Source organism: Hippocampus zosterae, chromosome 15, assembly GCF_025434085.1.
Source record: "Hippocampus zosterae strain Florida chromosome 15, ASM2543408v3, whole genome shotgun sequence".
Classification (NCBI taxonomy): domain Eukaryota; kingdom Metazoa; phylum Chordata; class Actinopteri; order Syngnathiformes; family Syngnathidae; genus Hippocampus; species Hippocampus zosterae.
Window position 1 is genome coordinate 1,843,411 of NC_067465.1, and position 1,097,195 is coordinate 2,940,605.

At 45.0% G+C, this 1,097,195-nt stretch overlaps 82 protein-coding genes, 12 long non-coding RNA genes and 2 other non-coding genes across 177 annotated transcripts in view; 48 read left to right on the top strand and 48 right to left on the bottom strand.

The window, feature by feature from the left end:
- LOC127615901 (uncharacterized) overlaps positions 1 to 6,621 on the top strand; it is a 20,278-nt gene extending 13,657 nt beyond the window's left edge. The window contains exon 4 of the long non-coding RNA XR_007966983.1: positions 6,274 to 6,621. This is a non-coding gene — a long non-coding RNA (uncharacterized LOC127615901). The remainder of the gene's footprint in view (positions 1 to 6,273) is intronic.
- Positions 6,622 to 9,867: 3,246 nt separating this feature from the next.
- LOC127615882 (mitochondrial coenzyme A transporter SLC25A42) lies at positions 9,868 to 16,997 on the bottom strand. The gene is made up of 8 exons (XM_052087238.1): positions 16,609 to 16,997; positions 14,021 to 14,182; positions 13,429 to 13,540; positions 13,119 to 13,144; positions 12,845 to 13,011; positions 12,612 to 12,728; positions 11,829 to 11,980; positions 9,868 to 11,722 (listed from the first exon to the last, which is right to left on the bottom strand). The coding sequence occupies exons 2-8, from the start codon at positions 14,096 to 14,098 to the stop codon at positions 11,397 to 11,399; spliced, it is 978 nt and encodes a 325-aa protein (XP_051943198.1). The 5' UTR covers positions 14,099 to 14,182; positions 16,609 to 16,997; the 3' UTR covers positions 9,868 to 11,396.
- A 427-nt stretch (positions 16,998 to 17,424) lies between these two features.
- On the bottom strand, positions 17,425 to 27,226 carry armc6 (armadillo repeat containing 6). Of its 3 annotated transcripts, XM_052087229.1 has the most exons (8): positions 27,114 to 27,226; positions 26,409 to 26,428; positions 20,118 to 20,203; positions 19,467 to 20,037; positions 19,028 to 19,173; positions 18,825 to 18,956; positions 18,237 to 18,374; positions 17,425 to 18,133 (listed from the first exon to the last, which is right to left on the bottom strand). In XM_052087229.1, the coding sequence occupies exons 1-8, from the start codon at positions 27,203 to 27,205 to the stop codon at positions 17,921 to 17,923; spliced, it is 1,398 nt and encodes a 465-aa protein (XP_051943189.1). In that variant the 5' UTR covers positions 27,206 to 27,226; the 3' UTR covers positions 17,425 to 17,920. The 3 variants fall into 3 exon arrangements, with proteins under 3 accessions (XP_051943189.1, XP_051943190.1, XP_051943188.1); XM_052087230.1 differs by lacking the exon at positions 27,114 to 27,226 and having other exon boundaries at positions 26,409 to 26,431; XM_052087228.1 differs by lacking the exons at positions 26,409 to 26,428; positions 27,114 to 27,226 and adding an exon at positions 20,525 to 20,965.
- Positions 27,203 to 42,325, top strand: LOC127615861 (transcriptional repressor p66 alpha-like). 6 transcript variants are annotated; one of them, XM_052087193.1, is made up of 11 exons: positions 27,203 to 27,353; positions 34,379 to 34,863; positions 36,217 to 36,355; positions 36,445 to 36,573; positions 37,094 to 37,171; positions 37,259 to 37,378; positions 37,856 to 38,038; positions 38,137 to 38,395; positions 39,348 to 39,733; positions 40,595 to 40,841; positions 41,189 to 42,325. In XM_052087193.1, exons 2-11 carry the CDS (start codon positions 34,382 to 34,384, stop codon positions 41,326 to 41,328), a joined length of 2,163 nt encoding a protein of 720 aa, XP_051943153.1. In that variant the 5' UTR covers positions 27,203 to 27,353; positions 34,379 to 34,381; the 3' UTR covers positions 41,329 to 42,325. The 6 variants fall into 6 exon arrangements, with proteins under 6 accessions (XP_051943153.1, XP_051943158.1, XP_051943156.1 ...); XM_052087198.1 differs by having other exon boundaries at positions 40,595 to 40,706; XM_052087196.1 differs by having other exon boundaries at positions 37,859 to 38,038.
- A 561-nt stretch (positions 42,326 to 42,886) lies between these two features.
- ndufa13 (NADH:ubiquinone oxidoreductase subunit A13) lies at positions 42,887 to 45,914 on the top strand. The gene is made up of 5 exons (XM_052087253.1): positions 42,887 to 43,053; positions 43,862 to 43,940; positions 44,030 to 44,101; positions 44,556 to 44,625; positions 45,311 to 45,914. Exons 1-5 carry the CDS (start codon positions 42,960 to 42,962, stop codon positions 45,428 to 45,430), a joined length of 435 nt encoding a protein of 144 aa, XP_051943213.1. The 5' UTR covers positions 42,887 to 42,959; the 3' UTR covers positions 45,431 to 45,914.
- A 3,101-nt stretch (positions 45,915 to 49,015) lies between these two features.
- Positions 49,016 to 52,558, bottom strand: cirbpa (cold inducible RNA binding protein a). The gene is made up of 7 exons (XM_052087251.1): positions 52,395 to 52,558; positions 51,599 to 51,698; positions 51,034 to 51,140; positions 50,822 to 50,954; positions 50,602 to 50,743; positions 50,454 to 50,512; positions 49,016 to 49,967 (listed from the first exon to the last, which is right to left on the bottom strand). The coding sequence occupies exons 2-7, from the start codon at positions 51,696 to 51,698 to the stop codon at positions 49,954 to 49,956; spliced, it is 555 nt and encodes a 184-aa protein (XP_051943211.1). The 5' UTR covers positions 52,395 to 52,558; the 3' UTR covers positions 49,016 to 49,953.
- Positions 52,559 to 54,451: 1,893 nt separating this feature from the next.
- Positions 54,452 to 58,236, bottom strand: LOC127615878 (midnolin-like). 2 transcript variants are annotated; one of them, XM_052087232.1, is made up of 8 exons: positions 58,125 to 58,236; positions 57,110 to 57,271; positions 56,621 to 56,714; positions 56,479 to 56,538; positions 55,939 to 56,379; positions 55,764 to 55,863; positions 55,168 to 55,368; positions 54,452 to 54,811 (listed from the first exon to the last, which is right to left on the bottom strand). In XM_052087232.1, the coding sequence occupies exons 1-8, from the start codon at positions 58,217 to 58,219 to the stop codon at positions 54,648 to 54,650; spliced, it is 1,317 nt and encodes a 438-aa protein (XP_051943192.1). In that variant the 5' UTR covers positions 58,220 to 58,236; the 3' UTR covers positions 54,452 to 54,647. The 2 variants fall into 2 exon arrangements, with proteins under 2 accessions (XP_051943192.1, XP_051943193.1); XM_052087233.1 differs by lacking the exon at positions 58,125 to 58,236 and adding an exon at positions 57,538 to 58,097.
- A 1,873-nt stretch (positions 58,237 to 60,109) lies between these two features.
- Positions 60,110 to 69,891, top strand: LOC127615854 (voltage-dependent calcium channel beta subunit-associated regulatory protein-like). The gene is made up of 10 exons (XM_052087182.1): positions 60,110 to 60,262; positions 63,255 to 63,326; positions 65,207 to 65,352; positions 65,817 to 65,878; positions 65,958 to 66,120; positions 66,417 to 66,597; positions 66,697 to 66,810; positions 67,270 to 67,468; positions 67,552 to 67,753; positions 68,066 to 69,891. The coding sequence occupies exons 2-10, from the start codon at positions 63,279 to 63,281 to the stop codon at positions 69,792 to 69,794; spliced, it is 2,844 nt and encodes a 947-aa protein (XP_051943142.1). The 5' UTR covers positions 60,110 to 60,262; positions 63,255 to 63,278; the 3' UTR covers positions 69,795 to 69,891.
- Positions 69,892 to 74,206: 4,315 nt separating this feature from the next.
- Positions 74,207 to 85,911, bottom strand: stk11 (serine/threonine kinase 11). 2 transcript variants are annotated; one of them, XM_052087235.1, is made up of 11 exons: positions 85,704 to 85,911; positions 84,159 to 85,032; positions 82,254 to 82,337; positions 81,936 to 82,025; positions 81,351 to 81,483; positions 81,127 to 81,263; positions 80,560 to 80,687; positions 78,893 to 78,950; positions 78,568 to 78,764; positions 77,153 to 77,399; positions 74,207 to 76,081 (listed from the first exon to the last, which is right to left on the bottom strand). In XM_052087235.1, exons 2-10 carry the CDS (start codon positions 84,440 to 84,442, stop codon positions 77,206 to 77,208), a joined length of 1,305 nt encoding a protein of 434 aa, XP_051943195.1. In that variant the 5' UTR covers positions 84,443 to 85,032; positions 85,704 to 85,911; the 3' UTR covers positions 74,207 to 76,081; positions 77,153 to 77,205. The 2 variants fall into 2 exon arrangements, with proteins under 2 accessions (XP_051943195.1, XP_051943194.1); XM_052087234.1 differs by having other exon boundaries at positions 77,149 to 77,399.
- A 655-nt stretch (positions 85,912 to 86,566) lies between these two features.
- sugp1 (SURP and G patch domain containing 1) lies at positions 86,567 to 92,508 on the bottom strand. The gene is made up of 14 exons (XM_052087216.1): positions 92,346 to 92,508; positions 91,591 to 91,759; positions 91,365 to 91,468; positions 91,008 to 91,241; positions 90,732 to 90,855; positions 90,537 to 90,637; positions 89,623 to 89,746; positions 89,216 to 89,538; positions 88,581 to 88,687; positions 88,249 to 88,426; positions 88,048 to 88,154; positions 87,750 to 87,895; positions 86,944 to 87,073; positions 86,567 to 86,831 (listed from the first exon to the last, which is right to left on the bottom strand). The coding sequence occupies exons 1-14, from the start codon at positions 92,362 to 92,364 to the stop codon at positions 86,805 to 86,807; spliced, it is 1,893 nt and encodes a 630-aa protein (XP_051943176.1). The 5' UTR covers positions 92,365 to 92,508; the 3' UTR covers positions 86,567 to 86,804.
- A 448-nt stretch (positions 92,509 to 92,956) lies between these two features.
- On the top strand, positions 92,957 to 96,397 carry LOC127615884 (E3 ubiquitin-protein ligase RNF126-like). Of its 2 annotated transcripts, none has more exons than XM_052087240.1 (9): positions 92,957 to 93,111; positions 93,878 to 93,936; positions 94,005 to 94,065; positions 94,146 to 94,372; positions 94,511 to 94,579; positions 94,647 to 94,716; positions 94,878 to 94,971; positions 95,079 to 95,194; positions 95,453 to 96,397. In XM_052087240.1, the coding sequence occupies exons 1-9, from the start codon at positions 93,037 to 93,039 to the stop codon at positions 95,606 to 95,608; spliced, it is 927 nt and encodes a 308-aa protein (XP_051943200.1). In that variant the 5' UTR covers positions 92,957 to 93,036; the 3' UTR covers positions 95,609 to 96,397. The 2 variants fall into 2 exon arrangements, with proteins under 2 accessions (XP_051943200.1, XP_051943201.1); XM_052087241.1 differs by lacking the exon at positions 93,878 to 93,936 and having other exon boundaries at positions 94,146 to 94,186; positions 94,252 to 94,372.
- Positions 96,398 to 97,148: 751 nt separating this feature from the next.
- Positions 97,149 to 117,935, top strand: LOC127615858 (potassium/sodium hyperpolarization-activated cyclic nucleotide-gated channel 2-like). The gene is made up of 8 exons (XM_052087188.1): positions 97,149 to 97,973; positions 99,730 to 100,153; positions 103,085 to 103,246; positions 107,870 to 108,088; positions 115,282 to 115,428; positions 115,527 to 115,767; positions 115,849 to 116,013; positions 116,693 to 117,935. The coding sequence occupies exons 1-8, from the start codon at positions 97,402 to 97,404 to the stop codon at positions 117,631 to 117,633; spliced, it is 2,871 nt and encodes a 956-aa protein (XP_051943148.1). The 5' UTR covers positions 97,149 to 97,401; the 3' UTR covers positions 117,634 to 117,935.
- LOC127615905 (uncharacterized) lies at positions 99,707 to 130,880 on the bottom strand. Its single transcript, XR_007966989.1, has 5 exons — positions 130,785 to 130,880; positions 130,449 to 130,590; positions 130,232 to 130,362; positions 129,515 to 129,589; positions 99,707 to 99,932 (listed from the first exon to the last, which is right to left on the bottom strand). It is a non-coding gene; the product is annotated as an uncharacterized LOC127615905 (long non-coding RNA).
- Position 130,881: 1 nt separating this feature from the next.
- LOC127615891 (spindlin-Z-like) lies at positions 130,882 to 134,263 on the top strand. Its single transcript, XM_052087248.1, has 5 exons — positions 130,882 to 131,015; positions 131,805 to 131,846; positions 132,114 to 132,373; positions 132,749 to 132,982; positions 133,227 to 134,263. Exons 2-5 carry the CDS (start codon positions 131,827 to 131,829, stop codon positions 133,430 to 133,432), a joined length of 720 nt encoding a protein of 239 aa, XP_051943208.1. The 5' UTR covers positions 130,882 to 131,015; positions 131,805 to 131,826; the 3' UTR covers positions 133,433 to 134,263.
- An 8,216-nt stretch (positions 134,264 to 142,479) lies between these two features.
- On the bottom strand, positions 142,480 to 147,947 carry LOC127615873 (fizzy-related protein homolog). The gene is made up of 14 exons (XM_052087221.1): positions 147,777 to 147,947; positions 146,761 to 146,834; positions 146,438 to 146,566; positions 146,228 to 146,291; positions 145,698 to 145,828; positions 145,537 to 145,619; positions 145,238 to 145,421; positions 145,050 to 145,115; positions 144,790 to 144,892; positions 144,361 to 144,545; positions 144,032 to 144,265; positions 143,791 to 143,895; positions 143,592 to 143,684; positions 142,480 to 143,480 (listed from the first exon to the last, which is right to left on the bottom strand). The coding sequence occupies exons 2-14, from the start codon at positions 146,827 to 146,829 to the stop codon at positions 143,439 to 143,441; spliced, it is 1,488 nt and encodes a 495-aa protein (XP_051943181.1). The 5' UTR covers positions 146,830 to 146,834; positions 147,777 to 147,947; the 3' UTR covers positions 142,480 to 143,438.
- Positions 147,948 to 148,580: 633 nt separating this feature from the next.
- Positions 148,581 to 151,139, bottom strand: plekhj1 (pleckstrin homology domain containing, family J member 1). The gene is made up of 6 exons (XM_052087252.1): positions 150,991 to 151,139; positions 150,804 to 150,871; positions 150,652 to 150,718; positions 150,198 to 150,288; positions 149,734 to 149,797; positions 148,581 to 149,559 (listed from the first exon to the last, which is right to left on the bottom strand). Exons 1-6 carry the CDS (start codon positions 151,082 to 151,084, stop codon positions 149,467 to 149,469), a joined length of 477 nt encoding a protein of 158 aa, XP_051943212.1. The 5' UTR covers positions 151,085 to 151,139; the 3' UTR covers positions 148,581 to 149,466.
- LOC127615902 (uncharacterized) lies at positions 149,442 to 150,655 on the top strand. Its single transcript, XR_007966985.1, has 2 exons — positions 149,442 to 149,578; positions 150,514 to 150,655. It is a non-coding gene; the product is annotated as an uncharacterized LOC127615902 (long non-coding RNA).
- Positions 151,140 to 151,715: 576 nt separating the features above from the next.
- On the top strand, positions 151,716 to 154,242 carry sf3a2 (splicing factor 3a, subunit 2). The gene is made up of 8 exons (XM_052087242.1): positions 151,716 to 151,793; positions 152,460 to 152,761; positions 152,839 to 152,885; positions 152,996 to 153,105; positions 153,413 to 153,462; positions 153,549 to 153,689; positions 153,770 to 153,838; positions 153,912 to 154,242. Exons 2-8 carry the CDS (start codon positions 152,564 to 152,566, stop codon positions 154,167 to 154,169), a joined length of 873 nt encoding a protein of 290 aa, XP_051943202.1. The 5' UTR covers positions 151,716 to 151,793; positions 152,460 to 152,563; the 3' UTR covers positions 154,170 to 154,242.
- Positions 154,243 to 154,629: 387 nt separating this feature from the next.
- LOC127615890 (uncharacterized) lies at positions 154,630 to 157,528 on the bottom strand. The gene is made up of 7 exons (XM_052087247.1): positions 157,386 to 157,528; positions 156,561 to 156,661; positions 156,261 to 156,289; positions 156,100 to 156,175; positions 155,893 to 156,027; positions 155,699 to 155,796; positions 154,630 to 155,112 (listed from the first exon to the last, which is right to left on the bottom strand). Exons 2-7 carry the CDS (start codon positions 156,652 to 156,654, stop codon positions 154,786 to 154,788), a joined length of 759 nt encoding a protein of 252 aa, XP_051943207.1. The 5' UTR covers positions 156,655 to 156,661; positions 157,386 to 157,528; the 3' UTR covers positions 154,630 to 154,785.
- Positions 157,529 to 172,280: 14,752 nt separating this feature from the next.
- On the top strand, positions 172,281 to 200,520 carry LOC127615869 (leucine-rich repeat and immunoglobulin-like domain-containing nogo receptor-interacting protein 3). Its single transcript, XM_052087217.1, has 4 exons — positions 172,281 to 172,827; positions 192,966 to 193,569; positions 194,506 to 195,249; positions 196,617 to 200,520. The coding sequence occupies exons 2-4, from the start codon at positions 193,015 to 193,017 to the stop codon at positions 197,184 to 197,186; spliced, it is 1,869 nt and encodes a 622-aa protein (XP_051943177.1). The 5' UTR covers positions 172,281 to 172,827; positions 192,966 to 193,014; the 3' UTR covers positions 197,187 to 200,520.
- An 8,934-nt stretch (positions 200,521 to 209,454) lies between these two features.
- Positions 209,455 to 219,985, bottom strand: onecut3b (one cut homeobox 3b). Its single transcript, XM_052087239.1, has 2 exons — positions 218,766 to 219,985; positions 209,455 to 210,289 (listed from the first exon to the last, which is right to left on the bottom strand). The coding sequence occupies exons 1-2, from the start codon at positions 219,841 to 219,843 to the stop codon at positions 209,937 to 209,939; spliced, it is 1,431 nt and encodes a 476-aa protein (XP_051943199.1). The 5' UTR covers positions 219,844 to 219,985; the 3' UTR covers positions 209,455 to 209,936.
- An 8,530-nt stretch (positions 219,986 to 228,515) lies between these two features.
- On the top strand, positions 228,516 to 236,640 carry LOC127615900 (solute carrier family 22 member 5-like). The gene is made up of 10 exons (XM_052087256.1): positions 228,516 to 229,044; positions 230,931 to 231,034; positions 232,057 to 232,211; positions 233,372 to 233,543; positions 234,168 to 234,309; positions 234,438 to 234,532; positions 235,117 to 235,331; positions 235,421 to 235,603; positions 235,913 to 236,048; positions 236,153 to 236,640. Exons 1-10 carry the CDS (start codon positions 228,703 to 228,705, stop codon positions 236,211 to 236,213), a joined length of 1,605 nt encoding a protein of 534 aa, XP_051943216.1. The 5' UTR covers positions 228,516 to 228,702; the 3' UTR covers positions 236,214 to 236,640.
- Positions 236,641 to 240,879: 4,239 nt separating this feature from the next.
- On the top strand, positions 240,880 to 259,049 carry tcf3a (transcription factor 3a). Of its 14 annotated transcripts, none has more exons than XM_052087214.1 (20): positions 240,880 to 241,433; positions 244,925 to 245,020; positions 245,216 to 245,291; positions 248,580 to 248,653; positions 249,476 to 249,551; positions 250,187 to 250,227; positions 250,340 to 250,475; positions 251,214 to 251,263; positions 252,255 to 252,348; positions 252,699 to 252,835; positions 252,973 to 253,105; positions 253,227 to 253,285; positions 253,719 to 253,797; positions 254,325 to 254,401; positions 254,530 to 254,703; positions 254,784 to 254,889; positions 254,971 to 255,094; positions 255,774 to 256,012; positions 257,757 to 257,883; positions 258,801 to 259,049. In XM_052087214.1, the coding sequence occupies exons 2-20, from the start codon at positions 244,967 to 244,969 to the stop codon at positions 258,808 to 258,810; spliced, it is 1,866 nt and encodes a 621-aa protein (XP_051943174.1). In that variant the 5' UTR covers positions 240,880 to 241,433; positions 244,925 to 244,966; the 3' UTR covers positions 258,811 to 259,049. The 14 variants fall into 14 exon arrangements, with proteins under 14 accessions (XP_051943174.1, XP_051943163.1, XP_051943167.1 ...); XM_052087203.1 differs by lacking the exons at positions 240,880 to 241,433; positions 255,774 to 256,012 and adding exons at positions 241,465 to 241,591; positions 257,160 to 257,395; XM_052087207.1 differs by lacking the exons at positions 240,880 to 241,433; positions 255,774 to 256,012 and adding exons at positions 241,465 to 241,591; positions 257,160 to 257,395 and having other exon boundaries at positions 257,757 to 257,855.
- A 2,606-nt stretch (positions 259,050 to 261,655) lies between these two features.
- Positions 261,656 to 263,403, top strand: LOC127615897 (cytochrome b-c1 complex subunit 10). The gene is made up of 3 exons (XM_052087254.1): positions 261,656 to 261,782; positions 262,265 to 262,395; positions 262,983 to 263,403. The coding sequence occupies exons 1-2, from the start codon at positions 261,733 to 261,735 to the stop codon at positions 262,383 to 262,385; spliced, it is 171 nt and encodes a 56-aa protein (XP_051943214.1). The 5' UTR covers positions 261,656 to 261,732; the 3' UTR covers positions 262,386 to 262,395; positions 262,983 to 263,403.
- Positions 263,404 to 263,966: 563 nt separating this feature from the next.
- On the top strand, positions 263,967 to 269,388 carry mbd3a (methyl-CpG binding domain protein 3a). The gene is made up of 6 exons (XM_052087246.1): positions 263,967 to 264,190; positions 265,530 to 265,689; positions 267,161 to 267,298; positions 267,993 to 268,083; positions 268,176 to 268,353; positions 268,577 to 269,388. The coding sequence occupies exons 1-6, from the start codon at positions 264,177 to 264,179 to the stop codon at positions 268,758 to 268,760; spliced, it is 765 nt and encodes a 254-aa protein (XP_051943206.1). The 5' UTR covers positions 263,967 to 264,176; the 3' UTR covers positions 268,761 to 269,388.
- A 693-nt stretch (positions 269,389 to 270,081) lies between these two features.
- LOC127615867 (RNA-binding protein MEX3B-like) lies at positions 270,082 to 278,848 on the top strand. Its single transcript, XM_052087215.1, has 4 exons — positions 270,082 to 270,577; positions 271,046 to 271,583; positions 272,926 to 273,185; positions 273,482 to 278,848. The coding sequence occupies exons 2-4, from the start codon at positions 271,112 to 271,114 to the stop codon at positions 274,703 to 274,705; spliced, it is 1,956 nt and encodes a 651-aa protein (XP_051943175.1). The 5' UTR covers positions 270,082 to 270,577; positions 271,046 to 271,111; the 3' UTR covers positions 274,706 to 278,848.
- A 2,908-nt stretch (positions 278,849 to 281,756) lies between these two features.
- prkab2 (protein kinase, AMP-activated, beta 2 non-catalytic subunit) lies at positions 281,757 to 285,741 on the bottom strand. The gene is made up of 8 exons (XM_052087244.1): positions 285,581 to 285,741; positions 284,537 to 284,713; positions 284,304 to 284,461; positions 283,934 to 284,027; positions 283,570 to 283,684; positions 283,191 to 283,324; positions 283,029 to 283,097; positions 281,757 to 282,863 (listed from the first exon to the last, which is right to left on the bottom strand). Exons 2-8 carry the CDS (start codon positions 284,693 to 284,695, stop codon positions 282,786 to 282,788), a joined length of 807 nt encoding a protein of 268 aa, XP_051943204.1. The 5' UTR covers positions 284,696 to 284,713; positions 285,581 to 285,741; the 3' UTR covers positions 281,757 to 282,785.
- Positions 285,742 to 286,231: 490 nt separating this feature from the next.
- LOC127615874 (calcium-binding mitochondrial carrier protein SCaMC-1-like) lies at positions 286,232 to 305,453 on the bottom strand. Of its 6 annotated transcripts, none has more exons than XM_052087223.1 (12): positions 305,076 to 305,452; positions 297,826 to 297,927; positions 290,290 to 290,432; positions 290,035 to 290,161; positions 289,216 to 289,303; positions 288,895 to 289,006; positions 288,078 to 288,236; positions 287,843 to 287,995; positions 287,648 to 287,755; positions 287,095 to 287,262; positions 286,871 to 287,021; positions 286,232 to 286,722 (listed from the first exon to the last, which is right to left on the bottom strand). In XM_052087223.1, exons 3-12 carry the CDS (start codon positions 290,317 to 290,319, stop codon positions 286,541 to 286,543), a joined length of 1,278 nt encoding a protein of 425 aa, XP_051943183.1. In that variant the 5' UTR covers positions 290,320 to 290,432; positions 297,826 to 297,927; positions 305,076 to 305,452; the 3' UTR covers positions 286,232 to 286,540. The 6 variants fall into 6 exon arrangements, with proteins under 6 accessions (XP_051943183.1, XP_051943185.1, XP_051943186.1 ...); XM_052087225.1 differs by lacking the exon at positions 305,076 to 305,452 and adding an exon at positions 299,831 to 299,998; XM_052087226.1 differs by lacking the exon at positions 290,290 to 290,432 and having other exon boundaries at positions 305,076 to 305,453.
- On the top strand, positions 291,834 to 298,712 carry LOC127615881 (protein FAM102B-like). Of its 2 annotated transcripts, none has more exons than XM_052087236.1 (11): positions 291,834 to 292,000; positions 293,251 to 293,371; positions 293,691 to 293,720; positions 293,927 to 294,043; positions 294,244 to 294,290; positions 295,737 to 295,843; positions 296,259 to 296,339; positions 296,418 to 296,625; positions 296,728 to 296,864; positions 297,458 to 297,521; positions 297,644 to 298,712. In XM_052087236.1, exons 1-11 carry the CDS (start codon positions 291,858 to 291,860, stop codon positions 297,684 to 297,686), a joined length of 1,098 nt encoding a protein of 365 aa, XP_051943196.1. In that variant the 5' UTR covers positions 291,834 to 291,857; the 3' UTR covers positions 297,687 to 298,712. The 2 variants fall into 2 exon arrangements, with proteins under 2 accessions (XP_051943196.1, XP_051943197.1); XM_052087237.1 differs by lacking the exon at positions 291,834 to 292,000 and adding an exon at positions 292,462 to 293,036.
- Positions 299,446 to 304,669, top strand: prpf38b (pre-mRNA processing factor 38B). The gene is made up of 6 exons (XM_052087231.1): positions 299,446 to 299,643; positions 300,708 to 300,776; positions 300,983 to 301,134; positions 301,214 to 301,274; positions 303,177 to 303,412; positions 303,485 to 304,669. Exons 1-6 carry the CDS (start codon positions 299,446 to 299,448, stop codon positions 304,128 to 304,130), a joined length of 1,362 nt encoding a protein of 453 aa, XP_051943191.1. The 3' UTR covers positions 304,131 to 304,669.
- Positions 305,454 to 305,599: 146 nt separating the features above from the next.
- fndc7rs1 (fibronectin type III domain containing 7, related sequence 1) lies at positions 305,600 to 327,627 on the bottom strand. Its single transcript, XM_052088866.1, has 46 exons — positions 327,254 to 327,627; positions 327,134 to 327,155; positions 326,653 to 326,913; positions 326,293 to 326,559; positions 325,859 to 326,032; positions 325,512 to 325,772; positions 324,956 to 325,216; positions 323,596 to 323,856; positions 323,254 to 323,514; positions 322,905 to 323,165; positions 322,574 to 322,834; positions 321,607 to 321,867; positions 321,269 to 321,526; positions 320,929 to 321,195; positions 320,593 to 320,850; positions 320,260 to 320,517; positions 319,860 to 320,120; positions 319,529 to 319,786; positions 318,598 to 318,858; positions 318,255 to 318,518; positions 317,909 to 318,178; positions 317,521 to 317,781; positions 317,141 to 317,401; positions 316,782 to 317,045; positions 316,441 to 316,707; positions 315,291 to 315,545; positions 314,945 to 315,214; positions 314,595 to 314,855; positions 314,253 to 314,510; positions 313,604 to 313,873; positions 313,258 to 313,527; positions 312,901 to 313,164; positions 312,546 to 312,803; positions 312,197 to 312,451; positions 311,746 to 312,003; positions 311,402 to 311,662; positions 310,665 to 310,922; positions 310,178 to 310,444; positions 309,132 to 309,395; positions 308,740 to 309,009; positions 308,385 to 308,648; positions 307,966 to 308,226; positions 307,592 to 307,882; positions 306,537 to 306,776; positions 306,427 to 306,468; positions 305,600 to 306,170 (listed from the first exon to the last, which is right to left on the bottom strand). Exons 1-46 carry the CDS (start codon positions 327,350 to 327,352, stop codon positions 305,893 to 305,895), a joined length of 11,373 nt encoding a protein of 3,790 aa, XP_051944826.1. The 5' UTR covers positions 327,353 to 327,627; the 3' UTR covers positions 305,600 to 305,892.
- Positions 327,628 to 328,386: 759 nt separating this feature from the next.
- fndc7a (fibronectin type III domain containing 7a) lies at positions 328,387 to 334,419 on the bottom strand. The gene is made up of 13 exons (XM_052088867.1): positions 334,411 to 334,419; positions 333,473 to 333,542; positions 333,089 to 333,349; positions 332,336 to 332,593; positions 331,187 to 331,441; positions 330,821 to 331,075; positions 330,305 to 330,562; positions 329,932 to 330,189; positions 329,611 to 329,865; positions 329,277 to 329,537; positions 329,154 to 329,183; positions 329,030 to 329,067; positions 328,387 to 328,567 (listed from the first exon to the last, which is right to left on the bottom strand). The coding sequence occupies exons 1-12, from the start codon at positions 334,417 to 334,419 to the stop codon at positions 329,036 to 329,038; spliced, it is 2,202 nt and encodes a 733-aa protein (XP_051944827.1). The 3' UTR covers positions 328,387 to 328,567; positions 329,030 to 329,035.
- Positions 334,420 to 335,237: 818 nt separating this feature from the next.
- On the bottom strand, positions 335,238 to 347,217 carry aknad1 (AKNA domain containing 1). The gene is made up of 18 exons (XM_052088868.1): positions 347,070 to 347,217; positions 342,806 to 342,999; positions 342,338 to 342,563; positions 340,798 to 341,732; positions 340,387 to 340,461; positions 340,207 to 340,300; positions 339,779 to 339,912; positions 339,635 to 339,694; positions 339,439 to 339,572; positions 339,181 to 339,364; positions 338,070 to 338,197; positions 336,770 to 336,936; positions 336,612 to 336,705; positions 336,354 to 336,530; positions 336,179 to 336,285; positions 335,797 to 335,911; positions 335,587 to 335,734; positions 335,238 to 335,512 (listed from the first exon to the last, which is right to left on the bottom strand). The coding sequence occupies exons 3-18, from the start codon at positions 342,540 to 342,542 to the stop codon at positions 335,321 to 335,323; spliced, it is 2,949 nt and encodes a 982-aa protein (XP_051944828.1). The 5' UTR covers positions 342,543 to 342,563; positions 342,806 to 342,999; positions 347,070 to 347,217; the 3' UTR covers positions 335,238 to 335,320.
- Positions 337,717 to 338,944, bottom strand: LOC127615903 (uncharacterized). Of its 2 annotated transcripts, XR_007966987.1 has the most exons (4): positions 338,588 to 338,944; positions 338,070 to 338,216; positions 337,887 to 337,992; positions 337,717 to 337,808 (listed from the first exon to the last, which is right to left on the bottom strand). It is a non-coding gene; the product is annotated as an uncharacterized LOC127615903 (long non-coding RNA). The 2 variants fall into 2 exon arrangements; XR_007966986.1 differs by having other exon boundaries at positions 337,759 to 337,992.
- Positions 344,854 to 351,231, top strand: gpsm2 (G protein signaling modulator 2). Of its 4 annotated transcripts, none has more exons than XM_052087191.1 (14): positions 344,854 to 345,145; positions 347,086 to 347,307; positions 347,386 to 347,521; positions 348,089 to 348,228; positions 348,332 to 348,455; positions 348,548 to 348,663; positions 348,774 to 348,929; positions 349,007 to 349,115; positions 349,210 to 349,333; positions 349,409 to 349,485; positions 349,576 to 349,767; positions 349,838 to 350,000; positions 350,211 to 350,401; positions 350,538 to 351,231. In XM_052087191.1, the coding sequence occupies exons 1-14, from the start codon at positions 345,081 to 345,083 to the stop codon at positions 350,709 to 350,711; spliced, it is 1,989 nt and encodes a 662-aa protein (XP_051943151.1). In that variant the 5' UTR covers positions 344,854 to 345,080; the 3' UTR covers positions 350,712 to 351,231. The 4 variants fall into 4 exon arrangements, with proteins under 4 accessions (XP_051943151.1, XP_051943152.1, XP_051943149.1 ...); XM_052087192.1 differs by lacking the exon at positions 344,854 to 345,145 and adding an exon at positions 346,055 to 346,409; XM_052087189.1 differs by lacking the exon at positions 344,854 to 345,145 and adding an exon at positions 346,511 to 346,991.
- Positions 351,202 to 359,868, bottom strand: wdr47a (WD repeat domain 47a). 3 transcript variants are annotated; one of them, XM_052087186.1, is made up of 17 exons: positions 359,637 to 359,868; positions 358,692 to 358,861; positions 358,522 to 358,605; positions 358,332 to 358,416; positions 357,930 to 358,061; positions 357,675 to 357,851; positions 357,026 to 357,537; positions 356,779 to 356,896; positions 356,248 to 356,429; positions 355,312 to 355,560; positions 355,166 to 355,229; positions 354,454 to 354,614; positions 354,203 to 354,372; positions 353,789 to 353,959; positions 353,582 to 353,713; positions 353,211 to 353,429; positions 351,202 to 352,946 (listed from the first exon to the last, which is right to left on the bottom strand). In XM_052087186.1, the coding sequence occupies exons 2-17, from the start codon at positions 358,847 to 358,849 to the stop codon at positions 352,804 to 352,806; spliced, it is 2,757 nt and encodes a 918-aa protein (XP_051943146.1). In that variant the 5' UTR covers positions 358,850 to 358,861; positions 359,637 to 359,868; the 3' UTR covers positions 351,202 to 352,803. The 3 variants fall into 3 exon arrangements, with proteins under 3 accessions (XP_051943146.1, XP_051943145.1, XP_051943147.1); XM_052087185.1 differs by lacking the exon at positions 359,637 to 359,868 and adding an exon at positions 359,428 to 359,604; XM_052087187.1 differs by lacking the exon at positions 359,637 to 359,868 and adding an exon at positions 359,444 to 359,602.
- A 344-nt stretch (positions 359,869 to 360,212) lies between these two features.
- Positions 360,213 to 383,807, bottom strand: camsap2b (calmodulin regulated spectrin-associated protein family, member 2b). Of its 2 annotated transcripts, XM_052087176.1 has the most exons (22): positions 383,161 to 383,807; positions 379,213 to 379,472; positions 374,700 to 374,879; positions 373,576 to 373,659; positions 370,871 to 371,012; positions 370,019 to 370,158; positions 368,905 to 368,995; positions 368,711 to 368,806; positions 368,552 to 368,621; positions 367,745 to 368,029; positions 366,917 to 367,574; positions 366,676 to 366,822; positions 366,397 to 366,610; positions 365,211 to 365,382; positions 364,459 to 365,113; positions 364,032 to 364,168; positions 363,562 to 363,776; positions 363,376 to 363,475; positions 363,085 to 363,150; positions 362,733 to 362,848; positions 362,507 to 362,625; positions 360,213 to 362,311 (listed from the first exon to the last, which is right to left on the bottom strand). In XM_052087176.1, exons 1-22 carry the CDS (start codon positions 383,297 to 383,299, stop codon positions 362,012 to 362,014), a joined length of 4,386 nt encoding a protein of 1,461 aa, XP_051943136.1. In that variant the 5' UTR covers positions 383,300 to 383,807; the 3' UTR covers positions 360,213 to 362,011. The 2 variants fall into 2 exon arrangements, with proteins under 2 accessions (XP_051943136.1, XP_051943137.1); XM_052087177.1 differs by lacking the exon at positions 363,085 to 363,150 and having other exon boundaries at positions 383,161 to 383,806.
- Positions 383,808 to 385,622: 1,815 nt separating this feature from the next.
- ticam1 (TIR domain containing adaptor molecule 1) lies at positions 385,623 to 388,717 on the bottom strand. 2 transcript variants are annotated; one of them, XM_052087218.1, is made up of 2 exons: positions 388,576 to 388,717; positions 385,623 to 388,262 (listed from the first exon to the last, which is right to left on the bottom strand). In XM_052087218.1, the coding sequence occupies exons 1-2, from the start codon at positions 388,581 to 388,583 to the stop codon at positions 386,453 to 386,455; spliced, it is 1,818 nt and encodes a 605-aa protein (XP_051943178.1). In that variant the 5' UTR covers positions 388,584 to 388,717; the 3' UTR covers positions 385,623 to 386,452. The 2 variants fall into 2 exon arrangements, with proteins under 2 accessions (XP_051943178.1, XP_051943179.1); XM_052087219.1 differs by lacking the exon at positions 388,576 to 388,717 and adding an exon at positions 388,416 to 388,511.
- Positions 388,718 to 413,196: 24,479 nt separating this feature from the next.
- Positions 413,197 to 418,905, top strand: capn10 (calpain 10). Of its 2 annotated transcripts, none has more exons than XM_052087200.1 (14): positions 413,197 to 413,327; positions 413,492 to 413,925; positions 414,450 to 414,655; positions 414,873 to 415,004; positions 415,095 to 415,291; positions 415,463 to 415,695; positions 415,761 to 415,902; positions 416,141 to 416,307; positions 416,555 to 416,796; positions 416,945 to 417,069; positions 417,156 to 417,408; positions 417,497 to 417,687; positions 418,393 to 418,438; positions 418,666 to 418,905. In XM_052087200.1, exons 3-14 carry the CDS (start codon positions 414,509 to 414,511, stop codon positions 418,723 to 418,725), a joined length of 1,935 nt encoding a protein of 644 aa, XP_051943160.1. In that variant the 5' UTR covers positions 413,197 to 413,327; positions 413,492 to 413,925; positions 414,450 to 414,508; the 3' UTR covers positions 418,726 to 418,905. The 2 variants fall into 2 exon arrangements, with proteins under 2 accessions (XP_051943160.1, XP_051943159.1); XM_052087199.1 differs by having other exon boundaries at positions 413,201 to 413,327; positions 416,867 to 417,069.
- Positions 418,906 to 421,015: 2,110 nt separating this feature from the next.
- Positions 421,016 to 424,945, top strand: eif4e2 (eukaryotic translation initiation factor 4E family member 2). 2 transcript variants are annotated; one of them, XM_052087250.1, is made up of 7 exons: positions 421,016 to 421,188; positions 422,455 to 422,566; positions 422,676 to 422,810; positions 422,870 to 422,974; positions 423,055 to 423,207; positions 423,399 to 423,539; positions 423,858 to 424,945. In XM_052087250.1, the coding sequence occupies exons 1-7, from the start codon at positions 421,169 to 421,171 to the stop codon at positions 423,891 to 423,893; spliced, it is 702 nt and encodes a 233-aa protein (XP_051943210.1). In that variant the 5' UTR covers positions 421,016 to 421,168; the 3' UTR covers positions 423,894 to 424,945. The 2 variants fall into 2 exon arrangements, with proteins under 2 accessions (XP_051943210.1, XP_051943209.1); XM_052087249.1 differs by having other exon boundaries at positions 423,399 to 423,535.
- Positions 424,946 to 424,954: 9 nt separating this feature from the next.
- LOC127615887 (phospholipid scramblase 1) lies at positions 424,955 to 429,925 on the bottom strand. The gene is made up of 7 exons (XM_052087243.1): positions 428,285 to 429,925; positions 428,137 to 428,214; positions 427,729 to 427,921; positions 425,797 to 425,908; positions 425,618 to 425,717; positions 425,459 to 425,517; positions 424,955 to 425,103 (listed from the first exon to the last, which is right to left on the bottom strand). Exons 1-7 carry the CDS (start codon positions 428,550 to 428,552, stop codon positions 425,077 to 425,079), a joined length of 837 nt encoding a protein of 278 aa, XP_051943203.1. The 5' UTR covers positions 428,553 to 429,925; the 3' UTR covers positions 424,955 to 425,076.
- Positions 429,926 to 429,941: 16 nt separating this feature from the next.
- chrng (cholinergic receptor, nicotinic, gamma) lies at positions 429,942 to 437,049 on the bottom strand. The gene is made up of 12 exons (XM_052087220.1): positions 435,975 to 437,049; positions 435,525 to 435,661; positions 435,402 to 435,446; positions 435,025 to 435,149; positions 434,774 to 434,929; positions 433,447 to 433,544; positions 432,088 to 432,288; positions 431,878 to 431,992; positions 431,688 to 431,802; positions 431,338 to 431,581; positions 431,130 to 431,263; positions 429,942 to 431,003 (listed from the first exon to the last, which is right to left on the bottom strand). Exons 1-12 carry the CDS (start codon positions 436,030 to 436,032, stop codon positions 430,785 to 430,787), a joined length of 1,647 nt encoding a protein of 548 aa, XP_051943180.1. The 5' UTR covers positions 436,033 to 437,049; the 3' UTR covers positions 429,942 to 430,784.
- A 515-nt stretch (positions 437,050 to 437,564) lies between these two features.
- prss56 (serine protease 56) lies at positions 437,565 to 449,552 on the bottom strand. 2 transcript variants are annotated; one of them, XM_052087183.1, is made up of 15 exons: positions 449,438 to 449,552; positions 443,412 to 443,682; positions 442,178 to 442,336; positions 441,854 to 442,108; positions 441,544 to 441,733; positions 441,016 to 441,124; positions 440,585 to 440,741; positions 440,365 to 440,507; positions 440,113 to 440,272; positions 439,804 to 439,992; positions 439,523 to 439,696; positions 439,194 to 439,402; positions 438,050 to 438,560; positions 437,866 to 437,972; positions 437,565 to 437,759 (listed from the first exon to the last, which is right to left on the bottom strand). In XM_052087183.1, exons 2-15 carry the CDS (start codon positions 443,680 to 443,682, stop codon positions 437,586 to 437,588), a joined length of 2,808 nt encoding a protein of 935 aa, XP_051943143.1. In that variant the 5' UTR covers positions 449,438 to 449,552; the 3' UTR covers positions 437,565 to 437,585. The 2 variants fall into 2 exon arrangements, with proteins under 2 accessions (XP_051943143.1, XP_051943144.1); XM_052087184.1 differs by lacking the exon at positions 449,438 to 449,552 and adding an exon at positions 447,812 to 447,957 and having other exon boundaries at positions 443,412 to 443,686.
- Positions 447,917 to 460,021, top strand: vwa5b2 (von Willebrand factor A domain containing 5B2). The gene is made up of 22 exons (XM_052087255.1): positions 447,917 to 448,079; positions 449,422 to 449,584; positions 449,710 to 449,907; positions 450,085 to 450,307; positions 450,634 to 450,794; positions 451,306 to 451,437; positions 451,514 to 451,638; positions 451,711 to 451,887; positions 452,246 to 452,356; positions 452,856 to 453,058; positions 454,406 to 454,520; positions 454,630 to 454,815; positions 455,451 to 455,655; positions 456,091 to 456,416; positions 457,124 to 457,355; positions 457,445 to 457,783; positions 458,000 to 458,137; positions 458,334 to 458,462; positions 458,529 to 458,579; positions 458,688 to 458,787; positions 459,021 to 459,144; positions 459,269 to 460,021. Exons 2-22 carry the CDS (start codon positions 449,446 to 449,448, stop codon positions 460,019 to 460,021), a joined length of 4,167 nt encoding a protein of 1,388 aa, XP_051943215.1. The 5' UTR covers positions 447,917 to 448,079; positions 449,422 to 449,445.
- Positions 449,701 to 458,593, bottom strand: LOC127615904 (uncharacterized). Its single transcript, XR_007966988.1, has 4 exons — positions 457,101 to 458,593; positions 455,438 to 456,393; positions 454,395 to 454,537; positions 449,701 to 449,884 (listed from the first exon to the last, which is right to left on the bottom strand). It is a non-coding gene; the product is annotated as an uncharacterized LOC127615904 (long non-coding RNA).
- Positions 459,723 to 476,666, bottom strand: zfyve9a (zinc finger, FYVE domain containing 9a). 4 transcript variants are annotated; one of them, XM_052087179.1, is made up of 20 exons: positions 476,493 to 476,666; positions 472,081 to 472,178; positions 471,833 to 471,944; positions 469,016 to 470,124; positions 468,155 to 468,254; positions 467,679 to 467,861; positions 467,158 to 467,309; positions 466,673 to 466,802; positions 466,202 to 466,324; positions 465,792 to 465,947; positions 465,110 to 465,334; positions 464,963 to 465,045; positions 464,779 to 464,883; positions 463,748 to 463,898; positions 463,596 to 463,676; positions 463,250 to 463,412; positions 462,659 to 462,764; positions 462,323 to 462,499; positions 461,831 to 462,016; positions 459,723 to 459,966 (listed from the first exon to the last, which is right to left on the bottom strand). In XM_052087179.1, the coding sequence occupies exons 3-19, from the start codon at positions 471,900 to 471,902 to the stop codon at positions 461,855 to 461,857; spliced, it is 3,276 nt and encodes a 1,091-aa protein (XP_051943139.1). In that variant the 5' UTR covers positions 471,903 to 471,944; positions 472,081 to 472,178; positions 476,493 to 476,666; the 3' UTR covers positions 459,723 to 459,966; positions 461,831 to 461,854. The 4 variants fall into 4 exon arrangements, with proteins under 4 accessions (XP_051943139.1, XP_051943141.1, XP_051943138.1 ...); XM_052087181.1 differs by lacking the exon at positions 459,723 to 459,966 and having other exon boundaries at positions 460,814 to 462,016; positions 466,694 to 466,802; XM_052087178.1 differs by lacking the exon at positions 459,723 to 459,966 and having other exon boundaries at positions 460,814 to 462,016.
- An 856-nt stretch (positions 476,667 to 477,522) lies between these two features.
- On the bottom strand, positions 477,523 to 613,221 carry LOC127615951 (transcription factor BTF3 homolog 4-like). Its single transcript, XM_052087324.1, has 6 exons — positions 613,218 to 613,221; positions 480,461 to 480,525; positions 479,068 to 479,181; positions 478,387 to 478,588; positions 477,977 to 478,036; positions 477,523 to 477,885 (listed from the first exon to the last, which is right to left on the bottom strand). Exons 2-6 carry the CDS (start codon positions 480,512 to 480,514, stop codon positions 477,839 to 477,841), a joined length of 477 nt encoding a protein of 158 aa, XP_051943284.1. The 5' UTR covers positions 480,515 to 480,525; positions 613,218 to 613,221; the 3' UTR covers positions 477,523 to 477,838.
- Positions 481,535 to 484,644, top strand: txndc12 (thioredoxin domain containing 12 (endoplasmic reticulum)). Its single transcript, XM_052087328.1, has 7 exons — positions 481,535 to 481,655; positions 482,256 to 482,316; positions 482,704 to 482,756; positions 482,834 to 482,907; positions 482,984 to 483,053; positions 483,133 to 483,216; positions 484,070 to 484,644. Exons 1-7 carry the CDS (start codon positions 481,556 to 481,558, stop codon positions 484,147 to 484,149), a joined length of 522 nt encoding a protein of 173 aa, XP_051943288.1. The 5' UTR covers positions 481,535 to 481,555; the 3' UTR covers positions 484,150 to 484,644.
- On the bottom strand, positions 485,426 to 493,293 carry gipc2 (GIPC PDZ domain containing family, member 2). The gene is made up of 5 exons (XM_052087315.1): positions 492,991 to 493,293; positions 488,526 to 488,711; positions 486,997 to 487,177; positions 486,019 to 486,300; positions 485,426 to 485,583 (listed from the first exon to the last, which is right to left on the bottom strand). The coding sequence occupies exons 1-4, from the start codon at positions 493,291 to 493,293 to the stop codon at positions 486,152 to 486,154; spliced, it is 819 nt and encodes a 272-aa protein (XP_051943275.1). The 3' UTR covers positions 485,426 to 485,583; positions 486,019 to 486,151.
- LOC127615958 (uncharacterized) lies at positions 493,349 to 496,622 on the top strand. The gene is made up of 4 exons (XR_007966997.1): positions 493,349 to 493,494; positions 493,574 to 493,723; positions 494,749 to 494,892; positions 496,176 to 496,622. It is a non-coding gene; the product is annotated as an uncharacterized LOC127615958 (long non-coding RNA).
- On the bottom strand, positions 494,334 to 497,343 carry dnajb4 (DnaJ heat shock protein family (Hsp40) member B4). The gene is made up of 3 exons (XM_052087304.1): positions 496,926 to 497,343; positions 495,951 to 496,543; positions 494,334 to 494,869 (listed from the first exon to the last, which is right to left on the bottom strand). Exons 1-3 carry the CDS (start codon positions 497,134 to 497,136, stop codon positions 494,639 to 494,641), a joined length of 1,035 nt encoding a protein of 344 aa, XP_051943264.1. The 5' UTR covers positions 497,137 to 497,343; the 3' UTR covers positions 494,334 to 494,638.
- On the top strand, positions 497,381 to 503,325 carry slc25a24l (solute carrier family 25 member 24, like). The gene is made up of 11 exons (XM_052087292.1): positions 497,381 to 497,971; positions 498,172 to 498,337; positions 498,423 to 498,549; positions 499,902 to 499,989; positions 500,484 to 500,595; positions 500,991 to 501,149; positions 501,695 to 501,832; positions 501,909 to 502,019; positions 502,323 to 502,490; positions 502,573 to 502,711; positions 502,966 to 503,325. Exons 2-11 carry the CDS (start codon positions 498,215 to 498,217, stop codon positions 503,154 to 503,156), a joined length of 1,356 nt encoding a protein of 451 aa, XP_051943252.1. The 5' UTR covers positions 497,381 to 497,971; positions 498,172 to 498,214; the 3' UTR covers positions 503,157 to 503,325.
- On the top strand, positions 503,583 to 514,055 carry fubp1 (far upstream element (FUSE) binding protein 1). 4 transcript variants are annotated; one of them, XM_052087279.1, is made up of 20 exons: positions 503,583 to 503,749; positions 504,172 to 504,295; positions 504,889 to 504,924; positions 504,993 to 505,029; positions 505,191 to 505,237; positions 505,308 to 505,379; positions 505,455 to 505,512; positions 505,601 to 505,763; positions 505,838 to 505,936; positions 506,467 to 506,565; positions 506,640 to 506,742; positions 506,929 to 507,177; positions 507,250 to 507,410; positions 508,147 to 508,298; positions 508,371 to 508,447; positions 508,532 to 508,657; positions 508,897 to 508,971; positions 509,400 to 509,462; positions 510,648 to 510,817; positions 512,553 to 514,055. In XM_052087279.1, the coding sequence occupies exons 1-20, from the start codon at positions 503,663 to 503,665 to the stop codon at positions 512,586 to 512,588; spliced, it is 2,034 nt and encodes a 677-aa protein (XP_051943239.1). In that variant the 5' UTR covers positions 503,583 to 503,662; the 3' UTR covers positions 512,589 to 514,055. The 4 variants fall into 4 exon arrangements, with proteins under 4 accessions (XP_051943239.1, XP_051943241.1, XP_051943240.1 ...); XM_052087281.1 differs by having other exon boundaries at positions 505,455 to 505,476; positions 508,371 to 508,455; positions 508,534 to 508,657; XM_052087280.1 differs by having other exon boundaries at positions 504,172 to 504,262; positions 508,371 to 508,455; positions 508,534 to 508,657.
- On the bottom strand, positions 514,073 to 520,465 carry miga1 (mitoguardin 1). The gene is made up of 13 exons (XM_052087284.1): positions 520,315 to 520,465; positions 519,458 to 519,598; positions 518,997 to 519,165; positions 518,515 to 518,679; positions 518,314 to 518,444; positions 517,931 to 518,215; positions 517,572 to 517,681; positions 517,426 to 517,498; positions 517,237 to 517,323; positions 516,694 to 516,927; positions 516,569 to 516,622; positions 516,244 to 516,360; positions 514,073 to 515,747 (listed from the first exon to the last, which is right to left on the bottom strand). Exons 2-13 carry the CDS (start codon positions 519,548 to 519,550, stop codon positions 515,532 to 515,534), a joined length of 1,734 nt encoding a protein of 577 aa, XP_051943244.1. The 5' UTR covers positions 519,551 to 519,598; positions 520,315 to 520,465; the 3' UTR covers positions 514,073 to 515,531.
- usp33 (ubiquitin specific peptidase 33) lies at positions 520,217 to 532,394 on the top strand. Of its 3 annotated transcripts, none has more exons than XM_052087272.1 (24): positions 520,217 to 520,366; positions 522,754 to 522,854; positions 522,958 to 523,011; positions 523,093 to 523,155; positions 524,534 to 524,674; positions 524,836 to 524,947; positions 525,529 to 525,598; positions 525,909 to 526,022; positions 526,101 to 526,179; positions 526,440 to 526,872; positions 527,156 to 527,290; positions 527,572 to 527,687; positions 527,803 to 527,975; positions 528,050 to 528,120; positions 528,621 to 528,654; positions 528,728 to 528,773; positions 528,847 to 529,027; positions 529,120 to 529,246; positions 529,379 to 529,548; positions 529,631 to 529,712; positions 529,791 to 529,899; positions 531,050 to 531,152; positions 531,300 to 531,368; positions 532,061 to 532,394. In XM_052087272.1, the coding sequence occupies exons 2-24, from the start codon at positions 522,771 to 522,773 to the stop codon at positions 532,225 to 532,227; spliced, it is 2,733 nt and encodes a 910-aa protein (XP_051943232.1). In that variant the 5' UTR covers positions 520,217 to 520,366; positions 522,754 to 522,770; the 3' UTR covers positions 532,228 to 532,394. The 3 variants fall into 3 exon arrangements, with proteins under 3 accessions (XP_051943232.1, XP_051943230.1, XP_051943231.1); XM_052087270.1 differs by lacking the exon at positions 520,217 to 520,366 and adding an exon at positions 521,051 to 521,228; XM_052087271.1 differs by lacking the exon at positions 520,217 to 520,366 and adding an exon at positions 521,051 to 521,228 and having other exon boundaries at positions 522,757 to 522,854.
- On the top strand, positions 534,590 to 546,531 carry zzz3 (zinc finger, ZZ-type containing 3). Of its 3 annotated transcripts, none has more exons than XM_052087267.1 (12): positions 534,597 to 535,189; positions 539,249 to 540,923; positions 541,983 to 542,121; positions 542,650 to 542,797; positions 542,874 to 542,986; positions 543,152 to 543,223; positions 543,330 to 543,431; positions 544,155 to 544,250; positions 544,323 to 544,484; positions 544,584 to 544,718; positions 544,800 to 544,900; positions 545,639 to 546,531. In XM_052087267.1, the coding sequence occupies exons 2-12, from the start codon at positions 539,314 to 539,316 to the stop codon at positions 545,781 to 545,783; spliced, it is 2,823 nt and encodes a 940-aa protein (XP_051943227.1). In that variant the 5' UTR covers positions 534,597 to 535,189; positions 539,249 to 539,313; the 3' UTR covers positions 545,784 to 546,531. The 3 variants fall into 3 exon arrangements, with proteins under 3 accessions (XP_051943229.1, XP_051943227.1, XP_051943228.1); XM_052087268.1 differs by lacking the exon at positions 534,597 to 535,189 and adding an exon at positions 535,229 to 535,497; XM_052087269.1 differs by lacking the exons at positions 544,584 to 544,718; positions 544,800 to 544,900; positions 545,639 to 546,531 and having other exon boundaries at positions 534,590 to 535,189; positions 544,297 to 544,441.
- Positions 547,104 to 566,397, bottom strand: ak5 (adenylate kinase 5). Its single transcript, XM_052087285.1, has 14 exons — positions 566,177 to 566,397; positions 565,109 to 565,295; positions 563,532 to 563,699; positions 560,919 to 561,091; positions 558,399 to 558,512; positions 556,143 to 556,334; positions 554,862 to 554,952; positions 552,917 to 552,990; positions 551,345 to 551,390; positions 550,357 to 550,401; positions 549,094 to 549,257; positions 548,019 to 548,138; positions 547,734 to 547,934; positions 547,104 to 547,513 (listed from the first exon to the last, which is right to left on the bottom strand). The coding sequence occupies exons 1-14, from the start codon at positions 566,234 to 566,236 to the stop codon at positions 547,439 to 547,441; spliced, it is 1,710 nt and encodes a 569-aa protein (XP_051943245.1). The 5' UTR covers positions 566,237 to 566,397; the 3' UTR covers positions 547,104 to 547,438.
- On the top strand, positions 567,139 to 583,358 carry pigk (phosphatidylinositol glycan anchor biosynthesis, class K). 2 transcript variants are annotated; one of them, XM_052087301.1, is made up of 11 exons: positions 567,139 to 567,300; positions 567,528 to 567,581; positions 567,688 to 567,779; positions 568,137 to 568,272; positions 568,366 to 568,477; positions 568,765 to 568,861; positions 569,479 to 569,596; positions 569,689 to 569,799; positions 570,427 to 570,599; positions 575,572 to 575,647; positions 580,962 to 583,358. In XM_052087301.1, exons 1-11 carry the CDS (start codon positions 567,235 to 567,237, stop codon positions 581,076 to 581,078), a joined length of 1,152 nt encoding a protein of 383 aa, XP_051943261.1. In that variant the 5' UTR covers positions 567,139 to 567,234; the 3' UTR covers positions 581,079 to 583,358. The 2 variants fall into 2 exon arrangements, with proteins under 2 accessions (XP_051943261.1, XP_051943262.1); XM_052087302.1 differs by lacking the exon at positions 580,962 to 583,358 and adding an exon at positions 576,416 to 577,298.
- Positions 586,159 to 602,016, bottom strand: st6galnac5a (ST6 (alpha-N-acetyl-neuraminyl-2,3-beta-galactosyl-1,3)-N-acetylgalactosaminide alpha-2,6-sialyltransferase 5a). Of its 4 annotated transcripts, none has more exons than XM_052087308.1 (5): positions 601,872 to 602,016; positions 600,358 to 600,567; positions 589,573 to 589,985; positions 587,211 to 587,318; positions 586,159 to 586,409 (listed from the first exon to the last, which is right to left on the bottom strand). In XM_052087308.1, the coding sequence occupies exons 1-5, from the start codon at positions 601,884 to 601,886 to the stop codon at positions 586,160 to 586,162; spliced, it is 996 nt and encodes a 331-aa protein (XP_051943268.1). In that variant the 5' UTR covers positions 601,887 to 602,016; the 3' UTR covers position 586,159. The 4 variants fall into 4 exon arrangements, with proteins under 4 accessions (XP_051943268.1, XP_051943267.1, XP_051943266.1 ...); XM_052087307.1 differs by having other exon boundaries at positions 586,159 to 586,412; XM_052087306.1 differs by having other exon boundaries at positions 601,866 to 602,008.
- Positions 607,489 to 623,104, bottom strand: st6galnac3 (ST6 (alpha-N-acetyl-neuraminyl-2,3-beta-galactosyl-1,3)-N-acetylgalactosaminide alpha-2,6-sialyltransferase 3). 2 transcript variants are annotated; one of them, XM_052087314.1, is made up of 5 exons: positions 622,870 to 623,104; positions 619,095 to 619,277; positions 615,219 to 615,628; positions 610,531 to 610,638; positions 607,489 to 610,394 (listed from the first exon to the last, which is right to left on the bottom strand). In XM_052087314.1, the coding sequence occupies exons 1-5, from the start codon at positions 622,885 to 622,887 to the stop codon at positions 610,205 to 610,207; spliced, it is 909 nt and encodes a 302-aa protein (XP_051943274.1). In that variant the 5' UTR covers positions 622,888 to 623,104; the 3' UTR covers positions 607,489 to 610,204. The 2 variants fall into 2 exon arrangements, with proteins under 2 accessions (XP_051943274.1, XP_051943273.1); XM_052087313.1 differs by lacking the exon at positions 622,870 to 623,104 and adding an exon at positions 622,696 to 622,821.
- Positions 623,105 to 623,926: 822 nt separating this feature from the next.
- rabggtb (Rab geranylgeranyltransferase subunit beta) lies at positions 623,927 to 628,259 on the bottom strand. 2 transcript variants are annotated; one of them, XM_052087309.1, is made up of 10 exons: positions 628,151 to 628,259; positions 627,071 to 627,180; positions 626,731 to 626,838; positions 626,052 to 626,249; positions 625,862 to 625,967; positions 625,214 to 625,266; positions 625,021 to 625,131; positions 624,756 to 624,881; positions 624,423 to 624,572; positions 623,927 to 624,356 (listed from the first exon to the last, which is right to left on the bottom strand). In XM_052087309.1, exons 2-10 carry the CDS (start codon positions 627,071 to 627,073, stop codon positions 624,216 to 624,218), a joined length of 996 nt encoding a protein of 331 aa, XP_051943269.1. In that variant the 5' UTR covers positions 627,074 to 627,180; positions 628,151 to 628,259; the 3' UTR covers positions 623,927 to 624,215. The 2 variants fall into 2 exon arrangements, with proteins under 2 accessions (XP_051943269.1, XP_051943270.1); XM_052087310.1 differs by lacking the exon at positions 628,151 to 628,259 and having other exon boundaries at positions 626,937 to 627,086.
- On the top strand, positions 627,424 to 629,610 carry LOC127615939 (zinc finger protein 777-like). Of its 2 annotated transcripts, XM_052087312.1 has the most exons (3): positions 627,424 to 627,674; positions 628,196 to 628,359; positions 628,423 to 629,610. In XM_052087312.1, the coding sequence occupies exons 1-3, from the start codon at positions 627,467 to 627,469 to the stop codon at positions 628,951 to 628,953; spliced, it is 903 nt and encodes a 300-aa protein (XP_051943272.1). In that variant the 5' UTR covers positions 627,424 to 627,466; the 3' UTR covers positions 628,954 to 629,610. The 2 variants fall into 2 exon arrangements, with proteins under 2 accessions (XP_051943272.1, XP_051943271.1); XM_052087311.1 differs by having other exon boundaries at positions 628,196 to 629,610.
- On the bottom strand, positions 629,357 to 634,088 carry acadm (acyl-CoA dehydrogenase medium chain). The gene is made up of 12 exons (XM_052087295.1): positions 633,941 to 634,088; positions 633,552 to 633,666; positions 632,403 to 632,500; positions 632,257 to 632,326; positions 632,086 to 632,186; positions 631,898 to 631,978; positions 631,552 to 631,682; positions 631,369 to 631,477; positions 630,591 to 630,731; positions 630,417 to 630,512; positions 630,025 to 630,273; positions 629,357 to 629,731 (listed from the first exon to the last, which is right to left on the bottom strand). Exons 1-12 carry the CDS (start codon positions 633,953 to 633,955, stop codon positions 629,660 to 629,662), a joined length of 1,278 nt encoding a protein of 425 aa, XP_051943255.1. The 5' UTR covers positions 633,956 to 634,088; the 3' UTR covers positions 629,357 to 629,659.
- A 667-nt stretch (positions 634,089 to 634,755) lies between these two features.
- On the bottom strand, positions 634,756 to 636,926 carry rps8a (ribosomal protein S8a). Its single transcript, XM_052087321.1, has 6 exons — positions 636,830 to 636,926; positions 636,009 to 636,115; positions 635,699 to 635,798; positions 635,339 to 635,514; positions 635,023 to 635,152; positions 634,756 to 634,899 (listed from the first exon to the last, which is right to left on the bottom strand). Exons 1-6 carry the CDS (start codon positions 636,831 to 636,833, stop codon positions 634,790 to 634,792), a joined length of 627 nt encoding a protein of 208 aa, XP_051943281.1. The 5' UTR covers positions 636,834 to 636,926; the 3' UTR covers positions 634,756 to 634,789.
- Positions 635,866 to 635,973, bottom strand: LOC127587683 (small nucleolar RNA SNORD46). Its single transcript, XR_007958829.1, has one exon. It is a non-coding gene; the product is annotated as a small nucleolar RNA SNORD46 (small nucleolar RNA).
- Positions 636,196 to 636,272, bottom strand: LOC127587682 (small nucleolar RNA SNORD55/SNORD39). The gene has a single exon (XR_007958828.1). It is a non-coding gene; the product is annotated as a small nucleolar RNA SNORD55/SNORD39 (small nucleolar RNA).
- Positions 636,927 to 637,513: 587 nt separating the features above from the next.
- Positions 637,514 to 644,398, bottom strand: hectd3 (HECT domain containing 3). 3 transcript variants are annotated; one of them, XM_052087275.1, is made up of 19 exons: positions 644,266 to 644,398; positions 643,553 to 643,979; positions 642,734 to 642,987; positions 642,068 to 642,203; positions 641,868 to 641,989; positions 641,669 to 641,782; positions 641,495 to 641,577; positions 640,718 to 640,883; positions 640,544 to 640,625; positions 640,074 to 640,256; positions 639,680 to 639,901; positions 639,090 to 639,203; positions 638,917 to 639,006; positions 638,601 to 638,807; positions 638,396 to 638,525; positions 638,124 to 638,198; positions 637,954 to 638,041; positions 637,812 to 637,880; positions 637,514 to 637,713 (listed from the first exon to the last, which is right to left on the bottom strand). In XM_052087275.1, the coding sequence occupies exons 2-19, from the start codon at positions 643,901 to 643,903 to the stop codon at positions 637,629 to 637,631; spliced, it is 2,571 nt and encodes an 856-aa protein (XP_051943235.1). In that variant the 5' UTR covers positions 643,904 to 643,979; positions 644,266 to 644,398; the 3' UTR covers positions 637,514 to 637,628. The 3 variants fall into 3 exon arrangements, with proteins under 3 accessions (XP_051943235.1, XP_051943234.1, XP_051943233.1); XM_052087274.1 differs by having other exon boundaries at positions 637,966 to 638,041; positions 638,396 to 638,807; XM_052087273.1 differs by having other exon boundaries at positions 638,396 to 638,807.
- Positions 644,399 to 644,696: 298 nt separating this feature from the next.
- On the top strand, positions 644,697 to 647,036 carry LOC127615957 (uncharacterized). The gene is made up of 6 exons (XR_007966996.1): positions 644,697 to 644,818; positions 645,146 to 645,226; positions 645,995 to 646,056; positions 646,345 to 646,389; positions 646,632 to 646,665; positions 646,898 to 647,036. It is a non-coding gene; the product is annotated as an uncharacterized LOC127615957 (long non-coding RNA).
- Positions 647,037 to 647,675: 639 nt separating this feature from the next.
- Positions 647,676 to 651,019, bottom strand: best4 (bestrophin 4). The gene is made up of 8 exons (XM_052088869.1): positions 650,866 to 651,019; positions 649,554 to 649,654; positions 649,245 to 649,478; positions 649,020 to 649,174; positions 648,840 to 648,917; positions 648,544 to 648,777; positions 648,316 to 648,470; positions 647,676 to 647,832 (listed from the first exon to the last, which is right to left on the bottom strand). Exons 1-8 carry the CDS (start codon positions 651,015 to 651,017, stop codon positions 647,676 to 647,678), a joined length of 1,266 nt encoding a protein of 421 aa, XP_051944829.1. The 5' UTR covers positions 651,018 to 651,019.
- Positions 651,020 to 664,760: 13,741 nt separating this feature from the next.
- Positions 664,761 to 775,818, top strand: tnr (tenascin R (restrictin, janusin)). Of its 3 annotated transcripts, XM_052087258.1 has the most exons (29): positions 664,761 to 665,300; positions 721,559 to 721,675; positions 722,387 to 722,600; positions 723,495 to 723,595; positions 723,680 to 723,842; positions 724,627 to 725,103; positions 728,717 to 728,836; positions 728,959 to 729,102; positions 729,871 to 729,986; positions 734,033 to 734,183; positions 736,205 to 736,383; positions 736,642 to 736,732; positions 737,031 to 737,131; positions 738,061 to 738,163; positions 738,529 to 738,618; positions 739,498 to 739,631; positions 739,742 to 739,871; positions 741,913 to 742,179; positions 744,485 to 744,604; positions 744,814 to 744,957; positions 749,551 to 749,670; positions 751,895 to 752,038; positions 756,618 to 756,748; positions 759,125 to 759,257; positions 759,647 to 759,798; positions 759,932 to 760,028; positions 764,639 to 764,800; positions 765,585 to 765,748; positions 773,152 to 775,818. In XM_052087258.1, the coding sequence occupies exons 2-29, from the start codon at positions 721,592 to 721,594 to the stop codon at positions 773,269 to 773,271; spliced, it is 4,152 nt and encodes a 1,383-aa protein (XP_051943218.1). In that variant the 5' UTR covers positions 664,761 to 665,300; positions 721,559 to 721,591; the 3' UTR covers positions 773,272 to 775,818. The 3 variants fall into 3 exon arrangements, with proteins under 3 accessions (XP_051943218.1, XP_051943220.1, XP_051943219.1); XM_052087259.1 differs by lacking the exon at positions 664,761 to 665,300 and having other exon boundaries at positions 721,434 to 721,675; positions 737,049 to 737,131; XM_052087260.1 differs by lacking the exons at positions 664,761 to 665,300; positions 741,913 to 742,179 and having other exon boundaries at positions 721,386 to 721,675.
- A 4,409-nt stretch (positions 775,819 to 780,227) lies between these two features.
- Positions 780,228 to 784,446, top strand: LOC127615953 (uncharacterized protein KIAA0040). The gene is made up of 2 exons (XM_052087326.1): positions 780,228 to 780,589; positions 783,158 to 784,446. The coding sequence occupies exon 2, from the start codon at positions 783,397 to 783,399 to the stop codon at positions 783,727 to 783,729; it is 333 nt and encodes a 110-aa protein (XP_051943286.1). The 5' UTR covers positions 780,228 to 780,589; positions 783,158 to 783,396; the 3' UTR covers positions 783,730 to 784,446.
- On the bottom strand, positions 780,663 to 781,166 carry LOC127615964 (uncharacterized). The gene is made up of 2 exons (XR_007967008.1): positions 780,897 to 781,166; positions 780,663 to 780,846 (listed from the first exon to the last, which is right to left on the bottom strand). It is a non-coding gene; the product is annotated as an uncharacterized LOC127615964 (long non-coding RNA).
- Positions 784,447 to 789,890: 5,444 nt separating the features above from the next.
- On the bottom strand, positions 789,891 to 814,181 carry tnn (tenascin N). The gene is made up of 22 exons (XM_052087327.1): positions 813,997 to 814,181; positions 808,578 to 808,766; positions 808,295 to 808,486; positions 806,792 to 807,166; positions 803,734 to 803,867; positions 803,245 to 803,374; positions 802,150 to 802,332; positions 801,981 to 802,070; positions 798,076 to 798,339; positions 797,531 to 797,794; positions 797,170 to 797,433; positions 796,809 to 797,072; positions 796,445 to 796,708; positions 796,082 to 796,345; positions 795,596 to 795,859; positions 794,108 to 794,238; positions 793,046 to 793,184; positions 792,819 to 792,970; positions 792,587 to 792,683; positions 792,332 to 792,496; positions 791,424 to 791,587; positions 789,891 to 791,144 (listed from the first exon to the last, which is right to left on the bottom strand). Exons 2-22 carry the CDS (start codon positions 808,762 to 808,764, stop codon positions 790,989 to 790,991), a joined length of 4,143 nt encoding a protein of 1,380 aa, XP_051943287.1. The 5' UTR covers positions 808,765 to 808,766; positions 813,997 to 814,181; the 3' UTR covers positions 789,891 to 790,988.
- On the top strand, positions 791,081 to 812,626 carry LOC127615961 (uncharacterized). Its single transcript, XR_007967006.1, has 10 exons — positions 791,081 to 791,222; positions 791,460 to 791,627; positions 794,136 to 794,286; positions 795,652 to 796,525; positions 796,890 to 797,126; positions 797,488 to 797,687; positions 798,126 to 798,319; positions 804,081 to 804,196; positions 808,600 to 808,657; positions 812,292 to 812,626. It is a non-coding gene; the product is annotated as an uncharacterized LOC127615961 (long non-coding RNA).
- A 6,779-nt stretch (positions 814,182 to 820,960) lies between the features above and the next one.
- mrps14 (mitochondrial ribosomal protein S14) lies at positions 820,961 to 822,373 on the top strand. Its single transcript, XM_052087325.1, has 3 exons — positions 820,961 to 821,107; positions 821,399 to 821,563; positions 821,950 to 822,373. The coding sequence occupies exons 1-3, from the start codon at positions 821,039 to 821,041 to the stop codon at positions 822,130 to 822,132; spliced, it is 417 nt and encodes a 138-aa protein (XP_051943285.1). The 5' UTR covers positions 820,961 to 821,038; the 3' UTR covers positions 822,133 to 822,373.
- A 556-nt stretch (positions 822,374 to 822,929) lies between these two features.
- On the top strand, positions 822,930 to 825,919 carry cacybp (calcyclin binding protein). Its single transcript, XM_052087320.1, has 6 exons — positions 822,930 to 823,081; positions 823,732 to 823,942; positions 824,026 to 824,122; positions 824,306 to 824,405; positions 825,301 to 825,395; positions 825,476 to 825,919. The coding sequence occupies exons 1-6, from the start codon at positions 823,064 to 823,066 to the stop codon at positions 825,639 to 825,641; spliced, it is 687 nt and encodes a 228-aa protein (XP_051943280.1). The 5' UTR covers positions 822,930 to 823,063; the 3' UTR covers positions 825,642 to 825,919.
- A 1,462-nt stretch (positions 825,920 to 827,381) lies between these two features.
- Positions 827,382 to 835,696, top strand: plk3 (polo-like kinase 3 (Drosophila)). The gene is made up of 15 exons (XM_052087283.1): positions 827,382 to 827,737; positions 828,906 to 829,013; positions 829,099 to 829,215; positions 829,393 to 829,522; positions 829,686 to 829,773; positions 830,755 to 830,850; positions 831,528 to 831,726; positions 832,378 to 832,504; positions 832,658 to 832,773; positions 833,103 to 833,223; positions 833,360 to 833,443; positions 834,028 to 834,190; positions 834,273 to 834,402; positions 834,508 to 834,618; positions 835,475 to 835,696. Exons 1-15 carry the CDS (start codon positions 827,519 to 827,521, stop codon positions 835,667 to 835,669), a joined length of 2,004 nt encoding a protein of 667 aa, XP_051943243.1. The 5' UTR covers positions 827,382 to 827,518; the 3' UTR covers positions 835,670 to 835,696.
- A 2,585-nt stretch (positions 835,697 to 838,281) lies between these two features.
- eif2b3 (eukaryotic translation initiation factor 2B, subunit 3 gamma) lies at positions 838,282 to 895,808 on the top strand. 2 transcript variants are annotated; one of them, XM_052087291.1, is made up of 13 exons: positions 838,282 to 838,421; positions 856,599 to 856,703; positions 871,835 to 872,000; positions 873,288 to 873,445; positions 877,948 to 878,107; positions 878,225 to 878,336; positions 884,051 to 884,140; positions 885,592 to 885,728; positions 886,255 to 886,445; positions 886,552 to 886,617; positions 886,806 to 886,954; positions 890,782 to 890,885; positions 895,666 to 895,808. In XM_052087291.1, the coding sequence occupies exons 3-13, from the start codon at positions 871,853 to 871,855 to the stop codon at positions 895,716 to 895,718; spliced, it is 1,368 nt and encodes a 455-aa protein (XP_051943251.1). In that variant the 5' UTR covers positions 838,282 to 838,421; positions 856,599 to 856,703; positions 871,835 to 871,852; the 3' UTR covers positions 895,719 to 895,808. The 2 variants fall into 2 exon arrangements, with proteins under 2 accessions (XP_051943251.1, XP_051943250.1); XM_052087290.1 differs by lacking the exons at positions 838,282 to 838,421; positions 856,599 to 856,703 and adding an exon at positions 870,649 to 870,962.
- A 9,534-nt stretch (positions 895,809 to 905,342) lies between these two features.
- ptch2 (patched 2) lies at positions 905,343 to 957,415 on the top strand. Its single transcript, XM_052087257.1, has 23 exons — positions 905,343 to 905,994; positions 907,777 to 907,969; positions 920,147 to 920,336; positions 920,421 to 920,490; positions 920,588 to 920,679; positions 923,154 to 923,262; positions 923,344 to 923,430; positions 923,525 to 923,646; positions 924,604 to 924,751; positions 944,574 to 944,705; positions 944,805 to 944,960; positions 945,089 to 945,181; positions 945,258 to 945,383; positions 946,410 to 946,797; positions 946,888 to 947,409; positions 948,231 to 948,373; positions 948,447 to 948,627; positions 949,614 to 949,894; positions 951,162 to 951,299; positions 951,706 to 951,848; positions 955,150 to 955,528; positions 955,730 to 956,225; positions 956,464 to 957,415. Exons 1-23 carry the CDS (start codon positions 905,845 to 905,847, stop codon positions 956,472 to 956,474), a joined length of 4,350 nt encoding a protein of 1,449 aa, XP_051943217.1. The 5' UTR covers positions 905,343 to 905,844; the 3' UTR covers positions 956,475 to 957,415.
- Positions 957,416 to 968,764: 11,349 nt separating this feature from the next.
- On the top strand, positions 968,765 to 974,773 carry kif2c (kinesin family member 2C). Of its 3 annotated transcripts, XM_052087277.1 has the most exons (23): positions 968,769 to 968,858; positions 968,979 to 969,049; positions 969,192 to 969,286; positions 969,790 to 969,894; positions 970,004 to 970,052; positions 970,138 to 970,167; positions 971,001 to 971,126; positions 971,207 to 971,326; positions 971,689 to 971,786; positions 971,869 to 971,964; positions 972,054 to 972,108; positions 972,194 to 972,356; positions 972,497 to 972,587; positions 972,656 to 972,719; positions 972,798 to 972,889; positions 973,085 to 973,227; positions 973,343 to 973,556; positions 973,656 to 973,766; positions 973,904 to 973,971; positions 974,080 to 974,158; positions 974,255 to 974,335; positions 974,408 to 974,519; positions 974,626 to 974,773. In XM_052087277.1, exons 2-23 carry the CDS (start codon positions 968,989 to 968,991, stop codon positions 974,682 to 974,684), a joined length of 2,112 nt encoding a protein of 703 aa, XP_051943237.1. In that variant the 5' UTR covers positions 968,769 to 968,858; positions 968,979 to 968,988; the 3' UTR covers positions 974,685 to 974,773. The 3 variants fall into 3 exon arrangements, with proteins under 3 accessions (XP_051943236.1, XP_051943238.1, XP_051943237.1); XM_052087276.1 differs by having other exon boundaries at positions 968,765 to 969,049; XM_052087278.1 differs by lacking the exon at positions 970,138 to 970,167 and having other exon boundaries at positions 968,765 to 969,049.
- A 1,230-nt stretch (positions 974,774 to 976,003) lies between these two features.
- selenot1a (selenoprotein T, 1a) lies at positions 976,004 to 979,818 on the top strand. Its single transcript, XM_052087323.1, has 6 exons — positions 976,004 to 976,219; positions 977,031 to 977,141; positions 977,677 to 977,803; positions 978,070 to 978,157; positions 978,597 to 978,764; positions 978,842 to 979,818. The coding sequence occupies exons 1-5, from the start codon at positions 976,077 to 976,079 to the stop codon at positions 978,719 to 978,721; spliced, it is 594 nt and encodes a 197-aa protein (XP_051943283.1). The 5' UTR covers positions 976,004 to 976,076; the 3' UTR covers positions 978,722 to 978,764; positions 978,842 to 979,818.
- LOC127615922 (glutamate-rich protein 6) lies at positions 979,717 to 984,052 on the bottom strand. 4 transcript variants are annotated; one of them, XM_052087289.1, is made up of 12 exons: positions 983,303 to 983,374; positions 982,869 to 982,949; positions 982,322 to 982,383; positions 982,121 to 982,222; positions 981,664 to 981,750; positions 981,371 to 981,558; positions 981,252 to 981,301; positions 981,000 to 981,164; positions 980,812 to 980,890; positions 980,566 to 980,724; positions 980,241 to 980,460; positions 979,717 to 980,100 (listed from the first exon to the last, which is right to left on the bottom strand). In XM_052087289.1, the coding sequence occupies exons 2-12, from the start codon at positions 982,885 to 982,887 to the stop codon at positions 979,843 to 979,845; spliced, it is 1,389 nt and encodes a 462-aa protein (XP_051943249.1). In that variant the 5' UTR covers positions 982,888 to 982,949; positions 983,303 to 983,374; the 3' UTR covers positions 979,717 to 979,842. The 4 variants fall into 4 exon arrangements, with proteins under 4 accessions (XP_051943249.1, XP_051943247.1, XP_051943248.1 ...); XM_052087287.1 differs by lacking the exon at positions 983,303 to 983,374 and adding an exon at positions 983,838 to 984,052 and having other exon boundaries at positions 981,371 to 981,750; XM_052087288.1 differs by lacking the exon at positions 983,303 to 983,374 and adding an exon at positions 983,700 to 983,782 and having other exon boundaries at positions 981,371 to 981,750.
- A 337-nt stretch (positions 984,053 to 984,389) lies between these two features.
- Positions 984,390 to 986,282, top strand: LOC127615927 (uncharacterized). Its single transcript, XM_052087294.1, has 4 exons — positions 984,390 to 984,936; positions 985,014 to 985,160; positions 985,260 to 985,381; positions 985,487 to 986,282. The coding sequence occupies exons 1-4, from the start codon at positions 984,678 to 984,680 to the stop codon at positions 986,258 to 986,260; spliced, it is 1,302 nt and encodes a 433-aa protein (XP_051943254.1). The 5' UTR covers positions 984,390 to 984,677; the 3' UTR covers positions 986,261 to 986,282.
- Positions 986,283 to 987,603: 1,321 nt separating this feature from the next.
- On the top strand, positions 987,604 to 990,624 carry wu:fi34b01 (uncharacterized). Its single transcript, XM_052087293.1, has 5 exons — positions 987,604 to 987,850; positions 988,181 to 988,327; positions 988,486 to 988,604; positions 989,659 to 990,522; positions 990,589 to 990,624. The coding sequence occupies exons 1-4, from the start codon at positions 987,646 to 987,648 to the stop codon at positions 990,514 to 990,516; spliced, it is 1,329 nt and encodes a 442-aa protein (XP_051943253.1). The 5' UTR covers positions 987,604 to 987,645; the 3' UTR covers positions 990,517 to 990,522; positions 990,589 to 990,624.
- Positions 990,625 to 993,341: 2,717 nt separating this feature from the next.
- Positions 993,342 to 998,790, top strand: zgc:153615 (uncharacterized protein LOC777747 homolog). The gene is made up of 7 exons (XM_052087319.1): positions 993,342 to 993,510; positions 995,489 to 995,598; positions 996,160 to 996,277; positions 996,371 to 996,577; positions 997,093 to 997,216; positions 997,381 to 997,474; positions 997,883 to 998,790. The coding sequence occupies exons 1-7, from the start codon at positions 993,481 to 993,483 to the stop codon at positions 997,932 to 997,934; spliced, it is 735 nt and encodes a 244-aa protein (XP_051943279.1). The 5' UTR covers positions 993,342 to 993,480; the 3' UTR covers positions 997,935 to 998,790.
- An 896-nt stretch (positions 998,791 to 999,686) lies between these two features.
- On the top strand, positions 999,687 to 1,003,781 carry LOC127615929 (zona pellucida sperm-binding protein 3-like). The gene is made up of 8 exons (XM_052087296.1): positions 999,687 to 1,000,251; positions 1,001,258 to 1,001,370; positions 1,001,491 to 1,001,594; positions 1,001,666 to 1,001,843; positions 1,001,921 to 1,002,038; positions 1,003,060 to 1,003,145; positions 1,003,227 to 1,003,462; positions 1,003,573 to 1,003,781. Exons 1-8 carry the CDS (start codon positions 999,871 to 999,873, stop codon positions 1,003,608 to 1,003,610), a joined length of 1,254 nt encoding a protein of 417 aa, XP_051943256.1. The 5' UTR covers positions 999,687 to 999,870; the 3' UTR covers positions 1,003,611 to 1,003,781.
- Positions 1,001,653 to 1,003,212, bottom strand: LOC127615962 (uncharacterized). The gene is made up of 2 exons (XR_007967007.1): positions 1,002,763 to 1,003,212; positions 1,001,653 to 1,002,441 (listed from the first exon to the last, which is right to left on the bottom strand). It is a non-coding gene; the product is annotated as an uncharacterized LOC127615962 (long non-coding RNA).
- Positions 1,003,782 to 1,007,268: 3,487 nt separating the features above from the next.
- Positions 1,007,269 to 1,008,348, bottom strand: arl14 (ADP-ribosylation factor-like 14). The gene has a single exon (XM_052087322.1). It carries the CDS (start codon positions 1,008,159 to 1,008,161, stop codon positions 1,007,550 to 1,007,552), a length of 612 nt encoding a protein of 203 aa, XP_051943282.1. The 5' UTR covers positions 1,008,162 to 1,008,348; the 3' UTR covers positions 1,007,269 to 1,007,549.
- Positions 1,008,349 to 1,011,855: 3,507 nt separating this feature from the next.
- On the bottom strand, positions 1,011,856 to 1,017,408 carry ppm1la (protein phosphatase, Mg2+/Mn2+ dependent, 1La). Its single transcript, XM_052087303.1, has 4 exons — positions 1,017,010 to 1,017,408; positions 1,015,136 to 1,015,310; positions 1,014,871 to 1,015,032; positions 1,011,856 to 1,014,147 (listed from the first exon to the last, which is right to left on the bottom strand). Exons 1-4 carry the CDS (start codon positions 1,017,406 to 1,017,408, stop codon positions 1,013,795 to 1,013,797), a joined length of 1,089 nt encoding a protein of 362 aa, XP_051943263.1. The 3' UTR covers positions 1,011,856 to 1,013,794.
- LOC127615960 (uncharacterized) lies at positions 1,015,135 to 1,018,291 on the top strand. Of its 2 annotated transcripts, XR_007967005.1 has the most exons (4): positions 1,015,135 to 1,015,283; positions 1,015,619 to 1,015,710; positions 1,016,959 to 1,017,070; positions 1,017,155 to 1,018,291. It is a non-coding gene; the product is annotated as an uncharacterized LOC127615960 (long non-coding RNA). The 2 variants fall into 2 exon arrangements; XR_007967004.1 differs by having other exon boundaries at positions 1,016,959 to 1,018,291.
- Positions 1,018,292 to 1,026,319: 8,028 nt separating this feature from the next.
- tal1 (T-cell acute lymphocytic leukemia 1) lies at positions 1,026,320 to 1,032,071 on the bottom strand. 2 transcript variants are annotated; one of them, XM_052087298.1, is made up of 4 exons: positions 1,031,907 to 1,032,071; positions 1,030,325 to 1,030,995; positions 1,028,989 to 1,029,077; positions 1,026,320 to 1,027,255 (listed from the first exon to the last, which is right to left on the bottom strand). In XM_052087298.1, exons 2-4 carry the CDS (start codon positions 1,030,891 to 1,030,893, stop codon positions 1,026,744 to 1,026,746), a joined length of 1,170 nt encoding a protein of 389 aa, XP_051943258.1. In that variant the 5' UTR covers positions 1,030,894 to 1,030,995; positions 1,031,907 to 1,032,071; the 3' UTR covers positions 1,026,320 to 1,026,743. The 2 variants fall into 2 exon arrangements, with proteins under 2 accessions (XP_051943258.1, XP_051943257.1); XM_052087297.1 differs by having other exon boundaries at positions 1,028,959 to 1,029,077.
- On the top strand, positions 1,030,731 to 1,038,060 carry LOC127615959 (uncharacterized). 6 transcript variants are annotated; one of them, XR_007966999.1, is made up of 5 exons: positions 1,030,731 to 1,030,869; positions 1,034,729 to 1,034,938; positions 1,035,041 to 1,035,236; positions 1,035,847 to 1,036,068; positions 1,037,919 to 1,038,060. It is a non-coding gene; the product is annotated as an uncharacterized LOC127615959 (long non-coding RNA). The 6 variants fall into 6 exon arrangements; XR_007967002.1 differs by lacking the exon at positions 1,037,919 to 1,038,060 and adding an exon at positions 1,034,411 to 1,034,464 and having other exon boundaries at positions 1,030,772 to 1,030,869; positions 1,034,702 to 1,034,938; positions 1,035,847 to 1,036,636; XR_007967000.1 differs by lacking the exons at positions 1,030,731 to 1,030,869; positions 1,037,919 to 1,038,060 and adding exons at positions 1,032,322 to 1,033,209; positions 1,034,411 to 1,034,464 and having other exon boundaries at positions 1,034,702 to 1,034,938; positions 1,035,847 to 1,036,636.
- LOC127615910 (uncharacterized) lies at positions 1,034,464 to 1,044,228 on the bottom strand. Of its 3 annotated transcripts, none has more exons than XM_052087265.1 (10): positions 1,042,634 to 1,044,228; positions 1,040,626 to 1,040,689; positions 1,039,155 to 1,039,307; positions 1,038,147 to 1,039,078; positions 1,037,904 to 1,038,062; positions 1,036,680 to 1,036,818; positions 1,035,838 to 1,036,054; positions 1,035,602 to 1,035,714; positions 1,035,032 to 1,035,222; positions 1,034,464 to 1,034,918 (listed from the first exon to the last, which is right to left on the bottom strand). In XM_052087265.1, the coding sequence occupies exons 1-10, from the start codon at positions 1,043,559 to 1,043,561 to the stop codon at positions 1,034,725 to 1,034,727; spliced, it is 3,090 nt and encodes a 1,029-aa protein (XP_051943225.1). In that variant the 5' UTR covers positions 1,043,562 to 1,044,228; the 3' UTR covers positions 1,034,464 to 1,034,724. The 3 variants fall into 3 exon arrangements, with proteins under 3 accessions (XP_051943225.1, XP_051943226.1, XP_051943224.1); XM_052087266.1 differs by having other exon boundaries at positions 1,037,904 to 1,039,078; positions 1,042,634 to 1,043,463; positions 1,043,775 to 1,044,225; XM_052087264.1 differs by having other exon boundaries at positions 1,037,904 to 1,039,078; positions 1,042,634 to 1,044,226.
- A 134-nt stretch (positions 1,044,229 to 1,044,362) lies between these two features.
- rc3h1b (ring finger and CCCH-type domains 1b) lies at positions 1,044,363 to 1,057,457 on the top strand. 3 transcript variants are annotated; one of them, XM_052087261.1, is made up of 19 exons: positions 1,044,363 to 1,044,535; positions 1,045,535 to 1,045,941; positions 1,047,328 to 1,047,448; positions 1,048,399 to 1,048,638; positions 1,048,722 to 1,048,897; positions 1,049,061 to 1,049,261; positions 1,049,926 to 1,050,058; positions 1,050,202 to 1,050,320; positions 1,050,397 to 1,050,509; positions 1,050,610 to 1,050,849; positions 1,051,118 to 1,051,329; positions 1,051,406 to 1,051,815; positions 1,052,377 to 1,052,532; positions 1,052,615 to 1,052,770; positions 1,052,860 to 1,053,079; positions 1,053,165 to 1,053,307; positions 1,053,892 to 1,054,116; positions 1,054,220 to 1,054,320; positions 1,054,407 to 1,057,457. In XM_052087261.1, exons 2-19 carry the CDS (start codon positions 1,045,711 to 1,045,713, stop codon positions 1,054,561 to 1,054,563), a joined length of 3,354 nt encoding a protein of 1,117 aa, XP_051943221.1. In that variant the 5' UTR covers positions 1,044,363 to 1,044,535; positions 1,045,535 to 1,045,710; the 3' UTR covers positions 1,054,564 to 1,057,457. The 3 variants fall into 3 exon arrangements, with proteins under 3 accessions (XP_051943221.1, XP_051943223.1, XP_051943222.1); XM_052087263.1 differs by having other exon boundaries at positions 1,053,919 to 1,054,116; XM_052087262.1 differs by lacking the exon at positions 1,044,363 to 1,044,535 and adding an exon at positions 1,045,223 to 1,045,436.
- A 1,047-nt stretch (positions 1,057,458 to 1,058,504) lies between these two features.
- Positions 1,058,505 to 1,063,893, bottom strand: LOC127615932 (presenilins-associated rhomboid-like protein, mitochondrial). Of its 2 annotated transcripts, XM_052087299.1 has the most exons (10): positions 1,063,780 to 1,063,893; positions 1,063,266 to 1,063,455; positions 1,062,301 to 1,062,405; positions 1,062,086 to 1,062,218; positions 1,061,364 to 1,061,459; positions 1,061,118 to 1,061,267; positions 1,060,428 to 1,060,498; positions 1,060,247 to 1,060,348; positions 1,059,127 to 1,059,224; positions 1,058,505 to 1,058,843 (listed from the first exon to the last, which is right to left on the bottom strand). In XM_052087299.1, exons 1-10 carry the CDS (start codon positions 1,063,857 to 1,063,859, stop codon positions 1,058,690 to 1,058,692), a joined length of 1,179 nt encoding a protein of 392 aa, XP_051943259.1. In that variant the 5' UTR covers positions 1,063,860 to 1,063,893; the 3' UTR covers positions 1,058,505 to 1,058,689. The 2 variants fall into 2 exon arrangements, with proteins under 2 accessions (XP_051943259.1, XP_051943260.1); XM_052087300.1 differs by lacking the exon at positions 1,062,301 to 1,062,405.
- Positions 1,063,894 to 1,068,488: 4,595 nt separating this feature from the next.
- On the top strand, positions 1,068,489 to 1,094,312 carry fgf12a (fibroblast growth factor 12a). Of its 3 annotated transcripts, XM_052087316.1 has the most exons (6): positions 1,073,282 to 1,074,561; positions 1,075,518 to 1,075,565; positions 1,078,973 to 1,079,083; positions 1,083,308 to 1,083,411; positions 1,093,230 to 1,093,428; positions 1,093,659 to 1,094,312. In XM_052087316.1, exons 1-6 carry the CDS (start codon positions 1,074,366 to 1,074,368, stop codon positions 1,093,772 to 1,093,774), a joined length of 774 nt encoding a protein of 257 aa, XP_051943276.1. In that variant the 5' UTR covers positions 1,073,282 to 1,074,365; the 3' UTR covers positions 1,093,775 to 1,094,312. The 3 variants fall into 3 exon arrangements, with proteins under 3 accessions (XP_051943278.1, XP_051943276.1, XP_051943277.1); XM_052087318.1 differs by lacking the exons at positions 1,073,282 to 1,074,561; positions 1,075,518 to 1,075,565 and adding an exon at positions 1,068,489 to 1,068,819; XM_052087317.1 differs by lacking the exon at positions 1,075,518 to 1,075,565.
- Positions 1,094,313 to 1,097,195: the final 2,883 nt, after the last annotated feature.

Below are 1,097,195 nucleotides of genomic sequence, written 5' to 3' on the forward strand. Positions count from 1 at the left end.
CATTGTAATTTAGGTGGGCTTCAACGAACTCCAGACACGCAGCCCACAAAAGACTCGTTTTCATGCACGTGGTTGTCTGGTTACTATGACAGCGAACGCATCGTGAGGTGGTTGTTTTTTTTTGCATGTGGGAGGGGTGGGGGGTGGTTGGGACTGGGCTTGCGAGTGGAAATGTATATATCGGGGAGAATTTGTAGCTTGGAAGCATCCCAGGAAGTTAAATTGCAGGCTAGAATGCGGCGATGACTGATAAAATGTCGGCGCCGGATTGGCCGATTGGTATTTCCAGGCTCATTAATTCACACGACGGGTGTCGGCCCCTTATTTGCATTTGCCCATCGAGGCAGCTGCTGTGCGATACAGTTTTGAGGCAAAATGGCGGTCACGCGAATCACATGGCTGGTGGCAGGAAAGAGCAAGAGGAGGGGGTGGTGGGGGGGTTTGCATTTTGGGGTGCATGTCTGGTTGGAGAGAGAGTAGACTGGAGTGGGGGGGTGCTCGGTGGAGAGGTTATTATTTGAGGAGGAGGGTGGAGAGGGGGTGGGGGGGTGTCTGGCTTTAGTAGACCATTAATGAGAGGCTCGGTTATGGAGGGGGCGGAGGGGGGGGGGCGTTTGTCTGCGTTTGCGAACATGCGTCTGCATCTTGCTCATTTGCATCAAGCGGCAAAGGGCGTCCATATGCTGCAAGGCACCAGAGATTTATTTCTATATCTTCTTTCCCCATCCAAGCGAGAGACGAGGAAGATGCTCTGGTGCCACACGCCTCAATATAACACTCCTGCGAGGTTCAGGCTGGCCGCATCACTTGGGATTCGTCCAATGAGCTCTTGCTTCTGACCAATTGCAAACGATCAGGAAGTGAAAAAGGCTGTCGCCAGTTTACCCTTCGTGTGCACCAACATGGAAATGGAATCAGGGATTTTTTGATTTTTTTTGTAGAGTTCACGGAAAAACAAATGAAAGCAGTCTAGTTTGACTGGAATGCCCGCTGAAACGACTGACCGAAGAGACTTTTTGGGCATAACCACGACTTACTCCGCATTTGGTGAACACTCCAAATTGGTAGACTCCCATTGTGTCCGGGCTAAATGTTGAACCTGCGACGGACTGGGAATGTGCAGAGCGTGGGAAATGCCGCCAGACTGCTTTTGTAGCAGGTGAATGCGGAGCCTAGAGTTCAAAGGTCAAGGCCAGTTGAAGAGTTTGTCTGGTTGTTTGCTTGTCGTCTGGGCCTCGAGTTATGCTAATGAAATGGCCGCCCCCCCCCCCCCGCTCGATACGCAGCGCCGTCTATTGCTCGTCCGATCTGGCTGATCCGTGGGACGGATGTAGACTTGAGGAGTCACGTTGGCATGTTTGACATGCACGGGGTCAGACGGAGGTCTCGCGTCACCACAACTGGGGGGGGGGGATAATTCATATCATTTTATATATATATATATATATATATATATTTTTTTTTTTTTAAATATAAATATATATATACCTATATTTAGAATACATATAATATAATCATATATATTATATATATATATATATATATATATAAAATGAAACATGAAAATTAAAAATGATCAAAGCAACTACTTAAATTATGCTTTCATCAAAATGCATTGCTCACAAAAGTGAAAAAATAAATAAAATACAGCGCTAAAAGATTACATTTACATGGTTCAATATAATCCGCCCTGATGTTTAATCTTCAAAAAAAAATATCACATAATGCAATGCAGTGCAGTTTAAAAAATATATATAAATTACGTTGCCTTCAATGCAGCGATGCTTTCTTCAACTTGAACCGGGCTCTTCAACAAGGTAGAGAGAATTCGGAAAATTTTGAAATAGCGGCGAGTGTTAGCTTAAAACATTCCCGCATCTGCCAGGAAACAACAGCAAAATGTCAGGAAAAGTCGACTAGAACATCAAAACTTCATTTGGGGTTCATCAGAGACGGTGGCAGGTGGCTGCTGATTTCCCTGTTAAATGGCATCGCTTCATTCTGAACACTAGTCTCATTTTTTATATCACAAAATCCTGACATTTAAACAGCAGTGAGTGGACTTTTTTTTTTTGCTAATCCACCGTTTCAAATTCGATATTCCTTTTATCGGAAGTGTGAGATCAAATTTTTAGGGTCAGGAAGTGTTAAATAGGTGAAAACGAAAAGCCTTAAAAGTGACTGCAAATGTAAAATTGATTGGAGCACATTCTTCCTTTTAATTTTTTATTTTTTTTCTTTTTGGGGGGGGGGGGTGCGAGGGGAGTACAGTTGGTTTCTCTTTGCCTGTATATACTGTACATGTACACACAAGTAGCATTGTAAAATAACAACAACATTAATAATTCTATTCAAGTCCCAACTGAGGAGGAACACTGACGTATTTTGACATCGCCGAGTGTTTTACAAAATGGAGAGACGATGTTGCTCCGTACAAATTTGTACGCACGTACGGCTTCCTTTGCTCATTTTGAGCGCGCCGGGTACCCGAGGAAGGAAGCGAGTGAATAGATGAAGAAGCGCACGGCCTATACCTCTGTGCTCTCTTTATGCTTGTGGCCACAGGCTTCATTAGCTCCGCAGAAAAAGGGGGGGGGGGGGGCGGCTCCCTCAATAGACCCATAGACCTGTCTCACTGGCACGGCTCGGGCCTCCGTGGAGTGCGTGTGCGTGTGTGTGTGTGTGTGTGCTGGCGTGTTTGTATCCGTGTTTCCCTCGACCATTCGCACACCACGGGGGCCTCATTGTTTCTCACTCATGCCTAAAGGAGACTCGGCATTGACACTTTTTTTCTCTCTCTTTGTCCCTCATTCTCTCGTTTTCCCCTCGCAGGCTTTCTATTATTCTTCATTTCACATTTTTCCTCATTGTGTTTTGGAGTTGGGGGGGTGTAGGCTCAGATCTTTTTCCAAAACCGCCCATTCCATGCAGCGTAGCATTGCCGCGTCACCGTCAGAGCTGTATATTCCCGTGGCGCTCCTTGATTTTAATCATGCCTATCACACGCAGTCGATATGACGCGTATATGTCATCGGAACTTTCAACCTATGAATCCAATCAATAAAGGGGCATCCACTCGCCACTTCACTGTAAAATCGATTTTTTTTGTCTATTTGCGGTTGTTAGCATTAGTGTCAACACAAATGACACTTAATGCTGTATCTCCCGAGGAAGTAAACTATGACAAAAGTGCTTAGCATGATGTAGTACAATTACACACCCCTGCAAAATCCACATTGTTCAATGGATACCGATCCGAAAGAGTCAATCGAAGCGAATGATGAGTGAGATGCAATCTTTGACTCAAATACGGGAATGAAGGAGGGAAGCTGACGGCGAAGCAGCTAACGATAGCGCGGCCTGGTTTGCCGTTCCACTGGGAGCGAGGCACTTTTTGCCTGCAAAATGAGATAGCGCCAGCTCTTTGAACTCGCAAAAAGCACGCGGGCGCAACCAGCCGTCTATGTGAACCGCCTCGACTTTGTTGTTGAGGTAGCAAGAAACTTTTTGGCCCCACATTTCTTTCGCGCGTACGCGACCCATCGTTTCAGTCTTCCACTTGGTCGAATGCCACAAGCCACCGTGAGGTTACACTTTCCCCCCCCCCCCAAAAAAATAAGTTCTCATTGTCTTGCCCGCACAATTCTGCTGCATGCTTCAAGCTGTTGATGTGTCTCACCTGGTTGAGGTCAACTGTAAAGCTGAGACATAAAACATAAAAGCTGAGCAAAACGGCTAATCACGTTCAACTACCGAACAAAAGTCAGCTAGCTTAACGCTAACTATTAATGTGTAACATCTTAGACAGACCAACGGGAAATTAGCATTGATATTCTTTTCTCGTCTCTCGTCACACACGGAGCAGCAACGCTTAGACAAACACTCGGGGGCATATATTTTCTCTGCTTTGTCAGGAACGACGACTATTTCTAGCAGAAGCCTGAAGGTTGTTGCCTTGGAGGGACTCTTTGTCACTCGACGGATGTCTGCGGTATGACGTGTCACTACTACGAAGGCGCGCTTCGCTACATTTGGACTGCGTATTGTAAAAACACATCAAAAAACGATTTATCGACTGATGACCTGCAATATAGTGGGGGGGGGGGGGGGGGACGACACTGTACCTAATAAAGTGTCTGCATATGTGTGCATAACACGTAGCCAAACCTCGACCGTGTCCTGGTGGGAAGATTTCATTCCCATAGGCTGGACGCATCTTGGAGGGGGGGGGGGGGCACGGCATTCCCTTCACACACACACACACACGCTGTTGGCTCTTTTGGTGTAGCTGTCACTCGGCCACCCATTCAGGGCTCAGTCACGGCCACTTAGAGCGCAGCAGACTCGGGGATTCACACGAGCTGTGATCCAATGACATGTATTTATAATGAGGGGCCGCCGAGACGTCTTTGTCACACGCACACAATGTCAGTAAAAAAAAAAAAATTGTCCGTGTGTGTGTGTGTGTAAAGAGAAAAGAATCAGTGCCAATTCCAAAACCATTTCAACTCTAAACCAAAGAATAATTTGAACTCTCACCTACGTGAAATGAGCAAACTTTCCAGATCACAGTGTCGTTCCTGCCACATGAGCGACACCTGCGATGACATCATCATCAGAGCTGCATCACATATTTCGCCTTTCAAAAACACAAATTCTGCCGGCTTTTGACCAACGCCGTCGGAGGGACGTTGATTTAACGAGAGCAACACAAGATGATTTTGTACACGTTATTATATTCAATAAGTCACGCTTGTAAATAGTGGATCCACCTCTACTGACCTTCTACGCGTGTGTGCGAGCATGTGCGCATTTCCCCTCCGCCGGCATTATTCTTGCCGCCTCCGAGCGGCAGCATCATCCCGCCATCACTTTATCTCATCACCATCTAACCTTTACGCATCTCACTCTCGCCACCTTGTAAATTTGTCCCGTATGGGTTGCTTAGAGTTTGGATGAAGTGGAACTGCGGCGCATTGCACTCCAAGGTATTCTTTTCTTTTTTGGGGGGGGGTCCTAATATTACGGTTACCTTATTTAGCTACACAAGTGAGGCAGGAAAATATTCGGATCAAGTCTTGGTATGATGCGGTGACGATCCACACCACTGCATTGCAACTATTGTAATTGATGGCGGTAATTGATATTAACTTCGGGATATTTTACCGTCATCTCGGCGAAAACTCATGAGATCACAAAAGTAGGTATCATGTATGCGCGAAATACTCTTTGGAGCTCACGAAATCGCTATCACATACACACAAAGTACTATTTTGAGGCTCCGAAATAGGCATCACTTGCCTTGGACATACTCATTTGTGTACAATAATTGATCCGTACAGTATTTTGCGGCCATAAATTAGCATTTGGTGTGCATAGTTTACCTACTTCACAGTCACGAAGAAGAATTTTGTGCACGTTATATAATATTGAGGTATGCAGTGCGGTCACAAATGAGTATTTCATGTGCACACTTTTCCGGTTTAACGGCCACCAAATTGTATTTTGTGAGCACCTACAGCCTCCTTCCTGCCCACAAATTGGTATGTTGCGTGCACATTATTATTATTATTTGATGGCCGCGAATGCATCTGCAGGTGTACCCAATGTTCAGGCCGGCCATCAATGTTTCACTGTCTGCAAGCGGCTATCTGCGTGCGACAATAGTGCATACATTAAACATTCGGTGGGGACAGCGTGGGCAGTAGAAGAGTTCTGGAGAGACCCTCCGGCCTCTCATAATTGCTCCGTGTCTGAAGCGTTGCACCTATCCAGAGACTGTATTCGAACATAACTACATGAATCCTATTCCTCACTCCCCGTCGTGTGAATCTCCATGAAAAATATTGATTTTTATTACACAACGTAACTCTGAACTATAAAAGGCTTCTTGGCTAGCAGTGACGGGTGCCAAAGCAGACTATGACCGTGTCTGGGATGCGGGTGGGTGTGTCATTTCCCTCGGGTGTCGTTGGACAACTCTCGGGTGACTTCTTGGCAGTCCACACTTGAGGCTCAAGAGTGGCGTGGCGTGGACTCAAAGTCAGACATTGCTGGTCATGACAAGGGGGAGTCCCTTCTGTGAGTCAGCATGATGCAAATACTGGATTTTCTTTCCTGGTGTTATTAGTCCCAAAGTGCTGTGATGGGACACACACATGCATGCATGCATACTCCCCTCACACACAATTTCATTTTGAAAACCGTCTCGGTAATCACAATTTTTTTCCATGCCTCACTCATGTCCACTTTGTCTCTGTTTTTTTTTTTCAGGACGTGATACCGGAAAACAACAAGGCTTACTAGTTAAGGCTGTGGCTGCATTACAGTGTTATCCTGCTGTTTTGAATAAAATAACATAAATGTCTGTGTTGTGTGTACATTTTAAAATGCACTGCAAATAATCTAGGTGCGTCTTGCACTGTTTTTACGGCAAATAAAATGTTATAAGTGTCAATGTTGTATTTATTTTTTTTCTATTGAATGGTGACCGACTACTTTCACTTCATTGACTTTGTGTCAAAGAATGTACTGTACTTTATTGATTTTCAATGAAAACATGCCATGTTTACCACCTGTATAAATCTACGAGTCTTGTCAATAAAAATCATTTTGGAGTTGGCCATTACGCTGCAGTGAATTTCCTCAGAGCTCACATTCAAAATAATGCAAATTCCACAAATTCTTTCCAAATATACACAGTAGATACACGGCAATCAAAATTCTGACATTAAGCAGTGATGTATCCGAGTTAATAGAATTAATTGGAATGAATTGTCGTTTTTTTTACCATGGGGGCGGGGGGTGCATAGGAAAATAAATATTTGTCAGTCAGAAATACGATAAGATCCACAATATGCATTTATTTCAAATCTTTGTATACATGTTTTGTACTGTAAATATAGTCGGAAATAAGATCCTGAAAAAGTGACCAAAAGGCCCCAAATAGATAAAATACGTGGTAGTTAAAATAACACGTATCATCTCATTCAGAGGTTAATTTTGCACCTTTACTGTAATCCTAGTTTTCATCTTTGCGCTCCTGTGATGCGTTCACGCTCAAAGTTCAAGTTCATGCGTCACACCAACAAATACGAGGCGGCTTGCGTTCGCGTACAGGGACGAAGCACTGTGCTTACCCTACCATCTAGCGCCCGCTTTTGGAATTGCACATCATAAATACATTTCCGAGATTGGAGGGCCCTCTAGTGGATATCTTTCGCAGTTACCAAGCGTCAGTCTTTATTTTAGTTTTCCCACTAAATCATCCCATGCTCCATATAAAGTATATATATTCCTTCGATAAATATTTTGTAAATACGTCTTTTTTTCGGTTGGCAAAGCAAATGACAATCAGCTCGCAAGTGCCTTACCTGGATTATTAAGGGACTAAATAATGTGTCGTACTTCCACACAAACAAAATTTAATGTAAAGAAATTTAAAAAAGAATTGTCAGGGAAAGCAGAAAACGAAACCTGGATTTGAATTTGAATGAGGAAGATGAATGTGAGGAAGGCAGCAGGTCCGGACAAGATCAGTTCCCGGCTCCTCAGGACCTGCTCTTCTATGATCCATAACAATCATAATAATAATAATTAAATGATGTGAAGGAAAATTGTAAATAGTACTGCGATTTATCCATTTTGTGTTCATATTGCATTTAATTGAAAGATGTTTGTTTTTTTCTCTTTCTACATACATTCTTGCTGCTAGAGGCTGTAAATTTCCCCAGTGTGGGACGAATAAAGGATATCTTGAAAATGCGTGTGCAATTCATTTGGGCGTCACCCTAAGGTAACGGTCTTGTGTCACGAGTGGGTGCTGCTGAGTGATACTATGATCGGTGTCAAACATGGAAGGATAGGCAGAACTCCAGAGACCCAACGATATGGAAACAAATAAAAGTCCATTTTTCATTTTTAAAGTGCTCCATATATGAAGGTGAGATGAGATATGATATGGGCCGCGACAATGAAAGAGGAGACATTCCAAGAGTGCGTACTCGTTTTATTTGACATTTTAAAACAGTCATACAGAGAAGTTGAGTCAATTTGAATGCAGTGTGCAGATGAGGTTACGCATTATACAGTACACACACTCAGATGGCACAAATCAATGGAACTTAAAGTGTTTTTTTGAACAAACACTGCACTTGAAACAATACTCTGCCCATGGAGGTATGAAAACTGTGTTACGATTATGGATATCGGAACATTAAAATGGTTCATCACTCAAATTGTCAGGATTTTCATGTTTTAGTATTCCACCGAGTCTATTAAAAATGCCCTCATAGCCCCCCAAATGAAATCAGCATAAATACTGATTTATATATATTTTTATTTTAATGGCACCACAAGCTACATTTACACTATGTTCTCGCCAGCCACGGCAGCCCCGTTTCAGGCCACTGTGGACAAAACGAAATTGTCACGAGACAATGCGGAGAGGATGCAAACATGACAGGCCGTGATTGCTGTGGATGCCCGAGGAGATGTTTCAACTGTTAGACATTTACAGATCCCCGACAACACACCTGCATGAAAGGATACACATGTTTGTACCACGCAGCCAGAGCCTGTTAGTGGGTTATCAGGCTTACAAAACCGAGGTAGAAAAACTGGACTGAAGAATGACAATCACGCAGAGGCCTCCGCTAACCACAAACAACCCTCAGCAGGGGACCATCAAAAAGAAACAAAACAAAAATCAACCTTCAAAACGTTTGACGAAAGAAGCTCAGTCATAGCAGAAGGGTGACTATTCCCTCGCCAGGCACTTCAAGAGACACGACTGAGAAGTTCAGTGAGCTTGCAGCTGCTCAGATGAGACCAAAAGGCATTCCATGTGTCATCTTCATATTTCTATCAACTAAGGGGTTCTCAAAATGGGGTCTGTTGTGACTTTGGGGTACACAATATAATTCAAATATAACGTTTACTAAACATTTTACTGCTCCCGCCATACCTTTGTAGCAATTTAAAGCTGTGATAACATTGTATTATTTAATCTGATATTACATCACACACACACACACACACACACACACACACACACACACACACACACACACACACACACACACACACACACACATAAATCACAAGAATAAAGTACATTTTGAAAAATATGAGTTATGTTATCGTATCATCACGGCTTTTCATCTCAAATTTAGTCAACTTTTTATTTCATATGGCATTTAGAGTAAATGTGGTCGTCTAAGTCAGGAGTCCCCAACCTTTTTTTCCCCACGGACCGGTTTTTGTCAGACAATATTTTCACGGACCGGCATTAAGGTGTGGTGGATAAATACTACAAAATAATATGCTAAGAGCTGCATGAACACTGGGAGGGCGGGGGGGGTCGAGCTAAACACGAGGAGCGTCCAAACATTCTGATCGCTACGGTCTTAATGCCTTCAAAATATGATACAACACAAATTCAAAGTGTATGAAAATCTCAACTCACCACAATGATGAATCCGTGTGAGCGCTTCGTTTGATTTTCTGCAAGCGGGCGGTCCCATCTCGGGGTAATAGGAGACAATGACACCTGAAGCGTGTGCTTCATGTCGAGTCTACTTCGTCATTTTGTTTTAGTCGCCGTTGCTGCACCATCCCCCCCCCCTTGTGGCGATTTCAGAGTGTTCAGTAATAACTTGAATCCAGAACGCCGGCAGAGTTGTTGTCTCGAACGTACTTTCGAGCCCGCCGTCAATTGCGATCTCCAGCGGTTTATTTTACTCATTTAGCAAGCTCAGGTGTTTTGTTTTTAGCGTAATCAGTCACGTGACGGAGAACCGTGGTTTGACGTGTGTCAAGTGACACAGCCGGATGTAACGGAGAATCCGGTAATTTTTCAAAATAAAATATCTTTCGTATTCCAAAATAAATACGACGGAATTAATGCAAGTTCTTATTGTGCGGCCCGGTACCAAATGCCCCGAGGACCGGTATCGGTTCGCGGCCCAGCGGTTGGGGACCCCTGATCTAAGTGCTGCTTACTTACTGATAATGCTGAGAAATGATTTGAAAGGGGAAAAAAAGTTAGTGTTGGCTTTTCTCTGAACCTTGCAACCATGGGCATACTGCTGGAAATTTGATTCATGCAGTTTTTTTATCCATTTTCAAAACTTGTAACTATTCCATTGTAGTGTTTTTGTTTACATACATAGGCATTTAGTGAATACTTTCTCAAGAAAACATTGATATGATAAGCTCAAAAAGTTGACGCGATAAAAGAGAAAAAATGAAATCAGTTTCGGATCCCGCAACCAAAAATGAGTTCAAAACAGCTGTCAGACCCGACTCCACAAAACACATTTACCAGTGTGATCGATAGAAATTCAAGTTGTGTTTCAAAGTTGATATATTAATCAAACATAGTCACATTTGTCGATTCCATGTCACTTAATAAATATTGAAGGCATGAAGCAGCTATGTTAAGATTGTCTCACGTTGAAAAGTGACTTTGAAAAAAAAAAAAACAATGTGCCAAAGTGACAGACAATAGTTAGCTAATGCCTCTTCACTGATGATGTTTTACATGTACGAAATAAGTCAGCCAGAAGGAAAAAAATAAAAATAAAAATCACATCTTCAACTGAAATGTTAAAATGCCCACTAATGTGAGACCGGGCCTCGTCTGAGAATTCTTGTGCGTCATTATATTAACCCAGTTATCTCATCCACAGCTATCCTGTGCCACATAACTTTGGTATCATTCGTGGAATCTACGTATATAAACGCTAACATTGTCGTTTCAGAGGTCAAAAAGTGTCTGGATATATTTTCAAAGTTATGGCAATTAATTATCTTAGTATACATTGAGCTTGTTTATTTTGCCGCATGAAAAAAAAAACATATTGCAATATTCATAACCCATATTGCAAATCGCATGCGTCCCCCACCCCAATATCATGTAGCCCTGTAAGAAGCAAAATGTTAAAAGTTGATCTAAATGATTCAGTCACTTTGCGAGAGCACTGGAATAGAATTGAGTTCTTATTATTCCACATCAAACCTATTTTAGGCCTAATCTCATTGATGACAGAATCTATAAAGTGGACAGTAAATAAATGGCAGCTTTCAGCGTTGTCGAAGGCAACTGGAAGCCCCTCGGCGTGTCAGTGACATTTATACCCTCGGGCCCTGTCTGAGGTTTAGCGATCACGCGAGTACAGACAACAACCAGAGAGCATATTTGCACTTTGCCGCATGACAAGAACGCCAGACGCCGCCGAGTCGCATGTTTTGTGGAGCACGCGTGTTAGAACCCATGATCCACTGACTGCGAGTATGTGCGCGTTTGCCTCGATTAACACAAAACTCATTCCTCGCTCACTCTTTCCAGTTCCCAGTGAAGGCATCACATTCACAAGTTGTGTATTTTCTCGCCATTACCGGGATGCGTAGCCCATCTCGTGCAGCTTCTTCAGGAGGATTTGAGTCAGGTCAAAGGTGGTGAAGCTGATCCCCACTGCAATGGGCCCTTTGACCCAGTTCATACTGAGGCCTTTATAGAGTCCTCGGATAAGCCCCTCCTCGGACACGATCTCCCTCATGGTGCCCAGGATGGTGCCGTACGTGTGACCCGTGACCCCCGCCGTCTGCATCCGCCGCCGTACCACGTCCAACGGGTAGGACGCCGACTGACCGATGAGGCCCGCACAGGCCCCAAAAGCCAGCCGTTCATACGAGTAGGGCTGTGGGCGCCCACTTCTCTCTGCATCGGAGGGGACCGCATCAAAGTTATGGCGGCAAAGCAATGTTGACACCGAAAACACAAAGACTGGGGCGAGATATGCTCTTCTTGTTCTTATATACTCTACCTGCGTGAAGCTTTTTCAGCGTCTCATAGGTAAAGAAGCTGAGGCCAGCATAGGGGACCACGCCCAGTATAGTGGGCGTAAAACCTCGATACAGGGTCTTCAGTCCTTCTTCCCGGGAGATCCGCACAAACACATGCAGAATGTTGCTGTACCTAACAATAGACAAGCATTGTTAATTTTTTTTCTTCACATTACCCTATTTTCCGCACTAAAAAGCGCACCTCAAAGCCTTCCGTTTTCCTAAAATCTCACGACGCGCCTTAAAACCCGATGCGCCTTGTGTATGGTCATTCCGGTAATATTTCGACCCCAAAATGGCTCCTTGCTCGAGACATGCTGACAATGCAGAGTTCAAATTTAAGGCGATCGGTTACGCAGCTGAACACGGAAATAGAGTTCAACGTTAACAAGTCAATGTTATAACTTTCCGTTGGTTAGGTGAACTGTTTCGCTGCTTCATTAAATATGTTTTGCAGACATTTGATCGTTCTGTTGCCGTTTCCTTGAGCGTCGCTCCATCTAGTGGAGGCATTGTAGAATGCATCTTATAAAGCGATGCGCCCAATGTATGAAAAAAATTACAAAATGGGCCATTCATTGAAGGTGCGCCTCATAATCCAGTGCACCTTTTAGTGTGGAAAATACGGTAACAATGTCTACACTGCATATAGCGGTATCGATTTCTTTTTTTAATATTCCTGACAACTGTTGTCATGGTGACATTTCAGATGATCTTTTTCTGTATACAGGTCACGAGGTGATTACGGTTCAAAGTGGCCTTACATTTCTTTCGGCGTAACAGCCATTCGAGCTCGCACCATGTCCAGAGGATACGTCAACATGGCTGCAGTGATGCCGGCCATCGAGCCGGCCAGTAACCTCGGGAGCGGTGGGAGGACCCTGGATCAGAACGCCAAACAAGAAAACATCAGCCTTCTCAAAACCTTGACACTATTATGTAATAACAATGTAATAAATAAATGGTGTGAGTACGCAATGTTGAAGTTCACACTCACTTCCCCTGAAAGCCGTAGTAGTCACCCAGGAGACTTTTGTACTGCTCGTGCGCGCAGAACTGGATGGCGGCGTACGGAATGACTCGCACCATTGTGGCGGAGTTTCCGCGCCACAGCGCGAAGAAGCCATCCGTCAGGTATGTGCGGTAGATTAACCGGTAGGCCTCCTGAAATAAACGCACCGGCTTACTTTTCCACTTGATGTCATACTGATTATGAGTGATGAGCTCGAGAGGAATATTGCGGTGTCAATACTTTATCAACTCAAACTTACTTTAGCAGAGAATCTTGCTGAAGACACTTAGGGAAAAAAAACATAGTTCAAACTTAGTTTTTTGGTGAAATTCAGTTGACATAAAAAGTCTGCACAGGTTTTTTTGCGATCTCACAAATGAGTGCGTGATAAATGGTGTAAAAACGCCAGATCAAGTTATATGCGGGTGTGCACACTTCTGCAACCATATTGATTCAGGTGCTTAATGCTCCCCCCCTCCCTAAAATATTGAAAAATTGAACTGTCTAGATTACAAGTCACATTAACTAACACAGTTTCCACATTTTGACCGGACCGGCATCCAGTTTACCTTGAAAGATGATTTTAGTCCTGTCCAACGGCGCGACAGCAGTTTTTGCCACGGCTCCCGCTAACGCCCCCGAGAAGAGCGAGTTGAGGACAGAGCGAGTTTGCTTCAGGCCCTGTGGGGCAAGGAAAGGGTCACTTTTGAGTTCAATCAAACACCTGCTGGGTACGTAAACCATTTTCTGTTTGGATTGCTGTAGTTTATTAAATAGCAGTTGGCCCGAGAATGACTTGATGGCATCTGATGGGCAAGCTCACAAATCTGACGGGATGGCCTTGGACAAACAAATTCACAGTCAATTTTCAGAAAAAAAATACCCAGTTCGCTATGACGTAATATAACAATGCAGCTTCGCTACCTGTGAGAGTTTTGGGGCAGAACGCGACCAAAATATAGCTCGTAAATGCACCAAAGGCAAATCTAAAATACTCGACAGTTCAAACTATCCGGCGCTTCCTTTCAAAGGTTATGTGATGTCATTCTTTACCCTTCTGGGGTTTGTCCACACATGCTGGGAGTTAATATTCAGAGCCAGTCAAGATAGCTCTCAAAGAGAAAATGAGCATGTCATTATCCCGACCGTGTACTCACTCACTTCTGACTGAGTGGAGGCCCGCGGCAGCACTTCTCCGTGGGCGAGCGCTGCACGTTGATCCTGGACTCCACTCCCCATGCCCGAGGACTACCAGTAAGACGCCGCTGATGCCTCGGAGCGCACTCATGAATCCCACCACCAGGAGGGCAATCGCTCTGTGAGCTGAAGAGAAGAGGGGGGGTCAGAAAATACGTACACTTCATTGCAATGGGGGAAGAACTCTTAATTGGGCACAGCACCATTTGAGATGATATCATTTTTTCAAGACGATAGAAATACTCAAACATGACGTCAAAGTTTGATCTTCATTTTGAGCAGGGGGGTCAAACTTATTTTTGTCGCGGGCCTGATTTTAGTTCCAATATCCCCTTCTAGGGCCATTATGACTGCAACCATATAAAGAAATCAGGAATAACAGTTTATTCGCCTATTGTTTAAGTTGCTGAAATGGTAACAAGAAAATACTTACAGTATCTCTTAATTGATTCCAAATGAGGAGTTGAAATTTTGGTAAAGATTTTAGCAAGCATGGTGAAAGTTGACATCTTTGATTTGCTTTCGCGGGCCACATCAAATGGTGTGGCGGGCCATATCTGGGCCACGGGCCTTGAGTTTGACACCGGTGATTTTCAGGATCTGCTCGAAAAAGTAGGTCAATGCTGTTTGGCGACTACATATTTAGTGGTCGTTTTTTTTTACAGGGCTCGACGGATTTTGGTTTTAGTTTTGCCGACCTGGCCACGATTTACAAATTAACACTTAACGACAGTACATACTGCTGAGCTATTGTGGTATGGAATCACTCACTGGTGTGTCCGTTATACATTTAGCTACTTGGAAACAAGACCCTGGACAAAGTGACGTCCCAAAATAACATCTGAAGAGCAACGCTGTTGACTTGTCGGTGAAAGGTGTCCAGTGGGCCACCGCCGAGTCAACAATACCAGTGTCGGTTCCTTGCTTGCTTCGCGGGTTTGACTTTCCACGCAAATTAGCTTCACGCTTACCAGTCGCGAGCTTCTGTGAGCTCATCATTTGAGCAGGCGATCACTTATTTATGTGTTGTTTAACCTCTCAAGCCTCCAACCTCATTGCGACAACACAGCTTTCACAGTCAATAATCAAACTAGAAGATGTAGGTTGATATGCAGTTCTCTCTAACTGGGAGCCCGGATGTCGCTCGACTGTGTAATAAGTAGTCGGGTGCATTCTTACAAAAAAAAAAAAAAGCAGCTCAGCGATTGTATTCTTTCTTCAATTTACCCTTTCAGGGACAGCGGTTACTGCAGTGGACAGCGTATCATGCTATTGGGTTAAAGGGTGTATGAAAGGGAGAACATGCTGTACAAATGTGATCAGCGACTAAAACAACACACAACTCACATCACAGACATACTGCGATATATTTTTTTACCATTCAAATTTGACAGGATTGTTCACAACAATGTTGACTTTTTTTTCTCTTTACAGAGCCTTTAAGTAAACCATTGAAAGTGCAAATTAGCATTACCTGTATACTTAATAAAGGCTTTATAATGACAAACGTTTGACTCTTTTGTTCCATTTATAATATTTTCGATGGAAATACAATCCCTACAATTCTGACTAAACCCAAAGAGTTTTCCGTATTAGCATTTAAAAACCATTTAAGCACAAAACCCACTCGACAACACAATGTTTCGAGGGTGACTGCCGATGCCAAGTCTGCAAATTGGTTTGAAAAAGGATCAAAGTCATGTTGAATCAACAGAACAAGATAATGAGAGGTAACCAGGACGAGAGCCAACAAGGGGCTCCTGTGGAAAAGTGGGCTTCGAATACTGGACTCATTACAACAGAAGTTCCAGCCAGATCCTGACATGAGCAGCTTGGGCCCTGAAGTGCCCCTTGTCCCCTTAATAACTGTCCCAGCAAGTTCTGACTCTCTCCCATCTCTGTTATCATCCTATGTTTTATTCTTTTTGTCTTTTTTTTTTTTAAATAATGAGAATACAAAGCTTCCACTGTTTGTGTTCATCAGCTGCTCAAAGTACTTTTCCCCTACAAAGTGGGCAAAACAATCAAGTGATAAGATACAAGAGTGGGTCAAGACCACTTTGGGCTCCTTCACCTCAACAAAGAAGTTGCTCACAATGCACTCGATCTTTTAAGATAAGATAAGATATCCTTTATTCGTCCCACACTGGGGAAATTTAGGCATACGTCAAATAGTTCCAGCAGTTATTAGGTAGTTCATGCGAGTATAGCGGGCACTAAAGATAAAGGAACGTTCAATCTGAACTTTTTCATTTGGTTCCCTTGACCGAGAATCCAATCCAAGAAGCGGCGGTGAGAGGAACGAATCCTAACCACTTGACTCAGAAAGCAATCACAGAACTTTGCCGACACATTACCGAGGAACACAAGTAAAGGAAGCGTTCTTCAGCACGTTAACTTTGTACTTATAATGTCTGGACACGTTCTTCATATATAATTGTACTCAATTTTGAGGAGACCCTCTTTGGTTTTCGGACGTCAAGTCATCACCTTGTGCCGTCACCTGCCTTGAAATGACACATTAACAGCATGACACACAACCGGTTGCTTACCCGATTTGACACCGGCACAATTTCCAATGCTTTGGAAAACTTGTCCCCGTTGGATTGTCCAAACATAAACTAGTATTCCTAGTAGCCGCCTTTCGGCATTCAAGTTAGCCAGAGATCTTGTTAGATAACGCTAGCGACCCGTTAGCTCGCTGCTACACAACTGCTTGTGTTTATTTTTTTTTACTGGAGCAAATGCGCTGCGGTAGACGTAAGACAACTCTGCAGCGTGAAATGTACGCAGACTTGTAAGTAATTCTATCATTCAGTCGCGCAGAGGCGACTTGAAGTGGTTGACATCGTCCATGCTTGCTGCTGCTCCTGTCACAAACACAGCCCCTGCCGTCCCTCCCTTCGTCAAGTTGACAAGGGCGAGTGGAGATGCATTATGGGAAATGTAGTCTGACTCGGGCTAAGCGTGGTCGCCGGGTAGGCTCGATGGTGGGACGTCAACAGGAGTTCAGAGCATAAATTGAGACTTGTTTGACCTTGAATCTCACACCCAAATGGGAGCATAGTTTTAACTTTTCCCCCGTACAGAGTAAATGTCTTTTAAATTTGACACACCCGGAGAAAAGCTGCCCCTCACACTATCCAAGTGCCCTTTGTCAACCATCGACACTTCAAATGTATTTTTCTTCATCCGTGCCAGAGATGGAGAGTGACAGGTTGAACAATATGTCTTCCAGTAGTTGGCAAAAGGTACAGTCATTCATACAACTTAAAAGTAGTTTGGTGTTTAATGTAACAGACGCAGATTTCACAATTAATTTGTGAATACACCGAGTTGAGATTCATATAATTTCAGTCTCCCACATATATCTTCTGTGGCATTTTATTTTGGTGGTGTGCCATGAGATGTTTCTCAAGGGGAGAGGACTTTTTAAAAACTATGCATATTCATCTGTGATGCACCAGTGTGTTATAGATACATTATGTGCAAACAATAGATCAAAAAGGAATAAGAGACATGTATAAAATGGCATTGATAGACAAAGGCTTCACCGTGATTACACAACGGTCAAATAAAAACCATATTCCAAGACGGTGAACATGATGCGTATTTTCACATGAATTGACAATTGGCAACTTGGAGCTTCAAGTAAGCCAACTTCATTAAAAAAAAATCAAATATGAACACAATAGAGGAAACTGAAAAGGAACTTTCCTTGCAGATTTAGTCAACGGTCTTTTCCCCACTCAAACATTATGCCGATTGCCACATTTCCTCAGATCGTAGTTTGTTTTGCTGAAATCATTTCAGGAACATTTACTATAATATCATATCCCATTTCTTGGCCGCTCTCCTCCTGTTTCAGTTAGTGATGCCGCCACGTTTGCCGGTCCACAGCTCCCTTAGCTCCACATGGCAGCCCAGATCCCTGAGGGCAGCCTTAGCAGTGTCGCCGCAGTCTTGATGGGTCTGTAGCGCTTGCAATATGAGGGCCTCCACACCCATGTCCAAAATTGGTTGGCTGTAGTTGGGCTGGTGTGAAACCAGGTTTCTCAGCAGCATGCATGCCTGTTTCTGTTGATAAAAGGTAGAACATTTTACATTTGAAGTTAAATGAAGTGTGAGTCTCCATGTGCCCTGCGACTGACTGCCTGGTGATCAGTCATGTTATGCTTACCTGCACCTGAACAACACTGGGATGTGACCTCATAGCCTGCACGGCAGCTAAGGCTCCTCCTTCCTCCATGATGACCTTGCAGTTGTTGGGCTTGCGTAAAGCCAGGACGGAAAGGCATGCGCAGCCCTGCTCACACACCTGAATAAGGATGTAAAATGTATGGACTAGATTAACAAATGATTTCTACTGTATAGTCTTAAGTGGCAAATAACAGGGCCCCGACTAATTAATCGGATGAAAATGCAATTTTTTTAAACATATTGACACATTACAACATAAAACAAAGGAAATTCAAACATTACTCAGTCAAAAAAATGAAATACATTTTCCAACCTTTCTATCTGTTGTTAAAATAACATTTTAGGTCAAAGTAAAGTCAAAACAGTCAAATGATTTGCCTATAATTCACACCTGTACCGTTGTAAGCATTAAGGAACCAAAATATACATTATTTTATTCTTTTTTTTTTAATTAATCAGCTAACTAATCGGTTAGCAGAAATGTATTCTGCCAAATATTGCAATCGGCTTTAAAAAAAAATCCATATCAGTCGGGCCCTAACACATACAATTCATAGCAATGGCTTACAGCAGAGGTTGCCACGTGTCTGTTCATGGCAATGACAATAAGCTGGACCCCACCCGCTTTAACCACAGCATCTTTCACATCATCATTTCCCGCGACGGCTCGTATTGCACTCAGGACCTGTCGCACCAACTCCTGAGAGGGCAAAAAGAAGCTCGGTGACAATGTGCATGGGTTACAGACCTCTATAACCTCTATGTCTGTACCGCTGACTCATAGCTGTCTGCGAGCAGGGTCATAATGAGCTTCAGTCCACCCAGGTCACAAATGTCTTGGCAGAACTCGTTCCTTACGGCCAAACGGGACAAGGTGGCACACAGCTCACTCAAAACAGACACATTGTCATTGTGAGCTGAAGGTAGAAAGACATGTGGAAATTACATTAAGAAAATTAGACATCAACAAGATGACACAGAGGAAAGATGTTGTCTATTTTCCACGGACGTCACTCCAAAGATGAAGAATCAAACCACCATCGTTAGTGATCGACTAAAACTTGATTTTGCATTATGTATTCAACAAACAAATGTGCACGTGAGGCGCTTGTACTACTGTTGGCCACTTGGGGTCACTATCCTCACTTTCCACCATACTTTAAACTCTATGACTGAGTTGGTAACGTGTGTAGAGATGAGCCGGTCTCACCTTTTGCAGACTCAATTAAGACTTTCAGGCCGTTGTGCTGAAGAACAATCATCTTGGCGTGCTCATGAGCCTGCCCAAACGTAACACGGATATCATCGTCAAAGGTCATGATTCTGAGCGCTCCAGAGGCTTCCTTGACCACCTCGGCACATCCACTGTGCTGTTTAATGGCATTTGTCAGTAAAGGCAGGACGCCCGCTTTGACCAAATCCTGTCTGTTCTGCTCATGTTTCAAACAAGAATGACGCACAGCGAGGATGGCAGCTCGTGTCAATGAAGAATCAGCATGGTACCTCTTGAGAACATCCAAAAGGAAGTTCTTGCCATCTGCATCGAACAAGTCTGGCTGTCCATCAGTCAACGCGGCTAAGGCGGACAGAGAAGCCAACGTGGCTACCTGATCTCCCACGCTCTTTTGGCAGTAGGAGAGGATGATGGGATATGCGCCTTTCTGGGCTGCCAGGTACCTTTGAGCGAACCCAAGTGAACATTGCTCACTGAAACACTTTATATCTAATGCCACTTTCGTGCTGTCAGGCGAGTCTTGTGCAGTGCGGAGGGACTCGAGGGCCTGCAAGTGAAAGAAATACGATACTGGATAAGGAGTGGACACTATATGAAGTAGATTATTAGGATGTAGAAGATATATACCTGTAAGACCTCATGCGTTTGCTCCTGTTGGTTGTCATCTGATGGAACAGCAGGTACAGCTTTTACAATGCAACTGAGGTCCACACCTGCAATATACACATCAGTTATCTAAAATGGATTACACCAAGTCACTGTCAATTAACGAACGGTCATATATCTTCCAGGAGATATTTAGCTAAACAGGGTTAGCCTTTATCAAATTGTGCACGTGTATCTAATGTTGAGGGCGAACAGTTCAGCTAAGAGTTTCCTTCCAGTTCATAATCAATTAATTATTTAATGGCTTAACCTCGATGGTTAAGCACACGCATTGTTTACCCAATCAAACATGTCATGATTCAGCAAATTATGTATGCGAGTTACCAAGAAACAAACCAGTACATTAATGGTAACTCTGGCCACAATACCTTGAGACTGAAACTGCTCAATAGCATCCCTCAAAGCTTCGTCGGGATCCATTTCAAACTCGTCGATGTTTTCCCTCACTGCAGCATCAAATGTTTCTTGAGTGATCCTCCGTAGAGCCATTTTCAGATCACCAGCCTGTTTGTTTGCGTTTCTAATTGAATTCAATACAGTATATATATTGCACAATAACGTTGTTTAACTGCAGTTTCGTTATTTTTGTTTGTTTTTTATCACAAATCAACAAAGTAGTAAACGCCCCGTTTTCCCTCTCTGTAATCAATGAACCTTATACGGTCGATTTCCGCAATTTACGTATTGAAGCTCTGCTTCTGGTAAACTTGTACGTCGCGTAATTGGGGCCGGTCTGTTTTAGTGAATTGCCGTCTGCGCAAAACGGTCCTACTTCTTTATGTGCTCGGTTGAAACATACAACTATGTATTTGTTCCATATATTTTGAAAGCAGCGAGAAATGTTGTCACACTGAGTGACAATATTTAATACACGAACGGGTGGGAAATCATCATTTACTCAGACATTAACAGACATTTTATTGGGTGCATTAATAACCATTTAGGCAGCTAACCAACAAACTACAACTCCATGTTAAACTAAGGTTAGATAAAGTCAAGTAATGATCCCTGTAGGTTGTTTGAAAATATATCTGTCAATAGACAGACGGACGGATAGATGGATCGATAGATAGATTGAGGAGACAAATTGGATGGATTGGCAAATGAGTTTAAAAGCTTAAATCAAAAGAAACATAATCTGTCCCATGTTGACAACTGAAAAAGATAAAATAAGCCATAAAACAATATTAAATTAATCGCATTTGGACAATGTAACAGTAGATGACTATTTGTGGCCATAAACTGAGGAGTTATTCAATTGGTCTGTCACTGCACAAGAAAATAATGATGCATAAAATACCCCATATTACAATTACTTGCAATGGTGGTTAAAAAATGCATAGCTTTTACTACCCCAAACAATGAACAAAAATGCTTCTCTGCGCTGAAAATCATTAGCAGTATTTGAGCCAAGAAGTGTTTAAAGGAATACAATTATCATAAACTGAACTGTTTTCATTACTTTGCTTCTGAATATTTTTAACTGTTGTATTTGTAGATTATTTTAGGTGTTATGTCTTTGCTTGTGTGAAGCACATTGAATTGACTTGTGTTTGAAATGTACTATAAAGCTGACTTGCCTCATAGCAACGCAAAACCCACATGCATCTTTATCGTTCAAAAAGGTCATCGTATCTCAGTTTGGTCATTTTTATTTTTTTGAACAACCTGTTGTGTCCTGCTTCTCTCAGACCAGAATTAACCCTTTGAGTTTCTTGAAATGATTATTTTTTTTCTATATATTAACAAAAATAAATTTGTAATTGATTATTTATTTCACAGATCAATTGAAAGCATGAAGCGTAAGGCCTCCATCAAAACCCCCACCCCTTCAAATAATGTATTTGTAATCAGTATTATAAAAATTACATATTTGAGATTCTAATGATAAGCGGAACAAAGAATGGATGAATAGTAACCCGCTATCCAGTCATCATGAAGTCTCTCGCCGTTTATCTGGTGGCCAACAGCGCAGCAGCCGCACGTCACGCCACCAGGGGGTGGAGACTATTCGTAATGAGTTTGAACTTCTGGGACGCTTGAGGCTTTCTTGGACGCAGCGCAGAGGAGCCGTTTCCTGCCAAATAGTGAGCCGGTGTTCGTCGTCACTGCAGTAGTCTCTTCCTGCATTCATTGTTACAGCACTTAATGAGGATTAAGTTGACACCGTCGTCTGGCTGCCGGGGCTGCCCATGGGCCCGCCTCCACATGGATAGAAAGAATCCGGAGTTTGGTGTAGTTTAATTTTGGGCTAGCCCACTTAACCCCTAAAGTTTTAGCCTATTTTATCTTGGCAAAAGACTACTGTAAACAGTGGTGTATTGGTTTACAAGTTTAATTTCTTCGGTGGTCATGCTCGTAACTCAAAATACACATGACTCAAATCATCTTTGCACATCGCAATGAATGGAAATGCCATTCATTAGTTCCACACAGCCCCCCGCCTCAAAAAAAAAAGAAAAACCCACTTGTGACTATATTTTATGAATAAGACATCACTCTAGAGTATTGTACATTATAAAAACATACAGTAATATCATAGACAGACATCGTGAGAGGGCAATGTAAGACACAGGCATGCATAATACACAAAGAGGACTTCGACAGCTAAATGACTCAGTAAGATGCAGTTTTTTTCAGATGATAAAAAAATATATAGATATATGCCCGTGAGCATTGTTATGTCTGTTTACATTTGTTGCTGCACCATTTGAGTGTAAATATCCATCATTTAAAGGATAAAACAACTGCAACATCAATGAAAGTTGTGCTTTGCTAACTCTGTGTATCACTACAGAGAGGACACAAAGTTAGCATGTTGCTGTGTAAACATGATTATTTTGAAAGAATTTACATTCAATTCACTCAATATTAAAATTAACACCATTGTTGACAACAGGGGTGGCTAATGCCCCATCAGAAATCTGTGTAGCCACAGTTAAGCAGCTTTAAAAAAAATACACAAGAAAATTTCTTCATGAATAATTTTTTCAGTGCCCCCTATATATCAGTCAACTACCCCTTTCGCCCCTGGAGGGGAAAAATTCTGGTGCAGTCCCTGTTTGACGATAAAATAAGTAACGGTATAATCAAACTAATCATTTTGAGCACTTATTAGGCCTACTAAGCTTCTGATTTTTAATATTGAACTTTGAGGTTTGTACTTTTGGACCCAAGGATTTTTTTTAGGTGTTTGGTGGAAAAAATTGAAAACCATTGCCCTGATGGATTCACGGTGGCACTATAGCACCATCTATTGGCATAAATGTGCTTCTGAACGTGTAAGATGTTGGAGTAATCTCTAACAAACAACAAATAGAGGGATGCTAGTTTAACAATATAAAACACAGTGTTGCATTTTACCCTACTACTGTAACTAATAAGAATGTGGAACTTTATAAGAGCAATGAGTATGTTTTTCTTTTAATTTCTAAATAAAACTGAACATTAACATTCAAACCATGTTATTTCTCACAGCCCTCTATTGGCATGAAGTAACAAAGTACAAATACTACTACATTGTTGTACATTTGACTGTATCATTCAATAACGTGCTTTGTACTCGAGTACATTTCAGAGTCTGTACTTTATTCCGTTTACAAGTACAAGAGTTAAATCGGAACATCTACTTTCAAAGTTTTTTTTTAACACAAGCACCCGCATTTCTATTGAAATACAGAGTGGGAGTATTTTTGCCACCTCGGAATACTCTCTGAACACTCTACAAATACATTGTTACATTTCCAGTTATTCCTGTTACTGCGTCCAACGTGGGACACAAATAGTCACTTTTCAGCTAGGTCATTACCAGAGTAATTAATTTAGTCAACAGTTTAATTACTTGCGTTCTGAAATGCCAACATCACCACGTTTTGCAAGTCAGAAAGTTACTCAGACTTGCCATGAACGCCTTGACCATCCTGTAGCCTTTGAACAAGCACCATGGAGAATCTCAGAAGAGTTGCCAAATATGTTGTCCTAAAATAGGTCAGCACACAAGCACCAGCAACCATTCCACAAGTCAACTAGAACTTGTCATTTATACATGTACAGTGAATATAAAAAAAGTTTACGTTTCGTTTTGAAGGTGTCACGTCTACAAAAGGGCGCCCCATGAAATTGGGCATACAGGACTTATAGACAGACAAACAGCTCATAGTTGGATTTTATTTGATTTTAATTACTAATAATATTGAGGAACCGAAAAGAGGATCGAGAGCAGTTTACCATTACCTTAATTTTTAAAAAAATGTAATCCATCCGATTTTATTAACAGAGAATTGAAGCGATGCCTTTCTGCAGACGTATACAAGTCAACGTATGGCCTCAGGAGGTGGAGTGGCAGGATGAGAGGAGGGAGACAATCAGACCTGATGACACAGCATCATCTAAAGAGAAGCTTAGAAGGGCAGAATGAAGCTGACAAAGCACTCAATCGCACCAACCCCCACCTGTTAGAGAGCGCTGGCCCCCCTCACACTCCAGTGCTTATGCTGACTTCTTGTGCTCACATCAGATGCACGGTATGATAGGATTGTGGATGAGTTCATTCCTCAGGGATGTAAATAAAGAGTGGACAGCCAGCGTGTGGACCTGGGTTTGGGGCTTGTGTGACTGCTTTAGAGCCCCTTGGAGTTAGCTTAAAGAAAGGCGAAAAGGGGAGGAGGGCAGGAAAAATATAAAGTCAGACAAGATAGACAGAGGGGGCTTCCGGCTGGTGTGGCTGCTAATGTTTTTCATGTATATGTGTAAGTTGTACATGCAAATCATATATATATATATATATATATATATTTAAATATACATCCACAAATGCTACATTGTAATAGCTCTTAAACTAGGTAGTAGCTTAGCAAATTGCCCCCCACCCCATCTCCCCCCTCCCCCAAAAAATAGCACATAGCGTCCTTTGTAACAGAAAAACTGGCGCATGGAGTGCAAAATGAATGATACCACTGGCTTCAGTTGGAAAAATTGTTTGGGAAATATTTATGTCATTCTTGTTTATTTTTTGATGCAGACCGGTGTTACATGCATGCATGGTGGTATTTGGAGTGCCATGGGGTTTTTTTTCTCGATGGTACCTGTTGCAAAACTTTTCAGAACCGGGTCATTATATGTTTGACATAGCTCTGCGTTTCAGAGGCCAAGAAGAGAAGGTTCAAAACATATCTATTAAGAAGACCAATCCTTTACAATATCACTTAAAAACAAGTAAAACAAATTGTTAATTAAAAAAAAAAATTTTTTAAATGTTTTAGTTGCCAACATATACAGATTCTGTTGACACAAGTTGCATCCACTGAATATGTATCAAGTGCTTTAGGTGAAAGAATGTGGTGGCTCCACAAATAACGTTACGTCTCGAGCAGTTGTGTTGGGGTGGGTGCCTTTCCTGAGGCTAATTGGCACTTCTCCAGCAAAAACTTACAATATTTTGCGACTGCATCGGGTCGTAAACTGGCCATCTCCCAGCCCCTAGGCAAGTTCTACACAGAGTACGCCTTTGCATGTACAACGGCAGTGTTTTTGTCATATCTTCAAATCGATGATTGGTGTAACATACAGGGAGACTTTGCGTATAATGTGTAGAGGACCAGTGTGAAACCATTTCTTCATCTCGTATTGCTTTTGTATTTTCTGAGGTTTTATGAGACCTGAAGTGATCAAGAAGAGAGATCCTCTTTTTAATGAATTTGCATTGTGAGCACATACACAGGACGTACACGTTGTATGAAATGAATATGATGACTGTATGTATGAAATAGAGACTTCTGGAGTGAACTCCAAAATGTCTTTTACACCCTTGTTGATGATCGAGCACAGCTTCTTGGCTTGGTTGAGCAGTAAAGCCAGTTTTATCATTGCTGCAGGACTTTTCTCTGCTTTCGTTGTCGCAGGACTTGCAATGGGACAAGGCCAAGATTACCAATGATATGTTTGGTGCAACCGATCGAAACTTACTGAATTTGAAAAACAAAAGTCAAAATGACGTAAAAACTAACTATAATGAAAAATCCAAAATGATCGGAACCCTGATCTCAAGGCCCCACTGCACTTCGTCGCTTCCCACAAACGACCCTGTGCGGCGATTGCTTATGGCAGTCCAAGTGTAATATGCACACATCAATACTGTAACATGCTTGTTGAGAATTCAGTCGCGTGCCGGGGGGGCAATCAGTCCAGGGTCACCCCTCCACCCCTCTCCGGGAGACCTGTGAGGGGCTTCCCGACTTTGCTCATCCTTCCTACCTTGAGCCTTGGTGGTCATCGGTCTACATCAGGCATGTCCAAAGTCCGGCCCGCGGGCCAAATCCGGCCCGCGGTCGAATTTCATCCGGCCCTCGGCCCCTGTCATAAAATCAGTGCCGTCTGGCCCGCAGGTTGGGCGCAATGGAACACGTGTTGCATTGACTGAGGTCTCGTAGACTCGTGAGTGATGTTTCATAGAGTACTGCTTCCCTCTAGTGGCTAAATGAGTAATAGCATTCACTAAATGAGTAATAGCATTTAGACACTAGAGGGCATCACTCACGAGTTAACAAGACATCACTCCGTGTTTATATTGACTGATATGTCATATTTCAAATGATCCTTGCAGTTGTGGATATGTGTATTGCTTGTTCATTTCCCTGTTGTTCGAGTCAAAGGTTTTGTGACTATTGAAAAGTCATGGTGATACATCTTATGTTTCAAATCAATCAATTTGCACTCAGGAGACTTCTGTTTAAGTCAAGTGAGTAAGCAGTTGCATGTGATATACCTGTTTCAAATGAACCAAAAGAAATTCTTAAGATTGTTGAAATTAAAATAAAAATGGAAATGTGAAACAGACTGGCTTACTAAAATTTGTTGAACAATATTGTTGTTCAATGTAAAGAATGTCAGCCAAGGTCGGCCCCCCGACATTTTACCACATAAAATCTGGCCCCCTTGGCAAAAAGTTTGGACACCCCTGGTCTACATGATGTGATCCCGTCGCCCTGGTATGCCGAGGTGCGCATGCCCACTAAAGAGGACGCAGCGGCTCCATGTGTGTTGAGGCGCATTATTTGGCAACAGACGCGGCAGCGGGGAGGGCCGAAAAAAAAGAGGATATCCCCTTGATTTCAAAAAAGCAACCATTTATCCAGGTTAACAGCAGATTAAACATTCCTTGGTCGACCATCGGCGACGAGCGGGCGACAAAGCGACCGAGTAAGTTGACTCCGTGCGTGTTGGAGGGGTGAAGCCGAAGTTTTTAGTGAGTGGATCGAGGGGAGCCTTTTATTCGGTCTCGTCGAGAGGGAGCCAGGTCTTCCTCCACCTATCTGTGACGATAAAGAAGCTGATGGGCTGTTGAAAAGTAACACTTCTCCGCAGAGCCAAAGGTTGAGCCGTGGGAAAGGGAGCGGGGTCCCGCTCTGGCTAAATTGTTTCTTTTTTCGAATGTTCCGAAGCTTGTCGCGCTTACCGGAGCGGATCTTGTTCGGCGAAATGGTGAAATGAAGCGAGGGTTATAACGTTTCCTCGCCGGCGGCAAGCTCCGCTTGTGGGCCGGTCGGTTACGTTACTCAGTTCCGACCCGACCATTTTCCCTCGGGAGGGGGACAGAAAGGTAAACACCACTAGCCCGATTCGCTACACTCAAGTTTGACTTTGTGAAAACAAGACGTTTTGGAAAGTTTCTGCCCCCCTTCGCTTGAGATGACGGCTGTCCCGCATCGGAGAGCAGCCAGGTCAGCAATTCGGGCTCGGTTCTGAACCGTTGTGGGTCTTGTTTACAAGTGACTGTCCGCTCGGGGGACTTTTTGTTTTTTTTCTCGATCACTTTGACTGGACTTTTTTTGTTGTGGCCTTTTTTTGGTGGCTTCATGTGAGCCTTGAACATGCGTGCTCTAGTGACTGCTTGTTGTTGTTTGTGCGGCGAAGCTAACGTTAGCTCGCTAACTCCTTCGCGAGCTCACCTCCTCTGAGGCGGTGTCAACATGAAAAAGCCGGCTAGTTGCACATGTACTGTGGGCTGGCTTTAGTTTTTAAAGGGCCGACTTTGCTTTCTGGGCTCTAGCGGGGCGGTGGAGCTTGGACGGCGGAGGTTGCAGTCAGCTTGAAGCCCATGGCAGCCACCAGTCTTGGTTCTGCTATCTAGTTGCTAATCTTCCTACTTCTCGCTTGTGACAACCGTAGTCTTCCTCCTCTTAAAGCTGAACGCGCACACGTGCGGTGCACGCGCGCGCCTGCACGCGCACGCGGACCCTCACGCACACCCCGTACACATGAAGCGTGTCAAATATTCCATGGCTTCAATGTTTTCCAAGGTGTGTCCGAAAAGATCCAGGATCGGATGGAGTCGTATTCATTTTCAACTCGTTGGTGGCACGGGTGGTTGACTGGTTAGCATGTCCACCTCACAGTGCAGAGGTCTGGGCTTTCGATTCCCGGATGCTGGGTGGGTTTTCTCTGGGTACTCCGGTTTCCGCCTGCATTCCAAAAACATGCACGTTAGGTTAATCATTCATTCATTCATTCATTCATTCATCTTCCGAGCCGCTTGATCCTCACTAGGGCCGCGGGGGGTGCTGGAGCCTATCCCAGCTGTCTTCGGGCAGTAGGCGGGGGACACCCTGAATTGGTTGCCAGCCAATCACGGGGCACACAGAGACGAACAACCATCCACGCTCACACTCACACCTAGGGACAATTTAGAGTGTTCAATCAGCCTGCCATGCATGTTTTTGGAATGTGGGAGGAAACCGGAGCACCCGGAGAAAACCCACGCAGGCCCGTGGAGAACATGCAAACTCCACACAGGGAGGCCGGAGCTGGAATCGAACCCGGTACCTCTGCACTGTGAAGCCGACGAGCTAACCACTGGACTACCGGGCCGCCCGTTAGGTTAATTGAACACTCTAAATTGTCCCTAGGTGTGATTGTGAGTGTGAATGATTGTTTAGCTATGTGTGCCCTGTGATTGGCTGGCAGCTAGTTCAGGTTGTACATGTTGAGGACAAAACCTATAAAAACCTTTGCAGAAACACTAAAACACCTTTCCATGTGGATCGGGCCTGGCCGAAAATCAAACGATACCTGCTTAAGGTCCATTTACTAGTGCACAATTTGTCCTCACTCGTAGGACATTTTAGTAGATTAAGGGGCATTTGTCATGTCTCATGAGTAGCATTTTTTTCCAATACAATGGGCAATTTTTGCCTACTAGTATGAGAATTTGAAGGAAAAAAAAAATCTGAAAGGACTTCCATATCTCTGATATGGATGAAATGCTAGAACAACTTTGTACGGCTTAATGTCCATCTTAAAGCCACTAGTAGTACAACGTTGGCATACTCGTAGGACAACTCCATCTTACTAGCGAGGCAAAACTGAGCACGGGTTGACAACTGCATGCAAGTACTCCGAGTAACATTAAAATTCTTCGAGCTCACATCGAGTGCACAGATGTCAAATAGTGCACAGTTTAGCCTCACCAGTGCTAGCGAGAACAATGAGCATAAAAGTACACGGACCTTAAGATGAATGCCAAGAATGTCAATTGTCCCATTAATCACGTCATTGTTGTTGGATAACAGCGTGCCGGATCACCGTCAGCTGGTTTCATATTGAACAAATAAATAAATGATGACCGTACGTTACGGTATATTGCTTTTAGTGTATTTTACAAAACGACGACCGATAAAGCACTTTATGTATGTCCATGTTGTGATGTGTTGCTCTGCTTACATCAACTTGGAAATTTACATCAACTTTGGTGTTGCAGGCTGAACACTGGGGGCCTGGAAGGGGGTGCGGGGGGGATACCGACGTACATGACTAAGACAGAAGAAGAAAAAATGAGTCAAGAAGAAATCTGACGTCATGCACCGCGCAACACGGCAACATTCCCATCAGAGGCAATGCATGTACATTGAAAATAAGTTGCACAACTTGCTCATTTCTCAGCCGATTTTCACTATACTTCCTTTTTTTTTTGTCAAATCCAAAATGTGTGCTGTCATGAATGAACATCCTCAATTTTTTTTTGGGGGGGGGGGGGGGGGGGTTGTGACGTCCACGAATATGGAATGCGGCAACACTTTGCCCGTACAAGCCTTAAGGTCGCCGTAGACATGGGCGTGTCATATCAACTATTGTTCATATTTATGGTGGTAATGACAACCGGTTCCCAAAATCTATTGCGTGGTGCAATAGATTGGCCGAATAAAGTTATTACGGTGTTAATACCAGTGACTTGGACCAGGCACCATGGTCTAAGTCACCGGTATCGACTTCCGTGCTGATGCTTGAGACCTTGAAATAAGGCAGGTATCGGCCCGATACCAATACCCGTTTCTTATCGCCCGACCCCTACCTTTAGGCACTCCCTTTTTTGAACAGCGCAACAAAATGGCAAACTGGTTTGCCCATTTGTACGTTGCAAAAGCGCAGTTTTGGCCACCCTCTCTAAACATTTGACCGCCATGTTTGTGCTTCCAATCTGCATTGCTTTGCCCTCACCTGTACGTTTCGACATGAGAGAAGAACGAGAGACCAAGAAATGATCCACAAACGCAATGATATCAGATTTATGTGCTGTGTCGCAGTCGTACATCAAGAGATTGTAATTGGCCTAAACCTGAGATAGGAGGAGTCCTTTTTTTTGGGGGGGGGGGGGGGTTATTGTATAACAGAATTTATTGCGTATTATTTTGCAGACCCTAAAGTTAAGGCTCAGTTTGAGAATCCCTGATCAATTCAGAACAATTTTAATCAAACATTGTCATTCTGTATGTGAAGGATTAAGCGTTTCAAACCTTCTTTTCTTATAAAGGAAGCCAGCGTGCGTGCTTGTGTGCACACAAGCATGTGTGTGTTCACGTTGTGTTGACAAAGCTCAAGCGGCGTTTCTTGTCAAGGCAGAAGATATGATTATTTAACTTCAGCGGTGGCAATGTTTGTACTTCTGATGAAATACTAAGGTCTTGTGTCATATAATATCTCGTCACTTATCAGATGGGCTTCTGGTAGCCCAACTGCCCTCATAACAATGCGGCCGCTGAATGGTATCGTTTTCTAATCAAAAAACAAAAACTTGCGTTACTTCTACACTTGAATGTACATCATACACATGCCAGAGTTGTCGTCCATTTTGAATGCTTTGCATAGTAGATTGTAAAATGGTCTTTCAAATTAGTCGCACACGAATGATGGCGCTGATACCCATTTCATTTCTGTGCGTGTGTGTGTGTGTGTTTGTGTGCCAGTTTCTTGTTTGGTCCATTTCATGCCTGTTTGGCACACTTGATGCTTTCCTCTTTGAGACAGAAATTAGTTGTGGGGGGGCTGCAGGCTCTTTCAGAATTTCTCGATTGAGCCGTCAGTTGAATATTGTTCTCATTTCGTCACGTCCGCATCTCGTGGCAGTAATTATTTTTGATCACGGTCTGGTAATTAACTTGGACCGCCTTCCCTTTTGGCTACGGTGGCGTGGTCAGCTCCTTGGTGGCGTCGCCGTGACTCCTTTTTGCACTTTTCCTGCCTCTTTGCATCATGTTGGAAGGAGCACTTCCTGCCGCAACGGCGGTATAAACAATCATTGCGGCATTGTCTGTGAACAAATGGCGGTCAGCCTTGGTGAATGGTCTCATCTATGAAGAAGAGTGGAGAAGGTTTTGTCCCGTCACCGGGCCTACGTGTCGTGACATAACTCTGCTGACATTGTCAGTTCAGTGTGTCGGATGGAGGGAATATGTTGCTAAAGTTAAAATGAGCGGTTGAGTCAGAACATACCAGAAGTTTTTTTTAAGGGAAGATGCGTTTGAAGATGCGGATGACCTCAAGATGGCCACGACATCCCGAAATGAATGACGGCAGGCGCTCCTGGAACTTTTTTGACACACTTGGACACCTAACACCTCTCATCGAGGCGCCTCCTTCTTTTGGAAATTGAGTGAAATGCTCGTCCCTCATAACTCCTCAATGTTGAGATTTTCGACTTGACGTGGGGCTTCATGATGAACTTGGTTGCCCACCTCGTAAGGAATCCAAAAGCGTGCGTTCAGTTTGCTTTTATTTATTGGTTACACAGCGTAGTACTTGACTTTTGCGCTACTTACTATAAGAGCTGTTGAGGAAAATGAGTAACAGTTGTGGCGCAATATCAGCTGTATCGCCGATACGCAACATGCTGCATTTGCTCTAATTATTTCAGTTTACGTTGTCTTCAGAGGTTCTAACTAGTTGCATTTGACGCCATATTCATACATGGTTTCTGATCCATGTGTTAAGAGAGAGAGAGAGTGTGTGGGAGGTGGTGGGGGGGGGGGGGGGGTCTCAAAGGAAATGCATGAAAAAAAAAGCCCTCAGAGTTGAAATGTGAAACCATTTCACCATTGAGACCCCATGTAAGAAAGATGAAGTTGGCTTGAGGTCCCGGGCTACACGGCGGCATTCCCTCCGTGTGTAACGCCATCATCTCACCGCTACAGTACGTCCTCCATTGCCATCACACACACACACGCAGACGCACACACTGTCCACACGTGTAGACGCTGTAATGGCCGCCACTGTGGAAGCCGAGTGTCTGCTCCGGCACCTGGAGGGTTAAAACGAGCTTCGGCTTCTCCCTCAGCAGCACACGCATGCATACGCATGCACACACACACTCACACACACACACACACACTCACACACCAGCCAACTGGTTTAAACCAGTTCTCGGGAAAAGTGCTTTGTGTGTCCTCCTGAATCCCGGGAAGGGTCATATCATGTGTGTTTTAGTGATGTAAGTGTATGTATTAAAAAAAACCACACACACACACACAAAAACCTTACTCAGCCGTATGATATGTTGCGACTACTATACACACCATCATAAGCTAACTTCTGTGCACTTCATGCATATCGCCATTTAAATGTTGTCTTCCTTATTTAAAAAAAAATGCTGTCACTTATCGCCGGGCAGACTTTGGGCCTTGGTACAATAGGCAGGCAGTGTTCTGTACGCATGAATATGACGTTGGACATCGATGCACTTAATGTGGATGCTCGATTGGAAGTTTTTACTGGATATTCCAAGCGGCCGATTCTGGTGGTGCATCTCGGACTATCTTGTCTGTGAACGAGAGGATGGGCAAAGGTCGTCTCCCACTGCGTGCTGCGTTGGTGAGACTCCGAACATGTCAACCTTTGGTACAGTTTTGCTCGAACCAGAACGTGTTGTTTCGTGTCCCGTCAAAGTGGCATATAGCTGTAACCGTGTCCGTGCGAAAGTGAACAGTGTTGGATTGTGAAGGTTGTGTTTTACGGCTGCTTTGATTGATTGTTTATAGTTAAAACCAACATACCACTAAGCTATACACGCGCTAAAACCAATGAGTCTACATCAGGGATGGGCACCAATATGATAATTTAATACTTTTTTTGGGGGGGGGTGGCCCAATTTACCAAATGCATTTCAATGGACATCAGTCATATGCGTATTTTCACTTTTCACGGGCCAGCATGTAATTTGTCCATATTTACAATGTCACTCATGAGCTTAGGAAGTGTGTGTGGGTGGGTCCTACAATATCTTGTGCGGATGAAAAATTGTAGCCCCCCTCCACTATTTAAGTTGCCCATACCTGGTCTAGATATAAGAAGCAATCATGTCATACGGTAACATGCAAAAACTGCTTGCTGCTCTTAATTTATGAACATTGAAAGCATTGTTTCAGGGTAGCGGCCGCGATTCGTCACTGAAAATTGTGTTCTCACCCTTATATGTGATCATGCATACAGACGCTTAGTGTTTGGGGAAGTAGTTTCCTTCACTTTTCACATGAAAATGATGAAAAAACCCCTTTGTATCGTCAAATTAAATAATGTATGGTACTGGCAGTCACCGCTCGCCGTGATTTTCCGCTGGCTGGCTACGCTTGGCATCGTAAAACAAGAACAAGAAAAGCAGTCTTACCGCTCGAGTCAATTCCACATTCTCAATGTGTTGAAATCTTGCACGATACTCTACCTCATATCCTGAACATTAGGGATTGTAACTTTTCAGGATTTAGGAAATGATATCCTTCAGTCTACAGCCAATCATAGTTCAACAATGACCCCCTGATGTGTACCGAGTTTGTGTTGGAAGCGTGGCTAGTTTGATCACAAATTGCACTGTTGGTATGAGTGAACATATCTTGATCTTTGAGCCACTCTCCCGCTAAATCCACATACGTCACCAAATCCTTTTCACGATGCGTCCGCAGGGGATGTCTGAGGAAGCCGTCCGCCAGACACGCAGCCAGAAGAGGGCACTGGAGAGGGATGCAGCGCCGCAGACGAGAGAACCGTCCAGCCCTGGCAATGGAAGCAAAAAGCCCAAGCTGGAACAGTCTCAACCCACCGCCCGGGAGACACTTTCAGTTAGACCTGAACCACAACCGGAAGAGGATGGTCAAAGTCCGACTGGGACTGGATCAAGTGAGGAGCCGGGGCGGTTGGCGCCGCCTTTGGAATCTCAGCCGGTGAAAGCCGAGGCTGCCGGCGAAGCCAGCTTGGACAATCAAACTGAATGCAATGACGGAGCAAAGGGCGAGCTGAAGGCGGAGAAGGATGCGGAGAACACGAACCGATTGCAGCCCACCGAACCAAAAGTGTCCAGTGGCACGTTGGCTGCCAGCGAGGTGAAGGCAACCATCAAAGTAGAGATCCAGACTGGAGAGCAGCCGGTGGACATGAGCACTTCCAAAGGGTAAGAAACTGTTCGCTCCTTGGAAGCGTGTTTAAAAAAAAAAAATCTGTCAAGTGAGTCCACCCAAATTAGTCTAAGTACCCGGAGAAGACCCACACAGGAAGGCCGGAGCCTGGATCAAACCCACGACCTTTGCACTGTGAGGTCAACGCGCTAACCACTGGCCCACCAGGCCACTCAAATAAAATTGTTGTTATTATTATTATTATTATTATTATTATTATTAGTGTGTGTGTGTGTGTCCTCGTAAATGGCCAGCAACCAGCCTAGGTTGTACCTGCCCCCCCCCCCCCCCCTGGCTGGGGTAGTCTCCGGTGTACCCAGGACCCTAATGAGGACATGTGCTTTATAAAATGATTGGCTGTATGTTCAGTACATCTCGTTCCAAGTGACATGTTCAATTAGGTGAAGCTTCCTGCGTCATTATTACGACATAAAAAATAAAACACCCCAAATCAAGGTGACGAGTGCTGGCATTGCGCGAAACTTGATCAGACATCGCAGGGTGCTTGTTTGATCTTAATGTAAAATTGAGATCATTTCATTATTTTGGACATAAACAGACTTTTTCAAGTTTGACAGATTAGTTTTTTTTCTTTATATCCGACAGAAAAGACCGTCGCATTACTCGGTGACTCTTGACTCGAGCTTTCGGCCCGCCTCCATTTTGCCCTCAAATCAACATCTGAACCCTAAAAAAGTCCACGCATACAAAATGAAGTCGTGTGTCATAAAACCGGTTCCAGCTGGCTGTTGCCATGGCCGCTTCAGTGGAAGAAACAGGGAGGGGGAGGTGGGGTTGCATTGGAGGAAAAGTGAGTCACGTGAGATTGACTTTGAGGTCATGTGACTACTTTGGAAGTCGTGATTAAGCCACAGGAAGTGATGATGGCACTAAGCCCCGAGGAAACGCATACGCGTACACAGAAAGGGGGTGGCTCAGGCAGAAAGGCCTCATCTTTTCACGCACCAACTTATGCTTCATAAAACTGCATTATCTGTGAATGTGTGTGTGTGTGTGTGTGTGTATAGTCACAAGGCCATCCTTATTTTTTTACATCCGCTAACACGTGTCCCGCCTGTCCGAAACAAAAGTAAGCTTTCGATTGTCCACCTCACATTTGGCATATTGTATCGCATCTGAATTATTCATGCGTTTTTACACACAGAAGTCAGGCCAAAATCCGCCTTTACCTACAAGCTATGTGACATTTTTCAGCTTTTAGAGATTTATTACATTTATTACAGACCTATTACAGGAGGAACGTGCAGTTGTGCCTCGAGATACAAGTGACCCGATTTAACCCAATCCGGGCATGATCAATTTCCGTAATCCCTCTTTTTGTCCTACAGTATAAAAAGGGAGAGGCGGCCTCCATCCCCCGATGAGGAGGAGGATGATGATGTCATCATCTTGTCGGATAACGACTCCCCAAGTCCACCCATGAATGGTCTGAACCACTTGAAGGAATTGGACACAGACCTCCTCATGGTGAGATATCGTGCCCCCCCCGGCCCTGCGATTATTTGTCTTGAGTCGTGCGCTTGTTGGAAGTGATGGATTTGACGCGTTGGGTGCAGAAGAGCAGCCCGGGCGAACGGGAGCGCGTCATCAAGCAGCTGAAAGAGGAGCTGAGGCTGGAGGAGGCCAAACTGGTGCTGCTGAAGAAACTCCGACAGAGCCAGTTGCAGAGGGACACGCTTCAGAAGGTGAGCGCAAGTTCAGAATCACTTCCTGCACGTACACAAACACGCATTCCTGGATGGTAATACAGTGAGCACCCATTCAACATGGGGAAATGTGTTCTGGACCCCCCCCCGGACCCATGCCCTCTGAGAAGAGTGAGAGAAGAGAAAATGAAATGTCTCTCATTTTGTGGCTGTGAACGTTTTATTTTTCTGTCTTTAAAAGGCTTACGCGTGATCTCATTTGAACCTCATACTTGACTTGGACTCAGACCTTTGTGACTCGGACTTGACTTGGACTCAAAAAAGGTGGACGTGACTGCGGCCTTAAGGCAGACCATAGAAACAACTACTATATTTCAAGTAAACGTTTTTTTTTTTCAAACTTATTACAACGTCATTTTCAATAATAATCATTTGCGCCTCTTCTCACTCTTGCCGTCAAGAAACGGGAAAAAGAAAGAAAGCAAAACTCAGTTCCCCCAAATTCAAGCTGTTTGTCTTTGTACCGCGTAAATAATAATGACTAATGACCATTCCTCAGGCATCGGGGGTGTCAAGCTCCTCCGCTCCACCTCCTCTAATACGCGGGACAATTGGAAGCGGCAAAGGCTCCCAGCAGGTGAACTCAACAATTCAGAGTGTCGCATGTCACGCGTGAAAACTGGCCGACTGCGTTTCTCACCGACCGCCTCCGTCTCGCTGACAGATTATATCTGGCCGAGGTTCAGGCGCGGTCATACCTCCGCCTTTGGTGCGCGGAGGGCAGCAGGTGTCATCGAAACACGGCTCCCAGATCATCATGCCACCTCTGGTCCGAGGACCACAGGTGAGTCGTCAGGAAAAGGGCGCTCAAGTGTCTGCATGTTAAGATACAGCCACCGATCACAAATTGGGGAACCTAACGAGATCCGTTACAAGCACTGGAGGGGAAAAGAAATTCGCCTGCCCAAGGATAATTATTTTCAGTTATGATCGACACCCGTAAGGGGTGGGTTGAGAATGGGTGGGGGGTCGTCATGTAGTGCCTAATCCTTTGAAAAGTTGACATTCACTCCCAAATCTTGATCTTCGACTTCAAATCTGTGCTGATCTCAAATACCACAAGCGATCTGCGCTTGAGGAATTTATAGGCCGGGCCAGTGAACGCTTGGATTCCAGTCGGTGAATAGAAACGTTCACGGCGGTGGATAAAGGAGATCGTAAACTGTCCGATCTCGAGTTGGATGTCGGTGGATTGGGCGAGGGGTCATTGTGCGGCGGCCCCCGGGACATTCTAGGTCCCATTGTCTCCGTATCTCCACAGCAGATCCAGGCCCTCCGCCAGCATCATCAGCAACAGCAGCAGTTGGCCGCCTCGGGAGGTGGAGGCTCGGGGGGGCCGCCCCCCCTGCTGTTGGGCGCCCGGACCTCAGCCCCTGCTGGCCAGGGTCAGAGAAGCATGATGCAAGCGGGCCTCATCCGAGTCGGAAGTACTGCAAACTCGCTGGTCGGTATCTCACGACTGAAAGACTTGCTCCCACATTCATGAAAGGTTCATTGAACAGTCGTGACTTTAGTGCCCCCCCAACCCCCCCGTGTTCACAGGGCTCGCCCGGTTTGAAGGTTTCTACCTCAGCAAGCGGCGTGGTCTCTCTGGTGGGTGCCAACGACAGTCCAGCCAGCCGCCAAGCCGCCGCCAAGCTGGCTCTGCGGAAACAACTCGAGAAGACGCTCCTTGAGATCCCCCCTCCAAAGCCCCCTGCTCCCGAGTTCAACTTCCTGCCCTCGGCAGCCAATAACGAGTTCATCTACCTGGTAGGACTTGAAGAAGTGGTCCAGAACCTGCTGGATAGCATTCACAGAGGTATGTTTTCTCCCATTGTCATTATTGCTCTGTAATATTAGTTTCAACTTGCGTGCGCAAATGTGACGAGTACTGCGAGTACTGTGTGATGGCAGATAAAATAGTCTTCCAGCGCGCTGCTGCCACTCTCGGCTGAAGATTGCAGTCAGACTCGGGCTACGCTGAATGATTATTTTAAGAATCGATTATTTTGTCGATTAATCGAGGAAATTGATTAAAAAAAAATTAAAATTCGATTAATCGACAAAAATAATCGATTCTTAAAATAATATATATAATAAATTATATATATATATATATATATATATATATATATATATATATATATATAGGGGCCGCCCGGTAGTCCAGTGGTTAGCACGTCGGCTTCGCAGTGCAGAGGTACCGGGTTCGATTCCAGCTCCGGCCTCCCTGTGTGGAGTTTGCATGTTCTCCCCGGGCCTGCGTGGGTTTTCTCCGGGTGCTCCGGTTTCCTCCCACATTCCAAAAACATTCATGGCAGGTTAATAGAACACTCTAAATTGTCCCTAGGTGTGAGTGCGAGTGCGAATGGTTGTTCGTTTCTGTGTGTGCCCTGTGATTGGCTGGCAACCGATTCAGGGTGTCCCCCGCCTACTGCCCGAAGACAGCTGGGATGGGCTCCAGCACCCCCCGCGACCCTAGTGAGGATCAAGCGGCTCGGAAGATGAATGAATGAATGAATATATATATATATATATTATATAATATATAAATCTGTCCGAGCCTATTTTTATCCCAAGTGTCTTGAAAAATGTCAAAATGCTCTAAAAAAAAGCAACTCCATAGCCTCCACTACCTGACTGTTAACATACAATGGGAAAAACCAATTAGCATCAGGGCGTGGGGGCGATATTTCCCCTCGAGCAACGAATATCTCCAACAAGGGTTCTCAAACTTTTTTGGGGGGGGGTTTCCCCCTCTGTCCGTTCAGGAAAGACGGGGTCAGCTCCGCCCAAGCCCACCGTCAGAGAGCCCAACATGTGCACCCAGTGCAACACCGACTTCACGTGTAGGTGGAGGCAGGACAAGGCCAAAGGTGGCGCTGTCCTTTGCGAAGACTGCATGTCCTCCAATCAGAAGAAGGCCTTGAAAGCCGAGCACACCAACCGGCTGAAAGCCGCGTTCGTCAAAGCGCTGCAGCAAGAGCAGGAAATCGAGCAGCGGATCATTCAGCAGTCGTCCTCGTCAGTCTCTCACGGCAGCTCGTCGTCCTCTTCGTCGCTGAAGGCCGAGCAGCTGGTCTCTCAGCAGCTGAAGCAGGCCCGAGCGTCGTCCCTGCACCGAGGGGCCAACGTCATCCACCATCACTCCATCAAGGTCAGCCGTGGTGGTGGGAAGCGCAAATGCGTCCAAAGTGTACCTAAGATGATTTCTCTGTTGGATTTATTTTTCTGGCCACTTTTCACTTTGATTTCCGACATCCAAAATGGGATCTTTGGGTATTCTGCAGATGACGACCCGATGCTAAAAAAGACCCGACTAGCCAGAGAGAGGTGAAGTCAGCCGCGTAGGGATTTTGATTGATTGAGTTCTAATGAGGTGGAAAAAACTGGGACGGCGGTGACGAGGTGGAACGCGAACCAGGGAGGACGGCAACAGATTCGTAGAGAGCTTCAAAAAAACGTGACGGCTCAAAATCTTGAGTGTCTGGCGGTCAAAAATGATCAATTTCATCAGAAAAAATACATATAAGTCATATCTTTTAATAATAGCTTATTGGCTAATTTCTTGTTTTGTTTTTTTTTTTACTCCATCCACAAGGTTAGCAAAGCTATGGGAACAAGTTGTTTTGATAGCTAATGCTAACTAGCGCCGAAACAACAATCTGCAGTGTTGGCTTAATTTTGAGCACGGTTTTAAAATGCTAGGAATTATTACATTCTCCATATTCAAATCTTGTTTTCTCGTAGCCTTTTATGGTTTCGGCGACGGACTGAAAGGCGCGCACCGTCGAATAGGTTTCTCATCCTTACCGTGAACTGCCACGGCAAATGTTTTGACAATTTAAACATCTTGCCGGGCATCCACGGCAATCAACATGTTGCATATCGTTGTCACCTCGCGATCGTCTCATTTTGTGACTCGTGTCATTGTACTCGAGTACAACTCCTGTACTCGAGTACTTGAGTTGAAGCAGAACTTGTTAAGTAGCGTGCGTGTCTTCTCTCCACCGTGAAGGGCTCCCCGGGCCAGCTATCTCACAGCGGCATCAGGAGTGTCCCCCACTCCTTCTCCTCCTCCTCCCAGCTGCAGAGCGCAGTGGCGGCCGCCGCCTTGGTCAATCGACCAGGTAAGCACGAGCATGTGACCCAGCGCTCTGTCCAGATTTCAAAGGTGAGCAGCAGCGGAGTGGGCGGCGGCAGGAATATGAGCGGAGGTAGTGCCTCGTCCACTGCATGGAAGAAGCAGAGCAACAGCAACAAAGGTAGACTCGCATTCGTAAGCAGCCCGACCGACCTCTGCTCTCTTTCAAACTCCTGTCGGGCCCAAAGCGACCCTCCGACGACAATTGCAGTCCCCTTCGCTTGGTGATCCAACGCTTCTCCAGGGTTCCTGTCTCCTTTGTTCCCGTTTTGTCTGTTGTCGGTTGTATAAGGTGGCAATGTCCACATGAACACATTGACAACAGTCAAGAAATGACCCGTCAAATGATTAAATACTCTTGTACGTGTGGACAGAGCCTCAAAATAAAACAGTTTTGCCCTTGTTGGTTTGGCGAAATGTTCAAGTGACGTGTGCCCTGCTCTGACATGCGCTCTTGACCCCCAATAGGTGTGACAATGGCGTACGTGAACCCCAGCCTGAGCGGACACAAAACCTCGGCCAGCGTAGACGCACGCCAGAGGGAGTACCTGCTGGACATGATACCCTCTCGCTCGTCTATCTCGCAGACTGCAAACACATGGAAATAGAGAAAGAATACAAACAAGTCAACCCCTCAGCCAGCTCGACCCAATCTTTGCTTTTCCCAATGTCATGGTCAACAGCGCACCCAGAAGGACAGTTTAGCAAATGCAATCTCTTGAACAGTGAAGAAACCTTCCTATCTTCCTATTTTTTTTGTTTTGTTCTGATTTGATTTTCTCCTTTACTGTTCATTTAAAGGTTTTGGTGTGCCTCATATTGTTTGATTTGACTCGGGCAGAAAACAACAACAAAAATACATGAAACTTGGTACTTTGTTCTCCCTGTCTGGGTCGTCAAGTACCAAAATGAGTCACACGAGTGACTTGAATGCTTGGTTGGAGTCATGCGCGCACCCAATAAAAATATACGTTGCTTCAAGCAAATCACACCAGATTAAAGATGTAAATGTTTCCTTGCATTCATCCCTGTAGTTGAATAGTTGAATTTATTTTGTATTTACATTAAGTTATATTTGTTATTCTTTTTTTGGGGGGGAGGACTGTTGTTGTTTTTTTTTTTTAACTTTCTATATTGTGGTTTCCACAAATGAAGAGTTGCTTTCTGCTTCTGTTTCTTTCTGTTTGATAGCATGCCTACATTTAACACCTAATGTTCATTTTGCACCTTAGCTAACAACGTGTGGTGATGTCGCTCAAGCCATCTGTAATTACCATCTGTCATTTGCTTATTTTATATTTATGTCAACGTTGGCATTTCAACTTGGGTGTCACATTTTCACTGACAAAATGCAAACTCAGAGGAACTGAATTTGTCCCTCCTAAAACCAGAGACCATGATCCATAAATTAAAATTGGAAGACACTATATCCAACTGTGAACCCAGCAAGCACAAGCCAATTATTATTTTTAATCCTATAACTTCTCACCACATTGCATATTTTGTCTGCTACTCAGCCGAAAATGTGTTGTGAAAATTATTGTTAATAATTATTTTGGTTTAACTTTTTCCTAGCTCCTAAACAAATAAAAAGATACATTTTAACTTGCTCTCATTTGCTCTGTGTGCAATGTATGAATAGGCAACGTGTCTCTGGAACGGGTTCCGTGATTAACTTCTGCCGAGATCCTTTCATGTCACGCAAAACGATGTGAAAATGATTTCACTCCAGCTGTATGATTTTATGGGAATTAAACGTGCCTGTAGTTTTTTTTTTTTTGGGGGGGGGACAAATAGTCACTCGACCGGTCAGAAAAGTTGGAAAATTTAGGGTCCAAATCGCTACGTGGGCAACACTGCTTTTGTCAACCAGCACCTCTATATTCGAAACCATGTTGTTAATTTCAAAAATAATAAATACTGAATTTATTTGGGTAGAATTTGGTTAAGTTCATTTCTGTGGCGTACACAACAAAATTAATCCATCTCTTAATTACTACCAAAATGGTGGGCCACATAAAATAATTTGACGGGCCATATTTGGCCTCCGGGCCTTGAGTTTGAAACTTCTGCACGATAGTGGAAGCAATGCAGGCTGGTTTGCTGTTGGCCGGCGATGTCATATTTTTTCAAGGCAGTCGCGTGGGGGCGCTCGAACGCCCTTCGTTGTAGTCAAAGAGAAGAAGAGATGTTCAAGTGATGTCACCGTTTTGTTTTGTACCGTGGAGACCCGGGCAAGATGGCGAGCTCCAAGGTGAAGCAGGACATGCCTCCGCCGGGAGGTTATGCCACCTTCGACTACAAGAGAAATCTACCCAAAAGAGGACTCTCGGGTACACGCACCACATTGAGTCTTGCTAAATCACCGACTTTGTAGTTACTAAGCACACGGGCTATCATTACTTCATGCGGCTCAATGCTAAAGCTAACAGCTAACAGGTTACGGCAATGGGCTGAATACAGAAATAACTGACTTTGTTTAAAACTCCTTAAAGGGGTACACTATTCGCAATGCGAAGATGTTCTCTACATGTATGTTGATGATCATTATTGACCTCGAATCATAAGCATAAGCATCGCTAAGCATTTCCTTCCACCCTCAATAGCTGAAAGCCAGGCTTGAATTTTTATGGGAAATTATATCCATAAATGAAAGGGATTTTAATTTGATCGTTGAAACACTAATTTCTATTTTTTTCTAAACATAAAAAGAAGATACTTATCGCGTGAGCTTAAAGACATCAAAGTTAAGTCTTAAGTTCTAGCCAAGCAAGTTTCAAGTCTGAAAATTGCCACTTAAGTCACATTCAAGTCACCCACCTCTGCAATTTACTCAGTGTTGAAATGATGGCCTCTTTAGTTAAACACAAAGCTATTATTCCATCGTATAAATGGCAACTGACGAATACGCAAGTTAATAATCTACATTAGTATTAGAGTATTAGATTTGTTTTATAGTTTTTTTTTGTCTGTCACCGTATGCCGCTCACGTAGGTACATTGGATTGGATAAATGAACAAAGATACATCATTAAAAAGTTTTGGACAGATTAAGTGATATTGGATCATTTCCCACTGCAGCGTCACAGTGGTTGGGAATCACCGACCTATGCGGTTAGACTCACAAATCCTCATTCTACAGGTTATAGCATGTTTGGCATTGGCATCGGCCTCATGTTGTTCGGCTACTGGAGAATTTTCAAGTGGAACCGTGAGAGGAGGTAGGAACGTCTGTGTGTTTGCTGTATTTTGCGGGAACCGTGGTATGTGGAGACTGATTGTTAAATTTTGTGTCTTTTGTGACCCTCAGGCGCTTGCAGATCGAGGAGCTGGAAGCCAGGATAGCTATGATGCCGCTACTGCAGGCGGAGCAAGACCGCAGGTAGAGGGAAAACAGAAATACCGTACAAAGTGGTTGAGTGTACATCCTTACGGTCATCATTCCTCAAATAGTGGCCCGGAGTCGAATAGATTGTTCCAATAATCACATGACCTCATCTCAAATAGACACCTCATTTGCCCTCCTGGGTAGCTGAAGAACAGGTTGCGCCACTCGATGTAATTCGAGCCACCAACTCGCTTGCGAGTCAACAGCGTGCATGCCAAGAAAAAAACTGACTTCATGAAAGAAGGCACAACCACTTGATACAAAAAAACAGATAATGTTCAACATGGTTTGTTGAGGACAGTGTGATGATGATGAAAGCGTGGCTCAATAAATGAAGAAAAGTCCATTCATTTATTAGTTGAATTTAAAGTGTGGTATTTGAACGAAATATGGCTTGCTTTGTATGTGCCATTTGTATCTGTTTTAACTGCTCTCATTCTCTGGTCAGGAACTTGCGGATGTTGAGGGAAAATTTAGAAGAGGAGGCGATTCTCATGAAGGATGTTCCCGGGTGGAAGGTAAAAAACAAAAAAAAAAGTCTGGTTGTCATTTACCATTGTGTCATGAGCAATATTAATGCACTCGCTCTGAAATCGATGGCGCTTCCAAGTACTTGGAATGTGGGCTCATGCGTTTCCACTTACCAGTGCTTATTAACTGCTCGTCTCTCGGGTGGTTAAAAAAAAACCCCAAAACAACGCAAAGGAATCATGGACGCTTTGTCATGATTGCCCTTCGAGGAGAGGGCGTGGTCGAGGTACTTTAAGCCAGTCATTAAACGTGACAAGCAGTCATAAACCCAAGAGCTGCTGCATGCGACGACTCACGCCCAGACGCAACTTGGAGCTTGTCAACCAGGCAACGCCTGCGAGGCCACGCCCCTTAAACACAAATACAAAATGCAACCAATTCACAGTTACAATGATTGACAACTAATCGATTATCAAATAATGGTAGGCTCACGTGTAAATATTCCCAATTTGATGGGCCTGGAACTCGGGTGTGAAATTAAAAATGATTGCGGCCCCATTACTGAAAATATGTAGTTGGATGCCATTTTTATACCCAAAATGCCATCTTATTCCACACACTGAGGCACCAATGCGAAGCTTGTGACCTAATATTATACAAAGAGCTCATTCTCACTATGATACCCCTTCTGCTTGGAATAATCAACGGAAGCAAACATGAATCTTCCTGCAGGTGGGCGAGAGCGTCTTCCACACAGATCGCTGGGTGGCCCCCATGTCAGAGGAGCTCTTCAACCTCAGGCCACGGGAAGAGTTTTTACATAAGCGCTTTGGCTTCTTGTGGTATGTTTAAATCATCCCACTTCCTCGGCAGCATGTGGATCCAACGCCCGTGGCATCGTCTACTTTGTAAATGTTCAATATTAAACATGCATTTTTTTTGTTCCCACTTCCTGGCATTTTGTGTGTCTGTGTACAAACTACTTTGACTTAAGGACTGAGCATTTTGATGGGCTCACGTTTCCCATGCGCCTGTAAGTTAACATTTCAGGCCGGGCAGGTTAAATCGATGAAAGGCTAAAAATGCCTTACTATACATGGTTGTTTTTTTTTCGGCAAAAAATGCCTTACTACACATGGTCGTTTTTTTCGGCTAAAAACGCCTTACTATACATGGTCGTTTTTTTCGGCTAAAAACGCCTTACTATACATGGTCGGGTTTTTTTCGGCTAAAAACGCCTTACTATACATGGTTGTTTTTTTCGGTTAAAACGCCTTACTACACATGGTCGGTTTTTTTGGGCTAAAAACGCCTTACTATACATGGTCGTTTTTTTCGGCTAAAAACGCCTTACTATACATGGTCGGGTTTTTTTCGGCTAAAAACGCCTTACTATACATGGTTGTTTTTTTCGGCAAAAAACGCCTTACTATACATGGTTGTTTTTTTCGGTTAAAACGCCTTACTACACATGGTCGGTTTTTTTGGGCTAAAAACGCCTTACTATACATGGTCGTTTTTTTCGGCTAAAAATGCCTTACTATACGTGGTCGTTTTTTTCGGCTAAAAACGCCTTACTATACATGGTCGTTTTTTTCGGTTAAAACGCCTTACTATACATGGTCGTTTTTTGGGGATAAAAACGCCTTACTATACATGGTTGTTTTTTTTCGGTTAAAAACGCCTTACTATACATGGTCGTTTTTTTGGGATAAAAATTCCTTCCAATACCTGTTTCTTTTTGTTGCTTCATTACCAACCAAAAATAATGTAAAATGAATTGCCAATGTAAAAAAATACACAGAATATTAATTTTTTATTATTTATATGGCTTTATATACATTATTCTGAACATACTCAACATGGGAGTGCTACAAAAAATAAATTACCAAGTACAAAAACAAAGACCCATCTCAAAACAAGGTCAACAAAAAGTTCCAATCTCTGTGTATATTTAAAAGCTTTTAACTATTTAGTCACACAACATAAGCTTTGATTACCACACAAATCATAAATTAAATTTTGATATTGGATATTTTAACCTTACAGTCTATACGCTGCCTTTGAACTATCAAATAAGTTGAAATGAGTCCAAATTTCACTGAGTTTCCCTATCCATTTTCTCACCTTTCCAGTTTTTTTTCTCTGTAGCGCTATCGATCTCTCTCGTCTCCCCGTCTCCAGTTCGTGTGCTGCTGTGAATGTCTCCAACTCTTCCCCCTTCTCTTCACTGCAGCGTGCGTAACCCTCCGCTCCCTATTCTACCACGGATCTTGACTAATCACGTGCGGCTTTAACCGAAAGGGGTTGGGGGGGGGGGACAGGAGAAAAAAAACAATTTGGCTCCTATTATAGGCGGCTATCAAAATTCTACCTTTTTGAACAAATGGTGCATAATTGAGTCATCTAACAAGATGCACAAGGAATAACATTTTAAGTGTGTCAATGAAATAATGGTAATGAATCATGGAAACACTGAAAAGCAGTCCACGTAGCTTTACTCCATTTATTTCATAATTAGAGAGAAACATTTTTTCCAGAATATCACATTGTTGAAACTCCTTCAATGGAGGCATCAGTCCATCTCTGGTATTATGTTTTTTTTTATAGTTACGATGACGGACACTGAGCCACACCTCGTCAGCCTTCCCTGTAGCAATAAACTGGGCCTGAAGAAAAAAAAACAAAAACAAAACGATCATGATTGTCGTTGGTCAGAAGTATTCATCGATCAAACACCACCACACAAGTGACAGGCTTTAGAGTGCAAGACATTTAAGGGCCAAATGTACAACTGCTCGCCCCTCCCCAAAATCAAACTATTTCTTCCTTGGAGAGGCATGTTAAGTCATACAGAAACATCAAAAGCCCCATTAGGAAAAATGTTACATGACATTTTGTCAAGGCATTTGTTGGAATTTCAATTTATGCCAACTCAAGATCAACAAAATATTCTTAAATTGCCACACAACAGTCTTGGGTCAAAACATGAACATTATTTTTTGGGGGGGGGGGGTTTCTGGTCAATAAGACATGGGTCTTTATATGACAACATTCATTAGCAACAGCAAATACAAAGCAAATTGGCAAACATTAATAGGCCTTTTTTGGTCCAAAAAAATACAAACTAGTCCATTTACAAGTCAATTTTTCCCATTGCACACCAATCTTTTCTGGCACTGACACCCCCCAACATGATGGCATTTGTGGATGTTTTAATCTCCAAAACACTGGCGTATTGGGTAAGTCCCAGTATAAATCGTGTATGCTTCCCCATTAAGAATCTGGTGGCTGATGAAAGCTGGAGTGAATCTGCTCACAACTAGGAAAAAATTGTAAATTGGGGCATAAAAAAAACAACATACCCACTTGCCCCGACCGGTCTTGCACACCAACTGCCGGGTGGCTCCCAGGCGGAAACTCTTTCAGCTGCGACATCCACCAAGTCCAATCATCACTTCAACCTGGAGAAAAAGACAAGGTGTCAAGTCTGTGCACTAACAACGAAGCGACCCAAATACACACACAAAATAATATCCAACAGCATGCAACACTATTCATGGGTCTGAAACTCACCACTTAAAATGTAAAATACTCAAGACGTAAGAGTACAGTTTTTTTGGGGGGCGGGAGAATACTTTGGTGGGTCGTTACAGGGGGCAAATCAGAGGACTAAATGCAGTGAACTGAAGTGGACAGGTCGGTACAATCCATGACTCGGGAGGCCAGTGCTTTTTTTTTTCTCTTTTCGTTTTTGGTGAACTGATGGAGTATTACATTCCAGGAGCTTCACAAACAATTCCTCAGGTACTTAAAAAAAAAAGAAAAAAAATTCGGAGAAAAGGCTCTAGCGGCCATGTCATGTTTGTGGACGGCTTGTGAGGCAGAGGACTAGAAAGGGCGACCGAACTTGAGGGCATTCATGGAAACAATGACAACTGAGTTGGAAGGATGTGAGCAAAGCAAAAGGAGATTTTTACCTCACGTGCATTGGCCTACTCTCTCTCCACATATGACCTAGGCAAGAGAGCAGCTTTCATCTCTGAGCAGCACTTGTTGGGTAGGCGCAACGCTTCACTCTCCAAGGACTTGGTAGGATTTGGAAGTAGCTGACCTCTTGAATGTAATGAAGCATTAACATGACCAAAAACCAGCTAAATGTTCCCAGCAACGACACGCTTCGTTAAACCCAAACTTGGGTTCAACCTCGCCACATAGGGTGCCCAGCTAAAGTCCGAATACTCGTTCGGAGCCAAGCGGCACGTTCTCAACGAAGGCTCAGATTGGGAAGTGGTCGAGCGGCGGCAGCAGCAGCAGCAGCTTTGTTTTATCACGTTCACGTTTTAAATCCAAATGGATCCCTAATTTAACTACTGTACATAAAATTTGAATCGAGTCCCTCCCCCGCGACACTTTTTGAGGCAAGAATCAAAAGAATATTTTCCACAATCTGTTTAATGGGCTCCGTGAAGCCGAGCTGACAAAAAAAATAAAATAAAAAAACCCATACAAAGAACATAAAGTACAAATCTGTTCCCGATTACGATTTTACTTTTTGGAAACGGAGTTACATTTTGTTTCGATCACTCGACAGGATTAGTCCAATTTACAGCACTTTTTTTTTTTTAAATGCAGATGTTGAGCAGAGCACAGAAGATACCTTGGACAGACTGCATGCTGCAATTTGCAACTTCATGAACAGCCGGCCCCTTCGGATTTGTAGTTCACCAGTCTGAAAGGAATTCACGCTTTTGGGAAATTGAACACACAGGAGGCGCCAACTAACCCAAGTTTAATTGAAGAACGAATTTTAGGCCTTAAAACTACACTATCCCCCTTTCAGTCTGTCTGGTCAAATTCGTATCTTTCCTCAGAGTTAAAACAATGGCGGGAGAGGCTGGTCGCTGGAACCTCAGAAAGACACGAATGAAACCCATCAAAAGTGCCCCCAAAATTTTTTTAAATAAAAAAATTGAAAACCAGGTAACACTTCAACGTTTTGGAGAAAGTATAGATCCTAAAAAAAATAAAAAGAAGGCCATGGACTCGTCTGACCCCCAAATTCTGGGCTTCATGGCATTGAACTACAACTCCTAAGTTTATCAGTTAACATAGTTGGGAAAAGATTTATGGTGCCCCCCGGGCAAAGCAAAGACCGATAACTGTAATTTTTGTTAAACACGTGTTTTTGTTTCCCCCCTCCTTGCTTTAAAAAAGCGAAAGACCAAAAACTCAAGGCTACATTCTTTTAAGATGCTTTTGTTACTACAACAGAACTACAAAACTAAGGTCAGCAATAACATGGACGGGTTTTCTTGAGGAGCGCATCTTTGAAATACAGCCAGCCAAGTGATGATCTTGAATCAGGGAGATGTTTAGTCGTTTGCAGCTGAGGATAAGAAGTGGGCACACAGGTAAAGACACTGAAAGTTCCGTGACAACATCCCACTCAACCCACCACAGTCCAGAAGCCCTCCCACACTTTATGTTGCACAAGGGGCCCCTCCCCTCAGTTTTCCTCCCAATTTCACTGAGAGCGAGGCAACTCCTCTATGTCATCGTGCGCCGGCCTTGTTGCAATGCAGGGTGATGCGGATAGCAACGTTTGGTAGCCTCCCCAAAAGGCACATCGACTCGGCATCGAGCAGCAAAAGGTGTAACAGACAAATGCGATATGCTGGGGCTGGGTGTGTGTGTGTGCGTGTGGTCCCGAAACAGTTGACCGTTTTTAAAAAGGGCAAACTGTTAAAAGCCGAGTTACCCAAAGAGGGGAAAACAAAACCAAACCAAGGGGGGAGAAGGAAAATAAAACTCAAACTGGACAGTGAAGTGTGATTACAGCCCCAACATAAATGTATTCAACATCAATGCCTACCATAGTCGTATCCATCGCGGTATGAGCTTGAACGGTCGCCGCCATAGCCGCCTTGACCCCTGGAAGAAATTAGCATTTTAGTGCTAAAAAACTCAAGACAACAGGGCCCCTTAAGTCAAAGTACAACGCGTCTAGATGCACTACCTACCTATTGTCCCTGTAGCCGCCCGAGTAGCCACCAGTCCTGTAGCCGCCGCCCCCACTGTTAAAGCTCCTGTCTCCACCTCCAAAGCTCCTGTCACCGTAACCCCTGTCGCCGCCGCCGTAACTCCGGTCTCCATTATAACCACCTTAAAAACCAGACATTTTTTAATTGCTTTAAAATGCACCATGTATGTATACAAGGAAGTTTATAGCAGTACACCCACCTCTGCCTCTGGAACTTCCAAAACGGCCTCCGCCACTCCCGCGTGGTCCACCGCTGGAGAATCCCCCTCCTCTGGAGCGACCACCACCACCCTTCCCAGCTTCATCCACACGGATAGACCGGCCATCCAGAGTCTATGGACAACATTTGTTATCTTCTCAGCAATCCATCCTTGATGTGTAATACTTGAATTTTTATCCAAGTGTGGTTTACCTTTCCGTTCATGGCCTCCAAAGCATCTTTGGCATCTTCCACATTTTCATATTTCACAAAGCCAAAACCACGAGACCTTCCTGTCTCTTTGTCTCTGATCACATCCACTGGGGGTGGGGGGTCACACACACACAAGAAAAATCAATAACAATTAAAAGGACTACCTGCAGCACAGAGCCCTTATTCTTGGAAAAGAATAAAATCATTAAAATGTAAAGGCGAGTTATGCATTTGGAAATTTACTCTATAAATTAGGTAAAGGTGGAATGTCGTAAATAGCGCAAGATGTTCTGAATGAGTAAAAGGTGTTGCATTTCTCTCATGGAATTTGTGGGAAAACCGAGCATTTCTAAATGCGAAAACCTGCCAAGAAATGTGGAAGGCAGCGCGTTTTTTAGGACGTCAAGAATAGTGGTCTGAATTTGGATTTTTAAAAATAATTTGAATGTAGTGGTGGATTGGTAAACGAGGACGTTTTGATCATTGAATGTCTCATTCTATTGTGCAACACCAATGAAATAAGAATGAAACCATAATTTGAGCCGCTGGCTACTATAAAATGTACCTTTTTCGATGGTTCCATATTTGCCGAAGGCCGCCGCCAGCGAGTCCTCGGTCGTGGTGAAGTTCAAACCTCCAACGAACAACTTTCCCTCGTCCGACATCTTCAAAGTAGGGGTGGGGGAGCGGGTTTACAAACAAAATCTTGGAACGAGTTTCTCGTAACATGGTTTTCAAACGACGTCATTGCGTACTGCGCCACACCGAGAGGTTAAAATAGGTTATACATCCAGAAATAGCGCGATAAAAGAAACAACCGTGGCCTGTTTGAGTAATCGAATCAGGCCGGATTATTTTTTAAAAACTCTATCCTGGCGAGAATTCAACCGATTAATGGAAATGGGAGCTCAAAGGCCCCGAGGCCGCAAACGTGGTCAGTTGTGTTAGCCTGTTGCTAACTCGGGTTAGCATTTTTTCTCCCTCTTCTGGCGCCATTTTAAGTGCAGACCTCCCTCTGCCCGCTTTGTTTCACAAAATTGCCATCACTGCCGGATTTGCATCAAATACAGCAGCTCCACATTAATATCTCACCACACAAAATGTATCAAGCATATATTTGAGCGTTTATATTCAAATAATCAAAAATAACGAATTAACCTAAGCCCTTTAAGAGCGATTTACAATTATTTCAGTACACCCCCCCCCCAGAAAACAACCCCGAATCAAAGCATTGCACAAACGTAGATAAATAACAATAAAGCATTGTAAAAAAACACTCGGTACGGTACACGTATTTGATTTTGTAGAATTACCGCTGATTAAAAAACGGATGCACTAAAGAAGCAAATAAGAGCAACTACCTTTCGAAGGATGAAGAATTCACAAACAGTTGCGAGGAGCTACCGAGGGAATGAGAGCGGTAAGAGACAGTGCAAGCGCTTTTACTGTGGCGAAGCTCTCCGTGGACCGCTAGGACCAATTGGGGCGGATCACGTGATTCACCAACTCGTCGACTTTGCGATGGCTTTTACTCAGTAAAGCTCACTTCTGCCATCTCTTTCATCTCGCGATGTAGATTTAAAAAATGTAAACCCAATAAATGAAGGTTAACAACAATTAGTTGTATCGCCAGTTTGAAAAAAAATAATGAAAAAAGCACAATTACGTTGCTTTGTGGGTCATAATACGCGATCGTGATGTTTTCCCTGTAACGCAGCATTATACATTCTGACGAAATCATCCCATCCGTGTTACGTAGATTACTTTGCAAATCTTGTGTACCGTATTTCCTGGTTGAGCCTCGTGTTAACATAATCTCAAAAGAACAAAGACGAACACGAGCTTGTTTTTTTTTATAGGCAAGATCCCGTTTCTTTATATTCGCACCATCAAAATGCTTTATGCGTTATAATGTGTGGTTTTATTAAACTATTTCGCCTGTATTTAAAGGAATCCCAAGCCAAGCACGTGTCACGTGACCATGGCGGTCATAACGGTCCACGGAGGTAGTCTGCCTGTGGCGCTGACCTCATGTGACGGAAGTGACGTTACGACTACTTAAAATGGTTGCTTCCTCTTGACAGCGCCTACTAAAGGAATTGGTGGTATAATCATAATACAAATCAAACGCTTGGGGAAATATTGAAAATATTGGAGCCGTTATCTCCGAACGGGGTTATGTGTTTTTGTGTGTTTTAAAAAAAAAGGAATGTTATAATTGAAATACTGTAAATAATTTCAGAAGTTGTGTTTTTAGATGGACAGTGAACAGTTTATAGTACATCTGGACATCTTCGAGGAAGATGCTTGCAAACGTTAAAATGCGCTGGAGAATATGTTGGGAAGTACACAAAGACCATATCGCATACTGCAATGTGTTTTCGATAACACCAGCACACACTGATCACCACCAGGCCAGTGGTATTTAATACAAGTTCAATCAAGTCGAGTAATATTTTATAACGCCTCTGGCAGGCACTGCTTTCCATTGTTGCTAATCTGCAAACTGAGATTCACCCATTTTATGATGAGAAATGTTTGGAACAACACAAGCACTATCAGAGAATGTACCCGTACTCTGGACATCGGTGGAGTCTGAGAGCCTCCGGGCTGTCCATTTTTATCCAGAATTAAGAGGAAGTAGAATGTTGCGGAAAGGCATGTTGTCAAATCAATTATCAAATTACATTTCATATGGAGTGGCTCAATATATAAATACAGAATGGAGTTGAGCCTGGCAGCACAGTGGGTCAGTGGTTGGCAGGATTTGAAACTGCTCTGGCCTTGTTGTGCAGTCTGCATTTTCCCCTTGTGCTTGAGTGGGTTTTCTCCATGTGCTCCAGCTTCCTCCCACATTACCCCCAAAATGCATGACAGGTCCATGATCCAAAAGTCTGAGTGCAAATAATTGCTTGCAATTGACAGACGACCAGTGTAGCGCGTACATTGCCTCTCGCACTGAGTAAACTTGGACACACTGCAGATCACCCTAATGAGTGTAAACATTTGAGAAACGGCTGGATGGAATTGAGACATATTTTGGTTGATCACTGTTTTTAATGAAATTGGCTACAAGAGTCCTCCCGCGTTCAGATTTCAGCAACATGGACGACGAGAGAACACGTTGTCCGGACTTTGTGCGATTGTGTTACGATTGAGCAGACCTTTGCATAGACATGATACTCTACGTTTTGACAATACAATCACATTTTTTGTTGTTGTTTCAGTTCACAGTTCATTGTGTTTGTTGGATGACCTTGACCGACTGAAGCAGCCTACAAAAGACTCAAGCCGGTTATGAGGCCGCAACTAAATTGGGTCAAATACCGGTAATGTAAATATTGCCACTTACTGGCCTCTAAGGATAGCAGAAAAAAACAAAAAAAAACACGAAGCATTCACTTCACACTTAAAAAAAAAAAAGACTAATTGTATTGCAGACAACAAGTGTAATGCAAAGTGTTCTTTTAAATTATGGATAAGCAAAGGAAGATACGTTGGTATTAAATGACCCAAATTGTGTGCGTTTTTTTTTCTTCTTCACAATTCAATAAACAGTAGCATGTGCACAAGAGATGACGCCCATCGTAACTTCAAGTCCACTCCTGTGGAGATCAGGGCCGATGGTGACGCTGAAACGGGTGAGCTGATTGTGAAAAGTGGGAACTTCTGCGAGCTTGCCTGTGATGACGTTGCTGGTCCATCAGAGATTGGACGCGCTTTAGCTTGCAGTGCAACGTCCGATTCTCTTCTGACTTTGTGTGGAATCCGCAAGCCTCTTCAGCAGTGGATAAGAGACGAGAAGGCGATTCAATTCACAGTCTATAGGCTTCCTATGCTGGTCTAAACACTTATCGCAAACAGTGATGTCACTGACAACCTCAATTCTAATATTTGCACCATGACATTGTAATCCCGGTCATTTATTTCTACAATACTTTTCTCTTCATTTCATAGTGTTTCTAAATTTGAACTTGTACTTGCAAATTGCTTGTCTTGTTCCGAGTTAACTCATTCACTGCCAATAACAAATACCGGTACAAGACAAAAATATGCGTCACGTGGTACGGTGAAGAAGGGTCTGAAAATGGCGGTCAGTGAATGAGTTGGAAGCGACGACGTGGCTGAGCTTACCGAGGGCCTCACTGACGGGCTCGACCCTTTGTTCGCAGCAGTGTCCCTGGCCCGTAGGGTCCGAAGCGGGACAAAGGGATGTCAGAGCCCCTTGGTGTTGTGAGGCGGCTCTGAGGAGGTCATCGAGGATCTGCAGAATAACGGCGATGCCGCGGCAGCGATGGCTAACGCCACTGCGACTGCTGCATGGCGCCAGGGTGCCTGAAGGGGAATCAGATCAAGTTAGATCGTTAGTTAAGTTAGTTAGTTAGATCATTAGACATTCGCTGTCATGTGATTTTTCAGTGTTGTCCAGCCTAATTAAGAAATGCTTGACACTTTTAAGATTTCAGCAATTTAATACAAAAATTTCAGACACCAATTTTCTATTGATTTTCTGAGTTGTGGGCAAGATGACAGTGGCCAAGAGACACCCTGAACTGATTGCGCATGTGTGTGTGTAAATATATTTACATATGTGAAAATGTCTTTGTGTCAAATTTAAAAGATAGTGATTTTCAAGCAATCAAAAATGTGAATTACAAACCCCCAATATTTGCACCACACTTTGCAAGAAACAGCAGATCATGACCAATTCTTCATCAATCAGGACTCACCGGAGAAAGTTCCAGAGAAAACCCCTTGAGAGTGACTCTCAAAACTTTCTATGACTGCACCTGGTTGCTTGGTCAGCTCAGCAGAGGATGAGTGAAAAGACTGTAAAAAAAAACAGATTATGAACCATGTCTTTTGTCCAGGGCAGAAATATGTATACAATCTAACAGGGCTGACCTCTCTAAAGGTGGGGGCAGGTAACGGACTCTGAGGTGCCATCATGGAGTCATTGAAACAAACCGGTGTGGTGACTGGAAGCGGACAAGCGGAGTGCAATGATGGCGTTGAAAGAGTGGCGTGTGGACGGGAGTGATGGGCAGTTGCTTGGCGGTGGCAGTCCATAGAAGAAACAGCTCGGCCAGATTGCGTGCAGCCGGCGGCGTATGTGACTGGGGGGGAAGAAAATGGCGGCGTGGTGGTTGTGTCATTGGGGGAGCAGCTTAAAGCAGATTGGCCTATGTTGACCTGTGGGGGTGGGTTGCTAATAGCCCCCGGGGCTTTGTCCAGCTTCAACTTAGCCACATCCTGAGCAGACAGCTGCAGCTGCACATGCATTGTGTGGACACCCAGTGCCAGTTTAATGGCCAAAGGTGAACGCCCGGACAGGAAATCGCTGATCTGCAAGGGTGTTGGGAAAGAAACATTGGAAAGTTAGAAAAAGTTGCCACTTTTTTATATATCTAAAGTAGTTGGTAATCACTGCAGTAAAGTCAGCACCTCGCGTTCCGTTAACCTCTCCAAAACCTCCACCATCCTCTCAACTCTGGCACGGGAAAACTGTGGAGGAAAATGATGAATGAATATGAAGTGTCACCAAAAATGTCTGGTCGTGTTCGCTCTCTGTGTTTTGGAAACTTACAAATAAACCAGCTCTGACTACTCCAGGCACCTGTAAAGTCAGTCTGCTGCCATCTTCTACTCCCTGCTCCACGAGTTTGCCAGCAGTCAATTGCCTATCACAATGCAAGAGGAGAGAATATTTTCGTATTGTTTGAATGAGGTGGCAAAAGTACTCATAGTCTATACTCAAGTATACAGATGTTTATGCCACCAAAAAAGGCCTCTGGGTGGTGCTATCCTCCATTAGTCTCTGAAAAACTCACCTCGTTTGTTTTGAACTATCACGTTAAAGTGAATTCAGGAGCTCCCATGAGACAAACATATGACTTTGTCGCCACCTTGTGGCTTCTACTGGAAAGTGTAAACCTTTTTGACTGTCGTTTTACTTGATTAGTAAAATGCCATCAGAGAAAAAAAAACACTCAACTAACATACACATACCCGGTGGAAAAACGGGCTGGATTTCGTTACTTTCCTCCACGGGATCAAGAAAGTGTCGGAGGCTTACTTGTCCTGGTGCAGCACGATGATTTTGTCTGTGTGCACATTAAGTTGACGAGAGAGCCGCGTCCTCAGCCCGTCCAGAGTCTCCCGTCTGGATACGACCAGCTCCAACTGGCCTCCGATGGAGCTGGAGCCGACGATCAGACGCATCGTGGAGCCGCTGTGACTACAGAGAGGACCAACGCCCCCTTGTAAAATACACACTCCAGGCAAGGAATGCAATTAAAACACCTCGTTTAAAAAACCGACACCCCTCTGTAACGTTCCATCAGTATATCATCCCTCAAACTGTTCGACGACTACGGTTTCAGATGAAAGTCAACGTGTGGGAGAAACCGAAGCTAGCACGTGAGTCGTCGTCACTAGTCTGTCTGCAGCCGTTTTACTAAAACAGAAGGCGGTCTTTGGTAAGCCCCGCCCATTCAAACTCACAGCCAATCCAAGAAGGCGTCGTCCAAGACAAACGGCTCCTTTCGAGAAGGTACCGCCCACTTTTGTCCCTAAGGTCGTCATTAGGTGAAGGTTTCTTTCCGATAAAACACCCCAAATCAAAAAAGAAAAAATAATTGTAGGACTGGGCGATGCATCACAGTATTTGCGGTTCTTGTCATGTTCAAGACTGGATCTTTAAATATGCATTGGAGCATAAAAATATAGATATTGTTTTGTAGCCGACATTCCTTCAATGAAAAAAAAAACAGAAATATGCTAATACTGTATTTAATCCTTATTTAAAATGCCATTTCTTGTCATCTGGTTAGTGTGCGGCCTTATGAGAACCCCAGAAGTATTGAATAAAAAATGGTGACTCCCTTTGTTTTTAAATTGCTTGAGATGCAAGCCAGAGTATGTGTGCAATCAATCGTTCACCGTGCTAACATTGCTAACACAGAGCCATATCGCAGCAACGCTGATGATGAAAATCCTGAGCAGATTAGCTCGACGTGGTAACACACAGACTTTGAAATCCGAGTCAACAATCACATCAGTTGGTGCAAATTATAAAATAACAACACGACCTCCGTGTATGATGTCCTTGGTAAGAAAACCAATCGGAACACTGCACCGCTGCATTGTCAAACAAACGTGTTGAAACAGTGAGAACAAAACGCATCTCTCATCCCGGCCTTTTTAGTATTCACGTCACACCTCTGGTGCGCAACCGGGCTTCGGGGCTGCCACCTGTCACATGATGCACGGAAGAGAGCACAGCCTGCCAGGGCATAGAAATGCGACTAATACGTGTCTCCTTACAGGGGCTAAAAATAGGCACACCCACAACACCCCCTCTTTTTCCGGTCTCCGTCACATCTTCACTCGTTCCAACATCGCCTACCCACAGCTCTCATTGTTCACATTCCAATTGCAATCAAGACACATTGCAATCATTCAAGCCAATGGTATTGCGACGTATATGAGCGCCTCCGCACACAATGTAAACAGCATTTTCCTTGCAATGAACTTCGCGCACTGGAGCTCTCTTCTTTTCACTCACTCATAAACCCAAATGGGCACATTTATAGCGTAGCTTGTGAGAAGGGAGGGTTGGGCTACTTTACATTCTCAGAGCCTCGCCAAGAACAATTCCAGTGGATGTCCTGCTCTCCCCGGTGCATGCATAGACGTAGCTCTGACGTCAGAGCTAATGGAGCAAAGACACACACACACACACACTCGCACTATGGACACTGTGTTCCTCTCCTTCGCATTCCTCCCACCTCTCCTTGGCCTCAGTTGCCATCATTTCCCAGATGTGTCAAAATGTCTGGCATGTCACACCTCAAGAGCTTGAAAATTCGCATATTGGCCACAATCACACGAAAGAAATGTGAACTATTTCAACGTGTATCCTTTGGGATGCACAAGAGTTGTGAAAAACACAAATGGGAGACACGGTAGAAAGTAGGTTCCAATTCTGTCTCATAGTTCTGAGGTTGGGAGTTCGAATCTGGGCACTGGCCTTGCTTTTAAGGGTTTGTATGCTCTCCCCATCTTACATAGCATCACCGAGACTCAAAATTGTACTCTGTGACTGGCTGGCAACCAGTCTTTGGTGTATCCCGTCCCTGATGGCAGATGGCACTTTTACTACAATTGCATAGTATACCATTTGTTTTTTAAAACGTTTTAGTCGATCTACATATTCATTTATTAGAGCGGTTTATCACTTTGAAATAATATCACCTGTAAATTCACCCATGCAGTGTCTTTAAAAAAATAATTACACTTTTCTTTTTTGTTCAAAAAATGAATGAGTTGATCATTAAAGTTATTTGCAGAAATATAATATTGGTCCCTAAACTTAAATGTTTGCCTCATGGCCACGATGGAGGCTTTGGCCGGTCTTGCTGATGGCGCAGTACTGCCACCTTCTGGTGGAAAGTCAGACTACAACAACGTCTTTGCATGATGACGTTCATCGCTCCTGTGACTCAATGGAAAACACGTTGACGTAAATAAATAAAAATCTTAAAAAAGAATGCGTCTGAATCAAGTGCACCACATTCGAAGGTCCTCCTCTAATCGACTGTAAGACGATGAATGGCAGCAAGCTGTGAATGGAGGGGGCGGGGGAGTCTTAGGGTGGGCGGGAGAGTTGGGGCGGGGGGTGCATGGGGAGTCTCTGCCATCTCGCATCATCATCATCATCATCATCAAGAGCAGCAGCATCGTCAGGGCTGGTCACGTGGTGCGTCGGAAGCAGCCACGGGCGGGTAGTGTGGGTGTGTCCAATGGCGTGCGCTTTTCATTCATAACTCCTGCACATCTCCAAGCTCCCCCTGATTCAAGGATGCAGACAGGGGCCAGGCTGGACCGAAACCTTCGGCTCGGCGAGTTTCCAAGGATCAGCCCCGAGTTCACCGAGGAGGACCCGCACCACCACTATACGACCACCAGCGTTTATCGCGCGCGCAGGCGAGTTGATGATGATTATTTGATACTATAGTTTGATTGCATAAGAAGATAGTGGCGGCTATGCAGTCGTGGCTGATCGCGCGGCACCGCGATTTGTCCCCACGCAGGCGGGCTGGGAGCAGCGGGGCATGTGGGACGCGGGAGAGTGGATGAGGATGGTGATGAGGATGATGATGATGAGGGTCTCCGTGCAGTGACAGCCCCGCGGAGGGACGCGGCTTCAGCACCTTCTGTTTAGAACGTAAGATGCCGCGCGCGCACACGCAACGCTAACAGATGAGATGCATTTTGTGAAAAGTAACTGTAGTGTCTGAGTAGCACCCACCCGATCACACGCACAACTGGTGCAAACATTGGAAGCATCACGAGAGTGCACACCGGTTTCCCCCTCAGCTTTGTTGAGGTACTTGTAATCAAAGGTGTCCTGAAATAGTGAGGTGGGATTCACATGCAGGATAATTGTACTCTCTGCCATCGAGTGGAAAAGGAATGTCTGTCATTCTGTCACTATGCGTCACCGGCATCAATGGATGATTTCTACAAAAAAAACAAAAGCAAAAAAAACAAACAAAAAAATATTATTCATATAAAAATAATAATTATTATCATTATTGCAAGCTTAATGCTTTTTGCTCAAATTAATTCTTTGTTGAATCATTTTTAACTGAGTTAGCCATTTTTTCCTGAAATTAAAAAAACAAAACATTTCTTTTACTTGAAATAGTGAAATCTTTCCTCAGGAAAATGGTGCAAAAACAATTTTAAAAAAAGGGACATGAGTGCTACTTTTACTATTTAAAAAAAAACTCAAAATAAATGACTTGTTTCATGTTCAATTTGATTCCACAAATATTTCTCCTGATTAATACAAATAGATTTTCAAAAAATATGAATTACACAAAAACTTATTTTTTTTTACACATTTGGGGTGCGTGAAAGTTTTGTACTTGTTTTTTTAACACTTTATGCTCACAAGAATTGTACCCTTTTTTTTTTAACAAATTTCATGTTTTGGTTTCTGAACATGACAAAAATCCTACACACAAAAAACCCCCCCAGAAATAAAAACTTTTTATTATTATAGTATAATCCAAACTATTTTGAATTTTGTGCACATAATGAGCTGCCGTTTCTTTCCACAGTTCGTGATAAACGTCATCAAAGTGGGCCTTATAGTGACAATTAAAAATATTGATAAACCGATATGATCTTTCCATAAAAAAAAAAACGAAATGATCCACTGATTCGGACTCATTAACCGGAGTAAGCAGAAAATAGAGTGAGTGTGTGTGTGTGTGTGTTTGCTGAACTCACCATTCTTAACATAGCTACCTTAGCACTGTTGGTACTGTATGTATGAGATATTACATAAAATACTGTCTGAGTCACATGGCTGGACAATGTGCAGCAGTTAGCTCTACGTGTGTGTGTGTGTGTGTGTGCGTGCGTGTATCAGGAATGCTACCAAGGACTTGATGTGTACATAATTATGTGATTTGAGCACTTCTGCCTCATTCTGTCTCACATGCAATACACAAACATGCAAAGGTTCCATTTTAAAGACGGGGATTATTCAACAACAACAACAAAAAAACCCTCGGAAACATCTGCAACAGAAAAATATCCGGCTGAGCGTTTCACAAAGTAGGCGTTTTCAAAAAGCGACAGTATCTCTGCAAATGCACCTGTCTTCGGTTAATCCATTACCTTCACGGCAGTGTGGTCCAAAAACTGATAACATGTTTTTTTTTTTGGGGGGGGGGGGGGGAGTCGGGAGGTCTTAATCCACCCCTCCCTAACCTCCTAAAATAGTCATCCATGTGGATGTGTCCACATGTGATTGTTCGAGAGCCTTTTATTGTAATTATTTGTTGAGCTGGGAATGACTGTAATCAGAGATAACAGCTTTAGAGGAGTGTTGCAGAAAAACAGAAAATCAGTCCCGTAGTTTATGTAATTGCCCTCCGTGTTTATAGCCGCCTGTGCAGGGGATTTTCATCAGACAGTGTTGACATAATCACCCAAAAATGGTTGTAATCCAATCACCCAGGACTCACTGGTCCATCTGCTTGCTGTGATGGCCAACCGAGGTAATCACAAATCTACAGTATGTTGCCGACGGATGCAGGTGCCGCAGAGCAATTAGCGGGGGGGAAAAAAACCCCATCTTTTTGCGCAATATTTCCTGGATAAAATGCACACGCAGAGAGCACGACAGCAATTCGGTCGCCATAGTATACTTCAAAATATAGATTTACGACAAAGCTTTGATAGGTGAGGTACGAAAATAAGCAAGCGTTTGACATCGCATGTTCTACAGCCATCTAGTATCAATACAAGGGCCTTTTGCTAATAAAACAGCACCGTAAACTTCTCCTGTAACAGTTTCACAGGATGGCAGACTACAGAAAAAATGTAAATTGAAAACTGACCACTCCTCTTTGCACAATCTCTCTAAATCAGCCCATGGAACCGAGTCCTCCTCCTCTTTAGCTCGCTTGCCAGGTTCTAAATTGGGGTTGAGGTCTGGGGACTGAGATGGAACATGGTCAAGGCCTGATTCTGTCTGGTGAACCATGTCGACCATTTTCAGGACGAAAGCATGCCTCTGCCATTAAAAAAAAAATCGAGATAATACACTTGAAGGGTTTTTACATGTCTGAACCAGAGCTGCCAATAGGTACGAAGGGTACTGTAGAAAAAAAACCCAGATACGGATTAGTTAGGTGTTCGCTAAAATACGATATAAACAGGGATTATGAACTCGACAATTCTGTACACTGTACTTGATACGAGACAGTGTAGGTACGGCAGGAATGGAATACAGCAGATTCTAGAGCCAATTTATCTCGAAATAAATTGTAGCTACAACTGGTACTACAGAAAGCAGGTGCTACAGCTAGCAGGTGTCTCTTGAAACATACAGGTTCTAGATTTGATACAGCAAGCCCGAGATATACACCAGGCGCTAGAATACTTGATGGATCACTGAATAGATTCCGTAGTTTCGAGTACTATTGTTTCAAGATGCATTTGGTATTTGGACTTTCTGCCATCTGTTGTCCTGCCTGTCACGATATGTCCAAATACGTCATTCAGAGGCATACAGTCCAATTTCCGGAGCGCCGGAGTGAAATTTAATCACCCGGCGATCCGTCACAATCACATGAACGCAAAGAAAATACAGATCAGGTGTTTGTGGACGCTCTCTGACTTTTGGTGGTCTTGTGCAGGCTTCGCCCACGCTGACCTGGACCATGAGCAATGATTCGCCCGCTCTGACAAGTCTGACGGAGAACTCAACAGTGAGTAACCCGGCGCCGGCGACGCGCGCTCACGCAAACAGCTCATCACGTTGAAGTGGGTCCATGTTGGGGCTGCTTGATCTGTAGTCAAAGCGGATCAAGTACACGTGCTCCCTGAGGCGCGTACGCACGCTCGGCGATGAAAGATGTTACTTATAACTTTCGGTTTTTTATAATAATACATCATATGAGGGCATTGGGATATGCAGGAGGGGTTGGCTACAATTGGAAGCAAAGAATTCCAAATAATTGATCGCTACCCAATTTTCACGTCACCGCGGTCAGGTTTTCGTACGTGTAATTAGCATATTCCTTGGCGGTGCTTGAAACTTTGCAACACGTCCGTCTTGAACTCGTTCCTCCCCAGTAACCCAGTTACTCGCAGCCTCGTCGGAAAGTCACATCAGAACAGATGCAGGCTCACTTGGCTCGCCGCGGGGATTGCTCATGTGCGTCCGTATCCTCCTCCGTTTCCATTTTTAGCCTTCGGAGGCCTCATTTCCCCACTCATTGAGAAGCACTCGAAAATTGAATTATGGGTCTGGCTGACGTTTCGATTAGCGTCCGCGAGGCTTTTCGCTCGGCCAAGATGAACAGACTATTCACCGGAGAGAGCGCCGTCTCTTGGTACGTGTGAGCGTGTCTGGGGATAAGAATCACGGCAAGGAGCTAGCAAATCGTCGGTGTTAATTCTAATCCTTATTAAATAATACGCCGCTTAGCTGACCGACGAATCCCGCAATGAGATTCCGAGCTCAGGGGAAGAATTCATTAGTGTACTCGTGCGGCTTCACTAACGCAGTCCCAAAAACAAAAAAAAAGTGTGAGATGACAAGTAAGATGTGCGAGCCGGTCCGACGGTGCTCGACAAGAATGACAAAAGGTGTACGTTTTAAAAAACACAAAAGCAATTAGTTAATTGTGCAATTGTGTTACAGTTCTACGCAAAAAACAAAGGCAAATGAACATTGAATTAAGACGGAAATTGTTAATTATTCAACACGTAGGCTTGCCGTCTTGGAAGGGCGAATATGTCACAAAATGAAACCGAGCAATTGCGGCGCGAAAATAAATCAGTAAATCAGATTACAAACGATGAACTATACTTGAACTATTCCTTTGTCGTTAAATGATGATATGTAAACGTGGGGACGACGTTCTTCGTGGTCTTGCTCGACACTCTGTCAACAAATAAATACAAATAATTTTTGAAATGGTTCGGCTTTAACCTCCAGACATCCGTTCATTTTCTACTTTGCATCCTGTTCAGGATGTGGGTCAGGGAATTTGGAACCCAGCCCAGCCTATTTTGGATGAACTCGAATCAAGTGATCTCCGACAGCTTGCTGCAGGAAATGATCCAAATTGAATTCATTGGCCCCAAAATTATTAAAGTGAACAACATCTTTGTGTTCAACTAAACCGGCACCGGATTTCAAACTGAGGAAGTCAATTCATTAGTCACATGAGACAATAACAGCATATTTTTCCCCCCCAAGCATAAAGTTGACCCCCATCATGTTCTCAGCTAACCGTTCGCCGATTCATGTATTTATTTTTACAGCTACCCTTCGTTATTTGCCATTTTTGCGCTCGGGGGGGAAAGTGCAAAGTATTACTTTGGCGCCATCTGGTGGCAAGCAACCAAATGAAAGTGAGTTGAGGAGCTTCTATCCATTTGCGATTTGCGATTTTTTTTTTGTGTCGAGTGGCATGTTTATACCAGCATTGACCGTTTCCATCGAGGACACGCCGGCGTGGGTGTCGCAGATACGCCAAGTGCAAAATAGAAGGTCTTCATCTGTTTTGGGAAACTAAAACGACAGCGCCAATTAAGTGGAAGTACTGGAAGTTTTTTTTTTTTTTTTTTTTGCCACCAGGATGTGCCTCTGTCGGCGGGCCAGGTGGAAAATTATGTGCTGCTCTTGGTGCTGCTGAGTGTTTTCGCCGGGGGGACACTGCTACTGCTCTCCCTGCTGCTGCTCTTCTGCCACCGCTGTTGCATGGGTGGGCGGCGCTACTCCAGGTGGGTGTTCCACACTCTTTAGAGTTTCACTTTGACTCGATACCAGGATGAATGCGAGCAAAACAACGCGATGCGGCCGCAACGATTTACTGTACATTCCCGGAAAGCTTCCATTATTCACTTTCCATGCGAATTTTTGCCTCTGAAAAGGTGAAAATAATATTCATGGGCCAGTCACGCCCCGATAAGCTGTTTCAATGACAAACGACAGGCTGAGCCAATTTCACTTAATTGGCACGAAAATGATGACTGTACGACAAATAACGTGTCTTCTTCTATCTTTGCCAGCAACATATAGTGACAGGGTGAACAATTAAGCGCTGTTGCACTAAATGTAATAAAAACACCAAACTCACCAAACTTGGACATTGACATGCTTCTCATTGGACGGCAACAATCTTGGAAACGAAGCCAAAAATGGATGCCCGACGGGCGGCGATAAAGCACACGCGTGTCCTTTTCAGAGCGAGTGATGACCCTGAGAAGACAAACACCACGTACGTCGACGATTCTCAGCCCACCCAAGGTCAGAGGTCACGCAGTCAGCATTTCCACACATTCTCGCTCTTGCCTCGTCACTCCTCTCCCTCCGACGTGTCACTCAGAGATCACCATCCGATTGGATGAAACGGACGCTCTCTCCGCTTCGAGCTGCCACGACGGGGAGTCGGAGAGGTTTGTTTCCACCGGGCTGACGGGCCGCAGAGTCTCCTTCAACGAATCGGCTCTGTACGAACAAGAGAAGATGACAGAGGACAAAGGACGCAGGTGCGCTCCACATCAGCTCTTCTTTCAGAACCACGTTTCCGACTGTCTTCGTATTTATTGAGCCGCATTTTAGAAAAATCGCATGGCATATCGGTAAACAAGGATGTCACAATATCTACAGTATATATATGCGTGTCCCCTCCACATATAATTTTACTTGAAGCAAAAAATACAACATTACATTATGCCTACATTTTTTTTTCCTTTAAGAATGGGACATTTTCTCTGGAAAATACAATTAAAATCCATTTGTTTGGGAATCGACGATTTCAGATGGTACACCCTTGCATTTTCAGATACACTCTGACCGAGGGGGATTTTCACCACCTGAAAAAAGCGCGTCTGACTCACCTCCACATGCCGCCGGCCCCGTGCGACCTCAAGATCCTCACCATCATGGAATGTGATTCGACTGAGAGCAGTTCCGTCAACATTAGTGAGGCGCCGACTCCCAAACTTCCCCTCACCGTCTACCAGGTAACTCGGATCAAGACCACCAATTAGGAGGAAAAAAAACCCCAACATTTGAATTCATATCAAATTCTGACGTGAGAATATGTTGTCTTTCTGTGCCAGCCGACTGACAGAAGAGTTTCCGACTGGTTGGGTCAAAGCCTGAGCGGAGGTCTGCCCGGAGACACGCATCACTCCATCGTCCTGGACCAGATTCCTAGACGGGGGTCTCTGACCGTGAGCATAAGCCGTTTGTCATTAAAAAAAAAAAATTCTAAGACTGCATTTCAAATAAAATAAATTGTGAGTTAGACGCTTCAGTGGAGTCACCGGGAGGGTACGCGTATGGTTGCCGTTAGCCACACTTCCACGAGGTGGAACCGTTCGGTTTCGCTATGATACCAGTCGGATCAGGCAAAGCTTTTGAAGTTTTTTTTTTTCTTCCCCTTTCTACCAAATTTGGCCAAAGGTGTATGCTTTCCAAAGTATAATTTGGGAGCTGCTACTTATGACATTGGGGCCAAACTAATGTTAGAAGTTAAGGTGACGCTTTCAAAGAACTGAATCCTGCATTTTAGTGACACCGTGAGATCCTTCACTGCTCAACTCTTCGACCGGCTTCATCACTACCATTCACTGCCAATTTAACAAACTTTTAATCCCGATCACCCTCAATCCCTTCATTGTGCCGGTCAGTTGGAGGCTCTCGGGGGCAGGGTAGAGGCCCCGAGTGAACACGCCATGCGGGGAGAGACCACCCGTGTTCCTGGCCAGACTTCAGTTTTACAGTTCTTGTCAAAACTGCGGCGCCACACCAGCCTGGAGGGAGCCGGGCCATATTTCAAGCGATGGAAATTTGACCGGAGCCACCGGGCCGCCAGTCTCGATGCTAAAGGTTTGTAAGGGAGTATGAGCATTCACGCGATATTGCGAGAAAACCTTTTGTCATGTTATCTTTTGTATGGGATTGTCGACCAGGATCCCCAAAGAGAAGACCCTTCCAGAGGCAGAGAGCTGCAAGTGAAACCACCGATCATACCGAGGATGACTCTTCTCTCCGAAATGATGCAACTGGGTCTTTCCCGCAAACTCCAAGTCAAACCAGTGGCCTCCAATCTCTATCCGCTGAGTCTCTGTCTCAACCGTCCATGGGTCACAACACCTCAGTTTTTATCCACAGGTAAATGTGTGTGGAGGTAGGGGCAAGTCACACATGTGCAAGGCATAAGTGAGTCTCAAGTCTGAACATGCATGTTTCAAAGGGAGTGCCAAATTACGGTGGCAAAATTCTGAATGAAGCGAACATGGTCCCGCATGCAGGGGCACATCTCTTTATCATCTCATATTGGCAGAAAAGCAAAGTGGGAGGAGGTAGAAATATTTTGGGGTAATGGGGCAATGTCCCAATTAAAGCACGTCCCAATTACTAAAAACCGAGTCCACCTCTGCCACACAGTCTTTGATCAAATAAACGGTTTCTCACTGTGTTCAGGCTAAATCTGGAGGCCGTGGTTGTGGAGGTCAGTGGTCACAGCAGCAGGACAGAAGAACCACGAACAGACGATTGCTCCAAACAGACACAAAAGAGAATTCCAGGCAACGAATCAGGAGTGGAGGAACGATTAAAACCAGATGCAGTTACAAGGACAGACAATGGCAGAGTTGACGCCGAACCTCGAGAGGACGACGACTTGTTCGAGCCACCGCAGGAAACAAAAGTCAGTCAATTTGAAGACTCACCCAGGAGAACTCCAGACAACGCAACATCGGATCTTCAGCAAAATGATGGGAGGGAAGTCGATGAGGGTGAAGAAGCGCTTTTAGAAATTGAGAGTAGACCGAGAGCAGATTCAGGTTCTTCGCTTTCATTTGGGCTTCGGCAGGAGAACTTGGAGGCTCAGCCATCTCTCTACAGAGACATCTGGAGTTTGCGAGCCTCCTTGGAGCAATACGCCTCCTCAGACCAGAGCAGCACGGACCGGGAGTCCATCCGTAGCGATGCGGAAAGCGTCTCGTCACTTGGCTGTGCGGGAACCCGTCCTGGGTTGTCCCAAGACCTGGACGATGAACCTGAAGGAGAAGGAGAGGTGATGGACGGAGGCATTAGAGGCGCATCGGCCGGGGCCGGCGAGATGGGAAGCGGGGTCGACGGAGAAGGGGAGGTGGGTAACCGCAAGCTCCTTCAGATGGATAGCGGCTACGCCTCGATTGAAACGCCATCCAAGGGGCCTGAGGAGATGCGCATTTTTGGGATTCCCGCAGCCCCTCGAGGGAAGACTGCCTCAGAGAGGAGGTTGTTCTTCACAAGCTCAGGGAGAAAAGGTTCCGTGTGCGAGAGTACCGACACCAGATTTTTCCAGGAGGAGCTGGAAGAGGATTTAACTGAAAGCGCAGAGGAGAAACACAAGGGTGGTCTCACGCTCCAAGAACCATATCCACTCGTCAAACCAATTCATCCTCAGAAACAAGAACCCATGTCCCACATCTCATCTCAGCTCTTGAAGCAGACCCCTCAGCCCCCCAGTCTTCATCGACCTCGCCTGCACTGCCGCGACTACAGCATTGACGAGAAGACGGATGCGCTTTTCAACGAGTTCCTCCGACACGACCCGAGGTTCGACCAGCCGGATTCGCCATTTCGAACCAGGCATCGATCGAGAGTGCACCTGCGGAAGCAGTGGCAGAGACATAAGCAATACAGCGACCCCGGTTCAGGGGCTGGCGGACGCTACTCGCCGTCTCTGGAGAGGCAGAGGTTCACTCCGCTGCCGAGGGGTGACAGTGCCGGTTACCCTCTGGACACCAGGTACCACAGCACACTGTCGCGCATCGCGAGCGCGGCAGACGAAGAAGCCAGTGAGATCGCGGCCTGCGAGGAGGCTGCCAAAGAGAGCACAGAGGACGCGTCGAGCGACGGAGGCGCCTCGGAAATTACAACCAACGTGACCGTCGGCGGCCAGGAGGACAGTCGGCAAACTCCTTGCGATACAAAAAGCACAAGCGGTCAGCAGCCCGCCGCCGGGCCTGCACGCTGCATGGACCCTCAAGTTGACAACAGGAACAACAACAGCAGCCCATCCAGCAGCCTGACGGACAAACTGGCGGCGGCGGTGGAAGAGAGGCTCTACGGCGGCCTGCGCCGAGCCCAGCTCAGCCAGGGAGGAACTGAGAGCGTGGTCGCTGCCTCTCACACCGCCTCGCCTGACCACAGTCCCAAGTAATTTCATCATACGTACCGCAGATTTTCATAGATGAAACCGTTTGGTGAATTAGTCTGACATGTGGCGTGTTACAAATACATTGAACCCCTTGTTACAAGCCGTTTTGTCATTTCCAGCTGAAATTTAGGGGAAAACTGGCACCACAATATTCAACCAAAACCATATAAATGTATTTAACAAAAGTTCACTAGCTTAATGCTAACATACAGTACGATGCGAAACGTTTTAGAGCGGCTTTTGGAAATTAGCATACAGGTTATAGGAATTTACAGAGGTGGGCATTCGTCAGCACGTTAGTCTGTCGGTGAGCTTTTGTCAGTATTTCCGAGAACGGAATTACACAAAGGTACTGCACGCATGACACACAGCCAAATAAATAAAAAAAAGGAAACAGTGTTGCATACTTTTCAGTCCCACAGAGCACAATGACGAGTCCCATTATGTTTTTATTTCATCGATCACCTTGCTGTTTAAGAGAAGAAAAAAAAATCATCTGTGCGTTTGCTTGCCTGCGTATGACGTGGAAATTATGCTCTCATTTGCTTTCGCTGAAAAAAGGACGGAGCGGGCCCATGTGAGTCGGCTTGAAACGATGACAGGAACTTAGTGACGGACTGATGATGCCCACCTCTGGTCATTTTAAACCTTCTAACAGCTATCTCTCTACAATGAAACGAGAACTCTACAATGAAGCGCGAGGGAAGACTGCACCTTACTAATGGCCATCCTCCACCCGCGTTTCCTCTCAGACCTTAACCGCCACTGTGATGCCATGTGCTGTGACATGTGACACCCCTTTTTACCTGCTCAACATATTGCACATAACCTAGCGCCTCCATCTTTAGAAATATTTTGAAACAAATTGTGAGTTTACCGCATGCTACTACTACTACTATTATTACCTTGTATGTCCGAAACTATGTGTCAGTGAAAGACTGTACGATTTTAAACTTAAAAAACAAAAAGCACTTTGTTGGGAAGAAACCTCCATGTCACTATTTCTATCATGAAGAACCATATCCTCCGCAAGTGTCCTTGTTTGAGTTTGCATGAAAGGAGTACTTGGCAACGAGGGACCTTTAAACACCACGATGCAGGGTTTACACCGCTCTCTAAATAACTAGGGTAAAGAGTGTTTCTGACGCAACAAATGGAATTCAGTGTTGGGTATGTATCTAGTAATAATGGCAGGGAATTCTTTGCGGAGCAAGACCAAAACAATTCACCTCCATTGTGCCGTGGACGTTTTCATTGTCATTATGGGTCAAAACATTAGGTATACCTGCTGGTGCTCAAATACGGAGGTGTATTGCATTCAAAACGATTTCATTAAAAAAAAATCTTATACATTATATTACAATTAAATAATTTATGAAATCAAAACGCCTTAGTTATCCTATCTATCCATACTTATTTTACTAATAAGAGAACACTAACTAACCGATGTTGGGGGGGGGGGGGGGGGAATGATGAAATGAATGCAACAAATACTGTATTACTTGTCTATTTATAATGGCAATGCTTTATAAAAGAATAGAGCCGCCTTTATCCACCCTTGAATTGGTACATACTGTAAGTTTCAGTTGCAGCAATTAAAACCAAAATTTTACTGTAGAACAAACCATTCACCAGAGTCTTCCTCAGTTTGCACATCGAGCAGTGGAACCTTCCATGTGGAACGTTAACTGTCGTGTGGCATTTTTTTTTCATGGAATAGGGTCCAATTGCCGCCACCATTAAACTTATTGTAACTGTACCACCTTTTTCCCCGCCACAATTGTCATATGAGCATAACGTTACCAACTGTGCAAAACAGACAAAATGAAGCTTGAATGATGTAATGGAGAAGGAAGACAAAAGCATTTGAATAGCAATATGGGTAACTATTACTGTTGCGATTGCGATTTAGTGATATTGCTGGAATTGATAAGTGTGTCTGTCACATGTTGAGCTTTGTATGTATTGTTTAACAAAACACCATATGCTGTGGAGGGGGAAAAACAGTAATCATGCTTTTCTGGTGATTCCTATAGTATGATCAAAGTGTCATTGCAACTGAATGATTTCTATTGCTCATATTGTACCAAGCGGCCAGACCATTTCCACATGCCGCAATAAATTCCATTTCCAATTCTACGGTTACCCTCATACTTCCAAAAACCTGCATGTCATGTTCACTGAAGACGCCAATTTTTTTTTGTGGATGTGAATGTGAGCGTCGATTTGAGTGCTGTGATTGGCCAGCGACCAGTCTAGGGTGTACCTTGTTTCTCACTCCAAGTCAGCCGGGTAGGCCCAAGCTCACCTCAGTGTCGCCAGTTACCTTGGGGTGGGGATACGTTACAAAAGTACAGTGTATCAGTGTCTCTTACTGCCCCCAGGTGGCCAAGGCAGGCATAACAAAATAAGCGCCACAATTGAAGGAGACATTCATTCATTCATTATCCAGTGAGACAATAATAGATTTAAAAAATACAAGTACTGAATGTTTTGATCAAGTATATTATAGAGGGCCACTTTGTTTTGTCATAAAAAATGTTGTTATAATTTTGTTTTTGTAGATTCTTTTTCGAAGGAGGGGGCAGGGTTTTTTTTCCATTTCTCTGGAGATGATGAACACTGTCATGAACTGAATGCATTAATCGGTACTTAATTACTTGCACCTCTGTCGTGTTTTATATATATTTTTTGATAGCCACTTAAGCCTACTTGACCATAGGATTTTAATGTTGGGTTACAACAGTGGTATTGGAGACATACGATCAGGTTTTTTTTTTGGGTGGTACTTGAGCTAACTCATTTGAGAAGTACCGCTCTGGAACACTCCAAAATGACTAGCTCACTACATGTTGGAGAAAGCGCGATTTCAAACAGCCCTTCTCTGTTTCATCTTGGTGACGTACAAAGTGCAGCACTCTTCCTCCCTCCTTCCCACAAATAGTCGTGACTCACCTGCTCTCTGATGTTCTCCTAGTTGGGGGCTGATGATAGGCTTGGCTTCCAAACGCTGAGGTGGGGGGAGGGGGGGGGGGTGATGCAGGGCCCCTGTCCATGTGATTAGCACTACACAACACCGCAGCTCCGGGGAGAAGTGCGCAAGTGAAAGGTGAGTGGATGACAGGAATCGTGCTGCTGTGATGGGATTAGACATTAGCAGGCACTGTCAAACATTGGTTAATAGAAGATGAGACGTCAGAGACGCAATTCAGGGTTTCCTCTCACACAGCCACAATAGAAATGCTCTCATACGCAACTAAAATACTTTCACAAATCCTCACAGCAATGTGCTCATCTGTTTTTTTTTCAGTAGTGTGTGAGAGCATTCATATGGTGAACTGCGGTTAGTTTCTAGTGTAGTCTGAGCATAGGGGCATGGTCAGAAATATTTCATTGTACACATTGCATGCTTGTCAGCCCCACTGCTACAATCTTAATAGAATCAATAGTGAGGAAAAACAAAAGTCATGTCAGTGGTGAGGAGAAAGAAAAAAAAAATCGGTAACGTATGATAGCAGTTCAGTAATGTTTCAAATCATGTGAGCGGGGGAAAATGAGCTTCGGTGTGTGAGCCAAAAACACTTTTCAATAGTGTCAGCATTTAAGTAGCGTGTGCGTTGTGTGAAAGAGCATTTCATGAAATTCAGGAATGTTTCAGTGGTGCGACAGCATTTCAGGAGTTAGCAAGTTAAAACAACCCCCCAAAACAACTCGTGTATCAATTCAATAGTGTGCGACTAATGTAATCTTGATTTATGTTTAGTTCGATGCAGTTCACGCAGTCAATTGGAATTTAAAAAAAAAATCAACAAGACTTTGGGGGATATTTTTATATAAATAATTAAAAAATATTCATTGGAGAAACAAAACTAAAAAGGGGGGGGGGGGGAGCAGAACTCCCCGAACAAGACATCAGCCAGCCCGTCCTCGTCCGGCTTTGTACAGCATGCAGGTTGTGTGTTGGTGAAAAAGAGCATCGTGACACAGACTGACGGAAACCCTCTAGAACATTCACTCAAATGGCCTCGGCATCCAGCTTAAAGTCCACGTACTATGACGCCGTCCAAACTAGCAGACAATTAAGCGTACTAGAACTGGAGTTAGGAGACCAACATTATTAGTGAGTCAAAAGTGGGCACCGTTGGACTCTACTGCTGCAGCTGTTGTGAATACGTTCTCTCGATAAAGAAGTTTCGTATCTGCATGCTTCAAGAACCACTAGCGACGTGAAGGATGTTAACCAGCAAAATTGTCAACTATAGCAGTTTCCTCAATCGCAACATAGTTGTCCTACTAGTGAAGACCAAAAACATAAAATAAAATAAAAAAATCAGTATTGCACGTGGACCTTAAGCCGGACATCAAATGAACGCTTAAGCAGCTTTTCGTTCCTATTGAAAAATAGATTTATCGTATTTGCGTTTCCACTTTTAATATTCTTTCCCCACACACATCACAATGTGCCTTTAAATTGCTATAAGGTTCTGTAAAAACAAAAAGGTAGTCAAAAGCCACTTACAGATTTCGCAAACACCTTAAAAAAAAAAACTGCACCTTTAAGAGGAGCTTGTGAACCGGAGTCGTTTTAATGCCGTCCCGTGTCAACGCCATCCTGGCAATCTTGGCTGCGCTCGCAACTTGCCCCACTCGGTGGAGAAACATCCCTTTCACGCTACTCCCACTCTGAGGATCTGCTACACAGCGGCAAAGATGAAACATGAACGACGGGTTGTGTCAAAGTCCAGTGCAACATTTGGGCCCCTCACCAGAGGCAAGACGGCACGACCAAGTGTGACGTCGGGAGATTGAGGGAGTGACAACGTGCAAGAGGAAAAAAAAAAATCGACCACCGTTGCCGATTGCTTTTGCTCGAATCTTTGAGGTGTCCTTTAGGGCTTGGCTTCCCGGTAATTTCCAGAAAGCTGGAAATGTCCATGAGAATTTGCTAAATTAAAGGCTGGATCTTAATAGGGAACTAGAAGACAGCTTTGGGGGGAAAAAATTAAATCGAGACTCCTGAAAAATGACCCCAATGATTGGTCATGTTTTATAGTTCTATATTAAATGTTCTGTCGAGATGCAGCCGTTGTGAAAATAAAGATGTACTGTTTGCGTTACATAACAAAAATCTCGACCGAAACAAAAACGTCACAAAAAGTAGGACTGCTGAAAGGATTACGGTCTCAATTTATTCACAAAATCGACTTGGGGTGTGAAATGTCAGGGCCTGTTGAATCAAACACAAAGCTGATGAATTTGTTGTACTTTCTGCCATTGACAGAAAGAAACATTTCATTGGTCTGCCTGTCAGGATGTAAATAATTTTTCTGACAAATAGAGTGAAATTGGACATTTTTCTGACGGGATTAGTCCACGAGACAGGTTCGTTCATGTGACTGACGTGTTGTCGGAGTAGCAATTCAATCATAAGACATTTGAACTCTTCTCTCACACACGCCAGGAAAACCATTTTCCTGGCCAGTGTGTGTGGTTTTAGAGTAAAATCCAAATTCAACACACTGGTGAAAAAGCTTTAGACTGCTCAAGTTTGTGGTCAAAGATTTTCTCAGAAGGGACATTTCAACGTGTCCACACAAGAACGCACACTGGGGAGAAACATTTCTGCCCGTTTGGTTTCAATTCACTGTTGCGACATCACCAGAAAGCTCAAACGAACCTGTCTCATGAACAGTTGGATCCCAGCTTGAGTTTTTGCTTGAATTTCACCAGTCGGTCAAGAAATGATCCCTGGTGGAAGTGTGAACATAAGTGGTTGCTTTAGTCAGGATGATACGAAAATATTTGGCCATTTTTCATTTTCTGCAAGTGCTCAAAATGACAACGACAGCCATCATTATGTTTTTGCGTCTCCCCCCCCCCCCTTTTTTTAACACAAGACAAAATTTGAGCTACGAGCAGGCTTCTGATTATGTCACAGCTGTATTGAAGAGTCCACCCCCCCCGACCTGTATTTTGCATGGATGACTGCTTATGACCTTCATATTGATGCTTGAATGCGATATAAATTACCCTCAAAAATTTCCAATGACATGATCCAATTTGGAATATATATTTTTATAAGTGCTGTCTTAAATTCCCCTGGAAATTTACCAAGCTTTCTGGAAATTGAGAGGAACATTTCCACCCATTCGCAACCTTTCTCAGAGCACACGTTTCTACAAAGCCAGGTGGTCCACGGAGGTACGAGGGGCTTTTTTGTCAAACTTCAGCAGGTTTTCCCCTCACAAGCGTGTCCGCTGCAGACAGATGAAGACGGGGGACAGCGCCACCTATGAGAAGGGGGAAAGAGACAGGAAAGTGATGCACACTGAGGCAGAGGCAAACTAAAAGTATCATTACGTGACACTTCACACATCTCAACTCATCGAGAGAAAAGTGGCACAAAAGAGCGGCGGCGACTTCGGGGTGAGTCATTGCCTCCAAAGATTAATACGCTGCATATCCTCTGCACTGCAGCGATGATGAACAAAGCTTGCGGGGAGTGTATGTCACAGTGTGAATGAGATGACTTCACCAGAACTTTGGGAAAACGCAGATAGAACTTTGTATTTTTTTTTTAGCCGCATCCCGGCGCCCTGATACTGCTCAGTGGAGTCTTGACTCATGTTATTATCTACGAGCAATTTAACAAGAAATGAGGAAGTAAATATATATCAATATAAGCCAGCAGGCAGTCAATTAAACTGTGACAGTTTGTTCAAAAGGCAAGGGTGGCCGATTCATTTTGCAAAAGGACTTCATGAGAAATGAGAAATTGGAACGCTTGTCGAGGGCAAAACCAACATGCAAACCACAAATTTGTCTACACTGTGCAGAAAATAAGACCGCCGCCAACACAAGGTCATTTTTTTGGGGGGGAAAAAAAACATTGTCGGAGGGGTTTGAAAATTAAATATAGGAAAAGCGTTGCTAAATTGGCAACACTGCAGCCAATTCATAGCACGTGGTTGCTACAGCTTGTACTAGCGTCCATGTAAAAGCGCAACTTCCGAAATAAAGGCACCGCATATTTTATTTAATCTTCATGGTGACTGTGAGGGCCTGTCAGAGACCGGGTGTGCTAGATGTGGCCCACAAGGCAAACTATAGTGACTAGTTGTGATAGAAATATCCGATGCGGTTTACGCAGTCGCGCGATGAGTCACTGTGGCAATTGCTGAATATCAATACCCGCTTCTCTCGACAATTCTTCAGTGCCGCGTCACTCTCCCTCTGCATGATAATGTGCCTGTCTCTACTCTTGCTGTTGTGTGAAATATTGTTCCTTAAACTTGAATTTTTAGAGTTTAAAAGAAGCCTCAGGACCTGGCACCCTCTTTCCTTATTCAGTACTCACTCACTGGATGACTGCTGCCGCCAGAGACTGAAGAGGAGAAAGGGGGGGGGGGGGGGGTCATTGCTGCTTGCAGGTGGAGAGCTTGCGGATTTTGCTCGCCGTGGACATCCCTTTGCGCGAGGGGTTGGACGAGGATGAAGACCGTCGTTCGGTTTTGGCCTTGCTGTTCAAAGACCCCACTTCTGTGCCATTCACGCAAACAGGTTTGGCCATGGGTGGGCTGTAGTCGTGATCGTCTTCGGCCACTTGACCTAAAAAGTTGGCAGATGGAGTGGAAAAAAAAAAAAAAATCTGACTTTTGACCAGAAATAAGACATTGCTCTGAGCTGACTGGTTTCCATTTATGTCCCAGAAGTGTTTTTCATACAAATAATTATTCTCATAATAACTACTTTTATGCTAGAGTAGTTTACTGATAGACTAAAGCTTTTTATAAAAAACGATATTGCATGGTTGAACACAAACCCCATTTCAAAATGTTGTTGAAAAGTGAACAAATCAGCAACGCGGAATCAGGACAGAAAATGGATTTTTACAAAGGGGCAAAAGAAAGCATAATTAATAAAGACCGGAGACAAGGATGATGCCATGTTCATATTACATGCCCGGATGCATCAACTGCTCAAGAGAAACGTTATCCGCATTTAAAGAGCATTTGCTAGAGGTGCAGCATTGCTCTGCACACGTGAGAGTGAATCCTGGAAAACCATTCATAGTCCCAACACCAGAACCATCTCCACTGTACTATTTATAGGACACTTCATTCACACTCTGCAGCTCCAATCGGACCTAAGTGGGGCACCACTTCTAGATGCCCGGCCAGCACAGACGACTGCATTCATCATTTCATGCTGTTGCCTAGCAACTGATATAGGTTGTGAATTCTTTACAGAGAGAGAGAAAAAAAAACAACAACTCTGGGACATGGTTAGTTTCGTCATTGATAAAGCACAGTGAGTATGTGCCACTTTTGATGGCAGGTTGCCACCGATCAGCATTGTTGTTTTTGTCTTTTTTTTTCTTCCTCTTGCGGCGTTTTCTGTTCTCTGTGTGAACCCATTGTGGACTGTTTTTAACATTTTGGCAGTGATATTTGTCAAAGGAACGCAACCGGATGGTTGACTGTTGCGCCGCTTTGGCAGCTTGTTTGTCCCATGCAAGCTTTGAAATACGAGCCGCTGCGCGTAAAGACTTTGCTTTGTTCCGCGAGTGCAGTGGGTATGCGTTATACTGCCCTCCGGTGGCCAAGGCGCGCGCCCGCACAATCACATTATGATGTATGCTTTCTGTTTGATTACATTACTGGAAGTTTTTATAAAGTCTCATCGTCAGAGTGTCATTATCGGACAACTAGAGAACATAGAGCTTGAATATCGTGGTGAAACCTTGGCTGAAAAAGTCCCTCAAGAGCACACAAACCTGGCACCGTGAAATCCTGAGTGTAGATGATCTCGTCCTCTCCATCGTAAAGCTCGTCATCATCATCATCTTCATTGTAGCCATGGAGATCCTCCAAGTAGGGCACCACCGTCATACTGCGCCAAGGGTCCCTGCTCTCCGCACTGGCGGGGATGGGTACGGGCAGCTCCGTTGGTGGGTGTTTCTTACGCACCCAGCTAGCAAGAACACATCGAAGCAGTGTAGAGGCGGCGTGTCAATTTCGGGAAACCATTTAGTGAATGCTTTCAGCTAGGATTTGCAACCATTGGCTTTTATGGAAAATGACAAATAAGAAACCACTTACTTGTGTTGTCTTATGTTTTGTATGGAAAATCTCTTTGCAGGGTCATACTCGAGCATTCCTGAAAAAAAAGGGGAGCACTTGAATCACAACCTCAGAAATAAATGCTCAAGTCACCCCGATGTACTGACCAATGATTCTGAAACCGAATTTGACTCCTGGAATGCAAAGGGCTATGAGTTGAATCAACTTCCATTCAAATGTGGGTGACATTGCCACTTTAAGAACTGGTGTGAACCAAAGACCCCCTGTATCTAATCATTGTCGAAAGTGGACTATATTCGGTCCAAGATTGAATTCAACACAACTTTATTGTCAAATGTGATGAACATGCAGCACAGATGAAATGAAGAGATGTGTGAAGTGAACGGTGAAACGATTCATCTGGGATTTTGTCGAGGCAAACTAATCCGCAACGAACGACAAAATACATTTTTTGGCCCTTGTGTGGGCTGAATGTGGGAAAAGCAAAATGTCAGCATGATGAGACAGACACACACCTAATAATACAACAATCTCCCAGTAGCGCTGACCATAGTGTGGGGTTTATTTTAGACAATTTTACAGGCTGGCTATCTCCGATATGACGCATCATCAGACACAGACGTCACACACTATGAGGGGTGGAGACCAGAAGACTCATGATGCCACGACAGTTGCACCCCCCCACCCTACCCCTCTCTTTCTATTCAGTGTGGAGCTCTAAATTCAGCAGCCATTGATCAAACAAGCCAACACTATTTCTTTCAATTGCAGAATTCACCTCCCCCACATGGAGACATGGCCATAAAAGGAAAAGCTGCAGAAGAGAGCGCACTTTTAGACGAACGCACTCTGATTCAGCTTCACGTCTTGATCTTTACCTCAGTCTCGCCAGTTTGCCTTGACATACAGCAAGACTGAGTTTTACCATGAAAGACTCTTGACTTCTTTTGTTTTAACAAGGGGCGTTGCAGCACCCCGGTGGAGTGTTTAGTATTCTGCCGTTGGCTCCAGATCAATAGAAACAACGTCAGCAGCTGAAGGGATTTCTACCATGTGTGTGCGTTTGGGTTGGGGGAGACCCAATGACTTCAAATGTCACAGCGCCACCAGGTGGACACACTGATAAAGGACACCAGTGCAGCCTCACTGCAGCGTGCCTTTGTTCTCCTCCTCCTGTGCATTCTTACAGTCAAAGCAAAACTCAGCAATTACTTTTGTCACCAAGACAGCATCATAAACAATATTTACTACCCCCTGAACGCACGAGCTTAAATGGGATTTTCATCTGCTCCTCTAGATAACAAAACTTGTCAAGTTTGCCATAAATGCTGGCCTCCTTATTTTACATTAGGGCTGACACTATCGAATATTAGAAGTGATTACACCGGGGAATTGCCCAAACGTAAAATCAACGGAGACAAAATCTGAAAAGCTTGCCCAACTGCCCCCCCCCCCTCCCTTCTACCACTTGAGAGCCACTTATTTGCATCAGACCTAAAATGTCAGTTTTCTTTAACGGTATCACTTAAAGCAAGGGTGTCAAAGTAATTTTTGTCGCCGGCCACATCGTTGTTACCATTTCCCTTGAAGTTGACATGTTTGATTTGCTTTCGCGGGCCATGTAAAAATGGTGTGGTGGGCAGGATCTGCCCCACCAAGATACATTCCACATATTCAACACTCACCTCGCAGCAGGTCTGAGAGGAGAGGCCCGCAATCTTCAGGAATAGTAAATTCTCCTTTCCCAATGTTCTCAAATAGCTTATAGATGTTGTCCCCCTCAAACGGATAAAGACTTGTAGTAATGTTGTATCTGAATGGGGGGTGGGAAAGAAGGGAATTACCGCTATGGTTATGAATGTCATTTTACAACGACGGTACCACTTGTCTAATATATTTAGAATCGATTATTCTACTTATCCAACTGCTCAACCCGAATAACAAAAAAAAAAATTGAACAATGAGTGTGAGGTAAAGGTATTGTTGTACACTTGGAAGCATCAGCCTCAGATGACTGTGCCAGTGACTTTGAATGTCGCTTTAAACGGCAGGTCCTGGCCTGCTAAGTGACGTGGGGGTCAGCGAAGGAACAGCGGCCAGTTGTTCACGAGCTAATTGCAAGACAGTCTGCGTGTTGACTGTTGAGTGCCTGTGTGTCAGTTGCGGCCAAAGCAAATTGTGGATATGACATAAATATAACTGGGCTAATTGTGGAGACTGTCCAAATAAGGTCAAACGCTGTGACGACTCACAGTGTTACTCCCGCCGACCAAATGTCCACTTTAAACCCTGAAAAGGTGTCCAGGCCGTTGGCAATCTCCGGCGGCTGAAAGGCCGGAGAGCCCTGACTGGTGCGACACGTGTCGTCCTCTGCAAATGGATGCAGGGCCTGAACGAAGCACAGTAAAACTCAACATATAGTCCATCGTGGGCATCCATAAAGAAATTAATCAAATTCATGAGTGCGTAAGCTTACCTCAGCTACCCCCAGATCAGAAATTTTAAGCGCCCCATCTGTGGTCAATAGCAGATTGCCTGGTTTAATGTCCTTGTGAACAATTCCCTGGCTGTGCAAATATTCAAGGCCATCTAAGAGTTGGCAAAAGTACCTGCACAAAATGTAAAAATTGCGTGACAAAGCGTGCTCACCAGCAATCGAACAACATAGACCCCACCCCCACCATGCATTCCATAAAAAATAAAAAGGCAGCTCTCAGTGTCATGAAAAGTAAAGACAATTTGCAAGAAACATGGAGTCAATATGATTTGCCTTCGGGGATGGCATAAAACGATGCTGCGAGCCAGATCTGCCCTACGGGCCTCGACTTTGACACGTGGTGTAGACGGATTGAAGGTTCAGCGCAGGGACTCTCGCATTTTGAGACAAGTTACACATTCATGCAATTTACCCGTTCCGTTCTTTGAAAAGTATACGCACAGCAGTGCAAAAGTCTAAATTTAGACCCGGAGCCATTGGTGCAAAGAGGATAAGTCTAAAAATAGAACAAATATGGAAATAGAGGGAGGTGAGAAGAACCAGGGGGAAATGACAAAGACATACCCGTGAGCTTGAAATATAGGAAACCTTTTTTCCGGGACGCTGTCCAGCATTTCTTGCATCCCGCAAACACAATATTCCATCACCATATACGTAAGTCATAAGTCAAGGGCATTGAAACCGTATAAAGAAATACACTCTGCGGTCACACAATCATTTGGGAAAACGCACATCTTGACAGAGATAATGTTACCGGATTGTCAGAGTTAGTGATTCCAAAATACATTTATCGTGACTGTAGGTTGCGTGGCGTACAAAAAATAAAAAAAATTGAAGTGAAACGATGACAAGAAAGGAGCAACCAAAACCAGTGAAGGATATATTTTCTGCTTCTCCTCATTGTAGAGAACATCCACCAACTGAATCACATTCTTGTGTTGGAGTTTTCTTAGCAGCTGAATTTCCCTGTGAGGAAGAAACAACCATGAAAATGATTACGGGTAATCAGAGGGGATTTTAAATGAACATTTTGCCATTTTCAACAGTTGTTCGTGTACCCTTAAAATCACCGTGCCAAACTAAATTCCAGGGAAGTTCAACATTCATCACTGAGCAATGAGGACAAGCTTTGCAGTAAACGGCGAAAAACTGGGAATAAATTTACACCCCTCTAAAAAGGATTTGTAATACCACATTGACGCCACAAGATGATGGTAAAGCACTTTAAAGGACAGGATCATAAATAACAAACAACATGCATGCATAAAAAGGTATTGGGACAGTTAAATTATTCAACCGAAACCACCTTCACATCATCATTGGGAGCATTCACACGACCTCCGGAAGTTCGCCTTGGCGTAGAGAAACAATCTTTTTTTATCTAATGATGTGCCGCACAATGAAAAAGGCGGCGCGTCGGCAACAAATGGCAAAACAAAAAGTCCTCACAAACGGTGCGTGCGGGCAGCAGCTGCCCGGCCATGCGGCCTTTGATGAATTGACAAACAACTGCTGGCTTTAGTCCTTCTCTTTGTCTCACCCGAATCAATCCTCAAAGCCGGCCGCCCGAGTGCGTGAGTAAAAAGGGAATTCAATCAACTAAGTAGTCACATCTGTTCAATGACATCAAATTTACCCAATACCAATTAGTTAAGCCCTCGTCACGGCACGTCCTTCCCGCTTGTCATTAGTGATAAAAAATGCCCACCTGCAAATAACCCCAATAACATGCTAGCAGGAACTGACATGACATCACAGACGGGCAAACAAATTATGTGCATAAGCAATTATTTATATGCAAATTTGCTTTTTGGCATTTACACACTTTTGGGAATAACATAAAAAGCAGAAGAGTCAAGACGACAGGCGTTATTAGTTGTTGCATGGGAGAGAAGCAGAAAAAGATTTGTTTTCACTTTTGACAGTGCTCAAGGTGCATTCAGGAATAAGGATCGTTTTAGAAACACATAAATGACATAAAATAATACATGCATTTGGAATGAGCATATTATTTTCCCATATAAGTACAGTAGTTGAATGCATTGCAGTCACTACAAGAAAGAACACTCATCCCTCCCCGCTTTAAAAAAACAAAAACAAGGGAAAAAACTGTTATTCCCAAACAAAGGCGTGTCTCGCCTTGACTGCTGTCACGGAAATGACATTGCAAAGTCAACAGCGCCGAGACCAATGGCGGACACGACACCATCCTCACCGAGGCTTGTGTATGTAAAGCCTCGGCAGGCTCCGGGATCCTCCTCATGGCGTCCGCCAACGCGAACGGACGCACCGCTCGCGCTCTATAAACGCGCTATCGTCAAGACTTTCTCGCCTTTGTGAACTCGCGCAACTGCTCCCCCCCATGCTTCCTCTATAATTAGCACAAGCTGCTGCAGTCATATTTAATGATGTATGGTGTGATTAAGTCTTCTGGTATTCGGAAAAGAAAATATGAAAATACAGAAATGCTGAATCAGAAGGCAATAAGACAGGTAGGGGACAGAATGAGGGGAGGGAAGACAAGTGATTAATAATCCCCGTGGCATTCTGGAGAAACAATGATTTTAGCATTTAGCCTATATTTTTCCAATACGTTTCCAAAGTGCTTTTCAAATACCTTCAAACTGATCAAATTTGCTCTTGGCTCAGCGACTTATTTCCAAACAAAGTGCGATACATGGAAATTATTTTTTTTCCTTCAATTTATTATTTCAGCCCTACACAGTATTGTTTTGCATTCATTATTTAAACACGACATGTACAAAAACGAGATGGTAGGACACTCACTTTTTCACATTGGCTTCTCCGTTAGGAATCCTCCTTAGCTTCTTCTTTTTCAGAATCTTGACAGCCCTGCGGCAGAGGGTTTCAGAGTCCAGCATCTCTTTCACTTTGCCATACGATCCCTCCCCCAGCAGATCCCCCATCAAGTACTTTCCTATCAACTTCGCCCTCTTTCTCCGTGGCTGATAAATCACCTCGGTAGAGTCGATGCGGTGAATGAACGTGTCCATCTCCATTAGTTCATTTTCATTCAGGTAGTTGAGGTGATGTATCTCCCCGGTACTCATGACTGATCCACAGAGTACCGAGCGTCGTGTGCAAACTACTTGGGAACAAATCTTCCCGGTGGCGGAGAGTAATCCACTGTTAACCTCTTGGCCCGAAAATGAGAGGTAATAAAGATAAATACTGAATGTGGGCGGGAGGGAGAGAGAGAGAAAACTGGCTGCGGTAGGGATCAGTCCAGATTTGTAAACATTACTGTGATTTTTAATTGAAAGCTGCACACTGACGTGAAAACGTATTCGTCCGCTGTCTTAGTGTTTCATTGTGTGCCTTTTGTTTGAGACAAATATACTTCAACAAAAATGTTTGTTTTGTTTTTTTAACCCTCAGCTCTATATGATTTAATTGGATTCAGCCTTACGTAGGGACGACCAGCCCTGGTTTAAGGCCATGTGGCACATTTCTGTCAAGGATCCATGCTGCCTGTTATCGTCTGCCCCGGGCCACGTAAACGTGGACTGCATCCAAACACACTTCCACTACTAATTTCATGCAGCAGTGTCAGCTGCACATCTGTAGAAAGACCAACCCTACTGAAAGCGTGTTCCTCCTGGATTCAGGTTTTCCTCCATTCCACCGAGATATTGACTACCTAGAAAACAAGGGTCATTTAGACATTAGTGAAACTGCACAGGTCTGAACTAAGTTATCCCATTTGGGAGCCAATCAAAACATCGGGTGGACCATTATAGGGTCACCGGGGGGGGGGGGTATTTTCCGCATAATAATGGTAGTATTAATAATTATATACTTCATTGACAGCGTTTAATACAAAATTAAAATGATGTAGCAATGACAATTTATTATACTACTAATTGCTAGCCAGAATGCTAACGTATCCCATCTGCTTGAATATACTAGCTCGCTGTATTGCACTTTCAGAGTATACCTTGAACAAAACATGTAGCTTGGTCCACGAATTTTACAAACACATTAATTCGTATAACTTGCAAAATGAGCGTACATGACTTTGGATGCGCGAAACGTCGTCACACAAGCTAGCGATGAGATGCGGCTCTAGCTAGGCATCATTGACACTCCAAACGTCAAGCCAAGTGCTTCCCATTTACCGGTGATTTTTGAATAAATCAAATCTAACTGTCCGCGTGTGTATCTTAATCCTAAACTAGAACATGCCCCGACGACCACAGCATTGTGCAGATAAATCTCGCTAACGCAAGCTAACCGGGGTTGCGTCCAAGTCTCAATGTATACTGTTAGCTAGCTAGTTCATTGCCAACTCCTCCGGTGTGGGAAACTCACCTAAAATACGCATGTATCTTTGCTCGGCCGCAGGCTTTATTCGTTTGTCATATGTCGGTCCTCAGACTAACAAAAGCGTAACTCCAGCCAAATTGCATATCATTTCATATTTTTCGGACTCTTCGTATTACTCTGTCCGTCAGGTTGTCGCCATCTTGTTTAACCCCCCCCCCCCCCCCAAACTCGAGTCAACTCGCGCCGACAGTCAGCGCGTTACTGCGTCAAATCAAAGTTTGCAAAGATACAAAGTCCAAGAGCGACAATCAAACTCACAGATAACACAATATTTTCACACATCAACATAAGCGGGGGGTTTCCCCCCGTAAACATAAAGGCAGTGCGCCTCTTCCATGTTGGCACGCTGTCAATACGAGCCGGTTTCATTCATCACTTAAAAACGTGATTCGCCTTACAGGGCCACCGCTTACGAATGTTTTACCCCCCAACAAGAAAAGCATGTGTTATGTTGACAGTGTTGTTAAGTCGCTACTTACTGATCACTTGGCCAATTCTTGAGTGACTTTTGCTTGGCCGGGGTCTCAGAGCTATAATTAACTTGGGGAATAGCAATGTGAAGATCTAATTTCACTTATCTGTCACCCTCCTCACGACTAGGTTCCTCCAAACAGCAATCCCTCACGTTCAGAGCCGGGGGAAATTCTTATTGCTCTTAATAATTAACATGCATGGGTAAACCCTCCAAAGAGTTTATAAGACACAAATCTCAGACAACTCCAGAATGCAGTAATATAATTGTATCTATACTGGAAAATGTAAAAATATAACAGACAAGAATAAGGGGGAAAAATAAAGGGCGTTGAAACTGTAGCCGTGCTGAAGACAGAAATAATGTTGAACAAATGTAAGTGTACAGGGCATCTTTAATTATTTCCGGTGAAACACAGAACAGTAATTGATTGTGAAACAGATACAAACCTGAACGAAACCTAACATTTATGGGGAATCTAGCATGTAGTCACCCTTGTTATTCTGTTCACGCACACACGCACTGTCAAATATTTCCATTGTGCAATGATATCACATTTTATAAGCGGGTTGAGTTTTCATCTTTCTTCCATTTCCGTAAGCAGCTGTTTTCGGTCAGTAATATGGTCTCCGTGGATTATTCTGTGAAGACAAAACATTGGATTAAATTCGATGCGCATGACTACCGATGGTAGTTCTTACATATTTGTGCTGTTCTATGCAAAATAGAAACGAGCAGGGGACATGAGGTTACCAATGGATTAGGCCTAAATCGGTAGGCAAGCATCATCCTCTTTCTGAAGGCATCATACTCATCATCGCTTTTTGCCAGCTCGGCTGGACGGTCAACGCCAAACCCTGCTCCATTCATTGCTGTCGTTCCCCTGCAACCAGACACAAAAGCCTTTTGAGTCAATTTCTGACATCCAAGAAGGAATGACATAATGTATGAATGTAAAAAAAGTGCCTTTACAAAGAAGCACCAGGAAAAAGGTCAAGCTTCACAACGTAGCAGTGTTGTTTTTATTTGTCTACTGTAATAAAAACGGTAGCAAAGAAACTGTTGGGAGAGCCACACAATCTTAAAGGGGGTTGTCCTTTGCTTTCACATAAAAAGAAAAAGAAAAAAATGAGCGATCACAACTTGGAGGGGGGGGGGGCGATAGAAATGTACAGTATATGATCACATTACTCGACCAAAAATTTTGGTTTCATATTTTTTTCACTGTTGCATAAAAGTTGTCCTAGTAAACAACTGGTTTCTACAGTCACGCATGATCAAATGAAAATCTGCACTGTTGTTTAAATGCCATTGAATCCGAGATTAAAATGTGTGTATACAATTTTGAAAAAAAAGATATGTATTTTTTTGTACTATTGATACATACACATTTAATTGTGATCCAACAAAATTATTGTGCGCACACACGCCCAAAATGGATCCACTGTATCTACCCAGTGGGATATCATGAAATGGGTTGTGACATCATCAATATTTTGTTTTCCATTGCATGATGTAAATAAATCCAGAAACAAAAAATTGAAAAGATGAACACGTACTTGTTGACAGGAGCCTTGATGCCTTGTCCTTCACTGCCAAGGCCTTCGCCTTCCTTCCAGCCCATCTTCATCAGCATGCGGAAACCCAGGTTCTCGACTGTCAATTTAAACTCTTTGTACTCAGAGTAATCTGGGTCCCGCCCCTCCTGTAAAGAAATTAAAGCGGTGCATTCGTGCCATTGTTGTTATTTTTTTCTCACAAAAGTACCAAACGGGCAAAGGAGAAGAGATGAAAGACAACAATTGGATTTCACCAAAAAAAACTCTTGCTAAGGATTTTAATAGCTCTTCAGCTGACCTTGAGTGCTTTAAAAGTTTCCATAAACTTCTCCAGCTCCTCAGGAGGGAGGAAGTCTCCAATGAAGTGTTTCCCTTTGCCCATGTCTGTCAGAGATTCTGCCCACTCTTGAGGAAATCAGCACAACACGGGAAAGGCGTGATTGACACCGTCATGCGAATTAGAAGCCGGTTGCTGAAATGCTATTGCCAGCAGCCTTACCTCGTGTCTTCTCCATTTCCATTTTCCGGAGACGATGCTCCCAGGTGCCGGCCTCCTGGTCCACCTCTTCGTCACTGTCGTACTCGTGTTGGTGGTCTTTTATGGCCTTGTCCCACATCAGCTGCATCTCGGCCATTGCGCGCTTGTGTTTCATGATCATGTCATACATCTCTTGCATCTACAAATGTGTGGGGAGGGCATTCAATGAACAGCTCGCCTCCAATGGACAATTGGGCTACAAAGCTGGAGTGACATGGTTTCTTTTTCCTACTGGACTTGAGCGAAGCTGCTTTTTTCACCCCCCCACATAGTGCATCCAAACAACAATGTACCTCTTGTTGCTCTTTTAGCTGCTTCTTCTGGTCTTCCGACAGTTCTGTGACACCGACGAGACCAGCGGGCTTCCCTTTCTTATAACCAAGACCTTGAAGATCTTGAGCTAAAACAGAGGGGATGTCGCCACAATATTTAAGACCACATTTATCGTGAGCTATATGGTCCAGACCAGACCCAGCACGCAAGAGCTGAAAATACATTCCAGACTTTTTTTGGTTTTACCTCTCCCAAAATGGGTTTAACACTTAAACGTCTGACAAGAAACTTCTTAAACCACAATTTTAAAGCATTTGAAAAGACACACACAATAATTGCAAAAAAAAAAAAAAAACATGTCAAGTCAATGTGTTTGGTACGTGTGTGTGCCTTTAAGAGGCGGGGCTAAGTACTGTCGCATGTGATTTTGGCAAATTTGCACGCTCCTGTTTGTGTTTTACTTTCCTTTGCCAAAGTCATGGTAAAAATTCGCAGACTTTTTTTTTTGTGGAAAAGAACGTAACATGGCGGGTGTGGGAATGATAAAACGTGGTATTGTGGGGGGGCGAAACTTTTTGGAAGAATCGTACTTCGAAACAAAACAACGACATAGATGAAGCCTTCCTACTATGTACCGAGCATGCATGTCAAGTACCAGAGAGAGATGGCATGTTGGGGTCCGGAACACCGGTTTCCTGGGAGACAACGATGGGTGGAATGGGAAGCTCCACTTTATCATCTTCGGACCCCCATCGACTCTTCCTCTTGCGTTTTACAGGCGGCGTATCTTCCACCTGAGTGTGCGGTTGAGATGCCGGAGAGAACGCAATCTGGGGTCGGGGAGGAGCAGCCGGTCTCTGCGGCTCTGTCCTGGACTCTGCTGCTGGAGGCGAAGAATTCTGGGAAGCAGCAGCACGATACTCTCGGAGCTTCTCTTTGTAGTAACGGTTGGCCGGGTTTTTGAGATCAAATAAAAAACTGGAGGGATAAAAAGGCGTGCCAGGTTAAAGTGAAATAAGGCAGTATTGAGCTCACGTCCAAATCGATTTGAAAGAAGCTGACCTGAAGGTGGGGTTATCACGGTTACGCTCGATGGCGATGTTTTCCACCTCTGGGCCACCCTCAGCCACAAACCTAGCCAGCTTCTCGGCCACTTGCTGGGTTTCCGCGTCCACTGGGGGGGAGACTTTAAGCAGTCTATCAGTACTGGGGCTCAAATGACACTCTACTACTGTACCATACTCAACTGGCATACATCACCAGTCTAGAGCTAATAGGGGATAAAAAAACAAAAAAAAAGAGGGAGGAGGAGCAACGAGGACAGCGCTGGTGATTGCTGAATTCAGTTGATGAAACAATGCCAACACATACTTTGTATCGATACAACACTTGGCGCGATTTATATCTGCATTTACTGTCCTTGTGTTCATGACATCTGTGCATTCCATTTTTTTTTCTCCCAAAAAAATATTAAGTGATGTATCAATTTTTTTGCAAATATGGGAAACAAAGCGTGACAGATGTACAGCTACTTGCAATGTACAAGTGCAGCACTAAATATGAAACAAGACACAAATCACACAAGAACTCTATTTCTATCCCCAATGGTGCCTTGACTTAGGAGTTGAATTCGTTCTGAGATCGTTTGTTCTGCTCGGAGAAAAAAAAAAAAAACACGTATCTTAACACAAGACAAAAAAAAAATATCTGCTGCGTGATGGCTCATGTAAAAATATTGAAAAAGAAAAATACACACGTAAGTCAAGGTACCAGTAGTTAAAAAAAAAAACAGGTGTAATAAAGGGCATTGTACATGATAGTAATGATAATAGCGCAGGGCAAGACTTATTTGTTAAACTGAATTATGGTAATTTATCAATCTAATGACTGATAATGCAGTACGATGTCGCCCTTCAGGTTGCAAATGTCAGTTTCTAAAATGAAGAAATCAAGGCCGCCATGAGACATCACCTTACCATTAACTGAGGTTTTGGCAGGCGGTGGAGCATTCTTTCTTAATTCAGCAACCCTCTTTTTGTAGTAGAGATATTCCATACAGTTTCTATCATACAAAAATCTAAAAATAAAAATAGAAAGGTTAAAGCGCAGGAGATTCAACTATTTCATGAGTTCAATAAACATCGGGGGGTAAAAGTCTCCTTTAGACTTACGAGAAAACAGGATCGTCCTTGTAGTCTTCTTTGGCCCTCCTCTCCAGCTCAGGTCCCCCCTCCGCCACAAAAGAGGCCAACTTGTTGATAATCAGTCTGGTATCTGGGTCCTCTGGGGGAGAAACTTTAAGCAGGCTATCAGTACATTTACTCTTTGGTCACCTGTGACAAAATGCCAGTCATAATTCTGCCCTAGGAGCAGGTAGGGGATGACCCGAAATGTACAAGCCATTTTGTTGTCCAGAGTTAAACGGAAACACACGGGTCTTGATTTACCTTTCATATTTAAGAATTCAGAGACATCAATCTCTTCCTCATCGTCATCGTCATCTGGGGAGCAAAACACACTTGGCCTCTGGCTGAGAACTGGACTCTTCTTGGACTGCGAATAGCTCCTAAACTGGCTGAGCATGCTGCCAACACCAGGGCGCTTGCCAGCGAAGATGTTTTTTCTTTGTAATGCGTTTCCACCAGGGAAAGATGACTGACTTTTGTTGTTAATGGGGGAACCTAAAGAAAACATCAAAAATATATAGAGTGCATTAAACAACAAATTATGCATTTCTATATTCATCCTAAATGTGTCCACTTAAAATACAAACTATATGGGAATGTTGAACAGCTTGTACTAACCAGACGCGCTGTTCGGTTTCTGCTTCTGCATCATCATGAACTGTTGTAAGAAGCTTCCATCATTTACAAACTTGTTGGAGGTGGGTCCTTGCATCGTAGGAGAACTATTTGGATCACAAGAGGTGACATTATTCATTTATCTTAGAGTCAATACAACAAAATGTACATGTACCACCTGACAATGAAATTCAAAAACATAACACTGGTGGTGAAAGTATGCATTTACCTTGCAGGCAGACATTCGTTGGGGGTTTGTGCATTAATTTTGGCTTGCTCGGCCAATTTGGCCTCAATTTCCTTCTTTTTCTCAGCTATCAATTGCTCTTGGCGTATAATATTCAAGTTCATCTTCTGTTTCTGTGGCTGTGCATTCTTGTTTTTCCATCCTCCTCTCCCTAAAAGAAGGCGAAAACCCCCAAGATTATGAATCTTTTATAGACATTCCAACATACTTTGTTTTTGTAAGGTACTTCAAGACATTACCATTACTGAAAATGAATAATATTAATAACATTAAACAGACAGTGGAATGGATAGTAAGGAACAGTATGACTGCTCAGTTTCTGAGAGGCTATATTGCAGTGTACCAAGCTTAAGGTAGAAAGTGTGTCAGAAAAGTTCCAGTACTGGTGCTACAAAATATATATATTTCAAATCCAAACAGGGTAATCCTCTGCAACTGTGTATTTTAGTACATTTACAAATGCGCGTCAGACACAAATTGAGCTATTTTGGGAAACGTAAGTATCGACTTCGTTGCGGATTCGAAAGCAAATTGCAACGTCCATATCGTTCATCTAAATCTCGTGGGTCAACTTGTAAAATACGAACTAGGCCGTTACTATTCGTCGCATGCTAGTTGCGATGATAAATTCTATGGTCGTTTTCGGCTATATGACGCTAACTGACGCCGAATGCTAACATGAACTATGACTACGAGAGTCAAACATGGAACATTTCACCGAAATACTATGAATGTACCTGTATCGCTAGACTCCATTTTCGTATCAGGAATCCAATATACGTTTACAAACGATGTGAACACACAATGCACAAATCTTATACCGATGCTACGAAGACTACTTCACTCGCTATTTTGGGAGTGTAAACACGAATACTACTTCCGGTATGTGTTTTTTTCGTAATAAAAGCATTGTTACACAGTACTTCAATGATTTTTTTACCAAGTGTCTTCGTGTTTTTTCCCTTTAATTGAACAAGATACACTACAAAAATCAATGATAAATCCAAAATAAACAAAAATAAATAACGAGCGCGATGACGAAGAATGAGCGCGTTTCGCATTCATTAAATTCCTTAAAAATAAAAACCCTTTCCATTCGTCATAAATCAGAAGGCTTCTGAGAAAGACATATTTATTGTTAAAAAGATAAATATACAGTAGGTTTCAAGATTTTACATGAATGTAGAAAATATATCTACACACGAATAATATAGGATTCACCTAATCGTCATTTTATTGCACATAGCAAGACCAAAAGAAAGCTTATCAAAAAAAGGAAACATAAGGATGAAAACAGTCATGTGTATCAACTTCGTCTTGTTTTGATAAGGTATCCCATAGTGCATTGCGAAATGTCGTCAGTCCTCTTCCCTAATCAGCCGGTTCTCGCGATCGTTTATTAAAAACCTGCTTATATTCAGTGGAGAAATGGCAGAAGCTTCCCTTCGGCCCTGCCGGTTTTTCTGCCACCGATGTTCAGCAGAGATAAGCCCGCGTTTACCGGTAAGGCAAACCAAGCAGCACTTGAAATGCCGACTTGACGAATGGCTTGATAGTGATGTGTCTAAGTCAGGTGCGTTTATGTGGGAGGGGGGAACAGCGAATTTCGTCGCTAGCCACGCTCGTTGGCTAGCAAGTGCTCGTTGTAGTTGTTCAACTTGGCGAATGTAAATTGAACACACAAAATATTGTCTTCATAGAAATACATGTGTGCCTCTACAGAATTGTGGCGGGCTGTACTCAACTGTTTGCCATGCATTCCAACGCCCAGAAGGAAATAAAGCTTATTACTCTACGTTGCTCACTTGAATTTCCGTTTTTTTTCCCTCAGTGAACATAAACACGATTTGCTGGAGTAGAATGTCTTTAATTAGTAGTACAGATTGAATACACATGTTCTGCCCCCTCGTAACTGTGATGATGTTATCCAGAGTCAGATTTACTTATTCAAGTAAGTTTTATCCAATCACTCTACTGTAGTTCAACTCAAGTAATTTTGTGTCTCTGACTAGCAACAAAACAAAAGGGCGTTTCTCAGCATCATGTGTGTGTATATGTATGACACTAGCATAGCTCCTCTGCTTATTATTTAAGAGTTACCACCAGGTTGCAATTATACCTACCGGTACCTTCAATTCTATCCTCAAAAAGTAACCATAAACATTTTGTGCTGCTCATTATGAATATTTTCTGGGATATTCAGAGCCGAGTTTGTTCTTCCGAGTGTAATGTTCTAAAGTGAGATTCATTTTTGTGTCAATACCCGAAGGACTTTACCTGTCCACGCTGTGACTCTGGATTCATTGAGGAATTGCCAGATGAAAGAAGGTATTAGGAAAAATGATGAAATGCAGTAGAAATATTGCATATTTTTGAATGTTTTTTTTTCCATGCAGAAGTGAAGATAGCACTCCATCTACATCCTCCGCAAGTGAACAGACACAAACACCCTTTCAGGTCAGTTAAAGGCATCGGTGAAAGAATTTTGCAGTCTTTTGGCATCATCGAATTCATCTCCCCCATTATGTCTTTTCTAGACAACCACGAATCACCAGCACTTGTTCACCTTTCCTTCCGGGTACAGTCCATTCACTCTGGGAATTTTCAATGAAAACTTTGAACTCAGAAGTTGGCTACCCACAGAAGATAACAGAGAGACAGAAATTCCGCGAGAGCAAGAAAACGATTCGCAGCAGCAACAACAGGGTCGACACGCGGCTCAACGACAGCGTACGCGTCATGAAGGAGTTCCCACATTAGAAGGGTAAATATTCATTCAAGTCTGTTGTGCGTGACAATTGCAATCGACTGTAAGTAACCCAACGCACTTCTGTGAACATGTCAGTATTACAACAAGGCAAATGTCAATCTCACATTTACTTTTTTTAAACTGTTAATACAGAATTATCCAACAGCTCGTTAATGGGATCATAGCACCAACAGCTATGCCAAATATTGGAATGGGACCATGGTGAGTAACTACTTATGATGAATCTTTTCATCGCGTAAGTCTTATTAACTGGTTAACAACTTTGCAGGGGTGTGCTTCATTCAAACCCAATGGACTATGCCTGGGGAGCAAATGGATTGGATGCCATCATAACACAGGTATAACAGTCGCCTTTCGTATAAAAATCTGGTTCGAAATGTCTCAAACAATGATGAACTTGCACGCCACCCTTGAATTCACTTGAGAAACGTTTTCTCAAATGTACAAAAGATCAAATTAAACACGACAAGCTTTAAATTCTGGCCTGTATCATTTGAAGCTACTCAACCAGTTTGAAAACACGGGTCCTCCTCCAGCGGATAGAGAAAGGATCAAGAGCTTGCCCACAGTCTCCATCACAGAAGAACACGTGGGTGAGTTTTAAGATCAAACCAATGAAACAGCCGATAGTGGTAAAACATTTAAAAATAAGGAACGGAGTTATCATTTTTTGTTGAAGCGTCCTTGTTGACTTTTGCAGCTGCTGGTTTAGAGTGTCCCGTGTGCAAAGAAGACTACGGCGTGGACGAGAGCGTCAGACAGCTGCCGTGCAATCATTTGTTTCACAATGACTGTATCGTACCTTGGCTTGAACAGGTACGGCACTGATGCTTGCTGGACACGTCATTAGATTACAATTTTAAATCCAAATTGATTTTCTGATTTATTATTATGATTATTTTTTAACTGTATTGATATCGTCATGTGTACCAGTGGCTAAAAGCAATGTGTGGAAGTTCTCGCGCAACCTCATGTAAACTTTCACAACGAAAAGTACGTTTCTGGATACAAAGCAACATCCTGTTGTCTACTGTTGATCGAAATGACATTTTGTTTCCTTCTCTTTCCCTGTAGCATGATACTTGCCCCGTGTGTAGGAAGAGTCTTAATGGCCAGAACACAGCGACAAACCCGCCGGGTTTATCAGGGATGAACTTTTCTCCCACCTCATCATCTTCTTCCTCCTCCTCCAACTCACTTAGCAATGAAAATGCTTCTGGAAACTCATAGTCTCCCCGTCACCGTCATATTCTGGAAACCTCGCGCTCTCAAGGAGTCTTCTACAGCGGACACAAACACGGCTGTTAGTCTTAATTCTTACGGACAAGTAAGTTGAGATGAATTTGTCTCCGACTTCATCTTAGTCATCATTCCTCCACTTGTGCTGACTGGTTGCCGGATGCTGCTCGTTCTGCTGCTGCAGTAATTGAGGACATTCTCCTTGGAGCTTCCGCTGGAGGATCCCGTGGGTACTGAAACGATAGGAAAAGTAGGATCTGCCTCAAGGATGGGGACACATTTTTCTATTTCAGAGTCAAAATAAAAATAGTCTTTTTAAATGTTGCCTGTGGTGGTGCAGATGTGTATCAAGTTATCTGAATAACGCTGAGCCAATTACAGCCAGTGGATCAATTTATGCGACTGCTTCTGACTATTTGTCTTTATTTGCACATTTATTTTGGTTTTTAATTTGCACAATGTGTCGTATTTTAATGAGACATCATCTGAACTCTTGTTCTTTTTTAATGGCATTTCATTATTTTAATGTTTCTAAATTGTGTGTGTGTGGAGGGGGGTGCAATTTGGGAAGTGTTTGAATTTAGGCAGTATTTTTTATTGAGTGAACATAGAAAAAAATTACAAATCTTATTTAATAATCCTATGCCACCAGTACTACGGCATATATAAAAAAAATCATATCTCTGTGAAACTGGCTGAAAGTGTCAATGAACTGTAGTGTTTTATTTCCTGATTTAATGTTGTATTTTTACAGTCACAATAAAGTCCTTCGGAAATTGTTTTGGCAGACTCGGTCACTTTGACTACTCCAGAACCGTATGATTAAAAAAAGAAAAATAATCTTGAATTGAAGAATACATATGCATGTATAATTGGGGTGTTGCATTGGTTCATTTCCCACGTTTAGGGAATAAGGGAGAGGCTTCGGTTGGATGGATCGATCTGATTGAAAGGAGCGAAATCAGATTGTGCTGCTTGGCCCCACTCCATTTAAGTCTACTATTCATGTTAAAATTGCATCATTGCAGTGTCTTAGTATCAGGCCGCATCTTCCAGACAAAACACTGCCCTTCTGTATTTTAAAGTCGGTCCCCTATGGCAGTACGTGGAGTCGAGTTTTTTTTTTTTTAGGTGCATGGTATGTTGGTGTAAAGAGGAAAAAGGTGAGATCCGTGACTTTGCATAAATCGCGCCCTCAAGCTAATTGCTCTGATCGATAGACCTAATTAAGTCCCATGTTCTACTTCTTTTCAACACGAATCTTTAATCAATAGGGATAGACCAGAGGGGATAAAGCCCTTTTCGGGGTGAGAGAGTTATTTTACATTTGAAATACAGTCATAAGAATCTAATTTTCGAGAGCTGCGGTTGCATGTCGTCTCGGGACAAGTATAATTCACACAAGTGTATGTTTCTTCAAATTTCCAATCGAGGGAAATATCCGCCACTTCATGATCGACGCGCGGTCGGTTCCGCATTTGCATTTGCGTCGAGGCGGCCGCCGGGACGAGCACGGTCTGAATACCTTTTCGCCAGCAGGGGGCGCCGCGTCCTCGGCTTCCAGGAGGCAGTCCGCCAAGGAGCCCAGCCTTCCTCGCGCAGAGGACGCATCCTCACGGCCCACTGCTGCCTCCGGAGCCACGGAGACCCGCGGACCTCATCCGGGCGATGCTGCCCACCACGGCCAGAGCGGCAGAGCATCAGGGGCGGAGGCGACCGTCGCGATAGACACCGCGGACGCGACAACGGGTGATGGTCGCAGCAGCGTCGCTCCAATTTCCAGCATGAAATGCAACAAAAACGGAGAATGCAGGAGGGACTCGGGCACCGGGAGCCTGCGCTCGATCATCTCCAAGCAGGAGAAGCAGAGCGGCGGCGGCGGGTCGGCGAGGGCCGAGGACTCAGGGAGCGCCAAGCGCGGAGCTTGTAATTCGACCACCGCCAGCATGGACGGCTCCATCACGCCAGGTGGGTCCCTCGCCGGGGGGCACGCAAGCGAGGGCGCTACCCCGGGAGCGAGCGGCATGCCCGAGAAAAAGGACCCCAAGGTGTCCTTCTCCAACGCGCCGAGCCGGAAAGCCTCGTCGTCCCTGCACGGGTCAAGCCAGACCCCGCAGCCGAGGAACTCTGTCACTTTCCAGAAGCCCGAGGATGGAGCCTCAATCGTCCCCGCCGAGGATGCAGAAGCGCGAGGCAGCCAGGCCAGCTTCATGCAGAGGCAGTTCAGTAGTATGCTGCAGCCGGGAGTTAACAAATTCTCCTTACGCATGTACGGCAGTCAAAAGGCTGTGGAGAGGGAACAGGAGAGGGTCAAATCAGCCGGCAATTGGATTATCCACCCTTACAGTGATTTCAGGTAAGAGGTCCTCATTGTCCTCTACAACTTCACAGTGCCAGACCACATGCTTACTACTACAGCCGCTCATTTCCTCTGTCACGATTTCTTCTTATTCAAGGCGTCATTTGCAACACGCCGACGTGCACCCAAACAACCTGTTGTCAGTCAAATGCACTTAAGAGACTTGCCGTCGTCAACTACCACCCTTTGCAGTGTGTTTCTCCAGTAGCACGTCTGGGATGGCCTGCTAACCCGTCAGCCACTCTTTGTATTGCACGCGAGCGGCGTGTAACAAAAGAGGGGGGCGGGGGGGTCGCTCCAATGAAGAAAATAAAAAAAAAACCCCGAAATTATTCAGCACACCGAGTAAACCTTTTATAGGTATGTGCTTTGCAAAAAACAAAGGTGCTGGGGTGGAGGTGGAGCGTATGCGCGAGCGCGCGCACGCTCCACACAGTAATGGAATGTCACCTTGAGCCAAAAGCGCGCTCACTGGAGAGACATATCCACCCGGATCCTGCATCCTAATATGTTTACCGGGGCTCAAACAAGCACTAGAAACGGGGACGTTTTTTTTTTCTTCTAGTACGATGCGCACACAAACAGGACGATAACTTGGTCAGTCTGGTTTCTTTGACTAGACCAATCAGGTGCTCAATTGCACCGGGATAGGTCAGGGAATGTGTCGTCTGCGCTGTGTAGCATCTTCCCTCCACTATCCGTTCACGTCTGGCCCATTTTGGATCGCACAACACTTATTTGCGCTCAAACTTGAGTTAAGAGACCACGGGCCGCCGTAGAGAGACCTCGGCTCCCACGCGGAGACGAACCGCCGCTGCCTTTCACTTCATTGTCATGCTAATGCATGCGCGGTGAATATCCAAAGTCGAGCGTGATCACCGGGGTGCTTATTACTGTTGCAATGGAGTGCAGGAGTCGGAGCTTGTTGCATAAGTCGCAGGGTAGTGACTCAGCGCTGCACCTGTCCTGCAGAGACAGCTGTGACGGAAGGGGGGGGGCAAAACTCAGACACTTTTACTCTCACGTCACCACAGGCATGAAAGTCAGCGGTGTCCTTGGACTGCATGCAAAACTATTCAACAATTAGTGTCTTTTTGAGCAATAACTGCACAAGTTGCAACAATCGTGTCTTCAAACAAACTTTGAAAACAACACAAACGCATTTCAAACATGTACTACATTGGCAGAGAGCAAGCGCAATGGATAAGACACTTGCTGTAAAAGAACCCATTCCGCCCCCCCCCCAAACTAACTTATCAATAACCGTAGATACAGCCAGTAAATTTCTTTCTGTAGGCCTACAAAGCAGGATGACAGAGAATTTGACATTGCATAAAATGCACCTACTTGCCGTTTTCACTCTTCTTCTTTCAAATGTACGCAGTGTGCTGCTCTCTCATGGCCAACAGTGGAATGACATCTATCATTGAAACTAAAAATATTGCCAACACTGACCCATGATTGAGGTTGATGTAATATAATCATTTTCATACCCGAATATCTCTTTAAAACGTCTAAAAACGATGTAAATAATTTTTTAAAATATTGAAATTGTGTTTTCAATTTGTAGAAAGGGTGTATTTTTTTTTTTTTTTACTAGGTCCACAAATGCCTGGTGACCACCCTAACTCGATGTCTTATGTGCCTTTTTTCCTCTCCCGAGCAAGTGTATGATCTTACCTGACTCTGTGGCTTTTCTCTGTTTTTCTATACCCCCCCCCACCCCCCAAAACACTCGTCATGCCCGCTAAAGGTTCTACTGGGATTTCACAATGCTGCTGTTTATGGTGGGCAACCTGATCATCATCCCCGTGGGCATCACCTTCTTCAAAGAGGAGACCACCACGCCCTGGATCATCTTCAACGTAGTCTCGGACACATTCTTCCTTATGGACCTGGTACTCAATTTCCGCACAGGAATCATCATCGAGGACAACTCGGACATCATTTTGGACCCTGAAACCATCAAGAAAAAGTACCTTAAGACGTGGTTCATCGTGGACTTCATCTCATCCATCCCAGTGGATTACATATTCTTAATCGTGGAGAAAGGGATCGATTCCGAAGTGTACAAGACGGCTCGAGCCCTGAGGATCGTCCGCTTCACCAAGATCCTGAGTCTTCTGCGGCTGTTGAGGCTCTCTCGATTAATTCGCTACATACACCAATGGGAAGAGGTGAGCGGTAATTGTTTCCAAATGAATATTTGTTGCATTGGATGAACTCTTGGCGCACGGGTTGAACAAATCCAGCGACTTAGCAGGGGCCAAAAGGTCACGGATAAGTCGGCTTGCATCCAACAAACCGCTCGTGCTCCGAGCGCCTCGGGGCTCAGTATTCATGTTCTCACCTCTCGCCTCATGGTTACGCGCTGCATAATGTCAGCAGGATGTTTGAACCTGAACAAACTTTGCATTCTAATGACTGTTATTGTCACCTGAACCGCCACCCCGCCCCTCGCTGCACCCACCTCCCCGTTTCTCACCGTCTGACCTAGAAATCCCACAGGAGGCATCAGGGCAGTCTAACAAGCAGCCCGTTCTCAAGGCAAACACAGTTAATCAATTAAGGCAGCGCTGAAAGACCGAGTCGGGCGGCCTGGGAATAACGCACAGCAATAACGACTGCCAAGATATACGATTGCAATCGCTAAAGGTGAAACGTCTCAAAAGTGGGACAATTTGAAGACAAACTAACATGTTTGGGGAAAAAAAATGGCCTCAAAAGTCAAGTTTGTCTTGTGGTGTCACCACAGAGAGGTGACCAAGAGGAAAAGTGGAAAGACACATAGTTGGCCAAATAGGTGCCTACAAAAAATTTTTGGGGGATGCTCGTGGTACTCAATAGAACCATTATTAGTTCTAGTTTAGTATTAAATGTTCAAACTGGGCATAATATTACAATGACATCAACTTTTTTTTCTTTTTTAATCCCTTAAAGTTGATTGGTTTAGTGCAAGTAATTTGTATTCTATTATATAATTCTAATTTCATGACATTGGCATTTAATCTTTTCAAACAACTTAAAAAAATATATTTTGGTATAATTTTCACGTAAATTTTTTGCGCACAACATTTTGATGAAAACATTGAGCATTTTTTTCTTACTTATAATGCTAAAGCATAATGTTTATGTGGCTTACAATAATAATAAAATAAATATATGGGTTTATGATTTTTTTTTTTTCTGAATGAATTTGCATTACAAGCGGCACGGTGGTTTAGTGGTTCGCACGCCCCCGCCTCACAGTGCAGAGTTTCAGGGTGTCCCCCCGCCGCCGACTGCCCGAAAAGAGCTGGGATAGACTCCTGCACGCTCGCAACCCTCATGAGTATGAATGGATTAGAAAATAAATGGATGGACGGATGGATTTGCAGGACGGGATTTCACACGGGGAATTATTTTGAAATCAGACCAAGCAACAAGTCAACTGGTTTTGTGGACTTCCACTGCGAGTCACTCGTTGTCCCTTTTAAACGCCAGAAGAAAAAGTGAGGAAGGCCGGTTGCTTGGCAGACTTTGGCCTCGGCTTGATTTACTCCCCGAAGGATGCACTTTGTCTCCGCCGAGCTGCGAGCTGCAGCCCGACTCCAAGGGGAGGAGGTCCGGCAATGTCATGAGATCCTTTGCCTTTGCGTTGATGCCACTATTGGCAGCAGCGTGTTGGCATTTTGCAGTGCTGAGCAGTGCAGCGGGCCTCCACTGCTCACTTGACCTTTGGATAATTGGATTTCTGAAGATATGATGGAATACACACACACACACACACACACACAGATGCATGATGGGAAGTAATACTTGGCATGCATGGAGAATGAGAGTGGAGATGAGGGCTTGAGTGAGTGTCATCTCCCCTCCCCATCATGGAAGTCACATCACTTATTTTATCCGGGACCTTGTAGAGTTACTCCATGTCTCAAATAGGACACCATGGAGTTGCTCTTACCGTAAAAAAAAAAAACAAGCACAACAGACAGACAAATCTCAGTGAGAAGTTGAACACACGTGTTGTGGAGGAGCCCCGCCCCATTCGCCTTCGTCGGAAAGTCTCACTTCTCCCTCAGCTGCACTGACCTATTTTCTTATTCCTCCATTGCGTGAGGCGCGCGTCGGCTGCTCTCTTTGTTGGATTTGAACAACGGCAAAAGAGGAGAATGCACGCCCGCTGTATCGTGGTCCATTGTAAATGACACTCTAAAATTGTTGGGGTGGGGGGGTTCAAACTCAAATCTCAATATGCCACAGCGCTTCCTGGCTTCCATGCGCTCGCATACGGAAAAGGAAAGCCACGATTGCAGATGCAGTTTTCAGTCGTTTACTGGAGGTCAGGAAAGTGCACTGAAGCTGCTGTTGACCACAGATCACACCTTAAACACTCACGCGCAGATCCAAATGATGAGATCAAAAGCGCCACCGTAGGCCCCGCCTCTTCAAGGCACACACGTGTCAACAGATGCTTCAATTTGTACAGTATTTTCTGTGCGCCGTTTTAAACTCTTTTTAAAACTTCGGATTGTGCGGGAGGGGTAAAACTCCCATCTCTCTTAAAATTGGACGTTTTTAGGTCTATAAATCGTCCCCGTGATAAACAGCAGTTCACTGAGGCTGTTGGGTGAAAGCTGATTGGCCGAAATGGTTGTCCGCAGCATGATTGACATCCAAGCAGACAGGGACTATCAGTTGTTAAGGATCATAATGGTCCCTGTCCATCATGTGTGCATACAATGTCGGTCCGCACACATGATGCCATGCGTGTATGTCCCCGCAGGCTTTCGGGAGTGTGTGTGTGTGTGTGTGTGTGTGTGTGTGTGTGTGTGTGTGCGCATATTTGAGAGCACTCAATGATGGCATGCCTCTTGCCTGCTCCTTGCTGTGCGTGATGCAGGACTGACGGGAGCCTGCTATTCCTGCACATTTATCAAACTCGGTTTAATCCGAAGGAGACTGTAAAGCCGAGCGGGTTGCCAGTTCTGTGTGTGAAATTTGAATTCAGGGGACTTGTTAGTTAGCTATTTGCAGTGATAGCCAAATTAAAAAAAAAAAAAAAAGCATCCTCACATTGGGATTGATTCTTGTCCGATTTTCATGATGTCCCCGCCATCCTCCAGATCTTCCATATGACCTACGACCTGGCCAGTGCCGTGATGCGGATCATCAATCTGATCGGAATGATGCTGCTGCTGTGTCACTGGGACGGCTGCCTTCAGTTCCTGGTTCCCATGCTGCAGGACTTCCCCGCTGACTGCTGGGTGTCCCTCAACAAAATGGAGGTAAGGAGAATAGGACCGGAAATTTGCCATCTTGAACTTTCAGGAACATGGTTAGAGTGATACCATTGAACATGGCTGCTCCCCGTTCACATTTTACACCTCGTTATACCAATAATGGCAAATTGGACACAGTTATATTTCTTAAATTCCATTGACAGGATATTGAACTGATCATAGAATTCGATGCAAGCTTTGGCCGCACTGCGTGGGGCGGTCAAGCTAAAAGGCCTCTTTAGTCAGGAGTAGAAAACAAATACAGGCTTCAAGATTAATGGCTCAAGTTGAGCTCAAAACAAAAACCCACGCTACACCGTGAACCATTATTCGCTCACGTCTGGAGAGTTGAGTTTTTTTTTTTTTAAAGCACACTCGGCGATTCCCCCTGCGCTTCGACACGCTGGGGGCGACTACAGGAAAGATAAAAGAGGGAACGGAGGGTTGGAGGTGACGATGGCTGGACAGCTGGGCTCTTTGTTGCCATGCATCTCTCCGAGAGATAAAAGCTGCTTGTTTATACGTCGATCTGTCAGCCTTTTAGGAAGTGCGGGGAGACCACAGGCAACACGGCCAAATGCACTTTGAAACAGATTTGTCCTCCCCTCAACGAAAAACCAAGTCTTGCTTCTCGATTGCGGCTTTGAGGGATGGCTGTCACTCTTGTTGTTACAGCCCCACAAAGTAGGAAGTTAATGAGATTGTAAAACAAGATCCCGTGTATTTAATGTGTCGATATGACAGTTTTAGGAGCAGGTAAGGAAATTCAATTAGGATCTGGCAAGCTTGTTAACGAAAACACAATGATAGAATAAAACGCTGAAAATTCTTTTTCCTTGGACCACATTGAATCATGTCAATCATTTCACTTTTATTTAACCAGAAAATAAAACGTGTTGAGGTGACGTTGATAATAAAGGCAGGTCACTTTCTCCAACTTAAAATGGCAACATTTTAAGGGTCATTTTATCATCGTTCAATTCAACTATTTTTTCCATTTATTTGACAGCTTTGAATTTGACAAGTAGGCGGCCCGGTAGTCCAGTGGTTAGCACGTCGGCTTCACAGTGCAGAGGTGCCGGGTTCGATTCCAGCTCTGGCCTCCCTGTGTGGAGTTTGCATGTTCTCCCCGGGCCTGCGTGGGTTTTCCCCGGGTACTCCGGTTCCCTCCCACATTCCAAAAACATGAGTAGCAGGCTGTTTGAACACTCTAAATTGTCCCTAGGTGTGAGTGTGAGCGTGGATGGTTGTTCGTCTTTGTGTGCCCTGCGATTGACTGGCAACCGATTCAGGGTGTCCCCCGCCTACTGCCCGAAGACAGCTGGGATAGGCTCCAGCACCCCCCGCGACCCTAGTGAGGATCAAGCGGCTCGGAAGATGAATGAATGAATGAATTTGACAAGTATGCCGTACAAAAATCTGACGGGACAAAATAAGATGGAAGATCCGCATGTAGTCGACGCAGCTCAGCCAAGAGAAACGTGAACACGCGAGCAAGATCCATAGATGATCTCACGTGAACTTACACGGCAGACTGACGGATGACTTTACCGTTTGCTTCGGTCCGAAGTTGTGAGGCGATGACGATTCTGACTGACAGGACACCGACTCGTCCATTGCTCACCCCCCCTTTGTAGAATCAGAGACAGCCAGTCCCCAGAGAGCCGTCACTCTTAAAGTAAAGAGGCGCTGTGGCGTGGTGCAGCTTTGCCTAGAGCCACCTGAGACCACCCCCCCCCCCCATTGAGTGGCTGACAACTTGTAACATTAGCCATTGTGTCGCAGGCCCGGCCATCCATCAAAGCTCATACCCCAACGGTGGCTTTGGTGGAGAGGGGGCCCCTCGGGCAGGACCCATGGAGGGCATTGAGAACATTGTGTAACGCTGGATGACATCCGCCAGTCAGTAATTGGATTTTAGTCCAACTTGTAACACCTCAGGGACTGAGGCTGTTTTCATTACGTGCCGCCACTTCTATCCATTAACTCCATTTGGTTTAGATTTGGTCAAGCTATCGAGAGCCTTGCTCTACGCAGCCCCACTAGCATGAACACTGCGATATGTGATGGGAATCAAGCAGTAAAAAGCACCCGTTTTTGTCCATCTCGGGGCACGGCCGTTTTGCCAGTTGCTCTTGACGGAAAATGACATCACAATCAATCATGACCAATCATGGCTCAGCTTCAGAAAACAGGTGAGCCATGATTGGTCGTTACCTGAGCCCTGGGCAACTCTGATGTCATTTTCAGTTGACAGAAAGTGGCAAAATGGCCGCCCCCTGAGATGGACCACCAAAACGGGTGGATTTTGCTGCTTAGATCATATTGCAGAAGCGAAATATTCATCGGAATGCCGTGTCGAGACTAGTGAAGGCGCGTAGAACATTTTAATGGAAAGACAATTTGGAGGTTGACTTCCTCTTTTAAGTTTTCACGGTGTATTCGAAGTAATAGCTATTAAGTAATAGCGTTGTTTTGTATTGATATCATAGCAAAGTGACACTTCCGGTTGTTTGTGATCATCGGTTGGAATTTCTCCACTGTGGGGACTCAAATATCTTCATTGTGTTCTTCTACTCTTAAAGCTCTGTAAATAGGGATTTATTTGTTTGTTAGTTTGCTGGATGACAAGTGAACTGATGCTGTTATCAGATCAAAACGGAGAACCTTCATAAAATAATACAAATCAGCTTTTGGTTCATGCTCATGTGAATGACTTATAAAGGGGGTAAGATAAGATAAGAAAACCTTTATTAGTCTCACAATGGAGAAAGGGTAGGGGCATTCAGAATGAGCAGGGATGCTTGGGGGGGGGGGGGGAGAACCCCCAACATGTGTCACAGGAATGAACTGTGTATTCACTTTGCTGCAAAAATTGCCCGAGATAATCAATGGCACTTTCATGTTCCATTAAGTAGAGAGTCTGGGCCAGGAGGTGATTAGCTTAGCGTAAAGGGTCTCTCCAAAGTACAAAGATGCCAGCACCTCCAGTGCAGCTGTAATGCATAGTTAAGTTTATTGCCCGCAAGAAATTACTCTGGTGGGAGACATTAGAGTAGAAAAGTGAATCCCATATTTAAGGACCCTCCCCCCATTCACTCTTACCATGGATATATATATACTGTACATTATACGATCGACATTTACAATTACAATTCAATTTACAATTGAAATGTATGGAGAACACCCATTCATCAGCCACAACATTACAATCGGATGAAATCTTATCCAAGCCCAGTCCAAAAAAAACCAAACAAACTCATAATAATCCTCAATTTTGGATCTGAAATGAGTGCGCGCGTTCCAATCAATACAGTGGCCTGCGAGTGTTCAAAGAGGCATTTTAGGCTAGTCAAGAAGTCGATGTGCTGCTGATGGAGAGGTTGGTTGATCATCAACAAAAACAACGATAGCTCCCAAATGGAACCCTCTCGGGAGAGCTGTCGAGACTCCCCTCTTCTCTCTTGACTGCGCTATTTCAGAATCAAAGTGCTCGTTCTTCATCTATTATTCAATCTGTTGCACTCCACCGTTTCTCTTTCTGTTTCCGCATCCACTATTTAGCCTCAGCCCACTTGGTGGAGCTGTGTTTATTTTTGGAGGCTTCCGTGAAGGCGTGTTTTAATGAGATCTTTCACATTCGTTCAAAACTTTCTACGGATGCCAAGTAAAAAAAAGCCAGGAAGCTTTGGAACATGATTTGTGCCCCGGCGGAGTCAAATAAAGCACCCCCTACTGGGCGCGGGGGTCCACAGTTGGCATCAGCACAGGGGAGTATACCGTCACTCAATAAATGTGAAATGATTTTTTTTCCTGTCAGCATCTAATTTGAAAATTCAATTTTCTAAAGAGTTATGGCACTACACACGTTGCTTGGATTTAGTTGGTTACAGGTGGCAAGTGCGAGATTCTGAGCCAGGTTAGTTTTCCCATCTGGACCATGACACAAAAATCTCCCCGGGCATCCATAGCAATCACAGCCTGTCACCATTGGCCCTTCCGCATATCCACGTTGTTTCTCAACCGTTTCGATTTGTCCCTCCCAGATGGTCTAAAATGGGCTGCCATGGCCCCCGGAAGGATGGATGAATACAACTACATGCCAATGAATCCATCCAGATATTTCTCCCTCCTTCATGAGGAATGACAATTTGTCCCAAAACTGTTACAGCCCCACACCAGAGCCACTACCCACGTTTATGATGTTCCACCTTTTCTTTTTCCCAAGTACCAGATATTCCTTTCGACCTCCAAAGTCACAAGACAATTTTTTTCCTGCGATATTGGGCAGCCTTTTACTAAGCTCCGATCGGATGTATTTAACAACAGCTTATTACCGTTTTTTTCTCTGAGGAAATTATTTCCCATCCTCTGTGCTCAGCTGATGAGGCCTCAAAGAATTTCCCCCGACGCCGTTTCCGCTCCCCTTCTACGTCTTTGTAACGCAATCCCGTCCCTGGAGTTCTTATTTGTCAGAGTGCTTTTCCATGACCCTGCTGTCCCCAAGGCCTTCACCCCCCCCCCCCCCTTCCTGCTCCTGAGACGCACACAGCTCGCCTTCAAGACTTGCCTATTTATTTAAATGACACATTTGACTAATCGATTCTCCCTCACTTTATTTCTTGCCAGAATGACACCTGGTCCGAGCTGTACTCCTTTGCCGTCTTCAAGGCCATGAGCCACATGCTGTGCATCGGATACGGCCGCCAAGCCCCGGAAAGTTTGTCAGATATCTGGCTCACCATGCTGAGTATGATTGTGGGAGCCACTTGCTACGCTGTCTTTATCGGCCACGCAACGGCACTCATCCAATCCCTAGACTCCTCCAGACGGCAATATCAAGAAAAGGTAGGCCGGTCAAAGAACTTCAATGTGATTGAAATTCAACCTTAAAGTCGCCGCCAAGATGTTTATTATCTCCCTGTGTCGTAAATGCTTCGGGATCGGTTTGTTTCCTCACCTCATTGACAAAATCATCACTCTTATTCCCCTCCTATTTGACTGATTTATAATACAACGAAGCGCACAAGTGGCTAACTATAAATAGTAATGCCAATCGATACGGTGCGTACGCTTGACACAGACACAGGTGCTTTGCCTTACAATTTTGAGGTGCCGGGTTCAAATCGAAGCTCCAGCTTTAATGTGTGACGTTCGAATTATTAAAATGAAGACATGCTTTATTTGTCCCAGACTGGGGAAATTTACAGCCTATGATTATGAGCGAGTTTCGGGTACGCCATCACTTGAGTGAAGTAAAAGAAAAAAAAAAACTTTGCGTGTGGGCAAGGAGAGCCGTGGTCGGCGATGCACTTTGAATCAATGATTCAACGGGACAAACTGTAAAAACAAAAAACAAAAAACCCAACACAAAATGTGAACAACTGCAAAAGCTGCTGTAGGCCACAACTCACACTCACGCTTGATCTCTGAGCCACCAGGCCGCATCCCTGAAAGGCACACCGACACACAAATGATACAGTCCGTACAGTAATTTAATTTGATCAAAGCACTATTTTATTGACATGCGGTCCTATTTTTCTTTACTCAAAAGACTCAACAAGGGGACTGTAATGGATAAATGGCCTATCAATTCATCTCAATGCGGGACTTGATGCAGCGTAGTCAATGAAAGAAAAATAAAACAATAGGGTCTTACATTCAAAGCGCATTTTTGTCACGCTAGCGAGACACATTGTGAATGAGGATGCAGAGATCAGAGCTACGGCAGTGGCCTGTGCGGGAAGCAGAGCAGCCCTCTCTGTTTCTAAGCAGAGTCTGTCCAAGTGGGGCGCAGGGGGGAGGTCGGGGGATGCTGCTTGCTCTGAGCAGCCAATCAGAGGCCACGGGTGTGTTCAGCCAGGTAGAGGCTGCACATGGCCAGGGGCGGGGCCGATGTGGCCACGCTTAATGTGTTGATGTGGAAGGGAGACAGGGGAGGGGATTGGGGGGGTGATATGATGTCCCCCTTGGGCAGCGGGAGAATTGATGAGGTAGCAGACCTGTGTGTCCTGACAATGTCATCTTGAAGGCGACATAGTTAAACATGGCCGCCAGGCTCGCTGTGTTTGAAATCGTTCATTCCTTGCCGAATCCCAAAGCTCTACTATAGCTACCGTAGTGCGGACTATTTATTTCACGCACACACAAAAGAAGAAGTCTATTTAAAAAAAACAAACAAACACTTGATGAGTGATTTTTATATAATGGACTACAGTTCATTCATCAGTGAAATGAAAAATTGTTTTGGAGCACGACTCGGGTTCGGCGTTAATTACGCCACTGCTGTCGCGTAGTTACAAGATGCCGGATGTCAGCCGGCGGGCCGTCTGCTAAGAAATATTGAAGAAATAAACATATTGTTTCAAGCTGGATGTAGTTTACACTACGACTATAAACAAAGCACTACTTGCGCTAATGAGAGCTGCAATGCATCATGGGATATAGCATCTGAGCATCTTTGTTCACTATTTTTTAAGATAGGATTTTTTTTAAGATGATTAGGGAGCGATTTCAAACCCAGACCCTGTTTTGTTTTTTTTTTCTGGTTCCCTTTTTCTCTAATATCTCTTTTCCTCTCCCTTTCTCATTTCTTTCCCGTCTGCCCTGCGTCCCTTAAAGAGCCGCAACTGATCTTTGTCTCGATTTGCCCTCTCGCTTTCTCTCTCTTGCTATCTCTTCCGTCTTTGTGGGTGGTGTCCTTGAGAGGTGCAGTGCTGTATTGCTAGCTGGCTGCTACATGGAGCAGCGTAGAGGATTGGCGGGGCGGAGGGGGTGGGGGGTGGGGGGGTAACCTGTGGGAGATGAAGAGGCCTTGTTGTCACTGCGAGATGGTAAATAGTGCCTGGGCTATTTTACATTGTTGACATTGCTTTTGTCAGCGCCTTATTTCTGGCTAGTGGTGATGTCATCTTTGGTGTGTACTGTATTCTGCAGATGAGCGGGACTCTAGAGACAGTCACTCCCACAAGCATACTAGTACGGCACTGCTTTTAGTGGAAATTTGACAGTTTTGATCAATGTTGGGAGCCCCTTAGAGGGCAAAGAACCGTATTTTATATTGCCATAAATTTGGTAGCACCCTCCGATGGAGCCTCACATAAAAGTTAAAATGACGCCCGCTTTGCAACAACTACTGTACAGAATCGTATGCGGCTGAGCCTATTGATTCAATCTGAAAGGTTGTCCTCGTGGACAAATAGACAGTGCAGCATGCGCTGCTTTACACTCCGCGAGCAAGATAAACACCTGAAAATGAAACTCGGCCTTAAAAGTCCTGAAGTCTGATGCGATGCGCTTATTTGATGTTTGTATTAGCCTAAGCGTGTGTGTTTGTATACACTTCAGGAGAAAGGAGCTACGTAACAGCGTTTACACGCCGTGCCGCTTAAAATATATTTTTGTATTTATATTATTATATTATTATATCATATTTTTGGCGGGGCGCTGAGGGCAGAGAAGTGGATTTCTAACCAATCGCCCAATTGTCTCTGCTGCAAAGTGTTGCTATTAATATTTGAGCTCAAATTATGCTTACAAAAAAAAAAAACATGCAGAGCAGATAGTGTCAAGCGAGAGAGAATAATGATGATGATTGTTGGAAGCGGAGCAGAAAATGGATGGGTGTGGATGGTTGAATTCAACTCTCAAACACTTCCACTTGTAACATTTTTGATGATTTCATGAAGAAGAATGGCAATTGGCCCCATTCCACTAAAACATGGTGCAGTTAGCTAATATTATAACAACTTGGGATTCAACAGGTGTCACGGGGTGTCTGCGTGGTGCAGAGGGTTTTGAAAAGGGTGTTTTGGACAGCTCGTTTCTTGTAAAGTATTTCATTTGAGCCGCGCTGAACTCTCGTCTTTCTTTTCTGTTTATTGCCTCGTTTATCAGATGTCGGCAGGCTGGTGAGATCGTATCGGGTTGGCCAGTGGTCACGTTTGCTTTTGTTATGTAGCATATTGCATTGTTTTTGCGTGCAAAACCCTTCTACAATACGACAAAGCCACAGTAATATTCCTTCTGCGCCATCAGAGGAGGCTATTTTGTTTCCAGTCTTGACTACTTTGAGTCATTTGTGTCACTGTGTATGCAACAAACCGGCTTGTTGTCGATCGCTGATTTCCGTCGTCCTTTTCATTTTATAGAAAGTCATCTCGACTAAAACAAAATGACATCCTAATTAAACTAAATATCCCTTGGCATGCGTTCGAAAATCCCCTATCGGCCTCAGGTCACATTATTTATTCTAAATAGCCAAAATGAGCTTGAATTTGGTTCATCGCCATTCACGGCGTTTAGTGTATGGATTAGTGTTATTTGTGAGCACTTTGAGCTTATTAAATTACCAATGAATTCGATTAAGATGTAAATGCGAGTAACACCGGCTTTGGCTGCCAATTCTCCAGCCAACGATTGACATCGCGACAGAACGCTGCTCTTCCAATTAGGCAGAACAGTGCGGCCACTTTAAAATGTCTCACGTGCAATCGAATCCATCTCTTATTCCTGATTTGTAGATCAGCATTGAAATAGCAAATCTGCATAGTAGAGTCTTGTGGACCTTTTTATCCCGTGCCTTCCAAAAGACTTTATCGCGTTGGAAATTTGTCGGCTACGCCATCACTGTCATGAATCTGCTCTCCTCTTGTGTTGCTGGACCAACTCATCACAATTCCCAGGACAAGTGAGACGCTGTGCAGACTCTGTGCGGTCTGAGCTGGTTGGCATGATGCAGTACATGACAGGAAGCAACAATCTTTTCTTCCTGCGCTCGCCTCCGTCGCCATGCGTCTGTCACAACAGCGCTCTGTCTTCTGCCAACCAGACAGCCTGTCACTGATCACTCCCAATTATCCCGAAGCAGGCTGACCTTGCAAAGATCTTTAGTCAAACACAGCCACGTGTCCTTATAAAGGACCGACTTAAATGATTTTTTTTTCTGAAACAGCCTTTAAAGTACAGTATGTATGATGTTCAAATTACAAAGTAGTATCAGTTTCCCTCCCGGGCCTTTTTCCATTTCAAGAGACTTTGTAGAGGGCGAGACCTCACAGAATGTTGTTCCTCCCCACATGCACTTTTGTGAATAGAAGTCAGACAGGACAAGCTCCGATTTACTCGCTATCTGATGTTCCTCTCTTTGGCGTATGTGCTTTATAAGATAACAAGGCGATTTAGCCAGGAATGAAGTGAATGAATTATACATTCTCACGGCCGTTTGGGATGAGCCCGAATTAGACTTTCCAACGGAGAGCGGTTGTGGGAGGAAAGTGCAGGAGGACAAATTCAGTAGAGTGAAGGGGAAGGAAAAGCAAAAGGAGATAATGGTTCGATTGGTCGCCGAAAGACAAATGAGAAAATGCAATGAGTTGCTAGTTTGGATGACCAAATGTCAGCAGAGTTGAGCTGCCACATACGTCATCCGAGTGACAGCAAATGGACGTCATTTTCTCTCATTTGGCTGTTGTCGGTCCCCCTGCGGCCACTGTGACACAACGGCTAATTGCTTGCTCCGTCTCCTCCGTGAGACTTCATCTTGGTTTTGTAAACGGGGTAAATACCACCACGTGTATGGCATAGGCAGTACTGTAATAACATGGCAAAAACATGCACATGTAAATAAAAAAAAACAACAACAACAACAAAACATGTAGATTGTTAAACATGTTCAGATTGCCAGAGACATGTTTTGCTGATCACAGGTGGCTGTAAAAAAAAAATTTAAAAAAATCCCTGTGATCAAACCAATCAGAAATCGTAAAAATGTCATTGAGAGCCAGTAAATTTAAAAGCTGATTTGTTAAAGCCCAGTACGAACGTAGTTTCAGTTCCATTGGACGGCGCTAGATCCTGAATGCCGCAGGCAGATTTGATTGACATAGCAACACATGGAGGCTGAAATCTGATTGGACAAATGGAGCGGCTACAGAGATGCAGTCTAGCCAAAAGAAATGCTATGAAATGGCGATACTAGAATGTTGGGAATAAATCACTATAATTTAATGGAATAAAAAATAAGAATTTACAGTGTGAGTCAGTGCTTCTGAAAATATTCCATCACTTTTTCCACTTATTAGCATCCTCGGTCACTCCCCACACCCTGCCGACATTGCATCAAAAATGGGGTCAGGTACGGAACAGCAGCTGCTCAGCCAGAACGCCGGGCTCTCCCCAACACCTCTCGACACCTCCATGATGTTCCCAAATCAGCATTTCTCATCTACAGTCTGAAAAGCACACCAGCTGCAGCGCCTCTTTTGACGCATCGGCTAAAAAAAAACTTGTGACACACTTGACTCACTCACGCAGGTGAGACTCATGTAGTGTCACACCAGGATTTTACCCCTCATTTGGAACAATTCAAGATGACGTAATAGCATTTGTCTGCAATTATTTATACTCAAACATTGCAGTAGAATGTAACAACAATGTAGCTTGGTAGCAAAAGAATGCGAGAACTAGACTGGCCTGCCATGATTCCAGACCTGTCTGCCATTGAAAATGGGTGCAAAATATGACAAGAAAGATGGCACGGCTGTTGAGCAAATGAAGTTATACGTCAAGTAGAGCAAAGATTTTCACCTACAAAGCTTGCCTCTGACTCATCAATCTAACATTGAAGCTTTCGGCGTGTGACTCAATTTGATCAGTGAAACAGAACCAGGCAGGCAGTCACATGACCGTATCCAAAGTCTCCATACGCCCTCATATCAGCAAAGGTCGACTAATTTATATCAAGCTTGATTAAAAAAAAAATGGAGGAAACAAAGGCGTGCAACACACAGTCAGAAGAGACACAATCCCCCTGGCCTCACAAGCAATCTGTTAGCTTCACATGCTAATTGGAAAAAACATTTTTGCGTCTTTCTCCCGCTTTAATTCCGGCTGCGTGACATCAGCGATGATGGCCCGATGTGTTCTAATGGCCAATGCGTCAGAGGCTACAGTCATCCACCAACTGTGATGCTCCTCTCTGGTCCCTGAAACTGAGAGACTATTCATAACAAGAGCTATACAATTTCTGCACGGTCCATATGAAGTGGAACCAATCACCCTGAAAGTGGAGCCGAGGCCCTGAGCTGAAGCACATCATATTTCCAGTTACAGGACATGTAGTCAACCTTCCATTAGAGTCTTTGCTGCTCAAGTGTTTGGCACAACGCTGATTAGGATGATCATGAGGCTAATCTCAGCATATCTCACGCCACGCTATGACCGCGCTGATGGTACACTCTCATGGCCAGAATAAAAGATGGTGTCACATGTGTCAAGGTTCTGTGTCAGTTGGCATTTGGAGTACACGGATATAGAAAGACCGCCATGACTTGAGGTAAAAGTGGTGGGAAATTACATCGTATACTGTGTTACTTGGGCGGCCCGGTAATCCAGTGGTTAGCACGTTGGCTTCACAGTGCAGAGATACCGGGTTCGATTCCAGCTCCGGCCTCCCTGTGTGGAGTTTGCATGTTCTCCCCGGGCCTGCGTGGGTTTTCTCCGGGTGCTCCGGTTTCCTCCCACATTCCAAAAACATGCGTGGCAGGCTGATTGAACTCTCTAAATTGTCCCTAGGTGTGAGTGTGAGCGCGAATGGTTGTTCGTTTCTGTGTGCCCTGCGATTGGCTGGCAACCGATTCAGGGTGTCCCCCGCCTACTGCCCGAAGACAGCTGGGATAGGCTCCAGCACCCCCCGCGACCCTAATGAGGATCAAGCGGCTCGGAAGATGAATGAATGAATACTGTGTTACTTTGCTGAAGTAGGTTTTTCATCCATGTATTGGTACTTGCGTCACATTTTTTGCCACCATTTGGCTGGTCCTGTGACTGGTACATATTCAAATTAGATCTTGGACTGGCACACAAAATCCCCGTTTCCTTAGCGTGTTGACTTTCAGAGAGATTTTGCAAGGGATCTCATGAAATGGTGTACCTATTGAAGTGTCCAGTGTTAAAAAAAAATATATATATATATATATATATATATATATTTTTTTTTTTTTAAAGAATACTAATTTTGTCCAACCTACTCCTTTCTATAGTACAAACAAGTGGAGCAGTACATGTCCTTCCACAAATTGCCTGCCGACTTCCGTCAGAAGATCCATGATTATTACGAGCACAGATACCAGGGCAAGATGTTTGACGAGGAGAGCATTTTGGGAGAACTCAGCGAGCCCCTCCGAGAGGTGAGACCTACAAAGCCCACAATTTGTATGCGCCTGCGTGTGTCCATGCGGTTATCTTTGAACGCATCACCTCTTTGATCATTGTTCCCACCTACCAGGAAATTGTCAACTTCAATTGTCGCAAGCTGGTGGCCTCCATGCCCCTGTTTGCCAACGCGGAGCCCAACTTCGTCACGGCCATGTTGACGAAACTGCACTTTGAGGTTTTTCAGCCTCACGATTACATCATACGGGAGGGCACCATTGGGAAGAAAATGTATTTCATCCAGCACGGAGTGTGCAGCGTCATCACCAAAGGCACACTTGCAATGAAACTCTCTGATGGCTCCTACTTTGGAGGTAATGACACACGTGTCCTTGTTCCAATACGTTACAAACCGGCGTGTTTATTTTCTTTTTAACATCAACGCGTGGTTTCAGAGATCTGTCTGTTGACGAGGGGTCGACGGACGGCCAGCGTCCGAGCGGAGACTTATTGTCGACTCTATTCTCTGTCTGTGGACGACTTCAATGAGGTGCTGGAAGAATATCCCATGATGAGACGAGCCTTTGAGACGGTGGCTATTGATCGTTTGGATCGCATAGGTAAGAAAGTAGGATTTAAAAAAATAACTTCTCAGATGACCAGTAGTGATAAAGTTACGACAAGGAGAATATAGAACACAGCTTGGTAAAAGGACCATGGGGGTTATGGGTTACCTCCTCAGGATGTCTGGGCTCCCCTTAAAGGTGAGAAGCTCGGTCATCCGGGAGGGGCTCAGAGTCAGTCGCTGCTCCTCCACTTTGACAGGATGTCTCCTGGACACCTCATCGATGAGGTGTTCGGGGCACGTCCCACTCGGAGGAGGTCCCGGCGATGACCCAGGACACGCCGGAGAGACTATGTCTACTGACTGACTACCGTTCCTCCTGGGGGACAAAGTAGCTTGGGAGAGGGAAGTCCGGGCTTCTTGCTTTTAAGCTTCTGCCCCTGCGAACCGACCTCAGACAAGCGGAAGAGACTAATACGGATGGATGGAAGGTTTTAAATTCTGGTCAGTGCTTCTGATCGTGTTTGGGCCAGGTCAGACCGTCCACCGATGGAATGATAAGTCGGCGGCTACATTTAGACAATAGTTCCCGCAGTTCAAACCATGAACGATCCACCAAAATTTCCTACGTCTGGAGTTAGATTCAGATAGATGCATAACGTGCTAGCTTGTTTTCTACTCCGGATAGACTGCATATTAAAATATATATCCTGTTGTTATTTTTTTTTCTTCAGGTAAAAAGAATTCCATCCTGATGCACAAAGTTCAGCATGATCTCAACTCCGGCGTCTTCAACAACCGTGAGAATGAGATGATCCAGGAGATCGTCAAGTACGACCGCGAGATGGTGAAGCTTGTGGACCTGCAACGGCCACGAGCAATGTCGATGACTCCTTCCATTGGCGGCATCTTCGCTCCCCCCGGCCAGTCGCAGACGGGTTCCGCTATCGCCACCCTCCAGCAGGCCGTGGCCATGAGCTTCTGCCCTCAAATGGCGAATCCACTGGTGGGTCCAGGAACTTTACAATCGCCTCGAATGGTGCGAAGGTTCCAGGTGATGCAGAGCTTGCAAAGCCCGGTTTCCATGTCTCCTCTTCAGTCGCAACCGCCTCAGACGTTCGGAGGAGCATTTGGATCCGCAATCTCCAGCCCCCCCGTTCAAAGCCCCTTAGCGACCTCGGGACGGACTTTCCAGTATATGGCCAGTGTGGGCCCCTCGGGTTCCCAGTTGTCCTTAGTACAGCACCACGTACCCAGTCCCACACAGAGCCAGCAGAGGCCCGCCTCACACAAGAGCACCCACTCCCTTCACACGGGGAGCTTGAGCCAGGATACTCGAGCGCTGTCCGCCTCCCAGCCTTCACTCCCCCAGGAGGGTGGGCCGCAAACTGCGTCGGCGGTCGCCAGCCCTCCTCCCTCGACACGCACGTCCAACACCTCCATCGGACCCCCACACCCTAACCTGCCCGGGCCCTCTGGGGTGGGGAGATCAGCGGGCACTCAACAGAGGGTAGCCTTCGCCTCCGCACCTCCTCCCAGCGGTCCCGCTGCAACGGGGGCAGGAGCGGGAGCTGCTGGATCAGGGCCCCCGGACTCTGGCGTTCCCAAGAAAGATTCAGTTGTCAGCCTTCCGGAGCTAGACGCTGCCAGATCTCGGCTGTCTTCCAACTTGTGACCCTGGTCCATTTCAGGAAAGAGGCCTTTTTTTTGTAGGTGAATCCGTTTGTTTTGGGTCAGTGCCACTTGGTCTCGCTGACCGATCGGCCGTTGCCGACGCCGCCGGTCGTTGGGCCCGGACGTCAGCCGAGGGAGAGGGCGTGTCAATGACTTGGGACATTGATCGGGGGAGAAGTCTATACAATGAAAGTGGTAGAAGGTGAGGTTGAACTGGTCTCGACTACTGTGCCAGCAACTTTATTCTTAGTATCACCCCTTACACTCTGCTTCCAAACACCTACTACTGTATATCGCCGTCATTACCGTAAAGATATTTAGAAAAGTATGGTTAACGTAACCTTTGCATACTGTGTAGAATCCATGCAATGCAATCTAGCAGGGAGCTGGAGTTAAACATGAAAATCAGGGACTTGAGGTCAAATGACAATTTCAACGTCAAAGTGTTTGGAGTCCATTTTATTTGACGTACAAGCTGTCGTAGCCAAATGACATATTGCTCTTCATTTTGTTTCAAATAGTCGTGGGGTGGGGGGATAATGTTGTAGACCGCTGGTCGATCTCACATGGAAGTGTAAATACTTGATGGAAAAAAAAAAAAAAGAGTACGGAGGAATATTCTATTCATTGTATGTACCCAAACCAAAGTTGAGCTTGAACACAAAGTCTGGTTGTGTCTGTATCAACGGGAAAAAAAATGAAATATCGAAGAAAATGCCATTTATTTAACTGCCTTGATTCAATGTTAGAAGCCATATATTTGGTTTGTGCGTATCCATATGCGTGAGCGTACGTTTGCGTGCGTGGGTTTGTCGGTACGTTTTGGGGCTCTTGTTTTCGGAGAATGGACTCACACTCTCTTTCACTCTGCTTCGTCAGGGCCGATTAGTTTTGGCATGCTGACGGCGTCACTGACGGCTTCTCGTGAAAACATCTGCCAAGTGGCCGGACGTTTGCTCAGCATTCTGATTGTAAGCCTGGAGGCAAAGGCGCTTAAATAATCTCCGCTTTATCAAAATGGAGACATCCAACAAACATCACATCTTGTATACTTGCTTGTTTTTTGTCGAGGTTTATTGATTAACACATGCAATATAATTCTGCAATACTCTACCCCGCCTATATACATATATAAATATAGATGAATATAGATATCTAAACATGTTGTACAGGAAAATGATTTCTTATTCTTTTGTTTTTAAACGTGAACTTTTGAAGAAGCCAGCAGCTGTTGTGACTTCACTTGAGCTATTGTAATCCACCTTAACCAAAAATATTTGAAGGCATTGGAGGCTGTGCAGTATTATTTTAGGAAGAAGAAGAAAAAAAACAAGAAGGAGGGAGGGGGAAAAAAAAGACTGATTGAAGAAGCCGGATCAGATCAACAAAAAATCGAGTTCACGACTCCTGCGGGGTAGCGGGCGACTTGGTATAAAAGATCCAAATAACTCCGGTCCAAGTCGTCAAAGTCAATCGGTCGCCTGTGTCCCCAAACTACAATGAATGTCTCAACGTTTTGAGTCCAAACGACTACCGCTATCGGAGGAGTGAGAGTTGAGGTTTTGGTTATATTTTTTCGGGAAACATCCGTCTCTTACTGAATGTATGCCATTCGCAAAGGAAGATAGCTCATCAGATCGAACTGCCATGTAAATAAAGCGATGATGAATAGGAATGGCGTTTTACGATGCGAAGGGGGGGCCGCTGTATGTCGTTGCCGCGTATCTTTTTTTTTCTTCTAAAACGTGTTTGCGACCACCGTCACCGCATCAAACAATCAATTTACTGAAGTCGAACAAAACCATTATGAAGTACCTCGTGTTGCGCTCCAACCTTGTAATCCAAAATGAAAATCAATGCTCCGAAAATGGTTGCGGGACTTCTCCTTGGACCAATTACGCGGTTTGGCCGGAGCGAAGCGGATTCAATTCCAGGTTGCTCGGCGGATGATTGAGTGCGATCCACAAACGAGGCATCATTTTTTGCAACTTTTCCCGTCATTAGCCTTGACCCGAAGGCCAACTCGTAAAACTGACGCCATGGACTTTTCACTCAGGTTTGCTTCCTTTCCTCGAGAGCGATATATTGATCGATGGAGCCAAGTGGGCTAATTGATTGATACACACTTCTTTATTCTCCCCGTAATCAAGGCGTTGATCGAACTGCGCGACACCTTTCATGCACCCTGTAACCTGATAAGATGCTAAGCTGTCGTAGCCGCTGTCCCCAAAAGGGTTAAATTGATGCCACCAAGTTTTAATGGCGTCTTCCGCGCTTGAAACAAGGTTTAGGTGATTGGTTTTTTTTTTATCTAAGGGCTTCATCTCATCGCTTTTTTTTTTTTTTTTTTTAATGTCAGGCCTTGTCATGTTGGCTTCAGTGACTCACGCGCACGCTTGTCATCATGGGTGACCATGCGGTGGCCCCATTCGTCAGCAACTTTCTGTTGCTTTTGTTTTTTTTTTCCTATGGGAAAGGGTATACAGTACACCACATGCGAAAAAGGGTGAACACGATTATGAATGAATTGAGTTTATCTAAGTCCGTAAGCTTGTCGTGTGCTTCAATTCCGTTCCGGTGCAATCGATTGGTCCTCTCCGTCCGTGTTTCCTTTTTTGTGCAAATACCAGAGTTTGCCCTATGAAGCTGCTATCAGGACTGTGCTGATATTATTTGAAGGGGGTTCGCAGTCAGTTAGAGCAAAGATGCTAAGAGAGCTAAAGAGCTAACGTTTCAGGCAATATCAGACATTATTCCGCTGCATCCGCCCAGTCTCGAGTATCACTCTGCACGGAAAGGATGACATCCCAGAACCCTTGATCGTCACGGCCAAGCACATACATGCTTTGCACGTGATAGCGTCCGACAGCTGCCCCCCACCCCAAACCCCCACGCCCCATTCTGGTCAAGGTTTCCGAGTGCTGCTTCTGGACCTATCTGTCAGGTGGGACAAGAACCTCTCATATATGTTTGACACTGACTGACAATTATTGAGAGTATGAACGACTCAAACCTCTCATTTGTTGCTGTACCAGATATAAAGGGTACCGAATGCCTTGGTGTTGAAATGTTAGCAAAATCAGGGTCTTCGTTTTCTTTATATAGATAGATCGATAGATATAGACATGTGCGTCTTCTAATTTGTCCGTCTCGTTTTTTTTTTCCTTGTTTTTACAATGTGCCCCATGCACATGGACTGTATAAACCTTGTGCCTAGTATATCTAGTTTCCACATAGTCTATTTTTGTGGTATTTATGTGCCTGTAAAAATGCAAATTTGTGTTTTTTTTTATTTTTAACTTGCAATATGTGTTTCAAAAAAAAAAAAAAAGACATTAGCCGAAGACTAGTATCGCTAACCTAAAAATGACAATGTCAGTATTTATAATTTTCCCTGATTTGGGAAATCACAATCTTGCACATTTTTGTTGGTTTGAGCCTTCCAACACCATGCGCGCTGTACTCCGTCATTTCATATTCTGTACATATGGTGTACGCGGCGATGTGCCATGCGCATTGTTGTGTTTTTATTGCAACCTGATGTACAAATACTGTTTTATACAGTGAGAGGCTTTGCTCTCACGGGCTTCTGGTGGATATCAACAGTGTAAACGTTAGCTTGGATGACCAAATTGCTATGAAAATAATACGAGTGGGGATGCCTGCCGAGTAAAGATAAAGTAGGTACACGCTGGAAAATTGCTGCATGTTTTTTTTCTTTTCTTTTTTTTTTTTTTTTACTTAAACACCAACGTTGGTTGCACCCTGATCACATAAAGAGACGTCACAAAGCTGTTCCCTAATTGGGTTTCTTCGACACACGATAGCTGAGCGCATGCCGTTATTTATCGAGCTTCACAAGATTCTAAGTGGGACCTCCAAATTCCAGACATTGTCGTGTACCACCAACCGCTGTACAATGAATTCATTTCGCAGTTCAAACTCTTGTGTCATAGCTACTGTAGCCCGCTTAGCCGACCTAACTAAGCCTTCTTTCCGTCTGCTTCAGGACTCACTGTATCGTGTGCTTGAAGTTATTGCGTACGTGTGCGTGTGTATGTTCCTGTGCCTTTCCTTCGATAATGTCGGTCCCACTTGAGAATACGATTCTATTTAGGAGGCAAAAAAAAAAAAAGCCGGGGCAGTTTTACACAATGGCGCTCTCGATTATACGGAAGAACAAAACTGTGTCAATCTCCTGCAGATGACTTGAGCACATGCAAGTAGCATTCCATCGTCTTGGCTCTGCAAACCAGAGATACTTTACCAGCAACATGTAGAAAACAGCACAGACTATGTGATGCAGGAAAAGTGTTGTCGCTCTTTGCTGGGAGGGTCAGGGGGGGGCGCTGTTTGCAACCATCTTCTGGTGCGTGCGGGTGTGTCTAAGTTAACGTTGACAAACAATCCAGGCTCAAAGCTGCTCTCAGTGCGGCCCGAGTTAAGCTTGCATCCAAAACGGCTGTCATGTCCAAAACCTCTGCTATGGCCGACAACACGGAGCCACGCCCTGGTCTCTCTCTCAATAAGCCGGTCTGTCAGTCAGTCAGTGGCGATGTTGTTTTAGGCGTTCGTAAAAAGACGATTACATTGTTGTGCAATAAAAAGATGAGCGCATTGGCATAATGACCTCTGTGACCTTTTGTTCATCGTCGCCGTTATTTCGTGATTTCAGCATGTATTGTATTGTATTGTATTTCTTTTTTTGATTTGTGTGTGCATATCCTCGAAGATCTTGCAAACCTGACACACAAGCACCTCCACCCTCGTTGCACCCCACATCAGACGAGATCTCTCTCTCTCTGCAGACGGGGGCTATGCTGCATCCTCGATGAGATGTCTGAGCTCAGTCTAAGGGCTTTCTCCGTTTGTGTCCATGTGTGTGTATTTACACAATTGTGCAGTACATTTTTGCCCGGATCTCACATGAAGTGTTTATATGAAGGTCCAAATGTTTTTTTTTTTGTGGTGCATTTGTCTTTTGTGAAGTGACAAATGAAGTGGCCGTGGTGTGTGTGTGTGCGTGTGCGAATGTCTACGAGTGTGCCTGTGTGTGAAAGGGTGGGTGTGTGTGTGTGCGTCAGAGATGAGGGCAGTCCAAGGACACACTCCTCGAGCAGCCTGGGAGCAGCACCCACCCATTCCTTCGACGTCTGTTTCCTTTAAACACTCCCCTCCCCTCCCACACGCACACACACACACACACACACACACACTGGTGTCTGGATCTTCAGTGATTATGCACACAGAGACAAGATGATAAAAACGACATGCAAGGTGAGGCGGTTTGAACACCGAGCTCAACATTGTGTTGCTCCAAATGTGGGCGAGGCCATCCGCAGTGCGTTGAAACAGTTCTGCCTCGACGTGACACATGGTCCACCTCTCTCTTTTTCTCTCCCTCTCCTCTAGTGACACGTTTGTTCCATCCATCTATCCATCTACCCATCCATCCATCCAGCTACCGCAACTCATTAATTGCACAGGTGTGCCTCAAGCACCCCATGATAAAAAGACACAATAATATGTGCAGTTTTACTGACTGGGGGAAGGTTTGCGGGGGCAGAGAACCAGTCAGGTTCTGGTGTGACCACCATTTTCCTCGCGCAGTGCAAAACATAGCCTGCACAAAGACATTTTATTGTGGGCAACCTAAGGCCCATCGGCTGTTTAATCAACACGTTACAGGTTTTCACAGTCGCTTCGGCACCTTTCTCAAATCGGAATTCCGCTCAGCAACAAATTTGGCAACAGTCTAAGTAGCGAGCGTGTCCACCTTCATACTGTACACATCCCAAGGATTGTCCTCTACCTGGTTTTCATTGCAGCGGCGGCCCTCTCCCGTGTCCCTGGCTGTCCTACTTCAATTAATCATATCGCCTGCGCAACCCTCATAGCTTTTTACCTCCACGGGGCCATTTGCTTATTTCGTCCATGCCGTCCTCCCGCCCACCAAACTCCATTACCACAGGGGACTTCAATAATGTCTTCATTGTTTGTGAGGTTTTTTTTTTCCTTTATTGCCATACGGGAGACACCGGATGATTTCTTATCTCTGAATGACTGTTTTTACCTCCATCTAGAATGCACAAACAGGATTATGCATTTAAAAAAAAAAAATCATAATCAGTGTTACCATGTCAATGAAACTTTGTGCACAGGGACGTACATGTGACGTAAAGGAAAAGACTCCCAAGTCAGCGTTTCCCCAACTATTTGAGTCATGAACCATGAGGAGGTCATCGGATGTGTTACAGGAAATTATTATTTACAGTATAATTACAGTATAAGTACATTGTGGGACGAATAATGGATATCTTATCTTATCTTATCTTATCTTAGTACATATGGAAAAATAGGTTAAAATAACGCACCACTGATTTTGGCACCTCTGTTTGCAACGAAATACAGTATTGTAGTGCTATGGACTGTATCTCCCTGAATAATTCCCACCCACCGAACCCCCCGTGTGTCTTTGCAGCTGGCGAGTGTCACAAGAACTCGGCTCAATTTTGAAATCAGGATTAGCATTCGGTTAAAGCTCCAGGTCCGTGAATGAGTCAGTGAACAAGACAGGCTGATAAAGCAAAGAGGCGGTTGTGGGGAGGTTGGAGGATCGGGGGCGGGGGGAGGTTGGGGGGGCGTAAGTCAGTCATCCAGTAGCCGCAGGCCTCAGCATAAGCATCACAGTTACTGGACACAGTGAAGCAGGCTGGGGAGGATGTGAGCAGTGCGTCAGGCTCAAATGGTTGAAGGAAAAACAAACGGGAGGAGAGAGAGAGCAAGAAGCAACGCGTTCACCGCGTCATCTGGATAAAAATATATCACGGCACTCGCACCCGTGGCTCCTGAGGGTGTTCCACATTGTTTTAGTGTTTATATCAACCAAAAAAAAGAGAGAGAGAGAGAGAGAGAGTCAATTCTGATGGATCAATGCAGTCTTAGTGCAAGGACACATGAGGTCCTAAAGATCACAGGAATCTGTAAATCACTCTGGCGCGCAATGGGCCCATTCGCAAAGGAGGACGGGAGTTTGCATTACTCGTTGGCCACGAATCTATTAACACATTGCTGGAGCTTTTCCCATGAGAATATATCATGATTTTATATGACAAGCAATGCATAGAAATGAGTGGGGGGGAGGGGTGAAGGAGCAAATATGATTTTACTCATCTCGTTAAGAGACGCATATCAGCAGTCTGCACACATCATCTCCACAGGTATTTAAACCGTCATTTATTGATGTGTTTATTTATTTTGAGGAGCGTGTGCAGGGCTTTCTTTGAGCAGCAAAATTAGGACCCGTGAGCAGACATCATACGGAAGTTGAAAAGTAAAAATCTTGATCTTTGTTAATACAAAGCAACTACAGAGAGCAGGGCTGGATGCTGAAGACAACGGAAGAGCCGACGCTCTGGTAGAAAGCTCGACGTACTGACAACCTGTCCCGGAGTCATCCAATTTTATATACTGGGACACATCAAGCTGATATGACAGAAGAAAAAAAAGAAAAAAAAAGATACAATGCATAAAAGAGCCACAGCAACTCCATAGCAACAAAAACAGGCGAAGCAAGACAGTCACAACATCGGTTCTGCTCAACTCTTCCTATGACTGACAAGCCAGAAATGTCCATGAAGCCTTTTGTCAATAAGCACAGCAGTGAACATGAGAAGAACACGATTAAAAAAAAAAAAAATTTTAAATACTTTTAGAGTACAACGTATAGGAAGATACAATGCAAACGACGATTTCCTGTGATTGCGCCCAACAAGTGTGTTTGCAAGGCCGTTATTAATCTACCAGGTGCTTTTTCAACCGGAATGGTCACGCGATAGGAAGCTCAGCCCCCCCCCCCCCCCCCCACTGATTTCACTCCATCATCCACTGATAATATTTGCTCTGAGCCGCCGAGCGAAGTGACGAAAGCCAGGACAAAGCTCGGGCTTCTGACTCACCTCATCTGTTCTGCACTGTCAAGGTCTAAACTCTGTGACACTCTGGCTATTCATCAGAGCCTACACACACACACACACACACACACACACACACACACACACACACACACACACACACACACACACAGAACTGTGGTCCTGTCACATCAAGGATGTTGCTTTGACGGACTAATTTCCACACTTACTAGATTTTGCGAAACCCTGACCACAGCAGCCCCTCCTCCGATGCTTCCCAAGACCACATTTTTACATAAACATGATTCATTTGAAAATCTTGCTCAAGGGCAGCATTTATATCAACTATTTCTCTCTCTCCAGCCTTTTTGTGAGGTTTTTCATCTCATATCGATACTTGCTAGTTAACTGTGTGAGGAGTATTCAGAGATTTTTTTTTTTAATGCTATCGTGGAACCCAACCCTCTATGTAGAAATCTAAGATCCAGCCGTAATCTTAAATGGCCTGTGGGAAGATTGATGACACTGAGCAAGGATGTGTCAAGTGGGCTATGCATTTTCTGAGTGCGAGGTGCAGACAGTTTAATTGTCAATGGAGGGGGGGTAGGGGGCGGGTCCGAAGGGGAAAAAAAACCAACAGCATCCATCATTTTGCCCCCGAGGTTCCTAATAGCCACGTTCTCACTCCCTCTTTCTCTCTGTCTGATGGGATCAAAGAGAATTCAGGTACGTCCACCCCACGAGCCTTAATGTGCCTCCGTCTTTTGAGTTTCTCCCGTTCAGTCTAATGACCAATCCTTCTTGCGTTTTTCCGCTTTCAGAAACACAGACAGTATTTGCAAGGAGTGCATCCTCCTGTGTCGAACTTTCTTTCCTCCTTTTACCAAATGCAGCAAATAGTAGCACGGCTCAGCTGGGGAGACTATGAGGCGTTTATAAAAAACGAGGCATCTATTTGAGAGGAGACGTTTAATTGTTGGAATGCTCGTGTAAAGGTCCAGAGCGAGACATTGACGGGTCGATTGAGAATCGCCAAATCCGCGTTCCGGGGAAAAAAAGATTGTAACTGCCTCACATTAGCAGTTTCTGTTGGCATGTCCGATTACTCTTGGGCTCTCATCCTATCAATAACGTAATGCCGGTTGAGGTGAAAGCGTTTATTGTCGACGCGAGTGATCGGGTGAAGGAAAATTAGGAGAGCAAGTCGAGGATTTCGCTCTTTCAATTTGTAAGTGACTAAAATGGATGTCGGAGCCGGTTCCGTGCGGTACGTTATTTTGGTTTAGATGTGATACGTCTATTCAAGTACGCATCGACTCCCCGTGTATTTTTTATACTTGTATGTTGAGTCACTACTTCAGCAATTCCTTTTTCAATTCATTTCTTGTGGGGTCGGTTTATCGAGAGAATAATAAAGTGTATTTATCAATCGTAACTTTGCTTTAAACTCCATACACGCAACATGTATGGACGAATAAATGAAAAATGGCGCGGCAGTGTTATAATACTTTAAAAAAAAAAAAGAATATAGAAACACCAATGGTGCAGCAACACATATAGAGAGTATAACAATGCTCACAGGAATATGTTATTTTTTTCTATAAAAAGAACAACAAACAACTCATTCCTGTGCCTTACTGACTCACTTCGATGAGTTTAGTGAAACCCTTCCTTGTTTGCGTCTGTGCGACTATACTGCGCAACCACAACACCGTTCACATTCACATCATCTGTAGACACCAAGGGAATATTATCGACTGCATCTCATCAATTAGAATAATTGCGGGGGGAAAAAAAAAACGCAGGACGCTACTGAGTAAAAACATCTCAATACGAACACAAAACGGCGTGCTCGGGAAACCACTCCGATAGTTCCCCGAACCTGTGAAATCATCTGTAAATTGCTGCAGGCTTGTGCAGAAGTCTACTGAAATCTACACGTGTAGATTTCAGAGCCGAAATTATTGACGCGTACACAAAAGTGACTCATTTCCTTTCTCCCGTCATCTTTCTGGAAGATCGGCTCAACCCCCCCCGTGACTGAGAATAAACGCAGACACACATGAGGCCCATTGTCTCTTTGGGGCTGTAATTCGCCACCTCGCAGTGCAGAAGAGCCTGCATTATCTCGGATGGCAGGATAGCGAGGGCCTCTCCCTTCTCCTCTGCTCACATATCCCACTACGGTCTATTTCTGTCCACCGGAGTGCATCTGACGTCTCTCCCTGCGCTAAACACACGAGGCCAGTCAGTCAGTAATGGCCATTCAACTGAAGATCCCCACCACAAAGCAACACAATGTGATTAATAGTTTCTCCCCGACCCCCCCCTCCGTTTAACCCCGTTATATTTCCCACCTCAATCAATGCGGATGTGATGAGTTTCTAAATAGTCCGTCCTTCCTTTTACCCCCAACTGAGAGTCATTACAATGATGAGATGTTATTTATGTGTCCAAAAGCAATTCGCTAATGAGACTTGAATGATTATTGGGTGCGAGGGCTGGAGGCGGAGCGTGAAAAGGTCAGCGGGGAGAAGGCGAGGAGAGAGGAGATTATTTACAGAATTCATCTCGGAAATTGCTGAGTCACTTGGAAGGGTAAAGCTGCAAACCAGCTCTCCCCTTCTCCTTCCGTCTCTTCCTCATCCACGCTAAGACTCACGTGTCCTCAGCGCACCCTGCCATCAGCACCAAACGCACGCAAGGCGTCCAAACGGTCCCAAAAAGACACTCCCTTCCAAAGATATTTCAGCGGTGAGACCAATTAATTTGTTTTTGCTCTGCAGACCTTTAGCATTGACATTAAAAGTCAAACAAAAGACGAGATATCACTAATGATCTACCGCATTGATTATTAAAATGAGTAAAACAAAAAAAATAATTTAAAGCAATCGTGAAGCTGAGAGAAGATGGAAAAGCAAGACCCATGAGACAAATATTAGTCGTAACTTCATTCAAATCTTTTGGAATGTCTTGAAGGAGAAAGCAATCCATTCACAGCTGAGATATTCAAAAAGTATATTTGTATGTCACTGCATTGACTATTGTAGATGGAAACATTACACGAGTCTGGATTTATGATTAGTCCAGCTTTTGGGTGAAAGTGAAGTGTGTACCCTACTTCAGGCAAAAGAACCGTGTGATTTCCCCTAGCATATGAGAATCCAAGGTATTCATAATGAAATTATTATCTGAGTCTATACATATTATGCATATGTTGCCAAAGTGAAAAAAAATTAAACTACTACATTTCACAGTATCACAGTATTTCTATGTGCATCCTCATACACCGTTGTTTTTCATGATACAGGTTTGTTTGTTTTTTAACGGGTATGTTTTTTACAAGGTGAAGATGTAATAAAATAACGAGATGAGTTACAGCATTTTGCATGCCCCCCCCCGCCCCTCAAAGGAGTGTGTAATAATAAATTGTAAATATTGTGAAACATGTACCGAGTTTACTTGAATACAACGACCGTTTATAACTGTGGATTGACGGAGCAGCGCCATCTGCTGGAATATTTGAAGCTCAAAAAAAAAGATCAAATCAGGACGGATGAGGAATTCTGTCACAATTAAAATGACCCTAAACCTGTATGCACAACATAAGTACATTGCAAAAATTGCTCTTGTGACATGTGACATGACAATATTACGTAAAATAAGTAAACATGGTTAGTACCTTCACCATAAAAAAAATACTTTTTTTAAATTTTAAGATGAGTCCCAACAAAAGAAACACACACACGTCAAAGTAGGATTGGATTACTTTCCAGACATGTATGTTGCAGCAATGACATCTCATCCCTCTCTAGGTATCATACTTCCAATCACTTTGGGCACTTAGCTAATAATAGAGATAACTAATCAATGGGCATACATATGTAGACACACTAACCTTGGCTTGACTTTACAACTCTGCAGTGTATAATGTCACTGCATATAACAGAGAGAGAGGAAAAAACCCACCTTTCATTGGATGTTGGGAGTCATGTGTGTCTAATGTGTCCAGTTCGTTGTAGACAAAAGAAGGTTGGTTCATTCCTGTAGATAACAGGGAAGGATTTGGGTCTTTTCTGTAGCTCTGACAACAAGGACAAGCGGAGGTAACCTTGGACGGCGGACAGCTTTGTGTCAATACAACACCGGCGTACTCACAAAGGCTTTCAGCTTTGCAGTTAAACAACACTGAATCACACCTTTTTTTCAGAATTGATTGAATTCCATCTGTAGGCAAGTCCTCTAAAAAAATATCTGATCAAAATGTTTTGTTGTTTTTCATGCATCTAAACGTATTGGCAATGTTCAAACTGTGCCTAATCGTGCGGTGCTTTAAATTAATATTACATAGAGTTCTTAGGAATAAAACCATGCTACTGTTTTTGATAAACGTCTATTCTGTTACTGTATTTGAATGTTGGCCTTGATGATGGTTCTTGGAAAGCTATCCATTTATTTTACATGGAACTTGGCGTAAAAACAAACAAACAAAAAATGAGAACCAATAAATGATTCATTATTTTATCAGTGCTTGTATTTGCTTCTAAATGCTTTTTGATTACTGAATGATAGTGGTGATTTTGTACAGTTGTTCAGTTTTTATAATTGGTGTATTAAATTAAAAATCCCTATCATAGGGTGCACTTAAATTAGCCCCCAATGCAGCTAGGAAAAGCATTCACTTACCTCACCACTCAACTCATCAGCTCGAGGTATTTTTTTTTCTCACTGGCTTTATGCAGGAGATATTGTGTTCAGTGTGACATCTAGTGGCGGAATTGTTGACTTCAACCCAAAACTGTGCCCAGGAACACGAACTACGAATCAAAACCGTAGGTATCAAACTCAGGTCCTGGAGGGACGCTGTCCTGCAAATTTTCCAAATCTCCATGTTGCAACACACCTGATTCAAATGAACAGGTTCAATGTCAGGCTTCCGCAGAGCTTGCTGATGATCTGATCATTTGAATCAGGTGTGTTGCAACAGGGAGACTTGGAAAATATGCCGGACAGCGGCCCTCCAGGACCTCCTGAATTTGACACCCCTGCAAAACAGTGACAAAATAATGTATGTATAAACAGTAACACTTTAGCAAATCTACAGTCGAGCCTACAACAGTTAAGCATTATTGTGAAATTTGTGGTCGCGGCTGTTTATTTAACAAGTACTGTATATGGCAGCTATTTTACATTATTATAGAAGGTACATGATCTATTTCTTCAACAAATGTTTACATACTGTGTGATAATATTGGAAAAATGGTGTTCGTGACGTTTTCTGCGAAACAGGGCACGACACCATAACCCGGAAACACTGCAGTACGTCAAAGCAGTGTTTAATCCCAGAATGCATCACGGCTGATGTTTGGATCCTGGGAATTGTAGTCCTTAAATTCGTTTCCTTATTTAGCCTACCTTAGGTGGTGGAATCTGTTCTTCATAGGAAAACACACGTATAAATATTGATCAGGTAGGGCAAACGTCTTATTCTATCAGCTCTCACCTGACAAACCCGTCGAGATGCCTGAAAATATGAATTAATTCCTCTACGCATGTCCTTGTTTTACCCATTTAAAAATGTAGCAATAGTCCGCATAGAAAATCACCGCTTACATGGCGATGCGTTTCCTTTTGTTTAGTTAGCTTATTTGCAAAATGTTGGCGCAATATTCCAACTTAATTTCTCATTCTGCTCACTTGAGAAAAGACGTCGCATTTAATTACGTCCCATTTTCACAATCCTATTTATTCCCGACGACACGTCGACATTCAATTTAGTTGGCTAACGTTAGCCATTGTGAAGTTAGGCTTTTTTTTCGAGGCAGCCTTCTGTAATGTGCACAAATGAATAACCCGCACGGCGCTACAGTAAGCACAATAGTTAGCATTAGCAATTAGCTCTGGCAGTAAATGTTTACATCCGGACAGTTGGCTCATTTGCATATGCGTGCGACAGTAAAGTCATGATTTTGAAGCGTGTGTGAACAGTCCACTCAAGGTACGTCAAATGCAAGAAATGTGCACGTTTAGCAATTTAAAACGATGTGTAATTAAAGTTGCAAACCTGTAGACAAGTGTTTGAATTGCACGCACTCAAATATACGTATGGAATGAGATTTGTAAAGGACACTTGTCCGCAAAGACATTTTTTTTTTCAGCAATTAAAAGACCAACATTGTACGCCTGTAGTCATCTATGGGTGGTTTGGAGAAAACTGGTTATGTCATGGTCACTAACTGGTGTCTTTTGTGTTTCGAAGGGTTGTGTGACTTTATGGAAACATGTCAAAGAAGCGGGGCAGGTAATTTCACCAGCAAGCTTGATTGATGCTGAAGGATTGCAAGAAAATAATTTTTGATTGAGCTGAAGTGTCATGAAATTAAAATGCCACCGAGATCATTTAGCATAACTAAAAATGGTAACAAACTGGTTGCGGTGTCAGTGCATTCAAAAGGGATGAGTTGAAAATAATGTCATTGAAATTCATTTTCTGTGCTGAAGACTTCCTCTTTCCAAAGGCATAAAATACAATCACCCCAAAGTATTTGACACAGTACTGCTCTGACAGGAAGCGTAGCAGCGAGGAGTTGAGCGAGAGCTCGGCCTCCACTTTGAGCCCCGACCCGGACAACCTGCTGGGCCGTAGAATCCAGCACAACTGGAGGGAGAAGGGCAACGTGACCAAGTGGAAAGGCACGGTTCTGGAGCGGCTGACCGTCAACAGCTCCCTTTACATGGTCAAATACGACGGCTTCGACTGCGTCTATGGCATCGAGTTGTTCAAAGACAGTCGAGTGTCAAATCTGCAGGTGTTGGCCGAGAAAGTCGGTGAGTGTCACGACACATTTGTTCTATTTGCTACTTGTGTCCCTTTGTCATAGGATGTCGAATTGCCTCGATGAAATCCAACTGCCATGTAACTTTATCGTTGACATATCCCGTTTTGACTTTTTTTTTTCCTTCTGTTCTCTATGTTGTGTCTGTCTGACTGAATTTCCAATAAATATCTGTCAAGTAACCATAGAGGAAGTTTATAAAACAATATCAGCGCTCACCTGGCCGCTATTGTACTTGCTCGCTTTATGCACGTGACAGCGTCAGAACAAGCTAATCGTTGCGCAAATGGCCCTTTGTCAGCACTTTGCTCCATCCGAACGGTTTCCTGGTCAGCGGGCTCATTAAGTTGTCCTGTCTTTCCCACAGTGAATAATAAGATCAAGGTGCCTCCTGGGGCGGAGGAGCTGGTCGGACGGGCGGTGGAACATCTGTTTGAGAAGGAGGACGGCGAGAAAAACGAATGGAGAGGCATGGTGCTGTCTCGGGCCCCCATCATGACCCACTGGTATTACATCACCTACGAGAAGGACCCCGTGCTCTACATGTACCAGCTGTGGGACGATTACAAGGACGGCGATCTGCGTGTTCTTCCTGAATCAGGTCGCCTAACCCGGGGCTTTGCCGACATCTCGTGGCGTCCCGGGCTATTAATGACACACAAAAAATATATTTATGAGAAGGTGAATAGGCCACACGGGAAGTTGAGACCAGATGGGGGGGGGGGGGCAATGATTTGCTCGTCACGATGAAACGTGAGACGTTACTGCCATGTAAAGGGCGCACAGATGTTCTTGCCGGCGTTTCTAATTCAAAATGTCGTCCTCCTTCTCTGTCCACCGCGCAGAGAACAAACACCTGCTCCCAGCAGACAGGAAGCCGGGGGAGGAGCCAGAGAGCCTCGTGGGCAAACAGGTGGAGTACGTCACAGATAACGGTTTGAAGAGGACGGGCCTGGTCATCTATCAGGTCCCCGCCAAGCCCACGGTGTACTACATCAAATACGACGACGACGTCCACATCCACGTCTACGACCTGGTTAAAACCACCTAGGACGAGTACTGACAGCCCCCCCCCCCCCCCCCAGCCATTTTGACTCGCCCAGTCGTTACCGGTTGAAGTGTTAGCGACTTTTCTTCCCCCGAACCGACAAAGCCCCCGCCCCCTGACAACCCCCCCTGCCCCCCCCCCCCCCCACACACACACACACAGCTGGAAGGAATTGTTGCCGAAGATAACCTTTCATTTCCCCTCCTCGCCTCACATGCATTACCGGCTTGAGGACAGTCAATGACAACGAAGGCATTTTCAATGTAAATGCAACCATTGTACAGCCCGGCGGGTGACAGAGTTGTTGAGTTCTTCGACAAGGGGCCAAGTTCAACACTAAAATTCTTTTTCTTACACTTTCACGCATTGTAATATTCTTCATACGGAATATCTGGCTGTTCCTGTTGTGCTTTTACGTGTCTTACTGGGTCAATTGAATATCAAAAGTCCGATTCATTTTGAGCGACGTGCCCATTTGACCGTCGCGGTGAACTCAAGATTTCAGTTGAATTGTATAGAAATTGATTGTCACAGATCATAAAAAAAAAAAAGAATAACTGTATCATATTTCTGTGCTATTGTGTAAACTGCAAGTTTTCTACTCTCTAGTAATATATCATATGTATACTAATGTTGATGTCTGCTTCAACAGTGTTTGTGCTCCATGCTATTTATGTTAAATTGGCGAGCAACATTTTCGTTTTGAAGCCAATCATTATTTGCTGAAACTAAATTGTGCGCTTATGGCCTCGAAATATTGTAACCGCTTACTATTGTGATGTAAATATGAATGGAATCATTTTTATGAAGCTAATCAAAGATGTTTGAAAATCATTTTCTCTCCACGTGATTCTTTCACACATTTTATTATGGCGGGGGGCCAGGGGGGAGGGGGGGATCATCCACTTTTGATCACTCTTCTCATCATGTTGCTGCAATGCAATCTCCATTCCACAATCAATTGTGTCTTTGCGACTAAAGTCCATTTCATACGTGCGCAGGCTTCCATCTCAAACCCCAAATGTCAGTCTCGGAGAAGCATGAGGGAGGAAAAAAAAGCTTTCAAAGATCAACAACGGAATCCGGTTTCATCCTCTCTGGATGGCGATTGTCTAGCGCTAAATGTCATTCCAATCCATTTGGTGTCAAAGTAATATTGTGACCCTCGGAGGAATGAACACAAGATGGGACTACTGAAAATGAGTTCCCCTTATCCCTTTTAATAACCGCACGGTACATATAAATTGAGTTATTTGGTGACTTATCACAGGACACTATTGAACGCCAGCTCTTCTATAAACTTCAGAAGCGATGAAATCGTGTCTCCTAGTGGCTCTCAAACTTGGGTCATCTTGTAGTATCGAGAGGCAAGTAGAAAACATTTCTGGTTAGGTGTTAATTAGATGCGGATTAGATGCATGAAAGGGCTACATACTTAAGTTGTTATTCTTTGTTTGATGTTTAGTTTGACAGCACCGTATACTTAAACTAGCGAGTGGCATGAAACGGCTTGAAGCAGCTTTTTTTAGGGGGGGGGGCGAATTCTTCACTGTTTGTGACGGGCATCATGGCGCCCTGGTGGTTAGCAATTTAGCGATACAGAAAATAAAATGGATCGATGTGGGGGGGGGGGGGGTTGTGTAGTGTTGTACACTTCAAATTGATTGTCTACGTACAAACAGGCTTGATTAAACTCGCAAAGGTATTGACGTGGGGGGCCTCTTGCGTGTAGAGAAGCCCTTTTTATTCTCTGAACACCTGAGCGGAATATTTTCTTTTCCAAAGGTTTTGGTAAGACACTCACAGCTGAACTCCAAAAGAAAAAAACTCCCCACCCGCCTTTTTGTGTGTGTTCATTTTTTATTTTTTATTTTTTCTTCGTAGACGACCTCCTTCAAAAACCTTGAAACTTACCAGTCATTCTTATTGGCCAATGAACCAATGTACTTGACTCTTTTGTGTTGCCTAGCAACATAAGGCAGTCACCGGTTTAATGTTTAAAAAAAAAAAGACTAAAAAGACTCAGCATGGCCTCGATCTGTAGACTTACCCGGTCGAGCCTGAATGAGACAAGCCATGGTGTGTGTTTAATTAAAACGATGTAGGTTTCGTCGCTCTCCGTTTAATTTATGGATAGCTGGGAAGATTTACGAATATGTTGAGTAAACAAATCGCAACGGTCTTTACTTTTCATCGAGATGTTGAAAAATCACGCGATGGTGTATGTAATGTGTTTTGCTAATGAGGCGGGCGTGACTTGGTGTTCGAGCAGCTTGTTTGCCCAGCGAAAAAAAAAAAACAAGAACTGGGGATCCTATCAGGTCACTCATGCGGGTATCCTGGAAACAGCCGAATAAAAAGCGTTTGTTTTGTTTTTTCGTTTTGTGTAGTCATGATTTGATGGCTTGACGCCTTCAACTAGACTAGTGCCGGTCATATCTGCCCCAGCTTTGCTTGCCATATTTATTTACGTTTTTTTAATTGGTTCTATATTTTATCATGTGTTTGCTCCAGGGCATTTCTTGTTTGAGTATTTCGAAATGTCTTCCATTTGCGCATCGTTGTTTCCTGGGAGCACGGGGAACTTATGGTGAGTAGACGTCGTTTTTTTTTTAATCAAGCAGTCCCACGTTCCAAATATTTTTGGATGTCAACCTGATACAGGGATGGGCAATTGGTGGCCCGTGGCAATCCACACTCCCAAAATGTTTTTCTCAAAGATGTATTTATTTAGTTATTTATTGTACAACGCCCCCCCCCCCCAAAAAAAAGCTTCAAAAAAACGGGGACAAATGGAGGTAAAGTAATGACACAAAGTAGGAAAATTACAAATACAAAATATTTTAAAAGTATTGAAAAAAATCTGCAAAATATACAGGGGTTGACTGTGGCTTGAAGTTGTAATATCAAAAATCACCAATAGATGGCAGACAAGTCTTGGTTGCACTTTCAGTGGGTTTTATGCTGTCTTACATCACAACGTGAATAGGCCTCATGTTTTGTGTGTTTTAAAATGATATGCAGGACCAACCTTGTATCATAATACTATTAAAATTATGAGTGAGTTGTTTTTTGGGGAGAAAAAAACGAAGCCTTGTCCTGAATGTTGGTTTCTTGTTCAAATACTAGAGGGGGGGAACACGTCCATAAATATGTGTCCTTCTGTATCAAGTAGAATTGGGCAGCAAACATCACCTAAAATAATGATGATGATGCAAGGATGGATGGTTCTGGTTTTGTTTTAATTTTTTTTATTTTTTAAAGCTTGAAAATTAATGAGTATTGATACAAGGAAGCAGTAGGAGATTGAATATGTGTAGAGCAAAGGAAACATACTTCAGAGATTTACACAGGGCTTTATTAAGGTAAAAAATACAGTATAACAATAAAAACACACTAAAGTGCAAATTGCAGTATCTTAAAATCACTTCGTGTAATTGTGTGTGTGTGTGTGTGTGTGTGTGTGTGTGTGTGTGTGTGTGTGTTTCTGTCAGTTCAGATCAAGCTTTCGATCGTTTCCAGCTATTAAGGCCCATTCGTACAGAGAAGAGGTGGGACGCGGGAGCGGGGGCGGGGGGGGGGGCTCACGGGAGCGTAAAAATGTTTTGCGGGGGGGCATGAAAACCCCGCTAAATAGGAGCTGAGGCGTGAAATATGAGCTGCTTGTGAGCTGAGACCCAAGAAGAGTTTTGGCTCGTGCCGAGAGGCAGACTGGGACTTGTTGTTCTTTTGACGAGCATCGCAACAAAATCACTAGTCTTCCACTCGGCACCACCAACACCACTTCCGGCACGTTTCCTGCTCCACGCCACTCTGCTTGCACTCTGAAAGGAAAAGTAAATACGTACGTATCGATAATTCAGACTGAGCTTTCTGCAGAGAGGACACACACACAGCGCTTCACAAAATAAAATGTATTCAAACACACCTCGGTCTTCATGTGTTTTTTTGGTTTCTGGAAAAAGAAAAAAAGAAAACAACACAAAAGTCTTACCGAAATATCCGCCTCATCAAATCTGCTTTTTAAAAAAATGCCCACTGAAGAAACTCAAAACAAAGCATAATAACCATTTAGTTTTTAATCTTGCGCGAAGGAAATTCCGTCGACAGCCTGCAGTGACCATTATCTGTGATTTTGTACCGAATCCTAAAACGAGGTCCAGCCGGTGTACGGTTGACGAAATCGGGATTTCGAGACCAGCAGCCCCTTTGAATACTGCGGCATACCAGTGTGAAATATTCCGCAATTGATTGTGCATCAGAGGCAGACATCAGAAGCATGCTTGTGAACTTTAGATGCCCCATCCACCTCCACCCCCCTACCCCCTTCCCGCCCCGACTAATTTACCCGTGAAGCCTGCTGACATTCCATCCTTCCTTTGTTGTTCTAATGCCAACCTTTCTGTTCCTCTTAAAAGCAGGAGCCCAAGGGAAACGGAGCAGAAGGAAGAAGAGGAACAGCACGAATAGGAGGAGGAGGTGGAAGAAACGACATCAGCATTTACAATCACGTGACAAAGAGGGATCCGTGAAGGTTACGGAGTGTTCCCCTTCCCCTGCGAAGAGACGGACAGATTGTCCTGCATATCCAGTATGTTTCTGAGCTGGTAGCTATGCAACAAGACTGGGAGTCGCTGGAAGAGGAGGAAGTGGGGGAGGGGAAGCCGGGGGGGTACTTTAGTGTGAGGAGGGAAGGGAATAAGGGAGGCTTTGCTTCACTCTAAACTGGATTCGCTCCAGTCGAGGAGCTCACTTGAGAAAGACCCCAAAAAATCATATATGTCGTGTTGTCTTAATATGTAAACTTGGAATAAATAAGCGATGAAAGGGAAAAGAAGCGGCGTTATTTGGGAGCTGTCCACCGTGGCGGTGCTGAATGACGCCCTACTTTTTCCTCCGCGTCAGGCTCGTACAAAAAAAAAAAAAGCCACCTGTTGCTGCACGGAAGTTTTCTCGCTGGGATTTAAAAAAAAATCATTCCACAGAGTGTTTTCAAGTTTTATTTGTTTGAATGTTTGCGTCGAAGCGATGAATCTGACGACGTGATGGGATACGTTTCACCCCTCGCTTGACATTTGATTTGCTAGTCGACGTGCCGACTGTTTTGGTTTGCGATTGCCTCGGCACTACATACCTCTTTTTGATCCTTTTTACAACAACACACATAACACAAATAACACAAATAACAATATAAAAAATATATATGTATAATAATACATGAGGCGAAAGACAGACTCACCGTTTCGGACAACATCTGGATGAGCGGGTGAGAATTCCTTTCCTCCTCCCTTCGCTGACTTGGTTTTTGTTTTCCTTTTCTTTCCTTTTTTTCTTTCCTTGATAATAAATTCTCTACAACATCTTAGCTGGCCACGGTGGTGTAACTGGGAAGGCTGCGGGGAGATGGATGGCAAGCTGTGTTTTTATATGTCTGCCGCCAGAAGACGAGAAGGGGGCGGGGTCACGTCGAGTGACGTCTGGATTTTTTTTCTTTTTTTCAATCAGACCTGTTGAGGGTGCGGCCCAAACCAGGGCAAATTATCTCATGAGAGGGTCAGAGACAATGAGCGGACACTTTATTCGGTACACATTCGGTCTAATGATGTCATACAAAATTCAGCTTTTCCAAATATAATACTGCTTGTATGTGATTGACACCCTGACAAGGTTTATTGTTTGTTACGCTGTGTGCAATATTCTTCTCATCATGTCGGGCAGCGTGTTTCATAATTGGTTAGCACATCCACTTCGCAGTTTGAAGCTTCGGTGTTCAAATCTCGGCCTTCCTGTGTAGGCTCCATTTCACCAGAGACTGAAATGAGGACACATGCAAAGAAAACGGATGGCTGGCCGTTTAAATGGAGCTGTTGAACGACAACCAATTGCTGTAGGACATCACGTATGATGAAATATAATGATACGCCAGACTTCATTAAAGTCAGTCTTTTCTGTTGGGTCACTATTGTCTAGCTGAAGTAGGCCAGCAATTTTGTTATTTCAATGGCGCTAGTTCGGTTGGTTTGTGGCTAACAGGTCACATTTCCGAGGTTTGAGGTTCCAACGTATTCAGCGTAAGCTATCACAAAGCTCTTTCATTTGTTACCGTGTTTTATGCTGGAGAGACCCAAGAGCACTGACTTCAGTTTGTGAGTTTATAAGCATTGGCCATTCTTTATGTGTCACGTTCAAGGCCTCAATGGTCAACAATTTATGCTCTGTAATCCCCCACACAGTATTTATTTATTTTTGCTGGCAAGTCAAAGCAAAAAATAAAAAATGAATAACCTGAACGCCAGCTCATGAGTCAAGGCACTCGTATCTCAAGGCACTTACCTTTTCCATGTGGTTTCACGGTCCACTGAAGCAAACCAGAACCACCACGTGGCCCGCAGCAAAAAAAAAAAAAGTTTTGCACCTTTTGCTGTACTCTGAAGAAACCCAACAGCACTGCTGCTTTGTGCGGTTAGATGCAACCAATATGCTTTGTGTGCATTCAAGGCCCCGCGTGAAAAAAAAAATCAGAACTCATGAATATCAACAACTCTGTAATCTTGTTCCTTTTTTTCCCCTTCTTTTTGATTTCAGAAAGCTATTTAAATCATCCTTGACACCTGCTGTGTGACAGCTCATCACAAAGTATGGAGGCCATGGCGCAAACACCCATCTTGCCCACTTTGAATGAATGCAAGGTGCTTCTGGGGTGAGGGTGTATTCGTAAATAAGACATATGAGGGAGCTTCTCTGTGCTCTATTCTGTGCACCCACCCCACCCCCCAAAAAAGCCTAGGTGGCTGCAGCTATTAGTTTTTTTTTTTTTTTTACAAAACCCTTGTTCCTTTCAAACAGCCCTGCGAGCTAGTTAACAATGAAGCTCAAGAGTCAGGCTTAAGGGAGGAACCTCGGAGATGCTGTCGGCCTTTAGTTGTATAAGGAACATCACACTCTGTGCCTCTTGATAGAAACATCAGGAGGTAGGATTATGCATAGTAACGATCCCCCCCGCTTGCTGCTTTCAGAGCTCGCCACCAAGCAACCGACGACTGTTTTCCTTTGTGAGCATTCGTCTGATCACTATAATGGTCAGCATTTCTTATTTTGATGATTTTATAATTGGGCCTGGGGCAGCGAAAGGCTCCTTCTTCTTCTAGAGAGCTAGCTATATATATATATATATATATATATATATATATATATATATATATATATATATATATATATATATATATACACGCACACACACACTCACATAGAATACACATCTGGAACAGCCTATTCGAACATCTGAAACTTCATTTGAGTGAATCAGGTGGTAGGCATGTACTGACTAATTGTGTTGTAAAGGTCGTAGGTCACATCAACGGCGGATAAAGTTTGAAAAAAAATATTTTGATATATATATATATATATATATTTTTTTTTTATAGCAAAAACCGGGCATGTTATCAGACAGGGACGGGCAACTTAAATGATGGAGTGGGCCCGCAATTTTACAAATCAGTGCTCCCGGGAGGCCACATACACTTCCTAAAACCCGATGTATGACAAAAATTCATTCATTTACATTTGTAATGTCCAAACCGCAAACAAGAGTGCACCCCAAAGTGAAAATGTCCAAACTGTGCTCAGAAATACTGAAAAGGGGAGATGAGTGGACCGTATCCATGAATGCATTTTGTCTTTCATAGATTCTCGGATAGGTTGACAATGAACCTAAGAAATCAGGGTTGAACGTGAATTATAGAGGTATTTTTTGAGATAGTAGCGGTGGTGGTTAATAGGTTCATTTATGTTTTATGATCATGATAAACGCAATTAGACGATCATTTGCTGCCTTCGAGGAGGACAGATTGAGGCCTTGGGATGTTTTGTAGCCATTCACGGCTTTCTGGCTCTAACAAACGTGGCGTGGATGGAGAATAAATGTCGAGACACTCTCGTGGCCTGAGATACAGACTGCTTACGATTATGGGCGTGCTAATGTCCCAGAAGAGTTTAACCGGAGTTTCACCTTGTAGGTAACTTGGTTAAAGTTGATCGTAAGGACGTGGCAATAGCAGTCAATCAACGCAATTGGACATTAAAAAGGCTCTCTCTGGTGGTCAATAAGAAAAACTTGACTCATCCATGGGAAAGCGCACAGGATGCTCTATGAACCCTTTTACTCACAGATTATGACAATCTCCATTATGGCACCATCGGGGAAATAATTCATCACACACTCACAACTGGAAGGCACGCGCTCAAGCACTACTGAAACACTTTTGTAATGTACAAACTAGAGAAAAATCTAAAACGGTTGAGAAAGTTTCTTTCCCTGGTGTGTGATAGCGTTTTAGAGGTGAATGAAAACTATTGTCATAGTGTGTGTGTCAAGTGTGAGCAAAAAGTATTTCAACTTTTTGCTATGTGAGAGCGTTTCAGTCATGAACTTGATGTTCAAATGTTTCAGAAGTCTGTGAGCAAAAAGTATTTCCATAGTGTGTGATTTCTTTTCTAGTGCGCATTTTGGGCAAAACATATTTTTGTAGAGGGTGAGAGTAGTTCAGCAGCGGGTGCAAGTGCCAAATCTTTTGGTGAGGTGTGAGAGCCTTTCAGCAAAAAAAAAAAAAAAAAATTCTGTAGTATGTGACATTATTTCAATAGTACATGAGAAAAAAATTTTTTAAACTAGTGTTTCAGTAGTGTGCGTGACCGAAAAGACGTTCCTCCGGTGTGTGAGATCAGATTCAGTAGTCTGTGTGAGTAAAAAATAAATAAATAAAATTAAATTCCCTGGTGTGTGAAATTGTTTCAGTGGGGTGTGAAAATTATTCATGTACTGTGTGAGCACATTTGAGTACTGTGTACGTGTTTAAAATACAGTATATTTCCTTGTGATAACCGCATGCGGTAGCGGTACATTGATTTTCAAACTATTAATTATATAGAGTATTTTCTATATACTTGATGGACCCCCTCCCACCCAAAAAAGCCAATTTGTCAATTAAACCAGCTAAAAATTGAACTGCAGCGAATATGTTCACAGAAGAGGAAGCACTCGCCAAACAACGTACAAGACATGATGTGATGTTTTTAATTGTCCATTACCTGAGTACAGAAATAGACATCGTTTTACATTTAACGTGTAAGTCAAGTTGTCCTAATAAGTACAATGCCGTTCAATGTGGCGTTAAACTGCTTTTCTCCGCTACATTTTGTTTTTCTTTTCACCAAGCATGCCATTACTGTACAAGAAATTTCTTTACACAACACAAATAAATAGCATGAATGTAAATGTCTCACACTCAGCATTCAAACTGGGAAATAAAAAAAAAAATGTTAATGGAGGGGTGGGTTGTGAGGTGATATGGAATTTGGGCTGCAAATTAGACAAAACAAGCACCTGCACAGAAATAGAACCGCAAGCCAAATGTCACAATGGTCGCATTTTAGCGTGCGGCTAATTGTTTTGGATTGTAAGGCTTTAATTGCTGTTACTAATGACTCTGATCGGCAATGCTTTCATTTTGCAGTGATGTACTACGCAGGTGAGGTTTGCGATTTCTGGTGCTTTCTCAAACGATACATGTTTTGTTTTAGCCTGATGAAACATAATGCAGGACTCACACGTCTGTCGGCAAACCCAAACCCCCGAAGGCAACGGGCAAACGCCACCGATTCAACCAAAAAACGTAAAATGCTGAATTCAACAACAAACACAAAAGTAATGATATGTGAAACAAACGCAGGACAAGCACAAAACAAAACATAATAAATTATTATTTTTTAAAAAATTAAAAAAAAAAAGACAAAACTCAACATTTGGCAGTTTTGCAGAATTTAAGGGCTGTAAACGGGTCTGTGACGATGAGTCTGGTTGATTATTTAGTCTGTGATCATCGAACATTGCGCGTGGTTCCCACTTCACGCATTGATGATCTGCCGATGACTGATGCTTAATGCATGGACTTGGTGCATGCAAAGAGGAATTTTCTTCTTTCGTCGCCAGTAGCAGCTCCGAGTGCGCCGACTACCGGATCCTGGTGAAAAGGTTGAGGACTGACACAGACTCCTGAAAGGGAGAGGACACAAGTGGCTTTTAAAGGCAGTTGCGAGTAACTTTGTTTAGTTAAGTGTAGTTCTTAATGACCCCCCCCCAATACAAAACAAAAAATACAAGTACTTTAGTGGATCTCATCTTGCTAAAGACATTCCAGAAGCGGAGAGTTTCATCTCCTGCCCCCGTCACGATGGCCTCTCCATCAGGGGACATGGCCTGCACACACATCACCCGTCAAACTCATTGATATGTAGAGCACATTGATCTCTCGAGCAGTGGCCCCTGACGTTTTTGCTGCCAAGGACCGATTCAAAATACTGACCAGGTAGAGAACTCTGTAGGAATGTCCTGTGAGTTTGGCCACTTGAGTGAGCGAGGGATATTTCCACACTAGGATTTGGTTTTGGGAATAACCGTGTGTGCTGACCTGAGAAGGGAAAACAAATAAAAAGTCGAGAGTCAAATTAGACTCCGGTACTTTGTCTCAGTTTCCAAGGCAGTTGCAATGGCGGGAAATGTGGAAAAAGTCTTCTATCGCAATATAAGCTTTGAATCTGACTCACCAGTTCGTTGGTGTGCTTAGACCAGGCCAGGTTGCACACCTGAGAGCCCGTGTCGGTGCACTGCAGGGGCTGGCTGGTCAGAGTGTTCCAGAAGCGGATGCAGCGGTCGGCGGTGCCCCCTCCGGAGGCCAGCAGGCCGTGCTGGTGGGGGGACCAGGCGATAGCCTTCACTGCCGCCAAATGCTCGGTGTACTGCTGCACTGGGAGGACGCTGGAGTGGTTCCACACCAGCAACTGCAAACGTCAGGAGAGGGCACCGATGAATACATGACGGTGTTACCTCGACCGACATCTTCTGCTCCGATTACGCTCCGGAATTCTCCGTCAACCTTGTTATCATTGCCGCCGGATGCCAACAGCTGATGGTCCGTGCTCCACTTCAGTCCGCACACTTCCTGCCGGTGTCCCTGGAGCCGGCGCTCGGACTGGAGAGGCGGGGCTCTGATGTCCCGTTGCAGGATGACCCTATCGCGGCTTCCGGACGAAAGCTGGTCTGCGTTCCATGCCAAGGCGCCTAGCGCATACGTAGAAGTACGAAGAGCGATAAAATGAACATCGGCACAGCTGTGACGTAATCCCCAAGTCGCAACGTGTCGTCGACTCGGTAAACTACACTAACGCAGCAGTAAAGCCAAAAACTGACAGGAAACATTTATATGGAGAAAAAAAATAAAAAACACTTCTGGGTCAGAAATCCAAAAAGACAAAAAAATAAATAAATATAAATCCATGTTCTTGATTCTGGTCTCTCAACTCACCCACTCTGGCCGTGTGTCCCTCAAGTGTAGAGAGCTTCTTCCCCGCGGCGGCATCCCAGATTTGAACGTAGCCTTTATGAGTCCCCACAGCAACTAGGTTGCCCTTAAATAAGAAACAAGCACAAAAGACATGAGAGAGACCAACAACATCTGCATTAAGATAACTTATTATTATTATTTTTTTTAAATAAAAGAGGGGTGGGTCATCAACAAGCATAATGTTAACAATTAGGGGCAAAAAAAAAAAAAACAAACCCTACCCTTTCTGACCAGCCCACTGATGTTACAGAGTCTCCTTCTACAGAAAGGTCGCACAGACGCGTCACCTAAATTAAAAAGAGACACACCCGGGAAGAATCAAACCTCAGATAAATATGGACAGCCACATATGTAGTTTTACCCCCATTTTAACACTTTTAAATGTCTGCAGGCGCACACACACACACACCTGGCTGGTGCAGGCGCTCCACAGGTACACACAAGTGCCCAGTCCCACACTCAGCACGTTGAGAGAGGACCAGTCCACAAGGTTGAGGTAGAAGTCATCTTGAAGCTCGGGAGCATCGAGTACTTTAAAAGGTATTTTGGATATCTTGCGCATGGGTTTCCGGGGCGACCGGAGCAGTTTCTGGCTGCGAAACACAAATGGATCGTGTCGGTGAGTATGATCCGAACCCACCTCGGCTTGAAGAAAACGAAGAGAGAGAAGGGGGAGGAAAAAAAAAACCCACTGGAAGGAATATTTACCTGTTGCTACTGACGGGTGATAAAGAATAAGGAGAGACTGCATTTCCATCTTCTTCCAGAGACCTCTTGGTACTCAAAGAATACTAGAAGAGAAAAGCAGACTTTTATCTTAAATGTGTTTTTTAAAAAAAAAAAAGTCATAGGATGAGATCAAATGTTACTTTAAAAAGGCTCCTCCTTGTAGGGGTGGCTGGCTGAAGACGGCGATCTTCAGACTGGGGGTCCTGGACTTTGTCGATTCCGGCTCCGAGCAGCTCGTTCTTCAGCAGCGCCGAGTAAGCGAGACCATCCGCTGAGGGCGCACAAGTTCAAACACACTGATGAAATGAATGATTTCAAAAACCGGCACACTTTTCTCATAATCTTTGCATTTATCGTACTTTAGTTGTGCGCTTGTTCCTTTCAATATGTGGCTCAAAGTGCATCTTTGATTTTGGCTCTCCTTGCCCATATGTGAGGGTATCACCGTCGCTTAACTTCCAAGTTGCTTCACTCTTAAGGCAAAGCAGCACTATATTCCTCCCCATCTATTTCATTTTCACTGAAGGTTTATTTTGAACGTGCAGTACAACCCCCCCAACCCCCCCCCCAAAAAAAACAAAGCAATGAAAAATTTACAGTGCGAATATACCAGACTGAAACGATGTGTCCCGCCAGTCTGAAAAGAAGCAGGAACAAGAGCAGACTCTACCTTTGTTGCTGTCTGCTGTTCCATCTTTGGTTTTCCTGTTTTGATTGTGTGACTTTTCAATTTCCTACGCCGGAGCAACAAAAACACGTTAGCTCCATCAAGCGAGAACTCACACTCGATTTGGCACAGCATTAAGCATCAGCTCAGGGAATCGCTTTGACACTGATGCAACTGACAGTTGCCTCTTTGCCCGCGTTGCGGCAAACTCACATTGATGCGGTGGAAGTTGACGCTCCAGTTGGCGCCGGCCCGTGAAGGGATGAAGCGATCGCCGTGCTTGCTCGGGGAGGACAGCGGGGAGCTGACTGGCGACAGAGCTCGTAGCGCGCCAAGAGATTTCTACACAGGGGAGGAGAGCAGAGGTCATTTTATGACTCAAGAGTGATTTGCTCTCTGATGATATGACCCGGCCCCTCACCTCAAAAAATAAAATCACCGCATAAGTACAATTTCGTTTTATTTAAGTTCGATACATTTGCATTTAATCTTTTATGAAACGTGACAAGTCATTACTGTGGATGTCGTGAACTTACCACTGGGCTGGCATTCGCATTGTGGATGTTGAGTTGCCTTAGCAGCCTGGACTCATAGTCCTGATCCATAATGCCTGAAAAGAGGTTAGCAGTAAATCCATTTGTATTATAATAAATTCATGATGGTTTGAGTTCATCATCAGCGCATCCCCACCGGTGTGCCGGCAGATATCTTCAGGTGTGCCGTCGGACGTGATCCAATTCCACTTCATTTGTCAATCCAATATTTATTAATTACAAACATATCTCTGTCCATTTAGCTATGCCAGTAGCGGGGACAGGAAGAACGATTAAATACTCTTCCATAGATGGCAGAAGGTAAAACAGACCTGTGAGTTACCATTCATATAAATATTTATAACAATTATTTATTACATATATATATATTGACCTGTAATCGATGTAGACAAATAAACTGTCTTTGATAGAAATGGTCATGCTACTTGCGTTTGTTCAAAAATACACAGGAAGAGAAAATATAATCGGCTTAAAATCGCAACCCCAATATGATGAGGTGGGGCGGGGGGGGCAATCGTAATTAGGTTGTCAAAATCGCTCAGCCCTGTATTCGACACAGTAATACAGATTAATTTGTTGCTCATGTTTGTTTGAAAATAATAATAATAGTAACAAAGAGGGTCTTGGGGGGAAATCGCATATTATACTGCACTGTTGTATAGTTCTATTATTTTTCAAGGTAATTTAGCTGTCAATACCGACACAAATATATCATCTCTGTTTTACAGACATTAGGCTTGTGCAAAACACAGAGACGTGGTTCAAATAGCAGCTGATCTTTAGGAAACGACAAAAGTGGCAGTAAACATTTGAAATTATTGTAATTTGAACCGCGTGACAGACGTCAATTTTATCCTAACAACAGGAATGCTGAAACAAATCTCTCCAGCGCCAATGCCAATAATGGGTAGCTGCAGCTAGCGATACTAGCCGAAATAAGGTGTCGAGAAACTTGACCAGCACCATGATTTACAATTCGCATTTGAATTTCCACTCACCGTTGCCGAAGAAAACTCCTTCGATCCAACGCCCGGCACTCTTTCTCCCGTGTCGATGCCAATTCTTTTGTCGATATTTAGTCTTTTTGGTGAAATCGATAAAGGTTTAAGAGAACGGGACAGCTTTGTATTTCGCTAAGCGCTGAAGCCAGTGTCGCTAAGGGTCACGGGAAAATTAGACGTCATTGTTTTTGAATCGCGCGTTTTCCGTTGCTAAGGAAACGTCGCTTTCGGGGCCACTGCTTCCTCCTGCTAAATCATTGAAAAGGTTTCGGAACTTTCACCCAGTGTTTGGGTATTTATTTAGAGTCGTAATATCGCTAACAAAAATGTAGGAAACGGAAGTTACAACATTCTATAATGTATCAGCGCCATTTTGGATCCGTCCACAAAAGAAAATACAACGGTAAATCCTACTTTGTATCCACCCTTTTTATCATGTCACTATACATAGCTTACATTTGCCATGATTTTCCCACAATCTGTTATTGTACAGTAACCTAGTACTATAACATCTTTACAGGCTTTGCCAATAGATTTACTTGACACCTGTCATTTGCCAGTAGCTGGCAATTGATTCTTTAGCCTTCAGTGGATTTACCCGACTGCCGCCTATTAATACCACCACTATGAGATCACAATTATAGAAACCATCAATACAAGACAAAAACTCTCAGTAACAGCAGTAAATGGCTAATAATCTACCTTGTGACTGTACACTAATCAAGGTACTAATTTATGATCATACCAATGTGTGTAACTTAATTCACTTCAGTAGTACTTTGCAAAAGATAAGTATGAACATCATTTAAATTGTTTTTAATACAAAAAAATCAACTGTAGAAATGAAACAAAGTCAACAAATAACTTTTGTGTAGAAAACAGGACACATAATGAACCCTCCTTATCACATAGATATGCATTTTTACTAAACACATTTACATACCGTATGGCAACCTACAGAACGGTTAAATGTAAGGTGGGTCAGAGCTGTAGCAACACACAACAGAAAGTCAAGACTTGTAACTTAGGATGGTCCAACTTTACCAAAGAAATGTGAATGAAAGTGCCATAGAAAATGCAAAGTGAATTCAAGTAGAAATTTTAAACGGTTATCAAATAAACCCTCAAGACCAAATAAAGTACTGTGTGCAAAAGTGTGTCTTTAGACAAACCAAGTAGTTTAGGCAAGCAAGAAAATAAACAATCTCCCCATCCCACCCCCCAGTTCCCTCCCCTCCGACACACACGGGTGGCTCAACTCAGCAGTTCGAATGCCATTATTATTCTAGCCTTAATTAGGATTATATTCCTCCTGCAATGCATCTAATGTTAATATGATTCTAAATGTCCTGATTGAGTCTCCCAGTAGCAAATCAAATGATACCCCACTAAAAATCACATTATTTAAAATTACAGTAGAAAAACTGGGACAGAGAGCCCACTATCAGACATGATACCTAAAGGCGACAGCAAGCCAGTGGTGTAAGAGTCACACACTGTTGAAGCTGGTAATCAATCGATGGAAAAACAAACAAACAAACAAACAAAGTCATGTAAAAACAAAGTGTGCACAAACTCTGGAGTGCTTACAGTAATGCCACTGTTTGTCAGTCCTAGGTGGTGGTACCGTCCGAGTGACAAGGAGAACTAAAAAGAAAATATTCATCAATCTTGGCACAACGCTGGTCTACATGGAGGAGGCATCTCGGGAAGAATGTTGCAGGCCATTAGTGACCTGAAAACGAGCTTCATCAGATATGCCATACTGCTCCAATGGATCCTGCCGGGATGGTAAAGTCGTAGACATGTGCTCAGGATATATCAGACGTAAGAGAAATAATATATCCTAAGTGATATTTTGGCTGATCTCGCATGCACAATTTGGTGAAATTCTGTGAACTGTAGCAGATATTCAGGTAGATGATGACAGCGTGTACATAGAAAATTAAATTACTTTGCCAGTAAGCCTGTGGATCTCCGTTCTGTAGAAGATGAGGTTCCTTCTCATGAATTCATAGCTGCAGGAGAGAGAAGATGTTGTTTTTTTTTCTTGAATAAATTAGGCTCTTGGCAATTCACTTCAGGGGAAACGTTTCACAATGACACACCTGTCTCAAATAGATATTAATTCATTGTTTTAAATACTTTTGTCTCTGCTCGACTGTGGTCCGAAACGTCTAAGAACAACAATACACATGTACTTAGTGCTAAAAACTAAATGTTAACTCCTGTGTCCCTGACCACTTATCCCCTTTGATCTTTGCTTATCTCGACTGTTAAACTTAACAGCATGAAAACACACGACAGAAGAAACATCTGTGATGTGAAGCTTTGTATCAACTCCACATTTAAGATGACACTATATTCACCTTTTATTTATCTCGTCATTAATTTTGTGTCCAGAGGAAGCACTCTCACCTTGCCTTGATGATGGAGTCTATCCACTTCTCACACTGCTCTTCAGAGTCACACTCAAAAAGATATTTCCTCTCTGCATCTTCGAGAAACGCTGCAAACATAAAATAGAGCTTCTGCAGATGGACTGACACGTACATAGTGTAATGACTCCCAAACAACCATTGTGAGTGAGAGATTATCAGACATGCCTTGTTTCATTCTAATTCTCGGAATATTATTCTGTAATTATTACAATCACCAAGACTATAATATTCCTCTGGCGTGAAAATAAATGTGATGTTTGTGTCTATGTGCTTTGTGATTGGCTGGCGGCCAGCCAAGGGTGAAGCCCGCCTCTGCCCAAGGTCATCTGGATGCACTGCCAGCTCACCAGTGACCCAAACAATTTTTCAGTAATGGGAAAGAAACAGTGCATAACAGGCAGACATTAAAATGTCAAATTATTACCACTCACCAACGGAGAAGGTCAGGCTGTCCTCCTTCTCCACCCGACACTGCTCCAGCAGCAAAGCTCCAACAGGCTAACAAAGTAATTTTGAGACATTCGCCCATTTAAACAGTTTATGAGTGAACAATACAAGTCCATAGTACTGTAGTTACACTCACTTCTTCCTCGTCAGTCTTAAAATAAAATAGGAAGTTGACAACGAGTTTCACTAGCCGCCTCTTCACAACTGCAACACAAAAGGAACCAAGGTAAACCTCGCAAACCGGAAAGTGTCTTGTGGCTAGTGCTGCTAGGCTAGCATGAGCGGTCAGCAGTTGGAAACGACCAAATACTCGAAGAGATTACCGTCTCCCTTCTTCGGTCCTCGCATCCCAAGCTCGGCGACCATTTCTGAAGGTTGTCGGCTCAAATGCACCATCTCTTTCTCGTTGAAACGCATCACTGATAGTAAAAGTTCACCTCGGCACGACCGCCGGACACACTAGGTACGATCACGGCAATTTCCCATCATGAAAACTCAACTGACTGGTGTTGTTAAATAAGTTTCTGCATCTCAATATTTTATGTGCTGGATACGACGAAGTGAAACTTCTTCAAGAACGGCAAAAGTGTATATTCGCCTTCAAAGAAGACACAGCAGGACCACTCCTCTTGACTCGTTGTACGGAAGCCAGAAAGGGTCGAAGTAAGCGAAACGACAGAATAGTACATGCGCATTTAAAATATCTGTATGGTTTGTAGTCGGTGGACGAGAGTACTGTTACCGCAGTAGCAACCACACTGATAATTACGATAACATGTTCAAAGTAAAAAGAGAAAATAAATAAAGGTTTTGATTAATGATTAATGAAAAGGCAGCTGTGTTCAGCAAAGTTTTCAGCCAAAATTTAAACATGCTTACTATTTGCCCGGATCTCAGTTACTCTGGAATTTTATAAATATAATAATTATTATTATTATAAAGAAGCATTCGGAATTCAAGTTGTGGCTGTCAAATGCCTGCTTCATGCGCCTCCCGATCGCTAAGTGGCGCTAGAAAAAAAATTGAATCAAGTGGTCACTGGTCGCAAAGAAGAATAAACGATATGCGCATGCTCAGTGCTCACTGACTGCATTCACCGTGAGCGTGATCCTTGCGTTGTATTGTTGGTGAGTGTTTTTTCTAAATAAGCAGTACATACGATATGAAATACGCATTAATTGCTCATGTAATTTGATTTTATATCTGTTATTGCTTTATATAGTCTTTTCATGTTGTGATTCGATGGTCGTTTGAAGTATGGGGTTGTTCCGAGGAAGCTAACTGTGTTCCTTAGCTTTAGCTTTGCCAGTTTTCGTTCAGCAGTCACAAGAAAACAAGTCAGTTTGCCCCTAATAACTTAAAGTGTGTCTTTTCGGTTAGAAAATATAGCTTAATCAATGTAACTGCCCACTTGGTTGAAAAAAAAAATCGAAATGTGTCCTAATCTAAACACGATGTACCGTAATCCCGCTCATTTGCGGTTCGGTGTTCGCCAAATCACTCATTGTTGGAACGTACCCACCGTTGTTTACTGTGGCACTGTATTTGTATTTTTTGTAAGTCGCTAATATCCAACAAGGTGGCGTCAAAGCACTCTCTGATTTGGAATTGGGGTCAGTGGAAGTATGTTGGGGGTTTGCACTTTCGTGAAGGGCTCGGTCCCCCTCTTCTGATTACTTTATTTCGTGTAGTGTCTAAATCAACATTTTCAATATCTTAAATGTTCGTCAACAAACAGTACATGTGCTTCTGATCATAAAATTGTAACTTGAACTGTGTATTTCCGCTGTTGGGTAACCAAGACAGGAAGGAGAAAAGGTAGTAGCTGTCCAGTGTTGGATCAACTGGGCGTTTGCTGGAGAGCATCTTCGTGTCTTGATCAATCACCTTTCAAAAATGGATTTCCAACATCGAGCTGGAGGGAAGACGGGAAGTGGAGGGGTGGCGTCCTCCTCGGAGAGTAATCGGGACAGACGAGAGCGGTTGCGCCAGCTGGCTCTGGAGACCATTGACATCAACAAAGATCCCTACTTTATGAAGAATCATTTAGGATCATATGAGTGCAAACTTTGCCTGACGCTTCACAACAACGAGGTCACAATTTGAATACGTACATGTGAAGTCTTTGTGGTTCAAGTGCAATATTAACGATGTGCTCTTGGTCATTATAGGGCAGCTACTTAGCACATACACAAGGAAAGAAGCATCAGACTAATTTGTAAGTACCACGTCATCTTTGAACTGTGTGCAATGGCTGGCCCATCACCAATGTCCAATTTGTTTTCAAATCGTTAAGACCTTAGTTTTTTTTTCTTTTTTTTTCGTCAGAGCGCGGCGAGCTGCCAAAGAGGCCAAAGAAGCTCCTGCTCAGCCGGCACCAGCAAAAGTAAAGGTTGAGGTCAAGAAGTTTGTGAAAATTGGTCGGCCCGGATATAAAGGTAGGGAATGGCCATGATTAAAAACTGGTCACAAAATGTTGGGGGAGTTGAGTTTTCTATGGAAATTTAATAATTCATGAAAAATAAACTACAATCTTTACAAGTGAACTCAATTTGATCAGGAATTTGTGCAAAAAGTACTCAAACATGGACATGCGCATTCAAAAGTTTAGAGATGGTCCAATGAAGTTCACATGGAATGTTTATAGTGCATTTGTAGCCAGGTCCTGAAATTTGAATTTAAAACAAAACATCCCCAACTTTTTATGAGTATGTATTAGTGCACTAATGTCATGTTTCTTCTCAGTAACCAAGCAGAGGGATCCGGAGACTGGGCAGCAGTCTTTACTTTTCCAGGTTGGTGTAAATTGCAATCAAATGTAACTGTTGAAACTGTAACACAAATGAGTAAAGAAGCTACGGTAAATTTCTGCGACCTTCAGATTGACTACCCGGAAGTAGCGGAAGGTATTGGGCCCAGACACCGTTTCATGTCTGCATACGAACAGCGCATCGAGCCCCCGGACCGCCGTTGGCAGTACCTGTTGCTCGCTGCGGAACCTTACGAGACCATTGCTTTTAAGGTGACTGATGGCTCCTAATTTTCTTTCCTTTTTCTCTTTTTTTTCGCTGTGTCATGACGTTAACACCTCGGCTCTTTTAGGTCCCCAGTAGAGAAATCGACAAAGCAGAGAGCCGCTTCTGGACACACTGGAACCGAGAAACAAAACAGGTGCCAGTTAGAAAATCAGAGTCTTTGATAACTGAAAAAGCGTGTGGTCTAAATGTTTTATTCCTGCCCTCAGTTCTTCCTTCAGTTCCACTTTAAAATGGAAAAAGCTCTCCTACCCCCGACTGGTCCACCGCCTCCTGCTGCCATGAAGCGTCCTCCCCCTCTTATGAGTGCGCCTCGCCCACAAAACGAGTCCATGCCTCCACCTCCGGGTGGGATGATCCTTCCCCCAGGTGCCCCCGGTACCCCACAAATGCCCCCTCAAATGCCCATGCCACCAATGCCAATGAGGCCACCACCCCCCGAGGGCCTGACAGTGGCTAACAATTAATCGTGTTCAACTTACACAACCAACTCGTTTTTAAGATTTTGTAAATAAATGCCCTTGAAAACAAAAATTAAAATGGGGGTCTGTGTATCTTCTCTTCCAACATTACGGCACATGTAGAAGATATAACGGGTAATGCTATCATTGGGGAAACCTGCACCATAACACTGCGGAGCTCTTGGGTGGATTTTGCCTCAAAGTTGAGAATAACAAATTTCAGGTCAGTTACCGTCATGAATTTTCTGAAGAAAATGTGTTCTAAAGATGAAAGTGGCAACTCGTATGACTACATGCTCAACTGTTATGTCCAATTTTCATGAGGTTATCTTTTAGCCTCTAAAAGGTTTGACTTCCTCTGTGATGTATCCTAAATTGTTCATGATCAATGTTGTGATGCATTTGTGCTGTTAAGGTGGAAAAAAATCGGAGCCACCTCATGTTCAACAAAAAGTTTTCACGACGGTAGTGGTACATTGGCTAGTTTTATTTAAATTTGTACTTTTGACAGATGTGGATGTAAAGGGCAAGGTGATGCTATCTTGCCGTACTGACGCTAACAAGCAAGTTGTATCAAGCACTGCGAAAGCGGAGAGAAATTGTATGTTCCGAGGTAAGGAAATCATCCTTTTTGACTCTTTTTCTTCTTTTCCTTCTCCATCTCTGCGTCAAATACCTCCTCCTCTTCCTTTTCCACTTTTTGCTCATCTGGTTGGTCAGATGTCTTCAGCATATCCTTCTCTTTCTCCTTCTTGTTCTTCGCCTTTTGCTTTTGGACTTTCTTGGCCCTCCTGGCCTGGAATGTCCCTTTGCTCTGCTTCACGAGTTTTTTGTCTGGCATTGGCTTGTTTCTGAGACCACTCTTCGTCCTTTTTTCGTCGTCGTCTTCGTCATCGTCATCAAGATCCGGCAGCCACCAAAATAAAACTTCCCACAGGGTTGTCTCGGGCTAAAAACATGAAATGAGTGTTTTAGTATTCGATGGCATAAAGGGGGTGGGCTTAATTTGCATGTCACCATTATACAAAGCGTCGGTACTGGACAAAAATGCAATATAGGAAGGAGCACGTATCTGCGTCACTTCCATCATCAGGAGCTGTTCAGAATAAATATTGATCTCGTAACATGACAAACACATTTAAAAACTCACCGCAGACGTTGATTAAATGTCTGGATGTGAGCCGATTGCTAAAGTTGTGTTTTATTTGCAATGGAAAATGCTGACTTTATTATATTACTCTTTTGGCATCTTGGTACAAAGGAACTACTGTTGAAATGATTTGAGGGCCTTTGTTTAGTCATTTACCACGGTTGGAAGTCATCCATTTTTTTGTTTCGGAGCGTCAACTACATGTAGATTTTTTTCTTTTAAATTGACCAACATTGAAGGCTATGGACAAATTCGATTGACGTGGCATCAGACGGAGGCTAAAATCTTTTATTTCACTGAACAAATACTCCAGTGGTTGCTGAGACATGTACTTTGGCATTCTGACAGTGTTTAGGTCGTCTAAAAAGACTTTATTTCATTTCACCTGCGGTGGTTTGCCTCTGTGTCGTAACGTGTTTGGTTGCCTCCCGGTCAATTCGATCTCTTGCTCCTCCTCTGCTATCCTCTGACCACGCAGGGTCTCTGTTACATTGAAAAGACGGCACTCGGTCACAGCTGGCATACATTGGCTTTGTCCGCAAACGTTTGAATTTCTGCCATTTTTTTTAATGTGCTCACCATGAAGTCTTTGGAAGCCCGAGGTGAGGACCAGGATTGAAATGGCCACAAAGAGACAACGGTTGAGTGTGACATTCTCCCACGGTGTTTCAATCTGAGCCAAATTCTGCACGGATAAAGTTTTTTGTACAGGAACTAAGGGAGAAAGAAGAAGCGTTCGACATTGTTTTAATGTTAATTTGAGAGGAAGAACAAACAGAAACCCACATTTCCTGGGAGCAGTTGGTTCCATCGGTAACGCCTTTGGTTCTACTTTTGGGGGCTGAGGAACTGCAGACATTTCCTATACAGCAGAAATAATGTCACGTACAAAAAGATAAAACAAAAGAAAAAATATACTGTTTCATACTGCTTGTTTATCTACTGACCTCTGTAAACTTCCTGCTCGCATACATTTCTGCAACAACAAACAAATGGAGAGGAATTAAAAAAAAAAGACATGCGACTAACAGTGTATGTACTCTACTTTTCTGGGCACTGTCATACAAATATTGTGTGGGATTTAGGCAAATTATTTCTGTCGCACCGGGCAAAGGATCATGTTTCGGTGGCTTGTATTGATATATATAGTTTTGCTTGCAATTGTGTAGTTACAGTAAGTGCATTTTATCGCACGTGCGGGCATGACAGATGGCGTGTGTGAGCGGTTGTAAGCGTGTGTCCCCCACCTGGTTGTCGGATTTGTCGAGCAGGCTTCTGCGGAAGAGAATCTTTTCTTGTTGGCCCGAACTCCTCTTCAAAGGTCTCATAGCTTTCCTCCATGTTCGTCCTGAGACAAAATGACACGAAGGGATTGAACTCATTGAACGGCGTCTTTTTGAGAGTCCTTGTCGATTGTTGGTGTTTCTTTGTGTCAGTAGTTTTCCATTTGGAATCCTTTCACCAGAGGTGGCAAAATGACTCACATTCTGTACTAGTTCAAGTATCTGAAAAATCGACGCTTGTCTATTAGATTTTTTTAAATCAACTGTGATCGATGGGGGTTGGTGTTGGGGCGGGGGTTAGGGGGCACTTACTGGTGCACAACCACCGGTAAATGACATTGATGCCCCATTTTTGCATTTTATGCAAACTATCTTCATTCTACTGCTGATCATAAAATAAGGGGAGGGGGAAAAAAAGCCAAATCAGACATTTTCTTCTGGTAAAAGGAGAGTCTATTCTTTCATTCAGTGAATGAGTTTTAAGTTGAGAAGCAAACTATTTCTACTTTGGTCTAAATGCATCGTCTTCCAAAGGTCAACTTCTCCTGTTTGAATAGACGTTAACGTATCTCGCGACCACCACATTTACCTTAAAATGTTGTCAGGCCATTATGACATTTCTTGACACTGAGTTAATATCCTCACGCCACTATAAATAGATGTGAGGGAAAAATCCCCACACAGAGATCGATGGATGGACGCGACACAAATGGTGGGGGGGAAAAAAAGCTGGTAGTGTCATACTAAATTGAGGCCTAACCTTTCACCCGCAGAGAAGCAATGACCTACCTGACTCCACATTTGGGGGTCCCCAAGCCTGCGTTGAGGGACCTCTGTCACAGAGTTGCTGTTCCTCCACAGAGAAAGCGGCACAACGTGAACAGCTCTGACGGCCAGAAACAGGTGCTGGGGGGGGGGGGGGCAAAAACAAAAAGCCAAGTCAAGTCAGAGGCGTTGACTGAGGCTGCGTTGACATGACCACGTGCTGTGCAGCCAGCAAATCACGTCGCTGGGGTAACTGTGAGGGTGGAAAAAGGACACCGGTCAACAAGGTTTTGTCTAAGGAAGTCACAATACTGTACATCCACCAGTCAATCATACATTTAGACAAACAAACCACGCAATCTCATTCACTCACTCACGTGGGAGGAAGTGCCCGAGAAACCCCCCTGAAGCCCACAGATAATAAAACTTATAAAATACAATTGAAAGATTACAAAAAAAACAAAATCAATCCCAGAACCTTGCACTGCAAAGGTGTCCTGCGAACCAAATTCATCCTAGCGCTTCCTAAAGGTTTTGCAAACATTGTTGGTTCAATTCAATGGACATTGCATGTGCTTCTTCTAATGTGGCCACTTGAAGGCAGTATCATACAGAACGAGATGCACGCAAAGATGGGTTTCTCAATTGTCTCAGTAAGCGGCAGTTGGCTTTTTTGTGCCAAAGATACATGCCTGTCACTATTCTTATATTTAAAATACAGCTCAGTCAAAAGCCAAGTCACTCTTATCTCAAGCCATAACCGTAGTTTGAGCTTTTCCTTTAAGACAGCATCTAGTGGCATTCCAGGACACTTCAGAAAAAGCACAAAAACTGTAGCTTGCTACATTTTTCATAGCTTGGTGTCAGTTCCAAAGGGGGGAAAAAAATGCCCAAAAGAAAAATTCATCATGACGAGCGAACCGCGAATCAATTCATTGATGCTCTCTCACCATGGCCAGATCATCGTCATGATGTCATTTGCCCATGTCATCACATCTATTCATGGGAGACTGTCCAGCTGTGCTTAATGCACCGCAGCTTCTTTCACCGTCTGTAATGCTGCATCTAAAGAAAACGGGTACAGTAAACGTGAAACCACGCACAAGACAGTCAGACAAGACGGCCATTTGAAATGGAATTTGGAGCAGATCCGAATAACACAGAAACGCAGGTGGTCCGGGCGCATTGAAACAGGGGTTTGATATGCTTGGCTTGGCCGGACCCTTGCCAACCACCCAACCGCGGCATGTCCACCCATGCATGTTATCTAAAAATCAATTGCTCATTCTGTGCCTGGAAGTCATCATGAATTAGTGTACCCGCTGATCAATTTTAGATAATGCTTTCATTTATACTGAGTGAGGCGCACGGAAGGGGGTTGCGGGTGGTGGTGGTGGTGGGGGTTTGGGGGGTGAGTTGAGCACGCAAGAAACAAATGCCACGGCTTTCAAACTAATCATTCATGATGTCAGTTTTACGGAGGAGCATCGGAGGCAGACAAGATGCGTTAATGAAGCACGAGGCAAAGGAGGAGTGACTCCGCCTCACATCTGCATCGGCTTCATTTGAAAATCTCATTTATGATGACACGTCGCTTGATTTTGAGACTGGCAGTCCTTTTCTTTCATTTCCACCGCTATCCACCCCCCTGCCCCCCTCCATCCTGCTTATCCGCCGCCTGTGCTGTGTTTGTGCTCTCGCTGCCTTGCAGCCACCCCCATGCTTGTCGGCTGATTGAAGATAATTACAGCTATTTTACTGTGGCTTTCACAGCTTGGCCTTTTGTGGGAGCACTTACAGATGGGGAACACGCCGAGCTGGAGCTCGCCGCTGAAAATGTCTTGCCAAGAAAATACCATACAATTCGCCGCTGTACACAAGTGTGGAGTTAAGAAACAGCAACTGTTGATGGTATAAAAAGAAAAGTAATTGTTCATTAATTATAGCGGAAGCGCCGTAAAGAAGAAACAACAAGCATCAATGTCACGAAACCTTTAAGCACTGGATATTTGAACACAAAAGTAGAGAAACGCCTGTAGACAGATAGCATGACAATACCATCGGGCTTGTATTCTTTATCCTCTGCGAAGAATGAGTGATATTACTGTGGCTCACTAAGGCGTTTCAACCAAGGGATATGTCAGCTGTATTTCACTGCCCCCAGGTGGCCAAGGCGCACGCACTGGATGATGCAAGCACATTTTTTAAGCCAGTTTGGTCTTTACAAGACAAATAATGATCAAATGAGTGCGTGTATTCGATCGTAAGCAGGAGTTTGAAGACGAATCCTTGCAGGCATGTAACTGTCCTCAAGCTCTCAATTGCATTAAATGTCTCTCAGCGCAGTTCTGCAGCCAGAACTGTGGGAATGAGTCAGACTTTTCCACTCGCCTTTCTTTCTCTCTGTCCCTTTCTTAACGCCCACCGGCTGTTTGTCACTCCGCTGCCGTCTTTAATTTGTCTTCTCCATCTCTCCATCCTCTGCCATTCATTGCTTACATAATCAGAGCTGTGCGGACTGACAGGAGAGACTTTGAGTCCTTGGCTACACAATTCCCACCTTATAAGACCACCTCTGTGTCTTCTTGTTTGGTGGTGGGGGGAGGGGGGGGGGCACGGCAGTTGCACACTCCGGCGCGGGTAAGTGGATATGTACTAGCAGGAGCCATCAAAGCTGGAAAGAACGAGACGCACACATTCTTTGCCACTTGTGCTTTGCTTGCCGACTCTCTGTCACATGACAGCAGACCCCTTTCCAAATAGACTCTGCAGTCACTCGCATGAATGACTTGTTAGACGATTTTTGACTTGACTTACCCTTTATCAAACAAAGATGGTGGTATCTCGCCAAGCGTGTCCCACCTTGGTACCGAATGATTTAAGTACACGATCGCAGCCGCTGACTTTTAGTAACAGCGAATATATGAGTGGTTATGATGTTTTTTTTTTTTGTTTTTTTTTTAGCATGACACGTCATTGCTGTATTTATGGCTTGTGAAATGAGGTCTCGAGAAAGAAAGACGGCATGGAGGGAGAATTGCAGCCAGTACACAATTATTGAAGTGAAGCTTCTGGTCTCCCGCGGGCTCAAATTGTCCGAGACGGAACACATGCACCCGCTCATATGCACACACACACACACACACACACACACACACACACACACACACACACACACACACAGTGGCAAATGTTAGTTCATCTCGGCACTGCAGGCACTCAGACAAACACACTCGCAATTTGTCATGCAGGTTCACATATGTGTGATTGTCTTTTGGCTTTCTGTGTGCTCGCCAGCTCCTGCTGACGATTTGTTATTGCCGATTTTCCGAGTGCACATTATGGAAATGATGCATGCCCCAAAACATTTGAGTGTTGTGACTTGTTGTGGGTATAAATCACCGGGCCAGATAGACATTTTCAAGCCTACACAAAAATATATAAACGCATTTGTCTCAATACAATTATTTCCTGTCTAGTTGAGTATATTTTCGTGACTGGAAAACAATTCACTGCAGTTGCCTTGATTTATTCCTCTGAAAGTTCCTGTTATGAATGTAATGTCCAGTATGTTTCATTTTCATTTGATTTTATTCATGCAAACGTTATTTTAAGTTTAGGTTTAGTTATTCGTTACCTTTTCGTGAACAATAATAACCGTCGACCGGTTGACGAGTCAATTTTTTCTGCTTCCATCCCATATGTGAAAATCCACTTCGGTCATGCAACGAGCTCTTGTCTCCGTGCCAAACTCAAATAACATTCCCATTTATTTCCCGATTATAGCCCGGGTGCAGCAATTAATGTGCAATGAGCCTCGTCTATCAATGTTCAAATGTCAGGAGATTTGACCAAGCACTTATTAATTTCTTAATATATCACACCGTAATTGCTGTTCCACAGCGATTGTAAACAGCAAGATGTGATTTGTTGGAGAACAAAGTGTGTGTGTGTGTGTTTTATTTTTATTTTTTACCATGCAGTCGCTTTGGCAGACCTGAGACAATCATTCATCCAAAGGGCTGCCGGGCTGCCTCCATCTTGGTCTCAGGTGCTCAGCCCCCTTGCAAAAGAAACACAGTCTGCATCAGCGCACACCATTTATTTCCAACCCCCCTTACATCAGCCTCCTTCCCTGCGGGGGCGACGGTGCCCTTATCATTCTTCCATCTCCATCAGCACCAGTGATTGGCTTATTATCAGATGTCCTGCGCGGGGCAAAGAATGAACCATGCATCACTGCACACGTCTTTCTTTCCAAGTGCGCACTCTCCAAAGTCGCCCTTTGTGCTGACGCATTGTCTACACGGGCACTAAGGAGGATAACACCTTTTTGGAGTGTATCATCTTTTGCACCCTGGTGGGACACACTCACATTTGTCCGGTTCACCACACACGCGGCACAACATGACGGTACTTGTGGCTCTTGCATAGACATCCACCAGACCTTCCTATACAGTAAAAGCGGCCATTATTATCATGTTCTGTCTTGATTGTGTTCCAGCTCCAGCTGGTGTGAAGGTCGTTTCCCTCCAGCAGGTGCACCTGTGCCTCGTTTCCCCAGCTAGCCTAGCCTTGCATTCTTCACAGCTCCTGAATTGTAAGTATGTGCATTTATTCGAGTGTTGCTATTTGTTTTCGTGTTATTGGACTGCTGTGTATTTAGTTTGTGTATTTCTATTAAACATTTTAAATTTAATTTTAATAAATAAAGTGTGCTTCCAACTAGCAGTCAAAAGTGGAATTAGAGTACACACACAATATACAGGAGAGATTAAAAAAAAATAAAAATCCATGGAATAGCGGGATGGCGAACGTGCAAGCCATGATGGAGGGAAGACTTTAATGTATTTATGGAAAGGATAACCGGCAGACAGACTTGTGAAACATATTTGAGAGAAATTGGCCTTCCAAGTACATAAAGTCTTACATAAACAGAACCCTAAGCCCCCCGTCCCCCCATTATATTTACAATTTTCTTTGTGTCTTGTCACTTGTCCTCCATGATAAACTCTGGGAGTCAAGAGTTCAGCGCGTTTGTGTCTAAGCCATAGAGTGCATCCGCGCAAGTGTGCCTTGTGTACCCTGAGCATGCACAAGATGCAATTTTCAAGTTCTCTCACCTCCGGTCTCCTCTCCCATCTTGGCTGCAAAATGCAAAAATTTCATGCCGTATGATTTTGCCATGGTGCCCATTTTTTTTTCCCCCCCTTCACTTTCACCCACTCACCTGTCAATCCTCCTCCATTTAGGATTCATGCCTCCCCACTTTCAGACTGGACTATGTGAGCTGGAGGATATTTGAAATGTAATGTGTGCGTGTTTGAAACACTCTCGGGAGTTGAGAATATTGTGCCCAGGGGTGATCGTCTCTTATGTCTTCCCGCAGATGGCACGCCGAGAGAGGAAGGCAGAACAAGGGCGATGAGTGTGACAGCAGTAAGTGAGTTGATTAGATATTTTCGAGACAAAATGTGCTGATAAAACTCGGAAGGGTAAAGTGCAATTTTTCGCGTTTTTTTTTTTGTGCGAAGCAAGAACAGTTCATTGAGGGCAACAGTAGAGGCGTTCAAATCCTGGATTGTGTGGGAGGAAGAAATGAATTGAAAAAAACATGAGCAGCACTTTCTAATGCAGATTTACAAGAGTAAAAAGTTTTGTATTGAGTGCCGTAATTGTCCACCAGTGGGCCATGCCACGTTGGTATGCATTCAGCCTTTTTGGGTGGTGGCTTAATTGAACCATGTTGGAAAAGCTGTCAGGACTGGCACTGGCCCTGACAATACATTTCAAAGTTGTCATATTTATCATCTTTTCATACTGTATTATTTCAGCGTTTAAGAAAATATTGCTTATTTTGCTTTTTTTCTGCAGTACAAAATCTGAAAAAAAAAGACTAACAGTTGGGAATTTCCTGGCTTTATGTATTCGTTGGAAGGATTTGAACTACGTGCAAAAAAAAAATCAATCAAATAAAATAAGCGGGGATAGTTTAGCAAAAACGTCCATTGGTTCTTCTCCATAAAATCGGAACAATACTCAAATGCTGGTTTTGCATATTTAGGTGAGCCATAGACATTTTAGCTCATGTACAGTAAACGCACAAAAAGTTATGGTCATAGAAAAGCCAAAATGTTTTTTTCATTGTAGCCTGTGGATAAATTCATAAAATAAAAACTGAAAATTGGCCTGAGTGGGATTATTGTTTTGTTTTTCCCATCAGGGCAGCAGACTTTTGGCTTTGATTGTTTCAAAACAAAAATACTGAAGCTGATATTTCTCTACTCGGAGAGCAAAACACTCCCTCCCACACTATCCTTTTACTTCTATCTCCTGGAGCTACAATTCTGTTTGCCCCCCGCCACGCACAAACACAGACATTGCGGTCTAAATGAACTCTATTCTGTGATGGGGTGGGGGAAAAAAAGAAATTGCACAATAACAGCAGCGAGGTGGGCTGAGCCTCCGGTGGGCTTTGTTGCACGTCGTGCAAAGAGAAAACAACAGGATCGAACAGGTGGAGCCCCTCCGATATAAGCCAGTGTTGTGACCTCTGGGCCGCCGGAGGTCAGAACCTATTTCTGAAACTCACCAGACAAGGGGGCTAAATGCGCACAACCGAAATGTGTATAGACACCACTGTTGTAATTTGGGAAGTGACAAAACTAACTGGGGAAAAAAAACCACACAATTGAGCCAGTATTTTTTGAGCCGGTATTTTTTGTAAAAGTACTGTTTCAAATCCTTTTCCTCAGGTTAAAAAAACCCCATAAACTTTCATAGTGATCTCTCTTGTCGAAAAGAAGAAAAAAAATGGACGCACTATTAAAACGTGTTGTCATAATTTTGCTACCATTGTGGACTAACTGACCGAAAATGCAACATTTACGTCGTATAGCAGAAAAAGCTTGGATGTAGAATTTATGAACACCAGAAGCTGGCGTTTTATAAAAAAATGTACGTATATTTTTTTAGGTCGCCACGGGACACAGCGAATGCTGTACATCCCGTTTGTGCCTTTTGAAGTACTACATGATGCCCTCGCCTTATTATTTAGCATGAGAAGATAAGGTGGCAGCTGGTTTGCATTCATTACATTGCATCCCCAGTCAGCATTTGGATGACTCATTTCAGACTATACGGTTGCATTTGTGAGACGGGAAAAAAAGCAAAAAGGATGATAAACATGCACATACAATTCCAGGATATATGCGTGCATGGCTGTGGACAATTAGAGAAGGATTTTCTTGCACTCCATCCAATGAGGTTGATTTCATGAAATAGGAGAATGTCTTAAAAAAAAGGCGAGAGGGGCAACTGTAAAACAATCACTCAATTGTTTTCACAGGATAAAAATGAATAATATGAATACCCATAAATATAAATCGGTGCCAGGAACGGGAGGCGTGCTATGCAAATCCGAACCCACGCCCTTTATCTATATTGGCAAACTGAATAGAACAATTTGGGGGTGTGGGGGGGCGTTTGAGTCTATATGTGGTCTTGCTCCTTCATAATGGTACATTCCATGCTAATGTTAGCGTATGTGTTGCCGCGTTGTTAGAATGCACTTTTAGCAGGCCGTACACTTGATTGATTGTGATGCATGTTTTCCCAACACGGTAGATTTGATGCCAGCAGGTAACGTTGACACATCGACAATCCAATTAGCGTAACATCATTTCTGGCATCAGTGCCTGATCTGGGAGACAAAGAAGCAAACGGAGATGAGAGGAAGGTGCCAGATAAATTATCTTGCTGACAGATTCACACACATCAGAGTGCACGCCGCTGCACTAGTCTCTGTGGGGTGGTTGGGGGGCCTCGGACGAGCTCCGTTTGATTTTAAAGCTTTTATTATGGAGTAAAGTTATTTTCCTAATTTAAGATGCTAGTAATTTATTTCATTGCGTGTGTGTGTATGTGTTTTGGGTGGGGAAGGCAAGAGGGAGGGGGAGTGAGCACAAGTGCGTGATCTCATCTCGCCGCAGGACTTAACATTATGACGCTCAACGTTAAAATGGAAAAGTAGACATGATGCTATCATCTTCTGCACTCTAAAACTCACAGTAAAGATGACGCGTGCGGAAAAGCGACTTATTTGTGTATGAACAGTTGGCTGGCGCTCTCAAGTTCCACAGAGGCATTAAACACCCAGCCAGGCCTGATGTGTATGTGCAAAATTTGCGTTTTTTGTGCATGTTTGAGCCTTCAAAAAAAAATGTGATTCATTTCATCCATTCATCCATCCGTTTTCTGAACCGGCCAATCGCAGGGCACACGGAGACGAACGACCATCCGCGCTCACGCTCGCACCTCGGGACAATTTCGAGTGTTCAATAATCAGCCTGCTGTGCATGTTTTTGGAATGCGGAGTACCCGGAGAAAACTCACACAGGCTGTTGGCAGCGGTGATTCATTTCAAATAGTCATAATAAAGCCTCCATCTGGGTATCCAAACGCAAAGCTCATTCTATTCATGTCTGCTCCTAAAGGCTTTCAGAGTCGGGGCAAACGGTCATTTATCAAACGTCATGTCCTGGGAGCCCGCTGGTCTCCAGCTCAAAGAGTATAGACAGGCGGCGCTTTTTTGGTATGCGGTGCCGTCAAAGGTCCCGATTAGCCGCGTGTGATTGCGAAACAGATGTAAATGAGCTTTTAAGCTAGAGCTGCTGAGGTGACATTCTCTTGAGCTACCTCATTTATCCCCCCCGACCCCCCTCATCCTCTCCTAAGCTGCGCACCAGACAGACGTTGGAGGTATGCGTCGCACTTTTTGGAGGCAAAGCGATTTCTTATTTGGGATGGTGACCCGATGGTTTGATCTTCTGGTCATCCAGCTCCTGTTTTTGGGGCCTGAAGTGCATGAAACCGGTAACCTGATATGCTGTCCCCCGAAAGGGTTGATAAATCAAACGGACCCTTTAGTTGACTTTGAATCTTTCATGTTGGCAAATACATCAAATGTGATCGTTTCAGCGTTTTGGTTTGCTGGTGACATTTTTGATATGCCTTGGCTTGATCAAGGTTGGGAATCACCGCGTGCAACTCAAATTTCGTTCCAATGGAAAAATATCAGTGCAATACTCGGCTGAGTTGTTTCATTTCGTTCACGCTGATCGTATGTCCTTGTCTTGCCACGGGCATTTTTATGTTTTGAAAGATTAAACATACACACAGGATACGCAGCGATGTCAGTCCGGTGCTAAAACTGTCTCATAACAGTCGTTTGTGGTGCGGGTTTTATGAAAGACGCCGCACTAAAAGTCATTTTGTGTACCGGCTAGGCCTGCAAGTTCCTTTCCCGTGATCGTGAAAAATAGAGCAGGATCAAAATGTAAAATTTGGCGGGTTGATACTAAAATTAGTATTTTTGTGGGCCCAAATTGGCATTTTGTGCGCACGCTTGATTCATATTGTGGATATAATCCGTTTCTTTTGCATCGGGTTACGCAACAATCGCACATGCGATTTTTCTCACAAACTCTTGTCGTTTGTTCTTTTTTTTTTTTTTTCCCTTATGTAAGGTGAGTTGGTGGCTGCTCGCCGTCGAGAAAGAACACTCGCTCGTTGCTTGTGGCAGTAAATGTTGCAAAAGCGCCTCCGCATCCTTGCCCTTCCTCCAAGAGAGCAGCCTGAGGACAAACGGCAGCTTCTCTCACATCAGCGCTTGCTCTCTCGCATGTTCGACACGGCCTCTCTCATTCCTCCTACCCGCGCACTGCCTTTCGGCTGTCACCTATTTGCCAGTCTACCCGTTTCACAAGCCCAAGTCCTCCTGCAGTGTACCTTTTATTGCTCTTCAGTCACGCCTGTTATTGATACGCCTTTTGCTGTCACATCTCCTAATTTACACAAATTCACCTTTTGCGGGGCTACTTTCAGACATATTATATTTTTTGAGCAAACGCTTGGTGTTAAGGAATACATTGAAACAGTAATTCTCAAACTCAACTAACTGAAGATTGCCGACTGTGTTCCTCTCTCTCATCTCGCTGCGACTTTGCCGACCGCTCGGCCTGACTCGTTGAGTCATGACATCCAATTTCTTGTGCACCATATTTTTTTTTTCTGTCATGTTGGGGTGCCCCAGTGCTCAACAACAAAAAATTCCTTCTGTTTTTCTTGAAATTGGCCGTTCTGGAAATCGGCTGTTCTCTTCGTGGCGGGCCCACTTATGGCCCCTGGGCCGTGAGTTTGAAACCTCTTTTAAATGCATTGTAAACATTTTGACACGCACCAAAAAAAAAAAAAAACACTTGATAGAAACAAACAGATATATGCAAAATACTGTCTGTGTTTTAATGTTTAGGTGTGCCTTTAAGAGGCTGGGGTGGTGTGTGAGTCTCTGGGTGTGAGCTGTGGCCGGCAGCAGCTTTGGTGAGTGTGTTTTACCGTTCTCCTGGCATTCAATAAGTACGATATTTCAGTAAGTATACAAAAAAAACAAAAAAAACATAGTGGAGCTGACAATTGAACCTCCCAAACGGTGATGCAGACATGCTAACCGCTATTCCACTACGCTTATCACTGACGATCAATTTATCCCCCCGCAAAAATGAAAGAACCACATTCCCCAAACAGTCTTCCATAATTCCTCGGCTCCCGCTGCCGTCTTCGCTTCCACTTTCCACTCAAATCACGTCCCGCTTGCTCCCCGTGTCCCCTCCCACTCGGCTCCTTTGTGTCTTTTATCTGGCACCTTCCTCGTTCACAGCGCATTATCCCTTTTTTGATATCCTCCGCGTGCCCGCCGTTCGTCTTCCCATCTGCGCTTGCCTATTTCTTTTCCTTATCCTTCAATTTCACTGTTGCTTCCCACCCCTCCACTCCATTCCCTTCCTGCTCACGTCCAGGTCTGTTTCCAGTGATAAGGCGATCACTTCCTTGCGTGCGTACACACACACACACACACGGGTACATGCACATGCACAGATAAGAGTGCTTAACTGCCTTCATAGTTAGCCTCACAGCTATGTGTTATTTCTGTCTTCTCTACCATGACGGCGAATGAATGTGTTCTGCACAGGAGTCGGGGGGGGAGATGAAGCCAGAAAGAACAAACAGATGAGGACAAAAAGTTGTTTTCTGTCAAACACATTCGGTGTAGGCTACACGGAAAACAAAATGTGCTCCTTGACAGCTCGTAGTAATCTCAGAGCGACTTGCAAAAAAAACATAAATTGCACTGCCAGGGTCTTGGCTACAGTGGGCGGCACCGGTGGTTGACTGGTTAGCACTTAAAGAGAGGCGTTTCCTTTCTTTGCATTTTAATATGTGAGATTCTCTCTCTGTGGTTGTTCTGAACTTCTCTTTCTACGCAGTCTGATTTCAAGGAGGAAAAATGCTCACCGACGCCTTAACGTTGCTTTACAACAGAAATTAGATATAAACTAGATGCCCACACATTTTACACACTACAGTGGAACAAAAGTCCCTGTGAAGTGAAAATAACGGTCTTGCTAGATTTGACACCTCAGAGAAGAGTGTTGCTCGGCCTGCTGAATTTTACTGAATCGAACAATAGACGAGTATATAAAATGAGCCCTATTCGGGATAGGGCTCCATTTTTCACCATTTTGTGTGAATAAGCTATTCCCTGTTGTCAGACGTGTCCACCGAATGCGCAGAAAACACACATCCGTCACCTTTACGCAGACTGTGACATCATGACTCGAGCCTTACCGGATGGGAAATGGTCAGGGGTCATCGGAGCTGCGCGGTATTTTTGCGAGCGCGCCAGCGGCCAGCACGTTAAGTCCACTCGGCTCTTGACTGTCTGCGTGCCGAGTCGTGAAATGCGGCGAAGTTGCCAAGTACAACAGTAACGAACAAGGCCGTGATGATTTGCATGACGCCGCCGCTGGGAGCAAGTGATGCATGCGCCCTCATATCAAGTTTCCCCGTTTGGTTCCTGAGCTTTTGCTTTCGCGGTGGAATTCATTTGCATATCTGCCGGCGCTTAAGTATAAGGTGACGAGGGAAAGTAAGTACACGGCTATGAATCATTCTTGTGGCATCAGTAAAAGCCCGGAATGTAATGACAATCTCAATTTATTGCAGATGCTTTCTTGTATTTGGCTCTGTCGAGAAAGCAATTAATTCCGCAGTGTGTTCTTTCCGCTAGCATTTTTTTTCAACATTCTGGTGCCTTTATGATGCATATTTTCCACAAGTTACGCAGATCCGGTTATGTTCTGCCTGAGACATTTCGTATATTTACGCGAGCGCGCACACAGTCGCAAATCAAATGTCATCCTTATTCTGCCCTAAATGTCAACGCAATGAATGTCATCCCAACGCTACTTGGCCGTAACGTGGACGCCTATCGTATAAAAGTCTTGACAACTATTTCATGACCATGACAAAAGTAAGTACATTCGATTTATACGGTATCTTTTCCGGAGATTTAATATTAACAAACTCAACATGCTACACTTAATAAATATGCTCGAAATACAAGTTGAATTTGTACCGTGCCCTTTTGTCTTAATTCATCTTTCCCCATTGAACCAATATAAATTCAATGAATTTATTTGTTTGTCAAGGTACGTGGGGGAGCTAACAGGCGTGATTATATTTACGTGTAATGTATCTCGGAAGTCATTCACCGAAATAAAAATGACAAGGAGAAGGTTAAATGTATTATTATTAAGTGAGCCTAGTTTCTTTTATTGCTTCTTCTTTTTATTTCCAGCAGTGTGGATGCCTTGTGGCACGATGCCGCCTCTCACAGGCCAGACTTGGTACTACGACAGAGTCTGTTCTGCACGTGTGTGTGTGTGTGTGGCTCACTTGACAAGAAGTGGATATCAACAGAAACGATATGGGAAGTCACACATGTTCAAAATAGATTCCGCAGAGAAATAAAAGTGACGCGCGTTATATGAGCTAGAGGTGACAGTGTTAGACTGATTTAGAGATTTTGGAGTTGACTTTGGACTTGGCTTCTTTACCACCCTTCCTAACATGTTGACATATGCTTCCCACGACCCCCCGCGCAGTGTCACTGGCCAGACTTCTCCTTTCCTGCCATCAACCTTTCACAGACTGCAAGACAGTCAGGCAGACTGGTGATGTGGACGTGTGCACCCGTGTGCGCATGTGCCTCTCCTTCTAGTCGTCAGTATCCCGTGAGCTGATTTCTCCCGACAAGGCAACAAAAGCGAGTAATATAAAAGTCTATTTTCTGTTTCTTTCTTATTCCTTCACTCTAAGTGCTTCTGGCAAAAAAAGGGGGAGAGGATAAACTAAACAAACCAATGGATTTCTTTCTCTTTTTTTTTTTTTTTTTTAAATGATCTCAAACCCCATATTGGGAAACATAACCGCGTATGGCTATGGAGAGGAGGTGACTGCATTAATGCCCACAGCGCATCCTAATACCGCATGTTCTGCACTATAAGGTGCCTTGGAGTATAAGGTGCACGTTCTCTGAATGGCCTATTTTAAAATGGTTTTCATATATAGGGCACACCGCGTAAGGCATCGAGAATAGAAGCTACAGTAGTGGTTGAGGTTTCATTATGCATGCACTAGATGGAGCTATGCTAAAGGGAATATAATACAATACAGTATAGCTTTATATAATATATATATATATATATGTGTGTATAATGTACAGCTCTTACACAACCGCTGCAGCTGTAACAAAGCCCTTTCACAGAACATTAAAAGTGCTACGTCCAAGAAATCCGAATATTGATTCATATATAAGACGCATCAGATTATAAGGTGCAATGTCGCTTTTGAGAAAAAATGAATTTTTCGGCGCGCCTTATCATGTGACGAATACCACGGTATATTCATATCAGCGGATCTGTGACAATATACGGAATTTCTGTTTTTATTAACGCACATAGACCTTCAGTATTCTAAATTGAAGCTGTTCCTAAAGTCATCGAGTGCACCGTGACGTTCTGAACACCCTGTACTTTCAAAAGTTAAATGTTTGAAACTCGGGGTGGTATGTCACAGAGATCGGAATGTATTTTAGCGAAAATGAGGCCAAGTGAAATTGCATTTTTATGCATGTAGGGCAGCAGTAGCTCGTCTGTAAGAACTTTGGCTTTGGAAAAAGGAGGTTAACGCTTTGAGTCGTGCTGTGGACAAATTGGCATCAAGTTGCAGAAGAGATGCTTGTCTGCTTCCTCTCTTGCCCTTGAGCAATGCACTAAGCCCACCCACCCGCTCTCAAGAGGTGCGGCATTCTTTATGCACTTCTTGAATTCCGACATCTCTCTTTGCATTCCTGCATGTTGTGATCCGGTTCAGTGTGGTGTGCAAAATGTTACAGTTGCAAATATGAAATGTCCTTTTCCCCAGAATTATTCATATAATTAGTCATTCTTTGCAGAGGATAAAGAATACACTATACGAATACACATGTGGTGTTTTGCCGCGCTACATGTGTTGCCGCGCAGTTTGTGTTCAAACATCAGCTGCTTAAAGGCCTCGGAAAAGCGAATAATTCTTTACGTCAGCATTTGCCTTAAGCTAGCAGACTATAAGCTAAACTATGTTGTTGATCATGTTGGTATTTGGAGAGTGATGTATTCTTTTGTGATGGTACTTGAACGACGCCCTTTCCAGGGCCCACAAAGTTACCGATCTTTTCAAGATGGAAAAAGTGCACAGACGAGCCACGTTACCTCGACTGTGTACATAAAATAATGTTTTCCGTGAAAACGTCTTTCCTTCCTGTTTTCCCTTCCTTAGCCCTTCTAATCAGTTTGTTTTATTTTTCCTCCAGACTGAATGTTCGGCGAGCCTCCCTGAACCATTCACAAGACAACTCTGTGATTTTGGAGTCAAGAAAATCCAAAGCGGCAGTAGAAGATAGGCAGCGACTGAACGTATGAAGGCATGGAGGGGAGGGGGATTTGAGATAAAGAGTGAGAGAGAGAGAGAGAGAGGGGGGGGGGGGAGCGATGAAAAGCATACTAAATGAGAGGGACTCTCATACCGAAGCGGGCAGAGGCAACCTCCACATCCCGTATCTCCTCTGTGACGATCACACCTGATCTGCAGGAGGAGCTGGAGGGCACCTTGATCCGTGGACATGCGCGCCCTTCAAGGACGGCACGAATTTCGCATCTACCCCCACCCCGCTGCCTCCGCATCCTTGTGAATGCTGACATTTTTGCCCCCTGGATTCATTCGGCGGACAAAATATTCCAACCAAGAGTGAACGGGGAGGTGTGTGTACACACACACACACACACGATCCGGCCAGAGAGAGGGATTGAAGGAGCTGCGGGGGGGCGAGAGACGGACAGACGGAGGAGGTGCGAGAGCGGCGGGTCCCGATGTCGGGCTTCCAGAGTGAGAGGGGGCGACAGTGAGGAGGGGGAACCTGAGGAACGCGACACGTGCGGTGGCATTTTGGTCGACGACAGAAAATACATTTGGTTACGCGTACAGCTGGGCAGATGAGGAGGCATCAGGGACCACCGTTCAGTCCTGGGTATGAACACACACACACACACACACACACACACACGCACACACACGCGCACGCATAAATGTGCATGTTTATTTTGACTGTGGCTGCGGAACTGCAAACGATCATACTGAGTAGCACGACTAATATTTCGACCGTCTTACGTCGCTGAATATGGTAACAAAAACCCCATTTGACAAGGATCGTAAATGTGTGCGTGCATCTTTAAGGCGGCTCTCGAAAACTTTTTGGAATAAGGGCCACATCCGGAAAAATTGACAAAGAGGTGTTATTTTAATATGCTGGAGGTCAAGGGTCACTAACATGGCGCCCGCGGGCATCAGGTTGCCCCCAAAAGATCATGGGAGTAGCAGAGCGGGGGGGGGGGGGGGGGTTCTAAAAATAGCTCACCGGGACATTTTGATTTCCGACAAATGTTGTAGAAGTGAATGTTTCAAATGAAATGTTGCACACCTTCGTGAAGTAATGGTCTGAGTCATTTTGTTCTTTTTTTGAATGAACCAAGTGCTGATTATACTATACATTTTAATGATTTCATTTCGGAGATAGAATTGAATGATCTGCTTAACTAAGGATGTACTTGATTTTAGCAGAAGTGGCCAGATTCCTGAGGGGATGTTGAAAAAAAAAATTCTCTCAATTTCAATTCAATGATATCTGTGCAGTGAAACACTTTTATTTCTCAATGACCCGTCTACCCCTTTGTGTGCAAAAGAACCTCCACTCATTCATGCCCTGTTGAACGTAAGCCCCAACTTGACTATCTTGACGTTGCTAATGACATGTGTGGAGTTACCAGACTGCATAACTTGACTTAACGTGACCGTAGCTGAAGGCGTGCGGCCAGGCTTGCTTGTGTACTGCCGGACGCATGTAGCTGTTGGCTCTAGTGCTAACCTGACGTGCGTGTGTGTGTGTGTGTGTAAAAAGCAGTTCGGGAGTGTGTATAAAAGGATTTACTTCCATCGGAACTGACGGCATTCTGTAGGCATAAAACACAGGATTGAAGAGGGTTGAAACACTCAACAGTCAGAAGAATTAGGCTGACGCTTTCTGTTTTCTCTTCTTTCAAATTTAGTCTTGTGTACCATTACTGTGCCACCATTTTGTGTCAGAAAGTGGAATTACATCCCAAAATATTCAGCAAAATTGAGTTTTTAATGACTCCTGCACTCCAAAATAGTTGATTATGTGACCACAAAATGTTTTATAAAGCACAATATTATAGATGACCATATTCCTTCTTAAAATGATTTGGGGGGTGTTTTGGCAAAGCGGGTTTGCGCGTCGGTTCTTTCCTCGTGAAGTCTTTACTTATCGATTTACTTTCTGCCCATCTATGCTTCCAATTACAGACGCTTCTGCCTCTTTAACCGTTAAACTAGAGGGTGGGTGTTAATTTCATGGCCATTTACACATGTTGAACCTGAGCAAAGTGCGACCTTGGTTTTGCCTCGTAAGCAGCAGCCACTTGATGTTTCATTGCGCACTACATCCCGCGCATACAGGATCTGGAAATATGAAATTGCCTGGAATCATGCAATCAGATCATTATTTCCTGTTCCTCGTTAACTTGTTTGGTTGTTCTCACTTTATCGTCGTGACCGGTTTTCCATCCCCCATCTGTGAAGTCAAAACATGAGCAAAAAAAACAAGGAGTTGCGAACCATTCCCGAGCTCACCAGCATTGACGGAATTTTGCAAGAAGGGAGACATGTGATGGGCTTTTGCTATCTCGTCTTGATGTTATTTCCGCGTCTCGTCTCCCCTCGTGTACGCTTTCTACCTTGAAAAGGAATCGGGTGACAAACGTGCACAGCCTCATCGTCCTATCTGCTGCTGAAGCCCGAATGAAATATAAGTGCGAAAAGACAAGGATGAGACTCGATGTGTTCTCGTACTATCTCATGGAAGACTGATAGTCGGGCATGGGGGGCGGGGGAGACAGAAGGGAGAACAGAGATTCGATAAATCAGTCAGGGAGGAAGCTGACGTGGTACAATATCACGTCCACTCACTGGACACTTTATTAGGTACACCTGCGCAATCCGAAATCCGATAGCGGGAGGCGCAGGCGGGAGACCGGAAACGCATAACGTGACACTAAAGTCGATTTTAGGAGTTGGATACATGCTGCGGTTAAGTATGAAAGATTCCACTTCCCGCTGACCTGAATTACATGACTTGAAAAGTTGACTTGCTAGAAATTTGAAGGTGAGGCGTACTTCCTTCTTTTGCACATATGTGACTTAACGCCGGCCTCTGCTAAACCTGAATCTCCGCCCCCCCCAAAAAAAATCTGACTTTGCAATCATATCTACGGTCAACTTTTTATTTTTTTAATTTTTTTTTTATTATTTTTTTTTTTACAACCCTCACATGGCATCCATGTATTCATTCTTTGCTGTTCCTTGCTTGCACATTTTTTCATTTTTCCCTCAGTCAACAACACCGGAGTTCACTTTCCGTAATCTTCCCTTTCCCCGATTTTGCACCCGGGTGAGCCACTTTGCTCCGTTTTTCCTCGTCGAAGTGACCATTACTTGGCCGCGAGTGAGTGTTTTGATCAGGCCCCCCCGCCGCTCGATCGACTGCAATACGACGCCTCCCGCATGAGTCTGACACTTTTTAAGCCTCGTGTTGGCTGTAGGAGGTTTTCCAATTCCCATGGAAGAGACGGCTTTATGCGGTTTTTCCATCTTCTGCGCTGGCTTTCCTCGGCTTATGTGGACGCTTTTATTTTCCTTGGGACAAACGGTAGAAAAAAATAACTCACCCAAGACTATTGTTCTCCTCAGTCGTGGCCTTTGTCAGTTTTTGCCGCATGCAGCTCAGTCTTTTTTTTTTTTTAATCTATCCACACACATACTTGATAAGTGCTCTGTACTAAGTCCGTTTGATTGGCAAGATGACAACGGATGTAAGTGGACGTAATCAAAGGGGCGCATTTGATCTTGAGGGATGCGCCAAGGCGCTTGTGATTGTCCTAGTTGGTTGCTGGACGGCGATGATGCTCCTTGTATGGACAAGGGCAAAGACACACACACACCGATGATAGTAACCCCCCCCCCACACACACACACATGCATACAGAATGAAGCACTGGAGAATACACTGCCCATGACCTTGGCGCTTGCATCAGAGGTCACAAACTAAATGGGATTTAATGACCTTTCCAGTCTCCAGTTTGGCACAACATTTCAAGCAGGCAGCATGTATTCCGTTACGCCTCGATTGTGTGCAAACACGCGGCATCTTGTTTTTTTGGTGTTCCGGCGTCTGATGTCACGTTATGTGGAGTAAAGGGCGCGTCGATAAAGAAGAATGTTTGCCCTCATTTTGAAGTGGCGGGGGGGAAATAGTCACTTCTGTGATGCAACCTCCGCATCTGTTGATGCTTTTTCTTAATTTCATTCCCATCGTCACAGCAGACCGCTGTGTTTTGCTCCCGGTGCCCTTTTCATTTTGCTTACTTTAATTGACTTTACTGCTCGGAATTTTCTCTCATGTGACCTTGTCTTGCCTTGGGGCTCTCAGGCAGTCTTGCCCGCCTTTCTTTCCCCTCACTCATGGCTGCTTAGGCCCAAGAGGGAAGTTTCTTGTGGCTAGAACTTGGCCACCACGGCCACATTGTACCGGACTGCGGATTGACCTTCAAACTGACCTTGAAATGATGCACTTAGGTTGCAAGCAATGTCCACTCGCCAAAGCTTTTCATTGCAGTTACGCAATGCCATTTCAGACATCATGTATCGGAAATCCATTCAGAAATTCCGTTAACACTCTTTTAACACATGAAACAGAATTGTTAATTAGATGCATGCTGTTTTGGGACCCCGAGTGTGCCTGTGACACATGCCTCATTCTGTTGCTATAGCGGAACGGGGAATTGGAGTCGTCTTTGATGTGACGCCGAGACTGCCGTGTCTCTCCGTGTGCTTCGGATGATTAAAAGTGAACGTAATGAGACGTAACTGTCGCATTGCCATTTGGACTCTTCTCCAAATCACTTTCACATTTTTCAAAAAAAAAAAAATCACGTGTTAATGAACTCTAAGCCTCGAGTTTTGCTGCTGTGGTCTGACATGAACTGTGGCTTGTGGCATTCAACACAAACACTCCATCATTTTGAAATTGTTCAAAATTGCACTGAAGTAGAACATTGCTCATTTTGTCCATATCGAGCTCGGCGTTTTGCCAATTTGGCGGACTCGACAAAGCTGGTCGGGCCAACGCAGCAGGAGTGTCTTGGAGATCCCCGTGACGGGGTGACAGAAGGGCAGTCAACCTGCTCAGACCAAGTCTAAACATGGCACATTAACACGACGCATTTCATCGATTAAATATGGGAACTGTAGTCATCGAACCCCCGAATCATTGTTTGATTTTTTTTTTTAACGCCTCACTGGGCAGCGCAGCATCAGTGTTGGGGCTGGATGAGGTTGAAGTTGGCTCTGACCACTCCCACCGTTGCGCAGCTCTCCCCCTCGCACATATACCGGCCTGTTAAATCATCCCAACATCCCATCTAACCTACCTCTGCTGAGAATTTACACTGATCACCAAAATACATCTCAAGGTCATAAGTGGTGAAACAATTTATCACACTAATAGACTGTCTCTTATTTGTAATGTTTTTTCCCCCTGCTAGCTATGCGTCACACACTACTAGCTTCCTACTTATCCCCACTCGTAACACGCACGTTTTCTCCCCAATTGCAAAATCTTGGACATCAATATAAGTGCGAAACTATTTTGGCAGTGCTACAATGGGTGTTCTATTTATAATTTGCATTGAAAGAGTTGAACAAAAGTGAAGGTCGGATCTCTCTTTACCAGCTGTAAGAGTAAAAGTCTGTGCCCGCGCGTGCAAGCTCATAATTGCCTGCTTTAAATTGAGCTCTTATGTTTTAAGACTTCATTAAAAGCTGATGTGGGTCATTTTTGTGTCTTTGGTGTTATAGCTGCTCTATTACACTTTACTCTTTCCAACATGCATATGCACTCTTGACCCCCCCCCCCCCCCATCCTCCACCCCTGAATTTTAATGCAGATTAAAACAGCACCTTATGTTTGAAGCGCATCACCACTTAATGACTTGGACATGTGATTGCGTAACCCCCCCCCCCCCCCACACACACACACACACTTTCCTGTTTAATTGCTCGTGTGCACAAGAGTGTGTGGCTAATCTATCTAATGTCAAACGTTAGTGCAGAGGGGGAACATTATTCATTAACTCTAACCACATGACTTCTGGCCAAGAGCGCTACTGAAGCACCAACTCGTGCGTTTGTGTGCTTGGCACACATTATGGGCATCGGTGATGTGTGTGTGTGTACGTCAGTCTGTCAGAACGTGCGCTTGACTCACATCGGGTCAATCGGTCTCACATGCCTCAATCTTCTCCTTGTTCGCACTTTGAAGTGTGATTCTCAGTAGATGAACCGCTTCGGGCTCCATAAGGACTCTGTTAATGGATGCTGTTTTGCTATTGATTTCTCCTCTGATCCCTCTGCTTTGTTCAGATGTAAGACCCTAAAAAAAAAAAAAAAAAGTATTTTCCTGCAACACCGAGAATAGGCCTTAGCTGAATGCGGTGATGGAGTGTTTGCGCCGGGCCAATTGGAGTTTAAGGATTTTTTTTTTTCTTGTGTCATTATTTTCCTTGTGAGCCACGTCGTCGTTATGCTTTTCCTGGAAAGCATCATTATACTCTAAGTGATCATATCAAAATGTATTATTCTATTTCACATTGGAATTTAAAATCAAAATGAATGAAAACTAGTGACAACTAAATATAAATCCAGCGGTGGTTTAAATAAGCTACAGTAACAGAAGTCATTGCTCACAGAGGATAAAGAATCTATGCCTGTGGCTACAGTTATATTGTCCCTCTACATGTGTAGATGCGCCATCTGCTACGTTGTTTCTTGCTGCGAAGTGAGTTGAGTTCACTGCTACCATACAAATGTCTGCTCTCATTTATTGGAAAAATATGGCTTCAGTATGTGCAAAAAAGTAAACAAACAGCAAATTCATTGAACAAGAAACATCAAGTAGAGAATTGGGTCACCACAAAATAAAGGCCTTGAGTTTGATACATGCGGTTTAGGAGAAAGAAATTAATTACTATTAAAATTAATTGATGATGCAATATTTTCTTTTTTGACATTGACTTCTTCAGCCTTCTTTCCACAAACCGCTTTCATAACGCTACGATTTTTGGGTCAATGTAGAGGGCCAGATTTTCTGTAATGTCCTTTAGCAATGGCCCCTGTTCCGCACAGACAGATGCGTATACACACACACACACACACACACACACTTTGCTCTGAGGGAGCGCAGATTCAGACATTACTTCTGCCTGGCTGCTACACAAACAGGCTTGCACAAGCCCGGGGACTGTACGCGCACACACACACACACACACACACATTGATACAAGAACATGTATGCGTCACCCTCTTTGTAGAACTGGAGCCATGTGGAAAGCGAGCACATATGTGTCGCTTTGTCCTTTCTATGCGTCAAGTGTCATAAAGGAGCCAATTGTTAAGTCACAAGCTAAATTGCCCCCCCCCCCCCACCCCCGCTCCCCAACCATACCAGTGTCTTTCGAATCCTGTGCTCCACTGTGTTTTGACCCCACTAGTTTTAAATTGGACACTGACTTGTTGTCGACCAGGAAAGAAATCTCCCTGTAAGTGTTTGCCTCCAAGGTAAAATGTCAGAAGACATCATCTGGTCAGATTCGAACCTGGACAAAGTCAGAGTAAGAGTGAGTGAGACAGGAAGTGGTCATTAGATTGTATTTTTGAGAGAGAGTCAGGACTCGGGATGGAAGAGTTTGTTAAAATGGCCGTGGTTTGGTTTCGACCGATCTGTAGCCATTTCCAAGTTGATTCTCCGCCGTTATTGATTCCAGATCAAATCTTCTGCAGCTCATGCGCATTCAACTTTCATTTCCTTGACAACCAGTCTGCTCACCTCCGCGCTCCTGACATTCTGCTTTGCCTTCATCGTGGGACAGAATTTCAACCAAAGCAACTTCACTATCTAGTAAACCGGCTCCATTATGCAGATTTTTAAGCAATCATTTTTTTTGCAGTGAGTTATTATTATTATATATTTTTTAGCACTATACAGGCAAGTCAGAATTTATGCGCCATCAATGTAGTAGCGCATTTTTTTCCCCAACATTCCAGGTAGCACTGAGCTCAACTGGAAGAGATTACAACACAATTACAATGAAGAAGAAGAGGCAGAGAAGGCCCCGAACAAATACTGCCTCGTGTGTTTGTTCGTGTTACTGCTCCATTTTGTGTTCAACTATCAGTTGTTTGAAGCTTTACGTTTACGATAACATCGGCACCAAATTACATTTCACGCACTTTCACATGATGTTAGCATTAAGCTAGTCGACAAAATTACAGTTGTGAATGTGAATGTCTCATGAAGTAGATCAATGAATGCTAAATCTCCTCCGCGGTAAATAGGTTGACTGTATCAACACACCTTCCTCCCCACGCCTCATCTTCATTTTCCCCGACTGCTTCCCGCGCGACATTGTTGAGCGCTCCCAACCTGACCCGAGGCCCTCGCAGCGGCTCCTTCCATTATCATTCTTTCCTCCATTTCAACATTGATCCATGAATTTATTATGTGAATCCGAATGGAGCAATGACTCTCTGTCCTCTCGCCCGCATGTCATCGGTCCACAATGAATAATTCATCTACTGTGGTCGAAAATTAGGAACGGGGGGGGAGAAAATGGAATTATTTTGGAGACACTCTATTCAGGCTATTTTCAATTTGCGCTCGTTTTTTTTTTTTTCTTACCACTTCTGCTCTTACTTTGGATTGTTCCACCCATACCGGTTCACTCGCCATCACGGGAAGATGGAACCCATTCTTCATCCTCTTGTCCTTGGGAAGGACTGCATACGAGGCAGACGAGGGGGGGGGGGGGGGGTGGAGGTATGTGTTTTTTTTTCCATCTATGTGTGATATGCGCGCATCTGCCCTCTCCTCAGTTTCTTTAAAGGCTCGCACTTCTCCCAGTGCAAGTCCCCAAGGTTGTCATGGTGATTATAGATGCTGTTTTGCAGCTTTCCACGGAATAGTTTTTTGCGCACACAACACGCAGAAGACGCATTTCAATTATTTTTTTTTCCGCCACATTTAATGTCATACTCAAAATGATGAATATTTCCTGTCTTGCCACATAACTAACTGTTGGATTCTATATAGTGGCTGGTTGACATCTTGGTCCTTTGGAAATAATTGTCAAAAAAACACCTCTTGTGTTTGCCATTCAAGTTTGGTCTTGTGTCATTGATTAAGTTGCCCATCCTTGCTCGTAGAGGAGGAAATATCACGCACAAAGACGTGGATGCACACGTGGATGATTATTCTCCACTTCCTGGGGCATCATTGAAAGTTTTCCGCCATGACCTCCCTAAGAGGCAAAGAGCAAGCGCGATGAGCATTAGCAGGAACAAAAATGAGAGAGAGAGAGAGAGAGAGAGTCCTTGAATTTTTATTGTTTGGACCACGGGGGGGAACTTCTTGTCTTCAATAGCTGAGCCCCACTAATACCTCTCAGAGCTCAAGGACCCCGGTACTCAAATAGTCCCTCCTCCAGGGAAGTTCTTCTTCCTTCTCTCACTTTATGTCGACTTTTTAAGGCAAAGTCATTTGATCAATCAGTAGCTAAGTATTGCTCTTATCCGGGTTTTAGTTCGACATGACATTCCTGCAGCCAGCTCCAATTCTTTCAGAGCAGCGGCTTGTAACCAGAGGAGAAATAAATGTCTGTTATCAGTTATCACGACTGTCATCGGGGCTCCTCTGACAATTGGCATTTAATGGAGTATTTAATTACCCAAATGAGGAAAAGCTCAATAGAAAATTACGAAATGAATATATTTAGGATGCTAGCAACGGTTAAGCTTTGCAATGAGTTTGACATTCGCTGCCTGGAGTGGTTTCCATGCCTGGTAGTGTCTAGGAGAAAGAGTCCGAGTTGCAAACCCAAGCCCAAGGAAAGCGGAACTGGCCTCAAATGTCGATGCCAATAGCTTTAAATTGTGGACATGGATTAGCTGATTGCTTCCGTCACTGCGGCGTTCCACTTTATAGTGGTGATAACATCACCAGGCTGCTGTCAGTCACAAATGCAGCCCTTCCCCTTGGCAGACCAATCGTTCATCACCCCGAGCGCTCATCACCCTCTCTCCCCCCCACTGCTTCGTCCTCCTTTTAATCTCTCCATCTTGCCGATTTTATGGGAGGGTTTTTTTTCTATTTACCTTCTGGCTCCTCCAGCATCTTTGCTTAACTGTTTTCCTGACCTTTCAAGAAACTTCCTCCCTGGGGAGCCACTCACCGTCTTCTCAGGCTCGGCGGTGATCTGGTTCTTTTCACAGTTCTGCCGTGTTTACAACACTCATATACTTAATCCCTTGTTTCACTTTGGCTGTATGTGTCTGCGTGTTTATGTGTTGGGTTTACACGTCCTCCTCTAAACACCGGAAGCGGTACGGTACACAAAAAGATGAGGAGTTTCACAATTGACTTAGTAATCTGAAATCAAAGTGATATTAGTCATTCGCGGAGGACAAATAATATATGAGTATCATTACATTGTCTGTCTACATGTGCCGCTTCAGCCTTTGTGTTCAATGACCATTTGCCGGAAGGGTTCTAAAATGTATTTATGGTGTTTTACATTCTGCGTTAGCATTAAATTTGTGGAGATACTTAAGGTGGAGTTGCATGGTTATTCGAAATATACAACGTGTAATTCTCTTCATTTTACGTCGAGTTTGACGGTAAACTCCAACTGGTAGCGACAAAAACCAGCTTGATGCATCTTTTTTTTTTTTTTTTTCCAAATGATTGTTTACAATCTGCCAAACTGCTGCTTTGTTGTGTTGTGAGTTCAGTTGAGTTTGCTCCCTGTCACTCATATCTTGAATTTTTGTTTTCAAGTCAAAGCATAAAACTGGCCAAGTCACTAGGCTAGTATCTCGAAACACCCGTAAGTTGGGTCACCCGTATGTCAAGGCACCAAAGGATCGTCCACTTCTTAAATGAAAATGTGATTACTCTCCATGCTCAGCAGACGGTATCTCCTCCCCCTTCCTCCGTCCTGCATTAAACTCCCTTTAAAAAAAAAAAAAAATAACAGTATGACATGAAATCAACAATGTAATCTTGTAGAAAACATAATGTTGTAAATAACAAAATCAGACCTAAAAAAAAAACTTTAATGACATTTGCATTCACACAGCTGTAAAAACCGTGAACATAAATGGCCGTCATCAAGCCCAGCGCCTTATAGAGCGCAAACTTATGAGCTGTCAGTGTTGCACAACTGCAATCTCCCACCAGCGATAATACAGCACTGAGGCTTTTGTTTCGTCTGTACAAAAGAATCCGGCCTCCCTTCCATATCTCTCCTTGTCACCCCCCCCCCCCCCCCACCCCCACCCATCATTGTCATCCTTCCATTTCCCTTTATTTATTTATTATTATTATTTTTTTCAACCCTCATCTCTGGTTGTCTGTCTTTCCTTTCTTGTCATCCTAGCCCCCCGGATGCTCATAAAAGAAGCGGTTGGTGACAGCCCCCATTGGTTTGCGTGGGTAGAATCCGAGAAGCGGCCAGCCAATCAGAAGCCGTCCTAACAGGGTCACCATTATCCATAAAGGAATGCAATTACCCTGCCATGCATGTGGATGTCATGCTCGCACCGCTACCTGCACATTTCCAGTCTACGGTCCAAAGCCCTTATCGCAGGTTATTCAACCCCCCCCCCCCCCACCTCCCCCCGCTCTTTCATTTTTAGATGGCCTTCTTGCATTTGGGTCAAAGTCATGTGAACATTGTCGTCACACATTCTTCCTTTTGTGAATCCGGCACCATGTCGCTCTTCAAACGCCATGAAAGCTTTCACACTTCATTCCGCCCCCTCCTGCTCATCTCCCCCTCACCCCCCACCCCCTGCCACCATCCCCCTCAGGCTTTACTTGTCACAGGACTAGGACTGAACAATTAATCAAGTTCAGATCGACATTGTATTATTATTATTTTAAGTGTCTTGTGCACTCAATGGAAGAAAAAAAAAAAGATCTCGGTTGGAGTTCTTGCCGTAAGCTTCAGCGTTATCGAGCTACCGCAGGATTTGCAGCGGAATGAGGGCCGGGCTTAATTTGCATCATTAAATTGCAGACTAGCTCTGACCTTCGTCCATCATTTGTGACTCATTGCCTCCGTTTCATCCATCACACTCTCTCCTTTCCATCAGATGACAGGCAGATGTTTGCATCGTGTTTCCGTGACACGACCCGCGCTGGTTTTATTCGCTGTGGCATATCAAGGAGAACGCCGGACGTCTTGCTTGTCACATATCCAATCAGCAAGAATATAGAATTAATTTCTTTTGTTCTGACTCTAAGGGAGTGTAGAAATACAAGGTCGACATGGAGCAGTTTCCTTTCAGGCGAAACATCTCTGAGGGGCGTGGGGGGGGGGGGGGGGGGGGGGGGGGGGGGGGGGGGGGGGGGGGGGGGGGGGGGGGGGTGGGGGGGATTTTGGAGGCACCTTGGCTATCATGTGAACTGTGTCCAAACGTGATTTCACTTCCCAATCGCCAGCCTCTGGGATGGCTGCTCCGTTTTGTTATCAGGACCCTCATTAGCCTTCAGACAGGAAATGGCCTCCATTTATAACCCTGTCTCAACCTTTGTAACCATAACCAAGATGGCAGAGGTTTGCTTTTTTTTTTTTTGTTACTGCAATTCACCTCATCTATCATCTTACTCCACAACTGACTTTTTAAAAAATGAGTCTAAACATCTCGGGTTTTTTTTCCATTCAGCAAGCGGACGTGAATATGAAAAGATGAAACAGGAAGTTGCAGGAGTTGAGGACTTCTCTTGTAGTTTCTGAATCACTGCACAACAAAGTAATTCCCATTCCGATTTGACGCTGTGGAAATGTTGCGGCATTCATGATTATTAAGCTCTTACTCCTCCCACATGCTCTAAACACATTTAAATGTCTTGGAAAACACAGAGAAAAAAAAACATGCATAGAAAATACTGTCATGAAAGTAATGTGTGTGTGTATGGTCATGTGACATTAAGAGGCGGGACCTGGTTGGGTGATGTGATGATATCGACCAATAAAACGATTTTAAAAAAAAGAAAAAAAAGAAGCAGAATAGTTGGGACACGAACGATGAACAACGTTAGGGCTTTTTCTTAACAAACCCGCCCCCTCTCCCCCACAGAGTTGTTTAAGGGAACCTGTCATTATTTTTTTCCCACGGCGAGCAAGATTTTCTGACACACGAGCTACATAATTAACGAACCATCTCAATCCACACCAGTAATAAGGCCAATGATATCCCGGAGGGTGAGACTAATTCAGTGCACGTCATATTGGATGTCACTCAAAAAGATTGCTGTCTGCTTAAGTTTTTTAATTTTTTTTAAAAATCCCATCTCTGATGGGTCACTTTTGATTAAATATCGGATTTATAAATAAAGTTCATCCGCCTTCTTTTATTACCTCTTTGGTCCCGTCAATAATCCGACAATGGCTTTACTCGTCACCCCAAGATCAACAATTACTGTTTCGCACTCAATCGTTTGGCCTCGATTGAGGATTTAGCCGTTTTTAATGACTTGTAAGTCTTTTCTCATTGTCCAATGTCCAGCTAATTGTTAACTGTTTTCCGTGATCGGCTTTGGCCTTTTCTGGGGCTTGTCGGTTCATTGACAAGCTCATGCGAGGTGCCTGTGACATCATACACGTTAAAACGCAGCTAAATTTATCGCTAACGTGTGGGTGACTATTGTAAACTAATCCGCTCCCCTTTTTAGCCGCTGGTATGCCACCATCATGTCTGCCGACTAAGCCAAAGAGATCGTTGCCCCCGGAGCTTTATAAACGGTGTGACCTATGAACCTTCAGGGTCACGTGACTTCATTAGGACCTGGATGGTGGAAAGTGTGATGTCACATGGTTACAAATAGCGCGCGTGGATTACGGTTGAGATTTGCAGTCTGAGAGGGGGTGGCTGGAAAATCCAAAGGCCTAACACCCGAGAAGACAAAGAAAATCATTAGCTGCTTGGGGAATCATTTTGGAAGATTTAAATTCCTCCACTCTGCGCTTGTGCCCTAGTTTCACTCATGGAGTCTGTACATATTGTTGTCTACCCAGCTAGGAGGTTAAAATAATTTGTTGTTACATTGAGGCTTGCATTTATAGTGCTGCGTTGGCGCCTCCTTTACCAAATCAAAGGTCCATTGTTTTCTCCTCATACAAAAAAAACGCAAAGCATCTTGGCGGTGCAAGTGTGTTATTCCCATCTCTGCCAGTTGACTTTGTGTTATGGGGTCGTTACGGCTGAATCGTCGGCGCAAAGCAACAGATGGGAACTTACGTTCAAATTGGCTGCTCCACTTTTGAAGAGAACAAACAACACTTGGAATAATGCACTCGGTCCTGCCGTGTTTTGTTTTTCCCTTTAAGCCAGCCGTTCCCGCTGCATGGGACTGATTGAAGCGCTCTCAGATGTCAAAAAATGAGAATGTGTAGAACTACATGTTGCATTTTGGATGCGCATGGCGCTGAAATGATTCCGAGGGGGGGGGGGGCATGTTTTCAAACCAGAATTTCTTTTTGAATGATTTTTTTTAAACAATCGGCAGTGACTAGCAATAACATGATGATATGCATAAAAAGGATGTTGATCTGAGTTTTGAGTAGTGGGTGGTTCCAGTTCTACTGCGAGCATGCACAAACAAACATGCACCAAATCGCCCGCCCACACACACACACGCACACACGCCAGTAAACAAACAGCAAAAAAGAGCATTGTTGTCATGGTGTTACAAGTCTTGTTAACTGGTATTTGAAAACAAACGGTGGAGCAACACATGTAGACAGACAATATAACAATACTTACGTGCAAATATATTTTATCCTCTGCAAAGAACGACTACTGCAGAGGCGTGACTGTCTATGGATGTTTGCGGCTGCATTATCGTGCCCACGGGTGGCCAAAGCACACACCCCCGAGGAAACATCACACATTAACACTTCATTACTGTAAAAAAAAAAACACATTCCAAATATTTGGGGGGATTTTCCATTTATTTATTTGTTTTTGGTGAGACTTGATGAGATTAGAGGCATTTTAATTCATTTTAAATGAATGATGATTTTTGATACGGGTGTTTTCAGTTTCCAGTCATGGAATTAATTGGGCACCACTGTATACATATATATACACACAGTATATTGTCTATTTGGTGTGGTATTTGTCAGATTTGTTTAGTCTTGTGGGGTTTGAGCTCAGCCTGGTTTGACTCTGTTTGTTGTGCTCATCTCCGTTCCTGTGCGACTCGCAAGCCACGCGTCTTGCAAGTCGGCCGTGATGCCTGCGAGACGAGCGAAGCTGTGCGTCTTACTGCTGATTAGCTGTTGGATGCCTTTCACCTCAGATGAGCGACGGATTTCAGCCGTCATCGTGTTAGAGGTGGTGATTGGACGGTGGAGCAAGATTTTTTTTTTTCGCAAGCTGTCTTGATCATGAGACGTCAACCTCTGTGTGTGAGTGTGTGCATGCAGCCATCAAGCAGAGGGTTGATGCATCCCCGGCGCATGCTGCTGTGTGTTGTTAGTCTCGCACACAAGCCAAAGACACGAGTGAAATTTTTTTCACGACAAATATTGCATCAGAAGGCCATAGTGTTTTCTGACTTTTTGCTAAATGGTACAGGAAATGCCATATTTTTTTTATGAGGTCTCTTAAATGAAAGTAGAAAGTCAACACTTCAATCACATTTTGGCAATTTCATTTCAAATGCATTGCGGTGCCCGTTAAAGGTAAAAAAAAAAAAAAAAAAGCTCTGTCAATGCCCAAATACTTTGCGTGTGCTTTTGTCGTACTTGCATTCATGACACACGCAGGACCTGCTCTAAATAGCAGCTGTTGTCGTTACAAAATGGCCTCTGTAACATCAGCTAGTACTTTTTATTGATTGTCTCACTGGCAGGGATCTTTAACAGCCTCGTTGGCTGTAAAGCCATGTTATGAGCGACTGTAGCCGTGCGCGGCTGCTGTTTACAGACGCCCATTTTTTTTTTGCACCCTCACACCAGCGAGCGAGAGGAATTCCATTTCGTTTTCTCCGTGGTAAACTGTGACTTTGTAAGGGATTGGAAAGTCCTTGCAAAAACACGCTCTTTGGGCATGCCAAAAAGGACGGCCTTGTAATATTTTTCAAGCTAGTTTTGTGTAAAGGGAATCTTTGTGAAAGCAAAAAAAAAAAAAAATCGCCGTAATTGTCAATTGCCATGTCCACCATGATCTAATATGAGACGACCGTACAGTGTTTTAAAGTGGAGTAAAATACGGTCCACTATATTGCATCATCTGGACTCTTCCAGTCGCATTATCAACATGCCAAATAAAATGAGTGACCTGCATCAGAGTAGCGTGGCACGGATACAATATGAAACCAGATCACGTTTTGATGGTTGTAATTGTCTTTTGGATTTGTAGCTCTGATCAACGAAAGGTCAAACTTGGCCGTGTGTCAGTCTCAATCAGTTCACACTCGCTGGCTGTGTGACTCACAGTTCCTAGAGGAGGACGAAGGAGCTCCAAGCTTGCGTGACTCCTAGCATCAGCATCATCAAGATGATCAACATCGGCCCGTGTTGCAAACGGCTACGATGTCTGTTGTGGGCGATACAGTGGAACCGCTGAAGAGTCATTTTTGATTTATTAAAAAAAAATATTCCGATTAAAAAATTGACAAACTACCCCTTCGAGTAGGACAAAACTCCCATTTTACTTGATACATTACTGTATAGTTTTTATACATGGGTTGACTTATTTTTACACTTGTGTGACAAGATGTTACCTAAATTGTTGTCAGTCTGCAACCGTTTCGGTCGTACTGTGGATCTTTGATGTCAGGGCTTCCCCTGTATTTCCTGAAATGAAATAAGATCGCAAAATGAGCATTTTGCATCAGTCACGACGTGCAATTAAAAAAAAAAACAACCTAAAAACTGTAATAAAACCTTTATTACAGATTTGTCTTACTGTTTATTGTGCATGTTAAATTGCTCCATGTACAGCACTTTGTATGCAGCGATGGCTGTTTGAAAGTGCTCTCTAAATACTGTTGACTTGACTTGACTTGACTTGACATAAAGCTGTCAGTTTTGTCTGTACGAACTACAGTACATCAACCGACTTTTAAGACCTTGGAGTTCTGGTCACATGATGTTTGCAGGCTGATCCCTGAGGTACTGCGATGTCTTTTTCAGTCAATGGCACGTTGGATCAAAACGATGGCTTTTGCATCTTCATTCATACTCCACACATGTTCATATCAATGGGAATAACTCGTTTAGACTAGTGGGGGGTGAGGGAGGGGGGCACATCGTGCGTATTTTGAAGACGATTTTTGACTTGACATTAAATGTGTTTGTGTGAGGGGTACAGACAAAGCTGAAGCAGAGGATCACTCTGATGTGTGAGCCAAAGGTAAAGCCGAACAGTGAACATCGATGACCTACAGTATTTATGCTCTCTCTCTCTCTCTCTCTCTCTCTCTCTCGGGCAGACGGCAGTCGTATATTTTCTCCTCGAGCATTTTGAATAACTATTCCGGCTGCTGCCATTCCATTTGTTCCTCTTCACCGGCTGATTTAGAGTCGAGCAAAAATACTGTCATCCCCAAATCCGCTCCTACGCAATGAATAAATGAATTCCTTTTATTCCCATTATTCCTTATTTTGTGCTCACTGGATAGTAGAGTCTGGTAGCCCTTAGCGCAATCTGCTTCGTTTACTTTCTGGGATTTGTCGATGCTAATTCGCTGACGTCTGGTCCAGTAATTAACAGTCAGCAGCGGTGGGAAGTGAGGGCGTATGAATAATTCGTTCTTGTTCTCAAATCGAATTTTTCTGATCGTATACCGACTGTATTTTACTTGTGTAGGCCTATTTATTTTTTTCTGACATTTATTTCTTTTTATTTTTTTTACTTTTGCTCCCTACATTTTGAAAACAGATGAGTGCCCCTCTGCGGGTCAGCGTGTGTGATGAAATGTGTGTGTTCCGGATCCTTGTCTGCCATGGAGTCGAGCTGTAAAGGACCTTGTCTTTCGCCAATGTCGGCTCACTGATTCATGCTGTGACTCTGCCACTTAGTGAGAGGATAATGCTTCGGGGGCATTTGGAGACCACATCGCGTAACTTTCAAATGTGGAACATGTACACACACAAAAAAAAACCTGTACTGTGTACACAACCCCTGACAAACGTAAAGAAAAGGTGATACGGTGCACGCCTGGCATGCACGTAGTTCCTCACACTGCAGAGGTGCAGGGTTCAATTCCAGCCTTCGTGCGTGGAGTTTTTATGTTCTCCCCGTGCCTGCGTGGCTTTTATGCGGGTATCTGTTTTTCTCCCACATTCCAAAAAACATGCGTGGCAGGTTCATGGAACCCCCTTAAATTGTCCCGAGGTGTGATTGTGTGCATGAAAGGTCGTTCGGGGGGTGTCACTGTAAATGATAACTGGCAAAGGAACGATGCAGGTAGTGCAGGCCCGTTGACGATTGGATTCATCGCCGCATAAATGCACGTTTGTTTACGAGCCGTCTGCGTTCCAATCGCGGGCTGTGTTCCAAGCAGAAGCAGCGGTTTGCTGTTGTGCGGTTGCGGTCTTATTGAGCTGTTGCTTCTTGACAGCTCGAAGCTGAGTCGTCGCTGAGAACTGGGTCAGTTTGAGCAGCCGTCTCCAAAGCCACCCTTTGTTTTGTCTCTGAGCGAAAAATGGAAAACTGTGCCAGTTTAGGGGCCCGAGCTTCAACATTTGTGTGTTTTGGTTTATTTATTGACTTTTTTATTTTTCAACCCCTTTGTAGAACTGAGGAACAGTTCTGTCGTCAGGCTTGTACTAACTCTGGGGGATTTATTGCATGTGTGATAGCTTTTCATTATTGCATTATTTGAACCATCGTACACAAGAACATGACGATTTTTGTTTTGTTTTGTTTTTTTCGCCATTCATGTACAATCGAACTTGAAAGTACACCATCAGAAGGCTAAACAGGGTTGGCTGGAAACAGACATACTCCGCTTTGCAAGTAAAGTATTGAATTATATCACAGAGTTACGTATATCTATAGATAATGAGGAAAACGGTTTCCGATTTTTAATGACTGGCCAAGGCGGCCCGGTAGTCCAGTGGTTAGCACGTGAGCTTCACAGTGCAGAGGTACCGGGTTCGATTCCAGCTCCGGCCTCCCTGTGTGGAGTTTGCATGTTCTCCCCGGGTCTGCGTGGGTTTTCTCCGGGTGCTCCGGTTTCCTCCCACATTCCAAAAACATGCGTGGCAGGCTGATTGAACACTCTAAATTGTCCCTAGGTGTGAGTGTGAGTGGTTGTTCGTTTCTGTGTGCCCTGCGATTGGCTGGCAACCGATTCAGGGTGTCCCCCGCCTACTGCGCGGAGACGGCTGGGATAGGCTCCAGCACCCCCCGTGACCCTAGTGAGGATCAAGCGGTTAGGAAGATGAATGAATGACTGGCCAAAGGCCCGGGATTTAACTAGAATCCATTTTCTCATCTCTACATTGAGAAAAAAAAAAGTTAACTGTATCTTTAACCGTTTCAGGGACAGCGGTTACTACAGTGGATAGCTTAACATGTTGTCAGCGTACAGGGTGCATGAAAGGAGAGTTTACTGGAAAATGACGACTATAAGTTCCATGAAACGGAGCATTTATAAACTTACCCATCTTGCAAACAAAAAAAAGAAAGAAATGTCAGTCTGGTGCCCGTATTGTCTGTTCTCGCATGATATGATTGAGTAAATAATACCAAATTATTTGAATATTGCCGTTTGTCTGCGCTGGCAGAGAAGCCTTTGTTATTAAATTCTGGGTGCATATTATTTCTGTGACTCGCACTCAAGCATTCTCGCATGAAATAACTCTGACGTTAATGCCTGGCCTGGTAGATGTAATATTTGAGTAAGCAGGCTAGAGGCTCGGATTTTTTTGTCCCCCCCCCCCCATGTGTTTTCAAACGTGACGCTCTTCAATTACCGCATTAGCATGCTTGCAAATAAGAACCAAAGCTCCCTTTTTGGTCTCGAACATCCTCATACTTGTGTTTGTCATTAGTGGCACCATTGAGTGGCCGACAAGCTTAAATATTGTATTTTTAGAATAGAATAGAATAGGGGGGGGGGGGGGCGCACTGGAGTTTAGATACCACTAAGTGATCTTTAAAAAAAAAAAAAATCAGCCTTTTTGAGAGTTTCAAATTCCGAGTTGCCTTTTTCTTTGATCGAAGTTGAGCGACGCCGAGTCGTTCGAGATCTTTTACCCAGCGATGGCTGCGTCCACGTCGAAAAGAGTGTGTGGGAGGGATGGACAGCTTGCTGGAAGGATCGTTCAAGCTCAAGTGATTCATCTCCCCCCCCCCCCCCCCCCCCCCCCCGGTGCAAGGAGGAAGAAAATGACTTCCAATTGGTGGCCGGTAAAAGGCCTCATCCTACGCAACGCAATGCCTCATCGCCCACCTGACCGCTAGTCGAATCTGACTTGAGTCGCTGACTCCAAGTACTTCTCCTCACAGCTCAAACGGAGCGCCTTTCTTTTCTGGCATCGCGCGAATGCCTTTGTGGATGCGCGGTGATGATAAATTCATTGTGTTTGTCAAAATGGAGCAGGCAGTCTCCGTGCAGCAAGGAGAGCGAAGGAAGATATACGCGTACATGTATAAATAATGCGGCTGCGAAAAGCTCCCGGTGTCCCACTTCCCCTGTCAAAAGCCGTAGATGAATTAGTGAAATGACAAATTATCTTAAATATCTTTAAATGGATTCACGTCGCCCACGGGAGCCTGTCGGTAGTATTTTAAAGCCGTGTCGCGATACGCGGCGAATCTCCTCGGCTTTCGGTCTGATATTACTTAAGCCGCGGCTAAGCGTGGATAATTTACCGCGGAGTGGATGTCATTTTTCCAAAAGTCTTCTCTCAAGAGTATCTTTACTCACTCCTGTCTTCCCCTCTCTTTGTCGTACAGGTGCAAGTGACCCTGCCTGCAATAGGCGAGAAGTCCCAGGACCAGGGCCATGATTGGCTCACCTGGCCCTGGTGGGCGTGCCTTAGTGCCAGGGCCAAAGATGTGGCGGGCGGTCCTGGCTGCTTCTCTGGTCGCCGTCTTAACTTTGACATTGCCGGGAAGTAGCCGGGCCTGCCCGCCGCGTTGCGAGTGCTCGGCTCAGCTGAGGTCGGTGTCGTGTCAGCGGCGGCGGCTCACCAACATCCCCGAAGGCATCCCCACCGAGACACAACTCCTGGATCTCAGCAGGAACCGACTCCGATGGGTGCAGGCCGGCGATCTGGCTCCGTATCCCCGGCTGGAGGAGGTGGATCTCAGCGAGAACCTCATCGCCACGTTAGAAGCCAACTCCTTCGCCAGTCTGCCCAATCTTAAAGTGTTGAAGTTGAGGAGCAACCAACTGAAGTTAGTGCCCATGGGGGCCTTTGCCAAACTGGGCAATCTGACCAGCCTGGACCTGAGCGACAACAAGATTGTGATTCTATTGGACTACACCTTCCAAGATCTGAAGAGTCTCAAACACTTGGAAGTGGGAGACAATGACCTGGTGTATATTTCCCACAAGGTAGTCGTTGTGATTTGAATGATTGCACGAAACAAACCATTTGCAGTTCCTTCAATGAACGATGTGCGAACGCGTGGGAGATTGTTGACGATAAAAAATGGAAAGATTCGATTTAGCGTATTACATGCCCTGTGATTGGCTAGCGACCGGTTCAGGTTGCCCGAAGACAGCCGGATTGATATCGCAGGACACCGCGGCAAATAGCCCAAACGCCTGGCCTCAAGCCTTGCGCTTGGCACGGCGATCTGATTGGATGCGTGGAAAGTATTTCAGGCATGGCCGTGGCATCGTTGCTACATCACTGATTTTCTGGCAAAGCCTGGCACATACATCGAGAAGTCCCAACTTGGTGCGACCAAGGCAATGAAAAGCCCAATTGTCAGATGTCTCGAAGGATTATCCTTAGAACGATTTTTCATTCCTCGGTATGTGCAGTAAATGATTGGTGCTGGCAAATTTTAGATGTTCAATTTATATGGCATCATTTTTAAAATTTTTGGTATGATAGTTCCAAGCTGGGGCAGCCCGGTAGTCCAGTGGTTAGCACGTCGGCTTCACAGTGCAGAGGTACCGGGTTCGATTCCAGCTCCGGCCTCCCTGTGTGGAGTTTGCATGTTCTCGCCGGGCCTGCGTGGGTTTTCTCCGGGTGCTCCGGTTTCCTCCCACATTCCAAAAACATGCGTGGCTGTTAGCTGATTGAACAATCTAAATTGTGCCTAGGTGTGAGTGCGAATGGTTGTTCGTCTCTGTGTGCCCTGCGATTGGCTGGCAACCGATTCAGGGTGTCCCCAGCCTACTGCCCGAAGACAGCAGGGATAGGCTCCGGCACCCCCGCGACCCTAGTGAGGATCGAGCGGCTCGGAAGATGAATGAATGAATGAATGAGTTCCAAGCTGTCTTAAAGCAAACCACTTACATTGACCACGTCTTTCTCAGGCATTCTCAGGGCTACTGGGACTGGAAGACCTCACCATAGCTCGCTGCAACCTGACGTCCATCTCAGGGCAGACCCTGTCCTACCTGCGCAGCCTGGTCACCCTGCGCCTCCATCGCCTCGGCATCACGGCTCTCGAGGACCAGAACTTCCGAAAGCTCTCAAATTTGAGAGGTCTAGACATCGATCGCTGGCCATACCTGGAGTACATCTCGCCTCTTAGTTTCCAGGGTCTCGATCTCCACTGGCTCACCATTACCAACACCAACATCACCTCCGTCCCGTCCGGTTCCTTCAAAAACATGGTGCATCTAACCCACCTCAACCTTTCCTACAACCCCATCGCAACACTGGAACCGTGGGCCTTCAGAGACTTGCTGAGGTTGAAGGAGCTCATCATGGTCAGCACAGGTTTGATGACGGTGGAGCCCCACGCCCTCGGAGGTCTCCGTCAGCTTCGGGTCCTCAACTTCTCATCCAATGACCTGCAGACTTTGGAAGAGGGTTCCTTCCACTCTGTTAACAGTCTGGAGACGCTCAGAGTGGACGGGAACCCTCTCATGTGTGACTGCCGTCTGTTGTGGATCCTGCAAAGGCGCAAGACCCTCAACTTTGACGGCAGAGTGCCGGTGTGTGCAGGGCCCGCGGGGGTGCAAGGCGTCAGCCTGAGTAGCTTCACTGATTCCGCGCTCTTTGATCACTTTACGTGCCAGAAACCTAAAATACGCAACCGCAAGCTCCAGCAGGTAAGCCAGTATCATAATACCCGGTCTGCACAATTTCTCAGCTTGACTAGTTTGGTTGAATCAGAGGCCACGCTGTCGTATCCTGACAAAATATTGTTGGGGGCAGCGTGTTGAGCTAGCGGTTAGCACATCTGCCTCACAGTTGTGAGGATCAGGGTTCCAACTTGTGGCGTTTGCATGTTCTCCTTGTGCTTGAAAGGATTTTTTCGCTCCGGGTGGTCTGGCTTCATTCCACACTCAAAATTGCCTTGTAAAAGGTTTGTTTATATGAGCCTTGAAATTGTCCGGCAACCAGCCAATGGTGGACACATCCATCGCCTGTTGCGAACATTGACAAGCCACGAGTAACTGACGCAAACTTGGAAAATGGTACACAATCAGGGGTGCGCATTCGTGGTGCGCCGGTGCGCATGAGCACTGGAAATTGAATGTTGCGCTCCAGTTCAAGTCTGGCATTGTGCTTTTTGCATCTTACAAATAGGTCAGACCGGCTTTATTTCAAAGTCAATTTAAATGCCACAACTACACGAAAAGGGATACCTTCAAAATAAAAGCTAAACACCCAATACCGTACATAGATAACAATGCCTTACTCGGCTTTAGTTAGTCCTTATGGCGCGTCGCGTACTAGTCTGTAATCAACCATTGTGGCGGGTGGCATTATTAAGCTAGCTCCCCACTAGCGCTACATTCTTCGTGAGACTGCGGCCACTGCGTGCGTGAGAGCCGCCGGCGAGTCGTTAATCTCCGCGTTGCTCCGCCGCGGCTTCGACCATCCGTCAAAAGCGGCCCGTGGTGCAAAACGAACTGGACTGTAGGACGGCTGCCTTAGAGAATATTTGCTAAGTAAGCTACCGTCCCGTACTGCAAGTCGAATGGGGGCAATTAATTGATCGAAGCGGCCGTGCAACTCAATTGTGTGTAACATGGCTTTAAGATATCCTTTATTAAGATAATTATGCCGTTGTTTTGATGTGCATCCTTGTTCATCAAGATCATTAGATGCCACAAAATGGCGGTACAGTAAAGCACTAGTTTTCAATTAGACAGGGCTATGGCCTGTCTAAATAAAGCTCCCCTGCCCCACGTCAACATAGTTCTTTGACACTTAGATGCCACAAGAGGGTGATCAAGTATATTTTTGATACAAGACAAGGCGTTGGCTGAATATGTGAGGTTTTTCAGCGAATAGCATAAAATAGCCCCCCCACTACCACCAAAAAAAATGAGAAGCAAACCATGAATCCACGGGGTGACGCTGTGGAGATTTCTCTGGCACGTCAGTTGTTGGTTTCATACATTTTGCAACGTCAACTGATTCTCATTTACTAGTCAGTTTGTTGCTTCCCCGCATCTTTTTTTCCCAGGTGACTGCTCGAGAGGGCCAGCCGGTGAATTTCCTCTGCCGCGCTGAAGGAGAACCAGCGCCCGCCATCATCTGGATATCCCCGCAGCGTCGCCGGATCACGGCTAAAAGCTCGGGCCGCATCACCGTTCTCCCGAGCGGCACCTTGGAGATCCGCTACGCCCAGCTCGCCGACAGCGGGACGTATATCTGCATCGCGAGTAACGCCGGGGGCAACGACACCTACTTTGCTACGCTGACAGTACGCAGTCAGCCACCGGATGGCGCCTCGGCTTTTTTTCTCAATCGCTCGCTGTACGGCGGCGAGTTCTTCAACGACACAAACCTGAATAGCACTCGGGTGTTCCTCAAATTTACCTTGGACTTGACAACCATCTTGGTCTCCACGGCAATGGGTTGCATCACCTTTCTGGGGGTGGTCCTCTTCTGTTTCCTGCTCTTGTTTGTCTGGAGCCGAGGACGCGGCCAGCGCAAGAACAACTTCACGGTGGAGTACTCCTTCCGCAAATCCGAGCCCGTCACGGGGAGCTCTTCGGGAGGGACCAGGAAGTTTAATATGAAAATGATATGAAACAACGCAGCCAGGGGTCCCTCTGGGGAGGCATAAGCACGTCTCAAAAACGTGTTTGACACGCGCAAACGCACACAGCCATTGAATCGCACCCAAAAAAAAGTTGGAGTTATGTTGAAACAGGATTGGATCTGTAAAAAAAAATCAAAAAATCAAATCATGCCGTGAGAAAATACAAAAGTGATGGAAATGAAAGTGCCGGGCATTTTTCATGCTTTTATATCAATTACAGGAATTGCAAAAATCGGCTGAACTATTAGGACAAGAGTGGTCTCGTTTCTGGTTTCATTAATGGGGGAATTAAAAAACAAAATCATCTTAATGTTTATTTCAATTTCCCGTAGCTGCTCTTTTGCAATTTGATAAATGAAAAAAAAAAGACGACTTTTCATTCATAGATTTTTTTTTTTGGGGTTGTTGTTTTTGGACGCCATGTTTGCGTCAGACTGTCCGTTGTCCACCCCTGACTTCTACACGGGTTAAATCCTTCATTAATGTTACCATTTGTAAAATGTACGTAGACCATCTGAAGCGATACAAACAACTTTTACAAAGAATCTTTGAGATTGACAAAACCAAAAGAGGATTGGGCTTTCGATTGCGACATTAGCTGTGTGAGTTTGGGACGAGCACGCTGGCCAGCGGTTGTCATGGCGCTCTGTGAAGCATGTGCGCTTTGACTCCAAGTCAAGCCCCTCTGCGGACGGAACGCCACGGCAACCGATACGGACCGATGTAGGAGAGAGTGCGGGCCGACTGGGTCGTTTGCCACAAGTGACTTTGTGGCTCAACGAAAAAGGATGGAGAGCATTAAAAGCCAAACGCGTCACCTGCCAATCGACAGGCGAGCGGTGCTCTTTTGTCCCCCCCTACCCCCCCGCCCCCTCCAGCCTTTGTCCCGGCTCTCTGCTGCGTTGGTGGACATCTGACCTTCCAAGCGTTGCCAGGGGGGGAACAGCCTGGATGGTTGGCACCTACTCAGAGGCAGACAGAGGACACGCAGCAGTCGACACACTGACACATGCGCAATCGTTCGCACACGAGGAATGACGACACCTTGCAGTACATGGACAGATTTCCCCCCCCCCCTCAGGAAAAGCCAAATTATTATAGTGGGTATCTGCTCAAATATTCCAGCAATAGTCTTTGTTGAGTCATGATGATGAAATTCAGTCCCCCCGAGGTAAAGCCGATGTACATTTACGCATGACGAAACCAAGCCAGAGCAATCGCGGTTGCTTTGATGAAGTATTTTAAAAGCCATGCGGCAAACAGACTTTAATTAATGCAGCGATTAACTTAATTAATTAATCTCCTAGCGCCATTCATTAAATCCAACCATAATCGCATACAGCGGATGGAAAAAGGTCACGTTTCGAATGCCATGTTTGTGTGATATGAATAATGAGACCAAGGGAAATTTGTTTAAAAGCTTTTCCGCCTTAAATATGACTTGTACGTTTCAATAGAAAAAAAAAGGTCTGATTTTAGTGAGGGGGCAAGTAGGATGAAAAGTGATCAGGGAACTGCAAGAATTTCTCGCAAGTACTGGCTGTTTTATTGACATACTTTTTATTTATTCTTTATTTTTATTTCTGTTATTTGTTACTGCAATGTTCGTGTGTCATGTTCTACCAGAGAGAAATTCCTTGTGCGTTTTTTTTAATTACATACTTGGCCAGCACAGACGGTTATCATTCTGTCACCTTCGTTCATTCTTCTGTTAGAAAGCAAAAAAAAAGAAGAAAAAAAATGTCCGGAAAGGCAAACGAGAGCATCAGAATTTCTTTGGCGTTAATCAGAGACACCTCAAATGGTGGCAGCTGTGTCCTTGTCCTGACTCTCATTTAATGTGACTTTGAATGTGTTCGCATCATTATGAATGCAGTCACATCATTAGTTATATATAGGGGGAGGGGGGTGCAGACTTGTGCAACCACATTATCTCCGGCTTTTCAATTGAGTCCATATTATAGGTCGTATAAATGGTTGGAAAAGTTTTGAAATGATTGCTCTTGGTCTACTGATATATATTTTGGTGATATCGCATAAAACTGGCATTTGAACGGGGGGGGGGGGGGGCGCGCGCGCCTTCCACAGCCACAGGCACACCACCAAACTCTGTCTGCTCTTTGTCTGTCTCTGTGATGGCCTGTGTGCAAATGTCTCTGCCTCTCCTAGCCCAGTGCATCCCCCCTACCTCCCCCCCCCCCCCCCACCTTCCCCCATACACCCCACTGGGTCCTCCTTTTGGGAGGGGTCCCTGGCTGGAGACCGTGGATACAAATGTAAATGAAGTTGTGTTAACCTTACCCACAACATCTGCATTGTGCATTGGAAAGTCGTACTGTGCTTTTTGCGAGTAGCTTTTCACGGAGCCGCTCTGTGGTTTCTTTCTGTCGTTCGTCCTCCGGTTTTGATTTGCTCGTCTTTCGTCATCCGTGATGAACCCTTTTCGATCTCCCGCTTCTTCCGTTGGGGCGGGGGGGCGTTCTGTTCTCAACACATACCTGAGTTCCCTTGACAGCAAGTTAGGGTTTTGGTGGGCTGAGATTGGCTGGAAAAAAATGTTCTAATCCGTCCATTTTCATTTCTGCTAATCCTGCTGAGGCATTGAAACCCAATGTTCAAGTAACATTGAAATGATTTTAGTGGAAGACACTACGCAAGAGAAAACGACATCCCTCCTTCAGTAAGTTTTTGGCAAATGAGGCATTTGTCATTTTAAAAATCAGGAATTAATTCCGTTTCGACTGCTCATGGAAACACAAGAATATCAACCTATCCGACGCTTTGCTATTTAGAAGTCGCCGTACGCTAACCATCATGTTTACGGCCAAGTTAATACGTAACTTGACATTCACGAATGAGAAACGGATCAACTTTCCGTAGTCCAATTGCCTTCCCGGTGTTAAGAACAGAACTGCCCCGTCATGGGTATTTCCTCTTGTTTATCAAGCCACTCGTGTTTCCATTCGTCCGTATTCCTCAGTGAGAATTAGGCTTAGAAGACACCAGGAATGTCCCGTAGTGATCTGCGATGGTGTTATTGTTGTGTGCACACGAGTCATAATATAAGAGTAGGTTAAAAGGGTGTGTTTTATCGTTATCGTCCTTCTCTGTTTTTCCTCCTCTTTGCCATCTTCCTCCCTCCCCGGGCATTTTGGCACCCTCCTCGTTGACGCATTTCTTCTACGGTTCACAGTATTAGGCTGGAATGTGGTTGTGCGGTAGTAGACAAGTGTTCCGTGTGGTTGTTGAGTCAAGTGTCGTCATGTTAGGAATAGTGGATCTTTGGAACGCTATTAAAGCACTTGTTAGATGGGTAAAGTTTTTTTTAAATGGAAGGGGTGACCCAGGTTTCCTTAAATGAAAAACAAAAAAAAATCCCGCCTTCTTCTCCCAAAACATGACTGGGAATTTCCTCCTGTGCACTGGGATCATTCACTGGAGTGAGTATGCGGTTTTATTGACAGATTTCTTCTCATATGCACTCCGGCTTGAAAAAGACGTGACCGCAATCCAAGTCGATATTATTTGCTGTTGCGACGGTGAGATTTTATTCAAGGATAGAAAGCTCTCATATCCCAAGAAATGTTTTCGGCTTCATTTGCCCGTTTTCTACTTGCCAAGCCTGTGAATCAACACTTTCTGATTATTCCCTCCATAACCATCGAGTACCTCGAAAGCCCGAGTCATGGCATCAGTCTACGGCTCGATTCATCTCTGCTGTGATTCCACAGAAAAAAAGGCTTAGCGCCGCTCCCCCTCATCGCACCCCATTTGCCTCCTCCGGTTTGCCCTTGCCTGAGGTTGGTTTATCGTCGTTGAGATGCTCCGTTTACAGCAGCAGCAGCAGCAGTCTCGCTATTGGGAAATGTTCCAAAGGGAAACGCTTCGGAAATGCCCACCAAAATAAGACAAACACACACACACACACACACGCTGTAGGACTGCTATTAGTTAAAATTGAATTTTTTTTAAAATTCTGGTTTCAAGACTGAACTTGCCTAATTAAAAAAATAATAATAATTGCATTTGAAATACTCTTTTTGGAGCAGAATGTAAGATTTGAACATCACCTTTGGGCCTTTCATCATTACATCTGCGTAAAACTGAAAGAATCTTCACTCCAGCTCCCACAGCTGCAATTTTGATTGGATTAGACTTGAGTCGCATTACCATAGCTGAGGGGGGTGTGGAGGGGGGGGGGGGGGCAGCTTGGGTGATTACTCAGCCTATTAGTCACATTTCCATAACAGACCTCTCAGAACCAAAGTGCCATAGAAATAGCCGAGGCCCTTATTGCCACAGAAATATGAGCCATCGTGGAAAATAAGACACCGGATGCAAATGACTGAGTGTAATTGTCAACTTCAACAGTTATTTCAATTTTGTCATATGAAACTGTGATGATTGGAATTTGTCCAGAACATTTCCGGCAAACGTTCCAATGTGGCAGTACAGTCCTGTGCTAACCCCAAGTGGTCACTGAGAGTAACAGCCAGAGCGAGGGACGCCCCCCCCCCCATCCCCCGCCGCCGCTGCTGCTGCTGAACTGCCGTTGAGATGACAGCTTTCGTTTCTAGGTAACACATGAGACCAAAATTGACTGTTGTGATCATCGACTAGTCAGTGCTCAAATGATTTCCTCGCAGGCTTCCAATAGATCAGAAGCAACGCTTCTTTTTCCTCATTATCCTTACCGCCTACAAAACAATTTGTCATAGCGCTGGCGTGAAGACACACAAAAAAAAGCATCTTTCTCGTGTTGCTGGCCATGGGACTGACGATGCCAAGTGGATCTAAAAAGTCAACACACCCCTGTTCAAATGCCAGTTTTTTTTTTCATGAAAATTATATGACCAAGTTGAATGACTTTTAAACGTTTAGAATTAACCGATCACATTGATTGTTAGTAAATGTCAGATATTGGAGTCGTCTTTTCCATACATTTTTATCCGATCACACTTTCTAGCACACGTCTGAAGGTTTCTTAACAATGACTGGCATGTGGACCTGTTGATAATTCCATTTCTGTTCCAGAAAGGAGCACAAAACCTTCAGACTGCTGCCAAAAAGAGACAAAGTCAGGAAAAGCCCACTAGAACAGCTGAACTATATTTGAGGTTCATCAGCAGCACTTTATAAAAAACGTTGTGCAGACTTGTGCAACCATAACATCTCTCTCAAAAAGATTTAAAACGAGATTCCAGTTGAATTCTGCTGGTTATTGGTGGAAGGACTTTTTTTTTTTAAATATCACAAAAATCTGGCATTTGAACAGCGGTGTCTAGACTTTTTATATCCACCGTAATGCTCACATATGTTGCTGTTCACGTGGGATGACGGTAGGTTTACAATCTTAACATCCAGAGAGTTTTCTGAGGTGTACAGCGATAGACGTTTAGTATTCCAAGCATGCTGCTCGGTCTGATCAATGCTGTGTGGGGGACCAGATTATCAATGGCATACATTCATTGATCTACTGTAACTTGAACCACTGGAACAATTCATTTGACGGAGTGGGGTGTGTAAAAAAAACCTGCTTGGCACTCATTTCTAGGTTTACACATTACCTCTTAAAGTGAATCAAGAACATTTTTTTTATTTATAAGTTTATCCCCCCGCCCCCTCCCCCCGAAGGTCAAAAAGTGATGTAACACATTCTCCGATATTGATGGAATTACTGGAGCACTGGAATACAAAATAGACAATTGTGTCACATTACGCCGGGGTTTCTTATCCTGTCATTGAATTTTTCAGAATGCTTAAATATGCTTTTTTTTTCTTTTTCTTTTTCATGACAAATTTACATTGGCGCCTCTTGAATATGGTCCTTACTTCCTTAGACATGGATTGTGATTGCTCCAACTAACAAACATGCTGGCTCAAAATGAGCGATCATAAAAGCACAGGAGACTGTTAAGAGCCATTTGTGAACTCCCTGAGCACCCAGCGGTCTGATTAAAAAAAAAAAAGTGTAAATCCTTGAGTATGAAGAATGTACATATCGATCGATTAGCCATACAGTGTCATCCAATCTGTAGACTTTGTTGCCATGTCTGACAGAGGAAAATGACTGTTGACTGTAAATATTATAGGTATAGTCAGATTAGATTAGAGTGTAGTTATATAAAAAAAATCGCCCTTGTTTTGTTTTTTGTTTTTTTGTTTTCCTCCAGGGACCATGGCTGCTTGGTCTCACTGGGAAAGAAAACACAATAATGTAATAATCGCCAATAAAAACAAAACGAACAAGTTCTTTTTTCTGTTTCGTCATATGTTTTATATGCTGGCTGTCTTGTAAAGTATGTGCTTCTAGTCATAAAAACATGTGACAATGTCCGAAATGTGTCCGACTGTTCTCATAAAAGAACAACCGTCAGCTCACATGCTAACGTCCCATACAAAGAAGCTGGAAAAATAAGTAAAGCTGATTATGTGTCCAAGATAGAGAGATAGATCGACAGATCGAGCCGTGTAAATGAAAACAATACAAAAACAATACAGGAATGCGCAAGTGGTAGAACAGGTAAAAAATAAATAATAAAAATATAGTCATGGATATATAGATATGGATAAGATTTGTGTGTCTGTGTGTGTTATTAATGTTATATATTTGCCTGTTAGTTCGCACTGAACCATATAAATCAGTTTCATTTTCACACAAAAAAAAGTACTTTTTGTGAAAGATCAAATAAAATCAAATAAAATAAGAAGGCAGGTCACCTTTTACCTCGAAGTAGCGCATGATCTGCATTACCGGAAGTTGTTAGCGGTCACTCGTCTGCAGGTGTAGCTTGCCATTAGAGTTGTTGCTGTATTTCAGAGTTTAATTATTTTACTCTTCATTCGAAGTTCGTTTCATGTAGAATTCACCGATGGCACTGACAAAGAATGGGAATCCGGAGCGTCAGAAGAAGTTTTAAAACGCTACACGCACACGGTACAACAAGTGTGTCCCATACCTCCGCGTCAGGTTTCTTCTGAGGTAGGCGATTTCTTTTTCACAAACTCACAAACTATTTGTATCCACTTTATTATTCTGTTGAAAGGTAAGATCTTCGGTCAAAAAAAAAGGCTGGGCACCTCTGCTTTAAAAGTGATCGTGCATTAATCACACCTCGGAACAGCGATGACTTTTCGTATATTAAATGTCGCGTTTTTGTCGTGAGAAATACCTATCAGGCACCGTTTGCTCTTTTGTTCACGTTTTGTTTTCCTTTTTATGGCATTTGCGGCTACGCTTCTTATTAAAGTTTAATTCGTGCCTGTATGCTTATATTTTCTCCGCCACCAGATGGCAGAAGAGCACCTCATTGGGAATCCATCGCCACAAACGAGACACAAGTCTGCTAATTGGTTGAATCTTTATTTTCTTTGTCAGTCCAAACACACGATGTGCCCTTGCGATTTCATTTCGGAATTATTTGTGAAGGCAGACAAATTGGACTTTTTTTTTTGAAGGAGAGATGAAGACAGAGGCTTGGCTCTCTGGGTAAGTACCATTCGTGTGTTGGGGGGGGGGGCGTGTGTCTTTGGATGTGTGTGCAGCCATTTGATCAAAGTCTTCGATTAGATGTCCGCTTAACATGTCAGAGCTCGGCTCCCTTCACAACACGCGAGAGGGCCCTGGGTGCCTCCTCCCGAAAAGGTCACTCTCCGTAGGTCAAAGGTCAACCCACACACATGAACACATCGCCCAGAGATCCGTCCTTCATCTTGCCTTTGCATCTCTCCTGTCCAGTTTCACTGCCCTCCTCCTCCATCAATCTCTCTCTCCCTCCCTCTTTTTTGTCTATTTGCTCTATTTGAAATTGATTGTCTCCTACCATCACAAAGACACTTGCTTCTGATTGATTGATTGGCTGCGGGAGAGGGGAGAGCACATCAACACGGTGGCTTCCACAGCTCTGAGGGGGGGGGAAACAAATGACGCCATTTTGATTCACTGGAAGAAGGCGCCTTTCAGCAGCAGCAGCGGCCCGGCCCGGCCCCCGTCTGTTTGTTTATACTCGGGCCAGCTCCTAAAGTAGACAAACATCCCCAAGCCATCGAATCGAACAAGAGATCAAATACAGGCGAGCTGAAATACAGCAACGTCACACAAACCCCACTCGCGTACCTGCAGGATTGGAAAAATGAATACATAAGTAAATAAATCAAGAGCCTTCGGACATGTACGTGGAGACTATTTCCACACAAGGGGGGGGTAACAAGAGACGAAAGGTCAGGGAAAGACACAGAACTGACGCTGGCAGGCATACTGATGGACAATTTATACAAATACATAAACACCACGTAAAAAGACATTTATCTTAAAGGAATGTATACTTGGAAACCGAACCCAGTCTTTTTTTTTTTTGTCTCACGCTCTCTCCCTCCCAACTCTGCAGCCTGTTGAGGTACACTTAATGCTGGAGTTTTAAATACACGTATATAGTATGCATGCATAAGGAAATGCTTGTCCCCTTTTCACAGAGCATAGATGACAGTCGCCAAACACAAAATGAGCCAAACGGAACAGTGTTGTTTCTTCATCATGAACTCATTTTATCTTGCACTTTATGATTCTGACTTCATCATACTTTTTGTCCAATTTTTTTTTCTTTCTCTCAAACAACACGGCGTGCAAATCTATACAAACAATAAATTAACTTGAAATGTCGACGCATTAAAAATCCCCAACACCGTTCTCGCTCCTTCCAAAAGAAGTCCTACTTAATACCGAGGATCATTTGTAGCATCGCTGCCATTGCCGAACATAAAGATGCAATGCAAAAAAAAAAATTTGAGGTATATCGAGATGATTCGTCTGCACTTGCCTGCTAATGTGCGATGCTACCCTGGACCGGTGAAACGTGTGTTTGCGTGGGAAGAAACGATAGGAAAAGAAAGGCTAGTGGTTCTTCTTTGGATGGGTCATTAGTAGGCCACGTTTCTGACGGGAGGAACTCGTGAGAGTTGTAAACAGACACAGTTATACACACATACATCCAGATTTCAAATTATCGGTCCTCAAAAATATGTACATGTAAGTAGTTGTGTGTGTGGTGAGAGCGAAATTCTATCATGTCTAATAAGTGAAAGATATGCAAAATATGATTGTAGGCAGAACATCATTGGTGATGTGATGCCTTTTTGTAGAGGTTCCTCTTTCACCCGTACACCCCCCCCCCCACCCCTTTGTTACGTGTGTTGTGTGTATTAGGGACCTAAAGACTGCTGATTTTTTTAAATTTTTTTTTTAATTTGCGTCGACTGTTATGTGAGGAAAGTTGAATGGAAACTCGCTTCATCGATGATGTCAATGCCGTTTTTTCACAACTATAAAGTGGTCCCCAACTTTTTGGGCACCACGGACCGGTGCTTTCACGTCGAGGCATCATTTCGGCCGACCGGCATGGAGACATAAAAAGAAATGGTTCAAAATACAACTCGCCATTTCGCTAATTGTAGCTGCGATTGGTAGTTGCCCCGCGCGTGCTTTTCTTTCAACGAGCTAACTGGTCTTAGCTTGTGTTCCGTAGCATAGCTCGGTAGAAAGTGGCAAGCTACAAAAACAAAACAAAAAAAAAGCATTTGTCTGATTCCATCTTTTCAATTTCACTTGTGCTTTTATTGTATTTGAGGATGGGACTTGCATGTTTTGCGCCACTTTTGGTCAAATAGCTTGCCGCATACAATCGGATTGTGTACTACAACAAGCGCTAACTCGTGTCGCAATATTAGCTGGTACGCGTTGTGACATGAACAAAGCTCTCGTTATCACACAGTTATTGTTGTCCCGATGCGTTATTTGATGTATTTCGGTGGCCAAGATGGTTTCCCTTTTGCGTCGCTGACCTCGTTCTTTGCTAACAGTCCCAACATACTGTCGCTAGCTGCAACTCGAATAGCCAAAGCTAGCGATACCCTATTTTTGTTTTTTTTTTTGCTTTGTACTGTCAGACCCATGAAAACTTTGCCGCCTGTAGATGGTCGCACTTTTTTTTTTTTTTTTTAAATACTGCGACAACGGCAACAGACAGGAGCGACGAAAGTCCCTTTATAATTTGGCCGACTGGATGACGACAAGACAAAACGCTGTAAACACTCGTTAGCCATTAGTCAACCTCAACCTTAAAACGTCATTTTAGAGTAGTAAAGTCAACTTAACTCATCGACGAATCATTCCATCCCTGGCGCGCGTGTTGTTGAGCAGTGCAACTCCCAATTGAAGGAAAAGGTGCTCAACTAACTCTTCCAGCGTCGCAAAGACCCAATCGTGTGTTTGTCACGTAATGTTTATGAAAATGAAAATGTGTGCATGCGCCTCCCGTTTTATATTCCGACGTATGCGTTTATCTCCAAGGTCCAGTGTGAACATGACACACTTGAAATATCTTTGGTATTCATGGCAAAAATCAAGTCCACGCTAATTCTGTGAGCTAGCCACACCCATAATTTGCCACCATTTGGAATATCTCAACTGATTTTTTTTTTTTAACCCTCAACGGCGGAGAGTGCCATGAAGAATGAGCCACCTCTGCCGCACCCTTTTTTTTTTTTTTTCCTTCCCGTCTCCTCACTTGTATGATTATCCTCCCGCTAGAAGATGCTACACAACTCGTGGCCACATACGTGGATCCTCACCACCTCACCAGCCCTCCGCGCACGCAAACAATTAAATAGATCCGCCGAGGAACGCAGTGACGGTCCAATTCAAAGAAGTCTAAAGATCAAGGAAGAGGTCCTTCACGTCCACAAAGTCCATCTATGTTGTATTCACAAAATTGCACAGTCACTCGAGGTATCCCTTCCTTGTCTGTGCATAGGATCAGTCTCTGACATGTTGATTCTTTTTTTTTTTTTTTGGTAATATTTTAACAAGGTGCTTTTTTTTTTTTTTTTTTTCCTTAAACATTATCAGCACAACATAGCACAATAGTCATGAAAGAGAAAAACCATGTGTCTATGGTACTAGATTTACCCGCATCAATATTAGGGAAGGGAAAGATAAAAAGCAAATAGATGGACGAGGTAAGACACAATGAAATGAAAAGTTATTTACATTTATATACTGTGTGTATGGTTTTTTTTTGTTTTGTTGTTGTTCTCTGAGGTATGGATTAGGCGACACGGCCATTAGTGCTTGCAGTGGGATGGTTGTGATGCCAGGAGCCGGACGCAAAGAGCGAGCCTGCATCTGTTCCTTGATTATCATCAAGAGGCAAATATCATTGGCACTCAGGATCCTAATATTGTGACATTTGACCTCCGTCTTTGGCCGCTAGAACAGAGCCGAGCTCGCTCCCTGCGCAGGCGACGATGACCCGTGAGGGAGTCGTTGTCCCCCCCCACCCCCTTTTTTTTTTGATTGTTCTCCTTATGTAACCTGAAAATAACCTCCTAGGTGGCTAGCGCCATACAACCACAAAGTCTTAAGAACCTAGGAGATGAACATTCAAATGCGTTTATCTGCGGTCATTATCGTATTTCCTCAAATTGTGGCCAACGTTCTATCATGCAAACAAATTCATGCTGCTCCTCTCGTAGACCCCTCCCGTTTTTTTTTTTTCCTCTTCATTCATTCATCTTCCGAGCCGCTTGATCCTCACTAGGGTCGCGGGGGGTGCTGGAGCCAATCCCAGCTGTCTTCGGGCAGTAGGCGGGGGGACACCCTGAATCGGTTGCCAGCCAATCGCAGGGCACACAGAAACGAACAACCAACCACGCTCACACTCACACCTAGGGACAATTTAGAGTGTTCAATCAGCCTGCCACGCATGTTTTTGGAATGTGGGAGGAAACCGGAGCACCCGGAGAAAACCCACGCAGGCCCGGGGAGAACATGCAAACTCCACACAGGGAGGCCGGAGCTGGAATCGAACCCGCTACCTCTGCACTGTGAAGCCGACGTGCTAACCACTGGTCTACCGGGCCGCCCTTTTTCCTCTTCCTTTTCGGATAAATATATTTATTATATTGCATTTCACCCACTATTGAGGACAAGTGTGACAGGATTTTTTTTTTAAGGAATGAAAAAAGTAACATTATTTTAAATCTTATTTAAAAACAAAAAATCATTATAACAAAGAAGCTTTCCCCCTTGTGAACACCTCAACCCTCATGAATCCACTTGAGTAAATAAATGCCCCTGGCCACAATTGGAGGAAATACGCTTTGCTTCCGTGTGTTGGTTTGATTTTGTTTGCACAACACCCCCCTCCCCCTTCCCAACCCTCGTGCATCACGCCAATGCACAAAAAGTGAGATCTTTGGTTTTTGCGTTTGCCTCCACTGCACCGGACACAAACATGCGACCGTTGCGACGGGCCTACGAATGGTGCACGCATGCAAGTGTTGCAGATTATTGAGGAGGCGTGTGGTGTGGTTTGCGCGTCACGGGACCACTTGGACACCCACATACTGTCCTTTTGTGCGTTAGTGTCATAAATTGTGGCGGAGTGCCGCCGTCCACCATTTCCGACCAGCGCAAAGCAAAATAACCCCTTCGGTCTGGTTCTCTTCTTTTGGTTGTTCAGCCACGTGCTTAAAGAGGCCCGTATCTTTGGTATAAGGAAGAGTTCACCCCTGATAGTAACATTCATGATTACGGAAACGATCTGATTGTTCTGCTCGTTTGGTAAGCGCACCGAGCAGATGAATCGGATCTTTAAAAAAAAAAAATGGACACACCCTGTAGCTTTAATTAAAACACCCCCTCCCCGCGTCCTCCACGCTTGCGTTCAAGCTCTTTGCCCCTCAGGCCTTGGAGAAAGTGCTGACCGACGAGGTGCCGGGGTGGATGGGCGAGGAGTCGGCGTTGCCGGCGTGTCTGTGAGCGGCGTGCACGTGGCCGTGCGCCCCGTGAGCGTGCTCCTCCGCGTCCCAGCGATCCGGACAGCGGCGGCGCGAGTTCATGAAGAAATTGGAGACGGTGGAAAGCTCCAGGCCCAGCTGTTGGGAGATGGTGAGCTGCATCTCCTTGGACGGACGGCGGTTCTCTCGGAAGATGGCTACCAAGGTACGTCGCTGCAGGTCTGTAAAGACCAGTCGCTGCTTCTTTGGCACCTGGTTGCGCTCTCGTCCTCGGTCTTCCTCCTTGCGTTTACATGCTGGAGACGTAAAAAAGGGTTTGGAGAAGGACCAAAAAAAACTGTTAGATTTTTGAAATGAGGAACAGAGTTCGAGGACGCTCGTTTGAAATGGCAAAAGAAGTTGAAATCAAACAAAAGAATGGGAATTTATTTTTGCGTATGCGTGACGTTCGAATTGCATGTCATTCTATCCATCTCATTGTCATCCGCTTGAATAGAAAGACACCCCCGACACCCAGGCCAAAGGTGAAAGGTCAAGAACCAGCCACGTGCAAATGGAAAGGTCGTTACCACAGCAGACGTGGTACCTGTAAAGCTGAAGTATGCACGCAGCGCCCACAAAATGTCGTCGAGAAAAGTGATTCCCGACGACTCATCGGGGGATGCCGCTGGAAATTCAATTTCACATGCCGGGCCTTATTTCCTGACGCAAATAATGATCTTTTGTTCCTCCATCTCAGCCCGAGAGACGGTGACAGGCGGACAAGTAAATCTTTCAGTCGGTATTTGAGGAAACGCAGTGCAGAACGTTTCTGTTTGGAAACCGTTTCATGTTCTGACGAGATGATTGTGAAGTTAAGTGAATGCTCCTCTCTCCTAGACTACCTGTGGGGGTGGGGGGGGGGGGGCGATGGCTCACGCGTGGATAAATCGTCTTGATTGCGGCTATTTGTGCGGCTCGTCGGAATTGGAGGCGCTGTGTGTGTGTGTGTGTGTGTGAGAGAAACGCTGACGGAGACGCGGGCCTCCGTTAGTCGCTAGAACGTCGGCGAGGGCTCGTTTCTGGCTGTGAAGGCTGGTGGGGGGCGGGGGGGGGTCTGGTGTGTTCTGCTGCCCTAAAAAGCTGCAATGATCGATTTTCCGCGGTTTTCTCCCGAACACGTGGTCCAGTAATCAGGGCTCCCTTCCCCACCCGATCGATCGGCATCGATCTGTGAGACCGAGGTGTGTGTGTGTGTGTGTGTGTGTGCTGTATGACTCGGGGAGTGCGCTTTGAGACATGCGAGTAGACGTTGTTGACCGGAGGAAGAACAAAGAGGATGTCTCAAATAAGCATATGCACAAAGCAGTGTCCCTTTATCAAAAAAAAATTGTCTCGTGTGTGTGTGTACGCACGCAGGAGAAAGGCCATTGGGGGAGGGGGGGGGTGAGGAGAGAGCAAAAGGAGGAAGAAGAAAGGCAATGAGGCTGGCCGCAGAGTGGAGGCGGCGCATGCACATGATTGATGACTTTACGGCAGCTTTAGACAACAACAGTAAACAGATTTGACTGTGCGGAGCGATCGATATGAACGTGCGCATGCGTATGCATGACGCTGCGAGCACGCGTTGCGTCCCTACTCCTCATTTTTCACCCGTTTGTAACTCCCAGCAAGAGCACAAAAACACTTCAACGGCCATGTGCGCATCTCTGTCTGGCTGCCCCTTGTTGTTGTTGTCGTCACCCCCCCTCCGCCACCCCACACATTCCTCAATTGTTTTAATTTGCACTCAGATTGATAGCCCCCCCCCCCACCCTATATTGATTGATCTGAAGCATTTCACGGAGCGTTTATTCAATTGGTTGAGGTTGAGCCCAGCCAGAATCTCCTGGAGGCACCCTAAGTGCTCATCTCAAACTCGACTCGATACTGCCTCATGTAATGACTGAAGGCTGGCGCTAATATAGTCATCATTTAATAGGTAACGCCTTGTTTTCCAACAAGTTGGGCTGGCGGCCATTTTTCGCAATGCCAACACCACTCGGCTTCCTCCGCGTTCAAGTGCATCCAGCTTCCCGACCGAGCGGTGTGCACTGTGCAGCTCAGTTTCAGTGTGGAAGAGCTCACGAGAACAGCTGAACTTTATTCGGGGTGAATATTTAGGGGGGGGGGGCGGCCCGATAGTCCAGTGGTTAGCACGTTGGTGTCACAGTGCGGAGGTACCGGGTTCGATTCCAGCTCCGGCCTCCCTGTGTGGAGTTTGCATGTTCTCCCCGGGCCTGCGTGGGTTTTCTCCGGGTGCTCCGGTTTCCTCCCACATTCCAAAAACATGCGTGGCAGCCTAATTGAACACTTTAAATTGTCCCTGAGTGCGAATGGTTGTTCGTTTCTGTGTGCCCTGCGATTGGCTGGCAATCGATTCAGGGTGTGCCCCGCCTACTGCCCGAAGACAGCTGGGATTGGCTCCAGCACCCCCCGCGACCCTAGTGAGGAGCAAGCGGCTCGGAAGATGAATGAATGAATGAATGAATATTTGGGGCGTTTTTTTTTTTTTTCCAGTTGGCGCAAAAGCTTCAGGCTTCCGCTAGAAAAATTGAGAAATCTCAGGAAAAGCGCACTCGAACAGCTTGATTTGGGGTTCTTTAAACAGCGGTGGGTGTGCCGATACCCGTTGAGCACGACTTTGAATGCGATTGGTGAATTCTGAACGAGGGTGTGCGCACTTGCGCAACCACAATATGTCACTTGTTTATTTGACTTCCTCTCTTTCAGATCACTTTTTTTTTTTTTATCGTGTTTAGGAGGTTGCAGCTGGCTTCTGAGATGGGATGAACGGTCGGCTCCACGGCAATGAATTAGGACCACAGGGAAGCAAAAAGAGGGAGCATCTCATTAAAGTGCCCCCTCCCCACCCCAGAGACGAGAAGCAAAGCGTGCGCGGCTATCTTTAGGTGCCTCGTTATCAAACGGGCCCTTTCTGAAGGGTCGAGCGCCTCCACTCCGCACTCTCCGGTGGCTTTCGCCTCTTTTCATATGTCAACAAACAGCCGCTTGAGATTGAAGTCTATTGTCTCTCGTTCCGCAGCTTCATCGCTGAGGAGTTTCATGACCGGGGGGGTGAGAAATGTTGGGTGGAGGCAGTTGCCGGAATGTCGCCTTGCTTTGACGTTGCTGCTCGTGCAATCTGGCTTGATTGTGAAGTGCCACAATTGCATCGTCGTTTTGCTGGACACACCATTAGGTACGCCAGGAGAAATGATTGATGTGGAAAATGATTGAACTAGTGCAAAATCATGTTTGTTCAGCTATCTATGCCAGTGACTGGAGTTCACGCGTGACATCGTCTTTATGGCCGTGCCAGATTTCTAGTTGGGATTTTATTTTTTTGTTTTGTTTTTTTTGCTTCAGCGTGTGCTCCTTCAACATATTGTATGAAACTCAAAAATGTTGGGGGGGGGGGGGGGGTGGGGGGGCATTTCAAGAAAACATGCTTCGTTTGACCTTTTCCACATATTGCCACATTACCCACATACAGTACTCAACAAACAAATGATTAAAAAAAAAGATTACTTTTTAAAAATATATATATTTTAAAAAATAACAACAACAAATGCTCTTCGGCAAGAATTGGTGTCAATAAAACACCGATAAAATTTCACTCTGACAATGAGCAAAATAATCACCATTTTGGGTGCCCACCCGAAATTTAGGTCAGCAGAATATTCCAACCCCCTCCCACTTTACTTGCATTTGGACACGAATCGCCCCGACAATCCAAATGATTGGCGATGTCGATCGAAACTCTTTTCACGAAGGAACAAGCAGACTACAGTGTAAGGCGTTAGCACACCTCAGTCTACCTCAGTTAGCACACCTCAGTCTACGAAGTCTACTAAGATGGTCACTGTGCATCTTTTGAATAACCCCCCCCCCCCCAAAAAAAAATCGATAATTGTGGTAACGACAAAGAATAGGAGAAGCCAATTTAAGCAAAACGTCATTTAAGAAAAAATAAGTGTGTGTTTGTGTGGGTGAAATGAGGGGGGGGGGGTGTAAGAGGGGGGGGTGGGGGGGCGGGCAGACGGTGAACTAACCGCACCGTGCTGCTGCTAGTCGAGCCCTGGACGGAGGGATGAGATCGGGCTTTGTGTGCGGCGAGACGGGCCCTCTCCCGCCCTGGTCGGACTACTGTAAGGCGAGAAACAGTTTGGCGTCAATCACTGTGTGTCACACCTCTCAAGATGTACGCTTATTGATAGTATTGATCAGAGTCTAGGCAGCCCCCCCCCCTCCCGCACACACCAACGCAGCGCGGCCCTGCCTGCCTGCGCGCACGCGCGCGCGCGGGCACGCTGCGAAACGCCCGCAATTGATCGCGAGTGGATTGTTTGAAACATTTCCTCCAGTTGTCAATTGAAAGTGCGCGTAGTCTTGTCGAGACAAGCGATGGGAAGCTTTTGAATGTCTTGTAAACGGACGTCTTTATCGGCCTTTGGTTGTTTTTTTTTTTTTTTTAATGACTTCTCCGTTTTTCCTCGGCGTTTGCGAATGAAGATTCAATGCCTGCCGTCACAGCGAAGACTTGAAATTCTCCACCTTTTTCATTATTCGGCAGACCAATATGAATACGAGAAAAAAAAACGTGCGCCCGTCACTTGTTTTATAGTTTTTAAAAAATTATATTTTACTTAAAGTAACTTTTATAATCAAATATCATTTACGCAGACGTGCTTCATTTTAATCACGTAATTATTGATTGTTTTATTTAAATAAATACATAAATAACTAAATAAATAAACTGGCAATATCATTCAAAAGGGGCTGACAGAAATAAATGAATGAGTGATCTTCAAACGATGACAAAATCAAAATGACAACTGTAAAGCCAACAGGAATTAGATGGCGAGCGGCCACGTTTGCTGCATCCATTTCCACCGCACGGCCACATGAAATCTTGCACCCAAATCATATTTCTTTCATAATTACGAGATAGATATCGGTGCTGTCTGGTGAGCACGTCAGGGGACAACAGAAGTATCGGTTCTATTTATCGTGAAAGCGAATTGCAAATAGTCAACTGGGGTTTGCTAAAAAAAAATAATAATAATAATAATAAATAAACTTTGCAAATGTGCGCTCTCTCACAGTTTGATGATAATTCCATCTTTGTGTTTTATGAGACAACGGGGAGGAAATCGAGGTTCAGGCCAATGGAATGATGTGCTTGGTCCAGACCCAGACATGAAATGAGGACGAGGAGGAAACGAGGGAAGGATGGAAGGAGAGCAGGAGCGCACCGAAGACAGCAGAAGAGAGGAAATCAATAGCGATTCAGAGCCAGTCAGATAAGCCTGAACAATGGAGAGTGCACACACACACACACTCTATAAGCCGCACACACACACACGTGAACACACACGCCGCACACCTCCGCAAAGACTTATTACAAAGGCCATAAAACGAGCCCTAAAATCAAATGACGCGTGGCCGGCGATGAGGATTTGCGGACATGAGCGGAAAGCGTCTCGACTGGCTCGAAATCGGGGATGCGCTCGCTGAGCTCCTCATATCCGCCGTGGGAGAAACTCCTTTGTTGCACTTTGGCCAACCCACCGGGTTATATTTTGGAGCATTTTGCGGCTTGTAAATCTACACCGTGTTTGTCGGGATGTTGAGGGGGAGGAAGGGGGGAGGGGGGCAGGGGGGGTGTTCTCCCCCAAACCACTTACACGCCCTTTCCTCGTGGCACGAAGCCGCCAGATGGAGCGTCCAAACCGCAGATTTGACTTTGCTTACCTCCAAGATGCTGTTACAAGCAGCTTACGCCGCCACTTTCCGCCCTGCCTTTCTTCCCCCCCCCCACCCCCACCTCCTCCGTCTCCCTCATACTTATCAATTATTAAAGTCGCTATCGATCCCCTTCGCCGGCCTGCCTCTATCAGGCCGTTTCACACAAAGCGCAAGAGCCGGCCGGCTGCCTGGGCTCAATCAATGGCATCTCGCAGCCTTTTTTACTGGACGTGCAGCTCTTCTATAGCATGTCATTTCCCCCACCTCCAACCCCACCCGGGCCCCCTCCTCTGAAGTTTCGGATCCCGATGTGTTGAAATCCCACCCGCGAAACGTCCGCGAGTTGAGTCGGCTCGGCTTTCGCCCTCCGTCCGCTTCTTTCCAGCTAAACCAACCGGCTGCCTGTTACTAAGGTTAGCCAGCAGGCTTGTGTTTTCATGATGGCATGATTCGGAGCGTGGAGGGGGGAATATGTAGGAAAAGGGGGTGGGGGGGGGTGATCGGGAAACAGCACTATTGATCTCCATTGTGCAAAGCCAGGCAAACACAAAACAGGACGGCGCTACACTATTAATGACGCTCAGAACCTCATCTGATAATCCGCATCCATCCCATCCATCCATCGATTTATCGCTCTCTTGACATCAAATGATTTGAATGAATGATTTTTTTCTTCTTTCTTTCCAATTAGCGAATTAGAATCGGCGTGAAGTTTAATTAACGCTTCACACGACACCGACATCGTCTGCGGCAAGCGAATACGATTCCAACGGTTCTCCCTCTGCCGGGTTTCTGCGTAAAAGGCGGAAAAATTGCGTCAAATTATTAATTGACGTTGCAGGACCTTGCGTGTAAAATCAGCTTCGCTGTCCGTTTTTTCGCGATAGCCGACCTGTATTGAGCAAAGACGCCTCAATAGAAATATCGCTCGGCAAACCGACAAACAAAACATGTCACCCCCCCCCCAAAAAAAAAGGCCGCGTCAAGAACTAATGAGGATCTCGATTCGCTCGCAAATGAATTTGTCGGTATGAAATCTGAAGCTTTTTTTTTTTTTAATCGAATACAAAGATGGGCCTTGCCCGAATATCATGACAAAGGTCAACGTCGTTTGCTCCCGGTTTCCCAATCTCGTCGGCGAATGAAGTTTTTCCTCAGCTTTTAAAACGGTCTCAGTCTCGCGTAGTAGGCTTGGCGATCACGGGGAAGCCCGCCCACGTGCCGGTTGTGCAAGAAAGGAGAAAAGTTGTCGAAAAGAAGCCGGATGCTCTTAGAGCGCCGCTTCCAAAGTACATCACCGCAGCGTTTCACGTCAGTGCGTCAAGAATCGAGACGTCACGAGCGTCTATGCCGGGCGATGGAGAGAGGAGTACTGGTCTCTCGGACTTATTCGGAGGCGGGTCTGTTTTGCATTTGCTTTGGAAATCAAAGTCGGCAAATCTGAAGGAAAGTGCAAAAGGTGGAGCTGTTTCAAGTCCAGTGTGAAGGTTCCTCGGTCCACTCGAGGAGAGCCACGTGTCATTTGCTGGCACGGCTCCATTCTTTGTTTGGTCCGCAATCAACGCATCTTGTGCATCATGAAATTTTAGAGCGCCACTGAGATTTTTGGACATCGGTGCTTTTTATTTTCCAGCGGGATTTGGCGCCGGCCCACAAAGCCCAAAATCTTGCTTGGAATAACCATTTAGCCCCCCAATTTGCCTGATGTGAACCCCGTCGCAAATTGATGCAATATTGTCAATAGGAAGATGTTGCCACACCACTTTGATGCTGTCATGAATGCAAAAGGAAGCCCCCCCCCCTTCCCTTTTTTGTTGTTGTTTTTGCGGTGAACTAAAATAACATAAAAGTTTGACTTTTTATTTTTAACAAATTATCCCTCAACGTTAAAAATTGTGGACACTCGCCTGTAGTTGTGCACCCACAATAATACACATGTTGTCAAAAGAACCCCCCCCCACCACCACCACCACCACACTCCTACCCCCAAGCAGCGTCAAATCAACACCGAGCATTGTTGTTATTATTTGAGACAGATATTGAACCATTTCATGGTGTTTTTTGACCAACACTGTCACAGGAGGAATAAACGCGGGTTGCAGCGCACGTCCACGAGACGTTTATTATTCGTGACTAATAGTTCAATAGGGGGCATCCAAATATTAGAACTATTCTTCCGAACATTCTCATTCCAAATATTTCGTGCCATAAGCTAACTCATAGCGACAACTTTTCGCCCCCCTATTCCGCCTCCCTCGCACCCGCGTTGTGTTCTAATTTTAGAGCTTTTCCTACAGTCTGCTTAATGAAAAGTCACACCGGGCGTGCGGTTATTGCCTCTTTCAGCTCCCCATACGAGGATTGATCTGCGTGCCACATTTAAAAGGGGGAGTGGGAACTGGAGTATTGATCAGTCGGCCTGGGGTCACCCCCCCACCCTTTTTTTCCCGCGTAAAGTCGTGTTTACCGTCTGAAAATTGCATTTTTATTCATTGAGCATTTCTGGTGCATTTTGGGGTTGAAAACAGGTGAAGGTTGTGAAAGTAGACAACTGCTTAAGGGTCCGTGATTCCCAGTGTGCCGCGAGTTAAAATGATCAAGTATCATTGAATTGATCCGAAAATCAACTAAAAGTAATATATCAACATTCAATTATCTATGCCAGTGATGTATAGTGATATGCAGAACAATTAAAAGCTATGTGGCAGCAGGTACAAAACTAAACCCGAGTATGATCTCGGTATATATATTTTTTTTTTGGGGGGGGGGGGGGTTGCATGTAGCGTGAGATTTTTAAGAATCTCAAATGCGTGCCTTGTCTGAATAAAGGTTAAGAATGCTCGAGGAGGGGCTGGGGGGTGACTGCTGAAGCCCGAGCTTTGTTTTAGCAGCAAGGAGCTCTCCATGGTGCTGAAACGCGAGGCCCCGTGCACGTCGATCGGGTCCTTTTACAAGTCGGGATCAATTTGGTGATGTAATAGTGATAAAATGAGACTTTCTTACCGGCCAGTCTCAGAGCAGACATCCGCTGGAACTCGGGCTCTTGCAGCCACTTCCACATCCTCCGAAACGTCTCCCGGCCGGACTTGAGCTTACTCCAGGGTTTGGGGTTGCGGAGCAGGTCCGACAAGGTCCCCTGGGATCGGCTCAGGATCCTCTGGGCGAAGATGGCCTGCGGTATGGAGTATCTCTTCAACTCCGCCGTTATTCTCTGGGCCACTTCTTTGGTGTTGATTTCCTCCGCCTGGATCCCCGAGCCGGCGACCCCCTGGCCGCCGTGGCCGTGGCCGTGGCCGTGCCTCTCGCGGTCCGCCAGCATCACGGCGCCGCCGGGCTGCGAGTGGAGGTGGCCGTGCGGGTGGTGATGCATGCCGTTCAAGTTGGAAATCATGCCGTGGCCGTGGCCTCCTAAACTCCTCGCCAGGTGCTCTTGCTCGCTCCGGGAGAGCATGGAGGCGTGCGACTCGAAGCCCGACACCGGGGAAAGCATCTTCGCTTCGGCGGGCAGGTGCGCGCTCGGGCCGTAAGACGAGAGCGGCTGCTGGGGGTTGTGCAAGGAGCCCAGGCCGCTCGGCAGCGGGGACAGCGAGCCGTGGCCCATGCCCGACATCTCTTTGGGGTAGTGATTGTACAGATTGCCCATGGGGGGGAGCCCGCGGTGGTCGTCCCGCATCAGCGCGAAGCTGCCGCTCACGTTCCCCGAGGAGAGTCGTTGGTGGGCCGCGGCGTGGTGGTGCGAGTGCGCATGGTGAAACTTCTCCGACACGGCGGAGATGGGAGGTAGATGCTGCAGGGGGGCCAGCGTCGTGTACGTGTTGCTCAGACTCATCCCGTTCTCGCACATGCTGATGGACGGGTGCAGGTGTCCGGACAGCGAGGACGGATCGGCTCGGTAGTCGCCCCCGGAGCTCTCCAGGATGGAGCTCATCCCTCCGGAGACCATCGCCGAGCGCGCGCCGGGGGCGTGCGACGCCAGATTCCGCGACGCCGAGCTGGGGGAAGGCGACGGCCGCGAGCTCATCGGGTTCCCCACCTGGGAGTGCGAGGAGATGCTGTGGAGGTTCTCCATGGTGAGTTCCATCTGTTCTCCCTCCCCCGCCCTCCCCGCGTCTCTCGCTCTTCCTCTAAGCCTCCTCGTCGTCGCGGAGCGCCGAAATGACCAAAACGCGCCAACGCCGATCCATCGATTAGACCCGTTCGATCCGGTGTGGACAACTGGCGTTATTCCTTACGCGCGCAGATGTGGCGCGTCCTCGCGGGGGTCGTGGAGCTTTAAACGCGCAGTCTTGTCGGACGCGATCATATCTCATCTGTGGTCCAACGGCGCTCTCATCCGCTCGCCTAAGAGGCGCGGACGCGCATCTGCGGCCACGCGCACAGATCGATCACCACCACCACCCCCACCCCTCACCTCGCTTTAAACTGCGTGGAAATGAAATTCGCCCCGGTGGATTTTCAACTCTCTTAACACAGCTTTTGGAGTCATTTCGTGCAAGGCAGCGGCGGCAAACATTTGGCCTAAAAAATGAAATCAACCCGTTGGAAAATAATTTCACGACGGTTCCAAATATAGAGAAACTCGATTTTTATTTTTATTTTTTTAGACGATTGCATGATAATTTTCACAAAAGCCCGATTTATTGCAGAAGCAGCACACATTGTGACGTGTTCTCGCGTTTATTTCTCTCGAGTCCGACAAACGTGCAAATCAAGCACAAATCTCTTTTTCTGTATCTGTTTCCGCACACGTGTACTTGTCTTGAGGGTAAACTTTGTTTTTGTTTTTTGTTTTCCCACGGACTGTATGGCTTTGTTTTATACGCTTAGTGATAAAGCTGATCGAAATATTGACTGACAGAGATTAATGACGAAGCTCGGGCAGGAGGGGGTCTTCGAATGGGGCTTGTAGGGGGGTTACAGAGGTCATAAAAGTTACGATCGAGCGGGAACGCTGCACGTCAATCAGATTGAGCCAACTTCAACGGAGGGGGGGGGGCGGTGGGGGGGGGGGGCTTTAGTATAGCGTTAAATGTAGAGAAAAAAATCTGAAGATTTTATTGTTTGACACGGGTACCAAATATGACATATGACAAATATTCAGAAATGTAAGAGGGATTGTGTAACATGGTGACGTACAGTTGCAGTTAACAGTGAAACATTCCGTTTTCCAGTTTGCTTTTCGTTGTATTCTCACCAGTTACATGTATTCATTTCACCCCTTCCCTCCCCCACAAAACATGTTTTTTTAATCCAAAAATCAAAATACTGTAAAAAAAATAATAATCATTTCACCACCTAAATGAAATTATGCCTTCTTCAAACCAGCAATGTTAACGTTCTTACAGCGGTCATTTAATCCAACGAGCAGTTTAAATTAAAAAAAATGTCTGATTAATTATTTTTGGATCGGGTTTAACGAATTCCACAATTACGCGTACGATCAGACAATTGAATCATGCAAGTCGGCGTGCAGTGCGCTTGTGTGTATGATGCCACTGACATAATTTCAATAGCCACTTGAATAGGTTCACATCCTGCAGAATTATTACCCGACAAATTTAGAACAGGCCAAAAAATGCTGCAAATGTGTAATAATCAATAAACATGTGGTGGGAAGTTTACGTTAAAAGCATTGCTCTATTTAATAATATCAAAATAAAACGTATTCCTGAAACGATAAATGTACTCGTATATTTACGCCAATTTTATAGAACCTACAAGTTATTTTTAAATGCGCGCGAGGCACACACACACACACACTTTTTAAATATTGACCCTTGACGGAGGCCTCCCATAATCCCAAACTGCACTTTCTTTATTGATGGTATGTATTTAATTTTAATGTAACGAGACGTTCGCAAAGGAGAGCACAAAAAGGCCCGAGCTGCCCCCCCCCACCCCCCATCACCACCGCATATGATAAAACTTCGTGGTTAAGCCGTTTGCTCCCCACTTGTGCAATTGATTGCCTCGTTCGATGTATCGATTAACGATCACTTCAGTCGCACTCAGCGGGTTTCCCTAAATATAGAAACATTTGTGGGAGATCTTTTTTGGGGGGGGGGGGGTGCTTCATTCTTTCTTTTGACCCGTGCCTCGCCAATAAGCGACACCGTCGAAACACGCCGCGTAAATTAAATGCCACGCGTTTTTTTTAAAAATTTTATTTTATTTTGTATTTTTTTTTTGGCAAGGGGGGGAAAAAGACCGATGGCGCCTTTTTTCCCCCCAGGAAGCTTAATATCGATACTCGTCGTGGCCTGTTTGCCTTCATTTACGTCCAATCTGCTGACGGCAACGACACAACACGTCAACACTAAAGCAACCACAGAAACAGGTCATTTGAATCTTTTTTTGCCGACCTCCAATTATTTTGCCATCTCCTTTTCCTTAATGATATCCCGACATTATAGTTGTGTTCCTCTTGGAGGCCATATAATATATGGTGAGTTATATAGTGGAGCAAAGTTATTGAATTTAGATACGTATGTATAAAGTGTTAAATGGTGCAGAGAAGAGTATCGAGCAGCAAAACAGCTTATTTTGTGTGCAAAGTTTAGCAGATGAAAAATGCAGCGATGCTCTAACTCGCAGACTTTTGCCTCATTAAGGTTTAATCTCAATCTCAGAAGCACGAGGAAAAATACAAATATTAAAATAAAAAAATCTCTGGGATTAAATATTTGAAAAAAAAACGACGATCCATCTGGGCTGGGGGAAAAAATGATGTTGCAAAGGTAAATTGTACATTTAATTTAAGCTGTATGTCTAAACCTTTTAACATGTGTGTCAAATTACAAAATTGAATAAAACAACATTTGTGCTATACAGAATCTGGATTTACGATAATGTCATTTCTAGAACCATTATTGCACGATATAACAAATACTATGATCGTAATTATGTCAATTTCTAATTGAATTTTGCAAAGGCCCTCACCAACACGCAGGGCAGATTAAAGCAGACCCTTGAAATTGGACGAGTGACATTGTAGTTATAAATGTTGAGGGTCAAAATCCGATTGTCCTTTTAAAATATATCACATCACCAAAGGAAGTCAGATTTTTTGTATTCCGTTGAAACCCTGACCTCCAGAGGTCAGGGTTAGGTTTTAATTTTTTTTAAAGGTGTGTGTTCTTCAAACTGGACCACAATGTTCAAAATGTAATATTTTGAATGCTATTTCGATGAAATAATGACATTTCATGTTTGAGGACATGCATGTACAATTCACGTGAATACAATATCGTCTCTATTTATTGTACCAAAGAGCCTGTTTCAAAATATAAATATCGGAAAACATTCCCGCAGCAGTCCGGATGACATTGGCCTCAAATATTATTACATTCCGCTGTATTGATTGACAGATCATTGAATTCGTCTTTGCCCCCCAAAAGACTTTTTATTTCAAGGGTCAAAAGTATTGCGATCGTCTCGGCTAATGGTCCTCCTTCGGTTCTTCGGCATTTCAAGTCAGAATGATGACATTTTCATTAATCACATGCTTAGTTATCAATTGAACATGCGCAGAAATAAAACTTCTTCTGTGTCCATATCCTCTCGGGCACGGTTGCTAAGTAACAGATGAAAAGACATACTGAGACCCAATGGCCAATCAATTGATGTGTGTGTTTAAGTATGGCCCAGCAATATTGCCGCTGCACTTAACTTCAAAGTTCATGCTGATATTATATTCATTTTTTTGTGCTATTTACTTTGATCAAGCCTGCCAAGAAACCCGTTTTTTTCTGGTACTTTACATTCAATCCAAACCACATCACGTCATCTTCAAGCATTTCATATCCAAAGGTCATAGGTTACTTTGATTCTCCTCGAGGGATTATGTTTTTTTTTTTTTTTTTTAATTTCAGGACTCGGAGCAGGTAAAGCCTTGGGAAAGAAACTCTTATCTCACCTATACAGAGGCAAAAGAACAGATTTTTGAGACGTAGGCAGCAACAAAGCCAGAAGGGACGCATTGGACATCATTGGCTTGCTCCAAATCCAACGACAACAGCTTCAAAACATGTCCCCTGATAATTCGTAAGACAAGAATTAGCAGAGGAGCCGAATGCTTTTGGGGGGTAAATTTCTTTTATCTTAAGATAAGATAAGATAAAAAATGAAAACTTTTATTTGTCTCTCAATGGAGAAATTCCCAATTTACAGCAGAAAAATTATGAAAGAGACAAGTAGAAGAATAAAAAGTATATCAATAAATATAAAATATATCTTGCGGTAAAATTAACAATAGCACATCATATGTGAATGAATATACATTGCGTATACATTCGAAGCCTTGAGATTCAATTTGTTCCACGACCACGCGCCTAACATGAAACGCATCTCAAATCATTTTTCCCAATTGAAATGAATGAAAACACCATTCATCGGTTCGAGCCCCTTCCCCCCCAAAAAATAACAAAATGTTTTGCAATGTGTTTCTCTATAATATTGATAATAGTGTATTTTATCCAAATTTATAGCGGCAACATAAATACAATATAACAAATTCAACAGTGTGTGCCTGATGACTAATTAATTGAAACTACCTCTCGTGTGCAACTTTGCACAACAGTGGCAGTGTAACGCAGTCATGCAGAAACACAAACAAAAATGATTTGTATTTGTATATGTACGTATTGTTACATTGACTGTCTACATGTGTTGATGCACCATTTGTGTTCCTATGGCTTAAGACATGATCATAACACTGCCGCAGAGATGTTATTCTCGGCATTGCTCGTTAGCATCAACCGAAGCGGACTTTGATTGTTTTAGATGCACAACTTGTGATTGGCTTTTGTTTTATGTTTGCATTAGCAGCAAACTTGATTGTTGCGGTAAATACTCGAAGCCTCTTTTTTTCTGCCCAACTGTTGCTCGTTGTGTCGTGAATTGCGTTTGCTGTCACCGTCATCATTCAGGTTACTCCTATCTCAATGCACCACAGCATCTCGTAGCAATGTGTGATAGGCATGGCTAGAACAAATTACTTTGAATTTTGGAAGAAAAAAAAAAATGAGTCGCCACGTTGCACAAAAACTCTTCCCGGTGTTGGTCTCAAAGCATCATCAGCGCTTCGTGCTGTACTCGCATGTACATAAGCTAGATGGATGGCTTTGAAAATGTGAGAAATGTGCCACTTTCATACAATCCATTGATTTTTAGCCTTGAACAAAGACGGACAGAGAAGGATGGAGACAGCAGATAGAGGTGGAGAGAGCGAGAGAAATGAGAAATAGATGAAGAGCGCTTGCCAGGTTTGCATATTCTTGTTTTATCCGACAACGGCGCCGCATTAGGCTCCGTTTGTCAACTATTGACAACGCTGAGAGGACAAAGGTGCGTACATTCAACATTGGCTTGGTTTAAAAGTTCTGCGCGTCCAAACGTGAGGTCTGCTTGTGAGCAACAGGGACAAAGAGAGAGGGAGAGAGAGCCGGGCTGGTGTTAAGGTGATTAGTCTGGTGGGTTGGCGATAGAGAGACTTGATCAATAAGCCATCGATCTCCCATTGCAAGTGTCAGGGGGGTAGTGGGAACTGAAGGGGGGCGGGGTGTGAGCAAGGATAGGGAGGGAGTCGGGGCCTGGCTTGACTTTTAAAAATCCTTTACTCTGCGGATGACAAATAACCCATTAGATGGCAGGAGAGCTGGAAAATCTGGAGAGGACGCTGAAACACACACACACACACACACATCTTAGTCACCACGAGTGTATTCACCGGTGCAATTAATAAATGTTCCAAATGTTCCTCAGTTTTGCCCAAGTTTTTCAAAGTGCGCACGAGCCATTTCCACCTACCCCCATCCCCTTCGACATTGGCTTTAAAAAAAAACAAATCTTTGTAGTGTGGAGAAACTATTGAGTCCAATGCAGTCTAGTTACCTCGCGGACCATTACTTTCCAAGAATTCCTGTAGGCTGAAATATTCACTGAAGCAAGCCTCACTCAATAGTCAGCCCCGAGGACTTTCAAAATGTTTAGCGATAAGTCTTTGAGCAAAAGGTGAACATTTTCCATACAGGCACAAAGAGAGTGCTACATCCACGTCTGTGTAAAAGTGGAATGCCAACATTCGATTTGCAGGTTCTAATGGTGTCCACACACACACACACAATCGCCGGTGTAGATTAGAAGAGTTAAATAAAACTGGATAATTAAAAAAAATATTGTTAATGTATGAGAGAGAGAGAGAGAGAGAGAGTACTTTTTTTCCTGAGTCCCAAGTATTTTGCACAGTATTTTCTATACACGTACATCGTCATTCGTGTGCAGACTTAGAGGCTATTTTGACGAGCAAATGAATGTTGCTGTCCAGTGATTGCATGCCAGCGGGGACGCCGTGAGTCACTCCCTTGTGTAATCCATACAGGATCAGCTCAGCGGTGGGGAGGGGGGCGGATGAGAGTTGAAAGGTCACATGACCCCGGAAAAAAATCCGGCAAGCTCCCAAAGGGAGGACGGCGAAATAATAAAAGGGGGAGTGGTTATTGAACAACTCATCTTTTTTTTTCTTTTATTGCCGCCGATACATGCAGCAGGAAGTCTGTTGGCCAGATCAAGAGGGTTCATCCTAGTTTGGAATACTTTGCGGGTTTTCTCTTTCGCGGGTGGTCTTGGTCCCCATTAACCACGATAAATGAGGGATTGAAATGTCCCCTGGAGATGTCAGAAATGAGGAAATGTGTGTGAAATTGTGGAAAAAATGGCCTTTTTGTTTGCTCCTCTATCCCTCACCCTGCCGTCCATTACTTCATTTTCCTCTGATGTCTCCTCTTTCCTACCTCTATCAATTCCCATGTCCTTGTCTCCCATGTGCCACCCAGCCCCACCCCCCTCCCCACCACGCCTCCCTATACCTGCTCCATTCAGCCCTGCCCCCACCTATTGTCTTCTCCGCCACATAGTCCCTCAAATTAATGTAGTGATATTGACAAGTGACTGGCCCTAGCAGGCATTGATCACCGGGAGGGAGCGAGAAAGAGCGCTCGGAGTGAGGCCTCGGTGCTCGGCGCGGACGGAAGGCTTTCCGCGCCGTCGTTAGCCTTTCGTTTAAACGACTGTAATCATCCGGAGAAGGGCGACACTCCATCAGTTGATTTTAGCTCTTTGAGACTCTCCTCCGTGATTTGGAGAGCGGTGACGAGGAAGGCAAAACAGTGGGGAGGAATGACAACAACGCAGCTTCGGCATAGATTACGCTCCCAAGTGTCGTGCGCCACGGCCTTTGTGCTCCACTCCATCCAGTGTAAACAGGTTAAGGTGCTGCTAACAATGTGCAAAGGGGCCAGTTGGTCAATATGCCAATTACATGGATGAGGCTATGGAAAGGGCAAATGATAGCCAATCAGTGAAGTGCTTTTACTGTCTTCTTGCCAGAGCTGAACCCGTGACCTCGTTTCCTGACCCTTTGGGCCAAAGGTCACCAAGGGAGGGGTCAGAGGGACATTGCCACGCGTTGGCTGGAGAGCGTTACCGCGGTTACGGCCTAGCCCGAAAAATCGTCAAGTTTTAAGGATCAGTAAAAGAAAGGTCATTGACGCCGCACCGTCCAGTGATGGCACATAACCCATTGCAAAGCCTTTCCAAAATAGTTGGACTTACCACTCAATGAATTCCCCATTCTCTCACACACACAAACACACACAAGCCCCTAAAAAGTGTTTTTTTAATGGATTTATTTTCATGCTATTTCAGCCTACTGTAAATATTTTAGTTTGATCGAATGAATTAAAACAAAACACATACGCTGCCATTATACAATACGGTGCACTGTAGTTATAGTCTTTTTTTGTTTTAATCCATAGGCGCATCTCAAAAAATGGGAATATCCTGAGAAACGTATATCATTTTACCAGGCTGGATCAAAAAGTGAAAATCACACCGTATATAAATTTGATGAATTCAAGAAAGAGTGGAATATTTTGAATTGCAGTTCATTAAAAGCCAGACTTCACCATCTCAATTTGAAATCAATGCGATCCGATACGATACAGTGCAATTTGTTGTGATATTGTGCAATTAAACGTGATGCAAATACGCAAAGAAAAAAAAGCTTAAAAAAAGATGGAATTCAGTATGGTATTGCAAAAAGTAGACCACTTTATTCCTTATAAACAGTAGAACGTGTAAAACAAGTTATTGAAGCCCTTTCACAATTGGGTTTTGTGCAAAGAAAATGTAAACAATTTGGCACCTGAGACTCACAGCTGTTGCTGTAGTGTAAACACAAACAGACGACTCACTGAGTGTCTTATACAACGAGGAACTGGACGGGGAGGCGGGGGTGAGGGACTTGTCGGTGATGTGGTCCCATCGTTTTAAGTGGTCTGCATATTTGTGGTGCTGTTTTTGTATGGCTTCGTAGTGCGACATTCTTTGCAAATTACGGAGCTTTTATCAAGCTTTCCGTCTTTCTTTTCGAAGCCGTACTATTTGCAAACATAAGATCTGAATGTTGCGGAAGCATTAAATACGGTCGTTTCCTCGCTGCTGCTTGCGCGAACTCCATAATGTTTCGCTAGTTGTGTACTGTACAGTCTGTGACTCACGGCTTCCGTCCGTATTCAACACAAAATAATGATGGTGCATTCAATGCGCCTAGGAAAGGGCAGACAGGTGACGTTTAACATGAACTAAACGGCGCTTGAATCGGATTTTACCGATACCCACCAATGCATCGTGACGAATCTAGATTTTACCCGTCAACGCGTCATACCCAGAGAATGAGCCGATGCGCTCGTGTCGCGCACGTGCGCATCGATCCATCGATTAATATCGATTCTTTACCACACCCTTACTTGGAAAGCTACATCGTGGAGTTGTTTTAAAAAAAAAGCACGGGAGAGCTGGTAAGATGAGCTGCTGCCGCCTCTCGTAAAGGGAGCGCAGCATATGCCTGGAGACACGTCAGTCATACTTTGACAAAGAAAAAATGGGTGAGAAATATCAAGACTTCGACGTGGCCCTGGCTTTCCTGGGAAAATACGGCCGCTTCCAAATTCTGATGATCGTTTTGTTAAGTTTAACGGCCATCCCGTGCGGCTACATGGGAATGCTGTCCGTCTTCATAGCCGACACGCCGACTCACCGCTGCAGGACTTGGTTGAACTCCACAACTCACGACGGAGATTCAGTCAGCCGGGCCGGACCCGATAACTGTTATCGGTACAAAGCGGACGCAAACTGGAGCGAAGCGGTCGAACCGAGCAATGGCACGGATCGATGCGAGGATGGATGGATCTTCAGTCCCGAGAGCCACACCATCGTGTCTGAGGTAAGCTCGCGATACATAACACACCACAATACAGTCTCGTTTGGCTCGTTGACCAATGATTGTAATCATCTTCAAATTTGTAAACGCATTAACTTTTATTTTTTTATGTTATTTTTTTTCCAGTTAACCAGCTACATTTTTAAAGCGGAGATGCGAGCAGGGGTGTGCATAGTGCAGGATCAACAGGGTGCCCGTCCTAGGAATGGGAAACGAACAGCGCTTCCCCTAGGAATGGGAAACGAACAGCGCTTCCGGTTGAGAACCGGTTCCCAAGTTTCAAATAAGTTTTTGTAAACGAATCCCACTATCGACCATGAGGGACAAATGACGTCACCTTCGCCTAGCATAAACCCTCTTGCCACGCCTCTGGTGGGGGGGAAAAAAGGGGAATTTATTCATGAAGGTGTTTGCAGTTTTGGAAAATGCACTTGATTCCATATTTGTGAAAACTTTCATTTACAAATCCGGAGCTAGTATGTTCATGAAATGATCTGAGAAAATAACAATCAACCTTCTCCGGCCCATCTTGTAGCTCGAAAATGATTTGAAAGAAACCATTGCGCTTGAGGAAAAACAACCAATCAGAGATAGGAGGGATTATCGACGAGGTACCAATCATTGCCGTGCGCGCTCATCGACGGGCACCGGCACGCACCCCCACAGCCTCGCGTTAACCAGAGCTGAAGGAGTTTGGGGGGGTGGGGGGGAAGAAAGTGAATTAAAATAGTTCAATTGATAAATTGTGTTCAATTAAAATATCCATCCATCCATTTCCTGATCCGCTTTATCCTCACAAGGGTCACGGGGCATGCTGAAGCCTATCCCAGGCAGTAGACAGGGGGGGGCGGGGGGGGCACGTTGAACCGGTTGCCAGTCAATCGCAGGACAAATACAGACGAACGACCATTCGCGCTCACAATCACACATAGGAACCGTTTGAAGTGTTCCATTAGCATGTCACGCATGTTTTTGGAATGTGGGATGAAACCAGAGTACCCGGAGAAAACCCACGCAGGCACGGGGAGAACATGCAAACTCCACGCAGGGAAACTGGACGCACGACCTCTGCACTGTGGGGTTGACGCGCTAACCACTTCCCCAACCGGGCCGCCCCAATTCAAATATGTACTGCAAAAATGTGCACGTGACTCAGTCTTTGATTCTTTTCTGAACTTCAACACTCGATTTGAACACATCCAATTTTAACTTTTCATTTGCTTGCCCTAATTTTGATGATTCTTACAGATTTTGGGGGTGGCCGGCGGCCATGTGTATACGCTTGTAAGGTCACCGCATAAAATTAGGGCGGGAGGTCCCCCGGAAATAACTACTTCTCTTTGAGATTTCGAAAGGAAGAGCTTCATGATCGAAAGGACACGTCGACATAGCAGACAGCAGACAGAGCCTAAATACTCAATCCGTCAGGGCTGCGTAAACACACGAGTGCAAACATGGCAGACTCAGAGCACGCAAGCATGACAAAAAAAAAATGACATGAGGTCGATGTGGACACGATAGCAATGGAAATAATGAAGAGAGCTAGACAAAGAAGCACAGGAAGAAGACACCGAAAACTCAAAATTTACCTCAAACTGCAAACGATTCCAGTCCTACTTGGAAAACGGAAGACAAGAATGAACTCGCAAAAGCCGGAATGTGTGAGAGCATAACAAAACGGCCGATAGCAACGGCAGAAACGTCCTCCTTTATGTCTTAAATACCCCGCCGATGATCAATCGATGAAGATCTCAAACGCGGCTGATTTGACCTCACTCTGATCAAGTCTTTCTTGACAAAGCCCCTCCCTCATGGCAATTACTCGTTTGCAACGGAATTCCTGTCGCGATCGGATTTCTAACAACCTCGCGTCTTCTCTGATTTTACAGTGGGAGCTGGTTTGCGAAAATGCATGGAAGGTCCCCTTCTCCACTTCCGTGTTCTTTATCGGAGTCCTGTTCGGAGTTCTCGTCTGTGGTCAACTCTCGGACCGGCAAGTTTATGCTCCGTGGAGGCATTTTAGCTCAAAGCGCAATTTGGAATGAAACTGTTGTTGTGTCTTTTTTCCGCTGGCTTTGAATCATTAAGATTAGAAAATGTTGCTCGACAAATTAAAATGGACCAGGGGGTGGGGAGGGGGACTACAAGCACATGACTTGACTCCAGTCAGACTTAACGTCCGCAGTTTGAAGACTTGGGACTAGCTTGGCTCAAACTATCCGTGATTTTTCCATTTTCGATCTGCTCTTGGGAGTTTTGTCAGGCGTTGCGTGCGTCAAACAAAGCTGTTACGCTCCATTCATTCATTCATCTTCCGAGCCGCTTGATCCTCACTAGGGTCGCGGGGGGTGCTGGAGCCTATCCCAGCTGTCTCCGGGGAGCAGGCGGGGGACACCCCGAATTGGTTGCCAGCCAATCGCAGGGCACACAGAGACGAACAACCATCCACGCTCACACTCACACCTAGGGACAATTTAGAGTGTTCAATCAGCCTGCCACGCATGTTTTTGGAATGTGGGAGGAAACCGGAGCACCCGGAGAAAACCCACGCAGGCCCGGGGAGAACATGCAAACTCCACACAGGGAGGCCGGAGCTGGAATCGAACCCGGTACCTCTGCACTGTGAAGCCGACGTGCTAACCACTGGACTACCGGGCCGCCCTGTTACGCTCCAATGTTTGCCAATTGAAACAAACTTACATCAGCAAATAGGAATCTGCCATAGCGCCCCTGAAAAAGGGTGTGGTCGGTGTTGATTAACTGAAAAAGCTGGTCGCACCAGTGCAGTGACTTCAAATGTGAATTTGAAGCCCTGGAAAATACGTTTTGTGCGCACTTACATGTCATCATTTGCTTCGAAGACAAAACAAGGTCAAAAATAGGGTCACGGTAGCATTTTCTGATCTTATCGATTGCAGATGAACATTTCAGTCTTGGATGGATTCTGGTGTCAGCTGAAAGATATTTATTTTCATATTCATGTGCCGTATTCGTGTGTGATGACACTGTGTCCAGGTTTGGCAGAAAGTACGTGCTTTACTTCACCATTTCCCTACAGTCGGTCACCGCGCTGATCCAGGCCACCTCCGTCAACTGGGTCATGTTCTGTGCTCTGAACTGTCTGAGAGGAGTGGGCCACGTGGCCTGCTTCGTGACATCATTTGTCCTTGGTAAGGCGATACTTCTGTGGTGCGCACGGCTCTCGCTATTTATGCTACGGCTGTCTCTGCTGGCCTAAACATGTTCCGATGCATTGACTTACATTTACTATCTATGTGCTGTACTAATAGTTATTTTCATGAAATCGTATTCATTTAATCCCAACCGTCTATTCCTGCGGTCACCAAAATACGGCCCGCCTCCACTTTTGGTCCGGCCCCCCTGAACAATACCAGAGAGTTTTTTCATTTCTTTTTCATCTATGTATATTTCTATTTTATCATAAAATTTGGCGTTTGCGATAAAATGATTAACTATTAGCTAGTGACAATTTCATAAACACATATAACGTGACATTTGTTCCATCCTTCTGCAGTCTGTGCCATTATCTGGCAACCCCAGAAAAAAAAAATCCTAAACCCGTCCCTCTCAAAGAGAGCGTAATCGTGGCGAAAAGGTGAGGTAAGAGAAAAAAAATGATTGGGAATACAGGGAATTTAACCCAAAATGGAGAAACATTTTTTTTTTCAATGCAAAGAAATATTGTCTGTCTCATCTGTCGGTGGCGGTATTCAAAGAGTACAATCTGCGGAGACACTATGAATCCCGTGACGACAACAAGTACGATTTTTTGCTTGGGCAAATGAGAGCAGACAAACTGTCAATGCTAAAAAGACCCCCACGCCCCCCCCCATCAGAGAAGCGAAAAGTTATGTGGGCCTCACAGGAAAAATTTTGGGGACCACTGGTCTATTCGGGTCGTAGCGAATCTCTCAACTGCGCTGCTTCCGGGAGTATGTGTTTGAAAGATATTTTTGTCGACTCTGATGTCAGCCTACATGCGCTGTCATGTCAATCTAATCCGCCCCAGGCCCTTCACAATAAATTGTGCTGGCTGATGCAACTTGAACTACATACAGTACATGTAATCAATAGGGCTGCGTTCCCACCCGATCAAATGTCAGTTTTGCCCCACGTGGCCAGCTAGCTAGCTCACAGTAGCATTAGCATTACATTTACCCAGCATCGTGTGTATTGCTCGTGTTCAACGAGCCATTTCATTAATCGCAATAGACCAAAAAGGGGCAATTATATAGATGTCTCTTTTACTTTCTATGCTTAGTTGTGAAAATGTCAAAGGACTCATATTCCATTTTTCTATCTTGGTCAGGGTCAGAAATGCTTGGTGATTCTGCCAGAATGGTCTACTCTCTGCTGGGCCAGTGTCTAGGTTATAGCTTCGGTTATGCTCTGTTGCCACTCTTTGCCTACCTCATACGAAGTTGGAGGCTGCTGCTGGTTGCGAGTGCTATCCCGGGCCTCGTCTTCATTTTTACTTGGAGGTACGTATAGTAATAAATAACAAACAAATTATAACATGCAGTAATCTAAAATGGGATGTCAGTTTACGAGCACATGAATATTAATATGATATCAATATCACTACTGATATCAATACCAATAGAATGGGGCGTCCAATAGAATACCGGAGAAAAGAATACTTTTATAGTATGGAAATGTCTTCCAGAACATATAAATTTCGTAAATAAATGTACCACTGTACACCGGAACAAGACGTAGCACATCTACCAAATTCCCAAACACTGGAAACTACACTTGCTCTGGTACAAATATGAAGATGGGGCAGTTTGATATGCTGAGCGCTTGGCCTCCCGGTTATGAAAATAGGGCCGAACGCGGCTATCTATGCCGGCAACATGTATTGACTATATGCTCTTCCATTATAACCTGTTGCCATTCATATGTCTGATTACTATTGTTGTGTTAAAAAAACAAAACAGATTTGACAGATAATAATCAGATTTGTTGGTAAGCACAGACAAGATCATTCTTATTACATACATCATGCATTTTGTCACATTTTTGTTTCATGGTACTTGAAACGGCATTTGTTAAATATACAGTAGCTTCGCAACTTACAAACCGATGTGTTCAATGACCTTCAGGGTGATTCCTGAGTCTCCTCGCTGGCTTTTGCAGAAAGGCCGCGTGAAGGAGGCTGAAATGGTTATATGCCGTGCTGCCAAAATGAACAAAATCCACGCGCCCGACGTCATATTTAAGACTGTCGATGCCTCGGAATTATTGGTGTGTATGATTTTCACACTTGCGCTCTATCGTTCTGTGTGAAATAGGTCTCTAATCAGAATATCGCTCAATATATTAAAACGACTGTTTCTGTAACTGTGTCTTTTCATGCCATGCATATGATCCAGCAAAAATCAGATGAAGATAAGCGGGTGTATACCTTTATGGACCTGATACACACCACGAACCTGAGGAACATTACAGGTCTTGGTTTCTTCATATGGTAATGTCAAACTTAACTACTCTCTATTTTTTAAGTTTGTGCTCAACGATTTCCAATCATTACCTATTTGTGCTGCATGTCTCATAAATAAAAACACCGCTGACTGTGAAAGCATTAATAGAATTATTAATAGTAGCTCGATTAATTAGCCATAGCACTAAGTACACCGGCACAGTCACTGAGCTGTTTCTAAAATTCCAGAGGTGGGCAATTTACAAAATATTGCCTGTCCATCACTCGTCATCCGCTAGCGGCTGAAGCGCCAGTCACTCTATCGTCAGTCCAACCCCACCCCTGCAAAAAAAAAAAAAAGAGCATGTCATAGTCCAACAGATGATAGATGGAAGGTCCACCTCTGAAAAATTCTTCCTTTACAAAGACATTGATACTATGTTTATTGATTTAACATTATTATCTTGGGGCAACACGGTGGTCAACTGGTTAGCACGTCCACCTCACAGTGAGTAGGTGCCCATATTGTCGTGACCGCTCAGTGAGTGTGCATATTTCTGTGAAAAAGAAAAACTTTCAAATCATGTTCCTGTAAGACTCATTCAGCCTTTCTTGCCTGTGTAATTCTGCAGGATTGCCATCTCCATGGTGTATTACGGCCTCAGTCTCAATACGAGTAACCTGAAAGGAAATATTTACCTCAATTGCTTAGTGTCAGCAGCCACTGACGCAGTGGCCTACATCGCCACGTTTGTTTTGATTAACAGAGCTCCACGCCACATACTCCTCTGTGTCAACCTGACGTTCTCTGGATTGACACTCCTCGTGGTTAAACTTGTCCCACAGGGTTTGTATTATTCAATAAGAGTTTGGTTGAACACTTTGGATGGTGCAATGCTGCTTGTTTCATCACACTTTTTGAACTCTGTTTTGCAGACACGCACGTCGCATTCCAGGTTTTGGTTCTCATGGGGAAGTTGGGTGTGTCCGTGTGTCACAGCTTTATCTTCTTTTTTTTCACTGAGCTGTACCCCACGGTGGTCAGGAACACAGGGCTGGGTGTTTTGTCCACAGCTGGACGCATAGGCACTATCTTCTGTCCTTACATCCTCCACATAGGCAAGTGTGGATCTGTTTGTTTTCCTTCTTGTTGACTTGACTTGACTTGACTTCTGTTTGCAGAAAATAATGAGCCACAGTGTATGCTTTGAATACGTCTCAAAATTGTGCTCATTAGCACAATAAATTGACCGCAGGCAATTTGAGTAACAGGCAATATTTAATTTATCATTTAGAATTCAAAATATGGACTGTCAATTATGTCCTTGTTTCAGTGAGATTGTTGTTTGAGAATGGTGGGGAGTATCGTTCTCTATCTATATTATTCGTCACAAAACAACTATGTAAAAAAATTTGTTTCATTTGCAGGAATTTACAGCAAGGTTCTCCCTTATATTATTTTTGGTTCATTTAGCATCATTGCTGCTATTTTGAGTTTGGTGCTCCCAGACACAAGAAACTGTAAATTGCCTGACCTTATCAGCGAAGCCAAACCCATTCGACGGTATGTGGTTGACTCTGCTATGAAGTATGGATCAACAAAAATGCTTGTGCCATTTGTGATCATATCCAAACGTTTGTAACAAGCTCTTTCTCCCGCATCCGTAGCTTTTGCGTGCGAAAAGAAAATCCCCTGCCTGCAACCCTGCAAGCAAGGAGTTCAGAGTGACGCAACAGCACCCTCTGCTGGCGCTTAAATACTCCATCCCGAACGAAGAACTCATCATGACCACAGTTTTGAAACCCGAAAGTGGTGTTCACACTCCTTTGTCTCGAAGACACAAAAACTGTTTGACAGCTGCTGTGTTTGCGTTTGTGTTCAGTTTCTCTTCGTTAATTTTCCCTGAAATTTGGCGCCCTCAAATTCTGTAATCCCTGCGCGCCAAATGGATTGATGTCTCGTAGCTCTGCAGGAATGATGTTTACACTGCAGGGGGCAGCATTTAGCCAATGTTAGTCATCACTTCCTGTTCGTGTTGTCAAACATTACCTGCCAGCTAGGAGAAAGGCCAAGGATTTGCAAAACACCTTTACTAATGTTTGTCTTCCTGCTGTGTTATGTAACACATGAATGTCATTGTTAGCGACTTTTCATGCCTCCATCCATCCATCCATCATCTACCGCTTATCCGGGGCCGGGTCGCGGGGGCAACAGCTTTAGCAGGGAAGCCCAGACTTCCCTCTCCCTAGCTACTTCTTCCAGCTCTCCCCGGGGGATTCCGAGGCGTTCCCAGGCCAGCTGGGTGACGTAGTCTCTCCAGCGTGTCCTGGGTCTTCCTCGGGGTCTCCTCCCGGTGGGACATGCCCGGAACACCTCACCAGGGAGGCGCTCAGGAGGCATCCGAATCAGATGCCCAAGCCACCTCATCTGGCTCCTCTCGATGTGGAGGAGAAGCGGCTCGACTCTGAGCCCCTCCCGGATGACCGAGCTCCTCACCTTATCGCTAAGGGAGAGCCCGGACACCCTGCGGAGAAAACTTTCATGCCTTCACATTCGAAAAGGTATTATTCACCTGAACAATCTTGAACAATCTGTATCCCTATTGAGCATTCACAGTTGAAATTATACTGCAAACTTGCGATATATTTATCAATTTTCTGTTGCTGGAGCTTTCCCAGCAGGTTTTGGGTGAGATGCACAGTACACACTGGACTGGTTGCCAGCCAATCACAAGGCAAGGCACATAGTGCAGTATAGACAAAAAAATCACGCTCACATCTATGGATCTATGGATCTTCACTGAACCTAAATGCATGTTTTTGGAAAGTCCAACTTTGAACCCCCAACTTCGAAATTGCCAACCACCAGTCTACATGCAAACCTAATACTGCACATGAATTTTGACATAGTGGGTCTTTTTGAATGAAGAATCTGGAGTGCTGTCATGTAATGTCAGTTCTTACTCCATTACTGGTGAGCACCAACTCACTTTCCAAAACGTAATAATGGTTGAAAGCGAGGCGCTGCTTCCAAACCTAATAATCACAAAAATGAAAAGAAAAAAGAAAGCCTTGAGCCGCAACAAAGACGCACAGTGTTGCAGTGTATGTGATGGCTTATCTTGACACGAAGGGAGGGGGTTTGACTGCAGCAGGGGGAGAAAAAAAACGCTACGTCTGCAGTCATTAATATGCAAATATGCAAATGAGGGTAATTAAAATTGGGCGTTTGTGGTTCCTTGATTGCTAATGAATTCCAAACTACAGGGAGGGGGCAGGGGGATGTTGAACTTTAAAAAAAAAGGACCACAAAGAACGGGGATATGGTGCCTCTTTTTCCTCTATTGTCACAACAGAATCTCAACTGAACAAACAAACTGAAAAAAAAAAACACACACACAAAAACGGGTTGCCAAATGATTCCTGAAGCATCTACGTTGTGCAAAACGTATTCAAGAAATGGTTGTGATGTTTGTGCCAAGACAATTAAGCGTGTACACATTGTCAATAAAAAGCCAGCGGCACCATGGGAAGGTGGAGCTGCTCATTAGGAGCGGTGTGGCTGACCCCCGTGGCGAGGGATGCTCAGGTATCTCGGTAGGAGCTTTGTGTAGCTCGCACTCGCTTCTTTTTCACGCTGTTCACACAAACGCGGGGCCTAAAGTTCACACATGAGCACACGCACGCCGCTGTTGTTGCCGATGCACTTGTCCCTTGACAATTGCACAGCTTGTGCGGAATCACCCGACATGAAATAAAAACACAGCAACTCGTGTCTCTCGGAAACCAGGTCGTAGGTAATGAAGTACGGTTATTTTATTACTGCACTTAATTTCTCTGTACTTGAGTATTTATTTTCCGGATTGCCTTTATACTTTGACTCCCTAAATTTGAAACCCAATATCTGTTCTCTCTACCTTGTCAATTACTTTTTCAACCTTAAGAAGATGTATGGGAGTCAACCGCAGTTGAGAACTGAATTGATTGTGATCTGGGGGATTTGACAACAAAACCAAACAAACATTTGCTTACTTTTATTGAAGCACAGGGATGGCGGTGTGCTGGTTGAGATGTGAGCAGTTCTGAGGTCTGGCTTGCTCCCACGTCCCAAACGCAGGAAAATTTAGTTCGTCAGAGACAAATTTACCCGTAGGTGCCAACGTTTATCTTGTCTTTTTGTTCCCTGCGATACTCAGGCAACTAGCCTCAGCTGGAACAGTTCACCCATGACTTTAGTGCTATAGAAATAGATGGATGGAAGTACAAGAGTTGAATCAGTAGTCCTTTTGCCTGAATCTTTTTTATTTTACACACGATTCTGTACTTTAAGAGGAAGACAAGTCAGAGATATAGTTGATAATAATGCGTTCTATGCGCCCCCACAATTCACCTGTTTTTATCCATCTCGGGATAACTGTGATGTCATTTTTAGTCGACGGCAAAAGTAGCAAAATGGCCGCCCCCCTGAGATGGATAAAAACAGCTAGATTTTGTTGCTTAATTCATACTCCACAAACACAATATTCATCAGAATACTATTTTTGGACTAGTGGGACAGGGCGGCAGAGAACATTATTATTCTCAAGAAAATACAGTATTTGACTTGACTTCCCCTTTAAGTACAGAGCAGATTTACTTTTGTCACTTATGCTAATTCCCATCCGATCTTAGCACGATGCCTTACAAGTAGTGGTGTGTATGAGTTTGTTTCATGTGTATGTGTGTGAGAAGACTGTGCTGTGTTATTTTTTTTTTTCTTCACAGGAAACAGGAAACCAGAAGTCATAACAGGATGCCCAAGGTTTTCATACTGTACCTGATGCGTGGGCGGCTATATGGGGGTAACCCATTTACAAAGTTAAGGTGCTTGTGTAAGATGAGGCCATGAATGTGTGGGTGTGTTGGGAAAATGGAGTTCCAAACCTAAATATAGATTTTTTTTTCTCCAATATTTGTGTGTGTGTGTGTGTGGTGTCTACCCCACCGCACTCTGCATCATTTAATTTGTCCTAGTTTCTGAAAGGCAGCAAACCAAGTGTCGTTTGATGTTCATGTAGCGCAGCAATACGATCAGCTCCAATGCAAACAAACACACACTCTTGTTTCCCCCAAGTGCACTGCAGGAGCAGCAAAACGAATCCGTGACATGAAACACGTTTTGTCATATTGAGGTTGATCCGCTCACATCTCTTTTGAAAATATGTCTACGGGTGGGTACTGTATATTGCGCTCATTCTTTTGCTAACATTCAAATGCGCCTATGATGTACCTTGACGAGGGCCAAGAGTGCTGGTCCCATGTGTTTAGGTTTGAAATTCTTTTGGGCATGGATTTAGTTCTAAGAATATAATCTCCTTTTAGTACCACAATGTCTTACAGGTGTGCGTGTGTGTGTGTGTGCGGTTGTTGATTGTTGGGTTTTCTCGTAAAAGGCCAGCACAGATGTTGCGGTCGTTTCTGTGCAAACCAGTTGAGGATTTTCTTGTCTCCCCTCCCCCTCGCCCCCCATCCACACACACTCAAATGTTTAGGTCATGAAAATCAGATGACATGACGTTTTTTTGGTAGGAAGGTACTCTCACGTGCTAAGCCTTTTCTTTTACACAAGTCCAAAGGAAGTGGAACTAGATATGAGTTTTTCAAGATACGAGCCATCATTACTGTACACGTTGCTAGTGAGGCGAAATGGTGCCGTAGTTGACGTCCGTGCATTGTTAGTAGAACTTGTGATGTTAAAGCTAGCAGAATTTTAAAAGTGGTACTAGTAGCACCACACATGTGTCAACCAGGATAAAGTTAACAGATGCGTTCAGCAATACTACTACTGAAGCGCTCAATATAAACACATAGAGTTTTATGTCAGTTGTAGTACGAGAACACATTGGTCAACTGTTCCACAGTTTGGCTCCCAAGTAAAATTCAGATGCCCTACTAGTATGTCCTAATTGTGAGAACAAAGAGTGTATGGACCTTTAGATGGAGATCAAGTATATTAACAGTAAATAAATGCTAAAATGGGTATTACTGGTGAGAAGTTTATTGTCTGGTTAATTGCATACTGGCAGGTAAAAAGTAGCAATAGTAATAGGGAGGGGAGACGTTGTTTGTTATACACAGTCGTTCTACTTGTATGTTAAATTGCCTTTCAAGTGAGGACAAAAGAGGGTACAAGAACATGGACCTTAAGATGGAAATAAAATATATGTTAGACATGCTCAAGCGGGTTTTCGCACATGCACTGGTTAAGTAAATGATAGTGCTCGCTTGCAGCCCGCAGGCAAAACAACACTGCCTCGAGTTTGACATATTTGGACGGCCCACTCGTCAATCAATTTTGGCCGCATCCAATTGGTCGTCTTCTCCGATATTATCATTCCATCTAATACGCTGGTCCACTCTGGGCTCTTCGCCTCATCCGCCCCTCGACATAGAGCCCTGCGATTTGTAAATCCGATTCTCCCGTTCAGCACCTCCAGACAAAATTACACATAGTATCCGGGATTTGAGATCATTTCGACATTGATAGGCACCTATCGGGACGCGTTTTGTGTCGTTTATTCGTCTTGGATGAAATTGGACACCGCTGCTGTTTCTGGATGCGTCCATGTCCTCCTGTGGGCCGAGCCGCGGAGGGATACATCTCTGGAAGCGACAATGTGGAGGCTGCTAAAATGTCTACTTGGAAAATGAAGTCGCTACAATTTCAGTCATATTAAAAGAAACGGAGTCATTGCTGAGTTATGGTTCGCGTCGGAGACGGCTTTTCATTTTCGTGACGAAGACAGCAGTGCGGCGGCGGACTGCTTCAGTCTTGGCTTTCCTCATCTCCCTCAAGCCCACTCTCCGCAGGAGCTCGGAGGGGGCAAAGGATCCAGTCCATAACTTTGTTTTTTTTTCTCCTCTCCGGTCGTTGGTTTCTCTTTGTTGGATGCTACAAAACTGAGTTACGGTAACTATCCCTTCTAAACTACATTCTCATTACACGTCAGCGGGGCTTCAACAGTACTTGTCTGTCACGGTGTTATGGGAAGAATAAGTCAAGTTTTAAGCGCATTTCCCCCCCCAAGTTGTATTTTCACAGGGAAAACAGAAGGTCTGTTTTTCCTGGTAAGTGAGATTTTCGTATTTTTACCACGACGTTGTTTGCCTTACACGTTAAGAAATGTCGTCTTTGTTTCACTTCAGTACCCTCAATGTTACAGCGTATTAGCATAGCGAGTTAGCCACCCCCCTACCCCCTCGTATATTGATGTCTGCTAGTATGTCGATTAAAATCAGTAAAATCGTCCCTCTAAACAATACTTCTACATCCTTCTTCAAAATAGAATACAGTTTCGCGTGTGTGTTTCAAACTTGAATGTGAGTGTGGGTTTGCCACGTTTCGAAATTCTCTGTTGAAACTTTGCTGACCGGCTCTTTGTGTCGAGTCCCCCTCGCAGAGCGAAGTGAGACCAGCAAGGCAACAGGTTTGGGCTTCTTTTCTTTTCTCCAATGTTTGGGGATGTCCGCGGAATACGCGTCCCATGTAAACACACGCTGTGCTATTACAACCAACACACTAGCCGCTTGTGTCAATTAGGGGGTTACACTTGTTTCTTGCCAACTTGTCTCACTTGTGGCCAGGCTGGTGTGGGGGGGTGCTCAAGCGTGAACAACTTCCATTTGTTCGGAGAGAACTCCCCCACTTTGACCTCAGAACACAAAAGACCCTCGAATGCTCACTCTGAATATGGTTGCAATCAATGTTATTTATATTAACAATCACCAAATGTACTGTCTACACTATTATCCATTCTCACGCTTCTTAAAGTTGAAATCATTGATCAGGTTCCACCGTGCAACTTCATGCATGCCATCAATGCAGAACATTTTTTAATACACTGTACATACTGACCATTTCATAATTTGACCGTACAGTATGTCATCGTTTCTTACTGTCAATATTATTTTTCATCAAGATCACACTAGTTGTAGAAATACTAGAGACCAGTTTACACATAGTACAAGTTATTACATACAAGTGCTTGCTGATACCTGGTGCCAGTACTTGAAGTTGTCATTACATTATGTTTTAAAATGTAGGTGAAAATATGTTTCATTTGAAACAGAATCTTGTTGAGAAATTCAAACTCTTTTTGAACATGGCACAAGGCTCACTTAATTGTAACACAATTGTAACAACCAAAATACAAACTTAATACCAAAGAGGCAATTTCAGTGAATGTATTTTTTGTTCTCAGTGAAAGGCACACACATTTACACAGTCGTATTACTGTTGATGTGCCGAAACAATGTCTATTTCATTGTTTTTTTTTTAACTTATACAGTCGTAAGTTGACTTGCGAGCAAAAATTTGAGACATGAGCAGTAGATGGTGGCGGCGAACTCCACTCATTCACAAGGGGCTTATACACTGCTTGTCACCATTCCCAGTTGAAGTTTAGTGTCAGACTAAACATAAAACAAAGAATGACAGCTTTTGTAATTAAAACAAACCACTAATACAAACCCACACTACATCGTGGTTCATTTTTCACCAACCAGCATATGTCGAGAGGGAGTATAAGAGTACTCACAGGCATATATTCTTTATCCTCTGTGAAACACTGCTATTACTGCAGCTTGCTGAGTCACTTCGTTGTGAAACGCTTTTTCATTTGCCAAAACACACACACCGAAAGGCGTACATGGTCCTGAGCAGATTAATGGCATTTTAGTTAATTACACTGGGGAAAGATGATTTGAGATAAAATCATTTTGAGTTACGAGCATATACAGTAGGTCATGGAAATAAGTATGTGAAGGCACCACTGTACTAAAGTGAAACTTGACAAGATCATTAAAAACTGGGAGGGCTGACAGTGAATAAGTCAACTGTTCTCATGCTAACGCAGGCATACGTTTAATCCTAGTTAATTCTGGTTTTATTTTGGTGAAATTCTGGCTTTTTGTTACAATATTTTGTCTTTAGTCTTCGGTTGTTTTATTTTTTGTCCAAAGTAAATAAAGAGCACACTTTATCACCGTCACACATTTCTTCCTTTGTAGTCTACATTGTTTGAGACTGAAAGCGCATTTGTGCTGTCGTGATGTAGCTTTCATCATGGTCACTGCTTGCAAGTAAGTAAAAACACCGGTCAAATATGAAACAAACCAATGTTTTATTACCGATTTCCTGCTTTTGTGCAGTTAACATGAACCTCATTTTATGGTGCGATAGTACTCTTGAATAAGCCTCTGTGACCCAGCAGTGTTAAGCCCGAGCGCCCTGTGATATTCATTGTTTTGGAATATTTATAATGTTTCGCTATGATTGACGCATCAGATGCTCATAACACCCTTATCGCACTAAATACCTGCTAGTGTGTAATGTATCATCCTTTGTAGCTTTCACAGGCACAACTTGATAAAATGTCATACTTTATCTTGAGCTAGCGCAATAAAAGTTGCGTAGGAGGTAGATCAAAATATGATAATAACGCAGGGATAAACTAATAAGTGAGATGCAAAGATAAACTTGACCGGGTTGCTTGAGGAAAATTTCCCCATATGTTCGATGAAATGCAGAACAATACGATTTTGGCGACACTTCAGCTAGGTTGATCCCTTTTGGATCAATAATCTGATGCTGGGAGGCAAGGGTGTGCTCCTTGAATAATAATTATTTATTATGACATACTGGAATATGCTCTGATTGGAAAGATAACATGGAGCCTGCTTAAAGATCCATGGCAAAAAAAAAAATCATGAATTAATTTGTCGACTGTGTATTTGGAGAGCTTGGATGTATTGGAATAATTTTGACATTCTGCTGTGATTGTCAATTTTGTAATGTTATGGAAATGTTATTAATCAAACCAGCTCTTGTATTCCACTGCATCCAAATTGTTGAGGGAGATTACGACAGCATATCTCTATCAGGAATTCGTGAAATTATGTATTTTTTCCTTTTTGATATTTGATATATGAGTGTGTGTGTGTGTGTGGAGAGAGAAGGCTGATTTTAGGTAACTTTATATAGAATATTTAACCTTTAGTAAGAGGTCAACACAACTATGAAAACGTCAAATTAACTGGTCAATTAAAAGATTTAATAAAATAAATAACTCGCCTTTTTCAACACAATGCTTTGTGGGCTGGGTGAAACACAGCGTATTTGTTTCAGATCAGTCTATCAATAATAATAGATTTTTTTTTTAACCTTTTTAAAATAAGAACAACAATTACATTGATTAAAGGTAAAATGAAGTTTGTTAAATATAAAAATTAAAACAGTATATCAAGAGGAAAAATACCACAGAAGTCCTTGGTGTTGTGTTCATTGTAATGTCGTGTAAACTGCAATGTTAACATCCATGCACTGCTCGTGAAATATTGCCCAGCCCTAACGAGAGCATTTCTGATCATTTCCTTCATATTTTCCTGACCCTCTGACTGCAGTGGCTTGCTGAGACTGAAAGGGCAAGCGAACTGCAACAGAGAATGACGACAGTGGGGACAGACAAGGAGCTCAGCGACTTGCTGGATTTTACTGCGGTAAGACTTTGTCTCCTTTCATAGTGAATAGTTGCCAGGTGTTGAGGGATCGGTCACTTTGGTCAGATTCGAAGCATTGCTGAGTTTACGTCATTGTGCGTGTTGGTGAAATAATTTGATTTTTACATTAGACAGCGTAAGTTTTCTCTTTGTTTTGAATTTTGTCTTTTTTTTTTTTTTTTTTTGCCATTTCAGATGTTTGAACTTCCGGTTACGAATGGCAAGAATAGACCAACAGTCAGACTGGCCAGCAGTCAGTTTGGTGGTTCAGGTAAGTCGGAAATCGACGTAGTATTTTAGTTTGCACAGTGCTAACGGCTTCAGTAACAATCAAAAAACAACAACAACTTTGTTTGCTTGATTGTTATTTTGAAATAAAACACCTAAAGGCCAATCGAGTGAAATGGCATTTTTGCCTTGCTCGAGTGTAAATGTAATTTCTGGACTTGTAACATATTAAATAATCTGTCCTTGCTGCCACCATTTACCCCACTGTTGAGTGAGGTTTATTTAACCAAAAGTTAAAAAAAAACAAAAAAAACACAGTTCCTGTTCTTCATCTCATGTGGATGGCTTTCTAAATTGCGTCTTATTTGATCGAAGCCCAACTATAATGCCACATTATTTTACATGATGTAGATCCCGTGTCATTTCCTCCACCAAATCTTGCATTTGTCCTTTCCATCACCTTGTCAGCTGTTGCCATTCAATCAAGAAAGCCACAAAAACAGAGGCGGTGGGGGTTGATGCATGGGAACAGGCCCGTTAATCACCTCTGCTGACTCTGGGAAAAACATGCCCTCTTCTGATGTCTTGCTGCCTACTTTTTACGGATTTTCTAACCGTTTACAGGAAGCAGTAACACGGTGGCCATTTGTTTGCTGGACAGCTTTGTTTTGGGTGACAAAATGTTTGGGGAAATAACATTGTGTGCATTTTCATCTAGTTTTGCTGGGCCTCGACGATGATTGTCATCTGAAATTCAAGCCCCGTTTTATTTTCATTCTGCTGAAGCCACAACTTTGCTGCATTTCATCTTTGCATACATTCAAACTCCGAATAAGCCTCTCCCGTATCCCTTTATCATATTTAGCTTGTCTTATTTTGCTGCTCTATTTTTATTTTAATTTTTTTTTAAAAGGGAAGCATGTCTTACAATGTGCGTGATTCTTTTTGCTGTGCGTTTTTAATTTTATTAGCATTATTAGTGTTTGTCATTTTAGGTTATTGAAAATATGAATGCATTACATTTCCAGTATATTGTGCTTGTCTGTGTATCGTTGCGATCGTAACTCTGCAAATGTTTGCTACTTGTAGAGGCACGATATGCTTTGACAATCAAGCAGTACTTGTGAACGGAATTACTGTCCAGGAGTCATTTAAGAATGATATTCAGCAGACATGTGTGATGTCAAAAGTATAACTGCAAACAGTCTTTCACTCTAAATCACATATGGCCATGTTGAGGTTTAGGGTGTGTGGAGGTTCAATTTCTGTGGCTCTGACTTCAGTTACAAAATCCCCAACTGGTAGGAGAATTTCTTGTCTTCTCTGGGCTCAATTCACTGCAAACCCCCCCCCCCCACCCCCACCCCCGCGCTCTTTTAGAAGTCTCTGGTGACTCGCAGGCTAGAACGAGCCGGCGTGCGTTACTGAACATCGGTCGGTATTTCATTAACAGACTTAAGTCTCTTGAGGTTTGACATGGATATGACTTCATGCTTTGTGTCTTGTGTGACTCACTTGGAAGCGGGAAGGAAGGAGGTGTGTACACACAGCGAATGGCGAGCGCTTGTGGCAATGTTCCTGCTAAGACTACAACGTGTCTGCAAGTCTGCTCAATGTATGGCAGAGTTGTGTTCCTGAGGCCAGTGAGTCAGGCTGGCTGGCTGTTTCCAGTATCTCTTGGTGTGTAATTATAGACTAGCCATGCCTGAAGGGACGTTGCATGCTGGGAGAGGTTTTGCATTCGGGTAAAAACAACAACAACAACAAAACAAAAACAAGCTCTGATGTTAGTCATCCTTTTATCCAATATTGTTTGTCGCCTTTTTGATAGTCTGCACTTAATTGCGGGTTTTTTCACTTTGTAAGAAAATTGATCGGTATGCAAGGGATGCACCGATACTGCTTTTTCTTTTTTCTTTTTTTTTTTTTCCAGGTTAAGTATCGCATTTGGATGGTTGCGGATGCCGAGTGCTAATCTGTGAAAATCCCATTACTTCCTGCAGTTACGATGAAAATGTTTTATTTCAATATAATATTAATTGGCATATATTTGCCTCAAATTATAACCCTTTTTTAGAGTAGCAACTTGTCATGACAGCACGTCAGCACTCACGATAAACAAAACAAAAGAGTCATTACAATTGAAATCCAATACTATACAACTAAAGTATTGTTATGCAAGTGATTGTGGCAGTGTTTCCGGGTTCAGGTAACGTTCACATGTTTTTAAAACCGGCAGGCAAAATAATGTTATCTTGTTCGCTAGATTGCTATTTATACACGCTGACATTATGCAGCCAGGGAAATTGTCACTCCCGGCATCAAAAGTGCGGGAGTGTTGCTCCCATATGTTCACCAGTTTTTCTTCAACTTTGTCATTCCGTGGACCCCTCTTTCGTGTCTCCGTGGTATGCATGAATAAATGACTGACAAGGGAAGTGAGGCAATGTTGCAAGACGCACTGGTCAAGGAGCTACCCCGTCCCCAAGACTGCGTGAGGGAGGCAGTTCCGTGTTTCCAGCATGTGCTATGGAGCTGTTGTCTTATTTTATCTCTCGATACTTCATTGTAAGACTAATTCTCGCTCCCTCGCTGCCCTAACACGGCTCTCGTGTGCGTGTGTGCGCGTAGATCACTGTTGTCACGGCACCCTTTGCACTGTGGACTCATCATTCTCTTATACTGCTGATCCTGTCATGATTCTAGACCGCCTCCACACCCCCCTTCATCATGCCACTCCGCTTTTTAATTAGACAACAAAACCAAAAGATGAATATTCATCGAGTTAGGCTTCATTAATATGCACAATTATGCAAATCAGTCCGCAATTAAGCTTGAGCTTTCCCCCAAGAGATTCTATGTTGTAGTTCAAGAAGCGATTGAAGGAAATAGGACAGGCCGGGACCAAGCCTTAAAATCAGTCATTTCTAGCACATTCATCTCTTAGAGTGCCGGTGTGTTCCGTTCTGACATAGCACGTGTCGTTATACAAGATTGAGACCTTTTAATGGTCGTTGCCCGGAAAACGTAAAGACTCGGAATAGATTGGTGAAGAATAGAGGGAATCATTCTGGGGCTCCAATGTTGGCTGTTAATTATTCAGATTTCCTTCAGCTCTCATCCATGTGACAACACCTTCTTCACGCTTTCTGTGTGATGGAGCTTCCCAGCAAAGGTTTCAGTTAGCTTTGGTCATTTCTTTCAAAGCAGATCAACTTCATCGCCCTCTGAACATGGACTGATATATAGCTAGACACGATGCCTTTCGCAGTTGTCGTGCTTGTTCTGTAGTTGTTGATCCCTAACCTGCGGGTATTCCTCTATATTCCAGGTGTTGATGAGAGGAATGGATCCGGTCCTTGGGGCTCCGCAGAGCAGAGCAGCCCATCGTTCAACCAGGGGAGGGTACGAACAAACTTAACTAACTGAGTTGATCCTCGAGGCTGCATTCACACTGCAGGGTGTGATTTCCAATTTGGAGTACATATTTCGGGCTTTTGATGACGTATTGCCCGGATGATTGTCATCTGTCATCTTGTGAGATACTTGACCGTAAATGCATGCCATCACATCAACACTGGCGCTAATTACTTATTTCTCCAAAACAATTGTTGGTTATGAGATTAACAGCACAGCAAATCATTTTTAACTATCCACTGTTATTATGAAAAGTGCTTGGTTTGCAACTAAGAATGATTTTATGCATAATTGCCAATAATGTTTCTTATTTTGTTGATTCTGTGACGAATTGGATTTTGGGAGAAAAAAAACATGCTTTAGTTTTCATCCCTCTATTCAAAAAAAAAATTTCCCTTTTTTTTGTGTGTTGACTCAGTTAACTTCTCACAAAATAGACTGAAATCATTGTTTTCCAACGTAAAAGTGGACGTTTTTAAAGGTCTTCTTTTGATTTAACACAATGGCAATCATGTGGAGGACAAAATAAATTTGACAATATTTACTGTCGAGGGGCTGAAATTCTGAGGATTTGGACAATTTTAGGTCTCTAAACAATGAATCCATTATTAGGTTCGTGTGGTGATGTGGAAAAATGGCAGACAGAAAAAGACATCCACACGTGTTCTGTGATGTATTTATTTATTTGGTTTAAAGCCTATCTGGACTAGATCATCCTGTACATACGTGTCAAAAGGTGACCCCCCTGGGGTACTTGTATTTAACAAAACGTTTTTTTATAATCCATAACTTTTTTGCCATCTTTCACAGTGTTTTGGCGAAGATGGCGTTTACAGTGAGCAAGCTGGCATTGCACCTGGTACAGTGTATGGAACGGGCCATGCCGGTAAGTGTTTTTTGAATTGAGTTTAGCTGCTGAAGAAGACCTACACACCAGCTGTCTTGATCCCCACAAAAACAAAAGACAAGAAAATGGGTATTTTCACCTCACATTAGACACAGCCACTGCAACGTACATATTTATGGATTCATCCCATGTTTGTCTGCCATTCACATACGTGCAGCACTTAAGGGCAAACCGTGTTCATGCTCAGGTGGTGATGGATATAGGTAGCAGATCATCGGGGAGGATGTGGTGGAGCACTGTGTTCCAATTCTCTGTGTTCAATATTGAGGTGGGCGTGTATTCGGGGTCGGATGGGGTGTCGGGGTTATAAAGGGCACCCATGCACAAACAAGGTTCTCCCATGGGATTGCATTGGCCTATAGCTCTCCTCTGTTTAACTGTCAGGGGAGAGGAGGGGATACGGGCACAATTGCCCCTGAGCCATTTATAATGGCTCAATTTGTTGTTGTTTTGCTCTTCTCGGTCATAAACACTGCACATTATACACAATCACCTTGGCAGATGCGAGGCGCTCCGACACGGACAAAGCAGTGACCAGACTAGGATTTAATGTTGCCATCAATACTTCATTTTCCTCATCGCGGCTTAATTTCATTTGGTGTTCTTTGCAACAGGGAAGCCTGAGAGGGGCCCTTACTCGCCATTTGCAACACAGGTAAATCGTTTTAGCCAGACAAAAACCCTCTTTGTACTTTTTAAAATTCTTCCGCCATTTGGTAATACGTTGCACATGAACCTTTATTTTCTTGTGTCATCATTTGTTGTAGCCGGGCTTTTTGCCCAGTGAGATAGCCATGCCCAGTCCCGATGCGCTGTCCCCCTCTGGCTTGAAGCCCACCTCCCAGTTTTATTCCTCCTACGAGGGCAACAACTCTCGTCGACGACCCACGCATGATCCCATTGGTAAGATTTGAAAAGACCAATGCTTTGTATTTCATTTGAGTTACATAGCAATTTTCATCCGATCCGTATGAATTTCGGAATTCTAATCTCACTTGAAGTGCCTGTCTGTAATCACTTCTCCTCTTGATGTTTTTAAAGTGCCAGAAAATTCTCACTTCTGTTTCCTCAAGTGAAGCAAAAACACTACAGGTGCCGCGCCTGATTATTCACATCAGATAAGAATATATTTTAATTAGGTGGCAATCAGTTGAAGAGATGAAACAAGATGAAAATGTCATATCAACAATGACAGTGACAAAGATGTCCACATTTTACCAGTTGCATCATGATATTGATAAACAAAGATAAGCTCAGATAGACGCGCAAAAAGCATTGCTTCAAGTGTGCTCTTGAATATATAGCAAGTATACAAAAGCTAGTGTTCATGCATGCAGCACCACACCAAATTGCATCAAGTGACAAAGACGACAGTGATATATCTAACTAACGGCAAAACTTGCCTCGGTGTACAATTTTGTGTAGTAATGAGTCAAAAGATTTGACGTGCCGATTTATATCGGCAAACGGCTTCCTCCTCAATCAGTTGTCAGATGTCGGAGGGATTTGCATATCAAGTAAGGCCTGCGCAAATGAAAGCATCTACAGATTGCGTGACTGTATAGTCAATGTTTTCCAAGACTGGAAGCTTGTGCCGTTTGACCCTATATTTGCCTCTTTTGTTTTTCTCCTTCCTGTCAGAAGCCCAGCCAAAAAAGATCCGGAAGGTGCCCCCCGGCCTGCCCTCGTCGGTAAGTGCTAACATTCGGCGTCCACGGGAGTCCGTTTTCTCAGATCCTGTCCCTTTTCATGTGCCATTTGGCATCTCTGGCCTCTTTGTGGCTTGCAAAACTGTCCAACTGCAGCAATGTAGTATATTCAGCTTGCACAGCTGTGTCTCTGCACCGCTCATTTAAAGAAGGAAAAGCGGGGGGTGGGGGGGGCACTCAATGAGCCAGTCGCTCATTTGTAGTGTATTTATAGTGTGTCATACTTTTGGGCCCTTCTACTTTGTGACCACATTTCCTCCCCACTGCCAAGCGGGTTTGTGTAGATCACTCAGGGAAATTCATGCTCATTTTTCCCCTCCCAGCCTGGCTCTGTGATCGCCCGATTTCCTCCCCTTCTCCGTTTCTTCCTCACCACCCCACCATCGCCTCAAACCCCGCAGCCCCTCCCACTCACCCACTCGCCTCCGCGAACAACAGCTCTCCCCCTTTTCTTTCCCCCTCCCCCATCCCTCCATCCCAGCTGCCAGTGGAGTTGGCCGCTATCCAGGATTCGACAGATGGTTCAGTAATTAGGAGTGCATCTCTCCTTCCCTCTTCTCCACTAGCCTCCTTTTCCTCTCCTGTTTCTCTCTGCTTAATAAAATTACAGAAGAAAACTCCTTTGCGGTTGCAGTTGACTGTTGATGCAAGTCAAACTCGTTTGGATTAAGAAAGCGGTTGCTAACTTGGTTCTCGCCGATCGGTAAAAGTCCCAACTGCGGCTCCTGTCCTGTGGTCTTTACCTTACGTGAGAAGGATTCAAAACATTCTCAGACTGTTTCTGTTGGATATCCTTACACTAGAAGGCATTGTAATCGAGTAGTGAAATCAAACAGTCAGGTCATGGGTGTGTTTGAAAACAAAACATCTAACCCATCCACCTCCATGCGGCATCGAAGACTTTCATCATAATCTGATGTAATGGGTTGGAGTTTTCCTTGACTGGGTTTTTTTTATGTTTGTTTGTTTTTAGGTGTGTCCCTCAGGCGAGGATTTTAACAGGGACAATGTTGGCTACTCTGCTTCAAAGGCAGGAAGCATCTACACACCAACCTTCTACATGCAAGGTTTGTTCAATCAAACGTCGGCACATCAACCTCAGTTTGTGTATTGTGTTGAAGTAACAAAAAAAAAGTGTGCGTGGCCCAAATGTTTGCTTAGCGACTTAGTTTAAAGATATCCTGTCTCTTTTTTTTTGAAAGTAACTTCCCATTTCATCCTAATGGTGTGACTCAAGGTGCTTTGACATGTGCACTGGTGCATCATGGTTGGATGAAGTCATCAAACTAATGTGACATGTCTCATATGTGCCTTTTATTGTCTTTTCATCTCCTGTGGCTGGTTATCCCTCACCCCTCTTGTTCCTCCACCCCCCCCTATGCGGCTCCCTCCTCCGTCTCTTCATGCCCCCTGACAGAAGGCCTCCACCCGCCTTCCGATCCATGGGGTTCTGCTGGGTCGATGGTTCAACCTGGTTATCCATCCATGCTGGGTAACTCCACCCATCTGAGCCAGCACGGTCCCTTCACTGCCATCAACCCCCAAGACAGACTGGTGAGCATTCCCAGTTACTATTTGGACTTGTTGATTTCTATTTTGGATGCTTTTTTGGGGGGCGCGGCGGATGAACGGTGGGGCCACATTTGTCTACTTTGATCTGTTGAAATCCCCTGGTCTCTTTTGTACCCCAGAAACGGCAACCGCTGCCCCTCTCGCCCCAAAACTACCCCCAACATGGCAGCGAAGTGAACGGGAACCATCCGGCCGGCTTCCACTCCGGCTCAAACAGCTACGGCGTTCCCAGTCAAACACCCCCTCTTGCTGGTACTGATACTATTATGTGTAAACTCTTAAAGCAAAGCTTTTCCTCATGACAGCATCATATCGCAGACCTGGCACTCGGAGCACATTTTAATCAGAAAAAAACATTTGCCCTCCTTTCAAGCCAATCGAGGAGCAGTACCTGGAAGTTCTGGCGATGAGATTGGGAAAGCGCTGGCTTCTGTAAGTTCTGCAAAGACGCAAATCCATGTTAAGGTTTTCGCACGCTGCCAACTACAATCATGCCTCATAACTTTAACTCAGAAGTGCATACATTTGTTTGTCTAACTTCTACTTTGTTGGAACCCCCCCCCCCCCTCATAATCGACATGACAAATTGAGATTCACTTCCTAATCGTTATCTTCAAATCAAAATCTTGCGTAATCTTAAATCCCAAATGAGGCAATATCGCCATTTACAAGGATCTGTTTGTGACTGGTGGTTTCCAAACCTGAACTTCACAGATAAGATGGGCGAGACCCTCTTCCACCCCTTCCCGTTGAAAAATATACTTGGTTGGATTCCATTTGACGAATATAAATGAGTTCATCATCTTTGGTCAACTGTGGTTGCATTTTATCATACTGAAACTTGAAATGTTTGTGTCTATTCTAGATCTATCCTTCAGACCCAAACAGTAACGGCTATTCTTCGTCCCCGTCAACCCCCTCCGGCTCTCCTCAGGCCACTTCAGGTCAGTAATCATTTTCCGATTTAACTATCAACTACTTTAAAGAATGGCTACATTCATCAGAAGATTTGTTCGCCTCGTGATAGTTGGACGTTCCGTACCAAATGTAATTTATCGGAATTTTCAAGAGTGCGGGCGGTGATACTTTTCTGGCCAAATGCAACACAAGATAAGAACTTAACCTTGAAATGATCTGTCAGACACGCTCGCCATCCAAATATAATTTATGAGAGAGGAAGGGAAAGTACAGTAAAAATAAGAAGCGGGAGGGATCACTTCCCTATTTGTCTTTCCGATTGGTCCAGGAGTGACATCATCACACACCAAATACGGTACTGTGAGTGGCACGAGATGAAAGCGTAGAATGTCAGGAGAAAGTGAACACTTGAACTGAATGACATTCGTAGATAATACAAATGTTTTCTTTCATTTCTTTCCATCATTTATAGCAAACAAGTTCATAAAGGACTTCGCGACCGGAACGACAAGACTATTTTTTACATCAATAAACCATTTTGATCCCTATACAGGATGCGCCTCTCAATGGACCAGGTCATCTGGACAGGCTACACCTTCACCTAACTTTCATGGTGGAATTCAGGGCATGGTGAGACCTTGAAAAAGGATTGCGACCTACAGCTCAAAAGTTTTTCTTTTTCAGCCAGATATGTGGATCATGTCACATCGCACTTTGTCATCATCTCCTCTCATGTTTGTTGTCCCCCATCTCTGCAGTCTAATAAACTGGAGGATCGCCTGGACGAAGCTATTCATGTTCTTCAGCGACATGCCAGTGGACAAGGAGGACCAGGACTGGCTGAGATGCAGAGTCTGCTGGCATCCGGCTTGGGCTTATCCTCAGCTTTTAGCAGTGCAGCACATGGCCTCACCAGTCGCCTGCCCGGAATGGTGAGATTCATTAATGGAGCCTGTAAAAAAAAAAAAACGCTTGCTCTTGACACATGCATGGTCAACAATGTGTCTTGCAGGTCTCCAACCACCATGAAGACTCTGCTGGACTGCCCTCTAGTGGAGGACTTGGGCACCACAGTTCCTCATCTGCCCTGCAAGGCTCTCAAACTGAAGGTTTCACCAGTGAGTCTTAGTGACTTTTCTCCTTCCGGTCACAGAGAGCCAGTGACTTATACCTTTCTTCTCTTGTTTTTTTGTTTGCAGGTCTGGTGAGCAACCTTAATCGTTCCAGTGACATTAAACGAGAGACCAAGGAGGATGATGAAAACTGCTCTGTGACTGACAAGTCAGAGGATGAGAACAAAGAGCTAAATGCTCTTCAAACAAGGTGCGTTTTATTTTTATTTTTCTCATTGTCAGATATCTTGCTTTAGTCTGGAAATATCCTTCTATTAATAGTGAATCAGCTTTTGTTGCATTTCGTATGAAACAAGACTTTGCACATTTTCGAAGCAGTGTTTCCCAACGTTTCTTGAGCCAAGGTACATATTTAAATTGGGATGGAACGATGCACTTTGAAAATGAAAAACGACACTGATTTCACATGAATTGGTGCTCGCTAAAACCAAACCAAATCGGTCCATACCAAGTAACAAGTACTGACTTGAGTACCCATCCCTACCCGTCGATAGCGAGCATATATAATTATACAACGATATGTTATATGTTGTAACCAAAACAGTTCCGTCGAATTGGATCATCACCTTTTACGGCACAATAATTGGGATTCACTGCTTAAGAGGACAGAAGTAAATTGTTAAAATGAGCGTTCTGCTGTTCTGTAAACTTTTATGATTAATTTTGATAAATGATTTGCGATATGCAGACCATTTGTGAGTGCATTCAAAGCGGTAGATTCATACTTCTTCATATAATGTTCCATATCTGACACTTTTTGGAATGATGTTTATGATTGTCAGAAAGCTACCTTTAGCCTAGAAAGATGATGCTTACCTGAAGTGTGCCCACAATGTTGTTTCCTTCCCTCCTCATCTGCCATTGGCTAGTCTGATTGATGAGGATGACGATGAAGATCTACCAGTGGAGATTAAAGCTGGGCGGGAGAAAGTGCGGAGGATGGCAAACAATGCCCGCGAGCGGCTCCGCGTGCGGGACATCAATGAGGCCTTTAAAGAGCTGGGCCGCATGTGTCAGCTCCATCTGAACTATGAGAAACCGCAGACTAAATTGAACGTGCTCCAACAGGCCGTTAACGTTATACTCGACCTGGAGCAGCAAGTCCGAGGTCAGTGGGTGTCCAGGGAGGGAGGAAGGAGGAAGAGGAGGAGGGGAAGGTCTTCTTGACGCGCTAAACTTTCACATGGCTTATTGCTCCTGCCTGACCCCATTTAGTTGTAGTCGTGGTTCATTCATGATTATAAGTGACATCGGTGAACATTGAAGCACTCCACACATTGCCGTCCATCCTTGAGGTCACCTCCAAAGTGAGGGCGGGGAATAAGGACATGAAAGCCATGTGACTGTTTTACAAACAACCCCGTTCTGGTTCTCTTGTGGTAGCACATGCTGCATATGTATGTGAGCGTGTGCGTGCGTGTGTTGCCATTTGCGCCTTGTTTAGTATATATATATATCCTTTCTACGTTTTTCCATGTCTATGCGCCTCTCTCGCCTGACCAGAAAATTAACACATTTGTTACTTTGGCTTTTTGCAACTGCCATAGTGGCTTTTGGTGTACCGTTAAGTGTAGAAAGCACACAAGCTGGACACGCCTTGCGTGTTGTCATGTGTCTTATTAACCTGCCTCGACCGTGACGTGTCGCATGTCCCCGCAACGTAACCGTGCTCATGATGCTTCTTTGTGTTTTGACTTTACTTTCTCCATCCACGCCTCAGTCCTCTTCCAGCTTATTCTTTTACAGACGGCATCCGTGAACTATTCTTCGCTTCTTTCCGATAAATACATTGACTTGTGATGTATTTATCACGATGCCTCCACTCTTTCTTCTTTGATGCGCTGTAGTCGGCAGAGAGCTTTTACCTCTCACACGCTCCTCATATCTTCTCTGCTGGAAAAGTTGTAAGATCCCCTCAACTTCCATCCTGGACCTCAGTGACCCTTCACAATTTAATTTGATCATGGAATACGGTGTTGATAAGGACATGGCCTAAAAAAAAAAAACATACAAGAAGAAAGACGCATCCGCCTGCTGCTCTCTGGCCCGGCCCACTCCACTGCGATGTTTCTTCATCTCACCTGCAGGGAGGAGCTTTGAGCATTTAGACAGACAAAGCAATAATGCCCCCCCCCCCACGCCCCCGAACAAACTGTCACTGCATTTTTAATAATCTAAACGTCAGGGTAGGCTGAGCCAGGTTGTGATTTGGCTTTATTAACCAGCCCCGCCAACCGCTCTCCTCCCGGCTGCAGCGTTGTCACAGTTGCCGATGAGAACCTGACGGCCGAAGAGAAGGAGCAGAGGGAGCGCGAGCGGCGCCTAGCTAACAACGCTAGGGAGCGGGTGCGGGTGCGTGACATAAACGAAGCCTTCAGAGAGCTGGGCAGAATGTGTCAGGTTCACCTGCAGAGCGACAAGGCCCAGACCAAGCTTGTCATCTTGCAGCAGGCCGTCCAGGTCATACTGGGCCTGGAGAAACAGGTGCGAGGTAGGTCGGCCAATCCAGTCCGGACGTGACTAGTCTTGTCCGCGCAGACAGCCGAGCTTCTTCCTACGAGAGCCTTCGAGGTTGGGGGGTGGGGGGAGGGGGCATTTCCTCTTAAAGGTCATGTTCAGCCTCTGTGTAACACCCGCTTTCTCTTTTCACGCCTCTATTAACTGGACCAGTAAGGAGGAGAAAGGGAGAATATATGAGGAAGGATAGATGTCTGCTTTCGTCTCACCCTACTACTTCTTCTTTTCCCGTCTTGCATTTCGCCTTTCCTCTCCTCTGCTCCACTTCGTGTCAAGTCCCAAACTCATCGTTTATCGACATCGCCCTAATCGTTGTTTATGTGCCTTTTGTAAAGAGCGTAATCTCAACCCCAAGGCCGCCTGCCTCAAGAGAAGAGAGGAGGAGAAAGTGTCGGGCGTGGACCCCCAGATGCAGATGGGCGGAGGTCTCGGAGGTGATGGACACAACCCTATAAGCCATATGTAATTCCAAGGTTTGCTTTCGTGGTTACCGAGTACAGTGGTGCCTTGACTTGCGAGTCCCACAACGAGGTCTCATATTTTGGCGCCGTAATGACAGTCAGCAAAATATGTTGCACTTTCATGGTCTTGCAATTGCAGGTCGAAAATCAATTCTTTTAAAATGTTTAGGCAAGTATTTTTTTCCCCCATTGAATGTGCTTCGTAGGTACATAGAAACAAAACAAACAAAAAGTTTTTCAAAATAAAATCAAAAGGTGGTACAACAGTAAAAGCACTTAGATCTCCAAAATTGAGGAGCTACTTCTCTGCTCGTCTCCGCTTTGTGAACGGTAACTGTGGGCGTCCACGATATTTATTTCACCAGTTGTAGACAGCCTAACACTTTTGTATCTGGTTGCAAATGTTAATTTTAAGACATGGTTATAGAACTGCAGCGTGTTAACGTTAACTTGAATTAATTCAAGAGTGATGGGTAGCACTCTCGTAAATGTAATTTCATGTAAAAAAAAAAAAAAAAAACGAATCGACAAAAATTGGCAGATGACCCAAACATCCGATATCAATTCGACAAGAGATGACAAGTGCTCACATCAGCACAACTACTACAAGTGTGTGTGCTGTGAGCCTTTAAGTTCAATTACACGTTATAAAACCAGTGATGTATTTATATTTCACAATGCAATACTATTTTTCAGCATTAAAACCTAATTAAGAGAAAAATGGTCACGGTTTAGGAGGCGTAAAACAGACTGTCATTTGCATTTATTTCAATAGATAAAATCGGGGATGGCGATTTCATGTGAGCTTGGCCATGAACAAAAAATAAACTCCGAAGTCCAGTTACCACTGTATTCCTTTTTTTTTTTTGTTTACATTATGCTTGTGCGGATTTACCTAACGTTTATTTTTTCTTCCAGGTTCTGTTAACTAGCAGATGTTTGAAGACGTGGCCTTAATGCACCCCCATGTGATATTTGAAAGGCACACGGCACCTCATTACTGTCAAAAGGGGGCCACAGCCACAAACAAACAGAACAAGCACACTTGGGGTTGGGAAGAGAGAGAGAGAGAGAGACATATTCATATTGACATGATTAGACTCGAGGACATTGAGCTGGGGATGTTCTGATGATCATGTTTTTGTAACACATTCTACAAAAACAAACCCCCCCAAAAAAAACCCACTTTACACATTGGGAACAAACGTGTTCGGATCAAATAGTCCTTTTGAATCAATTCCAACTGTAAACAAAGCCAAGATTTGTATTATTGTTCTAATATGTGGCATTCCCACTTATAAAAGGAGGTCTTAGATGCATTTTACGATAGATTGACTGAATAGTCTTTCATACATTTCTTACCCTGGCCGTTGAGGTGACATGTAAACTCGTAAACTGTGGATCCTACGGGCCACCACCTTCCAATTGGAACTGACCGATTGCCCGAGGTAGCAGCACCACTGAGGAAAGACTCGTCTCCAGAGATAAGCCAGTCTCTCTATGGGGGGCTTCCGTAGAAATAGAGCTACCAGATATCATCGCAGAGCGCACGCGTTGTCACTTAGACCAGGTGTCATCCTGGACGGTCCAGTCACAAGAGGACTTTTTTTTTGTTGTTGTTATTTTAGCAGACTGAACCTGCGACATGTTTTTCATTTGTTATATTGTCCTTTCTTAAATATCCAGCACGCCAGAATTTGTTCTTTGCAAACCAAAAGCATTTTTTTAAAATGCAGATGACGAATGGTTCACTTAGGGACCATTTAATTCCAAGTTGTGGAAGTGTCCGGCGATCCTCTGTGTTTGGACCAATCAGGTCACGTGTTCTTGTGGGGTCATTGACGACTTCCAATGACAAGCTCATCTCACAAAGGTTGCGTTGTAGAAAAGAATAATTGAGTATTAAAAGGGATGGTGAGTTGTAAGATTACTTTCTTGATATTAATTTACTCGATTGCCATTGTTTGACTTTGTTTCTCTGTTTTTTTTCCCCCTTATTTTTATTTTCCATTTTGAACAACTGCAAAGCCTCTTTGTAACGATCTTCCTTTTGTAGATTTTTTTTTTGTAAAATAGTTACGAGTTAGTGTTTTGTTTTCCATTTGTGATGCTCTTTTTTTCATTTACGTTGTTTAAATTGAAGACTTTTTTTTTTTTTTTAGATTACGGGAACAAAGTGAGGTGTTTTTGTGTTGTGCCAGGTGCTTGGAAATGTTAGAAATGACAAATTCTGGCTGTATTGTCACATGTTGTGATAATTATATATACATATATATTTTCTGTTTGTTTCTGTGCAAAACCCAACATTTTTATTTGGATTCCTTTGCTTATGCCAGTTCAGTTGAAAGTGAAACAATACGTTGTCAGCCTCTACTTATGTAACGTTATGATTCATTGGCGTTGGAAACACAATCAACTTTTCAACGTTGTTCAGCTTCTTTATCATCGAATTAATCAAAACAAATGCATAAAGCGTGGCCTTAGTCATTTTCTTGACTTTGGGAGTTTTGATGAAGGTTACTCACCAGTGCCTGAATACTTCTGTTACATACATATACTGAATGGGAATGAAACATTGCTTTGACGCAGGAGTCCAAGAACATCAACAAGAATTTATTGATGCGACACCTTTGACACAGAATCCTACGTAAACCTTTTATTTACGGATTTGCTGTATTTAAATATGAGCTTGTCCTCAATTGTCATGTAAATGTGCAGCTGTATGATGTATCAGCTGGGGAAGAAAAAAAATACTCGGTTTACTTTTGTGTCATTTGAAGATTATGCCCGATGGAATAACCCGTGAGTTTATTTTCATCTAAAAAAAGAATTGTTCTAATAATGCAAAAAAAAAACAACAACAACAAGGACTTGTGTTTATGTAAATGATTTTTCTACAGTGTGCAAGTATGAAAACACAATATTCTTTATTAGAAGACTGTCATCCGCAACAAATGACTTGTTACAGCTCTTTCTGTCTTCATAAATATTTGAGGGCAATATCTATGTCGGCTTTGTCCTCAAAGTGCCTCCAGTTTCCTATTTTTATATATAAACTAGATATTGAGAACTGTTGTGTATATAACAGTAATGTAGTAATAAATGTGCCATTTTTAATATCAGAGCTCACTGTCCCGTTGTCTGATTAACCTGACCTCGACAACACTTTACAAAATGCAACTGTAAATGCATCTATAGAAACAGTGGATGCAAAAAGTCGACACACCGCTGTGCAAGTGCAACATTTGTAATAGAAAAATAAACAAGGTAAATCACATCAAAACTTATTCCACTAATAAGTTATCGGTAACCAATAATCTGTATGCCACGATTGAAATACAAATATGAAATCTTTTTGAGGGGATATATAAATGCACAACTGCGATCATGTGGTTCCCTAAGTGTGCACACCCTCACAAGTCGGTATATGCTTGTGTTTAGAGTTAACCAATCACATTCGAAATCAATTAAATGTGAGTCAGCAGTCACCTGCCACCACTGAAAGTGCCTCTGATTCACTCTGAAGTTCATCTGTTCAACTAAGCTTTTCCTGATCATATTCTAATTTAGTGGGTTGCACTTGTACTTTTACATTTTATATCGTAAAGTGTGATGATGTAAATGCTCATTCTGATGTATTTTAAAGTAATATTATTCTGTTCATAATTAGCCATACTATGCTACTCCCGTTGATTTCTAACAAATAAATTTTGCTTGTCATATATCCCATGTCCACTAGAGGGCAGATGTTGCCTTTATATGTGGTTAAAAACGGTGAAGGAACCGCAAACGGAAGTTCCCTGTTTGCTGCACGTCGCGTGTGAGGGAGGGCGAGGAGGACACAAGAACGATGTTGAGTAAAGTGGTCGGACAGAAATATGTGTCCATGGCTAAGTCGTGGTAAGGTTCCGTTTTTCAAACTTTGCTTTCACGAGAACAAAAAAGCTAGTATGCTGAGCGTTTCGGGGACAGAAGCACCTTAAATCGTCAGTTAGCATTTAGCCTAGCTGAGGTTACAACAAAACATCGTTGACGTTTTACGTTTTAAAAGAGGCTATTTCGAAATGACATTGGGGCACATTTCATGACCTGACTATATATGTGTTCGTTATCATCGTGTTGTAATATTAATACGTCTTGGAAATACTATATTAGAACACGCGATACGATTATTGCTTTTTAATTGTAATTTTTTCAATTTTGTGACCTTTTTTTCGGGGCCTGGAGGTGCTGTGAGAGTTTTCTCCACTCTACGCTTTGGCGCGACGAATACTGGGGAAGCAGAATGACGAAGCGAACAATTGGGTTTTAGTTGTACAGAAGGCTATGTAGAGTATTTGATGACACGTATATCATGGTAAATATGTTCGTTTCCCTCACAGGATACCAACACTGGCTGTTTGGGGCACGGTGGGTGGCGTAGCTGTGGTACACTTCACAGATTGGAGAGTTATTTTGGACTACGTTCCGTACATCAACGGCAAATTCAAAAAGGACGAATAGTGGCGATCAGGTGAGCGCGGAAATCTATCCATCTATTGTTAGTTTAAAATGATGTAAACGTTAAATAGTTTTTAATCCTCCTTTTTTCAAACATTCATTCAATTTTGTTGTACTTTACTTCTTATCCTACCGTACGTTTAATGAGCTGTCTGCTCAGCAAATAAGAATCTATCCTCAACTACGAGTTACAAGTGTGGTCCCGGAACAAATTTCCTAACGATGGCAAGATATTCAATATCAGTAGCGCCAGACACTTTTTAAAAAAATGGTTGTTCGTCTCTGTGTGCCCTGTGATTGGCTGGCAACCAATTCAGGGTGTCCTCCGCCTGCTGCCCGAAGACAGCTGGGATAGGCTCCAGCACCCCCCGCGACCCTAGTGAGGATCAAGCGGCTCGGAAGATGAATGCATGTATAAAAACATGTAATAAATATGGAACATAGTTAAAGTTAGCATGTAATCGTGGAATCATCACTGTAGATATCTTCCAAAGGAAAATGTTGTATAAGAATGTGTATATTCCAAAAATACTGAAGAACTGCCCCCTTATGTTATGTATTTTGACATATTTTTTTTCCCCCTGGCGTTGTTCTTGACAGTTTGTTGATGGAGTCAACAGAGATTTTAAACAGACTGCTGCAGCCGCTATTTTATAATGCAGTGTATCACAGCCTGCACTTCCTATCCTGGTGGTCCACAATGTCATCGTCATGATCATCATCAGCATCATCGACTGTAATGCATTTGGGGTTAGGCGGTTCTACCTCAACCCGAAAAACTTGAGTGGAAAGAATATGAATTTATTTTTTTCTCACCAAATGTACTTTATGGGTTAGCTATTTATTTTTCATCATTGTCAACAAACGTTGAGCTGCCCTTCGAACAAATTGTTCGGGAAGAGGAACTAATAAAACGAATGTGAAGTGTTATGTTCATTTGAAGTACAGTAGTTCACTTGTTATTGTCCATCGAATTCAAATTGATCTTGAATGCAATTGATTAAATGCCGTTGCCGCTCTAGGTCATGTTTCCATCTTAAATCTTTTGATGGTTCATCATATTGTTAGTAATGTTTTGGCCATGCTTTTTAGATTTCTTTTTGCAAGATGTGTCAGTTATTTTTTTGTATCTTACACGTGAGTGTTTCAAAAATGCAACTATTCCTATAACATGCCATTTATTATGAAAAGAATGCCTTCTTTTTCAAACAAAGGTATTCTATAAAAATAAGCCTTTTATTCTCTGAAAAAAATGTGATTTAATTCCTGTATTAAGATACAATATACCATGCAGGGATGTGAGACTCGCAGTATGTGATGCGTCACAAGTGGCGCTTTTAACGTGCAACAGTGGCATTCACTGATAAATGTTTTTAACAGTAATTACTAACGTGTAGTAGGAGCACCGATAGTGGTGTGTCGGCTCCCTCGCAAACCACTGATGTATAACAGTATTTGACTACTTTTTTTTTTTTTTAGCAATGTCACATTTTATTAATGTGGACCCCCAAGAGTCCCCGTACCCGAGTTTGGTCCCCTCTGCCTACCACTTTTCATCATCGTCACTTCCGCACTAGTTCAAGTGAGTCCCGCGGATGGATTACAGTTCAATCGAGGGGGGTGACATGGTGGGCGGAGTGATCTTCGCCTGTAAAGGTCCTGTTTGAGGAATGGTGATCGATAAATAAATTTCACGGTGCAAATTCATGACAGCGATAGCATAGTTGCTAGTTGACATTTGCTACTTTTTAAGAACCGGCTTCGACTCCACGCCGAACGGGGACGTTTGGGAGTATGGAACGGAAAAGGTAGGAGTTGAACGGTTTTACACTACAGGGAGTTTTTTTCCCCCCCAATGAAAGTTTGCTCAGCAGGAAATACGTATGAGTACCTACCTACACGCGTCTTGCAAGGTGCAAACTTAACAAATGGAGTTGTTCTCCCAACACCAACGTTGGAGATAACCAAATCCTTGTTAGTAGTTGTATTATGTACAATAACGTGACTTCTGCTGAGTGTTTAGTCGTACAGAACTCGGCGTGGTCTGCCGTTCCTGCTAGCTTGATTAGCTAGCCAAGTTTCATTGTTTACACACGCTCGAGTTGAGCGTCGTCAACGTCAAATCGGAACAAAACACTCACCAAGTTGAGATGCCTTTTACATGTGAAAGCGTTTGGTATTTTTTTGCTCGCGCAGAACTATCGTGGAGAATCTAGCTAGCTTTGTGGGGTATGGGTCCTCCCATTATCGAGTTATGTGCATCTTAATCAGCGTGTGCGTTTTCTGACGTGGACCAGGACAACATTGGGATTATATATGCATAAGAACATGATGGAGAATAAAAATTAGAACAGTTTAGTGGTTGTGTCGTTCGAGTCACCATGCTCAGCGTGAGCTGCTTTTAGTATTACAATGCTGCGGCTTGATGAAGATGGTGTGGGCGTGGACGATTTTGATTGACGTCTTCACTCACCTGTCATTGCGCTTCTTAGCTAAGCAAAGTGACACCCATTATAGCGACCGTAACTGGCAAGAATCAGAGGTGTCGAAAGTAATAACGTCACTAATTTTACTTATAAAACATCTAAAAAAACACGCGTAGGACTTTGACAGATAAAAATAATTAAAACAAACACCGTCAAATTGGAGTAAAACAGTGCAACTTCATTTCGTCGACATATGTCATCCACCCTTTTGTTTTGTCTGCTACTTAGGGAACCCCTTCTCTGTTTGGATGACATGTTTCAGGTAAAAATATCTGTCAATAAACTTATAAGATGTACATTCCGAGGGCTTCTCCACGTCAACGTACAAAAATTACCACAACGTTTCAAACGGCGTCACATTCCTTAAAAGTTCGACTTGATTAGTGCAAATGGGACATTGTTCTTGACAAGAGCAGTTCGGGCAGGAGAAAATGTCATGTACGCTTAGTCATCAATTGTTTGTCGTGAAATGATTGTTATGGAATATTTTTGCGTTATTTGAAGTGCTTGTTCAATGTTTTTAGGAAATTCCACAAAGAAGAATCTCTTTCTGATAGCGTTAAGCAAAACTGACCATGATCAGCTCACACAATGAAGTCATAAATTCTTGTGTCATTGTCATCGTTATAATCAAGTTTATATGTGTGTTTTTCCTCTGCAGTGTACCAGTCAGGCGTGTCCTCGGCAATCCACAGACAGCGCGCGGTCCAGCCAACAACTTTCACATGGAGGAGGCCGGCCAGTCTCGTGCCGCACATTTAGTTCTTACTAAAGTCCAGCGAAGTGGGCACAAACATCATGATGTCAACCATCAAATCAGGGTGAGAATAAACAGATTTAGATTCTCTACTTGCTTTTTTCCCCCTCCATTTTTTTAAACAATGATGTTATGATCTTGACCAGAATGGTGCCTTCCAGAGTGCTCCACGCCAGGGCTGCAACTCTCCCCTATTCTTTAGAATCGAGTATTCTACCAGTTATTCCATTTAGTAATTCCGCTCGTTTGAACAATCGAGTGCTGCTGTAATTCACTGAAGGAATCTCTCACACTTCAATTTGCATGATTTAACCACAGAAACAACCTTTAGTGGCTGACCAAAGCTTTACTTTCTCGTGTCAGAGAAAGAGAAACATTAGTACTTTGTACATATCCTCAATTTAGTCTTTTCGCAAAAGGGCACTCAAGTGAGCCCTCCCAGTAAAAAAAAAAAAAAAAAATCATCATCATCATAAAAAATGTTTTACCGTGCCTATGAAAAGTGATCTACAATGGTATCCATCCTCTGCAGTCAGTTATTGTTTTACAACGGGGAAGAATTAAATTAGGCCGTTTCGACAGAGAGGGAGCCAACTGAGCTCATGCTGGCAAACGTGTTACGACGGTGAGATTTATTGAATTGATAAGATAATAAGAAGATAAGATATTCTCTATTTGTCCCACACTGGGGAAATTTACAAAACCTAACCCTTAACACTCATATATCACCCCGACGACGTTGCCCATATATCTTTGACCATTGTGTTGTTCCAGTTTGTGGTAGTTTATTCATCTATCGGTGGAGTATGCGCAATGTTATCGTCACACCTCCTTAAACTTCGTTGATGTCAAAACTCATCATAAATTTTTCTGTCGTCATTTTAATTCACAGGAAAGGAAACACAGCGACATCTTGACTTACAACGGGCTCAATTTGAATTTATCGAGTTATGAGCCGTTTCTGGGACGATTTCTGCTTTGCGGTGCAAGCAAACAATTTGACTCGAGTGTCAGCTTCAGCCAGTCGACCACTAGATGGCACTAGCAAACTTCACAACAAAGGCTGCAGCTAACAAATTGTAATCAAGTAATCTTGAGGAAATAAGTCAATGTCCTGGCAGGAAGGCAAGGAGAGCCCAAATCACTGATGCACTTTCAGCTAGCTCTTAGTTAAAAGGAATCAAACCGATTCAACTTTCTGACATCACTCAATAGGCCACTGAATGAATGGCACACTGTCAACACTGAATATAGTACATTTCAAACAGTAATTAGACTTCATTAAAAAAAAGAATTAATTTCCTATCATTCTCGTGTTTCATTCTGTTTTTCAATAGAGGGCGTTGTAATTCACGGTACCACTTTAAATTGATTCTCTCATTACACAAAATTTGAAAAGAAATCATAAAATGGCATTTATGCTCACCAGTCAAGTACTAACAATAAACGCGCAGTAAATCTGAGCATAACTTTTTTTTTTTTAATCCTTCAGTATCAGTACTTAGTTTTTTTTGTCATATGTCTGCTTTCAAAAGGCCAAGCCAGACTTGAACACAACACTGCCCGTTCGACAGACGGCCTCCATCTTCAAGCAGCCAGTGACCAAAGTAACAAATCACCCTAGCAACAAGGTGAAAACAGACCCGCAGAGGGCTGTGGACCAACCAAAGCAGGTGAGGCGGACAATGTTTGAACATTTGTTTCGTGGTGGGAAGATAATGATGCCGCAGTCTTTGCAATGTTTCCTTTGATCTCATCTACATTGCCCATTTTACACTCTTGGACTCTTACTTTTTTTTTAAAGGGCATGTTCATATGCTTATGTTGCTGTAAAAAGAAAAAAAAATGTATCTAGATGACCTTGACCTCCTTTTAGCCATGAAGTGTGCTAGATCACAGCTATTCACACAGGGGTTGTTCACCACCGAGCAGATTCTTACCAACTTGGTCCATTTGAGCACCAGGTAGTCCCCAAGGACCACGCAATTAGCCTGCAGGCATGTTCTACTAATAGCTTAACCAATTCAGGGACATTGTGATTTCCACATTGGCGTTTCAACATAGGATGTTTTAGTCCGTTTTGTTTTATGGGTCAGTTTCGCGTGAAATCTTCAACCGGGAAGTGACAAACAGCTTGAAGCGAGCACACTTTCCTTGGGAGTGAGAGTCTTGTTCGTGAATATTATACGACGGGCACAAAGGGACGCCGCAAAGTTTTTCGGTACTTTTCAAATGTGTTGAAAGTGTGCGGAAGGAGTAAAGGGATTTTAAGCAAATGATGGGGCCCATCGTGGGTTCACTGTAAACTGAATAATATTGTCCACTGTCATTTTGTCAGCTTTGACAAGTTTGTGGTTTGAATCGCAGCTGTTCTGGGAAAGGAAGCTGAGTGGGTTAAGTGCCTTTGACATTGCAGACGAGCTGGTGAAAACCATGGATCTCCCCAAAGGCCTACAAGGTGACCACATTTGGTGGGGGGAAGAACCAAACAACGGTTGTGGGTTTCCAAGTGACGCCTTTTCAACAATCTTTGGTCTTACGGCTCCTCAGGTGTGGGGCCTGCGAGTTCTGACAAAACGCTGCTGTCCGCCATCGCTAGCGCCCTCCACACAAGCCCCGCGCCTGTCACCGGCCAGCTCACGGCGGCCGTGGAGAAAAACCCGGGAGTGTGGCTCAACACCACGCAGCCTCTCTGCAAGGCGTTTGTGGTGACAGATGAAGATATCAGGTGACACATTATTTATTTTTCGAAATACGGGGGCTGCATCGAAAGATTATTTTAGTAATCGAGTCATCTGTCGATTTTTTTTTTTTTTTCCACCATGCCCGGTAGTCTTGTATGAATAAAGTGCTAACGACATGCCGGTTGTCACCGTTTTCAAAGGACGACGTGAACTAATTAAAGGTGCACATTGAAGGCGGTTGAATTCCCTTTTGTCTGTGACCTTCAGGAAGCAAGAGGACCTTGTGCAGAGTGTGAGGAGGAGGCTGGAGGAAGCCCTCATGGCGGATATGTTGGCTCATGTTGAGGACGCCGCTGTGGTCGCGGCACCCGGCACGGTGGAAAATGACCACGACGGCGGCGGCGAAGAAAAAGAGAAGGGGGCTGAGCGGGTGGAAAAGGAGGAGTTATAGCCAAGGTACACAAAATGGCTGTCAATTCCAGTAGTGCTGACTGATTTTTTTCTTACGTCGTTTACCACAACTTCAGCTGAAATCATCAATTATCCGGGAGGGGATTTTTTTTCCCCCCTAGTTTTTGTCACTACTTCAACTAAACTAAAACTGAAACTTCTTCTCTTTGTCAACTGAAAAGGTGCTCTAAGTCTCAGCTTTTACCTCCATCGATTTTTCAGCGGATATTTTTGGTGCTGCACACTATCCATTCGGTGTCGTTTTCATCACACAGCTGCTCAACAAGCGCAAACAAACCTGGTGTATGTGAACTGTAAAATATCTCTGTAAATGTGCGTCCATTTGTGAAGAACAACACGACTTTGTTTCATATGCCCGCCGCCACTTAAGTGATATTTATGCAAAGGAGCATAGAGAAGATTGCGGACTCGCTGCATGCATGCTGTACTTTCGCGCTCTCTAACGTTACACTTAAGAGAGCTCAGATCGTTTCGTGGCTTTCAAATATTCTTGATGGTTTACAATAACTTTAGGTCATGTTATGTCATGTCGCTCTAAAATGTAAGAAACACTGATACTTAACTACTGTACATGAATCCAATATTGTTAAATAAATGCATCTTTTGGACATTGGTGTATTCTGTTTGATGGGTTTGGGGTTCAGTCCAAGCAAGTAGCACCATTTATTCCAAAATCCTTCATATGCAGCTGAAGGTCATTGGCGGAGTCTTGGTCTACCTGGACTAGATGACAGCTGTGTGCTACTCGTAGTACGAATGATATGATGAAAATATACTGCTGAAGTTAACATCTAGCACTTGACTAGTAGTGCGCATTTTTGCCTCATTCGTAACAATTGAGTACTACTCGTTACACCCTTCTGAGTGTGTAGCTGTTATCTAGCTGAAGATCTCGTCTATCCTTTGTCTGAACTAATAGGAAAATTCTAAACACGAATAGAATAATTCTCACTCGTAACTTTTTGACAATGACAGACGCTGGGCCTAGTCGTGTTCCTGGCACAGCACTCATTTACTTGCTGCTTATTAGTGGAAGCAAAGTGGCACCGGTAGTGGAAAAAATGAACTGTCGGTAAGACACAAGATCTAGTAAATGTAATTCTCTAAATTGTGAGGGTTAGGAGCATAATAGTGCATCTAAGATGGATTTTAATAGCAGACGATACAATTGAATGCTGGCTTTGAATGATCAAACACAAAAAACGTTTGCTTGTTTTTAAACGAATAAATAAAGGGATGGCGGTCCGGTCGACCGACTGACACAATGGCAATGACAGCAGCCTTGGCTTTGCGTGGACGCTCTTCTCCCCATCGCCGCATGTGGCCTTTGAACCCATTGTTGTGTCGCGGGTGACGTCAGTGCCGTCGGAGCGAGCGAGCGGCGTGCGCCTGGCGAGACAAAGGCGGCGGAGAGAGAGAGAGGGCGGGCTGTGCCGGAGTAGAGCGAACGGGGTCACGGAGCGCCGAATCCCACTTTGTTTTCACCCCCCACCAAGTCACGCTCGGGTTCGGGGATAGCGTTCTCCCGACCATGAAGACACCCACGGGAGTCTTCGCACGGAGACAGCTACGGGTGTCCTATTAACGTTTTTTTTTGTTTGTTTTTGGGGAACTCTGTTTTAACGCCCCCCCACCCCAGTTTTAGCCCGCTAGGCGGCTAACGTGCTAGCTCAAAAGAAGGCTGCTCCTCCTCCTTCCTTCCTCCTCCTCTTCTTCCCGGCTTACTTTCTCATCTGTTCCTGAAGGAACGAGGCGACCGCAAAGCAGGGCAGAGCGAGTCGACAAAGTGGGGATAAAGTAAGTTTGGACGTTTTGATTGCATTTAGGAATCCGAGTGTGAGCGCGCGCGCGTGTGTGTGTGTGTGTGTTTTAAAAGGAGTTCCACAGTGGAGCTAGCTTAGCTCCCAAACAAAGGGGTCGGCAACGTGACTGAGTGTGGAGGAGCTAGCCCGCTAACAGGCTAGCCGGAGCTAACAACACCACTTCTGACACTTTTCGTCGCCTTTTTTTTCTTACTAATATTAAAGTGACTGGCAACACGTATCGTTTGGTGGTGTTTGCGTGGGCCGGAAGAATACGCATTGTGTGTTGTTTCAAGGAGCACTCTTTTCCTTTATCCCGACAAAGCTGGATGCTTGGAGTTGTCAGTCACAACAAGACAAAGCAAGGCGCCCAAAAAGCTGACACCTGCCCCAAAACATCAAATTCTCCACCCCTCACCCCCTTTTCCCAAATTTATATCCTTTTTTTTTGTTATCATTTCAGAAGTGAGGCGAGCTCACCCAAAACAAGCAGGCATCCGTGATCTAATGTTGTATCCACGGAGAGACTATGCCTAGCCCTTTATTCCACCCCGACATTATGGACCACGACGTGGTGATCAGCAGCCAGCACAACGGGGTCGGTCTGCCCCGTGAAACGGACCAAGAATCCCGGGATGAAGATCACCAGGAGGTGCTCCGCTTCGCCCTGGACCAGCTGTCACTCATGGCCTTGGAAAAGGTCGACTGTGGAGGAGGAGGCGGCGGCGGCGGCGGGCTGGTCGACACACTGGATGGGACCCAAGCCCCAGCCTCGGAGGGCTACGTGGACCTACAAATTTCCCGGGATTCGCCGACCTCCTGCTCCCCGTCCCCGGAGTACTACGGCTCGGGCGGCTACCACATGGCCGGCGGCGCGCACCCGATGCTTCATGGGGAACAAAGCTCCTCCGTCCTCTGCAACCGAAAGAGAAGCGTCAACATGACCGAATGTGTGCCCGTTCCAAGCTCCGAGCATGTGGCGGAGATCGTGGGGAGGCAAGGTGAGACTTCAGCGGGCTTGTTTTGTCAGAGGGCTGCCCGGTGGTTCTTTGTTTGGGTGCTCGGAAGCCCCGGAAACGACTTGAGTTTCCAGACTAGGTTTGTGTGTCAACACAAACTGACGCGGTCTTTAGTGGGTTTAAAATGTCATATTTGCTGCAAATGGTGCGTGCTTTTCACACTGTTTTTGTACAATAGTTTGACAGGTAGCGCGGCAGATGGGGGAGGGGGAGGGTGGGACGGGGTCAGACAAAGCAGTCTGGACCTATCTTGCAGTCGGCACCAAACAAAAGAAATGGCCCCAAATTAACCTTGAATGCATCTTAAACCGAAAAAAAGGCGGCTCGGATGAAAAGCAAGTGTCACCCATATGTTCCGAATATGCTTAAACGGCGCATTATTGTGCGAATGTGCGCATTTGGGGGTGCCGAATGTAGCAGACCGTCTCAAAAACACGGGACTGGGCGGTGTTACGCCCTGCACCCAAAAGCTCTAGCTCGCGCCGTCTGTACGCCGTCGCCGCTCGCTTCGCCTCGCACCAACTGAATTTCTCGCCCCCTTTGTCTCCATCGCGCTCTCTCGACAGCGGCTGGCGTTTTTTTTAGCCGCCGACTAGCTTGTCGCAGCCGCGGCGGCGTTTCCAGCATTGTTCTCTTTGTTTGAAAAAGCCATGCTTTCTGCTTCCCACAATGACATCACAGTTCGCGCCTCCTATTGGTCGCCTCTATGACGCGTCATCATTTAAAGGCACAGTGCTTCGCGGGCCCTAACAGCCAACGGAGAGGGGTTAAGTCTGAGGCTTCATTTGGAACACACCCCTTTAAATGTTTCATCGAAGTGGATAACCGCATAAGTGTATGAACAGCTCTGAGCTTTATCCGAGATCGTGGATATCCAGCTTCACCAAGAATGCTTTTAATATTTGTTGCATTAATTTAGCCGTTATTTTCCCTTAAAACCTGTTAGTTCTAAATTTATTTATTGATCTCATTTGGTGGTTAATTGAACTTATACGAATAAAAAAAACTATTCACATGCTCCATGATAGACACCGGCGATATGAGTCCAGATAATAAAAATGAGTTCTGAACTGTTGATTTTTTAAAATACAGGTTTACCACATGTTGAAGTGTGAAAAAAATGTATACCTTTAGTTAAGCCACCAAAAAAAATTAACTTGTAAGTCAAGTTATGACAATGTATGTCATTTTATTATGTTGCACTTCCCCTAGTGGCCATCCTTGTATCTGCAGCATATGTGCCCACTTTACAATCACAATAACATGTTTTTTGATGAGTGTTGGTCATAAACCTGCCATGTTTCTACATCTGTTTCTCATACAGGTTGTAAGATCAAAGCGTTGCGGGCCAAAACCAACACTTACATAAAGACGCCTGTTCGCGGCGAGGAGCCGGTGTTCATCGTGACGGGGCGCAGGGAGGATGTGGAAATGGCCAAGCGGGAGATCGTCTCAGCCGCCGAGCATTTCTCCATGATACGAGCGTCCCGTTGCAAGGCGGGAGGGTCCGGAGGAGGGGGCGGTGGAGGAGGGGGAGGCTCACTTCCTGGACCACCGCACCTCCCTGGACAAACAACAATTCAGGTACTGCTGGACTGCTTACTTTTAATATCCTTCAAACTAAATAAAAATCTGAAAGCGATAAAGTCTTGTCGTTTGTTACCACCAAACTGGGATGTATTTTTTCATGTAATTGGATCGTCAGCGGACATGTTTGAAAAGCAGTCGATGCACTTTGGTTTAGACATCCAAGTAAGATGACATTGTTTTTTTATTTAATATTTTCTTTTTTTTTAATTTAAAGGAATCAGTGTTAGTCCTGTGTGTGTAAAAATGCTTTGTGGATCAAATGTCTTGCATTTGTGTTTGTTGTGGCCCAGGTGCGGGTGCCCTACAGAGTGGTAGGTCTTGTCGTAGGTCCAAAAGGAGCCACCATCAAGCGCATCCAACAGCAGACCCACACCTACATCGTGACCCCCAGTCGAGAGAAGGACCCCGTCTTTGAGGTGACCGGCATGCCCGAGAATGTGGACCGGGCCAGGGAGGAGATCGAGACCCACATCACGCTGAGGACCGGAACCTTCGTCGACCTGCAGGGAGACAACGACTTCCACACCAACGGCACCGACGTCAGCCTCGAGGGCCTGGGCGCCCTCAGCGCGGGACTCGGGGCGTCCCTGTGGTCCCGGGCCGCCAACCACCATTCCGCCCCCCCGCCCCCTCCGCCCTCCCCGCCGCCCGCCGCCATGCAGATGTCGGTGAACCGTAAGATGTCTTCCTCGGTGGCCTATCACGCGCATAACGGAGCGATGAGTGCCGACGGCTACGGCGGGGGCCGCAAAGGCAACGAAGGGGCCAGCCCCACCAGCCCCTTCAGCACGAGTTCCAGCAGCGCCGGCGGAGGATTCACTTTCGGGGGCGACTCCACTCCGCTCCCTTCCTCGGACGAGCTGGGCTTTGAATTCAGCGCTTCCAAGATCTGGGCCCCCTTCGTCAACGGCGCCAACAAATCGGGCGGGCCCTCGCACCCGCAGCCGCCGCTTCGCCGCAACAGCAGCGGCCTGAGCGGCGGGGCCATCACTCCGCGCTTGTCCCCGACGCTGCCCCCGGATGCCGGCGCCGGGCCCCCGGAGCACCCGTTGGCCCGCCGCGCCCAGAGCGACCCCCTGAGCACGCTCTCCTGGCTGCAGTCCAGCAACGCGGCGGGCGGCGGCAACGGCGGCGGCTCCTCCTCCTTCTCCGGAGGCTCCAGCTCCAGCTCGGGCGGCTCGTCCACAGGTTACTCCTCCTGCTCGGCGTCCTCGCTGCCCGGCGGCTCGCCCACCGACTCGGAGGGCGGCGCGGGCGGCGTGGGCCTCAGCTCCGGGATGCTGACTCGGCTGAAAGGCGGGCCGGGCCCCGGCGTGGCGGGCCTGGCGGGCGCCGGCCCCGGGGTCAACAGGGACTGCTTCGTGTGCTTCGAGAGCGAGGTGACGGCCGCCCTGGTGCCGTGCGGCCACAACCTCTTCTGCATGGAGTGCGCCGGGCAGATCTGCCAATCGGCCGAGCCCGAGTGCCCCGTGTGCCACACGCCCACCACGCAGTGCATACGCATCTTCTCTTAATAGCGGCGGGAGCGTGCGCCGTGGTGGGAGGCTCGGATTCACACTAATAACCCTTGAACGCAAAGTGGACCATTATAATAATAATGACAATGGCATTACTAGAGACAATGATGCTGAGGAATAATAATAATAATAATAACAATGACGCTATGGATTTATTTGGAGACCGTCTCTGGGTGGTGAAACTAGTGTCTTATCTCTCTTCAGGCCTTCATTTTGAACTCCTCGTATCTCTTCTTCCTTCTCTCAGTCTTTCCTTTTGACTGCTTTTGTACTTGGCAGATATTTTTCCATGAAGCTGACAGATGAGGCCTGCACTTTTCTACTTGCGTCTCCCTCATGCCTCCGCTTTCTTGCGCTCTTTCTTTGTCCTGGCGCTCTTTCTTTGTGACATGAATCCAGAGGTGTCAAACTCATTTTTGCTTAAGAGCCGCATTGTAATTCTGCTTTCCCTCGGCAGGTCCTTAACGGCTTCTGGCAAAATGTTGATACTCAAAATGTTTGGGGTATATTGACCGTTTTTCATTTTCTGCCAACAAATGTCCTAAATTGCGATGTTTGAGCTGTGGTGCCTTGAGATACAACTTACATACTGTATTTTCCTGCACCACGCTTGGAACACAAAACACGCGAAGGACGTACAGATACGTTGGAATGAGCTGTAGACGCAGCTCCTCTCTTGGCTTCTCAGTACAGTAGTGATAGCGGTTCTTTGCTGAGGATCAAGAATATACTCTACATACTTGAGTATTGTGATATTATCTCTTTACGCGTGTCGCTGGTTGTGTTCAGATATGTTCTGTAGAGGGTAACAACAGTGCCACGTAGATGCTAGTTGTTTGCCCGCGTCGAGAGAGGGCCCCCACTGTGTGTTAGCAATAAGGTAGCACAGGCTGTGCTGTTGTCTGACAGCAAATTTCATCTGAGACTGGCAATAAACAGCCTGCAGCTTCTAATTTTTAAGACGATTTAGTCTGGCAAACTGCCATTTGTTGCGTCATCTGTTTGCATGATGCCCGATGGCTTGGATCTGGAAAACGTTTTTGAAGTTGGGTCAACTTGTATCTCAAGGCGCCACTTTGAAATTTGTTGAGTTGTCGGTACCGCTTGGTTGTAGAATAAAAGAACTGCTCGTTTGACCTCAAAGTAATCCTGTCAATGGCAGAGTTAGCCACACGGATCATTTTGCAGCAGTCTCCGGAGCTGTGTGATCATGAACAAATTACATTTTAAAGTCAGGAGTCAAGGGAAAGAGCTTCACGTATTGTTCATTGATTTTAAGAAATAGAACAGTAGTTAGTAACGACGCAACAACAAAATGCTTCCAATAACCATGAAACGTCTCGACGGCTCGCAATAGTAAGACAAATTTGAGTGCAAAGCCACAAAAGACGCATAAAATGAGGTGGGAAGGCCAGCTCAGACTTGCGGATCTTGAGTTTGACACCTATGACATTAATCTGATTGTTTGGTGTGTTGTTGCCCCCCTTTCCCCCCGCCCTCCCGTGACCCAAATTCCCCAAGCCTTCGTGTTGTGGCCTCATAGACCGAAAGTAGCCATCAAGCGATGCCAAATGTCTGTAGAGGTGAGCACATTGTCTCTGCTGGTGGAGTCCAGTCAAACATCAGTTGACAATCGGGTGTCTTTTAGTCACACAAACTGTGACATCCCACCTTTTCATTGTCTTCTAAGGTGTGTGTGTGTATGTGTGTGTGAGAGACTGCTCTGGTTCACCTCCCCCCATGAGTCTCCGAGGCTGGATCTGATCCATCCACGCCCTCCCCCACACATGCATACGCACACACTTCTCCTTGTCCACCCACATCCTGTCTGTTCCACTTGCACGGGGCTCCTAAAGTGCTTTCTGACCGTGGAGGCGTGCGCACTACCCGTGAGAGTTTGTTTGCATGTGCGTTTGCTGTGTGAGAGAGCGACCGCGTGAGCTTGTTTTGTGTCATCGGTGTGCCTGAGAGAACGTGTGCTGTGTGAGAGGGCCGCGTTTCGAAGTGTGTTTGTGTTTATGCGAGGATGTGATATGTGCGTGTTGATGTGTGAGAAGAGTGTGTCAAGCAATGTGTGTTTTCGTTCCCGTGACATGAGCGCTTGCATATGTGTTGTCGTGTGAGAGTACGTTGATGTGAGAATGTTCTTGAAAGGAAGAGTGTATGGAGTGACGGCATGTGTTTATTTGTGTGAGCGAGAGAGAGCGTCCCGAGAGAGTGCATGCCCTGTCACAGAAGCAATTTAGTGAGTTTGTGTGTGTATCTGTGAGAGGGAGAGATTACCGTTACCGCGAGAGTGTGTTTGTATAACTGTGAGAGGCGCGTCAGTGAATGTGCGCCGGGTGTGTCGGATTGTGCTTCTGTGCGAGGACATCGCTGTGAGATGGGGGTGGGGGGGAGTACTTGTGTGAGAGTATGTGCGTGAGTTGCCGTTCTTACGAGAGAGTCTGTTACTGTAAGAGGGAGGGATGCCATGTTTGCTCCAACAAGGAAGTCTTGTTTCAGGGGAGTTCCCTTCCAATGCAAAAAAAAAAAGAAAAGCCCGCGACAGGTCAATTGAAGTATTTTCCATGCACTGTCAACGCCCCTCCCCCCTACAACCTTAGCCCCTCCCCCCTCCTCCCCCGCCATCTGAACAACACAAACGGCTCGTCGTGTTTTGGTTTGGGTCTTCCACCCAGTCCGCACGCATTTGTGGTGCGCTATACGGACACTTTTTTTTTCCCCCCTTCTCTCTAATCTGGTGTGACCTTGCCTCCTTTTTATAGCGTTTGTATGCGGAATGTGCTGGAAACGTGAAGAAGCCATGACAAACTCAGTTGCGGTGACATTAAAGGGCTTCCTCCGAAGTTAGATTTTTTTGGGGCTGACCCAAAGTAGGAAGACTCGACTGTATCCTTTCTGGCAGCTAATGGCTATCACCCACCCAGGGCTTCCACACACACACACACACACACACGCACACACTTTGTGTTCCAATCCCAGCAAGCTGCAGAATATTGAGATTGACCTTGGACGCGATTGTCACGAGGGATTCGAGAAAGGCAAAAAGGCCGATTGATGCCGAGCCTATTACAAGAGTGCATCTGCGGTGAACTGATTTGATGTCCCCCTTGGACCACTGGCGATGTTGTTTCGGGCCCCATCTTAAGAACAGGAAATTTCAAGTCGTGTTGTTTGAGTCCACGTGGCCAATGAGAGAATGTTAGGCTTAATGTACAGTACTTTCATTGTTTAAAAAAAAAAGAAAAGAAAACAGGTACAGTTTTTTCTCAAATTGACTGCTGATTTTTATTTTTTTAAGCCCAATGTGTTCCCCTTCCCCCATTTTCTCGCTTAAAGGTTTGAAAACAGGGTTTCCTGAGGCTAGCCTGACCTCTGACCTTTCTTTTTCTGATTGGAAGAGGGGGGATTCAAAGACGAGCCTCGCCAACGAAAGGGGGGCAGGGCGCGCAGCCGGGGGGAGACTCCACTCAAGCGGCCACCCCCACTCGCCTATTTTTGCTTTAATTCTCTTTTGTACGCTGAACCAAAATGTAAACCATGTCAGCAGAAGTACCTGTGTGTGTAAATATCGGAACAATCATCTGCGTCTTGTTTTTCGCAAGCAAACGAGCTTCTTTGAAAACAAAAACTTGTATCATTATTTGTAAGTTAACCATCTGCATGTCATTCGCTCATTTTTCAGATTTAAAAAGAAAAAAACTTTTTACACATTTTATTTTTACAATTGATTTGCTTACCTAAATATCCCAGACAATAATGTGACCGTTTATTACTTAAGATTTATTTTTGTTTTCCTTTTTTTAATGTTTTCATTTCCTGTGTACTACATATAAGCAATTTATAACAAAATGAGAAAATTATTGAAGAAAATTTTAAAATTGAAATATATTTTATTTGAAAGTTTATGGACCTTTTAACCGAGAGCCGGGAAAAATTGTATCAAGGTATGATTTGAGCTGGTTTGACGGTTATGAGAAATGTATCAAGAGTTTTATTTTTTATGCTTCTTTAATAAAGTCTTGGTTTTTGGTTTCATTTTTTACTGTAAGATGATAACTTGCGTCTTGTTTTTATTTGTGCTGAGGTGGGACACGGTCTTCAGCAGGCATACAAATAAAACCTTTTGTATCTTGACACTGAGCATACGCTGACCTTATTTCAATGGTTTGAGGTGATGTGATTGTCGTTCTAGGGCGAATGAAACCGGAGAGTAAATAATTGTTTTCCATTAAAAAGAAACGACACAAAATGGATACGGTACATGCCGCCAGAACATACCAAATGGCTGCGAAGGGCATTACGGTATTATTGTTCCTTCTGGGTGCAATTGGCATAGTCGTCCGCCAGATGTCGCCATTTCCACCAGAATCTCTGGCAAAGGCATCAAGTGAAAAATGGGCGAAGCGTGTGAACTGGAAGGAATGCTTTGATTTTCAGGCTGGCATTTTGGTGGAAAGCAACGGAGTATTTTTGTAAACGACCATGTATAGTAAGGCGTTTTAGCGGGAAAAAAAACGACCATGTATATATAGTAAGGCGTTTTTAGCCAAAAAAACGACCATGTATAGTAAGGCGTTTTTTGTCGAAAACACGTATAGTAAGGCGTTTTTAGACGAAAAAAACGACCATGTATAGTAAGGCGTTTTTAGACGAAAAAAAACGACCATGTATAGTAAGGCGTTTTTAGACGAAAAAAACGACCATGTATAGTAAGGCGTTTTTAGACGAAAAAAACTACCTTGTATATAAGGCGTGTTTTGCCGAAAAAAACGACCACGTATAGTAAGCCGTTTTTAGACGAAAAAAACGACCACGTATAGTAAGGCGTTTTTAGACGAAAAAAACGACCATGTATAGTAAGGCGTTTTTAGACGAAAAAACCGACCATGTATTATAGTAAGGCGTTTTTAGACGAAAAAAACGACCATGTATAGTAAGGCGTTTTTAGACGAAAAAAACGACCATGTATAGTAAGGCGTTTTTAGACGAAAAAAACGACCATGTATAGTAAGGCGTTTTTAGACGAAAAAAACGACCATGTATAGTAAGGCGTTTTTAGACGAAAAAAACTACCTTGTATATAAGGCGTGTTTTGCCGAAAAAAACGACCACGTATAGTAAGGCGTTTTTTAGACGAAAAAAACGACCATGTATAGTAAGGCGTTTTTAGACGAAAAAAACGACCATGTATAGTAAGGCGTTTTTAGACGAAAAAAACTACCTTGTATATAAGGCGTGTTTTGCCGAAAAAAACGACCACGTATAGTAAGGCGTTTTTAGACGAAAAAAACGACCACGTATAGTAAGGCGTTTTTAGACGAAAAAAACGACCACGTATAGTAAGGCGTTTTTAGACGAAAAAAACGACCATGTATAGTAAGGCGTTTTTAGACGAAAAAAACGACCATGTATAGTAAGGCGTTTTTAGACGAAAACAACGACCATGTATAGTAAGGCGTTTTTAGACGAAAAAAACGACCATGTATAGTAAGGCGTTTTTAGACGAAAAAAACTACCTTGTATATAAGGCGTGTTTTGCCGAAAAAAACGACCACGTATAGTAAGCCGTTTTTAGACGAAAAAAACGACCACGTATAGTAAGGCGTTTTTAGACGAAAAAAACGATCATGTATAGTAAGGCGTTTTTAGACGAAAAAAAAACGATCATGTATAGTAAGGCGTTTTTAGCCGAAAAAAACGACCATGTATAGTAAGGCGTTTTTAGACGAAAAAAACGACCATGTATAGTAAGCCGTTTTTAGCCAAAAAAACGACCATGTATAGTAAGGCGTTTTTGGACGAAAAAAACGACCATGGATAGTAAGGCGTTTTTAGCCAAAAAAACGACCATGTATAGTAAGGTGTTATTAGCCGAAAAAAACGACCATGTATAGTAAGGCGTTTTTAGCCGAAAAAAACGACCATGTATAGTAAGGCGTTTTTAGACGAAAAAAGACGACCATGTATAGTAAGGCGTTTTTAGACGAAAAAAACGATCATGTATAGTAAGGCGTTTTTAGACGAAAAAAAAACGATCATGTATAGTAAGGCGTTTTTAGCCGAAAAAAACGACCATGTATAGTAAGGCGTTTTTAGCCGAAAAAAACGACCATGTATAGTAAGGCGTTTTTAGACGAAAAAAGACGACCATGTATAGTAAGGCGTTTTTAGACGAAAAAAACGATCATGTATAGTAAGGCGTTTTTAGACGAAAAAAAAACGATCATGTATAGTAAGGCGTTTTTAGCCGAAAAAAACGACCATGTATAGTAAGGCGTTTTTAGACGAAAAAAACGATCATGTATAGTAAGGCGTTTTTAGACGAAAAAAAAACGATCATGTATAGTAAGGCGTTTTTAGCCGAAAAAAACGACCATGTATAGTAAGGCGTTTTTAGACGAAAAAAACGACCATGTATAGTAAGCCGTTTTTAGCCAAAAAAACGACCATGTATAGTAAGGCGTTTTTGGACGAAAAAACGACCATGGATAGTAAGGCGTTTTTAGCCAAAAAAACGACCATGTATAGTAAGGTGTTATTAGCCGAAAAAAACGACCATGTATAGTAAGGCGTTTTTAGCCGAAAAAAACGACCATGTATAGTAAGGCGTTTTTAGACGAAAAAAGACGACCATGTATAGTAAGGCGTTTTTAGACGAAAAAAACGACCATGCATAGTAAGCCGTTTTTAGACAAAAAAACGACCATGTATAGTAAGGCGTTTTTAGCCGAAAAAAACGACCATGTATAGTAAGGCGTTTTTAGACGAAAAAAAACGACCATGTATAGTAAGGCGTTTTTAGACGAAAAAAGACGACCATGTATAGTAAGGCGTAAAACGTACACTATACATGGTCGTTTTTTTCGTCTAAAAACGCCTTACTATACATGGTCGTTTTTTTTCGTCTAAAAACGCCTTAACTAAATGTCAACTAACTGAATAAATACTTCTTTAAATAATAGTGAAATCGGTATCTGCAATGCACATCGCTATCCTCACGACAAAATTGCCCCACACACAAAAAAAAACATCCCAGAAAGACTAAAGGTAATAAAAGTTAGTCCTTTTTTATTTATTTTCCTTTTTGTCTTTTTAACAAAAACAACCTTGTGCAAAAACAACTTTCTCCCCCAAACCGCAAAGCATTTCGAAACATCCATAAAATGGCTGTCAAATTCAAGTTTTTCTGCGATTCGTATGCCGCTGTAGGCGAAGGCACACATTAACACTGTCGCCTGGTTGAATAAATACATGAAACGCACACCAACTGCATAGATAAAAGATATTTCTGAAGGTCACCTCAAACAAACAAACATGCTACACATCATCAAAGAACAGAACAGAAAAACATTCCATGTACAGTAAATCTAAACGGGAATACTGAACTGGTGTCACTGTGAAACCCATAACATCCTCCTCCTCCTATTGCACTTTTTATTGGAGCAATCCCAACTCAAGAGAGTGACTTGAAGGGGCTGCAGACACAACCTTACGCTCTCCTAAAACAGTCAAAAGCTATTCAGAAGTCATCACTTCCTGTCAAAGAAAATAATGGCGTCGAGAAATGTGATTTCACGCTAAAAGGCAGTTTTGTATTTGATTTTTTTTTTTATGTGAAATTCTTAAAGTCAAATCTTCTGCCTGTAATTCAAATTTCTGTTGTCGTCAGCATTAACGGACCAAAAAAAAAAAACCTAAATGATTTTATTCATTATATATTGCTTTCGGAGAACAAAAAAAGTTAAATGAATCAGTGAGCAGGATTTTTTTTCTGCCAAACCCGATTTAAAAGCACTGACATGCAAATGATCACAACGTGCAGCAAAACATTCAAGATACACACACACACACACACACAAACGCGCGCAGTGATTCAGTCAATGCCGCAACGCAGTCGTCGTCAACCTGCGAGTGCACGTCGCTACATGCTGTATTTGATAGCCCTAAATGTAGCCACGAGGCCATAGCATAAAAGCCGTAAACGTGTTTCAAGTGACTTTGGCGCAAAGTGTCGAGAAAACCAACTCGCTGCAATCCCGGAGCGCTCGCATGGCAGCGGCGGATGCGAAGATTAGATGGGCTTGTAGAGCAGCGAGGTCACATATTTCTTCTTGTATCGGTGAGTGGCACTCAGCACCATGACGCCATCCTGCGAGGACAACAGTGGCAGCTCAGCGGAAACATCGTTTGCATGTCGGGGGGGGGGGGGGGGGGGAGAGCTAACGTACAAAATCGTTACGAAGTCATGTCATTTGTTTTTGAAAATTTTCTGGTGACACCGCCGCCGACACTGGTTGGAAAATTGCAGGCTCACCTTGATAGAGAGTGCGTAGAGATGGTTCAGCATCACGTGGTTCGGTTCAGGAAGCAGGGCGGGGTCACACTGCCAAGACGGAGGGGTGCGTTATCACACGGCAGACATAAAAACTGGACCCAAAAAAAAAAAAAAAAGAAAAGAAAAGCTGTCAGCGCTTACTGAAATATTCGTGTCCTTGTTGAGTATGACCTGAAGAAGGTGAGGGGGGAGTATGGGCGGAGCTTTGAAATGCCCCTCAGGTCGGAACACGTATTGACTCTGCCCGTACGGGCCAGGGGGTGAGCTGGAGAGATCTGGAAGTGGAAGCGGAGTTAGTCAGGCACGCTTGTCGGATGTCTGAAAGGTTGTACCGAGCCATTTTCCTGTAATGTGTGCGACACACCCGACATTATGAGAGCGGTAATCAAACATTTGGCGATTTTGGATCTTTGACGTCTGTAGCCGTCAATGGCGGGGAATTAAAGGATGGTGCAAGTCGAAAAAAAACTTTCTCTGCAATAAAATGTTTGACGCGCCGCAATCTGAGGACGAAACACACCCGATGTGTCGGAGCACTCCAGAGAGTCCACCTGCAGCGCATCAAAGACCTCAAAGTCGGACTTCTTCACTTGGATCAGGTTGTTGATGGTGCCGAGCTGGCTTGTCACCACTGGCTGGAAAAAAAAAAAAAAAAAAAAAAGGCACATGGGTACCATCTTTGTGTCTTAGAAATTGGGGGATTATTATAAATTTATGTAACCGTTCCGATTTTATTTATCCGATCAATCTTCCATTCCCTACGAATCCTGCAATTCGTCTTGCTCTTAGCAATTTAGCTTTGAGACAGCAACTCTCAGCAAACGGAGAAAGTTGGGAGTCAAAGTCAAATTTCCAAGGCCGCCAGTCAAAGAAATCGGACGTACCTCTGAGGGATCGTGTACCCATTGCCCGTCGACGAAAAACTTGTACTGGTGCTCACCTTCAGGCAAGTCCAGGATTGCCACAAAGTCACTGTGGCTTGGTGAAGAAAAGAAGACAATCGGATTTGGCAGAGCTCGTTAGGGTGAAGGGAACTCTACTTTATCAATACTTTTTTATTTTTTACCCTTCCCATATACTTAAAACAGCAAATGAGACACAAGATGGATTTTTTTTTTTTGCCAAACTTTAAAAACATTTATATTAGGTTTATTGGAACGAGCTTGAGAACAAATGTATTCATGCTCTTGGACACGCCTCCGATTCATTCATCAGCCAAGCATTTTTTTTTTTTATTAAAGAATATATTTTTACCTTTTATTGAGCGGTATCTTATTGCTCCAGTTATTAAAGGAGCCCGCAATGTAGACCTCCTTCCCTCCTCCAGCCCATCGGATAACTGTGGGACGAGCCTGAGGAACAGTTTTCACGAGGTCGTCCAGATCTGGGGTGAATTCTTTCTCACCCAACACCTAGAATTGGGAAATACAAAAATCCACAATTTCAACGAGTGTTCACGTTTGTCGCGTGGATAATTCCCGCATCACCTTAGACTCCAGGCCGTGCGTGTTGAAGATGTTGGGGTCATCCGTGCTGTCCACCATCTTGCTGCTGGGTTCAAGGTCCTTGTGACCCCCGCCGCTGTCTGAACGGTGAGCTTTAGCCCCATGGCGGTCTGCAGACACCCTGTCGCTTGTGTTGCCCATCTGATTCCAGTTACGCCACTGACAGACAACGGGGAAATGAAAAGACTACCGCCAGAACATTTAAATATTAAAGAAATGGCTAACAGCTTGTTTGATTTTCAAAATAAGGGTACCAGAATTGTGAGGAATAGCATTTGTCAAGCAATAACAAGGCCTTTGTTGTTTCTTAGCTTGAGCTTTTGAATAGCAAAAACATACACATGCAGCAAAGACTCAGTAACGTCAGTTAACAACCCAAACGTAGCTCCTGTCCGACACTCAATTCTCTTATCGTCTCTCAGTCGAGACGTAGCACTTCAACTTACTTCCTTGACACCAATTCCCACTTTCCTACTAGCCAGGGCCTCTGGTGCCAACTTATAGCGAATACAGAATTACTTTAATTGCCTCAAATCATGTATCTTTGCTCACCTGTTTATTGCAGCCACATATAGTGACAGGGAGAAAAATGTTCTTCCACTAGATGGCGGAATATCCTTTTCACGGCATGTTTTCAGTAGTAAAATAAAAATCGAGTGGGAAGGAGGAGGGTCAAACTGCCGTTTTGCTGGAAAACGATGATTGAATATTTGTCACCGTTTTAGCAATACCCCCCCCCCCCCGCCTTTCGTTATTTTTCCAATGGAAAATATGCCTTGACCGACGACCCATTTAACAGCAGCAGAAGTGAACGTGTCGTATCCTTCGAGTTGTAACCTCCACACCTCACGCAGTCAAGTGTATTTTTAGATGCTGCTTGTGGCGCGGCTAGCCGAGACAGCAAGCTATGTCACCACTACCAGGCCGCTTTTATAGTGTTGATAATCGTTCGTGCCGTCACGTTTGTGCGTGACAACACCAGAAAAGTTCTTTATTAAACAATCCGTCGCAAACGAGGCAACTCACCTTAACGAGCTGGTGTTTCTCACCCTGCTGTCTTCAGCCGATAACACGCCTCCTCTCACCCATAGACAAGTATAAATAGATAATACTTTGACGGTGTTGACAACGGACATGGGTTGAGCCGTTGCTGCGATACGTCCGCCATACTGTATGTGGCAGAACAGCCCATAAAATACTGGAAGTATGGGATTATGCGGTCAAGACTTACTGACGTATTACACCCACAAAAAGAACTCATAATTCACATAGTCGTCGCTCAGTCCTCCTATGTGACCTGGCTCTGAGTGCATGTGGCATATTAAACGAGGGCTCCACTTTGTAACATCCATAATGGCGGCGATGTTGACGTACAATTGGCATAGCTGGCGTATTTTTTGTAGGTATATGCCCCCCACACACACACACTGCCGTTTTTTGGCGTTAACTACGGTGCCTCAGCAAGGACATTTCAGAAGGCAAAATAAAAAAAAAAACTCCATTCCAGCAAGTGATCTATTCCATTCCATCCATTCATTTTATAATCCGCTCATTCTCAGGGTTGCGGGCGTGCTGGAGCCCATCCAAGATTGCTTTAATCAAACATTGAAAGAAGGCTTTTATAACCACCAGTTTCTGATTTAGGCTCGATGACAATATGTCACATTAGACGACCCGTTTGGTTTTGTAGTTTCACAGTTTTATGTTTGCATTCGCATACAGTTCAGCTCTTGAGTCAAGTATTGTTTGCAAAGGCTGGACATTTGAGTGTCTATCACAGCAGCAGGAAGACAAAGAAGCATGCTGTAAGTATAAATAATTCATCTTTTAGCTAAGAGCACACCATTCTTTGTGCAATACAGTACATCTGTCTGACCACAGAGGTCCAGTGTAAGCTGGTGCAAGTCATGCCACATTTCGCCAGCCATCATCTCAGGTCATTCAGCCGAAAACAGGGTGCGTCTCCACACTTGTTTGTTTGCCGTGTCATTTACTGATTCCCAAACCAATCTTCATGTACTCGTAAACGACGTAGCTGATGCTGACGGCTGGAATGACTTTCATAAAATTGGGCAGGATACCTCGGTAGAGTCCAAAAAAGCCATCTTTGATGACAATGTTCTTGAGAAGGGAACTCATGGTGGGCTGGTCTGACGCATTCAGGGACGCTGAGGAGAAATAAGAGAAACGCATAAAAATGTGGGTCTTGCGGCGACGTTTTAGGATGAAACTAAAATGCCTTACAACCTTTAAACATTTTCCCCCCCGCACACAACGGACCTTCAACTGAGCATCACGATTCACATATCACGTTACCTCTCGCTTGCATGCGCGTGCGGACGAGGGCAAGCGGATAGCTGGCCAGCTGTCCGCAGGTACTCGAAATCGTCCCGCATCCCAGCAACACAAGAACACCTGGGTTAGCCGAATCTTTGGTGTGATACGATAGCCACGCGTTCTTCAGACTCTGCGGCAAAGATGCGTCGAATAGGTTCAGCGAAGGAATTTGTTCATTCATATTCGCCGCCCGATCTCCGTACCTCATAAACGGCAAGGTCTATCCCCGCGTAGGGAATAATGCCAAGTAAGTTTGGAATGTAGCCCTTGTAGAAGGCCTTGACACCTTCTTTCTTCAGGATTGTCTTGGCACAATCGAACATTCCTGAATACTGGCCACTTTTCCTCAGTGTCAGTCTAGTCTTTAATACCTTTGGGAAGGAGACGAAAAGAAAGCAATGTATTCTGTGTGCCCCCCCCCCCGCTACACTGCCTTTTGTATCTTTTTTTTTCATACACTTGATTTATAAAATACTACCCCAATCTCAAACTAGCTTTTGCAAATGCTAAAAAAAAATACACAGGAGACTCACCACTGCCATCTGTTGGCCATAATTATTATTTTTTTTAACTTTTCCATCTTAACGGTCAAACCAGTCATGGTCAAGACTTTTCTCCACCAAAAAAAAAAACGTTTTCTCTTATGGTCTATGTATATCGTGGATTTTCACCTATTTTAGGTGTCTCTCAAAACGTATCTGACTATCTTCACTCAAAGGGGGGGGTTCACTGTAATGAAATAAACATGAATGGTACCTCCATGGGGTAAATGGCGGTCTGTGCAGTCGCGCCAGCTAGCGAGCCAGACAGAAACCTTTTGTGCGTCTCAATTTTTTCACCTTCACCCGTTAACAACTTCTTAAACTGCAACCAAAGGTGAGGGGAAAAAAAAAAGTTGCCGTACTGTATCTCCGCATTGCATACAAAAGCGCTTCTCGGAGGGATCGGTACCTGCTCATATGCCATAAATTTGATGGCCGTCTCAGGTGCGATCTTGAGAACGTTGATGCCGTTGCCCCTCCACAGCGAAGTTACACCTCCCTCGACGATCATCTGCTTGAAACCTTTTGCCAGACTTATTTTGTTGGTTTTAGTGGAGTGAACCTGGATGAAATAAAAACCACGGCCGTTGACATTTCCCCCCCATCCAAACCAAAGACAAAACCTTTGGTCCAAGTGGATTTACCTGCATGAAAACCTTCAATCTATCAAGAGGGGCCGTACCGGTGCGAGAGACGGAGCCCGCCGCCGCGCCTGCGACCAGTTGCTTCCACCAACCGCCTGAGCTCTTCTCCTCCTCGGTGAACTCATCGGGGATGGCGAGGCTGTCGCCGATATCCAGCACCTACACACCACGTCGGCCACATCATCACTTCAATTATCGGATTAGACATTCACGAGTTCCTCCAACTTCCTTTTCTGAAGTGTGATGTCACAACGTTGCAACCGTTTCACAAACTGCAGCCGACAAATACCATTCCACCGTAAACTCGAGAATCACAACGGCCGCACGGTGCTCTACGTCAATCGGCGGCATTTTATTGAACGGTGGATTCCAAACTGTGAAGAAATACGAGCGACGACCTGCGCTCTAGTTGACGGAACCCTTCAGAGCTTCGCATAAACATAAGCGGTGTTTTCCCAAAAGCAAAAGCACGCGTGTCCAGTGTGTTTAGTTCTCTCTTTTTTTTTTAAACTAAAATTAAACTAAAAATCGAACCCTGCGCCAATACTTTTGTCCACGTGATGTATCTCAAGCTGCGCACGCTAAATAATAACTGAGCAGGCACTCTACACTTAATTTGGATTAAGAGCCTGACCTAATTATTTCCGACAGCCAAAGTCTTTCTAAGCAGCGGCCAAAATGTTTACTGGAGAGAAAAAAAATCCATATACTCGATCGACGGGCGACGGCACGTGACTTGGATTGCACTGCAAAATTGATTGACGGCATTTCACAAGCGACCGTTTCAATTTCACGTTGGTGTGCAAATGAGTCGTACCGAAGAGTGTTTCCAGTAGCGGATGATCTCCTGCAGGTTGTGCGCGGGGTGAAATAGGAAATGTTCTCTCCACTCGTTCCAGTCAACCATCATAGTGCCATCAATGTCCATGCTGGAGAGAAAAAGAAAAAAAAAAGTTCATTCAGCGGTGGGATGTCGAATGCGACAGTGTAGCCTCACTATATCGCAGCTCGTCATTGCCTGCTGTTATTTTTTTTTTAATAGGCTTCTACAAAATACCGAAACGTGCAAAAAAAGAAAACATGACTGTATTTTCATTGTAGCAGGAAAAAAAAAAGACACACAAGTTGGTGGGCAAACCTCTGCAGGATTTTCAGGGCATCCACTTTGCTGATGTCCAAGCCCAGTTCTGCAAGAGACTGCTGGATCTCGGTGGCATCAATCCGCCCTGATATAAAGATAACAATTGCAGTTGGGGGAGGCGGGGGGGGGGGGTGTTAGTGGTTTTTGTCATCATGCAGCACCCCAATGGATTTTAAACTCGACAATGTGTGTGATGTAAGCTTGAGGAGGTTTCAGAAAAAAATACATGACAACCATTTCATACCGAGACCCTGCATTTCCAGGGGGGGGGGGGGGGAGCTCATACATATTTGAGCCTGTATTGTAAGCCAAGTTGCGCAATTGTAAATACGAGCAAAAATTTTAAGAGTTGCATGAAAAGACCCAGCAAAATACTGAAAGAGCTCTTTGCATAGTCCTACAGAAAAAATAACACACACACACACACACACACATTAAATCAAAAGTGGCGTCTGCTTCTGTGTTTTGTTTGCCATCATTTTACCATATATGGAGTATTCCAGTCAGCTGTCAATTTGAGTTAAAAAAAGTACTCTTTCACTTCACGGAAAAAAATATAGTGACAAAATAATAGCCAATCAAAATATTTATTTGACCTGGTTAATGTTGAGTTTTGCTCTTAAACCTCAACGTACTAAAACGTCATTTTATTTTCTGAAACAAAATGACAACATTCATATTATTTCGGGAGTTGCCAGTCGGAGAACCACTCATCTAAACAGATCAGGAAGCAGATTCTTATTTGTTCCAAACTTGAATGTGTGCCAGCATGAGTGAACTCTTGCTAGAGTGTTTTGACGGTGATGCAATTCCTACCGTCGTCGTTTCTGTCCAGACTCTTAAACGTTAGCCGCAGTTTCTTCTCGTGCTCCTTCAAATACTTGGTAAACTCGTGGAAGTCCAGACTGCCGTCCTTATTCTGATCACCACTCATCACAATTTTCTGCAAACACACACACACACATAAACCGGCTCATTCTTGCCAGCACTTTTTCCCAGATGGAATGCAATGCAACGGGAGGCGATCGAGGAGGGCTACGGAGTTCGCGCAAGCTCCCGGCCGAGCTGTACCTGAGCAGCACCTTGGCGGAACACTCCCATCGCCTTCAGGCCCGCCCGCAGTTCGGCGACATCCACTTTGCCATCTTTATTCGCATCGAGCTTCTCAAACAGGTCCTGGTAGGACCGCTCACTGTCGGCATCCCAGCACCGGGCTGTGGGGAGTAAACCGCTTCGCAACGTCCGAAACATGGTGCAGCTCCGTGTGCAAGCGACCGAATAGCTCTTAATCCATATTGGAAACAACCCACGACGTTATAGCTTCGACATAAAGACCCACTGTTGAAATCCTTGCGCGGATATAGGATGTACGGCGCATGCAGCCCACACGCAAAGCGCTCCAAATGCTTCCCTGGGAGGAAATGCAGCAGTCGCGAGGGCGGAGCTCCGACGGCTGCGACGCTATTCGTAGCATTTTCTGCGGAAAAACGGCAATGACGCTAAACTAAAAAAAAAAAAAAAAAACGCTCCGACACACACCACGATTCTGGCATGGTTCCCCCGAAGGTGAACTTCCTAGTTGCCAGTTTGCGTGCTCCAATGAGAGAGAACGGAGACGAAGCAGGAAACGTTGGGCCTAATCTCTCGATCCATCGCCACAGACGTGTCGTTTGAAACACGCAGTGTAAGGTTTCTGTAAGTGCAAGGCGGCTGGTGGCCGCTAGGAGGTGGTGTTTCGTTGCTAATTGCCGCTGGGTTAGCATTGACGCTGCTTGGATTTAGCCCCAATAGTTTTACATTTGGAGTGAAAATATTTGCCTGCTTTTGAAAGAGGACACCACTGCACAAACATTTAGACATTTTTTGTCAGCAGCCATGGGTTCATGAAAACACACAATTTGAATGAAAATGAAAAGCGAGAAAACCAAATCTTTGTGCGGTTGTGTACGCGCACACATTATTGAACAGAAAAAAATGTGAATGTGCGCCCTCCACCCTCACCGAAATGCCCCAATCATTGGCAATGGGGGGGACCTTTTGGGGGGAAGGAGGCCTTTAGCACCTGCCCCCGAAAATGTTCACGTCTGCCCCAGGATGATGCAGTACAGTTCGACACCCATGCAAACTACAAACAATAATTACTGGATTTTTTTTTACCTTTGAACGGGCAGAATTGTCTGAGTGCTCTGTAAAAACAAAAGACGCCACTAACTGAGGTGGACCTTTAGTAAAACGTTTACCCGCAAACCTGCAATGTTTTTGTTTTTTTTTGGTTAACGTGAACATTAAATGGGGCTGCAGACGTTGCAGTTGCGTCACATTTTGAATTCGTTTTGTGACGGCGAGCTGCTTCTTATGACTTCTCAGTGACAGAATGGAGCGTCGAGGCCGAAATGCAACTACTGTACAATGTTTTGGGCAAACTCCCCGTGTAAGCGAGATTCAAATTTCGAGAGGTTGAATAAAGTTTGTTGTCAAGCGTTGCAGCCAATGAAATGATGACACGTCACGAGTGTCTCAATGGGCATGAAGTGGGTGGGAAGGAGAAGCCCGAATGAAGTTTGAAAAGGTTTTGAACGGCCGAGGGGGCAGCAGTCGTTTGAGAAAATTCTGTCCCGTCCTATCCACTTGACTGCAGCATGTCGTTCTTTCTCATGAAAAAGAGATTCGAATTCAAAGTGGACTTCGACTTGGAGGAGCTGTCGTCAGTTCCATTCGTCAATGGTGTCTTGTTTTGCAAAGTTCGCCTCGTACACGGATCCTTCGTCCAAGAGTCTTCTCGGTAAGTTTGGGGTTGTTGGCAGCTGTTTTCGCAGCCCGTCACTTAGTTAACGTCAGTCAAAAAATATTTAAGATTTGTTTTGTTCTTGACGTAAAACGTGTTTCTTTAATGGAGGGAGGAGTTGATGCTTGGTCAAAAGTCACCGTTTAGCTTTTAGCAGCCGATGTTTGAGAATGACATTGAAAAATGCAGTACAGTACTTGGTAACAGAATTACCGTAACACTAAATACGATGTTTGTGACCTTTTAGTTTATTAAAATAACACGTATTACATTTTATATTAAATTAACAATAACGTAGGTACAAGGGAATAAAACGGTTCTTACACGGGATTGCTTTAAAAAGGGTTCAAGCAAGTTTTAAATGTATTTTGCGAGGGTACAAGGAAATATTTTAACTTACTTTGTACGTTAACTATTCCACTGACTAAATGTAATGATGTATTGTGTTGTACGGGGGAGTACTTCAACCTACTTGTACATGGGAGTATTTTAACTTGTACCAGTGTACAAAGGAATTCTTTAACATACTTTTGTGAAAGGGTGCAATGGAGTACATTAATGTATTTGTTGTGTTGTATTTATGCAAGTGTACAAGGCAAGCACGCATTTTAACTTATTGTATGAGGGGACGGGGGGGGGAATACTTAAGCTTTACTTATTGTACAAGGAGGTACTTTAACGAGTTATTGTTGCTAGGAAATACTTTAACTTTACTAATTGTACAAGGCAGAGTTTACACAATTTACAATGGAATACTTAGTACAGTATAACACAACAGCGCAGGTCCCTAGTGGTTAGCAAATCTGCTTTGCAGTTCCGAGGTACTGGGTTTAGTCATACATTTTTCTAAAGGCAAAATGTGCGGACAGTTTAGGGACTCCATGGTGATAACCAAAATAATAAAAATAACTTCCTTCCTTTGAAAAAAAAAACTGTTCATCTCTTGCGTACAGCCAATATGAGTCACTGCGGAAAAACAAGCGGAGACGTAACTCTTGCCAACACCATCGTTAGTCGTCAAAACATCACCAGGGTAATGGTTTGCTCAGACAAACCAGATTGTACACTCCTTTTTCAAAGCTGTTGTTTTAGATGCGGGGGGGGGGGGGGGGGCTCTAATCGCATGTATATATAAAATCAGAATCGTGATTTTCACGTGAATGCCATTTAGAACCGTGAATATGAATATCGGAATCCCTTCCTGTGGCGAGTCCGAGTACAAGTTTTTCAATCCGCTTTCTTTCCAGGGAGCCCGTCCAAGCCAACTGTGTGCGCTGGAGGAAACGCTTCTCCTTCATGTGTAAGATGAGCGCTCATGCCCGGACAGGTGTACTGGATCCATGTGTGTGTCGGGTGTCAGTGCGCAAGGTAAGGGTCAGTTATCGGGCCCCAAGATTCATTCCGTCAATGTGACAAAAAATGCCGGAAGTGAGAATTGAAAGTGTCGAGTAATAAAAAATCATGACGCAAGTTAAGAAGCAATGTTAATTTTGTAAACGGGATCCCAAAGTCATGGCGTAGAGCAGGGGTGGGGGACATAGTGGGTTTATAATGTACCGGTAAATCTGGCACCACTGTGATGTTGTAGGAAAGTTGATTCAAAAGTTATGTAACCCATAGATGCTCGTGCTCTATAATAAAATCAATTTAGGTATGCTAACTAATTCTGGTGTTTTTGTCATTCCAGGAATTGAAGGGTGGGAAATCATTTGCAAAGGTATTTCTTCCATGAGCTTCAGAATCAATAATCCAATTGGAACAATGTTATCACTCCCTTTACGCAAGCTAGCGGTCGACAGCAGGCCTTCGGTGTACTTTTCACACCGTGACTGCTTTCATGTACAGTTCCGGCTTACTGATTGAAATACTGCATCTGTAATTCTGTTAACAAGTAACGAATTTTGCCTCGTCTACCACGTGCAGCTGGGCTTTGCCGATTTAAACCTGTCTGAGTTTGCCGGCTCAGGCAGCACGACAAGAAGATGTCTCCTGGAGGGATATGATACCAAGAAAACCAGACAGGACAATTCAATTCTTAAGGTATCACGTCAAGTTGTCAAGTTTGTTTTCAAAACCATCATACCCGTCGATGGTGCTCGACTGAAATGCAGTTTGGTCATGTGCTGCAGAATTCACAATAGCCCGCCCGAAAGAAAGAACGCGTCCTAAAATTTTCCCCCTTCTTCTGATCAAAGCGATTGTTCATCATCCTCCCAGTTGACATTTATCTCGTCTTCCAGGTTGTCATCACAACGCAACTGATGTCCGGGGACCCCTGTTTTAAAACGTGAGGATGCCCTCTTTGAACTCCAGTTCATAAATCTAATTTGAAATTATTTTAAGTATAATTGTCAACTTTTTATTTATTTTTGACATTTCTTTTAAGGCAATCTTGGCTTCATTCAACTGTCACCATCATACAACATAACGATACAATGTTTTTTTAACTGGTAGTTTAACGTTATTGTCGTAGAAAAATACTTGTGGAGACGTCGCTGACTGCATAATGCCGACAAAATAAAACTACTCACCTTTTGAGGCGTAGCTTTTAGTTGGGAGAGAGAAACTTGGCATGATCTATTTATTACACATTTATTACAACCTGCATACAATTGTACAACGTATGGCAACTTGCCTCAAATTAAGTCTTTGCTCTTCAATCTCGGCATTTGTGATGTATATATTTTTTTTCCCTTCAATAACATTGCTTAGATCGTACCGAGAAGCCAGATTTGCATGCATCACGTGCGTCCAAATTTTTCAGCCTTTAGGGGCATCCTGCTGCATGTTCTAGAAATTGGAGCAACATCCTGTCTGTCAAGTCACTGACGCACTTTGTTTTCTGATGTGAAAATGACCCAACGAGATCAAAGTATCATTTTGATCCTCAGATTTTATCCGAGAGCTGATAAGGCGCCCGACGGTTATTCATGTTCTTTTGCGACAGCTGATAAAGTGATAAGATCAAGGAAGTCAAGCCCTCTTTGCATGCCAGACTCTTGTGCAAAGCGTAAACAAAGAACAGTCATTCAAGACCAGTTCTGGTGGCAGAATTTGCCTTTTTATATTTTATATTCCTTTTTTTTGTGGTCAAAGTGATATTATTGGGCAATATCTGAAGTTGCACATTCCCATTTTCTATTTTTGCCCAATTTTTTTTTTAGGGGGTGGGGTGGAACACCCTGTACATAAGTTGCAGCCAAGGAACTGCCTGCCCAAAGTGTCAACTAGTAGCAGCCCAGTCACGCATCCCACTCAGTGTTACTCACTGCATGTGATGGATTTATAGCAGCGCGCACTGGAATTATGATGCACTCCTGACTCGGCTTCCCCACCCTGCTCATTCGTGTGTTGAACATAGCAACACAGAAGGAAATAAAGGGTGTGAGCCATCTATTCGCGTCTGCTGCAGCGCGTGGTACTCAAGCTACGGCAATTGAAATCCACTCATGAATCATCCACTTCTAACTTAACGCGTATTCATGCTCGTACCAGAAAGGAAAGTCGTGACTTATTTTTGTGACTATTGTCTCGCCTCGCCAAAGCGTTTTTCGACTGCTCTACTAATTCTTCAAATAGTAGTTAAAAGACGCCTGTCAAGTTTAAGATGTTAACATGGCAGCGGTTTGACACGCTTTACATCGTTTAAAAATGACAACAACTTGAAAGTCAACTGTGGGCCATCATCTAATGATCTGCTTTTCAAAAAGAAAACGTCTCGCTCTCCTTGCAGGCCCTCATCCACAGCCATGATGACATTGGGTCTACCGCAGGCCGAGTCAGAATGTCTCCTCGAGGAGCGTAAGGGAGGAGACATGCACACATCCCATTCGCTAACAGGTACCGACGCACACAAACAGCCTCTAATAATCCATAATAAATGTAAAAAAACGTTAAAACAGATGGCCTCAGCATCCTGCCTTTTACCACTTGCGGCAGCAGAGGGCGCTATAGCCGTTGCAGAGGAAAATGCCATCCACTTTTTAAAAGGGGGCTTTTCTTCAAAAGAGAAAATCTGGAACTGACATTGACAGTCGGGTGGTGGATCTCAACCGGATACCATCGTTGCAGATCATGATTATGAAACATTCATTAAAAGTAGTGTGAAGGAGCTGAATGAATAAACAACACTGCCCAAAATCCACAAGACTGTAAACACAATATCGCATGATTCTATACTTTGTTGAGGAAGACTTGCGTTAGAATCAGACGAATTTACAGGTCTTACTAAAATGCTGATTTTTGCTCTCCTCAGCGACTCCAGTCCTAGAGGAAAGGCTTCCCAGTGGTCACACCAGAACATCCAGCTACACCAGTCAACAGTCCAAAGTTTCGGGTACATACACACACATTCTCCCCGGGATATAAAATAAAGTATTCCCTCTCATCGCCTCCACCTAATCTTATTTTACAGGCTACAGTTCAAATCATTCCAGCTCACCAGATCTGAGACATCGAAGGAACGCGTCAGGTGGTTCTGCCTCATTAGGCATCGACAGCATCCCGGAGCCCAGCGAGCAACAAACAGAAAGAGGAGACAAGGAGAGCCGGTCCTCTCCGCCAAACCCCGCCAGCTGCCATCACGCTACAGAACAGAACTGCGCAACTGCCAAAACGTCAAGGTAAACGCACACATCCGCCCGAATGAACACGTGAATATGCGCACAAGGACGATCCATCCGGAATTTACACAATATCCCACCTTGTTCTCGTCTGCCAATTAGACATCCGGTCAAGCAGAACTCAATGGAGAATCAGCTGACGAGGGTCAACGACACCAGGGTCAACGCAGACGACATCATTGACAAAATCCTGCAGGGCCAGGATTTCAGTCACAGTATCTTGGACTCCAGTACGGAGGGTGTGTACTTTAAAACTGGGAAGTCGGCTCGCATCCTGCCGATGGAATCAAATTACGTTAAAGCGATGCACTTGCACGAGATGTTCTGCCGGTTGTGGCGAAGCAGAAAATGGACAGCTTGGATGCTGAACTGACGTTATTCATTTAAAGCATAGATTTTACAGAAAGAACCCTTTTTAACTTGCATCATGCCGTCACTACATTTTTCATATTAAGATCCACATGTCCATCCATTGTTTTATAAGGCTCGTCCTGTTCAGAGTTGTTGGTGAACTGGACCATAGCCCTTTGAGGCATCGTGAGACACCCTGGACTGAAACAATTCATTAAAAAAACTCAATTAGGGCCCGTTTCCTCTCTTTGTGGGAATCTGCTTCATCCTTGACAATCTCGCAATGTTTTTGTGGTTCAGCCAAAAAAAAAAAAGTAATGTAGTGCAGTAGCGCCCCAAAACCCGATACAGGGTCAGGTTTTTCAATTGCAGCACATCAGTCACATGATGTGGGGCACGGTCGCCAACTATTTTCATTTAAAGTTATTTTTTTGCCATGGCATTTACATATTGCAATGCATTTGTGTGCGTCTTGTCACAGAGGAAGGACTCCGATTGTTTGTCGGTCCTGGCGGGAGCACGGCTTTGGGAAGCCAGCACATTCGGTGGGTGTTATGTAACTCTGCGCAATGTGTGTCCAATCATAATAGGAGGTTTAATTCCAAACATTTTTACAAGCGTGCCCTCGTTTCTTGGAATGTTAAATATGTGTGGCCTTTTCTTTCAGGGTCGCAGCCGGAGCATTCGAGCAGGTGGTGATCAAGCACTGAGCTTTGAGAAGCGCGTGACCATCGTGAAGGCTGCCGTATTAATTACACTGATGCATTCGGAAGCGGCGTCAAGAGATCGCCTGCTCCTCATTCCAAGAAAAGGCAGCAGTTGTGTACAGGACAGTACGGGAATACCTACAGCATCTGTAGACCAGGAAGTCCCTCTAGTGTCCAACAAGTGCAGTTGAAGGCCACTGTGTGCAGGGGGGTGCAGCTGAGCAGGAATCAGTGATCCTGGAATCTTTGTACAGTTCGAGAAAAGGTTATGAATGTCATGAATTCAGCATTGTTTTACATTTTTTGAGTGCATGTGTCATTTCCACTCTGTTTTTGCATTTTTTTACTGGTGTTTTGTGAGCGAATGGATAAGCTACCATTTCCTAGTCGTTTGTTATTTCATAAAACATCACGGCATTTCATTCATGTTTTATTCTTCATCATCTCTGTTCCGACACTTGCGAATGCTTGAAGGTGATAAGTGAAGGAAGTGTGACATGTTCTATGGACTCTATTTATTTAATGCATGTAATTTTGTCACAGGTAAATTACTGTCTTGTAACAATGCAGTCAAAATGTTTAACACGAATGGTCATAAATTATTTTTATTTAAAGTATTTTAATTAACCTTAATAGATAATGCTCAACAAAGTATATAGCAAGAGTTGTTAGCAAACCTTGAATGACCCTCGAGTCAATTTTTATGGTATACTGTACTGAGAAATGGATTTGAAAAAGCTTACTTTTCACAGAATATATCTTCATGTAAAGTTTTTAGCTGTGCAAAATAAAGTATGAAAAGCTATCTAAATACACAACCACACATTCGTTATGATCAAGTCACATTTTTGAAGTCTTAAAATAGTATTGGCAGCAATGGTCAAAGTATGGCTTTTTTCAGTGTTTATTGCAGTTACGAAAAGAAAATACTGTACACGGTTGTACTGTTATGTTTAGCACTGTAAGTATCGGTAATGTCATTTTGATTCACTCCAGAGAAATGTATGATTAATAAAACGTTTAATATTTGGTGTCGGTATTTTTACTGTTTAAATACGTTTGAACCCAATGACGCTTTATTTCTCATAAAACTGACTCGACCGCTGATTTTTTTTTTTTAAAGATGGAACTCAAACCGTTGGGATCATGACTGCGCACGCCTTATGATACTGACGTCGTATGTGCAAAATAAGAGCGAAAGCAAAATAATTGCTGCGGTAAAATGTATTGAATTGTATAGACAAAGTCGTTGCTGTGTGCTTTTAAATTAGTCTAGCATGTCACAATTAAAAAAAAATACTCTTTGCAATTGGTTACGTTCGAGCAAGAGATCCGGTCAACCGTCTGTCTGCTTCGTTGTCAGCCACACAAAAAAATGAAAGGCAGTTGTTGAGATTTGTGTTAGAATTACAGAGGCATGATACTTACAGAACATCCAATTGTAGTTCAATCCAATTTAAAAATATTCCACAGAAATATAACCAAAAATATGCGCCCCACCATCCCACGTTGACGTATGCGCGACACCACTGCACCACCTCCCCACTATCCAGTTCCGGTTCCACTTCGCATCATCACAGGCAGAGCATTAGCTCCAACATCGACGGCGCTCAATTGTTATCCTTCATTCGCCAACGATTTTGTACCGATAACTCGCCAGCTTGGCAACAATCGGGATTGGACTGAAGTAAAACCGATGGATTTGTAACTGGTAGGAGTCCAACCGTACTTGAGAAGCTCGGCGTCGCGGGATTTAGCCAACATGGCTAACATGGGGAGCCAGGCCGTGAGCAAGCCCGCGTCCGGAAAACATGGCAACGTATTGCCCCTGTGGGGCAACGAAAAGACTATGAACCTCAACCCGATGATTCTTACTAATGTCCTGTCCTCGCCGTATTTCAAAGTTCAGCTGTATGAGCTTAAGACTTACCACGAAGTTGTGGACGAAATCTATTTCAAGGTAACGTTAGCCGATGCTAATCTGCATGCTTGTTGGCCAACCGCAGCTGGGTAGGCTTGGCTAGCGCCTCGCTAAGTGCTACCGCGGTTCGCGTCGCTAAGTGCTACCATGGTTCGAGTAGCTTAAGGCAGGGGTCTTCAAAATACGATACAGCACAAATTCAAAGTGCGTGAAAATCTCAACTCACCACAATGCTGAATCAGGGCGAGCGGCGAGCTTGATTTTCTGCAAGCGGGCGGTCCCGTCTCGGGGTAATAGGAGACAATGACACCAGAAGTGTGTGCTTCATGTCGAGTTGACTTCGTCATTTTGTTTTAGTCGCCGTTGCTGCACCAAACCCCCGCCTCGCACAGGTAGCATGTCGGAAATGGCAACAGTGAAATTGTGGCGATCTCGGAGTGTTCAGCCATAACTTGAAACCAGAGTTGTTGTCTCGAACGTACTTTTGAGGCCGCCGTCATTTGCGATCTCCAGCGATTTATTTTACTCATTTAGCAAGCTCAGGTGTTTGGTTTTTAGCGTAATCAGTCACGTGACGGAGAAGCGTGGTTTGACGTGTGTCGAGTGACACAGCTGGATGTAACGGAGAATCCGGTAATTTTTCAAAATAAAATATCTTTCGTATTCCAAATTTCCCCATTGTGGGACAAATAAAGGATATCTTAAAATAAATATTGTACGGCCCGGTACCAAATGCCCCGAGGACCGGTACCGCTCCTCGGCCCGGCGGTTGGGGACCCCTGTAGTATCACATACATAGAATGTAGTCAAATAAGGCCTTTAAATTACAGTAAAGCTGTACAATAAATTATTTTTCAGCATATTTCCTCAATGCTCTTGTTTTGTCCGCAACCTGGAGAAACCCTTCTCTGAATGATTCACAAGTTTCAGTTCAAAGTATCGTTCTATGAGCTGGTACAGGCCAAAATTCTCCGTGTTGACGTGTCTAAAATAGCATCAATGGCCTTCCAAACTTGACTTAAATAGTTCAAACAAACATCATTTGTGAGAATGATGGTGTGGGCAGTAGGTCACATCCATCCATCTATTTCCTGAACTTGCAGGTGACTCACGTTGAGCCATGGGAGAAAGGAAGCAGAAAGACTGCAGGTCAGACTGGAATGTGCGGAGGGGTAAGTGAGAAGTACGTGCTTTTTCTTTTCCCCCCCATCCTTAACCCTCTTGCAGTCCTCCCTTGCCTCACTATTATGATAGGATGACGTTACTAAGTTGAAATGACTTCCAATCATAAAATGTTCAGCTAACGTCTGCCATACATAGACTGTTTTAGTGTGCCACAACGCAGCCGATAAATTGTTTCGGACTTGATCCCCTCCAGGTTCGAGGAGTTGGCACGGGTGGCATCGTGTCAACGGCCTTCTGTCTACTATACAAACTGTTTACGCTCAAGTTGACGCGCAAGCAGCTGATGGGCCTCATCACGCACACCGACTCGCCCTACATCAGAGCCCTCGGCTTCATGTACATACGGTACGCTTGTCGGCCATTGCCGCCGCGCAAATACCCCGAGGTCTTTGGGTTTTTGACGCGCTCTCGAATCTTGTTCCAGATACACGCAGCCCCCAGCCGATTTAATCGACTGGTATGACGGATTCATGGATGATGAGGAGGTATGTCACGCCTGGTAATACTTTTATGTTTCTATTTCTCTTCATTAAACACATGCGATCCATGCGTTGAGACTGACCCCCCCCCTTCCCCCTCCCTGTCCCCCCCCTCTCCTTCTGTGATGCTCATAGCTGATTTTTCACCTTTGCCTTCATTTGGCTTAATTATTCGCAGTTTTGTCCTGTAAACCTGAGTAGCTAGGTTACTTGCTCACTTCCACGCTGCTGGTTGTTGTCAGGGTAAGTACCTTAAATGACGCAGAGCTAGTCATGTGTAATTTATTTATTTTTTAATTTTAATTTTTTTTTTTTAAAGGCATGTCCATATGCTTTTGTTCAAGATTTGACCGGGACTAGTTGCACCAAAGAGTTCTCTGCAATTGGCAATTGTATTGATGCACACATTCAAACCTCTTATCATGTAGCAAGCAGTGCTGTTGCACTCATCGGGCACTTTACGAGGTGGAGCTGTACAATCGTGATGAGATACAATGTAATAACTCAACCCATAATTTCCTTCTATATTGGCCTTAATTCATTCTCAATAAATTTGAATATTTTTTTAGGGGGCGTTTGTCAGTAGTTCAGGTTAATTGATTTTCTAATTCTGATGATTGTAGCCGACATAAAACAAAATTCACTATAACAAGAACATTTTAATATGACAGCTAACAGCGGGTCTGAAACCTTTGACACCAAACACGACCGAACAAATTTGTGTTATTTTCTCAGTGCGGTTTTGATCACTTTTACTGAACAAAGCGTAACTAAATAAACGTAATACAATTATTCGCAAGCGGCGATGGGCATCGCCGACGCCCATACTCCAGTTTTTAGCTGTTTCGCCTCCTTCAACACGCCTGATTCAAATGATTAGCATCATGATCAGGTTTCAATCTGGTGTGTTAAGAGGAGCGAAAGACGGAAAGCATGCGCGACAGCGGCCCTCGAGGACCGGAGTTTGACACCTGCGGGTTAGCTAGTTAACAGCAAGCGGCTAACCGGCGCTCTCGTGACGCGGCGCAATTGTTCAGCTGTACCTAATGAGGTGCTCGGTGTTACATGTTTTGATTCTAGGTGTGCAACCAGGCCTCTCTTGCTTTTCTGCATTCTACTGAATTGAAATATTCACGTTATCTCTCTCTCTTTCATTCCGAATTCTAAACAACTGGTTAATTCCCCTGTTTTTTTCTTTAGATGCCCATTGTGCTGCAGGTGAATTGGATAGTGTATCTCAGCACTGTTGGTTTGCGTGTGTGAGTGCAAAGCGGCTGTTCTCTACCATACAAAGTTAACGACCATTTCAAGCGAGGGAGGGGTGCCCTCGCCCCCCTCCACACACCCTCCCCTCCCTCCCCCTACCCACATCTGTGCTTCCAGTGTGGCCCGTTGTCTCGTCACAAGCTCCGCGAGACTCCCATTATGCTGAGGAGGCAAGGAGAAGGAGGAGGCAGCTCATGTTTCTTTCCCTCTCATTTTTAGTAAAGTGAGGAACGGAGCTCAATGCGCTCCGATGACTTCACCTCATCTACTCTCGGTCTAAAAGTAGACGAAAATACTTTGTGGCGAGCCAGATGGGGTGTCACTAATCTGCTAACGTTTTACCATCACCAGTGCTTCACTCTTGTGAGCACAGATGTATGCTAGACACTTTAGATGAGCCAAACCATGTGTGACACGTAATCCTGCCCCCCCCCCCACCCCCCTCCATGTGGTAAAAGTTAAAGGCAGACACATTTGACTAGAGAGATTAAGCTAGATGAACAGAGGTGAAGGCTCAGTACTTGGCCATCACATATTACCTTTTTTTTTTTTTTTTTGAGTTGATGCAACAATGACAACAATGTGTCCTACCGATTTGTTAAGCCGTTTCCTGTCGGGCCGCCCGCCACCATTTGATTCCAGGAGCTGGACGTGAAGGCCGGCGGCGGCTGCGTGATGACCGTCGGCGAGATGCTGCGCTCCTTCCTCACCAAACTGGAGTGGTTCTCCACGCTGTTCCCCCGCATCCCGGTGCCTGTGCAGAAGAGCATCGACCAACAGATGAAGAGTAGGCCTCGCAAGGTGCCTCAGAAAGAGCCGCCGGAGGAGGAAGAGGCCTTCGACGAGCCGGGGCGACAAGGCGACCGTCGGCCCTCAAGGTCATTTAGAAACTTGTCGGATGGAATTAGCCCGGAGCCGGACCTTGTTATTAACGGCGGTGTTCTTCCCAGGACCCCCAGGCGGACACCGAGCCCCAGACGCTCTCCGAAGCGGTCGAGGAGCCGGAGTCACCACCGCGAACGGGACCGCCACGGCCCCAGCTACGACCGCGAGCTCGAGAGGGAGCGGGAGCGTCAGAGGAAGGAGAGGGATGCCAGGGAGCGCGATAGGGACAGGGAGAGGAGACGATCCCGCAGCGCCGAACGAAACCACCAAGATCGACGCGAGCGGCGACGGAGCCGCAGCGGCAGCCGGGACAAACGGAGCGAGCGCAAAGACAAGGAGCGGGACGGAGGCGACGATAGGAGCAAGAGGAAGGAGCGGGACCATCACAGGGAGCGACCCGCCGAGAGGGACAGGTCCAGGGAGAGGAAGAGCAAAGGAGAAAGCGACGACAGGAGATCACACAAAGATGACAGGGACAGGCACAGGGCCAAAAAGTCGAGCCGGAGTCGCAGCCGGGAGAGGCGGCACAAGAGCGGCGGCGAGGAGAAGAGCAGGAAGCGCGACGGCAGCCACGGCGGAGAGAAAGAACGAGACGGAGAACAACGCTCGCACAAACGCAGTCGCAGCCGCGAGCGGAGCCATCACCTGCGAGAGGCCAGCAACGACCACGGCAAACACGGCGAGCGGCGAAAGAGTCCCAGCATTGAGTAATGTCACTTGCTACATCCATTTTTTATTTTTTGGAAATCCACTTCTTGTCTCATAGACTGAATGCCACCCGGAATCGTCGTTTGGTTTTTGCTTTTTTTTTTTCCACGTCCTAGTAAGCCGTCGTTAGTCCTCACTTGACATTGGAAGGGTGGCGTTTTAATTTCGTACGGTTCATCGTTTCGGCCCCTGGAAAATATGATTTTTGTATATATCTCATGTTTCTGAGACTTGTCGACACATCGGTGGCAGGAGTTGCAATCATCCATGTGGTGGGAACAGTCAGGCCGAGCTAAATGCTACCGTATTTAGCCACATAACACGATTTCTAAAAAATAAATGCATAAACAAAATGTCGATGCATCTGTGTACTTCACAACTGATCTGAGGGATTCCGTTCCTGATTCTGGAGACCACCTGAGAATGTTTTAATCCCTTCAAGTAGAGTCTGCAAAGGGTGCAGCTGAGACCACAGCTCGTCATGTGTCTTGAGCTGTTGCCCTGTTGCGTTTTGTTTTCTAATAAAATACTTTTTTGAACAATGGGAACACTTTCTTTCTGGTTCGGAACAAATGGAAGGATTATGTCACTAGCCATGCAAAAGCCATGTTTTTTCTATGAACACACTGAAAATATTTTTTTGCAACACACATTTAGATGAAACACTTTAAATTTGAAATATCCCCGATTTTAGGACTAACGCAGGGACCCCCCAACTTTTTTTGCCCCACGGACCGGTTTATGTAAGACAATATTTTCACGGACCGGCATTTAAGGTGTGGCGGATAAATACTACAAAATAATATGCTAAGAGCCGCATGAACACTGGGGGGTCGAAACAAACACGAGGAGCGTCCAATTTGGCCGCAACACTCTGATCGCTACGGTCTTAATGCCTTCAAAATGCGATACAACACAAATTCAAAGTGCATGAAAATCTCAACTCACCACAATGCTGAATCAGTGCGAGCGCCGAGCTTGATTTTCTGCAAGCGGGCGGTCCCATCTTGGGGTAACAGGAGACAATGACACCTGAAGTGTGTGCTTCATGTCGAGTCGACTTCGTCATTTTGTTTTAGTCGCCGTTGCTGCACAAAACCCCCGCCTCGCACAGGTAGCATGTCGGAAATGGCAACAGTGCTATTGTGGCGATCTCAGCGTGTTCAGCCATAACTTGAATCCAGAACGCCGGCAGAGTTATTGTCTCGAACGTACGTTTGAGGCCACCGTCATTTGCGATCTCCAGCAGTTTATTTTACTCATTTAGCAAGCTCTGGCGTTTTGTTTTTAGCGTAATCAGTCACGTGACGGAGAAGCGTGGTTTGGCGTATGTCAAGTGACACAGCCGGATGTAACGGATAATCCGGTAATGTTTCAAAATAAACCGCGGTCCGGCGGTTGGGGACCCCTGGACAAATGTATATATTTATTAGTCAACAGAAAACCCGCGCAGTATAAAACCTTAACCACTCTTTCACAATGGATTTTTGGGTTTTAATCACAGAAAGATGTTGCAATCGTCAGCATATTGTGTCACTCAGTTACTATGCACTACCCGGTATATGGACAAAAGTTACTGAAGTTGACATGGAAAACTTAATTCCTTGTATCCAAATGTTGCATTGCACAACCAAGACCACGACCCCTAAACAAGTCTTTCCTGTATGCTACAAGGTCTAAAGTTACAAGGCGTTGTGTGATTTGATCTGTCACATTATGATCAGGCTTGTTGTCTGTGAATAGGTGGTGTTATACTCAATGATTGCTAGCTAGCTTGTCCTGTTTCCAAACACACAGAATCTGACGCCGGTCCAACGTTAGTTTCGCTCCAGGCAGACACGGTGAGGCAGTAAGTGGAGTTGGGGCTCAGATCAGTGAGGATGTAGCTTTGCCCGAGTACGATGAGTTCCTGGGGTGCCTTGGAGTTGGCCCGCTGCTGCGAGATCACTAGCTTGTAAGCGCTGTCATTCGCAACGTTTTCTTGGGGCCACTCCGCCATAACCAACGAATTGCTCAGCAGCGAGACGTTTAACACAGGAACATCTGAAAAAGACGATCGGAAAAGACACACACGATTAGAGAATTAGAGTGGGCCAACTCAATTTCCGTTGTTTTTAACTCATTCTCCGCCTTTAAATTAAAAAAAAAAAAAAGACGTACTCCGTTGCATATTTTTTTACATATCCTTGAATGTAACCTCAATAATTCAAAAAGTGGCACCTTTGAATTGATAAAATAATCAGTAACTTTTAAAATTAAAAAAATTAATTTCCATGAAATTAGAGGAAAAACAACTTACCACTGTCACTGAGGTCTCGTTTTCTGACTTCGTGCGACACCACTAAAGACAAAACTGGATTAGATTCTGCAAAGTGAATTCAAAGTTTTTACGTCAGCGTTCGCTCCTACCGCTCGCGACGGCCGACCCTCGGCTTTCCCCAGCTGCGTTACTGGCCGTGACCAGCAGGTCTGAATAGGCAATGTTGATGAGCAGAAAGCAGGCCAGGCCGCTGGTGGTGCACAGCCGGGAGCCGAGTGAGATGTTGCGCTTGTACACGGTGTACGTGGTGGCGAACACGGAAGGGCTCCAGGAAACTTTGGCGACTGAGCTGTTACTGCTGTACAACACCGTGGACGGTTGACATGGGGCTGGGGGATTAGAAATGGGAGATGAGGAGAGCTTCTAAATCTTTCGTTAAAAAATGTGACCTAATTTACCAGACACTTCATTAGGTCCACCCCTATAAGGGAGCCCGGGAGGGGAGACATTTTGCCGTGAAACCCCCTGCCCCCCCCCCACCACCATAATAAAAAAATAAAGGTTAAACCATTCGATAATTACCATGTGTTCACTTTCATACCACTAGGATGAAAAATTAAAAGTAAATAAAAATTGCCTTACAAATGCCTTCTAGTATAATTGCCAAAGCAATTTTTGAACATTTATGGAAAAGGATAAATTCAACAAACACGTCGAAAAACAAGCCTCAATCCAACCTTTGTGGATTTTGATGACTTTTAGCAAGCACCTTAGCATTTTTTGTGATATTGTGACATGAGGTTCAAAATAATTCATATGAACAAAATTTATATATATTTTTTTTAGAATAAAAATTAATTGTCAGAGCCTTTACAAGAAATAAGAACCTACAAGAAGAATGTATTTTTCTCAAATAAAGTAATTCGATTATTTCCATGTACATGAAAATCATATTTAGAATTTTAAAAACACTACTTTATTCTGGTTCTATTATGCCTCTGACCTTTAAAAAAAAATGTTTGCAATTTGAAAGGTATAGAAACAGTCCCAAGACTTGATAAGACTTGAAAAAAAAACAGAATCCAAAAAACCAAACAAAGTAACAAAAAAATCTTAATAACAGTCGCTGACTACCGTTCCCATATCGGATCCCATTTGATTGCGGTGTACCTAATCAAGTGACCACAGAGCGTAGACGTCCTACCTGTTGTCTCGTGGAGAGGCACAGATTGGTTGCTGGTTCCAGCCATGTTCCTGCTCTCCACTGTGGCCACATAGTAGGAACCGCAGGGAAGCGGGATCTCGAAGGAGGTCCCGCTTGTCCAATAGGAAGACACTTGGAAGCGGGCCTGGCTGTCTCCCAGCAGGTTCCCCGATAACCTCAGCAGGTACTCTGTGGATGCGCAGCTGATGTCTGTCCAGGTGAATCGCAAAGTCTGGATCTCCGCGTACATCATCATAGGCTGCACTTCAACCGCGTCTGGCGGACACGGGGCTGAAAAGGCGCCGGGGGAGAATTTCCTAGATCAACCATTTTGAACTCGACAGGCGAAACCACCGCATTTGAACAGTAGCTACCTGCTCCTCTTTGCACCGGATCACTGAAGGAGCCATTGCACGTGCCGTCCGAGGCCTGGACGGTGAAGTTATAAAGCGTCCCGCAGTTCAGATTAGAAATGGTACAGGTGGGATAGGTGCTGTAACAGTAAAGCATCTCTCCACTCCACGTCTGAGCGCAGCCGTAATAGTCCACCGCGTTGTCGCCGGGGGTCCACGAGAGCACTGCAGACTCATTACTGCAGTGGAAGGTGACCGAGAGACCCTCGGGTTGACAGGGAGCTGCACAAGGTTTGGAAGGAATCACGGATTATTTGTTTGTATTTCCAATTTTTTGTATTTGACACGGCGAGAAAAATGAAGGAAAAAAAAATATTATGGATAAAGGATTTCAAGGCAGAGTTTTCAAGTTGACATAAGTAGTCGCTATGGCAACATACCCGTGCTGAAGGTAACATTGTGACTGGCCATGCCGGTGCAGTTCTCATGACTGGCTGTCACGTGCACCGCGTACCGCTCGTCGCAATGCAGCCCAGACAAGCTACAGTTAGTGGAAGAGGAGCCGCCGCAGGTACGCGTGTGTCCGTCCGCGGCCGAGGCGACAACGCGGTAAGTTGCGGCAACCGGAGAGGGGGTCCAGGACACCAGGGCGCTGTGGTCCTCACACGAGGCGCTGACATTCACTTCGCTCGGTGGACACGGTTCTGAGAAGAACATTGGAACTCTGAGAACTTGGTCTGAGTCCAAAATCCCCCCCGCCCCCCCCCCCAAAAAAGAAAAAAGGTCTATATGTACCCATGCTTAGTCTATAAGGCGGACTTCTCAAACTGCTGCACTGGTCTGATGAAGCGGCAACGATGACGGTGTAGTGGAGGTCGCATTGCGCCCCGTGCAGGGTGCAGTTTGTGCCGCTGCCACTGCAGGTCAGGTACGTGCGGTCGCTGGCCTCGGCTGTGGCGGTGTACACGGCGTTTCCCTCGCCGCCTTCCGCCAGCTCCCAGATGACGAGGATGGAAGCGTCGTGGCATTCAGGGACGGCCGTGATGCCGGCGAGGGAGCAGGGAGCTGGGGAAGGCCACGCATTTGGGAATCACGCTAAAGCTCTGATAAGATTACCCTTAATTGCTCGCAAGTTGCCACGCGGCAGAGCAAAAATGGCAACTTTTTAGTGAGACAAAATCAATCACCCGTTTGCAAGTCAATGGTGGCGCTGGGATGACTGTGGCACCGGCTGTTCTTGGCAGTCACGCTAAAGTGATAAAGAATACCACACGCCAAGTCCTCCACCTCGCAGGTGCTGTTGGTCCAGGTGGTACAGTTGGCTGTGCTGTCGTCTTCCCCCATCGCTAAAACGGTGTAGCGGTCTGCGCCCGGGGCGGAGTCCCATGAGATCCAGGCAGAATTGGTCACACAGTCAAGGCTGCCTTGGATGCCCTGAGGCTGGCACGGAGCTGGAGAAACCAAAAGTGGTTTGAACTTGGGAGGACTTGAGTAGCTTTTTCCAGGTAGCTGTACTTTTACTTGTGTATTTATTTGTGACTTTTTTTATGTTTACTCCCGACATTAGAGAATACACATCTGAGGTTTCTACTCATTTGTCAAAAGTTGAGTTGAATATTTTTTACAATTGATTATTTTCATTCATTCATTCATTCATTCATTCATTCATTCATCTTCCGAGCCGCTTGATCCTCACTAGGGTCGCGGGGGGTGCTGGAGCCTATCCCAGCTGTCTTCGGGCAGTAGGCGGGGGACACCCTGAATCGGTTGCCAGCCAATCGCAGGGCACACAGAAACGAACGACCATTCGCACTCACACTCACACCTAGGGACGATTTAGAGTGTTCAATCAGCCTGCCACGCATGTTTTTGGAATGTGTGAGGAAACCGGAGCACCCGGAGAAAACCCACGCAAGCCCGGGGAGAACATGCAAACTCCACACAGGGAGGCCGGAGCTGGAATCGAACCCGGTACCTCTGCACTGTGAAGCCGACGTGCTAACCACTGGACTACCGGGCCGCCTGATTATTTTCAAGAATCAATTAATTGAGTAACAGATGATAAATGATTTTAGTGCATGTATTATTTTTGTCCCACTTGGGGTTGCTTTACTCACATTCCATCACACCGCGATAGCTGTAACATTGTATGTGTGTGGCTTTAAAAGGCGGGACTTGGCCTGCTGAGTGATGTGTGCAAGGAACAACAAATTTTACAGGTGAGCTTCCGCACCTGTCAAAATGCTGTAGTTCCGATTGGATTGTGTCCGGCAATCTCCTTTGACTGCTGTGACTTGGACGGTGTAGCTGCTCCCACAGTTCAGGCGACTGGTGGAAGACTCATTGCCGGTGGTGTTGAACGTCTCACCGCCGCCTTGTACGCCGTCCTCGCTTAGCCAGACCAAAAAGTAGTCGGCGTACCCGACGGAGTCCCAAGAAACCGTCAAATTATTGGACATGCAGCTGAGCTGGGTGGTCACGTTGTGGGGTGGACATGGGGCTGGTAACACACAGACATGCCTTTCAGCGCTAACACGAATTAAGCAGCTAGCATACTCGCTACTTGGCTTAACTTGTCAAGCACGTACAATGCGAGTGCGCGGATTTTGATTTTTGGTTTCGCGTTAACAAAAACAAAATAGCTGCGATATTAAAAATCGGTCCCCCGTGTACCATGCTAACAATGCTATCAACTCATAGCATTAGTAGGAGCCCCTCACCTGTGTCAAATATCAGAACTTGACTGGGAACACTGGAGCAGTTGTCATCCATAGCCACCACTTGAACGGAGTATCGGCTACCACACATGAGATCGTTCAGAGTATAGTTGAGGTCGGGGGTCTGGTGGCTGACATTGCCGTGGTAGCAGGAGGCCGTCACCAAGTACTGAGTCGCACCGTCGCTGGCGGACCAGGACACGGCAGCGGTGTCGCTATGGCAGTCCTTCGTCACGGAGACGTCAGCGGGAACACATGGCACTGAACGGGGATGACGGACGACAAAATAGTCTCAGAAAGAGAAACGATCCAATCACTCCGGTATGACGTTCTGGTACAATAAATTCCCCTTGCTGATTTGTGGTTTGCGGTTCTCAAATTCACCTATTCGCATTTTTAGAGTTCTATCTATAGCATCCTAATACGGCGGAGTAATAAGATAAGATATCCTTATAATAATATAATAAGAAGGTGATAACTCAACTGAGTTACTCAAATCTTTGATTGTCGCGGCAGAGGCTAAGAGCTAGCCTGCGTTGTTAGCTTAAATGACTAAGAGGTTCTTCACCGCATGTATATTTTTGCTCTGCTGGTTGGCTCTTCAAAAGCTCAAGGACCTTTAAGCCATTAAATTGACTATCTACGGATCTTACGGTGAAGCGCAAATGTATTCATACCATGGCCAGAATTAAGAGTGCAATTTTGAGTTTTGAATGGTTAACAAGGCACGTAAACCTCACCCGATTGGACACCGTGATCCATTACGGAGGTGACGTTACACAGCCGATTGGACGCCGTAACCGACACGGCAAAGTTCTGTCCACAGGCCAGTCCAGAAACGTTGCATTCGCCAGAGTATGACATGCAGGTTTGAGAGGCGCCGCTGACAGAGCCCACGGTGGCCGTGTAGTGGTCTGTCCCATTGCTGGGTTGCCACGCAACCATGATAGTACCAGAAAGGCAGTCCTTCATGGTGTAGACCTCCCTGGGTGGGCAAGGCCCTTAAACGAGACGAGACATGAAATGAAGTTAACCTCACAAGCTTCCGGTGATTACGTCGCGTTTTAGCGGGTATTTGACTTACAGGTCTGTATGGAAGTCGTTACGCTCGTCATACCGACGCAGTAATGGTTGTGAGGTGTCACTGTGAGGCTGTAGTTTTCCCCGCAGTTAAGGCCGGACAAGTGCACTTGGGTGTCGTTGGTGCTGTGCATGACACTTTGGCCTTCCGTGTCGAGTGAGACCACGTACATTTTTGTTCCATTGCTGGCATCCCAACTCAGCGAGATAGCGTTCGCCTCGCAGTCCACGGAGGCAAGGACGTTCTGGGGCAAGCATGGTTCTGGAAAAAAAAAAAACTGAATAAATGACATAGAAGAGGTACAGGAGTGTCTGTATCTGATATTCGAGGATGGCGCCGAGAAGATGCTTCGATGCTGAAAATGAGCCGCCGCGTAAAAGAAAAAAGAGCGCGTAAGGTTGGCGAGGGAAGAAGACGCGTTGGATAAAATGCGCTTCTATCTCAAAGCGTCTACCCATGTAGATGACGGAGCTGTTGCCGGGCAGGCTGGCGCAGTCGTCATCCTCGGCCATCACCAGGACGGTGTACTCATCGCCGCAGCCAAGGTCGTCCCAGGTGCAGTTGCTGTGGTTGCTGTAACACCAGTGGCTGCGTCCATCAAGACCGATGGCTTCCGCGGCGTACGTTACGGCGCCATCGCTGGCCCGCCAATAAACTGCGGCTGCCCCGCACTGCTCACGGGTCGTCACATCGCGAGGGATGCACGGAGCTGCGGATGGAGGAAGGATGCAAACGTGTACTGACAATTATCAAATGAGATCATCTCAGCCACCGTTATGCGGTCTACCGTCGTGAGATCTTACACGTTTTGACAAAGGCGGGGCTGCTCGGGTCACCGTTGCACTCGCCGCCTTGTCCTTGCACGATGACGCTGTAGTTCTGTCCGCACGGTAGCGCGGCGGTCAGGCTGGTGTGCGTGGTATTGTAGTTCCCCACGTAGCCCAGACTTCCTTCAACCGTGATGCGGTAAAACGCCGCACCGCCGGCAGCATTCCAGGACAGCTGCAGCTCCTCGGTCTGACAGGGAGACCGAGCCGTCACGATCACAGGCCGGCAAGGCTCTGAGTTGAGGAAAGACAAAGTCGAGTGCGTTCCAGTCAAAATGTTTCAGCGGCGAAGAGGGTAAGCCAAAATATCGATCACGTTAGTTTTTCATACCCGTTTGTATGTACACAGAGTCACTGGCTTGGCTCCAGCAGCCGTGACTGAGCGCTTTGACGGTAAAGTTGTACATCTCTCCGCAGGAGAGGTCCGGGAACATACAGGAAGAACCTGTAGCGTTGCACCAAAGCTCCTCCCCGCCTGAGCTAAGAACGGCGCTTCCCATGTAAAGTTCCACTTCAGGCCTCTCCTCCCAGGACAGGACGGCGGTTCCAGAACCGCACGGCAGGGCAACGCCGACATACCGAGGTCGACACGGGCCTGCGGAATTGATGCGTTATCAGTCAAATTTTTGGACACGAGAGCCTTGAAAAGCGATTTGGGGGTGGGGGGGTGGGGGGGGGGCAAACCTACGCGTGGTGAAGTTGGAGTGCATATGTGACGTGACGCTGCAGCCGTCGTTGCTGGCGGTGAGGCTCAGGTTGTAGGTTTGGCCGCAGTCCAGACCAGTCAGGTTGCAGATGCTCAACGCGTCGTCGCGCTCGGCTCGGCAGGGAAACTCGAGATTTCCGCCGGCTGTTAGAGAAATGTTTGCCGCGCCGTAAGGAGGGCTCCAGGACGCCACTGCAACCCCGTCGGAGTTACAGTCCACCTCGACATTTACGTCGGTCGGCAGGCACGGAGCTAGGAATAGAGGAATGAAAACGTTTTGGGGGATTCAGTTCCAAGGAGGATTACAATGGCGGGTTCAAGTCTGTACCTGACGTGAACGAGACCGTTGTGCTCTCAGAGCTATTGCGCTCCTCTCCTCGGGCGATGGCCCACACATCATATCGGGTGCCGCACATGAGTCCCGACACAACGCAGCCGGTGTCTCCATCTCCAGCCTCACACATCAAGGTGTTGTATCCGTAACGGTCGTAAACGTAGACGACGTAACCCGCGGCGAGCTCACTCTGCTCCCAGGAAACGGCCACCCTGAGCCGTTCACATTCACCGTTGGCCTGAACGTTGGTAGGAGGGCAAGGTTCTGAAACGACAGGAAAAAAAATCATCATTTCGGACTCATCTAGTTTTGCGGTCTTTCTAAAATTCGCCAAGAATCCACAAGGTGGCGCCAAAGAAGGTGAGAATTGGCACCGTATGTTTACTCAGTCACAACATCCTTCTCGGTAAGTCACATCTTCATGAATGCTCAGTAAAAGTGTTGAGATGATTCACATGTCACTGAATATCCCTCAAAAAGGATTTGAAGGACTTTATCAACCAAGACGTTGTTTTGGGGAGAAATGTACACTTTTGCGGAACGTCAGGCCCCCTTGACTGGGCTTTGCCTTGGACCTCCAACAGGCTAAAAATGCCCCCCGGCGGCAGGGCTTTTTTTATCATTTCAGTTTATCCCGACTAACCTGTGACGAGGCGGTACGTTTCCGATCTCGCGGTGTAGTCGCACGCGTCATTTTTCGCCGCCACGGTGACGTTGTAGACCCGACTGCACCGCAAGCCAGTAAGACCGCACCGGGTTCCAGTACTGTTACAGCTTGCGCTCAGATCCCAATCGCTCACGGCCTGGACAAAGTAAGACCCGGCGCCTCTTGCTGCAGACCACGTGACGCCAGCTTCACTCATATTGTAGTGGACGGACACATTGACCGGGACGCAGGACTCTGCAAATTGAGAAATTTTAAACAATGAAATCTGTTTCACCCGTGACGACGCCTGCGCGTAGCATTTAACGGATCACAAAGTACCTGTGGTGAGATATCCTGACATTCGCTCGGTGCTGCGGCAGGTGTCGCCCACGCTCGTCACAGAGACGTTGTATTGCTCGCCGCACGGCAGAGATCCGAGACGGCAGCGGGTGTCGTTGGTGGCGCACGTTGCCGTGCGGCCCGACGAGGCCGTTAGATCGGCCATGTAAGATGCGGCTCCAAGGCCGGGGAGCCAGGATACGATCGCGGATTTGGTCTCGCAGTCCGTAACGGCTTCTATGCCGGCCGGTGGGCAAGGCGCTGCGGATTTCAGACCAACGTGATTATATTTGAAAGATTATAATTGAAATGATGTCAAGTTGTTTTGCGATGTTACATTGTACCTGTACCTGATGTCAACGCGATGGCGGTGCTGTCTGAGCTGTTGTACTCCCGTCCCAAGGCTACGACCCGCGTGTGGTATTGGGTGCCGCACGCGAGTCCCGAGACAGCGCAGCTGGCGGTCGTACCCTCCGCCTCACACATCGAAACGTAGCGTCCGGAATGGTCGTAAACATAGGCCACGTAACCCAGAGCGAGCGCACTGCGGTCCCAGGAAATAGTCGCCGCAAGTTGCTCACATTCCATATCGGCTAAAACATTGCTGGGCGGGCACGGTTCTGAAAAACGGCACAAAGGATTTCACCAACAGCGAGCAGATTATCGCGTACGACCATTTTTGATACCGTGACCCACCTGTCATAAATCGGTGGGCGTCGGAGGTCAAACTATCACAACCGCGGTTGTGTGCCGTCACAGTAACATTGTAGATCTGACCGCAGCGCAGGCCGCTCAGATGGCAGCTCGTTTCTGTGCTGTTACATGTGGCTACCCGGCCTTGATCGTTCACGGCCCACACCGAGTAGGAACTGGCCCCGTCTGCCGCACTCCACAGCACCCGGGTATCATTTACACTGTAGGAGACCGAAACATTCATGGGAACGCAAGGATCTGGGGAGAGAGAGATGAGGTGGGGGTTCTTTTGTTAAGGCAAAATGCTTCCATTTGAATATCTCTTCATAAAAAGCCTCAAGAGCAGGGGTGTCCAAACTTTTTGCCAAGGGGGCCAGATTTTATGTGGTGAAATGTCGGGGGGCCGACCTTGGCTGACATTCTTTACATTGAACAACAATATTGTTCAACACATTTTAGTAAGCCAGTCTGTTTCACATTTCCATTTTTATTTTAATTTCAACAATCTTGAGAATTTCTTTTGGTTCATTTGAAACAGGAATTTGAAATATGACATATCAGTCAATATAAGCACGGAGTAATGTCTTGTTAACTTCGTGAGTGATGCCCTCTAGTGTCTAAATGCTATTACTCATTTAGTGAATGCTATTACTCATTTAGCCACTAGAGGGAAGCAGTATTCTATGAAACCTCACTCACCAGTCTACAAGACGTCAGTCAATGCAACACGTGTTCCATTGCGCCCAACCTGCACTGATTTTATGACAGGGGCCGAGGGCCGGATGAAATTCGACCGCGGGCCGGATTTTGGACATGCCTGCTCAAGAGGTTACGTTTTCATTGCATATGATCACAAAATGGATTCGACGTCTCGCGTTTTTTTTTTGTAAATACTTTCTTATATCTTATCATGGGACAACGTGGAATAAAGTAGTTGGCGTGCAGGTTGTAAATTTACACTGCCCTAAAAATATCCACTTTGTGAAAATGGTCAATAGTTAACTAGTTCCGGTTGTCATCATTGGTCCCTGCCTCGATTGTGTTCTTGTACATAAGTTTGCTGCAAAATAGGTTTCGTCCACCGTCTTTAATAAGTCGTCGAGTTTCCAGGTGAGAAAAGTTTACGTTCCTACAAGCGCGACTTCGGGCTCACCTGTAGCGAGCAACACTGGAGCAGTAGCCGGACCGGCGCAGCCGCTATGCATGGATTCCACCACAACCGAGTAGATCTGTCCGCAGACGAGGCTGTCGAGTTCGCACGAGGCTCCCGTCCCACTGCAGGAGGAGTTGTGTCCGTCGGCGGAAGCGGCATGGACGCCGTAAGCTGCGGCCGCCGCAGCCGCTGCGGTATCCCAGCTGACCAGAGCCGTTCGGGTGGTACAGTTTATCGCTGCGGACACCTCACCGGGGGGACATGGAGCTAGAGATCAAGAGAGGAGCAAGTTTCAACAAAGGAAAAAAGGAAATTGTGAGAGGAATTGGAAGAAGGCGTACCGGTTAGCATCTGTGCGGGGTCGCTCATCTCGCTTACGCAGACGTTGGTGTGAGCCGTCATGGTGAAAGTGTAGAGTTGACCGCAGCTCAGGTCCAAAAAGGAGCACTCACTCTCGTTGCTTTCACAAGTGGAGTTCACACCCGAAGCCGACGTGGCTTCTACGGTGAAGTTCTGAGCCAGTGAGCTGACTTGATGCCAAGTCACCGTCATGACGTTGGAGCTGCAGTTGAGATCCGCCGTGACGTTTTGCGCTTTACATGGAGCTACGGGAGGGGGGGGGATTAACACGAAGAAAGAAAATACAGAGCCATGCATATAAACAAGAAAAATGTTTCTGGTTTGACAAAGCAGGACTCACCGGCTTGGACCTTGTAATCGGAACCGGCGATGATTTCACATTGAACGGAGGACGAGGTGACCGCCACCTCGTAGACGTGGCCGCAGCGCAGGTGACGGATGGAGCAATTGTTGTTGGTGGAGTTGCAGGAAGCTCGGTGGCCTTCCAGGCTGACGGCCCAAGCCGTGTAGTTGTCCGTGCCGGGGGTCTCGGACCAAGTCACGTTCATGGCGTTGGTGGAACAGTCCATTACGGCCACGACATCTTCTGGGAGACATGGCGCTATGGGCAAAAACAGATAAAAAGTTAGCGATTCAATTTTGATTTAGGGCAGTTTTAGGGTAACAAGAGTCTTGTTTGAAGGACAGTAAGTCAAAAGCATGATTTTTCCGGCTGCTTACCGGAATCAAAACGAATGTCGGCATGTTCGGTGCTGTTGCAGCTCTCGGTGGACGCAACCAGAGAGGCCGAGTAGGGGCGTCCGCAGTGGAGTCTGACGGCGCACGAGGTGTCGCCGGATGCGCAAGACGCCACGTGGCCGTGCTCCTCCCCCGTCACCTCCACCGTGTAAAAAGCTGCTCCGTTGCTCTCGGCCCAGGAGAAGTTGGCTACGTTCAACCCGCAGTCCACGCGAGCGGTGAAGTTTGCGGGCTGGCAGGGAGCTGAACACGGAACGAAAACACTCAGCGGCGATAATAACGACATTCGTTGCTGCGGCCATTGTTCTTCAGAAGGATTCTTCCTTTTTTGATGATTGTAGGAGTCGTCGGGCAGGTAAACATTTCATACCCGTGCTTAATTCCACGGAAGGGCTGAAGCTGCTGCGGCAAGCCCCATCCAGGAAAGCAACGTAGATTACGTAGCGCTGTCCACACTGCAAGTCCGCGAGTGTGTGTGAGGCGTTTGAGGTCGTCCACGATGAAGGAGGAAGTGCGCCAGAGAGCTTCCGGTAGTTCAGGATGGAAGAAACCCCGGGAACTGGACTCGGGTCCCATGAGATGCTCACGGCATTGGTGTCGCAGGCGACCTCGCCCGCCAAGTTAGCGGGTGGACACAGAGCTGCTTGGACAAAAAAAAGTGAGTAATGTCTGAGCACGAGTGTGTTGAAAACATCCGGGCAGTGAACTCAACACACCGGTCGTAACTTCCACGGCTGAGCTCGGTTCGCTCGGACAACCCCGGTCCACGGTCACCACGGAGACGGAATAGTTTTGCCCGCAGCGAAGATCGGTGAAGCGGCATGAGGTCGACGCTTCGGAGCTGCAAGTGTGCGCGCGTCCATCGTCGGCTACGGCTGTGGCTACGTACATCTCGGCCCCCGTCACGCCGGCCCAGGACACTGTGTTGTTGTTGTCCTCGCACGGTGGAGCCACGGTGACGTTACGAGGAGAGCAAAGGCCTGGAGAAAGACGAGCAAGACAGATAAATGTAACTTTGCTGAAATTTAGCCTAACGTGACGCCGATGATGGTCGGGCACCTGCTCTGAAGCTGTAGACTTGACTCGGGCTTCCGGCGCACGACTCGGAGTGCGGCGTGACAGTGATGTCATACGTTTCTCCGCAGCGGATGTGTGAAAGTTGATAACTCGTCGTGTTTGAACGATATTGATGCGTGCCTCCGTTTTGGCCGGTAGACGTCACTGTGTATTCAACGGCGCCGGAGCTTCCCGCCCACGACACCAGGGCTGAGTGATTGAAGCAGACCAGGGTGGCACTAATGTTCACTGGGGCGCATGGGACTGGAAAGGGGGAGAAAAAAGGACAATGAATATTCAATAAAATACAAAGGGGGGGGGGGGGGCGCGGGGTGGCCCGCTAGTCCAGTGGTTAGCACGTGGGCTTCACAGTGCAGAGGTACCGGGCTCGATTCCAGCTCCGACCTCCCTGTGTGGAGTTTGCATGTTCTCCCCGGGCCTGCGTGGGTTTTCTCCGGGTGCTCCGGTTTCCTCCCACATTCCAAAAACATGCGTGGGAGGCTGATTGAACACTCTAAATGCTTGTTCGTTTCGATTGGCTGGCAACCGATTCAGGGTGTCCCCCGCCTACTGCCCGAAGATGGCTGGGATAGGCTCCAGCACCCCCCTGTGACCCTAGTGAGGATCAAGCGGCTCGGAAGATGAATGAAGATGAATACAAAGGGGAGTTTGCAATACCAAAAAAATCTTTTTGGCACTGCTGTTCGAACCGTCGGCATGTCCTGACAGTAGTCAATGAATAATCTGTTCAAAACTCCGCCCTTCTCCGGCCATATCTTGTGCCCGTAGTTTGATTTGCAAATATCGTGGCGTTTCTTTGACATCAGTGTCAGTCACACATTCCGTCTTGATTGTTTTTTTTTTCTTCCTTGTTTGCAGTCATTTCTTAGAAATCGTAAAAAAAAAAAAGAGGTTATTGTTCTGCTCGACTCACCCGTTTGGAGTGAATGACAGACACTAGGGGCGCTGTTGCAGTGTTCTCCCTCGGCATGCACAGTGACATTGAGATCCAACCCGCAAGGAAGATTGCGGACTACACAACTGGTATTTGTAGTCCTGCAGATTTCCCGATAGCCATATCCAACTATCTCGGCTCGGAAGCCGAGACGTCCAACGGTGTCACTCCAACTGAGCACGGCTGTGTTGTTGCCACACATGTACTGCTTGGAAATAACCGCAGGGGGGCAGGGAGCTATAAAAAATGATAACAAGGTGAAAATTTAGCTGCATAGGGCAGATCAACGGACCGTAACGATGCACCTAACCTGCGGTAATGTTAGCAGGTGGTCCGGGTGGGCTGTCACACTGGCTTCCCCGAGCCACGATAGTGGCTGTGTAAGTTGCACCGCACTCTAAATCTCTTAACGCGCACGTCGGAGTCATCGAGTAGCAGGAAAGCAAATGGCCGCTTGTGGCTGTTGCATTGACGATGTAACCCGTGGCGTCGTCCACCGGATTCCAGGACACAGTGGAGGAATTTGTGCCGCAGATTTGGGTGCTGCTTTCGATGTACGGCGAGCACGGAGCTGGTAGCGAATACAAATGAGATTTTAGTTTTGATGAGATTAGGCTACGTTTACAGTACGTCGCACGGCCGCCTCCTTTCAGGCCAACGGGACGGGCGGCGAGAACGCGAGTTCACGTTGAAATGAAATTTGCACTGACCCGTCATCAACGTTGCTCGTGAGCCTCCTGTGCTGTTACACGCGCTGCCTTCGGCGACGACAGTCAGATTGTATGTCGCTCCGCACTGCAGGCCATTCAACTGACAGGAAGTCGACATGCTCCGGCAGGATGTTCGATGCTGCGAGGCGTAAGCCATAACGTGGTACGCTGCGGCCCCGGCGCTGCCATGCCAGGATACTGTCGCCGCATCGGAACCACACTGAAGAACGGCGGTCGCATTCGATGGATCGCACGGTCCTACAGGAACAGGTACCGGAAGGATAAATGTTGCGTTCTGGAAAATGCGTTCGATATCGCAACGGTAGGAATTACCAGTGGTCATCGTCATCCGAGCGGGGGGGCCGGAGCAGTCGTCATCATGAGCTGTGACGTTGACACTGTATTGGGTTGCACACTGCAGATTACTAAAAGAACACGCGAGGTTCGACGTGGAACACGTTTCGGAGATGCCATTTGGTCCCGTCATAGTCGCTGTGTAGGAGGTAGCCCCCCAGGCAGCGTTCCAAGAGGCCCAGATGAAGTGCGTGCTACAGTCTGTCGTCGCTTCCAAGTTTTGAGGTGCACATGGAGCTGGACACATCAGAATAAATATAACTCGTTTTTGACTGTGCTCATTCAAACTCATTATCTTTTATACATCCTTAATACCCGTCATGATGGTCCGTGGGACACTATACGGTCCGGGGCAATCTCCAAAGCAACCTTTTACGGAAACATTGTAAGTCTGTCCGCAGCGAAGGTCACTCAGACTACAGTCAGTCCGGTCCGTGTAGCAGGTGGCCGACGTCGAATTTCCCGAGAGGGGAGTGGCGACGACGCTGTAGTTTAGTGGCCAAGAAGAGTTTCTCCAGCTGACCTTGAGGTCATTGGTGTTGCAGGAGAAAGTGGTGTTGACATCCACGGGCGCGCACGGTACTAAGAAAAGAAAAACGTTCCCATTGAATCGTCTAAAAAAAAAAGCGTTTTGCTCCCGAAAAGAACTCTTTACCTGGCGCTTGCCGGATTGAGGCGCTCTGGCCGCTGACACAGATGCCGTCGGTGGCCGTCACAGAAACGTCATAGGGTTGGTCACAGAGCAGGTTTGTTAGCGTACAGTTGGGCGTAGTGCTGACGCAGGTGCGCGTCTGCTCCGGATCGGTGGCCGTCACAGTGTAGCCGGCCGCATTCGGATCGGGGTTCCAGAACACGCGAGAGATGCCGGCCGCACAGTCCAGCTGGATGGACACGTTGGTGGGGGTGCATGGCTCTGCGGGAAGTGAATCGGTGAAGAGGTAAGCATCTTCATTTTCAATGAGGCGGAAGCGAGGGTCGCCGTCAGCGTGTTACCCGTGTACAGTGGCACAGGATCTCCGTAGAGACCTGTGCAGTTGTTGTCCACTCCTGCCACACGGATGTTGTAAACTTGCCCGCACATAAGGTTAGAAAAGTCGCACGAGGTTCCACTGGTGGCGCATGTGGAGGTATAGCCCGCACCGCTCACGGCAACGGCAGTGTAAGAGTCGGCGCTGTCGCTGGCCGCCCAAGAGACAGGAACAGGACCTGGTCCGCATGTTTCCACAGCAATGACGTTTGTAGGAGGGCATGGCACTGATAGGAAAGACGAGAGAGAGAGAGAGAGAGAGAGAGTGAGGTGAAAAAAAAGTTTGGATGACAGATCCGAAAAGAATTTGTAGCTCTTCTTGGACAATCGGGACTGAGCCCTGCCAAGTGATGAGCCCCTCCCCTTTATTTTAATTTTTTTCTGTAAAACCACAACCTACATTCACAACCCAAATTAAAACGATTAAAAACAAAAACCGGCAAGTCTATAAAATGCAGCTTAAAAATAAAAAAAAAATCATACGATTGTATCCACTCCAGCTAGCTTGAGAGCTAACGAGTCACTCCAGGTAGCTTGAGGGCTAACGAGTCACTCCAGCTAGCTTGAGAGCTAACGAGTCACTCCAGCTAGCTTGAGAGCTAACGAGTCACTCCAGCTAGCTTGAGAGCTAACGTGCCACTCCAGCTAGCTTGAGAGCTAACGAGTCACTCCAGGTAGCTTGAGGGCTAACGAGTCACTCCAGCTAGCTTGAGAGCTAACAAGTCACTCCAGCTAGCTTGAGAGCTAACGAGCCACTCCAGCTAGCTTGAGAGCTAACGAGTCACTCCAGCTAGCTTGAAAGCTAACGAGTTTGGATCCAGTAATAATAACAAAGTCCAGTCGACCTCCTCTATTCATATATCACTTCATCATACTTCCTTCAACTACTTCCTGCTCTAGACAAGGCCTTGGCGCCATTTTGCGCTCTCTTACTTGTTTGCACGATGGCCTCGGTACTGGGCAGACTGTAACATGTCCCGGTGACGGCCGCAATGGTCACAGAGTAAGCGCTGCCGCAAGCTAAGCCTCCTCTGGTGCATCGAGTCTCTGTGGAGTTGCAGTATAGAGGCTGACCCAAACCCCTGGAAATGGTTGCCGTGTAGTTGTCGGCAGGGACCGAGTTGCTCCAGGTCATTGTCAGCTCGCCCGTAGGGCAATTCATGACCGCCTCAACATCCTGCGGGCCGCACGGTACTAGAAAAAGACAACATCATGTATTACTTTATCTTTTTTTTTTCTCTAACAGCTCCAAACGCTGCAGTACCTGAGTCCATGCTGACCGACGTCGATATAGAACGGCAGCTTCCATCATCGTTAGTGACCGTCACGTTGTACGTCTTCCCGCAAGGCAAATCGGGGATTTTGCAGTTGTTGACGGTCTCGCTGTTGCATGCGAGTCGAGCTCCGCCCGGATCCTCGATGGTCGCCGTGTAGTTGCCTGCGGAGCGGTGATTCTGCCAGACTATCAGAGCGTGGTTGGCGTCGCAGTCTCTGAACGCTTCGACGTTTTCAGGAGGACACGGAGCTAAAAAAGGAGGACATTGAAAGAGGAAATATATGCGCGGTGCTCCACGAGAAACACGCGACGGACGCGTTGGCTCGATTATTCTTACCGGTACGAAAGGCAATCCCATCGCTTTCGCTGCTGTTACATTTGAAATTGGATCCGATGACGCGGGCCGTGTAATTGCGTCCGCACGTCAGGTCTCCCACCGAGCATTCGGTGGCGGCCGAACTGCAGCCGTGCAAGTTTCCATCCGTATCCTGAACGACGGCGGTGTAAAATATGGCGCCGACGCTCGTCGTCCAGGCGATCGTCGCCGAGTCTCGGCTGCAGTTGGCCGATGCTGACGCGATGGTGGGGGTGCAAGGAACTGGAGACATAAAGCAGTATAGCAATGAGGCTATACTACTACTCATCTTTTAATTCAAAATTTATAGCTCCCGGCGCATACCGGTCTGCGCCACCTCTCCCAGAACCGGGTCGGTGGAGCAGTTGTCATTGGAGGCGACGATCCACACGCTGAGGTGTTCCCCGCAAGGCACGCCGGTCACCGCACAGCTGTTGGACGAGGAGGTGCAGTTGTAGGTTTCTCCCGTGTTGCCCTGCGCTTCGATGGTGTAGGACAGAGCTCCTGCGGCCGAGTCCCACGTCGTGATCAGGGTTTCCGAGTGACATTCCGCCGCCGTCCGTACATTGGCGGGAAGACAGGGAGCTGGGGAGAAAGTTGAGATTGAGGTCGCTTCAGTCGTCCAAAAACACACGTTTACGTTGAGGGGGGGCGGAAAATTAAAGGTTATCAATAAAACGGACGTGTGATTACGCTCTCTCCCATCAGTATATCCAATCACAGCCCAAGAGAATGGAAATGTTGAGTTCGCTCCCAAAGACGTTTTTAAACGTCTTTTCAGACTCGGTCCAGAATTGGCTGGTACTGAACGATTTCATGTTCATTTTGGGATACAGACATTCCCGTGTAGGATACGTTGCGCATTATACACATGAGTCGCATAAACCGTAGTCATCCGGCATGTTGCTAGAATTCTTAGAACATTCATTCATTCATTCATTCATCTTCCTAACCGCTTGATCCTCACTAGGGTCGCGGTTCTTAGAACAATGGTGGCAAAATAAAATAAATAATAAAAAATACAATACAATACAATACAATACATTCTGATTTATATAGCGCTTTCACAACAGCGGCAGCTGTAACAAAGCGCTTTACAAAACAGTTAACATAAAGTAAAATAATAAACACAACACACAACATAAAACACAAACAGTCGTGCAGTCCTAACCACTTTTCCATCACACGCTTTGTTGTTTGAAGTTTGAAAAAATAATAAATAGGGCGGCCCGGTAGTCCAGTGGTTGGCACGTTGGCTTCACAGTGCAGAGGTACCGGGTTCGATCCCAGCTCCGGCCTCCCTGTGTGGAATTTGCATGTTCTCCCCGGGCTTGCGTGGGTTTTCTCCGGGTGCTCCGGTTTCCTCCCACATTCCAAAAAACATGCGTGGCAGGCTGATTGGACGCTCTAAATTGTCACTAGGTGTGAGTGTGAGCGTGTGCATGGTTGTTCGTCTCTGTGTGCCCTGCGATTGGCTGGCAACCGATTCAAGGTGTCCCACCCGCCTACTGCCCGAAGACGGCTGGGATAGGCTCCAGCACCCCCCGCGACCCTAGTGAGGATCAAGCGGTTCGGAAAATGGATGGATGGAAATAATAAATAATAATTATAATAAAAATAATAATATAAATAAATAATAAAAATAAAAAGCTAGCTAGATGATTGATGGCGAAATGGCACTCACAGGTTCGGACGAACTCAGGTCGGCTGACTTGGCTGTCGCATTCGGAGCTGACGGCGTACACGGTGTACGTGTAGAATTGACCGCAGCCTGTATTGGTGAAGAAGCAGGCGCTGTCTTGTGTCCGGCACTCGGTCATTTGGCCATCGTTGTCTTCTGCCGTGGCCACGTAGTAAAAAGTGTTGTTGGTTGGCTCCCAGCTGAAGAGGATCACGTTGCTTGAGCAGTCGTGGTTGGTCCGAGTGCGAGCTGGCGCGCAGGGCACTGGAGGAAGCAGAAAAGGACATTTTTCATCTTTGTTTTTCATCCAGGCGTTAAATTTCTTTCAGCGGATCGCGTGCTTCCCCCTTGATATGACCTCTGACCTTTGAGAAATCTGCCTCCCTTCAATAGAGTGCTAAGAACTCATTAATCGATGGTGTCGGGTATCCGCTCGTATTGACTATGAGAGGGTGTGACCGTGAGAAAAGAGTCCAAAGCTAACAATCGGAGGAAGCTCAAATTAAATCCCACCGGGCCGGACTCATCGGTGACGTCGAGCCGCCCGGGCCGCACTCACCCGTCTCGAAGACGGCGGAGGTGTTGGCGATGCTCTCGCAGTCGTCGGAGATTGCCGTGACGTGCACTCTGTAGCGCTCGCCGCACTGGAGCGCGGTGATCCGGCAGCTGTCGGAGGCCGACGTGCAGTTGAGCGAGGCGCCGGCGCCGTCGACGGCCGTGGCTCGGTACGAGTTGGCGCCAAACACCAAATCCCACGTTACCGTCGCCATACGGCCGGAGCAGCTGTAGACCGCCGCGAGGGACGTCACGGGATTGATGGCTTAAACGGGACGAGAGAAATCCGTTTCGTGGTTTAGTCTTGAAGAGGAATTTCGGTCTTTTATCAAGAGAATTTCAAATACTCACTGGATGTCGTGTGCGTGACATTGGAAGCCTCCCCGGGTACTAAGAACACGTTGACCGACGATACCCCCACCGTGTAGCTGGAGCAGGGTTCCAGATGAGCGATATCCATGGTTACGGACGACGTGTTCATGATGACGGGCGGGTTGCTGGGATTTTCGTTGTCGCTCACGGTCACTTGATAAAACAGAACTTTATTCACGGAATCCCACGTTACTCGAGCCGTGCTCTTTCCGGTGGGGACGAGAGTCACGCCGGTTGGCGGCTGCACCACTTTGGAGACAAAATACAAACGACATTAAAAAAAAAAAAAAAAAACATATACCAAAAAAACATAAAAAAACATATAAACATATTTTTATATGTATAAAAAAATACATATAAAAAAAAAACAACATATTTTTTTTTTCCTCTTAAAGCCCCACAATCCGACTTACAGGTCGTGATCGTCCGGATGTTACTTTTGGCGCCGCTTCCTGCCGCGTTGGAGGCATGAACGCAACAGATGTACGTCGTCGACGGAAGCAAGCCGTCCGCTTGTCCGCTCAAAGTCGCGAAGGTCCGGTTGTATTTCTTTGCGGGGGTGCTGAACAACTCCTCCACAAACAAAGTGTAGCTGTCGGCCCCGAACACACTTGACCACTCGAATACGATCGAGGTACTTGAAATAGCTCTGGAAAATGTGATCTGAGATGTCGCCGGTACTGTGGGAAGGCAAAAAAAAAAAAAACGTTGAGTACGTGAAAAGCCTTGAAAATATCACTCGACTGATTTTTTTTTTTTAAAACAATATCTACCTGTCATGGTTACGTAAGTGTCTGTGCACACAACAAGGTAAGACGCTATGACCTTGACGGTGACCAGGTATGTGTGGCCAGGTCGTAAACCCTGAACCAGCCTCTGAGTGCTGGGTGGGTACGGCATCACCACCACGGGGGCAATACTGGTGGAGTTGACCACTCGTAAGTCCAGCAAATATACCGAAGCGCCGACGTCTTCGCTCCATACGACATTCAGCGATGATGCTGAAGGAGATGTCACTGACACGATGCTGCATCCTGGGGGGGGAAGGAAATTGGGGTTATTTAAACGGAGATCCTGATCAGTTTAATGCTGGGTCAAAACAAGCTTTTATTCAAGACCAGACAACGAACATAAAATACATTATTTTTATGATTATTATATTGATTAATAATCGATCTAATATCGATTTTGTGTTTCTGTCATGATTGTTAGCCAAAAGTTATGGAAAGAGCTTATAAATGTGACCGCACTCACCCGTTGCCAAAACTCGTTGCATCTAAAAATACAGAAATAAACAACAAATGAGCAAACAGGAGTTCACGACAGTTAAAAAAATAATAATAATAAAAATATGATGACACAGCATAATGTTACCTGTACGACAGACAGAAGGGCGGCTGAAAAAAGCATCCACATCTTTCCAATCAGATTGTCATTCCTCGAAGAGTTTCGATCCGCTCGCGCTTTCCTCATCCAGCGACGATCTGAAATCTTTTCCGACCGAGTAGTGCAGATCAACTTGGCGGCAACCAATCAGGGTGTCCTAAAACGAGGACAGGTGGATGCCTGCGGGCGCTCGGTCATCATGAGAAGGAAGCAAAAGGGGGTGGGGGGGAGGGTGAGGTGGGGGCCACTTTCACTTCTCCGCCCATTCGTCCATTCACACCTCTTCCATCTTCATTCATTCATTTGCTTTTCGTGAGGTAATGAAGGCTTGTTGCGCTCACACGTTCGATACAACTCGACTGTCGGGGGGAAAATCATTTCAAATGTCGCTATCGCAAAAGCTTAAATAAGATGATGGACGCTCAGGTGGGTGTTAGGCAAAACGATGCTCATTCATGACCTTGATTCTTGTTTACACCCACCATTTCGGGGCAATGGAGTTGGAATTAAAATCTTTTTAAAAAACGATCTCAGGACATATCTGTCGGCATTTGGTTTTGGGATTTTCAGGATAAGGAATATCACTCGGGCACCGTGATATTAATCAGGGTGTCCTAAAACAGATTTTTACTTTTTTATCTACCTTATTTTCTGTCAAATTATCACTGTATATGTTTTATGTTCAATAAACAAACAAACAAAAAAAACAAATATCACTTTTTTTATGGTCTTTCATGCCAACACGGGTTTTCTCCGGGTACTCTGACTTCCTTTCATACCGCACGAAATGCATTTGATTCACTATAGACTCGAGTGTAAATGTGAGTGTGAGTGTGAATGTTTTGCTTTTGTCAGCCCGCGATTGGCTGGCGACCAGTCCAGGGTGTCCTCCGCCTCTTGTCCAAAGTCATCCGGCTCCAGCTCACCTGCGACCCGAATAAGGACAAGCGCTATCGAAAAAAGAAGGGATTACTGGCTAGCTAGTTCCCATTTCAAGCAGTGGTACCACTCCCATCCTGAGGTTATTTTGCCAGAAATTTTGAAATCTCTGACGACAATTTTGTCCTTTTCGAGTATCATAAAAAAAAAATTAATTCAGTGAGTTAAAGTTTTGTTTTTTTAATCATCTTGCAACAAAAGACATAATCCATACATACGTATCGTTATGCAAACAGCAGCGATGGGCTACGACATTCCTAAACAGGAGCGTACGGTGTCGTATTTCATCCATGTATAGCGGACGTGCAAACGGGGGCTGTAATTACACTCCTCCTCCGTGCTGCGGTGTCGTTCGCAGACTCCCTGAGGGTTGCAAACATCAAAATGCTTGTTAATGTCTTCCTCGCGGCTCGTCGTTTCTCGATGACCATCATATTGGACGTGGACATTAAGCGGCTTTATCATTTCCCCATCCCAAACGCACGTGTGGCGCTCCTCCAGCGCCTTCGCATCACGTTTACGATCTCATTGCCAAGTATCTGTTTAGGAGTCCCGCAGGGTAACGGAGGAAGAACTCATCTATGTTGCCAACATTGTTATTCTTTCCAGCTTTGTTTTCCTCTTACATTGTTAGCAAACTTCTACGGGGAGGCAGTCATTTTGGTCTTATGGAAGCCGGCGATGCGGTTACAAGTTAGCGCGTCAAGTTGCCAAGCAAAACAATGGCCCGCTCCCGCTTTTATCAATTGCTTTCACGCGTGCGACAATCTCAGCTTTGTCTCGGGGCTTGCATAAGTCATCCAAGATGATCCGCACGAAACTTACCGACCTTTACTTGAGGCTTCTTCTTCCCCGAGAGATCACTGGAGAGAGAGATGATTTATTATTTATTATTATTATTTATATTATTTATTCGAAAGTAAAAATTGAAGAACGCTCGCTTACTTACTAATGCCGCCGTTAAATCCCGGGCAAGGAACTGTAAGAATCACACAAAAAGGAAAATACGTGACAAAAAAAGGACATTTCATGATTTTTTTTTTTTTCGAAATTGGTGTGAACGTGAACTGACCCGAGTACGTCCTCCGCTGACAGAACTCAACTTTGACTCCGCCGGGTCCGATGGGCGCCGCCACCACCGCGTAGACGTCCCCGCAGCTTTCCTCCCGGATGTCGCAGTGTTTGCTGTCGGCCGCCGCGATGCACGTGTAGTTGGCGGCTGTTCCGTATAGCTCCACCGTGTGGATCTGCGGGGTCCGCGAGGAGCGCCAGTAGACCCTGAGGGAGTCGTTCGCCCAGCGATACAGTTTGACGTCGGTCGGGCAACAGGCGCCTAAGGAAAGACTTCCAAATCAGGATCGCGCCATTGGAGGTGTGAGATCATCCGCGACGTCGGCGTCCTCAACTTGACGCGAAGTCGCCAAATTCGCACCGGGATGTGCGTCCGGTGGCGCCGATGGCTTCCAGGTGGACGCTGTAGTTCGTCCCGCAGCCGATACATCCCATCAAGCATCGTGTATCGGCCGTGTGACACTTGGCGCGTCCGTGCGACCAAGTCAGCGTGGCCACGTAGGAGCGAGCTCCGCCGCCGGCCGACCAGCTCACGTTTGTCATCGACTGCGTCACCTGGGTGACGTTCATGGACGCGGGACAGCAGGGACCTCAGAGAGATACAATGCGGCGATTCAAATGAAAGCGCATGGGGGGGGGGGGTCATTCTGAAGTACCCGTTTCTAAAACGCTACTGTATCCGGGTAGACTCCGGCCCGCCCTTGCGGCAGCCGCGGCTGTGACCTCGTACGTTGACCCGCAGGGCAAGCGCGTTAGCTCACATGACGCGTTTCTTCCGGAGCAAGTGTGAGTATCGTAGCGCCCGGTGGCGGTGACGGTGTAGTCTGTATTCTGGCCGTTTGGGGTAGTGAACAGGACTCTGTACGAGGACCGGTTGATCTGCGTCATATTCAGAATCTCCGGCGAACACGGAGCTGCAGACAGACGGGATCGTTGAGCTTGGCGATAAAAAGTGATTCACTGTTCGATTCCACAATAAAGAACAGAATGGAAAAAAATAAATGAAGAACAACAGGACGGCATCATTACCCGTCTCGTGCGTGCGCGGCGGGCAAGTGCCATTGCACCCCCGGAGCTCGCTACATGGACTGACCACCACGGAATAAACGGCGTTGCACCTCAAATCCGACAGCGCGCACACCGGCGCCGTGTCGTTGCAGCGGATGACCTGGTCAACCTGCTTTGCCGTCGTCTGGTAAAGCTCTGACCCTTTGACCTCTGACCACGTGATCTCCAGGGTGTCCGTGGAAACAGACTTCAAAGAAACATGCTCTGGGCAGCATGGAACTGGCGGCGTGGGGGGGGGGACAAGGCAAGAAAAATGGTGACTATTTTTCATTCATTCATTCATTCATTCATCTTCCGTACCGCTTGATCCTCACTAGGGCATAATTAAAGCTTTTTTTTTCTTTTTTTTCAACTTTCGGGATATTTTCACATCGAGTACCCACATACCAAAAGCAAAGCCCGCCTCTGACTTAGATAATGAAGAGATTGCAAACGGACCGTGCACTTCGATCTATTAGTTAACATGCGTGATCCTACCGGTGGTGTAGTTGTGCACACGCGCAAAAGGACTGCAGCCGGCCCGGTTGTAGGGGAAGACGCTGGTGAGGTACGTATAACCACACCCGCACTGGAAGTGGCAGCTGGTTCCGGTGGTGTTGCAGGACATCTCGCTACCGTCATCCCTCTTTATGAAAGCCATGTAGAAGTCCACAAGTGGGACCTCATCCCAGAGGACTGAGCAGTTGTCAGCTTGGGCTTCCTCCACCCGGATGTTGTCTGGGGGGCACGGGTCTAAGGCGGAGAAGCAAAGTGATGAAGGAATGGGAGTCATTTGAAAGGCGTTTTTTTTTTTTTTAATAAACAGTGTCAAATATAGAGTAAGCATGTCTGAGTTGGACCCACATGTAACGTAGTTTGCAGGGGGTGAGGGCAAACTGGGTCCGGCGGAGTTGAAAGCGGTGACGGAGACGGAGTGATTGTGACCACATCCCAGCGGGCTGATGTAACAGTGCTTACTGGCTGCGTTTGTACAGTTTTGACCATTAGTGGTCAAAGCCAGGTAGTCCTCAGCTCCTTTCACTGACATCCAGTACACGGTAATTCCCAAGGCCCCGCCCAGGGTCACCTGGACGTGAACCGAATCTGGACTTGGTGGACCTTTAAATGAAATCCAGAGACCATTAATGAACAAATCTTCATTGCTAAAGTGAGTCCAGTTTTTTTTTTTTTACTTTGGGCTCTATTTCTGTACACCTGCGGCTTAGTGCCGACACTGGAGAATCCTCCTTTGGATACCGGTGAGAGGCTCGTTGCACGTCTTGTCACTTTATTAAAATATTGCACAAGTCTAGCGCAAAGTACAGTTTCACTCGAGGCATGGGTGCAGTTTTTTTGGGAGTCTTTTGGTATTTTCATGCGGCCCGGTAGTCCAGTGGTTAGCACGTGGGCTTCACAGTGCAGAGGTACCGGGTTCGATTCCAGCTCCGGCCTCCCTGTGTGGAGTTTGCATGTTCTCCCCGGGCCTGCGTGGGTTTTCTCCGGATGCTCCGGTTTCCTCCCACATTCCAAAAACATGCGTGGCAGGCTGATTGAACACTCTAAATTGTCCCTAGGTGTGAGTGTGAGCGTGAATGGTTGTTCGTTTCTGTGTGCCCTGCGATTGGCTGGCAACCGATTCAGGGTGTCCCCCCCGCCTACTGCCCGAAGACAGCTGGGATAGGCTCCAGACCCTAGTGGGGATCAAGCGGTTCGGAAGATGAATGAATGAATGAATGGTATTTTCATAGATGTGCGCAGTTGGAAACGGGCGCTTGCAGCGTTGTGGGAGTAAACGCAGACAATCGAAGCCTCTCATTGCCTTTAAATTCAGCGCAGGAGAGGCGAATTATGTAAAGTTGTCTACTGTGAAGTGGCTACGTGGAGACTTTCGAGGGTTCGATGTATGTTGTTGCCATACTTACGAGTGAAATAAATGACATCCACCATGAAGTTACGGCAGATTTGATGAAAACACAGAATTGATGTCAAATACAAAAAAATTCTATCGCTCACGTGTGATCTGGCACACAGTGAGGTCGTCACCAGCACGACCTTCCGAGTCCCAGGCTTCGCCTTTGATGCAGTAAGTTGTCCCGGCCTCGAGGTCACCAAAGGTCATTGTGTGGTCAGTGGTGTTGACCTTGAGGCGTGTGCCGGAGCCGTGCCGGATGATGCAAAGCACGTAGAGGACGGCATGGTCGACGGGGGACCACGACACCACGATTGTCCCGTCATCAGGGGAGGATGTGTTCAACTCAGGCGCCGTCACCACTGAAGACAAAATATCCAAAGATGCGTCAAATGTACTATGTTGTTTTGTAAGAGATGTAAAACTGCGAGCGTCCCCGCGATTAGATGTCACTGGCTTCTCCCCCGGGGAGGGGACAGCGCCTTGTTCTCATGGTTTCTCTTTACATTTGATGAAAACGCTGCCTTGGATGGATACGCTTTCCACCGGGACAAGGACAATGAGAAGTGAAACGACACACGGCTATGGCCAGCGGAGTGAGACGAGATATTGTTCTACGCCAACAATATTAACGGTGGCAGTCATCGTGAGTGAATTGCTTCCAAAGTACAAATGCGGCCAAGTCAAAATTGCTTGGAAATGGTCATCGCTCATACATTTGACGTAAAGTGTCCTGCAAAGCGCTTTGTTACGGCTGTAGCTGTTGTGAAAGCACTCTCTCTCAAAAAAAGATGTAACGTATTGTATCGTACAATTCGAGACTCATTCGCGTCTTTGACTAATGTCTTACGACTTACCCGTCGAGGCGTTGATGGCGTGCGAAGCTTGGCTCCGCCCTCCCGAGTTGATCGACATGATGCTCAGCTTGTAGTTTGTATGAGGCTGCAGTCCAACGACGGTGGCCGGGGAGCTTTTCGCCGTAGTTTCTGAGAAGAAGTCACCGCTTGGAAGCATTGCCCTCAGGGCGTAGCTGGTCGCCCCGGCAACCTCCGTGAACGCCACGGTGATGCTGTCGCTGTGCTTGGAGTAGGCCTGCACAATGTGGGGCACGTCGGGGGCTAATATATATATATATACGGAGAGAGGATGTATGTCCGTTAGGTAGTCCCTAAATTCCTGACCGTGAGATTCATCCAAAAAGGCCAATTTTCACTGGTCCATCCCACCCTGCGTTCACCGACCTGTTCTTTTCTCAGTCCTCGCACTATTCGAGACGTTCGGGGCGTCTTTACCATTTTCAGCTGTGCACATCTGAAAAGAACAGAACATTGGGATGAATAAATCCACAACTGTTGAGAAAGTACACTATTGATGCATTCCAAGGACATCATTCCAGAGAATAAAAGCGGCAGGCTTGCACCATTGCTTTCACTCAACACGGATTTCAGCGCGGGTATTTCTTTCAGGTCTGAATGAATTTGTCCATTGAGGCCTGGGTGCGCGTGCCACCCGCACTTGATGAAAGCTGTAAAAATCAAAAGAGCCTCTGTGCTCACAGTCCTATCGCGATGCAATATGGATGTCATACTGTTGAACTGCACCTGAGATGTAATATCAAGGATGGGGGGGGGGGGGGGGGGCGATTAAAGTGGCCTCGTTGGTTGTGTTATTAATCAGGGGTGCAAAAAGCACTTTTACTTCTGTATAGATACTCACGTACAAAACGACAACGCCTGTTCTCAAACTCTGAAATGCGATTACAACCATAAAAAGGATTTTTTTACGATTACTTAGACGATAGAGATGAAGGTTTGCCCCTTTTATTAACTGGCGTAGCGCTCGCACTGAGAAAGCAAAATCTCATAATATGAGCTAGCTAAAATTAAGAGCTAGCTAAAATTAAGAGCTAACTTTTGCTTACATTTGCCACAGTTTATTTTTGTTATTTTCTCGTTACAAACGTGTTCCCCATAACTTTTGGCTTCAGGTCTTTGCAAACGTTTTGAAGTACAAAACAAAGTAACAAATAAAAATGCTGTACAAACGTAAATATATTTCGAAAACCTGAATGTGTTAGCTCGCGGCGCTCATGAGGGTAAGGATGAGAAAATGGATGGATGAATTTGTTACTTCCGACCACTTTTGAGGAGTCAATCTGTCCAAAGCAATCTTGACTTACCTGTGCCATAGTCACCAAGAGCATCATCAGCCATGTTGTTGCCATAGCTTGCTTCACGGCCTGAGGAAAGATTAATGATTTTTTTTCTTCTTTTTTCTACAGAACTTGAGGGAAACGTAGATCCCTTTTCTCTCTTGTCGCTTTTACTCCCTCAGATGAGCTGACAGGTGCAATATTGTTTCCGCAAATACCAAAGAGCCCAGGGGGCTAAAACTCCTCCCCTCCGGGGGTGCTTGGGTGGCCTATCGAGGTGAGTGAAGGAAGTTCTTTCGTAGATTGGAATGTGTGTGTGTGTATAATTATATATATATATATATATATATATATATATATATATATATATATATATATATACATACACAGTTACACTACTCCAGTTACAGTAAATTACAACTCAGTGGAGTATCTCGGACACATCCGCTTTCCCGGTAGCCTCTTGGCATAGTCATAGAATTTGAACTATTAACACTGCACCCGTTCCAGCAACCAACAGGCGTCTAAATAGACGGCGGTGTCATTAGAAGAACTAAACGTGCTACTCATTTGACACGAGGGGGATTTTTTCTGTCATGTTATTCTGACCCCCCCCCCCCCTTTTTTTTTTAGATTTCATTCATCGTTTGTCTTTCGCCCTGTGGGCGGATCTGAAGCATCAAATGACAACCCGATGGGAAGCGGTCTATAAAAGTCACACAAATTGAGGGATTAGAAATGTAGACAATTTTGAATCCATCTCATGAGTGACTTTGCCTTTATTTTCTGAGCGTCATCAAGAAATAGTATGGAACAATTTTGCCTGTGTTCTATTTGTTTTTCCCGTTCCTGGGCACGCCGTAGAGCTCCGAAGCGTCAGGCCAAATGCTTTCGTCCATATGGCGTACAGGGGTCAAGAAAACGGTCTGTTGTGATGCTACGCTCTTTTTGCGTGAAGCCACGCAATGTTTCTTGCACCCTCGCCGCCGAACGCTGCACATTCCCCTTTGGGGAGGAGTTGAGCTTTGGCCAGGTCTGCCGTCAGTCTCTTAGCCATGCGGTCCGCGGTCTTCTTCATGCTGCGAGCGGCCTCAATGGCTCGGTCCAGAGTCCTGTTCATTTCCTCCGCCTTGAAAAACAAAAGGAGAGCATAAACATCGGGTGTTTTTTTCACTCATGGGTAGTATTTGTGCAAAAGACCACCTTGCTTCCTGACCCGCTTCGGGGCGTTTGGAAGACGTGGCGCAGAGCGGGCTGAAAGTACACTTCGCCGGGGAGCAGAGCCGTGTCCGACCGGGTGGACCGCTTCCGGTAATTGGTCACGCAGGTTGGCGGTTGCTTTACCTTGTAACTGAATATGACAAGAGTTGAATTTTCTTGGGAAGTGGTGATGTTGCGTTTGTGTTTTTTTACCTGGCGGGTAGACTGCACGAGGAGGCGTGGCCGAGTTGGAGCGGCAGCCTTTGGGTAGGCTGAAGTGCGAGAAGAAGCCGTCTGTCTTTGCAGTAAAGGTCATCCATGATGGCCTCTGCTGGGAATAATATTAACAATTATATGATGTTGTACGATGAGATAAGATATCCTTTATTCGCCCCACACTGGGGAAATTTACAGATGACGTTTGAGGGGGAAAATAAACTTGTTCCCATTTGGAATGAGGCCGAACCATAACAGAATGTGGAAAATGCGAAGCACCGTGAACACTTTTCGGCTGCGCCGTATTATATAATTCGCAACGTGTCTCAGTCCCGGAATTACTGTCACGTCCCTTTAAGACACTCAAGTTGTGGCGAACCGTTGCTCCTGCCGGGGTCCGCATCTGTTGAAATCCAGTCGTCCGGCGCTAGTTGACTGCAGCTGAAATCCCTCAGACTTTGTCTGCTGCTTGTCGACTTCCACGAGCTAAAGTTTCAAACGATGACATTAGTTTGCTGCGTTTGAATTCACCCCGGTGCATCGTTTCCTCCCACCTGGTTGTTTTGCGGTAGGCTCTGCTTTTGGTTTTGGATCTACGTTCTTGACCATCTTGCCTGTATTTGGAGGCCAGGTAATCCATCTTCCTCGCCAGCTGAGGCAAGCGGACCAGACCTTTTTCTAGGTCTTTCTTCAGTCTGGACACCTCCACCCGCAAGGCCAGGATAGCCTCACTGGACGGACAAAAACGCAAACCGCTGATGTGTTCACTCGGCGATCTAGTCAAAAACGAAGAGTCATTTGGGGGTATTGACCTATTACAGGTGCAAAGGCGGCGTTGTCTCTGCTCTACAACCAGCAAAGGGCTCGGGTTCGTTTCAGAGGCGTCGCGATTGGTTGCATCGGGACCTGTTCAGGGTATGGATGCAGATTGACTGGAATAGGCGCTGCAATGATGAGAGGATTAACTCACCCTGCAGCTCCAGCGACGGCTTTTTAAGGATATTCCGCAGCCGTTGTTCTGCTGGACCTTCAGGCTGCGCTTGCATCGGCGACTCGTGTCGTTGGCCGCTTACGTCCTTCGGGCGAACAGTCGTCAGCGGATGAAAGGAGGAGAGTCCATGTCCATCACTGGGCACTCTGGGGAAAGATTATGCAGAAAATCATATCGGAACCATTGAAATGTGATCGAAACAAAACGGACATTTGTACCTGGACCTTTAGTCGACTATAATGTCACGATTATTTGCGCCACGTACATCAACCGGGGTAGTTTAGAATCAATTATTTATTTCATGTTATGCCCAAAATATAAACAGCTCCGCTAAACTTTATTTTGAAAGCATGCGAGACGAAAGCAAGTTCATCCGATGGCGAGTCACCTCACAGACTGCTGTCAGGCTGATGAATAAAAAATAACAATCATAATAATAATTAAATGATGTGAAGGAAAATTGTAAATAGTACTGCGATTTATCCATTTTGTGTTCATATTGCATTTAATTGAAAGATGTTTGCTCTCTCTCTCTCTCTCTCTCTCTCTCTCTCTCTCTCTCTCTCTCTCTCTCTCTCTCTCTCTCTCTCTCTCTCTCTCTCTCTCTCTCTCTCTCTCTCTCTCTCTCTCTCTCTCTCTCTCTCTCTCTCTCTCTCTCTCTCTCTCTCTCTCTCTCTCTCTCTCTCTCTCTCTCTCTCTCTCTCTCTCTCTCTCTCTCTCTCTCTCTCTCTCTCTCTCTCTCTCTCTCAGCATTTCTTCACTAAGTTCAATAAAACACATCATGCCGATTAGATTAACTGGATGAACGGGTGCACGTGATTTGCTCGTCAAACTCGATTTACGAATCCACTGTAGTTCAGATCACATCGGCGGAATAGAATATAGGTTGTAAACAAATAACGGGTGTTTCTGATCATGTCTCGTACCTTTCCGCGGAAGGAATAAACTGCGCTATTCCACCGGAATGATTCAAGTCGCAGCTCCCGAATCCACTGTCCGTCTCTCTGCACGCAGCCCCCTGCGCCCACAGACCAAACCGCCAAGTTCCTCACGTCTACTTCAACATGCAAACCAAGCAAAGGACATTCAAGTGGACCTGCGCGAATGATGAGCGTGCGTCAGAGGAAGAAGAGACCTCCGCAGCCGGAACGGCCCCCTCACCGACGTCACATTCCCGCTTTACAGCGCCATCTTGCGTGCCGCTGCGGCGGGACGATTTGGCATCTTTTAATGATACCGACTCATTTAGCGGTAACGCGCCCGTAATAACAACACTGACCTTCCCGATTTCCATTTCCCGATAATCCAAGGGTCAGTGCTACGAGCTCTTCCCTCCAGCGAGGCAGATTCTTTCTCTTCACCGCCGAGTTGCTCATCATCAGCATCCAGAGGTCCCTCCGCAGACGCCTGCGGGCAAACACAAAGCCTGCGCGCAATCCCAAACGCTCTTAAACTGGCAGCAACGGAAACCAAACACCGACGCGGCAAGCCGAAACACAATCTGCCTGCAGGAAGAAGACAATGAATAGCGGCTGTGGAGAATAAGCTGCGGTGTGGTACAATATGTTCTTTATCCAAGTTTGTTATGTCGTTTATATTTATAATTAATCACACTTTCAAGTGATCGGTAGGAATTCTGATGATCAATGATCAATCGTGTATTGAAGGAGTTGAGGTGCAGAAGAATGAAAGGACTGCCAACAGTATATCTTTTCGTCACATCACGACTATTAAAAAATGCGGATCTATAAATATGAAAATCAAGCCGTCATTTAGAAGAGAAAACGACATCCTCACCGATTGTTGACTTGCAACGAGTCATTGCTGAGGGGCTCGCTCCTTTCCTCAAATCGATCATTTTTACCAGTCTCATCCTCCTTTTGCGAAACATGAGAAGAAGTTATCGTGTTTCTCCCTCACACGGGCTACGCACTCAAATGTGAATTAAAATACAAACGAAACTGGATGAGGGCACGACAACCAATGAAGTGTGTGTCAGCTGCTCGAAAAAAAAATGCTGGGCTTGTCAACAAAGCACTGTAAAATGATGATTTTTCTCTTAAACGATATAGAAATATTGTACTGTACTTCAAATTGACCTTCAGATGAATTCTAAATCATAAAGAATGCATGCATTTATTTGAATAAATAGCAAAAAAATAAAAAATTACTGAAAAATATTAAATTTTTACATTATAAATTTGTTACTTTTTTTTTAACCAGACATGCCAGGAAACTTTTTACGTTTGAAAATAGCAACATCATAGCTATTACTGTGTGAAACAAATACTGCTGCATTCCCCTCTAGAAACAAAACAAAACATTCGGACATGCTTTGAAACTCCATCGTACAAGTCATAATCATCTTTTAGTATATAAAATCCATCTCAAGTCAACCTAAAGTGTGTTACCTCATGCAGTGATGGTGGAAGCGAGACCTTCGCTGATCGGTGCTTTGTTGTGGGAGTTGACGACAAGAGAGGCGGGACGACGTGCTGGTGCATGTTTTTGTCCATCATCTCCTTAATATCCTCCAGGTGCATACCCACCCGAAAAATATCCCCTTCCACCAATCTGCACGCATGTTAACAGACAAACGCGTGACTACAACGTGGCACAAATGTTGCTCAAATCCATTGAGGGCACACCTGTTCGGGTCGAACGTTCCGATGTTTCTGCGCAGGCCTAAATAATTCTGCATTTCCAGAGCTCGGTGCTCTTCTTTCTTGCTCATGTATTTTCTTTCCAGTTGGTCCTGCGCTTCCAGCAAGCTCCTCAACATCTACCAGCAAACGGCAGTTAATGTCACACTCGGCTCACGTCCGTATTCCAGTCGCCACTCACCGTTTGACGCTCTTCTGTGCTAACCGACGTGTCGCTTACATTCCGTTTGAAGTCATCCACCTGGGCAGAAGATGTTTTGTCGATGTTTTTCGGGGTGTTGTTTTGTGAGATGAGTCGCGTGGATTAAACTTTTGGGGAACCGACCGTTTGCATGAACTGGGTAATGAGCGCTCTCAGCTCGGCGGCCATTTTGTCAGCTTCACTCCTGCCATCTTGATCGGAAGCATTGAGTGTCATATCATCCTGGCGGCCCGTTTTTACTTTTTCACCAACGTTGTCTAAAATAGGTTTTAGAGAAACGTCAGAAGATCATAAGTAGAGAAAAAAGGAATTGATGGAAGGTCAAACGTATTTTGCAGAATAAGAAATGGCTCCGAGAATGCTCATCCTATTTATATTACTCAAGCTAGCGTTTACGGTCAGTGACTAAAAGACGGCCGTGTAACCAGAATCGTGTCACTTGACCCCATTTGTTTCCTCGGAAACAAGCCGTGTATCATTTGGTTTGTTCACAGCCGGCGAAGCAAAGCGCTGTCCTGTCATCATATCGCATGTCGTATGCAGCCACATACCCGGTGATTGAATGTGAGCAGCTTCAGGTCCAACATCATGCTCGGCCTCACTGGAGTTTCCTGGGACGTCCTCAATATAAATGTCAGCGGTAGACTGGACACAAACATTATGTGCAAAAGCTCAATTCTTTCTTAACTGTATTATTTATTATTATTGCATCAGATCTAAAATCTACTTACATTGGTTCCCACCTTCATTTTATCTATGACGTTCTCAGCCGTGGCATATTTGGCCAGCAGCTTATCATATTCAGCCTAAAGAGAATAAGATTGATAAGAATAATACATTCTTCCCAGAACTGGTCGTACAAATAAGTGATCTAACACCGAGTATTGACGATGAACCGTGCACTGAAAAAAAAGAAAAAGAGATTGTTTGTAACTACCTAGAGATGCCACAAGAGGGTGCCAAAAGACTACCTTGGTCTATGAAGCCGCTCGTGTCACAAGATGCAACCTCCCTCCCCCAAATTACATTGTTTTGAAGACTTGGTTATTAAAAAATATTCAATTTCAATAATAGCAGATGTAGAGGGCCCCACAAATTCAATTTCGATTAAATGAAACAGACGAAAAACGGGTTTACAGTACCTCTAGGGGAAGCACCAGGACAGGACGGGTCGGGTCCTGCGTGTCTTTGAGGACTTGAGGCTTCTGTGACGACTGAAGGCCTGAATCGTCCAGCACCCTGCTGATCACCTCTAACATTCCCGGGGAGGACTGGACTCGGATTATGGGACTGGGGACCTGAGGAACAAGTCGAGCTAGACCGCTGGGGCCTTTTGGAATTTTGACTTTCGGGGAAACCTTGGAGAAGTCAGGGAGAGGGAAATGGACTTGACCCTGACCGTACTTCAACTCGCCGTAGGACCTGCTACGCAAATGTGACACTTTCCTGATCTGAACTCCACAATCTTCGCCCTTTACTGGTGCTGCGACATTTTCATCTCGACTGGACGCCGTGTTGTTCCCCTCCAGACGTTCACTTTTTGATCCACTGTTTCCATCACTGTCCAAACATCTGCCACTTCTGTTGCTGTGTGTCGACACGCTACAGATAAGGTCGTCTATACTCTCCAGCATGGAGACCTCCGGAAGCGTTTCGGCTTCAATTAGCCTTCCAGTCTGCAGCAACTCCTCTTGAGAGAAATGCCGCAGCAACACCTGGCTAATGTCAACTAGAGGTCGAGTGCACGGCGGGGCTACCTCTTCATCCCGTTTGTCATCGACTTCCTCTTCTTCTTTCTCCTCATGAGGAACAACCGAAACCAAATCGTTGTGTGTAGAACCGGCATTTGTCGCCGATTGTCTTCCGTTAGAGGTCATGGACGTCTGATAGTCGTGCATGCCCTTGAAGTAAGGACCGCCAAGGTCGCCGTCATCAGGGAGATCCTCCTGATCCTCATCGCTCGTATTTTGACCGGCGTCCTCATGTCGCCGGTTTAGGAGCTCTTTATTCTGCGATATGCGGCTCTTAGTTGGTAACACCCCCTCGCTGACAAGAATGGAGTCTGAGGCAGTGTCATCTGGAAAGAAACCATTTTGTATTATCTTAAATCAAACAAAAAAAAAATATTTCAATTTATTTATCCCTCTATAGTGAAAAATACGAGCTTGCCTTCATTTTCTCACATATTTCTTTGTACTCAGTGTGAAATCTGATTCTGTTTTGTTGAACGCAAAGATAATGAACAGGGCGTCCCAAACGTCACAATACACATTCGCTTTTCTATTTGGTTTCAAGTAACACTCGGAGAGACGGCATTGAGCAATTTTCACAAACCTTCTTGCCAGATGGCAATTTTGTAACTGCCAACTCTGTTTTCTTCTATTGTTATTGTGAAAAATATTGAATGTGAAAAGTGATGCACCAACATATCCCAATACTTTTGTCCATGGAGTGTGTTTTGCACATGTTGGAAATGTGAACCATTGCACCTTCTTAATGTACTGTAAAGCGAGATACATCTACTTTTTATGGCCAACCATCCTAGTTTTGCCATTTTTAATGATAGTTTAAGTATATATGTTGGAGCCTGCATTTTATTTTTACATTTATTGCTTCGTGTCTTCAACTTTGACACAGTCAAAGTTGTTGCAGTTGTCAAACTGTGTGGTGTACGAGACTCACCACTGAAATGAATGCTGGCCTCAGACATGGCAGACTCTGCGTGCGATGGATGCAAAGCCAAAGAAGCCTGTAGATCACTGACGTGCAGACTGTCATCATCACAGAGATCCACCACGATTCTCTGCCGGATGCACTTTTCCCATAATAAAGTTGTTTTACGTTCTTCCTGAACGTCCTCATCTGAGTCTTCTTGCTCGCCCTCCATGACCAACGATCAGACCTTTCTCTTTTTTTTTGGGGGGGGGGGGGGGGGGGGGGACAAGTTAACAAATCTAATAGATTTAAGTGAAGCAAGTAAACCTATAATACACACACAAAAATCTTGGATAATATCCTAAAATGCATGCTCTCTTCTTGCGTGTAGCATAAAGTCATTGTCACATTTGTCTACTATTCATCTACATTCAAATGCTTATCTGATGAGTAGCGGGTACTTATTCAAGGAATAAAAAATACAATAAATCTTACCTGAAACAAGACGTCACCTCTTGGTGTATTGCCGAAAGAAAATAAGTCCAAAGCGTCTCCCGGTTCCTGTCTTGGCATATACTTTCGTGGACAGGTTTTGTTTCTGTGCCATCATTAATATTGCACATGTGAGTGGTGTCCATCTGGTCCTGAACTGTCAGCTGTCCAGGCGTCTGGTTGCCTAGTAACGTCAGCTGAAATGACGCCTGGATTTTAACTGGAATATCCTGCACACACACATACATCACTGTACGTTTTTATTTTTTTCAGCCAGAGTGAATTATTTCTGTTAAACCCAGCAGAGGTTCTCTTTCAATTCACTTTCCAAGCTTCAAATGGTTAAATAAAAATAGAATAAAAGCTTTCATCACGATTGGATTCATCACGAATGCATCATGATTCAATTCTATTTTGCGGTCTGCATGACTCAATGACAGCGGCTTTACCTGACGTCACGCGATCGTTTTATTCAAAAATATTGGACCAATGAATGGACGGCTAGGCGTGGCTTTCTTTGAATGCCGCGCTCCGATTGGCTGCTTGTCCGAAAACAAACTTCACTACGATAAGGACAAAAAGTTAAAAAAAAAAAAAACTAACCTTCTTGAATTACTCATCGACGTTTAACAAAATTAACTATGGCTATCGAATAGTGTCGTCTATGCGCAATGTGTCTATTTTTGCACGGGAGGAGGGTTTAACAAAGTGAAACAAGGAGAGAAGAATACACGACCTGTTCGAACTGGATCGACTCACGTAAGTTTTCAGCTAATTCGCTAACCGACTAACCATTGACTTTGTAATTAGACGGTAGTTCACAATTCTTTGTGTTTCCCGAATAAAACTTCGAGTTATGGTGGGCATTGTATATGTCTAATAATTGCTCTGAATAACCCGTTATATTATATATTAAATAAATAAATAAATAATGTGGAAACATGCTGACTGTTGAAAAGAAGTATTGTGGACGGTATTGATGAATCGAGTTAAATAGTCGTTGTTGTAATATTGAAACTTGCATAGTAAATAACTTTTAATGATTCATTCTTATATTGGATGCCACTATTAGGATCTCTATTTACAGTGAAAATTCAGGGATCATGTAATCCAAGTACAGAGTGTTATTTATGACGAAAACTATGAACAAAAATGACAGTTAAAATCATGATTAATGGTTAAAAAAATTCTTTGCAGGCTTTCTAGATTTCCTGCCCCCTTGAGAAGGAGCTACCGGTCAGTATGCCATGATTTTGTATTTTTATTCCATTTACTTTTGTGTTTCTGGCTTTGTGTTGTCTGGGGCACTCATTTCTTTCAGAAATGAATTTAGCTCCTCCACTGACATACAAAGAACTGTGCGCCAGGGAAGATGGATCTCTTCGACAATACTTCCTTGACACCAATTACTACTTTCCTATTTGACAAACTTGTGGCGCCATCAGGATGGGTTAAGATAAGATAAGATATCCTTTATTCGTCCCACACTGGGGAAATTTACTGGGGTTGTCGAGGGGGAAAAAATGCAAATAGATGAATTGATGAAAAGCAAAAGGCAAATATGTGGAGGTTCACCCAAAGATATTTTGAATGAAAAGATTGAGCTCAAGAATCTTTGGTGGGGTTTTTTTTTTTTTTTTTTTGGTTTTAAAGTAAAGAATGAAGGGAAAACACCTTATCTGATCCCCGGTGGCAGAAGTGCGAGTTTGGGGAGATGCATTGGTGTGGCTTGCATGAGCTCATGGAGAAATGAGCTAATTGTTGGCTCTGGTCGCTTGCTTATCTTTGGGTAGTTCAGGCATGCCTTTTTCCCCTCCTTGTGGAGGATGTTCTGGACTGTTTCAGGGTTTCTTTTGGGTCAAACTTTTTAAAGCCTTTCCGTAGTAACTCCAGAGCTCGAACCTGCGTCTATAATTGACAGCTAGCATAGCTGAAGGATGGCGGTCAGCTAGCGTGCTGACCGCCATCCTTTTCCATTCCCGCCCCGCACTCTCTCTCTCGTCCCGCCTCAGTCGGCTCGCTCACGGCGCTGTTTTGGTGGGTGTTGCCATGGCGGCGCGTGGTCAGAAAGAGGCTTCACACACACAGCATCTTGTATTCTCTCCACAGAGGGCCGCTGAGGGGGAGGGACACTCAGTAGCTAGCCTCCCTTCTGTGGACTTTTTAATTATTTTTCCTCCTAAATTCTATTTTGAGCTACTTCTTTGCGCGTGCGCTTTTCAACGCAACCATTTGGTCAGGAACAAAATTAGGATTTTCCCTCATATTATGCACAGCGATGGATGCCGACGGCTCCGTGATTAGCACACGAGCCGAGGATCAGTCCTTCCATGTCCGCTACAGGTAGGAGCCTCAACTGAAAGAGTTGCACAGCTTAGTTGTCGCATGCTTTAAGAGCATTTTTTTGGAAATATGTTCAACAATTAAATCCATTTCAACTCCGAACAGGAAATTGATGGATGTGCACGCGTGAAGGAGGGGATGTCATAAGCGAGGTGGCTCGAGATAGGGGGGGGCAAGATGGGCGTTAAGTGCCAAAGGCACCTCTCAACCTTCAGCGGTCTCAAGACTTTATTTGTCATGACTACGACCACTCCTGTATGGCTTGGAAACAAAAAACAAAACATTTGTAATATAAACATAAACAGAGGCGAGATACTCGGCGTTATCCCAATGTATCACTATTTGCAAGGACGTCCAATACGAAAAATAGAAACTCACCATTAATTTCATGCTAAGTTAAGGGTAAATGCTTGTATATTGAGGCATTTTTTTCATCTTTAAAATGATCTGTCATTTGGGGGGGGGGGGGGGGGGGTAAGTGGGTTATTTATCAAAAGTACCAGTGGTATCTGTATTGGTATCAGTATCGGTGACCATTTTTTTCTCCTAAATTTGGTTATTGGGCATTGAGTTGTGTGTGTGTTTGGGGGGGCAAATGTATCAGAATAACTAGACAATTTTCCAGATTTTTGCGATTGGAATTCTGGACAGTCCAGCAGATCCAAGGTCAGGATGCAATTTGACTTTGCAATTTCTTGTGAATTTAATGTCAGGTGTATTTTGGCATCTGGAATTACCCGCCAAAGCTCCTGTTGAAGATAGCGTCAATATTTAACAAGCTCTAAAATATTCATCCCTTGCCTGCTTTGTGTGCGCGTCAACACTGCCGGGACGGTAATTGACTCCATGGGACGGCAAGCGGCCATCTGCCCGACGTCGCCCGACCCGTAATCTGTTGCGCTCCTGCCGCTGTAATCTCACGTGACCCCGGGTCAGAGGAGAGACCTTGAGGGAAAGACGGATAAAGATGAGCCAAGAGAACGCTGACCTGCATCTTTCCCGGTGCCCTTGCTTGCATTTAGGCTTAACGCGGTCGACGGCGTCACACGCCTTCGGGGGTTCGTCTCGTCTTTTGATATCGCTGACGTCGGACACTTTGAGGTCACCGGAAATACTAATCTACTTTTTGATTTGATCTCCGTGAGAGCCAAAAGAGAAAAAGTTGTTTTTTTGAGGTTCCGCCTCTCCTGCAGCGGAAACCTCAGTAGACGCGTCTCAGCTGCGCCATGTGCTGCTGTTGTTGTAAGGCAAGAAAAAGCTGCAGGTAGGCCGGTATGCGTCGCATCTACTTAACTTAACTTTGCTTGTACGCGCAATGAGGATGCACATTTCAAGGACAAATGAGAGCTGCTGTTTTTCCTTTGTGTATTGCGATGACTTATCTACAATTTGTAAGAGACTGGGTGTGAGGGGAAACTAGATAGCTCAACTCTTGCATCTTTTGAACAATAGAGGGAACTTTCCCTGTCGACACAAAAGTGAGACTTTTATTTTGGCCTGGCCTGATGAAAAGCATGAACAGATCAACACAGCAAGAAGTCCATAAAGTCATTTGCTGTAAAATAATGACCTCATGTTATATGCGTCCAATAAAGCAAACAGAGGACATTTTTGTTCGAAGCACACGCATTGAAAGATTTTTATGCACTCATCGAGCAACCTACCCAGATTTTACTCTACGAAATGATGACATCTACCATAACAAACAAGGGCGTACGTGTACACTCTGCGCAGTCATTTCCACAGTCCGGGTTCATTGTTCTCTGGAAACGGAAGGAAGCAGTGAAATAACATCCTCTACTGAAGGATTCCGTCGCCGCGCAAAGTTTTTGGCCACTCGGTTCTGGTGATCTTGCCCGAATGACTGCGCATCTTTTGAGAGCCTTTTCCCAATTTCAAAAAAAGTCAAAAAATTTTTTTTTACCTGGTGCCCACTGTAGGATGGAGGTGTCCTGCCTTGAGCTGGCGCTGGAGGGCGAGCGCCTCTGCAAGTTGGGCGACTACAGAGCCGGCGTATCCTTCTTCGAAGCCGCCATCCAGGTGGGCACGGAGGACCTGCAGGTGCTCAGCGCCATCTACAGCCAGCTGGGCAACGCCTACTTCCACTTGCACGACTACGCCAAGGCGCTGGAGTTCCACCGGCACGACCTCACCTTGACCAGGTCGGGGGGGGCGGCGTCACCGCCGGAACGATCCCGTCACGCCGGGTCTCACCTTTTGAAACGCCTTTCTGCGCGCAGGACCATCGGGGATCTGCTCGGCGAGGCCAAAGCCAGCGGGAATCTCGGCAATACACTGAAGGTGCTGGGGAGGTTCGATGAGGCCATGGTGTGCTGTCAGAGGCACTTGGAGATAGCCACGGACATCAGCGACAAGGTAAGCTTTGAAATAAAAAGATGCAGTAACCGCTGTTCCCTGAAAGGGGGAAAGTTTGGGGGTTGGGGGGGTTGTGGTATGTTAATGGTTTAAAAAGTTATTGTGTAGGCAAATATAAACATGGGGGGGCTGGAGGGTTCGAATTGTGTATGCTGTTCCTGACTCCCTGAGCCCCACCGCAAAGCTTCTTCCTGTTTACATCCGCAGCTGACCAATAAGAGCGGGAGAGCATTTTAGTTTGTGTTTAAAAGACAATGAGATTCATTTATGTGAATTGACTTCTCACAATAATTCGCAAAGTGATAAATATCAATCTGCAAAACTTTATTTCTATACATCTCTGCCATTGGTCACGTTAACAGTTGATCACATCTAGACCATTCCTAGAAAATCACAATATCCCATCACTGGGTAAGCTATTTTGAACATCTGGTTGTTCGTTGCCTCTCATGTGGTACTTGGGGGGGGGGGGGGGCCACCTGGTGCCCGCTGTCACCACGTTGGTGACCCCCTTCGCGCTGCATACAGACGTCAACAATATAAAACGTTTTCACGTGTGGGTTGCAGGTGGCTCAGGCGCGAGCTCTCTACAACTTTGGCAACGTGTATCATGCTCAAGGAAAAAGTATTTGCTGGAGTGGAGCAGAGCCTGGAGATTTCCCAGAAGACGTTATGGTGGCGCTGAGGAAGGCCTCGGAATATTACGAGTATGTCACAGTGTACTTACTGTGTACTTACTGTGTGTGTGTGTGTGTGTTAGATATGACCTGTATGATCCATCTTATCGGTCATCCCCGCGTGGACTTTCAGGGCAAACCTGGTGCTCGTGCAGGAGCTTGGCGACCGGGCCGCCCAGGGTCGAACGTACGGCAACCTGGGTAACACTCACTACCTGCTGGGGAACTTTCGCAACGCCGTGGCGTCTCATGAGCAGGTGAGGGCTGAGGCCACAAAAAAAAAAAAAAAAGTTGCTTATCTTGGGTGGGAAATTTCCCCTGGAAAATAAATGGTTCCATCTGTCTTCAGCGTCTCCTAATAGCAAAGGAATTTGGCGACCGCTCCGCGGAAAGACGCGCTTACTGCAACCTGGGCAACGCTTACATCTTCCTCGGAGAGTTCGAAGTGGCCGCCGAGCATTACAAGTAACTCGACCCGCTCATGTGGTTACGTTGACAAAGTAGTACAGCACACTTAATATGAGTCGGGTCGCTTGTATCTCAAGGCGCGATTTGAAATGTCGGCGGCGTTTCAGGAGGACGCTGCAGCTGGCGAGGCAGCTGAAGGATCGTGCGGTGGAGGCTCAGGCATGCTACAGTTTGGGCAACACGTACACTCTGCTGCAGGACTACGAGAGAGCCATCGACTACCACCTCAAACATCTCATCATAGCCCAGGACCTCAATGACCGGTACGGCCGCTCGCCCCACCGCGGCGGAGCCTCCCGGGTCATCGCTTACCTTGACCGGAGGTGCCATGCGCCTGCAGGATTGGCGAAGGTCGAGCGTGCTGGAGTCTGGGAAACGCCCACACCGCACTTGGTAACCACGACCAGGCCATGCACTTTGCTGAGAAACACCTGGAGATCTGCAGAGAGGTTTGACAAGTCGCCCTTCATGGACGAAAAAAATTAAAATGAATCATTCCGGGCAGTTCTAAAGTCAAATAACATATGTTCAAAATTGTACCAGACCGGAGACAGGAGCGGCGAGCTGACGGCGCGTATGAACGTGACGGATCTGCAGACGGTCTTAGGCCTGAGCTACAGCACCAATAACTCCACCCTGTCCGAGAACATCGACGACAAGACGCGAGGTGAGCGATTTGGGACGTCGAGTGTTTTCCCACGTTTTCCCAATGGCGGCCATCGTCAGCAGTTCTGCGTTGCAGGGGCGAAGCCGAGGATGAGCAGGAGGCACAGCATGGAGAACCTGGAGCTGATGCACCTCACGCCTGACAAGATGAACGTATGCGCCTCACTTTTTTTTTTTTTGAATTTCCCCCCATCGCAGTTTTTACTTTGCACCAAATATCAAGTGAGCGTTTGTGTTGTTAAGGTTCAGAAGTGGAGCAGCGACATCCTGAGCAAACAGAGCAAGCCCGCCCTCATCAAGAGCTCCTCCAAGTTGTTCTTTGTTAACCGTCTGCGCGGGAAGAAGTTCAAAGCCGGCGGAGGTTCCAGTAAGGTCCTCCAGGATGCCAGTAACACTCTGGACAGCGGCAATGTGCCCCCGCACGGGGCACACAAGGTAGAACAACTCACCAGACAACACTCAACCGTGACAGTCGCGTGTGACGGCCCGCTGCGTTTCCGCATAGCGATCCGGTCCTGACGTGCTCGGGGATGAGGGCTTCTTTGACCTCCTCACTCGCTTCCAGAGCAACCGCATGGACGATCAGCGCTGCTCCGTTCGTGACAAAGGCGGCTGCCTTTTGTCGCTAAACGGCGGCTGCCACTCTCCGCCCGGGATCATCAGGAAATGTGAGTATGGAGCCCTGAAAAAAAAGGAAACATTCAGAATTTTTTTTGAATTCACACACAATCAAACAAAAACATGAAGAGCTAGTTATCGTGAATCATAGCGGGCTTTACTATGACCGCAGTCTTCTCCATTTTGCCTCACTCATTTCAAGATGCCAATTTATGAAAAATCCAAATCCATTCATGAATTCATCCTCTCCTTCCCGGCAGCCGTTTCTGATTCCGCCAATGTGTCCGGTGCTCAAGGCCGGCGGATCGAGGACTCCTCGGTCGCCGGCGGGAGCCTGCCGGGTCTCAGGCTCAACCAGAACACCAACCAGGCCGTGCTCAACCACCTGATGGCCAATGCGGACGACGCCGAGCCCGACGAAGACTTCTTCAACATGCTGGTCAAGTGCCAGGTGGGCCGAGTGCCGAGACCAAATTCACAAATAATACTTAAAACACGTGGCGTCGGTTAATTTTTGACAATGACGTATGATGCTACATTTGGGCTCTATTTGTATGACAAAACTTAACTGGATCTGTGACCTCCAGGGCTCCCGCTTGGACGACCAACGCTCCGCACCTCCTCCTCCTCCGGCGCGTGGTCCCACGGTACCGGATGAGGATTTCTTCAGCCTCATCATGCGCTCGCAGGCCAAAAGGATGGACGAGCAGCGCGTCACGTTGCCCTCCGCCGCGGCAAAGACCAACGCTGCCTCCAACTGAACAAAGCACTTAATTTCCCCAAGGGCCCCCCGGAAAGGTGGCGTTTGGAATACCTTTCAAGTTCAAAAAAAGACCCATCAGAAGCATCAGCCAGTATGTAGTCGACCGTGTGGAGGAACTCTCAACTCACCTTGCACAAGCGGTATCAGGGACAAAATGTTTTTCCATCCTCGTTTTTCACTGCTACTGTGTCATGATTTCATCTTTGTATTACTTGTAACACACAAACGCATTTCTATTTTTATGTGTTGTGCTTTTTATGACTGTTGTGCTTCTGTTCGCTGTTCTGTTTTTCTGTCTCTCTACATGGATTTTGTTTTTCAATTGCAGATTGGCAAAATAATTTTTTCCAGTAATGTCCATCTCAAGAATTATGTGAATTCATGTGTACAGTGCTAATCTTTTGTACTTAATTTTAGAAGAGGTTGGAGCAATTGCTCTCATGGCGACTTTTGTTGTTATTGACCCATTGCAATGAAACACAATTACGCTTGATTAAAAGACACTTTAATGAACGTAACATCAATTTGTTGGCTTGCATTAAATTACTTTTTTTTCCTTTAGAAAACAAGACAGGCTCAATACATTGGCCACTAGCATTTCATTACATAATTGTACATAATCACAACTGAAATAAATATGCATGTACGTATTAGTTTGGTGTTATTTATTAAAAGACATTAGCGTTTAAAAACAAAAATAAATTAGCATTAGACAGCAAAGTGCATTAAATTTCAAGAAGTGAACACAGTCTATCTGTCCCAAATACTGGCTTCCAATAAATATTAACGTTCCTATGTACTGTGCAAAAAAAAAATTAGTAAGAGTATCGACTGCCCCCTACCGGTGTGACCTCAGTACAGCAGCATTTAAAAAAGAACCAACAAATGACCAAAAACATCTGCTCAACTACAAATGGAGCCTTCTATTCCCTTTGGAAACTGGCTCAATAACAACTGTTCATTGTTTACAGCGGCTCCTGCATAAAAATAAAATACTGATTGCTCAATTTAATAACAACGGATATACACATTTGGGTTTGTACTCCGGTGGGTAAATTGAACGTCGGCATGAGGGGAAGCAACAGCAGAGACTGTAAAAGCTGCCACAGGCTTGCTATTTGACACGCCGTTACGATTACAATTTCACATGAGAAAATTCCAGTTTTCCGAAGGGAAATAATACATAAATAAATCAAACACAACAGCAGCTGGAGCAAATGGGTTGGCAAAAATGTGGAATTTGATCTGGTCTGTGTTCATTTGAGAACTCAAGAAAGGCACCATCATGAAAAAGAGCTTCGTTCCCGTCATGCAGCCTCGTGTGTCACCACAGTGATGAACTACGCTACTAGTGAGCCAAAAGTGTCCACTAGTTGACATCTGCACGCTTCCAGTATGCAAAGCCGTTGGAGCAGTTAACACTACTAAATCTCAATAGTAAGCTACTGTGCTGCACGAGTAACAATACCAGGCCTAACTCGTAGGCATGTGTCATGCACTAGTAGCCTCCTAAACCCAACTAGTAACACCAAAAGTAATTTTGCCTCACTAGTAACAAGTAGTTATCCCACTAGTACAGTATTACTATCTTGTCCTACTAGTGTGCAAAAAAAAAAAAAAACAGTCGTGGAAGGGAGTAGTGAAAAAAATAGTACTAATATATTTGAAATCCACTCGGTGCTTACTATTGGGACAACTACATGTCAGATGTACTAGTGCCACTAGTAGGATGCAGGAGGCTACAGTTGGGCCTGGTAGTGTGACAAGTGCAGTATACTAGTTTACTTATAAGGTTTAATTCCGAACTAGTAGGCCAAAAGTGGAAAAACAGAACTAGCTCAACTTGTGTGCTGAACTGCCTTAGTAGTTAGAATAAAGCACATCCTAGTACATGGACCCCGTACCGGATAGCAAATAAATTTCAACAGTGTGACTATGTGCAGCATGTGCCTCTGCGGTGTTGCTAGTTTATGATCATCAAGAATCCCTACGCCGCCAACTGTCATCGTGAGGGTGTGCGTGTGCATGTGTGTGTCTTTCAGATGAAACGCTGTGCTGTGTGTGTGTGTGTTTGTGTGTGAGAGACCGCATTACGGGTTGTGAGTCCACAGCGTGACGGTGCGGTCGGCAGACGACGACAGGAAGGAGAGGTCCTCGGTGTGCCAGCGACACTGGATCACCTTGTCGCCGTGCTCCCCCACCACCGTCACAGGCAGCTGTTTAGTCAAGTCACCTGAACGCAGGGAAAATAAAAATAAAAAGACATTAATTGAGACGGCACATATGAACATCCATCGCCCGTCCTCATTCGGTTCCAAGCAGATAATAGCTCCTCTCGTTACATGTTTTAATACATATTTACATTACATATTTAAAGGGAAAATGTATACCTGAATGGTGACTCAATTAAAATCTATTGTGCATAACAGTCGGCAGTTCTCACGAATTTCATATACTGCCCAAGACAAGCTCCCGGGGGCCCGGTAGACAAATTGACCTTGAAGGTTGGTGACCATGACTTTGGTGTCATAAGAGCCAGTGAGCAGGTAGTGCGCGCCGGGAGAGAAGCGGACCGAGCGCACGTCGCTGCCGTGCGGGCGGTACACCTGCACGATGCGCCCGCCTCGAATGTCGTAGAGCATGCAAGCGCTGTCCTCTTGTCCCGTCGCCAGCAGACGGCCGCTCGGGTCCACCGCCACCGAGGCCACGGGGCTGCCTGAGGAGGACACGCAGATGGACACGTGTTGGCAAATCTCATTAGAATTCATCTCGGTGTCTTTAGAAAGCATTAAGAACGCTTTTTAAAAATTAATTATAAGGGACATTTACAGATAAGAAGGAAAAAAAATTAAAGTATGCCGCCGATACCTGAGCCGTGGAAGGCTGTGCCCACCACTCGCACGCAGGTGGGCACCCTGAGGTCCCAGAAACGCACCGTCTTGTCTTGGGAGCCGGATGCGATCATCCAGCCCCCCCACGTGTAAAGAGACAGGATGTGACCTACCAACAAAAGGGCACATTTCGAGTCGACATCCGACACAATTGTCATCTCGGGCGCGTGTTGCCCGTGCGTACCCGTGTGTCCGCTGAGGGCGTGCAGGCCTTGCCCTCGCTGGCAGTCGGTGGTGTAAATGTTGCAGTCTCCCGCTCCGGCGCTGATTAAAATGGCCCCTCCGCTTTCTGGGCCCTCCATGAAGGCCAAGTCCCTGATGGTGCCGTCGTGCATGCTGAACTCCAAGTCCGGGCCTGAGAGGGGAAGTGTGATGTCACAACGGCGAGTATTTCCCGACCTACGTTTAAAACGCCAACCTTAGTGTCAACAATACTATCTCCCATTTTGCACGAATTGTACAAATATTACTCAAGAGTGAATATATTTTATTCAAATGCCATCTACAGCTACACCTTTTTTTTCTCTACTTGCTAATTAATTTTTTTTAAATTCCTGAGTTATTCAGGGTTCGACTCGTTCAGAGACACTTACTGTACCTGTGGCATTGCAAGTCTCCGCACTGAACGGTAGAACTTTGACATATTTGTCGTTGGAGCCGGTCGCCAGCAGCTGCCCACAGTGGCTCCAGGCCACGCAGTAAATCGAACCTTTGTGGTGTTTGTTCCTTTTGAAGCGGACTACCGGCTCCGTGGCTGGACTCGAGTCGCTAACGAAACAATGACATGAGCTCGGGAGAGGATAATAGCGTGGTAAGGTTGTAACACGTTTGTCTGGCGGCCACGGTCACCTGGTGTCACGTGTTTCTGGATAGGCACAGACGCGGAGTGTTTTGGAGTTGGAGCCAACAGCGTAGAGGGTCCCAGACGGGTGGAAGGAAACGGCACGGACAGCCTGAGTGTCCTCGAGAGTATGCACGGGCACAAACAGTCTTTTTTCTTTGTCGCTACCCTGTTGGGGGGGTGGGAAAAAAAAACACCCAAAAAAGTCACATTAGATCCATTAGACAGAACCGTGAGAGGAACGCCATGACCTCGATATTTAAGCAGCATGTCATCCATGGCACACGTGGCACAGATACAATGCGTAGCCAATAATCTTCTTTGCCATATTAGCCTGCTCATTTGCACTAAGCAGTAAATTACTAGAAGGCTTTTAGAACAGTAAAGCTGTATGGGGGCTTTCAATTGCGATACAGTATGAAGGCAAGATGGCCATTTTAGCGTCAACTGTTTATTTGTAATCCTCCTCAAAGAATCGTAAGAACAAAATTAAAATGTGATGAGCATGAGGCTGAGGCACTAGCCAACTGTGGTTCTACTTTCCCGAAACCAGTTTTCTGTCATGCATGAGTAGATATGTTCCACAAAAAAAAGCTATAAAGTAGCAGTGGTGCTATACGATGGGCAGGCAAACTGTACTAATTGGTGCAAACGAAACGCTGAAGTTGTGCAGTGCCAATGAACACAACACATGACGTGGCACCTTCCGTGTCAACGCACCTCTTTGCTGCGGGATAATGAGCCCGGTGAGTCACCATGTGGACTTGCTTTGTGATTCTGCCCGCTGTCAAACCAACAGAAATAAAACCTTTCAAATCTGTCTGTCAGTTTGTTTGACCGTGTAACTTTTGCAACGCTGCAGAAACCTGTTTTGGATGATGGGGGATTCATTTAGGGGCGAGACGGGACGGCCTCCCGCAACGCGCTGCGGTGTGCTGCACAGCAGGCCGCCATCGCCGCCGCCACCGCTCTGGTTGTGCTGCAGGCCGGAGGAGGCGGGGTTGTTGTTGCACTCGGAGGGAGGTGCGTTGCCGTTGCACTGTTGGGCCAAAGATTTCACCTCATCTCCTAAACCCTCCATCCCCACGTTGAGCTCCTCCAGCTTCTGGATGGACCTGGTGACGCACACCAGGCTCTACATTAGTACATTGTCGGTGTCATACTCATCAAATATGTATGAATGAATCTTCTAAATAAATAATAATAAATAAAATGGTCACAATTAATCCCCTGTAAGTGGTCCTTGGACCCAAAAGAGTTTAAGAACCCCTTGGCCTCGATTGTGAGGGGATTTCCCATCAACAAGCAAACTTCTCTTTACATTTACAAATACATTTGAAATCATTCCTGAAAACAGACGCATTACTTCTTCTGCGCTCTTTCAAGCGAGGAGCTGTCTGCAATGCATGCATCGTGTCATCTCGAGGATTCTCGTGACCAGCATAATTTCCGTCTTACTTTGATGCGAGCTAAATTAAATGGAACCGGGGGGGAAACGCCGATGATGTGAATAATGCACACCAGGTCATTCTCAGGGGAAGTGTCATAAAAAAGGCCTTTGTGTGATAAGGACTCTCTGTGTGATGAGACGATGCTGGTCAGCACAGATGGTGCATCAGGCATTGGGGGGGGCCCGTGGGGGGCAGACGGGAGGGGGTTGCATCGGTGCGTGCTGAGGGGAAGCCAAACAGGATTGATCATAATATGCGTTGCCCTTTCTCTCGTCTGACAGATGCTCGCAGCCGACAAGCGGGACCCTCGGTAGTTCTCTTTGTTCTTTTTTTTTGTTGTTTTTTTTTAACCTGTTGAGGAACTTTTCCGTGAGGCTGTGCTGCAAGTCACTGGGTGGAGGCTCCTGCTGCACGCCGCCTTCCAACAACATCTGCTTGTACATCTGCCTCTGCTGCTGCGTCTGCTCCAGGTGCTGTTGCACACGTAGGCGCTGACGGTAATACTCCTCGTACTTCTCGGAGGAGTCCCAGAGCTGCAAAGTTGAAGCAGAACGGCATGCATTCGATACTCCGCGTCAAAGATTGATTTGGGGATAGGACACAAAAATTGTGCTAGCAGGCCGGCGCTAACTCTTGGCAAAGTAATGGAATGCAAGAGCAATTTAATGTGTGAGGCGGATCACTGCAATTCGCTGTCGAGCACGCTTGAAAGGCTACATTGTGCGGGAATAGGTCAAGCTGCACCCACATTTCTCTCTCCTCTATGGACTGGATTGGGAGGAGACACTTTCTATTCTATTCTACTCTAATCATTCCACAGCCACCATCCCAAAAACGTCAACGGCATAGCAATGCCAGATCAGAAATACGTTTGGTGTTTACCTCATTCTTTTCAGCAGAACCAGCTGGTGGCGCATCCTCTCCAGGAGCCGATGCGGGGCGCGAGTTCTGAGTAACGCTCGAACCCATTATTTTGTCCAAAGGTGAGTCGGTCCTCGACCTACACGCGCACACGCACAGTTTGACACTAAACTTCAACAGCAACTGACAAAAAAAAAATAAAAATATCATACCGATTATCAACAATCAACAGATTTGTATACAAGTAGCAGTAGACAGTTTAACTCACGTCTCTGGCGATTCCTCAAAAATGCTGTGGCAGTCGGAGCTCTCCATCAAGAGGCTCTTGCTGAGGTTCTGTCCACCCGCGCCAGGGTAGTGGAAGTTGGCAAAGGAGTGAGACATTGGGGAGACGCCTTTACCCAGTGCGGCCTCGCCACCACCCGTTCGCTTATCCTGGTTGGACAGCCCGTAGGACAACCCATCCAGAGCCGGATTCAAAGACCGCGACATGTAGGTGTCGGCGGACTGGGGCCGCCGCAGCGGCGAGGACGGATACGGGGACAGTTTGCTGATGAGAGGAGTGAGCAGGTCGGCGTAGCCGGTCTTGGCCGGTTTGACCAGACGGTCCACGTGGATGTTGAGCTGCTTCTGTTCGAAGGCGCAGGAGAAGACGCTGTGGGCCAGGTTCTGCATCCAGGACAGCAGAGACAAATCCACGTCATCGCAGCCGTTGCCGCACAGCATGTCCACGCCCAGCAGGACCTCGCTCTCCGTGATCTCTTCACCCGTTGCCTTGCTCTGGACACCAAGAGATCCCACAACTGATCCGAGTGCAGACAGGTATAGAATTACTTGTTGGCTCAGACGCAATTCACTATCCCCCCCCCCCGGCCCCCAAAACAGCGGACTATCACTGTACTACTGTCGGCGCCGACCTGGCAGAACTCCACACAGCACTCATAGAGGACTCCTTTGAGGAGGAGCTGGAAGAGGCGATCCCCGCTGGCTTTGAATCCAGCCTCACTCAGCTTCCTATCCGCCGGGATGAACTCGGCCACCATGGTGCAAGCCTCCTCGAAGCACTGCACCCGGGCTGTGCTTGGGTTCCAGTCCTGACAAGAGAACGGCGGTAAAGTCACAAGCGACTCAACCACAAATGGCAAGAGCGCAAGTAAAACAAATCCCCTTGCCTTAAATTCAGCGTGGTTTGTGAGGCGAGGTAAGGTGAGCAGGAGACACAATTTGCTGTAGTCGTCTTTGGAGGGGCAGAACTCCTCCAAGGTGTGCAGACACTTGACCGCCTCCTGCATGGTGAACTCCAACTAAAACGAGAGGTGAGGCACAGAACGCTAACTGAAGATGGATGACATTCGGTGCTATTATTGCGCTGTGGGAAATGATGCAATTTGATTCATCTGGACATTATTTAATGACTACAAATGACATAGTGATAAACAGAACGATGAAATGCTCTTCCGTTACACAACCGATGGTACATAATCAACCCGTGTACCCATTTGTTGAAAAAAATTTTGGGTGGATGGATGGATGTAACCGTGCCAAATGCGCTCTCATGTTTTTTTTTTACTTACATGTTGTGGCTCATCCTCAGCAGACATGGCATTATTCACACACAGAGCTTCCAGAAACTTCTGCTTTAGGACGATGTAACGGAACCTGGAGTGCAGAATGAGTCATTGTGACATTCTGATGCTATTTTACAGTGTATTTTTATTGGTGCCAACACTGACGAACGCAAAAAATGATCTTGTTGTACGATACCTCTTTTTGTCAAACTTCTCCATACACTCCAAAGGCTGAATAAACTGCAGGACCTCATCCCACTGGCCATCCAGCACCAGTTGTCTAAAACAATCGCAATAATTGACGTCCACAACTTTTAAGATCTCCTCAAGTAGCAAAGGAGAAAAATCTGTCATGATAGAGGCTACCTGAGGAAGAGCATGTCATCCGAGTAGAGGCCGTTGATAATGCCGCTCTCCTTTTCCAGAGCCAGCATGCTGATGTGCAGCTTTCTGGAGTGGAGGAAGTCCAAGATCACCTTGATGATCTCCACCTCCTTCACATTAATTGTTTCTTCCTCTGTCATGGTGGCGACAGACTGCAAATAGCAATCGAAACACTAAATCCACAAAACCACTGGAACAAATCATTGCCTGAACACCGATCATGAAAAACTGTCACACATTTTAAAAGAAAAGATGCACTTCTGCCCAAAATGAGGAACAATCAGGCTTCATACAAGACAAGTGTTGTAAAACTTTTTTTTCCAATGAACCACTCACAACTTTAACACCAATTATAATACCAGTGACATGTTGTAAATCAACATCATAATAATTGGAGCCGTGTTAAACTGCCGAACACTGATTGCCATTTCCAAACGCCTCGCAGACATGAGCAAACTGAAGTCAGGTGAATGAAGACGACGTTCACAAACACTTCTGATGATAATACCAAAATATTTAAGACCGTCTTTCAATATAGAATTACCCCCCCCCCCCCAAAAAAAATTAATATAACAACAACATAAAAAAAGACGATGCTAGGTTAGCATATTGCGAAGAAAGCAGCGGTTAGCAAAAAGCCATAAGGAGATTAGGCTACTTGTTAGCATTACATGCCGAGTGGAGCTTTTGGATTACAGCAAATGCAGCAAATAGTTACCATCAGGAGCTCATACCAAGCTGGCTAATTTACCAGGCGCCACTAAAAGGAGAGATTAGACTAGCTTTCGCCAGCCCAATGGCAGGAGGAGAAGGACGAGGAAGGCGCGGCATCATCATCGGCTCGTTAGCCGGGTGGGGTGCTCTGTTCCCCGGCGACAAGCGACGTCAGTAGTTTAAGGGCAACCGTGAGAAGAAAAAAAAACTCACCGGTTAGGAGAAAAACATGGGTTGAAAACACACAGACACCGTGTCTCCGTGACGTGGACGCGCGCTGTCACGTCTCCGTGTTGGGTTTTTTTTTGAGTGAAGGCGTCCGGTCTCCCAGTCGCTACCGTCACGTCCTCCGACTTCAAGCCGATTGTGACCCCCCCTCCTCCGGGTTTGATGTACGTGTCCGGCCCAGCCCAGCCTGGTGCGACCTTTCATGGTCACTGCTTCAACACACCGCCACCCAAAGGGAACAATGCATGTAGATAATCAAATTACTCTTCATAATATGTGATAATAACGTTTTTTAAAAAATCGACGTGTTGCCATGGTGACAATGCGAAACTAAACAGTGATCTCCAAGGAGGCCGTTGTCTAATTAAATATCATATTATTATTAAATGTCATATTAAAATTATGCCAAAATAGACGTTTTTCTTTAACAACCAAATGTAAATATATTGAGTTTAAAATTTAAAAACAACTGAACTGTCCAAAGATCATAGGCGGCTTATGTAGAAAAACTCATTCATAACATCATTAAAATAGGAAATTAAATGAGCAAATGACGTACCATTCATATTGAAAGTTGCTGCATTTTAATAAAGCTCAAAGACTAGGGGAAAAACACACCAAATGTACAAGGTTTGTTCAGCATATTAAGTAAAATGGAAATTACAAGTTGGAAAAAATAGGATTGATGATGTGTCATCATTATTTGAGTCTCTGTAAAATATTTCATACAGTCCCTTCCTGTGTTTCATTTTACAACACATCTGCTACACCTTCCTTCAACGCACCGTTTCATCCGTATACAGCTTCAAATGTTACATTTTGTTTCAAAAAATAGTTTACTGTATGCCAAAATACATCTGTACAGTGCTAATGCATACTTGAGGATAAAGAAGTCAATAAACAAATATTTACAATGGACAGTAGGGATCTAAGAGAACACTGATCATATGTTTCCATTGGACAAGAAGGGATTTTTGTCAGGCAGTGAAACTGATGATGGAGCACGCTTTTTTGAATTTTAAAATAAAAGAAAATAATAATAGTAATGGGGAAAAAGTTGGGACTTAATAAAAGGCCACGATTGAACACATAGGAACAATGCATACGGATGTTAAATTAGAAAAGCTACACAAAGGCTGCTAGAAATAACACTTGCAATGATATACAAATAAATTTAAGACATTAACTATATTATGTTGGACACATAATAACAAGTGAAATAAATAAAGAGTTTTTTACTGGTGCATTCCAAAATGGGTTGTTAATTACTGGAAATGGCAAATACTCTTCTTGGCACCTGAAACACATACAAAAAATAAAAAAATGAAATAAAAACATGCCTGTATAGCAATAGTTGTACAGGCTGACTCTATCTGATCCCGATCAGACAGGCGGGGCCTTTGCACGGCCCGCTTCCAATGTGAACTCAAACAGGCGCTGACAAAAACGACATGATCACTGACAACACATCCCAGAGACACAAAACAAGCATAAGGCCGCACATGATCAGCTCATAGAATCCACGCTGCCTCTTTGGGAGGCGGGACATTCACTTCGGAGTTTCATCGAGGCCGTCAGTTGCCTTTTTTTCGACTCGTTTTGGCACATGAGGAAAACATGGCGGCCGTTGAAGTCCTGTATTCATTTGTCGCCCACATTCCAGTTGAAATCTCAGAATTCAAAGTGTTTCCAGTGTGGAAAGCGGTTTGAGCATTTCATTCATATATAACTTTGGTAAACTAGTAGAAAAAGTACGCTAGTAGTGAGGCAAAACTAGTGACATTATAAAATGCTTATGGTTAATATCTAGTGCGTCACTATCAGTACCAGTAGAAGGCAGGTGTCAACTTGTGCACTATTTTGCCTCACTCGTAACATGCAGTTGAACGAGTGGCATGCCAAAGTTGTCCTACTGGTGTGCAAAGATGATAAACGGTTTTGAAAGGCAGCATCGACGAGTAGACACCCACCCAAAAAGGTTTGCAATTGCATATAGAGGCCACAAGATGGCAACAAAGCACTTTTAACAACTAGACAAGGCTATGGCCTGACAAAACGAAGCTCCTCGCCTCGCCTATATAATTCCTTGGGCCCAACATGGCACACACGACATGGCTTTGGTCTGAGCACAAAGACAGTGAATGAGTCTCCCCCAAAAACCTGCAAGTAGACAAATTCACTGCAGTGGAAAAAAAAAATTACCCTCTGAAGAAGGTTTCTCTGCTAGTGCACTGAATTATCTTACTAATGAGGACAAAGATCGTCGTACTACTAGTAGGTGAACTTCAACCTGCATACTAAGGATATCGAACAAATGCTCAAACGGCTCTCCGTATTCCAGAGACTGTGGTTCTCTGGTGCTACTTTAAGTGCATCTTTTTGGGCGTGCCCTGCTTCTTGTTATGCCACAGATGACTGGCAATGGTGATGGCATCCACGCTGGCCGACATGGTTTTGGCTGGGATCTGGCTGAACTGCTTCCTGTCCGAGTTGTACTTATAAAGCCGCTCGATCATCTTGGCGGTGATGGTCTTCGGCCCGATCCCGGTCAGCCGCGTGATTTCCTCCGTTTCGGGACAGTAGGCGTACACCGATCGGAATTGGCAGCCAGTGTCACGGAACAACACCAGAAAGTTATTGGCTTCGGATTTCTCAATTTCCTGCAAAGGTGGCACAGCAAAAACGTCACAGTGAGATGAGATTGTGTCGAAATGGCACATGAATGCTGAAGAGCTGACACTTGTAGTTTTTGGAATGTGTAAAGCAATTTCCCTACATGTCCTGAAATGTGTTTTTTGACGTTTGAATTGTTTGAGAAATGGGAAAGTAGAACAAGAAAAGGTCATAAAACATACATCAATGATCTTGTTTTTCTGCCCTTCGTTGACCTTTCCAGCCAGGCAGCAGTGGGCCAGAGCATTCTGGATGATGTGCTTGTTGGACTTAGCACTGGGCTCCTTATATAGTTTGGGTCCTGGAGTGCAACAACAGAGTGTCAAGTTGATTTAAAAAAAATAAAAATAAAAATAAGTAAAAGCTGAGTCAGCATCCCTTAAAGCGAACAGACACAATGTCCAATACCTGTGTACTCAGTGTTGGACGGAGTTGAGGAAGTGGTCGAATCATTTTCCCAATCCTTCTCTCCGTTACGACTACCGGCAGAGGGGCACGAGGAGAAGCCCTCGGAAGACTCGGGCCTGTAGATGACAACGGACGGACAGTGATTGGGGTATGCGGTACACAAGGTACGTCCAGACACATTGCACGGATGAGGATGATGCCATGGCGATCGGCCCGCGCGCGAGTTCTACAAAGCTGCGCAGTTCTGGAGCGGAAGGAAATTTCAGTCGAGCTAGGCGGTCTGTTGGAAATGCAGCCGGTATAAAAAACGAGGAAAGAAAAATATTGTTGACAAATTCGTATGACTACTGACCTTCCTTTTCGTTCTTTAGGAGAGTTTAGAAAGAACGGAACGTGAGAAGGTGCTACTTTATTGCCTCTGAGGGAAGCATGCAATAGAGGGGAAAGGAGACAAGGACACAACAAAAACGTGTCAAACATATAACAGACAATCCCTCAAGTCACAGTACATCATTGAGAACACGGGCCTATTTTATCTTATAAAAAAGCCTGATATTAGGAAAAAGAAAACTTTTCGCCTCCCCTGAAACCAGGATGAGTTCCTCAACAACAATATTCACAAATGACGAAGAAAGGGCTTTACCTGTAGTACTTCTTGTTATCTGGATGGTTGCTCTCGTTGTCGGTCAGATTCAAGGAGGCCAAAGAAACGCTCGACACCGAGTAGCCTCGAGGACGTACCCCTTCACCAAAACATTACACGTGTTATGAATGATTTGTTTTTGGAGGTTTTTTTTTTTTTTTTGCATGGGATTTGCACATCACCCACCTGTTCCTCTCACAGCGGGAGTGGAGGACTCCATAACATCCCTGTGGATGGACTTTGGGCGAGGCTTCTTCTTTAGACTTCCACATCGGGGCTTGACCACGTGATCCATGTCCTCCATCAGCTTGAGCTGTTTTCTCCGAAGATACTCATTCTTGATGTAATCTCTCCTCTCCTTTTCATCGTCCCTCTTCTGTTGCTCTTCCTCTGCTTTCAACCTAATGGACGGGAGCGTTCCTCAAAGTTGAACACAATAACAGATACTGGAACGCAGTAATTACAAACACTGCGTGGTGCCAGAAATGAGCAAAATATGACTCAACTGGTCAGAATATTTTGTTTATGATCGTTCACCCGTCTACATATAGTAAGCGGCAGAACAATTAAATGCTTTTCCACAACGGTTTTTCCTCATGTAAAAGATGTACATAAAAATGGTTTCAAAACAAAGACATATAGCGAAAGCGACGGACCGAGCGGCTTCCTTCTTCTGCTCCTGGTCCAGCTCCTGCTGTTGCTTCTTCTCCTGCGTCTCCTTTTCCCTCCTCAGCCTCTTCTCCAGGAGAGCCGCTTTCTTTGCCGCCATGTCCTCTTCATCTTTTGCATCATCCTGTTGTTAGACGAATGGGGAAAAAACATTATCAGCATAATAAGAATAATAATAGTAGATGTACAAAAAAAAAAAAAAAATCTGCGATGCAGAGAACAGTACTCCTATTTCAGTACCGGTGTTGCTTTGAGCATAACGTTACCCAGAGAAATGGTATCACCTGGGTTCAGCATACGTAGCTTCAGATAGAAAACAAGTAGAGACCGTGTCAACAGCGCCCCTGCTGGTTGAAGCCTTGTATTGCACTCAATTAAAATCTATAAATGAGTTGGATTGTAGTCACAACTGACCTTAAAAAAGAACCCACAGCACACCTTCTGGTCCTCTCCAGCTGTCTCCTGAGCTTGGCTCTCTGGAGTCCAGAGTCCAGACAGCGTCACCTTCACCAGTTCTTTCTTTTCCTGAGGGTGTTTGTTGCCTTGGATCTCAGACGTGGGTTGACACAAGACCTCTGGAGTACTCGACTTTTCATTTCTCCGCCGACCGTCTTCTGGCTCTCGCGATCCTTCTTCTTTCTCTCTGGCTGCAGGAGGTTGAGAAGTGCCAGCGCAATTTTTCTCCACCACCTCTTCTTTGCCCTGAGCGTCTTCTTTGCTCTCCTTGCTCTCCAAGCTCTTGCTATTCCCGCACCCCTCGTCGGAGCCCAGGTACGCAAATGAGCTGGTGTGCGTCTGGCTCGACGTGAACCGCCGCAGTCTCGGTAAGCTGTCCACCGACGTGGGGGTGTTGAGCATTCGGTTGATGGGTGTGATCTTCAGCTCGTTCGGCCGCGGCGTCCGAGGTGTCCTGGCGTGGAACGAGGCGGGCCGTCGCTTGAGGCCGGCGGAGGGACGACTGACGGGATTGGCGGAACCCGACGAGGACAAAACGGGGGACAAGGAACCCACCGATCCTCTGGCCGACGCTCGGCCCGTGACACTGCTGCTGCGCAACTCGCGGAGCTGCCTGGGGAGGATAAAAAAACAAAAACGACCATTTCATCAACAGTTTGCTTTCCATTGTCAATGAATTGCATCTAAATAGCAAGCACGTTTGAGGCTACCTGTGCGGTGATGGCGCAGGGGGAGGAATGACCCAAGATTTTTGCTCTTGTTCTTTCATGGACATGATCCTCTCCTGCTGCTGAGCCAGTCGTTGCATCTCCGTCTGCAGGAAGCCCAGTGACGTGTTCAGCCTCTCAATCGATCGCGTGTACTCCGCAAGGTCCGACTCCCCTGGGGTTGAACCGGCATCACATACAGAATTAGGCGTCGTCGGTTGCATCGTTGCGATTCATTGTTGAGATTCGGAGCGAAAATACTGCAGCAGAGGTCAATGTGATCTGCAGTGATTTTTTTTTTCTCCATTGAAAAAAAAATAATGTTTTAATATGATCATTTTGTATCATCGCGTTTACATATTACAGTGTAGCCCCTGTAAGGGTTAGAGTTGGGGGTTGTGGTTAGCAAAAAAAAACAAAATATTAAATAAAAATTGATAACTACTTGGGCGGCCCGGTAGCCCAGTGGTTAGCACGTGGGCTTCACAGTGCAGAGGTACCGGGTTCGATTCCAGCTCCCTGTGTGGAGTTTGCATGTTCTCCCCGGGCCTGCGTGGGTTTTCTCCGGCTGCTCCGGTTTCCTCCCACATTCCAAAAACATGCATGGCAGGCTGATTGAACACTCTAAATTGTCCCTAGGTGTGAGTGTGAGTGCGAATGGTTGTTCGTTTCTGTGTGCCCTGCGATTGGCTGGCAACCGATTCAGGGTGTCCCCCGCCTACTGCCCGAAGTTAGCTGGGATAGGCTCCAGCACCCCCGCGACCCTAGTGAGGATCAAGCGGCTCGGAAGATGATGTCGGAAGATGATAACTACTTCTATACTTGAAATGACAAGTCAGGAAAACAATTTGTTAGACTTCTGTTCAATTACTTTAAAAAAAAAGTGCTTTTTGCTCGCAATACCTCAGCATCAATTGAAGACAAACGAGTCCCGGAGGGCCCGAGTGAGCTCATTCAAACGCTCTCATTTTGCCGGACGGTTATTTCAAGTTTAATGGTTGCCGCTAAGAGTTTATTGCCAGCGTGTCGAAACATCTGTCAAATCGATCGATATTTTCATGAAAGAGGATCAATAACAGTCACTTATACTAAACGAGCGGATACACCGGGTGTGATAATGGACTGCTCCCGGATTTTCGGCTCACTGTATTGAAAAGCTAGCCGGCGATAATGCTCGGTGGCCTCCCACCTGCGTCTTCACAGGGCGATTTGGGAGCCGCGCCGTCGGGCTTGCATCTCTCCGCCCTCTCCATGCCGCCGTGGCTGCTCAGCGTCTTTGTCGAAGGCGTTTGCGCTTGGCCGGAATGGGGACCGAGCGGACTGGTGAGTCCTTTTCTTCGCACTACGTTCAGGAAGGCCGTTCTGCCCATCTTCTGACGGTGCCGCGTGAAGGCTTCCTCCACCTGCGCACAGGATCGTATGACTCCTGTCGGCGAGGACGGCGCCAATTAGAATTTTTTTTTCTTACTTTCTTCTTCTGAGCTTCGATGGCTCGGCGCTTCTCCTCCAGCTTCATCCTCAGCTGGATCATCTCGGAGGCGATCAGGTGGGAGGGATCTTTGGGAGAAGGCGTGACCGGAGACGGCGATGTGATTGGCAGAGGGGCTGTTCCCATCTAAAGAAATGACACCAATGCAAGCCGGTGATTCCCAAGGTGACACTGACCAATCGACTTTTTGGAAGTCATTTGAGATGAGATCATGGCAAACCTGTGAGTAACTGTTCCCATATGGCGTGTTGACGTCGGAACTCTCCGGGGTGGTTCCTCCACTGCTCCTTCCCTCCAACTTCCTGAACTTCTGCTCGGCGAAGCTGGTCATGCGCGCCACGCCGCCGCCGCCGCCGGAGCAGGATGAGGCGGGGCTGACGGTGTGAGATCTGGCCAGCGTGGGAGCCGAACTCCCGTCTTCTCCATCCCCTCTGCCGGGGTTTGACTCACCGACCCCTTTACGCCGGTCTTCCCGGTTCCTCTCCTGAAGGGGGCGAGAGCGCGTGATGGGCTCACAGTCCGGGTCCATATCGGAATAGTCTCTCAGAGAGGAGTCCTCATCCAAGCTATGGATTTCCTCCGTCTTCACGTGGATCCCGGTGTCGTCGGTTGAGAGCGAATCGGAGTCGCGGTCGTTGAACCGGGCCTTGGCTGCACCCGGGTGGTCTCCTCGAAGCAGCGCCCCCGAAGATCCTGAAGGTCGAGCGTCGTGGAGAAAGAAGCCGTTGTCTCGGTCTCCCACGCCCAGGCTGGCGTGGGGCCTTTCTGTGTCGTGGATAATTTTGAGCGCTTCCTCGATGCTCGGGGGGGTCGAGGGACTGATGTGGCCGCCGTGGTTACCGTGGTGATTGGTGTCGGGGAGGACTCCGTTGGGGTGCCTAGGGTCAGGGCAGATGACTTTTAACGCCGGGTTATTCATGAGGATTTCAACATATTTTTGTATCAGGCAGCACAACTTCAGGTATTGGAAAAACATGCATGTTGATGAGTCTAAATCGGGGGGTGGGGGGGGGGGGTCACTAACGTCTGGGTTCACATTTTTAAGCACCTGCTTTGATTCTTAATGGAGAATGTGTTGTTCCTGCCCAGTGGTTTGCGGGGAGTGAAGTCTTCCTCATCTTCCGCGATGTTTTCTCTACTTTGTCCGTTGGCGTTGACCGGCATGAGGGACACGTGGCGCTTCATGCCGCCTCGAGGTGCAAAGTGAAGTCTGAACCCGAGACCATCGCTGCTGGCGGAGCGGGTCATCCCGGGGAGGGAGGGCGCTTCACCGGACGGCGCCGTGGCGTCTCCATCCAGGGGAATCTCAAAGGAGATTCCGCGTGTGGAAGAGCTGAGGGAAGAACATTTAAAAATTTTTTTTTTTTTAATTAGTCATTTTTTTAAATTAGTCCCGGATACAAGCGGCTGAAATTAGTTTTCTCCGCAGGGTGTCCGGGCTCTCCCTTAGAGATAAGGTAAGAAGCTCAGTCATCCGGGAGGGGCTCAGAGTCGAGCCGCTTCTCCTCCACATCGAGAGGAGCCAGATGAGGTGGCTTGGGCATCTGATTCGGATGCCTCCTGAGCGCCTCCCCGTGAGGTGTTCCGGTCATGCCCCACCGGGAGGAGACCCCGAGGAAGACCCAGGACACGCTGGAGAGACTATGTCACCCAGCTGGCCTGGGAACGTCTCGGGATCCCCCGGGGAGAGCTGGAAGAAGTGGCTAGGGAGAGGGAAGTCTGGGCTTCCCTGCTAAAGCTGTTGCCCCCGCGACCCGGCCCCGGATAAGCGGTAGATGATGGATGGATGGATGGATGGAGTCCTTGATTCAAATCGGTGTTTTTAGTACAGAAGGTGCGGAATCGAGCTACAAACCGTCTCTCCTGTGGCCAAGTCCCAACACAACCGTCCACAAAGGACATAGAGGTAGATCTCTTCATTACACCTAATTCAGAAAGAAAGACAAATATTTCAGCCAGTTTATATTCTATATATATGTTCTACCCTATTCTATATACATGATGCCGTTTATACCTTCCTCAGAGACATCCTCCGGGCTATCAGGCGTGTCGACATTGTTCTGCTTAGACACCGGAGCCATATTTCGACGGGATTTTACAGGGTCGATGACTGTGGAGTTAGAGAGCTTACAATTAGCTGACACGATTTCCCTTGACCTTGTAACTTGTCGCTATCGTCGTCAAATCGGCCCAAAGTGCGGACAATACCGTTGGGGTCAAAGACTCTGGGACGTACGAACGAGGGTTTGACCACTTCGAACCACCAGAAGAGCTCAGCCAGAAACACCAGGTAGTTACTCTGCAAGAACACACGGGGCACATTGTTATTGTATGTCAGCATACATGATGGGATGGAATACGCATGTTATATATTTTTTGCGCCATTTCTGATTTCTATGCAAGTTGCCGTTGATTCGCAATAGCCGCAATTGATGCGTTAAGTCCCCGTGATGTTGTTGCGATACAAAAGCAGCAGGGGTGACGAGGGGGGCGGGGGGGCAAACAAGAGAGGCAGGCAGAGACAGGCCAGGACCGGTCTGCCCTCTGTTCTACTGATGCTCCCGGTCACACACAGACTTGTCACATTCATTACGTCTGCTGCCGGCGGGACAAAACTCGCTCCGGTGACAAAAATGTCTCTACCGTCCTTCAATGCGCATGAACCGCCACATAATAACAACTCCGCGAAGAGTTAGCCCTGCGACACATACGAGTGCGTTTTTCCTTGCATGACTCATTCTCCCCTATTGGTAATATCCCGCTGTGTGTGTCTCTCTCTCTCTTTCTCTTCTTTCTCCAAAACAACTTTTCTTTCATGCCTTTCAGCTGAATCCGCATTCAAAAAGCATCCATTTCTGCTGTTTTTACACATTGACAACTCTTATCTTCCCGTATGCATGTTTTAACTCATTCAGTACCAGCCGATTCTAGACCGAGTCTGAAAAGACGTTTAAAAACGTCTTTGGGAGTGAATGTGTCCGTCCTATAGTTTTTTTTTTTTTTTTTTTGGTGGCTGTCTCACAAGGGTGGCGGCAGTTGCCTGCAGCGTCGGGGTATTGTGCTTTCGGCATATTTAACAGCGCATGCCAGGTAAATTCATTTAGCCACTGGCAAGAAACAGCTCAAAGCCCCTTTTCGAAGAACGGTTCGCTAGCTGCCAAACGGCTGCTTGTTGTTAAGTGACGAGAGTTGCGTTCACTGCCACCATACGTTGCTCGTGGATTTTTGCTCATAATTCAAGGCAAAAAAAAAAAAAAATCACATCTGGCGAAACACACAAAGACAAGGAATCTATCCAGAGCACTTTCATCTGGATGCCTACCTTAATGGATGCATGCGCGTAGAGCATGTCCTCCAGGCTGAAGTGGCAGCAGCGGTTCAGGTTAGTCCTGCAGAAATCCTGCACCAGCTGGAGGTTGTACAAACTGTCAGCCAGCGACATGATCTCCTTCAGGCAGATATCTGCTCGGCCGGGGGCGGGGAAGGGCGACAGGAAGACGAAGGGAAAGATAAGGCTATGTTTGCAGAAAATATATTTCCTGTAGTGCCAAAAGTGGGTTTAGAACAAGAACAAGAAAAATGGAACGGATGATCAATATTACTTAACTTAACCGCCCCCTGTTTTCTGAAAACAATTTATGACAAATTTGAAACGAGATGACTCATCAAGACTTTGTTATAGGACGCCTACAGGAAACTTATTTCAGTTGATCTTTTACTGGATCAAACAGTCAACAAACACATGTAAGACATTTTTAAATTGAGATGAGAAATTTAGCCAACTTTTCACATCTGCTGCACTCATGTGCGAGAGCGCTCAGAGCGCAGACGCTTGAGCTGTTTATCTTTGAAATAGCAACCGGCGAGTCCTCCTACGTCACGCTGCCCTTGTGACCAATCACAGCCCAACCCGGAGCATTTCTACAAATGGGTAGCCTAAAGCGAGCGCAGAGAAAAAAAAACGGCCTTTGTTTTTTCCTCCTTCCTTCCTGCCTTGCAGTCTTTTTAAGGTCATCATCGTCTTTGTCGCTGCTTTCGGTCAACGCACGCGCAACTTCCAACGGGCCGCTTTCGGCTTGATCGCTTTGTGTGTCAATCTAGTGGATTTGCTCATCGCTTTCTAGTGCAATAAAACAACAACGAAACCCTACGCGGAGAACACGCGGATCCCCACCTTCTAATCGAACAGCCCGTGGGCAGTAAAAATGCAGCAGAGCCGCCAGGGCGCAGCCGTCTGTGTTGTCCTTCAGGAGATTGTCCACCAGGGGGAGCAAGGGTGCACTGTTCTGCTGGACATGCGCCCTCCTGTAGCGAGCCTGAAACCATGTCATTGACACAAAGGCAATGTCATAAATATGCTAATGTCTCGTCGGGCTTTCTTTTTTCCATGCACACAAACTGGGGAGGGACACATAGGGTGGCAAGCCCAATCAATTAAACATGCAAATAATCAGATGCGAGTGGCAGCATTAATCCCAACAAATCTGTCTTTCACAATGTCACTTCCTTCGTCAAAAACATGATTGCATTTACTGCAAACCTATATTGTTCATCTGTCTATGCCAGCGACGTATCGTGACAGGCGGAACGATTAAAAATACTCTGCCACTGGATGGCAAAAGGTCCAATTCACCTGCTAGCCACCTGTTGCCACTCAAGCAACACAATAGGAGCTTGGCGTTGAACTAAACTGGCCATAATTTCACACTGCATTAATAAATTAGTAGGTACATAGGAGAGAGGATCATCAGTTCAGTACGTATGCAGAGTACTTTTTGTGACTTTTTTTGTGGCTGGGGAGTTGTGCGCCACAAGATTTTCCAACAAAGGTATAATAACAGTATAATAACAATGTAGATCGATCATACTTCAATCGGGGGGATATGGTTTGAGGCTGCATGCAGTGAGGACCGCGGATGGAGAAGGGCAAATGTGACAGGGTTCTGGTTAGATACAAGGTTTGGGGAGAAGTGTGTTTTATGACTGAATGGACTTACAGGTACAAGTCTCCAGTACCATTTGTTGGAAGACTTGATGGTGAAGGATGATTGGACAACAACAGGAGACAGTGGTGTTAGAGCGAGTAACGGGCAAATTCTGATGCTGTATACACTAAAGGGACAAAAAGCTCCCATAACTTGAAAACCATCCATCCATCAATTTTTTTGGTGCTAATCTGCGATCAACACACAAGGCCGATCTGCCTAAATGAATTCACAAATAGGTCAAAATTCATCCAGCCATCACAGTAGCAACATTGACATTTAACCTCGATCCGAGCGAGAATTACATGTCAATACGAGTTGTCACAATTGGTCGAAGCATTCGCACAGTCTCCGCCCACAAACGTGCTTTTGCAATTAGTCATCAGAACTCCGTTAATGATTGTTCACAGCATCCTAGAATAGACAGTGTCTTGTGCTCCTGTGTGTGTGTGTGTGTGTGTGAGTGTGTGTATGCGGGCGTGTCAAATTGGCTCCTCCGAGTGTATCCCGCTCAATGAATAGACGTCTGTTGTCTGTTCGAGCTCCCGCAGCAGAGAGCGAGTGAGCGCACTTTAAAAAAGACGTCACCCTCACTCATTGTTGTAATATGCAAATGAGCACGCGTGGCCAATCGAAGGGCTTTAAAGACACACTTGGATAAATTTGATGCGGAAGGAGTTGAGAACCGGGCCCTCGACGACCCCATCAACCAAACGAGTCGCAACACCGCTGTGCTGCTGTGTCACCTGTGAGCGCGGCTGAATTGTTTGACTTTGTCGAAACACGGATTACTTGACCTAATTAGGCACCGTTACGTCGCAGCATATTTGAGTGTGGAAATGTGCATCTGGCTCTCCACGTGCTTGTTGTGTCATACGATCCTTATATAACATCCAGGCTTCTTCTGACTGAGCAGGCCCATCCATCCCCGTCTCCCTCACTCTGACTGCCCGTCCTCACTCCCCCCCCCCCCCACCCCCCTTCTGTCTTCCTCTCCCATCTTTGTCCACTCCGACAGCAATGCTGCAGCTCGTGCCAACGTTCCCCTGCAGCTGGGGCATGACTGAGCGGTTCATCTGTCATCGCCTATTTAGCGGACAGATCTGCGGGAGCCGCGTACAGTACTGTTGGGTTTCTTGAGTCGATGCAAACACGACACTATGACTGTAAAATGTTCTGCTTAAGTGCAGGTCTTCAGCGAGGTGACAAAATAATAGAAAAGCCTCTTGTCTTCAGTCAAAAAAAAAACTCACTTTTGAAGAATTCAATGAGGTCTTAAACTGCGGGTGCATTAAAATGTGAAAGAAAGCAATCGTGCGGTGCAGGTGTAACTATTGACGGTAAAGGCTGGAGACAAATGTGAACTTTGACTTGATTAAAGGGAGAAAATGTGAACATTTGAGTTTTGTTGATCATAATGCTAAGGCTAAGCTTATTTTTTGTAGTTGAAAATCTAAACTGGGCGGCCCGGTAGTCCAGTGGTCAGCACGTCGGCTTCACAGTGCAGAGGTACCGGGTTCGATTCCAGCTCCGGCCTCCCTGTGTGGAATTTGCATGTTCTCCCCGGGCCTGCGTGGGTTTTCTCCGGGTGCTCCGGTTTCCTCCCACATTCCAAAAATATGCATGGCAGGCTGATTGAACGCTCTAAATTGTCCCTAGGTGTGAGTGTGAATGGTTGTTCGTCTCTGTGTGCCCTGCGATTGGCTGGCAACCGGTTCAGGGTGTCCCCCGCCTACTGCCCGAAGACAGCTGGGATAGGCTCCAGCACGCCCGCGACCCTAGTGAGGATCAAGCGGCTCGGAAGATGAATGAATGAATGAAAAATCTAAACTGGGAAAATAGTTATAAAAAAAAAAACTTTCCTAGTCTTGATTTGTTTTTTGTTTTTTTTTACCTTGGGCGTCGAGTTTGATTCTTGACAGGAGGCTTCTTTCAGCTTCTGCTCTTCAACAAGAATGTCCCTCAGGTGTTCATTCACCTGTGGAGCAACAGAGATCGCATAACAAAGGTCAAATTTCAAAAAAAGGCATCTGCCGCTGATGTGCTTGTTCCTGGGTTTGTGTTGAGGGGTGGGAAAAGCTAAAAGACAGGACCCCCCCCCCCCCCCCCCCCCACACACACACACACACATAAAATGACACTTTGCGTTCAGCACCACCTTTAATTACTGCCTTTACTCTCAAAAGGTTTCATATCAACTATAAACTGTGACGCAACATCTTGGCCTGGGGATGCAGAAATTAATCAGCCAGACCAAAGCATGAGGCGCAATTTCTGAAAAAGGAAAACAATCCAGCATGTGTTTGAACATCTACAAATAAGTCCCTTTGCCTTTTGCTAGACAATGTGAAATCACATGTAATGAGCGATCATGAGGACTGCAGAATTGATGTGACATTTCTTGTACAATTTACAGACATCCACTGGTGTTTTGTGTATTTCAAATAAAAAAAATGCCATGCTAAAAGAGGCGGGGCACTAGTGTGAGGCTGTACTCGGAGACACAACAATGCTCTTGAAGCTTCAAGTCAAGAAAATGAATGACTTCAGATTTGGATACATCGCAGGGAAGAGTGTTATTAACCCTGCCAAATTTAAATAAAAAAAAACACGTCTTAAAATATAGAAAATGTGGTTCGACGATTTTTTTGTTTGTGAAATCAAGCCGTTCTCTCTGCTCTCAGTTGCGATGGCAGTGTTTGCTGAATGCGCTGAAACCACCCTTTGCTCAAATTTCGATCAAATACCACTGGCTCTGATCTGGGAAAAAAAAAAAAGGACACTATTTATCTGGCATCTTTCTTATGCCGACACACGCTAAAGAGGTTCGGGCTGCAAAAACATAGCCTTTTCCGTCACGTGACAACGAGGCACTCGAAGGCAGAAATGAGAGGCTAATGTCATTTGGTGCTACATAAGCTCTCGGACATAATTAAATGTGAACCTAAATGCTTCTTCGATTATCATGGCGCAAACGTTAAAATTGACAAAGGCGGAATAAGGGTCTGAACCTCTTACCTTGTTGAGCCACGTGGTGATGGCATCCTCCGTGTCGTAAGGCTGCTCGAGGACTTGCTCGTCGACGTGCGAGGGCTCCGCCGAACAATGTCTGTTGACGCAGGACATCACCCGCTCCACACTCATCATCTCCACCGTGTAGGCCATCATCAGCGTGTCTATCAGTGCCAGGTGGGATGTCTGAAAAAAAAACACCAATCAAGTTTACTCGTGCTAATTTGCTCATGAGAGCCAACGCAAATGTGTCAAGTGACCTAAAAGTCTCATGATATTGCGTAATTGTACATAGCGATCATCACTCATTTCAATTTCATATTTCTTTTCTGGGGCGGCCCGGTAGCCCAGTGGTTAGCACGTGGGCTTCACAGTGCAGAGGTACCGGGTTCGATTCCAGCTCCGGCCTCCCTGTGTGGAGTTTGCATGTTCTCCCCGGGCTTGCGTGGGTTTTCTCCGGGTGCTCCGGTTTCCTCCCACATTCCAAAAACATGCGTGGCAGGCTGATTGGACGCTCTAAATTGTCCCTAGGTGTGAGTGTGAGCGTGGATGGTTGTTCGTCTCTGTGTGCCCTGCGATTGGCTGGCAACCGATTCAGGGTGTCCCCCGCCTGCTGCCCGAAGACAGCTGGGATAGGCTCCAGCACCCCGCGCGACCCTAGTGAGGATCAAGCGGTTAGGAAGATGAATGAATGAATGAATTTCTTTTCTGAAATAAACCCACTTAGCATACTTTGATGTCATGCACGGATTTCAGCCAATCTATTATACTACCACCAGGTAGAATGCGTGCCTCCCCTGCGCCGCACTGAAGGGAACGATTGGCCGGGAATAATATTAGGCGTGTTCACTCCCACCACGCTGCAAACGCCCATTTTAAACTGTGCGCCTTTCCGAAAATACCAAATGAATGAAAACGCCACCCGTGCGCGCAGTTAGATTGCATTTTGTGCTGGGCTTGCACTGGGCATGAAAATAGGGTCCCTAGTGTACACAATGCTTGACATTCTGCTGGCCTTTCTAATCTAACTCTGGGCCAGGACAGCCGGGCCGTTTCACCTCCACTTCCCTTTCCTGTCTCATTGCGGGTCACTTCGTGCTGAATAAACATCTCAAGTCAGCTGCCCCGTAACCTATAAGACCTCATTCCGCCAGCGACTGTTCTGTTGGCTAGCGCAGTGTGTTTCCCCTTAACACAAAAAGGCAACGAGCTTGGGGTGGCGCTTGACGTCTTCTCCGCATGCTCGTCTTGCCAATCAAAGCAGACAGCGTGCTCAGAAAGAAATATGCCCGTTCAAAGGATACTACTCGAGAAGAATAAATATGATACGTGACACCAAAACCTGACTAAAAAGGGCCCGATGCCGGCAGCACTTTTTAAAACTTTTTTATTACCGTCTATAATAACAAGAAAATCAAACACATTCGATCTGAGAGGAAAATGGCAAGGCTCATTTTTCTCATTTGGAAAAAGTAATCCGATACGCAAATCTTTCAATCAATTCAAGACACACAAATTGGAAAAAAAAAAAGCCACTCTGAAATACTGTTTTGCGATCCATCACGGCTCACTACGCGAGCAGTAATTGGAAACGTTTTCTCTCTTCTGAAAGAAAAAAAAACATTGAGAATTTTGGTTCGTCTTCTGGTTCGTCGGAGAGGTGCTTAAATGGGGTTTAGGTCAAAGGTGAGTCAAATTCTTCCATATCAAACCCGTACATGCCTTTGTACTCCTTGCTTTGAGCACCTAAAACGGAGAGAGAAAAAAAGAAGCCTTCCACAATGTCTTTTTTTTTTTTGTTTAACCTAAAGAAGCCAGCAGGAAAGTCCATTCCTGGTGACAGGCGCACACCATATAAGGGTGTGAAAATGGCACGGCGGTCAAACTCGAAGAGACCGTCGGTATTCATCCTCGCTATTTTTCTGCAAGACTGGAAGTGTGAGTTTGTGCGTGACCCTGCTCCAAGGTATTTTTAAAGGTCAATAACAGCTGCGCAAATACATAAGTAGCCTCCTTGTCCAAGCCCCCCCTTGCCCCCCCCCCCTCTCCAAAATGTCTTCTGCTTTTACAGGTAGTCACAACAGGGGAGCAAATGATGATGGCAGAATTGTGCACCTCAGTTACAAACGACAACATAAAAAGAAAATACCCAATTGGAACGCCTCATGACGTGAAGGGTACATGCAGACAAATTTCGATGACTTATCCCCCCCCTACCCCCCCCCCCCCCCCACCGATCTTTAACTCTTTTTCATATCCGTCTTGTAACACTCAGCAGATTATTAAAGCGGAGGAGGTCAAGCCCACATTGGTGAAGGTCTGACAGACTTTGCGCCGTGCGCGTGTTTAATGGAAAGGGGGGGGGGGGGCGGGGGTGGCAGCAGTCAGACATGCAGCAGACACACGTTGACTCACTGCGAGACTCCACCCTCCACTCTGCTGTAGTACTGCACAACATGTTCTCCTCCTTTGCGGCGTCCCTCGTGCTGGCCACGCTTTTCCTTTACTCCTCATCTCGCTCTTTTAGAAACGCTTTCTACTCATCGGCAAGCCGACCCCTCCCATCGCTCTTCTTCTGCATCCATTTGTTCCTACGACTGACTGACTCACTGCCACACTCCTGCTCCTCGACATGAGTTATTATTCTTAAACAGTCTTTGGAAAAGCATGAGGTCATCAGTTGTATTGGCCTATAACTCAAAATGAAAAGCATTCAATTTAAAAAAAAAAAAAGCTGATGGATTTGAAAGCTGCAGATCCTGTATACTTGTTTAACAACTCACGGAGAAACTGTAAAGAAGAATGCTTTGGGGCCCGGGTCGCCCTATGGTGACGTACCGGTAATATAACTCTATCCACAATCGAAAACAGACACTGGCTTGACTAAGTGGACAACACAAACAAAGAGGAAAGCAAAAAAAAAAAAAAATAGGGAAATGTTTGTTGTATTGCAGAACGGGACTGGTGAGCATTTTGAACATTCGTGAAGCTTTGTGACCAAAGCTTTGAAAAAAAAAAATCGACATCTGATTGACTATGTGATGTTGGAATTTCATTCATTCATCTTCCGAGCCGCTTGATCCTCACTAGGGTCGCGGGGGGTGCTGGAGCCTATCCCAGCTGTCTTCGGGCAGTAGGCGGGGGACACCCTGAATCGGTTGCCAGCCAATCGCAGGGCACACAGAGACGAACAACCATTCGGACTCACACTCACACCTAGGGACAATTTAGAGTGTTCAATCAGCCTGCCACGCATGTTTTTTGGAATGTGGGAGGAAACCGGAGCACCCGGAGAAAACCCACGCAGGCCCGGGGAGCACATGCAAACTCCACACAGGGAGGCCGGAGCTGGAATCGAACCCGGTACCTCAACTCAATGCTAGTCTCTGACTTTCTCAGTCATGAAATTTAATGGTCTCGAGCATTGCAGCAGACCCCCACCGCCCAACCCCCACTTACATTATTGTTCCTACAGTACACTGGACACGTATAAACGTCCTTGAGCGGTGATTTAGAACGATCCCCCTCTGGTTTAAAACATCTGTTTGGAAAAACTACATCTTGTAGTGCAGGGTTGTCAAACTCATTTTTGTCGTGGGCCACATTTTAGTTAACGCTTCCCTTGGAGGGCCGCGATGACCGAAACCACATAAAAAAAGTCAATAATCACGGTTTATTCCATTGTCGTTTAAGTTACTGTAATGGGGGGGTTGGTAACAGGAAAATGCTGACACGATGTCTCTTATTGATGACATATGAGAATTTAAAATTTTGGTAGAGATTTTAGCAAGCATCGTGGAAGTCGGCATGTTTGATTTGCTTTCGTGGGCCACATGGAATGATGTGGCGGGCCAGATTTGGCGCCCGGGCCTTGAGTTTGACACCCCCTGTTGTAGTGGGAAAACTCATTCCTGCTCAGATGTAATTTAAGGTTTGTGATGAGCTACACTTGCAGAGGGAATTGTCCTTGAAGAAAGGCTGGTGGCAGAGACCATGTGGAGGCAGGTGTCAAAGAGAGAGGGGGGGAGGCGGGGGATAGGAGGATGGCAGGAGGAGGAGTCTGGGAGGGGAGGGCACACTGCAATGCAGACACTTTTTTGAAATGATGGGGGCCAACCGTGAGACTTTTTCTGCCACATGTGCTTCCCCTTGTGGTCATGCCAAAGTACTGTCCACACTTCTGAGAACCTCATCGGGTGAACTGCTCATTATCGTGTAATAAACACAATCGTTACAATTTTGAAGAAGAAATGGACCCTACGAATCCTCAAATACTACGCAAATATTTCCCTCAAACTGTATACATTGGTGGCACTTGAACAGTCTGATTCAAGATTCCATGACATCGTCACCACAAATTTTTTTTTTCTCCTTAAGATTTCACCTTTGACCTTTCCGACGAAAAACATCTTTTTTTCCCCTGTAAATTATCCTCTCTCTTTTTTAAGGGAAGTCTAATAACAGAACACAAATAGACGCATAATCCTTGAATACACAGTCTCACGCCACGATGACTCACCATGAGTAGAGGCGTGCTGGTCAGATCTCTCTCTGTGACCAGCCTGTCCTGGTCAGTGACATATAAACCTTTCTGGGCCAGAGCCTGGATGACGGCGTTGTGACCCAGTAAAGGTTTAACGGCATCGCTTCGAAGAATCAGGCTTCCCGCTCGGCAGTAGAGCTCAGCAGACTGGAGTAGGCTGGCCACCGGTGGCTTCAGGTGCTCCTGGTTGTACTGGTCCCTGTAGAAAGGCTCCACCAGCTCATCTGGCACTTCGTCTGTACGGCGAGAGAGAGAGCGAGAGAGAGACAGCTGTGGGAAAGTGTCAAAAGTAAAATAAAGACAGAAGTAAACATAAGATTTTTGCAGAGTATCAATTCATTCATTCATCTTCCAAGCCGCTTGATCCTCACTAGGGTCGCGGGGGGTGCTGGAGCCTATCCCAGCTGTCTTCGGGCAGTAGGCGGGGGACTCCCTGAATCGGTCGCCAGCCAATCGCAGGGCACACGGAGACCAACAACCATTCGTACTCACACCTAGGGACAATTTAGAGTGTTCAATCAGCCTGCCACGCATGTTTTTGGAATGTGGGAGGAAACCGGAGCACCCGGACAAAACCCACGCAGGCCCGGGGAGAACATGCAAACTCCACACAGGGAGGCCGGAGCTGGAATCGAACCCGGAACAACCATTCGCTCTCACACTCACACCTAGGGACAATTTAGAGTGTTCAATCAGCCTGCCATGCATGTTTTTGGAATGTGGGAGGAAACCGCAGCACCCGGAGAAAACCCACGCAGGCCCGGGGAGAACATGCAAACTCCACACAGGGAGGCCGGAGCTGGAATCGAACCCGGAACAACCATTCGCACTCACACTCACACCTCGGGACAATTTAGAGTGTTCAGTCATGCATGTTTTTGGAATGTGGGAGGAAACCGGAGCACCCGGAGAAAACCCACGCAGGCCCGGGGAGAACATCCAAACTCCACACAGGGAGGCCGGAGCTGGAATCGAACCCGGTACCTCTGCACTGTGAAGCCCACGTGCTAACCACTGGACTACCGAGCCGCCCTGCAGAGTATCATATACATGCAAAATCTATTTGTTTGTTTTTTTTTCCGCTTCCAAACTCTTTGATCTCAGTGCATCGCATTAACGCTCCCACGGGGTTCATCCAACACTTAACAAGCCGACAGATTAAATCTTCACTGGAATGTCTGACGATGGCTGTAAACGACATGTCTGTTAGTGTTCCGAAATAGGACGTTGCTGCTCCTTTCTTCAAATCCCATTGACGTGATGAGGTAATGGGATTAGAGTCGTCTTCACACATTACACACACAACACACACACACTCAAGTGTGCAATACACACACACGCGAGCATATCTGTCACCCGCTTTGTTTAGTCACATGATTGTCGGCATCTCGCACACTGGCCGGCGCTCACCTCTGCTTATGTTCACACAAGACCCTCCGTGTGCACATATAGAGTATGTGATCCAGTCGCAATCTGTCTAAGTGTGTATTCCTTCCTGAGAATTTCCCTCCGCTTGCGGAGGAATAAAGAACAATGAAGGAATCTATTTGCCCTTCTTTGCTCCTACCAATAAAGTGCCGCAAAGAAGTTTTGAGTTCTAAAAAAGAAACACAACTTGTGATTGAACCGCTGCCGTCTTCCAGTGCTTGTGGTTAACGCGCCCCCCGCCCCCCACCCCCCAGGCCCTTTTTATTTTAGCGCAGCAGCTAGTCACAGCTATCCAAGGAGTTCATCAAGCAGTTTCTAATGGAGCTCTCGATGAAAGAGTCGAGCTTTGTGAAGGCAAAAGGCTCAAACCAAGTGTTGACAATGTTCTTTTGTGTGCAACAGAACATATTTGAAAACGTTTTTTTTTGTTGATATGAAAGAAAATCTGCCAGCACTAAAGGGGGAAAAATATCTTTTGTGTTGGCCATCAAAGAGGAAAAAGACAGGAAGTAAGTGCAACGGGAAGTGTCCAGGAACGTAGACGACTGCTGCCTGTGGGATGCCCCCCCGGGACGCAGCTCAGCAATGTTTATCTGCTAACATTGCAGCTATACTTGGTGGAAAAAAAAATAATAATAAAGCGGTGAACCTTTCAAAAAATCCGGCGCAGTCTCGCAGTAAACTATTTCCATGAAGCGGATAGAAGCCATTTTTGTTTTTAAGCTTCAAGCCCTCATTGCAATGAATCGTTTTGCACACCCATCCATCCATCCATCCATCATCTACCGCTTATCCGGGGCTGGGTCGCGGGGGCAACAGCTTTAGCAGGGAAGCCCAGACTTCCCTCTCCCTAGCTACTTCTTCCAGCTCTCCCCGGGGGATCCCGAGTCGTTCCCAGGCAAGCTGGGTGACATAGTCTCTCCAGCGTGTCCTGGGTCTTCCTCGGGGTCTCCTCCCGGTGGGACATGACCGGAACACCTCACCGGGGAGGCACTCACGAGGCATCCGAATCAGATGCCCAAGCCACCTCATCTGGCTCCTCTCGATGTGGAGGACGGGTTTTGCACACCCTGTAAAGTGAATACGCTAATGCTAATTTACTTGTACCGTTGTCCCTCTTCTGTGCTTTGATGATAAAAGCGAAGAGCATCGCACCCATCTAAGGGCATCTGTCGAGTGAGTGCCGTTTACATCACAGCCAGCAGCCCGGGTCATTGCGAGGTCTGCTATCATTGCGCGGCGCACAAATGACACGTGACTGTCACGGTTCGGTCTGAATTGAACAATGTAGCATATCATTCTTTTTTTTATCTTCTGAATAATTTCTCCAGAACTTTAAGGAGGGATGTGGCGTGATCCAACGTAGAAAATCCTTTTGGGATTTTTCCTTTCTTCCAGAGAAAACCGCAAAAAAACTGCTGAATATGGCTCCTTCTGTTTGAAACAATTGCCAAAAACTTTGCAATGTGCATCACGGGGAAAAGTGAGGGACTCGTGACTGGTCCGAGAACTTTGTATTTTCGTGACGTGGGCGGTTGAACGAAGAAGAGCTCGATGTCAGCGGTGGCACGTTGAGCTGCGCTGCCACTACAGCAATTCCCAACTCCAGTTTTTTTTCTGCTGAACACAGCAGTGGCATGGAAACAATTCGCAACATTCGGACGGGAAAGAAGAAGGGAAATACTATCCAAAAATATCCAAAATACAAAATTGAAATTACAGTCGGTTTTTTTATTTGCCATGTAAGCACACTTGTGACCTATTCGAGGCCCTGTCCCCAGCTGCTTTTATTGCTTATTAGTGGTCGTTACGTTTGAAAACGGTCTTCTCGACACAAACAACATTTATTCCGATCCAGGCCCCCACAAGCTCTCGGTTACTCTATGAATTGGGCCACAGTTCTTGGCAATGCTCGGAGCGGAAAGTATGTCACCAGATGGATACGAGAAACAAGAAAATGAGGGTTTCAAAGAGCAACGGGATGGTGTTCTCACATGTTGCTGCCTTCCCTGTCTATCTTTTTCATCGATAATAATTGTGCAGTATCAATGACAGTTATAGTTTTTGTCCATTGGGGACTAATATTTAGCAATAGACAAGTCACACTGTGTTTGATATGTGACTGTGTGGAAAATGATGACCAATTGTGTGTTACACACAATTCAGCGGGGGATGTACTCATAACTTGTTTGACATTAATAAATGGATGATTAATCTTCAATCAATGTTTCAGAGAAAAGTGCATTTTGGCAGGTCATTTTTTTTCCTGGTACAGATCTCATGCCTATGTCAAGGCACTTATGACAAACGTTGTGACACCTTTTAAATGTGTTCATTCAAAAAAAAATACAAATCTAGATGTGGCAGAACGACCTCGGTTATTTTGTATGGCTGTTAAATGTCAAAACGGGTCAATTTCGAGCAAGAGAGGATGTAAGGGTTAAAGAGTGTTCAGTTTTCCAACGGATGGGAAAAGATGATGGAGGCGCCACCTACCCGAGCCAAAGGCCTTAGCTACCAACCACGTCAGGCTGGAGGAGATCTTCGCCCTGGTGAAGTCATAGTGCTCAAAGCTCCTTATGGCAGGGACGATGAAGGTCCGCCTAACGCCGCCGTCGTGCGCCGCATCTCCCATCGTCTCTGCTCCACTGCGGCAGAATCGACGAGGAACCGAAGCGAGTCAAGCGCAGGAATTCCTCCCGACGGGTGACATCGCGTCCGTTGGAACTCAACTGGGGAAATACGGCTTTCAGATGGTTTGAAGGATCGCAATTCCAAACTCGCACCGCTGTCACGTCCTTCCTCGTGCTGCAGTTGACTGGATTTCTCCTCATTCCCAAGCACGACACCCATTGGGATAACGTGGCTCGCAGGAGAAACTTTCACACGACTGTAATCGGACGTTCGTATCCATGTTGCTCATTTCCCCCCCTTCTTGTCCCGCGTCGCTCCGTCTTTCCTCGCCGAGCCGTCTCTGCGTTTTTTTTTGACCGAACCGAGCCGAGCAGTGAGTGAACTGCGCATGCTCGACCCACCCACCCAGTACTATTCTTCATTTCGATCGTGTGTCCAAGACTTTGTTGCTGTTGTTTGTTTATTCATACCCACATTTCCCAAGTTCACCCTTTGATGGAACATTTGAGCATATTTGCTTTCAGTATCAACACTGTAATTATTTTGTTCTCTCCATATTAATGAAACCAAAAATACAATTTCAATTTTAAAATACCAGTGCGACATTTGAATGCAGCACTGCCAACAATGCCGTTCTTGTCATTGCAGAAAATTAAAGAAATGTATTAAGAAGAGAAATAATTAATTTGGTCTATTTTTTAAGCTTCCTGTAGCCCCCGTTGGAAGGTTCGCGTGTGGTTTTAACAACATATATTCTGTAATTTAAATATCTTGAATTATCGATTGGACAGTGGTTAGCACGTCGGCTTCACAGTGCAGAGGTACCGGGTTCGATTCCAGCTCCGGCCTCCCTGTGTGGAGTTTGCATGTTCTCCCCGGGCCTGCGTGGGTTTTCTCCGGGTGCTCCGGTTTCCTCCCACATTCCAAAAACATGCATGGCAGGCTGATTGGACGCTCTAAAATTGTCCCAAGGTGTGATTGTGAGCGTGGATGGTTGTTCGTCTCTGTGTGCCCTGCGATTGGCTGGCAACTGATCCAGGGTGTCCCCCGCCTACTGCCCGAAGACGGCTGGGATAGGCTCCAGCACCCCCCGCGACCCTAGTGAGGATTAAGCGGTTCAGAAAATGGATGGATGGATGGATGAATTATCGATTGGACACGCTGTGGTAATAAAATCCCTCTTAATTTGGCGTACTGTATAGACCTGGAAGCTTGAGCCAGATAAATCCAAAAGGTGGCAGTAAAGAGCCGTAAAACATCACCGAATAAGAAAAAGGCGGAAGTTAGCAACAGCAAGCTAATCAGCAAGCGACTCTAAAAGTCATCGTTTTGCGTTCATTCCCTCTTAATTCCGAAAGTAACACTTTGGAAATAAAACCGAAGAGTACAACATAACCTCTGGGTTTCTGTAAGCTTCCAAGCATGTACATTCGCTTGGTAGACAAGGCGAACCGAAAGTTAGCTTCGCCGTGTAGTCCCAGTGTATAGGGGTCAGAGGTAATTCATTGAACTTTATATATGACAACATTTAAAGCAGTAAATGTGGTGCAATAAGACCTTGCAAGTTACTTAATAAATAAAACCCCTCAGTTTCCATGATCCACCGTACGTATATTTTATAAGTTGTGAAAAATGCTATAATTGTTTCCTAACCGTTTATTTTGTTGTCACCTCTTTCCTGCACACGCTCAGCAATTGTTGATTGATAAAAGAGTTTCCTGATCTGAGCCGACCCCCTTGATCAAAAAGGAAATAACCAACTCTGGATCAATCCAGATGGCAATCATTTTCAACGGGTGCAACAGGCGAGGTCTTTTCCATTGACACGTGTTGATCAGACAAATTTCATATCAGGCAGCAATTTAAGCAGCGTAGAGTGTAGACACAAACCAATTGTTAACATCTTAACTAATTTTGCAAATATGAGGCACCCCACCTTTGGAAAAAAATCGGCATGTGTTGTGTGCTTACTTCACAATACAGTACTGACGCAGGCAACCTGGTCCCCATGCAGGCCCCCCACACCCAAACACAACCACCGAGTCCATTGCCAAGGCCAACGCTGTGTTGACCACATGCAAGGATTTGCCATTGTAAATATTACAGGTTTAACATTTGTGATTGTCAGAAGACAGGAAAATGCCTAAGTTAGCATTTCATGTTGGACCAATGGGACACATTTATACCCTACTGACCAAAAATGAGGGATTATCTGGCTTTCGGGCGAAATTTCACGTAAACAGAATCTGACCTTCTCTCAACTTTTTAATACACATTCAGATCCTTGTTAGGGAACAACAAGCTGTGAATAAAGCACCAAAACATTTTTATGTATGGACATGTGTATTCGAAAGCTGAGACAAGGTCAAAATTAAGTTCACCTGTTAAGGTCATCGTTCCTTTTATGTTCATTCTGAAATTTCACCCCATTGCCAAACTTTTTGTGTGTGGTCTATGTGCTCACAAACTCCCATGGAGGCACACAAGGGAATTTTGAGATTACAAATAAAAAAGACACACTTGATGGGTAAACTCCAATGCTTTTCAGTCATCATTCAGTTTCAGTTCACATTAGAACACGGACTGGGTGGTGACCGACTCTCAGACAACGCGGTGATGACAAACAAGAACACTAGAGGGGAAAAGCTTCCACCTGTGCAGCGCAATAGAATTGAAAAATGTACATTGCAAAGATTGTTGGTACCGCTGCAAAAATGAAACATTCCAAGAAACATGAAGAAGGGTCTTTTATGTTCTTGGGCTGCTTTGTGACATTGCGCCTGGCAGCAGGTACGATGAAATCTCAAGACTTTCAAGGATTTCAAAAAAGAAGTAAATTACCCACTGCCAGAAATGTTGGTCTCAATCACAAGTCAGGGGTGATCACAAGACAGTACTGTGAATCACAATTTTGCCACTAGATGGCAGTCTTCGGCTAAACATTCATCCAGTCCCCTCCATGTAGTGACTATTCATTTGACTGCAATTCCGAGACAGTTTTAGATTTTTTTTTTGAGTGTATAAACAGCTAGAAATGCAATAATCATACCCAGGAGCTTTTAAAACCTTTTAGTGTCACGAAAAATAGATATCTTGTTTCAGATGTTGTGTTTTTTTTGTTTTGTTTTTTTTTAACCCATATTGTGCCATCCATTTATTTCTTGCCTTCTCTAACATTGCGATCGCTCTCTTTCACGCCACAGTAATCCACAGTCATTTGAGAGTCGTTGCCGATCATAACATAGCTCGCATTTTCAATATGAATGTTAGGATGCTGCAGCAAAGCCGATGGCACGCTGGAAAAGTCCACCGAGCCCAGGAAGTTGCGATTTTCCCGCACGTGTGCCGCATCACACCCTCGGGGCGGTCGCCTTTGATGTGTTGTGCTCTGCTCTTCCGACCAAATGCTTCTCTGCCGATTAATTTTTGCCGGCGATAAAGCCTTTTTGATTTTGCTCTCAAAGCTTTTGTTCTCCTCCAGCGAAACGATGGTCTGCAGCACGATAGGCATGCGGTGCCTGGGCATGGGGTTGTCCTTAGGTAGCAAAGGTATAACGGTGTTGTATTTGTGTTGCTTATTAATGGAGTTGATCAGGGCCGAGTTGGTCTTCACCTCCAACATGCGCGTGTTGAAGTTCTGGGTGAGCAGCAGAATAGTAAAAGCCGAGTTGTTGATGGCGTCCTCGATGCACCTTAAGGTGCTCTTACCAGGTACGGCAAAGTCATCAGAGAAGGTCGCGCCCTTACTACTGATAATGCTCTCCAGTTTTTCCTTCATGCTTTCAGCTAGCTCACCATCTTCCGGAGCATGAAGGATGACAAAGGAATAAAACGTGACCTCATCCTCTTCTTCTCCACATTGACTGAAATGGGCCCCTGCGGAGACCGTTCGTCTTGGGGGGACGTGGTTTGTCCAAAATGGCGGCGAAGGTTTCGATCCTGTAGTTGGCGTGACGCTTCGGGGACAAGGTCGTATCACGTCGAACCCCCCGTCCCGATGCTTTCCGCGCTCTGTTCCGGACGCCGCATCCGTCTTTGACCGTTCCGGTCCGGGAGCTTCACTTGACGTCGGCTGCGATTCCACAAGGTGAGATCGCTCCGGGGAATGACTGTCGTCTTGCCTGTCAATCGGGCTTTGTTCGTGGCTTCCGGATGCTTCCGGGGTTAGCGTGTCTCCCTGGTACGGGATCGTTGGAGGCAGGCTGATCTCCAGATGTGTGGGATACGATAGCTCAGAGCAGCTTGACTGCAGCGTGCTGGGAAGACTTCGAACCAGTGTTGTAATGCCTTCGACTTGGCTGTCGGGGGTATCGTAAGAACCCGACTTGAGATTTCCGGGGGAACGCATCCACACCGCTAGCTGAGGCCCACACACATCTTTGGCTTCCTCCTTGAGTTGATCATACAACAATTCCTCATGATTTTGACTGCCACCGCCGCCGCCGCTGAGGGCCCTCTTGTATGCCAGATTCCTTAAAAGTTGATCACACATTCCGTGCTCGGACAGAATTTTGAAAATGCGAGCCAGCGCTGCCAAAGATTCTCCCGTCAAATCCAGAGATTGACCGCAACGCTCCGCAAATCCTTCTAATTGACACCCGCTCTTAGTCCATAGTTCCGCCAGAAGCTTGGCGAGTTCACTGTCCACCAGTGTATGGAGTTTGTCCAGGGCTTTTTCCTCCTTACGTAGAATAATCAGACACAAAGCATCTATGATATGATCTTCAGGAGACTCGCCGAGCTGGAATGTGAGGCTAAGCACTTGCTCCGGTGGGACTCTGGTTAGTATGTCGTAGACATCCTTCAGGCCGGTCCCTTCGCATTGTTCCTCCTGACTCATTTTGAGTTTGCCGTATGAGTCGTTTGTCTCCATATTTAACTGGAGAAAATGCAATCGTCCAACATGATGAGCTTCCGTGTTAGGCCTTGAGTGTGGTGCACGGTTTCCAAAATGCAGCTTTTCCCTTCAAGAAAGAAGACATACTGTATTAAAAAAATAAAGAAAAAATCTGGCTCCGTCCTACCGTAAAGATTGGAAAACTTTACAAGACTGAATTATTTGTTTTGCTAAGCTTTGAACAAGTCATAAATCAGACAACTCCCTGTTATCTACCCACCGTCGTGGCGTTCTTGGAGCAACGAGAAAAGACTTTAGCCTGTGCCTTCAGCTCAAATCAGGAAGTCCCCCAGATTTTCCTTAACTTGGCTCGGTTTCCCCTTTTTTCTGCACCGTAACTTGTTGATTCTTGTTGGCAATCGAAGAGTTCGATTGCTAACCTGTACATGTAGCCGCACTGGTGGTTAGCGTCATATCTTCCTCAGTCTTATGATGTCATAAATGAAGAGGTATGGCACATCGCGATGGACAAAAGACCAATCCAGGAAGTACTGGAGTGTGATGCATTTGTCTGCTTACTGTACCTTTTCTAAACGTGTTCTCCTCTCCCAACTCACAACTTTTGCAAACATGGCTGCCCCCTTTTGCTCCTTTGCGTACAATAGGCTCAGCGGAGGAATTCTGCCTCTTTCTCCCCTCTCGGCTGAGAGGCGAGTGTATTTTTATCCGTGGAGGAAACCTCCAACCCTGTATTTACCAGGGGTGGGGACACTCTGGGCAGAGTGCAAACCAACATCAGGTCCCTCGGTACTGCGCAGACAGAGAGCCTCTGTGTTCTGGCTGCAGACTGATATGTTTGCCGTGTGACCACTTCTGAGACTTTACAGTAATTCTATAGGAGCGGCGGTTTCCAGGCCTCCCATAAATACAGCAAATTGTGGAGGTGCTATATATATGTTCTTGGAATACAGTGCCGCTATTCAGTTGAGCTATAAAGCGCATGACTCTGGAGGCGCGGCTTGACGGAACCGGCGCGCCAACTCGACAGGCCGTATAGGATATGAGCTTCTATAGGCACGCACCTCCTGTATATCGGTGTATGTGTATCGGCAAGCTCAGGATCATCTTCGCTAGTTGCATAAGAGCGTGCCAAACGTCCGTCTTTATTGAGGTCAGTGGTTTTTAATGAGAGGCTGGCTCTCCCCCAGCAGCTGCGTGAGTCAGTCACCCTGGCAAGTGCATTCGGGTTCACCTCCGAGCAAAACCTCTTGTCAGTTTTGCAAAGTATAACATTGAGCACAGTCATTTTCCTCGGAGGGTGGTGAGGAATACATTCTGACCTTCACTTGGTTTAAAAAATTTTTTTTGTGTGTTTTATTTTGAAAGCGGGACAATGATTTTCCCATCTTTGGCAGCTCTTCCTTCATGTGTGGTGCTCAGCCGCCCCATCCGAATGTTAAATCATCCAATTCAAAAGAAGCCTTGTCGTGAAATATACTAAAATTTAGTCAACCGAACCAGCGGTCGTTTCGGTTAACATTACAATATTTCACAATGGACGATTTAGTTCTGGCAACCCGAGAACATCATGCAACTCGTAAAAAACAAAGCTCAGAGGAGCTGCGTTAAAAACCTCATGAAATTGAACCCACAAATTTTCACATGAGGCCGTGGATACAAATGAGATGCAAAACCTTTTTTCATGAATTTTGAATGGTCCTTGGAGGACTGAAATGGTCGCTGTTAGGAAAAAAAAAATAATAATCATGAAGCACGCATGAGACAAACTGTCCTAACAACGCATATTTATGTCAATAATGAGAGCGCACAAACTATCGCGGTGAATTATGGGACGTTTTTTCACTATATCCTGAAATGAAGTAAAAATATAGTTGAACTCAAAACTACCAAACTTTAAGGACCCTGTGAGGTGAATTCGGAGAGCTCTTTTTAAATACCGTATATTGAACAACAATAACAATAATAATAATTGCCGAAAACTGGTGAAAATGCGCAAATATGAGAATATGTAGACCTCATTTGCAGAGATACATTTTGCAGTGAGTAGATAAATTGATCGGGAGGCGGAAACAAAAGAATATAATCCAGTCTAATTCTTACCGTCTCTTTTTATGGGTTTCAATATACCCTTGCTAGTACATAAAATGCACAGATGTGATGTTTGTGTGCATGGTTGCTGGCCGTGGGAGAAAGCCTGTGGGAGGGGGAGGGGTGGGGGGGACAGAGGGGTCACGTATAAGAGGCTTTGGGGCAGACAAGTGAAAAGGAGGCCCTTTCTTGGACAGAGACCATGGATTAGGATGAAAGACACAGGAATGGGGGCGACTCTCCCTTTTTTTTTTTTTAATCTAGCTCATGCACTTGCTCCATCTTTCTCCTCTAATTCAGCCTCATAGCTATTCACGAGGAGAATTTGAAAAGATTGCGTTGATGTAATGTCAACTCGATATATAATATCTGGAGTATTTGCCGAACTCGAGATGAATTCATATCCAAACAGATCGATCGCCTCTTTAGAATTCACTTTTGTGAGAGGCCATAAGAGGCCATGAAACGCGCTGCTCTCTTTTCCCAGCCGCCGCATTCGTCACACACGCTAAGAGAATTTAACACACCCGGCTTCCAGCGGGCAAATAAATATGCTCTATACGCATGTACATGTGAACACATGCAAACACATGCACTCATTCATTGAAAGACGGACAAAAACACCTGCCCTTCAACTGACACGGTGGAAAAAGTTTCTCCAAAACACTTTAACATTTCACTTTTTTTTTTGTTGTAATCCCGTTCAGTTGAGAAAACATAACGCGGCGAATAGCTTGAACATTTTTTACGCGACGCTGCGTCTTGCTCAGATAAAAGGTTACGTATGGGTGAATGCGACTTGAGGACGCCTCCGTGCACGCAGTCCAAGTCAATTCATGCGTGCGCTGCGAATCAAAGCAAACACAAGCGAGGTTTAGTTTTGATGTTGTTGACAACGAGGGCCGGCGGATCTGAGCTAATGTGACAGTTAACTAGCATTAATTCAGGAGCAAAAGGTAAATGAAGCGGGCCCGCGGACACGTCACGGTTGCGCGGCGGGGGGGGGAGAGGAAGACGTGTGTACTGTACCACACTGGACTATGCTTGGGTGAGCATGTAGGGCACGCCAACAACAATGCATAATACAGCCGCCGGTGATGGGGGGGGGGGGGGGGGGGTAGGGGATACACACGCGCGCACACACAAATTCGCACGCATGCACGGACATTGACGGCGATGGGGCACGGAGCAGTTTATGCTCTTATCAAGAGACGGGCTTTGATCAGGCTGACAGGAAGAGCACTTGCCCCAGGGGGATTTCGCCAAGTCTTGCCTTGCAAAAGCACATCCACCATAAATCAGCCGCGTTGCACTCGCGATCCGAGCGCACGGACGATGCGATACGCAACTCAATTAATATGCTAAATGTATGACTGAACGTACGATTTGTTCCACTTCAGCATCCTGCGTAGCATGTCCCAGTGTGACGTAATTCCGAACATGTGTAGGAAAGACGTTGCATGGGAGAATTGTCTTGTTTAAAAGATTTCAACAGCATTCGACACAAGTGTCTTTTTTATTTTATTACATTCGATACTTTATGTATTACATACAGGGCGGCCCGGTAGTCCAGTGGTTAGCACGTGGGCTTCACAGTGCAGAGGTACCGGGTTCGATTCCAGCTCCGGCCTCCCTGTGTGGAGTTTGCATGTTCTCCCCGGGCTGGCGTGGGTTTTCTCCGGGTGCTCCGGTTTCCTCCCACATTCCAAAAACATGCGTGGCAGGCTGATTGAACACTCTAAATTGTCCCTAGGTGTGTGAGTGAGTGCGAATGGTTGTTCGTTTCTGTGTGCCCTGCGATTGGCTGGCGACCGATTCAGGGTGTCCCCCGCCTACTGCCCGGAGACAGCTGGGATAGGGTCCAGCACCCCCCGCCACCCTAGTGAGGATCAAGCGGCTCGGAAGATGAATGAATGAATGTATTACATACGTTACAGTACAGGTAGAGTAATCATTAGTTGCAGCACTCGTCAATTAAATGCGTTATGTATATATATATTTTTTTGGCTTCAATTCATTCAATTGACATTGTGCCGCTCCTTCTCGACACAGACATATGGATATCAATTGCTCAGTAAGCCTCAGTGATAGTCGTTCTTTGCAGAGGCCAAAGAATATACGCTTGAGGTTGTTTTTTTTTTTTTTAGATTTATCTACTCGTTCTGCACCACCGTTTGTGTTCAAATATCCTTTGCGTATAACACCGCAACACTGATGTTTTTTGTTAGCCCGTCTACAGTGTTTTGCATTATTGCTAGCATTAAGGTCAAGTCAAGTCAAGTCAACAGTATTTAAAGAGCACTTTCAAAATTTGTAAATTCCTCACACACCAAGTCACAGATTTGCTTTGTAATTCCGGCCAAAGAACGAATAAGCTATTGAGGTTATGAAGATGTCCATCCAGTTGTACAAAAGAGAAGTCAGGAGTCCAGTCTTCTATGAATAAAACTGCAAAAATGAATGGGGGCAATCAGGCTGCCCTTGGCATTTCAAAAGGATGCCCATCCAGAATCCCGTGCCCGTTTCCTTTGTCACTTTTGTCCATCTCCAAACACCGAGGATGCTCCGGTTGTATAGCAGATGCTTATGACCAAAAGGATGTCAGGCATGAAAGCAATGTGAAATTCATTGCATATTCCTACCCCCTTCCGTTCACCATAATCACCACAATTAGCAGACATCTGCGGCGACTCCAAAAGCTGAGAGCGTATTCAAGTAATCAAAGCGGCTTCACCGACGGCATTGGCTGCGGCCCCCTCTGCGCTGGGCCTCGTCCTGAAGGGAAGCGGTTCCATTAGAATTTCAGTGATTAATTGAGATACAACATTTGCTTCTGGCATCCAGCGAAAATGAGAACCCGACGGGAGGTTGGCGAGGTGGCAGACTTGGATGTGGGACTAGTGGCGGTGGGGCGTTGGCGAATGGGGTAACCGCGCTGTCGATAAGGGGCTCACACTGCGCTTTGCAATTAGGTGAATGGGCAAATTTACAATAATATGATGATTTTCTGGACCATCAAGTAAACATAAAACCACGTTTATTCGCGTCCGTGGATGACGGCACAAGAAATTGGAAACCATTCTGCCTTACTCGTGTTCATATCTCAGTTTACATTATGAAGTTAGTCAAAATAAGTGAAAATGACAAGGGACATATGTTTCAGCAACCAACCGCGCTCACACTCATATTCATGTCAATGGGTGTCAAGGGAAAAAAAATGTTAAGCCCTTAATAAGCAATAAACAGGACAAAGAGAATAATGACGTATGCAATTTCATAAAGAAATTTAAAAAACTTGCATGCAAAGAGACTGTTTAGTTACAGCCTAATGGCTAGTCCAAAAATGAGTTGCCTATTTTTCCTCCGGCGAGGTCATATAAACTGGACACGCATGACGATTACTGACTTTTTTTTGGGTGTGTTTTTTTTTTTTTTACTTTCTACTATTCATCCTTTCATTCATCTTCCAAGCCGCTTGATCCTCACTAGGGTCGCGGGGGGTGCTGGAGCCTATCCCAGCTGTCTTCGGGCAGTAGGCGGGGGACACCCTGAATCGGTTGCCAGCCAATCGCAGGGCACACAGAAACGAACAACCATTCGCACTCACACTCACACCTAGGGACAATTTAGAGCGTCCAATCAGCCTGCCACGCATGTTTTTGGAATGTGGGAGGAAACCGGAGCACCCGGAGAAAACCCACGCAGGCCCGGGGAGAACATGCAAACTCCACACAGGGAGGGCGGAGCTGGAATCGAACCCGGTACCTCTGCACTGTGAAGCCGACGTGCTAACCACTGGACTACCGGGCCGCCCTACTTTCTACTATTCCCGTGTAAACATATTCTTACAAAAGCTGCAAACCATCATCTTGGAGTCAGTAATAAACTTTCTTGGCTGCAATACCAATGTGCTGCACTTTCTGTCAGCGGTTAAGTAGTATTCATCAACAAATCATAACTCTTATGAGGATTTCCCCAAAATATATATACGGAGCTATTTCTTGAAACCATTTTTTTTTTCCCCCACCGATAATTTGCATAAATTTTGAATAGCTTCTTGCGCCTTCTAGCGCGGATGACAGCGTGTCTGACAGCTCATTACTGGCTCAGCTGGAGATGTCAGTCTTCTTAGGCACAGCGTGTTTAAACCAACACTTAATAAGTTGGTCAGGAAGTGGCGTGTCGGACATTTCTTTTCAGATTGAGTCGGGCACACACACCGTAGCATGTAATTGTTCTTGAGAGTACATATTACTTCGTCCAGTGTCAAACATGCACATGGCCTTTTGCCCAAAATATAATTCACTCATGAACTGGTGCACCTGTATTTCTGTTTGACTCAATATTATGATTTTATTAGCACGATTTCATTAGAAATTCAGTCACTGTGCCATATCTAAAGTCACCCCTAGTAATTCGGAGAAATCACATACAGGTATTTGTTTTGGATGGGGACGAAAAAAAAACCTTTATCACATTCTAATGAGCCACTGGGAAATAGGTAGCGATGATGAAATGATGGCACTTACAATTATCCTTGATTGACTGACCCGTTCGTCTCCTGGGCGACCGGTACACTGATTGAATGGGCACAGAATGGAAACAAAAAAGAGGAAAATCAGATGCCTTTGACTGAGGGAGCTACATTAGCGGCACGACGTGACTTTCATATTGTCGGGAAGCCTAGTGAAGAGAAAGAAGGCCGATAGTTACACAAGCTCGGACTTTACTCGGGAACGCATTGCACACAACTCAATAATCAGGCCGAAAAGTGAATATTTTGCCCCCCCCGCCCCCCCCCCCCCCACCACCACCCTCCGATCAAATTTAGCAAAAGTCCTGTTGTCAGATAGCCTGCTGCCCACCAAGCATAGTTTGGGAACTCTCTTTCAAGAGTAGCCAAAGGTCGACAACAAAGTATTGCTGTGATTCAATACGTGTGTGTGTGTGTGTGTGTGTGTGTGTGTGGTCGCTCACATTTGGTAAAAAAAAAAAAAAAAAAAAACGTCTTTTTGTTGTTCAATTAAATAAATAAATAAATAAATAGCAAAGTGGCGGCCCGGTAGTCCAGGTGTTAGCATGTCGGCTTCACAGTGCAGAGGCACCGGGTTCGATTCCAGCTCCGGCCTCCCTGTGTGGAGTTTGCATGTTCTCCCCGGGCCGGCGTGGGTTTTCTCCGGGTGCTCCGGTCTCTTCCCACATTCCAAAAACATGCGTGGCAGGCTGATTGAACGCTCTAAATTGTCCCTAGGTGTGAGTGTGAGTGTGTGTGGTTGTTCGTTTCTGTGTGCCCTGCGATTGGCTGGCAACCAATTCAGGGTGTCCCCCACCTACTGCCCGAATACAGCTGGGATAGGCTCCAGCACCCCCCGCGACCCTAATGAGGATCAAGCGGCTCGGAGGATGAATGAATGAATGAATAAATAGCAAAGTGTGGTGCATCATATATGGAGAAAAATCAATTCACAACGTGGCAATTTTTCAGGGGCAGCCAGTTAGTAATCGGTACTCAGTCGCTCCTAAGAGTCGTCCACCGTTCTATTTTTTTTTTTTTTTTCACTATGGTCCACCTCAGTCTTTTGGAACTTTGTCGCTCAGTGTGCAGGTGGCATATTTGTCTGTATGTGTGTGGCTTACTTTGTTGTCATGCCGAGTACACCACATACTACTGTCTGTGTCCTATGTGTTGTCTTGTGTTTTTTTTTGTTATTTTGACTTCAAAATGGCGCCGCGGGAGTGGCTGACTTTCCAGCAGCTCCTATATTTTGTTGTTCTACTTCTTACTTTCATAACTTTGCTGCTGTGAATTGGGAATTTCTCCATTGTGAGACCAATAAAGGTTTTCTTATACTATAAGAGCAGTAAGCACACGCTTGCTGATTTTTTTTCCCCTCACGTGTGTGTGTGTGTGTGTGTGTGTGTGTGGTCGCTCACATTTGTTAAAAAAAACAAACAAAAAAAAACGGTCGTTGAGATGTTAAAAATTGATGTGTGCTTCGCTTAAACCGAAGAGGTCATGTTATTTGCGAATTAGACATGCATTCGTGCAACTACAAAAGTCCTTTGCAAACAGAAAATGTGTCTTGTGAGTAGAGGGAAAATAAAACCAAGCACCAATGTAATGTGTTTACATATACACGTATAACACTGTCTGATGACAAGTGACAAGCGTATGGCATATGGCCAGCTGGCGGCGGCTAAGCGGTAATGGCTAGCCCAAAGAAGCTAACGGAATAGCCTTCGGCATCACACCTCGCTCCTTGTCAAACATAGCACAACCGACGGACTCCAACCTTTTAAAGCACCAGTCAAAGCATATCCAAATCAAACGTCCTTGCGCTGTCGTCTGAGAAGAGCAAAGAAAGAAGTAGCGCGCGCACTGTCATCCGCGACATTAGCGCCTCGCTCGATGTTGAGTCTGGGAAGAGTTCACTCCTTATTAAATACTACGGCAGACGGCCTTCAAGTGACACTTCAGCACATATTGGAGAAACAAATGTTTTTGATTGACAGGTGAAAGTCAGTGCCAGTTGTCTTGCAGGTGGAGGCAACGTTCCTTTTTTTTTTAATCTCCTGTATATACTTGATGATTGGTTTTATTCTATTCTTCTCTTAGCTGCATCAAATTTACGATATCTTTTTTTTGTTGGTCCCTTTACAGGGCTTTTAAGTATTAATTCTGGCCTTCCCCAATGCATTTCACATTCACTTAGCAGTTAGCATGGATTCTTTCTCTTCTCTTGCTCTCTCTCTTTGCTCTATGGGTGTGTATGATTAGCTTGTCTTGGTCCTTCTTGAGTCATAACATAACTCGACAGAAGTGTACCTTACTCGCCATCACGAAGGCGAGGATTAGTGACTTAGAGGATTTGTCGTGCCCTGGTTTAGCCGCGCTCGCTAGCCAGCTGCAGCTAATAGCTGGTGTGAAGCAAATTAGCTTAGCGGGGTGGGGGGGGGGGCGAAACACAAATACATACTCCTGCGATATTGTATGAAATAATGTCTAGTGAAGTGTGCCGACGTCACAAATTATGACTGGATGCAACCCGTAAATCGAGTTTGACCAAACGTGGACTTTGTGCACAACTTGGTTCTTTTTATTGAGACTGTGACTAAAATAAGAATATGGAGCGAAAAAGAGCTTGAAAGGCTTTTCCTCTCCTTTGGATGTTTGAAAATAGACCGCTGTGGGAAAAAAAAAAAAATCTAGTTGCCTTAGATCTGAGCGCATCATTCCCACCCGTTATGCAAATTGTCTGTCAACTCCACACAATCCTCCAATGATACGCCCTTTTTGTTGAGACACTCGGCAACCTTTTTCGCATCTCTTCTCCCCCAAAGAAGGCCTCATTGCACTCATTGAGGTCAGCTTCCACGTGCTTGCTTTGCCCCAAAGGTTTAAACGCAGGTGATGTTTGCATAGACGGGGTTCCATCACCATGGCGACGTGTCAGAAAAGATGGGACATCTCCTCACACGTAGCCACTTTGTGCTGCTTCACGAGGCCTGAAGGTTAAAGGTGACAGAACTGTAATCACCCCTCATCCGTGGATAGATGGAGCTGTTAATTCACAGCATTACAAACGTGGGGGGGGGATTTTCTCCTTAAATGGACAGGCCTAGGACTGCATACACACATACAGCTTCAGCACTGAAGTGCAAAAGAGGAGCATGGAAAAAAAAAAAAAGCTCAGAGCTTTTCTCTCAGCAGAGGATCTGAAGAGAGAATTATCATGCACCATTTCCTCTCTTATTCCTGTGAGGACAATTCAAGCATCATAACAGCCACACACACTTTATATTTTTAATGCTTTATGTACGGCTCTTGTGATTTATTTATATACGCGTAGAGAAGGGGGGGGGGGGTCCATCACATTTTTAAAAGGGCATTTTGATTTGAAATTTTCACATTGTTTTTTGTAGTTTTTATGACGTGTGTTGGCAGAAATAAAAACGCATAGATTGGATTTACACATGAAAGAACAACTGTGCTGTGTGTGATGATTCTATTTGCGTGAATGTGTATGAGAGGCAGGCCATTGTCTGCACGTACACGAGCACGCTAACCGAGTGTCCTCCTTCTCTCCCCACCCGCATTTCTCCTGAATAATACAGGAGATGACCCCGCCCCCCGTGAGCTCAGCCATCCAATGGGAAGCGCGCGTTTTGTCAAGCTATGTCGGCGCCAGCCAATCGCGTTACTTCTGATGATCCGTGTGAGAACCGGACGCCCTCCCCCTTTTTTTTTTTTTTTGTTGAGCCGACGAAGTAGACGTCATGCGTGGATTTCGAGCCCCGGCGCTCATTCGGTGTGGAAGTTGCTCACGGGCGGACAAGGGTGACAATAGTCGCTCGTGGAACGTGGAGGAAATTGTGCTCGATTGGACGATCGGCGTGAGTATGTGCACGTGACCGTTGTGGAATATGGAAAATGAGGCCAAATAGTGGAATGTGTCGCGTGAGTGTAGGATTAATAATAATAATAATTATTATTGTTGTTGTTATTATGATTATTAGTTGTAGTCGTTTAGAACAATCAGCAGGTATGTAAAAATAATATGTATAGTAAGAGGTACCGCGTGACCGTGTGAAAAATTTCGGACATTTTAATAAGCCACGCTGCAACTTCTCGGATGCTTCCGGAGAAGCGTCCACGCGTGGTGAATGTTGAAGAAGAGATGCAGGCGTGTAAAGTTTTTTTTTCTCTTCCCCCGCGAAGAGTAGTAACTTTGATTAATTTTCACTCCCGTGTTTCCCTTCGAGTGTCAAAGTGCGCGAACGGCTGATAAATGGAGGCTATTATTTTTCGGCTTGAACAATGCGCGCCGGCTTTGTGCGGACCATCTGTCATTGTATCGACATTACAGCAGCACCCCACTCTGCGAAGCGGGGGAAAAAAAATCTCTCGCAATACGCACACACACGTAGAGAGAGAGAGAGAGAGAGAGCGAGACACCTGAACAGCAGACAACGATCATTCAGAGCCACCACCCAGTCTATGACCACGCCATGACGCATGGCGTGTCTCGCTACTACGCTGTAAGAATACTACGACGATGTTCAAAATGTTCACAAATATAAACCACGAGGTGAATTGCTTCCTACAATAATGCAGCAGTGTCCAAGGGGGGTGAAAATTGTGTTTTGCGCATCTGAAATAGTTGGACTGGCATTTTTCTTACAGGGCGTCCACTCTTTCCTTAACTCGCCATCATCAGCAACACAGCTTCCCCCTTTTTTTTTTCTATGGCCTTGTCTCTCAGCACTAATATGCACTACGGTTAATGAGGCAGTGTCCATAAATTCTGCTGCCATCTGGAATATAGTAGGTCTCCACGCTAAGTGCGGCATTGCATTAAACAGTGCATTGAACACAGCGTGATTTAATGAAACGACGCAATGTGTTGGCTTTTACGGAGAAAAAGATCCTTCTCTTTAAGTTTGAGTGTGTATGTCGGCACAGGGTGGGGGGACACAACTGGGTTAATTACAGTGGAAACTACGAAGTCCAACACACCCGTTGACCTCCAAATTCTCATTTCAAAACGATTTTTCATATTGGAAATAATGTCGTGATTTATTATGTTCTCTCCTCATAAACATGTATTGACTCACAAGGGTCATAACTTGCCCAAAGACTAGTTACCCGCCGTTTAATATAACTCAAGTAAAGTACAACGACTCCCTCATTTACATTAGTGACTACTTTATAAAACTAAATGTGATGTTTTTTTAGTATTTGTAGCTTTAATCGATTGTTCTAGCGTCTCCATACGATACGAACAATACAATGTTGTTGTTCGTGTTCTCGTTTGATGGTTGTCATCACACCGTTCCACCTCTGACCATTATTTGTCGATTCCACCTTCAAGTTTCACTCAATTGGTCCGAAAATTGATGATTTATTCACGACAAATAATGATCCATCTATGCCAGCACCGTACAGTGCCGGCGTGTACTGCATACATTTTTTTGTGGCATGCTCACTGAGCATGGTAATCGTTTGAACTTAAGAAAATTATGGATGAACAATTTGTACTGCCTTCATAGCGTTTGACTTTTGGGGGAGGGGGGGGGGGGCTTCACCGTAAATAGACAGGGGAAAAGACCCCCGCAGGAGCACAGCGGATGTCCTATCGCACATCTGTTTTAATACAGTTTGGGCTCACGGGTGGATGCTGGCGTATCCCGTCCCCTCCCGCCGCAGCAATGATGCTAACTCCCGTGTAGCCCATTATCACGTGTGAGCGGTTTCATCCAGCTGAGAGGCTCCCAAGCGCAGGCCCGCCGCTGTCGTTTCCGCGACTTTCCTGCCGCCGCGCCTCGCGAAAACCTAATGTCGTTTTCATCAGGGAGTCTCATCACATGAGTCTCAGCAGATCGGCTTCCTGCTGCAATCAACTATTGAACGCATGCATGAGAAGGAAGAAAAATGTGTTTCGCCCCCCCCCACCCCCCCACTAAAGCTTAAATGAATTATTTCAGAGTCAGCTGGCAGTGATGTACACTTGCCTGTTCCAGACCCACACACAGTAGGTTAAAATCTGCAATAAAGAGGTCTCACATATGTGTATATACAATACACACATATATATATATATATCGCGAAAGAGAGAGAGATATTACTTGCAAACAAAAATAATAAACAAAAATACTATATCCAGGGTTCTAAATTAACTTTTTCCAATCCGCCACCAAATAGCGAGTAAAAAATCATTTTGCCGCTTGTTGATATAAGCGAACTCATTGGCACACAAGTAATTGCACATCCATGACACTCGGTGGCAGTGTTTCAGTCATTGTCAGAGTGTACACAGGGAGCATCAGCCCTAAGGTGTTGGGGGTGGGGGGGGGGGTTGTTTGTTTGTTTTGTTTTTTGCCGCGAGCATGCATACAGGGAATGAAAGGAAAGCCAGAGAGCGATTAAAAAAAAAAAAAAAAAAACAATGAGAATGTGCCTTTCAGAGGTTTGGTATGATAGAGTAGCATGCGATGTCTGCGTGCGAGTACTAGAAAATGTTAGCTCAGATCAACCGCAACTCCCGCGTGAATGCGTTTGTGTTCTCCTTGACATTCAATAAATGCCTGAAAAATGCATCAAGGTCTATGGCTCTCCTTTCCCAGATGTGAGGACAATACAGTAAGTAAGTAGATTGTAAAAAAAACAAACAGAAAGGTCGTGTCTCACTGAGCGGCTAAAATTTACAAGTGTGCGCAGGCCGCGAATGTTTTTTTTTTTTTGGGAGGGGGGTGGTCAGACGTTCACCAAACATTCCCAAACATTTTTAAGAGTTTCTCATCACCGTCAAACTTTTAACACGTTCAATATTTCTTTGCGACAAGAAAAACGGTTTGAGACCAATAAAATTGTTGCCAGGATGTCTTTGCAACCTTGACTGAACCCTGATGAACCCCCCCCCCCCCCCCCCAACACTCGCTAGGTGCGCACACACTTGCAAACTTTCACCGCTCAGCGAGATGTGACCTGAAGAGAGATAGAAGGCATCGGAATGATGATATAGCAGCAGAACACTCCTTAAACTCATTTTTCTTTTCTTTCTCCCCCCCCCACCCCCACACCAGACTTCATCCCAGCGACCCCAACGGGGGCACCGCTCGCACCGACAACTTGGATGGCGCGAAGGGCCCTCACAGGTAAAATGTCAGCCGGTCAACGAGTTCATAGGAATTCGTGTCCATATGTGTGTTTCGTGCTTCCCTGTGTAAATGGAAAAGTTAGGTCATGGAGAACCCGCCCCCCCCCCCACACACACACCCGCGTGCCCCGCCTTAGGCGTCATGGCATACTGCCCATCTAGATGAGTGGCTGACCTCCGACCTTCTGTCTAGCCACAGGCTCAAGTCTGCCAAGGTCAAGCCGGGTGGCTTTCAAGGGCCTCAACGTAGTTTGACATTTGAAGCGCTTTGCTGCTTTTTGCTTCGTGAAGAAACTCTTAACGCCGTCGGCGTGTCATTTCCCCGCGACTCCGAGATCGGGAGGTGCGCGAAAGCCGTTCAACTTGGAACATCTGCTCTCGGTTTTCGGTCTTCGTCCGTGCCCAATAAAACTCCCCCCCCACCCCCCCGACATTCCCCGGGTCATTTACGAGACGCGGCGGCCGCTTTAATCACGACGCGGCGGCATAACTCTGTCCGCGCTCGGGTCCCGTCCCAACACGCTCGCTTATTATTACGCGGTGGCGCAAGAAACTTCCCCGTGGAAATTTTGGAATCTTTCCCATTGTTCCTCAAGGAAAGGAGGGGCGTGGCGTGGGGGGGGGGGGTGTTCATATGGAAGTGAGGAACGCCAGGAAATGACAAGCATTCTTTGTGGACCGTTTGAAAATCAACGGATGGCTCCTCGTTCTCCTTCTGACAATTAGACGCAGACTTGAAACGAGGACACAATTAAAAAGACTTAACGCGGGAATGTTTGACTTTTTCTGCGTGGAATGTGGAAGCTTGGACATCTCGATATTTTCTTCCTTTTTTTTTTTTGGTCCTTATTTTGCCTTATCTAACCCCAGCCCCGACGGCCCCTCAGCCATACCCCCCCCCCCTCGCGCCCCATGCCCTCCGGGTTCAAACAAGCCTGCTGCTTGAGCTCTGCTTTATGAGGTGTGACAGAGAAGTCCGTCTGCGCGCACTGGAAACGTAAAGCTTTAACATGGAGGCTGGCTGCAGTTCGCTTCAACTCACTTGGCCCCCCCCCATACGGTCTCCCTCATGTACAGGAAGTGGCGCTGCACTGCTGAGTTGGCATGAAAGTGTGTGAAGAGGTGGGGGTGGGTTGCAGGATCCTCATTTTCCCAAGTGCTTTTTACTTTTCTCAGATGACAGACAAAAAAAAAATGGTGGTGGGGGTGGGGGGGGGGGGTGTGGGACAAAATCTAAACATCCATTGGTTGTGATAGTCGTTTGGTTCCAGGTGCTCTTGGTTCCTTCTTCCCAACTTGGAGATGTAATAGCAGCTTGTATTCCTTCTAGCCGTCCAGTCTTGCCATACCAGAGGGTAAAACTCACACCTTAGGCCCCACCCCCTTCCACATCTTCTCTTATGGTCCCGCTTCCTCCTCCTCCTACTCCCCCCCACCCCCACCGTGGACGATGGTAGTTCCCAGGTATTTGAGCAGTGTAGCATAGCCCAGAGGTTGCTTGTTCAGTCCTGGGGGTGACAAAGGCAGCATGCCTCCAACAGAGGGATGAAAGGAAAAGGGGCTGTGCGGCCACGCCCTTTTTACAATGGCAGACCCCCTTAGCGAGGATGTCGAGCAAATAACCTTTCCCTCTTTTTTTTTTTAAACAACTTTTCAGAGGAGAAAGTGCACCGGCGTGTATCCGAAGTCGTGTGTGTGTGTGCTCGCAAAGAGGACCGGATGTCGTTGACATCACTTTCGCAGCAAATTCATATGGCAAATGTTCATGATATGAACTTAATAAGGCAAAAAGTTAACGAACGCGCTGATATTGTGTCATTTGAAAATATATTTTAAAATAATTTCACATTATAATTGAACACCGAGTCTTGGCAGTCATTGGTATTTCCTTTTTTTTTGGGGGGGGGGGACTGATATTGTGACAATAAATGAAGTTAAAAATGAATTAGGCCAATTGCGCTGGTAGTCTAACGATATGATTACAGAAGCTTCGTACACTACATGTTGAAAACACATCGATTAAAATGTAAGCGCTCAGTGACTTGTAAGGAATGCTTTATTCATTCATTCATTCATCTTCCGAGCCGCTTGATCCTCACTAGGGTCGCGGGGGGTGCAGGAGCCTATCCCAGCTGTCTCCGGGCAGTAGGCGGGGGACACCCTGAATCGGTTGCCAGCCAATCGCAGGGCACACAGAAACGAACAACCATTCGCACTCACACTCACACCTAGGGACAATTTAGAGCGTCCAATCAGCCTGCCATGCATATTTTTGGAATGTGGGAGGAAACCGGAGCACCCGGAGAAAACCCACGCAGGAGAACATGCAAACTCCACACAGGGAGGCCGGAGCTGGAATCGAACCCGGTACCTCTGCACTGTGAAGCCCACGTGCTAACCACTGGACTACGGGGCCGCTAGGAATGCTTTAATAAAATGATATTTTCATGCCAGTCTTTATCTCGGGTAAGATTGACCGTTAAAATCTGAAGTAATGCGGAAATTTCTGAGAAGATGCCGTCTACAGTATATACACCAGAATGTCTTCAAGTAACGACTACTAACGAGTACCAACTAAAATATTAAAGTCGCTATTTTAATCTACATAAGTTTGTTGAATATGATGAGTAATAACGCATAGGGGCACATTCGGCTTGGATCCGAATCAAGGCGCAGATCCCGAATTTATGCGTTTTGAACGCTTGGCCTTTTTTTTTCTCATTGGATAATGCCTGAATCTTAATTACAGAACTCGGGCGCGGGCATCTGTGAAAGCGAAGCGAAGGTTTAATATAATTGTAGTTTACACTGCCATAGATGAGAGAAGATTTGAGTGTTAAGAGGTCCCCCCCCCTCCATCAATCCATGCCCGACATTATCACATGCTCCCGGTTGAATGATGCACTCTGCACTGAGCTACTGGCGCTCAGCAGACTGTTATCATCTCATGTGGCGGTCAGGGGGAGGGAGCGCAAACCGCAGGAGTCTTTTTTTTATGGCTCCAGCTCCAGAGACAACCTGTTCTCCGGCACCTCTCTGCTGGCACTTTTTTTTTTTTTTTAATGACATCATAAATTCTTCCATTTCCTCTGACCAAGCCTAGATGGGCAGACATACCTGGTCGGTAATTGTCTGTCGGCCTCTCTCGTTTTGTCAACCTTTCCTCTCGCACCACCGACTTCCTCTGGCAACACATCGTGGCGCCTGAAGGTTTCACAGTACTTTTAGCCTCAAAAAAAAAAAAAAAAAAAAAGGTCAGCGACCTTTCTGCATGCATGTGCACACGGAACGCCCAACAACATCCCACTCGCAGACTCGTTGATAACTTTTGTTTAGTCCAAATCTTTGGGGTGAGGAGCAGAAAAGGAAGGATTATGGCGAAGAAAGATTTGCTTTTTTTTATGGGGTCCGAGGGGGGGGGGTCATGAAGAAGCTCTCAGGAGCAGTCTATGTTCACATCCATCCGATGCATGGCCGAGTCTCCTCGGGGAGGCAGGAACAATACGCGCACCAGCACGACAACATTCTTCCAGGGTTAAAAAGGTCGTGGGTCACCCGGTGACCCCCCCAACCCTGCCAATCAGTCCCAAGGCACCAGCCAGCCGTCTTTGTTTTTGGTTTGCGTCGTCGCACTTGTTGAGCACACTCTGCACCTTGTGTTACAACGTTTCCATTCCTCTTTATTGGCACTTTTGCCCTCTTGTAAAGTTCATTTATCTCCTTAAGCATTTTTTATCACTCTGACAGATTATTTTTTTAAATTGTAAGACAGGATGAGAGAAAATTGTCATGTGTATACCTGCTGCTCTTATAGTTTGTGGCGTACTGGAGATTACCAACACTGCCCACAATGTCAATTGTAGTACCAAGGCTGACCTTTGAGAGGCAGTATGGAGTAATTCAAGTAGTCCAAAAAAGTTGTTAAGCTAACCGTCATCTTATATAGTAAGTAATGCGCTGGCAAAACTTCTCCCCGAGCTCTCTCTAATGCCAAGACTGACCTGTGAGAGACGGCAAGAAGAGGAAATAGAAGAAGCTTAACACGCATTACACCACAGGAGAATCACTCAGGACAGTCTTTTAACGGTGATTCTCAAACCGTAGTACGGGTACTTTTAATGATGTTTGTGGTGAACACTTTTTTTTTTAATTAGTACACTCCATTTGGGAAATACAGTTCAGTTGATTTAAAAATTTAAATGGTATGTATACATAAGAACCACTCATTCAGAGACATCCGACAATCAGAACTTTGCTGACTGATCGCTAAAGAGAGAAAAAAAATGAGGAAGCAAGTTCTGATTGTCAGTATATTTGTACCCCGCTTCCGTATTTAGGCTTTGCGTTTTTGAGCCATTAACTATTCATCCATCCGTTTTCTGATCCGCTTAATCCTCACGAGGGTCACGGGCATGCTGGAGCCTATCCCAGCTGTCTTCGAGCACTAGGCGGGGGGGGGGGGGGGGGGGACACCCTGAACCGTTTGCCAGCCGATCGCAGGGCACCTCGAGACGAACAACCTTTCACGCTCGCAATCACACCAATTTAGAGTGTTCAATCAACCTGCCATGCATGTTTTTGGACTGTGTACCGGAGTACCCGCAGAAAAGCCACCCAGGCATTGGGAGAACATGCAAACTCCACGTAGGAAGGCCGGAGCTGGAATCGAACACTTTCGACATGCTAAGCAGTCAAATCAATTTGATTGTGGTTTGTTTTTTGTTTTTTTCTGGTCGTTTTTGTACGACGGGTCAGGTTAGAGTACGTCTTTGTGCAGTGAGTGTGTGCAGCCAGAACTGCAGATGGAAAAAAAGAAAAATGGAGACTGTAATTACTGCACATACTTCGAATATTTCCGTCGCCTTTTATGAAAAATGTGGCTTGTGTTCTATTTTCCCTGGGAGCAGCAGCACAACGCATTTAGTCAACGTCCCGCCTTTAAAGTGAAGCGTATGCATGTGTAGGCATTTTGAGAGGGAAAAGGGGGGAGGGGGCTGTATGAGGCCCCCCCCCCCCCAGAGGTCTGGTAGTCATTAAGTGCAAACGTACAGTATATACTGGACATGCCGCTACATTAAAACCTCGCCCACTCCTGCGTCAGACCACCCCAGAGACAAACCACGGGCACCTCCTCCTTCCCACCCCCCTTGTCGCTGGCTCACCCTCTCAGGAAGTCCATTTTTGGGATTTCCGAAAAGATACTCTGAATATTTACCACTTTGTGCTCAGAACACTTCAAATGAAAATGTGAAATGCGGCGGAAGTGCGAAAGTCAAATGCCGTTGGCTTGTCTCGTAGAAGGCACTCCTGTCACTTGAGCATATTGTAGTGTCATGGCATCGAGGGGCCACAGGAGGGCACCAAAGAGGCAAATTTGTAAGCAAATAAGAGCGGATGGGCCAATCACAAATCGGTCGGGCAACACCGTTAACCTCTATCCACGCTTGCGTAAAATTTAGGGGTGTTTAAATCTCGTAACATCGCCATTTCGTGAAGGTTTGACTCACGCAACGTTATTTGCGTCGCTTTAAAAATGAGGACAACTTTGAAGCAATGCAGTGCCGCAATCCGAATTATTTCCCACCGTACGTAAAAAAGGATGTGCCGACTTGCACGTCGTTTGATTCCACTCCCGCAGTCCCAGGAGCGTTTTCTTTTCCGCTAATTCTCGCTTGTGTCCCCATTTCTTGCTTGGATAGACGATTTCTAATGCCCCTGAATTTTATCGTCCATTTTAAATCTCCTCCCGGTCGAGGAAAAGAGAAGTTGCAAATGAAAGCCTGTCTGGCTGCAGCTGCGGAAGCGCTCCTAAGATCGTTTATTGTTGGGAACAAAAAGAGCCTTTTTTTCCCTTTTTTTTTTTTACATTTTGTCTAGCAGCTGACGCCTCTTCCCACCCACTTCTTCCCGAACCGCTTTTGTCGCTCGCCTGGGGAAGAGAGGAACGTTTCCTGGTGCCACACTTGACAGGCGAGTATTACTCGAGGAAGTTACATGGTGGTTTGCTCGGCTGAGGCAGGAGTGGCCCACCTGCTCACCATATGGTGCAGTTATCTGCCATTTCAATCTAGCATTTAAGTGCGCGCGTATGTGTGTGTGTGTGTGTGTGTAGAGATCGAGAGAATCATTCCTTCAAGTGGTGATCCCACAACAGGCAACAAAATAAGAAACTTGCCCTTCAACCTACCATGAGCCCAAAGCGGCTTTTTAGACCTTCCCAGCAGTCGCCTCCTCTTTCACCAAAGCCACGGGACCATGAAGTGGTGTCCACAAACAAGCTCATCGGGCCTGACCGCAAGAGACTCTTTCGCTACTCCCAAGACAAGATCTCTCTTAAACTCTTCACAGTAGAGCTTAGCGTAGATTTCAAATTGGAACACACTTGCCCGAAAGCCCCTTTGAATGATGTGGATGACGTGCGAACAGTGGGACGCTCTTTTACTGCTGGACTACATTTGGACACAAAGTTCGGCCCTTGAAGCTTTTTCGCCAAGTCTCAAGGGGAAGTTAAGATGTTTCACGCTAAAAGCCGACGTTGCCGCGGATAAAAAACCCCGTAACGGCCACGTTCGATAAAGTCATGCGAAAGTATGCCGTAAAGGGACGCGATATGGCTCTAAACAACGTTCATTGAAAATTAGTAGTCACATTTTTTTTTTTTTTTGCATCGTTCTGCTCATTAGATTAAGAAAGGACAACAATTCGCCGTTGTGCGTTGGTGTCTGGCAGCAGTCAGGAAAACCTTTCATCCGCCATGTTTTATTTACTCTAAATGTAGCATCTTATAGGCTAATTGTATTGCTTTGTCATATTAACAAAGGGATGGCGTGTGCACAAGCAGAAAGTCAAAGAGCCAATTGTCTCTCCTTTACGGCTTTCTGAATTAGAGCCGCGATAACGCGATGCATTTCTCATCCGTGGGGCGGAGAGCATGTCGGCGCGGTGGGTTGACATTTGCCCCCCCCCCCCGCCCCCTGCCACCACCACCCCGCACATTGACATCACCAACCTAAGTCGATTAAAAAAAAAGAGGGGGGGTGTAACAAATGTTCATAGATGCGCATTGGGCACCCTGACGTCAGCCCCCGGGGCCGGCGCGGCGCGGTGGGGTGACACTGCTGATAGTTGTTCCCCCTCGGAGCAAAAGCCCGCTTGTGACAATAGGAGCTCTCACCGAATGAAAGGCCAAGCTGCCCGGCAGGACATGGCATCATTGTTCCTCAGTTCCTCACATAAGAACCTTGACAACCTCAAATATTATTCCGATCAATGTCGCGCCTGATGTCGTTTACAGAATATGTTTTGGGGGGGTGGGGGGGGACTTTCCGGTGAAAATGACAATGATGTCTGATCATTTTGATCATTTCCAGTCTCCATTCACACAACAAACATGGACGATTTTCAATTGTTCGTACTGTATTTGACCAATTACTTTGCCAACGTGACAGATTTTTGAGCATATTGGTGACCATTTTCCACTTTCTCTTGGAATGTTCTGGGCTCCTGCTTCCGTGCGAGATCAATGCTGCCCGAGGAGTGACGCCGCAGCCACTCATGGGTGTTGATTTTTGTCGATTTCTATGATTTCAATCCCCAGTGTGAACAATAACATAATTTTGCAGTGTTAAAGTTGCACTGTTTAACACCCCCCCCACACACACAGAATCATTAGAGAAAAATTCATGAATTATTAATGTAAAAAAATCTGACTCATTGGTAATCTATGAGGCAATAGTCTCACAATTGCTCATCATGCGGTTTTGAGTAACTTGACAAAAAAAAGTCTCTTGTTGTTTTTAAGGTCCATTCAGTTCAGTCATTCGGCTTTTTCCTGAGCCAATTTCGATATAATACAACATGCTAACCAATCGACCGGCGTGCCGCCCTCAATGTAAATGAGAATGACAATTCAGGGTTTCTTTCGTTTGTGTTTTTCAGTTGTCATCCCGGATTGCGCTGAAGATGAAAATGGAGACCTGCCAGAGCTCGGATCCAGGTGCTGGTAATATGGTGGTGATGCAATACAGTGAACCGCAGCTTATCGCGAGGGAGACGTTCCATACCCACCCGGAATTTGGTGAAAATCCGCGATACACAGACATCATAGAATTGTTGTAATCCCTCCCACATGCGTTAAACACCTTTCAACTTGTTAAAACACACTTTTTAAAGCATATGCTTTTTTAAAGCTCCTTCGCACTTTCTCACACAGTTCCTCAAATAACCGTTAAAGCACCTCTGGCTTGAGAAGCGGTTTATAACTTGGGTTGACTGTCAAACGGCCACAGAATACAAAAGCCGATTAAATATTGAATAATTAAACTTCAGAATGTTCACCCAAACCAGAGGTCCCCAACCTTTTTTGCTCCACGGACCGGTTTATGTCAGAAAATATTTTGAAGGACCGGCATTTAAGGTGTGGCGGATTAATACAACAAAATAATAAATAAAATAATAATAAAACTGGGGTCTTTTCGAAATATCATGATAAACACAAGGAGCGTTTAATCTGGTCGCAACACTCTGATCGCGATGTTTAATGCCTACAAAATACGATACAACGCAAATTCAAAGTGCATGAAAATGACGACTCACCACAGCGCCGAGCTTGATTTTCTGCAAGCGGGCGGTCCCATCTCGGGTTAATAAGAGACAATGACACCTCAAGTGTGTGCTTTATGTCCAGTCGTCATTTTGTTTTAGTCGCCGTTGCTGCAGAAACCCCCCACCTCACACAGGTAGGAAATATCAACACTTCTATTGTGGCGATCTCAGAGTATTCAGACATAACTGTAATCCGGTTGTCTCGAACGTAGTTTTAAGGCCGCTGTCATTTGCGATCTCCAGCTGTTTTTTTCTCCTTTTGTTTACCCATTTTGCGATCTCAAGCGTTTTGTATTTAGCGTAATTGGTCACGTGACGGAGAAGCGTGGTTTGACGTTAGTCAAGCGCAACACAGACGGATGTAACGGAGAATCCGGTCATTTTTCAAAATAAAACAACTTTTGTATTCCGAAATAAACAACGGAATTAAGGCAAGTTATTTCTGTGCGGCCCGGTACCGGTCCGTGGACCGGCGGTTGGGGACCCGTGACCCAAACCACATAATTTGGTTTCACAAATATCCACTGTACTGTACCTGATAGTAAAACCCCACCCAAAAAAAAAACAGTTGGTGACAAATCTTCAATGTAGCGGGGGAACACTGTAACGCCATAAAGCGTCTTCGTTTGTATTCCTGTCTAAGCGTGCATGAGTCATAACCCGCTCCTCCTCTGCGGTCGGAGCCACATCCTGTTCAGCGCCGCCGTCCCGCTTGCCTCAGAGAACATTCAACGCTGTCGGTGAGTTTGGTATGGATCGCATCGAAACCATCGACCGTTGACTGTGCCCTGAGGTTTGCCCCGACAACGTCAGCAAAGAGCGAAGAATGCCATAACGGGCGGGCGAGTGGGCGCATGCAAATCCTGAAGCACGCACACCCTCTGCACCCCGAGCCCACCCCCCCCACACCCCCGCACACACACACAAGAGTCACCCTGTGGTTCCGACCTAAAAGGTCACAATCAACATTCATTGCTGTCGCTGGGTTGGACTGTGTAGAAAGCTCACTGAACAATGAGTGCAACTGTGGCCCAGTTCTGCCTTGACTCCAGTCTCGGCCAATCTTCCCAACCGGATGTGAAAGGCTGCGATTTCTTTATTCATTACCTTCTTGTTTTTCACTTCTGTATTCTTGGACCGTGAGTCTCGGGGAGCAGGAGAAGTAGCGACACAGATAGACTTCTGGCTGCTGGCTTGTCCTCATCCACCTCTCATCTAATTGGCGGTTGTGTGTGCAGCAAGGGGGAAGGAAGCGCAGTGAATGTGTAATCATCTGGAGCCTCTTCTCCTTCAGATGTTGCATCCCTCTCTTTTTTGTTGGCCTAATTATACGGTGCATTCGCTCAGCTCCGTGCTAACTGCCCGTCTTACGTTGGCTGTAATGGACCGGAGGAACAAATAAACGCTAGAATTAGCCGAGTTTGTTCCATAGGCTTTCCGGTGTAGCTTTTAACGGGGTCATTTTGGACTTGGCAATCGAGGGTGTCCCGTTGTGCGCGTTTGATTTTCATGACGCCGTTTCCTCTGGGTGTTGGCCTTATGTGTGCGCGCGCGAACTCGGCTTTCTCAAACTTGTTCAGCTCACGATCATAACATTATACATTAGCTTACCATAAGTTGACGTAGAGTCAAATATATGTCGTGACATAAAAAGTACCACTCCCTCGTTTTCTTTTAAACAAGTCATTCCATGTAAGTGTCCCTGTTTTGAAATAAAGTCACGCCTACAACTCCCTGTTGTGAGTATTTTTATCTGTTCATGACTTCACTAATGGTACGTGCCCCCCCTATCCCCCCATCCCGCTGCCATCTAGCGATTTAGGGACCAACAGGTGGCACTTTTTGTTTGCTACTTTGGACTTTTTTTTGCTTAGGATTTAGTTTTCTGTGTTTTATCAATACACTTCTTCAAATACAACCTGCTCCTCTCTCCTGACTGCTTTTTGGGGTCCACCACCACCACCACCACCACCACGCAAACGTGACAGTCATAACGTCCAAGGCCCCCTTCTCGCCAGTCGCTCTGTATTATTCATCAAAAAGCACTCTGTGCGCTGGTGCAGAAGAGTGGAGGTGATGTAACCGTGGCTGTGAGCGTGCCTCCTGAGTCCCAACTGTCATTTGGGATGGATTCATGCGACGGGCGAAAAAAACGTTTGCGCAGCTTTGATGGCGGTGCCAGCAGCAAAGTACGGAACCGGGGAGGCGGAGAGAGGGAGGATGAAGATGGTGTCATTATTTGACATATTCATGAGAGCATATTCAAATTAGCATTAAATTTGTCACGCCAAGGTGAGGATCATGAAAAGAAAATACTGCTCCATTTTAAAGCAAAGTAATTACAAAAAAAAAAACTTCACGTGCACATTTTCACAGACGGCAATAGAAAGCTGACTCTTGCGTCTCTTCACTGCTATCTAGTGTTCATTTTCTTAAACAACTGCGACGAAAATCATGAGAATCATGAAACTGAGATTGTTCCGGGTACACATATTTTACAAGGCAAACCACCTAAGATAATGTCACAAGCAGTACATAGAAATAATAATAATTTCATCTCAATTTACTGAGCTTCTTTAGTTGAACGCTGCTGTATGAATGGCAACGGATGCGTACCCAGTTTAATTGTACTTTCTGCCATCGAGTGGAAGAGTATTTGAAGTATGATGAAGTTTTTAGGTATAAATTCTGTGCTGACATACATGTATCATGGAATGCCATTTCAGGTTTACATTTTTTAAAATTACACTATATTAACATGATCATCAAGACAACCAACCAGATGCCCGTTTAAACCAGAGTTGTTTCTTATTAATAATATCGTCAGATATTTATAATCATTTTTATGTCTTCCCAATGGGATAAATATGAGTGAATGAATACATTTATTTTACTTATTTAATCCTAATATATTATCAATATTTTACTGTACGCAGAGACGTTTTTTTCTTTGTTCAGAACGAATACTGCGTGGTTGAATATAAAGAGAATCTTTAAAATCTCTACTTTTGAAAATGTTTCGAAAGTACTGTATATCCCGACAAAAATGACTGAAAAATCATTCTACTTTTATTTCAACCGTATTTAAAAGGTAAAACGACGACCTCCTGCGATGTCTTTTGGTGGAACATGTCATAAACCACACCAACGGTAGGTGGCAGCGGTGTCGAACAGAACAGGAAGGATGCGCTTGAACGCACAGTCCGACCGGAAGTGATTTTATTTTGACACTTTTTGTTGACGCTCAGTGACGTAACGCGGCACTCTTATGATTTAACACAAATCACACATTGTTGTACAATCTCCTAAATCATAACAAGATGAGTCTGTGTGGACATAGTGTATCATTTCCAGTGTACAGGCTCACACTAGTTAGCCGCCATGATGACATGACGACGAGGGAGAAGATGCTCGAAGCAGGTGAGAATGATAACAATACGGTTTGCATTACTGTGCTGTAGATAGACCTAATGAAGACATCTAGCCTTTTTTCACTGTTAATGGGTGGAATGGTTTAAACCGCTGTCCAAGAGTTCTCGGTTTAGGACGACGTTCCGTTGCTATGGCAGCGACGTAACCCGGTTGTGCAGGTAAATCGGAACACGTCGTCGTCTGTCACTAATACGTGCTAATGCTTAGAATATATAATTAAGTCATAATTACAGTCCCGATGCTGTCACCTGTCATTGTGATGGAGGGGTTTGTGTGCACATTTTCTTCGTTGGGGCCTGGGGGAGGTCGTGGGGGGGCGTTTATAGGGTGACACTCCATAATAAATGTTAGCGAATACAAGCACACTAAGACTTTTGGACATTTCTGTTTCCATGGTGCACAATTGGCATTCAAAGGCCCGCCGACAAAAAAGGATATCTCACCTCAGACGAAGATACTGCATTTGCAAGGCAGTGATTGTAATTTGTGCTTTATGTGTCCTATTTTAAAAGTGAAACGGTATTGAAGGCGGTGATGGTTGAGAAGACTCAACATAGAGCAGGTTGGAGCCATGAGGGCAGGAAAAAGGACAGCTTGTGGTGATGGAGGTGGTCTCTTCGAGGACCCGGACTTCCCCCCCGATGACTCCTCGGTGTTCACTGACGGCTCCACGCCCATCTCCAGACTGCAAGGCCACATCGTTTGGCTTCGTCCACAGGTTAGACCCAATCCTTCACCGTCAATATATATACAAATATAAACCAGCTTGATCAATTAGAACACTGTTCATTTCATTCACCTCAAAATGTCAACTCAACTTTATTTATAGAGCACTTATAAAACAACCACGTCGACATACATAGCGGTGGACATAATGATATGAAAACAAAGACGGCTCTCAAACAACAGATCATTAAATGCTAATAACTATTCAGGAGATCTGCCAGTCACCAGTTGTATTCCCCGACAACATCCGCCTGAGTCATGCCAAGCAAGGCTTGCTGGGAGACTGTTGGTTTCTGTGTGCTTGCTCCGCGCTGCTCAAGAACAGACACCTTCTGGACAAGGTACAGGAAACAATCCACAATTGTCATCTTTATAATGCAGTAGGTTATTCATTAAATGCCTTCCTTTAAATATTTTTTTTCTTTCTGGAGGTCTTTCCTCCCCACCAGCCATTGTGGAGTGACAGCAAGTACAGAGGATCTTTTCACTTTCGCTTTTGGGAGACGGGACACTGGACGGAGGTGACCATCGATGACCGCCTGCCTTGCGTTGATTCGGCTCTCTGCTTCTCCCGCTGCCACGCCCCCTCTGCCTTCTGGGTGGCTCTGCTGGAGAAGGCCTACGCCAAGTAAGTTGCCAGGCGATGGGATTGTTCCTACCGATCCATTACAACACAAGTCCAGAAAAATTGGCCCAATACGCTGACATGTTATCGCAATAATAATTGTACACGGAGAAGCGCGTTACTTTGCGATTCAGACAGTAAAGCACATTTGTAGCCGTTCTCCATTCTTTTCAGACACCGCGGCTCATATGAGCAGTTGTGGGCCGGGCAGGTGTCTGAGGCCATCGTGGACCTGACTGGGGGTCTTGCAGAGTGCTGGAGTTTGTCTCACTTTGGTTCAGAGGAGGAGGAGGAGGAGGAGGAGCATCACCACAATGGGGCCACGAGAAAAAGGCTTAAACTGGACTTCATATGTACATTGAGAGCGACTTGCGCACTCAGTTGCTCCACTCAAAGCATCCCAGGAGGTTCGTTTTCTTTTGTTTTATGCATCTTGACCACATTTTCATTGCATGGTCTTATGAGCCGTTAGGAGACGGCGTGCCGGGCCAGCACCACGCCATGGCTGTGATGGAGTGGCTGGATGTGAAGACGCTCACAGGAAGCCCAGTGCGACTCTTCAGGGTCAGAAACCCCTGGGGGAGATGCTGCTGGGGAGGAGCCTGGACAGAGGGGTAAGGGGGGGGGCATATTTTGAAGTGTTTGGGAAAATGTGAGTTGATCATTTGCGTTCCTTTCGTTTTTTTTGTCAGTAGTGGTTTTCGGCATTGTAAATCTTCTATTCTTCGTGAAGCCATGCGGATGTTGCGACTGAACCAGCAAGTCACCACGTGACAGAATTTGTAATTGCCAATGAACCAGCCCCGTCTTCACGTACTCTTGCATCATCCGTATCTTCCTGTCTCCGTGTAGTGGTGCGGGATGGCGGTCGCTCGATTCAGCCGATGCTCTGGACATCCAAGCCAAAGCGGCACAGGGGGACTTCTGGTTGGAGGAGTCGGAATTCCTGTCCCACTTTGATGATGTCACAGTCGGCTACCCGATCAATGAGGAGGGACACCTGCAAAGTATCTACACTGGTAACCGTCCCCATTTGTACTTTACAGGGTGTACCTTTTGACTTTTGACGTTTTTGTGGTTGTACACCATTTGCAAGTCGTCGTCTTCTGTTTTTGCGCATGTTTAACACAACGTCCCCACTTCGTTGGAATCGGGGTGTGTCTATCAAATGGAGTTGAGAACTTGGTCCCGCCCAAAAAAAAGAAAAGTCCGTACCAGTAAGTCAGGCGACCACATCATTTCACTTCCCGACGATGTCTCAAACAGGAAATCCGCTGCCACACCGACACCACCTTCCTGGACGCTGGGTAAAGGGCCTCTCCTCCGGTGGGAGTCGAAACAGCAGCAGCTACGGCACCAACCCAAAGTTCTGGCTCAACATGCGCGAGAACGGCGAGGTCGTCGTCTCTCTGCTGCAACACGGAAAGCCCAGACGACCTTCGGACGCGGCCCTCAAGGGCGACGCGAGGCGCCGGCGCGACCGGGCCATTGCACTACACATGTGGAAGGTTCGCGCCATCGCATCTTTCCAAGTGATCCGCGTGTAGCTTTGCGTCGACGCTTTCTTCCCCTCGCCAGGTGGACGAGAAACGTTTGAATCTGAGCCGTACTTTGAACAAACCGCCGCGTGCTTCTACTCGCTGCCACGCACACCAGAGGGAGGTGGTGCTCCACGAGCGACTGGAGCCCGGACACTACCTCATGATCCCCAGCACCTACCAGTCAGGAGCGGAGGCCCGCTTCCTCATCAGGGTCTTCTCCTCCTCTACCTCGTCCGTCAGGTAAGCACAGCGCTAACGCTAACGCTAAGATGCCGTCATCGGATCCGATTTTGAATTGATCGCTCATCAAAACGTGCCCTTCTTAGTGCCCTGAAGAGGCCGGCACCTCCCCTGCCATTGCCTACGGACGGAGAGTGGGAGACCAATCACTTCCGGGGCTCGTGGGTGGAGGGAAGGTCCGCCGGAGGAAGCAGGAACTTCCCCTCCCACGCGCAGAACCCCCGCTTCCCATTTACCGTTTGTGACGAGCCAATTTTGCCGGGCCTCAACGTCAAGGTGAATCTATCCCAGAGCCGCAGCCAAAGCGATCTGCTCCCCATCGGCTTCCATATTTATAAGGTGATGATGATGATGATGATGATGATCCAGTCGGTCATCTCGAGTGACATTTAAGGCCGACTTGGATAACTTCCCGGATTTTTCCCAGATACCAGCCAGGAAGCAAAGTCTTTCCATCGCCGGCGAGGACCCCGTTGCCAGTTGCGTTCCCCACTGCTACACTCAGGATGTCAGCTTGTCCTGCACTCTTCCACTTGGAGCTTACCTCATCGTACCGTCCACGTACCAGCCCAACTGCGCCGCAGACTTCACCATCAGCCTTGCGCGACCAATACACAGGTTTGTGGTCACGCTCGAGAGTCTTTCGCCATACGGATGAGATTTTTCTTTCAAACTTTTTACTTCGGGAATGCTAGCTAGTAGCATCAACCTTCACAACAAGCACATCGTGATCTGTTCTTAAAAAAATAAATTTAAAAAGATGATGTTCACTTCAGGCGACCCGGTAGTCCAGTGGTTAGCAGGTGGGCTTCACAGTGCAGAGGTACCGGGTTCGATTCCAGCTGGAGTTTGCATGTTCTCCCCGGGTCTGCGTGGGTTTTCTCCGGGTGCTCCGGTTTCTTCCCACATTCCAAAAACATGCGTGGCAGGCTGATTGAACACTCTAAATTGTCCCTAGGTGTGAGTGTGAGCGTGGATGGTTGTTCGTCTATGTGTGCCCTGCGATTGGCTGGCAACCGGGCCTGTGTGGGTTTTCTCCGGGTGCTCCGGTTTCCTCCCACATTCCAAAAACATGCGTGGCAGGCTGATTGAACACTCTAAATTGTCCCTAGGTGTGAGTGTGAGTGCCCTGTGTGCCCTGCGATTGCATGGCAACCGATTCAGGGTGTCCCCCGCCCACTGCCCGAAGACAGCTGGGATAGGCTCCAGCACCCCCCGCGACCCTAGTGAGGATCAAGGGGCTCGGAAGATGAATGAATGATGTTCACTTCAAGCCGTTTCTTGCCAGCTGAGAGTGAACCTGTGTGTTTGTGTCTCCCTCAGGAGAGTCGTGAAAAGTCAAGAGAAGTTGGGAAGAGCCATTCAGGAGGTTAGTAAATGCAAAGCAGGGTGTGCGCTCACCCATTTTTAAATTTTACACATGAGAAACCATATACGCGATGAGGAAAAGCATCTCAACGTGTATGCTTACTACTCTTATCGTGTGCGTCGTTCTCAAGATGATCAACAAATTACACGATCAGAAGATGGCAGCAATGAATAACGCATTAATAATGTGTGTGTGCGTGTGTGTGTGTGTGTGTGTTTGGGCGGCAGGTGTCTCACATCTCTATGATGCAAAGCTCGCCTTTAGCCTCGTCTTCGCTGCTTCACTGAGGTCGGCCGTATGATGAAAGGACTCCCCACTGATATGAATGCGTGTGCACATGTGCACTGTGACTCAGTGGGAATGTGCGAGTTGAGGGGGGGGGGGCGCTCCCCTTCATACCAAAATGCTCAGGCTCAATGCCAATAGGCGGCAAGGCACTCATTGGCCATTAGGACATCAGAGGGGTTGTCGGTGGGCTGGGCTGCTAATGAACTATGACGGGACTGGCCGGTGTAAACAAACAGCCGCCATTGAAGAAAGCCGCCACCGCTGTCGCTCATTCAGTCACCGAGGCGGCCGTCGGACCAGAACAAAGGCTCCTCTCATGAAGGTCCGCACAGAAGCGCTGCGGGCAAGGGGTGAGGGGTTGGTCTGCGACGGCTGAGCCAACCAAACTGCACCGCGACACCACCGTGTGCCATACCAAGCCGGAGACGTCTACCAATCCGCCAGTGCCGGACGTATACACTCCATATTCAGCGTCCGCTGCGCATGTGTGTGTCGTTTTTGTCATTTGAAAAGAAAAGTTTTAAAGCAATGCAAAGGGACTTTGGAATGAGCGAATGATTCTGAACATAGCTGCTGCAACCTAATGGCAACATCGTCCACTATGTCGGGACGCTTTCTGGATGTCCACCTAGTGAACCAGCCACACAGCACAACAGCACACTTCCAGATGTCTATATATGGCTACCAATGGCATGAACAGCCTCCAGCTCCCTTTTCCGTCCCCCCCTCGGACCACCACCCCGACCCGAACGGAGCCTCCGAAGTGGCGGCGAGAACAGACGACGAGCAGCAGGATGAAACGAGGGATGCGGCACATCAGAGGAGGTCGGCCCGTGTGAAGAGGGTGCCAATCGGTTTTGTGTTGAGGCCGTGCGCCTTTGGCAGCGGGTTTGCCTCTTGCTCATCCACCATATCCGTCATTGAAAGGCCTTGTGATGATTGACTCACTGGATTACAGTGCCAAGCGGAAGGATAAAAGAAGAGTCGTGTTGTACCGTTTTGTTTTTTTTAAGAGTTTGATTTGAAAGATCCATGTGAAAAAATACAAAGTTCATGAGGAGTTGTTTTTCTGTATGTTTTTCTGCCGCTGACTGCACACCGACCTCATGTCAACAGAATTATTTCACTTGTGACAATAAAGTGGTACAGATAATGGTTGAATTAAATGCTGCCATAATGTCAGAAAAAATAATAAAAGCCGCACGGCAGTATCAAGAAGTAAAAGGACATTCAAAATCTATACAGTATATGATGATTGAACTCCCATCCTCCTTTATGAAGATAATGTTTTAGCGCAGGGGTCGAGATAAACACGAGGAGCGTCCAATTTGGCCGCAACACTCTGATCGCTACGGTCTTAATGCCTTCGAAATACGATACAACACAAATTCAAAGTGCATGAAAATCTCAACTCACCACAATGCTGAATGAGTGCGGGCGGTCCCATCTCGGGGTAATAGGAAACAATGACACCTGAAGTGTGTGCTTCATGTCGAGTCGACTTCGTCGTTTTGTTTTAGTCGCCTTTGCTGCACCAAACCCCCGCCTCGCACAGGTAGCATGTCGGAAATGGCAACAGTGCTATTGTGGCGATCTCAGAGAGTTCAGCCATAACTTGAATCCAGAACACCGGCAGAGTTGTACTTTTGAGGCCGCCGTCATTTGCGATCTACAGCAGTTTATTTTACTCATTTAGCAAGCTCAGGTGTTTGGTTTTTAACGTAATCAGTCACGTGACGGAGAAGCGTGGTTTGGCGTGTGTCAAGTGACACAGCCGGATGTAACGGGGAATCCGGTAATTTTTCAAAATAAAATATCTTTCGTATTCCAAAATAAATACGACGGAATTAATGTAAGTTCTTATTGTGCGGCACGGTACCAAATGCCCCGAGGACCGGCACCTGTCCGCGGCCCGGCGGTTGGGGACCATGTTGTAAGGGATGAATACTCAAGTAGCGATTCAGACGCAAGTCCCACTCACTTTAAGATTCTCCTTGATGTTTTTTTGATTTCTTCATTAAACTTTTTTTTAATTAAAATGAAAATTTGTGGCTGTTTGCGGTGGGGGTGGAGTAACGGATCACAGCTTTTCAATTCATTTCAAAGGGAAATGTATTTCAAATACGAGCTATTTGAGTTACGAAGGTGTTACGAAGGTGGTTACGCTACATGACACCGGACAAGTTAAACTCTTAAATCGAGGTACCTCTGGAACGTTAAATGAAGTGTTTCTAATTACTGTAACAATACAATCGTCCAAAATGATACGTACTCCAATGTACGCGGCATTCAATTCAACCTTGCACCATCACGACCGGCAAAGCCGGCGAGCCATGCGTCTGTGCGTGTCCACGTCCACGCGCCGTGCGCGCCACCCTTCCTGCGGAACTCACTACTGGAGGCTGAGGTCGCCCAACGAGAAACTCCCTCTTGCAAAAAATAATGAACAACAAATTTGACGCGTGAGTACCTGGACGTATCTGTGTGTCGTCTGCAGCCGTGGAGGTTCACACTTGGGGCTTGGAAGTAACTTTGATCAGAGTGTTGCGTGTAAAATGAGAGGCGTGTCTGTGGAAAAGCGTGCTTTTTGCGTGCAATGGTAACCAATAAACCCACGCGAGTGCGCGGTATCGTTTCACGCTACCGTTGGGAGGTATATCTTTGCACCGAATGCAATCATATGTCATATGATCTCGGAGAACTTTACATGTTAGCTTTAGCTTAGCCCAGGAGGAAGCTTTTAGGCCCCAAATCCACGGTGTGGTAGTTGTTGAATGGCTGGCGAAAGCGCGCGGAGGCACGGTTTAAACTGATGCCCACTGCGGTATGGAAACAACGAATAGAACGCTTGCGAAATGACGTGTGCTAACCGGTCGCGGTTTTAACACAGGCGTTACATATTTACATCATATCATCGTCTCATATTTTCCACTTATGCACTCATTGTCACTTAGTGCTTAAAAAATACAGTTTTGTACCATGTCATTGAAGAGAAGGAAGGGTTTTGGCTACCCAATGTCCTTCTCTATGTTGACCAACGAACTTACCAAAATAGGTGCATGTGTCAAATCAAAAACCTGGAAGTGTCAAATGTACAGGTGGAGAAATGCGAGATGTGTTGGCTTCTAGGCATATTCCGGTGTTTTGTGTCTAATACATTTTCATTGAATAATTACGGGTTTGTCCCCTGTTTTTAAACAGCCATTATTCAAACTCCACCGTGTTACAATCAATGACTTACAAAAATATCAAACATTTCGACATGGCACATTGGTCAACACTGAGCCCCGACTATGTTATTGAATTTTAATGCCGGTCATTGCGCTGGTACTTGGATAGCTAATTAAGTAGTAGGTGTTAAAAGTGAAACAACCACTGCTTTACCATATTGCTATCAACTGGATCATGTCAAATAATGACGGCATTCTTTTGTGTAAATCAGTGAATCAAACACACCTTCAACCTGTACAAATCAAAGCCTGTATAACCAGTGGGAACATTTCTAAAGAGGTCTGACTATTGAATCTTTACACAGCATTGTTTGGTAGGGGAAAATCCGCCCGTTTGCGAGCCGCATTTGACTGTCACCTGCATTCCTTATGTTAGGCCTCACCGTGTGAAGATTTGTTCGTAGGCCCTGAAGTTATTTAGCCAGATAAAATGACATTACTCCCAAAAATCCGCGTGGAGCACAAAACAAGTCAAATGTGCGTTACCTTCATCTCCAGTCTGAAAGATGACGACAGCGGTGACCACGAACAGGACCAAGGCTCACCGAAAGACAGTGAGAAGGAAAAAAGTGAAGACGATGACAAGGAGCAGAACTCTACACGGATAAAGGTGTCAATCTCTTGCCTCTTTTACACCAAACCTTGGAACAATTGCTGCATCGGCGTACTCACTTGTCTTTCCAACCGCTTGATCTTTTTTTTTTTTCCCCCCCCCATAGATGGTGATCCCGGGGGCGGGCGAGCACCCTCTTCAGTACAACTACACGTTTTGGTACTCCAGGAGGAACCCGGGGAGGCCGGCCAGCACTCAGAGCTACGAGCAGAACATCAAACAGATCGGCAGCTTCGCTTCGGTACGTCACTTCTTCTGTCTGACGCTGAAGCAGGTATTCAAAATGGAACTCTTCCCAAGGTGGAGCAGTTCTGGCGTTTCTACAGTCACATGATTCGACCGGGCGACCTAACGGGCCACAGTGACTTTCACCTCTTCAAAGAAGGCATCAAACCCATGTGGGAGGTGAAGACCGGACCGTCTCTGTGTTTATCTGGCGGTAGGACTTTCGGTCAATTCTAAGCCGACTGTTCCGTGTGTCAAAGGACGACGCCAACAAAATGGGCGGCAAGTGGATCATCCGTTTGCGGAAAGGCCTGGTGTCCCGCTGCTGGGAAAACCTCATCCTGGCCATGCTGGGCGAGCAGTTCATGGTTGGCGAGGAGATCTGCGGCGCCGTCGTGTCGGTCCGCTTTCAGGTCGTACAAACGCTTACGTGAGGGGAAGGATTTGGCGGACCGTTCCGCCCCCGAGTAATAATACATTTTGTGCGGTTGAACCACCCACAAGGGGCAGCAACTATATTACAATGTGGATGGGGGCGGGAATAAAAAAAAATGTGTTTTTTTTTTTAAATTTAAATACCTTGTTTGGTCATATGTCCATCCAGGAGGACATCATCTCCATTTGGAACAAAACAGCCAGCGACCAAGCCACCACGGCCCGCATCAGAGATACACTCCGGCGAGTCCTCAACCTGCCCCCCAACACCATCATGGAGTACAAGACGCACACAGACAGCATTAAGTATGTATGTCTCCCCCTCACTTTTTATTACCTTTAACCACACGACACCACCTCTGCATGCGCACTTTGTGCAACTTTGGACAAATAATAATACCCGCACCTCACGTGCATGATTTGTTGTACGGCGATGCAAAACCGATGACTTGTAGCTCCTCGAGTCAAAAGTACCACTGCGTTCCCATGTTCGTATTTCGAAAGACGTTCTCCCAATTTCCTGAACTCGCACAAGGAAAAGGAATTTCTCAATGCATTTGAGGTCGGCGGGATGTTTGCGTTGAGGTAAACTGGCAGGAATCTGGAATGATCTGTCACTCCTTCGCAGAGCCTGGGAAGACTTCCATGGTCTGGTGAATGCTAGCGGCGGACGTTAGCCCTTCTGCCGCCACTGACCTCTGCAAGGTTGGAGCACCTTTGGTTTTGTTTCCCTCTGCTCATCCATTTTTTGCTTTTTCTAAGCAGACTTGTGTGGCCCTCCTTGTTTACAGGTGTGTGTTTTTTTACTGTGGTGGATGGAGAGGGCGTACGACTTGTCCGGGTAGCCGCTTGCGTGGATTGACCGAGCGAAGGCCAGGAAACAAGAGATGAGGAAAGAGCATTCCGTCTTTGTGTCCGCTTGGGAGCGACCAGAAAGCGCTTTGAGCAGAAGAGAGGAACTTGGATTCTTTTTAACTAACCGGAGAGGACGGAAGTCTCCGATTTTTATTTGTAAATTTTATTTTTTTCTTCCCCCCACCTTCTACTTTTGTAGCAAGTAACACGATTGACCATAAGCGGACTGGTGTTCAGCTATTTGGTCAAAAGCCGCCAATTCATCAGCCCTTTTCCAATTTGGGCGTGTTGACGTCACACGATTTGCTCTCCTTGCTCTCGGGACTCAAACGGGGTTTGGTGGTACAAAGTTCTTTTTAATACTGTGCTGTATTTTAAACTACAATTCCTCTGTTTGTTTCCAACTTGACTTTCTACTGTTACTTTATATCTGTAAAGACAGATAGATCTTTAATGATGAAATCAGCCATGGGTCTCCCTCTCTAACCTGGAAGTGGGATTCCAGAGGGGGGAAGGAAGGGGTGGGACACGTCCGTCTGCGGGAGATTTGACACCCACTCGGCATCTGACCATTGGACCGCTGTGCTGTTTCTCAACTAGTCCAAGGTCAAATGGCTGCTGCGCTTTAATGTCCACGGTTTACAAAACGGACATCCTCTGCTTTTACCGTTTTGTAATCATGAAATGAAGACGAACGCGGAAGTCCACTGAAGCGCTTGTGATTCCTCCATCGGGAAACTGTAAGGCCACCTTTCGTTTGGTGGCGCGGTGACGGGCGCCGTTGTGGAAAGATTTGGAAATGTACGGTCGGCTGTCTGCTTGACGGATGGAAAGCAATAAATGAAAAATATGCAGCTGCTAGTAAGTCTCTGTCTTTAATAATTACATGCTGGCTAGCCTTTTAAAGTACTGGTAGAGAGAAACAGAGACCAAGTTATTTTTTTTAAATAACTTACAGTCCTGTTGACATTTTACCCATAAATTATCGTCCTTCAGCTCATCTCAAAGAACATGTAATTCTGCAAAAAGAGAAGAGATAACGGGAATGTTAGACAAGCTACAGGCATTGATATCGTTTACGTTCTTTTCTTGTAAAACTAGCAACCGGCATAACAATCATTTCGTCTCGACTCGTTTGCTATTCTAAAGAAGTCGATGTCATGACGGCTTTGGGAAGTTTAGCTCCTCCGTGCGGTCGAAATGCTCTCGATAAGACGCAATCCTGTTCTGAATTTTTGGAAGATTTTTTTCCTTTGCGATGAATCAATTAATCGACAGTTAATGCTTGACATGGAGCCAAATGTCGAGAGCTACTTTCAACTCACCCTCCCCCCCCCCCCCCCCCCCCCCCCACAAGTTCCAAAGCATACTTACCAGTAAGAATGTAGCTGCCAGAAGCAACAGTTTGGTTTGTGAATCCATGCCAGGTGGCACTGAAACATTTCAATCAATACAAACGTGATTGATTAAAAAAAAAAAAACGCGTGTATGCATTCATAGGAAGACAAACATCTCCATTCTCTACAAACTCACCTTCCATCCCAAAGTATTCATGGTCCATGTTATGATCTTGGTGAAAGCCAGGCCATTTCTTCCATATGGTACCAACATTCTCACCGATATTGGAGACAATCTAGTTTTTAAAAAAAATAACATAAAAATATGAAAACAAAATGGTGGCATAAATGTACATTCTAATAGGCGAGTGTTACCTGGAATTGCTGATTTGACAAGCAGCGAATTGGGCAGCAGGGGCCCTGAATTTGGACTGCAGCCGTTCCCTGGGAGTCTTTAACTTCAAAGAGAGGCGTGAACATGCTCCACCTTGCAACAAACACACACACACACACTAATAGAAATGTGATCTGATTGGTTAAGAAACAGTTCCATTGCTTGTATAATTTAACTTGCGTGGACCAGCACGACTCGCTCTGTCGTCAACAGTTCGGATTGACATGGCAACACGCAAAAGGCTCAAATCTGATTGGACGTCAACATCCTTCCAAACTGGCAGCGGCGCAAACCAAGAGATTTAAATGCTACATGACGAGAGTAGACGGTTGGGAAGAAATGAATACGATATCATGAAAAAGATTTTACAATCGAGCTCGGACATGTAGGTCAGTCCGTCTGATGCCGTTTAGGCCTTTTCTGGCCATGACCCCTCGCCGTGGAATATCTCCTGCAGCGAGCAACCTGGCAACGGCGAAGCCGACCTCGATGCTTGGTTGCTCCCATTTTCAGCTGTCATGATTCCGCAGCACCAAAAGCGTTGTTTGCTCGCTGTCACGGGAGTTCAAACTGGGACAGGCTTTATTGTGGCACAACGGAGGGAATATTTATACCAAGTAGATCATCCAAGCCTAGGCCAGCTCCGTTTTAATTAGACATCCGGCATTGCTTCTGGAAAACTCGAAAAGGCTGGAAGGCCGAACAGCTAGCCAATGTCATGCGCCAGCTGCTTGCTTAGAGCGCCGTGACCAACAGGGGGCTCCCAAGAGCAATTAAAAGTCAACAGAGCCCGGAGGATTGAGGAAGAAAAGGGCAAAAAAATGGAATCATTTCGTTTTGTGTGAGTGTATCTGTGTGTGTTTTACATTTTAACATTGTTTAACTTTGTTCTTAAGCCATTTTCATTACCTTGTTTCAGGTTCCCCTACTTCCTTAAATGCTTATCATCCTATTTGTTTGCCATTTTATTGGTTACTTTATTTAATGGTCTTCTTTGTACATTTTTGTTATTTTACATATCTGAGTGATTTTTTTTGCACTTTATTGCTGTTCTTACACTACAAATTAGTTTTACAAACTCTATTGTGTGTACCGGTTTATTACACATTTTGTTAGTGTTGGATTGAAACCGCCTTTTAAACTTTGGTGGAATTAATATTTTTTCACAAATCGACTGACCAATAACATGCCTCTGTTCCAATATTAAGCGTTGAAAAAAAGCTAGCTTTTTTAAAAACATTCAAAAACATTTTTTTTAATTTCTGAAAACTGGAGATGCAAGGAGTTGCTTTTAGATCATTTCTTTTGAAACATGTATTTCCACAGAATTTCCACAAAATGACATTTTTCTTCAGGGTCCTGGAGAGAAATCGGTCGGCTTTACCTGGACTAAAAGTCTGATTTCGGCTTGATGAATTATTTCGGTGTTGCCATCTTTCATTTGGTAAATTTTCCCGTTAGTAATAATGCGGCATTCCTTCCCTGCTTCAGTGCCGTCAACTGTGACTTCAGGCAAACAGCTGCGTAGTACTGGTTTAGACCTCGCGAAGCTGTGATGCTCTGGGTGCTATTTCCTGTTCTGGCACTGACATGGAAAAAGGCTCACATGACACGTGCCGTCTGGGGAAAGTTGACATACTGCAAGTGTCTCAGAATGATCACAAAAGGCTTAAAAGCTTCGTGCCTGCATGTGACATTTGAAATCCTAACCCTCATTTAAACTTCTGCCATGAAAACCTAACCCTAGTTTTAAAACCCGAACCCTAGTTCAAAACCCTACTTCTGGAGCAGATGAATGGCATCTCCATTCATTTCAATACAAAAGATCACTTGAGATACTGTACATGCGTTTTGAGTCACAAATCAATCTCGCAAAACAAAACACCGCTGGAGTAGCTCCGCTGCGGCCGTACCTTTGGTACACGGTGCCGATGAGCTGCTTCTGGCCCGTGTACGCGCTTATTTCCATCAGGCAGCAGCCGAGGCAGCAGGCGTCCATCCTGAGAGGTCTGTCGAAGTAGAAAACCCGGTGGCCTTGTTGGTTGAAGCCCTGCAAGCAGCAAGACCGAGCTGGACCACAACATTGAAGGCACACGCATGAGCTCTCTGAAAGCAAGGAGGGGAAACAGGAAGGAGATGCGATGAGCTGAAAAAGTACACGGGGATACACAAAGTGACCAGTTTGGTCCAGGAGAGGTACATGTCAATGCCAAAAGGTAAGTTTTTTTTTACAAACACACCGTCTATGCTTGTGCTTTTCTTAAAAAAAACATTTTTTTCCCACGATTGTGTAGTTCAGAACTTCAGACATACGACGGTACCTTCAACCACCACAAACAGTTGCGACCTGCTGGCTCCCGTGGCAATGCTGTAGATCCTCTGCGGAACACACTGTGGACCTACAATCAGAAGCACTTGAGATCATCTCATCGACAAAGATCCCGCTAGCCCACAGAGGACGCCGCTCACCCTGAAGTTGAGGCCTTGCAGTGACATGAAACTGAGTGACTTCATCCAGCACACTCAAAGAGTTGGATGACCCTCCCGCGCCGTCCTCGCTCCTCAGCAGACCCGGAACGGGCTTACCGGACATTTGGAGAGATTTGCATGCGGGTGGGTGAGATTGGCACTCACACACGGGACCGCATTTGTTTTGGAAGGCTCGGAATATCATGCGAATGTGATTCTCTCGTTCCAGTCGGCCGTAGGGAAGAGGTTGATTGGTCACGATGGACATGGTGGAGATAATCTGGAAGAATCTCACGATACACCACCAAGCAAAAATGTCACAAGAATGATACGGTGCTAATTTAATTAGTCATTGTGAAATCTGGCCCGGTTTAGATATCTATGCCATCTAGGAATGGCAACAAGTCAATTGTACCTTCTGCAATCTAGTGTGAGGGCACTTAAATTGTGCTGCCTGTCGCTATACTTTGCTGGCATGGAACAAATAGATATCATTTCCAGTAAATTTGTCATAATTAAGCGAAACTGGTGGCAAAATGGTTGGAAATCATTAATACTGGGAAAATGTAGAATTTCAACACTAGAAAATGACTTGTGAGCGATACATAGCAACTTTGTCAAATTGTTGGTGTTATTATTAGTATTAGTAGTAGTAATAGTAGTAGGACAGGAACATGATTGTCAATTTGTACTCTATTGCCCAAGAAATTGGGGTCTTATTAAAAATACATATGTAAAATAAAATAACCAAATGCAAATCTTTCCATTTCCATAATGGAAATGACAATTAATTTGCCATTTTTCATTTCATATCATTTCCTTGCTCTCTGTGGCCGAAATGTATCAAAGCTCTGGTAAATCCTGACCAAAATCCTGCTCAATAGTGAGTCGAAAGAATTACAGAAACCGGCCAAATTAATCTGCAGTCATTGTTTTGCGAAGGCCTGAGATCAGTTTGTTGACATTACAACACTTGTTAATAATATTTATGGCGTTGTAAATTCTAGATCCCGACATTAAGCTGCTTCATTATCATTAAAATTGAAGTGGTGTCATTAAAAAAATTAAATTAAAAAAGAGTTTACGGAAGTTCCGTCCTTACCGTCACTGGTCAGCCCACATCCTTGTCCAGACATTTATTGTAAAGTGTGAGCCGAACCAAACTAGCAATGTGTGTCCATGATGTCAAAGAGCAGGTTCAACACCAACCTTCTTGTCCCTCCGTGTGCGAATATTCACAAAGTAATGTTTGGCTTAGTGACTGTGTGTCGAGAGATCTCCTCTCCCGCCTCTGTTGCCATGCCAACCAGCCGGATCTGCCTTTTGTTGGGCCCTAAAAGCACCACTCAGCCATGTAATTGAAGTCCTGCTTTCAGAGGTTGGGGAGAGGGGGGTGTGGGGGGGGCACTAAGTCTGTGTTTGTTGCCCGTTGGGGCATTGCCGCACTCGCTGTTAGAACTTGGCTTGTGGGCGCCAAGTTGACAGGTTGAAGACCAAAAATGAAGTTGGCGCGAATGATGTCTGCTTGCACCACTTTCGTTCCCTTGAGCAAAGTACAGATCAGGGCTAGCCAGTGTACGTAGCATGAAAAAATTATTACCATGAAAACAACTTAAAAAAAAAAAAAAAACGGAGTACAATTTGCTCCAAACTTCAAACTGTCCGGGAAATGTTGAAGGAACATTTTAAATATATTTGCTGTTTTATAAACGTAGCATGAAATCAAACAACATCATGTAAAACATAAACTATAGTAATATAGCACGATCGCAAAATTTTGTGGTTGTGTCGTTTAGCTGGAAATGACAAAAGACAGTAAAATATCAATATTTTTTCCATGTTGATTATTATTAAGATTTTAGCAAAGAGTTTAATGTCCAAATTGTTCACGAGCAAGGCAGAGCCAATGATGTAAATTTCTAGACGACACAAACAATTTATTTTACTGTAGTTGCCACTTTTTTTGTGTCAAGTTCAGCTAACATGTACCCAATCAACAAATACCAGTACAAACATCGCTTTGACAACATTTGGAATTCAATAGTTTTGGGCTGCAGCTAGCCGTCCATATAGCATTAGCACTGAGTGTTAGCAAAGAGCATCCTGGAGATTCACCGACACCAGACGTAGGAGATCCGAAATAATACAAATCCTTCAGCTACAAAAAGCTCGTGGACACTACTGTCGGTGAAATTTAAGGCGTTTGAGAAAACATTGGCGGGTACACTGCCCATTAAACGTTTGAGACATTTTGTAGCGTGACATACTGTAAATACTTTTATAAAAGGCAGCCATTCTGAATTTGACCAACAAAGGTCCTGAACAGATTACAAGGTGTTCTTGGATTACAACATTGCAACGAACTAGTAATAAACAAGCGAGAGACTGATATGATCTTCGAACCATGAACATCGCTGTCATCGTGACTGTGTTAGCACAGCTAACAACCGATTAATCAACCAAATTCAACTTTGCAAGAAAGGATATGAGGCGATCCGCTTCAACCCAGCAGGTCCTCTCCTGATCTGGTATCGGCTAGCGTGAGATTTTCTATCGTGGGAAGGTACTTCCTGGGATCCCCCAGGAAGGGGGAAGATGGCGGCTGGTTGAAGTGGCCCAATAGGAAGATGGCGATGGTGCCAACGAAGAAGAGCAGAGCCATGACAATGAAGCAGACCCGATCGATGACCCGGGCGACCCGGATCCACTCTTCATTCTCCTGAGTGGAACAAGAATCACTCGCTTATTTTCCATAAATGCAAAGCTGCGTGAGTGTTGGGTGTTCAACTTTATTCCTCTTTTTTTTTTTGCAGGGCAAACCATTGTGAGTGAAAAGACAACTTACATTTTGATAGTTGCTCTGTTGCCTTGTCGTCTCTGCGATGTGTTTACACGAAGCAATGCACTGCTTGAGTTCCGGGGCAGCTTTTGCCAAACTTAGACTAAGTCGCTCGGCCGTTCCCTCTTTCAGGTCTTTGTCTAAGCAAAGCAAACCCGTCATCAATGTTTATGTCCGCCGATGGAAGTAGAAAGCAACTCGTCAACGTACTTACTCAACGTCTCAAAGACTGACTTCATCAGTCCATTTCTGTCTTGCAGTCGGGCAAACATGAGTTCAGTCCGAGCCGTTTTCAGAATATATTCCTCCGCCTTGTTGATTAACGTCATGGAGCTGCGGCGCCGACATGGCACCGGATGTATTTCCGCCCTGTCGTCGACTCCAGCGGCGACGTCACGATCGGGTGTCCAGGGCCGCATTTGCATTCTCAGCAGCCGAGGCAGTACGTTAAGAAAGATCTGAAGGGGGACACAGATACGGTACTGCACGTGGTGATCAGGATCCATGAATGGAGCCGTTCCTGTCCACGATGTGAAATCCAGATGCAATATCGCACGGCCCCACCTTTCTGACTTGGTCTGACATCACGTGAGTGCTTGGTGTTCTCAGCGATACGTTGAGAACGATCACAGAGTTCATCACTACAATGGTGGTCACGGACATTACAAACATCAGATACCTGCGGCGGAAGATAAACATCACGATGAAAGGGCAAAAACTAAATCTCTCCACGCAAATATCTTTCCGGACTTACTTTCCGATAAGAGGAACCGCCACGGATGTTTCTGGAACCTTTCTGGCAATGAGCAAAAGGAACACGGTCTGGCCCAGAAGAGTAGCAACGGACATGGTGCACTTCTGGCCCCCAGCTGCAAAAGACACAATTCTTCAACTTGTGTCAACCACGCGATGATCTGAAGAGAATCTTGATTCGATTTTGCGTTTCAAGAAACTTCCTGCCGACCTTTAGCGGGTAGGTAGTAAACAAGCAGGCAGAGAGAGGAAAAGAGCACGCAGGGAGCGATGATGTTGATGATGTAGAAGAGGGGCTTCCTCTGGATGATGAGGAAAAAGACCAATTGCTGGTATTCCGGGTCATCTTTGGTGAACTGGTTGTTGATCACCTTCTTTGCTGGTCTGTGTTTGATGGCCCATTCTCCATTTTCTGGTGAAGGCATAAAAAAAAAATTAGTGGAACGGTTGAAGTCAAGGGCGGCCCGGTAGTCCAGTGGTTAGCACGTCGGCTTCACAGTGCAGAGGTACCGGGTTCGATTCCAGCTCCGGCCTCCCTGTGTGGAGTTTGCATGTTCTCCCTGGGCCTGCGTGGGTTTTCTCCGGGTGCTCAGGTTTCCTCCCACATTCCAAAAATATGCATGGCAGGCTGATTCATTCATTCATTCATTCATTCATCTTCCGAGCCGCTTGATCCTCACTAGGGTCGCGGGGGGTGCTGGAGCCTATCCCAGCTGTCTTCGGGCAGCAGGCAGGGGACACCCCGAATTGGTTGCCAGCCAATCACAGGGCACACAGAGACGAACAACCATCCACGCTCACACTCCCACCTAGGGACAATTTAGAGTGTTCAATCAGCCTGCCATGCATGTTTTTGGAATGTGGGAGGAAACCGGAGCACCCGGAGAAAACCCACGCAGGCCCGGGGAGAACATGCAAACTCCACACAGGGAGGCCGGAGCTGGAATCGAACCCGGTACCTCTGCACTGTGAAGCCGACGTGCTAACCACTGGACTACCGGGCCGCTCGGCAGGCTGATTGAACACTCTAAATTGTCCCTAGGTGCGAGTGTGAGTGCGAATGGTTGTTCGTTTCTATGTGCCCTGCAGTTGGCTGGCAACCGATTCAGGGTGTCCCCCGCCTACTGCCCGGAGACGGCTGGGATGGGCTCCAGCACCCCCCGCGACCCTAGTGAGGATCAAGCGGTTAGGAAGATGAATGAATAATTTGGAGGGTAACTTCAAAACAAAGCTTTTAAAGCCACGACACTGAAACAAAATTGTGTTGGAAGGAAAGAATCGTGGCAGCAACGTGTCAGCTCACAAGGCCTTGAGCATCTGACAGTTCCTGGCAGGGAAGAACATCGGCATGCTCCCCCCCTCCCCTCAATCTCCAACTCAAGGTGCTCATCCAAAAATAGACCTGGTTGATGACCACAAATTTAAATACTGAGGACCCACCAAGATGTGTGCTTTGCTGGCCACGTTGCCACGGCAATAACAACTGAATGTGGAACCCAAACGTGAAAATATGCCAATACAAGTGCCTATATTGTGTGCCATTTGTGATCCGCGCAGTCGGGTGTCGTACCCGTGAAAGCCTCGGGGTCAATATCAACCCACTCCAGAGTTACGTTGTCCTCCTTTTTCAGAACCAGTTCAATCTCATTGGCACTGTAGGTCTGGGAGCTGCACACAAAGACAAGAGCGATGGGTCTGCCGGCACAATGAAAAACAAACATTTATTTCCTTTCACAAGACAGCAACATGAAAAGCGACCTTGAATGCTACTTTTGTCTGCCGTTTGGACACCGCCAGCTCTATTTCAGCACAAAGACAAGCTGACGTGGGAACGTGCAGCCTGGGAGCCAGGATTCTAGAAGCGGCGGAGTCATAAGTCTAGAATAGATTTTTCTCGAGGAGGAACCGAACACTTTTATATTTGACTAACCTCCAAAAAGGTCCTTCTTTGTGTGTCCTTTTTTTTTTCTCAGAAACAGACAAAAAAAAAGTTCACACGCTGACGTTAACCCTTTCATGCACTCTGTAACCTGATAAGGTGTCCACCGCATGTCCCCGAAAGGGTTCAAGTGTTCAAATTTGAAAATATTTACTGTGGGTTGCATTGTTGGATTGCAAATGCAGATTTTCTTTTTTTTTTCCCTCCCTCCTGGAGAACTGAAAAAGTTAAATTGTTCATAGGCGTGACTGTGAGTATGAATTGTTGTCTAAAAGTGGCTGCAGAGTAGATTTTTTTTTAATTCAAATGTTTTATATCTCCAATATGCAAGGATAAGGACGGCCCGGTAGTCCAGTGGTTAGCACGTCGGCTTCACAGTGCAGAGGTACCGGGTTCGATTCCAGCTCCGGCCTCCCTGTGTGGAGTATGCATGTTCTCCCCGGGCCTGCGTGGGTTTTCTCCGGGTGCTCCGGTTTCCTCCCACATTCCAAAAACATGCATGGCAGGCTGATTGAACACTCTAAATTGTCCCTAGGTGTGAGTGTGAACGTGGATGGTTGTTCGTCTCTGTGTGCCCTGCGATTGGCTGGCAACCGATTCAGGGTGTCCCCCGCCTACTGCCCGAGGACAGCTGGGATAGGCTCCAGCACCCCCCGCGACCCTAGTGAGGATCAAGCGGTTAGGAAGATGAATGAATGAATGAATGAATATGCAAGGATACATTCTAAAATATTTTCCCTTTTTCAGATTTTGTAACGTATCACGCAGATTTCTTTAAGAAGACCAATTGGAGCTAAATATCCCGATATTGTACAGAAAACCTCTTCTGTGAACAGTGCAGGAGATGTAAAAAGTCGACACCCCCGCGTTCGCATGCCAACTTTTTGTGCTATGACAAAAATAAGACAAAGATAAGACGAAATGCTCGTCATCGAGCATCATTCAGATCTCCGCTCACCGGAACACCATGGTGCAATTCTGCCAGTCGAAGGGGAAATAGTTGACGGTGATGGGGCAAGCGCTGCGGTAGATGGCGGGGGGCAACCAGTACACGCAGCCGTCAGGAGACACCAGCGCGTTACAATACAGCGCCACTTCAAATTGTCCATCCACACTGCACATATGTGTCAAAAACCTTTAACATGGCTACCGAATATACTTGAGCATTTTTATTTTATTTTATTTTTTTTTTTGGCTTGAAGGACTGACTTGTTCTCCAGGATGACGTCGGGGAGCCAGATCTTCTTGGAGGGCAGGCGTAGCTGCGAGGTGATGTTCTTGTATAAGGTGGATCGAGGTGGTTGGTCCCATCTGAGCCTGTAGTCGCACCATTGCTACGAGCAGAAGCAAGTGGGAGTTTGATAGCAATATGATGCTGCCCGGAGATCATGTGTCAATTCAATATTCAATGTGCAGCTCTTTCAAGTGTGCTCGCCTTTGCCATGGCGTTGTTATTTGTTGCTCGCAGAGGGTAAATCATATATGCCTGAGAGTATTGTGATATTGTTTGTCTACATGTGTTGCGCCAGCCTTTTGTACAGCGCTTCTATCTCAGCTTTATAAGTTCACAAGGTGCCACAGATTACCATTTCGATCCAAACACTCGTCATCAGGGCCTCGTCCTTTTCACTCTGAGAAGAGAAGTTCATCGTCATTCCGTTATCATTTGTTCCTATGCCCATCGGGATCCCGTTGAAAAGCTTTCTCACCAGGGAGATGAGGTTGGTCAGGGTCATCTTGAGTGTCACCTGCGTGACATCCCCACCGTTCTCCACGGGCCTCACTTTCTTGTTGTAGCCTTTCATCAAGTCCTTGAAAAGTTCCCCTTCGAGATTAACGCCGTATGCTGCACAGAAAACAAACACACGGCACAGGCTGAGCAAATTGAAGCATATTCACCGCGAGACGTGAAACTGATACGCTCTAAAGTCTTCCAAAAATGGTGTCAAAGTGCTTTCATCACGCTCTATCATTGCATGAAATGCAAATCAAACACATTTTAATCCATTGTTGTTGATCGACGATGATTGCGATCAACGTATTGGGCACCCCTGTACTAAGGCACCATTATCTCTTTGGATGTCACGCCACGACAAAGTTCAACAGTGTTGGAAAGAAACGCGCGCAGACAGAAGAATCAGAGCAAACCCGCCAGTTACCTGAGGCAGAAATCATGAATATCTTCAAGAGGAATGACACAGAGAGAAGAGAATCCATCAGTGTGTGCGTGCGCTTAAAGGCCGCTCCGTTTGACAAAACTCAATGATCGCAGACACACATGCACAATACTTAATGGACCTGCTGGCATTCTGCCTTTGTGTTGATGTGCACGCGTGTGTGTATGTGTGTGTGTGTTTGTATTGATGTGACAGCTGAAAATGCAGCCCTGGAATTATAGTTCAACATGTGCGGGAAAACACACACACACACAGCATTTGCCAGTCTGGCATTTATCTTCAGCGAATAAAATAAGCAAGGGACAAAATTAGCACAGAGGCCAGCACAAAAAAAAAAAAAAAAAGGGGCAGCAGAAGAAGAAGGATAGTAAGTGTGAAACAAAAGAACAAAAGGCTCCAGTTGATAAGTGTGGCTCATTTTGCAGGCGTGTGGAGTTTGCATGTTCTCCCCGGGCCTGCGTGGGTTTTCTCCGGGTGCTCCGGTTTCCTCCCACATTCCAAAAACATGCGTAGCATGCTGATTGAACACTCTAAATTTTCCCTAGGTGTGAGTATGAGTGCGAATGGTTGTTCGTCTCTGTGTGCCCTGCGATTGGCTGGCAACCGATTCAGGGTGTCCCCCGCCTACTGCCCGGAGACGGTTGGGATGGGCTCCAGCACCCCCCGCGACCCTAGTGAGGATCAAGCGGTTAGGAAGATGAATGAATGAATGAATGAATATCAATGAAGGCTGATCTGGCGCTGTGTAGATTGCCAGACGTTGCCGGCACATTTGGGAATCGCCGTCAGCTTATCAGCCTGCGCGTCACAAATATATTTGTTTAGCACATCCCTAAACCTGAGGTGGGAATGTTTCCCAAATGTCGGGAATGTTTTGTTTGTTTGTGTGTGTGTGTGTGTGTGTACCATTTTTTGCCAGTTTATGATGCACAAGGATTTTGCATCCTTTTATGATTCTTCATCCTGGTATGAGGAAGGAAGACGGTTATAAATGTAGACAGCATGTGCTCTGTTGACGTCACGGTCGGCGGCTTGAGTTTAATGTCCGGTCACAGTACCGGCCGGTCAGTGCTCACGTGCAGGGGGGCTAGCCGCCGCCCCCTCTGGTGTAAAATACTGCCAGAGTAGCAGCAGCCCTGGCAACTCATTTCAATATCTCCCATCAAACATTCACTCTGGAAAGACAAACTCCCCCCATGCCCAAGTGCCACGGTGTTAATAAAAGTTTTATACGCACATCATTCATATATATTTTGCGGTTACAAAAATACAAAAAGATTTTTTTTTTCTCGAAAAATAAATAAGATAGAAACATGATAAGCAGTCCGTGTCCTTCACAAGAGGCTCAACCTTTGCAAAAGACTGATGAGAATGGAATAACTTATCGCTTGGCTAGCTGACGGCCGGATGGATACATTCATAGTTTTTCGGCAGAGCCGCAATCTGGCTCTCAAAACGGTCACGGAATCCTACTTCGAGGATACGCTCCACGGTAGGAAGCAACCGTTTGCATTTTGTGTCCCGCGACGATGTGACCGAGGTCATCTGGCGCTTCGGTTTTTGTGATCGTCCTTCCCTGTGGTTCCGTCGACGTTAAGTCTTCAGGGCCTCCAGCGCTAAGGAGATGATCCTCGGCACACTGCGGTAGAAGGATTCATTTTCCAGGCCGACGAGACTGTAGAAAGTCAGAGGCCGGCCTCCTACGACGGCTCGGACCCTCGCCTGATATAGTCCTCGATCGTTCTTGGAGCTCAGATCAACTAAGATCTGAAACAAACGAGAAGCCCCAACAAAACACGGAGCTCATCATCCAAAACAACGCGTCCGACGACATCGACGTCTTTGAATCTCGTCGTCGTGAGGAAGGAGTTACCTCTTGGAAGCTCATGTGGAGATTCTTGTTTGGGATATTCAGCACCCAATGGTAAGAGGCTCGGACTTGACTGACTTGCTGTGAAGTCTCTCGAACACCGGGACAAACTACAAGGACCAGGCAAAACCATTTTAGGGCTTGGACAAGCCACCGTAACACGACGAGTCGTCAGAACAGGCTTTACCTTTCCCACCGGGCCCGGGTGTCTGTCTCTTGCGGAGAAGGCTCCTTTGTCGTCTGCGCAGACTGAAAGGAACGCTAGCGTGCAGACTGTGAGGCTGAGATGTCGTCTTGGCCATATGAATTGGCAGAAGTGCGGTTGATACCAAAGCCGCTAACTCCCCGAGATCAACCGCTTTGTCCCACGTGCCCTCGGTTGATGCGACAAACGCTTCGTTTTGGCTCTCGTCACTGGTCAAAGTTTCACTTGCCGTCTTTAATTTCTCAATTTCGCTCATTAGGGCCGATAAAAGTGACCACGGCTTCTGCGATTTGGGGGAAGAGGAAGGACCGGGGTCGATTTGCAGCCTCGGGGAAGATGTTGGAAGAAAAAGAGGCTCGGAAGAAGGTTGGTGGAGATCGGACGGATCCATGCGAAGGATGGGCGGAGCAGCTTTGGAGTCCAGTTTGGAGCGTAACGCCGAGATCATATTTTGGTATTCTTTCTGAAGCCGAAGAACCGAGTCGTCCCCTGCCTGGAAACAGCACGTAGAAATATGGATTACGTACACGATGAAGTGCATGGGGCGACGCTCTCCAGCGATTACACATCATTCAAAATAAAAAATAAAAAAATTAGCCTACTGGGGAGCAACATTGTGCTACCGTGCAATGAATTGTGGCCCGCTGACATCAGAGAGTCGCGTCGCCTTGCAAGTTTGCACACGCGCGCATTGGGAATGTCGCACCGAGGTAGCAGAGCAGACGACCAAATGAATTGCTGGCAAACGTACCCAAAAATGTGTCGGCCTGCCTGTATCGCAATTTGAAAAGTGCAAAATCAGCCATTTTAGTCATTTTCTGCTTCCCTTTCTCATCTCGTCTCCTTCCTTGAATGCGTTCGAACAACCGCAGCTGATAAGGGACACGTTTTTACTTCATCTAGTGACCCGAAAGCTAATATTTATGAAAGTGCTCTTGCAAAAGAAGCACAACTCTGAAGCGCAGTATTGACTATCAACCTTTTCAGTGAAACGCGGAAGAAAAAAAAAAAAGAAATAGCGAATGATCCCAACATCATTTTTCATCTCACAACCTTATAAATTTCAACATTGCTCTTCAAGGGTGAATTTTTAATTAAAGACTAACAGATTTAGGGATGCCGGTACCTGAAGGAAACGTTTTTCTTCCCGTCTGGATGATTCAAAGGAGTTTTCTGCGGAAGTGTCGTTGGGCCGTGCCTCCATGTCCTCAGCGATGGTGACCAGGTAATTCTCCCAATCTTCTACGCTGGGGCCCAAGGCCTTGAACAAAGGAGGAACTGGAGGAACTGAAGGGGAACCTTGCTCCGTTGGTCTCACAGCGCTACCTGGCTGCTCTGCAATGAATAACACCTTGTTGCAACAGCAGCGATTCCATTTTTATTTTTGTATTTTGTGAAATTTTCCGTTTTGAGGAATCGTGGAAGCGCAACCTCAGCCGTTCGGACGGGATGTACCTTCGATCGGCACAACGTCCCTTTTGTCTCTGCTGTGAGGGAAAGCGCTGCTGTAGATGTGTTCCACCAGTTGAGGAAGCGTCTGCGTGAAGAAGGCCAGGTCAACTTTGTCCCTGATGTAGTCTTCAGCGCTCTGCAGCAGGTCCAGCAGAGTTTGCAGGAAGGAACGCAGCTCTACATGCAAAATGATGAGGGGAGGGGTCACAAATCAAGAAAAAAAAAACTTTTGCGGCATCAAAGATGATAGGGATTGTAATCTTTTTAGAAAGAACCCCACGTACGACATTTCTTGAAGCGGGTGAGACATTTGTCCTCGGCCATTCGGCTGCAAGCGCCCCCCGACTGGCCCGGAGGGCAGCTGAGGGTGTAGAAGCGACACAGGGTGATGAACTCTGACCTTTGCTCCTCCTCTGTCATCTCTGTCGTTTTTAGAAGCTCCGGACATGTTGGTTCCCTGCTGCCGAATGACTCTGAGACAAACGCACGTCGTTTATGATTCCACACGATTGCCGAGAGAGTAATTATAATGGTAGGTCGGTGTGAGTTTGCAAATATATTTGTTGTCGTTTCGATCGTCGCTGCGCACTTACTCTGCATTTCCACTTGGATCCAGTCAGAAAAAGCAGACACGCGGGTATAAACCCCAGGCTTGCCCTTCTCCCCGCATCCATCTCCCCAGGACGTAATCCCGTGTAGCTGGAAGCGACCGGAAATTCTGTCCTGGTAGATCAGCGGCCCTCCAGAGTCACCCTAAACAGCGGTCGCGACCACAGAATAACAAGTGAAAAATTTCTCAAGCACGAAGGTGAATTCGCTCCATTGAAATGTGTTTTGTGGCCCACCTGACAGGAGTCGATCCCCCCCGATAGATAGCCGGCACACAGCATGGTGTTGGTGACCAGCTCTTTGCCCAGAGCATTCTTACACGTATTCTGAGGCAGCAGGGGAACTTTGGCCTCCATTACTGTGTCAGCAGACGGCCCATCTGCATCGATAACGCACACCATTGCTTTCCGGAAGGCTTATGAAAATAAAATTTGTCATCTTCCGTGCGTACTTCACCTTCATAGAGGGAACCCCAGCCTGCCACCAGGCAAGGGCTGCCAGTAGGGGGCTCCATCCCAGAGGGCAGACACACAGGGGTGACACGGTCCGACAGAATCACGGGAGACGTCAACTCCACCAGGGCGATGTCGTTGTTAAACGTCTTTGGGTTGAACTGGAAGACATTTATGACATTTGAGTGTTGACTGAGGAATGCTTGTGGGGATCCTCGTCCATCCGGGTCATTTAATTCGGAGGACGCCGAATCAATCCGGACTGTTCTCGTCTTAGGAGATGTTTTGCCTCTCATCTAAGTCGGCTTCAACATTTCTAAACAACATTTCTAGTTGCAAAGGGTTCACCCCAATGTCATATCGAACCCTGCGGAACGGGATGTCGGTTAAATTCATACTTTGGGCAACATAATCGCGCCATGTTTGCAACTCTACCTTAGGATGAGGAATGATGCGGTTGACTTTGAGAACCTGCTCATCGGGGTCAGTCTTGGTGATGTCAAACTCGCCCACCACGGCCGTCCAGTAGCTTTCACCGCGGCTCCTGTTTGGATGAAGAATCACGGTGATCGGATACAACGCACGAGACAATGACGTCAAATGCGAAAATCCATCCGTCGTTTCAAACCATTCGATCAATGATTCTCGACAACTGCGCCGTTGGCATATTAGTGCGCAATGAGAAATGTTCCAGTTTCCCTTCACTGGTTCAAAACGGATGTACCGGTGGAAGGATTCTATTTTAAATACAAATAACGGAGCTTTGTTATTTAAAAGTTAAATGCGACTTCCGCGACATACAATAAACCAGATTTAAATGACTAAATCAACTCAAACGAGATCATTTATTTCAGTGTTCCATTTCGTGATTTTTGTTTTTCAGCGTGCGGCGGTATTTTTCTGATGTAAAAATCAGTGGCTGTATGATCATGTTTGGATGACGAAAGCTCCGCGTTCTCTTACCCGGCAAAACAGTGCGCGGCAGTGACCACCCAGGAGCTTTCCACCAGGACCCCTCCACACATCAGGCCACCATCAAGCTGCAGATTGACTAACCAGGGCCAGCTGCCCGGCGGCGCAGGGGAGCCCCCCACGATCCTGGAACGAGGCTGGGTGACGTTGCGCGCCGAGGATGACCTTTGACCGCACACGGCTGCGGATAAAGCCGCAGACAATCAGGAAGAGTGGGGTGAGTTCAACTTGCGCAAAACGAGATTTGTGACTCCGACGGTAAACGGAGACGGATTATTTGAAGCGGTTTATGTCCCCTCACCCTGCACACGCGTCTGAGTGGCGGGCTCCAGGTTATGCATCGTGTTCAGCAAGCTGCACTGAAGGACGCGGGCGCTGCAGCTCTCGCCCATGATTCTGATGCAGCTCTCTTTGTCCGAGTTGGCGTCTTGACAGCGGTGTTGGTAGAAAGCGCAGGCCTGGCTCAGGGCCCAGCTCCGCTCGCCTTCATCTTGGAGCTTCTGGGCCTTGCTGATGACGTCGCAGCTGGGTTCCGTCAAGGCGTTGGCGGGTGAAGCTGTTCGGGGCGGAGATTGGGGAGTCAGTGTGAATGGCTCGCCAGAGGTGGGATGAATGAGGAGCTTACAGCAAGATCCGGAGGGCTGCCCGCAGTCCTGAAACAAGCAGGGAGCGCAGCCCCTGCAGCCCGCCTCCACCCGACTCCTCTCGGATGACGCTCGGTCCAGAGCGGACAGGGCGCTGGTCATGGCTGCCTCGAGAACCACCGTGCCGCGATCGGATAGAGCTGCGGTGGACAGAAAAGACCAAAATGGGACATGAGGAAGACCGATACTCCAGATTTTAGATCAGCAGGACTCGCAAAAGTCATCAGCCTGCCATGCATGTTTTTTGGAATGCGGGAGGAAACCAGAGTACCCGGAGAAAACCCACGCAGGCACCGGGAGAACATGCAAACTCCGCACGGGAAGGCCACAGCCGGAATTTCCCTGCATTCTAACAGCAAAATTAGTTTGAGTCGAAACTACAGCCCCCTATTTTTCTTCTCATGCTGCTCTTTGAACCCGTTGGCAGCGTGTCGGGGAGGCGAGCTCACGCTCGATGCGCCGGCGAGGCTTTCTACAGACACACTTCAATCGGGCCGCCGACCCTGCCGTTGCTCCCCCCCACCCCCCACCCTCCTCTGCACCCGACAACATCACAGGAAGGACACTAACAACAGAAATGCTGATTGAAGTACTTAATTAGAGGGCCGGCGCTGAGCGGGCAGAGCCTGGCAGGCATGGATGGACGGACCCAGGGGGGCACGGACAGGCGGCCGCAGGGAGGCTTGGACCTCACGCTTTGAGTTTGAAGCTCTTTGCTCATCATTTTGCAAATCGGATTGCATGTGAAGTGCTGCATGTGTTTTGTCGCAAATCACTTTCACGCTATTGTTCCGACTTGGCTACCAATAATGAATCTTTGTTCATCTACCTATGCCAGAGACATCTAGTGATAGCGAAATGCTCTTCCACTCGAAGGTGCCTGCAGATTTAGCCTGTGCATCCACCTGTTGTCATTCGTGCAACAGAGCAATGGCTTTTTGTCCAGCTAAGCAGCTGCACATTTCACATGAAGTGCATTTGTGAGTCGGTCATCAGTAGTTCGTTACTTTTTGTGAGATTTTCCCGTTGCTAAATATGCACTTTGGCGGAAAAAACGGTTTCAGGTTGAACATTTCGCTCATCCTAATCCAGAAAGGCTTTCTGTGTACTGTACCTAACTAAGATCACCAGACACATGTCAAGATCAACAGGATGAGCAATTTTCGGTATCGTGGGACTCTTAAAATTTTGCAGTGGACAGAGCCGAGCGTTTACCTTTGAGTGCACTCTGAGGCATCCGGTAGACTTCTCTGCCTGCGGGAGCTGCCAGTAAACAGCCCAAGCCTGTGAGGAGCAGCGATCCCAGTACGAGCATGCTGTCAGAACACGCGCCGTCCGGTGACGACAGCCGGGGGAGACACTTGGCAATACCGGAGAGAATGCCGAGATGATGCAGGCCCGCCGAGGCCTGACCGTGTCCAGGTTGGTGTCTCTGCAAAAGCCTTTCTCCCTCCTTCTGATCGTCTGTGACATCAGAATGTGGCATCTGTCTGGAAATGTAGGTAGAGGAGTAATAAGTGGCTCCTGATTGCTGCCCGGTATATATAGAGTGTCCAGGAGAACACCAGAATGGGGGTGGAGAGGAAAGGAGGCAAGGGAGGGGAGGGAGAGATGCTCCCATGCAGGGCCAATACACAAACAGATGAATTCATTAAGACTGGGACAGCAAATTGGGCGCAACTTGCCAAGGCCGGACATCACAAAGAGGTTTGCTCCTGTGAAAAGAGACGCAAGGGGAACGAAGGGCCGGGCGGCAGGCAAGGGGGTGTTGTTTGAACTAATTAATGGGAGAGGAAGAGGGAGAAAGTTAGAGCGATAAGGATATGGGCTGATGTGAAAACGGAGGGGAGGAATGTAGCACCAAGTGACGGGATGCGGCGGGAGCTCGGTTATCAGAGGGGAGGGAGACCGGGGGGGAGACAGCCAGAGAGGAAAGTGTCCGCCATTCTCCGTGCCTCTCAAAGAGGGCATTGTACCCCGGTGTCCCTCTGAGGACGCCCGCATCAAAGGCGTCCCCCGGGCATCACTTGGCCGCCGCCTCCATTGATCACTTACACTCTTTTATCCCGCCCATTAAAATATTGTCAGTTCACATCTCTTTTGTCTTTCTCTGCTGAACTCGGCTTTTGTTACATAAAGATACGGGATGCGAATGCTCAAGAACATTAAGTCGGAGGCGTTCTTTTCGTGTTTGCTCTTGTGGCATTGTCACATGCAACCAACAGCGGCATTCTGGAGTTTTTAAAGATGCGGCCTTTTGGGGAGGGGCTAGGGGGGGGGTTGTTTTTTTTTTGCTTTGACTTTGAGCTCTGCACCTCTGCACTGTCAGGCCGACACACCACCAGGCTGCCAGGTTACACATTTAAAATTTAAAAAGAAAATATATATGTAGCAAAAAAAATAAATATAAGACTAATGAAATTCAAAAATTCCCCGCCTACACCAAAAATCTGTAAAAAGATTTTTACTTTTTTTTTTTTTGCTCATCTTTTGCTCCGTTATTGAACTAAACAAATATTGTACAACAAAGCAGGGTCAAATGTCCTTCCTGCGATTCATATCGTTATAGCTGTAAGTATTAGGGAACAATTGATTAATCGGTTAGCGAAATTTGACTTTGCCAAATATTTGAAAACAATCGATTAATCAGTTAGCAAAATTTGACTCTGCCAAATATTTGAAAACTTGCTCACTTGCTATGGTTTTGAAGGTTTTGTTAAAAAAAAAACCAAAACAAACAAAACCAAATAAACAGGCATGACTATTCCAGCCAAGGTTTGTTGCCTGTTTGCTTGTGTGTTAGCTGGCCCAGCCCCCTCCGTGCACCCGTGTAGCACAATGGCCCCCGAGATGTGAAAGCGGGCTCAGGCGGGGCGAAGCGGGAACGGCGTGGGACAAACAGGCGGCACTCTTTCTTTTCCTCCCTCCCCTCGGCCCGTTTGCTTTGATGTGTTGTGATTCTTTTCGCTCGCTCTTTCTTGCTAAACATCAAGTGGCAATCGGCCCCAGCCATTGTTTTCTAGCAGTTCCGTATTTATACAGTATTACGCTGCTGCCTTGAGATACAACTTACAACTGACCCAACTTACAATTTTTTGGGAGATATGAGTTCACCCGATTTTTTTGCTTTGACTTCGCAACAAAAATTGGAGCTATGAGTGCGAGATGCACTGAACTTCAGGCACCAAAGAGGAATTTTCGTCCAAAATAAATAAAGAAGAAAAAAACTGGCTTAAAGCTTTTTAATGGAACCCCTTGTTGAAGTGTATTTAAAACAATCACATCTTTGCTTCAAAGTCTGATAGATTAATACAATCGCATCAAGGAAAGTGCCCTAAATGGATTAACGAATACTATTGCACTTTCTAATTCATCGCTTTTGACCTTAGGGTCCAACTTTTCCTGTCCAAAATGTGCACTCTTTATGCAATTTATTTGTGTAATACGACATCTTTTGTTCGAAAGAAAAAAAAACTAATTTGGGATGCCAGAATAATGTGACCGCCCGTCAGAATCATATCAGAACTTTGAATTGGCACAATGTAATCGTAGGGAGCAATCATTTGGTTAGTTTACTTGTTTTACTGTAAGTTTAAAATAAATGATCACATTTGTTTTCATTACAAATTATTTTTTTTTAGCCCGCCAAGCAATGGGTTGTGGACCCCCTGGTTCCCGGGGACCTCAGTTTGAGAACCTCTTGTCTTGAGTTCTCAATTTCAAACATTTTAATCATAATTCACTTAAAAGCCTCCCCAATTTCTTTTTGCTGCATTAAAGGTGACAAATAATACAAAAAAAAAAAGGTATCAGAACGATCGATCGCAAAGAATAAACATGTTTGGTGGTGAAATCAAACATGAAGCAGGCTGTGGCGATACACGCAGGATCATCGCGTCGAGCCACCAATGCTTGACCAAGGAGCGTTTTCGCCACAAAGAAAAGAAACAACACAATGCACCACATTGAGGACCTTGACAACAATCGTGTTGAATAACACCCCGTTATTGTCTTCGGTTATGAAACCATTTTGTCCCATTGTCTCGGGCGGAAAACAATTGAAATCTAGGTCAGTGGGCTAAGCAAAGGGAGAAGACGTAGTTGCGGTTCCCAACATGGAAGCGCGGCCAGACACTTGAAGCCCCCCGACAATAGTCAAGCAGCTCGTCTGCACAGGCCTCTACTAGGTCAGTGTTAGCCATGTTGTTAAAACTCATTCAGCACCAGCCAATTCTAGACCAAGTCTGAAAAGACGTTTAAAAACATCATTGGGAGTGAATGAGTTAATTAGATCTCATATGACCTCAACTGTCTTAAAATGAGAACTAAACATCAGTTTAATGTTAAAATGTTCACGTTACAGCCCCATTCCGATTTTGTTTGACTACCGGTAAATCGAATCTAGCTCATTTGGTCTTGTTTAATATTTGTTGGTGACATCTATTAATGCTATTAAGTGAATTTGCTTCACTCAGTCACACTATTTGAGAACTCAGTGCAGCATATTTTGGGACAAGGCTGGAAGTGAGGAGAAAAAAGGGAAGAATGCAGTTTCGATCAATAAGAGAAGGCTGACATCTAGTGTCGCCATGTTGGAATGTGCGCTCCTCTTCACACGTTTTTTTAGCAACGCTATACCGAGCGTATAGAAGGATTTTCCAGTCTTTTTATAGACCGCTTTTATTTATATGAAACGAAGGATTTTAAATAGATGAGTCTATCCTACCACTTTGGAGTCACGGACTTTTAAAATGGGGGTGCTTTTGATTTCCTCTCATCCACCAGCACACCTGCAGGCGCTCTGCCAAACAATGAAGCCATTCAGTAAACTTTACAGGCACTGTGCGCTGGCTTTCCGTTGCATCGCTTTTGTAGTCAATCAATTCCTCCATTTCTCATCAAAATCATTATTCGACCCTTTTGCGTGTGTTTGAAACACTCACCAGTCATCAGATGAGCAAGTGAAAGGCGGAGGTACTAGTTGCCAGTTTAGGCCTCACAATGATTGACAGTTAGTGGTGATTGAGAAAATGTTTTTGATGGAGCAGTTTTCACATACGGGACTTGCAAAATTATTTTAGTTGTTAAATACAGTCATAAACAAAATACAGAATCCCCATCAATTATTTTAAAGTGATTTTTTTTTTACATTTGGACATTCTGATGGTCGGGTTATTCATTTGACTCAAGAGGTTGAGTTAAACGAATAAACCAAATTTTGAGGTTAAATGAACCCTAATCCAAGTGGTTGTCAGTCGCTTTTAACGCAGTGATTGGCATAGGCACCCATGGCCCTTAAAATGATTGATTACATTTTAAAGCCTGCTTGAAGTGCTTTCCTGAATGATTTATTTTATGTTACTTTATTGTTGCAACTGTCCTTGCTAGCTGTCTGATTTGTGTTTTATGTTCAGCACTTTATATGCAGCTGTGGCTGTTTTCATTCAAATAAAGTTTTGTTGAATTACCCCCAACAGGTAACCTCACAAAAATAAAAAGAGTTGACATTTTTGAAAATGTGTTTTCAAATCCTGACCCAATGCTGAGAGATGAAAATACAGTCCAAACCGGTCATACTGTACTTTACCGTTTCATTATGGGGCTTCTTTGCTCACCTCCAGTCGCCTGCAGCATCTCTCCGACTGACTCTTACTCCGCCCCTCTCTCTCACTCTCTCTCCCTTTCTGTCTCTCTCTCCCTCTCTCGTTCTCTCTCCGGCCAGGCCATTAGCTGTGAATTATGGTGCTGCGACCATCACAGCCAATTGTCTGGATGAGAAGGAGGCTGTGCCTCACTTTGCGCTGTCGTGCGTTTGCCTCTGGCCAAGTGTCGGCCTCGTCATCGAGCAGCTGCTGATCATCTTTGCAGTGTTGATCTGAGCAGGTAATCGGAGGAAAATGTCATGTATTGGTCGTTTATTATGAATTTTGCTCACCTATTGGGAGAAAGGTCTCAAACTTTCATGTATGCATGTCATCTGTTTTTATGTTTTAAATGGATCTATTTTGTATTGTTTTGGTAAAGTTACACTTGTATGAATACAGAAAGCTGTGTTTCGGGATGTAGTGGTAGGACACAGCAGAATATCGTTACAGTCAAGATTGAACAGTACAGTGAGTATCCCTCCCTGCATTACTTATTTTAGCGACATACTTTATTTGTTGTGTGCATGAATTTTTTGTAGCCGTGAAATGGATTTGAACTTTCCCTCCTGTTTTTAGTATTTTTGTGTGCAATGTGCTACTTTATATTTTCTTGCAGGAAGAAATAAGAGTGGGGTGAGGTGTCATCATTGGATAGAGGCCTTTAGAACTATGAAAAATATATAAATGTGCAAATGTGTCTCATCATATCATTACATAATTGCGGTGCTACAACCCAACGGATATCGGAGAAGACAATTTGAGATATGTGAGTGTTTTGAGTTACGGAAGGAATTCAACTTGTTTCTATTTAATGGATTTGGTAAAAAAATAAATAAAAATCTTGTCTGTTTAAAGTAAAGAAACATTTTGGCATCGATTTTCTGCCAAATGGGGAAAAAAAAACATTTCGCAATTAGAAACAAGAAGTAATCACACTTTATTTGCTTTAGTGGGGCGCAGACAGCGTTTCGATGAGCTTTCCGAGAGTATATCTGTGTCCGTTGGCCTTACTTTAACAAAGCGGGCATTTATTTGCTTGTTATGAGGTGAGAGAACAGTAGCCAGATGGAGGCTGTTGATCTTGTTTGAAAGGCTGATGTGAAAAGGCCATTACTTGGACCACAGCAAACACACACTCGCACTCTAATGTGCGCACACACACATTCGTGTGGATGTGTGTGTCGTCGTAACACACTCAACCGGTGTGCTCTACTAAAAGTCAGTCGGAATGATCGCGTGCACTTTTCGGTCATATGTCGACATGCTTCGGCGGCTGTGGATGTGCACGCTGGTGACACACACTGTGAGACACGATGCATACATTAGTGTTAGTTCGCGTTGACCTGCGGTGTTAATGATTGACAGAGCCTCAAACAGAAAACCACTGGTTGCTAAGCGCCTGAGGAGAACGGGTTACATTTCTAGCGGCGATGTACATACGAAGACGTCTTTTAGATGCATATTGGCATTCAATGTCAAATAGCAAAAAAATCTGCTGTTCTATTTTTTTTTCTAAAGTTCCGTTCATTGATAATGCACGGCAATCGAGGCACTTAAAATGCGCGCATGCCTGCTTTCAGTTGTCGGTACCCTGACCTGAGACGATGGTGGGGCTGAGGAACCGCTCCACGTGGGATCCGCTGCTGCTGAAGTCGTCTTGTATTAAATCCTGCGCCGTCGGCTGCTCCTTGGCCATCACGGCGCACCTCACCTATGCCAATGCAGACAAAGAGCCCGTTGAGGGTGAGTGAGCGACGGAGCACAGGCATGCAAAAAAAACGAGACAAATCTCGGTTTCAGTTGAGAGGGCCGTGAGATCGGCATTTAGAACACTTGAAATGTCAAAGTATGTCTCGTCTTCTACGCAGGTGTGTTTGTGTACCCTCTCGGCGAAAAGGAGGTTGTGGTTGGCTTTGAGGCGGCCATTGCGGGGCGTCTGATGGGAGTCCAGATCCAGAACCGAGGCAAGCTGAAGGACTGCTGCCTGGACTGCTGCCCAGGTACTTCTGAAGGCCGGGAATGGCACTGCTGCGGGAGCTCCAGCTTGGACATGCAATGCACAAACGGTGAGCGCGCCATGTCTAAGAGCAATGTAATCAAATGAACTGTAAAATCTCGAGTAAGTCAGCGCTGCGGTATTGCAGCATGCTGCACCGATTGATGTTTTTCCAATTGTAAGTTGAATCGTGTCACGGTACGTTTTGTTCTGTTAAGGTATGAATTCTTGTTTCTCTCTCTCTCAGGACATCTGATCCTGGATGAAGACTTGGAAAGAAATACTTTCATCATAGGCACAGGGGTCATAGGACCGATGGATATCGTGTCCATTATCGTGAGAACCTCATTTGAACTGCCTACATTGGAAAATGGAGCAATCCACATCGTCTATCCGACTTTACTGACCCCCATCGTCACACACATGACTGCAAGCAAGAGTGAAAATGGGGGCAAATCAGCAGAGACCGGGTAACCAAAAATACATTGATTGGGGTGGAGGGGGGTGGAGGTTGTATGGGGGAAGGAGGCTTGGGTGATGACGCGCGGGTCGGGCACTTTGTTTCATTGTCATACTGAAATCGGCATCGCTTGACATGTGAATCAATGTTCGCTTTGTAATTTGATGAAATAGTCATAACTGGCATTAAAATAATGATATTGAAGGTAAAAAAAATCAATAAAATTATTGCTCACCCTGGAGGCCACGGTTCCTTTAGCCTTTGCCCTAATTGTTTAATGGGTGGGTGAGCCGGCTCTGCCAATTGGATCTCAAATCGTGCAATCTCCCTCTGCAGAGCGACCAGCTGCTTTAGTGCCACCTCAGGAAAAGCGGAGCGCGTTCTTGACACGGAGCAGCAGTACTGCACACATGCCTTGTTCAACAGTCCAGCAGCCAGTTTGGCTCCTTATGAACTCAACTTCCAACTGCTTGTTCGAGGGGCTTGTCTGCTGGCAGGTATGTTTGAATATTTTGCTTATATTACCGGTAAGTACTTTGGCTCGACGGTTTGAGTTTTTTTTTTTTAAGATACGAGTCATCATATCTTAAGTCATCATATCCCAGTGTGGGACAAATAAAGGATATCTTATCTTATCTTATCTCTCGACCGATTCTTTTACTTTGACTTGCAAGGTCAGACGTGCGAAACTGACAACTTGAGTGGGATTCACAATGAACCGTTAATGTTACTTTTATATTGCGTCCAGGTAAAAGCTGTATATATTTTAAAAGTATGTACAATAAGATCGAGTGCTATTTAACCTTATTAAAATATTAATTACTGCAATTTTTTTGACGATCGGAACGGATTACTGGCATTCCCATTCATACCAATAGGAAAATATGACCTGAGATTCAAGTTAAGTTTCAAGCACCACTGTAATAAATCCCTCATTTCATTACATTTTTTCAAAACAATTTTTTACAGCAGTTTTTGTCTGTTTTTTTAATGCTAAATTTAACTCAGGACTGGAGAGCCCCACCCATGCCCTGAGAGCAGATGCCGACCCCAGCGCCCAAAGTGCCTCCGCCACCTACATCACCTTAGCCCAGGAACATCCTTATGACAGACGCATAGAAATCATCCTGCACCTCAGCGGTGAGTATGTAAACGTCGTTCCTCCTCCTCTACCTATTGCAGTCTTCTGTGAGCGTTAAAAGTGATTTTGTCACAGAACCGCACAGCCCACTGGTCATAATAGAGAACGGAAGGCTCTCCTTCAGCCAGTATGAACAGCACATCCTTTCTCGACGTGACTTCATTCGCTGCACCCGCAAAGATCCTGAACCTGAGAGGAAGGTTAGCAGATCCCACAAGCACGTTTTCTCAGTTTTTGTCATGCAAATTGCTTCTGAATGAATGCGTTCGCAGGTGGAGTTTATGCGGAAGCGCTACCACAAGGACATCCTGAACAACCCGGTGTTGATGCTCAATTTTTGTCCTGATTTCTTGACTGAACCTCTGGAGCTGAACAAAGCCACCAGAGAAATATTGTTCCTCGTTGACTGGAATGGCGGCATAAGTGGCACCAACATCCGTCGTGTCAAAGTGAGCACTGGCCACAGTCAGTCAGGTGTACAAAATCTATAATCATTTTTAATGAACTCTAATACACACTGATGAAACACACTGGTAAACAAAAAACGTTTTTGTTTTTAACTATCACAAACTTGGAATTTTGTGGCTGCAACACGTTTCCAAATAGCTGGAACAGGGTCATGCTTACCACCGTGCCACATCACATTAACAACATTTAATAAAGCTTTGGGAACTGAGGTCACATTCTGTTTTTATTTATGTATAGCTTCTCTGGAATTGTTTATTTAAATATATTATTAATTTATATTATGACCATAAGTATGCACATTGATTTGGGGTTTTTTTTTTGATTGATTTACTTTTCCAGGAAGCCGTGGTGGTCGCGTTGAAGAGTCTCCCTTCAGGCACCCTGCTCAACATTGTTGGCTTCAGCACCCCCATGAAACCTCTGTTCTCAGCCAGCAAACTCTGCACGGATGTTAGTTGGAATTGTTTAAAAATTAGGAGGAGGGCTGGGGTGGGGGTGGGGGGGTTGTTAATTGGTATCTAGTTTCCTGAAAACAGATGTTTCCCAATCGTGCAGGAGGCCCCGTTTGGCTGCTCTTTAATCAGGTAATAGGTCAATTCTTTGGGTTGCCTGAGCAGCAGAGTATCAGGTTCGGTGGAGATGAGAACAAACAGCATTTTCACGGTCACCTGAGCATATGGTGACCTTCAATGCATTTTCAGTTTGGCAGTAAGGTGTCCTTCTAATCTAGCCTGTTTGTCCACATTTTAAGGCTGGCAATAATGTGTGCAATGTTTGCCGACACTTTATTAGACAAGGTCTGATTCAATTACTTTTGACCCTCGCTGTGTAATTGGGGCATCGGATATCAAACTTTCATTAATCTTGGAGGTGATGTTTGCCTAAGCTTCGTGATTGGTGTTTTTTTTTTGTTCTTGCTTATAGAGCTCTGATTGCATTTGTGCTCCAGGTTACCCTGATGCAGGCCTCTGAGTACATCCAGAGGATGAGAGCGAACATGCGAGGCATCAACCTACTGGGGGCGCTGTCTTGGGTGTACCAGCAACCGATGCAGCGCATGTACCCCCGACAGATCTTCATCATCACTAACGGCTCCAAAAATAATGCAGCCAAAGTTTTGGAGCTGGTCCGTAGGAACACATGTGCTGGCAGGTAATGCTTACGATCGGTAGTCAGAGAAAATCGACTATAACATGTTGGAATTGTGTTTTTCTCAAGAGTATTTCCATCTTGCAAGTCATACAACAGTCAGGTTTTTCACACTGGCACATCATGTTATAGTCGTCGTGAGTTTAGCACTTGAATGACCTTCCTTGATAAGTATGGCTAGTGCAGAGGGAAGACATCGCAAAAACAAACAAAAAAGGCTACAAAAGACTCTAGAGCACAGGTGTCAAACTCAAGGCCCGGGGGCCAGATCTGGCCCACCACATCATTTTATGTGGCCCGTGAAAGGAGATCAAACCTGTTGACTTCCATGATGCTCTCTAAAAGGTCTACCGAAAAATGTTATTCTCATATGTAATAAATAAGAGCTATTCTAAGCATTTTCTTGTTCCCAAACCCCTCATGGTAATAACTTAAACAAGAGTTGAATCAAGAGTTATTCTTGACTTCTTTTTATGGTTTCAGGCATAACGGCCCTCCAAGGGAAACGATCAATAAATGTGGCCTGCGACAAAAATGGATTTGACACCACTGCTTTTGAGAACAAAAACATGACATCAGATTAGAAAAGACTTCAAAAGACTCCAAAGATCACTTCAATGAACAAAATGGCAACAAAGACAACAAAAGAGGAAAAACACCATAAAAGAGTACAAAGGCAAGATTAGAAAAGACAGCAAAAATACTCCAAGAAAGCTTATGGGGGGGGATCTGGATGAGACGACTACACCACAAGGGAGCGGAAAGCGAATGGCTGGAGTCGATTTCAACCCCACCCATTAATCCCGTTAAGTGCTACGCAATGAAAGTCAACCCCCCAACCCACCACCGTCCCCACAATCTCCCTCAGCGTTGTACAATAACATTTATCCTTCATTAGTATTCTGCACTTATACTGACTTTCCTTACAGAATCTGGATCGCTTCTTTGAAATTCAGATACTTGACCTAGTTAAATGTCCGTCTTTCTTTTTTTTTAATTATTGAATTTAATTACTGTGAGAAAAGTAACACATGTTTGCATCACTTTATTAAATGGAATAATGGGTTGTTCGGAGACAACAAACAACGAACGGTTTCTCGTACCGCCTAGAACTCCACTTCAATCCTACTAAGTGGAGTTTAATATTTTGTCCCTCATCTGAAAATATTTTCTCAGAAATTAGAAATGCATCCATCTCTGCAAGCTACAAACCCAATTCTAAACTTATTCTTAAAATAGTACCTTTTTGGTTGTACCATTCAATCCTCAGCATTTTCAACTCTGTACATGTACCAAAGGAAGTTGATCCTTTTTGTATAATGAGAGGCATTTTACCCACCATCCCTGCAGATGCTTTGGCTTGGGCCTCGGCTCCCGAGCTTGCAGGCGACTCCTGCAGGGCGTTGCCAAACTGACAGGAGGTACTGCGGAGTTTTTGGAAGATGAGGAAAGACTTCAGCCCAAGGTCTGAAACGCTGCCACCTAGTGGAGAAATATATTTTTAAATTTGACATACTGTATGTCATTTGACTTGAAACAATCACATGTGGTTATTTACACCGATCTTTTATTAGCTCATCAAGTCTCTGAAAAAAGCCCTTGAGCCTGTGCTAACCGATGTGCGGATTGACTGGTACCTGCCTGAAAACATGGAGGCCCTTCTTTCGCCCAATGAAATCCCTGCGCTCTACCCGGGCAATTGCCTTATTGGATATTGCACACTCTATGACATGACAACTTTTAAAGCCAAAAAGAAAGAGGTAAGACTCTATTCCTAAATGCTTCCCACTGGGTATTGCTGCGTGAATGTTGAGGCTTAATGAAGCTCTACAACCCACTAACGTAATTTCATGACACAAATATGCCACACATCAACATCGCTCCTTGGTGGCAAGATGTTATAAGATGGCCACAAATCACTTCTTTTGTCTCCGTGAAGGTCCACGACTCACCTCAACATACAGTATTTGTTCTTCTGCACCAAGATGGCAGAAAATCACTGCCTATGTCCTAAAACTAGGCAACTCACTTCAAAAGCAATGCTTAGGTTTTTGTTAATAGGATCCAAAACCAAATCCATAAACTGAAAAACGTAAATCAATCAATTTAATTCACACTTTTTTGTGCTTTTAGCATGCTGCATGACACCATATGCCACATAATTAATATTTGGAGTAACGTAAAGTCAGTTAGAAAGGGTATTAGTGTTTTGGGATCATAACTTCTGGTATATTTGCAGTTTTAACTATTAATAGATTGTAGCCAATTTTTAAGAGGGTATCAATTACTCATGATTTGTGGCAGGTCTCGGTTGCTGCAGAAGAATAATTAATTTCTTGTTACATGAATGTTCATTTCTGCCAACTTTACTGAAATGCCGACCTATATGTTTCAGAGGGACAACAAGGGTATACACAACACCTCCATGGGTTCTGTTTTTTGCCCGTCAAATGACGACATCTCACCTCCGACTTCTGAGCTCATGCCTGCGGTGACTTGTCCAGAAGGGAACGACCTGGAGGAGGCGTTGAGGGAAATTTCCAGAGAAATCTCCTCAGAGTTCTCCTGTGCCAAAGACGCGGACCCGGACACCTGTGCAGGCCAGTCGCAACGAAAAACATTGCATTGCTCCGAGTGTTACAAACAAGTGGATATTTTCCAGCTTAATTGCATGAGAGGATGGATAATTTTGAAAATGTTTTAAACTTTCCATGGAAGTTATGAAAATTACTGGGAATTAAGGAGGTTTAGTGGAAAGGTACTACATTCAAGAATGAACATTTTGCAAAATACAATTTTTATAATATGTACACTTATACAAAGGTAATACGGATAATACGCAAGTCAAGGTACTAGTGTACTAGCATGAAATTTGGGTGCTGTAGGCAGGAATCAAGATTATGCAAAACAATATCTAAGTTCTCAATTATGATCTAACCTTCCATTTCGTCAATTGCGATGGAAAGTTTCCACAGAATTTGAGGTTAATCAAACCCTCCACCGTGGTTAACACTTGCCTTATATGCGCTCTACAGGTGGAGCGTTAGACTGGTCAAGCGACGTGAGGACGAGGATCCAGGAGAGCTCCTACATTCAGGAGCAGTACATCCTGACCCGCTGCTCACTCAGTAGTGAGCGGAGTCTCCCCACACACGTACAGGCCTCTTCAAGTAGTGACACAACGAGCCGGGCCTGTCTGCCTGACCCTATGCCGTCTGCTCTGCTACTGGACACGGGATCCTTACCTCAAGGCCTTGAGAAGATAACTGGTCCAGAACCGCGGTCATCTTTGTCTCGCTGGGCTGACTCGGCATGGCAGCAGAACCTCTCAGCTGACGCTGGTGACAACAGCAGGAAAAATGTAAATATTTTCACAGTTGTAAAAATTGGCTTGATTTTTTGTGTCGGGCCAAGTCTAGTTTAGAGCGCTAAATGACAAAGACGGTATCCAAGTGCCCACTTCACAGCGGCAGACTTTACATGACAAGTGGAGGTCTTCTTGCCGTTCTTTATAAATATACTTTGGGCACATCTCCATGGACTCCAGCATGTTCATTATGCTTCTGCCATGTAGACCGGGCACCTCACCCACACCAACTATAAAGAGAGCCAGTGGAGCCGCTTCGATTGGCCGGGAACCGAGTCGATTGTGTTCACTCCCACAATGGCGCAAACGCCCATTTCTACCAACGTGCATCTTTGAATATACCCTAAGAAAGAAAACTTAACCCATGCGGATATTTAGACCGTGCTTTGTACTAGATTTGCACTGGGCATGAAAATAGGAGTCAGGTGGACGCATGTCCATACAGCGGACACTCAGACCGTGAGAAGTTCAGTGGCGTTTCTTGATATTGGCCGGAAGCCAGAGGTGGCAAAAGTACTCACAACTCTGTACTCAAGTTGAAATATAGAACATGGCGTTAAAGTGACTGTGAAAGTTGAAGTACTATAAAACATTTGTGACCCACATAATAGTTGCCCTTGTTTTGGAACATCCATCACCGCTTCCCCTCAACTTTTTGAATCTTAAATAACAACTCACGAATTGCGCTTTTTCCTCTCCAGAATGTACACTTGTCTTGTAGCGACGGCCCACATTGGAGACAAAAATCACTGGCCCGTTCCACCATGGCAGCGAGAAGCTTCTCATCGCCGCAGGGTGAGATGGAGATGCATCGCCTTAGGAGAGCTCTGGAAAGGGTCTCCTTCGACCAAACTCTGGGAGGAAGGCTGGATGAAAGTGACGGGGAGGCAAAGCCACCAGAGACACTGTCCCGCAGAAGTCTTAATGATTCCAGTGAGTTGACAAGAATTATCCCTTTCCTTCTTCCCTTCATATCGTAAGTCGAGGTACCGCTTCATTTCTTTGTCCCTCCCACCCGACAGGTGGACTCCTTTTTCCCGCCTCTCCTCTGGACTGGGACAACTTCACAGACCCCGACTACCTATTCACTGCAGTTCCACTGGAAGATCCTCAACCGGGCCAATGCCGCTCCCTCATTCACGGCCTTCTTTGCGGCAGACCTGTAATGTGGGAGGCCACGGTGAACCTGGCCCACCTCTTGCTCCCTGAGGACCAGAGGGCAAGAGTGGGGGAAGGATGCAGAAGTCAAGGAGGGGGAAGAGAGAGGGAATCTTGGGACGAGATCATACACCAGCTGACGGCTCGTTCTGTCATAAGAGACTTTGAGAAAATGTCCGAAAGGGAGGACCAAAAAGGACATGGTTGAGTTTAAACTACATACATAAATATATGTTTTAAAATACAACAATAACATACATTGCATGTATTTTCTATGGGTACTCTAGCTTCTTTCCACATTTCAAAAGCATGCACAACAGCTGGTGTCAGCCTTATGAGGACAAGCTCTGTTGAAAATGAATGGCTAGATAATATCCATACTGTATACGTGCAAGTATACTCACAATGTATGTCTGTAGGTTCAGCTAAGCGGTACCGTGTGAAGGCCATCCAAACCAGTAAGCATTGTAACATCGTCTCCATGTACACGGCCTTCACCATAATTGACAGCAACCCTAACAAAAGCGTACAGGATGGTGTGGAGGTCCAAAATACAGGTGTGCCAACTATACTCTCATTGGTCACAACATTAAGGACACATGCACAATAAAACAAGTTCCAAATGAACATGTATTAAAATTTTTACGTAAAGATACTTTCGTACAGTAAGCGACCACAAATACCGAGCCGGCACCGACCTAAATTACGACTTGTTTTAGAATTATACGTATTTATTCATTTCTGTGCGTTTAGGGATCCATTTGGGAAATAGTCACAGTTCCCATTCAGGCAGTCGCAAGAAGAAAAGGTATTCTGCAGGTGTGGGCAGAAGACCCAACAGCGGAGACTGTGAAGAAGGCGAGGACACGTGGAACTCGACAGGTAGATGGAATGAAATGCCGTGATTATTTTGTTCGTCAAGGCGTCAACTATGTTTTTGTCTCTCAGACAGGGATGACACTCCTACCTCACCGTGCAGCCTTACATCTTGGGAGTCGAGTAAGTACTGTCTACTTGCTTTCTTCAATCAGTGATATTCACAGCCGTATTTTTTTTTCATCATGCTGCGAAACACAACTAATATTGCAGCTTTATTCAAACTGACAGACGCCCTCAGTGCTGCTGCATCCGTAACAACGGGCCCGTCGACCACTCGTTCTCAGCGATCTATAGAGAGCAAGTCAATGGAGAGCTTCTTTGGCACCAGGTAATCTTGCAAAACAAGAGTGTAATCGAAATGTCATGCTTTCAGAGGGAAAGTGAAGATCCCCAATTATGTAATGTGTATATTGGGAACTGCATCTCAGATTGTTTGGGTGGATCTAATATGACCGATGAGTCTGTACTCGCATTATAAGCTTTGAAAGCAGGGCATACTTTAAGTGGAGTCCATTTACATTCAACTCAAAATGACCTCTGAACTCATTTTACCTCTTGTAGGTTTCCCCTTGGCAGACTCAGGTCCTCGATTTCATCAGGACGACAGGTGCCACTGAAGTCCCACTGCTTGTCTGCAGAGACTGACAAACAATCTGAGAATGAAGCTCCAGACTACCTGCCCCTGGTGAGTCAGGATAAAGACACAGACAACAAATTTGACAGTGGAACTTCAAAAATGGAATTGATCCTTTTAATCAAAAATTCCTAAGCCTGTACATGTACTGTTGTCGTTTGGTTTATCCTCTTAGGTTCGCCTACAACTGGCCTCTGGAGCTTTTCTGCTCACTGAGATATACGCCGACTGTGTCCAGATTTCCTTGGACCGCCTGAAAAGGGCTTCCCCCTACAGTCTGCATCGTCGCAGCCTTAGCCCGCCTTTCCGCTGCGCGTCTCCCGGTGCTCCATCTTTATCCGCCTCCGCCAAACCTCACGGTCATCACCATGTCACCTTTTCCCCCTCGTCCTGCACCTTCGCTAAAACAGCCGCGCCGCCCTTCCACCACACGCCGGACGACACCCACTTGATGCTGGAACCCAGGCTTCGCCGACGACACCTGTCAGACCGAGACCCCATCACCTTATCACAAGATCTCCCCAGTTCTGAGGAAGGCTCCCTGGAGCTACCGGGGGGCAACTCTTCAGGCCAGAGTCACGGACAGGCAGACAGCGGTCGCGGGTCAGAGACAGACGTATGTGAGGGGTCTTCACAGGAGCCCCCCTACCTCCACGTGAGTAGCCAGTTGGCTCAAGACAACCTGGAGGGCTCAAGCTGGGCGACCGCAGTGGCTCTGGCCTGGCTCGAGCACCGCTGCGCCGGATATTTCATGGAGTGGGAGCTGGTGGCGGCAAAAGCGGACTTTTGGCTGCGCGGCCAGGAGCTGCCCGAGGGAGTGGACCTGGCTGGGTTGAAGGGAGCCGCCAGACAGCTGTTCCTGCTGCTGCGTCACTGGGATGAGAACATCAAATTCAACATGCTGTGTTATAACCCCAATAATATGTGAGGCAATAGTCCGCAAGGGGGAATCATGGGGAGTCATTGCGACTCGGACGAGAGCCGACTCGAGTGACCCGTTTTGACCACTTGGAAGTTGATTGTTCGTTTTTAGGTCAAACTTTGTCACAGGCTATGTCATTGTTATTTTTTTACCGCAGATGGCAGGTATTAATGGCATAAATGGTGTTTTTAGTTTCGGAGGGTGGTTAAAGAATGAATTAAACTGACGGGTGTTTGCGAGGACAGCCTCTTGACTGATTTCCACACCGATGCAGAGTCGTTAGCAGTGATTTGAAAACCGTTCAAGCTTTTGGTGTTTTATTAAGACACCTAACAGAGTATAAAACAAGTTTTCATTGGCACGGGTGAGTTTTGTCAACTTAGTAAGAATCGCGTTTTACATAAAAAGTCCAAATTTTCAAGATGCTTTAAAAAAAGTCCCATGAAACCTTCAAAACACACATTCAGCAGGACTCCAGGTGCAAGACGAAAAAGTTTTTACAGGGCTTGATTAATAATTCAGAATTATAAGATGTGCAGCTCTGTATTTTTCGTAAGACACCTGGATCAAACGGCCATTTATGCAGTCCGATCCGACCACTTTACCAGCAACCATTATTTTGACTTCAAAGAGTCAAACAGTATTTTGTAGTCCATCCAAAGGCCATTTTTATAGTCTTTTCTTCCACATCCCTAAAATAAAAGATTTGTTTTAATGAGGAAGATGAAGTATTTCAAAGCAGTCATGGTAACAAATACACAAAGAAATAAAAGGACGTTTAAAAAAAACACACAAAGATTTTGAATTTGTTTTACATTTATTTGACAAACTACTCAATTTTGGAGTAGGTAATATTTATATGATATTTGTTTATATTTATTGTGAAGGATAGGGGCTATACAGGGCTTCCTTTTTAATGGATATTTATGATCATAGAAAAATATTTTTAACATTATGCAAATGCAAAGCTGACCTTTCTTTTCCCTTAATGCTTTCAGACTGTGTAGGCATGCAAAGAAATAGACAAAAAAGTGCTCCATGCTCTTTCTAATTCGGGATGATTTGAGTGGACATACTGTACTGTATGCAAGTTATTTTGAAACAGCAGATGTGAGTAAGCACCTGATTGTCTCGGAGAATGGAGATTCTAACGACAATTTGGCTTGAATAAAATCCTTCATTGGGACTAATAGTCAGATGGAAACTTACAGAAAAACACAAAAAAGAGAAGGGATACATTCTCAGCCAGGTCCATGTCGCAGGGCAGACAAACTTGCTGTGAACTACTCTACATTCAAGTTTTGTCTTCACAAACACTCCTAGAGATGGCTTAGAATCCAGTGCACGGTTTCTGCATTATACGTGTATGTGTGTGTGTGTGTGTGTGTGTGTAATTTTGTATTTTTACGCATTTGTGATTAAAACATCACCGAAACAGTGTTTGTCTCATTTTTCCCCTCCAAATAGTTGAGTAATAATCCATCAGAAACTGTACTCTATTCACCAACATTGTTCTTTTTGTGTAATCTCAGGAGGCTACAAGCTGCTTCTTCCACCAGCCCGCGCGCGCGCACACGCACACCCACAAAATGTACATAGAGTCAATGCGTGTGGTGATTGAGGACTAAAGCTTTAGCGATGAAATCAAACAAAAAAGAAAAGCAGGCACTGAGCACCGTGTGCAGGAGAGAAAAAAAAAAAGATTTGAAAAAGGGCATCCGGTGCATCTGTTGCAGTCAGCAAGGTCCAAGTGCATGGCCATAAGTCTTTGGAGCTACATAACGCCACCCGATGGCCAAAACGCACTTAACTCACGCTTGGAAAAGTCGCCTTGAGTTTTTACGAGATGATCTCTAGGATGTAGAAAACCAGCTCCATGACCACAGGGCCCTCATTGAGCTGGCAGGCGCCGCTGTGAATGACGGGAATTAGCGCATTGTCCAGGTCACTCAGGTACGCAGGAGGAAGTGGCTGACCATTGCTCCCTGCCAGGTAGCCCACCTGGAAGGGAGAGGGAGGAAAACAAAACAAAACAAAACAAGGGAGACACTATCATTGATATATGTTGGTATGTATACAGTATTATGAGAGAAAGTTGTTGAAACAACTGGCAAGTGCACTTTTTGTGAGTAGAGTACATGTACCACGAGACTGTGAGTGTGAATGATTATTTGTTTTGTGGCCCACATTTGACTGGTGAACAGTCGACGGTCTACTCAGCTCAAAGCGAGCTTGGATAGACTCCAGCTCACCTGCTACCCTGAGGACGAGATGCGTTATAGAAAATGGACGGATCCAATACAGTACCTGATCCGAGTCAAGTGTGACGCGCAGGCCCAGCTTGGCCATACCGTCCTCCTTGAGCAGCTTGAGGTGCGGGCACAATGCCATGCAGAAGGCCCGCGCCACATTCTCTGTCAGGCGGCTGTGGTCGGCTGGGTCGCTCAGGCCATTGGGCTGGTCGTCACTCCGAAGGAAAAACACCTAGCGGGAGAGAAGAGTGAGTTTTTCTTCGTTGTTGTCTTTTATCAAACAGGCAAAAAGTTGTTGGGTTTTTTTAGTAATCGAAAGGGGGCAGGGGGGGGCGATAAACGGATTCATTGGATGGCTTCTGTCATCCATGATAGAGTGCATTTGCTGTACCTCTGTCCAGCGGATCACTTTGCCGTTGGCCTTGAATTCAGAGCCATGGAAGATCTTCACGCTGGCAATGGACTCCATCGACTTGCCGTCGATCGGACTGATGACACTGAAATGCAGCAGTGTTATTATAATTTTTTTTAATTAGGTCATTATATGAAAATATAATGTAGAGGTGCAACAATTAATCAAATCTTATTGTTTGATTAATATTTTGACCATCAATTTATCGCATAGACACCTTGTTTGATTTAAAATTGTCCAAACTGTCTAAATATCAGCCTCTCAGAGTAAATTCACAGATTTTTGCCAATGGACCATCCGTGTAGCATCTAAATAAATCTGTTCTTAATTGAATAAACACTGAACATTTTTCTCTATTTTATGACATGTTAAGGACCAATCCCAAAAAATGAATCTTAATTAGTTAATAATCAACAGTTTACGGAATATTTTTTCAGATGTCAAAATTTAATACTGCTTATGTGTGCCAGACCCCGGGCAAAAAGAGAGAAAAACAAAAAACAATTTATTCTGTTTGTGGTGTGTGCTGAGTGCCGTGCCGGTTGTCTTTAAAACGGCCCAAGGTCTCACCCCTTGTTGAAGTCTTGGTCGTCATCTGTCCACTGGACATGCACCTGCTCCTGGTTGTCCTCTTGCTCGGCTTTGCCGCACGTGATGGTGAAGTCCTTCATGTCCTTCAGCGCTTGCCGTAAAGCATCCATGGTCTCTGCTGTGATCTGGATCATCACACCATCTAAGATAGACGCAATGATGATGTCGTGTGAATTACCGAGGCATAAGTGCACTCATTGTATTTTTGTGCCACTGTTCTCCTCGCATGCAATAAATGGCTGCAAAGTACATGAGCGACTTTGACTTCTTCCTCACATGAGAGCAGTACCGGAGCCACAAACACCCACAAACAACAAAGATTTACCTTCTACAATGCTAGTTTTGGCCAAGAAACCCGACGAGGCCTTTAGGGCACCACTGAACACAAAGAAACAAGCACCGGTCACTGAAAAGCAAGCAAACGAGATAAGTTAGCGCGTGCATGAAAGTTTGGATGAGGCAGTATTTGCACACTACCTTTGCGCGGTTGATGATGGATGCTGATGGCCTGCGTCTGGTAGTTGCCATCGTCGTTCTGCACGCACACCAGATGAGAGTCGGCGCGCTCATTAAAGCACGCACCCATTGCGAGCACGTGCTCATTGGACTTGTTCATGGCCTTCATCAACTGCAATGACACACAGAGTCAGGACTATTAATTGCAGTAAAAACATCAGAAGGCGCCAAGGAGACGGATCACAACATAGACACGGCTGATGTCGGCAGCCGCGAGCGCGCTCGTTTTTAATCCCGTCAGATTAGTTGAATTCTTGCGAGGCAGACCAAAACTTGTAAATGTGGGGCTTTTAAACCGTGAGATAGGGCTGTGTCACGTGACTCAAAGCTGACAGCCACGCTCTGGAAAATGCAAATTACCATGGTATAAAAAGAACCGTGCTGATGCAACCATTTATGGTGGAAGTGAAATACAATTGAAGCGTTAGTTGCTTTGGGAGTAAAGGGGAAAGAAAAAAAAAAAGCAATGTGGCCAACATCATCCCTAATATTCAACCTTATTGAAAACCTGCGGATTGTCCATAAAAAGGAAGCTCTATGAGGCAATTTTTATAACCTCAAGTGAGATGTAGTCAGAAACAAGCAATGTATGTGCCAATTGAGTACATTAGAGAGTTGTTAAAGTGATACTGATAATCATAAATAAGGATAAAAACATATATTTACGTATCACATTTATTTACTTTATATTTTTTTTGTAAACTTTTTCCCACGTTTGCTCCACATGTTTTTGTTTTTATGCAAAGACTTGTAAAAAAGCAATAGACACAATATGCTTTTTGGGTCGCATAGTATTTTTGCAGTTTATATGCAGTGCATTTTTTTTTTCCCCCACGGTTTTCGACAACCTCTGTGGAATTGTTCGAGGGTTTGTTGTAATTGTTGGACATAATGTGAAAACACTGGATTTTCGGGGTTTTGTTCAGATAATTGTGATTATTACACAAACTAATATACTTTTTTTTATGGTATTTGAATGGAACCAGGCTAACCTCATTGTAGCGATTGCTGGGGATTTTTATGCTCGTCTTCTTCACTGCCATGTCCACTATCAGGCCTTTTACCATCGGCAATGCATACTGGTAGTTGCGGAAGTCCTGCGGGACACATGACATGATGTGTTGACACAAATGGTATAGCGCTGGTGGTGGTCAGCAAGTGAACATGAGATCTTACTGCCAGCAGATTCATGATGGTGTGGCCAGTCTCGCCAAAGAGCGGTTTCCGGAAGCGCACGCTGAAGAGCGGGCATGGATAAACTACAACAAATACCATGATTGTAAACTCACATTAAGTTGTTAAAAAGGTGCAAATAGCACTCACATCGGTACTCGGCACCCAGCCGCAGCATGAGGCGGATGGGGAAGACCTTAGCCCAGGGTGTCTCCCATTTTTGGATGAGTACGCCGAAGAGGAAGGGCGGGTTGGGCAGCAGCAGGTCCTGCAAGGACTGGAAGGAGGGGCTAACATAGAGGAAGCCGCCGTGCTCCCTGCTGCCCAGGAAGCTCTGCGTGAAGAAGGAGTGGCTCAGGTGGCCCAGCACGTTTCCTGGAAGAGGAAGCCCAGATTATACACAAAGCCAAAAAAGCAAATATTTCCAATTTGGGTCATGGTCTGGGTGCAGTTCACAATAAAACATCACAATTCATGAAGCATTGGGAGCCGTCTCTGCCACAAAAATCTATTAAATGAGAGTGTTTTGTTTTTTTTCTTTTGGGATCTTCTCATGACAGTGTTTTTAAATTTCATATTGCTGAGGGAAAATGGTCTAAGTTAGGTTGGGAGAAGAGCAAAAACTGATATTTACAATATAACATTTGCCATATATTTCATGTATATTGTTAGAAATTGGTAGCAAATGGACAACATTTCTAGGACGAGTCCATCTTTAAAGACCACTGGCCAAAAAAAAAAATCCATAAAATGATAGGGTTGAAACAAATGACGGCATTTTTATCTATTTATTTTTATAATTTCTTGAGACTGCTCAGTGCTGTCATCTTACCACTGAGGGCCTCCTGGTAAAGATGTACAAAGTGTTTGAAGATGTCCTTTGGGATGGCCTTCTCCTCAGGTAGACACTGGAGCAGAACCACAACCTCGGCCTGGCCAACGGCATGCATGCCCTTTGTCGTCATGTACCAGCACTTCCTGTTGACATCTGACCAAAGAAAAGGAAGGCAGATTTCAGCAGTTTAATACCACCTCTATAAGAGGGTCATTCCAGAACTGGGGGACAATTTCTGTCCATGCATTAAATTTCAAATCCATGGAATTGTGTAAATTACAAGTGTTTCAATGTTTCCACTCAGATCACACAATTATTCAAAAAGGAATAGCCTCTTTTTCAAAATTGTGGGAGGCTAAATTGTCCTCCCCTTCCGGAATGATCTCTGATGCAAAGGGCCGACTCACAGTTGACGAGCTTGACCATAGCGAGAAGGTTGGCGTTGAGGACAAAGACCAGCGGTTCAGGGCCTCCCTCCTCCAGCTGCTGCATGAGGACCATCGCTGAGGGACGCTCCTCCACTGCATAGTCTGGTTGTGGTGTCAGAGGTAATGACGTGTGAAAACAGGCGGACAGGACTCAATGTAAAAGTGTGGATTTGGGATGTGTGAGAATTCAGGCGGACAAAAGTATAGCGACATATTCCACTTATATCAGAGGTGGAAAATGTACAAGAATGTCAACACTTTCAAACGGCAATTTTATCAATTCATTGTCGCAGCCCTAAAGGAGTCTAAAAATAAATCTGTCCAAATACATTTGTCCATCCGGTGAGTGAACACGATCGTGTTGACTGCATGGCAACATGAAAGCACATGGAGGACACAGGGGCCAGGCAGGGGGGTGGGTGGTGGGACGGTGAAGATGAGGGCAAGCACCTGTGATGTGGCCTCCCGTACCTCCTTTGACTCCGGTGGAGATGAGGATGGGAGGGAGCCCGTCCTCCGGGATCAAGCTGAGGGCACTGCCCACTGGGCTGCCCACTGGACCCATGGGGTTAGGGGTGGCCTGATGAGTGAGAGAGAGTGGAATGAAGGTTAAAGGGAAGAAGAATCTTTGAAATTGCTCCAATGCCGAGTGAAGGGATGAAGATTACAACATTTCTGTAAATAGAGGCCATATTTACCCAACTGCCGATGGAGGGCAGGGGCATTGTTTATGAAAAGAAGGCCTTATTGGATGTCTGAAAATATTACATTTCAATCTATGACAAGTGAGCGTGGTATTTAAAGTACGTCAACAATGAGTCGTATGGAGAAATCTAGAGAACTACTAAGTCTACTGCAATGCTCACTTAAGACACATAACCCTTAAATAATTTAAACCCTTAACTTTTAAGCTAAGAACATGCCTGTGAGCATACCCCTGCAGTGTCCGATCCAGAGGTCTTGCTTGCATTTGTCGAGATGCCGTCTCGTTGCGTGGGCACGGGAGTTTTGGGGGACTCTGCCTCGTCGCCATTTGGTAGGACGCCATCCGCGAAACACACCTTTTTCTGGTCCCGTGTGACAGATCCTGAACAAGATTTAGTGTGTGTAAATGCAGGGTTTTTCGTGGCTCAAACTGAGTTGGAAGTATTAACATCTTGACCATGCTCCATGATGTGCATTCATTCATTCATTCATCTTCCGTGAGCACCCGGAGAAAACCCACGCAGGCCCGGGGAGAACATGCAAACTCCACACAGGGAGGCCGGAGCTGGAATCGAACCCGGTACCTCTGCACTGTGAAGCCGACGTGCTAACCACTGGACTACTGGGCCGCCCCATGATGTGCATGTATTCTGTAAATTCAACTTCGGCGCCATCTTGTAGCAATTTAGAGCAGTGCAGTGCACTTCAAATGTGCACTAATTACTCTAAACAAACGAACTGAAGGGCTCACCCTCGTTGCCAGGTGGCTTGAGGACGCCCACCGGCACCATGACAGTGGGCGGGGGCGAGCCGAGCACGCCCGAGGCCTGGGCCTGCTGCAAGGGAGGGATGGTAGAGCAGTACTCGGCTGGGTTGTTGGGGTTGGGACTTTGGTTGTTGCCAGCTGTGAGATGAGAATCCGACGACGTCAGAGCTGAGGATTGGGGGTACAACGACCATGCGTTATTTCCGCACTGGACAACAATGGACCACATTCACTTTTCAGAATCACATATGTTGCGCAAGCCTTTTTTAAAGCTTTCACACAGGCTTTCTAACGCAGAAGCACTCCCATTGTGTGCGAACATGGTTCAGTCTCAGCTCGCATTGCTGTGATTATTACTTTTCTTCATTGTTGTTTTCGTGAATTAGCCTCATTGTAAATGGCGTGACATAGTTAGACTTCAGATTTTAGCCGGGGGGGTGAAACACACAATCCTTGCTCACCGCTGGTTAGGGCCAAATGACAGGTGACGCAGACGCGAGCCTCCTTCCCATCCATGTACACCAGTTTGCATCTCAGGCCGCAGCACGTGGCACAGAAGACCTGCCATGACAGAGAAAGCAGAAGCTGTAGTTGTGCAGTTCGCCCAATGTGTCAGGAGGTTCTCTAGGTCACAGATGAGCCATGTGGATGTGTCACTCCATTGTTTGTCAGTGGCACAGAGAGTGTTTGTTTACCGCTGTGGGAAATCGCAGAGCAGTCGGAATATTTTTTCTAAGTGCGGCATCAGCGACCGTGGGCTCCTGCCAACAGTGCTGCGCAGACACCCTGATGCTTGTGTGTATGTGCGAGCGTGCGTGTGTGCAAGCACTTCATTTTATTCTATGATGATGAACCACAAAGGTTAAAGAAATTTGTTAACAAGATTAAGAGCCATTTTAGAGACCACTTTTTCCCCCCCGTAGTGCTTGTGACACGTGCTCAAAATAAAGATGCTGATTAGAAAATGAGAAGATTTGAGGTATGCAATCGATTTCTGATCCTCAAGTACCCGGATGTTTGTCACAGGAGGTGAATTAGCACATTGAAAGTTTTAATTTTACTCACAAAACTTAATGTGAAAAGTCTGCGTGGGAAATATTTTCATTTCTAATGTGAAAAAATATACAAGAATGAATTTTCAGTGAAAAATCCAAATTCAAATTGTACAATTCAGATTTAAAAAGTAAAGATCAAATTAAACAATGCTAACTCAGTTTATTTAATTGTTACTCCGTTTCTCAATGCGCTTTTTTAAGTTTAGTGATTCAAATGTAATTACACCGTCTTCGGTAGCACATTTCAGTCCATAACTGTCCACTTACCTTGCCACAGGCCCTGCAGTGGTGCCTCCTCTTGGTAAAAGTGAACCTGGCGTCGCACCTCATGCAGACGGGGGCCTGTGAGTCGGGCACCCACACCGGGGCCACCTTGCCCAGCGGGCTTGGGGTCTTCCCACTGAGGGAGCCGTGCTGTCCTGCCTGAAGGTCGTTGTCCGGACTCTCCGAGGACAGAGCAAGGGCAGAAGTGGGGAGGACCGTGACGCCGTTCACCGCCGAAGTCACCTGGGTCCCGTCGAGCGTCGGTTCGGACGGCGTCCCCCTGCGGTTATCCAGGTTCTTGTTCTTGCTACTCAGCTGGTTCTGCACCTGGCCCACAAGGGGCTGCGGGATTTGGAGTTTGAGGCTGACAGGCTGCTTGGGTCGCGCACCTCCGTATGGGACGCTGACAGGTTGTAGGCGGCTGTTGTTCAGTTTCGCTGTAACGCCGCCTGACGCTGCCCCTTCAGCGCTCTCCTGCTTGCTCTCCTCCATCTCCTTCTCCTCCGTCACAGAGTCTTCCTTGGACGGCACGGGTGAGGGAGAGAGCCTCGCCTCCTCTTCCTCCTCCCGGACATTTAGTCGGCTCTCATTCTCGTGTTGTAAACCGTTGGAAAGGAGCTGCTCAGACTGAGGTCTGGACACAGAGTCTCTACCCACTCTTCCATTTAGAAGACGTTCTAGCTGCTCGCCACTTTGTCTTTCTTGCTCAGAATGCGGCGAACTGCCTTCTCCATTCAAAGTAGCCGGCTGCAGGTGTGGATTAATCTTCTCAGAGGGAGGCCCTTCTTGCTCTCGTCCCACCTCGAAGGTGAAGCAGGACGCGGCGGAGGCGTCCCCGTGCTGCTCCTTGCAGGCCGTGACGGGCAGCGGCGAACGGCTGTCCGTCCCCACCAGTTTACCGATGTTGGGCTGCGGCAGGGGTGGGCTGTGGACATCGGCTGGCTCACCGCCGGTAGGTCTTTTGGGATCGGGGAGAGTCTTCAGTGGCTGCAGACTCTCCTGGGGGCTGAGGTCAGCGTGGGCCAGGGCGGGGTTCAAAGAGAGCAGGTGAGCAGGTGGTGCTAGAATCTGGGTCCACTTGGCATCCGTGAAGAGAGGGGAGTCAGTCTCATCTGACACAAGAGGTGAAGGACATGTTTAGTGTTCAGGGGACCATATATCCATCAGTTACCACATGTCAAACGTAAATTGGTGGCCAGTCAATCACAGGTTGTTTTAGGAGTGTAACTGTAACCCCCCACAGGAAAAGAAAAAACCCAAACATCTTAAAGCATGGTTCTGAAAGTACCTTGGTCACTGTCATGCACTTGGTTGAGGTTAAATTGCCTACGATAAGCGAACAGAATGCAAAAAAAATAAATAGGAAACAATTTCATGACATAAAACACAAACTGCTACAATTAAATTTCCGCCCCAAAAAGCCTCAAATCACACAAGAAAAACAAAATCTCATATCACAGCTTAAATCTTAAAAAAGTGCAATGCCAAATTTCTACCAGTAAATTCTCTCATTGAAAGGTTCTCAAATAAACTAAATAAACCATAAAATTAAAAATATCTATTTTAAATAATAAATAACAGCTTAAATATTTTCTTTTTAGAAGCATTTTAATTCAAACTTCTGTCAGTAAATTCTAAATACATGAACGATTATCAAATAAACAAAATAATACTCCATTTTTAATACAGAATAACAGCTTATATGTTTTTGTATTAGAAAAATGCAAATCCAATAGTTGGTCTTCTTTTTAAGAAATGAAAAATCCCGGAACTAAGTTTACACTGCCCCACATTTTTTTTCCATGCTGCACTGCTATTGAAGTGGATGTTTCGAAACAGGTGTAAAAAGTGAAGACAAAAACATAATGGGTGTTCTTACCTCAATTCACCGACGCCACCCTTCAACGTTGACATTAAAGAATTAGCTGCTGGGCATGTTTGAACTCTGTCACTAACCAAAACAGAAGCACCTACCAACGTACGTAATCTTTATAATAATATATAACATTATAAATATAATAATTGCATTGGAATTAATTTGAAGCCACACTGTCTAGTCAGCATGAGTGCTACTGAACTCCCAGGACTGGAATGTGAATGCGAGACTGCGATTGTTGTTGTTGCTGCAGCAACGTGTGCGCGTGCGCGCAAACACACACATATACACACTTATAAAAGCACAGGGGTATTACAAAATATTGTAGACGTATTAATCTGCAGATTTTGTGTCACAATTAGGAGAATTAAACACGGATGTGACTTCTCGATGTGAAAGTGTGTCTAAACTCATGGGAAATGCTTAATTAGTTCTTTGGCCTGATTGAATGAGCTCCATCTTGTCATCGAAGAAGGAAAGCCATAAAGTTGTTTCATGAGATGGCCATGATACTATGTTTTTCGAAAAGGGGAGACTGTCGAAATGTTGTGAACTCCCGTTTCAATGCCAGTAGAATCAAGTTTAGTATTTGTATAACATTGATCTGTACATTTCAAATGTATTTTTAAAAATATTTCTGCATTTTCCATCTAAAGTTTTTTTTATTCCCAATACATTTGTATATTTTGTCTACTATTTATTTCCCCAATAGTTTTCCCCCCATCCATCATATTCCGCTTATTATTGCAAATTATTTATTTTCATTTACAGTATATCTTTTTTTTAATGATTATTTTTTTATTTTCTAATAAGGACTCATGATACTCCCATGTGCTGACAAACATGCACACATACAGAATGACACACAGACAAAAAGTAAGAAATCTATCCAAACGCTCTCAACTCCTGTTTCAAAACCCGATCAATTAATTGACTGTGTTCACCTTCGTTCTGCTCAAACTCGTCCAGCACCTTGTCCAAGTTGAAAGCCTCTGCCTGGAAATAATTCTCCATGGATCAGGAAACTGCTCCTCCTCCTCTGCGGCCAGCGTGAACCTTCAGGAAATGGGCAATGGAGATCCATGACAAATATGCCGCCATCCTTCACGTCGCTAAATGTGATTTCACATGGTGTGTGTGTGTTTGTGTGTGTGTGCGCGCGCACCCGCGTGTACTCAACACGTTCACTGACCTAAACAAAGGTCCTTCTCAGTAGTCGCAGGCCATCTTTGATCTGAGCACGTTTCCCCTCTCAGTGAACACTTGAGCTGCTATGGCAGGCGTCCACGCCTTGTGTGTGGGGAGAAACAAAAATGGTCAAACACACCATTTAATTCAATATTGTGAATTATGTTGTAATATTCTTTAACTCAGAAATATTGTTGTATTTCCTCATCAAATATTTTGTTTCGTGTGCATATGTTTCCCGCAATTGTCTTTTTGGTCGATTCTCTCCTTTTAAAGAGATTTTTTTTGTAATAAGAGAATAACTGCTTTGGGTTTTGTGTGATTGTGCAGGTTTACCTAATGTGTTTGATTTCCGACTTCCACGACATCAACCAACCCTGAATGCATATTTGTTTTGTCAGCATATTTCATCACACTACCGATAACTAGGGATCATCTAAAAATTTCATGGATTTTCATCTCACGTCAATCTTCCAGGAATACTTTTATAAACACTTCATTTCATCGAAGAGTGGCTCGCCCGCATATGTTCTGCTCAGTCGACCGCACATGCGACATGAGCTTGAGCGGGATTAGCCAGCAAAATGAGCAGAGTCGGCTCATTTTTCCGCTCAGTTAAAGATGCGGTGTAGTTCATACACTTGTTATCACGCACACGCGGCTGAATGTCATATATCAAACATACAAAACGGGTATGAGTGAGAGAAAAAACAAAATACAACTGCGAAATGCACTTAAAAAAAGGGTCTGCTCAGAAAAAAAAACATACAATTACATACTAGACATACATTCAGTATGCCATTTAGTAATTTACAATAGCATCACATTCAGGGAAAGCATAATAGCAAAATATTACGATATATCATACAGAAAAAAATAATAAAGATAAATTCTAATTGTCCTGTAGCTCAACGAGTTTTTAGAACACTGCCATCTGGGTGAAGATTTTCAAGGATGTAGAAAGAGGAAAACACACACACACACACACAGGCTACACAAATGCCACACTCGCACATATAACACACAGGGATTAAGTTTTAATTTGCCCGGAGAGGTGCTGAATAATGCACACTTTTATTTTTAGACATTAAAGCACATATGACATATGGATGTTGTTGACATTCATGTCAAGTAGCAGGAGTCCTTCTAAAGTGACAAGCTAGAGTGCACTACTTCACTCTCAGCTAGTTTGCTGTCAAAAAAAAAAAAAGACCAACACGACAAGCATAAATCCATGTGTATGTATGACACAACACCTTCAGACAGCATTACTACTCTTCTCACTAGAAGACCGACAAGAGGTTCATGCACACAGAGACACTGCTTCGCCAGAGCCATAAATGAAGACCTTTCACAAAAGGTGGGAATTGAGACATTGTCACAACTATGCGTGTAGATAATTAGATGACTTTACTGCCAGCGTTTGGTGTGATGTATAAACAAGTTGTTGGACAAAACCAAATGGTGCAGGAGAAGCAAGTCTGAGGTGTTAAATTTCACACTCTGGTTCCCGCACTGCAGAATACCCTCACACAGATTTCGCGCATGGAATGAATGATGGTTAACAGGCATGTGCAGACATTTTTGGGAGTAAGTGCACAAGCAAAATAGATAAATAAAGAAATGATTTGAAATCTTTTTCTTCCAGTGCAAAGGGGACAGGTGCTTGCGCACCACCTACTGGCCCATTTGTGCATGTGCCTAGTGATTACCTTTTTTTAACACTTAAAACACACCATCATGGCACGAATTCACGTTTGAAATTCAAGGATTCGATATGCCACCATGTCAACAGCTCAAAAAAAAAGGCTTCTTCCTACTTTTTTTTTTATGAGAGTTTGACATCGATTGTTCATTTCTGCTTGGTGGATTATGCAACAGCGCAGCTCTGCATGTTGTTGAGTCATGACAACAAAACTTGCTTGTGTTGACTTTCAAGAAACACTTCTGCTTTTTGTTTGATTTCCTCCAAGAACCTAGACCACTTTTCACCCCGCGGCCCAAGCCAATTGAACCTCGCACATCCTGGCAAAATTACAGCGACCGCTTCCTGTCTTGGAGAATGGACTGACATCACTTTCTAAACGCGCCACCGCCGCCCAACACACTATGACGTCATTGTTTCCTCCGCCTTGACTGCAAGCATGAATCACGCCCGTACGAGGTACCGGTAATTGTTTTGGCGGTCACTATACATCACTCCCATAGAGAGCAAAAATACATTATTTGGAGTGAAGAAAGCTCTGCGCGAGCCTGACATTAAACCTGTTCATTTGAATTAGGTGTGTTGCAACAGGGAGACTTGGAACACATGCAGGACAGCGGCTCTCCAGGACCTGCGTTTGACACCTATGGATTAACTAGACAAGTCTTTTGCAGTTTGATTTTTTTTTTTCATATAACCCCCTCTCCTAGTGATTTTAGTACAAACTAAGCTTGTATTGAAGATCTAAAAGCAATGCTTATTTTATTTAATCCTTTGACAGACTTTCAGGATTGGAGGAGGATAAAGATAACAGTTAAGAGGCGCTGTTCTTCATCAGCTATTAGGAGTCCAGCGTCCTCCTCTTTTAAGCACTGGGAGAGAAAAGGAGGTCTCAGCGCACATGACAGGCAGCATGTCAGATCAAACAACAGGATGACGATTACCACGTAAATAATGTGAGGACACTTTCAATCGGGTGCGGCTAGCAATTGAGAAATGTTTACAGCGACTGTTGACAGAAGTCATTACCACATCTGCCTCACATTAAGTTTGTAATGTTTGAATATTGGCCCTTCTGTGTGAACTTTGCATATGTGAATGTGAGGGTGAATTCTTGGTTATCTATGCATCGCGACCGCACCAGGGTGTACCCTAGAGTGTTGTAAAGTCAAGGCAATCGGCTAATAAATAATGTTTTAGATCAACTGCCACCTTGATAACGAAAAGTGTTGTGGAAAATGACAAGTCACTATACAATGTATGATTTTACTGTTTCCAATGAACCTAACATGAGCATTTCTGGAATGTGGGAGGAAGCTTGAGTAGTCTGAGGATGTCCAGGCAGGCAGGCACATGCAAAAAGAAGCCTAGATTTGAACCAGTAGCACGTCGTACTTTCCTTTTCATGATAGCGTGGCGCCTTGAGATAAAAGTTCAACTCAAATCACTTGTATCACATCATCTCATGGTCAGATGAGTATTTTAAACGGTGGCACTGATATCATCTAATTGTCCGATTGCTGCATGTCACACAGGAAGGCCGGAGCCCAGATTTGAACCCTTAACCTCTGTACTGTGAGGCGGATGTGCTAACCAGTCACCCGCCGCATTGAAAATATTTGCAAGTGACAGCCCTATTTCTGAAACCGATGAAGTAGGAACGTTGCTGGGTTAACTTACATGTCTGTGACATTGATAAAGAAAGGGAAAGGGGGAAAAAAGCTTAATACCAACTTTTCTGGTAGTGTGGAAAGGGCGTCAGTTTCTTCACTTGTCTCTTCGCTGGGTTCCGTAAGAAAGGCACAAGGTGATTGATGCTAGATATCCTGTAGATATCCTTTAATTGAGATTCCGGAATTTAACAGGCTTTCCAAGCGAAAAAGGTTTCCGATACTGCATTCGAAGATGGCAAATTGTGAGGTCGACTTCCATGTCAGCGGCAAATCGGAAAAGGGTTGTTTGCCGGGTCTTCCAGGCAGTATAGAGGGGGCTTATGGTAAAAACAGACCTCTACTTAACTTGGATTACCCCAGCAAAAGCCCCTTGGGGCTAAAGACAGGTGGTAAACACTACTCATGGACGAACAACAGAAGAGTAGTGTGGTTTTAAAACTAAGTCTGACATGTAAAAAACAGTTTGGGAGGCTTTCTTTTTTAATTTTAACTCGCTGAATTAGCTTGAGGTGCTAGCTGCGTTTGGACGTCCGTCAACGAATTAACTTGTCCAGCGGTCTTGTTTTGCTTTGTGCCAAACCATGGCGAAAGAGTATCGCTTCGCGGATTCAGTAGGCAGGCTGCGACAAAAAAAAGACGGGAAATTAAACGCTTATTTTTAGCCTCGAGGGCTCCAGCGGGCAGCAGAACTGAGAACGCCGAGTGACCGCGTCAACCCGCCGCTCGGACGGACGGCCACCGAGTCGGTGCGCGTCACCCGGAGCGAACCGAAGAAAATTGTCCAACTATGTATTTTAAACAAAAAATAAACAAAACTAATGTTATCATATATCTTTATAGTGTAGATGCGGTGTGTATTTTAAGGAGGCTTGGTCTTCTGCGGAGTAAATGCTAATAGGCTAGCTAAAGCACCACGACACCACCGCTACCCACTCGGACTCCCGCGCCCGTCGGCGCCGCTGCAATGGCGGGGCAAGGTCGGTGCAACGTAGCGTAAAAAAAACATTCCACAGCAACAAATGGAGTGAACAGGCTCACCACCGCCACCACCGCCAAGGGAATCCTCATCTCTACATGCAGCCCCGCAGTGCAGGAGAAAGAGACGAACCCTCGTCGTTGTCCGTCGTAACTAATCGCCTTCCCGGGCTACTTTTACGCCGATGGTGTCCTCCTCCTGGCGTCAGGCTGCAGCGGCTACCGGAGAAGAGGGGGGGGGGGGGGGGGGTGCATGAGGCAAGTGTGTCCACAGGGAACCCAGCTGAGCAGAGCATCCACAAGCCACAATCTACCATATATTATTTCTTGAAATGTAACATATTATTTAACATTTATATGGCCGTTTGCCGGCCCGCTGCCCTATAAATACAACGCTACAATAGGTAAGCAAATATATTTTTAAAAAATCTTAAAGTGGTACCTCACGAGTAATCTGCATTTCATGTTTTTACACATACGAGCTCAGCCGGGGAAAGTTGCCTTGAGTCGCAAGCAAAAATTGTGTTCCCAGCATAGACGTGACAGTGAATTTAACACTTGCAGTAGTGTTTTTTCCCCACACTCTTTATTCCCATTTCCTGTTGAAATTTAATGTGAAATAAAACAGAGGGAACTTCATGATTGTATGGCCATGTATTTAAAGCAACCACAAAACTTTGAAATTCCTCTTGCTCTGTTCACCAAAACGTGACCCCTGCAGGCATCAGGTAACCGCCAAGGACAAACGTTACATATCAGCACAGCTACTTGCTTTTGCATGGTTTTACATTATGTCTTTTCTCTTATAAGCATGGTTAATTGTAGCTTGTCTGACAGTTGAGTGTGAAAACATGATTCAAAAGGGAGTCATTTTACTTTGACTTATTAAACCTCGAATGTATGACAGTGCTAAATTGTAATTGAAATGGTCTGTAATTATGGCTTTGTTAGTGGTACAGGTATTATAATATAAGGGTCAACCTCATTTCACACTGAAAGATGAAAAAGATCAATAAAATATGAGTTGGAGGAAGTGGCCCACTGATTTAGCCGTTTCCCTCTTGGGAAATAAAGCAGAAAACAGCAATATTGAAAAAAAAAAAGTTTTATTAAATCATTTCCAGCCACTATATGTAAAATGAATTCTTTATTGTCACCCTTTCATAAAGCATCTCTTAAATATGAGCCACATAGAAAGCGCTGATTTAAAGCCGTTTGCGAGTCCTTTGGGTGCTGACTGAGGCGTCCACAATCAAAAGGTGTTATGTAAAGATCATTTCCTTTTTTTTCCCATGATGATGAGGATGCACTGCACCTTGAACAACCATCTCCCCACATGAGGAAAGCCTCTGAGCGAGCGAGCGTGCGACAGATTAAAAAAAATAAAAAGGTTGGCAGCGAGCGAAGGATCAGTTGGCTTCGTTCTTTGAGGCTTCATCAAAGTTCTCCACGAGATCTGCCAGACAACACAGAGAAAATGAAAAAAGTGTTCTTGATCGGGAGCAATTAAACGATACAGTCAAGAGTCTCCGGGGACGGAAGCTTACCTGGGACAGCGTCGTCATCCTCCTCTGCGATTTCCTCCTTCACAGCTTTCATGTCCATCGCTGCAATACAGAACAAACATCACACATCAATGAAACTATTTCCTCAAATAAATAGTGGCTCCTCTTTTTGTTTGACCAATCAGACATAGTAAGTAAGGCTGGGCAAAATGGGATTTGAAAAAGAAAAATTATTTTTTACACCATTGAAAAAGAAACTAATATGATTACAGATGAAAAGGATTGGAAAATTTCTGAAAGATTTCAATGGATAGTTAAGATGTGGGAATTTTGGAAATAATGGATTCTCAAAAAGTAAACATTCCATTGGAATAATGGGAATTGAGGCTAATTGAATGCAAAGACATTCAACACACACACACACACACTCCGATGCGTTTGTTCCTACACACTTTGCCGCGGGAACTGCTCGGCCAGCTTTCGCAGGCTGCTGAGGCTGTTGGCGCCCAGCTGGCTCAGGATCCCAGGCAGCATTTCGGTCAGCTGCTTGGTCTCGGCGTGGCCCGTGATGGCGAACGTGTTAGCCGACAGGGATGCCTGCACCTTGGGGTTGTTGAAGTGGATCACCGTGCCGTCATCTTTGATCATGTTCACCTGTGGGACACAATCATAATGGGACAATTAGATACGTACGCGAACGGGTAACACGTTAGGTAGAAGGAACTGGCCGAACAAATTAAAAAACATGCTCTACATTATTTTACAGCAAGTGATTTTGAGACGGCTTTCTTGTCACGATAAGCCTCTTTCACAAAGAGATTCGACCAAATTTGAATTTTTTCCACCATTGCCTTTGCGGCACCAGTGTCTGGTGTGGTGTATTAAATCACTTGTCTGACAGCAACTACAAGGTGGGAGAAACAGGTGTCAAGTGTTTTTCGGGTGTGTAAATGAGGAGGTCGTGTTCAAGCCCTCTAAAATACAGTGTTTACCAGTTGTCCAGTACCATTTCAGGCACGCTGAGGCCCCCCAACAGGCCATTCATACATTCCCAAGAGTTGCCTAATGATGTCGCGGTGATGATGCTGTATGGACACAGTAGGGTGAATGAAAACATTATCGAGATATTTCACCTCTTCAATGCCGGCGATGTTGTTAACGGAGAGCTTCTTCAGAGAGCCTTGGAGCTTTTTGTCATCAGCCGTTGCCGTTTTGTGGACCACCTTTTTCTTCCTGCGAGCCGTTCCCTGCGGAAAGAGCAGATTTTAAGCGAGTTATGCACATACCAATCATCAAGACAAATCTCCTCCCTTCAGATCAAAGTCAGCAAAGGCCCGATTGTCAGCTGTCTCTAGATCGTGAAACTTGTTTTCAATACTTCCATTCATCCACTTTCCAATCCACTTTATCCTCACAAGGGTCGCGGGGGGTGCTGGAGCTTATCCCAGCTGTCCTCAGGCAGTCGGCAGAGGACACCCTGAACTGGTTGCCAGCCAATCGCAGGGCACACAGAGACGAACAACCATCCACGCTCACACTCACACCGACGGACAATTTGGAGCGTTCTGTTAACCTGCCATGCATGTTTTTGGAATGTGGGAGGAAACCTCAATACTTGCAATGGCAAATTCTTGCGCATGCGACAAACACTCGGGTACTAACAACCGAGATTGAACCAAGATCCTCCTTGGCACCCCAAGATCTCAGCTTCTCAGTCATGCCATTAGTATACCTTCAGCAATACTTGGACAGCAATTGCTTGCTATCAGGCACCATCTAGTGGCATCGTAGGGGATTACAGAGCCATGACATTCAAGAATACATGGCTTTGAATTTGTAAACTTGTGACATTTGTGTTCAAATTTCCATTGCTTCAGGGGTTAACTACCGCCAAATTGATGCTGGTTTCGCTAGCCCACGTTTTGTAATGTATATTGGCATTCAGCTTAGGGACTCTCCATGTTTTTTAGCTAGGAATGACAAGATAACTTGAGGGATGATGCACTTGGCCTCTATTTCGAAGAATTGTTAATAATGTCCTAGACTGCCGGTAATGGCTGACATTTTTGTCGTAGTGTGTGGGAGGGGCAATATTATTCACTGACTGAAATTTTTGATTGATTATGTTCAAACTTCAAACCATGTGCTTATCAGGGCGTCAAGGGGTTGAAATGAGGCCAACAGCTGGAGGTCCGGAACTCCCCCCCACCCCCCCACCCCACCCCGGACCCCGCCATGCCAGAAAGAGAATGCTGATGTCAGGAGATTCACAAGCAGGGGTGGGAAACCTAAGTCTCGTGGGCGAGGCATGTATTAGGGAATTTATTGCAGGGCCACATGCAAATCTAAAATAAACCGTCTATGTAAGAAATCCTAACGGTCATCCAACATACATTACATAACGACTGAGTAGGACCTTGTGTAAAATGGCGACCTGAACTCTAAAACAACACTTGATTGTGCGTTTCATTAAACCCGACAACTAAACTACACAACAACCACGAAATGAATTAGAAGTGTACATACCTTTCCACCTATCCGAACTTGTGCCTGGAGTTTGGCGAGCTTCTCTTGATTCATCGTGCTTTCCTGTATGGAAAAAAACCGAGCAAAGACCATTACACACCTCTCTGAGAATACAAAATGGACATTGTCTCATTTATGAGTCAACGTGTTTTTCAAGAATACCCTGCAAACACAACAAAAGAAACGTTCAATATCGGTCGTTTTAAAACCATGGCCGTTTCATTAACTTAACACTTTGTGAAGCTTTCAATGACGACATTATTAAGGGTGTGTTACATGTTGTACACATTGTTCGGGGGCTACAGTGGCTAATAATAGCCTAGCGCGAGGCTAACTCTGATAATATGACAGGCTTCCCACATAACGGCTCAATTTTTGGACATTTAAACTCCCCAACGATGTAAGGTCGATTTGAAAATCAATTTATTTTACGGGTTTACCTTTGAAAAAGATGAAACACTTGGAGCTTAGCTACTACTGCCACTTCTGCTACTCGTCAGGCTAGTAGAGAGCACGCTTTCGTTAACGATAACGAAGTGGCACTACACTTCCGCTTATCCTTTCGAAATAAGTGTCAGCAATGTTCGAAACACCCGTTAAAGCGTAGGAACCGTACATACATAACGACACCCTAGTTTAATACTGCTTTGAAATTTTTACTAAAACTGTAAAATTCCGCAATTACGTCGTTTGTATTAATTACCGCGTCGTAAAAGTTGAGTTGGTTTCACTTCTTGTGTCATAACTCAATTTTGTTGTGTAACTTGACAACAAGGCGCAGCGCACCGGAACACGCGGTCGGGTAAAAGTCACGTGACCAAAGTCCAAGGAAAATAAAAGTAAAACATCGAGTATCCATTCGTTGTCTTGATACCACTAGTGTTCTATTTAATATGTAATAGTAACTTTTGATAATATATTGATCATCAATCCAATGTAATGAAATCATAGGGAGCGAGTGAATCGTGTTTACACTTTTATAAACACTTTTATTATGAAACTGAATGTTTGGACATCCGGGTTCTCGCGCGGCGCTACTGTAGGTGCCTATTTGTCTATCGGGGTCAGTTTTACCTTAAAAAACAGAAATAAGAGATGCAGGCTTTTTTATTTAACGCCGTTTTATTCACGGCGTTGTACGCTTTTCTGTCTTTGTCGTGTTTTCAACATATCGTTGAGGCGTCGAGCGGCAAAGGCGAGTATTGAAGTTGGCGTTTGAGCTTGTTTATTAGCTTGTCCGCCAATTATACGTAATTATATTCCTGTCTAATTTATCGACCGATTCTAGCATTGCAAATGTCAAATAATTAACATATTTAATATATCCTGGTGACAGTTTTTTTACGTTTCATAAATTTCACGTTACATCAGAAATATCCAATTAAACTGAATGGTGGAATTTCCCAACTTTAACGGCAATCGTTTCCATGTGGTTATTACTTTATGGCGTTATTGTGTATGACGGAGATTGGATTCTCTGATTTGATGGTTTCTGTCGAAATATTTCAGAACATTTCAGAAATACAGCCACATACTTTGCATAGAAGTGGGTCGGACTTAATTAAAATTAGAAAACACCCAGTTACTTGCGACAAGTGGGTGATGTCAAGTTTCACTCTTTTGTATGCTTGTCTTTTGTATGTTGTTATGACTTCCGGCTTGTACCCCAGGAGTCAACACAGCGAGTCACTCATGATTTGTTTTGGTAGAACTCCCTACCAACCAACTTGGGCTCAGTAGTGGGCAATGGAACTGCGTGAAAGGGACAGCCTTTAAGTGACTCTCTCCTTTGCAGGTTTTGGAGACAACATCCACTGGAGGACGCTGGAAGATGGCAAGAACGAGGCGGCAGCCAGGCAAGTTGACTGGGCTTAGTCTTTGGATAACATAAAAAGCACAGTAATCGTTTAGCGTAGACATCTTCAAAGGATTAATCTTAGCGGACCAAACAGCCATAATCACACTAAGGTTCAAACAACTCGTGATTTTTTTTACTACATCCTGCATTGTGAACGCAGCCAACATTACCAACTAGTCATGAGTGGAGACACTATGCAAGGGGGCAGTAGTCCAGACACATTTTGAGGATTCAAATACTGGGTTGTTTAATTTCACACCTGATGTCACCTTTATTTTGACAGTTGCACTTAATGTAAAATGTGACTAAAAACATTGTGTTTTCATGACTATTATTCTTTTTTGGAAACTGAGTTTGATGTTGTGGTGCATTTATGTCTTACCAGCGGTCTGCCCCTCATGGTCATCATTCACAAGACCTGGTGCGGAGCCTGCAAAGGTAAATAGTGAGTTACACAAACACAGCGCACGGATGATGTCAGGATAGGCTAACAGTTTCATTTTGGCTCTTTCCAGCGCTTAAGCCTAAGTTCGCTGCGTCCAAAGAGATCTCAGAACTCGCCCACAACTTTGTGATGGTCAACCTGGAGGCAAGGAACCCATCAGTAAATATTCCAGAAGAGGGAAGTTGTCATCAATCTCACGCTGGTCTTTTGTTCGCAAAAGGATGAGGAGGAGCCGAAGGATGAAGCCTTCAGTCCCGACGGAGGTTACATCCCCCGTATCCTTTTCCTCGGTACTCCAATGCCGTCCGTAATATTCCTGGTGTGTTTATCAGCCATTGATCCATAAACAAGGAGTCACTGTTTTTGCAGATCCCAGTGGTAAAGTCCACCCTGAAATCACCAACAAAGTCGGGAATCCCAACTACAAGTACTTTTATAGCAGTGCAGAGCAAGGTAACAAAGGACTTGATAGAATTTAATTTTGGTTGATGCCCAGGTTAATATTCACATCATATGACAGTATTTCCCACCCATTGAGCCAAGGCACATCGTTTACATTAGAAGAATTTCATGGAACGCCACCATACAAAAATGTCAAAAGTACTGTGGAAATAATCTTGGCCAAATGTACTCACAAATGTATGTACCGGTACTCGGTGTCAACTCTGGACCTGTTAAGTTCCACAAGCATTTCTACTCGGTCCACTCATTTATAATTTATACTCCTAAAGTCACAATTACTTGTTGCATCAGAGAACTGGTAGCGCTCCTCAAGGCTCTCAACTCAGTCACATATTGTTATGCTTTTTGGGGCAAAAATGTTACTTTAATTGTGACTTATTGAAATAACATGAGTTAGTGATAGACTACGGCGCCTTCTGACTTATATACAAATATGGGTTACGTCTCAGTGGTAGGACTGGAACCAAGTCATAAAGACGTAGTATACACTGTATCGTATGTTTGCGGTTGCCGCAGTGGGTCAATATTTTTGCCAGACGAGCCAGGCAACCTAACTGTTCACAATGATCAGTTATATCACCAAAGAAATACCTCCCCACAGTGTTGGCAACTTCAATTGCTGATCAGATACCCGCTCTAATTTGTGCATCCAACAAAAGTCAATGCAGCTCTGCTTACCTGTTGGCTTTGACATGGTAGCGGGGGTGTTGCACCCATTTGTCATGCGGCTGTTTTCTTCTATATAATGTTTCACACAGTGTAGTCCAGACTCAGTCTCTCAAGGGGAGTTACTCTCTAAATTAGCCTCATTGTTTCCTAATATTTTCTTATTTAATGTTTGTAGTGGTGTCGGGGATGAAGGAGGCACAGGAGAAGCTGACGGGCGACGCCTTCATGCTCAGCCACACCGGAGATGAGCTGTAAGGAGGCGTGTGTCCGAGCTGCAAGGGCTAGGTCACCTCATAGAGATGCTCAAATTGTTACCAACACTACTTTTTACATCACCATATACTGTACTGTCATGGATGTAAAGTCAATCAAGTGCCAAACTGACCCACAACTTTCCAGGGGTTTCCACACTGAGGCTCTAAAACGTGCCGGCGGTCAATTTTTATCGAGTCGCCAATTTTTAAAACACTGTAAGATTTTTTTTTTTTTAAACGTTCATGAAGTTGGCACATAATCACATTGTTACTCTGAATTGAATCCTTAGCGTTAACGTGCAGTGTGTATCATCTTCTAGACTACATCAAAGAATCCAAAATGCCACGACTACTTATACCTGCTAAGTTGGAAACACCTCAGACTTCCTAAGATGGTTTCCGTCAACATGTGAATTTATTTTTGCACATATATTTTCTGTTTTTTTTTGCCTCTCATTTTAGACCCAGTATTCAAATAAAGGTTTCTTGTAGTGAACGTTGTGTGTGGTAATTGTGTCCCGAGTCAAATACACAGCAAATAGTTTTGTCCAACTGTAGTGATTCCTTTTTTTGTGTCCGCAGAAAAAAATATTTTGTATTTGACGCAGCTATGTGATTCGTCTGCTGCATTTTGAATTAGATGTATGACTTTTTTGTTTTCAGTGACAAAATGATGTACAGCATATAAAATGTGCTCTTTTCATTGTTTCTACTTAAAAAAAAAGTCCATGTTCAAAATTAGTCTATCCGCTAGCCTCTCTTTGTATTGGATTAAAATGCTCTTGCAGATAGACTAAAGTAAAAAAAGAAAAAGATTGAATGACTTACAGTACGTCAACGTTGGTGTGGCCATTAAGACAGAAGAAAATATGGCAAGTAAGTCAGCCAGCATGCAGGGTGGTATAAATCCGTCTAATCGATTTGGAAACCAGACAGGTGACAAATTATTTACTTGGTTGTTTAATTTCACACTCAATCACCCAACTGTGTACAGGTGATTAAATAGTCCACTTCGCGTAATATGTCCCCTTGAAACCAACCAAACGTAAGTAAACGATTGCTAAAATTACAGCTGAGAAATCAGCTTGATCATACTATGTGCATACCTTAAAAAAAACTCTTAAAAAAGTGGTTTTAAAAATGACACTACTATCATGTGTTAAATTAAATGTTCAGGCAGGAGAAGTGTCCCGTGCACTTCGCCAAAGCAACATCAAGCCACCACAAGACTTGCTTGTGTGTGCGTGTTGTTTTCAGAGCTTTGCTGGAGGGTGACCGTCAACCTAGAACCTTCCTTGCTTGGCGTCTCCGATGGCCCCCCACACGTCGAAGACAAACTCGTCCGGAAAGGCGAAGTCGCCGAGGGTCTCATCAAGTGCCATGGCGAACTCGTCAGGGTTCTTTTTGTCACGCCCAACTTCCACCATGGTAGCAGCTGGATGCAAATTCCAATTTGAAAAACGTCACTCGTATTTCTCTTTTCAGAGTAGTTTGCATTTCATCTTTCTGAACTGTTTTTAATATTCAAGCATTTATTCAGGTTCATTTTTTTATTGAACTTTTGTGCAATCTATTTTAATCAACAAAATAAAAGTCATTTTTTATTTTCCTAAATTTGAGAACTGTCGAAGATAGACGGATGACGTACTGTACATTGTATATTGCGTAACACGTGCCACCAATGCATTGATCGCTGTGACGCAGAGTGCAGACTAACGGGCAGTGTGTGGCTCTTCTGATCTCGTACGAAAAAACCCAAATGTTGGTTTTATGTGTATTTCAAAACTAAGCTATTGGTGTTCTAATTCGATGCCTTCTGGTGCAATGTTGTGTGTATTCTGTGAGGTGGCTGGTGGACGTGGACACTCACCAAGTTCTGTGTCTCTGATACCCATGTAGCTCTCCAGCAGGTCATCCACCTTTTTCACTGCTTTCTCTTCAAACTCTGTTGGCTGCACAATGCAAAAAACTCAAGTGTTTAACATGCTTTTTTTTATCCGTTTTTACAATACAGTATATTGATGAGTTACAGCACTTGCCTCATCCTCCACTGTGGCCGGGCCCTTGGAGCGAAGTCGAAGCGTTCCCTTGCCGTTCCCAATTTTGTTGTCACTGTTGGGCTTGGCGCCCTTGGACCTCGGCTCCAACATTTCTGCCAGTAAACAAAGAATTGAGATTTCACCTCATCTAGTAATCCCTTTGGGGTGAATATGGTTAAATGAGCCAGTGGTGGCTTCACACAAACGGCATTCATTTGAAGAGAGTGAGAAACAAAAAAAGGAGAACCACAGTTGCTGATTTATTGAATGGCAAAGACAAACACACCAATGAAAAATGAAAACACTCCCAAGGAGCATGGAGCAGACACTCACACTAAACTAACGGCATGCTAAACGTTCAGACTGCAGCTCTGTCTTGATGTCAATAAAACCACAAACCACTGCAGTGTGTGCGTTTTCAGTGCTATTTTTCTTTATGAAAAACAGACGGCTGCTCCCCATAATAACGCGGCTGGTTCACTGCAACACATTCTTTTTAAAAAAAGTAAATGTATTGTGAATGATTTGCTATATCGCAGAATTTTGTTGTGATTATTCTTCCACACAGACTGTTCTGGTCGAGCAATAAGCCGATAGACAGAAAGACAGTGTGTATAAGACAGACTGTACAAAGTCTGAGCACTTCACACCTAATCAAAGAAACTAAAGTGCAATTTACCCAACGCACAGTATAACCGTCTCACCTTACACAACTGAGCTAAAGTAAAATGGCTAGCCAATTTAAAATATAAACATGTTGGCGGCCCTCGGCCTCTCCTGTATTCCATGTGTGTCTTTGCGTCGCTCACCAAAGGCCTTCATGGGCTCCACCAGCTTGAGGGTGAAGGTCTCGTTCCTGTGCAGCTCCTTGAGCATGCGGGCCACCTCGTAGTGGCGTGTGCCCACGATGTTGCGGCCGTTAATGCGCTCAATGTGGTCGCCCACGCAGATCACCTTCACCTTGTCAACCACGCTGCCCTCTTTGATGCGCTTCCAACCGACACACACACATGGAAAGACACTTTTGATTATTGACAAGAAAAAAAACCCTGAAAGATCATGGTTTTAATAGGCGGTGTGAAAGGAGCTTTAAGGAGAAAACCATTAAATGCAGTAATAATGCAAATAAATAGAATGTGCACCAAGATTTCCTGCATTCCTTGTGCAGTACCAAACATTCCACTTAAGACTGGACTTTGCTGGTTTGTGTTGAATGGTCAGTTGTCCCAATATTTTTGTCCATAACGCTCCTCCTAAATATCTCCTGACCTACTTTATAATCTTTAAACCGTCCTAATCCCCAGTTTACTATAAAGTGCTCAGACGTCTGTCTTAAATACTTTTCATGCTTAAAAAAAAAAGTAACATATATTACCGTCGTCACTTTTTCCAAGATCTTATTAGCTAGTTTACAATGTCACATTGTGAGCATGCAGTGCTGCCTTGGTATCGCATGGTGGCAAATGTGAGCAAGCCGTGTGTGTGTGTGTGTGTGTGAGACACTGAGACCATGTAAGCTTATTACACAGTGGCAACATAACAAAGCCACAGTGGACCTCAGCCAAGGCCCAACCATGACAATTTGGACCAGCACCAAACTGTAAACAAAATACCCCACAAGCACCCCCCAGAGAAAGCAAACGTAATAGCTAATCTTCCTTCTTGGCACAGGGATAACAACGGAGCTGCTTTGGCATCAAAGCAACAGAATCGCGTCAATTGTGTGAACGGATCGTTGATTGGTTGTGTCTGGAAGACGCGGACACCAAATGGAATACACGTCTGACATTATCAAACCTACTTCATGATTATTAGTGGTAGGGCAAGTGTTGAAAGACATTAACCACTGTATAATTTTAAAATAAATGTGTTTTAATTGTATTTTTTTTAATTGTACCTTTATTTTAGAGTTAATTTACCGGTAACTTATTTTCTGTATCTTGACCATTTCAACTTTGTGGAATTTGCATTTTAATTGAAATTTTACAAGACATTCAAATTTTTTTGTTTGGTTATTATTTTTAGTGTACACAAATTATGTTGGCGTTCAAGAGCACACATGGAACACCACATATTTGTGATTCAGAACTCACCTATTAGCTGATTTTTTTTTTTTAACCTATCATTCATTATTCACATGCTAGTGACTGAAGAGATCCAGCCAGCTACTATGGAAAGGGTGAAAAACATTGTAGATGACCTAAAAGTAAAACAATGGGGAAAACTTGCTGTATTGGGGTAACATTTTCAGAATTTAATGGGGGACAAGTTAAAAAAAAATAATAATAAAGAATGGGAAATTTTTCTCATCATCCGTGGAGATGAAGCACTGGTCTACCTTGATGAAGGCGCACCCTGCGCCGTTGTCAGTGATGGTAAGGCCCAGCGCGTCCTCCGACTTTAACACCTCGACCTCCTTCTTGATGCCCCGGACGTGGGCGAAGATGAAGTCCTCCAGTCCAATCTGGCCACCCAGCAGCTTGTCCATGTCAATCTTGTGTGTATTGAGGGTGCAAAAGAGGATCTAAGTGACCAAAAAAAAAAAAAGAAATTAGACAATCCAGTGAATTTGGATCATCCAACAGCCAGAAGGCATGTTAATCACTGACGGCCCTGAGTGTCATCAGTGTGTGTGAGTGTCTTTAAAAAAAAAAAAAAAGACAAATGACCTTCACACTTTAGAGGGCTCATCAGTGTGATCAGCAGAAGCACTAAGCTGATTTCACAGCACTTTAAACAGATCGACACCCAGCATGCGCTCCGATGGCTGCCATTACTTTGCTGCTCTCCATTACGCACAACACAAATTTTAGCTACGTGTGATCGACATTCAGAGGGTACAAAAACATCGGGTACACCTATGCAAGTCAGTGCGAAAGCTGGATGGAAGGGAAAGGTGCATTTCATAGGAAACACAGAAAGTTCAAACAAAGAAAACACCCCTTACAAAGCATGACATCAGCCATTCCCGTGACACTTCATCTCAGTGAGGACCTCGAGGGTTGGATGAGTTTTTGCTTGCACTATTTTGGACTAGCGAGTACTAACTTTCAATTCTAAATTTGATTTGTTGAATCATTATTTATTCATTCCAATCCATGGAATTGAATTTTGATCAATCATATGTGGAGGCAAAAGCTAGAACGCTTCGCTCATTTAAGAAGGGAGTGAATCACTGTGACAAATCACGCCTTGTTTTTGCTGCCTACCAACAAGCTCTGCTCACACACATACACACACACTCGCGTTCACCAACATGCATCTCCATGGGTAACCGGCCCATAATAGAAGAGGTTGATAATGGAAAGGGGGCCGCGAGAGGAAAGGACCGAATGTGAGGGTCTACTTTCTTTCGCCATAACCCCCGAACACCGCCACTCATCCACCCCGCCCCCACCTTTCTCAGGCCTCCACCAGGAGGTACACTAGAGCCCGCCTACAGCCCGTTACCAAGGCTTCTAGCAGCTTTAAGCAGCTTCTCGGCCCCCCAGGCAGCTCTCAGCGCGGCTCACCTCCCCGCTGTGCCCTTCGTGCTGTTGGCTGCCATGAGCAAGCTTCTCCCTCCCCATTCCCACTCACCACACCTCCCACGGCATCGAGAACCGCATGGATGAAGTGCCTTAATGTACGTATTTAACTACAATCGACATGCACAAGGCCATTCATGTGCGCAGTGGATGAGGGGAACCACCATTTTGACTTGTCCTAAACTTACCATAACTACAATAGTATTATATCAAAACAATACAACACCCTTTAACCAGCATAATATATAAGATTAGATAACCTTTATTCGTCCCACAATGGGGAAATTTACATTATATAAAGAGACAACATGAAACCAACCACAAAAGTTTTCAACATTATATGGGCGCTAGCGGCTAACACTACAAGCTAATGTCGCAGTCTCCAGTACATCTCGGCTCAAATCGCAAAAACGAATGCATTTTGCCATTTACAGGAAATCTGTCTCCTTCCAATCCTTCGTTGGCAAGAATTTAAGGGAACGGAAGTAGAAACCTATCAAAATAACAGCCATAAGAACTTGAACAAAAGCAGGAAGTGGAAACCCATCAAAATTTAAAAAAAACTAATCAAGCGACCAGAAGCAACACTGGTGCTCAGTGCTCCACATGACCGATGGCTCCATTTCTGCTTCGAAATGGCATCTGGGAATAAAGTGTGATTCAACACGGACAGCTAGTCTCGCACACAAACACCAGCCTCCGCCGACAGGTGCTCGCTGCTCTGTGCTTTGAAGAGCAGCTAAATAAATGCGCCGCACTTGAACGTCGCTCTGGGTTGGCTGTCATTTCTATATACAGGTACAGTATATTTCGACTCAAGTGCATCTTTGTCTCATGTTCCTATGCCAGCTGCTTTTAACGGCGAACACAAAGTGCTGAGGTCGACAGAGTCTGCTTTTAAATAGGAAATGACAGTCATCAGCATCAAGGCCGTGCAATCATTAACCTCACAGTGTGAATGTGTGATGTTCCATCGTGACAGCCAGGGTGGCGTCACGTCGGGAGCACAACGAACTCATCGTTAAAGCCTGACATAGCGCAACACCCTGAGCTAATAAGCTGTACAAAGAGAGCACGTACAATAAGAACTTGTTTTGCTGCCAACCGAAATAGACAGCACCGACCAAGATGCCGTGACAAATAAATGTCTTGCTCAAACACACACCGCGCTATTTCCTGCAACAAAGGCATCTCCTCTCATTAAAATGGCTCTTCGTTAATCTTTTAAAAGCAATTCTAAAAGGTCAAAGGACAGTTCTGAGGATAACGCTAGCTCGCTTGTCTTGGCACAACATCCGGGAAAAAAAAAAAAAAATCAACCTATGGAAATAAATACGGTAATTTACACACACACAGACGCCTTTCAACAAATGAGATTGCGCGACTTAATCTGTTGGATTAGAAAGTTCATCACATCAACACAAGGTAAGCACGGCTGTGCAGGCCGCATATTTTAATGGCAGACAAACGACGGCCACACCTCAAACTCCACAGCCGCCCGTATAAGCATAGACTTTGAACCCGAGGATCTTCTGCCCACAACAACTGGACTGCGGACCCAGATAATAATAATAATAATAATACATTTTATTTATAAGTGCCTTTCAAGACACCCAAGGACACTTTACAATAACAAAAAACACAAAACAATACGGGTTGAGCAGCGGCAGTCAAAACGCGCCAGCGTTCACTCAACCCGAAAGTCAGAAAGAAGCCACAAGGGAGGGAGAGGGGGAGGGAAAAAAAACACCCTCGAATTACCCTAATTTTGAGGATAATTTGAGTGAGGCAAAAAAAAAAAAACTCCTGCTCAAGCATATGACAGTTACAACAGGTCGGAAGACATAAACAATGAAGACGGTGAAACAAGGGAATGTATGAGATGATGTCATAGGTCATGGTTGCCATTTTAGTTACCAGAAATACAGGTTAATTTGATCAGTCCAGTGGACTATAGATTGGATTTAAAGGAACACACAAAGGACACAAGTGCAACTTTTCTATCACATTGATTAGACAACCATAAACATCGCTAAACAACATCATTCCCATTGAAACGTGGTTCCGAACCCAAACAGCAGTGCCCACCACAGCATGTAATACACATACGCAATCCAATGAGAACCAGTGTGATAAAGGCTGGGCATAATTACGGAAGGAGGGGCCCCAAAGAAGAGCTGCTCCCCGGGGTAGCACAGGTTATCTGCTCAAATTTGATGCAATACCCCCACAACCGGACGTTAGGGACTTCCTGCCACGGCCAGCACGACACATGACTGCAGCATTCACTGTCTGTCTCTTAATGTGAGTGGATGCACAACCCTTTGTAGAGTTATTGAATTTATCATATAATTTGACTTTATCAAACCTTGGTGGACAAATCAAGATTTTTTTTTTTTAAATGTCAAATCTCCCTACACACACTGTTTGTAATATGCATGGTTACGACGAGCCAACTCTGTCTCTTTTCTTTTTTTCCCGGGCCACAAATGATTGGTGACATGACTTTGTTATGAGCGCTGTTCTTATCATGACCATTCCGAGTCAGCAGGTTTATATCGTTAACGGTGTGAAAAGCACGGTACCAACAGCAGCAGGATTTACTGTGTTTTGATTTGTCCGGCCTGAGTGGCATTATCAGCATTTATCGTAAGAACATTTTGAACAAGCCAAGGCTAACCACAAAAGTGGTCGAGAGAAAGATGCGAACATCCTCGTGAGTGTTACAGACACGTGATGGGACAAATGACACCCATGGGCTAAAACCTGCCTGGTCTGTCTCCTTTTGCAAGGCGCCAGACAGCTACGCATCTCTCACCATCCAGTGTGCATACATGCACAAAAGCCGCCTGTGCATTCACACTTTGAAAAGAGGGAGGGGGGGACAGCTTTTGTTTTGGACACTGTGGCTGTCACATCTTGCTACATACTGTAGTGGAAGACTGAAAGTAGTTACCCACTCATACAATTTTTTTTTGTCGGAGCCACAATACAAAAAAAACATTCAACAATCGTTGTTAACCATTTGCAGGTCAATGACATTTTTCCATTTATGATATCATTGAGTTTGCTTGGTCGATTCTTAAGGCAACATAGTTTCCATGTTTAAAACAATGTCCCGTTCTCTTTGGTTTATGTTTGGGTTGACGGCACAGAGTGGCATTGAACGGCTTGAAACCTCCTTTTTGATTAGGTGTTCACTACACTGAGTTTGTAAAGCCCCCTGACTGAAATCAAGTGTCCTGGTAAGTGGGTGAGGCGGGTGGGTGTTCTTACTTCGGGTGGGCTGATGTTAAAGGCGTCAGCAATTTTGGCGTACAGCTCCTTGACGTTAGAGAAGCCTTCGATCCTGCCGGTGGGGCTGCCGTGGGCCAGCTGCGTGTGGAAGACCAGCTTGGGCCGCAGGTTGGCAGGCGGCGGGGGCAAGCCACCGCCGCCGTTCACCGCCGACTTGTGGCCGCCGCCGCCGGTAAGCAGCGAGCCAGCCGCGTTTGCGTGGTGGCCGCCCCCGACCTCCTCGTTGTCCACCAGGTGCTCCTTGGTCGACTTGTTTTTTTTCCTAAACGGTCCCAGCGGCATTTTTGTGCGTCTCGGTTAGCTCGTTAAACCGCTAAAACATTTGAACCTGTTGAAATCTCGTTTTTACTTCCTTGTTTCCGTCTCGCTTAACTTCCTTAACTTCCCCTTGTTCCGAGGATACTTTTCCGTCGCTCACCTGACCACGGCTCCCCGCGAAACGGCGACTTCTGCGGGGGACGGACGGCGGAAAACGAGCAACAGGTAGCCGGGGGATCAAGTGTGTGACAGAGGCAACCTGCGCGCTGCCTGGCTAACAATAGCCGCTCTGTACGCTCCTTAGATGGGCGCAGGCGCATTGGGAGCAGCGGAGACAGCGCCGGTACACCTGTGCACCCAAGCGGTCATTTCATGAGACATACCTGCCAGCTGACTGCCACCACTGGAAACAACACATTTTCCTCAATGCATCTCTTCACAATTCCAGCAAAAAGTACCAAATCACGAAGAATAATTTTCTTTAAAAAATTAATCAACATACTGTATATCCTGGTTCTAAAATTGCTCCTAATAGGAAGTAAGTTCCCCACCATTGCTTAGTTTACATAATATGAAAAAACATTTGCACATGGTATTTACATTAATATAAACATTATTTGGATACCTACCTACAGTAATATATTTTCCCAATTATTGCAAATATAATGTCAGAAACTGCACCGTATTTTAACTACTCTCATTTGCACATTATTCCTCTAAGTTTTTTTTGTAATATTTATGTATGATGAGGGAGAATGGGGTTGCTGGAGCTAAAAACAAATGAGGCCCCTCGACCTCATGAATTCACCCCTCTTAAGGCCCACTCCCAAATTTCAGTCGTGATGAGTGATGTAGCGTCCCCTGGTGGGCACACATGTCATGTAATTGAAAGTGTTGGCAGCTGATAAGCAGCAGCTGAGAACTGCAAGGAGGCTAGCTCAATTCATTGTCTCAGTTAAACTTGAACATCAGTTTGTGCCACTCAATTATAGTAAATGCCAAATATAGAGAGAGAGATTGCTAAATTTAAAAAAAATTGGGCCACAGAACTGCGTTTTTACTTTATAAGAAATATTATGTTTAATACACACAGGGCCCCCAAAACATTTACAACATTTTAAAACACAAGCACAATGATGACTAAACTTTTAACACATAAAATAATGAAACGGGGAGATTGTCATTTGGCACATAGCACGGGACATTTATGGCGAAAGCGTGTGAAAGCTGGGAAGCAGGCCCATGTACATAAAAGGTCCAGTCTTCCATCCACGTGTTAGCATGCGTGGTATTTATGAAAAAAACCTGCAAAAAAAGTCAAAAATAGAAATTGCACATTCATCCAGGTCTGTGTGACCCTTAGGTTATTCTAAGTGGGTAGGTGGCGCTTCAGGACATCTTTCGCATTGCTGGGCAACGTTTCCGGAAAGTTCACATCAAACTCCACCACCAGGTCTCCTCTCTGCTCTGGGTTTTTAGGTAAAGGCAGTCCCTGGCCCGCCACCGTTTTCCTCATGCCTGGCTTCACCACGTCGGTGATCTTCATGTTGCATGTGTTGCCATCGATGGTGGACACGGTCACTGAGCATCCACACAACGACTGCAGAGAAAACAAGAGAAACAGTGAGTTGACAAGTCATGAAACTCCACCTGCAAATGTTCTGAAACAGGAAGGATAGTGCCTGTGTGTAGGGGTAAAAGCCCCTTTCACATTCCCCATTAAAAACGACTTGGAATCCAAGTGGTCCAGATGAGCTTGCACTGTGTATGCCGCTTAGGGTTGTTTCCAGTCCTTCTGAATGAGCATAGTACTGCTGCACTTACTGTATGTAAGGTGCCTCGTCGGCATTGACAAATCGCAACTGCGTCCGCCCACCTGCAAGCACGATCCCGCCATGTATTTTTACCATCCCTCCTACTCCCTGTACAGATATGAAGCTCTCAGTCTCTCTCAATCTCTCGCTCTGACTATGATTCATTCAAAGTAGTCGGAACAAATATTTAAACACCATTTAATCACACTCGGTTTCCCATAGTGACATTTTCCCGCACATCCGGCTATTATTAGCTCGACCGTCCCTCGTTTATGTCAAGTGACGAAATTTGGGAATTATGGAGTACCCTTACACACTCTGGTAGAACTTACGATGGAAAAATGTCAAGCAAAAAATTGAAATGATGTTCGGGGTAGGAAGTTAGCATTAGCTACTCTAATCAAAACAAATACATCAATCATAATATTATATACAGTAGTGGTGGATGCCGTATGGGAAGGAGAAAAAAAAGGTCTATCACAAAATTACATAATATTTTGTGAAATATTATATATTATATTAAAACTGATCTTTGAGATAAAACATCTGATGCTTTGTTTATCTATATTGGACGACGAGGAAAAGGTGATAAGTCATGATATCAATATTGTCACCGCTTAATATATCGATACTGTATGGTTGGTGAAAACATGTCAAATGAATTATATTTTGTCCCACACCAAGTTAAAATTATTTGATAGTTGAATGCTTGTGTATCGATACTGTAGCATGAAGAGAAACCGACACAATTTGTTTGATGACCAAAACTCCATATTGTGGTGGGTTTTTTTCTCCAAAATATCTAGCGTTTGCAATGGTGATATTATTGAAGGTAAGGCATTAATCTCAGCTAGACTGGCATCTCACCTGTCGCAAGCTGACCCGGACGGGATACACGATGTTAGAACCCTCACGTCGGAAGTGTGGATGCGGCTTGTCCTTAATGACAAATACAATGTCCGCCGGGATGGTGTTGGGCGACTCGTCTCCTTCCCGTGGGAACGTAATCTTGGTCCCTTCCTTCCACCCTCGTTTAATCTCGATGGTGAGAATCTTGTCTTCCGTGCGCATGGTCCTACCATCCGGATTCAGACGCTTGCGAGAGATCTTCATCCGCTTGGTGCAGCCATGGAAGACCTCCTCCAGGGAGACCCTGAGCTCGTGGACGATGGCCGGGTCCTGCTTGCACCGCTGCTGTTGATGTTGCCCGCCTTGGCCAGAGTGCACGTCCCGTGGGAATCCGTTGAGGTTGAAGCTGCTGAAAGAGCCGAAGGGGTCGTTTCCATCCACCTCCATGTCCTCGTCGTCACGCGCGTTGCCCGCCTTGCGCCCAAAGAACATCTCAAAGGGGTTGGAGCCGCCAAAGAAGGTGGCAAAGGTGGCGTGGGGGTCTCCATGGAAGGTGTATGTAAAGTTGTTGCCTTGACTGTCACCGGGTGGACCGCTTCCTCCCTTGAGTCCTGAAGGACATTCCAAATGAGACGGTTTAGCATTCAACTCTAGATAATTTTCCTCCCTTTGTGGGTCACTACACACAAATCCAATTGTCTTTTGTTTCCAGTGTGTATCATTCGAGATAATGATCCATATGATCCAAAGAACATATAGATCGCAATATGTCAGCTAACTGATATTGGACATCAAATTTTCGTTTTTAAAAAATACATGTAGATACATACGTTGTACAGTACTACAAGAGGAAATAATTAGGCACATTACGACAAATCGATATCAATTTTGATCGTGTGTGATTGTGTGAGTGTATTTTGACTGAACCACGTATCAGTCCATGATGTCACGATACTGAACGGGACAAATGATTGACAGTTTAAATACCGTTACCTTCTTCTCCATGCTGGTCATAGATGTCCCTTTTTTTGGGGTCGCTAAGGACTTCGTAAGCCTCCGCAATCTCCTTGAATTTCTCCTCTGCTGCCGCAGATTTATTCTTGTCTGGGTGCCATTTCAACGCCTGCTTTTTGTATGCTTTCTTGATATCCTCTTCCGTGGCTCCTTTACTGATGCCAAGCGTTTTGTAGTAATCTTTTCCCATTTTGTGTTCGTTTGTCCGTAGTCTCAGTGATTGAAAAAGGAGAGGATGTAGGGTCGGGAAAAAAATGGTTCTGTTCGCCAGGAATTCGGGTCGAATTTATCCAGACTAGCGTTCGCCGAGCGGGTGAATCATCTCCCGTGGAGGATGTGGAACCGCCTGTGTTATTCTTATTCGACTGTGCTTGGTGCCGGGTGACCCTTTAAATAGACTTGCATCTCCCTCTCTCTGTGGCGTCCACAGTATGTCAAACTACAGCTTGACAGTCAGGTATTTCCACTTCCGAGTTGTGGATAAAACCAAACCAGTTTATCTATTACATGGTTTCAATAATTAAAGAAAGCGCCACTTTGTATCAATTCAAAAACATAATTAAATATAATATCAAGAAATAAAATCAAATTATAATGGACGGCTGTTAGATGTGAAATGTGCTCTTGTGCTACGTTCCCTTGGGTCGGAGCACCCCCCCCACCCCAAAGTTCTACAGATCAAATTTTGCAAAGACTAAATGAAAATGTTAAAGATACGTAAATTAGATTTTTTTATACTTCCCGGCCAACGTACATTGAAGCTACACTTGTCGCGCGAGCATCAAAATATGAAACGAATTTATTTTGAAACAACATTTCCTGTTTTATTTGCTCTAAGTCTGTTTCATGACACCCATCGCAGTCAGCTGGCACATCATTGAATCATTCCTAGGCGTGTTGTCAGCCACTATCCTGGTGTTCCAGTATCATCCAAGTGAGCGGTGGCGTCCCTGGATGTGACGTCATGGCAGGTTTATGGATCGGCCACCTTACATTCTTGATGAAAAGTGTCATCACTTTATTAGGTACTGAATACATATGCAATTTCCGTGTTGTTATAAGAATTGTGTTTTCTTCTTCTTCTTTGATTATTCAGATGATGATATGGAATTTACTGGTCCAAATGGCCATCAGCTACAACTATACAGCGCCACCTGCTGGACCAAGAAGACAATGTGGTGCATTGCCTTAGTGATTTATAGTGTCTGGTCTGGTTGTGAGTCAGCGCGTGAGCGAGGCTGCAGCGCGGTGCGGATCATCATCACCAAATGGATCAATTCCGAGGGTTATTTGTCAAGTTGGACCGGAACCAGGATGGTTTCATCTCGTTGTCAGAGTTGCACAGTGAAATGACCACGCACGGCATCTCGGTGGCAGATGCTAAGGTGCAGGTAAATCTCTATGGCTTGCATGATGCTGACTTCGTTTTCCTCAGCTCAGTGAACATGTGCTCCTCTCCCACACCCATACACATAGAATGTCATTGACTCCTATGATAATGACAACAATGGCCAATTGGATTACAACGAGTTTCTCAGCTACATGATGGACCGAGAGAGGAAATGGAAGATTTGCTTTGACCACCTGGACAAGAACAAGAGTGGTAAGCAACTCTGCCGAAATGAATGACATTTATATAAGTATATTTTTTTAACAAGTTCACAACAATATGACTAATCGTTATGTAGAAAATAGCCTACACTCACGGGCCAGAGCATTAGGTGCACCTGCACCATCTAATGCAGCAGTCGTCAGTTAAAAGATCGTAAACCCTACAAAAGTTGCACACATTAAAAGAATATTACGATGCACAGTTAAAATAAGACAACCGTAAAGAATCAAAACGTTGCATATTTAAATCACCCAAGAGTTGCACCTTAGAACTAGATGATGGTAACGCTCCAAAGCTTGTGCAATTAAAATAAAATTACATAATTTCTCTCAAATAAATTGCAATGGTTAAAAGGATGAGGAATGCCCCAAATTTGTGAAGGTTGACTCCAGTCAATCCCATAAACATCGCAAACATTTGAATAAGGTTGCCGTAAATCTTCCAAGAATTTTGCAGGCTAAAATCAGACAAGAATAAACCATTCACTAAAATTGCACTGGTAACCATGAACCTCATAGGGTTGCACCCATGTAAAGGTAGCAGGTTTTAAAATAAGATTCAACTCACCTTAACAGTATTCATAGAACACATGAAAAAAAAACAACAGCAAAGCAGATTCATAGAGTACACAATGCAGGTGTAACAGGTGTACATGGTAATTGGAATCTCACAAACAGAAAGCTCAGAATTTCCCTCTTCTTTCATAGTCTGAGATGACATTCTGACATTGTAATCTGGCAAATTCTCAATGTGCATGTCATCACTTCAGTTGGAAAATGAACAAATTAGCAAAATCTTGCATAGAATAGAATGAAATTACTGTAAATTTTCCAAACGTGGTATATGCTAAAATTTCACACTAGTAAATCCCTCAAAAGGTGGACTCTTTAAAAATAAATCGACCGTGAATCCCATAAAATCGCGCGGATTAAAACAAGAATATCGTAAATCTCCTAAAGTTTGCACATGATAAACTTAAACTAACACGAAACCCCCAAATGTTGAACAGGTCAAGAAGAGACTATAGATGTTTATACCATAATTGTTGTGGAGGTTAAGATAAAACTATTGTTAAGAAATCATACACACAAGTTGCTCTGTACACAATAAAACTACTATATACTGTACCAAAATAGGTGCGCACATTAAAACGGGCCTACCGTAAATCCCCCAAAAGTTGCACAAGCTCAAATAAGAATTATGTAAAGCCTGTAAAAGTTGCAGGTCTGATCCGATGTGCTAGTGTACTGTATCTACCTTTGTTGTCATCATACATCAATCAACAAACATTTATCCTGCTACGTTGCATACAATAATTGCTTGTGCGTCTCTTTTTTGATCAGGGCTCATTGACCAGGAGGAGATCATATGTTTGTTTAAGGAGTTAGGAGTGGTCATTTCAAAGGCCCATGCCAATAAAGTAATACAAATGTAAGACCCCTTTTACCCACTACACAACATTGAATAACACCAGAACCTCCAAAGTGGAACGTGATTATAAAATGACTCATGTTTTGAAGACTGCAATGGATAGTTGGTTGGTAAAGCTATGCGCTACTTATGTTATTGATCCAATTAATTTGTGTGTGAGATTGATTTTGAATGAATTACATTGTCTCGACTAATGAGGAGCCCGACCCTTTCCTGCGCCACAGAAAGTGACATTTCTTGCTTCCCAAATTGTTTGTTGTGTTCTCTATGGTCCCATTTTTTTAAAGCTTTGACTTTGGAGGTTCCACTATAAAGGATAATATTCATTCATAAATTAGTCAACCCGGAATTCCTTCAAGAATGTGACTATAAATGACTATTGTTACCAATAACTACAAGTACGGGTAAGCAGCACACACGTTTTTTTGGGTGACAAAGTCCTACTCAGGCCACTATTGTAACATTGTGCACTCACAATTTTCTGACACTTACAGGATGGACACGGACGGCTCCATGACAGTGGACTGGGATGAGTTCTTGCAGCATGTTATTCTCAAACCTGTGGATAACATCGGTGAGCTGGTGTCGTCGTGGAAACACAGTCTGGTAAGACTCCAAACATCCCTTCATCCATTTTATATAGGGCTTGTCCTCATTAGAGTCAGAGGTGAGCCGAAGCCTATCACAGCTGAATTTTGCTGCGATGCGGAGTAAAGCTTTGACCGGTCGCCATCCAATTGCATCCAATATAAACAACCATTTACATCTATGGAGAATTTAGAGTCTTCAATCGGTCTAACATTTTCTGTTTTTGGAATGTGGGTAGAAGCGAAAGTACCTGGAAAAAAAGCAAAGGTAGAGCAGCCAAACTCAACGTAATAATTGTTGGCTGCGAAAAGGAACATATCTCCTCTTTGAAATGAGATGGACAATTAGTACTTTAATAGAGTTTATTTGATAGTCAATTTGGAGTGTTTTTGGCTGTGCTTGTCTTCGGGCAGGTATTCGACGTGGGTGAGAGCAGAGCGCTGGCCCTCGAGTATCCCGATGAGAGTTCCGGCATTGGTGCGTGGAGGACGTTTGTTCTCGGTGCTAGTTTGGCTGACGCTGTGTCTCGGACGGCAACAGCCCCCATCGACCGCCTCAAGACCCAGCTACAGGTCAGCATCATTATACGGATTTGTTTAATTTGTCTGTACAGATTTTGTTACGGCCCCTGAAGACTAGCACAAATAGATTCTGTCACCCTCGCATCTTGCATAGCTGCGACTTCAGTCCCTTTTATGTTGCCTTGTAAAAGCTATCATTTTCTGGCAAAATGGGGTCTGGAAAAAAAAAATCAGCTTATCAATCTTTAGTCTTGAGAGAATGCTATGCGAAACCGTACACGGTTACAGTAAGACTGGTATTCTGCTTATAGTGGTTAATGTATAATAGGCACAGGTAGATCAATTCCGTGTCTTCAATTGTCTTTCAGTGGGTTCTGTATGAATGGCACAGGAGGATAAATGACAAGTCGATATTTCACTAAAGAAGCAAGATGCTTTTTCTTGACAACATGAAAGCCTGCTTATGAAAAGAAAGTTGAAGTGATGTGTTTTGGTCTCAGTGGTCTCGTGTAAAAAAAGACGAAAGTGTGGATCAAAAACCGTTTCATGTGAATAAAACATCTTTTTGTGACATCATCACGTTGTTGTTTTGGCAGTTTTATGGCCCCAAGGCCTTTTCTCGGGGCTTCCAGGAGCTTAGGGTTGGTGGCCTTCGTTCTATGTGGCAGGGCAATGCTGTCAATGTCCTGAAGGGAACGCCACAGTCCACACTCCAGTGTCTCATCTACGCGCAGGTGGGTCTGTACCTCAGCCATCAAACAAACTCTCTGACTCTTTGTTTCTAATGAATGTTCCTTCGTCTGGATTCAGATGAAGGTGTCCATGCAGGGCAGAAGTCAGGGGAGTCTGAGCGTGCATCAACGCTTTGGCTTGGGTTGCGTGTCTGGTGCTGTGGCTCACGCTGTCTTCTACCCTCTGGAGGTATCACAAAGAGACAAATTGTTAATAATAATGCAATAATGAGCCATCAGTGGGACGGGAATGCCAATCAGATTGCTTTGTTGTCATCGGCAATGATGCTCAAGGACACCAACAGGAATATTTGCACATTAACTGAGGAACGCAGATGACTTTGTCTCATAGAGATCCTACAAAATTGCTGCAGCAAAACCGTAATTAGAAGATCTGTCATTTATCCACCATTTTAGCTGCCGTGCCCCCAACATCTGCAAGATTTTGCAGAATATCCTTAAGTGGTGCCCCTCCTCTATTATGTTCCAACAGGTGTTGAAGGTGCGGCTCAACCTGCAGCGAGTAGGCGCCTATCATGGCGTAGTGGCTTGCGCTCGATCTATTTACCAAAACGAGCCCTTGACGTCGTTTTACAGAGGATTTAAGCCCAGCATCCTCTGCATGATTCCGTATGCTGGAGTAGAATGTGCAGTCCATCAGGTAATTGGGTACAGAGCAAATACTCGCAACCCCAGTCTGGTAACCACAACGCTAAAAGATTATTCATTTGTGACATCACAAGTCGATCATGACCTGGGCCCAGAGCGATCCAGCCTACAGCAGCGACTCCAGGCTCTTCTTCTTCAGTTTTGTGGCCTTTGCTTGCGGACAAGTGAGCAGCTACCCTCTGGCAGTGATAAGAACGCAGCAGCAGGCGCAAGGTAGAGGCCTCTCGCATCAGTGCATACACGCCGTTTTTTTCCACCGTACAAGTTGCCTTGGTTAGTTTTCTCTGTCAAATTGATTATGTTGAACACATCCCACATAAGAACATTTGGAGTGTTTACTTTCACTTGTTTTCCTCAACCACATGGACCAGGTCCATGGTTTTGCTGACAAGGTACTGTGCAGTGGAAAAAATAGGTTGTTTTGGATCATTTCTGACAATTTCATCACCTGCTTTCTTGTTTCCCAGCTGTCTGTTCCAGCTCACAGGCCGCGTCGTCAGGCATCCTTCAAGGGCTCATCGGGATATACAAAAGACATGGACTGCGGGGCTACTACAACGGAATGGGGGCCAGCTTCATCAGGGCCGTTCCGTGCGCCCTCATGAACTTCACCTTATGCAGAACATTTGAAAACATGTTTTCCTCTACAAGCACATGAAGAGTGGCAGAGTAATTGAATCTTGTGCCACACAAAATTTGCAGAAAAATATGCAAACTTTTCCTCGTGTTTCTCAGTGTTCCAAGCAATAAAAAAGTGGTATTCTTGGTCAGATCAGCCACAGCGGTTGTTCTGACTCATGCACAACTTTCTTTTGCTCACAAGCAAACGATTGTTTTTGTTAAAAGTGTGTGTAATGTAACGTACATGTCTCAATGAAAAGTCCTTCCACTGTGTGGAGCAATTATTTTCATTTCATCACCTCCACTCCATAAATGTACTTACTAATTAATTAGACATTGTATTCGTATTGTAATGCACTGCGGATCTATCTATCTAGAAATGGAACCCTACCCCTCTAACACTGTTGTTTTCCAAACAACAAAAGTGACAGTAATTATCGCGAGACCAGCACGTTTTGCCGAGAGTTGTTTCGTCATCCTCCCGCGTATGTAATCCGCCATCTTGTCGCGTCGAGGAGAAGGGAGACACAGCTTGCCTAAGATATGGCGGACTACAGCAGCGTGGCTCCACCGTCCAGTGGCGGCGGTATGAATGACGCTTTTAAAGACGCTCTTCAACGAGCGCGACAGGTGAGTAAGGTCCCGGCGTTCTTTTGAGTCGGCCATGGAGTCGTTTTCGGTTTGGGAATATCGAGTTTTGGGGGTTTCAGCACCCCCACCCCCATCCTCCTCGAGCTATGCTAACGCGGGATGACTTGTGCTAACATGACGCCACTACGGCGGTTACGGGAAATTGCGAAGTAGCTGCCACACGACAGGACACGTTGTCAATATGTCGGCGTGGAAATACGTAGACAAGATGAACATGCCAAAACATGCTCACAGAAGAAGGTCAACCGTGCTAACACAGGCGTAAGGAACATTCCTTTGTTGGTCCAGACGTCCGGACGCGAGTCGTACAAGGCCCCGTGTACTTGGACAGACATAATTCCCACATCAAAGAATACACGTGACCACAAAGTTTTAGTTGTTTTTGACTTGATGTGTTTCAGATCGCAGCGAAAATAGGTAACGATGGCGTGGCGGCCCCCCCGACGACTGAGTTTGGGTACGGAGGCCAGAAAAGGCCCTTGGAGGACGCTGGTGGGTATTTTCCCATGCCTGACCTGAATATCGGTCAGTGACTCAAATCGATTCCATGCCAGTTCAGTGATCAATTGTTTGCCTGCTGTATGTTGTTGTTGTTTTTTTTAAAGGAATTAACCAAACAGAAATGTTTTGGCTCTCTTTCCTTTCACCCATTAATCCCAGTGTACGATTTGCTCTGAAATATCATGTTTGGTGTAACTAACACGCGATTTAATGTAAAATGATATACAATAGCCCTTCTTTTTGTCTATAAATCAAAGGTATACAATAGGATGTGTCAAGTGTAACTTCAAGCAATCTCTACAAGCAGATCATCTTAAACCATTTTAAAAACGTGATGCCACATAGTGTGCTGGAGTGTGGCCAACATAAAGAGCCTCTCAAAACAATGAATTGTTGAAGGGCTGTAGCATTTTAAAAAATATTTCCATATGCATGGTGAATAATCAGATGTGCTTACTTTATTTGAACTCAAGTTCAGCGAATATTTTGAAGTTTGGGTGATCCACTTGCCGTAAAACTGTCATATGGTTAATGCTGATTAATCATTTCCAGTAAATTGGGGAGAAAGATTGTGTTGGGACAATTGTAATGATACTTGTTTTATCACGTCGTCACAGACCAACCAGAGACGAAGAAAGTGGCGACCAATGACGGTGAGTCATCTGGACGTCTAAAGGTATTGTGTCCTGGTTGTATCTCATCATTATTTGTTCTTTTTCAGCTTTTTCTGCTATGGGAGGAATGGGCGGCCCCCCTAGGTGAGCTCATTTAACAGACAGTAGTAATAATTACCAAAAAAAAAAGTGGTTATCAATGGGGTCATCGGTAAAATAATCAATCACCTCTTTTGTAACCGCAACACTAAATAGAATGATTAAAAGCATTACATTGCATTGTCTCCCCACACCCCCACCATCAGATCAATATCAGAGGAATTCAAGGTTCCTGATGGAATGGTTGGATTCAGTAAGTTCACATGCCTGTTTTTTATCTGTTGTTTTTGCTGTGAAATACACTGACTCGTCCTTTTGTCTAGTTATCGGACGGGGTGGTGAACAAATTTCGCGTCTGCAGCAAGAATCGGGATGCAAAATACAGATTGCCCCTGGTGAGTTTAGTGTTAAGTCGGAAGAACTAGTCATATTTTTGCTCGCCGTGTTTTAAATGGCTTTCTGTGCTCTAGACAGCGGAGGGATGCCTGATAGGTCAGTGACATTGACGGGAGGACCCGACGCTATTCAGTTAGTACTTTTTAATGTGAAAGAGTCATGTTTTTGGATTATTACATTAGTATTGTTGTTACCTGGTTGTCTGTCGTCTTCTCAACAGGACAGCAAAGAGGCTACTCACAGAAATTGTTGAGAAGGGACGACCGTCACCCGCATTCCACCACAACGATGCTCCAGGCATGACGGTTCAGGAGATTATGGTCCCTGCCTCTAAAGCCGGCCTCGTCATTGGCAAGGGAGGCGAGACCATCAAGAGTCTTCAGGTGGGCATTCTAACTGTCAGATAAGCAAAAATTAATGTGCAATGCATGCTAAATTGTTGACAATTGCGTTGCAGGAAAGAGCTGGAGTGAAGATGGTCATGATTCAAGATGGCCCCCAAAACACAGGCGCCGACAAACCTCTCCGTATTTCGGGAGAACCCTTTAAAGTTCAGGTATGTTTGAACTTTTTTACGGAGGGGTAGCACTCTACAGATGTCAAAATAAATCAATTGATCGATGACCAAATGAATCAGAACCATTTTAATAATCGAGTAATTACACACCATTGTTTAATTTAAAATCATCCAAGTCAACTGTTTTCAGCCTCTCACAGTTATTCTTATTTCAGTAGTCCTTCATGAAAGCCAACTAATTATACATATTTTTTAAATCAAAATAAGACATGCAAACATCTGTTTTAACTTTGGGAAACAACGTGAACCACAAACCAGTTTCAAACAGGTTGCTGACATCAATCCTCTTTTTGCTTATTTTTTTAATCACTAAACAATGCCAAATGAACAGAAAATGGCTAATAAACACAAATTGGGTATAATAATACACTTTAATGCAAACCTATTTTTATCATATGAATCGATAGAATACTCAATGGAATAATAATTTCTAAGCAATATTTGAATGTGTCTGACCTACTCTACATGTCAACCTGTGAAACGTTTCACGTAAAATGGACTTTCTACAGCAAGCCAAAGAGATGGTGATGGAGCTAATCAGAGACCAGGGCTTCAGAGAGCAGAGGGGCGAATATGGTTCCAGAATCGGAGGTGGCGAGACATTAGATGTGAGTCAAGCGTCTTTCTTGGGGGGCAGGCCTTTTTGAGCGGTGACATCACTGTGGGTGTTATCGTCCTCAAGGTTCCGGTTCCACGGTTTGCAGTCGGAATTGTCATCGGCAGAAGCGGAGAGATGATCAAAAAGATCCAGAGCGACACAGGGGTCAGAATCCAGTTTAAACCAGGTCAGTAATCACTACCACCTTGAATGCCTTTTCGGGAATATTGGTCAATGATTAAAACTCATGCACCACGCTGACAAGCTGATGGATCACCTAACCCTATTATTCTGAGACCGTAGCCCATCGATGTCAACGAAAGGAAATGAGTAAGAGGAAAGCACAGTTTCTCATCTTCTTCTTGTTTTCCAGATGATGGCAGCGCACCCGACAGGATAGCACAGATCATGGGTCCTCCAGATCAGGCTCAGCACGCGGCAGAGATCATCTCAGACCTGCTGAGGAGCGTCCAGGCCGGCGGGCCTCCGGGTCACGGAGGCGGTGGCGGCGGCAGAGGCCGAGGACGTGGGCAGGGCAATTGGAACATGGGCCCTCCCGGTGGCCTCCAAGAGTTCTCCTTCACCGTCCCGACCATGAAGACTGGCCTAATTATTGGAAAAGGCAAGATCACATAACGGTCACCTTTGGCGGAGAAATGATTGGATACAAACAGTGAGATAAATTCTCCTCCAGGTGGTGAGACCATCAAAGGAATCAGCCAACAGTCGGGGGCCAGGATTGAGCTACAAAGGAATCCTCCTCCCAACTCTGACCCCAACGTCAAAATGTTTACCGTCAGAGGCTCACCTCAGCAGATCGACTATGCCAGACAGCTGGTAGAAGAGAAGATTGGGGTGAGAAAAGAGGCCTACCTACAGCAAGGTTGGGGAGTTTAGGTGTTCCACCAGAGATCTATGACCAATCTTCACTGCAGGAGTTGCCTAGGAACATTGGGCGGACCAAATTGTCCGGAATACAGACCCTTTTAATTGTCCGGTTCTGATTCCGGCTCTTCGATTTGGTTCCCAAGGATTAACGGTTCCCATTCTTTAAAACAAAAATGAAAAGGGGGAACTCGTCAGAGATATTTTGGGAAGCAACGTCTTAATGACTGTTCTTTAATTTCATTAACTTTTACTATGAATTATTTTTAACCGATATTGTCTAATGTAGGAACATGAATTTGAGAGCGAGCTTGATTTTTGAGATGTTGCATCATGTCCGCAGGGACGCCTCCTTTGAAATTTCCCATCGTGCTGAACTAAGCAGATGACACACATTCTCTCTATTGGCTCTTTGTGCTTCTTCCGCGCAGCTGAGTAGGAATCAAAGTTCAATACACACATTTTAAAATTCTGGGAGAACTGGAATCTCGCTTCTTCTGTGCCCAACCACAAGAACAACACATTGCCATTTTAAGTTTGGCAAGTCTGTTTGCGTACTCGATACTCTGCCGTCATATGTTCCAATAACTAAAAGTCACTGGAACCTTTGATGGAAATGGACAGAATCACTTGTATGATCTCTGACTGTATCCCGAATTTTATCTATTTCTTTTGTTTGTTTATTGTATTTCTATCTTTTGATCAGGGACCTGTCACTCCAATGGGTGGCCCACATGGGCCCCCTGGTCCACATGGAGGGCCAGGCCCACATGGTCCTCCAGGCCCTCCGGGACCCCCTGGTGCTCCCATGGGTCCATACAACCCCGGGCCTTATAACCAGGGACCCCCAGGACCACAGTAAGTCCATCTGTTTTCTTGTCAGCTTTGAAGTGTAACAATGTTGTGACACTTGTTTTTATCTTTGATCAGTGGTCCCCCAGCACCTTACCAGCCTCAGGGGTGGGGCAATGGCTACCCGCACTGGCAGCAAGGACAGCCTGATCCAAGTATGGACCTGGCATCTCTCACTTGAACTCTTATGATAAAATCTGTCTTGAATTTGTTGTTGTTGTTGTCCACTATGGGTTCAGACAAAGCAGCAGCTGATGCTAATGCTGCAGCATGGGCGGCCTACTATGCCCAGTACGGCCAGCAACCGCAGGCTCCCATGACGCCTTCCAGTGGCGCACCGGGCACGACTCAGTCCAACGGTCAAGGTAATGGTCATCCGCGCAGCGTCAAGTGTCTTCTAGCTGATGACTAGGTTCATGTCATTAGTCTTTAGCTGGGTTTTTGGTTGACAGGAGAAGCCCACCACCCCAGTCCCTCTTTTTTATTTATTTTTTTATAATGTCAGAGGCAGGGTAGAGACGCCATCTTTAGGTTGAGAGCCCCATGGAGGAGAAAGGCCTGCTCGGAATGATTGACAAATTACAAGTACCGTTTTTTTTAACAGGTGACCCACAAGCTGCAGGTCAGAGTGGACAGGCAGATTACACCAAGGCCTGGGAGGATTATTACAAGAAAATGGGTATATGAATGTAGTCTCAGTGTACACCTATTTTAACATGCGTCAGTCTAAACAGCAACTAGGCTGTCGATACGGCTTTTTTTTTTAATTACCAGATCTGGATAGTCAGTATTTCAGGCCCTCGGTGGAGTGTAATAGATTTTTTTTCCCGTACACCTCCATTCAGTTTGACCTTGAGCAGCCTGTGCTGTTTAGACTGCACCACTCTCAATGTCTCCTGGACTGAACTACCCTTTCATGCGCTTAGGAATAGTGTCTTGTTTCCAAGATGCATTTGTTCTTTTGGACATGCTATGATTGTCTCTTTGCTATACAGAGTGTGTTTACTCATTGTAATGTGTGGGATCTTGCAAGAATGGTGCTGCTGCTGCCGCCGCCACTGGGTGTCTGCGCCACATTCTGACAAACATCATGTCTTCTTTGTGCAGGTCAACAGAGCCAGCAACCTCAGGACTATACTAAAGCCTGGGAGGAGTATTATAAGAAACAAGGTGACTTGTTTTCCATACTGTTGGAATTTGGGGGGGGTGCTCCTCACGCAGCACTCTACAGTAGAGATGTTGCTCGCGCAGCCTCCCAAGACAAACGCAAAAGGTTTCTGACCCCCATTCAGAGACGTGTGTGGTGGGTTCGTTCCCCTTCTTACAAATAGAACACATCTATATTAGATGCCAAATTGTATCTAACCATTTTGTAGCTTTAAGCAAAGGCCAAGTATCTTGGTTTCAGGGTTGGTTACAATCGGCAAATATTATAGGTTAATTAATTTCTTCGAGACATTTAGTTTCCGGTTAGACCGGCTTTTCACTGTTCCTTGTAAGCCACACTGAAGTCATTACCAGACACTGTATTGTATTATCTGCAGTTGTTGAAAATAGTTAAACAGGACAATTTTTTTTCATATGCGAGCCAGCCCCATGTAACTCAAGGTTATTGCTAAATTCATGCTACCCAAAGTAGCTTGTTTTGTATGTAGTTGAAGGATTTTTAAAAAACTGATGTTGAGGCTTTTTGTGTGTGTGGGGGGGGGGGGGGGGGAGTTTATCTGCTCATGCAAAAATGTTTTTCAATTGGCTGGGTCATCGAAAAACTGAAGTGTGTTTCCTAGTATTATCTTGAATTTAGTTCAAATTAATCATAAAGCCGAAAAGTTGTTACTTTTTTTTTGTGGAGGGGAGAAAAATCACACTCGGTTTTGTTTTTCAATGAATGACTTGGAGTACTGTACATTCCTCAGAGGAAAAACATGAATAGGTCAATTCATGAACATGTAGTTAGCTTCAATTTACAGTGCATTAATTTTTTTTGCATTTCCTTTTCACCCATCAGATCAGTTTTTAATAGTTCTACCTTATTGACAGTGACATAGGCGGTTTTCATATATTGCCTTTTATAAAAATGGGAAACAATATCACTGTGTAAATATTATACCATATTTTGAGATATAACAAATTGTTCAGCTTTAGTTACACTTTTTTTTTTTTACAAGTGGTTTTGATATAGAAGCTTTTTTTCATATATAAAAGGGAAATGATGTAGATGTGTAATCACACCAGTCCACCTCTTTCAATTTTACAAATGTTAGTTTGGGAACTGTGTTTTAATTGTTTAAAATCAAAAATCGTCCCCTTTTGTTGTGCCTCATCATCATGTCTGCCGTCCTCTCCCCTCCTCAGGTCAACCGGCCCCACAAGCGGCAGCACCAGCAGCCGCTGCGGCACCCACCACCCAGCCTGGCGGGCAGCCGGACTACAGCGCCGCCTGGGCTGAGTACTACCGGCAGCAGGCAGCTTACTACGGCACAGGCAACCCACAGACCATGGGAGCGGCACCACAAGCCCCTCAGGTACCCTTCTCTCCATTTTGAATAACCAAGTGCACGGAATAGTCCAATTTGGCTTTCCTAACCCCCTTGCTCCTGCAGGGTTTACAGGGTTCCGGTGTGAGCAGAAGCGGCAGCAGAGTTCTAACATAAACTTTCCTTCCTGCACAGGATGTCCGCAGTTTTTTTTCCCCGCTGTTAACATGCATTGTATCTTCTATGTATTTCTCCTGCACAGGGCCAGTAATGCGAAGTGGACATAACGTAAATGCTTCATTGTCGAACACAAATCCTTTGTTAATTGTTTGGATGCAGACCCCTCGGTGAAGATCTTAAATTTCCTTGGTTAGAAAGTGTTTCACATGAATGGCAAATTACCCGCCGAGCATGTCCTCTCTCCTCCATTTAAATATTTTTGTTTTTCTTGTAAATGTTTTGTTTTTAGTGAGGCAACTCAACACATATGGTCATTCCAGCCCTGTATCTACATTAAATGTGGTTAGAAGTCATGTTTGATTGAACTGTAGACATTACCATGTAAATCATCTCAGTTTTAAAAGGAAAAAACAATGCTTATTGCCTGTTGTGTTTTTTGCAATAAAACAAACTGAAACCTTCTGTGTTGGTAAGTTGGGGCTCACCTTAGTGAGAAGAAGAGGGTGGGATGTTATGTTAGCTACTAGCGGGCCACCTGTGGGTTGACACAAGGCGATGCTCTCCTGTTTCTCTCCAACTGTCTACAAGACGCTTGTTGATTGACACTTGCTGTTTGTTGCCTTGCTTTCTTTCTTGATGACTTGAACCAGACGACTTGTGTGCGTTGTTGTTGTTGAGCTAGAATGCACATGTCATTGTTCTTGCCTTGACGTGTAGACACTTCCTCCTCCACAGGCGAGTGTAGAAAAGTGGTAAGCAAGACATTTTTTAATCCCCTCTTGGAAAGTGATTGCAAAGTAATGTTGCCTATTAGTGTTCCCTTATTTTTCTTCCAGGACAGTCAGGTAAATTGTATGATGCATTTTTTGTCCTGCCCAATGTACTCTTAATATGTACACATTTTTAAAAATGATAAAACCAATGCAAAAAAGGATATTTTTTTGCTGCAAAAAAAGGATATTTTTTTTGCTGTGCCACTGCTGTTAGTGTCATATCCATTACGAGCATTGAGCTCTGTTGGCTCGGGCAGGGGGCGGCTAATGCAGTCCACGTCCAAGTTGAGCCCTCCCGTCCTGTAAGTACCCCAACTGACCACTGAGTCGAATGATCCTTGCAAAGTATCGATTATATTTTTGTGAAATCTTGCCATTTCCCTTCTCTTTTGTCTTTGGGTAAGTATGCACTGTTGAAGTCAGGCGGTAGACTCTTGACTGTTGAATTCACTTTTTGTATCGCTTGCGTCAGACACTAGCTTAGTGTTGATTGTCGGTTACGCTCACTCGGTTTTTGTTCCTGATTGTTCTCTTTAAATGCCCCACCTCCCCCCATCTCTCATATTACAAAATGTTTGCTGATCAAGATGATGTGCAGCGTAGCATGCTTACTTAATTAGCCTTCTCCCGCGTTACCGATGCCATATTTGAGCATGTCATACTGAGTTGTGGGCTTGTCACATGAATATTGATCGATTGATTTGAATGAGCACTGTTGTTTAAAAAGGCATTTGATTTGAAATTTATAGATCAGAAAGGAGAAATCATATTGACTGCAAGTATATATAAATATATATCTATATAGTGCAATATATATCTGATCTTTGCAGTGTTCCCCCCCAACCCCCCCAGACCTTGCACCTTAGGTTCTGCTGCAGTAACCCAGGTAAGCAAAGCCTAAGGAACCAATCGTAAATTACGGTGGAACCTCCAAAGAGGAAAATTTCCATTATTTTCTGGGCAAATATGCGTTGGCATGGTAATGTCAAATCATACAAATGAAATAGGAATGTGACAGTATAAATGTCACAACTATGGGTTTGCAGTGGAGAGGGAGATAAAATACCACTGATCATTCCATGTTTCCACAATGTTCGAAAGTGACATGTTCTCAGTTGTTCGCATGTCTTGAGTCACTTTACTTTATGGTACGCAGTGCCTATTTATGCTTGCAATTGAATTGGGGAAAAAAATAGACATCGCCCACGCCCCTTTTTTTGTACCAAATCAAAATGACCCTGTTGTGAAAGAAACAATAGAAAAGTCATGTATTGATTTTTTTTCCCCAAGTATGCAAATGATTAGTAATAGACTGAGCAGGACTCTAGATTTTGTTTTTGACACTTGTGGCTAACACCCGGGTCGAACTAACAGGAACATGATTTCTGAGAAACCGTACAGGATAGAAACTCATGACAAGTGGATGCTGTATTCTAGCAAATCTACAAATGTGTGTCATTGTTGTTTGGAGAACAACTAAGTGAACCAAATGACAATTGTTCCGCTTTGGAGGTTCCACTGTCTGTTGTTGGCCGATTTGGCCAGTTTTCCCATCCGTGCAAAGAAATGCTCACCCTGTCAATGAATTCATTCTGAACTGAAAAGTGACACTTATGACTTATACGACCTTGTGGACTTGACTCAAAAGTATACACTTGCTGGTTATGAGGAATATTGCGTTAAGCACAACATGAGAGGCCTTCATCGTTTTGTTTTTTAATTTTCGTGCATGTCATCTAAAGCTGCTGCAGGTATCCCTGGGTAGGGCCAATTTTCTGAAGAAAAATAACGTGATGTTGACCAATGTTAATCTGGTGGTGTGCATTTTGTCAAAAGCGCAGTGCTGACGTACTCATTGATACGCCTTCACTTCTCGCTCACAGTGTTGGAGGACGCTGGAAGCTTAGGCGCTAGAATCAGAGCCTGTGATAGTTTCTGCCGAGCGTAGGCCGGGCAAGAGCTCCAGTGCTTAAGGTAAAAAAAAAAAACAGACCCAATTAAAAAGTCATGTCATTTTTGTGACTGCGAAAAGTGCTAGCTCGGCATGTCTTCTGCTCGGGTTGACTGTTTTAATGCTGCCATAGTCATTTGATGGTTGTCATTCATACTAAGTCGTCTTGGTTGTTGGAATGCTTTAGAAAGTTGGATGAGGACAGGAATTGAACTTTGAACATGTTGTATTGTGTCATTGAAATGTCCCACTAAGGCTCTTACATTTTTAGAGGGTGGGGATTGTTTAGCCAAGAGGAAGCCTTCTATAGGTAAATGTGCTGTACCATATGCTCACTCATACTGTAATGTTCATTCAGAATAATAAAGGTGTCACAAATAAATCCGATGACTACCCGGCTCATGACATCGAATGACAGACTTGTCAACATTTATTTGGTTTTAGAACACATACTCACTTCCGACATGGAGCAAGTACCAGAACATTTATTTACAAATCACGAACACCACTTGTTGTCCAGGACCTATTTATTCTTGACAGCGCAAAGTTAACACATATGTGCCGCAGTGAAGACGAGCCCCAAATGGACTATCAGTGGACATTTTGACCCTTTCAATTGCCTTCTTTTGCAGTCAACCTATTGCACCAAACATTAAAATGCTCTTCAAATAGTTATTTCCGGCATGTACAGTACAATGAACATCTCTAGTTGAATACAATGAATTCTGGCCACAAATGACTCCAAAAAGATCCTATAGCAGAGTACGTGTATTAAAATAAATATTTTAACATGCATTTTGTAAAGGATTTCTTTGAATTTGAACTAAATTTTAAAGTGTGATAAAATGATTTAAACTAGGTAAAGAGCAGCTTATTTCCTATTCAGTGTGCTTGAACCGATTATTGGATACCTAATGAATGACGATACACCCCCCCCCCCAAAAAAAATGTATCGGAGGATCTTTATTTTAAAAAAAGAACCCCAAAAACTGTTCAATTTTTGGAGTTAAACCAAATTGCGAGAAAAGACAAGTCTCTTTCTGCCCTTCTTATGAATTACCAAATTGGTACCAGTGATGGGAAGCAAGGTGCAAGAAAAAGTTTCTTGCACCTTGCTTCCCATCTGTCTTACACACACCACTGCACAAGCTGAGAGTCTTGCACTGCCCCTGCCTGACAAGTGTCTTCAATGGTGAGTAGTTTTACTTTCTAATTGTATAATGCAGTGTAAAACTTATCCAAGTATGGCAATCAGCTTTGTTCAAACATTGCACAGCCTAAGTGATTCACATTATTTCCGAGGACAGAATTGGTCTGGAAACAACTTAAAAGACAATGTCACAACAGTGACACTGGAGGTTTCACTGTGTATGTGTATACATGATAAATACACCAGGTTGTTTGTACATAAGACACAAAATTGCACTATTCACAAAAAGGGATATTTGGCTTTCAGATTAGATTTCAGGACGAGCCTAAAATGCATTCAAACCTTTACAGGTGAACTTAATGTGACCTTAACTTTGGAATACACATGTCCAACTTAAATGTTGCAGTACCGGTACTTTTTGTACAAGTTGCTGTTCTCAAACAATGAGCGTCACGGCAAAATTCACAACAGGTGTTTGAGCAATAAAGGTCCTGGTTCAATAAAGAGTGGTGTAAGAAGTCAATGTAAGAAAAATTTGGGGACTCCCGGTTCAGGATGGTGGTTGGGTTTGGGTGTCCTCAATGAGCTGAGGCTGCATCGAGTGATTATTTCGATACAATAGCTGCACCAATCATCGGGCAGAGCATGAATAAAGTCTTAAAGTGACGGACGGCATGATGGGAAATACAGTATGCTGTTAACAACCACTCACTGCATGCGACCCTCCATGATAGCTGCGGGCAGGAGGTTGAGCATGGCGGCGTTGCAGCCGTTGGGTCGCAGGGAGTCTGCGCCCAGGTAGGCCAACAGCAGTTCAGAGCGGCGGTGCAACAGATGCAACATGTCCTCAGCCAGGCTGTCCACGGACGAGTACCGAACCTTCTCTAGGTCAAATACGTCCTTGAGGAAGTGCACCACCTGATCCTAAACGACCACAATGCATTAAGTCACTAAGTGGCAAATTGGATCAGTAAAGGTTCAAAAGTAAAGACAATACCTCAGAATTAAATATTCACATGAAGGAACGTACTGCAGTTAATGATTTTCATTTGAAAATCGATGGTGGGTCGGATAGGGGTAACACAAACCAAAAAAAATGGCGAGAACCACTACAATAGTGTATAGTTTTTCCTATGGCTTTTTTTTCTTGAGACACTCATTTCCAGCAACAATAAAATGCCACTCAGTAACTCTCTGGCGTAAGTAGTTATTTTCAACCAGGAAAAATATAATAATTGCCAAGTTTGACATCAAGTATTTTTATGTAATTACAACTTTTACAACCATCATCCTCTGTTAGGAACCGATTTAGACGCGTTCCCACTTAAAAATGTGGGTTATGCATGGCAACGGCTTCCTGGCCAAGCGGTAATTTGTCATCTTTTCAACAAACACTACATCATTGATGTTTGAAACACACCTTGAAAAAGCAGCAGAAGTCGTGCAGGGAGCTCTTAGGCCCCAAGAAGCCCCACGCCAAAACGGGGCTGATCTGCTCGCACAATGTGTAGAAGCGGGCGATGAAGCCATCTGGAACCTGTTTTTACAAGAATGCCACAGAAATAACAAAGGGGCCTATTTTTGAGAAAAAAAACTTGAAAGTTTATGATGCATTCATACTTTGTTTAGAGGGGGGGGGGAGTAATGAGAATGAAAACCCCAAAAAATTTAGTCTGGATTTTGTCTTTGTAGAAGAAAAAAAAACATTGGGAGCTCCAGTGAAAAAGGCGATAGATTGTACAAACCTTCATGTGCTGCCGCTTCTGCTTCAACACTGACCAGCAGCTTGACGCCACTGCCTAAAAACATCACCAAAAAAAGCTCAGAATTTGCAGCAGTCTTAGATGGCCTGACATTTTGCTGCCCGTACCGTCTCCTTGAAGGAGCTGTTAAGCCAGCGGTTGTTCACGACATTCTGGATGGAGACTGGCGGGTTCTCCAGGTCCTCGAAGGAGTCCATGAGGATGAAGTCCAGCACGATGTCGTAAAAGTTGAGGTGCTTAACGCCACGTGTGGCCAACTCCACCGCCGTGTTCTCCCAGTGCTCCGCTTGCTCCAGGAAGCACATCATCTCCTCGAACACTTCCTCGAACCTCTTTGGGCTCTGAAAACAACAGTGTGGCTAACTAAACCGCTGCACATCGGTCTTTCGATATGACAGTCAGCATGCATTCTTCCACAACACTGCCAACCGTTTCTGATCGTCCCCACCTTCTTATCCTTCTCTTGTTTTGGTGAGCATGTCTCCCATCTCTGACACATGCATTCAAGTTGGCATAGATTTCGCAGTTTTCTCACCACGACCAAAGATGTATTATTTTGAAGTAGAAAAGTAAAACTGGGCACATTGCCTTTTTTTGAGCTTTGGACCATTTTGTACAAATGGTCCCCTTTTGTCCAACTTCCACTCTACCTTTTGCGCTTTGACAATGATGGATGACAAAATCTTCTTCCCGGTGTCAGCCAGAAATAATCTTGTGGTTCTTTCACACAGGATAAGCTAAGGGCAAAAAAAATAAACGAACAACAAAAAGACCAGCTGCAATCTTCACCCTTGTGGCTATGCAACAGAAGCTTAGAAATGCAAACGGCCCCCACCAACCTGGCACGCCTGCCGCACGCAATGCAACTTGGCAAGGAAATCCACGTCGCCAAGACACCCCAACATCTCCGTCCTGACCAATGCGGAGTCAAATCTGGTTTCAACATCGATGCCAACATCTATTACGATGTGAGACGCTCGTTTACCGCAGCACCCTGCAGGAGATCTTCCCCTCCTCCGCCAGCTGCAAGGCCTCCTCGTAGAAGGGATGATAAGTCAGCGTGGAGATGCTCCTCAGCTCCTTGTGCTCTGACAACTAGCAGAAAAATGTAACTTAAGGAAGACGCATCTTTACAAATGTAGTGGGGAAAATAGAAAGCCAAGGGAGGTAACGGAGCCCGGAATGTTGTCAGTGTGTGTGTGGGAATTTTGCAATACCGAGGCAGGAATGCCATGTAAAATAACCAACACTCACTTCCTCCGCCATTTTGTGTTGATAGCAGTTGTTGCTAATATGACATTGAGCATCTCACGAAATGTTAAAAAGGTGCGCCGATTTTCTCACCTCAGCTGCAGACACAAAGGAGTCAGTGGAGGCGATGCTGATGCTGTCTCTCAGACAGGCGTCATCCTGCTCCTCTTGAGACAAAATGTCTGACAGACAAGTCAAATACTCGTCCACAATATAGTCATTTGTTATGCACGCGGTGGAAAGGAACCTACCTTGGCTGCTGCCGTTAGATGAAGGCTCCGAAGTGCCCCCCAACACGCCCTCGAATTCGCCCTGCAAGCGGTAAGCCCTCTGCAACAGCGACTTCAGCCTGTGCATAAACTCTGCACTGATAACATCCTACACCCCCCCCAAAAAAAGAAGGAAATAGTAGAAATAATTGTACAACTATTGTAAGTGGAATGATGGAAGCCAAATGTAAATGCAGAAGCACGTACTTCCATGTTCTCCTCAGCGACAGCATCCGCATCACCCATCTTCAAAGAGATCAAGTCGTCATCTGCCTGCTTGCTCCTGAACGTCAACGCCTCTTCCCACCGCCGAAGTGCCTCTTCGAACAAATCCATGCCTGCCAGGACAGACTTCGTAAGTCACCGGTCACTCTGAAGTAGTATGAAATGGCTTCCAAAAGCGTTTACCCATGAGGTAGAGGTTCTCAGGAGTGGCGACCACGCTACAGAGCTCAGCATCGCCCAGTCGGTCCCAGCAGCTGGACTCGATGGCGCAGGTGCCGCTGCTGGACGTGTCAGCACTAGACGCTAGACTCTCGGAACGCTCCCTGGGGGCTCCCGCCGAAGCGAGGACTGGTGCAAGCGAAAATCCCGATTTAGGGTTGAGGGATCGTATTTATGATGATCGCGCTCTTGTCTGACATGAGAGCGGAGAGATTATATTTTTATCGACAGCAGAACGCTCGAAAAGTGTTAGAAAGTAGAAATCGACCAAATGCTATTGCATCCGTGTGCTGGATGCAAAAGGGGGATGGTGGACTAAATGAGATCAGGAATTGGAATATTTGTTGATTGTTTGTCCCATCCTCCTTGCCTTACATGCTCGGTCATTGCAGAACTATAAATGCCCCCCCGACACACACTTTTATGGCAGGTCTACATTGCCTCACCAGCCTCCGGTGCTGTCGAGGAGAAGAACAACTGGATGCCGGCTTGATCCCATTGCGGCGATGCGGCCTTCTTGCGGCCTCGCCTCCTCTGAAAGTGGCGAGCCAGGAAGAGCAGCGAGACAGTACCAAAAACTGTGGCTGCAACCAGCTTCTTGGTGCCCGTGCTCACCTGACGAAATACATTCACGCACACAAGCTAATGTTGGGACTCCACACTCGCAATGTATTTCTTAATGGCTTATAATCAAATAGATGGGAAAATATAATTAAGTCTGTATGGGTGTTCACTCTCGGAGTGGTGTGACTTTGATTAAATTATCCCGCATAAGGCATAAATAGACTGACCAAAGTGCAACTTTAATCCTACCCTGAACTCTAGCAACCTCTGCTAAACAAGATTCAGCGTCTGCTGTGACATCACAGCGCCCGGATGCTATGGCGGGGGGCACTTCCTGATATACCTGCAGCTGTGCCACAGAGCCGCACACAACCAGCGGCAGGTGGATGACGCGCAGGGCAGCGGCCTTGGCCGACAACTGGGAGTAGTGCGTCATTGGGCCGCTCTAGTCATGACACCGCCAGTCCTCGTGTGGCCGCCGGAGCTGCAAAGCAGGAGATAACAACACATGATTACATAATGGCTATTACTGTACAAACAAGTTGAAATAAGGTTTTTAATGGACTGTATAACGTCACACACACTGTCAACAAAATCTTTTAAAATCAAGGTTGATTTGTCATTTGTCAGTCATGGTTATGAGAATAATGTCGTAAAATTTGAAAAATGTGCAATTTTAAAATAAAATAATGTCATGATTTTATGAGCATAAAGTTACAATATTACGAGAAAAGCTGCCTATTGGTTTAATAAAATTGGTAAAAAGTCGTAATTTGGAGGGGAAAAACATGTAGGCTAACTAACAAAAACATTTTCATGCTATTTAAGCGGAATACAAATGAACATTAAAATATTAAATACTTTAATCAAGCTTGCAATTTTGAAAAATACCCTTTAGGAACACATCCAAGACATTTTCAAAATAAGGTACTACAACTAAGCCTTAAAAAAGCAATATCCACTGAAATACGTTCCATGGAGCGCTTCGCAGTGAAATTATATCCATGTTTCAAACAATTTTTGGTGTGTTTTTGTAAAATTAATGTCCTTAACAAAAATGGCCCTGTCGTCACACGTCCGTGCCAAATTGCTAAGAGTTAGCCAGCTAATCAGTGCACTCGTTACCTCATCGCCCCTCAGAACAACACGTTTATCGATATGCAATATTGACGTGACAGAATGAGGGTTAAAAATGATTACCGAAGCATGTGGAAATCTTCTTCTCCGCCTTCGGAGCAAGGCAGGCAGGCAGGTAAAAAAAGAGTGCACCCGATCGACCAGCTGACCTCCGTAGGTGAAGCCGCGTGAAAAGAACTCCGGCCCGGCTAACGTCGGTAACGGCGAGTGCCACTTTCTGTCGTGCTTTACGCTGAATTCAAGCGCCACTACTTGACGAAGTTTGGTATTGCAAGTCAAACTGAAGGTCGTTTTCACAAGAACACTTTTGGACTGTTATTTTACTTTTCCTCTGTAGCATCGTATGCTATGCATCCTACAAAATTTTAGGGAACAATAACAATTAACACCTACCGACATTTGAGGTCGGAAGCAGGATTTTGTCCCGCGACATTTGAACTGTAAGGCAGATGTGCCAACCACTCATCATCATGCTGACCTTATTTGTTTTCCGAATTAAATAAAGCTTTTGGTTAATTGCTTGATTGATAATATATGTAACTGCTATCGGTATTCTAGTCTAGAAGCCAGGCTTGACGAGTCGACGCATGTTCAACAGCCAACACCATTTTGATGAAAACCTTTACATAACCTCCCAAAGGACGGAATTTATGACTGTGTACTCCTTCGTAGCGCCAAGCGAAACTGCGTGTGCGTCAAGAGTATTGTTCTCTTGTATCCAACGTTTATTCTTTGGCTACATCGCTCAGGCCGATTCTTTGCTAAGGGGCCCAAGAAGCCACGCCAAAACGATTTCGCTCTTGTGCCCACTCTGTGCTCTTTGATTGGACAAGGCAGTAACGTTAGCAACCACGCAGAACGGCCAAGGAGTGTAAATGTTCAAAACGAAAACGTCAACTGCACAACCAACGCGAATATTCCGACTTTCAAGTGGAATATAACCTACGTTGGCAACACCGACGACGTTTATCGCAAAGGTAGGCGCCGATTTAAGTCGCCACTGGGCGGGGTTCTTAGTTTAGTAGCCTTAGTGGGGGATTGTCGGCTTTAGCTTCGTTCCGCAACGCTATCGGGCTAACATTAGTGCCATGCTAACAGGTGACTTAAATGCACCATCTTAAGGCACTGTCGTGAAGTAAACCCACCCACTTATTTGTTGTATATTTTTTTACATTATTGCGCGCGTGTGCGTGTCCTTGCTTAGTCACCAAATAAAATACTCAAATGTCACGTTGATGCTAAAGCTAAGTGCTAAGTCCGCTCCCAATACAAAAAAGCCTCGCTTGTTTTTGACAGCTCACCTTTGTAGGCCGATTTGAAAGGCATTTACATTGGATGTTCTGTTCTGTTAAATGTATATTAAACACGTGACACTATTTTTTTCCGTCAACGTGAAGGAAGCTAGCTGACTGGCGGCAGTTGACTTTAATATTTTTACACAATCTGCTCCAAAAACCGGCTCTCGGGGTTGAAATTGATTCACTGTAAAGTAATGTGCACATAAACGCAGTATCAATGAAGCGTCTTGATGAATGAAGCAAATAAGCATGTATTGGTCGTGGATTGTTGTGTGCAGTGTGCACAACGGGTTGCTGTATCGTACAGCGTGCCCCGCCCTGGTTTAGCCTCTTAGCCCCTCTATGTGCAGCATGCTATATAGCCATTATGCACACTTATCATAAAATAAACGTGGGGTCGGGGGGAGCTCGGTTTACTGATGTTACCCAAGTCAGTTACCCATGGCATTAAATGTGTACAAAATACTTAAAATAACAATCACATGAAACAGCATAAAGTACCGTGATAACTGAAAAGAGGTTGTCCCCAAGTAAAAATACTGTTACTTTAAAATATGAGTGGGAAAAAATAATAATGACTAAAGTATTATGTGATGTATTATTATTATTATTATTATTTTAAAAAGAGTTTCTGGTTAGTAACTTCAGATTTGGTATTGTTTTAATCATAAGGCAACATTGTTGACGTTGATTTTGCCACGCTGAACATTTAAAGAATCACTTTGCTTTTCTGTAATAATGGGGTTGCGGTATTACAAGAATAAAATGAGGAAATTTCAAGTGAAAACATCTCATTTTACAAAAATAAAGTCTTACCATTTTGAGAAGAGAGCCGTAGTGTTACAAGAAGAAAGTTGAACATTTTTTTCTCATTGTATGATGACTTTATTCTTGTCAGTTTACTAAAATCTATACAGTACTGAAAGCTTTGGCACACGTGTGATTTGGATGCAATCATTGCTGCATACACAATAGACAGCAAGCAGGTCATTGAGATGCTGCTGTTGATGGCGGCACCGGCGTGACATGCAGGCTGATAACGACTGATTGCTCATGTGTGTCGTGACTTTGCCCCCCCCCCCCCCAACCTGTCGTCGAGATGCAGATGATATTCAAAGCAATCAACAACGCCGCAGTGATCCATGTCAAGATTGCTTTACTTGAAAGAAGAACTGACTTTTCATTTCCCCCTTTTTTTCCTTAGCAGCTGTCGGGTGAGCAATGCCGCCGGCCCCCAGCTGCGACTGCCCCCACCTGGACTGCGTGGGGGAGATCACCAAGGAGGAACTCATCCACAAGTCACACGTGAGTCATTTTGTTCTCGTTACCACCCATTATGACAATGGCTGAACTTTACACAACATTCAATGTTGTGCCATACACGCTAACAAAGATGTCATATCTCCAGGGCCAGTGTCAAGATTGTAAAGTTGGAGGACCAAATTTGTGGGCTTGTTTGGAGGTAGGACAAAAAAGGGGAAAAATACAACAACAAAAGGTGTTTTGTTATCCGGAAAATATTGTATTATTATTGTGTTACTAGAATGGCTGTGCATACGTTGGCTGTGGAGAATCCCATGTGGACCACAGCACTGGACACTCGCAGGTGAGATATCCCAAACGTGTGGGGAAAAATATAATGGGGTTTGGGAACTTTTTGGCTCGTTCATCACCAAAATGAACACCAGGTTGCAGGGAATTATATATATTGGACCTGCAGCAAAAATCCAACCTAGGCATCTCCACATCCAGTACAATTTCACGAGTGGCTCATCTATTATTAATAGTGATTCCTGAGGGAAGTGGGGCAGAGACGAAGCAGTGCTGCCACTTGCACGTTGACAGTATCACATTGTTAGCCGGGCCGTTTTTTTCTCCATTGGATGCATCTTTGCTAAAGTGATAGGAATGCTAAGTCATCATTTGCGGTGCCTCGAGAGAGATTCTGCGCTCCTTGACCCAGATGGAAAATACAGTGGATTGTGTGCTTGCGAAGATGATTGGATTCATTCCAAAGCACCGTGATGTCCTTCCATCCACTTACTTGATGGATGAAATAGCAGTTCGGTCTGCACCTTAGTCATAAGGTCAGGGTTTGATGGAACTGCTTAGCATAAAGTGGTTTTCTTTTCTATAAACAGGAACAGACTTAATGATCCTTAAAATGAACCATTGAAATGCGAGCAGTAAATACTCCCAACAGATGAATCTCAAATAAACAACACGTTTGCCAAAAAACACACAATACACAATTTTGACAAATATATAACAACTCAAATCTTTTCTTTTTAAGAAAGTGAAACGCCAACCAGCCAACTGTAATTCACACCACAAATGAAAGCATACCAATTGACTGAAATGTCCTCAATTCAAAATGAGAGCTTAAATCTTTTCTCGTTATGAAAGTTTGACATCAATAGTTTGTCTTCTTATTTGGAAACATGAACTCCACAGTCGCACTAGTCTGAAGGATTGTGGCATAAGACCACCATGGGGATTCGTTATTGCTTGTTTCTCTTTGTTAAATCTGTTCCAGAGTCAGGGTGTCACCATAATAAAACCTTTATTAATTGCAGTCTTTAAAAACATTTACATTTTAACATTCTATTAAAGGTCATACAAGTGTGAAAAATTAATAACCCCGTGCCTTTGAAAGACATTATTTTTCCCCCATGGTACTTGTATAAATTATTCAGATTTCATTAGTAAACCTCTACCTTTACTCCACAAGTAAGCAGTAAATGTCCTTTTCGCATCACATCGCTGATGCAAAGTCCAGTAAATCCACATATCAAAGCGCATAATAGTGTCTGTGATATTTCCTCTCGTGAATCATTTAGACCGACTCTTTCTTTGTTGTCGCGCTCGCTTTGCCTGCTGCTGTGTGACCATTAATGCGGTCTCCAGCAATAATGCACATGAGCTAACAAACAAACAAACAAAACCTTGGATGTGTTTGATTCCATTGTCTTTGTTGCACCCAGGAGACCGGCCACAACCTGACGGTGAACCTGACCACGCTGCGAGTGTGGTGTTATGCCTGCGGCAAGGAGGTCTTCTTGGACCGTAAACTAGTCCCTCAGACCCCGCAGTCCAACAGCAAGCCTCTTGCTTCCTCTCAGCAGGTACATGCCACCACCCCATCGTCCTCTTATTGTGAATATGACTATTTTATTGCATAATTGGTTATGTAACATTGTTTTTTTTTCCTCTCGTCTTTGAGCTTTGGCATTGTCCTGATAACAAGAGTATTTGTTGTTTTTGTGTGTGGGTGTACTTCACGCAGGGTAACGACAGAGCCTCTCCTATGAGCCCCGCCTCCCTCCGTGGGACCCCCAATGGCGTTTCCGAAGACCTGGATATGGAGACGGAGGAAGAGGATGACATGCGTGCTCGAGGTTAGCAGCACTGTAGTGCACAAGCGACGCGAGTCCCTTGCACGCCACTATTGCTTTGTGTCAGTGCCGCTTAGGCAGCCAATGCGTGCGTCTTTTTGGCCTTTCGTCCACATGCAAACGGAATTATACGTTCCAGAAAAATAAATTTTTGATCTAGGCCGTTGGTACAAAAGAGACGAAACAAGAACTGTGAGAAAAATGAAGGATACAATTTCATAAAAGGTGCACACGAGATACTTTACAGACAACCTGCTGGCTTATTTTTAAGTTTTTGCAAATTTCTCTTTAGACAATCACATATAAACACAAATGCGCAGGTCATCATCATCCCCATTATGCAACCGGGTCCCCCTCCAACCACTGACATAATACAGCAAATACAGAATAAACAATTCTCTGTAAATCTTTTTTTGGGGAGATTTTAGCGTCACAGATTTTCGCATTGAGTGGGTAGACATAAACGGGCTTGAACAGCCACCTTTTTTGTCGAAGTTGACCAAAATGATCCTCACCGCCAACAGACTGAAGGCCACTTCTCTTTCTGATTGGTTGCTTAACTGCACGCCCTCCTCCCTTCACAGGCTTGACTGGACTGAAGAACATCGGCAACACGTGCTACATGAACGCTGCTCTACAGGCCCTGTCCAACTGGTAATATTTTCCTTGACGATGCCCGTTTCTTTTTGCCAACCCACACGCTCCGCACACAAAGCTGCTGCAGTGCGCCGCTTATAAAAGAAGCCCTATTGTTGCTCCCTGTGGGCTGATATTTGTTATTGCCCCCACCTTTTGTGATTGCCCACAAAAAGCAACAATGTTTTGAAGCAAAATTGCCGCTAAAATTTCAGGGAAGATTCCACGGTCCACCTTTTAAAAATAAGTTAGTCTGGATCCTTTTTTTTTTTACTGTCGAACTATCAGATTTTCTCATAGCCGTAACAAGTTGTCCTTTTTGTCACAGCCCGCCGTTGACGCAGTTTTTCCTCGAGTGCGGCGGCCTGGTACGGACAGACAAGAAGCCAGGGCTTTGCAAGAGCTACCAAAAACTCGTGTCTGACCTGTGGCACAAGAACAGGTCGGTGACTTTTTCCTCTTGTTAAAAATCACCCACGGTTAGTTAGCTCTTCCGTTTTACACTTCTGTCACATTGCAGACCCTCCTACGTGGTCCCGACTAATCTATTCCAGGGAATCAAAGCCATCAACCCAATGTTCAGAGGATATTCTCAGCAGGTATGTGATGTTTCTTTCTTAGTTGGTCCATAATAGGCATAAAAAGTGTTTCTTTACCTGTGCCTTTATACCAGAGGCAAGATAGTGGCTCTGTTGAAGGGCAATGGTGGACAGCTCGGACCCAAATGTTTCAGAATTAGTACTGCTGTGGATCATTCCCAGAGGCTTCGTTGTTTCATTCACACACTTGTGGTTTTCGGTTTGTCCATACATCAGCAAAACACACTTTTATGCTGTTCCATACTGCTTATGAACCGCAGGACTCGCAGGAGTTTCTGCGCTGCTTGATGGACCAGCTGCACGAAGAGTTGAAGGAGACGCTGCCGGAGCCATACGAGCCATCCGGCAGCGGCACGGTGGATGACAGCCCGCCCAAGGAGGAGAACCATAACCAGTCGGACAACGACTTTCAGTCATGCGAGTCGTGCGGGTGCAGCGATCGGGCCGATGGCGAAGCACTTCACGCAGACGTGCCCACCGTCGTCGTCGACAACGAGGCCGAGATGCTGATTCCCGAGCAGGCCGACGTCCAGGCCAACAGAGAGTGGCAAAAGGAGAAGAACATGATCAACGACATCTACCGCGCCGGGGAGAACACAGAAGCGGACATGGACAAAGATGTTGACACCACCACAGAGACCACGCCCATTATCAGCAGTCAGGGACACATTAAGACACAAAGCAGGACATCGGGTGAGAAGAAAATATTCTATCGATACGCATGTGCTTGGACACTTTCATGGAATTTTGCCATTCAACTCCTGCTTAGAGGACTGAAAGTGGTGCAAAAAGCACTGAAACACTTTCGAAGTTGGACACGTGCATTCAAAGGTTTAGAGAGGATTAAGTTCACCCGTAAAATGGAATACATTTTAGATTCGTCCGTGAAATTTCATCTGAAGGCCTGGTATCACTAACCTTTTGTGGCTCACTGCGATTGGCTGTCATCAACGTTTGATTTGGTTGCCTCCTCCAGAGTCCTTTCCCGATATCCAAATCTCCAACATCACAAGACCGCAAAGTCCGGTTCCTCTGCAGGCCCACAAAATGTCCAGCAGCCCGCCCAAAGCTTCCTCTGTGTGGCCCAGCCTCAACACTGCACACAAGAAAGGTACGTGATACGTTTCCTGATCAAAAATGGAACTTTGGAGGGTGGGGGGGGTGGCATCTGGTGGAAAGGAATACCCCTAAAAAGAAAAAAAATAACAGTTGCACACGAAAGACTATTTTTTTAACAAGTTGCCCTTGCCGTGGACATCACTTCTCATTCTCCGTTGTCATTAGTTGTTTTTCCATTGCGTTTTATTTTTTCATTGTTAATTAAAACACCTCCCTGGACATTATTGCACAGCTTATTCTTACCGAGTATGTCCTATTGCTGCCTCTTCACAGCGATGAGCGCGTTCTCCCCACCCAAGAGCAAGTGTCAGAGGAGGTACCGTAGCGTCATCTCGGACGTGTTCGACGGGACTATTGTGAGCTCTGTGCAGTGCCTCACCTGTGATCGGGTGAGTGTTGGGTGGGTGGTGGTTGGATTGGGGCGGGGCGGGGGTTCACCGGCGTTTTCACCCAAGTACGCATAAAGATGCTCCACGACAAGTCACAAACCATGTGTGTTTTCAGGTGTCGGTCACGCTGGAGAACTTCCAGGACATCTCCTTACCCATCCCGGGAAAGGAGGACCTGGCCAAACTGCACTCCGCTACCCACCAGACATCCCTGGTGAAAGCCGGCTCCTGCGGGGAAGTCTACGCGCCACAGGGGTGGATTGCATTTGTCATGGAATACATCAAGAGGTACAGCACGTACACATCTGGGGTGTTTATAATCGAGCGGGTGACATCCATCTCGTGTCGGCTTCTGTTTTCAGCTGGTTCTGGGGTCCGGTGGTCACGCTACAAGATTGTCTCGCGGCCTTCTTCGCCAGGGACGAGCTGAAAGGTGAGCAAGCTGATGATTATTATAGGCATTGTCATAATAATTCTAATCCATTGTGTCAAATGCTGAACAGAGGTGCTATTGAATGAATCTCACCAAGTTTGCAAGCGAACGAGAACCAAGAGCTAAAATGAGTTAGGCTATATCCATTCAGTTGTCTACAATGGCATCAAACTCGGATCACGTGAATACATTCATATAAAAATATTTTTGAAAGAAGCCAAAGTCTTGTGCAAATTTATGGACATGTCATTTAGAGGAAGACTTGTATGATTCATTGGAAGTAATGAACAATTAGCTGAAATTTTGTGTGCTTTAGTGGAAGTCATTCACATTTTTCAAAGTCGTGTATGGTTTCATGGAAGTCTTGCAAGATTTTGTGTAGTTCGAGCGTGATTCGCCGGCAATCTAGTGTGATTTGGCATCACATTTTCAGAGATGGACTTGATTTAGATTGTTTAACTCTTTTTTTTTTTATTCCAATTTGTGGTGTCATTTTCTAGGCGACAACATGTATAGCTGTGAAAAATGCAAGAAGTAAGTATCTTTAAAATTATATTTCAACATTCAAAGCATTTTAAATGACGTCATCATCCTATTTCCCCCATAGGTTACGAAATGGAGTCAAGTTTTGCAAAATGCAAAGTTTGCCAGAGGTATAAACTTGACATCACAAAACGTAAGCCTTGGCCTGAGTCTCCTGATTGAATTGAATATCGTTTCTTTTAGATTCTGTGTATCCACCTGAAGCGCTTCAGGCATGAGCTGATGTTCTCCACCAAGATTGGCACCCATGTCTCCTTCCCTTTAGAGGGCCTGGACCTGCAGCCCTTCTTAGCCAAGGACAGCTCAACACAGACTACCAACTACGACCTGTTGTCAGTCATTTGCCACCATGGCACTGCCAGCAGTGAGTGGGCACCGATAGAAATGGCACACTTTCTTCTTATGGTCTGCAAATACTCCTTTTATAACTCACTCCCTCTTCCCTTGCTTTCGCAGGTGGCCACTACATTGCATACTGTCGGAACGACCTCAACAATCTTTGGTATGAGTTTGATGACCAAAGCGTGACTGAGGTGTCAGAGTCTTGTGTCCAGAATGCTGAGGCTTATGTGCTTTTCTACAAGTAAGTATCCATGCTACTATTTGTACGCAAAGAAGTCACTACAATGGCAGCTCGTAGTGCCATCCCCAAAATATCAATACGATAGTGTGTGGAAGGTGCAGTCACCATATTGTGTCTACTCCCACCATGCAGGAAGAGCAACGAGGATACAGTGAAGGAGCGCAATAGGGTGTCGGGCTTGCTCAACATGATGGAGCCCAGCCTATTACAGTTCTACATTTCCCGCCAATGGCTCAATAAGTTCAAGACCTTTGCTGAGCCGGGGCCCATCTCCAACGAAGATTTCCTGTGCCCGCACGGAGGTACTATTACGCATACCTGGATTTACTTTTGTGTACGATATTTCTGTCCGCTGGTTTGAATGTCCCTTTCCTGTCATGTCAGGTGTTCCACCCAACAAAGCAAATTACATTGAGGAGCTGGCCGTAGTGGTACCACAGACCGTGTGGGACCACCTGTACAGCAGGTATGTTGATTCACCCTGACTGCTCTTGTAATCAGGCTTGTTCCCCGGGTGACTTAACGGGTCTGGTTTTGTGCTAAGGTACGGGGGAGGACCTGCCGTCAATCACCTGTACATCTGCAACACGTGCCAGATTGAGGTTGAGAAACTGGAGAAGCGGCGCAAGTCAGAGCTGGACATGTTTGTCCGGGTAAGTTGACCCCTGATCCACCGAATTCTCAATGAAATCACTAAATATGTATGATATCATTGGTGCCATTAATATTGCATTGCCATTCCTGTGCGATTTGGGGCTGCTTTTTGTGCTCATCACCCTAGAGGGAGATGAGAGGTGTTAAGCTGAGGAAAGCCTCATTATTAATGTATTGGGATGGATACAGCTGCCTTAGCATTTGTGCAATCTACCCACGTCCATCTCGCCAGCATTTTACTGCCTTCAAAGATTGTGTCTAGCTGCACAAACCCATAACAGAAGCAGGACATCACGTCTTTCAGGGTGTTTTTCTGCAGTGCCAGGAAGAGGTGTGAACTATGTTAACATGTGACACGCATCACGTGTGTGCAAAGCGGTAGTCATTGACATCACTCGTCTTGTTGTGTGAAGGTGCACCGTCAATGCAATCTCCCGCCTTTATTTTTTTTAATGAAGAAAATATCACGATATTATAATTTACTAAATTAAAAATTCAGTAATTTCGTAATAAATTGAATGGGAATAATTAAACAATTTGTGCATCATGATGACTTTATTTCAGTTTATTTTGCTGTGTGCGACCTGTCCACCAGGTGGCAGTATTATACGGTCATGCGGACAAATGAAGTCATGACTTTGACCCAACTACTGTAGATTACTCTGTAATATGCAATGAAATGAAATGTTAAGTTTGCATATTGTCTGTTTAAATGTGTGGCTGCACAACCTCACTGGTTAAAAGGCACAATCTTGTCATTTGTCCTGAATGTTCAGTACCTCTGTGAGAAATACGCCAACAAATGTGCTTTATGTGCTGTATAAAAGCCACAGGTGTGTAAATTCTGTATATACTGATAAGCAAGATATCCTTACAAAATTACTGCGTGTGTGGAACCGCGTGTACGTACCGAGAATAGGAAGTGTCTTGTTTTCCAAAAAGACAACACAGCCACAGACAGAATGTTGTGCAATTACAGTGAAGGACCAGAGAGAATTGATTTAGTTTTCCATCTCCTCACTCAGTCCTTTCATCCTCACTTCATTTATTCTCCGCGAACACCTCCCCCGCCGCCTCCTCTCCTTCCCTCTCGCCACTCTCCTCCAGCGACACTCACTCCTCATACCCCCTTGTTTGCGCTCTCTGCAGCTGAACAAGGCCTTCCAGGATGAGGAGTCTCCGGTGGTCATATCCTGCATCAGCATGCAGTGGTTCCGTGAGTGGGAGGGCTTTGTCAAAGGGAAAGACAATGGTAAGTGGAAGTACACACACTCTTACGTCTAATTAGAATGTGAAATAAATGTGTCATCATCACACTCTGAAATTAATATAAGCACAATGTCCAAGAAAGGTGAGTGATTGTGTGTGAGTGAACTAATTGTGATATTTCTCTTTCAAGATCCTCCAGGCCCCATTGATAATTCCAAGATAGCAGTGAGCAAGATTGGCCATTTAACACTCAAACAAGGTACAAAAAGTCATTTGAAATGTTTTTATAATGCATCATCTCTTCACTTCAGAAAATATAGTGGAACATTTTAAGTAGAAGCTGGTTGACCTAAAAATAATGCTATTACTGTTTTGTTTTGTTTTTTAGATATCTATCAAAGGGGAAGTCAAGTAAAAAAAAAATTAATGATAACAGACGTAATTTATAATAATATATTCTATGTGGCACAGATGCTCAGGTAACGACCAATCATGGCTTAGCTTGTGAATGTCACATGACCAAACTCAGAAAACAGGTGGAACGTGATTGGTCACTACAGGTAGTGACCAATCACGTCCTGGGCAAGTGCAAGGTTATTTTTAGTCAACAAAGTGGCAAAAGGCACGTCCACTGAGATGGATAATAATGGGTGGATTTTGCTTTTTCATTCATATTCCACAAATGCAATGATAATCAAAATGTTGTATTTAGACTAATGGAAGCACGTAGAATTTAAGGTGAAGAAAATGTTTCACTCTTCTTCCCCTTTAATGACGTATCTGTTCATTTTCAATCACAAACGTGGCCCTTCAGCGCAATCGTTTGCCAACTCCGGCTTGAGACGCTTACTTCGCTGAAGTCTCACGCGAAGCATGACAATGATTTGAACTCCCGAATCTTGTATACTTTTGAGGTGAGAAGTGATAAATGGTATCTCTCCCTCTTTGTAGGCGCAGACTCGGGCCAAATCTCAGAGGAGACATGGAACTTCCTGCATGCCATCTACGGTGGCGGCCCACTGGTGACTGTGCGGCCCAGCGTGGTCACCGGCCACCAGGAAGCGGACGCCTCCCACCAGTCAGAGGAAAAGATCGAGGTGGAGACGCGCTCGCTTTAAAAACAAATTCAAACAAAGAACAAGGCAACGAGTTAAAAAAAAGCCTTTTTAATTTTTTGCACCTTGATTTGAAACGCATTCACGCAAAAAAAAAGGACGCCGGCATTAACTGCTTACGCGACAACTCGCTCCAAAAAGGGAATCAAAACCTTGTCGTGTTGTACAAACGTGTATATGTTTCCATTAGCACTGAAGTTGTCTCGTGTCACTATTTTAAATGTGTGCAGCTAGATAACAACAACAACAAAAAAACATGGAATGCCATTTTATTTTGACCAAATGAGCACATGTACCACGTGTTTGTCATGACACTTGTTGTCCTATAGCACTTCCACCGACGAACGTCTTAAGGTTATGAAGGGACTAATTAATGAGTCTGAGGAATTTTTGTGTACTGTCGTGTAGAACAGCGCTTCTCAGCTGGCCTGGTAACCCCTTTTCTCGCAACAAATCCCTAAAATTATCTAACTTTGCCTCACTTTGCTCCACTCACATTAGATTAAGTAGACAAAAGAGCACCACCCATCTGTTTTGGATGCCGTTCAATTCCAAGCATGGGTGTCCTTGCGACTTTTTCCTTGAATCCAAATATGATCAACATGTCCACTCAGTTACATGTTGCTATGTGAAACTGGCTTTGGGGCTGAATTTTCAAATCATCCACACCCTTTTTCATGGTGTCGGTTAAGTATACTTGTTTCCTGGTGGAACTAATTTGGGTGAATTCCCTAGTAGGAGTTGGAGTACTTCAGAGCCATGGTATCTGCCCAATAATGGCTGCTTCAAACCAAAATGGATGACTTGCTGTTCAATTCAGGAGACTTTTTCATGTATCCTGATATGATTGACATGTTACCCAATTTTTTTGTTGCTAGCGGAAACTGGCTTGGGGTGCGGAATTTCAAAAAAAAAGAAAAAGACCCCCTTTCTATGGTGATCAAAATGATCGGCACACCGCTGCCTTTTTCTGCCCACATCAGATTGCAAAAAAAAAGTTTCCCATTTGGTGTTGCCTGTCTATTTAGGATACCTCCTTCAGATTTGGGCAAATTGCTGTGTAAAGTTTCTTTCAAGTTGCGCAAAAGTCCTCGAATCTACCCAAAATGGCTGCTTCAAACCAAAATGGCCGACTTTCTGTTCAGTCCTAGATCATTGAGACTTATTGATGCGTCCAGTCATGATAGACATCGACCAAATTTCATGTTGCAAAGTAAAACTTGCTTTTGGGACTGAATTTTCCTTTGAATTTTCTCAAAACGGATGCCGGAAACCAAATGGCCAACTTCCTGTGAGCATGCGGCGTCCTGTCATGATACATGCCCACCCAATTTCCTGTCGAGTGGACTTAAAGTTTACTGCTCAGCTCACCAAAACTCTGTTGCTCACCAAAACGGCATGACCCATTGACGCACATCCAGTGTGGCATATAATATAATAACCAGCTTCCCGGCTTTTTGATGTTTGGTTACACCGGTTGAGAATCGCTGCTGTTTCAACACGCAAACGGGCATGCAGATGTTTGAATGTAACAATGATGTATGTTGGTTAAGATTCAGCACTTATTTATCACAGACAGGGAGTTAAAAAAAGGATATTAGTTTTTTTTGTATAAATATAAAAGAGTACCTGAAATAGGACTGCATGCATTGCAAATCTCACAACTCCTAACTGTGCACGACCTAGCGTAGCTAGACACAACACACCAGTATAGTAAATAGTAATCGGCATTTGCCGTATGTGTTAGCCTATGGACCATTAGTCAGTGAGAGCTATTCAATTTTTTTTTCATTTTTATTTTGCTGCCTCGCACAATAAAAGAAAAACAAACTGGATGAAAACCCAATGTGTGCTCATCTTGATTGACCCACAACATTAAAGAATCTTCAAGCATTCCCTTTGATCACAAGTGGCTAGACCATGCGAGACGCTGACATGGCATTTTTACTCTCTGTGTTCCTTGTCAAAAAGCGCAAACACATTCAAAAGCACACCACCAGTTGCTAAAGATCCAAATCAAAGTGCTTTCTTCGCAAAGAGGTGGCCAAAACCGTCTCTAGCTGAGAATCTGATTAAGGGAACAGAAACGGGAATTAGAAATGTAGAAAAATAAAAGTTGGCGCGACAAAAATAAATTGACTCAAATGCCAGTTTCAGAGGTTCAAATTCAAGCATACTGGTCTACATAGAACCCTACCAAAATAAAAAAATAAAAGTGCTTAAAAAAATGGGCTCAAATTTATCACGTCAGTCACAGCAGATCCAAATCAAAATCTTTTTTTTTTGAATGGCTTATGGTTGTTGGTGTCTCAGGCTGCGAGTCTGATCACAGGAACGGATACTGAAAGAAAGAAAAAACAATATAAAAAGTAACACGATGAATATGGACTGAAAAAAAACGAACAGTGTCCTGGCTGACAGTCCTGTCATGGGACCAGAAACAGCAAGTCAAAACCTGCCAAAATAAAAGCTACAACATCACAAACTGACAGACTGCACCAAACCAGTCACGGAGGATCAAATCCAAATTGTTGACAAAACCTTGGTCAGAACAGACTGGTTGAGAATCCTATGAAGGGAACCACAATGGAAGTAGAAATCTAAAATTAAAGCAAGGCCTCCAATGCACAATGGTAGAAGATCCAAATCAAAGTCCTTCGTTCACCAAAAAAAAGTTGCTCAAAACTAGCTTCTGCTTGAGATTCCTCCCAAAGGAAAGCAAACAGTCCAAATGTTTTCCTCCAAATTAATCCACTAGTCAATACAAAATCAACATAACGCTCCTGGTCCACATTTGTTGTGGATTCGAAGGTATTTCCAGGCCATGAGAAGGCAAACATGTCGCCGATTGCGGCACACGAATGTCGCCCTCGCCTCAATGTGCTCGCCTACCCGAGCCGGAAAGCTCGGCTGCACTGTGAAAACATGGCTGCGAGCGAGCGTGCAGCGACCGTACGGAAGTGAGGTACGTGCTACATTGTTGTTGGGGCTCCGCAAAACGCTTAGTCGGGCAATGGAGCGTACCGATTGTCTGGCGCCGGAGGGGAAACAACATAATTGTCGGGACTGTTTGTGGTGGACCGGCGCCGTTTGCGAATTAAACGGCCAAGTTTGAGAGCGGAACAATCGGCTAAGCTAGGCTGGCTAACGCTTAGCGACAGGCAGGCTGCCACGATTCTCCCTACCGGTTTTATCCACTCGACTAGCCTAGTGCGGACGCCTCTCGAGTCGAATGGATACACGGAGAACCCCCACCACACCGGAGTCTCCTAGGTAGCTTGTCTACTAATTTTGGCCGTTTACGACTCGCTAGCGTCTCGTGTTTAGCCGTGGGTCGAACGGGGAGTTCGCCCGATTAAAGGGCTAACCAAGCGGCGTTTTGCAGTCAAGTTACCGCTAACGTTCAGCTCGCCCATAGCCCCCGGTTGGGCTGATGATATAAAACCACACTTGTGTGTATTGTATGTGCATATTTTGATTATCTCAAGGGACTGTACTACCGTCTTGAACTGTTGTTGTTAGGTCGTGTAGAAACCGGTCCCTCGCGGCACACGCTAAGCAAGGATGCGGGGATCTGAGCCCCTCTACCCGGGATGCACGCCACGCTACCCCGTGGATGTCACGTTTCCTGAAGGCCTCAGTGGAAGTGTTCGCCAGTCCTACGTGGAAACGAAAGTGGACAACAAAAGTAACAAGTACACTGGGCTTTAAAATCAGGACAAAATCCCCTGAAATTGCTAGCTAGATGTCTCAGCCAGCGCCCTCGGCTTGTTTGGCAGGTGTATACGTACACGCATAATTGTGCACATTGTCGACTCCAAAACTGCCCCAAAATAACTCTTTTATCATTTTGGACGAGATTGTGAATGCCATCATGTTAGTGTCACTTCCAAGCCAAATGGGCAAATCTTTAGAGAGGACATCATGTAAGAATGGAACCTTTTATCTCCTAAATTGCACCTACCGGTAATTCCTAACATAATCACTGACCTTTTTCTTCTCTCCGAGTTTTACTCTTTTATGAGGCAATATTACACGCTTGACACTATTTAGGCTTTGTCAACGTTTAAAATCAGCAAGACCCATGTCACCGAAAAGAGCGTGAAAAAGGAAGAAAACAGTTAAAATTTTGTCTATATTAAGAATTATGGACGTTATTGCATTTTAAAAACTTCAAAAAGTAACCAAAAATTACCTTGGGTTTCCATTTAAAAACAATGGAATGGCCTGTTGCAGAGTGTCTGTGCGAAGCGTGCTGTGTAGGGACAAGAACGGTAATGTCGAGGTCAGACTACGTAAACAGCCCGATATTGAGTCGACCAATGTGTTGGAGGCAATCGTAGTGTCTCATAGCCGATTTTGAGTTGTTTTGACACGATGCTGTTGCGGCACTGTTAGGCCTTTTCTTGGTTCTGTGTTAAAAAGGCATTGGCGAATAAATGCCAGGTGGAGGTAGGCAGGAATGTTGCTTGATATCTGTGTGAAAGAGGCTGATGATAATAAACTAAGCAGGACATTATGAGTTAAGGAATCCTTTTTTACACTCTTAATCCTCTTGAATGTCCTGTATAGGTTTTATGAAGCTATCAATTTGACCCATGAAACAGGTTATTGCCATGTTTCCCCTCCGTGAGGAATTGATTCTCAGGCCGTTGCTCTTTATTTCCATGCTAGCCAGTGTGTATGCAGTGTCTTCACAGCGTGTGTAGTCCGATACCAGTTCTCTATCAAGTCATCTAATTTGTTTACAGTGTAGCCTGGAAAATTTAAAATAAAATACTGGTGTCGCTACTGTATCTTGCAACACATCTATCTGCACTCCTTGCAAGTCTTCAACATCATGTATTCCATCGTGCACCCGAAGGCAGCATTTGTTAGCGTTTTAGCTAATCACCCCTGCTGCTACAAGCCTACGAGCTAAGCTTTAACGATATGTTAGCAGTTGTTCAACCGAGCTGATAGGTGTTTTTTTTTTCTCCCTCCAGAGAAGAACTAACGAGCACGGCTCATTAATTTGTTGTGTTGCGTTGATTGTCGAGCGTTCACTGCAGTCCTTTCACCTTCCTCTCTTCTTCCTGTTTTATGCATGCATGCGTCAAGTTAGCCGTCTCAGCAGCCGGCATCAGCCGAGTGCGAGTAATGTGCGCATGTTAAATCTTTGACTCTGCAGGTTGTGTTTTCACCGACGCTAGCGTTCTGGAGTGTCGGGTTAAAAAAAAAAAAGTAATATCACCCAAATAAAAGCTGGATAGGCACAAATGTACTGAAATGCACAAAACTAGTTGCCGAAGATCCAAACTGAAAACTGGCTCAGCTGAAAGGGAACAAAAATCTGAAAAAACAGGAGCACCACAAACTGACTGAGAAACTCAATTCCGCTGAAGTTGTGACTTGTTAAACATCAATAAAAACAGCATACGGTGATTTGCAAATCACGTTCAACCTATATTTAATTGGATACACAACAAAGATGAGCTGTTTAATATTTAACCTGATCAACGTTGTTGTTTTTTTTTGCAAATAATCATTAACTTAGAATTTTATGGCTGCAACGTGTTCCAAAAAAAGTTGGGACAGTGTCGCCTTTGTTTTACGTCAACATTTCTTTTTAACAACATTCACCAAATGTCTGGGAAGTCAGGACGCCGAGGATCTTTTTGTTTTGTCTTTTGACTCAGTGTGACAGTTGTTTTTTGTTTGACTGTTTTTCTGCTTTTTACTGTCCTTGTTATGAATTTATTGTTTTATTGCTCGTTGTTATATGACTTACTTTCACTCCGTGTGCAGCACATTGTTTTAAAGTGTTCTATGAATAGAGTTGAGTTGAGTAATTGTGTTGAAGCTTTGTAGGCGTGATCCTTCCCATTCTTGCTTGATGTACAGTTTCAGCTGTTCAATTCTCCCCGAGTCAAGTCAAAAGTTCATGATTATTTGCTAAAAAACAATCACGTTTATCCGTTTCAACATTAAATATGAAATTGAGTCAACATCGGTTTGAATAGTCTTATTAGGGGGAATAAAAACTGACCAAAATAAGTCTTCTCTGCTTGACTGTGCCCACCTCCCTCACGGTCATTTCATTATGTTTTGACTCATCCCTGCACATTTAAAGTGTTCTCTCTGTCTCCGCAGTGCTAATTGATGCACTCCTTTTAAGCTCCTTTTATGACCGCAAAGGACACCACTCTAATGAATGAATGTGACTTTAGAACAGCCGGCACCTTTTTTTTTTTAAATTTAAATTTTTATTGCCCTCCTGAGATTCATTAGCGGGATTAGCCCTGGCGCACCCCCTTCTCAGTATTCTCACGCCATGTTTTGCTGAAGGCGGTCAACTTTTTGCACTACACCAGACGTTATCTAAATATTTGATTGTGGGAAGCCTGAACCCGTTAACGTCTCGCTTAGTCTGATTCGAGTTGATAGATGTGTCGTTTTTCAGATCGTACTTGTTGAATTTCACATTCACGCAGCCGTTGTGAATTGATCCATTGTACGATAACAACATGCCAATAACACAGTGCAGTCATTGGCATCTCACAGGCGTAACAGAGCCAAATGTGTGGATGAGTAACCGGTACTTCTCAGGTAGCGCTTTGCGCCTTGCGGCATTGATTGCAGCCACCTTTTATTCAAAACCTCATCGCACATTGAATTCCGCATTCTACCTTTGTTACTTCTCTGGTGCCAGATCAAAAGCTGGCAATTTCCTGCGTCAATCTCAACCCCTTCTACCTGCATCGGTTCCTTACACAAAGGACACCGTGCCGGGAAAATATCGCCTTCCGTGGCCAATCAAAGCCGACTGCCCAATTTTGCAGGAAAACTGCATGAAAGGTCAATTTACCTGTAAATGTGATAAAGTGCGTGCGAGCTTCATCCTGAAATTTCACTCAACAACTGAAAGAATATCCCTAACATTTAGCGTACGTTTCTGTGTGAACGGCACTGGCGCAGAGATTGGCATTCGACTTCTGTGTGTACTTTTATGGGACGTTCACTGCGGTGTTTTGTGTCTTTGCAGGTGCCCATGTTCCGCCAAAGTGGAGAGCGCACCAGGATGCGGAGATTGTAGGCACCCGCCGTAGTATGGCCGCGTCCCGTTCCTCGCGCGTCACAAGGTCATCGGTGGGGCTCAATGGATTGGACGAGAACTTTTGTGGCCGCACCCTCAGGAACCGCAGCATCGCCCAGCCGGAGGAGACGGCCGCGTCTCCACTGCCTCGGGCCCGCTCTCCCAAGAAGAGGCAGGAATCCCGGCAGGACTCTCGGCTGTCGAAACAGGACGTCAAACAGGGGTCCAAGAAGGAGGACAAGCCGGAGTCCAAACCGGACCCCAAACCGGACCCAAAGAAGGAAAAGACCAAGCAGGAGGCTAAAGAGGACACCGACAACCAGTCGGCCCGCGACTCGGAGCGGCAGATCTCGTTGCAGGGACGGTTAAGTGACTCCAATGACTGTAATAACTCTCCGGCGGCCGAGCAGGACCCGTTGGCCGGCCCGCACAAACGGAGCGGCTCGTGTCCGGAAAACGACTTTAGTCCTGAGAAGTCTGAACGTTGCGATAAAGGGAACGGGGTGCCGGATGCTCCTCCTTTAATCAAAAGGGCCAAGCGATGTTCCCGAGCCGGGGAATCTCAGGAATGCCAGGAGGACACGGTGAGCCCGGAGAGTCCCGTCTCTGTTCCCGAACCTTGCGAAGGCAACGCTTGTCTAGACATTCCCACTTGGAACTCGAACGTGACTCCCGACTCACCTCTCCTTGAGGAAGAGGAAGGAGAGCTGGCCAAAGACGGCCGGGCGGAGTGTGAAGGGGCGCCGCAGCCCCTCGCCACTCTGAAAGCCTCCAACGGCCTCCGGGACGACGCAGCGGAGAACCATGGCGACACGGCCGAAGGATCTTCGAGTCCTGCCTGTGCCACCAGCTGCCCGCCACTGCTCAACGGTGGCCAGGCGGGGGCGCCGCCCTCGCCCCACCCCACGGTGCCTTGTACGAACTCTAGCCCGGCGCACGCAGAGGTCGCCGCCTCAGGGCAGCCGCCCACGTCGTTCTCTCCAGCCCCTCTGGAGGACCCGCTTCCGGATCTGGTCGTGGCCAGGGAGCAGGAAGTGGAGGACGTGGAGGTTGACGTGGTGGGCGACTCCCTTTGTCTGGCCGGCGAGGAGCAGGTGTTGGACAGCGAGTGCGATGACAACGGTCATCCGCTCACGCCGGTGCCGGACGCCGGCTCCTCGCCTTCGCTCGCCGACAACAGCAACTCAGGAGAAACGACACCCCCGCCGGCGACGACCCCGCCGCCCACCGAGACCGCTTGCACGCCCCCGTCTTTTGCCGAGCTCTATGAACACAGGTACACCTTGCGGACGTCGCCCCGCAAAACGTCTTCCGCCAAGGCCTGCTCTCCGCCCCGAGACAACGGCCCCCTAAAGGAGGACGGGGAGCAGGCGGTTGAAGGGACGGATACGGACTTTCCCGCTCCTTCGGACTCTTTGTGTTCCCCCGATGACAACGAGATCACCTGCGCAGAGCCCGGAGACGAGACGGGCCGCAGCGACGGCGGTCCCGCGGTGGCCGGGGATGCCCACGTCGGCAAGGAAGCGATGTGCAGTCACACCACGGAGGAGGAGGAAGAGGAAGAGGAGGAGCCCGACGTGTATTACTTTGAATCCGACCACCTGGCTCTGAAACATAACAAAGAGTACGCGCTCGAAGCTTTGTCGGGAATTTTATTCCCACCGCCATCCTCGCTTTGCCGCCTCACCCGTGTAGCTCGGCTTAATCTTTTCACTCTTGCCTTTTACGCTTCTCTCTGCCGTCGAGTAATCCCACCGCGCGCTCGCTTTTAATGGGATTTGTAGCTGTGAAAAATTGAAATAATACACGGCGTAATACCGTGGAAGCTCTCGAATGAAACGCAGTCCGCTTTGTGACAGTTTTCTATCGGTTTCACACTCCAACATTTATTAGACGATCCTCGGTCGTAAAATTCATCAAAAATACATTTTTGTGTTTAGAAAATGGTCAACGGGATGCATATCTCAATGTTCAATGTATGATGCGTGTCTTGGTGAGTAGTTTTAATTACATGAATCCATGCATATGTCCAGCCATCATCCAAATCGCTTCTCCTCACGAGGGTCGGTCGCAGGCGGGCTGGAGCCTACCCCAACTGTAGGTGCGGTACACACTGAACTGGTTGCCAGCCGATCGCAGGGCACACGAGAGACAAACACTCACAATCACTCAAAGGGACCATTCAGAGTGTCATTAACATGTCATACATGTTTTGGGAATTTGGGAAGAAACCGGATTTCCCGTAGAAAACCAAAACGCAGACGCAAGGAGAACATGTTGACTCCACACAGGAATGCCGGACAGAGCCCTGAGTTGAACCCTCGACCTCTGCATTGTCAGACATGTGCTCACCAGTCCCCCACCGTGCGGCCGTCACAGCATTTGAGTTCCCGTATAAGCAAAACGCTAGCCTAGCTGCTGCTTTGTATTTTCTGCGGCACCTGACTGCCTCCCGCTGGTCACCCTGCCATGTTCTGTTAAAGTCGATGGACTCGTGGTCATGCCGACGGGCTTCCGAATCCATCACACTCAGGTCGCCTTTCTCGTCCCCATCAAATGTCAACGTCTCTGCGCTGCCGCGAGCCGTCGTATTTGACGCGCGACGCTTCTGACAACTTGTGACACGTTATCAGGAATTGAGTCATTCAAATCATTCTTTACCCCCTCTCCCACCGTGTGTCAGTTACCAGAGGTTGCTGCAGACCATCGGCGTTCTCGAGGCCCAGCGCACGCAGGCCATTCTGGACTTGGAGACGTTGGCGCGGCACCAAAGAGAGGCCCTGGCTGACCCCATCAGCTTTGTGGAACAGCTGCAGAAGAGGGTAACCTAAATATACGACTTGTTGTTATACTAACTCACCGATGCGGTTTGAAGTAGGCAGGTTAATCCATTTTCCAACTCGTGTCGTGACAATTTCGGTATGTACGGTGCAACTCTTTGACAACAGACAGACAGACGAGTCATGCCCTGCATTTTGAAAACCTTTTCGTGACAGTTTACCGGTAATTTTTACATCCATCCCTCCAATTTCTATACCGCTCAACTTCACTGGGGTCGTACGTGAGCTTGAGCATGGCGAGAAAATGAACTCTAAGGGAAATGTGTCGCCCACGTGCTGTCTTTAGAAAATGCCTTTTTTCTTTTAAAGAGGACTCAACTATTTTGACACTGTTTATTATTTGTATTTTACCATATCCTGCATCTGTATTTCTGTTATCTCTCTCGAAATAGATGCAAATTAAAGCATGGAGAAAAAAAACATGCTGGGAAAAAAAAAGTTTCAAAACGTGCATCTTGAACCAAATTGGGGGGCTGATCTAAAAAATATAATTGGCCATTTTATTTTCAGGTGAATCTGGGCCTGCCTTGCCCCCAGCGTGTCGTTCAGCTCCCGGACGTGGCGTGGGAGCAGTATACTTCCGGCCTCGGGGATTTCCAGAGGGAGCTCTGTGACAAGAAACGTAAAACCAGGCGGCTCAAGCTCATGTTTGACAAAGGTGTGGCAGCGGGTCCAAAATGGTTGCCATTTCACGTGCTTTAAATTGATCTCTTTTTTTTAAACTCCATTTTTAGGTTTGCCTATCCGACCCAAAAGTCCCGTCGAGCCCAAAAAGGAGTGCGAAACCTCTACCTTGTATTCCTCACTGCCCACAAGTGACGCCCCAGAGAATGGCAGGCAGACGCAGGTACCGCTCATCACGGAGACGCTTTTAAGATTCCACTCGCCCGTCCGTGCTTTGTGGCCAGTTCTCTCCACATTGTGGTTACTGGTTATCTTACTGGCCTTCTGCTTCATTGGCGCTACGTCTCTGCCGTTGAACATCCCGGTAATGCTTGCTTTGCGTCGACAGATGATCCGGGGTAGGCTTTGTCACTCCAGCAAGCCCGACACCTTTAACCAGCTGTGGACGGCAGAGGAGCAGGCAAGAAAAAAGCATGTCTAGAAAATGTACAGCACAAAAACACCTTGGTGTGTCAGACATTTTGTTTGTGATCACACGTCCTTCGTGTCGTGTTTGGACCTATTAGAAGAAACTGGAACAGCTCCTTCTCAAGTTCCCTCCAGAAGAGGTGGAGTCCAAAAGGTGGCAGAAGATCGCAGACGAGTTGGGCAACCGGACGGCCAAACAGGTGCTATGTTAACAAATGATTTTGTTTATTATTGGCGTCGGGCCGAATCCACCATTTGCAAGCCCATCCATCCATCCATCAATCCATCTTCTACCGCTTATCCGGGGCCGGGTCGCGGGGGCAACAGCTTTAGCAGGGAAGCCCAGACTTCTCTCTCCCGAGCCACTTCTTCCAGCTCTCCCCGGGGGATCCCGAGGCGTTCCCAGGCCAGCTGGGTGACAGTCTCTCCAGCGTGTCCTGGGTCTTCCTCGGGGTCTCCTCCCGGTGGGACATGCCCGGAACACCTCACCAGGGAGGCGTTCAGGAGGCATCCGAATCAGATGCCCAAGCCACCTCATTTGCAAGCCATTAAAAAAAAATCATTTACATTTTTTTGAAACATTTAGCGGTGATTTCGGGTGGCGTCTACAGTATTTGAACTAAATTGTAGTTATTGGATTTTAATTACACTTCATCAAAATTAGATAAATTTACCGGAAATTGGATTTTTTTTGTTTTTAGCTTCTGAAGCATATTTAGACTGAAGATGCTTTTGATTAATATTTAATTAAGTTATAACTAATAAAAATAACATATTTGATGAATAAAATGAACGATATCCAAAATCCATATTTATATACCTTTATACTAAACTACTTTGAGAAATACTTTAGCTGTATGTGACTACATGTATGATTGCCGTTCCATGTGACCTGTTATCATTTCCCTGTGACATGGTTGCAGGTTGCCAGTAGGGTCCAGAAGTACTTCATCAAACTGACAAAAGCTGGAATCCCCGTGCCCGGAAGAACGCCCAACCTGTATATGTACACTAAGAAGGTACAGGAACGCCTTGAACCCCCCTCACTCCCCCAACACAAAATAGTGCATGCTTTCTGTTTGTTGATCAAGGCGAGCAGCAAGAGGCAGCACCACCTCAACAAACACCTCTCCCGGCCATCCACCTTCCTCACCTCTTACGAGCCTCCCGTGTTTATGGACGACGACGACGAGGAAGACGACGAGCGGGTGGCGTTCTACGGCGCCATGCACGACCCCGCCGACGATGACTCGGTCATTATTAGTTACTTTGTGTTTGACAGTGCGGATATTTGGTCTGGCTTCCTTTCAACCATTTCTTTTTATTTATCATTGGTTGGGGTGTGTTCACAGGACGAAGACATCATCCCCGTTGAGCTGCGTAACCTTCCCGAGTACAAAGAGCTGATGGAGCTGAAGCGTCTGAAGAAACAAAAGCTTCAGGAGCTCCGCGAGGACAAAGCCGGCGTGCGACACCTGGGATACAAGGTGTGATGCGCATGACCACGATAAACGGCGTTCCACCTTAAATGCGTCTCACAGACATTGGGTGCGTGTATGTGTGCGTAGTGCGACATGTGCGGCATCGAACCCATCCAGGGTGTGCGCTGGCACTGTCTCGATTGTCCAAAGGACAGCGCCGTGGATTTCTGCACCAACTGCTCAGACTGGTGAGTCACGAGACACAATTACACTCGGATACACGGCAGATACGCTTCATTAGGTCATACGTTAGCACAAGATGTTAACAAGTACAGTCAACTTTTTTTAATTTTTCTACTCTAGAGCATTTTCACATCGAGGATTCAAAAAGTGCTGGTCGTATGTAGAACAGAAAATGTTATCATACTGCGACACGTGATGCAGCCAGCAGACTGAGTACTCCTCGGACAGTCATCTCTCACTTTGAATCCTAAAATGACTACTTTAATCTTTGCAAGTTAAAATATTTCTCGCCATCAAAACGTCCAAATAATCCTTGTAAAATTACAATGTAGATACTGTCTTTAAAAAATTCATTGTAATATGAATTTGTCTTGTTGAAAAAAAATATCACCAAAGACTTTCTCAAAATATGAGGGGCAATTCTCACCGTGCTTCTATTTTTTTCTATTAAGAAAAAAACATTCTCGAGAAAATGCCACTTTTTTTTTTATGTAGACAGGTTTCATTTTATTATTATTCTAGAAAAACTACAACTTTATTCTGGAGAATGCATGTAAATAAATACTATCATAAGATGGACTTTTTTTCACTAAAAAGTAACTGCTTTAAATATTAGTTTCCTCCAAAAATATCTGTCTTAAAAAAAATCTTTACACTCATGACTATTGCACCTGTTTTTCTTGGAAAATTGCCAGATAAGATAAGCGCTCACTTATCCCTCTTTCTTTTCTTTTTCTTTACAGCTTGTTGAAGACCGAGACCCACAAGCCCAACCACCACTTGGACCCCGTGTACCAGCCCGAGACTTTACTGGACAGCGATTACCGTCTGCCGCAGAGCACCAGCTACAACTACCTGGACCCCAACTACTTCCCGGCCAACAGATGACAGACGAGCGGCAGGCGCCCGTAGCTCCACCACACGCACTCGTTCTCTTCCTGTCTCGTTCTCTCCCTTCGCTCAAGTGTGCTTGGCTGCATTATCACGCCGCCACGTCGGAACGCCACCAGATGGGTGGGGGGGGGGTTGCGAACAGAGCAGCGCAATCGCCGCCGGCGCCGGTGGGGCGGCTCAGTCGCTGGGCCACCACCTCAGCAAGGTTAATTCATGGATCTTTTCAATGGAAAAAAAAACTAACAAAAGTGAAGGCAACATTCCCATGTGTCAAGAGTGCCAGTGTGTCGCACCGCTGCATTTCAAATGCAGGCACAGTGTTTTTTTTTTTTCCTCCCTCCCTCCCCCTCTCTCACCCATCAGTGTTTGCCGCCATGGATCACGTGAAGTGTTTATGGAGACAAGTAGTTGGCGCTAGTTGTTGTGTGTGTGCCATTTAAAACAATACAAAACAAAACAAAACAAAAAAACATTGTTTTGTCGGTCATCTTTCGGTTTAAGTCAATGGAAAAAGATTGTATTTTTATTAATCTATTTAAAAAATCTTAAAGATTCGAGGTGGTGCGTGGTGCCTCCACTTTTATACACGAAGACACTCGCGCACACTCAAATACACACACACCTACATGCCCATAGATCTTTTTTGTGCAGACTAGACACCATTCTCACCTCTAAGTCCCCCCCCCCCACCTCACTTCAATATCTGTGTATAACAAGTCTGTTCTTATGTAAAAAACAAAAATGTACAAAAAAATGCTAGAGGAGAAGCGTGGAAATAAAAAGTATGTGAAAATAGTTTTTCCATTCACGTTCTTATTGACAGATGACTTTATTTTGGTAAGTAGATACTGTGTAACCTCCAAAGTCGAGTCAATCTCAGGAGCTGACTCCAATGGGTGAGTACCATTTACTTTGTTTTAGTTTCATTAAACGGTGGTTTTACTTTTGTGGGATGCTTATGAATTTCTAAATCTGGCTGCAGAGGTTGCAATGATCTTAGCTACATTATATGATACATTGATGTGAAAAAGCACCTTTTTCAATAAACGTAATATTGGGGTTTTGAAATAGCATTTGAAAAAAAATATTTAAATTGACGTTAGTTATTTCGGCATAATTTAATGAAATAAATGACGCCTTCAATCAATTTAATGAAACTAAACATTTTTTAACTATGCATACAACTGGACTTAAATGAGTTTCCAGAATTGTTCAAATTGCTCTTTTGTACGTGATATAAATTATTTCATGTTGTCACTGCGCGCTTTGACCGACAGGGGACGCGGTTACATCACACATGAAAAAGTCCAGTGGTCAAAATGCACAACTTTATTGAAACGTTAATAGCATATTCGCATAGTAACTAAGCTTGCAAATGTACAAATATTATTTGTTTTGTCCTTGGATGATCCTCAAGTTTGACAGTGAATGCATGCTTCTTGTTAACCATATAAAATATGAAGATGTGATGTGCATGACGGGATCAGTCTGTGTTCTGCTGCTGTGGCGCCCTTGAATCGTACAGCCAAAACTCCACCCACTCAAACCAATTCACGGTTAATTGGGAGAATCAAAAATTCACGTGACAACCGGGTGAACAGCTAGTGTGCGTTTACGTGTGTGTGTGTGTGTGTGTCTGCGTTAACAAGTCAGATAGCGGTAGAGGACTCCATCACCTGGCAGATTTGAGCGAACACTTGGTCAGGTGACCTCTCGGCATCAATCTGCAAAATAAAACGTCAAGTCAGAAGTCACATTAAAGATAGATAATAATTTGTAATTATTTATCTTGGGTCTCCTTTTCTTAATACAGTACCACAAAAACCTGATATTTCAAAAGGGGTGTGTAGACTTTTTATACCACTTGGACATATTTGCCCACCCCTTCTCTATGTCTATGTACTCTGCAGCTCTGCAGGTGTTACCATTCCACGACGCACTAACCGTGTGCAGTAGCTTCTTTCCGTCGTAGTGTTCCACCACTGGCTCGACGTCTGCCCAGAAACTGTCGGCCCTCCAGCATGGGGCGCCATCTTTGTCCGGAGCTGATACCATGGCCGAAGCGGAACTCCGGCGGCTCTGCAGACGACTGGAGAGGGTTTGAGTCGAGCAGCTGAGCAGGAGCACCGCAGTAGGCTCACCCATCTGAGACACACACACACACACACACTTATGTTAACTTCCTGTTAACCATATAACCATACAAGAAGACAGGTGACGCGTACCCACCTTGGCCTCGTACAGCTGAGCCTGTCTCAGGTCTACGGGGAAGCCGCAGACAACCACGCCCCTGGCCTGCCGTCGAGTTGCCGCCGCCACCGCCTCGCAAAGCACATCCATGGTAACGTCCTGTGTGAAACACGAGCACGCATGTCAGCCAATCATATTCTTGTCGGGCCCGTGCTTCAACCATTCGGTCTTTTATGTTGACCTAACAAATTCTTGATTTACCCTCCAATTAGCTTCAACTAAACAACCTCTAGCCTTGCATGTTCCTTTTGATGGACATCAATCATTTTTTTTCTTTTCTGGTGACCAATCAGCTCCAAAAGTGATTTTCTTGTCTTGTCTTTTACTTAATTTTATAATGACCAATCATTCAAGCACTCATCTTATATGTAGAACAATCAACTTATGTTGAATCTTCCTTTCAAGTCGACTTGTACACAGCTTCAAGCAATCAACTTTCAATCTTGCTTGTTCCTTTAAAGCCCACCACTCAGTTTCATGAGCTTCGAGCCTGTTCCTGTTGGAATGACCAGTCAGCTTTAAACATTGTTTAGCCGCTTTCTGTCCACCAATCCTCTTCTTCAGCCAGGTGTGTTACATCAACCAGTCAGCTTCTTGTTTTGCCTGCCTGCTCCTTCTTAGACTTTTTTTCTAATCTTTGACTCCCCCGCAACCCCCAAATGGCAAAACTCTGGCTGTCATGTTGGCTTCTCTGTGACATTTCACTTCAAAACTCACTTGCACATACACACCCACACGATTTGATGCCTTTGAACATGTAACAGTGCGTTTGTGTGCGTGTGTGTTCAGTCAAAGTGGACCAAAGAGAGGTCACTGCTGTCATTTGCTACATTAAAGTGCACAACCACAAACTGCTGAGCTTTGAAACAAAGTATACCCAGAGGCGGGTGCATTTGGTACCCGAGCCTTCAGTGAGGACTTGACTTGAAAATGGCTACTAAACAAAATGTCCGACTTCCTCTTCAAATTCCTGAATGGATCCGTAAGACTTCTTGTCCCAAATGTGCTCAGCAGGAAACTGGCATTGGTGGTGGCTGATGTTGCATTCACTGACCTCTGGCAGGGGCTCTCCTCTCTGCAGGACATCCCGCAGGTGGCGCCCCCTGTCGCCGAGAGTCTGCATCTCGCCGCACAGCACGTCGGCCAAGGTCAAGGAACGCAGGCCCAGCTTGTCCTCCATGCGCTCGCACTGTGCGCGCTTGCCCGAGCCCGCGGCACCTGCAGGCATGTTGCCCACACACGCGTGAGATGTTATTCATGTAAAAATCGACTTTTATGACCAATGACGCAAGCGTAGCCAACAAATGTTTACGATGAGTGTCAAAAATACATTTGGGGGCACAAAGTTATCACTGATTAAATTTGCTCTTGATTGATTCAAGATGTCATGATTCAAATGATTTCAGAATGGGGAAATAATAATTGTGCATTTCATACACCGTTCATTCAATGTGCTACGCATCATTCAAATTACATTTAGAATCATTTACAAACAAAAGAATGAATGAAAGAATTAAACGCCAAAGGAATCCCAAGTATCTCAAATAAGAAAGTACAGCGGGATTCGAAGGAAAATGAATTATTAAAATAAAACTTATCGGTGTATACCTTAAAAAAAAAAATTTTGGGACTCACTCATTCAGCTAAAAAGTGATGATGAAATAACACGGTCATTCAATTGTGCAGGTGTGTCTAATAATCCCCTTTGCATGTTGGCGTGTCAGCATCATTAGCATGATGCTAGCTGTCCCAGTGGCAGACAAATATTGCAGTCATTATCGCCACCACGCTGTTCAATAAGCCATCCACAGGCGGATTGTATTTATTTATTTTTTCCTCTTCTAACGAATCGCCGGAGAAGGCCGATTGTGTGTGGATTTGATGGGTTGCCATGACGACAACCGGGCGTGTAGACTTTTCGCAAAGTCACAGCTTGAACCTTCATGTGTTCTTCTCATTAGTGTGCGCGAAGGTTACTTCCTTTACTTTTTGTTCTTCTACTTTCTTCCTTTCAAAAGTTGGCTCCTGTAAATTGGGAATTTCTCCAATGTGAGACGAATAAAGGTTTTTTTATTATTATATTCTTATTATATATGTATCGACTGTTCCCCATTAAAAAAAAAATACCTTTGCTGTCTTGTAATTTTAATACCATAGTGACCGCAAGCCCTCTCGGCACCCTGCCCGTCAAACATGGAGGCTGAAATGTACATGGACCAACGTAGGGCAGCCTTGACTGTCGTCTCATGTTTGAATTCAGCTCCGACTAATGAGTTTCGCTACACATTGTGGTGTGCGTGCGAGTGTGCGCACGTACCCATCAAAAAGATGACCTTTGGCTTTTTTGGCAATGTGCAAGAACCTGTCAGAGGAAAAGAGAGCAAGGTTCATTTTAGCATGTTGCACGCACTCAAACACACGCACGCGCGCACACACACACACACACACACACACACACACACACACACACACACACACACACAGAGGTATATTCAGATCCAGTGGTGTTGTGCAATCAGACACCCATATAAATCATTTTTCACATTCAGGCTCAATTGACGACTACATTATTTTTTTTTTAAACTTAATTTACTTTTGTTGATTTTGTTTGTGAAATCATACCCTAATCTTGGCGGATTCTGAATTGTCTGATCATGACAAAAACCTACGTTAGCTTCTTTGAAGGTTCTAAATATCTTGGATGATGAAAAATTGACTGAAGATTAGATAGTCTTCATGAGTTCACCAAAAAAAACATTAGGATCATAAAAGGGTAAAATTGTTTTCGATCTTGACGTAAATTGTCTTTCAAGTCGTGCGGCATGCATGTTAGGTTCATGGAAGACCGAAACCACGTCTTCAAGTTGATTTAAATTTTGTTGACAAAACACGTTTGCTCATCTCACTGATGGTTCCATGTGGTCTTGGATGCTGACAGTGAGTTTGATGTTTCGCAAAATCTACCATCAGTTCATCGGCGATTCCAAGTTGACCGCGTTTACAAACGCCAAGCGCCTTATAGTCAATGACTACTCTTCATAAGTTGTCCTTGATTACAGAAAACACGTTCGCTATTTTGTCGACATGCTGCGGTGGCGCGCCGCGAGCGAAGCAATGGAAAGCTGAAGATAAACATCAAGACTTAATTGGCCAGCCCTCCCCAGACAATTACACAATCGATGGTGATAAGCCACCCCGACACACACGCTCACATGCCCGCACACTGAGCGCATAATGCTGAGACATCTAATGCCTGAAGGTTGTGATGGGAGGAGAATATTTTAGCATCCTCATCTTGAACTCACTTTCTTCACTTCCTTCGTTGTACGCGAGCTCTTCTTCCTCTTCGTCCTAAACACACACACACACACAGGTTATTTATTACCACTCTCAGTTGAAGTTGACTGTCAAACTAAACATAAAACAAAAGTTTTTGTGTATTTGATACAACTTGGGCTTCGGAAAGTCGGTTTAGCCGAATGCCAACAAACGACACAAAACACCTGAGGCAGGCAAACGAAAGGCACCAGATGAAATGATACTCACAGGCCAATGTTCTTTATCCTCTTTATCGCATTTAAGGCCTTACAAGCCAAATAAACAAGAGATTTTATTACTTGAGCTTTGAGTGTCATTTTGTTTTGCTTCTGTTCTGGCTTTTAGACGAGCGCCTGGCAAGACAAACATCACCTCCGTCTTTCGTCTCACCTCCCACGATCATTGAAGAAAACAGCGTGTGAAAAGTGAGCCTGGAAACGTTGCATCGCTAACAGTTTTTTTTTTTCCCCTTCGCTAATGTCGATTTAATTGTTTATTTAACAGATGCTGTAAGTTGTTTACACAGCCACCGACTGCACATCGGGGAGCTGCCGAGCAAATGCAACACAACTGGTTCAAGCTTCATCGACGTACGTAAGATTCATTGAAGACTTGAACTTCTCTTTGGCTAAATTGTCAAATTGCATGTTAGGTGTCATGGAAGGTGTCATGGAAGACTTGAGTGTCTTTGATGCTGAACTTTTTGGAAGATTCGAATTTGTCTTTGTCGCTCTAGACCAGGGGTGTCCAAACTTTTTGCCAAGGGGGCCAGATCTTATGTGGTAAAATGTCGGGGGGCCGACCTTGGCTGACATTCTTTACATTGAACAACAATATTGTTCAACAAATTTTAGTAAGCCAGTCTGTTTCACATTTCCATTTTTATTTTAATTTCAACAATCTTAAGAATTTCTTTTGGTTCATTTGAAACAGGAATTTGAAATATGACATATCAGTCAATATAAACACGGAGTGATGTCTTGTTAACTCGTGAGTGATGCCCTCTAGTGTCTAAATGCTATTACTCATTTAGTGAATGCTATTACTCATTTAGCCACTAGAGGGAAGCAGTACTCTATGAAACATCACTCACCAGTCTACGAGACCTCAGTCAATGCAACACGTGTTCCATTGCGCCCAACCTGCGGGCCAGACGGCACTGATTTTATGACAGGGGCCGAGGGCCGGATGAAATTCGACCGCGGGCCGGACTTTGGACATGCCTGCTCTAGACTAAACCTCCAGACCTTTTATGGATGCTAGGTTCACTTACGATGAAATTGTCTTTGAGGTTTATGAACACCGTTATGCTAGGTTCACTGAAGATTCTCAATGTATTTTGGTTCCGAAAACATGTACAGCATCCATGACTCCAAATAATAATCGATTTTCCACAAAACACAAAAACCACGTTAGGTTCATTTCAGGCAAAAATTTACATTCACCGAAGACTGGAAATTGTTTTTGATGTTAGCACAGCCCCATAATTTCGTAACCACCGTATTTTCCTGTCTAATGAAAACAAAATGGACTTTTTTGGATCGTGAAAACCACCTTACCTCCTCGTTCTTTTCAGCAAAGTCGCCTAGGATGTTGCATTCAGGCCACAGACTGAGATCGGGCTCACTTGGAGCTGTGGGCGAGAAAAGTAGAACTGGTGTGTCCTACTGCATGGGATCAAAGTCCCGAAATTCCCAGAGTATGCATAAAAAACCAGCAAGACACATTTGTGACCCGATTAAAGAATGTTCGGTTGAGAATCAGAGAATCAGCATCAAGCGCGGTGGAAATGGTTCGAAGTAACACTTCCCTTTGGCATTCTTCATCTGCTCATTAAAAAAAAAGTGGGTTAGACTCGAGAGAGAGAGACAGCAGCTTGCACATTTTCACATTTCTTAGCGATGCATGCATTATGTAACGGCGCGTTTCAGAAAGCAGCACGTTCTGAGCGGGAAGCCTGAGCAAAAAATAAAGCAATTTGTGGCTTATTGCGACTCACATTGCGATGTACGTTTACATGAAATCATGACTCTAAATTGTCTTTGAGGAAAATCGAAACATGTACTTTACGTTAGGGTCATTGAAGAATCCAATGGATGTTTGTGTTTAGTGAAGACTTAAACACGTACATTTCGCTTCACCGAAGCTTACGAATGCTATTTTATGTCCGATGGACTTTGCTGTTTTCATTTAAGATCAAATCGTCTTTGATTTTAGAAAACGTAAAGTGCAGACTCAAAATTGTCATCAATCTGTAATCAGATTCAACTGGAACGTGCGCCAAGACTACCAGAGCTAAAGAATTCAAGTACCCGGCAAGAGAAATATCACAGCAGTATTTGATTGTTCTTGAATGTTCACAGCGAAGCGTTATTTTCTCTTTGAGCTTTACTCCTCCAAGCCGTCACAGCTGTCCCCATAAAACAAATGTACCTCCTCTCAGCGGTATGAGGAAACTACGTCGGCGCTTTGACGCCGTGCTGTGACTTGACTCAATTGGAATCCGTTGACAACTTCTATTCCTCCGTCTGCTCGGAACCTGCTGACATTTCCCGTCCTGACGTCGCTACATCCAACCCATCACTGCCGCTCTGGTGACACATTCCCCTCCTACTCATCCTTTCTGTCATCATTGGCACCCAGATTTTAAAAAATATATATGTTTGTGGCGCTATTAGAGAATATCAAAACAATCCACATTAGAAAAAGACGCAAATAACGGAACTAGTGAAGCATTTTGCCATCTACGTGTGTGTTGTGAATTGGATGCTAGCTTTTAGCTCCATTTCTATTAGTTAGCATCATGCTAACGCATCACACCGTAAGCCGGATAGAAACACATAAAATTAGCTTGAATGATGGACAGGAAACTTGTTGGGGAAATGCAGTGCGACTGAGCTCATCGACGTCTTGTTACGTGCTGCTGTTTTGGTTAGCAAAAGAGTTCAAATGCACTCAGCAGTTTGACTTTTCTTGTCTGAGCGGTTGCATCGATGAACTGAGACACACGCTTCCGGTTTGCATCTAATCGGCGTAGAAAGGGCTTATTGGCCTGTCGGGATATATTCGGAGACAACCACGGCACCCTCCAAAAGAGCATTCGCAACGCCGCCTTACGCAAGTAGTCGTCATCTGACCTGAATGATTGTGCGCTTCTCACAAATCTTAGTTAGCCCCGCACTGCTGGTTGCCATGCCAACAAGCGCCGTAACCAGGGAGATTTTTTTTCTTGTTATCTCACCTTGCTTGCTGATAAACTCACAACTCTACAGATGGAATAAGATATTATAGAGGACGTAGCTCAATAGTGTATTCGTTGACAAGGGAAATTCACTGTTGCAGTGAAAACGCAACCAGACATAGATCCAGCCTGGAGAAGACCATGTGAACACGCAGACTCCACACAGAAAGAGGAGAGACTCGATTCAAAGCCAACCAAACCACGATGCCAACGTGCTGCCGCAGACATCGAGATGTTAAGATCAAAATAGAAGCTGAGTTTACCTGCAGCGGACTCTTGCGAAGGGAACAACTTGTTGTCCAGAGTTGCGCTGATGTCACAGAACACCTCCTCTTCATCACGACCTGCATCCAGCTGAGAGGAGAGAGAGTTTTTTGGTGACTGAAATCCACAGACCGAATTTATTTGATGGCTAGGTGAACTCTGTTGCTAATCAAAACAGCAGCACAAACCGAGGCACCTCTCCCTGCGCAGTATTAAAGACGATGTGCACTTGACGTGTTGAGCAACAATTAGTGCAGAGGCGTCATGGGCAATGGGAATATCGAGAGGGTTTTTTTTCTCCCACCTATTCTACGTTTCTGAACCTTGTGTCTGTTTCAATATAATGTCTGTGACTTTGCCTTTGCCAAGAATGTAGAATGACCAAATAGGCGGGTAAGGAAAGATTGACTTGGTTGTGTCGGGCGTGTTCCTGCATAATATTGTATGATAATATTTTATGAAACACACACAAAAAAAAAAACAATTGCGCTTTCCGTAAATCCCCTCCAACGACATATTGTCAGATGCGTCCATGACTATGTGGCACGAACACTCACGGCAAATCGTTGAGTGGGGTTGGGGTGTGGGGGGCGGCATGCAGGAGCTCGCCCTTTTTAATGAAGCTCCCGCTCGACTGCAATTAACACAGACTCCTCGAATGATCTGCTCATTAGCCATTAGTGTGTGTACACTCACACACACACACACACACACACCAGCCAAAATGTCCTCACTTCGTCAAAATGTCCTCACTCTGTTGGTTAAAAACTCATGCCGGTCCTCAAATGCCATGAGTACAAGAACACACACACGCGCGCTTTGCAAAGATTCATGAGGACATTTCCGAGACCACTTTATTGGTGCACCTACAGAAGCTAATGATTGCTAAAATTCTGACTTTACAAAGATCATTTGTCACTGAGAGGTATAAATTTCATGATAATTGATTGTTGTGCCTGTGATACCTCACACTGAAAGCTCTTTTGCGCAAACGGATGCCTGTTGCGAAGTGAGCCGACTTCACGGCCAATGTATCTCAAATTCTCAACTTTGAGCAAAACGGAAAAATCTTGAAAACAACGGCTTGTGTCTTGAAAAACCTGTAAGTCGGCTCACTCACATATCAAGGCACGACTGTATTTTGATCTTTGACACGCACACACACAAAAAATGTTTTTATAGCTTTAACCTAAATAATTTTTAAGCTCCAAAATTTAACCGACGGTAAAATGTAGCACTTCATGTACCTCAGCTTGTGTGGGCTGTAAAGTGTGCGTTACCGTGACGATGAGGCCCCGCTCCTGGAAGTACTTGACCAAGGGGATGGTGTTTTGCTTAAAGTTGGTCAGACGCCGCTCAATGGCTTTGGGGTTGTCGTCGGGGCGACCCTGCTGCTCGGCCCGCCGCTGCAGGCGCTCCTTCAAACGGTGGGTGGTGCACGCCAGAAACACCACCACGTCGGGAGTGCAGATCTGGCGGGAGAGCGCAAACGACCATCGCACTCCTCAAATGTCTTTCATGCGCTCCTATTCATATTGCAGCAAAAATAGCAGACTGGCTTTTGTTTCCGGAGGCACATTTGAGTGACACCGGAGTTCCCGTCTACATGGCAACCGCACGAATGCACCAAATTCCAGCTTAAGGGATTCACCCTTTCACGCACCCTGTAACCCGATAATATGAGAAGCTGTCCACTGTAGGAAACGCCGTCCCTGAATAGGTCAATAGGGGTCAATTTGAGATGTATAGCGAAACACGGGGTGCAATATGCTTCAAGGACAGTTTATTTTTTTAAGTGGAGCAATTGGATTTGGTTCGGTTCAGTGGAAGAACAAAGCCTCAATTGACCCCATGAACTGTGTCATTTTATTTGAGACAAATTAAGATATCCTTTATTTGTCCCACACTGGGGAAATTTACAATGTGTGCATTGACGTCGAAACGGTCTCAACGGGGATCTTGAAAGGATCTCTACAGGAAGTTATTGCGGTGCTCCCAATGCCCCCCCCCCACGGGGCGATGCTCCAAAAGGCCACCGTCGATGCTACAAAAGGCATAGGACCAGCATGCGGCAACAAACCGGATTCACTCACTAAATTTACTCCCTCTGGAAACTCAAATCTGTTAAAAAAAAAAAAAAAGCTATATTTATATTTTTTTAATGGACGACAACAGGAAGCTACACAGGTACATCCTACTTGTGGAAGAGTATTGAATTGTTTCGCTTGTTACTACGTCGCTGGAATAGATTGATGGATAAATACACATTACTTGTGAACAAACAGTTTCATTCTATCTGAGTCGACGATGAGTCAAGGTACAAGGGAGGGTATTTGACATGAGGGCGAGCTGATTGGACGCAGCGACAGAGCGGCACGCTCGGATAAAAGTTGAAAATAAACGGCGGAGTCTATTGTCACAAAGCCGGTGTCACACAAAGATGTTTCCTAGCAACGGTTTATTTCAGCTGTGAGCCCCCCCCCCACACACACACACACCCCTGCCCCCATCCCCCAAAAAAGAAGAGAAACCAATGTCACAACTGATCTGATGCTTCCAAGAACCGTCACAGCTCTCGCCGTCTAATCACAGTCGTCACTGCGTATTGTTTGCTTAATTTAGGGATTACACTGACTGACTCATTAAGATCACAAGGACGCACTTGGAGTAGATGACTAATTACAACTACCTTGTCTCACACTTTTGGTCTTGGAGGACATTGCTAGCTAGCTACAGTAGCATTGATGAAATCCATACCTGTTGACATAATTTTGTTTCTTTTAACTATCAGTTGATATGTCACGTTGTGGGCCTTTTGGAGTAGATGACTAATTATAACTACCGTGTCTCACACTTTTGGTCTTGGAGGACATCGCTAGCTAGCTACAGTAGCATTGATGAAATCCATACCTGTTGACATAATTTTGTTTGTTTTAACTATCAGTTGATATGTCACGTTGTGGGCCTTTTGGAGTAGATGACTAATTATAACTACCTTGTCTCACACTTTTGGTCTTGGAGGACATCGCTAGCTAGCTACAGTAGCATTGATGAAAACCATACCTGTTGACATAATTTTGTTTTTTTTAACTATCAGTTGATATGTCACGTTGTGGGCCTTTTGGAGTAGATGACTAATTATAACTACCTTGTCTCACACTTTTGGTCTTGGAGGACATCGCTAGCTAGCTACAGTAGCATTGATGAAAACCATACCTGTTGACATAATTTTGTTTTTTTTTTAACTATCGGTTGATATGTCACGTTGTGGGCCTGTGGCGATGCAAAGCCTTTGATGGGAACATCGCTACTGCCAACATGGCCGCCAACTAGACCCATCAGTTAGCCTGATGTAGCCACAGCACCGATGGATAACAGCGGCCAATTCCGGAGTGGACAGACTTTGAGAACAAATGGCCGTTTTGAGCGGACTACATACAATTTTTTTCTCTGTTGAATCCGAAGTCTGGGGGTGGGGGAGGGGGAGAATATGGTACACCGCGATAATCGATAGTTGAAAGTGTTTGATATTTGACCTGGTCGTCAAAGGACAAGGCCTGTCCGATGTCTCTCGGGAAGCCATCGATGACGATGCCATTGGCGTCCGGGATTTTCATGATCTTCTGCTTGATCTCGGTGATGGTGGTTTCCTACCAAACACAGACGCTCACCATTAGCATATTAGCTAGCGTAAATGCCGCAAGTCCTCGTCTGGTCCGAGGTGCCTCTAAAGTTACACTATATTTCGCATTTGAATTTTCTGTCCTGCACCATGTCATGAGAGGCCACAGAAAGACCTCTTAAGTTATCCAATCCTACCAGAGTTCAAACCACATGAGAATTAATAAAGACGAAAATACAGCAGCACACTGGCGACCGATTTATTTCTTTGCGCATCCCAGGCTGTTTTGGAGTGCAACAACGTGATGGCATCCAAGCTCACTCGAGGCCACTGAGTGCCAGCATCGTTTAGCGTCACTTACTTCTTCCTGACTGCAGGAGGAGGTCAACAAAAGCAGATACACAAGCGCTACGCCGCTCTAAAAATAACGGCACAAACACACACACACACACACACACGCGCGCGCGGGCGACTTCCATCTTATCAAGATTTCATCAGGCGGATGAATGTCGCCGCTTTCCAAGCTTTTAAGTTGTCCACCAGGCTCCATCCAACACAGCAAACAAACACTGCAGGTCATTTTTGGGGATGTGAATCACATCGGACCAAATCATTTGAAAACTACAGTAGATTGAGCCTGTGTGTATCTGTATAGCGGAATATTTCCAATATAAGAGAAAACTCTTGCATTACAACTCTTGCCTGAAACTGGTCGAAAAATGTACCCATGGCACTGTTGACACTGTACTGGAGAGAAAACGACTCTTTTATCCAACTCTTTGTTCTATCGTAGTCTTCATCATCAATATTTGACACCCATACAGTATATCAATATTGTATTGACGGAGAAAAGTAAATGATGCCGAAAAATGCTCAAAGTCTTACTAGCAAATGTAATGGCCACGAGCGACTTGATCACATCTAATAAGCTGCGAGCTTGACCCACTTTGCTGTTTATTTGACGGCTTCATGTCAGGCCATCTGGCGAGCGGCCGTAGAGGAAGGGAGGGATGCAAACTCTGCAGTTACAGAGGACGAATCGTGAGAGCGCTCGGCGCCGTCAGTCGCGATGTGGGCGGTGGCGGCGAGTGTTTTTCGGCATCGCGCTTTGCCGCATCACTGGTTCATCTATGTGGACAGCAGCTGCCACCCCCAACCAACCTCGCACAGCAAAAATATACTGTATATATATATATATATATATATATATTGCGCGTCGTCCCGCACGCGGTCTGTCCTTCCGTCTGTCCCTTTTCAAAACGTAAACCTACTTCACCGCACCGCTGCGCGCCGCCACTGCGCCGCCACTGCGCCGCTCAGGCAGTGGCTCACTACGATCGCGCTGGCATCTTAGCGAAAAAATTTTGTCTACCCACTAGCATTGCAATAAAATTGTTAGTTATTTAGTAGAGCTAAACATCTCTTTATTTTCGCGATAAGCAATGAAGATGAACAAAAAGTTGAACCAAGCAACAACACTTTTGTGGGCCGAAGTCCTACCTTACCAGCCTTCCGCAGGAACTAGCTGATGAGCCGCCCGGAGGGCGGCGAACCAGCTAGTACTCTATATTTTTTTTAGTGCTATACCTCACATTCAGGGCCATAATAAAAACAGTACTGTGCAAGTTTTGTTCCGTTTCCAATCAGAAATTGTGGGTTAAATAGTGTTGAGTTTGACTGAATGTTTCTAATGAACTAGCTAGCTAGCTAGCTAGCTAACTAACTAACCTGATTCACACATTTGCACTGGCGCGTGTGTTTAACTAACTAACTAACTAACTAACTAACTAACTAACTAACTAACTAACTAACTAACTAACTACCCAATTAAGTAACTAACTAGCAAACACAACACATTTATCTCTTGAAGGTGGTGGGTAGCTATAGTTCACAGTCACAGTATGGCGCTTGGAGGAGGTGACTAGCAAACTAAAATAGATAACGTCTCAGAGTTTTGCACTCGACGGAACGAACTAACGAACAATATACTGTATGCGTTTGCATTTTCAAGAGGAATAACTGAATGGCAACACCATTGTGAGAATTACAGAAAGATCTGAACTCTTGTTCCCATGCCCATGTTGTATTGATCAGCTAGTGGTGGATGTTCCTCCTCAGGTGGTGGTGGCTGCTAAGGTCAGCACACCGCTGCAAATGTCGATATTTGATGCTTGAGTGTCGATACTTAGACCTGAGCGGAAACGATACATGGCGGTGAGGTCGAACATCATCAACAACCAATCCTCTTTCATTGTCAGTGTGGAGCAAAATAATACGAACCAGGGGCATACCTATTGAATCGCTCCGCAATATTAGACAATTAGATTGACAAATACACAAAGCAAGAGACGTTTCCCTAGCCAATCGGACTCATTAACTTATGAATGTCTCATTGTGTTGCGACGCTGTCCTTCCTGTGCCATTCTTTGACTACCTGCGGTGCCAGCTCGCCGTTGGTGATGATCTTAGCGATCAGGCTCCACTTCCTGTTGCTAGTGGCGTTATGGATCATCTTCTTCCGCAGCAGCTCACCCACCGACACGTACTGGAAGCCATAACGTTCGGCGATCTTCAGGCACTGTGTTCCCTTACCACTGCCGGGACCCCCTACGGTCGAGGGGGGAAAAAAAACAAAAACAAAAACATTAGACCACCCTTGCTTCTTCAAATACTTGTTCATTTTAAACGCCTGGTACAACTCAAGGTACATTGTCCTCTTTGAGGCGTATCATATGTTCCTTTCTGTTAGTCACGATACACTGAAGGAGGTACCAGACCCCTCATTAAAATGAACAAAACAATTTGAAGGAAACACGATTGCCTTATATATTTTTTTTTACAAGACTGCATGTACTCAGGGGGGTGTTGATGCTCTGCTTTGTGTGTGTATGTGTGAGAGACTGAGTGAGTGAGTGTGAAACAGTGTGTGCGTGGGTGTATTGCAGCCAGAAGCCTGTTAGATGTGTTTGGGGTATGAGGCTGCTGGTAATATTCTGACTGTGTGTGAATGTGTGTGTGTGTGTGTGTCTGTGCGTCTGGGCTGGTGAAACAGGTATGTGTGAACTTCCTACAAATTTCTGAAAAGCGTCATTTTTTTTCTCTCACTTCATTTCGATTGAGAAAAACAAGTGAGGAGGAATCTCAAAATTATAACGGCCCAAAGTTATCTGTCAATACTGATACCAATATGATACATCACGATAGCCGGAAGAAAAAAATGATATTTAGCATCTCAATGTCAATATTTAATATCACCGCTAGGTAAAATGGACTGATATTCGACCCTTGTGTGTTGTTACTGTACCAAAACACCACACATCATGATATCGATACTGGATACTTGTTTGTCGATACCGCTGATTTTGAAATAACAATTGACACTGTAGTGGAGTTACCAGATGAGCTACCAGATATCCCAGTTTTCTGGGATATCTGAAATGAAATGTTTAAATGTTATCATGTTTAAAATGAAACTTTTAAACATGATAACGAAGTTTGTCTATACTCTTATCACACGCTCCGCTTAGCGCAGAGCTGACCGGCTCTATTGCGAGATTAATGGCGAGTTAATGTGGGAGATCTGATTAGGCCAAACACAGTGAGTGACATGCAGTCGGGCAGAGCTAAGCAGAAGAAACCCATCGGGGGGAAAAAAAAATCATGCCGCGAGAAGCTATTTTTAGCTTCTCCCCGAAGTAAATAAATATGAATTGAGATTCATTTAGATGCCGGAAAGCGCTCGGAAGTACTAAGAAGCAGCCTGTACCCGAAAGAGAAACAGCTTTTCAGATACTGAGCAACAAGAATGCGCAACGATGGTGTGTTTTTAAAATGGGTTTTGTTTTCCACTTCTGCCTCTAGTTATTATCAAGTCACGTCAACCGTATTTCTCAAGCACTTTCAAACAGCCATCGCCGCATACAAAGTGCTGTACATGGAGCGATTTAACATACACAATAAACAGTAAGACGAATCTGTAATAAAGGCGGTAGAAAGCACCAAACGGTAAAACCAAGAACAAATCTAAGTCATGCTGAGTCGAATGCCAAAGAATACAAGTGAGTTTTGAGGAGGGCTTTAAAGATGGGCAGCGAGGAGGCTTGCCGAATCTTCAGTGGGAGGTCATTCCAGAGAGAGGGACCAGCAACAGAAAAGGCTCGATCCCCTCTGAGCCTCAGTTTAGTTCTTGGTACTTCTAATAATGTCTGGTTCACAGACCTGAGGCGCCGCGCAGGTGTTCAGGGGCGGATGAGCTCAGAGAGCTAAGGTGGCGCCAGATTATTCAGAGATTTAAAAACAAAATGGAGGATCTTGAAAATAACTAAGAGCCAGTGAAGGGATGCCAGAGTAGCTGCCAGACAAGCATTCACACGGCTGTTGTTGTGTCTGAAGAAATTCGTTTGACTTCATTATTCTTTTTTAAGTAAATGCAGACAGACTAGCATTCAAACTCAGGTTTCGTTTTGTTGTTTTTTTTTTTCATGGTTATTATGCGAGACAAATATTCACCTTGACCATTGTTTCTAAAAAACAGATTTGACTTCTACTTTCCTCATAGTTGTACAACTCAAATGTATCACAGGACTGATTGTCGTATCGCCTAATATTCATTCATTCATCTTCCTAACCGCTTGATCCTCACTAGGGTCGCGGGGGGTGCTGGAGCCTATCCCAGCTGCCTCCGGGCAGTAGGCGGGGGACACCCTGAATCGGTTGCCAGCCAATCGCAGGGCACACAGAGACGAACAACCATCCACACTCACACTCACACCTAGGGACAATTTAGAGTGTTCAATCAGCCTGCCATGCATGTTTTTGGAATGTGGGAGGAAACCGGAGCACCCGGAGAAAACCCACGCAGGCCCGGGGAGAACATGCAAACTCCACACAGGGAGGCCGGAGCTGGAATCGAACCCGGTAACTCTGCACTGTGAAGCCGACATGCTAACCACTGGACTACCGGGCCTAATAATAATAATAATAATAATTCGAAAAATCAGTACAAGACAAATGGACAAAATCAACTGAGCGCTGTTTGTTTGTTTACCGATGACGAGGATGACTTTGGGCCGTGGCCTGGATGGATCGAACACTTCATACTCCTCGATGAGCTCGGCCGTCTCCGACAGGTCCGAGTCGCTCTCGATGGAGAACTGGCTGATGGGAGGGAGGCGCTCGTAGCGTCTGTAGGGGAAATTGGGACTGTCGGGCATCACTGTCATGCATATGCACACACACACACACACACACACATACACACATACATGTGTTAGTAAATGTGCGTGTCGTAAAATGTCATCACCGCGCATGACTCAGCTGTCCATCACGGTAACTAAAGGGGACAGTTTATTTTGTTATCAGGTTACAGAGTGCACGAACGGGTTCAAATTGCATGGCTAGTTGGAGCCAATTCCTTCGAACAAAGAAAGGCATATCTGTATCATAAAAGAAAAAAAAAAGATAACGGCCATGATGACAGTTGTGTTTTGAGTTGCAAATTCTGAACAGGTTTTGCATTCCCGAGGCGTCATTTTTTTGGGGTTAATAATTAAACCTTGAGCCAAAAGGACGGGGGACGCTCTATCGGATCGGCAATGGTAGGCAATTTACCATCCGAGACCAATATACCGTCCACAAAAAAAAATGAAATTCTCCTCATATGTAATAATAACAATAATACACGATTGCACCTTCGTCACTGAGTGTGTTGCTGTGTGTGCCTTGCAGGAGGCCGCCCGCTGAGATTTATGCCCTGTGGCACTTTCTGGAGGGATTCAATCACAGCACAGATGGGTCAGAGACTGGAACTCAATAAAATTCGCACTGGCGCTCTAATCTCAACAAACCTAACGCAAATCTTGTGCTGGCCTCCACCGTGCATCCCGAAAAGAGATTTCCAGAAGGTGCAGATCAAATATCAACACCACAGATTGGAATGAGAGATGCTTCCTTCCATGCTGAGAAACGGATGCGTCAACAAACACGGAGTTGGGCATTCCAGCGGTCGTCGTTGGAGTCACCCGAAAAGCTTTCTCGCCTTGTTTTATCATTCATGCTCGTCTCTCAGCATTCACACAAACATTTGCGCTTGGAAATGTCGTCTTCGGTTTGAGAATGCTGAAAGAATGCTGTTGTCCAGATGAGATTAATTTTCTACTCCTTCTTGTTAATATCTTATCGACCCGAATGCTGAGAGAGCAGCATTGGCACGAATGCGCTTGTGCTTAAAAAAAACAACAACAACAACAACAAACGGTTCTTGCTATTGTCTGAATGCAGAGACAATAAACGACATGTTTGTTTGTTGCGTTTGGGCCCAGAAACGATTTTTCTGTTGTATAAATGCTGAGAGTCAAGCATTCGGACTGAAGTTGTGGTGTGGTGTCAAAATTTAGCTGCTTCTTCTGTCACACTAATGCTTTTGTGAAAGATCCCATGCAAATGTACTGCACCAAAAAGTTAAATACAACTGAACTGTACTTGTGCGGTCATTCTTCCACATACCACCAGAGGGAGCCCACGTACAACTGATGCGAATACTACTACCGCACTTTGAAACTGACTGATCGGCTTAATCCATATTTTTGTGATTTTTTTCAGAATGATCGCAATGACAGCCCTCACCGTTTCTGAAGAGCGAGCGTCGTGACTGGCCACCGTTGATGGGCGGCAGCGACTTTTTCTCCTGGCCCACGAATGTGTCCCATCGCACCTTGTCTGGCCCGCCCAGCTCGCGCACTTTTTTCAGGCAGCCCTCCAGGTAGTCCACGGGGTCATCGGGCCGGTGGTACATGAGACCTGTCAGCAGGCTCTAAAAGTAAATACGGTGAGTCATGCTGTGGAAGCATCATCGACGTCCTCCGAATAAAGACAACACTTATTTTTTTGGCATCGTTATCAGCGCGATGAAATAACAGTCGGCAGTAAGCAATAAAAAAACGCCCGTGATTGCTTTCCGGTACTTGACGATTGCTCATAAGTGAGGTCTAATTAAGAACATCAGCGCATTTGCTGCACGCCTTCAGAAGTATGAATGGATTTCATTATTATCATTGTGGTGGTTATACGGTCGCTTTTATGCTTTTCTGCGCAAAACTTCCCATTAATTAAATTAAAATTAGGTTGTGGTGTGTTTTGAGAGTTAAGTCATATGTCCATCACAAAAATGTTATGAGCAGGAACTGGTATAATTATGAGGCCACGGTTTTAATGGAGAGTCATTTTTTTTTCCGTATAAAAAGCGTATAAAGACATTTTTGGGGAGACACAAAAATAATGAATGCTACATTCAAGACATCATTACAACATATAATTTTTGGTGACAAAAAAAAGGATAAAATATGACTTTAGTCTCATAATTGTATGACTTTTTTTCTTGCTAGTTAACTAATAAATTCAGGTCTAGGTGATTGTACAGCTACATTACATAACAGAACAAGAAAGTAAAAATTAATAATTCATGGTTTCATTGGATTGGCCTTTTTTTTGTAAGGAACACTGTGTCCAACATGCATCACACTTAATGGGATTGTCACTTAAACAATTATGGAAGCAGGCAAGAAGACGTCTTGATGGGTGTAGTTCACTTGAAGCATTCCATGAATAATCTCTCTGCTCTGTCCATGTTTGGAAACGCAAAATACCACAGCGAGAACCGTGCACGTCATCTCCATGCATGCCTCCGTGCCTCACCTCAAATAGTTGAGGTATCTCCCGCCGAGCCAGATACTCCTTGGCATCGTTGGTGCTCATCTCCTCTGAGAATTACAACTTGTTTGCCTTCCAATAGTCTCGGTCACAAGTCACACCACCGCAAGCTCAGAGCATCGTGGCCGTGTCGCGTGCGCTCTCCGAACGGATTCCTGCAGGCGCAGCCACAGACACGGCAGCCTCCTCCTCCTCTTCCTCCTCCTTCTCCTCATTCACTCTCTCATGCCTCCCTCTCCATCCTTTCTCTCCCCCTCCTCCCACATCTTCCTTCCTGGTGCAAATGCGGACCTCGCGGACCGCTGGTCTACACAAAATATTAAACTCCGGCATATTCGTCACTTTTTTTTTTTAAACAGAAAATGAAAACTTCAAGAATGTCAAGTGTTCTTAGGAAATACAGTAATTTCTCCAAAGTAAAGGGATTTTACAAAAGATTCAGTTTTACCAGAATAAAGTTGGATTGATAATGAATAATGTAGGTGTTACAATAAAATTGTATTTGTTAAAATAAAAACAATTCCTAGAGTAACCGCCCCCCCCCCCCCCGACCAGCCTCAAGATAGACGAAATCCTCATAGTAGCGATCATACTGTAAACAGTCTTTATTTTATTACGTCAGGTACAAGTATTATTGGGCCGCTTGGCGTCGCCATTCTTGCGCGCTTTGCAGTACTGGATCTGTGACTGAATGCATGGGACTTTCATTAATTGGTAGTACAGATATTTTGGGTCAAATGTGTTCAGTAAAAGTGTAAAGTATGAAAAATTCTCGGATTTGAACTCTATTTTAAATCCCCACCACCACTGAACTGGTAGAGTCTTTGACCTTGTTCTCACCAAACATTCGTTTTACATATACAGTATTAATTGCCAAGACCAAACGGTCGTCGTGTCATAAACTACATACAAGTGATAGTCACACCTGGTAAAACGTGTTGTAGCTCTTATTTTGACACGTCCCAACCGGATGTACTCATTCGAATGACCTAGTACGCTTTTCGCCTAGCCTTCCCTAGTTTTGCAGTTTTCACGGATACATCATGAAAATTCCTACTCTAGTAATTTTATTGAGCGTCTTTTTCTCAACGGACGGCATCAATGTCGCGGTAAGCGTCACTACGTGCTGATAAATCCTGATTATTTGATTCTTTTATTATTTTGGTGACGCGTTTCACCGGTTAGCCTCCTGTGCCATCATGCTCGCTGTCATGTTTTGATCGTTTTCCTGTTAGCTTGCCATAGCTAACAGAAAAATCTTCTGCTCAGTTCTCTAAACTGACATACTATTTAAAACGGATTCATTTACTGCGTCTTTTCTCATTTTTGAAACCAGAACTCGGCGGGGCAGTTCTTCAACAGCAGTCACACCAACAACTGGGCGATTCTGGTCTGTGCACACAGTGATGGAGCGCTGCTTTGAACACTTTTTGACAATGTAGAAATGCTCTTATGCATTCCTTTCTCACTTCTCTGTACATGTGTGCTTTTAACAGGCGTGCACGTCCAGATTCTGGTTCAACTATCGTCATGTGGCCAACACCCTGTCCGTGTACAGGAGCGTCAAACGTCTTGGTATCCCTGATAGGTAAATACAACAAACATTTCCGGTTTCAAATTTTGTTGACAGGTAAATACTTTCCTTTCGAATAAAACATTTCCGGTTTCAAATTTGGTCATCAATAGGCGCCAAGGTAGCAGAAAACGGGATCGAGCAGCGACCTGAATTGAAACGATAACGAAAAAAAAAAGATCAAAAGACTTCCTGTTGACCTCTAGAATCGCTACTCACCTGTTTTTGGAAACCTAGCCCTTGTGATTTCATTTTCATTTGAAACCATTTGAAATAATTTTGTCATTCTCAGGTCACAATTTTGCTACACGTTAGCATTCTTACAGTTAGCAATTAGCAATGGATTATTTGACTTTTTGTCTGGTCTACCAGTCAGATCGTGCTGATGCTGGCCGACGACATGGCTTGCAACCACAGGAACCCGAAGCCAGCCACCGTGTTCAGCCACAAGAACATGGAACTGAACGTCTATGGTGATGATGTGGAGGTGGACTACCGAGGTTATGAAGTGCGTTACAAAGACCTAAATTCTGTCCTGTCACCTTTACATCTAGGTATTCATATGGTGAACCTGTGTAATCTTGCTGTTCTCATGTTCTAGGTGAGCGTAGAGAATTTTTTGCGAGTTCTGACCGGGAGGCTTCCTCCAAGCACGCCCCGCTCCAAGCGTCTCCTGTCTGATGATCGAAGCAACATCCTCATTTACCTGACAGGTACAATAGTATAAATGTTAAACTGACATCAAGCCTTTATTAATTGTACAGGCCCTGTTGGAGGTTACATTTTAACAGTCTTTACTTTCACACAGGTGTCAAAACAAGTTAAGTGCAGTAAAATAAAACAATATAAACTACTCACCTGTTGAAGGCGCCTTAAAGACCCATAATGGCCCAACGTAGTTTATTATTTTTAAATTCGTGTTTTTCTGCTGGAGCAGTAGTTCTTTAATATGAACACATTTAATACATTGTTTAAAAATGTATCCATGTGTGTTGTAAAGGACATGGTGGAAATGGCTTCTTAAAGTTCCAGGACTTTGAGGAGATCAGCAATATTGAGTTGGCGGACGCATTTGAACAGATGTGGCAAAAAAGAAGGTAAATAATGTCCTGGTAAATAATCGAAGCAATGTGTGAGATCCCAAGAAATGCAACACGAGTATCTGCGCAGAATATTCCGGAGCAATCATGTGATCGTGGAACCCTAATTATTGCACATTCACAACACGCACACTGTCTATTTACACGTCTTGGTGGGTTTTGCTGTGTTGTGTAGCAAGGCATCGTGTCTTTTGAACAAATATTGCACTTTCTACTAGAAATTCACCAATGCCACTATTTACGAGACTGCAGATGGCATCTGCTTAAAAAAAAAAATCCTCCACCACACTCATGTTAACTAAAAGTTCCTTGCAATTATGTCAGAGTCCACTTGACAAGTTTATCTTAGAAGAATCCATCGGCACGTTACTGCGGCAAGAGAAACGTCCACTTGATGGAGGCGTTTGTTTGGATGAAGACTGTTGGTTTTGCTCCCACTATTTGAGAAAATGTTATTTATGAAGGGAGTGTCGGGGGGGGACAGGAGCCAGCCTTTTCTTAGTTGCCATAGCAACAGCTCTATGAAAGACGGTTTTAAGGCTGTGTGCGCGCGTGTGAAATGTTCTCTCCCACTTGAGGATTACTCCTTTGACTCGCTTTCCGTGTGTTGACAGGTACAACGAGCTGCTTTTCATCATCGACACCTGTCAGGGAGCCTCCATGTACGAGAGGTTGTACTCGCCAAACATCATGGCTCTGGCCAGTAGTCAAATCGGAGAAGACTCTTTGTCGGTGGGTTTCCTGCTTGCATGAATATGTGTACATTAAACATTGACATGATTATCCGCGCGATTGTGAAAGTCCGAAGATGTACCGTCTTGCAGCACCAACCAGATTTGGCCATTGGAGTCCATCTGATGGATCGTTACACTTTCTACATGCTGGACTTCCTTGAAGACATCCACCCTGCCAGCAAAACCAATATGAATGATCTGGTGAGCTCATTTCCCTTCTTCTGCTTCTTCATCATGAGACAATATGGTGACAAAAATAGAGTGAAAAGAACGCTGTTATTCTCGATTCTGGGGGGCATATTGACTGAAGCGTGTCGCACATCAATACACCTGGATAATTTTAATTTGTGAAAAGCAGACGTCTCCTTGAAGTGTTTGCCAGCGTTGAAGAGTTCTACAAGGGCTGCCTTCCTCTTTTATCTGCTAAAATCTCTGTGGACTTAAAAAAATCGCCGGATGAAAGTCTCACGCAGGATTGGCTGGCTGCACATGAAACAGAAAATATAATACGATCAAGGGCTGTGACTTTTGACATGGTTCGAAAATGTTGGCTGCATGCCGATCGGACTCGTGGGTCTAGCTTGGCGGCGCCCGCATTTCTTCCTCCCTCTCCTCAATTCCAGCAAATATTCAATGGCCTGAGGAAATAGTCTCAACCTTCCATTTGTGACCTCAAACTAATTACTTTTCCCCATTACTTTTGTTCCGGTGCCTTTCTGAGATCAATGTGACCGATTTGTCAGACCTGCAGCAGTGCATTCTGGGTTCTCTCTCCCAATTCTGAAAAACAGTATGACAGACAACTGTAACTTCTTTGTATCCCCGCAGTTCAAAGTTTGCCCCAAGAGCCAGTGCGTGTCCACTCCGGGCCGCCGCACCGACCTGTTCCAGCGCGACCCGGGAAACGTCCTCATCACCGATTTCTTTGGTAGCGTCCGCAAGGTGGAGATCACCATGGAAACCATCAACTTGACCGAGCCCATAACCCCGATGGAAGACAAGTAAGCCAAACACTCCCTAGTTCCAACGACAAATAAATACTCCCCCCTCAGGAAGTACAAAATAAATAGACGCTGTTGTCCATGCACAGCTAGCTTGGCTAATTTAATTGTAATAACTTGCAATTCTAAGTTATGTCGTGTTAGTAATGCCCCCAGATGGAATACGCATTGCATCTGATTCGTCAAAGTTGGATTTAAAAAAACCTCCCACACGAATCGCATATGAATCGTACTGCATGTCCTTGCAATACGCAGTGGCCGTTATTGCAATCTCAACATGGAGTTAATTGCCGAGCCCACTTGAACTCCTTTTGCGAACCAAAACACCAGATCTAATTCCGATTTGAAGAGGCTATGCATGCGCACATGAGCAAATCACGCTTATCTAAAAGTTTTGAAACCATTCAAAATTACTGTATATGTTTTATGTTCAATAAACAACCCAACCCAACCCAAAATGGTTTCAAAACTTTGTGTACAGGAAGTTGCACAAAAAAAAAATTAGGCTGTAGTAACAAGCCACCAACCACTAGATGGTGGTAGAGACTCTTCAATATCCTTCTGATTGTTCAGGTCTCTCTCGGTTAATTTAATTTCTCATCCCATTTTACCACAAGATGGCACAATACGTCTACTTCACTCAACTACACGAGAATAGAACTCGGTAGAGGATTGAAGGCAAAACAGTCATCATATTTACTGCCTCTTATTAGTAATTAGATGCGCTTGCCATTCCCATGTTAGTCATTGGCCGTTTCGGTTCCCCATGGCAACACACAACTTCCCATATTACTTTATTATTGATTAGTAACAAGCAGATCAATAATGCAGAGCAGAAACACTCGCGCAGCTTTATCGAGTTGCCCCAATTTGATCCCAGAGAGAGATGTTACAATTCTTGTACTGGTACAACAAGTTTTATTCGCAGTTCAACCTCGCAGATGCTTTATATTTTCAATTCCTTCTTTTATTTTTTCTTCTCAGCCCCTCTTGATTGCCTGCTTGCTTCTTTTTTTGTTAAAATAAGTAAAAAATAAAATAAAAGATGAAGCTTAGAATCAATAAAGCTACTTTTGAATCAAGGGAAGTCACCAAAAATAAAAATAAATAAGGATAGTACGTGAATAGACACACAAGCACAAACATTTGCCCTGGTTGCAAATGCTTACTCGTTGAGACACAAATGAATTTCAGCACTAAATTACTTCAATAGTCTTTTAATTAAAAACCCAAACAATAGACAAATTAATTTAGTCACTACTGTTGACTGCACCCCAGCAATCATCATGCAGTGCACTTTTTTATTGTTTTAGTCTATTTTATTTTTTAAAGGGCTGGTTGAGTTGTTGGGGTATTTTTAGACATATCACTAATGAGAAACAATCTTGCATATTGAAGTAATAATGAAAGTCACGTTGGCAGCGAGGCACGCTTGCCTCATGACAATTACCCTTGGGAATTGTTTTTTCTTTGTCTGGGTTGCGGGTACAAAAAAGAAAAAGACTTAAAATAGGTCAATTCATTTGCTGCCACCGCTTTCCAGAGTCTTCCTTCTTTCTGTAAATAAATAAATAAACAGAACCAAACTGTTCCTTCACTGCTGGAGCGCCACTGGGGAAGTCAGATAACACAAATGAAAACGGGGAGCTCCGTGTGTTGCCATAGAGATGGCGTCCCCTCCCCTTTGCACAAGGCACACACAACCCGTTTAGTGTTTGTCCAGTCTAAATAGACCTTTTTTTAAAATAAATAAACATGTAGTATTTTCAATTTCAATGCACCCTTTGGAGGATGGACTATCAGCGGGTGCAAGGATGAGTCAGTCTATGCCAGGCATGTCCAAAGTCCGGCCCGCGGGCCAAATCCGGCCCGCGGTCGAATTTCATCCGGCCCTCGGCCCCTGTCATAAAATCAGTGCCATCTGTCCCGCAGGTCGGGCGCAATGGAACACGTGTTGCATTGACTGAGGTCTCGTAGATTGGTGAGTGATGTTTCATAGAGTACTGCTTCCCTCTAGTGGCTAAATGAGTAATAGCATTCACTAAATGAGTAATAGCATTTAGACACTAGAGGGCATCACTCACAGTTAACAAGACATCACTCCGTGTTTATATTGACTGATATGTCATATTGCAAATGATCCTTGCAGTTGTGGATATGTGTATTGCTTGTTCATTTCCCTGTTGTTCGAGTCAAAGGTTTTGTGACTATTGAAAAGTCATGGTGATACATTTTATGTTTCAAATCAGCCAATTTGCACTCAGACTTCTGTTTAAGAAAAAGTCAAGTGAATAAGCAGTTGCATGTGATATACCCGTTTCAAATGAACCAAAAGAAATTCTTAAGATTGTTGAAATTAAAATCAAAATGGAAATGTGAAACAGACTGGCTTACTAAAATTTGTTGAACAATATTGTTGTTCAATCTAAAGAATGTCAGCCAAGGTCGGCCCCCTGACATTTTACCACATAAAATCTGGCCCCCTTGGCAAAAAGTTTGGACACCCCTGGTCTATGCCAATTGAATGGTACTTTATCTCCCCGCACCCCCCTTGAGGGCGTCTCCTCAATTTACAAATCCCCGAATTAAACCACTGGGTTGAAAAGTCTTCCTGGCCAATTAAATGGAACACAAAGTTAAACACTGTAGTTGGCTTATGCAGCCCCCCCCCCCCCCGAAAAGTGCACCACAGTTTTGAAATACGCTATGTGTTTCCCACCAGTGGACGATGGGTGGGAGAGTGAGTCTGAGCCAATTAAATGATATGTGCACTTGAATAAGTTATCACATGCATCCTTAGGGTGGTGCACCATAATTTGAGAGTGGGAAGTCTGTTCAATTAAACTGCAGCCTCGCTGTCTTGCTGAATCCTCACATTACTAAAATTACGGTACTACTTTTCAAGGAAGAACCCCCCCCCCCCTCCTGCATTGTCTGTTTACAACTAATGGATGTAGCAGGGGGTTAAAGTTGAATAATCCCGTGCTCCCCTTGTTTGGCGAATATCTGATGGGTGCGTGGTGTATTCAATGTTCCACATTTTTATTTAATGAGACGTGTCAACGGGATCTTATAAAAAATTGCACTGCATTAATCGATACTTTGGGGGCTACTCTTCACTCCTCGTCTCTCATTGCAGCCCTCTTCAAGAGGCCATTTTGGCTCGCCGCAAGCTGCTCTTCCATTAAGTGAATTGCACTTGATTGAGAGGACCCATTAATAAAACATGCCATTCCTTCTTTTTCTACTCTAGCCCGAATAATATAATGACCTTGTGCGGCGTTAGTCACATCCTGTTGACCAAAAAACTTGAGCGAATGAGGGTTTCGCCATCATGATCGCCGAGTTCATTTTCCAAGTGATTCGTGGATTGATTGATTTGATTAGTGACTCAGTCAGCCCAAATTTTTGGAGTGGAGTTTACATTAAAAAGGGAGTTAGTTTGACCTGAAGATGGCAGCTGCAGACAGCAAGGCTACGCCCATTTGAGATACATCCATAATAAAGTGGAAAGTGCTCTCAATTGAATTGCCTCAACGTGTTGTGGACCTGGGGCCATTTATTTCTGTCTGTCGTTTTCGGTATCATCCTTATTTGTCAAGAGCACACACATACACACACACATTTGACTTCTGCATTTGACTGATAGTAGTACACAACATAAACAATCGCACACGACGTATATTTAAATACAAGCTACTTTGTTTTAGAAACCTCAGCAGTGCTAATGCTAGCAGTCGGGAAAAAAACACGCTAATAGAAAATGACATCACCTTCTGGGAGTGATGTTCCTGCAAATAACGAATATTCACACAAAAACTCTGTCGTGATTATTTTGATTGATTGAAATTACGATTATTCATTGATTTCAAGACTTGATATGTACTCATCTAGCAAAACTCACCTTTAAATATAACTTGGAAAAACAACCAGAAAATAAATTAAAAAGATCCCTGCAACATCGCTTCTATTATCTGATGCTATATTCCTTGTTTGAGCTCATAAATTGTCACCCGATGATTATTTTTTTAATCTACTTTGTCCATCGAAGAACTCCACGTTGAAATTGTCAACCATTAGTATGCAGCCATACTGCTTTTTGAGAGTGTTATTGTTGTTGTGAAGAATTGATGCCAATTCAATTTGAAGGGTACCTGCAAGAAAAGAAACACGATTAAATCAGATTGTTCAATAAAGTACTTCCATTGTAACGAATTTAATGGATTCTCGCCAGGCTTGTGCGCACAAATGCTTTTAGAGCTATCACAGAAGTGTCAGCCTGCTTTTGCCTTTTACACGGAACCCAGCAAAGGCAGGATAGTGCAGCATCAGCCGGAAAAGCGCAACAGCCTGGTTTCACACACAGACACGGCACCACCGATCGTTACACCGTATGAAATCATTGTCATTCCAGATTGGATTTGTGCTCGCAAAACGCTGCTTGTGGACATGCTCTCACGATCCTTTGTAAAACGTACAAGTCCATATCCCCTGTCATCACACAAATATTAGTTTATCCATCCATCCATTTTCCGAACCGCTTGATCCTCACTAGGGTCGCGGGGGGTGCTGGAGCCTATCCCAGCAGTCTCTGGGCAGTAGGCGGGGCACACCCTGAATCAGTTGCCAGCCAATCGCAGGGCTCACATAGACGAACAACCATTCGCACTCACACTCACACCTAGGGACAATTTAGAGTGTTCAATCAGCCTGCCACGCATATTTTTGGAATGTGGGAGGAAACCGGAGCACCCGTAGAAAACCCACGCAGGCCCGGGGAGACCATGCAAACTCCACACAGGGAGGCCGGAGCTGGAATCGAACCCGGTACCTCTGCACTGTGAAGCCCACGTGCTAACCACTGGACTACCGGGCCGCCATATTAGTTTATTGTTTTATGAAATATGAAAAAAAGTATGCCTTTAAAAAAAAAAAAAAAATTGTTTGTCCCCCCCCCCCCCCCCCCCTCTAGTTCCGAAAGCGGGGAGCTGCAAAACGAGTCACGCTCGTACGCGGATCAGCTGCCAGTGTCTGAAATCATTCATCAGGTAAGAGACACACAAACAGCCCCGCTGTACAACACACACACACACACACACACACACACACACACACACACACAGACACCTATTAGGACCCAAATCATTCCGACCTCGTCTTCATGTCACTCCGCCTACGTCCATACTTCATTTGGAGATTTCTCAGAAAGTTGTCTTTGTGCCGTTTCCATGGCTACAGTGGCAACTGCAACGCGAGTCCCGGTTCTCCTCGGTGCAAAGGGGGCAACCTTGAAATCCGGCACAATAGACGTGCTCGATTGCGACTGGCGAATGTGCGCAGACAGTGTGTGCTTTTCACAGTTGTCGCCAGCGTATTTTTATGTAATAATTTACAATTTCCTTAAAAGTCACCCAAAAAAAGGCGGGGGAGGGGGGGGGGGAATCAAATTTTACACCTTTGAAGCCTGAAATGTGGCAAAATGTCAAAAGGTTTAAAGGGGCGGGCGAGTTCTTTTGCAAGCCAATGCACGTGTCCCTTTTTTTCCCCCTCCTCGTGATAAACATCTGTCTTTCAGTAAGAGTATCTGCAATTTCCGTTCAGAATTGATTATGTAAAGTGCTACTGTCGAGGATAAGCACATCCCCGCGGACACTTTGAATGGTGTCCCTTTGCAAAAAAGTCAATACTTTTCAAGGTCCCCGGGTTTCTTCGGGGCAGTCAGTCTGTCATATTTGCTCGTTTGCGTCACATTTTACTGGCCCTTTGATTCATTTCCCAGTCTTTGTCATGCCGGTAAATGCATAGACGTATTATAGATTGCGTGGCCCCAGTGATCCCTGCCACAGATGTTGGATTATATTCTTGCACTCCTGTTGGTGCTTCACCGCACGAGTAATCTCCCCGTGGCCTCATATCCGACCATCTGCACTCGGGCTCATCTGACCCGACGCCCCCCCCCGCAGCTTATTGACGTCTCGCCTCCCCCTTAGATTTGTCGTGGCGCCGCGCGAGTCCCTCGACGAGACCTCTTTGTACTTGAAACTCGGATGCATTCTAGCAATGAAGTCGGATGCCAGTCAGCTTGGCACCGATTTAATGTCTTGAATATGCCCAAGAGGGTCTGCCGCCGGTGGCGACAAAACCCAAATCCAATCATTGATTGTCTTCTCGGCGCTCAGCAAAGCATTTGCCTCTTCGCTACGGGAGCATGCGCCGACTTGTAAATAGGGCAGTCGTCAGAATGACCAATATGCTTAAAAAAAATGTGGATGTGAAGACTTGATTAATGTACTGTCACTGGTGGCAGGATGAGACCCCCCCCCCTCGCTTCCAAGCCCACTTGTCCCTCCCTATTGACTCGATTTTACGATTGCTGGAAAGAACTCTCATTCGCTATTCTCTTGTGTATTTTACTTTATTTCATAATTTGACATGCCGTTCGTCAGCTTCGGAATCGTTATTTATGCTTACGGCGGCTCGACGATACGCCTCCACAGAATTGAGGGCAATGAAAATGCAAACGGTGAAAATGAATTGCGGTCGCACTGGGATCACTCACGCTCTTTTCAAAGTGGACGTGGGCTGCGTGGATCAGAGTCCTTCGCCAACCCACCCAGATTAGCACTTACAATGTGCCTCTACTCGGACAGAATGTATGATGGAGTGGAAAACGACAAATAAATACGTTTTGTATGAGTATGAGGCATTCTCATATTTGGGTATCTACCGCGGCCAAGGTAAGGTTCACATTCGCTACAGTAAAAGAAACGTAAGGTGCAGCACGGATGTGCTGTTCTGAAAACCTGTCCAGAAAAATCCAAGTCCGAATACACGCGCCGTTGCAGGCCTATTGCTGATGGCGAGCACGTCAAGGTGTTTGAGCGCAATGCAACCGCTCCGTAACATAAATTGCAGCCACTTTCAACCTTGGGAGCGTTCGTGTTCAAGGTGCTTCAGATGACCGTCAGCATCTCATGTTAATTATCTCCAATCAATCTGATGTCTTTGCCATTAATTGATTTTGACCAGCGGATTGAATATGCAACACAAAGTCTGTTTAATGGAGGTAGGCCGCTTCAATGAATGGTTCAATCAGTGAAGGTCACCAAACGGGCAGCCTTCCTCCTAGGCTTCACTCGTTCATCATCAGTCTGCTGAATCATTTTTGTTGTTCAATTTCTTTATTCTTTATAATAATAATAATAATAATAGGGCGGCCCGGTAGTCCAGTGGTTAGCACGTCGGCTTCACAGTGCAGAGGTACCGGGTTCGATTCCAGCTCCGGCCTCCCTGTGTGGAGTTTGCATGTTCTCCCCGGGCCTGCGTGGGTTTTCTCCGGGTGCTCCGGTTTCCTCCCACATTCCAAAAATATGCATGGCAGGCTGATTGAACACTCTAAATTGTCCCTAGGTGTGAGTGTGAGCGTGGATGGTTGTTCGTCTATGTGTGCCCTGCGATTGGCTGGCAACCGATTCAGGGTGTCCCCCGCCTACTGCCCGGAGACGGCTGGGATGGGCTCCAGCACCCCCCGCGACCCTAGTGAGGATCAAGCGGTACGGAAGATGAATGAATGAATGAATGAATGAATAAATAAATTGCTTGTCGAAAAAATGTGTTTCTCTTGTAAAAGTGTACATTTTCATAAATGACAAGGCATGAAGCCTTGTTGGCGGGTGACTTGCCCTTCTATTAATGTCCTTTAAAATAATCTGTCATGCATCACCATTCTTTCTTTCTCTCCATGTATGTATAAAATATCACCCAACTTTCTTGTCACAGGACACTCTAAAAGGCATACAATCTTGTGACACTGTCATGCACAAGTCTGAAAAAAAAAGCCGCAGGGTGACAGTGTAACAAAGCATGACGGCAGCGCGCTTCGCAGAAGCCTGAAAAAGCACACGTGGTAGAGAATGAGCAATGTCACAAAAATCCCGAGAAAGAAGCAAAACGACAACGTGACAGCAATGCGCTCAGATTGAGAGAAGCGAAACAGCAGTACAGAAAAAGCCTGAAAAAGTACAAAAGTAAGAGTGGGAATGTTTTTTTATTTTCACATCGTGCTCACTACTTGCTCATTTCGCTGGGCTGAGGCCGTATGTTCCTCTCGTTCCTGCTAACAGCGCCGCTGCTGATTTGGGTTTGGGTCACTGGCGCGACATCTCCCATGCGCATGTCCTCCCACACTGGAGGCTCACAGGTCAACCGCTCCTGATGTTCGCACGCTCTCAAATCTGGTCTCGTCAACATAGACGGGTTTGCTATCTGTGGCGTCGAGAGCGCAGCAAAGCTTACTTGTCGTGAAGACATGACACGTACCCAAATTCTAATCCAGTAAATTATTATCATAGCTGGGGGCCGGCTCATTTGCTAGTGACGCTCAAGAAGTCACTTTTAATATACAGAGAATTGCGGTGTTCCTCAGGGAACTGTCCAAGTCCCACTGTCCTGTGATCATACGCTTGCGTCACATCCATAAGCCCGGTTGTTCATTTAAACCTAAGTTTGTAGCGAAGACCTTCCTAAAACCCGTCCAAGATGTTGACTTGAAGTGTTGCATTGCATCTGATTGTTATCTCGATACATTATCGATACACCATCGTTGGATATCGAAGCGATCTATCACTTTGGCATCAAGCTATGAGAAGCTTAGCACTCATTGATGATTGTGATAATTGTGCAAGATGAAACTTGAAATGTCCACGCTTTTGTCAAACAGTAATGGGCAATGTCAGCGAGAGAGTCAGCCGCGGTATTCCTCAGGTATATGTCCTCTGCCCACGGTACTTCTCCCATACACCGGCTTCACATCCGTTGGGTTTTATTAAGCCAAAAGGCCGCATTCCTAGTTCAGAGAACTCGAACTTTTTGAGTTGTTGCAACTCAAATCTTTTGAGTAACCGTATCAAAAAATATAAGTTGGATATACTCAGAACATTGAAGTTCATAGAACTTGAACTTTTGAGTTAACCAACTCAAAAAAAGTGATTATTTTTAAACCACTGTAACATGATGCAGTTGGAACACGAGCACGCTGCTGAAATATCCATCCATCCATTTTCTGTTGTCCTCACTCAGGTCACTTAAGCTTTAGCCTAGCCCACAAAATAATTTTAAAAAAACTGAAATGATTGATCGGTCATTTTATTGGTTCTCCCCCAACACATAAATTCAACTATTTTCTCGCCTTAAAACTGGCAAGCTGATGCTCGAACATGCCCTGAGGACCCCCCCCCCCCCCCCCCGCCCTATCCCCTCAAAAACTAGAAGCCATTTGCATTCAGTGTCTGGAGAGAAGCCCCATTGATTCCTCTTGATTGGGCAATTAAAATGTATTTTCAGTCCAACATAGGCGAGATTTACTGAGGCCTTGTATCTTTTGACAGTGGTAATTGGTAGCATTGTCACGTAACTTGCTGTGAAGATGAGCTTATTGCATATGTAAGCACTGAGATTTCTCCTTCCCTAACCAATAATGCCGTCCTCCCTTAATTATCGCACGGTGTCGAGGACCGAGCCATTTGCTCTCTTTCGTCATGTTGTGAATCACGACTCGGAGCAATCGCACCGGTAATCGTTCGAAACGAACCGAATGAGACACGTGTGAACGAAGCCCTCTGATAGCTTCAAAGTTAACTTTGCTGTCGGTCCTCTGCAAGTTGGTCTCCCCGCTGTCAGCTTGGCCATTTGCGGTGTCGATGTTTACTGCTCCGCAAACGTCGCCGTCCTTCATTTCTCCCTCATTGAGCCAGACAGACACCGCACTTCCTGTTCAGGTGTACCCAACCACGCACGGTGTTCTATCCCCAGTGCTTGTCTTGCCAAGTCTTGGAGTCTGTGGATGGTTGGGGGGAGGGGGGGGCATTATCCACCTTCTGACTGGATAATGTCAGCTTGTGTGCAGAGGAACACCAGAAATTTCTTAAGTGCTTCCTGGCTGTGTATGTATAGCTTTGTCCCCCCCATTTTTCTCTTTCTCCCAATCCTCCTTTAAAAGATTTTTTTAAAAAGACGTTAACTCATCGGGGTGCGGAATATTGCTGTCACATTAGCATATAAATGTGCTCCTTGTGATGCGCGTTTTAATACGAGGAGAAGATTTAAAAGTATAATCATACACAAAATGATGATGTGCCACCGAACGGCACAAACACGAGACGAGGGAGGGGTACTGATGATGCGTGCGTGCGTGCGCGCGTGCGTGCGTGCGTGTTTTCCTGCTTTTGCCTGCCTGCCTTTGTGAAGGACGGCGCAATCAGCGGTCGCCTCAACGGGAGAAATATGCTCACTATTACTAAACTGCGTTCTCCCTTCTCGTCCTCCTCCATTCCCGTGTCGCCTCACCTCACCGCCACTTTGTAGAAGCCCAAACAGAAAGACTGGCACCCTCCCGATGGCTTCATCCTTGGCCTCTGGACCCTCATCCTGCTTGTGTTTTTCAAAACGTACGGCATGAAGCACCTCAAACACATCTTCTGAGACGGCCGCCGCGGAGAGGTCGCCAAGCCTTTCAGAAAGCCGCATCGAAAAAAGGAAACTTGAAAAATGGAGGGCAACACAACTGTTGTGTGAGCACAGTTGCTTGTTTTTTTACACTGAGATGTTTGTTAATGTTTTTGGGGGGGGGGTTTCTATTTAAATTGGAAGTTTTAAGTTATGACGATGGTTTGCATGGAAACGCGCTTCTTTGCACAATGTAGGTTGGATGTACCTTGCAGGTCTCATGGCCGGCTTCTTATTACTAACAGCGTTCATGTGTTTTCACATAAACAAATCCCTGGATAGGAGAGGCACTCGAGCCTGATGAAAAGAGCTAAACCGCCAGTAAATGACCAACCCTCCCGAAAATGTTAGTAATTGCTTCCATTAATAGTTTAAATTGTAACTGAACCTAGAAATTTTGAAACTCTGTTTACGACAGCAGCCTTAAATTGAATGAAACCAAAGATTAAGCATTTTTTTGGTTTGTTTTTAAGGACCAAGCCTTTGGTTTGTTTTTAAGGACCAAGCCTTAAAAACAAACCCCCAAAAAAAGCTAAAATATTCTTAAAAACAACTGGCAGTTTTTTTTCCCCCGAAAGACTGTACAACACGGTTTGTCGACATTCGGGATTTTGTCATGGAGAAAATCTGGCAAGCTGTACATGGATGAGGCGACTGTTCAAAGCTATCCTTCAAAATATGCTAATAGCTTCAGGTTAGGTTTCAGAGAAAAATCTTACTGAAGAATTCCCCCAAATGAGCCACAATCAGAGAGGCGGTTGATCTTGCCACATGGAAGACAATAGGCTGGGAAATTTTTTAGTCTTCCCTCCTTGCTTGTGGGTACAGCATGGCCTTTGCTCACTCAGCTAATGCATGAAAGTTTGACCAAAAGTCCTGAGTGTCAGGTACTCCACCATTTCGGAATCAGACTTTGGCTTGAGTCGGCCATTTTGCCCATTTTCGAGACTTTAATCCGATTGGACCCAAATTTGAACCACCTATATGAGCTAAACGGACGTCGCCAGATTTGCGATATCATTTCAGTGCGGCAATGGAATCGGAAGATTTGAAAGTGAAAACGCTTGGGAGTAAAAATGGGAATTGTGTGACTTGGACGGTGTAGCGTATACCCCAGCCTAAGTGTGCATCGAAGCATGTCCTTGAATAAGAATTTAATCACTTTTAGCGGATGTTCTGCTCAGCATATTTTGTCTATTTTTGCGTCCAAACCGCCGGGCCTGCCAGAGATTAAAACGTGGGATAGGGGACATCTGATTGGTGGCGACTGGTGCTGCTGAGAGAGGACTTTGTTACATCTCCGCTGTCAGCGCACATTACACCCCCTGACCGTCATATCGTGGATAACAATCCCCACATAATACCGTCTCCCAACTTTCTATTCACCAAATTGCCCTCCCGGTGGAAACATCCATTAGCTTCCCGGCTGCCGCGGCGCCCTTGACTGACGGCTCTTTCTGTGGCCGTTCGCAGTCGGGCGATAAGTTGGGCGATAAGCCAGTAAGCCTCGGTGGCTGTCCCGAACGGATCCTCTGATATAATGGGCCTTTTTTTTTCGTTTCTCGATTCCCCCTTTCTTTCCTGGCGTGACACTACATCATTGCCGAGAGGACTGATTGATGTTTAACGCGCACCGGCGCCTAGCCTCTCCAAAACCAGACAGCTGCTGCATCAGCCACCCGGGTGCCTTTCCTCTTTATACATTATTAATACCGTGCTCATCTCTTCCCTTCCTTTTTCCGTCCCTTTTTATTTCCTGCCTTACAATTCCCACAGCTCCTTTGCCGTTTTTTTGGTGGAGCGAAACATGTTATACTCCCTCATGTTGGCAAGATGCCGGTTGCCCTGATTATAGATGAATCAAAAGAACACATTTGTCTCCCTACTGCTCACAACTGACAGTATTGAGCTTTCTTAATTACGAGGGGAGACGCCTTTTACAAGTGCCTCCTTTTGAAGGTGATGAGATGGTGTACGATTTTTTTGGGGGCCATCTTGGCTCAACGAAACTTTATTTGGAACTTGTGCCACTTGTGCGACTACATCCGAGCTACAAGTTGTATGGCGGGACTAGCAAACTCCCAAGCTTTCCCCCCTGGAGTCTTGACACACTTTCCCAAACCACTTCAATCATTTCCAGTGATTCAAAGTGTATCGGATTGACATCTTTCTTTATAACTTGACTACTGATTTCTGTCCGTGTTGTATGTCGGTGAAGGATCTTCATAAATAATAAAAACAAATGTTAAAAAGGAATTTTTTTGTTGTTGTTGTCTGTCACTTGGCCGGTTGCCTGAGCAAATCCATCAACACGTGCAAGTAATTATCATTTCAATTTGGCAGGTGCGGCAACAAGCTTGTTGCGAAAACATCACCCCTGAGTCCTGTCAAAAAGTTTTATCTAAGGTAGCGGAGAATTTAATAGCTTATTGATTTGGCGCCGGAATGGTGAATAGATTTTGGCAGACAAGGTCAACCTCACTTGAGCGAACATCCCCCCCTCCCACCTCCCCGCCACTTCTTCCTCTTTTTTTCCTTCCCCGCCCGTATAACGGAACATTTCTTATGCCAAGAAGAACTTTTATTGATGTCTTTTCAAAATAAGTTGGCACAGAAAATGAGCTGGCAAAGAATTTTGCATGAATTAGTGGTTGAAATCATACTCATCTTAAAAATAGATTTTCATGTCTGCTTTCTACGGGACGTCTTCTTAAAATGTCCGATCAAATATACCATTGAGTGACTTAAAAAAGGGTTAGCTAATATTTGGATCGCATGTCAAAGTAATGATCGATTAATATATATATATAGGGCGGCCCGGTAGTCCAGTGGTTAGCACGTCGGCTTCACCGTGCAGAGGTACCGGGTTCGATTCCAGCTCCGGCCTCCCTGTGTGGAGTTTGCATGTTCTCCCCGGGCCTGCGTGGGTTTTCTCCGGGTGCTCCGGTTTCCTCCCACATTCCAAAAACATGCGTGGCAGGCTGATTGAACACTCTAAATTGTCCCTAGGTGTGAGTGTGAGCGTGGATGGTTGTTCGTCTATGTGTGCCCTGCGATTGGCTGGCAACTGATTCAGGGTGTCCCCCGCCTACTGCCCGAAGACTGCTGGGATAGGCTCCAGCACTATATTATATATATATATGCACTATATTCAGTACCTTGGTGCTGCTACTTTTAAAGGTCAAAATCCCATGCAAAAAAAAAAAACAGTGTTCGTGAGTTTGAACATTGAATATCTATCGGTGTGTATTCGATCTCTAATATGAAAAATCTAAAATAAATATGGGTTGAAATTGATTTCCAACTTCTTTGGAATTGGGGTTAGTGTGGCCTAAGCAAAAAAAAAAAACCCAAACAAACACTGACTTAAAATCCATTTTAATTGATGAAAATGCAGGACCGAAAAATATTTGACATATATTTCTCAGTATGTGGAAGAAAAAAATGACATGGAAGAAGCGGTGATTTGGTAAAATACCAAATGTCTACATTTGTCATCGTAACTCGCTAGCCATATAGGCAGCATCGGACTAAAGTCAAATTTTTATATATATATATATATATATATATATACTAGCTGGTTCGCCGCCCTCTGGGCGGCTCATCAGCTAGTTCCTGCGGAAGGCTGGTAAGGTGGGCCTTCGAACCACAAAAGTGTTGTTGCTTGGTTCAACTTTTTGTTCATCTTCATTGCTTATCGCGAAAATAAAGAGATGTTTAGCTCTACTAAATAACTAACAATTTCATTGCAATGCTTGTGGGTAGACAACATTTTTTCGCTAAGATGCCCGCGCGATCGTAGTGAGCCACTGCCTGAGCGGCGCAGTGGCGGCGCGGTGAAGTAGGTACGTTTTGAAAAGGGACAGACGGAAGGACAGACCGCGTGCGGGACGACGCGCAATATATATATATATATGAAATATATTATATATAATATATGAAATATATTATATATATATATATTTTATATACAGTCTATAAAATGACCAGAACACCTCTGAGTTTGAAGTTATGTTTTAAACATTTTTATCCATTTTGCTGACACAGAATTTCCCCAGAATAAATACAGAGAAAGAACATTGACAAAGGGGGAAAAATAAAACCCCAACCCATTCGCAGTTGAACGTTAATTGGGACAAACCTAAAATAATCCAAACGTGAAATCCACGCACCGCTCGTCACGCAGCCCTTGCGAGTAACATGGATCTTTTCATACAAGAGCACAAAGGACCTCCTTCGGCTGTGTCCTCGTCTTGAGAGACCGTGGCTCCTCTCATGACTCAATGCACAAAGACGAGGCCCGAATCAATGGGGGGCTCGACACGAAGATGTATCATTAGAAAACCTTTTCTCGCCGTTTTCAACCCCCACTGACATCTGATTCTCGGAAGAAGTGGCGGTGAAAAGCGTGTTCGGTATGCAGCGAGATAAAAGTGCACTTGAGCAAGCGATCGCCATGTCACGTCCTCGTCCAAAGAAAAAAGTCCGCCGCGGCAAACGGCGTGGCCGCTCCATCTTCATCGTCCTCTTGTCTGCTGTGACGCGGCGACGTTTTGCGTGACTTGTAGCGGCATCCATCACACGATTAGCCGGAGACGGCGCTCATTCGTAGGGCAGCCAAGGTTACGAAAAAGTGCCGTCAAATATGCGACATGTCTGGCAAGTAACCAGAAACATGTCGGGACTGAATGTGCCCTTATAAAAAAAAAAACCTCATTCCAGCCGCCCTCCTCCATCTTTGAAAAAACATCAAAAGTTTAACTTTATATTGAACTTGCTATCGGTGCCTACACTGTCGACACACAGAATGATTGACGTTGTTGCTAGCTCTCCCGAGCGACCATGAGACGATGATGCTGGCTCCATATATTACTTCACCTTCGCAGCGGGGGGGGGGGGGGGGGGGCGTGGGCTTGCGACTTTGAACGCTTTTCGTGTGCCACTTTTGGCGGCAGCCCTAAAATGTTCTCCCCCAACAAGTGTAAATCAGGATCAACGTCGTCTGGCGTTGATACTCCTCGCATGCATTCCCTGGGACGGACGGGTATGTCATCCGATCACGTTTGGCATCCCTCGGTTACTCCTCCGCTCACGGTGCGGTTGGCCGGCAGAGGGGCGGGGCTCCAGTCGGGCTGGTAGAAATGGATGTCAAACGTCCGCGCCCAGTCGGCGAAGACCCGCTTCTCCGTGATGAAGCGGTGATGGCTGCCCCGTCGGCCGCGCTCGTGCGATATGTACATGGCGCACTCGTCGGGCCCCCGCGGATCGTAGTAGTGGTAGGGCACCGATGGGTGCTCGGCGGGATCCCTGCTGTGGAAACGCGTCAAAGAATGTCTGAAGCGGCAAATTCGGAGACTTATAATTGTGCTGTATCGCCGGTTATCGTTCCCGCTCTGTGTGGTCAAGGAAAGACGGTCGCCGATGCCTTCATTTTTTTTTTTTTTGAATGCCTCGAGAACTGTAAAAAGCACGAATGCCAAAGTTGGCAATGAATTGAATTGTAGCATGAAATCTTGACGTGCATACAGTTTCATTCTTCACATTCTGTTTAATTATCATTAATCTGTTTACAAACAACCATATTGAGTGCTATTTTTCCATATTAAAACACATTGGGGTTAAACTTGAACGGATTGATGGCATTTTCATTCATTTCAATGGGGACCGATGATTTGAATTCGGAACTTTATGCAATACATCGCATGTTCCCCTGATATCGCTGCTGGCATTTCCGCAATGGACAAGTAGAGACGCTGTGTGGTGTTATGTGGCTACGGTGGGTGAATATTACAGATTTTTTTTTGGCGGGGGGGGGGGGGCTGCTGGAGGGTGACATGTAATGGATTCCTTTCACCCTCGTAGCAAATTTCATGGCGCTAATGGCGCTAAGACGATACCACCTTTTTTTGGGGGGTTGCGGGGGGGGGGGGGGTCCTTAATCCTTAGTCCTTCATTTTACTCGAGCAAATCCTTTTCAGAGATACCCTTGTCCACGTTAATCTGTCACTAATACCTCAGATATTGCCGAATTATGAACGACGGCTGCTTCCGTAGGAACGCCGAACATAATGCGCACATTCCGGATATGCACCTCGAGCACTCTCTCACCTGCAAAAGTCGGGCGAGACCATCCCGTACACGTTGATCCTATCGCACAGCTCCAGGGCGATGGTCATCGTGAACCAGCCGGTGCTCAGCCACGAGTTGGATATCCTCCTGCGACACAGGTGGAGGGCGACAGTTTGATGAATGGGAACATATTTGATTTTTGCATGTGATTATGTGAGGACTCGTCTAGAATCTGGACCTTGATCGTTCATGCTGCTGCGCGGTGTCATTAAAATACGCGGCAGCGCCGCCGTGCATCGAGCGATACAAATGAAGCCTGTCAAATCGTGGACGCCTTCATCAGGAAAGGCGGCCTTGCGCGCACTCGCCGCAAGGACAGAGCGCATGATGACGGATGACCAGATAGACGATTTTGCAGTACCCTAAAATGGGCTTTCAATTTTTTGGAGCAAAAGAAAGAAAAGTGTCTTGAAAAGTGTCTTTGACGCCTTCTGACAACTCCTACCTTGTTAGTTTCATTGACGGCTAAATTATCATCTGTGTTTACAAACAAAAAAGCCGTCAGCCAGTGTCAGGGGTGAGCCGCAGTGCTGATGCATTCGTTATTTTTTTTTGCTTCTAGTCTTTCATCTTCTCGAGGCAACGTCCTCTCGAGGAACCCGCGCGTGCTTATCGTTGCCGTGTTTACAGGCGCGACGAAGAATAAGACCGAAGCAAATGTCGCCGGAGCCGCCAGTGGGCAAACACAAATATTTATCCCCTCCATCTGATGTTTGCCGGTGACTTTCTCGCCGAGATCCAACAATTTAACGAGCTCTTTTTGATTTTGTGTTGATTTTTGCCGCACGTGTTTGAACTTTGAACAAGCTTCCCGCACTTGTTTTTTTTTTTTTTTTAATGTGCAAATCTACATAAAATGCGATGGCGGGTTCCTTGGTGAGTTTTAAGGAGATCAAAATGGAAACCTTTTTTGACGACCTGCTCTGCCTCACAAAGTTTAATGTTATTGAATAGGGGAGTGTGGGGGGGGGGGGGGGGGGACAGGGAAGCTCCAGAAGTCCCAGATCCTACTCCTATTTTAATTCAGAAGAGGACAAAATATAAATTTGATGGAGTTGATCCCGACACGTCAAATGTCGATCAGTTTATGCTAGCGGTGGTGCAAAATAGTGATACCCGAGATACCGTTTACTGCCAGCGTGCAGTCGAGAATACCCAAGTGGTAAATATCGGTCGCCTCAAAATATTGATAGGACACGGTAGCATCATGCAAGCGTCAAATGTCAATCATCATTAACTAGGAGTGGGACAATCCTGTCGAAATAATCCTCTGTAATGTCTTATTTGACAGTCAAGTCTCGATACGCAACCGTCTTTCGAGGCAGTTGTATGGCAAAAATACCATTTTGGCAAAATACGTCATATTTCAAAGTTCATAGTCCATTTCTCAATGTACGTATAAAAGACCCACTTTTTGCAAACAACAAAATAACCCGCATAGAACTTTCCATTCAAGGAAACCGCAAAACTGCTGAACATTAAGCGCAAAAACTCATTTTGTGCATTTTTTTTTTGGGTCTTCACCAAAATCAACTTACACAAAATGTTTATATTAGCCCTTCCAACACCCCGACCATTTTATTTAAATTTTTCAACTTTTCTAGGATTAATCAAGGGGGCCACTCAACTGCGGATCACCAGTGGCCCACCCCTGTCGAAATTAACGACCGATGAGCAAAAACGAGATTAATTTGACTCTAAAAAAGACACTTGATCAGCCTCTTGAACTCACACTGAGAGTTCGCTCCTCTGTTGCCGTTATCAAAATAGGCGGATGTCGAAACACTCCTTTCGCTGTGTTAATTATCTCGACGCCGTAACGGCATAAACAAAGAAAGTCAAATCTTCATCGTGGAAACATACAAACAGGCACGCAGGTTTGTTGATTGCACAAAATGTTGCCCGGAGAGTCTCCCCTTGCGTTTTTCTTTTTTAAAGTAACCTTGCATGCGCAACAGCGAGTTAACGCCCCTCCACTCTTCACAATCATTAATTCCTCATGTCGCTACGGCGGTAAAACGGGAAATGAGAACAGCAGCCATTTAATCACGGCAAACGTTTGCCGGGGCGGGATAAATGTCCGAGCTGCTCCCCCGCACGAGGCAATTTCTTCGGCGGCGTCCGTCTTCACCCAGGTGGCGTTCAATTTGCTCCGAAACGCCGAACAAAAGCTCAGGTGCTGAGGATGAAAATAGTTCATCGAAAACGGAATTCGCCTTGCTGTTCATGACAACGCGACCGCTCGAGGTTTATTGAAGACTAAACTGTCAGTCAAAAAGTCAAGTTGGTCAAAAATGCTCCGTCATCCAAAAAAATTTCGTCGGTGTGTCTTGGCCGTTACCTGTCCTTGCCAGTTTCCCTCTTGAAGAGGTCGTCAAACTGCAACATCTTCTGCCAGGAGATGATGTAGACTTTGAGCGCGGGCAGCACCTGACTCATGAGTCGCAGGTTGTTGTAGACCAGGCCCTTGCCGTCGCGCCGCATGTAGCTGCTGGGCCCCCAGAAGATAAAAACGGCATCCTGGCTGGCGTTGAGCAGCTGATTGCGACTCCGGAGCACGCGCTGCATGCTGGAGTGAGCCACGACGCGCAGGGACGTGCGGCGGCCCACGTCGGAGGCGTAGCCCCCCGCGGCCGGCGCGTCGTTCATGCGGATGACGCACTCGGCCCGGTCGATCTCTTGGCCCCGCCCGCCCCCGATCAGGTGGCCCGAGCTGGTCACCAGGGCGCACGTCCGGCAGTGCATTTTCAGAGGCTGGTCAAAGGAGGAAGAAGCTGTTAAAAGACAGCGGTTGCGCTAATTCGGTAGGCGGGCAGACATCAACATCGAATCGTGCTTCGACGACGACCGGGTCTCCGTAAAGTTCAAACAACGTCTTGAATATGATTGCCATCATTTGGAATGCAAATATTGATGCGTTTCGCCAAATTCAAGATGGGCTCGGCAGTGCTACGCAAATATATGGAGCAAAGTGAGTGCTGTCTCATCTGTAGGGTATTAATTGCGCCCCCCACCCCCTCCTCCATTCCTCTCCTCCAGCGGATCATGCACGGATTTTTTTCGGGGGGGGGGGGGGGGAGTGGACTGGGACAGAAGCACTTTAACTCATTCAGCACCAGCCAATTCTAGACCAAGTCTTAGAAGACGTTTAAAGACGTCTTTGGGAGTGAATGAGTTGAAATGGGCGGCCCGGTAGTCCAGTGGTTAGGAATAACCGAATAAGTGGAGTCATGCGGTCGCCGACGCCGTCGTGGAACACTCGCCTCACTTGTGTTCGGGCGGCATGGGATCGGTTTACCGCCTTGCGACGGGTGCAAATGGTCCTTCCGTCTCCTTATGTGCCTTGCGCCTGACTGGCGACCGGTTGAGGGTGTGGTTCCGCCTTCCGCCTGAAGTCAGCCGGAATAGGCGCCAGCTCGCCCATGCGATGATCTCGTTCAGTTGTTGAAATGAAAATGGGCGGATCGAGTCACGTGACTTATTCCAGGTAGTCGAGTATTGACGGCTTGGATTTATTTAACGGACGTAATGTGACTCCTCACGCCCGCAGCCGCGCGTCCTATTCCCAGCAAAGCGTCCACCGTGTGTCCAAGGCTAAACAAAACCTTCCCGTCTTGCTAATAAATCAGCAGCAATCCACATTATTCACGTCTTCCGGCTCGCATGAATCATTGATGCGCTTGAAATTGCTCGTTTTGTATTTGCCCGAGCGCCGGGAGCACAACAACCTTCCCTGTCTGGTTGATTAGACGGACGCGGTTGTGATCGCCGTCGGGCTATTTTGTCTCATTGGAGGAACGCATCGAGAGAGGCATGAAAAACGGGCACGGTGGCGAATGAAACGCTTGCGGGAACATTTCATTTAATTGTGCTTTTTGTTTTTTTTCTTTGTTTTTTGGATTGCATGGAACAGCTTTTGCTTGGGACATAATACGGATACAGCAAATGGTCTCTTGGGATGGATTAGTCCATTTGCGAGACAAATAGCTTCTTTTTCATATATGCAAGCGCTACAAGAACCAAATTCTCTCAATTCCATCTCAACTGCAGTGTGTATCAGAATTGGAGTGACTCCCCCCCCCCTCCCAAAAAAAAATGGTGCCACGATTATCTGCACCAACCGCACAAGCGTCGTGGGATCGTATTGCCCCGCTGATCATTTTATGTCTGCTCGATGACTCTGCACATTGTCGCGCAGCTGTCGTTGGGGTGTTGCTACCGCGCAACGTTACCCTTACCCGACGGGAAAGGCCTTTTGGATACTTAGATGTCGTGTCTTTCTTTATCGTCGTTGATCGTTATCGCCGTACTCTCATAATATCAAGTAGGTCATTAAACAGAGGTAGAAAAGGCACAGGACTGTAACGCACATGATCGCCAGGTTTGTTTCCCCCCCGCACCCCCGATCGGCTTGGCGCTCTCGCCGCTCACAGGGCCGAAGCCGCTCACGCGTAACGCGGCCGATAATTGCTCCTTTCCCCGACGTTCGGATCCGTCTCCCTGGAGGACTGCGAGTGGGGCCATTACGCCTGATGGATGCCATGCCCCCCTCAGAGCAGAGAAATAGCATTCCTGTGTTATTGATTATTTGGCGGGGGGTGGGGGTTGAGGAGCAAGGTGGTGGGGGGGCATGGTGTGAGGGAGCCAGTGAAGGCCAGCCGGCGAGCACACCGGGTGGTGAAGAATTGGCCGATGCTACAAGATGGCAATCAAGCCACACCGCAGGGCGTCGTCTGGTGCAACAAAATTGCCTTTTTTTTTTTTTTTGCTTCCAGGGTTCAAAAGTGAGACAGAGAACCAGAATAACTCCGATAAACCTTCAAATTTTTTCACCAGCCTTCTGTTGGACGGGGGGGGGGCATACAGTATTTCCGTGGTATGGTACCCTACAACTGCCTTGAAAGAGTATTCATATTTTTTTTTTCACGACACAAAGTGGCACACGACAGTTAAGCGTAATGGAAATGATCCGCGGCTTTCAAGATGTGAAAAACGCGGCGTTCTGCAGTTACTTTGTGTGGGTCCGTCCGTCACGTAAACTCTCAACAAAATGGCGTCTCACGGGGCTTCACAAGCCCACAGTTGAGAAATATTTGACATACCCTTATCTCAGGAGGGCAATGACAAAAAATAAATAAAATTTTTTAAAAATCAATATTGAAGGGGGCGGCCCGGTAGTCCAGTGGTTGGCACGTCGGCTTCACAGTGCAGAGGTACCGGGTTCGATTCCAGCTCCGGCCTCCCTGTGTGGAGTTTGCATGTTCTCCCCGGGCCTGCGTGGGTTTTCTCCGGGTGCTCCGGTTTCCTCCCACATTCCAAAAACATGCGTGGCAGGCTGATTGAACACTCTAAAAATTGTCCCTAGGTGTGAGTGTGAGTGCAAATGGTTGTTCGTTTCTGTGTGCCCTGCGATTGGCTGGCAACCGATTCAGGGTGTGCCCCGCCTACTGCCCGAGGACAGCTGGGATAGGCTCCAGCACCCCCCGCGACCCTAGTAAGGAACAAGCGGTTAGGAAGATGAATGAATGAATGACTATTGAAGGGGCCTCAACGTATTTTTTTAAACAATAAATGATTGTGGTCATTTAAGATAAGATAAGATAAGATATCCTTTATTCGTCCCACACTGGGGAAATTTACAGCCTCCATTTCACAACATAGGAATAAACGTGGCCCTCTCTAGCGGTTGTGTAACTCATCAACGCCCAGAAAACTTTCACTTCTGCAGGACATTATCCGATACCATTTTTTTTTTTTTGTGGTTTCTATTCTTAAGAGTAAGCAAAAGTGTCAAGATAAGTTAGAAAAGGTTCCAAAATACCTCACACAAAGCGGGTAAGCGCCAGCCAAAAGGCAGCAAGCAGCGGAGAAGCTTGCGAGAGCACCAATTATATAGTCGACTCAAACGTCAGCCTCTCAAGCCCGGGCATCAAACGTGCGTTCGTTATGCTGCGGGGCGAGCTCGGCAGAAGGAAGTGACGGGAGGGAGAGCTCGTTTGGAGCTGCCCGCGGACGTTTCAGGCGGTCGGCAAGCACGATAGTGGCTCGGCTGACAGGTAATGAAGGTGAGGTGCGGAGCGAGGAGGCGGGAAGTGCAAAAAACAAGCGTGGGTTCGAGTCTCCTTTTGAAGACGCGTGGCGTCGTTCGGCAGAAAGTCGAGAGAGATGAGACGAGCTCCTCGTTGAGAGTGTGACGAAGCTTCTTTGCGATGTTATCAATAGAGATCCGAATGGAGATTTAATTGGCCTCCGTGCGTGCGACATTCTGACCAAAATACAACAATCGTTTCACTGTTGGGGGGGGGGGAGTCGGACGTCGGCGTTATGTAACATCAGCAAGAACACGGATGAGCATTGTCACGCCGCAAATGAAAGCGTCACGCCAAGAAGGCTGACGAGTGGAAATCCGTGCCTGCGAGCTTTTTCTGCTTTTCTTTTGAATGCTAATGTGATGGCGCTGACTCCCCGTTACTTCCTGCTCGCCAAAGGTGCCCATCGCATGCGGGTCGGGATTCAAGATTATTGACTACAATATTATTAATTTTCGGTTTATTGTCATGTTATGTAAAACGTACAATGTCAATTGCACCGAAATCTTCCTTACCAGTTATCTCACTAGCCTGGAAAAGCAATTCTGGTCCATTGTTGACCTGTAGAAATTAATTCAAGTCATCGTGGACATGCCATATCTCTTGAGACATTCATTCATTCATCTTCCTAACCGCTTGATCCTCACTAGGGTCGCGGGGGGTGCTGGAGCCTATCCCAGCTGTCTCCGGGCAGTAGGCGGGGGACACCCTGAATCGGTTGCCAGCCAATCGCAGGGCACACAAACGAACAACCATCCGCACTCACACCTCGGGACAATTTAGAGTGTTCAATCAGCCTGCCACGCATGTTTTTGGAATGTGGGAGGAAACCGGAGCACCCGGAGAAAACCCACGCAGGCCCCTTGGGGAGAACATGCAAACTCCACACAGGGAGGCCGGAGCTGGAATCGAACCCGGTACCTCTGCACTGTGAAGCCCATGTGCTAACCACTGGCCTACCGGGCCGCCCTCTCTTGAGACATCAAAAATAATATTTTTTTTGGATAATATACCGTACTCCAGCTAACAGTCAGAGTAAGAGGACTGCCCGACCGCAGTCCTCGAGGGGCTTCATTTTCACCACTGCACTGTCATCACTCAGCGCGCACCTCTGCCCACCTCGCGGGCACCCGCACTCTGCCCCACGAGGCAGGACGGCGCGCCATTAAACCTGAAAACTTCTCCTCAACAAAGCACAATGCGGTGAACTTTCTCCCCGTCTGGCGGCCAACGCCTCCCCACTGGCCCGTGAGTTTCAATTAGTGTACTTTGTTTGGATTCTGGCACAGAGAAAGTGAGCAGACAATGGGAGTTGCACCGCGTTGCAACATGCTGTCTCTAAACCCCCCCCCCCCCCCTCCCCGCCTCCTTGCTATAATTGGCTCCATTTCAGGCGGACGGCCTCCGGTGCACAGTTGTAACCTCCATGCAGCCGGGAGAGGAGACAGCTTTCACCACACACACGCGGGCAACGCAGCAACGGTTGCTTGGAATACAAAAGACGAGGGGGGGGGGGGGGTTTCAAAAGATATTTTTCTGCCTTCACACCTATTTTTGGGTTGCTGTTGTTGTTGTTGTCGGGGAGCCCGATGGGTAGTGACCAGGAAGTGGGGGGGGGGGGGTGCATGACACATAGACAGAGAGGTGGACAGGGAAATGAAATGCCAGCACAGGGGTCGGAAGGGAAATGAGAAAGAAGCAAGACCCTTTTTTTTTTTCTTTTTTTTCTTGCTTCTCATTTTTTCCTCCCTCCTTAAGGACCAAGAAGTAGTGTGTGTCAGAGAAGAAGCTGTTGAAAAAGTAGGACAAGGGTAGCTGAGGGGATTCGGCGAGGTCCTTTGATGACAGGACCTTACTTTCCTATCGTCTACCACCTCTCATATTCAGTAGAAACTATATGCGATATCAGCCATCGGCAATCATCGAAAATGAGCGACGATCATCTCCCAAGTGTCGTTACATATCAGCTGTCAACTGTCATTAACTCGGTCTGCCATTTTGTGTCTGTACAGCGAAGCGACTTCACAAAAAGGTAATTAAGCACCATCATAGAGAGCTACATAAAATTTTCTAGATCCAAATTATTCTATTGTGTGCAACCGCTTGACTTGGTAATATTGAGTCAATTCCACACACCGTATCTCTTCAGTGTTTTTGATACTGAAGTGTGGGGATAAAGCACAAAATTGTTTTTCCATTTCAGTCTTTCAGGGTTTGTTTTTGGGAAGGCATGGCTAGAACAAGGGTCCCCTCTGCCCCCCACATAAGAACAGGCGCGTTCAATCACATCTCGAATGACCCGACGCAGTTGGGACATACAGTTAGCTAGCTAGCTAGCTAGCTATTCCTCCAACCCAATCTCCCCAGGATGCCAACATTTACAGAAGAGCTTGTGTCGTTTTTTAAGTTCCCAAGTATTATGGTGTATTTTGTGTTAATCAGACTACAGTAAAATTTTGGAACACAAAACACTGTGGGTCTGTAACTCGCAAGAAGTATGTGTACAAAATGGCTGTCCTGTAGTGTGAGCCATGAGCTAAATGTTGTGTGCCACCATTAAATATAAATGAACTGTTAACTTTCCCTGAAGTGTCTCTGGGACGACACATCGCCAAGTGAGGGTGTGAAGCCGTTGACTCGCTATCTGCTAGCTGTCCTTCAGCCCAAAATGAGCTCCGGTTAGCTTGCTAGGTGGTGGTTAGCGCTTCTCATCACGGCACGGAAAGCCCCACGACTCAGTTGGATATATTCCAAACATTGTGGATATATTTTTGTTGGTCTAATATGTTGACAAAAGGATGATGCTAGATTTGGTGTGGAGACCGTTTTTTTGTTAATCATTCTAATCTGGCAGGGTTCTTAACATCACTCTTTTCTCTGTGGTGTGTCAAATTTACAAGTAATTTACAGTCTTTTCATTTGGCAGGGTTTTTAATGTCTTGTTTGTTTGACAGTGGATATTTCGTGAAACGAAGCTCTGGTAGATGTGTTATGTGTTATTTTCCCTGTTTGGTTGTATGTATTAAAAGTGACGGTTGACGTGCGATGTTAACATAAACGGGCAACTAGTGAGGCAGACCATCATGAAGTTTACACATGCTGATACGTGTCTGCCGCTCCAGGTCAAGCCGAGCCAGCGGCCGGGTAATTATTGATGTTCGCCTGTCACATGCGTTGTTATTCTTGTTGCCTAGCAAGAAGTACTAATTGGCCCCGTGGGACTTGATTCCGCTGGATTTGTGACGCTCATCTCCAGCATTCTTGCGCCAGATTGGGAACGGCCTGTTTGCCCTCGCCGACGTCACATTTTGACTGCTCGCAGACGCCCGCCTGATGTTGTCGCCTTGTGCGCGCAACACCCGCACACGAGCATGATGCTTGTTTTGCGACGCGTTTTGCGTCTCGTTTACTGCGTGGGAGTGGATGTGATGGCAAGTGCGAAAGCGCGGAACAATGAGTAAAATGGGCGATTCGACTATCGTCAATCAACTGTCACCCGCCAACTATCAATTAATATCTCACAACTATCATCTATCATAACTATCAGCCGCCAACTGTCACTTACATTGAAGAATTCATTGCAATCAACTGGCATTTTCTTCAACTATCACCTATCGCTTAGCATCGATCAATTTTAAGCAGCGATGATCCGTCAACCATAGCCCATCACCCATCATCTTCATCCGCTTTAAGCTAGCAGCTAACAGCTATTGACTATCAACTGCCATCAACTGTCAGCAACCAGTTCCCAGCAATCGGCTATCATCAATTTGTTATCAACTGCCACCCGTCGCAAACTGGCCGCATCCATTGGTCTTCGTAATAAAACATTTACTTGCTGCCAGTAGAAGTCTCGCAATAGCGTAGCATTTAGCTGAAACTACCAACGGCTAATAACCAGCGCAGATAAGCCCACTCCATTCACCTTTAAAGACTGAGTAGTTTTACTTAATTTGGTTTTGAATTAACCGTGGTTAACTTCTTTTGTACGTGGCGATGAATTTTTTAAAATGTTGCCGCTCGATTTAATAAAGTTTTAATGATCGTGACGGAGCCCCGGAATAGATTATATCACTTTGCGTGATTGAAACTGACTGTTTTAATCATGTCACAGTGCATAAATGTCAAAAACGGGGCAGCTCTGCAGCATGATTCATGAAATGCTTGCAGGAGGCGACAAGTTGAATCCCTGCTGGCAATATTAGAAAAGATACAGCAGAAGTACTCTTCCAACTTTTCAATTAATTTAATTTTTTTTCGTTGGACTTGATTTTGCTTGACTGCCAAACAATACATTATATTTCATTTTTTTAAAAAGGAAGAAAAAAGACGAACCCGTCGAGCGACTATTGTCAGTTTTGGGTTCAGATCTCAGCTACGGTACGTTCTCCGGGTGCTTTCATGTTTTTTTTTTCCTCCTTTGTCTTTTCAGGGATAGCTTCTTGAGACTTTTATTGTTTGTTTGTACATCTACTCCTGCTAACGTTCATGTTGTCAAGGGAAACCGGCTTCCTCAAACAGTCTAGCTCAGTCATGTCCAAAGTCCGGCCCGCGGGCCAAATCCGGCCCGCGGTCGAATTTAATCCGGCCCTCGGCCCCCGTCATAAAATCAGTGCCGTCTGGCCCGCAGGTTGGGCGCAATGGAACACGTGTTGCATTGACTGAGGTCTCGTAGACTGGTGAGTGAGGTTTCATAGAGTACTGCTTCCCTCTAGTGGCTAAATGAGTAATAGCATTCACTAAATGAGTAATAGCATTTAGACACTAGAGGGCATCACTCACGAGTTAACAAGACATCACTCCGTGTTTATATTGACTGATATGTCATATTTCAAATTCCTGTTTCAAATGAACCAAAAGAAATTATTAAGATTGTTGAAATTAAAATAAAAATGGAAATGTGAAACAGACTGGCTTACTAAAATTTGTTGAACAATATTGTTGTTCAATGTAAAGAATGTCAGCCAAGGTCGGCCCCCCGACATTTTACCACATAAAATTTGGCCCCCTTGGCAAAAAGTTTGGACACCCCTGGTCTAGCTTATGTGGTTGAAAGCAACCTGGCAAGAGGTCAGTTTGTCTCGAAATGGCCAAAGCTGAGCCCGAAATCGCCACTTCAAGAGACTTTGACACCCAAGAGGCCCGGAATTACCATTCCGCTCACTCCCCGGCGTTATGGTACAAAATCTATGACTTTACTCGTGATTCCTTAACCGCTGGGTGTGATATTACTCCCGTCAAGGGAACGCTTATCAAGATGCTCCTGCCATCATCTTTGGTAATTGCTTCCCGTAGGCCTTGACGCCAGGGGGGGGGGCACGCGCCCGCCGCCTTGCAAGTTGCAAGCAGCTCCCGCTGGAAGCGAAAACATTTTCGTGCCTTTCATGACTTCTCGGAGCTAAAGATGGTCCGTCGCTTTGAGTTTGATGTTTTCTAAATGGCAGACAGACAGCCGCGCGTATGTAATTGGGGAGCTCCCCCCCCCACCTCCCACTCCCCCGTCTCGCTCTCCAGCTGGCTGATGGCACGACTGTGTCCTCAAAAAGACGGGAGAAGAATGGCTTAGTGAAATATTAAACATCTCGTGCAGCTGCCACCCGAGCGCTGGTGAGAGCGACTCCTTGTCGGGGTCTGGGGGGGGCGCAAACGGCGTCATTCCTCCCTTGGAGCGACAAGGTAGAAGCTACCGGTAAATTGTCCCGAAATGTCAGCCGTCGCCATTTCTTTTCCTCCAAGCAAGAAGTTTGCCTCATTAGCGACAGTTGTTAATTACCTCCATCGAGGTTTAAAGAAAAAAAAAAAAAGACTTGTACCTACTCCATAATGCGTCATATAGAACAGCGGTTACAAACGAGGGCCGCGTCCGTCCGTTTTTTTTTTTTTTATATATAGTGGCATCTTGTGAAATATGTTTATCTGTTCCAGCCCCCCCCCCCAAAAAAAACAACAAAATTCATTGTAATGCGTTTCTTTTTTATGACAATTGTTGCAGCAGCATCAGTGGTAAATTCCGTTAGCCCATCTATGGCGTTTTGCTTGACACGTTAACATTAAGCCAGCTGACGTTCATCCTTACATGGTTTCACTCAACATTTTGGTGTTCAAAAAGTACAATCCGATGTTTTAATTCTTTTTTTTTTTAATGACAAAGAAACCGCTTGAAGCGAGCACACTGTGCGTCTTATTTGGAGAACTGCGCAAAGGGAGAAGTATTTTCAGTCCTTCAAAGTGAGCATATAGGATTTTTTTTTTTCATTCCTTCCATCGTCCTGACATGGTGCCAATCATGTCCGACAACATCTCTCAAGCTTGTTTGCACCTTTGATGCCCAAGCCACTTCTCACTCCTGCATGATTACAGGATATCAGTCTGTCAGATTCCGGCGTCAAGACGAGTACTTCCTGTGAGATTTAACACTTCATCTTCAGATTGTCTGCCCTTTTTCCATTTGCGCCGATCCTTTGTCATGTCCCACTTGTCCCTACCTTCCCCCCCCCTCTCTGCCTTTACCAGGTTATTTACTTCTTTTTTTTCCCCTTCCTTCTCATTCCCAACTTTAATTTTCTTTGCCTTATCAGAGCCGAGTGCTGCTGCACAGCCGGTGCCGAATAAATTGTTCTCCCTTCTGACCCCAATCACATTTGTTGCATTCAAAGGAAAAAAAAAGTGCTTTGTGAAAAATGATAATTTACCGAAGATGCAGGAAACTCTCTATTATGTAAAATATGTTGCAGTTGTTTGGCCAGGGGACGATTGTATCTGCTTTCCACTGCCAGCATTTACATGCAGTTCTAAACATTTGCCTTTCAGCCTCTCGGAATACGGCGTGTCACGATCATTTAACGGCTCACATTGATTTTTTTTGGGGGGGGGGCTCCTGGCTAGAATCAAGATGAGCGGCGCGAGTGGCGTCGGTTTTCAATTAGAGCGTACGGGGATGTAATTGTAGCCTCACCAGTAATGAGTAATGACAGGCGGGCGGTGAATTGTGATAAATGACTCACACGCTAGATAGATAGTTTGCAGCGGCCCTTTACCTTGTGGTCCACGATGCTGCTGTAGCCCTGCAGCGCCGGGGGATGAGGCCGGGCCGGGCCGAAGGAGGCGCCGGCGGGCCCCGGCGGCTGCTCTTGCCGCCGCGTTCGCGTGTCGTTAGCGTCCCGAACGGAGCCGTAGAAGCTGCCATTGTAGACCAGGAAGAGGCTGGCGCACAGCAGCAGCGCGACGAGCATGGCGACACCATGGCGCTGGGAAAAGACATTGCGGGTTTTAGTAGGTTGTCGCCATCCGATGGGAAACAAGTATTGCAAAATGTGGGCCGAAAATGAGTTTGGGTTGCATGTGCGGCGTCGAAAAGCTGCTTGATTTAAAATGCAGATGTGATCGAAAGCATCTAGTTGACATCAACATGGGTGGGTTTTGCTACTTCATTCAAGTTCCACAAATGAGGGCACAGAGAACTTATTGTAAAGAAAACATTTTGACTGGACTTCCCTTTTAAAAACTTTACGCTCATCACATTTTTGCAAAAATCTTATTATACCCGTCGAGTTGATATCAAAGACAAAATCCATTTCTCATGCCCAGCTCATTGATCAAAATGCTGGATTTCTTCAATTCTACAAGATCAAATAATGTTTTATCAATTTATCATACCCGCCGGATTTAACCAATTCTACCTGACCATTCATCAACACCAGTTTTACATGATCAAAAAAAAAATCATGATGACGAAAAGAAATCCTTCTGCAGTACTTGATCAAAACCGCCTACTGAATTGTACATGATCAAAAAGATTCTCAATCTTTTTTTTTTTAAATCGCACCCACATCGCTTTACCCTAATTATTTATCGTGTTGTAAATTTCCGTTCTAACTCCAATCAATAACCACCTTGCTCAAATTAGTCGCATGCTACCTCCAAGTAAATACCTACATCAAATAGACGACTACTTTTTTTATCCTTTAGCAAAAATAAAAAAATAAAATACCAGCGCTCGCAGGTATAATTCTCCTAGTCCTTGCACTCAAGGAGTTCACTCCCATTTGAATTCTATTGCTAACCTAATCAGCAGCACGTAAAAAAAAAATCCTTCCGGAAAGTCTCGTGCTGCGAAGCGATCACACTCAAGGTGTGTTCAGGGGCGTCTCTGAAGGTCGGAATCGGGAAGGTTTTAAAGTAATTTCGCTAGTCTGTAACACACACACACGGTACACTTACGTGGCAAACAGGTAGTTTCTAAAATCGATCTTTATGGGGGGGGGGGGGGGTTGCGCGATAAAGGCACAATCTCTTCTCGCGCGTAAAATAATGAACCCAAAACACTTAGTGGGGTGGGGGTGGAGCACAATCAAAGCTTAGTTGCGGGGCACATCTGTTGGCTGCATTGTTGCGAACCTAATCTTTTGATCCGACAGTCAGTGAACACAGCGAGCTTATGCTGGCTGTTAGAGCGCACTTCGCTCAACACAGCTGAGATTTGAGCGAGAGCGATATGCCTTTAAAAATGAACTGAAATGTAAGGAAAAAGATCATGCAAAACAACCTTTACCAGCGGTGTCTTCATCTTGCGGCGCTTTCAGGAGTCAAGCGGGCTCCTTGCGCCCGCGACCGACGCCTCTCATGCTCCGCACGCTCCGGGTTCCAGCTCTGCCCAGGACTAGCTGGGGGAAGCGCTCCGGTTCGGCTTGGGGTTCCTCCACGCAGCCCAGGCGACAGACAGAGCACAATCGGACCTCCGCTGGGTCCTAAAGCCTGCTTTCTTTTTACGTAGCCCAGAAGTGGCATATACAGTGTGTGCGCGTGTGTGTGTCATCCGGGTCCCTTGTGTCAGATCGTTGTGTTGCTGTCATCGTTTTTTTCTTTGTTAATTTGGAGTTTGGCGTTTCTGGATTTCGTTTTTCCAGCGTCACCCAAAAAGCATTTTTGTTCATATTTTCTTCAAAGTACTACTCCCTGCTTTCTGTTTTGGGCCACAAACTTCATATCCCATGACAATATAGTGCTTGTCCAGAGAAGAAAAAAAAATCACTTGGCATCCTCTCAGAACATGTTCCCATGGCTTTGCAAATGTTTTGAACTGAATTCCCAAAACTTGTGAACCACTTAGCACACGAAACACAGTAACCAAGTACTTCTCGCATTTCAAACTGACCTTTATTTATATATTGATTCAGCCACTGTTCCCACTTTATCTGATGTTTATTTGTTTGGCTTGTAGTGATTGTGTCACTCAAGCCCTGACTTCTGTCTGTGTTTGCTCCATTACATTCAAAATGTTCATAGAAAAAAAAAAACAAAAAAACATCTCATGTCTGAATTGATACGGCAAATACAATTGTTGCTGGGCCAAGTTTTTTACATGAACTCTCTCCCTTGTTGGCTTCCTGCAAATGATTCACCATGTGTTTGGAGTTTAGCATAAATATTAATGGACATTTCATCATTTTTCTCCAAACAAGGTTCAAAGGCCTTCAAGCAGAGTACTGCAGCGAGGCCAAAGCTGGCAAAAGGGGGTGGGCTGGGGTGACGGCCACGTAATGCTTTTTAGGCAGGGCAAGAGAGGGTAAGAGAAATCACTTTTGTTGCTGTTTTTTTTTTGTACATTTTGCAATGATCAGTGCAAATGATCAGCTCCAGGGTCAAAACGTCCCCGTCGTAAAACTTTGACTGACAGTCAGTGATTTAAGTTTAGTGTCACCTCCATTGTGGTACTTGATGGTTGACTTGATGACTTGATGGTTGTTCTGTCGTCAAGTCTCCGAGCTTAATGCCACACATGATGGGAATGGCATCATTTGTGTGGAGTTGTAGCCCTCGAAACAACGGATACATATTCTTTATCCTCTGCGAAGAATGACAACTACTGCTGTGGATTACAAAAAAGTCAAGTTGTTTGTTTGGGTTGAACTGCTCCCAGGTTTTGTCATTTTTATTGTAAACATTTCTTTTGATGGCGGCGCGGACACCCGCAGAAGGCTCCTCTTGTTTTGTGTTGAGGTGGAAGAAATTTCATCTCTGCTGTATGTTTCACATACAGTACATTTGACAATAAAGTTTAATCCAATCCAATCCAACATTGTCCTTTGTCTTTGGTGTTTTTCGGCGAAAAAAAATGACCGTGGATAGGAAGGCGTTTTAACCCGAAAAAAAAAACGACTGTACAGTCAGTCGTTTTCAGCCGAAAAAAAATGACCATGTAGTAAGGCGTTTTTTAGCCGAAAAAAAACGACCATGTATAGTAAGGCGTTTTTTAGCCGAAAAAAACGACCATGTATAGTCAGGCGTTTTTAGCCGAAAAAAAACGACCATGTATAGTAAGGTGTTTTTAGCCAAAAAAAACGACCATGTATAGTAAGGCGTTTTTAGCCGAAAAAACAACCATGTATAGTAAGGCGTTTTTAGCCGGAAAAAAATGACCATGTATAGTAAGGCGTTTTTTAGCCGAAAAAAACGACCATGTATAGTAAGGCGTTTTTTAGCCAAAAAAAACGACCATGTATAGTAAGGCGTTTTTAGCCGAAAAAAAACGACCATGTATAGTAAGGCGTTTTTAGCCAAAAAAAACGACCATGTATAGTAAGGCGTTTTTAGCCGAAAAAACAACCATGTATAGTAAGGCGTTTTTAGCCGAAAAAACAACCATGTATAGTAAGGCGTTTTTAGCCGAAAAAACAACCATGTATAGTAAGGCGTTTTTTAGCCGAAAAAAACGACCATGTATAGTCAGGCGTTTTTTGCCGAAAAAAACGACCATGTATAGTCAGGCGTTTTTAGCCAAAAAAACCCACCATGTATATAGTAAGGCGTTTTTTAGCCGAAAAAAACGACCATGTATAGTCAGGCGTTTTTAGCCGAAAAAAACGACCATGTATAGTAAGGCGTTTTTTAGCCGAAAAAAACGACTATGTATAGTCAGGCGTTTTTAGCCGAAAAAAACGACCATGTATAGTAAGGCGTTTTTTAGCCGAAAAAAACGACCATGTATAGTCAGGCGTTTTTAGCCGAAAAAAACGACCATGTATAGTAAGGCGTTTTTAGCCGAAAAAACCCACCATGTATATAGTAAGGCGTTTTTTTAGCCGAAAAAACCCACCATGTATATAGTAAGGCGTTTTTTTAGCCGAAAAAAACCACCATGTATATAGTAAGGCGTTTTTTTAGCCGAAAAAACCCACCATGTATATAGTAAGGCGTTTTTTTAGCCGAAAAAAACGACTATGTATAGTCAGGCGTTTTTAGCCGAAAAAAACCCACCATGTATATAGTAAGGCGTTTTTTTAGCCGAAAAAACCCACCATGTATATAGTAAGGCGTTTTTTTAGCTGAAAAAACCCACCATGTATATAGTAAGGCGTTTTTTTAGCCGAAAAAAACGACTATGTATAGTCAGGTGTTTTTAGCCGAAAAAAACGACCATGTATAGTAAGGTGTTTTTTGCCGGAAAAAACAACCTTGTATAGTAAGGCGTTTTTAGCCGGAAAAAAAACCGACAGAGTTTGTTGCCTGGGTTAGACTTTTAAACTAGCGTTTAGGTGATCAAATTCGGGTGTCAAGCCAAGGTTAAGGTTTCAAAATAGGGTCTCATGTGAGGTTTGAAGCCATAGTTGGGTTTTTAACTGTGGTTAGGGTTTCAAGGCAGAGTCAGGGTATGTATGTACGAACGTACAGTAATCCGGTCTACGCTTCACTGCTGATTTATTGGACTTTTTGCAGCTACAAGAAAGACCTTGACAAGATCGTTGTGGGATTGCGTGTGCGCATGTGCGTGTCCTTTCCATAATTAGAGCGTCCGTCCTGTTCACTCCGGTGATTACCCTCGGGTGCCGTGACAAATGATGAGGACGCCCCATTTCATCTCAGCGCTCCTGCTTGTGTAGACGAACAGCGAAGTCGGACAACGTCAGGCGGGAGACGAGAAATGCAGGCAAGTCGATATGTTGTCGCAATATTTTTTTAATTGCTCTTACAAACACAGGTTAAAAAAAACAACAGGAACAAGTATACTCGACTATACTGTATACTATACGGCATCTTTTTTTTTTAAACAAACAAACTTGCGTTTGGGTTTGAAATGAAGGTTTCAAGGCAGGGTAAGTATTTAAAAATTTTCAAGTTTCAAGTTTGGGTTTCAAGACAATAGTGGGGGTTGCGGTTTGAAACAGAAGAGTTTGATCTTTAAATAAAACTCACTCTGGAAACATCCATTCGTCCATCCATTTTCTGAACCGATCACCAGAGCTGGGTGAGAATTTCAAAGCGAGACTTGAAGCCGGCGTCAACAGAATGAGTAGCCTGTTGGGGTCCATCACAGTCATTCGCAATTATTGCAAAAATGTCATGAAAAATGTCATAATGTTGACCTTGTGCCAGGTGGTCGCAGTTAATTGAAGCGAGGTTTTCAATTTGATCAACGTGACCTTTAAAAAAAAGTGTTCAATTTGTCTTTGGATTTGATAGCTCGCTCATGTCCTTTATTTTTTTTCTTTGCATTTGATAAACAAACCCCACCCAAAAAAGGAAGACAATAACATTACCCATAATGCCTCCCTTCACTTGTCATTCTGTTGCATCCATTGACTCCTTTTGTGCGTACCCGCCATCATGTTTTTACCGATGACTCACAATGGAGTCATCTCATTTGCATAAGAACAGCAGCAGGCTGGCAGGCGATTCACAGGAAGTGTCATCGGGTCAATTTGAAAACACCCTTTTTTTTTTAAACACATCAACACCCGCAGTACCCGTATTGCATTTCATGACAGCACACATTGAGCCACTGAATTGCTTCTTATATTTGTTGATGGGTCAGTACATTGCTTTTACCGAGGTCGTCTTAAATTCAATGCCTCGAAAAAGGCTGCGAGATACGACCGTTGCCAATGTCACCTTTTTTTTTTTTTTACACGTAGTCTCTCATGCTAACCTTTCCACAGTGTCACGTGGCTCTTCCGTTCAGCTTTTTCAATGCACTCGGCTTTATTTTTCGACTTGGGTGCCTTTGCGAGATGCAGTAACTTTTATAGGCCATTTGAGCTGCAGCACAAAATGACTTTTAAGCCTCCGAAAAGTACAAAATCTGCATTATTCCTCTTTGTCCGACATCCAATCCCCGTGTGAAGCTCCCCAAACATTGATGCCCTCCATTCCGCCTAATGGGAATTCACATTTGGCGTGCCTAAGTGCTGCCCCTTAAAAGCGCGGCTCTAATGCAGCGCCTTTCGCAGGCTCCTGCCGTCCATTTATTTTATTCACAGGCACGCTGATGCGCAGAAAATTCCCCTCGGATGCTGATGCGTGCGCAGGGAGATTTACATTTTGTGGCCAAAGTCGTTTCAGTGTTGAGTGATTTCCCCCCCCCCCCAACGATGCCGTAACTTGTCCTTTGCGTCACCACGCGCGGGCCCGCAGGCTTTTTCCTCCCGCTTCGGTGACACAAGTTACGGCCGATAAACTCCTTAAATGTGATTGTTTATCTGGCTTTATGGTCTGACTGTTTGGCGACATTTTTTTTATTGACTTCTCTCAGTAGGGTGTCAAATTTAAGCACCTAATAATTCAAGTATGCTACAAGTCAAAGGAGAAGCTAAGTTTACTTCCGTTAATTCCGCCATTGGTTAAATAACGAGGACGCTACATGGGAGTATTGTAGAAGGTTACCGGATTTTGTATTTTTTTTGTAATTATTACATCCGTGTTGCTAAGATGAGTTCAAATATCCCCTCAAGGCAAAATTGTAAACATTTCCAAATTGTGTAATATGCTCACTCGAGGAAAAACTGTCAAGAAAACAGTCACGGCGCGATTACGTTGACTGCTGTTGCTAGGCAGAATCCAAGGGTCGTTAGCTTCCCCAAAATGGAGAACATTAGCAATTTGCATATGCTAACAATGCTGTTAATTTTGAAAAAAATAAATAAAATAAAGGGGCAGACATAAAAGTTGCATGTTACCAGTTAATAGTTGAATGTGTCTAGTTTTAAAATATCTCAAAAGTGATGTTCTATGCAAATACACGTTTGGCACCGTCACATCGATAATGCCTCCGTTGGACAAAAGGAGAGGCAGGGTGCATGTGTAACAAAGAACAGCAGTGCACATACGGAAGGCAATAACACAAATAACATGAAATGCATTTCGAGCAAATAAACACAGCCGCACCACATTCCTGAACTCGAGTGCTTTTCGCTTCTTTTAATGCCAAAAAACAAATCCAATTCATTCATGTTCAATTGAAAAAAACAAACAATTCACAATATGCCATGTAGCGTTACAAAGCAAATGACAAACAATTGAAATGGAGCTTCTTTTTTTTTTTCCTGCTGAATAAAAACAATGTAGCACGTTGATGCTTAATCTTGCACCGGTAGAAATTCTGCTTGTTAATACTTCAGCGCTGGTTTACATTCAATATCACACGCACAAGCACGCAAGGACGTGTTAACAAGGACACTTTGACCTGAAACATTAAAACGATCTTTTATCTTACCCCCTCAAAGAATTAAAAACAGTCAGTATGACGCAGTGCAAAACCCTCAATATTAATAAACATACCATTCAAAGATTAATATTTTTGTAAAGGTTGAATTATGTCATCTTGGATTTCATGAGAATGTTGCAGGTGTACCGATTGGAGTGGCCCGTGAGGCAGCAAAAACAGAAAACACAGAAGAAAAGGGTTGCAGCGAAATCTCTTAAAAATCAACTCCGTTGCATGTAAACTGAACTGAGCGCTGCTACAATCACAGTGTGTGTGTGTTTGTGTGTGCGTCCACCTTTGAGGTAAACATGCATGATGACATCATCAAATTCCTCCAGTCTCTACTAGAAAAAAAAAAAAAGGTCAATAAATGGCAAGCTGCCTGTAGGCGTTCACAGTGACTCCAAGCATTGCGGAAATCGAACCTTATGAGCCCCGCCAGTGTCACTAGGACAGCAATATCTTTCTCTGGTTTCTGTGAGAACGATAACAAGCGTCAGAGATTTCTGCTTGAAAGTGGAAACAGTAAATGTCTGATTTGTGTGTTTCTAGACTGAATGTCGCTACATGCTAAGAATGTTGATGAAGGGTGAAAAGGAGGTCTGGATCAAGTGGACTGAGCCACCAGTATGTTCTCGGAGCTACAGAACGAATGTGGTTACTGTAGTACACTGGAGTACATTTTATTTCGTCAAGTGGTTGCACGACATAAAATCATCCGGTTCCAGCTACAGTACTTTAAAAAAAAAATCGAAATCCAGATGATTGTATTGTCTGCAGTCACAAAATAAAATGGGAGTCATTTCAACATGCCATTTCTTTTCTGTGTAGCTAGCTAGCTAGCTAGCTAAACATGCGCCTTGCTACATTTGTTCCCGCTAAATTGACAAATTAGGACCATTATGGAGGCAGCCCCATGTTGGGAGTCTACTCGAAGGCTAAAAAGACGACATATGAGCAGAACATAAGATCATACGGCGCATTACCGGAAAGGGAAAACCAGGTGGAATAAATAAGTGGCCTCGCAACATAAAATAACAATTGCCAGAAACGACACTGCGGAGTGGTCGCAGACTCAGTCTACGGTCTAATTGTCACTCGGTCGCAGCATAAATTAAGAACATGTTTAAGAATGTGACGTACGCCAAGTCTCCGCATTCATCCGACTTTTTGTGTGCTGCTGTTTTGGCTAGCAACAGAGTTCAAACAGGCTAAGCGTTTAGCCGCGTTTTTTATTTGCGGAAGGCGTTTATGTGAAGTGATGATGCACCAGATGCTACTATTTGAGGAAACGTGGTGCTTTAAAGAAAATACATGCAATCGAAATGAAAGCATCGGGAGGATGTGATGAGTCTCACTGCTACAGTAAAAGCCGATTGAGGCCAAAGCCTGAAGGAAAAATGAGCTTGAATCACCGGGCGACATGTAGCGAGACTTGAAGAAGAAAAAAAAGAGGTCCAACTTTTTGAAGGAGTCATCGAAGTCCAACTGCACGCATCTCTGCAGAATAAATTACAAGTAAACGTGTGGAGCTAACGTGCGCTGCAAAATAAATAAAAACGAAGGCGTTGTGAGGGTTTACACGGCAAACAACGGCACAATTTGCCTTCGGTTGCAAGTTTAAGACGCAGCAGATATTTGACTCCTGCTTTGACGCGTCTTCCGTTAAAATCGCAGTGACGTGTGGGATAAAATGTTCTAAGGAACAGTTTCTGCCTTCGGTTTTGACTTGAGCGAGCGGAAAAAACAAGCGGCGGATAGTTTGACAACCAAAATAAGATCCTTGAGGGCTTTCGCGATTCTTGCGTGTTCCTCGGAACAGGAATCGGTTACATTTGCAGTTAGTGTCTGCAAAAGCAGCTAACTGGTGACTGGGCAGTTTTTTTCCTTCAGTTTTATCCTTCTAATAAAACAATGAACCATTGCATGACCAGCGCTACTAAATAAAACATTTAAAAAAAGTGCTAACATCCTCAAAAGCTTAGGAGGGTTTGGAGTGGCGACGTCTTCTGCCTCTGCCTTCATTTGTGGCTCGTTCAAAGCAAACGCTGGATTCTGAACCCGTCAGAGCATACTTAGCGTGACCAAGAACAAGTGACAATTGAAGTCGTTGCTGGACTGCTTTGTGACTTGCTTCGTGACAGTTTGGAGTGCCGATATCTTTGCCTTTGGTTGTTGCCAAGGGGGGAGCAAACTCTCGATTCTGAGGCCACCAGAACGGACCTGCAGTGACCACAACAGTTTTTTCCTTCGGGTTAGTCCTGATATTAAAAAAAAAAAAAAAAAAAAGTCGTGGCTGGACTGCTGCATGTCGTCAATGACAAGAAGCGCCCGCTAGCCGTCAACTACTCGCCAAACAAGCAAAAACCGAATGAATGAGTCTCGGAATAAGCCTTTTTCGAGCGTCACGACAGCTGCCAGGGTGGGTTGAAGAACTTGATGGCGTGGTTTTTGGCCCACTTGGCAAACACGGTCTTCTCCGTGATGAAGCGGTGCCCTCCGTAGGGGGCACTCTCGTGCAACAGGTACTCGGCGCACTCGTCCCGGTTTCCGGCCTCGTAATAGTGATAGGGGACTTTGCGGTAGCCTTCGGTCCTGCGGACGGGAGAAAGAAGCTCCATTTTGTTTTTTTGCCCGCTGTATTGTTTTGAAGGGGAAAGCGCGGAAAACTAAAACCGGGCTGAGTCGAGCAGCGTTGGTAGCATAAGAGTGGAAAGAGGCGGAGTCTCACCTGCAATAAGTGTCGTTGATCATGCCGTAGACGTGAATCTCTTTGCACATGTCCATGGCGAGGATGAGCGTGAACCAGCCTGTGCTGAGGTACGACCCCGACTGGATCCTTTAAACACAAACCAAACACGCGCACAAATCCTCAGCAGCGCCATAAGGCCGGCAACCTTTATTTGTTTTGTAATTTTTATTTGGACCATCCCCCCTTCCCCCCCACCCTCTACAAGGACGACACGGCGCTGCGTTTCATTTTTAATGATGCGAATGATCAATGCCGCCCGCATCGGCTCGCTCGAGCGTTTCTTCAGTTCCACCGCAGAGCGATAAGAAGCCACATGAATCGCTGCCGCCACCGCCGCTGCTTATTTTTATTGCTTTGTTGTACAAAGGCCACTAACGAGCTACTTAGGATGCCTCAAGAATAGGAAATTGGTGCTGAAACAGTGGAGAATTTCCTTTTTTTTTCCAATCAATGTATAAATATTTTTACAGGAAACCGAAAAGCTGTCATTATGACTGTTCATTCGCGTTGATGTGACATAAGAAGTTTGTTGCGAGATCATTTTAGACCTTGTAACGTGGATGTTTGGTGTTGGGCGTGGTGTGAATGTGGTCTGAGTTTTATAAGAGTGGAGTTTGGTGACATTTCTGAGCAAAAAAGAAAACGTCTTTTTTTTTTGTTTTGTCATTATGTGTAGTAGCTTTAGTGCTGTAAAAAAGTGAAATGTTTGTGGCTGTAATTCATATTTTGAGAAATTAAATTAAGGGAACCAAAAGAAAATTTATTTCGGGTCCCTTATTAATAATAAGGGACCCGAAATAAATTATTAATAAAAATAAATTATTTTTATATTATTATTCATTATTATATTATTATAATAAATAAATTATTATTCTTATTTTATTATTATTATTATTTTTTATATGATTATTTTGGTCATTGTATATTTTTAAAAATAATAAAGTTATTCAGAAATGTATTCTACTAAAATATCAGAATCAATGTCGGCATAAAAAAAAAATCGATATCTGTGGGGGGGTTGGGGGGGGGGCTAATTACATCATCACAAGTGGTCATTTTGACAAAATAATGACTGCTATTATCAGGACCTTGAATTTGAAGTATGACTAATTATGTTTTGTCGCACAATGATTTTGTTTTCTGTTACTGATGGACTCTTCAGTGTCACATTGAAGCGATTGGTACTTTTTTTTTGTGGGTAACCTATGGGTATCGCTGACATTTGATGTTTGGGGTTGTTACATAATCACGCGAGGTCATATTGTCCAAAATAATGACATATCTGAAATGACATCGCCGTGACATTTAACATGAGGTATCACTTAATGCGGTGTGTCCACAAATTTTCACCGGTCAACGCAAACGTGTTGACTGATGACCTTTAACCTCGGGTGATTTCCTGAAGGTCAAAGGTGGATCACCACCCAATCAAACCAAACATTTGTGGGAAATATCAAGTGTTGAGGTGCTCATTTGTGACATTTAAAGTGTGAAAAATCAAAACGGCCCGGAAACATAACACCGATGTACACGATGTAAAGCATAACACAGCAGCCCACACACAAACACACACACACACACACACACACAAAATGTCACCTCCGACGCAGGCTGTCAGCATCCATCCCCCCCCTCCCCTCCCATCACATTGCGAAGCAGTTTCGTTGACAAACCAGAACAGAACATTCCCACTGGTGTTATATCTCATGAACGTGTAGATGTTCTGTTCCTGAAGGACAAAAAGACACACCCCAAAAGTTTCAAAATGGAGGTCTCATCACCAAGCGGCAGATGCTGCACACCGGCTGACGTGCCCAATATCCTTTTTAATCTCACTTTATTAACGCCGATGTCACGCCTGTGTGATCGAGTTTCATAATCGGCCGCCGGCGTCTTGTCGGTGTTCAGTCGCGCGGAAAAATTGGCCTTTTGAAATGAAAAATAAATAAATAAATAAATAGGAATCAGTGGAACAGCTCAGCTGTGTTGTACTCGAGAGATGGTTTTCATTATTTTTGGAGAAGAGACATGTATCGTAGACGCTATCAAATTAACAAAAAGACATGTTCTTCACTTGATCGTTAACGTCTGCCGGGACCAGGCTACTTATTGCGGAACAATTTCTTTGTACTTCCAGTTTATTGTCGTGTACATTTAAAAAGTACAATGGACTGTACATTCCAATGAAATGACACACACACACATAAACACAAGCTAAATAAGTGCTCCTGCGGCCTTTGTGATTATTCTCCTTCCAAAAGTGTTTTTATCCATCCATTTTCCCATTTTCTGAACCGCGCGATCCTCACAAGGGTCGCTGGAGCCTATCCCAGCTGTCTTCAGGAAATAGGCGGAGAACACCCTGAACCGGTTGCCAGCCAATCGCAGGGCACACAGAGATGAACAACAATCTGCGCTCACACCTAAGGACAATTTAGAGCGTCCAATCAGCCTGCCACGCATGTTTTTGTAATGAGGGAGGTAACGGCAATACCCGGAGAAAACCCACACGGGCACAGAGAAAACATGCAAACTCCAACACAGGAAGGCCAGAGCCTATGGGATTGAACCCACGACCTCTGCACTGTGAGGCCAAAGCGCTAACCACCAGAAGTTTTATTTATATTTAGTTTTTAAGGTTTTTTTTTTTTTTTTTTTGCTTTACATTGAAAAAAGTGTCATCGCGTGCGATATGCACAACACAAAAATGTGCAATAAATACTGTTGACTTGACTATCTGACTTTGACCCCTCTGAAACTTAAAATGTGAAAAGCCCTGGCTAATATATAAATAGTGCGTTAGCGTCATCTTGTGGCATCTGTGTGTGTGAGTGTGTGTGTGTGTGTGTGTGTGTGTGTCCTGCCCGTCCTCCCTGTCAAGCAAGGGAAGAACATGCAAACTCCACACAGGTAAACTTCCATCAAGATTCCATCCAACCGCGCAGCTCAGAAGCGAGACGCAGATGTTCTAACCACTTGTCCACCGTGCAGTCCACTGCACAATCCCATGAAAAAAAATATTTTAATGACTAACAAAAGCTGGCTAACACGTCGAACGCTCCACCATAAACTCGTAGATGGCATCAAATGAATACTCTGGCGGAAAAGCGGGTGTGTGACAGCATGATTTAAGCGAGGTCGCTTATCTGCCGCCGTTGACCGAGAGCATCCGGCAGGAAGCCACTGCTCGGCCCGGCGGGTGGCACCGATAAACCTTGTGTGTGCTGTTTGCAGATTATGGCTGACGGATAACACCCGCCACAGGTTTTGGGTGAATAGAAAGTGGAACAGGAGGTCTGCTCAACCAGTAGAGGGTGCCATTCGTTAACCCCGCTGACAATGAGGCGCTCTAAAGTGGCCGGGCAGGGGAAGGCGCGTTTTCGAATGAATGCGCGCGAGGTCTTCTGTAGAGCAAGAAGGGCAACTAATCCCAGGGTCCCATTTGAATTTTAAAACTTCCCAGCCAAGTGCCACCACATCATAGAAGTAGTTCGTCTCTTACATACTCTGTTGCGCTCCGATCCTCCGCTCAGAAGGCGGAAAAGTGATGGTGGACTTTCGCCTGCAGCCGATCGCCATCTCACGAGGCACCTCGTAAACGTCTCTTTTTAGGAAATGGCCTCCGGCGAAGTGTAAGTTACTTTGATGAGGACCCGTGAGGCCACTTGAAGAAAAAAAAAATTGTAAAAATCACCCGCTGCTCCATCCACTCAGTCGGCACAGCACGAATTATCCTCTCGCTGCGTGTTCTGGCAATATTTCCTACATTACGCTAATAGTAAGCGCAGGGAAAAACACAGACTTCGCTTCTTTTTTTTTTTTTTTTTTTTTGAGTACCTCCTGGGCGGCCCGGTAGTCCAGTGGTTAGCACGTCGGCTTCACAGTGCAGAGGTACCGGGTTCGATTCCAGCTCCGGCCTCCCTGTGTGGAGTTTGCATGTTCTCCCCGGGCCTGCGTGGGTTTTCTCCGGGTGCTGCGGTTTCCTCCCACATTCCAAAAACATGCGTGGCAGGATGATTGAACACTCTAAATTGTCCCTAGGTGTGAGTGTGAGTGCGAATGGTTGTTCGTTTCCGTGTGCCCTGCGATTGGCTGGCAACCGATTCAGGGTGTCCCCGGCCCACTGCCCGAAGACAGCTGGGGTAGGCTCAAGCACCCCCCGCGACCCTAGTGAGGATCAAGCGGCTCGGAAGATGAGTACTTCCTAGAGTTGTTGTTGCTCAATGATTTTTTACGTTACTAGTGACTTTTTCTGAGAGGGGTAAGGGGGGGGGGGGATATGGATGTGCATGTTCTCCCCGGGTCTGCGTGGGTTTTCTCCGGGTGCTCCGGTTTCCTCCCACATTCTAAAAACATGCATGGCAGGCTGATTGAACACTCTAAAATTGTCCCTAGGTGTCAGTATGAGCGCGGTTGGTTGTTCGTCCGTGTGCGCCCTGCAATTGGCTGGCGACCGGTTCGGGGTGTACCCCGCCCACCGCCCGAAGGCTGCTGGGAGAGGCTCGAACACGCCCGCGACCCTCGTGAGGATCAAGCGGTTCAGAAAATGGATGGAATTTCAACTTATATGCTCACACTGACCAAATTGCAGCTCATAAAAGCTTTAATGTGAGATTTATGGTTTGCGCATAATGATAGCGTTGTGCTTGATCGCCATTTGGACTCACCTGTCCTTGCCCGTCTCCTTCTTGAATACCATGTCACAGTAGTTCATCCTGTCATCGGTGGTGGTGTAGATGCGCGCGTGCGGGTAGCTGTCGGCCGCCTGCCGCAACATGTTGTAGACCACTCCCTTGCCGTCGCTGCGCATGTTGCGCAGCGGGCCCCACACCACGTACACCGTGTCGTTGTTTTGGCCAAAGAAGTGCTGCGGCCTCTGCAGCAGCAGCGGCACGCTGGTGTGCGACACCACCCGCAGCGTGGTGCGCCGACCCACGTCGCGCTCGAACCCCCGCGTGGGAGCGTTGTTCATGCGCCAGATGCACGGCGAGCGGTCGATGAGCGCCCCCGCCGCCTGGCCGAGCATCTGGCCCGAACTGGACACCACGCTGCACAGCTCGCACTTCAGCTTCAGGGGCTGCCGTGGTCAACGGGGCAAAGAAACAGGATAAGATTAGAAGCTCAGGCATTTCTTGTTCGCCACTGACTTTTTGTGAACGAAGGACTTTGATTTGGCTCTTCGTTTCAAATTTCAGTCCATCGGTATATGCTTTTATTTTGGTAGGTTTCTATTTCCTGTTTTTGCTGGGTTAATAGGAACAGATGTGGTTGCGGCTAACTTTTTGTTAACAAAGGACACGTCAATCTGTGGTGTTGCTGGTTTTCTTTCGGTCAATTTCTATTGCTTTTTGATCAGTTTAACCAAGGGCTGATTTTGAACTCATTGTTTGTGAGCGTATTGCTTTGATTTGGAACTGGAGAGCCATCGCGCATTTGAGTCCAACTGTTCAGCAGTTGAGAAGCCGAGTCAGCTCAAAATTCCCAGGCAACAAACTTCACTACAACTTGAAATATATTTTCATTTTGGCTAATGTGAAAATTGGCCTTCCTGCATTTTCAACAAAGAAATAAGTTGACAGAACTTCAAGACATAAATAAAAAAATTAAAAAACTCTGCAAATTATTTTGGAGCAAACATCTTACTTGCTTTGCTGTGCTAACTAACATTATCGCCATAATGTCAGTCATCTATCTACATGTTTATTATTTGATTTTATGTTAACCGTTTAGCAAAGGGCTTTGTTTGCAGCGGTTGTGAACGCGCGATATAAATCAGGACGCATTGTCTTGTATTGTCTGTTAAAGTTGTTCCGACTTAAATGACTGCGTTAGCTCGCCAAAATACAAGCTGTGTGTTTTTACAGCGTAGGCATCTCCTTCCTGTTTTGTTCCTTTTGATAAGATAAGATATCCTTTATAGGACATTATCAGATTTGGTAATACAATTTTTTTGTCAACAAAGCACTTGATTTGGATCTTCAGTGACTTGTAGCTGTGCCGAGACGATGTCAACTGCTATGTTAGCTTCTTAAGCTATCCGCCATATGCTTGTCTAGTTTTTTACCATTTTTTCTCCCTTTATAGTTGTGTAAAAGGCAATGGTTAACTTCCTGTTCCCTCTGCGGGTTGGGGGGGAGTAGTTTTATTAGGCAGTGGTTAACATCTCTTTTTACATCAGATGGTAACGAATGTTAAAATGCGATTTCAGACATCGTCCGGACCACTTTGTAAGGTAACACTGCACTCAACGTAATCATACCGACGCTACACTTTTACTCCCTTTTAATACGAGTGCAATGACAATATTATAGGGATGTTTTTTTGGCCAAGGAGGAGTATGAAGGAGCCCATCAAATATATGGATGCGATCATAACTTATCTAAGGTTTTAAGAGCGGCGTATAATATCCCCGTCAGCGAGTACGTTAATTGGATGGGCCCCGGGAGGTTACGACGCAGAACCGAGAGGTACGGAAGCGTCGTCGTTAAGTGGCTGTAGAACATTATAGCTACGAATCGGTTACACTTTCAGATGCCTGCGAGGAGCCCTCGAGCCATGGATCTTTACACTTTATAGTCCCCCAAATAAAAACGGGCCCGGACGTTCATCGCTTTCCCATCAGGTATTACAAATCTTGATTTACATGACAATTATTCATCCAGTTCTTAGAGATTGGTTGATTAAAAAAGTAGTAATTCATTTTTCGGCTTTTTTTCCGTTCGTCATAAAATAATTTGTTATATTGAATAATAAAAAACGCTTAAGTATCAGCAATTTTACAAATTAAAATCAAAGAGTTGGTTAAATATAATTCAATGAACTATAAATAATATAATTGACCATTAACATATTATTTAAGTACCAATTGGTGGCAGTAATGTGCCATTAAGATGGGCTGCCAATCACCAGTACCGCCACAGAAGAAGAAAGCTACAGCATCACATAATTTTTTTTCCTTTAACGTTATCTGCAGATGACCATTTGTCCATTTCAAAAATAAAATGTGACCCTTGAGCACGATAGTTTGCTCATCCCTGTAAGTAAATAAAATCAAACATTAGCATCTACCGCAGGCATATTTTGTAATCCTGCCACATCCGTTAAAAAGCGGAGAGAGGGCATTTGGGGAAAATGCAACGTTAATTTTGCTCAATCGCCTCTGTGCTGCGAACTTCACATCGCAGTTGATTAAAATGTGCAAGGCGGCCTTCATTAATAGGCCGTGATTATTACATTAGCGCAATCGTTCCCGGCGGACGCGTCCGCCTACGCCGAGTCATTTTCCCCTGAAAGACGTTCTTGAGCTTGTCTGTTGACGGGTGAACAACATCCTCTGAATTGCCAATAATTTGCGCTGAATGAAAATCCTATTAATGAAAACCCAGGAAGTACAAACCTACCAAAATAAAAGCAGAAATAGCACAAACACTTGGTCGGAGAAGATGCACATAAAAGTGGTTTTTCACAAAAATTTGCCCAATACAGGCAATGATGCGAGTCCTATCGAGAAAACAACAACAGGAAATAGAAACCTAACAAAATAAAATTGGTAACGGCACAAATAGATGAAGTCTCTGAAACCAAAACTCAACTAAACTGTATTTATAGAGCACTTTAAAAACAAACGCCGCTATAAAAAAGTGTTGTATATAGAGCAAAAATAAGTCAGACTACAATATCACAATTAATAACAAAGACTGTAAAAGCATCCAAGTCCGTCTTTTGTTGACAAAAGCCACCAACAATGACCTATGGTGGCGTTTTGGTCCATGTTAAGGGAAGGAAGGAAGGAAGGAAGTTCAGAGCAATAAATTCCAAAGCTTGACATTAATTCGTCTTTTTCTACAGTGAGCCCCTCTGGTTTTCCCGGCTGCCTGCTCCTCGGCTTGTAATGTCTGGGAATTAAGACGCTTTGATATTTCAATTTCCATAAATTGCACGGGGAGCATCTAGCAGCGAGCCTTTTGAAGGCAGCAGAATGGGATCACGGAGCGCGGTACAATAGCGACAAGCAAACATCAAACGAAGACATGCCCCAATCCGGTGACTTTATGAATTAAGCCAAGGCTTGATGAAATGCACCTTCGCAATAGGTTTAATGACGTTCAGGCGTATTTGTCAGGGTCCGACATGAAGCCCTTTTGGCAAATAATGCAGGTTTGTTTACTGCATGAGACTATGAAGTTGGAAAGTATGACTGGGTGACATCCATCCATTTTCTAATCGGCTTACTGTATCCTCACGAGGTTCGTGGGCGTGTTGGAGCCTATCCCAGCTGACATTGGGCAGTGGGCGGGGGACACCCAGGGCACATAGAGACAAACAACCATTCGCGCTCACACTCAGGGGCAATTTTAAGTGTTCCATTTTACCTCCCACGCATGTTTTTGGAATGGAGTACCCGGAGAAAACCCACGCAGGCACAGGGAGAACATGCAAACTCCACACAGGAAGGCCGCAGCCGGAATCGAACCCTGCACCTCTGCACTGTGAGGTGGATGTGCTAACCGGTTGCACCCCAAAAAAAGAAAAAAAACACTCACTTCCATTTTGGGAATGCTGACATAGCCTGCGTGAGGTTTGAAAGCTTGGTAGGGCTGCTTGGACGGCGCCCAGTGGCCACTGAAGGCGGGCTGCCACGGGAAGTAGGGCTTCTCGGCCAGGTGGACGGCCACCACGAAGAGTGACACCGCCGCTACGAGGCCAGTGGCAATCACCGACTTTTTCTGTGGGCGAGAAATGAAGAAAGACGTTTTACGGCACTTGGCAACAACGACAAACAAGCGACAAGCGCAAGGAGGAGAGAGGAAGCGGTCAAGAGGAGCAAGAGAGAGCGTGAATAGATTGCAGCATGAATTGTGCATGACTGTGCATGCAATTGACAATTCCCCAACAATTAATAATCAACCTTGTTCTAAGGGTGAAAATCAGCTTGTTTACCGGCACATGATTGGTTGAAACGGGCGTTCAAAGGGGCGCTTGTGTGGGGCAAGCCGCACTCCAGCTCCATCAACAAGTGCTACATTGGGAGCAGCTAATTGCGTTGGGAATTAGAATATATTTTTAACAATTTATCCGCAGGGTGTTTTGCACTACTTGGTCTCTCGGGTGGGGAATACACCCTCCAAACAGCCCAGGAAATAAAAACACCAAGAAAGCTTTTCCGAGGAAACTGCCTCTCAGAAGTTTTTGGATCTGTTGTGGGGCTGCCTAGCTTGCGTGCGTGTTGGGTGGAATGAGATTTTGAAACTACGTCAAGGCATTCTGGAGAGAAATGTACTGCCTGGTGTCAGGAGACTTGGTCTGAGTTGTGTTCTGGTGCTGCTTTGCTACATTTGTTGTCCAAACGTAAGCCAAAGTACCCATAAATCAAAAGAGAAACATTTAGTCACCGTTTGATGCTTGCACTTCCATCCAACTCCAACAGAGGGCGCGATTGCCTCGGTACCTCCTGTTGATTTATTTATTTCTTTTTAAATCGGTATTTATTTAGTTATTTATTTATGTGTTTATAACATGGGGGCAAAAATCCTTCAATCCAGGTCAAGCAAGCGCTAATCTGCTAGCGTCCCTAAGGGAGCTTCATGTGCCCTGAAAAACAAAGGTGACCGGCCGTGCGTGACCTTGGTGCGAGCTCAGTGAGAAGCCATTAGGCTAATGCATACCTCACATCTAATGGAACATAATCCCCTCCGAGGATGAAGTACTAATGTTACACACACACACACCCACACACATACATAACGTTTTTTATAATAACAATGGACAAGTAGGTCAAAAAAAAAATCCTGCCTTTGCAACGAAGACGACACGGCAATTTTCTACCCTCAAAAGGCATTCCACAGTGCCGCAATGACAGTTTTCTGTTGCCTTATTGTGTGGAATGTAATTGTCACGGTCCAACAAGTATTTTATGTCACTCCAGGCAAGGAAGTTGTGGCTTCTAGAAAACGGGATTTTTCAAGCTGTGCTTTCAATTTTTCCGGGTTTTTTTTTTCTTTGAAGGTGGCACCAGATGAAAACTGCAACGAGACATGGGCCTGTTTTTTTTTTCTCACAATGAACAGTGGCGACAGGGTTTAGTTCCCATCCCACAAGAATAGTCAAGATTCACTGTAGTATTTTCCTAATCCATACATATATATATATATATATATATATATTCATTCATTCATCTTCCGAGCCGCTTGATCCTCACTAGGGTCGCGGGGGATGCTGGAGCCTATCCCAGCTGTCTTCGGGCAGTAGGCGGGGGACACCCTGAATCGGTTGCCAGCCAATCGCAGGGCACACAGAAACGAACAACCATTCGCACTCACACTCACACCTAGGGACAATTTTTAGAGTGTTCAATCAGCCTGCCACGCATGTTTTTGGAATGTGGGAGGAAACCGGAGCACCCGGAGAAAACCCACGCAGGCCCGGGGAGAACATGCAAACTCCACACAGGGAGGCTGGAATCGAACCCGGTACCTCTGCACTGTGAAGCCGACGTGCTAACCACTGGACTACTGGGCCGCCTATATATTATATATAAGTGTATATATATATATATATATGTATATAAGTTGTTAATTCACTCAAGTAGCTTAAATTTAAGATGTTCGCGTCAGGCAAACAGTTGCAACGACGCCAAATCAGATAGCGGGATTTTCTGCTGGCTCAGAGGTCCGCCTCAAGGGTGTCGAGAGCTCGCGGTGAGCCGCTCCACAGAGTAAGTCGAGGGAAAGGCGGAAAAAGCCGGTGAGAAAGTAAAAGGAGGATTACGGCGGTTTGTCACAGGCGAGGTGGCGATCCCACACTTGACGTGATGGGATCAAGCCGGGCTTTGCCGGCTTGGACGCTTAGCCTTGGAGTGAATCACTTTGCCGTTTAGGCAGTCTGCGCAGAGCCGTTCACACAAGGTCGCCTGTTGATTGGTCGGTTCCGAGGCTTTGGGAGCGCCTGCGTGTCATGAATGCAAATCAGGTTTCCCACACTCTTGACACGACACAGCGTCGTCCATCTGGCGAGTGTAAAATCTTTTCGATGAGTCAGTCTTTACCGGTCCACATGAAATGGCCAAAATGTCTGTTTGAATCCAAAACTTTCCTATCTTTCCAAGCATGGGTACTTGAGACTTTTTTGTGTTAGCCAATTTTATATCGCCATTTAAAAGATCACATCTTCCATCTGAGCTGCTCTCACTTGACACGCTGAGTCACTGACCATTTCTGTCCTCTTTTTACGTGATGTTTCTTTCCACGTTTAGTACTCTGCAAAATAATGATGTCTGGCTAGGATTTTGACATCATCTGAAGTTTTATGCACATTAATGCACTTTTGGGGATACAAATCACAGCTTGCGATTTAACACAGGTGATATTTGACTCTAAAATCTGTTTGCCAAAAGTGCTGAATTGCAAACGAGTTAGTAGCAAATCAGTGAGTAGCAACCCTTATGTATAACTCTTACAAAAAAATGGAGCTCCTTTTGACAGGCAAGTACAAAACACTGAACAACAATATTTAGACCCCACGATGGAAGTTTAACTTTTTTTCCCCCAATTCAATACATTCCGTACACCTAGGGGTACACAACCGCTTGTTGGGAAACACTACTTTCAGGGACAAAAATATTCGACCACATGGCTTGTTTTTGTATGTCCACTTTTGGATGTAAACATAATCTGAGTGAGCTAGAAATGATGTCACACACGGGGACCCAACGCTGACACTACAAGTCCCACAATGCACTGCAAAGGCTGACTACGTTAGCCTTTAGGGGACCAAAAAATATACATATCAGCACCTCTTTTTTCTCTCTGACACAACCACTTGGGGAATTACAGTTGAAATAGAACGAGCTTGTCGGTATGTGACGCACACCACTGAAAGTAAAGACCCCAGAATACACCCCGAAACGTTCACATTCGAGGGACACCCCGGCAGGCCGTGAGCTCATCTCACACTTAAAACATTTTCACGTGGATGATAACCAATACTTGTTAATGATCCTGACATGCGTGACGTGATATCTAGAAACACCTGCGTGCACAATGTCATGCCTGGCAGCATGACAACAGGCCCACTTTCACGCTAAATTAAATAGACTTCTCGAAAAAAGGGGTAGCGCCAAGCGGACCCCGCCAAATGAGGACATACAATGCCCGCGTTGTGTATCAGCTTCATCGGCGTGCACGATGTCATCTTCACGCGTTGTTTTCGTTTCCATCAATGCAGAAAAAAAACACAGACACACTTACACACACTACGCCCCACCCCCCCACCCCCCGCACTCCCCTCGCTTGGTCCGTCTCCCTCCGTTCACTCGCTCACCTTCCACATCCAGGCCATCTTTATTTCCACGTTGCTCGTTGAACGCTCGTCAGCAGCACCGCTGCACCACGGAAGGTCTCCCGGGACATTCGGTGGGGAAGGAAAAAAAAGGCCGAAAAGCAACTGTAGGGTTAGTACCGTTATTCGTCTTCTCTGCGGCCCTTTTCCACCTTCCCTCCCTCCACATCCCAAAGTGGAGCTGCTGCGAACAGAGACTAGGCTGCCATCCTATTGGTCCGCAGGAGCGAAAGGATCCGCCCACTCACCCTCCCGCTCTACTGTTGCTTGAGCGCGAGACACGTGACCTTGGTGTCCACTTCCTGACTGAGAACAACACTGTCTGGAACTGGAAGCCCCAATTCGAATCCCAAATTTAAAACCCGTCTTGAAACCATAATTTCAAACCATAATCTCGCCCTGAAACCTTAACCCTGGCTTTAAAAGCATAAGACTCATTTGCAACCCTAATATAATATCCCACTGTGGATTGAAACCCTAATTTGAAACCTGAGTCTTGTCTTAAAACCATAACGCTAACTTCAAACCAATTGAAATCCTATCTCTGTGAAACCATACCATGTCTAAATAATAGCACTTTGTATGCAGTGGTGGCTGTTTGAAAGTGCTCTATAAAATGTATACAGTTAAATACAGTTGAGTTGAGTTAAAACCCAAATTGAAATCCTACTCTTGTTTTAAACCCTATCACAACCTTGAAAGTCCTTATTTCAAACACTAATCTTGGCTTCAAAACCTAATTTTGAAACCTGCCGTTTTGAAATCCTAACCCACCTTGTCTTGAAACATTAATTTGAACCCTAACCTTGGCTTCATATCCTAATTTGAAACTCTTACATTGGTTTTGAACCCATACTCGTAACTTCAACATTTACATAACTCATTTGGCTATAATTGTGTCCATTACTCTTTTGTCCAATACTTTTCCATTTTGTCCTTATTAGTGGAGGATAGGGGGAATAGATTTAGTGCGAGTGGTGTATTCATACAGGTAACAGTGCCATCTAGCGTTGCATGACAGAACAGAAGCAACACTACCTAAGGAGCACATCTAAACATTTATTGCCTGAAGGAAACAAATAAGTTACATATTCACACGAAATGATTTTTATACAGAAGATAAAATAAAATGGGGCGCTCAATTCACATTTCATTATTTAAGTAACCGATTGATCCACAGACTGTAAATTAGCCGTTTTAGGAAATCGATGGAAACTAGAATCCTTGTGTGATAAAGGATTTCAAGATTGTTTGATGGTGAGTTTCGCAGACAGGAATGTTTAGTGAGGACAATTTCGGAGTGTGTCCGTGCAATTAACATACGAGGGTTAGCTGAGGAGCTCCGGCTTCAGTCCGAGCTTTTGCAACACGTCCTCGGGCATGCACAGTACAGGATTCACTGCCTTTATCTTCTCATCTCCCAGCAGGGAGAGTCCGGCGATACCAAACAGAGTGTGGAACGGGTCCACCTATGCAAAGGGACAAGTTAGCAATGATACCGCGTCGGAAAGGTCGATTGACAGGTTTGCGCTCACCATATCGCCCGGTCGGTCGGCAAAGCCTCCCGTCTCCTCGTCTTGGCAGGCCAGGATGAAGGAGCGCAGCTTGTCCTTGTCGATCCAGTGAATCTTGCCGATGATTCGGAGGGATGCCAGAACCCACCAGGAGTAGCACACGTCCGGAAGCTGGAACAAGCCGAGATGGTGAAAATTTCCCACAATGCTTTGCTGGATCCCGCAACATTTACAACATGTCTTTTATTGCCAGACTCCTTCATATTGCTAAAGTAAAATAAGCAAAATATTAGCAACCGGTCTCAGAGTCTTTAGCGGTGCATTTGTAGCATAACGGTGAACACTTGCGAGAACCTTCTCGGGCCGCCCGTTGAGGCCGCCTGACGGTAGCTGCCTCTCGCAGAGCCACCAGCCTAGGAGGTCGGCGTTGAGCTGGTGCAGCTGGCCCGTCAGCGACAGGAAGCCCGTGCAGCAGTAAATCTGGAAAACCGAAACGCTGCGGTTACTGACCGCAAGTTTGGAAAGAGCAGTTGCCATGATTCTTCCACATCGCTGAAAAGATGATTGCCCAGCGCTTGAACTAAATATGAACACGACAAGACGTTAAGATGGCGTTTACCTGACCGGCGTGAGACTCGGACCCGGGCCGGCAGCCGAAACCACCGTCGAAGTTCATACAGGACAAGACGAACTCCACCGCCTTGTCCACGTCGATGGCGTCCATCTTGCCCTGTTGGGGGTGGGGGACGGCGGCCATTTTATGAATGAGGACTGGGACAGGCAAAAGAAGAACGGCACTGAAAATGACGCACCAGTAACGAAAGGGTGGCCACTGCGCAGAAGGAAAATCGTGTGTCGATTTCACCTGAGGAGGCAAAAGAAATAAAAATGTCAGACTTGAACAAACTCCTGCACCAACCAAAAGGTCAAGACAGCAACTAAATCCATCACATGTGACAAATGAGATCCTTTTGCGCCAATCAGTAGCAGGTCCAGATGAACAACAAATGTAAATTTCAAAACCTGTTGTGAAACCCTCATTTTGAAACCCTGACTTCAAACCATAACCTTGTCTGGAAACCCTTTATTGTCAAGAAAACCCTTAGATGAAGATAAAGATTGTTTTGAAACTCTAATCAATTTGCGATCTATATTTGAAGCCCTAACCCTGCATTAAAACCTAAGCCTTTTCTTGAAATGTGAACCTGTCTTGCAACCCTAATCTTTTCTTAAAACCCTAATATAAAACTCTCACTTGAAACGCAGAGTCAAAACCCCTCCCCTTGTCTAGAAATGTTAATGTGTTTCCCTAAACATGTCACAAAACCCTATTTTGAAAATACAAATGCGGCTGCAAACCCTAATTTAAAACTCCAACCATGAAATCCTACTGGTGTTAATCATATTGTTCCAACGTTGAATGTTCCTCGGATATTGTTTATATTATTCTAGTTCCATACCCCATTTATCTCCTGCAAATGATCCGTCGGCCTGCTGCAGCCCTTTGACGTACTCCACAATTTTGTCCACGTCCAGTGCGTCCACGCTGTCATACAAGCATAGAATCTGCGAGGGGTGGTATGAAAAAAAAATGTTGATGACTGGAGAGCCAGCGGAATCATGAGAGCATGTGTGCTTATGTGTCATCACCTGCACAGCGCTGAGTGTGTAGAGCAAGTGTGGGTCATGGCCAATGCTGGCGCCAACGCCGCCGCATTCGTGCTGACACGCCGTAATGAAGTCCACAATCTCCTGGCGGTTCATGCGCGGCAGCTGAGACATCAGGTCCATCACCGTCAGACCCCAGTAGATGCCGCTCATTCGCAGGTACTCAGACAGCGTGTACTCCTGCTCACGCACACATGACAGTATTTCCTCAAATAGCAGGTCTCGACTCTTTTAATAGGAGCCCAGCTCCAATTAGTCTGTGTCATTCCCTGAAGACAAATAAATGCTTGCCTTAAATAGCTTGTGTCATGATCCTGTCTTGAAATAGTAAATTGAAACCTTAACCCAGCAGTGAAATTGTATTACATTTTATTTCAATCCCGGTGTACTAAAATTAACCGGCAGCTCAACTCCTTTTTGCAACGTTTCCACCAAGGAACATGTATATGCTGTGGTTGGCACTATTTATATATATATATATAAAAAAGTAGAAATGTATTTCAGGAAAAAAAGTACAATAGATTGTGACCCAACATGAATGTGCTGCTCAGGGAGGGCTTGACAACTCAACAATTACCATGTTTTGAAACACTAATTCTCTAGAATTTAAACAATATTTTGTGACACGACTTTTCTGACAGAAATGGCGTTGAACACTCACGTAGTCATCCTTTTTGGAGCCATAAGCAGCGATGTAGTCTGCATGTTTGTCCAGCAGGAGAGTGTGGGGGGCGTCAGGACTAATGAAGACGTCTTTCACTTGAGTACCCTGACATAAAAAAAATGTTAACAAATACAGCACCGCTGACGTGTGACCAGCTCGAGAATTCCAAAGTAAAAGCGCTAAATGCTACACCAAATGCTAACAATTTTTAGCTGCCGTGTCAATCTCTTGACAACGACCAAGTTGTACTCAACGGATCATACCGATGCGTTCATTCACGCTCGCTACATGTTCATATCAAAACTTTCAACAAGATAGATAGATAGAGAATCTTTACCATGCCGAAATTTGACGCATGATCATACAGGGACCTGCTCTTCTTCGATGATTGTCAACAACAGTGACAGACGGACGGAAAGACAGCAGGGGCTTTGCTGCCACCAACACCTTGGAGAGCGAAGTGCAAGTGTAATAATTGTATTTGCTTAATTCATGTTCCTCAAACGCAATACGAATCAGAATACAGTTTTAAGAACAGTAGGAGGCACGGAACACGTTGTTATAAATTATGAAGAACATTTTTGCTTGATTTCCCCTTTAAAGCTCCGGGTAATCGTCAGCTGCCAAACCCCTTTGCACATCCATGCACAGCAGGTGGCGGAATTATCCAAAGAGATGTATTCCGCCCGTAAATTAAAATAGAAAGAAGCACACCAATAAGCTAGAGATTTCAATGCAGTCATCAAGTGTCAGCGACGTGACAATGTTGAAAAAGTTAGTGAGGGAACGGCTTATTGAGGCCGCCGACGAAATCTTCGGACTGTTTGAAAGAACGATTGCGTCGTACGAGGAGCAGCTTTGCCGTGCGAGAGAGGAGACCGAGCGTCAAAGACAACAACGAAAGGCTGTTTGCGAGACTAATATTGTGCTATGTGCCGAAGGTCTGTTCTCTCAACTTTCCACAATGTTTTGTTTACAGAACAAGTTTTGTGTAAATATCTAATTGTTTTTCAAAGCAACTGCAACTTAGAGTATGCCTCTTGACCTACTCAATGTGATCAAGTGCCTTCAAATTTGACTCGAGCTTGATGGAGGACAGTCGTATTTTACTAAGCGTATATCACAAAGAATTTTAGTTTTTTTTCGCTGCCCGCAGTCTCCTCTTGAATATATTTTAAACTTTCCATGCAAATGGCCACACAGCGGTTAACAAAACTAACCACCGCAGACTATATAATCTAAAATATTCTAATGTATCTATCGTTTCTACTGGAGCAAGACAACAAGCGTTGCCAGTACATTTCAAAGCTGTTGTACAAGCTTTTTATGGCTGTGTACCCATTTTTTATTTTTTGTCATTGTGTTGTTGTGAACAAAATGCCTTGACAGAACCCCCCCCCCCCCCCCCCCACCTCACAATTTAAGACTAGTTGATCCAAACTCTGTTGCTTGTGTCCTGCAGATGTCCAGGTGCTGGCTGCTCATCAGGAAGAACTCCCCGTTCAGTTGCAACACAGTAGCTCCAATTCGGAGGAGGAGGAGTCTCTACAGCACTCGCTTGTTAAAGAGGAAGAGCCACAGCCCCATCATGTTGTGGAAGAAGAGAAGCATCAACAGCCCCTCCATGTTAAGAAGGAAGAGGAGCCAGGTGATGTCGGCAACTTGCCAATGATTCGATTCTCTACGCAGGGTAAAGACAATGAAAATGGACCTTCTCCTGAGTTGCTACAGCTTCATCCTCACAGTCCAAGTGGTGACCACTCAGGAGGACCACCACCTGGTGACCGCTTAGCTCCATTGCCAGATATTGACGAGACTAAAGAACTCTGTAGAAGCGACGTAACCTCTGCAGGTCACTGGAAGAGAACTTCACAAATGCGTCCAAAACGTTTCACCTGCTCCGTTTGTGGAAAAACATTCTCTCAAAAGGCACGCTTTACAGCCCACAGAAGAACACATGAGCAAGAAAGACGCTTTAGTTGCTCAATGTGCCATAAAACATTCATTCAAAAGGCAAGCTTGGTATCACATATGAGAATGCACACTGGAGAAAAGCCCTTCAGTTGTCCAGTTTGCGGAAAAACATTCACTCGAAAAGACTGCATGGAAACGCACGTGAGAATACACACGGGAGAAAAACCTTTTGCTTGCTCATTTTGTGGTAGGGCATTCACTCTTAAGCAAAACATGTTCAGGCACATGAGAATGCACACGGGATAAAATGAAACCCTTTAGTTGCTCAACTTGTTATAAAAAACAGGAGACACCCGTTGTTGCTCATTGTTAAGCAAATGCTATCCTCGAGAGAGTCGGTCACAGCAACCCAGAAATCTTATGGTCGACATGATCAAGGCACTCAATTGTCGTTCATGATAGAGGTAGCGGGGAGAAGCCATCATTGAGGAAACTGGAATCCTACAACAATACGCATGCCCCAAGCTACTGCTCTGCAAAGATTGGGCCAAAAATGTTTGATTTACACAAATCAAAATTTCCCATTGAAATGCTAATTGTGTTCCAATAAACTAGCACTAGTTGTGCTACTTTAAAAGTGCCCGGTCTAGTGGTTGACATCAGGAGTTGGATTCACCAACAATAAAATTACATTATAAACTCCACATGGTAACTTTTTTGCCTCCGTCAAAGCTTTATGAGAACAGGTAACGGACACAGATAACGTTTGTAGCAAAACACTGAGGACATGATTTTTCTCAGTTTGGCATTTGTACATCGGACTTTCATATTTCAACTCGCATTCTAATGGCATGTGTGTCATTTGTTTGAAGGGTTACAATTACATAGGCACACCTCCAATCTGGACTCCATTGAGCAAGGCAACAGGTGACAAAGGGGAATTAAATGCAAAGAAAAAAATGAGTTACTTGAATTATGTTTTTACACATGTACACACACACACACACACGGCTTATTTCTTAGCTTTTGCCAAGTGTTCGCGGGCAATAATGAGCCTCTGGATCTGAGCGGTGCCTTCATAGATCTAAAAAAAAAAAGAGAAAAAAAAGCAAATGTTACAACACATTAGCTGGCCGTGGAAGTACGGAATGTTATTGCAGGGGGGCTCTTCAAGTCCCGAGTGAACACCTTTACTTACAAGCCTATTTTGACAAAAGAGTAGAATGTGCTCGTTTAAAAGTGGCCGAAAAATAAACTCAAATGCAGAGATCTGAAAAAAAAATCAACTTAAACACAGTAACAAAGCATTTGTACTTGGTTCCGTACTTCCCACCCTGGCAAAACATCACATTGCGGAATCATCGCAGCCCCGCCCACCTGGTAGATCTTGGCGTCGCGCATCAGCTTCTCCACCGGGTACTCGCTGTTGAAGCCGTTGCCGCCAAAGACCTGCACGGCGTCCGAAGCCACCTGGTTGGCAATGTCGCCGGCAAAGGCTTTGGCGATGGAGGCGTAATAGGTGTTGCGCCGGCCGCGATCCACCTCCCAGGCGGCACGCTGGTACGCCAGGCGCGCCAGCTCCACCTTCATCGCCATCTCGGCCAGCAGGAAGGAGACTGCCTGGTGCTGCCGGAGAAGATGCATCCTTTTACACTGCTGGTAAAATGTCTTATCGTCTTAGGGCCAATCGTGATGCATGCGTGTGTGAAGGAGGCAACGTATCCCACAATAAAATAATTTGCATTTCTTTGAAACACTTTGAAACAAACCTCAGCGATCACTTTGCCAAACGTTTTCCTCTCCAAAGCGTAAGCGGTGGCTTCGTCGAGGGCCCTCTGAGCCAGCCCGGTGGCTCCAGCTGCCACCTGCGCAACATCATCAGCAAATCTAATTTACTAAACGTCATGTTCAAAACGACACGACTTTGCCGTCACGTTACTTACGGGCGGCCGAGTCTTATCAAAGGCACCCATGGCGATCTTGAACCCGGCACCCTCACCGAGCAGGACGTTCTCCTTCGGAATCCTCACTTCCTCAAAAGTGATGCCTCGTGTGTCGGAACACCTCTGGCCCATGTTCCTTTCCTGAGGTCCCAAGCGGGGGAGATGACACACAATTACAATTGCTTGTTTGTCAAATAGTGACCACCCCCTCGGAATAATTTCCCACCGTTGAGCCATTAGAAAAATCTCAGAGGACAGCACTTTATAAATATATCACAAAACATATGTCTCACAAAATAATTGATCATTCTGTTGCACGAATGGTCACAGGTGAATTAGGCCAGTCACACATTTTTTTCGGTGGCATCTTGTTGCCAAAAAACTGCCACATTGAGCTCAAGAGATTCATTTCCACCAGGAATGGCCAACCAGTCACGGGCGAAGAGCTACAATTTTGAAACGTCCCCCATAAGTCACATTAGGCATCGCGAAGATGTAGCCAATCGACAAGTTAGCATCATTAAGAAGTGCTTTCATCACAACCCCTTTAGCTCCGCCTCCAATCATCCCAGCAAGAAAAAAAGTATTCCGCATTCGCCGGAGACAAACTTTTTTTTTAACCTTTGTGTATTTTGATGGAAGAAATTTGATTCAGACACGTGGGTTATACAAAGAGTTACCATGTGAACAAAACAGTATTTCGATCCGTAAAGGATCATTCACTCAAAGGCTCATAAGGCCTTGGAAACAAGGACAAATGGTACGCGAAACATCTTACCTTCCTTCCTATTTGGATTCCGGGCGTGTCCGCATCGACAATGAAGCCAGTGAAAGCCTTGTTGGTGGGGCATTTGGGATCAGGGTGAGTGCGGGCCAACAGGAAGTACCTGGCAACAAAAGAACAAATGAAACACAATCCAGAGAACATTGATCACAAATTCATTGTTCAAGTGCACATTACCAGTTGGCTTTGCCGCCGTTTGTGATCCACATCTTCTGGCCGTTGACCACGTACTCATCGCCAGTCTTCACTGCTCGGGTCTTGACGCCTGCCACGTCTGAGCCTGCCCCCGGCTCGGTGACACAATACGCCTGCAGGACATCACAGAATAACGGTACGTGATTGAAATATGTCCATCCATTTTCCAATATTTGAATTGGGCGTTACACCTGCGACATCGTGACTGCAATCACCCACGTTTACAATTTCAGAATGGCAGCAAAACTCGATCGACGGCCGGCCACTCGTGAAAAGTCTCTGCAGAATCCTGCAACAGTTCGACTATGAAAAATAAAATTGTACTTACACACATTAGCGGCTCCTCAGTCATTCTCCCCAGATATTTCTTCTTCTGTGTCTCATTACCAGCTATGATGACAGGCATTTGCTGTAGGGCACGGAGACACATCATGACCCCTTTTCACAATTTAAATGAAATATTTTACCATTTAAGTGTTTGCCGTGGAATTAGCAGAAACAATTTAGAGCCCTTACCCCGAGAGAATTTGCCTCGATGGCAGTTTGGACTCCCGTGCAACCGTAGGCCAGCTCTTCTGTGATCAGGCAGTTGTCGAAGATGGACAAGCCCATTCCACCTTATATTTTAAACAATCAACAAATTAACATTTCAATGAAAAATGGGAAAAACGTGCCATGCAAACGTACCATACTCCTCTCCGATGTGACCATTCATCAGACCCAGCTCCCACGCCTTTTTGATGATGGGTAATGGGTACTGCAAACCGCAAGGCAATCAAGTCAAATTGTAATGCGGTAAATTTATCTTGACACACCGCATCACCCAGACTCACCTCCCCGGTTCTGTCGTACTCTGCCGCGTGTGGGACAATTTCCTCTCGTGCGAACTTGCGAGCAAGCTGTTGGAACTCTCGCTGTTGATCTGTGAACTCTGCGGCACAGACAGCAAAAGACTGTTAAACGTGTGAAACGAGCACTCCATCAATGAAGAGATTCTACCAATGGACAGGATATATTTTCTACTGTGACAACTTTCTCAGATTTTTGACGCATGATTGGAGAGAATTATTTCTTGGTCATGTAAAACACTTCCATTTTAAAAAATATATAAATTGATAGTTTCATACTGGGGGATGATGGAGAACTTTTGACTCTACTAAAAAAATGTAAAAGATACTGCAAGATGACAGTTCGTTCTGACCGAGCAATTTGATTATACAACAGAAATGATGCAACAGGAATGTGACTTTTAACTTTTCATAATTGCTCCTCCACACAGGTGTTTCAACCCATTCATTAATTTGGCCCAAATCAGTCAGTGATTATTTTGCATTGCGATTGTTAAAAATACAGTGACACTAAGCTGCATTTGATTTAAAGTATGGATGGTCGTCAGGTGAAAATGAAAGTAAGAAAGAAGCCCAGAAATGTCACCACAAAGGGGCACCGGTGTGATTAAATGATAGCAAGTGTACAAACAGGTTTGGACACTCAGCACAATAAAGCGGCCAACATTTTGCATTTTCAGAGTACTTTATGTAACTGTCAAAACAAGCAGCTTCATTTGTGTCTTTGCTGCCAATGTTGACACTTTGGCAAATTAGTGTGCCATGACAATTCCAGTATTTGCAGACCTATTTGTTTTAGCAGAGCAACTGTGTGTTGTAATGTTTTCATTTTACAATCCCCTCAGTATCAACCACAGAAAGAGATACTTTTCCACAATTTGATATTATCTATAAATATTGCGATCGCCTGGCAACCAGTTCAGGGTGTACATAAATACATAAGGTAACTATTAATTTTCCAATCCGGTTGCACCTTTTCCGGAAACTGCTCTCGAATTTATTGACAACTGGATTTTCAAATTAAGATTTCCCAGCTGTGTTTGGACAAATGTGTTACCGAATTAACCCACCGATCAATAAATCATCTCCATAACCGAGGTGACAAAAAAGTCTTAAGATCTTGAGACCACCCACCAAACGAGAAGCCAGTAGCTGCTGCGGTCTTCTCACCGGAGATTTTAGCTTCAGCGGCGGTGGCACTGGAGCTTTGGAGCCGAGCGACGCCGCAGCGCATCCCGGCTCTGAGTACCTGGAAGTAGTTGTGGGTAACCACAATTCAGTCCCCGAATAACCAGTGACATTATTACAGCAGTTCGATTGTGGTATTTTTGAATACACTTGAAGATTAAAAGCCGTTAAAAATACCGTTAAAAACCAGCTAACGTTAGCCGTATGTGTACTTCATTTGCTAGCACGTCTACACGTCGGCGCGCCATTTTATAAAGAAAACAAGCACATGGTGACTTGATTGGTTGTTGTTTGGATACAAGTAGATAACGTTTGAAAAATGATTAAAAACTCACCTTATTCAAGAGCATCGTTACGACTTCAACTCAGATTGAGCCCCCCCTCGAATATGACTGCCCGCTCGCCCAATCACGGTGATGCGTTCAGTCACGTGGCCTCAGTGGGCTCTCGGAGAGTGAACTTTGCCCTAGTGCTCGTGTGTGGAACCTTCAAACGTCTTTCGGAAAGCTACCGCGAGCCAACGCAAACCGGGAGGTTTCATAAGGCTACGCTCGTTGACCATTTTTATGGTGAACGATAACTTTAAGGTTAGTCACGTCAAATATGACACCCCCATATTTGCACAGGCATACAGATGTCATACATTTCAATGGCACGCATTATCGGTACTTTTACATTTCAGATAGCCATTGGAAATGGCCAAAAAGTGCATGCATATATGGTCATTGGACTGTCACTACGATAACACTTTCCTACCTTTGGAACTCAAAGCGATTTACACGGTTTCCTCGTTTAGCTACTGAAGACGCAGCACCAGGAGTAACTATTCTGAAGTTAGCATTTCTTTGTTGACATGTCGATGTACAGTGTACACGCAAAATAAATGTGCTAGAGGCTTGAAAAAATGCCTTTTAAAAAGTTTTAGTTTCAGTGAATAAGCCATATGAGTATCAACAAAGGCAAGAGAGAGTTCTGCACTTTTGTGAAGTCCACCGGGTACTGACCCTCGAGGGTAAAATTGAGAAGTGCTAGCACACCATAGCGCTGTATAGCAACCTTCTGAAAGCACTTTTAGTCTATAATATTTACAAAACACGTTTTACCTGAAGACAGGTGTTCTTAGAGTAAAAACCAGGACAAATTTGAGACGTTTCTTTTTTTTTTAATTGGCAAGTGAAAAACATTTATTTGCCTTTCTTGGCCTTGATCTTCCTCAGATAGAACTCCAGTTCTTTGCCCTCCAGAATGTATCCATCTGCTCGGCCACACTGCCCTGGTCTGGAGGCGATGCATGCTGCAAATGGACAATGCGGAATTTACATTAACTTCTGGCTACTCAAGAACCCCGCGCACTTATTTTCGACATAATTACTATACATTCTAATAGGCAGGACTGTTTTTTTTCCTTTTGGCTCACCAAGAAGTTTTCCCTGTAGGAACTGCTCCTCTAAGAGTGGGCTGATCTTGGCCAGTTTTTTACGCTCGTCGTATTTCTTCTGGGTCTTCTTGGACCTCTTCTTGTTCAGGACCTCTTCCTCCTCAGGAGTCTACAGAGCAAAGGTTGGTGACTGTTTAGCTCCAAAGCATCACAATCGGACACATCTCACGAGCGATTGGGTTGAGATGACAGGTCTTTCTCCGAGTTTTTATGAACATCACTTCCATTCAGTTGCAGAACTGGACAGTTATCTTCACGGAAAGACGACAGACTTATTTGTATGTAAAACATTCACCAGCTTGGCTCCTTTCTTGCGTCCCAGAGGAGTGGTGTAGTGACCTTCATACCACTGCCTGTAAGGGAGGCTGTCAACCAGCACGATGCAGTTCTTCACCAAGGTCTTGGTTCGGACCAGCTCGTTGTTGGAGGCGTTGTAGACCACATCGATGATCCTGGTCTTGCGTGTGCAGCCTGTGCGAGATGAAATGCTGATTTTTCAACCACCACCTGATTTATGACTACCAAGTGTTCCCAGTAGGGACATTGTCAGAGTGTAAAATATCAGCACTTGCATTCATTCAGTAGCAGAACTGGATAGATATCATCATTGAACATCTCAGGAAGCTTTAGAACCACGTTCAATTGGGAGACTTACACTCAGAGCCCCATGAGAAGTTGCCAATGTCCAATCTCAGGGCGCGATACTTCTTGTTCCCACCCCGGACCCTCACGGTGTGGATACGGCGAGCACCAATCTAAAGAAAAGCAATTCTTTTAACTCCTATCAAACCCATCCAGTCAAAATTGTTCTTATTTGTTAATCGCGTGTCAGTGTAACTATGACAAGGCCTAGCACGGGTAGGTCCCAAGCTTTGCACCAAAACAGTACAAATAAGACCTACCTAAGGTCCAGTTTTCATCACTCACGTGACATGACGGGATAAACCACAACATTTGAGATTTACCTTTGTGTTTGCAGGAGGGCGTCCGAGTTCATACTTCCTCTTCTTGTGGTAGGGCTTACGTTTGCCGCCAGTTTTACGGCGTTTGTGCCAGTTGTCCCTCGAGATACCTGAGAAAAGATTATATCGAAACTTTTAGAAGGCGGGCCAAGCATGAGCACATGCACACGAAGCAGTATCAGACAATGCTTGAGCGATCAGTTCTCCAAGGTAGGTTGTCCACACTATGCATTTGGATTCGCATTAACAGCTTCATCATGTCACTCAAGCATCGTCAAAACTACAGCCAGTCACCGTAGGAACAACACTGCACGACTTCAAAAATTTTTGTAATGTTTATAGCGGCGGCGAATACAAAAACGACGTTTATTCTAGTTTGTGACATTTAACTACTGTAATTGTAAAGGCACGTTGTAGCTTGAAGATGCTACCCGATTATCCGCGACGCTAGCGTCGATTGTCCAAATCACTTGGTTGAATTTACCAGCTTCTACATGACAATGAAACTTCTATTTTCGTGAGCACACTATGATAAAATACCTTATGCTGTCCCCAAAACCAAAATAACGCGTGCCATGCCGTAATTCGGCGTCAAAAGCTCGAGACACGGCTAGCTAGCAAGGAGCCATCTTGGAGCGTTTCACACGTCCACGGAAAACAACTTCCATAAAAGATTAAAACCAGCCCGCACATACTAAAACTGAAAACGCAATGACTCAATTTCTACTCAGCCTTAATATATTTACAAACAAGTTCAAAATGTCTAGTATAAAACGACAGATGGGCACGGATTCGCCCTCCGACCTAAACATGAAAATTCATACCCATTCTCAGGCGCCGGCTAGAAAGAGGAATCGCAAGGGATCATGGGAAGGTTTGAAGCAATTCGTCTCGCGAGAATTCACGTTGAACAACGAGGTTTGACGTTTGTAAATAAGCCGCTTTATAATTTGTAGTGCTAAAAACAGATATATTAAGATATAAGAATATAAAAACATTTTCTACGCATCTCAAATGTAGTATCTATTTTACACCCCCATCAGATGACGTTTTAGAGATAGTTTTTTTAATTTGTTTTTTTAAGTTTGACCTCTAAAAGCTTGTGCAATACAGATTTTTATCATGCCCTGCAATTAATACTGTGTGAAATGAGGCTAAAACCAAGCCTTTTGGGTTTTTTTTTGACAGGCAGACAAAGGACTGTTTCTCCACATTGTCACCTTCTCACTTGGGAAATTGAGTAACAATGTTGTCAAACCCAAAGATGCATTTTCAACTTTTGTTACTGTCCTGTTCTTCCTCAATACTCAAGGCTCTGTTGAATTATAAGTACCGGTACTCTCGGGGGCTCCTTTGTGGTGCTTTGGGCGAGAGGGGAGTACACCATGGATGGCTGTGAGCTAATCACAGGTATATTACACATGCCATAGTTACATTTGTGTCATCATTATTACATATTGAGATTGTCACACAAACAATAATGCACAGATATCAAAGGACAGAAAAGGTCAAGTTTCCATAAACAGTACATTTCTTTATTATTTTCTCTTTCTCTATTATTTACAGCTGTGACAGTTCTTCCTTTTCAAAAGTGATGCAAGTGCAGCGAAACTGCTGGAGGGGTCACTCTTCCCAAGGGCTCACATCCGTGTCGATGGCCACGCAGTTGTAGGCGGCGTAGCGCAGTTTCTCCTCGCAAACTTTGGCGCTTCAATGACAAAATCCACACATGCGACATTCAGCAGGCTCATAAATACAGCATATAAACGGAGTCCGAATATGCGTTTCAGATGGCCGACTGACTACCTCGGGTAGTTGGGTAAATAGAGTGTGCTGGAGCATGTGGAAGATTGTGGAAGCGCGTCGCTCTCAGAGCTACAGCAGGAAGTAAACGTTTAAAGGTTAAAATGTCCATTTGCAAGTCTTGTTAAGTTATCATTATACTTGCCAAAATACTTGCTTGTCAGAAAAGATGTAAATGGGGGCGGGAAGACGACTTCGACCTGTCACAAACCTCAGAAATCTGCTACGGTCCTCTGTAAGATGGTGGGGCCGGGGGGGTCATTAGGTTTGATGATGGATTCATGCGTTGAGGATGAAGAGAGTGAGTCGACTTACCATTTGTGAAGTTGGTGAGCGCCTCCCACAAATACTGCACACGAACGTCATTTTGTTCCAGGTCCTCATAGCAAGCTGGCAAGCAAATTAGAAACACATTAGCTTCTTCCACACAGATATCTGGCATCACACTTGCATTTACATTTTTACACAACGACACGGCATCCCGCAATCAGACAAATAAAAAACATCAGTGCTGTTCAACTCTCCTCCCCTGATACTATCACAGTCATTAGCGACAATAACAAAGATTATTTGTGCAGTCAACTCACTGAGTCTTTTGAGTGCTTCCACGCTGATCTCTGGGTCTCCGCAAACTTTCTTCTCTACTTCCTGCCAGGTGAGGAGATCCAGAACCGCCTGTGGGACCACCTTGAGCAGCCCGGCTTGTAACGCCGCAATCTGCGATTCCGCAAACAGACGGATGACCCGTAAAGTGCAAATGGCGAGCGTCGGGACATTAGCGCGGACAGGCACCTGTTGCTTGCTTTCCTCTAGTCGAGCCTTTTGCACCAGGCGGATGAACTCGCGGCGGTCCTCGTAGCGGACGGCCACATTTCCGCCGCCTGGGACTAGCTCCACCATCTGGCCATCGCTTAGCAGCGTCGTGTACACCAGCTCCTCGCCAAAACGGAACTCGAACGTCTCGCGGTCCATATTGTCCATGGCATCCAACAGGTTGACCTGACAATGCAGCCGAAAAGCTTTTTGGTGAGGATACTATTTGAGGAAATGGGCAAAATATGGTACATGAATATAAAATAAGAAAAAAAGAGTACACAAACATCCTCACCAGCACAGAGTCAACAGCTTGGAAGTCTTTGCTCCACCTGACTGCCTCGCCGGTCAGCTGCTTCCACACCAGACCGGGCAGAGCTAGAACCTGTCAGATGGGAACAACAACAACAACAAATTAAGTTTGGCTGAAAACGAGACAAAAGAATCAAGAAGACAAGAATCACTAACAAGGAAATCTTTCCCTCTAAGTGCTGCACCCATGAGCTGCCCAATCCACTCATACTTGTGGAATTCTTTGCAGGATGGGTTGGGGACGTAGTAGTCTCTGGCCTCCAAGGCACCCTGAAGAGAAACAGAGCCCCAAAAAAAGAATGGAAAAGGAGGAAAAAAACCACATGAAACAAATAGTTGGGGAAAAAAATGCTGTAATTCTTGTTTTTTTTGCGCATGGCACTATCATATGAGATCTTAGCATGGCACGGGAGCGGTTTGTCCTGTGATTACTTTTATTGTGGTAGGTCTCTACTTCCTGTTTTGTTCCCAATCCCAAAGTACAACTCTTCACCAGCGGTGGTGGTCATCTTTTTGTGAAGAAAGGGCTTTGATTTAGACATTTAATTCCATCCTTTTCAACTAGTACTGTACAACTCTTATTTTGATTGGTCCCAACTTCCTGTTTTGTTCTCAATCCCATGCGCTTGACAAAGAAGCCACAGCCTCATTGTCCTGGCACTTATATGACAATCAATAGTGCTGGAATATTACTTCAAGTATTGCCTGTACAATTAATAAAGAGGATTCTTCAGGTTCCGTCATACCTGGTTGGACGTTCGCGTGAAGAAGGGTAGCGGCATTGGACATTCAGCCGAGCTGGGACAAAGCTCCTCCGACATGTCGGCCAAGCTGTCCCGGAAGCCGCCGCCCTGGTCAATGATGCCCTCTGCGATGAACTTGCATTCCCACCACTGGTCGTAACGAGCGGGCCACCTGTAATCCAAACTCTTCTCCATTTTATCGGACGGCTTTAGGCCTTCATACACCTGCGGGGTTACAAGTACAAATGAGACCGCAATATAGCTGTGACGTGCAGTGGTGGCAAGTATTGAGGTACACATTTTGTGCACATAGATGCATTTGTCATCTGTACTGGAGTGTTTATACTTGTGATGTTTTTCTTGTACTTTGGCCACCTTAAAATCAAGCAGAGCTGACCTGACTGAACACTGCGTTTTTGCAGCTGGGGTCCAGCGAGGGGTTGTCCCTATGTTCCATGGCAAGCCGCCTATTGATGTAGAGGCACGGCAGAAAGTTGGGCTTGCTGGTTTCTGAGTCCTTCAGGCACTGCGTGACCAGCGCAGAGCGGCGTTTGGACTGCAGTAGAAATTGCTTTATGCTCTGGAAGGTACCACAAAGAAGCAAAGGAAATCTAAAAACTGCGTCAGAAATGTCTTTCACACGGAGACTGTCCTTTTATTCATAATCTTTCAAAAGTGGGATACGATCACAACTGTCTGTGATAGATGACGCCAAGCGAGGTGTATAAAATCTGACTGCTACAATTGCTGTCAACCTAAATGATGTGAGTGTTAGATGTCAAACAGTCTATCGTCCAAACAAAGACGATCCTTGAAAATCACAGTTTAAATGAACATCTTAAATATATGAAACGCCAATAAACTCACTTTGATGTGGTTGAAGGTGCCCAGGCTGTAATCCCAGGCAGGCACAAAGTGCGGGAGAACGTTGTCTAGTAAAGAAATGAACCTGTGAAAAGAAATATCAAGGAGATTATTTTTAACAGTTTTACCCACATGAGCATTTTTCAATTGGCTTGCTTGACTATAAACATTTACGACCTCTGGATGATCAGCGCTCGACGGTAAAGGACATCAGCCGGCGTCCCCTGCAGACGGGGGTAGCGAACCAAGTAGGAGGACTGAAAGACGTCGGCGTTCAGTCCCAGGTCTCGCTCGCATGATGACTTGATTTTCAAGCCTCGGATGCGCACATCTATACCCTCATCTTTTCCAAAGAAAGGGCCACATATACACGAAATGATAGATGGTTAAAAAAAAAATATCAATTCGCTCTCTGTCAAGCATCAAGAATTATTGTAAACCTTTCATCCTTGATTTTTTTTTTACAGCCCTCTTGAACAGGAGTCAGATTTGACCATGCATTGTAATTTATGATGTTTCGCTGAATCTAACCCTGACGTCATAAATTTAGGGGCACACACAGCAAGTCCACTAATCTAAAAGTCCACGCCACTCATTTTCACTCTATTACTGACAATTGGGATCAAGTGTGGAGCAGAAGTTTGTCAGCAACAGAAAATATTCAGGAATAGTCATAAAAAAAAAATCCTGGCAGCACGAGCGCGTGCAGATGGAAAAAGTAACTTGCTCTCAAATGTTCGGAGCAAGATGCCGCCATAAAGGTCCGGTCTGGAGCCCTCTAATTCATCAAATTCATATTTCACTGAGACTTCAGAGATTTTCATCTATCGCTACGGGTTGTGGAACGTAAATCCGGCGATAACTACTGTATTCCAAAATTACAACTGTACAAATAATTGCTCCCTCCTTCCAAGTAATACCTCGCCCCACCTGCATCTGTAAATCAAATCTCACCCCGACATTCCTCAATTCGGACCTCAATGACCGGCAGGTGAGATGACATGTCTTCCAGCACGCATATCTCGCCAATCAGATTGCTGCAGACAAAGTGAGGCAAAGGCTTTTAAAAGTTATACTGCGCTGAATCAGAGTCTGCAGATTGAAATGCGGCAATTTTAAGAGGCTCACTCGTCAATGGTGACGTCACTCAGCTTCTTCAGGGTGTCTCCCTCGCCTCCGTAGACGGTCACCCTCTTTGGCATGTAATTGTCATCTGTGGAGTCCACCGTCAAAATCAGCTTACTACGACACAACAGACAAACATTTGCACTTGGATCACAACAACAATGCAACACTGGCTTGGTTGGCGGCGGCGGCGGCTCCTGACTTGACAACAGTGCCCCTCTTCATGTGAAGGCGTATCCAGTGCTGTCCCTGCATTCCATCGCTCTCCCAATACGTTTTGGTGTCGCCATCTGTCAAGCTGTTCACGCCGCCGCTGGGATCCTCCTGGCAGTGATGTGATCAGCATTCCGTATTGTTTTGGCCAAGTTTTTGCCTGGAACTTGAGTCGTCTTTGCTACTCACCGAACATGAGGAAACGTCAATACTGGTCACGCTCTGCTTCAGGCTGCCCAGGTTCTCATCCTCTTTGCCGACGTGGTCATAGAAGTAGTGCACCAGGTCCTCATCGCATTCATATGTCCACGTTGGAGGTATGTACCTAAAGTAATGAGTCACTGTTTTATTTGAACATCCTTATGAGCACAAAAGACTTTGGTTTGAATCTGTGACTGGTGTTGTGCATTTGAGTCCATCTGGTTAGTCAAGCGTTTTGCAGGTTTCGAGTTCATTTTTAACCTATAAAACATTGCACAATTCAGATTTTACCATGTATTGTAATTTATAGCCCCAATGTTTCCAAAAAAAAAACAATCAACCTTTTGCTTCACCTGACCCTTAATTCTACTAAATATATTACCATACAGATTATATTATCATTATTATTTTTAGCACTATTATTATTATTATTATTATGTGGTAGAAAAAACATGAAGGCAGATTTTGAATCAGCACAAAAAATGTATCTCGAAAACTTTACTTGCATCTCTGATTACATTTTTTTTGGTAAAAATGTGATGACCAGTGGAATGACGCACCATTTTCAGTGAAATTATATCTATTTTAAAAAAGGCAGTGACATCGGTACACTTCTGCAGCCTTCTAATTCAACATTTATTACTTCAGACTCACCTCAGCTTCTCTACCGCAGCGGCGTCCGACTCCGCTATCTTGGGTTTGGATCCAAGGAACAAGGCATTCTCCACGTCCACCACGTGCTCCCACCTGTTGCACGCCTTGTGGTCGTAGCCCAAGAGCTGCTGTTGTCTGCCCACCGTCTCGGGCGACTCCACCGGCACCAGCCTGTCGCCGCCCTCAGTGTGCTTGCACACCAGGATCCAGCCTTCCTCTAGCTCTTGGCCAGGACGGTGTTCTTCCAGCTGCTCCTGGACACACACACAGACACACATTTTTGAACATGAAACATCATGCCTTTGTATTCAATTAAATATGGGTTGAACGTGATTTTCAAATCACTGTATTGTGTTTTCATTAATGTTCAATACAACATCACAACTTCACTGGAATTGGGTTTGGAGTAAAACATTATGGCTAGCTTGGTAGTGTACTCGAACACACTATTTCAATGTCAAGAGCATGTCAGTGCCATTCATCCAAGCAACAGGAACGTCAATAAGCCTGTCCCTTAGCGGTGAAGTTAACTTTGTCTGCGTTTCCACCATGTCACTTTACCCAGCGACGTGCAATTATGTCAAATATGACTTACCTCACGTAACATATGTTTACCGACCTGACACATTCACACAAAGAATGCTGAAATCCCCATTGCAGCCATTTACAAAGTTTTCTCAATCGCTCTGCCTTGATCAAATGACGTTTTTGTTTATCAGTGGAGTAACTAAACTGTCTGTAGCTTTTGCCATGCGGAATATTTACATCATGGTTAAAAGAAGGCAATTGTATCCAGGGCCAGGACACACTGCTTCTTACCTTATTTATCTTGACCCAGAGACCTTGGCTGTTACAGTACTCCTCCCCTGAGGTCCGGATACACGTCCCTTTCTTTAGCTCAATGGCATACTTGCATAGTTTCTTATTAATCGGACTCTGGTGTGGGCTGTCAAAGACTGATACCACAGTCTTACCGGAGCCTCCCGTGGAGGCCCCCGAGGCAGTGGCGCAGGAGCTGGAGGACGAATCCTTGCAGATCTTATAGCACACTTCTCTGGGCACATAACACAGGCTGTCGGGAAGGGGCTCACTGTTTCGGAAACACTCAATACAACGGTTCAGAAAGCGAATCCGGCCGAGCAGCAAGTGAGGACTGTCCCCCAGAGACATGATGATGGTGGTGATGGATGTAAGTGGCAGTCATGACATGACCCCACGGTCTTCCCTGTTTGCGCTGGGACCCCACCTGTCAAACGAAACAAAAACGAAATTTCTGAACGTCGAACACAAAAGCAGCAGTCACGAGCAGGGCGTTGCTTTCAAGCTCTCACACAGAGAGTCTAACGGTGAATCGGTGAGTAAAGTTCCTATGGACCTGGTGGTAAATCAGTCAAGTCCTCGAGGAAGCTAACACGGCAAGCTAGCAATGTGTTGTGAAATGAGCATGCCCACAAGTTATCAAAGGGTCTAAACAAATGATAGACACTACATAGAAACGACATTTAACTACATTGACCTAATATTCTACGTACCGTTAATGACTGCCAGCGCCGTATTTTTCGTTGAATCTCTGTGTTGATAATAGGGAGACGTGACGGTACACTACGGAAGTGCTTTCGATTCTTTTGACCCTCTCCGATTTCCGTACTTTGCTACTGTACTAATTACATGTGATTTGTGGGGGTTTTTTGGTACGGCAGTGCGTTTTTCTTACTGTCAAAACGTTTAAACAGAAAATAAAACAGAAATTAATGTCTTGATTTTGTGCCCACGTTGAATTTAAAAAATACATGTTATGTTTAGTAACATACCAACGTGATCAAATAAAAAAGTACAAAGCGACAGTAACGTTGACGAGTATAATATTCAAAATACATCAAGTAATACAAAATACAAACCATTAAAAATATTCACGTAAAAGGAAATTTATGTCATTTGATTTTGAGGCCGTCCCAAAATTCCCCACAATGCACAGCGACAGAGGGTATATTTTTGGCACGTGACTTCCGCTCTGTCCTTCTCGCTCTTGATCCTGTGAGGTGGCTTGCATGTCGTACAAGTCGTGTTCTCGTTCAGCTGACTTCGGTAGGCTTTTCACGCGTTACAGTTTGTGTAAATCGTTTCCCGTTATTATAATGTTTGTTTTTATATGCTGTTTGAATTTTGAGCATAAATAATTGTGACGGAACTCGTTGCACGAGGTCGCCACGATGCACGTCAGCCATTTTTAAGGAATGCACCGCCAAAGTTATTGGTTTCAAGGGCTCTTGTGCTAATACTCACAGTTAAAATACTTGGAACATATATTAATGACATTTTTTGCATAATATCCAGTATTTTAAACGTTGGGGTCCTGCAGTCTTTCGTGTTTGACCATCAAATCGGCTTTGAATTCAAACTTGTTTGTTTCAGGGATGAAGGCCTCCCAGTGGAATGAAATCGGAGCCGTAGACGTGGGATGAAACGAACAGTACTTTGTGTCCTTGGAATTAGGTAAACATTGCTGTAAAGACCAGAGTCTTGTGACAATTGAAGGCATGCACTTCAAATTTGGACTCCCAACTTCCCAGTAGAGTGAGACGCCACCTTTTCGAGATTAACCATTTCTGAAGCCTCTTGTTTGCGTGGTTTTTATGTAGAACCAAAAACGTCATAAGATTTTATAGAAGTTGCATTAACCACCAGAAGATTCCATTAGTTCTAACCAACTAAGCTAATTGTGAGGTTGTAATCAACTTGTCTGGTTCTCTATTGGCAGTTTTGGAAGTTGCGTTGATCAGATACTTTATGTGAGGTAAAATTTTAATTCCTCAGATAAAATAGTTGGAGTCCCTTCACCAAAAATCCAAAATAGATAACGGAATTTTTTATATCAACCAGCACACAGTCAGCTGCCCAGGCAACGTGTCTGGCTCAGTGTTACTGTGCTGGAAGAGGAAGTCCCTGCACATGTCCTCAGCCCCACAGGTTCTGTTTTAGAACCTTCTGTTGCCGAGTGGCTGCAGGGCGAGGCCCGACGAGAGTGGCCCGTTCCTGGACCCTCGCCAGAACGGGCCTAGTGCTGGACCGCACATGCATCTCATACATACTGTCATTGTGGACAAATGTAACCTTGGAAAAGGTGCCTTTGAATATTGTCACAGGAGTTGAGTGATGCCTTTTAAATACCACTCTTGCTTTCCAAACATCTTCCATGTCTGTGAGGTGACATCAAAGTGCAAGTGGTTTCAATCAGTGATGTTTTTTTTGTTTGTTTTGCAGAATTACTTTGCAACATTTGGCTATGTCGTGATATCAGCAATGACTCTCGATTGGAACTCAAGGTGAGTTGTACATTGTATTTGTCATTAGGGATTGGCCAGTTATCAGTACCAAGGTAGATCACATCTTTGAGCTGGAACTGCATTACTGTGCGATTTTTGCTCAATTACCATCCCGTCAGAATTTGATACTGGCCCATGCCTACTCGTCATGTGTGCGCTGATGTCTTTCAACACATTATGCAGACTTAACACCATGGTGAACTTTCAAACCCTGAGCACACCAATTTGCGCTTGCTAGTTAACTTTTATGTAGACACGCTTTCAAAGGCTCTATTCCTCTGTCCCCAGTGGTAAATGCAGCAGTTGACTGGCTTTGGGCTGGCCCGACTTCAGGTACGTTATGTTTATTTATAGATCGATATATAACCCCAATAATATACTGCCATGCCAGAGACCACCCTCTCTGCTGTGGAATCATTGTATTGGGAGAAAAAGCATGAGGACTAACCCAGGTTGTGTAAAATCTAGTTTACCAGAACCTAAATGCAGCCCTGAGACATTCCTACGGTATTGAAATGCAAATGTGGCCTGTGCTTCACTCTCCCTTAAATGTCTGCTTTTTTTTTCATCTATAGTGACTTGGGCCCCTGATGACGGATTCCCTTTCAGGTGTGTGCGCCTTTTTAATATGCAGATGTAAATCCCCAATCGTTTGCTCCCATGCCAGATATGACCATCTCTGCTGTGGTATCTTTACATTGGGGTAGAAAAATGTCAGGACTGGCACAGGTTCATGTGAAATCCAGTTTACCAGAACCTGCCCTGGAACACTGCCGACGTTTTCTTTAAATGTCAATACAAGCCCTTGCCCTGTCCCATAAATGTTTGTTTTTCTTTTTAGTGATTTGGGCTCCGTGTGGTGATTGGAGACTTTCCATACTTCACAGGCGACTTGGATTGTGCTGGTTATTTTTTATTTTTTTGTCCTGTCATTTTTTTTTTTACGAGTGTCTTGTATCTGTTAATTAAATTGAATGTGTGTCAAATGTTGCATTCTTTCATTACTTCAAGTGGCAGCTGATGTATAGTGACCTAATCTAACCTCGGAGCCAATGTCAGCAAAGTTATTTCCATTTTAGCTAAAACGATTGTGGGTCAGTTTTTTTATTGCTTATTTTCACACACAGCAACTGAGATGTTTGTGGGAGAATTCATCAAAGGGAAATGAACCCAAACATTTACTTCAGTTCTGTCCAGTCCTACTTGTGTAAACGTGGGATTTTGATTAATATTGCCTTTATGGACTACGAGTTGAGTGGAAAATCGCACGTTTTTGTTCATCTTGGGCCAGCCGTATTGCCCTGTGCAGTTGACCGAAAATGACATCAGTTTCTCGGGGCTCGGGGAACAACCAGTCATGGCTCGGCTTCAGGACACGGGTGAGCTGTGATGTTTTCACTTCGCAGAAAGTGAAAAATGGCCCACCCTTGAGATCATTGACGGGTGGATTTTTGCTGCTTAACTCAATCCACAAACACAATAGTAATCACAATCTCTTAATAGACTAGTGGAGGTGCATAGACTACATTGCTGTAAAGAAAATGGGATTGACTTTCCATTTAATTTGGATGAAATCAATTTTCAGTGTTCAAACAAAATGGGCTAGTTTAGATTCTACTTCAACCATCTTGCTCATCCTCCATAAAGTTATGTGTCGACACATTCATTAGCGATGGAAGGTTGTGCCCCAGCCGGAGGCAGTCTTTATCCTCCAGTGAGGAGCCCCGTCGAGGGAAAGTATCAGGCTGCTCCAGCTCTACATCCTCCAGGCTCATCCTGCAAATATAACGATTCCATTTTTGACCGAGAAGGATTTGGACGGTTATACTAATACATAGCTACCAATACCAATCTAGTTCAATATATTGGACAATGATATCAATACTCTGATTACACAATGTGTTTGGCCTGATGATGGCCAACATAACGGATACTAGCAAGATGCCAATGATACCAGTATTATGCACTGATAATTTAATAAAACTACCAATTACAGTATTGTCGCACTATAAGATATTTGGGCTGATAGTCATAAAGTCTGATACCTGGATATCGATAATATCACAATCCCGTAGGATCTTATCATTTTGTCCAAAGATGCTGATGTCTTCATATTTTACCAACAATCAAGTTATCATCGTACAGTATTGTCATTTATTGTCAAGAATGTGACTCGCGATATCAAACCGTATCAAGACATGAACATGTCATGACACCTGGCTAAAAATACAGATGACACAATACGAGGTCATGACAGACCTCATATCAAAGGTGGAGCCTTTGAAAGCAGGTCTCAGGCGGTCTGCTGCAGTGGACGTAGTGTAAGGGATGGAGAAATGTTTTTGGGACCAGTGCTTGTCTTTCTCCAGTGGTGCCAAGTTCTGGTACATGTCATCCACAGCCAGCATGGACACCTTAAGGACACAATGTTAGCACCGTAACACCTCAAAAAAAAAAAAAAAAGTTGTCGGGATAGAATGCAAGCACCTGAATATTTCTGTCAATCAGCTGGTTGGTCTCAAAGTCATCATCATCCTCGCCAAACGGGTTGATGATCAACTCTCCCACCTTGAGCCATCCAACATAGAAGAAGAACTGCAGCAGCGTGAAGATGGGCACATAAAGGTCAAGCTTGTGTTCCTTGTAGCCTTTTTCTGGGTTCAGGAACTGACGTCCGACGACGCAAAAGGCGAAGAAGGAGTAGACCGCTAACGTCACCACCTGTATAACGAGACGGTGGAGCCAAACAAAGATGATGGAAGGAGGAGGCGTGGTCATCTCACCTGTGTGTAGACCAGAGGGATGCTGATCCAGTCATAGTGGAACAAGAGACTGCATTTGGCCCGATAGTTATTCAGCTCCTGCAATGACAGCCACGAATGACTTCATTCAACAGGACAGAAAATACATACAATGCATCACAGTGGGTTGTTTCATCTGAAGAAGAAAGTCAAGTGAATCACATCCATGAGGAGTCTCAAAGCGATGTCGTCCCTCACGCGGGCCTCTTCTCTCGCTCTGGACGCCAGATTGGAGAACCAGGTTAGCGGCATCCAGTACTTGTTGAAGTCCGAATGCAGCGACTCCAAAATCTTCAGCTCGTGTGATGTCATGAAGCCTGAAGACAAGAATTTAGATTTATACAGGTGGGCAACTGGATGTCAAACTGGTATTTGCGTGGCACCTACCAGCCTCCACCACGTGCTCCAGCGTGGGGAAGCGCTTGCGAACTCTGGTGCTGATGGAGCGCAGGATCAGCACTGATGACAGATTGGCGTATCGCATGAGAGTGCGCCTCAACAGGCGACCCCTGTCGTCGGCTCCGTGGACGTTCCCAGAGACCACCATCATGAGGTTGTCGGGCAGCGGGAAGCTGGTGTATTGACCCCACCAACGATTAAACGCCAATGTTACGTAAAATCCTGGAAGATAGTTAAAGATTGATGCCAATGTTTCTATGGTCCGAGATAGAAGGGAGGAAAGCTACTCTTGCCTACCGAGAACAAAGAGAACAGGGATGAAGCTGGTGTTGGTGAACTGGTCACAGTAAAGGACGAAACGCTCAAACACATCCTGCTGCTTGGGTGTCAACATCAACCTTTGTGTTCAAAACATCAAAACGAACCAAAGTCAGATATCGGTAGATGAGAATTGATTCATATAAGAATAAACCAATAATGTGATTATGTAGGCCAATTGTATATTTGAACAAATATACCAATAACACCGCAATATGTTGTTATTGGGAAACGTAGCTAAAAAAATTACCAATAAAAAATAGTCTCATGATAGTTTGCTGACGATACCACTGATATCATTACACTTAATGATGATATTTTGACCCCAAAAATTGCCACTAGACAGTCTTTTCACAATATTTGTCCAACCATAACAATAAGATCATGCTAGGATATGATACGATGCTTAAAAATACCAATAAAAAATAGTCTCATGATAGTTTGCTAACGATACCACTGATATCATTACACTTAATGATGATATTTTGACCCCAAAAATTGCCACAAGACAGTCTTTTCACAATATTTGTCCAACCATAACAATAAGATCATGCTAGGATATGATACGATGCTTAAAAATACCAATAAAAAATAGTCTCATGATAGTTTGCTGACGATACCACTGATATCATTACACTTAATGATGATATTTTGACCCCAAAAATTGTCACAAGACAGTCTTTTCACAATATTTGTCCAACTATAACAATAAGATCATGCTAGGATATGATACGATGCTTAAAAATACCAATAAAAAATAGTCTCATGATAGTTTGCTGACGATACCACTGATATCATTACACTTAACGATGATATTTTGACCCCAAAAATTGCCACAAGACAGTCTTTTCACAATATTTGTCCAACCATAACAATAAGATCATGCTAGGATATGATACGATGCTTAAAAATACCAATAAAAAATAGTCTCATGATAGTTTGCTGACGATACCACTGATATCATTACACTTAACGATGATATTTTGACCCCAAAAATTGCCACTAGACAGTCTTTTCACAATATTTGTCCAACCATAACAATAAGATCATGCTAGGATATGATACGATGCTTAAAAATACCAATAAAAAATAGTCTCATGATAGTTTGCTGACGATACCACTGATATCATTACACTTAACGATGATATTTTGACCCCAAAAATTGCCACAAGACAGTCTTTTCACAATATTTGTCCAACCATAACAATAAGATCATGCTAGGATATGATACGATGCTTAGTTCAGGATACCAATCTTCTCACGTCACCAATAATATGAAGATATGGCCCACCTGTAAAGAACACTGAAAAAGACGTAGACCCCGCAGAAGAGGAGAAACTCCTTGTAGAGCAGCTTGTATATGCTGCCCTTCCACCTGAACAAAAGCTTGGAGAAGCCTCCAAACCTCACGTTAGCCACCTCAAGAGTGTATGACACAGTCATGCCTGTAAGAGCGGGATGGGCAGAGGTGGTGGGTGGGGGAGAGGGGGGGGGGGTCAATATCAAATAAAGAGGTTCCATTACATTTCACAACGCACCTGGATGCTCACCTGCAAAGGGGGACGCTGGAGCGGACGAAAAGAGGCTCTTTGCTCTTCTGGCTCCCAATTTAAAGCCTCTCCTGAGCAATCCCCTTGTCATAACACACCTTTATTTTGAATTGATGTGCTGGGAACATCGTGCCAAAGACAACTTCCACACAAATCGACCTTATCACCGCTCCCTCCGCGACACCAATGTTCATAAAAGTGCTGTTTGCTGCCACAAACGCAAGGCAACATAAGCTAATGCTAATGATGAACTCAAATGTGTGTGTGTGTGTGTAAGACAATCTCACACACTTTTATTTTTAATTGATGTGCTGGGAACATCGTGCCAAAGACAACTTCCACACAAATCAACCTTATCACCGCTCCCTCCGTGACACCAATGTTCATAAAAGTGCTGTTTGCTGCCACAAACGTAAGGCAACATAAGCTAATGCTAATGATGAACTCAAATGTGTGTGTGTGTGTGTGTGTGTGTGTGTGTGTGTGTGTAAGACAATCTCACACACTTTTATTTTTAATTGATGTGCTGGGAACATCGTGCCAAAGACAACTTCCACACAAATCGACCTTATCACCGCTCCCTCCGCGAAACCAATGTTCATAAAAGTGCTGTTTGCTGCCACAAACGTAAGGCAACATAAGCTAATGCTAATGATGAACTCAATTGCGTGTGTGTGTGTAAGACAATCTCATCGCACCGATATGAACGTGTTTCAGAATGATTTGTCGCATTGTCCATCATTGAGATAAGAGCAGTGCAAACAAGAACGCTAAATCACCAGATTCCGTCTTGGTCATGTTCGCGGCAGCGGTTCTCTGCTCATTTATTTGTTTTTCACATGGCTACATTCACTTATTCTGTAAATCATTCATGCTTTGCTTTTAGGAAGACATTTCACACTCATTGGGATGTCATGCCAACTTCTCTTTCTCACCAATTGCAGGCTAAGTATTTTAAAATAAAATAGAGTGGAGCAAAAGTATTCATCCTTTGTAGGGACCTGACAGAGACCTTTTTTTTTTTTTAGCAACTTGAACAATTGACTGTTTAGCAACAGACCCGACATAAATCAACCCCTGGAAAATGCCGTTTTTGTTCCTCCAATTTTTGGTTGTGTGTGACCAAGGTTTCCCCAAGTCTAAATATGTGTTGTTGTTTTTTTAAACAACTTCATTTTCCAGGCAATTGTCTTTTTTGGGGGTGGGAGGTGAAGAGAAAACTCTATTACTGCCTTTATATAATTGGTCAGTCAGCATTTTGGATTTCTCGCTGACCTCGATTGCAACCATCTTACAAAGTATTTCAAATTTGTGCGTGTGTGTGCGTGTGTGTGAGTGTGTGTTTACGCTCAAAATTAATTGAAGACATTTTGACTACAGCTCTGCTTTGACGAAACTTCATTTTTGAAGGCCGTGCCACGAGTAGTGATTACACTTTTATAGCCTATCCACATTTTCTCCTAATTTAATTTGTGAATCTACTTCAAAGTCCCAATTTTTGACAAAGCCCCTCGCCGAAGGGACCCGCCCCCCCGCGTGTTGCTGCGTGGGGAGAACCGAAGTAGACGCGTGGATCCAATCTTAGTTCAGAGACATTTATGTATGAAAATGTTCACCACTAGATGTCGCTCGCGCGCCAAAACGTGACAGGTATCCCAGCAGCACATTTCAATTGGCGGGAAAAAAAGGTTCGTATTCCGGGTTGCTGTAGCAAATCTTTAATTTATCGCTATTTGTCATACAGTTTAACTATCTACCGTGCCTCGCTACCTGTATGAGTCTGACTCCCTCAAACTGGAATAGAAGAGGAAAGAATATACACAACTCTGTTCAACTGCTGATTTTTTTTCGATGTAAAAAAAAAAAAATCCACCACAACACATATGATTAAAAAAGTCTTCATTGAGGAAATAAAAATAAATTGATACATTGTGGTCACACTCATTCTAATGTGGCCGTCGAATTCAAGGTTAAATGGGAGTAAACACACAATTTGTAGTGCCTCTGATTAATTCCAAATAAATATCAATGGTTCTAGTAGACCTTTTCCTAACGTTTTATGCATTCTATCAGAAGCCTGAAGGCTTTGTGCTGACATTGACTGCTAATTTGAACTGTTCATAATTCATTTGACCTTGCTTACGGCTACAGTTCCAGCTGAAGAAAAACAGCTCCAAAATATGACATTGCCATGCCCATGCTTGGCTATATGTAGATTATTCTCTTGGCGACCAGCGGTGTTGTGTTTGTGTATGGTCCGATGAAACCAAGGTTGAACTTTCAAGCATCTGCGAGAAAACAACTACAGAAAAATGGTCCTTGAGGGTTAATCAGAAGCAATTCATGGTAAATGGTGAGGGTTCATAAGTTTGAACGTGATCATCACCTTAATAGTGTAAAACGTTTTTTAAATGGTTTATCTTTGACCCATTCTTTTCTATCACAAGAAAACCGGCATTTGTCAGGTGTATTTAGACTTACGATAGCCAAGGTAAGTCTGAATACATCTGGCAAATCCGCTAATTCATATTTGACTTCTAAATACCATGGGATGGTATTTAACTTTACTTTCTGCATTTGCTGAAGGCAACGTTATTCCCATACAGTGACTGAAATGTCACAAGCCAAGCAGAGAGAAATCCACCTGGGCCAAATGACATTTGCTTGCTTTCTGAAATGCTCACAGCCTCTGCTCTTGACATCTTCTGCCATCTCTGAAAAACATCCACCGGCTGAGTTGCTGTTATTTCTTAAAATAAGAACCTTTAGAACTTCTGATATCACAAACGTTGCAAACTTTGTTGCAGGGATGCATGTTGTATTACACTGGTCAACAGCACGCACGCACACACACACACACACACACACACGCACACACACACAGTGCCCTCCAAAATAATTGGAACAGCAAGGTCAATTCCAAGCATTTGGGTTGTAGATCCAAAGATGTCTATCTGCCAAAAGTTCCGAATTCCAGCTTATAATGACATTACGTGTTAAACGAATCAACACAGAGCTCTTTTTGACACCAAAAGTATTGGAAGAGACATTTTTTTTAAATGAACTAAAATGTGAATCATTAAAAAAAAAGATCACCGCACACCACTCTGCAAAACGATAAACAAAGAGTAGCTACGCCTATATGGGTTAAATTATGTACCTTTTGTCTTCTCGTGCAAGAGCACTTGATTGATCTGCCTGTTACGATGGTTGGCATGGTTAAATATATACCTGTATTTTTTAAATCGAAAATAATAGGGGTGGAACAAAAAAAACAATTTGCATGGGAAAGTCATTTGTTGATCGATGCGAGTGCATCGAATCAAACCGAATCGATTCACCTTAAAATATCCCAAGATGCATTCCGAATCATCTTTGATAGGATGGATATATTTGCATCATAGCCCTCTCCAACAGAGCGCTACCATATTGAATTAAACCAAATAAAAAAAAAAGAAGTGTGTGTGTGTGTGTGAAGAGGAGGCGCTTTGTACTATTTTCCCCAGGAAATCAAGGTGAGACATTTGGGGATCAACAGCCATCCTTTAATGTGAGATTATTCAGTCGACTTGCTGCATTAGTAACCTGAAGAAAACTATTTTGTGGATTAAGCTCTCGTTATCTGAAGTGGGGAGAGCCGGAAGGCAAAATTAACACCCATCAAGAGAGCATGAGAAACACTTTCATTTGTAATCCTCGTTTTTATCCGATACAGGGGAGAGGGGTCTTTGGTTTACAACAACGTTGTAGTTTGTGAACACACAACAAAGGATAACAAATAACAACAATTCTGAGAGGAGTTTTCTTTTCAGTGCAGTTTGGTGACACGTTGTCAATGATGTCAAAACGACAAGCATCTTTCCAGCAACCAGTGCCGATTTCTGGTTTTAAAATCTTGCACCCATTCATTCATTCATTCATCTTCCGAGCCGCTTGATCCTCACTAGGGTCGCGGGGGGTGCTGGAGCCTATCCCAGCTGTCTCCGGGCAGTAGGCGGGGGACACCCTGAATCGGTTGCCAGCCAATCACAGGGCACACAAAGACGAACAACCATCCACGCTCACACTCACACCGAGGGACAATTTAGAGCGTCCAAACAGCCTGCCACGCATGTTTTTGGAATGTGGGAGGAAACCGGAGCACCCGGAGAAAACCCACGCAGGCCCGGGGAGAAAATGCAAACTCCACACAGGGAGGCCGGAGCTGGAATCGAACCCGGTACCTCTGCACTGTGAAGCCAACGTGCTAACCACTGGACTACCGGGCCGCCCATCTTGCACCCACTTGCCTCAAATTTTTAAATCCATACTCACGGAACTGATCACCGACATCAGAAACGATCTCACCTGAACGCAGAAGGAGCGAAATAGAATCCACTGTATTGAACGTTTTTTTTTTCAATTCCAATAGTTTCAATTTGGGAGTTCACTTGAGAAAGCTTTTGAATACTCTGGAGCTTTGTTTGGATGGTAACAAAAGACCCCACCCCCCTCCACTCCCCCACCTGCTATTTACATTTACCTATCTGGCAGACTGTGATATCAAAGGAGACTTCCAAGTGAGGTCCAGACCCTGGAGTAATCACTTTGTACTATTCAATAAGACAAAGAGCGGGCTTTACATTTTGGGGGATTGTGGTGAAGGATGCTTTCAGAGATGATTAGTCCAGAGACACTTGAAGACATGGAGGGAAATGTTGCTGGTATAATGCATTCATTCATTCGAGAATTCATTCTGCAGACAGACTATAAAAGAAAACAAACAAAAAAAAAAAAACAATGTTTTGATGTGGCATCAAAAGAACAACATGAAACAAGAATTTTTGTTCAGATTTCCTTTCCTGGTATTTATATACATCTGTGTCTGATACACAACTTTGAAGAGCACACTTTTTGCCCGCAACCTCCCCATATTTCATGTGAGTTTCAATTTTTGGACTGTGTGATTGACAGTTAGGGAAGAAGCTTTCCACAAGTCTCACCATTGAGCAGGTGTGCTTGTATGATCTGTTTCATTGTCGTTGCAAATGTTGCCCATAAGCTCTTAACATGTGACAGATTGCGGCGGGGTGTCTAAGAAATGGCTTTGAAATGGGAGGAGAACAGGTGTTCAAATGTTCTTTACTGTGATTTTCAGCAAATTGGAAAAAAAAAAAAGGAGAACGGTTACTGCTTTGGATAACCTTCATCTGGCATTTACGCAACATTCACTTCATGTGCAGTCGGAGGTTTTATTCATAGCCAAATGAGCCTGATGGAGAAAATATCTGACTTCAATGCTACATCCGTCCCGTGACACCAGGGGGTGTTGGTGGTGGGGGGTGGGGGGTTGTCATTCCACAATATGCTCCTGGGTTATTGTTCCTCATTAATGATTTGTGAAGAAAAGTCTTTGTCAGACTCAGAGAGTTGCGCTAAATGCAAAATGACTCGCCCCCGTGGTTGAAAATCCATTATGGCGTCGATTGCCGACACGTGCCAGCTGGTCCTAATTAGCAATGGCAAACACCTCCCCAATCCCTATAGAAGGACACGAGAAGGCATGCTGGGTCGTGTGCTCAAACCAACACTCTGAGGAGCAGTTGTTGCCACAAATTAAATTGTCTAAATGGAAAACTGCTGCAAGTCAACATGAGTATTTTTTTTTATTTTTTGGTTAATAATTTGTCACAGTGGTTCACAAAATTGGGTGTAATAATGGCGTCCTGCTGAATCTTGGACCCCAAACTCAATAAGTAGCGATGCTGTGAAAAGCATTGGCGACGACAGGATGACGTGGAGGAAACAAATATACGGTAGGCACAATGTCGGCGGAACTGCTTTTAAATTGGTGTCAGCTTTAAGGTTCATATTTTTTGATGGAATCTGAGACGGTCACATTTTGTTTTATGGTGGCATTTATTTTTAGCTGCAAGGGATTCAGCCCGCCAGGTCTGCTGGAAGTTTTTGTGTGTCTTGAACAAAACTGCCATCAACATTTTTTGGAGGCTGGGAAAACAAAGTATTGACCTTTTGAAAGTCCATTTTCTTCAAGTTGCATTTTTCAGCTTTTCATTTCATGCCATTGAAGTCTTTCATTGTTTTGCGCTTCTTTCCGAACACGATCCTGCTAAGAGCTGTTTTTGGTTAATTTGTTATCATCTTGTCCGTTTGCAATGTTTGGAATAAGAGCCGTTTGCCTATTGTTGCCGTCCGTTGATTAGCATTTATTTGCAACGTTTCTTTAGAAAAATGAACACAGGAAAAACTTCGGGAGAAATGCTTTTACGAGAGGATTTAGCAAAGAGAAAAATAAATGCTATTTGTTACTGAATTTCATGTGACACCATTTAAAATGCAAAAGAAAGTCACAAGGAAAACTTTCATGGTTGACATTTTCTCAAACCCAGTTTAAGCATGAGACCATGCATTGCAACATGTCGGTGGATAATATTCATAGCAATATTTCCTGACAACTAGAAAGCTTATTTCGGAATTTCCTCGGGCAACTGACTTCCTGCAAAAATAAGCGTCAGGTTCACGCAAGACTCTTGAAATTGCACCTCCAAAAAAAAAAATAAATAAAAAAATGGATGGATCTTATGCGGTGGGTGAGCTGAGAATAACCCCTCAAATTCCTTGTGTAATATTTGCCAAAAACTGCACTAAGCAAACGGTCAGCAACCAACCCGTAACCAAGAAGAAACCCTTATTAGTGGAAGAAGTTCATCCTGAATCTTTTGCTGTTTTGTCCCATATTTCATCATTAAAGTCATCGCCTCTTTTTATCTTTATTAATAACACATTGTGGGTTGTTTGGATTTGTTAGAAAAGCGCAGCGGGTCCCCGATGAGTCTTTACCACCTACAGCAACCATAAATAAAATTGATCGTCGACGCCTGCGGCTTCTACCTTCCCACAATCGCCGTCTTCATCACATTTGCCTGGAAAATGTTCGTATCCGCCACAAGGATGATGATTCCGTCCGGGCAAATGTTTTGAAGTCTGAAGATCTAATTACTGTGCTCTATCAGGAGACATCAGCACTTGTGTCATCATCACCGTGTGTGTGTGTGTGTGTCTGATATCCGGACGGGTGCCTCATCTGCACCTTTCATTTTGCAAAATGATATGCTAATCACGTTGAAGCCAAAGTGCATGCTTGCATTCGATTGTACGTCTATGTGTAATGTGTGTGTTTGTATGACACCGCATGCAAGCTTGCCATTAATGAGATTTGGTGGATGCGAGTCACAGAGGAGCAGAGAGATTGAAATGCGAGATTGAAAACTGAACCCCCGCCCCCAGCGTTTGATGACTGCGAGAAGCTAATTGCCTGATAATGCCAAAGAAATATTTCCAAAAGTAACTTCGGAATACACTTTTCTCTCATTTTTCTACACAAATACATTTCAGGAATGGTTGCACTCAACTTTGTGACCGAGGAAAAAGAGGAAAGATATGTTGTTGTTGTGTAAAAGTTCATTTGAAGTGCGTCGGTGGTTATTTTGTGGTTTGAATTAGAGAGTTGCGTGTGGAAGAAACGGGACGTAAGAACTTGCGATGTGAAATTAAGATATGTGATGAGGTATTTATAATTTTGGCTAATTGAGTCACTTTATATCATTTTGCGCTGATGAGCCAAAAATCACTTGATTGGGCCTGATTTCATGATATGCTGTGCAAAAGCCAAAACAGACCGGCAGAATAATTTGCAGGAAATTATGTCAGATGATTTAAAAAAAAAAAAAAAAAAGAGAGAATGATCATCCAACTACTCCTCCTTACCTTAGCTTTGGGCCAATTAAAAACTGTGATATCATTGTGCTGTATCAGCACATGTATGTGACATCCCTGCAGGCAATCATTAGCACTTGGAGTCTCTCATTCTCTTTTTCTCTGTAGATGTGAGTTGTAGAGTGATCTCGGTGAGGCAAATTAAATGTTTACGGCTTGGAACATCAAAACGTATCCGTACAGTGATGCCGTGACTCAACCTGCTTCATAACAAGCAGCCCCTTTGGCTGCAAGTATTCATCGCCAAAAAAAAAAAAAAAAACCTTCCGATTTTGTATTGCCACTAGATGACAGTCATTGCCAAACTAAGCATAAAAAGAAAATTAGATGTTGTGCATTTAAAGCTACACTACATAGCCTCCTCTACCTGAATGCTAACATAAAATAGACACATGGATGCTAACAATTAGCATCTATGTGGCTGTGTTGTTACCCACAACACAACACAAATGGTGCGGCAGCACATGTAGAAAGACAATATAACCCTATCGTCCCCCCCCCCCCCCGCCGCCCCTCCTTTGCTCCTCTGTTGCGAGAGCCGAGGGAAGAGAAAGTTGCAAATATAGAAATTAGATTCAAGCTGTTTTGTAAACAACCGGGCAGCCATGTTGTTAATATGAGCAGTGCACACCAACTAGTGATCGCTGACAATTTTTGGATTAATTCAATTGAATTTAGCGGTGTTCTGTTTTATTTTTTTTTTCAAACGGGCCATAAATATTCAAGTTGAGATGCTCAAAAAGAATTTGAATGTCATTGAAGGGTGCGCTTGGTGGTTGCTTTTAATTAGTGTTGGGATAATTCTCTACTGTCAGCGGTCCCTGGGTCCAAAAATCATCATCTACATCACCTTTGTTTCATGTTTGGTGTCACTATTCAGACCGACAGCATCTGATACCTGAAGTCAGGAATACAAAACTCTCGAGGGAACGCAACGCGTTGATGTTCAGAAATACAATCTCTTAGCTTTGAATCTCAACAACGGCTTGATGACTTTGGGAAATATTTGTTTGCAGAGATGTGCTCGTTGAGAATCGACCAGAGAGACTGTTTGGATATGTGTGTTGATGGCACTTCCCTGCTTGGGGAAAATCTGCGCTGTCGCCTACCGACTGACACAATAATGCCAAGTGATCATAAGTAGCAGAGTAGAACTGATGCAACGTCACCTTAAAATAAAGATATCCATTGAGAGGAGCGCGGAAGCAGAACCGACATCAGGATCAGTGAGCCTCTTTTTTTTTCTTTCTCGTTTGTCTAAAATAAATAAATTAAACGGTGCCTATGTTTATTTTTGTGCTAGGGGGCTCTCCTAGCAACAGCAAATGTATCTGTCAACAAATAAGTTAGCGCATTAAAGAGAAAAGTGTGCTAATGTCCTGTGGGATTGGCGCAAACTTTAATCATTTGTAGATTAATAGTGTAAAAAAAAAAAAAATGTGTGCGCGGTGTAAAAATATGCGTCCCTGGATGACTTTCTGCCCTCAAACTCTCACTAGCGATATTTCCCAAGTTGGGCATTTGAGAATAATCTCATCGCATGAGTGGGATAAATTTGTGCTTCCGTTTATTGTTAGCGGGTCTTTACGTTAAACTGCGTAATGGCGACATTTCTTTATTTATTGTTGTGTGGAGTTTTGACAGCAATGCAGCGCGAAAGAGGAAGATGCAGCTAAGGTGATATTGATGAACACATTGACTGAGCTATCGAGTCTGGATAGGGATGCAAGATGTGTTAAGAATCGGCAGAAGCAGGGACGAGGTCATCAAATTGCCGCGTTTGGCTCGTCGCAGTCACGTTATCGTCATGAAAACACGCGATTTCACGGAAGTCATTTTGTCATCATTGACGAAAACAGTCCTGCACGGACGGTAACATGAAAGAAGAATTTTCACCCTCTGCATGTACGATGTGCATATTGGCGTGATTTAGGAAGGATACCCAGCGGTTTCATATCTAAAGTAAAAAAAAAAGAGGCTACCTGCCGGGCTCGTCGTAGTACCTGTCGCTAAAGACAAATTGTGGCACGGTTTTTACTTTCTGGATTTAGATTTCTCATCGCCGTTGATGCCTGCATAAGAAGCTCGGTGCAGAAAGCAATCATCATTACTCCTCCCTGCGCCAAAATTTAAATCTAATTATGCGGCCGATTTGTCTCGTATGGCTTAAGATGAAGCTCCTCTGTAACTGCAGTAATATTTGCTGTTTTTATAAAGACTATACGCCTGTGAGTATCTTGCCACTCTACATGTGTTGCTGCACCGTTTGTGCTAGAATATCAAGCCTTCTATCACCCCCACATAGACGTATTCGTTTGGCCATCCATGGCTTTTTCAGTATGTAATTCATTTATGCTTTATGTATGATTTGAGGAGTGGCATGAAACAGCTTAAAGAGCCCCCCCCCCCCCCCACACACACATGTTTTTTGTAGAATTGTTGATTCTCTCCTTGTTCTGAAATGAACCGAGTTGAGTTCACTGCCGCCTACTATCTCAAATTTTTGCTTCAAGCACCACTCTACATACGGTATACTTCTCTGGGCACTCTGGCGTTCCAAAAAAATTGCATATTAGGTTTATTCATTCATTCATTCATCTTCCGAGCCGCTTGATCCTCACTAGGGTCGCGGGGGGTGCTGGAGCCTATCCCAGCTGTCTTCGGGCAGTAGGCGGGGGACACCCCGAATCGGTTGCCAGCCAATCGCAGGGCACACAGAGACGAACAACCATCCACGCTCACACTCACACCTAGGGACAATTTAGAGTGTTCAATCAGCCTGCCATGCATATTTTTGGAATGTGGGAGGAAACCGGAGCACCCGGAGAAAACCCACGCAGGCCCGGGGAGAACATGCAAACTCCACACAGGGAGGCCGGAGCTGGAATCGAACCCGGTACCTCTGCACTGTGAAGCCCACGTGCTAACCACTGGACTACCGGGCCGCCGGGTATTAGGTTTATTGAAGACCTTAAATTATCTATGGGTGTAAACGTGGGTGTGAAGGTTTATAATTGTCTAAAAGCCAGTCGATTGGCTGGTGAGCAGTCCATGGTGCATTCCAACTCGAGCTCACAATCAGCTGGAATAAGTCCAAGCTCACTTGCAAGCCCCAGAAAATAAAAAAAAATAGGAACAAAATTTCACGATTTGTTCCGCGACGGCCTTTTTCAAAGTTTCCTGTACTTCGGTGTACTATGAAATGACTGCTGTGAAAAAGATCATTAAAACAACCACCCAGTGGTGGCCCCTAAACTTGTGTACTCATCTCGACCAAATAAACGACACAATAGCAGACGGCCCTAAAAACAACCGGAATGACGAGTATGACACGCCTGAGACAATAAATGATGAGGACATAAAAGAACAAAAAGTGCAGAGAATGTGCTGGCCTCTCAACTGGAGGTCCTTGGGCAGATGTTTGTGTTGCTGTGCTTCCAGTCCACAACTCGTCCGCAGAAGTCTTTTCACTCAAATGCCACTCGTCTTCACGTTCATGCTGGAGGAGAACGGCTGCTATCGAGGCTGCGTTCAATGTTGGACGCGTAACTCATTCAACCAGCGTAGGAGCCGCGTCTAACGTTGTTTACAGTGCTAATGCTAGCTTATAGCTTAGTATTGCTCAATCTTTAAAGTAATTTAAGACCTTAAATTTAAGGTCTTAAATTACCTTATAAAATAAAATCTGATAAATTTAAGGTAATTTAAGTACCTTAAATTTAAGGTCTTAAATTACCTTATAAAATAAAATCTGATACATTTAAGGTAATTTAAGTACCTTAAATTTAAGGTCTTAAATTACCTTATAAAATAAAATCTTATAAATTTAAGGTAATTTAAGTACCTTAAAATTTAAGGTACTTGCGCTGCCTTGAATTTCAACAAGTATAGTGCTGAAATAGTCTTCATAAAACGTGGCAGCAATTTTCAGTAGTATTTTGACATTGCTAATTGTTGTGTACAAGTGTAAAAAGAAGACGACTAACGTGTAGTAAACGTAACAAGAAAATTATGTCGCCTGGTGGCACATAAGAGCTTTCCGGAACCGAGCGCAATTGCAATTGACCGCTGAGCAATTTAGTCTAGTTTTTCCAAAGTGTTTTAAATGAGCGCCATGATTTACAGTCTACTCATTTTCTGATTTGCCACACTCTGCGTGTGGTACAAATGATTGTGTGTGTGTGTGTGTGTTTTTTTTCCTCTCCACTTTCAGTCAATTCCTTCCTCAGTTTTCTAGTTGTGACAGCGTTGCGTGAAGGGAAAAGCCATATCGATTTGAGCGCGGAGGAGCTTCAACCCCTGTCGGCATCCGTGAGAAACGCGCGCGCGCACACACACACACATGCACATATATGCTTTTACACACTCTCGTCACGTGAAGGGCAACCCTCGAAAATCGTTTTGCACTTGTGTGAGAATGATAAACCCAGGTCTTCGTCTAATACCGTCTTACTTCTTTTCCCGGGAAGAATGTGGTGACGTCAAAGCCCTATTGTGTCGCGCCGTAATGGAATTAGCTTCCCAGACTGAAGTGTTGCATTATTATTCCATGCTCGTATTGATGTATGCTACCTTGTTTCTTCTCTTCAATACCCATTTTGCAGCAGCAAAGCAAAAGCGGGCACAGCGATCCCCCAAGATAAGAACCTCTATTACAAGCCTTATTTAGTCCGGTTATCACATCTTGGTAAATATAAACACGGTTGCCTGCAAACACAACGGGCCCGTTAAGCCTCGTTTGACAATGCGGCACGAAGGCAATTGGGGGCGGTTCAGGGTACGGCGAAAAAGAAACTGTTGTGATTGAAAATCTTTGCTAAGTATCAAAGTTTGATGAAATGCTCCACTTCACCACAATGAATGATCAAACATTATGGGATATCGAAAATGCATTACTTTCTCCGTGATTGGTTCTTAGGTGAGGACTGTGACGTTTTCTAACGCAAAGTAGGAGCCTTGGCTCGATGACGATTGGGAAATTGGAGACTATTTGTGTGCACGAATGCTCTATGAATTTGGGGTAGCTGATAACAGTTCAGTTCGAGAGGAGCCAGATGAGGTGGCTTGGGCATCTGATTCGGATGCCTCCTGAACGCCTCCCTGGTGAGGTGTTCCGGGCATGTCCCACCGGGAGGAGACCCCGAGGAAGACCCAGGACACGCTGGAGAGACTATGTCACCCAGCTGGCCTGGGAACGCCTCGGGATCCCCCTGGGAGAGCTGGAAGAAGTAGCTAGGGAGAGGGAAGTCTGGGCTTCCCTGCTAAAGCTGTTGCCCCCGCGACCCGGCCCCGGATAAGCGGTAGAAGATGGATGGATGGATGGATGGATGATAACAGTTCAACCTTTTGACATTTGAGATGAGTTACATCCATCCAAGTCATTCATTCATTCATTCATTCATCTTCCGAGCCGCTTGATCCTCACTAGGGTTGCGGGGGGTGCTGGAGCCTATCCCAGCTGTCTCCGGGCAGTAGGCGGGGGACACCCTGAATCGGTTGCCAGCCAATCGCAGGGCACACAGAAACTAACAACCATTCGCACCCACACTCACACCTAGGGACAATTTAGAGCGTCCAATCAGCCTGCCATGCATGTTTTTGGAATGTGGGAGGAAACCGGAGCACCCGGAGAAAACCCACGCAGGCCCGGGGGAGAACATGCAAACTCCACACAGGGAGGCCGGAGCTGGAATCGAACCCGGTACCTCTACACTGTGAAGCCCACGTGCTAACCACTGGACTACCGGGCCGCCCCTTATTTTTTTCTTATTTGGCATAATTAGAATCACATGATGCATCTTTTGTTTTTTGTTTTTTTTTCTTTTCCCTGCTAGTGTTGGTGCACAGCCAGGTGCCAGGGGTTGAACAGCAGCAGTCCCGAGGCACCTTTTTCGACGGAGGGAAGGCTGCCGCTAGAGGCTGCACTCTCCATGACACCAGTGCACGCACCCATGAAGAGAGATTGAGAAAGTACATGAGAATTCAACGGAGAACAGGAGAAAATAAAATGGTGAGCTAGCATCCATCAGTCGGAGTGAGCATCTGCCAGCCCGAGAGAGAGAGAGAGAGAGAGAGGGAGGGGGCGTTTCAGCTCCCCAGCAAGAGAGCAAGTGAAGCAGCTCGCCGGGCTCATCTTCACATCCTTCACTGCAGCTGAGCGGATGAGATGAGAGGGCACATCTGAGCCCAGCGCAACCCGCCCGGACCGCCGTCAACCGCAACCCCCCCCCAGCACCGCCACAAACCGGAGGCGGCCGACGCCTCGATTACACCGAGGTCGGCGTAAAAACGCCAAGTGGCTCAGGGACTTGTGTGAACCAGCCGCTGTTTGGCAGAGAGCGCGTGAGCGCCGCACAGCTGCCTGAATTGGGGAAGCTTTTGGCAAGTCGCATCAGAGCAGGTGAGTGAAAGTTGTCTGAAGTTGGCTTGGTCCTGTTACGTTTGTTTATTTGGGTCACCTTGCAAGAGATGCGAGGATAGCTCGGGTTAGGTTTAAGTTGTCGAATAGCAGTCGCTTGCCTTAATTATATATTTTCATGAAAAAGATTGCCTTCGAATACAGGTGGGGGAGCGGGGGGGGGGGGGGGGGGCGGGGCATTTAGTCCCACACAAAATTCATGGTGCAATGTTTAAAAAAAAAAATTTTTAATAGATATTATATGCTTTGGGGGTGGTCCGGTAGTCCAGTGGTTAGCACGTCGGCTTCACAGTGCAGAGGTACCGGGTTCGATTCCAGCTCCGGCCTCCCTGTGTGGAGTTTGCATGTTCTCCCCGGGCCTGCGTGGGTTTTCTCCGGGTGCTCCGGTTTCCTCCCACATTCCAAAAACATGCGTGGCAGGCTGATTGGACACTCTAAATTGTCCCTAGGTGTGAGTGTGAGTGCGAATGGTTGTTCGTTTCTGTGTGCCCTGCGATTGGCTGGCAACCGATTCAGGGTGTCCCCCGCCTACTGCCCGGAGACAGCTGGGATAGGCTCCAGCACCCCCCGCGACCCTAGTGAGGATCAAGCGGCTCGGAAGATGAATGAATGAATGAATGAATATATGCTTTGGTGGGTTTAATGGTTGGGCTTCATTTTCTGACCGTTCTTTTGAGGATTTCCTTAGTTTTAGAATCGCTTGGTAGCCTTGAGCAAATGCTCTCAGGTGTCATCACCAGTTTAGAATCCACCTCTGATAACTTCATGGACCGTGTCTACGTCTAATGGTCTCGATACGCGCATCGTTTGGTCATACGAGTCTCAGGAAAGAAGGCGGGAAAGCGTATGGTGTGGCTGGCGAGCAGAGTTGTCCAAAATCATGAATAAATGCAACTTTTGCAGTTCTCTCTCCCATGTCCTGCGATTATGGCAATTGCAACGTAAAACGAGACCGTGTAATTGTATGTGATTAAAAAAAAAAAGGGGCTTTAGGAGGAAGGAATAAAAACAAGGCAATGAATCAATACTTTCGGTTGAAGCCAAGGCCAAAATTACAAACAAAACTCACCTTTAATACTCGGAGCCCGGTATCGCATGTGGAAAAACACATTTGAAATGTGCATTTATTAACTCCGAAAGGTGATCATTGTGCCATTAGTACACACTTCAAACGTCACCTTCGGCACCCTTTAGCATGATTTGTTAGATGATGAAATGCTGAGCAAGAAGAGTCTGACGAAGCGCCTCTCCGGCAGAGTTGCAAATCTTCAAACTCATCAGGAAGAACACTTTTAATGTTGGCTTACGTGCACGCCGTTCCCCCCCCCCGCTAGTCACCAAATGAACATCTCGCGTCGCTGTCCGATTTTTGTAAACGCCCTGATATGTCTCGCCATCCAGCTGCACACGCATCGTTCCGGTCTCCCCTCCCTCAGCCGAAAGCTGTCCAGCTGACACCCCCCCCCCCCTCCCCCGGCCACCCCGCCTTCCCGTTTCCCTTGCACACCATCCTGTGAAGGTTATTGCCATCTATCGAGTTGGTTTAATTTGTCAAAGAAAAGCGAGACGCATTATTGTCCGTGGTCACAGCAGGGGGGGTGGGGGGGGGGGGGCGGGCGTGGCGATGTGCCTGAAAAGTGATGCTGATGTGGAAACCTGAGATTGATAATTGTATACCAGCTGTGAAAGTGAGAAAGTCTAACGCCACCATAAAACAACAACAACAACAACACCACTAGTTCCGTTTCTTTCCTAGAGAATTCCCAGAAGTGAATTTCTGCCACAATACCTTTCTTACCTCTTTGCGCTTGTGTTCGATTGCATCATACTCTGCCTGGCAGAGTTTTATGTCCGCTCTCCAGTGTGATGGTGGCATCATCGAGCCACGATGCGGAATCTATTTTTCTTTTGAGTACTGCATTTTTTAGACTCTGGCACTTCACTCTCAATTTCTGTCTAATGTGGGCTTCTGAAGATCGTTACCAATTTTAAAAATATGAACTACTCCACATCAGACAAGGACAAACTCATCTCATTGAATGTTGTATACTCAAAATGGCCAACACAGCACACCACAAACACAATACTGTATCTCCTCGGACAGTCCAAAGTCTCAGAGCCAGATATCACTTGTAGTACCGAGACTAACCTGTGAGGGGCAGCACAGTGCATCCCAAAAGCTAGAAAAGACGAGAAGAGCAGTAGCTCGGCTTACTGTTACGTCATCCAGTCACTAAATCACCAGTGCAAAACACATTTTTAGTGTGGCGAATGACTTTTGAGGCACATTGTCAAACATTTAACACAACCGGTGAATCCACGATTCAGGAAATCTGACTACAGAGTCAGCTTCGGGTTACTTCCTGGGCGCTCCACTTCACAATCATCACAGATTCTACATACAGATCATTTTTGGGCGTCCAATTAACAGGCCTTGGTTGACCTTGATTTGGGTTGGGAGCGTGTGCTTGAATTCATTATTGCCGCGTGTACACCACTTAACCGAATCTGGAGAAAAAAACATATTTTCATTAAATGCCTCGTTGAGAGCAATGTTAATGCGATGAATAATCAAATAGCCCGTTCTGTCAATTTGAAGGTCACATTGGCTGTGATATACACGAGCTAACTTTACCTGGCATTTTGTGAATGTTTGCTAGAAAAGTTCTGTGTTGTCATCAGTGGTGGTAGTAGCACAAAAATGTGGGTCCAATTGTCACCCCACCAAACTTTCATTCATTCATTCATTCATTCATCTTCTGTACCGCTTGATCCTCACTAGGGTTGCGGGGGGTGCTGGAGCCCATTCCAGCCGTCTCCGGGCAGTATGCGGGGGACACCCTGAATCGGTTGCCAGCCAATCGCAGGGCACACAGAGACGAACAACCATCCACGTTCACACTCACACCTAGGGACAATTTAGAGTGTTCAATCAGCCTGCCATGCATATTTTTGGAATGTGGGAGGAAACCGGAGCACCCGGAGAAAACCCACGCAGGCCCGGGGAGAACACGCAAACTCCACACAGGGAGGCCGGAGCTGGAATCGAACCCGGTACCTCTGCACTGTGAAGCCGACGTGCTAACCACTGGACTACCGGGCCGCCCCCCACCAAACTTAACAAGTTGAATTTAAAAATTTTTTTTTAAGCTAAGAAGAAAACTGTGACGATAGCCATAAACTGGAAATAGAATGCGATGCAACAACGATACGCCTAAAGCGACAAGTTTGGTCGACAGAATGTGCACCGTAAAGTCAGTTGCGCTTGGTCTTAATGTGAAGAGCCTCACCTCCCCGTCACACTCAGTAAAACATTCATATGTCCACTCTCCATTATGAGTCACCATTCTGGAGTACCCAGTCATTATTTTCGCTACAGCTTCTACTCCGTCGAGTATAGTCTTCAAACTGTGATGGATCTCCACCGTTTCAGATCTTGCATGGGCTGCCCCGGAGTTCTGTTTTTGTAGTTTTAATATACACTTGACAAACTGGAAGGCAACTTGTGTTTCAGAAAGGATTGTGTTCTACTTTATAGGTTCCGCTGGATTATTTAATTTAAAATGACTGGAATGAAGCAATCTCACTGCACGGAGCTCAAGGGTTAGTTGCTGGGGCAGTTTTTTTTTTTTTTTATGGAATCGGCCTCAGCACATGGTCTATTTGGTCATTAACTGACATGATTCCTGGAAAAAAAATTGTTTCGTTTCCCTTCCTTCAGTGTTAATTGGTCTAACTAGGCCACCGTCATTACTTGCCATTAGCTTAGACCGTTAAATGCGGACCTTGCCGCCTTTCATGAGTGTCTGCAGCATCCGTCGGATACCGTTCAGATTTATTCAGAAGCTTCAACGAGAAGGCGGAAAACATTGGCCACGCTTTCAGATGTTCGTGCAACAATTAATTCACAATTTTCCTCAGTGCTTATTAAAATTAAATCACTGATTCACCACCTGGCTAATTTAATTTAGAATGTCTCAGCAATTAATATTGCGTGTGTGTGTTCATCCATTGTTAATTTAAAACGTGGACTCCATCTAAAATATTTAGTTGAGTATTTGGAAATACAACAATCATTTTTTTGTCCACTGTGGTTTACATCGCTATTTCCTGACCTTTATTGTGATCAAAGAAAACCAGATTTTTTTTTTACGTGAGAAAAAATTGCATAACACAGCACCAAACAAAAAAAAAACAGCTTCTCTCGGTTCACTCACCAGTTGAATTATGCAGTATGATTATTATTCTTGCTATTTTCTTTTTACATTATTTATGATGGGCGGCCCGGTAGTCCAGCGGTTAGCACGTGGGCTTCACAGTGCAGAGGTACCGGGTTCGATTCCAGCTCCGGCCTCCCTGTGTGGAGTTTGCATGTTCTCCCCGGGCCTGTGTGGGTTTTCTCCGGGTGCTCCGGTTTCCTCCCACATTCCAAAAAAAAACATGTGTGGCAGGCTGATTGAACACTCTAAATTGTCCCTAGGTGTGAGTGTGAGTGCGAATGGTTGTTCGTTTCTGTGTGCCCTGCGATTGGCTGGCAACCGATTCAGGGTGTCCCCCGCCTACTGCCCGAAGACGGCTGGGATAGGCTCCAGCACCCCCCGCGACCCTAGTGAGGATCAAGCGGCTCGGAAGATGAATGAATGAATGAATTATTTATGATACTGTGTAAATGTTAATTAAATAGATTGATTTTTCATAGGATCTCATGATTGCTTTGGTGTACAGAGTGTCCAGACAATGATAATAATTAAAAAAAATAAAAAGAATGAAAATGTGCTCCTTGTGGAACTACATCAAATCATTGCTCGGTCATGTTTAGTGTTACGCGCTATATATCTTTAAAGAGATGCGTTCGGTAAACGACACAGTTCTTGGCCATTGACATCTTGACCACAAAGCGCTTTATTAGTGGCGCAAGGATGAATGTAGCGATTATGCTCGTCTCATCACATCGCAAGCCTGGGGCCTTCCACAGTACCCCCCCCCCCTCCACCCCCATCCCACTAAAATAATAAAGAAAGAAAACCAATTTACGAAGCTGACAAAAGAACTGAAAGGAACAGCGCCTTTGCAGTGTGCACTGGCCAGGGATTGTCTTGTTTGGCTGAATGCTGTAAATTTGACAAACGAGGACTGTACATCACCCCTGAAGCACGGAAGCGGGACGACAGTGTGGGCTGCTGTTGGAATCTTGGCTTCGCTGTGCGCGAACATTGAGTGAAGACGGAAAAGCCTTCGAGAATCTTAAAATGTGAACTCCCCGTTTGGGAGGAGGAAAAAAACAAAAAAAGAAATATGTGGAGGAGAGCAGAGTTTGACAGTCGATATTTTTCTCTTCCTTTGAGGCAAATGGCCCATGTTGGACGTCAGCTGAAATTCTTATTCGAGTCATTCCATGGCTATGTGCGGATAAATCAAGCGTAGTCTTCATAGCGGAAGTCAAATCGGGAAATTTTTTTGCGATATGTTCTATCTGGTCCCACTCGTCTAAACGCTGTTCTTATAAATATTGCGTTTGTGGGCTTAGATTTGTTCTTGATGTTACTGTTTGGTGCTTTCTACCGCCTTTTATTACCGATTTGTCTTACTGTTTATTGTGCATGTTAAATTGCTCCATGTACAGCACTTTGTATGCAGTGATGGCTGTTTGATGTGCTCTATAAATACTGTTCACTTGACTTAAGAATTAAGATTAATGTGCAGCCCCGCGAGGAGGTTGCTATTTTATGCAGTGTCGCCCCCTGCTGTTGACTGAAATTGCTTTTCTAAGTGCCCACGGGGCACTTCTTTGTAAAATCATTTACAAATCATTTGAAGACATTCAAAGAAGAAAATAAAGTAGCTTCTTAAAATGATTAAAAGGATGAACCTTGATATTTAAAAACATTTATGAATTCGGGATTTAAAGACATTTAAAAGCAATGAAAAGAAATAACGAGTACCTTTCCGAAATGATTATTTTAAAATGCTTAAAAGGCCTTGATCAAAAGAATAGGAATGGGGCCAAAATACGAGTGTCATTTTTCCCGATTAAAAAAACACAATCCAATTATTTTTGTTGGTTTTATTTGGCGGACAAATTGATGAATTTTCATTTCGATGGGGAGAGAATTTGGAAGGGTTTCGACTCTCAAGTCAAGGCGCCATTTTGTCCAAGTTTCAGGCTCCACCAGGATGTACTGTTGCATTGCTTTCTGTTACCAGCCTATGCAACCCCCCCTTCCCCCTTTAAAAAAAAAATTATATACTGTAAATATAAATGCCCGCTTCATGAATCCCGGATTTGCTTGAGGTGTTTTATTTTTAGCCGTCATCTTCCAGTCCTCCCCAGCGTTTAGCAAATCTGGGCAAGCTGCGTTAATGTTCCTCATTAAGGCAAGTCGCTCGAAACCAAACTGGAGTTCTTCCACTCGAAGCGCCTCGGAACATTTCCGTTGTTCTTTTCACCCTGCTCGCGTTCTCTCGCCGACTCTCCACGCATCCCCTGCGCTGTTCATGCATCGCCCCCCATCCTGCTTTCTATTTTCCTCTCCCACCTGAGGAACCGGGCTGCGAAATAGTCCGGAAAGGTCTTGCTTATCTTTCAACCGCTGCCTTCAGAAGTGTGCTTTTTCGAGATGTTGACCGTGCAGCATAAATTCCCCCGGTGCGACTGTGTGCTTGTAGTTGAAATGCGTGTTGCGTGTGTGCATCCAATGAGGAAGACGTTTCAAATGACCTTCAACTCTGTGCTTTTCCCTCTCCGACTGTGAAGTAAAGAGCAGAAAGTTCAGGTGGTGAAGCCCCCTGCGGGTCACCTGCGAAGGATGTTCACATACGCTTAAGTGACGCCTTGAGCCGACGTGTAAATAATGCTTTGGTTCCGTTTATACAACATCTGCACTGCGGTGCGCCACGGTTCCTTTTTTGATACGAGACTGGTTTGGTATAATGCCAAGCTTTTCAGTCGGAACAGCTATCGCCACGCCATTTTGCTGCTTATCTAAATGTACTGTCATGATTCGGTTTGGGACCAACAGGTGGCACTGTAGGGCTCCCCCTGCAGCTGCACACCTGTTGGTTATGTAATTAGTGCTTGAAAAGGACCCCCAGCCCGAGCACTCATTGTTGGGTCATTGTTTGCTCTTGGCTTCTGTCGTGTTTGTTTGTTGCCGTTTGTCTGCTGCTGTCAGGGTTGTTTTGGTCGTGGTTCTGTTTTAGCTTCAGTTGTGATTTTTTTTTTTTTGTTTTGCTACTTTGGACTATGTTTGTTTTGGATTTAGTTTTCTCTTTTTCAATACAGGCGGCCCGGTAGTCCATTGGTTAGCACGTCGGCTTCACAGTGCAGAGGTACCGGGTTCGATTCCAGCTCCGGCCTCCCTGTGCGGAGTTTGCATGTTCTCCCCGGGCCTGCGTGGGTTTTCTCCGGGTGCTCCGGTTTCCTCCCACATTCCAAAAACATGCGTGGCAGGCTGATTGAACACTCTAAATTGTGAGTGCGAATGGTTGTTCGTTTCTGTGTGCCCTGCGATTGGCTGGCAACCGATTCAGGGTGTCCCCCGCCTACTGCCCGAAGACAGCTGGGATAGGCTCCAGCACCCCCCGCGACCCTTGTGAGGATCAAGCGTCTTGGAAGATGAATGAATGAATGTTTCAATACACTTCTTCAAGTACAACCTGCTCCTGCCTACTTTTTGGGGTCCACCACCACCACCACCACCGCGCAAACGTGACACGTTCTCCTTTTATGGAATTTTATAAGCAGGTGAGTCCAAATTCACATCGGCAAAACACGCCAAGAAAATAGTTTACTTTAGGTGTTTGAAAAAAAAAAGTAGCTATTGAATAATTTATTTGCTCTTATAGGAAGAGAGATGTACTTAATATTGGATTCATGCCCTCAAAAAGGGAGTCGATATTCACCATGATACGATATTTCAAATGAAAAGGTTCACTGCAAGCTGTCTCCTCAACTAATTACCCTCTCAAACTGTCAAAAAAAAAAAAAAACTTTCCGAAGGCTAATAAACTGTCAAGTCGGTGTTTGGGTTGTGCGCTTGTAACTCCCACAAGCCTTTGCTTCGCTTGCACACTCGTCAAAGTAATTCAGAAAGTCTTGTTTTCATTGACCTCTTCACGACGTACTGTATTTTCACAATGCAGTACCTTGTCTCTTAGTCACAGTACGCCAGTCGACATAGCAGATCAAAAAATTATTTTTCTCAAAGGGTGCGCGGGGATTTGAAAAATCAGGTCACCAACTTGCCATACAGCAACATAACAATATGAACGATAGACGGTTATATATCGCACGCAGTCGACGCGTTGGTACCTCGATAGTCTGCAGATGGGTCATTTTTCCCCACCTTTGACGAAAGGGCTGAATCGCTATCGTACTTGAGTTCTGGCCAGCTTAATGCATGGCTGTGGTCACGGTCCTTATCACTATCATCAAAACAGCTAATGAGGGAGCACCTTTTGCAAAAAAAAAACAAAAAAAAAAAAGGGGGGGGGGGTTCATTATCTCAGTAGAAGTGCTCGTTAAGGTTGCTGCATCAGAGCCCGGGAAGGCCCCAATTGCTTGCTTTGCGATTCTCGGAACCGCTGTACCTACCCAATGATGGGATGAAGGCTCATTTGACAGAACGCTCCTGAATCGGACCAGGGATGCGCAGACCAATCAAATCAGCACCTTTACACACACACACACACATACAAGTTAATTGCACCCGCTATTTGCCTTACGTGGTCTTTCCATCTGTCGTCCAATTACCACCAATGGCGTCATTAACTTGACATGTCTGTCGCTCACACGTGGCGACTATATCGGATTCCGCGCACACCTGCAGCAATTATAGCTGCTCCGATTGTTCCATTTGCATACTTTTATGGAAAATTCCTTTTCTGATGAGCTTTTTCACTTAATATGCAAAACAGAGCTGTTGTCGCCTGGTTTGCAAGATATACCCAATAATTGGCTCCGCTGAACTTAATCACGTTTCCACCGTGGATGGCCACATATGAGGTATTGCTGAGCAATACATTTGAAACGATCCGACGTCAATTCATTTCCTCTTGCCGCACGCCGGCTCTGTCCCTGTCATCGTTAGTCAACATGACCACCGACATTGTCCACATCGTAGATGACCTTGATATTGACGAACACAAATGGATGCATTGCATGAGTCTTTTTAACCTTGAATTGCATTTCGGGTTGACGTGAGCGATGGAGCGCTGTGTGGTGGCGGTGAAGTCGACTCGACTTCACTTTACAACATGCGGCAGTTCAGCGTACGGCGAGCGATTTTTCAAAACTCGGCTTCAAGCCGTTTATTGCCGCACCCTTTTGAAGTTTGCTGAATAATTAAACTCTGCCAAATGGGGGGTGTGGTTAAAACAATCACATCGCATTGCCTTTATCTGCGTTTAGCTTTATGCTAACACGTAATGAGGAAAGCCAGCGACGTGCTCAAGGGAGCATCAGTGTTGCACTCTTATAATCTTTTAGGCAGCAGATATTTGAACAGAAAAATTAGATCAACGCATGTAAACAGATATTACAATACTCACGGGCATGTATTCTCTGCGAATAACTTCAAATATTAATGAAGAACTGTGACTGTCTCCTCCGACCAGATCACACTCAATAACCGACAGTATTGAATTGAAGCAGAAAATTGGGCAAAACCTTTATGTTCTATTTAATTGTGTCATTACTGTTTTTTTTTATGAAGTGCAATCTTAGAGTGTTATTTTTAATTTAAAACTTTTTTTTTTCTTTCTGGAACACATTAATGACATATTCATTCATTTCAATGGGGAAAGATGATTTGAGCTTTTGATGACCAGTGATTGTTATCATTTCATTCTCAGGGCATTAAATCGATCGCAACTGGACCGCCGCGGTCCTCTTCAGTCATTTTGCACCTCTTCCGAGCAGGCGTTATCAATTCATTTGCATACACCCATGTAAGCCAGATAGGACAGCTGTCGCCTGTGCCCTGACTTACCTTTTGACTGACGCCACCCAGACATTATCAGAACCCTGCAAGACGCAGCTGATAATGTTTCCAACAGCCCTCGGGCCAAAGGGAAAGAGCATTGGCACCTGAGGGAGGCCCTCAGAACACCGTGGTTACCATAGCGAGGCATTTCGTTCCAGATACAACAAGAGCAATATGGATGAGGAGCAAAGGAGTGACTGAAGGAATATGCAGATGTCTGGTATTAGATATCAGGTCCAGCTACAAAATTTAGAAGGATTTTTAACGCACGCAACAATCCGGTACCACCAGGTAATTCCTTGAGACAAAAGTTGGTCCACCCGTATGACAAATTTTGCGTCTGCTGTCAAGTACAGTGAAGATTGCCCGAATGTACCGTATGCATATTTTGAGGAAACCAAACGACCACTGTCAAGACTCAGTCTGGTGAGATCAGAAGTGGTCATATTTCAGACCAAAAGAGATGGGTTGAAAGACGTCGAAACAGAGGCATAGGCTTATGAAATCATCTGTCGCCCCCCCCCCCCCTTTACAAAGAGACTGAATAATTTAATCCCTAACAAATAAACAACAAAACCAGTCTTGACCCGCAGGTGCCTCTCACGCCATTGTTACAAGTGAATGTAATATTGAAGCGGGTGATTACACCCCAGTGGGCGGCCCGGTAGTCCAGTGGTTAGCACGTGGGCTTCACAGTGCAGGGGTACCGGGTTCGATTCCAGCTCCGGCCTCCCTGTGTGGAGTTTGCATGTTCTCCCCGGGCCTGCGTGGGTTTTCCCCGGGTGCTCCGGTTTCCTCCCACATTCCAAAAACATGCGTGGCAGGCTGATTGAACACTCTAAATTGTCCCTAGGTGTGAGTGTGAATGGTTGTTCGTCTCTGTGTGCCCTGCGATTGGCTGGCAACTGATTCAGGGTGTCCCCCGCCTACTGCCCGAAGACTGCTGGGATAGGCTCCAGCACCCCCCCACGACCCTAGTGAGGATCAAGCGGCTCGGAAGATGAATGAATGAATGAATGAATGAATGAATGAATGAATGAATGAATGAATGATTACACCCCAACGACTGTGGTTGGCAGGCGGAGACCTTCTCTTTATTGCATCTTGGGAAAAAAAAAAACGTGGCTTTGCATCCCCAGAGAACAATGCGATTTCTGGCTGGCTGTGTCTCCGATTTAGGGCATAAATAGTTGGGTGACCACTCTGTGTTCAACAACTTGCGATATTTTGTCATGTACACTAAAGGTGACCAGAGTCGAGTTGACGTCCCTTTTTCCAATGTACCAATTCTACCCCAAAACAGCCCGTTTGAAAAAAACGCTGTTGGATAGCCCCAAGACGTGAAAGTTGCAGTGACTTTCTCCTATTTATTATCAGAATCAGAATCATCTTTATTGGCCAAGTATGTAGAACACACAAGGAATTTGTCTCCGGTATAACACGCTGGCACTAGTATAATCGTAAACAACAAAATCATTGAACCATTTTAGAGTAACCAGTAGTTTTGTAGTACCATTTGGTGGTGCAAGAAGAGTGACTTCGTCAGTGACTGTTTAAGGAGTTAATGGCTAGAGGGAAGAAGCTGTTTAAGTGTCTACTGGATTTGGTGCGCAGGGATCTGTAGCGTCTGCCTGAGGGGAGTGGCTGAAAAAGGTGGTGGGCAGGGTGCGGGGGATCCAGGAGGATTTTCCGTGCCCTTGTCTTGATTCTTGCAGTGTGCAAGTCCTCAAGAGTGGGTAGGGCGGTGCCAACGATTTTTTTCTGCCGTCCTAACTGTCCGTTGAAGTCGGATTTTGTCCTTTTTTTGTGGCGGCCCCAAACCAAACCGTGATGGAAGAACACGGGATTGATTCGATGACTGCCGTGTAGAACTGTCATTAATGGAGGATTTACGCAATTGTCAAACATCCATCAGTGGCTCACCGAGGGAAGTCCCAAACTTCTGTTCATAATCCCATTCCTTGTGTCCTTTTTATTCCCCCCCCCCCCCCTTGCTTTCTGAAATAGTGACTCGACTCAACCATCGGATCCCCGGCCAATCTGTCCTCTGTGCCCCAATAGAATAAGTTGAGCGCTTTGTTAATGAGCTATAAAGAGCCGACGGTAGCCTGGGGAAATATCATTTCCTGTGTAGCTACGTGAGTTGCTGCCCCGAGTTTGTTCACGATGGATGCGTTTAGCATAATCGGGGCTAATATTGTTCATTCATTCATTCATCTTCCTAACCGCTTGATCCTCACTAGGGTCGCGGGGGGTGCTGGAGCCTATCCCAGCTGTCTCCGGGCAGTAGGCGGGGGACACCCTGAATCGGTTGCCAGCCAATCGCAGGGCACACAGAGACGAACAACCATTCGCACTCACACTCACACCTAGGGACAATTTAGAGTGTTCAATCAGCCTGCCACGCATATTTTTGGAATGTGGGAGGAAACCGGAGCACCCGGAGAAAACCCACGCAGGCCCGGGGAGAACATGCAAACTCCACACAGGGAGGCCGCAGCTGGAATCGAACCCGGTACCTCTGCACTGTGAAGCCGACGTGCTAACCACTGGACTACCGGCTAATATTGTTGTTTTGTTAAAAATATATCCATCAATGCCGTCTCCCACTGTCAGTGGTAGACAAAGAAAAACAAATGTTCATCGTTTAGCGTCAACGGGTAAACGTGAGATCATTAGTATGCGTTCATGACATTCAGACAACGGACATACGCGCTTTTCAGCACTTTTTCCTCCCCCGCGTCTTTGAAAGCTCGACTGTTGATCACGGTGCCGACGCCAAGCGCACCACCAATGGGATGCGAATGACTTCCTGACAGCTACTAGGTCACACGGCGGTAAGTACTGCTGTTGCTGATTAAATTCACCCAATAATTAAGCAGACATCATTGATTTCCCCCGCAGAGAAACGGAGGGCGTGTACGTGCGGAAACGAACGCCGCTCTTCCTGTTGCCCCTGCAGCGGTGGGCCAATCAGATACGGGTAATTTGGGGAAACGAGCAGAAGTCGATTCCACTTAAATCGCCAGTGGTGGATGGACTCATTGTTGTTGCATGCGTTGCTGAGCGGCGCCCGTTTTCTTCCTCTACAGCGTGACGGAAGCAACGGAGATTATCGTTGCTTTGAGTATGTCATGTGAAACGATATGCTAATCACTTGCTTAGTCATGTTAAGATTTGTGTGGTGGCTTTTTGGGTGCGGCAATCTTGAATTGTAGCTTTGTAGTCAGGGCTTCAATATGTCATCCGCAGTGAATATTGTTTTTTTTTTATGTGCTTAGAAGTGTATTGAGAAGATGTAGTCTGCGATTCGAGTGGTAAAAGTGTAATAGAGAATATCGTATTTGTTCCTTAGAAATGATTGATCGGGTGATCACTAAGCGTAAGTGATGCTTTTAAGGGTTGTGCAACAGACGACTTTTCCATTTAGGTTGCGGTCTAATTTGAAATTTGAATTTGAATAAATCCTGCCTCGCCTTCAAGCACCTGCTTATTATCAACTGCCTCCTTTTATGAAGGCCGTTCCTCACTTGCGGAAGGATTTTTGAGTCCCTCTTTCGAAATTTTATGGTTTTTTTTGTGTGTGACATTTTTCTTATTTTTAGTGGTCATATTTTGCCCACCTTTCAATTTCGTTACTCGTCAGAGGTGATCAATCACATCCATGCAAATCAAAATTAAGTTTCAAGTCACAATCTTCAAGTCTAAATGGAGCCCCCCCGCGAGTTACTGCGGAGAAAGGAAAAAAAAAATTATGCAAATCAAGTCGAGTCGAGTGAAGTCATTACTCGGTTCCAAGTCTTTCATCTTGCCCAGTCGCGACATAATTGGAGTGATCATAAAGTGTTTGTGGATCTACGCTGTGCATACATGTGTGACAAATTTTTGTTTTAAAATCCAAACGGAAGCAAGTGTTGCCTTGCGCTATTGAAATGTTTCTGTCGTCTGTACAACCAATACACTTCTTTCACCGTTTGAGAAGCAGCTGTTGTGAGTTGCTCAAAACAAAAAGAAAGCGCCGTGTCCTGCGACATAAGCTTGAGAAGCGCCAACTCCGATGCTCTTTTCCTCCTTTCGGCCTCATTGTAACGTTGGAGGGAGCCGCTTTGAAAGTTTGCCAATGGTTGATTTGCCGCGGACTGTAGAATGTCCGTCTTGAACAAAACGGCCGTCGTTCAATAAGTCGACAACAAAAGGTTGGCATGATTGACCAAAGCGTTCCGCTTGAATCATCAGTATACGACCCGCGGAGAATAGTCAAGGTGAAAGAGTTCCCCCCCCCCAAAAAAAGGTTAACGTTGGAAAATGTGGCGGCCCGGTAGTCCAGTGGTTAGCACGTGGGCTTCACAGTGCAGAGGTACCGGGTTCGATTCCAGCTCCGGCCTCCCTGTGTGGAGTTTGCATGTTCTCCCCGGGCCTGCGTGGGTTTTCTCCGGGTGCTCCGGTTTCCTCCCACATTCCAAAAACATGCGTGGCAGGCTAATTGAACACTCAAAATTGTCCCTAGGTGTGAGTGTGAGCGTGAATGGTTGTTCATCTCTGTGTGCCCTGCGATTGGCTGGCAACCGATTCAGGGTGTCCCCCGCCTACTGCCCAAAGACAGCTGGGATAGGCTCCAGCACCCCCCGCGACCCTAGTGAGGATCAAGCGGCTCGGAAGATGAATGAATGAATGGAAAATGTTTGAGCTGATCAAGGTAGCATTTAAGCTAGCCATCTCGCAAATGTCCTTCCAAAGTGGATTCGGTCGCATGCGATTTCATTTGAAGCGTGGTCGGCCTCAGCATGTTTGCGATGAGAATGGAATGGGAGCAGAATGGCATTAAACAAATTGGATAAATGTTATTTCTGGTGGAACGCGCGCGTCGTACACGGGCAAGTTGCAGCCGTGCCTGAAATTCGGTGAAGGTACACATTAGCCGAACATGGAACAGTCTACATTTGACAGTTTTTTCCACAAATATGTCCTCTCTCGTCGTGGATTCGGATCATGAATGCATTCTTCTCCTTCTTTCACATCATTTGTTCTCTCGGACAGACGAGCACCAGACAGCCCACCCAAATCGCCAAATCGCTCACTCTGGCGACTAAAAATTTTTTTTTTTGGAGTTCCTCTTTGGCCAAAACGAATTGCTTCATTTGCTGATATTTTATGGTCTGTTCCTTCTTTTACCGACGGCGACCCCCCGGGGCACAAATTGTAAGGTTCACGAGGTTCACTCCTTTTGGGCCTGAATGTTTTGCTGGTTGCCATGCTCCATTCTCACTTTCTCTCTTTCTCCTGTCAGCCATTCACACTCTTTCCTCTGCCAGGGACTCGTCTGGACACCAACTGTCCGGTGCCAGACATAATTAAAAAAGAAAAGGCGGGGGGGGGAAAAAAATAAAAGACAAGAACTCCTTGTTTGTGACTCTATATCGGTCAAATAATGTGTTTGTGGGAGGGTGGGCGGGTGTACTGGGGATTTGAACGTGTGTGTGTATGTGTGCTGTCTGCATTGACTAACAAATCATCAATGTCCTGATTTTGCCATGCTTGGAGGCTAGTTTCCAGTCTGTTGGTTGATGTGACCGTGATCAATAATGTGGGTGTGTGTGTGTCAGTCTTTGGATCGTTAAAGTCCCGAGGCAACGGGCAGTGTTGTGTTTTCATTGGACAGACATCAGGCGGCGGGGCGGTCGTGTCACCACGACAACTCAGTCTTCACACTGATAGATCATCAAAATGCAGCGCGGAGCAGGCGAGATGGCGGGATATTGCACTTAGGTTGTCCGACTTTGAAGTCTGAAGCTGACGGGGTTTCTTTTCCAGTTCCAGCGAGAGCCTGACCAAGTGTAACGCATCTCGAATTTATTCACATTGCTTCTGTGAAGAGATTTAGTCGCATCCTTATAATGCGTCGTCACATTTTACGCTTTGGTGTTTACTTCTTAATGTACAGTAGTTTGAAGTTTATTTGTTTCCGAGAGACTGATCAGAGTTATGCCTTTTTTCATTCATTCATCTTCCGAGCCGCTTGATCCTCACTAGGATTGCGGGGGTGCTGGAGCCGATCCCAGCTGTCTCCGGGCAGTAGGCGGGGGACACCCTGAATCGGTTGCCAGCCAATCGCAGGGCACACAGAGACGAGCAACCATCCACGCTCACACTCACACCTAGGGACAATTTTTAGAGTGTTCAATCAGCCTGCCATGCATGTTTTTGGAATGTGGGAGGAAACCGGAGCACCCGGAGAAAACCCACGCAGGCCTGGGGAGAACATGCAAACTCCACACAGGGAGGCCGGAGCTGGAATCGAACCCGGTACCTCTGCACTGTGAAGCCGATGTGCTAACCACTGGACTACCGGGCCGCCGAGTTATGCCTTTTTAGAATAAAGTCATTGCGTCCTTTTGATTTTTTTTTTTATTAGCAGCAAGTCAACATATGACAGCGTAAAAAAAAGAGCTGCAGCCAGTCTGTAAAGCGCGTCTATGTAGGGTTATGTTACCGTATTTTCCGTATTTTTATTTAAGGCGCTGCGGAGTATAAGGCCCACGTTCAACGAACGGCCTATTTTTTAAACTGTTTTCATATATAAGGGGCAGCGCATTATAAGGCGCATAAAATAAAAGCTACAATAGCGACTGATGTGGTGTTACGCATCCGCTCGATGGCCATGATTTTGCGCCGCGTAAACTTTATGTGCGTACATATCAACTAATTGTGGCAATTTGTAGTGTAAATCGTCAATTAACGGAGGTTTGGCAACGGTACTTGGTTTATTCGGGTAACAGCTCTCAGCTGCCGTCCGTGACTTTTGGATTGCCATCCACTTCGAGTCCTTTGAGTCGATTGGCGGGTGGGAGGGGCGCTTTGTTGGGAAGTCTGCTTCCTATTAGTCACGCATTTTAGGAATTAAAAAGCGATTGAGCGGAGCGCATTTGAGATTCAGACCGAGCCTAATCTTTGGGGTTTTGACCCGGCAACCCTTGCCGAGGTGGAGCCGCGCGGGCAGGTGGCTGTTTGACCGCAATTAGTATTCTCCTCTGCAAATTGAGCGACTCGTCCAACCCTCAGAACGCCACGGGGAGTGGGATTAAACCGGGTTAGCAGAGGCCAGAACATCCAATTCCTTGTCGAGTTAAAAAGTGACCGTCTAATTGACACATCCATAAACCATCTCCAGATTTATGCCGCACACTTTTTGTGCATGGTGAGGCATTTGACTCGCCGCCCGTCCCCAACGTCAACGGCGGATTGATTTACTGCTGTTGTGAAAACTGGCATGGCTCCACCCCCCCCTGCCATCCGCATTTTTCCATGAAACAAAATGTCATTTAACCTCACGACTATACTGCGACTCCTCATCAATTAGTCGCGGACATTCATTTAGTAAATGAAATACATGTTTTGCGTAATTGCGGGTACGCTGCCAAAATCTCCCTCGTCTTTATTTTAAACTGTAGCTTCGCAGCCATACATTGTCCAATAAGCAAAAGTTCATTGCGCGGCAGCTTTTAGTATTTAATTACCATCTGGCCATTTGTTAATTTGCCATTTCTATCCAAGTAGTTCCAGTTGAATAAATCCTATGCGCTTTTCTTTTAATTTACTATTCACATTTTAATCAACTTTTTTCTTTTTTAATCGTCTGGCTGCACGCTAATGCCATTATGAAATGCGGTAATTTCATTCGTGGTAATCGGATGAATTGAAGGCATATTTGCGGAAGCCGAAATCAATTTTGACAATTTTCAATTGTCTTACCGAATTAGCTAAAAATCCCTTCAGCTCTTCAAGAGACCGGACATGTGCATACTTGAGACGGAACCGATCAGACATGAGACACGACCTGAATCAAAGCGGGCCGAATCAATCGGGTGAGAAAACGTACAAGCTGAAGAAAATCTTCTGGGATGGCCAGGTACACGTTGAGGCGGCGTAAATGTCAAGAGCCGAGCAAAGACGAGAAAAAGGAGCATCCACTGACCCCAAGAGGTCCCCTGTTGGATGGTGTTACCATAGAAACCGACATCTGAACCCAAACGAAGGGCACCTTTGGTTGAAAACTGCAAATGTTGCAGTTCCAGTGCCGCTTTACTATAATTTATTGGAAATGTTTCCCACGGTATATTTTCTATAAGCATTTATCCCGTTCTCAGGTGCTCGCGGTTCTGCGCTGGCTTCCACTGTTGCGAAAATACTTCCAAATATCTGCTCAGGTCTCGACATGATCCAGGCGTTGAGCGTCAAAGTAGATATTTCATTCAACGCAAATATGGCGATTGAGGATCCCCCCGCCCCTCGACAAACAGTTGCCGGTGGCAGATTTGAATGGTAATTGTTTGGGCTCATCCTCACCATCTGGGAACTGAGTAACAAGCGCTTCTGAATCGGACGCCGAGAAAAGAACAGGACAAAAATCACACGAATGTTCAATGAGGATCTGTCGCCATCACGGCAGCCAAATCATCCAACGTATCGGACGCTGCCAAAATGAGCCCCGGCAGTCCGACCGGCTTTGTTCTGAAGCGAAGCGGCTATAGTCAACACCGGCAGCTTTCCGGGAGCCCGCCTGCTCGCTCGCTCCCATCCGTTCTGTTCGCAGGTGTTGATTGCGGCTGCAAAGGGGCTCCGACATTTACTGCTGCCGTTAACGCTAGACGGGAGGCCCAATTTAAGCTGCCCGGCGCTCGTAAACCTAAATCGCAAGAGAGGCCTTAATGGGAAAGGGTTCAGGCCAGCTGCAGTACAAAATCTGCCCTTTGACCTTTGGCTGAGAGATGCTTTCACGGCATCAGTTGAGGAAAGGACAGCCGAGCCGTTGTGAAATTTGGAATATGGCCCCCCCGCCCGCGTAACGATTTTGTGCCTCCCCTCGCCAGGTTTTTATGACAGGGCTCTGCCTGCAATAGTCGCATTTATCCCAGATGTTTTATTAGAACGGTGTTGGGGGGGAGGAGGCTGGGGCGACACGGAAAAGTACAGCAGGATGCCAGTCGAAAGAAAATGAGCTCCACTCCGCTATCTGCCTTGTCTCGCTGACATTTTGGGAGATGGTGTCACCTCTGTGTGAAAAAATAGCGGCCCTCAAAGCCGTTTGCTCCCGTTCAACTGGCGAAATCATTTCACCTGAGCGGCAACATTTTGTCAGCTTGCCTCGGGGTATCGGGTGCTAGAACGCAAGCTAGCAAAGCATCCGCGCGCGCGGCAACTTTGGAATCGTTAAAATTATAGCCCGCAGCTGAGTTCATAGGAGGTCCGTCGGGAGACGTGAATACCCCGAGCCGCTTCGGAGGATACACCTGGCACAGTTGATTGATAAATCACTCTTAACGTGGAAATAATACTTTGCGAGCGCCGCCGATTTAATGGCTGTTGCATTTATTCGACGGGCAAGGCAACGGTGGGGGGCATTATTTGTTTGGCTGATGCGGATGAATGTTTGGCTAACATCCTCCTCACTTGAATGCCACGTCCCCAGATGAGATCGCTCACTGTAGAAGCGCAGACAAAACGCTGGCTGTGATAAATGAGAAAGCAGCCGCGATTCTTTTGTCCTCCTGCTGTTATTCACAGCAGGATGTTGCTAGTTTTTTGTTCTGTTTTGTTTACCCTCTCAATAGTTTCGTATGATTTTGCATCCGCAGCCATTTCCGCGGGACACCTCCAGATGTCCATATAAGACAACTTCTGTTAAAATGACTCGTATTCTCTCTCCAAACTGGAGATGCTTGATAATGGTGAATAATTTCCATCCGGGGCTCCTTTAGCTAACGTAAACATGGGTGTGTCGCGATGCATCGTGATGCATCGTGATGCATCGTGTAATTATTGCTCAATGTCCACCATAGGTTCTCCGGGCCGGTTGTTGTTGTTGTGCGCCTGGATAAGCAGCAAATGAGAAAAAAAAAAAGAGCCAGTGAAATTCAATGAGTTCACCGAAGGGATTTAAAACAACTTCCAAGTGCAGGAGTCGCGTTTTGAAATGCCGCACACGCTTTTCCCCATCTGTCAGTAAAGAGCAGCCGTTCAAGCAAAAAGTAAGTGAGGCGGCTTAAGTTTTAAATGCAGTCCGGTTGATTTGTGAAAATAAAGTTGTCATCGCAAACCCAGCCTACAGCTTCTCCTAATGAAATGATGAATATGTCAGCCTGCATGCGCCAGGCCGTCGGATGATAGCGCAATTTCATGTTTTGCCTTGAAAAATAACATATAAGAACATAAAAGGGGGGTCGGCCGGTAGGGTCAATGCTACCGACACATTTATAGTACACCCTCCAATGGATTTGCGAATGTCATAAAACTGCTCATAATTTCTGCGGACTTGCATATGCAAAGGCAGACGACGATGTGCAACCGGGCAGAAAATGAGCTCGTTCACCCAACTGGAATTGAGATTTCGCTTAAGCTACAATTCCTTTTCTTTCCGCGCCGGCCGGCTTCTTTGATGCTGCCGAGTTGGCGGAATGTTCAGTACTGTCGTAGGCAGAATGGCAGTGCCACAGGGAGAGGAAATGAGTCCTTTTCCAATGCACTCAAAAGCTAGCGTGGTTATAAAGTTGGGGCTTGATTATCGTCGCTCTGATCCACGGAAGCACGCGACTGCGAGGATAACGGCAAGTCCCCAGATGGACAAACGATCCCGCCCGCCCGTCTGTGCTAACATTTCTGCTTCAATCCAATAGCATATTTTCGCTTTCTCTATTGTCTACTATCTTGCCTGCTCCTGGCAATCGGACTCTCTGGACTCTCAATAACGATTCATGTGAGGAGCAGATGGTCCTTTGGATGCTTTTCAGTTTCCCTGATTGTGCCGGTAACACCAGGATAGCAACACGTGTTGGAATGATTTTTTTTGTATCAGCTAGATGAAAAACACTGAAACAAGGCAGAAGGTTAGCCTCGAAGGATTTATCTGTGGGAACTTGTTCAACATGTTGCAGAATTACATTTCGTGGCTTTTTTTTCTTGAAAAATTGCGACTTTTCAAGAAAATCCGAAAAACCACTCATCTGGCTTGATTTACCCCAAAAAAAATGTAATTGATCAAATCATGCTCAAACACAAATAGACTCAGCTTTAAAAAAAAATCGAATAAAATTAAACAAATCTGCAATTCATTGCAGTTATTCAATTAAATGATGGGACACATTGCCAGCGTCCGGTGTCCACATCAACCGACACCCTGACCATCGGGGGGGGGGGGGGGGGGGATGCTTTTCATAATTTACAAAAGGGGGGCGGCCCGGTAGCCCAGTGGTTAGCACGTCGGCTTCACAGTGCAGAGGTACCGGGTTCGATTCCAGCTCCGGCCTCCCTGTGTGGAGTTTGCATGTTCTCCCCGGGCCTGCGTGGGTTTTCTCCGGGTGCTCCGGTTTTCTCCCACATTCCAAAAACATGCATGGCAGGCTGATTGGACGCTCTAAATTGTCCCTAGGTGTGAGTGTGAGTGCGAATGGTTGTTCGTTTCTCTGTGCCCTGCGATTGGCTGGCAACCGATTCAGGGTGTCCCCCGCCTACTGCCCAAAGACAGCTGGGATAGGCTCCAGCGCCCCCCGCGACCCTAGTGAGGATCAAGCGGCTCGGAAGATGAATGAATGAATTTACAAAAGCCTGAACTTTTTTTCCTCGCACTGCGTTTTGATGACTTGAGAATAAATGCTTCAGCGGTGTCTTTTGCACTCGTGCGTTTTAGTGTAAAAATAATCAGCAGATGCCATTCTCATCCCCGGGATGATGAGTCCAAGTACGCTGTCAAATCCGTGTGTTGAATTATGTACTAAAGCTCCCGCGCTTTCGCCATCGATCAATGGCCGCTGTTGCGCGGCTGATTATAAATTCCCGTAATGCATCAGATTGCGCTTTAATGCATTTCCCGTGTTTGAATTATGACTCTGCCATAAAGTGGTGCCGTATTTTACTTTTTGTGGCACAGAAATAAATCTTTAGCGTCTCCAAAAATAAATCTATAATACTCACTGACTAATGGGTGCCATCACTTAAGGGCAGTGATAAGACCAGCAAGCATAGAAAGTCCAATTTGATATAGCCCGTATACTGTATACTCTGATTCTTTTCTCCTTTTTTTTTTCGTGCTCATTATTCTGGAGGTCACAGGAAGCCATCTCATTAATTTATATTACGGCAACCGCAAATCAGAATTGTAGATATGCAAATTTTGTCCAGCAATGTTTTTACATGCTGAATCTTGTTCGTTTAGAGAAGGAAATATGCAAAATAAATAATACAATCATATAAATAATACGGATTTTCCTTGCATACATCACAAGTTCATTCATGCATGAATATTCAGACCTGCCGGCTACCGAGACGTGAAATCGATATGTTTTTGCCGTGTTTTAGTCTAATTGGGAGTGATGCACTCTAATTAAGGAAAAGTTGTTTTCATATTTCTACAGTATATAGTAAATCGCCCTCCATCGAGGGAGTTGAGTTGTAGAGCACCCACTCAAAAAGTGAAATCCGCGATATAGAAATAAACTTTGGGCTTGTTATTATAGTATAAAATACAGCACGTTAAGGCCTTTAAAATGGTACCCACACATTTAGACATGGCTATGGACAATTGCTGGCTAGCTGTGTTTCTTCTTTTCTATACCTGAGCTGGTCAACCACTGCAGTGTGGACGTCTGTCTGGATGCTACTATGCTAACATGACAGAAAGAGAAATCGCGGAAGAACTCAAGGTGCCCAAAATTAATTGCCGAAAATTTGGTGTGGTCGTCCAGGGTTGGAAAATGTAGTAGTACTCTTACATGGTTGTATAATGTCACATTTCAATCCACATTGGGCCGAAATAACACATTATGAAAGGTATCTTCTAAATTAGCACCATGTTAGCTATCCGCGTTGGCCGCGGATAGCTAACGTGGCTTAGCTTGTGCGTTTGTCCTCAACCAACCAGGGGCAATAACTCTTGTTGATGATGCCCTTGTCTGTGCCTCGGAGTGAAAATGGCTTCAAGCTCTGCTTGCACCAAAATAATACCACAGTTCCACAGTCGGGACACACGAAGCGTCGCAGAACCGCTAACGAAGTGCTCCATACAGTATATGTAGTTGTATTGAGTATGTGATCGCATAAGTCGGCCGGGAGATGATAACCTGTAAGTATATGATGAGGAACAACAAAAAATATTTTTTTCCCACTATTTTTCACCAAAAAGTTTTAATTTTTGAGATCTGCGCATCAAATGTTCTCAGTTACGTTATATCCGTTCAATTTGGCCCGTAGAACCCATTCAGAAATGACTCTTTTTACAATCAATGAATAACATTATATGAATTTTAGGCCATACCGTGATATTTCCTCATCAAACGTTTTGAAACGACTGTGGTCCATGCAAGTATTTACATTGCGGGTTTCCTCTCCAATCTTTACTTTGGGGGCTTAAGTCCCCTCCCTATTTGCTGACAGGACTTTTTTTTTTTCCAACATCCCTGCCCCTGTCTGATTAATTACAAGGTCACTATAAACAAAAAGGGGCAGTTGTTCACACGCTCTGCTATATCATTGGCGGGTTCGGCATTGAGACTCGAGCCGTTCATTTATCACCGCCGCACCTCAATGCGACTGCAGCCATTGCCTGCTACGGCGAAGGCAATTAACATAATGGACTTGTAGGACGATGTTTTTCCTCAGCCCTCTCAATAACACAATCATTTGTATTCACGTTTGCAGTTCTTCAGAATCGCAGTCAGCGGGCTGCCGAGGTTGCCTCCGCAGGACGTAATTCACCGAGGACTTGTTGTGTTCCAAATCAAAACAACAGGCGCGGTATGGTTTTGACATTGAGGAGTCATTGTACTGCTGTGGGGATCGCGAATACTTCCTGGCACCGCGCCGTCGACAAGAATGCCCCGCTCAGCAGAATTATGAGTCAAATCCCACTATTATGGTTCAGTCAATATTTGCTGTCAGCGGCTTTGTATAAAAATTGCCCATTTCGATGTCATATTCCTAAACTAGGCACAGGAAGGCGTCACATGACTGTGTCCGTACGAAGTGTCGGTGTGCAACTTTCAGATTTGCAATTAGTGAGTTGATGGTGTTGGACTGGGTTGAAGCTATCGACGTTGGCAGCTTTACGCGCGTTTGAAGGAGCCGTGCTTCTGTTGAGCTTTGCCGGTTTTCAAAACAAAACAAACAAAGGTCCTCTCGCTTTACTTCACTGTCCAGGCACTTGGGGGTCTCAATGGGCTGGTTTGGACGGATGTTGATTTTTTTCTGTTAGTTTTGGCCACAGTTCCTGAGATACAGAAAAAATCCCTTAATCTTTTCTGGACTGCCAGGTAGTCTTCCAAGATTGTTCAGATAAACTCTCTGCTTTCATGCTCAATTTCATTCCACTTGATGCGGTTTTGTTTGGTCAGGGCGAAACTGAACTCTGGTATGCTCCATCTTAGCTGGTACTAGACCATCCAGATCAGGTGTTGTATTTTTTTGTAAAATGAGCACAATTGTGGTGCCATCAATCCAAACCGGTCGCACCCTAAATGGCATCATGCATCACAATTGTCAGTGTCAATCACTGTCAAATTGCTTCATCTGGATCTGATTCAAATGAAACTTTTGCTGCCAATGCGAATTTGTGATGGAATATCTTCTGGACGAGTTGAGATGCTTTTTCACTCTTTTAAAGCCTTCTGTCAATTAATTGAACAATCGAGAGACGAGATGCCCCAAAAATATATTTCGCGATTAGTCAACTTGAAACGTTAAAATGCCGATGCGGAGTAATAAAAGTGGACTTCTTATTTCAGGCCCTACGGCGGACTATGAGTAATGGACAACCAGAGTTACAAATGACCGTAGATTGTTTGTGCTTGATAGACAAATGTGTGAGAAAGGTCCAGACAGTTAGAAATAGAGCGAGAGAGAAAGCAATGCTCATACATTTCCGAGTCTGGGGACTCGGCAAGGTCTCGATCGACCTGCCACTGCAAAGAGCCATTGTTGTTGATAATTAGAGCCTGTGACCTTTCACTTGGAGCTTGAAGATTTATCTGCTCCATCAGCTCAATGTACACTTATTTTGTGTGTCGTTGCAAGTGTGAGCAATGAACGGACATTATTGGTGACTTTTATCGACATATAAATCTGATGAATTCCAGACCTCTTGGTCTCTTTCACATTATTTTCAAGTGAAGCTATTTTTCTATGTACCGGCGCGGTCGGACTTTTTGTCTGTTTTCCAGTTCTGGTTATTAATAATAGATTACTGTCTTCTGAAAAGCTGTAAAGCTGTAGTTTAAGCAAGAAAAAAAAAGATTAATTGACTCAAGTAGTGTACAAAGCTTCCGTCGTATTCGTTATAATTAAGCCGTCCGTATTTTTTGTCCTTGTCTTGCGCCGGGTGACATCTTTATTTAATGGCGAGGGAAGAAAATACGGTCTCAAAGACGTGAAAAGTGAAAGTCAATTTCATGACGCCACAAATGGTATTTGGCTGCCTGACGAACAGCACCGGACAAGATGGCGCAGACGTCGGATCACTTCCAAGCCAAGGCCATTTCTGCGTTACGTCAATGAAGACAAAGACCTCTGGGACGTTTTATCATAGCTCAATAAAAATAATACACAAAGTCAAGTTTACCGCTTTGTAATAAATCAGTCATGTTCACCCAATCACAGATGCCAGAGGATGTAGCGTCCACTCCAAAGAAGGACTGCATCCTGAAAATGGAAAACCCTTGAGGAAGGCAATTAAAAATAATGATAAAAATAACCAAAAGAAATGGGAATTGATTTATTTAAAAGCTAAAATGATGTCCCACTTTGTTTTTTGGGGTTGGGGGAGTATAACGTTCTGGGCTGGAATGGATTCATCGCCTTTCCATTCAAGTCAATGGGAAACAAACGGGCTCATTTAACCAATGGAGTTGACAAATTCCACAGTATATATGTATATATATATATTGGAAGAATCTGTTAGAATTTGTAAGACTTAGCCCCCAATTTAAATATTTTTGTAGTTTTCCCAATTTGCACTAAGTGTATACAAATTAGCTTTCAATACGTTTTTTTTCTTTTTCCGAATCTTGGACTTAAACTTGATTTTGCTCACATTGATTTAAAAGTCAAGTATGCTTCGTTCCAAATGAAGTTCAACCAAGGTGGCTTTGCTGTAAAAAAAACAAAAAAAGACAACCCCCCCCCCCCCAAAAAACTTTTGCTTCAGTTTTGCATATTTAAACCCACTTAGTGACGCACAGCAGCACAATTAATCCAAGTGGATGAATCCATTTCTAAAAGCTATTCATGTTTCACAGATCCAGACTTGGATAATGTTGATAGGATTAAAAGAGAGGACAGTCAAAATGGGCATAAAGAATATCTTTAAAGAGTAAATACGTTCCTGTAATATAAAACGGGTATGAGTAAAAGAGTCTTCCATTTTTTTCCAGAGGACTCCTTTGGCGGATTTGCGTGCCCAAAATAAAAACAAAGCAAATGAGCAAATGAGATGACGACGAAGGGGCCATGTTATCATGAATACCAGCTGATTCTTCTCTTCAACTATGAATCATGCAAAGGTATTCGTGTGCAGTCCCAGGATATGATCAGGAAATGGGGGCACGGGGCATAGAGACGGATCAAAATATAATCCAAGCCTGACCTTGATGTCAAGTCCTTTTCTGCGCAACCTTGACATTTTCTCACTTGTACAGCGGCTCGTGCGGAAGTTGCATGTTATTTTTTTATTATTTTTCCTCCCCCAATGTATTCTCAAATCGATTCCATCCGGATCAGCCGAATGAAATGCATATTTGACACACAGATGAATGTATATATGTGTGAGGTGTTGATTTTAAAGCCCCGCATCTTAGAATGCACACATTCCGGAAGATGAATAAAACCAAGGCTTACCGATCAATTAGGAGGCTCTCGAGCCACACAAATAGTTGTAAGCAAACGCCTCAGGCAATACGCTTGTAGGATCTGACCCGTAGCTTCTCCTTCAGTAATTCAACTTGCCCTTTTTCCTCATGTTTTTTTTTCTCTCCATCTGCCATTAGCTGCTTTTTTTTATGCTCCTCCATACATGCCATTTTCCTCCGAATCACTTTTCGTCTCCTCCCTACCTCCTTTCTCCCTAATTGTACCTCACCGCAGCGCGCACTTTCCTTTGCCGTTTCATCTTTTGTATAATAGACCTTTTTGGTCTTGGCTTTTTCTTAGGTTCTCCTTCCATGCCAACCCCTTTCAAGCTCGGTGGCGTCATTGCGCCTCCCGCAACTCGCCTTTCTTTCACCTCATGACGGGTGTTCTTTATCGCAAGGGGCGTGTGGAAACTTGACTGGATTGCTCCCCCCCCCCCAACCCCATCTTTCAAACATCATCACCTGGCGCTGTCCGTCAATATTGTCCTCTAATTCTCTTCAGCATCAGCTGTTTATTTACTCAAGTGGTCGGACGACGAGTCCAGTGCTACTTTTTCTCTTCGGTTAACGATGAGAAAGGAAGATGAATTTTCAGTTTTGTCAGTGGATAGCCGCTGCTGTAAATGAACGTTTGCATACAGTAGTGGAAGGGGGGTTGCCCCAAGTATATCACTGATTGTCATTTTAGCAAATCCGGAAAATTGAAACCATGACAAATTGAGTTCTACACAGTTCTCTTATCACCAAACTTGTAAATTACATTTCCAAAATCACTTTTATTGGGTCTTAAGAATGAAAGAAGAACAAGACGAATCATCATCATCACACACACACACACACACAATTTGTCCTCTGTAGTTGCCACATCACATGAGTGGACACAGCAAACACACGCTGTTCGTGGCACATAATGCAGGCACAGGAGGATAATTAAGCGCCCGCGGAGCAGTTTTTGATATCAGTCTTGCTCAAGGACACCACAGCAGTGTCTCCAGGGGTGGATGGTCTTGATCCCGAGTCGTCACGGTGGCAGGCGACAAGCCTAACCGTTCGGCCGTTGCTGGCCCAGAGACCTTCACGGTCTTTTTTTGTTTTTTTTTTGTTAAATGTTCATTTAATCAAGAAAACTCTCATTTAGCATTGTTACATAGTGGATTTTTTTTTAATTAAAATACCAGACCGCCGATAGACTATTAATCATGACAGTTTGAAATTCTTACAATCATCATACTCCATTATATATATATATATATATGCAGATCAAACCTTTTAGCTCGCTGAAATCCTTCGCCCACCCACACTCCTTCTCACTTCACTTGACATGCCGATCAGCTTTGATGGCGTTTATCTCTGGGGGCGTGCGGCAAGGTGACTGGATCTGACCCCCCCCCCCCCCCATCCTCGCCCCCCTCCCCGTCATGAAAACCTCTTCATCGGACACAGTCTGTTCTATCGATATTGACTTCTCCCTTTTATTCCCGTTCCCAAAGGATTCTCCCACAATATCCAATCGGCATGTCCACTCAACTGTGATTTTGATAAAAACTCTTTTTTTCCCCCCCCAACTCTTTTGTGAATTTGGCAACAGTCTTAATAAGAAGTCACATTTTGAGTCATGCTAGTGGGTTGTTGACGGACATTCAGGTCGGAACCGGAAAGGCAAAAAAAAAAAATATGGGAAGCCATTTGCTCCCCGACACGCCCAAAGGTCAGGTCAATAATTCTCTCGTTCTCCAGATGGCCATTAATCATTCGCTCGTACATATGTCATCATAGCCAGCTAATGAGATATACATAGATCATTTCTTGAAGGACAACCTAGTTGAGGGGCGGGGGGATGGGGGGGGGGGCTACAGGGGCTATGGTATGTCTGGTTCTTATTCCAAAAAGGAGTAACCCAAAAAAAAAAGTAGTAAAAAGAAAAACAAAATTGCTGCATGAGAATACTTAGGTAGCAAATAAAATCTCAGATGTTACTCTTCAATGATAAACTGTAAACCGAGTCCTGTTCAAGAAAGTATTCCCGTGCCGCCATCCAATTTGACCTTGTCGGGAAGCCGTCAGCAGTCAAACGCTGTTTTGTGATAGAGATCTATTGAGGTGGAGGGATATAAATCACATGACACAAAATCGAGCCTCGGGGGGCTTTTACAGAGGCCGTTGAGAGACGTAACATATTACTTTTGGCCTTGCTCTTAACTAATAAGATCTGGACGTAGTGGAGATGATGGCACTTTCAACGGAATATTTAGATTTTTTTTTAGAGACAGTCACTTCGATCAATTACGGAATATTTTGATTTTTTTTTTTTTGAGACAGTCACTTCGATCAATTTCTCAAATTTTGAGGCTGTTGCAACTGTTGACTGGGATTTTGTGTATATACTCCATATACATCTTGCGCAACGTCTAAAATTGTCTCCAACTCTTGCCGTCCCTCAACTTTTAAAATCGGCATGCGTATCAGTCATCGCGTCAATCAATAAATCCACATCGCAGATCGATGGTGGCCGAGCCAAGCGATGACAAAAAGGCCATTCATCAAATTGAGGCGCATGCAAATTGGGGGCGCGCGCGCCTCGGACTGTTTTCTCAGCAGGCGGCGGGTCAGCGTTGACTCGGTCGTCGACGACGAGGGGAAGCGTCAAACTGATTGCCAAGTAAAAGTGACAAATTGCCTCGCTCGCTCGGGCAAATATGGACGCCATTAAATACGATGGCAACTGTCACAGGAAGTGCCGTGATTGATGTCTTGCATCTGCGAAAATATATAAAAATTGCGTTGGCTTTTTTTAGTAAACGAGGGTAGCTCGAATTGTCGTCGTAAACGGGACGATTCATTCTGCCGTCAGTTAATAGCCGGCCGCCGTCATTCGTTTCGAGTCTGGACGTAAAAATGCCGCCGATATTTTTTTTGGTCACACCGAGAAATAGTCATCCTTAAAAGTTGACATGATATCTACTTGCTGTGCCTAATAAAGTCATTGTTGAAGCCGAGGTTGCTAATAGTGCTCCGGTTTTGATCAATATGGAACTTGTCATGCATTTTAATTAACCCCCCCCCCTTCCCCAGTCCCCCCCTGTAGCTGTCAGTGTGATTACCAAACTGTCACACATAAGTGCAATGTGGACAAAAGTGTCATCCCAGTGTGCCAAAAATCATTATCGTTTTCCTCTTCCTTGTTTTGTTTACCCATTTATATTCCGCGCCGTGCGTCTTGTAATCATATTAGACATCAAAACATTTGGGAAAAAAAAAACTTTGTAATTACTGAGGATGAAGCGTCGCCATTTGCTAAAGGCTTTCTGATAATCCGGCCTCGCCCCCCCCCCCCAGGCCCCCCGCCCCACTTTCCCCTCTGTTCTTTTTCCCTCTTTGCTGTCATTGCCCAAGCGTTTTTTTTTAGAATCAATCTAATTACATGAGACATAAGAACTCGTCCTTTGCGCGCCGCATGAATCAAATGGTTTGAAGTCCAGCTTCAGTGAAGTCGATGTTTTGTCTGCGCCATTCTCTGGAAACGGGGTATAGAATTCCCTTTTTAAATCTTTTAAGCCGCATTCTAACTTTGTCAGAAGTCATGCAGGTGGAATATAAGTTCTCCATTGTAAAAATAAAGTTGAGTGAAGGTGTGGAATTTATACTCGGGGCATTTACATTTTGAATCTGCTTGATTTATTATTATTTTTTTTTAACGAATGTAATTGATGTTTAATCAGTTTTATTCATTTTGTCAGAAGCGTTCCCATGGCTGAGTTAATTGAATTTCTGGTTTTGTCATTGTCATTAGGGCCCGACCGACTGGCCGGCCTCATCCGAAAAGGCGGATTTTTTGCAGATTGTTTTTAACGTATGAATGAACACATTGCCACATTACAACAGAGAAGTCAAAGATAATGACAGGAACCTCCCACCCCCCCTAATCACAATACAATAGAATACATTCATTCATTCATCTTCCGAGCCGCTTGATCCTCACTAGGGTCGCGGGGGGTGCTGGAGCCTATCCCAGCTGTCTCCGGGCAGTAGGCGGGGGACACCCTGGATCGGTTGCCAGCCAATCGCAGGGCACACAGAAACGAACAACCATTCACGCTCACACTCACACCTAGGGACAATTTAGAGTGTTCAATCAGCCTGCCACGCATGTTTTTGGAATGTGGGAGGAAACCGGAGCACCCGGAGAAAACCCACGCAGGCCCGGGGAGAACATGCAAGCTCCACACAGGGAGGCCGGAGCTGGAATCGAACCCGGTACCTCGGCACTGTGAAGCCCACGTGCTAACCACTGGACTACCGGGCCTTTATTACCCCACTGTAACAAAGCGCCATTAATAGGAATTGTATTCTGCCAAATATCAAAAATTCCATTTTATCCCTCAGTTATGACACATTTTATGGGAAGCTTTTGTGGTGCCGTACAAAAAAAAAAAAAAAAAGAAGCAAAATAAGTTGGAAGTTGGAGTACTAAAAAGTTGCCTGCTTTTGAGGCGTTTGGTTTCGGATGGTGGATGATGCGGTGGATCAAAAATACCCCCCCCCTCCCCCGCCCCACCCATGATATATGAGAACGCGCATTTACACGACGACATTGGAACCTCTCAAAAGAGAGGCGCCTATTTTTTCAACGCCGGCGTTTCTTGCCGCGTGGCTCAAAGGAAGCTCTAAGAAATGTGAATATATTATCGTTGGAGGGGATTTCTAAAAGCGAGCGCACTGGCGTGCACAAAGAGCTTGCAAAAGTACAACCGAGTCTTTTTGGAGGCTACAAACAGTAATGGACACAGACATCTATTTATAGTGGAAAGAGCAAAAGAGAGTGAATAGAGAGCTGGACAAAAAAAAAGAGAGAGATGGAGAGGGAGGGAGCGAGGCCACCAGCAGTGTTTGTTTGGTGCTATCCTGCAGCTATGAACAGATAACCCGATGAAAGGCACGTTTGTTGTGAGAGCGCGCGTTTGAACATCTACGCTTCACTCGCACATTTTTCAAGTCACACAAGAAATGCTCTCGGGGATTTTGAAATGTCTCGTGTTGCCCCTCCAAGTTTGACACTTGACTTTTTTGAAAAACAAAAATGGAAGATACTGACTTGACATGCGATGGAATCGATCGGTTGCCATGCCGGCCGCAGAATTTTATTTTATTTTTTTTATATTTGGGAGGAGCAATTAAAAGCATGTTTTTATAAACGCATCTTTCTCAGCTCTCCGGGCGGTATCATAAAGCCGCCATGTGATTGATGGCTTTTTCCTTTGGACGTATCCTGGAATTATGCTCCATTTGGAGAAATCCCTGAAGGTACTAATTCATATTCGCTATATGATTGGGCCATCAATACTGAGGATAAGTGAAGGTCGCTGCGACAGCTTTATGCTTTAGCGTCTTTTGCCTGCCTGTCTTGGTGTCACTGCTTCACAATGCACCGCAATGCTTCTACCCCCCGCCCCCCGCTCCTCCGCCCACAGCTTTGCTGATTGTGTTTCCTTGGGATTAACAGACGGCTCACTTGGTCGCAAATACAATCAAGGTGCAGTCAATACTTTGGTTAGATGCACCCGATAACACGATAAAGCGCAGCTAGCGTAAATGTTCGTCGTACGGGTTTAAATCCGGCGGTTTTGGAGCATTTGGATTTTTCAAGACCCGCTGAATGTGTCTATGGCCATATACATTCATTCATTCATTCATTCATTCATCTTCCGTACCGCTTGATCCTCACTAGGGTCGCGGGGGGTGCTGGAGCCTATCCCAGCTGTCTTCGTGCAGTAGGCGGGGGGGACACCCTGAATCGGTTGCCAGCCAATCGCAGGGCACACAGAGACGAACAACCATTCGCACTCACACTCACACCTACGGACAATTTAGAGTGTTCAATCAGCCTGCCACGCATGTTTTTGGAATGTGGGAGGAAACCGGAGCACCCGGAGAAAACCCACGCCAGCCCGGGGAGAACATGCAAACTCCACACAGGGAGGCCGGAGCTGGAATCGAACCCGGTACCTCTGCACTGTGAAGCCCACGTGCTAACCACTGGACTACTTTTTTACATTTTCTTCCGGATGTCCTCAAAATCACCATGACCTTCAAATGCCCTCAAAGATTAAAAAACAAAAAATCAAGTGCTGTTAGCTCAGGCTATCTTGACTGCCACTCCATTGGATTATAATGACCAATCAAAGCATCTGGAAACATGGATGGATGTCTTGAGAGCAAAAAAAACCAAACAAAAAACCCCCCAAGAGTCATAGCATTCTAAGCTAACACTGCTGTTTAGCGCTTGCGTCATCGCGCCACATTGTTTTTTTTTTCCAAACTGGTGCAAGAACACGTGTGTCAGTATTCGCGGCATGAAAAACAGTGTAACGACCGCGTTGTAACTGATTCAACAAATGCAAATTCTGTGGCCGTCTGTCATGATTTTGATGGATGTGTTTGAACTTTGCTCTTTCCTTCGATTGTCGGACCCCCGTTGCAGTTCACGGACCAGTGGGCCTATCTCTGCGAGGTTTCCTCAAGTGCAGCCACTGGCATCAAAATGTATTGCCTTAAAGAGCACGGGGGAGGGGGGGAGGGGGGAGGGGGGGGAGTCGTATCTGCTGCCAAACAGCATTTACATACAAGGCACCACAAAGCTTTCCAACAAGTGGACTTTTACAAGCCATTTTTTTTTTGGCTAAACATCATCGCGCAGGTTCATGACCCGCAAAACAAAACGCTAAATGTGTCCTTTGTGCAATGTGAGTTACTTGATGAATATTTCATCACATTTCTCACCTGTGTTTGATATTAATGAACTCTCTGCATAAGCCTACGCCGCTCGCTTGCTTAAGCTTGACATATCTGCACACCCACCACCTGTGATGAATATTTATAAAACATATGCGGACCAAAAAGCTAAAAAGACGGCTCATTTTTAGTCTTTGGCTAGCTTGTGTTTATTTTTTATGTCTTCCTCCCTGTGGTGTGCTGCTGTCCATGGTGCTGAAGTAGACACACTCCAAACTGGCTGCGATTTAGAGGAGGACAGAGAGGGGGGGGGGGGGGGGGTTGAGAACACGTCATCATTTTTCTATGAAAGCTCAATACCCAAATTGTGAGGTACTCATTTTAACCACCAATGACATTCCATCAACAGCCCTCCAATGCGGCCAACATTTTTGTCCACCGTGCAGCTCTGCGGGTTTTACGACAACGTTATAAATAAAACTAATTTAGCCAAGTTGTTGTTTACCGGCAGACGTCATGCCTCCGTCGGTCACGTTTCAAGGATGTTGGACTTGATAATATGAACCCAATTAAGCAAAAATGGTAATATATGCAAAGGTTCAAAAAAAAAAAAGATTGACTGCTGAAAGCTGGAAACATATTTTTATTGTGCTCACTTGCTATTCTATTCAATTTTCATCCTGCTGTTCATTTATTCCATTCTCTTCATAAATTATTGGGAGCACGTTTTTCTTTCTTTCAGTTATTGACTGAAAAAATGTGCTTCTTCGTAATACTTGTGATCATTCTCGGACTGCTTAGGAATCATATTTGTGTATAGTCATAGTTGAAAGTATTAATATAGGCAGTCATAAGCATATTTTGGGAGGCATAAGTCACTCATGGGTTATTATTGTGTTATTATTGCTATTTGTGGCAGGTCGAGCTCCCCGACAAAGCAGTCATGAATTGGTGTGTGTGTGTGACCTCTGACCCTTACCACAAAATAATGCCCCTATTAATCTTCACCCTTTTAAGAGAAGTCATATAATGTATTGTAAATGCTCTAAAAGGCCATTTCTGTAACTACCTTCACCATACTCACATTTTGGAATGACCCCTTTTCATTTTTTTTTTTCTTTGTCGCTCTATGAACTTTCGGCGGCCGACTGTATTTCCTTCCCCTTTATACGCGCCCAGGTGGGAGCCATAAAGGCTGTTTATGAGGCTGACGAGTTGACACTGCAGCCTTGTCATGCTCTGATAATAAGGCGAAAGCCTTGTTTCAGCTGCCCGCGAGACAGACAACCTCTCTTCTGGGTGCCGAGAGGAAAAAGGCAAAGGGATCTTCTGTAAAACCTTTTATTGAGGCTCTGAACGCGAAGCCTCGGTGCGGCCGTCGCTGTGTAGTGATGGAGGGCGGCCATCAAGACCTTGGCTTGATTCGCGGGCAGCCACAACATGAATTTCAAGACTTATGACCCCCAAACCTGAAATTTGGAAACACTGCTAAAAATTGGAAACTTTCCTAGAAAAACAAAGTTGCGCAAAACCTTGATGCAGCCGAGCAAGCGACTGGAGTGGACCATCGCAAAATAATGACATGAGCGATTTCTCCGCTGCCTCACCGAGCGATCGAGCATCGACTGATACGCTGTATTGGAAAGTCTGTTTTGGGTTTTGAGCTTCACGCAGACTACAGTGTGCTGATTGTTTTTTTTTTTTTTCATTGAACGATAAAAACATGGCGTGATTGTCAAGGAATCGGCGGATGCTAGCTAACTGCACCCTAGCATTTTGTCAACAGAAGCGCTACACGCTATATATTTTTTTTTTTTGCCACAGGTAGTTGTCACGTTGTGCCCGAAGCGATAGAATGATCGCTTCGTGCACAACAAAATAAGGAAGTGGATCCCCGAAATAGCAGACACAAAAAGAGATTTTGTCAGATAACAAAAGGAGTCTTTAATAACGAACACAAAATACCCGACAGGGAGGATAACAAAAAACGCTGGTCAAAATAAGGACCAGGAATCGAATAAAGCGAACAACAGAAAACGCTTGCCGAAAACAAATGGCAAGGAAGGTCTGATTAGTCAATATAAAAATGTCATACGCAAGAGGAACAATGGCGCGTAATAACAGCCACAAGGTTAAGAGCCAACGAATAATCTGAATAGGAATTTGGAGAGAAAGCCCGCCCCCTGCTGGCAAACACGGGACGTGACAGTAGGAAATTATAACTACAACTAAGTGTTTGAATTAACTGCGAGTTCACTATGCGGTTCATTTCTTTTTTTTTCTTTTTTTTCATGTTGCCAGGAAATTCTGAGAAAACTGTGAAGAACTGTGATAAACTGGTATTGAAGAAACTGCTTCTATAACAAACGACTTTGAGCCGCACGCTCACTTTTGTATGATTTTCTTGATTCTTTTTGTTCTTTTCCAACAAAATTGCTCGGAGCGTACATGTATTCCAAACTCCCACATCTTGCCGCATTCCTTTTTTTTTTAATTCATCTGCGCCGTTTTCTCGACATCTCTTTCCTTCATTGTCTTTTTAAACGAGCAGCTTGAGATTCCATGTGAGCCAGCGACATCTGCAAGCTATAAATCAGCTAATCAATGGCACCAAAGTCAAAGTCCCCGGGACTGCATTGTAGGAAAACGCTGTGATTGAGAGACTCATTGATCCAGCTGCACAAAACTGTTAATTTCTCCCAGAGCCTTTGAGTGCGACAGGCAAGGGCATGGTTTGACAACACCCGGCCTAAAATATGCCAATGTGAAAGCAGCCCCGAAAAGAGAAGGCACACCTTTCCTTCTTTCATTTTTTTTTCCCTAACATGGTTCTTTAGAGGTTCACTTGCTGCCTAGTCATCAAACTTGTAGCCGTGACCTCCATAAACGGCGTTTCACTCAGGACATCAAATAAAAGCGAGATAGATTCAGATAGAACATGAGCGGTGGCTCACTTTTTGGCAAGTCACCATAAAGTATGCCACGATTTGTCCAAGGGTCAGTTCCTTTGTGTCACAAGGTTTCCAGCGCCGGTATTTTGTCAGGGACAAGTGGACAGAAGGCACGGAAGCACTACAAAAAGAAGCTGTTTTAATTAAAATCTGGCAGATTTACTCGCCTGGCCGGCTTTAAAGCATAGATGGCTCAAGGCGACGGGGGGCCAAAAGTGGCGGCTGTAAAAATGACTCATGGAAGTCCGGGTTGGAAAAGGATCCCCTCGAGGGTCGGGTGGATGGGGGTGGGTAGGTGGGGGGGGGATTACAGCGGTTGGATGGAGGCTCCTCTGTTAACGAGGACGAATAGATGTGAAGTTTGTCGCCCGGTAGAAGGTCAACGGAGCTGCATGGCAGTGCTGTCGACACCTGTGACGTGGAGGTTAGTCATCTTGATTGGGGGGGTTGGGGGGTAAATGGAGGAGAAACAGCAAAACGTTAGACTTCCCATTCCGATCATGTCAAGCCTTTATAAGAGTTTTATGTGAACCCCTGGCAGTTGTAAAAAAAAAACTAAATTGACATCAAGACACACTCAAATAAGGTATCAACTATGCAGAGATCAATTTATTGATTCCATTTCCCGTTCATTCTCACTCATGTTGCCTCACCTAATGGCAAAATCACGGTCACGAGCTGTATACAGTATGGAGGGCTAAATTTCCTACCGGAGTCGATAATTATGTCATTCAAATTAATTACTCCCTGAATTAAGCGTTTATTACTGTGTCAATAGCGTGTCGTTAACGGTTGATTAAGAGCGTCTCAAAGCGCATCAACAATCTCCTTAATTTGCTAACGCCCACCCGAATCGTTCCCGCAACCTAAAGTTAAGAGAAATGTAACGACGATAATAAATCGTGAAATGTAGGCACATCGTCATCCCTGTTAACGGTAGTTAAAATGCATTTCTTACCAGCCAATAGGAGGGGGGGGGGGGGTTAAACAAACAGCATCATATTGAACAAAATGTAAATGATTCAGTGTCCTAACCTTGCAGTCTTTATCCTGGTCCGTTCTCCATAAATGGTGTCTTATCTAAACAGATGCTGCGATTTTATTTATTTTTTCTCCGTCTGTGGTATGGGAAGCAACCGAGGGTCATCTTTATTCACGATTTTGCGCATCTCTTTCCCGGAACAAAGATGATGTAGTTTTGCCCCAAAATACATTCATGTGCATGTTCTCTATCTGTTGTATGATTTTGCCATTTTATTGAGTGTAACGCTTAAATGTGTTTACAAGTCCAAAGCGGAATGTGAGGAAAAAAGATCAACATAAATGAGAAAAGCACATTCAATATGTATTTTTTTTTTCTTCCATGTATGATATGCTTGAATTGAACGCTTTCCTTTTTGCTCTCTTGTGGTCTAACTGAGCAAAGACTCATCATGAAAATAATCTTGACGTGTTTGAAGCATCTCGTGTTCTCTTTTTATTTTGACAGCCGAAAGCCGGTTAATCGCGCGAATAAGTCTGTGGACGTTCTCAAAGTGAGTTGCAATTTCGGATAAGCATCACTTATGACCAGAAAAAGCTCTCATTTGAAATGTTTTTTTTTTTTTTTTTGTGCCGGCATTAATGCAGTCTACAAACCAGAGCTGGTATAACTTTTTGCAATAGCTTGCAGCAGATTGAACTTTTAGCTGCAGGTTGTGTCGCAACGCAGATTTTCTTTTTGCCTACTCCTTGAGCTAGTATTACATTTTAGCCCCCCCCCCCCCAAAAAAAAAGTCTCAGGCCCCTGAGGCCTCAAAGCAAGATAAGGGGTTGGTACTTTTTGGTAAAGGGCACTTTCAGACACTTGGTAATCTTGACACTTAATCCTGCACTCCTGCATTTATGATATGAAAGAGAACGGAGTCTGCGCACTTGGAGGAGCGATATTCCATATCTCATTTGTTGTGGCAACCATGACACAAAGGCCGTGCGTTGTCTTTATGTAATTTGAATGTCACCTAGTGCTGGCGATTAATCAATTAGGACCATAAGGCGTCCTATCCATTTTGGAGAAAATTTAAGACTTTTAATGGCGCCTTATAGTCGTGAAAATACGGTAGTTGATATAGTATTTTTTTTCTTTCTTTTTTTTTCCAAGAAAGTAAAATACATACTCCCCAAGGGGGAAAAAAAAAATATATATATATATATACGTGTGTGTGTATGTGTATGTACACCCACGCGCACACACACATTTGATTCAAATGTCACACAATTAAAGTAGAAAATATTGCAGTTATCCGTTGGCGATGCTTGGATGCCTTTCCGTCTTTATTTTGCAGCAATTTGGTTGAGGTGACAAGAAGGATCATATTTGGCATCCTTTGATTCTCCGCCTCGAACAGCCGTTTCACATACGGTGTCGTCGTCGTTAGCTGCAGAGATTGCCCAGGGCAGACAAGTTGCCTGCTCGCAGTTGTCAAGAATTAGCAAACCAAGAACAAAGCAAAAGATTGCACTCTGATCACTTTGCCTTGCAGCATCTTTGGCAGGTTTCATCCGATTCTGGTGCGCTTCTTCTTCTTCTTCTTTTTTTGTACTGCGGCGCAACGTAGGTGCAAGCTCCCAAAGACAGACTTATTTTAGGATATGAGTTACAATTTGAAATTTGAGGGTCAAACCTCATTTCCAGTTGTTCTCCTCCAGCTGTTTGCTATCAGTTTACCTTCCTCATCTTCATGTTGACTTGCTCCGGATTACGCCATCAATCACATGACTCGCTTTTGTATCTTGACGACCTGTTCCTTTATTTTTTTTTTTTTTGCTTTGTCGTCTCGGCAAACCGCTTTCGTTAGAATTTTCCGGCCATCATTTGCAACTCTTGTACCCTTGAGGAGTTTGAATAATGCAGCACCCGTGTCCTTAGCTTCCACTTGAATTTGTCTGATCAGCAGAGAAAGTGACAAAGACGGGTTCAGTCGGGAGGGGGGGACGCAAGGAAAGGCAGGGGGCCGAAAGAAAGTTGGTGAGAAGGCGGACAAAGAGAGAGGGAGAGAAAGCGCTCCACACACACTGTCGGAAAAGATAAATCGAATGACTGATTGTAACAGAAAGGGCCACACAGTGTAGCATTTCTATTAGCTTTGCAAAGGATATGTAATGTCATTTGCTTGGCTAATGAGACAAGAAGTCATTTGTACTTTTCACTGTGGGGGGTCACTGCTTGTCTAGCATTTTTTTTTTTTTCCCTGGCGCATTGTACCTACAGTACAACCTCATTCTGATTACTGGAAGGTTGAAGACATTTATTTTTAGCAACGTGGAAGATGGCCTCGACGGCACATGATGATGAATGGCAATGCTTTTGCGTTGTGGCAGCAGCGACCGTAACAAGAGCGTGTATGTAGAGCTGTGACAGTCGTTTTCTCACTGCACCATATGCTTGTGTCCTAAAAAAAAAAAATGTATTCGATGAAATTTTGTGAAAATTGTGTATTTCATCATTTTCACCGAAGTAGGAAAGACACCACAGTACGGTTTGCTGCTTTGACATTGATGTCGGTGCGGTGATCCCCATCGATTAGAAGCACGCATGCAGAAACCAAACCTTGAATTGATGTCATCGGGATCCGAAATGGGCCCGTTTGTTCTTGAACATTCTTTCATTTTTACATAAATTGTCATTCTGTAGGGCTCTGCTGATGACACGTAATGATTGGCTGTAGCGCAGTACCTTAGCTCTAATGACCTTAACTCACTGGGCTGCTGTGGTTTTGTAATTAGTTCAGCGCCGCTGCCCTCGGGCCCTTGATCAATTTTTAACTCTATTGACATCTCAGATTATTTGGGCGAGCGTAAAAGGTCTCAATGCTTTGCGCTCTAGTGCCGTGCAAATAGCAGGGGGTCTACCGTATACCTTCCTTTGCAAGCTGATTGTTGTATTTCATGTGTCACGTGCGCTCTTAAATTCATCCGTCTCCATGTTGTTAGCGAAGCGTCAACATAAATCTCTCCCGTGCTAAGCGGCATCAGTGCAAGTCTCTGTTATTACTCCTTCCGCCGTTTGCCCTTTTTCTCGTTTATCCCCAAAGAGGAAAACGTCAGACGGCCCAATAGAGTTTAATTGCTGTGGTTTTTATGCGGTCCGCCGACAGGTAATAGCCACTCAGCACTTCTGTCCACAAGATAGATGCTGGCTTGCGCTCGTCTGCGAGTTAGTCGAGGCGCGTGCCCACGCTGGCTTCAGGAAATGCAAGGTGAACTAATAAAAGAAAATGGCCAGCCCCCGTGGAGAAGGTGGCGAGGTGAAGAGGGAAGAAAAGCTGCAATTTCCTGGAGTCTTGCTGGAAAACATGCGTGCGACACCATCACATTGATGCTAATAAAATCAGAACGGTGAAAACTAGCCCAGTAATAGATTCTGCTCCTGGCGGGCAGGCCACTTTTTTTTTTTTTACTGAAGCAGCCACAGGAATTTTTCCAACAATACATAAAGTAGGAAGCAAAGCCTGGAGCCATTTTGTCCGAGGGCACTCGGATGTCAGTCTCAGTCAACAGCAGGGGGCGACGTTTCATATAAATATTGAAACGGATAGATTAATCGGGTCTATTTTTATTATTAATTCTTAATATTAATTTGTACACTGTGTTTAGTCATTCATTCATTCATTCATCTTCCGAGCCGCTTGATCCTCACTAGGGTCGCAGGTCCTCACTAGGGTCGCGGGGGGTGCTGCAGCCTATCCCAGCTGTCTCCGGGCAGTAGGCGGGGGACACCCTGAATCGGTTGCCAGCCAATCGCAGGGCACACAGAAACGAACAACCATTCGCACTCACACTCACACCTACGGACAATTTAGAGTGTTCAATCAGCCTGCCACGCATGATTTTTGGAATGTGTGAGGAAACCGGAGCACCCGGAGAAAACCCACGCAGGCCCGGGGAGAACATGCAAACTCCACACAGGGAGGCCGGAGCTGGAATCGAACCCGGTACCTCTGCACTGTGAAGCCGACGTGCTTGTGTTTAGACATTGCATTGCAAATAAGTTTTGGGACTTGATTTAGTGTTAAAACAATTCTGCAAGGGAGATTGGGCCAAAACATCACCCCGGACATGTAAACGACATGGCAGTTAATGAAAACTTTTTACATTAGCGATTGCTGCTGAGGGTGGCCCGACCATTTATTACATTTAGGGGACAAGCACTCTTCCATAAAAGGCCAGGTAGCCTTGAAATGTCCCCCCAACCCCCCCTAAGAAATAAAATCATCTGTCCATCCATCCATCCGTCCATTTTCTGATCCGCTTTATCCTCACAAGGATAAAAGGAAACCGGAGTACCCGGAGAAATTCCACGCAGGCCCGGGGGGGGAACATGCAAACTCCACGCAGGGAGGCCGGAGCCGGGATCGAACCCTGCACCTCCGCGCTGTCAGGCGGTCGTGTTAGCCACTGGCACACTGTGCCACAAAATAAAAATCATAAAACTGTATTAAAAGTTTACTTGGGTTATCTTTGTGTGACCTTTCCACCGATCTTAAACATCAAACTGGGGAAACTCTGCAAAATAGAATTTGAGACGAGCGAATCCAAAGTATTTCTTCTCGTGTGTATGACGCCCTCGCAAGTGTTGCTCAGATATTTACTGGAGGGTTTAATTGCTATGCGGGTGATAAGGATCGGTTCATTTTATCGCGTGAATCCAAAATTTTCAACCATGAAAAAAGCAATTACTTGCTCTACCGCTTAACTGTTTGGAGGATCTCGATATCAACTTGCAGTCCTCCACTATTTAGACCCGCCCCATCCGTCTAACGCGTTTAATTTATAATTCAATAGGTGTGTTGGTTCTTTGCGACCTACGGCAAAATGAACATAACATGTTTTTCCATAATTCTCACTGAAGGTCGCTGAGGGCATCGCAGTCCCCAGCTGGCTCCACTTAAGTGGTGGTAACCGAAGTGATTTAGGCGCCAGGCGGCCATTTGTCCCGGTTGATGCTTTCAGTATGCAGCCACCCAACATGGAAAACAGCCCCGGGTGAAAATCGCTTTCCATTACATGTGACCCCTTCTATAAATGATGCTCCCTGCTGATACAATAATTTGTCGCCACACGTATCAACCCGAGCATATATATATATTTTTTTTACAATGAAAGAGGCTGCGGTGCTTCTAGAAACAGCTGCCTAAAAATAGAATCATTTTTCCGTTTCCTTCACACAATGTTTGGATGACGGATGATCCTTGGGAGAGTCTCCAACTTTGCATGGAAAACAATGCCATTTTATGTTTGTCATGCGCTTTGTATTTCCCATAACACCCCGCCTCGGCATAATGGCAGGGCAGTTCTGCACACTCAGCTTCTGGCTATTGATGATATTATTAAAGCGCAATGAATGAAGAAGCGCGACAGAGTTGTGAGCTGCCGGGATGCTCCTGAAATAGATTAGTCTCATTGCGGTAACATGGCAATCAATAGGACCGAAATCATAAATGATCACGTATCAGGTTTTGCGTCCATCGCCATCTGTTGCCGTGCGAACGTACGCGCCCCCGTGTTTGTGCGTGGCCCGATTAATGAAGCAGTTCCACATGAAAAAACAGCATAACAAAGCAAACTCATCAGTGCTCTCGTGACCTCGCTTTCCTTCGGAGCAAATATTATCGAGACAAGATGACACGGAAGCAGACAAACACTCACACAAGAGAATACGAGCGCCTGTTCGAAGGAGACTGTTGTGCTAGTTAATTGCTTCATTATTAAACCAATTTGGCTGCCATGGTTACTCGTTCTGTTTGACGAGGTGCGGAGCGACACTGACGACGCACACAACCGTCGAGGTTTTTAATTCTTCTGAATGGCGGTCGACTGGTTAGTGCGTCACCTTCACGTGGCAGCGTTGCAGGGTTCGATTCGATGGCTGCGGGTATATTTCTTCACCGAGATTGTATTTTGTCACGGTGTGAGTGCAGCTCAGAAGAGATTAGTGAGAAACTCTCTGTGGGTTTCTTTGCAAACAGATGGATCAGTGTGGGCTTGAATGCAAACAAAATGCTAGTTAATATTCCGGATACTAGTGGGATACTTCACGTGGAGTCTTCGGGGCCACGCCGAAAACAAGAAAATGTCGCGGGAACGATTTCATACAATTATTCTGTTCTTCTTTCAAAGCATATTACATTCAAATAAATGGGCATGACATTGTGCTCATTTCTGTGTGTGCGCCATGGCCACTTGGACGTAGTAAAAAAAACAAATAAACAAAAAAAACAAACCATACAGACACACACAGTCAAGTTTCACTAATATTTGTCGTTTTTTCCAGAGGATAAAGAATTCATACCTTTGAGTGTTGTTGTACTGTTTTGTTCATTGTTGATTAAATTGTTTCACAACTGTGGTGATGCTGGTTTCACTGGCCCATCTGACATTTTGCATTTGCTGAAATACGTATTACCCCGAAAATATCAAGTGAGCGCAATTGCCAGTCTTTCCCATCTTCTCTCCAACTCTCACAGTGCAGCAAATCATAAATAAGCGGGGGACAGTAAAGTCAATAGCTGCTGAAGTTGTCAACCAGTAAATGCCAAGCTTTAACACATCATTTTAGCGAACATTTGGATACTTTCTGCCAAAACATTTTTGTTGCAAGCCATTTCTTTTCTATAGCAATTGTTCCCAGTAGGGTCCCTGGAGCCTATTCCAGCTTACATGGAGCCAGAGGCCTGATGCACAATGTACTGGTCGCCAGCCTTTGGATAAAATCTCATCAGTGTATTGGTAGTCAGGTACCACTGTACCGTATTTTCTGCACTGTAAGGTGCTTCGGATTGTAAGGCACACCTTCAATGAATCACCTATTTCATAACTGTTTTTAAATATAATGCGCATGCATGGAATAGAAGCTACAAAAACCGCCGCAGTTGCGCTATGCGTCCAGTAAATGGAGCTATGCTAAAGGGAATACAATACAATACAGCTTTATTGAAATAGAACCTTCACAACCGCTGCAGCTGTAATAAAGCCCCGAGAAATGGTCACAAACACGGACATGAGATTTATAAATACAAATGGCACGACAAAACAAATGAAAGACAGAAGTTAAGAAGACAATTGATTCAACAAAAAGGCACACAAACCTCCTGGGATCAAATCCACAAGGGGCTAAAAACCCGTAGAAGTCTTGCTTGTCTCCTTCTTCCTTCATTTAGTCAGGAGATAAGATAGGCGAATGGATTTCTGGTCTCATTTGCCGCTCTGTAGAGTCAACAAACATCTCACTAGATTCTCATGCCGATGACGGCGTGGAGCTTCATTATTTTTATTGCTATATTTCGAAAGTCAATGGTGACATTTGAAAGGCGTGTAGGTAAATATCGCCTGTGTTTGACCTGCCTCATCAATGGGATGAGTCACAAATTATCTTCTTAATTAAACGCAAATAACAAACAAGTATGATGCGATCGTTCCTTGACGATTAAAGCCAAAGTCAGGACCATGTTTTATTGTTGATCGATGTGGAAAAATAATTTCTATCCCCACGATCCACTTACACACCCCGAATTCACAATTCACCAGTGGCTATATGCCAACCCGACTAAATACCACCAATCTATCATCCCAGATATTTCATACTCCTCCAATTCGATAAGTCAGTGTGATATATGTACTGTGCCGCCTGGCTCTGGGACAGAGAAATGTGTGTTGAGGTTACCAAGTGAAGGCTTTTAAGACGCATTGTTTTTGCCTTCTTTTTGGGACATTTTGATGCATGACATTAAAAAAAACAACAGAAAAAACTATCTTTTGAGATCATATCCAGTGTAAAAAAATCCGGTGCATCCGGTGTAAAAAAACAACAACAAAAAATATGCCAAATATATGAAAGTGCCGTAATTTCCGGACTATAAGCCACAACTTTTGTCACACCCTTTCAACTCTGCGTCTTATGTAATGAAGCGGCCTATATAAAGATTTTTAAAGATCGTTCGCCTGTGTACCATCTTTCTTTGTAAATATCTCCCGTTTCTATGTGGGCGCCTGCGGCTTGTAGACAGGTGCGGCTAATGTTATTACAAAATGTTTTTTTCCTTTTAGAAATGTACCGGGTGCACCTTATAATCAGGTGCACCCTATAATCCGGAAATTACGGTAACTCGCTTTGTCGACCGCTGGACTAAAGAGGGAAAAAGTCGAAAGTTGAGCAACAGACGCGAGGATCATCTGTAATTTCACGTTATAGACAAAGCCAGCGTGCATTCACTTCTTGGTGCAAAACGGCACGCGTTCTTTAGCGCACACGAGTAGCACATGCGGGATTTCCAGTCTAAGAAGAGCAAACGGATGAAAAACGTTTACTCGTTGTCATATCCTTGTTATCTCTCTATTGACTCAAACGTCTCTGTCTGACTGGAAGAATGCCATTTGTAAATAACTCCATTCCCGTTGAACGTGCAATTCCTCTGCGCTGAAAGCGTTGCAGCCTGCAAGGCATGTCATTTTAGCTCTCGAGAGGGTGAGAGGCTCCCTCGAGCAAACGGGGCACGGCCTTGTATATTGTGCTTGGGATGCAAAGAATAACAGAAAAAAGTCCTCGACAGCAGAGCTGACAACAAAAGTAAACTAGAGTGGGTACTTTTCCTTTTCTCTCAGTAAAGGAAAACGTAACCCTTTAACTTAGGAGCGTGCGTTATCACTGAATCGCAAAATCAGGTGACTCGGATTTGGATGGGAAAAAAATGTATATATATATAAAAATATTCATCTACTATGTTCAAGGAGACATGCATCTTTTTCATAATTGAAAACTGTTTGCAAGTGTCTTATTAATGTCTGCCATTTGTTTTACATAACCCAAGGTTTGTGCAGGCAAAAATGGAAGCGTTAATGCTAACTCAACTCAACTCATGCTAACGTACAATGGGAAACATCGAGGGCACATGGGCTAACATTTAGCATCTATGTGGTGGTGGTTTTGATCGTTGAGCAACGGCTATCTGAAAACAAACGGTACACCAACACGTGTTGACAGATGATACAGCAATACTCAGGCATATATTCTTCATCTTCTGAGAAGAACAGTTATTACTGGTGAGCTGAGAGAAAAGTTGAATCTCCAGCACAGTGTATTGCATCTGGAGATACTTGGCTATTTATTTTTTTTTAATGTAAAATATCCCAGCTGTTCAATCACAGTTTCGGAAGTCAATTTGCCATTTTATCCCCCCGTGAAATCGAGATGGTACACGATACCGTTAAACAATCTCCCGCTGCAGCTACACACACACACAAGTGATTAAGCCTCCTGAAATCTTTCTCCTGTGCTAGACAAGTGCACAGAAAAAGACTGGCAGCAACATTTCGACAAAATAATTGGACTTAAGGTAGACATGCAATCACACACACACATATATACACCTACACATTTCCGTTTGACAATATCTGTAATGTGCAATTTAATGGTCGAAAGCATTTAATGTGTGCTTTATGTGTGCCTGCATTTATCAAGCCAAAGCACATCTAATCAGACAATTAGTGCTCATCTTGGGCTAATTTCCTCATGGGCATTCATCACCATCCGTGACTTTTTAATTGGGACTGAATCAATTGTCACCTCACTATGACTTCGTAAACATACTCTCTCTCTCTCTCCCTCTCTCTCCCATTAAACCACATAAAGAGTGCCAGTAATACATAAATAAAGAGTCAATGGGTTTGTGTAATGACATGTGTAATTACTCATCATTCTGTTGAATGTTGGGAAGGATTAGGAATCATGCATGTGTTGTACACACTCTTTCTAGATTTGGGTCTAAACATCAGTTAATCACTCCAGTACCATCACACACCACATGACACTTTTTCAAACCTATTTTTAAACCCATGAAAACTACTTGCAGCACAGTCTCGTTTGGCCGCATCGCTCAGCGTGCTTAATAATAATAATAATAATAATACATTTTATTTAAAGTCACAACGTCTGTCACTGCACTCCTTGTGTGTCGACATACTTGGCCAATAAAGATGAATCTGATTCTAATTTTAATCTGTATCTTCTACTACAAAGCTGTGCTGATGTTAAGTCAAACCATCGCTATAAATCGCAGATTTCCGCACCAAACACATTAAAAAAAAAAAAATCTGCCATACAGCACAAGCACAAACGATGTACAGCGGAATAGCACGGAACCCAAATAACCCCAATTTGAAATGAACAATTGCATAGTCTCGAGAGACTTGACATGTAACATGACCACGTCAGCTTCCATTGTGCACTGTACACTTGTATTCCATTTTCCATGGACACAATTCCTTTCTGCATCACCCTCCGCTGCCAGCTTAGCGTCAGAACAACAATGGCCCCCTTGCTGCGTCTGAGCGCTTTGTACAGAGAAGAACAACATTCCCACCTTGAACTGCCTGAGCGAAGAGTGACAGCAGCGGAAGCCGTTGATGTCTGGTTTCTAATCATGGAGGATTATAGAGTGGCGCGCCTGTGTCACTCTTGATTATGGCACAGGCACCATGAGACAATGCAGCAAGGAGGAAAACTTTTCCTTTCCAGACACTCCATAAAACGAACCAGAAATTCAAGCACATTTTTGGCACCGTTTTTTAATCAATATTTTTTATGGAAAAGTCCTTCAAGGGCAACCATAAGTTTTCAGACGAGTTTGCCTTTTATGCGTTCACCTTATTCATCCATCCATCCAAGTCTCTCTATCTATATAGCTAGCTAGCTAACTAACTTTTTTATGGAAAAGTCCTTCAAGGGCAACCATAAGTTTTCAGACGAGTTTGCCTTTTATGCGTTCACCTTATTCATCCATCCATCCAAGTCTCTCTATCTATATAGCTAGCTAGCTAACTAGCGCGCTAGCATTCTAGCGAGCTAGCTACTGTATATGCTACCACACCAGTATGACAAACAAAACAATGTGACAGCAACAAAGACCAAAAAAAAAAAGAAAACCACAACAGTAACACTACGCTCTGACCCCAAGCGGTGGGCATGGCAGTCCTTTTAACAACAAAAAAAGAGCGAATGTCTTATCTTATCTTAGTTGGTCACAAACGGACCAGAACCATAAACCGTAAACTATGAAACAAAACCAAATCTCATCGAAACCAAAACAGAACCATGACAAAAAGTGTTTTTTTCCTTCCCCCAGTAAGGAGAAAATAAATCTTATCTTGCTGTCACTTTTGTGATTGTCTGATTCATTTTTGCCTATGTCGCTCGGCGTGCCTGAAACCGTAAAAGCCATGTTGCTTTTCATTTGACTTTGCTGTGACATCATCTTTTCTCAGATCTTTTTCATTGTCAGACTCCTTTTATTATTCAAATATACAACCCAAAAAAAAATGCTATTTTGATTTTCACAAAGCTCCCTGCTTGCCTGAAGTTTACTCAGATAGACACCAGCTCGCCTGTGACCTTAATGACAAAACGAAAGAAATAACTGTGCTATCACGTAAGAACAAACCTGTCTGCACCTTGAGGCTTCCTTTAAAAAACCCAAACGTTCGATTGAAGTGATTTCCACAATCCCCAAGATATTGCGCTTGTGTGTGTTCGCTCACTTGGGATCTGCCTTGCTGAAATAGTCGCAGCCGTATGTCATCGTGACAACATCCTTGCTGATGAACTGGACGTCTTTTATCTGTCTCCTGCTCACCAACCTTCTGCTGAACGTGATAGCATCGCAAGCATGCCTCGTTTTCACATTTCAATCGGGGCTCGACAGCCTTCCGGTCACTTTAGGCCGATATATATGACGGGCTTCTAGCTTGGTTTCACCCATGGATCTATTTTTTTTTTGTGGACAATTTTAAAACCGCTCCCAAGTGTCTTAGTAAGGTTTGCTACACATGCGACATGCTTAAAAAAACCATATGCGGGAGTCGTTCATGGTTCGTAGCAACTGAACGGTAAATTTGACTTGCAAACTCGTAAAGCGCAGCGGGATGTCAGCATGCTTGTTGAAGGCGCGATAAAAATGCTGTTATCCGTCTGGGATGTGAAAGCTGTTTACGCACGCAAACAAATGAAGCCGACGATCAAATCAGGCAGGCCAAATATTTATATGACAGTTCTACATTTGAAAGGCTTGTCGCCCTTTGTGTTGTCACGCAGAACAGTTGGCGGCGACTTTTACTTTTCATTATGTTTACGCTTGAACAGCTTCACTCCATCCATCCAAAGACAGTCCGTTGAAAAACAGAATTTGGTTGGAGAAAATTACTCCTGAATGGCGAACAGAACTGCAGTCTGTCTTGACTGTCATGATTCTGTTCCGTTCGTCTCCAGCAGGTGGCAGTGGTGGAGTGATCCATTTCAGCCCTAACAACCGTAATGAAATGTTTTTTTTTTTTTTATTCACCCGTGTTGTATTGACTGCCTTCCAGTTTATTGGTAACCATTGTTTTTGAATCTGATGCCATTTAAGGGTGTGACGAGCTCTTTTCACTCTTCTGCGTTTCGAAAGGAAACTCGGGCCGCGAGAGTCGAAGCTGGTAATCCGAATAATAATGGCGGTCGTCAAAAGGCAGTCCTTCGAGAAGCTGCTTTGCGAGCAACACAATAGCAAATGCGCCGTTTGATCCGCGGCGGTTGGCTTTATCGTCGCCACACAGTTTATGGTTTTCGGATTGTTGCCGCGCGCCTCATCCTGCCCACCTTTAAACCGCGGTGGAGTGATAGCACAGGTGGGAGAGGATGTTTCATACGCACGTGTTTTTTTACTTTCATGAAAGCTTCGGGGGCCGACGCGTTGCCATTTGTGTCCCGCGAAGATACAGCTGGCTTTGAAACGGGAACATAAAAGAGGCGGCGAGAGAAATGGCTCGTCTGAAAGAGAGGGACGACGGCAACACACAACGGCGGGCGCATCAGTCGGCGGGTCGCGTTTTTTGAAGTACTTTTATGTTGGCTTTTTTTTTTTTTTGTTTTAGGTCGTGGCGGTGCATTTCAAAAAAAAAAAAGTGGGAAGAAAGATTTCAATCGAGGTGCAAAAAGCCTTTAAGCCACCCAAGCACCCAAAGCAAATACAACGTTGCGGTATTTGGATTTAAAAATATGTCATCGGGAAACCTGCAGTGTACACTTTCTGCACGTCATATAGCATTGATGGCCTCGACCTTTGTGCATTTTGATCCATTCCGGATCCCACAACTTTTGGTTTTAGTGTTATTTCAGTTTCAACCTATATTTTTTTTCTTATCTCAAGATCTGTGACTGTTTCGAAACACTTCTGATACTCTATTTGAATGAATATCAAGTTTTATAAAGGATCGTCGGAGATGGGCACTCAGAAATTACGACAAGACACTTCTGGCTACCAACAATAGGCACTTTATTGGTCCCACACAGAAATGATAACACATAATCATAACACAAGTTGTATGAAGCTAAAGAACTCTTACCGTATGCCATTAGGGCGGAGAGCCAACACCCTCAGCAGAGTGAGCTTCAATACGAGCTGGGCGTTCGTACGCTAACCCACAGCAGACTCTCGGTCCTCCTCCTTTTATTCTATAATGTGTGCTAGGGAGGGGGCGAGTGGCCATTCTCACTTCCCCCCAGCCACATTACTTTTGTTGTGTAACCAAGTGGCATATCTTATGAGAACATCCTGGTTTGTACTTTTTCCACATACTATCAGCAGAGGTACTTCTGCTTCTAATCATGAGTTTTCGGCAACAACAGGGTGTGTCTCAAGAGTTTCAGTAAAAACATGTTATTCAAGCATTTATGCAATAAACAAACTTTAAACACAATAATCATGAATACAACGATATATATTGATTAATGATGTATTTATTATACCAGTGACTTAAAAAAACAGCCACAATAATGTTAACATGTAACCCTCCTTGCATTCAATTGTAATGTGTTAAGAAATTGAATCCTGAAGTTTTCAGATTTTTCATTCAACTTCCCCATGAAAATTCTTTCATGCACAATGCAATTACGTTTTTTTAAAAAAATGAACTATATTTTCAAATGATGTCTTACTGTTATGGTAACTCATTCATTCATTCATCTTCCGAGGCGCTTGATCCTCACTAGGGTCGCGGGGGGTGCTGGAGCCTATCCCAGCTGTCTTCGGGCAGTAGGCGGGGGGGACACCCTGAATCGGTTGCCAGCCAATCGCAGGGCACACAGAAACGAACAACCATTCACACTCACACCTAGGGACAATTTAGAGTGTTCAATCAGCCTGCTATGCATATTTTTGGAATGTGGGAGGAAACCGGAGCACCCGGAGAAAACCCACGCAAGCCCGGGGAGAACATGCAAACTCCACACAGGGAGGCCGGAGCTGGAATCGAACCCGGTACCTCTGCACTGTGAAGCCGACGTGCTAACCACTGGACTACCGGGCCGCCCTGTTATGGTAACTGTACATGTTTAAAAAATATGCAGCATAATTTTTTTTCATGTCTTTTTCCATTTTGAAAGGAACACTGTCAAGCTGTAAAATGGAAAAGAAGCTGGCTGTAGTCTACCTATTGTGGAAAAAAAAAAAAAAATAGAAGGTCAGTCGGTATTCATCTGCCCCAAACAGTTCAAGACAAAATAAAACACCCAATCAATTCTCTCCAACTTGTAAATGCTTGAACTTAGAGGACGTGCACGGCCCCTTTGCCCTTTTCTTGTCATCTCTTTTATAACACCACCGTCTTCTCACACAGCTCCAACTGCTCCGCATGGCGACTCTCGACGTGTCTTTAATTCCTGATTGTCCCTCGAATCTTCAGCTCAAATCTTTTCATTGAATGCCCCCCTTTTTTTATTTTTTTATTTTGCTTTTTGTGCCCCTACTTTGAGATCCGTAAAACAAATAAAAGATAGGCAACATCATTCGTAATGTGGTGAAAATAAGCTCAGTAGGCATCAAAGCACTTTTAGCCCTGAATGATGATCATGTTTTCTCGGACGCTATGGCAACATCCTTGCCAGGCGAGCATTCAGCCGTCAAAATGTCGGAGAGCTAAATGTGTCCGAATGACGACGGCAAATTAAACGACCCCAATCGGTAGCAATTGTGCACAAGCCATATGGGTCGAGGATAAGAACATCCTACTCTTTAGTCTCGTGCCTTTTTAATTTTTTTTTTTTTTTAAATAGAAGGTGCTACGGTGAAATGAACCATTTCAAAATCTAATTGAGTGCTTTTTAAAAAAAAATCTGTCCTCTGCATAGTGCCAGGGAATTAACAGGTTTTGGCACATTGCGGAGCTGCGTGTGCACGGCTCTCTTTGCTTCGTTATCACATTAAAAAAAAAAAAGTGCATTCGAGCTTTCTGCTCATTTGTTTCCACGAACCTTTTACAGCAGGGGTGTCCAAACTTTTTGCCAAGGGGGCCAGATTTTATGTGGTAAAATGTCGGGGGGCCGACCTTGGCTGACATTCTTTACATTGAACAACAATATTGTTCAACAAATTTTAGTAAGCCAGTCTGTTTCACATTTCCATTTTTATTTTAATTTCAACAATCTTAAGAATTTCTTTTGGTTCATTTGAAACAGGAATTTGAAATATGACATATTAGTCAATATAAACACGGAGCGATGTCTTGTTAACTCGTCAGTGATGCCCTCTGGTGTCTAAATGCTATTACTCATTTAGTGAATGCTATTACTCATTTAGCCACTAGAGGGAAGCAGTACTCTATGAAACATCACTCACCAGTCTACGAGACCTCAGTCAATGCAACACGTGTTCCATTGCGCCCAACCTGCGGGCCAGACGGCACTGATTTTATGACAGGGGCCGAGGGCCGGATGAAATTCGACCGCGGGCCGGATTTGGCCCGCGGGCCGGACTTTGGACATGCCTGTTTTACAGCTTCCTTTCCAGCTCGTCACCGATTGGTCGTATTATTTGCTTTTCAACTGTAACCCTCTTTCTTGGTTGCGATCTTTGCCCCCTTGAAATCATCTTGAGAAAAGACTGGTCGCAGTTGATGAACGGACCCCGCTGGCCTCAAAAGACAAAGCAATTTGCTCAAAGTGATGGTAATAATGGGAAAGGCACGCTGCTGATGTTGCCAGAGAGGAAGGCAAGCTGGGGCTAAACTGAGAGATGGAGACTGTGAGTAATCACCTACGCAATAAGACCTGGTCTCGGTTTGGTCTTTGTGTTTGGGGTGGCAGGACATTAACCCGCAAGGTTAATGCGAAGCCCAAATGGAGGTTGCGGCTCGGCGTGCGTGGGGTCGGCCAGGGGAGGCATAACCGGGGCTGGTGTCAGAAACGCCGCAAAAAAAAACAATGAATAAAACAAATGGGGAAAGTGTCGCTCTTTCTCTTCTTTGAACTCCGAGAATCAAAGTGAGCGGGGAGTGGGGGGGGGGGGGGGAGACTTTCAACGGATAACGAAAATCCTCTCAGTAAGAGAAAAATGAAAAGCCATCAGAGGAATGAAAGCGGCTGATGAGTATGACGCCGGCAGATAATGAAAAATGAAAGTGGCAAATGAAAGAGCGAAACGGGGGAAGGAGAGGGGGGGGGGGGTTATTTGAGAAGAGGAAATTGAACAGAATGGTCAACTTGACCACTTGGCTTGCTCTTGGCCCCTCCCTTTGTGACATCACTGGGCCAGTTCAAATCAGCACGGGGATGTTTTGTGGCCGAGACGAGCTTCCGAGTTGAGAAAGAGTACCGTACTTGATGTCTTCTCATCCGCCGATTGCTCCGACAAACGGCGTCCCTCAGGGTCTGGCAGCTGGAGATGCGACAGAGATTGCCGTGACGGATGGATTACAGGAGGCAAAATGCATCATAAATGTCCTCCTTTTGACCATTCTCGGAGTGAACGAATCTAATTTTGGTGAAAACTGCAAATTGCCGTGCGCTCGCTGTCTTGAATGCGCCTTTGATCATTTACTTTTGGACTCGGGGTAATTCAGTGGTTGTATTACGCATGTATTGATTTCAGATTTTTTTTTTTTTCCTTCATCAAATGACTTTGCGAAGTTGCTCAAAATCAGTCGGCCGCCTACTCTTCAGAGCCAGCCGATCCCACGTTTCATTTTTCACACGCGGGGGGTTCATGTTTCGGGCCTACGCGATTTAGCAGCGAGGGGCTGCATGCTGACATTTCTAATTAGCATCAAGGCGGGCAGGATGGTGATTACAATGACAAGAGAGAAAAAACACTTGATGCATGACACTGCTTACGGTGACGTGCGCGCATTTCAAGCAGTGGCACTCAGAGATTTGTGCCGACTGCATGCGTTCAACTCCGTGCGTGGATCTCCTTGAGGATAAATCAAGCCTGGAGGATGTAGAAACCTCTTGCCTTGGAGTGAGGGAAGCCATCCTTAATTGAGCCTCTGTGGATCTCATGCGCAGATTGAAGACGCTTCTGGGGCATCGGGCTTTGCACTTTGACCTTTGGACCGAACCCAAGCTTGTGACATTGAATGCATGGCTATGAAAGTGTGAAACCGCTCTTAACATAAAGCTGCACAATTTCTTTCCTCAATTGCAATCCTTACATTTCAGCTTTAAAAAAAAAAAGCAAATTGCTCTTCGCAGAGGATAAAGAATATGTCTGTCTAAATGTTGCTCCGCCGCTATGTTCGAATACCATTTTCCTTGCAAATGAAAAACAAACATCATCTGAATGGCGTCTTCTACCTCAAATTCCTGAATTGCGTTTTTCGTGTCTCGAGGCATGACTCTTAATAACCCTTAATCACACTCCACATGTTTAATTTGAAGTCGTCACTTGGCAACGCATGACCAAATTTGGAAGTGCTGACATGGCAGCCGACCAGGAACTAAAAACGGAGATTTTGCCACTCATTCGACGGCGCCTTGATTAGATTTGCCTTTCAGCCCCTGCTCAAATTGATACATCTATCCCACTCCAACTGCAAAGGAAGACCAAGTCCATGTTCTATTTTCACTTCCTGTCGCCGTAATAGTCATGACAATCCGATACGTGTGTCCGCAGAGAGAAAATCAGAATCGTCTGAAAGTTAAAAACAATCATAATAAACCTGGTCTTGCCTGAACATCGCACATTGTCTCATGTGCACGGACTCCAATCCACTCATTGTGCAAGGAGGGGACCGCGCGTATCTTTTATTCCGGCATGTTCTCCGCCTGTGCTCTCTCTCACTCGCCGACTCGGCGGACAGAGGATTACAGCGGCATCGCTCCAAACCACGTCTCTCCTGAAATCCTTCTATCAGCTCCCTCCGCGAGCAACACTTTAGCGCTGCCCGCTCGCGGAGAGATCAAATGTCTGTGATTGCGTTGAGAAATGCGTTCGGCGGTTCTGAGAAGCGCTTCAATCCTCTAAGCTTGATTCTTTCTCCCCCCCCCCCCCCTCCTGTCGAAAGCCAATCACTCCACGTCTGATCAAAGGTATTTATTTTCCATTTACTGAATCTGACGCTGGGAGTCCCTTTACACACAGACACACACGCAAACACAATTGCAGCAAGTCTATTGACGCCATAGTGCCATTGAGCAATGGACGTTGAACAGGAACACGCCGTCTTTAACTCTGAAGTCATTCACAAAGATTGAAATACGGTAAACTCGCATAAAGGAGGAGACTTGGTCCCCCCCCCCCCAACCTTTTGACTGCACTTTTCTTGTTATTCCGCTGCTCTATTTCTTTCTTTGGTTCCAATTCCACCGTTCCGATTGGCCGTGTGTTCCATTCCTTCCGCCGCAGGTGTGAGCGGAAGGAGAGAGGTTTGTTCCCAGCATGCCACTTGCCCTGAAGCGCCACGCGGCCTCTGCGCCGACCCCAGGCTGGATCCTGGTTTTTGCTCTCTTTTTGGCTGTGCAGGTAATAATAATGATAATAATCATACATTTTATTTATAAGCCGACACTTAACAGGTCTTATCTCAAAGATCTCTGTCTACTGTATTCTCATGTCATTTTATACATATCTTTATATGTGTGTGTATCTATCTAGTTTTTTTTAAATTACGTTACATTTGAAAGGGAAGTTTTTTGTTTTGAAAAACATCCAATCACACATTTGCAGGGCACAAAAGAACAACATGAGGCCAAAAGACGGATTTGGTTTTTTTTTTAAATTGTTGAATTGTAACTAGGGCGGCCCGGTAGTCCAGTGGTTAGCACGTGGGCTTCACAGTGCAGAGGTACCGGGTTCGATTCCAGCTCCGGCCTCCCTGTGTGGAGTTTGCATGTTCTCCCCGGGCCTGCGTGGGTTTTCTCCGGGTGCTCCGGTTTCCTCCCACATTCCAAAAACATGCGTGGCAGGCTGATTGAACACTCTAAATTGTCCCTAGGTGTGAGTGTGAGTGCGAATGGTTGTTCGTTTCTGTGTGCCCTGCGATTGGCTGGCAACTGATTCAGGGTGTGGCCCGCCTACTGCCCGAAGACTGCTGGGATAGGCTCCAGCACCCCCCCCCCCCCCCCCCCCCCGCGACCCTAGTGAGGAACAAGCGGCTCGGAAAATGAATGAATGAATTGTAACTGTTTTAACAAATCTGACAAAAAGTGCTTCCCCCCCCCCCCCCCTCAATAGGGTGCTACTTACGCTGCTCCCTCCGCTGACACTAAGCTGGTTCGGAGCACTCGAGTGAGGAGACAGATCCCAGACGGGGAAGCGCCCTCCGCTTCCTCCACCAACCAGACGATGCAGCAGCAACCTTTAGTCTTCAATCACGTGTACAACATCAACGTACCCGTGGAATCTCTTTGCTCCGTCGACCTTGACACCTCCGCACCACCGGAGGACGGTGAGGTTTTCTTCTTCTTTTTTTCTGCTGGCGCGGTGATCGGCTTTTGTCTACAGACGGATGCGAGGGCATTCAAATTCAAGGCTTGTGTTTGAAATGTACTTTCACCAACCATGCAGTTGGTTATTTGTCTACCAACACAAAGGGTCAAAGGTTACCTTTGTAAGAATGTTGAATTTTTGGTTCAAGCGACCTTGAAAAAGGCACCTTATGCTTCCAGCCCCGATTTGGAAAGCCAAATGTGGCAATAATTAAGGTTGATGGCTGGAATGGGTCAACGTTTGGATCCCCTTATAAACCAAACATTAACTAAACACCCAAAGTTGAAGAATAACAAAATTATATTTTTTTTTTCAGGGGAAAAAAAAGTTGTCCTGTAATGTTAAAGATTTTTTTTTAAAGATTGACAAGAAGGCAAATATTATTTTGATGTTTAAAAAGTTTTTTTTCTTTCTCCCAAATTTTTGTTATACTTTGATTCGATAAGATGAATATTTAAAAAATATATATTTCAAAAATGCAACTTTGTTGTTGTAATATTATTTCTTTCAACCTGGAAAAAAGCAGAACTATGTTCAAACCTGATACCAAGGACACATTGGAACATTTTCGCAAAACAAGAGAAAATACAATTACGAGCAAAAACATTTTGGGGATTTGGTAAGAAAAATTGGAATGACTAACAGTAATGTTTCCGGAGTAAATTTTCAGGGGGTGCGGGGAGGGGGGGACATTATTCCTGTAACAATACGCCTTTTATGTAAGAACAATTTAATTCATGCTTCATTCATTCAACATACTTGTAGTTGATGAATGATACGGCAATTTCATCCAATTATGCGGGCCCACTGGTGTAGATTATCGAGGTAAAAAAAATAAAATTCTTTTTCCAAGGCCCGCGTGCTGAGCTCGGGTCCAGAGCTTCTCTGGAGGCACCACTGGACACAGTTGGACCTACAGAGTACACCGAACAGACACTGGATGCCGACAGCCAGGTATCTGCTTCTTCTACATCTTTGTCCAAAAATGAACAAGAACATTGAAAAAAAAAAAAAAAACATTTGCGTGTCCTTTTTCAGATGACGTTCACTCACCGTATCAACATCCCGAAAGCGGCATGCGGATGTCCGGCAACTGTCACGATCCAACAGCTCGCCGCCAGGGTGGAGATGCTGGAGAGGGAGCTCTCCGTGCTCCGAGATCACTGTGGAACCGGTTGCTGTCGGGAGAACCCGGCCATCGGTGAGGGAGTCGGGAAAAACGCATCCTCTGCCATTGTGGTTGTTTGTTCTTGCGCATCAGTGCGTCCTGTGATACTGCAATGGGACAAGTACACTCAGCCGACTTGGTATCGGTCTGCAAAAAAGTGGTTTCAAACATTCCTACTTTTCGGAATGGATGACTGAGAAAACTAAACTTGCACTGTCTTCAATTTGCCACATGATGGCGCCAAAGCTATTTTAAAAAATGTTAGACATGGCTTTGGCCTGAGCACAATTTTTTTTTAAAAACAAAAATCAAATGGGCGGCCCGGTAGTCCAGTGGTTAGCACTTGGGCTTCACAGTGCAGAGGTACCGGGTTCGATTCCAGCTCCGGCCTCCCTGTGTGGAGTTTGCATGTTCTCCCCGGGCCTGCGTGGGTTTTCTCCGGGTGCTCCGGTTTCCGCCCACATTCCAAAAATATGCGTGGCAGGCTGATTGAACACTCTAAATTGTCCCTAGGTGTGAGTGTGAACGTGGATGGTTGTTCGTCTCTGTGTGCCCTGCGATTGGCTGGCAACCGATTCAGGGTGTCCCCCGCCTCCTGCCCGGAGACAGCTGGGATAGGCTCCAGCACCCCCTGCGACCCTAGTGAGGATCAAGCGGTACGGAAGATGAATGAATGAATGAATGAAAAATCAAATGTGACAGAAAACCGGTTCCTCACAGCCTTCACTGAAGTTTTCGTATGAAATCAGTTGAAAATCTGCCAACTCTGCACATGACCCAACTTATTTTTTGGCTTCACGCATAAATGTGTCTCCAGGCCGCTTCGACTATTTCCCCGGATGCAACGGCCACGGCAGCTTCAGCCTGGAGCTGTGCGGCTGCGTATGCGACGAAGGCTGGACCGGCAAAAACTGCTCCGAGCCCCGTTGCCCCAACGACTGCTCCGGCCAGGGCGTGTGCATCGAAGGGGAGTGCGTGTGCGACCGCGACTTCGCCGGGGAAAACTGCTCCGAGCCCCGTTGCCCGGCCGACTGCTCGGGCCGCGGCTTGTGCATCGACGGCGAGTGCGTGTGCGAGGACTCCTTCACCGGAGAGGACTGCATGGTCGGGAGATGCGTGAACGATTGCTCGGACCAGGGACTGTGCGTCAACGGAACGTGCCGGTGCCGCCCCGGCTACGTGGGGGAAGACTGCTCGCTGGTGTACTGCGCCAACAATTGCAGCAAGAAGGGAATCTGCAAGGACGGATTCTGCGTGTGCCAGGACGGCTTTGCCGGAGATGACTGCAACTCAGGTAAATGACTTGCCGATGTTGGCGCATGATGACGACGTTTGAAACTGGGTTTGATGATTCGAGGGACATTACTCCGGGGAAACGTGGAGATGAAACTACTTTTGAGGCCTTTGACTCAAAGTTGAACTGCGGGTCGGCGGGTGTGGACAGACTGTCTGCGCGCGATACGTATGCAGATAAATGAAACGGATTTCATCGGAAGAAATTCATTCAACCACCCTGGCGGAGTATGAAATGCCACACTTGGCGGCCTCCCCCCCCCACCCCACTTCCCGGTGATGCATTTGCATTAGAGATTATTCGTTCATCCATTCATCCATCTTCCGAGGCGCTTGATCCTCACTAGGGTCGCGGGGGGTGCTGGAGCCTATCCCAGCTGTCTTCGGGCAGTAGGCGGGGGGGCACACCCTGAATCGGTTGCCAGCCAATCGCAGGACACACAGAAACGAACAACCATTCGCACTCACACTAAGGGACAATTTAGAGTGTTCAATCAGCCTGCCACGCATGTTTTTGGAATGTGGGAGGAAACCGGAGCACCCGGAGAAAACCCACGCAGGCCCGGGGAGAACATGCAAGCTCCACACAGGGAGGCCGGAGCTGGAACCGAACCCGGTACCTCTGCACTGTGAAGCCGACGTGCAAACCACTGGACCACCGTGCCGCCCCAGAGATTATGTAGCAGTAATTAAAGTAAGCAAGTTCTACCGACCGTCTTTTTTTTTTTTCGGTGCCCGCCTCATTCGAATGCAGGCGGCAGCGTGTCCGACTAGCCGCCCAGCAGAAGGTGTAGAAGCATTCATTTGTCAAATGTCACATTAATCCTAGGAGAGAGGCGTCACATTAGCCGCCGCCGAGTCGGCCTTGGGAGTCTCACGCTTTGTTCCGCGCACCAAATATCAGATCCTCCTCTGCCATTTGGGAGGCGACCGTCAACGCAGTGATGGATGAGACCAGACATGGGAGCGGATGACAGATAGGCGCTATTCTCTGGTTGATCCCTCCTGGCCGCCCTTAATTTGATCCAAGTCAGGTGCTCTGAATTGCTGATAACTTGGCAATTAGATGTGGGAAATTGACGGCGTTATTCGCGGAATACTAAACAAAGCGGTCCAATTAGCGCCGACCTGTAGGTTGACGGGTTTCAGCGTTGAGCAGAAAGAGCGGAATATGTTTCCGCTGGCCTCAAGCACCCTCCCATTATGGGGAATAATGACGGCTGTTGACTTAAAATGGGATGCTTCAGGCGTGAGATAAGAGGAACGCGCATCTTTACATACGCGCGTCCGTCCACCCGCGACGTAGCGATCAACTTGAACCGAGTCGCGCTATTTCATCTTGACAGCAAAGGTATTTCGCCGCCATTCCAGGAAGCACTCGTATGACTGTCAGATAGATGAAAGTTGACTTTTTTAAGCGCAGGCGCGCAGTAGGACATGAGAATGCCTAAGAAAAGGATTCTTTGGATATCCGACACGTCAGTCAAGCACCTTTTTGTCGAGAAACACGTTTGTCATTGTCGTGTTTGTCAAACAAGCTTGTTGTTCGACGGGATGTACCGATACCCGCTAACACTTGTGGACTCGCCAACGCCAACTTCCGATACTTGAAATGACACCTTGCCATTGTGAGCCGGAGTTCAAAATGTATTGTCGTACTTTATACCCCAAAATAAATAAATCGGTCACATGAGCAAACATAAAACGCACCCAATTTAGCTACTATTGGATACTAAATATCGGAACACCCCATTTTCCGAGTGTTCCCCTGAGGTGAGTCCTAATGATATGCTGACTACTCTTCAATCAATCAAAATGGGGATTTTGATTGATTGGGGAAATTGGGGAAACCATATCAATGTTTAATCGCCTCAACATATTACAAACACGGGACACAACAAATTGATGAATAACTGGTTTTAAAATCATAAATCAAGAATAATGACTGTTATTGTGGATTACATATGACCATTTGAAATTTTGGCTAGACTTTAGCAAGCGTCATGGAACTTGACATGCTTGATTTGCTTTCGCGGGCCGCATTCAAATGATGTGGCGGGCCAGATCTGGCCCCCGGGCCTTGACTTTGAAACATGTGATCTATTCATTCATTCATTCATTCATTCATCTTCCTAACCGCTTGATCCTCACTAGGGTCGCGGGGGGTGCTGGAGCCTATCCCAGCTGTCTCCGGGCAGTAGGCGGGGGACACCCTGAATCGGTTGCCAGCCAATCGCAGGGCACACAGAAACGAACAACCATTCGCACTCACACTCACACCGAGGGACAATTTAGAGTGTTCAATCAGCATGCTACGCATGTTTTTGGAATGTGGGAGGAAACCGGAGCACCCGGAGAAAACCCACGCAGGCCCGGGGAGAACATGCAAACTCCACACAGGGAGGCCGGAGCTGGAATCTAACCCGGTACCTCTGCACTGTGAAGCCGACGTGCTAACCACTGGGGTCGCCCACTTGTGATCTAAGGGATGATATATACAAACGTCTCCAAGTCAGTGACTCAAGAGCCAGCACCCCCCCCCCCCCAACTCCCCCAAACACCCGCCCCCGCTCCCTCCTCATGCAGATTGACTGCTACAAAGTGGCCAATATGCTAAACAGCCCGTGGCCATCTGTCAAGGGGTCGATGAAAAGGGCCACTAAAGTATCCAAAGGGTTCCCCGTGGAGGATTGTAATGTCCAATATCACAGGACGCGGAGATTATGATGAGGAGATGCCATTTCCAACTCTGCTGGGTTTTTTTTTTTTTTCCTCCTCTCGGTTGATGTCCCCATTTCAGACTGCCACCTCCTCCCCCCTCCCCTCTTATCTCCCGTCTGAGCGTGCATTCGTCTGTCTCCTTACTTCAGCGAGCAACGGCGTCATGTGTTTCAGTCTTCTCCGCCCGTGCCTTTCGCTTCTCTCCCTTCCTTGACTGCCATCTTTTTTTTTTGGGGGGGGTGTTGGCAAATGAACTGTAAACACTCTTGTTTTTATGCAGGCGCATTACAATTCAACAGCAGCTCTCGGCGCATGACTTGACTTGACTATTGCCACTTCAACCTGGCAGGACCGTGCCTCTGCCTTTCGCGTTAACACTCGGTCGCTTGTGGCTGTTCATTTCCTTTCACAAGCTGGCATAAACAAAGCTTACACAACACCTGCAGATTTGAGAAGTTGACAGTTTTTTGGATGAAGTTACACGTTACAAGGGAGATTTGGTATTCCGGGGGACCCCTTGACGATGCAAATGCCAATTAAATATAATTACATCACAAATCTTTGTATCACCCTCTTTTTTAGCCCCTCGTTCTTCAGACTCTATTTTTCTCTCATCGGCTTTCTCTCTTTGATGTGCACTAACCCGTGGCTGATCACGTGGCGTTCTCAAACGACCATGACGGCCCGAAGCTAACATCTGTTAACATCAGAAACACAATTAATGTATATTGTAATAATAATCATGTAATTACTAATTAATAAGTAGTTTTAGAATGTGCAAGCATTGCAATACTCACCTTTTATTTTTTTGGACAATCACACTATGTTGCAGTTTGGTCTTTTTGTCATGACTTGGACTGAATTAGCATCCCCCCCCCCCTTCCCCCCAACAGTTGCACCTGCCATGAACCTGAAAGTCCGAGGCGTAACAGATAGAGATATCGAACTGGAGTGGGACGGTTCTGTGGTGCTGACGGATTTTCTCGTGACCTACACACCAAGCAGCCCGGGAGGTGAGTCTGATGATGGGCTTGAATGTCAAAGCGCACCGGACACCTCCGCAGAATTCAGTTGACAATCGGCTTCTAAATAATGGAAAAGATCAACCTCGTGTTTATTTTTTCCATCCCGCCAGGTATTCAACTCGAAATCCGTCTCCCGGGGAATACCACATCCTGCACTATCTCAGACCTGGATGCAGGAATGGAGTACAACATCAACGTGTTTGCCGTCATTAATAACAGCATCAGTGTTCCTGCCAGCATTACTGTCGCAACCTGTAAGCGTGCCGCCATGTTTTATTCATTTTCAGATTCAATGCATAAAGAAAACTAATGGGGTACGCTCCTGAGCATGGACGGAGCAAGAATGTCACCTGCTCCGCCGTGCCACCTGGTTCCCATTTCCTCCCACCCCAACACACTGTTGCAAATACAGTAGACACACACACACACACACACACACACACACACACACACACACGCACAGGCATAGCTTTTGAAGGTGTTTTGCTTCCACTTACAAATACAGGAAGCCATCTACTCCGTAAATAAGTCATGGGAAGCATAAAATGTTCAGCATATTGGAGTATTTCCAAATCGATCAAATATGATATTTATTTATGTATTTATGATCCTACCTGTGATTTTTAGGAGCTGTAGAATGGAGTATATACTAGTTTCTTACCTCAGCTCTCCCACAATCTCATGTGGATAAGCGCTCTCGAAAAAAGGATGGATTGGATATTTCCATCCCTCAAGTGGCTCAGTACTTGGTCTTCATATACAAAATGTAAATGACTTGAAGCGCACCAGAGACTAGAAACTAATTGCGCTACGAGCAATTCAAAAAGCTTTTTTTTTTGGAAAAGCTTCCCAGTCTAATAAGTGAAATGTCATTTGGAAATGAGAGGCAAAGGAGAACGGAGCAAATAAAATGCATGAGGGAAAAGTTCAACATTGGACACTTTCAGCATGCGATGGACGTGATTTATGTGCCAATGCGGGTGACAGAGGGAAAAATGACCCGTCTCTCACTTGGACACCAGATCTCTCCAATCCAGATGGTTTAGTCTTCAAATCCATCACCGAGACGTCAGTCGAGGTCCAGTGGCAACCTTCCTACTATTCCTTCGATGGCTGGGAGATCAGCTTCATCCCGAAGGTACTGTACTACGACCAACAGTCGATTAAAGAGGGAGTTTGTCAAAACTGCTTGGAAATTTTTGCATGTAGACTCGCGTCACTGACCTCACCTGGAACTCTCTGACCAAAGCCACGCCCCTCCCCGTGAGCCCGATTGACGTAGACGCAAGCTGTTCTCAGAGTTATGAATGAAATCGGATGACATTCACCACACACACGTCAGGGGGAGCTCAGGATCCGTCCTGCCTGCACCTTTTGATGAAATCCATCAAAATAGCATCGCGTCACCTACACCGCAACTTAGACCTGCTTTGAGGCGGTCGAAACATTCGTCTACTTTCTGCCACCAAATTGTCAGGCGCAGTGCGGTCTGCCGAATTTTAATTAAAGGAGGATTTGCGCCTGCACGAAAATCACGACAGCATTTGCCGCTAGCTGCAAAAAAAAATAGAGCCCTAAATATCTATTGGAGGTTTTATTTTGGAAACGTACAATCGTTTAAAAATCCAAAACAGGTGACAATGTATGTGTTTGTGAAGCGGAAATATTGTTTTCCTCGTATACTACTGACAGGTCGCTAATACCAATTTTAACAAGTATTTTTTTCATATTTTCTTTTCTTCATGGGGAGACTTCAATGAGATTTAGGGGGGGGGGGGGGTGAAAAAAAGTTCAAATGGATGCATTGGCATCCAAACGCGTTTTGAATCCATGCGGTATTAGCGATCAAAATATGGCAATGAATTGGTTTTGCCCAATTCAAAGTCTGTTTTGAATTCGACTGCCGGATTGTGTGAAGCTTATTGGCTATTAAAAGGATGATCCGGTAAACCCCTTTGAGAGCATAACCCTTTGTTCAACCGTACTCAGACTGGGTCCAAAGCCAGTAATCAAAAACCTTTCTCCTTCTAAATCTGCCGGCAAACTCAGGTACTCTGGGCACTTTAATCTCAGCCCTCTCCCAGTAATTGGTTTTCTCCTTTAAGGTCTCCCATGGGGGAAGATGTGCTTTGATTTGACCGGTTTCCAAGCTTTTAATGTGACGATGCGGTCCTTTTTTTTTGGTAGGGGGCGGGGAGTATATCTTTTTTTTCAAGCCCTTTTAAATGTAGAACGTCTCGAAGTAAAATTTAAAACAACAAGAACCACAAAAACAGTCCCTGCTAATTTGATTGTATTGCTTTTAGCGCACCCGTCTGCTTTTTTCACATCCGGTCGTTCATGGGTACTTGCCCTTTTTTTCTCTCTTTCCAGTAACATCCAACTCCCCACTCATCCCTCCATCCCATTTTTAACTCTTCCATTTCCCACCTCCTCGTTGTGATCGCCAAACGGCCGCCTCGCCCCAAAGGTAACCTCCAGCCTCGTCTTTTCCCTGCAAGCGCTCCTCCCTCCCCCACCCGCCACCCATCTTCGTGTACTTTGGCAAGCCTCCGAGGGAAATTGCATTAGGAGTTTGAAGTCCTGCCCTCCCCTGTGAATTTAATCTAGAAATGGGGGGGAAAGGGGGATTGTGAATTTTAACAATCTCTGACTGGAAATGTGTATTAGGGCTTTTGTTTATGCAAACACTTGTCTCATTTGTTGCCAATTAAGGAGGGGTGAACTTCACATTCTGCGACGACTGCAGAGGTGACATTTTCCAGCAGATGTGAACGTCATTATGGCCGATGTTTCTCTTTATTTTAACACATTCCTTAAAAAAAATAACATGATTCAATTTGCGAGATGGGCGACCCGGTAGTCCAGTGGTTAGCACGTGGGCTTCACAGTGCAGAGGTACCGGGTTCGATTCCAGCTCCGGCCTCCCTGTGTGGAGTTTGCATGTTCTCCCCGGGCCTGCGTGGGTTTTCTCCGGCTACTCCGGTTTCCTCCCACATTCCAAAAATATGCATGGCAGTCTGATTGAACACTCTGAATTGTCCCTAGGTGTGAGTGTGAGTGTGAGTGGTTGTTCGTCTCTGTGTGCCCTGCGATTGGCTGGCAACCGATTCAGGGTGTCCCCCGCCTACTGCCCGGAGACAGCTGGGATAGGCTCCAGCACCCCCCGCGACCCTAATGAGGATCAAGCGGCTCGGAAGATGAATGAATGAATGAATGAATTTGCGAGATTTGTTTGAGTTGTGAAGTTTTGGCAAACATGAGAAAAAAATGGTTTCGTGCCCCCCCCCACGCCCCAGAAAATACACCGCAGCAATTGAGCGTCACAATGTTTTGATGACGAATTTGAAGCACTTCTCAAAACAGTTCAAAGATCAAAACGCATCAGGATGTCTTTGGATCACGTAACGTCTTTGGGAACGTGAAGTTGTGTTAAATGATGCGTGTGACTTCGCCGCTGCTCAAATTGCACGTTGTGACTCATCCCGTCGCTCTCGGAGGAGAGAAAATAGCAAGCGTCAGATACTTTTCTGCATCTTGTCGGCTGTACATCCCAACAGCTTGTGATACATATGCATCGTGGGGAGGCTGACGCAGAAGATGGAAAAGTTCTGGGGATTTTTATAATCAAGTCTTCTGAGAGATTTTGTAGTCTTGTCTAAAGTTTTCAAACGCTTGGGAAACATTGAAATTCCGAATTTTTGCAACCACTTCGATGGAACGGGTTTCGAGCGGTTGCCAAAATGTTTCTTAAACTCCAAATCTAGTTTTCCATCATAAAAACAACCCTAATAAATTGCAGCGATAATTTCAGTAAGGAGGCAATATTCTAACATTTGTAAATGCTCCCGGAGAACAACCGTAACTATAATGTGGCCCCTGATGAAAACACATTGCGCCGTCTTGAGCAACAGTATTCAAAGCTGACATTTCTCTTCTTATAGGTGAACCAAACATGCTACCTCAAGTGTTCTTGTAAGAGGAAATTCAGGACGAAACATTAAGGAAAATGTACCGTATTTTCCACACTATAAGGCGCACTTTAAAAATATAAAATGCGCCTTATAAGCTGATACGGTTTACATGAATCAATATTCAGAGTTCTTAGACGTAGTATTGTAGTATAAATGTTCTGTAAAGCGCATTGTTACCGCTACAGCGGTTGTGAAAGCTCTGTATAAATAAAGCTGTATTGTATTGTATAATCCTTTAGCATAGCTCCATCTAGTGGATGCGTTATGCACTAATTCTATTCTATGCACCTTATAATGTTGTCCATCCATTCATTCATCTTCCGAGGCGCTTGATCCTCACTAGGGTCGCGGGGTGTGCTGGAGCCTATCCCAGCTGTCTCCGGGCAGTAGGCGGAGGACACCCTGAATCGGTTGCCAGCCAATCGCAGGGCACATAGAGACGAACAACCATCCACGCTCACACTCACACCTAGGGACAATTTAGATTGATCAATCAGCCTGCCACGCATGTTTTTGGAATGTGGGAGGAAATCGGAGCACCCGGAGAAAACCCACGCAGGTCCGGGGAGAACATGCAAGCTACACACAGGGAGGCCGGAGCTGGAATCGAACCCGTTACCTCTGCACTGTGAAGCCGACGTGCTAACCACTGGACTACCGGGCCGCCTTATAATGTTGTGCAGCCTATATATGAAAACGGTTTTAAAATCGGCCATTCATTGAGGGAGCGCCTTATACTTCAAAGCGCCTTATAGTGCGGAAAATACGGTAACAGAAAATTGGACTGTCGTCGTTATGCGTAATCATTTCGTTTTATGCAGCCTTATCTGTCCGAGTCTGGGCACGCGTTCTTATTGAAACATCACAGTTGTTGTTGCCGCAGCCCATCCCGGCAACGGCGGTTCATTTAAATTGATTGCAGCTGTAATGAGACTTTTTACGTCCCGTGACACGTGTGCCTTCACTTGTGGGCTTTTGTGAGGAGATGCAGGTGTGGCATCTGTCTTTCACAACATTTCCTCTAGCCTGGAGTGGAATAATACTTGAAAGATGTTGCTTATAATGAATTTGCAAATGCCAAACTACGAACATGTGGCGATTCACTGCACATCCTACAGACTTGCATCAGACCACAAACGCATGCTGCCTTTGTATGCCAAACAATTCAATTGTGCATCCTATCGCTTTTTTTTTCCCCCTCCCGCCTCAGGACAATGATGGTGGAATGACTGCCCAGCTGCCCAGCACCATCACATCTTTTCTACAAACTGGCCTGAGACCGGGAGAGGAGTACACAGTCAACCTGGTGGCCCTCAGAGACCAGGGTCGCAGTCAGCCCTTTACCGCCACCGTCACGACGTGTATGTACTGAATTTTCCGTCGACAGCCCGCTTTACGGCATTTTTTTAAAAAAACCCTATAGTTTGTTTCGACTCATGTAAAATGTTATCTTTGGTGAACATAATTGCAACAACTTCCAAACTATGCGGACGGTACAGTAATAGCATGACATATAGATCAATTTAAAATTCATACTACCAGCAAATGCGGACGCTGTATCGGTCTGTCGTGGTGAAGAAGAAGCTGAGCCAAAGGGCGAAGCTCTCAACCAGTCGATCTACGTTCCAACCCTCATCTATGGTCACGAGCTATGGGTCGTGACCGAAAGAACGAGATCCCGGTTACAAGCGGCCGAAATGAGTTTTCTCCGCAGGGTGTCCGGGCTCTCCCTTAGAGATAAGGTGAGAAGCTCGGTCATCCGGGAGGGGCTCAGAGTCGAGCCGCTTCTCCTCCACATCGAGAGGAGCCAGATGAGGTGGCTTGGGCATCTGATTCGGATGCCTCCTGAGCGCCTCCCCGGTGAGGTGTTCCGGGCATGTCCCACCGGGAGGAGACCCCGAGGAAGACCCAGGACACGCTGGAGAGACTATGTCACCCAGCTTGCCTGGGAACGACTCGGGATCCCCCGGGGAGAGCTGGAAGAAGTAGCTCGGGAGAGGGAAGTCTGGGCTTCCCTGCTAAAGCTGTTGCCCCCGCGACCCGGCCCCGGATAAGCGGTAGATGATGGATGGATGGATGGACTTCCAGCAAAATGCAATCCCAGTGGCTCTTTACATCCCACCGGCGGTTTATGAAAGCCAACAGTCTCGAACTTTACGAGTTTTACATGGGACGGTGATTTCAGTGACTCCAAGTGGGTCTCGACCAAAGTCAGCTGGGATGGGCCAATTGCTTACTTTTTACGACAATGACTGTGGACCCCACAGGGTGCCTGTAAAACAGTTTTTCAAACAAAAAGTCGCAAATCACATTCAATGCCAGCATAGGTAGTGACATATTAATAAACACACACACACACACACACACAAAGGAGCATACTGATGAGCCGCCTCTGTCTCCGTGATGTATCACCTTTACTCCACACCCAGCTGGCTTCACGAGCGCGTCTCTAATAGATTCAATTCAAAAGTTGTTCATCAAATTTCAGACTCTCATCTCTGCAGTCCAAACACCATCAATTTCCCGTCAAGACTTTGTTCGAGTTATGAGCCGTAATTAAGTACAATTTAAAAAATGGATGCCGCTTGCTCATTAATATTTCATGGAGTGCCTGTGAGAAGACACCTGATGGGTTTCACGTTCAGAGTGTTCAGGCGAATTTCAAGGCACTTGGTTATTTATGGGGAAAGATAGATACTGTAGATTCCTCCTTGGAGATGGAGGGAAAAGGATGATGAGGTGTCCCGGGGAAAAAAACAGAAGGAGATGCTTCTTGGCTGTTTTCTTCCTGAGGCTCTTTTTTTTTTCTAGGACGAGAGGCCCAAGGGCCAAATTGTAACTACATCAAGGGAGTAGGTCGCACTACAATGTGTCAAACTTGAGTCTCTTACTTCCCGCACCACCCAGAAAGCTCAAGGAAATACTTTTGAGGAGTGCGTGCTTCCCTTTTTTGCACATTGTGGCAAACATGCCATTCACTTGAGTTCTCCCCCGCGGGTCAACACGCACAACAATAAAAAAAAAAAAGTTTTAAAAATGCCATCGCAGCACGGAATGTTTCTCTCAAATGGACAGCATAGAAAAGATTTGCTCTATTTCCCCAAAACGTCAAGTTGGTCTTTATAAAGGGTGCAACGCCATATATTTGCATAAAATGGAATTCTGAGCGATTCAAAAAGCCACTCAGTGCGAAATGAAATATTTCATTGAACAAATGATGATTGCTCACAGCGCATGACGAGCTAAAATTTACAATCTCAAGAAACTGGAATACGACATCAGTAAGGATTACCATCCGAGAGTCAAGAGAGAAATCTCTTATTTTGTAAGGGTGTCGCTAATTCACAAAAATGTTGCAAAATGAATTCCCCCTCGTTTGCAGTGATCGACGGCCCCACTCAGCTGTTTGTGCGCGATGTGTCGGACACGGTAGCGTTCCTCGAGTGGACCCCGCCAAAAGCCAAGATTGATCAGATTGTCTTGCGTTACGGCCTCGTGGGAGGAGCGGGCCCGCGTACGACTTTCCGCCTCCAGCCCACGCTCAGCCAGTACACGCTGCAGGTGAGTGGGAGGCAAATGTGGTATCACGAAAATTTGAAAAGAGTGATGGGCAAGGTTTTATTTGATTTGATTTGATTTAATTTAATTTAATTTAATTTAATTTAATTTAATTTAATTTAATTTAATTTAATTTTATTTTTTAACTATACGAATGCCCCGCTGTCTGTTTTTAAAAACGAAACGTTGGCCCCCGTGACTGCAAAATGTTCACCCGCTCCTGATTCCCAAATAACCAACTGCGCCTCCTTTGCTGTGAAGGTCCTCCGCCCCGGTTCGCGTTACGAGGTGTCTGTGAGCGGCGTGAGGAACGGCAACACCAGCGGATCCATTTCCATTGAATTTACAACCGGTGAGGGCTGACAGCAAGCAGATGTGCTAATCATGCCGCACGCTATCCCCAGCCCGCCTCCGAGGAATAGAACCGTTGACGGCATATGGCCCGATGTACCGCGCCGTTCAAGGTCATTTGGCAGAGTCCAATAAAGTTTGCACGCCTGATATTAGGCCGCGTTGGAGTGCTTAACGCAAGCACCCGGCAATGATTGTAGCCCGACAGCATGCGTTTGCGACGGTGATTACGCCGCTCATGTCTGCTTGTTCAAACCCCCCCCCTTGAGAAACGTTCTCAGTGTCCCCAACATTGTCAGCTTTATCGTTCTTCTCAGAGATTGACGCCCCCAAGAACCTGCGCCTCCTCTCCAAGACCTCCACCACCCTGGAGTTGGAATGGGACAATAGCGAGGCACAGGTAAGCTCACTGAGCACCCCGCCCGCCGATATATGACACTTTGATGTTACAAATGACGCATGATGTAAGAAATACTCAGTTACCACTGTAGTTACTGCGGATATAAAAAAAAAATGTCAACAAAAGCTCAGTCACGTAAAATCTAACCTCAAGTTCAATTGTTTGGAAACTTTTTCCGCGATTCATATGACCAATGGTGAAGAACAATCTTGTATTTTCCGCAAACACAATTTTGAGGTAAAAATATTCAATTTTTTGGCCCGGTAGTACAGTGGTTAACACGTCAGCTTCACAGTGCAGAGGTACCGGGTTCGATTCCAGCTCCGGCCTCCCTGTGTGGAGTTTGCATGTTCTCCCCGGGCCTGTGTGGGTTTTCTCCGGGTGCTCCGGTTTCCTCCCACATTCCAAAAACATGCGTGGCAGGCTGATTGAACACTCTAAATTGTCCCTAGGTGTGAGTGTGAATGGTTGTTCGTCTCTGTGTGCCCTGCGATTGGCTGGCAACCGGTTCAGGGTGTCCCCCGCCTACTGCCCGATGACAGCTGGGATAGGCTCCAGCACCCCCCGCGACCCTAGTGAGGATCAAGCGGCTCGGAAGATGAATGAATGAATGAATGAATGAATGAATGAATGAATGAATGAATGAATGAATGAATGAATGACTTTCACTGGACCATAACAAAATCTCCCAAACAGCTGAAGGAAATTGTGTCGTACGTGTCTGCTGAATCCTTTTAAGAGGGTGTGCATGCTGGATGCCCCCCTTGAAAATGGTCCACTGTGCATGCTATCATACTATATAATCACTTTGTGTGTGTGTGTGTGTGTGTGTGTGTTTTACTTTCTTGATCGGAGTCTTCCATTTTAAGATCTCAAATAAACCGAGAGTGATCAATAATTTGAATCTACTTAATTATGTGCATGTGGAGGTGGAAGCCTACCAGGTGGTGTACAGCACGCTGGCAGGTGATCAATATGAAAAAGTCATCGTACCAAGAAATGAGGGCGCAACCACCAAGACCACTCTCACCGGTAAGTGGGGGAGAAATTGTCATCAACAAACCCTTGGGGTCCTTTTGCGCAACCATTTTGCTGCATATTTTTTTTTCCCCACACATTATCCCGGCTCACCTGCTGTGTCGAGGGAAGTATTTTACATGCCAGGGTGTGGCGTCCGCCGCGTGGCTGCTCACAAGTAATTGTTGTTGCCCCGGTGGCGTATTGGAATCAAGGAAATTGGGAAGTTTGTTATTTTGTGCAATCAATGCTTTAATAGCTTTTTAAGAAGAATGACTTTCTCTCTTTCTTTGCCAACATTGTTTTTACTTTTTATATTTCCATTACGTTTGCTGCGGCAGTTCTGTGGCTGATGTATAATTTCATTGATGGTGTTTCAGATCTGCTGCCCGGCACTGAATACGGTATCGGCATTTCTGCCATGAGAGGCAGCAACCAGAGCACATCGGCTACTATGAACGCCAGAACCGGTAGGTGACGTTATATCTCAACAGTGTGGGGAAAGTGCTAATATGCAAATTGTAATTTTCACACCAAGGCAGTGGACTGCATGAGATTTCATGTAGACAAATAAAGGAACCGGATTGTACTCATTCATTCATTCATCTTCCAAGCCGCTTGATCCTCACTCGGGTCGCGGGGGGTGCTGGAGCCTATCCCAGCCGTCTTCGGGCAGTAGGCGGGGGATACCCTGAATCGGTTGCCAGCCAATCGCAGGGCACACAGAAACGAACAACCATTCACACTCACACCTAGGGACAATTTAGAGTGTTCAATCAGCCTGCCACGCATGTTTTTGGAATGTGGGAGGAAACCGGAGCACCCGGAGAAAACCCACGCAGGCCCGGGGAGAACATGCAAACTCCACCCAGGGAGGCCGGAGCTGGAATCGAACCCGGTACCTCTGCACTGTGAAGCCGACGTGCTAACCACTGGACTACCGGGCCGCCGAACAGTTAACATAAAGTAAAATAATAAACACAACACATAACGTAAAACACGGACAGTCATGCAGTCCTAACCACTTTTCCATCACACGCGTTGTTGTTTGAAGCAGTTTGAGATGAAAGAGGAGAGAATCAAAGTGTCCTTTGACCAGTGGATCAGAGACGTCATGCTCAAAATGTGCACACGTCGGCTACAAGCTAACTTTCAAAGTCAACAAGAAGCTGTAGCATCCATTGACGACAAAAGAGATTGGTTCACTTCTCCTGTCCCATGTAAATCCGCTTCAATTCCAAGCGGCGACTCACGGTTCCAAATACGCATCGGCGCTCGGATTAATTAATTAATTAATTAATGATTTATTTTTTTTAAAAACGTATGCCTATGCTTCTTCGTTGGGCCAGGTCTGGACGTGCCTCTGGATCTTACCGTGACGGCATCTACAGACGACACCATCACCCTGATGTGGGGAATGGTCCAGGGTCCCATTGACTTTTACAAAGTCACCTTTACGTCCGCCTCGGGCTTGTCCACTGAGGTGAACGGCGCCAATCACTTCTCAAATATGAATTCAGGATATTCATTGGGATGCACATGCAGGTAAATGTGTGATTGTAACTTTGATCTCACCTTTTCTTTGTGTTCCAGTTGACAGTGCCAAGAGATGAAACCACCACCACTTTGAGAGACTTAGAGCCCGGGACTGAATACACCATCACCGTGGCAGCCAAGAGGGGGAGACAGCAGAGCAACGTGGCTTCCATAGATGCCTTCACAGGTAGAAGTCTGAAGAGCGCTTGCCCTCGTGGTCCCCGTACCACTTCGAACTATTTCATCCGCTCATCGGAATGGCTAAATTATAATTCCCATCGCAAATCGTGGATCTGGTGTGGCACGACGACTGACCCGTTTTGAGGCAGCATCGTGCCATACACCAAAGAGAAACAATAGAGACGAAAAGATCGATTGAGCCCTGCCTTACCATTATGTGCCACAAGATGGCAGGCTCATCCATTGGGCAAAACTCCGTGCTGACCACCCACACACATAACGATGAGCCTTTGGGAATATTTATTTGGTTGAACATTTATGTTTTTTGGCACGCTACTTCAAAAAACAATGTCATCGCTAAGCTCTATCGCTTTTGGGGGAAATCGACAAGCAAGGCTTTGCTAATCGAAAAGGGGAAATGCTTAAAATCACTGTGATTATCGGAGGGTGTGTATGTGTGTACCCCGAGAGTAAGCTGTCTTCTAATCAGGCAGTTGGGATTCTTTAAAAACGCAGAAAGATTTACAGTATATAGATTAGAAAGAGGGCGGCCCGGTAGTCCAGTGGTTAGCACGTCAGCTTCACAGTGCGGAGGTACCGGGTTCGATTCCAGCTCCGGCCTCCCTGTGTGGAGTTTGCATGTTCTCCCCGGACCTGCGTGGGTTTTCTCCGGGTGCTCCGGTTTCCTCCCACATTCCAAAAATATGCATGACAGGCTGATTGAACACTCGAAATTGTCCCTAGGTGTGAGTGTGAGTGCGAATGGTTGTTCGTCTCTGTGTGCCCTGCGATTGGCTGGCAACCGATTCAGGGTGTCCCCCGCCTACTGCCCGAAGACGGCTGGGATAGGCTCCAGCACCCCCCGCGACCCTAGTGAGGATCAAGCGGCTTGGAAGATGAATGAATGAAGATTAGAAAGATTACAGTATAAAAAAAAATCCAGCGGAGTCCAGTGGTGAGTTTAATGACCATAAGGTGAGACATCCTTAAAAATGAATGCAGGTCCATTCTAAGGAGTTTAAAGAGACTATTAGTCCATCTAATTGCAGTTTACTAATGAGCTGGTTTCACATCGCCTCAATTAGAAATGAATCTTTTCATTTTATGTGTTGGTTTCTTCAGTCATGCCACATTTCCTCCTCTTCTTCCTGTATTTTGTTTTCTGGGAATTTCATCCACCAGGTCCATCATAATCTTTCTTTCTGCTGGAATTTTTTTTTTTGCCCATTCTTTTTTTGGTTCAAAAGCACCTTTGATTTGACTTTTCGGTGTCAAAATGATGCACTTGACTTTTCTTTCTCATCATTCTCATCTTGATCTCGTCATTCTTCTCATAATAGAAAGGACTGTTGTCATCGTCATGGCCACCACCATCGTCCGCAGTCGTTATCGTGATGTGCGATTTCATCATTTGGTGCCGTCCGCGACGAACAGCGCTCGAACCGTCGGGCATTGGGAGAGAAGGCAGGATGGAAACAGTTAATTGGATGTCATCTTTTCATCCACTTCACTAGTAACGTCGAATTATGGGTGCCCAAGGGAGCTCATCTTAAAGCAAAATTTCAGATTTTCTCTTGAACCGCATTTTCAAAAGTGCAACAAGTTGAGAGCTGCGTGACGATATAACCTTCAAATTAACTGGACGGTAAATATAAGACGCGCTGTCTGGAAGCGGCCTCGTGTTCATTCGCTTCATCATTAGCTGTCCAAGTCATCCATTTTGACAGCAACATCTGCTACCATCCTCGCTTTTGCCGTTTTCTTTTCGTGATCAATCCTATCACAACTTCATCTTTATGGCACATAATCCAGTTAGCCTCTCGTCTTCATGCGCGATTAAATCATCACGTGCACGTAACTCTGTGGTCTGCCTGATTGAGATTGCGCCCAAGGCGGATTTCGCCAGCCACTTCCATCCATCACCACCACCACCACCACGGCTTCTTCATTTCCATCCTCGACAACACCTTATTTCTTTCTACGCTTGTCCCTGCTTCCCTCCGCACTCTCGGAGACTCTCCCGTGACATTTTATCCATATTCCTCCAGGGATCAGGCCCGTTTCCCACCTCTACTTGTCCGAGGTGACTTCCGACTCGGTGCTAGTGGCGTGGAGCTCGCCTGCACCGCCTGCTGATTTCTTCATTCTCAGCTACAGCTCAGCTGACGGCACCGACACCTCTAAGGTGACCTTGGAAGGCTCCAAGACGAGGTCGCTGGTGCAAGGGCTGCTTCCCTCCACTCAGTATACCGTCAGCCTAATCACAATACAGGGGGATGTCACCTCTGAGCCTATTACGGCGTCCCTCACGACAGGTGAGCGGCCCGATTGGACGGAGAAGTCTCGGTCGGGGCACAGGGAATGCTTGACACTCCTGACACTCCTCTTTGCGAGCCTCGCTCGCAAGCGTAGAGACGGCATAGGAACAAAAAGATGAATGACGACCTTTTTGACTTGCAAGTAGTGTTGGAAAAAGTGTCAGAGCAAAATCGAAAAAAAAAGATTGCCGATTTTTTTTTAATGGCGTTTTCAGGTAAGAAGCGACTTACAGCAGAATCTGTTCAGTGTATCCATTATTTTGTGTTTTACGAAAGTACTTAATGATATCAATGATTTTCTATGTAGGGCGGCCCGGTAGGCCAGTGGTTAGCACGTGGGCTTCACAGTGCAGAGGTACCGGGTTCGGTTCCAGCTCCGGCCTCCCTGTGTGGAGTTTGCATGTTCTCCCCGGGCCTGCGTGGGTTTTCTCCGGGTGCTCCGGTTTCCTCCCACATTCCAAAAACATGCGTGGCAGGCTGATTGAACGCTCTAAATTGCCCCTAGGTGTGAGTGTGAGTGTGAATGGTTGTTCGTCTCTGTGTGCCCTGCGATTGGCTGGCAACCGATTCAGGGTGTCCCCCGCCTACTGCCCGGAGACGGCTGGGATAGGCTCCAGCACCCCCCGCGACCCTAGTGAGGATCAAGCGCCTCGGAAGATGAATGAATGAATGAATGAATTTTCTATGTACAGGTACCCTTGACTAAAAAGCGAAGCGTGGCGAGTCTCTGTTCCCAAATTTTCCGTTAATTATTAACCCTTTCATGCACCCTGTAAGCTGACAATAGGATGAGCGGGCCACTGTCGTCAACGCTGTCCCTGGAAGGGTTAACGTCATTATTTCCGACCCATTATTTTTCCGCGAAGCATTTCTTTCCTGACATACCCTACCAAATAGTTCCACGTATTTACCTTCGCCACTGTTACCTCCTGTGATTTTTTTCTACAAATGCAGAAGCATCCGTGGAGGCATTTCATACATTATCATAAACGGTCTTAAGCCGAACATATTGAAATGTGAATCACTGCAGACATTTTAGTCTGAACTTTTTTTGCGGAGGTATTCGGCACCGTTGCCGTCTCGAAGGGACGCTTCATTAAATACTAAACAACGCATGCAAAGGGTCACCTTAACAAAGCAAACGCAATTAGTAAGATAGCCGTACCGGAACAGGCGCAACTTTCACAAAAGGAGCCGCCGTTTCCCAGCCAAGTGGAAATGAATTCCTTTCAAAGCCACGAATGATAAATTAACCCCTCTTCTCATGAATGCTTGTCATTATTCTTTTAATTTGAAGTGCCGCTGCTTTCCTGAAGCAGGCGATGGAAGTGCTTAAATTTCTTCCTCACCCCCCCCCCCCCCCCCCCCCCCCCGGCTCCTCATCTCTCACAGTGTCTTTCGTCGGCGCCTGTTAATAGTTAAGTGACTGCCATCGGGTGACTTGTTTGCTCGCATTGTGTCGGCCGTAACCTTTTCCGCAGTCGCTCGATAGCTATCCCTGGAGACACGGGTAAACAAATTGTCAGCGGGGCGGGAGGGGGGGGGCGAGAGAAATTTCTGAACTGGTTTAGCGGTGCTCCCTCTCTTTTCATTTTCATTGTGTGGATTCATCCTTTGAAGATCTGCTTAGGCGGTTGACACTTTTGTTCATGATCATTTTAGTTTGAGTGGTCATCGTTCTCTGATAGAAATGAGCATAGATGTCAAATCTCTCTTTCAAAGTTCTCTTTTCAAACAAACGAAGCCGTAACACATACTAACGGCAAAAAAAAAAACCCAAAACAACCAAAAAACCAAAAGTGGAGGTCAAGTGTTTCATAGATTAAATGACAACTCACGGATGATCAGATGAATCTGTTATTTTTGATCGTTGATAAATTGTTGGGAGCTCTTGTTTACCGTATTCTCTGATTTCTGTTGTCGTACGCGAAAGCACGTTCATGATCTTGCGTTGAATCACATCCAAATCACCTGCTTTCATGTCGAAAAACAATGATCGGCCATTTGGACGATTTTCTGCACTCTTCTTGGTTCTAATAACGCCGCATCTTTCCCAATAAACCTGAGAGCTGCTAAATTTGAACATTCCCATAAACGGTATAAACAAGCGCAGAATCACATGAAATCCGCAATCTACCACGAAGTTCAGTAAATTCCCATACTGGAGACTCAACAGCAACTACAAAGTCCACCAACAAATGTGACCGAGGAATATCACGTGTTCGACCATAGCGTGAAGCATTTGGTGTCGCAGGTCGTTTATTCATGGCTGTGGTTCCGACTAAACGGAATTATACTCTAGGTATGGACCCACCCAAGTTGATGACCGTGTCGGCCGTGGCTGAAGACATCGTGACCATTTCGTGGATCAAACCGCTGGCTCCATTTGAATATTATAAGCTTTCCTACCAGTCAGCCAAAGGTATTTAATTTCCCAGATTTTAATATGATTTGCCGAAACTCAAATTACATCATCGCCTTTTGCCAATGAATCTTAATTATAGCTTTCCATTTGAGCTGTAAATATTTTACTCCTCCCTCCACCATGATTGAATAGTAGATGTGTTTCAAATTGTGCCCGACAAGCTGGAAATGAAGACAAAGCGGAGTTTTTATTCCTTTCCCCCGCAGGTCGAGTGGACAGTGTTGTGATTGACAGCGATGTGACCAACTACACGTTGTCCAGTCTGTTCCCTGCTACCGAGTATGAAATCAGTCTGAACGCTGTCAGGGGGAGCCAGGAGAGCAAAATGGTCAGCGCCTCGGTCTTCACAGGTACGGGTGGGGGGGGGCGGATATGAACGGAAACAAGTCGCTGATGTCATTATTGGCTCGTGTCCGACAGTCTTATTTATGAAGGGCGCAGATTAGGTGTGTAATAGTAGAGTTAACAGTTCCTATTTCGTTTTGACTGCTTATTTTTAAATAGTCTGTTAGTTGGAATTAAGTTTTTAGAGTTTGTTTGGTTTTATTATTTATTTTTTATGATTTTATTTTATTATTTATAGTTTAGGTTTTATTAGTTTTAGTATTAGTTTTAGTTTTTATGTATGTATATGTATTTATTTAATATATGGGGAAATTGTCAAGTGCAAAATTAAAATAAAAAGGTCACAAAGTATTTTAAAATTAAGTAAACTATAATTCTCAAACAACGGAGCTTGTTTCTTATGTATCCATGGAAGTACAACAGTACAGAAATAAATGTGTTTAAAATTAACCATTTATGATTTTTTTTTAAAAATGTAAAAACGAAAATGATGGAAATTTTCACGATAAATATAGCGAGTTTTTGGTTAGTTTTGTGAACATAAGATGTAGTTTTAGTTATTATTTTGTTTTAAAAGCATTTGTGTTTTTATTCGATTTTGTTTGTAAAATTTTTTTGTTTTTTTGATTGATTGTAGTTTGAGCTTTCGTGAACTGTAAACACTTTGGTCATGTGTAAAATAGTTAACATAAAAATCCAATTTCACTATATTGACCTTTAACTTTGCTTTGTAAGAAATGTCTGGACACTCACACGCATACACACACACGGCAGAGAAAATGAAAGGGTACAACTGGCATTTGGCATTGTTGGCGAGAGATGAAAATGTCGACCCCGTGACCCAATAATTGGTAACCTATTCCGCAGCCCATCTCGCAGCACTCTCTTTATCCTTTCGCCTCACGTATTTCGTCTTGAATCTTTGCACCACCTTGCACACCTTCCCGCTCTTTTGTGTCATCGCTCCTTTTCAAGAAATCTCCCCCCCACAACCCTTTTTCTCTCTGATTATTTTTGCAATAGGAATCAAATGGCACGGCGCGCTTCCACATGAATGCACAGAAATATGGTACACGCGTTCACGCATTCAAAGAATCCCTTTTCGGATAAAATTAACCCACTCCCTGTGCTACGTGCAAAATCTGTAGTGTGTGTGTGTGTGTGTGAGGGAGGAGAGAGCTGAAGGGAGCTCAGGAGAGCAGAGCAGAAGGTGTGTTTGCATGTCAATGGGACGTGATTTGCAAAGAAATTCCAGGTTCAAGAATTCATTGAAGCCAAAAATAAGGCTTCAAGACTTTTTTCTTTTTCTTGCTCTTTCCCCGCTTTGTAATATTATTCTTGTTTTTGCACCCACACTTCTCCGTGATGGAACCCGAACAATCCAGCGTGTGATTGCGAAGCAGAGCCGCCAGTAGTGCGGTGGCTGCAAAGAACATAGTCAAGCTCGTTAGAATCGGTAAATAACATTCTCAACACAACAGCCATCCAGGGATCCGTTAATGTCGTTTCTTAACAATTGCACACTCGGGATTTACAATCGGGATCCAACATTACACGGGAAAAATACGCGACGACTGTTTAATTATCAGAGCACATAAGAAAAGCAGGAATCTATATTTCATTTTTTCCGCCAAACACTTAATGTACTGACATTTGGGGGAAAACTGTTTGGCTTGAGAATAAATGGGCTCTGTGATGAGATGTTTAACGACTCACAATGGTCTCATACGCAAAATGTCAGGGCCTTTAATAAATGATCTCGCCTTCCAACGAGTTGGAATAAAGGCCGTTAAAGTCTGGCTCATTTATCAGCTTCCCAAAGAACACTGGGCTCCATGGGTTACGGCTATCAGGTTAAAATCTGCAGTATTTCAAGTCCCGTTGCAGGAATACGTGAGGAAAACGGTTTGATTCAATGGATAGGAGTGCATGAGCTGACAAAGGTTCTTTAAAAACTTGAATGTAGATTTTTGATATATATGATAATATCAGCTTGAAATCATATTCCTATTACTGCACTTGGTTTAAAAAATATATTTCATGTCGATGTCTGTGTGTAGCGGTTGTCTTGTTTGATTTTTATTGTTTTTCATATTCATTTAAAAAAAAATTTGAATATTTTTATATATGTTTAGATGTGTTGCGGCACCCTTTGTGTTCAAATAGCTGTTGCTCAAAGCTTTATAACGCAGACACATCACTGCTATTTATTAGCTTATTTATGGTATGTTCCATGCAGTACCATGAAGCTAATTTAGTTTGATAGTAAATCGACCGAGTTGTGACATTAACCAGCTTGAAAACTTTTCTTTTTTGTCTGCCCACCCGCTGCTTGTTACGAAGTGAGTTCAGTTCACTGCCACCATGGAGTGCTCATATCTCAAGACACTACTGGAATTATAATTTATTAAAATAGATTCATTAATAATGCCTTTTTTTATCTGCAGTGTTTTACCCCCACTATGATTAAATCTCACATTGTCGTCATGCTCATTTTCATAACATTTTGTAGGGTCACGCACGCATGAAAATTCACCTAATTTAGTGCCCGTTTTAATAATGCCAAACAATACATCGGACTGCAGAGTTGTCTTAAATTCTAAATGATACCAATTATTGTGACGTGACATTTTCTTCCCTTTTTATGTGTTGGAGAAGAACTGTCATTTGAATCTTAATGACAGGTCAGGACAGGAAGAACTGCAGTGTCCTCTCTATCCGGTCTACATGGTGGCCACGGGCACTGCACAAATTAGAATGACCTCACGGTCACCCAGGGCAGCTGGTGTGTTCCGAGACTGCCGTGTCCAGCCAAGGACTTATCAAAGCGTTTCCTGAAGAGTAATAAATGTATTCAGGAGCACACCAAAAGACACCGGGATGAAAAATGCATTCATGTCAATAATGCGTGGTACAAGTCGCTTCGGTTGTCGTAAACTGGCTTCTCGGTACGGATTGGAGCAGGTCCTGTAAATCCAAATCACGGTTGCATTTCCACTGTGGCGGCACGTACACGGTGCGACATCAGACCGTGCCGGGTGAGACAGCCCGTCTAATTTTTTTGCCAATTAATTAGCATGTCGCGGTGCGAAGTGCAAAGTGCTGATAGGACTTGCGAACAAGAAACACAACTTCCAAACCAAAAGACTGGAGTGTGTCTTCAGCATACTCATGTGGAGCGCCGCATGCGGCATCCCATCAAATCAAATATACAGAAAAATAAAAACTCACACAGTCAACTTTGAAAACGACGTACATTTAGCTACAGTTAATTTCATTCTACATTGATACCTTTTATTTCCTGGCGATGCGAATGGCCCGGTGTGAACAGTTGTGATCAGTCACCTGAATGCATCTCGCGCTAATTGTGCTGCGCTGTCAAAGAATGACCCAAATCATTGCTTGATTAATTACTGAATGAAAAGTTGCTCCTTGTGTTTTTTGATTTCAGTTTAGAAAATTTTCTCTTGAATTGTACTAATAGCCGAGCCGAAAAACCATTTATCTTCTATCCACTTTTCAAACTCACTCTAGTTCTGTTCCGTGATTCAAAAGTGCAATCAGAAGATGGGCTGCGGTGATTGGATTATCAAAGACCTTGATAAAAAGAAAAAAAAAGAGAGGTGGCCATTTGGTTTGGATTATTTTTTTTTATTTTTGCCCCCGGTCTCGCTCTATGTATTCCCCATTGGCAATCTAATTGACCGAATAAGCTTCCTCATAATTTGCTTAAACCTTCTGGTACTTAAAGTAATGACTTGGTTCAGGTTTGCTCATCCATCCAAGTGATAAGGACTCGGAGTCACCACAGTATCTCGACAAGGGAGACTTTTTTTTTCTAATTCTGCTGAGTATAGGACAGTATTAAATATTTTATACAAGTAACAACGCGCGGCACTCCCGGTTCTGTGTTTGCCTGCCATGTTCCATTCTGTGGCAAAATAACATGCCCGAGGGGAAAATTGGGGTCAAAATAGTGACATTAAAGGTTTCATTAAATTTAAATCCATTGCTTCCATGTTCAGCCGTCTGAGAATGAATTTAAAATGAGGTTGAGCAACAACAGGCGAAGGTGAACGTCTGCAGCGTACTATTTCACCGATGATGTGGTCACGAGTGGCCAAGTTTCATAAATTAACCAGTACCGTATTTCCCACACTAAAAGGTGCACTGGATCATGAGGCGCACCTTCAATGAATGGCCTATTTATTTTTTTTCATACATTGGGCGCACCGCATTATAAGACGCAATTTACAATGCATCCACTAGATGGAGCTGCTCTCAAGGAAACACCAACAGAACGATCAGATGTCAGTAACACGTATTTACATGGTTCACTTAACCAACAGCAAGTTATGACATTGACTCGTTAACGTTGAACTCTCTCTTGCCGCTGGCTTTTAGGTGCGGAAAATACGGTACTAATGCAAAATACTGGCTGAGTCAAAAATGGCCACTCAGTCGTGGATGTAAAAGTACGACAAGAGTACAGGATTTCATCTCTGCGCTATAAATGGGAATAACACCTTTATTACCTGAAGAGATCATTGACGTGCCGACATGAAATGCATATTTTACAAATATTGTGACGTTTGCAGCCATGGACATGCCATCAGAGTTGACTGCGCTCAACATCACGCCGCAAGGAGCCCTGCTGAGGTGGAACCCACCAATGTCCAACGTCGACAATTACGTGCTGACTCTCACGCACGACCAAGGTAAGTTGTAGTCTTGTATCGATGTATTCTTTTTGTATTGGTTGACAAATCACACAGAAGCTACATCGTGGTTAGCACGTCTGCTTCGTTTGTTCATGTTTCGTATATTGGCTGCGGCCTTCCTGTGTGAGTTTCTCCCGCGCCACCGCCACTTTCCGAAAATATGCACATTAGGTTCATTGAGAGGCGGCCCGGTAGTCCAGTGGTTAGCACGTCGGCTTCACAGTGCAGAGGTACCGGGTTCGATTCCAGCTCCGGCCTCCCTGTGTGGAGTTTGCATGTTCTCCCCGGGCCTGCGTGGGTTTTCTCCGGGTGCTCCGATTTCCTCCCACATTCCAAAAACATGCAGGGCTGGCTGATTGAACACTCTAAATTGTCCCTAGTTGTGAGTGTGAGCCTGGATGGTTGTTCGTCTCTGTGTGCCCTGCGATTGGCTGGCAACCAATTCAGGGTGTCCTCCGCCTACTGCCCGAAGACAGCTGGGATAGGCTCCAGCACCCACCGCGACCCTAGTGAGGATCAAGCGGTTAGGAAGATGAATGAATGAATGAATAGGTTCATTGAAGACGACTCAGAGTGCGAATATCACATGACCAAATTCAGGAAACAAGTGACCCTCGAGTGGTTGTTACCTAAGCCCTGAACAACTCCGATGTCATTTTCAGTCGACAGTAAGTGACAAAATGGCCGCCCTTGGATAAAAAAAAAAAATGGGTGCATTTTGTTGCAGAATTCATATTCCACAAATGCGATCTACATGCCAATACTATGTTTTAGACTCATGTGAGCGCATCGAACATATTATAAAGAAACATTTTGACTTCCACGGCATCTTGAGGCTTGTCAGGTATTGCACATTTCCGACCAAGATGCCTTGAATACCGGCCAACATGTACTGACCACTACCTTCGACAAATTGAAAGTTTCAAATGACAAATTTAACAGATCTTTCTTCAACATTACTACGGCAATGAAGTTATGCTAACCAACCTCCTTTAAGAGAAGCACTCTCTCGACAGCGTTTAGAAAAATCTGTAATTAGAGAGCCATATTCTTGACTTCCCTTGCAAGTGGGAGCGCTGTCGGACGTGATTTTTCTTTGTCTTTTTTTTTTTTTCTTCTCTTCAAGATTTCTCTCTGTTTCATCAGTCAGACACTGAGGCCAGATGCCACACAATAGGCAAACGGCCAGTTTTTTCTCCCATTAAATGTGTGACACAGGGCCCATTTGTCTTGCCCTCACCATCCTTCATCGTGCTTGCTTGAATTTCTAAGGCCAGGTGAAACATTGTAGTTAGCTTGCAGCGTGATTTTTTTTTTTTTTGCCATGCCGCCTGTGTCCTCACCGTCTGACAGCCTTATCCAGACAGATGAAAGATAGCCATATCGCTCGGCCTCTCAGGGTCTCCAGCTATAATTTGCTTCGTGATCCATCGAAGCAAGGCTGCCCCCCCCCCCTCAAACTACTTGACATGCATAGTGTTGTCTCTTTGGCCACTGTCGGCAGTCATTAACCTTTAGCATTGAGATAATCAGGTTACTCCGTCTCGCCCACAGTCATCTTATTCTGCTGCAATCGATGATTTTAAATGACTTGTCATCTGAAACGCGTGCTTCTGGCCAGACAGGAATTTTCTGCCGGCGTTGATCAAACCACGAGTTAAAATCGGGTCGTCTGAGTAAATATTTGGAATACGAGCCGTTGTAATAAAATTAGTGGTCGGACTGTCAACCGTGTGTCACAGAAATCAGCATGATGGGATTATGTAATACAGTAGATCACCCCATGAAGTGAAAAATCCCTCGTGCTCAACCGTCCTTGCTGATTGTTATGAACTCGCAGAAAGCAAATATCAAGGATGGCTTCGTGTTCATTATTTCAGCTTCTTTGCCTGTTCGGATACAGCTCAGCTCTCTGAGTCAATTTTCAAACTAAAGCCCCTAATGGATTCACTGTTAGACGAATGGTCAACAGCTTCTCCTTTGATTGGTGTATTGATTAAAGATGAGTTGAGCTCGCCATTTCAAAGGTATTCCGATTGGACCGCAGACAACCTTTATAGTTTGCGCTGCCAAAGAACTGCCATTCAACGGAAGTACCCAAGGTAATCAAACTGTGGCCTTCCCAAGAAATGAAATTTAAACTGCAATGAATGCACGTATGTATTTGACACTTGTCAGGCTTTTGGTGACATCTACACTTTTTTATTTTTATTTTTTTAAGTAACAGCAGATACGTTTCTCGTGGAGGGCAACAAGCAGGAGCACCAGCTGTCCAACCTGAAGCCGAGCACGTCCTACTCACTGGCCCTCTACGCCACCAAAGGTCCCCTCACCAGCGGCACGGTCATCGCCAATCTCCAAACACGTAAGCGATGCTTTTCTTAACGCTTGTCCATTCCGTGCATCGACGATGATCATAATAAGATCAATATGGTTGAATGGAGGTGCTCATGCGTGTGCAGCAGTTCCCTGTTTGTGTTCTCAGGAGATCACAGGTTTTATTTTGCGGATTGTATTTTTCTGTCACAGAAATATTTGTAGCGAACATTTTTATTTTTTGACGTGACCCGTCACAAGTGACCCAACTTTCAAGTTTTCACCGCTCAATCACAACGAATTATACTGCGCAAACTCTATATTACAATATTCTGTGTGCGCATGCTATTTTCCATATTAGAAAAACACAAACGCAGTTTTTTTGGTGTATGGCCACTGTGCTCCTGGTTAAAAAAAAAAGTCTAGAGCCCTTAATGTGTTTTTAAAGTCTTTTTTTCCATACATTTTAATGAATTTTAAGCCATACAAATTTCTCCACATTTGGAGTAGACCTGATTCCACATGAACATATTCGACTTTTTATGTTGCCAGGACGTGTATGTCAACTGTGCTACTACCTGCGAGATAGGAAAAAAAAAGTGGAATTGTCTCCCTGTGTCAATCCATCTTAAATTGGACATGGTGAAACTGCTACAACACAAACCTTGCTCCACCTTTAATTATATTCACCATTCCAGGGAGAACGAACACATTTGTGAACAATTGTTACAGTTCAGCATAGCTTACAACTTTGCAAACTTTTTGGAAATATATATAAATACATTTTTTTTAAAAAGTAAGTCGAGGAGTTCTTGTTCCCAGAGGAGCGTCAATGTTTCCTGTAGCAGAGATGAGACACGTCAAAGTAGTGCTGCAGAGATCTGAAAACATAAATGAGGCTAAGAAACACACCGGAGGACCATGAAGGTGCCGCTTTACTTCTCCACCTTGCAACGCGAGTAAACAAACGTTGAAGGCGTTTCACGTTTGGAAACGACAAGTCCTGGCTGATGTGTCACCTTCAGTCTTTTTCCGTTTTGAAAATGGAAACCTGCGAGTTGAATTCGGATGCTCCTCAACGTCTCTGACAGGAATGACAGAGACAATACAAGGCGACACGAGAATCGGATGATGATGACATCAACCACTAGGGGGAGCCTCACTTCGGTGCCGCATAACCGCGACCCTAGTGAGGATCAAGCGGCTCGGAAGATGAATGAATGAATGAATAATCAGTCCTTTTGAGTTGTTGACATCCGGCAAGTCAATTGGGAAAAAAACAAAAAACACGAGGAATCTTCCTTCCATCTGTTTTTTTAATTATGCTTAGAGTCATTGCGAGCTGGAGCCTTTCTCAGCTGACTTCGAATGGTCCACTCCGGACCGTTCGCCCGTCAATCACACGCAATAAGAATCCTAAAAAAAATAAATAAATAAGCGAGGTCCATTATTTATTTGAATGACTATTTTATCTCTATTAAATAAGGGAGGTGGGGGACATTAAGTGGGCCCCCCCATCCTGTGAAGTAATACCCCATTTCGAAAGCATGAGCAAATGATCCCATCTGCTGCCTCTGTGTCTGTTCATTCCATAAAGCATTGTTTATACTCTCTGTTAATGTTTCGGGCTCAATCCTCTTCCGAGCCAAACCGACAGAACAGCTGCTCACCTGCTTCAAAAAAAAAAAAAAAAAAATCGAAATGAGGAAATAGCGCCTCATGGTCAATTTATGCTAATTGAAAAGAAATATTGCCCGCTCGCCTTTCAAGTCTCGCCTGTCATCTCGGCACGAAAGCTTCCACGAGACAAACCGAAAGATAAACTCAGTTCATTCTGTAGCATATGCAGTCGGAATTGGGGACTTCAGATAAGGGGGTCGAGGTGGACGATAGACTCAGAAGAGGAAGGAAATGGAGAAGATAAAAAGTGCAATGAAGAAGCAAAGCTCACGGTGATGTGGGAATAGGCGATGGGGAGGGAAAGGCAAAAATCAGGTGCAAGGGGGATCAAATGTGGTGGGAATGTGTGGAAGATTTGCACCTATCGCCGAAGACCGCAGCTTTTTTCTTCAGTCTTCATGTGCACCATTGAGTCGGTGACACTCTTCTAAATGCGTTCAGCTCTCCGTTTCTCTTGGTTCTCTATTTAAATGTCAAGTTTCCCATTGTGGAACTGACGATCAGAATTGCTGAGAATGGGGCTTAAATGACTGCCCTGTCAAGCGAATAATAGGCGCAGCGGAGGGGGGAGCTGACGTCGGTCAGCGTGGGCATTGAGAAAGAAGCCTTTTACGCAGGGGTGCCTCGATATGACTTCCGAGGCCACTGGGGGGCAGTGTAGTGCAGTCGTAAGGTTGTAAATTGAAGAGTTTTATAAATACTGTAAGTCAGGGGGATCAAACTCATTTTTGTCATGGGCCACATTTCAGTGACCGTTTCCCTTGGATGGCCGTTGTGACTGAAACCAAATTTAAAAAGTCAATCATAACGGCTGATTAAACTATTGTTTACATTTCTGTAATGAGGGTTTTGGTTACAAGAAAATGCTTACAAAATGTCTCTTATTTTTTACATATGAGAATTTTAAATTCTGATCGAAATTTTATCAAGCATCATGGAAGTTGACATGTTTGATTTGTATTCACGGACCACATAAAATGATGTGGTGGGCCAGATCTGGCCCCCGGGCCTTGAGTTTGACTCTCATGCAGTAAGTGGATTTGATGGTTATTTTCAATTAAGATTCGAGCAATGATCCAATTTCACGTAACTAGTCCAAAAAAAATTATTTCTTCACCGCAATTAATGCCTACACGTTAATCTATCGACAGCAGCGATTAAAAGTGACAGGCAGAACAATGAAATGGTTTTGCATTGGATGGCAGAATGTACAATTCACTTTTTCATCCTCCTGTTGCTACAGTATTCAAACAACAGAAAAATGTTGCACTCACCAAAATTTTCCTCATGTAAAATCCGCATGTGCATGCACAAAAAAAGTTGCGAAAAGCTGATCCAAAAACCTATTTTCAAGTCACCTTCTTTCTATCACGCAGGAAAATGAGGTTGTAGCCGGTCACCGCCATTGTAGGTTACCAAAACACAGGTGATGTAAAGTGGTGAAAGAGAGGCAAAATTGTGGCACTGTCGCAGCGTCTTATGTAAAGCAGTGTCGGCAAAGCAAAGTCGGAATGTACCGCCATGCGATGTGATGTAATCTGCGGTAAAACTCTGGTGGGCTTGACAATCACCCACCCGTTTGCTTTTCAGGATGTGATGAATTTTAAGCTAATGCGGAAAGTGGTCTTGCTCCGTTCTCTGCAATCCTGCCGGGGGTGTTCGTAATCGGCTAGAAATTGCTTGGGAGACTTGTATTCCTTTGATTATGCTGGAAAATGTACTCACCTACCAGAAACATATTATTGATTTGTTATTTCCGTTCTCCATTGTTCATGACAATCATGGTGGTGGTTCTCAAAACTCTTTACACCAAGTACCATAGCACCAGAAATTTTTTTTCAAAAAATAAACTTTTTCAATCTTGGTTGGTAACATGTATTGCACATAAAGGTTCAATCAAATCGTTCAACGGAACTGTACTTCGGCATTTCTCCTAGTTCAGTTCCACTTGTGATACCCGCACAACACTCCGAGAATCTCTGATCTAACACACCCACATTCTGCATTTCACATAGTTAGTGAAGCTCAGTTCTGTCATCAAAAAAAAAAAAAAAAATAGACACTCGTTCTTACATGAACTGTATTCTACTACAATTTGGGAGGGGGGGGGCAGATTTAAATTATTTGCCTGGATGTTTAAAATCACATTTAATGGGCAGGGCAGGCAATCCAGAGAATGGCAGAATATTAAAAAGGCACGTTTCCCTAATATGCCCCCCCCCACCCCAATTTGATTCATTGACTCATCAGCGACTGGATAAAATAAGCAGAAATGTTTTGACTGCTTTGAGTCAAAGCCAAGGCAGTATCCCGTTAATCCGATTAAACAAGCAAAAGTGTTGTCACGCGTGTGAAGTTTGATGTGGCCTCATCCTTCAAATTCATTTATAGACTTACTCTTGCAGTTGAAAAAGTCTTCGGGTAACCCGGAAAAGTTTTTTTTTCCCCTTACAGCACGTGTTTAGCCCGCTCATCCCTTTGAAGCTTTTTGTAAGCAATTATCCGTCAATGACACAGCGATGGCTCAGTCAAACGTTACCCCGCCGTGTCTCATTTCCAGGGTATTCATTTACAGCCCGCGAGGTGACATTTGCTCGCTGCAGCTGCTCTGACTGTTTTATAGCCGCCGATGGTATCGTCTGGTGCATCTGGCAAATGAGTCGCGCACGTTTTCTTACGAACAAGGTGTGGATCAGACGGGCAACCTGACTTTGAGCTTTGGAAATTTCACTTTGTATTGTCTTCTGACTTGAAAAAGCAACACAATCATCAATTCAACTTTAGCGTAGAATCATGTAAGTTAGTCGTAAAACTCTTTTTCTTCCGTGACTTGACCTTTTCGAACCAAACCGATCACGATGTTTTCACAACAATTGACTGCACTTCAAGCCGGGCATCACAAAAGCCAAAGCACTCAAATGGGTTGTCTGTTATCGTGTTTTGGACAGCTATGGACGCCCCTCTGAACTTGACAGCCAGCGAAGTGAATCACCGTAGCGCTCTCATCTCCTGGCAACCGCCCATCTCCGAAATCGACAACTACATGCTCACCTACAAGTCGGCTGACGGCAACCGTAAAGTAAGCATCACTCATACTTGGGTTACTTTTCCAAAAAATGTTTCAAAAAATCAACAAAAAAAAATATACCGGTATATATATATATATATAGGGCGGCCCGGTAGTCCAGTGGTTAGCGCGTCGGCTTCACAGTGCAGAGGTACCGGGTTCGATTCCAGCTCCGGCCTCCCTGTGTGGAGTTTGCATGTTCTCCCCGGGCTTGCGTGGGTTTACTCCGGGTGCTCCGGTTTCCTCCCACATTCCAAAAACGTGCGTGGCAGGCTGATTGAACACTCTAAATTGTCCCTAGGTGTGAGTGTGAGTGCGAATGGTTGTTCGTCTCTGTGTGCCCTGCGATTGGCTGGCAACCGATTCAGGGTGTCCCCCGCCTACTGCCCGGAGACAGCTGGGATAGGCTCCAGCACCCCCCGCGACCCTAGTGAGGATCAAGCGCCTCGGAAGATGAATGAATGAATGAATGAATTTTCTATGTACAGGTACCCTTGACTAAAAAGCGAAGCGTGGCGAGTCTCTGTTCCCAACGGTACGGAAGATGAATGAATATATATATATTATATATATATATATATATATATATTTTTTAATTTTTTCTAGTCATCAATGTGGTCATCCGCTTTGGAAATGAATGACGCCTTGCGTTGGAATTAAACTGATGTGATGAGAATTTTAAAAAATGCCTAGCAGTTCGACATCAAGTGTTTTCCAATTTGAAGTGCCCTTTTCTACAAGGTCTTACACGAAATGTATTTTGGCTACAAATTCAATAATATCGCGGCTCCTTTGCCTGAGAGATTTTAAATTGCTATCATTAGAAGCGGTGGCTTATCTGATTAACATATACAGCGCATAATAGATTGTAATGGCCCTGCGTTTTTATGCGCTGCCTTGGAAAGATAACTCCTCACCTTTTGGTTCACAAGGACAAGGACACGTCTGCCGGGCATTTGACCGAATGCGAAGTAAACCACACCTACAAAATCACCACTATGCTTGTAAGGCTTTATATCATCCTCGCTTTCGCCTGCAGTAAATGTCTTGTCTTGACCCTAAAAACCGGCGGTGTCCTTGGAGACGGAAGAGAGACACAATTTACCAGCTGCTCCCCTGCATAATTCACACGGACACATTGCCGGGAAATGTGTGATATTTATTGCGTTTCAAAACACGTTAAATAATTGATTTGTGCTTCTTCATATTTGATGTGTAAAAACTGTATTGCTGCATTTACATTGCCTGCTTCAAATCACACAATTCCCCCAAATGTGAATATCGTCATTTTGGAATCGGGCTTCGTCCAAATGTGGGTAAGAATCCAATAAGTTTATATAGCACAAATAAACACAATAACAAGCTACATCACGAAATCCAGCTCGTAATCTTGAGCACCTTCATTTGCTTTTTCTAGCGGTTTATTTGGCGCAACTGTGAGTTATTATTACGAGACCAATTTCTACCTCTAGACTAGAGTGTGCAGTCACCAGTTTTAGAGTTGCCAGTTTACAGAACAGCTTGATGTTATTTACATCATACGTAAGTGTCCGTTCGTCCCCTGGTGAAAAGAGTTGAAGAAGCCTGTTAGCTCGCAAGCTAGCTAGTAGCTAGCAGCTCTCATTATGGTAACAACTTTTTACCGGCTCAACTTGCAAAATAACTACATGAATCTGAATTAAAATAGATACATTTGATATACTTATAAAATATAGTAATATAACTGTTTGTTCTTGTTTTGGATTTTGATCAACTTAACAATTGTATTCAAGGAATGCTAATTATAATGAATATCAGAAAATCGAAATACAAAAGAAGAAAGAATAACTATATATATACAAACCAAAAGGTGTAGAAATAGAATAGCATAGTATACACAAGGGTAAAAATATTTAATGATATGTAGTTTTTCATTTCTTTGTTTTGAAAAATGAACAATTCAGTTACATAATAAGGGGTAGGACTAGATAAGTTATTTACTTCTTCCTACTCCTTTGAGCATATAACTGTGATGTGTGTTTTTTTTCTCTTTTAACTATTTCTAATTTTCCTTTTATAATTTTGTTTGACCTTTGTAAACCTGTTATTGTGCGTACTATATATGCTCAATAAAACAAACAAACTTCTGCATAAAGAAGTTGCCAGAGGGTACTTGTTTTTCTTTGTAAACATAACTTTTCTTCTGTAGTTTCCCAGAGTTTCTTTGGCAAACACTTTTCTGTTTTGCTACAGAAGAAAAATACCTGGAAGGCTTCTCTGGACCGCTCCAATTTTGGTGTTTTGGCACAGCGTAATGGAGATGTTAAAACCAACCTACGTCTGCTTCAATGTCTATTGTAGCCTAACTCACATGTGCCAAAAACTCGTCCATGTGTTCTTGTCCGCTAGGAGCTGATTCTCGACGCAGAGGACACTTGGATTCGCCTGGAGGGGCTTCCCGAGACAACAGAGTTCACCGTCAAGCTGCAGGCGGCAAGGGGTCTCGACACCAGCGCTGTCATCTCCACTACCTTCACCACAGGTACACGCTCGCTGACATGCAAACGTACAAACGCATTCATGATTTAACATAAGGTGATTTTTTGGGTCCTCGTAGGTCGCAAAAAAGCAATAAAATGTGTGACTGTTTGCACTATGGAGGCAAATGAAATTCGTTCCCTGGCTCAAGTCATAACTTCCATATCAGTGTGCTACTTCACGTCACATTACACTTGATCCAGTTTTAGTACAAAGCATCTTAAGTGCAGCTTTAGGGGTGCGTGTGGTGCTGGTGGGGGGGGGGGCTGTAAAATCCTTATTTCCCTCTAAGCCGATACTTATTTCCACTTGCCATGCATGTACTGTATGCGGTAAAAGCTCCAATCCTCTCAAGTATGACATAGCTCCTCCTCCTCCCCTGCTCGTCTACAGGGAGTCGGTTGTTTGCGACGCCTCAAAATTGCGCCCAGCACCTGCTGAACGGCGAGACGCTGAGCGGCGTCTACACCATTTACATCAACAGGGACCCCAGCCAGGGCGTGCAGGTGTACTGTGACATGAGCACGGACGAAGGAGGCTGGATTGTAAGACCTTGCCCAGATCGGTTCCATATGTATATGTATATGTATATGTATATGTATATGTATATGTATATGTATATGTATATGTATATGTATATGTATATCTGTTGTCTGTTATCACTGTTTTTTTTCCCAGGTGTTTCAAAGACGTCAGAATGGCCTGACTGATTTTTCCAGGAAATGGAGCGACTACCGGGTCGGCTTTGGAAACCTGGAGGATGAATTCTGGCTAGGTAAGGCTCACGGGGCTGAATCACAAATGGTCAAGAAACATACCGGTATACTGTATTCGATCAAATACTGTAATGCCCCTCGATTTGAATGAAAAACGAATCCCTCCTTAAGAATATTTAGGATTGGCAATATTGGTGTACCACCAGAAAAACTAGTCGACTTGCACACCACGATTGACAATTCAATTGAGTAGTCTAGTAGGCCCAAGTGTTCATCAAAACGGAGGTAAGGGTTCTAGTCCTAAAACGTACCATAATTTCTCAAGGATAAGATGCATTTTTTTGGGGGGGGGCTCCTTCAGTACACTTATTTTTATGAAAAAGGAGTTATTCGTGGAAGATTAATAACAATGAAATTATCGTGATTATTGCAAATATAAAAATTACATTCTGGCTTTGTGTAACAAGAAGGCAAAGACACTTTTTAATACTTTGAGTATTTGTAATCTCACCGTCCCCACATCCTGAAAAGGAAAACCAACAAAACATCCTCACTGTTTTGATGCCCCCGCCCCACCACCACTCATTATGAAACAATAATCATATTCATGACTAAATGTGCAAATGAGTTACCTTCCTCAAAATGCCACATTTTTTTGTGCAGTTGTTTTGCTGCAGATGATTAAAGGAGATTATTACATGAATATTTCATTAAGAACTTGAGAGGAAGAAAATTTGTTTGGGTTTTTTGTTGTTTTTTTTTTTAAGCTTCTTGATTAGACAAATTAAATACAACCACAGGGAGTTTTATATTATATTATCACTCCACTACAATGCTCACTGCTCACTTTTTTAGCATCATGATACGAAAGGGTTCAGGCAGCCATCCGTCCATTAGTGAGAAGTATGCAGTCAGGTGTCATTTTTACATCAATCCCCGATTTTGAGCAATCTGCGATACCTATTATTCAGCATTACAGGCTTTTTTAAAAGAAGGTCTTAACATTCTATCTCAAAAGGAAATGATAGCGTAACATCACTGTCTGCAGGTATGAATCAATCATTTATTTGCTAAATGGAGCTATTACCTGCCAGAGCGGTGGTTTGTTGATGTTATGTAGAAATGGCGCACGAGAAAAGAACCAAAGTGAAGCTGTCTTCTTATTAGCAAATAGCAGATGACATTTCTTGCCCAGCTGCCAACATTTTGACCTTTTTTTAAAAATTTAAATCAGGACATTAAGTGTGTCTGCATTCAAACCTAAAAGCCTGCATGTCCCCTCGAGTGCACTCCAGGACTCAAGACCATTTGGAGTTCAAAGACTTACTTTCCCTGTTTTCAGCCTTCCAGCACTTCTTTCTTTTAAAAGCAGCCTAATGTCACCTCAGGATGTCGAGAGGCTCTTTGCTTCATTGTAAGCAACCGTCCCCACCCCACGCCATCAATCCGGTTCAGCCTTCTGGAAAATTGCACTCTATCCTATTGTACTTGATAATAACATACAGTGATAAGATAATGAAATGCAATGTAAAGAATTCAACACTGTAACACTGATGCTAAGGTGTTTTCCAGTTCTTTGCCGCTTGTTAGCAGTAAGCTAAATGTACTCTTCAAAGGCAAAATATTGTGGTTGTTGATAAAACACGTGAAATTCTTTTCACTTTAGGTTTAGTTTGATGCTAAACATGAACTGCGAGTGGCAATAAACACTATGAAACACATGAGCATCATAACAGAATTCACAAAAAAAGAGGCTTCCAGCTTTAATTGTCATTCCCAGTTGAAGTTGACTGTCAAATTCAACATAAAGAGAATTATATTTGGATTTGGAACCACCACATAGCTTTGCCTTACACCAGGCATGTCCAAAGTCCGGCCCGCGGGCCAAATCCGGCCCGAGGTCGAATTTCATCCGGCCCTCGGCCCCCGTCATAAAATCAGTGCCGTCTGGCCCGCAGGTTGAGCGCAATGGAACACGTGTTGCATTGACTGAGGTCTCGTCGACTGGTGAGTGATGTTTCATGGAGTACTGCTTCCCTCTAGTGGCTAAATGAGTAATAGCATTCACTAAATGAGTAATAGCATTTAGACACTAGAGGGCATCACTCACGAGTTAACAAGACATCACTCCGTGTTTATATTGACTGTTATGTCATATTTCAAATTCCTGTTTCAAATGAACCAAAAGAAATTCTTAAGATTGTTGAAATTCAAATAAAAATGGAAATGTGAAACAGACTGGCTTACTAAAATTTGTTGAACAATATTGTTGTTCAATGTAAAGAATGTCAGCCAAGGTCGGCCCCCCGACATTTTACCACATAAAATCTGGCCCCCTTGGCAAAAAGTTTGGACACCCCTGCCTTACACAAACGACCGCTAGCTTAATGCTAACAATGTCAACCCTGTTGACTGGCTGACGAACAGCATCAGTGGTGTTAAAACCACATCAGCAACAGACAGTACAACAATACACGCTGGCATTTCTATTTTTTTAACCTTTGGGAAACGTGACTAGCATGACTGCAACTTGCTGAGACAGGTTTGAAGGTCTTCTTTGCATGTGTCTCTATATATGTATGCTACTGCCAAGGCACACATATCGGAGTGAAGTGGAACCATTTTACGAAACTCGCATCGAGGAAACATACTGAACGTAGAAGAAATTAGCCTTTTATGACTTTCAACAGACATAAGGACTCTTCACGGTTAGACATTCAACGCTACGTGTCACGTTACAATTACGTAAAATGAGGTTTGCCCTGTAATACTGTCCTAATGTTAAATAGCCCCTCATTTTCAGACAAAAGAGACGGAATTGCAAAGTCCCTACGTCTTACGCAGATTGCCGTGGACGGCCATTTGCTGTACAGTAATCAACTCAAACGCATGCAGAACCGTGATATACAATTATAGAACTGTAGTCACTGAAAGAAACACTTAATTGGCCTGAGGTCAAGAATATGCAGATTAAGCTTCATTGTTATGTATTATATTTTGCAATTGGCCACCAATGAGGCTGGGCCAGTGCCGTGCCTCTTCCTTTTTGTCACGTTCACAACGTAATAACCCAGAGGAAGCACGCTTATTCTAATTACAATCCTATCTTCATTGCTTTCTCTTTAGATTCCTCGCCCTTTTTCCTGCAAGTGTGCAATGATGATAATAAAAGGTGACAAGGTGATTTTACTGCTAATGTTATAGGAAGAGGACTCATTCGTGTGCCCAAAATGCCTTTTTAAATGGCGGCGCGCGTTTGGAATAGAGCAGAGACTCATGCAGTGAAACTATTCAAGGAAGACATTTTTATAGGCTGATAATGCAGCGATGTTATGCCATGCAAATTAACGAGCCAACGTTCTATTCCACCTTCATTACTACAACAGTTTTTTTTCCCCCACCCCATCTCCCTGTCACCTCAAGTGCATTGGACTTGTACGGGAGATTAGATTTGCTTCCCGCTGACGTATTACAGCAGAATTGCACGTCCTTATCAGCCGAGGCTTTGGCGGTGTGCGATTGTATCTGGGAAAAGTCCAGTTGAGAGAGGCTGCTTGTAGATGGTAGCATCTTCGCTTATTTTTATTTATTTTTTTTGCAAGACATTCTGATCTCTCAGGTCAACACGGCGCCTTATCACCCGTCACACCTAAATCCTTTCCGGAGATACCGGACTGGACAATATATTTTCAAAAAGCGACGCAAGGTCTCGCATTTGGGTTTCCTTGCCAGTGTAACTCACCCAACACACCACGTAGGTTAGCAGCTGAAGGAAAAAAAAATGCTGCGATACATTACAGTGCAAAATTGCAGCTGATCATTTGTTCCTCCGCATGTTTTTTTTTTTTTTCAAGTGGCTGTCGGGGTTGGTTGTCTTTTTACTCTCGTGTGACTTGCTCATTATCAAAACATTTCTCTATTTAATTGAAGCTTAAGCCGCTGGCTCGAAATGTTTATCTTCTAATGTTGAATTTTGGGGGGTGAAATGAATAAATAGCCAATTCAAAACTAAAGACATTGCGACAACAAATGGCACCATAATGGTTGTAACACACAATTTAAATGTGCAGAGACAAATACAAAATATATTTCAACATAAAACGAGCGAGGAACATGAACCGCGGCCGGCCTACTGTTTATAGCAACATAAAGAACAAGACCACGGCCGACATATTCCGACACTCTCCCCTCACTAAAACCAGCTGGTTTTTGGCATTGCCTCGTGACAAAGATTGCGTTCTGTAATTTATATATCAGAAGCCTTGGACAGTGCTCTGGATGGACTTATTTAAATTCCCTTTCTTTGACTGCCCTCATCATGACATCTGGTGGCGCTAGGCCTTGCTTTGTTTTCAGTATCATGTTTCTTGACAAAAATAAGAAAATAGAATGAAACGGGAGAAAAACATATGATCATCATGCGTGACTTTGCTGGCAAAAAGGGGCTGCTGGCTGAGAATGTGACAACCTGGTCAAAAAAAAAAAGCTGCAAAAATTATTTTTTGTTTTGTGAACATGTCACATGAATGACACTTAAGTGCCGGAATCCATAAAAGTTCTCATTTCACTCCACCACCTTCAACAGCAAGCGATGACATTGCAGTTTTTCAAAAGTCAAACAAATGTGAACAACGGTGGCCCCTTGCAATGTTTTGTTCTTGTTGTGCAGGTTTGGACAACATCCAGCGGGTCTCCGCTCAAGGCCGCTACGAGCTGAGGATCGACATGAAGGATGGGCAGGAGTCCGTCTACGCCAATTATGATAAGTTCTCCTTGGGAGATGCCAGGAACCTGTACAAGCTCAGGATAGGGGAGTACAACGGCACCGCCGGTAAGTGCTCGGATATTAGATTGACACATGGGAGTGTTTGCAGCCTTCCGCTAAACATGCTTTCGGTGTTAGCGCAAACAAGAAAGCATTGGCACGGCAATTGCATTTATTATGTAGAACTCGATATCTACTGCGATTGGCCGGCAAACGACTCGGCGAGCTGTAACCCCGCCTCCTGCTCAGGATGTTCTGTTTATCATTCATTCATTCATTCATCTTCCGAGCCGCTTGATCCTCACTAGGGTCGCGGGGGGTGCTGGAGCCTATCCCAGCCGTCTTCGGGCAGTAGGCGGGGGACACCCTGAATCGGTCGCCAGCCAATTGCAGGGCACACATAGACGAACAACCATCCACGCTCACACTCACACCTAGGGACAATTTAGAGTGTTCAATCAGCCTGCCATGCATATTTTTGGAATGTGGGAGGAAACCGGAGCACCCGGAGAAAACCCACGCAGGCCCGGGGAGAACATGCAAACTCCACACAGGGTGGCCGGTGCTGGAATCGAACCCGGTACCTCTGCACTGTGAAGCCGACGTGCTAACCACTGGACTACCGGGCCGCCTTGTTCTGTTTATTTTGACTTTTTTTTTTTTCCGACGTTTTGTCAGACTCAACCACAATCGTCATTTCATCCTTAGGAGTCTCATCCGCTCTGTTTTTATACTTCTCTTTGCCGTCAGCGCAGCGTGTTGGCGTTCTATGCACAGCCGTAGCAACTAACATGTCACCCCACTGTCTCTCGCTTTCTCTCCCCCCCCACCCCCCCTTTTGAAACGTTAGGTGACTCTCTGAGCTACCACCAGGGACGGCCTTTCTCCACAAAAGACCGAGACAACGACATAGCTGTCACTAACTGTGCCTTGTCCTACAAAGGAGCGTGGTGGTACAAGAATTGCCATCGAGCCAACCTCAACGGGAAGTACGGCGAGTCCAGACACAGTCAGGTCAGTCCAAGAGAGAAATCCATAAATAGTGCTGCGTGGTCCACTTGAATCCACTTCTTTCACGATGCCGATGCGCATCCGGTTTTGCTTCGGTAGAACAAATAAGTTGCTTAGTCCAAGGTGTCGGAATTTCTATTGCTGCTCGTCAGTGTAATAAGAATGGAAAAATTGATCAATCACAGTGAACGAATTTATTTCCATTCATCAGCTAGCAAACTTGCTGACCGTTGATCCCTCAAAACAGGATTTGAAACGCCCCCAAAAGCCTTTTATTCTATTTGATACGCAATCTTATTATTCGCGTTGTTTTTGATTATCGATCATATCTCTGCAAGACAGTCTGCCGTTGTTCCTGTCGTTCATTTAATTGCATCAAAAATCCAAAGAACGAGATCCCGGATACAAGCGGCCGAAATTAGTTTTCTCCGCAGGGTGTCCGGGCTCTCCCTTAGAGATAAGGTGAGAAGCTCAGTCATCCGGGAGGGGCTCAGAGTCGAGCCGCTTCTCCTCCACATCGAGAGGAGCCAGATGAGGTGGCTTGGGCATCTGATTCGGATGCCTCCTGAGCGCCTCCCCGGTGAGGTGTTCCGGTCATGTCCCACCGGGAGGAGACCCCGAGGAAGACCCAGGACACGCTGGAGAGACTATGTCACCCAGCTTGCCTGGGAACGACTCGGGATCCCCCGGGGAGAGCTGGAAGAAGTAGCTAGGGAGAGGGAAGTCTGGGCTTCCCTGCTAAAGCTGTTGCCCCCTTATCTACGATAAGCGGTAGATGATGGATGGATGGATGGATGGATGGAAAAATCCAAATCATACCCTGCTAGTACAGTTAACCAGTAGTTATGCTTTGCAATGTCCTTTCTTTAGATTTTACTTTATGGAGTGGGTCCCTTTTGATGAAAGCAAGAGAAAATGTGACTTGCCGCCCAAATGGGTCGGCGATGGACAGTGAAAGATTCAATCGCTCTGGACTAGGCATCCTCCATCAAAGTGCCCTTGAGCAAGTTACCAAGCGCTTCACAGCCTTGGATGTGTGTGTGTGCGCGCGCGTGCGCGAGTGTGTTTTGTCCACTTAAAGAGACGGGGTCCGACGCACTCCTAATGTCTCCTCGGGGGCTAATTAGGTAAGTGAATCAGATTGAATCCCTGCGCTGGCTTCACTGATTGGCCTGCCGTCGGAGCTCTAATGAAAAGGTCACACTTCCCAAGGACCGAAACTACTCCAGCAGTTGTCCGCCCATTATGAGACGTGATATTTATCGATCCAAACTGTCTGCCGCGGTCCCCCGGGGGGGCATTGCACGCTTGGAAATGATTGAATTCATCCTGGAGCAGGGCAGGTGAATTATGTGGAGGGGAAAAGGCCACAGTTTATCACAGCGATTCTTTGCATGAGTGCCAGCGTGTTTGTGTGTGTGTGTGGCGGAGGGAGGGGGGGTGTGGGGGGGGGGGGTTGTAGGGCTGAGCTGGTCCTCCTTTCAAGCTACTGATATCTTTGAGCCTTGTGCCGAGGCTGCGTCATGCCAAGTGGCAAAGCGTTACAGCCTGCCTTGTTAGCTTTCCCGCTGTCCTTTTGAGAAACGAAGGAGCCGCATGGAAGCTGCAGGATGGAAGATTATTAAAAGAAAGAAAAATTGTGAAACTTTCCCTCATTTGCAAAGTGAATATTTTGACGAGCGTCACAGCTCACCTGTTTTCTGCGTTTGGTTATGTGACGGTCGCAAGACGAGCAGCGTGATGTCATTTTTGTCACGTCGCGTGTCCGCCAGCAGGTGGCGGGTTTTCTCACCCGCCATCTGCGCACCTGTCCGTAATTTCGGGCTGATTACCCTCCTATATTAATGAGACTCCGGCAGTTCTCCCACTGCCGGAGAATTCCTCACCGTGCCATTGATCTCTCGTGCTAACTCCTCTATTTGTAGATTACTCGTTGCCTTCTTGCCTTGCGGCCTTGACTCTTGCCATTCGCGTTAGTCACTAAATTGAATACTTAGATATTGCCTAATCAGTAGCTCCTCGCACTTTGTTTTTCAGCGAGCGTTTTCAGTTGTTTCCTTATTTCTTCCCTGGTCCTTATTTGACCAGCGTTTTGTGTTTCCGTTTTTTCCCTGTCGGGCTCTTTCTGTTTTTGTCATTAAAGACACTCTTTGCTTTGAGAAGATTCTTTCGTTGTCTGTTTTCCGGGGATCCAATCCTTTATTTTTTCGTTCTGCACGGAGCGATCATTATCGCTTCGGGCAGATCGTGACAGAATTCTCCGGCCACCATGGATCCCGCAGACATCGAAAAAATTTTTTCCGCTCTTTCCCGACAAGAGCAACAGATGAGTCAGCAGGGCCAAGCCATTAGGGAACTCCGTGGCGCGGTCTCCATGCTGGCTCATCGGTCCGATGATTTAGAACCTCGGTTGGTCCGGGTGGAAGAGCGGAGACCATCTCCCCCCGGGGTTCATTCTATTATTCCCGAAGCGCCCTCCTCATATCCCGTTATGACGAGGGAGCCATCGCTTCCACACCCCCCTCGCTACGGGGGCGAGCACGGGCAGTGTGGACACTTCCTCCACCTGTGCTCTCTCATATTCGACCTACAGCCTTCTGCCTATGCTAATGACGCCGCCAAGGTGGCTTATGTCATGAGTCTGTTAACAGGTCCGGCGGCATCGTGGGCGATTGCGACCAGTGACGCCAAGCCGAATCTCCGTACCTCGTTCCCCGACTTCGTGGCTGCGTTCCGCCGGGTGTTCCATCATCCCGTGCGAGGCAGAGAGGCAGAGGGCCGGCTACTCGCCCTCCGCCAGGGAGAGCGATCGGTAGCGGATTACTCCATCGAGTTCCGGATCCTGGCCGCCCAGAGTGGATACGATGATCGGGCGCTGTGTGGCCTGTTTCGCCGCGGGCTAAACCCTCAACTCAAGGACGAGCTGGCGACCCGCGACCACAGCACCAACCTGGAGGAATTAATCGACCTCTCCCTCCTCATGGACAATCGCCTGAGGGAGCGAAGCCGGGAGCGTGGAGGTGATCGGTCCCAGTTCCGACGAACACCCACGGAGGAACAGGTGCAGCTGGGAGGCAGGGACGCTGGTGCGGAGGAAAGAAAGCGTCGTTTCAGCGACCGAGCGACGACTGACGGCGTTCCACCATCTCCTCACGCCGCAACCAGCCATCCGGGGTCGTCACCCCCTGCCCACCAGGAGTACTGTGAGTCACGACCGCGCGCGCCCCCCTTCGAGTCTAGGCGAGTCGACTCGCGGCCTGGACACCCCAACAGACTCGAACTCGAGGGGGAGATATTAACGGGGTCCCGGTCGTGGCGGGTTCGGGCTCTGGTTGACTCGGGGGCTGATGACTGTATAATGGACACCGATCTCGCATCCGAGCTGGGTTGTTCCGTGGAGAGGTTGATAGATAGGAAGCGGGTTTGTGATCTTGATGGGCGCCTCCTGGCGGTAGTTACGCATAGGACGGAGCCGTTGAAACTTCTACTGTCCGGCAACCATGTCGAACATCGCCGTTTTTACCTAATGCCGTCTCGCAATGCCCCGATCGTTCTCGGGTTACCCTGGCTGAAGACGCACAATCCCGTGATTTCCTGGGCGCGCCCAGCGATAGACAGCTGGAGCCCATATTGTTACCAGCACTGTCTTCAATCGGCCGTCGGGAAGCATGAACGTGTCACGCCCCCCGAGGAGATCTGCCTTGACGGAGTGCCGGATTGCTATCGGGATCTAAAGGAGGTGTTCAGCGAGGATCGTGCCCACTCTTTGCCCCCACACCGCCCCTACGATTGTGCTATAGACCTGCAGGCGGGCGCTCCGTTGCCGACCTCGCGGCTGTATCAGGTGTCCCAACCCGAGCGCGAGGCATTGACGGAGTACATCAACAGCTCGCTCGCCGCAGGTCTTATTAGACCATCGCGTTCACCGTTAGGGGCGGGTTTTTTCTTCGTAGGGAAGAAAGACAAGACCCTGCGACCCTGCGTAGACTATCGGGGATTAAACGAGATAACAATTAAGAATAGATACCCGCTACCCTTGCTGGACTCCGCCTTCGCCCCATTGCAGTCAGCCACCATTTTCTCCAAATTAGACTTGCGCAGCGCTTACCACTTGATTCGCATCCGGGAGGGTGACGAGTGGAAGACGGCTTTTAAGACCCCTCTGGGTCATTTTGAATACCTGGTTATGCCTTTTGGGCTCACCAACGCCCCTGCCGTTTTTCAAAATCTAATTAATGATGTGCTAAGGGACATGATAAACATCTTTTGTTTCGTTTACCTTGACGATATTTTAATTTTTTCCCAGTCACTACACGAGCACCAGCAACACGTTAGGCTGGTGCTACAACGTCTACTGGAGAACCGGCTCTTCGTCAAGGCAGAAAAGTGTGAATTCCATGTCCCCGTCATCTCCTTCCTAGGGTTCATTATTGAACAGGGCAGGTTAAGGGCGGACCCCATTAAGACGCGTGCAGTCACTAACTGGCCGGTTCCGTCCAATCGCAAGGAACTGCAGCGCTTTCTGGGGTTCGCCAACTTCTACCGACGCTTTATCCGCGGTTATAGTCAGAAGGCGCTCCCCTTAACCCGCCTTACGTCCATCAAAACCCCATTTAAGTGGGATTCGACCGCGGATGCGGCGTTCGCAAGCCTGAAGGCGGCGTTCACCAGTCCCCCCGTACTACAGCACCCTGATCCTGATCTCCCCTTTATCGTGGAGGTGGACGCCTCGGATTCGGGGGTGGGGGCTGTGCTGTCCCAGCGCTCTCCGGTCGACCAGAAGTTGCACCCCTGCGCCTTCTTCTCCCGTCGACTCAGTGCCGCTGAGTCCAATTACGACGTGGGCAACCGTGAACTGTTGGCAGTTGTGACCGCCTTGCAGGAGTGGCGGCACTGGCTCGAGGGGGCAAAGGAACCCTTTACGGTCTACACGGATCATAAGAACCTCGCCTACCTCCGCTCCGCCAAAAGACTGAACGCCCGTCAGGCCCGGTGGGTCCTCTTCCTTACCAGGTTCGACTTCATCCTCACCTACTCTCCCGGGTCTAAGAACACCAAGCCCGACGCCCTCTCCCGTCTCCACGAGCCTGCGGGGAGGGATCGATCCCCGGAGACCATCCTCCCGGCCCGGTGCGTCGTGGGGGCCGTCCAGTGGGAGGTTGAGCAGCGGATCCAGGCAGCCCTGGAGGGGGTTCAGGTGCCGACGGAGTGCCCAGCAGGGAGGCTATTCGTACCTCCTCCCTTACGATCTGAAGTTCTGCAGTGGGGACATGGGTCCAAGGTGGCGTGTCATCCCGGGGTGAACCGGACTGTGCAACTCGTCGCCCAGCGTTTCTGGTGGCCGGAGCTCCGCAACGACGTGACGGAGTTCGTCAAGGCCTGCACCTCCTGCGCCTGCGGCAAGTCGTCCCATCAGCCGCCGGCGGGACTGCTCCAGCCGTTGCCCATTCCTCCTCGCCCGTGGTCCCACATCGCCCTGGACTTCGTCACGGGTCTCCCGCCTTCCCGGGGTCGAACTGTCGTACTCACGATCGTGGACCGCTTCTCCAAGGCGGCTCATTTTGTTCCTTTGTCCAGGTTGCCGTCGGCGCTGGAGACCGCCGACCTCCTTGTCGAACACGTCTTCCGTCTCCACGGCATTCCACTGGACATTGTCTCGGACCGGGGGCCCCAGTTCGTATCCCGCGTCTGGAAGCAGTTCTGCCGGTCCCTCGGGGCCACGGCCAGTCTGACCTCGGGGTACCACCCCCAGTCCAATGGACAAGCCGAGCGTGCCAACCAGGATCTGGGGGCGGCCCTCCGCTGTGTGTGCCTTCACCGTCCCTCATCCTGGGTCGACCACTTACCCTGGGTGGAGTACGCGCACAACACCCTCGTCTCTTCTGCCACTGGTAGGTCCCCCTTCATGGCCGCCTACGGGTACCAGCCGCCGCTGTTCCCGTCCCAGGAGGGGCAGGTGGAGGTCCCCTCTGTGCAGCACCACCTCAAGCGGGCCCATCGCGTGTGGAAGGAGGCCCGGGCTGCGTTGTCCCGCACGGCGGCCAGGAACCAGCGGATCGCGGATCGTCGCCGGCGCCCGGCTCCTTCATACGTGGTAGGACAGAAGGTGTGGCTGGCGACTAGGGATCTTCGGCTGGCCGGCACGTCTGCGAAACTGGGACCCCGATTTACTGGACCGTTCGAGGTCGAGGCCGTCATCAGTCCGTCTGCAGTCAGGCTCCGGCTGCCGCCCACCATGAAGGTTCACCCCGTCTTCCACGTCTCCCTACTCAAACCCGTGTCTTCCAGTGACTTGGCTCCTCCTCCCACGCCGCCGCCCCCTCCGCGGGTCGTCGACGGTGACCCGGTGTACACGGTTCGTGCCATCCTGGACTCTCGGCGCAGGGGAAAGGGGTTCCAGTATCTGGTCGACTGGGAGGGCTACGGGCCTGAGGAGCGGCAGTGGGTGCCTCGCTCCTGGATCCTTGATCCATCCCTTTTGCGCGACTTCCACGCTACACATCCATCCAAGCCGGGTAGTCCGCCGGGAGGCGTCCATTGAGGGGGGGGTACTGTCACGTCGCGTGTCCGCCAGCAGGTGGCGGGTTTTCTCACCCGCCATCTGCGCACCTGTCCGTAATTTCGGGCTGATTACCCTCCTATATTAATGAGACTCCGGCAGTTCTCCCACTGCCGGAGAATTCCTCACCGTGCCATTGATCTCTCGTGCTAACTCCTCTATTTGTAGATTACTCGTTGCCTTCTTGCCTTGCGGCCTTGACTCTTGCCATTCGCGTTAGTCACTAAATTGAATACTTAGATATTGCCTAATCAGTAGCTCCTCGCACTTTGTTTTTCAGCGAGCGTTTTCAGTTGTTTCCTTATTTCTTCCCTGGTCCTTATTTGACCAGCGTTTTGTGTTTCCGTTTTTTCCCTGTCGGGCTCTTTCTGTTTTTGTCATTAAAGACACTCTTTGCTTTGAGAAGATTCTTTCGTTGTCTGTTTTCCGGGGATCCAATCCTTTATTTTTTCGTTCTGCACGGAGCGATCATTATCGCTTCGGGCAGATCGTGACAATTTTCAGTCGTCAGCTCGTGGTACCACAAGGCAAAATGGCCGACCGCTCACATGGATCATAGCGGTGGATTTTTCTGCTGGACTCATTTACTGCCAGTGGCATATTTTTTTTTGGGGCGTTTAAGAATCCTAACTTTGAATCCCAGGTATGTATTCATATATTTTTTTAGACAGAACATATTATCGTCCAGAGAGTTTTTTTTTTTTTGGACCCGCCCATTAAGGACACGCTTGAGATATAATGCAAATTGTGGATGTCTTAAAATGAAACATGGCCCCGCCCCCGCAGTCCTTCAACCCCGCCTCCGCACGCACCTTTTCTCAAAATCACTCTTTGCTTATCCTTGCAGGGAATTAACTGGTACCACTGGAAGGGACACGAGTTCTCCATTCCCTTCGTGGAGATGAAGATGCGGCCGTTCAACTTCCGCAGCATCAGCAGCAAGAGGAGGCGGTCGGCGCCCGTATAGGTTGCCTGCCTGAGCGCCCTCCTAATTGAGAGGCGGAGACCGATTTGAGCTCGGGCGACCGTTTTGATGATGATGCTCGTCCTTTCCATTTTTGTTTGGCAGTTGAAGGTAAAAAGAAACAAAAAAAAATTTATGATTCAATTTAAAGCTCCAAAAGGAATGATGAAAAATCTGTCCTTTTTTTTGTTGTTGTTGTTGATGTTGTAAATAACAAAAATAGTCAAGATTTCTTTTTTTTTCGTTTGAATTGTTTTAATGAAGCAGCAAGTGGTTGGCAATCTTGATTCATAGCAGCGAGCATCAAAGGAAAACATCGTCCGACCTCTGTTTGTCTCCGCCTCGCATCCACGTAGAACCGTCTTTCCCTGCTGTCCTTCCTCCCGGGAGATAAAGAAAACTGTATGTAATTTATTCCGCTCTTTGAATGACAATTCTTCTGCTTTCTGTAAAAAAAAAAAAACAGCAGAAACAATAACCAGGATGCGTTATTTTAGCCACTACCAATAACACTTTTAACAACAACGCTAAAGGCCGTTACTGTAAGATATATAAATATATTTTTATAACTGACATTGTGGCAAAGGTCCATCCCATTTTGATTTGATGCCTTTTCATGATTACATTGGTGTAAAAAGGACAACGCGGGCCTCTTTGACACTCTTTATTTCCCAGGTTGGCTTCTGTGTCATCAAAAAAAAAATGTTGGAGCAAAGTTGCGCCCGCGTTATTCCACCGTTTCAGAACCAGGACGAGATTCGTGACAAAAATCCGTACGTCACCGCCATAGAAAGCCGGACAAAGACGCATTACTTGTCGTAAATGAAGAATCATTGGGTGTGAAATTGGATCATTTCAGCGGCAAACCTTTTTAGGCGTCCTGACTTGCCGCATTCTGTTGAAAATGTACGTGAACTTTTTCGGTTCATGTTTTGGGAGATTTCTGTGTGAAAGAGGCTCAAGAGATGGGAGCATTCAAGTCGGACATTCAGATTCACAAACATTCTCTCACGTCGGACTCATCCCTTGCAATATACCGTATTTGTGTTCATGATTAATATATTAATCTTTTATTTTCTGTGTGCATTGAACGTAATTTCCGTAGTTGTCGCATTTTTTATTTTTTTTAGTTTAGTTTCAAGCAGTGTGTGTTGTATCTCGTCATAGTGATGGTTTGAATACCAAAGATTGCGAACCATACGAAGAAATAGGAACAGATAGAAGCCGGGCATGTCAAAAAACACAAGCATACAAATAATGAGGTTCGGTCTGCGCTTGTGCTTGCACAAATTGTTCACGTGAACCTTTAAAAATGGACTCATGATGCCACCAACATTAAAAAAAAAAAGGAAACCTCATGGGTCAAATTATATAAACCAACCACCCCCCTCACTAACAGCCCCCAAAATATTGAGTGATCCGTTGTTGTTTAATTTCACACTTAATGGGCTCCCACTATTTTTATCCGCCAAATTAAACAGTTTGGCAGAATATGTCCCCCTTTAAAGTTGCAACCTGACCTCATACTGTCAACTTCCTCCAATTTTGATGCCAGCATAGACTCAATTCAACCTCTTCATTTATCATGTAGTCGTGTCGCCATGAAGATATCTCGTCTTTTAGAAGTAGACGAATGCCAAAAAAAAAAAAAAAAAAAAAGATTCCCACTACATCGCAGTTCCACTTGTCTTTATTACGTCACATTTGCCGATCCGGGTTCAAGTCACTTGTTGAAATAGTTGGTAGCGACATTTCCCGGGGTTCTGTTAATACTTGTGCCATCTTGGATCGTGATCGCCGCTAGAGTTAGGTCATCTTGTAGTGTGCATTAACCACTTAGGCGGAGTTTGTCTCTGGGCGTCATGAGGAACAAATGGAACATTGAATGTGCTTTGGAATATGAGGGATGTTACGTCATGTCAGACTTTTTACCTTTCGCATTACTTGGGATTTAGTACAAAAAGTGTATTTGAGAGATTAAGGTTACTCTGAAGTTCGCCGACAATCTGTTTGTAACCATCACAGTACCAATTTGTAATTCCTTGCCCATTCCAGTTCAAGAGACACTAAAGTTAACAAATGAGTATTCCTGAATCTTCATTTGAAGTTTCTCACTACTAAAAAAATAAATAAAAATATAATAAACTTTTTTTTTTTTTTTTTTTGCAATGTCAAGATAACCACTTTGGCGTAATTTCGTTTCAGGTGACTGTAAAAGTGGTTCAAAAGAAAATGTCCTCGTCACTATATAAACACTCATGGTTTACTTTTGCAGGTGTACTTTTGTACTAAGTGTGACACTGTAACTTCAGCAAATTTGAAATGTTGCCATGTAAATGCAAAGGTTTGGCTCAATGTACTGCTGCCTGTTGGGTAAGAAAAAAAAAAAAGGAAAAAGAAGATCTGATACACGCTGAAAACTTGGGATTTGTTGTTGGATACCGTTGGATATTGCTGTCAAAATTGAGCTCTAGTTTGACATAAACGTGTACGATATAGTTCCTTTTATAATACATTTTCTACATATTAATAAAATATTCAAATAGTCAATTTCCTGTTTCAATTTTGCTTGGAATAGAAATAAGTGCTTTCCATCTTGACTAAGGCCTCAGGTCCATTTTATGAGGCCCAAAGCATGACGCTGCCGCGCAACCTTGAGTGCAGGTATTGTCTTTGTATTGTATTGGGTGACGAGCATTTTTTTTTAAACAGCTTCCTGTTCAAGACGTTTCCTGCACATGACCGAAAGACACTCATGCATGCAGTGGATAAGTGTTTCAGTCTTATGAAATAACACCAAAGCTCTGCATTCAGCACTTTGGGACAGTCGCTCTTTAATCACGGTGTATTCAAATGATTCGCTAATTATGCATGCAAGTGTCAGGTCAGCAGAAACAAGATGGTGACTAATCGGCTTGCAGGGCGTTAAAAGTGAACACGCTTTATAGAAAGGTCAGAGCAGGACAGCCAAAGCGAGTGAAAGACTCGTGTCCGCACACTGCGACTACCTCTCTTATCATTTCTCCTCAAAAAGCGATTTGGCATTTCCACTTAATTACACATCCATCCCAAACATATTACCCACTTTTCGTCCTGTCCCCCCCCCCCCCCCCCCCAATCGCTGTTGCACTTCCTCTTCGCTGCGTTTTTCAAAGTTTTGTACGCAGGCTCCCTCAAGTGGCACACAAAAGAAACACTGAATTAAATGTATGTGGATTTGATAGTGAACATCAAAGTTAAATTTCGTCATTGTGTCTCTTTATCTTGAGTTGCAAACTTTGCTCAGGTTGCTCTTGCTGTTCTCTTTTGACTGATTTTATCAAAATCATTTGCATTTTATCACCTTTGCTCCCTCCATGGTACTTGTTTCATGAGGTGACTCTGAATAAAAAATAAAATAAAATAAAAATATGAATATTTAGGCACTTAGCCCGCTGCATAGCTAGCTAGCTTTAAGCTAGCCCGTTAGCTAGCTGCTTAGCTAGCTAGGGGTTTTATTGTGTTTTAGAAGAGAACTCTATTCCTCAATTTTTATGTGTTCCTCAATGCTAAGTCCAACCCTGCGTGTGACTTGAGTCCATCACCTCTGGCCCAAGGACCTGCTAAGTCATTTCTTTTGTTTTGTTTTTCAAATAATTAACTGTAAAAATTATGTGTTGGAACCTAAACCCATAATCTACAACCAGCCTCTCTCAGGAACCCTTTGCAGCAAGAAGTGGAATGAAAAACATTTATATACAGGTAGCCACAGTGCTTTTTGAATATTTAACAGATGTATGTGGAGCACGGGGCTTGTGTGTCAACTGTCTGTACTTCCAGGCGCTCAGGACGAGGTAGGAGACGACGTCCGAGGCGGATTCAAAGCGGCGTTGAGGGCCGTCTCGGATCTCCCATCAGTGAATGCCTTCACATGTGAGTAAAGATGGTGAGTGAACTCCATTGATCTGCTCAATTCCTGTTTTCACTTTGCCAACTGACATATTGGAGACACGGCAACAGTGTGGTCACATGACACCAAAATGGGCAATTTTCGGGTTCAGCTTGTTGAACGCATGGTGGAAAACAACCAATGCACATGACCCCGACACACCATCCGTATCGTTGGGGGCATCGTGCTGCGGGGAATCTTTTCTTCTTCATTGTGCTTTAGATGTCTGTTACTAGTGAGTGTAGTAAGCCGAGGCCCCGAGGAGCAGTTTCCATCACAAGCGTGCTGCTTCCAAACAATGACTGGAAGCAACAACACAATGTTACTAACAGGCCGACAATGGCAGTCTATTTTGGTCCCTTGACGTGCTTGACAAGCTGCAGTAATGCAACGGATTGGACTCTAGTGTGATTATTTACCTTTAACCTTGTCAAGTGTTAAAGGTACAAAAGCAGGAGAACCCTCTTGGCTCTTGAAAAATCCGTCAAAATGTTCATACGAATTGCAGGGACTTCCTCTTTGTGGAACCGCCATGCAACAAAATACTGCCAACATTCCAATGACTCAAATTTTAAGCCCCTGAGGAACGTTTATACTTTATGCCAGGGGTGTCCAAACTTTTTGCCAAGGGGGCCAGATTTTATGTGGTAAAATGTCGGGGGGCCGACCTTGGCTGACATTCTTTACATTGAACAACAATATTGTTCAACAAATTTTAGTAAGCCAGTCTGTTTCACATTTCCATTTTTATTTTAATTTCAACAATCTTAAGAATTTCTTTTGGTTCATTTGAAACAGGAATTTGAAATATGACATATCAGTCAATATAAAAACGGAGTGATGTCTTGTTAACTCGTGAGTGATGCCCTCTAGTGTCTAAATGCTATTACTCATTTAGTGTATGCTATTACTCATTTAGCCACTAGAGGGAAGCAGTACTCTATGAAACATCACTCACCAGTCTACGAGACCCCAGTCAATGCAACACGTGTTCCATTGCGCCCAACCTGCGGGCCAGACGGCACTGATTTTATGACGGGGGTCGAGGGCCGGATGAAATTCGAACGCGGGCCGGATTTGGCCCGCGGGCCGGACTTTGGACATGCCTGCTTTATGCAATTGCCGTTACGTCTTCTGTTACTGTTTACTAAAAGAAAGATTCTGTACACACCAACGCATCGATAGTGTTGTGCATGTTCATGACCGCACACAAAAGACGCGTCTCGTTCCAGGAAACGCCAAGCAAATGGTGTTTCTTAAAGATACTGACAAAACCACTCTCATTTCCTCTCAACTCATCCCCCTTCTCACATTCATGTTGTTTAATTTCACACTTGACGGGTGGGCAGGCACTCCGGAGTCTTGACTATTTGTATACAGGCAATTAAAAAGGTCCGTTTTGCATAATATGTTCTGTTTAATAAGACTAGCAAACAATGTGCTACTAATAATGTTGTGCATTCATGCTTCAAATAGTTACACGGCGGCCCAAGAGTTACTTTGGGATTTAAGTGGTGGATTCAGTCTCCAGTGGAAGGTCCAGGTACCAAATGGGCGACCGCCACCAATAACCCCCCCCCCCTTCGTTCAGTCCCTGACTGACGCTGCGTGTGCTTGTTCATGGCTCGGAGGCAACACGGCTTCATGAAAATTGATGAGACGAGCCTCATCATGTCTGCAGGAGAGTTGCAGCTATCTTGGGCATATAATGCGCAAAACAAAAAAAAAATTGCACACCGTGGGGTCGTATCCCAGCTGGCGTCTGCGCTCGTCACTGTCTCGTCGCCTCGGGTAAACGCTGATGAATGATCCGGAGCCATGATGGAAGTCCTTATTTACAGTAGTTTAGATGAAAATCACCAGATTGTATATTCAGCTGGAGCTTTTTTTTTTTTTTAAATGTACAGTGTGTACAGCATGAATGTTCCTGGAGGCCTGCGTGGCTGATATTTTACAGGCTGAAACATGAGGCAGCCATAACTAGGATTCTTCCATTTTGCCACGGCAGCACTGTGAGCTTGTTGTGAACGTACCCACAGTTTTTTTTTTTTTTTTTTTTAATAATCATGAGCCTCAGAGAGCACAAAGTATGGTTGATTTTTCACAATTTGAAGCCTCATTTTAATTGTTCAAATTTGGCAGGATTGTTGACAAAACCGTCCTTTTTTTGTTGGGGGGGGGGCGTTTTCAGAAGGCTTTTCACATTGTAAGGACTTAGCGTAAGTGTGTGCAAATTGCTACTGACGTGCTTTTGCTCGTCAAACTTGGATGTACGGTAACAAGCACTGTGACCAGCCGAGGATGGCGAAAAATGCTGATTTCTATTGATTCCGAAGCGCCAGGGTAGGGTAACATTGACAGCGCAACACGTGAGAAGCTGAAATGTTCAAATCGAACATTCACGCGCGCGCCCTGGTAATAGTGTGGCGCCGAGAAACGCGACAAAATGAAGATAATGAACAGAAAGAGGACAAATGAATTTCAAGTTCTTGGAGCAAAATTTTCAATTTCAGTTGTCATTGTGGTGGTCTGTGTTTCTTACACTTTTTCTAATTGAGCTCGTCCTGTGTTGACCCTTAACAATGTCGCCGCTTGCTCGATTTATGTTCTTGTCGCTTGGTCGAGGCGCACACTCACTTTATTTCCAAATCCTTTTTTTAGAAAAGCTCTGCCCTGGTTACCGACACACTTTCTCGCTCTCTTCTTTTCAAAACTTTGAATGGAAGAAAAACCTCTTTTGCCTGACTGAGCCAGAAAGAGAATTAACTACAATGCCACAGGCGGGCCTCTCTAAGTGTGCGCGCGTGTGCGTGCACAGAAACACGCACTGTGCATCTTTTACCTGGTAGAGCACTCAAATACTTTTGCAGCTTGCATTTCCCGCGTTTGTTCCGCATTTAGACGCGGGGTTGAGATGTGTTTTTGTTAACAGTGACAAAGTCTTATTGTGCTGAAAGGGAGCAACTCCAACAAGGTTTTTTTTTTTTTTAAAGACATACGCGTCCCGTTACGTTTCCACTCGCCTGGCTCGTCCCCTGACTCAGTGCGACGTCACCCCGTTGCTCATGCGCAAGTACAGTAAAAACCGGCCCAAGAATCCATGCAGGAAACACACAAGCAAGAACAGACAGAGGGCCCATTCTTACAAAAAGTGGGCAGGGTGCGGTGGTGACGTTGTGACTATAACACACACACACACACACACATGCTTGAAAGCCAGGAGGAGGAGGAGGAGGATGTTGTTAGAGGTTGAGGGGATGGGGCTAGAAGAGCAAACAGGAACAGAAAGTGAAGCCTTGTCATGATGTTTGTGTGAGGGTGACAAAAAGAAGCACACAAGAGACACGGCACGTTTGATTGAGCCGACGAGGAGGAGGCCTGATCTGAGGTAAGGTAACGTCACTTTCAATGAGCTGCTGTGGATGTTCCGTGTGCTGGAAAGTTGGGAGAGATTGACTGTACTTCATTCTTTTTTTTTCTACCCTCGGATGACAATTAAGAATGTTACAAATTTGTGGAGTGACTCGGTGCAAGCAGCCTGGATTCAGTTCAGCCTCGGTGATTGATGGTGTGATTGGAGAATAGAAATGACCTGTGCCTGTGACTGACCGGCGACCAATCCGGTAGTCTGCCGTCTGCCTTTCGCCCGACTCGGCCAGTCGCGGGGTTTAGATGTGTTTTTGTCAAAAAACTGGCCTACTCGGCCAGACTGTAACTCACCTGTAACCTGCTTGTCTGTTGCATTAAGTCGATTTCCTTGCTTGAAAGTGGCTCTGGATCTTCACCCACCCCCGCAACCCGGGCATGGGTTGAGGAACTCTGAATGGGGGGTGGCTATAATTACGGTGTATATCAATACATCTTTTCGGTCACTGGAATTTACCGCCCCCCCCCCCCCCCCCCGCCTACAAAAAAAATCTTCAACATTTCTCCTTCAGTCTAGAAACCAACCTAGGATTTTCGCGCTAGTGGTTCATGTGTCTGCTTTCTCAGCTTGGACGTTTCTGTGTGGAGTTTGCACGGTTTTTCTGCGGGGTGTTTTGGCTGCAGGCCTGTTCGAATAAGGAAATCACTCATAGGCCACTGCGATTTTCTAGGAATGTTGTTGAAGTGTTTGAAAATATAACACTGTCGGAGATGAATAGAGCTACAGTGTTGCATATTGCCCCCCCACCCACCCCCCACAGTGAATATCCTTATTGTGAGTAATTTTCAGAAGTGTGTATCAAACACTTGATCAGAACCCAGGAAGTGAGAAGCATTAAAAACATTTGAGCTTTTCGCCTTCTGATAAAATCCACCAACAAAACGACAACAAAAAAATTTTGAAACGCAGTATAAGTTGCAGAGTGCAAACTGGTGCTGGAGGCCAGTCATTAAAGATTCCTGTCATGCCTTCTGTCGCCGCTTCTGCGCTTTTGGATCACGCGTGCGCCCACCGAAAAAGCAGCCCCCTGATGCAATCATCACATTTTTTTTTCTCAGCCCCTTCCTGCTTTTGTGAGGCGCATCAATTGGCTTTTCCTGCACTGAAGAATCCTTCAGTGGAGCACAATGTCACAAGAAAGTCAAGTGTTCTTCTGGAATGGCATAAGAGCGATCGGGATATTTTTCTCTTGTTCTTTCTCATTTGTATTGTTGAAGTAGAAGTCATAAAATATTGTAATTTTTTTTTTTTTGCAAACGTGAGATGAGAAAAGCTCCCTCTCCTTTTCTCAGGCGTGTGTGGGTGTGAGCCGCGCAGTTCTCAAAGACGCCAGGTTCACCAAAAGTCTCGAGACACTCTCTGGGATTGGTCCTGGGATACAATAAAAGCAAGGATGGTTTGAAGTACCTTATGGAGGAGATAAAGGGAGTATTTCAGTAGATATGAGGGTATTTTCGTAATTATTAAGGAGTATTTTGTAGATTTGAAGAGTATTTGGGTCACTTTTAGGGAGCACTTCAATCTATTTGAATGTGGTTCGGTAACTTTTATGGAATATTACATAGTCTAGTATTTTAAGTGTATTTAGTTAACTTTGGCGGCCCGGTAGTCCAGTGGTTAGCACGTGGGCTTCACAGTGCAGAGGTACCGGGTTCGATTCCAGCTCCGGCCTCCCTGAGTGGAGTTTGCGTGTTCTCCCTGGGCCTGCGTGGGTTTTCTCCGGGTGCTCCGGTTTCCTCCCACATTCCAAAAACATGCATGGCAGGCTGATTGAACACTCTAAATTGTCCCTAGGTGTGAGTGTGAGTGCGAATGGTTGTTCGTCTCTGTGTGCCCTGCGATTGGCTGGCAACCGGTTCAGGGTGTCCCCCGCCTACTGCCCGAAGACGGCTGGGATAGGCTCCAGCACCCCCCGCGACCCTAGTTAGGATCAAGCGCCTCGGAAGATGAATGATGAATGAATGAGTTCAGTAGATTTTTTTTGAGGGGTGTGTCTATTTCGTAGATTTGAAGACTAGCTAGCTTACAATATTTCAGAGAATTTAGGATACATTGCAGTAGATTAGAGAGTATTAAGGTTACTTTTTGGGTCTATTTAAGTTAATTTAGGAGTGTTGTGGTAACTTTTAAGCATTAATTAAGTAAATGTCAAGTATTTAGTTCACTTTTTGGGGTATTTTGCAGATTTTGAGAGTATTTAGACACCTTATGGAGTATTTCGTTGATTTTTAGAGTACTTCGGTCCTTTAGGCCGTATTTTGTTGAGTATTTAGGTTGCTTTTAAGGTTCAGTAGACTTACGTGTAGTTACTGTAGGTAACTGAGATCGTCTAACGGGTTCTTAATAGCATTGTGGTAACATTTATCAATGGTGAATTGATTGTAAGAGTTTTTAGTTAACATTGTGGAATTTATAAGCAATTACAAATTCCTTTTGCGCGGTGGGGAAGTTACCGAGCAAATAGCGAGGGAACACAGGAATGTATCAGTCATCATCTAATTTTTTTCGTTTGTTTGTTTTCCTTTGCTCCACAGAAACTGCAACTTCGACAGTCATCACAGTTTGACCTTGAAATTTTACTTTCTGCCGTCATTGGGCTTGAATTGCATCGTCCGATTCGTCCACTTGAAGGAAGTGAAACTTGAAAATGAAACTCCAAAGAAGTGCTGCGTTGGCCGCCCCATGAAGAACAACTGAAGTCACAATGGAAATTCGCCTTCCTGGAAGCCACTGAAAGTATGAAGTCAACGTAGGAACTTTGTGTCGTGAAGCTATGGAAGGGCCGGCGGACGGCATCCGCAACTTCTTCGACCATCTCTGGACTTTCGTGATGGCCAAACATCACCAAGGCGTCTACAACACCGTGTGCCTCGTGGTCCTACTCACGCTGCCTCTGGTCGTCCTCGTCGCCACGCTTGCAGTCTGTTGCCACTGTTGCTGCTGTCGCCATGCCAACGGCCGCTGTTGCTGCGGAAGGGGAGGCGGAGCCGGCAAGTTGGAATTAAAGAAGAAGAAGAAGAAAAACTCGGCCAATAATGATGACTTGTGGATATCGGTCAAGACAGGGCAGATGATGCCCGATCTGGTGGCCCTGCCGATGGAGTAGAAAGTCATTTTTTATCGTTTGGAAGCCTTTCAGTGGACAGCAAAAGATGGCAGAAAAAAACTCACGAGCAGTGTTGAAAGTAGTGAGATGTTGTACTCGCTGTGTAGTATGTGGAGCTCTATGTTTATAATGTTTGCGGTACAGACATTCATAAGCCCGGCAGACAACGCAGATGCAGTTCGGCATCGCATATTTGCCTTTTGACAGTTTTTTGGGGGGGTTGGGTTTTATTTTTTGTTCTTTTTTTTTACCCTTTCCTGTTATTGGCTGGAAAACTTGCTGTTTTTGTGCTCAGGGCCGAGCAACAAAAGTGCGTCTTTTGCTCCTGGTGCCAACGGAGCAATGTTGAAGTGGGTTGAGGAGCTCCATGAAGTGCTTTGCTGTCATCTTGTGGGATCCGTGGGCAATTATCGAGCTTTTTAGGCACTTGTGATTTAATCAGAGATATTTCTTATTCACGGCAGTGTTTAGGTCCCTCTGCCTCATGAATAGCGGGGCTGTAAAAGTTCCTCAGGTTCCCCGGTGAAATGTGTCGTGTCTGTATTCAGGAGGCCACTGCAGTTTTCAAGGCCGGTTGTAACCTTGTCTACTTGTCACAAGCTATATATGATGGCTCACTTTTAAAGTTAAAAACAAAACAAAAAAAAAACCCCATACCTCTTGCTCTTGATTTTTCACTGATGAATTCAAGGCATGCATTTGCTACTGTCGTTGCTAGTTTGTGTCTCGGACTGCTTTGTTGCTCAGGTATGTCCCGCGGGGCATTTGCAGCAATACCTGTCAAGCTGTCATACTTTGAAAGAATCATATTTCACTGAAATTAGTTTTACTCAACTGCATGCAAGGGAGCAACTGTATACCACGGCGCTATACTGTAGCAATGGAGATCATGACAACATGATGGCAGATGATGGGGCTTGAACAATGCATTTTCCTGCATCCAACAAAATGCAGCTCTGCTTACCCTTTGGCTTTGACAGGACAGCGGGTGTGTAGCACCCTTGGTGTGTATGTGGTTGTTTCTGCATGATAGTGACTCTGCACAGTTTTTCAGACAATCTAGTATGGCTTTCGATGGAAAGTGGCACTTCATCTTCACCCAGCCTAGTCGATCAAGTCGTGGGTGGAGAAAGTGTGTGGGAGCTGCTATTAAGAGAATTAGATGAAAGTTCAGAAGGGCTTGATTTCGGATATAGGAAGGCAGGAAAAGATTTACTCGGGAATTTACTTTCATGCTGAAACTGAATGGGGGTGGACAGGAAATCAATCACGAAATGGACTTTTGACTTTTTGCGGCTGGCTTGCATCGCTGATTTAAAAAAATATATAATCATGCTTATATCATGGATTATTATCTCATCTCATCTTCCGTACCGCTTGATCCTCACTAGGGTCGCGGGGGGTGCATGGAGCCTATCCCAGCCGTCTTCGGGCAGTAGGCGTGGGACACCCTGAATCAGTTGCCAGCCAATCGCAGGGCACACAGAAACGAACAACCATCCGCGCTCACACTCGCACCTAGGGATAATTTAGAGTGTTCAATCAGCCTGACATGCAAATTTTTGGAATGTGGGAGGAAACCGGAGCACCCGGAGAAAACCCACGCAGGCCCGGGGAGAACATGCAAACTCCACACAGGGAGGCCGGAGCTGGAATCGAACCCGGAACCTCTGCGCTGTGAAGCCGACGTGCTAACCACTGGACTACCGGGCTGCCCATGGATTATTATATCACAGAATTTTGCAGTGATTCTTTTTGTATGCATTATGATTGGAGACTAACGTAGTAATAAACTCGAGCCAGGAGGAATGAGTACATAAAATACAGAGGATGTCCAAATTTGGGATGATTTCACATTTACTAAAGCGAAAGCGCAATGTGCGTATTGCAAAGCACAAGTGGGCTTGAGTTACATCACCGCACAGCTGCGGTCCGGTTGTTTAGACGTTTCACATATCATTCGCTAACTTTCACGTCACCCAACAGGCCAGGCCCACCTTTGAAAGGCGCACATATATTCAACGTCACAAATACGACAATGCATAACATGATGATGGCAGCCAAAATGTACAAGAAAAAAAACACCTGCACCACACATAATATTTTAGTATTATCAATATGAAGCGTTAAAAACATGTCACTCTAATTTTGGGAGAAAAAAAAATTGAGAACACTCCTAAAATGATTGAAGCCATGAAAGCTGATTTCATATGATAACTAAACTATATTATGTGAGCCCAAGAAAAATGAATACAAGTAAAAAAAGAAAAGAAAATCAGCATGCTGTTCCGTCTTACGCATGTCGAAAAAGGTAAGCAAAGCCAAATGATTTTTCGGAAGGGGGAAGTGGGGGGCTTCAAATGAGTTGTGCCACAGGGCTTGCATTTGTGACGTCTCAAAGCGCAATTAGGTGCGAGCATCTCTGCGGGGTTGCGCAATTAGCATACGTTGGCATCGGGCTTCCAAGAGCTGCTGGGATAAACAAAGAAAGAGGCCCTTTCATGATGGCACTGAAATACGCAAATACGCAAGGCCTGCGTGGAGATGGTTTGTGCTGTGGGAAAGCCGCTGCACTTGTTTCGTGGCCTTAGGAGGAAGTATTGTGCTTTATTATTGTTATTATTATTATAATTTGAAATATTTCTCGATGCAAGGTCCAACAATCAAAATACATCAAAAACAAAGTATTTCAATATACATATACAAATCCACTTTTCACACTCTGGATGAAATGAGGGCATGTAGTTAGTTTTTCAGTTGTGACTTAATGAGCAACATCAAGGAACAAATTCAGCTCATATCTCAAGGCACCACATTACAGTATTTTGGGGTTTTCAATCAATGTTATCGTATTGTTCTCTAATGCATAAAAATTCTGAGGTACCTGTTCTCCTTTAACTACAAAAAAGCAGCATGTTTTTTTTTCAATCCTTCCTCCACTCAGGTGTATTTATATCATCCTCCACATAATGATAACACACAGATACCATGATCAAGGCCGAGTGCGCTGTACACACTTTGCAAGGAAATAAAGTGCGTTTTTACCTTTCATTGTTACGTATTCCTTTTCTGTTTGAAATGAGCTGACTTAATGAACATACAAATGCAGCCACATACACTTCGGGGCGGAGGGGGGCGGGGAGGTATTTCCTTGACAAATGTGAGAACTGCTCAGGGGACAAAAGTTACATTTTGTTCTTGCAACTTGCTGACTGCATTCACTGTGAAAAAACACAGTAAGACGGTATGTATATATCAGTATATATATATATAAGTGCATGTGTGTGTGTGTATATATATCTACCTATCTATCTATATACACACACACTCCTCTCAGCTCATCAGTGCAGCACTAACTATAGTTGCAGAGGTTAAAGAATACCCCGTATGACCGTACAATTATATTGTTGTTCACGTTATTTAGCATTAGCATTAAGGTAGACAACTCAAGGGCTACGCCACGTGGTTGTTTTAAATACACCAAGTGTATTCTCTTATTTGTATGTTTATTTTGATCGTACATTTCAACAGGAGTGGCAATAAACTGCTGCAAGTCTGGGTTTTTTTTCTTTTTTGTTTTTTGTTTTTGAAAGAATGGTTGAATGGCTGCTTGCTGTGCCCTCTGCCTGTTCTGCTCTTTCCATCAAGTGGTCTACGAGTTAAACAAAGTCTCCCTTATTAGACCACCGAACGCTGTCATGGAAAAAATAGCTCAGGCTGAGCCCATGCGAATGTGTCAACCCGACTGACTCGGGCAGACACTCATTTGCCATATTAGCTCTCGTGTGTGCGAGTGTGTGTGTGTATGTTGGGACTTTATTTTAAGATGTCGGACTTTTCTCCCCCCCCCCCCCCCCCTTTATGTTTACTCTGGCTCCAAAGTAAGCGGAGCAATGGCGGCATCCAATCTCTTCTCGTCATTTGTAAGTGAGTGCGTGGGTGGAAAGTCATTTCATTTTCAAGACGTCCTTTCTTGGAAATGTCAGCTGGAACAGTGACTTTCATGTATTCACAGTGAGACATTAATGTGGAGCATAATCAGTGACACAGTGATCACAGATGCTCTAATTTCAAAACAAATGTAAAAATGAGTAATAACACGATATATATAATAATAACACGAATAGCCCGATGATGTCTAAATTGCTAAATGTGCTTAAATGTGTCATGACCTTATCATAAAAATAGCTCTGGTCCAGACAGCGCTTCAGCTTCTTTGAAATTCTTGGGGAAACGTGGGAAACTATTTTGAAAGAGCAGAACACAAGCAGTTCCTGTAAGTTGTTCAACATTCTTATGAGGAAACGTGAGTCGTCACTTGATGGGAGCCTCTTCCTGTTGTGGTAGTTGTTGTAATTAGTCCGTTAGAATCTGTAGTCGTCATGGAAGTCATTGTGGTACTGCTGGTGGTAGCGGTAGCAGCGCTAACATGCTATTTTTGTCGTGCTACAATTGATGATGCTAATTGTGGTAGCGCTAGCAGGAGTAAATGCAGTCCATAGTAGTGGGCTGTTGGGATAAGAACATTATTATTAGTAGTAGTAGTTGTAGTAGAAGTAAGAGAGCTTTTAATAGTTTAATAGTTTAATAGTTAATAGTAAAAGTGGTTGTAGAGTAGTACTCGGAGTGGCAATGGTAGCAGTCGCGGGAGTGATGGCAGTAGCAATTGTGATACTGCTTGTAGAAGTAGTTCTAATAGCAGTTGTGAGTTTTTATAGTACGAGTGCAGTAAGTGATAAAAGTAATACTGTTAGTAGTACAGACAAACAAAGTTTTATGAGTGTAAGTTGTAATAGTGTGTGTGTGTGTGTGTGTTGCTGTCATATGTTACCTTAGGTTTTGAACAAGGGCTAAGGTTTCAAATGAGGCATTTAATTAAGTTTTGGATTTGGTTTGGATTTCTCCGCAGGGTGTCCGGGCTCTCCCTTAGAGATAAGGTGAGAAGCTCGGTCATCCGGGAGGGGCTCAGAGTCGAGCCGCTTCTCCTCTACATCGAGAGGAGCCAGATGAGGTGGCTTGGGCATCTGATTCGGATGCCTCCTGAGCGCCTCCCCGGTGAGGTGTTCCGGTCATGTCCCACCGGGAGGAGACCCAGAGGAAGACCCAGGACACGCTGGAGAGACTATGTCACCCAGCTGGCCTGGGAACGCCTCGGGATCCCCCGGGGAGAGCTGGAAGAAGTAGCTAGGGAGAGGGAAGTCTGGGCTTCCCTGCTACAGCTGTTGCCCCCGCGACCCGGCCCCGGATAAGCGGTAGATGATGGATGGATGGATGGATGGATTTCAAATTAGGGTCTCAATGTTGATTTAGGTTTTCAAATTAGGGTTTTAAACAAGGAGCATGCAGATTAAAGTGCCACGAGGGCTAGCATTCACCTGAGGGGGAGGGTAGCACCACCAGCAGTGAGCAACATTTTTTTTTGGGCGGGGGCTTGCTGATTGTAGATAAAGGGGCATACTGACTGTCAAAAAATTTGGTCCACCGGGTCATGAAGTGATGTGGATCGGGAACGTTGAGCGGGTTGGATCAACATCTTAATGATGTTTGATTGAACACCGCTGAATTGATTGATCGGCGCGGACGGCGCTGGAATGTAAAACAGCAAAAGTGCAGACAGCCATTAGCGCTTAACGCTTATTCTCTGGCTCGCTAACGTGATGTGACGGCAAACGTCAAGCTTGCGCTGGCTTGTCCGAAACTCATCTTGCTCTTCGAGAGAACACACGAGACAATGGATTTATTCATTTTTTTAAAAATTGTATTCCAATTAATAAGACAAGACTTTTTAACATTAGGGAAAATATGCTACTATTTGCCCAAATAAAAAAACAGATGCACAAATTAAAGAAAAAGCTGCTGTGATGATCCAATTTTAGCGCCATGACATTCATCTTGTCAACGTTAAATTAGTTTGAGGTTTCGTCTGACAATTTTGGCCTCTCCACACCTCCTTATTTCAATATTTCAATGCATCCTTTGAATTTGATGTGATGACTTTCCCCTTCTGCCAGTCTATGACGTGATTGTTTCTTCTGCAATGATCTGTTATGGCAGATTTTTTTTTTTTCTTGTTCCGCTTTTTGTTCTTCTATTCTGGTGTAACGGCCTGCTGTTTGTGTTTCGCATTCTGTTTGATGTTCTGTTTTTTTTCGGGCCACGAATATATATTTGATGTTTTCTCATGCCGCATTGAATGGGCTCTGTGATTCCCTTGACATATGGAAGTGTTATTGAGTCGTTTTCACGGTTTGTTGCTTGTTTTGGGTTTTCTTGCTTTCTTTTTGTAATGTTGCTGGTTTTGTCTGGCTTGCAGTTTTCTTTTGCTAACGCCCCATTCGGGGTATTGGCAGAGAGTAAGAGCATTTTGAAAGCGCTTTTCCTCTTCCTGTCTGTCCTTGTTGTCACGTTAGTCCGCTTGTATAGTGTTCCGAGTTTGCATGCTGTGGGATGTTCGGACGTCCAGACCTGGCGCTTGTGCTTATGTGTGGGTTTCCTGGACAACATCACTCCCCGGATATACTGTATGGAACCCCAAAAATACATAAAACGCATATGCCACTCCACCCAATAGTAGACAGCATCGTATCATCTACATAGAATCTGTCCAAAGCTCCGGTAGAAATCTTCAGCCCCCTCCATGGACAATCAAAACATCATTGCAAAAGAACTCCAAAACACAAACGTAAAAAAAAATGGATGAAATACTCATGTCAAACAACCATTGCCTGAGAAAATAGAAACCTTAAACTAATTTATCTTAATGAGGTTTTTGGAATATCAAATATGTGGGGGAACGCAAATGCGACTTTCTTCTGACCTACCCCACCACACTGACAGACGGACCTTGAAACAAATTCAACCAAAACTTTTTCTTTATAAGAAGACCTCTGTGATTTTTTACATCTTTGACACAAAAAGTGAGTCCGCCCATGTGAATTCCACATGGAGGCAGGTGAGAATTCAGGAGGAAATCATACAAAAAAATAAAAATCTGCATAATCACCACATTGGGTTGGTACTGCAAAATCGGGTGCATAGTTTTTGTGCACACCGCCTCTCAGCTAGCCATCAGGGATGGTCTCCAGCCTACCTAGGACTTAAGGAAATGATTCCATGCATTATGCAATGTTTTTTTTTTTAACTACCGGTACTTAAACTGTCCTACTGGTTCTTTTTGCATCATATCCTCCTAAATTCTCATGAGAGCAGGCCGACTCTGAATACGTCAAAGTTAAGTATGGGTCTCATTGGCCACCGCTCTACTTCTCCTGGTGATGGACGGCATTCCGTTGGCTCTTCTGTCTGGCCATCAACGATCGCCTCTTCCTGCTGGAGTACGCTTCCGCCGGACGAATCTTCATCTCGGTGAAGTCCAGGGACACCAGGTGGCCTTTCCACGGCTCCCAGTTGACCCCCTACGAGCGGGAGTAGAAAGCTTTGATGTCAACAGAAGGCGGGCCATGAAAACAATTGTGGAAGCTCTACTTTTGAAGGTAAAAAATATGTTTGTTTTTTTTAATGTTAGATTTTAGCACAGGAGGGATGTGAATTTTTTTTATATTATTGCTTTATTAGTTTTATGTTAGGCAGCCCATGGTCCAGTGTTTAGCGCATCGACTTCACACTGCAGTCCAGATGTACCGGGTTCAATTGATCGATGACGAAGTTAACGAGGCAAATTTCCGATAACTCACCATACTGTGCCTGTTGTCTCCCCATTTGCCGTTGAGGTTGGCCAGGTGACAGTTTTTGTACCACCAGGCCCCGCGGTGTGTGAGGGCGCAGTTGCCAAGGGCGATGTCATTATCGGAGTCGATCGTCGTCCAGGGCCGACCTTGGTGATAGGTCATTGCATCACCTAGGGAACGACAAGGACAGATGCCATTGATCAAGTGTGAGTAAGTACTTCCGAACCCTACCCACTAGATGAATATCGACATCGGAGGTACAATGTTGCTTTAGGGCACTGTGGCATTACACAATAAGCTGATAAATGTCCAACTTGGAACACTGACAAAAACCTGAGAAAACCTCGGCCAGAGAAATAGCATATTTGGGTCTGAATATTGATCAAAGCCCACGTTTACTTCATCTCAGACGAAAGTATAATGCAGCAGCATCCCTTAGAATGCTGCAAAACGTTTCCTCAAAATTCTCCCAAGGCATCAAAGACCCTATTTTCATGCCCTGTGCAAATCTAGCGCAAATTATGGTCAAACTGTGCGCATGGGTGAGGCGTTTGCTTTCTCTCGTTATTTTCCTAGTTGGCGCCGTTGTGGGAGTGAACACACCCGACTTGCAAATCATTCCCTTCAAAATCAGTGTGCTCGTGTCAAACAGTCCTTGACATTGCCAAAGCAGAAATACATTCATCCCGAGTCCATGCAGAAGATCAAAGCCCGCAAAGTACATTTTAGACGGAACGGCAGAATTGCACGGGTGGATGATGTAAAGTTGGCCAGGTTGTTAACACATCATTCATCTCGGATCGCCCATCCGTGAGCCTCATCCATCAGATAGATGTGCCGCAATAAAATGCTGTTACGACAAAGTGTCGCTTTCAATACCGTGTCCTTCGGTGACATTTAAATCTCAAGCGCACCTGCTGTCCCTCTGTAGTGGCCAATGGTGAGCGCAAACTTCTGCCTGGCGTTGGCGATCTTGAAGTTGTCGTAGATGGCGTAGGCCCTCTCTGAGCCGAGGCCTAAATCGAACCTCAACTCGTACCGGACGGGCGTGTTGGTCATCTGATAAATCTTATCCAACCCTGAAATGAACACGCAAAACAAAACCACACAAACGATTGCTAAGTCTGTCTGACTTTACGGACAGTGTTTTGCAAAAGACATATTCCCACCTATCCAAAACTCGTCTGTCACGTTGCCAAAACCGGCCATGTACGTCCTCCAGCGTTTCATAAAGTCCAGTTTGCCAGTCATGCGGCGCTGCAGGACCTGAAAGAGCGCCGCTTTTGAGATTTCACATACACATTCACAGAATATGCCAAATACATTAGTTTGGCCGTCTTATTTTATTGTTTTTTTTTTGTTTTTTTTTACTGAACCACAAACAACATGTCGCCAATGTACCAGCCAGCCGCCTCCATCAGTATCCATGTCGCAGTATGCGTCAATTGGTTTGGAGCTGTCGTTGTCGATATAGACAGTGTAGACGCCGCTCTTTTTGATGCCATTTTTCATGATCTGAAGACAATCCACGGGGAAGGGGTACGGGAGGCCATCTACGGAATTTGATCAAGATAGGTCAAAAACATTCAACGTATTACCCCAAGCTTGCACCGTGATTGGATGCAGACCTGTTTTGAAGATGGTTTCCACCACTTGACTCCTCTTGCTTCCTCTATAGGCGATGATGCTAACTATGTATCTCTTCGCCATCTGGAGGCTGGAGACGATAAAGCTGCGCTCTCTGGCTCCAAGGTGCTTCTCAACAGCCTGACATGCAACACAGCAAATGACTGTACTTTGTAGTTTGCATGACTTTTACAGTGAAATACTGGATACCCATCCCTTTGGGAGCCACCTTTTAGCACCTGGTGCCCATCTCCAGGTCTGACTGGGAATGAATCAGACATACGTGACTTTGGGGAAATGGGAGGGACCGGAAAATAGACACACCTTCATCCGGAAGAAAAAAAAATCCCAAAGGTGTTTATATATGTGCAGGTTTTCCCAAATGAATTCCGTACCTTTTACATAGTATACGCAAATGCACGAAATATAGCCACCTGGCTTTTTTTTTTTGCATGCTGACAACCAAAAGCACATTGCCGTGTTTTCAATTCAAGATTGAGATTTTCTTCACGCGTGACATGATTAGCGAGACTGGGGGAGGATTCAGAGCCACTTTCAAGCAATGGCCTCAGTCCAGTATTTGTGGCTGGTGATGTGTCGATTTTCATGACATCATATCACAGTTATGTTCTTAAACACCTGGGAAATGGGATGGGTCGTAAACAAAATGTATAATATGTCCCATTTATTGTTCAGGAGAGAAAAGGGGGTCTATATCAACTTCTGGTTAACTAATTTGATCGATTCACAATGTGACTAGAGCCCAAACATGTCAAGAATCTTCACATCATGACCACAAGAGGGCAGCCTTTTACAGAACTTGAATCAAAAATTGTCCAAACGAGGTATTCCCAGTAAAAAATACATCAAATCAGAACTTGAATACATTTAGACACGATGCCGCATTAGTTGTAATACTTCAATTAAACCACAAACAAATGTTCCTTCGCGCTGTTACATTTGAGGATATTCACAGTGCCTCAGAGAGCCTCCTTGTATAGTCGCCGGTTTTAATGATGTGATTGTTAAATGTTTACTTTTGTATGAGTGCATGTTCAACTCACTTCCAGGTTGCTATCCTCATCTCTGTAGGTTAAGATGTAGCCCTCAATGTCAGCCAAAGGAGCGGCCCAGGTCAACCGAGCTGACTCCGTGGTAACACCCAAAGCCTGCAAGTCCTTTGGAGCGTCAATGTCTGTCAGTTGGATCACAGCAAACGACAAGTGAATGCTCATTCATGCCGGTAAGGAATACTGGAGTTAATTCGTTTTGCGTTGTGGGGGCTGTAAAGCTTGAAATTACAAATGGCGATCGTCCCTCTGGCGTGCAAGTTCAGTCGACAGCATTATTATTATTATTATTATATATATATTATTATTTTTTTGTCTTCCTTGACTTGACGCTCAGAACCAATTATCTGAATTTGTAGTTTTCTTTCGCTCCGTGCAAATCAGCCGGCAATTAGTCTGTCCCGTTTGAAAATAATCACTGAGCTAATTTGGCGCAAGTAATCATAGTATGGCGCGTGAGCATCATTGAACATTGTACATCCGTCCAAATTCTCTAGAGTGCTTGTCGTCATTCGGGTCAGCCCGAAGCCATCCCAGCTGATGTTGGGTGAGAGGCGGATGCGATTCACACTTGCAATCACATCTATGGACAATTTAGAGTGTTCGGTGTGTTAAACGTGCATGTTTTCAAAATGTCGGAGGAAGTAAAAGTACGGGGAGAATGTACGAGTCTCCTTTTAATGGCAACTGTGCAAAATGATCATCAAACTTTCATGTCATGCTCTACCCACATAAGTTGGCGTAGGGGAAAAGGTTTCACGGTTTAATTTATTATCGTCCATCTGTCTCGGATACCGAGACTTCCAATTTGGGGCCCCGTTTGGGCAAATTCTCTAGTCTGAGTTTGTTTAAGTATAAGTCCTGGGAATCTACCCAAAGTCGGTCCTTCAAACCAAAATGGCTGACTTCCTATTCAAGTTGAGGGGTGGGAAATTAAAGCCTTTTCCGTACATCCTGTTATGATAGACGTGGCCAACGAATTTTGCAAAGGTTCGTTTAACCTGTGTCAATGGCAAACATTTTTCGATAGTCCAAGGCTGAGGCCCCACATTTAGTAGCTAAAAAAAAAAAGGCCTGGCGGTGTTATGAACTTTCCACTTGACACGTATGTTTTGCACAAAGATACGTTTGTTTTAAGCCATCCACCATGTGCCACTGCAGCTGAGCCATGCTGAACTACAGAAGGTACGGTGTCTAAATTCCGGGAAGCCTGCCCTGCCAAAATGAAGGATTGTGCTACTTCCTGAAGATTTCACCAACAAAATGTTAACCGTGAAAGTCGTGTGTACGGTGTTTTCACCCAGAGGAAGTACACGTGGAATGTTTGACGGATGAAAAGTGGTTTTCGGCTATCCGTTAAATGTGCTTCTAGAGACCTATTTGTGTTTAGTGACCATTTAAGGTGGTCAATTTGACCTTTGACACGAGCATCTGTGCAGTCTAGAGTGGCACATTTGATTTGATGGTCTTGTCGTATCAAACCTGTCTCTGCTTGCACTGAGATCTTCCTGCTGCTTCTGTCTCCTTTGACGGCCCAGATGTAGACCGTGTAGACGACACCGGGCCTCAAACCAGTCAGACTGTGAGAATCACTCCTGGGATCAACACGGATTTGCCCACTGGAGCCCTCTGAAGAAGTGTGGGTGAGGACGTAGCCGTCGATTTCTGCTTGGACGCCATCCCAGGACACCTCGAAGCTGGTGTCGGTTTGGTCTCGGGCTAAAGGGTTAGCGGGATCGTCCAGCTCTATAGGACGATGTTAGTCGATGCAGTTAATGCTACTGATGCACTGCAATTAGTCAAGAATCATCAGAAATAGGAACTAAAGTACGAGCAATTGGCCTTGGCCAAGCTACTATGGTCTCATCCAGTGAAAAGAAGACTTTCAAAGGTGAGGAGATGTATTTTACCCTTAAAAAAACCATGTTGGTTGTCAAAAACGCGTGTTGTAGAAACCGCTTTGAACACCTGTGTCGGCTTGTGTCGAGATCTTCCTGCTGGCTTTGCTTCCTTTGACGGCCCAGATGTAGACAGTGTACACCACACCGGGCCTCAAGCCCGTCAGGCTGTAGGAATTGATGTCTGCTCCCAAAGAGATTTCCCCACTGGAGCCCTCCGAGTAGCCATAGGTGAGGACGTAGCCGTCGATTTCCGCCTGGACACCGTCCCACGACACCCTGAAGCTGCTCTCGGTCTCATCATGGGCTAAAAGGTTAGCGGGAGCATCCAGTTCTAGATGGAAATGTGAGTAGACGAGCTTTAGTCATACATTAAATTAGTCGGAGGGTATGTGGTGAATAGAGATGTTCAGAAGTAAGTCATAGTGAAGACCTGTCGCTGCTTGTGTAGAGACTTTTCGACTGGCTTGATTTCCCTTGACGGCCCAAATGCGGACTGTATAGGTGACTCCAGGTTTCAAGCCATTTATAGTGTAGGTGCTACTATGGGGCCCAAGTGGGATTTCCTCGCTATGGCCATCAGGAGAAAGGTACATTAGCACGTAGCCATCAATTTCCGCCTGGGCACCCTCCCACGACACTCTGAAGCTGCTTTCGGTCTCATCATGGGCGAAGATGTTGGCGGGACCATCCAGTTCTAGAGGAGAATGTTAGTTGACAAGTTTACTCATGGCTCACTCACTGGTGGTGGAAGGTTATTTATGTTGAGATGTGAAGAGGTAAGTCATAGTGAAGACCTGTTGCTGCTCGTGTAGAGACCTTTCGACTGGCTTGATTTCCCTTGACGGCCCAAATGCGGACTGTATAGGTGACCCCAGGTTTCAAGCCATTTATTGTGTAGGTGCTACTATGGGGCCCAAGTGGGATTTCCTCGCTATGGCCATCAGGAGAAAGGTACATTAGCACGTAGCCATCAATTTCCGCCTGGGCGCCTTCCCACGACACCCTGAAGCTGCTTTCGGTCTCATCATGGACTAAGATGTTGGCAGGACCATCCAGTTCTAGAGGACAATGTTAGTTGACAAGTTTACTCATGGCTCACTCACTAGTGGAAGGTTATTTATGATGATGTGTGAAGAGGTAAGTCATAGTGAAGACCTGTCGCTGCTTGTGTAGAGACTTTTCGACTGGCTTGATTTCCCTTGACGGCCCAAATGCGGACTGTATAGGTGACTCCAGGTTTCAAGCCATTTATAGTGTAGGTGCTACTATAGGGCCCAAGTGGGATTTCCTCGCTTTGGCCATCAGGAGAAAGGTACATTAGCACGTAGCCATCAATTTCCGCCTGGGCGCCTTCCCACGACACCCTGAAGCTGCTTTCGGTCTCATCATGGGCTATAAGGTTAGCGGGAGCATCCAGTTCTAGAGGAGAATATTGGTAGACGCATTTACTCATGGCTCAATCACTGGTCCAAGGTTATTTATGATGATGTGTGAAGAGGTAAGTCATGTTGAAGACCTGTCTCTGCTTGTGATGAGACCTTTCTGCTGGCTTTGTTCCCCCTGACAGCCCAGATGTGGACTGTATAGACGACCCCGGGCCTCAAACCATTTATTGTGTAAGAAGTGCTGTCAGGTCCAATTGGGATTTCCTCGCTTGAGCCATCAGGAGAACGGTACGTGAGCTTGTAGCCGTCGATTTCTGCCTGGACGCTCTCCCATGACACTCTGAGGCTGCTCTCTGTTTCTTCCCGGGCCACGAGGTTGGTGGGAGCATCCATTTCTAGATAGAGGCGGGGTGGGTTCCGATTAGGAAGCAAAAAAGCTGAAACTCTCAAACGGTAAAATTATGAGACAGCAAAGAGACATGAAACACGTTGATGGGAAAACGCACGTTCCTGCGAGGTCTCCAATCAAATTGCGCTAAGTTGCCATTCTGAATAAAATGTTCATGTGATAGCGGTTAAGTGTACTGTGCAGTGAGCTCCTTAGAATTTTAGGAAAATTCAGATCGCACAAGCGATCTGAATGATACTTTGGGAGTTCTTAGGATTTGAAGTTTACCTGTCTCGACCATGGTGAAGCTCTTCCTGCTGACCTTATCACCCCTGAAGGCCCAGATGTCGATCGTGTAGACCGCGCCAGGTTTCAGACCAACCAGCCGGTACGAAGTCATGTCACGTCCAAGAGGGATCTCGCCGCTGGAGCCCGCGTCCGAAGTGTACGTCAACGTATAGCCTTCGATCTGGGCCTGGACCGGGTCCCAAGAAACTGTTGCGGTATCTACTGTGACCTGAGTGGCGATCAGGTTTGTTGGCGCGTCAATGTCTAAAGAGGTTAGAGGTGAGAAGAATGTGAAAATGTTTAAAACTACAAGAGATCACACGTAAATGAAATGGAGGGGTTCCATTTCCAACGCCCGACTCACTGATGCTATTGTGGTTTTATTGGCCAATTTCCGTTTAGGCAGCTTGGATTCGATCCAGACGGCGGGAATGTGAGTGAAAATGGTCGTGTCGCTTTCTGGCCTATGATTGATGGGTGACACGTCCAGTTTAGTTAGCTCCCGGCTCTCAATCAGCCGCGCACGAGAACCTGCGTTACCCAAGATGACCCGGAAGTTACCAAAACGCGCATTTAAAAAAAATTCCCAAAAAAGGTTTGCGTGATCTCACAATCTTTGCGAGGGAATGCAAAATTATTTTGTTTTGTTTTTGACTTCCATGAGGGGATCAAAAGATTCTACTTAAAATGTCGAAAAAAAAATCTTAGTTCATGCTAAACAGGAAAACGAACCAAACCTAAAGCGGTGTCCTTAAACGCAATGATGCCGCAGAGACCCTCTGTGCGTAACAACGGCGCAGGTTCGCGGAGTATCCCAGGGAACTCATCGAATCAATCCTGTGTTCTTCCATCCCGGTTTGGTTTGGGGCCGCCACAAAAAAAGGACAAAATCCGACTTCAACGGACAGTTAGGACGGCAGAAAAAATCGTTGGCACCGCCCTACCCACTCTTGAGGACTTGCACACTGCAAGAATCAAGACAAGGGCACGGAAAATCCTCCTGGATCCCCCGCACCCTGCCCACCACCTTTTTCAGCCACTCCCCTCAGGCAGACGCTACAGATCCATGCGCACCAAATCCAGTAGACACTTAAACAGCTTCTTCCCTCTAGCCATTAACTCCTTAAACAGTCACTGACATAGTCGCTCTTCTTGCACCACAAAATGGTACTACAAAACTACTGGTTACTCTAAAATGGTTCAATGATTTTGTTGTTTACGATGATACTAGTGCAGCGTGTTATACCGGAGACAAATTCCTTGTGTGTTCTACATACTTGGCCAATAAAGATGATTCTGATTCTGATTCTGATTCTGAGGGAGACGTGCGAGCCATGCGCGATGACAGGCGTCAGTGTGAGTTGAGGGAAGATAGATGACGGAGGATTGTAAAAGGGAGGGCGCGGCACGAGCACCCAGCAGAGACGGGAGACGAGGGGAAATGTAAAAACGATCATCATTAGGGATTGTTCCTTTGTGGTGCAGTACAAGGGTAGTCTGGTGTCAAGGTGTGGTCGGTTTGATGAAGACTGATCGATGATCCGTGCAGGAGAAGAAAGAATCCGTCCATCTGTTAAACTTGACTCCGTTGCCTTGTTTCTGTTCTCACGCGCAAACCGCTTGACTCTTTTTGGCTTTGCCGCTTGACGGTCTGAAACATCACATCACAGCCTGAATCTCTTTTTAAACTCATTTTTTCCGTCGGGTAAAACGTTCATTTGGCTCCAGGAATCACCCTCAAGCGGTAAAGTTTCGTTGACTTAAATGCCACTGGTACAAATACAAATTGTGGTAAACATGTATTTAGTAAAGAGCAAAGACACGATCCGCAGATAGGATTGAATTTATCCATCTTGACCAGGGGACTGACATTTGACTATGTAGCATAATTCCAATGTATTCATTAATCAACTAATTATTACTGAAGCCTGTCCAATATGGGATTTTTGTATCTGGTGTCATGACTGATACTGGGAGCTAAAAAAAAAAATCAGATGAAATTGGATGATATACGATGCATAGCAGATATAACCAGCTATACATGAAATAAGGACATTCACAAACACTAGTTTTATACTGTGGACATGAAAAGAGTTTCTTATAATATCCGGTACTTTTTTTAACTAGCGAATTCCAGCTTCTTCCCATATTCTAAAAATATGCATGCGAGGTTCTTCGAAGACTCCAAAAGAACGCGACTGTGAATAGTTCTTTGTCTTTCTGTGCTCTGCGATTGGCTGGCAACCAGTCCTGGACTGTAACCGGTCTCGTGCCCAAATTCTGCTGGCATCGATAACAGCTCGGCCACAATGCTAATGAGGACAAACGCTCCAGAAAATCAATGTATTGATGGCGGCGAGATAGATTTTTTTTTTTTGAGCCGATTAGATTGACGGGAAAAAAGCAAGTCAAGCGAAAAGGAATTAAAAGTAGCAGATGCAACATTATTTCTACAAATCGAACAAACCCATATTGCAACCCAAGCAAAACCAAACGCGCATAATGCGGAGCAGACATGTCCGACCAAAGCGAGGAAGAAAGAGGAATTCTGTGGGTCACGGGATGTTATTCTTCAATCCACCCTGGCACCTTTTGGCTTATGATTTTCCTGCCGAGGACCACGTATTACAACCTCTGACTGATAAGCCTGATCGACAGACTATACCCCAAGGGTCCATATAAGGTGTCGCCCATAATACCAGGACTCAACATGTTTTTTTTTTTTTGCTTGCTTCACCACGTCCATCTGTTTCAGGTTATATGGACCTTGCTGGTGAATTCATTGAATGAAAACAAGGAGCAGCTGCAGCGGTAAGCCTTGTTCTATTTCCGAGCACGTTAGCCACTTGGACATGTTTGCTCCAAGTGGCTTTGATTAGATACATTTCCTGAAAATTGGCAAAGCTGAGATGATTTGTCAAAGGGACACACACCACTCTCGAATGGTCACCATACTGGTTGAATAAGATAAATGTTCTCAATTTTGCAGCGATTGCTTTGCCGGGCTCATTTGCTAGTTTTCGACTGTTTACATATTTTTACACAGTAGCAAATATTCCCATCTGGGGGTTTGATTAACGATTTCCCACATATATTCCTAACCACCACATGACCAGGTGATGAGAGGAAAAATTAGTCGGTAGCTTCAAAATAACAGACGCGATGACTAAAAAGCATTCAATTGGCTGGCCCGGGATTTAGAAGACGGAGCAATCAACTGCCTTTGAATGGATGTATCGGAAGGAAAACTCCTGGTGATAGTAACTCATTCACTCCCAAAGACGTTTTTAAACGTCTTTTCAGACTTGGGTCAGAATTGGCTGGTACTGAATGAGTTAAGAGGTGGATTCACTTGGAAATATTCCTTTTATTAACCCTTTCATGCAGCCTGTGACCTGATCACATGATCAGCTGTCCACTGTCGTCACCACTGTCCCTGAAAGGATTCAACGTCAACTCTTTGCTTTCTAAATGCAGTGCAAAACCAATGCAGAGCTGAGATGGACGCATGACTGGACAAACCTCCCATCAAGCATCAGCGAGCATCTTGTAGTCGTTACACCAATCATATCACGTTTCCCCTCCGTGACCGCACTTACCATTTAGAAAGCGGCCCGCATTATGAGGTTGTAAATTCCAACCCGATACGTCATGAACCCATAATTGCAGCTCGCGCTGGCGGGGCGGTACTCCTTAATCGTTCTGTTATCATTGGCTGCTCGTGGAGGATCGTATGTCATTTTGTGCAACAAGATTCTGGTTTTCCTATTAATTCCTGGGCTGTTAGCTTTTACCGGGTACAGTCGGGAGCACCCCAATTAAAAAGCACAAATCGCCAGGAGAGCTTCATCGGGTATATCCTATTCACAGATGGCTAGAAACAAAAAATGCAGGTTGACACTGACCTGTGGAACCTGTGACCGAGGAAGAGTTCCCCTCCATCGGTCCTTTAACGGCCTGCACTGCAATCAAATATTCTGTCCCCGGCAACAGACCTGCAGGAAAAAAATTTTTGACTTCTCGTCAGCACACGTTCACGTAAAGTTTGTCTAAATAATATCTGTGGACACGAACCCACGATGGTGTGTTTGGTTCGCGCCTCTTGGCTTCTTTGTACATTCAGCTCCGCCTCCTGTCCTGATGGGTCGGTATGCGTGAGCCTGAAGTGATCCACCTCGGCTTGTGGGTTACTCCAGTCCACCTGGATTGTGACATCTGTCCGGTCAAGAACTTGGATATCGTTGATTGCTGAGACACCTAGAAAGCGACGAAATGACATTTAAACAGGAGATTGCTGATTAATCACCGGCACTCTTACTAATATAAGACCTGGAGCACAACCGTTCACAATGGAAGAGTCACTAACTTAGTATCTCAGTGTTCTGAGCTTGAGGTTCCAAGATGTACCGTGATGTGCCACGGAGGGAGATCTCCACTTTGTATCTACGACGCGCAACGGGCGCAAATTCAAGTGTAACGGCAAGGTGTCAAACTCGGGGTCTGTGGGCCAGGACCCGGCCCACCATGTCATTTTACATGGCCCGGCAAAGCTTGCTACTGATTTTCCTTAGCCATTGTTCAAAACTAGCAATAAAATGATGAGAACCAATCCAGGAGCAATAATGGGATGCAATTTTGGGGGGGAACTGTTCCACCCTAGCGATTAAATTTATGAGGTTATACCTGGCTTCCAGTCGGAAGCCAGACGATGGCGTGCTCAAGGTCAGGTTTTTGCGACACCAGTAACCACACATGAAGAAATCCAACACGATATGCTCTGGCTGTCTCATACTAATCCTGTCACGCAATCATCCGTGTCCTGCCACATCAGTTAGGAAGTCCGATTCCGATTAAACACATCCGTGGAGCCATTTTCGAGCAATTACCTTTCAAATTCAAAGATTAACAAACCAGATCCTAATGAAACACTTTCTGGTTGTTTGAGCTTTCGGACTGAGATAAAGGGCGCAAGTTGAGAGGTACTGAATTTCCATGCAGACCTTCTACTGTAAACCTAAACCCATCAAACATCTTGACATTTTGGACCTTTTGTCGTCCACTTGTCAAAATCTCAGCGGTGTTTGTAAAATGTTAGACCAAAGATCTGATGAGATCACTGGGGCTCTTCAGAATGGCTCTGGGTTGTTTCAGAATCCGTCGCAGTCTCACCTGTGGTAGCTTCGATTTCCTCCGCTCCACTTTGGATGCCTCTGATCACAGCGTGGACTTCAACAAAGTAGCTAAGCCCAGAAGTCAGGCCTGTGATGAGATAGGAGTTATCCATGTTGGGAACCCGAACCTAAGAGGCAAATTGTTGAAACAAAAATGAGAGTGAAGTCAATGTACTTGCTGTCTACGTGCCGCTTGTTATTTACAACTGTAGTTCGAGCGACACACGAGACCTCGATGGCTCTCAAGTGGCACCATTGGGGTATGCAACATGACGGCGTAAACAGAAACAAATGCAGGAATTCCAATAGCTGCACAATGGAATCGGGCCTCTTTCAAATGTGTGTCAAAATCAGATACACATCGCATATAACCCTTCAATGTGAAACCATCAACATATACCAAACTGTGAAAAATATTCGCTAACTCCTGCCCAAAAAAAATAAAAAAAACCGCCCATAAAGAAAATATTAAAAATAAAAATATTACCTGCTTCAAGGCACTCCCCTCACCTCGGGGATGATACGTTAAAACATAATAGTCAGCTCCGGAAACTGGCAACCACTGGACCAGGAGGGAGACGTCCGTTGCCTGGACCAACCTTAGGCCTTGAGGACTAAGCACTGAAAAATATCAAATACAAATATGAAAAATATGTGCCATATTTTCATCTTTTTATTCAGCATATTAGGTATTTGTAAAGAGGAACGCTTGAAGGATGTTTCACTTGACCACGTTCCCTTGGGTATCTTGTATAATGTTAGCATTAGCGCCGAGCCTGCTATTTCGTTTTTTGACATGCTATCCGTAATATTTCCTTTTTATTTTTTTTCCAGACGTTGTCTTCACCGATCTGGAGATGGGGAGGACAACGATTGGCTTCCGTCGTACGAACGCAAAGCTCTTCATCCGAGGTGATGGAACAACTGATGTCAAGAGGGTGAATCAGAAGGTATGTAACTACAGCGGTGAACCGTAACAACACGGCGGCCAAGACGCGGCAGACGGCCAGTCGGCAGCATCGATACTGCTTGGCTTTCCGCGAATAAAGCAACCTCTGTGGTGGATTTATAGTCGATGAATATTTAGATTTAAATAAATAAGGCTTTGCATGCAGAAACCTGAGATGTTTTATTTTTTTACAAAAGGAAAATATCTGCGCTGTATAGACAGCAACAGTATCACACAATTTTCAGCAGCTTTCGCCCTTCAGCTGAGACGCATACATCAGCAATCTTTGTCCTCAGATAACCTTTTCCGAATAGCTTTGAAATGAAAAAATGCATCAAAATGGAGACGATTGTATTAAATGAAAATATTCTGGTCAGTCTGCCGTCAGGGAGCACAAAAACAGTCTGGTTAACTCACAGCCACCGAGTGTCTTTATGTCCAGACACAAGCACAAGGAGCCGTCGCACTGTCCTGGGGGCCGCATTCCTCGATAATGAGGGCCTTCACTGACCGACCGATGAAGTAAATATCATATGTGTTCATGACGGTATGAATTTGTCGTTCCTATAATGTGTTTTTGAGCTATTCCCTATATTTTTTTCTCATTCACTCCCAAAGACGTTTTTAAACGTCTTTTCAGATTTGGCTGGTACCGAATGGTTCATTTGCTTTTTGGAATTGTCAATGTGTGGCGGTGGGGTCAGAGGGGACATAATAAGGGGGGTGGGGGGGCTCAGACAGGGCGACATTCAAGCTAAGACAGCCACTGTTATCTTGAAATCGATAGAAGTGAAACTTATGATACTGTTAAGAGTGAAGGAGACTTGCTCTGCAGCGGAGAAAACTTTTGTGGATGAGGATAAGAGAAGAATATATCTCAAGAAAAGTGCCACGAAATGCATACCCGGGTGGTGTTTGCGGAATATCATTTGAAATCATGTTGGGAGGCGGGGGGGGACCCCCCCTGCACAAAGCAACACTTTGAAGGGAAATTACCTGCCACCGCGCAGCAGCTTTATCTCGGAGATCTTTTTGGAAACTGACGCAAGCTGAAAGAGCGAATCAAACTTGCCGCATGGTGTACACTGACTAGCAGCTGCTTCCCTTTCTGTTCATGTCGACTTAAATTGCCAACGGTATGCGATTTACACTCCACTCCTGAGGCAGTAGGAATTTTGTGAAACCGCACATTTAGAAACTAAGGTGCTGCTCAATTGAGGTTGTCTTTTTTTTTGGGGGGGGGGGGGGGGGCTCCTTCATTCCTTCCTTCCTGCGGTACTTGGTGACCAAATGTCACGAGATATCTGAAGGCCAAAGTTAATATAGTGACTGTCTGAATGCTATAAGGCCCCCCCCCCCACCCATCATCTGCTATCTTAAATAAATGTTGGGCAGATTCTTTGAATAATAATAATAATAATAATACATTTTATTTCTAAGCACCTTTCAAGACACCCAAGGACACTTTAATACCAAATAAGTCGGTATAACTGTTTAACGATGAGTAGACGGGTGTGAAGCAACCATATTTTGAGTTCAAGATGCTTTGGGAGGCACACCAAAGTGAATTAGCACGTGGCCAGTTTGAGCGTGTCGACTGATATTTTCGCTGAACCGTTATCGTTTAGGCAACTCTGGTGCACTCTGGGTGGCAAAACCACATTGACCTTCAATATTACGACATGGCAACAATTTAAAGGTGTGATTGTCCCTCAATATACAGATGAGGATTATTTTAGTTACACCCACCACCATCATTTCCAGCAAGAAGCCCCCACTTTGGTCAAGGGTAAGGGCGTGGGTCTTATGGTATCGACACGAACGGAAAACTGTCGGTGGTCCCTTTTAGCGGGGTGAGCACTTTTCTTCCCCAGGAAAACACCATGTTATGATTGGACTGGACTATTTTCAATCTAAATGAGCAACTTGGCGCCTGCGTTGATCTTTGCGTGCGCATGAAAGACGTGGCGAGTCCCACTGAGACCGACACATTCTTCATCGTACATGTGTGCTCCAAATGATACATTCTGCTGATTCGTTACTTGCGTGCAAGTTGTTGTAATTTTCCCGGGATAAGAGAAATCAGTGGTAGTCGGAACATAAATGTAACCCCCCCAACGTCGATAATAATAATAATAATTATACGGTAGTCCAGTGGTTAGCACGTGGGCTTCACAGTGCAGAGGTACCGGGTTCGACTCCAGCTCCGGCCTCCCTGTGTGGAGTTTGCATGTTCTCCCCGGGCCTGCGTGGGTTTTCTCCGGGTGCTCCGGTTTCCTCCCACATTCCAAAAACATGCGTGGCAGGCTGATTGAACGCTCTAAATTGTCCCTAGGTGTGAATGTGAGTGCGAATGGTTGTTCGTTTCTGTGTGCCCTGCGATTGGTTGGCAACCGATTCAGGGTGTCCCCCGCCTACTGCCCGAAGACAGCTGGGATAGGCTCCAGCACCCCCCGCGACCCTAGTGAGGATCAAGCGGCTCGGAAGATGAATGAATGAATGATAATAATTATTATAATAATAACAGGAACAGGAACATAAATGTAAACACCCCTCCACCTTACCCCCCCCCCCCCCCGCCCCCAAACTAGCTTACCTAATGAGCAGTCCACCCCATGAAAACCCTGGTCACAGACGCACTGGCCATCGAAGCAAAGGCCGTTCCGATTGCAGTCATTGCGACACTTCTGGACACCGCAGTCGTCGCCGGTGAAGTGCGGGAAGCACACGCATTTGCCATCCACGCATCGGCCCTTGTCGTTGCAGTCGTTGGGGCACATCAGCACGCCGCAATCGTCTCCCGCGTAGCCCTGATGGCAGACGCACTTGCCATCCACGCAGCGCCCGTTGTCGTTGCACTCGTCCGGGCAGGAGGAGAAGGAGCAGTCTGGGCCTTCCCATCCCGTGTAACAGAGGCAGCTGCACGTGTCCTGCCGGTAGGTTCCGTGGCCGCTGCAGCTTGTGTCCGCACCTGTGCAACCGATGGGAAGTGCACAGTCAAGTCATGCCTCTCGGTTGGCTGAGTGGTTAGCGCGTCGACCCCGCAGTGCCGAGGTCGTGGGTTCCATCTCTGGGCTCCCTGCGTGGGTTTTCTCCGGGTACTCCGGTTTCCTCCCACATTCCAAAAAACACATGCGATTGGCAGGCAACCGGTTCCGGGTGTCCCCCGCCTACTGCCCGAAGACAGCTGGGATAGGATCCAGCACCCACCCACCCCCGACCCCCCACAATAATGGATGGTGGATGGATGCTTTGAGCCTTGACGTTGCGAGAGTGTCACCTTTCTTTGGTCTCATGTCCCTCAGTATTTAAAATGGGAGTTGCTTCCCATTTTAAATACCCCCACGCCTTCTGCATTCGGTCCTCCTGCTCTCTTCGGTTACTTTGAAAGACTTTTTTACTTTTCCACTTCCATGTGCTGTCTGCTTCTAGGTCGATGACTTGTGTTGCAACACTACTTTGTCGGTGTCACGTCCCGTGTTTGCCAGCAGGGGGCGGGCTTTCTCTCCGCCGCCTGCACACCTGTTACTCATTTGTGAGTGATTACAATGCCTTTATTGGGACGCTCTGGCAGTCTACTCACTGCCGGAGAATTCCACGCCGCGCCAATACTCTCTCGCTCAAATTCCTATTCAGATTATTCGTTGCCTCTTAACCTTGTGGCTGTTATTACGCGCCATTGTTCCTCTTGCGTATGACATTTCTATATTGACTAATCAGACCTTCCTTGCCATTTGTTTTCCGCAAGCGTTTTCTGTTGTTCGCGTTATTTTATTCCTGGTCCTTATTTTGACCATCGTTTTTTTGTTATCCTCCCTGTCGGGTATTTTGTGTTCGTTATTAAAGACTCCTTTTGTTATCTGACAAAATCTCTTTTTGTGTCTGCTATTTCGGGGATCCACTTCCTTATTTTGTTGTGCACGAAGCGATCATTCTATCGCTTCGGGCACAACGTGACAGTCGGACATTTATGTAAACTACTTTTGTGAGCGTCTCTTCATGTGTACACACATTTCATGAAACAATTCCGTGTTTCTGAGAATTTTTTAAATTTTAATTTAATTTTTTTAAAGAATGAATGGGTTTTGAACCTTCGCACCTCCGTTGCCGCAGCATCCCTGAGCACACTGGCTCTTCAGGTAGTTGACTTCCTCTTCCAAGCCATTGACTCTGTACAGGAGCGACTTAAACGTCTCCGACTCCCCACAATCGCATTTCGGCGACTGCAACCTGATGTTGTGCTTGAAGATGATGTCGTTCTCTCCCATCTTTACGCTCTCCATCCGCAGACCTACAACATATGGCCGAATATCAATTCATAGAGCATACTTCAGTCATTATTTTGTCATTTGTCATTCTCGGAGTTCAATCTTTTTTCTGACCGTTTTCATCCCGGCTCGGCAGCCGCTCCAGTTTGCAACCGGACGCCCCCGGAACGTCAATGTTAAAGACGTGACCGAAGGTCAGTTCTTGCTCAGGGGCCGAGGAATCCACTTTGGTCGCAAAGCTGCAGTGCGACATGGTGCACAGGAAGGCCATCAGGGCCCTCCATTGGGGCTTAGTGCTCATGGCTGAAGAGAGAAAATTAGAAACACAATCCAGAATTTCTTTGGGGATTCAAAAAGTTATCTACTGAATTGTAACCGCGTTAGTTCGTTTCCAAGCCAAAAGTACTTCTTAATCCAGAGCCCGTCACCATTAATGAACAATTTGCAGGGCCAGTCATTTGTATAATTAAAGGACTAAATCAGCAATTTGGCATGAGGCGTGCTCAAATCCTAATCACGCACCCGTGGCGATTGCTAAATTAAAACAGAAAACAAGCCCGGAATGAATTTGGAGAGTGCTCCCATCTGTTTGTGACTGTGATTATCTTTTTACATCTTTGGCACGAACTTTGTATCATATTTTAGGAGAGCGGCAGATGTTCAGCGTCACAGCTGACTGGACCGAATGGTGCAAGTTGCCAGGTTGAAAAGGGGTCAAATTTAAATATCCTCTGGCGTTTGTTCACAGAGAACAAAAGTGCAGACGACGATGACTTGTTCTGTATTTAGGAGCGATGCGGTTTATTTATTTGAATGAAACTAAATCCCTTCTAGGGCGGCCCGGTAGTCCAGTGGTTAGCACGTCGGCTTCACAGTGCAGAGGTACCGGGTTCGATTCCAGCTCCGGCCTCCCTGTGTGGAGTTTGCATGTTCTCCCCGGGCCTGCGTGGGTTTTCACCGGGTGCTCCGGTTTCCTCCCACATTCCAAAAACATGCGTGGCAGGCTGATTGGACGCTCTAAATTGTCCCTAGGTGTGAGTGTGAGTGCGGATGGTTGTTCATCTCTGTGTGCCCTGCGATTGGTTGGCAACCGATTCAGGGTGTCCCCCGCCTACTGCCCGGAGACAGCTGGGATAGGCTCCAGTACCCCCCGCGACCCTAGTGAGGATCAAGCGGCTTGGAAGATGAATGAATGAATAAATCCCTTCTGTCATGCCATGTGGTTCGGTGTTGTGTGATGTTGTCTTTCTGGAAGGAAAAAAAAGCCTCGGAACCAAAGCGGCCGCATCGTTCACGTTGCCCAGTTAGACATGTTAGACCTCCACTTACTGCCGTACAGAATTTCGGCCCGTGCCATGATGTCATTGCGTTAAGCCAAAGTGATGTCATGCGCACTGAAAACCCTGCTGCGGTTTCCCCGGAGAGTCCAAATTACAAACTCTCAAAAAGCAGTGTCACATCGTCTTTTTTTTTTTCTCTTTCTCTTTGGTCTGAATTTAACTTTGTGTAACAGGCATGAGGGAATGTACCAAGTTTGCGTGGGCTACTGCTCCAAACTTTAACATTGATGGCTAAGGGCTTAGCCAGATTTGATTAAATTTCCCCATTGTGGGACGAATAAAGGATATCTTATCTTATCTTATCTTATCTTATCTTAAGCCTGTCTGTAATGTTTTCACTGATGCCCGGCGATGCAGCCCAAAAGCAGACGTCACCGGTGTGATCATTTGTTCATTTATTAGTGCACTTTAAGTTCAGCCATCCGATGGAGTATTTATTTTTGCCGAATCTAAAAATAAGACGAGAATATTGACGGATCGCTTTCGGTGAAGGTATTGAGCAGAAAGTGCAAAAACAGACGGTGAAGAAATGTTTCCAAGTAAATCCCCTCCAAATAAGCCCACTGGGGCCCATTGTGAGCGTTGGCCCCGTGTACTGAAATGTCATCACAGTAGTGGGTAAACGTGTGGATTCCCCCCCCCCCCCCCCCTGACACTTTAATGAAACCATTACCAGATTGACGGTAATTCACAGTATGGATTACCATGAGAAGACTTGACCCCTTGAGTGCTACAAAAGGATCTTTTTATTTGATTTTTTTTTTTTTTTTTTAACGTAGCCAACGCGGAAAATGTAGACTTTGTTGGATAATCACGGGCCGGACAAGTGACTCCGTTTGTTGTCATTCAAATGCCCTGAAAGCAATTTGGAAAATCAAGCAGTCGTTCATCATATTTTTATTTTATTTTTTGCTTACGAGTGTAAATTTGAGATAAGAGTGCTGAACGGTCGCAAAAAAAAAATCAACTCACAAACATCAATGCTGTGGTGCTATAACCCCTGAAACTAAGGATTGAACACCAACGGTACAGCACTATATGTAGACAGTCATGAAGTATTTATCCTCTGCGAAGAATGATGAATATTAGTTTTGAGTGATTGAATTTGAGTTGGAGGACAAGTTTGGAGTCCCACCGCGGACAAAAAAAAAAAGTTGTCACATGGCCACTAGAGATGCTATTCTGCTTACTGAATACTCTTTAGGTGCCCTTGAGCAAGACATGGTCCCCACCACCTTATCTGAAGTTGCACAGCACTCTTTGTGCAGCTGTTACACTCTGAGAGCTACATTTTTGTGCTCAGTCAAATTGTGTACACAGACGGAGTTTTCTTTGTTTTGGTATTTTCAGAGATGGGTGCAGTTAGAGACGGCTGTTTGCGCCGTTGTGGGCATGAACACAGTTGACTACCTTTGCGGCCAATGGAAGTGGCTCCTCTCATTCCCTCTCAAATTAGCGCGCTAAAGTCGCACTTTCTTTGATATTGCGGAGGCGATGGAGGCCAAGATCAAGGCACGCAAAGTACATTTATAAGGAACTGCAAATAGCCACGGGCGGAAGGATCTAAGCTTGGCCAGGGCGATTAGAGATGAACATTGTGAAAATCCCTGTCATTACGAGTTGTTGCATGCCTTTAGAATGTCTGTGGAGAAAATAATGCCATCAAAATTGGAATAAGATGTCATGATAAAATATTTTTTAAAAAAGTGCAAGTACAGTAAAAATGTTCCATATGCACTGTACATCCCACATTGTTCCATTTACCGTACAGTGTCACGCTGCTATTGACATAGCTGTTAAAACTATCGCCATCTGCCCAACGCACCCCGCGGTGGAAACACCCAGCTGGATCGAAGTTGGCTGTTCCAAACCATGACTTGCTCTGAACTACCACTTGGTTGGAAACATGGCTCAGGCTGTTCAAACTCACGTAGTCAAATTTCAAGCCACCGCTGTAATTGCTATTGGTCAAACGTTTGAGGTTGGCATTTGGCGGCTATGAAAGAAATACAAGTCATGACATCATCGTTTAGGCGGCGGTCGGCGCATCGCTTTAAGTGGGTGTGTGAACGAGGAGAAACACCAAAGGAAGTGAGGCGAGTGAGTGCGAGGGAAGGAGCGCAGGCGAATTCGGGTACACACATACCAATTAATGGGTGGAATTTGGAAGCCAGTGTCACATCGACATGATTTTGAAGGTCTTATTTCGAGTTTAAACCGGGAAGGGCCCGGATCTCCGCAGATCTTAAACTGTCGACAAAAGTACAAATTAATTTGCGTCCATTTCCAGTTACAATGTTAAAATAATACAGTCCCAAAGAAAACCAATTTTCATTTTGCCTTGACACTGTCAGACAGGTATTTAACGAGATGCTTATTTGTGTGTATCAAGTTGTATAATCTTGCCAGCGGCCTTTCCCGGATTGTGTTTCCTCAAAATATCCCGACAAGTGCTGGTGACAGATGCTGCTGCTGTGTTTGTTTGGAGGCTGTGACCGCACAAACGTTGACCTGACAGCAAGGCGGCGAGCGTGTGAGGCAAACGGAGGCAGACAACAATCCGACAAATACACAGAGGAGAAGCCGGCGCTATTCGGCTTCAAAACAAAAGGCTGGACGTCTTTGCAAGTCACTGACCTAGAACGAGGTACACGTGTCCCGATTTTGAATGTCTTCACCAATGTTGCATTGTTTGTTCTTATTGCTCTTTTAGAATTTGGGTGTACTTGAGACATTTACACATTTAACGATACCTCCACCTTGGTGTAGTACCAGACTTGGCCTGTGAGTGGCAACATGGTGCCAAAGGGCATCCAAAAAATAGATTGTCTTGTTAAAAGATTGGATGGAAAAGTCATTCTTAGCACACCACGGGATAATCTTTCAGGATAATCTGAACCTATCCGACAGTCTGGCCTTTGCTGACTGAAAGATCTCGTGTTGTTGCGTGTGTCTATTAACTCGTTCACCGTTCATGGTTCTTTGTTGGAAAACCAAACTTGAGAGGCTTTTATCGCTCGAGGGCAGTGCTATCGTCTGTGGGGTCGTCTGGTGAAAAGCTACGCTCGTGAACCGCAGCCGTGAGGCTTCCGCGAAAGCCGCTGCATTATGCAACCTGAAGGCCTTTTTTTTGGGGGGGGGGGACTCTCTGTCTCCACCTTCTACAATGTCATGCACGGCTGAGGGCTTGCATCTGGAACTCATTTCCAGGGCTTGTGTAGGTGCCCTGGGCCATGCACAGTAGCATTAAATGTAAATCTATGGGATCAGCATCATTATACCCCCCCGCCCCCCACCAACCCCCAAAGCCAATCCAATCTGCTTCTCGTTATTATGAATATCTGACACTTGAACGTGTTTGAAATGAGCGTTGACGGGCAATAAAGGATTATCTCCCACAAAGGGGCTATGAATTGGATGCTGGTTTCTTTTTGAGTCCTTTGCAGGTGATCTAATATCACAAATTCAGTTTTATATCGCTTTGTGGAAATATTGTTTCGACTTAAGCATGATTATATTCGTCACACCTGCACGGTGTCATGTAAAAACTATATTTTGGAAATAATGTCTTTTTACATCAATTAACTTTTTAATTATCTGATACTTCATCCTGAAATCCACCCTTTAAAGGTCAAAAAATTGCGATATGCTCTTAGGAATTCTTTTATACTGCAATTTTTGTTGAATAGAAGATGTCGTTGTCTTGTCATATCACAAAAAAAAAACATATTGCTTGAATTATCGCAGAAGTCTAAAATTTGGTTGAGGTGTTCTTAAAATGGCTGCTGAAAAATGTTGACTTCTTAATTCTGAAGCAGATCCCCTTTCCTAAGGTGATCGCATTCACTTTTGTCCAATTTAACGTCATTTTGAGCAATGAGTCTCCCAAAAATGCAAAATAATGTAAAATAATATTATTACAATAATAAATAATGTCTTTGCAAGATAATGTATTGTAAATAAAATAAAATCACTTGGAAAAACATGAAACAAAAAGTCAAATTGGGGGGCGGTTGATTATCAATGTACTTGCCACAAACAAACACATTTTAATATAATGTGAATTTTAAAAACAAAATAGCTGCTCACTCTTACGTTTTAGGGTGCGTCCTTCGTTTACGCCGTCTAAACCTTGTCAGAATTTCAAACGCCGACAGTATTTGCATGCGATGATCATAAAACAAATAGCTCACCCTTGATAGTCGCAATCCTTCCCCTGGCACCTGTTGATGAATCAAAGACCTCCTCACCACCGGGGATTTTTTTTTCTCTCTCTCTCTGTCTCTGTCGCTCTTCCCGGCTGCTTCGGTTGTTAAACACTCTTCCCAACTGCCTCCAGGCCAAATGGGCAGTAATTTGGGAGTGTCTCCTCTCCTTGTGGGATTCAGAAAGGAGGAAAAAGATGAGGAAGTGAAGGAGGAGAGCACTTTCCGGCAGCTTTTAATGTTTTTTTAAGGACCCCCCCCCCCCCCCACACACACACACACACACCCCAAAGGGCACTCAGTCTCTCCTCACGCCCGCTCACTTTTCCATCAGCGACTTTCTGTACCTTTAATAATATTAGTGTTGTGTAAGGTTTTGGTTATGGTGGCAAGAGTAGGGGGTTCAAACGAATGCGCTCAGCAGAAAAGATGGCTGGATAAGGGGCTTGTTTTAAGGAGGAAAAGCCAAAAGGAAAGCTTTATTTAGGATAAAGAGTCGACAGGAAGGGGTTTGCATTTCAAATAAGCACTAAACGGCTTCCTGCCTGCACGACCGTCACCGTCAGGCCTCCCCACGTCAAGGTTGCCGAAGCTTTACAAGGGAACTTTGCCTGTTTCAAGAAAACTTCCCGTATGCGGTTGTTTGAAATCCACAAATGATCATTTGCTTCGTTTTTATGTTGCGCGTTTGAGTCGATCTCAACGGGAAGTGGCAATAAACCACTTGAAGCCTCTTGAGTGAAAAATGGTTCAGCATCCGCCAAATCGCTGCTTGTGTGTTGTCAAGTGATTTAGAGAGTGTTTGTCAAATAGAGCTTTGTTGGAGGAAAACTTGTATTTATTTTTTTTGGGAACTGCGCTGATAACTCCACTCGGCTCCCCTGCTGCGTGTGTAATCTAAGTGTCATCCATGCGCCTCTTGACAAGTCGCGAATGGAGGCTTTATTAACAATTTTCTGGTGACCGAAAGGGAGGGAATCCAAGCAAGACGGAATAACCCTTGACATGCACAATAGAGCCTTTTTAAATAGATCTACAAATTCAATATGAATATTTCCCATGAAATGTGAATATATCTATATGGGCGGCCCGGTAGTCCAGTGGTTAGCACGTCGGCTTCACAGTGCAGAGGTACCGGGTTCGATTCCAGCTGCGGCCTCCCTGTGTGGAGTTTGCATGTTCTCCCCGGGTCTGCGTGGGTTTTCTCCGGGTGCTCCGGTTTCCTCCCACATTCCAAAAACATGCGTGGCAGGCTGATTGAACACTCTAAATTGTCCCTAGGTGTGAGTGTGAGGGTGAATGGTTGTTCGTCTCTGTGTGCCCTGCGATTGGCTGGCAACCGATTCAGGGTGTCCCCCGCCTACTGCCTGAAGACAGCTGGGATAGGCTCCAGCACCCTCCGCGGCCCTAGTGAGGATCAAGCGGTTAGGAAGATGAATGAATGATGAATGAATGTGAATATATGGAAGCTAACGATAAACGGACAGGCCTCCAAGCTTGCTAACTGGATGTTTAGAAAACGTGCACAGGCACAGAGAGACAACCGGATGCTCCATAATGACACAATCATTATCAAGGATTGACACTTCCTTCCAAAGTTAAAAATAACACTGGAAGCAGCTCATTTACCGTCTCTTCATGGTAATTCCTTAACCCAAAATACTAACAACATATATATTCTACCACTGAGCTGTTTTCCCCACAAAGTTCCCACCAGCTTGTCACCACGTCTGTGTTGCTGGATCAGCCAGTTTAATGCGCCAAGCGTAACAAAATGAACCCCCCCGCCCCCCTGGTTCGGACTTGCCCCGGTATTCTCAGAGGCCAGTCGAATGTGGGGAACATCATGAATTACAATAGAGATGGATGAGAATGTGAAATTGTCAATATCGTAGCCAGCTTGGGCCTCCATCCTTCCGTGCGACTTTCCTCAGTGGAAGAAGCAATTGAGTTGAGCGCACCCGCGCACCTGCTGCACAAGCTTCACCTTCATTCCCTGTCCCATCCAACCAAGCCAATTCGCTCCACTCCCGCATGGCGCTGGCGTATTCGTCGGGATGAGCAGCTGTTGTTTACCAAATGAGTTTCGGCGTCTCGGGTGTTGCGGCGTAATTAAAGTGACAAATCAGCGCCCGTGCCAAAAAGTGTCACCGTCTTATTTGACGCCATTGTTTATTTCCATCCATCCATTTTCCCATCCGCTTTATCCTCTCGAGGGTTGCGGGGGGGGGGGGGGTGCTGGAGCCTATCCCAGTCATCTTCGGGCAGCAGGCGGGGGACACCCTGAACCGGTTGCCAGCCATTTAGAGTGTTGAATCAGCCTGCCATGCATGTTTTTGGAATATGGGAGGAAACCGGAGCACCCGGAGAAAACCCACGCGGGCCCGAGGAGAACTTCCAAAACGTTTTTATTACTTTCGTTTTCCCCCCTGCTGCTTCACACTGCGCCGCTGATAAACTTCAATTTCTCATCCAGCTGTCAATAAAATAAAATAATCTTATCATATTAAAACCATTTAGTTGCGTAGAATTAAGAGTCGGGGTGAACAAAGCTATTAATAACGGCTAACAAAACGTTATTGACAAATTAGAGGTCTGTCGTCATCCGTTAATATGTTCCTAAAATGCATTTTCCGACACATGTGTATAAAAAGCCGCATTTGTAATATACAAAAGACACGACAATTATGATATGTGTATGGCTAACCTTAAATCAAACCGCCCAAGGCCCCACGGGGCATCGCAGTGCCACTGATTGCGTGTTCCCTTGAGAATCTGGAAGCAGTTTATTCACTGCGAAGCGGAATTGCCGTCCAAGCCGACTTGATTCAAAATTGAGAAGCGACGGACGAATCCAAATCGCGTCACCACATGAAAACGGACTCTTGAAAGCCTCACGTCTGGCTTGTCTGCGGGTTATTCCGCTCGCAAACTTTACGTCATGACAATATCAACTTATTTCCATCCCTTTATAAGCATGAAAGAAACAAAAAATAACGTTTTCAATGTGTTTACATGGAAGCGACGTGATTAGATTTAGGGGAAGCGCAGGAAAAGATTTCATGTGTTTACATTTGCCAAATGCCTCAGAGGCTTCAACCCCCCCTCCAGCCCCCCAATCTTCTAGATACGTGTGAGTCGTCACATCCGAGGATGTGGACGAGATAAAGACGATTTAATTACAAACAAGTCAAGGCCATGCGGGTGCTTTGCTGAATCGTTTCTTCTTGTGTGTGCTCAGCTGTCCTTTGGTGAATGAACACACACGCGCACACAATCTGTCGTGAGTATCAAATCAATACTCCGTCGGCCTTCTGCGGACGCTAAAGAGCACAGCTGTGTGCCGTTGTTCAGTGCATCTCCCTTGTGATGGTCTGGCTACCAGTCCGTCCACCCGGTTGTCCCAAAGTTTGTTCACAATAACCCATATCATTCATCCATTCATTCATCTTCTGTACCGCTTGATCCTCAATAGGGTCGCGGGGGGTGCTGGAGCCCATCCCAGCCGTCACCGGGCAGGAGGCGGCGGACACCCTGAATCGGTTGCCAGCCAATCGCAGGGCACACAGAGACAAACAACCATCCACGCTCACACTCACACCTAGGGACAATTTAGAGTGTTCAATCAGCCTGCCATGCATATTTTTGGAATGTGGGAGGAAACCGGAGCACCCGGAGAAAACCCACGCAGGCCCGGGGAGAACGTGCAAACTCCACACAGGGAGGCCGGAGCTGGAATCGAACCCGGTACCTCTGCACTGTGAAGCCGACGTGCTAACCACTGGGCTACCGGGCCGCTAACCCATAGCAATGTACAAAAAAAAAAAAAAAACAACTACAACTGTTTTTATAATCCGATAGTATACTGATTTAAAAACTAAATGAACACAAGAGCCAAAGGAAATGCTATGGAAACACTTTTGTTTTACATGTCAGAAGTCATTCACCACCTTAATAAAACATTTTAATCAATTATTTCCAGTTACCAGAAAGGCAAACGGTTAGCTTATTTTTTTTTTCCTCTAATACTACTCTAATTATTTTTCTTTGTATTTTCCCGCAGTCTGGATGACACACACACACGTGCATACACACACGCGCACACACACGCAAACCATGTGAGCAGTTTTTCCTTGTCATGAGTGGCGTCTGGACCAGATAGTTGATATGATGCGACTGTTTTCGGTCTGGTGAAACAACACCTGGAATTACGCTTTCAGATTTATTATTTTTACGTTTTTTTTTGCTTCATAAAAGTTTTGTTCATAAAGCTTGAGGACTGCCAAACATCGTACAGTGCTAGTAATCCCTTTTGCAAAGTACAATCACAAATGTTACTCCTTCCCCTCACAAAATCACTTTTTTATTATTATTATTATTATTATTTTTACTTTTACTTTACAAGACCATGCAGGGGGGGGGACACCATTCTCTTACCATTGCAAGTTTGCAAAAGCTTGAATGAAACGGTATCGGATTCTTAAAAATTGTGCTGCATCACATAAATCTGAGGAATGGAGTTTTTGGTTTTCTTGAAATGTTGTCCTTGGCAGAACATAAGAAAAATCCGCGACAGTCTGCTGGTTCTGCTGCAAGTGTCGAGACGCGCAGACATCTGAAGTTGGTGATATATCTGTCTCTCCAAGAGCATGATGAAACATCCAGCATACAGCATTTCCCACAATTTCCAGAAACGGAAAACGATCACGCGTATCAAATTTTATGAGGCGTAAAAAAAAAATACATATAAAAATATATTTCCGTCGTAAACCGAGGACCTCCAATATTGGAAGCAACCGGATTATGAATTCAAAATTCCCAGTCGAGTCTTTATAACAGGTTTTTGGAGCATGAAGGCCCTTATTAGGAAGTGTATGAATTTCAAACGGCACCATATTAAAATCCAACATCTGCTAAATACAATCAATATGAAGCTTTTTTTGGGGGGGCCCTATTTTCATGCCGAGTGCAAGTCTAGTACAAAGCTCAGTCGAACTTTGCACATCGGTGGACTTTTATTTCTTTTTGTATTTTTTTTTTAGTACGAAAGCGTCTCCCACGCATATGATGAAGGCTCCCTACAGCTATTTTAGATTGTGTGTGGATGCACAATGCTTCTCCACTAAGCATTTCATTGAGTTCAAGTATGAATGGTTTGACTACGGTTGATTTATTTGAAAATGTTGCAACCTGCTCATTTCCGTCGCCGCTGCCGTGACAGTCATCCATAGTGTGGAACAACGAGCCGGTTGAAGGCTTGAAAAGTGACGTCCCAAATGTTCAGTTGACAAGAAATCTGGAGGTGGGAAAAGCTATTTATTTTACCGAGTGACAAAAATACGGGAAATGTCTCCCGTTCACATTTTCCTCTCAGCGGGAGTTGGAGTGCATCTCACAAAGGCTCCATCAAAATAGAAATAAATCATTTCTTCAAGGGGTTCTTTCTCTTGGATGAACTTAATGAAGCACTGCATGCATTCAGTAAAACCGAATGAACTCTGCGCCTTTACTCTACCCCGTGGCCTTCTCGTTGGTCTATTCAGCTTGGTGACCTTTGCGATACACACAAAGCGTGAACCACTTTTTCACGTTTGTTGACATGTTTAAATCACAGTTTGACTTAATGGGGATGAAGCATATTTTCTAACATCCAATCATTCATTAACAAAAGTTTTTCAATCCGAAAAATAGATTATCATTGCACGTTTCTTTCTGGCGTGCAGGTTCTAGCCACTGGGAGGCAGCGTAATACAGGCAGGCAGATATGTAGTACACCTAAGAGACGGTCACAACTACTTAGTTGGCTTTTTTAACGAGTTGTTATTCGCAAAGGATAAAGAAAATATGCCTTTGGTTACTATTAGATTTTCTGTCTATTGTGTTGCTCCACCATTAGTGTTCATATGCGGTATGCCAGGGGCCTCTCCAAAGATTTTCAAAGCCTGTTTTATATTCTATACAGCATGTGTTTAGAGAGGAAGCCACCAGCTGCTGTTTGTCATGTGTTAATATTTACGTATCCACCATACAGCAATCAGCATAATTATGGAAATTCTAATATGATCTGAAGCTGTTTAATTTTGTTTGTACTTAATTTTAATAAAAGATCTGTACTGTGTACAGTTATTGATTCTTTATATTTTTCAATAAGACAGATTGCAATGGAGATGGGCAAAGGAAGCAGGGGGCAAATGTCTTATTTAAAGGGTGGCGGGTGGGGATGTCATCTACAAAAATCCGGGCCCATCTGGAACCTGTCCAAATTAAAAAATCTGTGGTTGGCTTTTTGGAGAATTCTGTACACGCCGACACTCCTTCCAGAGTAGGTGCTTATCCCTCAACTGCAAATTAGTGGCGTTTGCACAAAGCCACCACTATACAGCCAGTGATAGCATTTTCACGGGTGGCAGCACTCCATCACCATCACCAAGCCGCAATTATACAACTCTTGAGCTTCAAAGTTTGCCCAAGAAGCTGTGAAGATCCTCCCCAGCGTTTATTTTGGTAGATGCATACTGCCACCCTATGGATGCGACATGTAGTTTTGACATTATACTTGGACAAAGTGTGTACTGTACTTCAATCCGACCGAAGAGGACTCGTATATTTGTTGTGTTCATTTTGCCTTTTATCGATGAAACTGTACCCAATTTAATTTAAGGCCCCCAACGGCAAAAAAATACGTCCAAAGCTTTGAATCTCTCCCCACCAGTTACTTTTGAAAGATACATACTGCCACTCTAACGTTATCTACACGTATTTTGGTCTGTTTTCATAACTGAACACGGACTTAATCATTTTCATGGTGTTGTTTGTAATCATCAAGCCAGCGTCTATTTTTATTTATGTATTTTTCTATATATTTAGTGAGTGGATGGAAGCGCAGCGCGGTCTTCGCCTTATATTTTTTTCGGACTCAGGTCAAGATCGTGACTGACACTATTTTAGATTCGCCTTCCTGGTCAATAGGCGGCGACATTGAGCTGTGACTATCTGGAGTCGGCGTCAGGACCAAGCGATTTAATTCAACATGGCGGCTGCCGTTGTTGCACGACTGGGTGTCGATGTCCTTTATAACAGTTTCTGCGCTCCTAAACAGGTACTTAAAAGTAACGTTTTGATTGTGTCCTTTAAACGTGATACTGTACTATATTGAACTGTGTTCCACTGTGAGTTGATACGGGTCCCAATCTCGTGCGTTCGTACGCTAGTACAAGAAATTGTTCTACAAGAGTCGTTTATATTATTGCATGCTAACAAAATCACGATTCTTCTAAGAAAATGAGATTTCTTGTGAATGTGTTTGGGTGCATCCATTCACCTTGCCCACTACGATATTTTTTGGGGGAACAAAGTTGGTCAGTTGATAACCAGCAGAACACTGTTGCAGGCTCTGAGGGTCTGCTGGGGTTGTGTGGAACAAGCAAGGGGTTACTACGTTGACTGGAAGATGCTGAGAGATGTCAAGAGAAGACAAATGGCCTTTGACTATGCTGACCAGCGGCTGCGAATCAACTCGCTGAGGAAGAACACCATCTTACCAAAAGAACTCCAGGTACTAAACACAGCAATGTTTAAAAATAGATTTCAACAGTTTGTGCATCGGAATTAATTCATTGTGGGGCTACTTATGTTGTTCACAGCTTGCCAAATAATTAGTTGAGTAACTAACTGAGTGTGGTGTGAGTATTATGCACATTTACCAAAAATATGACATAAGTCTTCCGACCAAGAATGGAAATGACACACTAGTGAAATGGTATTGGTCTGTATTATCGATGCATTTCTACAATTACGTTTACTGGACAGTCTGGTATTCGTGCATCCCCAGTCAGAATGTAAAGTGTATAAATAGATATATGGTCGTTTTATAAGCTAATCTACAGGCCTTTTGTTTTTGTTTGAACTTCACTCTTCAAATGTTCTTTACACATATTCTAGGAATTGGCAGATCAAGAAATCGCAGCTTTGCCACGAGACTCCTGTCCTGTGAGGATACGCAACAGGTGCGTGATGACCTCCCGGCCGCGGGGAGTGAAGCGCAGGTGGCGACTCAGTCGGATCGTCTTTCGTCACCTGGCCGACCACAACCAAATGTCTGGCATCCTGAGGGCGAGGTGGTAAACTCGGAGGACAACTGGCGACTTTCGATGGCAGTGACTGCGCAACTCATTTTGACGATTTATTGTCACGTGAAGGTGTTTTAGTCAAGAATTGTGACAAATAGTTTCCTTTTATCTGAAATGTGTGCAGGAGAGCACGTCTGGTACCAACAAAGTATATTGTACGTGACTACATATTTAAGGTTTGGATGGAAAATGGGACATTCTCTCTAACGTTGTTAATAAATAGAAGTGTACATTAATGTTTGTGACTTGCTTATTTGGAGAAATGTTGAAATAATCTCTAGATGCCATTTTGAACATTGTTCGCGGTAAATAAGAGGTACTTTAAATGGTGGCTGGTGTTTGCCAACTCTCACTGAACCTGAGTATGAATGTGAATGGTTAATTTATAACAGTCAAACCCCCTAGGTATTAGGGTGCGTATATTTGTGCAACCACGTTATTTCCTTTAGATTTTGCTTCAAAAATCCTTTTTTGAGTTGTCGAACTTATGGGTCACATTTTACTATATACAATGAATTGTTGCTAATATTGGGACTTTTTGTACTGTCATGCATAATAGGCTGAGTACACACTACATTAAAACGTGGTGAATTACAGTCACTCGAGTATTTAAATAGAAGTGTTCATATGCTATTTTCACATTATTCTGTGTACTTTGAGCAATACGTGGGAATTTAGCGGTAGAATATGTATAAAGCAGTGTCTTGTACATGATCGAACAGTGTCCAGGATGTATCCCACCTATGTGCAATGCCACATTTGTGCGGTGGGTTGCGGTAGCGCGCTCACCGTTTTGTTTAACCGCAACTGAAGTTGTCGAGGAAGAAGGTGGTCCAGCGGAACGGACCCACGTGACTAGCGGAGCTGATACGCACTTGCTAGCGTCTTTCTGCAAATCACCCAAAACTACACAATCCAAACCTCAAATGGATCTAACCGAGCAGGTATGTCCCACGGTCCCAACTTGTCTCGTTAATCTATATGTAAGATGGTACATTTACAAGCTTTGACGTATTTACTCAGCCGTCTGGCGTTTTTTCGGTTGAAGTGAAAGTGACGTTACTCACGCTAGCTAGACTACTGAACATTGTGACATGGACCGATTTATTCGATTTTTTTTTCGTGTGTTAATTTAAATTTCTTTTCATCTTTCTTCGGTACTGCGCTATCAATAAAAGTGTTGGTGCGAATATCCCCGCTGTATCAATTTTATTCTCCCCACTGAATGACGAAAGAAAGACGACCACAAAACGTGCTTGTTTGCGAGTACGTCTAAGTGTAGAACATTCTACAACAGCACGTGTCGAGTACAGGGGTTGGGAACTCCGGTTCCTCGAGAGCCATATCCTCGATCTCTCTACTTCGACACACCCGATTCAAGCAATCAGCTCATCAGCAAACTCCGTAGAAGTCTGAAATGATCCTGAGCAATTGAATAAGGTGTTGGAGTAGGGAGAAGTTAGGTCAAATAATAGATTCTAAACATGGCTGTTGGTTGTTAGTTGAACGTACCAACCAACCAAAGTGTGAAAGTGTGATCAAATGTAAATGCTGACAGAACACTTAACACAGACAATGCATTCCCTGGAAACAGATCACCCAGTTGGAAGCAGACTTGTTGGAGCTGTCTTCTCTCACGGAGAAGGCGGAGAGGAAGAGAGTGCAGGAGCTGCTCAAGCAAGAGCAGACAAAGGTTGAGAAAGAGCTCGCCACCAAACGTCAACAGAAAGAGCAACAAGCCCGGAGACAGGCCGACCCGGTGGCGTCCTCCAAGGCAGTGTACACGGTCAAGATCACCAATTATGGTACGCCGCTGTGCAAAGCACTGCTTGTCCTATTTCCCTTCAATTATAATCTTCACGGATGTGCGTATTTCAATCCAATGCAGCGTGGGACCAGTCGGAGAAGTTTGTGAAAATTTATCTCACTTTGAAAAATGTGCACAAGATTCCATCTGAGAAAGTGGAAGTCAAGTTTTCAGAAAGGTATGCCGTGAAAAACAAGTATGTAGAAGGGCTCCACGGTTTACAATGTTAGTCCTGTGATTGCTATGGCAACGTAATCCAAATTTGTCTATCACGGACCACAGTATTAAAGTCATGATTACATTTCTTAACTGACCGCATAGTAATCAATCCAATGTGGATGTTGTTCTTCCAATGCTCAAGGTCATTTTCGGTGCTGGTGAAGGAGCTCGATGGAAAGAATCACCAGATGATCGTTCTCAATCTGTTGTATCCAATTGATGAGCAGAACAGCAGCACCAAGGTGACAAGCACATGCTTTCAGTTAGCTTATGCAAATCGAATGTTGAACGAACCATATTTCCTCGGGCTGCGCAATTCATTCATCTCAATTTAATTATGAGTTAAATTTTGGTTTCTCACAATCATAAAAACATAATCAAAGAAAAATGTGTCTGCTTGTTCCCCACTCTGGGAATGTATTGTGTTGCTTGCAGGAATTTTGGAGTTTAACTAAACACACACAAAAAAAATCATCAACTTTAGAAATGTATATAAAGACTCACCTTTAAATAAAGAAATTTGACATACAGGCACTGTAGGAACATACACAGACAGGTCATAGAAAAATACTTTTGTTTTGCAATAAGCGCAATGTCTTAAAACAGGGGTGTCCAAACTTTTAGCCAAGGGGGCCAGATTTTATGTGGTAAAATGTCGGGAGGCCGACCTTGGCTGACATTCTTTACATTGAACAACAATATTGTTCAACAAATTTTAGTAAGCCAGTCTGTTTCACATTTCCATTTTTATTTTAATTTCAACAATCTTAAGAATTTCTTTTGGTTCATTTGAAACAGGAATTTGAAATATGACATATCAGTCAATATAAACACGGAGTGATGTCTTGTTAACTCGTCAGTGATGCCCTCTAGTGTCTAAATGCTATTACTCATTTAGTGAATGCTATTACTCATTTAGCCACTAGAGGGAAGCAGTACTCTATGAAACATCACTCACCAGTCTACGAGACCTCAGTCAATGCAACACGTGTTCCATTGCGCCCAACCTGCGGGCCAGACGGCACTGATTTTATGACGGGGGCCGAGGGCCGGATGAAAGTCGACCGCGGGCCGGATTTGGCCCGCGGGCCGGACTTTGGACATGATGTCTTAAAAGCTCTGTCCTGCCCTCCCTAGATAAAAACAGACATGGTTGTGATCATGTGCAAGAAGCAGGCAACCAAGAAGTGGGAGTTCCTCACCACGGTAGAAAAACAGTCCAAGGAGAAAGAGTAAGATCTTGCCTAATTTTGACAGGATCCCGTGGCATGATTTTAATCACAATTCAATCTGGCCCGTTCCTTGTTGACAGTAAGCCCAGCGTCGATGAAAACGCCGACCCCAGCGAGGGACTGATGAGCATGTTGAAGAAAATCTACACGGATGGTGACGACGAGATGAAGAGGACCATCAACAAAGCTTGGTCGGAATCTCAGGAGAAGAAAATAAGAGGAGAAGAAGGCATGATGGATTTTTGAACTGCACTCACCATTCCGCCATGGCGGGACTACATGAGAGATGATCGTTTCCAATTGTGACCAATACAAAAAATGAGATTACTTTCATCACATGTTGGATGACCTGCTACTCGCTGTCCATTGTGTTAAAGAATATACAACCACTACTATTGGGGTACAGTTTGAGCATGTTGTGGTTTAGCTTGGATTAAAACAACCCCACATTCAGGAAACTATATTTGTCCTCTCCGAGATATACAACATCAAATTTGACCTGATATTAAAAATTCATACGAGCAGTCACCATCATCCGCCTTTATTTTGTTGACATTCTATGAATAGTTCATGGCAGCTCGGCGGTTAAGCAGTTTCCAAAAATAGGTTGAGTTGTTGTACACCAGGATGTCATTTGCAATTGTCTTTCATTATGCCTTATTGTTGTTTTTCTTGCTCTGCTGTTATTCAATTGTACGATTGTTTAAACAGCACTATTCCGGAACATACTTCAAACAGCTTTTCTTTTGTTTTCTTTTATTTTTTTTTCCATTTGATTACAACCAGCTGCATTTCTCTCGAAGAGTCCAAATAATTGGGTTTCCCGTTAGACTATCTACTCTCAAACGAGGCTACCGGCAGGAGGTGCTGTTTAGTCGTGTTTCCATCATGCAAATAACAGTGAGTCTTATCCTGGTTTTCCGATATGGTACTCGTACGCACGTCGAGACGCGTTGTGGTCTCACTAATCTGATCGAGCGGTGAAGTCAATATTTTTTTATTTAAAAAACACTTAAAGTACATAAATATAAAGCAAACGAAGACCGCAGCTGGGCGTGCTTTCTTGCGTCGCGTGGGCATGACTACTTTTAGTTTGAAAACTCAAATGTCTTACGAAAGAATCTCTTACGAAGCTTCTGTCCACCAGATGGCAGCAGTGATCAAATCAGCCCTAAACATGCACACAACGTGGGTGCGTTTGTTTCTCTTTACCGTGAGGGAAATTTATGGGGGGAATATGAACGTTGAGATAAATCGAGAGAAGGACGTTGCAGGAGGAACAGACTTACTTGTACAACTTAAATTATATTGTTCCATGAAATTGTTGTAACCCCTTCCTAACAACCTTTTCACTTCGTTAGGTAACGTTTATCACGGCTGCACAGCTTCCAGATGATTTTTATTCTCTGTCCAATCATATTTGAGACTTTTATTTGATCCAATCTCAGCTGCTGAAGGTCTTCAGAGTCAATGGAGCTGGCAAATGGTACTAAAGCCGCTTTTCATTAAAGGTTCTAGAATGGCCTGGCTGAGTCTTCGTTGCATTCTTGCAATGTTGGGTTCTGCCGTCAAATTTCACGTGTGGCAAATCTGGCCACTGGTTGTGCAGCGTTCAATATATGACTTATGATGTGGTATTCCGTCCCTGTTGTTTTATGGAGGTGGGGGGGAGGGGGGTTGGAATGGATTAAGAGCCTTTTCCATTTATTTCATTGGGAAAGGAAGATATGAACGACTGACCTTGTATCCTCAAGGTACCACGGCATACATGAGGTCAAGGTCAATCATGAATCATTCGCAATAAAATTTCTGGAAACAGGAAAGCTAAGTTGGTAATAATAAGGCAGTATTATGTTCACGTGTTGTATCTTCCAATTCACTCTTCCGACCATTTTGACTGGCGTGTCTGTCTCGTCGAGACTTTCTCCCCATAACCGCGCCCACAAGTTATGACGTCACAATCGCCTATATATATTCATTGTGGGACGTTCTGTCCGGACATACTAGATGGATTCAGTGGACTGAGGCAGGCGTAGCGCTCCCCAAGCACACCGGGTTTTCCTCCAAATAGGAATACAACAAGGCTCTTTTTCTTGTGTGTGTTTTGCTTGCCGCCTTCTCAAATGGATATCGGTTGTTTCACGGCGGCGCAGCGTCTGTCGTGCCACGCCATGAATGCGGATTTAACCAACAAGCCCTCCGCTGAGGGAGCCCAGCAAGCCGGCGCTCCGGTGGCCAAAGCCGGCCGCTCGAAATCGGAGTCTGCCAAACCGGAGTTGGCGCAGGTGGTGACCGACGTCAGGACGGGACGGTCGTACAGCAAAGGGAAGCTTTTGGGAAAGGTACTCGAATTTATGATTCATGATCCGATGTTGTCGCGCGCGCGCGTCGTCGGCGTGTTTTATTTGTGTGGGGGAAAATTACACGCGGTGTTGCAGGTGTGTGTAATCACTACACGGTGCGTCAATGTTAACGAAGAAATGTGTCGAAGCTTCAGCCCCAGCGCCCCCCCCCCTCCTCCATTTTTTTTCTGCCCGGACATGGTACATAACACCATAAAGATTTCGGGAAAAAAATAGCCAAGACGCTCTATCAACATGTTGCGCGTCACCGCTTAATGCTGCCGAGTCATGTCTGGACTGTGAGATGCCGCAGAGCAGCCGACCAACGTCAGTTTCACGGTTAATGAGAATGCAGCAACCCGGCCTGCGTGCCTGCCTTGCTAGCCATCGTACATCCGAGCGTTTTCTTTTTGGACTGCCTCGCTTGCATGCCAATGACTCCAGAGATGCTTCAGGCACAACGACCGAGCAGGACTTGGATTTGATTTTTAGAATCTATACAAAGGTCTTTTGAATAAATTCTGTTTTAGCGGCTATGCAACCAAAGCAGTCGGTGGCCATTCCATGTGGTGCACCAATGAATGTTTGGTATAGATTATGACAAATATAGGATCGATGGAGCTGTGAATGTGGATTTCACCATCCCTGCAATCAAATTGTGAATGTTATTTAGACTTGTTCCTTGCCAAGGGTGCTTTTGGTGGAGACTTGACTCAAAAGATATTTGAATTGCGCCTTAATGCAACAGGGGTGGCCATTTCAGTCCTAAATCATGTACACTTGGAATTCTTAATTTTTTTTAAAATGTAAAATGTAGTAAATGATGTTGAAAATGGATGAAATCTCTCGCACCTGCTGGGATTTATACCCTTGTTTATATATGTATGTATGTATAAGATGTGCACATTTCTGTTCCCTCGTTGACACATCGTTGGGACAGTTCATTAGAAAATGTGCTCAGTAGTGTCCTGAGTCATTTGTGTGAATGATAATTTATAGGTGAAGATTTAAGATAACCTCTATTTGTCCCGTAATGGGGAAATTACCAGATCCCCCACCCTTGCGTTAGCTATGCAGATTCCATCCGTCCATTATCTGAACCGCTTGATCCTCGCGAGGGCTATTTCACCCAATTGAAATGTAATCACGTCTTTCCTTCTCTCTCAAGGGTGGCTTCGCGCGATGCTACGAGATGACGGACCTGTCGAACAACAAAATGTTTGCCGTCAAGGTGATACCACAGAGCAGAGTGTCCAAACCGCACCAGAGGGAGAAGGTACAGGCGACTGCGGCACGCAGTATTTTTGGTGCCCCCCCCCCTATCACAAATGAGTTGGCTCACCGTCTCCCTTTTATCGCAGATCACCAATGAGATTGAATTGCACAAAACCTTGTCTCACAAGCACGTGGTGAAATTCTCTCACCATTTCGAGGACCAGGATAACATCTATATATTTCTCGAGCTCTGCAGTCGCAAGGTGAGGACTTGTCCGGGATTCCTGGTGTGATTTAAACTCTGCACGCTCAACAAATGCAATCTGACAGTTGACGTCAGTCTAAGGCGGTCGTGGACAGTTGCTGTCGTCTTTGTGAAGGTTGCAGCGGTTGGCTCATTGCTCACTCCCGCTCTCTCCCTCCCACCCCCAACCCCGCAGTCACTGGCGCACATTTGGAAGGCGAGACACACACTGACGGAGCCCGAAGTGCGATATTACCTCAAGCAGATCATATCGGGCCTCAAATACCTCCACAGCAGAGGCATCCTGCACAGAGATCTCAAACTAGGTATGACAACAACAGCAGCAGCAGGATGGGATGAGGGCGGGGCTTGATGCGTAGGGTAGGAATGTTGCAAATGTGCACAAAAGCATCCGAAGCATCTGCTGTGTGACTTTGACTGAATGCTGACTTTGGGGGTTTTAAAAAAATGCTTTTGTCTCTCTTCCAGGCAACTTCTTTGTGAATGAAAACATGGAACTGCGACTGGGAGACTTTGGCCTAGCCGCCAAGCTGGAAACTGTTGAGCAGAGGAAAAAGTACGTTTTGTTTGTTTGTTTGTAGGGCCTCATAAAGTGAAGTGGGCTACAACTTTACAGACGGGACAAGAGGATAGTCTTTTTTTGGGATAGAGTACTTGGTATTTCACAAATGGCATCGCCTACAAGTTAGGTGAATATGGCTACATTCACACTGCAGGGCATGGTACCCAATTTGATGTTAAAGTTTGATATTTTTATGTACTCATTCACATTTAAAAAAAAAAAAAAGCGACTGTGCAATGTTGCACGCAAAGCATGTCGTCGAGTGGCGTGCACCCCAAAGATGTGGTGCGGTGGTGGGGCTCATATCGCAAGGGTAGCAAGGTGGGAGGAGGTTGAAATATTTTGGGGACAGGAGGCGGCTCTTATTTATTGGAGACGTCTGGAAAAGACGACGTCACGTCATTGCCAAGTGTCCTAAATTAATCCTCTGCGTGACTGTATGACTACAATCGCCGCAAATATCCACTTGAAGTTTGTTTCAAGTGGGGTTAAATTGGCTACATTTAAGGACAAACGACCGCTACAAAAAAAATGAAGATGAGTGTCTCATATGGCCAAAATAAATTGGATTTGAGCGTGTAAGTGTGAATGTGGCCTTGTCTGAAGTGATGAAGTACAGGTTGCCCCCCCCCCCCCCCCATGATGCTCGAGAAATCATGTCGACTGTGAAATATTGTCAACCTTGAATCTCTAGTCTCAGGTCTTCACCATTCAAAAAGCGATTGCCCGTCTTTTTTTTTTTCTTTCTGCGCTTATGTAACATGCGCAATCATGCAACCTTTCTCGATCTCCCACCTAAACCGGTTTGCAAGTGGCAGTTGAAGGCAGTGCCAAAAGCCTAGTTTCGTTGCCGGTTTGGCACGTTGCCGTGGAATACCTGAGCGTTAAAATAGTTTTCGCCCCCCCACCCCCCTCAGGCATTGTTTTGAATGTAAGAAGGTGATTCAACAAATCTCCTGCGTGTGTCCCTCCTAGAACCATCTGTGGAACCCCCAACTACTTGGCCCCCGAGGTACTCAACAGGCAGGGCCACGGCACAGAGTCGGACGTTTGGTCCCTCGGATGTGTCATGTAAGTAAAACCGATGTGACGTGTTTTGCGTCGGCCTTTTGAGGCTTTTTGTGTGCTTGAAGTCGCTCGGTGTGCGTGAAGACTTTGAGTGACGTTGTCTTGAGCAAGCCGCAACACGAATGGCCGACGTCCTCGCTCAATTGTGAAATGAGGACATGATGTGCTGAACTAATCGTGGTGGTGTCAAAACTCCAGGCCAGCCAATTCCTGCCCCCCCCCACAAAAAAATAAAAAAATATTAATTTTTTGGGGGGGCGGCCCGGTAGTCCAGTGGTTAGCACGTCGGCTTCACAGTGCAGAGGTACCGGGTTCGATTCCAGCTCTGGCCTACCTGTGTGGAGTTTGCATGTTCTCCCCGGGCCTGCGTGGGTTTTCTCCGGGTGTTCCGGTTTCCTCCCACATTCCAAAAACATGCGTGGCAGGCTGATTGAACACTCTAAATTGTCCCTAGGTGTGAGTGTGAGTGCGAATGGTTGTTCGTCTCTGTGTGCCCTGCGATTGGCTGGCAACCGATTCAGGGTGTCCCCCGCCTACTGCCCGGAGACAGCTGGGATAAGCTCCAGCACCCCCCGCGACCCAAGTGAGGATCAAGCGGCTCGGAAGATGAATGAATGAATGATTGAATAATTTTTTGGGGGCGAGTCGTGACACGGTGTGCCTGGCTTTCTCCCGTTCAGGTACACACTGATGTGCGGCAACCCCCCCTTTGAGACTCTTGACCTGAAAGAGACGTACAAATGCATCAAGGAGGTTCGGTACAACCTGCCCTCGGGGCTCTCGCCCGCCGCGCAGAAACTCATCTCCAGCATCCTGCAGAAAAGCCCCAGCGACAGACTCGGCCTGGATCAAATTCTCAACCATGAATTCTTCACCAAAGTAATTCGCATTGGGACAACTTTTTATTTATTCCCCCGGGGGGTGGGGGGCAATTTCGGGAGCAGAGAGCGCCGTCGTTGTGTACGTTTAGTGTCGTAGGATGCGTTTACAATATTACACTGACGAGCACTCGTTGCGTTGTCATTCGAGGCGCCAAAATGAATCGATGATACAATTGGCAGCCATTTTAAGAACGGAGCGGCCATTTCGAGACGCGGTTGAACGTTTATTTGCCCAAATCCTCTGACTTCAGCGTCTCGGCGGGAATTTTTTGATCGTTTTAGTCTGAGCAGACCAATTCTTTTGTTTGAAGAAAATAACGCATCGACTCGTAGACGTTTGGAAAACGATGACATAACCAGTAGCTGAACCGGTTTCAAAAAGCTTGGCGAGTATGACGGAATTTTTTGTGTGCGATTCTGTAACGATGCCAAATAAACAACAATCATTGGTGATTAAACTGATTTTGTAATACAATCTTACCTGATTAATCGATGATTTAAAAAAAAAATACTCGGTGGTATTTTCATGACTCTACCCCCTGAGTGAAGTAATGGTTCTTGTGTGGTAGTAGGGGGGGCGGGGGTCAAAGTTCGGGAGGAAGAAGTGTCTGGCGTCATCCTTACTGTCTGCGTCCTTTGGCCCCCGCAGGGTTTCACTCCCGACAAACTGCCCCCCAACAGCTGCGTAACGGTGCCCGAGCTCCATCCCCCCAGCCCGGCCAAGAAATTCTTCACCAAAGTGGCCAAGAGTCTCTTTGGCAAGAAAAAAGCGAAAGGTAAACGCAACCAAAGCGCCGATGGCATTTGCCAGGTTGGCTTTTTGTTTCTGGCTCATGGGGAGCGGTTGCTTAAAAATAAATTAAAACGCTCAAGTGACTTGGCTTTGTTTTGCAAGTTTAATTTGATGGGTGTGACTCGCCGTGTTGCAGCGGAGAAGGCGCCTTGTGAGGAGAAGGAGGACAAAGATATTTCCAAGCTGGTGTCGGGCATCGTCAAGTGCTCCATCAACCGCCAGATCAGCTACAAAACCGTCGGCCCAAATGAGGTGCGTCTATTTATCCTGTTAGCTTCAGGAGCTAACGGGCCCGATATTCTCGTCTGTCGTTTTTCTCATCTCCAAAATTCAAATCGTTGCCGTGAAATTACGTGCGGCTGGGGTCTCGAACATCATTTCACCAAGTTCAAGTTGACCCGAAGCAATCTGAACATCGTCGTGAAAAATATCTTGTATCCAGACGAATTTCTCGAACTGGGATGATGACTCGCCGTAATCAAATGATAGAGACGGCAAAATGGACTCCAACGGAACATGTAGTACCGCCATCATATATGGTAACGTCACCTTCATGAGTTTGTGTCGTCGCGTCTCCACAGGTGGCCACGCCCACCGCTCAGCTGCTCAACTCGGTGCCTTTGGAGCAGACCCCTGCTGAGGAGGAATCCAGGAAGTCCATCTCGCGCTCCTTCAAAGGCACCATGGCCAGCAGCTCTGAACGTAGGCCTTTTTTTTTTTTTGAGGGGGTGGGGCTAATTCTGTGAAGTTGTAGCACCATAACACAACTTCATTTATTGTGTGTGGAGTTGTCCCCCCCCCCCCCAATTAATCGATATATTTATTTTTTTCTCTCCAGCTTGCGAGGATGTCGTCACGCCTTCCTTTGTGGCTGAATCTGCCATGAAGGTTCTCACTGGCTGCTTGGCCACCATGCCTGCAGGTAAGCATTGATCTACATGTCACAGCCCAGTGGTTTACCCTTTTGATTCTTTGTCAGGCTCGGGCACGGGTGTCAAACTCGAGGCCCGGGGGCCAGATCCGGCCCGCCGGGTCATTTAATGTGGCCCGCGAAAGCAAAAATGGTTTGTGTGTGTGTGTCAACTTGCCAAAATCTGTACCGAAATGTCAAATTGTCACGCGTCATAAATAACGTTGAGATTTTGCAATCGTTTGCGTTGCCCAGCTCACCCTCACTTGAACAAACGATCGCAATTGACTTGACCGATTTCGAAACTAGTCATCTATTAATTTGTTGTGTACAAGTCATCATTTTGTGGTTTGACCGTCATAACGGCCCTCCGAGTGGAAGACGTAACTCCAAATTGGCCCCGTGACTAAAATGAGTTTGACAGCCCTGGTCTAAGGTCTTTATATCTCGAATTTCTCCTGACCTGCTCGGGTTGAAGGGACCGGAATACTTTGTAGTTTTTGAGTGTCACACTAAAGATGGGAATTTCCTTGTTTCTTATCGGTCATGGTTGTTGTGTCCCCCCCCCCCCCCCACCCCCCCTCCAAATTCTGCAGCCACAAGAAACCCACCGTGCCTGTCCAGGCCCCAATCCTTCCTGTGGGTCACCAAATGGGTAGACTATTCCAACAAATACGGTTTTGGCTACCAGCTGTCAGACCAAAGCATCGGGGTGCTCTTCAACGAGGGCACACACCTCAGCCTCTGTGACCAACGCAAGTGAGTGGAAAGCCTCCACGACGGCGACTCTTAAAGTCGGCAAATGCAGACATTGACTGTTTGTCGTCCGTCCGTCCCCCAGGACGGTCCACTACTGCTTGACCAACAACAAGCACTTTAGCTTCCCTGCCAGCTCGCTACCGGAGCAGCTTCGGAACCAGAAACAAATTGTCGAGCTCATGGCCAATTACATGGAACAAAATCTCATGGAGGTAACGGAAAATGAGCACGAGGAAAAAAAAAAAACGCCGCCGCAAAGAATAATGTCCAAATTTGTTCCAGATGAGTGAATTTTGGTCCATTTTGTTAACCGGCAGGGTGGTGATATTCACTGTCATGAACCAGTTCCCGGTCCCCCTCCTCTGCTGCTGCAGTGGGTGAAGACGGACCACGCGCTCGTCATGCTCTTCAACAACGGAACGCTGCAGGTTAGTTCTATTTAGCAAGTTAGCAAGTTGAAAATGTCAACTGGGAAACTATTGTGGTAGATTATAACTTGGCTGACACAAATCACTGCGTTCTAATGGATTATTTTTTAAATATTTTTTTGTCTGGCATACTTTATGACATCCTATTTTAAAGGAGACGTTGGGTTTTTTTTTTTTAGAGTAGTTTGAGTTCCTTGGTATTTTTTAATAAAAGGTCAGTGACATCTTTCTGTCAATATGTGCAACATCTACTCGTCAGACTGTGGTTGGAAACATTTCTATTTTTGGGGCAGAGGCAGGTTTAGCCTCTTGCAAACTCTTTCGGTATGATGGCAAGAATGAAGCGAGCAGCTCGTCAGGGTTGCCAACTTGGCGTCTGTGGCTAAATTTAGCAACTTTTAAAGCGAGTGACTTTTTCCGGTGTTATTGGAGACTTGCGGCGACTAAGACGCCCTACAGAGTGGTCGTTGTTCACTCCGCCGTGACCGCTTGGACATGCATGTCACCACTGGCTCATTTCACTTGTCATTTTGCACTCCAAACACACGATTTATTCAAAAGTCTCATATCCGTATCTACGTGAACTATTCCTTATGTAACCTTAACCTTAAGCCTTCCGATGGCGGTGTGACAGCTACTGTACGTTGTAAGCAAATGGTGACACAGCATGACACTTCAGTTTTTTTGTTGTTGTAAATGAACCTTCCACCAAACAGAATATCAAAGACATAAAGTTCTGTTAGCCTTAGAGTTCACATGGAAGCAAAGGCATCCCTTTTTTCTAAAAGTATTCCACCAGACAATCCGTTTCATTTTTTGCCGGATGTCTTACATCAATCTTCCTCCTCCCGTCCAGGTGAACTTCTACACCGACCATACGAAGATCATCCTGTCCAAGTCTTTGGATTCGTACCTGCTGACCTACATCAGCCGCGAGCGCGTCTCCTACACGTACCTCTTCAGCATGCTGAGCGAAATGGGCTGCACGGCGGAGCTGCGGCACCGCCTCAGATACGTCCTCCATCTCCTGCAGCACCACGCCGACGCCTGAGAAGAAGAAGAGGATGAAGAAGGGGGAGGGGGGGCGAAAAAAAAAAAAAAAAGACTGGCCAACTGTGACTTTCGAGGCTCAATGACCGGCTTCCAGCCTGATTGGTTGACAGTTTTGCGGCGCCGTAACGGGCCTCCTCGACCCATGTGGACTGGTGCCAAGATGGCTGATGATGTGATATTCCTGCCACTTTGATCAGATGACGCGTTTGCCCACCAGGGTTTGTGCCTGTCCAAAGTTTATTTGGCGATGTCTAATGATTGGATACTCCATGATGGATGCCTAAAAAAAGAAAAAGTATAACCCGACCACCGATTCTACTTCTTGGTTGCATGGTGCCAGTGGGGCCTACCGCTTTCTGCCTCTCCTTATAGATGTAGTTCTGGCTGTGGCGTCTCCATGGTAACGAAATACTTAATTGCAACTTGTATTGGTTGAAAAGATGGTGGTGGTGGGGGGCCTCTTCTTTTTCTTCTTCTACCCTCTCTGCCGCTTCCTGACCTGTGGACACTGCTGCACTCATTTGGGGTTTTTTTTGGGGGGGGGGGGGGGCGGGTTTTGGTTTCAGTTTTTGTGAAAAGATGTGAGCCAGCAAAAGATAACACTACAATCTTGATTTACCTCACACGCACACTTGACATTCCCGGCCATATTTGGATGGTGAGGTCTGGCGAAACGCTTTGCTTCTTCTGCGTCATATCGTCACCTATTTTGCGAGGCGCGTTTACTGACGTGGTGCAAGGAGTACTTAAGGGACGACGGGAGTGGCACCATTATGCACAGGGGGTTTGGGATGTATTTTTTTGCAAATCCATACTTTGTTTATTTTATTTTTTTTACCCTCACCGGTTTTATTTGATTTTTTTTAACTGCGTACCAAAAGGCCTCTTTTTCTTTCGTCATATTTTTAGAAATGCATTTTTAAATCAACACGTAGGTGAATGCGTGTGTGCCCACATGTTCTGGTAAAACAGACGGCCGGTCCGGGAAACGAAAGGAGGAGAGGAGACGAGTGAGGGAGGGGGGAGTTTGGTGAAAAGTGCCTTTCTGAGGGATGTCTGTATAGTGCAATAACAAGCCTCTTTTGTGAATGTCAAGCTGACGGCTTTGTCATGATTTGTGCGTGCTTTTTGCGCTTGAGGTCAAAAGCGACGTCCAACGGCGCTACACGCTCACTAGCTGGTATAAGCTTTTAAAATGAACCCCCCCGCTCTCATCAATGCATAATCTCCGGCAAGATGAAAACATGCTCGTCGTACTGTGACCCTCATCGGTTTACATTGGCTTTCTCGATTCAAAGAGTTGTATCCTCAAAACTGTGACCCGGAATGCAAACGTGTCTCGTACCAGTGTTGTGTTTTCAGAAACATTGTGAAAGAAAGTCTGCCAATTGAGAAAAGGCTTTATTTTTCTGGCACATAATGTCCTGTTAATTTATATTTTATTTATTCGGGTTTCTCTCTCTTTTTTTTTTAAGTTATTGTGTATGGTGTCGACACGAGGAAATGTTCAATTTCACTCTCACTTTTTGTATGTATTGTATGGGGGGGACATGGGACAAAAATAAAGTTTGAAAAGAACATGTGTCAGATATCCAATAGAAATGTATGGTCCGTCTTAAATCCTCAATCCATCATGCATGGGGTGAATATACTAATATATTATACTTTTTTTCAGATGAACACAAAAATGGAACTACGTGAATCGCATCTTAGTCGCTCATGCTTCACTCTTTCTGAAAAAAGTGCAGTTTCTCAAGAGACTCAAAGAAGATGGAATCATTTGTTGCCAAACGTGTTTGCGTTTTAAAAAGAGCCCCTACTTGTCCCTCAAACACCAGGAGACCCATGAAAGCGGAGCAACGAGCTCTTCAACTTGCTTTGCTTTGAAAACTCAGTGGCAAGGTGGTGATATCTTCAAATGCTCCAAACGGTGCCGGTCAATGACGTGGTCACGTGATTTTGTCCATAACGCAGTCACCTTCTTTGGCTCTGCGCTTTTTATTTTCTTTTATTTTTTTGCATTCTTGTAAGATCTGAATTGAAGCATTCAATCTTGATAAATGTGAAACAATTCCACAACGTCACAAAACCAGTATGACATTGAGACCTGGTCTAGATGAGATCATCTGAAGTGTGATCAACTAAATGCTGTGCAATGCTTAACATTTTTACCCCGTTCATTTTGTTCACGTCCGTGTTCGTGCTTATGGATTCATGTCTACTCTCTATAAATTGTTAAAACGTAGTTCAAGGTAAGGAAGCTCACAGATTTTTTTTTAATGTCATTTAAATGATATCGCGAAAGTCACGAGGCAGGTGAAATGAATTCGTTGATTACAACAAGTGACGTCATCGGCTGTAAGTAAAGTAACAGAAAAATCGGAGGTAAACTAAAGCAATGTGCCGTAAAAGTAAAGTGGCGAAACTTAATATCAATGACATAAAGTGACTATTTGACATGAAGTTTAAAAATAATTAATAATCAGGGTCACCTTTAACCTACGGCGGCGCGGGACACGCATCACCGGAAGTTGTTATCAATCTGCAGCTGCGGCTTGCTTCCACAGCTGTTGCGTTATATCTTTTATTCTTATTTTTATTCTCATTCAGAGTTTGATTCACAGAGCGCACTGGCAAAGAATTGGAATCCGAATTGCAGGAAGATGCATTTTCAAACGGTACACGTGAGCTACGATCGTGAACACGCTGCAAAAGTTCGTCCAATGCATCTGCGTCAAGTTTCTTCGAAGGTAGGCAATGATTTGCTTTTTACAAACTCTGAAACTTTTGAGTGCACGTTATTTTTCTGTTTCGTGCATTTTAGGATCATGTTCTGTGTAAGTGAGTGCGTATGCGCCCGTGTGGCGTAACGGGTCGATCGCGGGAGGTTGATTGATCGATCGAAGCGTAAAATCTTTGGTCAAAAAAAAGGTTGGGCGCCCCTGAAGTAAAGTAACTAAAGTAGCAAAATGAAAAGTGAAGCAAAATAAGCAGAACGAGGCAAAGCAATGGAACCTAAAGTGACAGTTCATCAGCCGTAAAATAAAATGAAGTAACTTAAGTCAAGAAATCTTCAGTAAGAAGTAATTTCAATTATAAGTGTAGCAATGATGAATGAGGCGGCCCGGTAGTCCAGTGGTTAGCACGTGGGCTTCACAGTGCAGAGGTCCCGGGTTCGATTCCAGCTCCGGCCTCCCTGTGTGGAGTTTGCATGTTCTCCCCGGGCCTGCGTGGGTTTTCTCCGGGTGCTCCGGTTTCCTCCCACATTCCAAAAACATGCGTGGCAGGCTGATTGAACACTCTAAATTGTCCCTAGGTGCGAGTGTGAGCGTGGATGGTTGTTCGTCTTTGTGTGCCCTGCGATTGGCAGGCAACCGATTCAGGGTGTCCCCCGCCTACTGCCCGGAGACAGCTGGTATAGGCTCCAGCACCCCCCGCGACCCTAGTGAGGATCAAGCGGTTCGGAAGATGAATGAATGAATGAATGAATGAATGAGTGTAGCAGAGTGACATGAAGTAACGCGTAATGAAGACAAGAAAAGCATTCTAAAGTGTAAAGCGGTGTAAATTCACTCAAAATAAAGCTAAGCAATACAAAGCCAAGCAATGTTGCGTCAAGTAATATAAAGTAACTTGTCGTAAATAAAATTAAGTTGATTAAATCGCAATGATTGAAAGTGAAGAACCTTGACAAAGTAGCTTGAAGTAAAAAGCTGACGTGAGTTCAAGCGTTATGTTGCGAGTGGAAACAAACTGGCAACAGCAGAAGCCTGTTGGAAGCATTTCAAGTCCAATACAAGAAAGCACTTAACACAGAAGAAGGTGGGTGGCATGTGGGGGAGTCGGAGGAAGGGCTGTCCTTCCTTCTCTGACCCCTCAGTGTCCTCTACGCGTCTCTGTGTGCGTTCGTGCCGATGTCACAGCCCCGCTTGCAACCAGCGCATCGCACAACACTGACGCACGTCATGCCCCGCCGCCCTCCAGGAAATGTGCGTTTCCTTTTCTCTAATCTTCTCCTGTGAACCATTCGCAGAACAAAGAAGCATTTAACACTCGCCTTTGCACCCAAAATATGTTGACTCCGCTAGCAAGTCAAGGCCTCTTTATCGTAAACGCGACATGGGAGATTTGACGTGGACCTCCCCCATACAACACATTGTAAAGTAACTAACGTAAATGGGGATGTTCAATACCGCTTATGTTCAAAACCGGAGCACCCGGAGAAAAACCCACGCAGGCCCGGGGAGAACATGCAAACTCCACACAGGGAGGCCGGAGCTGGAATCGAACCCGGTACCTCTGCACTGTGAAGCCGACGTGCTATCCACTGGGCTACCGGGCCGCCCGCCGCTTATTTTAATGTCATTTTATTTTTTTTGAAGCAGAAGATGATCCATCAACGTTTTAAAAAAAAAGTATCGGTGGCTGGTATCGGCAGCCTCACCAAGTAGCCTACCCAATACGATAACTGTAATCGGTGCTCGTCCGTTGGTAAATGTCAGGCCAACGAAAGCAGTTTCGGCTAAACTAACTCATGCTAACATCAATAAATCACAATTTCAGGACCTCACATCAGTCGAATATCAAAAATCGATATCGGCTGATTATCAAAAATGAATAAAAAACAGTCAAGCTAGCATAAAACACCACCAAAAAAAACACATAAGCAAAACGAATTTTCAAGGAACGTCCACTGCAGTGTGCGATGTTGTATTCAGCGCTCTGCTGCGAGGTGGACGGGCGAACCCCCCCCCAAACTACTGTGCCGCCTTCATTGAGCAATCGACTTGTTTTAATTAATGATTCCCATCTTCTATTTTCGGTTTAATTCCTTGTGGCTTTATGATTTGTGCACTGTCATGCGCCACCGTCACATCTCGCCGGTACCGAGATGCCAGTACTGGACTGGAAACAGCCAGAAGCAAAAGAGTGAGTGCAGCAGGAAGTCGAAACATCTGGAAGCGGTGACACACAAAAGACAATGATGATGGCGCAGGGGGAAGAAGTCAGGCAGACATCGAAGTGCGCAGGGACAATTTTAGTTAATTAGAAACTTGTGTTTCCTCCAGAGCTTTCCCTCTCTTTCCCAGACTCGACTCCCTTTTGCGTGTGTGTGTGTGTGTGTCTGTGAAAGGCCGCTGTCATCATGCTCTCGTTTCCTGCAAATTCCAGGCCAGGCCACAAGCCGAGGCGTGCATGAAAGTGTGTGTGGCCGGCTTCTTTTGATGGTTTCCTCCCAGGAACCAGACCTTTTTGACTCATTGCTCTCTGTTTCGTCAGCTCTCTTCCCTTTCCCACCAATTCGTGTGTGTGTGTGTGTGTGTGTGTGTGTGTGCCCAAGGATTATTTTCCTTATACAGTGGGACCTCAACTTACAAAATGAATTGTTTCAAATTTCTTAACTAGAACATTTTGTAAGTCAAGACGCTTTTTCCATGTAAAAAGCCTAATCCGTTCCAAGACCTCCCAAAATTCAGACACAAATGTTTTTTAAAAAATGCATCAAAATATGTAACAAGTATATGTTACAACTAGATTATTACACAATAACCGGGCCTGCGTGGGTTTTCTGCGGGTGCTCCGGTTTCCTCCTACATTCCAAAAACATGCATGGCAGGCTTATTGAACACTCTAAATTGTCCCTGGGTGTGAGTGTAAGCGTGGATGGTTGTTCGTCTCTGTGTGCCCTGTGATTGGCTGGCAACCGATTCAGGGTGTCCCCCGCCTAATGCCCGGAGACAGCTGGGATAGGCTCCAGCACCCCCCGCGACCCTAGTGAGGATCAAGCGGTTAGGAAGATGAATGAATGAATGAATAAATGAGAGTTGTGCATAATGTAAAAAACAAAGAATAGAGTTAAGAATAAAAATGATGGTCATTTAACTGAGTCCTCATCGTTTTTTCCTTTTGTCATGGAAAATTGGCACCTGCAATTTTTCCATATGCTTGTCCTCTATTTGTCTTGTCCAAAAGCCAATTTTTACTACTCCGAGTATATTTAGAGTCGACAATTTGAGTGATGGCAGTAATGGGTTCACCTTTTGCAAGTGCATTATCCGCGTTTTGCAGATATGTGTTTGTGAGGGTGTTGGCATGACCGATAATGCCTGTTTTTTTTGTTTGTTTTTGTTAGCATCCACTTTTAGACACATCTTCAAAGGCGTGTTTTTTTTACCCTTCAAAAGACCGTTTTTAGTTCAATTCTGTACAAAGGGCGCCTCGCTAGATTTTTACATTGTACTTTTCAGTTGTATTTCGCTTCTAAGTAACATTACATTTGTAGTTAAACTTTTAGTTGTGTTTCATAGTTTGACTTAATATTCCCATCCATCCTCTTTTAGTCTTTTCAGATGTGCCACTTGCTGGTTGTGGCGACGGAACCCAGATGGCTTTCAGGCCGTTTTTTTTTTTTCGCCTTTTAAATACAGACGAGTCAAAAGTGCGGGCGTCCTGCTGTTGATTTGCGAGTGTGTCAGTGAACCACACAAAGAAAGTGTTTGCACGTGGAAACACCCCAACTATTTATAGGGTCTTGCGCTCATCAGGGGGGGTACAGCGACGTTGTGGAAAGATCATTGAAGATTATCAGACATCCTGTAAAGTGTATATATACACACACGCACACAGATAAGTTACTTGTGGTTTTTTTTTTTTTTGTATGTGCCAGCTGCAGAGGAAGTTTCAGTGCTCACACAACAGAAATCTACCAAACTCAACAACATGAAAAACATTTTGCGTTGCTACGGTACTGATCCATGAGTCATAAGATTTCAAAAAGCATGTTGTCAGAATATTTTTGGATGACTATTTTGCTATATATAGCGGCCCGGTAGTCCAGTGGTTAGCACGTCGGCTTCACAGTGCAGAGGTACCGGGTTCGATTCCAGCTCCGGCCTCCCTGTGTGGAGTTTGCATGTTCTCCCCGGGCCTGCGTGGGTTTTCTCCGGGTGCTCCGGTTTCCTCCCACATTCCAAAAACATGCGTGGCAGGCTGATTGAACACTCTAAATTGTCCCTAGGTGTGAGTGTGAGAGCGAATGGTTGTTCGTCTCTGTGTGTCCTGCGATTGGCTGGCAACCGATCCAGAGTGTCCCCCGCCTACTGTCCGAAGACGGCTGGGATAGGCTCCAGCACCCCCCGCGACCCTAGTGAGGATTAAGCGGTTCAGAAAATGAATGAATAAATTAATATTTTGGATATGTCCGGCGGCAAATTACAACATTTTAGATATAATATGCACACAAAATGTTGATATTTGAAATACGGTAGGAGGCTAGGAAAAAAAAAGTTGGACAAAGACAGCACAAAGACTAAGTGGCGAGCAAGGGAAAAGGGTGGTGTGAAGGCAGGAGCAGTGCAAAAAAAAAACGTCCGCCTTCGTCGAGAGCCAAGCAGAAAGTCAGATTTTCAGAAAAGCAGAATTTGAACAGATTAATGACATTTCCATTGATTTCAATGGGAACGGATGATTTTCAATACAAGTGTTGCTCCACTATGGTTATGAGCTTTTCACTCGGCTCGTGAGACTTTCTTCACACAGATGCGCAACATGTCCACAACCTTGACTATATGCTGATACGAGCCTATACAAGCCTATTAATGCTCTCCGCTACTGGGAGGACTCTGCTGACGGGACAAAATAATGCACAGCTTGAAAAGCAGATGGCCAAAAGCCAGCCATGTGGGGAAGCCTCAGATTAACGTGACATAACCCTGCGTCTGCTGTTTGATCTTAAATTCAGTTGGAATCCATGTTCTTAAAATGTGTAGAGAAAACGGTTGATTTGATTTTTAAAATGGACAAGAGGAGCAAGGTTATTATAGATGAAGTTGCAAAAAACTGTTAAAATAGAGTAGTAACTTGAGATACGGTTTTAAATCGTTCCGTGACCACACGCTTAACTCAAAGCACTCACATTTTCCCACTGAAATAAATAGAAAACGCCATTAATCCGTTCCAACCTCCCCAAAAACCAAGCACCTTCTAATATTGTCACCACATAACATCATGATACATTAAATATTCAAGATGTTATGTTAAAGTTTTGTTTCAGTTTGATGGACATTGTGCTACTACTTCTGGTGTGCACACCGTGGCGCAGTGCAACACAGACATAGACACACGCACACCAAAAACTTTTAAACTTAGTAGGCTGCTGTAATATATATATTTTTTTGCAAAGGATAAAGAATATATGGCCGTAAGTATAGTTATATTGTCTGTCTGCATGTGTTGCTCCACCCGCTGTGTCCCAAATTATCCGTTGGCTCATTTACGGCAAAATCATGTGGTAGTTTTGAATACACAATGTGTAACTCTTTTGTTTCATGTGAACCACAGTCTGGTAAAAAAAAAAAACAGCTTAAAGCCTTTTTTTGGAAGAGTTGTACCCTAGCTGACAAATTACTGCTTGTTGTGAAGTGACTCAGGTTCACTGCCACAATGCAGAGATTGTCGCTCAAAAATTTTGCTTGCAACTCAAAGCAAAAAAATAAATAAATAAAAATCATCACAAGGCAACCACTGTGTGTGAGTAAAATATTTCAGAAAACCATTAAGACCCTGAGAAAATGGTTGTTAATCCTAAATGGTCAATTCTAAATGTTTGTGAACGTGCAAACATTTTAATGCATGATACTCATTTTAATGCCTAATGGGGAAAAGCCCATGAGATGAGCTTCCATTGTCCCAAATTAAAGCTGAAAGTCTGCCCGGCTAAATAATATCCAAATCTGTGGGGCCCCAAACTGTCACTGTTGTATTGCTTGCAGAGTGTGATCGTCTTGCTCAGTCATGAACTTATCAGTGTGACCAAGCAACACTCACATGATTGTGTGATTTCCTCTGAATGAGCTCATTGAGAGTGGACCGCCCCCCCCCCCCCTCATATGACACATGATCAAGAGCGTGCTTCCCAACCTTTGCGTCGCCATGCAACTTTCACCCACAGTGTCAACGTTTTCTTGTGAGAACTGCTCGCTGCAAACACAATCATGCGCTGCGGTCACAAGGGAATGTGTTTTATAAGTAAGGTACAGAAAGTTTTGGGGAATTTCTGGATTCGTATATGACATAATTTTTTTACTTGGAACCAAAATGCTCACAAGGTCACATTTTGACAGGGTAATTTTTCCCCCCTCAACCATTTCCCTCCCATTTTCAGTGGAGTCGAATGTCTACCAGTGTTTTTTTTTTAATTAACTTAAAAAAAAATTTTGGGGTGTTGATTTTTGTTGTATTTTTGCTTCCAATGCATTTCAATTATACATGGATTTACGGTATGACTGTATGGTTTTATAGAGCACATTATAGTGGTGTTTGTGTGTGTGTGTGTGTGTTAAAGAATACAAAATCTGGCCACATAAACAATTACCTGTACAAGTTATACTCTTATCTCAAGTCACCCCTTGTAGATGCTTAAATGGCAGCAGAATTAGGATTGGTAGTGATTTAAATATAAATAGACAAACATGCTTTTTTTTTCTGTATGTTTATGCTGCACTTCCTCTTTCCTCTTCCAAACCAAAACAGACATTCAGAGCCCGGGACAGAATCCAGAGCGACTGATAAGAGGGGAAATTCCCACACACGCAAACACACAAGCTCTAATACAATTAAATGAGCTCATGTGATCATTATTGATTGTGTGGAGCAAATGTTCAAAATGGGTGTCATAGTCTGATCAAAGAACAACAACAACATGCCTCCACACACAGACGCACACGCACACAGTCGAAAAAAACCCCCCCAAAACTGGTTTAGTATGACAGGAGCACAACAGTCAAACCCATTACTTTCACTGTGATATTTTTACAGCAGTAATGGCGCATGTTTGTTTGTATGTAAAATCCGAAAAGAGTTTCATCGTAAAAGCTTCAGATAAAATCCAAAAGGATTTGAAAGAAATACATGTTTCTTTTTAGTTTGACCCTTTTGTTATTGCCCACATGACCCAGAACAAGTCTCAGCAGTGGAAAGCACCTTCAAGTTGTTAGTTTCGTCTATGAATGTCAGGAAAGCCACAAATGTGTCTGGCTTCATTCTGCTGCATTACCTACAGTAGTACTTATTTTAATTTTCATCGTACACCCGTGACCCCAGTGACGGTAAGCGGTACGCAGAATGAATGGATGAGCAAATCGTATTGATACAAAAAAAAAACCCAAATACGAAAAAAAAAAGACAATAAAACGATAACCACGGGGAAATATGCCTTATCCTCTAAACGACTAATTCAGGTGTGAAAGTCGTCTTTGTTTGAGTCTTCTTGACTGAACTATACTGCCTCCTAGTGGCCAAGTCGCAATGAATGATTTGAACTGCGTTTCATTTGTTCAATATTATATTCTGCTTATGAAAAAAAAACACATTACGATATTGTTTCACATCAAAAAATGATTTATTTATTTATTGCCATATTGAATGAAAAGAATGGAAATATTTTGTTTCCAGTGCGGAGAAGGCCTCAGGGTGTGTTTAACCACAATTGAAGGATATGCCATGTGAGATTTAATGTGGCACATGTAAGTCAAAAGCTGGGTGGAGACACGCAATACCCAAAGGATCACCCGTTATCTATTTATAGCTTTTTTTGTTGTTGTTTTGAATAAAACGTTTCATTGGAATGTAAGCTGACAGAGGTAAATCATTAATACTAGTCAGGTGTCGTATCAAGTGCGGAGGATGAAGGCTATAATATTTTGTGAGTAATTTACATTCTGCTGATTTTGCTGTCATCTTTTTATGGGCGTCAATAAACTGCACACAGATGCGGTCTGTATCACAAAAACAAACGTGTGTGTGTGAGTGTGCATTTATAATCTGCTTCAGATAAGTAGGAGCAATTCAAACATGTCGAGGCCGTGTTGTGTCTGTGTTTATGGGTGAAACAACATACAACAAAAATAAATACAATGGGCGAACGTCAGCTTACCCGGTAGCTGCAGTGTTATAGCCCGCAGTCTCTATTTCGCAGTAGTTGTCCTCAGGTTATTGTTAAATAAAATTTGGGAGGTCAATACAGGAGACCCCGGATCCAATGTTGTCCATGCGTTTTCGGGAACGAGATCCGTAAGGAAAAATAGGAAAATCAAGACTTCCATTTCAAGGCAATCAATTACCACGTGATATTTATACTCTACAAAGTTGAGAAATACGCTACGAACATGCCTCTATTTTATGGCACACAGATAAGATATGCTGTAGTATTTATTGTTATGAATATCTGCAGCTAATATATGTCTCATATCATTTTAGTGTGATGCTTTGCATACTCACGTTGCACCGGCCGAAGGGATGATATTGTTTTGGCTGCAAAGGAAAAAAGGTTGGGTACTCGTAAAGAACAATGGGCGATGACTCAATACATATCTACTTAGCTATAATCTGACCATGATGAAATCAACAAAATCAAGGAGAGAGGTTTCCTGGGAAAACTGTAAAAATAACAACACGGTTCTAACGAAAATAATACAATTGCAACACCCTTCGAAGCAATTCTGGATGTTTGTGATTATTGTGGCGAACATGCGGCAAAAAAAAAAAAACAAATAGCAAGTGGCTAACGTATGGCTAGCCTGTAGCTACTAAATAATCAGCAGGTAGCAAACATGCAGCCAGTCATGTAAGGAGCTGACATTAGAATAAATTAAATTAAAAAGAATAATAAACAATGAAAGAAAATAAGGAATACTTTACCATTAGTAAGTATCTAACATTTGGCCAGTAAATAGCTAACGTAATTTTTATGTTTGAAAATGACGAGAAGGAAACAAACATGGCCCAAAAGCTCGGCTAGCTTTTGGCCAGCAAGTACTGAAAAATATGGTTTCCCTTTCCCAACCGCGATGAAGTAACGTGATCGACTTTTGACTCACGCGTGGCTAGAATACGGCTTACTTTTTGCCACTATGTGGCTTGTCAACGGCTAACATTTGGCTAGTATTTGGGGAAGATAAAGCTAACATATCGCCAGTAAATTCTCAACTCCGCTCATAATCCCACTTAAATTCTTGACAGTATGCATCCAGGCAGGGCTATGTAGATGAAATAAGATGAGACAATTTCCAAAAGTGTCATATTTGTGAAAGTCTCAAAAGTCGCATACAGAACTTTTTTCCGGCCAGGTAGTAATAGCAGGGCAGGTACTGCGCCTTCTGCTCAAAACCCTTCAAAACATGCAAGTTATTGATTATTTTCAGTGAACATGAATGAGCGAGCCACAAAAAAACGTTTAAATGAGCTTTCTATCATTAATATGGTACATTCATTCATTCATTCATTCATCTTCCGAGCCGCTTGATCCTCACTAGGGTCGCGGGGGGTGCTGGAGCCTATCCCAGCTGTCTCCGAGCAGTAGGCGGGGGACACCCTGAATCGGTCGCCAGCCAATCGCAGGGCACACATAGACGAACAACCATCCACGCTCGCACTCACCTAGGGACAATTTAGAGTGTTCAATCAGCCTGCCACGCATGTTTTTGGAATGTGGGAGGAAACCGGAGCACCCGGAGAAAACCCACGCAGGCCCGGGGAGAACATACAAACTCCACACAGGGGGGCCGGAGCTGGAATCGAACCCGGTACCTCTGCACTGTGAAGCCGACGTGCTAACCACTGGACTACCGGGCCGCCTTAATACGGTACATACTTGTTGGAATAAAATGTTTTCTTTCCAACGCACACCAACACAATGGATTACATAAGGTGGCTGTTGAAACGGCAACGCGAGTGTCATGGTTACCCCTCTGGTGAAGAGAAAAGAAGAGGGAGGGCTGAACAGTTGCTGTGATAAAAAAAAAAACCACGGGGATGACGCTTTTGTTGATGCTGAACTTGTTTGTTTTGTGTTTTATGTCATGAATATTCAACATCTGTCATGGGTTTGTGTGTAGTGCAGTGTGTGTGTGTAATCAGTAATCGCAAAACGATGCTGACCGTGTTCATTCCGCCTAATAATGAAGCGCGGCGTGTCCATCATGACCCTTGCGATTAAAAAGCATTTTACCTTCCATTTTACCCCGACAAAGGATTGTCATCGAATTATCTTTTTCCAAGGAGCACCGCGGTTAAATATCACTTTGATGTCGTTTATGACCCCAGATAGCGCCAACCAAGCTGCACACATCTGAACCCTCACGTGCGGCAAATCCCGCACGTTGTCATCATTTATATACAACCTGAGCGGGTAACAGCTGGGCTATTGTTTGCGCCTCGGGGCAATGCAGTGAAACACGTGCGTGGACTTCAACTTATCAGACGTGCAAAAGGGAAGGAAGCGTAGATAAGTGCTTATGAGGGAGGAGCACAACATCAAGGTTGTTGTTGTTCCTTCACACGACCGCTGGTCATCCGAAATTCAATCTGAGGGCTGCTCAAGCCACAGACAACTAGAAGCATTTTTTTTTTCCTTTTTATTGACGTATCTCTGATGAGTCATGGGTCGGGGACCTCCTCCAGGGATAACAACGTACGGTATTTATATATGGTAGGCCTGGAAAACTTAACACTGGAAAAGGAAAAACTGGGGAGGGTGGGGGGTCCTTTTATCTGGCTGGGTTCCCTACAAAACTCGAGAAATTTCCTCCTGCTGGCTATGAACACGGAGAGAGGAAACTCCAGCTGTGACGGCAGCTGCGGTTGTCTCGTCAAAGGATGGATGTCAAAAATGATCCAACGCGTCCTGTCTGTAAAGTAAAAAAAAAAACAGTCCATGTATTCTACATTGAAAATCAAAATATTAAATCCTTAAATGGCTGCTGTTAGATTTGTGATCGGTCGGTGCGCAGAATGAGTGTTTTTTTCTGTGAATAACAAAGGCGAAAAAAAAAATACAGCTAGGTAACCACACTCATTGCATTCCATTGATACTTTGACACGGCACAAGAATTTTCTTTTATCCGCAAAGTACGTCTGCCGAACCCATTTTTGCATGACTCAACGTCTTGAGTGTGACACATTTCGCAACTTTGCATTCATCGTCATCTTCCGCTTCATTCATCTTCCTAACCGCTTGATCCTCACTAGGGTCGCGGGGGGTGCTGGAGCCTATCCCAGCTGTCTCCGGGCAGTAGGCGGGGGACACCCTGAATCGGTTGCCAGCCAATCGCAGGGCACACAGAGACGAACAACCATTCGCACTCACACTCACACCTAGGGACAATTTAGAGCGTCCAATCAGCCTGCCACGCATGTTTTTGGAATGTGGGAGGAAACCGGAGCACCCAGAGAAAACCCACGCAGGCCCGGGGAGAACATGCAAACTCCACACAGGGAGGCCAGCCGGAGCTGGAATCGAACCCGGTACCTCTGCACTGTGAAGCCCACCTGCTAACCACTGGACTACCGGGCCGCCCCCATCTTCCACTTTCCCTCCCAAAATGAAATCGTTCTGAAATGCGCATCAATCCAATCCAAACAACCCTCTTGGATCGATGCTCCGGCAGATCAGCGGACGCGTAATCCATACAGGCTCGAGAAGAAAAACGTCAGGCACCCCCGCTGTCACAGCAGATCAATGCGGATGAAAATGAGGATGAATGAATTATAAAAGCCAAAACGGTTTTGCCCTCCCCACTCTGAAATCAACTCCGCGCTTACAAATGACCACGCGACCTTCAAAGTCTCCCGTCTCCTGACCGAGGTTGAAGGAGACCTCAATGAAAATGCAAGTTTTCACGTGAAGAGCCTGCAGCCAGTCTGCCTTCGCGTATGTCGGGAAGCACGGAGGGCGAATGAGGGAGGACGACGGTATTAGAGTAGTAGCTTCCTTCAGCTGGGAAAAAGACAAGTGGCAGGAATGGGGGGAGTGGGGAGGGGGGGCGATATACTGTAATAGCTTTTCTTCCCAGCAGCAGTACTTTGCGGACATCCATGAGTCCCCGTCATTTTCACCCTCTTCCTCACTTACTTCTTATTTCACCTGTACTGGGTTTTACCCCCTCCCCCCCCACACCCTTGATGTTCACCCTCCCCGCCATGCTTCTAAATCTGACTCAAAGTGGGAAGACAGGCCTTCGAGTGCAGAATACTAAGCAGATGTGGAGACAAGGCACTCAAGGAGAGGGAGAAAAAGACAGAGAGGGGGGGGGCAATGACATCACAACTCAGACCAGACCCGCCGGGCTAAACGAGGTTACGCCACACGTTCGTGATCCATCGTCGTATTTTTGCTTAATGATTTCGAGTGCCGCGTCACCCATTCAAAACTCCACAGAAACAGATTGTGTATGCTGCTGGAATGGCGATTAGACGGCAAATTTCTGCCAAGGTCATCCCATAATCCGTTTTGTTATAGTGCTTGTGCTACACCCGTGACTGGTCGCCGGTCAATCACAGGCAGGACTTGATTGGCCATTCGGCTTAAAGGGAAACATGCCCGGTGGGGGGGCGATGCCATGCTGAATAGCTTGTTAGCTAGCAAATGCATGAGGTAGAAGTACAAGCAAAGTCACAGCAAATAAAATGGCATCATCGACTAAATTAAGCTCAACAAATAGTTGCTGTTTACTTAGACTTGATCCCGCTTTTATGGAGTAAGTTTAGTCAAGGGTTTTGATATGTGTCCATTTTATATCACGAAACCCTGACTGTGGACAAATAATGACTTCTCAGTTGTGAGCATGCTAAGGCTAAGGCATGCTACGGACACATTCATTTAAGGACAATTTACTATGTTAGCGTGACCATTTTTTTCATCAAAATTATGCGTTGAATACACGATGTGCGTCCTTTTTTTTGGTAGTAATCTATATATATATTGCGCGTCGTCCCGCACGCGGTCTGTCCTTCCGTCAGTCCCTTTTCAAAAGGTACCTACTTCACCGCGCCGCCACTGCGCCGCTCAGGCAGTGGCTCACTACGATCGCGCGGGCATCTTAGCGAAAAAATGTTGTCTACCCACAAGCATTGCAATGAAATTGTTAGTTATTTAGTAGAGCTAAACATCTCTTTATTTTCGCGATAAGCAATGAAGATGAACAAAAAGTTGAACAAAGCAACAACACTTTACAACACTTTTGTGGGCAAAAGGCCCACCTTACCAGCCTTCCGCAGGAACTAGCGGATGAGCCGCCCGGAGGACGGCGAACCAGCTAGTCTAGTCTAAAACTAGACGACACCGAGCACACATAAAAATGGCAAAAATGTGACGAAACATGTCCAAAAGACAAAAATAATTAAAAATAAGACTGCTGGGAAACAAAAACAATGGCAAAGTGGATTTATCAGTCCTTACTGTCTCTCCAATAATCCTTTTGTCCCAGAGGAGACAAATCCTGAAAATGAGTCCAACTCCTTTTGTAGATTGTGGCCAAATAAAGGGCAGGGAATTCCGTTTTTTGGGGGGGGACGAGTGGCTGGCTGCGATATATAAAGTTAATTAGATTTGTTTTCTACTAATTCCAATTACAGCATTTCTTTTTGTACAAAATCCTACTGTGTCTTTGTCGCAGGATGCACACAGCAATGTGGTACAAAAGAGGAAGGAAGAAGACGGAATGTTATTCGAGGATAAATGCACTTCACTCTCCACTCGGTGAACGTCCCTGAGTGCTCGCAAACTTGCAAGAATTTAAATATTTCACGAGGAGAAAATCTTGCAACTGGCATGAGTCCGTAACTGTGCCCGTCGTGTACTGATCATTTCCAACATTAAATGACGTTAGTGTACTGTATATAAAGAGGGATTAATCCCGTGCCCTTGCATAAGTGCCCCGAGGGACTAGTTGAATTTATTCTGTCAGCAAGCTTGTAACTCAAACTTTTCCCCACTGAAATTAATCACCCAAAAAAAAATTACAATATGATTTTACTGCTACTTTATAAAAATAAGGTAAAAAAAATTGTGCACGATGATTGCTTCATTGTGGCTTCATTAGTCCCTCTTTTTAAAAAGGGGGACCGGAGGGTGTGTTCCAACTACAGAGGGATCACACTCCTCAGCCTCCCTGGTAAGGTCTATTCAGGGGTGCTGGAGAGGAGGGTCCGTCAGGAAGTCGAGCCTCAGATTGAGGAGGAGCAGTGTGGTTTTCGTCCCGGCCGTGGAACAGTGGACCAGCTCTACACCCTTAGCAGGGTCCTTGAGGGTATGTGGGAATTCGCCCAACCAGTCTACATGTGTTTTGTGGACTTGGAGAAGGCGTTTGACCGTGTCCCTCGGGGAGTTCTGTGGGGGGTGCTTCGTGGGAATGGGGTACCGAACCCCCTGATACGGGCTGTTCGGTCACTATACCACCGATGTCAGAGTTTGGTTCGCATTGCCGGCAGTATGTCGGAATCGTTTCCAGTGAGGGTAGGACTCCGCCAAGGCTGCCCTTTGTCACCGATTCTGTTCATAACCTTTATGGACAGAATTTCTAGGCGCAGCCGAAGCGTTGAGGGGGTCCATTTTGAGGGCCTCAGTATTGCATCCCTGCTTTTTGCAGATGATGTGGTGCTGTTGGCTCCTTCAAACGGGGCTCTACAACTCTCACTGGAGCGTTTCGCAGCCGAGTGTGAAGCGGTTGGGATGAAAATCAGCACCTCCAAATCTGAAACCATGGTCCTCAGTCGGAAAAGGGTGGATTGCCCCCTCCGGGTCGGGGAGGAGATATTACCCCAAGTGGAGGAGTTTAAGTATCTTGGGGTCTTGTTCACGAGTGAGGGCAGGAGGGAGCGAGAGATCGACAGGCGGATCGGTGCAGCGTCTGCTGTGATGCGGACGTTGTATCGGTCTGTCGTGGTAAAGAAGGAGCTGAGCCAAAGGGCGAAGCTCTCAATTTACCGGTCGATCTACGTCCCAACCCTCATCTATGGCCACGAGCTATGGGTCGTGACCGAAAGAACGAGATCCCGGATACAAGCGGCCGAAATGAGTTTTCTCCGCAGGGTGTCCGGGCTCTCCCTTAGAGATAAGGTGAGGAGCTCGGTCATCCGGGAGGGGCTCAGAGTCGAGCCGCTTCTCCTCCACATCGCGAGGAGCCAGATGAGGTGGCTTGGGCATCTGATTCGGATGCCTCCTGAGCGCCTCCCTGGTGAGGTGTTCCGGGCATGTCCCACCGGGAGGAGACCCCGAGGAAGACCCAGGACACGCTGGAGAGACTACGTCACCCAGCTGGCTTGGGAACGCCTCGGAATCCCCCGGGGAGAGCTGGAAGAAGTAGCTAGGGAGAGGGAAGTCTGGGCTTCCCTGCTAAAGCTGTTGCCCCCGCGACCCGGCCCCGGATAAGCGGTAGATGATGGATGGATGGATGGATGGCTCCTTCTGGTGTGCACGATTTGGCCACCAGAAGGCACTACAACTTAGCCATGCAAGCACAAACGAAGAAGAGTTTCAGAATTACTGTAACTGACTCACGAAGCCACGGTTGTCATTTTTTGCACTGGGTAAATAATATATGCCTGCGTGAATATTGTTACTGTCTGTCTACAAGTGTTGCTGCGACTTTTGTGTTTAAAATATGGATTGCTTTACCCATTATGTGTTTACATTAAGGCAGCGGAACACAATATGTAATTCCCTTTCTTTATGTTTAGTTGGACTGGAAGCGGCATGCAACAGCTTGAGGCCTTTGGCTCTTCCTTTGGAATGAAAAAGAGAGTTTTGTTCACATGACAGCCTCGATGTTTCACTAATTAATATCTTTGACAACAAATACTGACGTGGTGGTAACGTATAATAATGAACATCAACTCAAGATACAAATCGGTGTTCATTGAATAAAGAGGGGTGGGATGCAAAGACTTCAGAGGTGTCTGAAGATTTCCATCGTGGCACACGTCAAAGCGACAGCAGACGTTGCACGAGCCGTGCATTGATATTCATATGAGGCCGAGCAGTCGGGGTTCGGAATCCATTTGGAGGTCTGTTTATATTGGAGGGGGAAGGAGCAGGCGGCAAGGCTGGAGCAGCTTTGGAAAAGTGTAGAAAGCCTTGTATGGTGCTCAGCAGGAGGGATCAACCCTACAACCCCCTCCGCCCCACCCCCCGCACCACCTCGACATGCAACCACAGACACGCTTCTAAAAAAAAAAAGTGGAAGAAAGTATGAAAATCCTAAGTATGGGCATGTCTCAGGTGGTATATTTAGATCAGAATACATATAAAAAGAAAAGCGGCAAAAGCAGCAGGTCCTGACTTGGCTCTTGACTTTGGTGATTACAAGCCCCCCCCCACACCGCAACAAACCCATCCTCCACCTCCTCTGCTAAATGACTCGGGGCCCCTCGGCTCGGCACAAAGACACGGCTGCTCGCAAAAACAGCGAGGGGCCCCTCCTGGTTCCTATTCAGCCCCACAGAATGACATTATTGAAATCCCAGCCGGGGCTGTCCAAGTGGGGAGGAGATAGGCCCACACCTGTCCTTTTAGCACGCCTGCCTCAGAAGTAGACAAGATGGAAGTACGGGGTTGGGGGGGGGGGGCAGAGGAATGTGTTGATGCATGACCGAGACAGCTGTTACCGCAGATATTTCGTACAGAGCGGTCCTTTCCCCCATCGATTTAAAGAGAGGCACATCACAGCATTCATGAAAACAAAACGAGCAAAAGCCACACTGAAAAGTCAAAATATCAGGGGAATAAAAATCGTTAGCCAATGTGACTTTTTTTCCCTTTTAATCCATCTCGTGCACACACTCGCAAACAATGAATGATAATGTCATTAGTCCATGAAAATGCCATCAATTCGTTCTAACCCCCCCCCCCCCCAAAAAAAACAAAACAAAAACAAAATGCTTTTATGGCTTTATTTTTTATGCGGACACCAATGACACAAACTTTATGGTACCATTTATAAAATCGTAATAACATAATTAAATAGAATGAAGGAGACGTTCACAAGTACTGTTAAGTGACCCTTTTTTCACAGAGGATAAAGAATATATGCGTGTGAGTAATGCTATGTCTTTCCATATGTATTGCTGTTGTATTGTTATATTGTTGTAACTGAGACTTGCAAATGCTATTCGTTAGCCCGCCCGTGGTGTTTTGCATCGTGCCTTTGCAGGAAGACATCACAAAAGTTCAGTTGTGTCGTACGTTAACGTCATTTTCAAATGTAGAGCAAAAAGTCGACGCCCCCCCTCCCCCGCCCCAATACCCCTACTCCTGTTAACATGAGAAGAATCTTCCGAGACGATCCAAATGACACTCCTCTCTCACCCCATCACGATCACCGCACTGGGACTGATATGGATTGGTCGGTCGCGATCGGTCTCGAAGCGTTCTTACAGGATCCCGGCCAATCGATATTTATTGCTCGCAGGGAAACCCGTCACACAAAGGAACCAAGAGAAGTGGCGGACTCCCCTATGTTCATTTAATTGAGCCGTGACGGCAATCAAATTGCTCCCAAGTGTCCGTTAAATGAAGATACGAAGTGATGTGAGTGGCAGTCAACCACCCACAATATTTAATAACAAGAGAAGGAAGTTTGTCACTCCATTGCGACAAAATGGGGTTTTATGGACCGGCTTTTATTGATCCGCAAAAAGATGGTGGCAGTTGATGAAGATTGTCATCTGCTGGTTTTTAGCCGTTGATCGACAGCAAACTTGGAAGAAGGAACGTGGCGGCTTCATCTGAGATTTACGCAACACATTTCGATTTTAATATCTCGAATGTTCATATCTCAATTTCGATATGTCACCCAGACCGAGTACTTGGTATCGGCGAATACTCAAACGGTGGCATGGGTGCAGTTCTCATTGAGTTTAGCAGTTAAAAAAAGCTGAATGGGGAGCAAACAGGTGAAGGGTCGGGTGGGGGGCTTGGCTGGGTGGAGTGTGGGGGGGGGGGCAGCTGGACCAACAAAATCACAGCGGCAGGCAGAAAACTTTATGAATATGTAAATGATGTATACTGTCCGATTTTGCCGCCTGCTTGCCAGCACGTGTGCGCTTTTTCTATACATGCATGCAAATTTTACTTGCCTTCTGTTCTTTTTAAGGATGTCTGACCCCAGGGTCGCCTATGATTCCCCCCCCCCCTCCCCCGAACAGCTGTCAGCAAAGACCTGGACGCAGAACGACCCATCTGTCACCTTCCTTCAAAGGTCAGCCGTATGTTCGTGTGTGTGTGTGCGTGAACGAGCGGCAAGCTTCTTTTCACATGGCTAATCTCCGCCGTTGTTCTCTCTGGCGCTCGCCGGCATACTCGCTCGGGTCACGGTTTCTGTGCACTCGCAAGGCCAACCTCATTTGTTTTCCCAATGTGCTCCTCAGCCGAATTGATGTCGCTTATTTGCCGATTCTATTGGCTTTTCAATAGCGCGGGCTTTGTGGTCCTTAAAAAAAAAAAATGGGCGTTTGTATCCTGTGTCTTTGATCGCGCTAATTAGATCGCTGGCATTTCAAAGCCACACTATTTTCGGTTAGTTGTGAATCAATTATTCATGGGGCTACTTGAGGAGCGAGATCGCTTATTTGAAGTTTTTGTGACACTTGGATGGCATCGGAGTACTAATATTAATAAAGAGACACAGAGGGATTTGTGTTCGAGTGGCGCAACATGTGTGAAGACTATTTGCTTTTTATCCTGGACAGAGCAAAATTAGCCAGATTGAGCTAAAAAAAAAAGATTTGAGTCCCCCTGTTGGTCACTTTAAAAATTACCACGGTGTCCTCAATCAGAATTTGTATGCGTCAATCTGGTCAAAAGAGATGATTTGAGATTGTTTGAGTGCAATTGTTTGGAGAACCTTATAATGTCGTCAATGTTAAACGCAAAGGATTAAGACCAAACTAATTAATTAAGACCGAAAGAACGAGATCCCGGATACAAGCGGCCGAAATGAGTTTTCTCCGCAGGGTGTCCGGGCTCTCCCTTAGAGATAAGGTGGGAAGCTCGGTCATCCGGGAGGGGCTCAGAGTCGTGCCGCTTCTCCTCCATATCGAGAGGAGCCAGATGAGGTGGCTGGGGCATCTGATTCGGATGCCTCCTGAACGCCTCTCTGGTGAGGTGTTCCGGGCATGTCCCACCGGGAGGAGACCCCGAGGAAGACCCAGGACACGCTGGAGAGACTATGTCACCCAGCTTGCCTGGGAACGACTCGGGATCCCCCGGGGAGAGCTGGAAGAAGTAGCTAGGGAGAGGGAAGTCTGGGCTTCCCTGCTAGAGCGGTTGCCCCCGCGACCCGGCCCCGGATAAGCGGTAGAAGATGGATGGATGGATGGATGGATAATTAATTAAGATATAGACCATTTATATTCCCCTGAATCTTAATCTCACTTAAACCTCGTAGGGTATGTCAGACGGCCGTTTTGACTACCAATATAGCGCTGGATGCGTAGAAACAAAGGAGGGCATAGAGAGGAGATTTAGACTTTCGTGTTATGTAAATGGTTTGTTGGGGGAACAAAGACGTTCTTCTGAGAATAAAGAGGTTCATACCTAACCTAGAAATGTGGCCTTCATTCAACAGTAGCACAAAATAAGGGCGCACACTAGTGGGACGCAGGCCTCTTTATTTTTTTTTTCATGCATAATCATGATGGCGTAACTCCAAGTCAATCACAGGTCGGGGATAACAATCGGCCCAGTTAAGAAGGCAATCGGGAATCCAATTTACTGGCTGTTCAGAAAAATGGGATTAGCTTGAAGTGGAAAGCAAAGGCAAGACGAGGAGACAACAGAATGATTTGGCCGATGATGACTCGAGACCACTTCTCTCGACTCATTACACATAAAACCGAGATGAAATTAAATTGTATTTCAAAAGAAAACACACCGAAGCGCTTTAAATGAGTTTCTTTAGCTTCATGCTAACAAAACGCGAAATGGGATAGTAACAGTACATGATTATTTTATTTCTGGCATTTATTTATGTCCCGATGACTAATCGAGCAATGGCTTCTATTAGCGGAGGAGCGGCTATTTGAGGAAATGAAACATTATTACGAGAAGTGATAAGACCCAGATGTAATTTCATGTTGCATCAAAAACATACCGAACGTTTAACGAGGCACTCCAAAGGCAACCCCCCCTGCCCCCCCCTCCCCCAACATAAATTTAACAAGGCCTCATCTGTCAATGCAATAATCTCAACTGTACCTTCGTTTTGAATGCCCACCCCCAACCCCTCCCACCGGAGAAACGGCACACATGCAATTTATTAACAGGAAGTGTGTTTTTTTTTTTAATAGAAGGATGTTCTATAATTAAAAATGGATGGAGGGAACACAAGGCTCGAGGGGGGGGGGGGTGTCAGAAGCAAAGAAAGGAAAAGGAGTGGGAAGGAGAGAGAAGCACAAAGAGGCTTTTGAGAGTTGCTGTGGGTGGTTTGCAAAATTCTGCTGGAGGCTTTGAGGTTATTGCAATACGCAGTGTGTGTGTGTGTGCGTGTGTGTGTGTGTGCGGCAGAGGGTATAGCGTATGCTTGAGTGGCATCGTCTCGTCTTCCTGCGTCATTCGTCTGATTGGATTGCAGATTGGTGAAGCAAGAAAGATACCAGGTTCTCGCTTCTTCCCTTCATTCCATTCGCATTTTTTAAACCCCACTCGGTGATCCTTTCACTGGCCTATAACTATTAGGCTTCGACCCATATTCTGAAAACGGTCACATATCGCAAATCCACAGACATATTCTCGATCCGAGTCTCGATCCGAAAATTCTAAATTCTAAAAGTCTAAACATAGCCAAGTCATGTCTTGAATCTCTCCCAAAACGTGATTATCCACCAATACAAAAGTGCTCTACAGCTAATTGATGACTGAAACGCGGCGGGTCCGACTCTACATCCTGTAGTACTCTTCACGATAAAAATCTCGACGCAAGAAGCGGCGTGAAATTTCTGAGAAAAAATAAAAAGCAAAAAAAGGCAGACGTGGAGCGAAACCCGCGCACGTCACCGACCGAGCCTCACTCCTTGACCTTTAAACATCCTGCTTCCTCTGCCACAGTGTGGCTAAGCTACCTCGAAATCAGAGCACATTTATGCCACCGTACTCGCATGGAATATGCTCAGTATTATTTTCGTCAAAAAGGCATCGCCCTTGATGAAGCATAATATTGTACGAGAGACCCTTTGCATAATCGGGTCCAGTCCAGTGAAAAGCTCTTACTGCTAGCGTACGCTAGCTAGCGTTTGACAAAAAAATACTATCTGAGGGTGTTATATAATCGCAGTTTACAGGAAAGAGCAGTCCACACGAAGAGGATGTAGGCTGAAATAGGTACGAGAGCATCGCAACCTCCCTGACTTAATCCACACAAAAATATATATTTTAAGTAAATGTAATCCGACCTTGGATTTGGAACAAATGTAATCTTTGATTCAGATTCGGGGCCAACTGCTGCCTGTTGACAAAATATTTGTGTTACGTGTGCACATTATGACGTAGTGTAATACGACAGAGAGGACAATGCAATCAAGATATCCGATTGAATCGGCCGTCACCTGCATCTTAATTCCGACAAAGTGCCTTTGTGTTTGACAAAAAAAAAGAAAGAAAAAAGGTGTGTATTCAGACATTTAATATCGCAGAATTCTCCCTTCTACGTAATACTACCCCTCAGTCATTAGCTACGGATACAGCATTCGGAAAAGATCGACTCTAAATACGTACGATATGTTGTCATGGAAAGAAATGAAGACTCAAGATTAAAAAAAAAAAAAAACACGAGGTGGAAATCAAGCCGAAACACTGCCGGAATCAAAAAAAAAAAAAACGCGTAAACCACAACGCTGTGTAATTTGCTCAATGTTCCTGATAAAAATCGAAAACATCCTGTTTGTTGTTTCTGGTGTGTCACTCAAGCGGCATCTTCTGCTTCCTGTTGATGCAGAGATATGCAATCAACCTGCGAGAGACTCTATAAGACAATATTGCACAAATATTTTAAGTAAGTACCCATTATTTCAACTAAAGACCAGCATTTAATTAATGTACAGTAAATAATCATGACGATGGTGCCATGGTAACATTTTTTTTTAAATAATGGCGGCCCGGTAGTCCAGTGGTTAGCACGTCGGCTTCACAGTGCAGAGGTACCGGGTTCGATTCCAGCTCCGGCCTCCCTGTGTGGAGTTTGCATGTTCTCCCCGGGCCTGCGTGGGTTTTCTCCGGGTGCTCCGGTTTCCTCCCACATTCCAAAAATATGCATGGCAGGCTGATTGAACACTCTAAATTGTCCCTAGGTGTGAGTGTGAGCGTGGATGGTGGTTCGTTTCTGTGTGCCCTGCGATTGGCTGGCAACCGATTCAGGGTGTCCCCCGCCTACTGCCCGGAGACGGCTGGGATGGGCTCCAGCACCCCCCGCGACCCTAGTGAGGATCGAGCGGTACGGAAGATAATGGTACCTGGACTTAAAAGTGACCCGATTTGTTCAATGAGCCGGAACGTCACATCATTTCCATAATAAATAGACCGTATTTTCCGCACTATAAGGCACTTATAGAGTATAAGACACATGCAATGAATGTAATACAGATTTATTTATATAGAGCTTTTGCAACTGCTGTAACAAAGCGCTTTATAGAACATTTCAAATACTACGTCCAAGAAATCAGAATATTGATCCCTCTATAAGGTGCACCGGGTTATAAGGCGCACCGTCAGCTTTTGAGAAAATGGAATGCTTTTAGGGAAAAATAGGGTCATTGTATGCTTGTCTTTTAGACCAAATTCTGGTGGATTCATTTCGGCTACTAACTTGTTTCCACACCTGTCACTTGTTTAATAGCGGCCATGATTGCCTTGTCAATAATACAGCAGTGTGAAGTACTTTGTAGTTTGTCACAATGTGAATCCCTTGCCTGCTGTGCATCTTACACCAAAATAGAATGCCGCACAAGTCGAACACGACGGACACAGGATAGAAATAGATTAAATAGAAGTAGATTAAAGGAGGAAAAAAAAGAGGCAAAATTGACACTCAAATCCACAAAGAAAAGTGCTTGGAGGCGCATCAGTAATTACATCACACGCGAGAACGACCCGGATTAAAGCTGTAAATGCATTTGGGCGAAGCAAGCGCAGAATAAATAACGCAGCTGCCGAATAACTTCAAGGCCCGTCTAATAATCCCGTCAACCAAAACTTGGCTTCATTCTCCAGTGTGTGTGTGCACGTGCGTGTCGTCAGTTAAGATCTCTCTCCAGATCCACACTGTCTGTCTGTCTGTCTGTCATCAGTGCATCCCACTGCGGGGTCAAATATGCACTTAAGGTTTACACTACTGGGCTTTCCATTGTATGACATGCATTAGTGCTCTGTCTCTATAAACTCTTTGGTCTCTCGTTAACGGGCTATACGTGTTGCCCCAAAAGTGTAATAACATAAGTAATAACATAACATGTATAAAATAGTCCGTTTTTTAAAAAATAGGAGTTATGAGAGCTATCAGGAAATTGTGAGCAAAACATTGAATCGGCATTTGTTATGATCAGCTCTATACTGGAACCAGGGCAAAGAATCACTGTGTAGCAAAATGCAGTGACTCATGCATCAGACTTAATATGAGTTTAAGAGTAGATGGGATCTATTTACCAGATGTATTCGTGTTGGAGGCCTTCCGGAATATCACCCAAAGTAACTTGGAAATGATGCTGACAATGATGAGGACATTTTGTTCATCTGAAAGACATGAATGGGGGGGAGGAGGGGCTCTAAATCCTCACTTTTAATTTATTTTCTACTTTGTGACCGCAATGTTTCGGTCTGAAAATGTTGTGGTAGCTCACGGTTTCCTCTATAATTTGGCTATGCTGACATCTAGTGGAATAAACGATGCCAACAAGTTGTCAAGGCCATTTTTCATGAAAATTCTATCAAGACCGGTATTGCTCAGCCGCTCTGCATTAAAAAATGAATGTCCAGTAATTCGAAGATGACTGTATATTTCACATTTAAATTTGTAACAAGCTATAAAACCATGTACATTTGCGGCATATGACTATGTGTATTAATATGCAGTGCCAGAGTCAAAAAAATCACCCACAGACGGGATACAACATGAGTCACTGAACTCGCAAAAGCTTTTCTCCTCAACTGTAAATAGTCTACAGGTTCAGTTTTTGCACCTACGTTTTCCGACTGCTCTTGTTTATCGTGTGACTCTTTTATTAATGGTAAAAGTTAAGGACTTACTTAAATCCAGACAGATGTTCACCATTACAAGTGCGGTGGTGCCTTGAGTGACCTTACGTTTTTTGTTTTTTTTTAGCAAGCTTGAAAGCGGAGTTAATTCAACTCAAACGGCAATAATAAGCAGCTTGAAGAGTATGGTTCCTATCAAACTCAACATAAAACAAAAGAGCGTACATGTTGTGTATTCAAGATGACTATATAGCCTCTGCTAGCTTAATTCTTACAATGGGAAACACCATAGGCACATGTGCTAACAATTAGCTTCAATATGGCGGGGTTGTTAATCTTGAAATGATGGATATCTGAAAACTAAACTAAAGACTTCAAGGCAGATAATAAAACAAAACACATCGACTCCTTCCCTGAAAAAAATCAAGTCATTTTTTGATTTTTTTCCCCACAAAACATAGAAAAACGCAACAACACAACGTAGAGTTTAATGAAGGATGTAGCTGATTTTAGCAGAGATGTTTTGGTCAAAATATGACATAGGCCTTAATTTAAGAGGTTGATGGTATATTCTTTGTCCTCTGCGAAGAAAGAATGGTACTCCTGCCATACCGATTAGCTGGGAGAGGAGCTGCGCCTGCAGTCCAGTATATCCAAATATCTGTGCGATACTGCCCCCTGGTGGCTCAGGCGTGCACACTAGAATGAGCAACACAATGTGCATTGAAGGAGAAAGTGTGACAAAACCTGTTAAATTCTTATTTTTTTGTAATTCTATTCAAGGATGTCTGTACGATATGGATCATATTACCAAGTGCTATTTTTCTCATGAAAAAACAAAAATGTTAAGAGCGTGGTCCTGAAACCAATGAAACTTGTATCTCAAGGCACCACTGGACATCATGTAAAAACTATGCACTCTGAGAGCACTTTTGTTCAACAAGTAGACTTAAACCAGATCCTCTTTAACAACAAGGGTGGTGGGGGCTTGGACGGGGCCACGGCTCGCTGAAAGCTAAATTGAAACATCTCACAGTCATGATGCCATGACTGGCCATTGTTCCAGTGAGCAATGAGATCAAGAAGAAACTGGAGGAGACCAAGGAACGCTTTGCTTCCATTTGGCAGCAACAAGCGAGTTCGAGACTGATATTAGGCGGTCTGTTTTGACGCCCTTCTTGCATATAGCCAAAGCCTTGCCTTGCCCCCCCCCCCCCCCCCCCCACCCCCTATCCAGCCTCGCTCTCATTCTCCCGCATCCCCCCTCCCTGGGAAAACAGGGACAACAAATTAGCCTTTTTTTCTCTGCGGGACCCGGGGAGGAGGACACTTGGACAGCCCTCAGAGTGTCCGCCTGGCGTTCCCATGCACCCCTCTTGCCCCTTCCCCTTTCAGAAAGCGAGGAAGCAGTCATTGTGCCAGCACCTGTCTCTGAGGAAATTGGTAAAAGTGATGGCTTTGTTAGCTGTCTCCGTGGCAACCAGGAGAAAAGAGCGGGGGCCAGCTAGCAAGAATTGGGGAAGACATTAGGGGGGGCGGGGGGTAAGGGAGGAAAAAAAAAGGGGGGAGCGCGGGTCAGGGGGCTTGACAATGAAGTAGCAGTTGCATCGCTTTTGGCTTGGATCTAGAGGAGGATGTGGTGACTTGCTGTGCATGCATGTGTACGTGTTGGGAGGGTGCATTGTGTGTGTCCATTCAATTCCATAATAAGGCCGTGTTCACACAAACAAGGGTATTTTGAAAAGAGCCAATGTTTTTAGTCACAAATTTGTCCACATGGAAACTGGGTGGGACCAACTCCTGAAATCACTAGACAGCCAAAGATAGTCTGTGGTTCTCAAACTTTTTACAAGTACCACCTAAAAAAAAGACACATTTTCGAGCCCCACCGAAATGTCCCAAATTAAAATGCAGTAGTTAGAAGGACCAATTGCTCGTCAGATGTTACAGCCCTCAAAAATAGAGCAACATGATGCGCTTTGAGTAAAAATAAAACAAAACATCTTAAATAATGAGTCCATTAAAATCGATTGCACATCAAAGATTTGCCTAAATAAATGTTCAAAAACAAACAATTCGTATGGATTCATTGCAGCTCTAGGGAAGTTGTAACGCGTGCGATTGCTCCAATCAGGAACAAATTAGGAATCACCTGATTCACTTTGCACATGCTCAGTTTAGGCCTTACTTCACACCAACCTAACAATCGATCAACAAGTTTGATTGCCCTTTTCCCTTCATTTGTCATTAATGGTAGGGTGCCATTTCCCAAAACTGATCCCCAACTGGCTAAAATAACCTTTTGGTGCCACCTGCTGTCTCTAGAGCACGCATTTGCTGACTGAAAAAAGTTTTTTTAAGTGTTTATTTTTTTTCCTAAGGGGTGGAAGGGTGCCTCTTTGGTCATCACAAACCACAGTGAGGAAAACAAACCTGATGAATCCTAAACGTGTACATGTGGACATAGAGTAGATCTACGTAACCATCACTTGCGACTTGTCCTGCTGCCCTTCATCTCAGTGGGCGACATTGTGATGGCACGCTGAAAGGCTGGAAGGTCGCAAAGGTCACCTCGCATCATGTCCACTGAACCCCACTCTCTATCTTGAAAATCAAGCAGCAGACGGCCTTCTGGAAAAAAAAAAAAAAACGGATTCCCAAAGGGAACGATGCATTTTACGCCGAATCATCTGCTCCCTCACAAAAGGACTCTTGTGAAAGATGAATTCTGTTGGACTTGAAGTTGTCGTTTTTCCTGACTTAATTTCAGACATCTCATCACGTGGGAGTTTTAAACAATGGTCATTACCTCCAAGCCCCGTTAGATGGTGCTCTTTCCCTGGTTCTTCTGCCTAAAATTGGCTTTCTTGCTCCACTCTTTTTTTTTTTTAAACATATAGCTAGACTAGCCCCCCCCCACCCCCTCCCCCCTGTTAAAGATTAAAATACTTTTAACAAAGCGTTTGAACGCCAGCCATCATTCAAGCCCGTTTGTTCTAATTTAGGCAAAATTATAGGTGGCACAAACCCAACTATCCCTCTGATAGACACAATTCCTCGACAGAATTTCTTAAATTATAGACGAGTTCTTTATGTCCCTTTGCATGGCTACAGGATGTTAAAAAAAAAAGAATTCTTTTGATCTTCCCCTTTGTGATTTCCTCTACGCGGGAGGTTTGAAGAAGTGATTGATGGCAGGTCTGCTACTGAGCCACAAAACATTCTCATGTGATTATTTTTTGGGCGTCAAGTATTAGGGGAACCCCAATGTCAAGATCTAAGTTTCAGTGTCCCAACGAGTGCATTGCAAATTTTCGGTCTATAATCTCGCCTTTGATTAGTTAAAAAAAAAAAAACGTATGTTAATACTTTCAACTGCAAATAAAAAAAAAACTCATCTTACAACATTACACATAAAAAGAAATGACTTACAGAATATTTGGTATTTAAACAAATGAACCTGTAGAAATAGAAATTGTGGAGTAATCACAAGAACTCCATCATTTGTTAGCTTGAGCTTTTTAATCGTCATTCAGCAGAGCAAAAAAACTCCATATGCGGCAAAGACTCCATAACTTCCTCGAACAATGTAGGCTAAACTCCTCCTTGCCATACAAAGATCTAAGACCAGTGGAAATGTATCACTGCAACACCCTTGCACCCATTACTACTCGCCTAGTTAGTCAAAAATACATGAGCATTTGCGAATAGGTGAGTTTTTTTCGAAGACCTTTTCAGTGAATAGCTGACAATAGTCTCCTCAGAAAAATAACCCTTGGGTGAATTTGTCAACAGCAAATCCTGAATAGACGAGGCTTTATTTTATTACAAAATATACACCCCGCACCCCCAAAAAAGCCAACGGCCAATTAAAACACAGATGGAGATAATCCAACTCACAATAACTGAGCCAAAGTGTAACAACATTTGTTGACAATCAGGTAAAAGCAGACGTAATGATGATGACGGGTTAAAGTTGTCTTTCGAGGCACAATTTTCCAGAAAATGTTGACTTCACACTCCAATTTTTTTCCCTTTTAGTGTGTTCCACTTCTGAGTTTCAACAGTACTAAAAAAAAAAATCATTTTGGCATTCAGTCATGTTGAATTGTCACATCTTGAAAGCTCGTTCACAGGCTTGACAAGTTTCACGCCGACCGCACTTCCACTAAATATGAAAACAAAGCAGATGTGTGTGCGATCGTGACGTGAGACGGTCAATCTGCTTATTCTCTCATGCGGTGCAGCACCTCCCTCGCCGCTCTGGAACGGAGGATAAAATTTTAATGGGCGGCAGTGAAAATAATTGGCTGTGTGTACTCCAGTTCTCTCGCTGCATCTGTATCTGCGTCGATCTTTCCTGACAGCATGTGATAATATTGCCACATGGGAAGCAAAGTGAACACCAGCGGGTTACAAAGCCCTCTAAAAGTGTCTTCACTGGAGCTGTGATGGATCTCCTCCGCTACCTTCCTTGAAACCAAATACTAACATAGTGGATTCTTCCTGGTGTCGAAAGCACTAAATTGATCATCGGCCTTGATTACAAACGACTATTTCAAAGAGGAATCTAACAAGCCTCCTTTTCAAACTGTACTTTCCTCCCTCTGTCTCGCCGAAACTCAAAGATTTGTGTGTTTTGAGTTTGAAGTAACGGGTGTGAGCCAATGTATATACATTGGGTAGATACACGGGGACATTTAAAGCTAGAGTGTGTCCTCCCTGCCCATAAAGTCACGCTCAAGCCTCTTTTTTTTTATATTATTGTTGGAGAAGTGAGCACAGTCATTTTCATGTATTCAAATGAAACCCATCATTAGGTAACGTTGGTGGGAGGGAGGGGTAGCAGATGGCATAAATCAAGACCAACCTTGTATAAAGCTGAAGTGGCATTCATGTTTCAGTCTTTTTTTTTTTTTAACATGGAAAAACCTCACATGATTGTGATATGTTCCTTTTCCATTGCTTCCATTCTCCAACAAATTCTGGCCACTGAAGTCAAACGGAGCAAAAACATTCAAGTCAAAGGCACAAAGCTGCAAAATGTCCTTCCAATCGGTCAGACCAAATTCCAACAATGTCCTGGCGAGTTCTATCCAAACCATATCATCATACACGATGGAGCGTGAAGTTATGTTCGTGCTTATTTTGGTTATGACCTGGAGAGAATATTAGCCGACCGGAGCGAATCGTGCTCCAGGAACAAAATCATTCACTATACAGTACAGCGTATATATATTTTTTGCAAACATTGGAACCTCAAAGTCAACACGCCTAAGGCTGAATAGAAACCAAAACCGAAAAAAAAAAATCCCTGTTAAATGCAACGTCCAGTTGAAGTTGACGGTCAAACTAAACATCAAACGAAGAGAATTTCACCTCGTGTATTTAAAACAACTGTGTAAGTCCTCAACTGAAATGCATTCTTTTAATATATAAATGATTCTGCTGTCATTATGTCAATAAATAAGCAGACTCACTCGCTCTTCTGCCCCCCACCCCCAGCCCCCTCGGCCCTCACACACATGCACACAAACACCTCAACCTCAAGCCTCACACTAAGTGCAGACAGGACCACACATGAGTCGCCTCACGCACACGAAATGTTTTGCAACGCTCCAAACATTTATTTAAACATTGAAAGGAAGAGCTCTGTGTGTGTGATGTGCACACATAGACGTGTACAGTTAGGCTGTAAGGTGCGAATAGCACGTCTTTGCAGGAATGGCCAGAAAGTTCCACCCCGCGTGTCATCAACGAGAAGCTCGAGAGCATGCGTCCACAAAACTTAAACCACATGACGTAAGAACAGTTCAACAAATTGCTGAGTAGAGTGATACTTTGACTTAGGACTTTAATTTGTTCCTTGACAAAGATCGTAATTCAGTTTACACACACACACATAGCACATTTTAATAATTGTGTACAATTTAAGAGTACTAATGTATGACGTCTTGGTAGTAAGTGTTGCCTAAGAGCTTCAATTCAATTCCTTCAACGCACTCTTTTTCGAATACATAAATAAAAAGTACTCAGCGTTTGATTGTGCCAGGGCAGCTGCCCAAATGTTCCCTCCTTAAAAAATGTATCCATGATACTTCCAGGTTCTGACACAAGCCTGGCTTCCAGGTCTTTCTAGCAGGTAGAGAGAAGAAATAACCAATTAACAAGAAAAAAAAAAGACAATTTCAAGGTCTGGTCATGACGACGACTGTGTAGTCAGTCACGGCATCATATTGCACTTGTTTGTGTCAGTGACACGAGACATTTTGCAGCTGTTTTTCTAGTGTTGTTGATCAAATCGGCTTTCCCCTTCTGCAACAAAACGACTGATTGTAGGGGGATAAAAAAACAACAACAAATGGACGCTTGTGCAATACTTCAACTTGTTAAGCAAGTTGAGGATAAGGCGTTCAAAGTCATTAAAGAAACGTCATTTCAAATCAACAGACCTCTAAAAAGGAATGTCGTTTTACACGTAATAAATGTGTCTTCGTGCTTTTGGCTGAGAGCGCGATGAGACATCTTTATCTTTGGATTTTATGTGCGTGTGTTAATCTCTGACATTGGATTTGAAACCATCTTTTTTTTTTTTTTTTCCGCAGCAGCGGCGTGGCGCCACATTACAAACGCGCACCGCAAAATGCTCTACATATATATAACGCATACATGCAAATGTTTGAGACCACATTTGGATGTGTTGGTAAAGTCGAGCCTCACACACACACACACACACACGCACTAGTCACGTTGTTGCCTCAGCTCTGCACTGTGTCTGGGTGGTCTGCGCTGAAAATGTTTATGATCTAAAGAGAGCTAATCCAACTGGCTTGTTTCGCTGAATTGAGAATGATTTACAGGACGCTGCAGCAGAGAAGCGGCCCCGAGGAAATCTTTAGGCTCCATTTCAAGTCATTCTGGGTCCAGACATGCACACTTGTCTCCCCCCCACCCCGCCCCGGTTCTCACTGCAATGTGTTTTTGTATTTCTGTCTGGTCCTTGGATAGCCTTCTTCAACTGACAAATTAGCTGCACTTTGACAGCAGGCACACAGCTATCAACCCCCCCCCCCCCCCGCCTTCATCATGATATCAATCATGTCTTTCAGGCACTTTGCACTTCAAATAGCATTGACTGTTGACAGCAGGCTTTTCCAAATGCAGTACTTGAAGCCCAAAGTCCAACGTTCCATCAAGCAATTTTCTATATCGCTTATTCTATTGAAGCAACAGGGAGTTGGAGCCTGTCCCAGTTGACTAGTGGAGGAAGGCCCCGACATTTTTTGACAATAGTGGATCGCTCAGGTCCGTTTGTCAGAGTTAGAAGACAAAGACATAACTGTTCTATATAAATTACATATGACGTTATTGTAGTCCCCCTATAATTTAATTTATGTATTCTGGCATTGGTGGAGTCGAGAGTAATGTGTATCTCCTCCCTTTCGTTCTCTCAGTCTTCTACTTTCGAGCAAGTAGCGACGGGCAGTCAAGCTCATCTCCTGGCCAGAGCAAACACAAACCAAAAGCCACATTCCCCGAGCTCAATTTGCTGTTACGTCTCTCTCAGCTCTGTGAAATGGGAGTTATCAAGTTTGAAGTCGGGGAGGACTTGTTGGGTGGCTTGTGACTGCTAATCCACTTTTTATTATTGTGAATAAAATAGGGAGGAATAAACTAAAAGATTTTTTTAAAAAAGTGGGGGGGCGGAGGGCATTCCGCCGACCGATGAAGTAACAAGTTAATCAGGAAAACATGTGTACTTGTCATTTAAATAATAATAATAATTTGATATCAAGGTTTAATTATATTATGTTATTAATGAATTACACAAAATTACAAGCATTTATGCTGTTTAAAATAAACAAAATACTATATTAAATCACTCTACAGTAAAGTACCGGACAAAACATTGATTATTCTGTAGTGTTTTATTTTTCTTCGGGGAACCTTTGTTTCTCCGGAATTGTTTCCAAGTCGGACATGTTACTGTGGAACTACTGTTATTGCAGGATACAGCAGAAGTTGTTCATTGGGCTTACTTGCGATCTTAAAGCGGCCAGTTGAACTCTCAACGTGGGGGTTTTATCTTAGACACTTTACGGTCGTTCGCTGTCGAATCCCAACTCTTCGTCACCCGTCGGCGAAACAGGAGTCTTGTGGATTATGCTACTTGCTAACTGTTAGCTGAGCCGCTAACAACTCTTGACAGCAGCCCCATTCAATTTACATGTGTCGACCAACAAACGCTCACTCGGGATTCAGGAGTCACTGAGAGGTAAACTTTCACAAACCTTTCGTGTCCTTCATTTGCTTTGTCTTTTTGACGCATTTATGGGCGGCCCGGTAGTCCAGTGGTTAGCACGTCGGCTTCACAGTGCAGAGGTACCGGGTTCGATTCCAGCTCCGGCCTCCCTGTGTGGAGTTTGCATGTTCTCCCCGGGTCTGCGTGGGTTTTCTCCGGGTGCTCCGGTTTCCTCCCACATTCCAAAAACATGCGTGGCAGGCTGATTGGACGCTCTAAATTGTCCTTAGGTGTGAATGTGAGCGTGGATGGTTGTTCGTCTCTGTGTGCCCTGCGATTGGCTGGCAACCGATTCAGGGTGTCCCCCGCCTAGTGCCCGGAGACGGCTGGGATGGGCTCCAGCACCCCCCGCGAGGATCAAGCGGTACGGAAAATGAATGAATGAATGAATGAATATGTGCGAAGCATTCTGTCAGTATTTTGATTAGCTCCCGTTTCAACCGAGCTTTATTAGCATGATCCCCACGTTTACTGTCAAGGTTTCTCCGCCCTTTCAGACATGTCATCATTCACCTGACACTTTATTTGCAATTTTTGTGTCATATTAGGCTCTCCTTATGATGGCGTTATGTACACATATCCATTTGAAACACGGGATTGTTACTGTTGTGCTGACAATCCTCCGTATGGATTTAAAGACTCAAAAGTCTTATTTTCATATTTATATGAGAATTTCTTTATATTATTCTAGAGGGCAGTACAGAGCAGTATATGGTTAATACGTCTGTCTCACAGTCGATGTCCTGGATGATTGTTGTGCTATTTTGCTGTCATAGTGGTAGCAGAAATGTATTTGTTTCCTTTCTTGCACAGGTGATTGAAATAAAAATTGGTGTCTCTTTCAGTCATCCCTAGGATACAGCATGGAGCTGCAGGCGGTGATGATGGCTGCCGGTGGGGGCTCACGGATGACGGACCTGACGTACAACACCCCCAAAGCGATGCTTCCCGTTGGCAACAGGCCCCTGATATGGTACCCTCTAAACCTGCTGGAGAGGGTCGGCTTTGAAGGTGAGAAGCAGGCCTTTACATTGTACGCCGTGTCTGTGTTGCTATTATTTATCTGTATCTCTGAGCATGTTAAAAAAAAAGGCTCACATTACATGTACTATATCAATAGAACAGTTCCTACTACCCACATTTATGTATGTTCGTCTTATTAGGGAGCTTTGATACGACTTTTTCCAGACCAATACCAGTATGAATAATCAAACTTAAACGTATACGTTTTGGTAACACCACACGAATGATGCACTTTAAAGTGTTAATATAAACCATATAAACAGATCTATAAATTGCATCTCAATGATAATATTAGAAGATGGACATAGATGAATTCAAGAGTGGAAAAAAAACCCTGCGCAGTCTGCCATGCAGAAATGGAGTTAGCAAATACATCTTGGCAGCAAGTAATGAGCACTCTAAGCATTAATATAACCCTTATATTCATACATATACTGACAGAAACTGCAGTCCAGGAGAGCATTGACATGGATATCGTTCACTAATGCAGTATGTCACACTACTTATTTCATTGCATGGGGTTTACAATTATGCTACTTATATTTCACAAGCTTGTCGGCACTTGATTATTCATTGTCAGGTATGTGCATCCTGACTCCACTTACACTGCAGCGTTTTGGCCTCTTGTGCTGTGACGTGCGGTCGGTCCAGAAACACTTTGCTTACAAAGGGGTTTGTTGCAATGTGCTGTTCTTGCCAGTAAACAGAGCCGCTCATTGTAAAAAAAAAAAAAAAAAGCCCGTTGCTTCTCACAGCCCTTAATAAAACTACATGTCAAATATAATCACCATGTGTGGCCAGTACTTTTTTTTTTTTACTGTGTGCAGCCAGCTAGCCAAAGGCCTGCAATTTAATTTTACTAGGCTGACGCAGCAAGTGAGCAAATGCATTACACAAACCATTTTATGCAGATAAGGCTGCAATTCTTAGATGCATTAAAGAGGTCTGCCTCTGTTATTATCCACTTAAAGTGAAGCGTAATTTTGGTGGATGAAATGTGCCATGATCTATTGGACAACATATGTGCCATTAGGAATCATTATAGTCATGAAACTGCAACCCGCTGCACCCAATTGGTGCACTCTCTTCACCTCAAATTGCTGTGAGGCTCAATTAATCAAAAATCAAGGCCTGACGTACATATAAGCAGCAGGATGTACAATCTTACTGGCTTAAGCATATCACATGACTATGTAGGTCAAGATAACATGTTTTCCTTCCTTAATGGTTATTACGCAGTTCTTCATTGTCATTTGTTCTTTGTTTTGTCTTCAGAGGTGATCGTGATCACCACCAAGGAGGTCCAGAAGATGATGAGCACAGACCTCAAACTGAAGATGGACGTGAAGATGAAACTGGACTTCGTTTGCATCCCTGAAGATGAAGATATGGGCACGGCCGACGCACTCCGACACATCCAGCCGAAGATTAAGGTGTCACGCGTGCAAACATTGAAACAATTAATCTCATACGTGTGCTACAATGATTTAAGTTACGTTTGGTATGTAATTCCGGACTATAAGACTCAATTTTCTAAACTTTCAATGATGTCATAAACATGGACAAAAAGTACCTTTGACATTTGACCGACCTCTCACTCGAATGGTGACTAAGAAAGGGGAATCCCAGCATCAGGGTGAAAACAACTGGCCACGGCAGAACGTATTTCACTTGTGTGTTGAGCTGCACAGCCTCTGGATGAACGCTTCCACCCATGATGATTTTTGAAATGGATAACATTGCCAAAAGAAACACTACGGAAAGGAATCGCTGTGAAAGTCAACAAAAAAGGTAGATGATAGAAAGCTTAATGAAGGATTGGCTGACGAGTGCTACGGCAAGTGAGCGGGGGGCGGGGGTTCTTTCCACACACACACACACACAATTGCTTGTTTTGGACTGCATGAGAGCCTATTTAATCATATCTTTGAAAGAAGCCACAAAGAGAACAAACTCTTTTCAGTCACTAGACATCAGTGCGACTCATATACACATACACATACATGCTAACAATACGGTGTAAACATACGGCTTTAAACGGTGTATCTGTCATAGACACTCACCTCAGCACCTTAAATTATGTTCAATTGCTAGCTTAATATGCTAAAACGACTCTAATATATTACACTGTCATCAATTAAAATATCTTAGTAGAATATTGCACTTCCTTGTAATCCACAATTTTCACTATTCTTCTTCAAAAATAAAAAACATCCAGATAGGCTTGAATGACGGCATATGGCTTGCTTTAGCAAAAACGAGGAAATAGACGGTTTTTACTTCTCAGACACTTTTGAGTATGGCAAATTTAAAATTTGTCTATCCTGGCTACCACTAACCATGCATACCATCACAAATAATTAACAATTAATATGATAATCGATTAGTTGCCAATTAGTCGATTATTCATTGCACCTCTACTCTGATGTACAGTAAACAGAGGACACCCAGGTGACACAAACGGTAGCTGAGGTTTCGGTTTTATCCCTGACTCCCAGTCTCAGTTCCCACCACCCACCTCTACTCTGTCCTGCCTGCTGATGCGGATCCTACTACCCATCCCTTCATCAAATTCTTTCCAAGCAGATGAGGTCACAGTTTAGATGGCTGATCTGCCAGCGCATTCATTTATTCTCATCCTGTCCTCGAGCACATCTGTGCACCACTTGTGTGTGACAACATGGACGCCTCTAGCCTAGCGTAGCTCCCGTGGCAATACTGATGTGATTGCATGAGCTAGTAGTCTCTTTGTTTGAGCAGATTTCCGTGACTATACGAAAGAAAATGAATCATGCAAATGAATTGCTGTACGAGGCGTACGATTGTGATGAATATTTTTTCTTTCACTCTCCACAATGATGGAGTCGCATCTTGTCCCAAATTAGTGAGCGCAGAATGCATAAAAGGGGTGACTCCATAGTCTTAATAGACACATCCCCAAACACAAAACCTTCACCAAGTCGTCAAATAAGCGCCGCTGATCAAAAAAAATCGCTAATCTGTGTCGCCAACCAAGGCCACAGCACCTGCGGCTTTTCCACAAAGCAACCGCTGGCTAAAAATTAGGTAACAAATGTATTGGGCATGAAGGAATTGCGCCCTCTGCTGGTTACCTCCCGGCGGTGACGGCCACACATTTCGTTTTGCACGACTTAGCCTCGATCACTTAACTGTCACACAGCTGTCTTAATTATGCTCCCTGCATAAAGATACATTTTGACAGGTTGTCTGTCCCCCCCTCCACCCTCTCGGCATTTGTAATCATAGAGATTCTTATTATCCCCCCCCCCCTCACCCAAGAGTTCTTTATTTAACCCCTAGTGTAACCGCACGCAAGCACACTCCAATCGGACAAGTTCCCTCACGCTCCCGTTGAGGATATTGGAGTCCGTAATCCTTTGAGCAGCCAGATAGATTAGAGGCATTGAGTTACACACACTCTCACACTGGAGGCTGATGAGTGAAGGGACCATAACCATGGCCTGCCAAATCCCAGCAGTGGAATCAATCAAACTGTCAGTCTGGCGCATGAATACAGAATAGACACACACACACACACAAGCCCATCTCTTTATACTAACAACCTTCCATGAGGGGATTTTGTGTTACCGATCAAACAAAATACTTAGAATAATCCATCCGCGCTCTCGGGGAGCAGGGAAGTTCTGTTCCCTGAAAAGAGAGATTACAAGCAGCATATTTTAGTTTGTCTAGTGAAGCCTATGCCCGATTGTCGCCAACGTCCTTTCACGTTAAGCAAAATGAGTCAAATGTGTACTTAACGTGCACTTTATTTTTTGGGATGGTTAAAGCCTCTTGGACATTTTTATCACCACTCACTTTTAATCACCTGGCAGAACAGAGTGAGTATCCAGGCTGACTCAGGTTCTGGTCTTTGTCAACATTCAAGCTGCATGACAAAAGTTGAAAGAGAGAGAGGCATTGGGATGAGATGGCGAATGGTGCACGAATGTCTTATTGATCAACATGTCGCATACAAAACCTCAAGTGACGTTGTGAATAAACAGAACAAAATTGGGTCATCCCTTCCATGGACACCTGCAGTGGAATGGGAAGAACACAAAGCGCGCCGTAACTCAAAAGGAGAACACACAAGTCTCGTTGTCCTCCGGTGTTATCACGCAAGGTTCAATGCAAACGGTGGCTTCGCCGCTGAGAATACCAGCATTAAAATCCAGGGACCACAGCGTGCAATTTATGTCCTGTTAGAAAGGCTTTCAGAGAGGAAGCTTAAAAAATAAATAAAAGGCAGCGTGTGTGGCAACGTGTGTGTGGTCCTGACCTGTCCAGAGATCCTGGCTGTTGAAAGGCCAGAGTGTCTCCGTCTCTACAGCTGACTCCACTCCGCCGTCGCCTGTGAGCGTCCATGTGTGTGTTCTGTCTCGGAGCATGTGTCCCAACCTTCCTGTGTGTGTGTGTGTGTGTGCGTGTTAAGACTGAGTGGAGGGTTGAAAGGTCTCTGGGGTCGCCGCGCCGCTAGATCTTCTGCAGACGACCGCAGCCTTTGCAGTGGCAGCTTCCTGTCGCCAAGTCCAGACCAAGCTATGCTAAAAGTTGCCACCGGCTCACGTACACGATCCTTGAAACTCATTCGTACGCTCCCCTCAAGGACATACCGCTGCACCGCGCTTGCTGCAATGCACATTCCGTCCAAATTCATCTGTGTCTTTTATCCACCAATTCGTTGTAATGACTTCTGGTTACTTGATGGAATAATGCCCGTTATTGTTGCATTCCAGTCTTTGGTACCGTGGTGCTTTGTTCGATGTGTTTTTTCTTTTCCAAGTTATAAACCCCTGCTTGTAAAATTTCAAATGATCGATTTATTTATTTTTCTTTGAAATTGTGAGCTGTGAGCCAAGCTTAAGAGGCACTGATTCTTGAGTCAAGGGGTGAAAAAGAATAAACTGGAATCAACAGCTATTTGGAGAGCGCTTCAAGGTGTGCTTTCGACTTTCTCCAGCCTACAACACCACCAAAATAGCTTGCTCATGTCACTATAAATGTCTTAACTACCATAAGACAATCACTCGGGCACACCCTTTAACTCATTCAGTACCAGCCAATTCTGGACCAAGTCTGAAAAGACGTTTAAAAACGTCTTTGGGAGTGAATGAGTTAAAGGCACACATACAACGCTTGAGTTGTGATTTTTATGAAAACTATTTATTTCTTGACATTTCTTTTTTCTTATTGGAGTTCGGTTTTTCTGCATTAAAAACACAACAAAAATAGTGCCGTTTGTTTTGGCGGCTGGAACGGATTAATGACACTTCAGTCTATTTTCATAGAGAATGTTGATTTGACACACAACTCAATTCCGTTACGAGCTTGGCCGCAGAACGAGTGAAAGTCCAGGTTCCACTGTACTTATAACATATTCGCCCCCATTCCTCCTCCATTGTAGGCCCGAGCGGCGGCGTCTCTGTCAATAAGAAGGTGGTGGGTACTAATGGTAGGATTAGTCCTCATGCTGACAGCCCTGCATCACCGAGCAGACAAATGGCTACTGGGAATGGAGGCGCAAGTTAAAACGCGTACACACATACTCCTGCTCATACACACGCGATGGAAGTGGAGGCCTGTTAAAATGACGGATGCTTCTAGCACGCCGATACTGTGTAAGTGATACCTTAATGGATTTCTCAAGCCGAGTATGGATGTTGCAAAGTATTTAGTTTTACTGTATTACACAGGAGCTGAGATGCAATAGTGGCTTGCTGGGTAGAGGTCAAATAGGTAGGATGGGAAGCAAAAAAAAAAAAAAAAAAACATGTACCGGTAAATACGTGAACTGCAAATATCCTGGGACTGGCGTCTCTTCATTTCATGTGATGTGTAATAGAAAACAAAAGCGAAGCAGGTTCCTAAAACAATTCTTGTGTTTGTTTCTTTTTCTCACTTACCTCCTCAGACGGACATCCTGGTGTTGAGTTGTGACGTGATAACAGACGTGGCGCTTCACGAGGTGGTGGATCTGTTCAGGGCCCATGATGCAACATTGGCAATGCTGATGAGCAAAGCCCATGAATTCACAGAGACTGTTCCGGGCCAAAAGGGCAAGAAGAAAGCAGGTAGGACCATTTTCTCCACGATTTGTGGATATGTATTGTCGCTGAATTGACTCGTGTCATTTTCTATGGTTTAAAAAAAAAAAAATGTCATTGAGTGTTTTATTTGTTTCTCTGCAGCCGAGCAGCGAGATTTTGTAGGCGTGGACCAGTCAGGCAAGAGGGTCTTGTTTATGGCCAATGAGGTGGATTTGGAGGACGGGCTATCAATTAGGAAGTCCATCTTGAACAAGTCAGTAAACCGATGCTTTTTAATACTGCACATTTTATGCAAGGAAATTCCAATCCATTAATAAATAGCCAAACGTCTCCAGTGCATGTCATGTAGCACACACGGACTCTTCGCGACTACATTCCACCTCGTTTCGGGGGGACCAGATGTTTTGGTTTCTAATCAGGGTTTCTGTAGCTGGTGTGTGTGGGATATTTGTTACAGGATGTGACCGTGAGGTAGGTTTTCATTTCCTCGTCCTTAAATGCACGTATGAGCGCGAGCGGCGTTTTGGGAACTCGTAAATACTTCATAGAGCCAAAGCCACCGTAAATTCTGAAAAATGAGAGCAGGGTCCAGAGCAGGGTCCAGAGCAGCTGCTCGCAGAACGACCTTGCACACAGAGCTCTTCAGCCACTGTCCTCACACCCACACGGGCATATTTTGCTCATATATTTCGTAAAGAAATGCTTTTTGAGTCGCACAAATACATTCAGGACATGGTGCTGGAAACGGAAGGAAAGAACCTTCTTTTGTGATGTCATTACGATATGTTAGGAGCCACAGCTAAACATTTGTGACTTTCCTTCTTGGTCTTTTAAAGCCTCCAATTATACCAAAGTATCAAACAATTACACAAGCAAACTATACAAAGTGAACAGCACAAAAGTGTTTCTATGTCAGGAAATCAGAGACTAATTTCCGGAGTTTGGGATTTCTACAAGCCACTTGTGGGTAGTTCATAGGTAGCGGGAATGTTTTACACATCAGTTTTCCTCTAGCCACTGGTCCCATCAAAAGCACATTCGCGTTTTTATCATCTGTGTGTGTGTGTGTGTTTTTTTTCCCCCTTCCTTTTTGGTGTGCTCACTGAACGTTAGTCCACCATTTGTAATGTTTTATTGGCCTTTCACGAAATAGCCTTGATTGACGATTGTTGAAATTGTCAATCAAATTACACAAAAAGATGAATTCCAGATTACTTTGCAAGGACGTTAAAGCTTCAAGTCCAGTAACTGCTTGTAGTTTGGTCTTTGTTTTCGGATTTTCTTTCGAGGCTTTTTTTCTTTTCTCAGATTCTATCAAAAAATTCTCGGCAAGCCCTCGGAAAAATATTGTTGATAAGAAATCTCAGTGGGCGGCCCGGTAGTCCAGTGGTTAGCACGTGGGCTTCACAGTGCAGAGGTACCGGGTTCGATTCCAGCTCCGGCCTCCCTGTGTGGAGTTTGCATGTTCTCCCCGGGCCTGCGTGGGTTTTCTCCGGGTGCTCCGGTTTCCTCCCACATTCCAAAAACATGCGTGACAGGCTGATTGAACACTCTAAATTGTCCCTAGGTGTGAGTGTGAGTGCGAATGGTTGTTCGTCTCTGTGTGCCCTGCGATTGGCTGGCAACCGATTCAGGGTGTCCCCCGCCTACTGCCCGGAGACAGCTGGGATAGGCTCCAGCACCCCCCGCGACCCTAGTGAGGAGCAAGCGGCTCGGAAGATGAATGAATGAATGATGAACTGTTCTTTGTTTGACTATCCCGTTGTTTACTAAGCTTGCTCAGCGCAACTCGTGTTGAAGTGTTTAGTTGGGCCTTCAGCTAGTTCGTTGATGTTTGTGAGTATCATCGCATCATCTCAGCGACCCTTTAAAAATGTGGGATGAGAGATCTTGTTTGCATCTGTTTCCAATGATGGCACATACCTGTGAATGTCATCAGCTCACAGGCTGAAGCCTCTTAATAAAGGCGGAGGGGCTTACATTTGTCTAGGTATGTTGTATCTGCGATGTGTTACATTAAGTTTTATTTTTGTGTATGAAAATATTAAATTTTCATTCATTTGAAAAAAAAGGGATCCATTTAGGATTTAGGAGACGTGATTGCTAAAATCTTAGATTTGGAAAATACGTCAGCTCGGCTCTTCTTTTCCTCACTTGGCCCTGAACCTTTTAAAACACGTTTATTTCATTATGCTACACAGGCAAGGATCGAAGCGCATGGTCCGGATCATCAGTATTACGAGACTGTTCTTATCCCACCATCAGTGGACCATGTGTGGTTTTTAAGCTGCGTCAGATATGAGAATCAAAATAAAATGCACCAGACTATCTCGGCATTAGGGGAATCACAGGCGTTTTTATTTTGCAGGCTGTAACCAAATACCCTAAATAAGCCCCTCAGCCATGTTCGGGTCAGCCGAGGAAACCTGACTAATGAGGGTTTTAGCATTCCGCAGCATCCGACTCGTCATGCGCTTCTGCTCACCACTAAACTGGGCATCACGCTGCGTGTTTTAGAGCAACAGAGAATGAGCTGTGGCTCTTCTACCCTGCCGAGGATTGTTGACTTTAGTAGCTAGTCATTAGTCCAAAAATGGTGTCCTCCTTGCCTGCCAAAGGATGAAATACCTGCTTCTTCCCAACTGCAACTTCTGTTGCGACCACAAGACATGCGGCTGCTTGTGTTACACGCAACTCCCGCGAAATGGCAGTTTATCATTCGTGCCTCTGCTCTATCGTGTAGTCTATTTATGTCTTCATTTTTGGCGGTGTTTCACAATAAACGGGCAAGTAGAGTTGTCCGCCTTCAATTGTAGCGCCATGTTATGCTGCAACATGGCTGGTAGCATAAGATTAAGATTAAGAAAACCTTTATTAGTCTCGCAATGGAGAAATTCCAGATTCACAGCAGCAAAGTTATGAAAGGAAGAAGTAGAACAACAAAAAAATAGGAGCTGCTGGAAAGGCAGCCACTCTCGCGGCGCCATTTTGAAGTCAAAAATAACAAAAATAACAAGACAACACACAGGACAGAGACAGTCGTGCAATCTTCACCACTTTTCTGCATACACTTTGTTGTCTGAAGCAGTTATAGATGAAAGAGGAGAGGATCAAAGTGTCCTTTCACCAGTGGATCAGAGACATCACGCCGAAAAATGTGCACACGTCTGCTACAAGCAAAGTTTTGAAAGCAAACACGAAGCTGTAGCGTCCATTGACGAAAAGAGATTAGTTCACTTCTCCTGTCCCACATAATCCGCTTCAAACTCCAAGCCGCGACTCCCAGCTCCAAATCCGCATCGGCACTCCGCGCCAACGCTCCTTTCTTCTCATCGTCGGCTCCTCAAGACCTCCATCCATCCAGCCGCAGACCGTTCAACAGCACCGATCTCTCCGCTGAACAAAGCGGGGCTGTGAAAAATGCTGCCCATTACAGGCGCAAGACACAAGCGTCTGTAAAGGTCGACTGCCAGAATTGCGGTGCAGTTGAGAGCAATTAGGAGAGACGGAAAAGGTCCCCAACTAATGGGGCGTTTGGGGCGGTTTGTCATCACAAACTTGTCGCCGCGACGTCCTGAAGTCATTTTCAGTTGCCAATGAAGTATTCACTCCGTCTTTCCTTATTTTACCGTCAGTGTTTGACTACTGCGGCCACATTCTTTCGTCCCAAAGCTTGTTAATTCCACGTATTTATTTGGATGTTACAACAAGAGCTTAACTTCTGTCCACTTCCATCTCATGTGCTGTTCATGCGTCAATCCACAGATCGGATGAAAACACCTGGTCTTGGTTTCATCCTCCCTCCCCCCTCCCTTTCTTCCGCCTGTCTGTGATGGACAGCGATGTCACAAACGGCGAGTCCGATTTCCAAGAGGAACGCACCTGCGTAATATCTTATGAAGAAAAAAAAAATCCATTAAAAACACCCACAGAGCAGGTCTTTGTGTGTGTGCGCGCACATGTGGTTTTATGCTCTTGAAAATAGCGTCACGCGGAGGAACACACGCGGTTTGATTGATGGCATTTGGTTGTAAAATATGTGTGACCGAGCGAGCCTCCTGAGTCGCACTTGTCAGACTGCTTGGAGGGTTTACGAAGAAATCAGAAAGATGGTCAATCCCTTCCTGAATGTCTTAGTAAACCCCCCCCCCCCCCCCCCCCCCGATGACTTGCATATATCGTGCTTCAATTCTCGCTATTTTCCAGCGTCATTTTATATACTTCCCGATTTTTGCAATGATTTGAATTTGTTAGCAACACTCTGTGTCAATTTTCAATTTAGAGACTTTAGTTTTTCTGTTAATTAAAACAGATGCTCATCGCTCATGTCGATGTCTGTAATTATTTGTCGAGTATATTAATCATTCAAACCACGGCATTTTTGCCCAACCTTTTTTCTTTGTAAATTTCCCCAGTGTGGGACAAATAAAGGATATCTTATCTTAAGTGCTAATAATCGTCATAATTAGTAGTAACGCTCAGCTCTCAGGCAGCCAGTCGGGCTTGCGGACGTAGCACATCGGTCATATTAAAGTATCGGGACTTGCAAGACATTCTTTTAGTTCTGTTTTGGAAATGAAAATCAAGGTTTTCGTGTCAAAGCTTCACTGTGAACACTGAACCGCCATGTCTGCTTTTCATTTTGTCAAAGCTGCATGATTGTTCCGTGGTAATGAGACGCAGTCCTTTCCAATCAATAGCTTCCAACCAAAAAGAGTCCAAATAACTAACTACAGTGTGTCCTGGAAAATGTTAAGCGGTGGTCTTTGAGTATTACATAGTTAACGTTTGGCTTCGTCTGTTTTAGGAAGGGCCCCCTCCCCCGCCCACCGTGTGTATTTTTTTGTTTTACGATCTAATAATTGAATGGGCGCTGGAAGAGGAGTATGCGTATGGCATCGGGGGGGTTGAGTGTGGATTCGTTTATTGAAGCCTGAAGGATGACTTGCTTTTCTTTGGCTCTCGCTTCATAAATGTCGCGTGTGTTAGCGTACACCCCTGCCGACATAAACCTGTCTTCCCCCTAAACCTGATACAGAGTAGAAGTATTTCTATTTGATTGTGTTTTACACTGGGGGAAAAAAGTACTTAGATTACTGTTGCAACTGATTAAAATGTCCTCAATTGATTAATTTTTCTGCTCTTTTAGACATGCTATTCCTACGCAACCGAAATCCAAATTAAGTCATTCTAATGGACCCAAAATCAATTATCGTACGGATTATTCCCAGGCTCGGGGAGTAACGGAACGCATGTAACGGTGTTATGTATTCAGGATACAAAAATGGAAATGTAACCGTTTTCCGTGACAATTGCAGAAAAAAGCACCCTAGCACAAAATCATATGACCGATCCATTTATGAAAAAAATTGGATTCTTTTTACAGGATTACATTTTTTATGTGGGGAGTGAGACGACAGTTGAGTCATTGATCAGCCTCTCTGAACTTGTTGGACAATTTCCCATACCTTTCACATGTTGTAACAACTTGTGAAGCTATCAAAACTCATTTGCCTCATAAAATGAAGTCTGTCTGTCTGTATAGCTAGCAAGTTGGCAAGCTAGCAATTGAAAGTGTTGCCTTCAGGGACGGTTTGAAAACAGCCAATTACTCTTGGCCTGCAATCCATTCATCTTTTTTTCCATCGATCTCTGTTTCGTGGGTAGCACATCTGCCTCTTGGTTCTTGTAATACGGGGTTTTCATTTTTTTATTGTTTTTTTAACACTTGGTATGGAGAAATTCATATTACATTACTTTAATATTACAGTACTTGGATGACGTTACTAAATACATTTTAGAACAGGTGTCGCGTAACTATCAGAGTACATTTTACAACGAACCCTCGCAGCCCATTGATGATTTTTATGTGACTACCCTATTTTGGTCATTTGCTTCAAGATGTAATCAAATGAACTATCAGTCATAACCAATCAGTTTAGCAACTCTCTGTCTCCCCCCCCCCAGACATCCAAGGATGCTCATCAAAACAGGCCTTGTGGACGCCCACCTTTATTGCATGAAAAAAGCAGTGGTGGACTTTCTAACGGACAACAAGTGAGTTCATCCACTTCTTTTCCAATCAGAAACATGCCGTTCCCCCCGGGGTAACTTTGAAATGTCTTTCCAAGCAATCTGAAATATTCCGCATTTAACTCGACGCGCTGGCTTGCGAAACACTGCCCAGACTGGCGCATTCACCGCTTAATCTGTAGCAAATGTTCAAGAGGGGTTACGCAGCGTGTGAGGTTTTGAAAGGTCCCGTTAGCAGGGTATTCTACGAAGGTGTTAATTTGTTTTACGGCGTGTCACCGAGCCAGGCTGTAAGGCCTTTGGCCTGTGAAGTGGAGCCGTGTCACCTGGCCGACCGCCGCTCCGTCCCGCTGGCTAGACTGCGCCGAAATTTGGAACGATTTGGCCTCTGTTGTGGAAATAGGCATTCGCAAAGCTGTCCAACCCAAAATCAACCCCGTTTCAGTTTCCTCCTCAACATCGTGTGAATGATAATAACGGAAAGTGTTTTTGTTTTTTTTCTGTGGCCACTTTTGTGTCAAAGCTGTTCAAATCATGGGATTTAACGTTGCTGATTGTTTCCGGATATTGTTCAAATTCCAAAATTGGACAAATGACTGTTCAGTTTGGTCAAAATAACACCAATGGACATTTACCCGAAATGAATAATGCTGCGTTGTAGTCACAGCAAACATCACGTAAGGAAGGAATCCTTTGACGGCTTGGCCAAAAGACACAACTGCAATGAAATTCCAGCAGCCAAAGACTTTTTTTTTAGCCACAGCTTCACGAAACAAAATTTCTCGATTCAACTGCCATTCCAACACTAATCTCCCGCGGCCAAGTCATTTCAATAAAACAACAATTTGCCAGGTTACACATTTTTATATGCAGTTTGCTCTCCGTCTTTTTGTTATTGGAGTCTCTCGACACCTCTCGTTCTCCCTTTTTCTTCCCGTCTCCCTTCCCTCCAGAAGACATGGACACAGTAACTGTTGTTTTTCTCCTGTCATTCACATGGAAATTCGAATCTTCCCCTTTTAAAAGAAAGTAAAGGGAGAGGTTGAAAGGGGGATGCCGAGTGTTGGATAGGAACACCGAGCACGGCAGTGCTTTGCGTCGAGGATAACCAAATAAATTACATCCGTAATTCATCTTAACCTGCTCGTGGAAGTCATGAGAGATTTATTCAAATCTTGTCTGTTTGTAAAAAAAAAAAAAAAAAAAAGTGCTCCACGGCTTCTATTTCCTGCAGTAGTATTTTACAGACCATGGAATACTCCAAAGTTGGATGTTAGGAAAATATAATGTTGCATATAACATTAATTGTCAGCGTTTGCACTTAGTTAATTTAACGCCACCTGTAGGGTCAAATCAAAACAAAACAAAACAAAACACTTGAGTTTTTTCCAAAACTTGATCATGATGAGCATGCTAAAATAGTGACATGCCTGCTTTACATTCTTGCTTAAACAAGCTCCTCCTCTCGACTGCAGATCCATTTCATCAGTCCGTGGTGAGCTGGTGCCATATTTGGTGCGCAAGCAGTTTTCCAAGGCAAGGAGCAGTCCAAAACCAAAAGATGACACTGACGAGCAGAGCCAGACGAAGAGTGACAACTCTCCAAACAACGGTTGGCATCACGCGCAGAGAGAGAGCAGTGGTTCCGATTAATGCAACTCCCATTTGCTCGAAATCAACTCTGGACTCAATTTGTTCTTCTGTATCACGCAGATGTGTGAAACTGTGCACGTATTTAATCTTGTTTGGATTTAAGAACATGTCGAAAGAACTGATAGAGTGTGTCTTGATGTCCCATTTCATCGTGTCGTGCAGTAGATGGTTCGAGGTGGCCGTTTGTTCGCACGGAAGACGTGATTTGTATTCCTTTGATTTCCTCAAAAAGCCACGGCGCCGTTTGTCACCTTGAATTCAAACTCATTTCGATAGATGACGTCACACTGGTCTGCCGCAAGTCCGAGCGGCCTCCATGCGAGCCGTCAATGCGTCCGACGGTCGCCGCAAAGCAACAATTTCTTTGGCAAACCATTCAAACCTAGCCTGTTGATCAAAAACGCCCCATGCAGCAAAATCTTGGCCGCGCGTTTCGACTTTTATCGCTAACGGCTGCTTCTCCCGTACGTCTCTCCTCTTCCCAGAGCTTCTCATCTCATCACGGGACGATCGTCTCCTCCAGCTGGCCCAGGAACGCTCCTGCTGGAACGACCATCACGGGGACATGAGCGAGGCATACCACGGCGGTAAGCTCCGTTGCTACGTGCACATCATGGACCAGGGCCTGTGCTACCGCGTCAACACAATCGCGGCCTACATCGAGGCCAACCGCCTGGTAAGCCGCAGCCCCGCCGATGATAAGAGAAACATTTCGCATCTTCCTACTTAATCCCGCTGACTTCCCCCCCCCCCCCCCCCCCCCCCCCCCGGTCCATTTGCAGGTTCCCAAGCTTTTGTTTGAAGAGCCAGCAGTCCACCCTTCCGCCGTCATTTCGGAGCGATGTCAGGTTTGTGTCAGCGGTCGCTCCGACGTTTTTGTCTCGTGGTTCCCGGTCAATAAGGGCTTGTGCTAATCGTCCTCAGATGGTCAGATGATCTCAGAGTTTATATTAGGCTTTGATGAGGATCACACGTGTACGTGCTCGCGTTGCTATGAGTCACGTCTCTTGTCTGCGCACTGTCGTCGTCTCCTCAGATGGGATCGGACAGCATGATCGGGCCACTGTGTCACATCGCCGATAAGACTTCAATAAAGAGGTCCACTATTGGAAGCTCGACCACCGTTAAGGAGAAAGTCAGAGTGACCAACTCCATCATCATGCACGGCGTCACCGTGGAAGAGGGGTGAGAACACGTGCAACCACATTTTTTTTGTGGGGGGGTTTGAAGTGAGCTCCCAAGTACACATTGAGAAAGAATTCTGCTCTCAAGGCATGATGGTTTAGGTCTTGATTGTAACCTTAAAAGGTTGCGCTGGATTCAGTTGGGGCATGCTTGCAGTACTTTGCTGAATAATAAAGATTCAGTATATGCAAATAGGCACGTATTTTTTTCAAATACGTGCCAATAGCAATTGCTGTGCGTGCGTGCGTGTATTGTCAGATGCTGTGTAAAAGGGAGGTGTCACCGGTTTTGTTTTCCATGCTCCACGGGGTCGAACGAGACTCACTGGGGCCCACAATGTGGCTATTGGTGTGCGACCAGCCAGAGGCCAGCTCCAAACAAACGGCGAGCTGCCGAAGTGAAGCACACAACATCCCAATATCTCATTTGACCGCTAATTTACTTGGCCACACCAGGATTCCCACTGTTTAAGGAATTCACGGAACACTATGAACCCTTGTTACTCCGCACAGTAAAAAAAATCCTGTGCCATTTTGGAAATGAGGGAGTGCAAGTCTGCCGAGCACATTTGAACATCACATTGGCTTGAGAGATGGGACTTGTTGTTGTTGTTGTTTTTCTTGTCGATGGTTCCGAGACATCCAAGTACAACATGCACGTGCTTCCAATCTAACGTTGCGAGAAATTAGACGTTTAGAAATTGGGTGAAATGTTGTAACCGCTTAATGTTGTAAACAAGTTTCTCTCAGCATATCTACTTTCCCCTCCTCATAATATGATTTTTTTTTTAGTTTTGGTACCATTTCAACTTAGTGACTTTTTCTTCAAAACAATGGCTGGATTCCCATGCTGAATTTCCAACGATGTTGCAATTTTTATTCTTGGTTAGACAATTCTCATTATAAAATGCAAAACAAGGAAAATTTACCAACAAGATGACCTTTTTTTTTTTGGTAACATTACGACAATTTCCGTACCATTTACATTGCGTGCTTGTAATATGAAAAACGTCATTGTCGGAACATTGCAACTTATTCCTTATAAGAGACTTGTATTGAGGCACCGTTTATAATTTTACCTTCAAAAACCGTGCTATTTTATTTGTTACTTGAAATACATTCAAATCTGGATGGATTCCCTAACATTCCGCCGTTTTATCGGACGATTAAAATTTTATTCACGGAACATTTATGACCTTTTTTTAAAAAATTAACTTCCGTTTTTGTTGGTTAAATCATTTAATTAATTGTGAACACAAATACATGGCAAATAATCCTGGCTGTTCACCTTTATTCAAAAATCGCACATGCCGTTTTTTGGCCTCCACCAAATTCCGGTTGAGTCGTTTTTTTGCATAATCGTCATCGCAATCAACCAAGCCCAACAAAACCTCCTTTTTCCGTGGTAATGAGTGAATCAAATCACGCTGGGATCATCTGTGACGCTGCACATATTTCACCGATGTCCTCATGACGCCGAGTCACTCATTCGTGCCGTCGCAACAAGAAAGCGCTTGTACTGAAAGAAGCAAACGCTACTGTAGAATTGACGCGGAGATTAATCGGCTCTCCGCTCTGGCGCAAAGAGATTCATCTTGGCCTCGTCTTTAATACACTTATTCAAAGGCTGCGCTTCTTTTCTCACTCGCGCCTTTTCTCTGCACCGAGGCCTCGACGCCATCTCCCTCCTGTCCCTCCTCCGTCTCTGCGCAGCGCGTCTTAAAACCTCTCGAGGCATCCCCGCCAGCCAGCCAGCGTGGGGACCCTCATCACGGCCACGTAGGCGCATGCACAAAGGCATGAAAGAGCGAGCGAGGAGCTGCGAAAGAAAGTGGGCAAAGCGGGCTCGACTCCGGGGAGAAAATTGCAATTCTTTCCTTTCTTTCGTTTGGGGTGGAGGGGGGGAGGGGGGACATAAGAAGGAAGGAGAAAGAGGGAAGGAAAGAAAGAAAGAGAGCCAGTATGAAGCGGATTAGCAGACCCTGGCCATGTCGGCGAAACCCCTCGCATTTCTGGTTTCTTTGTTTGGAGCTGACCAGAGCTTGTTGACAAAGCGCTGCGTGTTTGGGAAGGGGGGATAGTAGGGGTCAACATTATGGGGGGGGTGGAACAGGAGGTGGGGGTTGGTTTGTGTGTGTGTGTGTGAGAGAGAGAGGATGGGGTGGTCATGGCAAGGAGGAGCCCTGGTGTTAGTAATTAGTGGTGTTTCTGCTTTGAAACTTCTTTGGTGGTCTCTTGCTCTCCCCTCTCTCGCGAATGTTACAAAACTGGGATTCTTGTAATCTCCCATCACCAGCTACCACCAGCACCACCACCTCCGTGGCAGTCGCTTAAACACACACGCACGCACGCACCGTCTTCTACTCTTTCCTGGCGTAACCACCTGAATAAAACGGGCCAATACAAACCTGTCTGTTTGGGAGCCACAGTGGGCCAAGTGTGTGTGCGTCACTCGCCCGGGCAAGACCAACATGTGTTCACCACTGTTCTCCCCGAGCTACTGAAGCACGCATGCACACATTCTCCATCCCACACATTTCACACGCACATAGACAGCCTCCATGTTCAGCCAACACAAGACCGTCTGTGTGTCCGCTCCCAGAAATTTTATGGCTACGGTTTGGTTGAAGGGGGGGAGCACGCGCGGGTTATCTTGGCAGAGCCACCTCAGGTGGGAGCTGACAGCCCCCCCATCCCCCCCCGTGATGTCCTCAAGCACGCTCTCGCATGTGCCCGTTGTTGCTACGCTTGAATAGAAATGCGGATGGAACGTGACCGGGGTCCGGTGGGGATGCTCGATCTTGAACGTTTCAGAGCAGGTGAACGGCGCAAACAGGCTTGACGTTCCGCTCACCTCCGGCGTGGCGCCGCGCGGGGTGGAAAGCTGTGGTCGCGCTGGGCCGCTCCCAGTATGAATGCTTGTGACTGTGTGTACGTGGGCGAGTGTACACAAGGTTTTTTGGGGGGTGGAATTAATGAGATCGGATCTTCCGAAGGCACTTGAAAAGAATACGTTGGGAAAATCGCGTTTTTGACATAATTCGTGAATTTTGAGTACAAGTACGACAAAATTGGGTTAAATGGTTCTCTGAATGTTCTGAACTCCTGTTTCCATCCCAGCACTGTATTGAGTAGAATAATGCTGCCTGGAGGGAGTAGCCATAGGAGCGGTTTGGCTCAATTTACCATTGCAGGCATTGGGTTGACTTCTTTAGACAGGAAATTGATTGAAATTGAATCAACAGCGCCTCTGCTGATTGTAAAAGACAACGAAACACCAATCCATTCCACATACTGATCTCAATTCTTTATCAGGTGGTGGTACCATTTTCGATTGGGTTAATAATTTAATAGCAGCAGTGACTTCATATGCGAGTGATCCGAATTAAAAAGAACATTTGCGATGAGAGCTGTCATCAGGCCAATTTTTTCAAAGCAACGTTTTTTTTAAAACATTACAGTAACACACACACCGAAACTGTAAAAGTACTTCGAGTGACATTTTATTTATCGTCTCACAAAAACGACAATGACTTCAGTTTACTGATTCCCTTCCAGAAGTCTTTAAAACTCCATTATACTCAACTTTATCAATAGCACATTTTAAAATCAACCGCAGCTGCATACAAAAAGCTCTACATAAAATATATAGTTTTTTAAAATCTGACCTATAAAAACAAAGACCATGAAAACAATAAAAGAATCACATAAAAACAGTCAACACAATAAAATACGAAAACAATGTGGAATTGAAAACCAACAATGGCAATCCTTAACCCTTGTGGAAAAAAAAAAAAGGGTGATCATGTTTTTCATGCCGTTTCACAGGTGCAACATCCAGGGCAGCGTGATCTGCAGCAATGCCGTCATTGGCCGAGGCTCGGATCTCAAATATTGTCTGGTGGGATGCGGACAGCGGATCGAAGACGCGGGTGAGCACCCAGTGGACGCGGTGAAAACACAAAATACCACATTAACGACCGCGTTCAATCAACGGATGTGAATTGCCTCGATTTCGTATTTTAACAGAAAAATTTGAACAGAAATGATGAATGTTACCGTCCGTCATATGAAATTCAAAGTAAATGGGGCAAAAATAGCGCAAAATGGGACTTTATAAATATCAAATCCTGTTTCCTCTCTTAAAACGTATACGTGGGTTGTCTGGAAAGTCGGCCAGTGAAATACTTTTACTCGTGTATGATCAAGCGATTGGATTTTTTTTTTCTTTTCCTTAATCCTCTTGTAGCCAAAGCTATATGGGAGTAGGTGTGCGTGCGTGAGTGTCAGTGAATGTGTGTGTGTGTGTGCCCGCGCGTATGTGTTCACATTGATGGAGAGGTTAGAGAGCAAGGCCAGAACAGGACCACCCGGAATTCAACAGCAGCGCCCTCCAGCCACGTCCAGCGCACACATGCGCGTTTAGAGAAAGAGACGCGCGCTCGGGCCACCAGACCGCCGCGCCACCTAATTGCGAGAACAATGGAGCGCTTCAAGAAACACCGCTTGGACTCTGGCTTTAGTTTTAGTCTTCATCTGTATCAAATCTTTTTTTTTTTTCTTCTTCTTCAACCTTGAGGAAGCAACAACGCATTCGTTAATAGTGTTTCATGCAGACCAACTTAACTGTATATGTAGAGTACTTTAGAACAACCACCGCTGTCGACAAAGTGCAGTACGCGGAGAAAGATATAATTAAAACCACAACAAAAATAAAACAAATTCATAACCAGAGCCAAAGAATAAAAATGAGTTTCAAGATGGCACATAAGTGCTCTCTCTTACAAGAGGTCAGCAGCAGCATTTTGGACCAACTGGAAATGCTGAATGGAGGATTGGTTGACTCCAACGTAAAATGCATGACAGTAAAGTCTGCCGGGATGTGACGAAGGCATGAATTAGTGTTTCAAAGTGCTCGTGAGAAAGGAGAGGCTTTACTTGAGAACTTGTTCATTTTGTTTTCGAGATCATTGTGCTCCAAAAAAATAGCTTCCCCCTCGGAGAATCTGCAGAGTGTCGCAAATCGGCGTGTGTGTTTTGGCAGAGTTGCAACTACTGGCAAGGCACGCAGCTGCGAATATAATGTCATCCGATGCTAGAAAGCTACTCGCATAATTGTGTTAGTGCGCGAGCCACGCAAACAAAGTTCTGTCAAAGACCAAGCTTCGTCTTTTGTTTTTGCTTCCACAAAATATTTTTGCTTTTGTGAAAATTGGCTATCCCGCATTTTCAAGAAATAAATCGGATTTTAAAGAACCTCAGGATAGAAGTCAAAACAAGTCGGCCTGCTTTGTTGTCCTCACTAACCATAAATGTCAATACTGTACATTCATTCATCTTCCTAACCGCTTGATCCTCACTAGGGTCGCGGGGGGTGCTGGAGCCTACCCCAGCTGTCTCCGGGCAGTAGGCGGGGGACACCCTGAATCGGTTGCCAGCCAATCGCAGGGCACACAGAGACGAACAACCATTCACACTCACACTCACACCTAGGGACAATTTAGAGTGTTCAATCAGCCTGCCACGCATGTTTTGGGAATGTGGGAGGAAACCGGAGCACCCGGAGAAAACCCACGCAGGCCCGGGGAGAACATGCAAACTCCACACAGGGAGGCCGGAGCTGGAATCGAACCCGGTACCTCTGCACTGTGAAGCTCACGTGCTAACCACTGGACTACCGGGCCGCCCAATACTGTACATTCTCGTTCAAACTTGTTTCAACTCGAATGACAGTTTTAGCCCCGCCCCAAAAATACCCGTCATGCTTTTTACCATGCGGTCTGTACTTGGGAACAAATGTACAGTATGTAACTGTTGCGGTGTCCAAAGTCCAGAGAGGATATCGCATTAAGACGAACCGAACCGATTCAAGATTTAAAAAGGAAGGACAAATTGATAAGCGAGCTTCAAAAGGAAGCTCAAAACCCACAAAGGAAGGAGTAACCAGATGATAGGGAGTGCGGAATGAAAGAAGGACAGTAGGCAGAGAAGAAGAACGGAGAGCAGATAATTGCTCCTCCAGAGTAACACGGTCGCAGAAGATTAACATTAGTTCACAAAGTAGAAAAAGCAACACGTGAGCGTCGCGACGGGAGCAGTGGGAGGCTGCTCAAGACATTTCACTATCACTACTTCAAAAGCTGCGAGGAGCCGTGGACCACACAGACTGTCCACCCCCCACACACACACACACACACACGTTGCTGTCAGGTGTTGATATTCGTGCATACACACAGCACCTCCGCGCTGCGTGTTTTGAAAACACACAAACGGCGGCTGTGTTTTGTATAATTCTACGTTGCCAGTAATGTCCGTCAGTAAGCCGTCAAGACGGACTGACTGCGTCGTGTGTGTCATCCGCACGCAGTAAGCCGCAAAACAACAGTGATTCAATTCGGATTAAGGTCTGAGCATACACAAGGTCCAACCTCCTCCTCTTCTTTCTTCAACTCTTCGCACAACCCGGAATCCCCCTCGGATCATTTGCAAACGTTGCTTTCCGAATCGATTTCCGATTGGCTTTGTACACTTTCCGCGGCGAGCTTGCGCGATTTTTGTCTCGACGTGCCGTCACACTTTTGCGTTTGTCGCATTTTCTGATCCGCTTTTATCCTCACAAGGACCAAAAAAAAGTTAGTTGTTTTATTTATCGGACTTTTATCCTTTCAAATATTGGAATCGGGCTCGATTATTTGTTTGGAATGTGTACTTTTAAGGGGGTGTGGCCATCCGACGTTCCATTTCAAACTCACAAAATGAAAAATCAACCAAACGGCATCTCGCAACTCGACAAACTCTGAAGTCGGTTCACTCGTATGTCACGATCCCTCTGTTTATGCGTTCCGGACGAGCCGCTGCAATAAATCGAGCAGCCTCGGGTGCCGCCGCCCCACGCGCTGTTTGTCTTCCCATCCGCACAGCCGAGGGGAAAAAAAAACCCCGTTTGCGAAGAGATTCCTTCACACTACAAGCCGCTTGGCGTGAATGGAACGTTATTCTCGCTCACAGTTTGCTTTGGACGGGCCCAGATGTCGGGGGGCTCGGACGGAGGCGTGTAAAGCGGCTGCAGGCAGACGTACTTTCAGGCATCTGTTTCCTTTGTGGGGGGTTTAGGTAGCAGGCAGCGTGAGCTCAGACTTGCCACGCCGCGTCTTGTTGCCGGGACTCTTCTCGAATGCGTTCGCAAGCATCGGAAACGACGAATTAGGCTTTGTTTGGCACGGTCAGCATCATCTGAAATGTGGAAAGCCTCTCAAAGCTCGCCTGTTATGTTAGCGTCGGCTTCGGGGTTCCCTGTTCTGTCCTCGTGTGGCGTTGGTACAAATCTCTCCGCCTTGCGCTCCATAGATCGGAATCGAGTTCTGGATTGAGGTGAAATTTAATAAAAAAGTCGCGTGCAACCAGACAGTTCAAATATAGACATGATAGCCGGTCTAGGGGCGGACTGCCTTTTTCTCCCGATTGACACCCACCAAGATTGTTTTATTCAACCAAGACTAATGAAATCAACTAAAATTGTAAAGAAAAAAAAAATTAAAAATAAATGCTCCCCCCCAAAAAAAAACTAAACATCTGACTACATTTTAAGCTTCCAACACAAACTAAAACTAACTGTCCTTCATTTTCATCTTTGGCAATTAACCCTTTCGGGGACAGCAGTGGACAGTTTGTCATGTTTTCAAGTTACAAGGTGGGCGGGCGAAAAGGGTGAATCATTCATCTTCCGAGCCGCTTGATCCTCACTAGGGTCGCGGTGGGTGCTGGAGCCTATCCCAGCTGTCTTCGGGCAGTAGGCGGGGGACACCCTGAATTGGTTGCCAGCCAATCGCAGGGCACACAGAAAAGAACAACCCCTCGCACTCACGCTCACACCTAGGGACAATTTAGAGTGTTCAAATAGCCTGCCACGCATGTTTTTGGAATGTGGGAGGAAACCGGAGCACCCGGAGAAAACCCACGCAGGCCCGGGGAGAACATGCAAACTCCACACAGGGAGGCCGGAGCTGGAATCAAACCCGGTACCTCTGCACTGTGAAGCCCACGTGCTAACCACTGGACTACGGGCCGCCCTAAGGGTGAATGTGTATTTAAATATTTCAATGTGGGTATTTCGCAAAAAGCACGACCAGAAGACAGAAGAAGGACTAAACATTTCGTCTGGGAGTTGTGGTCCTTTTACTGCGCCTCGCCTACAAGCGACATCATCTCATAGCATAGCAGCCAAATAAAAAAAAAAAGAGAGAGAAAAAAAAAAAGCACCACCGAATGACGTTGCACCAACTTGACAAGCCGGTCTTTGAAGCGAGTTGACATTTGTTGCGGCTTGCCAGCTTTTCTCACTTAACTGGGCCCCGAAACGTGACATTAGGTCACAAGGGGGCTCCCCTTTTGCGGTTGGAAGCCACAAATCCACTTTCGAAGTTGGCAACTTGGCAATCAAGGAATGGAAGGCAAGACCATCCGAGCTTTAAGGGCAACGTTGGCGTTCCGACGTATCGAACTCGAGGCGCCGAGTCTGCTATACGTTCCCTGGATTGAATTTGTTCCGGGTTGTGTTTAAAATCTTGTTTGTCGTCATTAAGTTTTTACAACACGATATTTAGCGTACGATTAATTCTCCGCGGGCGAAGGTTTAAGTCACCGTAAAAGAAGCCCGCCTTGAGAATCGCCGCGCTTTTAACAATCCTCGTTTTCTTGCTTTTGTGTCTTTAGCTGAGAGGACCAACGAGGTCATCGTCGGCACAGACCAGCTGATGGAGATCTAAATGACCTCACCTGACCGTCACAACCTGGAAACCGGTGACACACTTTAACACACGGCCTTTTGTTCATTTGCGTTTCAATAAAAGCTCCAAATCCACTCACGCCTTGTCATTTGGACACGGGTGCTTTTGTCATTCCTGCTCACGTCTAATTGCCCTACTCCGGGGTTTGTGTTCCTCCCTCTCTCTGTTGTTCCCAGCGTGCGTGCTCGGCGTTGCACACTATCCAGCTGTGAAAAACAACCACGTCGAGCAAAAGCGGTGGGAGCGGTCGCCACAATGGACTGCGGGATTCCGTTTATTTGTACACAAAAACGGTGCCCGTGTCAGTTCAGGACCACCCGGCTTGATCCTGTATCAGTTAACACCAACGCCCCCGCCCCCTCACACGCACTCCTCGGAAGAGGAAGCGTACTCGTAGCCAATGCCTTTCTTCTTTTTCTTTTTACTCCCCCCCACCACCCTCCGCTATCCTCCCCCATCCTCTTTTCTCCTCTTGCAGTCACAAGATTTATTGCATCCCTTCGGCGAAGCATTTCTGAAATTACAGGTTTGGAAGTTCTTTAGTCACGAAGGGAGACCACGCGAAGAGAGTTGTCTAGATGCAAAGGTTTTTTTTGTTTAGCGGGTGATTTACGACGGCCTCACTTTCCTTTTGTGTCTGAGTATAAAAAATAATAATAATAATAATAATAATCGGGATGATTTTTGATGTGTCAGTAGTGGTCGGAGGAAAGCCTCACTGGTGTCACATGAAGTCTAATTTGAAAGCACCCCCCCCCCCCCCCCATATCGCAGTTAAGTCACATCGGCTTCCCGTCATGTGGTTCGGCAAAACCCCGCTTGACCGCAAGATGCTTTTCAGAAGTCTCGACTACAAACGTGATGTCACAAACACAATTACAGTCTTGAGCAACGGCTCACTGTCAAAAGTCAGGAATCCCCTTCGCTCATACGAGCGTATTAGCGTACATGAACGTATTTTCCCTCCCCTTCCCACTATCGGATTCCTTTGAAGGACAATGCTCGAAAAAAGAAAAAAAACTGCGTCCCCGTTTGCGGGTCAAAATTCCCATTTTGCTCCTCGCAAAAGTGCGAATAGGCTTTCGTTTGCGGCTCTCACGCGGCGCAGCCTCGAACGTTTTTCCAACCATGTCACACTCTGACCTCTGTGGCGCGGCTCATGATGAGACGTGGCAGCTGCCGGTGTTTGCATAACGCGTTTGTATATTGATACAAAGACCTCGGAGTCCCCCTGAAGACAACGCCACTGCGGCTCAGCCCGCCTACCACATCATTGATGTGTGTGTGTGTGTGTGTGTGTTCGCACTTTCATGCCTACACTTACCTGTGTGTGGCCGTTGTTAATCTGCCGTCTCACAAACACATCGCACCACTGATTTTGTGTGTGTGTGTGTGTGTGTGCGTCCAAACAATTTATTGCGTAAATACAAGTAAATAAGCGTTGAGCAGCTGATGAGTAACTTCTGTTAACATTACTCAAAAAAAATCGGAGCATGGAATGTTAAATAGATTCATTGTATTCCATAAAATGACGACAATGTGAGTTGTTCTGTTCGTCTTGGTCATTGGATTGGCGCGAGGCTTTTATCCTGTTTGACAGAAAGAACGTGAAATTAGATTTGGGGCGTTGAGTTAACGTTGCAAATAGTCTCCGCTCACTATGTGTTTTCGCTTTGATGTTAAATGTTGTTTTGTCCCCCGTTAGCGATTGTTGTCGTGTTTGTGTTTTGCATCGTGACCATCTTGTTCATTTACGAAATAAGGTCAGCTAATATAGCTATATATGAATAACTAATAACAAAAATTGGGGGATGGGGGGGGCGATAAAACTTCATCTTAAATTTTATGCAAACCAACTATAACTCTCGTGAAAAAAAAATGCTTTGTTTTCATGAATTCATTCATCTTCCGAACCGCTTGATCCTCACTAGGGTCGCGGGGGGTGCTGGAGCCTATCCCAGCTGTCTTCGGGCAGTAGGCGGGGGACACCCTGAATCGGTTGCCAGCCAATCGCAGGGCACACAGAAACAAACAACCATTCACGCTCACACTCACACCTAGGGACAATTTAGAGTGTTCAATCAGCCTGCCACGCATGTTTTTGGAATGTGGGAGGAAACCGGAGCACCCGGAGAAAACCCACGCAGGCCCGGGGAGAACATGCAAACTCCACACAGGGAGGCCGCAGCTGGAATCGAACCCGGTACCTCTGCACTGTGAAGCCGACGTGCTAACCACTGGACTACCGGGCTGCCCGCTTTGTTTTCATTTTTCTCTTATCTGGCCTATCACACATGAGCTTTCGAGGTTCCTTGTAGATGTACTTATTTCAGTACCGTAGACGCGTCATCTGGCCTCAACGTCGCGCTTTGAAGGGAGGAAATTTCCACCAGGAATGTTCGCATCGGATTGTTTTCAGCATGGCAGTAGTGTCGGTGTCAGCATTAGTGTTCCAAATGGGTGTCGACAGTTGATCGTCCAATTGTGATGTTGACACCCTCTGATGTCTCACACGTCCCTCCAAAATAAAATACAGCTGTTGTTACTCGCTTGGTTCCTCCGGCCGCGCTAACCCTTCGCACCCGTCACGACACGCAGTACGTGTGGTCGTGAAGGATGGCCTCACTGCGGCCAAGTTGTCGACATATCAGCCTTCGCCTTTTTTTTTGTTTGTTTTGTTTTCTTTTCAAACTCATGAAAATGATGTCTGGAAATGAACGTGTCGAGTTGCAATGAATCACCCCGAATAAGAAAAATAATGTGTTTGGTGGAGAATATTGGTGGAAGAGGGAGCGCGTGACCTTCCTCGCGTCAAATTCATGAGGCGAGACGTGAACTTTGATCGCTCAGACCGCATATCTACGTCTTAGATGTTTTACATGGATGCTTTTGGTTTAAAGCTAAATATAATTTTAAAAAAAGAGCACCATAACGCAGGGTGTGAGTTTACCTGTTTTTAACATTTTACCCGTGCGTTTAAAAAGTGACGAGACCGTGTTTGGTCCTAAATACATTCGATATGTTTGAAAATAATGCTCAATACATTGTATGTTAGGCCATTGAAAGTGTGCAAAACCTGACAACAGAGTAGTACTTCATCGTGGCGCTGTAGTGTTAAATATCTTTTTCGCCATGACAGTTTTTCAGATTTTTGGGGGGGTCGTGACTCAAATCAAGACCAGTGAGTCTCTCCTCGCCCACTATATTGAACTTGAGCGCTTTCATTCACTAGCATAATTGTGAGTTGCTCATTATTGTCCTGTTAGCTTACAAGCTAGCTGGAGGCTAGCGCTTCGTAGCCTTACGTGTGAAATCCAAACTCGGTGGGATATAGTCCAGCCACCTGCAGCTTTCAGCAGATAAATGTTTGCTGCTCAAACGTGTATTCATAAGGAAAGATGTTTGACAAACGAATAGAAAATTAGCAAGGCCGTAGTGATATTTGACAGTTGCAGTAATTTCAGCACTTTCAGCAAACGCACCCGCAATTTTTTTTTTTAATCATTCAAATTGGGGAGCGTTGGAAATAACACATAGACGGATTACCAACAATTGTTTTTCTCACACATAAAGCTTGGGCGGGCAACTCAACTTTTTTGCAGACAAATAAAAGTTGTATATTACGTCCCCCTTGTTTCCCCCGTTCTTGCAGAAATGGAGCTTAAAGAATCAATCCCACGAATAATACAGGGCAGGACGTAAGGTGGAGATAAATGTGGACACAGAGGAGAAGGTAGGGTGGAGTTGTAGATCTGAGTAGTTGGGGGTGGGGATGTGGGGGGGGGGGGTGAAGGGGATGGGCTGGTGTTGCGGTGGTAGTGTCGGTGGGGGGTTGGTCGAGAAGCTGGGTGGCTTCATGGCTTGAGGGCTGATCGTGGGTGAGCAAGGAGACACAGAGCGGGGGAGCGGCCCACCCAAGTGGTAGTCCGTCAGAAACCTGTGTGTGTGTGTGTGTGTATTTGCTGCTGACCCCGACATATTAGCACAACACTTCCTCAATTTGTCTTCTGTGTTCTCCGGCCACAAATGATTTTCCCCTCCCACTTTTTTTTTTTTTCCCTTCCACACGCTACCTTTCAAGATGACACCCCTCCCCACACCGCCCCCACCCGACCAGCCCACCTCCAACTAACACATAGCAACGCCACCCCAACCCCCCCCCCCCCAACTCTAAATTAAACATCTGAATGCATGCGGCCTTTTCACAAGCTTTGTAGTTGCAACACTTGCTTATGTTGCTGACAATGTGTGTTTGTGCGCGTTGCGACAAAGATACCATGTACGGCAATCACAACCCCAATAACGCACGTACACAAACGCACACAGCCAGACATCCCTGCCTGTCACAGTAGAGCCCCCCCCCCCCCCGCCCCCCTCCCCAAGCTAATTGGCTAAACATTGGCTGGGTGGTTGATTGGGATCACATCTTAAATGGCTTTGCCTGTAAAGTCACAGGAAGAAACACACCAACGACCTGATTTGAGCTCTCAGGTGGCCTTTTTATCTCCTGTCCAACTGTTTATTGCATCGCCATACATAGAAATGACACATAATTAGGCAGCTGCGTTGAAGATTTTCCAACCGCGTCTGGCTACGGTCAACCCATGTGTATTTTTTTTTTTAAAGCAATGAAATAATGCAGACGTCTTTAAAAAAAAAAAACATACCGGTACTTGTATTTATAATATTCATTAAGATAAGATAAGATATCCTTTATTCGTCCCACACTGGGGAAATTTACAGCCTCCAGCAGCAAGAATGTATGTAGAAAGAAAGAAGAAAGAGAAAAAAACAACAAACATCTTTCAATTAAATGCAATATGAACACAAAATGGATAAATCGTAGTACTATTTACAATTTTCCTTCACATCATTTAATTATTATTATTATTATTATGATTGTTATTTTTTATTTTATTATTGTATTAAGAATTAATACAATGTATGACATTACAAAAGTTGACAAATTCCAAAGTAGAATAAGGGGAAAGTTGTGCAGTTACACAAATAGTTGCTATATTAGATAAATACTCTTCATTTTATGGGGAAAGTAGTAATTTTAGTTGGGGCATGGAAATGATTACAAATCCAGACGTGCTTCGAGATACGAGTCGCCCATCTTACGGCTTTTACGAGATGCAAGCCGCACATTTTTTTGCTTTGACTTGCAAACGAATCTCACAGATAGCGAGCAAGTCTTCAAAAAGAAATTGCAAAGCTGTTTAATGCCCCTCCTAGTTGAATTTGTCAAACTAAACCTCAAAAAAAAATCTTGTAACCACATAACTTTGCCTACTGCTAGCTTAATGCGAAAATACATCGCAGAGCACCGTGGATGACGTTCATCCATTTTCGCCAAATGTTCTCAAAAGGATTGTCATACATTTTAGACATTCCACTGCACAATGTGCCGCTGATTCAAATTTGGGTCGTTTGGCCTTGGTGGAGGTCTGAGCTCAACTCGGCACTAATTGTTCTCTTTAATCAGACGTGACTGAATGTTGGGAATGGATGTTAGCTAAAAATGGATTTGCCCCTTTCTGTTTGCTAACAATGTCTCACACATACTGAGAGACTTGCGAGGTTTGTTTTTAAGAGCACAGGTCCGGGTCGACGTCGCCACCTGCTCCGCTGTGCCGACAATACGTCTGTTACAAGCGCACAAACAAAGACTTGACAAAAAAGTGCGTTTCTGTGGGTTTGTGTGTGTTTTCGGCCCCCAGAAAGGCGACCATTCATTAGGGCGACAAAAGGCAGGCAAAGAAATGCATTATCATAATTAATCTTGTGCTGAGACTGTGGGTGGCAGCTTCGCCTCTTCTCCGAGACTGACAAGAGGCATTTTTTAATGCAGAAAAAGTGTCGCTATGGGTAACTTGTTGCCGTTTCATAGATCCTGCGCTCGTGATAGAAAAGTAGGCTGAACACTTCTGTGTGTCTCTCAGTTAGTCATGAAGTGAAAAAGAAATAGAACCACCAAGATGAAAATATTTCATGTCACTGTGGAAGAAGCCCATTTTTCACTTTTATTGTTGTATTCAAGATTTATTTATCCGGTTAAGGCAACTGGGAACATATGGCCATTTGAAATGCCGACCTGGCGTATCAAAACTAAGCTCTCTTTTAACATTTTTGTCTTTTATGTGGCTTTTTCAAAGAATAACTTTTTTTTAATATTCATATTTCAAATGGCAACCACAAATTAGAGAACGTATCGATGCAAACGTATCGGTACATATCGATGACGAGTTAGCTTTCTGAACGCTTTAGCCGTAGATTTTATGTTTTAAATTTCACTCAACAAAGTTAAAGGGGAAGTCGAATCAAAAATGTTCTTGACAAAATGTTCGCTGGAATATGAAATAAGCACAAAATGTTCGCTGGAATATGAAATAAGCAGCATGATCCGCCAGGTTTTATCCCGTCTCAGTGGACGGCCATTTTGCAACTTGCTGTCGATTGAAAATGACATCATCATTGCTCAGGGCTCGGGTCCCGACCAATCACGGCTCACCTGTGTTCCGAGTTTGCTCATGTCATGTTCGCAAGCTGAGCCGTGATTGGCAGTGTAAAAAAAAAAAATCAATGTTACGCGGAAAAACTAAAGTCTAAATCGTAATCGGGAAAGGTCTCAATCTCTCAAGAACGAAATCTAAATTTTACAAGACGAAATCTTGGGAGACAAATAGTGGTGATGTTAGTGGAATAAAGTGATAAACTTATGAAGAAAAAAAACCTAGTGTTTGAGGTCTTGAAATGTTCTTCACCATCTTGTTTACATTAAAAGAAGGAGCCATAAAGTGTTTTGCCCCAGCCTCGATTCCTCTTTCTTTACAAAATAAACGTGTCGTGGGTCTGAACCTTGAGGGTGTTGGCTCTTGCGAGGCAGATGGATGCCAGAGCGGCTCAGTCGGCAGTCCCAGGCCGACGGACGGACGGCCAGCCAGCCATCCGTGCGTGCACGGACGAATGGACAGATGGATGGAGCCACTGGGGAGAGATGAAATGCACATTTGCTTGGTGGTAGGAAGTCAAGAGGTGAGAGACGAGGGAAAAAAAATACCAGTTGCGGCAAAGATGGGAGGCATCAGGAGGAGTTTTAAAAAAAAATGGAGGTCTGCGGAGAGAAAAGTGGATGCGCAAGAGAGAGACCATGTGGGGCAGAGAGAGAGAGAGCCTTGGGTGGTTTGTGTACGCACTACAAGGCGCTGTGATGGCAGATATCTGCGTAGCGCATGGTCATCTCAGACAGCTTATTTATCCAAGGCCTCCAGACCAGGCCTCGGACCTCCCTGAGTTTGTTAGGCTTGAAGGGGGCCCCTACCGCACAGCCCAATTCCTCACATTCCACTTGAGCTCCCATTTCCAGCTGCCTGTTTCCCTCTACCACTCAAACCCGGCCCGAGCCTGTCACGCCGTGTTCCACCAAGGCAAGGGGGAAGAAAAAAAACACCCCCCCCCCCCCCAAAAAAGTGCCCTTCTCGAAATGTGTGTTCCAGCTCCGTATGGGCTCCTCCATAGGAACAGATGAATGTGAGGGAGAATAAACGGTAAGGTTGACCTTTTTCACCGATTTCGTTCGGAAACTCGGCATTGGATGAAATTGGTGTGTTGAATTTCATCGATTTACTCATTTCAGCAAGTGGTTGCTCAAAATAAACCACAACACCACATAAGTTGTCTGCTAGCTTAAAACTTAACACAGTGTGCGACATGCCACAGACAGACTGACCAAACTAATATCAATGTTGATGGATATTTAAACACAGATTGTGTAGCAACACATATAGACAGACAATCTGATTCATGGAAAGCATATATATACTGTATATATATGTATGTATTCTTTATCCTCTGCAAAAAAATGAGATGACTGCAGTTTACAGTGCACCTTTGTTGTGAAACTCTTCTTCATGTATTATTTCTCTATTATCCTCCTCCCTTGGCAGCCAGAGGCGCCCACCACCAGGAGCACAACGTCAATCGTGATGCACATCCTCTTTATGAATGCCTGTGATTGGCTGGCAAGCCGTTCGGGTGTCCCTCACCGACTGCCCGATGACAGCTGGGATAGGCTCCAAAGATGATTTGAGGTATAGATGGAACAAATCACACTCGAAGCCACGGCGCAACTGTCGTCTATTTTTGTGGTTGTCGCTAGCCCTTACAGGTGTGATGTGTTTTAGCTTTCACCTGAGGTAAATGAGTTTTTTGGGGGGGGGTTGTTTTTTTAATCAGCCGTTTACGCAGGCCTCATGATCGCGATCCCTTATGCTCTATTGGTGCAAACGCCAGAAAAGCCAAGTCAGTGAGCGCGCATGGTCCATAAAGGTGCAGCTGTCAGTAGTGGATTGACGCTGCGGCACCAACACCTAAATCCACTTACTCCACATCAGCTTCCAATTGTTTTTAAGTCAAGCAAAGGGGCTCAAATTAGCACCAGCCGCCTGACAAATGTTCCCGTACAGCGACGCCGCTAGCCCCGCTAGCACGACCGCGTGCTATCATGACACGTTTGTTCACCTTCGTACTTTTTACTTGGCAAAACTACACTTCCAAGCTTTCCCCCCCCCCCCTCCTCTTTTTTTCTGAGGATTATAAATCAGTTTTGTCTGGGAACCTTCTTTCCAGGCTCATGTGAGCGCCTTTGTGAACTCATGAAATCATGCATGTCAAGACGTGGAACCGTTCCAAAGAGTCTCCTTCGATAAGCGTGTACCTCTGAACCAGGCAGCCACCTTTTTTTGGGGGGCGGGGGGGGGGGCTGGAGATAAGATACAGGCTATAAGTCTTGTGATGCTTTAATGTCAATACTTCTCGTAGACGCTTGTGTTAGCAAATTCATTTGATTTGGTGGGTTAATATAAGACGAGGGGGAATGCATAGTTGTCTTTGCGACATCCATCCATCTCGTTTTGCACATTTTTTTTTTCGCACAAAAATCGTCAGTCAAACGTTTCATATTATTGAGGTGCTAGGTTTGTCCTGCCTATCAAATCCGCAAAAAAAAAAAAGTATATTAGCTTTACACGCGTTCTAAGAGAGCCAGTGTGAGCGCAACTGAGCTGTGTCTGCCATCTAGTGGTGAATGCTGATATTACGACTTAAAACTAAGCTAGCCCCCTGCATACTCGTGGTTCGGTACCCGTGGTTTCACATATTCACATTTTTTATTTTTTATTTTTGTCATAGAGAACAATAACACGGAATAACATCCAAACAGGAAAGCTACACAAACACTGCAAGTTAAAACGGACTTCAACACGTCAGTGCGTGCAAAATTGAACGAAAAGGAGTAATATAGGGAGCCCGAACCAAGAATAACTCGGAATAAGTACACTACAAGGGAGCTCAAAGTGGGAATAATGCACTTTAACTGGGATGATGCATGCAAACGGGGAATAATGTGTACAAGCATGCAGTCAGCAGGCAAGCGTGCGTGTGCGAGCTTTATTGAAAGAGTTCCTCTCTCTCTCTCTCTCTCTCGCTCTCTCGCCCCTTCCCTCCCTCCCTTCCCCTTCCCCTCCCAGCTCAGGCAGCAGCAGCCTGGGTGGTCTCTCTCTCTCCCTCTCTCGCTCTCTCTCTCTCGCACCCCACTTTGGTGAGCTGTTGCTTAGCAGCTAATAATAGGCGATGTTTGCAAAGTAATTTGCCTCTTCCTCGGCCAATGGGAGCCGCGGCACTTTTCCATCAAAGCTCCCTTTTCAGGATTTGCGGAGAGGCGAGCTCGTCCAAATGTTGCCGCAGCGCGATCGGAGCTAGACGTGACGCGCGACCACCAGCAAGACCGCCGCTACAACTACTAGCAGTACTATCGGAGCTTCTGTTAATATTATTATTTTTATTTTATTTTTTTATTTTTTGCATGTGCCTGTTTTTATAGCAGCTCCGCGATCGAATGACGACAGAAGGATCTTTACGTATTTGGGCGCATAATGTTGGGATGGAGTTTGGCGACTCGTTCGGCTCCACGGAAGACTAGCGGGACACTTTCTTCCAACTCGTCGGCGCCGGACGCGCTCCTCTCCCATGTCGGATTACTGCGGCGCTCTGTGAAATCGCAGCCGCTTTGTGTGTCGCTTCGCCCCCCAAGCCTCTTCGGACCATGGCCTCGGATAGCGGGGTGCCAGGGGCCGGCGTCTTCGGGGACTTACCCCCGAGCTTCGCGCGCTCCCGGCCGGCCGCCGACGCCGACGCGCTCCGGAGACCGGGCGGTTACTGCCACGCCGCTTTCGCACTTAAACGCATCTCAAAGGTGATCACCCAGGATTTGATTCTCAATTTTGTTGTTTTTGGGGCTGGTGGGTTTTATTGTATTATTTTTTTTTATGGGGGTGGGGGGGTATGTCGTCTTTTGCTGGGGGTCCCGAGCCCACTTCCAAAAAGTCTTATGTGGATGACGAGGTTTGGCTTTTTAGCGTACTGAGTGTTTAATTGCTTCAAGATTAACTTCAGTGAAATTATGGTATGGAATTTTGTTTCTGAGGGGGATTATTTGTTAGTGTTTTGGGAGTGTGCGGTCCTTAACTGGGGGTCCCAAAACCAACTCTGTGGGAGCCAATCTGCAAGAAGGCTCATGTAAGGATGCATCACACTTGGACGGACTTTTAAATTATATTAATATATATAAAAAAAATTTGGGGGGGGTTGATTTTCGGGTATAATCTTTTACTGGGGGTCCCAAAATCCACTTCCAACAAGTCTCGTGACGATATACCAAGGAGTCAAACCATAATGCTCTCAAATTCACTCGACTTGCGCGATTTTGTGAACAAGTTGGACGATTCAATCCCTCAAAGAAATCTAAAATGAAAAACTTGTATTGCTTGTTGAAGGGTTGCCTCGAATTCCCCCGTTTCGTGTTTGGTGATCATGTCACACATCCCGTGCGTATGCTTCTGGCTTGAGGCAGCCCCTCCGAGCAGCACGGTGGGCTCCGCCAGGCTCTTGTTTGGAAATGCGGTGGGTCCTGTGAAGGAATTCACTGATTGAGTTTGATCTGACAAAGCATCTTTTCGGACCGCCCCGGTGCTTGGATGTGTTTCAGCTCCGAAGAGCGGGGGGAGGCGCGGGGGGTGTCGAGAAGTGGGGGGGGGGGGACACAGCGGTGACACTTGCCGCGCTCGAAAGCGAAATTTCGAGCAAAATATGATCTAGCGAGATAGATGAGTTGCAGGCTTGTTTTGAACATGCACAAAAAGTTAGAAACTGGCTTGGTTAACGTGGAACGTTCGTGACTTCCAGTGTGTGTTAATTCAAGCCATTTGGAGGCCTGATGTTGGCCTCCGACTCGGCGTTAATTGCGTTGCGTCATGGGAGATCCTGCCTCAGCTTTGGACCCGCTTCATGCGATGGATGAAAGTTGCGGGTTGCTCCTTAAACTCTGCAGACTACACATGTTGTAAAATCGTGTGGAGAGTCGCCCTCGATGGAACCGCAAATGTCGAATATTGATGCACTGTGATTGGCTGGTAACCAATTCAGGATGTGCCCCGCCTCTCGCCCAAAGTCAGCTGAGATAGACTCCGGCAGACCCGCGATGAGGATAAGCGGCGTTGAAAATGGATGGATGATATAACAATGCTAGCGATGTAATGCTAACAGCAAAAACATCTCGCCAGAAGCTGAGTTGCGCTTTTGATCGGAAATGATCGGCTTATCAGCAAGCATCGAGAAGCCCGACAACCAACTCGGGGGTTCCAGTTGCGTCGTTGATAAGGACCGAGATGGTCCGTTTCTCAGTGCAAGTAAACGGCTCGTAAATAAGCTGCGGCGCCATTGGTCTTGTCGTTGGTACGGGCCCAGACTCAGCCGTCCGTCGGGGACCCCTCACCTCAGTTGCTTGCGACGTCTCGGCCCTGACCTAAAAAATCGCCTCTTCATATGATGCAACGGTCACTGCCTGTTGGGGAGGATCGGTTTTACGGCGGGTTTTGAACGCGATTCAAGGAATTGCGGGAAGCTCTTGAATCTGGCTCATGGTTGACGGGTATCCGTCGTCATACTGACTGTCTTTTCCCCTCCTCTTCCATTCCAGGGGAAGACGGTAGGTCAGAAAGCTCCCCTGTGGCTCCGCGCCAGGTTCCAGGCCCTCCTGTTCTCTCTGGGCTGTCACATCCAGAGGCACTGCGGGAAGGTGCTTTTTATTGGACTCTTGGTGTTCGGGGCCCTCTCGGTGGGACTCCGAGTGGCCGCCATCGAAACGGACATCGAGCAGCTCTGGGTGGAAGGTGAGTTGAACGAAAGAATGGAGGCCGCCGTGCTTCTCGGGTTGCTTTATTGGTCTGCGAGCCGTTTGGCGTTTGTCCTAATGAGTGTCAATTGGGGATGTCGAGGTCATGGCGCATCAGCTTGTGTTCTCTCGCTTTATTGGGGCCGTACTTTTGGTATCGCGTTGACAGATTGTGTGTCCGTTTGGTGAAAATTGCAGGGAGGTCCTTGGTTTACGACAAAGTTCCATTACTACGGTGGTGATGTAAGCCCGAACTACTAACCAGACGCCAATGCGGTTGTAAAGTCACGATTACGGTAAATAGCTAAAGCACGTCAATATAAACATATTAAAACAATCATACTAATAGCGGTAAATTACTTGGGTGACTGAACATGCTTTCCTAAACCGTGTCATGATTTATTCTTACGCCGCCGCGCAAGGTACTTCATCGCGTTCGTAACCTTGAGACATCGTAAGTCAGACTGCTAGCTAGTTGCGTTGCTATAGCATCGAACTGCCGAAGTTGACGTGTCTGCTAACTGTAGTTGCTCATTAATGATGACGATGCCATTCTGAAGTTTAAAAGTACAACACATACTTGTGAATAAAAACACTGTGAGGTCATATCTATAAAAGAATCAAAAAGAAAAACGGCAAGCTACGCTACGTTTCTTCTTGTGCTAGGTGACGGCGTATTCTTCCGCCACGCCCAAGTATAAACCTAGCCTACCGTAGCAAAACCCTAATTTTGGTAAACATTTGGAAGGTAAACACTTCTTTATATAAAACACTTAAATATATATACACTTAAAACACTTCAATATATAGCAATCTAATAAAAACAGGAAGTACTAAGCGCGTTAGCATGTGTGTCCATGTATTCTTAGCCTGTGCTATAGTCGCTCACGAACCAATCCTGACACGGCAGGAAAGTCATAGTTCTTGTAAAAATTTGATGAAATGGATTCATCAATCCTCGGGAATCTTTCCCCGTCGTGCTGAGAGCTCAGTGTCCGGTCTCGGTTTTGTGGATGGAGCTCAGCTTCCCGCAGCTGACATGAAGTTGGCACTTCTTGAGACAGCTAGCTAGTTGAGACTGAACCAACAATGCACTTTGTTGGGCCTCGGTTTGCATCAAGGCAGGATTTATCAACAGTCGGGACAATTATGTCGTTGGAATGATTCCATCTGCTCTGTTAGTACTCGGAGCTCATGTGTGAAGTGGCGAGTGATCATGTCGCACCTCACCCCCCCCCGCGCTATCTCCTATGCCGCCGCCGCCGCCGCTGGGTATTAGGTCAACGTTATCTCTGTAAGTTATTTATTTTATTTTATTTCAGGGGCAGAAGCAGCTTTATTTGAGTTTTCACACTGGCCAAAATTCCTTTTAACCCCCCCCCCCCCCACCCACCCTCCCAGGCTTTCAGTGCCACGGCTGATCCCTGCAGCAGATGGACTGTGTGAATGGTTAGCCATCTTTGAAAGTGGAGGGGAGTACTGGGAGGGTTTCGGACCCCTCCCTCCTCCACACACAGTCACCCCCCCCCACCCCCGCCTCCTCCTCCTCCTCCTCTACGGCTCCCTGTGTGGTCTCTAACTATTCTTGGATTCCATTCAACAAGAGGCGAGGCAGGCAGGCAGGCAGGCCCCCCCCCTCCCCACTTTAAACCACCGCCTCCTGCCCTACCTCCTCCTCCTCCTTCACGAGTAGAAAAAAAAAAATCTAAGTGAATGCAGCTGAAGTTTACCCACCTGTTTTGCACGCTCTAAAAGCGCCACAGCAGTTGGCGAATATAAACAGAGCCTATAGGGAGGGCCTTTTTCGGCCCACCATGTCAGCGTAGGACATGGGGGAGGGACAGGACCGCTGCCCTAAGTAGCACTTGCGCGCTCCTGATATCATAGTCGTTGAATTCGGACATTTTGAGCCTTATTTGACAAGATATATTCATTGTCAAGCAGCACAAAAGCAGTCACTGCTTCTCTTCCCTTTTCTGCTTGACTTACGTGTAAATGATTTCACATTAGCTCTTGAGCTAATTTGGCCGCGACATGGTTTTTAAAAGATATGTTTAGACATTTGGGTGCCAGTTGTTTTGGTGTGGGACTGAAGGAAGGAAAGGGGCAGTTTGGAGGGAGATTGCGGCAGTGTGTGTGTGTGGGGGGGGGGGGGGGGGTGGGGGGGCATCTGAAAAAAGGAATGCTGTGCCTTTAAGAGGCCGTGACCATGTTTCTAAAGTTTCTGCCTGCCTTGTTTCCACCAATAGCCCATTCACAAAGCTGCTCGGGGCCTCAATGGAGAGTAAAGTGGTTGTGGGACAAGGAGAGGTTAGTTCTCGCGCGCACAAAATACAAGTAAGCACTCACACGGTCGCACGCAAAACCGCGAGCCGAAAAGGACGCTGATGAGACGTTAAGATATCTCAATCGGAGGGTACAGATCATTTGGTTTTGTATTTTGGAAATTGGAAACCTATTGGAGGCATGTGTGACTGTGTCCTAAAAGCCGCAGCAGTAGGATAAACGTGTCGGGGGGCGGGGGGGGGGGGGGGGCCTTCCCTTGTGACAACTGCGATAATGTATACCCCCAAAAATTAATGGATTAAAATTTGTTGTCATCAAACGATGTGCCTCCACTTTGATTGTAAAAATATCTTCATCATTTTGAGTGTAATTGTACCTACAAATGAATCAAATCAAATATTTGCCAGATATTTCTAAGCATTTTCAAAGTCAAAATATCCAATAATTTCAATATATCATGAAATACAACATGGACTTACAAATATTATTTAAAAATACAATCCAGACAGTTTCGTATCAACATGTTATTTGTTTCATTTTTTTTTTCCATTTGAGTTTAAAAATAAAACAAAATGCGCCACATCTATTTCCAAAGACATGTAATGTTCTTTTTGCTGAAATTATGCAGATTAGGTAATATTAAAAATATGTTTGAAATTCAAAATAATCAATCAATAAATAAATAAATGCCCCTCAATGTTACGGAAATAAAATGGAGCATTTTGATCACAAAGTAGATGCCGTTTGAATAATTTGAATAGAATTGAACCGCTTTTCTTTTTCTTTTTTTTTTCCTTTTTGGGTGGCTACCGTGATATTTTGAGCTCCGTGTTGTGAGAAAATCGTATCACTTAAAATATCATCCCACTAAATGATGCCTTTGGAGCGTGCTCACGGAGGTGTCACGAAGGTTTCACCATCTCTTTGTTTGGTCAACTGTCCTCACGCTTCCACGCACCTTCGCACATTCATTTTTGTCGCCGTTCTGCGTACGCAGCCTGACTTGTGTGTCTTGAGATTGCGGCCTTCCCTTCCTCCTCCGGGAGCGTCTTTAGTCTTCACACGTTTTGTCTTCACACCACGAAACATTCTTATACCACCTGTGCGGTGGTATAAGAATGTTTAGTCTGATGAGGGATTTAACGACCGCAGAGAATATTATCACACATATTATCACACATACATCCCGCATATCTTGCAGATAAACGACATTTGCATACTGTAAACAAACGCGATCTCACTTTTAAGTGTGATAGTTGAGCTTGTCAACATGTGACCCAGCCAGTATTGTCCTTGTGTAGGGGAGTAAAAGGAGTGAGGGGGTGGGTGGGGGTGTCATAAAAAGAGATGCAGGAAGAGGAGAGTGATGGGAGTAGACACCCAGGAGGGGTGGGTGGGGGGGTTGAGACAGGAAGACTCGTAGTTTATGACTCGCTGACACTTTTTTGCCTTGCCTTGTCTCGTTTTTAAACATTACAACCCTGTCACTGGTGAGGTGTTTCTATTGAAAAAAAAATCTCGGGGGGGGGGGGGTAAAAAAAAAAATGAAATGGAGAGAAAAGACCTCTGTGTTTCTGTAAACAAATGCTTTCCTAGCCGAGTTTTAGGTGAGCCGTGACAGACGCGTTCAGTGATTCCAACTGTCCAAACACGAGCGCAGGCGAGAGAAGGCCAAAGCGGGTGCACCACATGTCCCATAAAGACGATGAGGGAAGTCGAATGGGGGGAGGAGGGCGGAGGGGGGGGGGGGGGGTGCTCAAGACCACAGCAATGTGCAGTATAGTAAATTTGCATCCAAACTAGGCTTCATGAGAGAAAAGAGAAAACGCACAAATGAGCTTTTGGGGGGGCGTAAACCCCCCCCCCCCCCCCCCCCCCCACACTTCTCAACAAACCACAGCAGGTAAATGCTACAATTCACGTGAGCGCACACACAGCGGCCCAGTTTGGACAGAGAAAGTCCTATGAAGCATTATTGGAGGTGAATAGTGCGCGTTGGGTGCCCCAGCTAGATAAATAAACTCCCAGCGCTCAGGGCCCGGCCGGGACCTCACTGGTAGAGAGAACAAACAAGAGCAGAGTCAACCTGGGTCACCTCCAAATATTTATTCCCCCCCCCCTTTTTTTTTTTTTACACTCCATCCTTCAGGCCGAGTCACGCGTTGCTTTTCTCAGCATCCCCCCCGACCCCTCCACACACACACACACACACACACACAGTCAGAACAGGACAACCCTTCAAATAAACATCACATCACAAAACTTTATTTAACATGACAAGTTTGTCTAATTGCACTCTACTTTCCTTTATGGATGATGAAGACTAATTGGATGACAAAAATCAATTATGATGTCAAGACTCGGGCAGCAACAATTCATTTAACATAATAATCATCCATTTCCGGAGCCTATCCCGGCTGTCTTCGGGAAGTCAGCGGGGGGGTGGGGGGGGGGACACCCTGAACCGGTTGCCAGCCATTTTAAAGCTATACACACTCAAAGTCACGCGTAATACGCTAGAATGTGAGGACGCCAAGTGGATAAAAATGATACCGAATGCGAAATCGGTTTTTAATCTGATGACTCAATGCATCGGATGCGTAATCGGTAGAATATTTAATTTGGAACGTTTCTCCGTGATTGTTTTGAAACACTTCTGATACTCAATTTGAATGAATATCAAGTTTTATAAAGGATCGTCGGAGATAGGCACTCAGAAATAACGACAAGACACTTCTGGCTACCAACAATAGGCACTTTATTGGTCCCACACAGAAATGATAACACAGTTCAAACAAGTTGTATGAAGCTAAAGATGATATACTCTTAACGTATGCCATTAGGGTGGAGAGCCAACACCCTCAGCAGAGTGAGCTTCAATACGAGCTGGGCGTTCGTACGCTAACCCACAGCAGACTCTACTGAGGAGCATCGCTCCCCTCCTTTTATCCTCTAAAGTGTGTGCATCGGGAGGGGTGAGTGGCCATTCTCATCCCTCCCTACGCCACACTGTTTGTTGTGTAACCAAGTGGCATTGATCACAATCAAGTTTTGACAATTCAAGCAAAGCAGACTATGAAGTCGTCAAAGCAGGCTTCAGAGTCCATCTCTGAAATTGCTTAGGCAAGCAAGTCACCAAGTCATGCAATCATCTCAAAGCAGTTTTTCACTGAGAAGATATACATTGATTAAAGAAAACATCACAAAATATCTTAATATACCAGCGATTCAACGGAATCTCAGATGGCCGTCAGCACATAACCAAAGAGAATAAAAGTAGCGCATCTGCGTCACGGTTCTGGGTTCGAATCTCAGCTCCAGCCTTCCTCCTGTGGAGTTTGCTTGCGTCATTAGAAAATGAATAGCTGGAATTATGATAACAAGGTTTTGGACTCCTCGGTCCAAGCGACGTAGATGATGTGTGTGTCTGTCTACATAGACGCCTTTAGACAGCAAAGTAGTCGAGGCTGAATTTATAGCATGTGTGCTGGTTGCGGCCAAGTCGTTCAGTCTGACCACCAAGTGCAGACAGTTGACAGAATTGAAAAACGATGAGTCGATTATGCCCTAATATTAGGCCCGAAGTCAAATAGAAAAAGGCTGTTGTTCACCTGCGACCCTGAACAGGAATAAGCGTCATTGAAAATGCACGTACACACAATTACTATTTTTGGGGACTGGAAGCTTTTAGGGAGGCTGTGGCCCTCCGATGGAGGATTCTTTGAAAAGCTCCAAATTGAACACAGAAAAAGCGGCATCGTGAAATCTCAATCAATATGGGGGGGGGGGGGGGGGGGTGTCCACCCTTTTTCTTTCTTGGGCCGAGCAACCAACGCTTTTGTCTTTGCTGCGCAGAGCATAAAATGACACCAGTCACCTTTGATTTTGCACTATATCTCTCTATCCTTACATCGTAGTCGTATAAAACTGGATATAAGACTGGATTCTGCCTTGGTACTTATAAGGGAAGGAGTTGGCGAGGGGTGGGGGTGAGGAGGGGGGGGGGGGGGGTTGGATAAAAAGAGGGAAAAGAAAGAAATGATTCCCGGGCTCAATAAATTCATTTCTGCTTTCAATGAGACCAGCAACGTGGAAAAATTTTGCCTTTCAGGCCGGGATGAATGTATGTTTCAACCGCACATTAAGCAGTATTAGCGGTCAGTGGAGTGTCTAATGTGACTATTTTTCACAGTGGCCAACACTGGCCGCGATTAGCATAATTAGGAGAGGCAAGCCTATACATATGGAAATGGAAAGTGCCTAAATGCCAGCCCCCGGTGGAAATTTATGTGTGGTGGCTAACACCGCTGGCACATCTGAATAGAATGTAAGTGAAACAGATTTTGTTGTTGTTGTTGTTTTTGTTGTTGCTTTCTCTGTTTTTCGACTGGAAGCGGCTCACTGTCGCATTTCTTTTTGTGGTAATTGTACAACTTTTATTTTTATCTAACAATGGCTTCGTATAAAAAAAAAAAGCTTGCACTGTATTTCTATAGGTAAGATAGCAAAGTGCCAGCTTGTCTTTTTTTTTTTTGCAGCCCCTCCCACCCTCCCATTACCACTCCCACAGTCGAGTCTGGCATTGTTTTACAGGCTGGGAACGTTTTGGTCCATTTGCTTTTTGTTGTGATGGAAGAGGGAAGAAGAAGAAGGAAAAAAAAAATGCTGCCGCTTTATTTTATTCTGCTGTTTGTTGGGAAACATCTGAAAGAAATTGAAGGGTTGACTGACAACAAAAGGGTGGTGCATTGGGAGTGGAGCGACACTCTGTAGGGCCCGCTCATCTGCTGCTAAGGATGTGTGGGGCAGCCTGGACCGGGTTCCAGGTTCCTGGTTCTAGTCTGGTCCAAAGGTGACCAATGGGAAAACGGGTTTGAGATGGCAAAAAATTAGACTTCCATTCAGCCTGTAATCCATTTTCTATTGTTCTTGCCCCTCATTCAGGGTCAGGGGTGAGCTGTTGTCTAGCCCAGTTGACTTTGGGCACAAAGGTGTGTATACTCTGGACTTGGGGTAAGGGGGGGGGGGGGGGGGGCGGGGTCACCATGCAGGCCCAGAGTGGACCGAAATAGGGATACTTAATTTCTTTTCACGTACTGTATATGTAGCAGATTTTACACACCTCTGATTGGCTGGATTGGATCGAGAGATATTTTGCATTTTCTGTCAGAATTTGCCGATTGATCGATGATGTCATTGATTGGATCCGCAACATAAGACATGACAGCAAACACAATTTGAGTCACTGCAGGGGACGTCCTGTGCTGCCATCATTAATAATCCATAGTTTCTCATCATATTTTGTTTTTTTTTCAACATTTACAAATAATTTGGGGGTTTCAGTGTGGGAGGGGCGGGGTCGCAAGTGCTTTATGGCCCTAAAAATACGATATACGCAAATTATTCGTGAACCAGACCGGTCCACAAAAAAAAAGCCCTCCTCTTCTCGGGTCTTCCTCCATAACAGCGTGGGGCCTTTCAGAAGCCCCCCACCACCCCCCCTAATCCAGCTAATCTACCACACTGATCTTTGAAGGTGGCCTAGCCTGACCCGGGCCTGTACGCCACCAGAAGACAACGGAATAGAATAAATTGCATCTGCCTTTTATATATGTATATATTTCCTTCAGTTTGGGAAATCTAAGCTTTCAGGGGGGGGGTACGGAAGGCTCACGACGTGAGGAAGTGAAACAACAATTTACAACGGGCCACACATGTTCATCCATACGTTAGGTCTGTATGCCTCAAAGTCATGAAGTCATGTCAGGGCTTGTTTTGACATTTCTCATCACCCTCCTCAGTGTTGTAACTCTCTGGTAGAGACGGTGAAAGACTGACGATATCATTCCAAGGCAGGTTATATGGCTTTTTTTTTTTCTTTTTTTAAATTAATCTTTAACCGCGCCGCCGACCACCGACAAACAGTTGAACTCCCACTTGGGCCTTAAAACCCCCCCAGTCTCCTCACTCAAAGGTGTTTTTGCGCTTTAATAGCCTCTGAGGAGAACATTTTCCAAGAAATGGTCTCTTTAAGGTTGTGGTCCATGGGTTGAGGGAGGCGGGGTGTAGGTGGGGGGTGTGGGGGGGGCACCACGGTGAAGACAGACGAGAGGAGACTCAAAGAAAAGACAAGTGGTCCATCTGGGGCCGAGCAGGAGTGAGCAAGCGTGGTGGTTTGTGAAGTTGAGGTGTTTGGGGCAGGACCAGGGGAAAGACAGAGAGAGAGAGAGAAGGAAAGAGGGAGGCGGATCGGGGCCGCCTGGGTGGTCCAGATGGGAGGAACGAGACACAAATAGCTATAATTTACTTCAGGAGGCCTGTAATTACAGAGCCAGAGTCTCTCTCTCGCCGAAGCCACCCAGTTCCTGTTGTGATCAAAACCCCGACGTTGTAGAGGTTAACATGTGAAACGTCAAAAAAGGTTTTAACAGATGTCAGTGGAAGAGGTTCCACTTTGTCTTGGGAGGTAGCCATAGGTCTCGGTCGCCGTTTGAATCTTTTGCTTTGGCGTTCATTAATTGCATCATGAAGCAATTGAGGCGTAAATATTGCTTCAATCGTAGTTTTCTGTAGAGAGAAGTGAAATCTTTTAAGATCGTCTGTTCGATCTTCACAATGACGCAACTTCTCCTCGGTGACGTTATTCTGCTCCGTGTAAGATTGCCGTGGAAATAGAAGTTCAGAACAATCGGAGGTGAGTCTCCTGCATCGTTCAAAAGGAATATTTATTCAGATTGGGGCTCATTTGGGCAGATTCCCTAAAATACAATACAAGCCCTGCCTTGTATTTGCTCAAAATGGCGGCTTAAAAACCAACATGTTCAACTTCCTGTATATTCCCGGCCACTGGTCTGCGAAGCATTTTTCTGTGTCCCGTTGCGATGGGCATGTTTGCCCCGTTTCATGTTGATCGGTGAGAGTGGTTGATTTAATTATTATTTTTTCCTTCAAAGGGGCACTCCTCAGGGGTCATTTTTGGGACCCCTACAATTTTAACCAGAATCCACATATCTGAAAAAAAATTGAGGTTTTTGAGCATTAAATTAACGCCTCCAGCCCCCCCGCCCGCAAAAAACGCATCAGACATATTATAAATGATTTCACGACGGCCTTCACACCACCAAAACGAGGCAATTTCAATGATAATACAAGGATTAATAATAGATCCAGTTCTCCCTGTGTGAGCGCCAATTAGACCAAATGTGATCTGTGAGGAAATGACCTAAACTTTCACTGTTGCCGTTCTCTCCAAATGAAAACATCTATGTCAACATTGGGAGGAATGTCCATTTGGGGGGGGTGTAGGGGATGCACGGAGCTCGACTCCAGCGACTGCAAATAAACGCGGTGATGCGATATCCTCCAGCCCCTGCTCGCACCGAAGGTAATTAAAGCCTTGAAAGTGCGGCATAGGAATATTGGAACGTACTCCCCTTCCCTGAGGTCCAACTTGATCTCACACGTTCCTCATTGTTTGTTTTTTCTTTTGCTCTCCATCAAATTACAGGCGGCATGGGGGAGGTGCGCGGCACACTGTTGTACAGTCAGCCCTCGTTTATTGTACAGACCCGTTCCTGGTGAAAATTAGCAATGTAGAGAAACCAAATCTGAATTCATAGTGAGACATAAACATAAGGGCGGCCCGGTAGCCCAGTGGTTAGCACGTCGGCTTCACAGTGCAGAGGTACCGGGTTCGATTCCAGCTCCGGCCTCCCTGTGTGGAGTTTGCATGTTCTCCCCGGGCCTGCGTGGGTTTTCTCCGGGTGCTCCGGTTTCCTCCCACATTCCAAAAATATGCATGGAAGGCTGATTGAACACTCTAAATTGTCCCTAGGTGTGAGTGTGAGTGCGAATGGTTGTTCGTTTCTGTGTGCCCTGCGATTGGCTGGCAACCGATTCAGGGTGTCCCCCGCCTACTGCCCGGAGACGGCTGGGATCGGCTCCAGCACCCCCGCGACCCTAGTGAGGATCTAGCGGCTCGGAAGATGAATGAATGACATAAACATAAAAAAACACAGCAGACAACTACTGTATACTCATCGGCTCAACGTGGTACTACCGTGAAGGGCGCGCTACCCTCACTTGCTTAAAACCGTGGCCCACTATTGCAACGAGTTAAGCGATACATGCCCCGGGATTGAATGCAAAGCCGTGAAAGTGACTGCAAGAGTGACAAGAGTTAGAATTAAGGAGGAGCTACTTTTTTTTTTCTTTTTTTTCCCACATTGCCCTCCTCTCCTCAATCTCCTCCCGGCATTGTCATGTAGCGGGACAACGAGAGAGAGAGAGAGAGACGGGGGCAGACGGGCCCTCTGTGATCCGGCGCGGCATGTTTCATGTCCACTTGGCACAGGCACAGATCCCCCCCCCCCGGCTGGCAAACTCTTTTCAGGGCAACCTCCTGTAATTAGGAGGCTGGAGCGTATATAGCGCACACACACACACACACACAGCATTCCTCTTCCCCTCTTTCATCCCCTTGCTCGTCTCACTCCCCTCTTCATCGGTGTCTCTCTGACACGGCGTCTTTAATCAAATCTATTTACTTGGGTTTTTTTTTTTTGCCTTAATGTCTTTCATCCTCAACTTCTGTGGGTAGCAGTCTACAGTATGCAAGCTTTGAGGGGCACCCATTGGAGTACCTTCTTTTTACAGCTGACACACACACACACACACGCTATCGGTATTGACCCGATTATTCCAAATTATGGAATACTCGCGGATGGTGCCGATACCAGCCACCGATACTGATGGCAAGAAAAGCCTGGTACCAAGTAAGTCCCCCATGGACAGTAGCTGGCGCTACACTGCGGCAATTTGACATATCGGCTAATCACCGCGTGTCAGAAAGAAAAGGTTTTTTGCTCACAATTACCTTTAATTGGGTTAATTGAAACTTTAGGTCTCAAAAGTACGAGTGGTATTGGTACTCTGTATCTGTGAACACAGATATTCTGTGTACCCCATATTTTGGAATATCCATCCATCCATCCATCTTCTACCACGGGGCAACAGCTTTAACAGGGAAGCCCAGACTTCCCTCTCCCTAGCTACTTCTTCCAGCTCTCCCCGGGGGGATCCCGAGGCGTTCCCAGGCCAGCTGGGTGACATAGTCTCTCCAGCGTGTCCTGGGTCTTCCTCGGGGTCTCCTCCCGGTGGGACATGCCCGGAACACCTCACCAGGGAGGCGTTCAGGAGGCATCCGAATCAGATGCCCAAGCCACCTCATCTGGCTCCTCTGGATGTGGAGGAGAATATACTGCCCGGACCAGTCCAGAGTGTACCCTGCCTCTCGCTTGAAGTGAGCTGGAAAAAAACTCCCATCACACCTTTGACCCGAATGAGCAATAAGCGGTACAGAAAATGGATTGGTGGATGTTTTGGGGACTTTTTTTTTTTAATCATAATTAATTGGAAGTTTAGTTTTTAGCTTCTGCAGATTCCTCATTGTAGATGAACATTGGATAAAGACAAATGTTTTTTCATGTATTTGAAGTAGACGGTTGTATCTGCCAGGCTGAGTGGGAAGGTGAAGAGAAGCAGGTGATTGGGGGGGGGGGGGGGGACTTTTCTTCTTTTTTATTTAATTTTTTTAAACGGGGCACATCTGTTTGGCAGAGGAAGCCAATGTGAAGCTGCGTTAGTCATTTCTCTTGGCCAGACGCTGCCTTGTGTGAAGTGCCTTCAAAACCAACACTGGCGAGTGCCAAGGGCGTTGCTCCACATTCACGTGTGTGTGTGTGTGTGTGTGTTCATGTGCAAAATATATGAACACGCTTTTGTCCAAAAGGGGCAAATGTGTAACATTGATGGATGCCCACAGTGAAGGGCAAATCCAAAAGACAAACTGTTGATTTAAAGGATCCTTTTTTTTTTTTTTTTTTTAAAGCTGGTAGCCGGGTGAGCCAGGAGCTTCGCTACACCAGGGAGAAGCAAGGCGAGGAGTCCATATTTACCTCACAGATGCTCATCCAGACCCCCAAAGAAGAGGGCACCAACATACTTACCCAGGAGGCATTGCTGGTGCACATGGAAGCCGCGCTGTCTGCCAGCAAGGTGCAGGTGTCACTGTTTGGAAAGTAAGCAGAGAGAGCTTTGTGAGCGTCGATCTTTTGTTTTCTTTGATGAAAGTTGATTTCATTTGTTTCCGTTTGCTTTCCTAGGTCGTGGGATCTCAACAAAATCTGCTACAAATCTGGAGTCCCCATCATTGAAAATGTCATGATCGAAAGGGTAATTTTCGGCGTACTTTCTGGATGTTTTTGTTCATTTGATTATTTCCTTTTACGTGTGTACTTACGTAACGCTTGCTCTTTTCCTCATTTCACAGATGATTGACAAACTGTTCCCTTGTATGATAATCACCCCGTTGGACTGTTTTTGGGAAGGGGCCAAGCTACAGGGAGGCTCCGCCTATTTACCGTAAGTGTTGGGATGGTCAAGCCCCTCATGTTTTAAAACTGGTTCCGTTTGTCATAGACAGTTATTGCCTGAATAATACACTCGAGAGAAAGGATCTATTTTTTTGGGGGGGGGGGGGCCACTCATTTACATTAATGAGTGGCATCAGCGGATGAAGCCTTTTTTAATCAACGCGACAGATAAGACGGCGACGTGCGCGTTTCTCTGTAATTTTTCTGTTGCACATTTACAACAATGAGCAGCTAACACGACCGAACATTTTAACTAACGCAAACGAACAATTACTCTGCCGAAGTTTGCTCTTGAAAGCTTTCACGACGGCGGCGGTCAGCAATACTCTTAATTTTTAATTTATTTATTTATTTATTTTGTAATTTTGGGATGAATTTTTATACATGCATTGATATACATGACGGGCGGCCCGTTAGTCCAGTGGTTAGCACGTCGGCTTCACAGTGCAGAGGTACCGGGTTCGATTCCAGCTCCGGCCTCCCGGTGTGGAGTTTGCATGTTCTCCCCGGGCCTGCGTGGGTTTTCTCCGGGTGCTCCGGTTTCCTCCCACATTCCAAAAATATGCATGGCAGGCTGATTGAACACTCTAAATTGTCCCTAGGTGTGAGTGTGAGCGTGGATGGTTGTTCGTCTATGTGTGCCCTGCGATTGGCTGGCAACCGATTCAGGGTGTCCCCCGCCTACTGCCCGGAGACGGCTGGGATGGGCTCCAGCACCCCCCGCGACCCTCGTGAGGATCAAGCAGCTCGGAAGATGAATGAATGGATGAATGATATACATGATATTAGTTTGCCACATTAGGCAGCTTCTGGAGATGTCATTGTGGACTTTTGGAGGGTAGAAGGGGTGTGGGGGGGGCGTTGTTCATAACTTTTACCACACACTGGATGGAAAACTACAGTCAGTGGGTGCCATCGCTGACAGCGGCGGTCAGCAATACAGTTTTTTTTTTTTTTTTTTAAGGGCCGGGGGTTGTTGTAGTTTTGGGGGTATCCTGACAGGGAAATTCAAAAAGAGAAAACGAGGCGGGCGAGGGAGAGATGGTGGGCCGGGTAGAAGAGAAGGGAGGGCGGGGTGGCGGTGGCAAGGGAGCCCTTTGGGTCAGACAATGGTAAGCATTCTTTCAGTTTACGAGTGAGTGTCCATCAGTGCAGGGGCCCCGGCGGAGAGGGAGGGGGGGGGGGGCGTTAGGGTTGGGAGTTGGCGGTGCCCCGGCTTTGTCAGCTCGCGGCTAACACTCGCCATTCTCATGGTAATGCCCCCCGCGCTCCCAGCTCCCCAAGTTGTCCGACAAATAAAATGGGCCGCATTCAAACCTCGAGTCCCTCGAGAAAGACACACACAGAGGCAACAAGACGGTTAACAGTGGAGTCTGGGGTCTATTTTTTTTTTTCTTCTCCAAAAGTTCTTCCAAAGCCACAAGTGATATTTCAATTGAGAGGCTTCATTTATAAAAGAGCACTATAGGGCTGAGCTTTCTTTGCAAATTTGTTTATGTTCCCCGTCAAGGGCCAACATTGTTATGTGTTGCCCCCACTCGGCTCCTGAGGGCCAACCGCTCTGAATGTGCCCGCTTTCTGCTTTCGCGGCATCTGTCGTTATTTAATTATTTAGTTGTTATTAATTGGCTTTTTGTAAGGGGGAGGATTTGAGGAGGTGGAGCACGGCTTCGGTGGGGGGGGGGGGTCACGTGAGCTAAACCCCCCCCCCAAAAAAAAAAGTAGAGAGAGAAACAAGACCAAAAAAAAAAAACCCACAAAAACAAAAATGGGCCATGCTAGGTTCAGTCATTGAGTATGTTGAATCACTTTTCACGCTCGTTTTGTTTGGCTGTTCGGCACAAATTGCACCGAGACAGAATGCGGATGGACCACAAGTCCGCACCGAGGTCCAATCGTCCATCCAAAATGTTCAATGGCAACTCTCTGGCACATTAGGTAACAAAACAATATCTTTACAGTACAACTGCCACACAAAGTGGCAGAACTGAATGATTGAAAAATGGATGAGCATTTTATTTTGAAGGAGACCAAATATGGGCATGGTGAAAATATAAAAAAAAAAATTGTACACCGGATGAAAATAGAAACAAGATTTTTTAAAAAAATTAAAGCAAATGGCAACTACACGTTACGTTCAGGATCTGAACTGAACCTTTGACTGTATTTTGACCTCGCCGCACATAAGGTGAAACATATCAAGATGTTGGCGAGGCCGACGTAATTGTTATGACTCGGTGCAGGGCAGTGGAGGAATGGAAGCCACCATGCCTCCCCCCCTGGGCATTGTGGCGGTGTGAAATGGGATAATAAAGGCCATTTCATCCTGTATCTGCCGAGAGGGGGGGGGGGGGGGCACTGAAAGACTTTTTCCTTAAACAGAGCGCACAAAGCGTTTTGGCTTTATAGCTCTTCGGGATGTGTTTGGGTTTGCCGTTGACGCTCGGCGGTTTGTTCCCGCAGGGGTATGCCAGACATCCAGTGGATGAATCTGGATCCGGTCAAGCTCATGGAGGAACTGAGTCAGTTCACGTCCCTGGAAGGATTTAAGGAGATGTTGGACAAAGCCCAGGTGGGATTTCGCTTGGACTTGTAAATAACGCCATGACTGGTTCCGTGCGTTGACTCTTTCTGTGGCCATTTTTTTTTACAGGTGGGCCACGCCTACATGAACCGGCCTTGTCTGGACCCGTCGGATCCCGACTGCCCTCTGAGTGCTCCCAACAAAGAACAATTAGAAGTATGGATGCGCCCCCCCCCCCCCCACCGCCCCCCCCCCCCCCCTCCCCAGTCGGCCGTCCAAGTGGCTCACCGTGTTTCTTTGCGCCTTATAGTCTCCCGACATCGCCGGACGCCTCCAAGGCGGTTGCCACGGTTTTAGCAGGAAGTTTATGCACTGGCAGGAGGAGCTGATCCTGGGAGGGCGTGTGAAGAACACCCAGAACGCTCTGATGAGGTAAGCTTGGCTTCCTGCTTCTCAAAGTTGTTATTTTTCGGCAGCCGTGCCGTAATAATCGTCGAGGGCGCACGCTTCCAATGTCTCCGAACCGAGTAGGATCCTGCTGCGGCGTGTAATGCCCTCGCAGGCGGGCAAGGAGAGCCACGGTAGATGATTTCCATTGCCGTTGGGCAACATTGACGCCACTCTCTCTTTTCGTTTGTCATTACTTTGACACGGTCCGGTCTTAAAAAGCGCGCCGACTGCGTTGAGTCCGGGCCCAGAACGCGACCCACGCAGGCCCGTAGAGCGGGAGCCGTGAATGAAATTATTCCCCGTTGCGTTCGCCAGAAAGTCACAGATTTGATTTACGATCGTTTTCTCGACGCTTGTGCCAAGAAAACCTTTATTCATTCATTCATTCATTCATCTTCCAAGCCGCTTGATCCTCACTAGGGTCGCGGGGGGTGCTGGAGCCTATCCCAGCTGTCTTCGGGCAGTAGGCGGGGGACACCCTGAATCGGTTGCCAGCCAATCGCAGGGCACACAGAAACGAACAACCTTTTGCACTCACACTCCCACCTAGGGACAATTTAGAGTGTTCAATCAGCCTGCCACGCATGTTTTTGGAATGTGGGAGGAAACCGGAGCACCCGGAGAAAACCCACGCAGGCCCGGGGAGAACATGCAAACTCCACACAGGGAGGCCGGAGCTGGAATCGAACCCGGTACCTCTGCACTGTGAAGCCGACGTGCTAACCACTGGATACCGGGCCGCCCCGAAAACCTTTATTTTTATTTTTATTTTTTGTCATCCAAGATGGCCGCCCAGACGGCCGCGGACTGACCAGATAACACTCGCTCCTGCTTTTCAAGTAGCGCTTGGAAACTTGGGGAACAATCGCGCGGCCGAATTCAACGCCTGGTGCTCTTTTGATTTCATTCGGGGGTTTTTTTTCCCCCCCCCCCATGCAGCGCGGAGGCTCTTCAAAGCATGTTCCTGTTGATGAGCCCCAAGCAGCTGTACGAGCACTTTAAAGACGACTACGAGATCCACGACATCAACTGGAATGAAGAAAAGGCGACGGCCATCTTGGAGTCGTGGCAACGCAAGTTTGTGGAGGTAAAGATTTTGCTTCAACTTTTTTTTTTTTTCAATCCTGGAGGTACCACTGCGACTCCAAGCAAATGACCGTTTAGTTTTTATTCATTTTAGGCCGGCGTGTGTGTGGGTGTGGGGGGGGTACACTTCAAACCACAGTAGCGTTCATGTAAACGCTTTGCCTCACTGCAGTCAATGAAGAGATATTTCCATGTTCTTACGCACACTCTCACTCGTGTTGGAATTTTGTCCGCTTCCTTGTAAGCAAATCGCACTGCTGTGTGTGTGTGTGTGTGTGTGTGTGTGTGTGTGTGTGTGTGTGTGTGTGTGTGTGTGTGTGTGTGTGTGTGTGTGTTTGTACGGCTATACTTGTGAGGACCACTGTGATTATAAGACCAACGTAGTGAGGACATTTTTGACAAGTGAGGACATTTAGGCCAGTCCTCACAAGTTTTTCATTCTAAAGGCCTCTAGAGGGTTTATATAGGCATCTCTCAAAGTTTCAGAGAGGTCCTCACAAATATACCAAAAATGATTTTTTGTGTGTATTTTCATTTAAATTCAATACACACACTTTTTACTCACTACCGCCACCTATTGATTTCTGAAATATTTTTGTTCCAACAAAACTGAAACTATAGAAAACAGTCTCATGGGCTTATTAGAAAGTAAAACAATGATGTATTTTTTATTATATCTAATATTTGTCTAAGTTTAACTTTTTTAACAAACATCTTGTTATGAAATAGAACTTGTTATGCAAACCCAAATCTGGAATATGGCCTCAGACCCACCCGAAATTACACCTTAAATCAAACCACTAAATAAAAAACCTAAAATAATTTAGTGAAGTACACACTTATTCTATTTGTGACATATTGAGGTTTTAGTTGTCATTTCATAGCTCCACATTTGTAATTTGAAGTGCACATTTCTAACATTAAGCAAAGCTCTCTGTGAGTATTTTTACTGAGTAATGTTTTATATTCTATTGTATACTACTGATGGAACTATTATTTACTATTATATTTAGGGCATCAGTCTCATCTTTTCCATAAGGACACAAGGACAGAGGTGGCAGAATAAATGTGCACTCAATTGTATTAGTATTACTTTTGAAAAATATGACATGTAAAAAAAAAGAGTCCTTGAATAAGAGTAAATATGTACATAGTGGGGCAGCCCGGTAGTCCAGTGGTTAGCACGTCGGCTTCACAGTGCAGAGGTACCGGGTTCGATTCCAGCTCCAGCCTCCCTGTGTGGAGTTTGCATGTTCTCCCGGGCGTGGGTTTTCTCCGGGTGCTCCGGTTCCCTCCCACATTCCAAAAACATGCGTAGCAGGCTGATTGAACACTCTAAATTGTCCCTAGATGTGAGTGTGAGTGTGAATGGTTGAACGTTTCTGTGTGCCCTGCGATTGGCTGGCAACCGATTCAGGGTGTCCCCCGCCTACTGCCCGAAGACAGCTGGAATAGGCTCCAGCACCCCCGCGACCCTAGTGAGGATCAAGCGGCTCGAAAGATGAATGAATGAATGTACGTAGTGAAAGAATCACAAGTACTGAGTAATTGGTGAGGAACTTCTTATTTATATTTTCAAACTACCACATTAAATAGAAATAGGAAAGTGCAATTAAATTAAAAAAGTTAAAGCTGTAAGCATATTTACGCCCTCAGGCATGTCGGAGTTCTCATTGTAACATACATTCAGTCATTTTCCGATCCGTTTTATCCTCACAAGGGTCACGGGGGGTGCTGGAGCCTATCCCAGCCGTCTTCGGTCAGTAGGCAGGGGACACCCTGAACCGGTTGCCAGCCAATCGCAGGGCACACACAGACAAACAACCATCCGCGCTCACACTCACCACTGAGGGACAATTTGGATTGTTCAATTAGCCTGCCATGCATGTTTTTGGAATGTGGGATCTGGAGAGAACCCACACAGACCTGGGGAGAACATGCAAACTTCACACAGGGTGGCCGGAGCTGAAATTGAACCTGGTACCTCTGCACTGTGAGGTCAACACGCGGACCACTAGTTCACCAGGCCGCTCCCCAGAAAATCCATCCATCCATCCATCATCTACCGCTTATCCGTGGCCGGGTCGCGGGGGCAACAGCTTTAGTAGGGAAGCCCAGACTTCTCTCTCCCTAGCTACTTCTTCCAGCTCTCTCCGGGGGATCCCGAGTCGTTCCCAGGCAAGCTGGGTGACATAGTCTCTCCAGCGTGTCCTGGGTCTTCCTCTGGGTGTCCTCCCGGTGGGACATGACCGGAACACCTCACCGGTGAGGCGCTCAAGAGGCATCCGAATCAGATGCCCAAGCCACCTCATCTGGCTCCTCTCGATGTGGAGGAGAAGCGGCTCGACTCTGAACCCCTCCCGGATGACTGAGCTTCTCACCTTATCTCTAAGGGAGAGCCAGGACACCCTCCGGAGAAAACTCAATTCGGCCGCTTTTATCCGGGATCTCGTTCTTTCGGTCACGACCCATAGCTCGTGACCATAGGTGAGGGTTGGGAGGTAGATCGACCGGTAAATTGAGAGCTTCGCCCTTTGGCTCAGCTCCTTCTTCACCACGACAGACCGATACAACGTCCGCATCACAGCAGACGCTGCACCGATCCGCCTGTCAATCTCCCGCTCCCTCCTACCCCCACTCGTGAACAAGACCCCAAGATACTTGAACTCCTCCACTTGGGGTAAGATCTCTTCCCCGACCCGGAGGGGGCACTCCACCCTTTTCCGACTGAGGACCATGGTTTCAGATTTGGAGGTGCTGATTCTCATCCCAACCGCTTCACACTCGGCTGCGAAACGCTCCAGTGAGAGTTGGAGAGCCCCGTTTGAAGGAGCCAACAGCACCACATCATCTGCAAAAAGCAGGGATGCAATACTGAGCCCCCCAAAACGGACCCCCTCAACGCTTCGGCTGCGCCTAGAAATTCTGTCCATAAAGGTTATGAACAGAATCAGCGACAAACGGCAGCCTTGGCGGAGTCCTACCCCCACTGGAAACGATTCCGACTTACTGCTGGCAATGCGAACCAAACTCTGACATCGGTGGTATAGTGACCGAACAGCCCGTATCAGGGGGTTCGGTACCCCATACCCACGAAGCACTCCCCACAGAACTCCCCGAGGGACACGGTCAAACGCCTTCTCCAAGTCCACAAAACACATGTAGACTGGTTGGGCGAATTCCCACATACCCTCAAGGACCCTGCTAAGGGTGTAGAGCTGGTCCACTGTTCCACGGCCGGGACGAAAACCACATTGCTCCTCCTCAATTGGCGGCTCGACTTCCTGACGGACCCTCCTCTCCAGCACCCCTGAATAGACCTTACCAGGGAGGCTGAGGAGTGTGATCCCTCTGTAGTTGGAACACACCCTCCGGTCCCCCTTTTTAAAAAGAGGGACTACCACCCCGGTCTGCCAATCCAGAGGCACTCTCCCTGTTGACCACGCGATGTTGCAGAGGCGTGTCAACCAGGACAGCCGCACAACATCCAGAGCCTTGAGGAACTCCGGGCGGATCTCATCCACCCCTGGGGGCCTACCACCGAGGAGCTTTTTAACCACATCGGTGACTTCAACCACAGAGATAGGAGAGCCCACCTCAGAGTCCCCAGGCTCTGCTTCCTCCAAGGAAGGCGTGTTGGTGGAGTTGAGGAGGTCTTCGAAGTACTCTGCCCACCGGTTCACAACGTCCCGAGTCGAAGTCAGCAGCGCCCCATCCCCGCTGTACACAGTGTTAGTGGTGCACTGCTTCCCCCTCCTGAGACGTCGGATGGTTGACCAGAATTTCCTCGAAGCCGTCCGGAAGTCGGCTTCCATGGCCTCGCCGAACTCTTCCCACGCTCTGGTTTTTGCCTCGGCGACCACCGAAGCCGCGGTCCGCTTGGCCAGTCGATACCCGTCAGCTGCCTCTGGGGTCCCACTGGCCATAAAGGCTCGATAGGACTCCTTCTTCAGCTTGAAGGCATCCCTTACTGCTGGTGTCCACCAGCGAGTACGGGGGTTGCCGCCACGACAGGCACCAACCACCTTACGGCCACAACTCAGATTGGCCGCCTCAACAATAGAGGCACGGAACATGGTCCACTCGGACTCAATGTCCCCCGTCTCCCCCGGAACATGGGAAAAGCTCTGTCGGAGGTGGGAGTTGAAACTCCTTCTGACAGGGGATTCCGCCAGACGCTCCCAACAAACCCTCACTATACGTTTGGGTCTGCCAGGACGGACCGGCATCTTCCCCCACCATCGGAGCCTACTCACCACCAGGTGGTGATCAGTTGACAGCTCCGCCCCTCTCTTCACCCGAGTGTCCAGAACATGCGGCCGCAAATCCGATGATACAACTACAAAGTCGATCATCGAACTGCGGCCTAGGGTGTCCTGGTGCCAAGTGCACATATGGACACCCTTATGCTTTAACAAGGTGTTCGTTATGGACAATCCGTGACGAGCACAGAAGTCCAATAACAAAACACCACTCGGGTTCTGATCGGGGGGGCCGTTCCTCCCAATCACGCCCCTCCAGGTATCACTGTCATTCCCCACGTGAGCATTGAAGTCCCCCAGCAGAACAAGGGAGTCCCCAGCAGGAGTACTCTCCAGCACACCCTCCAAGGACTCCAAAAAGGGTGGGTATGCTGAGCTGCTGTTTGGTGCATATGCACAAACAACAGTCAGGACCCGTCCACCCACCCGAAGGCGGAGGGAGGCAACCCTCTCGTCTACCGGTGTGAACCCCAATGTACAGGCACTGAGCCGGGGGGCAATGAGTATGCCCACACCTGCTCTGCGCCTCTCACCGTGAGCAACTCCAGAGTGGAAGAGAGTCCAACCCCTCTCGAGAGAACTGGCACCAGAACCCAGGCTGTGTGTGGAGGCAAGTCCGACTATATCCAGTCGGAAATTCTCTGCCTCACACACCAGCTCGGGCTCCTTCCCTGCCAGAGAGGTGACATTCCATGTCCCAAGAGCTAGCTTCTGCAGCCGAGGATCGGACCGCCAGGGTCCCCGCCTTTGGCTGCCGCCCAGCTCACATTGCACCCGACCCATTTGGCCCCTCTCATGGGTGGTGAGCCCATGGGAAGGGGGGCCCACGTTGCCTCTTCGGGCTGTGCCCGGCCGGGCCCCATGGGTGTAGGCCCGGCCACCAGGCGCCTGCCAACGAGCCCCACCTCCAGGCCTGGCTCCAGAAGGGGGCCCCGGTGACCCGCGTCCGGGCAAGGGAAACCTAGATCCATTTATTGTATTCATCATTGGGGTCTTTGAGTCGTGCTTTGTCTGGCCCCTCACCTAGAACCTGTTTGCCATGGGTGACCCTGCCAGGGGCATAAAGCCCCAGACAACTTAGCTTCTAGGATCATTGGGACACACAAACCCCTCCACCACGGTAAGGTGACGACTCACGGAGGGCCCCAGAAAATCCTATTCATTTTATTCTGCTTTGGACATTGAAACTGGAAAATATGACTTGCATTCAATAAGTAAAGAATTCCAATTCCAAGAAACCAAGAAACGATTAAATTCCATGTTAGAGTTTGGAATTATGTTGCTTTAAAAACAATTGTAAATTTTTAAGTCAGTTTAAATATACTGTGTGTGCGGTTGTGTTTGTGAACATACAGTATATATAATTTTATTTGCTGTAATTATTTTAGGAGTATGTGACATTGGTGATCCTCGTTACTCAAATACTGTATGTAGATGTTGCTCAAAATTTATCATGCTCTCCTTCACATCAGACCTCAAAGTTCACAAAGGCTGTGGGAACTTTGATAATTGACTTAATCATTGGCCATGAAGGGGAGCGGCTGTTACCTGCTCCAAAACGAAGTTTTTGCAGCACCCCTCCCCCCAGACATGAGTTTGTTTACATTTCATTTAGCAGAGCTGCGCAGAAGCCAGCCACAACGCTTGGCAAGAAAAAAATGAGTTAGGTACTGTATTGCAGAAGTGTCCCCAGCATATCCAATTTATTTCATTCATCTTTGGACATTGAAACTGGAAAATATGACTTGCATTCAATAAGTAAATAATTGTTTCATCTAAATTCCATATTAGAGTTTGGAATTATGTTGCTTTAAAAACAATTGTAAAATTGTAAGTCAGTTTAAATATACTGTGTGTGCGCGGAGTATGTGACATTGGTGAGCCTAGTTACTCAAATACTGTATGTAGATGTTGCTCAAAATTTATCATGCTCGCCTTCACAGCAGACCTCAAAGTTCAAAAAGGCTATGGCAATTTTGATAATTGACTTAGTCATTGGCCATGAAGAGGAGAGGCTGTTACCTGCTCCAAAACGAAGTTTTTTCTGCACCCCTCCCCCCAGACATGAGTTTGTTTACATTTCAATTAGCAGAGCTGCGCAGAAGCCAGCCACAACGCTTTGCAAGAAAAAATGAGTTAGGTACTGTATTGCAGAAGTGTCCCCAGCATATCCAATTTGTTTCATTCTGCTTTGGACATTTCAACTGGATCATTATGATTTGCATCCAATAAGTAACAACAGTAAGTATTCTTTAGTAAGAAATCATGTTTGCGTTGCTCAATCAGTCTTGATAACAGAATTTCCTTATGTGGGACATGACTACGGTACACGTCCTTTATGAACATGCAATGCATGGTGTTAACAAAATACATGTGTAAGAACACAAGCAGTAAAATGCAAAAATATATGCCCCAACAACACAAATAACACAAAACGGCAGTATACAGTACAGGTATATGAACAAAATACATTATAACAAGAGTAGTCACAAAATGAGGGCTCTTTGCTCCAAAATGAGACCTATAACAGCTGGTGGCTTTTCTTTCCAATCACTCACTATCTCGAACTTGACCTCCCCTCGATCACCACCCAAGACAGCGTTGCTCAGCTGATGTTGTGCAACAAATGTCTGAAGGCATCCACGGGACCCTTCAAAGTCCTCCATGCCCATAGCGCGATGGAACTCGCCTTCTCTCTGATTAGCGCTCCAGTTAGCGCAAATTGTTTTCAAATCTCTAAATGACCTTTTCAAATCTCTAAATTACCTCGTGCCACCTTACCTCGCTGACCTCATCTGGTCGGCGGACCAGACATTATTAGAAGGACCAAGAACTAAACTGAGGCTCAGAGGGGATGGAGCCTTTTCTGTTGCTGGTCCCTCTCTCTGGAATGACCTCCCACTGAACATTCGGCAAGCCTCCTCGCTGCCCATCTTCAAAACGCGCCTCAAAACTCACTTGTATTCTTTGGCATTTGACTCACCATGACTTAGATTTGTTCTTGGTTTTGCTGTTCGGTGCTTTCTACCGTATTTATTACAGACTGCGTTACTGTTTGTTGTATATGTTAAATTGCTCCATGTAAAGCACTTTGTATGCAGCGCTGGCTGTTTGAAAGTGCTCTATAAATAATGTTGAGTTGAGTTAGCATGATAGCAGGTCAAGCATTCCAGGAAACGTTCATTTACTCTACAGTCCGTCGAGCCACAAGCAACTTGCTTTGAGCATCTAATCGGATGCATTCCATGTTCTCTTCCAAAGTCATTACCATTCCTTTGTTTGGATGCAACGATCGACAGGACGTAAATGTAAATGAATGGAATAGAAAGTCGTTCACGATTCCAGTAAACTCATGCTAATAGAGAGATTCTGCTGTTTTTGTGCCAAAGAGAGTAAAAAGTGGTGCAGACAGTTATTCCGCGGTATCGAACGGTACTTGCTTGAGTTTGCTCTAATTCGAGCTTCCGTATGGCTTCCAGGTTCCATTTATCGGAACGTTCGTCCGTTGTTATGAATCGATCACTAATGTAATATCCATCCATCCATATTCCACCGCTTATCCAAGGTCGGGTCACAGGGGCAGCAGCTTTAGCAGGGAAGCCCAGACTTCCCTCTCCCCAGCCACTTCTCCTAGCTCTTCCCGGGGATTCTGAAACGTTCCCAGGCCAGCTGAGTGACACAGTCTCTCCAGCGTGTCTTGGGTTGTCCCCGGGGCCTCCTGCCGGTGGGACATGCCCGGAACACCTTTAAAACTCATTTCGGCCGCTTGTATCTGGGATCTCTGTCGCCTCTCAGATCCACTCCCACCTCACCGACAATAGTCTTTATGAACAATTCCAGTCCGGCTTCCGTCCCCGTCACAGTACTGAAACAGCCCTCATAAAAATCACAAACGATCTTCTCATGGCAGCAGACTCTGGCCTTATCTCCATCCTCATCCTCCTTGACCTGAGTGCAGCCTTCGACACAATCTCTCACCCCATCCTCCTCAATCGACTCTCTACCATAGGCATCACCAACACCCCTCTACATTGGTTCCACTCATATCTCACTGGCCGCTCTCAGTTCATTCAAGTTGATTCTTTTACTTCACAATCCCTCCCCGTTTCTTCTGGTGTTCCCCAGGGTTCTGTCCTCGGTCCGCTCCTCTTCATTGTCTACCTCCTTCCACTCGGAAACATTTTCCGCAAATTTGGCTTACACTTTCACTGCTTTGCGGATGACACCCAGCTCTATCTCTCCAGCAAACCCGACGCTTCTCTCCCACCCTCGTCCCTCTCTCACTGTCTCTCAGAAATCAAATCTTGGTTCACCCACAATTTCCTCAAGCTAAACAGCAATAAAACTGAACTCCTACTCGTCGGTACCAAATCCACTCTAAACAAAGCCGACAGTTTCTCCCTCACAATTGATAATGCCACTATATCTCCTTCCCCCCAGGTGAAGAGTCTGGGTGTCATCCTTGACAGTTCACTATCCTTTCACTCCCACATCAATAACATTACCCGGTCCGCTCATTTCCACCTTCGCAATATAAACCGCCTCCGTCCCTCACTCACTCCGCACACCACCGCTATCCTTGTTCACAGGCTCGTCACTTCCCGTATTGACTACTGCAACTCACTCCTCTTCGGTGTCCATCAAAAATTCCTCCATAAACTTCAACTTGTTCAGAATTCAGCAGCCCGGATCATCACGAGAACCCCCTCCTTCCATCATATCACCCCCATCCTCCGACAGCTCCACTGGCTTCCTGTCAAACTTAGAATCAACTTCAAAATACTTCTCTATACATTCAAAGCCATCCATAACCTTGCGCCCCCCTATCTGTCAGATCTTCTTCAAATCTCCATTCCCTCTCGCTCACTCAGGTCCTCATCCTCCCTCCACCTTTTTCTACCCTCTGCCCATCTCAGTACAATGGGGTGCAGAGCCTTCAGTCGCTCTGCCCCCAAACTCTGGAACTCACTTCCTCCCAACATTCGTAATATTGACTCTCTTTCCTTATTCAAAACCCAGCTCAAAACCCACCTATTCAGACTTGCCTACCCGCCTTAAATCTTTCTTTCTTTATTTATTATTTTATCTGTGTTTTACTATTGGTCTTGGCTGTACAGTGTCCTTGAGTGTTGTGAAAGGCGCTTACAAATGTGATGTATTATTATTATTATTATTATCTCATTCTTTCGGTCACGACTCATTGCTCATGACAGTAGATGAGGGTTGGAACGTAGATCAACCGGTAAATTGAGAGCTTCGCCCTTTGGCTCAGCTCCTTCTTCACCACGACTGACCGATACAAAGCGCTCAGAGCAAGCAGCAGCCGCTTCACCGCTGCGCCTGTCGATATCTCATTCCCTCCTGCCCTCACTTGCAAACAAGACCCCAAAATACTTAAACTCCTCCACTTGGGACAAGATCTCCTCCCCGACCCGGAGAGAGAACTCCACCCTTTTCCGACTGATTTTCATCCCAACCACTTCATACTCAGCTGCGAAACGCTCAAGTGAGAGTTGAAGGGCCCTGCTTGAAAGAGCCAACAGTCCCACATCATCTGCAATAAGCAGAGATGTAATACTGAGGCCACCAAAATGGACCCCCATCAACACTTACACTGCGCCTAGAAATTGCCAATGTCCGTAAAGTTTATGAACAGAATCGATGACAAAGGGCAGCCTTGGCGGAGTCCAACCCTCACTGGAAACGATTCTGACTTACTGCCGGTAATGTGAACCAAATTCTGACATCTGTGGTGGAGGGACCAAAGTGCCCGCATCAGGGGATTCGGTACCTCATACTCCTGAAGCAATCATATAATGTAATATCGTACTCAAATGTGTAATGCATAGATTTTTATTCTGGGTGAGGGAATTTTCGTTTGACAGAAGTCCATAGATGGCAATACTTACTGTAATTATGTTTCATTGAACAATTATAATATTTAAGTCTGGTTTAAAAAATATGAACAGGTATATACATTTGTGTTATTACAATTGCTGAAACATATAGATGTTGCTTGAAATTTATCATGCTCCCCTCAAAACAGACCGCAGAGTAAAATAAAAGTTAAAGGCTGAGCAATTTTAGTTTATCGTTGGCCATGAAGGGGGGAGGGGCTGTTCCCAGCTCCAAACCCTCGCAGTTGCACTGTTTGAACCTAGTTTATTCAGCTCCCCTCCCCCACACTAGTTTGAGCACGTGATCAATTAGGAGCGCGGTTCATACAGCAGCAACAAAGCTTTGCAAGAAGAGTTGAGTGTTGCAGTCGTGTCCCCAGAAAATCTAATTCGTTTTATTCTGCTTTGGACATCGAAACTGTATAATACGAATTGCATCCAATAAGTAAATAATAATGATGTTTCATCACAATTCCATATTAGCATTTGGGAATAATGTTGCTTTCAGAACAATTACAATATTTTAAGTCGTTTTTAAAATATGTGTGTGTGTGTATATACTGTATATATATACAGTATGTATATACACACATTTTAGGAGTACATGACATTGGTGTAAACAAGATTTCATAAAATATGTTGATATTGCTTGACATTTACTATGCCCCACTTCAAAACGGACCTCAGAGGAAAAGTGAAGGAGTTTTGGTTATGAAGGGGCGGGGCTGTTTTCACACCCCAAAACGTCACAGTTACGTTGCAGGAAACGAGTTTCTACAGCTACCCTCCCCCACATCACACTCGCTGACCATCAATTAGGAAACGCGCGCTTTGCTACCTGCACAAAAGGAAGGCGTTGAGAAGAGTGAGCGTACGAGTCAGCATCATCGAGAAAACCACAGAAAGTGACAAATACTTCAGAATTAAAGCAGGTAAGACACTCAAGTTTTGAATATTTTCTTACAAGTTAGTTATTCTAAGTAATTCGGGCAGGCTCAAAGGTTCGTGTTATATCAGCATTAGAGTGAAACCAACTATATGAATAACTCTACTATGCTGTACCTAAGGAGTTGTCACCAAGATAGAAAGTTTCCTCTCAAACAATAAACTTTCAATAGGCCGTCAGACACACAATACAGCGCCACAGAATAGGTCGTTGGTGTGGTAAAATCAAGTTTTAACACCCCCCCCCCCCCCGCCGCCATCGTCTCGCCGTCGTCGTCGTCGCCATTTTAGTTGAGCAGAAAATTAGTTGCAAATGACCCAGCGTCTTTCGCCGCCGCCGCCATCTTAGTTGAGCAGAGAATTAGTTGCAAATGGAACCAGTGTCTTTCCATATACAGAAAGTAACTGCAAAAAGACGATGTAAAATACCAAGCAATTTACAGATAACAAAGTGGGTTGAACGAAATATTATACTGTGAACCATTATCAACACAAAAGTTAAAATAAAATAATAAAAAAAAATAAAAAATAATAAAGGTTAAATGTGTGGATCACCAAAACCTATGCATTTTGGGCTGAAAAACCCCCCACTTATATGAGGAGAGATGCATATTTTCTATGTTTGTTAAGCTTTCTACTATTTTATGGGGACATTTTGATGATTTTTTTTGTGGCAACATACATTGTCACTGTCATCAACCTTTGCGATTTGTAACCACACTCGCTCATCGTTTATTGATCCCAAATATCCTTATTGGCAAAGCCGAATTAGTGGTGATTGAAACTTTGACTTTTCAAACGTCAAACCAGTTATTGGCCCAGGCTTATAAAAACACACTAGTGATGCATTCTCAGCATGAATCTTAACCTTATCATACTCATATCAACTTAGTGATTAGACGTTAATCGGCAAATTAGTGGATGAATGTTGATGTAATTCAAGGAGAAAAAAAATGCTCTGGCGTGCAGAGATTTAGTGAATATGCGTTCATTTTAGTCGCCACATACTAAGAGAAATTTCCTCTTCTGGGAATATAATAGGATGAACGTGGAAGGAATTCAAACAAATTTGATTAAAAAGTACACATGATGCGTTCAAAGAATTAATGTAAATATTGTAATTATATACAGAAATTGCATCTTAATAGGTGTATGAAAAGATTGACCTGGGTACAGCTCACGTGGAAAATTGTTCTCTCCGCACTCTGTGTCGGCCATCATTGTTATTGGATTGCCAAATACTTGGAAATAAGCCTCTCTTTGTGACGCAGATGATTCGCCAAATGTGTAGTGGCAACTAGTACAGTATTAAATTTACATTTATTAAGTTTTTAATTTTCTGAAATATCGATTGCTGGTATTGGCAGCCTCCACGATAACCTTAAAATAATGCCGGTATCAGCCTGATACCATTATTTGGTTTCGGCACTTACCTATCTTTGCCAAGCACTGGAAATGAGTGATATAGACATTTTTAAAAATTATAATGAGTCGACTTTTAATTGATTACCCGGTCAGTTTCAAATGCTTTATTTGCCCATATTAAACAAAATAAGTTATTTCTATAAGGTATTTCTGTTTTGCCATGTTAATGTGTTCGATTAATATTTTATCCCACAGAACTATCTTGTCATGTAAGCCTGAATTATCAGTACTATTCTCTAACATCATTAATTGCAATGGTATTTTCTGATCCTTTTTTTTTTTTAATAACAGATGGACAATCCCACTGAAGATGGTGATTATTCTGACTCAAGTCTTTTTGGATCAGATGAGGAATACAAACCAACTAAGACATCCTCTGAGTCGAGTGATGACGAGGAGATATTCCATCCAAAGGTAGAAAAATTGTTCTCTTATGATACATCCAGTGAAGACTCTACAAGTCATCAGACATATGAAGCAGAGGAGCACAGTCATGTCTGCAATTCGTAAAGAAGGTAACCCATTAACCTATGTAAAAACAAAAGATGAGCAAAGAAGATCCTTCTTTAACCATAAAAGCATTTACAAAAAGGGAAGGCAAACGAGTTTGGCACAGAAGTCATTATTGCTTCTACTGTGGCCAATCAAATTTAAAGATGGCAAGGCAATTGGAAAGGAAACATAAGGAATCACAAAATAAATTCTGTGGGGGGGTTTGTGAACACATAACAAAGGAACAAACTACACAATCAACTCTGAGATGGTCCAGTCTCCTACAAAAGGAAAGATGACAGAAGTACAAACGAGCACGAAAGCAACACATTCTACCCGTATGTAATCAACTCTTTTCACGCGTAGCAAGTCTACTCCTGTAGCGTTCACACGTCCCATTTAATATCGGTGCTGCCCCGCATACTAGCATTTACTCCAGAGTAAATGTTTAAACCACCTCCTGAGCAGGGTTACATTTGCTCCGTTTTAAGCTGTTTTCAGGGGCTACACTGGTGTAACTTTGTACGTGGCAACGCTCGACATGGGGGCAGTCGGCTTTTGGGTTGGGGGGGGGGGCAGAATGGATGAATGGACATGTCAAGAGTTTTAATTTCTATGAGGAACATATATAAATTATATTTAATCCTTGTGTATTTTTAGCCGTTATAAATCAAATGTTTCTTGGGGGAAATAATGCGGCGTAAATTCACTCTAGCACCTAAAGCACTATGAAATGACATACAACAAAAATTTCTACTGTACAATACTACACGATCGATTACAGCATTGTTTTGGGTATTTTTGTATTTAGATTCATGTTCTTCCCATTTCATTTATCAAATGCATTGCCCACACTGGACAATGTAATCTATCAATATAAAAGTTGTTTTTCGAAACCCCTGCTATTCGCGTTCAATAGAGACCAGGCTCGTTCACTGGCTGCCACTGGAATGCACTTGAAGGGGGAAGATAATTTATGGATGATGGTTATTTTGAATCGGGAATCAGTATTTTATTTCTGCCAAATATTTGCATTGGTCTAACAAAATTTAATTATGTCGGTTGGTTCACACTGACTAGCATGAAATCATACAAGATGTTCTTGTAACATACCTTTCAAATGTTATATGTTGCCCAGTAAATCTTCTCTATTCTTAATGGAAGCACGAACTTGTATTTAATACATAATACAATGATTTGCATGTCATGTTCAACCTCTATTTAATTGGCTACACTACTATGTTGGAATTGATGGCTGCAACACGTTCCAAACAAGCTGGGACAAGGTGGTTTTGGATGCAGTGCTCTCTGATAGGTCGAAGGTCATGGCCTTTGAATGTTATCTGTTTTTGGCCTTGCCGCTTACATGCACTGATTGGTCCAGATTCTCTGAACCTTTTGATATTATGGACCAAAGATGACGTAATCCCTCAATTCCTTGCAATTATACGTTGTGAAACTCTGTCCTTCAACGATTCAACTTGTGGTGACCCTCACCCAATCTTTGCTTGTGAATTCAGGATAGCTACTTTTTGACCCAATCATGGCACCCACCCATTCACAGTTAGCCTGTTCACCGGTGGGATGTGACAAACAGGGGTTTGATGAGCATTTCTCAACATTATTTTTTTTGCTAGCTGTTCCATCTTTTATGGAACGCATTACAGCCATTAAATTCTAAGTTAAATATTATTGGAAAAAATTAAATGTACCAATTTGAACATTGAATGTTGTCTTGTCTTTGTAATGCTTCACTTAAATATAGGTTGGACATGATTTGCAAATCATTGTATTCTGTTTTGATTGATGAGCATAATGTCCCAATTTCACTGGAATTGGGTTACTAAATGAATGCCTTGATAGCATATTTTTTTCAACACTGATTTAGTAAAATGTGTCACTTTGTTCTCCTTTTCATGTGGTGGTATCGACCTTTAGCTCCAAAAAGGGAAAAGCATCTCTCCAAAAGAGGGAAGACTGAATTGGATGGTAAGCTTTGGATGAGGAACTATATCTCTTTTTTCATAATTTAACCAGTTAAAATGCATGCAACGTATTTGACAATGAGTGTCAAATCAGGGATGTCCCATTTCATTGCAGATTCGAGTCCAGGCGGGGACCCTGGCGGTCCGATCCTTGGCTGCAGAAGCTAGCTCTTGGGACATGGAATGTCACCTCTCTGGCAGGGAAGGAGCCCGAGCTGGTGTGTGAGGCAGAGAATTTCCGACTGGATATAGTCGGACTTGCCTCCACACACAGCCTGGGTTCTGGTACCAGTTCTCTCGAGAGGGGTTGGACTCTCTTCCACTCTGGAGTTGCTCACGGTGAGAGGCGCAGAGCAGGTGTGGGCATACTCATTGCCCCCCGCCTCAGTGCCTTTACATTGGGGTTCACACCGGTAGACGAGAGGGTTGCCTCCCTCCGCCTTCGGGTGGGTGGACGGGTCCTGACTGTTGTTTGTGCATATGCACCAAACAGCAGCTCAGCATACCCACCCTTTTTGGAGTCCTTGGAGGGTGTGCTGGAGAGTACTCCTGCTGGGGACTCCATTGTTCTGCTGGGGGACTTCAATGCGCACGTGGGCAATGACAGTGATACCTGGAGGGGCGTGATTGGGAGGAACGCCCCCCCCCCTGATCAAAACCCGAGTGGTGTTTTGTTATTGGACTTCTGTGCTCGTCACGGATTGTCCATAACGAACACCTTGTTCAAACATAAGGGTGTCCATATGTGCACTTGGCACCAGGACACCCTAGGCCGCAGTTCGATGATCGACTTTGTAGTTGTATCATCGGATTTGCGGCCGCATGTTCTGGACACTCGGGTGAAGAGAGGGGCGGAGCTGTCAACTGATCACCACCTGGTGGTGAGTAGGCTCCGATGGTGGGGGAAGATGCCGGTCCGTCCTGGCAGACCCAAACGTATAGTGAGGGTTTGTTGGGAGCGTCTGGCGGAATCCCCTGTCAGAAGGAGTTTCAACTCCCACCTCCGACAGAGCTTTTCCCATGTTCCGGGGGAGACGGGGGACATTGAGTCCGAGTGGACCATGTTCCGTGCCTCTATTGTTGAGGCGGCCAATCTGAGTTGTGGCCGTAAGGTGGTTGGTGCCTGTCGTGGCGGCAATCCCCGTACTCGCTGGTGGACACCAGCAGTAAGGGATGCCGTCAAGCTGAAGAAGGAGTCCTATCGAGCCTTTATGGCCTGTGGGACCCCAGAGGCAGCTGACGGGTATCGACTGGCCAAGCGGACCGCGGCTTCGGTGGTCGCCGAGGCAAAAACCCGAGCGTGGGAAGAGTTCGGTGAGGCCATGGAAGCGGACTTCCGGACGGCTTCGAGGAAATTCTGGTCCACCATCCGACGTCTCAGGAGGGGGAAGCAGTGCACCACTAACACTGTGTACAGTGGGGATGGGGCGCTGCTGACTTCGACTCGGGACGTTGTGAACCGGTGGGCAGAGTACTTCGAAGACCTCCTCAACTCCACCAACACGCCTTCCTTGGAGGAAGCAGAGCCTGGGGACTCTGAGGTGGGCTCTCCTATCTCTGTGGTTGAAGTCACCGATGTGGTTAAAAAGCTCCTCGGTGGCAAGGCCCCAGGGGTGGATGAGATCCGCCCGGAGTTCCTCAAGGCTCTGGATGTTGTGGGGCTGTCCTGGTTGACACGCCTCTGCAACATCGCGTGGTCAACAGGGAGAGTGCCTCTGGATTGGCAGACCGGGGTGGTAGTCCCTCTTTTTAAAAAGGGGGACCGAGGGTGTGTTCCAACTACAGAGGGATCACACTCCTCAGCCTCCCTGGTAAGGTCTATTCAGGGGTGCTGGAGAGGAGGGTCCGTCAGGAAGTCGAGCCGCCAATTGAGGAGGAGCAGTGTGGTTTTCGTCCCGGCCGTGGAACAGTGAACCAGCTCTACACCCTTAGCAGGGTCCTTGAGGGTATGTGGGAATTCGCCCAACCAGTCTACATGTGTTTTGTGGACTTGGAGAAGGCGTTTGACCGTGTCCCTGGGGGGGTTCTGTGGGGGGTGCTTCGTGGGTATGGGGTACCGAACCCCCTGATACGGGCTGTTCGGTCACTATACCACCGATGTCAGAGTTTGGTTCGCATTGCCGGCAGTAAGTCGGAATCGTTTCCAGTGGGGGTAGGACTCCGCCAAGGCTGCCCTTTGTCGCCGATTCTGTTCATAACCTTTATGGACAGAATTTATAGGCGCAGCCGAAGCGTTGAGGGGGTCAGTTTTGGGGGCCTCAGTATTACATCCCTGCTTTTTGCAGATGATGTGGTGCTGTTGGCTCCTTCAAACGGGGCTCTCCAACTCTCACTGGAGCGTTTCGCTGCCGAGTGTGAAGCGGTTGGGATGGAAATCAGCACCTCCAAATCTGAAACCATGGTCCTCGGTCGGAAAAGGGTGGAGTGCCCCCTCCGGGTCGGGGAGGAGATCTTACCCCAAGTGGAGGAGTTCAAGTATCTTGGGGTCTTGTTCACGAGTGGGGGTAGGAGGGAGCGGGAGATCGACAGGCGGATCGGTGCAGCGTCTGCTGTGATGCGGACGTTGTATCGGTCTGTCGTGGTGAAGAAGGAGCTGAGCCAAAGGGCGAAGCTCTCAATTTACCGGTCGATCTACGTCCCAACCCTCACCTATGGTCACGAGCTATGGGTCGTGACCGAAAGAACGAGATCCCGGATACAAGCGGCTGAAATGAGTTTTCTCCGCAGGGTGTCCGGGCTCTCCCTTAGAGATAAGGTGAGAAGCTCAGTCATCCGGGATGGGCTCAGAGTCGAGCCGCTTCTCCTCCACATCGAGAGGAGCCAGATGAGGTGGCTTGGGCATCTGATTCGGATGCCTCCTGAGCGCCTCCCCGGTGAGGTGTACCGGTCATGTCCCACCGGGAGGAGACCCAGGACACGCTGGAGAGACTATGTCACCCAGCTTGCCTGGGAACGACTCGGGATCCCCCGGGGAGAGCTGGAAGAAGTAGCTAGGGAGAGGGAAGTCTGGGCTTCCCTGCTAAAGCTGTTGCCCCCGCGACCCGGCCCCGGATAAGCGGTAGATGATGGATGGATGGAAAAAACCTTACACCCAAAGAGCAGGCAAAATCTAAATTGGAGAAAAAGACAAGTACTTTTATTTTTTTTACGTATAAAATCCACATTGTAAAGCTATCACAAGGTGGTCTTTGTGAGTATCATTAAATTGCAATTGTCATCATATTTAGGGTCTCCCAGAGCAAATTTGAGGAGACCATGGAATGAAGAAGAAAAGGCTGCTGTGGAAAAACACCTGGGGAGACTTATAAAAGGGTGTCAAGCAAGAACAATGCACTGACTGCAAAATGAAAGAGCCGCAGGCCTTGGCTCAAAGAACCTGTAAAGACGTAAAGAACTTCAAGAAAAGATCTGCTTCTCGAGTTCTTCATTTTTAAATTTAAATTTTCTTGCTGGAGTATTTTTTTTTCAATTCTTTTCTACTCTTCCTGAGCAGTGTTGTTAAAAATGTTCTACTTGAGGTGAGATTTAATGTTGACATGTACTTATAAAGTTTTACAATATATTTGATTTAGTTCCGTAAATTAATTGGCCAAAGCATGGGTCACTTTTATTGTAGTAGTAATTGTACAGCAATCAATCGGTTCAAGTTGTGATTGATATATAATGTATAAATGAGGAACTCTGCTTATCTTAAGTTGAAACTATCAAATTATTCATAAAACAGACTACTCACACTTAAAAATTAAAATACAAAATGTCTGCTGTGTAATTGCAGGTTAATAAGAGAGGAAAAACTCTGAAGGCCATACCAAAAGTTGATTTGTATGCTTAACTGCAACAAAACCACAAAAGATAAAATATTTTAACCAAAGTCACAACAGGAGTGAGGACTTTGAATGTGCCCATTCAGAGTCCTCACTCCTGCTATGATTTCAGTTTCAAGTCTACTTTTTATTGCTCTGTTTTTTAAAGAAGTTGAAGTGGGGAAAGTAGTTGGGGTGACATCTAGTGTACAAATCTAAGACTAGTTCCTCTCTAAACCTATCAGAAAGGGTGGTCCTCACTCCCTATCTGGAGTTACCCGGACCTCACAAATATAGGCTTACAGGAATGTGTGTGTGTGTGTGTGTGTGGCAGCCCAATCATCTCTCACTGTCAGAGTCCTCGTTATGGGAACAAGCTGTTGCTGTGATAGCTGACACCCACCACTGTGGGGCTAAGCGGGGAGAGAGTGGGAGGGCGAACGCATGACGTTTTTTATTTGGGGGGTGGAGGGGGGGGGGTAAATTCGCTATCCCGCTGTGAATGCAACAAACAGGCAAAATGTAGCTGAAATTTGTGATGACGATGATATATTATCAATTAAAAAAAAAAAAAAGCCCCAAAAAGCTGAGCCTCCTGAGTCATGTGACCCCCCCCCCCCCAACCCCCATTGCTTTCACCTTTGACATTGCAACCTCTGGCATCTGTGCTCATTACTCCTCGGTTGTCATACGTACACACACACGACGAGCACATGTGAAAACACACGCACGCGCACAACCGTGTTCTCTTTCAAAGGGCTTTTTCAGTTTGGGGGGGGGGGCAAAGGGTGGGTGGGGGGGGGCTCTTAAATACAGCGGTGTTGAAAGGGACACGCAAGCACTGATGGCACTGGAGTCTTTCACGTTACATAAACAACGTGCAGAATGTATGTAATGGCATCCGAGCGGCGTCTTTTTTCCTTCTCGCGTGTGACGCTAAGAGCATTCGGACAGGCCCCACGTGAGCCAAACGTGAGCCCCCCGCGCTGATTTACGGCTTGTTTACCCCCCCAGGCGGTCCACCAGAGTATCCCGTCCAACTCCAGCCAGTCCATCCACGCCTTCTCCACCACCACGCTCAACGACATCATGAAATCCTTCTCCGACGTGAGCGTCTTACGGATCGCCGGGGGCTACCTGCTCATGGTGAGCGCAGCCATCGATTCCTCCGTCAAATTCGGACACGGCCCCAAGACGGATTACGGGAGATTTTGAAACACGCGTGTGCCCCCTTTTAACCCCTAGCTGGCGTACGCCTGCGTGACCATGCTGAGGTGGGACTGCGCCAAGTCGCAGGGGGCCGTGGGACTGGCCGGCGTGCTGCTGGTGGCTCTGTCGGTGGCCGCCGGGCTGGGCCTCTGTTCCCTGCTGGGACTCTCCTTCAATGCCGCCACCACTCAGGTAACGACATGTTGTCATCAGAGAAACTCTCCGTACTATTCCAAAAAAAAAAAAAAGTGCTCGGTCTTGACTGTTGGATGTCAAGACTTTGGATGGCCCCCACTCCGACTAACCGTTTCTTATCCCAGGTGCTTCCCTTCCTGGCACTCGGAATCGGAGTGGATGACATGTTTCTTTTGGCTCACTCCTTCACAGAGGCCGGGAGTAACATTCCCTTTAAGGTACCGGTACCTTCCTTCCCCTTTCCAATTCTCCCCCCCCCCCCCACCCCCCGTCTAAAACGTTTTCTCCCCCCAGGAGCGGACCGGAGACTGCTTGCGTCGCACGGGCACCAGCGTGGCTCTGACTTCCATCAACAACATGATTGCCTTCTTCATGGCCGCCCTTGTGCCCATCCCGGCCCTGCGAGCTTTCTCCTTGCAGGTATCCGGTTTCAGTTTTTATTAATTTTTTTCGTCTTCTTTTTTTTTTATGCAAAGAAATAAACAATTTCTTTATTTAATAAACGAAATAAACGAAATTTATAAATAAACGAGAGCCCCGCGCCTCCTTTGCAAATGAAAGGGATAACTTATTAAGAGAGGTGACATTTATTCGGAGCAAGAGGAAAACCTTTGTTCCCATTTTTATGGCCACCGTGCCGACAGCACCAACGTGTTTTTTTTTTTTTCCTCTCGAAACGTTGTGTACGCGGGGGGGGGGGGGGGGGGGGCGGCTCTCAGATCCGTATATCACTGGGCCGCCGAGGCGCGCTTTGCTCTGATCCGTGACTCCACTGCGGGTGGTCCGCAACGCTCCAAATACACACTCGCCGTAGTACACACAAACCGCAGCCTGTCAGGACGTCAGCTCCCGAGAGGGGGGCGGGCGGGGGGGGGGGGTGTCAGTGAGGGGCTACTGGTTAGGATGGTTTAGCTCAGACTCGCGGCATAGACGTGTATTTTCATTTTCACCCGCACTCCCTGCTTCTTCATTCTTTCTCTGCCCCCCCCCCCCCAATTTTTTTTTTCCGAGCTTTACCTTCTGGCCTATTATTTTGTTTTGGGCAAAGATTAACTTGTTTTCCTCGCCGGGTTAAGTGTGTGGACCCAGCCGGGCTCAAATATTTTCTTTTTTTAGGAAAGTGCACCACTAATAGTTTGTCTGGTTGTGCTCCACAAACACTCATAATGGAAAAGGAAGAAAAAAAAAAGCAAGTTTCCCTTTTTGTCTTTTCGCAACCGTTTGGAAGCATAATGATATTACATATTTGACCTTACGTTTGGTTATGATCATTTTTCTGTCTTGTTGTGTAAAAAAAAGTATGACATGCAATGACTTGGAGGGTCCGGATCTGGCCCGCGGGCCTCGAGTTTGACACCTACAATGATCAGAGATTCTGGGGAAAAAAATAAAATAAAATTGCCCACGATGTTCTCGATCTCATTTAATTTCCTTCCTTCCTTCCAGGCGGCCATCGTGGTGGTGTTTAACTTTGCGATGGTGCTGCTCATCTTCCCCGCCATACTCAGCTTGGACCTCCACCGGCGCGAGGACAAGCGCTTGGATGTCTTGTGTTGCCTGTACAGTCCTTGCGCCGACCGGGTCGTTCACCTCTCCCCGCACGAGTTGTCGGACGCCGGCGAGCGGGCGCCGGCCTCGCGCCCGCGCCAGTACGCCGCCGCCGCCGCCGCCGCCGCGGCGGGATCCACCATCACCACCAGTACTCAAATCACCACCACGGTGCAGGCGTTCACGCAGTGCGACGCCGCCGGCCAGCACATCGTCACCATCCTGCCGCCGACCTCTCAAATCTCCACCAGCCCGACTTCCATCATCCTGTGTCCCACGTCGCAAGGTGAGAGGATTCAAGTTATGATCGTGAGATGATGATATTTTTTTTTTTCCGAGTGGGCAAAAATAATCAATCGTGTTTTTCCCCTCGCAGCCATCACGCCGACAGCCGCTCCCCCCGTCCGGGATCTCTACGACTCCCAGCTCTTCACTCCTACCTCCAGCTCCACCCGGGACCTCCTAGCCCAGGTGGAGGACTCCAAATTGGGCAAAAAGTGCGTCCCGCTCCCGTTCCTCCATTGGAACCTGTCCCACTTTGCCCGGGAGAAATACGCCCCGCTTCTCCTGAAGCCCAAGAGCAAAGCCGTCGTGGTCATCCTCTTCCTGGGCCTCTTGGGCCTCAGCTTGTACGGGACCACCATGGTGCACGACGGCCTCTACCTGACCGACATTGTGCCGCGCGACACCAAGGAGTACAACTTCATCGATGCCCAGTTCAAATACTTTTCCTTCTACAACATGTATCTGGTCACCATGGACGGATTTGATTACGCCCGCTCACAGAGACTTTTGATCCAGCTGCACAACGCCTTCAACTCTGTCAGATCCGTAGTCCGAGACAGCGACGGCAAACTGCCCCGGATGTGGCTGCACTACTTCCAGGACTGGCTTAGAGGTACTTTTTTTTTTTTGGGGGGGGGGGGGGGTGTCAGGGAATAGATGCTGAGGATGGACATAACAATGGCGATTTGACCCCACCAACAAAAACAAATGTTTATGGTTCAACATAGGCGTGCTTTCAAAACTAAGACCAAAAAAAAAAAAAAAATGGTCGAGTAGCAGCGAGCAGGTTTGTGGCCTAAATTTGAAGACTCCGAATCGGTTTGAACGCACGGTGCGAATTCTTGTTTGTGTATATGTGTGCCCTGCGATCAGCTGGTGATCCGTCCGGGCGGGGTGTACCCCCAAAAGTCTCCAGCTCACGTCTGACCGAATGCGACGTGTGACCAGCGCGCCACAGAACATGCTTGTATGGAATCAAGAGCACAGAATGCGAGTGGTGTCAGTTGGCGAGGGGGGGGGGGGGGCCAACGTTTTTTTTTTTCAGGTGTACTAAAGCCCTGAGGGGAATGAATGACCATTGAGGTCGGTTGGGGGGGGTGAGTGAAAGTTCATTCGCTCCGTTTACCCCCCCCCCCCCATCCACCTGGGCTCAGGGGTGGAGCAGTAGACAGATTGGGGTGGGGTCAAAGGTTATCGTTTGCATGTGCGTGTGCGTCCTCGGGCTAGGACATGTCAGAGGCCCAGTCAGGAGGAAGTAATAGCGAACAGGCCAATCAAAGCCAGCTGTCCAAATCGAGACCGAAACATGATTTTTTTTTTTTTTTTCACACCCTCACCCGAAGGCTGCTCTTATCATTTCCCCCGAAGCAGAAAATTAAAACAACTAATGATGACAAGCGCGGCCATCTTTTCACGTTCCTTTTTTTTTAACAGGTCTTCAAGCTGCTTTCGACGCAGACTGGCTGGCGGGGAGGATCACCTCGGACAGCTACCGGAACGGCACCGAGGACGGCGCCCTGGCGTACAAACTCCTCATCCAAACCGGCTCCAAGAAAGAGCCTTTTAACTACAGCCAGGTAAGAGGAGACGTCGCTTCTGTGGTTTTGCGCCGCCGACACCTCCCATCTGACAAAATGTCCCTTTGCTTAGCTGACTTCTCGCCGGCTGGTGGATGCGGAGGGTCTCATCCCCCCCGAGGTGTTTTATATTTACCTGACGGTGTGGGTCAGTAACGATCCTCTGGGCTACGCCGCCTCCCAGGCCAACTTTTATCCGCATCCCAGAGAGTGGATCCACGACAAGTACGACACGACGGGGGAGAATCTGCGCAGTGAGTCTTCAAGATTTCTCCTATTTTATCCTGTTTGCCATGCAACCATTTTTGCGTGAGAAAAACCGAAAAAAAAATACAAAAAAAAAAACATTCGGCCTCCCGTAAAAGAACACATTATGTTTTAAACACACAGAAAAAATATTTCTACTGTAAAAAAAAAAAGCAAGAAATGCATCCATCCGTCTCCTCACGAGGGTCGCGGGTGGGCTGGAGCCTATCCCAGCGGTCATTGGGCGAGAGGCGGGCGACGCAATCAACTGGTTGCCAGCCAATCGCAGGGCACAAATTGACCAAAAAGAAAACCTTTATTCGTCTCGCAATGGAGAAATTCCCAATTCACAGCAGCAAAGTTATGAACGGAAGAAGTAGAACAACAAAATATAGGAGCTGCTGTAAAGGCAGCCACTCTCGCTGCGCCGTTTTGAAGTCAAAATCACAAAAATAACACAACACAACGCATAGCACGTCATCAACTGGTTGCCAGCCAATCGCAGGGCACAAATTGACCAAAAAGAAAACCTTTATTCGTCCCGCAATGGAAAAATTCCCAATTCACAGCATCAAAGTTATGAACGGAAGAAGTAGAACAACAAAATATAGGAGCTGCTGTAAAGGCAGCCACTCTCGCTGCGCCGTTTTGAAGTCAAAATCACAAAAATAACACGACACAACACGTAGGACGTCATCAACTGGTTGCCAGCCAATCGCAGGGCACAAATTGACCAAAAAGAAAACCTTTATTCGTCTCGCAATGGAGAAATTCCCAATCCACAGCAGCAAAGTTATGAACGGAAGAAGTAGAACAACAAAATATAGGAGCTGCTGTAAAGGCAGCCACTCTCGCGGCGCCATTTTGAAATCAAAATCACAAAAATAACACAACACAACACATAGGACGTCATTGCGGGATTGATCTTAACTATAGATGCTCCAATAAATATCGATATAGCGCTCACATCCCGGCCTATTTCGCGTCTTTGCAGTTCCGGCCGCGGAGCCCCTGGACTTTGCTCAGTTCCCGTACTACCTGAACGGGCTACGGCAAGCCGGCGACTTTGTGGAAGCCATTGAGAGCGTGCGGGCCATCTGCGACGAGTTCAGCCGCAAGGGCCTGTTCAACTACCCCAACGGATACCCGTTCCTGTTCTGGGAGCAGTACATCGGCCTGCGACATTGGTTCCTCCTGGCCATCAGCGTGGTGCTGGCCTGCACCTTCCTGGTTTGCGCTCTGCTCCTGCTCAACCCGTGGACCGCCGGCATCATTGTGAGTCCACCTCTGCGTCTTGAATGTTTCCCACCTTTTCCTCCCGCTCGTCATCCTCCTCCCCATTTGCACAGCTCAATAATGTCGTGCAACGGGCGGGCGGTGGGGACGGGGGGGGCTTTTGCGGTGCGCACACACACACACATCCGCGGGACCTTTGTCATTCTAATGCCTCCGAAAAGGGAATGCGAAAGAGCGAGAAAGACTCTAGCTCCAACTCCATCACTGCTTTTGTCAGAGGGGAGAACGAGAGGCTCGGGGGACAGGACGGATCCGCCCAGTCGCGACCTTGGCCCGCTCGACCCATCCATCAGAGAGATGTGGGAGCCAGAAAAAGAGAGGACAGTCCTGAGTTGTTAGAAAACGTTTCACAATCAAGCTGGTGACCCCCCACCCCCTCCCATCCACAAATGTGTGTCCACACCCGGTTGAGGGGGGTGGGCTGGACCACAAGAACTGTTGCAGTTTCTGCTGGAATGTGTTTAATTGGACTGAAAGTAGACACACACACACACAAGCGCATGCAGTCGCCGCGCATCCGCCCGCCTATGGAAGCTTTCAGTCAGCCTGTATGTGGTCGAGCAGTAAAAACGGCTTTTATCATTTTGCAATGTAACCGTGCCCCCAGCGAGAAGACCCCGGCGCCATCAAAAGCTCTCAGGAACTGCCTTCATGTCCATGGGAGGGGGGGGGGGGGGGTCGTTTATTTACGCGTCAAAGTAGCTCACATGCTTTTACGACATTTCGCAAAACAAATCGCAACCAGAATATTAAAAAAATATATCCTTCACGTTTTGTAGCCATCTGCAGACGTGCCTGTGCCTTTAAGAGGCGGGGCCCGGTGGGGTGTGCACGATACCTGTTTGTGAGTGTGTCGTCTGAAAAGTGCGTGCAACAAAAAGTGGAGACTGTGGCTGGAATTACAGTGAATCCTGCCCCCCCCCCGAAAAAAACACAATGCCACCGATATAAACGGCAGACAGTTCAACATGAGGAGAGCTATTGTCTCACTTTCTGTCAATCATTACGAGGAAAAGCAAGAAGCACGGTTGGGATGGAGAAGTATTAGCCCAAGGGCGGGTAATTTGATGCCCACACCGCCGTGACCCCCGAGGTCAAAGATTGTGTGGGGTGAAAAGGCAAAAAAGAGCTCAAGTCAGTCCCTCACGTCACCTTTAATCTTTCACGCCGTCTTGCTTCCACGCTTTCATCGGCCGGTTTCCTTCAACACAACCCCCCCTTTATTTTATTCCCTGTGTGTCTTCAGGTGTTTATCCTGGCCATGATGACGGTGGAGCTTTTCGGTATCATGGGTTTGATCGGCATCAAGCTGAGCGCCATCCCCGTGGTCATCCTCATCGCCTCGGTGGGCATCGGAGTGGAATTCACTGTTCACATTGCGCTGGTGAGTCCACGTCGGAAGGATTTTGGCTGCGCGGTGGTGCGCGCGCCTTCTGCCTCGAGCCACTAGTTGGCGTTCTGAGGATGTGAGCGCTACACCAGAACAATGGCCAAAGAAAAGATACCCACAGATTGTTAATCCCCCCCCCCCCCAATTTTCAATCAAGGAAATTCCATCCAGTGCCCGTCCCTATTTGAAATCACCTCGTTTCACATATAGGACACCATCCTGTAACTCTATAGGCACCCCCCCCCCACCCCCGTAAAAAAACCACAAATCTAGGAATTCCGACGAGTGCCAAGCCTCGCCACCACAAGCGCGAGTTTTGTGCAATCGGCAAGATTTGCAATTCATTTCTCCTTTCCACCTTTTCCCACCCCCACACCCTTACCCCGCTTTTCTGCGGCAGGGCTTCCTGACAGCCATTGGCAGCAGAAACAAGCGCTCGGCCGTGGCTCTGGAGCATATGTTTGCCCCGGTGGTCGACGGCGCCATTTCCACCCTGCTGGGCGTTCTCATGCTGGCGGGCTCCGAGTTTGACTTCATTATGAGGTGAGATGCGAGTGTGTATGTGTGTGTGTGGGGGGGGGGGGGCTCTGAGATGGCGATTGTAAAAGTCCAGATAGTTGTGTCAAGAAAAGCGAAGTACCCATTCAGCTCCTAGCAAAAGTGACAAGTCAAAACAAGTACTTAACAATCCCGTAAAGCGAAATCTGATTTTTTTTTTCCCAAAAAAAATAATTGCCGAAAACATGTGCAAAGAGTTTGACGGCGTTTCAGTTTTCCTGATTTTGGGGAAGGCAGTGGCTAAAATGAACGTCATTGCTTTCATTCACATCAGAGGTTATCCAGCGCAATTGTGATTTACTCAGTTATGATGACTAGCCCAAAACCTATTAACTCGTTCACTCCCAAAGACGGTTTTAAACGTCTTTTCAGACTTGGTCCAGAATTGGCTGGGATTGAATAAATTAACTGGTGAGCGAGCGAGTGGGGTATAGTCCAGCATGTTGCTTGTCGGAATCGGCAGGCATGAGAGAGATGTTCGACGAACTTGCTTCCATCATTTGATAAACGCTGTGACTTTTTTTTTTTGTTCAGCATTCAAATTTGACGAGTTTGTTAAAACCACTATTCTGTGTGGTGTGATTTAAAAAAAGATGCTCGAAATTAACCCTTTCATGCGCAAATTTTGATAACCTATAACCTGATAAGCTGTCCGCTGTAGTAACCGCTCTACCTGAAAGGATTAATAATGAAAAGATGTTAAAAAAATGCAGCACGCTTCGGGTCCCCCCCCCCCCAAATGTAAGGAGCAAAAGTAAAAAGTTATCATAAAAATAAATACTTAAGCACAGTACACACCCAAACAATCTGTTACTGGACAAATACTTTGCGACTTCCCACCACTGGTGTGCATCTGCTACTGTGTGCGCAACACCGTCCGTGTGTTTACCTTCAGAGATTGTTTCGTTTGACGTCGGTGTGGTGTTGAGCCACAGTTGTCTTGCCTCCCCCCCTCTCTCGGTAGGAGGCCTTGTGGGGGGGGGGTCGGTTTAGCATGCGGGTGGCAATGTTCTACCCCTATTTACGCACTCAGTCATACAGAGACACAGCAACAAACATGCACCTGGTTCTGTCACTCTGAACACACACACTCAAACACACACACACACACACACACACACACACACGCATCCATCTCTCCGACCTCAAAACACACAACAAATGGGGAAAACATCAAGGGTATGTTAGCAGCTGCTCGTAAACATGCAGTGTTCTCCTACCCACTGGGTGGTGTCTCTCCTTCTCAGACACACACACCCGCACACACACACACACACACACGGGAAAATTTCCGATCATCTGTTTGGTGCTCCCCACCTCCGCAGTGGGTGCCATAGTTTAAAAAAAAAAAAAGGAGTGGGCTAAATTAGATTTGATTGTGCTTGGGCCACCAACAGACATGGACGCCCCCGCGTTTGTGTGTGTGCACCCGTTTTCTACCAGTGTTTCATGGTCAGAGTGGGGAGAAAAAAAAGAAGAAGGCAAATAGCTCAATGTTTTTCAGTTGAATGTGGTCTCCCCGGCCCAGAATCCAAAACCACAACCTTGAGCTCACAGACTGCGAGCGGGGGCCTCCTTGACATAAAAAGCACAGTTTTTTTCTGCAGAAAAGGAAGGCAAGGGAGGGACGAGAGAGAAGAAAGGAGGAGATGTGCTCGGAGGTTGGCCTCCTTGCATCCAGATGGAGAGGAAAAGGTGTATACATGTACCCACTTATCACGCTCCAGATGCATAGCGGAGAAAGCCGCAATATTGAGAGAACATTTCTTGCCGCTAACACGTTTTAAACATATTCAAATAACACACTTTTTAATTAGTTCTCCAAATAGGAGGCAAAGCTGTTTATTTGTCACTCACAGTTGACACACAAAGCAAAAGCGAATCAAGCATTGGAAATGGAAACAACCAAACTGTGTCATTCTGTCGAAGGAAAGCCTACTAGCTTTATGCTAACATATAATGGGAAACACCATAGACAGGCTAAGGGAAATTAGCATAGGTATGATGGGAAACTTTCAAATACCTTACATCTGACCTGAGCAAGCAACACATACCAAATTTGTTTTAAAAATGACAGAACACTATCGTTTGCGTTTCTTTTCGAGAAGTGAGACAAATTGGTCTGGGTATCTTTGTTGGAGGTCTTGTGGTTCGGCGGATGGGGCAGGGCTGGAGCTGACTAGCCAGAGGAGGGGAAATAAACTGCGGTAAACATCTCCTGGCCTTGTAATACGCTGAGTAAACAGCACGCCTAATTCGGCACATTCAGTCCGTAGCCGGCGCGTGTATACACACACACACACACACACACACACACTGATCCCACATACATGTAAACACCCCCCTGCCCTCATTCTCACTCATGACTCCCCAGACCCAGACGGCAAATGGAAGAGATTAAAGTTTAGCTAAACAACAGAATTCCGAAGAGCGAGACGCCGTTGGAGGTCCCCGCTGACGTCGCTGTCGCGCTGGCTCACCTCGGTCTCACCGTTCCGCATATGTGCCTGCCTCCCTCGCCTGCTCGTTCCGAAGACATTTTTATTAGGAGGCTTGATGACACAGCACGTGACATGTGATGTCAGCTTGGCTTTGAATAAGCATCGCCGCAAAGCGCTCGAAAGATTTCTGGTTGTGTGCACTTTTAATGGGAGGGGAAGCTGCAGGAAAAGAGGCCAAAAATTCAGATGTAAGGATGTAAGACTCACTCCAATGGCATAGAAAATGGGTAGATGGATACATTTCACAAACTCTAAATTCCATTGGTGTAAATTTGTGTGTGAATGGTCGTTTGTATTTTAAGAGCCTTGTGATTGGCTGGTGGTACCTGCAACTCCAGTAAGGACAAACAAACTGGACGGAAATGTAGTATGACCCTCAGAGAACAGGATGCTAAATATCAATAATGTTCGTAGCTTGTTTCCACATACTCTCTCTCGCTCCCTACTTTCTGCTAGTATTTAAGCGATCTCTCTAATTTTCTCTGGAGTTCTTTCTTGTGGCGTGCGCACCCCCGCCCTCCCTCCGTTAGCCCTGCCTTGATGCACGCAACACACACACAAAAAAAAGGCTCCTCCCCAGAACCAGCTGTCTGGTGTTGTAACAACACTGACCTGCGAGGGGCAGCATTGTGCCACAGTTTAGACGAAGAGTAGGAGAATGGACAAGGCTAGGCTAATTGTTAGCTTATTTGGTAACGAGTGCTTAGTTAGTTAGAGATTGCGTAATCCCGAATATTGCTGCATGTATATCCTGCTTTAATGTCCCTCACCTCTTGCCTCCTCAGGTATTTTTTTGCCGTGCTGGCCATCCTGACCGTTCTGGGAATGCTTAACGGCTTGGTCCTGCTCCCGGTCCTCCTCTCCATGCTGGGCCCCCCTGCCGAGCAGCCGCTGCCCGACGACGGCAGCTGCCCGGCAGCGCCTTCGCCCGAGCCGCCTCTCCCTCCGCCTATGGGTCACCACGGTTACTTCGCGGACCACCACGACCCACGCTGGGCTTTCTCCGAGACATCCGACTCGGAATATTACACCGAGATGACGAGCACGTCGGGGATCGGCGAGGAGGATTACAAGTCCGGCGACCGCAGCGCGTACAGCGTGCCGCCGGCGACCTCGCACATTCTGCTGGAAGCCAGCAAGAATCCCAGCTTCCCGAAACTGACGGTACGCATGATGACACACGCGTACCCTCGATCATTTATTATCATTCCAACTTCGGTTAATCAAATTCAGGACATCTATGAAACTATGTATGATATTCCTCGTGCGACGTTCTGTACCTTGAAATTCGATCATGGTACCAGTGTTACGTGGCTGTAAAATATTTTGAAAATCTTTCGTTAAAAGTTGTATTTTCTGGGATAGGTGGTGAGGCCACCGAGGGAAACCGGAGCACGGATAGAACCGCCAAATGACTCATCCCATAATGCTCAGTCGCCATTGAGCTCTCAGGTGACATGCTGGGATGGACCCAAGAGGGACCAGCAGCAGCCAAGACCACAAAACTTACCTGGAGACAAAGCTCACCAGCCTTGGCGGACTTACCAGAGTGGCCCCAGGCTACAGAGCGGTCGAGGGCCTCAGCCAAACAGGACTAAAGGGCCAGCCAACTATGGCAATTCCGTAGCCGGTGGGCCCGTCACCATGGTGACGGCCACAGCCTCCGTGACGGTGGCCGTGCACCCGACCCTGCCGGGGTCGACGTTTCAGGGCTACATGCACGAAGGCTTCGACGCGGACACTGAATCGGACTGTTTTGAGGCCACTAAGAGGACTAAGTTTTACTCGTGCAAGAGAGACTCTTTAGAGCTGCAGGATGCGGAATGTCAACAGGATCAGATGACGCAACCGACCAGACAAGGTGAGAGATTTTTTTTTCCTTTGGAGCCGTGGCACATGTTTTACACTCCCGAAAAATCTCGCAAAACACCACTGAAGGAAAACGTCACCAAAACTGACTGCGCGGCTAATTTATGTACCTTCTGCCATCTAGTGGTAGAACTTTTAATTGTTCTGCCTGTCAATATACGTCACCGGCATAGATGGTGAGCCAAAGACCTTTTCGCAAATGTAATTCACTCTTCTCTCATGTTTTTCAGGCGGGTCCTGAATCCAGGCGACCAGAGTGTCAGACTCCTCCGCACACCCGTCCTCTGGAAATTGTACATAGACGCCACATAGGGATTTATTTGAAGGACAATATGTAAATCTATGAGTATATATTTTAATACAAGAAAAGAGGGAAGCTATTTAAAAGAGCACTGTGTAACGTTGGGTATACTCGTGTCATTTTTTTTAAAATTTTTTTTGCAGGGGGGTTTTGTTTTGTTTCCTGGGCTCCCTGCATAGTGTATAGAATGAGAAGAATAATGTGCTATATGTACAAAATGTCCACACAGAGTGAGATCCTATTAAGATATTAGGTTATTGAACATACATGGTCAGTGTTTTATTTGTATTATTACCGTATGATTTTTTTTTTTTTTTTTTGCTGCTACACAAAGTCATTTTAAGTGATTTGCCTTAAAAAAATGCAGTATCCCCTCTTCCTCCCCCTTCATGCCACACACACACACACACACGCATGCACGCACGCATACACAATAGATTGTACTGTGAGATCAAAAAGATTTCTTAACAATGTGCCTTCATGGTTATTGTCAACGCAGCATCCAGAGTTCAGTATTAAGTCCTTTGCAGTTTTGTCTACTTGAAGGTTTTGTTATTTGTGGCTGCACCTCACATTTAACACAATGGGAACTATAAGGGAGTCTATTAAATCATTTGTTACCCCAATGGAGTTACTTATAAGCTATTATTGACATTTGACAGCCGCTCTGTTTTTGTTGTTGTTGTTATTGTTGTTGTTTTTCCACTTGATTTCCTCCCCAGTTCGTACATTACAGAAATGGTCTCGTCACTGCCAGTGCCATTTGCAGGGAAGATCTTTTCTATGTCTTTCAAGTGGCAGCTTTGGTTGATTTACGTTACTTTTTTTTTTTAAACAAGAAAAGAAAAAGAAAGTGTTGAGTAGCTACTGTGCAGTTGTGGGGGAAAAAATGTCACCCTACATAACCACCTTCGGTTGGAGAAGTTTAGAGGGAGGTTGAGGGGAAGCTCGTGCATTGTTTATAGTTTAAAAAAAAAAAAAGTTAACGTCATGCCATATAAATTATTTATATTAAGATTTTATTTTTGTAGTTTGTACAGATGCTAGTATTTAGATTGAAGTTCTATTTTTAAAGAGTAAATATATATTATATATAAATATATCTATTTGTTGCTGAGTTTGATTTTTTTTCTTTTTTTTTCGTGTGTATTTAGGAAAGGGGGGGCTCATGATTATTGTTGTTGTTTTTTGTGTTGGGGCAGTTGTTGAGCAGCATGAAGGTGTCACTTTTACACCTTGTTTCTTCCTTCACAGCCCCTCCTTCGTCATTGTCCATGTCTAAAACACTGTGACTTCTGGAAACTATGCTCAAGAAAAAAAACCCTTGTGTGACCGCTATGTTCTCTCATCTGCTCTAGAAAATGAACTAACAAAAAATAAATAAATTCAATTGAAAAATTTATTTGCGTCATGGCTGTCTGTGTTTGATTTGGTTTCAGCTCCAGCTGGGGGTGAAGGGCGTTTCCCTACGCCCCTGCCCACCTGTTTCCTGTTGTCATAATCAAGCCTTTTTTTTTTTTAGACTTTTTGTTTGTCGTCTTATTGATCTTGTTTTTGCTGCTTATGCTCAAGTGCGGTTTTCCAGACCTCTCTCGTTCTTTGTTTGTAAGTATTGATTTTATTTTTGTCTGGGCTCTTGCTATTTTTCCTGTAGTTGGACTCTGGCTCGTTACGTTTATATTCTCTCCGTAACGATGACCTGGACTTTTGCTAGCTCCTTTTTTGTTCGATCTTGGTGACCAGTGTTTTCTGTTTGGACTTTGTCGGTTTTGCGTTTTAATAAAAAAAGAACAAAATAAAAATGATGCGTCTCGCAGGAGGTTGTTAGCGGTCTGCTATTGCCGCTAGCGACCAGAGCCGTTGAGATGCATCTATATTTTGTTTATTCTCATTTCAAGTTTGTTGAGCTGAAATTCACCGATTGACTCACTTACAAAAAAAGCCAGTGAAACGGTTTGTGTCAAGCGTTTCAATGTGCAAATTGCCTCACTTTTTTGTTTGACAACCTTTCATTCTTGATGTTTATTCGCAATGTCTCACTTGAGACCCTCCGCAATGGGAACAAACAAACGCAATCAGCCTAAATTCGAACCATCCGCAAACCACTTCATTCTTTCCTTCCTCACACATAAATATACAAGCATGTGCTCACACACACACACACACACACACGGGGCCCACCTGTGTAGATGAAAGGTTGAAACTGTAAATTCCTGTCCTCCTCATACAACAGCAGCACATTTGTCTGCATCTGATAGCGTCCTCGTCATCATCCGACGCTTGAAAGAAACCTCAAACGCGACGCATTATCGAAGCGAGCAAATGTTCAATTATTGGTACAGGATTTGGTTCTGCCCCAGCTAGTCCCAATATGTCTGCCTTGAGGTGCCAGTCTTGTTTTTCAAACTGTAAAAACACATCAAGACATTTATGCCTTTCTTTGAGTTTTTTTTTCTTTGTTTCTGTTGCCGTCACGTTGTTTTGTGTTTGCCATTTGGTTTTTTTTTGTTTTGTTACTTTTGGTTTCTTGTGTTTTTAATTTAGTTTTTCCAGTCTACCACATCAAGTTTGTTTTTGGTTCATTTGGTTCAGTACAGCCTACTTCTCCTGCTTTTTGGTTTCACCACCATCACGCAACATGGCATCCCTCCCCTCCATCTTCTTGTTTTGTGGCCTCCTTGAGTCCTTCCTTCCTTGCTTTTCTTCATAGAATTCTTGTTTCCTTCCTTCCATCTTCCCATCTGTCATCCATCCTTTCTACCTTGCCTCTATTTTTTTCTTCATCCTTACTTCCTTGCATTCCTTTGCTACACTAGATCAAATCTGTTCTTGCTTCCTTCATTGCATCATCCTTCATTCCTTGCTTGCATCTTTGCTTCCCTTTTTTTCCCCCTTCCGTCTAGCCTTATTTCCTACTTTTCATATCATCATCCACCCTCACTTCATACCTTATTTCCTTCCTTAAATACGTTCATCTAAAATGCATGTGCTTTTCTTTTCTGTTGGCACACAATACATCATGTCACAACATAAAGCATATGTTGGGGTGGGGGGGGGGGGGGGGGTATTGCAGATAACACTGCTGACCTGACGTTGTGAAGGTGAGGTGAACAAAAGAGCGAACTTGTGATCTGTTGATGTCGTGAGTGTGCGTGTGCGCCCCGCTAAGTGGGTGGCCTGGATGGGCTGCCATTGTTGGCTGAATTCAATAGGGCTGATTAGTAAAGAAAAGTGTGTGGTTAGGAGTGTGTTGAAAGACATTGCAGCGGTGTTTGTGTGCTTGTATATTTTTTTGCACCGAGCAAGCGGCACGAAAGACAAAGAATGTCGGAATTGGAAGGAAAGCAGACTGGAGGGTGACATATCAGGTATTCTCATTAACAGCTTTCCCGTTGAATATGAACAAATTCATTTCATTGATTAAAAAGTATGACTTCATTTTTGTTCACTTCTTTTTTCTGATGGCTAGCGCTTTGGTAAATCAAAACCCAAGTGCTGTGTGATGCTAACGTCATAAAGAGCAACCTTAGCTTGCGACAACAGTCAAAAAGTCATTACACATTAATTTTACTGATTAAAACATCAGTTTCGCCCGCACCCATCACTCTAGTAGAAAAAAGCTGATTAATATTGAACTAATTATGACTTTGGTAATATTGATTTATAAATGGCTAATTCAAACGAAGATAAATTAGAGCTTGGACCATGCTAATGTTGACCGTGCTAATGTTGATGATCTACATGTACTGTATGTATGTATGGTCAGTCATTTAGTTGAAACAGAATTTTTTTCATTACATACAGTAAACAAAGAATGATTTTCATACCAAATAAATGTAATTTAAAGCCATGAATCAATTATGATAGGAATCACTGCTTTTGACTGATTACAAACTAGTGTGTGGTGAGAAATCATCAGGTGTGCCGAGGGAAAAAAAAATCAAATCTCATTAGTTGGTCCAAAAATGATTTACTTGCAACAAATAATTGAACTTTGTTCAATCTATGCCAGTGATGTATAGTGACAGGCACAGGAGTTAAATGTTAATCCACTAGAGGACTTGGGGGTGAATAATCAAATGATGTACTGTATTGACACTTGGTGACGCACCACAATCGTTTCTCTAACGCAAAATATGTTTTTCTAATGTCAAATATTTTCTCTGCCACGGCAAACGTTTGTTCGTATGTGCTATGACTATCAACATTGCGGCTTTTTCAGTCTTTCTTCATCACGTTCCAGCTCAACTTTTCTGCTCTTTTTGATTTGACACATTCTCCCGCTCAATCATAAAATTCCCTTGTTTTGTTTTTCGGCTCTTGTGATTGCACTCTTGCAAACTCGTCTAATCATCAGAGGAAGGAGTGAAATCAATATATACTGAAACCGGCATAACAGATGTGTTTGTAATTGACATCCTACGCATACGTGTGTGTGTGCGCGTGTGGATATTCCTTGGCTGCAAGGAGAAGAAGAAGAAGGAGGAGGAGGAGGAATCCAGCAATCATGTAGACAGGCAGGAGGGCCGGTGCAGAGTAAACATGTTTTAAATAAACAGGAAGCGGCGTAATGCCCTTTTAATTGATTCATTCTGTGCATGGCTGTTTACAGAAGAATCTAAGTATGAGAGGGCCTCGGTGTTTTGAAGCGCTTTGTTTAGTTCAAACCATAACACTCCGAGGGCCAGGCCTGACGCTGGATATGAGAGGGAAAAATTCAAGATTAGATATCACTCCCACTTCTGAAATACTCTCATGCACACTACCAAAGCGCTCTCAGACACTACTGAAACACCGGCCCTCGGTCATTTTCAATGTGTATTTCAGTCTGGTGTGTGACCTCTTAATTAGTGAGTGAGTGAAAAAATGTGAGTCTTTTAGGTGCGTGTGTATAAGCGGACAAAATGGTGGTCATGTGTTCATGAGTGTTTCAGTAGTGTTTGAGAGTATTCTAGTCGTGTGTGTGTACAAGCATTTTATTAGTGGGTAGGAGCAAATTTCTGTGGTGTGTGTTTCGGTTGTGAAGGTGAGCCAAAATCTTGAGTGGTGTGTGTGAGAGCTTTTCAGAAGGCTGCAAAAAAAAAAAAGTGTGTGAGAGATTGTTTTAGTTTCATTCATTCATTCATCTTCCTAACCGCTTGATCCTCACTAGGGTCGCGGGGGGTGCTGGAGCCTATCCCAGCTGTCTCCGGGCAGTAGGCGGGGGACACCCTGAATCGGTTGCCAGCCAATCGCAGGGCACACAGAAACGAACAACCATTCGCACTCACACTCACACCTAGGGACAATTTAGAGTGTTCAATCAGGCTGCCATGCATGTTTTTTTGGAATGTGGGAGGAAACCGGAGCACCCGGAGAAAACCCACCCAGGCCCGGGGAGAACATGCAAACTCCACACAGGGAGGCCGGAGCTGGAATCGAACCCGGTACCTCTGCACTGTGAAGCCGACGTGCTAACCACTGGGCTACCGGGCCGCCCCTGTTTTAGTTTCATGCTTGAGCAAAAAAAATGTCTGTAGTGTGTCAGAGCATTTCAATTTGTCTATGTGTGAGTGTTTTGGTCGTGTGTGTGAGAACATTTCAGGAATGTTTCATTAGTGGGAGAGCATTTTAGTTGAGTATATGAGTGATAAGAACAATTTACCAGTGGTTGAGTATGGGTGAGTCGTGAGTACCAGTATCGGTATCGACGCATCATTTTCAGGTAACGGTTACTCATGGAGGCTGCCAATACCAAGCACCGAAACATAAGGCAAAAAAAAAAAACAATTATATCAGCAAATCAGATTGAATACCACCGATATCAGCACATTGAATGTCATGTTTTTGGAGGGCCTTAAGTATCGGTGGCTGGTATCGGCATCCTTCAGCAACGTATCGATACTCATCCATCTTGAGTGAGAGGTAATTCCGTATTATCGTATGTCCCCGACGGCCCGCAAAACACCGCTGCGTGCCCTTAACAGTCCGCGGGTCTGTAAGTGTTACTCAAGTTTAAATTGCAGCCGCAGTGTAATAATATGGAGGGGGGGTCGATGAAGACAAAAAAGGGAAGGCGGGGGATGGTAATTAGACAAGTCAGAAACACACACACAGGCAGAGGGGAGTGTGTGTGTGTGTGTGTGGCGGTGGAGAGCAAAGCTAAACACATCCAAGTGGGCTAATAAAAGCTAATGAAGGCTCTGTGCTAAGCTGGCACACACGCATTTCATGTGGCGAGGAGGAGGAGGAGGAGGAAGAGAAAGAGGAGGTGCGCTGGGCCACGGCAGGCAGCGAAAAGTAATTGACACCATGCGTCAGTGTGCGTTTTCGTTTGTCTCGACACTTCTTCACATGTCACACACACTTCATGTTTGTGTGTGTGTGTGTGTGTGTGTGTGGGAGCGGTGGAGCCATCTTTGAGAACAAAACCAAAAATGCTCTTTGACGCTCAGTTTGTGGCTTCTTTTGTTCCTCGTGCTCACTTGAACCAAAACACTTTGGCACTCTCCGGGCGAGAAGTCTAAACTATTGAGATGGAAGCAAGACGAGACTATGATCTGAATAACTGAAGCTGTTAATACTGATTGATTTATGGCTTGTGTCTTGTAATTCAATAGATTTGGATATCAAATCAATTTTCCCTATTAAATTTTAATCCGCTCCAGCCTCCCCCCAAAAAAGCTTGTAAATGTTTGTTTGCAACACAAAGCCAAAACATTTATCCAGCGACGGCTCAGAACAGGCGGCCCGGTAGTCCAGTGGTTAGCACGTCGGCTTCACAGTGCAGAGGTACCGGGTTCGATTCCAGCTCCGGCCTCCCTGTGTGGAGTTCTCCCCGGGCCAGCGTGGGTTTTCTCCGGGTGCTCCGGTTTCCTCCCACATTCCAAAAATATGCGTGGCAGGCTGATTGGACGCTCTAAATTGTCCCTAGGTGTGAATGTGAGCGTGGATGGTTGTTCGTCTCTGTGTGCCCTGCGATTGGCTGGCAACCGATTCAGGGTGTCCCCCGCCTACTGCCCGGAGACAGCTGGGATCGGCTCCAGCACCCCCCGCGACCCTAGTGAGGATCAAGCGGTTCGGAAGATGAATGAATGAATGAATGGCTCAGAACATGTCACCGGCGACCAGTTCAGGGTGTCGCCCGCCTCCTGCTCAAAGTCAGCTGGCTTAGGCTCCAGTTCACTCAGTGACTCTAATAAGAACAAGAAATGGATTTTGTTCGATATCTTACAATGTAGCCACGTTCTGTAATCCATTATTGAGACGCGATTCGGATTTAATGAGTCTGGCATACAGTATGTTTCAACACAACAAATTCAATCTCCGCTTGTTTATGATGTCATTTCGAACTTTTAAAAAGAACCGCAAGCAGTCATAAATATGGTCCCGCCAAGTTTGTAAAATCCGCTTGGGGAGAAGGCGCTTTAAGACGAGTGAAGAATAAACAATCTAAAATGAAACAATTTATCATCACTTGAGTGAAAAAAAAAGTGATTTTTTTTTTTTAAATTTTAGTCACATATGCCTCCCATCACTGTGGTGTGGTGGGAAGGCGGGCGAGGGGGGGGGGGGCTATAATGTCGGTGGAGTTTTTGGTGGCCACATGTTGCACCTATCACTATGCAGGCAAACAGATGTGCTGTGGTCAATAATAAAAAAAAAAAAAGGAGGGCGTAAAAATGTTATCGCCATGCCTTTCAAGAATTAACTTAAAAAACACACACCGGCACATTTTAATGCTATATTTATTTTGCGGCTCCGGTTGGCGCTCACTTCAGAGTTCCTACAAAAGCTTGCCATAGCGCACCATTTCGCATATTTCATGTGTAGAAATGTATTTGAATTACTCGCCAATACTCCAAATAGTATGGGAACCAAAATACTACAAGCAATGATATCGTTCAATTTGATATTTTTGATTTTTTTTTTAATTGCGATGTAGTAAAAGCTGTGAGGAAGTCTAACATAATGTAAACAAAAGACTAACGAGCAGTTCTCCCGTCTTCCGTAGTAGCGTTATTTTATTAATGTCATAAATAAATAGGTTGGATGTTAAATTGTTGCTGCCAGAGGAGAGCACACAGGACTTCCCTGTGGTGCCGTGCAGCTGCGTGTGCTACTCTTACCGCATTTTCGCTACGCAGACCTATTAAATAAACAAAATTAGACCTGGAGAAACAGGCTCATATTTGCCAGCTGGGCAAACTTACAGTAGGTGGCCACCGGCTTGCCAGGGAGTTTCGATGGCCGAGCTCAAAAGGTGAACAGGCTTCTTGTTGAAAGTGACGTGTTTGAAGAGTAAGTTTAGTCTGTATGGCAGCTTTTCTCTAATGATGCTCTTGGAAGCAAAATGGGAGCGTTTCAGGGTCCGCCGCCAATACTAATGTCCTCTAATGAGAGTAGGTTCCAGGCGTGCGGCTGTATTTGCTCGCTTTGGCTGCTTGGACACACACTGAGTTCAGTCATGAATCAATAAATCAACAAAGAGCCTCCAATGATCCGCTTCGGTCTAAAAAAAAAGGATACTTTAGGGAGTAGGCCTACCCTGCTGTTTAAATTCACTATATATATATATATATATATATATATATATATATATATATATATATATATATATATATATATATATATATATATATATATATATATATATAAACAAATGTACTTTTTTGAAAAGTTTCAGATGCCGCCAAAGTAAACCTAAAACGCTGTAATACGCATGCCAGGCCACTAGTTGGCGATGTCGCTTCGTAAACAAACACTGTACACAGTCACTTGTGGGACACCATTTTCTTTTTTCATACCCTTCTTCGACACGTATGTAATATGTGAACTGAATTGGTAAGGAATGGGTGTCTGGGAGTGAGCTCGGGCCGACTGCAGAGTCTGCTAATGTGTAAGGCAGGGGTGCCCATTAGGTAGATCCTGATCTACCGGTAAATCTAAGACAGGTCCCAAGTAGATCCGAGGAGTGTCGAGAAGAAAAAAAAACAAACAAACATTTGTGTGTCTTTGTACATGTTAGTAATATATTTTTTGTGTTAGTACACTGCACACTAATCAGTCTCATTTTCACAAAAAAAAATATTTAAAAAATAAAATAAAGCTGGTAAATCTTAAATTTGTGTGTGTGTGTGTGTGTGTGTGTGCGCGCCGGTAAGCGTAGATCCCGTGAGGTTAGTTGATCAAAAAGTAGATCTTCGATCCAAAAAGTTTGGGCACCCTTGGTGTAAGGGATGAAATGGCGTGCAAACAAACCATGATAAAGTATTACCGTTTTAAAATATTGTTGTTGTATTTAGCACCTGAGAGAGTAAACTGTGAGTGAATGATTTTGAAAGAATTATTAATACTATGATTTTTTTTTTAGATTAGGTGGATGGATGGATATGAATTAAGCAGAAAAATCCATTTGTTTTTATCCACCTGAAAGGGCGGCCATTTTGCCATGATTCATATTCCACAAAAGCGATAATCAGAACGCTGTTTCATCTAAATGCGGCACAGTAATATTCTAAAGAACATTTTTGACATGACTTCACCTTTTCGTAAAATGTGTACACTTTTTTTTTCATTTCAATTTGTCTCATTTGCATTTCTTTATAATTCACAAGTGCAAGTTAACTGTAATTGGCCAAACTCACATTTTCCTGAAGCGGGTAAATGTCTTTTTCAGGCCTTCTGTGGTAGGCGTCCAGCTTCCTGGGTGGTTTGTCACTTTGTTGAGCTTACGAAATATATGCATGTGTGTTTATTTAGTCTGCAAAGCGGAACAGAGCCATGGCCTCGGCCAATTTTCTTTACATTGAGTGGGGGGAAAAAAGTGCTTTTCGCAGATGGAAAAAAGCAGTCAAACAGATTCAGGGCCAACAGATACAAGAGTTCACCCCCCCCCTTCCCCCCACACTCTCCCCTCACCCAGCCTTCCATCACGTCAAACCCACGGGCATTAACACTTCTGCTGCTTCTTTTCCAATCATCGTATTCCTTCCCCGGTATGATCATTAGCAAGATTACTTCTCAAATCTTGTCAGCACGAGTCGTACAGTAGACTGGATGTCATTAGGTCGTCCGCTGGGAAATTCAAACCTGGAGACTTGCGAGCGTTTATTCATCTTTGGGGGTTGAAGTGAAAACACATGCTGGATGGTTTGACTGACTAATAGCATGCTTATTTGGCGGTCGGTTGATGTCCCACCTGATCGTCACGGCAACACACGTGGCTAATACGCAGACGCTAATGATGCTGCAAGGAGGGTGCAGACTACCGAAATGCCAAAACGTATACAATTCTTCATTGGATAGCTTTGATAAGTGAATGTCAGCTGTTAAACAACACACATCTCACCACTCCGAGCATATCTCCATAGGCGGGAATCTGGCCGGGCAACTTTGCCCCCCCCCCCATTCCATGTTAGTGCCATCCATGCAGAACCGCAGCTCAGGGGAAAACGGCATTTTTTAAAAATGTAGTGTAAAAGGAACTCTCAATTGCTGTCGGCTTAATTAAGGTAATCTTTGCTGAGATCAAGGATCTAAATGATTGCTTCCTTCCAGGAAATCCGGGTATCTGTTAACTTTGGCACATGTGTGCCAGATGCATTCCCAACTCTGCGCCCCCCACCCACTTTTCTGCGCTTTCAGACCCATCAATGGACAATTTTCTCTGGAGTACCCAGAGAAAAACCCACGCAGACAAGAGGGGAACATGCAAACTCCACACAGAAAAGCCAGAGCCGGAATCGAACCCTGCCACTTCTGCACTGTGAGGCTGACGTGCTAACCAATTAAACCCCGTGCCACCCATGTTTAGTTCACAGACCAATTAAAACAACCACAAAGTAAAACTGATCACCCTTTAAATATGCCTCATAGGTTATTATTAAATATGTTAATAATACTAAATACACTTTTTAGGAATACAACCTCTCACGCTTTTTATTAGGCTTACTCCTGTTTTGTAATGTTCACTATGATGGAGGCACTTAAAAAAAATTAGTGCAAAAACTATTTCAAAAACTTTTTAATTACATGCACGGCCACTAGGGGAGTGTGAGTGGCTGCGAGCTAGTGGAAAAAAGGGGAGGGGCTGGAGGGCAGGGGGTGTCGGTGAGTGGGGGCCCTCCGGGCAGGGGGGGAATGCCACCCACTAAGGCAGTTGTGGAGAGGCACTGGGGGTTGGGCAGCTCACAGGAAACAGTTGTGGCTCCATCCCAGGCCTCACACCGAGCAGCCTTGGGCCACCCAGTCATCCGCAGGCGAGAGCCACCAAATGGTCCGAGCCCACAGAGATCTGTTTATTTTTCATCCTTTGCTGAGGGGAGGGAGCGGGAAAGGCCCACCAAGCTGTTTATGAAACCTTTGATATGCCGTATGTCACCGTCATTTGCGGGAAATGTGTACACATACCTGCTTGACCAGGAGGGGGTGAAAGGGTGTGGACACAAAAGGAAAAAGTGTTTAGGCTGCGGGGGGGCTGCAAGTGAAGAGGGGAAATGGGAAGCCTTCCACGCTGAAGGCAAGGCTGAACTGAATTATGGGTCATTCTACAGCTGTCCTTGGAAAGTGATGTCATGGGGGAGTGAGCCATGGAATGCAGGTGTTTGTGGGTATGATGTGTGCTTTCATACAATGCAGTAAGAAGACCTGTTCGGAAGTAAATTATTTCAGTTTATGTTTTTGGCAGTGTGAGATTTTTTTTCGACTGTTAAATGGACTCTTTGGCTCATATATATATACTGTCAACATTTTTGACTCACATGGAAAAGTAGATTTATTTCGAGCATACTATTCAAAAAGTGTAATGCATATACAGTATTCACTCCACACACACACACAGACTAATTGCCCCATAATAATAAATAAAGTTTTCTGAGTCTGAAAACAGACTGATGCGTTTCAGGTGTTATTTCATTTTAATTTCGATGATTATATCTGAAAACGAATTTTTAAAAAACCCCAATTCACTCAGAAAATCGTAGGAGAGAAGAGAGACAGACAGAGGTAGAGACAGAGAGAGAGTGTGTATGTTGAAGTATTATTATGGTATTTACCAATTACTTATTCTTATTTGTATTCTTATTCATATTTCGACACCATTTATCCGTCTCGAGATCTCGGTTATGATATTACACTGCCGTTCTCCATATAGCCACAAGATGACGCAATTAAAGCACAGCGCGTGTTTTTTCCAACGAGGAAGAAGAAGCCAAACACTGACGACCAATCAGATCGCTAAACAACTCGGAAATAAATTCGGTTCAAATTTTTTTGAGTGAACTTGTGTGAAAGAGTAAACGGATTTGCTGTGCAAACGTCAGTGTGAGTTAAGACAAAAAGAAAGTAAGAAAACCTCTGCGGGGCGGGCTCCGTGACACATTTATTTGCTTATTCGACGGGAAAGGAATATTACATAGCGGCGACGACGCGCTCGCTCTACCTTTGGAAATTCTGCCGTTACAGAGTTATCAAAATGGAGTCCAGATTGTCCAGGCTATTAGTTGGACTCTCAGTTCAAATCAGTCGCAGCGATGGTGAGTTCATAATGTTCTTTAAGACGCCGTCGTTTGTCGGCTTTACGTTTTGTGTGTGTTAAGAAGCCGTCGTTCGTTGGCTTTATTTTTAATTTTTTTATTTTTTTTTGGTGACCATCCTGTTGGTTACGTGTCTACATAGGACGTGTCCATCGAGCAACTGTGAAGTCCGTCGACGCCGTCAAGTCCACCGTGATGGCGGAGTGGATCGAGAAAGAGATGCATCGAGCCAAAGAGGTCAGTTAAAATATTCAACTTTTATTATGGTGTACAGTTAAAACCAGTATTGATGACAGCAGGGGGGTCCAAACTCGGTCTTCAAGGGCCGCTGTCCTGCCTGTTTTCCATCTCTCCCTGCTGAATCAATCAAAGGATCGGCTCATCAACAGGCTCTGAATCAGGTGCAGAGAGAAATGGGGGCGGGGAGGGGGGGCAAGACAGAGGCCCCTTGAGGACATCCCTTTCTTCAAAAACAGGATGAATTGACCGAGCACAAAATGTGGAAACCGCAATTGATTCTGATCCAGTTTGTGGTTTAACTGGTCTGTACCATGTCACAAAATGGGTAAACGTTTGGGTCATTATTTTCCAACATAAAATAAAATGTCTGCCATTGTCTTATTTTAAATCTCTTTTGCAATAGTGAAAAGTAAAAGTAGTCAAGTAGAGGTACTTCAATAACCTAGCCACATAACCTTTGCCCTTATGTTTCTGAAGCACCTTGTTGCTCTTTTTTCCAGCTGGATTTGGAAGAATTTTGTACACTCAATCCAGAGCTACAAGACCACATCCAGTCCGTCCTTAATAAATCCTTGGACAAAGCCCATACTCTTCCTGCAGACAAGGTGAGTTTTGACTTGCACCGTTAATATTTCTACATGCAACCTCATAGAATGGAGGAAAATGCATTGTCGGTGTCGCTATAACCTTTATATTCATCTGTTGCTTGCGTAGAGATATGAGGGTCGACTGCGCTCATCCAGGATTCCTGGCCCGGCCGCCTGTACGTAAATAAAAGCCGCTGGTTTGTCTTGTTCCGATTGTGTGTTGTGGATCTTGTAACCTAATGCCGTGCTTCTCTCCAAAAGCCCACACACCATCCGTAGACAAGACTGAAGGCAATGCATGCGTCATCCCTCTGTCCTTCAAATCACTCTTGTCACGCCTCTCTCGGTGGGATTGCGGTGTTGTAATATCGGGAGAGGGCCACCATCACTGAGCACGCATAGAGTAGCTTGTTTCACTGATGAAAAGATGCGAATCGCGTTGACTATCAAGCAGCTCCTGATTTCACAACACCAATGCGTTCTTGCGTTGCAAATTTAAGGGAGCTGCTCATCTTTCCCCAACCCGCAGAATTTAAAAGTTGTTAGTGTCTGATGTTCTTTGGTGAAAATGCACAAAGGACACAAAATTAGCATCGCTTTTATTTAATGGCAAAGGCCAATTTATTCATTACTTTATGCTAACACTAATTCTGCTTCCCTTTTTTTTAAAAAGTCTTTGACATGATAGTGCTTCCCTACAGTCGATTGTCTCTCAGCCTCCTGAGCAAATTAAGGGAACTCTGTCGGTGGGAGTGGTTATGTAAATAGCCCCGCTGCCTCGGAACAGGTCACGCTCATAGTAACGCCTTCAGAAATAAGCAAAGAGCAAGAACTTGAACTTGGTGCTTTCTTTTCACACTCGATGGGCATGCAGACACTGACAAGACGCAACGGTTTGGATATAAGCAATTAAAAAGGCAAATTTATTCTTATTATTTTTAGTCTCTTTGAGTGATGTTTGTTTTTGTCACTATGGGATTATGGCTGAATGAATAATAATGGTGAATGAAACTGAAGGTAGATGGAGCGTCACTTATTCCAATTACTTCCCCCAAAGAATTGCTGTTTCGATATTATGACTGATCTGTCCACCGCACCTGCAATTCTCTCAATTTCGATTGTAGGTCGGTCTCAGGTCAGACAGACAAACCGCTTCCAGGCTCAAATTTCCATCCCCGAGTCGTCTTCCGAAGGAGCTTTAGGGCCGATTCCCAGTGAACCTCCAACTTCGGCAGCCCTCGCAAACTCTGGTTAGTCGAAAAACCCGTAACCTCGAAATTACCACTCAAACAAGTTGACGGACTTTGATGCATTCTTTTACCCTGTGTAGGAAATCCCAATGAACTGCGACGAAAGAGAGAGGCGAAACCATCGTTGTCTGTGCCTTTTGTCCACGAGGTCACAAAGGAAAACATTGAAACGGTGAAGACGGCTCCATCTAAATCTTCAGGTCAGTTACTTGTTGGTCAGAATACGCAACACCTAATAATCTGTAGTTGAAACAATTTACAATCTCAAATTACCCGCAGATATACTTGGTCGAACACGCTGCTGTTATTTTGTGGCCCGGTTTACAAATGGTTCAGTTGGCGAATAAATTTTTGGGCTCTGTAAGTAAATCATTGCTAGCTAGCGGTAATGTTATCACAAACGGAATAAACACGCACGCCTCGGTTCCGTTGTACAGTAAATTGTCCACTCGATGAAGTGAAAAGGGAAATTTCACACAGTGTTTGTATGCAAGCTGTTAGTTCACTTTCCATACGTAGCATCGAGGATCGTAATGACATTCTTTCCCTCTTTATCCTTCAGGCCGAAGAAAATCTGTGGCTCCCCAGGAACTCAACAAAAGCAACAAAAGACTGTCTCATGTTGTCAAGCCCCCTGAAATGCAGACCAAGAAGGGCAAGGTTAGTCACTTGTACGCTGAAAACTTTTAACGGCGCTTTTCACTGTACAATGACCCGTGACGTTGTGCGCTCACTTTCCAAGTTCAAAGAATCATCCCGACCCAACCAGCAATTCTATGAAATGGTGCAGGACTTCCGCAAGACGATGGAAACCATCCCATTATCAGTCACCAATGCGGTATGTTTGTACTCGAACGCTATCTGAAATAAACATCAGAATTCTAATGTGATGGTATTTTATTCTTTGCTTCTGTGTTTTATTTGAAGATTGAGCCTCACAGGATTTGTGTTTGCATCCGCAAACGTCCAATGAACAAACAAGGTGCGTACAAAGTTGCGCCGTTGCCAAAAGTGGAGCTGTCATGCCTTTCCCAAGCCCGAAATAACATTTGTCTCCTCTGGAATAGAGCTGAATAGAAGGGAGATCGATGTGGTCTCCGTGCCTGGGAGAGGCGCTCTGCTGGTTCATGAGCCAAAGCAAAAAGTGGACTTGACCAAGTACTTGGACAATCAGATCTTCCAGTTCGACTATTCTTTTGATGAGACATCCACCAATGACTTGGTCTACAGGTAAAGTCGGACGCCCTCAGGACAGCATAGATTTGAACACAAACGGTGCAGCAACACACCCAGACAATGTTCTCACTCATTTGGATTACGTGTCTGAGCTTGCAGCGTTGTGTTTCCCAACTGCTCTGTATGCTGTCCAGGTTCACTGCAAAGCCTTTGGTGCAGTCCATCTTCGAAGGGGGCATGGCCACATGTTTCGCCTACGGGCAGACGGGAAGTGGGAAAACTCACGTGAGTGTCTTGCCGATCGAGGAGCGAAAAGGTGGTGCTGCGGCTTGATTCGTTTTCTGCTCGCACAGACCATGGGCGGCGATTTCTCGGGGAAGCAGCAGAATTGCTCCAAGGGAATCTACGCCTTAGCAGGTTGGGGACTCCGGCTCAACGGATCCCAAGCTCATTTCAATTTCATGCCTGTTGAATTTCCCGGCACGTTTCTTTTAGCCCAGGATGTTTTCGCCTACCTCGGTCAAAAGAAGTACGCCAACCTGAATCTGTCTGCTTACGTCAGCTTCTTTGAGATCTACAATGGCAAAGTAAGCCGTAGTGTGTGTGTGTGTGTGTGCGTCCTTTTTTTTCTTTTCCTGCTACTCATTTACTCGTTCGCAGTCCTTTTTGTTCTTCCTCCAATTTCTCACATTTGTTCTGGCTCATTCATATGTGGGTTGGTTCTATTGTTTGCTCCCTGCCAGAAGTATTTGTGTGGTGCGTGATTTATTGGATGTCTGCAGGTGTACGACCTGCTGAATAAGAAGACCATGCTGCGGGTGCTGCAGGACGAGCATCAGCAGGTGCAGGTGGTGGATCTGAAGGAGGTCCACGTGCCCTCGGCGGACGAGGTCATTAAGATGATACAGCTGGGCAGCGCGAGCAGGTATGAAATGATTTCAAGGTTCCCGTTACAGCAGGGGGGGGGGGGGAAATCCACAGTTTTATGCGGAATCCCTACTACAAAAATCAACGGGTCTGCCTCCCCGTCTCCTCTCCAGAACTTTTGGTCAGACCTCGGCCAATGCCAACTCCTCGCGCTCCCACGCCATCCTCCAGATCATCCTCAGACGCAACGACCGCGCCACCACGCTGCACGGCAAGTTCTCCCTGGTCGACTTGGCGGGCAACGAGCGGGGCATCGACGTCAACAGCAACGACCGCGCCACCTTGGTGGAGACGGCCGAGATCAACCGCAGCCTCCTGGCCCTCAAGGTGCAATCTTAACTCGGAAGCTGTCGGTCTCGGGGAGTTGACGACATGCCGCTTGAACCCGTTGTTAAATGATTTTGTTTGATTCCACCCTTATCGCAGGAGTGTATCCGTTCGTTGGGCATGAACAGCGATCACATTCCTTTCAGGATGAGCACTTTAACCAAGGTCCTCCGAGATTCCTTCATTGGAGAGAAGTCGAGAACCTGCATGGTAGGTGAACGTTCTGGATGTACAGAAAACTGTGACTGCAAAGTGCGAGAGAATAATCAAACTCTTGATTTAGTGATTCGATTGCCCTTTTCGTAGAAAAATGACACCTGTGCCTATCTTGCGTTTCTCCGAATCAGATCGCAATGGTGTCACCAGGAATGGCTTCTTGCGAATGCACAATGAATACACTACGTTATGCCGACAGGTACACTTTCCACTTGGTCTCAAATGACAAAAATGTCTCCTTGGAAAGATTTGAATGTTGCTTGCTTCAATTGGCTCAACCAGACAATACTTTTTTTTTTTTTAACAGAGTGAAGGAGCTGAATGTCAAGTCCAAAACCAGTGCAGAGGCCGAAACACAGGAACCAGAAAACTGCTCTTCAGACGAGGTCGGGACGCTCATCTTGTTGCTTTGAAGTAGACATGACAAAGATTTTCATGGCTCAAACACATGTTGGGACTAAATATGGTCATTTGTGTTGAAGGACACTACTGCAGCCACCACGGTGTATGACGCCTTAAGCCATGTGGCCGACCTGGAGGAAAATGTCTACGTAGAGCTTCAGGTAGCCTTTCTTCAATTTGCAACATGTTTTGACGATCGGCATGAAAATGACTATCATCTTTAATGCTTTAAGAGCATTCATCAAAAAGTGAAAGAACTATATGAGTCCATGGAGGAGCCCTCATTTGACATTGAGGCGGCGCTCCCCAACCTCATCGACTTCTCCCAGTTCTCCAAGTTGAGAGGTTTGTGCAAATCACATGAAATTCACTAATTCTCAAGTGGAGAGCGTGAGATAAAATTATAATAATAATGAAACTAACGCATGTGTTGCTTCAATCCTCCCCACAGAAATCTTGCTGTCGTTGCGTACTGCTTTGGTGGAGGAGAGGGCCCGACTCGGCCATTGAGTCACCAATCTCATCGTTTGTCACTGAAATTACCTGTTCTTATTTTTACTCGGTTGTATTAAATAAAATGTGGGCCTTTATTAACAAGATGCTGTTCAACTTGTTGACTGCTGAACTTTATGCCTGTTTCTTGATGATGTGACCGGAAATTTGGAAAGAGGGAGTTTGCATAATGATGTCCCCTCAAGGCCAGCAGGTCCTTATGGCAGGGTTCAAACGCGTCCTTGAAAACCATTACCAACCAATCAAATTGGACAGTCCATCACAACAATTCTGCTGCTCAGTGCTTCCATATGACTTAAAAAAAACACTTCTCCAAAGGTTTGGGGTGAAAATGTATTTGTATGCTGTGCACTTGACTTGTACTATGGCAGATGAAGAAGCCTTGGAAAAGAATTTCAAGAAAATGGTAGTAACAGTTGTGTGGGGGCCTCATGTGAACAGTCAATACTCTAATAACATGGCCGTCTTTCTTGTTGTAGAGATGTGTTTCAATTGAATACAGTTTGGGACTTGTCTGAAAGCAATTCCCAAACTGATCTGGGGAGTTGGCTTTATTTGGTATCTCGCACACTCTTAGTCAGACCATCTCCTTGACTGTTGGATTAAATGCAAGAAATTCAATTATCAGCTCAAGACTCGACATCTGGCAAGTAAAACAAATTTAATGAGGTTTGGTTAATTATGCGTTATATTTCATGTTTTAATACAATAAACTAGACTTTAATAGTACATGGCTAAATGAACAGCACACTGTTTTATTTTTGTTCAAGTAGCCCTGATGATTCACTTATCTATCCTCCTTGGTGCTGTATTGTTGTGGAAATCAACCCCAGTTGGGGCTTAAAATACATGTTTTGCATTTGTACTCATTATTATGCATCAAAGGACTATTCATAAGTGATTGGTAAATTATGATGAAAAATAAGACGATGGATGATAAGCAATGTGCGCCGCATCTGGTCGTGCCTGCCATTTCAACTTGTGCTGAACGCATCTTTCCGTTCACTTCCTCGTTCTCCACCAATCACACAACTCGCATTCAGTCACGACGATCAAGGTATAGTACTTTGAAAATCCCTTGGAATTCAGACAACGGATTGACATCCATTTTACCCTCAACTATTCCTACTAACATAAATCCAGTCCTTATCAAATAAATATTAAGATTTATTTCACTTCAACTTCACTTTGCCTCGACCGCCACCCCCGACCCTTATGTAATGACAACCAAAAACTCTAGGATGTGCTAAAGTAAAGAGGCAAGTGGTTTACGGTGATGATTCGTTGGAGAAGAAGACTAGCGACCAATATTAAACCAACCGTCTCATTCGATTCAGCTGTCACTCACTCGGGTTCGGTCGAGTGGGGAAACGCTCTACCCGGAAAGAAATGGCGATGAAGTGGATTCGCTTCTCCTTCCTCGCCCTCGCTGTCTTGTCGCTGTGCCCCGACGCGTCCGGTGACAGCAGCAGCGCCGTGAAGAAGACGAAAATGAATTTCGCTGCGGGCCCGTTGCTCAAGTTTCAGATTTGGTAAGCTAGACGGAATATGGCGAGTCATCGCGAGCTAGCACGACGATGTTAGCTAAGGCTAACTGTTTTTTAAAATCGAGCGTCTTTTTGAATCGTTAACCTTGGAGTAACACGCACAAAATCATTTGTGTCCTCGTTACAATGTTCAAATTCGGGGAGAGTATTTTATGTACTTTTGTCAGTTCTTGTTGAGGCCCTTCGGAGTGTTGACAGGGGGCAACTCTGTTTGCGACGTAAGCCGAATGTCTACGCACCTGCTGTCGTCACATGTTGCATTCATAATTGCAATAAATATGTGTATGACAATCATTTTGCTTAAATGTAGCACTACCAAACAACAAATCGCGAGCCCGGCCAGTGGCGATCCTTGCTTTGAATGGTACACTGCGCAAACCCACTTCAAACACCACCATTTAAACACCAATAGAAAAGCCCTGTAGTTGAGTTAAATATTTTCTTTAAAATACATAATTTATAAACGACAAGACTGCACCAGCAAAGAACATTTGAAACTAAGAAAACATAACAAGAAATGTCGTATTTTACAAATAAAATCTTAAACGAATCTTATTGCAATCATTGAGATTTTGTTTCTCAGCGTGTTTGCTTTGTTTCATGTTTAGGTTTAGATTTCACAAGATTTATTGCGGCTGCACATATTCCGCATGCCAGAAACCATTACATACAACAAATGTTCTCCAGAGAAGTTGGCTCTGTAAGAGTTCCAGGTTAAAGTTTACACTGGAGCCGGAAGAATAGCCGTCTACTCTTGAAAACGGTTTGTAAAAACTGAATGTTTGTGTCCTGGCAGCATTTCCTGAGGGTACAAGCGGGTGTTTGAGGAGTACACGCAGGCCTTGTACCAGCGATACCCGGACATCCGCATCGAGGGGGAGAATTACCTTCCCATCCCCGCCTATCGGTGAGAGATTATCTGACAAGTCACGAGCGCCTTGTAATCTGCTTTGTTAAAAGTGTCCGGCAGGACGACCTTGATTATTTGAAAGGCGCTTTTAAATAAAATGTATTATTATTATCTATTGAGGAAATTCTCATGAAAGGTGCTTGAGTGTGAACACGTTCTAAGTTAAAGGAGACAAACCTTTCAACTCTTAAGTGTCAAATAACATGTTTGACACGCTCTTTGTTAAAAAACTCTGAGGTAGAAAAAAAAATTTAAGAAAGGAATTTAAAAGAAATTGTTCCTTGTCAAGACTGTGGCTACTCCGAATTAGGGACTCAATAAGCCTTCGGAGTTTGAACAGTAGTGATATATTTTTCACAGCGTTTGCTAGGAAGCAAGCTAATAAATTAAATCTTGGCCTTTTATCTGTGCTGCTGTCCATGTGACTTCAAGCGTGTTATCAACAAAGTTCGGACTCTCGTGAATCAAGTTGAACACTTGGTTGATTTTAATCCCTGGTTATTGTCTTTGTTGTTGTCCCCCCCACCCCCAGGCACTTTGCTTCCTTTCTGTCTGTCTTCAAACTGCTAGTGATTGGGATGATCATTATCGGCAAGGATCCGTTCGCTCTCTTTGGAGTGCAAGCCCCGGGGATCTGGGAGTGGAGCCAGGGAAATAAGGTACGGGATTGTTGTGGTTGAAGTCTGCTGTTTTGGTTCCTTTCTTTAGTTGGTGGACGTCCTCAAGGGTGTTGGCTGAAGGACGTGTCGCATGCCGGTTACTCTTCAAGCCCTACGGGAGTTAATTAGCCTTCAAGAATAATGTTTGCGAGCGCTCTACGGACCGGGGCTCACATTTGTGTCGGAGGCTCAGAAGGAACGGCGAGTGTTGCGATTGGCTAGCCGCTCTTGAGCTAAATCTGTTTGTATTTCAACATTTCTTTCAGATATACGCCTGCATGATGGTGTTCTTTCTCAGCAACATGATTGAAAACCAGTTGATGTCCACGGGAGCTTTTGAAATAACATTTAATGGTAAGTAACTTCGGACTCTGAGCCGCGAGTGATGTGAATATGGACCGGTCTGAAGATTTTATAGGAATGAGTGGTCACCAACTCTGGTTTTTGATTTGTCTGTGGATCCACCTTGTCTTTTATAGTGACCGTACAGCGTGTATCAGTTGTGCCTACAGTTGAATGGGCCATTCAGCATGCGGACGAGCTAACAGTTAGCCAGCTAACAGCCAGTCAAAAACCCGACTCCCACATCACTCACCAGAATCGGGCCCCACCATTTAAAGCCGCACACACTCAGATATTATGTGGAATAATAATGCCTCTCATGCACATTTTATTGCTTAAAAATGGAACTCTATCTTTTTTATGTGATTGTGTTCATCAACAGAATAATGGTTTGTAAAAATATTTGACAGCTGCAAAACCCATTTGTGTGTGTGTGTGTGTGTGCTTGTAGATGTGCCAGTATGGTCCAAACTGGAGTCGGGCCACCTGCCCTCCATGCATCAGCTGGTGCAGATCCTGGACAATGAAATGAACCTGAACGTTCACATGAACACAAAGCCGCTCCACCACTCCTAACAGCGCCCCTCACTGTGTAGGCCGCAGCCGAAAGCCCTTCCGTGTAAGGACACTGCCATCTTCCCACTATTTGCGTTTTTGCGCTTTCTAATCCACTGTACCCCCCCTGCACCCCTCCAGGTTTGAGGTGGGCCTCTCGCAGGGCTGTGACGTGATATTTATGAAGGTCTGCGCTGAAGGCAGGACCACTGCTAGCACAGACTGGATGGACCCCCCCTCCTCACACAACACAGCCCTCAGAGATGATCCGCCCCCGACAGCAGAGCGGGCTTGATGGTGACACTGCCAACCAGTCGGTCATTTTTTCGAACTATTCACTCAACATTTGATCCAAGCAAAAAGTGGAATAACGCGTTTTACATGGTTGCGTATAAAGTAGTCCGATTAAAACAGATGGCACCTGAGCCAAATGTACACGCTGCTTAAAAAGTCACCGTGCACTGACATTTTTTTGATGAATGCAAATCTACCGTCTGTATTATGCATTGAAATCTTCAAGTTGGCTATATTCAAGCTTTTAAATGACTTTTTGTCAACATTAGAGAGGTGTTGACGCTTCCTGCTTGAGGTTGTGGACCGAATCCTGTCCGCTTCTCCAGCGGCTCAAGTCAGGGATTCCTGAACTTGAGTGCCAATTCCACCGATTCACCGACATTGCGGTAATAAGTCGGCACACACTCGCTTGTCGTTTTCTGTTCTGTTGTCCTTTATTCATTGCTTGCCACATGCACACAGTGAGAACTCAACCTGATCAGATACGGAATAGCCATGAACTTCCTGCATTCTATTTTTGCGACATTAAATATACATTTTCGGTATCAAATGCCGTGTGTACCTCGTGTAGTCCAGATTGCATCATGTCTTCAAAATTCAAGTGCACGGTGACTTCTCCAGCATCCTGTCGAATTAACTCAATTTCTTGTCGTCAAAGTAGCTTCAGCCCTTGTAGAAAAGCGACTCGTCACGCTGTTGTCAAACTAACATCGGGTGGTTGGTTGTTTTTTTTTTTTTTTTGCCATGATTTCTGAGTAATTTTTATATTTGCATAACTTGGAATGAGTTGATACAATGAATTAAAAACCTCTTGTGACGATGAAGCAGTCGGGGGTGGTCTTATTCCATTAGAGACAGTCCTGGAGGCAGCCCCTGATGAAGGCGCGTTCGTGCTGGCTCATCAGTACGTTGGTGCTGACCTCCAGGAGCTTTTTGCCGAAGACGCGGATGCTTTGGGCCGGCGTGCTCTTCTGGTGCAGAGGTGTCAGAAGACTCCAGTTGAGATGCTGGATACACAGGTGGATCTTCACCCGAGCGGCCAGCACGAACAGCTCGTCTTTGAGCAGCGAAGGTTCGCCCGCGGGCGTCTCTCTTGTGCATTTACACTGCGGGGGGGGGGGGGGGGGGGGGGGGGGGGACGCATTTGCTCCTTAATGGCGTACTGCATTTATGAAAATCTTTCAACAAAATATTACATTCAATTCCTTTTTGGAGGTTTTAATGATGAATTTCCCGATTACGTTACCTGAGCGCTGCAGCTACCCACGCTACACCGTGCCTGTTGACCGTGAGCCAGGAAGGAGACAAAAATTTGATCCTTCCCCAGGACCCGCACCCCGATGTGCTTATTGAGGGACAAGAAGAGAGGAGGCAGGTGAGGGGGCGGAAGCGTTTTCCAGCTCCAGCGACGGATCCTGGCACCCGTCTCATCTAAACACTGACCACCGGAACTATTTAGGCTCAACCTAAAGCGAGCGGAGAATCGGTGCGGTGTAAATGGCATGTCAGTCTTTCGATCGTGAGCGAAGCGGATGAACGGAAATGTTTTTTTTTTTTTACCCACTGTTTACCATATGTTTCCGTTGCCGTGGTAACATGTTCCCTTGCCGTTAGCCTGGAAGATTGCTCGGATGGCTCTCGGGGGTGTCTGGTTGTTGTCGTACACGATGCAAACCCTTTCCTTCTTTTTGGTCACGACGAAGACGATGGCCAAGAGGTCTCCCGGGTAACTGTCGGCAACGATGAGTCGATGTGACTTGCCTTGCGTACAAAATCGCGTGCTCTGCGGTGAAAGGTATTTTGCGGAGAGTGCATACTAGAGCTGAGCTGAGCCATCTGGGAACAGGTTGAGAAAAGTCCTGCCATCCATGTAAAATTTCTGGTGGAATTCTCCATCCTGTCAACGCAGAAATGATTAGAATGGCAGAGTGATAAAAGTTAGCAAATGTGATTTTTTTTTTTTTTTTTTTTGGCTTGAGAGTGTGTTTGAGCATGTGTTTTCTCCCCTTTTGATGACAGATGCCAAACAGGGGCGGCTTGTGGTCGCAAACGGACTCTCTGGCCTCTTCCTTTTTCAGTTGCACGACATTCTCCGCGATATTCTTGAGCGTCCAGCCGCCCTCTTCCGCAGAACCGCCCAGCCGGAAGCTGAGGATTTTGGCCTCTGAGGCTGTGAGTCAACAGACAATAATCCCGGTGCAACAATACATCCCTGAATAAAATGGGACCACGGATGACATTTTTTTTCTCCACTCACAAGGTTCCTGTTGGGAGGCGTCGTCGTCTCTCTTTAACCCCGCCAGTTCCCTGAAGCGACACGTTGCTCAAATCATTCATGTCTGTCGCCGGCTTTTTTTTTTTTTTTAAATGTCTTACATCAGTCCACGTGAAAGGTCACTAAAATTTTGAGCGTTCTTTTTCTCTCTGCCGCTGAGCAGCGCCTCTACGGCTTTGTCTTCCCGCCTGTGCAAGTCCTCGTCCAGTTCGTCCTTCACCGAAGGCCTTTTCCTCACCAGGGCCATGCATAGCCTCCTGCGCTGGGAGCAGCAATAGCTTGGCACCGCCTGAGTAGAGTCGGGGGGGGCACACACACACACACACACGGTCGACCATGAGCTTTGCCCAAAGGCACTTTTACGGTAAGAACACCCGCGTCCATTCTGTCTCACCTCCAGCTCGTCTTCCCATCTCACATCCAGGACGGGCCTGGCGGTTCTGTGGCAGTATTCACATTTTCTCGGACACTCAAATGGAGGCTGCGAGCATTAAAAAGGAATGCTTCAGAAGAAGTGTTTATCAGGGGGAGGAGCTAAGATTAACCTGGGTTGTTAGCGGAAGTTCCAGAGTCTTTGCTGCGTGTGCACACGTATATACATTTTTTTCCAAATCATATCTGCAAGCAAATAATTTTTGTGGAGGATGGATTAAAATCAGTTGTAGACGATTGAAGTGTTGTGAAATCAAGTGTTATGTCATCTTGCACTTGAGAGGTGGGCACACCCAACTATTTGTAAACAAAGAAAAAGTCAGTTTTCCATTTGATTCCATTCCCCCCCCCCCCCCCCCCACCGGCTTTTTTTTTTTAACAGATGGTCCAATAGCGCTGTCAAAATTTCATCGGAATACCTCCAAATGTGCAGCTGTGATGGAAAGTCGCGGGTTGTCAGACTCGCGGTGGTAGCTCAGGACTCCCGCTCTGATGCAGTGGGTGGGCTGGTCACAGAAAGCCTAATGGAAGGGAGCATGTCACTCTGATCAATCGTGGAAGTGAAGAAAGCAAATGATGTCAGCATGCAGTCATATCCTGCCTGCTTGGCTTGTACTTACATAGTTGTTCAGGTCACGCAGGAGCTCGCAGATATCATATTCTAACTTTGCCACTGCATTTTCTACGGGCAAAATAGATTCCTTTTAGAGTGAAGTGGAAGCTGGAGTCAAAATTCTGAAGTGGTACAATTTGGGAGTTCAACCGCGATTATTTGGGATGCAAATCTTGGACTTCAATCTGTTGACATCAGTGATGGTGTATAAGTGGGGTGATTCTCAGTTTACATAAGTTTGAATGTGATTGGTTCATTCCGAACGCAGCTAGGACCTCCGTGAGAGGAGGGTGTGCACACTTGTGCAACTGCATTATTTCATTTATTTTTAATTTTCCTCTTGACAGGCAAATAAATCTTATTTGGATGTTTTTTTTTTTTTGTATCCAGCTCAACAGGAGTCGGCGCCTCACTGGAAAAGGAACGTCACTGCAATGTCCCCCCCCCCCCCCCCCCCAATTGAACAGGGGTGTGCAGACTTTTTTTTTACATCCATCGTAGCTGTATTTGCCCCTTCTTCAGGAGAAGTTACTTGCGTCTTGGACAAAACTCACTGGAAATGCTGGACCTCATCGTTTTCTGTTTTTTCTTCTTCCTCTCCACGCTGCTCTTGCTTCTGCTGCAAAGCTTCTATCCTGCAGACCCAAGAGGAATTTAAGATGCCTTAATAAGCAAGTGGTTTGCATTGGCATGTCTGCCAAACAACCCTTTAGATTCTGGGTTTGAACCTCTATGTCGCGTCGGATTTTCAAACTTTTTATCTTCGTGCCCCCTGCGATTTGCTTGTTTAATAGCTGAATGGACACAACATTTTATGACAAGTAATTTCTTCTCAATTATGTTTGAGTAGAGTCAAATGGATATGGCCGCCAAGTTGGAATCCATGCACTCCATACACACATGCAAGGCATTTGGATTGTAACATGAAAGATAACGTAGAAAAAGAAGATAAAAGTTTGGTCAGACGTTAAGGTGCAAGTCAACTCACCCACGCTCCAGGCATGCATGCAATAATGTTTCATACCCCCTATTGTTGTCAGTAACCATGGAGATGAACTACTTGTGGCTGTTATGTGTTACCAGGGCAACCTCAATCCGATACAATGTCCAGTGGAGAGGGGTGTTAATTAGTAGCTCATTTTAGTTAATCACTCGTCTGTTCGTTTTCAAGTTAACCTGATCTCAACCAGCAATGTCCTGTTTGATTTTCCACCCACTTACAGTAGTTTCATCCTTACGAGCTGCAATGTTTGGGATGTAGAAGGAATTTAGTCGGACAAAATTCACATGAAAATGCCATAACGCGCAGCAGGAAGTCCGGAGCCGAGATTCAAACCCAAAATGAATATGCAAAAAAAGAAAGAAAAAAAAAAGAATGAACTAACCAATCTTGCCATGTGGTGGCTGCTCCAGAACGTTTAAGTAGCAGATTAATTTGGTTTTGTTTTCATGGAGAAATCCCTTTGATACACATTTAGTGGCTGAAACCTGGAAAAAAATCACTGACATAACCTTTTACTTACCAAGAATAGCAAATGACTGAAACGGCATACTGCAAACCTTTGTTTCGTACTTTCATTTATTGACCTGCGAACGTCACAAGCCCTTTCGGGAGCAACCATATCAGTTCAGATGCATGGTGTTATTCTCCGTCTCTCCAGCAGATGGCGACAATAAGCAAACCAATTGTGGTTTAACATTAGTAACACGAAAATAACACTAATTTGGGACATTTATTTTCACCCTGGGTGGACTTCAAAGGGATATTACAGTATAGCACACGCAGGTTATTTTCGGTAGCTCAAATAAAGTTGAAAGAGTGATGAACAACAAGCATTTTGCGAGACGGGACTGTAGAGCAGAGTTGAACGTCGATGTGAAAGTGATTAAAACGCGAGTATGACGTCAGATTGGTCAAAAGGGAGGAGGGGCGGGGTGAACGAAGTCCAAATAGTGACGTACTGTACTTATTTATTATTATTATACAAATGTCATATTATTATTATTTACTTTTCTCACTTTTTATTTTGACACAATATATAACCAGTTGAGGGTGTACCCCGCTTCCTGTCCGATGACAGCGGGGATTGAATGCTCTAGCACGCCCCGCGACCCTTGTGAAGATAAAGCAGATAGGAAATGGATGGATGGATGGATGTGACAAGCCCCGCCTTTTTTAACTCTGGTGCCCTGCCAGGTGTGATCAATTTGCAAATAATCAATTAATCCCTCCTACCGAGGCTTCTGATTGGTTGCTGCAGCTGCCACCAGTCACACTACCAGGAAGTGCTGCTCAATTCAAAAAGCAGCTCACACCTGGCACAGTCTGGCCTTGGCACGAGTTTCACGCATTTAGCAACAAGATGAACAAAGACAAAAACGCAAGTGCTACGTTTGGCCAGATTACCGCAGTACTTATTTTAGCCTGCTTTTTGGCACACACGGTTGACAGCTATCGCCTGAAGAAGGCGGACAGAAGAAAATATGTTCCCGATGGCTTTCGCCGGGGTAAGATTATGTTTGGGAAAGTTCCTCAATGGGATCCTCCAATGCTGAATGAAGAAGCCAAGAAGTCAAACGCTTCGGTGGAGGATGACGATGCTTATCAGGCCGATTCTGCAGGTATGAGTACACTTTTAAATTGCCCCATTTTCCAGCTCGGCTTATGTGTTTTTTTTTTCACTCAATATGTTGCTTAGGAGGCTGGGCCGTGAACCCTGTGCCCGTGCAACCACCTGCATCGCAGGAGGCCTCATGGAGACGCATGACTTCCCTGCAGTGTGGAGATAGCCACATGAAGCTCAGCGTCAGAAGACCAGGCCTAACCCACATGACAGTGCAACAAGGTAAAGTGTTAAGCTTCGGACAAAGAAAAATTGTCACTATGAGTTGAGTATCATTGTCCCCCCCCCCCCCCCCCCCCCCCCCGTCTCTTTATTTTGCAGCGCCCAATGCACCTCCATTGCCTTTGCCTCTTGTGCCCTTAAACTGTGGCTACAATATGCATCGAAATTCCTTTGGGTTCCTGATGTATGTTCCATATGGTGGTTGTTACATGCTTCAACAGGTAATGCTCAAATTATCATTTTTGGTTTAATAATTTTTGTCGTCTACCCATACTCGGTGGTGCGCAGAGCTAATGGTGTCATTTCTCCCCCCCTCCACCCCCCAGGCTGGAAGTTACGTGCTTCCCATGTATTGGCAGGGAGTTCCAGTCATCCTCATGTGCACCAGACTGACTCCAACCGATGCCCCTAAGGTCACCAGTCCATTTCACTTGGATCAAATGGCCACCAAGGGGCCTGATGCTCAACATGTCCCCAAGTGGCCCCCAGTCGCCCAAGCTCCAGTCTCCCCACTCGGCATTTGGGCGCCGGTTGACCCCCGCAGCCAGGCCCAGTCTCCGGTCATGAGCCCCAGATTCCGATCTCACCATTCTGCGCCTCATGTGCCCAAGTGGCCGTTATTCCCCAGGTGGCCACCAATGCCCCATGGTCCAGGCTCCCAGCCTGGGCTTCAGAAGCCCCCGATGCCCCGGGACCCCATGTTCGATTTTGGGCTGCAAGCACCTCGGAACCCTTTTGTGTCGCAGTACCCCAACATGCCTCACATGCCCTATATGCATAATCTGCCTCGCCCATACCCTGATCCCCAGGTGATGGGCCAGTACCCATATTTCAATCCCTCCCTCTGGACCTTCCCCGGACATCCAGCACCAGCTGGGAACAAGGAGCCAAAGAATCCAGTTAAGACGGCAACTTTGTCAAAAGTTCCTACTTCTATCCCTCCAGTGCAGACGACTACCACCCTGCCATCGACCACGACTGCGCCAACAGCCGCCGAGACCACGCCGTTACCGTACAACCCATTGTACCAATTTCCCCCTGAGCTGATGCACTATATCTCCTATGAGGACTTGCTTGCTGCAATGTATGCTAATCAGTGAAAATGACTGGCAATAAATTCTCTAAACAAGCGGCTATCATTTGTTATTTCATGTTTGGTGCCAAATTTCTTCAGTGACTTCAGAGAAGGGAATCACAATGCATGCTTTAATCTGAAAGTGACGACGCATGAGTTGGATTTTGATCGGCCTAGAGCTCCCAACTGCAAGCGTCGATTTTATTTCCCCCTCTCAAATTCCCAAATGTGTAACTGAAGCGTAACTGTTAGTTTATCATGCTACATGCAAGATGGCGGGGAAATTGTGTGCTGACTTATTTTCAGTACAATCACGCACCCTCATTGCATCAACCTGGAAAGTTGATACAAGGATCAATTTAGTTTTGAGTAACTCAAGTGACTAGGGGAGGTTGCTATGGTGATAATTTGAAGACACTGCTCCCCCCCCCCCCAAGTAATTTTTCTACATTTAATGTTTGAATATAAAAGCTGAAAAATGTAGATTGAACTAGTGAGATATATACCCTTGCGTGAAACTCAACTGTATTTTTGGGTGTGGCTGAAACGGGGCCCACTTCGCCCCCCCCCCCCCCCCCCCGCCCCGAGTTGCCCTCGCTAACTACATAACGGAGTGCTCTCATTTCATCATCCTTCGCAAATGTGTTTATGACTAGACCCATTTCTACCGCTACAGCATGTAGTTTGCTAAGAAGCTATGTTAACAGTATCTGCTGTGTAAACCCATGCGCAGCGTAAGGCAGGTTATTGGTATATAATCCTTATTGAGACTAACATTCTATTTTATTTTTTTTTACTGGCGTTAAGAGTGATTTTATTTTTTTTCCTCAATCTGCTCTGAAAACGAGGGGCGGTTGTCCCCAACAATTGTAAATGTAACCTGTTCAATTCACAGTATGTGTGGCTAGCACCACGTCGCGATGAACAACAAAGTGTGATTTTGATTGTCGCGATGAGAGCTGCTTGAGGAAATGACTTGAAGCTTGCACTTGCCAAACGAGACGCGCACATGGTTGTGTTGTGTGTATCTTTTTTTTTTTACAAATCCTTCACCACCATAGAAATGTCAAGGACTACAGCGAGTACTACGGGGAGTGCAGTAATCAAATAAGCTAACAGTTAGCCTACCTACCAGTATTTTATGACTGCATCCGGGCACACACAATTGCCAATTTTATAAAATCGACGATAAAAACGTGCGTTTGTGTGTCCCAGGCATAAGTGGTTGTCATGACAACAGAAGAAGCGATGACCAAGGGGATGCTAAGGCCCTAACGAGCTCACCTGTTCTGCCCTTAATGAGCACAGGTGTGAGCTACGGCCAGGCCGACGCCCACCAGCTAAAGAGCAAGCCTTTAAGAGCTTATCTCATTGTCGAGTGTCCCCACCCTTTGGTGAGTGTCCTCAAGTATGGCGGCGGACGCTCCGATATGTCGTACCGTAGCGGTTGTCTTGCTCCTGTGTTCCTTTGTGCCGAGTTTCAGCTGTTTCCCGCAGAAGAGCCTTGGTAAATTTGTCCCATGGCAATTAGCTAGCGAGAAGCTCGGAGTAAGAAAGGGGAAGATTCTCTTCAATGGGGAAGAGCTGAAATCCTTGTCAGAATCCGACGCTTCGGGTAAGTCTGTGCCTTCTCTTCCACTTGATTGCCTGAAACTAGACGGCCGGTTGCGTTTGGCACCCGAGACTTCACTCTTGACCGAATAACATGACAAAAACATTTAAATAAAGGCATCTAATTGCGGCTGGATGGGGGGTCTTGAGGATCGGCCCTGTTCTATTAATGTAACCATAAATTGCTTGCCTGCAGTATTGGTCCGAATGACCTTAGGGCCCAGTAAAAATAAAAATGTTTATCGAAATAAGAAATGAAAAGAGTGCAACTTCTTTCCATGCTGCAAAATGGTCGGCTTCATATGACTCTACTTTGTACACTTTTCTCTCCCAGGAACGTGGGAGGAGGCGTCACAGTCTGACGAGCTCGGAGAAGTTGAAGCGGCATGGCGGCTCACGGATCCCTCATTGCGATGCGGTCCTACAAAAATGACCTTAAAAGTCATGGGCCGTGGAGCTGTGAACTTGGAACTCGACCTGGGTAACACCAATGTTCTTCATTTCATATTTGAGCCACAGAATACCCAAGTGGTTTGACTCCACTTTGTCATTTTGCAAATATTGACCAACGACAAACGGCGTTGGCCTAATCTAGTACTGGTTGGCGCGCTTTTCATCTGCTAACTGTCCTCGTTTCAGGCTCTGGGCGTTCCCTACCTCTAAGCCAGATGCCGGAATCTTGTGGCCATTCGCTCCATCAGAATTCTCTTGGCCTTGTCTTGGTTGTCTCGTATGGTGGCTGCAAAGTCATGCGAGAGGTATGTGGGCGTTGGTCGAATGGGAGATGCTGTTTTTAATTTTAAATATTTAAATTTATATATTTAATATTTAATATATTTATATATTATATTTATATATTCATTCATTCATTCATCTTCCGAGCCGCTTGATCCTCACTAGGGTCGCGGGGGGTGCTGGAGCCTATCCCAGCTGTCTTGGGGCAGTAGGCGGGGGACACCCTGAATCGGTTGCCAGCCAATCGCAGGGCACACAGACGAACAACCATCCACGCTCGCACTCACACCTAGGGACAATTTAGAGTGTTCAATCAGCCTGCCATGCATGTTTTTGGAATGTGGGAGGAAACCGGAGCACCCGGAGAAAACCCACGCAGGCCCGGGGAGAACATGCAAACTCCACACAGGGAGGCCGGAGCTGGAATCGAACCCGGTACCTCTGCACTGTGAAGCCGACGTGCTAACCACTGGACTACCGGGCCGCCCATATTTATAATTTATTTTTAAATATTGTAAACCAGAAGGTTTACAATATTTCATGGGTGTTTTTATTTTTTGTTTGCATGTGTGGTGTAGCTCTCCTTTGTTCCAGTTCATTTGTGTGTTAGGAAACTTGGTCATCATCTGCAGTTATTTTATTTTAATTTTTTTAGCTGATTTGTAAAGATGTACAATTCATTTCCAGTAGATATTTAGTCACGCGTTTACTCCAATCTCATCCTCATATGTCATATGTCCCCCCCCCCCATGATGGTACTTGCTTGACCCTCCCGGTTGCAGTACTCGCGAGTCCAAACAATCACAGTGCGCCATATTTTGCTCCTCCCACATATGGTTAGACCCCTGCCCAGTTTCCATCAGGTAAAGAAGTTGTGACTATCAGTGGCATCATAACATTTGCGGAAATTGGTTTCGCAGAAACATGCCCTGGGGAATTTCGAATTCATTCTTCCTCTGAAGGATTTTAAATCATTACCAGCACTAGTTATCAACCGTCTGCTCGTAGTTTTATTGCCTCAAATCTTAAACTGTGACCTCAAGTACTGCTAGCCATTTTTTTTTAATTTTGTTTCAGAACGGATATCATGTCCTGCCAATGAGCTTCATGGAGACTTCCGTGACACTCGCCTGCCCCGTGTTACCACCCTTGACCCCGCCGCATCCCATCCCTCCAACTGCCCGAAACGTAGACCGCTCCAAGCGTGACGAGGACAAGCCGGCATCTGACGAGAACCTTCACCTGCGATACCAGCACTATCATAACTATTTAAAGTACCTGTACTACTTGCACATCCTAAAGAATCCCCACATGTATCCTCTTGTACATCGCGCTTACAATCCCCTGTACCAAAGCCCGCATCTCGTTTCTCACGCCTATCCGTATATTCCGGTGCAGCATCCGCTTTATGCTCACTATCCGCAGAACCCCGCGGCCCCTTATTGCCACCCACCCGGGGCGCTTTGTCCTTTGCCCCATTATCTCAATCCCCAACCTCAAGCGCTCCAAAATAGGGAAATACTTATGGATACCGACCACAGTCCAGAAACGTTAACGACGACGCCCTCTCCGACCGCCGATCCCGCAACTACTACAACAACCGCTGCAAGTACTACCACTAGAAAACCTTGTAGACGCATCATCCCCACTACTACGGTTAGTCCTACGGCTGCTGCTGCTACTCCAACCAAACGACGGTGTCGACCCAGGACCCATCCGGAGAATAAGCACTTCACCCCTTATGCCGCCAAGCCCTTCGTACAAGAAATCTCGTACGACGAAGGCGCTCCAATTGCAGGTAACCCTAAGAGTTCACCTCTTGCTGGCTACAAATCTGGACCACTCCAGAGCTACCAGTACTGGCAGCAGGAGCCCTGGTTTTCCCAAGAGGAGGATAAAGACATCCCCTTTGACTGGGATGAGCTAGAGCCATAGTCCTGGGTAAGAGTCACTTGGCGGTGAAATCGTTTTCAATGGCGATGTGGTAATGGCTGCTTCTCTTTTTAGGGACTGGCATTCAATAAAGGTTTTAAGGAAAAGTTGGTTTGTAGTGTGTGTGTCATCTTACTCAAAGCGCAATCATGGACTGCAGGAAATCTTGAGACCTCAATTCGGCTATTGACTAGTTTTTAAAAAGAAAATTAATAAAGTTTTTAGAGCGGGCTACTAAGACAAATTGTAACCCTGCAGTGGGCAATGCATTTGGTCCCCTGGTCTTCAGACTGAATCCGCCTGTGACTGTCACATTGCTATTAAAAACTAGTAAAACTGCCGATTGAGACCTTTCCCATGTGTTGAGTCAAAAAACTAAAGATTGCATTCTGATATTTGTGGAATAAGAATTAAGCAGTAGAATGCACCCATTTTTTTTTTTTTATCATTCTTTGTTTAGATGGTCTTGAGGCATCTCAAATCTGGGCCAAAAAAAATTTGAATTGTTTTGAAATCAACCTCCATCATACAGAAATGTAGATACTCTAAACCCCTCCAATTTTTAACGTAACCCTTGACCTTTAACAAGCCTCCTGCAACTGCTGCCATGTGACTATTTTTCCAGTGACCAGAAGAAGCAAAATTTAACTTCAACCATGCTGTCATTGCATATTTTGAGCACGGAATTGAATGTAGCTTTTACTGTATTTTTTTAATGTGCGGATTAGATGCAGTCAAAAATGAGGAGGGGATAAACTGCCCATTGTTTTGCTTTTTTTTTTTTTTTTTTTTTTTGTGCAAAATTTGCTTTGCCTCACAGTGCGCATGCCCCTTCCACCCCATTCTGTCCGTTCGTATATATTTCCACATGGCGCCATCTCCTACTCCGGGCACCCCTGGCCCATGACTCGCATCTCCACGCATCATTGATTGGAGCCAGGCCGCACGTGACCTCCTAGTTCATGTAGCATTGCCAACACTGAGGGGGGGGGGGGGGGTGCGCGTGTGTTGCTGCTCTTTGCCGGGCACTGAGCCTCATGACCCTCTAGCTGCAAATTACAACCACAAATGCTTTTATAAATCCCATTAAGGCATTGGAGAGGAAGCTTCTCGTTTCATTTGCAGCGCTTGGAACTACATTGAAAACCAGACGGTCTCCGATGAAGGTGAGTGCTTTTTGTGATGATGGATTTTAATTTCAGGAGCGTTATGACCGCAATGACACTCTCAAATCCATTTTTAATGTTCTGTTTAATTTCCTTTCCGTTTGTAATCCAGGGAACATGAAGACGGATACGGCCGTTGTTCAGGTTATCTGATTTTCTGCAGGTCTCGGGGCAACCAGGCAATCCTGTCCATGGAGGAGGACTATGATGTGGACATGGGTGAAATGTTCATGGGAAGGGTCGGAGCAGGTCAGTGGTGGATGGACTTTGGGAAGGCGGACGGCACAGAGTCGGAAAGAGGCTTCATGGTGAATAGTCGCAGCTGGGCTGAGGAGCTGAAGGAATGTTACAGCGGTGGAGCAGGCAGACTGTCCAGCATTTCGGTCAGTTGTGGGGTTTTTTATTTTCTTTTTGCTGTAAGGGTTGCATGTATCAAGTCTTGGATCTGTACAACTATGTCCGAGCACAGATTTTTCACTCTCTTCTATAAACAAGACATGCTTGATGTAAGCAACCAGAACTTTTAAAATTTGACAGGGCCAGGTCAGCACGAGCTATGGTACATAAAAAAATTGTTGACAGTCCATATGAAACATCAACAGAATAGCATGAAATTACTGTATTAATATTCATTCATTCATTCATCTTACGAACCGCTTGATCCTTACTAGGGTCGCGGGGGGTGCTGCAGCCGATCCCAGCTGTCTCCAGGCAGTAGGCGGGGGACACCCTGAATCGGTTGCCAGCCAATCGCAGGGCACACAGGAGACGAACAACCATTCACGCTCACACTCACACCTAGGGACAATTTCGAGTGTTCAATCAGCCTGCCAAGCATGTTTTTGGAATGTGGGAGGAAACCGGAGCACCCGGAGAAAACCCACGCAGACCAGGGGAGAACATGCAAACTCCACACAGGGAGGCCGGAGCTGGAATCGAACCCGGTACCTCTGCACTGTGAAGCCAACGTGCTAACCACTGGACTACCGGGCCGCCTGTATTAATATACTTTTTAAAAATGACAACAGTGTTGTTGATGACCTATTTTAGCCTGTGCATTGCTGCAGATGGGTTGTGATCAGACCAGTAGAAGTGGAGCGATACAGAGGTCCTAGGTAGTGGAAAAGACCCCCCCCCCTCCACCCCGCCCCCATGTTCTGCAACTTCAAGTCAATGCGCCACCTGGCGGTGAAAGTCCTGTCATTACAAGTCCAATTGAAATGAATGCAATCATTCACATCGAACCTTAATTGTGGACCAACCTTCGGCGGGCCGGATTAAAAAGACCAAGGGGCCGGATTCGGCCCGCGGGCCGTAGTTTGCCCACCTCTGTACTAATCACTCCATTGTTCTCCTCGAGGATAAACCAATCATTCCAAACGCAGTCGGCCCAGCCACTGACATGCAATCGGCTCACATTTACTCAAAGTGACGATTGGAGCAATCGATTCGGTATCGACATGGGTTGCGGGTCACAATCATCAGACCAGTCAGCCATGACGGGCAGTTACTCGTGCCAACCACTGAGATCAATGCGCTCACAGTTTTCAGACTTGAAAAAGCGAGAATGTAGCCAGTGAAAAAGATGGAGGAACAGATAAGCACATCTGGAGGCCAACAAGCACCTCCTCCTTCCATCCCTCCTCTCCCGCATTTGTCTTCCCAGGCTTCCCCCTCGCCCCTCCTCCGTGCCTCTCCCTCCCTCTTGCAGTATATGAGAGGGTCTCCAGGGTCCGGCTCCACTGCAGTGGAGAGGAAGGGCAGGGCGTGCTTGCGTGTGTTCAGTACCATGCGATGAAGGATGGTGCACCAGGAGAAACGCGTTTACCAGGTGTGTGTGTGTGTGTCGCTTCGTAATGCGCGCATGTGATGTCGTGTCATGTCGAAGCAGTTGTCAGGTGTTACGTGATTGGCATCCATCCCTTGTTGTGATGCTTATGGATGATTCAGCGATACAGGGGGCGGTCGTGTTCTCGTTGTCGTCTGTGTGTCTCTCCGACTACATCCGTTAGATAAGATGTCTGCGTAAAAAAGGTGTTCAAGTGAAATGTGTAGTACCCGTTATGTAAGTTTATGCGAGTCTGATAGAGATCTGTGATCTTTTATCACACATGATGTGCCACTAATGAGTGTGTGTGTGTGTGCATGCACCATGTCATACACATAGGTAGCCTTGGGACATGCATCTCATTAGGCAACAAAAAAAAAAAAAGCCAGAAAAGAAACATAGGTGCTCCGCTAAAGCTTTATGATGACATTTTGATCAACGGTGATGCTAGCATGCAGTAAGAATGTGCATATATGGGAACACGGTGAAAACGTGATGCGTAGTTGAGGTGATTGAAATGAAAGAACTCTCTTGAAATGGGTAAAATGTCAAATATATTGCCCGGGGAGCTTTACCGCAAGTGGTTAATGTGGTTCGTTCTAGAAGCTTTCGAGACGGAATGTGCCTCATCATTCCTTCATCCATTCCTATTGCTCCCTGTCACTCCCATGATTCACTTGCCAGGGCCGACATGGCACCTGTCCATCCAACATTTGATCATCTCAGGATGCACGTTGCGCAATTTTTATTTTTTTTCTTCACAGTTGCAATCAGTTCCCCCGCCGTCAGCACATTTGTCGTGGTCTCATGCAAGTGAGCGAGCCCTTATCCCACCTCGCACGATGCGAGGCCAAAGGCTAGACTGGATTTCGCTACCATGACAACCGTGTGGAGGCAGAAGCTTGTGCACGCCACCAATCGCATATTCCAAACACGTATACAGTACCCACTTGGAGTCCGGTTGGCGTGTCAGTTAGCATCATTGATCCTATAAGGGTGGAGGTCCGGAATGGCTTGCTTACAGGCACATATGGAAATATGCAGATGGCAACATAATTACTCGCTGATTTAGTTTCACGCTTGATCTGTGGCCATTTTCATGATGATACTGAATGCCGCCTTTAACGCACTCTAGACAGTGTTATATATTGTCCCCACAATATCTGAGAGTTGTGATGTTGTTCACAAATGTCTAATATTCAAGAGTTGTATCTCAAGGCGGTGCCTTGAGATACAAGTTTAAATTGTTCCGCGACTATGTTCAAAATTACTCAAATAATCTCACAGATGGAGACTCTTTCCCCATTGAAATGAAAGGAAATAGCATTAATCTGTTCCGGGCCCCTCCTAAAAAAAAGGGAAACATGTTTTTAATAAGGAAAATAACATCTTATAATCTTGCACTTGCCCAACACGCGATAATGACGTGAACAGAATGTAAAGAATTTAACAGGTTTTAACACATTTTTTTTCCCCCTTCACTTTAATGGACATTGTGCTACTCCTTGTGGTGTGCGTATCTTGGCCACCTTGGCAGTGTCACTGACTCATTAAGCTGTAGTAATAGAGGTCAGATTTCACAATGGATAAAAAAAAATCTCTGTGAGACTATTGATTTATCTGTTTACATGTGTTGCTCCACCATTTCTGTTGAAATAGCCATTGCTTAAAGGGATGATAACACTTTGAGTTAGATGCCGATTGTTAGGCATTTTGCATTGTTGAGTTAAACCGACTTTCTTCAGGCAACATTATGTGGTTATTTTAAATACTTTGTATACTCTTTATTTTATGTTTAGTTTGACAGTAAACCTGGAGTGGCATTAAATAACTTGAAACTTTTTTTTCTAAAGTCGAGACTGGCATTAAAAATCAAAATAACTCCAAAAACGTCATCAAATGACCAGCATCATCCCGTAACCAGGACATTAGTTTCCTTTAATTATATTTGTCTTTTTTTTTTTTTTTTTTGTCCTGACAGGCCCAGCGAAATGAGAGAGAGTCTATTAGGCAGAAACTTGCCCTGGGCAGTTTCTATGACGACGAGCCAGTCATCTTCACCAGCTGCAGCAAAAACGACTCGTCCTCTCGGTGGGTTTATTTTTTATTTTTTTCAAAGGAGCCTGTGATGTCTTGTTTTTTTTTTCTTTTCGATTCTGACTGACGTGTTTGATCTCACCGTCTATTTTCGACACCGGCTGACGTTCCCTCCTGCTAGCATCATAGATATTTAATTATGTTTGCCGCTTGTTCTATTTTTTGTTTTTCAAAGGCAGCTCTACTCAGTATTGAAACAGCTGATGAATATTGTATGAATGCGTACAAGGAGGCCTAAAGATTCAATTTACTTCCACATAATGCTGTCTGTAAGATAAGATAAGATAAGATAAGAAAAACCTTTATTAGTCTCACAATGGAGAAATTCCCAATTCACAGCAGTAGTGTGTCCGTGTGCATGTGTCTGTCAGTGGTGCCCTTTCGTATTTAAATCCTATTTATATCTGACCTCATTCTGGATTCAATTACTCTTCAAATCAGATTTTTTTTTTTTGGGGGGGGGGGTGAAATTGTGATGTATCAAAGGCACCTTAAGGCGATTCGTATCACCTTCATCACAAACCCTTTTTTGTCTCGTCTTGGCTCTACTATCAGGTTCTACAGCGGAGTCAACCTGCAGGTGTGCTTTGTCAACGACAGCAGCAGCGACAAGGACAGCGATGCCGAAGACAGCAGGACAGAGACCAGTCTGGACACACCCTTGTCACCAGTGGTATGCAACCCCCCCAACAGAGAATCCACGGAATGTGCAACCGACGTCTTTCGTATGTTCCTCATGACACTAATCCAAGTCCTTCTGCTTCAGAGCAAGCAAAGCTCGTCGTTATCGGATCGAGACACGGCGGAAGAGGACTCGGATCCGCTGGACGACTGCGGCGGCTTCTGGCGGGTGCAGCGGAGGCTCCAGGAGGAGGCTCGGGTGGCTCTGGCTCTGGCTCGACCCATGGCCCGTATGCAGGTGGAGGTGGAGAGGCAGATTCAGCAACATAGACGCTCGCCTGTGGCAGATCTGGTTAGTCGGGAATTACATTTGACTTGAAAGGCTACAGCACGGCTTCTCAAACTTAGCTGAACAGCTAAAAAAACAAAACAAAAAAAATTATTCTCCAAGTGTTAATAAAAAATATATCTAGTATATATATATGTAACAATGGATGTCTTGTACTTGTTTATTGTTTATAATAAACAAAACAAGCAACTTAAAGTTAAATACAACTGAATTGTAGTCAAGGTAATAGGTCGTTTGCATACCACTACAGCAGCGCTTCTCAATTATTTTATTTAATTTTACACCTCCCTGGGAAGAAAAAAAAACACTGAGCGTTATTGCTCGTCATCTTTAGGCCTTTTGATGTCCTTTTCAGGTGATAGCTAGTAGCAAAATGCCCCCCTAGCCCCTGAGATAATTAAAGAGGTTTGATTTTGCTACTTAATTTGTGAAAATATTCATCAGAATGCCTTGTTTGGGGCCTTTTTTTTAAACTTCCCTTTTAAATTGGTAGCAAATGATTTTGTGGATGCACGCAGCTTCCCAATCTGCCTCACATCAGCGAAGGTTTGATGAAGAGGAATCTGAGGCGAGGCGACATGAGGGATATGAGTCTTGGGCAGCTACAAGTCATCACAAACGATCTGCACTCGCAGATCCAGAGTAAGTAGATCAGACTCGAGTATTTCGGTCACGCTTCGTAATCCATTTCTGCCTTTGGGCACAGAATGCGGGTAGCTGCTTTTACTCGGGATCTCCTTTCACGATGCACGGTGGCGGCGTTGTGGATAGCGTGTCTGCTTCACAGTTGCGAGTGTGCATTCTAGGTCTAAGTGAGGAGCTGGTGCAGCTGCTGCTGCTTCGAGACGAGCAGCATGTTGAGCAGGATGCCATGCTGGTGGACATCGAGGACCTCACCAGGTGAACGCATTCCGCCCAATGGCCACTCACTTGATCACCTACAAGCATTTAAAACGGCTAACAAAATCCAGAGGCAAAGCGAAAGGAACAAAAAAAGATTTTGAAATGTTTAGATGACCTTAACGAAAGGTATGGGTGCAGCATAACAGATAAATGCCGCTTCACCGTGTTTACTGTGAACCCTGGACTCTGCTAATTGAGCCAAGTCTGCAGATCTTAAATCCACAATCGGCATGTTTTCAAGCCCCAAACCATTTTACTGATTTATAGACCAGGAGCAGAATTTTAAAACACCTGTAAATTAGTTATTGCGTTTCAGTTTGGGAATGTAGGTCAGCGCTTGTAGGCGGCCCACCTCTGATAAATCCACATGCACTGTACGAGCTCTTTGTCCTTGTTTTGATACAGACATGCTCACAGCCATCAGCGGCACCAGGCAGAGAAAGCAAACGCTAAATGAATTCCCGTGTGTCCATCTGCACGCCGCCCGACGTAGTACCCACTCAATGGATTGTCACTCGTGTTGCCAAGGAAACTCCGTCCGTGCTGTCTGTGGAGAAAAGAAGAGGCCATATCGTGTTTTGTACATGCACATAAAGTATTGCACCACTGGACCCGGTTGACAGGCTTTTTGCTTTCCACTCTGCTGGATTAAATATGGGCATATTTCAAAGAGTTAAAGGAATCTTCATGACATATTTCCATGACAAAACCAACCTTATGGATTTTTTGCAAAGTGCATTTTTAGAGGGATGGAAGGGGGAGCACTTGTACACTTTGTTCTTTATTTGTCCGTCATAGTTGAAAGTGGAATTCACTGTTGCGATCCAAATGTAGTCTCCCATGTTCATTTAAAGCATCGCTTCAATGCTGCAGCACGACTGAGAATTCCCAAGACACACAACTGGATGTACAACAATCGCTGCTAATATAGTGCATACTTTTGTTTGTACTTTTTGAGCTTTACCTTTGCACATTTCCATTGCGTACAACCCATAAAGTATATGAAAAGGTATTTTGTCCAAGTCGAAAAAGCATCATTAACTGCCTCAAAGCAAACATTTTTTTTAGGCTCAATTTACAAAGCAAGAAAAACGGAATAACTACATCCCAGACTGAACATATATCTATTTTTTTGTGATAGAAAGGCTTATGGACTGAAAGGATGTCTCTTCAAGAAAACAAAAACACGTATTGCTCATTGTCAATGTGTCCTTTTAGCAGAAAGTCAACTTTGTTTTTCTATTGTATGCTACGTGGATACATGTCCTGTATAACGACTGTAAAGATATGGGATAATAAACATTTTAAGTGTGTGGAATAGCCCTACCTCGTGAGTTTTTTTGGGGGGAAATTGCATATGACCCAACAAAATTGCTACTTTAAAAAAATGGTGTGACATTTTGGGTTATTTTAAATGAAAACATTTTGAGTAAAAACACATTTTGTTCCAGCTGTTCATACTATTACTACTAAATCATACTACTGTTTGTTTGTTTTTTTTAATTCAAATACAATACTTTTTAGTGCATTTCGGTTGTATTTAACATTTAAGTGCAGTACTTTTGCATGTAATGATTTCGAAACGTTTGTTTTCAAACTACTTTATCTTTAACGTGGTACGGGGGAAGCCATTTTTTTTTTTCCATTTTGAGGTGGTACTTGGTGTTAAAAGTTTGAGAGCCACAGCTATTGGTATCTATTGCTGCGGTGTGTCCAAATTTGGCCTCGACGACTCCCCAGTGTCCAAATTCAGGTGGTCTTCTTTACATGGTGACGGACGCTGAAGCAAACGCTACTTCATAGCAGTTTGATAGGCTAAATTACTTTGCGCTTCCTGTACACTCAACTTCTCCACTTCCTTACGTCTCGTCTACCAGCTGAGAACTTTGCCGGAGGATCAGTCAAGTGAAAGTCGGTCGCCTTAAAACTTGTGAACTCTCAAATATACTGAACTCAAGTACAGTCTTCCTAAGAACATAAGCAAGGACGTTCTTCCTAAGAAGGCCAGTCTCTTTGTAAATTGGAACGAGTGTTTATTTTTCAGTTGACACTATTTTTCACGTTTTATTGCGTCGTAATCTGGATAAATACACATACAAATAGTGTCCACTTCCTGTAAATTTTAAATTCCTGTAAAAGAGCGGCTGCAGTGACCGGAACCGGAAATGGCGTCGTGACCGCACAACTGACGCCAATTGTGTCTAATTAAGGGGGGAAGGGGGTTAGTGGGGACAATCAATAAACGCCAAAAAGGAATAAGAGACTGAACATAGCTGAACGCTATCATCACTTAGCCGGCATAGTTGCTCGTTGGTGTTGACGAGAGACTTCCCGGAGCGGTGGGGAGGCTTAGCTGCGCTTTTACCAACGTAACCACTCCAACCTAAAAAAAAATGAACCGCTCCCGTTATAGGACCTTGTTCGTCCTCTTTGCCGTTTTCACCCTCACAGAAAGCCGCCGCTACCACTTGGTATCATCCAGCCGAGGTGGAGCTCAGGGGCCGAGCGTACCTTTACCTTCCGCCGGTTCTCATGTGCCTTCGCAGCAGGTGGAAGATCAGCCCAAAGCGGTGCTTGTGAAATGTCACTCGGACGCGATGGAGCTCGTGCTTCAGGCGGACTTGTTCAACACGGGGCTTCCCGTGGAGCCGGCACACCTGCGCCTCGGTTCCGATCCAACGGGTGCAAGTGGGGCATGCCGCGCGCGACCCACTGGTGACGGCGACACGTTGACCATATCGGCCGACCTGCTGGACTGTGGAACTCGGCGCTCGGTAAGCACAAGTTTACACTGTTGGTATTTTGAAGTCATTACAAAAAAAACAACAACCCTCAATTGTTTTAACATCTTAATTTTGATAGCGCTCCGCCATCATGGTGAAACTTGGAAAAACTTTACGGTGCATTGCTTTGTTAAAGTTGCTTTTTAGGGCCAAACCAAATTTCTCCATAAAGAATAACTTGGCTTTTTAAAGTCTTTAATAATAACTTCATGTGAAAGTGTATATGTGAATATGTGATCCAGGGATGGGCAATTTAAATGCTGGAGGTAGCCATTAATTCTGCAGTCCTGCGTTGGTACTACTGCACCAAGTGCAAAAGACTTGCATAAAAAAATGCAAGAATAGCACAAAACTAACGAACATGAACAGCAAACTAAGTGCTCATTTGATGTACCCCCCTATGAAATAAACGTGCTCGATTTAAATATTAAGTACTATGGTTGTCTTCATATCATAGCCAATCTGCAAAATAAATTTGAGCCTACTCAAGTTGTAGTATGGGGCCCCCTTCCTGATTTATTTTTGTTTGTCACGCTTAAATGTTTCAGATCATCAAATTTAAATATTAGTCAAAATACACTTTAAAGGGAAGTCTTAATTATAAAGGAGAAAAAAATAATCTCAATTTGCATTGCCCTGTGTGAAAAAGTGTTTGCAAACCCACCCCCCAGGTCAATTTCTTTAGCCAAACCCAGGCTTGGTTGCTGCCACACTTGTTCCCAATTAAGAAATCGCTTAAATTGGACCTGCCTGACCAAGTGAAGTAGACCAAAAGCTGCCTGAAATCAAAAATTCAGGATCAAATGAGCAATTGAGATCGATAAGTCTAGTAAGTTCTAGAGCTTTGGGACTCCGGCAACCCACATTGAGAGCCATTCTCCACAAATGGCAAAACCATGGGACAGTGGTGAACCTTCCCAGGAGTGGCCATCCGATCAAAATTTGTTCAAATATATGAACCCTTTAAGACCAACTAAAACCGCTTTTCTATCACTAGTCAACACAGGACAAGATAATCTATTCGAATGTGCTGGTCTATTCGCCTGAGCCATCCGATGGCTTCTTTCGACTGGACGGAGCAACGATTCCGGTTGAGTGTCATTTCGACAGGTAATTTTTTTAGTTTCACAAAGGTCTTGACTGAAGTCCAGCATCATTTGGTTCTCATCTTAACAGATTGGATGCATTTTTAAATGAAGTAAAATTGAGATTACGCTATTCTGTTTTCAGGAGGTATTCTGTGGGTGGAATTTCCCTGCACCCTACCTGGATTCCTTCGGTCTCAGTAGGCTCAGCTGAGAGTAGCATCGACTTCAAACTGCGCCTCATGACTGGTGGACAGCATTCCATTTTTCAATTTTATTTGTACCACCGATTTATTTATTCTTTTAAAAAAATGTTTCAGACAATTGGCAGTTTGAGAGGCGCTCGCGTGCATACTTCATGGGTGACCCGATTCACTTGGAGGTGACCGCGGCGGTCCGCAAACACCAGCCCTTGCGCGTCTACGCGCAGCGTTGCACTGCCACCGCCGGCCCAGACCCACACGCCGCCTTAAGATATGACTTTGTTGAGCGAAATGGGTGAGTACTGAATGCATCATCCCGCAACTCTAAATGATGATGAATAACCCCACCCTGATTTACATTTCCACCACCAGATGTCTCACCGATGCCTTGCATACGAATTCCAGCTCTCACTTCCTGCCCAGGCACGAGGGCCACACGCTTCAACTTCAACTGGAAGCATTCAGATTCTACCAGCAGCCTAACAGTCAGGTTAGAATCTCAACTGTGTTTATAGAACACTTTAAAACAACCGCTGTACATGAGCAAAAATAATACATACAATATAATGAAGATGGACGACGGTAAAAATAAAGCCTCATGCCGAGTCAAAAGCCAAAGAATAAAAAGTTAAGAGTCTTAAAGATGACGGCGACGCCTAACGTTCAGCAGGAGGTCCTTGCAAAGAGAAGTACAAGAAATGGAAAAGTCTCGAGTCCCATTTTTATTCGGAGCGCTTACTCTTGCGCTTTAAATTATTTTGAGTATTTGGTTAATAAATATTCTCTTGTACATTATCTCTTCCCCATGTATGTCGTCATGCCAAGACGCACCTATGAGAGCTAGCATGGTGCCACTGGACATTCAGAATGAAACCGAAGTCCAAGAAGCTAGGCTAACTCTTAGCTCAGGGGTCACCAACGTGGTGCCCGCGAGCACCAGGTAGCCCGTGAGGACCACACCAGTAGCCCGCCAGTGCTAGGATTGTGATTTGCTCGTAGAAATTATGATTTAAAAATGCAAACATGGGCAGTATTATAGATTCTATAGCTACCTATTTAGCTATCTAACTAGCTAGCTACAGTATACGTCTAGCTAGCTAATGTTCTAATATTATTAAATTGTACAAATGTTATTTCAGACGCGTATCAATTTGGTAGCCCTTCACACAATCAGGACACATGAAGTAGCTCTCACTCTCAAAAAGTTTGGTGACCCCTGTCTTGGCTTATCTGCTAACTATATGGCAGTTGCAAACTCTTGCCTTGGTGTGCACTTTATACGAACACTCAACACGACGAGTCGCTCCCGTTTGTCTGGCACAAGCATCAAATCTGACTTGTACAATAATCGCTCGCTCTTTTAGGGACCTCTGAAAACCGTACCTTTTTTTTTGGCGCCTTTGATCGCAACAAATTAATTCTGATTATTGCCATGTACCACGCTTTAGCCAAATGCAACATTTGGAAATGACTAAAGTGCTTAGTTGGGTGTGTGTGCGTGTGCGCCATAGGTCTACATCACTTGCTGGCTGAGGGCTGTTCCCGACTCCTTAGCCGTCAGCTCTCAAAACAGGGCCTGCTCTTTTATTGACAACAGGTAATCCTTCGGTGCCACACTTGTTACAAGCATTACAGTGACTTTCACTTTTTGGACGATCACGTTTGCTCTCATGTGGAGATGGAGGTCCGTGGACGGGGACCACAGTGACTGTAGCACCTGCCATCCACCGGCAGCCCCAAAGGAAACAGCGACCACTACGACAGACAGGAGGCTGTACGCAAATTCGGGCTGGAATTTTGCTCCTAACAAACCGAGGCAACCAACTACTTCTTTGCGTTCCCGGCCTGAAAGGTTGCAAAGCCACACATATCGGCAGGCCTCTTCTGGTCTGAGGCAAAACGATCACAAACCAGGTGAGGACAAGTGCACACACAAAAAAAATGTCCGTTTAGAGGTTAAACTTGTGTTGTGTGTTTGGTTTAGTGTTATTGACGCGTTTCCTCATGCCATGTGTGTTTTGCAGTGAGATTCGTCCAGCTTGGACCTCTTACTGTTGACTAGACATCGTCACTCGGGATATTTAGACCGGCACCTGCTGTTGGATGCACGATCCAAGATGAACTTTGCACAATGGAAATCGAATATCTTAAAATTCACTCTACTGGCCTACATGTTTGTAGTTTTTTTGAACTACCCCTGTCTCCAAAATACATGTTTTACAGTAACCCTGAATTTTGTTTTTGGTTTTTTTTTTTACCCACTTGACTGGTTTGGCTCGCTTGCCATATCTCAGTCCAGATGACATTTGGAGACAATTTGATATTAACGTTGGGTTTCGAAGCACTCAGCATAATTGGCCCCAAGAAAACAAATGGATTTAAAAGATGCACTCTCTCTCTGAAGTACACAAACGTACTTGTGGAGCCTTTCGGCATCCTCTGATCAATCAAACATATCGTCTGTTCTGTACAGAGGGATGCTATTAAGCGCGTCCTTCCATTAGCGCGTTCCCAATATTGATTGTTTGTTGTGAGGAGGTGCCTGAAGGGTTCGCTTGAGAGATAAAATGTGGAACTCTGGGCAATATTGTACGTTAATTTGCCCAAATAAAATAGTGTGCGAGACTCGCGCATCAAAACTGAGATGGTGAAATTTTAAGACGTGCACCCGCGTTGCTTTTTAAAACGGTACAGTACAACCACAGCATTTATGTTGCCTTGTTGAGCGAAGATGGAAATCCGGTACTTGAAAAGATTGAGACCATTTACCATAAATCCCCCCCCCCCCCCCCCCCCAAAAAAAAAGTAACGTCCAGCTTATTTAAAGAGTCCATTTGGAAAGACCACTGAATGAAAAATTGGGTACGGGATGTGGAAAGTCGGTTAAATCACTGAAATGTTTAGTGTGTTTTAAATTTATAAAAATGTATGAATCGGTGAACTTGGACTGGGTCATAAATTGAGATGCCAATCAACTTGGATACGTCATTTAACGCCCTGTAAATTTTAATTTAAAAAAAAAATCCTAAATTGTAAAAAATAAACTCCAAGTATCCATTCCAAAAACGTACAGTCACAGCGCGCCACTAGGGACCGTTTTACCACACAAGACCACTTTTGTAGACGAGCTTTTAATCCATTAACGTTTTGTCCACGGGGGCTTTCAGCGTGTGCCACAAATACTTTTACGAGCATCTCCTTCACCTCTGGCGAGCATCGCTTACGTTAAAAGTTGCAGTGGGGGGAGGGGGGCGCTGGCTGTGGTTCTGAAGCTTATTCATAGCAAATGAATACGCATTGGAAGGCTTTTGGTTGCAATTCACGAGAAGCTACGACGAGCTCACTAAGTGCCTCATAAATCTGCGGAGCACATGCGAGTGGCGGACGTGGTGAGGAACGAGGTGCTCTCCTGATGCCTCGGTGACTCGTCTCCGATGCACCCCCCGCCTCTCCGCGAGCTCGTTCGATCACTCGCAGCAATGTTTTCCCACCGATACCAAATGTTGGCTGTCCTCACCATGTGTCCTGTTCTCGGCACACACTCCAGCCAGAGATGCGGACCCGCTTTTTGCCGGGATGACCAGGAATGCTGCCTTCGGAGAAACGCCAGCGCCTGTTGCAACCCCTCGGAGGACGACGCCTACTACCACGTCGCCATGGCTACTCGCAAACTCTCCGGCGTTCTCATCATGCTGCTCCTCTTCGCTTTGGGATACTTCGTCCAGCGTGTGTTATGTTCCCGATCCAGACGGCTCAGCTCGGACAATGGCGGAGACCCGACCGTCGCGACTTCCCGGGAGTTGCTGGTGGAGCTCGCCACGCCGGACAGCCTCTTGGACGGCCGCAGCGCGGCTCATCTGCCCACGTACGACCAGTGCAAGCGTCTACCCACTTACGAGGAGACGGTACGGTATGGACAATCTCAGTCGTCTGTGGGACAAACTACCTGACAAGGACCGATGTCTTTTTAGAAAGACGCTTTCGGATGTGCCTCAAAGAAATATGGTCAAGAAAACATTTCCTCATGAGATGCCACTGATGCTGCATAAGTAGCTGATTTTAATGGCTTTTATTTTTTGGTTTGTTAATGTTTATGAATAATTCACCAATAGCTGATGGCAGATCTGGAATAAATTAAATGACGTAGTTTCCTGTGTTTTAGTGCTTTCAATCATAGGTAAGGAATGTCTCGTATAATAATACCTTGCCATCTTATTCGATGCGGTCTGTTTCTTTCACAGTGGGAAATAGCAATTTGCTTTTATAGCAGACCAGGGTGAAGAATATAGCTCTGCATCGTATAAAATGGTTAGTAGTTTTAGCCATTTCTCTAGACAAGGTAGCAAAATAATCCAATTTCAACAGCACCGCCCAATAACAAATATCCCAAAGTGAGAAGCTAATAGGTGATTATTTTTGTTCTTCTCATGATATAATTAGAATCAAACCAGCCACATGACCGGTCCCCATATTAAAAATGAATAATGTCATATTAACTCAAGTGATGAACATGTTTTATTAATACAAATGCATAGCCCTGGTTCTGTTTAATATTCCTCAAAATGATAAAACGTCTCGTCAACGCTGCTACGTCTACCACTGAAATGTGAATCAAACTAAACAACTCTACGTTTGTCATTTCAAATGACATATGTCCATGACTCCAGTTTCAGGGATGCAAAGTAATGAACTGTATTTGTCTGCAGCGTCTTGCGGCATAACAAGGATCATGTTACAGTCAAGTGATGTCAGTGGTGAGTTATTTTAGCCACTCAATTTAATGCCAGCTCATTGTTTGATCCACTTGACTTTTTTTTTCTTCCCCCTATCGCTGAATTTGGCATTGTCACTGTCGGCGTTCATCACAGAAATGTAATATTGTTGACAAAAAGAATGAGCTGATGGATATTTTGGGGTGGCGAGGGAGGGGGTGGGGGTGAGAACAGAGTGAAAACATTCCTAGAGATCCAATGTGTTGTCTGGTAAACATTTACCCCTGAATTTATACACCCACTGCTGGTCATCAGAAAGAATGCAGAATTTTACAAAAGAGTTCCCCAAGCATAAAAATGATATTTAAACATTGCCCATTTTCATTCAAAGCAACTTGTGCTAACTTGATTTCAAACCAAATTTGAAGTTAAATATATTTAATTTTATTAAATTTATATTAATATCATATTAAATGCACTTATAAAAGTAAAATGCTGATTGTTTATCCATCCAAAGCTGTTAATCTCATTTCAATTTACGTCTATTTTTAGTAGAGTACAAAAAAATGTTTTAAGAGTATTTAAATGTTGTGGTTGAAACATTGCCACAATTCAAATTCAGTTGACATAGCGATGTAGATGTTCATTTTTGGATTAATATAAGTTTAATAAGTTTCAAATGAAATGTATGACTGCAATATACTGTACAGTGTTGAATATAAGATTTCAATAATTTCATCCATTTTTCTCAACACAAAGGCTGTTACATGTTTTGTGTGAAGCATGCCACAGGTCAAACTAAGTTGCTTACAAAATAGTATATAGTACATATGTCCAATATTGACAAGATCCCCAAACCACAATTCAAATGAAATGTATTACCTACAATATAGTCATGTTCGTTTCATAACTGTTTTTTTTCTTTTGCACAGCACTTTGAGTTGCAGATTTATGCATGACAAGTGCTATATCAATAAACTTTGATTTATTGATATGAAGGAAGATCGTGTGATTGCATTTGATGAAAACGGGATAAAGTAATGCTGCGAGTGTTTTTAAGATTTCAAAACTGCAGTCCATGTTTAGCTTAAATGACGTCGACGTTTCAATTACAGTATTGAGGTTTACCCAAGTAAAACTTGCTTACAAAAGTGAAGTGAAAATGGTTGAAATTTGTATCGTGGAAGATGTATTGCGTTGCCCACTTTTCAAGGCCGCACCTCGAATGAATTCTGGTACAACTGCGTCAGTGTTAACATACCGAGGGAGTCCAAAATCCAAATCCACCTTCAGCGATTACTAGACTTAGTTCTTATGTAGTTCACGGTGTCTTTAATGTTCTCCTTCATCGTGACCGAAGATTCCGACGGGAGTTTGACCATGTGGCCGATCCTCGTGAGAGCCTCCGCCAGGCCGAAGCCGACGGACGCGGAGCACGGTTGGATGAACCAGTCCCTGTTCCCGCAAATCCTCCGCAGGTTAAATTCGTCCATGATTTCCATCACGGTCATAGCGCCGTCCACGTCCTGCTTGTTGGCGAGTACGGCGAGCGGGCTGCCGCGGAGCTGCTCGCTCCTCAGTGTGCGCTCCAACTCCCGCTTTGCCTCCGGCGCCCTGGCCCGGTCGGCGCTGTCTACCACGAAGACGACGGCCGCCGTGTCCTGGTGGAAGCTCCGCCAGTGGCGACGCATTTCCGCCTGGCCGCCCACGTCCCACACGGTCAGAGCGAAGTTCTTCTTTTTCCTCTTCACGTCGAACATTTCCACATTGAAGCCGACTGTGGGGACGGTGCCGACCAACCTATCGTGTTTCATCTTGTACAGGAGGGTCGACTTACCCGCGTTGTCCAGCCCCAGAATGAGGACCCGGGCCTCGGGTTGCGTGGAGCCTCGCTGCCCCATTCAGCTCATACAAGTACAGGCAGGTACTCACGCAGTGTGATGAAGACGTTTTCTTCTGGCTTAGTGTTCACCGTTTACCTGCTCAAATGTCGTTTAAGGTGTGGCATCATTTCCTGTGGAGAGTGTGTCTGACGTTAATAGATCAACTATTATCTGAGCTGACGGGACAAAGTCTTTTTTTTTTCCAATCGTGTGGACACCTTGAAGGAGAAACTGGTGGTGTTTCCCAAATACTGTCACAAAGTGTAGTGCCTCACTGTGAGTTGAATTATTTTCCATATGCCGTATGCATAAAGCTCAATTGTTGTTGTATACTGAACACTATTGGGCTTCCGATCAAAATTTGAATATGAGACAAAAGTTTATAATGGCAGATTTTATTTGAGATTTACATTTAGTTGTGTTTACCAACTCCGGACAGAGCACCTTTTGTTTGAAGTCACCCGTTTTTCAAGTGAGCGGAAGTATGTGAACCAACATTTTTAAAGCAAAAAATACTTCATGTTTGGTGGGATAACCCTTACTTGCAATAACTGTGTCAAACTTGGAAGCCATTGACTTCACCAAACTGTTGCGTTCCTCATTTGAAGTGATTTTCCAGGCCTTTAGTGCAACCTCTTTCAGTTCTTGTTTGCTTCTGGAGGTTTTTCTCCCTTGCCTTCAGGCTCCCGGTGATATGGGTGAAATTCATGCTCAGTTGTGTTAAGGTCTGGTGAAGATTAACCTCTACTAAATTAATGGAAAGGCCAAAGTATAGAGAAAGGAAGGGTTTGCTATAGATCCAAAACACACAAGCTTGTTTGTGACGCATGGTGTAGGGCGGAATGTTCTGGTTTACGCTTGCGTGGCTGTTTTTGGAACGAGTTCCATAGTCTTTATTGATGTACCTCATGATGTTCGTCTCCATGTCAAAATAGGATGAAGCGTAAGAACAGGTTGTGGGTCAATTTTTATTAGGATTTCTTATACTATAACATTGTACGTTCAATTTTCTTGTATTTTTATGAAGTGTGTCATAATGCCTGCATATCATCATAGCTTGGAAACATTATTGTTTTACACATGCAATACGCCAATAAAACTTGTCATGATTTGACGAGTCAAGGAATTTTGTCATGTCAACTCACATTCACTCGTGAGATGGCTAATAGCTCAACCACATCATAACAATAGATTGCAAAAACAGTATTGTCCATCAAACAGCGCCTAAAAATACAAACGAGGCGTTATTATTCAACATGATGAAATGTCGACTGCTTTATTGGTTGTGCTCCAAAACAGTCCACTTGGAGAAGTCAAACCTGATTGTACAGGCATGTAGTGACATGTGACAAGGGAAGAAATACCATCTGATACCCACGCCCTTCACCACACCGCAATTTGGAAGACTTCACAGGCTTATTCAACTATATTGCATCCACAACGAACCATAGTCAGGTGCTTCCGGAAAGAAAATGAAATTGGGCTCATTTAACCCTTTGCTGGAGACCTTCTGAACAACTTGCCATTTCCTCAATCAAACCCAATATCATTCTCAAACGATCATACAGAAAAGCAAATGTGTTCAAACAAAGGGAAGACCAATGCCAGAGACAACAAATACATAAACATTGCGTTTACCTTGACACTGTATCCCTTTAATTCCAGCCCATTTCATTTGTATAAATACCATGCGTGTAAAGAATACCGTGTTGTGTTCTCGGTTCCCTAGAACACAGCTGCAGAGTCTGCATGTAAACAAAATAGTTTTTTTTCGTCATCTGATGGCCCACTTCTCTTCATCTTGGGCTCATTTTCTCCCCCAATGAACGCCAGCATTGACCGCATGAATGTGTCAAGTGACTAAATCAATAAACGCGATCGATCCACTCAAATCCAAGGTGGACCAGGAGACGATCATTATGAATCTGCACGACGTAAAAGAGTGCAGATTGTCGCAGATTGTCACATGTTGGGCGTGCCAAATCCAAAGGCCAACACACCTTGATTTGCGTTCGTCCTCGCTTGATTTACTGGAATCATTCCGTTCAGGGTGCATCTGCGTTCAAGTTCTCGTCCATTGCTCTCTCGGCTTCACCCACACGCCGCCGGTCGGGTTGTCCACGATATACACCAACCCTGAGGCGTCCCGGTGGTCGTGGCTCCGAGGCGAGCGGCCCGTTGGCCTCTCCGGTCCTGGTCGCTGCGCAGGGTGTCGGCCGACCGACCTCTGGATGCATGCGTCCTGGCTTTGAGAAGAACCCGCGTCCGTCTTGTGAGACAAATCCACCGTGGCCAAACTCTGGAAAATCACGCGTGCCTCCGATAGAGATTTGGAACCTTGGTGACCCATTTTTGATCCAAAATCCAGAACTTGATCTCTTAAAAGGCCACAGTGTACTTCAGCCACTAAGTCCGCCCCGTGCGCCTCTGGCGTGTTTAGTGAAGTGTTCCCGTTAGGCAGTAATGTGACTCAGTGGGTTTTGTGGTCACCAGACACTTGCGTTCTGGTCCGGACTATTTTGAGTGTGTGCACCTGGTGCAGTCTATCACTTGGACATGCAGGATGACGCATTTACGTAGAAGAGTTATTGGATATCTCTGCCCTGTGCATTGTTCACATCGTAGACTTCTCGGCAGACACGGTCGTCACGCCGGTGATGTCACCACTGTTCTTATTGTTGATGGAACTCCAGTCCTCCCTAACTAAACACTCATTTGTCCTCCTGGAAGCTTTACTGAAATACTGCCGTATATAGTAAGCCTGTCAGAAGAAAGATTCCCATGGAAATTTTAAAAGGGTCTGCTACCGGTTGCAAATCTAAGTAATATTTGGGAAAGATTTATGGCGAGTTAGGCTTGCTTTGTAGAACTATTCTAATTTTTGTCTTCAACACAATGTACTTGTATATTAAATGGGAACGCAGTAGCTCAAATTCCAACAGTTGGTATGCTAGCATATAGAGGGGTTAGGGCTTTTCTCCATTTCCCACAATTCCCTGCCGGCGGACATATTTACCGCACTTGTCGTACTTCTTCATCGCCACAGATTGTCATAGTTCACTAAACACTTCCAGTAGCGCAAACTTATCTATACACTTAAGAGCATACCAGCCTTCGCAATGAAAAGGTGAAGTTGTTTGCCGCATGGAATTGTGGGATATGTTACTATGTTTGGTAGAAGGGTCGAATACATCTGTCGCAAGATGGAATCTGCCCAAGTGCAGAAACTACAAAAGCAGATTGACGAGGATTTAACGTTGTGGTACCTCGGGTACCTGTGTCAAGAATAGTTTAAAATGCTAATTAGCTAACAATTTTTACGCACATACTGAGTACAGTAACCTCAAACTTAGATTGCTAATTAACATTGTGCTCCGTTGGCATGTACTACAGCTTTATTGAAGGAGAATATACTTCAGTTGTTAACATGCTAATAGTCTGTATGCTAACTTATAGCAAGATGGCGTCTGGAGTACAGAAAACACAAAGACAGATCGAGAAGGATTTTAAAATTGTGCCAAGTTGTCAGGTAGTAAGTATTCTGAAAGGCAAATATGTATAAAGCATATACTATACATTAGGAGCATTCTCGAGTTAAATGCTTTGTTGTTCTGATAGTTTTATAAAACTTATTTTGCGTATCGGCCGGAAGCAGTCACTTGGTCCGCGGGTCATGAGGTTCCCCTGAACCATTTAAATGATAAAGTCCACATTGTAGTGATGGGTATGTGTTTTATTGTAAAACAGAAGAACAAAAATAACATGAATATACAGTACACAGATTTGGCAATCTGCTCGACACCAAAAAAATTCAATAAATAAGGCATATAAGGTAAATTGAAAATAAGCGCTTTGTCTTCGTTACAAAGAAGCCACCTTTCAAGGGTAATTTAGTTAGAATTTTGCATGGAAATGTTTTAAAGGAAGAACCTTTAAAATTAGCGCAAAATAATGTTTGTGGTTAAATTGCTTAGTTTATTTATATTTTACTGTTTGTGGAATAATGCTGGCTCGGACAACATTAAATTCCAGTGAGAACACAAAATTCATTGAAATGAATATTCTAATATTTTACCACGTTTATTTGAAATGTGTCACCTCTGACTACACTGCTCATACTGTATATTGTTTCAGGAGCTCCACACATGACTTTCACTGTACGGGTGCAGCTGCAAAACCATTTCTCATCATTCAGGTTCTCATGGCACGGGCTGCTTTTGTTCATGAGCTTCAGAGACGTGCACAGAAGGACCCGCTAATAAACCGCATCAGGTACTCACCAGTCAAATCCTGTTGCTTCATTGCGGAAGTGACTGATGTCAGCAACTAAAAGTGCATTTTAAGTGTGTACAGTGGTGACTTGAGATTCCCGATTTAGGAGTTTTTCGGGATACAAACTGCCGTTCGGATGATTTATTTTTGTTTTTTTTGCATGCATGCATATGTATTACACTGCCTCCAGGTGGCCAAGGCATGTGCACCAGATTTTTACATTCTATTTATGTCATTACCGCATACAGTACTTTGGTAACGTATACTGTATTATGCGATGGAATAAAAAAAAATCTTTTACGTTTTTTTCCAATTCTTTCGATAGTCCGCCCCTATTTTTTTTTTTATTGCGTGGGTTGGGGGAGGTGCCGGAATGGATTAATAGCATTTCTATTGATTTCAATGGGGAAAGATGATTTCATTTTGTTACGAGCGTGGTCACCAAAAAAAAATTAAACTCATATCTCAAGGCACCACTGTATTATGAAGTTGAATATGATTCCAGTCATATGTGGAAGCATTAACAGGTTCCTCCTGATCTGCAATGTTAAGATCAACCTGCTTCCACATGTCTTAATTTATTTTACTCAAATGTAGCATACCCGACATCTTTTTAAGGGAGATCACTTCATTCGTACAAATGCCGTTTCATCATTAAATGATTTTATAGTAGTGTAGTACTTGTTTCCTTTGATATTACCTAAATAAACGGCTTAAATTAATTCAAGACTTAATTGCTCAAACCGTAAGTGTGAATGTGATTGTGAACGGCTGTTTGTCGTTATGCGCCCTGCGATTCGCCGACATCCAATCCAGATGATTACAAAAGTCAGCTGGGAGACCCACGAATGTAATCAACTTGAAAATCAATCGGTGGAGTTACTCGCTAATATTATTATTCCAGCGAGTCATTCTTTTCTTGTCAGTGAACCGATTGTTTTCCAAACCTTAAAATGATCAATGTCAATTGCTCTGGAATGGTAAACAAGTGGTTTTGATGCAGAGCGGTTATTTGTTGAAGCCTACTTTAACTGGGGCAAGGCGTCTATTTTTGAGGAAATCTGGAAAAATCAGAACATTGTTGCAATGCAGCGAAAGGGCTGATGTTTTCCCCACACATGACAGTTAGGCACTAACCATCGCCCCTTCTTGAGAAACTCCCTTTGGACTGCACCAATCGTGTACAGTAAGCTATAATACTTGAATGATACATGCTGGTACTTTCTCTTAAGCACTGATTAATGGTATTTCGACTCCCTTGTCTCAATTTGATGTGTTTGATTCGACCAGTTGGACACTTTTCCAATACTCGTGCTCGTCTCTGTCCTCCTGTAATATTGTACACAATGAGTCAAATTACATATGATCCACTTGACTCATTACCCCGCCTTGCTGCTCCCTCCCGCCCCGCTTTTGAACTTGACCACCATGACGGTGATGTTGTCTGGGCAACCGCGATAGAAGGACTGCAGGACGATGCTTTTGGCGCCAAAGTGCGGCTCGTCAAGGCGCTCCCGGACAAAGCGCACCGCCTCCTCGTTGCTGAAGGCGTCCCACAGGCCGTCAGATGCCAGGATCATGAACTCCGGCTGTAGTTTGTCCAGGTCGAACGTCATGATGTCCGGGTCGGGGATGACTACGTTGAGGTTCTTTAGCGGGTAGTCGCCGAGTGAGCGAGACATGGCCAGAATTCCCTGCACTCGCCAGGAACCGTTAAAACTGATGAATCCTCCTATGGAAGGGTTAGAAGTTGCTGTGTCAGAATAGACCAGGAGGTGGCACCCAAGCGCTGCAAAGCACGAGCTCATTGGTTCCCATTATTTTTTTTTCAAGCTGTTAGTCAGTCCCAGCTGAAGTATATTGTCAAACTAAACATAAAACCAGAACTGCAGTGTGTATTTAAAAAAAAAAAATCAAGACTATGGTGACCGCTGATTTGATGATTAGGACCGCTAGAATAATTAAATGCCGTTCATGTCAGAATATCATTCATCTTCCAAGCCGCTTGATCCTCACTAGGGTCACGGGGGGTTGCTGGAGCCTATCCCAGCTGTCTCCGGGCAGTAGGCGGGGGACACCCTGAATCGGTTGCCAGCCAATCGCAGGGCACACAGAAACGAACAACCATTCGCACTCACACTCACACCTAGGGACAATTTAGAGCGTCCAATCAGCCTGCCACGCATGATTTTTGGACTGTGGGAGGAAACCGGAGCACCCGGAGAAAACCCACGCAGGCCCGGGGAGAACATGCAAACTCCACACAGGGAGGCCGGAGCTGGAATCGAACCCGGTACCTCTGCACTGTGAAGCCGACGTGCTAACCACTGGACTACCGGGCCACCCCATGTCAGAATATATATTCTTTATTTAACAAGGGGCCTTGAAAGTTTGGAACCGCTCCTTGAGACAGCACATTCATCAGTCACTATTACAAGTTTTCCTCTTATCTTACCCGCCCTCTTGATCCTCTTGCGCTCTTTGAGCTGATAGGGTTTGTGGTCGTGTGACAGTGCAACAGCGTTGCCGTCTTTGTCGCACAGGACACCGCGGGAGTCGCCGACGTTGGCTACCGTCAGTTCTCTGTCTGACAGTAGCGCCACCAGACATGTGGTTCCTGGACAAGGCAAGTTTGGGAAGCACATAAAACATTGCATCATTTCAAGTTCTTTATGATATGCTACCTCCCTTTAAACGCAAAGAACTTCCTGTATACTGACCCGCCTCATCGTGATTGGCAGACAGCTTGTCCAGCATCTCTCGGTCCACGTTCAGGATGCGCTGCTCCAGGACGCCGGCGTAAAACGGAGCGCTTTCCTTCCTTTCTCGCTCCAACGCCTGCAGCTGCTGCTTCAAGGCTTCGGGCAGGTGGGCCTTCACATAGTCAGCCGCAGCCTTGTGGAAAAGGGGGGCGGGGCAGTTGAGGAGACAAAAAAGGAGTGAACAGATGCCACGACACAAAGCAGATTGTTCTCATTTCCAAAGCTTGAGAGAAGACCCAAAGTAATGTAAAGGCTTTTATCAGAGCATTTAATTGTACAGTTCATCCAAATTTATCAGTGACAAATTCTCAACAGTTACCAAATTTGTATCCATCAATCGTTTGTGATGTCAGTCAATCCTGTGAGACTTCAGCTCAGTGAGCAGCCAAAGGATTTTAACTCTGCATACTTTTTGTTTTTGTGTGTGCGTGTTTTGTGCAGAGACACCGCACAAGTGTACCAGTGACGGCAATGATGGAAACTGTTCTGAAGAAAATGGACCTTTTCACGTGCCTGTCAAGCATCTTTATCAGGTGAGCGGTTTCACTTTACTTTCACTTTATTTAGCTTTTGTCATTTTGATTGTTAAAATGTTTGTTGCATTTAGTGGTAATACACATTTTTGATGGTTTCATATTAAATATTTGTCTATAAGACAGGAATAGAAAGAGGGGGTCCCGTTGAATTGAATTGACTTGTATTCTTTGGCATTGGACTCAGCATGACTTAGATTTGTTCTTGATTTGACTGTTTGGTGCTTTCTACCGCCTTTATTACCGATTTGTCTTACTGTTTATTGTGTATGTTAAATTGCTCCATGTACAGCACTTTGTATGCAGCGATGGCTGACTTGACTTGGAATCAATGCACATTTAGAGTCTCCAACTTCCTGTCATCAAAAAGGGCCTAACAAACTGCCAAGAGGGACAGGAAATGAAAGCTTGTTAAAAGATATGGAAGGAGAGGATTTTGAGTTCCGTGGTGGCTTCGCAGCAGGAGGATCGCATTTAAAAAAAAAAGTTCATTTAATTTTTCAGCCAGAGAAAATTCTTCAGGAAATTAAATCCTTAAGTTTCAAATTGCTATGCCAACAGTCTGGAAATGTGTACAGTAAATCTAACCACATTAAATCATTTCAAAATAAACTAACAAAACAGAACTTGCAGTTGTTCTCAGAATAATAGCACTTTTAAAAATTTCCTAGCATTGCACATTCTATTCCAAATCAAAAGACCACATAAGATGCGTGTCAAATGAATAATTCCTCAAAAAAAGAGGCTTCAAGCAGCTCAATGCCACTCCCAGTTGAAATTTACTGTCAAAACGAAATTAGATGTTGTTTAAAACCGATAGCTTTGCCTTATGAAAGTCTGCTTAGCTTAATGCCAACAAACGATCCACTTTGACATGGACGCGGTTAGCATCAACAATTGCAGTTTTCGACACATGGCTACAATGGGACGCTCAGTCTGACGAGATGAAATCCACTTACCCTTGAGGACACATTGAGTGGAAGGACCCCCCCCCCCCCCCACACACACACACGTGAGCTTTCTTTGTCATGCATTAGCAGAAGGAGGTGCACACAAAGAAACACAAAGCAGTGGTAATGATGGGAACTTATCTATTACTCTACTATTTCATTGACTATACTACTACTACTGTGGCTAATTAAAGACCACTTTCTCATTAGTGCACTACAGTCTAATACCATAACACACAGTCACTTTCCGTGTAGCCTCTCTGCATCTAGTGATGCTGATGTATATTTTGGGGTTCAGATGAGACCAATTGACGCATTCACTTGCAACACGGAGGCCCGTGCCGCTTACCTCCCCCCCATGGCCGTCAAAGATGCCGAAGATGGACGGGTGGCTCTTGTTGGCGATGTCGGTGAGCACGTCGTAGCGGTCCTCCATGTGATCCCTTCTGCCTTGTATGGAGTACACGGCCACGTTGTCGCTCTTGAACTCCCAGGTCTTTGAAAACTCGGCGTCCAGCACGCTGAGGCCTCCCAGCCGGTCGTTGTGCATCATCTCGGCCACTTTGCCCTTCACCATCTTCACGGCGTCGCGGCTTGACTTGACTATGGTCTTCACCTCATCCGTGTGGAAGAAGTAGCTCCACAACGCCAGGCTGATGCACAGAAGGAACAGCGTCTCTGGCCTTAGGAGAAAATAGCGCATGATCCGACCCAGAAGAGACAAGAGCGTCATCGTGTCTCCTATCATCACACGCCGCCCAAAACACGGTTCACTCCATCAACGGGGGACATTGAACGCACCACCGCCGCCACCGAGGCCTGCCGGAGCTTCTGCTGCCGCGACTACCGCACGCCGGGCGGCTATGACTCAGACGGCGGAGCCACCTTCATTCGCTTCGGGTTTAAATCAGCAGCGAACTGACTTCCGACCTAAGCCCGAGGTCTCGCGGTCCATCTCGGGAGGTGGACGCGGATGTTGTTGGTGGCTCAGACCCACCCCGTGGAGAGCGACACGGAGGGGGGCGGGGGTAGGAAAAGCCGGCCTCCTTTCAGCTGCGGCGGACTCTGGTTTTACTTCTCAAAGTGAAGCAGGACAACGTTTAACCCCAAAACACAAACACACACATCGCACTCCCCACGAGAGTAAAATGATACAGTAAGAAGACACGCGTGATACGGAGAGAAACACTTTGTTTTGAAAATCTAAATCGGATGTATCGACATTCGAACGCTCTCTCTGATGCGCTCACGCTGATGCGTACTACGCAGTGATATCAAGTGCGCAGCCGCAACACTTTGGTCGAAAACGGTCTGTGTTGGGAAAATAAAAGTACATTTTATCACTCGGCTTGAATTTTGTTTTTGCGGAATCTCAATCCGAACATTTCGCCATACACCAAATAGTATTAGTCTCTCACGCTGATTTGTGACCGCTGCAGAGAACGAAGATGTCGCCTTCCAACCAAAACCGGTTTTATCTACGTCCCTTGCGAGTTCCTAAAATATGACTCTTTGAAAAGTAACATAGTTGAAGTATAAATTGGGGTTTATTCTTGCGTCAAGTTCCTTTGCCTTAACCTGCAAAAAATAATTATAGTAACTGAAATTGAAATAAAATTGCTCCACAATTATATTTTTTCAGTCTTTTTGGCAAGCAAAACCTATGCTAAACAATAGGGATTTTCTGTACTATTCCATTTGTTTGACTGATGATGATATAATCATCTTAATAATTTTTTTGTATGTTTACTGTTATTACGAATGTTTCCTGTCCCCTGTTCTGTCATTACAGGTATTTGATATCAGGTGCTGGAATTGCAGAACTGGGGCAGTGGCGGGGCATTGGAGGATGACTCCAAAGCAATGAGGCGCACCTTTCCTTCAAAAGGTAACATGCAGGACTTTTCGATCTGTACTTGCGTGCGGTTGCTCTTGTGAAGATCAAAAAATCCAAGGCTCATGACTGTGAAGCACTCTGCAATAACTACAGCTGACCACTAGGTGACAGTGTTGCTTTTCAAACATCTGTTTGTTGTATCAGAGGTTAGAATTTTACTTTGCTTTAGTTTGATCAAATTGTGGGTCCTTCCTCCGGTAGGGCAGACTGGGGACCGATTGCTCCAATCAGGAACGAGGTTCATGATAATGTTGTACTCAGTCAACATGTGAAAAGTAGTGTGAAGTTGGTTGAACAATTGTAAAGGAAAACACCCATTCTGAAACTCGCGTTCACAAAAAGTAAAAAGACACAAACAGCAATAATTGACACTTCAAGATGGCGCTGAAAGTGGAGATGAGAAGGTGAAATGAAAAACACACTTCACCCGAAAAAATGTTAGATTGTTGTCCAGAGTGCACAGTGGAATTTTTTGTGCAATTGTATTTTCATACATTTTCATGCGTTAGTGTATTTCAAGTCCTCTGCAGAACCACTACATTTTCAAAACATGCTCTCGAACATGTCCACAAGTTTGAATGAACCTGCAAACCTTTTTCCCCTTTGATTAACTGGCGACCAGTCGAGGGTGTACTCTGTCTCTTGCGAGAGTCATTCAGAAAACGAATGGGTTGATCTCTCAATGGAAATTATCCACGTAGACACATTCTGCATATTATTCTAAATGCAAACTTTCAAATGTTTTGAAGAGCAATCACATTCCTGACATTTTCTCAATTGTTGTGCATTCTTACTGATCTCCATGTCTCAACTTTGTAGACATTTCTGCTGGTCTTTTAATCAAAAGTTAAAGGTGAATTGCATCCTCCCATCGCACAGCAACACAGAAGAGCTCTCTTTGTGCACCCCGGCACGGATAACTCTCTGCAGTAAAGACACGACATGACATCGCCATCAATTACCTCTCGGCCGTGTTCTCGGCCCGTGAAAAATGGCATTGACTTTTACAAATGTTACATCCCTGCTAAGAGAGGCACTAACTCACTCGGCTGCACACAACAGCAATCCATCTAAGAGACACGTTTCTAAATATATATATTTTTGTTATTTTACAGTGACATTCTGCTGGAAGTCGCCCGGCTGTGATGAATTTCCTCCCGAAGAGAGTTTGTAAGTTCGATTTACATTATTAAGGGCTGAGCTTTGGAACTGTTATTAAAAAAGTAAACGTAGAAATCTTTTGACATGTATTATTGATGAGAATAACGGTTATAAATTCAGATCTGGGTTAAGGATTGTATTGCAGGTACATCTCCAGTATTGTCTGCCCTTGGTTACTTAGATATAAAAAGACATCAAACACAATGGGTTCCCAACATGTTACAAAATTATGTTTTTTGTTCATAATTTGTTTAGTCCAGAAAGTTTATTTCTTCTGGTCAAAATTTACTGATTCAATCATAGTACTGTATCTCAATTTATTTGAATATCATATAGCATTTAAGTTATCTGATTAGTTCAATTCAAAAAGTGGCACATTTTGAGTCAGGGAACATAAACTCGAGTCTTTTTTTGGATTTTATTTTTCATATTAATGGTGACGGCTATCTACAATGCCAAATTCACATCAAGAAAGAATCCAAATGATTTTTCTGGAGTAGATTAGCCCTTTAGATTATTTTATGACATGAACAGTAGCAAAATCTGACAAATCAATGTTAATTTATGTTGTGTAAAAATAATACAGTATTCAATTTTATTTCATACAATGTGCACACAATCCACAGCAGTCCCCCCCCCCCCCCCCCCGAGAAGAATTAATAAGCACTCCCATCACACAAATGGACACAAGTTATCTGTGCAAGTGCACTTGGTGACTACATGACTGATCACTGAGCATGTCCGCAATCTATTCTCAGTTTAACGCGGCGCAGGTGCACCCCACTAAAAACTCCAACCACAATACTAAATATATTCTAAGTAATAATAATGAGAGTACTGTAACACCAATCAACACAAACATTATTTTTGGAATGGCATTTTTTTTTTCATGCATTCTTCATGCCACCAGTCTTGCAAAAACGGATCTGTCGTTGGCTAAAAATGAAGAGACAAATACAATTTTGTCAAGGAATCCAGTACAGACAACTGACATAATAATGTTAAATGGGAACCCACATGCAGGTACTTTTTTGAAGAGTGTACATTTCTTCCAAATTACCCCCAATTTCATATTCGTGGTCTTGCGTGTCGTACTGCGCGTGTGTGTGTGTGTTAAAAATGCATCCTGCTTGTTTGTTTATAGGCTGGTTTGTAAATATGTGTGCACGTTTATGTATTTTAGACTACCGGGCGTGAATATATAAATAACTACGTTGGCAGTGTGTGTGCAGTGTAATCTGTTCCCAGCAGGCTGGATTCCCACTGAGAGAAAGACAGTATATTGTTCCTGCAGCAGCGCAGATAACAACTAATTAGCATACTGAATCATTTGGCTGCAAGAGCCACTCAGCCACCCATCTGCACAGAGCTGATAAACACGCACACCCGCGTGCACACACACACACGTACGTCTATGCGGAGCGTGCACTCCTACTCGGACACACATGCGCAGGCCTCCCTCTCTTTTTGGCAAGTTTTCGGGAGCGTCAGGAACAGGTAGAGGGATTAACCCAGAGGGCCCCCTCGGTGGAGCCGGAGCGGGTAGCACGCTGCGGCTTTTCAAACACATGCGTGTCTCGCACGTTTTCCGGAAGTAATTGCCTTTTTTTCCTTCCCATTAAGGTCCTAAGGCGTCTCTAACTTATTCCGATCAGTTTTTCCGCTTCTTAACCGATTTTTGAAATGTAAGAGACCCCACGTGAAAAAAAAATGGACTTGGTGTGCTTATTCTGCTGATGTTGGTGTGTGGTGTGCTCAAGATGACCATCACTCACATAACAACACTTCTTCCGCCCAGGGCCAAGTCCTAGCCAATATGGCGACGATATTACATGCACTTACGCAAGAAGTCGAATCATGATTGTTTTTACCATTTCCATGCTCAACGTTAGTTGTGAAGTTACGGAAAGAGATTTGTTCATCCGCACACGATTTGATCTGGATTTGTGAGGTGCATGAAATGAAGTGATATTTCCATTCAATTGAGGATGGAGAGAATTAGGCCTTGAGTGACTTTGTTACAGCTGCAACTGTTGAGAAAGTGAGGTACAAATAAAGATTTATTGTATCAGAGGTACCGGGTTCGATTCCAGCTCCGGCCTCCCTGTGTGGAGTTTGCATGTTCTCCCCGGGCCTGCGTGGGTTTTCCCCGGGTGCTCCGGTTTCCTCCCACATTCCAAAAACATGCATGGCAGGCTGATTGAACACTCTAAATTGTCCCTAGGTGTGAGTGTGAGCGTGGATGGTTGTTCGTCTATGTGTGCCCTGCGATTGGCTGGCGACCGATTCAGGGTGTCCCCCGCCTACTGCCCGGAGACGGCTGGGATGGGCTCCAGCACCCCCCGCGACCCTAGTGAGGATCAAGCGGTACGGAAGATGAATGAATGAATGAATGTATTGAAAAGGTGTGTAGTGGGCGGCGGGGCATTGTTCACTTTGCTTGGATGGCAGAAAAACTTCGGCCTGATTATCGTCATGCGTCTGTCCCGCTTTAGCTGGACTTGCGCTTTCTCTAACTGTAAAGTACTTTTGCTTTCCCAACTCTCCATTTTCACAATCTCTTGTGAATATTAACATTTGTGATTGTATTACGAGTTGGATCGGGGAGAGAAAAAAAAAATCACACTAACCACTCCATGCCACGCCCCACCCCAGAGGATAATCACTCAGGATCCTTTTTTGAGAGGCATTCGAGAAACGGACCCCTGTTGACTTTGATCGGAAGGCCCGAAAAGAAAATGGCCCCTCTTATCTTATGTGTGTACCGCGCTTTAACCTTTTCTCACTTTCTATGGTTTCTCGGATTCAACATTTACAATGTTCACCCATGGCCGTCCTCTGAGCCGATCTGGGGGAAAAAAAATTCCATCTTGACACAGTCCCGACCACCCTCTCATCCGATAATAGGGCCTTCACTTTTAGACGTCACCAGGCGGCATGCTCAAAATTTGTTCTAATTATCGGTACGTGTGGACTGCACTTTAGAGAGGGAGAGGGGGAGCTGGATTGGCGCATTGCAGACACAACAGCGTGCAGTATATGCGGTCCAAGTGTAGGGGGGGGAGGCTGTCGAAAGCTCCTTGACAATGGCAGGATATCCTGCAGGTCACTGAGCCGCGATGACCTCGACAGGAAGTTGTCATTTGACGGGAGGAAGTGAGGATTCCAGCGTCCGCGGAGGGAGATGCGTGACCAGGTTGCGGCTTTGAAGAAGTGGAATGCCACATTCAGCCTGAGAGGGTCGCTCAGGAAGCTATGCCGACTGGCCCATAACATTAGGCACACCTGCACAATGTAATGAGATCCGACGAGAAAGGGTCGCCACAAACATTTGCTTTTACGATGTTTGATGATTGACAAAAGTTGTCGGTTTTGCAATGGTGTTTTCCAATATTTTACGCTCTAGAAAGACAATCAAATCAAATGTAATCAGTTAAATCTTTCAGAAATGCTCTACTTTGACATATCGTTTCATTGACAGGAAGTGACATCACGCAGATCCTCAGCAGGCTGTGGGAAAACCAAAAGTAAATTCACTCATTTATTTTTCTGCATTTTTTAAAATGAGATTAATCTGCTTAGTGTCAACATAAGCATCTATTAGCATCTATTAGCATCTATGCTATATAGCCATCTATTAGCATCTATGGCTATATAATATTTAATCCACTTGCTAATTCAATGCTAAACATTTTATTTTTTAGTCCTGTTACTCAAATGAGGACTTTCAGGACAAAGGCAGACAATTCTGAGTACTTTCATGTTTTTGTTTTGTTCTTAAAGCAGATGTAGGATTGAACAAGTATGCAAATTGTAATTTCGGTGGAATGAGCCTCATGCAGTTGTCACCTCATCACGTAACAAATAATTGAACTCTCCGATTCATTGTAATATATACTGCTAAAAAATAAAGGGGACACGTAAACAGCGCAATGTAACTCTTAAGTGTCCCCTTTATTTTTGGGAGCGGTATATAACGTTGACAGCAAATTAACCCTTTCACCCACCCTCTAACCTGATCACATGATAAACTGACCACTGTAGTAACCGCTGTCCCTGAAAGGGTTCAATATCAAATCACAAGTCGGTGAAAATTTTGACTCCGAAATATTTATTGCCCCACTATAGTTCACTTTCTGTTAGTGTGGAAAATGCTTGCAATCTGTGAAAAGTGAAGAAAATTAGACATTTTGGTTCAAGTTTTCTGTCCAAATGAAGGGAAGAAACCCAAGCGTTTGTTCCATTCACACTTGTTGACAATTCATCCGAAGGGTAGTCCAGTCGCGGCCCGGTAGTCCAGTGGTTAGCACGTAGGCTTCACGGTGCAGAGGTACCAGGTTCGATTCCAGCTCCGGCCTCCCCTGTGTGGGGTTTGCATGTTCTCCCCGGGCCTGCGTGGGTTTTCTCCGGGTGCTCCGGTTTCCTCCCACATTCCAAAAACATGCGTGGCAGGCTGATTGAACACTCTAAATTGTCCCTAGGTGTGAGTGCGAGTGCGAATGGTTGTTCGTTTCTGTGTGCCCTGCGATTGGCTGGCAACCGATTCAGGGTGTCCCCCGCCTACTGCCCGAAGACAGCTGGGATAGGCTCCAGCACCCCCCGCGACCCTAATGAGGATCAAGCGGCTCGGAAGATGAATGAATGAATAAATGAGTAGTCCAGTCCCGATGTCATTCAGAGTGAATCTTTCTCAATGATTGAGCACGTCGGAGACTTTTTGGTCTGCATCTTTTATTCGTTTTTTGTGTAAAATTCAATGGATTTAACATTGGATATATTCATAGATACATCTAACATACAACAAATATGTCATAACCATAACGTACAATGTCCCTTTACCGCAATTGATCAAATACCATAGTTCCGGAACAAAGGTACCAATATCGCTGACTCACTTCTGCGGAAAAAGGCAGAACGCACAACACCAGTAAGCAAATAATGTGGACCGTCTCTGTCAGAAAACTGCTGGTGCCGTCACGATGTTTGTCGTCGTGGTTGTTTGTCCGTCGGGGTTCAACTTGGCAACGAAGGGGCTTTGTTTTTGTACCTTTCTAAAACTACATACGCATTAGTTAAGAAAAAAAAAACAAACAAACATTCAAGTCAAAATGACGTCATGGCCGACATTTTGTACACCTCGAGAATCATCGTGTTCTTGTACCTCTCCTGCAAAGTTGCGTCAATTCGGTTTTTTTTTGAGTCCATTGTCGTTTTCTCGCCGCCAAACTGGAACGAGATTTTAAAATGGTACCAACATTTCATATTTACGAGTCCCGGCCGCTTGCTTGACATATCTTTTCAGCTAAACCTGTGAACAAACAGCACACGATGGGTACATCTTAAACCACATTACATTGTTCCGTGGGAATATAAAAGTATTTACAAGACACCATTGCTTGACTACGATAAGACTCGAGGACTTTTTTTTTTCTTCTTCTTCTCTATACTAAGCTGCGTTTTCACGGGAATTTTGTGGAAGTGCTCACCCTGAATTTCTATATTAAAAAAAAAATAAGTTAGGATAAGAGCCGGAACAACTAAAGATTGAACTATAATGGCGGTCAACTGTATGGCTTTATGTGTTCCGAAACATTTTTGACATTGGTTCCAAAAAACGCATACTTTTTTTTCCCCCCCAGCACATTTGGTCTTTGAGCTATTTCTATTTTTTTGTTTGACCGATAAAAGCTTGCGCAATAGAAATTTTGCCATCCATTGTTATTCATACCTATGACGTTTCAGGAAGAAAAAAAAATCCACCTGCAACTCAACCAAAAACTTAATTCATAATTCTTGAATATGTTACTATATTACGTGTTATTGTGATGAAAATCGAATGCGCTCGACAACAAAAAAAAAAGGAGGGCGGATTTGGAATCACTGCCAAAAAGAAAAGTGTACTTACATCTGTGATATTTTTCCAGTACAGTACATTGGTACCCAACCTTTTTTTTTTTTTAGCACCAGCATGGAAACAAAAAAAATATTTAATTTAATTTTTTTTTTTTTGCTCTTTCTATTTCGCTTATGCTTTAATTGCATTTGAGGCCAGCATTTGCCAGACTGCGAAAAGTGTTCCGACACAGTAACGTAAATCAAGAAAATAGTCATCATATTGGTTGGTGCTTGTTATGATATGAAAAAAAAAAAATCTCCTGATGATACAGACGTAGCCCCCCCCCACACATTATCGGACGTAACATGTCGCAACGAAGATGGAGCTGCACTTCATGCAAAAAGCCTCCTCGTCGAGGTCCGGTCTAACCAGCGGCAAAAACCCTCCATTGTTTACTTCCTGCTAGGCTGCTACGTCTGCACTTCCAAATATGGGCACGCTGGCAACCGGGTGTTTTGCAAATGCAGTCTGAAAAGTGCTGAATTGTTCAGCCCGATAAGATTTGGTTATTTGCATCTTGAAATGATCTTTTTTTTTTTTCCTTCTCTGTAAATGGGGGGAAAATGATGACTTTTAGTAACCTTATGAAATTTTTGTGAGAACAAGCTCATTGTGTCCGTATTCATTTTGGTACAATTAGCATGAGTGCCCCGATTTCAGCTTTGGATATTTGCCTCAATTAAAGTTACGGTCAGTGTTCTTGCCTTTCGTTGTTTTGATCTCGGTTTTGCTATGATTGCACATTGTTTCTTCTTTCTAATACTTTTTTTTTTTTTTAAACAATACGAGGGATTTCAGATTTGCCCCATAGGTTTCTCCGTCGCTACAGAACCTCTCGGCACCTTCAAAACCAAGAAATGTTACATCCACATGCCACTCGCTCAAAGACATGCAGAGTTTACAAGTTGGTGGACCAAATTCCAGCATCCGGCCAACCGAGGCTTTTTTTTTTTTTCTTTTTTTTTTTCTTTACATGCTGTCAAGTGTGGTGACAGGAAGGTCCATGTTGTCACACAATGCACAGCTTCATCCTCCCGTCTCAAACGAGCCCGCAGATCAAAGCGGACTCTTTTCATTGCGTGAAGTTGAAGTCTCACGTCTTGTGTTTCCAACTCTTTCGACATCAGAGTCATCGTCGGCCGGAGCCGTCCATTTGCGGGCGTCCGTTGCGTCTGAGATGGAGCGCGGGGCCGCGCGAAGCCGCGATAGTCCTCGGAACGGGAGGCGAGTCCTGATCCTCCACGAAGCTCTCCGGGCTGCCGTCGGCATCCCCGTCGGGCAAGCTGCCGCAGCTCGAGCCGGGCGACATCGTCTCCAGCAGGTCGTCTCTGGCCAAGCTTACCACCGTGTCCTGACGCGGTCCGCCCTGGGGCACCCCCTCGTGGGCCCCAACCAGGATCCCGCTGTCCTCTTCAGTTGTGGCGCCAACGTTACGGCCCCCGTCCTGGTCCTCCAGGAGGTTGGAGAGGAAGCTGATGTACTTCATGGCCAGACGCAGGATCTCGTTCTTGCTCAGCTTTTTGTCCGGAGGGTGAGTGGGGATGAGTTTACGGAGCTCTGCAAAGGCGCCGTTCACGTTCTGCTGCCGCCAACGCTCGCGGCTGTTGGTGAAGATACGCCGGACAATCTTTGGCTGGCCGGCTAGGAGGCGAAACGTGAGATGTGAGTAAACTACACAGCGGTCTTAAATTAAGAGGTGTTAAAACGGCACGGTAAAGTAAATAAAGTAACCCCCCCTTTTAAATTTTCTTTGATTTTTGAATGCCTCAACTTACGAGCCGTCACTTGGTCGATTCTTTTGTGTGTGTGTGTTTCTTTGGGTTGCTAGCCAACCTCTTAGTTACGAGCGAGCTTCAGACTGCTGCTCGAGTGAAGTGGAAAGAAAAATGCAAAGTCAAACTCATTGAACAGGACAAAACCTCAAGCATTACCAAATCGTCATTGTCGAGAGGAAACCCCGTATTTCCAAATATGCCGAGTTTCATTTATTTCCGAAAATCAATCTTATTGGTCCTTCCCCCTGTCATCTATTATTTCACATCTACGTCACCAATTTAAAATGTTGACCGATGCTTGAGAATGAATCTATCAATGCTGTTGGAAATGTCTTCTGTCTGGAAGTCTGGATGTTTCTAAAGTGTCATCGGTAGAGAATACAATACAATACAATACATGCTGATGTATATAGTTAGCTAAAATCCATTTGAGTCGGCTTATTTTGTAAAATTAGATTTCTCATGGTTTGGTGCAGGAGGAACTGGTCATCCACAAAGGTTAAGTCCGTATCCAATCCTTACACTGCTTTTTCAGCTCAATGTTTGATTGGTCACATTACTTCTGGCGCTAAGACCTTGGAAATGAGTTTGGAAAGATGATGAAATCACAATTGTTGCCTTTTGGGAAGGTATTTAAGGTTATTTTTCTGATTCTTGCTGTTTGAGCCTTTATTCAACATTCTTGGTGTCCATCTTAAGGAACATTTGACCGTCAGTCACTCTTTGCAAAGGATAAAGACAATAAGTCTCTTGCTCTGTCTGTCTACATGTGTTGCCCCACTATTTGTGTTCAAATATCCATTGTTAAATGAGCCACTGAAGCTATTTGTGTGTGGATTTGGAGTCTTTTAGAATGTTTTGTTAGCATTATGTGGTAAATACACTATGTGTAGTGTGACATTAAATTTCATCAGAGAATTTTATTTTGGGGGGGGGGGGGGGCAAGAATCGTTCACTCTCTGTGTGTTGTTACTCACAAGCCAAAGCAAAAATATCGACCAAACAACGGCTCCTATATGTGTGGCGAGCTACCACTGGAAATGAACTCACCCGCCGACTGTCGGCGATAGGCATCGATTTAATTTGGCTCTACAATTCAAGTATTTACACGGTATTGATCTATACTGCGGATATAAAAAGGCCCGAGTGCATGCAGTCGCATCCTCACACCCCCATCCATGGTGTCTTCCAGGCTTTTGTCGTCCTTGGAACACACCCAGTCTATCTTAATCCCTCAGCCCACTCTGCAGTAAATGCTTGGCATGGAGGTGGAAGCAGCAAAAGCAGCCCCCTACACCCCGCCCCGCACCCCAACCCCCAATTCTCCCATCCTCCAACCTTGCATGAGTGGTGGAGAAGATGGTTCAGAAAATCCACCTGAAAGGATCTCACTTTAATTTGACACTATTAATTATAGCTTTGGCATTTTTTGGGGGGTGTGGGGGGCAGTTGGGGCAAGACCTGGTAGGTCCATTTCAGGGGATGGATGACAGATAGCGATGAAGAGGTAGTGATGAAAGGTGGTGTTATAACCGTCAGGTGGGAGGACACAGCAAAAGTGCGTCTTACCATACTTATAAAGATCTAAAATGCGCCTACCCTCGTCGAGTTCAACCTCATAAGGCGCCGGGCGGCGTTTTACCCTGTTGCTGGGGTACATGCTGTACTGCTCTGAATCCCCTCCAAGACTACACGGCCATGGAAGACAAGACAAGAGCGGCACGTTACAATCGGCGTCATTTCACATCGCGGAAGTGTACAGCATGACATATGTTTTATCATCACTCAATTTTAAAATGATATTTCACACATTCATCATAATCAAGATAAGAGCAGGGAAATGCATGTGAGCGTTGATCATCTAGCCTTTAGCATTATTACATCACCATTGTATGTTAAAATGTAACATGCATTTATAGCTTGATCATCATTATGCATCAATCTGTTAATCATGATCAAAATTAGGAAAATCCACATTAACTCTCAAAAACCCTTAAAATGTTACAATATAATATTAATTATTATTATTTTCTTTTCAGACTGACAAATATAAGACCACATGCGGGAAATGCATGTCAACATTACAAATGTTAGTTTCATCCATTTTTTTTTTTACTGCCAAACGTTTTTTTCTTCACATAATCATCAAAAGATGTGGACACTGCCTTTTACCCTTCCCATTATTGTGTCATCAATTAACCTTAAAATGTTCGCTTTATCATCATTAAAATATTTTTTTAAGAATCTCTAATCATCATTACATAACCATTATATTAAAAAGTTATTGTTTTTGCAAATAATGATTAAAATAAGGCCACGTGGAGGCAAACACTGATTTGGGCAGATGACATCATCAATATTCATTAGAATGCGACTTTTCACACCTAATCTTCCTCAAATTAAGACCAGGTGTAAAATGTATATTAACACGGCTAACATTTTTTTATAAAATGACAAATTCTTTTTTCTGCGCATCAGTGAGTGATTGCATCACATGCATGGAAAAATGGTCTGGGGTGGGTGGGGGGGAATAAGCAGGAAAAACACCTATTTCGGTCAACACTAATGCTATCTTGTTATTACTTAGTCATTACACATTAAAATGTGTCTTTTGCCACTTAATTCTCAAAATGAGAGCTTATGTAGGTAAAATGCATCCTACACTTCCAATATGCTCACTTTGACCTTTAAAACGTGTTATACACTGAAAATCTTTATATCTTTATATAGCCACATCATTGTTGCTTCCTTTTTGCATCATACCACATGCCGATCATCTACCTCATCGTTGCATCATCAATCTGCAACCCCCATTTAAATTGCCTCCCCGGGATGCAAAAACGGATGCAAAATGACATTGTTGTTCGTAACGCATGATGATATGTTTTCATTGAATACATGCACCAAATGCTCCGCAGAAATGTGTGGCGTGTACCTGTTGATGGCGGCGAGTGGCTGAGCCAGGTTGTAGAGCATGGCCCGGGCCGGGACAGGGAACGCGTTGGGACTCAGCTGGACCATTCGAGCGTCGTCTCGTTGGGTGTGCGGTAGTGCAGGAGGAAGAGGAGGAGGAAGAGCGGGAGGGAGAGGAGGTCTGCGGAGCTCCGTGATGGGCACCAAATGGCTCTCCGCCCTCCTCTCCAGCGCCTTTATAGCGTCCCTCCTGGAGAGCTCGATCACCGGCACTTCCCTTTTCAGGTCAAGGGCGTCGCGAGAGGCGGTTTCCTTGGCAACGCCGTTGATGACGATGACGGTCCCGTTCGTCGAGTTCTGCACGGGTACGTCATCTATCTCCTCGACCCCCGCGGAGAACCCTCCCCCCTGTTCCTCTTCCTCCTCCTTCTCCTCTGCCTCCTCCTCATTCTTCCTCCTCCTCCTCCTCCTCTTCATCTTCCCCTCCTCCTCTTCGTCGCATCTGATGATGATGGAGTCCTCGGGCTTTCCACGACCGGACTCTGCGTCTGGATTCCCACGACAAAGGTCCGGCTGCCTTTTTTCCATCATTTTTTGTTTTGGGGTCTCTTTTCTCACTCTGTCCGTATTAACATTTATGCCATAACTCACGCGCCATTATAAAATCACTGGTGGGGGTGTATACGTGCAACCCTATGTGGAAGACAAAAAAAAAAAACACACACACACACTTTTGATTTTACACTTTATGGGGTGTTTAAAAACAAGCCTTATTTTACCGTTTTTTCTGTATTATTGTCCGCAGTCACCTGAATTGTCTGAAGAATACGTTTTTTCCAAGTGTATTTTTATGAAGAAGTCACGTGGGTGACAACATGACAACCCAAATTTTTATGTTTAAAAATATGCCAATTTTTGCTGACAAAAATGTATAAATACGGGAGCCTTCATGTTTAGTTTCAAACCGTCAATAGGATTTTCGTTAATTTGGTCACAAAAACGAAAATAAGATCTTATTTTAAAAAAATAATTCGAATTATCTCAATAGACACATTATGCCACAGGAGCTTTATTTTTTTTATTAGTCTCAAAAGTCACGTGAAAAAAACATTATGAATGCTGCGTTCACTTCTCTTTATTTTAAAAAATCACATTTTAGTATTTAGTACACGGTTCCTTTTATTTCTATTTTCTATTTCGTCAATTTATAGCAAGCTCTTTAGACTTGTGCAGGTTAACAAAGCCTTTTGGAGCATTTTTTTCCTTTCGGCACATAATCAAAAATATTTTTAAGCAAGGCCGTACTGTTTTTTTAAGCGATCCAGACATAAAATCAACACTAGCCTTGATCGATAAATAAACTAACATTAAAATAATATGTAACGGTGAATTTGACGGCTTAAACGTCCCCAATTCCTCCAGAATGTCCCTCATAGGCCTTGCATCCGTTCTATTAGCCCTCCGAGCGCAGTCCGAAGCAGCGGACATCGCGATAGCGTGTGAACGAATCATAATCCTACATTTGCACCGATTGCCGTTAAAATATGAGAGTTTTTTTTTTAAAGCGACCCAAAGACGACTAACGCCCGTTTGGGAGCACTTACCGTCGGGAGTGCTGCTGTTGATGCTACCGCGTAAGTGGAGCCATTTTGTGAGTGGGTCATCCATGTCTGACGTTTTTTTTTTTTTTTCTGGGCTTCCAGTGTGTTTCGTGTGTGTGTGTGTATGTGTATACTGTACTTGTGTGTATTCTGCGCCGTATCCAAGCGCGCTTGCTCGGCTGAACACAGGCCGCAATGTGGTCGAAGGAGATAAGCGCACGGCGGCGGCCTCTTCAGTCGCGATAAGCCCCCCCCACCATTCCCCCAAAGCCATTATTTATGAAATGATTCATTATTATTTGCTTGTCACGGTGGGGGCTATGTAGGCGTGTGCTGTGGAGGGGGGGACATGTAACGACGTGAGGTAGTATCCTGTAACAGCGGTGGCTATCGGGGTGTGCCGTTTATTTATTGAAAACGATTTTAATAGAAAAAGAAACAAAAGCTCGGGTTAAGTTTTTGACCGGATTCTCTTTTTGTGCCGATCGGCTCATTTCTCCTCAAATCAGATAAAAGATTGTCCTTTATTTCCACCCCGCCCCCCACCCTAAAAAGATCAATATGTCTTTTAATCCATCATACAATGGATGGGGCTTCAATTATTCAATTATCAATTATCCTTTAATGGCTAATTGACACCATTCCTTTAATAATATAAACATAGGAGACACCAAAGAGAAAGTAAAATACAATTGAAGTTGATGGGCATATATAGTCGTATGCATGTGCACATAATAAATACAAATATATATATATTTTACATTTTGATATATTCGGAACCATCCCTCACCCCCCAAAAAACTAAACATGTTGTAATATATAAAATGGATGACTTGATGGAAAATTTAAGAAATAAATGGCAATGTTCGTTTTTAAAGACTGTTGCCACTGAAGAATTAAAGAGGCATCACGATCCTAAAGGGGCCCAATAAAATTGTGCGTGCGCCCATGTGTACTTAGGGGCGTACATTTATTTGAAATAATCCTTTAAGGGGCCTCAACGGAATCATTTAAAAAAATAAACAGGCAATTTCGGACCATTTTGTGATGTCAAATGTTGATGAGACACCCTAAAAAAAATCTAAATGAAATAAGTGTCACTGTGTTGAAGGCCGCGAGTGGAGCCTGACTGGTGGCGGTTCCCCGGGGGAATGGGGGGGGGGGGGAGTCATGGCCGGGGGAGATAAACTGCGAGGCTATCGGCTTGTGGTCACACGCGCACATCAGATAAATAAATAAAGGAGCGGCATTAACGGCGACACGCTATCACGGAGCACATTCGCAGCAGCTCCCCAAACGGCGGCAGGTAATAACGGATGCCATTCATAACGGATTCCTGCCTGCTAATTTGATTGTATTAAATGCAACACAATGTGCGTCTTTGGTACAACTGGCGCAAAGTGAACCGTAGATAGCTATCATTTTGTTTTATGCATTGTGTCTTCTCGTGATCCGACGCATGTTTGTTCAGCACAACGGTCAGTCACGACGTCTGCACGCTGCACGCACGAGGCAACGCGCGGTCACGACCGCAGTAGTCCTGCATCCAGTCACGACCGTCATCCTGCATCCTGTCCCGCATGGAGTTCACAAATTTGAGCTTTGTGTTTTTACGTAATTTAAGAAGCCACACATCTGCATGCATCGGTTGTTAGTCGGTCGTTTCTCAACCTTTGAGACTGGAAAGGACAACGATTTTAGTTTCCAAATGTGCTTTTGAATCTTTTATTTTCTAACTTCCGGTTCGGCAGAAATTTTATTTTGAAAGCTCAGTTAAAGGATCACGAGTTTTTATTTTTTATTTTTAGAATTGTACGTGAAGAGCGATTCAGTTTTGTACAGGTCAAACAACAGATTCACAGACGAGAAATGTTTGTTTTTACTTGATGAACAGATGTATTAGTTGGAGTAATCAGCCAATAGTTTCCTTGATTCAGTGCAGGCAATTCTGCAGCGAAAGAGTATCATTTCACAAAATGTAAGCTTAAAGTTGATATTTATCTAATATAGCACATAACCAACGGCTAAACAGCAAAATATTTTTCTGTGGGGTGGCCAGTTTTCACACACCCTACATGCGTAAATGCATGTTGATTGACATGCGTGTAACGCCCTCTATAACGGAAACGTCGTTTTTCATACTATCTGCACCCAGGTTTTCATGAAATAAAGAACAATGTACAGATGGATGGAGGTTACAGTCAGATCTTATTGAGAAACAATTGAGAAAACCTTTAGTAAGATATCCTTATTGTAGCAAAAAATATAATATTTTGGCATATTTCTGCACATTCTGTATGTCAGATTGTGGATATAATGGTTATATTTGCAAATTGATCACAATGTGTATATCATGCTGTTCATTTTGGACAAAAGTATTCCTGATCATGAAACATTACAAAAATAGATCACCTACATATTTATATTGTGTTGTGCAACATTCCTGCAAGGTAATGATCACTGGATTTTCTGATCAAGTGTGGAAACCAAATAACACCTTGCTGCAGTGGACCCCTTGGTGACCAAGCCCGACTATGAATAAATGACATCACCCCCAAAAGGTTTATACTTGCCACAAGATGGTAGCAAAGCACTACCTTTGTCGAACTGAAGCTCCTCAACTCAATTCGGCATATTTCCTTGGCACCAAGACACCACTAGATGGCAGCAAAGTAATACTTTTGCTTTGGCCTGAGGACACAAAGCTAACTGAATTAGCACTAGGAGTTTCTAGAAAATAACAGAGGCTCACTGCATACAGTATAATTCTCCATGCACAGTGTTTACATGTCAGTCAGTCTTCATGCTGTCTGTCGCCCATTCAGCGTGGGCTACGTCGGGCCGGCATGATCCTTAGAGAGGCGATGCTTTCCCGCGTCATGAGCCGGGTCACCTGGTCCAGACTGAGCCCTGCCACCATTTCCCCATTCACCTGAACAATCTCGTCACCCACGCCCAGGAGACCCACGTAGGGCACGTCACCAGTTCCGTCGCCCACTTTCTCTACATAAACACCTGGAGGAACAAATTGAGAGGTATGCATGATCATCAGTAAAGTCAGCATAATGTTTCTTATTTTCATCAGTGCTACTATATATGTGTTTGTTTATATGTATTGTAAATAATACCTGTGTCAGGTCTGCCTTTGCCCCTTGAGATAACGAAACCAAAGGGCCCATTTGGGGGTCTGATGAGCTCCAGGAGAAGAGAGCCATCAGGAAAAGCCTGAGAAACCCTCCCCGCCGGCCGCACCACCCTGGAGGGGATTACGTCTTCAACACTCAGGGTCCGGTGGAGGTCCAGTCGGGGGCTGTCAGGACTGCAGTCGAAAAGGTATTTCTGTTGTTTTCACTCCTTGTTACTCTCAACACAAACCACTATCCAATCATCCATTTTCTTTTATGCTTTGCCTATTAGGGTCATGAGTAACTGTGCTTGTGCCGGGCTGACTTCAGGTAGACCCTGGATTGGTCACAGACCAATTACAAAGCAACAATCATTAGCCTTGTAGGGATAGACGCAACCATAATGAGGGCAAGCAGTAAAGAAAATGGATGGGATGGAAGTTCGCGTTTTATCAAAACTCACTAAAGGCAGCATTGTTGATTCATCTCTTGTACTGGATATCATCCGATGGTGCAGTTGAATCTAAAACTAGTCTTTGTGCTTTTCATGCCATGCCTCTCTAGTTGACTTACCTTCGCGCTAGGCCATAAGGTATCTGCACCTCACCCAGGATGGTTGTCCGTTCTGTTCTCCTCTCTAAACTCTGCACCGAGGAAGCTTTACGTAGTTGGGCAAGTGGCAGCGCCTAGTGGCAAAAAAAAGAGAAAATGAAGAAACACTTTGGAAGTGCAGTTCAACACATCATGTTGTGGGCCAGTTTGTGTGATGCAACTCATTTCGCACCAGACCGAGCAGCTGCGTTGCTCACCGTGTGCAGGGTCTGCAACGACGGCGTCCTCTGTATGCGGATGGTGGGATGCGGTCTGCGTGTGGGGCTCGGGGAGGTGGTGTTGGACCTGCTGGTGGGAATGCTGAGCTGTTCCATGCTACTGGAACGGCCTCCCTTCACCAGTCTGCCGACGCCGTTGAGGCCGATGGAGGAAAAGAAGCGACGTAAGAAAAGCTTTGGTCGCCCATCCAGCTTCCTGTAAAAACACAGGTACACAAAAGTAGGATGTACAAAAAAAATATGTAAATATGTAAAATTAAACTTTAAATGTTGAACGGGTGTCATTTGCGGTAAAACAAGATGGAAAATATTTTGTAATGAGGTAGTTACATTTCTCATCCCTTGACACTAATATATGTCTCATCATAACACATAAGTAGCCTTTAAAATCATTAATTTCTACTAGTTTTGAACATAAGTCAAGAATAACTCTTTCCTGTGTTAAAATGTTGCTTTCAAATTGTCTGAATGCTTCTTCAGGAGTTAGTGTTGGAAATTAGAGCCTTCAATAAATGAATTCCCAAACAAACTACGTTTGATTTTGGAGGTTCAATTTCCTGATGAATTCTGCAATTATATTTTATTTCCACAAGAGGGCAGCATTGCTTTCATTCTTTTTCACAATGGCATTCTGTTGACTCTATACCCTGTTTGTGGCGTCCAATCAGTATTTATTAAGCCCTCCACACTGACTCTGAAATGTAATGAGCATGCCGTTGATTGTTTTTAGAAATGGAAGGCATCTTGTATATTCGTTTCTCACATCTAAGCTATGACCCCCCCCCGCCCCCCCCAAAAAAAGTGCTCCTGTTTTCGCTCACCTGGAGCTATCCTCCCATACGGCCTCAGCTTTCAAATGCTCTGCTCTCAACAGCTCAGCTCTGAGATCCTCAGCCCGAGACAAGGCCAGGCTGCGCGTAGCGGGATGGAACTCTGACCCAGCACCCGTATCGGTAGTCACTGGTCAAAAAAATAGGAACGTGAGGAGGAGATGCGTTGTATTGAATAATACCGTCTCAGACAGGGAAAGCGAAAAATCCTAATACCATCTTTGCATTGGAAACACGGCAGATTCTATTTGTTCTTTTTTTCCCTGAAAGAAATCTGTTTTAAAAAATAGCAAGGTTTGCCTTTGCTTTCGTGTAAATCACACAACTAATATTCAGTTGGAGTACAGCAGTACTCCAGGCAATGATGAAATGACATTGTACATGCGTTGCTCGGTGAATCCGGTGAAATCAACAATCGATTGACTCGATTTACGATTGATCTAAATTGGAGTTTGGCAGGAATGTGTGCGGTGTCAGTGTGCCGCAATGTCAGAGCAAGCGGTCTATTGATTTCTATTGGTATCAAACACAGGATGTCCCAGGAAGCTTAAATCAATGGGGCAAACAGTCAAGTTTTCTTTCACAGCACTCTTAGCGGCCATAATTCTCTAGCAAAGGTCAAAGCAAGGACTTGACGGCAAAAAAAATAAAAAGACACTCGACTTTTGAGGTAGTTAAAGTTAGATCAGTACACATTCCTCAATTTTGGTCTGTGGGAGCTAGGCCAGTTAGCCTCAGTTTCAACTTCATGTGCACCAAATAAGTTCAAGCTACAGTGTATATCCGCCGTCACCAAATTCGGACCTCCAGGGTCCCCTACTGCATGCGTGAGATGTTTCCCTCCTCCAACACACCTTATTCAAGTGATCAGCTCATCAGTAAGCTCTTCAGAAACCTGATAACGAATCGGGCGTGTTGGAGGGGATTGATAGTACACGCCGGAAAAGTGTAGTGTTGATGAAGGAGGACCAAATGGGACGGGAGATTTGAACAGTACATTTTCATCGAGCAATCTGGGTTACATGCCAGCAGACAAACTGACGTTTGTGATTGTGACAGATGTAAGACACTGAGGAGGCGCTGTAGGATTATGTTTACAAGGACACATCCTGAAATTACACCCAAAAACCCTGAAATTTTTCTTCATAGTCTTTATCGGTGTCTCATCAGGTGCAAAAAGTACATGTTGTTAACTGTGTGGTCACGTGCACTCACCCGCTCCTTCCAAAGTGGCATCCCACACATCAGCGGCTGGCATATCTGGGTTGAGACGAGCGGGGGAGTACCTCAGCGTGGAGGGCCTGATGCATGCCGCTGGGTTGCAGATCGCAAGGGATCCTTGCGCCGAAGACGCAGGCGACTCCCGTCTTGCCTCTGGACAGTCCAAGAGGGCCAAACGCTCAGGCCCGACTTCACCTCCCTGATTTGATGTCATCTGGAACTGCACGGTTGACTGACCTGCAGCGGAGCGGTTCCTTGAGCTTGACTTGAGAGCAGATTTGATAGGCAGGGTGGGCGCTTCCCTCACTCCGCCGGCGGCACCCATCAAACGTGGCTCCAGAGTCACGGGGCTGTCTGGCGCGAAGGAAACGACTCTGGACAAGTTGACTCTGTTCCTAGGATTGGAGTTCCGCCTCTGAGCCCAGGATGGACCGTAGGGTCCATTGCCAGACTCCAGTCGACTTTCTCCTTTCCTGCTCCTTCTTCTGAGCTTCCCAAAACCTGATGATTTCCAGCCCGTGCTTTTTTCTTTGTTCTCTCCCAGAACAAAAGCACCCGCAAATGTGACCGTCAAAGGTGCTTTAGGACGGGCGCTGACGTCCGGCTTGTTTGGAGGAACCCAATAAGGAACTGTTCTGCCCCTGGTGTCCTCTGGATTACCACCCTGCTGTAACTCGATGATCTGCGAGTCTGTTAGTGAGGTGCCCGGCTGAGGTTCCTTCACAACAGAACCACACGCCTCGCATTTCTTGACCAGGACTATGATCTCTCTGATCACCGTCATGGTTTCAGCATTGACACCAATCTCCGGCTTCTGTGGACCAGGCATCGAGACGCTCCTGTGACTCCGACTCCTCTCTGAACCACTACTGCTGGAATCCGTATTGCTGCCCCTGTTTTTAGACTTGGGCACGGCGGTTCGACCACGTTGACGCACCCTGTCCAAGTATCGAGATTCCGCTTCTCTCTCCGATTCGTCTTCGAAGCGTACCCGAGTGGGTGAGCAGCCATACCGCCTCAATCGAACGACGTGATCTCCGGGCGGGGCGGCGTCTCCTTGATCGGGGACGAGGAAGGGACCAGATGCTCTCTGAGAAGTGAAATCCTCTTTGGCTTGAATGGGTTTCTGCACCAATGCTGGATTGAGAGTCTCAACTTGCTGCTTCTTCCTACAATAGATCAGGGACATGAATAATCCCAGAACGCAGTTCTACGCACGGTTTCTAGGGTACGCAGCGAACTTACGTGGTGGATCTGTGATCAGAATGGGAGCGTCTGCTGGGGCGGTCACCCTTAACGTGGTTGGCTCGAGCCTTGAGGCGGGCTCGCTCGAGGAGACGCTTGGCTTGCTCGTGTCTTGGACTCAAAGGGAAGTCATCGCTGATAACCAGGAGTGATCTAAACATCGACATTGATGACAGGAAATGTCGGTCAGGACTATAGTAGTAGTAGTAGACGATAGCCCTACTTTAAAAATGTATCTCAATCCTGATGATACTATTCTGTGCAGCCACTTGATCATAAAATTAGGTAAACTCAACATAGTGCTGTGGAAAAACAATGCGAGGACAGAAATGCTGAGAGTTGTGGGCCAGCCAGTGGGCCCCGTGAAGCAAATTAGAAATCTGACCGGATACAGAAACGGTCCCATTGCTTATACTCTTTGAGATACGTGGGTCGGCATTACCGATTCTGAAGATCCTGGGCAGCTCAGACTGACATGGCATCACAAAGAGGCAGAAATACTATTGGACAAACAATCTAATAAGGGAAAGCGGCGCAGTGAAGTGCAACGAATGCAAGAAAAATGCATAGAATAGATTGTTGGGAAGATTTGAACCCTACAACCACAGAACGTAACGACTACCGTCATAATCGTACGCACATTTCCAAGAAAAATCTCACAAGAGCCCCATTCGATGAATTGAAAGCCGTTCAGCGACATATGCGAGCGCATCATATTCCGCAGATTGACATATGAAAAGTGAATCGAGCTTCCCGAATCTGTCTTACGCAATCATAGCTAGGCCGGGGGGGGGCGTGGCACTGGCGTAAAGCGGCAAAGCGACACGTCATCTAGCCGTCCCTCCTCCTTATGGACAGCTAAGCTCCTCTGCAATTGTGCTTCATCATCTGTACTCGTCTTTAAGCCCGGGGCCAGCGAGAAAGATAAAGATAAAGATAGCATGATACACTCACCATGTGGATTATCCTTGCCATGGCCACACTGGGATTCATTCGCCAGTGCGTATAAAGAGAAGAACATACTGCTGTTCACTAGATTAAAGTTTGCCATGTCAATGTTTTCATCCCAACATTGACAAACATGGGATGGCGAGCAGCCCGTTTTAGTTGACCATCTGTTCCAGTCTCCGGATTCTAATCGTGATTACTATAATACCCTCTCCAATAACGATCATGGCTGGCAAGAATGTCACCTTTGTTTTGAAACTGAAGTGGGAGATTGATCACTCAAGTCGTCGGTCAAGCCTCGCATCGAAAAGTGCCATTTTTAAGCTTAAGAATCCGTTTAACTGTCATCAAAACTATTTGACGATTGATCCTTTTAGCCCGAGAACTGAGAAACTGCTATCGGTATTTAGAACAAAACTCACCTAAGAACAATCTCAAGTGTAACGTGGCCGTAATGAGAATCTGAACACAACCCGTGAGCCGTGCCGGATTGTACGCGCAAAACAATCACGTCAACGCTCACCTCAAATAGGGCTCCAGTTCTTGAAGAATGATTGAGTCTTGGAAACCACCACATGCTCCCTCATCTGCTACAAAAATACAGAAAGACGAGTGAGAGGCTTGCAAATGTAGTTGTCACGGTAAATCCCATCACCTTATTTCAGTCGAGCTGTTCGGTTGGGCTTGTTTTGATGGTGTTGATTTGAATTGGCATTTTTGAATGTTTTTAAACCGTTGTGTCTCAAAATATGATACACAGCCTCCATCTAGTGGCACGCAAAGATTCTCTGAATTACAAAACCCGATTCTAATGAAGTCGGGACGTTGTGTTAAAACATCGATACAAACGGAATACAGTGATTTGCAAATCATGTTCAACCTATATTTCATTGAATACACTACGAAGAGAAAGCTTGTTTGTGTTCCTCAACATACAATTGCAAGGCCGAGCTCATTTGAGATGGATTGGTGCAAAGTAGAAAAGTGTTCTGTGGTCTGACGAGTCCACATTTAAATTTGTTTTTTTGGAAATTGTGGAGGTCGTGTCCCGGAGAGCAAAGTATTTGGAGGTGGTACATGGTGGAGGTGAAAATTTTGACAACCGCTGTTTTATGACTTGGGATTATGTCATCTGTTGCCTCATTCTAGTCACAGCACACACTTCTAATTGCAAAAAAAACCCCACCAAAAACCCTTGTGAGGATAAGTGGATTACAAAATGGATGGATGGTTGGATGACTCTGTGAATATTCAGCGCAAATCAGCGTGACTTTTGCTGTTGCCTCCCAGGGAAGTTCAGAAATGTGCGGCTTCACCTTGGCAAGTACACTCGTTCGTCTACTTTCATGAAAAGGATTACTTGTAAAAATGTGACCACAAATGGTGTCAGGATCTCAAGGTGTTTCTTGACCTTCGGTTTAGCCACTGAGACTGTTTTGATGAACCCCCCGGTGTTCGAGCCAAATCGGGTTAAAAGAACCACTGGGTTGGACAAATATAGAACTGTATGACTTAAGCTCAGCTTTTCATTTTTTGACGTTTGCACTTCTTCATGCTACTTTAGTTCGGCATCATTTTTCTTGTGTTTCTATTTGCAAGTGGTGGTGTGTTACAATTTCAGTGGATATCCTTACTTGAATAAAAAAAGATTGACATATACCATGAAAATTACGACCTATCCTATAAACAGATAGAAGGCGATATGAAAATATGAAAAAGTGAATCACCTCCCCCCACAGCTCCTGCTTGCTAATAATAGCAACATCTCTCACATCTGCACGTCTGTTCAGTAGGAAACATGCCAGGTTACATATTGCGCTTTTATGCAACACGACATAGTGAGGACTACTACTGTTAAAAAAATAATAATTCATTCATTCATTCATTCATTCATCTTCCGAGCCGCTTGATCCTCACTAGGGTCGTGGGGGGTGCTGGAGCCTATCCCAGCTGTCTCCGGGCAGTAGGCGGGGGACACCCTGAATCGGTTGCCAGCCAATCGCAGGGCACACAGAAACGAACAACCATTCGCACTCACACTCACACCTAGGGACAATTTAGAGCGTCCAATCAGCCTGCCACGCATGTTTTTGGAATGTGGGAGGAAACCGGAGCACCCGGAGAAAACCCACGCAGGCCCGGGGAGAACATGCAAACTCCACACAGGGAGGCCGGAGCTGGAATCGAACCCGGTACCTCTGCACTGTGAAGCCGACGTGCTAACCACTAGACTACCGGGCTGCCCAAAAATAATAATTACCAAAAAAAATAAAAACACAACTGGTATTTTTGGGGGCAACTAACTTAACACTGTAAATTATTTACATTTGTGCCAACAATGTTAGCACATCAAAGGAAGCAAGTTGATTGCTCCAATACAGTTTTCTTATTTGTTTGTTGTGAATTATTGAAAGGCAAATTTCCATAACAGCAAAATTTAAAATACCGTCTAAAGTTGAATTGCCCAACTTCAAATTTTGTCCATTTTTTTGCCTTGAAAGTTTGGTTCCGCGGTTTGTCTCCAGACGTACCTTCGTAATCCACGCCGTCTGTTGCATGTCCATCTCTGTATTGTTGTTCTCTGCACTTTTGCTGTCTTTCTTTCAATTTCTCATCAGCTTTTTGCCTCTCTTTCTCATCAGCGGAGAGGCCCCCGCCTGGTAAAGACACACACACCCCATCGTGCTTGTCCACTTGCGATGCCTCGGCGTCATTCACTGAATTCCCCACAACGTCTCCGTGGTCTTCTGTCTTGTCCTCTCCTTGAGTGTAGTCCTTGTAGGGTAAACCCGAGGCAAGGCTTTGGGGGTCCATGCCATTTAGAAGTAAGGTCTCCGGCCGGGCCACCCTCCAGAATCCCTTTGGGGGTGCCCAGTGTCTGATTGTGGAGGGGGGAGTTGTTTGTGGGCTAGGGGGTGAGATGGAACGGGAGAGCACAGGTGGTGGAGGTGGCGTGATGGGGTTGCTGGTCCTACTCTTGGAGTTATCGGGTAGAAATGCAGAGGGGGGGGATTTAGGTTTCTCCTGTTCGTCTTCCTGGAGCTGCACAGGTGGATCAGTCGGCGGGCTGTGGATCTCCAACCTGACTTGCATTTCTACCTCCTCCTTCTTCTCATCTTCGTCACTGCTGCTCAGTGCGCCCGACTGGCAGGAAGTAGCAAGTGCTAGACTTTTCCCAGTGGGCAGCAGCCCGAAAGGGACATCCGGCGGCTCCCCGTCATCCGATTTCTCGCCGTTCCTCGGAGAGGCTGGCAAGAAATCTGAGCCCGGGGGTGAATTTGAGACAGGTTCCGTTTGAATTTCCCTCGCCGCCTTCTCGTCCTCCATTGGTTGCTCATACACAGTGAAGTCCACTTCAGCGCTGTACGGATAAAACCAAAAGAATATAACCAAACGACAACTCTCTTTCTGATATGCAGTGAAGAGATATGAAACGTGGATTTGGTCACGTTGCTTCATCCACTGATTACTTTGCAGGATAATCCTTTCCAATGAGAATAAGCAAGTGCCGCATGCAACTGAGTCTCTTCACCAACAAGCAATCAAACAAAATGACAAAAGATGCTTTGGTATGGGGTAATCATGCATAGTATTTAATTAGAACCCTGCATCAAATGGGAACAAAGTAGCAGACAAAACAGGAACGTAATGTTTCATCAATGAGGGAATTACCGTCATTTTCAGTTAGATTTATACGAAAATGTCAGGTCCATGAGTGAATTGCCAGAACGTCCCTCCAATGTTTCTTCTACTTCCATGATGTGCATCCAGCTCGGTCCCCCTGTCGTGAATGGCGCGGTAATCCCACTCAGAAATTATCACATCGGGATTACAGGAGACCAACAAAAAAAAAAAACCTGCTTAAATTTCGCTCTTGACTCGCGTAGCAGCTTTCCCGAGTGGAGCTCCTCTTTACTGTTGCGTAACGCGCGATCCGCACATTGATATGTCAATGAGGAGGATTAAAAAACAAAAAGAGGGCAGAGGGTGCATCAACTCTTTAATCTAACTGGTGTTAAATCATCGAAAAATAAAATGACACAAGAGTGCGTGCGTTTTATTTGTCATAACATCCGTCCGGGCTCCCCGCCCCCTCCCTGTTTTCATATCGAATGTTGTCATACGCGCGCGCTCCCATTCGTGCATGCGCGCCTCCAGATGTGATTTGTTTAGGGGTCTTTTTCGAGTGCAGGCGCAACCCCTCGCCACTAGGGGGAGCCCCCGGCACGTTCACGCGCACTCGCGCGCGCACGCGCTCCCAGCTAGCTGTAACCGGCTAGCCCGTCTGGTCTCGCCCCGTAGAGTTGACACCCATCCCCGACAAACCCCCCACCCCCCTCCCTCGGCAGCGGCTGTGCTGTACCATCGACATGGCAAGGAAATATCGCATTTTGTTAACCAAAGATGAAAATCTTCCAAGCCGTTTGGAATGAGTGAGTAGCGGCGCTGCTACAGAGAACATTTGTGTGGGTTTGTTTTCAGTGGCATTTGCGATGCAGAGCTCGGAACGGCAGCCTTGGTTTGTTCGTTAGCAAATTAGCATTGCTTGCCTTCAGACGAGCGACGGGAGTATTTTGTATTCGCACCGTCTGCAAATCGCCAACAAAGCACTCACCTATCGCTTCTCCGAACCGGATAACATCATCGCAAAAGGCAGATTTCACGCCATTTCGGTTGCTTTGGTTTCCCAATGTTACATAATCTCCCTAGCCTCACTTTTCGCTGCTTCGTCCACAGTTTTCTTGATATAATACACCCCTCATTATATCAATATCCGTCGAAATGTTAAGAAAATGGGAGCGTCCGAATCCCCCCGATGATATATTGAATCGTGAAAGTCACATAAGTTGTTAATTGCCACGGCGTTTGTTCGCTAGCTCGCTTAGCCACCCGTAGATAGCCGCACGGTGCTAACAAGTCAGCTTTTGCCCCCCGTAAGTCAGCTGAGTGAGGGCTTTCTATCAGTTACCCACACGGTACGTATGACACGATAGCTACGACAGCAGACTGCTGGAGCCTACAATCAAAGAATGCTTGCGGCTTAATGCTACTTTAATTCTATTGGCAAACGTCAGCTTCACAACAAGTTCGGAATAGCGTAGAGAGGCTATTAGCTAATTCAAGCACCCTTTGTCCATAGGCTCAGTGGCGAGCAGCACGAATAAGTAGGCCACATAAGTAGTTGTTTTGGGCTTGTTTGCTCTTGAACCTACACCCGATAGTTGCTCACAATTCTTCGGATTTGCATTTGGGACACTTGAATTCCTCTGGCGTTTTGTTTGAATGTTGAATGCTTAAATAGCGCTAAAATAGGGAAAGGACTCGCTAATTGTTGTGAGTATGAATTATTGGATTGTTATGTGACATGAAAATGCATCGCAGTGTTTACTGACAGTAAAATGTCTTGCTTCTCTCTTCACCCCCCTCTCCAGTATTCATCGTGTGATGTGACCCAGAATCCACAATGTGTGAGGACATTTAGTTCGGAAGAAAACAATTCTTGATTCCAGTGGAATCTTTCATATATATTATTATTATTATTATATTTTTTTTCTGTCATAGTTTATACATATTTGCACACACTCGTCCCCACCCACTTATAATCATCATGCCAGTTCAAGCACCACAGTGGACAGAGTTCCTGCTCTGTCCGATCTGCACACAAACGTTTGAGGAGACCGTTCGTCGGCCCATCAGTTTGGGCTGTGGACACACCGTCTGCAAGATGTGCCTGAACAAGCTGCACCGCAAGGCCTGTCCCTTTGACCAAACGGCCATCAGCACGGACATCGAGCAGTTGCCTGTCAACACAGCCCTGCTGCAACTGGTGGGAGGCCAGGTGGGACACCTTTACTCTTTAATTGCAATGTTTCACAACTTTTATTGAGCCCAAGACACATGTTTTACATTAGAAAAGGTCCAGGGCACACTATCAAGTGAAAATTGTCCCCAAAACTACAGCGCTACCTTGATTTAGGAGTCGGAATGACATCACAACACATTTATTTTAGTGTCCGTCTAATCTATTAGAGCGAAACATTTGCGGATAATCTGAGTCTGATACAGATGAATTTATTGCCTGTCTTGGTCTACATGGGAAGAGGACTTTGAATGCATATCATTTCAAATTGCAATATTGAGGGAGGGGAAAAAAATCGCAATGAGGTTGTTTTTCCAAAATCATTCAGCCCATCATAGGAATTGTATTCGCTTTGTGAGCGTGCTCAAATCAATTTTTGAGTCAGATTCCTCTGCAATTCATGGAGACGCATGAGCACCAATAATTCCTAGTTGTCAGACATCCATTTGAAGGTATGCATAACATTTGCCAAAACCTTCCCTTATTTTGACTGATGAAGCAGCTCCGCTAGTTAGATGTTTGGCCATATTGTTACCTCCAATGGTCTGTGTGGCTTTGCACACTTAATTACAATAAATTCCGTCGCATCGATGGCAACTAACCTAAATTTGTCAGTTTCAAGCTCAAACTATAATGGCGTGTGATCTCAGAGGTTCACTCGACTAAAAATAGGTGAAAATCAAGATGATTTCCTATTGGGGCAGCCAGTCTAATTTGTAAGCCGCCATTCAGCCAAAGTCAGCAGGAATAAGCTTCAGCTCACCTGTGACCAAAATGAGGACAAGTGCTAAAAAACATAGATGGGCAGATATTTTCCTATGGTAATGAATTCTATTTCTAGTACTCTCCAATTTGGGCCTTGAATTGAAAATGGCACTGCCTCAAAGGAACGGCTAAAAATAGAAATGGTTCTTCATGATTGTGTTTGTTCACGCTGTATTGGGTGATGACAGTTAAAAGATCAGTACATGTGGCCAAGTCATGAGCTTGAGAGGCTTATTCCTTTAACTCTGATGACGAATGATGAAGATGGCGTCTTTCTGTGCAAGAACTGATTATTTTCCATACATTTGCCTCAATTGATACAAAATAATCATCTTTGACTGCATCATGTGATCTGATCGGCTGACACTTTTTAGAGAGGGCCAAGGAATAATCTTCATATATCCACTGAGAGCGAAAAAAAAAAAAGTATCTTCCTCCTCCAATTTCCTGTTGACAATCTCAGCACATCCACCATGTTCTACTCTTAGTATGCCATTTGCAAACTGTTAGTTGGTGTATTATTTAATTTGGCATTGGCCCAATTTCACTGAGAGCTTTGTGCTTATTGAGCCTTTTTCAATCCCCCCTCATTGTGCGCAGGTTCCTAAGGCTCAGCCAGTTGCCTTGATTAGCAGTCCTGAGGACACTCAGCACTATGAGGAGGCGAGGCAGTGCGTGGAGGAGCTGGCCCTCTACCTCAAGCCCCTCAGCAACACACGAGGTGCTCCATATGTGCTTGATCATCTTTTATGACCAGTTCTCATTCCTGCCCCCCCCCCCCCCCCCTTTCACAATAATCTCGACAGATCCATTGCGAGCCGTCGGTGTGCTATCAGAGTCGGAATACAATAGCAATAGTGTGTAATCACTGGTGTCGACACCAGATTGTGCATTTACCGGTGCGGCTGAGTGGCATGCCCCGACCGCTTACTCACGGCAATTGGTGCGCGTGAAGAGTGAATTTTACATCCTGATTGACCAGGCTGCTGTTTGCTTAGGCACAAGCTTACATCGTCAGTGTGATTTGTGATGAGATCATTTTGGACAAGTCAACCAGATGGTGCGTTGTTATTCCACTAAAGCGCTGCTACTAAGTTTTTAATGATTTGTGTTGATCGTCATTGGCACTTCAGCTCTTTTAAGCAGTAAAACCTTTGAGTTTCCAAAAATAAAACGAGATTTATCTTTCGATTTGGCAACCATGATAGTCATCTGTAATGTCATGCCAATGGCATGTTGTGATACAACTCCAAACACGCCGTTCTGGTCCTCCTCACTAATCAGGTTGACTGTTCGTTGCGTTCGACAAGTGAAATTTGAAAACGTTCAGTCGATCCTGTAAAACTTGAGTCGGCGCGTCATGCCTGTGAGCTGTTGCTGCCAACATCGACACATGAGAGAGAACAAACATGTTGAGCCTCATAAAAATTTTCTGGACGAAGCAACAAAACATTGCGTGACTTGTGGCTGTTAGTTAGGAATTATAAATATCAGGACTGACTCATTGATAAGATTCTTTAGCACAGCAACAGAAGACCTGGCGTGTATCCACCTTTATGGCGGTCAATGCGACTACGGCTTCACTGCCAGAACCGTTTTTATACAGAACAGCAGTACTGTACTTCCAAGGCACACGGGCGCTTAAAATGTTTTGGCCTAATATTTCACCAGGGGTTGGTCTGAGCAGCACGACCCAAAGTATGCTGAGTCGACCCATGCAGAGGAAACTGGTCACTCTGGTCCACTGCCAGCTGGTGGAGGAGGAGGGCCGCGTCCGGGCCATGAGGGCCGCCCGCTCTCTGGGCGAGCGAACGGTTACGGAGCTCATCTTGCAGCACCAGAACCCCCAGCAATTGTCCTCCAACCTGTGGGCTGCGGTCCGTGCACGCGGGTGTCAGTTTCTTGGCCCAGGTAGATTGCCCGCCACTACAGCACTCCCACCCCTCCCCCAAAACAAAAACTGACTGATGTCTAATTTTGATCATTTCTCCAAGCGATGCAAGAAGAGGCCCTGAAACTGGTCCTTCTCGCACTGGAGGACGGCTCGGCTCTGTCTCGGAAGGTTTTGGTTCTCTTTGTGGTCCAGAGGCTTGAACCTCGCTTTCCACAGGCCTCCAAGACGAGCATCGGCCATGTGGTGCAGCTCCTCTACAGGGCCTCCTGCTTCAAGGTACGCCAGTGACACTTTTTTTGTTTCTTCAGTACAACAATTTTGTTCTTTTTAGTATCATTCTTTGGTCCAGTGAATATTCTGGTCATTCGTCGTACCGTAACGGCTGAGAAAAACCGGACAATGTTAAAAAGAATGTGTATGTTCTTCTATGACTGTCTAGGTGACCAAACGTGACGAAGATTCTTCCCTCATGCAACTTAAGGAGGAGTTCCGTACTTACGAGGCTCTGCGGCGCGAGCACGACTCCCAGATCGTGCAAATTGCCATGGAGGGCGGCTTGCGCATCGCACCCGACCAGTGGTCTTCACTCTTATATGGCGACCAGTCGCACAAATCACACATGCAGTCTATCATAGACAAGGTGTGTTCCCTTGTGGTGTACTTAAAGTGCTGCGATCAAGTATTTGCCCCTTCTTAAATTAGAAGTTTTTTCGTCGAGGTTCGTTGACATCCTCTAACGCTTTAGAAATGGCTTTGCGTCCCTTGCTCGAGGAAGAGATGTCACTTGCTTTAGTTTTCATCTTAAATTTCTTTGGATTTGGGGATTTTATTCCAGTTTAAGAGATTTTTGGGCCCTCTTCTTTTTTGTCAGATCTATTCTAAGCGGTTTCGGGTGGTGGTGCTCAAGCTTGGGTGTAGTCCGTGAAAAATGACTCAGCTTTCCCCAAAAATGTGATGAATCAACGTTATTCATGACTTGACAAAGGGATTGGCGGGTGCTTTCTTTCACTCGGCCAAAGTAGCGTTGAATATTTTTTGTCCTTTCATATATAATGCCACCATTTACAAACTGCGTTTTGTTATATAATTGGATTATATTTGTCCGATGTTTGCATTTGTTTGATGCTCTTAAACATTAAAGCATTAGATTAAAAAAAAAAAAAAGAATTTGAGAAGGAGGCCATTTTTTTTCCACGGTACTGAACATACTTAACAATGTTTTGCACGTTTTTCAAAGCATATTTGATAAGGCGGCCTGCCAAGCATAGAAGCACTGACTCCCTGTTTCCCTGTGACCTACATAGCTGCAGACCCCAGCATCCTTTGCCCAGAGTGTCCAAGAACTCACAATTGCCCTGCAGAGGACTGGAGACCCAGCCAACCTTAACAGGCTGCGGCCTCACCTCGAACTGCTCGCCAACATTGATCCCAGCCCCGGTAAGAACAAAGCAAAAGCGTCCCAACTATTTGTATCGAGCAAGACAAAATAGCTGAGCTGCGAGCTGAATTGTTAAGTACCGTTCAGGTATGAAATTGTACTATGAAAACATAAATCCCCGCTTTGCAAATTTCCCACCCAGACGCTCCCCCTCCCACGTGGGAGCAGCTCGAGAAGGGCTTGGTGGCGGTGAAGACGGTCGTGCATGGACTTGTGGACTTCATCCAGAACCACAGCAAGAAAGGAGCTGACCCTCAACAGGTAGTCGTTGGTCACGTTATAAAAATGCATACAGCGGTTTGTTTTCCACGTAGTACTGAGCAAAATCTCTTTGTAGCCTCCTCAACACAGCAAGTACAAGACGTACATGTGCCGTGACATGAAACTGAAAGGAGGCTGTCCCCGTGGAGCGAGCTGCACCTTTGCTCACTCTCAGGAAGAACTGGAAAAGTCGGTCTCAATTAATTCAATATTGGGGTGGAATAGATACATTGGTTTTTCTCTCTCTCAAAGTATTTAAACGTCCATTGTTTTTGTTTGTGCAATTTAGATATCGAAAGATGAATAAGCGCTTGGCAGCTCGCCTCCCCGGTTCAGGCGGCCCAGAAGAGGGACTTTCCCTCGACGTGGCCATGACCAGGAAGCCTTCGCCCCTCACCAACGGGAACATTGCAACCTCCCTGCCCCAGCTCATCGCACGCGGTGCCGACACGGTCCCATATGAACTGCTGCGGAAGCCCCTCAAAATGGACGGAGGGAGTCCAAGTGCCCCGGGATCGCCACCTGATCTGTGAGTCGACAATTTACGATACTTCTGGATGCATTCTTGCGCAGTCGAGTAAGACGAGATATTCAAGATCCATCTCTGGCACTGGAGAAAAAAAAAAGCTTGAGTCAAAATGAGAACGTGCCAGAAAATTTGATGTTTAAAAAAAAAAAAAAAGCAAAATGTTGGCTTCCGGATTGTCTAGCATTCCTAATACTTGTGCGCCCGTGGCTGTTGCTGAAGAGGATATTTACTGCCCTGTAAAGCTTTTGACTGACTCTTTTCTACTTAGGCTGGACCCCGTGCCCAAGACTGGTATACCTCTGCCACCTCACGCCCTGGCTCACCCGCGGATGGCTCCAGAGCATCTCTCCGGTGTGAAACAAATGCCCATCGCCCGAGGTTCGCCCGTGTACCCCCAGCAGCAGCTCCCTGAGATGTTTTACTCTGACACGCGACCCCCACCATCTGCTTCCCAGTATGAGCCATCACAGTATCCACCAGGTATGATTTAACTAAACAGGCTAACGCGCATCTGTGTTGCTTCTGTAAACGGACTTTTCTTTCCTGATTTTTTCAGGGTACCCCTACCAGCAGCCACCGCAGTATGTTTCTCGCGATTACATCCGTAACCCTCTACCCCCTAGCGACTCAGGAGCACCTTACCACGACCCATATCCTGGTTACGGCCCATCAGAGCGCCCTTACCAGTCCCCCCACTCGGGTCCCCCCTTTTCGTACCCTCACCCGTCACACTATGAGCGTGTACGCCACGGGACCTACGCCGGCCCGCCGCCTCCCACGCAGCCTTACCCATCTCAGAGGGATGGTCTGGTCAGGATAAGCTCCACGCCATTGGATGTTTCCCCGCAATCAGCCGGACAGACTAACTCCATGTACCACCACGAGCCCAGTGTGCGGGATAGATACCCGGCCGAAAGCTACTACCCACCTGGAGCCCAATCGCAAACCATGAGGACTTGTGTCAGGGTGAGCCCTTTTCAATCATTTGTAGTTAGTGATGTATCCTGGCTCATCGTTAGGCAGAAATTGTTTAACTGGGGTTTAACTGATCACCGCACTTACTTACTGTAATGGCCGCTCATGACGGAAGCTGTTTATCGAACACACGGAGATGCAACGCAATGAACGCGGTCACGCAGGAGCTGCTGTCAGCCACAGCTCACACTCACACAGACTCACCAATGTCACGTCACCCCACCGGGCTCTGCCCATGTGTCTACCGATACTACAATTCACACCGTTTTGCAGTGTGACTGCAATGATTAATTGATCACTAATGATCAAATTAATCAATGTTTTAAAACACGATTAATCATTTGCCGGACCCCTCTTACTTTAAATTAGCCAAATCTTGGAATTACGGCCTCAGATTGGTATAGTCCTCCATGAATTCTTAAAATAATCATTAGTTGCAGCCCTTGTTCAAATACATTTTTTAAAATGTGTTTTCACTGCATGTCATCTTTCAATGTGGTCATCCAGCATTCCAAGCAGTCCAGCACCTTCATGTTTCGTTCCATGTCGCAGGCATCATATGCCGGGTCCCAGCCCAGTCTGGACTATCTCCACCGCCGCCGCCTGGAGCTCCTCTCGCAGCTGGAGGAAAGGAAAGTCATCTCTCCTCCGCCCTTTGCGGCCTCCCCCACTCTCTCGCACCCGTTTCCCAGCGACTACCCTCCGGAGGTCAGCATCGTGTCAATTTCTTGCTTCTCTTAATGATTTCAGTCGTGACACAATGTGATTTGTTTTGCGGGTACTTCTGCAGTATGGCGACGAGAGCTCCAATAGCATCGGGAAATGCAGAGAGCCAGACTACGCTGGCCAATACTCGCCCTGGTCGTGTGATACCATTAGCTCCTACATTGGCTCTAAGGATGCCAAACCCAAAGATGTTATGGTTCCTGACACCATGGACATGATGGTGAGTTGAGAGTACAAACAGAATCAAGAGATGCATCGGCACCGTTAAAAAGTTCTTGGAGCTTTACTGATCTTCATGTCTCCTCTCAGAATGTGGACGCTAAGGTTCTGAGGGAACCATCGCTGGAGGCTCCTCGCAGGGGGGCAGAAGTGAAGGACGATGACCCCATTATTCCATTTGGTCCCCAGCCCACCGTGTCACGCTTTGGAGCCATCTCCCGTACCTCCAAGACGGGTTACCAGACCGGCCCTGTCCAAGCTATGGTCTCCACAACGCAGAACCCAAACTCTAAACACATGTCCATGGCCGGTGCGAGAAAAAAAAAAAACATACTATCGCGGCTCAAATTTGTTTTCGTCAGCCGCACGTTAATGTACCATTTCCGTTCCATCAGAATACATGTATGGAAGCCATGCGGGGTGGGGCGGAACCTCGTACCCTTCCCACCAGACAGCCCAGGACAGAGAACAGTTAAAGATTGAGCTGCAGCAGGTCAACCAGCAGATCAACCAACAGACGCAGATGCAAAGCATGGAGGTACATGTTCTGTGCAGAATTGATTGATTTTTCGAATGATGTCACATGGATGTCGCGCTTTGGCCTTGCGTGTCTTAAAGGGGAAGTCAAGGGACGAATTATAAAATGGTCTATGCCAAGTCAGTCAACAGCCAGCCAAGTCTAAACTCTCCTTTGCTATGTCACACTTGCCAGCCCGGGCCCCTCCCCTTCGAAAGCGTCTCTCACGCAGTTACAGATGCAACAGAATGTGAGGATAGACAAAAATACCTGCTCCTCCCATGCCGCGTGATTGTTTAACTGCTAAATCTTTTTTCCCCCAAAATTGATCAAGGGGATAATTGGTAGACTGCTCCACTGTTAAGAAAAAAAAAAGCCGCAGCCCAAACATAAAGCTGATTATTTATTTTAACACTTGACTTCATTTGTCCATATATATTGTAGCTCTTGGCGAGAAACCTACATCCGAACTTGGTCACGTTCATTTTTGTCCCCCTCACAAAGCAATACTATTGAATTGCCCCCACGTGGGTCTGTTCATTTCACAACCAAATCTAAAAAGTGTTGAAAATAGCTTGACCGTAGCTTCCTTCTTGTGTTCACAGTCTGCCAGTAACCCTTTACTGCTGCAGAGAGAAGCCAGTGCCTTAGCAGGCCCGCCGGTGACCAGCAGCCAAGTTCAGGCCGCCGCCGCTGCCGCTCAGTCGCAGCAAGGCCCCAAGTGGCCAACAGGGGGAGCCAGTGCTGCGGCAGTCTCCAGCGAACAGCTAAGCCTGGAGCTCCACCAGGTGGAGAGAGAGATTGGAAAACGCACCCGTGAAATGGCTCTGGTGAGGAGACTTTTTTTCCATTTGGCCATTTACAATGATTCAGATACGTCAACATTAGAACCGCAGACATTTAACACAGCAAAATGTTGATTTGCGAATCCAGGAGAACCAAGTGGCCCACGAGGTCCAGTACAAGATGAAATCGGCTGAGAATGGACAGCCTGAGCACAAGACTCAGCTGGAAGAAATCTCCCTTGCGCTCGGGTAAGTTGAGGCTCCCCAAGTGCTCTCTCGTCACCTGGCGTCCCCTTTTTTTTTTTTTTTTTTAATGTGGTGGAATGTCTGTGCAGTGAGGTGTCAAACGGCTCCAGTAGTCTGCAAGAAGGTGCAGTGGGCGGGTCCATGCTGTCACTGACAAACAAGACGTCTACGATGAGCCTGTGTGCTGACCCGGTCGGCACGGGCTCAGAAACGCAGAAGAACGGGGTTGTCCATTCCTGCTCTTAAGCAGTACACACACACACACGCGCACACACACACACATATACACACACACACAGAAGATGCTCTGTTAAAAAGCATGCACAGGCATACATACACATTCGATTTAGAAGATGAGCAGTATCTGCCGTGATATGTACTTTCTTTCTTTTTGTTCTGTGAATGAGCTTTTTTTTTTTTTTTTTTAAATTAATGACTTTCCTCGCCTGGAAACCAGAGCAAATGTTAACATTTCTTTGTGTGTGTTTGTTGTTCCTTCTCTTTTTTTCCCCCCCCTCTTTGAATTCTAGACTTAACAAGGCTCACATTCAGGAAGAGGAACAGGGTGGTGATGGTGACAGTGGCACTGAAAAGGGAATCACTTGTCCCACCTCTGAACGCCCCCCCCCCCTACCCCTCCACCGCCCTCCACACACACACACGCACTCAACATTCTTACCACATGGCGTGCAAAACGACAATAACAGAAAAACGGTTATTGAGGCAAGCAGCCTCCGGATTCTATCGGCATACTTACGCGTGGAGGAGAGCAGCAACACGCAAGTCAGCCCCCCCGCCCCCCTGAATTGTTTAAAGAAAAACACACACAAAAAAGTGGTTGCACAGATCCAGATGGTCTGGGAAGGGAAAGAACACCACCTGACTGCCACAAGAAGCATCAATTATTTTATTTTATTTTTTTAATGAATGCATTTTTAGGATGTCTTGTCTTTTTTTTTTTTTTTTGCATACTTAACATCAGTATATTAAATATTTAATGGACGCATTCTGTTTTAAAGATTGCAACTTTCTTGATAAGGGAATGTGCTTCTTCCTCACCCACTGTGGTCACAATATTGCACCCCCCCCCCAAAAAAAAAACGCAAACAAAGCAAAAGTGCTTTGGCTGAAAGCACATCCTCAGGCCGGCTGCATCCTGCATCAAGGTCAAACTTGACAGATGAGACTTTCCCTCCTCAGAGCTTCTCGTCTGGCCGCTCACAAAAAGCCTCCCCATTGGGATGATCTCATCGCATGGTCGCCTAACTTCTATGAAGTTGCCCCCCCCCTTTTTTTTTTTTAATTTTTGGGGTTTGGTTTTTCATGCTTTACATTGTTAGGGCTTTGGGGGGTTAGGGAGGCTCAGGCGGGCTGTTTAGTGTGCACTCCAAACCATCAGGAACTGCCAGGAAATGTTTTTCACAGTAGCAGCGTTCACTGCACATATTTAAGAAGCATCACACGCTCCAGTGCTGTCATCATCACCACCGCCATCATCACCACTAGGCGAGGCGCGTTAACGTTTACTGCCGTCGCATGACACAGGCCGCCACGGAGTCTGTTGGGAGGTGGACGCCAATGTTTTTGTGTGTCTGGAGCTTTTCTCGACACTCGCCTGTTTTTAACCCCCCCCCCCCCCCCCCCCTGCAAAGTGCTACATTTATCGTTTAGGTACACAGCTCACTTATACATACGAGTATGTATACATACATTAATATACTAAAGCACTATTAACGTGCCACCTCTTATTCTACTCGCTCAGCATTTATATTAAATGATCTCTACTTTAGAATCGAGATGTTTTTTTTTTGTTTGTTTTTTTGTTTTGGTTTTGACGGTTTATTTTTCTGTCCACTGGTTGCCAACACAGACTTTATCCTTTCCCAGACGAAGGACTTTCTGTGCGCATTTTGACGTGTGTTCACTTAAATCTTTTGTGTTCAAACAAAGATAAAGACTATGCTTCCGAAGAAGACAAAAAACAATTCTGTAACTTTTGGGGGGAGGGAGGGGGGAGAGAATTTTTTTGAGGGGGGACTTTAATGGAGCTTTGTGTGTGTTTGTTGTATTGTAGAAAACGTACCCTCGGTTTTTCCCCTCCCCTTTTTAATATCATTTGCCCTCCAAATTTGCTGTAATTGATGGAGATGAGAAAAGCGTTCACATCACCCCTGAAGAGAATACTCGGCAAGATGACTAGACTGACCTCGGATCATCCTCATATTTCTAAACGTTAAGGCCTAAATGGTATGATGCCGCAATGTCATAATCGCCCCTTTACAAACAATGAAATGCTGCCAAGACAATATATTTTTCAAGGAAACTTTTTTGGCCCCCCTTTTTTTTTTTGCTTTCTGCAATAGAATGAATGCGACCTGCAAATCAACAGCTGATGTACTTGGGTAACATTCGCAGTCATTTAAAAAAAAAATGCTGTCCGTTGAGCTGTTTTTGTCACTTTATCAAAGTACAAAAAAAAAAAAGTCTGCCTGACTGCCCTCCCAACACCGTTTAGTTCGGACGTCATCACATTTGGGGCTTGACCACATCGCGAATAGCAAGACATGCCGATTTGATGTTTCCGAGGGGAACTGCTGCCTACTGCCCGATCACTGACATTGCCCAGTTCAATTCCCAGCTCCCTTTTTTTTTTTTTTAAACCTGAGCTGTGTTACCGCTGTTTGAGGCTCGCCTTTTATTTCACTGACTTAGTGGGCAACAAAAATTGCAAAATGATTTATTTTATTTTTTATGATTGCTTCCCTTGTAAAAATAAATAAAAGTTAAAAAAATCTCTTAAATTAAGGTACAGGTTTAATTTCAGCAAGGAAAAAAAAGGTTTTATATGTATATTATACTCCATTAAGGAATGTCTAGAATTATCTTCCTCCAATGTGGATGTAGCCATTACGACGCCATTTTGACTTTGTAAGAGAATTCACTGTGTGAAAATTGGTTTGCATTTTTGTATAATACAATCTGCTTTTTTGTTTGTTTGATACGAGCAAGAGGTCAAACTGGAAGTTTGAGGAGGAAAAAAATAAAATGAACCTGTGAAATTTGACACAAAATGTAACTTATATACGACAGTGATTCCGAGTTTAGGGGGGAAAAGATTAAATGAGATTGCTAACTCTTGAGTGTGGGTGTCACTTTATTACAAATCTTCAGAACTTGTGACATTTTGTCAATGCTTATTTTCAAAGCTTTGTGACCAAATTAGTCATCGCGATGGGGATTTTATGCCACAATGAAATTACCTAACTGGTTACTATACATGGTCGTTAAAAACGCCTTACTATACATGGTCGTTTTTTTTCGGCTAAAAACGCCTTACTATACATGGTCGGTTTTTTTGGCTAAAAAACGCCTTACTATACATGATCATTTTTTTCCCGGCTAAAAACGCCTTACTATACATGGTCGTTTTTTTTTCCGGCTAAAAACGCCTTACTATACATGGTCATTTTTTTCCGGCTAAAAACGCCTTACTATACATGGTCGTTTTTTTCGGCTAAAAAACGCCTTACTATACATGGTCGTTTTTTTCGGCTAAAAAACGCCTTACTATACATGGTCATTTTTCGGCTAAAAACGCCTTACTATACATGATCATTTTTTTCCCGGCTAAAAACGCCTTACTATACATGGTCGTTTTTTTTCGGCTAAAAACGCCTTACTATACATGGTCGGTTTTTTTTGGCTAAAAAACGCCTTACTATAAATGATCATTTTTTTCCCGGCTAAAAACGCCTTACTATACATGGTCGTTTTTTTTCGGCTAAAAATGCCTTACTATACATGGTCATTTTTTTCCGGCTAAAAACGCCTTACTATACATGGTCGTTTTTTTCGGCTAAAAAACGCCTTACTATACATGGTGCTTTTTGGCTAAAAAACGCCTTACTATACATGGTCTTTTTTTGGCTAAAAACGCCTTACTATACATGGTCATTTTTTCGGCTAAAAAATGCCTTACTATACATGGTCGTTTTTTCGGCTAAAAAACGCCTTACTATACATGGTCCTTTTTTTTTCGGCTAAAAACCTTTTACTATACAGTACGTGGTCGTTTTTTTCGGCTAAAAACACTTTACTATACATTGTCATTTTTCTTCAGCCCAAAACGCCTTACTATGCATGGTTGTTTTATTTGGCCCATACACAAATGACATGAATACCACAGGTTAATTTTTCAGGATTTTTATTGATTTTAGAAGCGTTCCCTGAAAATTAAGGACAATTAAGAACATAATTCCACAACATTTTTTTTAATGGATTTTTATGGACTTTAAGAACCCGTGTGAACCCTGGGATGGCTGCTTGCATATCCTGAGAGGGATGACGTTTTCTTCTGGGATCCCAGCGAGTTTCATTTGGGTCCGGGTGGTCTACAGTTGTTATCCATCCCAGACCCGCCTCCAGGGCTCGACCCGCCGCCACCAGGGGGGCGAATGCTGTGCCACATCTTGACCACCGAGTCCCTCTTGCCCCAGATCAGTTTGTGACCATACATCACATACCAGCTGCACAACAAAACCACAGTCAGTGTTTAGTGACAGTCAAATTCAAGTTTAAAGTTAATAATCAGATTAGTTTTGTTTTCTTTTTTTTTCTTTCAAATTTTAATAAAATATTGAAAGTAACTTACAAATGCATGAGTTACTTTGGTTCCATTTAAATCAGGTTTTCATGTTGCCCAAGGCAACATTGAAGGAATTTCTGGCAAGCACTGGCTATTTAAGCATGTGACAACAAATTCCCACTTTCTTCAAATCATGATTTAAGCTTCCCCTTTCCTTCACTTACATGCCAAAGAGAGCTCCGCCGATGTGAGCCGCATGGTCAAACATCTGCCATCCCAACAGCAAGCCAGCCATATCCAGAGCAACAACAGCTTTCAGCACCTAAAGAGCAGTACAATGGAATTTACTCACTAAACGTGCATGAGGCAAACACACTGTCATTTTAGACAGTCGGTCATTCACGCACTGGACTTTATTCTTCTCAGTCTCGTACAGTGTACAGTATTTTCCCCACACTCTCGGGTACATTCCATTTTCTCAAAGGCTGAAAGCACGCCTTGTAATCCGATGTGCCTTATATATGGATCAATATTCAGATTTCTTGAACATATTTTAAATGTTCTGTAAAGCGGTTTGTTACAGCTACTAAGTAAAGCTGTATTGTATTGTATTTCCTTTAGCGTAGCTCCATCTAGTGGATGCATAACGCAACCTCAGCCACTATTGTCGCTTCTTTTCTATATGCCTTATAATGTGGTGCGCCCTACATGGTCGCTTTTTTTTTTGGCTAAAAAACGCCTTACTATACATGGTCGTTTTTTTTCAGCTAAAAACGGCTTACTGTACATGGTTGTTTTTTTCAGCTAAAAACGCCTTACTATACATGGTCGTTTTTTTCGGCTAAAAAACGCCTTACTATAGTAAGGCGTTTTTTCCCGGCTAAAAACGCCTTACTTTACATGGTCACGTTTTACTGTACGTTGTCGTTTTTTTCCACCCAAAACGCCTTACTATACGTGGTCGCTTTTTTTGGCTAAAAACTCCTCACTATACATGGTCGGTTTTTTTTCGGCTAAAAAAACGGCTTACTATACATGGTCATTTTTTTCCCGGCTAAAAACGCCTTACTATACATGGTCGTTTCTTTCGGTTAAAAAAACGCCTTACTATACATGATCATTTTGTCGCTTCTATTCTATATGCCTTATAATGTGGTGCGCCCTATTCATGAAAACAATTTTAAAATAGGCCATTCACTGAATGTGGGCCTTATACTCCAAAGTGTCTTATTGTGCGGAAAATACGTGTACTGTATATAAAAACATAAACAGTTGTGTCGAATCAAAACGAAGCATTTTGATCTCTGAAGGCGCAAGGGGATCTCATCACACTGTTTCACTCACATTTCCCGCTGTGAACATGACCATAGGGAGGAAGATGACGCTCAGTTTAGCATCTGGCACTTTAGAACAGGCCACAGCTACCACTGCCATGACTGCACCTGACTGATGGGCATCAAAAGCTCAAGTTAAAAAACGTTTTTTAAAAAAAAGGCTTGTCCTGCATATACTGTTATTTGCTCACCGCTCCTAACGAAGGGAAGATGCGTCCAGAGGCTGTTTTGCAGACGTAGCTGAACATAGTGGAAATAACACCTGGAGGGAAATAAGAAGACGGGCAGCCGAAGTACGTTGCTTCCGTTATTCAACACAATGAAGGGCCAGACAGAAAAATACTACAGACACACACACACACACGTCAATATACTATTTTTTTCACAAATCAACAATATTGGTCTGTCCCCACATGGTGTTGTTTTTACTTATTATTGACCAAATCAAAAAAATGTAAAAGTCTTGAGAACAAATTCATTAACTCCGAGTATTGTACAACTCTGCCTGCTATCAGAGCTCTGTGGGAGCCGTGCAGGCATCAAGTCGCCTTAAGATTGAAAGTCCGGGTAATTTTTTATCCAACAATGAGAAAATACATTCATTCATTCATTTTCCGATCCGCTTTTGTTCGTTTGTGAACGAAATGAAGACTTATCATCTGGTTGAAGGGGTGACAATGAAACGACATTAAAAAAAGTCTTTAAAAATTATTAAACAATTTTAAAAAATTAAAAAATATACATTCTAACATTTTTATATATATATACTGTATATATAAAAGAATTAAAAAAATAAAATAAAAATAACAAAAATGTGTTGTTGTTTTTTGTACGAGCTGAATTCCTTTGTGATGAAAAATCCCTCACTCCACCCAACTTACCGGCTGACGTGTAGACGGCGAGAAACTGCTCCCTCCCTAAGAGCGAGACGACCCCTGAGGAGAATGTCCACAGGACGTACATGTTGGCCATCAAGTGGAAGATGGAGTAGTGACTGAACGAGGACAGGACCATGGGAAGGCACTGACTCTCTGACCACAAATAACGAGAAAGAGTTGGGCTCCCTTTCATTCACTCAGACAAATCATGTCATGAAAACTTTTTTGGAACACTTTCATAATACTCACTGGCGGCGGGGTTTGAAGTGAAATATTTCATCATGGTCCTTTGCAGCGAGGGGATTCTCCAGCAGCACAACACCAATGTGTTGGCCACGATAATACCTGCAGAAGAGCCATCAAGTAGACTGAATATCTCAACCAAAAAAAAAATACAGTGGATTGAAAAAGTCGACAAATGCCTGCTTTTTGCGATCTCAAAAATGAGATCAATAAAACATTTCAGAAGGTTTCCAACTGAAGCCACTTACCTGTACAACTCAGTTTAAATAATTATTTTGGTGTGGGCAACACTTCATGCACCCTGTAACCTGATTGGAGCTCTCCACTATCGTAACTACTGTCCCTGAAAGGGTTAAATGAAACAAAAAGAATCATGCCCTATTCAAAAAAACAATCTTACACTTGCTGAACAGCTGAACTTTATTTGGGATTAATCAGAAACACATTAAATGGTGGTCCATTTAAACATTATTTAAAAAGTGATTGGTTAATTTGGAGCACAGGCATATCCCTAGTTAGAAGAGGGTGTGCACACTTATGCAAGCACATTATCTCAGTTGTTGGTTTTTACTCCTCGCTTGAAATGATTTTTTTAAATTCAATTGATTGATACCGGTTCCGTCACACGAATGGCGGAAAACGCTCAGAAATAATTTCTCATTTGAAGCTGTGTGGATCTTTGCATAGCCGCTTTCGAAAGACGCATGTAAACTATGTATGTTGCTGACCAGTGACGGTCCTCTGGCCTTCAGTGCGTCTGCTCCAGAAGTCGTCCACCACAGACATGAGGATGATGAGCTGGCGCTGGAAGACCGTCAGTTGGTTCCACCAGTCATGCCAGTACGCCATGTCGGGGGAACCCTACCAACACAACACAAAGATCCTCAGTGATTTTCCAAGCGGAGTCTTGTTTTTTTTTTCTTTCTTGAAAGCAAAACCTCACCGCTAAGAGGTTCTCGGACTCCTCTTGGTCCTTTAACGTTCGTACTCTGGACTTGGTGTTCTCGGATTGCAGAATGGCTGCGGCACCAAAAGAGCAGCCTGTAAACTGACGTGGCATTAGGAGAGCTACTTCATGTGTCGAAAAGTTGAAGTATTATGTGCCAAACAGCTTCATATGAAGACAAAAAGGTTATAGTATAATACACATACTGTATACATCCATCCATCCATTTTCCGAACCGCTTGATCCTCACTAGGGTCGCGGGGGGGTGCTGGAGCCTATCCCAGCTGTCTTCGGGCAGTAGGCGGGGAACACCCTGAATCGGTTGCCAGCCAATCGCAGGGCACACAGAGACAAACAACCATCCACGCTCACATTCACACCTCGGGACAATTTTACAGAGTTCAATCAGCCTGCCACGCATGTTTTTGGAATGCGGGAGGAAACCGGAGCACCCGGAGAAAACCCACGCAGGCCCGGGGAGAACATGCAAACTCCACACATTTATTTTTTATAAAATGTCACATGATAAAAGAAGTTCTTATATGAACCAATTGACAATTAAATATTCAATAGGTCTTTCATCAAATTTAGTGCTTGAAAAAAAGAGGATAAAAATCGGCAGATTCCTCAAACCAATAACTCTGGTGCCAAAAAAAGCATGATCAGGACATGAATGGAGTTGTTTTCTTTTTTTTCTTGCTGTTTTTGTATTTCTGCCATAATAAAAATTGAAACAAATAAATGCTTGAAATCTGCAGTTTTTGAAACAATTTACGGAAATTGATGGACTTGTTTTGTATTGAATATTTTTGGCCAATATTCTCACCGACATTGAAGTCATTGTTTGCCTATTAAATGCATGGTACTTGCTGGATAAAGTACATTAGCTGCTTTTACAATATTGTTATTAATTATTCTCCAGGCATTCGTCAAAAAAACTGATTGGGAAAAGGGGCTCTTACCCCCAGTGTGAACAGCAGAGGCCTGAGTAGCTTTGGCCGGGGGACATGAGGGCGAAGTGTCGGTCCTTGTGGGCTTTCCGGAGATGCAATGTTGTTGGTTTGTGTTTCATGTCTGGCGTCACCTTTCTTTGTTTCTGGCCTTTTAGAGTGACGACGGAAGCCACGAATCGCTTGACAGTAAAAGTCGAGCCTTTGAAGCAACAGGGAAGCATTTCACAGGACCGTAAATGACATACACAGCCTACGTCACGATTTGAGTTGTTCAATGAGAAATTGCATGGTGTAAGATTATGGCATGTCAAAAGCACGCTTTATGTGATTACAATGGATTAAAATTAAGCGCATGAGCAGACACATGACATGCAAAAAGGAGAGTTAGCCGTCATTCATTGACACTTGGTTCCCAATGACAGTGGCTAGCTGTTAGCTAAGCGTCACGCACTCACTAGCATTCTGTCGGTGTTATTCTTCTCAACAAATATAAAACATAGTATATAATCTTTAATCTACTTGCCTGGAAGCTCGCCATGCGACGTTTTTTGCAGGGATTTGGTTTATTCGGGTCCAGTACACAATGCAACTGCTCCACGCCATTTTTGTGTTTGTATACTCAAATATAAGCTCCGCCCACTTGCCGAGTTTCAGCCAATTGAACTCCAAGGTTGGAAACGTCATCGAAACGTCAGTTTAGTTCGCTCATATCTACGCAACGTATGTTTGCTTTAGCTGGTTAGCCAAACTAGGAATGGGTTTAAATGTCAAAGTCAATGAGGAAAAGCAAAAAAAAAATGTAAATTACTGTCCTCCCTGTGTAGCAAGTTAAAATGTAGCCCTAGTGGAGTCTTTGAAGGCAGCATCTCTTTTGTCAAACACATGCAGCACTTTCCTCTTGTGGCCGAAGTTGACACTTCGGAATGCGTTTAAAATCTCAGCGTGACAAAACAAAATAAAATAAATGTCAGTAGTGAATTACATTTGGAGTATCGCATGTATTAAATGCAAGTTCTGATGAATTATAAATGCATTTATATCCTAAATTCAAAGAACAATGGTCAACCGCGAATATTGATTTTACAATTATGAAGATGGGCTCATGTGTCCCTCGACGTATTTTTGACGAGGACATAAAATGAGTACTTCTTTCTAGTACAATAGGTATTTGAGATATTTTTAATTTTTTTCTTTTGAAGTTTGACCTGTAAAATTTTGTGCAATACTGATTTTACCATTTACAACTTCATAAAAATTCTCACCTGTTGTTGAATTCAATACAATCATTTGTATCATTATTCACACAGAAAAAGACGTCAGGGGTTTGTTTCTACGTAAACAAGAGAGAAAGCAACAGAGGCCTATCAGAGCTGAACAAGTATTGATGGCGGTGGGCGTTGCTATTGGCATCCGGACAAGTTCCACAAACTTCGCACAAGCTCACCATTGACTCTGGAATTAGGGGACGACGTTCCAATACAGCTGCACTGCAGTGTCCCCCGGAGAAGCCAGGGCTCCCTTCCAAGGCCACAGCTGCAATACTACACCTGCTGACCTTTAGTCTCACATGATACATGCATCAAAGCTGCTGATGATTAGCATTTCAGTCATCGAAATGGCGGGCGCTCCCGTTGCTTCTTTGTACATGTATTCAACGATTAATAAAGAACAGCAGTATGCCTTTGCCTCCCTATTGGCCCAAGGACACTCTGACTCAAGTTAGATGATATCCTACCGGTGATATTGTCCTGTGGGTCGGACCAGGACATGGTGGCGGAGCAGAGGGGAAACATGATGAAGGGCGAGAGTGATAGGAGAACACACACACACACACACAGAAAACAAGGTGATTTTTTGTTGTTGTGTGGTTTAAAATCTCTCTTTGGACAGCATTTTTTTTTAATGACTGATGTCAAAATCTTTGCAAGAGTTCAAATTCTTTCCTGATCAATCCAAGGACATTTATTTTCCACAGCAGACGTGTCCACTTTTGTAGGGTCCTGTTATTGATTCACCGAGAACCGACGCCAGTCCGTTGCTGGAATAAAGCTGTCGATCACGGGACAGGAAAAGAGATGTCTGAAATGAAACACACGAGAAAAGTCATCATTCATGTGATTCATTTGATGATGTCATCTGTGATAATTCCCCCTGACCCAAGCATGACACGTGAGCCCCTCTCACTTTCAAAAATGTCTTTTTAGACATGAGAGGAAATTGGAGCTTGTCCTCATCGAGTCCCACAAGTGCTGACGGGGCATTCTCCCCAACATTGATCAATGAGCCCGTTGGACACGAGCACACTCTTTGTTTTCTGTCATTTTCCCTTCCTAGCGCACTGTTGTGTCACAGGTGGGAAGTTAAGACAGTGACGTTTCAAATTTCAGTTTACACGTGTATATAAAAGTACCACACTGAAGGGCACGTTGGCACTGTTTTTTGTCAAATATTGTGATACAGCCATCATCTTTTTCTTTAATGAACACCTATTCAATGTTCTCACTTATGGGCTTTAATAAGACACAAAAGTAACCATACTCCTCCTTAATTAGTTATACTAATTCTTAAAAAGCTGAAAACGCATCTGCTGTGCTTCCACATCAGTTCATAGAGAGAGAGAGAGAGAGACTTCACCTGAAGCCCCTATCCACCTCCAAATCAAACCCCACCTCCTTCCTGAAGTTGCTGACCCATGCTTCATTGTCCGACACACACCCGTGGGCGGGGGTCTTTTCATTGCCCTGACTAAAAAACGCTCTTCTCCCGTGAAGGAGCGCGAGTAACGGAACCCGGTCCGGGGGAGCATCTGCGGTCGCTTAAACTTCTGCACCACAAGGGGACATGGGGGATAAAAACGCCGGTAAGCTCATTTTTAGAAGGTGATGTTGAATTTGTACTTTTGGATCCGTTGCCATGCATCTGAGCTGCGTGCATCCGAGGGGTTGTGCACTCGATGCGGGTTATGTTGTTGGAGGAATGTGTTCACTTGAGGGAGCCATGTAAGGAGAACAGCGGGCTGCTGCAGCACCTGGTTGCTTTTTAAAATCTCTTTACTTACTCAGCAACTGGCTGTGAACAACCGAGCGCGCAGGCTCAAGTGTATTGACAGTAGTTATGCCCGCTTACATTTTTGTAAGCACGTACACGTTGCATCCTCAGTGTAGTGCAAATATTAGTAGACTGGTTATTCTTTTCTGGGTCTTTGAACCTCGTTTGAAAATAGTTTTATTGGACAAATGTGCAAGCCCGATTATATTTCCGAATTTTAGGTTCGTCAATTGTCTGAGTAAAATTCTGGCAAGTAGACTCATTTATTGTCAAGTAAATGTTTTTTTTCCCCATTCCATTTCAAAGGTATTGCTGGGCATTAAGTTGAGGAGCTTCTTTGAGACAAAAGTAGTGCTTAGCCACCATTCTGTGGCATCTTGATGTCAAGGGACTGTGTTAAAATGAGTTGAGAAGCTTCTTTGAGACAAAAGTAGTGCTTAGCCACCATTCTGTGGCATCTTGATGTCAAGGGACTGTGTTAAAATGAGTTGAGGAGCTTCTTTGAGACAAAAGTAGTGTTTAGCCACCATTCTGTGGCATCTTGATGTCAAGGGACTGTGTTAAAATGAGTTGAGGAGCTTCTTTGAGACAAAAGTAGTGTTTAGCCACCATTCTGTGGCATCTTGATGTCAAGGGACTGTGTTAAAATGAGTTGAGGATCTTCTTTGAGACAAAAAGTAGTGCTTAGCCACCATTCTGTGGCATCTTGATGTCAAGGGACTGAGTTAAAATGAGTTGAGGAGCTTCTTTGAGACAAAAAGTAGTGCTTAGACACCATTCTGTGGCATCTTGATGTCAAGGGACTGAGTTAAAATGAGTTGAGGAGCTTCTTTGAGACAAAAAGTAGTGCTTAGCCACCATTCTGTGGCATCTTGATGTCAAGGGACTGTGTTAAAATGAGTTGAGGAGCTTCTTTGAGACAAAAGTAGTGCTTAGCCACCATTCTGTGGCATCTTGATGTCAAGGGACTGTGTTAAAATGAGTTGAGGAGCTTCTTTGAGACAAAAGTAGTGTTTAGCCACCATTCTGTGGCATCTTGATGTCAAGGGACTGTGTTAAAATGAGTTGAGGAGCTTCTTTGAGACAAAAGTAGTGTTTAGCCACCATTCTGTGGCATCTTGATGTCAAGGGACTGTGTTAAAATGAGTTGAGGAGCTTCTTTGAGACAAAAGTAGTGCTTAGCCACCATTCTGTGGCATCTTGATGTCAAGGGACTGTGTTAAAATGAGTTGAGGAGCTTCTTTGAGACAAAAGTAGTGTTTAGCCACCATTCTGTGGCATCTTGATGTCAAGGGACTGAGTTAAAATGAGTTGAGGAGCTTCTTTGAGACAAAAGTAGTGCTTAGCCACCATTCTGTGGCATCTTGATGTCAAGGGACTGTGTTAAAATGAGTTGAGGAACTCCTTTGAGACAAAAAGTAGTTCTTAGCCACCATTCTGTGGCATCTTGATGTCAAGGGACTGTGTTAAAATGAGTTGAGGAGCTTGTTTGAGACAAAAGTAGTGCTTAGGCACCATTCTGTGGCATCTTGATGTCAAGGGACTGTGTTAAAATGAGTTGAGGAGCTTGTTTGAGACAAAAGTAGTGCTTAGGCACCATTCTGTGGCATCTTGATGTCAAGGGACTGTGTTAAAATGAGTTGAGGAGCTTCTTTGAGACGAGTCGAGGAGCTTCGTCTAGAAAGGAATCGTGCTGTTCTGCCATCTTGTGGCATCATAGTACAAATATAAAACGCCGGTTTGTCCCTTTTGGACCCAGCATTGGGTTACTTTTAACCCACTGCAGTTTTAAGAGTGGTCGTTTTAATTACCGCTGCATCTCTTTCCGGGTACTTCGACTCACTTACAGAGTGCGAGTACTTTTGCCACCTCTGGCGTAGCATAAGCGGCTACGCGTGTCCCCCCTCCCCTCACCCACAAAACCTCCCGCGCCAGCACCAACATCACCACCAGCGGCACCACACCGCACCCACTCCTCTTCCTCCTCTCACCCAACGATCTCTTCTTGTCTTTTTATTTTTTTACACCCCCCTCACCCACCCCCACCCCTTGCTATTACGTCCGCCGCCGGTACCGTACAATTGGACCACGGCGTGTCCTTTGCGTTGCCTGGAGAAGCGAGCGAGAGGAGATGACGACTCTTTAGACGAAAGCGACGAGGAGAAGGTGGCGGAGGTGGCGGCGGCGGCGGTGGGGGTGGTGGGGGTTGAGACCACCTCGAGATGCCTCGTTTTAGCCTAACGTGCCCCGCCGACTGTGCCCTTCCGAGGCTATAGAGAAGGAGAGAAGGGGGGGCGGCAAGGCTGCCTGGCTGGCTGCGTACGATATGCTGCCCGACCCCGCATGCCGTGCTGTGTTGTGCTATTGTTTGGATTGAGGAGGGCTGCCATCCCCCCACCCCCTCCCCCCAAAAAAGCCAAATCAATGAGGATTCTTAGGCCATTTCTTCAGAAAGGAGCGCATATGCTGCAGTGTTTCTGTGGACAACGATCGAAGTCGACCACTATCACCGACGGTGAGAGACCCCCCCATCTCCCCAACCCCCCACCTCCACGCTCTCTTTGCATGCTCATAAGTGTGTATGTGTTAGGGGTGATGGTGACGATGATGAAGAAAGCGATTGAGTGGTTTGATTGGCCCCGCACACACGAGTCGAGTGCTGCGGCTGAGTCGCTCCTCATCTGGCCCCAGTTGAGTGCGTGCACCAGTTAGCGACGACCCCCCCCCCCCCCCCCAGTCCTCTTCGGCGCTCCACGCACACGCCGGTCGGTGCGTCGAACCCGCGCGATGTCGCGTCAAAGTAGCCCCCCAAAAACAGCCCCCGGGTGAGCGCCGTGTATGCAAGGCACCGCAAGGCCCCGGGTTGGCAAACTTTTCACTACTGTACTGCATGTACGGTGTATTATGCGGTGATGTACTTCAACTCGATACTTAATAAGGAGGCAAGACAGTTAATGTACTTCCCCACCCCCCCCCTCCCCGGCCGGCCACCTTTGAGGTTATCGTTTGAATCCCGAACGTCATGTTATGCCGCTTAGTTAACGTGAGACAAAGTTCGAGAAGTCCTCGTGTGATTAACTCGTGTGCTATATCGGTACACCGCATGGGGTGTACCAGATTTTTTTTTTTTTTTTGTGGTCCGGTGAAAGCAAGGTTGAACTTTTTTGACCTATTCCCAAAACGTATGTTTGACAACATGTGTACAGTGAAGCGCGGTTGTGAGAGCATCATGCTTTTGGGATAGTTTTCTTCAGCTGGAACTGGGGCCTTAGACAGGGTGGAGCAATTTAGAAAGATTTTGACATACCAGTCAGTACTTGCGCTTAAATTACCATCAGAAAGCAAAGTCAAAAAACAAAAGTTAGAAAAGCCTACTAGAACAGCTAAACTTTATTAGGGATGACCTGGAGCCACTTGAAATGGTTGCAGGTGTATGCTGACTCCCAGTTTACATACATTTGAAAGTATTTAGTTAGTTCTGAAGACAAGCCACTATCCCCCATTTATCAACTGTGTTTTTATTATCCAATTTTGTGCTAATTAAAACAAAAAAGGAGTTCTACACCTTGATCCCATATTTAGAATATTTTGGTCTCATTTTTTTACCTCACCAAAACTGGCATTTGAACACGTTTGTGTAGACTTTTTTTTAATATCCATTGTACAGTATCAAAGTAATAAAAAAAAAAACCAGACTCTTTGACAATGTTGAGTTCAACGTATGCTCGATCTCTATTTTACTTCCCCCCAATAAGGCTGCCCTTTATAGGAAGCACGAAATGAATTATTAATTCAGTGGCTTACACGTTTTCAGCTTTAATTAACCGCTGTAAGTCATTGAATAAGGACACCGGAAGTGACCTTCTGAGGCAGCAAAGGCTGCGCAACATTCCACTCTTTCACTTCTATTCATGTCCTTTCTGTTGCCTTCATCATAAAGTCGTGTCCAATTTTAATCCCACTGACGTGTTTAAGTGACATGACAAGCACTTTCAAAACCTTTTTTTTTTTAAAAATGCCTGTCCTCAAGTGCACCTCAACAATCAAATTTTGGAGCTACTGTAACAACTTGCTTGCTTTGTTGTGCTTTGGTGCCATAAATACCAGTAACTTCGATTTTAACGTTCTTCCCGAGGCAAATGGATCAAAAGCAGAATATGTTGCGATCTGCATTGCTGATATAAATCTTTTTGTTGGTCCTTGCACTGGATACAAAAAGTCTACACCCCCCCCCCCCCTGTTCAAATTTCATCTTTTTATCAATATAAAGAATTCAAAAATGTTGTCTACCTTCAACTCATTTACTCCCAAAGACGTTTTTAAACGTCTTATCAGACTTGGTCCAGAATTGAGTTAATGTGACCTGTAAGGGGGCGGCCCGGAAGTCCAGTGGTTAGCACGTCGGCTTCACAGTGCAGAGGTACCGGGTTTCGATTCCAGCTCCGGCCTCCCTGTGTGGAGTTTGCATGTTCTCCCCGGGCTTGCGTGGGTTTTCTCCGGGTGCTCCGGTTTCCTCCCACATTCCAAAAATATGCATGGCAGGCTGATTGAACACTCTAAATTGTCCCTCGGTGTCAGTATGAGCGCGGTTGGTTGTTCGTCCGTGTGTGCCCTGCGATTGGCTGGCAACCGATTCAGGGTGTCCCCCGCCTACTGCCCGGAGACGGCTGGGATGGGCTCCAGCACCCCCCGCGACCCTAGTGAGGATCAAGCGGTACGGAAGATGAATGAATGAATGACCTGTAAGGGACCCACCCCCACTGAAAAGCAACGAAACTTTTTGAGACATTAGAAGTGACAACCTCCTATTGCAAATAAATTTCAGCTGTTCTCCTAGGCTTTGCCTGTAGCTCTAAGCCATACTTTACTCTAGGTTGCAGCTATTGCTTTATTTTCACCATACAGTTTTTATTGTGGTTTCCACACAGTGTGCTCAAATGTTTTTATGTGAACAGTCATGATCTAAGAAAGTAGAGATGCTATTTGTGCCTTATATACAATCCATGTCACGTGAAATGCTGGCCTTGCGTTCCGGGAATCGGAATATAATTTTCGTGCAACCATTGACATGTATGATTCTCACTATTGATGCACTTGTGTACTCTGAATCTTTAAACTTGCATTTTGCTCTGTTTTGGTTCTTCAAGGCAGCAGGGTGTTTCATAAATACCACCGCCCCTTTTTATCTATTTTAATTTTTTTTTTTAGTCAAATGTCAGGTGATGTGCTGTCTGAAACGATTTGACTGCAGAGGAAATTACAATATGCACTCTGAAGTCTCTTCTCATTTTGCTAAGATGACAACAATTGAGTTTAAAATCACGGTTTGAAGGTTAAACAAAAGCACACAAAGCAGGAAGTGCACCAAGTAGGCACTGTGCCAAAGTTGCGCAACATAATTTAGTGTTGTCTTTGCAATATCAACTTTTCACCAGGGGTTCACCTGTGTCCAAAAAAAAAAGACAGCTGGGATATGTTCTATGAATTATTCAAAGTTGTCAAGTATGTCAGCTAAAGTGTTTGATTCAAGTTCAGATGGCTGATGAAAAGTAAGCAAAAGTGCGAGTACGCTGTGGATATTATTCTTGTTCAGTTTTTTGTTCCTGAAAGTTTAAATAGAATTTATTCAAAGAAACTCACTTTTTTTGTGGTAAAGGTAATACAAAATCAGCTTGGATAGGCTCCAGCACACCTGCGACCCCAGTAAAGAGAAGCAGGACAGAAAATGGATGCATGGCTAAGGCTTCCACCACAAGGGGGCAGCAGACGTAAAGAAATTCCCCTTGACGTGTACAGTATTTGGTTCATTTTCTCCCCCGTTTTCAAACGCATAAAGCGACTTCTAATTCAGCAGTGCATATGTTTATATTGATCTCCAAATCAATACACTTATAATATATGGCAGAACATCACATTCGCTGCTGCTGGGTTTACGTGCCAGCAGCTGCTTCTTGGCTCAAAAAGAACATCAATTGTCTTTGTATCCGGACGCCATCGAGGGAATATTTAATATATTCATAACATGCCTCTACCCCACAAAAGACCCCCCCCCCCACACACACACACACACCTTTTAAGAACACAACACTTGAAACAGTAGACTCTTGCCAGCATCTTTTGCACTGTTTATTCTCTCCCTGGGAAAAGCCTGCATGTGTTTGTACCTCTTATCTCACACTCAGACAAGGGGGGCGTGGGGGGGGGGGGGCTCCACCGATGATACTCGCATCTTATGTAAGGAGGAGATATAAATAAAATAAGTATTTGTCGCGATTGCAGAGAATGTGTCAAAAAGGGAGGAGCGAGGGAAAAAACATTTCAATGTTTCATGGGAAAAGGAGGTTTCCCATGAAACACACACACACACACACGCACACGCACACGCACACGCACACGCACACACACACACATTGTCATTATCTTGGTCTCGAGTGTGTGTAATCCATTCACTGATAGTTAGAGCTTGTGAAACTCTTAAAACCAGTTCTCGTACCACAACTCCAGGGTCACTACTTGCTGCATCAGGAATTGGCAATTTAAATGAGAAGTCAGCCCCCAAATTCTCTTGACAATAATAAGTTCCATGCAGCCCCCGTAGTCCAAACACGGCATTCTGTTTAATATTGTGTTTGTGGAATATGAGTTACACAGCAAAATACACCCATTTTTAGCCATGTCTGCGGGCGGCCATTTTGGCCGTTGCTGTCAACCAAAAAAAAATAAAAAATAAAAATAAAAAAATCACCACAGTTGTTCAGGGCTAAGCTAAAAAAAACAAACAGATGAGCCGTGATTGGTCGCTACCTGAGCAACTGTGATGTTGTTTTATTTTTTGGTTGACAGGAACGGCCAAAATGGCCGCCCACTGAGCTAGCTAAAAAACGGGTGGATTTTGCTACGTAACTCATATTCCGCAGCGGCAACATGAATCAGAATGCCGTGTTGAGACGAGTGGAGGCGCATACAACATACTACTGAAAAGAACATTTTTGGGTTGACTTCCTCTTTAAATGCTGAAGGCTGCTCCAATCCCTGACATACAAGAGTTTGTCATGAACATTTATCCAAATGGAGCAATAATGACACATTTAGCAGCACTCTCCTCCCCGCTTCCTTTTTTGTCTTCTTCTTATTTATTCACATTTTCTATACCGGCGCTCTCATTGTATGGCTTTGAGAATTCCTAATACACTCACGTATGATTGCGTTAAGAGAGTTGGAGAGAAAGGGAGAGTGGGGAGAAGGAGGAGGAGCAGGAGGGGAGGGGGGGTAAGCGGGTGAGGCGGTCTACAGAGCGTTCACTTTGTCGGCGTCGGAGCAAACCCACAGCATCCGCGCAAGGAGACATACCGAGGAATAATGCCGCTCTTTCATTTTGCGCTCCCCTGAAACTAATTGTTGCTTTTGATACCACCCCCACCCCTCTCCCCGCCACCCCCACCTTGCAAGCTTCTATCACATCTCTGCAGCAGCCTTCACTGCCGAACCCCCAGCCCTTTTTTTTTTTTCCTCCTCCCCGTTGCATCGAGAGGTGCCATCGTCAAAACCGGAGCGTGCGGCGTGCATGCACGGGGCTCATCTGGGCTGCTTGCACAGCGCCGCCGTGCACAGTCATGTGCGGGGGATTCAACACCTGAAGGGACGTTCTTTTTCTTTTTTTTTTTTTTCTTCAGTCCATATGAAGAATTGCTAAAAAAAAAAAGAAGCCCGGAAGGATTTCGGCAGAGCGGTAGTCAGAACCTCTCCAATGACACGCCACTTATCAAGACTGTTGCGGGTGTATGTGTACGCTCCGGTGGCTTGATTGATAGCAAGTCCCGACGGCGCAACAAAGTTCTTCCATATTGCCTGAAGATGCAACTGGAATCTCAATGATGTTCCGGACCCAGAGTTCCTCATCAGAATGACATTTGGTTGAAGCGTCTGTTCGATACTCAGAATCCACTGCCCCCCCCCATCCCCCTCTTTTGTGTGTTTTTTTTTTTTTTGCATTACATATCTGCACCAGCTTCCCCTCTCAGCCGCACCGGGTTTTTTTTTTTGGGATCCGGTTACGGGGAGATGGCCGCGATCGCCAGCTCTCTGATCCGCCAGAAGCGCCAGGCGAGAGAGTCGAACAGCGACCGGGTGTCCACCTCCAAGCGTCGCCCCAGCCCCAGCAAGGACCCCCGTTCGCTGTGCGAGCGTCATTTTTTGGGGGTTTTCAGCAAAGTGCGCTTCTGCAGCGGCAAGAAAAGACCCGTGCGCCGGCGACCAGGTCAGTGCTAGTGCTAGGAACCGATACACACCCCGACGTTCGCCGCCACGCCGATGCGCGCAATGTGTGCGAACGGAACCCTTAACACCCCCCCCACCCCCCCCTCCCACCTCCCAGCTGAACCCAGCCCAAATCCTCCCTGCTCCCCTTCAGAGCAGCAGAGGCTTTGTACTGCAGTCATTGGCTCCCAAAAGACCCTCAGAAGGTAGAATTTCTCTGCGGCGCAAAAAAAAAAAAAAAAAAAAATCCACCTGTTCCTTTCGGATGTGTCGAGCATGTCTCGGCTGTGACGTCACCCCCGTTGCCCTGATCAGAATGCACGAGGAGTCTTCCGTCGTGAAGGTGAACAACGAGAACCCCCCCACACCCCCTCTCAAAGCTCTAATTCTAAATGAATGCTGATTGGGGGTTTTCCCAGAGGTGGGGGGGGGGGGGGATAAGTTGCACCGCAGTGCACCACGAGCCTCTTTTCAGACGAAATGTTTTAATGGTAAACGTTGATTGCGGAGAACGTGGGAGCATGACTGCAGCGGAGGGGATGGTCTCCGTGATGGAAGAGCTACTCCGCTTTTTATTGATGCCTCACGATAGTTCCGTGTTGGCGCACAATGATGTAAGTCACCCCCCCACCCCCCACCGACCCCCAAGGTAGTTATAATGGGAGAGTCCCGCAGACAGACAAGCGGACCGATTCAAACCTCGTATGGATCTGCGCCAATAAGCAATTGCGCTGGCATAATTTTGCCAGTTGAGAATATTTAGTTGGCAGGTAGGTAAACTTTTGTAAATGACATAACATTGTAAGGCGGCCATGAATGTGAACCCCGACGTATTTTCGCTGATACAAATCGATACACTGGACTCTTTTTTTTTTTAATAAAGAAATCAAATCTGCCTGTTTTAAAAGACTGTTTTTCCTTCTGTCCCAACCACAACCCCCCCCTCTACTTCGTAAGATGCACCCTCGAAACCTCCACAGGTGTCCCATAAGGGCTGCAGGCTAGGTCAGTAGCTCAGCCTCCATCCGTGTGTGCTGTGTTTCTTCTCGTCTCCACCCCATCTTGCGCCCATGTCGACTACACCCCCCCACCACCCTCCTCCTCTTTTTTGGGCTCGGTGGGCGTGGTGGGGAGGGGCACAGAGGAAAGGGGGGGGGGGGGGCTCCGTTGGGTACTCAATACCTGTCTGACTGCTAAGGTTTTTTTGTTTTGTTTTTTGTCCTCTCATCTCTGTGTGGCTGTCTTTCAAAAAACGGTTTGGCTCCGCCTCCTCATTTGAATTTTGCTTCTTTTTATTTATTTTTTTTGGTCAGTGTTGGATCAAACCCTCGGCCGTCCTCCGAAGTCTGTAAATATTGTGTGTGTGTGTCAAGCTCTAGTCAAGGTGTACATTGGTGTTGATGAATATGATGTGCGTGCCCCCCCTACCCCCTCTTCCGCCGCTATTAGAACAGGTGGTCATTCACCATTTCACGGCCATGACGCCATTTGTCAGCGTGCCTAAATGTCTTGTCCTGTTTAGTATGAAGTACTTGTATGACCTTTTTATACTGGCTGCTGTCGGCCGTCACACGATACACATACACACGACCATTACACTGTTGTGCGTTGAAGGAATTGGGTTTGGACCGTACGCTCATAGGGCTCGTCCCAGGAATGTTTCACACTGGTCTGAATGATCCCAGAAATAGAAACAAAACAATTGTGGGGTGACTTTTGGGGCACCCTGTCGATGAAACGCCGTCCTATTGGTGTGACGAATGTTTGGCGATGCCTATTGCAGTGAAAGATGAACATGTACTGTATTTCACTTTAATATTCAGTGAATTCATTTTCTGAAAAAAAAGCCATAGAATATTTATATTTGTATTTTTGGCCGTGGTCGCAGCTTTCAAAGAGCATTGTTTTACAGTCAGTAGGGGAAAAAAAATTAGCTCGAATGGATCTATTAATTTAACTAACATGTTTTTGGACTAAGCACAACCAGAGCAGAGCTGTCGTGCCAAACGGACTATCCTTGCACATGAAGTAACGTGATGTATACAGTATCGAAAGTGAAAGTTGTGATACTCTAAAACACAAACGTGTCGCACTGTTGAAATGGCAGATTTATGACACGCTCCCATCCAAAGTTTGGCTGTCTAAATGAGCTCACCGTGCTACCGAAATTAATGTAAGTGATTATTATTATTACCATTTTATATTTATAGTACGAATCGCTCACCTGGTCAACGTAGTGCAGTGTAGTTGGTCACCGACGGGTCCCTTTAGCACGGCGAGTCTGCCGTCGGTCATACCAGCCGCTTCTACAAGCCATCATAAGCGTTTGTAACATTAAGCAATAAATACATCCATGTTTTTCCAGGACGCAAATTAAGGAATACCTCATGCACTATAAATGGACTGTCAAAAGGTTTTTGTGGAGGGAAAAAAGAAAAAAAATGCTGTTGAGATCGGCGCTGTAGTGGCGAATTAGCATGAAATCTTCCATGGCTAATTGGTTTGCGTTTACATTTGGTGAACATATCATCTGCTTCCCGTTTTACCGGAGCGATGCCGTTTTTGCTAATCTCATGCGGGTCCTAGCGAAAAACCAGGGCACGCTCTCTCTCTTCCTCTTCTGACGCGCAACGAACAGCTTTGGAGTTGGATGCACTGCTGAGCATTGTCTGCCATCTTGTGGTTAACACTGTTACTACAACTTCAGACTGCTCGGCTATTGTGAACATTTTTTTTTTGTGGACAAAAAATAAAAAAAAATAAAATTGTGGACTCCGATTGATAGCTGCCATTTGCCCATCCCCGTTATAGGCATAATAAAAATAATATAGTGATATAACAAATTCATATAATAGATACTATTTTATTATCACAACCTTAGTGACAATAAACGGTATGGAAAATGGATGGATGCATAGATAAAAATTCAAAGTCTGTGTGTCTCGATCCAGAAATCTAGATTGCATTTTAACTCTAGCGTATCGTCACCGTCCTTCGGAAACCATAGGATGAGGTCACAGTGGCTGTATCCACCTTTTATTTTTATTTTTTTTTTAACTTAATAGGTTCCCTTACAACATCCCTCTTCTTCATGGGCCTGCTGTGCCTGCAGCAGATGGTCCAAGATGAGCTGACATCAGCTCGACATAAAAGTTGAGGGGAGAAAAAAAAAACGTGTTCAATCGTTGGGATCCTGAGCCTTCAGCCCTCAAGAGATGTAGTGAAAAAAGAAAAAAGAAACAGGGGGGCCATGTGTTGCTTCCCTCAAAAGGATCGACCTCTAAGTTTATTCTGACTTTGCAGGACAATTAGGCTTGGACTCAGATCACAGATATTTTTCCCGCAACGTGTTGCTCAATGGACATTTAGAGATGATGTAACATAAGAGAACCGGAACTCGGAATACTGCTCCACAGACATTTAAATGGTCGCCTTCCAATTATTTGACTTTTCAGCATTCTGCCCCCCCCTTTTTTTGTTTTTGTTGGCAGAACGTGATTTGAGGCTTACTTATGCATGCCATCCCTCATTCCTGTGCGTGACACAGCCTGGCGTTAAATAAGTGCAAATGTTCGCAGATCTTCCACAAACCTGCCGTGACAAACTGCATAATTTGTTCCCTTTGTCAGCCGGAGAATACAAAATGATTTGTTTTTTTCTGTCTGTTTGCCTCCAACCCCCGAAAGGCTCATCTATTGTGGGGGGGGGAAAAAATAAATAAAAAAAACAAACCAAACTAATTTCATTACGAGCCTCAAGCCTGATCAAACAGGGCTGTTCGTTTTCTCACACATCCGCCCCCCCCCCCCAACCTGGCATTGCCAGACACCCAGTGGTTATTTAACCCTTTTTCATCATTATACCCCTCCCCCCCGTGAAGCATTGAGCATTTCCAGCAGCACCCTGGCGAGGCACCAGATGACACAGCCTCAGAGTTAGAGGTCAGTCAAGGTTATTGTCATGAGAACCCCCCCCCCCCCCACGCCCCCCAACACTCTGGAAACTTTGGATTAAGAACTAGTGCCGTCAGAATCTGTCCGTCCAACCTGCTTGTTGAATCTCCCTTTTAAGGATGCTGTAATTTCTGTTCCGGGGGGGAAGTTTGATTACCGCGGGGCGCACCAAACGTCTTCTCGTTACAATTCAATTCGTTATTGGTGAGCAGTCAGTCGGTAAGGTCCAAGTAAGTACGAGGGTGGATTGCGATTGTATTTCCGTTAAATGTACTCGGAACACATTCTCTTTTTTTAGTGCCTTCACTACAAATGATATATCTCTTTTTATTATTATTTTTTTTTTGTTAAAGTGATTAAAAAAAATTTTGGGGTCTGACATGATCTTGCTGGGCCCGGGTGGGTTGTGGCCTGGCCCAATGTGTGTTGTGTGCGTGCGTGTGTGCGTGCGTGTTGCAGAGCCACAGCTGAAAGGCATCGTGACACGACTGTTCAGCCAGCAGGGCTTCTACCTGCAGATGAAGCCGGACGGAACCATTGATGGCAGCAAGGACGAGAACAGCGACAACAGTGAGTTGTGCCTTCGCATCATTTTTTTTTGCAGAACAAATAAGCAAAGGCCCACATATTTGTCATTTTCTGCAACTCCTTCTACCGTCATCACAAGCTGGCTAGTTTCGTTCGTGGACTAAAATCCAACCCTAACAAAAAAAAAAAAAAAAAAATCACTTACTTGCCACCTGTATGTGTTTTAAACAATGTGAACTGTGTAATGCAGTGGTCCCCAAGCCCCGGGCTGCGGACCGGCATCGGTCCGTGGGTCATTCGGCACCGGCCCGCACAGAAAGAATAAAGAACTTCCATTTTCTTGATTTCGGAAACTCAATATGCTTTATTTTGAAAAAATACCGGATTCTCTGTTACATCCATTTACAACCATTGCTTCCATTTTATTGATTTCGGAAACTCAAATATGTTTTATTTTGAAAAAATACCGGATTCTCTGTTACATCCGTCTACGATTTATATATATATATATATATATATATATATATATATATATATATATATATATATATACAGTAATATATATACTCAATATGCGGCGATGGTGAGTTGTAGTTTTCATACATTTTGTATTTGCGGTGTATTTTATTTTGAAGGCACATTTAAACATTACTGTAGCGACAAGAGTGTTGCGGCCAGATAGGACGTTCCCGTGTCATGATTCGTGTTTTATGATTATGCGCCGAAAATACCACAGTTTTCAATGCAGGTCATAGCATATTATTTTGTTGTATTTATACGCCACATTTTAAAGGCCGGTCCCGGAAAATATTGTCTGACATTAAACCGGTCCGTGGGGCAAAAAAGGTTTTGTGGCCGCTGGTATAACGGACTGTTGCATCTCTGTTTCTCCTCTGACTTATTCCATCCTAATTCTTTGGGGGCGGTTTCCTCCCTGCAACAATTCAGAATCTTACACGGGAGTATTGTTGTAAAGGTTACTCTGTAAGCTTTTTTTAATGGTTGTATTTCATGAGCAGTTTCCTCTCTTCCGCACCACTGCACGGCTCTCGCAACCTTTCTCCTCCGAGGGAAACGTAAACCGTCAACATTCAAATATCATCAAGATTGTGTGATTTTGGACAGCTAGAATTGGGGGGGGGGAGTATGCCATTCAAGTACTGCACCCTAAAAATGGTAAATTGTAAAAAGCATATTTCTTGAAACTTCAGTTCAGTGAACATCCAAGCCAGGCAGGATCTGAGGTCCGTTGTACAATACGCTGCACAGTTTTATTTTTATTTTTTCTTCAACCGCAAAAACATGGTGTGATTTTCAAGCGAGAAGTGTATTGCCACCAAGACAAAAAAGAAGTAAAGGAGCCAAAAGTGGACAAAATGGAGCGAGTTGATCTTTTTAGAAGCTGTTGACAGTTATCTACGGATACATTCACTTGTCTGCATGAACGCATTTGTGTTACAGAGACTCTCCACGCTTTGCTTTCTAGCCTCAGGCAACATATGAAATGATCAATATATTTACCAGTTATTGGAAAACTGTGTATATGTACTGTACTGCGTGTCACTGGAATTAGCCCGAAACCTCCTTTGTCCAATTTAATTTTGTCAATAATAATGAATAATTGTCAATTTTGTCGGTTTCATATTTTTTTTCCACAAATAGATAATCCTGGTGAGTCCCCACGCGGGTTTGTTAATCCTACAAATCCAGTTTGGCAGACTCCCGATTTTTTGTGAAAGCATATATGCACTTTCAAATGGCTGTCGTGCCCGCAGCATTGCGACGCCTCCAAAATTTGAATCGACGGCAAAACTCAGGACCAACACTCAATTGCTGATCGAGATCAGAGGTCTCCCTGTCTGGAACGAAGACAGACGGACAAACCAAAAGAGCTTCTGGACCCCAGCAGCCTTCTAGTGGTCTAGAGAAAGCTCCCCCGTGTCATGTTTTCAATGTTTTACGTGGATCAATCCTCAGTGAGAAAACAATTAGACGTCGCTGTCGAGGCCAGAAAAGGATTACCGCACAGGGGAAAGGCTTTCTGTTTAGGGGGCATCTGTTGTGTTCTGGAGGTTTTTGTAGTATGTTGAGGGCTTCCCCGCCTCGAGGTAATCCGCTTGTTGAAAGGGGCGATTGTCAGGCCGCGGGGATGACGGGCTGCGGTGAATAATTCAGCGGCGCGGAACTAAAAATACCACCGTTTCCGTTTGTACCCACTAAATAATTCTCCGTATGTGGTGCTGCAAGCGTAGACGGTTTGAAGGTAGAATTTTTTTTTTAAAATAAACGGGACGGGAGGGAAAAAAAAGAGTGCTGGAGCAGCACAAAGACTTTTTGATATTCAGAGCCAGCACGGATGTATTGATTGAGTGGCTGGTGTATTTGAATAATAGATTAGCGCTTTAGCCTTGAACCGTGCTCCTTTCTGACCTGCGACACCCCCAGCAGCAGATAGCGAAGCTGTCATTTATTTTCAGCGGCTTTCCGCAGAACCGATGGTATGGGGGGGGGGGCATACGAGGTGCGACCTTAACAAAGAAAAAAGGAATCGATTAAAAAAATAAATAAAATTAATCTGATTGTATATCAGGAGGCGGCCCGGTAGTCCAGTGGTTAGCACGTGGGCTTCACAGTGCAGAGGTACCGGGTTCGATTCCAGCTCCGGCCTCCCTGTGTGGAGTTTGCATGTTCTTCCCGGGCCTGCGTGGGTTTTCTCCGGGTGCTCCGGTTTCCTCCCACATTCCAAAAACATGCGTGGCAGGCTAATTGAACACTCTGAATTGTCCCTAGGTGTGAGTGTGAGTGCGAATGGTTGTTCGTCTCTGTGTGCCCTGCGATTGGCTGGCAACCGATTCGGGGTGTCCCCCACCTCCTGCCCGAAGACAGCTGGGATAGGCTCCAGCACCCCCCGCGACCCTAGTGAGGATCAAGCGGTTAGGAAGATGAATGAATGAATGAATGAATGAATGAATGAATGAATGATTGTATATCAGGATTTAGGAGGCGAGTGGACCCCCTATGCCCATCAGTGGCTTGAGGGGGGGGGGCACATTTCCACCATCGACGGTCCGAAGCAGCGGTCGATATTTATCGAACGAAATCGATTCTCCTCGGAGGACAGTCTTGCACGGGCACGTCCGCCCTCGCCCCCCCCCCCCCCCCCCCCCCCCCCCCCGCCAGCCTTATCTGATGTTCCTTCCCCATCAACGCTCGATCCAATCGACACAATACAAACCCGCAGCGCATCCAGATATGTCTCCATCCGGAAAGCAAAGTCCATGAAAGTCATCGTCGTCATGTCCTCGCAGTCCGTCGCCACAGAGATAACAATGACGATGAGGTCCGGTCATGAATGGCCAAGAAGCAAATTTGCTTCCAGCGTGACATTTCCAGATAACCAACGAGCGGGATAATGAGAATTTCTAAGAACCGCTTTAAAAAATTTTTTTTCTTTCTTATCTTCGCTGTGATCAACATCCTCAAGGAGTGTTGAGGTCATCTTCACGAGTGGCCTCCGTGAGGATTTCAATATTCAAACGTGCCGTCATGGTGGGCCACGTTTGCTGTGATTTTAACAGCGGCGCATGATGATGCGGCGGTTATAACAGGATTCGCCGTTCAGTAAATTCTGCTCATCTCTGATTTGTTTTTGTTTTTTTTTTAGTGCGGCGCTTTGCGAACCAATCGGCATTGAGTGATTACCGAGTGCGATCACGACTCAGAGGCGCTTTGCTTATGTTGCAGAGTCAGTCAAATCTGATCAGGACTTTGATAAAACACAATAGCCGAATGCCCGAGTGCCCGTCTTTCGGTTGCGTTCGTTTGTGCTGATGTATAGAACTTGTGGGGATTCTTTTGTGCGTGGCACATTCTGCACTGTAAGATATTTTTGGGGGATTCTTGTACTTGACGGAATAATCCTGTCTGATTACAAGATGGCCGACCTCTTAGCACATATCTTTTAAAGCCATTTCAATGTACCCTCCAAACATTACCGTTTGAGCCATAAAACCCGATTCCCCCAAAACCTCGACTTGAATGCCCCTCTGTCAAGAAGCTGTGCCCCCCCCCCCCCCGACCCCCTCCGTTGTTCACTTCTTTCTTGCCGTTTCACTTAACTGCCGTCAGAGCGCCAGAAAGGCGGCCCGGAGAGACGGATCAAGACATTCTCGTGCCTCTGAGAGTTAAGTGAAATCTAAATTCTTCTTCTTCTTCTTCTTTCCCTTTTGTCCCTAACCGCCGCAACAACCGACTTTGCCGCTGCAGCCCTGTTTAATCTGATTCCCGTGGGTCTGAGAGTGGTGGCCATCCAGGGAGTGAAGAGTGGCTTCTACATCGGCATGAACGGCGAGGGCATGCTCTACAGCTCGGTAAGACCCACGCTTTACACTCTGTGTGTGTGTGTGTGTGTGTGTGAGTGTGTGTGTGTGTGACCAGCATTTTCTGCATTCCGCACACGTTCCGTTCCATCCTCTTTGATGAATATCCAGCATTAGCACAAGAGCCCTTGTGATGTACCGTTATTGTGTTGTTGCGAAAGCACTTATCCTCCCACTTTGTTGATCAGGCAGCATGGCGCATGTTTTACATTTAATTCGACATCCAAGTTCAGGACTCATCGTTTGGTCTTACGGACCCAGCGTGGAGTTTAGTCGCAAAAGAAGCGTTGCACTCGGTTGCTGCTGGATGTACGGAATGTTACAGAATGGACGATGTTGAAAAGCTAAATTGCTCTCAAAAGAAAGGAATTGAGGATGCTAACATGGACATTTTGTGCCATCCGCAGTTCATACCGCTTGTCCTCAATTTCAATTTCAATTTCAGGAAGAAGGCGGCCCGGTAGTCCAGTGGTTAGCACGTTGGCTTCACAGTGCAGAGGTACCGGGTTCGATTCCAGCTCCGGCCTCCCTGTGTGGAGTTTGCATGTTCTCCCCGGGCCTGCGTGGGTTTTCTCCGGGTGCTCCGGTTTCCTCCCACATTCCAAAAACATGCGTGGCAGGCTGATTGAACACTCCAAATTGTCCCTAGGTTTGAGTGTGAGCGTGGATGGTTGTTCGTCTATGTGTGCCCTGCGATTGGCTGGCAACCGATTTAGGGTGTCCCCCGCCTACTGCCCGGAGACAGCTGGGATAGGCTCCAGCACCCCCCGCGACCCTAGTGAGGATCAAGCGGTACGGAAGATGAATGAATGAATGAATTTCAGGAAGATACGTTGACTTTTTAACGTACCAAATTCCCACGTCACCGGAATATTTCTTCCAAGCGGGTTCCGGGAAATGAACAGAAGTGGGTGGGAGTGAAGATCATGCCAAAAAAAAAAAAAAAAGAGATTTCTTAAGATGCGAGAAGCGCGCGGGGGAGAGTGTGGGTAGCCCATCGCTAGGCCGGGGGTGGAAAGAGTCACGGATGTCAAATTTAATTTCGCTGCCAGTTACTGCGAGGCGGAAAACGTGCCCCTGGAACACACTGGAATGTTTGATACGCAGAGACGGGAAGTTAACATGCCGAGAAACTAACTTCCAGCTTGGAAAGATGGAAACAACAGAAAATGAAGGAACGAGGGGGTCGCGTGACCCCCGCCTCCCGCCCCCCACATCCCATCTGGCCGACTTCTTTTTAAAATCGCCAGAAGGTGTTTGAAGGACAGACCAGCGTGTACCGATAAGGCAGCGGTTTTATCACAAGCGAGACAGGTCCAGATGGCGTCCATTTTTCTCCAGCGGCGCGACGTCCGGCAAATTTGTATCCGTTCCCAACCTGAGCTCGACTCACGAGCCCTTGCGGCTTCGGACAAGGACGGCGATGCGCAAACGTGACTCATCTGGCTGGACTGATTTTCATTCAGAACTTAAGACTCCTAAACAAGCTCACAGTGATCACCTTCGTGTTAAATAGCAGCCCGGCCGGGCCCGTCGTGTGATTCATTGAAATGATGCCAAATTGGGGACGTGTGGTGTTCATGAAGGCATCATTTGTGTCCGGCGGCCTCGTGATTTTTATGAATTACAAGCTGAGCGGTGCCCTGGTGTCAAATGGCACAGACACTCCATTCATCCTCTTAACGATCCTTTTTATGGCCCGGCGAATGCAATTTTGACCTATGTGGCCATGGAGTGGAAATGTTTGTCAAAAAAGGAGTGTGTGTTTGTGGAGGGGTGGCGGGGTCTGTTTGTCGTGACGGTAGAAAGTGGATTTTAATGACAATACATGAGCCAAATGCACTTTGGTAAAGTCGCTGGGATGGGAAACATGGGAAATAAGCGCGCATCAGTGGGCGGAATGCAAGCGCTGGACTTGTGCGGCTGCTACGCTGCTCAAAGGTGGAGCGAATTAGCATACGGATCGCCAATGATTCAGCAGTACAGGTTGTACTGAGGCAGTCTGAGAATCGAGTAGGGCCGAGTGATTTTGGAAAAATTGATTTTTTTTCTTCCTCCCCCCCTCAGTATTGTGATTGCGATGAGCTCTGCACTTTTTTTTTCCCAAGGTCCTCTTCCCATATGGTTCATAAACACAAGCAATCCATTAATTTGTCCTCCATTAAACAATATTAGAAATCTGTTGATTGATCACTTTAACGACATACTGTCGACATCCATCCATCCTTCCATTTTCCCATCCGCTTTATCCTCGCAAGGGTCGCGGGGGCGTGCTGGAGCCGTACCCAGCGACCTTCGGGCAATAGGCGGGGCACACCCTGAACCGCTTGCCAGCCGATCGCAGGGAAAACACAGACGATCAATCATCTGCGCTCAAGCTCACATCGAGGGACAATTTGGACTGTTCAATCAGCCTGCCACGCATGTTTTTGGAATGTGGGAGGAAACCGGAATACCCGGAGAAAACCCACCCGGGCCCAGGAAGAACATGCAAACTCCACACAGGGAAGCAAGGAGCCAGATTTGAACCCTCCACCTCTGTACTGTGAGGTTGACATGTTAACCACTGGACCACCGGTCCGCCCGTACTGTAAACACATAAATCAACAAATAGCTCACACCGCTATAAAATAAGCCGCTCACGTTTGACTTTCAATGCAACTCGTTGTTTGGCCGCGCCGTTCTCTCTCTGACAAGCTCTTCATGCCACGCCCATCCATGCGTTTGTTTTATTTCATCTCCGTTTCCCAAAAATCTCTCCGCGTTTCTCCCCCTTGGGAGATCATTATTGAGGGATATCCTCTTATTTTGCTCGGGCCTCCATCACTGCTGCTTACGAGACGTGGCGACGGGAGATTTGGGAAGCCATTAAGGTAGTCGCTGCCTTTTTTTTTTTTTCCCGCCCCCTCTGGTGTTCATCAGTTTAAGTGGTCGGCGTTGATTGGCTCGAGCCCCGTTGAGGCTTTTGCTGATGAGGCTGTGGGTGAGCGCGGTTGATAATGCTTGTGCGGCGTGTTTTAGCCCCGTTAGCGCCTGTGTGTGAAAATGAAAAGACTCCCCTTCCATTATTCATAAATTCTTCTCAATATGACCTAGTTTGCCGTTGCCTCGTACAGCAAGAATCAGCACTCCCTCTCTATCTATCAAACTGTTATCTCATCCAGGCATCTCTCTCTCCATAGTCCATAATAGTCCATAATTATCCTTCCATCCATCCATCAGTGGAAGCCACAATTCTATTGAGTTCTGATTTTTTTTAAAAAATGTCGCGAGCAGCAATTCTCCCTTCCTCACCACAACTTCAGGGATGTTTTACTTTTTGTTGATGCAAGGACTATGTAAAGGATACCTGATGAAAAAGAAATTGGATTTTAGGTACAGCTTGAGAGTGGCCCAAGACTTTTGCACAGTGGTGGATTATTCCTTGCCGATTGAGCTGGGCTACACCATCGATCGTTATCCAGCGACCCGTCGAGCTCGGACTAACCATCCATCCATCTCGATTAACCGCTCCTATATTCTTTTTATTTAACTGGGGGATGAAATTCACTGCTTCTTATTTATGTCACAGAAATAAATGACACGTCAGAGTAAAACCTTCACCGAAGGTCCTAAAGGGGGAGAGAGTCCAAGTTGTGGAAGGTTAGACGGAGTGGATAAGTTTTGTTCAAGGTTTAAAAAAAAAAGTGCCAAAATGCTGCTTTGTCTGATCTATTTTATCAGCTCTGGTGCTTCAGGGCACGTTTTCCGTCTAAAAAGCTATCGGTGAGATCTCCAGATGTCATCAGAAATGCTTCAAAAAATGTTTTCTTCTTCATTTATTGAGGACAAATTACGGGCCTAGTATGCAACACATTTTATATCCCCCCAAATAACCGTTCAGATTTGACCCCCCACCACATATGTATTTATTTATTAATTTATTAATTTATTTATTTATTGGTTAGCACGTCGGCTTCACAGTGCAGAGGTACCGGGTTCGATTCCAGCTCCGGCCTCCCTGTGTGGAGTTTGCATGTTCTCCCCGGGCCTGCGTGGGTTTTCTCCGGGTGCTCCGGTTTCCTCCCACATTCCAAAACCATGCGTGGCAGGCTGATTGAACACTCTAAATTGTCCCTAGGTGTGAGTGTGGGCGTGGATGGTTGTTCGTCTCTGTGTGCCCTGCGATTGGCTGGCAACCAGTTCAGGGTGTCCCCCGCCTACTGCCCGAAGACGGCTGGGATAGGCTCCAGCACCCCCCGTGACCCTAGTGAGGATCAAGCGGTTCGGAAAATGGATGGATGGATGGATGGATTTATTTATTCATTGTGTGTAGCCATTTTATTTTTGTCATACATCTTCTTTTTCCCCGCCTTGACCAGTGGGATACGAGCACGTGTTTGTGGTTTCAGTGTCATTTATCATCTCACAGTCTTCTGTGGAAGGTGGTCAGCAAAGGTCATCACGCAACCGCATGCTGACTCTTTAGAGTGAGACCGAAGGAAGATAAACATAAAGGTGGGAAGTAAGAGGGAAAACGTGGTGTGAGAGAATATATCAGTCGAGACCATATCTGACATGAATTCTTGACGGAATATCAGCGAGCAATTTAGGGAGTCCATGTCAGTGCAAGGGGGATTTAAGTCTTTCAAGGAACATTCATGGCTCGGGCTCAAATTCAAATGGAACTCCTTCCAGAAGGCTCCGCAGCCTCGTACAAAAGCCAAAGAACACCTGTGGCGAACACCGATTAGGCTCCTGAGTGTGTTAGGCGCAGTTCTGCTGGCAGCCGCGTTTCATATCCATTACATCTCGTCTTTGTTACATCTCTGCCAAACGACATCGCCGTTCACCTCTCACACAAGTTTGACTCATGTGATTATTTGGGGGGGGGGGGGTAATTCGTCATTTTGGGCAATCGTCAGATTCAGTTTTCATTTCTACTTAAATCGTCCAGCCACATTTATTTCTTACTGTAACATTTATTGTGCCCATGAAATGAAACTGTGAAGCTCAAGTGTCACTTTTGCTGCATTTACTAAAATAGCAACCAAGACTCAAGTAGATACAAGAGTCCCTATTTTTGTGATCGGCGCACAATTGGCGCAAGGCATGGTCGAAATCCGGCACAATGGCAGCCTAGACTTTGTTTGGGTATTTTTGCAGACGCATATAACGTGGCACAGTTTAAAATGGCGGGTTTGCGCCGTTGTGGGTGTGAACACAGCTGCTCATTCGCTTTGGTGCGAGAGAGGGGCACAGCTGCCAAACCCACTCTTCAGCACCCCTCGACATTTTATCTCACAACCCTCAGCTAAGAAGTAATAGTCACATTCAACTGCAGAGGGCATTAATAATGTTCGAATATTTACATACGGTCCATAATCTGTATTCTTCTCAGACATAGCAACTCAGTCGGCGAAGCATTCGGCATGCAAGTGCGAGTGTGCTGCACTCTTTTTTTTTTTGGGTGTTGATTCCTCTTCATTGTCTGCTTCGGCGCTTGACGTAATTCCATGAAGCAGATTTCATTAATGAGAGACTGCGACCTCACCTCATTTTTTTTCCTCACTCACTCATCTGCAAACAAGGTGCGCCGTCAGACTTCAAAGTCACTTACATTCTGCCCTTATCATTCCCCAGAGCTTTTTATTTCCCTCTCCACACGGAACAAACTCATGGGGTGATGTCCTTGCGACTGTGTAGTTTTTTTTTTTTGTGTGGGGGTGGGGGCGGGGGGCTGTCTGTGGTGTGACAGCTCCTGGAGAATAGTTAAGTGCTTTCATACTTGTGACTTATTGCCAGGGATTTCTGAAACTTTTTGGTACATTTGATACATTTTCCCAAGGACTTCCATCTTATCCTTATTCCAATTGAAACATATCTTCACACGGGTTGTCCTAAATGTCACGGGAATTGTTATGTAGTGAACATTTTGACCGCACTGAAGTGAATTAAATGACATTTTGTTTTCATGCAGCGGTACCTTGACTTAGTTTGAGTGACCCAAATGATGAGTTTATTTTTGTTTGACTGGTTTGCTTTGAATTGTGTGCAAAAGCAACGAGCAGCGGTAAGGCCAGGGAACAATTCTGTTTATTGCGGCGATCGGATAACTTGCTATTCGGATAACCTAAAACGATAAAAAAAACAAAAACAAATTTCCACTAAATAATGAACAGCCAGACTGGTTTCATTTTGAGATTATCAAAATTTCATATTTAAATATAAACTGTTCTTAGTGCGGCGGCCCGGTAGTCCAGTGGTTAGCACGTCGGCTTCACAGTGCAGAGGTACCGGGTTCGATTCCAGCTCCGGCCTCCCTGTGTGGAGTTTGCATGTTCTCCCGGGGCCTGCGTGGGTTTTCTCCGGGTGCTCCGGTTTCCTCCCACATTCCAAAAACATGCATGGCAGGCTGATTGAACACTCTAAATTGTCCCTAGGTGTGAGTGTGAGTGTGGATGGTTGTTCGTCTCTGTGTGCCCTGCGATTGGCTGGCAACCGATTCAGGGTGTCCCCCGCCTACTGCCCGGAGACAGCTGGGATAGGCTCCAGCACCCCCCGCGACCCTAGTGAGCATCAAGCGGTACGGAAGATGAATGAATGAATGTTCTTAGTGCAGCAATGAAAAGGCAGATTTTTTTGAAATTATTATTAACACATTAAAACACATTATTTTTTGCCCCCCCCCCCCCAAACAAATTACGGCTTGCGGACCCCAGTTTGAGAAGCACCGCTGTAATGTTCTTGACCTGATTTGGGCTCATAACAGATGAAGAAGGGCCTGATGGTGCGCGCTGTGTCATTGTCTGCCTTCCACACACATGCACGACGAGCATGCGCACACACACACACAAATGCACTCCACGCCAGACAGGCAGGACGTGACCCGCTGAGCCCCAGCCCAGATAGAAACTTCTGCAGTTTGACGGTCCGTTGCATAGGCCCCGATAACTTGCCCTGCTGACCCACCAGAGGTGTCCATACCATACAGCGCTGACCTCAGTGACCTCACCTTCCGAAAGTCCTTTTACCGTACCTGCCTTGCACACGTGTGTCTTTTTCGGAATGAACGGGCAGTGACTCAAGCTGTTGCTGAACTGTGAAATGCTGTGTGAGCACAATGCGTGCACGCACACACACACACACAAACACACACATACACACTCGCAGGCACGCGCACTCGTTGTCTTCAGACGACATATGGCGGCCTTTATTTTTAATTAATTTTTAATTTTTAATTTTGCAACACCAATGAGATGAATACACACAGATAAGCAACGCCATTCGCTGGATGAGATGGAGATGGAGTTTTATTTCTTTTGCTGTATTTAATTATGGGAATGAATGTGTTCACTGTTTGTTGTACTGCCCCCAAGTGGTCAAAAACACCACTTCATGAGTCAGGAATCAAAATTGCGGAAAACTGCTCATTATTAGGCACCATCCCAAACTAGTTATGAATGTCTTGTCTGTACATAGTCTAAACCAGGAATATATCACAGACCTGGATCCCCGAGCTATTTATAAGTTCATTTATTTTACAGCATTACCCTGAATAAATTCGAACATGAATCGGTGAATTAAACGATGGACTGTGAAACTGAAAACTTATTTTCATTTTTTTAAATCACTTGTACATCATTGATCAAATGTAACAGGTGTTAAAGAAAGGCAAAATTAAAGTCATATCCACAACGTCGTTTTTTTGTGCATTTTTTTTTTTTTTTTTACCAGCTCGACTTTCTGTGGCTTTACACATCAACAACCGCACATGCAGCAGGCACGCACGACAACATCATAAATGACCACCTCCAGCTGGAATTGGAATTTGACGACTTTAAAAAGGCCGGAGATAGCGCGAACCCCCCCACACACAACGCGCGCTCTCACACACGCCGACACGTACACAAATCCCGCTTTAAAATGAGATTAAGCTGCGTAGAATCATTCCGGCTGTTCTGCATGGCTGCAACTATCTGCACAAATATAACTGGACTCATTTTCGAGGTGTCTGCTTAAGATAACAAAAGCGTGTGGGACATCACCAAACACAAATCCACCCCACCGAGCGTCACCAACACCAGAGATAACAAAAGATTGACGAGGTTGGATAGGCACTACATAGCCAACTTTTTTTTTTTTTGTATACAAGCCATTAAAAAGTGAATTTTCCATAATATGTCCCCTATAAATTGAGACAAGTCTCCATAAAACCAAAGCCTCTGCTCTGCATGAACTACATCCATCTGCACAAACATAACTTCTCATTTTCAAGGTTCAATGCACTTACTCAGCATTTTTTTTTTTTGCCCAGGCGAGGAGGTCAGCAGTCAAGTTGTGGATGTTGAAGAGGGAGTTGAGTTGATAATGAATGAACTCTACTGATCTTTCAAGCTTGAAATAATGTCGACTCTCAAAAATTCTTTCAAATACATCTTTTGGAAAACCTTTTGAAACCAACAAGCCTGCTGACATGCTTAGCTTCCTGTCTACACCCCTGACTTCAGGCGGCCATCTTGGTTTTGACCCTTGACCACATCAAGGAGAGCACACCTCTAAATGCAGTAGCCGTACCTGGCCTGTGGGGGGCAGACTAAACCAGAATGACCAGACTAAAGTCCAGACTTCAACAACAGACCTAAACTGCAACTTCTACATTTATTTAGCTCAATTTAAAAAAAAATAAAGTGATTTACACAAAAATATAACTCCCTTCAGATATTTTTTTTGTAATGGGCTGGAGTGAGAGCCCAGTTGGAAATCCATCATCAGCAACAAATTCATCAAGATTGATCAATAATTGTGTGAGTGTGTGTGTGTCTGGGGGGGTATTATGGAATGGATACTTGGGAGTATTTCGTAGCCAAGTAGAGTCAGGGTGATGATGGTGAAACAGCGGAAACAGTGACTAGGAGTCATCCTGAGGGCGTGGGAAAGCCGTAGTGATGGAGCAGGATGGGGCGGAAACTCCCGGGAGAAGGTGAAAGAGAAGTTTTTCAGGACTGAACCTTTGCCAAGGCGTCGTAAAAACTGACCGCATTACATAAACGGCTCTTCTGTCCCGGTATTGGTTGGACACAAAAGTAGCACACGCTGTATAGTTCCACAAATGCGTTGCCAGAGTCCATCGGAGTTTGCCAGGACGGTAGAATCCGTGTACCGGTGGCATGACACACATACAGGGGTGGGAGCCCATTTTGAGCAAGGAAGTGAAACGGGCGCTTTTTCCACTTCATATGAATTTCCCACTTTTATATTGACTTCTATTTTAATTAGTCTACTACTACTATGACCACATCTAAATATACATTGGGTTATCTCAGGGAGTAACAGTGGAGGAGTGGTTAGCATCATCTCATAGCAATTGTCAAAATAGCTCGACGTGGTGCCTTCACATGCCACCTGACGTATGAGCGCTGTATGGCGATAGGTGACTCAACCCGCCTCAGAACAAGCAGGAGCTCGGCAGATATAAAAAGGAAATCGTCTTCATATAAGAAGCTATTTATTGCCACTCTCGGCAGAAGGTTACTGTCAGACGAAACATAAAACAAAGAGAATTTCACATGGTGTATTTCAAACAACCACAGGGCCTGTGCTCTCTGAAGATGCTAACTTTTAGCGTCATTGCGGCAGTGTTGTTACCCTTCTGAACACAAACGGGGCTGCAGCAAATGTAGACAGACAAGATAATATTATTCCCAGAAACATTTTCTTGATTCTCTACAATGACTAATATTATCCCATTCCCGTTTCAGCCCGCCGCGAAGACACATTGATGTGTGCTAACTATATTGACAGTGCTTGATGTTATTCTGCTCTCCAAGGAAATGTTCACGCCGGAGTGCAAATTCAAGGAGTCCGTTTTCGAGAACTACTACGTGATCTACTCGTCCACTGTGTACCGACAGCAGGAGTCGGGCCGGGCCTGGTTCCTCGGCCTCACCAAGGAGGGTCAAGTCATGAAAGGCAATCGGGTGAAGAAGACTAAACCTTCTTCTCACTTTGTACCCAGGCCCATTGAAGGTAACACACACACACACACACACTTTTTTAAAAATCACATTAAATATGACTTATTAAATACGACCGTTGACTTAGTTCTGTGTTTATTCTAAAGATCGATTGATAATGTGCCCTTGTTGGGACTTCACGTTATCGTTTTAGTCTCTCCCTAATGTATCTCTTCACTTTGTTTCAACACACATCCATTCTCGTTTCTTCATTTCCTCCCTCCACGATCATCTCCCTCCTAGTCTGCATGTACCGCGAGCCGTCGCTGCACGAGATCGAGGACAAGCACCGCTCCCGCAAGAGCTCAGGAACTCCCACCATGAACGGAGGCAAAGCAGTCAACCGGGACTCCTCATAGCAATGAACGGGAGGGGCTTCCGCTGAGAGGCGTGGCCTGAATGGGAGACCTGAGGAAACTTTCAGCCCCGCCCCAAAACGAATGCACCATCGCTTCCTCGATGAAATAGTGTCGCCATGGTGACGATCGAGGAGCTCTTACTGTACCCACATGACAAGACGGGACAAACTCTGAACTCTTGCCTGTGAAGAAACTTTTAGAAGAATTACTACGACACAGACGAAAACCCACTCTCTCTCTATATATAGTTATATCTATATCTATAAACATTTCCAATCAGGACTTGACTGATATTTTATGCAAAAAAAAAAAAAAAAGAGCTATGATACGCAATGGATCAGAGTCCTCTCCTCACAACAAATATCTCTCATTTCCATAGGAAAAAAAAAAAGCTTTAATACGTGCTCACTTTTCATATGCATTATTTTCTAAATGCTATCTTGTGTTCGATTTGCCAATAATCACAAATCCATCAACACACCAATGTGCTGTGACCGCGAGTGTAACAACTTATTTAAAAAAAAAAAAAAAAAAAGAAGGAGAAGGAGAATTCCTTTGTGGGACTGAGTTACACAAAATGTTTCCTCGTGGGTGAATCTTGAATCACACGAGCTGCTCCGCCTGAATGTATTTAATGATGTAGTCACGGGAGTGCTTACGATGGGATGTCATTAACTCAGGTGTGTACTGTCAGTGCGTCTACAACTCGCGTCAGAAGCAATATCAACAGCGGGGTCGAGCGGGTATTAAGATATTATAACTAGCAAGTGAAAAGGAAATATTCCACGGTAACGTATTTTCCACACTAAAAGGCGCACTGGATTATGAGGCGCACCTTCAATGGATGGCCTATTTTGTGATGTCTTTCATACATTGGGTGCGCCGCTTTATAAGGCGCAGTCTACAATGCATCCACGAGATGGAGGTATGCTCAAGGAAACGCCAACAGAACGACCAGATGTCAGTAAAACATATTTAAGAAAGCAGCGACACGGTTCACTTCACCAACAGCGAGTTGTAACATTACTTTGGTAACGTTAAACTCTCTTGCCGCTGCTCTATTTCCGTATTCGACCGTGTAACCGATCGCCTTAAGTTTGAACTCTGCGTTGTCAGCATGTCGCGAGAAAGCAGCCATTTTGGGGTCGAAATATTACCGTAATGACCATACGCAAGGTGCATCGGATTTTAAGACACGCCGTGAGCTTTTAAGAAAATGGAAGGCTTGTAGGTGCGCCTTTTAGTGCGAAAAATACGGTGTGTTTGAGATGAGCTGCTCCAAAAAAAGGGCGGTTGGGGGCGGGATTACCGTAATGACCATACGCAAGGCGCATCGGATTTTAAGATACGCCGTGAGCTTTTAAGAAAATGGAAGGCTGGTAGGTGCGCCTTTTAGTGCGGAAAATACGGTGTGTTTGAGATGAGCTGCTCCAAAAAAAGGGCGGTTGGGGGCGGGATTACCGTAATGACCATACGCAAGGCGCATCGGATTTTAAGATACGCCGTGAGCTTTTAAGAAAATGGAAGGCTTGTAGGTGCGCCTTCTAGTGTGGAAAATACGGTATGTTTGAGATGAGCTGCTCCAAAAAAAGGGCGGTTGGGGGCGGGGGGGGGGGGGGGGCGATGACCAGCATCAGTAACGCGTTCAGCCCAAAATGCATTTGCACTTCATGAATCTTAACTTGTTACGTTCGGGTTGAAATAACCGTATGGCCCTTGATGCAATGAGAGAAAGGAATGGGTGAGATTTGATTGTGAAAACAGTCAGAGTCCCAATCCGCGCAAGCTCGCCTGACATTGTGACCAATAAACTAACTGCAGTGGTTTTTGTGTCGAGCGAACAAGCTGCTCTGCCGTGTAAATGCTGTTTGCGTTCCATTAATTTATTCCCTGTCCTCCATTTAGTGTGTGTAATGTCTGGCTCACTAAGTGTTAGTCGGTCCAGCGAAGCTGTCTTTTCCAACCAAGGGCGAGCAAGTAATTTATTTTACTTTTCTCTTAACACCTAGACGTTAATCACGGGATCTCATTACTTTTTCCTCGTAAATATTATACTTGTTTTCACTGTGGCCCGGATTCCCGGGAATTACGGTCATTAGAATACAGGTGCAATTCTTCAGTATTCTTTTTTTTTTAATTTGGATTTTTTTTTCCAATGATAATATGAACTCTATTTGAACGGACTGCTTGAAATGATCGTGCTTTTTTTAAATTTTTTTATTTTTTTAGCCCAGCAAGTATACTGTTGCAGGTGTTTGACCAGATTTCAATGAGAGATGCTGGCATATTGTCCACTTTGATCATAATGTAGTCTTTACGTTTATTTTTTTTTATACAATTCTCGACTAAATTCACGTTGAAAACACGCTTACGGCCAATTGCAGACACAGTCTGTAAGCGTCTGTTGTGTATCTTTGAGGACATGTGGGAAGGTTTATACGGTTAATTCCACTTCCGCCGCTTTATATAAGACAACACAGGAAGTCAAGTGGCGCGGCACGACCAGCATATATTATATATATATATATATATATATTATATATATATATATATATATTATATATATATATATAATATATATATATATATATATATATATATATATATATATATATATAATATATCAGAAGGAGTTTCAACTCCCACCTTCGACAGAGCTTTTCCCATGTTCCGGGGGAGGCGGGGGACATTGAGCCCGAGTGGACCATGTTCCGTGCCTCTATTGTTGAGGCGGCCAATCTGAGTTGTGGCCGTAAGGTGGTTGGTGCCTGTCGTGGCGGCAATCCCCGTACTCGCTGGTGGACACCAGCAGTAAGGGATGCCGTCAAGCTGAAGAAGGAGTCCTATCGAGCCTTTATGGCCTGTGGGACCCCAGAGGCAGCTGACGGGTATCGACTGGCCAAGCGGACCGCGGCTTCGGTGGTCGCCGAGGCAAAAACCCGAGCGTGGGAAGAGTTCGGTGAGGCCATGGAAGCCGACTTCCGGACGGCTTCGAGGAAATTCTGGTCCACCATCCGACGTCTCAGGAGGGGGAAGCAGTGCACCACTAACACTGTGTACAGTGGGGATGGGGCGCTGCTGACTTCGACTCGGGACGTTGTGAACCGGTGGGCAGAGTACTTCGAAGACCTCCTCAACTCCACCAACACGCCTTCCTTGGAGGAAGCAGAGCCAGAGGACTCTGAGGTGGGCTCTCCTATCTCTGTGGTTGAAGTCACCGATGTGGTTAAAAAGCTCCTCGGTGGCAAGGCCCCAGGGGTGGATGAGATCCGCCCGGAGTTCCTCAAGGCTCTGGATGTTGTGGGGCTGTCCTGGTTGACACGCCTCTGCAACATCGCGTGGTCAACAGGGAGAGTGCCCCTGGATTGGCAGACCGGGGTGGTAGTCCCTCTTTTTAAAAAGGGGGACCGGAGGGTGTGTT

Excerpts from the sequence above, each read along its gene's own strand:
- usp33 (XM_052087272.1), top strand. The coding sequence starts at position 522,771 with ATGCCGCCGGCCCCCAGCTGCGACTGCCCCCACCTGGACTGCGTGGGG. Across the intron at positions 524,675-524,835 it reads CTCTTGCTTCCTCTCAGCAG|GGTAACGACAGAGCCTCTCC; the intron begins GTACATGCCACC and ends TACTTCACGCAG. Across the intron at positions 529,247-529,378 it reads GCTTATGTGCTTTTCTACAA|GAAGAGCAACGAGGATACAG; the intron begins GTAAGTATCCAT and ends CCCACCATGCAG.
- st6galnac5a (XM_052087305.1), bottom strand. The coding sequence starts at position 601,886 with ATGAAGACACCGCTGGTAAAG. Across the intron at positions 589,986-600,357 it reads GCAGCATCGTGGACCACAAG|CCTCTGAAAATGCACTGCCG; the intron begins GTAAAGGGCCGC and ends TCCTTTGACCAG. Across the intron at positions 586,413-587,210 it reads GTCTCGCCCGACTTTTGCAG|CAGGGATCCCGCCGAGCACC; the intron begins GTGAGAGAGTGC and ends GCGTTTCCACAG.
- onecut3b (XM_052087239.1), bottom strand. The coding sequence starts at position 219,843 with ATGGAACTCACCATGGAGAACCTCCACAGCATCTCCTCGCACTCCCAG. Across the intron at positions 210,290-218,765 it reads GTCTGCTCTGAGACTGGCCG|CATGTAAACGCAAGGAGGAA; the intron begins GTAAGAAAGTCT and ends TTACGTCTCCAG.
- LOC127615910 (XM_052087264.1), bottom strand. The coding sequence starts at position 1,043,561 with ATGAAGCAACGTGACCAAATCCACGTTTCATATCTCTTCACTGCATAT. Across the intron at positions 1,036,819-1,037,903 it reads TGCCACTTTGGAAGGAGCGG|TGACTACCGATACGGGTGCT; the intron begins GTGAGTGCACGT and ends TTTTTTGACCAG. Across the intron at positions 1,036,055-1,036,679 it reads GTATGGGAGGATAGCTCCAG|GAAGCTGGATGGGCGACCAA; the intron begins GTGAGCGAAAAC and ends GTGTTTTTACAG.
- cacybp (XM_052087320.1), top strand. Across the intron at positions 824,123-824,305 it reads GAAGTCAAGTTTTCAGAAAG|GTCATTTTCGGTGCTGGTGA; the intron begins GTATGCCGTGAA and ends CCAATGCTCAAG. Across the intron at positions 825,396-825,475 it reads AAACAGTCCAAGGAGAAAGA|TAAGCCCAGCGTCGATGAAA; the intron begins GTAAGATCTTGC and ends CCTTGTTGACAG.
- LOC127615884 (XM_052087240.1), top strand. The coding sequence starts at position 93,037 with ATGGCAGAAGCTTCCCTTCGGCCCTGCCGGTTTTTCTGCCACCGATGT. Across the intron at positions 93,112-93,877 it reads AGATAAGCCCGCGTTTACCG|GACTTTACCTGTCCACGCTG; the intron begins GTAAGGCAAACC and ends CAATACCCGAAG. Across the intron at positions 94,972-95,078 it reads CATCACAGAAGAACACGTGG|CTGCTGGTTTAGAGTGTCCC; the intron begins GTGAGTTTTAAG and ends TGACTTTTGCAG.
- zgc:153615 (XM_052087319.1), top strand. The coding sequence starts at position 993,481 with ATGGTGCACCAGGAGAAACGCGTTTACCAG. Across the intron at positions 993,511-995,488 it reads AGGAGAAACGCGTTTACCAG|GCCCAGCGAAATGAGAGAGA; the intron begins GTGTGTGTGTGT and ends TTGTCCTGACAG. Across the intron at positions 997,475-997,882 it reads GACATCGAGGACCTCACCAG|ACATGCTCACAGCCATCAGC; the intron begins GTGAACGCATTC and ends GTTTTGATACAG.
- st6galnac3 (XM_052087313.1), bottom strand. The coding sequence starts at position 622,740 with ATGACATCGTGCACGCCGATGAAGCTGATACACAACGCGGGCATT. Across the intron at positions 619,278-622,695 it reads TGATACACAACGCGGGCATT|AAAAAGTCGGTGATTGCCAC; the intron begins GTATGTCCTCAT and ends TCTCGCCCACAG. Across the intron at positions 610,395-610,530 it reads ATCAACGACACTTATTGCAG|GACCGAAGGCTACCGCAAAG; the intron begins GTGAGACTCCGC and ends TCCCGTCCGCAG.
- dnajb4 (XM_052087304.1), bottom strand. The coding sequence starts at position 497,136 with ATGGGAAAAGATTACTACAAAACGCTTGGCATCAGTAAAGGAGCCACG. Across the intron at positions 496,544-496,925 it reads TGACCAGCATGGAGAAGAAG|GACTCAAGGGAGGAAGCGGT; the intron begins GTAACGGTATTT and ends AATGTCCTTCAG. Across the intron at positions 494,870-495,950 it reads TCCGGGTCAGCTTGCGACAG|TCGTTGTGTGGATGCTCAGT; the intron begins GTGAGATGCCAG and ends TTTTCTCTGCAG.
- vwa5b2 (XM_052087255.1), top strand. The coding sequence starts at position 449,446 with ATGGTGGGGCTGAGGAACCGCTCCACGTGGGATCCGCTGCTGCTGAAG. Across the intron at positions 458,580-458,687 it reads CCTTACATCTTGGGAGTCGA|ACGCCCTCAGTGCTGCTGCA; the intron begins GTAAGTACTGTC and ends TCAAACTGACAG. Across the intron at positions 458,788-459,020 it reads GAGAGCTTCTTTGGCACCAG|GTTTCCCCTTGGCAGACTCA; the intron begins GTAATCTTGCAA and ends TACCTCTTGTAG.
- LOC127615939 (XM_052087311.1), top strand. The coding sequence starts at position 627,467 with ATGCAGTCATCAAGTGTCAGCGACGTGACAATGTTGAAAAAGTTAGTG. Across the intron at positions 627,675-628,195 it reads TATTGTGCTATGTGCCGAAG|ATGTCCAGGTGCTGGCTGCT; the intron begins GTCTGTTCTCTC and ends TGTGTCCTGCAG.
- ptch2 (XM_052087257.1), top strand. The coding sequence starts at position 905,845 with ATGGCCTCGGATAGCGGGGTGCCAGGGGCCGGCGTCTTCGGGGACTTA. Across the intron at positions 907,970-920,146 it reads CGAGCAGCTCTGGGTGGAAG|CTGGTAGCCGGGTGAGCCAG; the intron begins GTGAGTTGAACG and ends TTTTTTTTAAAG. Across the intron at positions 923,647-924,603 it reads ACCCAGAACGCTCTGATGAG|CGCGGAGGCTCTTCAAAGCA; the intron begins GTAAGCTTGGCT and ends CCCCCCATGCAG.
- LOC127615873 (XM_052087221.1), bottom strand. The coding sequence starts at position 146,829 with ATGGATCAGGACTATGAGTCCAGGCTGCTAAGGCAACTCAACATCCAC. Across the intron at positions 146,567-146,760 it reads ATGCGAATGCCAGCCCAGTG|AAATCTCTTGGCGCGCTACG; the intron begins GTAAGTTCACGA and ends TCCCCTGTGTAG. Across the intron at positions 144,893-145,049 it reads CAGTGGGCTGGTCAGAAAGG|GGCAACCTAGTTGCTGTGGG; the intron begins GTAGGGTTTGTT and ends TTCTTATTTAAG.
- txndc12 (XM_052087328.1), top strand. The coding sequence starts at position 481,556 with ATGCAGGCTTTTTTATTTAACGCCGTTTTATTCACGGCGTTGTACGCT. Across the intron at positions 482,908-482,983 it reads TTGTGATGGTCAACCTGGAG|GATGAGGAGGAGCCGAAGGA; the intron begins GCAAGGAACCCA and ends TGTTCGCAAAAG. Across the intron at positions 483,054-483,132 it reads CCCCCGTATCCTTTTCCTCG|ATCCCAGTGGTAAAGTCCAC; the intron begins GTACTCCAATGC and ends CTGTTTTTGCAG.
- armc6 (XM_052087228.1), bottom strand. The coding sequence starts at position 20,645 with ATGGCTCTACGGAGGATCACTCAAGAAACATTTGATGCTGCAGTGAGG. Across the intron at positions 19,174-19,466 it reads CTTAATTGAGTCTGCAAAAG|CTCACAATGACAATGTGTCT; the intron begins GTGAGACCGGCT and ends TTCTACCTTCAG. Across the intron at positions 18,134-18,236 it reads CCAGTGTTGTTCAGGTGCAG|AAACAGGCATGCATGCTGCT; the intron begins GTAAGCATAACA and ends TTTTATCAACAG.
- LOC127615861 (XM_052087193.1), top strand. The coding sequence starts at position 34,382 with ATGTCTGAGGAAGCCGTCCGCCAGACACGCAGCCAGAAGAGGGCACTG. Across the intron at positions 38,396-39,347 it reads GCTGGATAGCATTCACAGAG|GAAAGACGGGGTCAGCTCCG; the intron begins GTATGTTTTCTC and ends CTGTCCGTTCAG. Across the intron at positions 40,842-41,188 it reads GCAGAGCAACAGCAACAAAG|GTGTGACAATGGCGTACGTG; the intron begins GTAGACTCGCAT and ends GACCCCCAATAG.
- sugp1 (XM_052087216.1), bottom strand. Across the intron at positions 90,856-91,007 it reads TGAATTCTTAAATATGAAAG|TTTCTCCCCCAGAGGACCCA; the intron begins GTAAATCAAGAC and ends GCCTGCTTAAAG. Across the intron at positions 87,896-88,047 it reads AAACTTTTAAAGCACTCAAG|GAGGGGCGGGACCCAGATTA; the intron begins GTCAGCTGAAGA and ends ATTTCTTTACAG.
- tnn (XM_052087327.1), bottom strand. The coding sequence starts at position 808,764 with ATGAGCACTAAGCCCCAATGGAGGGCCCTGATGGCCTTCCTGTGCACC. Across the intron at positions 802,071-802,149 it reads AACCAAACACACCATCGTGG|GTCTGTTGCCGGGGACAGAA; the intron begins GTTCGTGTCCAC and ends TTTTTCCTGCAG. Across the intron at positions 797,073-797,169 it reads CTCTACACAAGCAGCGACAG|AACTGGATGGTCCTGCCAAC; the intron begins GTCTTCACTATG and ends ATTGTCCTCTAG.
- rabggtb (XM_052087309.1), bottom strand. Across the intron at positions 626,250-626,730 it reads GCTCCAAAAAGGATGACTAC|GAGTACACGCTGTCTGAGTA; the intron begins GTGAGTGTTCAA and ends GTGCGTGAGCAG. Across the intron at positions 625,267-625,861 it reads ATTTGCAGGAGATAAATGGG|GTGAAATCGACACACGATTT; the intron begins GTATGGAACTAG and ends TTGCCTCCTCAG.
- camsap2b (XM_052087176.1), bottom strand. The coding sequence starts at position 383,299 with ATGGGAGATGCGGCGCACGACGGCGGCGTTAGGCGGACCTTCATCGTC. Across the intron at positions 367,575-367,744 it reads TCCATTAAGAATCAAAGCAG|GCACCCCAACGGAGTCCTCC; the intron begins GTGCTTAAAAAT and ends CCCTGACCCTAG. Across the intron at positions 365,383-366,396 it reads ATCGCCCTGTGAAGACGCAG|GGGAGTCGGACCTTGCGGAG; the intron begins GTGGGAGGCCAC and ends GTTCAACCCCAG.
- LOC127615951 (XM_052087324.1), bottom strand. The coding sequence starts at position 480,514 with ATGAATCAAGAGAAGCTCGCCAAACTCCAGGCACAAGTTCGGATAGGT. Across the intron at positions 478,037-478,386 it reads CGAGCAGTTCCCGCGGCAAA|CGATGGACATGAAAGCTGTG; the intron begins GTGTGTAGGAAC and ends TCTGTATTGCAG. Across the intron at positions 477,886-477,976 it reads GGATGACGACGCTGTCCCAG|ATCTCGTGGAGAACTTTGAT; the intron begins GTAAGCTTCCGT and ends GTTGTCTGGCAG.
- LOC127615869 (XM_052087217.1), top strand. The coding sequence starts at position 193,015 with ATGATTGGCTCACCTGGCCCTGGTGGGCGTGCCTTAGTGCCAGGGCCA. Across the intron at positions 193,570-194,505 it reads TGGTGTATATTTCCCACAAG|GCATTCTCAGGGCTACTGGG; the intron begins GTAGTCGTTGTG and ends CGTCTTTCTCAG. Across the intron at positions 195,250-196,616 it reads GCAACCGCAAGCTCCAGCAG|GTGACTGCTCGAGAGGGCCA; the intron begins GTAAGCCAGTAT and ends TTTTTTTCCCAG.
- plekhj1 (XM_052087252.1), bottom strand. The coding sequence starts at position 151,084 with ATGCGTTTCAACGAGAAAGAGATGGTGCATTTGAGCCGACAACCTTCA. Across the intron at positions 150,872-150,990 it reads AGGACCGAAGAAGGGAGACG|TTGTGAAGAGGCGGCTAGTG; the intron begins GTAATCTCTTCG and ends TTTGTGTTGCAG. Across the intron at positions 149,560-149,733 it reads TCCACAGGCTTACTGGCAAA|GATCCATTGGAGCAGTATGG; the intron begins GTAATTTAATTT and ends CCATCCCGGCAG.
- kif2c (XM_052087276.1), top strand. The coding sequence starts at position 968,989 with ATGGAGTCCAGATTGTCCAGGCTATTAGTTGGACTCTCAGTTCAAATC. Across the intron at positions 969,287-969,789 it reads AGATGCATCGAGCCAAAGAG|CTGGATTTGGAAGAATTTTG; the intron begins GTCAGTTAAAAT and ends TCTTTTTTCCAG. Across the intron at positions 973,228-973,342 it reads CAGCTGGGCAGCGCGAGCAG|AACTTTTGGTCAGACCTCGG; the intron begins GTATGAAATGAT and ends TCTCCTCTCCAG.
- LOC127615927 (XM_052087294.1), top strand. The coding sequence starts at position 984,678 with ATGAACAAAGACAAAAACGCAAGTGCTACGTTTGGCCAGATTACCGCA. Across the intron at positions 984,937-985,013 it reads TTATCAGGCCGATTCTGCAG|GAGGCTGGGCCGTGAACCCT; the intron begins GTATGAGTACAC and ends TATGTTGCTTAG. Across the intron at positions 985,382-985,486 it reads GTTGTTACATGCTTCAACAG|GCTGGAAGTTACGTGCTTCC; the intron begins GTAATGCTCAAA and ends TCCACCCCCCAG.
- rps8a (XM_052087321.1), bottom strand. Across the intron at positions 635,515-635,698 it reads CTTCTCATGGGGCTCTGAGT|GCTGCACACGCAAGACCAGG; the intron begins GTAAGTCTCCCA and ends CATCTCGCACAG. Across the intron at positions 634,900-635,022 it reads CCTACAGGGAAAACTTCTTG|CATGCATCGCCTCCAGACCA; the intron begins GTGAGCCAAAAG and ends GTCCATTTGCAG.
- tnr (XM_052087258.1), top strand. The coding sequence starts at position 721,592 with ATGCCACTTGCCCTGAAGCGCCACGCGGCCTCTGCGCCGACCCCAGGC. Across the intron at positions 723,843-724,626 it reads TCGGGAGAACCCGGCCATCG|GCCGCTTCGACTATTTCCCC; the intron begins GTGAGGGAGTCG and ends ATGTGTCTCCAG. Across the intron at positions 744,958-749,550 it reads CAGCGCCTCGGTCTTCACAG|CCATGGACATGCCATCAGAG; the intron begins GTACGGGTGGGG and ends TGACGTTTGCAG.
- stk11 (XM_052087235.1), bottom strand. The coding sequence starts at position 84,442 with ATGAGTACCGGGGAGATACATCACCTCAACTACCTGAATGAAAATGAA. Across the intron at positions 82,026-82,253 it reads AATGAGGAGAAGCAGAAAAT|GTATATGGTGATGGAATATT; the intron begins ATATCCTTCACT and ends CTTATGACTTAC. Across the intron at positions 78,951-80,559 it reads CCTCTCAGACCTGCTGCGAG|GAATGCTCGAGTATGACCCT; the intron begins GTGAGTGTTGAA and ends CTTTTTTTTCAG.
- LOC127615922 (XM_052087287.1), bottom strand. Across the intron at positions 981,751-982,120 it reads TCACAGCTGCACATTTGGAG|CCTCCATTTGAGTGTCCGAG; the intron begins GTATTCCGATGA and ends TAATGCTCGCAG. Across the intron at positions 980,461-980,565 it reads CACGGCAACGGAAACATATG|GTTGAGCCTAAATAGTTCCG; the intron begins GTAAACAGTGGG and ends CGCTCGCTTTAG.
- zzz3 (XM_052087267.1), top strand. The coding sequence starts at position 539,314 with ATGGCCGCGTCCCGTTCCTCGCGCGTCACAAGGTCATCGGTGGGGCTC. Across the intron at positions 542,798-542,873 it reads CAAGCTCATGTTTGACAAAG|GTTTGCCTATCCGACCCAAA; the intron begins GTGTGGCAGCGG and ends CTCCATTTTTAG. Across the intron at positions 544,719-544,799 it reads TGCGACACCTGGGATACAAG|TGCGACATGTGCGGCATCGA; the intron begins GTGTGATGCGCA and ends ATGTGTGCGTAG.
- capn10 (XM_052087199.1), top strand. The coding sequence starts at position 414,509 with ATGAGGGCAGGAAAAAGGACAGCTTGTGGTGATGGAGGTGGTCTCTTC. Across the intron at positions 414,656-414,872 it reads TCGTTTGGCTTCGTCCACAG|GAGATCTGCCAGTCACCAGT; the intron begins GTTAGACCCAAT and ends ATAACTATTCAG. Across the intron at positions 416,797-416,866 it reads TTGCACTACACATGTGGAAG|GTGGACGAGAAACGTTTGAA; the intron begins GTTCGCGCCATC and ends TCCCCTCGCCAG.
- prkab2 (XM_052087244.1), bottom strand. The coding sequence starts at position 284,695 with ATGGGCAACACAAGCGACAGGGTGTCTGCAGACCGCCATGGGGCTAAA. Across the intron at positions 284,462-284,536 it reads CGCACGGCCTGGAGTCTAAG|GTGTTGGGTGAGAAAGAATT; the intron begins GTGATGCGGGAA and ends TCCCAATTCTAG. Across the intron at positions 282,864-283,028 it reads TCTACGCACTCTCTATCAAG|GATGGCGTCATGGTGCTGAG; the intron begins GTGAGCCTGCAA and ends TTGTCCTCGCAG.
- fgf12a (XM_052087316.1), top strand. The coding sequence starts at position 1,074,366 with ATGGCCGCGATCGCCAGCTCTCTGATCCGCCAGAAGCGCCAGGCGAGA. Across the intron at positions 1,074,562-1,075,517 it reads ACCCGTGCGCCGGCGACCAG|ATGCACCCTCGAAACCTCCA; the intron begins GTCAGTGCTAGT and ends CTACTTCGTAAG. Across the intron at positions 1,093,429-1,093,658 it reads TGTACCCAGGCCCATTGAAG|TCTGCATGTACCGCGAGCCG; the intron begins GTAACACACACA and ends TCTCCCTCCTAG.
- LOC127615890 (XM_052087247.1), bottom strand. The coding sequence starts at position 156,654 with ATGGAGGAAAGCTATGAGACCTTTGAAGAGGAGTTCGGGCCAACAAGA. Across the intron at positions 156,176-156,260 it reads CGAGCAGGAAGTTTACAGAG|GAAATGTCTGCAGTTCCTCA; the intron begins GTCAGTAGATAA and ends TCTGCTGTATAG. Across the intron at positions 155,797-155,892 it reads GGGCTTCCAAAGACTTCATG|AGACCCTGCGTGGTCAGAGG; the intron begins GTGAGCACATTA and ends TCAATGTAACAG.
- wdr47a (XM_052087185.1), bottom strand. Across the intron at positions 356,897-357,025 it reads TTTGAGGAATCGCCAGAGAC|GTCGAGGACCGACTCACCTT; the intron begins GTGAGTTAAACT and ends GTGCGCGTGTAG. Across the intron at positions 354,615-355,165 it reads CATTATCCCGCAGCAAAGAG|GGTAGCGACAAAGAAAAAAG; the intron begins GTGCGTTGACAC and ends CCCCCCCAACAG.
- rc3h1b (XM_052087261.1), top strand. The coding sequence starts at position 1,045,711 with ATGCCAGTTCAAGCACCACAGTGGACAGAGTTCCTGCTCTGTCCGATC. Across the intron at positions 1,053,080-1,053,164 it reads TAAACACATGTCCATGGCCG|AATACATGTATGGAAGCCAT; the intron begins GTGCGAGAAAAA and ends CCGTTCCATCAG. Across the intron at positions 1,054,117-1,054,219 it reads GCACCCGTGAAATGGCTCTG|GAGAACCAAGTGGCCCACGA; the intron begins GTGAGGAGACTT and ends TTGCGAATCCAG.
- LOC127615953 (XM_052087326.1), top strand. The coding sequence starts at position 783,397 with ATGGAAGGGCCGGCGGACGGCATCCGCAACTTCTTCGACCATCTCTGG.
- ndufa13 (XM_052087253.1), top strand. The coding sequence starts at position 42,960 with ATGGCGAGCTCCAAGGTGAAGCAGGACATGCCTCCGCCGGGAGGTTAT. Across the intron at positions 44,102-44,555 it reads CAGGCGGAGCAAGACCGCAG|GAACTTGCGGATGTTGAGGG; the intron begins GTAGAGGGAAAA and ends TTCTCTGGTCAG. Across the intron at positions 44,626-45,310 it reads AGGATGTTCCCGGGTGGAAG|GTGGGCGAGAGCGTCTTCCA; the intron begins GTAAAAAACAAA and ends ATCTTCCTGCAG.
- zfyve9a (XM_052087179.1), bottom strand. The coding sequence starts at position 471,902 with ATGGAGAATTATTTCCAGGCAGAGGCTTTCAACTTGGACAAGGTGCTG. Across the intron at positions 468,255-469,015 it reads ACTGCAGGGCCTGTGGCAAG|GTCTTCTGTGCCACGTGCTG; the intron begins GTAAGTGGACAG and ends CTGTCATGGCAG. Across the intron at positions 463,677-463,747 it reads CCATCATCAACCGCGCAAAG|TGACCGGTGCTTGTTTCTTT; the intron begins GTAGTGTGCAAA and ends CTTGCTTTTCAG.
- LOC127615881 (XM_052087236.1), top strand. The coding sequence starts at position 291,858 with ATGTCGTTCTTTCTCATGAAAAAGAGATTCGAATTCAAAGTGGACTTC. Across the intron at positions 294,044-294,243 it reads AGGACAATTCAATTCTTAAG|GTTGTCATCACAACGCAACT; the intron begins GTATCACGTCAA and ends CTCGTCTTCCAG. Across the intron at positions 296,865-297,457 it reads CTTGGACTCCAGTACGGAGG|AGGAAGGACTCCGATTGTTT; the intron begins GTGTGTACTTTA and ends GTCTTGTCACAG.
- LOC127615897 (XM_052087254.1), top strand. The coding sequence starts at position 261,733 with ATGTTGAGTAAAGTGGTCGGACAGAAATATGTGTCCATGGCTAAGTCG. Across the intron at positions 261,783-262,264 it reads GTGTCCATGGCTAAGTCGTG|GATACCAACACTGGCTGTTT; the intron begins GTAAGGTTCCGT and ends TTTCCCTCACAG.
- pigk (XM_052087301.1), top strand. The coding sequence starts at position 567,235 with ATGAAAATTCCTACTCTAGTAATTTTATTGAGCGTCTTTTTCTCAACG. Across the intron at positions 568,478-568,764 it reads CATCCTCATTTACCTGACAG|GACATGGTGGAAATGGCTTC; the intron begins GTACAATAGTAT and ends TGTGTTGTAAAG. Across the intron at positions 575,648-580,961 it reads TGTCTGAAATCATTCATCAG|AAGCCCAAACAGAAAGACTG; the intron begins GTAAGAGACACA and ends GCCACTTTGTAG.
- fndc7a (XM_052088867.1), bottom strand. Across the intron at positions 331,442-332,335 it reads CACTGTGTGCCAGATCACAC|GTCCACCAAGTCCAGATTCG; the intron begins GTGAGCGATAGA and ends TTTCATTTAAAG. Across the intron at positions 329,866-329,931 it reads CAGTAGCGTTTTAGAAACGG|GTCCCTGCTGTCCCGCGTCC; the intron begins GTACTTCAGAAT and ends TATCTCTCTGAG.
- eif2b3 (XM_052087291.1), top strand. The coding sequence starts at position 871,853 with ATGGAGCTGCAGGCGGTGATGATGGCTGCCGGTGGGGGCTCACGGATG. Across the intron at positions 878,108-878,224 it reads AAAGGGCAAGAAGAAAGCAG|CCGAGCAGCGAGATTTTGTA; the intron begins GTAGGACCATTT and ends GTTTCTCTGCAG. Across the intron at positions 884,141-885,591 it reads GACTTTCTAACGGACAACAA|ATCCATTTCATCAGTCCGTG; the intron begins GTGAGTTCATCC and ends TCTCGACTGCAG.
- LOC127615891 (XM_052087248.1), top strand. The coding sequence starts at position 131,827 with ATGTCAAAGAAGCGGGGCAG. Across the intron at positions 131,847-132,113 it reads ATGTCAAAGAAGCGGGGCAG|GAAGCGTAGCAGCGAGGAGT; the intron begins GTAATTTCACCA and ends CTGCTCTGACAG. Across the intron at positions 132,374-132,748 it reads GGTGTTGGCCGAGAAAGTCG|TGAATAATAAGATCAAGGTG; the intron begins GTGAGTGTCACG and ends TCTTTCCCACAG.
- tal1 (XM_052087297.1), bottom strand. The coding sequence starts at position 1,030,893 with ATGATGGAAAAAAGGCAGCCGGACCTTTGTCGTGGGAATCCAGACGCA. Across the intron at positions 1,029,078-1,030,324 it reads CCACTCGCCGCCATCAACAG|TCTTGGAGGGGATTCAGAGC; the intron begins GTACACGCCACA and ends ATGGCCGTGTAG. Across the intron at positions 1,027,256-1,028,958 it reads TTTAGATCTTTATAAGTATG|CCGGCCAGCCAAAGATTGTC; the intron begins GTAAGACGCACT and ends TTCGCCTCCTAG.
- gipc2 (XM_052087315.1), bottom strand. The coding sequence starts at position 493,293 with ATGCCGCTGGGACCGTTTAGGAAAAAAAACAAGTCGACCAAGGAGCAC. Across the intron at positions 488,712-492,990 it reads TTAACATCAGCCCACCCGAA|ATCCTCTTTTGCACCCTCAA; the intron begins GTAAGAACACCC and ends TTGGTCACTTAG. Across the intron at positions 486,301-486,996 it reads GGAGCCCATGAAGGCCTTTG|AAATGTTGGAGCCGAGGTCC; the intron begins GTGAGCGACGCA and ends GTTTACTGGCAG.
- eif4e2 (XM_052087249.1), top strand. The coding sequence starts at position 421,169 with ATGAACAACAAATTTGACGC. Across the intron at positions 422,567-422,675 it reads AGAACTCTACACGGATAAAG|ATGGTGATCCCGGGGGCGGG; the intron begins GTGTCAATCTCT and ends CCCCCCCCATAG. Across the intron at positions 423,536-423,857 it reads ACGCACACAGACAGCATTAA|AGCCTGGGAAGACTTCCATG; the intron begins GTATGTATGTCT and ends ACTCCTTCGCAG.
- LOC127615900 (XM_052087256.1), top strand. The coding sequence starts at position 228,703 with ATGGGTGAGAAATATCAAGACTTCGACGTGGCCCTGGCTTTCCTGGGA. Across the intron at positions 234,310-234,437 it reads TCGATGCCTCGGAATTATTG|CAAAAATCAGATGAAGATAA; the intron begins GTGTGTATGATT and ends CATATGATCCAG. Across the intron at positions 236,049-236,152 it reads GAAGCCAAACCCATTCGACG|CTTTTGCGTGCGAAAAGAAA; the intron begins GTATGTGGTTGA and ends CCGCATCCGTAG.
- tcf3a (XM_052087201.1), top strand. The coding sequence starts at position 241,508 with ATGGGAAGAATAAGTCAAGTTTTAAGCGCATTTCCCCCCCCAAGTTGT. Across the intron at positions 253,286-253,718 it reads TTGGGAAAGCGCTGGCTTCT|ATCTATCCTTCAGACCCAAA; the intron begins GTAAGTTCTGCA and ends TGTCTATTCTAG. Across the intron at positions 255,095-255,773 it reads CTAAATGCTCTTCAAACAAG|TCTGATTGATGAGGATGACG; the intron begins GTGCGTTTTATT and ends GCCATTGGCTAG.
- miga1 (XM_052087284.1), bottom strand. The coding sequence starts at position 519,550 with ATGACGCACTACTCCCAGTTGTCGGCCAAGGCCGCTGCCCTGCGCGTC. Across the intron at positions 518,216-518,313 it reads TCGCTGAGGAGAACATGGAA|GATGTTATCAGTGCAGAGTT; the intron begins GTACGTGCTTCT and ends GGGGGGGTGTAG. Across the intron at positions 517,499-517,571 it reads ATCTCCTGCAGGGTGCTGCG|GACGGAGATGTTGGGGTGTC; the intron begins GTAAACGAGCGT and ends CGCATTGGTCAG.
- ppm1la (XM_052087303.1), bottom strand. The coding sequence starts at position 1,017,408 with ATGATAGGAGACACGATGACGCTCTTGTCTCTTCTGGGTCGGATCATG. Across the intron at positions 1,015,311-1,017,009 it reads TTGACGGCCATGGGGGGGAG|GCTGCGGCTGACTATGTGAA; the intron begins GTAAGCGGCACG and ends CTTTTCCACAAG. Across the intron at positions 1,014,148-1,014,870 it reads CAAGAGGATCAAGAGGGCGG|GAGGATTCATCAGTTTTAAC; the intron begins GTAAGATAAGAG and ends ACCCTTCCATAG.
- plk3 (XM_052087283.1), top strand. The coding sequence starts at position 827,519 with ATGGATATCGGTTGTTTCACGGCGGCGCAGCGTCTGTCGTGCCACGCC. Across the intron at positions 830,851-831,527 it reads TGGTCCCTCGGATGTGTCAT|GTACACACTGATGTGCGGCA; the intron begins GTAAGTAAAACC and ends TCTCCCGTTCAG. Across the intron at positions 831,727-832,377 it reads ACCATGAATTCTTCACCAAA|GGTTTCACTCCCGACAAACT; the intron begins GTAATTCGCATT and ends TGGCCCCCGCAG.
- sf3a2 (XM_052087242.1), top strand. The coding sequence starts at position 152,564 with ATGGATTTCCAACATCGAGCTGGAGGGAAGACGGGAAGTGGAGGGGTG. Across the intron at positions 152,762-152,838 it reads TGACGCTTCACAACAACGAG|GGCAGCTACTTAGCACATAC; the intron begins GTCACAATTTGA and ends TGGTCATTATAG. Across the intron at positions 152,886-152,995 it reads AAGAAGCATCAGACTAATTT|AGCGCGGCGAGCTGCCAAAG; the intron begins GTAAGTACCACG and ends TTTTTTCGTCAG.
- ak5 (XM_052087285.1), bottom strand. The coding sequence starts at position 566,236 with ATGAGCACCAACGATGCCAAGGAGTATCTGGCTCGGCGGGAGATACCT. Across the intron at positions 552,991-554,861 it reads TTCGCAAGAGTCCGCTGCAG|CTCCAAGTGAGCCCGATCTC; the intron begins GTAAACTCAGCT and ends TCTCGCCCACAG. Across the intron at positions 547,514-547,733 it reads GAAAGAAGCTACTGCACACG|ATTGATGCCGAGAGGTCACC; the intron begins GTTAGTGCGTCG and ends TTTATTTTGCAG.
- LOC127615854 (XM_052087182.1), top strand. The coding sequence starts at position 63,279 with ATGAGCAATGATTCGCCCGCTCTGACAAGTCTGACGGAGAACTCAACA. Across the intron at positions 63,327-65,206 it reads GTCTGACGGAGAACTCAACA|GATGTGCCTCTGTCGGCGGG; the intron begins GTGAGTAACCCG and ends TTTTGCCACCAG. Across the intron at positions 67,754-68,065 it reads ACCTCAGTTTTTATCCACAG|GCTAAATCTGGAGGCCGTGG; the intron begins GTAAATGTGTGT and ends CACTGTGTTCAG.
- hectd3 (XM_052087273.1), bottom strand. The coding sequence starts at position 643,903 with ATGTCTCTGGGGGACAGTCCTCACTTGCTGCTCGGCCGGATTCGCTTT. Across the intron at positions 641,578-641,668 it reads AGTGACGTCACCATTGACGA|CAATCTGATTGGCGAGATAT; the intron begins GTGAGCCTCTTA and ends CTTTGTCTGCAG. Across the intron at positions 640,626-640,717 it reads CGAGCGCTGATCATCCAGAG|GTTCATTTCTTTACTAGACA; the intron begins GTCGTAAATGTT and ends TTCTTTTCACAG.
- cirbpa (XM_052087251.1), bottom strand. The coding sequence starts at position 51,698 with ATGTCGGACGAGGGAAAGTTGTTCGTTGGAGGTTTGAACTTCACCACG. Across the intron at positions 51,141-51,598 it reads ATATGGAACCATCGAAAAAG|TGGATGTGATCAGAGACAAA; the intron begins GTACATTTTATA and ends CCCCACCCCCAG. Across the intron at positions 50,744-50,821 it reads TGGAAGTTCCAGAGGCAGAG|GTGGTTATAATGGAGACCGG; the intron begins GTGGGTGTACTG and ends CTGGTTTTTAAG.
- prpf38b (XM_052087231.1), top strand. The coding sequence starts at position 299,446 with ATGGCTAACATGGGGAGCCAGGCCGTGAGCAAGCCCGCGTCCGGAAAA. Across the intron at positions 301,135-301,213 it reads CTCGGCTTCATGTACATACG|ATACACGCAGCCCCCAGCCG; the intron begins GTACGCTTGTCG and ends ATCTTGTTCCAG. Across the intron at positions 303,413-303,484 it reads GGCGACCGTCGGCCCTCAAG|GACCCCCAGGCGGACACCGA; the intron begins GTCATTTAGAAA and ends TGTTCTTCCCAG.
- slc25a24l (XM_052087292.1), top strand. The coding sequence starts at position 498,215 with ATGGATCAATTCCGAGGGTTATTTGTCAAGTTGGACCGGAACCAGGAT. Across the intron at positions 499,990-500,483 it reads GCCAATAAAGTAATACAAAT|GATGGACACGGACGGCTCCA; the intron begins GTAAGACCCCTT and ends TGACACTTACAG. Across the intron at positions 501,150-501,694 it reads GCCTCAAGACCCAGCTACAG|TTTTATGGCCCCAAGGCCTT; the intron begins GTCAGCATCATT and ends TTGTTTTGGCAG.
- chrng (XM_052087220.1), bottom strand. The coding sequence starts at position 436,032 with ATGGATTCTCTTCTCTCTGTGTCATTCCTCTTGAAGATATTCATGATT. Across the intron at positions 431,993-432,087 it reads TTACTACCTACCCGCTAAAG|CTGGGGGCCAGAAGTGCACC; the intron begins GTCGGCAGGAAG and ends TGTCTTTTGCAG. Across the intron at positions 431,582-431,687 it reads TGTCAGACCAAGTCAGAAAG|ATCTTTCTTAACGTACTGCC; the intron begins GTGGGGCCGTGC and ends GTCCCCCTTCAG.
- LOC127615874 (XM_052087222.1), bottom strand. The coding sequence starts at position 290,469 with ATGTTTCGGACGTTGCGAAGCGGTTTACTCCCCACAGCCCGGTGCTGG. Across the intron at positions 287,756-287,842 it reads AATTTATGGCATATGAGCAG|TTTAAGAAGTTGTTAACGGG; the intron begins GTACCGATCCCT and ends CTTTGGTTGCAG. Across the intron at positions 287,022-287,094 it reads TAGACCTTGCCGTTTATGAG|AGTCTGAAGAACGCGTGGCT; the intron begins GTACGGAGATCG and ends TCTTTGCCGCAG.
- mbd3a (XM_052087246.1), top strand. Across the intron at positions 265,690-267,160 it reads ATGTCAACCATCAAATCAGG|GCCAAGCCAGACTTGAACAC; the intron begins GTGAGAATAAAC and ends TGCTTTCAAAAG. Across the intron at positions 268,354-268,576 it reads GTGACAGATGAAGATATCAG|GAAGCAAGAGGACCTTGTGC; the intron begins GTGACACATTAT and ends TGTGACCTTCAG.
- LOC127615929 (XM_052087296.1), top strand. The coding sequence starts at position 999,871 with ATGAACCGCTCCCGTTATAGGACCTTGTTCGTCCTCTTTGCCGTTTTC. Across the intron at positions 1,000,252-1,001,257 it reads ACTGTGGAACTCGGCGCTCG|TCAACACAGGACAAGATAAT; the intron begins GTAAGCACAAGT and ends TTCTATCACTAG. Across the intron at positions 1,001,371-1,001,490 it reads GTTGAGTGTCATTTCGACAG|GAGGTATTCTGTGGGTGGAA; the intron begins GTAATTTTTTTA and ends TTCTGTTTTCAG.
- LOC127615858 (XM_052087188.1), top strand. The coding sequence starts at position 97,402 with ATGAAATGCAACAAAAACGGAGAATGCAGGAGGGACTCGGGCACCGGG. Across the intron at positions 100,154-103,084 it reads ACATACACCAATGGGAAGAG|ATCTTCCATATGACCTACGA; the intron begins GTGAGCGGTAAT and ends GCCATCCTCCAG. Across the intron at positions 108,089-115,281 it reads GACGGCAATATCAAGAAAAG|TACAAACAAGTGGAGCAGTA; the intron begins GTAGGCCGGTCA and ends TCCTTTCTATAG.
- acadm (XM_052087295.1), bottom strand. Across the intron at positions 631,979-632,085 it reads TCGAGGCAAATTCTCTCGGG|CAAATGCCTGTCATCATAGC; the intron begins GTAAGGGCTCTA and ends CGTGCCCTACAG. Across the intron at positions 629,732-630,024 it reads GCGACGCCAAGATCTACCAG|ATCTATGAAGGCACCGCTCA; the intron begins GTGGGCGGGGCT and ends TTTTTTTTTTAG.
- aknad1 (XM_052088868.1), bottom strand. The coding sequence starts at position 342,542 with ATGGAGGGCGAGCAAGAAGACTCAGATGAGGACGTTCAGGAAGAACGT. Across the intron at positions 341,733-342,337 it reads GGCCAGCATTCATTTCAGTG|ATGACACTGCCTCAGACTCC; the intron begins GTGAGTCTCGTA and ends GTTTCTTTCCAG. Across the intron at positions 336,286-336,353 it reads GCCTACCGCAAAACAACCAG|CTCGTGGAAGTCGACAAGCA; the intron begins GTGGGAGGAAAC and ends TTGAAACTTTAG.
- best4 (XM_052088869.1), bottom strand. The coding sequence starts at position 651,017 with ATGACTGTGTCATACACTCTTGAGGTGGCTAACGTGAGGTTTGGAGGC. Across the intron at positions 649,655-650,865 it reads TTTTTCAGTGTTCTTTACAG|GTTGATGTTGACACCCAAGC; the intron begins GTGGGCCATATC and ends TTGAACACAAAG. Across the intron at positions 648,778-648,839 it reads TCCCTCTGGTCTACACACAG|GTGGTGACGTTAGCGGTCTA; the intron begins GTGAGATGACCA and ends CTCGTTATACAG.
- LOC127615867 (XM_052087215.1), top strand. The coding sequence starts at position 271,112 with ATGCCTAGCCCTTTATTCCACCCCGACATTATGGACCACGACGTGGTG. Across the intron at positions 271,584-272,925 it reads GGAGATCGTGGGGAGGCAAG|GTTGTAAGATCAAAGCGTTG; the intron begins GTGAGACTTCAG and ends TTTCTCATACAG. Across the intron at positions 273,186-273,481 it reads CTGGACAAACAACAATTCAG|GTGCGGGTGCCCTACAGAGT; the intron begins GTACTGCTGGAC and ends GTTGTGGCCCAG.
- fubp1 (XM_052087279.1), top strand. The coding sequence starts at position 503,663 with ATGGCGGACTACAGCAGCGTGGCTCCACCGTCCAGTGGCGGCGGTATG. Across the intron at positions 508,299-508,370 it reads CAGGGACCCCCAGGACCACA|TGGTCCCCCAGCACCTTACC; the intron begins GTAAGTCCATCT and ends ATCTTTGATCAG. Across the intron at positions 508,658-508,896 it reads GACTCAGTCCAACGGTCAAG|GTGACCCACAAGCTGCAGGT; the intron begins GTAATGGTCATC and ends TTTTTTTAACAG.
- LOC127615878 (XM_052087232.1), bottom strand. The coding sequence starts at position 58,219 with ATGCGTTTTGTTCTCACTGTTTCAACACGTTTGTTTGACAATGCAGCG. Across the intron at positions 56,380-56,478 it reads AGAGGTTAACGGAACGCGAG|ATCAGCGATTTCCTGTCCGG; the intron begins GTGCTGACTTTA and ends ACACCCTTGCAG. Across the intron at positions 55,864-55,938 it reads CTGCCCCCACCTTTAGAGAG|TCTTTTCACTCATCCTCTGC; the intron begins GTCAGCCCTGTT and ends TTTTTTTTACAG.
- mrps14 (XM_052087325.1), top strand. The coding sequence starts at position 821,039 with ATGGCGGCTGCCGTTGTTGCACGACTGGGTGTCGATGTCCTTTATAAC. Across the intron at positions 821,108-821,398 it reads GTTTCTGCGCTCCTAAACAG|GCTCTGAGGGTCTGCTGGGG; the intron begins GTACTTAAAAGT and ends ACACTGTTGCAG. Across the intron at positions 821,564-821,949 it reads TCTTACCAAAAGAACTCCAG|GAATTGGCAGATCAAGAAAT; the intron begins GTACTAAACACA and ends CACATATTCTAG.
- LOC127615882 (XM_052087238.1), bottom strand. The coding sequence starts at position 14,098 with ATGGGGAGTGGAGTCCAGGATCAACGTGCAGCGCTCGCCCACGGAGAA. Across the intron at positions 13,541-14,020 it reads GGGCCTCCACTCAGTCAGAA|GGCCTGAAGCAAACTCGCTC; the intron begins GTGAGTGAGTAC and ends CTTGCCCCACAG. Across the intron at positions 11,723-11,828 it reads GCTGAAAAAGCTTCACGCAG|AGAGAAGTGGGCGCCCACAG; the intron begins GTAGAGTATATA and ends CCTCCGATGCAG.
- gpsm2 (XM_052087189.1), top strand. The coding sequence starts at position 346,651 with ATGAAAAGCATGAACAGATCAACACAGCAAGAAGTCCATAAAGTCATT. Across the intron at positions 349,116-349,209 it reads ACCTGGAGATCTGCAGAGAG|ACCGGAGACAGGAGCGGCGA; the intron begins GTTTGACAAGTC and ends AAATTGTACCAG. Across the intron at positions 349,334-349,408 it reads CATCGACGACAAGACGCGAG|GGGCGAAGCCGAGGATGAGC; the intron begins GTGAGCGATTTG and ends TCTGCGTTGCAG.
- LOC127615932 (XM_052087299.1), bottom strand. The coding sequence starts at position 1,063,859 with ATGGCGTGGAGCAGTTGCATTGTGTACTGGACCCGAATAAACCAAATC. Across the intron at positions 1,061,268-1,061,363 it reads CACTTCAAACCCCGCCGCCA|AGAGTCAGTGCCTTCCCATG; the intron begins GTGAGTATTATG and ends ATTTGTGGTCAG. Across the intron at positions 1,060,499-1,061,117 it reads CGCCGTCTACACGTCAGCCG|GTGTTATTTCCACTATGTTC; the intron begins GTAAGTTGGGTG and ends ATTTCCCTCCAG.
- arl14 (XM_052087322.1), bottom strand. The coding sequence starts at position 1,008,161 with ATGGGGCAGCGAGGCTCCACGCAACCCGAGGCCCGGGTCCTCATTCTG.
- fndc7rs1 (XM_052088866.1), bottom strand. The coding sequence starts at position 327,352 with ATGAGGAAAGCGCGAGCGGATCGAAACTCTTCGAGGAATGACAATCTG. Across the intron at positions 322,835-322,904 it reads GTCGGTCAGCATGGACTCAG|TACCGTGCGGCCCGCAGGAT; the intron begins GTACTGCAGCGT and ends GTCTTTTTCTAG. Across the intron at positions 309,010-309,131 it reads CACCATTGACTTGCAAACGG|CTCCCTGCTCCCTCGCCGGC; the intron begins GTGATTGATTTT and ends GGCCTTCCCCAG.
- prss56 (XM_052087183.1), bottom strand. The coding sequence starts at position 443,682 with ATGCCACATTCTGATGTCACAGACGATCAGAAGGAGGGAGAAAGGCTT. Across the intron at positions 441,125-441,543 it reads GCCGCGCACTGTTTTGCCGG|GAGCCGCGGTGAAAGCTACT; the intron begins GTAAGAGAACGC and ends TCATCCAAACAG. Across the intron at positions 437,973-438,049 it reads ACCCGGGCCCGGTGGGAAAG|TTTGTCCCGGTGTTCGAGAG; the intron begins GTAAAGCCTGTT and ends TGGTCCTTGTAG.
- LOC127615887 (XM_052087243.1), bottom strand. The coding sequence starts at position 428,552 with ATGTCCATCGTGACCAATCAACCTCTTCCCTACGGCCGACTGGAACGA. Across the intron at positions 428,215-428,284 it reads TGCAAGGCCTCAACTTCAGG|GTCCACAGTGTGTTCCGCAG; the intron begins GTGAGCGGCGTC and ends TTCTGATTGTAG. Across the intron at positions 425,718-425,796 it reads TGTCAAATCAGCAATTCCAG|ATTGTCTCCAATATCGGTGA; the intron begins GTAACACTCGCC and ends TTTAAAAACTAG.
- wu:fi34b01 (XM_052087293.1), top strand. The coding sequence starts at position 987,646 with ATGGCGGCGGACGCTCCGATATGTCGTACCGTAGCGGTTGTCTTGCTC. Across the intron at positions 987,851-988,180 it reads GTCAGAATCCGACGCTTCGG|GAACGTGGGAGGAGGCGTCA; the intron begins GTAAGTCTGTGC and ends TTTCTCTCCCAG. Across the intron at positions 988,328-988,485 it reads GAACTTGGAACTCGACCTGG|GCTCTGGGCGTTCCCTACCT; the intron begins GTAACACCAATG and ends TCCTCGTTTCAG.